The sequence below is a fragment of the Homo sapiens genome, chromosome X (assembly GCF_000001405.40).
Source record: "Homo sapiens chromosome X, GRCh38.p14 Primary Assembly".
In the NCBI taxonomy this organism is placed as follows: domain Eukaryota; kingdom Metazoa; phylum Chordata; class Mammalia; order Primates; family Hominidae; genus Homo; species Homo sapiens.
This window is the reverse complement of record NC_000023.11, coordinates 124339153-125492585: the sequence shown is the minus strand read 5'-3', so window position 1 is coordinate 125492585 and position 1153433 is coordinate 124339153. Positions and strand designations below refer to the sequence as shown.

At 36.9% G+C, this 1153433-nt stretch overlaps 3 protein-coding genes, 3 long non-coding RNA genes, 1 other non-coding gene and 2 pseudogenes across 24 annotated transcripts, besides 10 other annotated features; 4 read left to right on the top strand and 5 right to left on the bottom strand.

Annotated features, from left to right (window-relative positions):
• Positions 97734-98477: an enhancer, noted in NCBI's record as "OCT4-NANOG-H3K27ac hESC enhancer chrX:124527958-124528701 (GRCh37/hg19 assembly coordinates)". NCBI's record gives its function as "activates a minimal SCP1, AML or CMV promoter by ChIP-STARR-seq in naive and primed H9 embryonic stem cells {active_cell/tissue: H9 hESC(naive and primed)}" and the evidence as "EXISTENCE:reporter gene assay evidence [ECO:0000049][PMID:30033119]".
• Positions 98478-99222: an enhancer, noted in NCBI's record as "NANOG-H3K27ac hESC enhancer chrX:124527213-124527957 (GRCh37/hg19 assembly coordinates)". NCBI's record gives its function as "activates a minimal SCP1, AML or CMV promoter by ChIP-STARR-seq in naive H9 embryonic stem cells {active_cell/tissue: H9 hESC(naive)}" and the evidence as "EXISTENCE:reporter gene assay evidence [ECO:0000049][PMID:30033119]".
• Positions 99685-106969, top strand: LOC124905212 (uncharacterized). The gene is made up of 2 exons (XR_007068315.1): positions 99685-105747; positions 106675-106969. It is a non-coding gene; the product is annotated as an uncharacterized LOC124905212 (long non-coding RNA).
• Positions 99967-100711: an enhancer, noted in NCBI's record as "H3K27ac hESC enhancer chrX:124525724-124526468 (GRCh37/hg19 assembly coordinates)". NCBI's record gives its function as "activates a minimal SCP1, AML or CMV promoter by ChIP-STARR-seq in primed H9 embryonic stem cells {active_cell/tissue: H9 hESC(primed)}" and the evidence as "EXISTENCE:reporter gene assay evidence [ECO:0000049][PMID:30033119]".
• Positions 103206-103770: an enhancer, noted in NCBI's record as "OCT4-NANOG-H3K27ac hESC enhancer chrX:124522665-124523229 (GRCh37/hg19 assembly coordinates)". NCBI's record gives its function as "activates a minimal SCP1, AML or CMV promoter by ChIP-STARR-seq in naive H9 embryonic stem cells {active_cell/tissue: H9 hESC(naive)}" and the evidence as "EXISTENCE:reporter gene assay evidence [ECO:0000049][PMID:30033119]".
• FBLIM1P1 (FBLIM1 pseudogene 1) lies at positions 164527-165456 on the top strand (annotated as a pseudogene).
• On the bottom strand, positions 167372-172715 carry TEX13C (TEX13 family member C). Its single transcript, NM_001195272.2, has 2 exons — positions 169466-172715; positions 167372-168886 (listed from the first exon to the last, which is right to left on the bottom strand). The coding sequence occupies exon 1, from the start codon at positions 172464-172466 to the stop codon at positions 169485-169487; it is 2982 nt and encodes a 993-aa protein (NP_001182201.1). The 5' UTR covers positions 172467-172715; the 3' UTR covers positions 167372-168886; positions 169466-169484.
• Positions 284466-288126, bottom strand: LOC124905211 (uncharacterized). The gene is made up of 2 exons (XR_007068314.1): positions 287887-288126; positions 284466-287544 (listed from the first exon to the last, which is right to left on the bottom strand). It is a non-coding gene; the product is annotated as an uncharacterized LOC124905211 (long non-coding RNA).
• Positions 288274-1116683, top strand: TENM1 (teneurin transmembrane protein 1). 17 transcript variants are annotated; one of them, XM_017029209.3, is made up of 37 exons: positions 288274-288782; positions 306877-306943; positions 307804-307878; positions 509237-509291; positions 528769-529049; positions 596345-596605; positions 598234-598290; positions 755389-755629; positions 787335-787573; positions 820751-820903; positions 838803-839002; positions 840462-840672; positions 845776-845877; positions 847249-847443; positions 850595-850795; positions 927026-927211; positions 928814-928837; positions 930769-930915; positions 945496-945712; positions 962603-962722; positions 968961-969222; positions 971802-972069; positions 988883-989026; positions 995321-995570; positions 1005357-1005377; positions 1010622-1010854; positions 1021763-1021861; positions 1039095-1039249; positions 1069948-1070314; positions 1071765-1072275; positions 1086097-1086269; positions 1087320-1087555; positions 1100238-1100534; positions 1106522-1106909; positions 1107732-1108952; positions 1109774-1109916; positions 1111292-1116683. In XM_017029209.3, exons 5-37 carry the CDS (start codon positions 528833-528835, stop codon positions 1112048-1112050), a joined length of 8298 nt encoding a protein of 2765 aa, XP_016884698.1. In that variant the 5' UTR covers positions 288274-288782; positions 306877-306943; positions 307804-307878; positions 509237-509291; positions 528769-528832; the 3' UTR covers positions 1112051-1116683. The 17 variants fall into 17 exon arrangements, with proteins under 17 accessions (XP_016884698.1, XP_047297715.1, XP_016884700.1 ...); XM_047441759.1 differs by lacking the exon at positions 509237-509291 and adding an exon at positions 466939-467019; XM_017029211.3 differs by lacking the exons at positions 307804-307878; positions 509237-509291 and adding an exon at positions 466939-467019.
• Positions 397359-397559: a silencer, noted in NCBI's record as "peak7424 fragment used in MPRA reporter construct". NCBI's record gives its function as "represses an SCP1 promoter by STARR-seq MPRAs in K562 erythroleukemia cells {active_cell/tissue: K562}" and the evidence as "EXISTENCE:reporter gene assay evidence [ECO:0000049][PMID:32103011]".
• Positions 486249-486749: an enhancer, noted in NCBI's record as "H3K27ac hESC enhancer chrX:124139686-124140186 (GRCh37/hg19 assembly coordinates)". NCBI's record gives its function as "activates a minimal SCP1, AML or CMV promoter by ChIP-STARR-seq in primed H9 embryonic stem cells {active_cell/tissue: H9 hESC(primed)}" and the evidence as "EXISTENCE:reporter gene assay evidence [ECO:0000049][PMID:30033119]".
• Positions 563969-564067, bottom strand: LOC124905282 (small nucleolar RNA U13). The gene has a single exon (XR_007068444.1). It is a non-coding gene; the product is annotated as a small nucleolar RNA U13 (small nucleolar RNA).
• Positions 803748-804082, top strand: RPS26P57 (ribosomal protein S26 pseudogene 57; annotated as a pseudogene).
• Positions 957366-957959: an enhancer, noted in NCBI's record as "OCT4-NANOG hESC enhancer chrX:123668477-123669070 (GRCh37/hg19 assembly coordinates)". NCBI's record gives its function as "activates a minimal SCP1, AML or CMV promoter by ChIP-STARR-seq in naive and primed H9 embryonic stem cells {active_cell/tissue: H9 hESC(naive and primed)}" and the evidence as "EXISTENCE:reporter gene assay evidence [ECO:0000049][PMID:30033119]".
• Positions 957960-958555: an enhancer, noted in NCBI's record as "OCT4-NANOG hESC enhancer chrX:123667881-123668476 (GRCh37/hg19 assembly coordinates)". NCBI's record gives its function as "activates a minimal SCP1, AML or CMV promoter by ChIP-STARR-seq in naive and primed H9 embryonic stem cells {active_cell/tissue: H9 hESC(naive and primed)}" and the evidence as "EXISTENCE:reporter gene assay evidence [ECO:0000049][PMID:30033119]".
• Positions 1003521-1004219: an enhancer, noted in NCBI's record as "NANOG hESC enhancer chrX:123622217-123622915 (GRCh37/hg19 assembly coordinates)". NCBI's record gives its function as "activates a minimal SCP1, AML or CMV promoter by ChIP-STARR-seq in naive H9 embryonic stem cells {active_cell/tissue: H9 hESC(naive)}" and the evidence as "EXISTENCE:reporter gene assay evidence [ECO:0000049][PMID:30033119]".
• Positions 1085373-1086572: an enhancer, noted in NCBI's record as "CDK7 strongly-dependent group 2 enhancer chrX:123539864-123541063 (GRCh37/hg19 assembly coordinates)". NCBI's record gives its function as "activates an origin of replication core promoter dependent on BRD2, BRD4, P300/CBP, MED14 and CDK7 cofactors, with strong dependence on CDK7, by STARR-seq in HCT116 cells {active_cell/tissue: HCT116}" and the evidence as "EXISTENCE:reporter gene assay evidence [ECO:0000049][PMID:35650434]".
• On the bottom strand, positions 1102756-1111679 carry LOC105373331 (uncharacterized). The gene is made up of 2 exons (XR_938576.1): positions 1111592-1111679; positions 1102756-1104797 (listed from the first exon to the last, which is right to left on the bottom strand). It is a non-coding gene; the product is annotated as an uncharacterized LOC105373331 (long non-coding RNA).
• Positions 1119426-1146023, bottom strand: SH2D1A (SH2 domain containing 1A). 2 transcript variants are annotated; one of them, NM_002351.5, is made up of 4 exons: positions 1145807-1146023; positions 1126762-1126825; positions 1122266-1122410; positions 1119426-1121235 (listed from the first exon to the last, which is right to left on the bottom strand). In NM_002351.5, exons 1-4 carry the CDS (start codon positions 1145941-1145943, stop codon positions 1121195-1121197), a joined length of 387 nt encoding a protein of 128 aa, NP_002342.1. In that variant the 5' UTR covers positions 1145944-1146023; the 3' UTR covers positions 1119426-1121194. The 2 variants fall into 2 exon arrangements, with proteins under 2 accessions (NP_002342.1, NP_001108409.1); NM_001114937.3 differs by having other exon boundaries at positions 1122275-1122410.

The following is a 1153433-nucleotide window of genomic DNA, read 5'->3' as shown; positions in this document are numbered from 1 at the left end:
CGAAAATTTGCCTGTTACTGCCTTTGAAACGAGTCAGCCTAACACAGGCAGCTTGTTTCTTTCTCTTTTTAATTTCTATTTTCTTCCTTTCTTTAATTTTTCTTTTTTTCCCACCTCATTGTTGCTTATTTTTAAAAATTTTAGACATTGTATTCTGCCTTCCAACTTTAGAATATTAATATTTAGCACTGATTCAGCAACACACATATTGTTAATGCTTCATCTTGCCAATATGGACATACCATCATGTACTTGTTAAATCAACATTTAGTTCTCTAATTATTAAGATTACATAAAATATTCAAGCTGAATCAAGCAGTGAACCATAATTACATTTTTTCTGTACAGCTATATATTTTTCCTAAGGTTAATAATTACTTCAATATTTATTTGTTTAGTTTTCTTTATATCTATAACTAACTTATCTTTAAAGTATCTGCCACAACTCTACAGCTCCTCTCTATATGGTCACACACTTGAAATAATTTGTAGACTCCATTTCTTGGAGACATTCTTTTTTTTTTTTTTTTTTTTTTTTGAGACAGAGTCTAACTCTGTCACCCAGGCTGGACTGGAGTGCAATGGCGTGATCTCAGCTCATCACAACCTCTGCCAGCTGGGTTCAAGCGATTTTCCTGCCTCAGCCTCCCGAGTAGCTGGGATTACAGGCACGTGCCACAACGCCCAGCTAATTTTGTATTTTTAGTAGAGACGGGGTTTCTCCATGTTGGTCAGGCTGATCTCAAACTCCCGACCTCAGGTGATCCATCTGTCTCGGCCTTCCAAAGTGCTGGGATTACACGTGTGAGCCACGACATTATTCTTGAATAACTCTATTCTCCTCCTCCAATCAGAACTGATTCTCTCTAGTGCTACCGCATAGTTGTGATCTTGGGAGTTCTATTCACCATCATCCTGAGAAATCTCTTCACTTCTCTATGGGTTAGATAATCTATTCACAAGATATTACAGATTTTATTTTTCTTGGTTTACTGCTTCCTGAAATATTCTCTGTCCCCTTCCTTCCTAAGTTGTACAGTTTGTTTTGTCCTCCAAACTTTATGATGAAAGCTTTCTTAAAAATAAAAACTAATATTTGTTCAGTCATATTTAAGAATAAGAATGGCAAATAAAAAGCTGATTAGAAACTGAGTATGTGAGGGTAGGTTTAGTGACTGGTGGATCTCCCATTCAGTGATTGATTGGAGACCTAGTTATGTCACACAATTATCCTGAAGAGTCAGTATTTTAAAATTTCTTGAAGGTTACTCAGGTTCATCAAAGGAATACTCCAACCAGTTGGTTTGATGAGAGTGAGTTATACTCACCAGTCCCAAGGTATGTGGGGAATAAGTGAAGGGTGCAACGGGGGGGTCTTAGAATTAATCATGTAGAATTTCACACAATTTATATTTTCAGTGAGATGTCTCATTCATGTCCTCCACTGTGCCTGGCGTCTTCCAGAGCAAACCATCACTTTCAATTTTACCAAATAGCAAAATTCCCATCTTTTACAAGTGGTGCCGTGGTGCCCATCTCTAAGTGTTAGTTGGGAAATGGGACCTATTGTTAAAGCATTCCTTATATAGGCTTTTAATTACTTCTGTTTTTAACCCAATTTTCCTCCTGCCCTCCAAAGTTACCTAATGCCTAGGCCTTCAATTCTTATATTTTCTGAGGTTTCTGAGTAAAATTTGGTTTGTTTCATATGGTGTCCTTCCCCCAACTTTCTTACTTTTATAGGTACTTAGAGTAGAGAAAATGAAAACCTAAGTCAATTACCATTTGTCATTTCACTTTCCATCTTTTGAAATAATGTTAGCATCTTTCATCTGCTTTCATCACTTCCCCTTTGGTCCTAGTGGCTTTATAACTTTTTTTAATGTCTTCACTATCATTTTAGGGAGATCTCAGAGGGGGAGAAAAGATAAAGACATATTCTGAGCAAAATCTCAGAACTACATTTTAAGTAAAGTGAATGACTTCCAGCATGAGTAATGAACCTAAGAAAGAAGCAGAATGGAACCTGAGATAATTCTGAGAAAGAGAACATAAAGTAAAAGAAATACCTGATTGTAGCATTTTCCCTCAGGATAAAGCCTAAACAGAATGTGTGAAATTAGAGTCCTGACTCAAGAGACTCCCATAAGGGATGGTGGACTTGGAGAAGCAAATACATTCTCTAGGAAAGGAAAGGAAACATCTACACCCAGAAAAAAAACTTATGGATACATTCCATGCAAACCAATGTTCAAGTCATCTCCCTCAATCACCTGAGACAGACATCAAAATCAAAATCTGTATTATTCAACAGTTGGAACATGTTTCACATTTAGGCTAAGCAGGCTGAAAGTTCTATTTAGAGTTTCAGGGAAATATATGAAGAAAAATGAGTCACCAAATTTTAAAAAGTAACTCTCAGGTAATAAAGTTCATAGGGGAAATAGAATAAAAAAATCTAAATAAGAATAATCACTGTAATGAGAGTAATTTTATAGGATATAATATAACTTTTAAAAATTAACTTCACTTGTTAAAGGTAAAGGTCAAATTTTTTTTAAATACTGAGCTAAAATAATTAATGAATACAATCAATCAATGAAAATTAGTATGTAAAAAATTATGCTATGACACTAAAGCACCATTTAAGCAAAACTTTATACTACAGAGTGCCTATATTAGAAAAGAAGAAAAGTCTCAAATCAATTAACTCAATTTCCACTATAAGAAACAAGAAAAATAAAAGCAACTTAAAACCAAAGTAAGCAGTAGAAAGAAAATAATAAACATCAGAACAAAAAGTAATGACAGACAAAAAATTTAAAAAAATAAAATTCTGTTTTTTAAGATAAACAAAGTTGAAAAATTACAGCCATAATGATCAAAAAGAAAAAAAGATAGGACTTAAACTTTCAATATCAAGAATGAAAGTATGCCAGGCAGTGCAGAGTGCAAGAATGAGACATCTCACTGAAAAATAACATTAATAAAGATTCTAGGTATTAAAAGGATGATAAGGAAATTTAAGAGTAACTTTATACCAGAAAATTTGAAAATTTATGTTACATAAAACCTTTAAAAGATAAAAACTACCAAAGCTCTGTCAAGAAAAATTAGATAACCTGACTAGCCCTATAACCATTTTTTAAAATTGGATTTATAGTTAAAAAACCTTCCCACAAAGAAACCATCTAGGCACAGATGGTTTTACTAATAAATTCTACCAAACATTTAAAGAAGAAATAGTGTACTAATTTTATGTAAACCCTCTCAGAAAATAAAAAGTAGGAAATAGTTCCCAATTCATTCTATAGGGCCAACTTTCCCTTGATATTCAAATTAGATAAATACAAGAAAAGAAATCTATAGACTTATATCCCTCAGGAACATAGATGCAAAATTTTAAACAAGATTTAGCAAATTGAATTCAACAATATATAAAAAGAATGATATATTTATGACCAAATAGAGCTTATTCTAGGTTGGTTTAAATCCAATAGAATACACCATATTTTTAAATTATCCCCAAAAGCTGTAGAATCATTTCCGTAGATGCAGTAAAAAGATTTGCAAAATTCAACATCCATTTCTGTTATAAATTCTCAGAAAACTAGGAATAGAAGGAAATGTCTTAATCCTGATAAAAGACACCAGTGAAAAGTAAATGTGAGTCTTCCAACTTTGTAAGTCCTCACCTATGTAAGTTAACATTATAGTTAATGGTAAAAGGTGGACTTCTGTAGCCCTAATATTAGGTTTAGACATGGATGCCTTTTCTCATCACTTCTACTCAAAATTTCACTGTAGGTTCTAGTCAAGGAAATCAGGCAAGAAAAATAATTGAAGGCCTCCAGCTCCATCTGTGTTTCTGCAAAGGACACAGTCTCATTCTTTTTAATGGCTGCATAGTATTCCATGGTGTAGCTGGAGACCATTATCCTTAGCAAACTAACGCAGGAACAGAAAACCAAATACTGCATGTTCTCACTTACAAGTGGGAGCTAAATAATGAGAACACATGGACACATAGAGGGGAAGAACACACAATGGGGCTTATCAGAGGGTGGAGGGTGGGAGGAGGGAGAGGATCAGAAAAATAACTAATGAGTACTACGCCTAATACCTGGGTAACAAAATAATCTGTACAACCCCTACCACACAAGTTTACCTATATAACAAACCTGCACATGTACCCCTGAAATTAAAATAAAAATTAAATTAAAAAAAGAAAAATAATTGACAGCATCTAGTTTGGAAATAACGAAATAAATCTGTCTTTATTTGCAGTCAATAGATCATATATGTAGAAAATTGTGTAAAAGGTTACTAGCACTAATAAGTGAGTTTACCAAGGTGGTAAGATATAATATCAATATACTGAAAGCAATTGCATTTCTCTATACTAGCAACAAACATTATGAAATTATATTCTTTAAAAATATCATTTACAATAGCATCAAAAATTTTTTAAAATACTAAGAGTTATCTCTGAAGAAAAGGTGTATAGGCCATCTGAATTTAAAACCTACAGAACATTGATGAGAAAAATTAAGGAAGATCTAAATGAATGGAGAGATACACATTGGTCATGTGTCAGAAGGCTCAATGTTGTTAAAATGTTAATTCTCCCCAAAATGATGTATAAGTTCAACATACTATCAAAAACTAGCAAGCAGTTTACAAATTGATCAGCTGATTCTAAACATTTTTATGGGATTGAAACAACTTAAAATAGCCCAAATATCTTTGAAAAAGAAGACGAAGTTGGAGAACTCACACTTTCTACTTTAAAACTTATTATAAAGTCTACTGTAGCTAGAGTGTTGTGGTATTGGTATCAAGATAGACAAATAGATAAATGGAACAGAATAGAGTCCCGAAATGTATTTAGACATATATCAATGAATATTTTTGACAATGGGCAATGCAGTGGAGAAAGGACAGTCCTTTAAACAAATTATGCTGGAACAATTGTACACATACATACAAAAAAATTCAATTCATACCTTATGTCATATACAATAATTATTTAAACCTGGATTAGAGACATAAATGTAAAACCATACACTATAATTTCTAGATTAAAACACAAATATTTGTGTCCTTGGGTTAAAAAATGTTTCTTTGATATGAGCCTAAAGACAGAATGCATAAAAAAAGATACATTAGACTTCATGAAAATTTAAAACTTATGTTCTTTTAAAGATGATGTTAAGAGAATGAAATGACAAGTCACAGACTGAGAGAAAATGCTTGCAGAGCATATATCTGATAAAAGATTTGGGTCTAGAATATATAAAATACGTTTAGAGCTTTAACAAAATAAGCAGCCCAATTTAAAAAATGGGCAAAATATTTGCACAGACACTTGACTTAAGAAGGTAACTGTATGACACTTAAGCACATTAAAATATGCTAACCACCATTAATCATCAGGTGAATGGAAAATAAAGTAAGATAAAGAAACTACAAGTCCATTAGAATGGCTAAAATTGAAAAGACTGACCATACAAGTGTTGACAAGGGTGTGGAGCAACTGGAACTCTTAAACACTGCTAGTAGGAATGTGAAATATTACAGTAACTTTGGGAAATGGGAAACAGTTTGGCAGTTTTCTAAGAGGTGGTTATCATATGATCCAGTACTCTACTTCAACATATTTACCCAAGAGAAATTAGATTATATGTCAATACAAAGACTTGTGCATAAATGTTACTAGTAGCTTTATTTGTAGTGAAAACCTGGAAACGAACCAAATATCAATCAACAAGAAAAAAGATAAAGTGTTGTATATCCATACAAAAGTACTACTACTCAGAAATAAAAGGAATGAGCTATTTATGCATGCATCTACATGGATGAATCTCAAAATAATTATTCTTAGTAAAAATGTCAGAGTTATAATTTCATTTATATAAAATTCTAGAAAATACAAAGTTATGTATAGTGACAGCAGAACTGTGGGTGCCTGAGGACATGAGGGAAGAATTACCAAGGGGCACAAGGAAACATTTGTGGATGATAGATATGTTTTATGGACATATATCTTAATTCTTGTGGTGGGTTCATGGCTGTATACATCTGTGAAGGCTCATTAAATTGTACACTTCAAATATGTACAATTCCTTCTATGCCAGAAGCTTCAAGGCCCACATTTATCCCCTTTTCTAATTAGCAAGAAAGTGAGTCTGCTGCTCATATAGCTCAAATATACATCTCAGAAGTGATACCTACTGGCCCTGATGAACATGACTCATGTCATGTCTTTATACTGGAGCCAATCACACTAACTTATGAATAGAATATATGACTTATGTCAATTAAGACCTATCCCAAGGGCATGAAATGAGGTTGATGCAACAAAACCACATGGTTGGAAAATTCTGGGTGCTGTTAAAATTGAAGAAGGGGATAGAAAATACTGGGAAAAAAAAAACCCTACAAAGATGTCCATTATAGATTTTGATCGGTTTAGGGTCTTTAAAATCTCAGAATTCCTCATGAAATTCATTTTAAGAACTATATCCTTTGGTCCAGTCAATGTGTGTTGAGTTCCTGGTCATTTATTAGGCAATATGGTAGGCACTAGGATATAGCGGTGATAATAACAACTGATATCCTTGCATTCATGAAACTCACATTCTGGTATGGGAGGCAGAGCATAATAAAGTACCTATACAAGTACATACTTTTAACTAGTGATAATTACTATATTGCCTTTATACAACTGATGTAGACGCCTAAATGAAGAAATGAAAAGATCCATATAATAGTCTTGGGGAATAGCATTCCAGGCACAGAAAACACCAAAGCAAAATTTGTTGTATATAAGTGAACTTAGTTGTTTGAGGAAGGGCAAGAAGACCATTGTGCTGCTGAGGAGTGAAGATGGGGAAGAGTAGTCACTAAGAGGCTTGAGTGGTATTCAGGACCCTGATGAGGTTTAGACTTAAAGGATATGAAAACAAGAGTGGATTGTATTCTAAATGTCACTAGAAGTCATTGGAGCATTTGTGCAAATATGTGGTATGATCTGATTTTACTTTATAGAAAAATTGCTCTGAATGTAGGAGGACAAGAGAGGAAGGATAAAGACTAATTATAATGCATTTATGTAGTCCAAAAAAGAGAGATTATGGTGGCTTAGACTAGGATGAGAGAAGTGAAAGTAACAATTAATTGGATTTGGAATATCTTTTAAAGTTAAAGCAGACATGACTTCCTGATAAATATGATGTATACAAGAAAGAAAGAAATTGAGGGTAACTATCAACCTTTGGCCCAAGAAACTGGGTAAATTTTGGTACTGTTTAATGAAACAAGAAATACCAAAATGGGAATAGGTTGAGAGGCAATCAAGAATGATGTTTTTGCCATGTTAAGTATGTGATGCTGGTTAAATATCCAGTCAGAAATATTGAGTAGGCAGTTGAAATAAGTCTGAAACTCAGAGTGGAAGCCAGGATACAAAAAGAAGCTGAGCAGGGAAAGGGGAGGTGGCTTTGAGCCTTAAAAAAAAAAAAAGAAATATTCAAGTATAGAATACATCCCTAGGAGAGGAATTCCTAGGGAATAGAAGGTTGTAGCAGCGAACAAGAGAAACAAAATTCTGACCCTCATGTTATTTTCTAATGACAATAGCCAAAATTTTTTAGGTTTATTAATGTGTAATTTGTATACAAAAATCTGCACATATTTATTGTATATAATTCCATGGATTTGAACATATGCATACACCCATGAAACCATTGATACAATCAAGGTAATAAATGTATCTATCTCCTCCAGAAGTTTCCTTTTGAATACCCTCCTTTTTGTAGTAAGAACGCTTAACTTGTGAGCTACTTTCTTAACAAATTTTTCACTACAATATGATGTTATTAACTATAGATATCATGTTGTACAGAAAATCTCTAGAATTCATTCATTTTCCATCACTGAAATTTTATACTCATGTAAAAACAACACATATAAGGGGAATTATGCAGCATCGGTCCTTCAGTGTCTGGTTTATTTCTCTTAGCATAATGTCCTCCAGGTTCATCTATGTTGTTTCAATGACAAGATTTTCTTCTTTTTAAGGCTCAATAATATTCCATTATATTGGAGTCCAAATATCCGAATAATGTTACAATGAACATGGGAATGTAGATGGTTCTTTGGGATCTTGATTTCAGTTCTATTGTACATATACCCAAAGTGGGATTTCTGGAACATATGATAGTTCTACTTTGATTTTTAAAAGAACATTCATAGTGCTTTCCATAGCAGCTGCACCATTTTACATTCTCACCAACAGTTTATAAGGGTTCCAACTTCTCCACATCCTCACCAACATTAAAAAAAAAAAAAGACAGCCATCCTAACAGCTATGAGGTGATATATAATTGTAGTTTTGATTTTTATTTATGTGATGATTAGTGATGTTGAGTACATTTTCATATGGCTGTTTTCTATTCATACATCTTCTTTGAAAATATGTCTATTCAAGTCCTTTACCCATTTTTAATTGGATTGTTTGGATTATTTTGTCATTGAGCTACAGGGGTTCCTTATATATTTTGTATAATAACCCCTTATCAGATATGCAATTTGCAAATATTTTCTCCCATTCTATATGTTGCCTTTTCACTCTGTTGATTCTTTCATTCTTTCATTTGCTGTGCAGAAACTTTTTAGTTTAATATGATCCTACTTGTCAATGTTTGCCTTTGTTGCCCGTGTTTTGTGTCATATCCAAGAAATCATTGCAAAGACCAATGTAAAAATGCTTTTCTCCTGTTCTTTTCTAGAAGCTTTACATTTTCAGGTTTTATGTTTAGGTCTTCAATTCAATATGAGTTGATTTTGCGTCTAGTGTAAGATAAAGGTCCAATGCTTTTACCTCATTCCATCCACTGTGATCTCCTTACTGTTAGTTGAACATGCCAAGCATTCCCCTGCTTTAGGATATGTGCACTGGTTTTTCCCCTGCCTAAAGACATCTCTTGTTTATTCACTTCAGATCTCAGCTCAAATGCTTTCTTAGCAAAGAGGCAGTCTTTGAACCCACCCTATAAAAAATCATTCCCCTGTCATTATTTCTCTTTTCTTATTTTATTTTTCTTCATAATACTTATCACTACTTGGCTTTATATATTTATTTTATTAATCTATTACCGACTTTCACCATAAAATTTATACTTGAAGCTATCTGCTGGTATCCCAATGCCTAGAATTACGCTTGGCATATTGGTATAACTCAATACACATTCTCTGAATGAATGAATGGATGAATGAATGAGAATTATTACTCCATGTCTGCCAAGCTCACCTCCTGGAACACTTCAAGTCTTTCACCTGGAAGGATCTTGCCTCGTTATTTTCACAGTAGCTAATATAAGGTACATATTAACACTCAAAGATACTTGTTGACTGGTTTCTGCATATTTGAAAAACTACTCTAGTTAGGATTAAAATTAACTAGGGAATGTTGATACCCAACATTATCTTGAGTTGATATAATATGAATAACTAATGTACTTGACAAATTGTAAAATAGATGAAATTATTAGTTTTTCAAGTTCTGTTGTGTAGCAAGTGCAATAAATATTAGTGCTACACAACAGAAATATGTTTAAATGTTTCTATACAGCATTTAGGCTGGGCGCAGTGGCTCATGCCTGGAATCCTAGCACTCTGGGAGGCCGAGGCAGGCGGATCACCTGGCCAACATGGTGAAACCTCTCGTCTCTACTAAAAATACAAAAATTATCCAGGAGTGGTGGTGGGCACCTGTAATCCCAGCTACTTGGGAAGCTGAGGCAGGAGAATCGCTTGAACCTGGGAGGTGGAGGTTGCAGTGAGCCGAGATCGTGCCACTGCACTCCAGCCTGGGGGACAGAGCGGGACTCTGTCTCAAAAAAAAAAAAAAAAAGGAAAAAAGAAATAAGTGTTTCTATACAGCATTTTATTTTGAATAAATTGACTTTCAAAGACTTAAGTCTCTCAAAATCATAGCACTAGTACATGACAGAGCTAGAATCCTAATTTCTCAGCTCATGGCTCCAGATTTCGTGCTCATACGTCTCCTTCTCATTCTCATAGTTTCTCTTTCCCCATCCACATGCTTCCTATCTTTTGCCTCTGTCCTTCCGCCATCCTTTGTTCTCCAATCTATGCCACATCCTGATACGTGTACTATTAGTCACACTTTAGCTGATCTCTTCACCACTACTGCTTAATGCAGTAACTTCACATCACAAAACTAAGATGCTGTTAACAGAAAACTTTGGTTACCTAATGAGATGAAAAATCACTGTGAAAATCTTAAATACTGGAGCCAGACCAGGGAAAGAGTATTATGGTGTGTTTAGGACTTTCTGAAGGCACAGTACACACATTCACCATGGCAACTGCTGACTGTGCCAACTTCAAGAGTAAGCCATGGCTATACGTATACATACATGTTGACTAATAATACTGCTCTTACCCCAGAGAGTGTGAAATGATGAGAATTTCCTTTCACTCACCCTTGCTTTGCAGTCCACTGACAGCTATATTTTTACTTTAAGCTAGGGAACACTGGTAATAAATATAAGGGGTGACCATTAGTAGTAAGATTATTATTTTTGTTGATTTTCATCTCTAAATGGTGTGAGGTAAATTAAATATGTAAACTTGAAACGAAATAAATTACTTAGGCACACCATCTGAACATATAATAAACATTTATTGAACAGCTTCTATGTACAAAGTTTTATTTTTGGCAGAGTGAGAGATAAAAAATGAATATTACACAACTCTAGCTCTCAAAAATTTTCATAGTCTGCTGGAGAAGTTAGAAATGTACTTATTCATAATTTAATTCAACATTGAAATTTTTCCAATTTTAAGTAATTCTTTGCTTTATGTCTATATCTTTCCTACTATTCTCTATGTACCATGACTAGGCATTGTGGTAGGATTTGTTTATCACTTAATCTGGGTAAAGCAACAAATGCATGTTATTCTAAGTGCTATCTCTGCCACTAAGAGGCACTTTTTTATGTCTTTGCAAATAGGAAGTTCAAAGTAAATTAAATCCATGGTACATACTTATAAGTCTGCTTTAACCCAAACATAGCTGTATGCTTTTTCCATTCTACTTATGGCAGATACAGTATCATAGGCATTTAGCAGAAGAAATAGACTGCATAGGTCATTCTGTACTCCTTATGCACATCTATAACCTCAGCAATAAATAGCTCTTGTTAACATACATGGAACTATATAGGTGAAATAGTCCCATCAGAAATTGTAGCTGTGAGAGAGATAATTATGCTTCCTGGTTCCTAGGCTAAATGGAGAACAAGAAAACAAGAAAATACAAAGACCTCTTTCTATTTAAATAGTACAATCCCTTTGTTAAATATGTGCTATATCCAGAACCAATAGTATCCACTTTTCAAATTTAAAAAAAAATTAAAGTACGTTTTTTAAAATCAAACTTTACTAACACACAAAAATCACAATATAATATTTTTTAAAGAATTTTTGAATAAAGGCTATCACGTTTCTCAGGATTTTTTTTCTTTATATATGTACATCTTGCTCAAGAAGCTTGAGAGGTTTTGGAAACTTCAAAGATCGAAGAGGTTTAATTTTGTCAATTCCACATTTTTAGTTTAACAAATACATCTATATTCAATGTTTTTGAAAGCATTCTATGGCAATCAGCACTTACAAGCTAATCTGATTATGTAGTTTAGCTCACTGTTGCTGTAATACTTCATTTTTTTTCAATGCAATGGTTACATTCAGTGCAATTTCTCCCCCTATCAATAATGAAGGATGTTATTGAATATTATTGACTTAAAATATGTAACTATTGTTATTACTATTGCATACCATATTTTGAATATTCTTTTAAGTAACTTTTCAAAAGGCCACAACATGCTGACTTCTAAAATATTAGTACGTAATGTCATTTTAATTGGAAAATATCTCCAAACCAGCAAGTTATTTTATTTCATTTACTATGATTTATCTGCAATTAAAATAGAATATGTTTTACAAAATCATAATGATCCAAATATGTCCCGCTACAGGAGTTCGAGACCAACTTGGGCAACATAATGAGACCCTCTCTATACAAAAAATTGAAACATTAGCTGGGCTTGGTGGCATGTGCCTGTGGTTCCAGCTACTCAAGAGGCTGAGGTGGGAGGGTTGCTTGAGCCCAGGAACTCGAGGCTGAAGTTAGCCATAATGTACTCCAGCCTGGATGACAGAGAAAGAGGCTGTCTCCAAAAAAAAAAAAAGGCTCTCTCTATAATATTTATTTATTAAAATGCTAAAATGCTAACTTCCATTATAGGTCAAGCATGGTTTAGTTGCAGTATTTCATTTGTTTATTACTGAAATCTGTGGGCATCTTTTGAAATGTTTGGTACATGGAGAAATCATGTGCTGTGTTTAATTATTTAGTATTCTTGCATTGTTAGTGAATCTAGACCTCTGGACAGCTTTAAATTCATATGATGTTAGTGTTGGCATTATATAAATGGTATACATTTCATATGTGGATTAAGACATATGCAACATGTTTGAGAAACAAAGCTGAAGTATAGTCACTTGCTATCTGGAAAAAAACTGCAAAGCAGTGACAATCAAAGAGAAGTAAGATGATAGAAGTAGAAAATTTGATATGAGTTTACAACGTGATAAAAATAGTAGAACGGTAAGTACTCCCTTCACAGTTTAATACAAGAAGTGTCTGTTCAAAAGGGTTAGGCCATGATTTCATCAAGCAAGGAATGTGATATGCTTCCAGCACAATAGACTGCAATGGAAGGAATGCTGATAGCATTTCATCTGTCAAATAAGTCCTTGAACAATTAAATCAGGTGTTAGTCTCACAAGTATGAAAGTGTGTTGATGATGAAAATTGTGAATATCTGAAGTTGTCGATTTTTTTTTAAATGTATAATTCACTGGAGCTCTGCTGTCAGGCAACCCTCTAAAATATGGTGTTTATGTGAATTGGGGCACATACTGGAACTTTTACTAAGAATATTTAGTTACCAGAATTATCAACAAGAAAAACTTATTGCTCATTAATTGCCTTTATGTAGCCAAAATATTTGTAGGAGTGGAGATTTTGGAAAAAAATATCATAGTTGCCCTCTAATTACATTAATCTCAACAAGTTGAATTATATTTTATAGACTGTTTACTTCTCTTGATAATTCTGTCAGGGATATATAATATAATATATACATTTACCTAAAGAAGCTATTTATATCATTATGCTGTACATTGGGTAACAAAAGTTCTTAAGTATGCATTACAGTAAGAAGCAGTCTTCATTTATGTTGTATATGCAGGGAATAAATCCAGTTCTTATTATTGCAGAAAGCATAAGGGTTCCATTTTAGTTCCCTAAGAACACAGTAAGATATCAAGAAAGAAGATATACTGTTGACACGTTTGCTTTCAGATTAGTCATTAATTCTGAGTTCGTTTGATAGCTAAGAAAATTAAATCATCAAAATGTCCACACTGAACTCTTCTATCCAGTCCAAAGTGCTACCTATAGTAGATCTACAAATGCCTCAATCTCTCTATTAAGAGAAATGGCTTTTAGTGGCACAATTTGGGATGATAGGCATTTATTAATCATACACTCTAGTTAATATACTAATTAATATGTTATCTACATAGGGATTACCAAATATATTAAAATAGATTACAGTAAAGTAAATAATATTAAAATGTCTGCAACTACATTTTGCTGCTTCTATATTTATTTTATTTAATTCTCTCAATGACCCCCTTGGGTAATTATTAGTATCCCAATTTAAAGACCAGGAATCTGAGGCTTAGAAAGGCTAAATAAATTTCCTACAGCCACACTGCTAGTGACTTAGCCAGAATTTAAAGGATATCCAAACTGACCTATGCTTCATCTGTGGCCTTCCACATAAAAACTAAATATAAGCAATCTCTTTTAACCTTTCCTTCATAATCCTCATGATGTCAATCATCCTTAGGCAATCGGTGTATATATATTGTCCTGTAACAGAGTTTTAGATAGCCCTATGCTCTTCTGGGTTCAAGTTTTACGTGTTTCAGTGGGATTCCAGACGCGGCATTTTTAAAAATTTTCTTCAAAAGAAATTCAAGGTTTCTAATTTTTCTTTATATTTTTAAAGTTTCCATTACTTTAAGTATTTTGAATAAAGAAGTTTAGGGGTCAATTTATGAAAGGACCTAGCAATTCAATACAAACATATGTGGTATAATTGTATGACATAAACCCAGTTTCCTTGTGGCTGAGATTTTCTGCCTTGAAACTCTTTATGACCAGGGTTTCTCAATGTTGACACTATTGACATTTTATACTGCTTAATTCTCTGTTCTGTGGGGGAAGTTCTATGTATTTTAAGATCTTTAGCAGAATCTTTGGCCTCTACCCAGTAGATGCCAGTAGCATCTCCTCTTCCCCAGTCATGACACGAAACATGCCTCCTCCAGAAATTGACAAAATAAATGTCCCCTCAGTGGCAAAAGCATCTTCTGTTTAGAACCAAGGTTTTTGATGATATCACCAAAGAAAACAGGATCAAATAAGAATACTTCAGTGCAGTTTTATTTAATTCAGAAAGAAGGCAGAATCATGGACATTGCTTTTCTGACGAACTAGAAGATTTTAGATTTGCCTAATAAATAAAAAGATTTATGAATATGTAATTATAGGCATAGTTTATTTTTATCAACTTTTGTTAAAATTCAGCAAACTCTGTTAAATAAATTTTATATAAATGATAAAAGCTTGAAAGATAGGAGGAAATCACCATGCGTTTTGGTGTTTTAAAAATGATCACTGTTATAAATAATATACTCAGTTGTAGTTGCACATTGCAGAGTTTTTCCCCACCTTGTGCTCCTGTGGGTTGGATTCTATGCTTGGCCTAAAAAGCTATTTTCTCACTAGATTAAATATTGTAAAATAAAAATAAAATATGTAAATATAAAATGCCCCAAAGCAAAAAATTAATTTTCAACACAGATGGGTTTCGGGAGGTTTAATGCCAAAGATTTAAAAAATCTTGTGCCAAGGGGGATTTTGTTTGCAACTGAAAACAAATGTTTCCTGTGTTACCCTCACAGAAGGATGAGTTTCATTCCCAAAGCAACTATTTGAAGGGTCATTTGAAATAAAGTGAAAAGCATTATATATCCAATTCCTTTTAGCCCCAACAGTATCATTAACTCAATCTGTCCTACCCCTCAGAATTGAAAGAAAGAGTGGTAGGTAGCGAGGTGGGTAAAATGTTTTATGATATTATTTTTCCAAAACAGAAATTAATCAGAAAAGGATAACTCTGAAGGTTTTATTCAGTGACAATCTGACATGAAGTCAATGGGAGTTGAATCTGAATGAGGAGATGCTCAATTCCCTTTCCATATGGTGAACTGATATCAATGAAATCTTCCACAGTTAGCCAAGAAAACCTTCTGGTTATCATCCAAGGATGCATTTCTGCACAGCCTCCCTCAGTCAATAAGTAAATTTTGCAGTGATGGAGAGGTCAGGTTACCTAGTAAATAATGTATCTAGTCATTTCCTTCAAAGAGCATATAGTCTAAAAATGGTAGTTAGGGAAGAGACACAGGAACTACTAGAAATACATAATTATACTTTCTTGCCTGAACATACAATATGCACCCAATCAATGTTGAATCAATATTGAATTAAACTGAAAGACGTTGCATAAGTTCGAAAATAGATCCAATTGTTCTAGGATAACTTACACCCTCACACAAAGAAAAGTGGCAAATGATACAAATTCTTAAAATTATCTTAAAAATGTTTTGGGAAATTAAAAAAATTCCATTTGATTATTTAAAATGTGTGACTTGGGCTATCAGCTGAAATGTCAAGAGAGGTGAGCTAAGAAAGCATCATATTTGAAGCCACCATATATCCCAGAATTTCTGCAATAACCCATTATCTCCATAAATTCACTTGAATTTGCCCCAGTTTAAAGCACTCTCAAAATAAGCAAAAGTATATTCTTACATGCAAATTCCAAGGCATACATCTAGTTGTGGCTTTGCCAGTAGTTCAAATGATTCTGTGTAAATGTTCCTCTATAGCTTAGCTTGTAATTAGACTTAGACAAGTTTTGGGGTAGCTCTTTATTTATGAATATTCAACAGCCCCACTGTGGCAAAATAGATAATCTGGGACATTCACCTTCAAATGAGAGTATATAAAAGGAGAGCGTTTATGGCTGAATTCACAGGCCCAGAGTACATTTTGTAAGAAGTTATTCTGATGGCTATAGTTTCTTCTGCTTTGTAAAAGAATAACATCTTTTGCAGTTTGAATGATCCCAATATGTTTAAGCCACCATATCCCTAGTCAAAATAAAGATTTATTATTTTGAATTACATGGTCCCAAAATATATGCCTAATGATAATGATATCTAGCACTGAAATTATTATGCATACATACTTATTCGTATAAACTAGATAAGAGACTGTTATATGTTATGTTATGGCATAATATACTCATTTATTTTAGCTAGACATTATTTCAAACATAAAAAATTACTCCTAATAAGTTTTGGTCAACTCAAAGGACAAAGCTAATCTTGTATATATACCTCAAAGGACTTCTCTCTAAAGAGAACACCACCATACAAATGAATGACAAGAGACACTAAGCAATATAAAATTATTAAATGATAAAATCTACTTATTATTAAAAGCATATTTAAAATGTTGTTAAAATATTCACATGGTTAAATGCAAACTTTTAAAAAATAATACACATATTCCATATGATCTCCAGAGAACATAATCATGGAAATTTACATTTATAGTGATATAAGGAGGGGGTTTAATAAACCATAATTATATTATTCAGTTTATGCTGATCCTGCAAATGTTTACTTTTTGACTTAAATTTAAGATTTATGTTAAAAATGCATATAATAAATTCTGCACTGTCTACCATGGCAGCCACTGGTTATATGTAGCTATTTATATTTAAATTTACATTAATCAAAAATTATTAAAATTTTAAATTTAATTTCTGCATCACACTAGTCACATTTCCAGTGCTCAATAGCCAGAAATCCATCATCATAGACAGTTCTATGTGCAATGCTGCTGTGTATATTAATAATATAGATAGTGATATGAGACCTATGCATATATTTGAAAGCTTTGAGAACTTCAAGAGAATTTACATTTTCCCACTTGTAGAACTCGACTTTCACAGAAAAGACACTTCTAAACACCGAAGACCAGTCTTATCTGATTATGCAACACTTCTACCAGTAATTCTAATTAGGACCAGAAAATGTTAAATTAAGACTTTTCTACTTCATACGTTTTCTAAAATAGCTTTCCTAAGTTCGTTGACATCAAATTAATGATATGGCTGAAGAGTACAAAAAGAAAATAATTATATATAATTTTTCTGATTGCCTAATCATCATCATTATTGTTTACTTAGTTTTAACTTCATTTAAAAATTTAGGAGTGAGGATGGTGGATCATCAGTAAGGATTCTCCAGAGAACCTGAGCCAATAGATTAGATATAGATATAGATATTTATCTTTCTATATTTATATCAGATATTTGTTTATGTCCATATCTATATTTATACTTGCACCTATATTTATATCTCTGTATATTAATATCCATCTATAGATAAAATTTATTTTTAAGTGATTATCACACTCAATTTGGGGAGCAGGCAAGTATGAAAGCTGTAACAAGTTCAACAGGTTAGAAACTTAGGCAGGAGTTGATTTTGCAGTCCTTAGGCAGATTTTCTTCCTCTCTAAAAAAGCTGAGATTTTGCCCTTAAGGCCTTCAACCACTAGGTGAGGCCTACCCACATTATCAAGGGTGATCTTCTTTACTTAAACCCAGTGGACTGTAGATGTTAGTAAATCTACAAAATGCTGTCACAGCAACACCTAGATTAGTGTTTAATTAAATAACAGTGCCTGCCCAAGTTCACACATAAAATTAACCATCACAGATGATAAAGAAATAATCTGAATTCGCTGAAACGGGACTGGGATAGGAGGGAGGGCTCTTTCCATGATCAAAATGTGTCCATTTCCTCCAGTTTCCATCTACCACTTTAGACATGGGTGGAAGACTAAACAACTCATATTATGACAATGATATAGACAAGAGTTTCTTCATCAATGTGATTAAATAAGTAAATTGTAAGGACTCCCTTCTTTGGACAAGTGGATTGGAGAATGATCTGCAGTCTCCTGCCTTTATCCTAGGGCAGTTTCCAATAGAGTGGTAAATTTTGATTTATTATCCTTTGTCAAAACTCCCTGAAAATAATAGTACATACCTGTGTCCTGCCCTCACTCCTTCCAGCTTGATACATGATTCCTATGATAATTAACCTTTTCTTTCTCAGCTTCCTTTCTTTTTCTCCATCATCCTAACTTGGATTTGTTTCAAGAGTTTAACTATAGATCTACATTATGAATAAAATATTTTAACTGTTCGTCCAAAATAAATATTTTAGATTAAAGTTTACCATTTTGCATATTTAAAACTACTCCAAATTAAGACAAAATATTGGGAAAATATTATGATAACAATTCATGCTGGATATGCTTTAAACTCATAGCTCAAGAGTATACATTATATCTTTCTCTTTGGCATTCACTTAGTATTTATTTCTGGTTGTAGAATAAAGCAAGAGAGAAGCTGAACATTCTTGCATATTTAAATCTCAAATCAAACATACATGGCCTTTCCCCCCAAAAGCTTCGTGTGATATGCCTCTGAATACAAATGTGATAATGTTAAATAATGTATTTTGCGATAAGATTCTATAGTAATATGAAGAATCATACATCCACAGGATTCTAGATTACATGCTTTGAAAATTCCAAATAAGAATGTTCAAATTTACAACCCAGCACAGCAATTGCATTATAAAATAAAAGATGGATAGTGAATAAATACAAGGTTGTAATCAGTCACTGAGAAGGCTCTTGCTGACATCATAAAACATGAAAAAATAGCTTGAACAGCTTTCGTATGATGGGAGACTCCCAAGAGTGATTTACAGCCACTCGCTTTATCAACTGTTGCACTTGATATATAAAAGAAATGTTTTTTACCCTTTCCAATAGCCTTCCCTGACAATTTTTTTTTTTTTTTACCTAAAGGGAAGTGAGGGGATTTCGATGAAAATTAACTTCAAAGCTGTTTATCATGAGATGATAGTGTTTATTTATTCAATGAATATTTGTCAAGGAGCCAAGGACCCTGCTAGGTGCTAGAGATACAGAGATAAGTGCCATAGGGTCCTGCCCTCAAGGAGTTTACAGTGCTTTGAGGGCAGTTGTCATGACTTTGTATCAAAGCGCCACTTAGAAGGAATTTACAGCAGCCATCCGATCTGATCCTTGTATAGTCATAACTAAAATATTCTGGATAGATTTTTTAAAAGAACTTTTTATTTCAGAATAATTTTAGATTTATAGACGTTTAAAAGTTAGTACAGAGAGATGATGACTAATTTTATTTGTCAACTTGACTGGGCCACAGGGTGCCTGGACATTTGGTCAAACATTATTCTGCATGTCTTTGTGAAGTTGTTTCTGGATGAGATTGACATTGAAATCAATTGCCCTCCATAATGTCAGTTAGCCCCATTCAATCAGTTGAAGTCTTGAACAAAAAAAAAGGCTGCACCAACCTGATCAACATGTCGAAACCCTGTCTCTACTGAAAATACAAAAATTAGCCGGGTGTGGTGGTGGTAGTGGAGGCCTGTATCCCAGCTGCTCAGGAGGCTGAGGCAGGAGAATCACTTGAACCCGCGAGGCAGAGGTTGCAGTGAGTCAAGATCATGCCATTACACTCCAGCCTGGGCAACAGAGCGAGATTCTGTCTCAAAAAAAAAGGGAAAAAATGCTGCCACTCCCTCCAGTAAGGGGAAATTTCCTCCTGCCTGCCTGGATGCATTCACCTAGGGCATTGTTTTTGTTTTCCTGCCTTCAGATTCCCACTGAAACTATACCATTGACTTTTCTGAGTATCCAGCTTGCCAATTACAGATCTTGGTAATAGCCTCCACAATTGTGTGAATGTGTATGTGTATTTTATATATATATATATGTATATATATATATATATAATGTATATTTAGAAATATGTATTATATGTAATAAATATATGTAATATTTGTATAAATTATTTATAATATATGTAATAAGTATAACATAATTTATAAAAATATTACATATGTTACATAAATTATATATAATTATATATAACTTATATCCATAACATATATAATTTATATAAATATTACATATTGTTTATATATAAAAATATTATAGTATTAAACAATATTAAGAATATATTATTAATATATCATAATATATAATATACAATAATATTAAACAATATTAATAAAGAATATTATTTATGTGCATATAAACAATATGTAATATATAATAATGTCATATTATATGTAATATATAATAATATATGGTATATATATATATCCTATGATTCTGTTTCTTTGGAGAACTCTAATTATTATAAGTGTTCCCATCCAGTTTCATTTTCTCATGATGTTATCATTACTATGATTCATATGTAAAAACTAAAAAAAAACAAAAACTGTGCTACATTGTTATTAACTAATCTACAGACTTTATTTGAATTTTGAATTTCACTAGTTTTTCCTCTAAGTTCTTTCTGTCTTCCAGGATCCTACAAAAGATACCACATTGCATTCATTTCGTTGTTGCTATGGTTTGAATGATGGTGTCCCCTCAAAAATTCATGTTAAAACTTAATCCCCAATGCAACAGTAATAGAAGTGTGGCCTTTGGTGGTGATTAAGTCATGAGAGCTCTGCCCTAATGTATGGGATTAGCACCCTTTAAAAGGTCTCAAGGGTGAACTGAGTGCCCTCTTGCCTTTCCATTCTTTCTGCCGTATGAGGATGCAGGAGCAAGGAACCATCTTGGAAGCACAGAATAACTCTGACCAGACACCAATCTAAGATGCCTTAATCTCAGATTTCCCAGCCTCTGGAACTGTGAGAAATAAATTTCTATTGTTTATAAATTACCCAGTTTCAGATATTTTGTTACAACAGTACAAATGGACTAAGATAATTGCCGTGTCTCCTTAGTATCCTCTGGTCTGTGATACTTTGTTAGAGTCTTTTCTTGTTTTTCCTGACATTGACTGTTTTGAAGAGAACTGGTCACCTAGTTGAAGAATATATCTTAATTTGGGCTCTCTGATGCTTTTCTCATAATTAGACTAGAATTATGAATTTGAGAGAAGAATACTACAAAGGCTCAGTGCCCTTCTCATGGCATCATATCAAGAGGTGCATATTCCTATGACATCACTAATTACATTAACCTCGATCACTTTTTTAAGGTAGTATTTTTCAGGTTTCTGAATTATAAGGTTAGCATTTCTCACTTTCCATAATCTATTCTTATGAAGTGAGTTACTATGTCTAGTTCACACAAAGAGGGATGAGAAAAGGTAAGTTCCACTACCTGAAAGAAAAAGTATTTACAAATATTTTGAAGGGCTTTTATAAATGACATAGTTAAAATAGGCTCATCCCTCAGTAGAAGAGATTTCATCAAGGGACTGAATATGTGATGCTGACACGTGAAGATTCTAAATAAAAATCTGTCGATTCATGTTTGAGTATATTTCAGGTCACGTTCATGGTGACACATCTGGGTTTTATGCATAGTAAACCATTAAAGGCTACTTTTGCTTCATTAGGAGCTGTTTAATGTTCCTCAGACTGTTGAAAGATAAGAAAGAGAAATGTACACTAAAATTTAACTCCTGTATTTTGACAGTTAATTTCAAGGGTGAGATCGGTCCCTTTCATCTCAATATTTCTTTAAAGTATGGATCTCCCATCCTTGACAATGGAAACTAGTAAGAAATCTCACAAATGCCTAACACATTATGAAAGTTATTAAAAGTCTTAAGTCTAGCTATTTGAAAACATTATGTTGTCTTTAAAAGAAACATTTCTCATTGTTGTCATCCCTGGATTCTGTTTCTTTACAGATTTCATTATAACTCCTTGCCCAATTCCTATTGTGGCTGAGCAAATCGCATGTTCCCCTATGTTGTATTGAGCAACTAATTTTTTCTCTTGAGATGAATAAATCAATATATACATTTGAACTTTATGATTTTGTCACCAACCCACAAAACGCATTTTGTCTTCTAACCCTAGCTTTGAAAAGTCAGTCACATCACTGAACACCATTCACTAAATAATAAAGGTGAAGAATAAACAATGAATTCTACATTAATAATAATAAATTTCATATTGCATTACAGTCTATAGAAGGTTTTTAAATATGTACTCTCATGATCATCTGATCTACCCCCAAAATCTCAGAAGGAAACCATAGATGAAAAATCATAATTTTAAAATGAAAAAAACATAAGTCTCATAGAAGGTAAGTGTTAACAATTACTGGCCGTGAAAATTAGGGCCACATTAAAAACTCAAGTTTTCTGAATATGTGTCAATCAGATTGAATAAGTTGACATTGCGTACCAGCATTCCATGACCTTAGCATATGAAAAGTTTACTTCTCACTCACACCAAGTCCACTCTGAGTTTGGGTTTATCTCCTGGACTTTTGCCCATTTCATCATTCAGTATTCTGGGATACTGGCTGAGTCTCGTTTCCTCACCTCCAATATAACAAACATAATCTTCCATAATTACTATGGCAAGGAAAGAGAGAATAGAGAATGTCACACCAGCCCTTAAATGCTACTACAGAGAAGTGGCACATAGGACTTCTGCTGGTTTTAATAGAGAAGTCACATTATGTACCATATCTAACTTCGAGGATGCATATGCCCATAAGGAGAAGAGAGTCAGAGATTTTGGTGAACATACTTGTTTGGTTTTCTTCTGCAAGACCATGCTTCCGCAGCTCAGAATGTTTATGAGTAGTGTCATTAATGACTTACTAATTAATGAAGTACCCTTTTAGGCCTATAGTCTAAACAATTGTATACCTCTAAGAAACGTTTAAATCTAGGTAACTTAAAAGATTCTCAAAGAGGCACTATAACCCGATAGTCAAGAACCTGAGCTTTGAAGTCAGAACAATATTGGTTCAGACTCAGCCCTGCTACTTACTAGCCTTGTGACCCGGGGCAACGTATTTAATATCTTGGAATAAGGAGGAGATAAAAATACTATCTATCTCACAGATTTCTTGTGAGCATTGGGAAAGATAATGCATCAAAGTATAGTGTATTTTCAAAAAGTTAGAGGATGTTCTCAACACAAAGAAATGATGAATATTTGAGGTGATGTATATGCTAATTACACTGATTCAATCATTACACATTGTATACAAATATCAAAATATCACTCTGTACCCCATAAATATGTACAATTATTATTTGCCAGTTTTTAAAAGTATAGAATTTGGCACATACTAAGCCCTCAATCAATGTGTGCAATTTTTATTACACTGTAGCCCACGGTAATTATAACAAACATAGGTCCCAGGTTTCCATAGGCAATCCCAATATAGTCTTAACTTCACTTACCCTATGTATATTTACAAGCATACCTCATTTTATTGTGCATCACTTTATTGCTCTTTGCAGATACTGCATTTTTGACAAATTGAAGGTTTGTTCAACGTTGCATCAAGCAATCTACGGGCACCAGTTTTGCAACAGCATGCACTCACTTCATGTCTCTGTCACACTTTGGTAATTCCCTCAATGTTTCAAACATTTTCATTATTATTATATCTTATAGTGATCTGTGATCAGTGACCTTTAATGTTACTATTGTAGTTGTTTCAGGGCAAGACAAACCACACCCATATAAAACAGCTAACCTAATTGATAAATTATGTGTGTTCTGACTGCTACACTGACCAGATGTTTCCCCATCTCTCTCTTTCACCTCAGGTCTCCTTATTCCTTAAGACTAAATAATATTGAAATTCAGTCAGTTAATAACTCTGCAATGGCCTCTAAGTGTTCAAGTGAAAGGAAGAGTTACACATCTCTCACTTCAAATCAAAAGCTAGAAGTAATTAAGCTTAGTGAAGAAGGCATGTCAAAAGCTAAGGCTCTTAACACAAAACAGCTAGCCAAGTTGTGAAGAGGAAGGAAAAGTTCCTGAATAAAATTAAAAATGCAACTCCTGTAAACACACAAATGATAGGAAAATGAAATGGCCTCATTATTGATATGGAGAATGTTTTTGTCATCTGGATAAAAGACCAAACCAGCTGCAACATTCCCTTAAGCCAAAGCCTTATCCAGAGCAAGGTCCTAACTCTGTTAAATTCTTTGAAGGTAGGGAGAGATGAGGAAGCTGCAGAAGAAAAGTTTGAAGTTAGCAGAGGTTGTTTTATGAGGTTTAAGGAAAGAAGCCATTTCCATAACATAAAAGTGCAAGGTGAAACAGCAAGTGCTAATGTAGAAACTGCAAGTTTTACAGAAGATCCAGGTAAGATCACTGACAAAGGTGGCTATGCTAAACAGATTTTCGATGTAGACAAAACAGCCTCCCATTAGAAGATGTCATCTAGGACTTTCATAACTATAGAGGAGAAGTCAGTGTCTGGTTTCAAATCTCCAAAGGACAGGCTGACTCTCTTCTAAGGGCTAATGCAGCTGCTGTCTCTAAGTTTAAGTCAAGGCTCATTTACCATTCTGAAAATCCCAGTGGCCTTAAGATTTATGCCAAATCTACTCTGCCTGTGCTCTATAAGTGGAACAACAAAGCCTAGATGACAGCACATCTGTTTATAGCATGTTTTACTGAATATTTTAAGTCCACTGTTGATACCTACTTCTCAGAAAAAAAGATTCCTTTCAAAATATTACTGCTCCTTTATCGGGGGAACCAACCCCCAATATTTCAACGTAGGTTCTTTTCTATTTTCCCTAAGTGACAGCTGGTCTGAGAAATGAAGAGAAAGAGTACACACAAAGAGAGAAATTTTACAGCTGGGTCTCCGGGGGTGACATCACATATTGGTAGGACCATGATGACGACCCTGAGCCACAAAACCAGCAAGTTTTTATTAGGAATTTTAAAAGGGGAGGGGGTGTATGAACAGGGAGTAGGTCACAAGGATCACATGCTTCAAAGGGCAATAAAGATCACAAGGCAAGGCAAAATTAGAATTACTGATGAGGGTCTATGTCCCACTGTGCACACATTGTCTTGATAAACATCTTAACAGGAAACAGGGCTCGAGAGCAGAGAACCGGTCTGACTAGAATTTACCAGGGTGGAATTTCCCAATCCTAGTAAGCCTGAGGGTACTGCAGGAGACCAGGGCATATTTCAGTCCTTATCTCAACCACATAAGACAGACACTCCCGGAGCGGCCGTTCATAGACCTCCCCCCAGGAATGCATTCCTTCCCCAGGGTTACTCCTTGCTGGGAAAAGAATTCAGCGATATTTCTCTTACTCGCATATCTGTTTATACACTTTCTGCAAGAAGAAAAATATGGCTCTGTTCTGCCCAACCCCACAGGCAGTCAGATCTTATGGTTATCTTCCCTTGCTCCCTGAAAATCGCTGTTATTCTGTTCTTTTTCAGGGTGCACTGATTTCATATTGTTCAAACACACATTTTACAATCAGATTTCATATTATTCAAACACACATGTTCCACAATCAATTAGTACAATAGTGGTCCTGAGGTGAGGTACATTCTCAGCTTACGAAGATAACAGGATTAAGAGATTAAAGTAAAGACAGACATAAGAAATTATAAGAGTATTAATTTGGGGAACTGATAAATGTCCGTGAAATCTTTATGTTCTTCTGCCTCAGCTCCAGCCGATCCCTCTGTTTGGGGTCCCTGACTTCCCGCAACACTCCTTGACAATGCACCTGGTTATCCAAGAGCTCTGATGGAGACGTACGAAGAGATTAATGTTGTTTTCATGTCCACTGACACAACATGCATTTTGCAGCCCACAGATCAAGAATTAATTCCAACTTTCAATCTTATTATTTAAGAAATACATATTGTAAGGCTATAGCTTCCATAGATAGTGATTCCTCTGATGAATCTCAGAAAACTCCATTGAAAATCTGGAAAACATTCACAATTCTAGATTCTATGCATTAAGACCATGGATAATTCATGAGAGGAGGTCAAAATATCAACATTAACAGGAGTTTGGAAAATGTGAATTCCAACCCTCATGAATGACTTTGAGGGGTTCAAGACTTCAGTGGAGGAAGCACTGTAGGTGTGGTGGAAAACAGCAAGAGAATGAGAATTAGAAGTGGAGCCTGAAGATGTGACTCAATTGCTGCAATATTATGAAAAATTTTAACATATTTGGTGTTACTTCTTATGGATGAGCAAAGAAAGTGGTCTCAGATGAGCAAAGAAAGTGGTTTCTTAAGTGGAATCTACTCCAGATGTGAACACTGTAGAAATGACAACAAATGATTTAGAATATTACATAAACTTAGTTGATAAAGCAGCAGCAGGGTTTGGGAGGATTGACTGCAATTTTGAAAGTAGTTCTACTGTGGATAAAATGCTAGCAAAAAGGATTGCATGCTATAGAGAAATTTTTCATGAAAGGAAGAGTCAATTGATGCAACAAGCTTCATTTTTGTCTTATTTCAAGAGATAGATTGCCACAGCCACCCCAGCCTTCAGCAACCAATGCCCTAGTCAGAAAACAGCCATCACCATTGAGGCAAAAGCCTCCACCAGCAAAAAGGTGATGACTTGCTAAAGGCTCAGATGATTATTAGTATTTTTTAGCAATAAGGTATTTTTAAATTAAAGTATGTATATTGTTTCTTAGATATAATGCTATTGCACACTTAATAGGCTACAATATAGTACAGACATAACTTTTATATACACTGAAAAAACAAAAAAATCGTGTGATACCTTTTATTTTGATTTTTGTTTTATTGTGTTAGTCTGGAACTGAGCCCTCTATATCTCTGAAGTATGCCTGTACTTTGTTTCGAAAACATTGCTACTACAGTATAATCTATAACACAATACATTTGAAATCTTAAAGAATAACAAATTACACATAAAAATGCTTGAGTATGAATATACATTAGAACAATATTTTAGAAGGAGTGGCAAGAATATAACATCTACTTTACTTCCCTTCTATTTAATAAGGTCATTACTGCCAGGTGCAGAGGCTCACACCTGTAATCCCAGTGCTTAGGAGGCCAAGGCAGGGGGATTGCTTGAGGCAGGAAGTTCAAGACCAGCCTGGGTAACATAATGAGACATCTCAACAAAACAATAAGAAAATTAGCCAGGCCTCATGGCACATGCCTGTAGTCCTAGCTACTCCGGAGGCCAGGGCAAGAAGATTGCTTGAGCTCAGGAGTTCGAGGCTGCAGTGAGCTATGATTGTGCCGCTGCACTTCAGCCTGGCCAATGGAGTGAGATTCTGTCTTTAAAAAATTAAAAAGAATAAAGAAAAATGAGGTAATTACCTAGTGAGAAGAAGAAATTAAAATGTTCCAATATAAATTATTCTTTATTATTTCATTTTGTTTACTATATTATTCTGAGTTCTGGTAGATATATGCCAATTGATTCTTTGGTGCTTGGAGCCATGATCTACTATGATGGAAATGTCTAACAAATTAGGAAGCTAGAAATATGATAAAATATCAGAACCTTTGCAGGTTCTGTACAGTATATGTTATCACTGAAAGCATAGAAATTTATGTGATCACCATAAGCACTAGCATAACAGAAATATTGTCTTTGTATTTTATTTGAAGTATGCAATACTATGTACACACTTAATATTGTCCATTGACATGCTTGCAAACACTAGCTTTCCTCCAATGCCAGTAAAATAATATAAAACTGGACACATCCTGTTTTCATTCACTTGATGTAAATAATACTCTGATTTTACAACAGTTCCAAATAAGAAAATATTTTTTTAAAAAAACTTGTAATCAATAACTGGGTCATCTAACCCCAATCATCAGAGGGGAATTATTTCTGAACTTTTGAAGTTTAACCATCCACAATATTAATAATTTTGTGTTTTGAGTTTGTAACTGTGTGAAGCATGAATTCATCCTTAAAATGACACTAATATAATCTGCAAACTTATTTTGTATAAATCAACAAACGCATACAAATGGAAATAAATTATCGACCTAAGGTGAAGAGACAAAATTATTACTTAAGCACCATCCTCTGCTAATTGATAAGCACTTACTGAAATAATATTCTTCATACAAATATTTTTTAAATATTCTCCTTACCCCATTATCATTTTTTAGGAAAGTGGTATGTTTATTATGGCTGTCATTAATTAAAATTTGGCCTACTTTTCCTCTTTCCAAAGTGCAGGTGAACTTTTGAAATCTAACTGAAATAAATTACAAATGATAATCTTTGCCTTCCTTTTCTGAAAGAAACTAAATTTCTTTTAAAATCCATTTTTTATAGAGTCTCCCACACGTGCCCATTCTGAGAAATGAATTTCCAAGATTGTCTCAGTAAAGTCATCTTTCCTTGCTAATTTACACTGAGTGAATTTTGCACCCCTATATGAGGGTGATAACATCAAAATAAATTGCTACAGTACCACCAGATTGCCTCCCAACTTTAAAGTTTCATACCAGATATTTTGAACACTCTCATTTTCCAAGGTCAATATTAAAATACTTTCTATTAAGATATTCTTATGTAAAAAACTAGCTTGCATATCAGCAAATTAAGATTTTAAAAAATTATTCCAGAAACTTCAGAAGAGAAACAAAAAATAATAATTTGTAGTAAATAACTAGTATCTTACGGGAGCATCGTTCTTCAGAATACATACTGGGAAATAGTGAATAAGACAGTATGCTGCTTAAGAGCAGTGACTATGATTTATTTTTCTGTGCAATTTCTTCAGTACCTAGCTTAGTGCTAGTAAGTGTCTAGTGAATGGATGAATGGATAGATGGATGGATGGATGGATGGATGGATGGATGGATGGATGAGAGGATGGATGAATTAGCAAATGAATAAAATGACTTCAGATCAACATTTGAAATAGGTCACAGACTTTACTTTATGAGTTCAAAATAGCTTTGCCCCAAGAAAAGTTCTTTTTTGCACTCTGTTAAGCGGCCTTTTAAGATTTGAACTTGACATTATCATCAAATCAGTAGATACATTTCAAGAAATAATACATGATTTTGACCTTTTTTATTGTAGCCACCACATCATCAGTCTGCTTGATTAACTTGTCAGCTTTCTCCTCTCCAGATAGTGAGCCATGCTCTTTGCACTAAAAGCTTTTAAAATGGCTAAAGAATCCATGATAAGGTCAAGATATATCAATAAAGAAAGCAGAGCAATGATTTTTTATTTTATTTTATTTTATTTTTATAAGATAAAAATGATTGAAAACTGATTAGTGCGTGTCTCTTGACACTTCATATTCATGATTTTTATCTAAGTAGGACCTAGATTTTCTTAGAGTGAAGAGATTTTGAAATAAATTTAAGGTACATTTCTATTTTAAGACCATATAAACTAAAAGTTCTTTATAGTACTGCAGCCTGAGTTGCATATTCAGGAATTACCTTAAAGAAACAGAATAGTAAAATGCCCTGAACTAAGCAGAGAGAAACAGCACTACATTTTCTAAATCTAGTTGTTATTACTGCCAATCAACATTTTGGAAGATCCTATTTTACACAAGGCACTGTATTATGTCTTATGAGCAAATTAGAAAATAAGTCTTCCGCATGCCCAGAATTGATGTAATTTATGTAGAAAAACAGTCATATGTAATTTAGCATAACACCACTTAGAAACATTGTTACAAAAACATGTAAGTTTAAAAAAAATTTAAGTTTAAATACTCAGAACTAATATGCAGAGAATACCATAGTGAAGGAAGGATTTGAATGGTTGTTCAGAATGGATCAGCTAAGTCAGTGATTCTCAACTGGTGGCAATTTTGTCTCCCAGGAGGTATTTGACAGTCTGGAGGCATTTTTGATTGTCACAATTTGGGGCGTGCTATTAATATGTAGTGAGCAAAGATTACAGATGCTGCTGAACATCCTACAGTGCATAGGCTAGTTTCCCTCAACAAAGAATTATTTGGCCCAGAATGCCAGTAACTCTGAGGTCGAGAAGCTTTGAGTTAAGTTCTGGTAAGGCAAATTCATGGTACTCTTGGTGGTCAACTTTCCTTCCCACAGTATCAGGCTACTAAATTCGCACTAAAACAATCAATATTTGAATGCGCACATTGCTCTAAAAGTTATATGACCTAAGTTTATTTTCCTACTTTAATGTAATGACATCTGACCCTTCTGCATCGAAACAACATTAATGGTGGTGAATATAAACAATATTATTGTTTGTTAGAGTATGAGATAAGATTATTTGATTTCCCATGTCTATTTTAAATTTTCGAAGAGGAAGGATAGTGAATCAGCAAAAAGTTAATAACAGCTATTATAACATGTCTTACCTTTATGGTAAAAAATAGAAAAAGAATTATCCGTGGTGACCACAAGGCATATAATCAGCACTGATGATTTTGACTTTAAATGACACCCTTTGCTCAAGTGCTTTTACCCCTCAGAGAGAGCAGCCTCCTAATATCAGACACTGGGTATTTCTTTATTTCTCTCATCAGAGTCTTTTTTAACCACTAGGTGACAAAAGTCATGATTAGAAAATGAAAAGTTTGAATATTACGGTGTAACATTTTTTTAAAGGCAAACCATTACTGCCAAACATCTCACCTTTATCAATGAAAAGTACCTACTCTGTGAATAAAAATATCTGGAACATAATAGTCTCAGTTCTGCCTGTGTTTGACTGAGGTTTATTAAGCTCTTTGACTTGTATACTTGTATCTAAAAGAAATGGAGCAATCTCATGAGTAGCTAAAAAAAAATCTCAGGCCTCCATTTCACATTTGATAATCTGAACATATGAGACATGATTTTCAAATGACCACCCACAGAGGTATTAAACAATGCTCTGGGCTTTTATTTTAGATAACTGAAGTCAGACTGCAAAAAAGTTTTAACAAAACCTTTGAGAATATCTTCTGTAATAATCCTTCCTCTGTCTCTGCTCCTAAATTCCCAGCATCCTTTAGTACAGTGTTTCCACTCTTTCTGCCCTCACCTGGGCAACGTTTCATACACCAGAACTTATATGGCCCTGTTTACTTCAGCAGATGTTCCATTTTTTGGTCACTGGCAGGTAATCAAAATAGCCAATACATACCAATCATCACCAAAGTGTAATTTTTCCAAAATACTGTAACTGTACTTTAATATGGGTCTTTTAGAAATGCAATGCCTTATATGAATGCAGTGATTCAAAACCAACATTAATTAATTACCATATTGATTGCATTTTTGGCCTAATGCATTATTAATATATACCAGATGCAACTTATCCAAATGATAATTGATACAATGAATTCATAGACCTAAGAAAATAAAATACAAAATAATTGAGAGGTAGGTGTCTCTCACAGAAAGTGACCCTGATCATAATAAAATACACACATCCATATTCAGCGATTATAGGAAAGGAATCAATCTTTTGTAGTATTAATATACTTTTGTGGTATAATCTGAAATTTTTTCCATTTTTTATAAATATTAATCTAAAATATTCTAAAAATAATTTATTTCTTGGTTATTCTCATTTTGAGATTGCCTTGATTAACAATAATCCAAAGAATACAATTGATAAATGAATAAGTATTCGTCACAGGATAAATAGTAAGGGCACATCTCCCAGTTTATTTATATAATAAATAATTCTAGCAAAAGTCAACTATTCCATTTTATAAATGAACAGAATACATAAGGGGATATAGGAAGACAGGGCTCTACTAGATTAAGACTGTATGTAATTTGGGGTGAAACTTATTTTTTGTGAGATTTACAAGTGACTGTGATAATTCTCTGGATTGTCAGCCAAAACCCAGGAAAACATGGATAAAGAATGACTGAATTTTCACAGCCTGAAAGGGAAGTTAAGGTACATGGTACCATGACAAACTGTAAAAACTGGGAAGGAGTGAGCCTGGATGTTATAGTTGAGAACATTTGGTGAACGATAGATTGAAAACAATGGTTACACCAAGGGAGGAGAGAGAATTTCAGTACAGAAGGAAAATATATAATATGATATAATAGTATGTATGAAGGGTCATAAAATAATCATAAAATAATAAATTGCCAAGAGGAAAAGGAGCTAATATAAGAAAGAGCAAGAAAATGTTATAATTGTTTATCACATATATATGTTTTTTGTATATGTATATATGTGTGTGTGTGTGTATATATACATATACATATACATATATATATATATATATATATAAAGACAGGGTTTTGCTATGTTACCTAGGCTAGCCCCAAACTCCTGGGCTCAAGTGATGCTCCTGCATCAGCCTCTGGAAGAGTTGGGATTATGGATGCATGGAACTGCACCCTATACCAAAATATATTTTTAAAAGAAGCATAGCATATTAGACCTAGGATGAAGCATAAAAAGCATCTAGTTAATCTTCTTCATTTTGCAAATGAAGAGACTAAGGTCACGAGAGATAATAGTTGTTGAAAGCCACAAAATCAATTAATGACATGATAATACCATGTTACAGTGCAATGAAGTATCACTAAAGTTCTATAGATAATTTGTTTATTTGAATTAGAGCTCAACCTTTCCCACTCTAATTTTCCAAGGAAGTAAGCAATATTATTCAGTGGGGACTTTTCTCTAACCTCTTAGCAAAAAATTGCTAATCATTTTAGACTTATTTTGTCTATATTAAATAATAATAATTAGCATGTATCCATTACTTACTGTATTAGGCTGTTCTTTCATTGCTATAAAGGAATACCTGAGACTGGGTAATTTATAAAGAAAAGATATTTAATTGGCTGACAGTTTTGCAGGCTGTACAAGCATGGCCCCAGCATTTGCTCAGCTTCTGGGGAGGCCTCAGGGAGATTTTACTCATGACCTTATGACAGAAGGTGAAGTGGGAGAAGGCACACCACATGGTGAGAGCAGGAGCGAGGGTGGGGAGGTGCCAGATACTTTTAAACAATCAGATCTCCAAGAACTCACTCATTATTACAAGGATAGCACCAAGCCATAAGGGATCCACTTGCATGACCCAATCACCTCCTACCAGGCCCCACCTCCAACATCGAGGATCACATTTCAACATGTGCTTTGAGCAGGATAAATATCCAAACCATATCACTTACTATATGTCAGATACTGTGATGAGTACTTTATATATTTTCTTCCCCTCTCATTTAGCTCTTACAGCAACATCGAGGATCACATTTCAACATGTGATTTGAACAGGATAAATATCCAAACCATATCACTTACTATATGTCAGATACTGTGACAAGTACTTTATATATTTTCTTTCCCTCTCATTTAGCTCTTATAGCAACCTTATGAGGAAGGCATTATTAGTGTTCCAATTTTCGGATGAAGAAATGGAGAGTAAATGGGGGAGTAACTTAACCAAACTCTCACAAATTAAAAAAAAAAAAGAAAAAGAAAAACTACAACTTTGAATTTAGGTAGTCTAGCTCTGGACACCTCTAGGTTCTATTGCCTCCAAAAGATGGAACTTGTCCTTAATACCTAATTTGTCAAGATCTGTAGGGTAACAAAATGAGCAAAAACCTAGACACCCTTGACTGCTCATTGAGGCAACATGCAAATAAAGTAACAAAAGGAACAGAAAGTTACTTGTGATCTAAGCAAACTTCTCAATGCTCCAGAAAAAATCAAGTGTAATAAATCTTTATGGGAGAAGTTGCTTTTGTCTGTGAGGTCCACTAATAAGGGTAGAAGCTTGGAATGAGTCAACGGAGCAGATACATTTGGCAATACAAGAGAGAGGAAACAACCATATGACCCAGTGATCCCTCTGTTGGGTATATATCCAAAATAAATGAAATCAACACCTCATAGAGATATCTGTGTTTTCACATTCATTGCATCATTATTCACAATAGCCAAGATATGGAAGCAATCTAAGTGTCCAAGGATGGATGAATGGATAAAGAAAATGTGGTATGTGCGTGTGTGTGTGTGTGTAATGGAATATCATTCACCCTTTAAAAAAAAGGACGTTCTGCCATTTGCAACTACATGTATGAATCTGGAGGACATTATGCTAAGTAAAATCAGTAAGACACAGGAAGAAAAATACTGTATGACCTCACTTATATAGGGAATCATTTTTTAAGTCAAATAAATAAAAACAGAGTAAAATGATGGTTACTAGTGGGGAAAGAGGATAAAATGAAAAGATTTTGGTGAAAGGATACAAAATTGCAGTTATTTAGGATGAATAAGTCTAGAGAGCTAATGGACAGCATGAGGACTATAGTTAATAACATGGTATTATATATTTAAAAATTTGCTAAGAGAGTAGAGTTTAGGTACTCTTACCACAATAAACAAAAGTAGCTGTGGAAGGTGATGAAAATATTAATTTGTTTGTCTGTAGTAATCATTCCATCATGTATATCAAAACATCATGTTGTACACTTGACATATATATAATAAAAATAAATTTTAAAAAATAGAGAGAGGCTGGGTGTCATGGCACATGCCTGTAATCCCAACAATTTGAGAGGCCAAGGCTGGTGTATTGCTTGAGCCCAGGAGTTTCAGAACAGCCTGGGCAACATAGCAAGACCTTATCTCTACTAAAAATTAAAAAAAAAAATGCTGGATGTCGTGGTGCATGCCTGTAGTTCCAGCTATTTGGGAGGCTGAGGCAGGAGGATCACTTGAGCCTGGGAGATCGAGGTACAGTGAGCGTGATCACACCACTGCACTCCAGTCTGGGCAACAGTATGAGACTCAAAAAAATAAAATAAAATAAAAGAGAGAGAGAGCGAGAGAGAGAAGGAATAATCCCAGATTCCTATAAAGATAAGAAAGGGTGGGACTCAGCTCACAGGTAGAATGGTTGGCCTTGGAAAAAAGAAAGGACACATCTTCCACTGTAAAAAAAAAAAAAAAAAAAAAAAAAAAAGGAACGGGGAGGAAAATATGGGTGTTGGCTTAGGTCTAATTTTTGGCTTCGTAATGGTGAGATGAGATGAGGGGGTGCAGGGGAGCAATTTCATGGTATCTATATTTTCTGTGAAATGAGCAAGTATTAATCAACTGTAGAAGTTTGTAAGTTTGAAGAGAGTAAAATAGTTTTGAAATAGCTGTTGTAAAGAATGGAAGAGAGAGCTGAACAGGAAATGTAGAAATGATGTCAGGTAGCATAAAGGGCCCCTCTGAAGAAGGAAGTGATGATTGATTGATTGACCAATTGATTACTGTAAATATTTTAAAGTGAAATATACCATCTATGTTGGTTAATTATTTATGTCAACTTCGCTGGGCCACAATGCCCAAGTATTTGGTCAAACATTATTCTGGATGTTTCTGTGAGGTTAATTTTGAATGACATTTACATTACATTGGTGGACTTTAAGTACAGTAGATTGCCCTCCATAATGTGAGTGGGCCTCATACAATTCAGTTGAATGCCAGAGGAGAACAAAAGGCTGAACTTCTCCCACTCTCAGCAAGAAGGAATTATCCAGCAGGCTGCCTTCAGAATTCATCTGCAATACCAGCTCTTCCCTGAGTCTCCAGCCCATTGGCTTCTCCCATCAGATTTTTGACTTACCAAGCCTTTGTAATGGTGAGACCAAATTCCTTAAAATAAATCTCTTCATTTATACATATATACATAACACACACACACACACACACACACACACACACACACACCTTATCAGTTCTGTTCTCTGGAGAACACTGATAATAATACAATACCTATGCAGAAAAGTGAATTAAATATAAATATATAACAAATAATTAAAATGGTAAACATCAGAGTTTACAGATCAAGAAATAAAGCTTTCCCAATGTTCTATTTGTGATGTATTGATAAGGTACGTGAATACCTCATGTACCTCATCCTGATCCCACTTCCTAAGACCATATTCTATAATTGGAAACAATTTGCACACTTATGACTTTTTTATTTTCTTAACAATATTCAGCACCCCTCTGTAGACTCCACAAAGTTAGATAGTTGGGTTGGACCAAGGTTGTACTTAAAAGGATGGTACAATGTAAGGCAGCTGGATTTTTTAAAATGAAGAATATTAGCAAAGTGTCATTGATTGAATGGGCCATATAGGAAGAGATGTAAGCTGATATGTTAGAAGGAAGAGAGAAGACTAAAGGCCTATGTCCTATGGGCTTAATAGACAAGAGCTACTGCTAGCTAATGACTGTCAGAAAGAATGGCTTCCAGCACTCCAAAAATAGCTCTAATTTTTGGTAAATGTTTCTTAACATTTAACTGACTCATAACAAATAAAACTCTCACGAGTCAACTTATTTTGATCCTTTGAGGTATAGTTTGCAACTAGCTTTTACTAGATGGTTACTTGGAGAGTGACATTGCTTCATTTTCGATATATTATGGGTCATTTACTGAGCTTTCCTTCTTCCAGATGAGACTTGTTGCATGTGGTGTAGAACTTTGAGACCTCAGTTATCTGTTTATCTGTGTGGCAAAGCAAAATCCAAATCAAAACATATTGAACGAACAGGCACGCTGGCTCAGGCCTATAATACAAGCACTTTGGGAGGCCTAAAGGGGAGGAATGCTTGAGCCCAGGAGTTCAAAACCAGCCTGGGCAACTTGGTGAGACACCGTCTCTACAAAATATTAAAAATTTAGCCAAGATGGTGGTGAACACCTGTAGTCCCAGCTACTAGGGAGGCTGAGACAGGAGGGTCACTTGAGCAAAGGAGGTCGAGGCTGCAATGAGCCATGTTCACGCCACTGCACTCTATGTGGGCAATAGAGCAAGGCCCGGTCACAAAAAAAAGCCATATTGAACTTACCAATCCTCAACTCACCTATACAGAGGTGATAGGGTCTTCTTTTCAAATATGCACCCTCACTAGGCTTCTTCATTTGATAAAAAGCAATTTCTATATCTCATTCATGGCTAAAGCATATGGGTTTGTACCTAGTCATCACCACACTTTGTGTTAAATATATACCTCAGACCTATTCTAAATCAATATTTATGTAAAAATGATTGAGAGAAATAGACTTTATAGAAGGTTGTCTAAAAAGTTATACAAACCATGCATCTCCCTATTTACCAGAAAATGTATCCTTGGATTAAGTTAGACCAGCAGAGAGTGATGTACTTCCATCATATTATTTAGGACTCATAGAATTTTTTTTGGATGTCATTGTCTTATCTCAAAGAAGCCCAAAAGCAACAACCGTATGAAATACTTCATTGTATTTACTGTAAGGCTTTTGTTGAGGAAATTGTTCATCATATTATATAACATACTTTTTATAGCAATGCATTGGGAAATTTTCTCTTACATCTCTGTACCATGTATAATCGTATTTCTTCTATGTAAATGACTTATTTTTATCTTTTATTTACTGTGAATCATGTGCCTATCTTTGCATTAAATGATAGGAAGCTCAGAGGTAAACATTTGGTCTACTTCTAGCAAGTGTACTGACATTACAGTGCTAATTCTGTGTATTTATATCATCTCTGGCTTTACTTTGTTTTTCTACGTTTATTTTTATTTCGTCGTGATTGATCTGTCTCACTTTTTGTTTCAACACTTTCATGTCATGTGAATTCTGTAAATCATCTTAAATCTTTTTGGGAACAAGATAGGGCATATATCAGTAAATATACTATATGTAAATTATGGACAAAAGGGGCAAGTTTCCACTAGTGGAAAGAATAGGTACTAAGGCCACTTAACTGGGCCTCTTTTTTTCTAATCTAAAAAAATATATTACACTTCCTCCTCTCAAGATTTTTGTGAAGAGAAAATCAGATAATATGTATGAAAACACGTTAAACAGCAGACTAACTCATAAATGCAAAACAATCATAATATTGTAATCTTTCAAGGAGAATAAAATTGATGGTTTGTGTGATATTACGTTAGTAATAGAAGAATTATATCCCCTAATCACATTGAAAATAATAATAGCAATTTTTTAAAAGACGCTGAAGTTTAGTGATTTTATTCTAAGTCTTGGGGACAGTAGGAAGTTAGGTATTATCACTAGCTAGTTAAAAATTATTTATTGCCTTCTTATGTGCACAAAATATTCTGCTGTAATCTAAAAAGCTCTTTATCTCAGGAAATAAGTTACTCAGTTTCCTCATCTGAAAATTAAAATGGTTAAACTACACGTTCCTCATGTTGTTTTCTGGACAAAATCCATATGATTTTTTAGCTTTTCTGGGTTGTATAAGCCAAACAACTATTCACAGTACATTTTTATGTTGTCATAAAATGATAATTACTATTAACTTTATTAAACATTTATTTACAGAGCAAATTACTACAAGTTCAGTGCTCTACTAATCATTTTTGCCATCTATAATAAAATAAACTCCTGCTTAATACCAACACCTAATCCATATGGTATCATAAAAGATGCTGGTGAAACACAAAACCACTGGTATAACTGATAAAATGTTATATTCAACAATCATATTAGGAGCCAAACACAGAACAGGTAAAACATTTCCTGCAAAATTGATACAGATGACTGCTTTGAATGTGACTGTAAAAATCCTGAAAAGAACATCAAAAGTTTATTGGAAAGCACTTTTATAATAAAATATAGAATAATATTAAGATATCAATGTTAGCTTCTCAGGGTTCAAAGTAGAAGAAAGAACAATATAACAAAATATACATAAAAAAGATATCATTGAGACTGTAGGAAAAAAAATCTACAGATATGTAACACCACAGCTGCCATAAAAGCTAGAGATAAATAAACTAATTCATTCAGGTGACTTTCTTACTGACTTGTGAGGAATGACTAAGAGGGATATGTGACCAATAATGTGGTGTTTTTTAAATTTATTTGTTTTATTTTTGTGGATACATAGTAGGTATATATATTTAAGGGGTACTTGAGATTTTTTCATACAGGCATACAATGTGTAATAATCAAATCAGGGTAAATGGGATATTCATCATCTCAAGCATTTATCTTTTTTGTTACGAACAATCCAATTATACTCTTGTAGTTATTTTAACATATACAATTAAATTATTATTGACTATAGTCATCATGTTGTGCTATCAGATACCAAATCTTATGAATTCTACTTTTTGTAACCATTAACCTTCCCCCCGCCCCACCCCCACTACTCTTCCAAGCCTCTGATAACCATCCTTCTACTCTCAATCTCCGTGAGTTCAATTGATTTGACTTTTAGATCCTACAAATAAGTGCGAATGTCTGATGTTTGTCTTTCTGTGCCTGGCTTATTTCACTTAAAATAATGATCTCTAGTTTTATCCATGCTGCTGCAAATGACAGGATCTCATTATTTTATGGTTGAATAGTACTTCATTGTGTATAAGTACCAATGTGGTGGTTTTAATATGTGTCCACAAATTTTTTTATGATATTTCTCATTTCAAGAAGTCAAGGCCAATTTCCCTCCTCTTGAGTGTGAACTAGATTTAGGGATGCGCTTGCAATGAGTAGAATAAAACATTATGTGATTTCTGAGACTAGGCCATAAAAAGCCCCTCAACTTCTGCTTCCTTTCTCCCTCACCCAACCCTCTCTTCCTTGGATTATTCACTCTGGAAGAAGCCAAATGTTAATTTATGAAGACACTCACCAGAGGCCCGTGTGGTGAGAAATTGAGATCTTTAGCCAAAAGCCAGAGAGGAAATCAAAGACTCCTACCATCAATTATGTGAGTGAACTTGGAATTGACTCCTCCAGCCTCCCAAAAAAGCCTTCAGATGAATGCAGCCCCGGCTGACATCTTGGCTGTAACCTCAGAGAAAACACCAAGCTAGTCCTACCCAGCTAAGCTTTGTGCAAATGTATGACTCAAAGCAACCGTGAGGTAACAAATATTTGTTGTTTTAAGCCACCAAGTTTAGGATGAATTGGTTATGCAACAATAGATAGCTTACACTGATAAATAACTCAATCCTAAATATGTAAATTAGGTATGTGAATCCATGGAAAAGGAGAAAGTATTTGAATTAGTTGGTGAATAATGAAGAACACTTGACAAAGTAAATATACTTTCATGTTTCAATGGATTTGGGATCGTCTATATAAGAAGGTTATTTTCTCTCCTCATCAGGTCTAGTGTTATGAGTTTTTGTATATTTTGAAATCAGTTTTTGAAAATCAGTCTTTTAATATGGTTTTACTTGGATTACTGGTGACTGTAAAGAAGTTTTTCCAAGGGAGAAGCATTGTTTGTACTAAACAGGTAGCTTCCTCCTACCCTTTTCCTCCTTTAGGCACTGTGATTATTTCTAATCCCCAGTAGAACAGCAATCAAATTTGAAGGCATCTGCTGTGTTTTAGTATTGCTACAATCATAACCACTGCTATGAGTTTAGGAACCAAACAAAAAATACTTTTAAATATCACAAATCCATAATTTTACCTACCTGTAAACACACCTGAAAAAATGCAGATAATCACTCTCCCAAACATGTTACTTAAAATGCACTCCCACATCCATTTTGATTGCCATCATTATTCTTGAAGCTGGCAAATCAGAAACCTGGACCCTTGTCCTTCTCTTTAGCGATTGTATTTATTCAAAACGAACCATGAACAGGCTTGGAAAAAGGTAAATTTAACTGACAAGGTGACAGTTGGGCAATGTTATAAAATACTGTCCCTGCCTTTTCCTACCTCACTTTTAAACATGCTGGGTGCTCTCATGTTGTACATTTTTGCTCCTTGATTCTTTTACTTTCAAGGTAGAGGAAGATTTCCCATCTTATTTTTTAGATGGAAATAACATTGAGAAGCTTACATGGTTTCCTTTATTTGTTGATACAGTGAATCATCACCATAATAAGATTTACTCCGGAGAAACTTCTCCTATCTCTGTTAAAATACTCCCTGAAATATCAGAGACTTAATTCTGAGATCATTTGTGTTTCAATAGCCTCAAGAAAGACAGCAAAGCTACAGAAAAAAATGCCAGTGTGTTTATTTAAACTGATCAAAACCACACCAAGATGAATATTAAGAATTTGGTTAAAAATAACAATATATTAATATGAATCCTCAAATTTGATGTTTTCATGAAAAATAAGTTTAATTTTAACAGCATTGCCAATCACTTAAATCAACCTGCATTTGTAAGACTTTTAAATATGTGAAGATATTAGCACAGGGCATGGCTCATGGTGTGGGCTCAATGGATAATACTGCTACTATTCATACTGCTGCTGCTCTCAATTTTATTAGAAGTAATAATAGTAGACACAGTAATCATCTGGTAGCTCAGTAATAGTTACATCCCTTCTTTTCTCCTTTTTTGTGTATGCATTTCTTTTCTGGAAGGGAGCATTATATTAATTACATAAGGGCCAGTCATTGAAGCACATTGAACAAAATAATCATTGAGTCTCTTTATTATATATATTACATATGATATTATATGTGATAAGTATACTTATCACATATAATAAATGCCAGAGACCTCATTATGAGACCACTTGAGTTTATATGTAATATACTGATTATATTGTATATAATCAGTAAAAAAAGACCATATTTCCTGCACAACAATGAAAGACCCAAGTAACAGTAGAAAGGAAGGAAAGCTGAAGAACTTTCCCCAACTTTTGCAAAAGAAGAGAAGCTAATATTTCACCTATTGACAACATGTAACAATTCTTTTTTTTACATTTTAAGTTCCAGGATATATGTGCAGGATGTGCAGGTTTGTTAAATAGGTAAACGTGTGCCATGGTAGTGTGCTGCACCTGTCAGCCCATCACCTAGGTATTAAGCCCAGAATGCATTATCTATATATCCTGATGCTCTCCCTCCCTCTGCCCCCCACCCACCCAACAGGCCCTAGTGTGTGTTGGTCCCTTCCCTGTGTCCAAGTGTTCTTATTGTTCAGCTCCCACTTATAAGTGAGAGCATATGGTGCTTGGTTTTCTGTTCCTGCATTAGTTTGCTGTGGATAATGGCTTCCAGCTCCATCCATGCCCTTGCAAAGGACATGATTCTGCTCCTTTTTATGGCTGCATAGTATTCCATGATGCATATGTACCACATTTTCTTTATCCAGTCTATCATTGATGGGCATTTGGGTTGATTCCATGTCTTTGCTATTGTGAATAGTACTACAATGAACATACGTGTGTATGTGTCTTTATAATAGAGTGATTTATATTCCTTTGGTTATATACCCAGCAATGGGATTGCTAGGTCAAATGGTATTTCTGGTTCTAGAGTTTTGAAGAATCACCACACTGTGTTTCACAATGGTTGAAGTAATTTACATTCCCACCGATAGTGTAAAAGCATTCCTATTTCTCCACAGCCTCACCAGCATCTGTTGTTTCTTGACTGTAATAATCACCATTCTGACTGGCATGAGACGGTATTTCATTGTGGTTTTGATATGTATTTCTCTAATTATCAGTGATGTTGAGCTTTCACATGTTTGTTGGCCACATAAATGTCTTCTTTTGAGAACTGTCTGTTCATGTCCTTTGCCCACTTTTTAATGGGGTTGTTTTGTTCTTGTAAATTTGTTTAACTTCCTTGTAGATTTTGGATGTTAGACCTTTGTCAGATGGACAGATTGCAAAAATTTTCTCCCATTCTCTCGGTTGTCTGTTCACACTGATGATAGTTTCTTTTGCTGTGCAGAAGCTATTTAGTTTAATTAGATCTAATGTGTCAATTTTTGCTTTAGTTGTCATTAATTTTGATGTTTTTGTCATAATATTTTGGCCCTTCCTTATGTACTGAATGATATTGCCTAGACTTCCTTCTAAGGTTTTTATAGTTGTGGGTTTTACATTTCAGTTTTTAATCCATCTTGAGTTAATTTTTGTATAAGGTGTAAGGAAGTTGTCCAGTTTCAATTTTCTGCATATGGCTAGCCAGTTCACCCAGAACAATTTATTAAATAGAAGACCCTTTCCCCATTGCTTGTTTTTGTCAGGTTTCTGGAAGATCAGATGCTTGTAGATGTGCAGTCTTATTTCTAAGTTCTCTATTCTCTTCCATTGGTCTATGTGTCTGTTTTTGTACCAGTACCATGCTGTTTCAGTTACTGTAACCTTGTAGTATAGTCTGAAGTCAGGTAGCATGATGCCTCCAGTTTTTTTTCTTTTTGTTTAGGATTGTCTTGGCTATACATGCTCTATCTTGGTTTCATTTAAAGTATTTTTTTTCTAATTCTATGAAGAGTGTCTATGATAGTTTGATGAGAATAGCATTGAATCTATACATTACTTTTGGCAGTATGGCCATTTTCACTATATTGATTCTTCCAATCCATGAGCATGGAATGTTTTTCCATTTGTTTGTGTCCTCTCTGATTTCCTTGTACAGTGGTTTGTAGTTCTTGAAGAGGTTCTTCACTTCCCTTGTTAGCTCTATTCCTAGGTATTTTATTCTCTTTGTAGCAATTGTTAGTGGAAGTTCATTCATGATTTGGCTCTCTGCTTGTCTATTATTGGTGTATAGGAACGCTTGCAGTTTTGCACATTGATTTTGTATCCTGAGACTTTGCTGAATTTGCTTCTCAGCTTAAGAAACTTTTGGTCTGAGACTATGTGTTTTCTAGATATAGGACCATGTCATCTGCAATTCTGTATCTAGAATATCTATATTCTAGATACAGACAATGTCATCTAACTGTCTAACAGAGACAGTTAGACTTCCTCTCATCCTATTTGAATATGCTTTATTTCTTTCTCTTGCCTAATTGCCCTGGCCAGAACTTCCAATCCCATGTAGTGGTGAGAGGGGGCATCCTCATCCTGTGTTGGTTTTCAAGGGGAATGCGTCCATCTTTTGCCCATTCAGTATGATATTAGCTGTGGTTTTGTCATAAATGGTTCTTACTGTTTTGAGGTATCTTCCAACAGTACCTAGTTTATTGAGAGATTTTAACATGAAGGAATGTTGAATTTTATCAAAGGCCTTTTCTGTGTCTGCTGCAATAATCATGTGGTTTTTGTCTTTAGTTTTATGTGGCAAATTATGTTTATTGATTTGTGTATGTTGATCTAGCCTTGCATTCCAGGGATGAAGCTGGTTTTTGTCTTTAGTTTTGTTTATGTGACAAGTTATGTTTATTGATTTCTGTATGTTGAACCAGCCTTGCATCCCAGGGATGAAGCTGACATGAATGTGGTGGATAAACTGTTTGATGTGCTACTGGATTTGATTTGCCACTATGTTATTGAGAATATTTGCATTGATGTTCATCAGGGATATCGGTCTGAAGATTTCTTTTTTTGTTGTATCTCTGCCAGGTTTTAGTGACAGGATGATGCTGGCCTCATAAAATGAGTTAGAAATGAGTTCCTTGTTTTCAATTGTTTGAAATCGTTTCAGAAGAAATGTTACCAGCCCCTCTTCATATCTCTGGTAGAGTACAGTGGTAAATCTTTCTGGTTCTGGGCTTTTTATTGTTGGTAGGCTATTTATTACATCCTCAGTTTCAGAACTTGTTATTCGTCTATTCAGGGATTCGACTTCTTCCTGGTTCAGACTTGGGAGGGTGTATGTGTCCAGGAATTTATCCATTTCTTCTAGATTTTCCAGTTTATTTGCATATAGGTGTTTATAGTATTCTCTGATGGTTGTATTTCTGTGGGGTCAATAGTGATATCCCCTTTATTATGTCTATTTGATTCTCCTCTCTTTTCTTCTTTATTAGTATAGCTAGCTGTCTATCTATTCTATCACTTTTTTACAAACAAATGCCTCCTGGGTTAGTTGATTTTTGAAGGGATTTTCATGTCTTTTCTCCTTCAGTTCTGCTCTAATCTTGGTTATTTCTTGTTTTCTGCTAGCTTCGGGGCTTGTTTTCTCTTGGCACTCTAGTTCTTTTAGTTGTGATGTTAGGAAGTCTATCTGAGAGCTTTCTGGCTTTTTGAAGTGAGCATTTAGTGCCATAAATTTACCTCTTAACACTGCTTTAGCTGCATCCCAGAGATTCTGGTATGTTGTCTCTTTGTTCTTCTCATTGGTTTCAAAGAACTTCTTGATTTCTGCCTTAATTTCATTATTTACCCAGGAGTCATTCAGGAACAGGTTATTCAATGTCCATGGAGTTGTGTGGTTTTGAGTGAGTTTCTTAATTTTGAATTCTTATTTGATTGTGCTGTGGCCTGAGAGACTGTTATAATTTCAGTTATTTTGCATTTGATGAGGAGTAATTTACTTCCAATTATGTGATCAATTTTGGAGGAACTGCCATGTGGCAAAGAGAATAATGTATATTGTGTTGTTTTGTGGTGGAGAGTTCTGTAGATACCTATCAGTTCCACTTGATCCAGAGCTGAGTTCAAGTCCTGAATATCTTTGTTAAATTTCTGTTTCAATGATCTGTCTAATATTGACAGTGGGGTGTTAAAGTCTCCCACTATTTTTGTGTGGGAATCTAAGTCTCTTTGTAGGTTTCTAAGAAATTGTTTTATGAATCTGGGTGTTCCTGTATTGGGTGCATATGTATTTGGTATATTTTGATCTTGTTGAATTGAGCCCTTTACCATTATGTAATGCCCTTTTTTGTCTTTTTTGATCTTTGTTAGTTTAAAGTCAGTTTTGTCAGAAACTAGGATTACAAAACCCTGCTTTTTTCTGCTTTCCACTTGCTTGGTAAATTTTCCTCCATCCATTTATTTGAGCCTATGTGTGTCTTTGCACATGGGATGGGTCTCTTGAATACAGCACTACAATGGGTCTTGATTCTTTATCCAGCTTGCCATTCTGTGTCTACTAATTGGGGCATTTAGACAATTTACATTTAAGGTTAATATTGTTTTGTGTGAATTTGATCCTATCATCATGCCGCTACCTGATTATTTTGCAGACTTGTTGATGTAGTTGCTTCATAGTGTCATTGGTCTTTGTACTTCAGTGTGTTTTTGTAGTGGTTGGTAATGGTTTTTCTTTTCCATATTTGGTGCTTCTTTCTGGAGTTCTTGCAAGGCAGGCCTGGTGGCTATGAATTCCCTCAGCATTTGCTTGTCTGAAAAGGATGTTATTTCTCCTTCACGTATGAAGCTTTGTTTGGCTAGATTTGAAATTCTGGCTGGAAAATTCTTTTCTTTAAGAATGTTGAATATTGTCCCCCAATCTCTTCTGGCTTGTAGGGTTTCTGCTGAGAGATCTGCTGTTAGTCTAATGGACTTCCCTCTGTAGGTAACCTGGCCTTTCTCTCTGGTTGTCCTTAACATTTTTCCTTCATTTTGACCTTGGAGAATCTGAAGAATATGTGTCTTGGGGTTGATCTTCTCATGGAGTATCTTACTGGGGTTTTCTGGATTTCCCGAATTTGAATGTTGGCTTGTCGTGCTGGGTTGGGGATGTTCTCCTGGATGATATCCTGAAGTATGTTTTCCAACTGGGTTCCATTCTCCCCATTTATTTCAGGTACCCCAATCAGTCATTGGTTCAGTCTTTTTATATAATCCTGTAGTTCCTGGAGGTTTTGTTCATTCTTCTTCATTCATTTTTCTCTAATCTTGCCTGCCTGTCTTATTTCAGCAAGATAGTCATCAAGTGCTGAAATTCTTTTCTCCACTTGGTCTATTCAGCTATTGATACATGTGGTTGCATTGTGAAGTTCTTCTGTTGTGTTTTTTCAGCTCCATCACATCATTTATGTTCCTCTCCAAACTGGTTATTCTGGTTAACAGCTCCTGTAATGTTTTATCATTGTACTTAGCTTCTTTGCATTGGGTCAGAACGTGCTCCTTTAGCTCAGCAAAGTTTATTATTACCCACCATCTGAAGCTACTTCTGTCAGTCCATCCATCTCAGCCTCAGCCCAGTTCTGTGCCCTTGCTGGAGAGGTGTTGTGACATGTGGAGGAGAAGAAGCACTCTGGGTTTTTGAGTTTTCAGCATTTTTTCATTGATCTTTCTCATCTTTGTGAGTTTATCTAGCTTCAGTCTTTGAGGCTGCTGACCTTTGGTTGGGGCTTTTGTGGAGACTTTTGTTGATGCTGTTGTTGTTGCTTTCTGTCTGTTTTTCTTTTAATGGTCAGGCCCCTCTTCTGTAGGGCTGCTGTGGTTTGCTGGGGATCCACTCCAGACCTTATTTTCCTGGGTCCCTCCCACACCTGGAGGTGTTAGTGGAGGCTGCAGAACAGAAAATATATGGCTGCCTGCTCCTTCCTCTGAGGATTCTGTGTCAGAGAGGCACCAACCTGATGGCTGTGGGAATGCCCCTGTATAAGGTGTCTTTTGACCACCTTTGGGGGTTCTCACCTAATCAGAAGGCATGGAATCATGGACCCACTTAATGAAGCACTCTGGCTGCCCCTTGGCAGAGGGAGTGCACTGAGCTGGGGGGAATTCCACACATCCAAACTGCCTGGATTTATCAGAGCCAGCAGGGTGAAAGACTAAGTCTGCTGATTCATGGAGACAGTAGCCGCCCCTCCCCACAGTGGCTCAGTCCAGGGAGATCAGAATTCTGTCCCTAAACCCCTGGGTGGAGTTGCTGAAATTAACACATGGAGGCCCAGCACAATGAGGAGGAATGAGGCAGTCTGGCCATGATCTGCCACACTCACTGTGCTGTGCTGTGTGAAATTCTTTCTGGGTCCAAATCATCCACTCTCCTTGGCAACAGCAGTGGGAAACAGCAAACTGGAACTGCAGTGATAGCTGCTCCCTTCCCCCAGGGAACTCAGTCATCTTAGGCAGCAGGCAGCCTCAGTGATGACAGCCACCCTTCCCCCCAGGAACTCACTAGTTAGGCAGTCTCCAGTCAAGTGGCTGATGAGAATATGCACATCTCTGTGCTTGGGACCCAAGGCCCTGGTGGCATGGACTACTGATCTGCAGGTTGCACCAATCAATAGAAAAACTGTGATTTCCCGGGTGGGGTAGCACAATCAATCACCATCTACCTTGGCTGGAGGTGGGAGCTCCCCTTGCCCCATGCAGCTCCCAGGTGGACCATCGTTCCACCATGCTTTTCCTTGCTCTCCGTGGATTGCACCAACCACCTAGTCCATCCCAGTGAGAGAGCCTGGAAACCTCAGTTGCTGGTGCAGGATTCACTCATCACTTTAGCTCTTCTCAGTGGGAGCCTTCAACTGCAACTGTTTCTAGACCACCATGTTGGCCAACATGTAATATTTCTAACCCATTGTAGGATCTAGTACTCAGTTGCAAAAGGTATCACCAATATAAAATCCACAGAAAGAAGAGGAAGAAAAAGAAGATAAAAATAATCATAATCACACATATGTAGAAGAATACAGAAAGGAAGGCAATGATACCAACTGGAAATGTTTTCTAATTATAAAAACATATTAATGAAAAAGAGCAGAGACAAAATATAAACCTCTCCTCCACAGCTTAGTGTATTACAGTTCTGAGCATTTACACAATGAATTCTGGATAAGGAGGTGACTCTGGTCCTAACCCCATGGAACAAACTGAATTTATAGAGAGCACACAGGTTTTTAAGAAGAAAATGTAAGAGAAGGTTGTAGGCAGATTATTTGGGTTAAGAGATTGTAAATCCTGAGGGGATATACAGTTCAAATACTGAAGCACCTTGAGCATCTCTTAAATTATTCTGCCTCTCTGCTCTACTGTTTTACCTAGTAAAGGTCTTTTTTTCTAAAATCCAAACAGTGTACGTTATTTTGTCAGTCATGATAAAGGCCCCGAAGAAATGCAAAATAAATTTCAGCTTTTATAATTTCTTTCCAAATTAAACCTCTTGTTTTATCTAAGATCAGAATGAAAGTGAGATTGAGGTGGAAATGCCACAGGAATTTAGAGTTCAAGGGATTTATTTTTCTCTATCTTTAATACTTCTGAAGAATTAACAGAAATATTAATGTTTGTTTATTAAAAGTAAGAGAGAGTAGTGGGCAAGGGATAATATAAAAGAATTGTATTTCACATTTAGTTTGTTTAGTTCTCAAAGTGCTTTCAAAACACTTTACTTACAAGGTAATGAGTTAAGTGTCAGCAGCAGTGAGCACAGGTAAATTGAAATACTTTTTGTGCTTGACAGTAAATTACACAAAGAATTGGAGGTGAGAACTTACTTGATTTAAAGTGGGGGCATTGATAGAATGTAAAGTGTTGTTGCTGTTCTTCCTGTTGAGCAAACCTTTGTACAATACTTAGTACTTTATCAAGTTATTTACAGTAATTTTTATTTGTTATTCTTTATAGAAAGCATGTGTTAAAAATAAGCCAATATTAATCATCCCATTTTCCATATAAGGACACCAGGGTACTTAAAATATTTAAGTAGTTGTTACATGAATCATTCATTTATAAAAAGATTTTGAGAGCAGTTCACACAAATAGGAACAAGTTCCAATTAAGAGTTATTTTTATTTGTTTTATTTATTTATTTATTTATTTATTTATTTATTTATTTATTTTTGAGATGGTGTTTTGCTCTTGTTGCCCAGGCTGGAGTGCAGTGGTGTGATCTAGGCCTACTGCACCCTCTGCCTCCCGGGTTCAAGGGATTCTCCTGCCTCAGCCTCCCAGGTAGCTGGGGCCACACCCAGCTATTTTTTGTATTTTTAGTAGAGATGGGGTTTCACCATGTTGGACAGGCTGGTTTCAAACTCCTGACCTCAGGTGATCCACCCACTTTGGCCTCCCAAAGTGCTGTGATTACAGGTGTGAGCCACCGTGCCTGGCCTAACAGTTACTTTTAAAATCACCAGGACCTTCACTAAATTGGCAACTGGGTCTCTCCAATGTAAATGTTTTCTTAAAACATACACCTACATTTTCATTTCTCAACTTTATAAAAACCAAAAAAAAAAAAAATGAAAGAAAACAAAATCTGAACCAACAATGAATATATACATTTTACTGGGTATAAATTTGTGCATGCGTACTATATATTGTCTGATAATCAGTATCAGACAATCCCTTTTCGCTGGTGTCTGAATGACCTGGTCCTTCCACATTTGTCAATATATCATGCCCCTGCTGGACCAGAAAATATTTTTATTATTTCTGGTATGATAGTTGTAGAATTTTCATTCTCTCTTGGAAATTATTCAAAGTTCAGACTCTTATAATACTCAAAAATCTTTTTCCTTTAGCTAATTTCTTAAAACTATACACTATAGTTACTAGACTTAAGAGCTTATTCCTTGCAACATTTTTTAAAGATTATTTTGCTGAGATATTTTCATTCAATTATTTTGTGCCCTTAACCTACTTCTATCTTTCCACTCAGCTATTTAACTACCTGAAAAATATTTTACTACTATCAACACATAAATAATTATTGCTGCTTAACAAAGAAATGACTGCTGGGATTAAACAAAATTGCATGGGCAAAAAGATAGAGTGCTGGCACTATTCTGGTACTGCAGTCTACATATAATATTCTCCTTGTAAATATTTTTAACAGGATGGATAAGTTCCTAAAAGATATGCCAAAGACTGAAACTAATTGGGAGTGTAAATTAGTTTCTTTGAAAAGAAATATAATTTTTCCTCCAGAACTAGAAAAAACTATTTTAAAATTTATATGGAACCAAAAAAGAGCCTAAATAGCCAAGGTAAAAACAACAAAGTTGGAGGTGTCATGTTACCTGACTTCAAACTATACTACAGGGCTACAGAGACCAAAATAGCATGGTACTGGCACCAAAACAGACACTTAGACCAATGAAACATAATAGGGAGCCAGAAACAAAGCTGCTCACCTATGACCACCTGATCTTCAACGAAGCCGAGAAAATAAGCCACGGGGAAAATACTCCCTATTCAATAAATAGTGCTGGGATAAATGGTTAGCCATATGCCAAAGACTGAATCTGAACCCCTTCCTTAAATCATATACAAAAATCAACTCTAGATAGATTAAAGACTTAAATGCAAAACCTAAAACTAGAAAACCCTGGAAGACAACCTAGGCAATACCATTCCAGACATAGGCACAAGCAAAGATTTCATGGTGAAAACACCAAAAGCAATTGCAACAAAAGCAAAAGTTGACAAATGGGATCTCATTAAACTAAAAAGCTTCTACACAGCAAAAGAAACTATCAACAGAGTAAACAGACAACCTAGAGAATGTTAGAAAATTTTTGCAAACTATGCATCTGACAAAGGTCTAATATCTAGCGTCCATAAGGAACTTAGACAAATTTACAAGAGAAAAACAAACAACCTTATTAAAAAGTGAGCAAATGACATGAACACTTTTCAAAAGAAGACATACATGTGGCCGACAAGCATATGAAAAAATGCTCATTATCATTGCCCATTAGAGAAATGCAAAGCAAAACCACAATGAGTTACCATCTCACACCAGTCACAATTGCTATTATTAAAAATTCTTAAAATAACAGATGCTGGTGAGGTTGTGGAGAAAAGGGAACATTTATATACTGTTGGGAGTGTAAGTTAGTTCAACCATTGTGGAAGGCAGCGTGGTGATTTCTCAAAGAACTAAAACAGAACGAACATTTGACTCTGCAATCCTATTACTGGGTATATGCCCAGAGGAATATTAATTATTCTATTATAAAGATACATGCACGTGTATGTTCATTGCAGCACTATTCACAATAGCAAAGACATGGAATCAACCTAAATGTCCATCGCTAACAGATTGGATAAAGAAAATGTGGTACATATACACCATAGAATACCATGCAGCTGATACAGGAGTTAAGAAGAAATCACTTAGGCAAATAGTAAGGGTCTGGGAGTCCTCAGTAAGGCTTTTCTTTTTAATTGAAAACAGCTCCAAATCATTTTCTAACAAAGAGCCACACATGAAGTTGAACTGCAGACATAGACAAGCAAGCTGGGAGCTTGTACAGGTGAATGCCAGCAGGAAATAAGGACTGGACATGTTCAAGATGGTGGCTCCATCTTCCCTTCTCTTTGTCAGCCACATGTATAGTAAGAAGCAGATAAGATGGTGCCAATCAAATGGAAAGCTCATTTGCATAATAAGATTAGGGTGGGGTGATCAGCTTTTCTCATGCATTATGTATACGTCATACCTGATCAAACCAATCTCTGAGCCCTACATAAATCTGATACTACCTCCTCAAACCTGGCTATAAAATCCAGTGCATCTGCCACCAGCTGATCGTTTCCACTTGGAGACCCCTCTCTCTCTTCAGAGAGAGTTGTTTCTCTTTCTCTTCTCTTCCGCCTATTAAACCTCCTCTCCTAAACTCCTCATCTGTGTTCGTGTCCTAAATTTTCCTGACATGCAACGACGAACCCCAGGGTATATACCCCAGACAATGTAGCTGTTTCATACTGGGGACCTCGTCCAAGATACCAAGGTACAACACTCATCAAAACGGTGACTAGAGGAGTGAACTTCAACTCTGTTCTTTCATTCCAAGGCTCTTGGCCTCCATTTTAGAACCAAATCAAATCAAATACTGGGCCCCCTTCAGCCATTTAAAAATGATTAGTTTGGCTGCCAGCCTTACAAGACTTGGGGGTAGGCTTGCTGGGGAGAACATGGATAATCCCCCAGTACCCATGGGTTGCTGGGCATATTGGCCATGTTTGAATCAGCTTCTTTTCCTGGAGGACTTAGCCATCACAGGGGGTTGGAAGAAGTCCTGGAGCAATTGAGGATTTCTGGTGGGGGCTACCCCCCAGTGTTATCCAAAGGCTTCTGAACTGACCCCAGCTTCCAACCACCCCTGTCAGCAACAGGATCTCCAACTTTCGTATCATAGTTTCCTCCTTTCCTGTCTACAACCATCATATCTCTTATCTTCTCTGTGCATGCAATGTGTGGGAAGTTTTACAGTTCAGGCAAATAATCTTGTTTCGCAAGACCCAGGGAATGTCATAGTAACCAGAAATATAGCTCAAAGAAGGCATTTTTGTGATTTTCTAGGAATGGAGGGTCTCCCCCACCCCACCCCCACCACAAAGTGGGCATCACTCTCTGCCCTTGGTCTGGAGGCACATGACACTTTCAGGTCTATCTCCACTCTTGGTCTGGAGAGCATATGGCATGTCAAGGTCACTCTGCCCTTGGTCTGGAGAGCACACATCATCTCAAGGTAAACACCACCACCTAGAGGAATAAGGATCCTCTCCATTAGGCACATTGTCGGTCCTATACTGTAACACCATAGCTTCCCAGTTCTCTCCCCTTTTTGTGCCTCTCTACTAGAAACCAGGCTGTATGCCAGTTCTGTGAATGGAAGAACTCTGCCTTCAACAATTAGGAGTAAAATGTCTTCGAGAACCAAATTTTAGGCTCTATACTGTCCTAACAGCAGGAAAATGGCCTTTCAGTCCCTATATTCTTTTAAGGCACCTATTCTGCCTCCAATTAGAATGGTACTTAATTAGTAGGGGATTTTAAGTCTGGAAGTTAACTGGAACCATTTTCTAAGGGTAAATGCTTTAGCATGGACCATAATAGCAGGATATAAAGCTCAAACCAGCACACTTTCTTCATTAAGGAGGGAAGTGCAACAGTTGCCCAAATGCAACTGTTACAAAGTCTCTCCCAGTATCCATTTTTTTGGAAGCCACACAGGCCACACAAGTCTCGGAAGTCAAAGGGAAATCACAGGCAGAGGACCAGAGTTGCATGGGTGAGGGTGACTAAAACCCATCACTTATTTCCTCTGGTTCTATGGCTGGGGAAGTCACACCTGTAACCACGGGTGTCACATTTAAAAAGGTGCCAGGACCCCAGGAACCACAGAGGGAAAACAGCAGGAGGGATGCCCCCACTGTCTTCCTCTCCACCCTCTGTCACATCAAAAGGAAGGAGGCTAAAGGGACGCCTTTTTCTCACTTCCCTTATCATCTTCAGATCCTCTGGAGTGCATTCTGAAGCACAGGGAAAGCTTTGACCTCAAGACTTTGAAAAAAAAGCAGCTCATTTTCTTTTGCACAAGGACATGGCCTTCTTACTAGACCTTTGCAGGTATTACATAATCAACCGAGGTCTTTTAGCAGTCGTATCTGGCAGGCCCAGAGATAATAATTTCCCAAAATTTGAAAACCAACTTCTGGAGGAACCTACTGAGAATACCCCTTATTTGGCATCACCTCAACTTCCTGTCTCATTGCAGGATCTTAGGCAAATAAAGGGAGACTTAGGCCAATTTTCTGATGACCCTAATAGAAGCTTTCCAAAACTTAACTCACATGTTTCACCTCACATGGAGGGATGTTTATGCTGCTCCTAAGCCAAACCCTAACTGCAGCTGAAAAGCAGGCACCTCTGCAGGGAGGAGAAAATTTTGGAGGTGAACAACATGTCTCCTATGGTAAACCAAAAAGGAAAAAAGGAGATAGGGAAGATGAAGAAATAATGGAAATATCATTTCTAATAAGAAGAAAAGCAGTTCCTCTTAACAACCCTAAATGGAACCCCAATGATGCCATAGATTAATGGAAAAGGAAACACATTTTAATGTACATATTGGAGGACCTACAAAGAACTATGGCAAAATCTATTAATTACTCTAAACTGTCCATGATATATCAAAAGCCAGATGAGAATCCCATAGCCTTTATGGAAAGACTGAGAGGCACCAATAAAACACACCTCCTTAGACCCTGAATCAGTTGAGGGACAGCTCATCCTAAAGGACAAGTTTATTACACAGGCAGCTCCTGATATTAGAAGGAAACTACAGAAGCATGCTATATGACCAGATAGCACCTTGGAGAACCTCCTGAGGGTGGCCACCTCAGCTTTTATAATAGCAGCCAGAAGGAGGTCCAGGAGAAAGAGAAGAAGCAAAAGAGAAGGACAGAGGCCCTAATAGCTGTTTTGCAGACTTACAAAGTCCAGGATCACCGAGGTGCCACTAGTTACCATTGGTGTGGCAAGTCAGGGCACTTTAAGGAGTGCCCAGGCGGCAAAAGGAAGCCACCTCAACCTTATCCAGCCTGTGGTGGGAGGCACTGGAAATCAGACTGCCCCTGGAAATGAAGGTCACTGGGTTCAGAGCCAGTCTCACAGATGGTCTAACAGGACTGATGGGTCCTGGGGCTCAAACTCCTGGCTCCAGTGGCTTAAACTGCCATTAAAGTGCAGGAGCCCTAGGTGATTCTGCAAATTGAAGAAAGGAAGGTGGATGTCCTTGTGAACACTAGAGCCAGTATCTCTCTTCTCCTCTCTAATCCAGGCTTCCCCTTTCCCTGTAGTATGACTGTGAGTAGCATCTCAGGAAAAACTCTAATCCCTTACTTTTCTCAACCCCTTAGTTGCAGATGGGGAAACCTATCATTTACACATGATTGTTTAATCATACCAGAAAGCCCCACTCCTTTACTAGGTAGAGATATTTTAGCTTGCATGCAGGCCAGCATCCTTATAGCCTCAGGACAAATTCTTTGTCTCCCCCTGGTGGAAGCTAATATCAATCCAGAAGTGTGGGCAACTCAAGGAAGAATAGGTCAAGCTGTAATTGCTAAGCCAATCCAGATCCATCTTAAGGATCCCACTTCTCTTCCTAAACAGAAACAATATCCCCTAAAGCCAGAGGCTAGGAAAGGGCTAGAAGCCAGATGCATGGCCTCCTCAAACCCTGTAACCAGCCCCTGCAACACCCCAATATTAGGAGTGCAAAAATCCAGTGGGGAATGGAGACTAGTGAAGAATCTCTGCCTCATTAATGAGGTCATAGCCCCAATCCATCCAGTAGTACCTAATCCCTATACCTTGCTGACCCAAATACCTGAGGGACAGTCCTAGATTGAAAGAATGCCTTCTGTATATTTTTACATCCTGATTCTCAATACCTGTTTGCCTTCAAAGATTCCTCTGGCCAAATCACCCAGTTAACATGGATGGTGCTGCCTCAGGGATTTTGAGATAGCCCTCATTTGTTTGAACAGCCATTGTCAAAAGACCTCTCTGACTTTTCTCATCCTCGGGTCAAGGTCTTGCAATATGTGAATGATAAACTGCTCTGTCTATGCCCCAGCTGAGGAAGCATCTCAGGAAGGCACTGAAGCTGTTCTTAATTTCTTAGCTGACAGAAGAGAGAAGGTTTCCAAATCTACGACTCAGCTTTGCAAAACCTCAGTGAAATACCTGGGTTTAATGCTGTCTGAAGGGACCAGAGCATTAGGGGAAAAAAGGATTAAGCCTATTTTTTCTTTCCCCCTCCCCCACACTCTCAAGCAACTAAAATGATTTTGGGGCATTACAGGATTTTGCAGGCTATGGATACCTGGGTACGATGAGATCACTTATCTTCTGTATCAGCTCATAAGGGAAATTCAAGCAGCTAAAACTCATCTCCTAACCTGGGAACCTGAAGTTCAAAAGGCCTTTAATCAGCTAAAGCAGGCCCTACTTAAGGCACCAACTCTCAGCCTTCCCATAGGAAGGACCTTCAGTCTGTATGTATCAGAAAGGAAGGGAATGGCCCTGGGAGTCTTAACGCAGGCCCAAGGTCCAGCTCAACAGCCAGTGGGTTACCTGAGTATGGAACTAGATTTGGTGGCTAAAGGATGACTAGCACACTTCTGAGTCATTGCTGTGGTGGCCCTACTGGTCCCAGAAGCCTCCAAATTAACCCTGGGAAATGGCTTAACTGTTTATACCCCACATAATGTGGCAGGATTACTGTCCTCTAGGGGAAGCCTTTGGTTAAAAGACAAAAGTCTCCTTAAATATCAAGGTCTACTGTTAAAGGATTCCACTACCCAGTTAAAAACTTGCTCTCACTTAAACCCAGCCACTTTCCTCCCTGAGGGAGCTGGGGAACCTGAACATGACTGTGAACATATTGCGGTACAGACCTATGCAGCCAGAGAAGATCTCAGGAAAACTCCCCTAGAAAATCCAGACTGAGGCCAGGCGCGGTGGCTCACACCTGTAATCCCAGCACTTTGGGAGGCCGAGGCGGGCAGATCACGAGGTCAGGAGATACAGACCATCCTGGATAACATGGTGAAACCCTGTCTCTACTAAAAATACTAAAAATTAGCCAGGTTTGGTGGCAGGCACCTGTAGTCCCAGCTACTCGGGAGGCTGAGACAGGAAAATGGCATGAACCCAGGAGGCAGAGCTTGCAGTGAGTTGAGATCACACCACTGCACTCCAGCCTGGGTGACAGAGTGAGACTCCATCTCAAAAAAAAAAAAAAAAAACAGAAAAGAAAAGAAAATCCAGTTTGGACCCTCTTCACAGATGGAAGCTCTTTTTTAGAGCAAAGAGTCCATAAGGCAGGATATGCAGTAGTCACTCTGAATGATGTTACTGAATGTGCATCTCCCCAGGCACAAGCACTCAACTAGCCAAACTGATAGCCCTTATAAGTGCACTTGAGTTAAGCAAGGGAAAGGTAGCTAACATTTACACTAAGTGCACTTGAGTTAAGCAAGGGAAAGGTAGCTAACATTTACACTCACTCCAAGTATGCTTTCCTAGTTTTCCATGCTCATGCTCCTATTTGGAAGGAAAGGCACTTTCTTACCACCAATGAATCTCCTATAAAACACCATCAAGAAATTAACAGGTTATTATCCTCAGTTTTCCTTCAATGAGAGGTGGCAATGATGTATTGTAAGGGACATCAGAAAGGAATAGATGAAATAACCAAAAGAAGCAAGCTAGCTGATCAGGCAGCCAAGTCAGCAGCAAGGAAGCCTCATGACATCAACACACTTGAAGCCCCTCTAATTTAGAAAAATTCATAAGAGAAATCAAGCCTCAGTATTCCCGTACAGAAACAGAATGGACCACCTCTTGAGGGTACAACTTCCAGCGCTCAAGATGGCTACAGTAAGAGGATGGCAAGCTCCACTTGCCAGCCTCCAGCCAGTGCAAAGTCCTTAAAATTATTCACCAAGCTTTTCACTTGGAAAAGGATAAAACTTAATCAGTGTGCCCAGAAATTGTTTTCAGGAGAGAACTTACTAAGAACAGTAAAACAGGTTGTTAATGCTTGTGAAGTCTGTCTTAAAAATAATCCCCTGAACAGACGGTTCCTTCCTTCTCAAACCAAAGGGTGGAATCTGTCCACAGGAGGACTGGCAAATAGACTTCACCCACATGACAAAGATGCAGGGCATCCAATAACTCTTGGTGTGGGTAGAAACTTTCACTAACTGTGTAGAAGCATTTCCATGCCATACAGAAAAGGCCTCTGAGGTAACAAAAGAAGCGTGTAACCTCTTTGGCTCACTTTCAACAGGAATTAATTCAACTAGCAGAAGCTCAACCCCAAGAAGTAGGACTGCCTTTATTTAACCCAGGAGATTTGGTATCAGTAAAAGCTCTCCCTTCTCTCTCTCCTCCCTTAAGCCCAAGCTAGGAAGGGCCCTACATTGTTCTTCTTTCAACCCCCTCAGTGGTAAAAGTTACAGGTATCAACTTCTGGATACATCATACTCGAGTCAAAGCCTGGAAAGCTGAGAGAGCAAGCCCTGACAGCCCAGAGGAATGTCCTGAATACCAATGTGAAGAAATAGATTATCTTAAGCTGAAAATCATAAAGGATGAGTAAATGAGCAAGGTCTACTCATCCTACACAGTCCAACTTTTACCTTCAGTTATTTATGTTTATCCTCTTGAGATGTGCCACCAGATATTAGAACTTCTTCTTGACACATACTTGCAGGGATAATTTAATTATTCATGGGCTTGCATTCAAAATTTCATAGACCCCAAAAAGGGAAGTGTTATGTCTTGGTGAGTAAAATTTTAGATGAGAATTATCTACTACACCACACTTGCAGGAATTGCTATACTTACTCTATTTGCAGTGAGACAATATACTGTAACGCCATCTAACTGGAATATCAGACAGAGAGTTTCCATTGCTATAGTATTTTTCTTAATTAATATCCTTATAGCAGGGATAATAGTTGCCAACAAAAAGGAAGCATGAAAGTTTTACTATCACTGAGGCAGCTAGGACTTTTTATTGGGTTTCATACTATGTCACACTCTGGCTATGCAAAGAAGATTATAAATGACAGAGATTTTATATAAGAAAGAATCTTGTATGGTAAATACTTATTCTAAAGAAAATAGTTGGTCATTTAAAAAAGAGATGTTTAGGACAAGTCAGAAGGTTTAAGCATTTCATAGGTGGTTCGTGGAAGTTGTGAAAAGATTATGCAGATGGTTAATAATTGTCCTAGAAAGAATAGTCGGTTGTTTAAAAAGAAAGGTGTTTAGGACAAGTCAGAAAGTTTAAGCATGTCATAGATGGTATGAGGAAGCCATGAAGGAATTAATTGCAGAAAAGATTTAGCGAAGGTTAACACTAAAATTACACTAGCCACCCAATAACTTATTTCTCCCAATCATATTGCAAGTTATAAAAGATGACCTAGACCTGAAATTATCCCCTAATGGCAAATCAAGAGGAGAATATATGTATTTCTCAAAGAAAAAAATGTTGCTTTTATATCAACAGTTCTGGTAAAGTACAGCAACATCTGGTGGAGGCAAACCAGTATTTCAATCAGTCAAAATGGCTGACAGCTATCAAACTCTACTTTTATGATTGTGGCCTATAGTACCCCCACTAACAGTGGCAATGTTAACACTCATATTCATACTGAAATTTATCTCTTCTCACCTAGAAGCAATCAAACTCCAAATGGTACTAAAGACAGAACCACACATGGACATGCCTTTCTTCCATGGACCCTTAAATCAGCCCCAGGAGGAGCCCTAGCTGCTCTTCCCCACATGATGCCCCTTTTCAGCAGGAAGTAGCCAGAAACAGTCATAGCTCGAACATCCCCTAATAGCAGTTAGGGTTACCACTCCAGAGTGGGGAATGATACAGAAGTTAAGAAGAAATCACTTAGGCAGATAGTAAGGGTATGGAAGTCCTCAGTAAGGATTTTCTTTTTAGTGAAAGGCAGACCCAAATCATTTTCTAACAAAGAGGAGCCTGTAAAGTTGAGCTGTGGACATAGACATGCAAGCTGAGAGCTTGCATGGGTGAATGCTGGCAGGAACTAAGGAGTAGACATGTTCAAGATGGTGGCTCCATCTTCCCCTCTCTATACATATCCCCTCAGCCATATGTATAGTAAGAAGCAGACAAGATGGAGCCAATCAACTGGAAAGCCCATTTGCATAATGAAATTAGGGTGGGACAACCAGCCTTCCATGTGCACTACGTAAACATCATACCTGATCAAACCAATCTCTAAGCCATACATAAACCAGACACCACCTCCTCAAACCTGACTATAAAATCCCATCCATCTGCTGCCAGCCCATCCTTTCCACTCAGAGACCCCTCTCTCTATATAGATAGAGCTGTTTCTCTTTCTTTACTCTTCTGCCTATTAAACCTCTGCTCCTAAACTCCTTGTGTGTGAATGTGTCCTAAATTTTCCTGGTGCATGACAACAAACCCTAGGGTATATGCCCCAGACAACATAGCCACTTCACAGCCATTAAACAAAAAAAGAGAGATTGAGATTATGTCTTTTATGGGAACACACATGGAGCTGGAGGCCATTATCCTTAGCAAACTAACACATAAAGAGAAAACCAACCACCATATCTTCTCGCTTATAAGTGGGAGCTAAATGATGAGAACTCATGAACACAAAGAAGGGAACAACAGACACTGGAGTCTACTTGATGGTGGAGGGTGTGCTGAGGAAAAGGAGCAGAAAGGATAACTATTGGATACTGGGCTTAATTCCTGAGTGATAAAATAATCTGTACAACAAGCCCCTGTGACATGAGTTTACCTATGTAACAAACCTTCACATGTACCCTGGAACCTCAAATAAAAGTTAAAGAAAGAAAAGCAACATATAGACAAGAAATTATCAGAATCTTCAACATTGGATCAAGAAAGAATATGAATAACTCCACCCTAAATCACTCCCACACAGAACCATTCATCTGCAAAAGGAAGAAAAACCTTCTCATTTATACGTGAGAAAATCGTCAGAAGGAAAAAAATCAAAAATTAACTTGAGGAATCTCTAGCAATTTTCTTCCATATCAGAGTGGCCAAAAAGTAGTTTGAATTTGAATTTACTTGCTTGTGCACGCTCACCCAAAAGTGAAGGTAGTGAGGAGAAATGAAACAGCAATAGGCCAGAAGGATATTAAAAAAGAGCATCCAGATACATTTATGGACATTTGAGAGTAAATTGTACCTAGGGAAACATTTCTTCTTTCATTTTATATTAGTGATTTTACTTCAACTTTTATTTTAATATGTTTCTTCCTCTATTTGCTAAATTCCAAGCAAACATTTTTCTTTTATAAATAGATTTTGAAGTATTTGAAAATATTGGTTTTAAATTCCTGACACTAGTATTGGGCTGTGAAATGAGAAGAAATAGCCACAGGTAGATAACAGACAGCTCCTACATTAGCTGCCAAGATAAATCATTCTTCACTTGAACCTTGACATAGTTAAAGATAAAGTTCATGCCTGGCACGGTGGCTCATTCCTGCAATCCCAGCACTTTGGGAGGCCGAGGCTGGCAGATCATGAGGTCAGGAGATCGAGACCATCCTGGCTAACACAGTGAAACCCTGTCTCTACTAAAAATAACAAAAAAAAAAAAAAATAGCTGGGTGTGGTGACACATGCCTGTAATCCTAGCTGCTTGGGAGGCTTAGGCAGGAGAATCGCTTGAACCCAGGAGGCAGAGGTTGCAATGAGCTGAGATCACACCACTGCACTCCAGCCTGGGTGACAGAGCAAGACTCCATCTCCAAAATATATATATGAAGTTCAGGGACAGGTTTCAGGTTTTCAGCAGGGGATTTCCACATAATTACATAGCCAATAGTACAAGCACTTGACAAATTATCACATAATTCATTAGTAGCTAGTGTTGTGATAAAGAAGAAGAGCCAGTTTTTTGTCCTTAGGATATTTACCTGTAATCGAGGTTGTGTACCATCACTAATACAGCTGTTGCATTTTCACATGGGCACAGAGCATCTGCACATTTCAGTTACAATGATAAGTTGTGGTAAAATGAAAAAAAAAGATGACAAGGAAAGAGAGAGAAGAAGGAGGAGGAGGAAGAGGAAAGGGAAAAGGAGGAGGAGAGGAAAAGGAAGAGGAGGAAAAGAAGATAGAATAAGAAAAACGTAGCAGCCAGAGACAGGAGAAGGAGAAGGGGGAAAAGGGAAGGGAAGATGAGGAAAGAGGAGAAGAAATTATAGTGGAACACAGTTTGCACTCTCATATTTCTTCTGTTAACAGACTTTTGGGTGGCCTTCATGATACTTGCCTTGCAGTGTTCATGCCCTCGTATAATGCCCTCCTTTTGAAGCATGGGTGGAACTAGTGACATTCGTCTAACAAATAGAATATAACAAAGATGATAGGATGTTACCCCCATCATTGTGTTATATTCTGTAGAATTTTGTCTTGCTAGCAGAGTCACTTTAGAATCTTGTTCTAGAAACGACTTACCATGAGTCTTACAGCCAAAGGGAAATAAATTTTATGAACAACCTGAGGAAGCTTGGAAGTAGAGACTTCCTCAGTCGAACTTCCAGATGAAAATCCAGTCCTAATACCTCAATTACAGCCTTGCAGAGGACTCATAAGCCCTGCCTAGATTCCTGACTAACAGCAATATATGAGACAATAAATATGTGTTTTTTAAGCCATTACTTTTGTGGTAATTTGTTTTGCAGCCTGGAAAACTAATGCATTTTCTAAGAACATGAACAAGTACCCCAAATTAACTTTTCTCTGAATAAATCTAAAAATTTGGTATATTTTGAAATGTTCATACCCCTTTGACAATTTAGGTGTGAATACCAGCTAGTGATAATTTAAATATTTATTTTCCTCAAAGCAATCTTATAATATACTTAGAAAAATAGAAAATCAGTTTTTCTTTACAAATGAATTTATGTAAAGAAAGAAAAACAGCTTTTACTTCTGTTCAGGGGCATCAATTCACAGTAATTTTAAAAGTTGTATATCTAAAACAGTACATGCTAAATGTTCAGATACTTATTGTCACTATTAATATGACTTTGAATAGAATCATAAATTTAATATAAAAAGAAAGGACCTTTGAGATATTTAAATCTAAATAATTATTTCCAGAAATGAAAAATTTGACACCTAGAGAAGTTAAGTGACTAAGGTAACATAGCTTGTTAGTGGCAAACCAAGTGTTAAGATACTTGGATACCTAATACTTTTCACCATTCTATCCTTACTCCTAATAATTGTACTGCTCTTCTAAAAGAAATGAATAGCACATTCAAATGATAATTTATTCAGACAATAACTAAATGTTTAATTCTACAGGTTAGAATTACAGCTGCCTACTATATTTTGGGATTTTCTTTTTATATTACTAGAAATGGTGTGCTGTTACACTTACAACGTCGTGACATCTCTTTTCCTATCACATTGTCTTTCTACATTAGTGCCAAGGTGGTGGATGTCAATCCACTTTTGCTTTTAGTGATTTGAGGCTGAGTTATTTATAATTCTCATTGAAAAACAATATTTGAATTGTGTAGTGGAATATTTCACTATATTGATTAAATAGTGCCATTTCTCTAAGTATCTCCTAAGTTTTTGAGTCAATACTGAAACACAATAATTCTCACAGTTGCAGTTGGCCCAAAATGATTCTATAACAATCTGCCATATATTAAAGCCCATCTGGTACCACATTCTATAGCATTTTATTTGGATTTTCTGAAGATAATTTTTTAACTTTTTTCTCCAAAAAGTGAGTTTGCTAGTCATCTTATTTTCATTCTACAGCATCTTGAAGTAACTAAGTCAGCAAATACTTGTTAGTCATAGTTTCCATAAATGAAACAATCTGACTAAGATAACCTTTCAAGCTATAATATTTGAATGACAAATAGTACCTTTTAAGATGTTCTAGTGAAAAAAAAAACTGATGGGACAATATACTATCCACATTTAAAAACCGAACTGCAGCCTGAAGCTTATTTTTTCTTTATAAATTTCTATTGCCCAGTAAATGCTTCTATACTCTATAGCCTTGAATGCCTCCCAGGAAAAGAAATAAAAGGAGAAGAAAAAGAGAAAAGCAGAGGGAGAGATAACAATACACTAAGAAGAGAGTGGTAGAGTATCACTAACAAGTGCATTGTATAATCTAAAATTCCACACCTACATCTGGGTTACACATAGTATATTCTTAAACACATACACATTTGATTTGACCCTTTCAAACAATTAACAGAAATAAACTAAGGGAGTTTATATGGAGAATAGCACATCTTGGTATTAATCCTTTAGGAAGTACGGTACCCTCAAAAAGGCCAAATTGTTCATTATTGTCTTAGTGTAGTTTACAAGACAGCAAGGCACTACAGTGTACGTATGAGCCAGGCAATAACCAGCCTGGGGCTTGGGAGCTGATTCAAATGGTTCAGATCATTCCCATGTTCCAAGATTGTTCAGAAATGAATGAAGACCCTTTATTAATGTTTTGTCATTACTTAGGAACTATATGACTGAGTTAAACCATTTTGTTTTCATTTCCACTTTACTTTCTCCAAATATAATGCAGATAATAAATATACTGTGGTAGCCCAGTGTTGTAAAAGTTGTTAAACTAATGCTCTTAAACAATATTTAAAATGACATTTTTATTAAGTTGGCATGAACTATATTTCTAAATTGCTTTTAATATGATAATGTTTGCAGTTTACTATGCCATAAGTGCAGTTTGGCAGTGGAATGTACATGAATATTTCATCCAGCAAAGGCCATGTTTCTGTAATTATAAATAGACCTGTTCCAACAGAAGTAGACAGATGCTTGTGTTTCAAAGCAAATGTTCTAAAGCAAGAGCTGCTGATTAAAGGCTTAAGACAAAGCAGAAGTATATTGGGGTTGAGTGCTTATTACCTAGAGGAAGTCACTTTTGTAAGTACCTGGAAAGTTGAGAAGGCAGCACTAGTGTCAGCCATAGCTGCAACAGACTGTTACCTCTTTAGCCCTCAATTGGATTTTCTTGTGACACTTCCATTTTGGAAAAGAACTTCTGTCTTTTGCTCCAAGCACAAGTAAGCATCAAAACTCTGATAAAATAGCACAGAGACTGCCAAAGAGCTTAAGCAGGCTGTGTGCTGTATGTTTCACCGCAGGTAATTTAATTAGCTAATGCAATATTTCTCTTATCTTTCATCCACATCATCATATGATATTTATTGGGTATCATGTCACCAAGAGGAAATGACATGTATCAAAATGAAGTAAGAGTAAATATTATCTTTCTCCTTGTGTGTACTTCTACTGAACTCTAAGTAGTCTGAAATTTTCACTGCTCCATCCATAGTGAATTCTCCATCCATTGACAGTGGCTGTTAAAGACCTGTGCTTCACTGCTCATCACTTTTTTGAGTTAATTTTTTGTTTCTTTTTCTCCCCACGCTTGATTTGATGAAGGTTATAGTATACATGTAGTCAGAACACAGCAAGATTTTACCTTATGGTAATTTGCCATAAGACTAATTTTTTACCAGCACATTTAAAAGGGCCTCTCTTGAGAATAGGTCCAGGTCTAAAATGAATGTCGGAAATATTGATACAACCTCCATTTTACAGAGGTGGAAAATCAGGCTGTAAGTGGAAGTGCAAATATTCTATAGCTTTGGAAAAAGAAAGATGTTATTTGAACCTGTTACATGGTCAGTAACAAATCCACTCCCAATGAGTTTGTATTTGAACAAAAGCCACTGCCTTGATAAGGAATGTAAATTGCAACAGAGCTATAATTACTCAATATTTCCTTGCTTTTCCAATAGTGAAATCATTTGCAATAAGAAAATTTAACATCATCTCACAATAATGTCTTTCTAAAATTAAATATTTCAAATACTACTGTGTTAATAATAAATGTAAACTGTATCTTTTTCCTGTATATAATAATTCATGCAACTAAAATGTATATGAAATTAGTTCATAATAGTGAGTGAAAAGGTAATTATTTCAGAAGGAAAGAAGTGTGTTATTTGAGTACTTTATGTTAATTTACCAGTGACTTTCATAGTTTGTATTTCTTTAGCTGGAGGAAAATTAGATAGATACAGTTCACATTTTAGAGAAATGAAAAACATTATTTTTTAAAATTTTATATTTTTAAATTTTGTTGGTACATAGTAGGTGCATATATTTATGGGGTAGCAGAGACATTTTGATACAGTCATGCAATATGAAATAAAAACATCATGAAGAATGGGATATCCACCCCCTCAAGCATTTATCCTTTGAGTTATAAGCAATCCAATTACACTGTTTAAATGGTTTTAAAATGTAAAATTAAGTTATTATTGACTACAGTCACCCTGTGGTGCTATCAAATAGTAAGTCTTTTGAATTATTTTTGTGTGTAGAGACAAGGTCTCACTATGTTGCTCGGGCCGATCTCAAACTCCTGAGTTCAAAAGATCCTCCCACCTCTGCTTCCCAAAGTGCTGGAATTACAGGCATAAGCCCAAATAATGGGTCTTATTCATTCTTCCTATGCATTTTTTTTTTTAACCCATTCACCATCCCCATCTTCCTTCAATTCCCCCACCATCCTTCCCAGCCTCTGGTAACTATTCTTCTACTCTCTATGTCCATGAGTTCAATTGTTCTGATTTTTAGATCCCACAAATAAGTGAGAACACGTGATGTTTGTCTTCCTGTGCCTGGTTTATTTCACTTAACATATATACACAATGGAAAAACATTACTTTTTAAAAATTGTAAAATGCTTTCTTGGAAAATGATTTTCCTTTCATGTTGGTTTTGTTTTAAAGTATTGTTTGTCTTGTTTTTACTTCTGAAAAAGTCATTATTACACATTTGTTTTGTATCTTTGTTTATATTCTGCTCCAATCACAGGATTTATTTGCTCCATTATAAATTTGTTTTCCCTAGAAACCAAAAGCAACCTGGCATAGAGTTTATGATATGTTTTCAGGTTTGTCTAAATGAATTTTATCCTTTGAAAATGCCCCTGCATATCTACAGTTTTCTTTGAAAGTATAATTCAATCTGATATAGATGTGGAAGCTTTCTTAACAAAACTTGAGTATTTGTTTTTCTCCACAGTCTATATAGGCAGAAAAAAATTTTTTTTCAACTAGCCTAGGTAGCTCAAGGCACTATTTATATTAAATTGCATATTTTTCTCCTTTCATACAATATATCTGAATAATATAAATATGTGGCATTAGAAATTATATCAGAATAAATTCCTATAGAACTAATAGAACTAATGTATCACTGATAATGTAAGCAACCATGTACAATTATATCCCTACCTATCTCTACTTCTTTTACAATGCAGCTCAAGCCTGTCCTTTCTATTTTTTCTTATTATCTTTCATCTTTCACTCCTACTTTTATTATTTAACCAAAATTTTATTGCCCATCTTTGCATAGTGTTCAATGTTGCAATTTGCTTGAAAGAGACTATAACCAAAAACATTGTAGCTATATTTATACACTACTATTCATCTCAAAAGATCCTAAATAACTTTACAGACTATGTAATGAGACAAAATCTGCAATCAGTTCATGCACACATTTCCCATTAAATTCATTGGGAATTCTATGTAAAAAAAAAAATGATTACAGGATCACATCTCCTGAATATACACTTTAATCATGTCACTGTCCACTGAAATGTAGTCACCTCTGGGTGTGGACCCAGAAGTTATTTGAAGGCACAATACAGCACTCCACAAGTTTAGAATAGGAAATGAGATGGCAGCTATTCAAAACAGTAGGGAGGAGGTGTTTATTTAGTTATACTTTGATTCATAAATGCACCCAGTGCTCTAAATGGCCTCTGGGCTTATATACACTTACTAAAAATTTCAATCACTATTCCACAAAAGGGAGGGAGGGGATTGGGTGAAAATAAGTGATCCACTTTATAGCCGAGCTTATGTGTAAATAAATAAATTCTTTATGGGGTGATTTAATTCTTACCTTCCTGGGTAAGCCAGGTCAAAGTAAAGAATAATGAGAAAATTGATTAAAACCCCCATTGAAAAGAGAAGGGAGAAAGGATATTCTAACATTTGACTCTCAAAGTAATTTGTGGTGAGAATAAGGATTCAGGAGAAGTAATCTCTGAGGGAACCCTCAACAAGTCCTCAAAATATAGTCTTAGGTGATCTGAATAATTAGAATAATTCGGGTATTCCTTTGCATCAGTTCTCTGCCATCCTCTAAACTGTAGGATTCTTCCAGTTTTGATATTCTCTTATCCCATATGCAGCAAATAACAAGCACACCAATTGTCTGTGTAAAGAAACACAGGTTGACGTATGGTGTTTTGTCCTTCTCCTTTGATAATGCATGAAGAAACTGCCTTCTATATCTTCCAAATTTTGAGTTGATTTTGTAAGATTATCTTCCGACGCCCTTCACATTACTCTCCTTTCCAGTGTAACCACAATGCCACCCTCCCCTACATACATAAAATCACTCATGTAAGTGAGAATAAATTGCTCCTTACAATTCTGCAGGGCTAACAGGTAGAATGATCAAAGCAGAAAGAACATGACTGACTTATCTTAAATCACACAGCTCAATAATGACAGATCCAGAACTCAAGCTCCTTACACTTACTTAATCAACCTGCTATAATGGAAGAACATTATTTTATTTGTATCTAATCAGTGTGCATTATTAAATTTATCTAAAATGTGAATCTAAACTACATTTCTTCCTGATTTAAGAACTTCCTATAAACTTTTATTTTTCATTGTTTTTATTGAGGTACAATTCACATAACATAAAATTAACCATTAACCATTTTAAACTGTACAATTCAGTGGCATTTAGTACATTCTCAATGTTGTGCAGCAACCACCTCTTAGTTCCAAAATGTTTTCATTACTCAAAAAAGAAACCCTATATCCATTAAGGAGTCACTCTCCATTCATTCCTACCCCCAGCCCTCTGCAAACACTAATTTACTTTCTGTCTCCATAGATTTACCTATTCTGGATATTTCCTATAAATTGAAACATACAATATGTGACCCTTTATGTTTGGCTTTGTTCACTTAGCATACTCTTTTCAAGTTTCATTCATGTTGCAGCATATACCAGTATTTTATTCTTTTTTCTAATGAGTTGTATGGATATACCACATTATATTTGTCCATTCATCAGTTGATGAACATTTGGATTCTTTTCACTTTTTGGCTATCATGAATAATGCTGCTAAGAACATGCATGTATACGGGTTTTTGTGGGGATATATGTTTTGAAATCTCTTGAGTGCATACCTAACAGTGAAATTGCTGAGTCATATGGTAATTAACTTAACGAGGAACCCTCATGCTGTTTTCCACAGTGGTTGCACCATTTTATATTTCCACCAGCAATATACGAGGGTTCCAATTACTCCACATCCTTGGCAATATTTGCTCTTTTGTTTTAATTATTATTACTGTAGCCATCTATTGGGTATAAAGGATTATCCAGTGATTTAATTTGCATTTCCTTAATGACTAATTCCTATGGGCTTCTTTATATGTGCGTGTTGGCTGTTTATTTGTTTTCTTTACAGAAACATCCAATCAAACTTCTTGACTGTTTTTAACTAGGTTGTTGTCTGTCTTTTCATTGTTGAGTTGTTAGAGTTTCTTATATATACTGGATACTAGATTTTATTAGCAAATATTTTCTCACATTCAGTAGATTGTCTTTTCACTTTCTTGATAGTGTCCTTTGATGAACAAATTTGTGTTTTCCCCTTAAGTTTTTACCTATAACCATTTTTTTTCTGAAATTTTTTCAGAGCATTTTGACTGCTCCAAGCACTGTTACAAGTTTTACTTTTGTAGCAACTTTTATTGGTTTCTTTCATAAATATGAGTGTAATTGTATATCACTATTGTCTACATTCATCTGACAGGTGGGTTTTGTTCTGTTATACTTTTACTAAAGTTACATGTTACAATAAAAATGAACAAATGAATTACTTGGGTTCCTTTATCATTCTGTTTCAATTAAACATCTGACAATTGTTTCCCATAAAATTGCTGTAAAATTAGATAAAATCAGAATATTGTACTTTTTAAAAAAATGTATTCTCTTTTAAATCATGTTGCCATTTCCCCCTGCTTTATTTGATAAGGACTTACTTTGTAAGTCTGTTTAGAAAATACATTATTCCTATTTTTGTTTCAGTTTTGCAGAATGGCCTCTATTTTCCTGCACTGGATTTAATATCTTCTTTAAAAATATGTTCCTTAATTAATATGTGCTTGCTTAAGAATGAAATTTTGCCTCATGTTATCTAGTATTTATTAATTCCAGAGAATCTTTTGAAGTCTTTAAATTTGACTTAGATTTTCTTGAGAACGTAAATAATTTGTTTTCATTTTTTAATGTTCTCAAAATGTCTGCTTTGATACAGTTGCCTAAAATATTAACATTACATAGGAGGTAGTAGAACCATTCCTGCAAAAAGAAAATGATGGGTGCTATTCTGAAATAATTGCAAATCATAGAAGAAATATAATAACTTTTCCGTATTGCACAGATTTTCTGACCAGCAGGGCAAGGAGGTCACTTTTACTTGGATCCAAATTATATAGCCAATAAAAACAGGGAGCATAGGCATATTCAGTAAGAGATACTGATATCTCCTTATTAAAAACTCTAAAATCTACACAGAATTAAAGAAAGAGCATTCATTATTTTTAAGGTGACAATCACATGGAGAATACAATATTCTCTTCACGGGTGCTAAAAATCGATTTAAAATATAAACAATATAGTTATTTTAGTGGTCTTTATAACTAATAACAAAAATTATAGAAAAAATGGAAGAAATAAAAAGACTGGTCATGGTACAAGTTATAACTAACGTTATAACTACTCTGAGTCTGGGACCAAGTATATAAGTATTAGGCAAATAAAGGCCTCATTAAGTCCAAATGTAAAACAGTATCCTGTAAGGCTGTCTTTTCAGCAGTTGAGGCATTGTTTAGATAGGGCAAGAGAGCTAATGCCCAGAAATGTAGTAGGCAGCAGAGAAATTGTAAGCAATGGCTGAAAGAAGACTAGAAGGAGATGGCCAAGGCCAATTTTCAGTTACCAGTGAAATAATTTGCATGAGTGAAGGATTTTGTCATTGATTATTAGTTATGTTGTATCTCTGTGCTTATATACGTCTAGCAGCAAAATAAGATAAAGTTAGAAATAATCTTATTAAGGTAAGATTTTAGATCAGAACTCTGCATTAAGTAAACATTCTTAAAAGGAGAAAGTTACTCACTGCAAATATTCCTAATCTCAAAGAAAAAGGGTCAGATTGTTGTGATAATTTGTTTTTAATATACTTTATTTCTACAGAAGTTGTAGATACACAGCAATATTGAGTAGAAAGTACAGAGATTTCCCATATGCTATCTGATCCCACCACATGCATAGCCTCCCCACTATCAACATCCCGCAGCAGAGTGGTATGTTTGTTACAGTCCATGGACCCACATTGTCACATTATCACACAACATCAGTAGTTTACGTTAGAGTTCACCGTTGATGTTGTACATTTCATTGGTTTGGACAAATGTATAATGACCTGTATCCACCATTGTAGTATCACACAGTAGTTTCACGGCTATAAAGAATACTCTGCACTTGGCCAATTCATTCTTCCCTCCTCCCTAACCCTTGGCAACCTCTGATCTTTTTACTGTCTCCATAGTTTTGCTTTATCCAGAATGTTATATAGTTGGAATCATACAGCATGTAGCCTCTTAAGATTGGCTTCTTTCACTTAGTAATATGTGTTTAAGTTTTCTCTATGTCTTCTCATGATTCCATAGCTCATTTCCTTTTAGCAGTGACTGATTTTCCATTGTCTGAATGTCCCACAGTTTATCCATTCATCTACCTAAACACATCTTAGTTGCTTCCAAGTTTTGGTTATTATGAATAAGGCTGCTATAAACATCTGTGTATATGTGTTTTGTGTGAATGTAAGTTTTCAACTCTTTTGGATAAATACCAAGGAGCATGATTGCTGGATCTTAGGTTTAGTTTTGTAAAAAACTTAATATAAATTTGTCAATCTTAATGATTTTTTCCCAAAAAAACAGCTTTTGTTTTATTAATTTACTGTGTTGTTTTTCTGTTTTGTTTTATTGATTTCTGCTTATCTTTATTATTTCTTTCCTTCTGCTTTCTGTGGGTTTGGTTTGCTCTGCTGTTTTTGGGTTCTTGAGGTAGGAGCTCAGATTATTGATTTGAAACCTTTCCATTTTTCTAATGTGTGAACTTCATTAAGTGGCCTAAACACACCAATTAAAAGGCAGAGACTGGCGAAACATATTTTTAACATGACCTGATTATAAGCTGCCATTATACTTTTGTGTCCTCTTCATTCTCTCTGTTCCTATATTGTTTTATTTGTTCTTGCCTTCCTTATGAGTTACTTGAATATTTTTTAGCATTCCATTTTACTTATCTATAGTGTTTTTGAGTGTCTTTTTGTAAAACTTTTTAATGGTTTCCCCAGGTATTAAATTACACACACACACACACACACACACGTGAAAATGTTTTCATCTTGAAGAATATTTTGGGGGGTATAAGATTCGGTAGTTACAGTGCTTTTCTTTTGGCATCTGAAAAAATGTTTTAGCAATTCTTTTTGGCCTCCATGGTTTCTCCATGTTGTTCAAATTGCATTTCCATTACAGGCTGTTTTTATTCATTTCAGTTCAATTATGATGTGCCTTGGGGTGGATTTCCTGAGTTTTATTCTCTTTGAAATTCACTTGCCTTTTCAAATATGGAGGTTTCTGTCTTTTGTCAAATTTGAGAAATTTTCAGGCACTATTTCTTCAAGTCCTTTTTTAGCCCTACTCTCTTCCTCATCTCCTTTCAAAACTCAAATTATGTGAATTTTAGACCCTTTGTTATAGTTCCTCAGGTACCTAAGGTTCTGTTTTTTCATGTGTGTAATTTGTTTCTCTTTATTGTTCAGATTGGGTAATTTCTACTGTTCTGTGTCCCATTTCACTGCTTCTTTCTCCAATTCCTTTTATTCTGCTATTGAATCCATCCACTGAGCTTTTAATTTCAGTTACTGTATTTTTAGTTCTAAATTCTCTATTTGCTTCTTTATTTCTTCTCTTTCTTTTCAGAGACTTTCTATTGCTTTGATAAGGCTTTTTATTTTTCCATTGATTTCAGGAACATTTATAATTACTCACTGAAGCTTTTTGATGACTGTTGCTTGAAATCTTTGTCAGATATTTCTAACATCTCTGTTATCTTGATGTTCATATCACTTGATTGACTTTTTCATTAATATTGTTATCTTTCAGATTATTTATATGACAAATAATTTTTTGATGTAATTTGGTTATTTTAATGTATCTCATTTTGATACATATCCTTTTTAGACCTTTAGTTTTAATTGGCTTCTGGTGATATTGCTCCATCAGGGGGCATGAAGGCCACCACCTCATTATTGCCAACTGGAGGTAGAAGTCCAAGTTCCTTCCTTGGCTTCCATTGACATTTAAGGCTCCTCATTCTGCTGAGCAGAGGTGAGAGTTCTAGCCTCGTATGACCTCCACTGAACAGCAGAGGTGACCTCATTACTGCTAACCAATGGCAAATGTCCTAGACCTTTACTGATACCATGACAATGGAAAGAGGCTATGATACCTGGTTACTTTTGGTGGGTTTAGAAGTCAGCTTTCTCACATGGTTGCCACTGACACCATGGAGAGAAGCCTATTAGTTCCCAAAAGTAAGGAAAGTCCTAGCTTGCTATTTGACCTTCTCTGACATCAATTACCCCAGCAGGGGTGTTCTGGTGCCTCATTATAGCCTTGTGAGGGTAGAAGTTTAGGCCCCCACCCAGCCTCTGCTGGTTTTGGTAGGAGTAGGACACCAGTTTTTCCTGTGGAATTTGGATAGAATAAAGAAGTTTTGTGTGTGTGTGTGTGTTTTTTTTTTTTTCCTAAAAGTTTAGTCTTGTTAGATTGTCCCTTTCCTGATCCTTTGACTGGAGAGAGTCAACTTTTGATGTGACTCTTTTTGTCTGTGTCCTTTGATATTTCTTCTTTGCTAGCTTCTACTGATCCTAGTGTGAGATATATAAGGAAATAAGAAAATCCAGTGAACTTGCCATTATGTCATTCCTTGGGTTCTGAATTCCTTAGCTGAACTGTCTTCTTGTCACCTTTCAGAGTCCTCTTGTTTGTTTTATATATAATATTTAGTTTTTATTTGTCTTAGCAGGAAGAATAGAGAAAAGTATGTCTACTCCACCTTCCCATAAGTGGAAGTCTGCAATTTTTTCTTTTTTTAACTTGACATTTAACTCATTTTTAAATTACAAATACCATATAGGAAGGTTGAAGATTCTTATGATTTTCATGAGAATATTTTTTTTTAAGTGGGGAGAACTGTTCTGACACAATAATCTTCTTAAGTACTGGGGTTTTTGTTGTTGTTAAGCACACTCAGGTGTTTTGTTTTGTTTTCTTCTGTAATTTTTTTAAATTTCTGTAATTACTCACACATAGTTTTAGTGACCATAGGAAATTTTCTGCACTGTCTTATTACAATTTGGTCTTTCTCCAGCTATCATTAGGTTTACCAGGAAATGTTGTTTATACATATAGTATACCTTCAATTATTGTAAATAAGGTGCCTCATCTGACTTATCTATAAATATTGTGAATTTTAGCCATATGAATGCATATTTGCTAGAAAAAAATTGATGAAAAGACTTATGAAATTATCTGAGCTGTCTTTATGTTCAAGGAAAAGTGCTAGAAGACAAAAACCTGATTATAAAAGTATTAATGAATGTATTCCTCCTGTTTTTACTTAAATACTCCCATTCTGAAAGCCAGCTATTCAGGAATTTTCACTTAGTTATTTCAAATGAGCATTTATTTCACTGCATTTCCAAATATCCTGGCTATTTTTCTTCTATCTATCTCCCTCTCTTTGATTTTCTCAGTTATATTTTGGGAGGATTGTGCTTTCCCTAGGACAATCTGGTAACTAATCTGAAGTGCTATCATATACATTATCTATAAAATAGTATCTAGCTTGTAAAGTCATCAAGTTTAAATGAGATAGTACATGTAAAACTACTTTTTTCAAAGAGTATATTTTTAAAACAACCTTCAGAATATTAAACAAAAGGATTTGTTGTGATATAAATTTTAATATAAGTTCTGCAGCTGAGACTTCTTTGTAGATGTGTTTCTTCTGGCACTCTTCAAATAATACCACAGTGGTAATCTATGATTTCTCTCTGTCTGTGCCCAGAAATTTACCTGATGACCCAAAAGAAAAAAATATATACTGAAATAGAATTTGCTATACTAGGTTGTAACCCTGGTTTATACTTCTAAATATTCTATTACTAAGAATATATCCATTCATTCAACAAAATTAGCATTTACTATATGCTCATTATTTTTCAAGGCACTGAAGAGATGTCAGTGAAAACTGTAGATTAAAAAAAACCCAACCAACCAAATAAATCAGCACTGTTTGCATTCTGTTGTCTCACCTGATGTCAAATTTCAAGTTTAAGTCTATATATATATATCTCCCATCTTTTTAAAGTAGCCTCATCTAGCTCTATCATTCATAGATTTATCTGAACTGTGTTTGAGTACACTATTTCTTACAGTGTTAATTCTTGGTGTATTACATGTATTTACCTATTATCTGTGGATTAATTATATTTTTCCAAATTTATTTGTTAAAATATGTTAGCACATCAAGATCCGTATTAACTTTGTCCATATGTTCATTATTTTATAGCTGTGAACTACGTATCATTTCTTCTTTTGCTGCTCCAAGTTGGATAGTCTTGGCTTGCTATTTATTCATATGGCAGTCCACATCAATTCACACCATTTTAGCGTCACTCTCACTGACCTTTTCTTGTTCCAAATATCCTAATGAATATGGAGTAATCAGAACATAACACAGGATTCCAGGTGCAGATGTGCCACAATTTAAATTCTGGCAAGATATTTTCTATGTTGTTTTAAATACCTATTTTTCTTGGTTTGTAAAATGTTTTATTATGTAAATTTTCCAACATACGAAAGGGTTGAAAAAATTGTGCAATGAACACCTGTATATCATCCACTCAGATTTTACCACTAACATTTAATTATGCTTGTTGTATTACATATCTATCCTTCTAATCAATCATAAATCCATCTTATGTATTTACATATTTAAAGTTAAATTTAAAACATCAATATGTTATTAAGAAAATCATAAAAGAGAGAAAATATATTTACTATTCTTTAAGTGGAAGTGGATCATTATAAAGGTCCTCATCCTCATCTTCTTCACATAAGGAAGAGAAGGAGGAGGAAAAGGAGAAGTTGGTCTTGTTGTCTCAGGGGTGGCAGAGGTGGGAAAAAATCCATGTATAAGTGGATCTCCACAGTTCTAATGCAGGTTGCACAAGCATCAACTGTATTTTATTTCCTACAAGGTAAAATTTACAAGCAATGACATGCACAAATATTAAATGCATATTTTCTGAGTTTTGAAAAATGCATACAGTTGCATAACTCAAACTCCTATAAAAACATATTGGAACATTTCCTAATAACCCTTACCACTCAGTTCTTAACCCCAAAACCAAAAAAAGACAGCTATTAGATTGCTTGTTCTCAAATCTTATGTACATGGAATCATCCATGTTGTTGCTTATATGAGAAGTTCATTCTTTCTGTTTTTGAGTAGCATTCCATTATATAACTATGCCATAGTTTGTTTATCCATTCACTTATTGGCAGACATTTGGAGTGTTTCTAATTTAGTTGGAGGCATTATGAATAAAGTGTATATGAATATTCTTAACTAAGTCTTTCCGTGGACATACTTCTTTCATTTCTCTTATGTAAATATCTAGGAGTAGGATTGCTGGACTATAAGTTTGGCTTTCTAAGAAACTGCCAGATGCTTTTCCAAAGGTTTGCACAATTTTACACTCTGGCCAACCTTGGATGAGAGCTATGATAGTTTCACATATTTGCCAGGAGATATTACTTAACAGCTGAAATCATCCTTCATAGTGAAAGGCTTAATGATTTCCCCATAAATGTGGGAACAAGTCAAGGATGTACACTCTCACCACTCTTATTCAATATTATACTATGAGACCTGGCCACTGCAATAGGCAAGGAAAAAAAAATGAAACACATGTAGATTGAGAAGAAAAAAATAAGAATCTCTTTATTTGAAGATGACATAGTTGCATAAATAGAAAAGATCAAAGATATACATTAAAGAAACTAAAAATAATATAATAGTAAGATCACAAGACACAGGATCAATACACAAAAAGTACTGTATTTCTATACACAAACAATGGAAAATAAATAATACAAATTTATGAAATAAAAAGTACCTTTTACAATAACATTAAAAACATGAAAAACGTCATATTTTATGGAATAAACTTATGTTATACTTTAGGAAAGATATGTGTAAGAAATATGTGAAATATTTTCATGCTGAAAACTAAGGAAACATAGGTGAGAGAATTAAAGATCTATATAAATGGAGATATATATCATGTTAGTATATCTTAAAACTCAATATGTTTAAGATGTCAACTCTTCCCCAAATGATGTATATATCTAATGTAATCCCTAACAAAATCTCAGTAGGCTTTTTTGGTAGAAATGAAAAAGCTGATTCTAAAATTTATATGGAAAAGTAAATAACCTAGAATAGCCAAAACAGAAATTATAAAGAAAAACAAAGTGGAGGGCTCATAGTACCTGATTTAAAACTTCCTATGAAAGTATAGTAATCAAGATAGTGTGGTGTTGGCATGAGGACAGACATATAAATCAATGGAATAAAGTCCAGAAATAGACTCACATATATATGGTCAATTGCTTATCAATAAAGTTTACAAAATATTCAATGAAGAATGGATAGGCTTATGAACAAATTATTCTAGAAGAACTGAATATTCATACTGAAAAAAAAACCTCAGCCCTCACTTCCTTACTTTGTACCATCTATGAAATTTAACTCAATATGGTTCATAAACCTAAATATGAGACCAAAAACTACAAAACCTTTAGTGTAAACATAGAAGAAAATCTTTGTGACCTTAAGTTAGGTAATGATCTCTCAGAAAAGTCACAAAAAGTGCAATTGCTGGAAGAAATATTTGTTGAATTTTATTTTATTTTATTTTATTATTTTTTTTATTGTTGGATCATATCCCATTATATAGATTAACACGGTGGGTTTATCTATCCTACTCTTGATGTACACCTGGAATATTTACAGTATTAGGTTATTACAAATAAGCCTCCTATGGTCGTTTTTTGACAAGTCTTTTTATGGACATATGACTTTATTTTTCTTTTTTCATTTTTGTATTATACTTTAAGTTTTAGGGTACATGTGCACAATGTGCAGGTTTGTTACATGTGTATACATGTGCCATGTTGGTGTGCTGCACCCATTAACTCTTCATTTAACATTAGGTATATCTCCTAATGCTGTCCTTCCCCCTCCCCTCACCCCACAACAGGCCCCAGTGTGTGATTTGTTGAATTTTAAACGTCTACTCTTTGAAAGATGACAATAAAAAGCAAAATGACAAGCCACATACTGGGATAAAATACTTGGAAATACATTTCTAATAAAGGACTTAGATCTGAAATAGATTACTAATTTGTGCACTTCAATGATTTTCAAAAAGCCCAATAAAAATAGGCAAAATATTTGAATAGACACTTCATCAAAGAAAAGATATAGATGGCCAAAATCCATATGAAAACATGCTCACCATCATTAGTCATTGGTTAAATACAAATATAAACCTTAAGAACATATTGGCTTATTTTTATAAAAACTGACAATACCAAGTGCTGGTGAGAATGTAGAGCAATTGAAACTCTCATGTATTGTTGGTGGAAATATGTGATAGTAAAAATATTATGGAAAAGAGCTTGGAATATTCTTACAAAGTAAAACATAGTCATATTCACCATACTGCCCAGCAATCCTTGTCCTGTGTATTTATCCATATGCCCACACAAAGACTTATGTTTGAATCTCTACATAGCCCCTTACGAACTGGGAATAACCCAGTGTTGTTCAGTTGTTGAATGAATGCACAAACTGTGATGCATTAATAAAACAGGATACTACTTAAAAAAATCAAACAAACTACTGATTCATGCAATGACAATGATGAATCTCAAAAGCATTATGCTAAAAGAAAGAAGCCAGAAACAAAAATCTACACAAGGTATCATTCCATTAATATTACCTTCTGAAGATGTAAAATTATAGAGACAGAAATCAGATCAGGGGCTCAAGTAGGTGAGGTTATTACTTACAAAGGGGAATGAAGAAAACTTTTACAGTGATGAAAATATTCTATAACTTAATTTCAGTGGTGGTTACATAATGATCATGGTTACGTGACCAACAAGCATGGCTACCTGTTACTCAAACAAATTGAATTATACATTTAAATGGGTAGACTTTTACTACAAGTAAATTATTCTTTAATAAATCTAACTTTAGCAAAGTAGAAAGTGTAAAAATATATAAATTGTGGCAATTTGAATTAGTTGTCTGACAGAACTTGGAAAAACTACTTTTTGGGAAATATTCAGGTATATGGACCAGAGTTTACAAAACGTTCTTCTAAGCAAAAGACACTGTCAACTGTTTAAGTAGATATAGTATTCACACTTTTATTACAATGTTTTGGGTTAATCACATTTATCGTAAAATCATAAATATTATCTTTATTTCTTTGCTTAAAAGCTAAAACTATAGAATGTTTAATACTAGTCCTAAAGGCAAGTGATTATTTTTAATATTCTTTTTCTCCTTACTGTTTTGGAAAATTATTTGACAAATGTCACAACCTATTAATTGCTTTTGAAATCTCTTCCAGAATATTCTAGGGATAAACTCTGCTCATGTTGTTAGAACACCTGTTATTTTATTGTACAATTATCACACTTTAGAAATGACTTCCCACAAATTTGTCTATTTTAGTTCAACATGCATTCCATAATTTCCTGGGGCCCATATCCATATATCTTTTGTAAAAGGTATTCTCTTTGAAACCTGTAGATTCTTATAAATTGGGGTAGGAGGTGATACTGTGCACTGAAATTTGAAGAGGTTGGGAAAGAAACCACCTGAAAAAATCATTTTCCTCTGCTTGTTGGCTACGAATATCAGAAGTCCCACTGTTAAATATCCATTTGCTTAAGATGCAAGCATCCTGGGAAGGGAGAACTAAAATTTCCCAATGTCTTAGAGGTAAGAATATTCATCTATTTATTTTTCTCTATCAAGAAGAATGAGGAATCCAGTTGAAAACCCTGGAGAAATAGATAACAGGGAGATGAAGGGATCTAGAAAGGAGACTGTTGTCCCACAGGGGGGAAAAAAACTTTTACAGACTGCACAATACTTAACAGTACTGATTATCTAACAATGAATGTGAATGTTTCTCTACAAACTTCTCTAATAAAGGCAATTTTTTCCTTTATATTGTTAAAACTCCAATTTTGACATATAAATAATTACTACAACTCTCATGCATTTATTCATTTTTATTTACATAGTTTTACTTTCATAACTCATATACTCAGTTTATTTGATTCCAGGAGCATAATGGAAGGAATGGGTAACCTGTATATCATTCACTAAACATTTGTCTCAAAAACAAAAGCAATCAATACAGGATACTTTAATCCTATTTGTAACACAGCAATGTGTGGTGTTACAACAGGAAAAAACATATTGATGGTAAGCTTTTTTTTTCTTTAAGTCTTCAGCTAGGTAAGAAATATGGCCACTTCTCTTTTAAGGGTGTATTCATTTTTAATGACATTGCTGTTGGTAAACAATAATGGTCTAATCTTTTAAAAAATTGTATATATAGCTTAAGTATCGGTTTCACTGGAGAACAATGCCTTTGTTTTACTGTGCAGTCAAATAAGATGAGGTGTCAAGTCCGATTATTTACTCTAAGTAAATTGCAGACGTCTGACTACCTATATTTTTGTTTTACTTTCTATGAGACAGATCTGATCCATTAGTTCCTACAAGCAATTATTAACATCTCTAAAAATGTTTTTCTTATTCACATTCAAATTCAATATTTTCAATAATATCATCCAACTATGGAATTTTATTTTATTTACTTTTTCTAATAATTCATAAAATCATAGTTGAATTTATAATAAAATTACCAGTGTAGGAGTGATGCCAAGATCTTTTTGTATTGTAATGTAAAAAAAACTTCTCCTTCCTTTTTATAGATTACAAATATAGAACATATTTTAACCAACCAATTATCTGTTCATTTATAGATACTATATGTGGACATTGCTAACTCTTAACAAATCATCTTGAGGTAATTACAGCATAATGTTCTCCAAATTAGTTCTTGTGATTTCATGTTTTAAGCCTTAGAAATCTAAATTCTGCACATGTAGCTATCTAGTCTTGAGAACCTAGCCTTATGGTAAGACATTATGGTAATGAAAATTCTGTCACTTTAATTTTAATTTATAGACCTTCAGTGTTTGATACTTACTTGCAAAGCTAAAGTAAATGATTATTTATTCTAGAGTTAACAAACAGCCCAATGACAATTCTGCATTTCATACTCATGTCAAAAGAATATTAGGCAAATTTAAAAGGCCACAAAACATTCTTATGCAATGTATTGCCAGTTGTCTCAGTTGCATATACTAACAGGTCTAAAAGGTAAAGATCATATAGTCTGGTGATATTAGTGAAAATTACAGTGCACAAACCTCCAATGAAATCACCTCCATAAAGAAATGAGAACACCGACAAAATGTTGTCAAAACAACTTTTTCACAACTCTGGGAATTTACCAACAGCTTATAGCAATTCTTGTCATATATATTCAATAAAACAGTAAGAACAGCAAGTTTCATGGTATTTTAACTTACTCTAGTCTAATCTGCCCCTTCCCAGATCAGCACTACTATTGAAAACTGCCATCTCACAATCATAGTAAAACCCAGCAGCTTGGCAGGCACTGGAAGAGGTACATGGAACTGGAGATCATTTTAAGCCCCATTCCAAGAGACTTATTATTATTCTACCTGTTGTTTAATCTTCCAAAGATCCTACTCACAAGATGTCTTCCTTTTAGGAGCTTACAAAATATGAAATCAATTTCCTTAGGTGGCTTGGTCAAAAACAATTACAGAAATTGTTTAACATTGGGGTTGTCAAGAACAGAGGATAACGGTTGGGGTAAATAATAGATTATCCAAAAAGGTTTAAAGAAAAATCTTTTGAATGAGATGTGCATAGGAACTTTGAAAAGTTATGACACGTTTCTGAGACTCTAGAAGTCCATGTGCGTAGGGTTGTGTGCATGCTCAGGGCTGTGTGCATACTCAAGAAACATCTGAAAAGACCCTATTTCTCACTACTGGTTGATGTTGAGGCTCTGTACAAGTAGGAAATGGAGATTAAAGCAGACTTTTCAACTGCTTAGCTGAGTGTTGAAGGCATGACTCAACAAACATACAGAGCTCCTTGGCAAAGACTGAGAAACGTATATTTTGCAGGCATTTAAGAAGCTCTTGGTACAATAACTGACCACTAATCTAACTGGGCAGAGACTTTAGTGGCCACATACAACAAGATGTAGACTTTTGAAAATTAGTTCATAAAAGTAGCTAAGCAAGCAAAGAACAATGACTAACAGCAAAAAGTAAAAAACCTGGGAACTGTGGAAAATCTGATATCGAGAGCTGCTACATTATCATATTTCAAATTTCTAGTTTTTTATTTTAAAAAATGACATGCAAAGAAACAAGAAAATATGACCCAGGAACATGAAAAAAAGCATTCAATAAAAACTGTCATTGAGGAAGCCCAGACATTGGACTTAATATCAACACTTCTCCAATTGCACACCAAGTTGTGGGAAATGTTGCAAGTTTTGTAGTGGCCCAACCTGGAATGAAGAAATTTTGTCTTTCTCTCTGTGACATAGGTGTAGCAGGCATGGGAGGGAATAGAAAATCAAATCAGAGTAGCAGTGGGGAACAGGGTAGGAATACACTAATTTGCTGATTTTAAAGAAAATTTTCAAAATTAAAAAAATTAAGTAAAAAAATACATATAGCAAAAGAAATGAAAAGGAAATTTAAAACAGTACAACAGAAAATACCTATTTAACACAAAAGAAGGCAGAAATGGAGAAAGGGGGAAAAGACATAAAATTTTTAAAAGTAGTTAAATGGTAGACATAAATCCTCATTTATCAGTAATTGCATTAAATGAAAATGGATTAAACAGTCTAATTAAAAGGTAGGGCTTGGCAGAAAGGATTTTTTAAAAAATACACTATTTAACTATTTGCTGTCTACAAGATATACAATTTAAATTCAAAGACAAATAGTTTGAAGGTAAAAGGATGGAAAACAATGTACTAGGAAAACAGTAACCAGAAAATAGTTGGAGCTGCTATACTAATAACGGACAAAATCTATTTTAAGATACAACTTGTTAATAGAGATAAAGAAGGATATTTTATCATGATAAAAGGGTTACTCTATCAAGAAGATATAAAAATTATAAACACATATGCACCAAACAACAGGGTCCAAAATAGATGAAGCAAAACTTAATGTAATTGAAGGGAGAATGAGAGAAAACTAGTTGGAGATTTAAATACCTCACTTTTAATAATGGGTAGAATAACTAGAAAGAAGATCAACAAGGAAATAAAATATTTGAACAACACTAAAACTAATCATACTTAACAGATATCTATAGAACATTTCACCCAAAAACAGCAGAATACACATTCTTCTCAAGTACACAAGGAGCATTCTCCCAGATAGATCATATGTGAGACAATAAAACACAATCCAATGAATTTAAAAGAATTAAAATTATACAAAATATGTTCTCTAGCCACAATGGAAGATAACTTATAATTATTCCTCTTCATACTAGGAGAAATTGGTGCCAGTAAAGAGAGCACAGCTACATTAGGAAAACAGTATATGCTCAACTTATTCCCAATCAAAATCTCCCTATAGGAATCACAGCCTATAGTTATTTTCTGCATCAGTCTTCTTTCTTCCCAAGAAATACCTTACTGTTGCTATGACATTAGGTAAATCCTTTCCAAAATATGTTATACACAACACAGATTCTTTGGGATATTAAAGGTATTATGTGAAAAAAATGTTTCCATGTCTAAGTATATTTCAAATCACATACAGTAAAACATATTCTTTTACTGAAAGATTTCTTAAATATTTTAAAACGTTAATATATACTATTAAACTTCAATAAGGAATATAGTATGAAGAATTTTCCAAACATATTTAAACATAAAACTATCTTTTCAAAGATTATTTCATAAGCCTAAGGATCCACTTAGAAGACTCTTTAAGACATAATAAATTAAATCTTAATATTATAGAATAACAACAAAAACCTGTTATTTTGTGATACATAATTCATAGTCCTGAAAATGAATCCTGACAGTATTCTCTGTCAATGTTTGAGAATGAAACTTTTTTAATACCTTTATTTTGTAAAGAAGATAAAAGTTTTATTTTATTTATGAGTTTATACTGGCACGTGCTATATATAGGAAAGTAGATTTAAATCACGTAAAGACTGGAAGGACAGGAAAGAAAAGTGGTCACTTCAGCTTTTGGAGTCTGATATAATTACTAGCCACTTACAAACTTTATGATGTCAGGCAAGTGACTTAATCTAGCTAAGTCTACATTTTATGCTCTGCAAAGTAGAAAGTGAATACCTAGTTCAAAGGATGGGTGAAAGGAATAGAAGAGAAATACATCTTATTATGTCCTACATCTTACTGTGGTATCTGACACACAGCAAGCATATTTGACTCCATGAGTCATATCTTACAGTAGGTCCAATAAATGTTTGCATCAACATTGTCCTAGGGCCATAACTCGTTCTTAGAATACTCAGAAGATGTTTACCTTCAGTTATTTTATATAAAGTTTACTACTAAATAAAAATTGCATCCATTACTGAAAATGCAGCAGCTACTGTACAAGTGAAGGGTTCATGTGGATGTTGTGAGGTGTGGCCCCTCTTTCAGATTAATAAGCATTCCAGAGGAATGCTTGTCTGTACAGAGGTAGGCAGTGGAAAAATAAAATGTCCTGTGCAAGAAGTGGAGGTAAGTAATCATTGTCACATTCAGTTTGCACACAATGCTACATTCTGAATGTTTGTGTCCCCTCAAAATTCATATGTTGAAATCTTAAACCCCAAGGCAATGGTGTTAGGAGATGGCACCTTTGGGAAGTGATTAGGCCATGAGGGTGGAGCCCTTATGTGTGGGATTAGTGCCCTTATTAAAAAGGTGCAAAAGAGTTCCCTTGCTCTTTCTTATGTAAGGTTACAGTCAGAAAATAGCAATGGATGAGGACATGGGCCCTCATCAGACACCAAATTTGCTAGTGTCTTTATCTTGGTCTTCCCAGCCTCCAGAACTGTGAAAAATAAATGTTTGTTGTTTATAAGCCCCCCAATATATGCTATTCTGCTACAGCAACCTGAACTAAGATGCCCAGAGAAAGTAAAGCATAGAATTAAAATAGTAACTACTATTTATGCAGCACATACTATGTGCTTAAGCTATACTTTACCCATATTACCTCATTTTACCTTCACAACAGCTTTTTGAGGTTGTAAAATTTCTATCCCAACTTTATAAGGTGAGTACTACTATTATCCCTGATCTGCTAATGGAGAAACTGAGACTAGAATAATTCACTTGTTATATAATTCAGAAAATGTATTCAGCAGTTATGAAGATTAAATGAGAAGATGTGTATAAAGCACTTAGCATAATTGTTAGAACATAATAAGTGTTTAATAAATGCTACTTAGTGGATTTTGAAGGAACATGGATGGCGTTAGAGGCTATTATCCTTAACAAACTAACACAGGAACAGAAAACCAAATATCACAGGTTCTCGCTTATAAGTGAGAGCTAAATGATGAGAACTCATGAACACAAAGAAGGGAACAAAAGACACTGAGGTCTACTTGAGGGTAGAGGGTGAGAGGATGGAGAGAATTAGAAAAAATAACTATTGGGTACTAGGCTTAATACTTGGGTGATGAAATAATCTGTACACCAAACCCCCATGACATGAGTTTATCTATATAACAAACCTTCACATGTACCCCTGAACCTAAAACAAAAGTAAGTAAGTAAGTAAATAAATAAATAAATAAATCTCCAAGATCTGGGAAAAAGAAAAAATAAATAAATGCTAGGTAAAATTATTCTAAGATCTTGAGAATAGATAAAATAATAATAGTTTTCTCATATGTGAAAATAAGGATACCTATCTCATAGAAGTGTTACGAGGATTAAACAAGATTATACATGTATAGCCTCTGCACATACTAAGTGCTTAATAAATGTTAGCTATTATTACTCTCACTTAGCATATGTGGAAACCAGAGCACACAAAGGAGTAAGTAGTGTGTCTAAGGTCATAAGAGCAATTATAGATCCAGATCTGAATCCAATAGCTTAAGACCGTAGTCTGGGTATTTAACCACTGAGTAGTAGAACTCATTTTTTATCTAATTAGCAGAGTTAAAGAAAGTGCTCTTCCAAGCACCATTTACATGCACATATGCCCTTTGGGAAGGGAGATAGGACCTATTGCCTTTTCTTATTAACACATCAGCCCAAATTGGCTCCTAAATTTAGCTAATTGTGACTTCAGGAGGCCCAGAGAGACTGCTCAGAGGAGAAAAGAGATGGGACTGTAACATGGAATAAGGAGTAAGTGGAGTTAATCATATCTACCAGCTTTAATATTACAGAGTAACTCATATCTAAAGAGTAACTCATAGCTAAAGAGTAACTCATATCTAAAGCTGGTAGATATGATGAACTCCACTTACCCCTTATTCAATTTAGATATGGGTTACCGATTATGGACATTATGCCAGGGAGAGCAAGTTGCAAAAAAAAGTGGTACCCAAATGAGTGGGTACCGAAACTTAATTCCTTAAAAGACCAATTCATTTAATTCAGTGTCCCTATTAGATTAGGTGCTGGGCTATCAATGTCAATTTCATGACTGAATGATGTATTTCTGAGCCCACTTAATTTAATGCCCACAGTTGGTCCAGCGAAAGGAGGACAGTTGTATCTAACTCCACAACCAGCCCAAATGCCTGCCTGGATAGGACAAATGAAGTTTAGTTAATACCCACAAGAGTATTGTTGAGCACAGGCCTTTAACTGCCCACCAAGTCAATTCTCAGGTCAATAGTCTCCTTTCACAGTTCCTTAGTTCACCTTTTCTCTTTCCATTGCCAACTTTGGTTGCTTACACCACGTAGTATAAGGCCTAACACTGAGGCCTGATATTATGTGCTGCCTTGACATCTGGTGAAACTTGGACAGCTTCAAGTGACTCAAATGCAACTTCCTCTCCCAACTCTTCTCCCACAATTAAGGCCTCCAAGCTAAACAACCCTCCTTATCAAATGGACCAGGTACAGTTTCTACTTATCTCTGAATAGTCAGTTTCAGTTCACTGACAGCTTGTGTAACTATTCAAACATGACAATCACATTTTCCTGAAGGTACTAAGGATCATGTCACAATCTTGATGCTATTATACAAAGCCTGCCTCCCATAGCCCATGCTTTTTCACTCTTCCTAAGTGCAACCCCCACTGTAACCCTGCACAGCATGCTATGCCCTCCTCCCTGGGGCAGTGAGTATATGTCATTATTAAACTGCTGTTAATCTCATCTGCCCTGCTTCTGTTGTTATGTGTTTGGCAATTCTCTGAACTATAAGACAAGTAGCCCTCTGTCATCAAAGGGGTGAATAGAAAACAACCGAAACAATTGTCATCATCAACAGAATGGCCCAACTATGACCAGGGACACCTGGTCAGCTTTACCAAAGTTTTTTTGTCTAACTGGCTCCATGATATGGTAAAGACCACCTGGGATGAAATTGCCAACTGCTGGTGGGCTTGCACTTTTGCATAAGCAGCACTTTGTTGTATTTGTTGGATGTTGCTCTTTCTTTCTACCCTACAAAGCTCTTGTGTCCCCAAGATAAAAATTACTATTAGTTGACTATATCCCAACATGACATATTATGGGATTTAGCCTGTGTTTGACACATGGTCTCTGAGGCCCTTGCATGTAAAATCATTGACAGTTCCATGTCTCAACCAGTCAGTGCTTGAGTCCTGCTTACCAATAGACAGGTTAGAGCTTTCTGAGCACTGTGTCTAGCCCCATGACCACCACTATATAGACATTGTTTGTCATTGCGCATCCTTACAATGGACCTGAGAATGGCCCGTTGTGAGGTTAGTGGAAAAGAAGAAGACTACCATCCCAGGGTACAATTAACTATGGCATCCCAGCTGCCTAACAACAGTTTTTGTTGCTCAAGCAAAGAGGCAGCCTTACCCATCTCCTGTGCTGCTGCTTCTCTTGCTGCTCTCCTGACCCTCAAAGATATCACGGTGAATATTCATGGCAGTTCATCGCCCAGGCATTGATGACAAAAGTAAAGGAGAAGTATTTGGTACCAGCGCCTTCAAAAACACTAAGCAAGGTAACTTAATTACTCTCCCAATGAAAAACACCTAGCCAATATGGCTGGACTTTGCTTAGCACTGCTGCTTACCAGCATGCTAAAGCATTAATATTGTGATCACGAGGCTTGATGACTCCCACCTAGGCCATAGATAAAATTACTGGATGTGGACCCTCACCTTGGGAAGACTGACAGACACTCCTTGAAGGAGAAGGAGTAGGCAGCCTATGATGTGAGCCACTGCGCTCGAACTTTTCCCTGTAACCAACCAGAAAGTCTGCACTATGGGTGATTAGATGGAGACAGAAACTGAAAGCTGTCACTTCATGTGGCTAAAAATCCAAAACAGTCTGAAGAAATTTTTACAGAGAGAAAAGGAGGTAAATTAGTATGCTGAAGTCCACACTCTTAATAGCAGACAACTCACCAGGATCTTTAAATACCTCTGCTGCTGCCACCTATGGCTCTATAACAACAAAGTTCCTGATACTCAGGGTTTATAGGAGAAAATACCCACTGCACCATTGTAAAGTAAAGAGCTTAACTCAAACCTTCCCCATGTTAATAGTTGCTTTATGAGGCTTAAATATCCCAAGCTTGAGTCAGGTTTGAATAAAGAGTTTAACTCCAACCTGACTCAAGCATGGGCCTCGTAAACCCCATGAAACAACTATTGACATGGGGAAGACCCCTAACCCTGACAATATTGATTTGAGGCTCTCTGGAGAAAGAAATTTATAAATAAAGGCAGAATAGAGGAGACACTTCCTGAAGTATAATCAATGTGCATAGGTGGTGCGGGGTGAGGGTGAGGGGATGATGCAAGGAATAGGAAATAAAGAAAGAAACCAGAATACAGGGGATAAAATATAGAACTGAAATAAATGTCCACAAGTTGACCCAATTAGAAGTTCAAAATGTACCACAAAAGTTTATACAGTGAAAATAAGAGTGCTAATTGGCTTTTACACCTATGCAACATAGGTTCTGAATTAACTGTAATATCTGCTGCAGTACACCAATTGCCAAGGCTTAATTGCCTTAATCAATACTGGAGTTCAGATTAGTTATACCCATAGATCTCACTAAATTTGAATATGCCACCCCACCCATAATCTTAGGGAAATTATGGAATATAAAACAGAAAACAGATATGCTTCTCTTTAACCATTGAAGCTAGTGATTTGCCTAAATTCCCCATCATCATAGCACCCATTGGCCTCATTTTGGGACAAATTCATAGTGGGCACAGACATTCTGACACAATGAGAAATAAACTAAAACTAAATTAAGTCTTTGGCACAAATTGGCTTAAAAAAATGGGACTCCATGGACCATATCCTCAATTACAATAGTTAATATGGCCCAATATAAATTAAAACAGGGCCTTCAAGGATCAAAATCTACTATACAAGACCTATTGTATTTAGTGAAGGAATGATTATTCCAACTATTTCTCTTCTTAACTTCCCAACTGCCTATTCTTAAACTTAAAATGAATGGTTCTTTACAGTGGATTACCAAAACCTTCAAGCTGTGGTCACATCCACTAATGCCTCCATATGTGATACTTAATATTACCAAAATTGCTAAATCCGTCCAGTCATCAACTGGTATACATTTTGTGATTATATTTGGCCAATATGTTCTGATTAGTACCTCTTTCAACAGTCTTTTTCTCATAATTTGCCTTCATATCCAAAGGGAAATGATACTTAAATGTCCATGGGATACCTCAGTAGCTTTACCATCACCTACTGCCTTTACAGGCAATATCTTAACTACATCCACCTTCCTCCAATGACACAGGTATAACATTACATACATAACATCCTCTGAAGAAAAAATGTATTTGATACACTTATTCAGGGCTTACAAATAAGTCCACAAAAAAGAGATGGGCCATTGTCCTCTACATAGTGCAAGGGCCACACTGCCTTGGTTAAATAACTAAACATTATTTGGTAAACCAAGGGCTGCTCCATCCCTGACACTGTCAGGAAACAACTATTGACCCTTTCAATACCCTCAATGTTAAAACAAGACCAACATTTTTTAGGCCTTTGAGGTTCTGCAGGCAACGTTTTCCTCATTTTAAAATCGCATTTAATCTCACTTATGTTGTTACTTGCATATCAGCCCAATATGAATGACACCCTCTCCAATAAAGGCTCTAGAATCTGTCCAAATTCCCATACAACAGACATTTCTATTAATGGCCCTGTGATTCTCTCATTTTAGAGGCTTTAACAGCCTCCTCTCATGTCTTCTAAAGTCTCTGGACCAACCATGATAACCACAAGTTGCCCATAGACTTCTGATGCAAGAAATTGCCCTCCATGACCACGCACTACACTAGAACAGTATGATAATTAGCCTTTTGTTTTGTTTTTGTTTTTGTTTTTGTTTTGAGACGGAGTTTCAGTCTTGTTGCCCAGGCTGGAGTACAATGGCATGATCTCGGCTCACTGCAACCTCCGCCTCCCAGGTTCAAGCAACTCTCCTGCCTCAGCCTCCCGAGTAGCTGGGATTACAGGCATTCACCACCACACCCGGCTAATTTTTTATTTTTAATAGAGACAGGGTTTCTCCATGTTGGTCAGGCTGGTCTTGAACTCCCGATCTCAGGTGATCCGCCCCCCTCAGCCTCGCAAAGTGCTGGGCCTATAGGCGTGATCCACGGTGCCTGGCCCGTTATTTCTAGGTGTAAGGACATTTCTGGAAGAGACTAATATTAGAATTAGTGGACTGAGTAAAGCAGATGGCTCTCTCCAATATGGGTGGAAATCATCCAAACTGTCAAGGACCTGAAGAGAGGAAAAAAAACTTCACCACCTCTCTGATTGCATGAGTTGAACATTGATTTTCTCCTGCCCTTGGCACTCCTGGCTCTCTGGTTTGCAGATCTTAACTGGAATCTACACCATTGTCTCTCTGGCTCTCAGGCCTTCAAACTATATCACTGGCTTTCCTGGGCCTTCAATTTGAAGACAGCAAATTGTGGGACTTTTCAGAGCCTATAATTTCATGAGGCAACGTCTTATAATAAATCTATTTCTTGATACATAATAGGAGATTATATATATTGGTTTTATTTCTCTGAAAAACCATTACTAATAAAAACAATTGCTGGCCACCTGCTGATCTCTTTTAAAAACAGAGACTTTCACAGACCCTGAACTTATGACCCTTCATGCTAAGCTATCAATTATACCTTGGGCTATAAAAGCAATATCATGAAAGCTTGACTTGGTTACCAAGGCCTTCTTGCTACAGAATGGAGCAAAACCTGGGCCCTATGGTATGTCCCACTTGCAGGAGAAGGTGGCCTCACCCACAGGGGGACTGATAAGTCCTTTGCCAAATGTCATGGTGCTAAAAGAGGTCATTTCTCTCCCAAGCCCCTTTACTGCTTGGAGACTCCCTTGGGATCAACTGAGTGAACAACAATGGAAGTTCATACACTTTATGGACAATATTGCCACCATATAGATGACAGATCTTCATAGAGAGTTTCTGCCTTTTCATCTCTTAACCAGGCCATTTCTGATGGAGGACCAAACCCAATGATCAGCACAATTGGCCACACTTCCGTCACCTTAGCACTGGATGCTCTGTTCAGCAAATGGGCCCACCTGTAATTTTTTTATAAACTCTTGGGCCATTGCCTAAGAGTTTTCCCCTTTGGAATAAAGAAGCTCTTGCCTCACAGATGCCCAAAATATAAGTCAAGGTAATTGATATCTCTACATATACTAAGGCCACAACGCAAGGCCTTACCAGAAAATTCTGTATATACATCAGAGCTCCAGACATTTTTTTTTTGTCTTTTTTTTTTTTTTTTTTTTTTTTTTTTTTTTTTTTTTGAGACGGAGTCTTGCTCTGTCACCCCCAGGCTGGAGTGCAGTGGCGCGATCTCAGCTCACTGCAAGCTCCGCCTCCCGGGTTCATGCCATTCTGCCTCAGCCTCCTGAGTAGCTGGGACTACAGGTGCCCGCCACCACTCCCGGCTAAATTTTTTGTGTTTTTACTAGAGACGGGGTTTCACCGTGTTAGCCAGGATGGTCTCGATCTCCTGACCTCATGATCCACCCGTCTCGGCCTCCCAAAGTGCTGGGATTACAGGCGTGAGCCACCGCGCCTGGCCCAGGCATTATTAATAGTTACCAAGGCACTCATTTTACTTCTTATAACACACATGCTGGGATCTAGAAAAACACATTCAATGGAACATCTACCTTCCCTATAGGCCCCAGGAAACTGGCTTAACTGAAGAATAATCAGCTTCTCAAACAACACTTATTTAAGTTACAAAGTGGCAAATGTATCCACGTCTGGGTGTCACTATTGCCACAGGCATTGATTAGCCTAAATACATGGGAACATGCACTCCCTACACCAATGCCACAGTTTCCTCAATTGCCTTTATTGTCTACTAAAGAATACACGAATAAGGTTCAAGGTTTTTACTACCTCTTCTACCTCTTTGTCAAGGGCCTACTTTACTTCCTCAGAAGATATTTGTCCTACTCCCTAGGAGTCCCAGTCATTACTAAGGTTTAAATTGATGTCAAGGCATTGAGGGGTCAATTGTGGTATAAGGCCTAAAATTATGGTTCAATATTATGTGCTGCCTTGACATCTAGCAAAACTGGGAGGGCCTCATATGCTTAACCACATGTTCCTCTTCTCACTCTGTTTTCTCAGATAAGGTCCTTTAGCCAAGCAACCCCTTCTCCCTTATCAAGGAGACTAGGCACTGTTCCTCTGATCCCTGAGTAGTGTGTTTTGGTTCTCTGTCAGCCTGCAGTTTTTCAAATAAGCCAAGAACATCATCCTGTGGGAGGATCCTCCCTCTTAATACTGCAAAACCTGATTTCCACAACCCATGGTTGTTCACTCTATTCTTGAGCACAACCCCTGTGTGACTCTGTGGTGTGCAGTGTCCTCCTTCCCTGGGCTGTGAGTATATGTGACTAATGATTGCTGTCAATCTCATTTTTTCAGTGTCGAGTGCAGTGTATTTGTGCATACTCATAAACTTAGGACAAAAATCCCTCCCTCATCAACCTGATAAATCGATAATTAAATACAGCTTTTCATTAGGTAGCCAATAAGCGCTGATGAATGCCAACCAGCTGTCCCTTCGGGAAAGCCTGGTTGGAAGAAGTACAGGCTACATCAGAGTAAATATGGATTATGGGGTGAAATGATGGTCAAATGAGTCAAATTCGAAGGCTACATTATCTTCTTCTTCGAATACTAAAGTTGTGAGTTGTGAGAATTAATGGTAGTAAAGTAAAAAGAGAGCAAGAAAGGGGAGTTTAAATACCACTTCCCAAAATGTTCTTAAAGAGCCTGGGAGACAGGAGGTGAATGACTTGAAAGAGCATGATAGCAGGTGGATAATGTACAAACACAGATTTAAATAGAAATCAGCGTTTTATTTAGACATAGGAAAATGTGCATTGTAAGAATGAGATCAAGTGAGAAAAAACCTGTTATAGATGGCAGGAACCATCTCTTTGTCTTTTTAGTATACATTCTCACAGACCCCAATGAGCAATGGGTCCATGCAATGAATACAAAAACTCAATAATAGGTGTTAGAAATACTCATCCAATCTATTAATCCCTAACTCAATTTATAAATTCAGGATTGTTTTGTTATTTTTCTCTACCACTATATTGTAATTGATGCATTTTACCTTGCAATAATTAACCGCTTTGAATAAGAAAAACTCTTCACTTAACATTTTAATTAAAAAAAATATATTCTTACAGATGATGTATTGGAAAACTTGGATTTCATTAGGCCTTTTTAAAATTAGTCTCTTGGCTGGGCTTCCCCTTTCAGTTTGAAACCTACCAACCAAAAGTACAAACAAAATTAAATTTTGGAAAATGTGATCAGTCCCTGTAGCTATTTCCAGGAAGTTTCAGGAGGCATTAGCTAGAACTGCAATGGTAACAGCACACTTCTAAAGCAGGTGAATATCTCCAGTTAGGGAAATCAAAGTCTTCATTCCCTTTATGAAACCGACGTTGAAAAAAAAAAAAAAACCTAACAAACAAATATGAGAATTACTGTGGCTCTTCCCCTGGAAGCATTTGTGATTTAACGACGTCCATTTCTTAGGAACGTCTATATATATATAGCAGCTAGGGGATATGGTGATTACAAGGAAACGCCCTCCTGACCTTCTGCCCCTGAATAAGATTTTCCCTGGTTGGCCAAATCTACAAATCTAGGATAGATACACTTTGCATTTTACTTTACCCTAGGACAGGTGCAGTCTGGCATTTAAAAAAAAAAAGTAAATGTATGAAGGGCACCATTATCACTTTTTGTAAAATGAGTAATGTTACTTAAATTGATTTAGGGATTTAGAGTTAAGAAGTCAATAAATGAAGAACATTATCTTTGTTTTATTTTCTTCTCATGTAGCATTTAGAAGAGTTCTAAGCATATAGTAAATGCATAACAATTAACACATTTCTAATGGTTACTTTGTCTTCTAAATGTGCAAATAGATGACTGAACAAACTGCTCCTTATTCATAGAGTTTTTGTTTCATATTTGTTGTTCAGTGAGATCCATATCTAATCAGAAAGACAAACCTAATGATGCTGGAAAATAGATCACTTGATAATTTAGCCTGAATTTTTTCCTTAATAATATTAATAATATCTATTTACTTGCCTTTTTTTGTAGGTTAGAAAAAGGGCAGTTCTGCTTGCTGGTACAGGGAGAAACTCCTAGACATTTGGTTACAAACCTGTAAATGGTAGATTTCTAGGAACTGAGAAGTTATTATAAGTCATCTATGAAGCCAGGGGCAAATTCTAATCTTTTGCTCTACAAATAGAATAGAATCAAATAGAATGAAATAGGATTTAAAAATAAGGGTCTTTATAAGAAAAGTTGAGACACTTTGGTCTAGATAAACTCAGGTTCTTTTCTAATCCTATAGCTCCTCTGACAATGAAATATAAAACAATTACATGTTTTCAAAACTCCTAAAAGTAAGTTCTAAATCCAAAGCTCTGACATCTTATTTCCTCATCCATGCTCTTGCTTTATGAGTTCCCTCCCTTATATTGCAATATCCCATGTAGTTTAATAACAAAATTCTCTAAATGCTAACAATTTATTTGACCTGTCATTTTTTTAAAAATTAACATATTAAAAAAAAACAAGACACAACATTTCATATGGAGTTCAATGTCAATTCTGTAAAAGAATAAGAACATAGGAAAATAAAGTGAGATTATGGCATATTTGTAGTTTTTTCTTTATAGATTTTTATGTTTCCAAAATTTCTAAAACAAGAACAATTTTTATAATAAACAAATGCCTTGTGAGTCATTTTAGGTAAAGAGAATCAAATAGGGAATAATGTGTTATTAGAATTTCAATGGGTTTTGAATTCCTACTTTTTTTTTTTTTTAACTGGTCCACACCAAGTATCTAAAATCACATTTAAGTTTTCCTCCTGGGATTAATTTATATATTATTCAAGTTAAGACTACTGAAAAGCTAACGTAACCAGAATGTTTCAAGTAATTGCACATTTATATCTATTATGTTCTGCTTGCATGAGAAAGAGCGTGAAAAGTTAAGTGAAGGCTTTACTGATGAGGACTAAACTCTGATATTCTTATCTTGTCCAAATTCCTATCTAAGGAGTCTGGGGAGTCATGCCCTACAAATCATAAATTCTCATCAGATGGGTTTTATTTAACCCTATATATCATGACTTACTTTCCAACCTGACTCTGGCATAACATTAGGAGACAAGGAAGAAAATCAAAATATTTTACCCCAAAACATGTTTGTTTGCTATATCTTGAAATGGCCCTGCAAAGCTGTCCTTTGTGAAGGAAAATTTGCATCTGTAAAGAATCTCTATTAACATAGCTACACTTTTTTCTTCTAGACCCTCCCAATCCCAAAGAGATTAAAAGTCTAGCACCTTTTAAAGAACTAAATAGAAAACATTTGTCATCTATTATCTCTAAGGGTAGCCACTATAAGACTTAAAAAGAACCTTGGTCTCCACAATCTTTCCTCTTAACCTGAACATTTCCTTTCTATGATCCCAGGTCTGCAGATAAACTCAACCAATTGTGAACCAGAGAAAGTTTAAATTTACCTGTAGCCTAGTAAATAGCTCCCCCACTCCCCCGCCCCACCAACACACACCAACTCCTGCTTCGAATTGTCCCACGTTTCTGGACCAAACTAATGTATTTCTTAAATATATTTGATTGATGTCTCATGCCTCCCTAAAATGTATAAAACCAAGCTGCACCCTGACCACCTTGGGCACATGTTCTCAGGACCATCTGAGGGCTGTGTCACAGGCCATGGTCACTCATATTTGGCTCAGAATAAATTTCTTCAAATATTTTACATAGTTTGACTCCTTTTGTTGACAATGAGGACTTATTAAAACTTTTGACAGATTGATCAACGCCCCCAAAAATCCCAAAACAGGATCAGTATCCACTCTACCTGCATCATCTCTAGTATTATCATGACTCACTCTAATGCACTTAAATATCCAAGATCAAAAAGTACCTACTGAGTCAGCAGGTTTTCATGTTACAGGTATGTATCTATAGAGCAGACCAGTGACATTCTTGACAATCTCCAAATTCAAAACAACAAAAAGACTTATGAAGAGCAAGGTGCAAATTGAAAATAACATCTCACTGTAATATCTGTGTGTAGGTATAACTAGGCTCACTCACTAAGTTACTTACTCCCTCATGCATACAATGAAGGACAAATATAATTCAAATTTATACCTAACAAAACTACAAAATATTCCCTGTTGTGGACCTACAAAGTAATTGGCAATGGCTGGACAATACACAAGACAGATTTTTATTCTTATATAATTGGTAAGGTGTTGGGGCTCAGAAATCAATACCCCAAAATATGGCACTTTGTACATGCTGAATTGAAAAAGAATCCTCAAGGTCTTTCTGATCGTCCCTGATCCCCCAACCCCATGCCTCTCTCCCTTAGACTAGAATGAAGTTGTTATCTGAAGTTCCTTTATTTGACTAAAGGCTGGACCTACTAAGGTGAACAATTGTCTTTTCTTTCCTTCCCTGTTATCTCATTATCAATGCAGAAAAAAAAAGACCAAGAATGTAACCACACCTGAAAATATCCCTTCACAAGATAATGTCTGTCTCAGAATAATTTAAATTCCAAAAAGAACTACTTACGGGTTAAACTATGTCAGGCCTCTGAGCCCAAGCCAAGCCATCGCATCCCCTGTGACTTGCACATATACGCCCAGATGGCCTGAAGTAACTGAAGAATCACAAAAGAAGTGAATATGCCTTGCCCCACCTTAACTGATGACATTCCACCACAAAAGAAGTGTAAATGGCCGGTCCTTGCCTTAAGTGATAACATTACCTTGTGAAAGTCCTTTTCCTGGCTCATCCTGGCTCAAAAAGCACCCCCACTGAGCACCTTGCGACCCCCACTCCTGCCCGCCAGAGAACAAACCCCCTTTGACTGTAATTTTCCTTTACCTACCCAAATCCTATAAAACGGCCCCACCCCTATCTTCCTTCACTGACTCTCTTTTCGGACTCAGCCCGCCTGCACCCAGGTGAAATAAACAGCCATGTTGCTCACACAAAGCCTGTTTGGTGGTCTCTTCACACGGACGCGCATGAAATTTGGTACCGTGACTCGGATCGGGGGACCTCCCTTGGGAGATCAATCCCCTGTCCTCCTGCTCTTTGCTCCGTGAGAAAGATCCACCTATGACCTCAGGTCCTCAGACCGACCAGCCCAAGGAACATCTCACCAATTTTAAATCAGGTAAGCGGCCTCTTCTTACTTTCTTCTCCAACCTCTCTGTCCCTCAACCACTTTCTCCTTTCCACTCTTCAATCTCTCCCTTCTCTTAATTTCAATTCCTTTCATTTTCTGGGAGACACAAAGGAGACACATTTTATCCGTGGACCCAAAACTCCGGTGCCGGTCACGGACTGGGAAGGCAGTCTTCCCTTGGTGTTTAATCATTGCAGGGACGCCTCTCTGATTATACACCCACGTTTCAAGGGTGTCAGACCACACAGGGACGCCTGCCTTGGTCCTTCACCCTTAGCGGCAAGTCCCGCTTTTCTGGGGAAGGGGCAAGTACCTCAACCCCTTCTCTCCTTGTCTCTACCCCTTCTCTGCTTTTCTGGGAGAGGGGCAAGTACCCCTCAACCCCTTCTCCTTCACCCTTAGCAGCAAGTCCTGCTTTTCTAGGGGGCAAGAACCCCCAATCCCTTATTTCTGCACCCCAACCTCTTATCTCTGCACCCCAATCCCTTATTTCCACACCCCGACCTCTTATCTCTGCGCCCCAACCCCTTTTCCCACTTTTCTGGAAGGTAAGAACCCCCTGAACCCCTTCCCTCCATTTCTCTACTCTCTCTTTTCTCTAGGCTTGCTTCCTTCACTATGGGCAACCTTCCACCCTCCATTCCTCCTTCTACTCCCTTGGCCTGTGTTCTCAAAAACTTAAAACCTCTTCAACTCACACCTGACCTAAAACCTAAATGCCTTATTTTCTTCTGCAATGCTGCTTGAACCCAATACAAACTTGACAGTAGTTCCAAATAGCCAGAAAATGGCACTTTGAATTTTTCCATCCTGCAAAATCTAAATAATTCTTGTCATAAAATAGGCAAATGGTCTGAGGTGCCTGACATCCAGGCATTCTTTTACACATCAGTCCCTTCCTAGTCTCTGTGCCCAGTGCAACTCGTCCCAAATCTTCCTTCTTTCCCTCCTGCCTGTCCCCTCAGTACCAACCCCAAGCGTCGCTGAGTCTTTCTAATCTTCCTTTTCTACAGACCCAGACCCATCTGACCTCTCCCTTCCTCCCCAGGCTGCTCTTCGCCAGGCCGAGCTATGTCCCAATTCTTCCTCAGCCTCTGCTCCTCCACCCTATAATCTTTTCATCACCTCCCCTCCTCACACCTGGTCCAGCTTACAGTTTCATTCCATGACTAGCCCTCCCCCACCTGCCCAGCAATTTACTCTTAAAAAGGTGGCTGGAGCTAAAGGCATAGTCAAGGTTAATGCTCCTTTTTCTTTATCCCAAATCACATAGCGTTTAGGCTCTTTTTCATCAAATATAAAAATCCAGCCCAGTTCATGGCTCGTTTGGCAACAACCCTGAGACGCTTTACAGCCCTAGACCCTAAAAGGTCAAAAGGCCGTCTTATTCTCAATATACATTTTATTACCCAATCTGCTCCCGACATTAAATAAAACTCCAAAAACTGGAATCTGGCCCTCAAACCCCACAACAGGACTTAATTAACCTCACCTTCAAGGTGTACAATAACAGAAAAAAGTTGCAATTCCTTGCCTCCACTGTGAGACAAACCCCAGCCACATCTCCAGCACACAAGAACTTCCAAACTCCTGAACCGCAGCAGCCAGGCATTCGTCCAGAACCCCCTCCCCCAGGAGCTTGCTACACATGCCAGAAATCTGGCCACTGGGCCAAGGAATGCCCGCAGCCCGGGATTCCTCCTAAGCCGCATCCCATCTGTGTGGGACCCCACTGAAAATCGGACTGTTCAACTCACCTGGCAGCCACTCCCAGAACCCCTGGAACTCTGGCCCAAGGCTCTCTGACTGCTTCCCAGATCTTCTTGGCTTAGCGGCTGAAGACTGACACTGCCCGATCACCTCGGAAACCCCCTAGACCATCACAGACGCCGAGCTTCAGGTAACTCTCACAGTGGAAGGTAAGCCCGTCCCCTTCTTAATCAATATGGAGGCTACCCACTCCACATTACCTTCTTTTCAAGGACCTGTTTCCCTTGCCTCCATAACTGTCGTGGGTATTGACGGCCAGGCTTCTAAACCTCTTAAAACTCCCCAACTCTGGTGCCAACTTAGAAAATACTCTTTTAAGCACTCCTTTTTAGTTATCCCCACCTGCCCAGTTCCCTTATTAGGCTGAGACACTTTAACTAAATTATCTGCTTCCCTGACTATTCCTGGACTACAGCTATATCTCATTGCCGCCCTTCTTCCCAATCCAAAGCCTCCTTTGTGTCCTCCTCTTGTATCCCCCCACCTTAACCCACAAGTATAAGATACCTCTACTCCCTCCTTGGTGACCGATCATGCACCCTTTACCATCTCATTAAAACCTAATCACCCTTACCCCACTCAAAGCCAATATCCCATCCCGCAGCACGCTTTAAAAAGATTAAAGCTTGTTATCACTCACCTGCTACAGCATGGCCTTTTAAAGCCTATAAACTCTCCGCACAATTCCCCCATGTTACCTGTCCTAAAACCAGACAAGCCTTACAAGTTAGTTCAGGATCTCCATCTTATCAACCAAATTGTTTTGCCTATCCACCCTGTGGTGCCCAACCCGTACACTCTTTTGTCCTCAATACCTTCCTCCACAACTCACTATTCCATGCTTGATCTTAAAGATGCTTTTTTCACTATTCCCCTGCACCCCTCATCCCAGCCTCTCTTCTTTCACTTAGACTGACCCTGACACCCATTAGGCTCAGCAAATTTCCTAGGCTGTACTGCCGCAAGGCTTCACAGGCAGCCCCCATTACTTCAGTCAAGCCCAAATTTCATCCTCATCTGTTACCTATCTCGGCATAATTCTCATAAAAACATACGTGCTTTCCCTGCTGATCGTGTCCGATTAATCTCCCAAACCTCAATCCCTTACAAAACAACAACTCCTTTCCTTCCTAGGCATAGTGTGGTCAGAATTCTTACACAAGAGCCAGGACCACACCCTGTAGCCTTTCTGTGCAAAGAACTTGACCTTACTGTTTTAGCCTAGCCCTCATGTCTGCGTGCAGCGGCTGCCGCTGCTTTAATACTTTTAGAGGCCCTCAAAATCACAGACTATGCTCAACTCACTCTCTACACTTCTCATAACTTCCAAAATCTATTTTCTTCCTCATACCTGATGCATATACTTTCTGCTCCCTGGCTCCTTCAGCTGTACTCACTCTTTAAGTCCCACAATTACCATTGTTCCTGGCCTGGACTTCAGTCTGGCCTTGCACATTATTCCTGATACCACACCTGACCCCCATGACTGTATCTTTCTGATCCACCTGATATTCACCCCATTTCCCCATATTTCCTTCTTCTTTCCTGTTCCTCACCCTGATCATGCTTGATTTATTGATAGCGGTTCCACCAGGCCTAATCGCCACACACCAGCAAAGGCAGGTTATACTATAGTACAAGCCACTAGCCCCCCGCCTCTTAGAACCTCTCATTTCCTTTCCATCGTGGAAGTCTATCCTCAAGGAAATAACTTCTCAGTGTTCCATCTGCTATTCTACTACTCCTCAGGGATTATTCAGGCCCCCTCCCTTCCCTACACATCAAGCTCCAGGATTTGCCCCACCCAGGACTGGCAAATTAGCTTTACTCAACATGCCCAAGTCAGGAAACTAAAATACCTCTTAGTCTAGGTAGACATTTTCACTGGATAGGTAGAGGCCTTTCCTACAGGGTCTGAGAAGGCCACCGCAGTCATTTCTTCCGTTCTGTCAGACATAATTCCTCAGTTTAGCCTTCCCACCTCAATACAGTCTGATAACAGATAAGCCTTTATTAGTCAAATCAGCCAAGCAGTTTTTCAGGCTCTTAGTATTCAGTGAAACCTTTATATCCCTTACGGTCCTCCGTCTTCAAGAAAAGTAGAATGGACTAAAGGCCTTTTAAAAACACACCTCACCAAGCTCAGCCACCAAAAAGGACTGGACAATACTTTTACCACTTTCCCTTCTCAGAATTCAGGCCTGTCCTCGGAATGCTACAGGGTACAGCCCATTTAAGCCCCTGTATAGACGCTCCTTTTTATTAGGCCCCAGTCTCATTCCAGACACCAGACCAACTTAGACAGTGCCCCAAAAAACTTGTCATCCCTACTATCTTCTGTCTAGTCATACTCCTATTCACCGTTCTCAACTACTCATACATGCCCTGCTCTTGTTTACACTGCCAGTTTACACTGTTTTTCCAAGCCATCACAGCTGATATCTCCCGGTGCTATCGCCAAACTGCCACTCTTAACTCTTGAACTAAATAAATAATCTTTGCTGGCAGGACTATGCTGAATCTCCTTAGGCACTCTCTAATCAGATGCCCTAGGTCCTCCCAATTCTTAGACCTTTTATACCTGTCTTTCTCCTTCTGTTATTCCATTTAGTTTCTCAATTCATCCAAAACCGTATCCAGGCCATCACCAATCATTCTATACGACAAATGTTTCTTCTAACATCCCCACAGTATCACCACTTACCTCAAGGCCTCCCTTCAGCTTAATCTCTCCCACTCTAGGTTCCCACGCCGCCCCTAACCCCACTCGAAGCAGCCCTGAGAAACATCGCCCATTCTCTCTCCATACCACCCCCCAAAAATTTTCGCTGCCCCAACACTTCAACACTATTTTGTTTTATTTTTCTTATTAATATAAGAAGGCAGGAATGTCGGACCTCTGAGCCCAAGCCAAGCCATCGCATCCCCTGTGACTTGCACATATACGCCCAGATGGCCTGAAGTAACTGAAGAATCACAAAAGAAGTGAATATGCCTTGCCCCACCTTAACTAATGACATTCCACCACAAAAGAAGTGTAAATGGCCGGTCCTTGCCTTAAGTGATAACATTACCTTGTGAAAGTCCTTTTCCTGGCTTATCCTGGCTCAAAAAGCACCCCCACTGAGCACCTTGCGACCCCCCCACTCCTGCCCACCAGAGAACAACCCTCCTTTGACTGTAATTTTCCTTTACCTACCCACATCCTATAAAACAGCCCCACCCCTATCTCCGTTCGCTGACTCTCTTTTCGGACTCAGCCCGCCTGCACCCAGGTGAAATAAACAGCCATGTTGCTCACACAAAGCCTGTTTGGTGGTCTCTTCACACGGACACGCATGAAACTCTGTTCCTCAATTCATTCATTCTCCCTAGTAATCATTTATTGCCCCCCACCAACAGAATTTTTCTCCCATTCCCATAACCTGCTTTGCCAGAATCCAAGCCCCCATTCTTTCAGTAACCTCAAGATGGTATATAAATTTCTGCACCCCATTGGGAGTGGATCTTCATTTTGAAGGCTCCCATGTACATGTTAAATACATTTGTATGTCTTTTCTCCTACTAATCTGCCTCTTGTCAGTTATTTTCAGAGAACTTTCAGAGGGTAAAGAAGTTTTCCCTTGGCCCCAACATTGTTCAGTTACTGAATACTGATTAACCATTCATTATAATTTTTTTAAAAAGACCTTTGTGAAAGAATAGAAATATCCTAAATACTCACAGTTTGTTTATTGTGTTGCCAGTGGAGGGTCTTGACTACGAGTTGTCCAGGTCCTTCGCATTTTAAACAAATAATTGAACAAAACGCACTAAGTAGCAGAGGCATGAAATGCGGGGATGAAGCAGCGAAAGCAGGAATTTATGAAATCGAGAAAGCACTCCGCAGGGTGGCAGTGGGCCCGAGCAAGTGGCTTAAGAGCCCAGTTACAAACTTTTCCAGGCTTTAAGTACCCCCTTTGAGGTTCTTATCGGCTACCCCTTATCTGGATGAAAGATTTGGTCTGTGGCTAAAGGCTGAGGTGAATTGGTGCCCTATGCAGATAAAGGGATGGTCTCTGGTTGGCCTGCGGCCAGTCTAAGGCACTCTCCTTTCCCATCTGAGATGTGGTGGAAGGGGAAGGATTTTAGGGAGAGTAGCCTTTGATCCCTTGTTACTAGGCATGGGGAAATTGGGTTTTTCTATTTTGGTTTAGCTTTAAGAAGTTTGTGTTAATTGGCCTTAGATTGCCTGCCCCCAGACCCAGGTGTTTTCCTTTTGATCCAGCTTTGGGAAGTCAGTGCAAATTGGCCTTAGATTTCCTGCCCCCAGACCTTGGTGTTATTTCTTTTAGGAAGTTAGCACAAATTGGCCTTAAGTTCCCTGTCTCCAGACCCTATTCTCCTGCCTCAATTGTACACGTTGAGATAGACTTCTGATATTTTTGTGGCCTATTTCTCACTGGAGCACACACTTTTAACTTGGTTGCTGTAAACCAAAACTAAAATTCTAAGCCCCTCAACCATCTGAATTGACCTCTCCTCTTGGCCAAGGGAATTCCAAAGTTAACCTGAAAAACTAGATCAGGCCATGATGGGAAGCTGGGGTTGGATATGCCACATTATTCCCTCCTCCCTTTTGGAATTCAGGCACAGCTGACCAGCGTTAACATTAAAACAGATCTTAAGACTGACAAAGCAGACTCTTTATAGCAATGAGACACCAAATTCCAGCCTGACTCTAGTATAGCATCACATGAAAGATACGAGACCCTGAAATAAGTCAAAGTATTTTACCCCAAATATGTTTCTTTGTCATATCTTGAAATAGTCCTGCAAAGCCATCTCTTGAGGGGAAAATATACATTCTGAAGAGAATCATCTGTCTTTTCCAGGACTTTTTCCTTGTCCAGGAGAGAATCAACTCTGATAAGAAACATTTACAATCTATTTTCTCTGAAGCTTGCTACCTGGAGGCTTCCCCTATGTAACAGGAACCTTGGTCTCCACAACCCGTTATCTCAATCCAGACATCCCCTTCTATTGATTCTGGGTTTTTAGACAATAACTTACCTCTTTCAACCAATTGCCAATCAGAAAATCTTTGAATCTACTCATGACCTGGAAGTCCCCCATTGCTCTGAGTTGTCCCACCTTTCTGTACTGAACTGTTGCAGGAAAAGGGTCCTGATACAGATTTCAAGAGATGGCTCTTGGATCTTGCACAAGAAAGAATCTGGGGCAAGTCCACAGAGTAAAATGAAAGCAAGTTTATTAAGAAAGTAAAGGAATGGAAGAACAGCTACTCCACAGACAGAGCAGGGCATTCTCAAAAGCAAGAGGAGGAACACGCTCACCTTAGGTACAATGCTTGTTTATTTATAAGAAAACAAAGCAAAAAATCATGGGAGAGATGTGCTCTACTACAGGCGCTGTGACAAAGGATTGTTAATCTTTGTGTAACTACTGTCTTCTGCATGAATACATTTTATAATCATTAAAGTGAAACTTATTCTTAAAGTAAGGATGCTTTTGTTCTTAAGATATCGGGACATCAGGACATTGCCTTTGTCTGTTATTTCCTGGGTCTGTTAAGTTTGGGGTCTATTTTATAAACATTATTAACTTGTTTCCTTAACTATAATATCCTGTGACTAAGAATGCCTAACCTGCTGGGAATGTGGCCCAGCAGGTCTCAACCTCATTTTACCCAGCCTCTATTCAAGATGGAGTCGCTCTGGTTGAAATGCCTCTGATAGAACCAATGTACATCTTACATATATTGATTGATGTATTATGTCTCCCTAAAATGTATAAAACCAAACTGTAGCCCGACCACCTTGGGAACAGCTTCTCAGGCTCTCCTGAGGGCTGTGTCATGGGCCATTGGTCACTCATATTTGGCTCAGAATAAATCTCTTCAAATATTGTGCAGAATTTGACTCTTTTTGTCAGCAGTGCACATAATTTAACTGCCCTGAGTTTTTGCATTTGGATATTGTATCTATATTTTTCCCAAATTTAAACGATTTACTTGTTCGTTGGTGAAACTGAACTGTTATCTTAGCAAACAACACTTGGAAAAACCTTTCGTCAAAATGCCCTGCATTTTTCTGTGTAGGAATCCTATAGGAAGTACACTGTGAAAACTAACAAAATATATTAAGTGACTATGTTGAAAGATTATATACCTAGTAGAGAGATCAGGAAATATGACATGAAAATATTTTGTTTTTTTAGCTATGTGTAAAACTGTAAGTTAACAAGATAAGATTAATTTTAATTTCAGCCTTCTTTAGTGGAGTTGAGGCATTCCACATGTTCCATCATAGCTGATCCAGATACAGAAACTACAAAGAAATACAGTGCATATGAAGCAACCCAAGGTCAGGTAATATTTCCAAGTAACAATTTCCTGGACTGTATTTCAACTCCCATCTTTTTCTTGCCCTTGTTTTAAGAGCCAAGGATTTGAGACAGAACACTGAAGATTGATTCACAAAGGCAGCACAATTTGTTTAAAATTGTGAGATATGTAATTTACGTGAACCTGATATTTTAATAAAAATATGAAAAATATAAAATACAGTATCTATAATATTAGTATTTATAAAATAATAATAATATTTGTATAATGATAATAATTGTCCTTTGCCTGCATACTTGGGGCGTTTAACAAATGAAATAAAATAATTGATTTTAAAAAGCTTTATATGTTATAAATTGCCACAGAAATGTTATCATTATTTACAGTAGTAGTAAATATTCCATTCTCTCCATTTTTTTAGAGGACTTAGGAGAAGAGAGGCAAGCTTGTGAATAACCAGGACTTTACCATGAAGAGAGCAACTCACTGTATTAAGCAATATTTATTGAACCTACCGTTAAAAGAAAAACCTTAGACAAATTAAATTTAGCAGAGTTTAATTGAGCAAAGAATGATTCGTGAATTGGGAAGCCTCTGAACCAAAATAGGTTCAGAGAGGATCCAGCCTGCCTTATGGTGGAAGAAGATTTGTGGACAGAAAAAGGAAAGTGAAGTACAGAAATGGAAGTGAGGTATAGAAACAGCCAGATTGGCTACAGCTTGCTGTTTGTCTTATTTGAACATGGTTTGAACAGTTGGCTGTCCTCTATTGGCTAAAACTCAGGGACTGGCACAAGAGTAGGTTACAGTCTGTTTACACATCAAGTTAGGTTATAGTTCACTGTGTATGGAGAAACCTTTAAAATATGTAAAGAGGTGGCTTTTGGCTAAACTTAATTAAACACTACTATGTGAAACATTGTGTAATACTGAATTCTATTATATTCTTTAAAACCTTTCTTCTGCCTTTTTTTTTTTTTTTTTTTTCTGAGACGGAGTCTTGCTCTGTCACCCAGGCTGGAGTGTAGTGGCACGATCTTGGCTCACTGCAACCTTTGCCTCCCAGATTCAAGCAATTCTCCTCCCCCAGCCTCCTGAGTAGCTAGGTTTACAGGAGCCCACCACTGCGTCCAGCTAATTTTTGTATTTTTAGTAGAGACAGGGTTTCACCACGTTGGCCAGGCTGGTCTCGAACTCCTGACCTCGTGACCCTCCCACCTCGGGCTCCCAAAGTGCTGGGATTACAGGTATGAGAAACTGTGCCCAGCCTCTTCTGCCTTTTTTTATTGTAGGAAAATGTATGTAAATTTACATAAAATTTACGAAAATTTACATCAAAAATTTACATAACTTAAACTCACCATTTTAACCATTCTAAAGTATAAAATTCAGTGACATTTAGTACATTTACAGTGTTGTGTAATCATCACCCCTATCTAGATTCAAAATATTTCCATCGCCCTCTAAAACAACTCCCAAGATACTATTTGCTCCACTATTCAGAAAATATCATGCAAAGGAAATCAAACAAAATGCAGCCTTTTTTGTCTAGCTTTTTTCACTTAGCATGTTTTTAAAGTTCATCCACATTTCAGCATGTGTTTTTTTTTTTTTTTAGACAGAGTTTCGTTCTTGTTGCCCAGGCTGGAGTGCAGTGGTGCAATCTCAGCTCACTGCAACCTCCATCTCCCAGGGTCAAACGATTCTCCTACCTCAGCCTCCCAAGTAGCTGAGATTACAGGCATTTGCCTCCATGCCCAGCTAATTTTGTATTTTTAGTAGAGGTGGGGGTTCACCATGTTGGTCAGGCTGGTCTTGAATTCCTAACCTCAGGTGATCCACCCACTTCAGCCTCCCAAAGTGCTGGGATTACAGGCGTGAGCCACTGTGCCCGGCCCACTTCATTTCTTTTTAAGACCAAATGATATTTTATTAAATAGATAAACCTTATTTTTGTCTATCCATTTATAAGTTAATGAACATTCACTTTTTGACTATTGTGAATACTGCTCTTATGAATACCTTTGTACAATGTTTTGGATTTTTTTCTTTTTTCTTTCTTTTTTTTCCTTTGTGTTTACCCTGTCAGAACTAAGCAGAGGGAAGCAGAAAAAGCATAGGCCAGGACAAGTTGTACAAGTTTTCGTATGAACAAAAAGACAGAGATAACAAGTATTCGCAAGGATTTGAAGAAAAGCAAACTCTTATAAACTCTTGGTGGAAATATAAACTGATATAGCCATTATTAATAGTATAGAGGTTCCTCATAAAACTAAAAATAGGACTACCATATGATTCAGCAATTCCACCACTGGGTACATATCTAAAGGACATGAAATCTGTGTATCTGTGCTCTTATATTCATTGTAGCATTCTTCACAATAAATAAGATCCAAACTAAGTGTCGATCAATAGATGAAAATATGATATGTGTGTGTACATGTAGTAATATGTATGTATGTATGCATAATATATATATAATATGTATAAATGTCATAAATACATAGATATACAGAATGAAATGATATTCAGCCATAAAATAGAAGGAAATCTTTCCATTAGTGACAATGTGGGGATGAACCTGGAGGACATCATACTAAGTGAAATAAGCCAGACACAGACAAATACTGCGTGATCTCACTTATATATGAGGTCTTTTTCTTAACTCAGTAGTTACTTGGTTGCTGTAAACCTTTGTTTATTTTTAAGAGTTCCAAAAAGGTTGATTTTCACAGTTCTTGCTCAATTTTTTCTGAGTTTCATTGAGGATATGAGCCCTTGGAGCTCTCTCCTCCACCATTTGAACTCTCTGATCTTTTTGTACAAGTAGCCGATGGTTGACAAGATATGATCTGGAGGGAGAGCACAAGGAATGTTCAGAGATTATATGACTTACTTTTGCTTGTACAACATTTTAGCACTTACGGAGCATTTTCATGTGGTGAATACATAAAGAAGTTTGCCACATGTGACCGTCATTATAGTTCATATTTTTGAAGGTAAAGTCATCCTTTTTGACATTAATAATGAAGGCTTAAGAGGAAAGTGTGAGTTTACTAGAGAATCTATACATAGAAAAAGATCAAAAGTCTAGTTAGATTTGCATGAGAATCTAGAGGTATAAAAAGTATTGTTTTCGATTGAGGGTCTCTGGAACCAGGTGCTAAGATTTGGAAGGGAGGAAAAGGATGGAGAATTCACACAGGATGAAGTCTAACTGTGGTGCAGACCCCATAAACTTTTAATCATTTCCACCAGGAGCTATGTAGCTTATGTTTGTCCCAGCGTGGACCAGAATGATTGGAAGTTTACACCCAACTTCAGTCACTGCATATTCCACTGGAAGCATATGACCTCACACGGGATGATTCCCTGTGGTTGAGGCACCAGCTAGAGGAGTTGACGGTTAGGGCAACAAGGGTGACAGTTTGGATGTGTGTCCCCTCCAAATCTCATGTTGAAATGTGATCCCCAATGTTGGAGGTGGGGTCTGGTGGGAATTGTTGGATCATGGGGGTGGATCCCTCATGAATGGCTTAGTGCCATCCCTTTTGTGATGAGTGAGTTCTCACTCAGTTAGTTCACAGGATGTCTGGTTGTTTCAGAGTGTGGCAATTCCTCCTCCTCTCTTTCTTGTTCCCTCTTGCCACGTGATATGCTGCCTCCCCATTTGCCTTCTGCCATGATTGTAAGCTCCCTGAGGCCCTAACCAGGAGGAGATGCCAACAACATGCTTCTTGTATTGCCTACAGAACAGTGAACCAATTAAACCTCTTTTCCTTGTAAATTACCAAGCCTCAGGTATTTTTTTATAGCAACACAAAACAGCTTAATACAATATTCTTCTTTGAAGGCCTTGAATGACACATCTTTGAGTCTACCATAAGTAAAATTTGTAGTCTGTATTGTGTACGTGTTAATATGGATGGCACTATTCCACATGCAAATAGCATTCTGAGGAGAGATGTATAATACAAACTTTAAGTTGATGTACAGACATTAAAAGGGATATACACTGTAAAAGACAATGTAATTTCAAAATCCTTCACTGGTACTTCTTAAGAAAGTAGATTTTAATTCAACTTATGTTTCAAATGAAAATAAAGAAACTTCATAATGGAAGGAAGCTCTGCAGAGAAAGAGCTGTCCTAAGATAGGGATATCAGTATATTATTTAATGACAGATTTGACTGCCTGTTTTCTCTCAAGGATGTTCTGGGGACAGAACAGATGGAGTTTTTTCACTGAAAACTTCTTTAGGTATACCACATTAGAAGACTTAATGGTATCTTACTTTTATTGTTTAATTCATAAATAAAACAACAATTAAACTATACATAAATATAACCCTCTATAGTTTTAAGATAGTATTAAGAACACATAATCCATTTGAATCCCTGAAAAACACAGTTATTCTAATTTTTTTTTTTTTTTTTTTTTGAGACACAGTCTTTCTCTGTAGCCCAGGCTGGAGTGCCGTGGTGTGATCTCAGCTCACTGCAACCTCCGCCTCCCAGGTTCAAGCGATTCTCCTGCCTCAGCCTCCCAAGTAGCTGGGACTACAGACACGTGCCACCATGCTGGCTAATTTTTCATATTTTTAGTAGAGACGGGGTTTCACTGTGTTAGCTAGGATGGTCTCGATCTCCTGATCTTGTGATCCGCTCCCCTCTGCCTCCCAAAGTGCTGGGATTACAGGCATGAGCCACCGCAACCGGTCACAGTTATTCTAATTTTAATGATTATGCCAAATAAGAGTCCAAGAGACAGTGTATCTTATTATATTTTCCAGAAATGTGACAGTTCACCAAGAGGTTTAAGAATACCATATCATAAACATAATGCCTCTCCCTCCTCACTTGTTGTGGAAAAGATACAGAAACATGAAACCTATTAAAGACTTATCAACATTAGTTAATGATGATATTATGCTAGATTATAAATGAAATGTAATTTTAAAATTAGAAATTTCTGTCCACTAAGTTTTTAAATCTTCTATTTGTCTTGCTATCCAGTGTTATAATAGAACATTTGTGTACTCTTTTTCTTTAGAAAAATGTTTACTCCTAGCAAAACCTGGAGAATAAGTCAATCTCTCTTTTTTAAAATGAAATGCATCTGCAATCTTTTAAGCATAAAGTAACTAATCTCTGTCTCATATTTATTCTATAGTTGAAAGGGAAATGCCAGGACTCTTAGAACACTGGTTCATTTGTATCTAAGAGTAAATTTGCCGGTGAAATTGGCATAACCCTTAACAGATTGTTTCCTCAATTTTCATTTCTTTACCCAATAGCTTTATGATCTCATATCAATATTCTAAATTCTTAATACAATTGAGAAAAGGGGGATAACTTGAATTTTGATCTGAATTAAGTTGCTATATCAATTTAAATTTTAAAAGTTCCTGGGCTAAGTAATCCTTACTTGTGTTATATTATTCACATCCTAACCTATGTGAAAGATTACACATAAACACAGGATGAGGAAAACCTAGACAGTGCGAACTATTATAGTCTAACAGAAACACCAGAAGCAGCAAAGACTTCTCACATCAATAAACAAGATGGTTCTCATATTTATGGGCATGATGTGATCAATAACACAACAAGTACAAAAAATTTCTAGTACTGGTAGGAGAAACATTTCTGTTTCCCAAGCGTTGCTCAATAGCCCAGCAAGATGTTATGCATTCTCCTTTGAAGCTTCACAAAGTGCTCTTTCAATAGATATTCTCTCCATTTTAATTCTAGAAATATTTATTTTACACCAAAGAGAGGGAAGAAACTCATTTAGTCATTCAGTCAGCCATTAAAAAAATACTTCGAGTGCATCTACTATGACAGAAAATAAACAAATACATAAATTATTTAAAAAATAAAAAGTTGGTGGATAGTAAAGAAGTAAAGCAAATAAACAGGAAGGATAAAGCAAAGAAATAGGAAGTCATTTGGAGGATGAGGTGGATGTATTGCCTCACAGTCCATAGAGCTTCATAGGGATTGCAGTCAGGAATAGGATGATCTAGGATACTAGTAATACTGGACTTCTTTCAGGGACCGATGTATACAGGACAAATGACATTTATGAGATTTATTCAGATAGCCTCAAAGCACATAATGAAGGTGAAGTGGGAATACCGAGGAGTCGGGAAGGGTGATGGATCAAAGTTCTGAGCCCTTCCCTTCAGCCTTGCCAATAATTTCTGGGAAAGAGTGTAATCAGCTTGAGCTCACGGAACTCTGGGACTCCTTGACTATTTTTCAGTGAGTTGTGGAGGCTTCCATATGATAAAATAGAACATGTGATTTTTAGCATCTTAGAAAGAGCCAATAGCCTATTAAATGAAAACCAAAGCAAATGTTTTTACAATGGTAAACAAAGCGTCACACATACATTATTTGAGATTGTAAAGGTTTGTGGTACATTGACAGGTTGTCTGTTGGCAAATTGTTTTTTTCTTAAAACTGCATGTTCATGGGGCTGAAAAATGCTGATGGAATTTACCTCATGTCTTACAGATATTTCGTTGGGTAGCACATGAAAAAAAGTACAGTAAAGGTGTTTGGTTCACACTTGTTCTTGAGTTTCCACAATATTTTACGGTCCACCAACATAAAAGCAAGTAACCTGAGGCACTGGCAAGATTTTATTGTGGTATTCTTCAGTAACTTTTATATACTGTTTCCTTTCATAATTTGAGACGCAATAATGATTTTTGTTATAAATTTCTTCATAAATATTCTTACTGATGGATGATGCATTTATTTAAGCATCAGTGGACAAATAAAGTTATCCACGGGTGACTAACAACCTTGAATAAATACCACTTCACTCAGTTGCTATCCATAGTACCTAAGAAATGCAATTACATGCTGGGACCTATTATCCCAATTAATGGACTGTTTTATATTCACTGTGCATTATACTTGAAACACTTTAGAGGCCTGGCCTTCACTTAGCTACAGGCAAAATAGAAATTTATAACAAACAACCAAGAAAAGTCTTTCATTTACTTACCAAGATATGTAGCGTATAATTATACTTTAAGCATAACTAGGCAGGGCTCAACAATGCCTTTATTTAAACCACAATGAAAATATATTTCTAAAACTGTGACAAATATAACTTTGTAATGAACAAGTCAGTGGGGGTTACTGCAACACTGGAGGTCTCATTATCAACTAGGTCTAACCCTCCCCTCTTCCAATGATGTGGTCAAAGGTTAAACTTGATTATACTTATTATATTCAGAGAGATTATAATTATTCCAGGCGTATGAACTAAAAGAGCAGCAAAACGTGGAAGTCTGACTACCTAGATGAGTGAACAAATAAAATAGTCTGTTAAGAAGTACACAGCCCTTTGTTGCGTTGCTACTTTGTAAAATGTCAGCCTGAGGCTATGTTTTATGGCAATGGAATTTGACCACTGAAGTTTAACTCTACTCCCTCTGGTGGTTTTCAAAGCTGTATTACCAAAGCTATAAAATAAAACACAGTTGTAATTCTTCTCCTTATTGTAAGAAGCATTGATCGCCTCTGATTGTATATTATAGCAAAGGGGCAGTCTATTACATAAATTTACTGCATTTTATTCCTGATAATTACTGGAAGTTATTGAACAAGGCAGGGAGTTATAGCCAGTATGTTCCTGCTCTAGCTGAGGAAGCAAATCTACAAATATTTAGTGGATCTAAACAGTTGTAAACAACACATCCTGTTTATCGTGTACTAGAAATTTATAATTTACAGTGCATTTGAGGTTATTTTAAGAATCATACTCTCCATTCCACAAACTTGCACTTGAAATATGAACTGTAGCAAAATGTCATACTAAGTATATAATCTGTTTTTTAAAACCAATTTGACAATACATACAATGTGAAAAGTCAAATTGTTTAAATTTGCTATTTCACTTTATTAAGAGAGATGGGTTTTGTTCATTTTGACTTAAATCTTTCACTAATAGCAGACGTATCACTTTTGGTCATATGCATTTTTGCACTTAAAATTATAGTTATTTATGAATCTAAACTTATCCTTGTGTTAGTAGGAAAACTCTCTAATAAAAAAAAAGCAAATTTTAAAATGCCAAAGTCACCAAAAGAAAATGAGACAAGTTAAAATACTATACTTAATTGTTCTTTCTGCAAAATTCACAACAAAAAAGGAGCAAATACAAGAAATTAGAAGTTGTTAACATTATGTGTGTGTATATATATGTATATGTAATTTGCTCTATACTGTCTGATATAAGGTTATATTTGTACAACAGCCAACAAAATATAGATTTTGTACCATTCACTATCTTATCTAATTTATATATCATAAAATCGCATAGTTTAAATGTTCCCTGTCTGAAAATGAAGCATTAACTCTTAGCAGACTAGCAACCCCCAGATAACAACTCTGGGGAAAACGTATGAAGGCATGAGAGGGCAAGCAGAAGCAGGCAGATACTTCAGAGTAACTATACTTGGAAGAAGTAAAGGAGTAAAGGGCACTGGTTGGGTTTCCATATTTTAGTGTTTTTGCCTAAAAGTAGGTCCTAATCAGTGCTACCTGAAGTAGATAAAATTGAATAGAAAACCCAAAACTATAATGATGTGAAGAAATGGATAACGGACTTAGGGACGAAGGCAGCAGCTAGAAAGTGAAGGCAGTATCCTATTTTAAAAAAAGAAAACTACAGAGGGGCCCCCTAAGATCAGTGTGCAATATCCTCCTGTACATGTACCTGACCCCTGAATTACACATGTGTGAGACAGGCTGTAAGCATCCGAGTTAAAGCTAAAAGAACTAAACAAATGTCAATTCCTCATCACCACAGGGGAGACACAGGAGCATGAGTCCAGCCAAGTTAACTGCCTGCCATAATAAAAATAACAACAAAAATCAGTACACAGAATTCAGAATTTTTGTATTATATTTTTTATAATGTCCAGGATTTACTTCAAAACTCATCAATACATAAAAAAGCAGGACAATGCAACTGATATTCAAATTAAAAAGCAATATATTGATACAACATCAAGATGACTGAGATGTGGCAATTAACAGAAGAGAACTTTAAGATAGCTATTATAACTATGCTCAAAAACATAAATAAAAATATACTTGTAATAAATTACATAATAGAAAATATCAGCAAAGAAACAGAAACTATAAAAAAGAGCCAAATGGATTGTTTCTTCTTGTTGTTGTTTTGTTTTTTTGTTTGTTTGTTTGGAGACAGGGTCTCACTCTGTTGCCCAGGCTAGAGTACAGTACTGTGATCATAGCTCATTGCAGCCTCAACCTCCTGGGCTCAAGTGATCCTCTCACCTTAGCCTCACAGGTAGGTGGGACTTTAGGTACATGCCACCATGCCTGGCTAATTTTTGCATTTTTTGTAGAGACAGAGTCTCACTGCATTGCACAGGCTAGGCAACTGAATTCCTGACCTCAAGTTATCCTCGTGCTTCAGCCTTCCAAAATGCTGAGATTACAGATTTGAGCCACTGTTCCTGGCCCCAAATGAAAATTTGAGAAAAGTAAATACACTTCTGAGAAAGAAATTTGCTGGATAAACTTAATATTAGATGGGAGATGACAGAGGAAAAAGTCAATGATCATAAAGGTAGATAAATAGTGTTAAAAGATAAACTTCAGCTGAATTAAGCTGAAAGGAGCTTAACTGAGCGATGAACAATTTGCAAATCAGGCACCCCCCAGAATCACAGCAGATTTGGAGAGACTCCAGTGCAGCTACATAGTGGAAGGTGATTTACAGACAAAAAAAAAAAAAAAAAAAAAAGGAAAAGACTTACAGAAATCAGAAGTGAGGTACAGAAACAGCTGGATTGGTTACAGGTTGGCATTTGCCTTATTTGAACATGATTCAAACAGCTGGCTACATGTGATTGGCCAAAACTCAGTGATTGGCACAGGTGTAGGCTATGGTCGGTTTACACTTCCACTTGTTATAGTTCAAGATGTACAGAAAAACTTTTAGGCTGAACTTAAATATGTAAGGAGGCATCTTTAGGCTAAACTTGATTAACAATAGAAATTATCCGATCTGAAGAAGAGAGAAAAACATTATTAAAAATAAATTTCCAGTCTTAGCAACCTGAGGAATAATATCAAAAGGTTAAAATACATGCTAATAATACTGGAAGAATCAATATTGTAAAAATGGCCATCCTGCCCAAAGTGATTTATAGATTCAATGCTACTCCTATTAAACTACCATTGACATTCTTCACAGAACTAGAAAAAACTGTTTTAAAACTCACATGGAACCAAAAAGAGCCTGAATAGTCACAGCAATCCTAAGCAAAAACAACAAAGCCAGAGGCATCATGCTACCTGACTTCAAACTCTACCACAGGGCTACTGTAACCAAAACAGCATGGTACTGGTGCAAAAACAGACACATAGACCAATGGAATTAGAGAACCCAGAAATAAGACCACACACTTATAACTAGCTGATCTTTGACAAAGCTGACAAAAACAAGAAATGGGTAAAGGATTCCCTATTCAATAAATGGTGCTGGGATAACTGGCTAGCCACATGCAGAAAATTGAAACTGGACTCCTTCCTTATACCACATACAAAAATTAACTCAAGGTGGATTAAAGACTTAAATGTAAAACCCAAAATTATAAAAACCCTGGAAGACAACCTAGGCAATACCATATAGGACACACCACAGACAAATATTTCATGACAAAGACACCAAAAGTAATTGCAACCAAAGCATAAATTGACACATGGCATCTAATTAAACTAAAGAGCTTCTGCACAACAAAAGAAACTATCAACAGAGTAAACAGACAACCTATGGAACAAGAGAAAATTTTTGCAATCTATCCATCTGACAAAGGCCTAATATCCAGCATCTATAAGGAACTTATACAAATTTGCAAGAGGAAAATAAACAACCCCGTTAAGAAGTGGGTAAAGGACATGAACAGACACTTCCCAAAAGAAAGCATATATGCAGCCAACAAGCATATGAAAAAAGTCCAACATCACTGATTATTAAAGAAATGCAAATCAAAACCACAATGAGCTACCATCTCACACCAGTCAGAATGGCTACTAATAAGAAGTCAAAAAATAACAGATGCTGGCAAGGTTGTGGAGAACAAGAATGCTTATACACTGTTGGTGGGAGTATAAATTAGTTCAACCACTGTGGAAGACAGTGTGTATATTCCTCCGAACCTAAAGACGGAAATACCATTTGATCCAGCAATCCCATTACTGTGTATATACCCAAATGAATATAAATCATTCTATTATAAAGACACATGCACATATGTATGCTCATTGCAGCACTATTCACAATAGCAAATACATGGAATCTACCTAAATGCCCATTAATGATAGATTGGAAAAAGAAAATGTGGTACATATACACCATGGAATACTATACAACCATAAAAAAGGACAAGATAATATCCTTTGCGGGGACATGGATGGAGCTGGAGGCAATTATCCTTAGCAAACTAACAGAGGAAAAGAAAACCAAATACTGCATGTTCTCACTTAAATGTGGGAGCTAAATGATGGGAACACATGGACACATAGAGGTTAACAACACACACTGAGGCCTACTGAAGGATGGAGGTTGGAGGTTGGGAGGAGGGAGAGGATCAGGAAAAATAACTAACGGAAACTAGGCATAATACCTAGGTGATGAAATAATCTGTATAACAAACCCCCATGACACAAGTTTTCCTATGTAACAAACCTGCATATGTACCCCTGAACTTAAAAGTTAAAATAAAATAAAATGCATGTTAATGAAATACCAGAAAAAGAAGAGAAGAGAAAATGGGTCAGAAAAACAAAATATTCGAAGAGAAAAATTAGTGAAATTTTCTCATATTTGGTGAAAAACAAAAATGTGGAGACTAAAAATTCAGCAAACCCCAAGCAAATTAATACAAGGAAAACCACACATAGGTACAACATGTCCTCTTGCTAAAAACTAGATATAAACAGAAACCTTGAAAGCAACCAAAGAAAACTAGTAAGCAAAATCTCGGTACTGCATACTACTGAGCATTGCTTAGAGAAATTAAAGGTTTTCTATATAGAAAGATATACGATACTCATGGATTTTAAAGACAACATATGCTTAAGATACTAATACCACCAAAGATAGATAGACAGATAATACCAGGTCTATTTGTGAACATTAATAAATTGATTCTAAAATGTATACGGAATTGCAAATGACCTAGAATCTCTAAAACAATCTTGCAAAAGAAGAACAAAGTTGAAAGATTTATATTACCTGATTTTAAGGCTTACTATAAAGCTGTAGGAATCAAGACAACGTGGTACTGGCTTAAGAATAGACAAATAGGTCAAGGGAACAAAATAGGGATCCTAGTATAGACCTCTATTAGGTCAATAGACCAATAGACCATGAACTATTGATGTTTGACAAAGGAACCAAAGCAATCTAATGGGGAAAAGAGAATTTTCTCAATAAATGAGGCTATAACAACTAAATATTGTTATGGGGAAAATTATTTTTAACCTCTGCTTCTCATCACACATAAAAATTTATTTTTACTTTGGACCATATCCCCAAAGTAAAAATTAAAACCATAAAACTTCTAGTAGCTTTTTTCCCAGGCAAGATGGCCAAGTAGGAACAGCTCTGGTCTGCAGCTCCCAGCTAGACCAACACAGAAGGCGGGTGATTTCTGCATTTCCAACTGAGGTACCCGGTTCATCTCATTGGGACTGGTTAGACAGTGGGTGCCACCCATGGAGGGCGAGCCGAAACAGGGTGGGGTGTCACCTTACCCAGGAAGCACAAGGGGTTGGAGAACTCCCTCCCCTAGCCAAGGGAAGCCATGAGGGACTGAGCCATCCCACCCGGATACTACACTTTTCCCACAGTCTTCACAACCCACAGAGCAGGAGATTCCCTCAGGTGCCTATACCACAAGGGCCCTGGGTTTCAAGTGCAAAACTTGGTGGCCATTTGGGCAGACACCGAGCTAGCTGCAGGAAGTTTGTTTTTTGTACCTCTGTGGCTCCTGGAACACCAGCGAGACAGAACCATTCACTCCCCTGGAAAGGGACCTGAAGCCAGGGAGCCAAGTGGTCTAGATCAACAGATCCCACTCCCGTGGATCCCAGCAAGCTAAGATCCACTGGCTTAAAATTCTTGCTGCCAGCACAGCAGTCTGAAGTTGACCTGGGATGCTTGAGCTTGGTAGGAAGAGGGTCGTCCCCCATTACTGAGGCTTGAGTAGGTGGTTTTCCCCTCACAGTGTAAACAAAACCACCAGAAATTACTGGGCAGAGCCAACTGTAGTGCCACAAAGCTGCTGTAGCCAGACTGACTCTCTAGATTCCTCCCCTCTGGGCAGAGCATCTCTGAAAGAAAGGCAGCAGCCCCAGTCAGGGCCTTATAGATAAAACTCCCATCTCCCTGGGACGGAGGACCTGGGGGAAGGGGCGGCTGTGGGTGCAGCTTCAGCAGACTTCAACGTTCCTGCCTGCCGTCTCTGAAGAGAGTAGTGGATCTCCCAGCACAATGCTCAAGCTCTGCTAAGGGATAGCCTACTTCCTCAAGTGGGCCCCTCACCCTCCCTGCTTCCCGACGAGAAGGCACCTCCCAGCAGGGGTTGACAGATGCCTCATACAGGAGAGCTCCAGCTGGCATCTGGTGGGTGCCCCTCTGGGACAAAGCTTCCAGAGGAAGGAGCAGACAGCAATCTTTGCTGTTCTGCAGCCTTCGCTAGTGATACCCAGGCAAACAGGGTCTGGAGTGGGCCCCCAGCAAACTCCAGAAGACCTGCAGAAGAGGGGCCTGTTTGAAGGAAAACTAACAGAAAGCAATAGCATCAACATCAACAAAAGGGATGACCACACAAAAACTTCATTTTAAGGTCACCCACAGCAAAAACTAAAGGTAGATAAATCCGCAAAGATGAGGAAAAAACAGCACAAAAAGGCTAAAAATTCAAAAAACCAGAATGCCTCTTCTCTTTCAAAGGATCATAACTCCTTGTCAGCAAGGGAACAAAATTGGATGAAGAATGAATTTGACAAAGTGACAGAAGTAGGCTTCAGATGGTGGATAATAACAAACGCCAAGCTAAAGGAGCATGTTCTAACCCAATGCAAGCAAGCTAAGAACCTTGATTAAAGCTTAGAGGTTTTGCTACCTAGAATATCCAGTTTAGAGAAGAAGATAAATGACCTGATGGAGCTGAAAAACACAGCAGAAGAACTTGGTGAAGCATACACAATTATCAATAGCTGAATTGATCAAGCAGAAGAGAGGATATCAGAGACTGAAGATCAACTTAATAAAATAAAGTGTGAAGACAAGATTAGAGAAAAAAGAATGAAAAGGAATGAACAAAGACTCCAAGAAATATGGGACTATGTGAAAAAACCAAACCTACGTTTGATTGGTGTACCTGAAAGTGATGGGGAGAGTGGAACCAAGTTGGAAAACACACTTCAAGATATTATCCAGGAGAACTTCCCCAGTGTAGCAAGACAGGCCAACATTCAAATTCTGGAAGTAGAGAGAACACCACCTCTACCTTTAACAGTAGAGAAAATTACCTATTTGGTCTATATGTTTGATGAATGAGTAAATGATCTTAATAAATGTTAATGACAATGATAGTATAATATTTTAGCAGTTCTTCTGAGTTATTTGGTAGTTCCATTTATTTGAATGTTTTAGCCTCCAGCTTCACAAAGCTGTCAGGGCATGTGATTTTAGGCAAAGGGCTTGATATGGTTTGGCTGTGTCCCTACACAAATTTCATCTTGATTTGTAGTTCCCATAATCCCCGCGTGTCATGAGAGAGACCCAGTGGGAGGTAATTGGATCATGGGGGTGGTTATCCCCATGCTGCTGTTCTTGTGATAGTGAGTGAGTTCTCATGAGATCTGATGGTTTTATAAGGGGTTTCCTCCCGTTTTCTTTGCACTTCTCCTTGCTGCTTCCATGTGAAGAAAGATGGGTTTGCTTTCCTTTCTGCCATGATTATGTTTCCTGAAGCCTCCCCAGTCATGCTGAACTGTCAGTCAATTAAACCTCTTTCTTTTATAAATCACCCAGTCTAGAGTATGTGTTGATTAGCAGCATGAGAATGGATATTAATACAGTAAATTGGTACTGGGTAGTGGGGTGCTGCTGTAAAGATAACCTAAAATGTGAAAGTGACTTTGGAACTGGGTAACAGGCAGAGGTTGAAAGAGTTTGGAAGGCTCAGAAGAAGACAGGACGATGTGTGAAAGCCTGGAACTTCCTAGACACTTGGTGAATGGCTTTGACCAAAATGCTGATAGTGATATGGACGATAGAGTCCAGGATGAGGTGGTCTCAGAAGGAGATCAGGAACTGGTTGAGAACTGGAGTAAAGAGACTGGTGGCATTTTGCCCCTACCCTAGAGATCTGTGGAGCTTTGAACTTGAGAGAGATGACTTAGGGTGTCTGGCAGAAAAAAATTTCTAAGCAGCAAAACATTCAAGAGGTGACAGAGCATAAAAGTTTGGAAAATTTGCTGCCTGATGATACAGTAGAAAAGAAAAACCCATTTTCTGGGGAGAAATTCAAGCTGGCTGCAGAAATTTCCATAAGTAATGAGGAGCCAAAGGCCAATCACCAAGACAAAAGGGAAAATGTCTCCAGGGCATGTCAGAGACCTTCGTGGCAGCCCCTCCCATCACAAGCATGAAGGCCTTGGAGGGAAAAATGGTTTCCTGGGCTGGGTCCAGGGCCCCCCTGCTGTGTGCAGCCTATGGACTTGGGCTCTAGCCATGGCTAAAAGAGGCCAAGGTACAACTGGGACTGTGGCTTCAGAGGGTGCAAACCCCAAGGCCTTGGCAGCTTCCACGTGGTGTTGAGCCTGTGGGTGCACAGAAGTCAAGAATTGAGGTTTGGGAACCTCTTCCTAGATTTCAGAGAATGTATGGAAATGCCTGGATATTCAGGCATAAGTTTGCCGCAGGTACGGGACCCTCATGGAGAACCTTTGCTAGGACAGGGTAGAAGGGAAATGTGGGGTTGGAGCCCCCACACAGAGTCCCCACTAAGGCACTGCCTAGTGGAGCTGTGAGCAGAGTGCCACCATCCTCCAGATCCCAGAATGGTAGATCCACCGACAGCTTGCACTTTGTGCCTGGACAAACCACAGACACTCAACACTGCCCTGTGAAAGCAGGCAGGCAAGGGACTGTACCCTGCAAAACCAATGGGGTAGAGCTGCCCAAGACCTTGGGAGCCCACCTCTTGCATCAGTGTGACTTGGATGTGAAACATAGAGTCAAAAGATATGATTTTGGCACTTTAAAATTTAATCACTGCCCTACAGAATTTTGGACTTGCATGGGTCCTGTAACCCCTTTGTTTGGTCAATTTCTCCTATTTGGAACAGGAGTAGAGAGAACCATAGGAAAAGAGGTCTCCTTTAGAGCTTTACCCTTGTGTTAGCACTTCCTCTCCCCTTTCAGAAAAACCATGAGTTAAAAAGCTGGAAAACTTCTATAAATAAAAATATATGTAGCAAATAATACAGTAACTAAATGGTAACATTAATTCCAATATGATAACATTAATTCTGCTATGGTAAGGAAAGATGTGAAGAAATCAGCAAGGCCTTTTGATTTTATTTTAAAATTTAAAGCTAATAAAACACTAACAAGTGTCCTATCAACTAAGGTGACAAAATGCCATTTTCACCTCAGTTCTCCTTGCTTGAAGAACAGACAAGATCATTTTGACATAGCCAAGAGCAGAGACTCCTTTTCATCAGAACCTTGATCAAATGTTTTCATATTAGATTTCCACCTGGTTAAGGACAGCCATAGATATTTCCCAGTCTAGTCAGCAATATCAAACCTGTAACAAGCAGACCCCTCTCTTCACAAAGATACTGAATCCATTGATTCAGCTACGCTTGATACAAAAGCCCTTGCTTTACATTATTATTAAAGAGAGAGAAAACAGCCACTCCTAGCTCAGGAAGACTCAAGATCATTCTGATGACTTTAATTTGAGAAAAGTCCAGATTTACAAAGCAAATGTGTAATTTCCACACAGTTGTGAAATTCAGAAACACTGTCTGTCACTGGCAACCATTAATGGTTGTAATAAATAAGGATATCTGTGATGGGCAGGCAAGGATTGTGGTGGACAAAAGGAAAATAAACACAAACATAATCAACCAATGAGTTAACTGCTCCATCTTTAATGAGAACCCCAAGTTCTTCTTTAGCTATATATCTTCTATTTTCATCTTTCTCTCTGGCGTATATAATTTACCTGCACATTTCTGCTCATTGTGAATATTTTTTCATATTGACACAATTATATTTTCATTTGAATGAGTGTTTATCTATATAGCACACATGCTTAGAACACTGAAGAAAAACAGAAATGAATTTTGATCTTTTTCAACTTCTTTGACTAAAATGAAAATTATTTGAACTCCTTTATTATCATACATGGCAAGCTTCTTTAAAGGTTACTGGCTAAACAAATATATATGTGATTCTTATTTACATTTATTGACACTTCATATTACTTTGGAGAAGATAAAGCGTTTATCTTTAGTACAAAACCATTATTGCCATAATATTTCACAAGTGACTTGCCAATTTCCTCCATTACCATAAAATCCAAATTATCACCGATGATTATCCAAGTCAGAAGTAAAGACAAAATAAAAGACACCATATTAAAGGAAAATTTAAAACCATTCATCATTGTCCCAGTTTGATTTTTTAATATAACCAACTTTAAATAAAGTATTTAGAATTGTAGTCTTCTTTTAATCTTCTTTTAAATAAAATGAGCCTACAATGCCTACCTGAAGACCTCATATCCCTAAAAATCTTTTCTCCCTGAATATTTATATTTATTTTTTGCTTAATCCATATTTTGTTACTTACCAGATACAGGAAATTATTGCTGCATAATAAGAACTAACATTACTGAGTCCCTGTAATGTGCCAGATGTTGTTTTAAGTGTTTTACATAATAACAATAACGTTAATGGTGACAGAAAACATTTATTGAGTGCTTACTATATGTCAAATACAACTTACTTTACATGTATTAATTTAATTCTGACAGTCCTATGAGATATCCCTAATCAACTCATAATCATCATAATTTTACAGATGAGGAAATTGAGACACATCAAGATTAAGTAACACATGACACCAAAACCAAGAGCAACAAGAAAATCAGTTAATCTGACTTCATCAGAATTGGTCTTCAAAGGACACCATAAAATATCGAAAGCTCAACCCAGAAAATGGGAGACATTATTTGTAAATCATATATCTGACAAGGACCTTTTACCTGAAATATATGAAAAACACTTACAATTCAATAATAAAAAGATAACTCAATTAAATATGGGAAAAGGTCTTGAATAGGCATTTCTCTCAAGAAGATACACAAACGGCCAATAAGCACATGAAGAAATGCTTGACATCATTAGTCAGCACAGAAATACAAATCAAAACCACAAAAGTATCACTCCACACACATTAGGGTGGCTAGAATAAAAAAAGTCAGATAATAACAAATGTTGGACAAGGATGTGGCAAATTGCAACTTTCTTGCTCTTCAGGTGGGAATGTAAAATGCTGCAGCTGCTTTGAAAAACAGCCTATTAGTTTCTCAAATGATTAAACATACGGTTACCCTATAGCCCAGCAATTCCACTTATGGTTATATACCCAAGAGAAATGAAAACCTAAGGCCACACAAAAACTTGTACACAAATGTTTATAACAGCATTATTTATAATAGTCAAAAGATGGACACCCAAATACTTATCAGCTAACAAATAGATAAATAAAATGTAGTATATCCATGTAATGGACTATTATTTAGCCATAAAAATAAATAAAGTTTTATTCATGCTAAAATATGGATGAGTCTTGAAAACATTATGCTAAATGAAAGAAACCAGTCACAAAAAAGTACTTATTGTATAATTCAATTGGTATAAAATGTCCAGAACAGGGAAATTTACAGAGATAGAAAGTAAATTAGTGGTTGCTTAGGGCTGGGGAAGTAGGGGAGGGTGGATGACAGGATGATAGCTAAAGGGTATAGAGCTTTCTTTTTGTGGCAATGAAAATGTTCTGTGGTAAGGTTTGCACATATATGTGAATATGCTAAAAATAATTGCATTGCACACTTTAAATGAGTGAAATGTGTGGTGTGAATTATACTTCAATGAAGTCATTTTTTTAAAAAGATAATTTGTTCAAGCTTCCACAGCTAGTGACAGAACTGGGATTAAAACTGAGGCATTTCAGTCCCTGAGTTAGAAATTTTAATCACTATATCAGTGTCTCAAGTGCGTTATTTTGTTTAATCATCACAATAACCCATGGAAGTTGGTAATGTTATTAACTGCATATTATAGAAAAATGATAAATTAAAAATAACATGATCTCTACTTTCAGGGAACTTAAAATCTAGCATCGGGAAGACATATGCATACGAAAAAATTAAGTATAATAAAAGACAACATTCAATAAATATGATAATAGAAGCAAGGAAAGTTGATGTACAGTGCAAAGAAAGGATAAAAGAGATAAAAGAAGAATTTGGTGTATAAAAGTGTTGTAGAACTTTCAGAAAACTTAGTCCATAAAAGACTATAACTATTAAATGACCAATAAAAATGTAGAAAAAACATTTTTGGAAACTACTCAAAAGCCTTCACTGTTGTCCTTCTATCTCACCTATGCATCATCACATTGCCGGCAAGATAAAATCCAAACTTACTAACAATAGTATTTAGGCAAGTTCTGAAATTGAGGCATTAATAAATAGCCTACCATCCAGAAAAAACCCAGGACCAGATGGATTCACAGCTGAATTCTACCAGAGGTAAAAGGAAGAGCTGGTATTATTTCTACTGAAACTATTCTGAAACATTGAAAAGGAAGGACTCCTCCCTAAGTCATTCTATGAGGCCAGCATCATCCAGATAACCAAACCTGGCAGTGACACGACAAAAAAAAAAGAGAGAATTTTAGGCCAATATGCCTGATGAACATTAATGCAAAAATTCTCAATAAAATACTGGCAAACTGAATCCAGCAGCACATCAAAAAGCATATCCACCACAATCAAGTTGGTTTCATCCCCTGGATGCAAGCTTGGCTCAACATATGCAAATCAATACAGGTGATTCATCACATGAACAGAACTAAAGACAAAAACCACATTATTATCTCAATAGACACAAAAAAAAGGCCTTCGATAAAATTCAACATCCCTTCATATTAAACACTCTCAATAAACTAGGTATTGAAGGGACATACCTCAAAATAATATAAATCATTTGTGACAAACCTACAGCTAATGTCACACCAAATGTGCAAAAGATGGAATCATTCCCTTTGAAAACCGGCACAAGACAAGGATGTCCTCTCTCACCATTCCTATTCAGCATAATATTGGAAGTTCTCGCCACGGCAATCAGACAAGAGAAAGAAATAACAAGAGAAAGAAATAACGCATATTCAAATAGGAAGATAGGAAGTTTAATTATCTTTGTTTGCAGACATGATCCTATATCTAGAAAACCCCATAGTCTCAGCCCAAAAGCTTCTTAAACTGATAAGCAAATTCAGCAATGTCTCACGATACAAAATCAATGGGCAAAAATCGCTAGCATTTCTATACACCAACAGGCAAGCAGAGAGCCAAATCATGAATGAACTCTCATTCACAATTGCTACAAACAGAATAAAATATATACGAATACAGCTAACAAGGTAAGTAAAGGACATCTTCAAGGAGAACCACAAACCACTCCTCAAAGAAATGAGAGAAGACACAAACAAAAGGAAAAACATTCCATGTTCATAGATAGGAAGAATCAGTATTGTGAAAATGGCCACAATGCCCAAAGTAATTTATAGATTCAATGGTATTCCCATTAAACTACCATTGACATTCTTCACAGAATTAGAAAAATCTACTGTAAATTTCATGTGGAACCAAAAAGGAGGCTGTATAACCAAGACAATACTAAGCAAAAAGAACAAAGCTGGAGGCATCAGGTTACCCCACTTCAAACTATACTATAAGGCTACAGTAATAAAAACATTATGGTATTGGTACATGAACAGACACATAGATCAATATAACAGAATAGAGAACTCAGAAATGCGAGTGCACACCTACAACCATCTGACCTTTTACAAACCTGACAAAAACAAGCAATGGGGAAAAGATTCCCTATTTAATAAACATTGCTGGTAGAACTGGCTAGCCGTATAGAGAAAATTGAAACTGGACCCCCTCCTTACACCATATACAAAAATTAACTCAAGATGGATTAAAGACTCAAATGTAAAACCCAAAACTGTAAAAACCCTAGAAGATAATCTAGGCAATAACATTCAGGACATAGGCATGGGTAAAGATTTCATGATGAAAACACCAAAAGCAATTGCAGCAGAAGCAAAAATTGACAAATGGGACCTAATTAAACTAAACACCTTCTGCACAGCAAAATAAGCTATCATCGGAATGAACAGATAACCTACAGAATGGGAGAAAATTTTTGCAATCTATCCATCTGATGAAGGTCTAATATCCAGAATCTACAAGAAATCTAAACAAATTTACAATAAAAACTAAACAACCCCATTAAAAAGTGGGCAAAGGACATGAACAGACACTTCTCAAAAGAAGACATATATGCGGCCAACAAACATGATAAAAAGCTCAACATCACTGATCTTTAGAGAAATGCAAATCAAAATCACAGTGAGATCCCATCGCACACCAGTAAAAATGGTAACTATTAAACAGTCAAGAAACAACAGATGCTGGTGAGGTTGTGATGAAAAAGAAATGCTTTTACACTGTTAGTGGGAGTGTAAATCAGTTGAACAACAAAATGGTTCAACTGGTTTACACTCCCACTAAAATTGTGGCAATTCCTCAAAGACCTAGAGGCTGAAATACTATTTGACCCAGCAATCCCATTACTAGGTATATATCCAAAGGACTATAAATCATTCTATTGTAAAGATACATGCACGCATATTTTCATTGCAGCATTATTCACAATAGCAAAGACATGGAATCTACCTAAATGCTCATCAACAATGGACTGGATAAAGAAAATGTGGTACATATACACCATGGAATATTATGCAGTCATAAAAAGGAATAAGATCCTATCGTTTGCAGTGACATGGATAGGAGGTAGAAGCCATTATCCTCAGCAAACTAACACAGGAACAGAAAACCAAACACTGCATGTTCTCATTTATAAGTGGGAGCTTCATGATGAGAACACATAAACACATGAGAAGAACAACACACACTAGGGCCTGTTGGCAGGGAAGGGAGAGCATCAGGAAGAACAGCTAAAGGATGTTGGGCTTAATACTTAGGTGATGGGATGATCTGTGCAGCAAACCACCATGGCACACATTTACCTATGTAACAAACCTGCAAATCCTGCACATGTACCCAGGAACTTAAAATAAAAGTAGAAGAAACTTTTTTAAAAAATTATATTTAAAGCTTATCACCATCTGGCCTTAAAATAACCTTCTAGCTTCTTCCTTGATTACATTCTAACACCCATCCTATGCTCTAGCGTAGCAAGCCATATCTTTTCAGGCCTCTATTCCTACTGTCATGGTTCCAGTACAGAACATCCATCTCTCCCTTCTCTTCACACATATATATATATATATATATATATATATATATAGGCAATCTTCACGACTCAACTGAAATTTCACCTCCCCCAAAAAACTTTTCTCATTCATTTGGTGTTAATCATTCCTTCCTCTTTACTCTATATCAGCTTTTTGTACCACTATTAAAAAACTTCTTTCAACTTATTTTATTCCATCTTTCATTATACTTAGTTTTTTACGCATGTGTCTCCTTCCTGACCTCCACTACATTAGACTCCCTGAAAACAGCGACTATATCATATATTCACTCATTCTTTCTAGTACTTTAAATATCATTCATGTTTGTTCCATGAATGTCTATCAGTAGTTAGTAACTGTTATACAATTGTTCCTTATATTTTACCTGTTAATATTTGGATGTTATTGCCTAGCTTATACATGAAGTATAACGCCTCTAGACTGTGAATGCCTTGAGGGTTGTAACTTCATATTTCACCTCTGTGTGTCTAATACAGGGCCTGACTCACAGGTTCACAGTAACATGTTATTGAATGAGTGAAAAAACATCGAGAGGAGACTGTCTTTCTTAGGGACATATAACCTGCACGCATTATCATTAAGGTCATATTCAAACAATACAGATAATGGACATAGCATACACTCTTATAGCTAAAAAGTTGCATAAGTAAAGATCAGTATCTAATGGTGAAAACAGTTGTTTGCCATTCTCATTTCCTTTAAGTCGTGCTGTCAGTCCTTAATTTCAGAATATTTGTTATCACGGTTGCTTCTTAAATAACTCAAGAGTCTGATTATAAGAGAATTCCTGTAAAAACACATTTAAATATGTGTCATGTCAGAAAATAAAATGTCACCATGAATGCTATAATTAAGGCTAAAAAGGCAACTAGACTATAAGCACATAATTTTAAGTCTTTTATTTCTCACAGAAAGATTTCTGAAGGTAAAAGTTTTCATGGTTCTTAGCTTAACTGCCCATTTTATTTTAGAAAGTTCTGGGACAATGTGTCACTCTTTTGTAGTTAATTTGACCTAAAATGTATATTCTAGTCACTCAGAAATTATTTATATGCTTTTCTCACTGCTAAATGATTAAAAACAATTTGGTTTTAAAACGCCAAGCTTGTCATGTGTGCAATACTGAATGGTGAAGTATGACGTTACCATAATCAAGTTTGATTTTCAAAATTCAAAAAATATTTATGAAAATTTAAAATAGCATATTTAAAATAGTATACACTACAAAGATTTCTATTTCTTTCCTGAAGAGACAATTCTGATGAATGTGCTATTCTCTGCAGCTGTGGATATTAATGGTTCAGTTAGAGAGAGAAGAGAGAGGACAGGGAGAAAGAGAATGAAGAGTAGAATGTTCAGCCTTCTTTGTTTTAAGGAAATGTGTTCCTTTTCAAATTTTGCTTCTTGGTATTCCAAGAACATTCAAACAAAAAACATTATTCTCCTATTTGAAGAGTCAGCAAGAAATAATGCTCCGTCTCAGGAATTAATCCATGAAAGCCTAATGTTTTTCTACCGTGGCAGAAAAAAAAAAAAAAAAACAACCCACATGACATGAGATCTACCCTCTTAACAAAGATTTAAGTGTACAGTACAGCATTGTTAACTGTATGCACATTGTTGTACAGCAGATCTCTAGAACATTTTTATCTTGCATGACCAAAACTTTATACTAATTGAACTAATTGAACTTTTGCCTCTTCCTCCTAAGCCCTAGAAACCACTATTCTACTTTGTGTTCCCATGAATGTGTATCCAGTGGGAAAAGCATATAAATAATTTCTGAGTGACTGTAGATACCGCATACAAGTGCATGCAGTATTTGTCCTTCTGTGACTGGCTTATTTAACTTAGTGTAATTTCCTCAATGTTCATACAAGTTGTAGCATATAACAATTTCTTTCATTTTTTGGTCATATAATATTTCATTGCATGCGTATGCCGCATTTTCTTTATCTGTTCATCCACTGATGAACATTTAGTTTTTTTCCATCTCTTAGCTATTGAAATAAAGCTGCAATAAACATGGAAGTGCAAATATATCTTCACAGTCCTGATTTCAATTATTTTGAATAAATACCAGAAGTATTTAGTGTTATATCCAATAAATCATTGCTAAAACCAATGTCACGAAGCTTTCTATGAATTTGTTTTCTTCTATGAATTTTGCAATTTCAGACATTTAATTAAAATTTTTAATCCATTTTGAGTTTATTTTTGTATGTAAGGTTCAAATTTTGTTTTTCTGTATATGAATATCCAGTTTCCCCAACACCACTTGTGTTCTGATGTTGGGTATATGTATATATATAATTACTATATTTTCCTGATGAATTGACTTGTTAGTCTGTTTTGTGTTGCTATAACAACACCACAGGCTGAGTAATTTATAACAAACAGAAATTTATTGGCTCACAGTGCTGGAGGCTGGAAGTTCAAGATCAAGGGATTGGCACCTAGTGAGAGCCTTTTTGCTGTATCACTCCATGGCAGTAAGCAGAAGGGCAAGAGAGGGTAAAAGAAAGGGGGCTGAAATTGTTCTTTTATAGGAACCCACTCTCACAGTAATAAACTCACTCCCAAGATAATGGCTTTAATCTATTCATCAGGGCAGAGGCCTCATGGCCTATTCAATTCTTAAAGGCCCCACTTAATATCATCATATTAAGGATCAAGTTTCCAAAACATGAACTTTGGGGGACACATTCAAACCATAGCATAACCCATTTATTGTTATATTTAATATAATGTCCTTCTTTGTCTCTTGTGACAGTTTGGACTTAAAGTCTATTTTGTCTGATATAAGTATGACCATTCTGCTTTTACATATATATTACATGTATTAGTCCATTTTCACAATGCTGATAAAGACATACCTGAGACTGGGCAATTTATAAAAGAAAGAGGTTTCATGGACTTACAGTTCCATGCAGCTGGGGTAGTCTCACAGTCATGGCGGAAGTCAAGGAGGAGCAAGTCACGTCTTAACATGGATGGCAGCAGGCAAAGAGAGATAACTTGTGCCAGGAAACTCCCGCTTTTAAAATCACCAGATCTCCTGAGATTCATTCACTATCTTGAGAACAGAGCAAAAAGGACCCACCTCCATTATTCAATCACCTCCTACTGGGTTCCTCCCATGACACAGAAGAATTATGAGAGTTACAATTCAAGATGAGATTTGGGTGGGGACATAGCCAAACTATATCATTCCACCCCTGGCCCCTCCCAAATCTCATGTTCTCACATTTCAAAACCAATCATGCCTTTCCAGCATGCCTTACCTCATTTTAGCATTAACTCAAAAGTCCACAGTCCAAAGTCTCATCTGAGACAAGGCATGTCCCTTCCACCTATAAGCCTGAAAAATCAAAAGCAATTACTTCCTAGATACAATGGGGGTACAGGCATTTGATAAATACATTCCAAATGGGAGAAATTGGCCAAAACAAAGGGGCTACAGACCCCATGCAAGTCCGAAATTCAGCAAGGCAGTCAAATCTCGAAGCTCCAAACCAATCTCCTTTGACTCTGTCTCACATCCAGGTCATGCTAGTAATGGATGCAAGAGGTGGGTTCCTATGGTCTTGAGTGGCTCTGCTCCTGTGGCTTTGTGGGTACAGCTTCCCTCCTGGCTGCTTTCACAGGCTAGGATTGAGTGTCTGTAGCTTTTCCAGGTGCATGGTGCAATCTGTCAGTGAATCTACCATTCTGGGATCAGGAGGACAATGGCCCTCTTCTCACAGCTGCACTAGGCAGTAGGGCCTCTGTATGGGGGCTCCAAACTCACATTTCCCTTCAACATTGCCTTAGGAGAGGTTCTCCATGAGGGCCCTGCCCCTACAGCAAACTACTGCCTGGACATCCAGGCATTTCCATATATGTTCTGAAATCTAGGCAGAGGTTCCCAAACACCAATTCTTGACTTCTGTGCACTGGCAGGCTCAACACCATATGGAAGCTACCAAAGCTTGAGGCTTACACCCTCTGAAGCCATGGCCCAAGCTCTACACTGGCCCACTTCAGCCATGGCTGGAGCAGCTGGAACACAGGGCAACAAGTCTCTAGGCTGCATACAGCATGGGGACCCTGGACCCAGCCCATGAAACCACTTTTTCCTCCTAGGCCTCTGGGCCTGTGATGGGAGGAGTTGCCATGAAGACCTCTGACATGCCCTGGAGACATTTTCCCCATTGTCTTGGGGATTAACATTTGGCTCCTTTTTACTTATGCAATTTTCTGCAGCTGTTTTGAATTTCTCCTTAGAAAATGGGATTTTCTTTTCTATTGCATAGTCAGGCTGCAAATTTTCCAAATTTTTATGCTCTTTCCCTTATAAAACTGAATGCTTTTAACAGCACACAAGTCATCTCTTGAATGCTTTGCTGCTTAGAAATTTCTTCCTCCTGATACCCTGAATCATCTCTCTCAAGTTTGAAGTTCCACAAATGTCTAGGGCAGGGGAAAAATTCCCAGTCTCTTTGCTAAAACATAACAAGAATCACCTTTCTCCAGTTCCCAACAAGTTCATCACATCCATCTGAGACCATCTCAGCCTGGATTTCATTGTCCATATTATTATCAGCATTTTGGTCAAAGCCATTCAGTATGTCTCTAGAGAGTTCCAAACTTTCCCAAATTTTCCTGTCTTCTTCTAAGCCCTCTAAACTGTTCCAACCTCTGCCTGTTACCCAGTTACAAAGATGCTTTCACATTTTCGGCTATCTTTTCAGCAGCACCCCTCTCTCAGTACCAATTTACTGTATTAATCCATTTTCATGCTGCGATAAAAACATACCTGAGACTGGGCAATTTACAAAGGAAAGAGGTTTAATGGACTTACAGTTCCACGTGGCTGGGGAAGCTTCACAATCAGGATGGAAGGCAAAGAGGAGCAAGTCATGTCTTACATGGATGGCATCAGGCAAAGAGAGAGAGTTTGTGCAGGGAAACTGCCATTTTTACAACCATGAGATCTCATGAAACTCATTACTGCCATGAGAACAGTCCAGGAAGGACCCACCCCCATAATTGAATCACTCCCACCAGGTTCTTCACACAATGCATGGGAATTGTGGGAGTTACAATTCAAGATGAGATTTGGGTGGGGACACAGCCAAACAATATCATTAAATATTTAGCTGAAGCTATTTTTAAGCAAAGTGTGAACTGTATGGCTTGGTTCCCTTTGACTGCTTATAGGAAAATGAGAAAAGAGAGAAATGATTTAAAGACAAAATTGTTCACCAAAAGGGAAGCAGAACTTAAAAGATTTGAAAAATTCTCATCTCAGCCATGTGGTAAAGAATGAGAAAGCATGATTCAGACAGAATTCCAAGTATATGGCCAAATTACCATCTGATAAATTAATATGAATCTGCCACCTCAACCGAAACTAGGAGCTATTCATCAAGACAATGGGAACATTAGTCAATCATCTAAACAGAAGTCAGGACTTGTTGTCCAAGACAATGGAAGAATGACCCTAACGAATTTTGGAAATTATCATGTCTACCCTCCAACTATAGGACCAGAGTACAAGACGCAAGTTCAAAGAGAGGCCACTGCTGCCCAGCACTGTCACAGGCAGGCTCTGCTCCCTCCACTCTTTCATCACGCTTCTCAGCCTCAACAGGTGTGTCTACAGAAAACACTACACTCAGCAAAGTTTTGAGGGTGTGACTGCTTACACCTAGATTTCAAAGGATGTCCCAGAGAGCTGTGGGGCCCAGATAGAAAACTGCTACAGGGGTGAGGCCACTGTAGAAAGTTCCTACTAGGGCAATGCTCAGCAAAGTCATGGGGCTAATTACAGTAGAATAGTATTCCAGTGTGTATATATACCATATTTTCTTTATCCATTCATCTGTTGATGGACATTTAGGTTGATTCCATATCTTGGCTGTTGTGAATAGTTCTACAGTAAACATGGGGGTGCAAATATCCACTCAATATATTGATTTCCTTTCTTTTGGATATATACTCAGTAGTGAAATTGCTGGACCATATGGTAGCCCTATTTTAGTTTTTAGAGAAACCTTCATACTGTTTTTCATAATGGCTGTACTAATTTATATTCCCATTGTTGCAGGACTTTTTCCTTAGTTCAGCTAAGAGCTGGGTTCTTGTCATACAGCCATGAGAGATTAGGCTCACAGACACTTTGAAGGGTGAAAAAAATGGAATTTATTTGGTAAAAAGGGAAAAAATGGGGAACAGGTACTCTCCACAAAGCCAAAGTCCTGTGAGTGCACATCCTGCCTTGCAGATCGAATACCAGTTACCACCCAGGAAGAGGAGAGGCCAGGCTCCTCCCCACTGCAAATGGCATGAACTTCCCAAGACTCCACCCCAGCATGCATTCTTCCCAGTGTGAAGGTCTGTCAGAGGATCTGCCAGGGAGCCATTCCCACATGGCTGCCTCAACATCAGCAGTATATAAGGGGACCTTTTTCTCTGCATCCTCACCTTTCTTTTTAATAAGAGACTGGGCTGAGATGATATCTCATTGTAGTTTTGAGCAATTTTTCATATACCTGTTAGCCGTTTTTATGTCTTCAGATACTTTCCCCACTTTTTAATGGGACTGTTTGGATGGTTTTGCTGGTGAGTTGTATGAGTTACTTGCATATTCTCAGTATTAGTTTGATGAGTAGTTTGCACATTCATTTTTATTTATTTTTTCATTCACTTTTAGATGGTGGAACACTTGGTGTTCATTTAAATCCTAATTATGATTATTTCCTAATTTCTTGTTCTATTTTTTTAAGCTTGTATTTTTTATATAACAGGTTGTCCTATAGTAAGTGCCAGTTTTGCTTCTACTTAAAATATGTTTATGCAGAACATAGCATAGTTTATACATTGTTTTTTATGAATAACTGCAAAACCTGAACTCTGTTTCCAATAGTTATTATTTTGTTATTTTCCTTAAGAATCTTCAGAAATCTTCCTGTAGCTGTATTATGTTTTTATAATTTTCAAAAATGCCATCATTTTAAATAAAGAGCTCTTTATGAGTAATAAAACACTTTTTATTTAGTCATGTGTATATTTTAAATAGGAGAGAGAATTTCAATAACAAAACAAGATGCTGTTCAGGAACTACTTTATTAGAAATCATTTGACATGTTTCTGTATATATTTTCTGGTTCTGTAGTTAGAAACAGGTCAGGAGGAACTGAATTCAGTATTTCTGAGAAATTATACGTCATTACAGGTTTACAAAGAAAAAAGTACAACTTTCTGGTAACAAAGCTAATCAGCTTCTCATTTTGATTTTTGCGTAATTAACTCATAGAATGACTTAACCTCCACCATTGAAAAAAATATAATTAGTATTCCAAATCAAAGATAAGTATTCCATCATCTAAAAGTAATAGTCATGATGGACGATCTCAGCTTTTGACATATACTTGTCTGGATGCCTCATTTCCAGAACATAGAACATGTGGTTTTTAATGATAAATTTATAAAATATGCTTTCTGTTTTCCTTTAAGTATAAAACATATACTTTACAACATATTTTATGTTGCAAATTTTAAAACATATAGTTTATGTTTTAAGAGTAAAAGTTTATTTGATGATATATTACTGACACACGAATCCACCTCTTTAAAAAGAGGTTCTCTTTTTAAAGTTTTAAAACTGGATTATGTGCCATAACATGATCACATATATTTTATATCTTTTTGCTTAAATAAGACTGGATTCTTCCAATCTTCCCTTTCTTAAGTTTATCAAGAAAACTAACAGAGTAGATTCAACTGACTGTTGGAATCTTTTATTTTAAAAAAAGTGTTTCTGTGTTTGAGATTCTGTGTGCTTTAGCAATGATTCTCATGGTGAGAACAAAGGCTGTCAGTAGCAATCCATTAATTTAGTGTCTACTCTGTTTTTACTGTTTCATTAATTCAGATAGAAAGTATAAGAGTTAGTCCCAACTTGAGCCTATTGAAGCTGCTTAAGTATTTGATATGAGTGTAAGGCACAAGTTGACTTATTTTTGAAGTGGCTCACTCATCTTCTTCATTCTTCTAACAATCAAACCAGACTAAATTTGCCATAAATTAATTTAACCAATTGATAAATATTGAGAACCTACTCTGTCTACTATGTAAAAGATATTGCATTCGTCATAGATAAGTAAAAAGCAATCCCTGATATCAGTGAGCTTAACCTTTAGAAAATGATAAAGAGTAAATTTCCAAATAGCTGCAATATAAGGTAAACCATACTACATATCATTTGAGTGGTACAGGGTGCTAGAGGGATTCAGAGAAGGAAGAGAGGGCATCTGACTGAGGGATTCAGACACATTTTATGAAATAGGTAACTCTAAGGATGATCCATATTTGATTATAATTATAACTAAATGATTACAGAAACAGACATTTAATATCTGTTTCCTTCAGTAGCACTTAGGTTTCATGAGAGCTGTGACTATGTATGTCTTGTATCTGGCACCATGGTTACATAGTAGACATTTTAGTAATTGTTGAATTAATAATAAATGACTTCAAAAGACAAATAATAAAATTGAAGTAAGCTGATACATTCGAGTAATACTAGAATGTATTAATGGAATTTACAGAATTACTGTATGGAATTTTCTTTAAAAGAAACTGTAAAATAGAGGGAGCATAAGCTCTAGACCCAGACTGCCTGGCTTTGAATCTTGACTCTGTGACTTACAAGCTGGGTTACCTCAAGTTACAATTATGTAACTTTTCTGTGCCTCAGTTAGATGGGAATATTAATAGTGCATATATATGCAGGTTGTAAGGATTAAATGAGTAACACTGTAACAGGGTCTGGCATATAGTAAGCACTCCCATACATGGGAATAGGATATTTAGATTGCCTGTTACACTGGGGGATTTTGGGATCTTGAAACACTTGGTCATTGTGTAAGGAAAATAGACAGAGAAAACCCATAATGGAAAAGAGGTTTTGGTGCTCAGACATTCTATCTAGCTCTCTAACTTCAGATACTTCCCCCAACTTGGTGTGGAGTTCCCTAACTACATATTTTCAACTTTTTTTTTTTACTTTTTGTTTTGAAATAATTTTAGACTTATAGAAAAGTTGCAAAATCAACACAGAGTTCTGTTTTAATGCCTTCACCTAGTTTTTAACATCTGACAAAGCCACAGTGAAATTATCAAAACTAAGACATTGACTTTGGTACAATTATATTAGCTAAACTACAGACTTTAGATTTTACCATTTTTTCCAATAATATAAATGTTACTTACTGTTGCTGCCACTACTAACTACTAGCACTATTACCATACAACACAAACTGTTCTTAAGTGCCAAGGATCCAAAGATAGATAGCATTATTCTGAGGTTTTTCTGGCAAACAGATAAAGAAGTATGCAATTATGACAAATTTTAGCTGTTATTTTTTGGAATGACTGAGAATTGAATATTAAAATTAATTATTTCAACCAATATAATGTTACCATATATGCCATACAAGGTCCCCAATCTTCAAAGAATTTGGCTCCAGTAAAATATGCTTAATGCTAAAAATAAAACAATATAGCTACTTTTTCTTTCACAATTCAAAAGAACCCTTATATTTTGCGTTATTTTGGGTCATAATTCAATGATCAGTTATTAAGTATTTACCTTTTAATACGCATTCTGGTTGGTGAAAACTAGGAGAAACCAAAGTTGAGATTTATGCAAAGATAATCTGTTGCAGACATAGTTAAGATTCATCTATTATCTTATTCGAATAACTAAATAGCTAAAATTCTAGCAGTAAAAAAGCCTACCCATGTTAAGTATAACTAATTTGAATCTAAAATAAACTGAATGAAAATTGATGTAAGGGATAAATATCACATCATTGTACAAAGTCAATTCTATAGAGACTTTAAAGAGAAGCATCTATAACTATTAAATTACATTTAATGAAATTATTATAAATAATTTGATATTTTATTTGAAATATTATAAATAATTATCATAACTAACTATACATAATTTGTAAAGTACAAATAAAAATACAATGAGATTATTATAAATAAATGGGATTATTTATCAAAAGCATTATATATCCACTGTAATTTCTTCTCATTTTAGGAGGAAAGAGAGGGAATTAGACACTATATACACATATGTTTGTATGTATGTGAATATAAATATATATACACATATATATTACATAATACCAAAATAAACACATATGCTTCTTGATCTTGCTGAAAAATGCCTAATATAATTGTATTAGATACTATATAAGTTCCTTTAAAGTTAATAAACAGAAAGCTGTTCTATTATTTGACAAGAGATTAAGAACCAATTAATAATTTTAGATAGTTGAAGATATGAATATCTCTGCCTCTTATTATGCCCTTTTTTTTTTAACAAAAGCTTTTTAGCTTTTCAACTTGGTAACAAAGAGTTATCAATGTCAGGGAAAACACAGTGGTTTTTTGCATTGAAGGAAGGCTTGAAACATTGGCAGGAGGAAATATCCCAGCACACCACATTATAGCATTAGAAATATTTCCTTATAAATGACACAAATTTCTGTATTAAATCTATTATGGAAATACAATAGAATATGAAGGCTTGTGTTGCTTTTTGGACAAAAATATTGAAATGACCAAAGGAAATGTGGGCTTTTCTTTACCGGAAGACTTTTTATTACAGCTTCAGTCTCATTACTTGTTATTAGTCTGTTCAAGTTTTGGATTTCTTCTTTTTCTTTTTTTTTTTTTTTGGATTTCTTCTTGATTCAACCTTGGTAGGTTGTACATAACTAGGAATTTATTCGTTTCTTCTAGATTTTAGAATTTGTTGGCATATAGTTGCTCATAGTAGCCACTAATAATCCTTTGAATTTCTGCAGAATCAGTTGTAATGTCTTCCTTTTCATCTCTGATTTCATTTATTTGGATCTTCTCTCTTTTTTTCTTAGCCTGGCTAAAGGTCAGTTATTTTCCTCAATTCTTTTTAATTTCAAAAAAAAAACAAAAACAAAAAACCCCACAACTTTTTATTGCATTAATTCCATACTGTTTTTCTCATTTCGATTTCATTTATTTCATTCTGATTTTTATTATTTCTTTTCTTCTACTCATTTCAGGTTTGATTTCCTCCTGCTTTCCTCTTGCTTTTCTCGTTCTTTAAGATAGATTATTAGATTTTTTTTTTCAAGTTTTTCCTCTTTTTTCATGTAGGCACTTATAAACCTCCCTCTGAGTATTGCTTTTGCTGTATCCCATAGGTTTTGGTACATTGTGTTTCCATTATCATTTGTTTCAAGAGATTTTTAAATTCCTCTGAATTTATTCATTGACCTACTGGTCATTCAGGAGTCTATTATTTAATTTCCATTTATTTGTATAGTTTCCAAAATTCCTCCAGAATTATCTGTCTGAAAGGTCACATATTTCTTTTTCTGCAGGATTGGTCCCTGGCGCCTTGATTAGTTCATTTGGTGAGGTCATGTGTTTCCTGTATGGTGCTGATGCTAGTAGATGTTGTACAGTGTCTGGGCATTGAAGGCTTAGGTATTTATTGTAGTCTTCCCTATCTGGGTTTATTTATAGCTGTCCTTCTAGGGAAGGCTTTTCAGATATTTGAAAGAACTTGAGTGTTGTGATCTAAGCTGCATTTACTTTAAGGACACCACAAGCCCAGTAACACTGTGGTTCTTGCAGACTCATATAAGTACTGCTTTGGTGGTCTCGGACAGGATCTGGGAGAATTCTCTGGGTTACCAAGCAAAGACTGTTGTTCTCTTCCCTCACTTTCTCCCAAACATACAGAGTCTCTCTCTCTCTCTCTCTCTCTCTCTCTCTCTCTCTCTCTCTCTCTCTGTCTCTCTCTCTCTCTCTCTCTGTCTCTCTCTCTCTCTCTCTCTCTCTCTGTTTCAAGTACTCTAAAGCAATGAGCAGAGTGGCAGAAGCACCCTTGTGGCCACCACCACTATGAGTGTGCTGGGTTAGACTTGAAGCCAGCACAGTGCTGCATCTCGCTCAAGGCATGCTGTAACAGATCCTTGGCTACTGCCTATGTTCACTCAAGGCTCTGGGGCTCTACAATTAGCAGGTGGCAAAGACAGCCTGACCTGTCCCTTCAGGACAGTGAGGCCCCTCAAAACCCAGGTGGGTCCAGAAGTGCTGTCTGGTAGTCAGAGACTAAAATAAAAAACCTTAGAAATACACCTGGTTTTCTATTGTATTGTGGCTGAGCTGGTACTCGAACCACACGACGCAATCCTTTCCATGCTTCCCTCTCCTTTCTAAATGGAGGGGAGCCTCATCCAGTAGCCGCCACCACCCGAGGCCACAAGAACTGCCAGACTGCCACTAATGCTGCCTGAGGGCTCAAGATATCTTAGATCAGCTTGTGGTGAATGCTGACTGGCCTGGGACTCACCCTTCAGGGCAGTGGGCTCCCCTCTGGCCCAGGGCAGGTCCAGAAATACCATCCAAGAGTAAAGTCCTGGAAATAGGGACCCCAAGAGCCTACTTTGTGCTCCACTGTACTGTGGCCATGCTGGTACCTGAAGCCAGCAAGTCTCAGAGGTTCGCTTAAGGCCCTCAATGTAGTACCTGGGTATCACTGCTTGTTATTCAGGACCCAGGGGCTCTTCAGTTAGCAGGTGCTATATGCTGCCAGGACTGGGTTTTTCCCTTCAGGGCAGCACATTCCCTTCTGGCCCAGGGTGTGTCTAGAAGTGTTGTCCGGGAGCCAGGGCCTGGAACAGGGGTCTCACAACTCTGATCGTTGCCCCATCTTGCTGCAGCTGGGCTGTTATCCTAGAGGCAAAACAAAGCCCTCCCCACTCTTCCCTCTCCTCTCCTCAAGTAGAGATAAGGGGTCTCTTTTGGAGTCATGAGCTGTGCAGCCTGGGGTTAGGGGAGGGGTGAATCCCTTGGCTGCCCCAGCTGCTGTCCCAATATGTCACATGGCCCCCCCAGTCCACTGTCTATGGGCCTAATTCAGCACAAGGACTCACCTAAGAATTGCAGTTCTTACGGTCTAGACTGCCTTTCAACTTCACTTAGAGGCCCAGAGCACTTTAGTCCATGGTGGCAAGGTTTGTGGGAACTCAACTTTGCATGGCTGGGATTGGCACTTCTGCTCTAGCTAGGGCTGGATTAAATGCTCCCACCTTGTGCAGGCTTTAGCCGAGTTTGGTCTGGTTTTCTTTTCTGCTCGATGCTCTCCACACCACACTGCTGCTGATGGGTGTATGGGAGGGGTGGCATCAGCGATTCAGGACTGTTTTTTATCTCTACAGTGCCTGTTTCAGTGATATGAAGTTTAAGCCAGGTACTATAAGTGCTCACCTGATTTTTGGTTCTTATGAAGGTGTTTTTTCTGTGTAGATAGTTGTTAACTTGGCATCCTTGTGGGTGGTGCTATCAGTGGAACCTTCTATTCTACTATCTTGCTTCACCCTGTGTCCTTTTTAAGGCTGAATAACATTCCATTGTATGTATATATTATATTTTGTTTATTCATTTTTCTGTTGATGGACATTTGGGTTGCTTCTGCCTTTTGGCTATTGTTAAAAATGCTGCCATGAACATGAGTGTACAAATATCTCTTCTAGATTCTGTTTTCGGTTATCTTGGTTATATACCCAGAAGTAGCATTGCTGTATTTTCATTTTTTGTGTGTGTGTGAAGTGTAGCATACCTTGAGAACAGTGCAAAAATAGAAATGAATAACTCAAATGAATTTTACAAATTGAATATTCATGTAACAAGTTATTATCCAGAAGGCTCTCCAACTCCTACTCTTTCCCAACTACCACCTCTTCCCTCTTCTCTGTATTCAACCATTATTTACATTTCTAAACATTATAGTTAAGTTTGCATATTTAGGGACATTTTATAAATTGACTCAATCAAAATGTAGTTTTTTTGTGCCTGGCATATTTCATTCACATATGTATTTGTAAAATTCACCCCTATGATTGGTTGCATGTAGCTGTAATTCATTAATTTAATTTTAATTACAATATACTATCCATTGTATAAATATATAGCACAGTTTCAAATCAGTTCTACTCTTGATGGATATTTGAATTGTTTTGAGTTTAGAGATATTTCAAGAATGAGACATTCTTATACATGTCTCAGTGCAAATTTCTATAAGGTATGTATATATTTGTATAAGGTATGTATATAAAAGTAAAAATCTTAAGTCACATGGGTACGTACAAATTCAGTGTCAACTATTTTCTAAAGAGTGTATATCAATTTACAGTCTAATCAGCAGAGTGTTCGTTGCTCCATATTCTTGACAATATTTGGTAGTTTTCATCCTTTTCATCATAGTCATTCTGGGGTAAAATTTTACTATAGTTTTAATTTGCACTTTCCTAATTCCTAAGGTGGAAGAGCAACTTTACATATGTTTACTGGTCATTTGAATGCCCTCTTATAGTGAAGTGTCCATTTAAATCCCCAACAGTTTTATTAGGTTGTCTAACTTTATTGTTTATTTCTGCAAGTTTTCTACATTTTCTGTACATAAGCCCTTTGTCAGTTATTTGTGTTACAAATAATTTTTGCCATACCATGCCTTGGGTGTTCACTATATTAACCTATTTATGCCTGGGGTTGAATTTTTTTGAATTTTGCAGTCAGACCTTGGCGATGACCTTCAGCAGTAGGATGTAAATAACTCCCACATGCTTAGAGTTCCAATAATGGAACGCTAGGCATAAGTGGGTTTTAATGGTGTCTATTTTTCAGGTATTTATTTTAAATTAGTGCTTTTCATTACTGTTTAATAAATATTTTTCTATTTGAATTTCCTTAGTTCATGCAGATAGTTTTCCATGTTATCCTGTAGACATGTTATTGCTTTGCCTTTGACTTTTAGATGTGGAATTTGAGTTTGCATATGGTGAGGGGATCTAAGTCTACTTTATTTCCCATATAATGTCCACTGACCCAGCAACAGTTATTGAAGAGATTGTCTTTTCCTCACTTCTCTGCAGTGTGTCCTTTGTCCATATATGTGCAAGTCTATTTTTTTCACTCTATTCTGTCCCATTTGTTTATTCATCTGATCCAGTGTCAATAGTACATTCCCTTTATTGTCATAGCGTTAAAATGGACCTTTATATCCAGTAGACCAAATCCTCTGAACTATATCTTCAACATTGTTTTATACTATTCTTGGCTTTTTGCATTTCAATGTAAGTTTTAGAATTAGCTTATCAAGTTCCAACAACGCAGCCTATTGATATTTCATTGAAATTGCATTGACTATTTCTTAATTGCATTTTTATTGAGACATAATTCAAATAACATGAAATTCACCATTTTAAAGTATATACTTCAGTGGTTTTTTAGTTTATTCACAATGTTGTGTGACCATGACCACAAATTCCAGACACTTTCATCATCCCAAACTTTATACCTGTTAGAAGTGACTTCCAATTCTCCTCTTCTCCAATATCATAACAACAAACATACTCTCTGTGCTTATGTATTGCCTATTCTTGAAATATTATAAAAATGGAATAACACACTATGTATCTTTTACATATGTCTTCTTTCACTTTGCATTATGCTTTCAAGCTTTATCCATGTTAGAACATGTATCAATACTCCATTTATTTATGGCTAACTAATATTCCATTATATGACTATACCCAGTTGTGTTTATTCACTCCTCAATTGATGAACATTTGGATTGTCTCCACAGTTTAGCTATTATGAATAATGTTGCTAAAATATTTATGTACAACTTTTTGTGTGAACATATGCTTCCATTTCTCTGGGGTATATGCCTGGTAGTGGAATTTATAGATCATAGTGTGTTAGTATATGTTCAACCATATGAGTAACTGTCAGACTTTTTCCACAGCACGTGCACCATTTTGCATCTCCATCCACAATGTAAGATGGCTCAAATTTCATGACATCTTTATCAAGACTTCTTATTTTCCTTTTTTTAAAAGATTATAGCCATCTGATATAGTTTGGATATTTGTCTCCTCCAAATCTCGTGTTGAAATTTGATCCCCAATGGTAGAAGTGGGGCCTAACGGCAGGTGTTTGGGTCATGGGCGTGAATCCCTCATGAATGGTTTAGTGTCATCCTTGGGGTAATGAGTGAGTTCTCACTCCATTAGCTCCTGTGAGAACTGATTGTTACAAGGAGCCTGGAACCTCCTTCTCTCTCTCTCTTCTCTCCTGTCTCACCATGTGATGCCAGCTCCCCTTCACCTTCCATCATGAGTGGAAGTACCCAGAAGCAGATGTTGATGTCATGCTTCTTTTACAGCCTGCAGAAGTGTGAACAAAGTAAACCTTTTCTCCATAAATTACCCAGCCTCAAGTATTCCTTTATAGCGACATAAATGGATTAAGACAGAAAATTGATACTGAGAAGTGGAGCATTGCTATAAAGATACGGGAAAATGTGGAAGCAGCTTTGGAACTGAATAATGGGAATAGGTTGGAAGAGTTTGGAGGGCTCAAAAAAAGACAGAAAAATGAGGGAACATTCAGAACTTACTAGAGACTGGTTAAGTGGTTGTGTCTAAAATGCTTATACAAATATGAACAGTAGACTGGGTGCGGTGGCTCACACCTGTAATCCCAACTCTTTGGGAGGCCAAGTTGGAAGGATCACCTGAGCCCAGGAAGTCAAGGCCAGCCTGGACAACATAGCAAGACCTTGTCTCAAAAAAAAAAAAAATTAGCTGGATGCAATGGTAAACACCTGTAGCCCCAGCTGCTCAGAAGGCTGAGGCAGGAGATTCATTTGCACTTGGGAGGTTGAGGCCGCAATAAACCATGACTGTGCCACTGCACTCCAGCCTGCATGACAGAGTGAGAGCCTGTCTCAAAGAAAAAATTAAAAAAAAAAAAAAGAAAAGTGAAGGCCAGGTTGATGAGGTCTCAAATGAAAATAAGGAAGTTATTGGGAACTGGAGCAAAGATCACCTTTGTAAGGACTTAGCAAAAACTTTGGCTGCATTGTGTCTATGCTTTGTGGAAGGCCAAACTTAAGAGTGATGGCCTAGATTACCTGGCAGAACAAATTTCTTAGCAGCACAAAGCTCAAGAATTGGTGCGGGTGCTTCTAATGGCCTATGATTACATATGGGAGCAAAGGAATCATCTAAAGTTGGACTCTATAATTAAAAGGGAAACAGAGTGCGAAATTTTGGAAAATTTGTAGCCAGGCCATGAGATAGAGAAGAAAAAAGCATTCCTGTGGCAGTAATCTGAGGGTGCTATGGATCAATCAATTACTAGAGAGATCAGCATAACTAAAAGGGAGATGGTTGGTAATAGTCAAGACAATGGCAAAAAGGCCCCAGACATTTCAGAAACCTTCTTCAAGGCCACCACTCTTTTCATAGGCCCAGGGGCTAAGAAGACAGAATTGTTTCAGGATCCAGGCCCAGGATGCTGTTCAATGCATCCTGGCTGCTCCAGCTCCAGTCCAGAGGGTGCAAGTGGCAGCTTCCACGTGGTGATAAGGCTACAGACAGGCAGAATGCAAGAGTGATGAAGGTTTGGTAGCTTCTACCTAGATTTCAGAGGATGTATGGGAAAATCTGGGTGCCCAGGAAGAAGCCTGCTGCAGGGTGGAGCCCTTGCAGAAAAATTCTGCTAAGGCAATGCCAAGCGGAAATGTGGGATTGGAGTCCTTATGGAAAGTCCCCACTGGGATACTGTCTAGTGGAGTTGTGGGAGCTGCGAATGGGGCCACAGCCCTTCAGACCCCAGAATGGTAGAGCCACCAGCAGCATGTGAAACTGCTTTTGCAAAGATTATAATAGTGAGATAAACCTAGTATGGCTGACTCCTTCTTGCTTCTAGCCTCACAGGCTGATTGCCCTCGCTCATTCCTGGGCATAGACCAAGCTAACGATGGGAGGAATTTATAGTTTAGCTTTGAAGCAAGGATGATGATAGTCCCTCCCTAAAACTGACTCCTTCCTTGTTCAGGTGCTTAGACTGCCTTTGTAAGACTAATTGAAGGTCACAGGATTATGGGAGGGCCTTGAATTCTGCTAAAATGTAGGCATAGTTAAATGATAACCAGCCATTGTTTCCTAGCTTGCCTTTCTATAATCTGTTACTGCTTAAAAGTCATAAAGCCAGAGGTCACAAGATTTGTTACTTCTTCAGTTACTCCTATAGATAATAGATGACATCACTATTATGGAACATAAGATTGGTCTTTTGAGATGATTTTCATACTTCTGCATTCTGGCAACTGATTGACTCCACCTGGACCCTTAACTCACAACTTAACTCATTCTGTGGCCCCCAACCAGAGGTTGATGTAGTGCATAAGGATTGTTTTCCACATTCCTACAGTTTCATTCCCAACCAATCAGCAGAACCCATTCCCTAGCCCCCAATCTGCTAAAGTATCCATAAAAACCCTAGCCCCTGAGTTCTTGGGGCAGCTTATTTGAGTAATTACTCCTGTCCTTCCACTTCACCAGCACCATGATTATTAAACTTTTCTTCAAAAAACTGCTGTTCTTAGTGCATTGACTTTCCTAGGAAGCAGGCAAGATGAACTCATCAGGTGATCGATTACATGTGCACCCTCAGCCTGGAAAACCCACAGTCATTAGATTCCAACTGTGAGAGCAGCCATATGGGCTATGACCAGCAAAGCAATGGGAACAGGGCTGCCTGAGGCTTTGGGTGTGCCCTGGATGCAAGATATGAAGTCAAGAATTATTTCAGAGCTTTAAGGTCACCTTGTTTTATTATCTTCATGTGCCTGGTTTGTTTTTATTGGGGGATGGGTTATTGTATATTAAAATCACTTGAAAACATATTGAAACTTGGGATGATGTTATCCTCCTCCTTATAGCAAATTTGCATTTGCTTCTGGGAGAAGGGGTAAGATACCATCAATGCAGATCAATTTAATCCAGTTATAGAGTCCAAAATTATGTGAAGCAAATCTTTAGTCTCTGAGGGGGTTAGAGTATTTCTGGCTCAACTTTAATCCAAGTTATGTTCCTTTGGCATCTCAACCCAAAATATAAGAGGTTTACAAGGCTTCCTACTCTTTGGTGGACCCTAATAGCCCTATAAATTTTGCTCAGCTTCTTCGTATCTCGGCAGCCTCCTCCAAAATCAGCAGATATCCAATGAAGGGAAAAAAAAAACTGTTCCAAAGAAGAATTTATTTTGGTGTTTCCTTGCCCCACACTGAGCTCTTGATGCCATAATTCTTTAATATTACTTAGCTTTATCATGCCTCAAACAGAATTTTAGAAAACATTTTGTTCAGGTGTTCTAGTTGCTCTCTGTAAAAGAGTTGGTCAGCATTACCTAGTCTGCCATTACAAGAAGTGGAAATTTTCCTAAATAGAACTTGAATTAGAAATTTCAATCTTCTTCCAACCAGTATGTTGGAACTTGCTTGTTTTCTCCTTTCCCTGACATAAAGTTAAGTTGATACCCCAAAATAGAAAAAGATAAGAGAAAGGATAGAAAGTGAAGAATAATGCACAATCTGGATAACAGGTTTTCTGAACAATCAAGAACTAAGTAGTTTTACATTAATAATAAAATGTGCATTAATTAATTTACAGTAATCACTATGATAAATACTGAACACTAACACTTTCTAATCCCTTGTTTCCTTGAAGAATTTATTGATTAATCCCTCCTTTCTTCCAATATACATGCCACTTCTGTCACATACTAATTTCTCATTTAAGTGTAGTTTTCTTCTGTTACACTGTTTTCTTCTCTCTCCTCTCTCTCACACACACATACACAAACACACACATACACACACACACACACACAGACATACACTCCCCTCCAATATTACATACTTTTTGTTTGTATCTTTATAATATGTTTTGAAAACTGATGGCTAAATGGACCCTTTTAAAAATGGTTTTGATTATTCTTCATCATATTTCCATGGATTTGCTAAAAATCCAGTTGTTATTTGAAGTGAAATTCCACTTAATTTAAAAGAAAGTTTGGTAAGAATTGACCTCTGAACCTTATTGAATCCTTGCATGCCACCATTATGTGTATGTTTATTTTATACTATCTTTTGACACATAATGAAGATATAAATAGAATTTTCTTCAAATAGGTCTTACACATCTTTTGTTAGACTTACTACTAATTACCTTATGGGTTTTCTGAGAAAATCATATTTTAAATTTTAATTGTTTTCTAATTACACACACACACTTTGGTCTGAATATTTGCTTAGGTTATATATTTAGAAACTTAAATCATCTTTGATTAAAGACAAATTTTATTACTTTCTGATCCCTATTCTTTTTCTTCTTTTGTACTAGGTAGAAACTTCTATTGCAATGTTGAAAAGGTATGAGAATGACCATCTCTATCTGCTTGCTGGCTTTAAATAATACACCTAGTATTTTACTACCAAGTGTTGTGTTTATGTAAGATTTTGATAGATACCATTGATAGAGTTAAAGAAGTTTACAAGTTGCTAGAATTATATGTTAATTTTATTAAAAGATTTTTCTGCATCTAATAGATGCAGATCTTATTTTCTTTACCTCTTTTAATTTTTTAGTGAATTTTCTAATATTAAACCATCCTTAATTTTTAGAATAAATCATCCTTGTGTTACATTTTAAAAATACATTGCTGAATTATGTTAGCTAATGTAATATTGAGTGTTTTAGATCTATGTTTCTGAGACTGGCCTATTATTGTCCTATCTTATACTATTCTTTTTTTTTTCTTTTCTGTGAAATGAAGCCTTATCAAGTGGAGACCAGCATACACAGAAATGCACAACTGACTGATAGCTAGTAATTATGTATAATTCAGGAATTGTGCTTAATAACTTTTTATGCACAAGGTGTGATTATTCTCTAACCCATGAAGACACAGGTTCTCATTTGTAAGGGTACATTTTCTGGAAATCTCTGAAAGAAAGAAAGAAAGGGTTTTGTTTCTCCGTAATTTGTTTCTTTTTCTTTATTTCTTTTTTTTTGTTGGTGGGGGGGGACATGGATGAAGCTGGAAACCATCATTCTCAGCTAACTATCACAAAGACAAAAAACCAAACACTGCCTGTTCTCACTCATATGTGGGAATTGAACAATGAGAACACTTGGACCCAGGAAGGGGAACATCACACACCGGGGCCTGTTGTGGGGTGGGGGGAGGGGGGAGGGAAAGCATTAGGAGATATACTTAATGTAAATGACGAGTTAATGGGTGCAGCACACCAGCATGGCGCATGTATACATATGTAACAAACCTGCACATTGTGCACATGTACCCTAGAACTTAAAGTATATAATAATAAAAAAGTATACTATTCTTATCAGTTTTGTATATCAGTGTTATAAGATTTTTATAAAATGAGCAGAATAAACACCTTCTTTTTCTGCTCTCTGAAACTGTTTGAATAAAGACAGGAATTATCTATTCCTGGAGGCTTTGCAAAGCACACCTAATGACACCTTCCAGACCTCATACTTTTAGAAAGAAATACATTTATAATATTAATCCAATATATTTAATGTTTGTAAGACTATTTTGAGCAATTGAGTGAGCCCTAATCCAATTTTATTAATCCATATTTACCTAAAAAACTTCCCGTTTCATTTTGGTTTTCCCATTTAGTGGTATCAAGTTGTCCATAATATGTTGTTATAAGTTGGAAATTTAAAAGTTCCTACCAAAGCAATATTATGACCCCCTTTTTATGCTAATACTAATACTATTTGATTGTGCCTTCTATTTATTCAACAACATTGCCAGAAATTTCTATATCTTAGTATATCAGGTTTTGAAATCCTCTCTATTGTTTGTCTTTTCTTTTAATTAGTATCTGCTCTTCTATTTATGGTTTTCTTTTTTTTTCTTTTCTTTTTTTTTTATTTTACTTTATACTAATGTTCTTAGTCTAACTTTTCAAAGTGAATACTTGTCTCAGTAATTTTCAATCTTTCTTTTTTTCCAAATACATTCATCTTAGGCTATAAAGGTCCTTCTAAATACTACTTTTTCTTCATTCTACAAGTTTTGGTTTATAGTGGTTTTATTGTTCTTCACTTATAAGTATTTAATAATCTCCATTATGGTTTCTAATTTAGATCATTATTTATTTAAAAATTTGTCCCTATAGGTGTTTTTAATTCCCACATATAGCAGCTACACACACAGGCTTTATTTGGGTGACACATTGGTTGACAGGTTTGCATGCAAGGGAAGTCCCTCACAGCATGAGACTGCCCAAGGCTATGGTACAGGACAACCATCCAGAAGAGGAATAGGACACAAGGACTCCCAGGGGAGACGGGAATTAAAGATGGGGGTTCATGTGATGGGGTGATGTCACTCAGCAGCACTTTGGGGAATCACTGGGTCAGAGAATTTTGAAGGGCAGCAGTGGCTTGGGGCCTTTATAGCCACAGGATTTCTCTTATCTAGGGCTAACAGATGTGCAGTTTCACAGAATATGCAAAGCAGGCAGACTCTAAATGGCTAAAAATCTGCTTATTTGGGGTATGTTTAAAACAATGGGATGTGTAAAAATTTGGGTGTGGTGCCAGAGAGCATTCGAGCTAACGAGTCTCAGCCTGCTGTGAAGAAATAAACAACGTAGGGGCCAATATACAGAGGACATCTTTGGCTCATTTATGTAACAAGTTTTAAAAAGGCATATGCATTAGTTCAATATGCCATGTTGTGTGAACTGCTATACTTAGCTCTTTACCAATGAGCATCATGCTGAAATTGTTTATATTTTAAGTCTGCTGCACTAATTCTTAAGTAACTCTTTTAAACTCTAGTAATAATTTTACAATGAATGATAATAAGGCAGTTCCCAGGTAGCTACGGCCAAGATCTGTTTTTTCCATAAGAGGAACATCACTGAAATGTAAATTATTGGAAGGGAAAGAATTACAGTGCTACATCATCTGATTTAATGTTTCATTTAAAAGATGAAGAAATTGAGTCACAGACAGCCTAAACAATTTGTTTACAGTAACATAGTTAACTAGTGACAGTACTCAACCAGGATCCAGGTTTCTTGGTTGTCAGTCAAACAGTTTTCCTACTCTACCATAACAGGTCAAATCTAGCATTTGTACTAATAATTTTATAAATAGGATCTACCAACTGTTTTGCTCCAACAATGTTGCATTTGCTTTACATATATTCCTCATTTTGTCTTTATCAAAACCTTGTGTTACAGATGATGGAAAGAGACTAAAAATGTAAACAGAAATAAAACCAACACTAGCATATGGGTGTCCATTCCCAAACCCTTCCTCTCTGTGCTACATAATGGTGATAGTGGGGATAGAGCTATAGTTAATAGATATATAGTTAATGCTGCATGGCAATGCTGAAATTTTATAATGACCAGCATTTTTCCTTACTAAATCAAAGTGTTATTTGAAAAGAGTAACAGTGAACAATTTTATCGATTTTAATTCATTCTTAGCAATGGGTGATAATTTCATTAAGATGTTTTATGAGTATTGTGCTCCATAACAACTTTATCCTCACAAGAGAGAGCATATATGAGGTATGAGAGATGCACACTGTGAGCCTGTTTCTTTATGTTCATTATTGTTTTGTTTTTCAGACAAAGAAGAGTAATAGCATTTACCACGTACTTTTATCACTAACTCTTATGACCCAGTCTTTTAAACATGTCAGCCTTTGTAGACATGTGTTTAACTACTATCTCAAGTTATAAAATTGAAGTGGGAAATGCTTTCAGGTTACTCTGATGTTCTTTTTAGGATTTAAGCACATTTTCTTCCTCAAATGATATTGTAACCAAATGCAAGTCCAGCTGCTCGCTGCCTGAGAAGCCAATCACACAAGAGGTGAGGTGTGGTGAAAGGAAAGCAGCTTTATTAATTAAACACTAGCTGTTGAGAAATGTCTAGGTGCATGCCTCCAAAAGACCATTTCAAATTTTAGCCTTGGTAAGGAGTTTAAGAAAAGAAACTTGGTATGAGAAACATACTTGAGGAGTGAGGGATACAGGGACTACATGTCTCATTCCAATGGCTATCTTGAGTTATTGTCCGGCTGGAGTGTGAGCTGGTGCCATTTCAACAATGACTGAGTCATAGATTTACCGCTTTGAGGTAATCTGTAGATGGGGAGGATTCTATAGCTGAGTCTCTATGCCTGGTTCATTTGAAGATTAGCCCCTGGAATTTCTAAGCAAGCACATAATTAGATAAAGCAGCACAGTGAAAGGAGTGTCCAGTGGGAAGGGAGGGAAACAAAGAGTTTCAAAAAGAAAAAAAAGTTTTAAAATTCATTTTGAAGCTAAGCTACTTGGTTACAATATAAGAGTTATCTTTAAAGCTAATTTCAGCTCCTCAAATTAAAAAAAAAAAGCTGACTATACGGTAAGCACAAAATTTACATTTATATGCAGATATGAGGAAAGCAAGAGAATCTGCTGTGAAAGGTGAATATTTCAGAAATACTTGTAGTATGCATATTTCAAAGTAAGTTATGCTGATATCATGTCAATCCTGGAACATAGATCACCTGTAACTAAAGCACTTCACCTGAGTCATGTTAATTTTATAGAATAAGGTATTCTTTTCTTAGTTTATTAGCCCTCATTTATTGCTTCTTGTACAAAATGTTCCACAAGAAAAATAACACTGATGACCAGGCAACAACATTTCATAAGTGTCTCTGACATTAATCAGTGTGCTTGAATCCAAGGAGCTATTATTTTAGACACATTTAAATCCTGATTGCATTTTATTCTGCCTTGGCAATGTTCACAATGTGATCTTCATTAGAATGTATTTTAAGCTTTCACATGCTGGCATGGCCATTATTTGTATTCTGCACTGTGAGCAGTAAATCATGTGGAAGGTGCCTAGGTGCAGAGTTCCAGGGTCCAAAATTTGCCTTCTTTTGGTTTTCATTTTGTTGCTTAATATTTCTCTTGAACTGAAAGGAGGTTCAGAATATAACTCTCTCTGAGAACTAAGCACATTAATGAGAATCTCAGATTCCTACCATTTTTAAATGAATTTGAAGATGTCTACCCTGATCCTCTAGTACCTTCACTTTAGTGGGTCAACAAAAAGTAGTTCGAGTATATCCACATATCTTGGTTCATGTCAGAGCTTTGCAGAATTACTTCTATTGCTTTGAGTACTTTGAGAAAATGCTAAAGGGCCTGATGTCCTGCAGTTCTTCCTACCACCTGCACATGTGTGTCCCTGACCTGGAAGCTCTTTTAACTAATTTCAGAAAGGGCCTGGAGCCCTCATGCTTATTACATTCCCCTTAGTAGTATGGAGCTCTAATATAAGGAGCCAATTATGGTGAGTTTTCCAGTTAAAAATATGTGAATTAGGTCAAGTTTGGCATCCAGACCTAACTTCCCACAGCAGGTACCCTTTTTTTTCCTGCTTACCGTTTATGCCTTATGTATGGCACATTCTACAGTGTCACATAATGTTGAAAATCATGTCATTTAGAATCAAATACTTCAGTTAGTGGAAGCCATAGGTTCTCGGTTCCCCAAAAGTTTACTAAAAAGTCACTTGTGTGAAAGGAAAATATCTTGGGGCTCCAAAGTCACTAAGCTAAAGGGAAAAGTCAGGCTGGAAACTGCTTAGGGCAACCCTGCCTCCCATTCTATTCAAAGTCACCCCTCTGCTCACTGTGATAAATGCATATCTGATTGCCTCCTTTGGAGAGGCTAATCAGAAACTAACAAGAATGCCACCATTTGTCTCTTATCCACCTATGACCTGGAAGCCCCCTCCTCGCTTTGAGTAGTTCTGCCTTTCCAGAACGAAACAATGTTCATCTTACATATGTTGATTGATGTCTCTTTTCTCCCTAAAATGCATAAAACCAAACTGTGTTCTGACCTCCTTGGGCACATGTCCTCAAGACCTCTTGTGGCTGTGTCACAGGCATGTGTCCTCAACCTTGGCAAAATAAACTTTCTAAATTAACTGAGACCTGTCTCAGATTTTTGGGGTTCACACTGGCATGAGGCATGTTAATAGGAGAAAAGGAATGTAAATTTATTTAATGTGTAGACATGAGCGCCTTCTAAATGATGACTCAACTTTCCAATAAGTAACAGAAACTTGTATACCATTTTGAAATTACAGAAAGAATGTTAACTTAAAGTATGTCAAAAAACAGGCTTTAGTGGCAAGGCAGGTTATAGGAGGAAGAAAGGAAGAGGCTTGTCTCGATGAAGATGAAGTGTCTTTCAGAGGGAATAGATGGTAAATGTTTCTTTTCAGGTTTCTTAAGGTGTGAGACTCTCAGTCCTTCCTGGATCTAGGAAAGATGTGGAAAGCAGCGGTATGGCTTTATTAATGGAGATGCTCTACAGATGCAAATTTTTCCCACCAGAAAACAGCTTTGCAAGGCCACTTCTGTTTGCTGGCCAATTGGCAGCCATTTCAAAATATGTCAAAGAAATATATCTTGGGGTAAAATGTTTTAATTTCCTTCAAATTTGAATACTAGCTCCCCACTTACAAGCTTGTGACCTAAAGCAGTGGTTTTTAATGGGGTAATTTTGTACCTTGCCCGACTCCTCAGTGGGGCTGCAAGTATATTTGGCATTATAGGGTGTATTTGTCAGGGTTCTCTAGAGGGACAGAACTAATAGGATAGATGTTTGTATGAAAGGGAGTTTATGAAGGAGTATTGACTCACACACTCACAAGGTGAAGTCCCACAATAGGCCATCTGCAAGCTGAGGAGCAAGGAAGTCAGTCTGAGTCCCAAAACCTCAAAAGTAGGGAAGCCGACAGTGCAGACTTCAGTCTGTTGCCTAAGGCCCGAGAGCCCCTGGCAAACCACTGGCGTAGGCCTAAGAGTCCAAAAGCTGAAGAACTTGGATTCCGATATTTGAGGGCAGGAAGCATCCAGCATGGGAGAAAGAAGAAGGCTGGAAGACTCAGCAAGTCTGTTCTTCCATCTTCTCCTGCCTGCTTTATTGTAGCCATGCTGACAGCTGATTAGATGGTGCCCATGCAGATTGAGGGTGAGTTTGCCTTTCCCAGTCCACTGATTCAAGTGTTTATCTCCTTTGACAACACCCTCACATACACACCCAGGAACAACACTTTGCCTGCTTCAATTCAACCTAGTTGACACTCAATATTAAGTATCACATCTGGAGATATTTTTGATTGTCATGAATATACATGGGTTTTGAAGTCAGAAAGACTTTAGGCCTAAGTCCAGATTTCTTGGATAAAGGAGTGTGGTGATCTTGGGCAGATTACTCTAGTCTCTGATCCTCACATTTTTTGAAGGTCAAACTAACCAAATTTTAAAAACACCTTAATTAATGTCTGGTACATGATAGGCACTTGATAAATGTTCACTTCCATTCCTGTCTCCAACAGTCTACCCACATCTATCCTGTTCCAAGGGAGAATAGACAAATAAATATTGTTTTCTTGAGTGCCCTACTCTACAAAAAAAATCATAATAGATCATACAGGGGAGATGGTAGCCTAGATAATAGAGGGCTGCAAATCCTCATTGTGCTTAGACTGGGAAAATATCTCTGCTGCCTTTGAGTATATGTCTCCCTGTAGTAAGTATAAGGATGATGTGGTAGACCCACAATCATTAGAGATTCCACCTTAGAACAGTCACAGAATGAAAATCAGAAAAGCAATGCAGTGGTTACAAACAAAATTTTTAAATAGACTAAACCGGTTTAGAAAATTTGGCAATGGGGAAAACGTATTATTGTGAAATATATGATTTTGTTTTCTGTATTATATACACACATATACAGATACAATTACAGGTTGAGCACTCTGAATCTGAAAATCCCAAATCTAAAACTTTTTGCGTGCTCACATAACAGTTAAAGGAAATGCTCTTTGGAGCATTTCAGATTTCAAATCTCTGGATTAGGGATACTGAACCTTTAAGTATAATGCAAATATTCCAAAATCTGGGAAAATCTTAAATTTGAACACTTCTGGTTCCAAGCATTTTAAATAAGGGATACTCAACTTGAATATACATACACACACATACACACATATACATGTATGTACATATGTATACATAGTGTGTGTGTGTGTGTGTGTGTGTGTGTGTGTGTTTGTGTGTGTGTAAAGCCATAATGTAAAATTCACTTCTTTTGTGGTAAAAAAATTTCGAAAAACACTACATTATATTTGGATTTTGGGATTTGGTTTTTATTTCTAACAGGATGTATTCACAATGTGCTACTCATAATGTCTTACCCAGTCAGTCCCGTTTGTGATCACTGCCATCAAATTCAAGGGTGAGTAGGCAACATTGGAGTAGGGCAGTCTGTGACCATAAAACACAATGTGTTTCAGTGAAAAGGATCATATATTTATTTTTGGTGCTCTACTTGCCTATGACAATATTCTAAATAAAGTAGACCATCAATAAATAAATAACTGCTTATTTTATTTCAGGAAGTAGTATAATAACAGGTGAAACATCACTCTGATGCCTTCAGAACTATGTCCTACCACCTGCAGAAAAACTTATATGCTGGGTTAATATATTTTGAAAAAAACAATCCTCTTTTTAATTTTCATTTTCTCTTCTAGAAGGGTTAATAATTGGTAGACCAGGGATATAACCCAAAATAGTGCCTGTAGATATCAGATATTTTTTTGATATAGGTTCTCACTCTGTCTCCCAGGCTGGAGTACAGTGGCGTGATCATGGCTTACTGTAGCCTTGACCTCCCTGGGCTCAGGTGATCCTCCCACCTCAGCCTCCCACGTAGCTGGGAACACAGGCATGCACCACCACACCTGGCTAATTTTTTCTATTTTTTTGTAGAGACTGGGTTTCATCTTGTTGCCCACGCTGATCTCAAACTCTTGAGTTCATGCGATCCACCTGCCTCGTCCTCCCAAAGTGTTGGGATTACAGGCATAAGCCACCGTGCCCAGCTTAGATATCAGATTTTAACAGGATAGAGAAATGTGACCCAGATGATAGTATACAGAACTAAAACAAAGGATGCAATGACTAAATTCGAATGACTAGAATGTGAATGACTAAAACAACAAAAAAAATGCTATTTCATGGGATAATGTCAACTTGAAATGGAGTAATGTTAAACTAAAAGGAGATCTCCAGCAACATGCCAATATGAATGATATAAATAGCAAGTTGGTAGATACCACAAATCTGGGTTGGGGGGTGATGGTTTGGCTTTGTGTCCTCACCCAAATATCATCTCGAATTGTAATCCCCACATGTCAAGGAAGGGTTCTGGTGGGAGGTCACTGGATCATGGGGGCAGTTTCTCCCATGCTGTTCTTGTGACAGTAAGGGAGTTCTCATGAGATCTGATGTGTTTTAAAAGTAGCAGTTTCCCCTGCATTCTCTCTCTTTTCTGCTGCCATGTAAGACGTGCCTTGCTTCCCCTTCACCTTCCTCCATGATTGTTAAGTTTCCTGAGGCCTCCCCAGCCATATGGAACTGTGGGTCAATTAAACCTCCTTTCTTTATAAATTACCCAGTCTTAGGTAGTATCTTTATAGCAGTGTGAAAACAAACTAATACTGGGAGAAAATGTTTTAAATGACAAAATCAGAATCCCTATGAATTATCACAGACTGGTACAAAGGACAAGTGAAATCTAACAAGATAAATTATAATAGGGATAAGTATAAGGTCTGGTATTCAGATCCAAAAAGCCAACTATACAAGTACAGCAAGGGAAAGACATGACTTAGCAACAATGCATATATTTTTAAAAGGAAAAAAGAAAAAGCAAAAAAAAGAAAAGAAGAAGACTTGAATATTTTAGCTTAAAATGAATTCAAAATGAGTCCACACTTAAAATTTGAATTATAATTAGGTTATAATTAATACTGGGTTATAGTTTATGTTAATACAACCATAGTATTTTAAATAAAGGAGTTGACAATCTTTCACAGACCATAACTGAGTATAGTGCTCAGTTCCATGAGCCATAACTTAAAAGTTTGTTTGTATGAAAGCAGTCAACTGAAGAAAGAATTTGAAACCATTTTATATGAAGAACAGGTAAAGGAACTAGAAATGTTCAATCTGAAAAAGAGGAGCCAATGGATGAATACTTAAATTCCTTATGTAAAACTCTCGAAGAAGAAATTGGAACAGTTGGGTGAAAGTTACCACACGTCAGCTTTCACCTTGGTGAAGGTTACCAAATATAGGGAAAAGTTTTGCTGCCTCTGGAGGTTGTAAGTTCCTGGGTAAAAAGAAAGAGTGAAGTATTCACTTGGAAACAAAACAATCACTTTGCAGGAATGTCGCAAATTGGATTAAACTGTCAGAATGTTTTAGTACACAATGACCTTCAAGGTCCTTTTCAACCTTCAAAGTAAATAATTTTAGAAATAATTACTGTATATACTATATATTATTTTATGACTTTAGGATTGTCCCTAAATTTTTTTTTAAGGAGGAATGTAAAAACTCCACAGGATTACAAATCCTTACATTAAACATTTTAAATTATATATATTAGCTGACACTGCTTTGGCATCAAGCAAACTTAAAACTTATAGTAGTATAAATGTGTATTTTAAAGGAATAAGTATAACAAACCCCAGATAAGTGTCAAGTACTTACATGAATACTAATATGTCTCTGGTCCCTAAGAGATTTAGAGGGACAAATTCAGTCTGAGTATTTTCAAAATATCTGTATAGTTTTTTTCATACATATAAAACACTAAAGGTATGACAGATTATTTTTTCACTTTTTATTTTGGTTTTGGCTAAATGCAACCTGAATCCCCAACTTCAGACTGATCTACTGGGAGCAAATTTGAGATGGCTGCAGACATCCAGATGTTCTGTTTGTTTGGTGGCTGGCAAACAGCCCCTTTACTTCAAATACTGCCCACTTTGGCAGACTGGTTTGTTGATTACAAAGAAAAATCCCATTAGGACCACCCCTAATAAGATGATAGTCTTTAGATTATTCAATCATTAAAACAACAAAAATAATATGTAAATCACCAAAAAGTTGAATTACCAAAGCACTGCTGAATTTTTGTCATTTATTTACAAATTCCCCTGTGAACAGGCTCTTTCTTGTCATTTATTTGCTTTGGCAGGCCACTTATCAAAACAGAGAGTCTAAAAAAGCATCCCAAATAAAATGACTGGTTCCACTAATCATGTCATCAATGGTATTATTCATTCTTACATTTCTAACCACCTTTATCACTGCTTCTGGGAAAGCAACTATACAGCATTTAGGCAGTAAGGGATCCTTTAATGTATCATAGCACAGTTTGGCACACCAAACAATAGCATAACATCCAATCATCATGAAACATTAATCCTTAAAATATTAGGTGGTCAAAATAAAATATTTATCCACAACAGTGTACATACAAATACATGAATTAATGATTTCCAGAAGCTATGTGTTTTGTGCAGTCTAAAGTCACAGCTATAAATATCAAAAGGCAACAGAAAATGGTGTCAATAAGTGAACACAAATGCCCCAATATATTGCTTTTATTTTAGTAATTTCATGCACATCTGCATTTAAATAATTTTTTAAAGGTAAAAAGAGATAATCCTACCACATCATATGTTGTTTGTTATGCTATAGAAGACAACCATATTTTCAAATACTCCTTCAGTCACTTTTTCATCATTACTAGTGGACAGTATTGATTCTATTTTGACCATATAATGTATCACAGAATATCACAAGTGCAAACAAAGATGAAGAGAAAATGAATGCTATGTGCATTTGTAAAATGCCACAGCAATTATTCATTTGTTTACTTGGTCACCTTTTCTCTGGCCAGGAGAAGCTAGGGCCTTAAGCTTCACAGAAAAGTTGGTCTGTCTTCCATTTTACATATATGAGAGACCCTATGCACACACACACAGACACACATAAGCACATTCATAAATTATTTTAATCAAACATAAAGCATTCAACCTGTAAAAGCAAACTGTAGGCAAAACAAAAGGTGAGTTACTCATTCCAATCTAGTAAAGAATGTCATATCTTTCTTTGAAAAGTGAGGAATATAACAAAGGGCCATAGAGTGAGTTTTTTTTTTTCCAAATAAAAATATGTTTGTGGGTTCTTTAAATATAATCTTAGCTCAAAGTAGCTCTATAAAGCATTCAAGTATTCCCCGGGGTGGAATATGATAATATGTGAATTCTTTAACAATGTTTTAGCTGGTCATGTAATTCATTATTATGATGAGGAAATTAAATCAACATATTCATGCTGTTTTTCTTATAAAGATAAAAGGATGTCCAGTTTGAATCATTGTCAAGTTGTCATTTTTGAGGAAAAATCTCATTACATAATCTTCACTTTCAGTGCTTGCAATCAATCTTTTACTTATAACAAATTAGGGGAGAAGTGGCTTTTCTCAGTTGAGACTTGTTTCTACATGTCTAAATATTGAGCTATTCAGGGTCATGATAAACTCCACGAAAAAGAGCTGAAGGCCTTAGACACATGTAAGACCTTTGTGTACATGGTTTTCAAGAATCAGCTTATTTAATTTAAAGCTCTGTTTCTGTGTCTCTGATAAGAGATTAGGAGAGGTTTCTGTATTTTGTAATAATCTATAATTTAAGTCCTTTAGTTACTTTTCCTATGAAATCCTTGATCAATTTAATTCTGCAATGAAAAATGTTAGGGTATGTGGTTCACTGAATACAGGATATGACCTGCAGTCGACACAAAGTAAGTTAAGAACTCAATACCCCTATCAAAATTAGTACGGAACATTCATAAGTGTATGAATATCTTTCTCACATTGCATCACTCTCATACTGACTACTCTTCTGCCTCTCACTTCCACCTTTTATACCCCTTATTATGACATTGCACCAACCCAGATTATCCAGGATAATCTCCCTATTTTAAGGATAGTTGATTAGCAATCTTAATTCTCCTTTGCCATGTGAAATAACATATTCATGTTTTCCAAGGATTAGGACACATACATCTTCAGTGACCATTATTCTGTCTACCGCACCTGCCAATAACTACATGAGTGAGCTTGGAAATGGATCTTTTCACAGTGGCGACTTCAGATGAGCTCCCAGCCCTGGCTTACAACTTTAGTGCAGCTTTGTGGGAGACCCTAAAGCAGAGGTCCCAGCTGAGCTATACCCAGATTCCTGACCCACAGAAACTGAGATAATAAATGTGCATTACTTTAACTGCTAAATTCTGGTAATTTGTTACACAGCAATAGATAACCAATACAGTACTTAAAACTATTGTTTTTATTTGCACATTTTAGCTAGGTTTTATTTTTGCATCCATTTAATTAGAAATAAATGTACCTTCTTGATTTCAGGTTGTGGAAATTACAGGTTACATTTAAGTTATTCAAACCAATAGTTGGAATGATCAATTACCATAGTGTTTATAATGAAAAGCTCCAATGTACTACCCTCACATATTAATTATATGAAATCAACAATAAAAATCACTCTTATTTTAGCTACAGACTGATCCTTAGAATCTGATTACAGTATAGGAAGATGATCAGTCAGAGAAAAAGGCATGGTAGCCTAGCCACACCACAATGCTTGCAATTATAAAGAAATTGTAGTGCATTCAACTGAAATTTTAGCTGCTGGAATCAAATTAATGTGTTGCTAGTTACATTTTCACTTCCTCCAAAATCAAGGATGTTTTCTCTTCTTTATAGAACAGGGAGCACCAAGAGATGAAATTACCATAAAAACTAAAAAGCTGATTTATCTTGCAATGTTTTTCGTTATATTCAATGGGTGATATGTGTACCAATTGGTCTGTAACTGACTCACTTAATTGGTTAAACCATGGAAATAATGAGTGAAGTTAATTGCCCTCGATAGAACGGAACTCAAGACTCTTTAGCACTATGTTCCTCTCTGCCAAATGAATACTGTTTTTTTAAATGAATCATGGATATTAACAAGCTTTGCCATTCACTAGTGAGAAACTATAAATTTGTACATGTCCATATATATGTATTTTTTGATAGCTATTCAGAGAGACTGCCTGTTTAATGCCAATCAGTTGGGTTTCACTGTTACTTCTGGGTAAGGAAGAATAATCATACAAATGGTTTTATAAACTGAAACTAGTACGTGCTAAGCATGTTTTCATATATTAATTAACACCTGTATTCTGTAGGTATAATTATTCCCATTTTATAGATGGGGAAATTGAGTCAGAGAAAGAATAAGCAACTTGCTTAATATCACATAGCTAGCAATTGCCGGTGCTAGGATCCAAAATCTGTTTATCCACTATACTACACAAGAGTTCCAAGAGTTTTAATAGTCTTAATTGTTCTAAAATTCAGATGTCTAAGTAGAAAAACTATATTTATTAGTGTTATGGATTGAATTGTGTCCCCCCGAAAAATTCATGTTGAAGTTCTAAACTCCAGTACTTTTGAATGTGACCTTATTTAATTAGTTACAATGAGCTCACTAGGGAGGCCCCTAATCCAATATGACTGCTGTTCTTATAAACAGCAGAATTTTGGACAAAGGCAGACACACACAGAGGGGAAACAATGTGAAGAGACACAGGGACAAGACAGACATTCACACCCCCAGGAGAAAGGCCTAGAACAGAGTATCCCCCCATAGCCCTCAGAAAGAACCAGCCCTGCCAATATCTTCGTTTCGGGCTTCTAGCCTTCAAACCTGTGAGGCTAAATTTCTGTTGTTTAAGCCATCCAGTCTGTGGTACTTTGTTAAGGCAGCCCTAGCAAACTAATACGATGAGTATTACTTTTTTCTAGATGGTAATAAAAATATGGAAATTTCTCTGAGAAAACTCTATCTGGCTGTCAAATGCTGAGCCTACACTGTTTTCTAGTGAATTTTTAAGTTTTATTCCAGTTGGTGGTTTCATGCATTACTTTATCGAAGCACATGAGGCAACGGTTCAAGCAAGCAACCTCCAGTTAACCAAGTCAAGGTGGTCGAATCCTATGGATGAGGGCATCGGATGGCAGCCCCCGGGCGCGGGCTGACAAGTGGAGCTGGCCTGAACTTCCGGGCCTTCGGACCTTCCAGGAGAATTGGATCCCAGCCACACCAGGAGCTGAAGCCATGGCCTCAAAGCCTGAGAAGAGTGTGGCATCGTCTGTCTTTATCACCCTTGCACCCCTGTGCCACGATTTAGCTGTGGTTGAGGAAGGGGGCAGGCGGTTTGTGAGGCCTGATGTGGCCTCCCCTGGGAGGCTCCTGCCCCCATGAAGGCACCCGGAGCTGGCTTAGCGGGAAAGCCCAGCCCCTGGGCACCCCCTGGCAGGGCTGCAGCCACAGTGCCAGCTGCACCTCTGCAGCTCTCCAATGGAGGATGCTCACCCCCTCCTCCTGTCCTGGATGGTGAGGACGCACTTCCTGACCTGGACCTCGTCCCACCCCCTCCACTGCCCCCTCCGGTGCTCCTGTCTTCTGAAGAAGAGGCTCCTGCTCCAATGGGGGCCTCACTCATTGCAGACTTAGAGCGGTTGCACCTGCCCTCGCCCCCACCCCGACCACAGGCCCCAGTGGAGGGACCTTCAGTCCAGCCTGGGCCCAGTCCCCTCGGGCCTGGGGAGGAAGAGCTTCCGCCTTCCCCAGCAGAGCCTGTTGAGAGAGAGTCGTCCACAGACATCTGTGCCTTCTGCCACAAAACCGTGTCCCCCGCAAGAGCTGGCTGTGGAGGCCATAAAGAGGCAGTACCATGCCCAGTGCTTCACGTGGCACACCTGCCACCGCCAGCTAGCTGGGCAGAGCTTCTACCAGGATGGGCGACCCCTCTGCAAACCCTGCTACCAGGACACACTGGAGAAGTGCGGCAAGTGTGGCCAGGTGGTCCGGGAGCACATCATCAGGGCCCTGGGCCAGGCCTTCCACCCCTCCTGCTTCATGTGTGTGACCTGTGCCCGGTGCATCCAGGATGAGAGCTCTGCCCTGGGCAGCCAAAACGAGATGTACTGCCTAGACGAATTCTACAAGAAATTTGCTCCCGTATGCAGCATCTGTGAGAATCCCATTATTCCTCGGGATGGGAAAGATGCCTTCAAAATCAAGTGCATGGGAAGAAACTTCCATGTAAATTGCTACAGGTGTGAGGACTGCAGGATCCTCCTGTCTGTGGAGCCCAGGAACCAAGGCTGCTACCCCCTGGACAACCATCTCTTCTGCAAGCAGTGCCACGTGAAGCAGAGTGCTGCTGGGTGCTGCTGAGAGCACCGCTGGGTGTTAGGCAGTGAGCGGACCACTAGGTCCCTTCCTGACCTGCTCTTGCACACTTTCCTTCTGAGCTTCCATGGGGACCAGCCTGTCCAGGACACAGCAGGGCTGAGCACCCCCAGACCTTCCACTCTACCCTCTGGGCACCAGAAGGCTCCTGGACCATGAGTGTCAACCCCAGAATTCCCTGCTGGCCCCAACCCTCTTCCAGGAGAAAGCTGGGGGGAGTCTGCTGGGGGCACTTGGACCCCTAGCATTGACTGTAGCTCTCTGGTAGGGGTGCTGGGACCAGTCCGGCTTGCAGGGTTGAGCCATTTGAGGAAAAACTCCAAGGTCCCTTAAAAAGTGCTTTTTAGGCTGGCCATGGTGGCTCACGCCTATAATCCAGGCACTTCGGGAGTCTGAGGCGGGCGGAGAAGCATTTTCCACATTCGATCCTGCCAACTGATGTCCCACACACAGGACATGCCCTTATTCAAGCTGCTTCTTTTGATTCTGCTTTTATATTAAAGGGTAGAAATGGAAATGGGAGTGTGAAGGCAATGCTGCTCCTGCCTAGGCTCACTAGCAGGGTATGAAGAAGTGTAGGAATGGGTGAGCAGTAAGAGAAAATATTGCTTCTCTTGTTCTGAGGCCCTCAAAGACTCTAATAGGCCTCTTCCCACTTCCCCTGCATTCACTTGCTCAGAGCAATACCCATGTTCCTCATCCATCACCACCACCTCCGTAAGTGCTTGCAAGGCAGCAGCACCAGGCCCACTCCTACCATCACTACTGGCAGCACCTGGAGTCCTTCCCCTCTTCCTCCACCACTACAATTTCTACTCTTCCTCCTGTATCATATCAGCTCTAGATTTAGACCCAGTAGGAAAAAAAAAATACCTGCACATACCCATATTCCCAAACATACAGGAGCCATTAGGATATACAAAATATTATAGTATCTGTCCCTCTCCCCAACAAAAGTTAAGGTGTTTGTTCCCCAACAGCCCCCTTCTTTTCTTGTACTCTTGTCCCAGGTAAACAAAGCCCTTACTGTTTGTCACATCTCTGAGAAAAATTTCTGGTATGGTAAGATTATTTTTGTTGTTCACCCTTTATCTCACCATACTCATTCCAAGAAGATGCCCAGATCTTTCCCCTGCCTTATCTTAGGGGAGGTTTATGCTTCCAGCCTGTATTTGGTTTTCTTTAATCCTGAACATCTTGAAAGAATTATGCTGACAGAAGAGTGACTTAGAGAACAGAAAGAAAAGAAGGAGATTTCTGCTCATGATAACTAAGCACCCCTTACTCTATGCAAAGACCCCAGAAAGAAAGCAGGGCCCCAAAGGAGAATGGGTACATGGTGCATGTAAGGAGGCTGGACCCTAGGCATCAAGGCTTCCACCATCAGCAGACATTTCCATCTCCCACTGGCCCCACAGCAGCAGAAATGCCCACCTTCAAGGTACTATGTGGACTTAGACAATGAGTGTAGGGGGGAATCATTGTCTAAGTCCACATAGTACCTTGCCCCCATTCTTGGGTAACTCCTTAGAAGAGGAGGGGCCCTCCAATAGTGAATGAGATTGAACTTTTCTTCACTTCAGTGGGATGAAGGGCAGATGCGGATTTAAGCTGCCACCTCTGAGCAAACCTGCCCTGAGATACACACTACACAGAAGACACAGCAGTCAAATGCACATTCTTTATTACTAGTTAGGCCCAGAAAATCCCTGACAAACATTGATTTTGGTGAGCTGGGTGGGATCTCATTGGGAAACTCAAGGACATCTTTAGCTTGGATTGAAGGCAGATCTAACCAACCACCCCTGGGCTCCACCCTGGCTCCTTCCTTGCCTTGCAGCAGTTGCCTTGGGTAAGCCTGCAGAGAACACACCAAAGAGGGAGAGGTGGGGGTCCTGGGGTATTCCCAAAAGTGCTTGCCCCAGTCTAGCTCTATTTTTAACCCAATTTATCCTCCCAAGAGAAACACCATCCATAACCTGGTGCCCCCAATGTTTGTCCTTGGAATCCATTTTGTTCTTCATCCACTGCTGACTGAAAAGGGACTTGGGATGGGGGCAGCCTGAGGCTGAAAGCTAGCGTGTGTAGTGAACACTCCCCAAAGCACTGTTTTTCTTCAAGACACCCCAGGTCTTTCAGGCAGGCTGGTGGGCAACCAGGAAAATAGCTATCCTTCTCAAAGGAGGAAATCAGCAGAGGAATTCAGAAAAGCTCTGCCTGCATTTTTGTGAGGACACTTTCCCAAACTTTGTCACTGCTCATTTATCTCACCTGAGACCAATGAGACAAGCAGTTTGGTTACTCAAGACCTTTCATAAGGGCTGGGCATGGTGGCTCACAGCCACTCGGGAGGCTGAGGCAGAGGATCACTTGAGCCCAGGAGTTTGAGGCTGCAGTGAGCTATGATGATCATGCCACTGCACTCCAGCCTGGGCGACAAAATGAGACCTCATTTCTCCAAAAAATTAAAAAAAACAAAAACAAAACAAAAAACCTTTCATGAAAGTCTCTTTCGCATTGGCCCCAGAACCACAGAAATGGATCTGGATGTTACTTCAATTGGTTTTATCCAAGGTCACGCTATATGCAAGGCAAAGAATACATCCCTGATCTAATGTGTATGCCAAATTATGCTCTTTCCTATCTTCTAACCGAATTCACAATAAAAGATTATGCTGTGTGTACTAGATAATAACATACAAGTCTAGCTCCCAAAACATACTAGGCAATAACTATTTCTTTAATGAATTAAATGAAATTAATTAAAGTTGCTATCAGCTATAGAATTTAACACTACAACCCCCTAAACTCTTTCCCTAAACTTCTCATTTAATGAATTAAGTGAAATTCATCAAAGTTGCTACCATCTATAGAATTTAACACTACAACTCCCCAAACTTTTCTAAGTTAATTCCCATACCAATGAAAAAATTCAACTCTACAAAAACAATTTTGTTCTCCCTTTTCCCCCTAATGAGTGTCAAATGATCTCTTCTTCCCTGACTTCCTTTCACTCTTCTTGACTGCAGCCAGTTGGGGTCTCAGTGAGGTGTGGGTCCATCAGAATTGAGGTGTTACTTCTTGTGGCTTTGGCAGATCTTCTAATGTCACAGGTTCAGCTTCTTCAGAAACAAGCAAGTTTGGTGGAGCTAAGACACAAAAACAGGACTTCACCTGTAAAACTAATAAAACAAAAATAAGCAAAAATCAACACTGCAGTAATTTCAAAAGGAATGATAGCACTTGCAAGGAAAAGCAGTGTTTCTAGAATACAATATAGCCTGGAACTCTAAAATCACATGGCTGCTCCCAGCCAAATACATGGCATTTTCAGGAAAAGGAGGTTAAGAGAAAAAAAAAAAACAGAAAATGGTTGATTTAAAACAGGCTTTATAACTATAACTTCAGCTTCTCCAGGGTGTCAACCAATTAGTATCAGCCAACCACAATCTACTACCTGAAAAAGTTGACAGCAATTAGGAGAAATCCCCTAATTAAAGACTGAGTGTTATACTCAGAAGTAGTCTCTCTTTATTCAAATAAATGAATAAAATAAGAAAATAAATACATACGTATTTGTGTGTATGTATACTCACAATGATAAAAAGTACTTAATTTGGGTAATAGGATAATGGATTATTTTATCTAATTTTCTCTACAATTTTGGTTTCAAATTTTCTGTTAAGTAAATAAGTTACTTTTTTATCAGAAGGGGGTCCTGGGAAATTGGTTTCTCTTTGGAGTGCTTCCATCTTACTTACCTTCCTGAAATCAATGAGTTTACGCTGGGTCAACGCTGCCATTCTCAACTGGCATACGGACTCTCTTGCATTTAGAGCACACCTTGTTCCGTGGAAAATTCATGGCATTACACCATGGGCAGGCCCAATTCACTGGGCTGGAGCATGAGGCAGGCTTCTGTTGCTGGGATTCTGAGGCCTTTTTCCTTTTTTGTTCCTTGACCTTCTGCCCCTGAGGCTGGTGTTTCCATGGGCTATTTTTCACACCATGGCTCTTGCTATCCTCCAGAGGGGTTACCTGGGGCCTCTCCTGATCTTCCTTCTGGCTGTGGCTCTTGCTAAACCTCAGTGAGGCTGTGCCCTGGGGAATCACTGGATGTTTCTTCAGGCTGTGGCTGTTGCTGTCCCCCAAGGAGACCACCTCCTGGTGCACCACTGGATCTTTCTTCAGGCTGTGACTGTTGCTGTCCCCTAGGGGGACCATCTCCTTGGGCATCACTAGATCTTTCTTCATGCTGTGGCTGTTGCTGTCCCCCAGGGGGACCATCTCCTCGGGCATCACTAACTCTTTCTTCAGGCTGTGGATTCTGCTGAACCCCAGGGAGGCTGTCCCCTGGGGCACCACTGGCACTTTCTTCAGGCTGTGTCTCCTGCTAAACGTCAGGGGAGCTGTGCCCTGGGGCACCACTGGATCTTTCTTCAGGCTATGGCTGTTGCTGTCCTCCAGGGGGACCATGTTCTGGGGCATCACTGGATCTTTCTTCAGGCTGTGGCTGTCCCCCAGGGGGACCATCTCCTTGGGCATCACTGGCACTTTCTTCAGGCTGTGTCTCCTGCTAAACATCAGGGGAGCTGTGCCCTGGGGCACCACTGGATCTTTCTTCAGGCTATGGCTGTTGCTGTCCCCCAGGGGGACCATCTCCTTGGGCATCACTGGCACTTTCTTCAGGCTGTGTCTCCTGCTAAACATCAGGGGAGCTGTGCCCTGGGGCACCACTGGATCTTTCTTCAGGCTATGGCTGTTGCTGTCCTCCAGGGGGACCATGTTCTGGGGCATCACTGGATCTTTCTTCAGGCTGTGGCTGTCCCCCAGGGGGACCATCTCCTTGGGCATCACTGGCACTTTCTTCAGGCTGTGTCTCCTGCTAAACATCAGGGGAGCTGTGTCCTGGGGCACCACTGGATCTTTCTTCAGGCTATGGCTGTTGCTGTCCCCCAGGGGGACCATCTCCTGGTGCATCATTGGATCTTTCTTCAGACTGTGGCTGTTGCTGTCCTCCAGGGGGATCATGTTCTGGGGCATCACTGGATCTTTCTTCAGGCTGTGGCTGTTGCTGTCCTCCAGGGGGATCATGTTCTGGGGCATCACTGGATCTTTCTTCAGGCTGTGGCTTCTGCTGTCCCCCAGGGGGACCATCTTCTGGGGCATCACTGGATCTTTCTTCATCCTGTGACTCTTGCTGTCCCCCAGGGGGACCAGCTCCTTGGGCACAACTAGATCTTTCTTCAGGCTGTGGCTGTGGCTTTCCCCCAGGGGGACCATCTCCTTGGGCATCATTGGCACTTTCTTCTGGCTGTGCCTCCTGCTATACATCAGGGGAGCTGTGCCCTGGGCCACCACTGGATCTTTCTTCAGGCTATGGCTGTTGCTGTCCCCCAGGGGGACCATCTCCTGGCACATCATTGGATCTTTCTTCAGACTGTGGCTGTTGCTGTCCCCCAGGGGGACCATCTTCTGGGGCATCACTGGATCTTTCTTCATGCTGTGGCTGTTGCTGTCCCCCAGGGAGACCATCTCCTTGTGCACAACTGGATTTTTCGTCAGGCTGTGGCTGTTGCTGTCCCCTATGGGGACAATCTCCTTGGGCACAACTGGATCTTTCTTCAGGCTGTGGCTGTTGCTGTCCCCTAGGGGGACCATCTCCTTGGGCATCACTGGTTTTTTCTCCAGGCTGTGGCTCCTGCTAAACTCTGGGGGAGCTGTGCCCTCTTGCATCACTGGATCTTTCTTCAGGCTGTGGCTGCTGCTGTCCCCTTGGGAAGTCATTCCTTGGGGACACTCAGAACCTTCCTTTTGGTTGCAGCTTCTGTTATCTCCTGGGTGATATACTCCCTGGAAATTCTCAGGATATCCATCCTGGCCATGGCACTTCTGGTCCCACGGAGGGGCCGTCTCCTCCTGGGATCCCACTGTGGCCCAAAGACCAGGTGGATAGATCCCTGCAGGAGGCATCTGTGGTGCAATTGCTGCTGCTGATTCCATTACTACTGGGGGTGGTAGAGGTGTTGAGTATGGCAGTCCCATTGGTGAAGGCATATGGAATGGGACTGGATGAGGTGCCTGCATTAGCAGAAGAGGTTGCATGCCCTGGACCCTGCCACTCTGGGGTTCAGGCATGTAATACACAGCTGTTGGGGCTGCTACCTGGGCTTCCGAATGTGGCATTCCCTGTGCCTCTGTGGCCACCGCCTCACTCTGTTCTGCATTTAAAGTCCCGGCCACAGGCCCATACTGGCCGGCTTCTGGACCGGGTACAAAATCCTGAGGCATCGGATAGACCTGCATGGATCTCTCAACTTCTAGCAGCCTCCCGCATAACCCATCACGCTCATTCAGCACCTGCTGCAGGGCGGCCTGCGTGAGGTGCAGCTGTGTTGCCACCTCCTCATGCTCCAGGCGCAGCTGCTGCAGCTGGGAAGTTAGAGCCCAGGAGGTCGCCTGGCACTCCTCCACATGCCCTTGCAGCCACCAAACCTGGTACAGCAGCTCCTCCTGCTGCCTCGCAGCCACTTGCACACTCAGCGCCAAAGCGCTCCAGGTACAGGCCCTCTTAATGGCACGGGGCACCCGCGGGTCGGCCACAATGGCCCGAAGCCGGTCCTCTACCTCGTTCCACGGCCGCGAGCGGAAGGCCGTGTAAAAGGCTGGGCTGCCGCCGTTCCTGAGGACTTCATTGTTGATGAACCTGATCACATCATCATGGCGGAACCCGCTGGCATGGTCCCCAAAGTTCATCGCCATGGCGGCTGCGGCCTAGTCAAGCAGCTGCCTCACGGTGCGTCGCCTCGGCTGCCGCCGCCGCTTCCGGTACAGGTTGCTGCCACCAACCAGTCCACCCCTCACCTCCCCTTTCAGTCTTACTTTAGTCCTTGCTCAGTCCTGGCCTCCTCCTTGGCCTCCTTCCTCCCTCACTCCCTTGTCTCACAAAGAGAGAAGCAGGTCCTCCTCGCCACACCGAACCCTATCGGCAACTCCGCGACACATCACAGAGAAAAGCTGAGTCATGCCGCAAGGCCAGCTGGGACCAGCTTCCTTTGAGAAGGCACTTCCTGAATGGAGAGTCGCCAAGCGGCTGAGCTGGGAACTGCAGCGAGCCCAGAGACGGAGAGGGAAGGGCAGGTTTTTTGGAGACAATAAAGTGGCTATTTGCACACCCGGAGTGGAATGGACCCCCAAACACACACACACACACACACACACACACACTTCTGCTCTGAAAGGGAAGGTGGGTTTGAGAGGTGACAGCATGCTAGCAGTCCTCAGAGCCCTCTCTTGCTCTCGGCACCTCCCCTGCCTGGGCTCCCACTTTGGTGGCATTTGAGGAGCCCTTCAGCCCCCCGCACTGCACTGTGGGAGCCCTTTTCTGGGCTGGCCAAGGCTGGAGCCCACTCCTTCAGCTTGCAGGGAGGTGTGGAGGGAGAGGCGTGAGCGGGAACCAGGGCTGCGTGCGGCGCTTGTGGGCCAGCTGGGGTTCCGGTGGGCGTAGGCTTGGTGGGCCCTGCACTCGGAGCAGCCAGCCAGCCCTGCTGGCCCTGGGCAATGAGGGACTTAGCACCCCGGCCAGTGGCTGCGGAGGGTGTACTGGGTCCCCCAGCAGTGCCAGCCCACCGGCGCTGCACTCGATTTCTCACTGAGCCTTAGCTGCCTTCCAGCGGGGCAGGGCTCGGGACCTGCAGCCCGCCATGCCTGAGCCTCTCACCCACTCCATGGGCTCCTGTGCAGCCCGAGCCTCCCCAACGAGCACCACCCCCTGCTCCACGGCGCCCAGTCCCATCGACCACCCAAGGGCTGAGGAATGCGAGCACACGGCGCGGGACTGGCAGGCAGCTCCACCTGCAGCCCTGGTGCGGGATCCACTAGGTGAAGCCAGCTGGGCTCCTGAGTCTGGTGGGGACGTGGAGAGTCTTTATATCTAGCTCAGGGATTGTAAATACACCAATCAGCACCCTGTGTTTAGCTCAAGGTTTGTGAGTGCACCAATCGACACTCTATATCTAGCTGCTCGGGTGAGGACGTGGAGAACCTTTATGTCTAGCTCAGGGATTGTAAATACACCAATTGACACTCTGTATCTAGCTGCTCTGGTGAGGACGTGGAGAACCTTTATGTCTAGCTCAAGGATTGTAAATACACCAATCGGCACTCTGTATCTAGCTCAAGGTTTGTAAACACACCAATCAGCACCCTGTGTTTAGCTCAGGGTTTGTGAGTGCACCAATCGACACTCTGTATCTAGCTGCTCTGGTGGGGCCTTGGAGAACCTGTGTGTGGAAACTCTGTATCTAACTAATCTGATGGGGATGTGGAGAACCTTTGTGTCTAGCTCAGGGATTGTAAACACCAATCAGCACCCTGACAAAACAGGCCACTGGGCTCTACCAATCAGCAGGATGTGGGTGGGGCCAGATAAGAGAATAAAAGCAGGCTGCCAGAGCCAGCAGTGGCAACCCGCTCGGGTCCCCTTCCACACTGTGGAAGCTTTGTTCTTTTGCTCTTTGCCATAAATCTTGCTACTGCTCACTCTTTGGGTCCACGCTGCTTTTATGAGCTGTAACACTTACCGCGAAGGTCTGCAGCTTCACTCCTGAGCCAGCGAGACCACGAACCCACCAGAAGGAAGAAACTCCGAACACATCTGAACATCAGAAGGGACAGACTCCAGACGCGCCACCTTAAGAGCTGTAACACTCACCGCAAGGGTCCGCGGCTTCATTCTTGAAGTCAGTGAGACCAAGAACCCACAAATTCTGGACACAGGTGAAAGGAGCTCAGAGACCTTCTGGGTGGGGTTTGGAGACTGGAGGAGTAGGGGGATGTAGGTGTAGATGGAAGAAAATAAAGTTGCAAGGCTCTCAGTTCAGGGAAGTGAATAGGGTACAAGCTGGTGGAGCAGATGCCCTTGTTGGGCCAACAGTGGGAACCAGGCTCAGTTGTATGCCCTGTACATGAGTGAAGTGAGAGGCTGGCAGCTGTTAGAGGGATTACAAGATTCAAACCACAGGTGAAGGCTAACCAGGGACACTAGAAAAAGCACCACTACCATGGCTGAGTAGATAAGGCAGGAAGGGAAGTCAGACCAAGATGTTCTGGAAAGACAGGGAGCTATCAAAAACAGGAGGCCGCTACTAGGATGCATGACCTAATTCGGTGAACAGGAGAAGACATTTCAGAACTTAGCCTGGTCAACCTAAAAGGAAGAAACTGAAGCAAAGTTAATATAAGTAGTGAGTTTATTTGGGCCAAGTTTGAGGATTGTAATGTCAGAGTATAAATTTAAGTTGTCCTAAATATATACCCCAATTGACAGTTACAAGTATTTTTTTAAGAGAGCGTTCCTTAGTTATTTATTAAAAATTTACATTAAAATAGCATAAACTATTAATTGGCTATACATTATTATTTGTATTACAAATTTTAAAAACATAAAGATATTGGGTAAGACAACTTGTCAAAAACAAAATGACTTTAAATAATTGCCCACAGATACGGACACAGAGGATATGATTAAAGTCCCATACTCATGTCCCTCTGGGACTATATACCTCACTTAGTTCAGACTGCTGTAACATATTTTTGTTTCCTCAGCATCCTGAGATAGAATGCTCTGATGAATGATGAGAAAATGTGTGTGAACATGTGTGAGAAAAGTGAATACTAGTAATGATGTTGGATCTCAGATGTTTCTGAGGGCTTTCAAGAGGATACCAAAAGCCATATGAATAAATTTTCTATTACGGTGTGGGGGAAGGAAGGCTGCTGTTTGCCTGTTTGCTCAGTTCCTTCTCTTATACTTCTCAGTAGCCATACTGTCTTCAAGCCTCCTTCATAGTTCCTGCCTCACTCACTCTCACAGGAAGGATTTTTCTCTTTTTCAACTTTAAAACTAAATTCTTCACCTGTGGTTTGGATACCAGCCTCTCCCATCTCCTCGGGGAGTTTGATCCATTCATAGCGCTCCATTCTCTTATCTGTTTCAGCCTCTTCCTCTTCACTGGCTCCTTCCCATCACAGTAAGAGCATGTTCAAGTTTCTTTCCCCACCCAATAGTACAAGTTTCTTTTAACTTGACCTTTCTGTAGACTTTGACTCTTTCAACCAATCCCTTTTTGAAATTCAGTCCTCTCTTTTCTTCTGTGACACCAAACTCTACTGATTTTCTTCCCCTCTAGCTGCTCCTTCCTAGTTTCTTTATGCTGCTTGCTGTGCTTTCATTCACCTTTTAAATACCGGTGTCTTCCTGAGTTTTGTCCTAAGATCCCTCAGACCTCAGACACCCTGCCTTATTCCAGAGACTCTCTCTGTGTGATCTCATCTATTCTCTTGTTATAAGCTATCATCATTAATTGCTAAAGATTTCCAAAACTTTATGTCTAGTCATGCTTTGACCCTCAAACTTGAGACTCACCTAGCCAAAAACCTCCTACAAACTTTCACATGGATCTTGCATAAGAGCCGTATTCTCCACAAGTCCTAAACTCATCAATACTATTTTGGACAAATAGCTTGTCAGGTTTCTTAACATTTCTGAGGATCCACTTCCTTAAAGAGCTGTTGCAAAGATGAAATAAGAACATATATGTAAATACTATTTTTGTCATCACCCATATTACTATTAAATAAAATGAGACTTAAACTGGAATTTGAACAATGGGTAGAATTTAGATGAGGACAGTGAGGAGAAAAATGAACCTGAAATTGATAAAAGATGTTTCTCTATTATTTACCAATTGGCTGGTTGGCCAAGATTTGTACCAGGTCACCCTGTTCTGCCATATCCAGTTGAATTATATTTCTCAATTCATTGGACAACTGCCTCTTGCGGTTTCATTCCATTATGATTTTAGAAGCTGGTATCTGGTCCCCCACCTACCTGCCTTCTATTTTTCAGCTATTTCCATGGATGCTCTTTGCTAGAGCTACACATCTGACACCAGCAAGGAGACACCATGTGTGTGCTGGCATTTGTGATATTTCCAGGATCTATGTTGGCTTCTGGGTACTGAAGGCATCATCTGCCTCTGATTAGAAATGAAACATAATTTCTGTATTTGGAATATACAGAAATATGAAAACACATATTAGGAGGATATAATTTATGAGGGTAAATGATTTTGTATATAATAATAATAATAATATCTTCTTAGTTTAGCAATGGAAAAATTTAATGTGACTCAGAAATATGTTTAAAAACTTAATGTATTTATCACTCTATATGGATAAACAGATAACAGCTTTCCCTGAAAATAATATTTTCATACTTGGACGGTTCAACTTGCCAAGTGTTGAATAAATAGAAGGAGCAGAACTGTTTTTCTAGACATATAAAAAGGCACTCAGGTGTAAGAGAAGCAGTTATCAATATTGCCAGCTCTAATTTTCAAATTGGCACTAATCATTGTTGCGTATTAAGTGAAGGTAGAAATGATTTCCTATAAACTAACGCTAAAGTTGCTCACCGATTCTTTTCTATAGTCTTTTGTGTATTCATCTTATAAACAATAATAATGGTGCTAATAAAAAGTTTTTCTTCTGACCTTTTTATACAGTAATAAATAATGAATACCTTCTTAGCACTTACAATGTGCTAGGCCCTGTGGATACTTTGTGTGTATTATCTTATGCAATCATCACCACAACCGTGTGAGTTAAGTAACAGTATTACTTCCATTTTTGGAATAAGTAAATTGGGGCTTAAGAGAGTGAAATAACATTTACAAGGACCCACAGCTAGCGTTTTAATTCTAGGAAGCCAGAATTAATATCTTATTAAAATCCATGGTCTTAAAATTAAACTCTACAGCCAGAATGGCACATTTCCTCATAACTCTGAGACTCAAACTAACAGAATCAACATATTGTAGACATGATAATACATGTGCAAAACTTATACTGAACAAAAATGTCTTTTAATCCAAAGCCAAGAAGAACAAAACTTGCCTATAACCTATTAGGTAGCCCAAATGTATCTAAAAAATGGGTCAAAAGAAGAGGAGTGATCAATTTGAAACATAGAAAACAGGAATCAGAGAGTACAAATTGAAACTGATATTACGAACCTTTCCAACATAAAAGATGTTCTAGCCAATGAATAAGAACATTCCAGTCCTCTAGCCAGATCTATACCTGTAGTGATAGACGCATTAAGCCACAAAAGTTCCATGACAAATATCTATGAAAATCACTCAAGCAAAATCCCAGTTTTTCTCATTCCATGTTGACCTATGCGCCCTGATAATTATATGTTCCAGTATAACTTATAATTATGGAGGAAACTCAGTGATCATTATCCTACTTGCTGCAGTCTTTTTGACAGTTATGTTTATTGAAAAAGAAAAACGAGATAACACTCAGATTTATACATTGATCCCTTTTGTATTAAACTGCTACAAGCTACTCTCTGAGAGACTGGTATCATTTAAGTATCTGACCAAATTGAGCATCTTACTTATGAAACTGAGGAGCATAACCTGGAATGGGGTGCCCACACTAAGGTACATCTACCCTAGGAGACAACTCTATGTCATGATTCACAAAGTCACAGGTTTACTTCCTTGACCTAGACTGATCAAGGTAATCATTATAATTTCAGAGAGGATCACATATATGATGTTATTTGTAACAGTTCTCATTTGTTTGAAGGCCCTTCAAAATAGTTGAAATTACAGATAGAGGTATACCTCAGAGATACTGTGGGTCTGGTTCCAGACCACCAAAATAAAGTGAATATCACAATAAAGCAAATTACACAAATTTTTTGTTGCCCTGTCCATATAAAAGTTATGTTTATAATATGCTGTAGTCTATTAAGTGTGCAATAGCATTGTATAAAGCAATGTGTAGACCCTAATAAAAAATGCTTATTGCTAAAAAAAAAAAATGCTGACAATCATCTGAGCCTTCAGTGAGTAATACCCTTTTTGCCAGTGGATGGTATTGCCTCAGCATTGGTGATGGCTAACTGATCAGGGTGGTGGTTGCTGAAGGGTGGGGTGCCTAGGGAAATTTCTTAAAATAAGACAATAATAAAGTTTGCCACATGAATTGACCTTTCCTTTCATGAAAGATTTCTCTGTAGCATGCAGTGATTTTTGATAGCATTTTACCCACAGTAGAACTTCTTTCAAAATTGGAGTCAATCCTTCTAATCTTGCTGCTGCTTTATCAACTAAGTTTGTATAATATTCTAAATCCTTTGTTGTCATTTCAACAATGTTCACAGCTTCTTCACAAGGAGTAGTTTCCCTGTCAAGAAACCACTTTCTTTGCTCATGCATAAGAAACAATTTTTCATCCATTAAAGTTTTATCATGAAATTGCAACAATTCAGTCACATCTTTAGGGTCCACCTCTAATTCTAATTCTCTTCTATTTCCACCACATCTACAGTTACTTCCTCCACTGAGGTCTTGAACACCATAAATTCATTCATAAGTGTTGGAATCAACTTCTTCCAAACTCCTGATAATGTTGGTATTTTTACCTCCTCCCATAAATAACCAATGTAATTCTAGAATTGTGAATACTTTCCAGAAGGTTTTCAATTGACTTAGATCTGATCCATCAGAGGAATCACTATCTATGGCAGCTATAGCCTTACAATATGTATTTCTTAAATAAGATGTAAAAGTAAAAATTACTCCTTGGTCCATGGACTGCAGAATGGATGTTGTGTCCGTGGGCATGAAAACAACATTCACTTCCCTGTACATTTCCATCATGGTCCTTGGGTAATCTGGTGCATTGTCAAGGAGCAGTAATATTTTGAAAGGAATCTTTTTTTCTGAGAAGTAGGTCTCAACAGTGGACTTAAAATATTTGGTAAAACATGCTGCAAACAGATGTGCTTCCATTCAAGCTTTGTTGTTCCATTTATAGAGCATAGGCAGAGTAGATTTAGCAAAATTCTTAAGGGACCTAGGATTTTCAGAATGGTAAATGAGCATTGGCTTCAATTCGAAGTCACCAGCTGCATGAGCCCCTAACAAGAAAGTCGGCCTGTCCTTTGAAACTTTGAAGCCAGGCAATAACTGTTCCTTTCTAGCTATGGAAGTCCTAGATGGCATCTTTTTCCAGTATAAGATTTTGTCTACATTGAAAATCTGTTTAGTGTAGCCAGTTTCATCAATGATCTTACCTATATCTTCTGGCTAACTTGCTACAGCTTCTACATCAGCACCTGCTGCTTCACCTTGCACTTTTATGTTATGGAGATGACTTCTTTCCATAAAACTCATGAACCAACCTCTGCTAGCTTCAAACACTTCATCTGCAGCTTCTTCACGTTTCTCAGCCTTCATGGAATTGAATAAAGTTAGGGCCTTGCTCTGGATTAGGCTGTGGCTGGGGGGAATGTCCCAGCCAACCAAATGGCTGGTTTGATCTTCTATCCAGGCCACTAAAACTTTCTCCAGATCAATAATGAGGCTGTTTTGCTTTCTTATCATTCATGTGCTCACTGGAGTAACACTTTTAATTTCCTTCAAGAACTTTTCATTTCTATTCTCAACTTGACTATCTGTTTGGTGCAAAAGGCCAGCTTTCAGCCTATCTCAGTTTTCAACATACTTTCCTCACTAAGCTTAATCATTTCTAGCTTTTGATTTAAAGTGAGAGATGTGCAAATATTCCTTTCACTAAAACACCTAGAGACCATTGTCATTTATTAATTGGCCTCTCTATTACGGAATAGAGAGACCTCAGGAGAGGGAAAGAGAAGGAGCAATGGCCAGTAGGCGGAGCAGTCAGAATCCACACATCCTTTATCAATTATGTTTGCCTTCTTATGTGGGTGCAGTTTGTGGTGTCTTAATCAAAATAGTAACATCAAAGATCACTGATCACCATAACAGATATAATAATAATGAAAAATTTTGAACTATTGTGAAAATGACCAAGATGTGAAACAGAGACATGAAGTGAACGCGTGATATTTGAAAACTAATGCCGATAGACTTGCTCAATGCAGAGTTGCCGCAAATCCTGAATTCGTGAAAAAAAAGAAAAACCCACAGTATCTGTGAAGTACAATAAAGCAAAGTACAATAAAACAAGGTATGCCTGTGGTAGCAATTGTACAAAAAAATAAAAGTTTGGTTACATGCTGTAGTACTGCTAACGTTCTACTAAAGCAATACACCTTCATTATCTTCTGCCACAAGAACTGACCTTGTATATGTAATGAGCATTACACTTAATTTTAAATCACTGTAATATAATACGATTGCTTTTGAGCCACCTATTTCAGTTATCATTGGTAATATTTGTAGTGGCAATCTTGCTGTGTTGTATTTCCAAGAAGAGCTTTTTTTTTATTCCACCCCTTCTGTTGTTCTGTTGTTTTTCTCTCATTATTCGTTGTCAGAGAGCTAGAGATATTGGATTACCCTTCCCAGATTGTGTTTTAACTTGGCAAAAAAATTAAGACGCATATACAGTCATATGTTCCCATCCCTGCCCCTGTAGTTGTATGTCAGTAGGGCAAATTATGAGTGATATTAATCCATTTGGTATCAACACAGACTACATTACAAATGGTCCTATGAGTATATGTTATGATAAAAACATAAAAAATTCCTTTCCCATCGATCCATTTCACAAGTTAATAATGTTCCCACAAATAACCTTTTTAAATTAACAAATATTATAGATCTGCAACTCACAAAATTATCTAAAAAATGAGTTTTTTCAATTTGCATCATGTTTTAGAAGTTAGAAATTGTTGTGCTCCTCTGTCTGCTGTTTGTAAAAGAAAGGGAGAGAACACCCTTCTATTTATCCTAAATATTATTATCTTAGTATCCCACTCAATCCTCAATTTTCTGGATTCTGGATCCTATACACATTGCTCTACCATGTTTGATCTCACTAATGTTGCAAACTGCTTCCTAATTGTAAGATCCAAGGGAAATTATTTTCAATCTGGATCTTCCGATTGAATATGGTACTGATAATCACTCCCTCTTTTTTAAACTTCTTCACTTTTGAACTCCAGGAAATCAAACACCTCTAGTTAATATAGCATATCTCCAACCATTCTTTTTCTGTTTATTTTATGAGCTCCTGTTCTCGTATTTGCTCAATAAATATTGATGTTCCCCAGAGTCAGTGTTGTTCCTCTGATCTTCTCACTTTACACCTTTTCCCAAGTGATCAAATTTATGCTCAAGTTCTCAAATGTTACCCATATGCTGATAACTCCTACACCTGTATCTCTAACCTATGTCTCTCTTTCAGGCTTAAGACTTGTACCAAACTATATGCTGAATTCCTCAAATGGCTCACAGGAACCTTAATGGCACAAACTGAATTCATCTTTACATCCCATATCACATCCTATCCTGTTCCTGTAATTATGCATTGTCTGTTGCCATCATCCACTCAATTACCAAAACTAGACATTTTAAAGTCATATAGACTCCTCTCTCTCTTTCCCTGTCCCTATATCCAATTAGTGGCAATGTCCTCCTTTATATTCCTTTTTTTTTTCATTACTTTAACATCTGTACTATCACTACCCAAAGAAACTATCAGCATTTGCCTAGACTTGTACAACACCCTTAATGTCTTATTTAAGCACCTCACAATTTTCCCTGTTGGCCTTACTGATCTAATTTTTATCCACTCCCTTATCAAATGCTACATTCAAACAATGCTGAATTGCTTATAATCCCTCACACATGTCTTCTTGTTTCTCATGCAATTGGCTTTGTTTCTGCTGTCTTCTCTGCCTGGTTTCAAACACTCTTTACCTGGTTAACTTCTAATAATAATTTAATATTCAGTGTAGGTTTCATCTTATCTAGAAAGCATTCTTCATATCTGCACATAAGGCTATTTCCTACTATTCTATAAACTAGTCTATTCTATCTTGTTCATCTTTGTATCTCTAGCATTTAGCACAATACCTGTTATACAATGCATGTTTATTGAATGCAGGAACATGAAAGGTAACTCCTAGTTATTGCATGCAGATTTGATGAACAACTCTAAACTCACCTTCTCCTTTCTCTTTTATAATGTCTAGCCCTCAGTTTCCATCTTCTCAGATAAAATAATCCTACTTTTTTTTTTTTTTTCATTTTTGAGATGGAGTCTTGCTCTGTCACCCAGGCTGGAGTACAGTGGTTCAATCTTGGCTCACTGCAACCTCCGCTTCCCGGGTTCAAGTGATTCTCTTGCATCAGCCTCCTGAGTAACTAGGACTACAGGTGTGTGTCACCACGCCCAGCTAATTTTTTGTATTTTTTAGTAGAGACGGGGTTTCATCGTGTTAGCTAGGATGGTCTCAATCTCCTGACCTCGTGATCCAACCACCTCGGCCTCCCAAAGTGCTGGGATTATAGGCGTGAGCCACCGCGCCCTGCCAATCCTATTCTTTATAGTCTACTCTTGAAGATCTTTCTCCTTAATTATCCTCGTTACTTGTTACTTGCTACTTACGTTTAGATCTTCTCCAGTTCAAACACATCTTCTAGATATGCGGGCAAATCCCTAATTATGTATACAAAGTAGAATATTGTATTTTTTATGTTAATGTACATCACGATTATGCTCATTATTTTTTGACCTTTTGACCACAGTAGCATGCTACTGTGTTGATACTACTAAGTTGATATCTTTAGGACAATCAGAAACTCACTAAATATTTAATATGTATAAATAATATAGTACAGCAAACAAAGATAACCAAAAACATGGTCCCTACTCTTATGGAGTTTGCATCTTGTTTTAAAGGTGAAAGAGGTGGACATAGATAATAAACAAAAAGCATACAGCATGCATGGCAAATGCTATAAAGAAAATAACATAAGTGGCTGTAATATATAGTACTTGGGTCCCCAGAGAGGCTAATTTAGACAGACTCACAGCTCCTCTCTATAGATGTAAGCTAGATAGACTGATAAACTAGAAACCCATTGGCCTATGAGTATAATTTAGATTATTTTCCTCAAATGCATGCTGTATCCTACTCTAAATCTTACTCATGATTTTTCTGCCCACTCACCTTTAAAAACCCATATTCTTTTATCAGTATGACACATCTTCCAGTTCATTTGAGTCAAGGAAATGTTAAAAGTGGTCCCACAGAGTCCCTGATTGAATTCATCTTTTTGCATTACAGAAAGTTAGAAATCTCACAGAGAATGTCTTTTCCTCTGTTTTACCACTTTTGACTTAACATTTCACTCCTTTAAAGACTATGGTGTTAACTCCCGACTTGGTAGATGTATTGTAGACTCATTTTTCCATCTAGTTTCAGTCAGCATATAGTTAGCAAACATTATATTATAGATTTATGAAAAATAAGATTAGTCTCAGCATTTATACCTGTGAGATGCCCATTTTTGTTACTTGTCTACTCAGAGAAGTACATACCTACCATCAGTGTGTCTTCATAGTTCCCTTTTCCTCCTGTGCTTAGGACCTCCCTCAGAAGTCATAAAACTTATCGGGTTTTTTGTGGAAAAAAAATTACCCCAAAAGATGCAACTGCTAGTGCTTGTGATGGCAATGAAAAGAAAGTGGGAAGATGCAAGAAAGTGATGGTTCTTAGCCAGCAAAATAGAACTTGTACATGGGAAACTATAGCGATTGTAGTAGTATTTGCAATATTGAGAATATCCGTCTCTAGATATGTACTTTGGGACTCTTAAGAGTCTACAGCAGTATTTCCTAGAATTGCCTAATCATGAGAATCCCCTAAGACACATGCAAAATAGACTATCAGTCTCTCTCCTTTGGAAACTATCATTCTGGAGAGAGGCTGAGGGCAGAGAATCTGCATTTTTAACAATTGTCCCAGATGAATATAAAGACCTGACAGGTTTGGGAAACACTGGTTTATGTAACTTTACTCATAGAATGTAGTACATGTGAAAATGGATTGTAAAGGTTTTCACAAATAATGAGTACTCAGTAAATGTTTTTTATCCCTTTCCCTTTCCTCCTCCTTTTTCTGGCCCTTTTATGAAATTGTGATATCTAAGGAGGTTTATGTATCTCACTGCTAAAGCTCTGCTTCCTATGTGAAAGAGGAATCAAAATTTTACTTATTATTATGGTCGTCTCCCTCAAATTTGTGATATAATAACAAAACTTAGCCTCTTCCAAGTGCCATATTACCTACCATGTCAAACATTCCTGGTAGCTGAATTTTATTTAGGCATTTGTCTTTAGGCCATTCATCAGTGTTATTTTGCATTTATCATTTTTTCCATTTAATTGGCTTGCAAATCTCAATATTTTTCTTAGGCTTAGAGTAATGGTGATTTTATCCAATTTGTTATGCCTTGGGAAAAAATAGATTGTTATTACTACAACAGCATTTTAATCAGGAGAATCATAGAACTAATTAGGGGCAGAAGTAAAATTAAAAGAACAGATTAATTCTCAATCCATTACGCTTTCCACCACTCTACACTGCCTCTTAGCTTGCATACATGTAAACAATTATAAATGCTTATTTTAGAAGAGTAAACAAATTGTGAGGTATTACATATTCTAGAACATCTTTGTTCTGCTGAATCTATAAACCTTTTGTGCACAAACCGAATAATGTTTGGAATAAATGTTAATGTAATTCTTCAATTTTCAGATAAAATTTGTGGCATCGTTATTCATTTCTAACCCTTTTACCCTTTAACATAGCAGAACTAGATATGTCAGGTTTAACTGTCCATTCTAAAATGCATTCATTTCTGTTGATCTGAGTTTCTCAGAAATGACATCATTAGGGAAACTTCCAGTAACACACTGACTTTTAAATGTAGTTTATAACTTAATTTAACTCAACAGAAGTTTATGGACTAATCGCAAGTTATGTTTGAACTTACATTATCTCTTATATTGTTAGTTTCCCATCCATATGTTCTATATTCCCAAAGTAAATGGTCAGATCCTAGACAGCATAAACTACACATTAAATCTCTTTGTATTTTACCCAGCACCTAGTAAATTGTCATTAAATATATGTTACTTGGTTGATCATCTTCTCAGAGAACCACAAGGCACAACAGGGTTTCATAGGAGCACCTAATTTTTTCAGACCCCTTCCTAAAACCAAGTGAATGAGTAAACCACAGATTGAGGAAACTGGCAGCCCTGAATCTGAATCTAGCCTTCACATAATAATAGTTAAGCCACCAGATTTTTAAAAGAAATTATCTCTCATGACAATCTTGTCACGTTAAAAAGAAAATCAATCAATCAATCAATCTCAACAGCCCTACATCCATACCTCTCTGACATTTGTTAAGTTGTTGTCTATCTGTGGTAATGCAACCACTATCATTCTCCCTGTGAAAATCTCTGGAGATAAAGATTTTAAATATATGACTCATCATCCTGGTGATCAAGAGAGTTTGCTTGGTAACCAGCTTAAACTTCTCCATTTTTATCATTTTCTTTCCTCTTTTCCTTTTTTTTTTTGGGGGGGGGGATCAGAGACTAGAAAAAAATCTTTCATATTATAAACTTTATGTTGGAAAACTGTGACTAAGTCACCCCTTAGCCATCCATTCTCCAGAAGAAATAAACCTAGTCTATTTACCTTACCTTCACAAATTTTCTGAATCTGTATTTCTGTCTCCCTGCCTTTGGTTTTACCCACTCCAAACCACACCACCAGTGATTTGAGACAAATGAAAAGAAGCATGTTAATTCCACTACCTTAACCCTAACCCTGCCTCCCCAGTGACGTTAGGATAAAATTGAATTTCATTTGTATGCAAGGCCCTGACAACATAATGTCTACCAAATTTTTTCATCTAAATTCGTGCTACTTCCTGTCTTGCACTCCATGCTCCAGCAACTTTACTTGTGTTTTCCCACCATTAATATAAATACCTTTGCTCCAGAGGCCCTCCTTGCTTGGAATACCCATGCCAAGCTGTCTTCACCACTTGGCTACTCATCCTTTAAGATTCCAAGGTCTCATTGTTATTCCTAATCTCCGCTGATTTTCATAGAAAGGTGTCCACTTCCCCAAAAAAGCCATAGACTCCTCCAGAAATGTGAACCTACATATATAATAAAATTGTATAAAACTTACCCATATAGGCACACACACAAAGACACATGCATGTAAGTATAAAACTGGAGAAACTTGAATGGGAATAGTAGATTGTGCAAATGTTAATGTCAGGGCTATGATATTGTACTATGGTTTTGCAAGTTATTACTATTGGGATAAATAGAGTAAAGCATACACAGGACTTCAATGTATCTTACAACTGCATGTGAATCTACAATTACCTTGGTAACAAAAAATTTTAAGTGAAATTTTTTGCAGTTAAAAAAATTATACTCCATGTTAAGAACCCCTGCACTAACAAAATCTTAATATAGTGTTCCCAAAGTGTTCCTGAAGATGTGTTTCAAAGCCTATTAAAGGTTCAGAGAAGTCAAGAAACAAAACAAAACAAAAACAAAAACAAAAAACAAATCAAACAAACAAAAAAAAACCAGCCTTCTAAACTCAGGCTTTTCCAAGAGTATTTGCCCCCCAAAAATCCCCACTTATTTTTGTGGCATACTTATTAGTATTTAAGAAGGAGTTGCATTACACAGAATCTACTTTAAAAGTGCTGACTTGTTCATCACAAGATCAGGTTTGCCCTTATCTTAACAGCCATGAATACCATTCAAGATAGATTTGAATTAGAATATTTCAGCAGACTGTTACCTTTCTTCTTTCATCATTGTTTTTGAGCAACATGGTTTACTTTGGGGTGATGCCTGTTTGGAAGGATAGGGCAACCAGGTGGAAGGACTACGTGGGTGTACTGTAACACTTTCACACTAGTTATTTTCCCTTGCAATTCAGTGAGCTGTACTGAATTGAAAATAAATCTGTCAACAGCCAAAGCAAAAGAAAAAATGAAAATATTCTTAAGAAAGGAGAAGTCAATTTAAGGAACAAAGCAAAAAATAAATTAAAATATAAAAATATATTCACCATGAAATATGTACGGAAACTCTCTTCACAAACTTTTGCACATAAACTCACATTTGGAGAAACTGAGGTATGCTCTTATAGGTATTCTCAGTGAAAGTACTTCTAGCTTGAGTTTTGTTCAGCATATCAGGCCTTTTCAGTCTTTCTTTCCCAGCATTCTGAGGGGGTATTACCTTTGAAAATATAAACTGCATTCACCTTGATGCAGTACAATATGGTGAAAAGAGCAATGGGCTTGGAAACATGAAATAAGGATTCCAATCTCAATTATGCCACACAGTGTGTGACCTTAAGCAAGTCATTTTGCCTCCCTTGGTCTTCAACTTCTTCATTTATAAACTATCTGAGGTTGGTTGCCTACATTCATAATTGAAAGAAAAAAGTGCAAACATTATTACTAATATAAAAAGTAAAAGACGGAAATTTATAAAAAGAAGAAAGTAAAGAAAGTTTAGACTAGCTGGTGTCAAATGAAACTTTTAGTTATATAGAGCAGTGGTTGTCCTTAAAATACCAAAATATCCATTATGCTCAAATTGAATGTATAATTGCTAATATTTATTGAGTACCTACGTTGCAAAAACTTTTTTGTGTATTTTACATATATGATTTATTGGATTTTTACTAAAACCCTATGAGGTAAATATTACTATTATTCTTGTTTTATAGATGAAAAAATGGAGACATAGGAAAGCCAAGTAATTTGACTAGTCACGCAAATAATGAGTAAAAGACCAAGAATTCGAACCTAGACAGTCTGGCTACAGAGGATCTGAGATTAACCATTAAGGTATGAAATAAACAGAGGAAATAAATACCCTTGCAAGAAGAAAAGATGGGACAATAAAAGGGAAAAAGCAGAACACTAAAACTATCCAATTTCAGCAGTTGCATATTCCATAGGTGTGGCAAGAGCTTGAGTAGTATTACAAAGATGGAACAATGTGAAGCACACAGGGAGCTATTTTGCTTTTCTAAATGTTATCCAATAAAACAAGGACACTAATACAGAATAAAGCTTTAGTGGCCTAAATCTTTATTCGTTGGCCTGAAATGAAGAAAATAGATCAAAATATTGTTGCAACCATGTATGAATAAAATGTTGTCCTCTTGGTGTACTCTGTTTAAAATATATAAAATAAAGTGTGTGCTCCATAGATAAAGAATATTAGCCTTGTACACACGTAAGAAATCTTAATACTTTTCCAACTTGTCAATGACAGTTATAGTATAATGAAGAATTTGGCAGACCTTTGTGCTCAGTTCCTGGAAGGTAGCTTCTAAATTCTTGCAATTTCCCAAGGATAAGAGTGTCTTCATTATCCATGGTGAGCCTTAGTAGTTTATGTTAATGAGGTGAACTCACTGTGGACTCCTAGATAGTTTAAGCAAAGAAGATAGTACAGGATGGGAGTTGACCTTGCCAGAAAGACCATCCATGTGGTTAGACAATTGGAACTTTGAGCCATGTGACCTCTAGGGAGGGAGTAGGGTTGGAGAATGTATTATGTCACCATGTGGCCAATAATTCAATCAATCATGCCTATATAATGAAATTCCAAGAAAAAGTCTGGACACTGAAGCTCGGGTGCACTTTCCTGGTTAGCGATGCTTTGTACATATTGTTACACATCAATATATCCTGACTTACTTGGAGAAGACACTGGGAGCTTCACAGCTGGGAACTTCTCAGACCTCAATATTTGCTACTCTTCTTTTAGATGGTCTTAGTTAGCCTTGATTTGTATTCTTTTTGCTATAATAAAACTGTAATTATGAATATAATGCTTTTCTGAGTTCTTTGAGTCATTCTTGTGAATTATTGAACTGAGGGAATAGTAGAAAACCATGAATTTGTAACCCATTGGTTAGAAGTGTGAGTGGCCTGGGAAACTCTGAGCTGGTGACTGATATGTGACATAAGAGCAGTCTTGTTGATGGTTATGACCTTAACTGGTGAGGTTTTGCTTAACTCCAGATAGTTAGCATGAGAAGTCATTGCAATAGTCCAGTAGGAAGTGACTTAAGGTATAACAACAAAAATATTTAAGAGAAGTTGGTCACTGCAAATGTGCATAATGAATCAGAATTGTACAAATAGTTCCTCACCTAACATATTTTTAAATTTTTGAACAGTATAACTCATAACAATGTTGAAGTCTGCAATACTAATTTTATGGTCAGTCATTAAACCAAACTCATAATCTATGTAATTATACATTTCAGTGCACAAAGCTAAGACCTTCACTATTTCCTTTCCTTCATGAAAATCAAAGCCTTTCAACCAGGATATTTTCATCACACTAGATAAACTGATTCCATCCATCAGCCTTATGCCAGCATTAGATAGGTAATTATCAAACAAAACTTTATTTTACTTTTATTGAGTCTAAATCCAAACTTTAATCTCCTATCTTCATTTTTAAACTTAACTCACAGTGACATCAACATGGTTTTTTAAAAGTCTTAAGTGTGTTATATGCACATTTTAGTGTTGAGTTTTCAGTAACATTACAGTTCTACAACTATGTCCAGGGATACTGAAATCTGTTATCAAAATGAAAGAAAGCAGCATTATTTTTTGTCTGTAATGACTTTACTGTTTCCATTTTAAAGAAAATATACCCTGTTTAGTAAAATAAGGTTAGGGTGACACAAAGAAGCTAGTAGATAAGGAACAAGTTGAACTCACTCCTAACATTTACAGAGTAAGTCCATTTGTTTAGTGTTTCTGAAGGAAGCTGACATTGTCCGATCTGATTTTTCAAGAAAGTGAAGGATAATTGGCCACTGATGCTTAGTTCACCTTTGCCATCTTCATGACAAAGAGCAGTTTTAAATCCAGTCCTTCAGTTATCTTTTCAACAAATGTTATTGATTACTCATTAGATACCCAGCACCGTTTGGCACTAAGGAAATAGACAATAAAACGCACTTCCTGCCCCAAGGAGCTCTTATCTAATAAGACAAACAACAAAATAAGCAGACAATTAAAACACAATTTGATAAATTCTGTAAAATGATACCCAGAATGTTGTAATAGAGCAGAGACGAAAAAGCACTTACCTCTACTTGGAAGTGTGAGAAACATTTTCTTGGAGGAGAATGACTTCTTAAGCCACATCTTCAAGCCAGAGTTTGAAAAAAAGTTAAAACAAAGAAGGGGATTTGTAAGGTTAGAATAAAGACATGGAGGTAGGGTGACCACTCCTCCTGCTTTTCCCGGAACTAAGGAGGTTCCTGGGGCACAGGACTTATGGTGCTAAAATCAGGAAAGTCCTAGAGAAACCAGGATGCGTTGGTCTCTGCTAAAAATACAAAAATTAGCTGGGCGTGGTGGCATGTGCCTATAATCCAGCTACTCAGGAGGCTGAGGCAGGAGAATCGCTTGACCCAAGAGGCGGAGGTTGCAGTGAATCAAGATAGTGCCACTGTACTCCAGCCTGGTGACAGCGTGAGACTCCGTCTCAAAAAAAAAAAATAAAGTGGGTAAGGAACAGCATTTTTAAAAAACAAAAGTGCATGCCACACAGTAAGTTTAAGTATTCTTTCACAACATTTTTTTTCAGGTAGGCAGAGAGAGAGAGAGAGTGTGTGTGTGTGTGTGTGTGTGTGTGTGTGTGTGTGTACCTGTGTGACACATGCTTGTATAAGTCAAAATCAAATCAAGGATTTCTCAAGCACTTTGGAGAAACTACCTGTTCTTCAGAAAATAAACAGGAACCAGTTTTTTCAAGTGAGCACATCTCACATGCAAGACAGGCTTTATGGGTGTTAAAGTAAATTTAAATGGAGATGAGGCCTGAAGAATCATTGAGTAGACAAAGCAAGTTAGGCTTCATAAGTGACCTCAACCTTGCTATATTTGAAAACATAAGAAAAGCTTAACTTGAACTATTTATTTAAAATGCCTATAATGAAGAAAAACTTAAGCTTAACTAATCAGAAGCAACCAACAGATTTATAATTATATAACTTGGGACTTCTCAACATGATAAACCAAATATGATAACAACTGTGTAACTGTAACCAATCAAATATTTTCTTTGCTTTACGTCCATACCCATCCTATGACATCTTCCCCATTATGTTCTCTCAGTGGAGCTCCTGAACCATTTCTGGTTTGGAGCTGTCTAATTCATGAATTGTTTGCTCAAATAAACTCTTTAAAATTTTATTGTGATGCAGTTTTCCTTTTTAAAATGGGCATGAGACCTGTAGAGAAAACGGGGCCTGATCTTGGAAGGAGCCCCACACTTAACTTCATACTCTGCTTTAACCATCATGAAATTCTTAATAATTCGGCCTTTGACTTTGTGTTTTGAAAGTGAAGTCCAATAGAACAATGGAATATGCACATGAGCAGAGAAGATATGCCTTGTGGCAGCATACACACCACAAGTTCAGACCCAGGAGCATAGTAAGTGTTGAGCAGTTAGCTTGGCTGCCTGAGACACACACACTGGCCTGGGACAGGTTAGGGGTCTGCAGGGACCTAAGGGAGTAATCTTAGGCCATGACCTGAGCCCAGATATCGAGCTCTGCTGGTAGCAGCAGTAGAAATACCAGTGGTGGTAGGAATAGTTGCATCCTGGGAAAAAGGAGGGGTTCCATATAAGGAAAATGCTGGGACTCAAGATGGGTGATAAGCTTGCGTGTTCTGGCATCGCATCCCTGCAGCATCTGTATAAATACTAACTCTGGGCAGGAACTGCCAGAGCTTAGTCAGTAAACTTTGCCAGTGAATTACTACAAAACAAAAATAAACACATGAACATTGCAATAAAACATATCAACAAATTATTAGAATTCTTTAAAGTGTATAGAATTTCTAAATTTGAAAACGGTTGCAACATTACAGAATGAATATCCATGGACTTAGTAATAGCAATTAAATTTAAAGAACACAATTTTTTATTAGAGGCTTTACATTAATCAATTATTAATAAGGAAGAAAAATTTAAAATTGTTTTTCTTTGTAATTGAATATATAGCAATAGAATGCATAAACAGCCATTTTGAATTGGAAATAAATCATGAAACCACTTTCAGTTTCTTCTACCACCTTCTCAAATTACAGAAAATGTCAGAGAAAACATTAAAATTCCATCATATAAATTTACATTTACAATTAAATTTAGTCTTAAATGAAATTGATTTGAATGAAGAGTTAAATCTTTTTAGAAAAATTGTTCTGCAAGAAATATAAATTCCACATGTACTAAAACTTATATTTAGACCTAATTTATCAGAAATCATCTCAATATTATTATAGCCTATGTAATACTCTTAACAGTGGTATCAGCAGAAAGATCCTTCTAAAAACTTAAAAATTATCAAAAATTATTTGCATTCTTGTATTTGCCAAGAGCAACTGACACCACTTTCAATTATAGCAATTGAAATTTAAGTGGCTAAAAGTGTGTATTTTGATGACTTTAATAAATAAATGTACAGAAAAGTGAGCCAGAAAAATCTTCTGACGGATCAAGATGTCATGTTAATAAAGTACGATTGCCTAGGCGCGATGGCTCACACCTGTAATCCCAGTACTTTGGGAGGCCAAGGCGGGCTGATTGCTTAAGCCCAGGAGCTTGAGATCAGCCTGAGTAACATGGTGAAACCCTGTCTCTAGAAAAAATAGAAAAAGTAGCCCGGCATGGTAGCACACACCTGTAGTCCCAGCTGCTTGGGGTGCTGAGGTAGGAGGATCACTTGAGCCTGGGAGGCAGAGGTTGCAGTAAGCTGAGATCAGACCACTGCACTCCAGCCTGGGTGACAGAACAAGACGCTGTCTCAATAAATAAATAAATAAATAAATAAATAAATTAAATAAATAAATAAATAAATAAATAAATAAAATCATTTATTATATTATATAAAATTATTACACCAAAATATTATTTTCTTTGCATTAAGTTCATCTTGTTATTCATGTATCTACCCCATTAAGTTTATAAGTAATGAAATATTTTTTAAAAAAAGTTTTATATTTTAATACCCTAAACTACACATTTTTCTTCTTTTTGAACAAAGAGTCTCATATTTTCATTTTTCACTAGGCCTTGCAAATTATGTAGCCGATCCAGCTTGCAAGTATTACCATAGAATAAGAGAAACAGAGATGATCTTTGTTATCCTATCAATAAACTTGTATTTTAATAGATATAGCATTAAGCAAATGAAGCTATGGTATTGTGGTAGTTACTGTTTTTGTCATGCTCAGGATATTCTCCCAGCCCCATATCTTATAAAAAGAAGTGAGCCTGTGACCTAGGCTGAGACCATCATAGCAACCCAGCTGTATGATCCCACTGATTGGCCCACGGATGAACAAGCCAGAACGATCTGAGGTCTTCCTCGGGATTATTCAGCTAAATGTGGTAGGGAAGTGTCTCTCTTCCCTGTAGTTATGGAATTGTAGGGATGTCAAGGAACTATAAGAATATGACTCTATGGGTGTCAGAGGCCATTTTCTCCACAAAGTGGAGAAGGCTGAAAGGAAGAAACTAACATTCAAAGCAACCAATAGTGGGTAGAAGAGGGAGAAAAAGAGAAAGGGAGAAAAAAAAAAAAGACCCATAGGATTGAAATTGTATTTTGCATACTTGAGATTCCTATAGCTGCCCTGTCCTTATAGCTTTTTTTTTTTCTTTCTTTCTTGATTAGGAGAGCTACTCTACATGTATTTAATATATTCACTTCTCCCTCTTAAGCTAGTGGGAGTTGGATTTCTCTTGCAACCAATATAATCCAAACTAATAGATGGATGATAACAACTTTATATTTGTGAGCATTTCATAACATATCATAGAAACTCTGAATAGCCAACAGCAATAATTCAAGAATAATTGAGATAGAATTACCATACATGATCAAAATTAAAATACTAATTTTTGTGGAGAATTTTATAATGTGTAATATATGTACAGTATGTCATTTCACCTTTACACCAATTCTGTGAGCAAGACAGGATAAGTATTAATATGTTTCTGTCTTCCACACATTAGATGGGAAGCTGCATAACAGAAAAAAATATATATCTTTTTCAGATTTTGCAATTACCTGGCAGAAAACCATATTTTACAAATAATGAAACAGGATATATTGGCCCAAGGCTACACAAATGGTAAGTGACTGGTCAGAGACTGGTTCCCCTGGGCATCTAGCATTTTGTGTTTTGTGATAGGCATTATATTTGACATTACAGATACAAAGGTGAGGAACATCCTAGTCCTCCTTCTCTTAAAGAATTCACAGTCTAGTTCACAAAGAAGGACTTCTCAGATATTTCTGATATATCCCATGCTGTCCTGTTGAAATCACTCAGCTGGTGATAAGTTTGAGGTAAAACACTTTGTATTACTAGCTTATATTCACAAAAGGATCTTGAAATGTTCAGTGTTTATATATTTAATCATATTTTAACTTTTATTGAATGGTAAAAGAATTTTCCCCCCGCCCCCTACCAAAAAAAAAAAAAAGATACAGGCCGGGTGCAGTGGCTCACACCTATAATCCCAGCACTTTGGGACGCTAAGGCAGGAGAATTGCTTGAGGCCAGGAGTTCAAGATCAGCCTGGGCAACATAGTGAGACCCTATTTCTATTTAACAGAAAAAATAATAAAAGTAACAATAATAAAATTTAAAAATTACTCAAACTGTGGTGGCGTGCATCTGTGGTCCCAGCTACTTGGGAGGTTGAGATGGGAAGATCACTTGAACCCAGAAGGTTAAGGCTGCAGTGAGCCATGTTCATGTCACTGCATTCCAGCCTGGGTGGCACAAGGAGACTCTGTCAAAAAAAAAATTCTTCCATAGGAAATCTGGCATATCCAGTGTGGGACTAGAACCTGGCATATACTAGACACTTACTACTTAATGAGTTGTATTGTTGCACTTCCCAGCCCTATCTCTAATAGTTTTCTTCAGAGATGATATATTAGGGTAGTTTAGTGATTGGGAACTCAAGTCAGATAGAACTGTGTCAAGTCCCAGTTCTGCCATTTATGACAGAACTGTAATAGTAACTCCATTACTATTACAAAGTTTAATAATCATTTTGTGCTTTACTTTTCTTACCTGTAGTATGACAATAATAATAATACTTATAAGATTTGTTATGAAAACAAAATATAGTGTTGCAATATAAAGTACTTGGCCTATATGTTGCAATGTAGTACATTTTAAGTTTTGTTTTTTCTTAATTCTAAGTCAAAATAATGTTCGAGATGATGGATATGCTAATTATCCTGATTTGATCATTATGCGGTGCATGCATGTATTGAAATATCACATTGTCCCCTATGAATATGTATAATTATTATGCATCAATTAAAAATAAAATTTAAAGAAAAGGGAAAGTGATTAAGTAATCAAAACAGTGTAATCTATAATAAATAAAAGGCACATAAAATGCTATGATTGTGCATGTTCATGATTAAACATGATTAAATAAACATAAAAAAGCTATATAGACACCTCACCTTTTTTAGACTTCTTAATCTTAAAAATGGTTTCATTATTTAGTTTATAATGCATATAGTACTTTGTTGTAACTTTATTACTAAATATCACTATTTAGTTCCACTTTGACAATAATATCAATCCCCAAAACACATTATTTGCAAGCATCTAGTTTATGAAACGTGCGTGATTCATAGATAATTAAAGTTAAAATGAATTACAAAGTAAATTTTTAAAACTTCTATAGTTGAGCTTCACAAGCCACACCTATTGCAATATCCTTTTTCCGTCATTTACTTCCCTATTCAGAATAACACTATCCAAACTTCTTTTAGGGCATTAATATTATGTAAGTCTAAACGTGAATGTGGAAGTACTCAATGGATTAACTTAAGTATCTTGTTAATTTGTATTAATTATCTTAATTTTTTCTATTCTCGTTTTCAGGAGATTTGAATAACAAAGTAGCATGCATTGATTAAAATTCTAAGTTGACAAAAGCTATTAATTTAGGAAACATACATTTTATGCAAAATGTGGTGTCACGCAAAGACTTATTTATTTCAGTGTAGGATAATCCAGTATGGTGATCAAGATGCATACAGATCATATGCCAGCTTCAGCTCTGTAATATTTTTCTTTAGGGAAAAATGAAGAGCTGTCTTCAGAAGCTGCAATTTCAGGCATTCTTTATAAACACTGTGAATAGTTGCTCAAGTCCAGTTAATGTATTTAATATCGACAACTATCATGACTATTTGGATTGCAAAAGACTTCTTTTATTTCATAACACTTTCTTAGTCTAAATCACTGGTCTTTAAACTGCAGTCCATGAGTCATATCTAGTCTGCCAACCAATTTTTAAACAAAGTGCTATTGGAACACATCCTCCCACACTCTTTCATTTATGTATTAGCTACCTCCTTGGCTTTATGATGGCACAGTTGACTAGTTGTGACACAGACAGAAGGGCCCTTGACAGAAAAAATTTGCTTAAGTCTGGTTTAAATCATTTGCACCATTACGTCATTTCTCTACTACCTTGAATATCTCCAGTCCAGTGGAAGCTTCACTAAGCCAAATTTGATTTAGGGGATTCTTTCAACTATGGTAATGTATTTTCACTTTCTTTTCTCAGTTAAATTCTTTTAGATTTAGTATAGACCCACTGGCCACATTTAATAACCAAAGATCCACTCCATGCCTAACTGTTCTCTTTGAAGTTTCCTAAACTTCCTTTAAACAAATTTCACAGTCTCCTTTTAATTCTCATTATTCTAAACCTTTCATGCATGACAATTATGATCACCCTACCAATACAGAAGTTCTCTCTCATTTCTTGGCTCTAAATTATAATAATATCCTGTTTTTCTCTTTTGTTATAGTCTTCTTTGGCTCATCTTCTTCCTTTCACTTTCTGTGTGCATTCTCCTAGGCCATTTTATATTCTCATGCTATGCGTATCCCTAAAAAAAACTAATTTATTTTCATAGCTTTAACTATCACATCTATGACTGCTGACCCCTAAAAAGACCACCAAAATATCTTGTTGATCTGACAAAGTTGAATGTATTCTGTGTTGTATTAAGAGAAAACACCACCTTGATAGACTTTTAGTAGTGTCTTGGAAGGGGAAGGGAAAGGGCAGATCTTCATACAGTTTTGGGATTTGTCTTAAGGAAGGTCTTTCAAAGAAGGGATCTGCCTGGAATCGGAAAAAAAAGTTGTAACACAGATTTTTAGATTGGTGAATGCAGCAAAGCAAGAATTTTGAAGTGTCCTGATGAGTAATCATTTGATAAGCAAGCAGTTTGCACATTGAGTGATCTGTCATCCTGAGAATGGTGATATTTACCCTGATGAGTAACTTCTTGCCTTGAGCAGGGCAGCTAACTGATCAGCTTATTGTTCAGATAAAAACCTTGTTGCAACTTTATTTTCCTAGGCAATAATGTCCTGAAATAGTAAAGTAATGTTAACCTTGACAGCCTTAGTTCTTGAACTCATTAAGCAGTATGTTTGCAGGAAGTTTGTTCTCACTTCTAGTCCAATAACTTGCAAATAATATCTATAAGATACAGTCTCACTTACTCTAGATGACTGCTATGCCAGGTCCTATTTTCAGTTTCATTTTTATTAATGGTACTAATATACTTCAGGAATCCTAGGTTTGAAGCCTAGGCATTATATTTAACTGCTCTTTCAAAATGACTCCCAGTATTCAACCAGTCATCAAGTTTTGTCTGTTTATAATCTCTTTGATAAAATCCTCCAAAAAGTGATGAGACTAGCATAAGGAGGAAGTAATGAGCAGCCAGGGCTACTTCCTCAGATAGACTGAAGGAAAAGGTAACTTCCTGAATGAAATAATGGTTATGTATGTTAAAGCAGTGTCACAATTACTCAATTACTTGTTAGCCTGAGTCTAGGGTTACACAACTTCCAGAACTGTGATGTAAAAAGAAAAGGTTAAATTGCAAAACAAATGATAGGAGAGAGAAATTTGGAAACCACTAGCAAAACTGAGTGCAGTGCTGTGAAATGTCTTCATCAAGATCTACAACCAGTTAGAAGTTAGAGGTCTGGTATGGTTTGAATGTGTTCACCAAACTTCATATGTTGGAAACTTAATCCCCAAAGTAACAATGGTGGGAGGTAGGAACTAATAAGAGGTGATTAGGTCATAAGGGTTCCACCCTCATAAATGGATGAATGTTATTATCATAGAAATGAGTTCTTTTATCTCTAGATGGGGCTTATAACAAAAGCGAGTTTAGCTCCCTCTTGCTGTTTTGCTCTCATGCTCTCTTGCCCTTCCACCTTCCACCATGGGATGATGCAGCAGGAAGGCCCTCACCAAATGTTGGTGCCATGCTCTTGGACTCCCCAGCTTCCAGAACCGTGAGTCAAATACACTTTTATCATTTACAAATTACATGGCTGTGTGGAGTTAGCTCATGCCTGTAATTTGAATACTTTGGGAGGCTGAGACGTGAAGATGGCTTGATGTCAGGAGTCCAAGACTAGCCTGGACAACATTGAGAGACCATGTCTCTATAAAAAGTTTTTAAAAATATTTTCATTGATTAGAAAAATACCTAATTTGAGGTATTCTGTTACAGCAACACAAAATAGACTAAGACGGGGTCCCTATAAAGTCAATTTCAGTATATAATCAAGGTTGACTAATAAGAAAAGAGTAAGTATTGGCTGATTGAAATAATGAACCCTTACCATCTTTGTGAAGCATTCAGGAATAAAAGCAAAGTATTGTTGCTCTGTTCTAACTTTCTCTAGAGGATAGAAACCATACGACCATTAGCTGACTATTCTTCCTCAAGAACATAAATTCCTTCCTTCCCACTGACCACCAACATTCTGATCATGGATAGTTTGATATTTGGGGAATTGTGGATTCTGGTTCCCAGTTGGCAATGAATTCTTCACCACAACAAACAGGCTTGAGCCTGTTTTCGTGATTCTGTGAATGTCAGGTCTTTCTGATAAAAATTAGTATTCACCAGTAACTAAAAAACAGATAGAGGCTATCTGTCCTTAACCCTAAAAACCTGGCTATGAGGAGAAAACAATCCTCAGACCAAATTCCAACAAAGGTACTCACATTTCTTCACAACCTGTTTATAGATAAAAGAGGCCCCTCTTTCTATCCTTAAGTCCACCTTGCATAAAAAGTTTACTCTAAAACAAATGCAATTGCATTCTTTCACCTAAATGGCAGAATGTGGAAGCTTGTCGTCCTATCAAGGGGTAAGATTTTCAGTGAAAAGGAGATGCAAGACCAATAAGTTTCAGTCCTGGAATGTACCTATGACACAAGACTTCCGATTTCCAACACCTTGCAGATTTCCAACACCTTATTCATACCAATGAGGTTGGTCCTCTTGCACTATTCACAGACAATCACATATCTAAAATACTGTTATTTTTTCCAATCAAAAAATATTTTTAACATTCCTGTGCAAATTGGCCAACCCTAAGTTGATGTATTCATTTAAGATACCTCACCTGCTAATTAGCCCCAAGTGTTGCTTCAGATAAAGACATTTCATATGCTAATTAGTTACCCCTGGGATTTTAATTAGAATTAACTTTTTAATGTTATTCATCACATTGTTTATACAGCCATGATGTATTTTAAATTCCACTCAGACAATATAACTCAGTAAATGCTGCAGGCCCATATATGTATAAACATCATGAAAGCCCACTCCATACTCCATAGCCTGGCTGGCAGAACATAGAAGAACTACATTTCAGACAAGTGGGATGAGCCCAGCCTGTTAGCTCTGCCTCTTAATGTATAATTGCACGTTCTAAAATTTCAAATATGTAGCATTATCTTCTTCTTCTCTGAATTCTCAGAGCACTTTTGGATTTATTATAAGATCCATAAGGAAAGGATCCAGTTTGTTTTGATCACTGCTCTGTTCGTGGCTTACAGAATCGTTTCTGATGAATGAATGTATCAATGAATAAACACATGAATGTGTAAGCTCAGTGATCCCAGACTATGACTGAATCTCTCTGAGCCTCTGAAGTTTCCTTATACATAAAAAAGGAATAGTAATAATACTTACTTTATATTACTAATGTCATATTCTTAACTCAAATGCACTTTACATGGTGCCACTACATTAATTTTCTTGAAACACTATTTTATACAACCTTATCACTGCACTTACCATATTGTTGTATAATTATCTCTTTCTGTGTCTGATTTTCCCACTGGACTATGAATTTGTTGAAGGCTGACACATGATATTTTATATTGTGTCCCCAGATCTAGCACGGTGAAAAGCACATATTAGGTCTCAATGAATGCTTGTTGAATGAATAAATCTGCTTGAGTCATTGCAATGGTTGAAATGAATATAACCATAATTTATATCAAGTATCTGAGTACCAAATTTAATTTTATACTTATTTTCAAAGTTTGCCCACTGTAAATATTTCTACTTTATTATTAAATTGTACCATGCTAAAAAGTTAGGTTTTCAAAGGAAATTAATTCCTCAGAGTAAGTTAACTGAGCCAGTTGATTTGTGGCTATGTGTACAAAGGCAAATGAAATAGAAAGTTGAGTAATTGCTCTGTCAATTTAGTCAATATTGACAGCCACTCTGGAGCACACAGTTTACTTTTTACTTAAATAGTACAGATAATTGTCTCAAATCTAAAAAGAAAGAATGACCCTGCATTTGTTCCCCATATGACATAAAACTGGTTACTGTGAGATGGAAAATTAAACCATATAAAAAGGTACTAGTATGAGGGTACTAATTCCTTAGGCATCAGAAGTACTTACTTATAAAGTTCTTTTCCCTTTAAGATAGCTACATGGTATGACCCTTAGGGAAAACGCCTCTGAAGACTCTATAGTTTTCAAGGAAAGGCACCAAAAAATTGAAATACATTTCCACCCTAAACACATTACTGACAATTCCACATCAACAAACAAGCTTAATCCTTCTTTAGACATATTTGTCTTGCTAGTTAAAAAAAAATTACTAGAACCATGACATTCCCAGTTATTTTGGAATAACTCTAAAATAAGCAGAGACCTTTAAATTCCAAATACTGAATTTTTAAATATGAGCAAAAGCACTTGAAAATAAACATTTATATTTTCATTTATAATTCTTCCAAATTCTAATTATATTTTCTGCATTCTTATCTGCATATGATTTTTACTTAAAACCTAGATGATGGGTTGATAGGGTGCAGCAAATCACCATGCATATGTATACCTATGTAACAAACCGGCACATTCCGCACATGTATCCCAGTACTTAAAGTTAAAAAAAAAAAAAAATCTGAAATTATTAAAAGATGTATATTTTTGCTTATTTTAAATTCATTTTTATTAATTGATAGTATCACCATTCATTAAAATTATATAAATTGATTTAAATATTAAAGCTAAGCCTATGTAAATTAAATGCCATTTGTTAGTAAAAATTGAATTTTGCTAAGAGTTTCAGGTTGATTTAGTTGCAATTGAGCCCTAAATTTAGTGCTCATCTTCTTGGACTCAAACATAAATTGAAAACATTATGGGATTTTATAGTTCTTATTGTCTAATAATAGAAACCAAAAATATTTGTCTACAGAGACAAATGTTACCAGCATTTAATTATTGTATGAATGCTTTGAGGAGCATGGCATAGACTTTGAGAAATATGACAGGCATCGACCCTCATTTTGGTTTTGTCTTGCTCCGTTTTGTACTGCTATAACATAATTCCACATCCTGAGTAATTTATAAACATTATAAGTTTATACCAGGCATGGTGACTCATGCCTGTAAATTCCAGCACTTTAGAAGGCCAAGGCAAGGGGATCACTTAAAACCAGGAGTTTGAGAGACCAGCCTGAGAAGCAAAGCAAGACCCCATCTCTACAAAAAAATAACAAATAAAATAAATTATCCAGGCACGGTGGTGTGTGCCCATAGTCTCAGTTACTCAGGAGGATGAGATGGAAGGATTGTTTGAGCCCAGGAATTCAAAGCTGCAGTGAGCTATGATCATGCCACTGCACTCCAGCCTGGGCAACAGTGAGGCTGTCTTTAAAAAAAGATAATGGAAAGAAGTTTATTTGGCTCATGGTTCCGGAGACTAGGAAGTCCAAGAGTATGACACTGACATCTGGTGAAGGCCTTCATCCTTCATCATCTCATGGCAGAAGGTGGGAGGGTAAGAGTGAAAGAGTAAGAGAGGGCCAACCTCATTTTCATAACTGCCCACTCACAATAACAAACCCACTCCCTCATGACCTAATTACCTCTTGAATGTCCTACCTCCTAAAACTACTGCACTGGGGATTGAGTTTCCAACACATCAACATTGGGAGACACAGTCAGACCATAGCATTTTACCTCTGGCCCCTAAAGTGCATATCTTTCTCATATGAAAACGCATTAGCTCCACCCCAATAGCCCCAGAGCCTTTACTCATTCCAGCATCAACTCAAAAGTCCAAAGTCCAGAGTCTCATCTAAATCAAATATGCATGAACACAAGGTATGATTCACACTGAGGCACATTTCTCTCCAGCTGTGACCCTATGAAATCAAAACAAATCATCTGCTTCTAATACACAATGGTGGGACTGTCATAGGCTAGACATTCCCATTCCAAAAGGGAGAAATAAGCAGGAAGAAAAGGGTAACCAGTCCCAGGTAAGTCCAAAACTCAATAGAGAAAACAACGTTAGGTCTTAAAGCAGGAGAATAACTTCATTTTACTCCATGTTCAGCACCCTGGGCACACTGGGGTGGAGATCGGGCCCCCAAGGCTTCTGGCAGCCCTGCCCCAACAGCTTTACTGGGCTCAGTCCATGCTTCAGATCCCTTGGGTTGGAGTTACATGCCTGCAGCTCTCAGGCTGGTATTGCACTCCGGTAACTCTATAGCTCTGGGGTATTGATGGCGGACTTACTCCAACAGCTCTACTAGGCATTACTCTAATAGGGACTCTCTGTAGTGGCCTCATTTTCAGAGCTCTACTAGGCACTGCCTTAGTGGGGGCTCTCTATAGTGGCTCTGCCCCTGTGACAAGTTTCTTCCTGAACCCGCATGCTGCCCAATACATCTTTTGAAATCTAGGTGAAGGTCACCATGGCCTCATAGCTCATGTATTCTGTGTCTGCAGAGTCAGCACCACATGACCACTGCCAAGGCTCACACTGTTATGGGATCCTTGGGGTGTTGCTTTTCCAGCTGGAAACCTCTGTGGCCAGTGGTGCCTTTGCCTGAGTTTTGCTCTGGCATGTGGGGCTCATTCCTCCCACTCAGCCTGCCAGGTTACTCTCGGTTCATGATACCGGCCTGGATCCCTCACCTGCCAAGGGTGAGCAAAGCATCAAGGAGTGTGTGAGTGAGTGAGCGTAGGGTCCAGCCACTTCACACAGCAAGGCACGCCAGTTGCAGTGGGGTGGGAAGCTTCAGGGGCTGGCACAGGCACCAGCTCCCTGCAAGGCTACAGCTGGATCAGGTGTACCGCAAGTAGCTTCCATAGCTGGCACCAAGGAACACAGTGGCACCCAGAAGCTTGGAGATGCCAGGAACCACAGATCCCCAAAGAGGGTATCACAGCCCTAGCTCAGGAAGCTCCTAGGTCTGGGCTTCCTGAAGGGCCGCAGCTCTTCTCTCCTTCTGTCTTCTCTCCTTCTTGTCACCCTCAACGTGGTGAGCAAGGGGTGCATTTCAGCCCTGTTTGTGTTACGGCTGCTTCAGCTCTGCTATTCAGCAGGTCCCGAGTTCTTGTCCTGCATCCAGGAAAAATGAGATATGCAGACAAGTGGAGGGTGAGCAAGGTGAAGAGGTGCTTTATTGAGTGACAAAACAGCTCAGAGCTGACCTGCAATAGGTACCTCCTCTCCCCAGGCAGGTCATCCTGAAGAGTGTTCAGCTCTCAGCAGAGAGGGGAACCACAGTCGGTAGCTCCTCTGCACAGGCAGGTCATCCAGGCGTTTGTTCAGCTCTCAGCAGAGAGGAGAACCACAGTCGGTAGCTCCTCTGCATAGGCAGGTCATCGAGATGTTTGTTCAGCTCTCAGCAGAGAGGAAACCCACAGCAGGTAGCTCCTCTCCACAGGCAGGTTGTCTCATCAACTGCTCAGCTCCCAGCAGAGAGGAGACTCACATTGGGTAGCTCCTCTCCACAGGCAGGTGGTCCTGTCATCTGCCTGAGTCCGCCTGAGTCCAGGGTTTTTATGGACTTCAAAGAGGAAGAAGTATGTGCTGATTGGTCCATGAGTGGCCATGGGCTGGCCAGAAAAAGCACCATAAGTTCTCACTCCAGTCCTCAGAACTGGCAGCCTGGCCCTCAGGCATTAGGCCGTCCCAGGCCTGAAGGTGGAGTTTCACCAGGGACCCCTTTCTGCCTAGGAGCCTGCCTCCTGCCACCATTAACCTGCTGTCCATGGTGTGCACAGCGCCCAGGCTGTTTGTGCCAAGGGATGCCCGAAGTCCTGCCCAGAGACACCCTTACCACCCCCACCATCCTCCCAACTGTGCTCATTGGCACCTAAAGTCCAGAGGGGGCCAAGGCAGCAAGGGGCTGGTATGTCAGCACTGCCCCAAGTGTGCACACACTCAGCTGGGTGGTGACAGCACCCAGGCTCAGCCACAACTTTGCTCTGAAATCAAAGTGGGTTCCATGAGTGAAGAGAGGCCATGCAGCAGGAGCAGGCACTTCTGAGCCTGCAGGGGCAGGGGGGCTTCATGGGCCCCCAAGAGTGCAGAGATGCCTGGGTGCACAGCTGCTGCTGCTGTGTGGCTGCAGCTGCACCAGGGATGGTGAAGCTCCTTCTTCTCCAACTTGGAAGGGGGCTGGGCTTCTCCCTGTTCCTAGCTCCCGCCAGCTCCATGGAGTGTGCAGTCCAAGTTGTGCCTCCCCCACTGTAGCCAGCATCATGGCAGTGGCCACTCCAGATAGGCTGCCACCGCCATCAACATCACTTTCACCCTCCAGAGCAACAACATGAGGTTCACCTGGGCCTGCCTGAGCCACAGGTGAGGTGACCAAGGAGCAGTGTGCCAGAATGTGGGGAGCAGAATCATGAGGTGGCCATAAGCAGCGCATGCTGAAGTCCCATGGGCCCCTTTCTGGATACGTTGCCCTGACTCACAGCCCTGTTCTGAAACTATAATGGGAGGAGCAGCCTACTCAAAGATCTCTGAAATGCCTTCAGGGTCGTTCTATCATTGTCTTGATAAATAGCACTTGGCTCTCTTCTATCTTTAGTAGTCTCTTTAGCAAAGTGTTGCTTGGCCACACCCTTGGTTTGTTCTTCTAAATGTGCCTTTTCACTTCTTATATGGCCAGGCTGATAATTTTCTAAATCTTTTCATTTTAATTCTCTTTTCATTATAAATTTCATCTTTAAGTAATATTTCTCTATTCATAGCTTCCTATATGTGGTTAAAATGGCCACATATCTTTTTAAATATTTTGCTTAAAAATTTATTCTGCCAGATATTCTAGTCCATTACTCTTAAATTCCACCTTTTATAAAGCCCTTGGGCAAGCCCTGGTAAGAAGGATGGCCTTTCCTCCAGTTTCCAATACCTCGTTCCCCATTTCCACCTGATACCTCATCAGAATTATCATTACTGTTCATATTTCTACCAGTATTCTGATAACAATGACTTAAGTAATCTCTAAGAGATTGCACTCTTTCCTACAGTGCTCCCTCTTCTGAGCTCTCACCAGAATTGCCCTTAGCACTCCATTCACAGCAACCTATGCGTTTTCTAGCCTGTTCCACCAAATTCTTCCAGCCTCTGTTCATGACCCAGTTCCAAAGCTGCTTCCACATTTACAGGTATTTATTCTAACAAAAGCCTTACTTCTCAATACCAGTTTTTGTCTTGGTTCATTTTGTGCTGCTATAAGAGAATACCACAGACTGATACAAGCAATAAAAGCTCATTCATGATTCTGGAGGCTGGGAAGTATGAGAACATGGTGCCAGAATTTAGTGAAGACCTTCTTGCTGAATCATCCTATCACAGAAGGTGGAAGGGCAAGAAAGGTTGAGAGCAAGAGTAGGCCAAATGTACTTTTAAAATAGCCCACTTAATAACTAGCAACCCCCTGAATAACTAACCCACACTTGCAATAATGGCAGTATAATTTGCAACAATAAGCACCTATTTTGTCTCCGATAAATTTGATGGAAATATTCTGCTTTGTCTATTAGAAGCAAATGTCAGATATGAAAATGATATGTCTCCAGACTTCCACTTTCCTGTCTGACATGTAAGGAACTTGGAAGTCTTCACTCCATTTTAACAAGTAAAAAGTTAAACAGGCTGTGCGCAGGGGCTCAGGCCTGTAATCCCAGCAGTTTGAGAGGCCAAGGCGGGCAGATTACTTGAGGTCAGGAGTTCGAGACCAGCCTGGCCGACATGGTGAAACCCCATCTCTACTGAAAGTACAAAAATTAGCTGGGCATGGTGGCAGGCACCTGTAGTCTCAGTTACTCAGGAGGCTGAGGCAGGGGAATTGCTTGAACTGAGTAGGCAGAGGTTTCAGTGAGCCAAGATCGCGGCACTGCACTCCAGCCTGGGTGGCAGCGAGACTCAGTTTCAAATTAAAAAAAAAAAAGTTAAAGTTAAATACACTGAGAAATTAATAACTCTTCTTAAATCTGTCAAAGAACTGTTACCTCAAAAATTGGAGACACCAACAAGTAGATACCAAGAATCACAACTTACTGAGAAGAAACCCAGCAGCAGAAACTTCTGCAGGGTAGAAAACTCCAAACAATAATCGAAAACATTGCTGGAGGCTCAGGTAAACAAGCCTAAGAAATAAAATCTTCATCAGAATCCAGTCATAAGGGACACTCACACTTTGGTTAGTTTCACCTCCACGGGCTCTACTAGATCTTCACAGTGTTTATCAAAGGAAAACCCCTTCCTGCATCCAGCAGGTAGAGGGAAATACATTAGATTCTTCTTAATAAAGCCTGCCCTCAGGAGAAATTATTTAACCAGAGGCTAGCCTGCTTGAGTTTTACCAGACCCTAACAAACTATGGGAAACTACAAAAGAGAGAGCATACACATAATGGGAATATCAGAAAAAGAGAAAGGAACAGAAGAAATATCTGAAGCAATGACTGAGAATTTCTCCCAAATTAATGTCAGACATCAAACCATAGATGCTGGAAGCTCAGAGAACAGAAAGCAGGATAAATTACCAAAAATCACTATACCAAGGCAGATAATATCAAATTTCAAAAGTACAGAAGATAATGAAAAAAATCTTGAAAGGAGTCAGAGGGAAAAACACTTTACAGAGAAGCAAATACAAGAATTATACCTGACTTCTTTTTAGAAAGTATGTGATATGGTTTGGTTCTGTGGCCCCACCCAAGTCTCACCTTGGATTGTAATCCCCATAATCCCCACATGTCAAGGGCAGGATCGAGTGGAGGTAATTGGATCATGGATGTGGTTTTCCCCGTGCTGTTCTCATAATAATGAGTTCTCAAAAGATCTGATGGTTTTATAACTGCACTCACTCTGTCTTGCTGCCCTGTGTAGAAGGTGCCTGCTTCTCCTTTGCCTTTTGCCATGATTGTAAGTTTCCTGAAGCCTCCGCAGCAACGCCAAACTGTGAGTCAATTAAACCTCTCTTCTTTATAAATTGTTGAGTCTCACGTATTTCTTCATAGCAGTGTGACAACAGACTAATACAGTAAATTGGTACTGGAGGTGGTACCAATTTTACGTGCTGTAAAAATACCTTAAAATGTAGAAGCGAATTTGGAACTGGATAACAGGCAGAGGTTGGAACAGTTTGGAAGGTCCGGAAGAAGACAGGAAGATGTGGGAAAGTTTGGAACTTCCTAGACACTTGTTGAATGGCTTTGACCAAAATGCTTATAGTGATATTGACAATGAAGTCCAGGCTAAGGTCGTCTCTGATGGAGAGGAGGAACTTGTTGGGAACTGGAATAAAGGTGACTCTTGCTGTGCTTTAGCAAAGAAACTGATGGCATTTTGTCCCTGCCCTATAGATCTGTGGAACTTTGAACTTGAGAGAGATGATTTAGGGTATCTGGCGGAAGAAATTTGTAAGCAGCAAAGCATTCAAGACATGGCTTGGGTGCTCTTAAAAGTATTTAGTTTTATGCATTCACAAAGACATTGTTTGGAATTGGAACTTAATGTTTTAAAGGGAAGCAGAGCATAAAAATTTGGAAAATTTGCAGCCTGATGATGTGATAGAAAAGTAAAACCCATTTACTGAGGAGAAATTCAAGCCAGCTTCAGATATCTGCGTAAGTAATGAGAGCCAAATGTTAATCTCTAAGATAATGGGGAAAATGTCTCCAGGGCATGTCAGAGGTCTTCATGGCAGCCCCTCCCATCACAGGTCCTGAGGCCTAGGATGAAAAAATGATTTCATAGGCCCGTTCCAGAGCCTTGCTACTTTGTGCAGTCTCAACACTTGGTGTCCTGCATCCCAGCTTTGGCTAAAGGGGGCTAAAATGCAGCTCAAGCCATTGCTTCAGAGCATGCAAGGCCCAAGCCTTGGTGACTTACATAAGCGGTTGGGCCTGCGGGTGCACAGAAGTCAAGAATTGAGGTTTGGGAACCTCTGCTTAGATTTCAGAGGACTTGACTTATCTTGGATGAGACTTTGGACTGTGGACTTTTGAGTTAATGCTGAAATAATTAAGACTTTGAGGGACTATTGGAAAGGCATACTTGGTTTTGAAATGTGGAAAACATGAGATTTGGGAGGGGCCAGGGTTGGAATATATGGTTTGGCTCTTTGTCCCCATCCAAGTCTCACCTTTGATTGTAAACTCCATAATCCCCACGTGTCAAGGGCAGGGCCAGGCAGAGGCATTTAGATCATAGGAGTGGTTACCCCCATGCAGTTCTTATGATAATGAGTGAGTTTTCATGAAATCTGATGGTTTTATAAGCATCTGGCATTTCCCCTGCTTGCACTTACTCTTTCCTCCTGCCCTATGAGAAAGGTGCCTGCTTCTCCTTTGCCCTACACCATGATTGTAAGTTTCCTGAGGCCTCCCCAACAATGCAAAACTGTGAGTCAATTAAACCTCTTTCCTTTATAAATTTCTGAGTCAGAGGTATTTCTTAATAGCAATGTGAGAAAGGACTAATACAGTATGCAAGCAAGAACAGAATGAAGTGAAATATTCAAAATGTTGAGAGACAAAAACATCAACCTAGAATCTTGTATGCTGTGCAGTTATCCTTCAAAACTGACAGAGAAATAAAGACTTCTTTGACAAATAAAAGTTGAGAGACTTTGCCAATAAACCTATCTTGCACAAAATGTTAAAAGTTCTCCAGAGAAAAGACAAATGATACATGTCAGAAACTCAAATCTACATAAAGAAAAGTGTCACAGAATAAATAAATGAAGGCTAAATAATCTTAGTTAAATTGATCTAACAGATAGTTTATTCAAAATAATAATTGCAACAATGTACTCAATATATATATTGGATATATATATTTACATATGCTTATTATAAGTAAAATAAATTACAAAAATAACACGAGGAACAGTAGAGAGGAATTGGAAATATTTTTTATTATGATACTATTGCTACCTGTGAATTGGGATATTGATATTTGAAGGTTGACTTGGATTAGTGGTAAATGTATATTGCAAACTCTAGGGTAATCACCAAAACAAATATATAGGAATTTATGTACTAATACAGGAGAGAAAGTAGAATTATATAAAATGTTCAATAAAAAACACAAAAGCAGAAACATTATGGAACACAAAAACAGGAAACAAGGGCAGCAAATAAAGAACAGTACCAAATATGGCAGATATCAATCCAACTATATCAACAATTACCTTAACTGTCAATGGCCTAAATATACCAAATAAAAGAGATTGTCAGAGTGGATCACAAACAACATTCAACTATACATTATCTCTAAGAAAACCACCTTAAATATTAAAGACACACTTATATTGAAAGTAAATAGAGGGATCAAATGTCCTACAAAGTCCCAGAAAAAAATAAAAAATAAAATTTGAGGGAGAAAGATACACCTTGTTAACACTAATCAAAAAAAAGTGGGAGTAGCTGTTTTTTTCTTCTCGTTTTTCAAGTCTCAAGAGGGTAGCTATTTTAATTTTGGACATAGCAGACTTCAGAGCAAGGAAAGTTTTCAGGGATAAATAGGGGCATTTCATAATCATAAATAACACCATCAATGAACTGGATACCATTGACATCTATAGATTACTTCATTTAACATCAGCATAATACAAATTCTTCTCAAGCTCACATGACACATTCATCAAGATAGATCATATGACCATATTCTGGGCCATAAAACAACAACAAATTTAAAAGAATAGAAATTATATAATGTCTGTTCTCAGACCACACTGGAATTACAAATTAGTAACAAAATGAAAGCTGGAAAATTCCAAAACAGTAGAGATTAAACAATGCACTTCTAAATAAGACATGAGTCAAAGAAGAAATCTCAAACAAATTTTAAAATATTTTGAAATAATTGAAATGAAAATACAACTTACCAAAATTTGTAGGATATTGTGAAAGCTGTGTTTACAGATAAATCTATAGAACTGAATACATATATTAGAAAAAAAGAAAGATATAAAACCAATCTTCTCAGTTTCTACCATAGGAAACTAGAAAAAGAAGATCTAATTAAATCCAACATAAGCAGAACTAAAGAAAAATGAAAAATCAGACCAGAAATTGATGAAATTGAAGAAAGGAAATCAACACACAAAATCAACAAAATCAAAAACTGGCTCACTGAAAAGATCAATAACATCAATAAGCCCATAGCCTGGCTAAGAAAAAAAGATACAAATTACTAACATTAGAAATGAAAGAGGAGACGTTACTGAAGATCTCCTGAACATCGAAAGGATAATAAAGGAATATTAAGAACAACTCTAAACCCACAAATTTGATTACCTAGATAAAATGGAAGAATTCCTTGAAAGACAGAATCTGCCAAAACTCACACAAACAAAAAAAGAAAATATGAATAGGCTTATAACTGTTAAAGAAATTTAATCAATAACCTACAACCATTCGAAACAGCACCAGGCCTAGATGAGTACACTGGTGAATTCTACCAAGCATTTCCATACATAGATATATAAAATACATGAATAGATATATAATATACAAATATATATGATATAAAATATATATAATATATATCACATATAAATTATATATATGATATACATTATACATATTATACAATATATAATAATATAGTATTAATGTATATTATATTTATATATTATATAATATATACTATATAATATTATGTAATAATATAATATATATTATATTCTATTATAAATGATATATTATATTTATAAATTGTATTTTACATATATAATATATATAACATGAATAATATTATATATATTATATATGTCAAATTCATTATATATATTAATTGTATATACAAATTATATATATTAATCATATATATAATACATAAATTACAATATTTAATAATGTAATTCATATTCTATATATTACATATAAATATAATATAAACCCTATATATTACATATGAATATAATATAAGCCCTATATATTACATATAAATATAATATAAACCCTATATATTACATATAAATATAACATAAACCTATATATTACATATAAATATAATATAAACCCTATATATTACATAAAAATATAATATAAACCCTATATATTACATATAAATATAATGTAAACCCTATATATTACATATAAATATAATGTAAACCCTATATATTACATATAAATATAATATAAACCTGATATATTAAATATAAATTTAATACAAACCATATATATTACATATAAATATAATATAAACCCTATATATTGCATATAAATATAATATAAACCTTATATATTACATATAAATATAATATACACTCTATATATTATATATAAATATAATATACACTCTACATATTATATATAAATGTAATATACATTCTATATATTATATATAAATGTAATATACACTCTCTATTATATATGAATATAATATACACTCTATATATTATATATGAATATAATATACACACCATATATTATATATGAATATAATATATACTCTCTATATTATATATGAATATAATATACACTCTATATATTATATATGAATATAATAAACACTCTATATATTATATGTAAATATAATATGCACTCTATATATTATATGTAAATATAATATGCACTCTATATATTATATGTAAATATAATATCCACTCTATATATTATATGTAAATATAATATACACTCTATATATTATATATCAATATAATATACACTCTCCCTATATATCAATATAATATATAATCTATATATTATATATCAATATAACATATAATCTATATATTATATATCAATATAACATATAATCTATATAGTATATATCAATATAACATATAATCTATATAGTATATATCAATATAACATATAATCTATATAGTATATATCAATATAACATATAATCTATATAGTATATATCAATATAACGTATAATCTATATAGTATATATCAATATAACGTATAATCTATATAGTATATATCAATATAACGTATAATCTATATATTCTATATCAATATAACGTATAATCTATATATTCTATATCAATATAACGTATAATCTATATATTCTATATCAATATAACGTATAATCTATATATTCTATATCAATATAACGTATAATCTATATATTCTATATCAATATAATATATAATCTATATATTCTATATCAATATAATATATAATCTATATATTCTATAGCAATATAATATATAATCTATATATTCCATAGCAATATAACATATAATCTATATATTCTATAGCAATATAACATATAATCTATGTAATATATATCAATATGACATATAATCTATGTAATATATATCAATATGACATATAATCTATATATTCTATATCAATATGACATATAATCTATGTAATATATATCAATATGACATATAATCTATGTAATATATATCAATATGACATATAATCTATGTAATATATATAAATATGACATATAATCTATGTAATATATATCAATATGACATATAATCTATGTATTATATATCAATATGACATATAAACTATATATTATATATCAATATGAAACGTAATCTATATATTATGTATCAATAGGACATATACTCTATATATTATATATCAACAGAATATATACTCTATATATTATATATCAATAGGATATATACTCTCTATATTATATATCAACAGGACATATACTCTATATATTATATATCAACAGAACATATACTCTATATATTATATACCAATAGGATATATACTCTATATATTATATATCAATAGGATATATACTCTATATATTATATATCAATAGGATATATACTCTATATAATATATATCAATAGAATATATACTCTATATATTATATATCAATAGGATATATACTCTATATACTATATATCAATAGGATATATACACTATATACTATATATCAATAGAATATATACTCTATATACTATATATCAACAGAATATATACTCTATGTATTATATATCAACAGAATATATACTCTATATATTGTAAAGCAACAGAATATATACTCTATATATTATATATCAATAGAATATATACTCTATATATTATATATCAATATACTATATACTCTACATATTATATATCAATAGAATATATACTCTACATATTATACATCACTATATATACTCTATATATTATATATCGATATAAAACATACTCTATATATTATATATGAATATAATATATATAAAATGTACTATATAAATATAATATATTATATATAATGTATATAAAGAAAATATATATTAAATATAATATATGTAAATATAACAAAATTGTATGTATTATATATGATATATATCATAAATATATATCATATATAATATATATTATAAATATATATCATATACAATATATATTATAAATATATATGAATATATATAATATATAAATATATCTTATAAATATATATGAATATATATAATATATAAATATATATTATACATAAATAATTATATATAACATAAAAATATATAGTATACATATATAAATATGTATAACATATAAATTTATATTATAAATACATAAATAAGTATAATATAAAATAAATGTATAATAAAAATATATGTATAATATATGTATAATATATGTATAATATAAATATATGTATACATATGTAAAATATGTATAATATAAAAATATATATCAAAAGCATATAAATATGTATAATATATAAATATATATTATAAGCATTTAAATATGTGTAATATATAAATATACATTACATATAATATGTAAATATGTATTATAAATATATATTATGTATAATACATAATATATATTTCTATATCATATATAATATATAAATATATATTGTATATAGTATATAAATGTATATTATATATATTATATATAATATATACTTATATACTCTATATTATCTATAAATATATTTTATATAGAATGTAGAAATATATTATATAAAATACAGAAATACATATATATAATATAGAAATATAAATTATATAAAATATAGACATATAAATTACATAAAATATAGAAATATATATTATATATAATATAGAAATATATATTATATATAATACAGAAATATATATTATATGTAATATAGAAATCTATAATATGTATAATATAGAAATATATAGCAGGTAAAATATAGAAATATATATTATATATGATATAGAAATACATATTAGGTATAATATAGAAATATATACTATGTATAAGATAGAAATTTCTACTATGTATAATATAGAAATATATATTATACATAATATAGAAATATATATTATAAATATGTAAATGTATATAATATAATATATACATATATATTATGCATAAAATATATGATATATATTTTGAATATATAAAACTGTATAATATATAAATGCATATTATGAATATATAAATCTATATAATATATAAATACATATTATGAATACATAAATCTCTATAATAGATAAATAAATATTATGAATATATAAATATGTACAATATATAAATGTATATAATATATAAATGATTATAATATATAAATATATTATATAGGAATATATATTATGAATATATAAATATATATCATATATGAATATATATTATGAATATATAAATACATATAATATATAAATATATATAATATGTACATATATTTTACAAATATATGTAAATGCATATAGTATATAAATATATAATGTACAAATATGTAACATACAAATATATATGATATATAAATACATATCATATATAAATATATGTAATAAATAAATATATATTATATATCAATATATATAATAAATAAACATATGTTATATATCAATATATAATACATAAGTATACATTATATATCTATATATAATAAATAAAAATATATTATATATCAATATATAATAAATAAAAATATATTATATATCAATATATAATAAATAAATATACATTATATATAAATAAATATGATATATGAATACATATGATATACATAACATATGTGATATATAAATATATATTATCAATATAAATATATATTATACATAAATATGTATTTTATGAAACTATATGATAAATAAATAAATATTATATAGAAATATGTATCACACATATAAATATACATGATATACAAAAACATATTACATACCTAAATACATATTAAATTTAAAAACACATATGATATATAAATATACATCATAAATAAAAATATATACACTATATAAATATATTATATAGAATATATATAATATATGAATATCCATTATATTTATACATATATAATATAAAAATATGCATTAAATATAAATATACCTAAAATATGAAAATTTTATGTACTTTTTAAATATGCATTAAATATAAATATAAAATATATAAATATATATTAAATATAAATATATAGTATATAAATATACATTATATATAAATATATATGAGATATAAATACACATCATATAAAAATATATAATATATAAATATACATAATATACATATATGATATGAATATAAAATATATATGAATATGTAATATATAAATATACATAATATAAATATATAATATATAAATATACATTGTAAATAAATCTATAATATATAAATGTGTATAATATAAATATATATAATATGTAAATATATAATATAGATATATATGTAAATATATTAAATATTATACAAATATACATTATCTATAATATATAAATTATGTACAATATATATTATCTATAATATATAAACGTATATTATAGATAATATATAAATATATATTATATATAATACATATACATTATATATATAAGTATAAATATATTATATATAGTAAATATATATTATATATAACATATTAATATATATTGTATATATAATGTATAAATATATATTATATACAACATATAAAATATATTTTCTGTATGTCATGCATAAACATGTATTTTACATATAATATATAAATATATATTTCATATATATAACATAATTATATAATATGTATATTCTAATTATATAACATGTATTTATATGTAATATATATATTTATATATTATATATAATATGTAAATCTATAATTTATATAATATGTAAATATGTATTATATATAACATAAATATATATATTTATTTTATAATTTACATATTTATTTATATACATATTTATATATAATAATGTATGTATATAATGTATATATATGTAATATATATATATGTAAATAAGTATAATATATCAATATATAACTTATAACTATATATAATATATAATATATAAATATATCTAATATAGAATGTATACATTATATAAATATACATGTATAAACATATAACACGTAAATACATATAATATACAAATATATATCATATTTAAATACGTAAAAGATAGAAATATATATTATATATAAATACACATGATATATAAATACATATTATATATAAATACATATGATATATCAACATATATTATATAAATATATATGATACATCTATATATTATATATAAATACATATGATATATCAATACATATGATGTATGAATACATATTATATATAAATATATATGATATATAAATGCATATTACATAAAAATAACTATGATATATAAATGCATATTACATATTAATACATATGATATATAACTGCATATTACATATAAATACATATATAATGCGTACGTATAAATTATATATGAACATATGTAATACTTAAGTATTTATTATACATAAACATATATAATTCATAAGTATATCTTATATATAAACATATAATACATAAATATATATTATATATAAACATATATAATACAGAAGTATATATTATATAAACATTTATAATACAGAAGTATATATTATATATCAACATATATAATACAGAAGTATATATTATATATCAACATATATAATACAGAAGTATATATTATATATCAACATATATAATACAGAAGTATATATTATATATAAACACGTATAATACATAAATATATATAATCATATATCATATATGAATATATATTATATATACACATATATAAGAAATAAATATATTATATATAAACATATATGATATATAAAATATATTATATATAAACATATATGATATATAAAAATATATTATATAGAAACATATATAATATATAAAAATATATTATATAGAAACATATATAGAAATATATTATATAGAAACATATATAATATATAAAAATATATTATATAGAAACATATATAATATATAAAAATATATAGAAACATATAATATATAAAAATATATTATATGTAAACATATATAATATATAAAAATATATTATATGTAAACATATATAATATATAAAAATATATTATATGTAAACATATATAATATATAAAAATATATTATATGTAAACAAATATAATATATAAAAATATATTATGTGTAAACATGTATAATATATAAACATATTATGTATAATCATATTATGTATAAACAGATATAATATAGAAACATATATTATATATAAACAGATATAATATATAAACATATATTATATATAAACAGATGTATAAACATATATTATATATGAACAGATATCATATATAAACATATATAATATGTAAACATATGTAATGTATAAACCTATGCAATATATAACATATATTATGTGTAAACATATAAAATATATAAGCATATATTTTGTATAAACATATTCAATATATAAGCATATATTATGTATAAACATATACAACATATAAGCATATATTATGTATAAACATATACAATATATAAGTACATATTAGGTATAAATATATACAATATATAAGCATATGTTATGCATAAACATATACAATATATAAGCATATGTTGTGTATAAATAGATAATATATAAACATGTTATGTGTAAGTATATAGTATATAAACATGTTATGTATAATATATATAATATATAAACATATATGTAAATGTATACAATATCTAAACATATACGTAAATATATATAATATATAAACATATATTATATGTAAATATATATACTATCTAAACATATATTTTATGTAAATATATGTAATAAACATATATTATATATAAATATGTAATAAATACACTTATATTATATAAATAAATATAAGGATAAACTTATATATAAATATACATAATAAATAAGCATTTATTATTTATAAATATACATAATAAACATATTTTATATAGAAATATATGTAATAAACATATATTATATAGAAATATGTATTATGTAAATATATAACATATAAATATGTATTATATTAATATATAACTTATAAATATGTATTATATAAATGTATTATATGTAAATACTTATTACATAAATATTATACATATAAATATATAATAGATAAATGTATAATATATAAATATGTAATATATGAATATATAATATAAATATATATGATATATAAATATATATTATATTTATAAGTATATATGATAGATAAATATATATCACGTATAGAATATATATGATATATAAATATATATCACATATAGAAATATATATGATATATAAATATATATCATGTATATAATATATATAATATATCTAAATGTATTTATATAAAATATATACATAAATATATTATATATGAATATATATAAGTATATATATTATATAAATGTATTATATGTAAATATATATGATATATAATATATAAATATGTATTATGTATAAACATATATAATATATAAATATGTATTATATATAAATATGCATAATATATAAATATGTATCATATATAAATACACATAATATATAAATATATATTATATATAGTTATATATAATATATAATTTCATATTATATGTAAATATATGATATATAAATACATATCATATATAAATATATATAATATAATTATGTATTATTTATAAATATATAAAATATATAAATACATATTATATATAAATATTGATAATATATAAATATGTATTACATATAAATATATATAATATATAAATATGTATTATATATAAATATATATAATATAAAAATATGTATTGTAGATAAATATATATAATATGTAAATATGTATTGTATATAAATATATACAATATAAAATATGTATTGTATATAAATATATATAATATATACATATGTATTATATATAATTATATATTATATAAATATATATTGTATATAAATATATATAATAAATAAATATGTATTATATATATAAATATATACATTCTCTACAATCTACCTCAAAAGTTGAAAGCAGAGGGAATATTCCTAACTTTTTCTATGATGTCAAAATTAATATTAAAATCAGACAATAAGATTACAAGTAAACCATAAGCAAATATCTCTCATAAACACAGATACAGAAAGGCTCAATTAAATACTAAGAAGTGATTCCAACAACATGTAAAAAGACATACACCACAAACAAGCCGGATTTTTCCTAGGTATAAAAGGTTGGCTTGACCTTTTAAAATCAGTTAATTTACTACATAACATCAACAGATTGAAAAAGAAAAATCTAATGATCTTATCTATAGATGCAGAAGAAACATTTGACAATGTTCAATGCCCATGAATGATAAAAGCCTTCAACAAACTACAGATGGGAATGGGGACATCCTCAACTTTATAAAGAACCTCTGCAAAAAACCTAGAGCTATCTTCATACTTATTGGTGAGAAACTTGAAGCTTTCCAACTAAGATCGTGAATAAGACAAGGATTTCCTCTCTTACCACTCCTTTTCAAAATCACGTGGAAAGTCTTAGCTAATGCAATAAAACAAGAAAAGAAAATATATACATATAGTGATGGGATAAATAGTTTTTGTTCACAGACAACATGGTCTTCTGTGTAGAAAATCTGAATCATAAAAAAAACCTGGAACTAATAAACAATTTTAGCAATGCTGCAGGATATGAGGTTAACACAGAAAAGTCAATCACTTTTCTGCATACCAACAATGAACAAGAGAAATTTGAAATTAAAAACACATTGCCATTTACATTAGCATCCCTAAAAAAGAAATGCTTCATATAAACCTAACAAAATATATACAAGATCTATATGAAGAAAACTACAAAAATCTCACGAAAGATATCAAAGGAGAACCTTAAAAATGTAGAGCTATTTTATTTTCATAATTAGGAAGACTCAATATTGTCAAGATACCAGTTCTTTCCAACTCTGTATATTCAATGCTATACGAGTCAAAATATCATCAAGATATTTTGTGGTTATTGACAAACTTATTCTAAAGTTTACATGGGGAGGTCATATACTCTGATAGTCTTTCCATATAAACCTTAGAATAGCCAACCCAATATTGAAGAAGGAAAACAATCAGGATCCTGACACTACCCAACTTTGAGACTTACTATAAAGCTACAGTAATAAAAACAGTGTCATCTTGGTGAAAGAATGGACAAGTAAATCAAAGGAACAGAATAAAGAACCCAGAAATTGACCCACATAAATATAATCACCTGATTTTTGACAAAGGAGCAAAAGCAATACAATTGAGAAAAGATAGTCTTTTCAACAAATGGTGGTGAAACAATTGGATATCTATATACCAAAAAGTGAATTTAGACACAGATTTTGTGCCCTTCACAAAACTTAACTCAAGTGCATCATAGATCTAAATGTAAAATGTAAAGCTATAGAACTCCTAGAAGATCACTTAGGAGAAAAACTAGATAACCTCGGATATGATGACAACTTTTTAGATACAACATCAAAGGCATGATCCATGAAACAAAAAATTAATAAGCTAGACTTCATTAAAATTAAAAACTTATGCTCTGCAAAAGACAAAGCCAAGAGAATGAAAAGACAAGCTACAGATGGGAAGAAAATATTTTCAAAAGACACACCTCATAAGAAAATATTCAAAATATATAAAGAACTCTTAAAATTCAAGAATAAGAAATTAAAAGTCTGATTAAAAATGGGTAAAAGACCTGAACATATACTGCAACAAAAGAGATAAACAGATAGCAAGGAAGCATGTGAAAATATTTCAATATAATATTTCATAAGAAAAATGCAAATTATAACAATACTGAGATACCACTACATTACCTATTAGAATGGCCAAAACTCCAAACACTGACAACATAAAATGCTGTCAGTGGATCTACCATTCTAGGGTGGGGAGGGCATTGGCCTTCTTTTCACAAGTTCACTAGGCAGTGCACCAGTGGGGACTCTGGGTCTCTCCTACTAGATATAGGATTATGATTACTACAATTCAAGGTGAGATTTGTGTGGGGACAAAGCCAACCATATTATTTCAACCCTGACCCCTCCCAAATCTCATGTTCTCACATTTCAAAACACAATCATACCTTCCCAACAGTCCCCCAAAGTCTTAACTGATTCCATCATCAACCCAAATGTCCAAGTCCAAAGAAGGTCATTATATAATAATAATAAAAGGGTCAATTCAGCAAGAGGATATAACAATTATAAATATACATGCACCCAACACTGGATCATACAGATATATAAAGCAAATAGTATTAGAGCTAAAGAGAGAGATAGACCACAATACGATAGTAGCTGAAGAATTCAGCACTCCACTTTCAGCATTGAATAGATCTTCCAGACAGAAAATCAACAAAGAAACATCTGACTTAATCTGCACTAGAGACCAAATGGATCTAACAGATCCATTTACCGAACATTGCATCCAATGGCTGCTGAGTACACATTTTGTCCTCAGCACATGGATCATTCTCGAGGATAGACCATATATTATGTCACAAAACAAGCCTTAAATCATTCAAAAAATGAGATTACATCAAGCATCTTCTCTGAACACAATGGAATAAAACTACAAATCAATAACAAGAGAAATTTTGGAAACTATACAAACACATGGAAATTAAATAATATGCTCCTGAATGACCAGTGGGTCGATGAGGAAATTGAGAAGAAAATGGAAAAAATTCTTGAAACAAACGATAATGGAAACACAATATACCAAAACCTATGGGATATAGTGAAAGCAGTACTAAGGGGGAAGTTTATAGCTGTAAGTGCTTACATCAAAAAAGAAGAAAAACTTAAAAAACAAACCTAATGGTGCATCTTAAAGAATTAGAAAAGCAAGAGCAAACCAAATCCAAAATTAGTGACAACATGAAATAATAAACATCAAAGCACAAATAAATAATTTTGAAATGAATAAAACAATACAAAATATCAATAAAATATAGTTTGTTTTTTTGAAAAGATAAACAAAATTGACGGTTCTTTAGCCAGACTAAGAAAAAAACAGAGATGACCTAAATCAATAATATCACAGATGAAAAAGGAGACATTACATCTGATACACAGAAATTCAAAGGAATATTAGTGGCTACTGTGAGCAACTACATGCCATTAAATTGGAAAATATAGAAGAAATAGACAAATTCCTAGACACCTACAGTCTACCAAGATTGAACCATGAGGAAATTCAAAACCTGAACAGACAAATAAGAAATAACAAGATCAAAGTTGAAATAAAAATTGTTCAAATAAAGCCTGAAACTCAATGGCTTCACTGCTGAAATCTACCAAACATGTAAAAAAGAACTAATAGCAATTCTACTCAAACTATTCCAAAAAATAGAGAAGGAAGGAATACTTTCAAACTTATGGTATGAGGCCATTATTATCCTCATACCAAAACCAAAGACATATCAAAGAAAGAAAACTGCAGGTCAATATCTCTGATGAGTATTGATGCAAAAATAATCAACAAAATACAGCAAGCCAAATTCAGCCATATGTGAAAAAGATCATTCATCTTGACCAAGTGGGATTTATCCCTGGGATGCAAAGATAATTCAACATATGCAAATCAAGCAATGGGATACATCATATCAACAGAATAAAGGACAATATGGTCAAATCAATAGATGCTAAAATTCATAAAAAGACCTTTGATAGTTGATCAGAATTGGTGCTTTTTCTATTATTATTAATAAGTAATAATAAAACATGACTTCATAATAAACATATTTATTGTTTGTCATACTTCTATAAATCTCTGCCCTACAATCACATAAATTTGCATAAATTATATTTTATATTATTTCCATAAAAAAGTTTAAATGGTTCTTTTATAATCACATTATTGAGTGTAATACTAACTGTAGAGAACATTTGACTAGACTCAGGATAACTTAATCCTCTTTTTATAATTTTATACATTTAATGATGGGAAGACTTTTGCATAGACGGGTTTTTGGCTTTGTACATTTCAGATCTTGCTATTCCTCTACTATCTTCATATTTCCAGTGCTGGAAGCTGTAGCTGTTGTTCATATCACAACGTGACTCCAGGTTTTCATCTTCATGTTGTATGCACAGAAGGTGGTAGGAATATTTGTGGAAGCCACTCCTACCCTGGGGCAGGTAATAATAACTATACATGAATGTGACTGTGGATCATGTAGATATATCCTACTGAAGTCAGACTAAATAATCTCCAACTGAACTTCTTCTGAGCCAGTTCCCTAATGTGCCTGTTGTCACTTGAGTCCCATTCTATGCAAGGAAGAGTGAGTGGGGAGAAAATATAAAAGAGATATTGGTTAAAAATACTCATTCTGTCTTGCCGGCTGCCATGTAAGACGTGCCTTTCAGCTTCCACCATGATTGTGAGGTCTCTCCAGCCACGTGTAACTGTGAGTCCATTAAACCTCTTTTTTTTTGGAAAAAAAAATATATATATATGTATATATATATATGTGTGTATATATATATATATACATATATATATATATTTGTATTAGTCTGTTTTCACACTGGTGATAAAGAAATACCCAAGACTTGGAAGAAAAAGAGGTTAAATGGACTCACAGCTCCACGTGGCTGGGGAGGCCTCACAATAATGGTGGAAGGCAAGGAGGAGCAAGTCATGTCTTGCATGAATAGCAGCAGGCAAAAAGAGAGCTTGTGGAGAGGAACTCCCCCTTGTAAAACCATCAGATCTCCTGAGACTTATTCACTATCACAAGAGCAGTATGGGAAAGACCTGCCCCCATGATTCAATTACCTCCCACCGGGTCCCTCCCACAACACTTGGGAATTTAAGATGATATTTGGGTGGGGACACAGCCAAACCATATTATTCTGCCCCTGGCCCCTCCTAAATCTCATGTCCTCACATTTCAAAACCAATCATGCCTTCCCAACAGTCCCCTAAAGACTTAACTCATTTCAATATTAACTCAGAAGTCCACAGTTCAAAGTCTCAACTGAGACAAGGTAAGCCCCTTCCACCTATGAGCCTGTAAAATCAAAAGCAAGTTAGTTACTTCCTAGATACAGTGGGGATACAGGTATTCAATAAATACAGCCATTCCAAATAGGAGAAACTGGCCAAAACAAAGGGGCCACAGGCCCCATGCAAGTCGGAAATCCAGCAGGGCCATCAAATCTTAAATCTCCAAAATGATCTCCTTTGACTCCATGTCTCACATCCAGGACATGCCGATGCAAGAGGTGGGTTCCCATGTCTTGGGCTGCTCCACCCCTGTGGCTTTGCAGGGTACAGTCTTCCTCCCAGCTGCTTTCCCCAGCTGGTGTTGAGTGTCTGTGGCTTTTTCAGGTGCACAGTGCAAGCTGTCAGTGGATCTACCATTCTGGGGTATGGAGAATGGTGGCCCTCCTTTCATAGCTCCACTAGGTTGTGCCCCAGTAGGGACTTTGTGTGGGGGCTCTGACCCCACATTTCCCTCTGCACTGCCCTAGCAGATGTCCTCCATGAGGTCCCTACTCCTGCAGCAAACTTCTACCTGGGCATCCAGGAGTTTCCATACATCCTCTGAAATCTAAGCAGAGGTGCCCAACCCAATTCTCGACTTCTGTGCACTCGCAGGCTCAACACCACATGGACGCTGCTAAGGCTTGGGGCTTGCACCCTCTGAAACCATGGCCCGAGCTCTACATTAGCCCCTTTCAGCCATGGCTGGAGCATCTGGGTTGCAGGGCACCAAGTCCCTAGGCTACACACAGCATGGGAACCCTGGGTCCAGCCCATGAAACCATTTTTTCCTCCTAGGCCTCTGGGCCTGTGATGGGGGGAGCTATCATGAAGACCTCTGACATACCCTGGAGATATTTTCCCCATTGCCTTGGGAATTAACATTCTGCTCCTCATTACTTATGCAAATTTCTGCAGCTGGCTTGAATTTCTCCTTAGAAAATCAGTTTTTCTTTTCCATTGCATTGTGAGGCTGCAAATTTCCCAGACTTTTACGCTCTGCTTCCCTTATAAAACTGAATGACTTTAACATTACCCAAATCACCTCTTGAATGCTTTGCTGCTTAGAAATTTTTTTCAAAAGATACCCTAAATCATCTTTCTCAAGTTCAAAGTTTCACAAATCTCTAGGGCAGGGGCAAAATGCCACTAGTCTCTGCTAAAACATAAAAAGAGTCACCTTTGCTCCAGTTACCACCAAGTTCCTCATCTCCATCTAAGACCATCTCAGCCTGGATTTCATTGTCCATATTGTTATCAGCATTTTGGTCAAAGCCATTCAACAAGTCTCTAGGGAGTTCCAAACTTTCCCACATTTTCCTGTCTTCTTCTGAGCCCTCTAGACTGTTCCAACCTCTGCCTGTTATCCAGTTCCAAAGTAACTTCCACATTTTCAGGTATCTTTTCAGCAGTGCCCCACTCTACTGGTACAAATTTACTGTGTTAGTTCACTTTCATGCTGCTGATAAAGACATACCCAAGACTGGGAAGAAAAGACATTTCATGGACTCACAGTTCCACATGGCTGGGGAGGCCTCACAATCATGGTGGAAGACAAGGAGGAGCAAGTCATGTCTTACTTGGATGGCAGCAGGCAAAAAGCTTGTGCAGGGGAACTCCCCCTTAGAAAACCATCAGATCTTGTGTGACTTATTCACTATCATGAGAACAACATGGGAAAGACCAGCCCCCATGATTCAATTACCTCCCGCTGGGACCCTCCCACACATGTGGGAATTCAAGACAATATTTGGGTGGGTCACAGCCAAACCACAACAATCTTAGTTTTACAAATTTTGCAAAACCATGTGATGATGCAAATATATCACTAGTGCTCTGTTGTGCATTAGGGTGTACCCTAATCCAATGTGACTAATGTCCTTGTAAGAATAAGATATTAGGACAGAGCCACACACAGAGGGAAAATCATGTGAAGACACACAGAAAAGATGGCTATCTACAAGCCAAGGAGCGAGACCTTAGACAAAAATCAACCCTGCTGACCTCTTTATCTTGGACTTCCAGCCTCCAAAATTGTGGGAAAATACAACCAGTCTGTGATGTCTTGGAAGTCATAGCAATTGATACAGTCCCATTAGGGTCTTTCGAGGGACCCATTCTAGTAAGGGTTTCCTGAATCTTAAGCTTCATTAGTTTCATCATAAATCCATCTCTATCTGTACCACACAGTTTGTCACTCAATTTTGTTCTATCTTGTATCACTAATTTATAATTCTTTCCAATTTTATTTTAAGTGCCTTGAGGATATTGACAGTTTTCCAAGTCTTCAACATTCACTCCCATCCATGTTTTATCCCTCTAATATCCCAAGATAGGATTAGATACAGAGTGTATCTATTAAATAACATTTATTGAATCATTCATCACATCTATATGTAATCTCACCTGGAGTTATTAAAGGTTTATTAAAGAGAGCCTTTGTCATCTCCATAAGATTAAATACTCTTCTGTGAGTCATGGCTATTTTTGCAGTATTGATGTTCACATAAACACTTTTGTTGAAAGCCAGAGTAACTTTAGTATACTAGCAAGTGCTATCATAGGCTAAAATTAATATGCATGCATATAATACTAAATATCAGGTATCAAATAAATATTTATTAATAACTAGAAACCAGGAAACTAATTTATATCTTGGAAGCACATAAATATTATGAAAAGAGAACTACAGTAACTGATCAAATAAGTATAGAGAGTCATTAACTTCATTATTGTTGAGATCATGTACTACTCAAATTAATAAGTTGTTAACACAATTTCCCAAGAGTGTTATCCTCACCCCACCTAATTCACAGAATCTGAGTATGAAAAGCAATTTTATATATGCAGAATCCTACTTTCACTTTTTCACATTTCATGATCTTGGAGGGTGCATGTAAACAAAGATTGAATTTAGAAAATAACTAATGCCTATGTAGATTTAAAAGTAATTAGAAACATCCTAAATCCTGTCCGTTTGTAATGTGTTGCTACAAAATCTGTTCTTTTTATTGATGAACTTTTAAAATTAGCTTTATTTCTATTTGCTGTTGTTAAAAATTACTGTTGATTTAATTATTTTCCAGATTAATAATTGAATAGGCTTTACTCATAATTTATTAAATAAAACATACAGAGGTGTGAACGAAAATTAGTATTTTCATAGTGGTTTATTTGATTCCACTGACTGTTTCCCTGTTTCCTAGGTATGATCTAGGAAACATAGTTTAAAATATCTAGATACACATGCAAACCCCAAACTTCTCATGATAAGCCCCAGATAGACTTTCTTATGGCTAAATAAATAAATATAATGCCACAATTGAGTAAGCCAGTCTGTTTCTTCTGAAACTGAGCCGTTAACTGTCAAAAATGGTAGACATGGCCATAGTGAAGGTGTTATTATATTAGAATAATTATTGTATTATTATATATTATCTTATTGATAGGGACAGGAGGCAGAAAAATTCTAGGCAGAAAAGGATGGGACCCTTGGAGAAGCCCTACCCTGGAGCCTGGAACCATGGCCCAAAGTGAGAACATGCATTCTTGTTTTCCTGCTTGAATGTTGCCTTTTCCAATACCTCCCATGGCCCACCCCAGCCCACATCCTGTACCCACAAAAACCCTAGGCTCCACCAGTAGAGAGCAGAGAAGGGGAAAAGAGGAGAAACAGCTGGATGTCAGAGACTGTGGCTTGACATTGGAGAGAAGCAGCTTGACCTCAGCGAGACTTCGGAGAAGAGTATGGCCTGAGATGGCTGGACTTCACGGGAAGGATACCTTCCCACTCCATCCCCTTTACAGCTCCCCATCCCGCTAAGAGCCACTTCCATCAGCAATAAAATCCCCAGCATTTATTATCCTTCATGTGAACTAATTTTTCCTGGACACCAGACAAGAGCTCGGGATACAGAAAGCTGTCACACGGACCCTCTGCTCTTGCAAAAAGGCAGAGGGTCCACTGAGCTGTTGAACACTTAAGCCATCTGTGGACAGCAAAGCTAAAAGAGCACTGTAACACATGCCCTCTGGGGCATCAGGGGTCACAGGCACCTCCCTAGACGGGGGCAGCACAGAGTTTTGCTCCTGCCAGCACCCAAAAGTGTTCGCTCCAGCTCCTGCACCCACTCCTCTACATGCTCCCCCTCCTGTGAGGGGTTGAGAGCTGCAGGCTGAGTAAGCAAGGCATCCCTGTCCTGAGTCCCATGAAAGGGGTCAAGGAATAGTTCCTGTTTCATCATGACGTATACCAGCAAGTTTCATCCAGCAAAAGGAATTAAAAAACGAAATAAGTACTATATCTTCCAAATATTATCATATAAAGAAAAATTATAAGTATAATAAATGTAAGAAAACAGGTGGCCAACTAGATTTTTTAAAACCATAAGGTAGAATGAAATGTACAATAAAGATATTTCAGTCAATGGGAGGCAGAATGTTTAAGGTGTATCTATGCAAATCCTCTCATCTTTTAGTTGTAGATCAATGTTTTATATATGATAAAATATTAAACATCATGAGCATCTTGACTAAATGATTATAGCTCTAATTCTTGCTTTGTTATTTAGCCAATAACACATTGCTGTTGATGGTTTCAGCTAATGACTGTACCAAGCAAAAAATCTTTCTTCTTTTTAAACTGCAGCACTAAAAGCTAAAATGTGTTTCATAAGTGGCTTCTGCCTTGATTATCATCATCAACATATAAAAGGGTAAATAATGAATGTATTTTCTGAGTCAGGTTCTATGATGTGAAATGCTGAAATAATAAATTATACTTTCATGGAGCCATAAGTAAAACAAAATACATGCGTGTTCTAATTGTTCTACTGTAATTGTGGTCATTGACTAGGGTTCCTTTAAATAAATATGTTTCCTGCTGGGAATGGTGGCTCATACCTGTAATCCCAGCAATTTGGGAGGCCACGGTGGAAGGATCCCTTGGTTTAGGAGTTTGAGATCAGTTAGGGCAACACAGTGAGACCTCTGTCTCTACAAAAGATAAAAAATTAGCTGTGCTGCTACACTCGGCCTGAGTGACAGAGTGAAACCCTATCTAAAAAAAAAAAACACACACACACACACAGAAAATAAATAAATGAATATTATGTTTCTTGATTATAAAAAGATTATATGCTTATCGTAGAAAATTGGGAAAGTTTAGAAGTTTAAAGCTAATTCTCTATATACCATTGTATTCCACTTCCTTTTTTTCTCCCACATTCCATATCTTACATATTTTCCCACGTATATTATAATTCTTTGTAAACATTTTCAGAGTTCCATTCTAATGGTAACTTACAATAAATTGGCTAAATAAAGGTTACACATAGAAACATATTAGATATATTTAAAAGTAAATATACTATGCTAAAAAAGAATGCTTGTAATCAGAGACTGTTAGTTGTTGTTTGTTAGACAATACCACATTTTTAAACAAGTATCCTTTTTAGTGTTATTCATTTACTTGAATTCTTATTTATGGAAATGAATAACTGTGAATAAATGTGTCCAGCATATAACAAAAGTATTCCATTAATACTTCCTTAGAAATATTTTAGCTGTGGTAGAAGTGGGAGTACAATTTTAATTTGGATTTCTAATTGATAATTGAAGTTTCTAGCTAAATGAATGTAAACATACAGTAATTCAAATACTCAGCCACATGACTTTTTAACACCTTAAATTAGGTCTTCCCTAATTAAGGAACTCATTATGCTAAAGTTTCAGGTAATATATGTTTCAAGCATTTCACTGAACTTAGGTCAGTTGCTTGGTTTTATTTTTGGAAGCCTATTCTGATATTTTCCAGACCATGTTTTAAAATGTTATGAGAAAGACTATAACAAATTAGTGAACTGTCTGTTCATAAACCTGTTCTGAATCTTTACCAATAATTAAGACAAATATCCAATTTTGTTCTTGATGTAGTTCCCTTGGAATAGAAAATAGTTGGAATCTTGAGATTAGTTTTAACAAAACCAATTCTGAGAGAGAACAGGTGGCTTAAAGAGAAAGAATGTGTACTTATGAAAGAGACTAAATCTTTTTACATCCATAAATAGTATCCAGTCACCTAGTTGTTTAATTCTTCAAATTTAAATGCTTTTGGCTATAAAAATATTACATCTAATAATTTTGAAGTATGCTTTCCATAATGCGGGATTTTTTTATTTTAAAATGTCTTAACACTGAGAATGTCATTGTGAGTTATGAAAGTTTTCTATATTTAATTTTATTTGGTGCCATGGGCTATGAGAAAGACCTTACTGAAATAAAGGTTAATAATAAATTCACTTTAACCATAATTATTTTTCTTTCTTTCTTTTCTTTGATTTTTTAAGGTAGCTAATCATAGTTGAGTGCCCTTTAAATCAGGAGACCAATGACACTTTGTTTCCAATTAACAGTAAAAACCTTATTTGATCTTTGACTTTTTTATGAGATAAATTTATATTTTCCAGACTAACATGCATGACAACATAATTCTCTATACTCATTAATATTCAACTTTGCTGCTTTAATGGGAAAAACCAGGAGAAATGTAATGGCATCTGCTTATCCAAGGCATTAGTAACTTTTGTTAACATAAAAAAACCAACAATACATTTCTGAGGAATTTACTCAAAGTTTATTTGTAAAGAATATAAAAGAAGGAATATCAGTATTTCCCATATATTCGAATAAATGGTTTTTATAATGTTTTTGAAATATTCAGATGATTAGTGTCATTTATTCAGTATACCTATATATTATTAACAGCTTTATTGAGATATAATTCACATATCATACAACGCACCCATTTAAAATGTACAAACCAATGGTATTAAGGATGCTCATAGAGCTGTGCAATCTTCACCACGATCAATTTTAGAACATTTTCCTCCTCTAATAAAGAAACTCCATAACCATTAGTAGTCATCGCCCATTTCTCTTCCCTCCCTTGCCTTCCCATCTTCTCCCTCCACTGCTTGGGCCCAAGCAATCACTTTGAATTATAATAAACATTCATTGAGCACTTGCTATGCCTCAGACTGTCCTAAGTGGCAAATATGTATTAACTCATTTAAGTCTTTTGAGGTAGAAACTTCGAATATTAAAAAAACATAAATAAATGTATCTAATCTACTTGTGGGCTTAATCTTTTATTTATTCCATGGTTGTATATTACCATTAAAATGGAACTCTGAAAATGATGCCGTAGAAAACATTTAATGGAACGAGAAAGCGCATATGATTTAATGCTTAAGCTCTGTATATAAGATTATATTAGTTCTGGTATACATATATATAATATATATGCATGTTTATATATATATGTTCTATATATATGAACATATATGTATACCATGTTTTATATATATATAACTATATATACATATATAACATTATATACATATATATAACATTATATATACATATATATGTTATAGAGAGAGAGGGAGAGAAGTGGAAAGAGAGAGTAAGTTCACCAAATATTCATAGTGTCCTCGCTAGGAAATGGACTTTCAGGTGATTTTCATTTTCTTCTTTGAACATTGCATTATGATTTACACGTGGCAACACCCACAACTTAGCCTGACAATAGACTATTAACAAAAATCATATGAAAGATGAAACAGGACTGACAGGGAACTGTGTTGTATTTTAGTTATTAATACGCCAAAGCAGAAGAAAGACTAGGCTATAAGAATTGTTGATCCAGCTTCAGTTAATATTCTGGTGATCTAGGAGCTATAATTAGTTCATAGTGAAATGTTCAGGAGACAATCCAAATATTTTATTTTGTTCTAATGAGCCAAATAATCATATACATAATCCTTACTGATCCATTTCTACTCTTCTAAAATTAGGTTTAACTCTCCAAAGCTAAAGATAGAAAAAATATAATTCATTGGCACTTTTCAACTTTGTCCTATATAAGTCCAAAGAGGCCCATTTAATTCTGATCCATATTTAAAAGGACTTGAATAAAGTATAAAACATTAGGAAGAGGTGATTATCTCTTTGTGAGAATGTGTATATTCATCTGAATTACTAATTTGAAATTATGATTACATATAGTAAAGGCAACATATTTAGGTTACTGAAAGCCTACTACATAAGCCAGTGTTTTTTCAAAGTGTGACTCCCTAGATCATCTGTATCAGAATCATCTGTGGTACTTGTTAAAAATGCAGAGTGCTGGGTCCCCATCCCAAACTAAGTGAATCCAAATCTCTGGGAGTGAGGACCATATTCAAATTTTCAACAAGCCCCCTAAGTGATTTGAAAGCACATAAAGTTTGAGAATTACTTTCCTAAACATAAGATTTAGTCTCTGACAATGAGATATCATTTATATTCACAATATAGATCCACAATGGAGGATGCATTTGTACTGTAAAAACCTGAATTAAGTACTCAATTGTCTCTAAAGAACACAAAACTGAGAACAAATCCCTGTCATTATGCATGTCAGGATAACTTAGATTAGCGCATCTCAGATTTGGTTGATTCTCAGAATTTCCTGGGCAGTTTTTCAAAGTATGAATTTTCACACTCCACACCACATCTACTGATCCAGAATCCCTGGGGGCAGAGTCTGGGAATCTTTCTGATTTTTAAACTTGCCAGGTGATTTTAATGACCAGCTATGTTTGGAAACCACTGGCCTAGACTACATGGTAGTCTAAGGGTTTCATTAGGAACTAGTTACCCTAGAAGCTAATTTTTCTAGGTCCTGAATCTGCCCTAAAATGAAATCGTGGCTTTTGTTTTATTTTTTAGGAAATTGATCAAAATGCTGGTCGTTATGACATCTTGTAGAAACTTGCTAAGGGGTGTGGCAATGTATTACTGGCTCCACTGACATTGATTTCGGCTAACTGCATTGTGCAAATAGACTGTGGCACCTTGGTTGTACTAAATCTTAACAGCCAATATGAGTGAGCTACTGTGAGTAGCTTATATGTGCAGAAGGCCAAAAGATTAAACATTTAAAGCTAATTTGACTAAGTTTATTTCCCACTGAATTGAGAGGTTAGATTGAGGTTCGTGAACATTAATTATAAATAAAATTAGATGAAAACTGGAAATTCTCCCAAATTAGGGAAATATAAGAACAATTACACAAGAAGCCTCTGAATAACTATGCCTAACCTCTCGAGATAGGAAAATCTAATATTAGCTTCCCTATTTTATAGATGTGCAAGTTGAGGTTTAGATATTAAGCAATTATTGTGTAAGATGACCTAGGGCTATTACAATCATAGGGCTTAGACCAGAAACAAAGTCTTCTGTCTTTTAATGTTTTTCTCCCACTCTATGATGCTACCTCCTTCATTAAAACCCATTCAAGGTGACAAAACCTGGGCAGGTTATTTTTTACCTTTAGGAGAAATAAAAGGAAGGAAATGTCTTTAATTGGAGTTTTTTCCCGAATTCCAGGTTCAGTGAATGCTGCCTTTTATAAGAGCAACTCATTTTCAGAAGAGTTTGTTTAGTCTAAACCCTTGTAGATTAATCAATCACTTATGCTACAAATCAAAGTGCACAGCTGATGCACTTTGTATTATAAATGTTTCACACTGAAACATTTATAGCATTAAAAAGACAATAACCTTCATTGATAGTTTCCAACTACTGTTACTTCATAAAAAACATTTGTCAGTAACATTACAATTAAAACAAACAACACTGCGTAAAACTGCCCCAGGTATTTCCATTCACAGGCAGCTAACAAAAAGAAACCAAAGTACCATGACCTTGTTAAGCACATGGTTATAAGAAGAAAACATATCAGCAGTCAGTATAGTAATGTTAAGGATGAAAGAAGATTATAAAGATGTTATTAAATAAGGAATTGAAAACTTAGGTCTCACTGCCCTCACAAAGATATTATTAGGTTACTGACCAAAAAAAGGGGAAGAGCATTTTGAAAAAGAACCTAAGTCAGAACAGTGATGTGGGATGAAAGTAATTATTTTTATTTTGGAAGAAAACCCTTTAGACTCTGCTTACTTTGTGACATTTTTTACTGGCACCAAATGCTCAAATACAGATCCACCTTTCCAGCCCAGCAAGAAACCTTCTGATATGCAAAGCAGCACATTGGTGGGATTTGGAGACTTTCATTCAATTTAAATCAAGGACTTAAGCTGGAGCTTTAAAATCATTTCCCTTACTGAAGGACAAGCCCTTTCTAGCCCATAATTGTGCAGTGGAAGCTTCCAAATAGGAGCTTGAGATTAACAAAAAAAGTATAAGTGTGTCCGGAATTGGTGGGTTCTTGGTCTCACTGACTTCAAGAATGAAGCCGCGGACCCTCGCGGTGAGTGTTACAGCTCTTAAGGTGGCGCGTCTGGAGTTTGTTTCTTCTGATGTTCGGATGTGTTCGGAGTTTCTTCCTTCTGGTGGGTTCGTGGTCTCGCTGGCTCAGGAGTGAAGCTGCAGACCTTCGCGGTGAGTGTTACAGCTCTTAAGGCGGCGCGTCTGGAGTTGTTCGTTCCTCGCGGTGGGCTCATGGCCTCCCTGGCTTCAGGAGTGAAGCTGCAGACCTTCGTGGTGAGTGTTATAGCTCATAAAAGCAGTGTGGACCCAAAGAGTGAGCAGTAGCAAGATTTATTGCAAAGAGCGAAAGAACAAAGCTTCCACAGTGTGGAAGGGGACCCCAGCGGGTTGCCACTGCTGGCTCGGGCAGCCTGCTTTCTCTTATCTGGCCCCACCCACATCCTGCTGATTGGTAGGGCCCAGCGGTCTGTTTAGACAGGGCGCTGATTGGTGCGTTTACAATCCCTGAGCTAGACACAAAGGTTCTCCACATCCTCACCAGATTAGCTAGATACAGAGCCTCCACACAAAGGTTCTCCAAGGCCCCACCAGAGTAGCTAGATACAGAGTGTCGATTGGTGCATTCACAAACCCTGAGCTAGACACAGGGTGCTGATTGGTGTGTTTACAAACCTTGAGCTAGATACAGAGTGCCGATTGGTATATTTACAATCCCTGAGCTAGACATAAAGGTTCTCCACGTCCCCACCAGACTCAGGAGCCCAGCTGACTTCACCCAGTGGATCTCGCACTGGGGCTGCAGGTGGATCTGCCTGCCAGTCCCGCACTCCTCAGCCCTTGGGTGGTCGATGGGACTGGGCGCCGTGGAGCAGAGGGCGGTGCTCGTCGGGGAGGCTCGGGCTGCACAGGAGCCCATGGAGTGGGTGGGAGGCTCAGGCATGGCGGGCTGCAGGTCCCGAGCCCTGCCAGGCGGGAAGGCAGCTGAGGCCCGGTGAGAAATGGAGCGCAGCGCCGGTGGGCTGGCACTGCTGGGGGACCCAGTACACCCTCCGCAGCCGCTGGCCTGAGTGCTAAGCCCCTCATTGCCCGGGGCTGACAGGGCCGGCCGGCTGCTCCGAGTGTGGGGCCCGCCAAGCCCACGCCCACCCGGAACTCCAGCTGGCCCCCAAGCACCGAACGCAGCCCCGGTTCCCGCTCGCGCCTCTCCCTCCACACCTCCCTGCAAGCTGAGGGAGCCGGCTCTGGCCTTGGCCAGCCCAGAAAGGGGCTCCCACAGTGCAGCGGTGGGCTGAAGGGCTCCTCAAGTGCCGCCAAAGTGGGAGCCCAGGCAGAGGAGGTGCCGAGAGCGAGCGAGGGCTGTGAGGACTGCCAGCACGCTGTCACCTCTCATAAGCGGGTTTTGAACCTTATCAACAAACCCTTTCTTGATCAAAGCTGACTTTATACAAACCAGATTTTTGTACAATATTTATGTGTGCCTAGAGAGTAGTAGGCATTATAAACACAATGAATAAAATAAAATATATTTGGCCATATACGCTCCTGTGCTTAAGTCCCTGGGGAGTGAATGAAATGGTTAAGGAGGTATATTAATGTTTTTAGGCTACTTAAGGCATAACTGCTTGAAGAGGTTAGTACCTTAGTGGGCTCTCTAAACTTGTAACTTACTCCTAAGGAGTGGCTAACTGCGCGTATTACCTCTAAATTACATAAAAAGCTTCATCTATTGCTAAAGGTACAAGGGGAGTATTATTCGAGATATTCTAGGAATACAGTCAGCATGAAGTAATTTTAGCCTACCTGGAAAACAATGCTGCAGAAACTGCAGTGGGCCATACCAAAGGAAGAAATGGGAGGTAAGGTACCTGGAATAAGTAAATGTTCTTATTTTCTCACAGGAAGAATTATTTAATAGCTCAGCTAAGGGTGGGACTCCCTTGCTCTGTCAAATGTTATATGAATAAATGTATCTTCCTAGATCAGTATTTGGTATCATTGTTATATTTGAGTTTTTCTTACATTCTGAAAATATTTACACTGTTGCCATCCAGTTGTGTTTTAAAATGCAGGTGTTGTGGTTTCGGTAAATATTGTTGTGTTGTTGTTCCTCTGTTTTTGCTTATTCTTATAGCAACATGTCTTCTATTGAGAAATACAGGCAAGGAAAAAGAAGAAAAAAATATCTTCAAATCCTGCCACCTACACATAAACACTATTAACATTTAGTGTTCTTCCATTCACTTTTCAGTACAGATAGAAATATTTTGTTTTAAAAATGCAAGTTCAGATATTGAGTAATTGATATGATTGAATTACTTCCTGGTTGTATATGTTCTCTTACCCTCACATACAAAAAAAGTCTGTCCACTGACATATATGGAGACCTGTTCATATAAATGTTTAAGTGAATATTAAAGTTTGTATATCTCCCTGTTATTTTAAATCAGGAATGTATATTTAATCTGGTATTCAAAGAAGTATCAATTAATGGATGGATGATCTCTAAGACAGAATCATTCAAAATGAAATAGTGTCTATAATAGTTTCTTTCATGAGAGTCAAGATTCAGTGTTTACTGTGTATTGAGCCTTAAATTAGAATTTTATCATGTATGTTTATATAACTATTTTTATTAGGAAAGAAAGAAAGAGAGAGAGAAAGAAAAGAAAGACGAAAGAAAAAGGAAAGAAAGAGGAGGAAGGAAGGAAGGAAGGAATGAAATAGAAAAGAAAAGAAAGGAATCAGAAAAAAGGTTTGTTTGTTTTTGCCTCTAGCATGAGGAATTCCTTATTATTTAGAATTTACAATAATAGATCTGTGGCAAAATATAACCTGACTGACTTACTATGCAAAACGATTGTGAGAACTAGGCATGACACATCGAAGCAGTGGGGCATCTGACTCAAATCTGAAAAAGATACACTTGGGTGGAAATGACTTTTAATCTTTTAAATTAAAAGTAGAAAAATAACTATGGCATTCGTGCCCAATGGAAAAAAATACAATTATAGCTTTGTGATCTACAAAAAGAATGTTGACTATGCTCCAATATGCATGCATTAATATTTTTATTTGCTGGCTAAAAAAAAATTCTATGGGACCTGTTCTTCCATTGATGCATGAAGAAATTATATAAGAAAGTAACTCTCAAATGAATCAGTGAGAGAGCACACCATTTAGCATTTTACAGTTCTCTTTATTCATTCATTCGATTTCCCAAATGAAAATGCCCCAAACCTCAGAATCAGAATCTATAAAATTACAACCTACAATAACATGCACTTTCCAGGAAAGTGCTATGTGCTGGCACTTTGTGTATCTAGATAAGCTTATCTTTGAGATTTTGGAATATTTAAATGCATTATGCTTTGAAGTATCCTTTTTGAGTTACCCACATTGAAAACATTGTTTTGAGACAATACTCGCACGGCACTCTACTTTCTTCAGTTATAGGCCACACTCTTCCCCATAGTATTTTGCAGGGCTTTTACTGGCAAAGAATTTCTCATTGCTTTCATATTTCAGATATTGGTTTACAGGAAATTCATACACTCTTGGAAAGTTCTGGGAAAAGGCAGTACACATTTGTGCAAACCATTTGTAAAATTAAAAATGTGTGCATGATATAGAGAAGTTAATTATGTTGCATACAAAGCACTGCTGCAAGTTGAAAGTTATTTGAAGGATTTGGGAACGTGACTAGTAAACACATTTATACAATCAAAAATTTCAGTTGAACTATCAGGATTTTATTATAGATCTTTTGCATAGCAAACCAATTGAAAACATTTACATAAATCAATAATCAAAAATTCTAACACTACTTCACTGTGTGTCGGTAACACAAATAGATCTTTAGAGATTTCGGATGGAGATAAAAAAATTGGTGATACAGAATCAGGGAGTGGGAAAAGGTCTAAAGAGATTAGAGTACCTAGCCACAGGATCCTTAAAGAAATTAGACTCCATTTGTCTGAGATAGTACTTTCACACCACCACTCTTATCAGTTGCAGTAACACCTCCTTTATCTAGAAACGGCTAATTCAGAATCTCTGATAGTCAAGATGGATGTGGAACTGAGATTTGCCTTTGTAATAACTATAAAAGAATGATTTTCTATGTAATTAAGTGTTTAAATCAGATTTCAATCTTATAAGCATGCAAGGTTTTCAGGCCCTCTTTAAAAGTCATTTTAGTTGTTTATATTTCCTTCATTATAAAAGTGGTATGGAAAACTTGGAAAAAATACAAAAGTACAAAAAGGAAAATCAAAATCTTCCATAATCTAATAATCCAGAGATAGGCATAACTGGTATTTTAGGCAACAGGGGCTGGCAAACTGTTTAAATAAAGAGCCAGATAATAAATAGTTTGGCCTTTGTGTGCCATATATGTTCTCTGTCACTTAACAGTTTTTCGTGTTGTTGTTGTTTTCTTTTTAACAAGCTTTTTAAAATGCAAAAAACATTTTTAGCTAAAGGTCATACAAAAACATATTCCAAACTTGGACTTGGCCAATTAGCTCTTGTTTGCCAATGCTTGTTTAGTGTATATCCCTAACAGTAATTTTTCTCTTACAGATTTTTTTTAGATATAAAATATCTTAAATATCCAAAAATAATATTTACAATACTAAGATTTTTGGTCCTACATGAAAATTGTGTTCTTGCAAATCTACTCTACCAACCTTGCAGAAATGTCCAAATATTGTAGTTCCTCAGATAGTCCATTTCTCAAACTGAGATTTCCTGAAACACCACATTTTAAAATACTAAAGAATTTTTTTAAATTAATTTAGTCTAGCCTTTCCTACATCCTTCTTAATTTGGTATTAAAGATTTATGAGAACATGTTTTTCTCCCTCTAATCTAAGCACTATATTCTTTATCCACAGAAAAATCTTTTGAGATTTTAGTATTTAACCATTATTATGAATGAAAATTTAACTATCTCTTGTAAAAAGCATTTTTTTTCTTCTCTTAATAACTAGTTGGGGTTAATATGGTAGGCATAATAATGCCTTCCCAGGGATGTATACATCCTAACTCCTGGAACCTGTGAAAATGATACCTTACCTGGCATGAGGGACTTTGCAGATGTGATGAAGGGTAAGAGATAAGAGATTATCCTGGATTATCTGGGTATGTAATCACAAGGGTTCTTAAAAGTATAGAACCTTTCCAGGATGTAGTGAGAGAGAGAGATGACTACAGAAACACAGCTAGATGTGATAGTGCTAATTTTGAAGATGGAAGGAGAGACCACGAGCCAAGGAATACAGGTAGCCTCTAGAAGCTGGAAAAGGAAATGAAACAGATTTTCCCCTAGAGCCTCCAGAAAGGTACATAGTCCTGCTAACTATCCTGAATTTAGCCCAGTGAGAACTTTTTTGGACTTCTGACTTACAGAACTGTAACACAATAAATTTTTCATTGTTTAAACTATTACACAAACTTGTTATGACATCTGTTGTAGCCAGTTAACAATCTATTTGCAGACCATCCTTATTTCTTTATTTATAATCTGCTTTGTTTCAAAAAGGTGAAAATAGTGTAGAAGGATGCAAACCATAAAACATGATAGTATAAATTAAATATAGGCATGAAAGGGGAAAACACAACATAAGAATAGGAACCTAAAATGAAACCTAAGACTGAGGCAAACATAAAACTACATCTTATAGATGCATATTATTTCAAGTGGGCTCTAGGCTTTCTAGCAGCCAATGCAAAGAGGGAAATCTTATGAGTTCCATAATTTATGATATCATAGTATTATATAACAACAGACCATTTTCTCAGAAGAACTTCAATTTCACTTGAAACTCAGTCCAGATGAGAATTTTTCCTGAGAGAGTTTATAATATACAGACATGCATCACTTAAAAATGGGGATATGTTCTGAAAAATGTGTCATCAGGCGATTTCTCATTGTGTGAAGATCATGGAGTGTACGTACACAAACCTACATGTTGTATGTAGTCTACTCCATTATATAGCTGTATTATAACCTTATGGGACCACTGTCATATATGTGTTCCATCATTGAAACGCCGTTATACAAAACGTGACTGTATTATGCAATGATGATGTGCTCAACAATTTTCATATGTCCACGAGTCTATGCTAAATTTTACCATTAGTGTTATTTCAATAAAAACAATTTGTTTTACAATTTACCAAATCAATGTAACAGTGATCTAAGTAACAGCCTCACTCACAGCATTCTTGATCTATAGGCAGCTCACAGATCTTACCTTTGACTCTTTCAAAACTGGCAGAGTTAACTGGGAAATAAAATATGTTATTTTAGTAGATTCATGGTCTTTTCATAGTAATATGGTTTGTTTCTGTGTCCCCACTCAAATCTCATGTTGCATTGTATCGCCATTGTTGCAGGAGGGACTTGGTGGGAGGTGATTGGATCATGGGGGTGGATTTCTCCCCTGGTGTTCTCACGAGTTCTCGTAAGTTCTGGTTGTTGGAAAGTGTGTACTTCAATGTACTTAAATGTAAGTTAGGAGTACTTCCCACTTTCTCTCCTCTCTCTCTCTCTCTCTCTCTCTCCTGACACCATGAGAAGACGTGCTTGCTTCCTCTTTGGCCTTCTGCCATGCTTGTAAGTTTCTTAAGGCCTCCCAAGCCATGCCTCCTGTGCAGCCTGTGAAACTGTGAGTCAATTAAACCTCTTTTCTTTATAAATTACCCAGTCTTAGGCAGATCTTTATAGCAATGGTGAATGGACTAACACACAGCCAGATTTCTTTCTTCTGCATGGAACAAAATTTCTTTCTCCCTGCATATTTTTAAAAGTTGAAAATTCAATATAGTACAAGTAGAAGAGATTCTTGGTAGGGGGGAAAAGAAATATGGAGTCAACATTAAAGAAATGTTAGCTACGTACAATTCATTGCAAAATGCTTTTTAGGTCAGAAGAATCACTGTGGCTTCATTTAGTTACACAATTCTGTCTCAAATTCTACTGGTAAAGTAGTAACAACAACAGATTGGCTTTGACCAGAATTCAGGAAGATCTTTGATCTTATCCCCTGTATTATCTTCCTCCCAAATACACAAATCCCTTTTAATACATTGTAGAAGAGAAATGAGTGACAGAACTACTGAAAAAAATATTTAAAAGTTTGCATTAATTTATATAACTAGATACCATCCCTTTTTTCAATTATGGTGTTTGATGGGTGAAAAAAACCATAATTTTTATTGAATACTTAAATTCTGATGATACATTTTCTATTTCAATATTGTAAACCATTGAGATAATTAATTTCTAGAAATTGATAAATGTAAGTTAGGAGTACCTTATTTTCTTTTAAAATATGGAGCTACATTTTCATACTTAGGGATGTTCTAGTCTTTCTAACTAAAATAATATGTTCCATTGTTTAACATTCCAGAATCAGAAATATTGCATCAGCCATGCAGATGGAGAAAGCACTAGGGTTACAATAAGATTTAAAGAGAAAAAGTAGTTACCAAAGAGCCATAGGGATGAATGCACACAGAAGGGGCAGAACATGCCAGATTAGAATTGACAGATTACTAAGAATAAAACTGAGCAATAGCAATAAAGTAATATTCTTTCAATCATTTTTTCAAGTCATATTTTTACTTGTAGACTCTGACATGTTTTACACATATACTTAGTCAATCTCTGAGAATGTGTCAGGTGCCAAAGAACATAAAAACTGGAGTCCTACTTAGGGTGAGGTTACTCTACAAAGCAAGACAAATAAACCCTTGAAAGAGAAGGGCACTTGGAAAAGTTTACAGGTACCCAAGGCACAGTGGCTTTTTCTGGAAAAAAAGGGGAAAACAAACCATGCAGATTCTTTTCAGCTGTCTGGCCTGTGCCCATGCAATTAGCCTTCTGGAGATATCCTGCCTGGTTTCCTAGATGATACTAAAACACTCTTTTACTGTTCTTACTTTTTTGGCCAATAGCCCTCAATCCTGCCCTGGAGTCCTGCCATTCTTTTTGTTTTCTTGGCTTATTAAGAAACTCTGATAAACTTATGTGGACCCAACAGGCATACATGGACAGCTTCAGAGGTTTGCTTCCTAAACTCCCTGAAATCGTCTGCAAAACGTATCAGAATGTACATTTCTTTGGGGGAAAACAGGTATAGCTTTTATCAGATTCCTGAAGGAATATGTTACACTAAAACCTTAAGTAGTATTGATTGAGTGTCCATATATATGCGGTGACTTGTACTTCATTTTGGGGAAACAGAGGCATATAATAATGATGGCTATAGTGTTTGCAACACCTTACATACTATCACACATTACATGGATTATAAACTACTTTTGTACGAGTGTCTATCCTTGAAGAGCTTATATCTCAGTTGGGACAAAAATATATCCACTTCAATTATCTATTAAACATTCATTAAGTTTCTGCTATGTGCTAGGCTCTATTCTAAACACACAAAATACACCAGTAAATAAAACAAAGATCTCTGCCCTATAATATCATCTTACATTCTGCATTTAACAAATGTAAAACATGGGAACAGTTTGAAAACAATATATATGCTTATATAAAGTGAACAGCAAAATGCTTATAGGGTGTAAAGGACTTCAATTTAGAGCTCTGCTCTTAAAGACAGCACTGTCTTGTATCATAAATACCCTCCCTCGAATACTGCTTTCTACTTTCAAATCATGTTACGGAATCAAGTTTGAAGCTTGTCTGGCCTTGAATCTTGGACTAGCCTTGATAAACATTATATTTTACTATGGGTCATCTCCAACATCTCCAATATCTGGTCGATTTCAACACAAAAACCCAAAGGTGAAATTGGTGAAAATTTCTTTATCGTACCCTTTCCCAGAATGATACATTATTTCATAGCAATACAAACATAGACCATGTACATTACGGTCTATCTTTTCCTGCTTGGGTTTTATGCCCTACTGGCACTGTGCCTAGTACAAGTGGTAAACAGCACAGTACAATTTTTTCTTTCCAATTAATAAGAAGGCAGCACTTTATTTTTAGGAGCACAGAAAATATAATGTACATAATTATTTAAGTTGTGAATAATACCAAGAAAAAAAGTATTAGGTGGCAAAGCCTAAGAAACTTGGATGATGATGTATATCAAACTGTACAGATGAAAGAAATTTTACTGATAGTAATTATTTAACACATAGTTTCTGTGTTATTAAAAAGTTATACTAGAGAAGGGAAAGCTGGTATGTTAAAATATTATAGTAATGTTTAATTATAAATATTATATTATTACATATTATTTTCTATTTTTCTTTTTAATTCACCTGTAATGATACAAGATAAATATTCTGTTTTGTATACATTTAAGGAGTACAAGTGCAGTTTTGTTACATGGATATACTGCATAGTTGTGAAGTCTGCACTTTTAGTGTAACCATCACTCAAATAATACACACTGTACTCACTGAGTAATTTCTCATTCCTCACCTCCCTCCTACCCCCACCCCCCTTTCAAGTCTCCAGTATCTATCATTCCACACTATATGTCCATATGTACATATTATTTAGTTCCCATTTATGAGTGAGATGGTTTTTAACTGTTTCTGAATTATTTCACTTGAGATAATGGCCTCCAGTTCCATCTGTGTTTTTGCAAAAGACATGATTTCATTCTTTTCAATGGCTGAATCTCTTCCGTGGTGCGTGTGTGTGTGTGTGTGTGTGTGTGTGTGTGTGTGTATAACATTTTCTTAATCCAATCATCCATTGATGGACACAGTTTTTGACTCCATATCTTTGCTATAGTGAATAGTGTCACAATAAACATATATGTGCAGGTATCTTTGTGATATAATAATTTATTTTCCTTTGGGTAGACACCTAGTAATGGTATTGCTTGATCAAATGGTGGTTCTATTTTTAGTTCTTTGAGATATCTCCATACCGTTTTCCACAGAGGTTGTATTAATTTAAATTCCCACTAACAGCGTATAAGCTTTCCTTTTCTCCACTCACCAACATCTGTTCCTTGGTTGGGTTTTTTTTTTGTTTTTTTTTTTTGACTTTTTTCAGCCATCCTGACTGGTGTGAGATGGTATCTCATTGTGGTTTTAATTTGTGTTTCTTTAATGATTAATGATATTCATCATTTTTTCATACTCCAGTTGGCCATTTGTATGTCTTTTTTGGAGAAATGTCTATTCATATCCTTTGCCCACTTTTTAATGGGGTTATCTGAATTTTTTTGTTGAGTTGTTTGAGTTGCTTGTAAATTCTGGATATTAGTCCCCTGTTGGGTGAATAGTTTGCAAATATTTTCTCCCATTCTGTATGTTGTCTTTTCACTCTGTTGATTATTTCTTTTGCTGTACAGAAGCTTTTAGTTGAATTAAGTCCTATTTGTTTATTTTCGTTCTTTGTGCTTTTGAGGTCTTAGTCATGAATTCTTTGCCTAGACTAATCAATGTCCAGACAAGTTTTCCCTTGGTTTCCTTCTAGTATTTTTATATTCTCAGGTCTTACACTTAAGTCTTTAATCCATCTTGAGCTGATTTTTGTATATGGTGAAAGACAGGGGTCCAGTTTCATTCTTCTGAATATGGCAATCCATCCCAACACCATTCTTCTGAATATGGCAGTCCATCCCAACACCATTTATTGAATAGAGTGTCCTTTCCCCAGGCTATGTTTTTGTCAGCTTTGGCAAAGATCGGTTAGCTGTAGATACATGGCTTTATTTATGGGTTCTCTATTCTGTTCTCTTGACCTATGTGTCTATTTTTATGCCAGTACCTTGCTGTTTGGGTTACTGTAGACTTGTAGTATAATTTGAGGTCAGATAAAGTGATGCCTCCAGTTTTGTTGTTTTTGCTTAGTATTACCTTGGCGAGTCCGGCCCTACTACATATTATTGCTAGTGGACTTTCTGTCTCCTAGGCTGGACTAGTTATTCTCCCTAATCTAAGCTTGAATATGGAATTGCCAATGTGTTTTTTGTAGGCTGTTTGGTAATCAGGGAGAAAAATCTGATTTTCCCTTGTCACAGGCTACATCCCCTATCCAATAACGTGCAAATGTATGTTTCTAAGGGAATGTGGAGGACTCAGAACAGAGTATCCTAGGGGAAAAACAATATTTCTCCTAATAAATGACCAAAAGATGTCAACTTCTTATACAAAAGAGAGTACATATGTCTTTGAATCATGCTCATGACTTGAGATTGCAAGAATCTTACCATTTTTATTCTTCCTGCTCACTCATCTTCTACGGGGAATTCATATTCATTTATCCCTGTATTCTCAATTCCTGACATCACAGAAGGTGTTAATCTTTTCTCTAAGGGTCAGAATGGGTTCTGGTAAATCATAAAACTGATATTCTGGGAAGAATTTCTGTAATTGCTGAGTTCTTTGTTCCTTTGTATCTATGGAGGAAAGAAAAAAAAGTTCCCTTTACTAATTGTCTTTCTTTCTCCTTAGAGTGCCAATTTCATTTAGTGGGACTATTTAAAACCCATTCTTTAGAAAATGATTTCTGTCATTCTATATAATATCTAGTTCTTGTGAGGTTCATTATACAGGTTTTCCACTGTCACTTTCTATCCATGTGACACACAAACAACACTTTCTCTTCTCAATTCTTATAATACATCTTTAATATACCTGTACTCTCTACTACAAAAATATATCTACTTTTCCTTTAAATCCCATCCCTTTATCCGTTGTCATTTTCAGATCTATCATGACATCACTTTAAATCCAATAAATAAAAACTTATTTAAAAAGTGCTCAGTGTCGGTGTTGGAAGAATGCTATTACTGAGGAAGTGGCAATTAGAACCCACCTAACATGACCCTGAGGCACCTTACCCCTTGTAAACCAGAAGAGCCAGAGGTAAGAGCCCCCAACTCAGCACTTCAGATGAGCTCAGCATCAGAATCAGTTATCTCTTTGGCTCCTCTCCAGCTGCTCAGGGTCATGGATTATGTACTCGTATTAGTCTACTGGGGTGGCCATAGCAATATACCACAGACTAGATGGCTTAAGTAAACAAAATGTATTTTCTCACAATTCTGGAGGCTGGAGGTCCAAGATCAAGGTGTCAGAACTGATTTCTGGTGAGAGCTCTCTTCCTGGCTTGCCAGTGGCTGTCTTTACCCTGTGTCTTCACATGGCCCCTCCTCTGTACATATGTGTACATACACAGAGAGAAAGAGGGAGAGAGACAGAGAAAAGGAAACAGAAAAGGGGAGAGGGAGAGGTCGCTGGTGTTTCTTCCTCTTATATGGATACCACTCCTTTTGGATTAGAGCCCCACACTTATTATCTCACTGAACCCTAATTATGTCCTTAAAGCCCCTTTTCCAAATTCACTCACCATGAAGATTAGAGCTTCAACATGTAAATTCTGGAGGGACACAATTCAGTCCAAAATAGTATTATTCAACTCTATCCTTACATCTCTATTCTGAGGATTCAGCTCCAATCCCTGCCTCTCTCTATAGTCTAACTTACCTCAGCATGTCTCTTAAGTGACCTTACTAGTACGTGACTTTTCACCCTATTGTCTCTATATTTCCGGTTCTTGGTTCCTTTGCTGCCATATTTCAAGCACCACTTCTGTAGATCAGACTGAGTACTTAGATTATCTAATGAGTTGTCTCCATAGCTCTTTTTTTTTTTTTTTTTTTTTTGACAGAGTCTTGCTCTGTCACCAAGGCTGGAGCACAGTGGCACGATCTCGGCTCACTGCAACCTCCGCCTCCCGGGTTCAAGCAATTCTCCTGCCTCAGCCTCCCAAGTAGCTGGGACTATAGGCACATGCCACCACGCCCAGCTAATTTTTTTTTTTTTATCTTTAGTAGACACATGGTTTCACCATGTTGGCCAGGCTGGTCTCGAACTGCTGACCTCAAGTGATCTACCTGCCTCAGCCTCCCAAAGTGCTGGGATTACAGACGTGAGCCACCATGCCCAGCCATAGAGAGACTTTGTTTATGAAATGATAGAATGACTTTTCACTTGATAGCAAAGCTCTAGTCGAAGTCCCTTAGAGACTGGTGAAACTCACCTTCTACCTACTCCCTACATACCCACCTACTTCCACACCTACAGAAAGACACATGGCCTGTTTCTCCCTGTGGTGGCTACAGTCAGCTACTGTACCACTAAACTCCAGTCAGCAGGCCCTACCCTATCCTGCCTGATTTTTTTTTTTTTTGGAAGGGTTTGGGGGTGGAGACAGGGTCTCACTCTGTTGCCCAGGCTGGAGTGCAGTGGTGCGATCTCAGCTCACTGCAACCTTCGCCTCCTAGGTCAAGCGATTCTTCTGCTTCAGCTTCCTGAGTAGCTGGGATTACAGGCATGCACTACCACACCCAGCTAATTTTTGTAGTTTTGGTAGAGAAGGGGTTTTGCCATGTTGGCCAGGCTGGTCTCAAACTCCTGACCTCTAGTGATCTGCCTGCCTCGGCCTCCCAAAGTGCTGGGATTACAGGCGTCAGCCACCATGCCAAGCCCCTGCCTGAATTCTTTAAATCCCACATAAAAGGGTTTCTTTGTTTTTGTTTTTGTTTTTGTTTTTGTTTTGAGATGGAGTCTCGCTCTGTCGCCCAGGCTGGAGTGCAGTGGCGCTATCTCGGCTCACTGCAAGCTCCGCCTGCTGGGTTCACACCATTCTCCCGCCTTAGCCTCTGGAGTACCTGGGACTAGAGGCGCCCGCCACCACGCCCGGCTAATTTTTTGTATTTTTAGTAGAGACGGGGTTTCACTGTGTTAGCCAGGATGGTCTGGATCTCCTGACCTCCTGATCTGCCTGCCTCGACGTCCCAAAGTGCTGGGATTACAGGCGTGAGCCACCACGCCCGACCCCCACATAAATGTTAAACAACCCTGTAGTTTAGTTTGTTTGATTTTAGTAATAACCAAAGTGCCACTGCCATTTAGTGGTGACCCATACAATTTTCAAATTCAGGTTTTTGGAAGAATAAAATAAAGTCCTCTTAATATTGAACGTGAACTTGAAGAGCTAAAGTCGACCAGTGACAACACTATAATGAAATTCAAAAAAATTTATTGAGGTAAAATATACATTTATAATTTACCATCTTTACCACTTTTAAGTGTACAGTTCAGTTGTAATAAATACATTTATATTATTTTTCTGTCTTTCAGCAAATTTTAACATATCATTGTGTCCACCCTGCATCAATTATATTTTCTTTAAATTGAACCATATATATCAGACAGTACATCTGCATACTCTAAAATTTTATATAACAAAATAAGTGTCTCCATGGTTTTATGATATAGTTTCTTCCATGTCAGTTTCTGGACTCTTTTCACTATCAAGTTTTATAAAAATGTTAGGTAAATGGCTTATATTTTTGAGGGATACAGGTTAGGTTAGGTAAGAAGAGAAAGTATTTCTAGTGAGAAAAAGAATCCTCCGAAGAACTTTGTATACCAGTGAATCCCAAAGAGAGAACTGAAATTGATTCTCTGGAGCCACACAGCTCTTATAGCCATAGGCAAAATTCTACCAAGCTATCTGAACACATCTAGCTAATGAGAGACTATGTTGCTTGAGATTCTTCTGTACTCCCAAATGTGCTTAACTTAGATTTCTGTATCCTTTGTGCTTTCAGTGGAAATGCTCCAGGAAGAATCGCAGTGATTTAAAAATAGATACTTGCCACATTTTTATTTTTATATTTCCTGACAACTGACTGCAGATTATTTGAAGAATTCAAATACGAAAACATTCTAAACCTTCATTGAAAACAAACAAATAAAAACCAGTGAGTTTTGTGTGTTCATTGCCAATGTATAGCTCTGGAAACACAGAATTTTATGTGCCTGTCACAAAATCTAGAGAAAACATCAGTGCTTAATGCTTCAGTTTCGAACTGCCTAATGTTGAAGCATGAATAAAATTTATTTTCAGACTTATTTCTTCCTCATAAATTATTATTTCTTTAATTGGAGGGACTTTTGAAATAACATATATGTTACAGAGATTACTGAGCCAAATGCTCTCTGTATGAATTCTTTTGTTTTTAATATGTTCCACATTGATTATAAAAATAAAGCATATGCATTATTTTTGAGACAGGATCTCACTGTCTTGGGCTGGAGTGCAGTGTCGTGATCACAGCTCACTGCATCCTTGACCCCCTGGGTTCAAGTGATCCTCCCATCTCTGCCTCCCAAGTAGCTGGAACTATATTCAAACGCCACCATGCCTGGCTAACGGTTTGTATCTTTTTTTGGTAGAGACAGGGTTTTGCCGTGTTGCCCAGGGTAGTCTTTTTTTTTTTTTTTTTTTTTTTTTTTTTAGACGGAGTCTCCATCTGTCGCCATGCTGGAGTGCAGTGGCGCCATCTCGGCTCACTGCAACCTCCGACTCCCTGGTTCAAGCAATTCTCCTGCCTCAGTCTCCTGAGTAGCTGGGATTACAGGCATGTGCCACCACGCTTGGCTAATTTTTGTATTTTTAGTAGAGACGGGGTTTCACCATGTTGGCCAGGATGGCCTGGATCTCCTGACTCCGTGATCTGCCCGCCTCGGCCTCCCAAAGTGCTGGGATTACAGGCGTGAGCCACTGCGCCTGGCCCTAGGCTGGTCTTAAACTCCTGGGCTCAAGCAATCTGCCGGCTTCAGCCTCCCAAAATGCTAGGATTACAGGCCTGAGCCAGTACACCCAGCCCATTTTGTAAATTTTGTAAAAAATGTATTACAAAAGAAATGGTCTTTTCATAATCCTACCGTTTTGAGATAATCACTGCTAAAAATTTAACAAAAATCTTTCCAAATGTTTTTATAAATTTTTATGTAGTTGAAATAATATTTATATGATTTTTGCATCATTTTAACTTGATTATACCATAAGTACCCTCTTATGTTATTGAAAAGGTTTTAAAGTATAATGTTAAATGGCTATGTGATATTCTATCTGGATATTTCATTTTCCCCTAATGTCGAGAAATTAAGTTGTTTTTAATTTTTCATTATTATAATTAACACTATGATGAACATCTTGATACTTAAATTTTTCATTACTTCCCCAGGGTAAATACCTAGAAGTAGTACTGCTGAATTAATAAATAATTCAATAATTTAATTAATAAATAATAATTATTTGAAAAACAAAATCACTGTTTTTAACTTTTATTTTTAGTTCTGCAGTACATGTGCAAGTTTGTTATATAGGTAAACTCATGTCACAGGGATTAGTTGTACAGATTATTTAATCACCCAGGTATTAAGCCTAATACCCATTAGTTATTTTTCCTGACCCTCACCCTCCTTCCACCCTCTACACTCAGGTAGGCCCCCGTGTCTGTTGTTCCCTTCTACGTGTCCGTGTGTTCTCATCATTTAGCTCCCACTTATAAGTGAGAACATGCAGCATTTGGTTTTCTGTTCCTGCATTAGTTTGCTAAGAATAATGACCTCCAGCTTCATCCATGTTCCTGCAAAGAACATGATCACATTCTTTTTTATTGCTACATAGTATTCCGTGGTTTATATGTACCACATTTTCTTTATCAGTCTACCGCTGATGGGCACATAGGTTGTTTCCACGTCTTTGCTATTGTAAAGAGTGCTGCAATGAACATCATGTGCATGTGTCTTCATCATAGAATGATTTATTTTCCTTTGGGTATATACCCAGTAATGAGATTGCTGGGTCAAATGGTAGCTCTAAAGCAAGGTAATTTAATGCCAAGGTCCCTAACCTCTTTGGATTTGCAAACCACTCTGATAATTTGATTTAAATTATACCCTTCTTTCAGAAAATGCTAATAATTATACTGTTTATTTCACATAAATATAACATTTAAAAAATTATGTCTCTTTCACTCATGAAAACACACTTAATGGGTGCAGCACACCAAACGGCACATGTATACATATGTAACAAACCTGCACGTTGTGCACATGTACCCTAAAACTTAAAGTATAATAATAATAAAATAAAAATAAAAATAAAAAAAAAACAAATTGTCAAAATAAGAATAAATTTTAATTTTGCTAAAAGGTAAATTTTAATAATAATGTCTTTGTTTTGTAAAAGACCTTAAAATTTATATAGCAACAGATACATTTGAGTTCAACAAATTACTTGACTTTTGATGGCCACAAATGCTGACAATGATAACTCACAAAATTATATAGTTTGACAAACTAAATCAGAGCTCATGCAGCTTTGCCAGATAAGAATAAACTTATGTCAAATCGCCTCAGGATTCTCCAAGATTCTTCCAATTAAAAGCATGTTCCAGCATGTCCTTAATTCTCAAATGAATAAAGCCATCTTTTTGTTAGAATTTCCATTGTTGATGCTGTCCATTTTAGTAAGGGAGTGTTTATAAATCAGTGGTTCATTTTAAAAATCATCTGAGTAGGAAGAAAGTTCATTCATTTATTTATTAGAAATGGGGTCTCACTCTGTTGCACAGACTGGAGTGCAGTGGCACAAACAAGGCTCACTGTAGTTCAGACTTCTTAGGTTCAAGCGATTCACCTTAGCTTCCCAAACAGCTGGGATTACAGGTGCACGCTGCCATGCCTGGCTAATTTTTTGTCTCACTATGTTGCCCAAACTGACTGTCAAACTCCTAGCCTCAAGCAATTCTCCTCCCTCGGCCTCCCAAAGTTCTGGGATTACAGGTGTGTCACTGCGCCCAGCCAGGAAGAAACTTTAAAATAATTCTGTAATTATTTTAGGTATGTACACATTTCTACCAGCAGAAAAATTGAACAAGCTTTGGCAATCTTGGCTCCAGCCAGCAGACGAATCTCCTTCAAGTTTACAAAGTTTGTAGAGTTGCTTGCGTTCACTCTACGCTTCCAGAATAGAAAGTTTGGCCAAAATGAAATGAAACAAACCAAAAAATCTTGTAAATTTTTCCCATGGCAAACATAATTGTGACTACAAGACCTTGAATTGAAAGAATTATTGTATCCCTATCACCAAAAATCATCAAGCCAAACTATTCTTCTGAAAGTGAGCTTGCTCTAAATAAACAAATAAATAAATAAATTTGTTTTTGTACTTCAATCAAACACATCAGTACTTGTTTTTAGAAAGCCAGAAAACTCTCGTGGAGTAAGAAAATTCAAATTCTGTTCCCATTTCTTTATAAAAGCTCTTTTTAGGAAAAGATGATTCAACAGCCAGGCTTTCAGGAAGCTGATAAATTCTACCATATCATAGGTCTAGCAAAAAGAGAACAGAAGGGGGCATAAGTTTTTTGGTGCCAACTCAGAGGGGCACTGTAAAGAAGCTAGCTTTTGCTGAAGGACCTGAATAAAGACATACAAATGGCCAACAGGTATATGAAAAAATGCTTAACATCCTTAATCATTAGGGAAATACAAATCAAAACAATAATAAGATATCACCTCACACCTGTTAGAATAGTTATTTCCAAAAGGTCAAAATATAATAAGCATTGGGGAAAATGTGGAGAAAAGGAAATCCTTGCACACTGTTGGTAGGAATATAAATTCATATAGCCATTATGGAAAACAGTGTGGAGGTTCCTCAAAAAACTAAAAATAGAATTACTATGTAATCCAGCAATCCTACCACTGGGTATCTATCCAAAGGGATTGAGATCAGAATCTTGAAGAGATATCTGCACTCCCATATTCATTGTAGCAGCATTTACAGTAACCAAGATATGGAAGCAACCTGTGTTCATCAACATATGAATGGATAAAGAAAATATGGTATATTTACATAATGGAGTAATATTCAGACTTAAAAAAGAAGAAAATCTTGTCATTTGCAATAACATGGATGAACCTGGAGGACATTATGCTAAGTGAAATAAGCTAGCCTTTGCTAATTTAGCTTGGTTGTAACCACATATATAGAGACCAGGCTCAAAACACCTTCCAGTCCCAGGTACAACTTCCCCACTTCCTGCCCCAGCTACTCATGTTCAGGCCAATAGAAAAAACTTCAAAAACTGTTGTCTGCCTTTGATGCTGATGTAGAAAGATTTGATCCTCATCAATCTGGAAAGCCAGATATGTGGCCAAGCACTGCAGGTATTCCAATCGTCTAAAAGAGTATCAGGATTTTTTTTCTCCATTATAGATAGAGTCTACTGAATATAACTCTCATTTAGGTAATGAGTCTAGGTTCTCATTATGAACACGGTATTATAGGCATCACAGAATAGGAGTGTTCATAATGAGGACCTAGACTCATTACCTAAATGGGAGTTATATTCAGTAGACTCTATCTATAAAGTGAGGGATGAGTAATCTTTTCTGTAAATAGTTTCATTAAAAATAAAGTAATTTTTGAAATGTACAGACATGTTCCTTCATCTTCCATTGGCTAGAACCGTGTCACATTAGAAGTGTCACAGGTTTTGCATTCTGTCATGTCCAGTAATGAAGGGAAATCAGTGGATACTTACATATTATGTTTTTTTTTCTTTTAAAGTTTTTAAACTTAAGGTAGATTCATTGTAATCAAAAGCAATCACATATGATTATAATAGCTGAATACAATTTCTTTTATTCTTAGGAAGGAAAATAATTCCAGATGTCAAAATGCAGCAATAATGAGGATTATATACTGATGGTGCTTATCTAGCAATGCCTTGTCATCTGTACTAGGCAGACTAGGCTACACTGACATTGCAGTAACAAACAGCTATATCTTAGTAGCTCAATATGACAGAAGTTTCTCACTCTCACAAGAATCAATATGTGTCAGGGCAACTCTCCAAGGGAGTTTCCCTTCACGTTGTGGTGATTTCTGTAATAATTAGACTATACTCCTGCAATAATTGACTCAACTATCTTAATACAAGGTTCCACAATTGCTAAGGAAGAGAAGTTAGAGCTAAAGAATTGAGCACTGCATCTTAAGTGTTTCAGGCCAGAAGTAATACATACCATGTCTGCTCAGCCCATTGACTATAAATAGGATATGGCCCCATGTATATGTTATGGAGCTGGAAAGTGTAGTCTTAGAGTTACCCAGAGGAGAAGTGAACTGGATATTGGTGAGTAGTAATAGTATCTACTACACCATTCTAGACTCTTTTAGAATGCGGCAATGCCTTAATAATATTTTTTCCAAAGAATAGAAAGGAAATCAAGGACACCATAGGGATCTTTTGGACCTTAGTTAAGAATTCCCCATTTACCTTCTAAAAGTTGTAAATCCAACTTTTACTCAACTGATTCCAATAAGAATGAGGATCATTTAATGGATTTAACATAAATTTTGTGTTCAATCGTCAACTCTACCATTTACTAACTGTGTGAGTATATGTTCTTGGAGAAATGACTTAACACCTGTGATTCTTGATGTCCTCATCATTAAGAGGAAGATGATAATGCCCAACTTCCATCACAGTTTTGATGAGTAAATGAGAGATGAAAAATGAACTAGCATAATCTCTGGCACACACCAGCTTCTTAATAAAACCTAGTTCCCTTCTCTATCTCCTCTCACCTCTTCCTGCTTTCCTTTACCTCTCTAAATATTGGCACTTTCCAGAGAAAAGAAAAAGCCTTTGTGGTTAAGCGATGAAATCTGAAAAGACACAGTGTGCCTCATCAGTCCGTCATTCAATAGTGTGTAGTCTTGAGAAAATTACTTAAATATCTGAGCTTCGGTGTCCTCATTTGTAAACTAATAGACAATTTAGTACCGACCTCATAGGATGTTTAAGAGGATTCATTTGTATAATGTGTATAAAATAACTTACATTTCTCAATAAGTGTTAGCAATTATTATTATTATCATTAACAATGCAGCATGTTTACAATTTCATGTCAGAAGTTTGTTCTGCTTAAGCCAAGCTTTGGAGAAGACTTTAATAACTAGTTACTCAATTCTAATTCATGAACCAGAAGAATTAGCATAACCTAGGAGTTTGTTAGAAATGAAAACTCTCTTTCCCTAGAGCAAGAAAAGGAAAGAGAGAAAAAAAGATAAACGCAGACTCTCAAGATCTCATTCCAAATCTACAGAATTAGAAGCTGTAGTTTTACAAGTTTTTCAGGTGATTCCTGAAGATAAATATAAAGAAAAGAGGTTTAATTGGCTCATGGTTCTGCAGGCTGTATAGGAAGCATGATGCTGGCATCTGCTTGGCTTCTGTGGAGGTCTCAGAAAACTTACAGTCATGGTGGAAGATGAAGGAGGACCAGGCATGTCACATGGCAGGAGCAGGAACAAGAGAGCCAAGGGGGAGGTGTCACACACTTTTAAACAACCAGATCTCACAAGAACTCACTCACTATCATGAAGATAGTATCAAGGGGATGGTATTAAACCATTCATGAGAAATTTGCCCCCATGATCCATCACCTCCCACCAGGTCCCACCTCCAACCTTGGGAATTACGAGTCAACATGAGAGTTGGCTGGAGACACAGACCCAAACTATATCAGACTGGGAGGCAGGAAATCAACATTTAAATTGTAACTTCCACTGACGAGCTGATTTATTTTATACAAATCATTTAATTCATTTTAGCCCTTTTCCTAATCTACAAAATGAAAGAGTTAAGCTCTTTCTATGGTCTTAACCGGGAATATACATCAAAATTACGAGAGGAAGCTATTGCAAAATATCTGACAAGCCTGGGACCTGCCCATGAAGATTCTGATTCATTAGGTCTATCATGGTGTCAAAAAAACAGGGACAGCTGCTTTTGTATGGAAACCTCTGGAGGTGGGAAGAATAATAAACTAGAGAGGAGACACCTGTAAGATTGCCTCAGAGAAGAGCAGAAAGTGAGGCCCTGGAAGCCAACACGCAACAAACATTAACAAGTGCTCTGGTGCAAGAACCAAAATCCCATGAATAGGTCAGGCTGGACAGATACCATGCTTAGTGTTCTTGTGGGAATAAAATTAACTATGTGGGGAAAGTCCTTAGTATAAAGCCTGGCACAGAATAGACCCTCAATAAAGGTCCTTCTCTTTCCCATTTCCCTCTTTAAGGAAGTTCCCAATTCATTTCGGAAGGATCTAACTGATTTCAAAGTGGCATACTCGAATGCAACTCTTTTAAGTGAGACAAAGTGGATAGCATCAAAAACAAACAAAAACATCTAATAAATAATCTTAAAAGATAAAGCAGAACAATAAACACAATTTCTCATTTTATTAAGCAATAGAGTTTTGATGTTGTAATACTGAGACACCAGACCGGCCATACAATTTAGAGCCTACTGCAAAAAAGTCCAGATTTTCAGTTAATCAGTGATGTTGGGAGTAGTCATGAAGACAGTCACAGGTCCCAGTTCTTCACTGGGCAAAGAGTGCAGATTTGCATGGAAAAACAGTAGAGATAAACGCCAAGATCTGATGATAATGTGCATGCATTATTCGGACTCGTCTCAATTATCTGAAATATTTGGTCTTACTAATACTTTTGTTTCCATTATATTCAGCTAACTATAGAGTAAAACAGTGACTGCTTCAAAAATTCAAGGCTACATGAATGCTTATCCTCCTCCTTGTTACCAAAAATCTTCATTCCGTAGACTAATCAAAGCAGGGAATTTGGAAAAGCACCAGTGAGACACAAGCTTAGCATGTGTGACCAAGATTAACTCAAAATTACTAGGAGGAAGACAGGAAGGAAGTAAATTAATCCATACCCCCTGCAAGGGATAAAAAAAAATGAGCAAAAACTTGATTTAAAAAATCTCCAAGTCAAAAAGACTGTTTGAACAAAAGCAACACTTGAACAAGATGAAATAGAATACCCTAGGCAGAATAGAAATGGCTTCCATTGGAAAGCTGATGTTTCCCAAAGAAGGAAACTCCCCAGAAATTCAAAACAAAGATAAAGGCATAAAGAATCAAAGTACACATTAAGAATAATAAGTTCTACTAAGTGAGCAAAGTGATTGATTCATAAACAAGCACAGTAAGGAAGCTCTCTAGCAAGTAGCATATGTTGCCTGAAAGCATAGGCAATGAATGCATTCAAACAAGCATACATGGCCACCCAGAGACCAACACCTTACTAAGATGTCTTTGGGGCTTATGGCACGGGACCCCAATGTATTATAAATGAAATGGTCTCACAATAGGGTTCTTTTATAATCACAGACATAACATCGCCCCCACCAAAATCAGGAGATATCAAGAAAGAGCTAACTCAAGCTGCTTTGCATGTTTTTAAAAAATTTTACTGAGTATCATCAATTTTTATTTTTGAGACAGTCTCACTCTGTCATCTAGGCTGGAGGGCAGTGGCATGATTTTGGCTCACTGCAACCTCCGCCTCCTGGGCTCAAACGATTCCCTGCCAGAGCCTCCTGAGTAGCTGGGATTACAGACATGCACCACCACACCTGGCTAATTTTTGTATTTTTAGTAGAGATGGGGTTTCACCATGTTGGCCAGGCTGGTCTCAAACTCCTGACCTCAGGTGATCTGCCCGCCTCGGCCTCCCAAAGTGCTGGGATTACAGGCGTGAGCCACCGTGCCTGGCCTGTATCATTAATTTTTATATTTGCTTTGATTCATCAAATATTTATTGTGCACCTAGTATCTACCAGGTTCTGTGGTAGGTATAGGGGATGTAAAAGTAAATAAGGCATATCCCCCAAGCCTGGGCAACGTGGTGAGCTCCTGTCTCTACAAAAAAAAAAAAAAATTAATTAGCTGGGCATGGTGACATGTTCCTGTGATTGCAGCTACTCTGGAAGCTGAAGTGGGAGGATCACTTGAGCCTAGGAGGTCGAGGCTACAGTGAGCTGTGATTATGCCACTGCACTCCAGCCTGGGCAACACAGCAAGACCTTGTCTCAAATAATAATTGTAATAAATAAAAATAAAAAACAAGGTATAGCCCCTGTCTTAAAATACCTTAAATCCAGTAGAAGAGGCTGTAGGAACTAAGTGATAGTGATACATGATACTCATGGAAAGCTGGAGGTATAGTGCTAGTATGAAACCTGTCCCTCAATTTTGTCAGAAGAAGTCCCCTTGATTTACAAGTCTTTTGGCCTCATGACTACATGCTTTTTTTTTTCCACTTAGTACCACGGATGCAATTTGGATGTTTTGTCCCCTCCAAATTTCATGTTAAAATGTGATCCACAAAGTTGGAGGTAGAGCCTGGTGGGAGGTGTTTGGGTCATGGGGCCGGATCCCTCATGAATGGCTTAGCACCATCCCCATGGTAATGACTGAGTTCTCATTGAGACTGGCTGTTTAAAAACGTGTGGCACCTCTTTCCTCTCTCTTGCTCCCTCTCTCACCATGTGACACGCTGGCTCTTCTTTGCCTTCCACCATGACTGTAAGTTTCCTGAGGCCCTCACCAGGAGCAGATGCTGGCACTATGTTTTGTGTAGAGCCTAAGGACCCATGAGCCAAATAAACCTCTATTCATTACATATTACCCAGTCTCAAGTATTCCTTCATAGCAATGCAAACAGACTAACACAATCACTTTTAACAGGGTAAAGATATTGCCTATGTGAACAGGATATATATATATATATATATATATATATATACACAAAACAAATCGAACATCTCTGAAAACAAACAAAAAAGGGTGCTTAGACGGGGAAACTAAAGCAACATTCTCACCTCTGATAAATGGTCATAAATGGACAAGATTGACCTCAGGTACAATTTTGAGGCCAGTGAGGTTTCCTTTGGCTCCTCCTTGTTTGTTTTTTTTTCAGAATTCACCATTCCAGACTCTCAATGCCCTCTTATGCCTTGCAGGATCCAGACTCCCTTCCTGAGAACAGCTTTTTGGAGGCTGATGTGTAGTTCTCTACCTGTCACATCTTTTCACTATAATGTCCACAAGTTTCTAGTATGGTATAGTGGTTTAATTAATTTATTTATTCATTCATTTATTCATCTATTCATGCATTCAAAAAATATTGAGAGCCAGACACTGTGTTAGGCACTAGAAATGCAGTGGTAAGCAAGATTGGTGTTGTTGTCTTTGCCCTCAGGGTTACAGGTTAATTAGAGATGATTTCTCTAAGTATAAGATATTATCTAGAAGACACAGCAATGACTATTTCTGTTGACATATATATTATAGGAAAAGCTGGTTGTAAAATAATTTAAGTCACACTGGGACATACTTCGTTTTCATGAATAGGAAGAAATTGAGGAAAATATCTATAAAAAAGTATTGTGATTTTAAAAGTATTCTGTAATGAATTACTTTTTGAATAAGTAACTAGAAAATGTTCATATCCATATGGTTTACTGGGTTCTATAAACTTAGAAAGGAAAATTGACTAGATTATGTTAGAGAAAATAAGGGTACTTGTTTTATGAAAAACTCTCAAACCATGTTTTCCCACCATTCTCACACATCACAACAACAATCATCAACACCAAAGAAGATTTCTGTGACCAAATAAGTGTGTGTGTAGTTTCCCCACATACCAAGCAGCAGACACCAGCTGGGTATCTTCCAATTCAATCCTGACACTATCTTACCTGGAGATAGGTCAGATAACATAGGTTGAGGGCTCAGTTCCCAAGATTTCTCCCACCCTCAGACACCATTGGCAAGTCCAGGCCTCCAGAACTTCTGGTCAATGGGCTTAAAGTATGGGTTCCCACAACCCCCTCTTTGGGTTCCATTAATTTGCTGGAGTGGCTCACAGAACTCAGGGAAACACGTATATCAGTGTATTATAAAGGATATTACAAACAATACAGATGAAAAGATGCATAGGGTGAGGTACAGGGGAAGGGGTGTAGAGCTCCCACGCCCTCCCTGGGTGTGCCACCTTTCAGGATTCTTCACATGTTCAGCTATTCGGAAGCTCCCTGGATGCTGTTTTCTTGGGTTTTTATGAAAGCTTCATGACACCAGCATTTATTTCCCCAGGGTATGGGGTGAGACCCTCTGGAATGAGGGATTTATGACCCAGAATTAGAAAGGTAGAAGATTAGAGTCCTGTCTTGGTACAGGTAAAAGGAAGGCAAGAGAAGGTCAGATTTTGTTCCCTGAGGCGTGTCCCTAAGGCTTAACACTCCCAACACCGTAACAACAGACTGTAACAAGGGCTATGGGAGTTATCAGCCAGGAACTGTGGATGCCCTTGTTACAGTATATTATATATATATATATATATATATATATATATATATATATATATATATATATATATATTTTATATATATATTTTATATATATATATTTTATATTTTTTTATATATATATACACACACACGCAATGTATATTGTGTATATATATTATATATACAATGTATATTGTGTGTATATATTATATATTTACAATGTATATTGTATATATATAGTTTAACACTACAGCACTACTTCCCCACTTCTTGATAAACTCTGAAATACACATCTCTTTTATTTAAAGAGGAGCAAAGGGACAGCTATTTTCCAAGTCATTCAGCCTTTAAACAGATCAATCCCACTGAAAACCATTGAGATTCAAACATATTAAATGTTAAAACAAGGATATTTTTGAATGCAGAGCTTACAGTAACCGATCTGTAGCAACACATTAAGACTACTTCTTTGACATATCACTTTTAGTAGATGCCCTTTTCAGAAGACCACTTAACTCTGCTCATTTAACAATCCATTCCTTGCCTTTGCTTTTGAAAGAGTAATGACATTTGCCCTTCTTATTTCTGTAAGCAGTGTCATAAAGCTTAATTTCAATCACAAGGTTCAGCAGCTCAGAAAATTTGTACCCTTCCATTCCTCTTATGATAAAAAGAAATGTATTTTTTTCTAATAGGGAAAGGGGTAATGAGGTAAAGGTTTAGTGTTCATGATTATGGTTGATTTCTGAGGTTAATTCATTAAAGTCTTTTTTAAAAAGTGGTTTAGGCTATATGTTGCAGGTATAATATATGTTGATATAAAGCATACTTAAAATTTTATCATTGGTTAATTAGCATGAACAAAATAGGAATGCTACTCATTTAACTACAGTTCCTATTCATTTGAAGCATAACTTGACATTTTTCTTTCTTTAAATATTATAAATGGCTCATTATTTCATCAATGTTCATTACCTTGACATATCATTCATTTTTTTCCTTTTAAGTACAAATGGAGAGTTGTATTTAAGGAATGAACAAATTAAAACTAAAGTTGAACACCCTTTCTATTCATTTCCTATCTTTGTTGTAACAAATTACTACAAACTTGGTGGCTTAAAACAACACGTTTATTCTCTTACAGTTCTGGAGGCCAGAATTCTAAAAATAGTTTCACTGGGCTGAAATGAAGGTGTTGGCAGGTCCAGCTTCTTTCAGAGGATCTTGAAGAAAACACGTTTTTTGCCTTTTCTATTTTCTAGTGGCTTCCAGCATTCCTTAGTTTATGGCCACACCACTCCAATCTCTGCCTCCACAGTCACATTGCTTTCTTCTCTTCCGCATGTTACGTTTTCCTCTGTCTCCCTCTTATAAGGGTACATGTGATTACAATTAGGTCCTACTGAGATAATCCAGGATAGTCTCCCTATCTCAATATTTTAAAGCACATTTGCAAAGTCTTTTTTTTTTTTTTGCCACATAAGGTAAAATTCACATGTTCCAGGGATTGGGACATAGTTATCTTTTGACTCCATTATTCAGTCTACCATGCCCTCCTAAACTACATACTAAGACATTATGGCTTCCATGGGCCATACACACTTTAGCTTTTGTGGCCCTATCCTCCATAAAAATAAATTTAAAAATATTTGTTATGACTGCATTGATATAAAGATGAATACTTATATATTTATTGTTATCATAAATGTATATACATTACTATTATATTAATTTTTCTTCTCCTTTTAAAAGAAATTAAAATAATACTTTTGTGAACCCCTAAAAGTATTATGGGCCCTAGGCATGTGTCTAATGAGAAAGTCAACCTTGCATACAGAAAACATGTAAGGTGTTTGGATCTCAGCAGCTGATAGAATTTTAGAAGTATAGAAGCTCAGGAAATAATTCTAATGTATACATAGGTTTCTTAATTGCACTTCAGTTTTCAAAATTCATAAGATTTCTGTTCCAGTTTAAATAAGTGTTCCATTCTGTAAGCTTTGTCATTTTTCTACCATGTAACCTTTAAAAGGAAAACACAAATCATTTTTAAGAAGGACTATTTCTTCCACACCTAATTGATGAAAAAATAATGTGCAAGATGTTTCAAAATGAAATAAAAATGGTTTCATTCTGTGTCATCCCACTGCAGATTTTGTGAGTAACAATACACAGCCCATTGTGTATGTTTTCTTTTTAAATTTTAAAGGTTGGGGTAAGAGAGAAATTACACTAATAATGTTGAACCAAATCACACAGCTTTAATGTGACCTGGTTAGACATCACTCAATTTATACCTCTTCCAAATTAGGTTTCTCAATGATAATGTTGTTCTACCGTCAAATCGTTCTTTTTTTTTTTTTGGACTGAGTCTTGCTGTTGTCGGCTCAGGGTGGAGTGCAATGGCGCTATCTCAGCTCACTGCAACCTGTGCCTCCCGGGTTCCAGCAATTCTCCTGCCTCAGCCTCCCAAGTAGCTGAGATTACAGGCACCTGTCACCATGCCTGGCTAATTTTTGTATTTTTAATAGAGACAGGATTTCACCATGTTGGCCAGGCTGGTCTTGAACTCCTGAACTCAGGTGGTCTACCCACCTTGGCCTCCCAAAGTGCTGGGATTACAAGGCATGAGCCACTGCACCCAGCCCATAATTGTTTACACAGTTCATTTGTGGCTTGCAGAACTACATTTTCTTTGGCAATACAAGGAGAGTGAGGAATCATACAAATTTTTATCTTCAGTATCTTATGAAAGATTATGCTAATTATAGAAATCACAGCTTGGGTAGCTAACAGCAAATCAAAATTTGGTTTTTCTTTAGTAGGAAAATGTTTTTATTGTGCACCGCTTTTCAACTAGAAATTCTACAGTCATACATTTTCTAACATTTAAACTTTGTTTCACAAACTCAGTTCATTAGTTTTAATAAACTCCTTATGATTTAGAGGATGCAACAGATGATATTTTATATTACATTACCTCCAGGACAGTTTTAGCTATACCTAGACTAAAATGCACAATTGCTGTATCCATTCATTGCTTTCTTTGGGAGAACAGTATGAATATTTTTTTATGAATGAAATAGAATAACACATTTTAAAACATGCTTCTTAAAGACCATTCCTATATTTATTTTCAAATTGAATTAAATGTTTTATGTTATTGTATAGTATACATTTTAAGTTTTACATAGTTATGAAATCTCAGTGATAATAACAATAGTTACAATTTCAGCTTTACATGTATTATCTCATTTATTGCTCATAGCAAAAATTAAGACAGGTCCTTTTACTTTATTCCGTTTTAGAAGTGAGGACACTGAGGCATTGAGCAGTTAAATAATTCGTCCAAAATCACACAGCTAATAAATAATGAAGTTGAGATTTAAACCTAAGCAAGGTCTGTCTGCCTACAGAGCCTATACATATAACCCACCATGTTATACTGTCTCCACACAGACTATTCATAATATTCTAATACTCCACTTTTTTGTGGGAAATGCCAATACCCATAAAAAGTTTTTGATGATTGCAAAGTATCAACTAAAGTCAATTAATGACACACACATATGCCATGAACCAAATACAGAATACACTCATAAAATTAACTAGAGTTTGCATTGGATAGTGTGGTCCAGTTTAATTGACTGGAGAATGAAATTAAAAATTTTAAAATGTTGGTACCTTCATGGAAAAAGTTGTCAGTTTTATTGAAACTGCCTTTGCAAACATATTATGACAAAAGAAATCTGACATAGTTGACTCCATCTTGCTTCTGACCTTCAAGCTATTGTTGGTCATTCCTGGGCATAGGCCAAGCTAGGTTAGAAGGAATTTAGTTTTTAGTTTAACTTGAAAGCAAGGATAAGGTTGGGCACAGTGGCTCACACCTGTAATCCCAGCACTTTGGGAGGCTGAGTTGGGAGGATCACTTGAGCCCAGGAGTTCAAGACCAGCTTGGGCAAGATGGTGAGACCCCATCTCAACAACAACAACAACAAGAAAATTAGCTGGGCATGGTGGTACACACCTGTGGTCCAAGCTACATGGGAGGCTGAAGCAGTAGGATCACTTGAGCCCAGAAGGTCAAGGCTGCAGTGAGCCATGTTCACACCACTGCACACTGCACTCCAGCCTTGGTGACAGAGCGAGACCCTGTCTCAAAAAAAAAAAAAAAATGATGATTATAGCACCTCTCTAAAACTAACCCCCTCCTTGCTCAGGTACTGAAAACCACCTTTGTAAGACTAATGAAAAAACCATAAGAATAGGATTACAGGAGTGTGCTGAACTCTACTAAGACGTAGTGTAGTTTCTATTATCCTTTACTGTTCAGGAGTCGTGTGGCCAGAGGTCACAAAATAAGTGTAGTTTCTATAATCTTTTACTGCTCAGGAGCCATGTGGCCAAAGGTCACAAGATGTGTGCCTTCTCCAGTTGTTCCTATAGAAAATATCACTATTCTAAAACCTAATTTTTTTTTTCCTGTGATAGGGTCTCTCTTTGTTGCCCAGCCTGGGCACTGCTTCCAACCTCTAGGATTGTTTTGTTATCTCCTTCAGGCTGACCCCACCAGGATGCAACTGATCCTATGACCCCACCCAGAGGTGGACTCAGAACATGAGGTCCATTTCCCACATCTCTATGATTTCATCCCCAACCAATCAGCAGCACCCATTCCCTAGCCCCTTGCCCACCAAATTGTCTATAAAAACTCTAAGCTCTGATCCTTTAGACAGACTGATTTGAGTGATAACTCCAGTTCTCCTATGTCAGCTGGCCTTGCATCAATTAAACTCTTCCTCTACTGTAATGCCAGATTCTCAGTGAATCGATTTTGTCTGTGCAGCTGGCAGGAAGAGCCCCTCCAGTGATTACATTACTTTGTTACAAAGCCACAGACTTGACCAGTAGCCCAGTCAGTTTCATAACTGTATAGAGGGCACAAAGACAAGACGACTTAGGCAGAGAGAATGAATAACTCATAGCAAATCTATTGCTTCTACTACAAAGGAAACCAATCCAAGGCTATGCCCCACTGAAGAAGGGGCAGTTGTGCCACAATATGTACAAAAGACAACATTAAAACACAAGGAGCTATAGGCTTTAATTAAAAGCACTTTGTGCAGTGCTTTGCTGTTTTAAAGATGGGGTGTATCTATTACTACATCATGCCAGAAGTAAAATACTACTGCTACAATAATAGTAGTAATATATGTATGAATATTTTCAAAATGCCAAAGCACTCTGATTCACCCCATATCCCTGCCCAAATTCACAGGTAATTTGGATACTATAGAATCTACTAATTGGAAGGGACTGTAAGAGTTACCAAGCACAGTTTACGAGCAGTGCAGAGATTCCCTCTGTACTACGACTGGCAGGTGGAAAGTCAGTCTCTCCTTAACCCTTCCAGTGATAAGGGACCCATAGAGAAGCATGAAAAGTAATCCATTCAATTATTGTACAGTAATAATTTTTAGATATTGTTGTCCTACCAGATTGTCTGTTCTTCCATTTGTTAGGGCTAGTTGAGTTTTTGAAAAAGACAGAAATATGCTTAATCTCTTCTCCTCATGACAGTATTTTTAAAGAGCAATTATGTTCTTTCTCTTTCTTTAGTGAATCACCTCAAATTCTGTAAACCATTCTTCATATGGAATATTTTCAGAGAAAGAACACAAGATGCTTATTTTACCACCTAATTTCTTATGGGTCAAAGATCAGAAGATGAGCCTTGTAAGCTATAAGTGTGAAAGGATTCACCTGTTTCATTATTGCAGCTTTTCCTCAATTCTGAAGTTATTATCTATTCATTTCCTGAAGCAAATTTCTTGAGAAAAACATCTCCCTCTGATATCTCACTATGCCTGTTCTTAAGCAATTTGAAAAGAGAATGCCTTTGCCAAAATCGTTGCTTGATGCAGAGGTGTTTGAACTTTTTACATATGATCATGCATCCACGTAGTTAAAAGGTTTTCCACGCAGTGTATCAGCCCAACACATTTTATTTTGGTGATTTCATTGACCTTGTGCCTATCCTATCAGTTTTATCCACATACTCGCATGAGTCACAGTCCTCAAAATGTCATAAACATGAGGTTTTGTTTTCATTGTGTGAATATTACTCTAGACAAGATGAGGAGAAAGCTTTACAGTCAAGCATTCAAAACTTAAGGAATGCCTACATGTTTTCCCCTTCCATCTTTCTCATGGACACATTTATACTGAAACAATCTAGCAACAACATTCTATTTACATGTAATCTTAATTGGTCTCTAACATTTTCAACAAGTACATTTTCTCAAACCCTCAACCCTCTATTGCCTTGAACTTCATCCTTCCTCTCTTCCTGTCAATGGAGGGTAGATTTCTCCTCTCCATCCTTCCAGCATTTCCTCCTTTACAATGTTTTTCACTTTGTCAATCTGCTTCATAATAAATAACCTAACTCTCCATGAAGCACTCCATCCACCTTCCTGACTTAACTTAAACCTTTGCTCTCTCCCAAGGACAGGATTTACCAAGAAGTCTCCTGGAGGAAAAGCTACTTATTATTACACCTTGGGTGAGATGAGGGAGGAGAGTGCAAGGCAGTATACTTTACCACTAGTTCTCCTTTACCACTTTGAAACCATTACTTCTCTACTCCCTTGTTAAAGTACCTTGTCCTTGAAGATGGCTTTACCATGATCTAACTCATCTCATTACTGAAATCTACAACTCTAATGGTCATTTTATCACTATTTAGTATTTAGAGGCCAAATCAGCTTATAAATGCTTTTTCTGAGATATAAGACGGTTATATAATGAAGTCAGGATGAAACACACAAAAATATGTAAGACTGAGGTCAGAGTTTATTGACACCTGCTATTGCCTTTCTGGATATCTAGACTATATTCACCCATTGTCTCTATTTTTGCTTCCTTGTCTCCTTTCAGTAAACTATTTATGCTAGACTATAATAATCAGGCTTTTGTCCTACAACCGCAAGGAAAGTATCCTCACCGAGGTCCCCAGTGACTCCTGGTTGACAAATCCAATTTATTTGACATAACAGACTGTAGGTCATTCATTTTTAAATGATCCCTTACTTTGCCTCCCATTATATTATATATTCCTAAATTCTCTTCCTATCTCTTGTTTCCCACTGAGCATCCTTACATGTTGGTGTTCCTCAGAATTCTGTCTTAGGTGCTCTTCTCTTTTCACTTTATACTTTCCTTTTTTGGAAACAGAACCATTTCTTCTTATTTCACTCCATTCACCACTACCACCCCTGATTCTGGACCTGTATAATTCTGTCTGGTTCTTCAAGTTTCAACTCAGGAATTCCTTTTTTGTGAGGAGTCTTTCTTGACTAATTTCCCTCCTACCTTTACAGCTTCCAATATGTCTTCTCTTTTAGAATATGTAGTATTTAGGTATTACCTTTATTTTTGTCTCAACTTTTTAAATGTCATTTCCCCCTTAAGGCCTGCAGTGTATTGACTATGTTCACAGTTCCTTTTTTGGCTATTTCAAGTTGAAAAGGGGTCACCCTCTCTGAATGCTTTCATCACTATCATTTCCTCAATCAATTCCACATTGTTAGTAAAATTAAAGTCCAAACCAATGTTTCCCCTTGTTGTTCTCTCCTTCTTAAAAAATAAATTTTCAGCAGCATCAAGACAAGAATGTATCTGTTTCTACTTTTAGCTAAAATAATTATAAAATATGTACATAGTTGACAATCTCATCCCTATAATGTCTTGCTATGTAAGAATTGGTATATCTGGGTTGGGAGCAGTGGCTCAGGCCTGTAATCCCAGCACTTTGGGAGGCAGAGGTGGGCGGATCATGAGATCAGGAGTTCAAGACCAGCCTGAACAAGATGGTGAAACCCTGTCTCTACTAAAAATACAAAAATTAGCTGGGCATGGTGGCATGCACCTGTAGTCCCAGCTACTCAGAAGGCTGAGGCAGGATAATCGCTTGAACCCAGGAGGCGGAGGTTGCAGTGAGCCGAGATTGCACCACTGCACTCCAGCCTGGGTGACAGAGTGAGACTCTGTCTCAAAAAAAAAAAAAAAAAAAGAATTGGTATATCTGAATACAGATATCTACCATATTCTCAATCTATCTATCTGGATAGTGTGTATATACTTTAAAAACCATATCATTTGTCCCTCCTTTCCTCTAGCCTTATAAAATAGCCTCATTACATTTCTACACTGGAGTCCTAGATTTTCACATAGGTGCTCATTTTGATAGACAATGTCATTCCGTGATCCTTGTTTTTTATTTCCATTATCATATTCTATTATGAATTATATTTGTAGTAGACAGAATTCTAAGATGACCTCAAATATTTCCTCCTCTTGGTGTTCAGAAAATGTACATGTCCCTCCTCTTGAATGATATCACTTTTATGATTAAGTTACTGATCAGTTGAGTTTAAGATAATCAAAAGGGAGATTATTTTGAGTGGGCCTGAAATAACCAGGTAAGTCCTTTAAAATAATGTGAAGTGTCAGAGAGGTATTTTTGCTAACCTGAAAGAAAGCAAACATCCACATTTTGAACTCCTATAGGGAGTCCATCCCCATAACCCTGGGGTGAGGATCCATCCCTCACCAATGGGATAAAGAGGAAGCAATAAAAACACAGTGATGAACTGGAGAATATGTTTTATTACCATAGCTAAACAATAATAAATCAGTAGTAATTTTGAAATTCTGGGTAGAAATGGAAGTAGTTGGGACATATGTGGAATTTCCATTTTTTTCTCATTTGAATACCCTTGTATTAGTCTGTTCTCACACTGCTATAAATACTTGAGACTGGGAAATTTATAAAGAAAGGAAGTTTAATTTGCTCACAGTTCTGCAGGCTGTACAGGAAGCATGATGCTGGTCATCTGTTCAGCTTCTGAGGAGGCCTCAGGAAACTTACAATCATGGCAGAAGGCAAAGGAGGAGCCAGCACTTCACTTCACATGTCTAGGAGCAGGAGGAAGAGAGAGAGAGTGGGGAGGTGCCACACGCTTTTAAACAGCCAGATCTTTTGAGAACTCTATCACAAGATAGCACTAGGGCAGATGGTGCTAAACCATTAAAAGCCACCGCCATAATCCAATCACCTCCCACCAGGCCCCACCTCCAACATTGGGGATTGCAATTCAACATGAGGTTTGGACAGGGACCCAGATCCAAACCATATCCACCATTATTTTGGAAGCATTGAAAGGATATGGTGATCTATCAGGTGGATGCAGAGTTGGTGTCAAATAGGATGAGCTGTTTTGCCGGGCCATGTTATTAACCAGCATTTCCTGGGTAAGAGTCACTAAAAGGAATTATTGACAAAATGGATAACCAAGCCTATCTTCCTGAAGGTTCTTATTCAGTGGGTGTGGGGTGGGTTCTCAGAATTTGTTTTAAATCAAGCATGCCAGGAGATTCTTATCAGAGAAATTAGGAAAACACTATTAAACTGTAGTAGAGTCATAGGAGTTAAAAAGAAATTATTTAGGCAGATAGTGAGGGTAAGGAAGTCCTCTGTAAGGTTTTCCTTTTAATGGAAAGCAGCCCCCAGATCATTTTCTTTTCTAACAAAGAGCAGCCTGTAAAATTGAGCTGCAGACATAGACAAGCAAGCCGGAAGCTTGCACGGGTGAAAGCAGTTGTGCTAATAGGAAAAGGCTACATGGGACTAAGCATGATTAAAATGGTGGCTCCATCTTCCCTTCTCTTTGCCAGCCAATTGTACAGTAAGAAGCAGACAAGTGGCACTGGAAAGTGGAAAGCCCATTTGCATAATAAGATTAGGGTGGGGAGACCAGCCTTCCCTGTGCGCTATGTAAACGTCACGCCTGGTCGAACCAATGTGTCTGAACCATAAATCAGATAGACCTCCTCAATCCTCCATATGAAATCTGCTGTGGTCCACCATAGGCTGGCTTTTCCCTTTTGGACACTCCTCTCTCTCATGAGAGAGGTAGAGCTGCTCTCCTTTGTCTTTGTTTTGCCTATTAACCTCTGCTCCTAAACTCACTCCTCATGTGTGTCTGTGTCCTTAATCTTCTTGGTGCGAGATGACGAACCCCGGGTATTTACCCCAGACAACTATGCCGCTTCAGTAGTGACAGTCTGAGAACAGTAGAGAAAGTAAATAACCTAAGAACTGAAATAAAATCTCACTGACTATTGGCAGAATTCAGTTTCTTGTAGTTGATGCTGAGATCCCCATTTTCTCAGTTCTTGATGGCTTTTGTCTGGGGACCTCTCCTAGCTCCTTGAGGCTTCCCCCAGTTCCTTGTCATGAGAAAAAAATTGGAAGTTCCACGTATGTCTTAACTACTTCCATTTCTACCCAGAATTTCAAAATTACTACTGATTTATTATTGTTTACCCATGGTAATAAAACATATTCTCCAGTTCATCACTGTGTTTTTATTGCTTTCTCTTTATCCCATTGGGGAGGGAGGGATCCCCACCCCAGGGTTATGGGGATAGACAAACACGCAACACCCAATGCTGGACAGATGAGACTGATCACAGTTTATCAATTACATATACTCACAGCCTAAGGGAGGAGGACACCACACACCATACAGGACCACACAGAGTTTGCTCTCTGGAGCAGACCAAGCAACCAGGGGCTGTGGGAGGCAAGCTTTGTACTATCAGACAGGTGGAATGACCCTTAGTTCCCACAGGAGGATGTGATTGGCTTATTTGAATAATTCCATGGGCCGGCAAAGAACTGAAAGCCACTACTTAGGAACTGCACCTGGTCTCCTTGATAAGGAGTCTTGTTAGGCTAGGGGAACTTATCTGTGGGAGCACAGCAGGGAGAAAAACTCGTAGGTAGGCCATTGGAGGCTCTCTCAGTTTCGCCAGATATCAAGGCAGTACATAATATGAGGCTTTAATTTTAGGCCTTACACCACACACTGGCTTTGATAAACGGTGGCAGGCAAGGCCCTCAACATATCCTGAATAGTTGTGCCAGGAAGATAGCTCATGCACCACTTTATCATGCTGGATGAATGAATTTTTAATCTATATTTACATGTAGCCACTTTCTATGTGTAAGATTTTTAACAATAAAAAAAGCAGATTCCTGAATACTCTGCTGAACACATATCATGCATTTATTTTTTATTTTTATCTTTTGGAGACAGGGTCTCATTCTGTTGCCTAGGCTGGAGTGCAGTGGTACCATCATGGCTCACTGCAGCCTTAACCTCCCTGGGCTCAGGTGATCCTCTCAGCCTCCCAAGTAGCTGTGACTACAGGCGCATGCCACCATTCCCGGCTAAGTTTTGTAGAGACAGGGTTTCACCATATTGCCCAGGTTGGTCTTGAACTCCTGGGTGCAAGTGATCTTCCCACCTCAGCCTCCCAAAGTGCTGGGATTACAGGTGTGAGTCACTGCACCGTGCCTGATATTTTAATAAAAAATAATTGCAGCCAAACACGGCGGTTCATGCCAGCACTTTGGGTGGCCAAAGTGAGAGGATCACTTGAGGCCAGGAGTTCAAGACCAGCCTGGGCAACATAAGGACATGCTGTCTCTATATAAATTTTTTAAAAATATATATAAAATATCAAATTTTCAAAATTATAAATGGAGGAGAAATATTAAACTATGTTATCACAAAGTTAGTTTAAGTCTGCTTTTAAAGCAATTCATTTCAATTGTGCATATTACTTGGAAAACTTTCTCAAACCTTACACACATCCCATCCTCCTTTCTTCCCTTTCAGTCCCACCACATATTGCCCCAGTGGGAGGATGTTTCTTTGTAGTGAATTATTTCCGTAACCTTCGGTGTAGCCATGAGTGTGCCTGGAGGCAAAGAAGTTGATAACCACTTTCCAGTGTTGTCCAATAATAGAGTATTTCCTTTCCCTTCCCTCTCTTTTCTTTCCTCTTCTTTCCTTTACTCTTTCTCCTCTATCTTACCACTGCTGCAAGTTAATTGAAATCTAGAAGATGGACTTTGGCTGAAGATTATATAAGAGGACAATAAGACCAATCTGGCTTTAGGCCAAAATTTTCATGGCCTAAAGTTGCAAGAGGCTGAAAGACTAAAGTATTACTGCAGAACCTCTCTGGAATAGATATAATTCTAAGACATCATTCAGGGAGATTGAAGGAGTAGTCTAATCAAAACGATTAAAGTAAGGATTAAGAACGGGGTTGAAGTGTCATTTCTCTTAAGAAATTGTGGGATGTTCAGGGATTTTCTTTCTAAAAAGATTACTTCATAAGCATAATCTTTAAATATTATATGTTTAAAGTATATCTACACATAGCTTATAAAGTAAGAAATAAAGATATATCTGTCTGAGACTTAGGGGACATTATTATTGTTTGTTTCATGTATTCCTATTCACAGTACCTTTCCCACTTGGGAGCAGTGTATCATATTTGCAATAAAAGCAAGCAAATGAAAAAAAAAAAAAACCTAACTCCAGTGAGCTGAACTTGCAAACCTCAAGTTATGCAGTAATCGCAAACATCATGTATGTCAATGTAATTGTGGCAAATGTGAAACATGATCTAGTTTAAATCATATTTAATCAGAAATGGGCAATAGTTCAGAAATGTAATGTTTCCATTTTAAGGATGTTAAAATTCATTACTATATTAGCTTCGTGTTTTTGAAACTTTTTGGACATTGGGCTTAGGCCCAGAGGAATTTCAAAAATCAAAATTGACACTACATATTTAACTATCATAACCACTCAGCAATTATGCTTGCCTGCTATATTCTCATCCAACAACTCCACAATCTAGGAACTTCTGTGCATATTGAGATTCCTATGGAAGTTATAGCATTAATGAAATTGAGTTTTAAATTTCCCTAGGCTCAACCTAGACATTAAGAATATAAATGTAAATTAACAGAGAACTAGCAGCCATGAATACTAACACTCAAATCACATTCATTTTCATTTAAATTTTACGCAGACATCAGGGAAACAATTTCTCCTCCTTTCCTCTAAAGAAATTATATTAATAATTTTGGCAGTCTTCCTGTGATGAAACAACATAGAATGCAATGCAGAATGCAACACCTTTAAATTACTTAGAAAACAGGCATATGAAAACTAAATCTGGATAGATCATGTTTGCTTTGCTTGTGGGACAATTTTAGAGACTGAACCTAGTCTACTCCTGAGTTTAAGGAGATGCTAAGGTTTAAAAGTATGGGTTGAATATGCTTACTAACCAATAGTCTGTTAATGGTCTTTAGTACCACCAAGTATAATAAAGGGAAGCATAAATTACATAGCTCAAACCACAACAACTCTGCATAATGATATAACCAGTACAGTAGTCCCCTCTTATTCATGGATTTGCTTTTAGCAGTTTGTTAATCACAGTCAACTGCACTCCAAAAAGATTAAATAGAAAATTCTAGAAATAACGATTCACATGTTTTAAATTGCTTGCTGTTTTGAGTAGCATGATGAAATCTCTCACCATCCTGCTTCATCCTACCTCAGATGTCACTTAGTGGCCTCCTCTATTATCAGATTCACTGCTACAGTATGGGTATTGCAGTCCTTGTGTTCAAGTAATCCCTACTTAATAATGGCCCCAAAGCACAAGAGGAGTGATGCTGGCCTATTATTGTAATTGTTCTATTTTATCATTAGTTTTTGTTGTTAATCCCTTACTCTGCCTAATAAATTAAACCTTATTATAGGTATGTATATATAAGGAAAAACATAGTAATATATAGGGTTTGTTACCATCTGTGGTTTCAAGCATCAAACTGGGGGTCTCGGAAAGTATCCCCTGAAGATAAAGGGGGACTACTGTAGTTTCCCTCCTATCTTTTTAGATGATTCTGCCATGACCAGAGGGAGTTGTATGACTCTTATGTGGCTTTCTTGGTCCTTCTTTTGTCCTCCTTTCCTTCAGATTTGAAGAACAAAAGAAAACAAGGAAAGAATAACAAACTGCCAACTATTAAGAGTTTGGCTTACTTGACAATTGGTAAAGGAAGGAGTCCACTACAGGCAGAATGACAGGTGCAAGTAGTTTGGGACTCTTGGGTGGAAGAGTGAATTGCAAGGTCCACTGCTAAGAGAAAAAAAAAGTAATCCAGTGAGAAGCTCCATCCCAAGTCTGCTTACTTGAAACACATATCTATTCAATTGGGTAGGGTTAAGTTGGGAATTGAGAGCAAGATGTTTACCTTTTGTGTCCTAGCTCTTGGGTTCTTCATATTAATATTTTATCATTTTCACTTGCTTCATGAGCTCTATTCACCTAATTTCTCTGTAGATTTCTCTTATGGATTCTCTACCCTGACAGAAGTTTATTCCTTGGTATTACATATAATTTTTCTCTGGGAAATACAAACACATTCCTAAATTTTAATTCTCATGTAACAATAATCCAAATTTATAATCAATTTTCCACGGAACTCCTGAAAGAGAGGTGGGGTGATTGTAAAATATGGTGGAAGAAAGATTTTCTTTAAAGCTCATTTAGGTGAAAGTGGTACTTTTGTTTTTGTTTTTGTTTTTTGTTTTTGTTTTTGTTTTTGTTTTGGATGGAGACTCAATCTGTTGCCCAGGCTGGAGTGCAGTGGTGCCATCATGGCTCACTGCAGCCTTGTCTCTCTGGGCTCAAGTGATCCTCCCAGCTCAGCCTCCCAGGTAGCTGGGATGACAGGTGTGTACCACCATGCCCCACAAACTTTTTTTTATGTTTTGTGGATACAAGGTCTCCCTATGTTCCCCCAGGTTGGTTTCAAACTCCTGAGCTCAAGCAATCCACCTGCCTCAGCTTCCCAAAGCAAAAATATTTTGTAAACAAAAAGTTTTTTAAAAAAAGAAGAGTGAGAGAGAAAGAGGAACATTTTACCTGAGAGATATCAAAACATACTATAAAACAATAGTAATACAGCATGGTATTAGTTTACAGACAGTCATTCAAATCAGTGGTTGAACAGAGCTAAAAAATAAAAAAAAATAGATGTGTAAAGGTATGCTAATTTGGTTGATGATAAACTTCAGATCACTGAGAAAAGGATGGACCTGTCATAAAAGGAAAAATGGCCAACCAAATGAAGAAAAAAATAGGCTGCACCCTTAATTGAAACCATGAATACAAATAAACTTCAAAGTTTTGATTTTTTAAGTATTAAAAATAATAGAATAAAATAATGGATACTTAAAAAAAATATGGAGTGGCAAGGTCTTCCCAAGCAAAGTATGAAACCCAGACTCCATGAAGGAGAAGACTGACAGATTTCACAATCTCAAGTGACAGACCTGGAGAAAATATCTGCAACATATAAAACAAAAGGGCAATAGCCCAAATATATCAGGAGTTCAACAAATCCATGAAAAAATACTGTAATAGGCACTTCACAAATGACAAAATATATAACCCTATGAAAAAGTTCAACATTACTAGCAATCAAGCAAATGTATATTGAATGTTTAGTGAGATATTTTTGTCCATCAAATTTAAAATGTTTGACGATGCAAAATGTTGTTGCCTATTGGAGAAATGGACACTTTTTTTTGTTGTTGCTGGTAGCACAAAATTTTTTTTTATTGTTTTTTGTTTGTTTGTTTACCCTTGTTGGACAGTTCTTATTTTTTTTATTTTTATTATACTTTAAGTTCTAGGGTACATGTGCACAACGTTTGCTCTGAATGATGGTTTCCAGCTTCATCCATGTCCCTACAAAGGACATGAATGCATCCTTTTTTACGGCTGCATAACATTCCATGGTGTATATGTGCCACATTTTCTTAATCCAGTCTATCATTGATGGACATTTGGGTTGGTTCCAAGTCTTTGCTATTGTGAATAGTGCCGCAATAAACATACATGTGCATAAGACAAAGAACAAAGCTGGAGGCATCACCCTACCTGACTTCAAACTATACTGCAAGGCTACAGTAACCAAAACAGCATGGTACTGGTACCACAACAGAGACATAGACCAATGGAACAGAACAGAGCCCTCAGAAATAATACCACGCATCTACAACCATCTGATCTTTGACAAACCTGACAATGACAAGAACAAGAAATGGGGAAATGATTCCCTATTTAATAAATGGTGCTGGGAAAACTGGCTAGCCATATGTAGCAAGCTGAAACTAGATCCCTTCCTTACACCTTATACAAAAATTAATTCAAGATGGATTAAAGACTTAAATGTTAGACCTAAAACCATAAAAACCCTAGAAGAAAACCTAGGCAATACCATTCAGGACATAGACATGGGCAAGTCCTTCATGACTAAAACAGCAAAAGCAATGGCAGCAAAAGCCAAAACTGACAAATGGGATCTAATTAAACTAAAGAGCTTCTGCACAGCAAAACAAACTACCATCAGAGTGAACAGACAACCTACAGAATGGGAGAAAATTTTTACAATCTACTCATCTGACAAAGGGCTAATATCCAGAATCCACAAAGAACTTAAACAAATTTACAAGAAAAAAATCAAACAACCACAACAAAAAGTGGGCAAAGGATATGAACAGACACTTCTCAAAAGAAGACATTTATGCAGCCAACAGACACATGAAGAAATGGACACTTTCATACACTCTTGTGGAAGTCTTTTTGAAGGGATACTTGACAGTATCTAGCCCACAGTATTTGATCCATGAAATCCACTCCAAGAATCTATTCTAAGGAAATTCTCATACAAGTGCACAAAAATATATAATGAAAAGAGAATGAATTCAAGAATATTTATCATAGCATCATTTGTAATAGAAAATAATTGGAAACAATCTGAGCATCCATCAATAAAGAAATGGTTAAATAAAATTATAGTACATCAAAATAGTGGACTACCATGCAGCCATTTTAAAAATGAGGTGGATCTGCCAGCACCAATATATCACCTCGCTATATTTTTTAGCAGAAAAAACAAGTTTCTGAAGGCGAGCAGGTAGATCACAAAGTCAGGAGTTCAAGACCAGCCTGGCCAACATGGTGAAACCCTCGGTCTACTAAAAATACAAAAATTAGCTGGGCGTGGTGGTGGGCACCTGTAATCCCAGCTACTCGGGAGGCTGAGGCAGGAGAATCGCTTGAACCCGGGAGGCAGAGGTTGCAGTGAACCGAGATCGTGCCATTGCACTCCAGCCTGGACGACAAGAGCAATACTCCATCTCAAGAAAAAAAAAAAAAGAAAAAAAAAAAGAAAATGAATCTCACATAAATGTATAGATTGCTAGAAATAGAGAGGGAAGGACACTCCAAGTAGATGAAAGATTGTTTTGAACTGTAGAATAGGCTTTATTTACAATAGCATTTGAACAACAACAAAAAAAAGTAGACGGTTTCACTGTACCCAAGTGTCCATCTGATAGCCCGTGGAATAAACTGTACTTCACACAATTTCGAGAGAGAGAGTGATATGGTTTGACTGTGGCCCCACCGAAATCTCAACTTGAATTCTATCTCTCAGAATTGCCACGTGTTGTGGGAGGGACCTAGGGGGAGGTAATTGAATCAAGGGGGCCGGTCTTTCCTGTGCTTTTCTGTTGGTAGTGAATAAGTCTCACGAGATCTGATGGGTTTATCGGGGGTTTTTGCTTTTATTTCTTTGTCATTTTCTCTTGCTGCTGCCATGTGAGAAGAGCCTTTTGCCTCCTGCCATGATTCTGAGGCCTCTCCAGCCACGTGGAACTGTAAGTTCAATTAAACCTTTTTTTGTTCCCAGTTTCCGGTATGTCTTTATCAGCTGCGTGAAAACAAACGAATACCAAGAACAACAGTAACCTGCAGCACCTAGAACTTCAACTAAGGCATCCAAGTAGCCTAGAATATTGATGAGCCTACTTTTTGGTGGTAGGTGACTCCTACCTATGCCCATCCTGTGATTGAAATGTCTTTGGTGGTAAAACAAAGTGGTCCAGGAGGAGTCTGCACTATTATAATGATATTAATTAAAAAATGTGTTAATTGCAAATTTAGAGATAAAAAGGATCAGACCTTTAAAATGAAAAGTAAGGATAGGTATGGGATGTGTAAGGCAAAATAGTTCTGTTATGTTTTTAATAATATATTTTTGATTATGAAGTAATGCATGTTTATTATAGAAAACAATATACGAAAGAAAATTAAAACTGCTGGCAACCCCATGAATCACTATTAATATTGTAATTTATTTTTCCCAGTTTTTTCCCCATGCCTCTATTTATAAATATTTTTGCTTTAGTCTATTCATATAAAGTTGGGGTTATACCCTTTTGTAATCTCCAATTTTTCCTATTTAAAATATATACAGAATCAGTTCAGTTTTTAAAAAGTTGAGCTTCAGGTAATTGTGAAATATTAATGAGGAAATGTCCAGCCAGCTGTTAGAGATGGAGTCTAGGAGAAATGTTGAAAAAAGGTCTGGAAGATGTCAATCTATAAGTAATTATTGAAGCCTGGAAATGGGGTGATATCATCCACACTTTTTCACAGGGTGAGTTACTGGGTTAAGAAGGCAATTGATAAGGTTGGAATAGGATAGATAATTTCAGAATGTATCACATAGCAGTTATAAGTATTCACGCTGGATTGCAATATAAAAATCAATTTCTAATTGTGAGTCTAAGGACTAATCCTTTAGAAACAGTAGAATATACTGACAGGACAGAAACCATAACTAGTTTTAAGAAAATAGGATCAAAGGTTGGCATTGGTCTCTGGGCCCCTTTACAGTCTTTAAAATTACTGATGACCCCAAAGTGCTGTTGTCCCTGTGAGTTATACCTATTGATATTCGTGTATCAGAAGTTAAAACATAAATTAAATATTTATGTATTGATTCACTTAAAATAACAGTAATAAACCCATTACATGTTAACATAAATAGTATCTTCATGAAAAATTGCTATATTTTGTGAAACAAAAAATTATTGAGCAGCCATTAAAAGGAATGAAATCATATCCTTTCCAGCAACATGGATGGATCGGAAGGCCATGATTTTCAATGGAATAACTCAGAAACAGAAAGTAAAAAAACACACGTTCTAAGTTATAAGTGGGAGCTAAACAATGGGTACATCTGGGCAAAAAGACAGAAATAATAGACACTGGGGACTCCAAAAGAGGGGACAGCTGGAGGGAGGCCAGAGTTGAAAAATTATCTATTCACTACAATATTTACTATGTGAGTAATGGGTACACTAGAAGCTCAATCCCCACCAGTATGCAATATACCCATATAATAAACATGCACATGTTCACCGTGAATGTAAAATAAAATAATTGAGAGGGGTGGTATCATGATCTTTAATGCCTGGCTTAACAAAACACAGCTGAAATCTCATCTCTGCTTCTGCATTCAGTTAATTGATGATGCACACATGTAAGAAAATGTGAGTGGACCAGGCGTGGTGGCTCATGCCTGTAATCCCAGCATTTGGGAGGCCGAGGAGGGTGGATCACAAGATCAAGAGATGGAGACCACCCTGGCCAACATAGTGAAACGTCGTCCCCACTAAAAATAGAAAAATTAGCTGGGTGTGGTGGTGCGCGCCTGTAGTCCCAGCTACTCGGGAGGCTGAGGCAGGAGAATCGCTTGAACCTGGGAAACAGAGGCTGCAGTGAGCCAAGATTGCACCACTGCACTCCATCCTGGTGACAGAGTGAGACTGCATCTCAAAAAAAAAAAAAAAAAGAAAAAAAAGAAAATGTGAGTGAAAAAAACATAATGTCTTTTATTTGTTTGTTTTCTGAGACAGGGTCTTTGTTCCCAGGATGGAGTGTAGTGGTGAGATCATAGCTCACAGCAGCCTAAACCTCCCAGGCTCAACTGATCCTCCTGCCTTAGCCTCCCATATAGCTGGGACTACAGGCACACATCATCACACCTGGCTGATTTTTAAAAATATTTTATAGAGACAGGATCTCACTGTGTTGCCCAAGCTTGTCTCAAACTCCTGGGTTGAAGCAATCCTCCCACCTTGGCCTCCCAAAATGCTGAGATTACAGGCATGAGCCATCACACTCTGTCAACAAATAATATGTTAGTATTAGGAAAATAAGTTTAACTGCACAGACACCCTAAAAGGCTCTAAGGGGCCTCCGGGGGACTCCTGACCATACTTTAAGAACAGATAGCATATGACATAGAGAGGTCAGGAAGATTAAGGATAGAAAATGTTTTATTGAGCATTAGCAAGTGTAAGGATTTGAATGACAGGGGTAAAGATCCTATCAACGGTATATCAGATCATAACATATCTTCCCTCCTTTCCTGACTTCCTGTGGTCCTTAGGGCAAAATCCAAAATCTTTATCAAGGCCCTTGAGGTCTTGGATGTTTTGGCTCCTTTCTGCCTCTCCTGCCTCATCTTACATCACTTCCTCCCCTACATTATTATGCTCCTTACCCTCTAGGTGCACAGGCTGACCTTGCATTATTTGAGGTACCAAGACATTCCTTACATCAAATACCATAGATTCTGTTCTCTCTGCCTGGAATGCCAATTACTCCACATTCTTCAGGCCTCAGATTAATAGCCACTGCCTCAGGAATGCCTACCCAACCACCTCAACCTCAATTGAAATGGGTCTCCTCTGTTGTTCTCTTGCAAATACCTTGTTCTGTTCCTTCAGAACACCCATCAGTTTAGAACTACATATTTCGTTGTATGATTGGTTCTGTTTGTCTCCTACCAGTAGTCTGTAAACTCTACAAGGGCAAGAATATGTATGTTTTGTTTACCACTGTCTTCCCAGTACTTAGCACCGAATAGGCACATAGCAGGTATTCTGTAAATCTTTACTTAGTGAAAGTATAAATGAGAGAATGAAGATACATACGGGGAGCCTATTTTCTTAGTCTGAGAAGAAATTATTCATGTTTATTGTGTTGTATGGAAAATGATAACATCCTAGTTCCAAATTTTCATTTAAAATGCCTTTTAAATCTGCTTATGAAGGACTATCCTAATAATTGTTAGCATTTGTTAGTAATTGTTAATGTATGTGACTATAAAAGTCTTCTTATGGCCATTATTAAGCATGTGTTTTAGAAGCACTAAATATTTTAGTTATTTCAATACAAATTAGTAGTTACCTGTATAAGTCAATCACAATAATTCACTTAAAAGATTATGATAATGAGGTCACAAAGTTAGAGAGAAGTTCAAGTGCATTTAAATGCCAACCGAGTAATACTAATTGTTCTATACTCTTTTCAAGTTCTTTTCCTGGAGTGTAATTTTATCTCTTAAGGAGAAATCACGGTACATTTTGAAATCAATTTTTTTCCCCTTTTCAACAACTGTGATAGTTAAAAAATGCTAAAAAGTAATATTCTTAAAAGTATTTCCAATAAAAAGACAAACACTAGCATTAAGTCAGCTTTCAGATCTTCAAGGGAAGGCACTATGTTATCTTTATGAGGGTATAAATTATTATTATTGCCATATTGGTTTATGTGTATGGATAGTGAATATAAGTGAATTTTATATAAATTAAGGACCAAGGTACCATTTTTAAAACTATCTATAAATTTAAATTTAGGCAGTTATTTGAATCCATTATAGCAATAATACAAATGAATTGCCACTGCACCCTATTGAGAAGCTTTGGTTTCTGAAGGTTATGATTAGTCTGTATTAGGGATGTATTTTATTCTGAGAGTAAGGTAAAGCAGCATTGATGGAGCCTTTCCAGTGAGGGATATTATATATGAATGTACACTTCCATGAGCAGAACTTGCTGTGTGGAATACAAAGTGCCTTGCTAAAGCCCAAACTTTTTTTTAAAGGCATTTTGTTTCTCCTTCGCACTCTGGCCAGAGAAGTAGCTCCACAGGGTCCATTTGGATACTAAATAGGATTAGGTAAAGAGAAGACTTTAATTGGCTTGCCAGTTGTTTTCCTGAGCCTTACTTGGGTATGTGAAAAATAGTGTGTCTGACTCTGTTCTGAACAGATGGATGCAGAATCCTGGCCACCAACTGTTCATATCCAGGCTCAAATAAGCTTCCTCCAAGGTGGCTGCTTTCCCCAGGGGGAGCCCACAGCTGGCCGGAAATGGGCACTCCCTTGCAGCAAGCTGGTGACTGCAATTTTACAGCCCTGTTTATGGAAGCTGTTTGGGTAGAAAATCATTAAGCTACCTTTCCTGCTTCCAATCATTGTAGCCAAAAGTTAAGGTGCCAGCACTACTCATAATCTCTGCTAGTTGATCTCTGGATGGTGTTGTTATCAGTTGAAATAGGAAATAATAGTCTACCACAACGAGTACATGTTGAAATTATGCCTTTGAAAACATCTTGCCATTAGACAAGCAACCAAACAAAACTCCTTCATTTCAGATGGTGCACATTGATTTTGTTTATGTAATTGATATTGACTTTAGTCTTCTAATATTGATATGGTTTGGTTGTGTTCCCACCAAATCTCATGTTGAATAGTAGTCCCCATAATCTCTGTGTTTCATGGGAGAGATCCTGTGGGTGGTAACTGAATATAGGGGTGGTTGCCTCCATGCTATTCTTGTGATAGTGAGTGAGTTCTCATGAGATCTGATGGATTTATAATGGGGGGCTTTTCCACCTTTTGCTCTGCACTTCTCCTTGCTGCCACCATGTGAAGAAGGACATGTTTGTTTCCCCTTCCACCATGATTGTAAGTTTCCTGAGACCTCCCCAGCCATGCTGAACTGTGAGTACAATGAAACTTCTTTCCTGTATAAGTTACTTAATCTCAGGTATGTCTTTATTGGCAGCGTGAGAATAGACTAATACAAATATTATTGTACTTACATTCTTATTATGAGGGTACTTAGAAACAAAACTGACATGTCATATTTTCCATTATGCATTCTTCTCACAGAATGCAACCTATAGATTAAAAATATATTTAAAAAATCAAGGCCAGAACATCTAAATATTGTTCTCTAGGAGTGAAATAGTCTAGATACACGGTAACAGTCACACAGTATATACTTGTTGATTAGCAAATTGTTCACACATCTTTGAACATTTCTTAGCTTCTTTAAGTCTCAATTTCTTTGCCTATTCCCAATGCTGGCACAGTTCCTGGAATATAGTAGATGTTCCATAATCACTTGCTGAATTGAATTTATGTAATTACATTAGTTTTGGGAATAAACATAAAAAGGTGTATGAGTGCATGTGTGTGTGTGTGTCTTTGTTAACAAAAAGGTATATATCTTAAAATTCCTAGCAAATTATTTTAATAATATACACTTGGCAACTGGACAACTGTCATATAGAGATTGCATGCTCCATTACAATCTGTTATATTTACATTGGCTATTCTGAAACTAGCAATTTAGTGTGTCTTCTTCCTGATATTCATATTTGAAATAGAAATTCTTGGTCCCATGAGCAAAACTACTTGAAAATTCTGCAATTTCATGTTGCTTAAATGTGTCTGGGGAATCTCTAAAGTTGAATAAATGCCTTAGGAAATCCACCTACAATATCAGGATATAGGCGTCTAGAAGCAGCAAATCAGTTCTTAGGAAACAGAGAAAAGTGACAGAGCCCTCTGTACTTCGGAATTAGGACTGGAAACAATGTTTTGAAGGAACTAAAGGGAGACAGGTGCAGACCAAATGAATTAAGGACACCAGGGAGCCACAGGAGACCAGTAAGGAAATGAGAGGGAAGAATGCTAGAGAAAATACAGCATAAAGAGGAGGTGGTAGAGAATTTCTAAAAAAAAATGATTACAGGGACTGCTGAATTGCCAGGAGAGAAACAAACTCGGCCTCCTTTCATGAAATCCCTAAGTATCAACTCTCCCTTTCTGCCAGTATCTTCAAGAAGAGTAACAAAGGAACAGCAAGAATGAGAGTGAGATAATCATGCTTTTAAATTCATATTCCATTTCCTTGGTCATTAGGGTTTGTCCATGTCCCATTTGGCCAGAATTCCCTTTTTGTTATGGGGAGTTCTTTTCTTAATCGCTGGTTACGGAAACACCCAGAGTATTTCCAGTCATTGGAGAAGTGACTGGCCAGATGTTTCTTTTTTTTCTCCTTCCAGAACTCTTTGGTAAGGATTGAGGAGGTATCCTGAAAGTCTTCCTTCCACAGTTCAGGGTTTGGGCAGTTCATAATGTGGAATCTTTATTTAGGATACTTAAATCTATATATGTTTATACAAATAACTTGTTTTTGTTTTGTAGGAGGGTAGTGGGTTTTAGGAAGGTTTCGTTTACATATTTGTGGCAAGACACAGGTTTTATACCCATCCTTTCACTACTGCTTTCTCAACAGCCCAACAGAGAGCCGGTGATAGAAGCAGTTGCTATGCCCCTACAGAGCCTGGTTGTCATCTTTTGTTTCTTTGTTGGCAGGGCGGTGGGGCGGGACGGGAGTGGGAGGGTGTTGAGCCGCAGGGATCCAAATGATTCCTGCCTGAAGCTGAAGACCTTGTTGGGAAGGGACGATGGGAATAAACGTGCTCTTGATTCCCTGATTCTTCCCCCTAGAGTGTTCAGCTCTTTGTATTTCCTCCCCTTGGTGGTGTGATGGTCTTACAATGCTCCCTCTTTGCAAATACCTATATCAAAAGCTGGGAAAATGGGAACACACGGTTCAGAGAACTCCCCCTGGCGTCACTCTGTACTACCTCTCTTTCTGAAACTGAATCTGGTCCCCCTGCTCAGGAGCACAGAGACCAGCCCGGAAGCCGACCTTGGGCAGCTGCCGCCACCCAGGGAAGGGAACAGTTGGAAGCTTTGGTGTTCGCCCACCGCGCCAAGAGGAACTCTTCCCGGTAACTAGCACCAGCCACGACTCCAAGCCTGCCTTATTGTAACCTCTAGCGGGTTCCCAACTCGGCAATAGCTTCTCGCTCTCCTGTCCCTGTTCTTGCGGAGGAAAATTTAAAACGTGCGTGCACATATACGCATTCACACACGCCCTTCTTTCTTTACTTAAAAAAAAAAAAATCAGTAAACGTCCTTCGCCCAAAGAATGTTCGACTCTTCACGCTCTCTTTTCTTTACCTAGAGGTCAGCAGTCCCTTGGGAGCACACGCGGTGCTCCCTAGCTGCTCTGCGCGCCCCCTACCTGCCTACGGCTGGGGTGGCACCGCGGGGCAGGAGGCCTGGGAATCCGCTAGACTCCTATTTCTCCAGTTTGTGCAGCTCCCCTGGCTCGGCACTTGGTATCTCCCACGGTCTTGCTCTCTGTGGGAAGCCGGAAAGAAGACTGCTGTGGGCGTCGCCGCCACCCCTCCCGGAACCAGAGCCTGCTCTAGCGTGCATCCAAGCCTCCTACTTCAGACTCACATCTGGCCCAGTCGGACAGATGTTAGCCGCTGGAGAGTGCCTCCATGCGAAGCGCCCCAAGTCCCGAGCATGCCCAGTCGGACTACTAAGGCTTCTGACGCGAGTTTCTGGGCGTGCAGATTCCGCTTCTCCGCTTTTTCGAGGAAGCTGAGGAGGGTTGGGAGGGAGGGAGGGATCCAGGGCTTGGGGCAGCGCGCTGGGTTCGCCCGAGTACGTGCCCTGGTGCCAGGCTGGGTGAGGGGCGGAGCCGTTTAGGGAGCCCAGGAACCTGGGCGGCCAGGCAGGGCAGGATCCCTTAGCGCTCCCCTCTTCCCCCAACCACCTTCAGGTGGACGTCGTTACTGCTGATCTGATGCGCCGCCAGTAGGCTGCATGTGGCCGGCCGGCCTTGGCGCTCTGGGGTCACACTGTCAGCAGGACGCAGTCGGCGGTGCACTCTCACCGACAGACGCACGAGAGCTTGTGGGTCGCTTATGCACCGCATTCACGGGCTTTTGGCTTTTCTGGAAGGCGGGGGAGAGGAGAATAAGAAAAGGAAACCAAACAATTTCTCTCCCCCCGCCCTTTTTTTTTTTTTTTTGCCAAAGTTATACTGGCAAAAGACTTCGCATTCTAAGTCAGTCCTGAGGCTTTGAACATAGAAGCAGTGATTGTGCTCCTGTGTGTGCGCTCGTGTGCGCGCGCGTGTGTGTGCACGCGATGTTTGTGTATGTCATGACTAGGTAACACTGTCCCAGGCTGATCCTGGGGTTGACAAATACTCATCCGAACCCCCCACCCCACCCCTCACCCTCAGGAGAAAGTAATTAAAAAAAAAAAAAAAAAAAAAACATCGAGTGAGTCACCTGGCCAGGCATCTATCCACTGTAGTAGGAAATCTAAATTTTGTTGATCCATATTTCCTTCCTCTGCTTCCATATCCAGCTTTCTCCTTCCCCTCTCCACCCTATAACACCCTGATCTTTCTCATTGCGACTTCCCTTCCTCTGCCCGATACTTGCTCCTTAAGCCCTTCTCCTCTTTCTCCTCCTCCTCCTCTCCCTCTCCTCCTCCCCCCACCTCCCTCCACCTCCCATCTCAGCTGCGGCTAAAACCTGGAGTCTTGGGGAAAAGGAGAAAAAAAAAAAAACCTCGGCTGTGAAGCTGTCAAACCGGGCATGCTCAGTAGACAGGGCAGGTTTTTTGGTCTCGAGTAGCGGAGAAACATTTTTTGCACCACCGCGACCAGCCTTAGAGCGCGGCGGCGGCGGCCACGGCAACATCAGCCCAGCCATCAGCCGAGCAGACGCCCAGCACCCGGGAGCGCGGCGAGCTTCGGCTCAGCCCGGAGTTCACCTCCGAGTGCCCCGGGGGCTGAGCTCACCCCTTCTGCTCTCTCACACACGAACACTCTCTTTCACTCACACACACACACGTATTCACACTCTCTCGCACACACATAGGACCCTGGGCGCAAGCACCCTTCTGGCAGCGGTCGTCCGCTGGTGCAATAGTAGCTAGGTTCGGTTCCTGCCTCCGGCGGCCGCCGGTTTAGAGCACCGCTGCCAGCAGCCGGAGGAGAGCAATGCGGGGGCCCGAGCGGCAGCTCGAACAGTAATGTGGATTTACAGTCGTTTCCCGCAGGAGTCGGCCGAGACGCCCTAAGTCCCGGGCACTGGCAGCGCCCGGCGGAGCCGAGCACCTGGCGAGGGGGCGGGGGAACAGCACCTGGGGACGCCGCCGAAACTTGCGCTTGGAATAGGTAGGTGCGTTTCTCCTGGCTCCCACCCCATTCCTTCTCGCTCCCGCCCGCCACCCCCAACCTTCTACCCCAAGGACTACAGGCGAACTTCGCCCCGAGGCTGCAGGCGGCGGATGGCGGCTCCTGGCTGTTAGCGGCCGGTTGAGTCCGCTCTGGGACTCCTGCCCGAGGTGGCAGAGCCTCCGCATCCTTCTTCTCCCGGTCTCCGCCGGCCATGGGGCTCTGGACCATCTGGGGCAGAAGGGAGGTCGGCCTTGTTCGCAGTTCAAGCTTCCAGCGGGCCCTGGGGACGCTGCCCTTCGAGGGCTCGCTGGGCTTCCCAGGCGGCACTTTTACCAACCAACTCCTTCAGTTCTGAGAGGGAGCCTCCTCGCCTCGGCTCTCGCGCAGAGCCCAGTCACTCTAACAAGTGGACCTGGGTGCTTGGGGTGAGGATGGGAGGCTCGGTCTAAAAAGAAAGAAAGGGGCGCTTCTCTGGCATCCCTCCCACCCTGGAGCGTTCGCCTGGGGCTCTGCCACTGGGGTCCAGGTCCTGCTGTCTCCGCAGAGAATATGCCCAAGGGCTAGGACGCACTTTAGTACCTGTTTGCTTCTGAATTTCTATTTGAGCCTCACTCAGGGAGCCCGGGTTCCCGGGGGAACTGCAGGACCTCCTAACCTACGCCGCCGTCGAGGGCCCCACCCGATGCGTCCTCCCTATACCTTTGTCAATCTTTGTCAAAAGAGATAGTCATTACAACCCAGGCGGTGCTCCAGGAGCCGTCGGTGTTGACTTTAACCATGCGCTCCAATGTGCGGGTTTGTGTGTTTCCGCATTTCATCCAGAGACTTGGTCCCCGAGATTCAGCAACGGCCAGCATATCTGCGAGCGCCAAGCACCCGCTAGGCAGGCTTGGGGAAATGTAACCTCACTTTCTTCCACTCCATAACAGGAGGATTGCCAATTTAGTTTCAGGATGCTTTGCCTAGAGGCGGAGAAGGGGAGATTGTTAGCGCTACTTGGTGAGTGGATGTGTTTGCAGTCAGGAGTGTATTTAAACATTTCAGTGAACCCGATGCAGTCAGTTGTTTACAATTGCGGAGACAGAGGATCTCACTCCACTAGTAGATGTTTCCACGTCTGTGTCGCCACTGGGAGAGTAGGGGCGGGGGCGGGGGCTGGTTTGCAGCTCGTACTCGCCGTCGGCAGCTTCGGGTTGAGCAGATCTGCATCACTGCTACTGGCGATATGCTAATAGGGGTAGAAAAGCTCTACATCTCCAATATGAAGCAATTGGTCAGTAAACGTCCTGAACTTAACCGTTGTTTTCCTGGGATACCAACCTGGAGGTGTTTTTGAGGTGGCCCAAAGAAATACAAAGAGAAGTTCTCAGTGCTACAGAAAGGAAATTAGTAGCCATTTGGTTTTAAAGACCAAAAGGAAACGAAACATCCCAGTGCACTCTAATAGGTACTGTTAGATTAGCGTTTAATTGATCGCGTTTGTGACGAGTAAGTGTCGCAGACAGCTTCCTTGAATTTTAGACTCTTGTTCTATGATTATAATTAACAAGCCAGGTAACAATGTACTGTGAGAATCAATTGCTACTCTTAACGTGTTTGAGGAGAACATGGCAAATGTCTGCTCTATTATATTTTTTGGCTGAAATAGCCCAGTTCATCTTCCTAGTCCGAAGTCTTCTGATCTGGAGCAGTAGATACTCCAGTGTTACCAAGAAAGGGAAGAGTCTAAGAGGGAAAGGCTTAAAAAACAAAATTAATGAAAAGGCGATCCACACCTTTAACTTCTGCTCCATGATTACCCAGCATCTGCTTGCTTGCTCACCCCCGCTCCTTGCTCTTCATATCTGCAACGTGGGGAAAAATGAATTTTCATAAGGCATAGTAAGACCCTCAAAGTACATAACTGGAGAAACAGAATCCCAATTTTGCCATTTTAGTTCAAGTTCATAACACTATTTTGTGATGCATTAAATAATTTACTATGGCAAAGTTGGGGTTTTTAAGAGTAATTAAAAGCTTTCAGGTATGACAAAATAATGTTGAAAACTTTTCATGATTAAAGAAAGTCGAAATATGCATTTAAAAAGGGATCAGGTAATTCCTAAAATAAATCCATGCTCTAAATATTATTTAAAAGTTTTCAGGTTGTTCCCCAGAATGTTTCTGAAAAACAGGTGTTTCTATAAAACAACTCTATGAAGAAATGTTAACATTTTCATAATAAAACTAGTAGAGTCCAGTCCTGAGAACAATGTCAGCTATACATAGCAGAAAAAAACCCCACAAATATTTTTGCATACATGAAGTAGTATTTTCCATTAGGTTTAGGTTCCAATTATGAATTAGGGACAGTCATGTCATTTGACAAAATATACAGTGAGGCTAAAGGAAAGAATGCTTTGTAGAATCATTGTGCTGTAAAGGTGATTAAGATTTCAAATATTCAAACGTTTAGGTGTATTAAAATAAAATTGTATTATACATAACTATCATCACATTCAAAGGCCTAATTCAGTCTGAATACCCTAGAATTCTCAGTGTTTCAATTCAGCTATTATATGTGTAAATAACACCGACATAATCATAGTTTCCCTCATAGTCATTGATCCTTTCTGATACCTTTACCAGAAAGATTCTTGCTGAAGCAGAACAGTCTAGCATTCAAGTTTATTCTATACAATATTACTTTAAATTGTCAAACTGCAAAACATTCCTGATATGTTGTTTCTGAAAACAGAAAACTTAGTGGAAATTTATTTTCTGTGACAGCCTTAAAAACTTGGAAGTAGTAAGAAATTTTAGTGTTAATTAATAAAACAAACATTTTTCATATTCTATGTTAGAGATAGACATTTGGAGTCCATATAATTTTTGCTTGAAGCTTGCTTTTCCTAAGTCATTCAGTTTCAGATTTAAGTAAAGCTATCAAGTAGTTGGTATAGATTATGGTTAATAAATTCCCTAAAGTTTCCCAAAACAAGTTAATTATTATTATTTATGCATTTATTTATTTACTTACTTATAAATGACCAGAGGTCAAAAGAAGACCAGTACTTTGAATAACTGAGTCAGTGATTAATTTTTTTGATGAAAACAAATTTTCTTATAGTACTCATATTTGTTCTCTCTCTCTCTCTCTCTCTCTCACACACACACACACACACACACACGGAAGCAATTGCTTGTGAATGCCTTGAATCAGATATAAAACATGTACAATAGCTTTATTAAAATTATATATATTTGTTAAATTGCTGTGGATTTTAACCACAAAATTAATAATCCATGCGTACTTAAAAAGCTTCCCATCACTTAACATTTAGAAGAAAGGTTTAAACTGGATTCCTAGTATGACTACAGGCAGATGAAAAATATTGTAAGGTACAGAATTTAGCAATTGTGACCAACAGCATATACCCACGACTGGAAGTGTAACTGCTGATTATAAAAATTAAAAGGAATCAAATTTCAGAAATGCTCACATATACCACAATTTCTTTAAATCTTCTACAGCTTCTGAGTGTTAGATTAAATCACTACTTTGAATGGAGATTGCTATTATTTTTCCTTCCCCTAAAAGGTAAAAATATTCTGAATCCTGGCTTAATATATTATTTTTATTCCTTTCTGTTTTCCATTGATTTTTTTTAGAACAGAGGAAAGTAAATATCAAATATAACCAGCTAGAACCATGCTTAGTTTGAGCAGGTGAATGCTATAAAAGGCTTCACACAGCTTTTAATTATTCTTAACAACCTTGATGACCAACCATAGGTGTCTGTTCAGTATTCGGTGCTCTGTTATGGCAATTTATATAATGTATAGAGATTTTGTAGTTTGCTAGACGTGCTGTGGTACAATTTAGCAAGACCAGCAAAATTGCTTACATTTGGAACCCATGAAAAATAGGGCTGAGGAAATTGGAATATGATGGCATAGACTGAAAATTATTATATAACAATATTTATATCAATTGCAATGCTAACATTTCTGTATAGAAATTAAGCTAATTTAAATTTGAAAAGTAAATATTTTTACAGGTGACATGGATCCCTAATATTTTAAAATAGTAACTTAGAGTCTAATAAATGAAGTCTATTAGATTTTTATGTAACTTCAGGACCCATTTCAAGGCCTGGAAGTATAATCTTGGATAATTTACAACTTAAAAAATTATTCTAAATTGTACTTCCTGTCCGAGCCTCCACTTTAGGTAAACAATAGCATATGGTGAAACATGCATATATGCCAACTAACCACTACCTCTTGGATGATGTTTTTAATGTGATGTAATGATTCTGAAATATTGGATTCTCCACCCCCGCTCTATTCTAACTGTAAGAGTGGAGAAGCTAATTGGAAAATGGACACATAAAAACATGTTAAAAATCTCTTTTCACATGGGTGGATAATCCCCTATGAAGTTCTTACCTGGGAGCCTTTATATTTCTGTTTATGGTAGATATGTGCCAAGGTTAATACTTTTTCTCTGGGTGCTTATGACAAATTTCTATGACTGAATCTAGGTGACACCCAAATATGTGACTGCACCATTCTGTTAACCATCCAACTGTTTGGGGTGAAAAACATCTGGTTGTTTGAGAAAATTGTTTACCTAGTTTCTGGGTGTTTTGGAGTCACTTAACAGGCCGATGACCCTTAATATCCATGTCAAAAGAGAAAGAAAAAATAAAATAAAACACTTTAAAATACATGTAAAATATCTTAAACACTCTTGGGTTACTATAAAATGCCCAATGAACTAAATGCCATCGTGAATCTACAGCCTTCTATAAAATGTATAAGGAGATGTTGCTTGCATTCTACAACAATTACAGAAACAGAAACACACTGACCTTTTCAGCAAGGCAGGAAATTAAAAACTTTAAATTCAATTCTACACCCTACTCCCCCTTCCCTGCCCCCACCCCTGCCCACTGTACTGATTCATCAGCTTAAAGAAATTGACTTAAGGGGCTTGATACAGTGGCTTCTTAAAATTTCCTGTACCTCATTTTCCACTGATTGTGCTACTGCCATGGAAACTAGATGGGACAGACAGCTGGGAGTCACTAATTCAGAATGGGAATCTGCTTGTTAATTTAATTTCATGCCAGCCTGTTGGTCCCTGAAAGTAACTGCTGTAAAAGGCTGGGGAATTGAATTTGCTAGAAATAAATGATTAAGCTGAACGAAAAATCAGTGCCATCTCTGTCATTTTCCTGAAAATCTTCCTACAACCCTCTTTGTCCCTACTCAAGCAATTTTTAAAAAATAATCACAGAAAGAGAAGTTTGATTTGTGCATTCCTATTGGTATGTATGTATTCTATGGAGCATTTTTTGTTCTAATAGAACATTCACAGCTGTAAAATAGTTTCATAATAGCTATTACATTGAAAAAATATGTTCTTTCAAATTATGATTTTGTAGACTTTGAAGAAGCCTAGTTAGTGATGATAGGAAAACATAATATAAATGATGCTTGAATTTTCCAGTAGAATTGGTTATTTTTCCTTTTCAAATAAAAAAAGTCTTATTACAATATCTATGTCCCACTTTTATTACAGAGACCAAATGCATTTGAATACATTTATTTGAAATTTGTAAAACAGTCATTTTACCAGTCACCAGAAAGCATACTGGTTGTTTTAATTTTATTCGACTAAGTTGTAAATTAATAAGTAGTCAACAATGAGGAAATTGCCTTTTAATGTTTCTCATATTCTGTTGTAATGTTTTTGTGGCTGATTATGAGTTATGAAATTAAATTTTGGAATCACAATCTCTATGATGAGCTGAATTGCAATCCATGTCAAGTCTTTTGCAATACCGGCTAAAGTCCTGAGAAACTAATATTACTTTTCTGTCAATTTGTAGCTGTAAGCAAATTTCTGTATTACGACTGAGAGAAGATCTTTGATAATGAAACAAAGAATGGAAAGATAAATATATGTAAAGGTCAGAAGGTATTTTTCTGTTTTAAAGTTAATAAAATTTCAAAATATATATGTTCAAGGTAGAACTATTAATGATAGAATGAAGCAGTTATTCAAAAGTTTAGGAAAATTAATATCCACATTTTTACAGTTTAGGGAATACTGAGAATATCAGTATCCAGTTGTTGAGTGTTGAATTACGTGTATTTTATTCTTTGGTGTATTTTTTGTTACTTGGACTATATCTGTGTGATACTAAAATCTGACTAAAACTTAAAAAAATTGGGACAATTATCACGGAACTTGTAGAATTCATAATATTGGTATCTTCTTTGTCATGTCGATTTCCTCTAACCTTTCAGCAGATGCTTGCATTTGGATGAACAATGGAAAAAGTCATTCATTCATCTGGATGGTTCCAGCTTCCACTGTTTACTCAAATCCTCAGTTTTTATGGTTCTATAGCCTCGGTTTCCCTTTTGAAATCACCATATATTTATTTTTCAATTGTTTTTCTATTTAGTTGAAAGGTGTTGTAAGTATTCAGGATGCTGATGCATATTATACATATATATGTAACTTTCAATAGAATTTCTATGCATTTATATTAAAGGAAATCCACTTTCATTTTAATGTTTTAAGGTTTGGAATCGACTTAGTGTTTTTAGTTGCCTGTATGAATGATGGTTTTTAAACAGCCAAAATAAAAGTACGTGGCTATCAGTTTGCATACTTCTGGGAAAATCTGATCACTGGCTAAGGTCAAAGAGAAAATTTCCCAGTTGCATGGTTTTGCATAATTGGTGGATTCTAAGTGTGTATATTACCTCTAATGTCTCTATCTGGTTTAGACACCTGTCAAAGAGAAGGTGCCAGATTAGATGGACAATTGGTTTATTAGATATTGCAATCCCTATGCCCCAGCTGCATACAGACATTTTAAGAAAACTCTTCAGTTGTTCAGAGAAATTAGAAAGAGATACTGCAGATGGCTTATCTCAATAATCCAGGTTTTTTTCAGGTACATTTAAAATTAAATGTCCTAAGAGATGATTAATTCAGGAAAGTTATTGATAATGAACTAATCTTATGCTACACATCCTTTGCACCTATGATGATACCTTATTAAAGGTGTTTCAATCTTGCTAATTACCACCTGTGTTTAAATATAGAGGTGTATAAATACACTATAACTACACAGTGGCTGGAAGCCTTCTCAACCTAAAATTTTGGTACTGTTTTTAGCTTACTCAATTCCTATCAACAAAAAGTTTGTGGTCAACATTTTGAATTTAAACTCTGTGCCTTATCCCCCTCCTGCCTTTAACATTAATGATTTTCTTTTTTTAAGCTGCTCTGCTTAATTGTAAGCATTTGAGTGATACTGATGTGTGATCTGTTCTATTAAGTAGCCCAAAAATGTGTTTGTGTTTATGTGTGTGGGGCTGACACTTTTTAAATGAATATTTATGAAAACATACATACATTGTGGACAAGGATTTCATAAGCATCATTTACAGACACATGAATACATCACTTATTTGCTTACTTTATACTTCAAATGAATATGTTTTTGTGACTGTGACTCATACGCTTAAAGCTTTAAGCAATGTAAGAAAGCATTTCAGAATTGTGAAGCAAGTCAAAAAAAAAAGAAACTTTTTTGGGGAAGATAGTATTAATTTCACTAATGAGATCTAGTGACCGCTAAGGGAGAAGAACAGTACAGTTGATTGGCCAATTAATACTTATTGCTTAGACTTGAGAATAATCTTACATTTTAAATTATCAATAAAATCACTCTAATTCCTTCCTTCCTTCCTTCCTTCCTTCCTTCCTTCCTTCCTTCGTTCCTTCTTTTCTTCCTTCCCTCCTTCCTTCTTTTTTTCTTCTCTTTTTAAACTACTTTTAAGGTTTGGGTTGGTATACAGTTTTAAGAGAAAGGAAATAGGCTTTAGGACACTCACTAAAATATTGGGAGCGATTACTCTTTTTATTCTTCTTCTGATTCTGGCCAATTCTTTATATATGTTCCAGATAATTATAAACATAATATGAGATATTATTATTTATATTTTTTTCAGTTCGTACCTTCTTTCAGTTATCTTGGGTAGGGGCTATAATGTCACACTGCTTTACTGGGTTGGTATTTATTATAGATGTACTCTGTTCATGTATTCATATGCTGCTAGTACATTTGTGATATATCTTTCCTGTTTAGTCTAATAAAATCGCAACACTTAGGTGTGACACCATTTATTTTTGGTTTAGAATTCATGAAGTGTCAACATAAGGATGCTACATTTTCTTCATTGTTTTGTTCTTTTCACTATTTGAGATATTGCTTTGATGAAACATCGGACAACTTGTGAAAGTGAGGTAATTTTAATGTAAACAATTAGAGTTCAGTGCAAGGGAAGTATTTTAACTGGTAATTTAACATGGAAGAGAGAAAGTTTTAACAATTTACTTCTGTAAAACATGGAATAAAGTATCCTTAAGAAAATGTGTAAAACAGCAGTAGACATAGTGAGAGAACACTGGTCCCAGATATTTAGCAAAATACTTGGAACTGCTTTACTATTGAAAGGGAAAAAAATTAACATTTACACTGATGATCTGTGACAATGGGTCTTGAAGGCTCCTGTTTTCCACAGAGGCTCTCCAGGTCTCATGCACTGGTCTCTCCTTTTACTGAAAACTTCAGTTTACATACTTTTGGTTATATATCACAGAACAATTTTCATGAAGGAAAATTTTCATTTGCTCATTCTTCCATTCATTCATTTGCTAATTTATCAAACCTTCTTCAAAGCCTCTGTTTACCTGGTGCTACAGAGACATTAAAAAATCATCTTTGGGAGACAGATATATAAGCATACTCCGGTCATATAACAAATGCTATAGTAGAGGAATAATTAGAATGCTCTGGAAACTCAAAGATTGATATAGTTTTATAAATAGTCAGTTATTTGAATTGATTCTTAAAGAGTGTCTAGGATGTTTTTTAGTCAGAGAATATGGAGAATCACATTCCACATGACCTTAGGGCTGTGAAAGAACACTAGGTTAAATTAGCAATGGGGAATACCAATCTAGGACAAGAGAGTGCCATTTTATTTCCTATCCGAGCCTGGGGAACAGAGGTCAGGGATAACGTCTTATTTCCATTTATGTGTCTGACATACAGAAGAGGCTTAGTACACATTTGTTGAATGAATGAATGGGTTGGTATTTTGCTGCATGGAGATAATCCTAGAAAATGGTGTTTTTCCTGAGGTTTATCCAAAATTAAGCAGTGTGCTATGTTGTAGTAGTGTCAACTGAACGAGATAAGGGGTTTTAAAGTGAGGGCAAGGTGAATCAACCTTGTGTTAGAAAGACATCACCAGTATGGAGGAAGGATTGAAGTAGATTAGGAGTATAGTAGCAGTGAGACCAATAAAGAGGCAGTACTGCAACTGTGACCAATTATGAGGACATGAACCAAGGCAGTGACAGTAACATGGAGAGGAGTGGACAAATTTGAGAAGCACTGATAAGGTAGAATCAATGATTCTCGGAAATTGATTTAATTTAGGGTGTGAGGAAGAAGGAGGGAGTGACTCTGAGGCTTTTGTCTTGGGAAACTAGGTAATGCCATGAAGCAGAATAGGGAACACAGAAGAAAAAGTTGGTTTCAGTGGGGATAATGCAGTCAGGTTTGGACTTATTCGATGTGAGACACCAGCTAGATATCCAGATGGAGATGGATTGTGCCAGATGGAAATTACAGATCTGGCTGGGCGCACTGGTTCCTGCCTGTAATCCTAGCAGCTTAGGAGGCCAAGGAAGGAGGATTACTTGAGCACAGGAGTTCCAGACAAGCTTGGGCAACATAGTGAGACCCCATCTCTTTTTTAAAAAAAAAATTAACTGGGCGTGGTGGTACATCTCTTTAGTCCCAGCTACTCAGCACTCTGAGGTGGGAGGATTGCTTGCTTGTGCCTGGGATGTTGAGACTGCAAGTGAGCCATGATTGCACCATGGCACTCCAGTCTAAATGACAGAGCAAGAGCTTGTTCTAAAAAAATACAGATCTGAAGATAAAGTCTAGAATTAGAGATCTGGGTGTCATCAATCAACATAGTAGTTGAAATCGTAGGGGCAGGTAGGTGAGCTTAGCTAGAGAGTATATACAGTCATCTTTTGATATCTGTGGGGACCAGGTTACAGTACCCCCCACCATAGATACCAAAATCCACAGGTAGTCAAGTTCATGATATAAAATGGTATAATATTTGCATATGACCTAAGTATATACTTTAAGTCATCTCTAGATTACTTAACAATACCTAATACACCGGACGCAAGGGTGTACATGCCTATTGTCCGAACTACTTGGGAGGCTGAGGCAGGAGGATCCTTTGGTCCCGTGAGTTTGAGTCCAGCCTGGGCAACATAGCAAGACCCCATCTCTAAAAAAGAAAATCTAATACAATACCTACACATCACTTTATTCACATGGATTCAACAAAGTACTTGCTGTGCAGCAAATTCAAGTTTTGCTTTTGGGAACTTTGTGGAATTATTTTCCAAATATTTTTGATTCACGTTTGATTACATCTACAGATGTGGAACTCATGGATACAGAAAGTTGACTGTATAGAGTAAAAAGAGAAGCAAAGATGAAATATTGAGAAACACTGCATTTAAGAGTTTAGTGAAATAAGAGGAGCCTTCAAGAGAGAGGAAGTTAGAATAAGATCAGAGAGGTACAAGCCATACAAGATAACAAGAAAATAGAAGCTAAGGGAGGAAATAATTTTATAAATGCCATTTGGGCAAAGACATGAAAAAATAATTCACAAGAGAGGAAATAGAAATGGGAAATGGAAAAAAAATAACTGAAAAAAACCTCAACCTTCAGTAATCAACATAAATGATATTCAGTGAATATAAAGTTTCTCTTATGCAAGGCAAATAAGTTCTAGAGATCTTTTGTCCAACATAGTGCCTTAAATAACAATACTGTATTGTACACTTACAATTTTAAGAGGGTAGATCTCATGTTAAATGTTCTTACCACAATTTGTATGTACATGTATACATACAAATTAGAAACAATAAATGCCTGTTTATTTTAAAAATTAAAATAATGCTCAGTGCAATTTTTCAAGTCCCAAATGTTAGTCATTCTTGATTTCTCTTTTTTAACACCTGACACCCAACCAATTAACAAATGCTGACTCTACCTTCAAACTATATTCTTTATCTGAATAATTTTCTTCTCATTCATTACTAACACTCTAGAACAAACCACCATCATTTCTTACCTGGAATACTGAAACAGCCTTCTAATTGATATCCCTAGATCCATCTTTGTTCTCATATAGTTTTTCACACGGCAACCAGGATGATCATTTTAAAACTTAAACAAGATCTTATGATCTGTCTGCTCTCTGGCTTCCAAAGGTTGACTTCTCACCACACTTTAAAAAACTTGAAAAATTTAAAAAATCTTTACAATGCCCTACAAGGCTTTACATGATTTGGTCACTATTTATTGGACTTCATGTCTTGCTATGTCCCCCCTCAAACATTGCTCATAACCTTCTAGCCATATTGCCCTTTGATTTGTTCTTTAAACATGCCATGCATTCTTTTTTTTTCTCAGGGCCTTGTGCCTGCTTTTTTATCTGTCTAAAATGATTTTTCTCCAAGGTTTCTGCAGACTTTACTTTTGTTTTAAAATAAAGAACAGAAGTTTATTTTCTCACAGTTTTGGAGGCTGGGAAGTCCAAGATTAAGGCACTGACATTCAGTGCGGGAGGCAGTTACTCCTTCTGCTTCCAAGATGCTGCCTTCTTGCTGTGTCCTCCAGAGGGAAGTACCCTGTGTCCTTACATGGTGGAAGTTGAAAGGGCCAAAAAACAAAACAAAAAAAAACAAAAAAAAAACCTAGCTTATTCCCTGGACCTCTTTTATAAATTACCAATCCATTCATGTCTTCATCACTTCCCAAAAGGTCCTGCCTCTTAATACGGTTGCATTGGGCATTAAGTTTAAACATGAATATTGGAGGGGACATAAACAATCAAATAATAGAAGTATATGATAGATCCTTTTTGACTCTTTCAGGATCACACCACCATAATAATGTCACCAGAAAAGGTGAATGGAATATTCTAGCATTACAAGTAATAATAAAAACTAACACATATGGAATGCTTCCTAGGCAAAGCACTGTCCTAAGGACTTTATATGTATTAACCCATTTAATTTTCATTCAGACCTCTCCAGGTTTACTTTCTTACTTCATTCAGATATTTGATCAAATGTTCCTTCATCATAGTGGCCTACTCTGACCATCCTATGTAATGAACTTTATTGTCTTTCATTTTCTATGCCTTTATCAGCTTCTATTTTTCTTTATATTACTCATCATTAACTGGTATCATACTGTATTTTTATCTTATCCACTTTTCTAGAATATTAGTTCCTTGAGGGCATGAATTTTGTTTCTTTTTTGCTCACTACTATATCCATATCACCTAGCACAGTGCCTGATACATAGTAGGTGATTAATAAATATTGGTTGAGTAAATGAATGACTAATAAGGACATGATGAAATATTAGTTGGTGTAGATTTGGCAGTTTGCTGCAAAAGCCTTAATAATGTTCATACCAATAATTCTACTTCTGGGACTTTGTCCTAAATAAATAATATGAAATAAAGAAAAAACTTCATTTCAGATATTTTCACCAAGCATTATTTGTGATAATAGAAAATATGAAGGAACCCAAATGTTCAACAAGGCAAATGCTATGTGATTTATGATATATCTAGACAAGGCAATACATAATGGCCATTAAAAAAAGATGTTTACAAATATTTTAAGATAAAAGGAAAATGTTTATGTTATACTACCAAATGATAAACCAAGGTGTAAAATTATATGTATCCAATATGTAAGAAAGAAAAAAGACTTGAAAAAGATATGCAAAAGTGCTAAAAATGATTATTTCTGATTGAAAAAGGTGGGTAATAGGTCATTTTTTCCTTTATTATCTGTATTTTCCAAATTTTCTGTAATTAGACTATATAACTATCAGACACCGTGTATTTACAAAACAAAACCATTAAAAAAACAAAAAAATAAATATTGCCATATGAGAAGTGAGGTTTGGGAACAAATAAACAAAGATAATAAACCCATTTTTCTTGAGAGATGTTGCTGGAGGGAGAGGAATATGCCAGTTTTAGCCAAGACCAACTATTCTCTGACTTTATTTTGAAGAGGACTACAGAAGGGAAAATAATCGAGATCCACTGATCCAATCTGGTCTTCACTCACTAGAGAACCAAAGAGGGCGGAACTTACCCTGCTAGGATTTGAACAGGATGTTCAAGGGAAATTGCACAAATTAAGTCTTGTTCATATTGCTGTGGAAAGCACTAGCAATTTGCTTCATGTAAAACAGAAGTGATTACTCACTATATTTCTTCATGTCATGTAGTAAAAACAATTAAATGAAGTTAGACTATAGATTACTTGGCTATTCAGCCACAGTCACCTCTAATGGAAAAGAAGAAAAATAGCATTGACAAGTTTTGGCAGGTCTCATCATTAGAAATGCCTATATTGCCAGAAAGAAAAGAAGCTTCAGCCAATAATGTAAACCGAGAAGTTCTCTAGGCCTTGAGGAAGAAAGTGACAATACAGAGTGTTGCAGCATTAATTGTCTGAGAGCACTGATCATTGTAATGGGAAAACTGTCTCTTTTATTAACACGATTATTTTCTGCGAAGTCTTTGAGTAAACGTCCCATTAAAAAAATTGCATTAGGAGTTTCAAAGCATATATAGCGATGTAAAGATATACTCATTAATAAGATAAAGTGTGACCTATATGCCGCCCAAAGTCCCTTGAAAATAGAAATAGCATTAATATAGGTATTAAAATTACAGTATAATCAGGTAATTATTTTTAAAAAGTAAAAATTTGTACCATTTTCTAAACTAACAGAAATCATACTTTTAACATCTATTTGAGAAAGATATCTATCCATACACATGTATGCATATTCACATTATGTGCATATTCATATATACATATATTATTTGATGTCAACATCTTGAACCCGGCTTTTAGGCCCTTCTTCTGCTCACCTCCAATTTATGTATTTTACCTCCATAGCCAATCTCTGCTGACCGTTTTGTTATAAGAGGCTGAGAACTGAAGGAAGTAGAATATTATTATCTATGTAGGAAGAAACAACAGGCAGTGGTGCTAATTAAGGTCTGGGCTAGATGATCTCTTAATGAGCTGTCCAGGTTTGGACATAGGGCTCTGCTTGCAGGGTCTAGCCTATCTCCAAAACCAATAGTCAGTCCTGTGAGATGTATTTGTAACCTTTGTTTAATAGCTTCTGCTGTTTTTGCCTCTGGTATGCATTATTTGGCTGAGTTCAGTGATGGTCCTGTCAAACATTCTAATTTCTTTTTCTTAAACGGTAGTTAGCCCACATTCAGTATTAAGACAGTGAACAGTTTATTTTTTGGAAATGAATTCTTGAGTGGAATAGAGAGATAAAGGGTGAGGGAAGTTGTACATGTTGGGAATTGTTCAGTGATGGCAAGTAACCTGTGGTATCTGACATAGATCAATGTATTAACTGGCCTTCTCTAGTCATAAATGGGGTGACACACTCCTAAAGGAACCAGCTTGAAAACAATGGAGAAGTGAGCAGAGAAGAGCCCTTTGTTTTTCCCCAGTCTTCTGTTTATCTCACCAAGGCAAAATGCTACATATAGGGCAGTTTATTTTTTAAAGCATTTTTTGCTAGCCTCCTTGCAGAATCAGCCTGATGTATATGAAGCCAATTTCTACAGACTTGCTCTGGTATATGCAGCACAAGAGCCAGAAATATTTTTTGTAGTCTGGATCTAAGTACTTTCTGAAATGTCTTCCCTTGAAAGATTCTAACTTAGCACTATTCTGGAACCACATGAACATCTGAGCAGAACTACGTCTTTTTTGAGCAACATTAACAGTGATGAAAAATGCACATCAGGCAGTTAGATTGCAACTAATCAAGAGCACCACTTCAGCCTAGTATGAATGATTTATATATAGTGCATTGGATATGGAGATCATTAGTAATAATATGATACCCTGTTGTCATTATAAGGTCACCTTGGTGATCTTTGTAAGATATTTGTAAGGTGACAATGATGTTACTGAACTACATTTTAAATATGGCATTTAAGTATTGTCTTCTGTCTTGATTTACTGGTAAAAATTTTAAATTGTTTACTCTTACTACTGAGATTTTTCCTCAAATATAAAAATAATAGGTTTGGGGATTACTTCATTAATAAATTGGGACCATAAGGTTAATTAAGTGCCAGTCATAAAATATTGGAATGTTAAATTTTGAAGTTTCTTTTTTCTTCTGCTTTAATTTACACACTGCCTTTTCTTTTCTTTTCTTTTCTTTCCTTTGTTATTTTTTTAGAGAAAGTCTCGCTCTGTCATCCAGCCTGGAGTGCATAACACTCCAGCTCACTGCAGCCTCAACCTCACAGCTCACTGCAGCCTCACTGCAGCCTCAACCTTCCAGGCTCAAATGACCCTCCCACCTCAGCCTCCAAAGTAGCAGAGACTACAGGCACACAGCACAATGCCTGGCTAATATTTTTATTTTTATTGTAGAGACAGGCTTTCATTCTGTTGCCCAGGCTGGTCTCGAACTTCTGTACTCAAACGATCCTCTCACCTTGGCCTCCCAAAATGCTCGGATTACAGGTGTGAGCCACCCTGTGTGGCCCACACTGCCTTTTCTAAAATGGATTTTTGAAGAATTAAAAACATATTATAACTTTCTATATATGAGTAATATATGTTTATTATAGGAAAGTTAGAAAATACAGATACACAGAAAGAAGAAAATCATATAATTTACATACATCTATATCTAAGCTCAACTCACATTGTGGTTACTTTATAATGTGCTTATTTAAATAAATATTTTTGAACATCTTTCTATGTGAATAAAATATATCAGATATGTGCATACACACAGACATATATAAATACGTACACACACATAAACACACAGACCTACACACAGAAAGAGAGAGAGAGACAGAGACAAAGAGAAACAGAGTTGAAAGAAAACACCAAAAAATGAAAAGAAAAATGTGTAGTCCCCTTTCCCCCATCTCTTCCAGAATGTCACTTAGAAGCAGCAAATTAAAGATATACATAGAAATTATATGAAGTGATCATTAACATCTAACAGTTCCCATATTATGTTTAATGGCTGCTTAGTAATCCATCACATAAATAAATCCTTGATTTATTTAACCAGACTCCAATTATTGGATATTTAGGAAATTTCCAATATTTATTACTATAAAAACATCATGAAAAATTCTTATACATACCTCTCTGTATATATCTCTGATAACTCCTTTTGAAATGTTTAAATGTAAAATAACTTGATCACAAGGAGGACATATTTTTAAGGGTTTTGGTACCTACTGAAAAGTTGCCCTCCATAAATATTGCACCAATTTTACATTACTAATAAATGACTTTTTTCTCTTTTGTTTTTGAGACAGAGTCTTGCCCCGTCGCCCAGGCTGGCGTGCAACAGCGCAATCTCAGCTCACTGCAACCTCCGCCTCCCTGATTCAAGCAATTCTTTGCCTTAGCCTCCTGAGTAGCTGGGGTTACAGGCACCCACCACCATGCCTGGCTAATTTTTGTCTTTTTAATAGAGACCGGGTTTCACCATCTTGGCCAGGCTGGTCTTGAACTCCTGACCTCGTGATCCACCCGCCTCAGCCTCTCAAAGCATTGGGATTACAGGCGTGAGCCACCACACCTGCCATGAATGACTTTTTAAAAGTTCATATGTTAAAAATCCAGGTGACTTCATACTGGGTATATATAAATCAGAGGAAGAAGTGTATCTCTCAAGTGGAGTAAATTAGTAGGGATCATTATATAATAGCACAGCTCCTTCCTTAGCACCAAGCATGGCACATGGGAGACTGTCTTAGTCTATTCGTCATGCCATAAAGGAATGCCTGAAGCTGTGTAATTTATAAAGAAAGGAGGTTTATTTGGGTCACAGTTCTGCAGGCTTTAAAGAAACATGGCAACAGAATCCACTTCTGGTGAAGACTCAGGAAGCTTCCAATCATGTCAGAAGGTGAAGGGGAGCCAGCATATTCAGAGATTAAATGATGAGAGAGAGAGAGAGAGAGTGTGTGCCAGGCTTTTTTTTTTTTCAACCAGCATTTCTCATGGGAACTAAGAGTGAGAACTTACTTGCATGATAAGGGCACCACGCTATTCATGAAGGATCTACTCCCATGATCTAAACACCTCGTACCAGGCCCCACCTCCAGCACTAAGGATCAAATCTCAATATGTGACTTGTGGCAGGGCGAAACCAACCATATCCAAACCATAGTGGAGACACATTTTATAGTCAGTTTTATACCTGTTGAATAAAAGATGCCATGTGGGACGTTGGTAAAAGGACTGAACCAAAAGTGAGGGGACATGAATTCTAATCCTGGCTCTGCCACTAACCACATATGTGAGTTTGAAAAAGCCATTTAATCTCTCTGGGCCTTAGTTTCCTAATCTTATAACAGAGTTGTTTGAGAAATAGATGAAATACATATATGATTTTTTTTATAAATTGTAAAGGACAATTTTAATGTAAGAAATTAGGACTATTATAAATTGTTTACACTAGTGGAAACTTTGAAATTGTGGGCATTTCATCTCAAAATGACTGGTATGTTGAGTGAAAATTGAAAAAAAAAGGAAATTGAATAGTGTTCAGTTGAGAGAGTCTATGTGGAATGGGTGAGAATTTCATACTCCTCCAGGTATACTCTTCTATAATTAAGAAATTCTTTGTTAGCAGCATACTTAATATAATCAGTTGAAATTTCAAGTAGACCTTTTAAAAAGCGGACCCCTTTATCTCTTGTGAATTGCACAATGAATGTTCTTATATTCACAACCCTCATCTCCACTTCCAACCCTACCCCACATGTATCTCTTCCATTCGTTCATATAAGGACTGCTTTGGATTTGCATGCACATATGTTTGAAGGATAATTTGGCCTAATTTGTTTACAGGAATTACAAGGGTGACCTTTATTCCGCTGTCTCCTTTTTGATTCCCATAACTTCTGGACCTATCAAGGTATGTGCATTTTACACTGAATTTTACTTTGAGAATTGAACACATAGCTACATAATGTGAAAAGAATGGAATGTTTTGGTGATATAGTCAGTTGTATTTATTGCATGTCATGTAAATGAAATGCATTGTTTTAAAATTTTTAAAGTCTATTTGTCCATTTTATAGATAAGCTTGTGTCTGTACCTCATAATTTTTAGTCTTTGCAAAAACAAATATGCAGGCTGTCTTACATGTCTGAATAATTCTGTGACCTTTTCCACATACAGCTACTCAAATCAGGAGTCTTCTTAACTAATGGGAACATCTGCAGAGTGTGTAGGAACAGCAGTAGCCAGAGAAGATGTTTGCAAAACTATTTAGTAGTTCTTACTGACTACAAATAAATATTTCTCCATATCAATGGAACAGATAATTCCATTTAGAAAATTTTACTGGCATAAATATTTGCCTCCTGAAATGAATGTTTTGATTCTTTAGTAAAGTCTCATGTAAAATATTTGTATTTACACAGGTATTGCATTCATTTGTTTACCCTTCCGTTCTACCCTCTCTTCATCTACCCATCTATCTATCTATATATGTCCAATAAACAGGTATTGAGCAACTTTGGGGCAAAAGTTATTGTGCCTTTTTTCGTGGTAAATGTGCCAATGTAGGTATAATTCAAATGGAGCTTTGAGAGTGTTTGCTTCTCTATAGTCAGTCCACTGTTAGGTGGACTACGTGAGAAAATGTGGCAAGATGAAGGATCTCCCTCATTGGTTTTAATTTTTATTAAAATATTGGTCAATGTTCAGTCCTTAGTAACTAAGGCACAGAAAGCATTGATTTTTTTTCCCTTTGCTACCTATATCTTGCAGTGCTATGCATCATTACTCAAATGTGAATTCTCATTTCAAGCTGTAAAAAAGTCAAAAGGATGATCTGAATTTGTGGTAAGTCTTTGGCATCACTTGATACTTTCTTTAAGAGTATGTAAAAAAGAAATCTGCAAACTCTCAGAATTTGCATTGCCCTTCTAAAAATATAACACAAATATCTCATTAAGGGTTTCCTTAATTGGGCTCCAATTATTGGATATTAGTCTGTATCAGAAATTTAAAACGTATTTGTCAGTTTTGACTATACATGTAGTTCTATTAGCCTTTCTTTCAGAGGTACTGTCTTTAAGGGAATACTATTGCCAAAAAGTTCAGATTACTATAGGAAAAAAAATGTAAGATCAGAAAATAAAATGACATTAAAAGATAAACTTACTTAAAAAGTAAGTCGAGATTTTGCATATAATGTCATTTGTGAAAATAATTTTTTTAATTTGGTAATTATGAGTCTGCCAGTTGTGCAATACTAATTGCAAAGTATTTTTCACACTAGGAAAGTTTAAATGTGTGGAAAATGTTAGTCTTACTAAGCTAATGTGAATGAATGGATCAGAATGGAGAGGAAAATGCCTGACAGACCCAAAGAATGCACACTTATAAAAATAATTGGCACTAAATATTTAAAAGTTTCAGAGAGCAGCTAGTTTCCCTCTTTTAGAAAGACAACATGACATAGTAGAAAAGCCCTTGTTTGTCAATCAGGAAGCCTGGGCTCTACTCTCAGTCTTATATTAGTAATACGTTTCTCATCAGGTCACTTCTTCACTCTGAGCATTGGTTTTCTCAAGTCTATTATAAAAACTTTGGGCTGAACAACTCCAACTGTCTTTCTGTTCAAACATTGTATGATTTTTAGAAAATTCAGGGCTGTTCTCAGATATGCAATACGGAATCAAGATTAGCAATTAAATTGGAATACACACACCATTTAAAAGATTGCTCCTTGTTAAGTGGTTTAGTGAGTTGGTAATAGTATATTTTTCCTTGATTTAAAGCAATTGTGTATTCTAATGCCACTATCACTCACTCACTCCATGCGTACTAGTACTGGCGTTATAATAAATAGTTTCAAGCTGAAGTTTAGCTAGTAGTCTTGAGTCTTCTTCCTTGATAAAAATGCTTCACTTTGGGATGCTGCTGTGCTTCTTCTCTGCCAGTCTGTTGGAGTTCAGCAAACTATGTTTTCACCTTCTTGCATGATGGTCGTTCGAGGTCAAGCATCTCTCTGTACCTTGAAACCATCCAAGTGCGTAACCTGATGACTTCAGACTCCAATGCTTTCAATCTGGCACCTTTCATGAGCATTGAGTTCATATTAAAACATTTAAAATATATTCTCCTTCATCTACATATCACAGCAGTAACAACTTGGGCACAAGACAGTGCCTGAGAACAAATAACCACTTGGAGTTAATGATCTGAGGGGCAGCTGAAGGACCATTGACTCTTCCTAGTCAGTTCTTTGTCCCTATAAAATGCCTACTTCTGAGGTGCCGAGCCTTCAGTAATTTTTCTGTCTCACGTCAGATTAAGTAGTGACCATAAATAATAGCATTTAATACATAATAATGAGATGTGGCAATGCAATAAAATATCAACAATTCTAGTACTATATTAACATGGCTATTCTGATGAAACCAAAAGAATGAGCAGTAAATGAAGTTCATGAATCATAATATTTTAGAAGAGACTTTCACCTTATTGATTTGAAATGAGATATAAGAAAGAATTCATTTGGTTTAGGGGAGCAGTTCCCTTTCTTTTGCTCTGCATTCCACTGATGAATGATCTAATTTAGAAATAATAAAAAATGCCTCTGACATCTATTTTAAATTGATTTTTAAATAGTGTATGTTCAGCTTTTTCCCCTCTTTTTTAGCAGTAGATTCATTTTTCAAGATATGTACAGCTCTGAACTAAGTTACAAATACAACTCTACAAATGTTCTTTTCCAGAAGAAGCACTTTTTATTTATTTATTACTGTGACAAACATTTATAAGTCTCTACAGTGTGCCAGGCATGGTGCTAGGTGCTGGGGAAACAAAAAGTAATATGGAACATAGTCCTTACTCATAAGCTCATAGTAGAGAGTTGGGGACTGTGCTATACACAGAGAAATAAAATAATCAAGTGTTGTAGGTATGGAGTTTCTATGAATTTACTTGCTCATGGCATTTTTAAAATAAGTTTAAAAGATTCATATATCAAAACCTACTGAGTAAGGCAATGATGTGTGTAATCTAAAATAGCTCTCCACTCAAATCTGCAGTAATCATTGGTTATGGTGGGAAAAATGCCCCCCCCCCCGCCCGCCGAAAAGATGTCTGTGTCCTAATCTCTGAAACCTGTGAATATGGCATGTCATGTGAACATGACAAAGAGGAATTAAGATTGCAAATGGAATTAAGGTTACTAATCGGCTGACCTTAAAATAGGGAGATTATCCTGGTTATCTCTGTGGGCCCAATGTAACTACAAGCATCTTTAAAAGTGGAAGAAAAGAACAAAAGAGAGAAAAACAGAGAGATGGGCCCATGAGAAGAACTTGGCCTGATTTTACTGGCTTTGAAAATGGAGGAAGGGGCCATGAGCCAAGGAAGGTGGATGGCCTCTAGAAAGTGGAAAAGTCAAGAACACTGATTCTTTCCTAGAGCCTCCAGGAAAGAATTCAGCCATGCCGATACCCTGATTTTAACCTATCAAGACCCACTTCAGGCTTCTGACCCCTGGATCTCTAAGATAAGTCTGTGTTGTTTTATGCTGTCAATTTTGTGGTAATTTATTACAACAGCAATGGCAAACTAGTACACTGAGGTTTACTCAGTACGGAAAATGTAAGGAGTAGTCTCTAGTTGTTGATCATGATTACTGAAAGGCATTCTTCATGCTGAAATTGGTGCACAGGGTTATTTACCTAGTGACCATTTTTTCTAGATATCCATATCAGGTCCCTCCATCAGAACTACAGCGATTTGTGAGGTCCCTGAAAAACCTGGCAATTCTATCACTGCCACTCCCAATTTCAGAGAGAATTCAGTCCTCCTTCCCTCTCCTTCTGTGGACCACTTGTGCTCCCTCCTCCTATCCCCTTGTCCCATATCCCTCCACATTGATACCTAGGATACAAGGTTTGTTGATAAGTGAGAAGTAAAAAATTATCTTTTTTTCTTTCATGGGACACCCGCAGCAGGAAGAATGATATAGGCACTAATATCCTAACAAGTTACCCTGGCATGGGTTTCATGACAATCTAGGTGTTGGGTATTAAGTAGAGTGTGAAATTGAAGTTTCAAGCTAGTGGCCGATTGCTCAGGGCCAGTCCTCAGATACGTTTGTTTGCAACCCAGAATGATTTCTCTCCTCTCTTCTCCTTTTCTTCCTTTTTAAAAATGCTGTAGCTTGAGTGTGTCCTCTTTAATTCTGTAGTAGAGGGTAAGTGCATATGCTTTGGGGTTTAAAACCAAGAGAAGATCCAATTCGGCCACATATTGACTGTACAGCTTGGGCAAGTAGATTAAGAATAATCTCTCTAAATCTCAATCTCCTAACCTCTAAGATGAGAATAATAATTATACCTCACAGAGTTGTGATGTTGAAAATGGCATGCAAATAATTCATAAAACACCTTGCACAATGCCTGGCATATAACATAGTGTATGCTCGATAAATATTAGCTATTACTTCTGCCACTATTCTTGCTATAGTAAGAGCACAAAGGATGGGCAAACAATTTCATCTGGTAGGGGGGAATGAGAAGCAGATATCTGGAAACGCTTCGTGGAGGAGGTAATGCCGGTAATACTAGGACCAGGCATGTGAGTGTGGACTGCTGGGGAATAGGGAATGGTAATTTGGTATTGTCAGATGAACAAATGGTAGGGATGAGAATATGTTCTAAGCAAAAGAATAAGTGGCAGAGAAATATCAAATACCCTGGTCTCTTAGGGAAACTGCAATCAGTCTTTACAGGTAGAGGGTCATGTGGAATGTAAGCATGAGAAGAGATAAGCATAGAGAAGTATGCTGGAGACAGATATAGATGGATTTCCTTAGCCTGTATCCTACTAAGGTGGATCTCCTTTTTTCCTGTAGGCCAGTGGTTTTCTAATGTTGCTTGTGAAATTTGAAGTTTGGTTTATTGCCCTCTGAACCTCTTTCTTGCTTAAGGGCAACTCCTGAAACAGCCACCTAGGAACACTGATGATTTTATTTACATAAATATATATTTTTTATTTTTATTTATTATTATTTTTTTAGAGATAGGGTCTCACTGTGTTGCCCACGATGGTCTCAACTCCTCAAGTGATCCTTCTGCTTTGGCCTCCCAAAATTGCTGGGATTACAAGCATGACCCACCACACCTGGTGGAACATGGTTTAAAAGTCACCACTCAGCCAAGCACGGTGGCTCACGCTTGTAATCCTATCACTTTGGGAGGCCAAGGCACGTGGATTACTTGAGGTCAGGGGTTGAAAAGCAGCCTGGCCAACATGGTGAAACTCCGTCTCTACTAAAAATACAAAAAAAAAAAAAATTTCCCGGGGGGGGGGGGGGCACCCGTTATTCCCACTAATTTGGGGGGTGGGGCCGGGGAAACCCTGGGGGCCGGGGGGGGGGGTTTCCATGGGCCCAAATTTCACCCATTCAATTCCCCCCGGGGGACCGGGCCGGAATTCTTTTTTTAAAAAAAAAAAAAAAAAAAGTCACTGCTCTAGGGAAGGAGGAACTAGAGAAAGACGTCAGTAATCATGTTTGTGATATAGAGGGCCCACCCAGGTGGTAGTATGGAGGATGGATTGGAGGGATCAAATATGAAGACCAATAAACCAGTTAGGAGACTACTGCTAAAAGCTAGATAAGAGATGATGGGGGCAGATGGCAATTACCAATGGTGATAGCAATGAAGAGACAGAGTTGAACAGTGATTCTCAAACTTGAGTATGCATCAGAATTACTTGGAAGGCTTGTTGAGAAACAAATTGCTGGATCCTACATTTGAGTTTCTGTTTCAGTTGGTCTGAGGTGGGGCCCAAGATTTTGCCTCTCTAACAAGTTCCCAGGGGATGCTGATGCCACTGGTCCAGGCACTACACTTTGAGAACCATGGGATTTGAGATATGCTATGTAGAACTGACAGGCATGGGTCACTTATTAGATATGGGCATAAGGGAAAGGTTTCTGGCTTGAAAGCCTAGTCAGATAGTGATACTATTCAGCATTACTAAAAGCAAGTTTAGGCTGAGTTGAAAAAGAAAATGTTCATAACCCTAGCAAGAGAGGGCAGCTAAAAATCTTTATTATTTTTTTTTTGTAGAGATGGGGTCTCACTTGGTTGCCCAGGCTGGTCTTGAAATTCTGGCCCCAAGCCGTCCTCCTGCCTCAGCCTCCCAAAAGCACCAGGATTAGCACCTGGCCTTTAAAAATCTTTAAACAAGATTTATGATCAGATCCTAGGCTTTCTTCTGGGCAGCTTGATTCTATACTTTTGTACTACTAGCTTCTCTTGCTCCCAGTCCACCCCCATTTATATGCCTTGGTGCCATTCACATTCCGGAAGTGAAAGTACAACTCTGGGAGGGGGTAGAATAATGGATTCCATTTTATACCTGTTGAGTTTGGTGAGCCAACAGAACATCTAAGTGAGAAAACCTGAAAAAATAATTTAGGCATTAGTTTTTGTTTATTCGTTTTTAATTTAAAATGAGGTCATTTCCTTATTTCAGGTTGGATATTAACTCTTCTTTGTGCAAAACTGGAGTAGTCAAAATATAGGTCATTTTTTTTTTTTAGGAGATGGGGTCTCACGCTTTCACCCAGGCTGAAGTGAATGGCACAATCATTGTTCACTGCAGCCTTGAACACCTGGGTTCGAGCAATTCTCCTGCTTCAGCCTCCTGAGTGGTTGGGACTATATACATGAGCCACCATGCCAGGCTAGATTGAGCTATCGTGCATATTTCCTGTCAGTCCTATAAGGATTTTTGAGTGTTAAATTTGCTCATAGGTGGCAATCATCCTTTTTATAGTATAGATCAGTGAATCCAAAACATGTTTATTTTAAAATTCCCCTTGAACACCCGTGTGACCTAGCTTTCTCTACGTTACTTCCTTACCAAAAAGGAAAAATCAAAGTATGGCAGAATATCCATGTGGGTAAGTAGAGGAAAATAGAAGAGTACCATACAGATTGACCTTTTTCTTCTTTTCTTTCTTTTTTTTTGTAGCTTATTTCAGTAATGGTCAGATATTTCACTGAATCTATCTCTCTAAGGTTGAGAGTAGGCAAAGGAAAGATCTTAAAACAAGATAAAGTACCTACATGCAATGGTGAGATGAGGAATAATATAGGGAATTTTGAGGAGCAGTAGAAGTGAATACTAAACAAAAAGGATTAAATTGATAGACTTGATTTTGTTGCAAGGGGGCAGTTGTACTGGTAAATCAGTCATTTTGGGCACATAGTATATCCTTACAAATATTCTAGCATATTAAAATTATCAATTTACTTGTCAGCTTGCAGTTCCACAAAGCTGTAGAATCATCTTAATATGGGGAGCAAAAATATGATAAGATGGTCAATTATAGTCATTCACTGCCAAAACTTCCTTGAAAAGATACACTTAACTGTATCATTCATTCTCCTTTGAAGGCTGCTCATCTTAGAGACTGATTATGTACTTGTAATTTGTGGATAGGACAGCCACCCATACACTTCCATCTGCAAGGCTCATAAAGAACCTTAACTTGTAGACTCAATTCAGTTTCTTGTAACATTTAGCTCCGATCTTTCCAGGAAAATAAGATGCATTCCTTAGTACTTATTCTTTTATGCCAGAAAAAAATATGGAAGAAAAACAACTACAAAACTAAAAACAAAACCTTGGGGTTTTGCTACGTGTTTATAGATAAGCCATGATCTGAAATGCATCCATGTATATCAACAAAAAGTCCAACATTGGATGCTTAGGAAATGGGATCAGAGTTAATAGAAATGGCTCTTGTAGTTTCTTGGAAATCTCACTGAGAAGAAGTTATTCCTTAGGAGTGTTATTTCAGCCCCATGATATTGCTAACTTGACAGCTGAATGCAGAAATGTGTCTTTTGGGTGAGGCAAAGTCCAGCTTTTTCACAGACCTCCATTTCACCTTAATAAATTTGAAATCACTATTTCTTCAGCTTTACATATTTCCAAAGTATATTGAGAATCACTATATATACTTTTTTTAAAGGTAAAGAAAAATAAAAAACAATGACAAAAATTCTGAAATATGTACAAAGGGACAATATAATCCCATGCCTTGTGGCACCATATCTGAAGTAGCAAGGGTCTTTTCTATAGTATAGATGTTGAGCTGGTGACCTTCAAATATTGTCCTGTTTTCATTCAATGTCTGACATATGTCAGATGAAACTGTTCAACTCATATGACTTTAAATAGCTGTTTTCTGTGAATGCATCAGCTACTTATTTTGTCCCAGACTCATCTGTACTACTGCACATGAAATTTAATTTTAAAATGTACACTTCAAGTGACATAGTTGAGCATGTCACTGTGTGTAATAGATCACTGGTTTTGTTCTCGTCTTATTTGCAAAATGCTCACCTAGTTAAATGGTATGGCTATAATATGTAAACCTTTAGGTGTATGATGTAAACCTTCAATAAGTTAATATCAATAATACAAATTTTCAATGCCTTTCTTAATTTTGTTTAATTTTACACCTGTGTTCAAAAACACCCTGATTAATGCTTTAATATTTTGTATATGGTGTATGAACACAGAATAAAAGATGCACTTATGTACATGCCTGATCCAAGCTTACATCTACATACTGGAAAATGTGAGTGCCAGCTGAGTACCAGTTTGCACCAAGTTTATAGTTTTAATCATAAAAAAGTACATGAAGTTATTATTCATCTTATTGCTGAGCAGTAGTTTGAAAAGGCGGAGGGAGAAGCTCTAAGAAAATCCTTTAGTAATTCTAAGAAAGGCTGGTTTTCAGTTAAGTACATTTTTGTAAGTCATTTTGTCATTTGGTAAACACACAATGATTATGCCTTCAGACAGATGAAATATTTATTAGAAAGATAAATGTGGAAATCACAATAGTATTAAAGAATACCATGGGAGTGGGAAGCCTGTCAAGAATGTTCTGACCCCAGGAAAAAGAAATCAGAATTGCCATAGAGAGGGACCATAGAATGAAAACTTTTTAAAAGGTTATTTCCATAAAGTCTGAGAAAATCTTGGCCTCCATTAAGATTTTTGTCCCTGAGAGCCTAAACTGTAAGTGTGGTAACTGCTTTGTCTGCAGAATAAAAAAGGAAATCTTCGCTTAATCATTATCCTGGGAGTTGAACATCCTGCTAACATTTGAATAAAAATGCCTACTTCATTACTGATGGGAACACAGAGTTCTGTGTACCAAATGATTTACAGTAGAGCTTACTGACAGGGCTATCTTACAAATGAATGGGCTTTTTAAAGAATAATACAAGTTGTTAATGTGTATAGTATCAAATGAAATATATAATGCCCACAAATTCTAAAAAGTCTACCAAGTGAGTGCTGGCTGTTAGAAAAATATAGTCCTATTATACATTTAGGTAAAATGGAAAGTGATGACATAGAAAACAGAATTCTGATGTGTTGACAATACCATCAGTGTTTTTCCTCTAGTAAAATCTCTTACAATGATGGAAAACAGAACTATGAAATAACCAAGCTGCAGAGGACCTTGAGAAATCATTTGCCCTAGGCTTTTGCTTTCAAATATGTGAATGTCTACACAAAGGGTAAGCAAGTAATGTCGTTAGCGCTATGAATACCAAATCCTTTATTTAGCAAATATATACAGCATTTAACTATGAATACCAAATTCTTTATTTAGCAAATATATACAGCATTTAACTCTGTGCCAGGCACTGTGCTAAGCACTCTACAATAGTAACTGGACACATTTGTCATGGTATTGCTTTTTTCCCTCTTCTACCCCTTTTTCGCCTCCCCTTATTTTTTCTCTACACATCTTTTCCTGTTTCCTTTTTCTGCTATGTGGCCCTCCTTAGTATTGTTCCAGACTTCTTGGGGTCCTCCAGTATAATGAGGTTACTGAACTCTAGTGTAAGCCCTTTATTCTCATTGCTTTTGAGAATGTCATGGAATTCATGTCAAATTTGTTATAGAAATCAAAGTAGATTATTTTATCATTTTGCTTTCATCTCTATGACTTGTCATTTTATGATAGAAATAAGTGTTCTCGAATAATTTGGTATCCACATAGCATGCACTGATAGTTACTTCCGGTGTCATAATATCACTTATTTAATAATAATATTTTTTGGATAAGACTAAAATTTTAAAGAGGACTGTGTATGGAATATTTTTAAAATAATACTTTCTCATATTAAATTTCCAGTTTGCCAAACCACATGAGAATCTTCTCTTCTGCCTCATTCCTGAAAGGGTGAATATGCTTTCTTCATTTTGTATTTTCTCATCTCATTCTTGAGTTTGTGTTTTTTAATCTTATAAACTTAGTAGGTCTTTAGCAAAAACTGCTAACCTTGCTCTTTCCACTTATCTCTTGAGGACATAGATAATCTTAGGTGACTGACATAGTTGTTATTTTAAATTATAGTAGACAGTTCAGTTTTCAAGCCACTCTCTTCCTTATGTAGACTTCTCTGTGTGTTGCTCATTGACTTGTGTGTGCGCATGTGTATGATCTAGCAAGTTACGAGCAATTACTGTGTGCCAAGTACTACGCTATTCATTTTAAAGTGTTATCTCATTTAATTTCCACAATAACTTTATGAAGGTTGCACAGTTATCATCTCCAATTTGCAAGTTTAGAACACTGAGGCCAAGGGCAGTTAAAGTAATTTGAGTAACGTTACACAGTAGGTAAGTGGTAAGGCAAGTATTCAGGGTATTCAGCTACTATTCCCTTGAGTCTTCATTTGTTACTAACTGTTAACAGCATAATTCTGGTTTCTTTAAATCTGATCTGTTTTCTCTTGTTTAGACATTTAGGACTTCTTAAGTTGAGGTGTCTGAATCTTGGATTGGGCCTTTAGATATGGCAGATGAATTTTAGACTCCTGCTCAAAGAATGTTTTTATTGTGGAATACCTCAACTAAAGGATTCTAATGTGACCCCACTAAAACATGAGTCTGGTAGATATATTTTGCAGTAGAAAGGGCCACAATATAGTGAATCAGTTTAACTCCATTTTCTGATATGCCCTAATCCTTTGCTTACCCATATCACCATTCCAAGATGAACCAATTTCTCTTTGTCTGATATCAGTGCTGTTTACTTCCCATGAAGCCTCCTTGAGTAAAGAACATGGACATTTCTTCCTGGCTTATTTTCTATTTCTTACACTCAAACTGTGAATGTACTTGAGATCCATTATTTGTTTTTCTCCCTCTACCTTTTTATCCTTGGGGATTTCATCTACCTTTATAACTCTAACTGCTATTTCTTATATAAATAATTTTTAAAATATTTCTTACACTATGGTCCCATGTCTCCAACCTCTTGCCACACATGTACAATTGGATATTCTGCTGATATCTGAAACTCATTGTGTTTCTAACGGTGAGCACATCATATTTCCGAGGTTGGATCCCCTGTCCAACTTCCCAGTTTCTGTTGATGATACCATCATTCTTCCAGCTACCCTTGAGGCTTAAAACCTTGAGGCTTTCTTTTCTTTCTTCTTGTACTTTGCTCTCCATATCTAACCAGTCATTAGGTTCCATCATTGCTTCATAATGTCCTTTATTTCCATCCTTTATTTTCTGTACCACTGCCATGAGCTTATCTCTACTTTAGACAGTTTAACATCTTACTCATTATTCGCCCTCTAAAGCTTAGTATGTGGCCTTGCCCATAGCAGGGATTCAGAGTATTTTGGTTTTGTGATTGAGGTGCAGGTTACCTCCTGCCTCCAGCAACAATGAGCACTTTTGGAACCCAGCCTTTTTGAGTTTATCTTTCTTGCATGTGTGCATCCATCTCTTTGGTAGCCAGATATATACCAATATTCTTTTCAGGTGTATATATTTTTGTCAGACTCAGTGTTATATACATGTCTTTCATGAGCTACAAGAGGGAAGGGGACTGAAATTGATCCAGAATTAATGAGTTCCAATGCTTTAAAAGGACAATCAGGGCATTTTATCTAGTGAGGGTGAGACAATAAGCTCCATGGCAATGGAGACTATGTAGGCTTTAACACTGATGGATTCCCAGGACCTAGCACTATACTTAGCACTAGTAGTATTTAATGAATATATGTTGAATGAATTAATGAATAAGCTCCAATGATAGTGACAACTGTGCTGTCCCAAAAGAGGAGAACAAAAGTCTCCTGACGACTTGCCTCATTCACTTTAATATATTAAACTGGGGAGATTGCACCTAATATGCTGAGATTTTTCCACATGGCCATATATTTAAGGCAATAATTGAATCTTTAAGAAAAATTTATGTTCATACTAAATTATATTTCTCGTGGGATAACATGACATGATTCTACTTGGACACCACAAATTATATTGATAGGGTGAAATGTGTTTTCATGTCTGTTTATAAAATGTGGAATATTATTGAATTACTTAAAGTGTTGTGTTTGAGATGAGCTTAGGCTGGTTTCTTTGGGTTTGACACATTTCAGTCTGTCATCCTGTCCTTAGAGATGTTGAAAATTAAATGGGGATACTTAAATAATTTAATTTATAAGCTTGCTTACAGCTATGTGGTTTATCAAGCCAGATGTCGGCACCCTCAGTTTCTTGCAGTTGAGATGCTTCCAGAATATAAATTAAAATTGGTTCTGCATGTCAAGAATTAGCATGTAAAAAAGGAAGAAACTTCTTTCTCAAATAGCCAATATTTGTGTAGTATTTGCTGGGCAGTGCCATTTTTTTTTAACCATTAGCCAATTTTAAGAAAGAGTATAATTCATTCATAAAATAAGCTTAACTATATTTCGGGGAAAATCCTATTCCATGTACATATGATGACGTAACTCACATCTTTATAACACAAAAGTCTATAATAGATATGTTATTCTAGTTTCACGCCTCCCTCTCTCCAGAAGTCATTTTCTGCTGTTTTTCAAATGCAGTAGATTTACTCAAGTTTTTATGGTTACACCGCCAACATTTCCAGTTCCTTTTTTAAAAAATTGGTCTAGACAATATTTTAACAGGACGTTTTTCCTAGTGAGAAATTATGCATCTGAGCTCTTCTTCCCCCACATAAATGGAAAATAAACAACAGCTTCTATGTAATTTAAGCAAGGCTGTGGGAGACAACTTGAGGTGATAGGAACAATGCAGGATGGCCCACATTCACCGTGGGACCTTGGGCAAGTCAATTGCTCTATGTGGGTTTGTTTCTTCTCGTTTAAAATGGGGGGGGGTGAGGTTGAATCATCTCTCAGTTTCATTGCATGCTCTAGAATTCTTTGAGATGTTGTAAAGTCTTAGGCCACCTCTCTTTCCAGGTTCTTTGCAGTATTAAGCTCTTTCTATTCTTTAAGGCCCGTGAAACATTCCAAGGTTCATGATTCCAACTTGACTTTCTCATTTTTAAAAGTCCTAACAGCATTTTTATAGTCAGATTGCAGTATTTAGCATGTTTATACTGTATAATTATGCTTGTCTAATTCTCTTTATCTAGCTCTCTAAGTGTTTTCTTGTCCACTAAAATTATCTTTCCAACTGGATTACAAGAATCTTGAATACAGGAACTATGCCTTTTACCTCTATTTTCTTCATGGAATCTGTTATATTCTAAAGTAGGTAAAAGTATCAATTGATTTGGATTAGATTATAATCACTTATCACCTGGGTTGAAAGAACTTGAAGTATGAACAAAGATAGCCTCTTTTTATGGTATATTGAGGCTTCCTGTCTTAGTCTGTTTCAACTGCTGTAGCAAATTGGCCATAAACTATATGGCTTATAAACAATAGAAATTTATTTCTCATAGTTCTGGAGGCTGGGAATTCCAACGCCAAGGCACTGGCACATTCAGTGTCTGGTGAGGGCTGACTTCTTGGTTCATAAAGAGCCAGCTTTCTGGTGACTTGACAGTGATGTGACTTCTCATTGTATTCTCACATGCTGGAAGAGGTGAGGGTCTCTCTAGGGCCTCTTTTATAAGGGCACTAATCCCATTTATGAGGACTCTGCCCTCATCACCTAATCACCTCCTGAAGGCTCTACCTCCTAATACTATCACATTGAGTGTTAGGATTTCAACATACGAATTTAGAGTGGGGGCAGGGGACACAAACATTCAGACCATAGCACCTCCTCTGAAATTATGAATAATTTCCTCTAGATCCCTTAAATTGAATTAATATTACAATGAAAAATACTTTTTCTGGGTCTTTAGATCTCGGGGTATAATTTATGTGAAGCAAGTCCTTGTTTGACAGGAAGGTGTTACTTTGGTTATTTTTTTTTTCTGGACCTTTAATATCAACTTTCCAATCTAATTCAGCCAAAATAAATTGAGCACACATTATATGTTAAAAATTGTGATAGACTCTGTGGTGAGTTGGAGGGAAAGTGGTGTGTGTAAAGATTGATAGAAAATAATTTTTGCCCTGACTGCTTCACAGTGAGGAATTTGGGATATAATAGATACAAAAACCAACAAACAAAATAACTCCTACAATATAATTTAATAAGAACAGTAATAGAGGTAGATGTGAAGTGATTTGGAATCACAGACAAGAAAGCATCTTACTATATCTTATGGCTTATGTCTCGGAATATACTACTCAAAGGTAACAATTTTAGAAAATGACTAGGAATTTGGTTATCAGAAAAGGTAGGGAAGCGCATCCTAGTAAATATATTAAAGTAAAAGCACAAAGACATGCAATATATCTGAGAGATTATCTGATATAGTATAGTCAGATTACAGGATGTTCAGGGAAAGCATTTCATGAGAAGGTATTGGAGTGGTAATAAGGTTTTTAGCTTATCACTGACCTTCGAAGTCCATTTTATTCCCTAGAGGGTATACACCCTTGAGCATTTTCTAAATGTGAAGAAGCCCATAGGGTGGGAGAGCTGGTCTATAAGAGGAACTTGCGCAATTATTTTCTTCCTGTCGTGAAATCTTCAGAATCAACTTCTTCAACTGTCCTATATATTTAAGACAGTCATTTTTTGTTCTTTTCTCTTGAATGTGTATTAGGAATGGTGAGATCGTCTGAACTCATTTTATGACTAATTAAAATAGGGGAGGAAACCCCTGAATATGCATCTGAAACTGAACTCTTACAACTCACAGCAGTAGATAGCAATATAGACAACTGAGACTACATTGCATTCAGGCTTGAATACAAGAAGCTTATTCAGCAAAGCTTGGAATGGAGACTTCTCTTTCTGGTGCACTTTTCGAGTATCAGTGGTGGATGTCTCTTATTCCCTTCAGGCAACCAAGGACTTCACATTTATCCTCTTTCTTTGTGTCTACTCGCTTCTCCCTCAAAAACATAAGGCCTGCTCTAAGAAAAGGAACTGACGAACTTAGTCATTTGGAACCATAAGTGACTCTTAAGGCTCAGTGGGATAGTCTCCCAGTGCTGTTTGCATTTTAAGGAGATAAAGGCCTTGCTTAACTTAAATCACAAGCTTTAAATTTTACAGCAGCACCTAGTCCAATGAGGGAGACATTTGGTATCTTATCTTAATGATAGGTACTACCCCAACATTAATAGCATGAAATCACTGATAACACTTCATGTCCTTTTATCGTGTCCAATAATATTAAGCTATTTGAAGTTTGATAGGTTTTGCAACTGAAATGAGAACCTACAGCTAGATTTTTATAATAAAAACAGTATAAAGCATTTGAATTTCTATGTTATTTCCCACACTTACTGTTTCCCTTTATAGTAATGAATAGACCAAGCCAGGCATAAAAAGAAGAATGAGAATGAAAAAAAAAAAATGAAGAAATGACTTTCTGGGCCTTTGGCTCTTTCCTATGGGACCTTAATTTAGACTTCTCTTATATGTTTCTGAGTTTAAGAAACTGACTTTTGATTGACAAGGATATTGTTAAGGTTTTGAATAGAAACTTAGCTATTGAAAGAATTGTATCTTAGATGTGCAGATTAGGGTGGGTTCAGGGTAGTTAGTATTGAGAGAAAATGAAGACTATTAAATGTATCTGATGGTCAGATATAAACTAGATATCTCAGTTCCTTTAAAAGCAAGGCCAAAGCCTGACTGTGCAGCAAATTAAGAAAGAAGAAAATTACTCTGATTTATACCAGCCATGTGTGGCCACCATAGCCAGTTTGTTAGCCCGTTCATTGGAATTGGATTTCTGAGTTATTTATTTTTTTCATCCTACATTATTGCCATCTTTAAAAGGAATGGGGTCATTTTTCAGCTTCATGCATTGATAAGTAGGTATACAACTCCCACTGTTTTTCATATGTGTCTAATTTTTGCCACTCTCCTGACAAATACGTGACAAAACAGAAGTCAGTATATTGCTTTTTACTTTCTCAGTAGTAAACAGCTTTAGCGGGAGTTACAATATAATATCTAGTGATCATAAGTAGAAACAATTTATTTCAGCTTGCAAATATTCCTGGGGTATACATGGCTGGGCACTAGGCACTGAGATAGAGGCAAAAGCAAAAGATGTGGCTTCTTCCCTCAAAATGCTTACCCTCTAGGATAAAAAATATGATCTGCGTGCGCACACACACACACCCACACACACACAGGAGATACTGGTTTTCTGTGGCTGTGTAACAAACCATCACAAACTAAGTGGCCTGCAATGACACCAATTTATTATTTCACAGTTTCTTTAAGTCAAAAGTCTGGTCATGACTTAGTGGTTTTTCTGCTCAGTCTCGCAAAGCTGCAGTCAAGATGTCGGTTGGGCTTATTCTCATCTGGAAGGTCAACTAGGGAAGTGTCCACTTTCAACTCCCTCAGATTATTGGCAGAATTAATTTCTTTGTAGGTGTAGAATTCATGGCAGTTTGTTTCTTCAAAGCTGGTAATTGAGACCGATAGTCTCTGCTGCTTCAAATCTCTAATTTTGGGAGTGACTTTAACCCCCTTTTAAAGGACTCTCTTGATTAGGCCAGGCCCACCCAGGATGATTTCTGATTAAGTCAAAGTCATCTGACTGGGGCTCTAATACAAATAGAAAATCCTTTTGCCTTTGCCATATTCTGTTGGGTAGAAATAAGTTATAAGTTCTGCCCACACTCATGGGGAAGGTATTACACAAGGGCAGGACTTAGTGAGTGTCATACTAGAATGTGTTTGCCACACACAGAAAACACTAAATACAAGCAATGACAATACAAGTACCTTGGTATGGACAACAAGTCTAAATGGAAAGTATGTACAGGGACTGAGGAAACACAGAGCAAAAGGGTGATCTCTGCATTTATCCAGCAAGTTTACTATGCACTAGCCATGTACCAGGACCTGTGCTAAGCTCTGAGGCTGAAATAAGTGCAAAATGGCAAGTGCCCTAGGTAACTCTTGAAAACATACAATGCACAATTCCAGAAGACTTCAGAACCCTATTAAATACTGTTATCTGAGAAAGAGACACTAAAGACACAGATGATGATAAATATGTTTACTCATAGCTATGAGTTCCTTATATCTTGCTGTGGAGGTACAATATGACAAACACACAGACAGACACACACACACATACACACACACAAGCATGTCTACAAAGCAGTATAAGTAGGTTTGACTGAATATAACAATTTCCAAATATATCCCTTGACACAAAATCATGATTGCTTTATTCTGGCCTCTTTACTTACTTTGTGTGGAAGGTGGAAAATTGTAATAATCATGGCCAGGGTTTGGAGGTCTGACTCTTCAGTCTATTCAATTAGTGCATGTAGATAGCAAAGCAGCTTCTCAGTTTAGTCGTTGCATTACATATCACTTAATGTTTGCTTTAATCTTTTTCTATTTATTACCTTATTGGATCTGAACACCAGCTCTATCACACACACACACAGCAAAATTTACCGTGCCCACTTTATAGAGGGATTTCTTGTCCAGATTTAGATAAGCAGGATACTGAAAAACATGGGCGAAACCCTAGGTCTTCTCACACCAAATCCAGAGTTTTCTATGCCATGTTTATGAATTAACAAGAAGGAAGTGAGGTGGAGGAAAAAAATAATATAGAAAACAAATTATCCAGCTTCACTAGTTCTACCACATATAAGCTTGACCCTCTCATTCTGTGTTTGGTGGATCCTTTGTCCATTGTTCATTTTTAAGCCCCAAATCATGTAGGCTAGAGTTCTTTATGAAGCCAGAGTATTTATACTCAAGAGTTTATGAAAAGTTGTTGTCCCTAAAATGTACCCTCAGACTCACCTAGAGGGACCACTTCCAGTGAATAGGTTCTTCGTGCCCCATTAGTTTCTTGATTTCTCTACTGAGAGTGCAAACAAGCTTCCTGTTTTCACAATGATTGTAATGATGTGAACATTTACCCATTGGGAATGAGACTGAAATCACCAAATCATTTCATATGGGCTATTGCACAATTGACAGTTATGATAATAAATGTCAGGACACTGCTGACTGCTTGTTCAAATCTACTTTGGGACTTTTTAGTTCATCCAGTTTTCCTCCAGATTTTATGTTCTTTCTATTATTCAGGCTACTTCAGGCCAAATATTTAGTCAGTTTTTCATTTTGTAGCCTTACTGTCTGCATCCGGGTTTTACATAGTATATTGAAGAGACTGCTTGGTCACCTAAAGCTGCTCCATTTTGTCATTGGGAAAGCATGTCAGGCAATAAATCCTGAAAAGAATGAACGTTTGCTTTATATAGGTATCTCATAATCCAATTGCAAAGTCTCTCTCAGGAATCCACTGCAATTTTTGTTTTCTGCAGGTGAAATTCAATGAGATAACAACAGTGCCATATATGAAGCCATAAACCAAACTCCTTATAAGGATTTGATTAAGAGGAAGAAGGAATTTATGGTTCCAGGCTTTTAGATACCACCTAATATGCAATTTTATCTGTCTTCAATTATTCATAAGTCATTTCACAGACACATTAAGATATACCAGTCTTCACATCCAAATATTTTTGGTAGCATGTTTTTCCAAAAATCTCCTTGTAAGATTAAATTTAAAATTTGAGCCTCAGTATTCAATATGGTCTAGCACAAACATCCTGAGTATCTCACTTTACACTTAAATTTATTAGACTAAGAAACTGGGTCCTTAAATGTTAGCTGCTGGCTTTATTATTAACTAGCAGTGTGGCGGTGAAAAAGTCATCACAACCTCTCCAGGACTCTATTTTCCAGTTTATTGCCCAAGGCACTTGTGAAAAAATCAAGATAGTGTACATAGAAAAACTTTATAGAAAATGGAGAACAATGGACAGAGGAGTTATTATTAGTAATAATAATGGTTGGTAAGTTGGATGAGGTTGCTATTTAAATTCACTATATGCTTAAATTTTGTAAATGATCATTTTCTAGTGTGAACACAGCATTCTTAAAATTGTTTCCTTTGAACTTACATGTTGTTTTCTAAGAAGGTTATGATGTTTTAAAGTTATCAAGTGTAAATGAAAAGAGCCAATGCATATATTTAATATTGTTTTTACTTAAAGCAGTGTATATAATTAGTGTCTACTCCCTAACGAGTAGGGTGTAAAAAATGAGGTACAGATATTAATTTGTTCTGCTTGCTATACTACATTATATATTCGTATGCATTTTTAAAACATGCTTTAGCTCAATATATACCACATTTGCAAAACTCAAGTGTCATCAGCATCAAATCATTTGAATTATTTTTTACTAACATTATTTTCTCTTTAATGGCAAGAATCGCGGCTGTTTAAAGCACCCAGAAAGTAACTCAGGCCAACCATGATGGCTTGAAAATGTGACTAATTTATTAGTCATGCAGTGATAAACTATATAGTGAACAGGGAGAAGACAAAATGTTTTCCAAAAGAAATATCCATGTAATTTTCACCACCTGAGTTCTCCACTGAAGCAAGGTTAAGAAGTTAGCATAATGTTCTTCCTGAACTGTGGGCCCTGTGCCACCAGGCTTTCAGAAGTTGAGCAGAAAAGCAGCTCAGCTTTTGTCTTCCCACTGTCATTAAAAGCATCTCTGCTTCTCTTTCCCTTACCTGTATCCATGGGAGTCTCACCACATCAAGGAACATTACCTGTCATTGTGATGCATTTAAGATGCAGGTGTCTGAATTTTTCTTTTTCCACTTTTTTATTTCATGCAGTGTAGTAATTTAGGCTTCCTATGGAGAGGACATCTTATAAATGAAATAATGTCTCAGATCTGCATATACATGTGTCTGTATTAGTGTTTAATGGTTTTGTTTTGAATCAGGGGTATAGTGGCTATTAATAGAGCCAGAGAATATGGCAAAAATCCAACTTTCTACACATTTATGTTTAATATGCAAAACCAATTGTTTTCCACTCCGTTCTTTCCTGCTTTCTCCTCCTGTGTCGTTTCCATCCTCATAATGGTGTTAAGAATTGGTATAATTTTGTTAACTAGAGGCTATGCAAATTAATAGAGAAGGTTTATTTTGATGGTCTAGATAATGTGAAGGAGAATCACTTTCTCACTGTAAACTAATCTGTAATGACAGACACTCAATGTCAATTGTGTCACTGACAGCTTTTTATGCCAGCTTTAGCAACCTTTGTCCTTCTGGATGTTTTCTAGTCATGAACATGATATTCAGTAATGAACACCTTTTTGGTAGAAGTTGAATGGAGGTGATGGCTGGTATTGGATGTAAGCCATATTCCTTTTCCAGAAACTTACCGTACTCAGGACCAATACATATTGACTCTGCTCTGGTATGTCTTCAGTAATAGAACAGTGCTTACAACGATGGCATACTTATACAAATTAATGAGTCAGTAGAGAATTAAAGACACAGAGGAAAAGAACTTTTCCCTGTTATTTACTCAATGAAGTATAATTTGGAATGTTGCGATTATGCCTTAGGTGCATTCTTAGTCCGATGAAAAAAGTCAATGAGGCAAGTTTTACAAGTATTCATAAACTGTCTACTATGTGCTAGGTTCTTTGCTAGGTGCTCTGCCAGGTGCAAAGCAATAATTTTGACATTTCAAATGTTATCCTTATGTGCTTTAGACTTAAGTGCAATACAAATTCAGAGAAGAGAAATTTAGTGTAGCCTGTATTATTTGTTGATGGCTTTGTAGAGCAGTTGAGACACTGGATCTTGAGGAAGATCTACAATCTGGAGAGATTAAGAAGAGTAGTGAAAATATTCCACTTGGGCAGAATGACATAATGAATGCCTCAGACTTTATTTGATAGGCAAGAGTAAATTGAGAATTTTAAGCAGGTATGTTCCATGGTCAAATAGTATTCTGAGAGGGATTGAAAGTGGCTGGAGGAGGGTGAGGGTTTATCATTTAGAAGGGTATTGCAGTTAGCTATATTTATCAATCACTTAAACAAATGGTCAGTTCAGGCTTTGTGTACATACATGGCTGAAATCAGTCAAGTAACTAGTTGTTTTGAAATTAGCTGACTTGAAACTGTTGTGAAAACAACCAGTTTGATTGAATTCACTTGTTTCTCTCCAGATCAGCTCATTATTACATAAGCACTATGTGTTAGTTACACTCAGAAAAAAAATCACTTAAGCTTGTTGTTTCATGGCTTATAGGCAAACAAGCTTGTAGATTACCTAAAAATTTGGCTTTTCAGTTGGAAGTTTCAGTGTTGTGTCGATACAGCCTTTTAAGAGTTCCATAGATATTGGCAGGCAGTACTAAGATATGTTAGAATTAGTTGTTAGGAAACAGACTTAAGTTATCAAGAGTAGCAAAATAAGTCCTTATGGAAAGAAGTGACAAGACACACATAGTATATTTTATTAAATATTTTCAGTGGTTTATAATTAATGTATAAATTAAAAATTATATTAATAGAATGAAGAAAGGATGAGAAGGAAAAAGTGACAAAAACACTTTTTATATGTCATTTTAAAAATAATCCATATTGGAAAACATGACTATTGTTAGGAAACAGGCTTCTCTGAAGAGAAACAGTGTGTTTGTTAAAACCATATTCCGAAGAGTTAGTATCAGGCTGAACATTAAGCAGAGTTCATGGATATTTGTTAAACATTTATTTTCTCGGATCTGAATGTCATGTCAAACTTACTTTACCTGAAGGAACATGAACTGCTCCATCCTTAAAAATACCCTGGGGCATCTTTATTTTTGTTCCTAATAGCCAACCTAAATACAATAGTTATACTGATTTGTCTTGATTATTTACTATTGATGCATTCTAGATAATCATTATGATGTCATTGGCAATGCCAAGTAAGTTAGCTGGTCATGACAGCCTGTTGCAAGAGTGGCTCACCAGCTAATCACACTGATCCTAGGATGAGTGGGGCAATATGAGGCAAGAAAAGCCCTTTGAGAAAAGAACCACTTCTCTGTGGCAGTTCTTGTCCAACAAACACACACTGCTACTATTGAGTTCTGTCCAGCTTCCAGATAATAGCTATATCCATTATATAGCATCCAGAGAGGCTAGAGGCAGTAATACCATTTAAGAAGCTGTTGGCACAGCCCAGGAGAAAGTTAATGTTAGCCTGGATAAAGTGGTGGCAGCGGGGGCAGCATTGGTAACTCTGGGAAGCTGGAATACTGAGAGTGAGAAGAGAGAGGGTCAGAATGACTCCAAGGCTTCAACCTTGGGTGACTGAGAGTGTGGGTGCTATTAAATGAAATTGGGCATTCAGGAAGTAGAGTAGGTTTGTGATGGGGAAAGATGTTCTATTCTGGACATGTCGTCTTTGCAGTGTTCAAGGGGGCAACTGTTGGGGTTGTGAGATTTGGGTTTAGAAAAGAGATTCAAGCTGCAGATGTAGATATGGGAGTCATCTTATCTTCAAAATTTAGATGTTAATTGAAGCTGTGGCAACAGATACAATTGCCCATGGAGGGAATATAGAGAGCCAGCAAAACAAAACAATATAAAATGGATTGAACAAAAGACTTGAGGTGCTGGTGGAGGAAGAGTAGCCAATGAAAATGTTAGAGAAATGGCAGAAAGAAGAATGAGAATCAGGACAATTTAATGTTTCAGAATCTAAAGGAACAGAGAGAATCAAGAGATGTGGAGGTGGTCAGCACCATCAGATATTGCAGAAAAGCTGAATAGGCTGAAAATTGAAAAAAAGCACCTGGATTTGGCACATTGGTGAACTTCATTTAAAGAGAAATTTCAGTGTAGTAGAAAGAGCACATATCATATTGCAGTGAGTGAGTTACTGAGGAAGTAGAAGAGATACATTCTGTGTCACACATCATCAGTGATAGAAGCTATAGTGATAAAGTAAAAAGAAATGGGAAAATTGTCTTAGCTTTATGGATTTTAATTCTGAGAGTGCTCAAATGCTTCATTAGGTGGCATCCCCATTCCATATGCTTATCCACCATGAATCCAGTCTAACTCTTCCATCTACAGTATCTAGAGTAGTTTGCCCCTCATAATATTAACATAGCTGAAGCAGCTTCAGGCATGACAACCTCATACAACAATGCAGAAAGGGGCAGAAAAAAAACCTAGTTGATTCTTGTTACTTTTTAAGTGCTAAGAAATCTTTCTCACCTCTTTACCGCAAGGAGCCTTCCTCTCATATCTCATTGGACAGAATTAGGTCACATCACTCTTCCTTAGCCAATCACTGGCAAAAGAACACGTAATTACCATAATCCACCTATACTAATCAAGATTAACACTCTGTGATTGAGTCAGGATCTGGAGATGCAGCTTTAGCTGGGACCTGGGTCTGGGTCTGGGTCTGGAACTAGACTTTCTTTATTCAAATTAGCTTTATTGAAATACAATTCACATAAAATAAAACTCACCCATTTAAAGTATAAAATTCAATGGCTTTTTATCTATTCACAGAGTTGTGCATCCATCACCAAAGTCAAATTTAGAACAGTTTTATTGCCCCTAAAGGAAATCCCATATCCATTAAACAGTCACTCTCCATTTTCCCTTCCCCAATCCCTGGCAAACACTAGTGTACTTTTTGTCTCTATGGATTTTCCCAGTCTGGATATTTCATATAAATGGAATCATACAATATGTGGGTTTTGATGATTGGATTCTTTCATTAAGCATAATGTTTTCAAGGTTCATCCACATTGTAGCAGGTATCAACACTTCATTCCTTTTATGGCTGAGCAGTCAGCCCTCTATGTGTTCTGCATTTGTGGATTCAACCAACTGTGGATTGATAATATTAGAAAAAAAACAGTAAAAATACAACAATAAAAATAATTTGAATTAAAAACTAATACAGTATAAAACTATTTCTATAACGTTTACATTATATTAGGTATTATAAGTAATCTAGAGATGATTTAAAGTGTACCAGAGGATGTGTGTAGGATACATGCAAATACTATGTCATTTTAGATAAGTGACTTGAGAATGCTCAGATTTTGGTGTTTGAAGCAGTCCTGGAACCAACCCTGAGGATATCAAGGGATAACCATATATAATATTCCATTGTATGGATACAGATATTTTGTTTGCCTATTTATTAGTTGTTGGGCATTTGGGTTTTGTTTTTTTTTTTTTTTTTTTTTTACTTTTTGGCCATTGTCGAAAGGCCAAAGCAATATTCATTGCTATGAATATTTATGTACAAGTATGTGTATAAACATGTTTTCAGTTTTTTGGGGTATATACCTAGGAACAGAATTGCTGGGTCATCAGTTAGCTCTATGATTAACATTTTGTGGAACTGACAAACTGTTTTCCACAGTGATTGAACAATTTTGCATTCCCATCAACAATTTAAGAGTGTCCCATCCCAATTTCTCTACATCCTCTATAACAGTTGTTATCTTTTTTAATAGCTATTATAGTGAGTGTGAAGTAGTATGTTATAATGGATTTGTAGTCTTTCTTGAAGCATATAGATAAGTGGAGGAGCGAGGATATCTGAACAAATCTGGGATGATTTTAAGACAATGCCATAGAACTGTTGTGTGGCGTCCATGAGCATTTGTGGGCTATTGTACCCAATTTCTTTTCTTTCTCTCTCTCTCTCTCTGTTTTTTTTTTTTTTTTTTTTTTTTTGAGACGGGGTCTTGCTCTGTCGCCCAGGCTAGAGTGCAGTGGCACAATCTTGGCTCACTGCAACCTCCGCCTACCGGGTTCAAGCAATTCTCCTACCTCAACAATTCTCCTGCCTCAGCCTCTCAAGTAGCTCGGATTACAGGCATGCGCTACCACGCCCAGCTAATTTTTTTTTTTTTTTTCAGTAGAGATGGGGTTTCACCATGTTGGTCAGGCTGGTCTCAAACTCCTGACCTCAAGTGATCCACCTGCCTCAGCCTCCCAAAGTACTGGGATTACAGGCATGAGCCACCATGCCTAGCTTTCTTTTTCTTTTTCTTTTTTCTTTTTTTTTTTTTTCATTGATGGTGGAGTCTCACCCTGTCCCCCAAGTTAGAGTGCAGTAGTGGTGATCTCAGCTCACTACAATCTCTGCCTCCCAGGTTCAAGCAATTCTCCTGCCTCAGCCTCCCGAGTAGCTGGGATTACAAGCGCCTGCCACCACGCCTGGCTAAGTTTTGGATTTTTAGTAGAGACAGGGTTTCACAATATTGACCAGGCTAGTCTTGAACTCCTGACCTCAAGTGATCTGCCGGCCTCCACCTCCCAAAGCGCTAGGATTACAGGCGTGAGCCACCATGCCCTGCCTCCAATTTCTTTTTTGACTGAACTGTTTCCTACTGGTTAGTTGTGCCTCCTTTGGGTCTCAAAATCTCACCTCTTCATGTGCTCATGCACTGCTCTGTCTTTAATCTCCTATGTAGCCTGGATCTCTAGAAGCTGACTCTAACATTCTTTATTTAAAGAAAGAAGTGAGAATTAACTATTATAGACCAATAACAGAGTCTGGTCACAAATAAATACAAAAAATGTTCTTATTTAACTTAATTTGGTAACTTTTTTGGATTTACTTCAACTTTACATTTGATACATTATTTGAATTATCAAAATTTTCAGGTACTGACTCAGGAAAGATTCAGCATAATAGGCAAGCATATTTGGATCTAATAATAAATTATATAATTGAAATATGGTATAAAAATATAACTCTTAAAATTCATCTGGGCTGATCTATTGGTTACTGTGATAGATGATATAGATGTTACAATAGCTGATTGGTGTTATAACACCAGTTCTTAGAGGACCATATATTTGTCAGGCTCATTTACCTCAAAAGCAGGAGTTAGGTTTGGTGAAGCATGGCAAAGAGTAAATTTTTAGAAACATAATCATGGGCATAAGAAGTCTTACTCAGGAGATGGGTGTGCGGGTCCTGTAAATCCTTAGGCCAACACTAAATTCAGTCTGAGCGTTCCAAGGGAGCTAGCATGAGGATACGTTAAGGGGCTTAAAACCAAAAGTGAGAGTCTACAGCTTTTTTCTTGTGATTAGCAATCATACACCCATAGAGCTGCTGTGTGGACCTCCATGACCATTTGTGGGCTATAGTACCCAATTTCTTTTTTGACTGGACTGTTTACTACTGGTTAGTTGTACCTCTTTTGTGTCTCAGAATCTCACCTCTTCATGTGCTGCTAGACTGTTTCTGCCTTTACTCTGCTATACAGCTTGGATCTCTGGAAGCTGACTCTAACCTTCTTTAAGTAAGCACTTGTTTTTTTTTTTGTTATCAGACACTGCTATTTGCCTAGCCAACCACCATTTCCTCTTTCTTCATTGTCAATATTATGTTGGATGTTTTTCAGGTATCTTAAAATTCTAGATTCATAAACATATTTTATTTTATAAATGAAAAGGAACTTAGAAGCCATTTAGTCAGTGTCTTAAAACTGTGGGTGGGCAATTTGCCTACTAATACCACATGGGTCCTTGCTCTCTCTTGGGAATCTATTAAATCAGCATCTCCGGGAGTGGAACCCAAACACTGGTATTTTGCAGGCTCCCAAGAGTAGTTAAAATGTGCATCTAGTTAGTACTAGTATACCATCCCAAAAATTACTTTGAGGGACATGAATGTTAATGTTATAAAAGGCTATGCTTTGGTACAACCCTAAATTTTTCTGATTGATATCATGTGGATAACCATGACCCTGTATCTCTGCTCCAGAATGCTCCTTGATACTTCTATAAAGACCACCTTGACTAGGAAGGACCATGATTGACTCAGTTTGACATTTTGCTTTTTTTTTTTTTTTTTTTTTTTGAGATGGATTCTTGCTCTGTCACCAGGCTGGACTGCAGTGGCATGATCTTGGCTCACTGCAACCTCCACCTCCCAGGTTCAAGGGATTCTCCTGCCCCAGCCTCCCGAGTAGCTGGGACTACAGGCATGCACCACCATGCCCAGCTAATTTTTTTATTTTTAGTAGAGACGGGGTTTCACCATGTTGGCCAGGATGGTCTCCATCTCTTGACCTCGTGATCTGCCCACCTCGGCCTCCCAAAGTTCTGGGATTACAGGCATGCAGCACTACACCTGGCCATGTGATTTAAATATATATATATTTGTTTATTACCTATGTCAGGATGTAGGTAAGAACATATCCAAAAAATATTCCTTCTCCGCCATAAATTTGATGTCTCTGTTTTCAGGTTAGGGTTATGTGTATTAGAAAGTTATCCTCATATTAGTATGATATTTTCTATATACATTTGGCTTGAAAGACAGGTTTTAGGAATACTGAAGAAGATTGAATAGTCCTTTTTAACTTTAACAGCTAGTGAGTTTGTTCAAATAATGACACTTTTCCCCTGACTTAGAGATAATTGCTCGGGTATGTGTTTAAGTGAAGTGTTTTGGGAAACATACTTAGTTATATCCATGTTTTCTTCCATGAATTGTACTCTAATTAAGCTCTGAATAAAATAGGAATGCTTTTTTATACCTTGGTTTTGAATCCATTCACTTTAGGAATGCATTCTAAACATGACCATCAGTGCTGAATTCATAATGCAAAGTTACTTGGAAATTGAGGCATGCTAGTTCGTTCCCACCACATCGACTTATTGGGAGATCGGCCATTCTTGGAAATTGCTCCCAGAGAAACCAATCATCATCAAGTTTTATTACACATGCATAGTGTATAGTGCTCCAGGATCCATAACAGTAACAAAATATGGTATCAGTCGATGGATACAAAAGCATATGTAATGTGTAAATGTCTATCTGCATGCAGCATTGTACTGAGCACTTAGGTAGTAACTCGGTGCTGACACTTGTATTTTCAAGCTATATTGCATATTGGGGTGATTGACACATCAATCTAGTTAAACAGAAGCAGAAGCAGAAAACTGTCCCAGAGCTTCTTACAGGAGGCAAACAACTTATGTCTACATGTATGACTATGGAATCATCTTTTACGTAATTAAGTAAAAATGATCTGCTAGACCAGTTATTTTCAACTCTGGCTGCATATTAAGATCAGCTAGGGAGAGTTTTAAAAAATAAAGACAACCAGTTCTTTCTCTCACAGATTCTGGTGCAATTGGTCAGAATGGGGCCCAGGCATCAGCATTTTTAAGGCCCCCAGGTGATTCTAATGTGCAACCAAAGTTGAGAATCACTGAACCTGACTATGCATCATGAGGATAGGAGCCATCATTTGTCTTGTTTACTGCTACACTCTTTTGTCCAGGCCAGTGCCTGGCACATAATACTTCAATAAATATTTGTTTCATGCAAAGTTACCATCTCTAGAATCGGTAGAGAGCTGAACATTTAGACTCAGTTATCCAGGCATTCAAAAACCAACATTTTTGTGGAAAGCAGTTTGGCATTTCCTCAAAGAACTTAAAATAGAACTACCATTCAATCCAGCGAACTCATGATTGGGTATATACCTAAAGGAATATAAATCGTTCTACCATAAGGACACATGCATGCATATGTTCATTGCAGCACTATTCACAATAGTAAAGACATAGAATCAACCTAGATGTCCATCCATGATGGACTGGATAAAGAAAATGTAGTATATATACACTATTGAATACTGCACAGCCATAAAAAAAGAATGAAAGCATGTCCTTTGCAGCAGTATGGATACAGATGAAGGCCATTATCCTAAGCAAACTAATGCAGGAACAGAAAACCAAATACCACATGTTCTCACTTATAAGTTAAAGCTAAACGCTGAATACACATGGACACAGAGGAGAACAGCAGACACCAATGTCTACTTTGGGTGGAGGGTGGGAAGAGTGTGAGGACTGAAAAACTACCTATTGGGTACTATGCTTATTACCGGGGTAACAAAATAATCTGTACAGCAAACCCCCATTACACACAATTTACTCATATAACAAACCTACACAGGTACCCCTGAACCCAAAATAAAAGCTTTTTAAAAACTGCTAAATGTTTATAGCAGTTAGAGGCCTGCGGATGGTTACAAAAGAGATGATCTCACAAAAGCCCTCACCAGGAGGTCTTCTCAACTAGTGGTAGATTATGCCTGCTTCTTGCCTAAAATACCAAACTGTCAAAACAAAAAAATACAGGGGCCCTGACCTCAAGGTGTTTGTAACCTACATAAAACTACTAATTTCCTACTTTTTTGTGGTCTCCTTCTTGCTCCTACTGAGAGGTGACAGCGTGCTGGCAGTCCTCACAGCCCTCGCTCGCTCTCGGCGCCTCCCTTGCCTGGGCTCCCACTTTGGCGGCACCTGAGGAGCCCTTCAGCCCGCCGCTGCACTGTGGGGGCCCCTTCCTGGGCTGGCCGAGGCCAGAGCCGGCTCCCTCAGCTTGCGGGGAGGTTTGGAGGGAGAGGCATGGGCGGGAACCCGGGCTGCCAGCAGTGCTTGCGGGCCAGAACGAGTTCCGGGTGGGTGTGGGCTCAGCTGCCCCACACTCGGAGTGGCCGGCCGGGCAATGAAGGGCTTAGCACCTGGGCCAGTGGCTGCGGAGGGTGTGCTGGGTCCCCCACAGTGCCGGCCCACCGGTGCTGCGCTCGATTTCTCGCCAGGCCTTAGCTGCCTTCCAGCGGGGCAGGGCTCGGGACCTGCAGCCCGCCATGCCTGAGCCTCCCTCCCCCCGCCCGCCTCCGTGGGCTCCTGTGCAGCCCGAGTCTCCCCGACGAGCGCCACCCCCTGCTCCACGGAGCCCAGTCCCATCTACCACCCAAGGGCTGAGGAGTGTGGGCGCACGGCACGGGACTGGCAGGCAGCTCCACCTGCAGCCCCAGTACGAGATCCACTGGGTGAAGCCAGCTGGGCTCCTGAGTCTAGTGGGGACTTGGAGAACCTTTATGTCTAGCTCAGGGATTGTAAATACACCAGTAGGCACTCCGTATCTAGCTCAAGGTTTGTAAACACACCAATCAGCACCCTGTGTCTAGCTCAGGGTTTGTGAATGCACCAATCGACATTCTGTATCTAGCTACTCTGGTGGGGCCTTGGAGAACCTTTGTGTGGACACTGTGTATCTAGCTAATCTGGTGGGGACGTGGACAACCTTTGTGTCTAGCTCAGGGATTTATTTAAACGCACCAATCAGCGCCCTGTCAAAACAGACCACTGGGCTCTACCAATCAGCAGGATGTGGGTGGGGCCAGGTAAGAGAATAAAAGCAGGCTGCCCGAGCCAGCAGTGGCAACCCGCTTGGGTCCCCTTCCACGCTGTGGGAGCTTTGTTCTTTCTCGCTTTGCAATAAATCTTGCTGCTGCTCACTCTTTGGGTCCACACTGCCTTTATGAGCTGTAACACTCACTGCGAAGGTCTGCAGCTTCACTCCTGAAGCCAGCGAGACCACGAACGCACCGGGAGGAACGAACAACTCCAGAAACGCCGCCTTAAGAGCTGTAACACTCACCGCGAAAGTCTGCAGCTTCACTCCTGAGCCAGCGAGACCACGAACCCACCCAGAAGGAAGAAACTCCGAACACATCCGAACATCAGAAGAAACAAACTCTGGACACGCCGCCTTTAAGAACTGTAACACTCACCGCGAGGGTCCGTGGCTTCATTCTTGAAGTCAGTGAGACCAAGAACCCACCAATTCCGGACACACTACGTCCATTAAGAAATGTGGACAAACAGTACTCTAGGTGAGTCTGCTTTTTCTTTGAATAATAATATTAAGGGGAGGAAGGTAGATATTTGTTGTGTGAACAGAGCAACAGACCTCTGTGGAATTTTCAAAGTAGTTTTCAAGTCTGTTAACACGGTAAGGTGTTTGGGTTATACTCTTGCTGTAACTTCCAACTTTGAAATCTAGCTTACTCTTAATTGCGTCTCAGAAACTTTGCCAAACAGAAAACTTTCTAACTAGTTTTCATCTCTTACTCTTTCTCATGACTTCGATGACTTCAGAATCTTATCCCAAACCCCAGGGTTATGACTCCAATTTAAATATGTAAATTAAAAAAATGTAATGCCAGTGCCCTTTCTTTTTAGTGTATATTGGCTCCAAATGCTGGCATAGCTGGGATTTGATAATTACTTTGTCCTATAGTAAATCTAGTTGGGTAGTGAATCAGGTAACATTTAACTAATTGATTGTATTTTCTTTTTATTAATTCCATGTTTGCAATTGAGTTATGTATGAAGCAGTAAAAACATCCTGCTGTTCTTTTTGTAAATGATGTTATATTTTATCACACAGTGTCTTAAGAATACTAATGCTTAAAAAGATGACTTGAGGATTAAAATGCAGCTTTAGCTTATGGGAGAAATACCACTCAACAATAGTAGATACAACATACATGTAGTGAAAATGACAATCAAACTGGTCTATTAAGTGCAGAGACAGATGTCCTATGTAAGAGATTTCTGTGTCATTGCTGGGAAACGTGTGTGTGCATTATTCATCTCTGCTCAGGCTCTACATTCAAATCCTTTCCAAGTATTCCCTTTTGAAGTACTTTCATGCTGAATTGCTGTCTGTGAGTTTTTGCCTTACGTTTAACACCCAATTTGTTTCCTCTCAGAATCACAGTAGCAAAGTAGGGGAGAAACTAAGGGTCAAAGAATAGCTTAATCTGAAAATCCCAGTTTTATGCAGTTGGTATAAGAGGACTCCAGTAAGGAAGTACTTTATGAAAGTGAAAGCTCTACAAATGTTAGATGGGATTATTTTTATTCAACTATGTTTGGCATTAAAATAACCTTAGTTGTGCTGATTATTAACTTTCTGTAATTACCCATCAAGAAAAGGAAAAGAAAAAGAAATAACTTTGAATTCTGTTTCAGCAGTATTGCCTGAGGAATTTAAGCTAGTCAGGTTTTTGTTTTTGTTTTTGTTTTAATCCAGATGATTATTTACGTTTACATGTGTAAGAGGAAAAGACCCTTTTCTTAAAGGACTTAATTGCTGTAAAAAGGCCTATAATTAATGCAGTAAGTGATTTTTTAAAAAAATCTCCATTTTACAGGTAAAAGTAAGTGATTTTGGAAATTGCTTTTGAATAGAATTCCCCTCCCCCAAAGTCATATGTCTTAAGGACATTCTGATGGTTAAAACTCAAGGAGAGAATTCTGCTGGTTTTACCTTTTCTACATTGAAAGAGAACACTTGTTGGCAGTCCGTAAGCACTAGATTTCCTTCATTTAGCTCTTTCTTGGGGGAAACAAAGTTTTTACCTCAAGCTTCTCTTGAGTTCCTGACAGATTCCATTCTCCTTGAAACAAGCGGTAACTGAATATTACTAAGACAGTTCCTCCAGTGAGAAAACTGCAGTTGGGGAACTCTAGCCCCATAATTGCTTTTTCATTTGGGACTCAGCTTGCTTACAAAGAAATTGGATGTTTGGGATTTAAAGACACACCTCCATTCTTTGTACCATCACTGATTTAATTGTCCTGTCTTCCTTTCTTTCCTCCCTTCTCTCAAGCAACTCTTTCAGCAAGTGTGATTTGAATTAGGCTTGCCATATTGCCCTCTTCAATAACATCAACCAGCCTCTTGACCATTTAATCCATTTTGAATTCTGAAGATACTTTTGTGTGGCAATAAACTTGGTTGTCACAAGCTTCCTTCTTCCCAGTGTCATAGTTTGCAGAAACTATTTAGGAAAATCTGGTTCCTTATGTTCCTAGAACTGTATGGCTATAGCTTTCCCCTTAGAAATTTCCCTATGGAAGGATGGCTTCTATTACACAGGAATGCTTTCTCTGAATACTGTGACCAGAGAATCTAAGTGCCTGTGTTGATTTTGACCAAATTAACAAAATTTCTATAATTCATATCTTTTCGTTTTATGACAATTAAGTAATATTTCATATGTGTCACTTTTATTATTTTTTCTTTTCAACCACACCTGTTTTGGTCAAGTCATCTCTTACTTTCTTAAACTCCCATACATTCACATACATACACATTTCTTTACACATTCACACTATTTTTTTTTTTTTTTTAAAAATACAAAGTCTTGCTTTGTCACCCAGGCTGGAGTTCAGTGGTGCAATCTCACTGCAACCTCCACCTCCCGGGTTCAACATATTCTTGTGCCTCAGCCTCCCGAGTAGCTGGGATTACAGGTGTGCACCACCATGCCTGGCTAATTTTTGTGTTTTAGTAGAGATGGGATTTTGCCATGTTGGCCAGGCTGGTCTCAAACTCCTGGCTGTAAGAGATCCACCAGCTTCAGCCTCCCAGAGTACTGGGATTACAGGCATGAGCCACCGTGCTCAGGCCTCAAGATGATATTCTTTATGAATTTTTTCCCTCTATTTTAGCTAAAGTTATTATGAAGTATCGATATATTCACTTTAGGCCAAGGTTTCCCCACATAGACACTATTGACATTTGGGGCTGGATAATTCTTTGTTGTGAGGGTCTGTCCTGTGCATTGTAGGATATTTAGCAGCATTCACTACATGCCAGTCCTACCCCCTGCCCAAGTTGTGACAATCAAAAATGTCTCCAGTTTTGACAGATGTCCCCAAAGTTGGGGTTGGAGAGCAAAATTGTCCCCAGTTGAGATCTACTGGCTTAGAATATCTAGGACCTGGCCTTTCACTGAAAAGATACAATCATTTTTCAATGTAAACCATATACACAATTTTCAATTAATGCTTGTAATACTGTTTGTATGTACTATACTCATAACCTTCCATATACTTCCTATTATTTGAAGAGTTACAAATAGTCTCACCTATTTTCCATGATTGTGACATGATTATATCCAAATAATCCGTATGTCTTTACCCAAGCCCCTTTTACAAGCATTTTCTCTCACAAAGCAATAATCTATAATATACCACAAACAGTTCATCTGTGTCATTTTTTCCGCTGGTCTCCGATCTGTTATGTTATGCTGACTTGCCATTATTTTTAAAGCAGTGATGCTAAACTATTTTGGATAAATACCTCAATTGCTTTGTAACTTTCTTGGAAACATTAAAGATATTTTATTTTAATATTTGGGAGTATTTCTTTTCTACTAAGGACTTTTAGCCAGCATTCCTTTGTAAGATATCATGTTCTGATGATTTATTTGTTAAGTTTACCCTTTCAATATAACCGCTGCTATAAGCTCGGGATGCATTATACATTTTCAAGATCTGTAGGCCCACTGGAATTTTGATTTTTTTCCCCTGACATTCACAGGAATATTATACAGACAGATTTTCTATTTAAAGATAACTTTGACTTTGTATAAACCTCACTGTGCCATTTAAGTGATAAATATTGGTGCATGAACTGGTTTGACTTTCTGCTGAGAACTGCTAAAAGCCTTTTAATAGAAAACAATAGGGAATGTCAAACATTGAATCACGATCTCACTGAAGCAATTTTTCTTAGAAAGACTTTCATCACACAGAAGTTTTATCCTTGCTCAAATTTTGCCAGAAATTATGTCTGGTTAAAATCTATTGTGATGCCTTGTGCAGCTTGTTTACCCAATCTTTTATGAATAAAGGGCAGCTTTTTAATATGTTACCAGCTTTGCTCTTCTCTTTCTTTTTTAAAATAATTTTCATACTTAAATACTAACTAGCTTTGAACTTAATTTTTGTCTAAAGATATATTTAGGGACAAAACAGAAGACTGTAATTTTATTTTAGGTTAGGTATCACTAAGAGAGGTGGTTAATGGCCACATGTATGTTTAATGGTATGTGACTGGTTGCTTTGGGAGCAAATAAACTAGAATTCCCCCAAATGAGCCACTCATTTTACTTTGTCTTGTCACCAGTTTGTGCCTTCTAACCCAGGCCAGCTGTCTCACAACAGAGGCCACGTGAAAGGAATGCAGGCTCGGCAGAGTTTAGTCATCACTGTAAAAAATTGCTTGAATAATATAAACTACTAGGTTTATTTATCTTAGCATTTTCAATTACAATGTGAGCTCAGTGAGTTTTGACTAAGCCCTACCTTTTTCAATATATTAGGTCTATTTAGAACAGCTAAGAAGGGGAAATCAAAATAAAAATCAAACAGTAACTGGCTTCATGTAAGCGTAGTCTGCATGTATGAAATGTGAAAAGTCCCATTTCACAGCTAACCACCATTTTGGACTTGCCATTATCTTCCTTTCTTCCTTCTTTTTTTCTTCATTCTTTTTTATTTCTTTCCTTCCTTTCATTTCTTGATAGCAGTGTTTAGCTGGTGGTGATCCTCATTAATTCTCTTATCCTTCAATAACTCGTGGAGAAATCCTAAAATCCCTTGTTTTGATGCCAGAAGCATGTGTTGGTTACTGAAACAATAGTCTAATTAGGCTCCAAAATTAGAACGTTGCCTGTGTTGGACCCTAGAAGGGGTAGATACTAAAAAACTAACAGATACACATTGTGGTTAGATTGTGTGTTGTATTCCTTCATTGCACACTGTCATCCTAATTCAGTGCCTTACATATAGAAGGTACTTAATTTTATTTTTTCTTTTATCAGGGTATTCTTACTGTTGAAGTGAAAAAATGGTCCTGTCTTCCTCTACTTTTAGTTTTTTCAATGATCGCAATATCCATCTCTTCCCAGATAAGGATAGGAAATGTTTTATGTAGCATTATTGTACAATACCTTAAATATATACTTAATTTAATAAAACTTAAAATGCATTAGAATTTATCCTCTATTGGATGGAATTATTTTCCTTAATAATTTAATATATTAGTTAATTCATTTACTACCTAAAAATTCATTAAGAACGAAATATTTCCTATACCCTGTGCTGAGCACTAGGGATGCAAATGGATGAGATGCCATTACTATCCTCAGGAAAGAACAATCTATTGGAAGAGAAGAAGACACAAATAACTGTGGTCTGGTGAAACAAGACCTATAGTATAGATAGATACAATGTGCCATGGCAGATAGAGGAAGTTAATTCTGTTAATGGCGATACAGGGTAGGCTGTCCAGAAAGAAGATGACACTTGAGCTGGTCTTAAAAAATGGAGAGGAGTTTGCCAGTTAAAAAAGTAGCAGTGTATATTGCTGGAGGTGATAACATCCATTCCACACTGCAGACAGAGCATAAGCTAAGGCATGGAAATATTTGACTTGTTGATATGCATGTCATATGTTCCAGTGTGGCTAGAGCATCAGTGGCATTGGGACACTTAAAGTATATGATACTAGAAAGATAGACAGAACCTTGAATGCCTATTAATCAATTTGGATTTTATCCTGACAGCAAAGGAGAACCACTGAAGTGTTTTAAGCAGGAGTTTGACAGTATCTGGTTTCTAATTTAGAGAGAAAATTCTGTTAGCAGTATTGAGGATGGGTTGGAGGGAGAAGATGTGGGATATTAAGGAACCAGTTAGGAGTTTACTATAATTATTTAGGTGATGGACAATGAGTGCCTGGATTAGGACATGGGCATTGCAAATGGAAATGATGACATATTTCTTAGTTATGTTAGACAGAACTTTAGTAACCACTTGTATATGGAGAATAAGGAGCAACAGAGAAGAATGATCCCAAGGCTTCTAGATCCAGCCACTACGAACAGGAACACAGGAGAAGGAGGAACAGCTTTGGTTAGGAAAGGTGATGTTGGAAGTGTTTGTTGTAAGATTACTGTAAGAGGTTAGACATTTAGAACTATGGAACTTGAGTTCAAGAGAGAATTAGAGTTAGAGACAGACTTGAGGGTCATCACCATATCTGAGATAGTTAAAAGCATGAACCTGAGTGCAATTGTTCAATGAAAGCATATAGAATAAGAAGAGAGCAGAGAAGAAGGAATAACTCGGTGTAGGGGGGATGGGTTTTAAGAAGCTGGTAGAAAAAGAGAAGCAGACAAAGGGATCAAGTAGTTGCACTACAGATGTCATAATTGGACTACAGGAAAACCAGTGCTGTTGGGTAACTGATAGAAAAGAATGAGCAGGTATGGAAGGAATGAGAAGAGAGATAAATTAAGAAAGGGAGAAAAATTGAGAGAGAATAGACTTAGATTGAATGCTGCGGGAAAAGAGAGAGCAAAGGAGATTGAAAAGGAGAAAGGAGTATGTATATACATATATACAAAGAGAGAGAATAGTGAGAGGGAATATAACTGATACAGCAAGTTTTCAGATGAGGCATTACGGGCTAGTAGCGCAGACTGGGGGTAAAAAACACAGGTGAGAAAGATTCTTGAAAAATTAAGAGGACATTTCTTCCTCTGATGCGAAGAAAAAGGAGTAAGAATAAATGAAAATAGATTTTGAAGGTATAGTTAAGGGAAGTTGAGAGTTCAAACATGACGACTTGATTTCTCTATGAATAAGAGAAAAAGTCATTGGCGGCCATGACAGTGAGTTGGCCTAAGTGAAGTAAGGCTGATACTTTATCAGCACCAGTGATAGTTTTTTGAGAACCAACTTGTGTAAAAAACATTTATAAATCTGCGGTGTAACCAATCAGCAAGATAATGAGGGTTTTCTCTTGCTCTTGGCTGCTTGTGAGCAGCAGGAAGAGAAAAATAAAATGAAGCAGGGATGGATGCAGGATTATGAATTGGCAGGTCAGGTGTGGTACCAGGTAAGCCGCGTAGGGACCTGTGATCACTAGTGAGGGTTAGGTAGGCATATAAGGGAAGTTAGGAAGACACTGATGGACTAGCAACTCAGAGACAAGGGATGTGGTTGGAGGTCTTATTGAGGTTTAGTGGGAGTGAAGAAGTATATTTTGAAGTCTAATTATAAGGTTAGAGTCTTGCAGATTTAAGTAGAGAGTCTATTATGGCTTAACTAATTTTTATAACTAAAAAGTAATGTTGAGTAAAACATGAAAAGAATTTTTAAACTCCTGTGAAGTGTGTACCAGTGATTAGAGCTGCGACAGCTTATAGGAATAAGATCAGAAAAACTGAAGCTGGAAATGAAATGCTCTGTGTGTCTGTGTGTGTGTGTACAATATATCCACACATATATACTATAGTATGGTATATACTATACTTATGTAGATATATAAGATATATAAAATACACACATGTATACACATATGCATACATGTGTCTGTGTGTATGTATATAAGATATGTATACACACATATATGTGATATATATACACACATATATGTGATATATATACACACATATGTGTGTATATATAAATAAGATATATATAAATTAGATATATATACACACACGTGTGTGTATAAAAATAAGATATATATACACACACAGACACATGTATGCATGTGTGTATATTTGTATGTGTGTGTATATTTCATATGTGTCTTATACATTTTTTCTTTCAACTATTTTGAGAAAATACAAACGTGGAAAAAAATGAATCTCTGTTAAGTAAAAAGCCAAAGATTGGACCTGAGAGGTGATAATGGAAATTTTTAGGGACTATGGTCATATTCTTGGTAGGTGGGCTCAGAATTCAAGATTTTAATATATTGAAGAAATGGCCAGAAATTAACCAAATTTTATTACAGCATGTTTTGGGGCATTGGGGAGGCAAAAACAAACCGTGAGTAAGGGAAGTCTTGCATGTTAATCCTAAACCCTTTAATTTTTCTTATACCTCACTAGATATGCATTCTAGTAACTTAGAATTTAAGTAGGTCTTCCTTATTAATAGGAGAAACTGCAAATTTACTCTACCCTTCACTTTATGTACCCTTAATTCTCTCTATCTCAGAAACATCTTCATGAATTGAACTTTATACCTCTATTGACACACACAAGTGGTTCTAAGCCCAGTGCCTAGAATATTTCCTAGCACTTAATTAGAAATGTAGATAAATACCTAAATAACAATAAAACATAATACATGCTATAATAGAGAAATAAAAGGAGGAAATGGTGGTGCCTGAAGGAGGAAATGACCAAATTGTATATAGGTGTGTTAGTGACACATGTCTTTAATCCCATGGCTCTTAACGTTGACCCTCAAATCCTTAAACCCCCTCCCCAGAGTCTATTTTCCACCCTGGATTCTCCCTTCCTTATCTCCTTTTGCCCTCACCAAATTTTTCCACCATTTTGCCCAATTTCACAATAATCTGGTAAAGCAACTGGTACCAATGAGATAACATATTAGTGTATTGATAAGAGCCTTCTGAAGGGATTGTTTCAACCCAAAGGAATGACACCATAAAATCTCAGATATTATGGCAAAATCATGGGGAACATTATTTACTTTGGGTAGACAGGTTGTCTAATGACTCTAAAGTCTTATCACATTGGTGTTTATCCTACTTACATGTAAGACTGACCTTGTATTTGTATAAAATTTATATATGTTGCCTAGTAAAATTCTGTTGATCATTTGTGTCAATTAAAAGGTCTCTGGGTATAAAAGTTGTGGTCTGAAGAGGTGCAAAGATTTAGTTAGTTTTACTATCACGGTTTCCTGAATCATTATGGCTTCTATGATTAAGAAAGTTTTAAAGCAACTTGTAAAGATTTAACTTTGTCCTATGCCGGTAAATCCAACCTTGATCAAACTAACTCAAGTTCCCAGCTCCAAGAGGGCATTTGTTCTCACTGTGTTTTCTGCTCGATTTCCCCCAGCTGAAGTGAAATGGATGAAGAATTTTAATTTGTCTTTTTTGCATTCAAATATAAAAAAGTCATTGGATGTTAGCTGAAAACTTATGAAGTGACAGTCTTGTTAATAAAGACAAATGAGATGGCTTGTTTTATTAATATTAATGTTGCACATAATGTAGCTTTGCTAAATAAATATATGGTTACATTTTGCAAACTTTGCAAATTAAGAATTTATAGCAATTGTAGATTTTAAGGCCAAGTTACAAATTTTCAGGTGCATTTTAATTGTTGGCAAATATTTTAAGATTGGAGAATCACTTACATTTATTTGAAATATTTGTGAAGAAACTTAGCTTACAGCCTTGATGATTTCCAGTATTTGTAGTGATGTCCTAATTATCATACTACTTATAGCAATTGAGAACTATGGTAATTGAGAAGGAGAATCTTCCACAATCTAATACAAGTCAATCCCACTAATATGAACTCCATAGGGGAGCCACATGTTCTGGCTGCTGTGAAATGCTTGCAGTCCCAAAAAAGAAATCAGGCCCAGATTTTCTGTGGGAGATGGGGATTAAATTAATAGTTAATGGAGAAAATAAAAAAATTGGAAGGGGGAGGACTTGGACATGGCTTCACTTCACTCATTCATTCACTCATTAAATATTTATGAGCAGCCGGACAAGGTGGCTCACGCCTGTAATCCTAGCACTTTGGGAGGCTGAGGTGGGCAGATAACCTGAGGTCAGGAGTTTGAGATCAGCCTGGCCAACATAGTGAAACCCCGTCTCTACTAAAAAAAAATACAAAAAATTAACTGGGCGTGGTGGGGGAGGGGATGCCTGTAATCCCAGCTACTTGGGAGGCTGAGGCAGGAGAATCGCTTGAACCCGGGAGGCGGAGGCTGCAGTGAGCCAAGATCGTGCCACTGCACTCCAGCCTGGGCGACAGTGTGAGACTGTCTCAAAAAAAAAAAAAAAATTATGAGCACCTGCCAGGTGCCACATCCTGTGCTGGGTTCTGCAAATAAGACAGATGAAGTCCTTGTCCTCATGGTTGTTCGTTACCTCCAGATGTGGATGCTCCTATGCTCCTGTGGTATTCTGTTAGTTGTTTTGGAAACTTGGTTGGTTCATTATGGTCAAAGTTCCAAATTAGTTAAGATGATTAAGATGTTGAGGTGCAGAGAGGGGAGGACAGAGGGAAGGAGAGTTGTAGCTGAACAAAAGAGCCATGAAATGCTTAGCTGTTCTCTCTTTGCCATACTCCCTCATCACTGCCTAATTTTCACAATGGGTTAGCAAATGTGAAGTGTTCTGTAGGCAGACATGACTCCATTCAAAGCTTTTCATAATCATTTTGGAAAGTGGCAGGAATTAGAAGCCCAGCATTGGCAGCACAGGAGGTAAGGGTGATATTTATTATAGACCATTTTTTTGCTTTGTAGTTTATGGAGTAAGCTAAGATTACAACTATAATTATATTATTCAATGTTTAAATTTTATATATTATCAGAACAAATATTAATGTGTAAGAGAGGCATACAATGTGAATATTGAGCCATCTCTTTGGATTCATTGAAAGGTTGGTTTTCCCAACTTATATTTATAAATGACTTAGGACCACTGATAATGCTAATGAATTTAGCTAAAAAGTATCTCCAGAATGATACTCAGACATTTTGTACATTTAGATTTATTCTACAATTCAGTGGGGAACAAAACCATTCAAAACCATTTTATTTTGAATAATTTAGTTACTTCTTGTTTTCCTAATGAAAGAATTTGCTTTTTGATTCAAAATTATTCTGGATCAATGAGACATGAGGGACATCTATGAAAAAATAAAAATCTATAAATTATCCAGATTTTTAAAATCCATATGTTTAATTTCATAGTCTAGAAAAAAATAACATCTAGATTTGACTATTTTCCCTAATACCTGGAATGTATATTTTAGATAACATAAAGGTAGATGAAGTAAATGCTATGTTGGTCTCTTTTCAGGGAAATCTTGTGACTTTTTCAACATTGTATCACAATGTCGGAAAAATTCATGTTTTATAATCTAGAATTTTATTTGCCTTGCTTTATGTAGAGAATAGTTACTTTCCTTTTGTCAGAATTTCTAATTTCTAATATCTCTTATGCTAGCTGCTATTTTGGTGATAGGTGCTTTTAAAGAAAGCTTCAAATGATTGTACTACTTTTACCTAGTAGCTAACATTAGTTTCCATGACAGAAGGTGTGTAAACTATTGTCAGTCTTGACAACATAGAAACAAGATCAGCTTTACTCAAGAAAGTTTTCATTTAGGTTAATAATATTAGGGTAAAATCCCAACTGAGTCTATATCAGGAAATCTTTTATGATCTGATATTATAACACATTCAAGAATAACAAATTTTCCTTTAAATAAAATTAGAGGGAGTTGCTTTGAGGCTGAATAAAAAATATATTGGAAAACTGTGTATAGTGGAGATATATGTTCCTGCTCTGTTGGGAACCCATTTATCTCTGACTCTAAGACTAATCATGTTATGAATAGACGTACACACTCTGGGCAACTTGAAAAACAATCAGTTTGTTCAGCTCCAGAAGGACCCTCTGAGATAGATTTCTTGCCTGAAAAACTCTTGATTTGACTCCACCTTTTTATGAGATTATCAAATATTTTTACATGTTTTGCTTTTGCATGTGTATGCATCCCATGATGATGGTTCATACTTGAATTGTGTTTATTGTTCATATTCTTTTATCTCATTTTTTCTTCTTGGTACACCATGTCAAGTATTACTGATTATGAACAGATGCTGTCTTGATGGGCCGATTTAGGGGCCTACATCTTATTTCCAAAGGGCTTTTGCATACTCTCACTGCTATTTCCTTTGGATAAGAATTTTGGGACTATGTATAGACAGCATACATGACACTGTGATACTTAAGATCAGTTATATTTTCAGATGGCCCATCTTATCCTTGTTAGAATGACCTGAAGCTTTGTGGTTTTAGCTGTACCAGGATGAGATGCCTAGAGATGTAGAAGGGTCAGACTTCAGTAGAATTGCAGTCCAGGCTTGCCTGTCCGTGTTAATGGAAAGATGTCATGTTGTATAGCAGTGGGGTTTTTCAGCTTTTTTTTTTCAAGAAGAAAATAATGTTTTTAAGTAAAATTTTCTGTAGAACCCCAATATCTACAACAATTAAGAATATGGAGTTGCCCAAAGCAGAGAAAGAGCTGAGACCCACTCTCTCATCTGCTTTGCCTTCTGCTAGGCCTCCTTGTCACCCCACTCCGTGACCCTTCAAGAACCTCTGTGGAGTACTAAAGCTCTGAGGAATGAAATTGATAACCATTGTGGTACGAATAATTTTTCTTTTTTAAAATCATCGATCATTGACTGAAATTTTTTAAAAACTGCATTTCAAAATTGGGGTGTCAGCTATCTAGGGAAATCATGTCAGTTAAAATAAAAGCAGTCCCACTATCCAAACTGGAATGTCGAAGAAACAAAAACCTTCTCATCTTTACCACCCTAACAAAAAATTAAGCGTAAAAAGCAATAAAAGTTCAAGTAATTTGAAAGCCAAGTTGCATAGCCCAGCCTCTTATTTGCTGTGTGGATAGAAAGTGAACTAACATTTGATGAATATCTACTATCTGAAAAACCTTCTGTCATGTGCATTATATAGTATTCTCTAATTTAAATCTCACAACAATCCTGGGAGGTGGAAATTATTCCTATTTTACAAATAATAAAAATGTGGCTGGTGGAGATAAAGAAACTTACCTGAGATCACACAGCTAGGAAGTGGAGGGTCTGGGTTCTGAACCCTAATCTGGCTGGCTCAAATGCTCATACCCTTTCTCCAGTCCTGTGCTATATTTCCAGAAATATAGTGAAGGGAAGCAAGGATATTATGAACTATAAACACAAGATTGTCCTGAAAAATATGTATAGAGATGCACTTGACCACAAACACAGTGTTTTTCATTTGCTGTTTATATACCACTATATCTGTGCCCCTTCCTTTTATATGCAATATATTTGATATATTCTTCCTTCCTCATTCCTCTTCTGTTATGCTTCTCTCCTTTCCTCTTTCCCTTCTCTCTCTACTTCCACCTTCACTGTTGCACAGTCTTAAGAGATATGGGTCCTCCTCTCATCTAGACACGGTATTTGTTGGTTTTAAGAAATGAAAACCCAGTTAAGATAGTAAAGTGAGAAGATCCTTAAAAGAATATAGAGGTACCTCACAGAATGCAGGGGCAAGATGTAACTGCCATGCCAGGAAGTGAGGTGGCTTTTCTACCTCTCTGTGAGTGCATAGTTTTTCTTATGTCTGCTTCTCTCAAATGGCTTCTTTCTGCACATCTGCTCTTACTCCCTCTCACACCTCTGCTCCTCTTAATTGGCTCCCTCTGCTTAGGAATCTTTAGCATTGCTCAGTATGGATGGCCTGGCCCTAACTCTGCATGGGCTTTCAGATCCAGTGCCTGGAACTTTCTTCCATATCTCTAAGTTTAATGTCTTGTGGGCATAAGGTTGGCTCAGCTCAGCTTATAAATACATCCTCTTTTGCGTTAGGTGTTCAACCCTGATCCAATCAGCTATAATGGAGTGACAGGTCACAGGTTCGAATATGGTCCCTTCAGTTGAGATTATAGGTAGGGCCTAAACCCAAAGATATGTCTAGTATACTTTCGTCAATACTGGACTTTACTTCCAGATATACTCTCCTTCCTTTACCCTAATTACTCTAGAGAAGAAGGGAAGGAGGGAGCCCTGTGGGTAGCAGGACTTTCTCCTACAAAGGAAGTTAGATTGTTCCATTCAGGGCTTGTGGTGGTTGATGTGTTTAGCTCAACCAGATTTGGACATCCCAGAGTGTGGCAGAAGGCTCAGAAACCTTTGTAGGAAATGAAGTAGAAAAAATATTACTTAGGTAATTACTTTTGCAACAACTTTTAAAATGTACTTGATAAATAATATTTTACATATTTATAGGATACATGTGATATATTGTTACATGCATACAATGTGTAATACACAAGTCAGGGTACTTAGGATATCCATAACCTCAAGCATTTATCATTTCTATGTGTTAGGAACACTTCAAGACTTCTCTCCTAGCTATTTTGAAATATATAATACATTGTTGTTAGCTAGCTATAGTCATCCTACTCCGCCATCAAACATTAGAAATTATTCCTTCTGTCTAACTGTATGTTTGTACCTATTAAGCAACCTCTTTTCATCCACTCATCCATCCACCCACACACCCTTCCCAGCCTCTGGTAGCTATCATTCTTTTCTGTACCTCCATGAGATCAACTTTTTTAGCTCCCACATATGAGTGAGAACATGTGAAATTTGTCTTTTTGTGTCTGGCTTATCTCACTTAACATAATGACCTCCAGTTCCATCCATGTTTCTGCAAATGACATTTTATTCATTTTTTATGGCTGAATAGTATTTCATTAAAATTTTGGATTAGTATGAACAACATGAAAAGCCTTTACGATGTGGCACAGTCGCGTTAGACATGGATCAAAAACGTAGGTGTAGTTCACCTTGCCTGAAATTGTGTTACATGTACAAGTGGTAGAAACCAGGTTTCTATAAATAAGATGTGCTGGATGCTTTGTTTCTAATAAACTCATCCATGCTCAAGAGAGAAGTATCTATGATGCTGTTGTACTTTAATGCCCAGTAATATATTACGAAAGTATTTTAAAAATCACTTCAAAGATCATCATCAAAGGATAGTGCAGTCTTTGATTACTCCTTGAATACTCTCTCTCTACTTCTCTCTCTCTCATTCTCTGTCTCTCTCTCTCTCTCTCTCTCTCTCTCTCTCCGTGTGTGTGTGTGTGTGTGTGTGTGTGTGTGTGTTGAGGGCAGCTAATTGCAGTGTGAACCTGAAGTAATGCTTTTATTATAGGCTAAAGAAGTGATATCAAACTTTGTCTCTAGGGGTTATGATTTGAGTAGATTATAAGGGTTATGATGTACAAGAACTTGGTTGAAATTATTCTAGTATGCATTATTCCAGGCTTGATGTATCATGTTGTGATATAGCAGCTCTCAATTTTGTAAACAGCCTAAAAAGGTTTCTTTGGGACTCCCTAGCCATCTCTTATTCTGGACATTTAACTAAGAAAGTAAAAAAGAAGTTCATAATCACCAAGTTCCCAAACTTGTCAATGTATCATTTTCAGGTTGAAGAGTTTTTCATGGAAATGCTTTGCTTCTAGACACCACCCCTTGCCTTCTGCACAATATCAGCAGATGTGGTGGTAGCTTCGGGAGGGCTAACCCCTCTGTGGTTGCTCAAGTTTTTCAACTTTAGAGTCTTCATATCTTATGATTCCCCTATACTTCACGGATGATGACTTCTTGCTTCATTGGGGCCCTCCCTGACCACTCTATCTACAGCAAACTTCCTCATCCCCCCATTCTCTCACTTCATATTCTGTTTTGTTGTCCAAATTTTACTTATTACAATCTGCAATTATTTTATTTAATCATTTTGTGTTTTATTGAATGTATCCCCCATCAGATTGTAAGCTCTGAGCAGGCAAGGACCATATCTATGTTAGTCAACATTGGTATCCCCAGTGCTTTATACAGTGCCTTACATATAAAATGGGCTCAATAAGCATTTTAGGGATTGGTGAATGAAGAAAACAGTAGTAGAACACTATCATCCATGATAACAAAGCAGCCACAGAAGTCATTTCACTTTGGAAAGTGAACCTCTTGGCACAATGGCTGTGTCTCTCATGTGCACATGGTTAGTATACCAGTCATCCCTGGAGAAAGGGATGGGGGATTCGGGCAAATCATGTTATATTAGAAGTCCCCACACCTACCATTCAAAATGAATAATTATCAATATTTAATATACTTAATAGAAAAATGTCCCTATTTTAAATGTGCAGACTGGTGATTTTTCATACAATGAGCATACACATGTAGCCAGCACCTAGATCAAGAAACAATATTCCCAATACCTTGGAAGCTCCTCTCATGCCTGCTTCCAGTCACTGTTTCTTCAAGGTTAACTATTATTCTGTCTTCTAACAGCATACATTAGTTTTGCCCATTTGTACTTTATATAAATGGAAGTATACAGTTTCTATTCTTTCAACATTATGTTTGTGAGATCCATCCATCAACCATATTGTGGCATTCCCCACACTTAATGTTTTTAAACAAGTGGAAATGAATCCCAAGACACAATGAGAGGGCAACGTAATGAGGAAAGGAGGCTAGTTATATAGAGTGATGATTGGAGATTTATGTGCTGAAGTGAGCCATGTTCTATTAAATTCACTGTGCCTTCTTTGCTTCCTCTAGCCTTGCTTCCCAAATCCTAAACATTCAGCTTACAAATATCTGCCCTTGGGAAAAATACTTACTAATCCACCGAAAATCCATCTCTGCTACTGCAGAAAAAAAAAAAATCTTTTGAGCCCGTGCTGTCTCCCTGAGGTGTGTCAATAGTGCCATTTCTTTATACCAGGGGCAGCATTTAATTATTGATTCTCAATGCATATGTCCTGGAGGTGTTTATTAATCTGAGTTTAGGGACATTGTTGTTTCCCTCTATGTGCATGAATTTATGAGAAGACCTATAGGGGAGGGGTGATGAAAAAACTGATTAAGTTTCTGGACTTTACACAGAAAGGGATACAAATAGGATACTATGCATGATTTAAAATTGGCAAGGACAGGCCTCCAGCATGAGGGAATCTCTTTGAGTTATTAATCATGAGTTATATATTTTTGTGACAGTGAAAGGGAGCTTTAATTAAACACACCTTAATAACCTTCCCTTACAAAATTCCTTTTTAAAAATAAATATGGCATCAAGTAATATATGGAAGGTGTAGAGTAACTCTTCTAGAGTTCTATATAATGGAGAAGCACCCCCTGACAAAGAAGGTTGCCAAGCACTTGCACAAATTACTAAAAAAAGGCTGGGGAATCACTGGCCATCTGTTCAGCATGGTTCTCATGCAAGTGTGCCTGGAGCCATGGGGCTAGATGGCATGATATTAGAAGGGAAAGATCTTTTGGTTTTCATTTGATGATTATCAGGTTTCTTTAAGTCTAAAAAATGCCTTAAAACTTAAGTAATAAAAGAAGGTGTTCTTTTGGCTCATGCAGTGTGTCGATCTCTGTCTCTCCCAAGCATTTTTAGACTTTATGCCAGAGACCACCTGGAGGCAAAAGACACCATTTATTTAATTCCTTCCAATACTAGTACCACACATTAAAAAAAAAAAAAGTATTGTGCTGTTGCTTGCGTAAAGAGTTATTATTTACTGGGCCTCATTTTAAAATGTTTTTATTGCTTTTTAAAGTGGTCAAAATGACACTTTTAAAACCCACAATTTTGTGTGACCTGCATATTGAACCAGTCCAGACACCGCTTGAAAGGTCTTTGCAGGCCACTATGGCTCCATACACAATAATAATCAATATCACTTAGACTACTTATTGGGTACACACTGTGTGCCAAGAACTGGTAGGCACTTTATATACGTTATCTCATTTAATTTTCTCAATGATCTGGCAAGGCAGGCACAACCACCACTCCACTAATAAATGAGGGAAATGAGTCTTGGCCCAGTCAGATAATTAGTCCTCAGCCACATTGCTCATTTGTTCAAGCACTGAATTATGAACTCGGGTCTGTCTGACTCCAATGCCCACATTCCTTCCCTACACCATACTTTCTTAATACTTTGGGAACCGTGGTCTACACTCATTTCTTGATATCTGTGGGGGATTGGTTCCAGGACCCCATGGATACCAAAATTTGAGTATGTTCAAGTCCCTTATACATTTGCATATAATGGATGCACATTCTCCTGTATGCTTTAAATCATCCCTAGATTACTTATAATACCCAAATACAGTGTAAATAATTGTTATACTGTATTGTTTTTTCTGTTTTTTTATTGTTCTATTGTTAATTTTTAATTTCAAATAGTTTCAATCTGTGGTTGGTTGAATCTGCAGATATGGAACCCATGGATGTGGAGAGCTGACTATATTTCAAATAAGACTCTGAAACAAACACAACTTCTGATTTGGATATCTTTCTAGGTTCGTCTGGTTTGTTTTCTGGTCACTTTTAACATAGTAGTAATCAGTACTAGGTTTGAACCTTGCCTTTGCCACTTGCCAACTTTGTGACCTGCAGCACGTTACTTAACCTCTCTGAGGCTCAGGTTCCTCTTTCATGAAATAGTTAAAATAATAGAACTCACTTAATAAAGATGTTTTAAGAATTAAAGGAGATGATGCAAGTGAAAGTATATATCAAAATAATAGCGAGTGTGTAGTAGATGTGCAAGACTATTAATAACAAAGATACTAGGACTGGTTTTTGAACTTAGAGCACCTTGGCAGTGTCTCTTCTCCTTCCCAGTAATTAACTCAGTTGCTCTCTTAGAAGCCTTTTCTGTTCCATCAGGATCAGAAAACGTTTCCTTACACCCAGAGTTTAACAATTGAATCCAGGCTGTCATTACAAAATAAATCTTGATTCTCATACTTCAATTTTTAGCAGCCTGTCTTCTCTTCCTTAAGGTCTAAAGAATAACCATAAAAATAAAAACGTGATTCTGCTGAGACAGCATTAGAAAAAAATAATAAATGAAAACTAACCCTAATCAAAACAAATAACATATATCCAAGCATCTCAAACCTTTAAAATGTTGTAAAGGTAGAACTCATGTCTATTTACCTAGCCCTATGATTGTCATATGTTCTAAACCAAAAATTAGGACACATAGTCCAACAAAGAATTCATTTTCAGATTTGTATTCTGATTTATAGAATAAGATACATGGAAGCATAACAATTAAGTTGCATTTAGCTATACATTTTCTGAGTCATCTTTATTGAGAAGAATATGGGACACTATAAAGTTGAACTATCCTAAAGATTAGGGACATGTGATACTCTACACTTTTCTTTTGAATAAAAGCATATCAGTAATCTTTGAATATCCTTGAAAAGTACCAAGATAGAAGGTTATTAACATTCATTGCAATGTTAATAACTTTATTCCAGAATTTTCTTTTGTTTCTGTTGTATAACTTCACTTGTAGAACACCCATTAATGCAATACCAAGCTTATAGAAACACATGCTTTATGTAATTTTTAGTGTCGGTAAAAGTGATATTCAGAGGGAGAAAAGATAATTAGCCCCAGGGTTTGATAGACATCATTTAGTAGTCATCCTGTTAATCTAAAATCCTACACATAACCAATTAACCATTGTAATGAGAACTTTAATTTTTAAACTTCCTATCCAATTTCTTTCAATCATTGCTGCCAAGCATTTGAAAGCCAGTAATGCAGAAGGTGCTTTATAGGCCTGTGTTAGAAATGGTCACATCCCCAGGGAGCTAAAATCACAACAGATCACACAAGTAGAGTGATCTGCTTTTTATTGTGGGCATTAGATAACTTCAGCTTTGAAAAAAGTTGTGTTAAGGATGAAACCCAGCAACTTTTAGTGATAAAAAAACATTTTGCAACCATTGTTCATAGAATACACACCCAAGGCCATTTTTTTCCTTGATCTTTTGAAAGAAATTGTACTATCTGAAATGAATTCAGATAAAGGAGATTGAAGGCAGTGGATGTTCATAAAATTCTTGTTTGGATGTGGCAGGTCTCTGGGTGGTTTTTGCTGTTTAGGACCTTCTCTGCTTCTCTCCCATCCACTTTTCTCTTGTACCTATTCTTAAAGAGACCACCCTGTTAGTTTAGAGTGATTCATTTATACTAGTGGTGAAAAGGCATTTTCATCCACTACCATGAGGTACTATTAATCTACTGGGCCTTCATAAATTTCATTGTGAAGGGACTTAATTTGTTTCTATTATGAGAACTTTTGAGCACATTCAGTTATCATAATCAAAAAGCACTTAACTGCATGTGTGCTGTGCCAAGAGAATTACAGAGACACATTTTCTTCCCTCTGAGTGTTCAAATTTAGCAGTGACTGCCAGGTTGTGTGGATCACTGTGTGGAGGGACAGAATGATGCATGATCTTGGAGAGCAAACTTGGGGCTAAAGGTATCAGGCCAAACCAGCAAACCTGTGTCATAATTGGGAGTTTCGGGGAAACTAGTGGTTGATGTGAGAAATCCAGCCATGCTGGAGGCACAAACAGAAGCCCAGTTTGGTATATGTAGACTAGAGAACTGCATCCAGAGGATTAAGCATGGTAAGAGGGTACAAGACTGGAGTCCAAACATACAAGCAACTTGGTCAGGATTCATTTCAGGCAAGAAGAAACCGGGAATAGAGTTTTAGCCCAGATTCAAAACAGGTAGCCATGTCCTCCTAATTACACAGCCATGGTGAAAAATCTATATTCCTTCATTTGCCCCTGATTTTAAACAGCCTTTCTCTTGTATTTGGATCTGGAATACTGGTTTGGGCTGCTTCCTCAGGTGAGGCAGGCTGCTGCAGACTATGTGTATTATAACATATACTGATACACTACAGTGAGCTCTTGTAATCTTACCTTTATCTTACCTTTGAGACAAGATTAATATGAACAAAACACTTATTCAAAGGTCAGATGATATCTAGTGTCTGGGGTGTGGTTGCAGTATACATGGACCTTTTCTTAGAACTCCCCCTTTCTTGGCAACGAAATACAAAAATCAGGCTGACTTCCACCAAAGCAGCTTTTAACATTTACAACTGAGGAAACCAACTGATATCTAAACAGAAGGTTTTTTCCAATCTTTTCATCCCTAAGGGCAATAGGCTTTTCAGAAAGGCACCTTGGATTGTGGTAAACTCCAATGATCAGTAAATCTGTCCATTGGTAAGTATGAAATCAGCCCGTTTTTAAAAAACAATTTCCAATTTTTATTTATTTATTTATTTTTCTGGAGCAAAGGCGATTATTCTCTTAGTTACAGGACTTCATCTGGACCTCTAGTTTGATGACAGTAGCCACTATACTGGTCTCAACTGGGACAAAGATACTATTTCTACATAGTGTAAACACTGACCTGATAAATAGATACTACTGCTCTTTTAGAATAAAGCCAAACATAAACCTTGAAGTAAGTGAGAGGGGAGGAGACAAGGACTTTAGGGGATGCTTTAAAAGCTGCTAATTTCTCTTGATGCCATTATTCCTCTGTGCATGCTTAAAGGATTATCTTGATGTTGGAGTAATGATCCGGAGAGTATCGTTTGTAACCTTGGGGGTAGGGATGGGGTGATGGGGAAACTGTTCTAAATAAACTCTGAGACAGTCAGTTCAAGAAGAAAATTAAGGCTACACCTTGAGTTTGACAAATTAAGTTCTTAGTGATACTTGAAGAATTACCAGTGGCCTATGTTCCTAAGAAAGGAGTAAGAAGGCCGGACACGGTGGCTCACGCCTGTAATCCCTAAAGGCCCTCCCTTTAGGAGGCTGAGGTGGGCGGATAACGAGGTCAGGAGATTGAGGCCATCCTGACGAACACGGTGAAACCCTGTCTCTACTAAAAATACAAAAAAATTAGCCAGGCGTGGTGGCAGACGCCTGTAGTCCCAGCTACTCGGGAGGCTGAGGCAGGAGAATGGTGTGAACCCGGGAGGCGGAGGTTGCAGTGAGCAGAGATCATGCCACTGCACTCCAGCCTAGGCGACAGAGCGAGACCCTAGAACTTAAAGTATAATAATAAAAAAAGAAAGAAAAAAAAGAAGAAGAAGAAAGGAGAAATGGGAGGGAAAGGCACTCATCAGTTAGGTATATTTTACCTTCATAATAATGTTATGAGTGTGTATACATTATCATCTTCATTTTATAGTTGAGTAAACCGGAGCTCAGAGAGGTTAAATAACTTGTTTAAACACTGTAGTTAAGAATTAGGCCCTAAAGGCAAAGGCAGGTGAGCCTGTATTCTGGCTTCCCCTAATTTCTACCAGTATGACTTTGGGATAGCTACTTAAACTTTCTGTGCCTGGTTTCCCCATCAATAAAACAGGGACAATAATAGTACCTACAATCAATCATAGGAATTTTGTGGATATTTAATGAGATAATATGTATAAGTCACTTAACAGTGTTCCAGACACCAACTACTCAAAAAGGGTATCTGCTTTGTAGTTATCACCGTTATCAGCGTTATCCTTACCCCCTCTATCCAGATGTGTCAGACACCAAAGCTTATGTTGTTTCTACAACATTATAGTGCCTCCTAGTGGTAGCAAGAGTGGTGGAGCCAGAGAAAGTCAATGTGCATAAGTAGAAGATGAAAAGATAAGGCCATGAGAAAAATGAGAAAAGGCAAAATTTAAAAGGAAGATAAAAGGAGCTTTATACTAACAGGTGTAATCACTAGAAGCTCACTTGTAAGCAGTTGTCTCAGATGCCATACTCAGTGTATCCTGCACTAGAACAACCCTTTCTCTCTGAACCCCTGAGGTTACTAGATTGTGGAGAATAGAACCCCATGTGACCACTCAATGAGACTCATGGAGAGGCTTTCATTAGGCTTTGTTTGAGAAAGCCACTATGTAGAGCTCATCTAATAGATCTGAACCCTAACTCAAAGACATTTTCAAACTAGTTCCAAGGCCATGCACATGCAATGAAAAACACGCTTAACTGTGGGATACAGGGAATAATCGATCATTAAAGTATTAATTAACCAAATTTATTGAAAATTGAAATCACCCCAACTGTCAAATGAGTCATGCTCCATGGACTTTCTGCGTTCTAAATATTGCTCAAATCATGCAAATGTTGTGTGAAACTGTTATGTTGGCCGCTTTAATGCAATTTCACCTCATTTACATGAATTTTGATGTTGCTTAGGGATATTCAATACAACAGCACCCAACAAAGTACTCAAGTATGTACAACCATTGGAAGAGTAATGACTGTAACATGTCTAGATGTACAAGAAAGCTAGCTTCTTATAACCCAGATTGAGCTAAATTAGCCTGATGAATGCATTTCCCCTGCTATTGTTGGTTTGACCTTCATTTCAATATAAAAATGACAGAAAATAGGACCCTTTTTATTTGTTTCTCTAGTAGTCATCACCATTTCTACTGATTCATTGTCAGTCCCTACTCCATTCTTCAAGGCAATCAGCCAAATGCCTGCCACCAGAGAAATCCCTGGTTCCAAGCTTAAGTCACCTTCATAAGTACTGAAGTGCAACATACAAAACTATTGGACAGCAGTTGATGAGGATTTAATCCTTTTTGGACAGGTGGCACTTTTAAGTTCTGGGTAGAAAATTCCCACATTTTGAGATCTGGAATTTTGACCTGGTAGAGCAGCTGATACCTTAAACAAAGCAGTGTTCTCTTTATTCACTAGGTGGCAGGAGCTCCTTAATATATATGTGAGGGATGGCTATAAACACATGTTTAGACTAGTGCATCAGTAAAGCTGTCTTTTAGAGACAGATACATGAAAATGTGAGCCATGAAATATTAAACCAGAGCCTATGAGAAAAGAAATCCTCTGTGTTAACCACAGTAGCTTAGGATTTAATAGTAGTAGAACAAGGTGATTGTTTCTTTAAATAATAACAATTTGAAGAAATTCCATTAGTAGGTTTGTCAAAATGAAGTGAATTAATAAAATACTTTATTCCTATGTGTTTTGCTGTTTGAAAATTTACTTCCTTCAAGTCTCTGCTGAAATGTCATTTTATCAGCAGGGGCTTACCCTCTCTTATACTCCATAACCCTCTGATGTTGCTTTGTTTTACTCTACAGTACCTATTACATTCTGACATACTTTATATTTTACCTGCTTTTTTATTTACCGAGTGTCTCCCCTATCCCCTCTGGAATGAAAGCTCTATGGGAACAAGGACTTTGTTTTGTTCATTATTGTATTCCCAACACATAGAACACTGGCTGGCAGATAATGGGTGCTCAGTATACATTCAAGTGAATGCGTGGAAGAATTACCAAAAGGAAATTATTTTTAAAAGATAATTTTAAATTCAACTTTTAAGTCAGCTTGTATATAAAGCCAAGCTGATTTGTATATAAAGTCAAGCTGACTTAAAAGTTGAATTTAAAATTATCTTTTAAAAATAATTTCAATTATAATCAAAGTAAATCATATTATAGTATACATATTTTAATTTTGTTTTGCTATAATCATAAAATATTAAATACTATCATCACCTAAATGGATGTCTTTATGTTAACACTTGATGGTATCTAAGGTAATTAATTTTTAAGTAATTATGCCAAATTTGCCTGCTGTTTTTATATCATTAATCAAGATAATGAACCTTGTCATTGATAACACTATGATTTACTAGTATTTTGCTCTTTAATTTCAGTTTTTACTTCTGTTTTGAGTAGTAGTATAATATTTTAGAAAAATAAGGAATTAAAATGGTGATAAAATTAGGTGAATTTAGAGAATGCCTGTATTGTTATTTTTAAAATATCCAAACTGCCTCTACAAGTACATCTTTGAAGTTTTGGTTGTAGCATGGTAAAGAGAATCTTAGCAACCAGATAACTTTTGAAAAAACACTGAATGTTTCCAAGCTTCAATTTCCTTATCTATAAACACAAGATAGTAATTTCTGTCCTGCCTATTCATAGGATTATTGAGATATATAAAAATTATCTGGGAAATGTAAAATTCTATTCAACTGTAAGGAGTTATAGATGATGCTAGTAAGTAATTTAATTTGTCTAATGATTTTAGGAGCTACAGCAATCCCACTCCTAGGTATTTGCTCTGAAGAAAGGAAACCAATATATTGAAGTGATATCTGCATTCCAATGTTTGTTGCAGCACTATTCACAATAGCCAAGACTTGGAAGCAACCTAAGTGTCCATTAACAGAAGAATGGATAAAGAAAATGTGGTATATATACATAATAGAATATTATTCAGCTATAAAAAGAATGAGATCCTGTCATTTGCAGGAACATGGATGGAACTGGAGGTCATTATGCTTAGTGAAATAAGCCAGGCACAGAAAGACAAACTTCACATGTTCTCACTTATTTCTAGGAGCTAAAAATTATAGTAATTGACCTCATGGAGATAGGGTGTAGGATGGTTACTAGAGGCTGGGAAAGGTAATGGGGGTGGGGGGAAGTGGAGATAATAGGTATAAAAAATAGAAAGAATGAATAAGACCTAGTATTTCCTAGCACAATAGTGTCACTACAGTGAAAAATAATGTACATTTTAAAATAACATAAAGAGTATAATTGGGTTGTTTGTAACAAAAATAATAAATGTTTGAGGTGATGGATATCCTGTTTACCCTTATGTGATTATTATGCATTGCATGCCTGTATCAAAATATCTCACGTAACCCAAAAATATATACATCTACTATGCACCCACCAAAATCTTAAAAAGTACTTTGTTTTTAATACTCTCTTGTAGGACTTTGGATATGAGCGCTGTCTTAGCTCAGGTTGCCATAACAAAATACAATTCACTGGATGACTTCAATAACAGAAATTTATTTCTTACAGTTCTGGAGTCTAGACGTCTGAGATCAAGTTTCCAGCCAATTGAGTTTCTGGTGAAGGTACTTGTCCTGGCTCGTAGACAACTGCCTTCTCACTATGTCTTTACATGACCTTTCCTTAGGGCTTGTGTGTATAGAAAGAGAGACAGGAGTTCTCCAGCATCTTTTCTAATAAGGTCACTAATCCTGTTGGATCATGGCATCACCCTTATGACCTTTTTAACCTTAATTACTTCTTTGGAGGCCCTATCTCCAAATATAGTCACACTGAAGGGTAGGGCTTCAACATATGAATTTGGGGGAAACACAAGCATTCAGTCCATAACCAACACCAACAGCATCAGCACAATAATGTTCATAATAACTTTTTTTGAGCACTTTTTTTGTGTGTGCCAGTTACTGTGATAAGTACTTTAAATGAACTATCTCATTGTTTCAGTCAGTTATTTCTGTGGCTTATCACAATCACTTGAGGACCAGTGAGAGGGGCTTTTCTCCATGTAATTATTTAAAACCTAGGCTCTTTCCGTCTTGTGGCTGTGGCCTCCTCTGAGTTCTAGAAGTTCTTTCTATTTAGCCGGTGAATGGGAAAAGAAAATAAGGATAGCACATGGGAGGTTTTCATGGGCCATGCTTAGCAGTGCCACGTGACCGTTTTTCATTAGCAAGAATTTAGTCACATGGCTATACCTAATAGCTGAGAAATGCAGTCAACCTGTGTGTTCAGGAGGAGGAGAAAAGGGCAATACAGTTATTAGTGTAGCATTAGCAGTAACTAGCATACTCATTTAATCTTCATAGTAATCTAAATCGGTAGGTACCATCATTGTCCCTATTTTACCAATGAAGAGAAGGTATTTGCTCAGTGTCACACTACTAGTAATTTAAATTGAAACTCAGTCTCCTTCAGAGGGTTGCTTTTAATCACTGTGCTCTTCTTTCTGAACTAGGGGTAAGAGTATTATTTCATTGCTATAGTGAATGTTTGAAATGTTTGACCATCTCTCAGAGATGTTTTAATAGATCAAAAATTTTGTTTAGTTATAATTTGTTTAGTTACTAAAGAAAGAAGGGAAAGAAAAAAGGAAGGAAGGAGAACAAATAAGGACAAGCTTTTTGTGGAGGGGTTGGATGCTGTTTCTTATATGCAATCATGTATACTTGTTAATACCATTAATAGCTTATTCACCTTTAGGGTCTTTTTCCTTATTGACATAATTTTTAGAGATACTTCGAATGTGTTTAGTGTTTGGCTGTGACATCAAAGTATATGGAGTCCTTTGCCTGTCTCTGCCTAACTACCTCTTCATAAGGGAGGTTGTACTGTCCAGAGAGACCATATAAAGTCATCTTAGAATTTAAAGTCATTTGTCCATATTGAGCACAAATTGGAAGGTCAAGGACTAGGATACTGCTTCCCATTGGGCTAAAGGATTCCTGAAGTGATCTAAAACAGGAGGGATGGGAAATCTCCCTTCCCTTTTACCTAAGTGGTTACAGGACTAAACTAAATTACAGTAGGTTGCCACTTGTTTTTTGCATCTTGATGGGTTTTATAGCCACCTGGATGGGGCTGCCTCTCCAATGTACCATGTTGAATGGTGCATTGTTTGATTTACAATGTTCAACAAACATACTTTCTTAAATCTCTTCTGATATTTTAGTTGAAAGTTCATTTTCTTTTTATAGACAGCACAATACTATCCTAATTCTAGCTAAGTTATGATAACAAACTACAGAATATGAACTTCTAAGCTTCTAAAAGTTATCTTCATACCATTCAGATGGTATGCTTCTTAAAATGCCAACATATTACAAAGACCATTTAATTCAGCCTTCTTGAAGCACAAGAAGAAATGATCTTTCTAGCAAAACTGTTTTCCTGCCATACTAAGTCGAATTTCTCCAATACTATAAGAGTTCTGGTAGCTTTTGAAAAAAGTAGTAGAGTGGGGGATAAACTGTTTAGACAGCATGAAATAACTTAAAATTTTCCTGCTTATATTGAAGAGAGTAGCAATCTAGGATAGTTTCATCTTAAAATAAATTTGTGTTCTGTGGTTGATAGTAAAGGGGTAGTAGGGAAGTGCCCTTGACTAACTTGTTCCATTATCAAAAGCCAAGTCAGGATTTTTGCATGTGCATATATAAGTGGCCAAATGAGAGTTCATAGACAATGATATTACATTCGGCTTTCTTCCGGCAGTGTTGATAGTAATAATAATACGGATCAGGCCTGTCTTACCAATCTGAAACACCCTATAATCTGAAAAAACATTGAAATCAGACGTGTAGAACTGAATTAGAGATGTGTGGGTATTAAAATACTCCATCCAACCCATTTCCACATGTACCATCTGTTGTTTCCAGATGCACTGCTTCCTAGAGGCAGTATTCATGGGCATGGCATTATAACACCAACAAATCGGCATTTCTACTTCTGGGACTTAATTCCCAGAAATACAAGTTTTCATTGGCTGCACTTCAGGGAATTAGACTTTTCTGTGGCTAGGGACATGCCATTACAACCATGGTAATGGAAATAGACCAATTTAGAGCATATAAGGCAGCAGGGTGCCTTCAAATTGGAAGCAGTACAAAGTTTCTCTGATGTGTCTGTAACTCAAGGTAAGTTGAGTAACACTATTAATGTTCCCCCCTTGGTACTTAGATATGCCTAGCACATTGCAGATAAGTTGTTGGAGGTACCTCTTCTATGTTAAGTTTGATAAGTGAAGTTATAAAATGCTTCAAAGGCTCTGGAGTATATGCTTAAAGCCATGTATATAGTCCAGCACCTTAATCTGATGCTGTCTGTAAAGCAATGGGCTGTCACCTCCCTCAAGACCACTGCTTGCCTCATTAATACCACTGGAACAAATTATCACTTCACAGCCCAGAAATCTTCTATAGCAGTTGTGGTGATTGATGTAACAAGGCTAAAAAATAATGATGAAATGCATGTTCCAGAAGACAGATTCAAATGGCAGGAGCTTCAAAGGCAATTAAATGTGACACAAAAGGAGTCTTCCTGGAATAAAGTATTTTCAAATAAATGGTAAGATAAGTGTGATAATCTCCTAGACTCACATTACACATAAATTAGTTTGCTATGAATAATTATTTCCAAAGGCTTAGTGTGCATTGAAGTAAACGTTTAGAAACAGCCAGTTTGAACCATTTAAAAAATATATTTTGGTTTAAAATAAGGAAAAAAGAAATGCTTTGGGACTAGCATATATGGTCATGATGGAGTTTATTTATTTGTAGCCATAGTATTTGAATGACATCTTTTGATATGCTTTAAAATTTCTTGTTGGCTGGAAAGTAAAGAATCATGACTACAGATGTCAAGTTTAACTGCCTTCCTCCAAAGTGAGTCAAACGATTCTTATGATGTATTGATTCTATACCACTAAGTTACTAACTATGTTGTGGGAGGAACCTGCCTCCTCAAGATAGTGCAGCTTTACATCAGACAGGGACATCAAGGTCGTCATGAAGGGGAAATTTAAGACATGGAAATAACTAGAACAGCTGGGCAAGGTTAAAGCACTCTGGCATGCACTGGCGAAAGCAGGGCAGCAAAGCCTGCGTCTGTAAGCTTCCAGAAGAGGTGAAAAATCCAAAGCTTTGGACCACTTTTCTGCGGAAAAGGTAAAGCTCAAACTGTCGTATTGGATCTGTACATGCTACTACCTTATTTTCTTGAAATTTGAACTTGAGACAGGTAAGAAGAGTACTGACTCAAGTGTAGCGAGAGGTTATTTTTAATAAGGATTCATATTTAAAAGTTTAGTTAATCATAGGACTGGACTTCCACAGAGTTAAAAAAATAAATTCTAAATAGTAATTTTTAAAAATCATATTTGGATTAGATGTAAAGTGATCTGGGGCTGTAATGGATATTTGTTTAAAGTTATTTCTTCACTAATCTGTTATTAGCCAAACCTGATGAGGTCATGTGTCGATTTATTGGCAGGATCAAAGGAACACATTTATTTAAGGTGGTATATTTGTTGATCTCCCCCAGAATTCTCTAGATGTGAGTTGATGCAATTCAATAGCTATTAATTCCACTTTAATAATGAGTTTGACATTTATATTTTTACAATATCTTAACCAGCCTTTTCAATAACATGATCCAATGATGCAGAAATTTGTTTCTAATTGTACAGGCCATCATTAACATTGTTGTTTACCCTGAAGGCATTTGAATGCCCTTTTGAAATAAAAGTTAAGGGCTATTTTGACCTAGATCTTTAAAAACAAGTAACACTTTTATGCAAGGACACTGGTTAAATTGTGGGGTGCAGACAAAAATATTCACCAACTGTCAAAAGAGGCTGAGAAGTTATTTCCACTCCAAAACGTCTGTAATTCACTAGGTTAGACAAAGAGGCACATTCGTGAATCAAGGGAATTGTTTTATAAAAATGATGTTTTAGAAAATTGCCTTAACATCTTACACACTTTAAGTTTGGAATCAAGAAATTCTGCCTTTTACTTACCTGTCTTATTAATTGTTTTAAAATACTGAAAATATATACATATGCATCATGGATGGCAGAAAACACATATGACTTGGCATGACAGTTGCTTGAAATGGAAAAGCAATACAATGACTTTGTACTTTTATGAAACACATAGATTGGTAATAAAGCTGCTTCCTAGTCGCATTTGGTCGCCACAACACCCAAGTGATTTGTGTAATTATTGTTTTATCTATCTTTTTAAACAGTGGAAAAGTCAGATGAACCAAATGACCCAGTGCTCATTTTTATTGTTACCATCCTTCTACTAGATGTACAGTCATAGTCATTTTTAAAAGAAAATCCTGACTTTTCTTATCATATCCAAAAAGCACGTCACTAAATTCTCATATCTTGTGACAACTGATAAATAATAGCTAGAGTGTATTTTTTACACTAATTGTGATTTTAAACAACATTAAGAATTGGTTGCTTATATGGGGTAAGTTGAAACACATAGATAAGCCCTTTTAATTGAATACTTGGAACTACACAATTCCAAATTAGTCATGTAATATTTTAAGAAGAGAAAGATACACGCATTGGGTGCCTTCTCTGGGCCAAACACTGTCACACATGTAATGGCAACTTCAGAACAACAGTGTGCAGTAGTTATTTTTATCCCCATTTTTATGGAGGAAGAAACCCAACCTCAAAGATGTTAAACAGCTTCTCCAGCATCACACCAGCTACTCAGTGGCAGAGCCAATATTCAAATGTACATCTGCCTGTTTTTAACTTCTACATTACAAAGCATTTAAATAAATGTGGAAAATATGTTCGATAATAATGGCTAAATCAAAATGCATTGGAGTAAATCTGTGTAGTACTGTTCATCAAGGTAAAAGTATGCATTTTGTTTGTTAAATTGTTTTATACAAGACACTGGAATAAATTAAATGCATGAGTGATATCAGAATTTAAAGCATTGTGTTTATTAATGTTGTTTTATAAGTTACAATTATTTAATTGAGGAGCAGTCTACAAAAATATTTAATGGCAAAAGTAGAGTTAAGTTATTTGCACCCACACATTCATAAAATTTTGTTTTGTTTTTTTAAGACAGGGTCTCACTCTGTCACCCAGGCTGGAGTGCAGTGATGTGATCATAGCTGACTGCAGCCTCGACCTCATGGGTTCAAGAGATCCTCTTACCTCAGCCTCCCAAGTAGGTGGGACCACAGGTGCACACCACCACTCCTGGCTAATTTTATTTTTATTTTATTTTATTTTATTTTATTTTTTTGTAGAGATGGAGTTTTGTCATGTTGCTCAGGCTGGCCTTGAACTCCTGGGCTCAAGTGATCCTCCCGCCTTGGCCTCCAAAAGTGAGGGACTTCTGGGGGTGAACCACCACACCCAACCTTGGTTTTTAAAGCTGGGATTTCTATTTTTCACAACCTTATTTATAAAACAAGCCAAATACCAAAATTGAAAAATGATATGGCTTCATTTGAACTATCTGTTGCTATGTGTAAGGACCGTTAAAGATATTCTGGTACAAATTACTCTTTAAAAAGAGGGCTTAAATTAAGTATGTTCAGTTGTGTAATGTACTTTTGGCTTTAGGTTATAATGCAATCAGTTATTTTGCTGTGATTCAATATTTACATGTTTCTGCTGAAGAAAAAGCCCAGTCACTACAGAAAGAAATTGTATGATTCTACATGTGTAGAAATCTTGTGATATAATTGCATTCTCATTATGTCTTCTACTAGTAATTTATGAATATTCAAGATTTTTATTTTATTTACTTTCAACCCAAATGATATTTTTTTCTGCAGAATAACAGAAAAAACTTAACCCTAGAAATGACTGTTTTTTAATTAAAAATAATAACCCTTCCAGAATATAGAGAAAAATAAGTTTCTACTTATTCACCAAATAAATAAATGCTGACTATCATAACCCTTTAAGTCTGTATGACCTTGTAGTTCTATAACCTCCCTGAACCCATAGTTTTCTTAACTATGAAATGAGGTAATAACTACTTCCCTGGGTTACTATGGTTGATACTTAAATAGTATAATGCATGGAAAGGATAAAGAACTGTGCCTGGCAATGAGTAGGTATCAAGTTGTTATTGAATCAGTTAATTTGTTGTGCATATAATTAAGCAATTTGGAAATATGATTTAGGAACATCTTATAATCTGACCCAGAAATTGATTTTAAAAATGAATGAAATTTCAATTACAGTGAAGTTGCTTATCAGATTCCCTTGATAGCTTCCCCAATATTGATCGAAATGATCTAGACCTCTCAGGAGCACCCTCCTTCACTAGGTCTTAGCCCTATACTCCCTCTCTTGTGTTTTACTGGTTTCCTTCTCACAGTAAAGCATTTTGATATGGGTGTTTAACATGACTATTTTGATGGAGTCATATTGACATAACCACATCCAAATATCTCTATATTAACCATTAATATATTAACAGGATTATATTAACCATTAATATAAAACCATTGGCCATTGGTTTCTTTACCCAAGGACTGTGTATCATATCAGACATTTTGAACTTAGTTCCATCTCTTAGTATCCCCCAGCAGACTTCATGGTTCTTTCACTTTCTACTTTACCCATTTTTGTTTTAAGAGACAGGGCCTTACTCTGTTACCCAGGCTGGAATGCAGTGGCATGAGCATAGCTCCCTGCAGCCTCAAACTCCTGGGCTCAAGTGATCCTCCTGCCTCAGCCCCAAGAGTAGTTGGGACTACAGGCATGTGCCGCCACACCTGGCTAATATTTTTAAATTTTCTAAGACATGGGGTCTCCCTATGTTGCCCAGGCTGGTCTCAAATTCCTGGCCTCAAGTGATCCTCCTGCCTTGGCATCCCAAAGTGCTGGTGATTACAGGAGTGAGCCACCACATCCGGCCTTACCCATAATTGTATTGCTTGACTTTTTATTAAAACTTATTGCTTTTGTAGTCATAAAAACAGAACTCTTTTAAAAATGTTTACAACTGAGTCAACCTCCAAGGGGAGGGATGCTTTTTACCCAAAAACTAGGATTGTAAAACAGTGTTACCTCATAGTGTATATATGCTACTGTAGAAATTGTTAGAGAAAATTTTCTCATACCCCATCCCCAGTGTCTTACGAGATTTGAAAAATCAAGAAGCCTACACAAATAAGTAGCCATTTAAAAATATTTTCTACTGGAAAATGGGACAAATTCCACAATTACATTGCTAAATCTGTATTTCAGTAGAGATTAAATAAGTATGGCAATTGTAAACCTTAAGAGATTAGACAATTTAGAATGGTGACCATTCAGCCAACAACATAAATTATGGCTGCTGCCCCTTTGTGAGAAAATCATGTGTGATAAACATGTGGCCCCTAGTTTTATGTCGTGTGGATGCCACATGGTGCCTTATCCCAACCTCGTTCCCTACCCCATTTCTGAGCTTCTTGTCATTTCATAGTCTTCTGGTATATAGATCAGGGATAGGATGAGGTCCAAAGATAAGAATGAGGATGTTTGTTTCACATACTGCTTGATTTAAAATAATCTGACTATAAACCTTGTCACGTTATCAAAATATCAGGTACCCTATTCCATTCTTTGCTGTACACTTGTCTCCTCTTGATATTGCTAAATCATGAATAATAAAGAATATCTATTAAGAAATGTGCTTTTGAGACTAAAAGTTAACCCCACTTTAATGATAACATGTTGGAAAATACAGTGGAAAGGCTAGAACATGTGCAGAGGATACCATTTACTCATGCCATAATGAGAAAAATATGACCAATTTGGAGGGGTCTTTGTGTATAAAACAGGTCTCTTTGCAAGAGACCTGTTCAACTATACATATATGCAGCAGTAAGCAAATATTTGAGTGAGTAGAATAATAATAGCAAGCACCGATGTGGGATTAACTGGTGATATATTTTATAAGGCCACGTTCATCATGGTATATCCCATACAACAGGCAGATGTTAAGATGATGTCAATAATTATGAATTTGTTGAGCACCCATGAGTAATTTGCTTTTTTAACATAATGGATTGAACACATTTTAATTCTTGCCTTTTAAAGGCTTCCATATGAAGCCTTCTAAAGGGGATCACATAACATGCTAACATACAAGTGATTGTAAAGAAGAATTAGTTTTGAAAATGTTGTTCAGATAAGAACACATGGACACAGGGAGGGGAGCAACACTTACTGGGGCCGTGTGGGGGGCAGGTTGGGGGAGGGCATTAGGTAAAAGAGCTGATGCATGCTGGGCTTAATACCTAGCTGACGGGTTGATAGGTGCAGCAAACCATCATGGCACATGCTTACCTATGTAACAAACCTGCACATCCTGAACATTTACACTGGAACTTAAAAACATACATAGTTAGAATGAGAATGACATGAAATTCATTAAGGTTGACATTTAAATTCATGAGGTTATCAATGCTTATATACTTATTAAAATATAAAGTTGTTTACGGTAAAAAAAATAGGAAATGTTGTTCAGACAAGTATTTAAATATTGTTAGTGCGTAGGACTGATACAGACTGGGTTAATCTGGAAAAAGTCTCTTACTCAAGGGAACCTTAAGGTGAACTTTCTGGGAAAAGGTTATGTTATTTAGACAGACTTTTGTAGTAGAAGTATTGAAGGCTGCTCAAGGTACCCCACAATTTATATTATTTTCTTATTCTAGAGAGGAAGAGTGTTGTCATAAGGAAAAGTTAATGAAGAAAGACCGACGTAGGATTTGGTTGAGTTTAGTACATGCTGATACTATGGTAGCACTGTATCATAAACTAGTACTATAAAGACTATTATATACTACCCACGCAATTATAAGATGACACCCATTCATTTCCATTTTCATCATCTTCATTTTTTTTCTAGGATATTTGTAGCTTATAAAATAGGATAACCTGATTAAATTTAGTCCTTTGAATCACGAATTCTAGATTATTTCCTTTTTAATTCTGGGAGAACTTAAGCCATCTGTTGCCTTGAAGCAGAGAGATTTAGTAATCAGGCAGAGCAGTAAGAAGATATTTGTCTAGGGATATTATTAATTAACAAACTTGGAAGGTATTCTTCATTTTTTACCTTAAAGTCAAAGTACCCCCAATAAGTACATTGGGGAATTAGGCTAGAAAACCTGTCTTGGGTCAGATACTCTTTGTGTTCTGCTTTGTATAGTGCAGAAGAAAATGTAAATAGGTGTTGGGTCCATTACGATGAAAAAAAAAAAAGCAGTAAATAACAAGAATTGTTTTTTGTGAGGTCCCAAAATAGTGCACATTTATAAAACCCCAATATTTCAAAACAAATATTATGTTGTTTTTACATAATCCTTTTCACTTAAAAATAACTGTTCTCACCACAGAGGTGATAACTGTTTAAGGTGATGGATTTTTTGATTAACCTATTTGATCATTACATCACATTGTACCCCATAAATATGTGCAAGTGTTGTGTAAATTAAAAATAAAATAAAACATTAAAAAAGCTGTTGTAGTGTCCTTTCTACTTAACTTCCATATTAAAATTGAAAATTTCAACAACAGTTTTTGAAGGAACTAGAACAAGTTTTTTTAAATCAAATTTATTTAAGTACAGCTATTTTGCAATTAAATGGACCCATTTTAAGTGCATACACTGATGAGTTTTGAGAAATATATATACACATAGAGTCACCACACTACCCAACACATAGGATCTTTCCAAAACCCCATGAATTTCTCTTCTGCCTCTTCCCAGTCCATTCTCATTATCCCAAGCCTCAGGGAATCACTGATATACTTTCTGTCCCTATAGATTAGATTTGTCTTTTCTAGAATTTCATATCAGAGGAATAATACAGTATTTACTTTTTTACATATGAGTTCTTAACACTCAGAACAGGGTTTGTTTTGGTTTTGTTTCAGTATCTTTTCAGCACATAGTATTATTCTTAATGTTAGACGTTCTAATAGATGTGTATCAGTATTTTGTTGTGATTTTAATTTTCATTTCACTAATAACTAATGATGTTGAGCATCTTTTCGTGTGCTTAATGGCCATTTGTGTATATTTTTGGTAAAGTGTCACTTCAAATGTTTTGCCCATTTTAAAATACTGGGTTGTTTATCTTCTTATTATTGAGTCGTAAGAGTCTTTTATATATTCTAGATACAAGTCCTTTGCCAGATATATGTATTGCAAACACTTTCTCCCAGTGTATGGCTTGCCTTTTTATTTTCTTAACAGACAAAAACTTTTAATCTTTATGAAGATCAACTTAACTTTTTTTTCTTTAACAGCTAAGTGCTTTATTTTTCATTTTCTATTTTTATATATTTAGGGGCACAAGTGCAGATTTCTTACATGCATATATTGCATAGTGGAGTAGTCTGGGCTTTTAGTGTACCCATCCCCCAAATAGTGAACATTGTACCCAACAGTTAATTTTTCAGCCCTCACTCCCCGCTCACTCTCCCATACTTTGTAGTCTCCAATGTCTTATTCTGCTCTATATGTCCATGCATACCCTTTGTTTAGTTCCCACTTAGAAGTGAGAACATGTGGTATTTGACTTCCTTTTCTGAGTTATTTAATTTATGATAATGGCCTGTGGTTCCATCCATGTTGCTGCAAAAAAACATGATTTCATTTTCTTTTCATGGCCGAGCAGTATTCCATGGTGTATATATATATACCACATTTTATTTACCCTGTCATCCATTGATGGACACTTAGGTTAATTTCATATTTTTGCTATTGTTAGTGTTGCAATAAACATATGTGTGCAGGTGTCTTTTTGATATAATGATTTATCTTACTTTGGGTAGACACCCAATAGTGAGATTGCTGGGTTGAAAGATAGGTCTATTTTTATGTTTTGAGAAATATTCCGTTTTCCATAAAGGTTGTCCTACTTTATGTTCCCACCAATAGTATATAAGCATTCCCTTTTCTCTGAATCCTTGCCAACATTTGTTGTTTTTTTGACTTTTTTTTTAAATTATAGTTTAAGTTCTGGGATACATGTACAGAACGTGCAGGTTTGTTACCTAGGTATACACGTGCCATGGTGGTTTGCTGCACCCATCAACCTGTCATCTGCATTACGTATTTCCCCTAATGCTATCCCTCCCCTAATCCCCTACCCCCTGACAGGCCCTGGTGTGTGAGTTTCCCCTCCCTGTGTCCATGTGTTCTCATTGTTCAATTCCCACTTATGAATGAGAACATGCAGTGTTTGGTTTTCTGTTCCTGTGTTAGTTTGCTGAGAATGATGGTGTCCAGCTTCATCCATGTCCCTGCAAAGCACAAGAACTCATTCTTTTTTATGGCTGCATAGTATTCCATGGTGTAGATGTGCCACATTTTCTTTATCCAGTCTGTCACTGTTGGACATTTGGGTTGGTGGGTTGGTTCCAAGTCTTTGTTATTGTTAACAGTGCTAAAATAAACATACGTGTACATATGTCTTTATGGTAGAATGATTTACAATCCTTTGGGTGTATACCCAGTAATGGGATTGCTGGGTGAAATGGTATTTCTGGTTCTAGATCCTTGAGGAATTGCCACACTGTCTTCCACAATGGTTGAACTAATTTACACTCCCACCAATGGTGTAAAAGCATTCCTATTTCTCCACATCCTCTCCAGCATCTGTTGTTTACTGACTTTTTTTTTTTTTTTTTTTTTGAGACAGAGTCTTGCACTGTCACCTAGGCTGGAGTGCAATGACACAATCTCAGCTCACTGCAATCTCCATCTCCTGGGTTCTCATGACTCTTCTGCTTCAGCCTCCTGAGTGGCTGGGAATATAGGCGCACACCACTACACCTGGCTAATTTTTTGTATTTTCAGTAGAGACGGGGTTTCACCATGTTGGCCAGACTGGTCTTGAACTCCTGACCTCGAGATCCACCCGCATTGGCCTCCCAGAGTGCTGGGATTACAGGCGTGAGCCACCATGCCCAGCCGTTTGCTGACTTTTTAATGATCGCCATTCTAACTAGCAGGAGATGGTATCTCATTGTAGTTTTGATTTGCATTTCTCTAATGACCAGTGATGATCTTTTTTTCATATGTTTGTTGGCCACATAAATGTCTTCTTTTGAGAAGTGTCTGTTCATATCCTTTGCCCACTTTTTGATGGGGATGTTTGTTTTTTACTTGTAAATTTAAGTTCCTTGTAGATTCTGGATATTAGCCCTTTGTCAGATGGATAGATTGCAAAAATTTTCTCCCGTTCTGTAGGTTGCCTATTCACTCTGATGATAGTTTCTTTTGCTGTGCAGAAGCTCTTTATTTTAATTAGATCCCATTTGTCAATTTTGGGTTTTGTTGCCATTGCTTTTGGTGTTTTAATCATGAAGTCTTTGTCCATGCCTATGTCCTGAATGGTATTGCCTAGGTTCTCTTCTAGGGTTTTTATGGGTTTAGGTTTTACGTTTAAGTCTTTAATCCATCTATAGTTAATTTTTGTATAAGGTGTAAGGAAGTGTCCAGTTTCAGTTTTCTGCCTATGGCTAGCCAATTTTCCCAACATTTATTAAATAAGGAATCCTTTCCTCATTGCTTTCGTCAGGTTTGTCAAAGATCAGATGGTTGTAGATGTGTGGCATTATTTCTGAGGCCTATGTTCTATTCCATTGGTCTATATATCTGTTTTGGTACCACTACCATGCTGTTTTGGTTACTGTAGCCTTGTAGTATAGTTTGAAATCAAGTAGCGTGATGCCTCCAGCTTTGTTCTTTTTGCTTAGGATTGTCTTGGCTATATGGGCTCTTTTCTCGTTCCATATGAAATATAAAGTAGTTTTTTTTTTTCGTAATTCTGTGAAGAAAGTCAATGGTAGCTTGATGGGGATAGCATTGAATCTATAAATTACTTAGGGTAGTATGGCCATTTTCAAGATATTGATTCTTCCTATTCATGAGCATGGAATATTTTTCCATTTCTTTGTGTCCTCTCTTATTTCCTTGACAAGTGGCTTGTAGTTCTCCTTGAAGAGGTCCTTCACATCCCTTGTAAGTTGTATTCCTAGGTATTTTATTCTCTTTGTAGCAATTGTGAATGGGAGTTCACTCAAGATTTGGCTCTCTGTTTTTCTATTATTGGTGTATTGGAATGCTGTGGTTTTTGCACATTGATTTTGTATCCTGAGACTTTGCTGAAGTTGCTCATCAGCTTAAGGAGATTTTGGGCTGTGACGATGGAGTTTTCTAAATATACCATCATGTCCTCTGCAAACAGAGACAATTTGACTTCCTCTCTTCGTATTTGAATACCCTTCATTTCTTTCTCTTGCCTGATTGCCCTGGCCAGAACTTCCAATACTATGTTGAATAGGAGTGAGGAGAGAGGGTATCCTTGTCTTGTGCCAGTTTTCAAAGGGAATGATTCCAGCTTGGCCATTCAACATGATATTGGCTGTGAGTTTGTTATAAATAGCTCTTATTATTTTGAGATATTTTCCATCAATACCTAGTTTATTGAGAGTTTTTAGCATGAAGGGGTGTTAAATTTTATCGAAGGCCTTTTCTGGATCTATTGAGATAATCATGTGGTTTTCGTCATTGGTTCTGTTTACGTGATGGATTATGTCTATTGATTTGCATATGTTGAACCAGCCTTGCATCCCAGGGATGAAGCCAACTTGATAGTGTTGGATAAGCTTTTTGATGTGCTGCTGGATTCAGTTTGCCAGTATTTTATTGAGGATTTTCACATCAATGTTCATCAGGGATATTGGCCTGAAATTTTCTTTTTTTGTTGTGTCTCTGCCACGTTTTGGTATCAGGATGATGCTGGCCTCATAAAATGAGTTAGGGAGAAGTCGCTGTTTTTCTATTGTTTGGAGTAGTTTCAGAAGGAATGGTACCATCTCCTCTTTGTACCTCTGGTAGAATTCGGCTGTGAATCCGTCTGGTCCTGGGTTTTTTTTGGTTGGTAGGCTATTAATTACTGCCTCAATTTCAGAACTTGTTATTGGTCTATTCAGGGATTTGAGTTCTTCCTGGTTTAGTCTTGGGAGGGTGTATGTATCCAGGAACTTATCCATTTCTTCTAGATTTTCTAGTTTTTTTTTGTGTAGAAGTGTTTATAGTATTCTCTAATGGTAGTTTGTATTTCTGTGAGATCAGTGGTGATATCCCCTTTGTCATTTTATATTGTGTCTATTTGATTCTTCTCTCTTTTCTTATTAGTCTGGCTAGCAGTCTATCTATTTTGTTAATCTTTTCAAAAAACCAGCTCCTGGGTTCATTGATTTTTTCGAAGGTTTTTTCGTGTCTCTATCTCCTTCAGTTCTGCCCTGATCTTAGTTTTTGAATTTGTTTTCTCTTGCTTCTCTAATTCTTTTAATTGTGATACTAGGGTGTTGATTTTAGATCTTTTCTGCTTTCTCCTGTGGGCATTTAGTGCTGTAAATTTCCCTCTAAACACTGCTTTAGCTGTGTCCCAGAGATTCTGGTACGTTATGTCTTTGTTCTCATTTGTTTCAAATAACTTATTTATTTCTGCCTTAATTTCGTTATTTATCCAGTAGTCTTTCAGGAACAGGTTGTTCAGTTTCCATGTAGTTGTGCGATTTTGAGTGAGTTTTTAAATCCTGAGTTCTAATTTGATTGCACTGTGGTCTGAGAGACTGTTTGTTATGATTTCCGTTCTTTTGCATTTGCTGAGGAGTGTTTTACTTCTAATTATGTGGTCGATTTTAGAATAAGTGCTATGTAGTGCTGAGAAGAGTGTATATTCTGTTGATTTGGGGTGGAGAGTTCTGTAGATGTCTATTAGGTCTGCTTGGTCCAGAGCCGAGTTCAAGTCCTGAACATCCTTGTTAATTTTCTGTTTCATTGATCTGTCTAATATTGACAGTGGGGTGATAAAGTCTCCCACTACTATTGTGTGGGAGTCTAAGTCTCTTTGTAGGTCTCTAAGAACTTGCTTTATGAGTCTGGGTGCTTCTGTATTGGGTGCATATATATTTAGGGTAGTTAGCTCTTTTTGTTGTGTTGATCCCTTTACCATTATGTAATGCCCTTCGTCTTTTTTTGGTCTTTGTTGGTCTATAGACCGTTTTATCAGAGACTAGGATTGCAACCCCTGCTTTTTTTGCTTTCTGTTTGCTTGGTAATTATTTCTCCATCCCTTTATTTTGAGCCTATGTGTGTCTTTGCATGTGAGATGAGTCTTCTGAATACAACACACTCATTGGTCTTGACTCTTTATCCAATTTGCCAGTCCTTGTCTTTTAATTGGTTTTAATAATAACCATTCTGACTGGTATAATATTGTATCTCATGGGGTTTTAATGTGCATTTCTCTGATGATTAGTAATGGCTAGTGGCTAGTGCTTTTTTGTGTCCTGTGTGTTCTTGCATATTCCAAGATCATGACAGTTTTCCGCTGCATTTTCCTCTGGTAGTTTTATAGTTTTAGCTTTTACATTTAGGCCTATAATACATTTTGAGACAATTTTTTATCTGGCATGAGGTAAGAGTTGAAGTTCAATTTTTCCTTATGGTTATTCAGTTATGTTAGCAACATTTATTAAAATATTATCTTTTTCTCATTGAATTTTACCTTTGAATTTTATTCAAAAACCATTTAACCATATACAGGTGGATATATTTTTGGACTCCCTATTTTGTTCCATTAGACTATGTGTAGTATATGCTGATACTACATATCATGATTCTTTTTCAAAATCATTTAGGCTTTTCTAGGTCCTTTGCATTGTCATGTAAAAAATTGGCTCGTCAATTTCTACCACAAGAGCCTGGGGAGATTTTGACTGGGTTTGCTTAGAATTCATATCATTTTGAGGAAAACTGGTATCTTAACAAGTTGAGCCTTCCAATTTATAAACGGGATATCACTCCGTTTATTTAGATCTTTAATTTTTCTCAATGATATTTTCTGCTTTCTAGTGTACAGGTCATGTTCTTTTGTTAAATTTATGCCTATATATAATAACAAATTTTTAAAAATTAAATATCAAGAGAGAAGAGACAGTGAAACTTATCCAGGAGTGCAGCCTGTTTTCGTAAAATTAATTTGTGATTGACACCAACAAGCCTTCTGATCTGAAATTTCAAGTGTTCTGGTGAGTAATTGGAATTTGTGTATATCTTTTTTTCTAAGCTTTTTATATCAATGTCTTTTAAGGAAGCAGGCATATATTCTCCTCAATGAGAATCTCCAAATGAGCCTTTTACTTTCCCCTAAGGTTTGGCTTCCTTATGTTTGACTATTGCCTTATACATGTTATTTGTTATACATATTATACATGTTGTTTGTTCATTGACTTATTGGCATAAAGGCCATAAAAATACTTTTTCCTCCTTCAGAAGTCTCTTCCACATTAATAGCTTTATCTAGTAGCTCAGTTATGGAAACTCACAAGCCTACATCTCGAGCCCAATATTTATCAAAACTCTAGTTGTAAATCATCTATTTTTTGCTGGGTGTTTCCATATGTAAAGGTTTGTTAATTTAAGCATATCTGAAACCAAACACCTCTCCCCTCACTCACACACACACACACACACACACACACACACACACACAATTTCATTAAACAAACACATTGCTACTATCTGGTACAAATAGATGAGTTTAAATCCTAATGTAAAAGACATAAATGGAAACAAAGTTTCATTGCATAATCTGAAAAATTGCATAATAGGGGTAAAGAAAGATTATTATGGAAGCATCTAACTGTTACTGGTGGGTTCAGGCACTTCACAAAGAAGGTGATGCCTAAACTGGGACCCCTCAAATCCATTTTTGTTCATCAGGTTGAATAAATCATAAAATAATTTTGTCATTCATAATGTTAGTCCACTCCATGTTTGAAAAATTGTAGTTATTCTCGATTCTTTTCTTTCTCTTGCACCTCAAATTCAGTCAGTGAATACTATCAGTTTTATGCATTGTAGCACGGTCATTAAATGTGTTGACTCTAAAACTATTCCCACTGTATTTGAAACCTGATCCCAGTCCTTACTTGTTGTGTATTTTGGCAAGTTATTCTTCCTCTCTGTGCATCAGTTTATTTTTCTGTAAAATGCAGTTAATAATTATACCTACCTTTGAATGTTAATATAAGGATAAAGTAAGATAGTAAATATTAATTCTTTACCTCAGTGCTTAGCCCATAGTGAAGTATTCAATAAATATTCACAGTTATCAATAATATTGTTATGGCATCACTTAAATATTTTCTTTCCTTTCCAACACCCTTGAAATAACCCTGGTCACTCTTTTATTTATTTATTTATTTATTTTAATAGAAACGAGGTCTCACTGTGTCACTGTGTTGGGCAGGCTGGTCTTGAACTCCTGGACTCAAGCAGTTCTTCTGTCTCATCCTAACAAAGTTCTGGGATTACAGGCATAAGCCACCATGCCCAGCTCCCCAATCACTCTTTACCCTTGCTACTGTAGTACTGAATCCATATTCAAAAAGTTCATATGTATGTTGATTGTTTAGGTGCACCGCTTGCATTTTCTCATAGAAACAGTGTTGTGAATGATGGTTAAATTAACAGGCCAGTCCAGCAAAAACTAATTTAATGCAAATCTGTTAAATATATTATCATGTTGAGTCCTCTATAACCTAGCTATTGCATAATAAGTGTTTTTCGATTATTCAACAAATATTTAGGGAGTACCTACCATGTGCCCAGAACTATTTGGTGCTTAGAATATACCAGTGAACAAAACAAAGATTCTGAGCTTGAAGAGCTAATGTTCTAAAGGTAGAAGTTAGGACTTCTTTACAATCTTACAGCCTTCTGCCACTACTTTCTAAACTTAAAGCAGACACACAGCTTTTTGGAAGACTTCTAAGGCATTTCCATGGTAGGATTCTAAGAAAGACAACAAATGTTTAAAGAGGCTCCCTTCCATACTTTCTTATTCTCTTGGTTAATTTTGTCTCTGGAGAAACAAATTGGCACATAAAAATTAGCACTGGATCTTTGGCTATTCAAAATGAAGTTTTAGCTTCATTTGAGAGGAGAAACAATTTTAAGCTACAGAAAGGCATTTTTTTCTGCAGAAATTGGATGGGACTTATGCTGTCAGTGAGGACCCAGAAGGAAAAAAAAAAATGGGATAGGGGAAACAGCAGCTAGGACAGTGCTGGTGAGAGCATCTTCTAGGGCTTTATTCACTATTCCCTTTTCCCTCACCACTTCAGCCTTGCCATTTCAGACTCTCCAGTGGAATAGCCTGAATGAAAAGACAAGAAGAGAAAAATACCCATAAGCATGGGAATGAGATTTTAAGCTTTTGGGATGGAAAGGGAAGGGAAGGAAATCACAGAAACTGGCTCTAGTAAAGGATGTCAGTTTCTGTCCTCAAATGCCTCCAGGGTATATAAATAAGTCAGAAATACCCAACTTAGATTTTGACAGCAAACAGACCTGGGTTTGAATCCTAGCTCATACATTTATGACCTTTTTACGTTTGGCAAGTTATTTAACCACTCTAATTCTTTGCTTTCTCAATTCAGAGTTAATGAGAGGGAGCACCTTATGGATATGATTCTTGCTAGGATTGAATGAGATAATGTACATAAAGTGCTTATAAGAGTGACTGGTACATAGAAAGTGCCCATCCATGAAAATTAGTTCTTTTCTTCTGTCCCATAAGAATTAATTTCATTGTTTCATAAACATCAATGCATCCTTTCCTTCCCCAGTCCAAACTATCCTAGATACTACAGCTTAGAAATCGCTTAAAACACCTTTTGGATCTGCTATGCCCTGCCAAACAATCTCCAATGGATCCCCATCACCTATTGGGTAAAGTTTAAACTTAGGCTAGTATTCAGAGTCCTCCACAATCTGAGCCCGACTATTTCCTCTCTGCAATCCTACATGAACATTTTACTCAAGCCCGATTTGTCGACACTAGTGTTTCTCTAACAGAACTCAGGGCTTGTTGTTTAAGGATAGAGCCTTGATTTTGCCGGGAGGCTAGTGGTATGATGGTGGGGGTGCTGATAGCATTTCAAACAGGGGAGGGCAGGATCAGAGAAAAACCATGTTTCTCTTTTCTCTCTCTCCCTCTGTCCCATGAAGTATGCCTAGATTGTCTTAGCCAGAAAGTGTTTCTTTAAAAGACCAATTACTGTTCCTGCGTGTTTGGGGGAGTGGGGAGGGCGATGGGAAGGAGAGCATCAGGAAGAACAGCTAATGGGTGCTGGGCTTAATACCTGGATGATGGGTTGATCTGTGCAGCAAAGCACCATGGCACACGTTTACCTATATAACAAACCTGCACATCCTGCACACGTACCCCCGAACTTAAAATAAAAGTTGATTAAAAAAAGACCAATTACTGAGTCCCAGTTCTATAAGTCATGGTGCTAAGAATGGGCACTACAGTGCTTCCTCCTTGATTATGTAATCACAAAGAGGAGAAAGACAAATGTTTTTATCTAATTGTAATATGATATGATTCTTCCAGGTGTATGTGTATGTGCGCATGCATACGTCTGTGTGTGTAAGTGTGTGCGTCATGTAGACACATGAAGGGAAGTGTGACAAATTGATGTAAGTAATCATTTACTAAGATGGTAACATTTGAATGGGAACTTGAGATATTTGACATTCCAGAAACAACAAGCACACCAAGTAATGGAAAGAAAGGGAGGACATTTGAGACAGGGGAGCAGAAGATGCAAATGAATAGAGGTGTGAAAGAGTTTGGTGTGTTCAGGGAGTCCCACAAAGTCTAATGAGACTTTAGTACAGTCTTGGGATAAGAAGGGAGTTGAAAATAATGATAAATGGAGCTCTGAAGGTAGGTTGGAGCCAATTTAGGGATTAAATTACAATGATAATTGTAATTATCATTTATTGAACACCTAGTATGCTCTAGGCACTGCGTAAAATGCTACATATATGTGTATATATATACACATCTGTGTATATATATATATACACGTGTGTGTGTGTATATATATATATAATCATTTTTAAAGCCCTTTTTTTTGAGACAGAGTCTCACTTTGTCACTCAGGCTGGAGTGCAGTGGCACGATCTTGGCTCACTGCAACCTCTGCCTCCTGGGGTCAAGCAACTCTTGTGCCTCAGCCAGGTACGACCATGCCCAGCGAATTTTTGTATTTTTAGTAGAGACGGGGTTTCACCATGTTGGCCAGGCTGGTCTCGAACTCCTGACCTCAGGTGATCTGCCCACCTCTGCCTCCCAAAGTGCTGGCATTATAGGCATGAGCCACTGTTCCAGGCTAAAAAGCTTTTTATCAATCATATGAGCTATAAGAAATATTATTATCCCTATTTAATAAGTGAGGAAACTGAGGCAAAGATTAAATAAGTGTTCAAAATCACCAGCTGGAAATGGTAGAGCCAAGGCATAAACCTAGGTCTATAGGACCGCAGAGTCAATGAACATGAATGAATGAGGCATTGCCAATGGTGAGGTGAAAATAGAGCAGAGAGATTAGACTCTGAGGCATCCTCTGAGATAGAAAGATAGTGTTAATGTGGCCTGGTAACTTGTTTGGTGTTGAAGGCTAGAGTAGAGGCATGGAGTATGGAGGGTGACTCTAAGGTTTCTAATTTGCGAGATGTCATAATCTCATTAGCAGAGATGGAAAATTTAGGAGGGGAAGAGTGGTAGTGGGAGCATTAATACATTTGGATTTGTATGTTTTATAAACTTCAATATCTGAAATGGACTGAAGGTAGTCACTAGACTTATAAATACAAGTCGAAAGGTCTGGACAGAATATAGAGACCTGGGACCACAGCATTTGGGCAATAGTAGGAGGTGTGATTATGGATAAAATTACCCAGGGGGAATGTATAAAGTTAGAAGAGCATCAGGGATGGAGTACTTCTTTCTCTGAAACATTTTACATTCTCCTTGTGAAATAGCATAAGCTTCCTAGTGTTATGTAGTTTTTTTTAAACCTCTCTGATCTCTATCAAATTATCAGCTACTTGAGGACAGAGACCTCCTTGATGAATTTCTACAAACTAGCCAACATTTAGCAAAGAGCCTTGTGCATAGTGTGAATTCTTTTTATTGGATTGTCCCTTAGCATGGGGGTGTTAGGGATGGGACTCTGAAGTACCTGTGAGAGGCTTTGGGTTGTCAGCTAGGAGCTGGGGTGAGAGCTATACATTGGGAGCAATGGAGGTGAGAAGAAGGTGCCTACCACTCAGAGGTTGGGCTGTTTTCCCCATTTAAATGTGGCAATATAGTTATGTCAAAAAGTATAAATGTTGTGTTTTATCAAGTAAATATTCTTAGGCTTGCTGTTGGATAAAATTTGGTGGAGTCAGGGGGAAATCCTTCAACTTATGCTTTAAATTTCTGAAGGAAACTTCCAAATGTAGTAAAATAACAATCTGAGCTTGTATTCATTTTTAAATTTAGGAAAAATATTTCAATCATGCATTACAATATAGCTGTTTAAATGAACTATGATTCTTTCAGCATTTGTGAAATAAATAAAACAGGGCACTGAATAAAACCGGAGTATTGTTATTTCACTGTTGCTAAAAGACAAAATCAATACTTGATTACTCTGAATTAGTATATCCAACCACGCAAATCTTTAACCTCAGATTAACTAAACATAAGACCGTGACCCAACCTACAACAGTAACATTTAGCAATAGAGAATGAACTGGTGCTGAGCCTGTTTGTAAAGCTTGGAGTTGCACTGATGTCCAGGCTAGTTTTCTGACTATCATTCTGTCTGAAGTAGCTGCAGAATTATGTCAGCAGAATTTTAACTAACTGGCATTTCTGTGACCGTTTCCTTTCTCCTACTCCTACTACTCATTTTATAACACAGCTTATAAATGAGGCCTTTCCTCAGGGAAATGAAAGGCCTCAGTGATACTTTGTATCACATTAAAGGTTGTTTTCTTTGTTAATATTGCAAAGAGTTTTACAAATGGCCATTTCTCATATCCCTAACTGTTCATTAAATCATTCAAAATTTAGGCTGGGCGCAGTGGCTCACGCCTATGATCCCAGCACTTTGGGAGGCTGAGGTGGGTGGATCACGAGGTCAGGAGATGGAGACCATCCTGGCTAACACGGTGAAACGCTGTCTCTACTAAAAATACAAAAAATTAGCCGGGCGTGGTGGCGGGCGCCCGTAGTCCCAGCTACTTGGGAGGCTGAGGTAAGAGAATGGTGTGAACCCGGGAGGCACAGCTTGCAGTGAGCTGAGATCACGCCACTGCACTCTAGCCTGGGCGGCAGAGCGAGACTCCATCTCAAAAAAAAAAAAAAAAGTTATTCAAAATTTAAAACTTACGTATTGATTACCTGCTATGTGTCAGATAGTATACTAAACATTGGAGCTATAAGTAGTCTGCAAAACTGGCAAGGAACCTATACATACATTCTATACTGGTGGAGACAGATAATATACAAACAAATACGTAAGTGAACTAAATAATTTCAAATAGTGATTCATACCAGACAATAAAATAAGATAATGGGAAACAGTGATTTTGTGGTGGTGGTAGTGGAGAGCTGGGAAACATTAACTAAGATTATTAAAAAGCCCTCTCTGAGGAGGTAACATTTGAGCTGAAACCTGAGTGATGAGAAGGACTCATTTAGGCAAGGATGTGGGAGAAGAGGATCCCAGACAGAAGTAACAGCAGGTACAAAGTTTTGAAGCCTGGAATGAGTGGGCGGGTCTATGGAACAGAAAGAAAGCCATTGTGAATGAAGCAGGTGTGAGTACATGATTTGAAAATGGAGAAGCAGTCAGAGTTCAGATCATTCAGGGTGTCATGGACCATGATAGGAAGCTTAAATTTGATTCCAAGGAAAGTGGGAAGTCCCTGTTGGGTTTATCACTCTGGCTTCTGAGATTTGCCTCAGGGCCTTCTTGTTTCCTGGCATCCTGCTTCTTCCTGTAGCAAATCCTGCCTGGGTTTCACTAGCCTGGAGAAGTGATTAGCTCCCCAGTGATCTAGAACCATCCTTTCTGTGCTGTCACTGTCCTTCCCTGACTTCACCTCTCCCTGCCTGGGATCTGAGGGAGACTTCCTTATTTCTGTCAACAGAGGGGCCTTTCCAGAATTTGTGGATCAGGTCAGAAAAAGATTCCATCCTTGAAAGGCCACAAAAATCTTCCTGGTGTAGATGAGTGCAATTTTTTTGCAGCAGCACCCCTCAGGCAGATGTATGAAAGTGTAGCTGCCCAGGTGAGAACATGTACCCAGGAAGGCCTCCATCTCAGAGGAAATTCATGGGACATCTCTGCAGTGTCATTGATTTCAACATACTCTTCACGAGATGTCAGGATGATGGAAGCTGTTGGTGTTTAATAAGAAATTTTGAAAAAAAGTGAGCTAGATAGAAATCTGAGATTTCTGCATGCCTTCAGCTTGGTCCAAGGCTTTGCGTCCTTAGAAAGGCAGTCTCTGTGGTTTGGGATTCCACCAGAGTGGAGTAAAAATGCCTATGGAACTCTGTAGTTACAGATTTTGTGTGTATCAAGCTGCCTTTCTATTGTCAAAAATAACCTTTTCGGTTTGTACCGTGCTTTCCAGTTCACAAACCTTGTCACATGCACAATCTAATTTTATCATCAAACCAAACCTACAAGGTTTAATTCTATGTTAAAAATTATGAAACTGAGGACCATAGAAAATGACCCCAGGAAAATGTCAATCTTTACATAAACTATAGAGAAATGAATGAATGTGGCAAATCCTTTAAAAATAGAGCTAATGGGATATTTTTATAGTTAGTTATGGAAGATGCATAATACAGCATCTTTGTCATTGCCATGGACAGAAAAATTGAATTAGGGCTAGTCTATAGAAGTTGTTATTGTAGAACGAAGTTATTAATTCTCCAAGTAGTTTGTTATGTTTAAGTTTCATACAGCTAAAATAAATTTTTTTAGAAAGGCATTTCCTTTTCTTTCTATTTTTTTTTCTTTCTAGTTGTTTCATCCTTGGTGTAGCTCTGGATTAAGTAATCAAATTGTGAATATTCTGTATGCTGATATTAAGTACATTGTTTAATAATGTAGTTTTATGTTAAAAAAAAAGGCTCTTCCCTTTAGTGGGTCATGAGATATGGACAGGGGTGAAGAGAGCTGGACCTTTGAAATGAGAGAAGCTCTTATTAATAAAGAGTAGATTCCAGTTATACAGTGACAGATGGGACCCAAGGACGTCCAGAAGTTTGTGAAGGACATTGTCAATGTCATAATTGCAGGAATACATCTCAGTTTCCCTAGGCTTTTGTAATCAGTGGTGTGCTACATGTAAATCACATCTATTTCACAGAGTTGTTGGTCTTGAGGAAGAGTTTGGGAAGTAACTGTGAAAGAGGAATTGAACTCATATTTACAGACCTCCTACAATGTGCTTGGAACTGTGGCAAGATTTTTCTGAGTGTTATCCCATTTACTTTCCACAAAAGTATTGAGAGGAAGTACTAAGCTCTTTTTGGAGATGAGAGGATGTCACTGACCCTTAAAGTGGTTAAGTACCTTGATCAAGGGACAAAGCTGGCAGATTAAAGATTCAGACCCAGGTGACTCCAAAGCCTACTTTTTCTTTCCTTTACAGCCCTTGTGGTGACATGAATGAACTTTCTTAATTAAGATTGCTGATTCGTTTATATTTTCTAACGTGCATCATAACCTAGCTGTTTACTGTAGTTAAGTCTTTTATTTTTTTTTTCTTATGGAGTTTCGCTGTCGCCCAGGCTGAAGTGGTGCAGTGATGCAATCTCAGTTCACTGCAACCTCCGCCTTCCGGGTTCAAGTGATTCTCCTGCCTCACTCAGCCTCTTGAGTAGCTGGGACTACAGGTGAGTGCCACCATGCCTGGCTAATCTTTGTATTTTTAGTAAAGATGGGTTTTCACCATATTGGTCAGGCTGATCTTGAGCTCCTGACCTCAAGTGACCTGTCCGCTTCAGCCTCCCAAAGTGCTGGGATTACCGGCGTGAGCCATGGCGCCCGGCCTAGTCTTAATTTTATATTAAGCAAGCAGGATTAACTTCCCTAATTCTGGAAGTCAGACGGTTGAGTTGTAGAAAGATGCTTTATGAATCTTTATATGAATCTTCCTTCTGCTGTTAGGTTTAGTAGAGCAACCCCCTTAATATCACTATTTCTGGCGCTTTGATTAGTTGCTTGTTGGAATTGTCAAAATATCTAAAAATTTTAATAAAATAGAACCTTAAAGGGAGAAAAATCACACCGTGAGCCCAAGAGAACTCCAAACACTCACCAACATGGGGACCAAGGCACCTGATTATTATGTATTGAGGTACCATTAAGACCTGCAGTATTAGTTTCAAATGAAAACAAAATGAGACAAGATATGTGCACAGCTTTTATGACAAATTTATAATATTGAAGACAAATTAATTTAGGTACCATTTTACAGTATTTGTGCCAGAAAGAAAATTACGAGAGCTGGGAGAACCTAGGAAAAGCCAATAAGAACTGAAAAGGGAAATTTTCATGATTGGGTTTTTAAAAATTAGAAATATAAGTTCAACACATACACCCACCTTTTGCCTTATAGTTGTAAACATTTTTGACTACAAAGGAAAATATATTTGCAATGTCAAGTTTGCTACCTCAGTGAGAATAACTTATTGAGATTCAAATGTGGGATCCCAAAGTAATTTTAGATTTGAATGATTTTCATCGTGGATACTTTTTAGTTTGCTTCTTGCACTTCAGCAGAATTTTCCTCACAATTTTGGCTTAAGTTTCCATCTCCAGGACATAATCTTGCAGGATCACCTCTCACCCTTATCTCTTGGTGACTGGGTACTGAGATGGGACATTATGAACTTGATCTGACAATTTAATAAGATGTAATAAGACCTGAAATAGAGGCAATGCCCTTTCAACTGAGAAGATCTAGATAGGTACAGAAACTTTTCAAGGGTATGTCTAACTAAATTCCCGTTAAGAATTCTCTTTGAAACATTAAATGTCTTTTCCTGTTTGAAACTAGAATGTGATCAGTTGGAATATTGGCAAAGAACAGGTCATTAGTGAAAACTCCAATGAAGACAATTGGCTTTGGGTTTGATTTTCCTGTTTTTGCAGTTAGCTTAGCACCAGATGGTGCCCTAGTGAGTTCTGTATAAATAATACAATCATAGGGTTGAGTGATTCTCTACCAGTCACAGACTGAAGCAGAAAATAGCACTTGTCTTTCCACACAAGCTCATGTAGATTCTTTTACTGCTGAATTGTTCTTATGCAGCTCTAACCCTTAAATTGTTATTATGGTTGGGTTTTTTTCTGTTTCTTTATTGGGCAGGCAAGCAGCCAAATCCTCACTCTGACCTAGAGGGAAGGGCTGCTGGATTTGAGGATCTTTAGCTGATACATACATCCCTTGCAGAAAGAAGAGGCAAAGAAGTAAAACTCCCTGAATTCTCTCTATTGTTCCTGGAAAAAAAAAAAAAAAAGGAGTGGCCCTACACATTCCCTTGACAGTTGGTGAACATTAGGGGGTGATGGAACTGGCTTTGCTTACAGAAATTCTGTGACAACCTCTTACAGGCTTTCAAGGTTCACCTCAAGAGCCAACTCCAGCCCACAATGCTCAATGATCTCTCTCTGGGTTCATATGACAGTTGTATTTTGTACCTCAAGATCAAGCTCTTCATTGCACTGTATGGTGTTATACCTTCCCCACTCTTTTTTCTTTGGATGTAAGTCTTGTCTTACCTACAACATTGTAAGTTGCTCTGATCTATTTGCTTACAACCTGCACTGCTTAACACAGAATTGGGTATTTAATAACTATTTGTTGGCATATGTGGGTCACAGTTCTCAAACATTTGAGCAGAGTTTTAATGGTCAGTATCCTACTGAAAGAACAGAGTTCATATATTGTGACATAAAAGATTCTAGTTTCTTGAAAAAGAAAAAATAAAAAGCCTTTGCTGCTCTTCCCTTTCTCTTTACTCTCCCGAAGATTTGACCCATGTAGTAGCGAACCACAGAAAACATGATGTAGCATATCGGGAGCAATGGGCAGAATCACTAAGAATCTTTCTTCTTTTGAGAAGAGCCTCTGTTTTTACTTTGGAAGCACAAGTACTCATACAATATGTCCAACCTTCACTAAAATTGGCCCACTCCATTGTCTTTCTAAGCAAACATGGGGCTCCATTTCCAAGTGACTGTTATTTCCTATGTGTTAGATGTTTGGGGTGACCTCAAAAAAGTCATTAGTGTATTCAGAACAAGTTATTCAAACTGGTAATTTATTAATCATATCCAAATGACCCATTTCACATATTCCCCAAAGTATTTTATGGTCTTCTGCAGGGTTCCCAAAGTGTTTCCTGTGGAATATCAGTATTCCATGAGATATGAATAGATGCCTCTTGGAAAAAAAAATTGGTTGTTTTGTTGTTTGGAGAAATGTTAGACTCTCTGTTTGCCTCTTGGGGCAACACACTGCATGTTAAAGGCTCTGAGGATTCCTGCAGCAAAAATATCTGGTTAATTTGTTTAACTTGGCATTTAGCAAACATATTTGACCTTAGAAAGAGAATATCTAGTGAGTATTCTGTGCCAGGCGTACATTAACTTATTGAATCTCTATGCTAAGACTCTAAATTAGGTACCATTACCTGGATTTAAAGATGAGGGATTGAGAATCTGCTATATTTAAGGACTTTTTCTAGGTCATACAGTGACAGAGTCTTGTATAGTGAGTTCTTATGTTGCCTCTGCCACCAGCTAGCTATGTGCTACCATTTTGGGCCAACAGGTCAATCTTAATTTCCTTATCTGTGAGTCACAGTTAAACAATAAGGTTGCTTTGAAGATGAAACTTAGTTGAATTTATATTATAGTATTTTGGTTAAAAAAGTGGTGTATAAGTAGCATTTCTACTTTACAAAATCAGGAGGAGAAGGAGGGGAAAAACATCATCCTATAAGAAACAACATATTCACTCAACATATTCACTCAAAACACATAATGCTAACTGCTAGACTTTTAAGAACGAAAGCAAGCAAACAAAAACGTAGTTTTAGCTGTGCAGAATAGTGACCAGAACATGTACATTTTCATTTATAAGTATTATATATTTTTGGTATAGTCAGACTCTGCATCTCATGTACCGATCAAATTGGGTAGTACAACATTAAGGCACCCAATGGTATTGTGAAATTTTAAGACTAGAAATACATTATGACTAGATATTGGAGCTTTGATCCTTAACTACAACTTTCCTTGCTTCTATGGCTTTAAGCCAGAAGCTGAGCTTCTTTGATTTTTCTTTTGTATCGTCCATTTTAGGTAGACACTACATAAACCACTTGTGGCTCTGCCTCACTCCACCAATTCCACAATGTGGTATCTGATTGTTAGGACTCCACTGTCTCTCCCAACTTGTCAAATTCACCATATGAGGTAAATTCATTTCTACTTGGCACTTTACAATCTTAATGTTTAATGATGTAGATAATAAATTTCCCCCTAATTTTTGATTATTCTGCTTGTGAAATCTAGATATACATACACATACATACATACACACATAACACAATAGAGATTCTGCACATCAGCTTGAATGTGGAGATGGGTTTATAACAAAGGGGAAGAGGACTTCTAATTAAATGTCTACCTTGCCAAATTGGAAACTGATTTCCTTGTTACCCAAGTTGAACTGAATCCTGTTTTCAATCTAGAAGTAATTACCAAGGCAGTACACAATTGTACTGAGGCAGACTGCATTTTGCATTCTGCATCCCTGAACTGTCATTAGCTGATATCATAAATATTGATATATAGTATAATACTCCACCAAGTTTATTAAAAGGATAATTTAGAAGTCCATAGTGGTTTTATCATCCAGGGTTCTGCCATTCTCAGAAGTGTGATGAGTGTTTCCGTGGTTTTCCTAGATTTTGTATTTATGAGTTGTTTATGGCTCTGACATTATTTTATGTCAGAATTCATTAACCTTTAAAAAGTTTCTGATATGGTAAGGCCTTATTGTCACCTCTGCTTTCTAGACACACAGAATGCATCCCAAGAAGAGGAGATGGAACCGATAGCATTCAGTTTACTGGAAGCTGCTTTCTTTGGCCACTTGGTTTCTGAGGTGTAGTGCTGGATGTGCTGTAGAGGGCAGAACTGCCTGTGATGTGATGACATTCCATTTCCTTTATTGCAGCCCCAAATTACAAGGTCCATTCTCTGATAACTATGATTTCTTGAAAGGTGTGCATCCATCTCTTTACTGTAAAGAATAGAAGAGAAATAGTGCCACTGTTTAAAGAATGGTTTCATACGTAAGAAAGGATAATTGCCACGGAATCTGTGCATAGCCTGAAAGAGTTTATACTCTGACAAAAGCATTTCTTTAATGGCAACTCCCTGGGTGGATTAATGCTTCTGTCTGGGTTCTTCTCAACAGAGCTTAAGGGGCTGAATGGGATAGACAATACAAAAAAACCCAAACAGACAAACTAGCAAAAACCTCCCCCATTCCTTTTAAAACCTTTTGCTCTTGTGCAGCTGAAAAAGTGAAGCAACTATTAGAAATACCTCTTAACACTTATTAAATACTGAGCCTTCTACTGCTAAGCAGTGACTTAGGAAGTAATGAAGCTGAAGCTAGACCTACTTTAATATTGATTCTGGCCTGAAATAAACGTTTATGTCCTTGAAATAATTTGTTGGTGGTTGTTTATTCATTATTTTCTTTATATATTAAATGGGAAGTCCTTTGGTCTCCTTCAAGTTCTGGATGGGCTAATTAGCCATTTTGTAAACCAATATAGTACCGTATTTCGTCTGGATAAATTAATTTATAGTCTTACATTGAAATGTAATTAAAATGTTGTTGCAACTAGTTTTTAGTCCCTAATCAGCAGTTGCTGTTACCCTGTACACGAATTGGATGGTAAATTTTATTAGCCCTTTTTCCTGGGCAAAAGATAGTGTCTAATCACAGTCTGATCCACAGAGCTGCAGAACAAGCCCGCAACTTAAGCTTGCTAAGCAAAAGTTTTCCATGCCCCATTATTAAAGATATAGGGAGAAAGATGTTTTTCTTTTTGCTTTGATATTATGTTTTGCATTTTCTTGTTGTTGTCTTTATGCTTGACAGTTCCTACCTTATGAACTTGAAAAGAAATAACGCCATTTTTTGTTGGAATTTAAGCCAATATTCACTTATTTTGTTCTTCCAATATAAATGCCAACTACAAACGCAATCAATCCATCAGTTTGTCTGACAATGCTATTTAAAAGTAAATTTCAGCATTGAAGCTTCATTCATTAATTTATTCTCCCACTCAACAAATATTTATGTATGCTGACCCTGTTCAAGGTATTGTGCTAAATAGATCCTATGGAGTTTTTTGAGGACATAGCAAAACACGACCCTTTTATTTATTTATTTATTTTTGAGATGGAGTCTTGCTCTGTCGCCCAGGCTGGAGTGCAGTAGCACTATCTCAGCTCACTGCAAGCTCCGCCTCCCAGGTTCACACCATTCTCCTGCCTCAGCCTCCTGAGTAGCTGGGAGTACAGGCGCCCACCACCATGCCCGGCTAATTTTTTTGTATTTTTAGTAGAGACAGGGTTTCACCGTGTTAGCCAGGATGGTCTCGATCTCCTGACCTCGTGATCTGCCTGCCTCCGCCTCCCAAAGTGCTGGGATTACAGGCGTGAGCCACCGCGCCCGGCCGACACTTTCTTAAGTTTAAAATTTGACGTTAGTCAAGTTAAAATTTTAACATACCAGATTTTTAGCCAAAGGAGGCCAAGTTGATGACAGAAGGTATATCAGTAGGCGTAGTGTATTGTCACAACTATAGTAGTAACAATGTGAAGACAGCAACAATATTTGCTGAATTAGTGACTTAACTGGAAATTTAAATTGCTTGACTCTCAGCCCTTTAAAATAACACGGACAGAGTTTTTTGTAACGATCTGTGCAATCATGTAACTCACATTGCTAAGCATGTTTTCTTCAGAAGGCACATTATCTCAGGATCAAAATAAGGAATATTGTATCATATTTGTGTCACAGACCTCAATTTTAACACATTTAGTAAATTAAATGGAAGGAACTAAAAATCAGTGGGGCTTTGATTTGTGAGAAATGTATTTAGAATTTTTGGTAACAGCTGTTTGCACCTTAGGTGAGATGTACTAAAATGCTTTGTGTTGCTTTACAACATTGCTTGAATTTGCAGAAATAAAATTTTGTGACTATTTCTGCATGTACATACATACTCACATACACACATGCACCTCAGTTGAAAAAAAGATTGGTGCTACTCAGAATCGATAGAGACAATATAGTTAATGAATCTATGTCTAATTCAAAGTGTATCTTGCTGATTAGTTAGGGGATAGGCCAACAAAATTCTTTGCGCTGTGAACTAATGTATATTATCCTGAAAGGGGTTAAAAAAAAAGGAGCAGAAAACAACTTCTTTTCACCTAAACTTGTTCTCAGGCGAGAGGTCACAACCATCACTCAGTACCAGAAACCTGGTCTTCAGTAGTTAGGGTCAAATGGGTAGCCAACCTTCTAACATGAGGGTAGGGTGGTGGTGGTTGGTGAGTCTGGAAGCTGAACAGCCCTGGAGGACAAGGCTGCACTGTTACATGGCAGCTCAGCACACACAACAGAGTTCCACTCTTTATCTTCTTTGTGTTAACAGGCTCTTGTTTACACATTGCTATTTCTGACACCTTTTCAACAAAAGATTAAGGTAGTTGAAAAATCAGCCCTTTTGAAGCATGCACTCATTGGAGGAAAAGTTTTTTTTTTTTTTAAATCATTACTCTGCTACTAGTATTTCTCTAGAGTTTCTCTCATCAGAAACTCTGGTCCAGGTGTCATGGGGAATTAGGATTGTTTGTTAGGTCTGGATAACCAAGTATTACAGACTTCGAGGGTAGGAGGAAACCTTATGGTCATTTAGACCAACACTCATCTGATGTTTGGATCTCTTCTGTTTTTAAAAAGAGTCCCACTTACAGAGAACTGCCTCCTGAGACAGCCCTTGTTCAGTGTTTTCTCAAGAGTGTTCTCTTTAACACCAGCCTCAAGAGGTACTACAAAAAGAAGTGTTCCATGTTCAAATAACTTTGAGAAGCAATAGTCACCATATCGACTTTGAGTATTCCTGTAGAAAATAAACCTGTTTATATCAACTTGGAGTATCCCCCAACTTATTTGGTCATGGAAACTCTTTCTCCAAGAAAACATGCTTTAGTATTTCATTCCACAGAAAACTCACTGTAGTATGTGTTTTTTTCCAGATAATACATATTTATTAAAGCAAATTAAAATTGCATTGGCTTTTTGGATTCATATAAAACTGACCTTTGACTTCTTGAGTCTTATTTTTTAGCACAACTTGCTGTTTAGCCACATCAGCATGTTTTGTTTGGCTTGACTTTTTGGTCTTAAGTATTGGTCTTCGTTTTTACATTTTGTCTTGTTGGAACCACCCTACCTCTCCAGCTTGGCTTTTTGGATCCAGGCTAAGTCATCTTGTACATTCTTCAGCAGTCTGAGATCTGTACTATTCACTGATGTCATAAGCATACTCTCTTCATCTTTATTCATTTTGTTGATTGGAAATGATGAGCAGGACTGGACAAGGTTGGTATCACTCTATAAACCATCACCCATTGATTCTGACTGTTAATCTCCCAAATTAGTAAAAAATTTTTCAGAAGAGAGTTTCCAATAATCCATGCCTCTAGCCTTTGTGGTTTGCAAACCTTTTTTTCAAGAGCCAAATCATGTTTCCCTATTTTTAGCTCTCCAATTTTTTTCTGAGGAGAAACTGGTAATAATATGGTTTCTAAATATAGTGGCTCATCAGCTCTTCATAAAACCAATGCCATCTCTTTTGAAGAAGTAATGTTGGTCAAAATCCTGCCTCATATTTTGCAGAATATGTTTTTGGAATATCTTAAAACATCCATGGTGTCTTTCTGTGCATAGATAATTTAGTTTGTATGGTTTCGGTATATTTGCGTTTGTATTGTAATTTTCTGTCTGAAGGAATAGTTTCTTGAAGTTGTATACGCTAATTAGTATAGTTTGTAAAATAATAGATACTTTTAAATGTGTGGGAGGCACAGCTTTCAAATGAAGTATTTAAATATAATTGCTGTTTAAACATTTAACTTAAAAGATGTGTATTAATTAATTTTTCTATAACTAACTGCAGGTTTAGGGTGGCTTATTGTTAATTAATCTCTGCACAAAGCAAAAAAAAATCCAATCTGTTGCCCAAACTTACCTGAGACATCCTATTTTAAATGTACTTTATTTATATTTATGCAAGTATGTTTGCAAAGGTTTAGCCCCAACTACTTATTAACACTAAATTGGATCCTGGAGAAGATTTTTTTGCTTTGTTTGCAAATCCCTAGTGTAGTATTACTGAGATTTTGAATCTACTTTTCAATATCAGAGCATCTTTAAATGTTCATTGTTAAGGTCAACTTACAAAGGAGTGTGTCAGAAGCACTAGAGAGCTCAAGTTCTGAGACTGAAAAGACCTGAGTTCATGATTGACACCATGCCATTTTCTAGCTGAGTCACTTTGAATAAGTTATTTTATGTGTCTAAATATCAGTTCCTCATTTGTAAGATGAAAAAAGGATGATGATGGATACCTACCTCATAGGATTGCTTTAAAGATTACATGAAGTGTATTCAAGTGAAGCACTTATCACATTGCCTTACACACATTAAAAACTGGATAAGTGATTCTTAAGCTCTTAAGTTTTATCTATAAGAAAAACCCTTAAAATGTCCACGAAAAGTTGGCATGTTAAAAATGAGACTTTAATTTGCACAAGGTTCTGACAATCAAAATAATCATATTTCTCAGAAGTCTTCTATTTTCATGATGATGATGGATTATATCACCTGACTTATACAACACGGTAGCATATTTGAAATTCAGACCATTTCAGAAAATCTGTTTCACACAGTCACCACATCAATAGAACCCAAAACATATCTCAATCATAACACCACATTGGGCTGAAATGCATCTTGTAAGTAGGACAAGTAGGGTAATAGGATCTACTGCTCTTGCTAGGCCAAGATGTGGTCCAGACAGTCAGTCAGAAAACAAACAAATAAAAACAAAATAATGGTCCCTTCCCATTGGATACTTAACTCGCCTGAATTTGTCAAAGTGGCAGTGGGCTTCTTTAAGATAATTTATGTTTAGGACATGGCTCTGGACATTTTGTTTCCCTATCAAAGGCAGCTAATTTGATTAAAATTTTGTCTGGATATTTTTCATTTCTTAGGTACAGCCTAAGTTACAGAAATACATGTACCATGGCTCTGAGTGAAATATCTTTGGGTGGAGTAGACCCCTATTTAATATTAAAAGTATGATGAGATTTAATTATCACCAGTCCTGTAAGGATTCAGAGGATGAGACCAGCCAACAGCCCAAGTCCTCTGAAGAGACAGCCTCAGAGAACAAATTCAATAGATGATATCAGACAGTCAGCAGGGCCTCAGGGACGCTGGTACAAATTACTTTCTGCACAAGGAGGCCCTGCTGAGGGGGACGTGAATTTGAACTGTAACATAGCCTGCATTCAACTCACAGTGGGCCCTTTATAGTTGTTCAGCCTGAAGGTGGCACCTTGTGGTAATTCTTCCACGCAGAGGAAGAGTCTTATTGTATTTTAAACAAAGGTGCTTCACAATGAGTGCAGACCTGGCAATCAGTTTCCATTCAGACTTTGGCTCTGCTCCCATGTGTCTTATAACTGTATATGAAGGGACAAGACCCTTTAATAGAGAATTTGCCCTGTTTTAGGAGCTAAATGACTTGGTCCCTCCCAGAACAATGCTTTTCTTTCTATAATATTTCTTGAAATGATAATTTAGTAAGGTAAATGATACCTTAACAGTACAATAAAAAAAGAACTGGGACTTTGTAGTCAGAAAGCCATAAAGCCCTGGATTTTCTTTCTAATTTCAGTATCTCCAGGCTTTGTGACCTTGATCAAGTTAATGGAAAATGGGGCATGTATAAATAAATCAGATTGACTCTCTATAACATTTTAAATGGTCATATATACGCTGTAAATGTTATTAAATTTCAATGAAATTTGGTACATGAGTAGAAAGAAATGAATGATTTATGAGACAAAGAAATGACTCTCTTTGCTATTTTAAAGCAGAATCATCATCCTATCTATAATATTTACCTTAGGTGAAAATCACCTCTGGTGCACGTTGACTGATAGAATATATGTATGATACTTTACATTTATGTGAATTCAGGAATTCAGAGAACCATTTCTTATATAATGGCTGCCTCTGGGACTTAGAGGAAGTGACTCTTTGTGCTGTAATCTGGCCCTTTGGGGTTTGAGCTGCAGAGAGGAGAGGACCCATGCCGCTATGTTTTGAATATTTTGAGATTTGAGAGCAGCAAACCAGATCACAGAAATCAGCTGGTGCTAGGTCCACTGAGCTAATCTTACAAACATTTCAGAAATTGACAGGTGGCCTACAATAATCCTATTCTGCTAATAAAGTTTTTTTCTTTAATTTCTCTAGTAGAATTAGTTCTGTAGAGAAGTGCCCATTCCATACAGAATACACTTATCAGCAATAATATTACAAGGTTGTTATTCACACAGGAATGGGAAAAGCAACTGGAAGTTCTAGTAGCTTTGTTGCTACATTAATAGATTCTGCTGTCAGGCATAAGTTGTTCTGCAGGAATACTAAAAAGTAACCTAAGAATAAATAGCTACAAAATCAAGTTCCAATAATATCCTTATAATTATTACTAGCTCCAGGATTGTGGAGAAAAGCCTACTGGAAAACGCTTACCATTCATCGAAATATTTTTAGTAAACAACACTGAATCATAAAGAATGTTCTGTGTGTTGGTTGCTAATTGTTTTTATAAATTGATCTGTGATTCACTTACTTAATTCTGTTCCATATCTGTTCCTTATTATTTTCTGGTAGGAGTTGGTTCAGAACCCATATTAATTTATGATTTCTCTGGTTCACAAATTCCTACTTTACTCACATTAGACCATAGAATTAAGCTCCATCCCCAAATTGTTTTTTCTATCATCTACATTTTTTGATATCACATCTACTGTTGCATTTTACTTCCCTAAAATGCATTGTTTTTCATATGACTCCTTTTAATGTGTCTTTGATTTTTTAAATTGTTGTTTCCATTGGTGACATTTTTGAGAGTAATGTTAAATTAGTTCTACAACTTCTTTTGGCTGCTATAAAGTCTACAAAACTGGAAGTGTAAAGTAGTATCAGAAAGAATGATAATCTTATAATGCATAAAATACTTAATCAAGTTTAACAGAACCTTTCCCAATCCTTTTTTTGATTGAATAGCTTACTTCTGTTGGGATCCTTAGATTGACAAGCTGATTAGGAAGGAAATGTGTTTGGTAGATTCTTTGAGTTGTCACATTCTAGACAGTTTCATTTTGATGTGTGCTTTAATTAAAATAAATTTATATACAAGGGTGCGGCATAATTTTAGCAGTTGGTAGAGATTTTTGGAAGCTTCTTTTTTCTATTTTCCTAAGGGTATTTTTCTATTCAAAACATCGCATTGGCAGATAGTGGTGTGAATTTATCCCAAGCTCTATGAAACCAATCTTTTTTTTTTTTTTTTTTTTTTTTTTGAGACAGAGTTTCACTCTCGTTGCCCAGGCTGGAGTGCAATGGCGTGATCTCGGCTCACTGCAACCTCCACCTCCTGGGTTCAAACGATTCTCCTGCCTCAGCCTCCCAAGTAGCTGGGATTACAGGCATGCACCACCACGCCTGGCTAATTTTGTATTTTTAGTAGAGACGGGGTTTCACTATGTTGGCCAGGATGGTCTCTATCTCTTGACCTCATGATCCACCCACCTCGGCCTCCCAAAGTGCTGGGATTACAGGTGTGAGCCACCATGCCCGGCCTCTCCTAGGTTTATGTGTTGGGTTACCTAGCTGATAAATTGGGATCTTATAAACTTATATTGTGAATGCACACTGGGCTAGTCCCCTTACCTGTGAAATGGCTTTCTTGGTTTTATGTCTACCTGAGGGCAGGTGTCTTGCCATCTGTTCTTATACCCCCATGAATCAGCTCTCTGGACTCCCTGGTGGTATTTGCTTAACACACTCAACCTACCTGGTTTCCTGTTAGTTGGCTATGCTGCAATTTGAGGTGTCCAAATGTAGTGGAACCCTCAGCATTTCTTTTAAAAGACAGTCTTTTTATTCCTCCACAGTCAGCTTTGTTTCTCATTCCACCCAATAGCCATCTCCAGCTGTGTCTTCTTCCTTCAAATTAGATGATTAGGTTCTCCAAATCTCATCATGAAAATGGAAGTCATCAAGCATGAACTCCCTCAACTTTGCTCATCCTCGTCTTTAAAATGTTATCAAGCTTTTTTTTTTCTCTTTTCCTCCTGTCTTTGAGTAACAGGCGTGTTTTACCAATATGTTTTCATCTTTTTTTTCTTTCTACTTTCTTGTTGCAGGTCCCTTAACTCAGGCTGTCATCATCTGTCATTTTCTAACTATGATTGTCTCTAGTCTTCTCCACTAACTTGCCAGTCCATGCTCCACAACATAGCAAAAATGATTCACCACTCAAATCATGTTACTGAGTTGCTTTCAACTCTTCTTTGCCTGCAAATTAAAATCTAAAATATGTAACATAGCGAACAAAGTCCTTCCTAATCTGAAGTGTTATAATGTAATTTTCCCCCATTCCCCTTGATGCAGTCATAGTCACTGTTTTCTGGTCATACCATGCACATTTATATCCTGGTCCCTTGGTCTATGCAAGTATTTGTGTTCCCTTTCCTAAAATATCTTACCCACCTTCTGGACAGGGTGAGTTTCTACTCATCCTGCAAGACTTACTTGAAATATTGCCTCCATATGACACCTTTTCCAGTCCACCCCTAGGCAGCATTAAGTCCTACATATTTTCATGGCTGTGTTTGCATGCTTTCTTTTTGAGACAGAGTCTTGCTCTGTCACCCAGCCTGGAGTGCAAGGGTGCAATCATGGCTCACTGCAGCCTCTAACTCCTGGGCTCAAGTGATCCTCCCACCTCAGCCTCCTAAATAGCTGTGTCTACAGGAGTGTACCACCATGTCTGGCTATTTTTTTTTTTTTTTGTATATTTTGTAGAGCCAGGGTTTTGGCATGTTTCCCAGACTGGTCTCGAACTCCTGGCCTCAAGCGATGCACGTGTCTCAGCCTCCCAAAGTGCTGCGATTATGGGCGTGAGCCACCGTATCTGGCCTTTGCATACTTTTATTACAGCATCTCCACATTGCCTTGCAATTATCTGTTTGTGTGCCTTTCTGTCCTTAATAGCCTGGTGAACATCATGCCTTAGTCATCTTTGTTTCTCAAGCTTCTAGCATAGTGCCTGACATACAGTGGAAAGTCCCTACATATTATTGAATGAGCAAATGGAAGAATGACAAGTAAGCAGCTCGGGTTTCATTTGAAGCCTCCAATTCCAGACACTTGAAAGAATAAACAACATTACAAGAAAACTGGTGAAATTAAAGCAAGAGATGGCATAGATAATGACAGGTAATTACTGGATTGCAAAAGTCACACACTAGCTGAGGCTTTTGTGTAATGTGGGGAGTAGGAGGGGCAGGGATACAAAGAGAAATAGAGTGAGATAGAATGAGTAGCTGACAATGATGGAACACTTGACACACACAGACAAACATACACAGACCCCTAAATTTTCTATCTGGCACCTCCTTTTATCCTCTTAAGCATGAATATAATAAGCCAGTAGCTTACATCTTCCCCAGAAGTGCCTTCCCAAAGGGCCATGTTCACCACTTGACTATGCTCCTAAATGTCATTCCCTATGCTTCTCCATGGCTGAAACCCCACAAGGAGGTTGATTCAACTTACTCCCTTCCCCAACTACTGCCATTCTTAGTCTCCTCCCACTTGGTATTACAGTATGCCAAATATTTTTCTTGAGTTCTGTCTCAAAAGGCTCTAAATAGATCCAGCCACCAACTAAGAGACATGACATGTTTAAATTATATGAGCCTTTAAACTAAATGTGTTGAAAGGCTGCCCCATTTATTCATTTATCCACACATTCAACAATTAGATTATGAGTACCTACTGTGTGCCAAACCATACAGTACTGAGAAATATGTTTACTATACCCTTAGGGGATGATATCTTCTCATATATCAACTACAATGAGGCATTCCTTCTGCTTTTCAATTTTAAGCAGTTTTTTGGAATTTAGTTGAATAAAGCTAGGTGTCCCCAATAAATAGTCTTAAACCCAGCAATCTTAAAATGATCTGGCTGTAGATAATGCTAGGAATTTTTAACAAAATTGGGTCTTACAAAATAATTGGTTTTACCAATGAATTTGGGAAAACTATAACAGAGGTATCTTTAACCGTAAAAATGACCCCGAAAATTTATCAACCTCTCTGCAGACCTTTATAAGAGACCAGCACCCCAGTTGATCTTTTTGAGGTCCTTTGAGCTATAAGATCCTATGGCTAGAATTTATGCTTGATATTGAAGTTTCTGAGACAAACCTCTATGCGGCTTTATGATCCCTCTTTTTGGCATCCCATTTAGGAAAATGAACTAAAGTAAGTGGTCTTTGGGGTAATTTGGAATACAGTGAGTCCTTTTTACGTCACTGGTGATGGGGAACACTAAGATTTTATAGTGTATAGGTATTTTTGAAGCTATGATTTGACTCAATATATTTTATTTCCTACTGTCATGAGTTATGACATCGACTTTTCAAAATTTGTATAAATTTAAGGGGAACACGTGCAATTTTTGTTATGGATATATCGCATAGTAGTGAAGTCTGGGATTTCAGTGTAATCATCACCCAAATACCGTACATTGTATCTCACATTGACTTTTAGATAAAGTGGATTTGATGTTCAGAAAGGCTTATCTGTTTTTGTCTGTATACTCATTTTGCTCCAACAGGTCAATTTCCCCCCCTTTCTTCACTATAACTCCTTAATTTTTCTCACCTTTTTGTTACTTCTTTAAAAAAAATTTTAAAAAAATTAATAAGCTTTATTTGTAAATCAATTTTAGATTTTCAAAAAATTAAGCAGATGGTACAGAGATTAACCATCCTCCATTCCATGGAGTTTCCCCTATTATTAACATCTTGCATTATTTTGATATATTTGTCACAATGAACCACACTCATACATTATTATTACCTAAAGTCCCTGATTTATTCAGATTTCCTTAGTTTTTACCTACTGTCCATTTTCTGTTGCAGGATCCCATCCAGGATACCACATTACAGTTAGTTGTTACGTATCCTTAGGCTATTCTTGGCTCTGACATTTTCTCAGACTTTCCTTGTTTTTGATGACTTTGGCAGTACTGATTAGGTGTTTTATGAAATATCCCTCTGTTGGAATTTGTCTTGTTTTTCCTATGATTAGATTGGGGTTTGGATTTTTGAGGGGAAGATCATAGAAGCATATAAAATGCCATTTAATTCAAATCAAATCAAGGGTAAATGTTATCAACATGACCTATCACTGATAATGCTGGCCTTAGATCACCTGGTAGAGGGAATGTTTGTAAGATTTCTCCATTGTAAAGTTACTCCTCCCACCCACCTTTCTATACTGTAGTCTTTGGAAGGAAGTCATTATGTGCAGCCTATATACTTAATGAGAAGGGATATTCCACATCCTTGAGGGCACAGTATCTACACAAATTATTTGGACTGCTTCACAGGATATTTGCCTCATCTCCACCATTTATTTATTTATTCAATCATTTATATATATCAGTGTGGACTTACAAATATTTATTTTTTATTTTGGGTTATAATAATCCAATACTACTTTACTTTTTTGTTTCTCGAATTGTTCCAGTTTTGGTCTTTGGGGGCTCTTTCACTTGATTCCTGTGTCCCTTAGACATACTTCCAGCAATGTAGGGTTTTAGTGTTTTATTTGAGCATTTACTTACTTTTTGTTACAACAGGATGCTCTAGGCTCACTTTGTATTTTCACTTCTTTGCTTTTAATTTTAGTTATCTTAAGAGAAGCTGATAGAAGATCACAGCTGATCAGACAAAGCTTATTAATGAGTCTGAAAAGCAATGTGACCTCATATTTTTACTCATCTTTCATCTATGACTTCAGATTGTAGTTAAGAATTATTCTCATGCTTTATATTGGTTGTCCCCAAAGTTTAGCTGTTTTCTATGCAAGAAATCTGCAATTTGTGACCAATGATTTTCATAGATTTACAATGCCTTCAGTGGATTTTAGATTTACTGAATCAACAATTTGTATATAAAATATATATTTTGTATATAAAATATTGATAATATTCACTTTTTAAGGAATTGAAAAGTTTTATAGGTTATATTCTAATAGTAACTTAAAGTAAAGAGAGGCAATTGACATTGAAAATGATAAATAAGACAATGATTCTGAGAAAAAAACTTACCAGTTTACATATCCTGCCTATCTATACAAATATTCTATTACTTAAACATAAGTGACAGTAGAGATGCTCATGTATTACAGTATTCTCTCTTAAGGTCTGTCAGCATTTTCATTATAAACCTGCTTTTCAAGGGCATATAATATCTCTAAAATTTCATTTGGGATTTAAACTTGCCAAACACAATTGCAGACTAAAAATTCCTTTTGAATATTTAATCAGAATCATTGTTTTTGTCCCAGTACTTTTGCTTGTGTGATAGCGACTTTCTTTCTTCCTGTGTCTTGATAAATGGTTTCTCTCCCATCTGAGAGTGATGACTGTTGAATGAGAACATGGCCTTAAATTCTCTGAGTTTGATGGGTAGTGTGTAATATCATAACTCTTTGATTCTGCAGCAGGCAACTTCCAGCAGAGAATATGTTTTCTAAGTGGCAATGAGTGTTTCTTATTCTTCTTTTTTTAATGGCCTATTAATGTAGTCCCTATGAATTATACTGTATTTCTCTGTTGATGTGCCAGCAATAACCAGTTAGAAATTATAAATGTAAAGAAAACTTACCGACAATATTTTTAAAATAAATAATCTGTAAATTTTAGGAATTATTCCAGCAAGAAAAATGCAAGGCTTATATTTTCTTGAGAACTACCAAATTTTTTTCGAGAAACATAAAGTAGAATTTGAATAAATGGAGACATACACCATGTTCTTGACTAGGATGTCTGAATATTAAAAATATATGTTTTTTTCTGTTTAGTTGATTATAGGTTTATAGATACAGTACATTCCAAATTAATTCCTAGGTTTTATATAAATTCAACAACAAATTACCTTTACTTTTAAAATGATTATTCTGAAGTTCATTTTGGAAGAATAAACAGATTTTAATAGTTAAAATGTTTTTAAAACATGAATAAGATAATAAAATGCATCAAAGTTATAGTAATTACTAGTGTGGTAAAATTTTAAGAATGGAGAGGTGAATAACATGAACCAGATATCCTTGAAAAAATATTATTTTTATAAAACATCATAAGCAAAGGGGAAAATAATCATTTAATAAATAATTCTTGGAAAAAATGGCTATTTGGGAGGCAAGTATAAACCATAAAATCTCATGTTAGAGTTTTACTTTACACTCAACACCTAAATAATTTTTGAATCATTTAAGAGTTAAATATTTTAAAAGTTTAAGAATAGAAACAAATAGAATTTACTATTTAATTCCTTTGATGGTGAGAAAGTATTTTCTAATCATAAGCATATAGAAAAAAAATCACAAAAGAAAAAGATGCTGGATTTCAATTGACAGCAACCAATAATTTTTCCTAGTCAGAAAGCATCATTATCAGAATGAAAAGGCAAATCACAAATAGGGAAAATATATGCAACATATATAACAAAAGCCTAATGTCTGTAATATATAAATATCTCTTATAAATCAGTAAGCAATAATGAACACCTCTAAAGGAAAATGACAAAGATCAGAATAGGAAATGAAATGAAATATACATGGAAAATAAACATTTGAAAAATACAAGTTAAAAGCAGATTTTTGGACAATCATATTCACAAATATTAGAAATAAATTAAGTTTTTGTGAAGGTGTTGTGAGACAGGCACTCTCACAGTTAGACTTCTGGAGGAGTGTAAATTAGTATCATCTTTCTGGAAAGTAAATAGCAATATGTACAAAGAGCCTTAAAAAGCTATTAAACTTTAACCCAAGAATCTTGTAACTAGAAAATTACCAAGGGGAAATCATCAGGATGTAGACAAATATTCATATGCAAGGAAAATCCTTTTCTTATTAGTACTAATGATGAAAGACTGGAAAAAATCTGAAAGCCAACAAAATGAAAACATTACAAACATTACAGTACATCATTTATAATAGAATAATGGGCAGGTATTTAAAACCATGTTTGTATACATGATTTCAGTTGTCATTTGTGTAGGTAACATTTTTTTTTTTGCCCTGTATGTCTCCTTCCTGAGCCTGTTCAAGTTAAAATAAACGATTGGTAGTTGAGTCAATGAGAGTTTACAAAATTTCTAAAACTCTAGAGAGTCACTATTCCTTGGTTTACAGTTGGCTCTTTTGGCTTGGGTAGGAATGATGCTTTTATTGTAGGCATCAAATTACATGTGCCACTTACTTAGAGGACCTAACCCTGAAAAGACCTCAGAAACTATGCCTCAGTAAAGAACTCAGATTTCACTCCCAAGTAGGCATATAAAAAAGTTGACCATTCACATTCTGGAAATTCTCTTTCTTTGACTTCTGGGTTAATAGTCTCTCCTGGTTGTTCACCATATTTCTAATTAGTCCTCTGCTGTATCCCTAGTATGATCGGGGAGGTACAATGTAGATTTCTCAAACAATCTTTTGCCGTTCAAAATGGCTGTGCTTTGGGTTAAGACACCTAACCTATCATTAAGCAGTATGGTGAGTCTGTGATTTGGGGTCAGATTCCAGCCTGGCTACCAGTTAGTTGGTGACTTTGGGCAAATAATGTAACCTCTCTCCTTAGTTGTTATGGATTAAGAGGTGAAATGTATATGAACCACTTAATTCATTGCCTGGGATATAGTAGGCACTGAAAATGGTAGCTATTATTGTTATTATGATGATGTACTAGGGACTATGGAAGACCAATGAATTTCTACAGAAAATACTGATGTTTTTAGAAAAAGGTACATTAATAGGTAATACTACTAAAGCGACAGAATATCAGCTGAGCTGCCAGTCTAAGTATATAAGACATAAAGAAAAAAAAATAGTTTTCAGGAGACACTCTAAGCTAGTGGCAATGAGGCACCATGCTTTATCCACTTATCTATCCCAAAAACCAAGCACAGTTCCCAGGAGATAGTAGTATTCAATAAAGATTTTTTTGAATGGATGGATGGATGGCTGGTTGAGGTGTGACAAATCAAAGCCCCTGGTAGCCAGTGCATAATATGAAGGAATCCTGTGCATGTGTGTCAGGAGAAGAGAGGATATAAGTATGGGGAAAGGGGAGGGAAGGCTGAAACAAAGAGAAATAAAAGGGTATTGAAAAGATCTACCTCTCAACTTTTTGAGCAAAATCCTTCCTGTCTTCTATATTGTTTGAAACCCTGTTTCCACACACAGCTAAAACAGCTGAGAACATATTGGAAGAAAGGAAACATCTTGTGGTCTCACCTACAAACTTGAGCATCCCCACTTTCACTTCCACCCTCCTAGTAAAAATTATGACAATATGTCAATATGATAAGGCAGAGACTACTCCTGGGAGCTGTTCCTAAAGTCTGTGGGGATCCAGAATCTAGGCTAACAGGGCAATAAGACCATGGCTACAGTGACCTATTTTCTGAACCCTAAATTGGGACACACAGTCTGACCAAATATTTATTTTCAATATGTGGATATATTCATGTTAACAATTTCAAGAGTTGTATATATTGTATCTCCTTTAAATGAGTTACTGTTATTGAAAATAATAACATTCTCTGAAATTAGGGCTGTTCTAAAAAGTTGGAAGCATATCATTACCATGTTTTTTGGCATCTTTCAATATATGTGGGGTTTTTTTGACTTTCAAAAACTTAGTAATGTCACAGATTACAGTAACATATGTGTGTGTATGATGTGTGTAAGGTCAAGATTTCAGAGTTCAGAATCTTGGGTAGAGGGATGAAAGGATGCATTCAGCCTCATGGGTAATAGAGGAGCAGGGACCAATAGATGTGGTGTTAATTAGACTTGAGAGATAAGGGTACAAAATAGAATCTAGACCCCAGAAGCTCAGGAATATAAACTGGACTAGAAGGAGGATTAAGCATTCACTGGAATCAAAGTACAATAATTATTTATACTATGTAAATAAGCCATAAGTAGATGCATTTATTCAATAGGAAGCTGAATTTTTGTGGAAAGACTCCAGGAGATGTTGAGCTTAATGAAAGAACAAAAGTGTACATATTCAGTTGGCTTCAAAACAGAACAGAATTAAGAAGTTTCCAAGGACAAAGGTGATATCCACCACTATTCATTCAGTCAACAAACATTTCAATGTGCCAACAGTGTGCCAGATAGTTCTAGACACCAGGGATAGAGCAGTAAGCAAGATTGATCAAGTCCCCTCTTTCATGGAATTTGCATTGTAATCGGAAAGTAATAAATGAATAAAATATAATTTATTGTACATTTTAAAATAACTACAAGAGTATAATTGGATTATTTGTAACATAAAGAGGAGATGTTTGAGGTAATGGACACTCCATTTACCCTGATATGATTATTATGCATTGTATGACTGTATCAAAATACCTCATGTACCCCATAGATATATACAACTACTATGTACACACAAAATTTAAAAAGAAGAAATTAAAACATACATATATATTGTGTTAGGTTGGGATAAATTCCATAAAGATAAACTTAGACAAGGGGACAAAAAATGATGTAATGCACCTGGATACTATTTTAGTTAGCTATGATTGTCAGTGGCCTTCTCTCTGAGGAGGTGATACTTAAACAAATAAATGAATGAAGTACAGGAGCCAGCCATACAAAATCTGGAGGGAGGAGGATGGCATTCCAAACAGATTGATGAATAATCAACTATGCCCTCAAGTGGTATTAAGCATGCACTATTAGACAAAAACAAAGCCAGCCAGTATGGTTGGACTTTAGCAATAGGAGGGAGGCAGGGGCCAGTTTGTATGGGGCCCTGTAGATCAATGTGAGAATTCATCTTATTTTAAGTATGATGGAATACTGTTGGAGGCTTTTGAGCAGAGGAATCAGGTGATCTGATTCATATGTTGTAGAAAAACAACCATTGCTGCTAGATCAAAAGAGGTTTTAGAGAGGCAAGAATTCAAACAGCAAGGCCAGTTAAGAAGTTATTGCCATATTCTAGTTACATCCTGATGGTGGTGTGGACAAGGGTAGGTGGTAAAGAATGAGTTTTCACTTACATTTGCCTTTCATTTATTTATTTTTTATTTATATAAACTTAAGGGGTAATGAAATTTTGGGGCTTGCATTTTTGTTACATGCATAGATTATGTAGTGGTCAAGTCATGGCTTTTAGGGTGTCCATCACCAAAATAACATACCTTGTACCCATTAAGTAATTTCTCATTGTCCACTGCCTTTCCACCTCCTTGCCCCTTTTGGAGTCCCCAGTGTTTATTACTCCCCTCTGTATTTCCATATCTACACATTGTTTAGCTCCCACTTATGAGCGAGAACATGCAATATTTGTCTATGTCTGTCTCATTTCACTCAATATAATGACCTGTCCGGTTCCATCCATATTGCTGCAAAAAACAAGATTCCATTTTTTATGGCTGAATAAATATTCCGTAGTGTGTATGTACCATGTTTGCTTCATCAAATCGTCTGTTGATGGACACTTAGGTTAATTCCCTATGTTTGCTATTGTGAATTGTGCTGCAATAAACATACAAGTGTAGGTGTCTTTTTCTTTTTCATTGGGTAGATACCCAGTAGTGGGATTGCTGGCTCCAATGGTAGTTCTATTTTTAGCTCAGAAAGTAAGTATTTTTAAGCTAAAAATCTATATAACTTGCTGATTGAGTCTGTGTGAGATAGGAGGGAAAGAGGAATCAGGGAATGCACCAAGCTTTTTTATCTTAGTAACTGTGTAAGCAGTGATGCCATTTACTGATGTGAAGGTGTAAGTGTTGGGAAGATTTGGGAGGGAAATTGAAAGACAGATTTTGGACCTATTGAATTTGAGATGCCTATACTATAACCAAGTGGAAATTAAGAGAAACAGCTGTATACATGAGTATGAAGTTTAGGCTATGGTCAGGATTGAAGTTATAATTTAAAAAGTGGATACATGGTATTGAAACTATTGGACAAAATACGACAATCTAGCAAATGAATGCAGATAGAGAAGAGGCCCGACAAACACACACTCCATATAAATTACTCTCACTAAGACTTATTTGTTCAGTCAACAAATATTTTTGAGTGCTTATATACTAGGTGTTGTTCCAAGATTTGGGGATACAGTGGAAAACCACATAGATAAAGCTGCTGTCCTCACAGGGCTTAGAATGAAAAGTTACATGGGTGATAAGAGGACCAGGACAAAAGGGTAGCAGAGAAAAATAGATGAAAACATTGAGCTTTGTAAAGAACAAAACAAGCCTGACATTTGCTAAGCCAGTATGTGCCTGTTAAGCCAATAAAACAGAGAAAATGAGTGTCCAGGGTAAGTATCGGGGATGGGGAAGTAGGAAATGATAAGAGCCCGGGATACCTCCAGGAGTGTGGTTGGATATTTCTGGAGTACACACAGGCAGAACTGAAGCCTTGAGAGGAATTTTTAGCCTTTTGGAAAAATGTCTTTCTCATCTCCAGTAGATACAGAATAGAAGATATTAACATTGTGCCAGAAAAGAAATTCTGGAGTCACAGGTAGACAAAAGACCAGAAAGGCAGTAAAAAGTTACTAGCTCGGGCTCCAAAAGCAGGAATATATTATTTTATATTTTATATTTTCAGGAATATATGATTTTATATTTATATTTACCACCTTTAGCTAAGGGACTTAGGTAATTTACATTTTCTGAATCCTAGTTTCCGCATCTGTAAAATGAGGAGCAAAAGTATGCAAAGCACCTAACAATATGTCTTGTATATAGTAAACACTAAATAAATGTTAGCTTATAATGATATTGATTCTGATTATAGTAACAAAGGTTGAGAATCTCCACAGCTGAGCTGGTATGGGTCTCCATGATGTTCATATTTCCTCCCAAAGGACCAAGGAAAGAAATGAAGTTAATGAGGCACATAGGCAAGCTGTGCCATTCAAGAAACCTTTGATAGATCATTTTTAACTTAGGACAGGCATTCTATACTTTGAAAATATGTCTGGTTTTATACTTATTTTATTTTTTATTAATTTCACCCTTTCACTTTTCATTGTTTATTGGCCTTTTCATATATTCCCTCTCTGCTAAAAGGGAGGTGGGATCGAGAATCTGAATTTCTAACAAGCTTCCAGGTGATGCTGATGCTGGTGCTGCTTTCCAGGAACCACATCTTGAGTAACATGGAGCTAGGAAACGTATCTGGAGGACACTAGAAAACATATCAGAGCTGCGGCAATCAGTGATCTGATTCTCAAATAAATGAGGCAGGATAACCGTGATTACTCCTGCTTCTCATTTCAGCCTCCAGTGGTTCTCTTACATTATATGCAGCATAAAGAGAGAATTTGGAGGCGAGTAATGGGGTTAGAAAAGCAGGAATGCTGCTCATGATTCCTTATAGCCTCCATGTTGTCCTGAAACAGATGTGAGTGCACAGCTGTCTACTACAAAGAGAGCTTCTGAGGAAAGCCTCCATGGAGCAATATATCTTGCTTTTATCATTTTCCTCTTTATGATGTTTTCTTTTCTCAATCCCATGAAAAATCACATAATGGGAGTTTACTGTAGCCTGTTTGAATGGATAGGACAATGGAGAAATAACGTAGTCAAGAAACTGTTCCCACAACTAAAAGAAGTTTATCTGAGAAATGTTTGTGGCAGAACATAAGCAATCATTAGAAATGAAATTTGGGAAAGATGAAAAATCATTCAATATAAATCATATATTGTTTATCAGAAATACTTGGAATATACAGAAAGATTTTCATTATGATTATTGAGATAAAAATGTGGCTTTCAAATATATTCTTCCAGTATGACCAGTATATTTTATTGCAAAATTATTCCTTCTTCAAGAAAGGTCTTTTATAAATGGACAATGAAACAGGCTGTGTATTCAGATGCTACTGTCTATCCTCAGATATCTTGCTTTTCAGCAAGTAAAGCAGAAATTGATGGTGACAGTCTTCCTGGATTTGTTGGCTCTTTCACCATGATCCACTCTCTTTATAAATGAAACATTGAGTTTCATTTGGTGATTTTAGATGCATTTATTATTTTTATATCTTATTCAGTCTTGCATTGCTATTTAAGTTCATTTAGTTTTCATCCACAGCCCTTTAGATGTTTTGTCTGTACTTGATTGATTGATATGAGAGGCAGTATTGTGAGGTATTTCAAAGCATGAGCTTTAGAAACATATTTGAATCCTGACGGTGCTCCTTATTACCTGTGTAACTCTGGAGAACTTGCGTAAGCTCCTGGTGTCAGTTTATTCGTCTGTGAAATGGGAATAATAATAGTTCTTACAGGGTTGTTATGGGTTACAAATGAGTTAATATGCATAAAGCAGCCAAAACTGTGACCAGCATAACTGCAAACTCTTACTAAGCATTCAGAATATATTGGCTAATTGTATTAATGATGTTTTATGTAAACCATTTCATGTCAATGCTCATGTTTTATCTCCCCAGCCAGACTACAAACACATTTTAGGTATGCGAGCAATACACTTTATTTTCTGTGTATTTCCTTCAGTGCATTTATTATTTCTGTATTGTTTGCCATCATCACTATGGATTTAGTTTGAAGATACAACTACCAAGGGATGCATTATAAATTTTAATAAATGGAACCTGCAATTAAGAAAAACTGCTACCAATAAGCAGTAGGTAATGAGGTGAAATAAATGGAAAGCATGTACTTTCTTACTAATAATTAATACTAATTATAATAACACCTATTTCTCAAGTACCTATTTTACTTTGTTAGACACTTTATTTCATCTCTTTTATTGTTCACAATAATTATATGAATTAGGAAACTGAAAGTCATAAAGGTTTAGCAACAAGTTTCAGGTCACTCGGGATTCAAACTGACTGCTCACTAATTGCAAACACTGCATTGCCGCACTTCTTTTTTAAAAATTTTTGAAATATAATTCTTGGTAAAAATAACTGAATTGGGTTCACATAACAGTTCTACTTTTCAGTAACCATGTGACAACTTGGAATTCATAACCCATATTTGTGCAGAAAGACACTGTGAATCTAAATCTAAAGCTTCTTTGTAGAATACTTCATCCTCTGCCATTTCCCTGCCAGACTGCTGCTCCTGCCTCCAGAACCACATGACTTGATCATTTATTCCAAATTCTCTAGTCACTGCCAACCCAAGACTGCACATCCTCTGTTATCATACCCCAGGGTTTGTCCTCCTTTTCTGTGTAGGTAAGAGTTATGATCATGTAGTTCTGATTTTCCATTCAGTGAGAATAATCCAAATATGAAAACATTGTCTTTCTCCATCTGTTTCAACACTTGGGCTAGCTATCACATTTTAATTAGTAAGTAGTACTCTGATGCAGTGGTCCAGAACAGAAAGAAAATGATCAATACTGCCATTCCAAGTCCAGATGTACTATAATAAGCACCTTGGACATAAGTGGGATGACTTCAGTTGATTTATAGTCTTAGAATTGGCAGATTATTAAGCCACCAATAATCTCCTTGTTCTCCTTTGTCCAGGATTTCCCTCTTCTCTCCTGATCATTTCTAATTTTTCCTGTCCGTAGGGAGTGCATATTGGGAGGAGGAAGTGGTAAAAGGTAGGAGCAGATGTGGTGAGAGGTCAAAGAGCAGGAGGATCTGTGAATGGGTTTTCTTAGTCCCAAGCATTCTTAACATGAGAATACGTTTCACCCTATATTGATTCAGTCACCTGGAAAATATGTGTCTTTTTTGGTTACAGTTCCTTCATCCTCTATTTTTAGTCCAATTTGAATATCATTTGCAAACTAGGAAATGTACTCTAAATCTTCATCCAAATAATTACATTCATATAAAAAATCTGTTAATGAAACATTAGAGCTAAGGTCTTAATTCGCAAAAAAATCAACCCATGGAGCTCAAAAATTCAGTTGAGATTCCATGGCAACAGGATCTATTATTAACTGTATATATGTTATCTAATAACATTTTGAAATTAACCTGCTAGTTTAGGTTCCTTAGTACTATATATAAGGTAAGATGCTGTTTAAAAATAAGATAATTTTAAAAAATAATTTGTCTGGATGAAAATTATGGAAAACTTCCAGTTCCTTCCGATTATTTTATTGCTTATCAAATTTTATGCTCTTTTTTTAATCAGTTAATGAGAAACGTCTTCATTACTTTTGAAATACGATGGCATTTAGTGTCCAGGAGTCATATTTCTGTCATACATTTTCCAAAGAAAAAAAGTAGCAGAAAGGGAAAATTAAAACACAAACTTAATGAAGTAGGAAATGCTAAGAAGGGAATCTGAGAGAGCAGATCATCCTTTGAGGGAAGGAATCTGGATGAAAAAAAAAATTTTGAAATGTTTAAGTATGATAAGGATAACAAAGGCATCTCAAGTTGAGTAAAAGGTATTATACCCTAAAACACAAAAGGGGAAAACTAATTCAAGTTAACAAAAATGAGGAAGATGGTAAGAGTTTTTAGTAGGCACATTGTTAATATCAAGGTAAAAAAGATTGAATATTGAAACTAGTGGATGTTAAACTGAGAGCGTCTAGTAAACATATAGAGAAGATGATTCAAGAGTGGCAAGTAATGCTGAGATATTCTAATCCAAACACTGCCTATGCTATAGATGGCAAAACAGAGGCCCAGGGCCGAGCTGCAATTTTACCAAATGCACACAGCACAATAGTAGCAGCCTCAGCACACAAAAATGCCAGACTCCACTCTCCCAGAGCAAGAACCCATCATCACGAGAGATCCTTTTCATGATGATGATATTCAAACACTGGAGGAAGCATTTACTAGAAACATGCTGTTTATTCATCACTGTGTTGGTTAACACATGGGACCCAAAACAGGAAGCCATGATATTTACCATGAAAAGTTTTTTATCAGTTTGGGAAGACAATACATAATATATTTACATTAATATCTACAGAGCAAATTCAAGTTCAGGTAAAACATAAAGATCTAAAAGACTACATGGTGCAGACCATACACACGTTTCTGGCATGATTCCAAGTAAAGGAGAGATCTGTTAGGGTATGATGTGACTTTACAATGTGATGAAGCTTCAACTGCTGGTGCTATATTGACTCTAAAAGGAAAAAGCTAAACATTGACCTTTGTAAGAGTAGAGATTTAGGTTAATCATAAGGAATAACTTTTTACTGATTATAAAACATATAGAAATCTTACTTTTTCTATAGTAGTTTTTGGATTTAGGAAGAAGTCAAAGGAAATATACCATGCACTCCTTACTCTTCAGTAGCTTATGGTTTATTTGTAGAGAGAAGATATTCATTTTGAGGTGTAAGATATAGATAAGGAAGTTTATGATTATGTGACAAAAGGAAGACACATGGGAAATCAAATGAGAATTCTAGAATGATCTCAGAGAAGAGGAACTCTGAGGATTAGTGGCAGCATGGTGATGTGGAAATACTGTAAGCCATTATGTCAAACAAATTGGGTTAAAATGCAGGCTCTGATACTTACTAGGTTTATGGATTTGCTGAGCCTATGTTTCTTTTCCTGAAAAACTAGGGATGTAATACCTAACTTGTAGGGTTCCTATGAAGAGTGTCAACAATGGATGAAAGGATATGGGGCTTCTTTTGGGGATAGGGAAAATGTTTGAAAATTGATCATGGTAAAGGTTGCACAACTCTGAATATACTAAAATCTACCAAATTGTACATTTTAAATGAGTGGCTTTTAAGGTTATATTCTGTGCCTAAGTATATATACAAGAGTAATGAAAACATATGTCTACATAAAAACTTATGCCCAAATGTTCATAATAGTATTATTCCTAATAGCCAAAAAGTGGCTATACCCCAAATGTTCATCAACTGATGGACGGATAAACAAAATATAATATATCCATACAATGGAATATTATTCAGCCATAAAACGGAATGAAGTTTTGATACATGCTACAACATGGATGAATCTCAAAAACATTATGCTAAGTAAAATAAAGCACATGCAAAATAGATTGTGCAAACCTATTGTACAATCTCATTCATGTCAAATATTATGAAAATACAAACCTATAGAGATAGAAAATAGATTAGTGGTTGCCAAGGGTGGGGTATGGTAACAGGTAGTGATTGCAAATGGCCACAGGGGACACAGGGAGTGTTTTGGAGATGGTGTAAATATCCAATGTAAATATCCTAAAGCTGGTTTGTGCTGATAGTTGCACAATTCTATCAATTAACTAAAAATAATTGAATTATATGTTTAAGTGGGTTGGTTATATTTCAATAAAGCTGTAATGGATTCAAAGTGTTAAGTAATAAATGCTCAACTAACAGTAGCTTTTTTGTTGTTTAAGTAATCAGGAAAAGCCTCCTGAAGGAACTGGAGTTTTAATGATGAGTGACAGATAGCTTTGCCTAGATGATAGGGAAGTGGGAAAGTGAAGAAGAAATAATAGGAAAATAGTATGGGCAGTGGCCTGGAGAGAGAATAGACCTGGTGTAATTTGTCTTACTATAGAGCTGACTAGACTAGGAAGTTAGTACTAGGGAATATTGGGATAGTTGAGAGATAAGAAGCTGTTGGAATCAGACCTAAGACTGGGAAAGGACTGGTAGGATGTGCCTCACATGTACCATTGATGAGTGGGTAGAAATGAAGAGATTCAAGTGATAGAGGCCCCAGATGATAGAGATAGTTAAGATATGGCTTTTGTCGAGGAGCAGTGGGCTTCCTGGGTGCTAGAAATAGAATTATTCTGGCTGCAGCTGGCTGGTACTGATCCAAACCATTTAGAGGCTGAGCTGGGGAAGATTGTAGATGGTAGGATATGGTGTGGTATGGTGTGGTGTGATATGGTAGGTGCCTAAGCAGTAACTTGTGTCTGGGCAAGTAGGTTAGAAGGGCCAGCCTGGGGAAGCAGACCCAGAGTGGCCAACCTGGGAGTCGAAAGGGTAAAGGTGATATGGTGGACCCATCTAGGTTAAAAAAAAAAAAGAAAGAAAAATAAAAGTGATCCAGCTGGTTATCTTTTCTCTGGCTGCTCTTGGAGTCATGTGAGAACTGACTAAACTGTCTTCCAGTCTTGTGAGTTATTTAAGTAAGCAGCTCTGTCAAGATTATGCCCTCCAGCTTTCCAACAAATCTAGTGAGGTCACTGGGGGAGAAATCTCCAAATGTCTTCTCAAAGTTGTATAGAATTTTAAAGATTTCCCGCCCAACTTGAGGCAAATCCTTACAGTGCTTAATCTCAGTGATGTGATAAGATCATGACTTTTTCAGAAATGTCTTTGATGTCAATCCTAATTCTGCTAAATTTTACCTGACAAGGAAAGAATGAAACATTATAAGCTAGTTTGTCAAGCATCTCAGTAATCTGTTTTGGCAATAATCTGTTCCAGTTCAGCCCTGCAATGATGGGGTCTGGTGAATGATGTACCTTGACTTGGAAGGAACTTATTAAGTGTTCAATCATTGATTAATGAAGTAAAAATGCACTAGGTAGACCTTGAAGTGAAAAACTGGACAGGAACCTTGGCAGACATTAGGGCCTCCTGCACACTATCCATACTGTGATTTATTTTGAAAATGATGACTACTCCTTTTTTTACCCACATACCTACAATGCCACAGAAAGACCAGTGTTGACAATCAACAGATACAGAAATGAAAAATACTGCAGGTGACTCCTACTTTGAGTTTTAATCACCATTATAAAAGTGAAAAAACCATAAAGGATTAGAGTTGTGAAAGCCCATTTTTCCTCAAATGGCCTTTCTGATGTGTAAATTTTAAAAACTATGCTATCATTTTTGATAATATAAACATAAAAGATCAAGGAAATTGAAATTGCAGTTTTATTTTTTGAGATACATTTTATGATTGGTCATAACAGCAAAGTAAGTAAGTGATATTTTTCAGTTGATCACCCATTACGTTTTAGAATGTTTTAAATCCCTTCATCATCAATGTATCCCGCGTCCCCAAAGACCACAGACACTACACCTCACAAACTGAAGAAATTTGGTTAGTTTTGCATTTTCTTCATATTGCTTGCTTTTCTTAATTTTTTCATAAGTTATCGGGTTCTTTCTGCTAAAATTTACCTCCATGCCTACATAGATTATTGAGTTCTTAGAGGATTAATAACATACAACATACAAATTTTCCTGCCCTCTGCTTTTGTGCCTCAATGTGATGCAAAAGGTTTGATCTCATATATTTGATATTTGTGTAGACTAGCAGCTCATGAGTCCCTATTGAGGCATGTCTATCATGAGTAACTTTTTTTAATTCTCTGGGTTAAATTTTAAATTTTCTTTGAACTTTCTTTTTAGAGATAATCTCTCAATGTAATTATAAGGCAAATGACCAAAACTTCCTCCTTTAACATAAAAAAGACCTTACATAATATTATTATGTGAATGTAGCGTAAGAGCATAAGATTTAGTAATGTATAAAACCAAGGTGACATGGCAGATTCCATCAGATCTGAAAGGTTTACCAGTGCTGCCTTGCAATTTCTTTTTTTTATTTTATTATTATTATACTTTAAGTTTTAGGGTACATGTGCACAACGTGCAGGTTTGTTACATATGTATACATGTGCCATGTTGGTGTGCAATTTCTTTCCCAAGCTTCTGAAGATTTCTTGTTCATTACACCCCTCAAAACTTTGAGTATTATAGTCCCAAACCTTGCCTAATGACACTTCCTGTGTGGACAATTCATTTACCAAGAATTGCAGTTTTTTAAAAAATGAAGTGAGAAGTTATTAGTTTAATAACACAAGGTAACTCTTCATGTCTTGGTGCCCAATAGGCACTCTTATAAATTACCGACAAATTACAGTAGATGGCAATTCCTGCACTGCTGCCACTGATAGATAAATCTATGCCATATTATTCTGGCTTTTATTGACTCTTAAAACAGCATCAGATTGATTTTAGAGTAGCAAGGATATAAAATAAATACACAAGATACCTTTCCAATAAAGGAAAGGAAAACCAGACTTCTTTGTGTCTGAGAATTCTAGTGTTGAAATGGAAGAACATTTCTGAGTACCTTCTTGTTTCAGCATGAAAATTGTTTCCTACTTGACTTTAAATAATGCAGAGCTAGTTTTTTGTAGAAGAAAAAAAATCACAGGACTGAGAAAAAGGAAACCCGATATTTTAGTCCATCCTGTCTCTGTCACTAACAAGCTGTATGACCTTAAATAAGTCATTTAAGTTTCCTGTGCCTTGGTTCCCACCTCTGTAAAATTATATAATTGAATTTGATGACCTTCGACACTGCTTTTGGTTTTAATATCTTATAGTTTATTAATATGAATGCAAATAGTACCATATGCATTATATTTATACTTATATATTTTATTTATATGATCTGACAGAAATATATGAATATAGAGTTTGAAACTTTTTGAAGACAAAAAAGAAATGGCTACTGAAACAGGCTAATAATAATAACTAATATGTGTCTATTATTAATCAATTCAACAAACATTTATAAACACCTAGGTGCCCTATCACTGGTAGGTATAGAGAGGTGAAAATGAAATATTCCCTTTTTCTTTATACATAATAGTGAAGGACGTGGATCTTAAATATAGAAAAGTCTTGATTTACTAAAATATTTAGGGAAGGGGATGTTAATTGAGGCTTTTTAAAATTAAGTAGCACATCTATCTTTTATTTCAGTCTTTGTGGTTGAAACGTTTCATGTAACTGTAGTCCATTTTACTACTTTAATAAGTACAGTTAAGTGAACATAATTGCATTTTACTTTATTATTTGGAACATTTTTTCAGAGTCTCAAGTTCATCATTCTGAAATCTGTTCTTATTGTACGGGAAAAGTAGGAGATTGGGATGAATCTCTATTGACCTCAGACTACTTCTTGGGAGATGAATTTATTTTTCCTTCAGTAAATTCAACATAAAGGCTTGCTTAGTCACCATGTCTGTTTTTCTCATAAAAATGAGTGTAGAACATGAAATAAAATGTTTCATTAGTTGGACTTCAGTTAATTAAGGTTTTACTGTACATAAAATCCTAATTACTAACAGAGAGATCTGGTCGCTTTTGTGGGAAATAGTATGTTCAGTTTTGGGTGTGAAATTTGGTTAGGAACATAGCTGGCTACATGACAGTATCCAGAAGATCTCAACCAGAAAGGTGAAATTAGAGCATGTAACATGCAAAATGGTAAAAGGAAGGCAAATTGGGGTGAAGAAATAAATTAAAAAGAGGATATATCCATCTTCTTTCTGTTTGAAGAGCTGATTTGTAGAAGAGTGAGTAGAATGTCCAGTCTGGAAGGAACCCAAAAGGTTATCTGTTCTAACCCCTTCTCTTATACATCTGTTCATGTAGTATTTGATTTCCTTCTACATCATTCTGTTAGGTGACTAGGAACATCTGGAGAACTTCAAAAGCAACCATTTCATCCATGATTGCCCCTGTTAGTTCTTCTTCATATTGAGCTCAAATCTGTCCACCCACCAGTTTGAGGAACACAGAATACATCTATTTCCCTTCCACATTACAGTCCTTTAGATATTTGAGAACATCTAATTTTACAGAGGTGGGAACCAAGGCACAGGAAACTTAATGACTTATTTAAGGTCATACGGCTTGATAGTGACAGAGACAGACAAACATGTCCTCCTTGGATCTAATTTTTACTCCCCTGAACCTTAACAAGTAAACTTGTTCTCCAGAAAGTGAAGTTAGTACCAAGATCACTCTCCTGCTTAAAAACTACTGTTGGAGTAAACAGCCTACAGAATGGTAGAAAATATTCGCAAACTGTGCATCCAACGAAGGTCTAATATCCAAAATCTACAAGGAACTCAAACAACAAGGAAAAAACAAACAACTCCATTAAAAAATGGGCAGTGGGCATAAACAGACATTTCTCAAAAGAAAACATGCAAGTGGCCAACAAACATAAGAAAAAATGCTCACCATCACTAATCATCAGAGAAATGCCAATCAAAAACACAGTGAAATACCATCTAACACTAGTCAGAATGGCTATTATTATTATTATTATTATTATTACTTGGACACGGGGTCTCTGTCTCCCAGCTTAGAGGGAAGTGGCGTGATCCTGGCCCACTACAGCCTCGAATTTTTAAGCTCAAGTGATCCTCCCTCCTCAGCCTACTGAGTAGCTAAGACCACAGGTGCACACCACCATGCCCAGCTAATTTTTAAAATTTTTTTGTAGAGACAGGATGTCACTATGTCACCCAGGCTGGTCTCGAACTCCTGGCCTCAAGTGCTGGGAGTATAGGCATGGGCTACCAGGCCAATCTGGCTATTACTAAAAAGTAAAAAAACAATAGGCATTGATGTGGATGCAGAGAAAAGGGTATATTGGTGAGAGTGTAAATTTGTTCAGCCCCTGTGGAAGGCAGTATGGAGATTTGTCAAAAAACTAAAAGTAGAACTATCATTATTTTTATAATTTTTTAAATTTTTATTTTATTTTAAGTTCTGGGATACATGTGCAGGATGTGAAGGTTTGTAACACAGGTAAACATGTGCCATGGTGGTTTGCTGCACCTATCAACCCATCATCTAGGTTTTAAGCCCTGCATGCATTAGCTATTTATCCTGATGCTCTCCCTCCCCTGTATTCCCAGCCCCCAACAGGCCCCGGAGTGTGTTGTTTCTCTCCTTGTGTCCATATGGTTTCATTAGAACTATCATTTGATCCAGCAGTCCCACTACTGGGTATCTACCCAAAGGAAAAGGAATCATTACATCAAAAATACACCTGTATTTATCAGTTTATTGCAGCACTATTCACCGTAGCAAAGTCATGGAATCAACCTAAAGAAAATCTACAAAGAATTTACAAAGAAAATGTGGTAGATATATACCATGGAATACCATGCATCCATAGAAAGAAAGAAATCATGTCCTTTGTAGCAACATGGATGGAGCTAGAGGCCATTATCCTAAGTGAAATAACTCAGAAAAGGAAAATTACTGCCTGCTCTCACTTACAAATGGAGCTAAATAATGTGTACACATGAATATAAAGATGGAAACAATAGATATTGGGGACTCCAAAATTGGGGAGGATGAGAGGGCGGTGAGTGTTAAAGAAATTGCCTGTTGGGTACAATGTTCATTATTTGGGTGATGGATGCACTAGAAGCTCAACCCCCCCATCATTCCCATGTAACAAACCTGCACATGTATCCCCTGCATCTAAAACAAACAAACAAAAACTACTATTGGCTTGTGTTGGCCACAAGATAATGTACATGTTCTTTATTGTAGTATTTAAAGCTCTGCCTACCTTTGGCCTTGATTAACATTACTTCTTCCATGGAGGCTATAGTCCAGCTATCCTGGACCTGTCCGTTTCATTAACAAATCATTTATTTTGTCTTCACTTATGCCTTTGTTGAATGCTTTTCCTCTTCTGGAATACCCTGCTATCCCTTCTGAGGCCAGTGCACTTTCAAGTAATTCTTCAAAGCCCAGATCAAATCTGTTCTCTTTTGTCAAATCTTCCTAGACTTCTCTTCATACCTACCTTCTTCTCTCTGAAAACAAGTCCTTAATATATCCTTATACTCTTAATTATAGCCCGTGCCCCTGTGAAATCATTCATAAAATTTTATCCTGTTTTGTTTTTATGTATTTCCCCAGCTGAAATGTGAACTTTTGAGGTTAAATACCATGTCTTGTTCATATTTCTTTTCTCAGATTTAACATATTTGAAAAATTAATGTATAAATATCTATTGTATTTTATTTCATTAGTCATCAACTCTATTAATAAATTTTATGGAATGTTACCTAATTTTACCTTTCTGGAGTGCGATGACGTTTTATTCATTCACTTCATTTGTTAGACATCCATCATTTACCTTTCTTCTCACCCTTTGTCTTTCCAGATTAAACAAACTTAAATTCTTTGTCTGTTCCCCATTCCGTTAATTAAGTCTTTCTGGATTTTTTTCCATATCTCATGGAGCAGGACCCCAGGCCAGGCCTAATTAGGGAGCGCTATGGCAACTGATAGCACCATTCATTTTAGGTGAAAAATATTAAACACTGTCACACCACCATCACCACCTCTTTTCATTTTAGCTTGCTTTTCCCAGGACAGCTCCCAATTCTCATTGAATTGCAGAGCAGTTGCAATTATTTCCAAGTCAGTGGCTTATTATTAGTTTGTCTCTCTTTGCTCAACAGTGCAAATCAGAGTGTGTTTTACTTAAAATTATGTGCATTTTAGTGTATGGTACTAGAATGTTAGCTCTTACTCTGCCTTTGAACATGTGTCTTTCAAAGCATTGTAGGTCAACTCTGAATCAACTTTTCACTGGAATTTATAGAAAATTTTAGGCTATTTCAAAGCCAACTTTTATTCTCTCAAAAAAAGAAGGGAAAGATGAGAAGGAAGAGTATAAAGAGTTGAATTAGAAGCCTGAAGTCAGTTTCTTTATGTAAAAGTTTGAAAACAAAAGCATCCCCTTTTGAAACAAAACAAAAACAATGAACAACCACTTTTAGAAGCCAGTTCAGACTTTAGCTGTGTTAAGAAAAGCCATGGCCTGCTACCTAGTTCAGACGTGATAGAAGTTTGCCTGCCTCACCAATAGTCTTTGAGCATTTCTTTTGATGACTGAACTGAGTTACTGAAAGCCCAGATAAGTGAGACAATAGGTCAACTGGAACCCAAGAAGTGGTGAGCAGAGGTGAATGCTTTTTAAAATAGAGAGGAGCAAAAGGAAAAGCTTTCATTAGATAAACTATATATTTCCCTCGCTCTGTCAAAGAATAGCATTTCAGTTTTTTTTTTTCCCTAGAGGTTCTGGCAAAATTTCCCTTACCTGGAAAGCTCCAATGTAGTAAAGTGAAAACTATTTGAGCACCAATGTTGTTTTGGGAATAAATGGTCTAAAATGCTTGAGGAGCTACTCATGTCATTGGATTTTTGATAAGATTGGATTTTTCCCAAGATCCCTTGACTTAGATTCTAAGAAAAAATAACCCTTTCTTTGGGGACTTTGAGGCAAAAATGAGCTGTTCATATTTGCTGTCCATCTCTGCAAACCAAGGTTCTCTTATGGTGAGAAGTGTATATTGATTATCTGAGCTGCCACCTCTGTTACGCAGAAAAAATTACATTTGCAAATCACTCAGGGGAAGTTCATAGCAGGGGATCCCAAGCTCACTCCTGTCTTATAGAGCCTCTGAACTTCACTCCTAAGCATTGCATTTTGGCCACAAGTTCCTTTTCTGCTCGATCTTACACTTCCTATGCCAAGAGTCAGCTCATTAAAGAACAACTAGATGATATTCCACCAAAATGAACTAATGTTTTAAAAAATGGACATAAGCTTAAATAAACCAACCAAACAACAAACAAGGCAACGTGTGAAGCAATTAGGACTGAAAATAAAACTATGTTTGCCTGAATCACCAAACTTAAAGTTCTCAGCATTCTCTGCACTGAATATGTAGCATGGCAATATTTCATTTAGTTTGATTCACTAAGCCAAATAGATAATTTGTTTTCATGTTTTGTTATAAACTTTGAAAAAAATAATAAAATATTATTTTAAAATTAACACAGTGTCAATAGAATTATACTATATTTTCAATCTGAAAGTGACATTAGAGACCATTTCAACTGACTGCCTCCTTTTTTAGGTTACAAAATTGAGACCCAGAGAAAATGGACTAATGCAGGTCTTATATAACCTTGGTATTCTCTCAGCTCAGTGATCTTTCCAATACTGCAAGATATCCCCTCTGCAGTGTACACTTTGAGGATTGTAATGTGAAGGGAACAATAATAAAAAGTTACAAATTGCTGCTAATTCTCTACCTCCCTTCATTAGCATAAGTATGTAAGCTCAGAATTGTGCTTATTGGGAGGAGGGACTCTGGGCTAAATGTCAGTAGTAGATAGAACTAGGGAAGTAGTCCCAGACCATCTGCATTTCAGAGAAAAACTGACCCAGGCATAAATGATCCATGGAATACTCTTAACGTTGTGGCAACCCTGTGTTCCTTGGTTTCCAGCTTCCTCTCAGCTCCCACTCTTAGTTACCAGCTTCCTACCAGTTTGCCCTTCATAAGGCTTAGAAAAATCTTTTTAAGTCATATATTCCTGTTACTTGAGTCCTTTCCACCAATTTCTTCACAAATGGCTATTAAACATATGCAAGGATGACACATCTTCCTGTCATTCAGCTATCTTGGTCACTCTCTTCTGAACACATTCTATTTGTTTCATGGTCTTTTAAAGAGGAGGAGCCTACAATTGAACACAGACTCCAGGTACACTTTGAGCAGCTGAAATCAGATCAAGAATATTATCTTTTTCTTTAGAGTCCACATTTCCATTTACACAGCCTATGCTCACATCACCCACATCATCTTGCCAGCTCATTGTGCTTACAGTCAACTAAAATCTTAGTCTCCATATGCAGCTATTTTTATACCAATTTTTGTTTCCATGTACTTGTGTAGTAGAGATATTTTTACAAATGCAGGACTTTACACATGAAGGGACTTGAAAAAGTTTATGGAAAGTGGAATTAAATCATAAAAATTAAAAGTTGTATACTTTATTTCTCAACATAAGTTCTATCAAGGTCAAGACGCTTTTGTAAGTGATGATACCAGCCATTTAGTCTTTCTCTAAAGAACTGAAGGTTCTGGGAATTTGACCATGTCAATGCAGTCTTTTTTACATTATTAGCTGAAGAAAAATGGGTGGCCTTTACAGATTTTTAAAGATTAGGAAACAAAAAGAAGTCAAAAGGAGCCAAATCAGGACTGTAAGGTGGATGCCTAATGCTTTCCCATTGAAACTCTCACAAAATTGCCCTTGTTTGATGAGAGGCATGAGCAGGAGCATTGCTCTGGTGGAGAAAAACGCTTGTTAAAGATTTCCTGGACATTTTTCTGCTAAATCTTCCTCTAAACACTCTCATAATAAGCAGCTGTTATCATTCTTTGGCCCTCCAGAAAGTCAACAAGTGAAACACCTTGAGCATTCCCCAAAAAATGTTGCCATGACCTGTGTTTTTGACCTGTCTGCTTTTGCTTTGACTGGACCATTCCATCTCTTCATAGCCATTGCTTTGATCGTGCTTTGTCTTCTGGATTGTGCTGGTAAAACCATCTTTCATCCCCTGTTACAATTCTTTGAAGAAATGCTTCAAGATCTTGATCCCACTTGTTTTCAATTTCTACTGTAAGCCCTGCTGTTGCCTACAGCTGATCTGGGACTAACAGTTTTGGTACCCATCGAGTGGAAAATTTGCTCAACTTTATTTTTTCAGTCAGAATTGTGTAAGCTGAACCACTTAAGACGTCTATGGTGTTGGCTGTAATCCCAGCACTTTGGAGGCTGAGGCAGTGGATCCCGAGGTCAGGAGATCGAGACCATCCTGGCTAACATGGTGAAACCCTGTCTTTACTAAAATTACAAAAAATTTAGCCAGGCGCGGTGGTGGGCACCTGTAGTCCCAGATAATCAGGAGGCTGAGGCAGGAGAATGGCATGAACCCAGGAGGCGGAGCTTGCAGAAAAAAAAAAGATGTCTATGGTGTTGGCTATTGTTTCTGCTCTTAATCATTGGTCTTCTTCAATTAAATCACAAACAAGATTATTTTTTTCCACACAAATTGATGTGGATAGTCTGCCACTGCGGGTTTCATCTTCAACATCATCTTATCCCCTCTTAAAATGAGTTGTTCACTTGTAAACTGCTGATTTGGGGAGGGCATTGTCCCCATAAACTTTGTGTAAAGCATCAATGATTTCACTATTCTTCTACACAAACTTTGCCATAAATATTGTTTTTTTCTTGCTTCAATATTAGAATTCATGTTACTCTGATATGTGCTCTCCTGAACAGATATCTTTCTTTTTTTTAATTTTTCTTTCTTTTTTTTATTATTATACTTTAAGTTTTAGGGTACATGTGCACAACGTGCAGGTTAGTTACATATGTATACATGTGCCATGTTGGTGTGCTGCACCCATTAACTCGTCATTTAACATTAGGTGTATCTCCTAATGCTATCCCTCCCCCCTGCCCCCACCCCACAACGGCCCCGGTGTGTGATGTCCCCCTTCCTGTGTCCATGTGTTCTCATTGTTCAATTCCCACCTATGAGTGAGAACATGTGGTGTTTGGTTTTTTGTCCTTGCGATAGTTTGCTGAGAATGATGGTTTCCAGCTTCATCCATGCCCCTACAAAGGACATGAACTCATCCTTTTTTATGGCTGCATAGTATTCCATGGTGTATATGTGCCACATTTTCTTAATCCAGTCTATCATTGTTGGACATTTGGGTTGGTTCCAAGTCTTTGCTATTGTGAATAGTGCCACAGTAAACATACATGTGCATGTGTCTTTATAGCAGCATGATTTATAATCCTTTGGGTATATACCTAGTAATGGGATGGCTGGGTCAAATGGTATTTCTAGTTCTAGATCCCTGAGGAATCACCACACCGACTTCCACAATGGTTGAACTAGTTTACAGTCCCACCAACAGTGTAAAAGTTCCTATTTCTCCACATCCTCTCTAGCACCTGTTGTTTCCTGACTTTTTAATGATCACCATTCTAACTGGTGTGAGATGGTATCTCATTGTGGTTTTGGTTTGCATTTCTCTGATGGCCAGTGATGATGAGCATTTTTTTCATGTGTCTTTTGGCTGCATAAATGTCTTCTTTTGAGAAGTGTCTGTTCATATGCTTCGCCCACTTGTTGATGGGGTTGTTTGTTTTTTTCTTGTAAATTTGTTTGAGTCATTGTAGATTCTGGATATTAGCCCTTTGTCAGATGAGTAGATTGCAAAAATTTTCTCCCATTCTGTGGTTGCCTCTGAACAGATATCTTTCTAAGTGCCTCAAAGTAGATCCTGTTCACACATGTTATAACAAGTTAGTGCAATTTTATTTTGGTGCAAAAAAATTGAAGTCCATACGTAGTTTCTTCATAATATGCTTCTTCCATGAACGTTTTGAAGTCTCTTTGTATCTGTCTCTGAAATTATAATGTGTTATATTTGGCTCATAGTTCTATCCTGGCATGAATTTGGGGCATGATGATTGTCATTCAACAGGCTAGTTACTCCTACTAGTTCTTTGTTATTTACAAACTATATTTTCTCACTCATGACTTGGATACAAATGTCATAGAGGACAAGGAAAAGGAGATCACTAGAGACAAATTAATCAGCTACTTTAATATGGTTGTTCATTCATTTGTGTGTTAATTGTGCTGTCATTTATCTCATAGTTTTTACCTCATCCAATAGCATATTATAAGATACTTTGCAAAATGCCTTGCTGAATGTGAAGCACATCTACCCATTTCCCTGTCTTGTCAATTTAATCAGCCTGCTCAAAAGGGGACTGAAGTTAGTCTGGCAAGACATATTCAGAGTGTGCCCATGCTGGCTTCTGGTGCTGATTGCTCCCTAGTATCAGAGCTAAGTCAATATTCTTGGAAATCTTTCATGAGGGCCCAGAAACATAAATATTTTCAACACTACCTCCTCATGAATACTGGTCTTTTATTTATTCTTACTAAGGATTCTGTTATTATTTCTGGTTCAAAAGTAAATCTCTTTGACAGAAAAGGCAGATGCAAAGTAGGGGTTATCTATTGATTCCAGGAATTGTTTGACAAGTAGCATCATTACAACAGTGACTTTAACAATGCTCTTATTTACTCATTTTTAATGTTGCCCTTCATATAACTAAAAAAGTCTCCAGTCCTGCCTTTTTTGGCCTCCACATCTTTTATGAGTTGTATTAGGTTTTGTGAGTCAGACCTTATTCTTGATTATATGCACTGATTTTTATCTTTTAGAATCACCATTTAAAAAATACGGCTTTGTCAAAAAGTTCCTAGTTGCAGCTATATCTTAATCTTATGGAAATTTCCCCTTTATTCTGTCAGTATTTCTCAGATAATGATGATGATGATTATGGAGATGGCAGTGATAACAACAAAAGTGTTATAATAGCTAACATCTATTAAATGCTATGTGCCAGGAACTATTCTAAGTGATTTTTTTTCATATCAATTCTTTTCATTTTTAAACAATCATTTGAGATAAATTCTATAATTTTCTCCATCTACATCTTACATATGATCATATGAAGGCATTGAGACATTAAGTGACTTGCCCCAAATCTCATGATTAGCAAATGTTAGAGCTGGAAGCTCTGCATTCTGATTTCATAGTTTGGAATCTGAACCTTTCACTCTATTGCTCGAGAACACAGGTTAGACACTGAAGGATTGAACTGTTAGGGCAATCATGATACAGTTTCAGAACATCTCATAGGCAAACTTGTGGGGCATACAGAGTTAGTGTGGTGGTGTGATCTCGGCTCACTGCAACCTCTGCCTCCCGGGTTCAAGCGATCCTCCTGCATCAGTCTCCCAAGTAGCTGAGATCACACACCACTAGTTTGTTTTGTATTTTTAGTAGAGATGGGGTTTCATCATGGAGGCCAGGCTGGTCTCGTACTGCTGACCTCAAGCGATCTGCCCGCCTCGACCTCCCAGAGTGCTGGGATTACAGGCATGAGCCACTGCGCCCAGGCAGAATTAGTTTTTGACATGCTTCACCTCCTCTTCTGCACATACAGCTACCCTCACTGTATCTTGTTGCCATCATCTGAGTTTCCTCTACTTGTATGCTGTCCTTATCTCTTCAGCTTAACTTTAAGGTTCTGAAGAGTACGGTTTATTTTATACCTACTCCTTTGTTTCCCACATACTGTAGCCAAGCACAATGCTAAACAGGGGGCATATATAAAATCCTTGTGGAATTAAGTGACAAACTTTGCAATTCATATGAGATATGTTCTCCTAGAGGAGGTATGCATGTGTGCATGCACGGTCATGAGCTCACATGCATTCTCAAAAGAACCGTGGGCATTAAGGGAAACAATGCTTGGCATGGAGCAAGTACTCAGCAAATATCTGGGAAATAAATAAATGAAAGAGGCAGAGAGGAAGAGAGAGTTTCCCTGGAATAAGATCAATATCAATTGTCCCCATTTCTTATTTCTGTAAAATACATACTCTTTTGAACCGTTAATTAATTGATATAACACATTAACATCTTCTATTCAAATCGGTTGTAATTATGCAACAATTTTCAGTAATTTAATTACAAATTAAATTAAAAACATGAGGGTGTACCAGTGTGGAAGTATATATATATATATATAAAATCTCCAAGAAAAAAGAAAAAATTATATTTCATGATTTGGAGGATAAACAGGTCGACTCCTAGTATCATTCAGCTAGGTGAATATGGTTTTATTATCTTAGTATCTGGCTAAATTCTGAGGTGCAAATTGACTCAGACCTATTCAAATTTAATATCAGACTTTAGACAAATCCTTTCATAACAAAAAATAAATGGAGAACATATGACGGCTTAGGTCTTTTTTATATAATTATATGGTTCCCAGAGGGAAGTTATAATTGAATTATAAGCTGCCTCGTGAGTATTCTAGCCAGTGTTTAGAGAACCACAAAGCAGAGCTGAGCAATTTTTTTCACCAGCTAGAATGTGAACAAGACACCCTATAATTCAATTATAACTAGCCTCCAGGAACCATATAATTATATTATAAAGTAGTTTGGGGAAACTACAAAACTGAAAGTTTTTCAACACATTGTATATATTTTTAAAATGATAATTTGATAATTTTATCTTATGTCTCAAGTGTCGTGACCACAGAGATTTGAAAACACTATTTGTAGCCTTATTCCTATGCACTTTTCAAAACTTTTGCGACAAATTATCATTCTAGAGGTCCTTAGATTACTTTACCTTCATTGTAGATCTGTCTGTAGACCCATACACATCACTTAAACTCTTTGATCCTCAGTCTTTCCACCTATAAAATGATGGGATTTGACTTAGGTGATCTGTAAAGTACTTTCTAACACTGACACTAATTGAATCTTGTATTAGTCAGGGTTCTACAGAGAAATAGAACAAATAGGATGTGTGTGTGTGTGTGTGTGTGTGTGTGTGTGAGAGAGAGAGAGAGAGAGAGAGGAGAGAGAGAGAGCGAAAGTTGGGGGAGAGAGAAAAATTGATTATAAGGAATTATCTTACGCAGTTATGGGGCTTGGAAACCAGCAGGCTGGAGATCCAGGGAAGAGTTGATGTTGCAGCATGCGTCTGAAAGGCAATCTGAAGGTAGGATTTTTTTTTTTTGAGGCTTCCATACTTTTAAGGCCTTCAACCAATTGAAGGCATTATGGAAGGTAAGTGGCTTTACTCCATGTCTGCTGACTTAAATGTTAATCATATCTAAAAAACACCTTCACAGTAATATGTTTCTTTCTGTATTGGGATTATTTCACATAGCATAATGTCCTCCAGGCCTATTCACATTGTGGCAAATGGCAATATCTCATTCTTTTTCAGGACTAAATAATACTCCTTTGTGTATATGTACCACAGTTTATTCATTTGTCTGTTGATGAATACTTAGAAGGAAAAAACATTGCATGATCTCACTTATATATGTGGAATCTAAAAAGAAAAATAATTGAATATATAGAGATAGAGAAAAAACAGTGGTTAGCAGAGTTAGGGGTTGAGGAAGATGAAATGAGGAGATGTCGGTCAGAGTACAAAGTAGCAGATATGTAGCATGAACAAGTCTAGAGATTTAATGTACAACATGAGGACTATAGCTGATAAAATTGACCTGTTGCGGGATTCATGCTAACTGTGTAGATTTTAGCTACTTTTGCTACAAAAACAAAAAAAAATGGGTAACTGTGAGATGATAGATATGTCAATTTGCTTTGCTATAGTAACTTTTTTACTATCGGTATGGATCCCATGTTATATGCCTTAAATAAACAAAAGAAAGTTTATTTTTTAAAATATTAATACCTTCACAGCAACATCCAGACTTGTGTTTGACCAGAAGATGGGTACCATGGCTTAGCTATTCACACAAAAAATAAATCATCACAAATCTGTACAGTAAGAGAATGGGGTGTTATTCAGGTCCTACTTCTTCTGATTGTGGATTGTCTTTTAGGGATATATCTTTTAGGGGCAATTTCATTCCTTTTTCATCCATAAAAATGAATGAAATTCCATAGAGCAGAAAGTAGGCTACTGGTTGTGAGGGGGTAAGAAGAGAGCAGGAAAGGAGAAGTGACTACTAATGGGTGCACAGTTTGTGTGTGTGTGTGTGTGTGTGTGTGATGATGATGAAAATGTTCTAAACTTAGTTGTAGAGATGGTTGCACGACTATGTAAACACACTAAAAACCATTGAATTTTATACTTTAAATGGATGGCATGTGAATTATATCTAAATAAAGTTCTTAAAAAGTAATGTATACATAGGAAAAGAATTCAAAGCAATTGAAGAGTTTGTAATGGAAAGTCACTCTCACCCCAGTCTGCACTTACCCCCACCCCATTCCACTTGCAATTACAGTAGTAACCACTGTCAATATTCCTGTATTCCCCCAAATATTGTTCTGTCCCTTGACTTTTCAGTCAATATTGTTTTTTTAAAAACTTTCTGTATCCCCATATATACATCTTTACCATTCTTTGAACAGCTGTCTAGTAGTCCGAGTATTAGGCAGATGCACCAAAATCTAAACATTTCCCTCCTGAGGAATTCTGCATTCTTTTCAGTGCTTGTGAAAATGCTGCATGGACACTCTTTCATATCTATTTACAAGACAGTGCAAAAATATATCTGAAGAATAAATTATTACACATAAAATTGTCTAGTCAAAAGGAATGTATATTTTAGATTTTGATAAGTTATTGCCGCATTGCCATATACAATAGTTGGGCCAATTTATACTCCCTTTGACAGTACTTCACAGTGTTTGTTGATGCATTAACACTGGATATTATCAGACTGTTTGATCTGTGTCAGTAGGATAGGCAAAAAATGATTCCTCATTTCAGTTTTAAACAGTGAATGAGATGGAACTTTTTTTGTCCATATGCATTTCTTTTTTATCAATTTTATGTGTGCTTTGTTTATACTTCTATTGTGTTATCGGTCTTTTTATTATTGACTTCTAAGATCTCTTCAAACATTAAGAAAATTAGCCCCATGTTTGTCATAAATGCTGCCAAGATTCACCACTTTTTCTTTTGTCTTTATATTGTGTTTATGATACTTTTTGGATGGATACATTTTTAAAGTGTTCATTTTGTTGCTTTCAAATAGATTGGATTGTACAATAGAAAATACAGTCCAAACTGAAATCACACTCTTATGTCACTTATTTTTTGAATAGTCCATGAAGCTCCCTCTGGAGGAAACCCTGAAACTGTCAGTGGTTTCAGTATTCCACTGTGCAATATCCTGTCCTCATGGATATTGGATATCTCTTAATTATCATCCTGAAGTTTGCTCTTAGATAAGGGTATTTTTATTGTTTATTTTAATTGGCCACAGATTGATCAATAAAAACATGATAACATTGAACAGATTTCAGATATTTTTTCCTTTGCCAGGGCTTTCTCACTTTACTCAATATAGCAGCTGTCACTGTGCTTGCATTATTTGCTAATTTAACTCTATTACTCCTTTCATATAACACATAAGGGTCTTTACAACACACATTTTTAACATGGAGACAAAAAGTCACATAAAATGGTTTAATGTACAAAATGGAATTATAAACATAAAAGACTGGAAAATAGGATATTAACTTTTGGAACTACTTTACTTTTTTCCTCCCCTCTCTCTTTCTCTTTCCTTCCCTCACTCATTTCTATTTTCATATTTTTCCTTCTTTACTTCTTCCCTTGTTATTATGAAAGTAATACATACAGTAATGTGTGTGTGTGTGTGTGTGTATGTATGTATAGATATATCATTACAAACAGAACATATAAAATAAAATAAAAGCTCTCCTGCCCACCCCGGTCACTTGACTCTCCATTCACATGCCCGAGAGGGTATAAATTTTCTTTATGTGTATTTCTTGAAATTCTATGTGAGTGCAAATGGATGGGTATGTATTAGTGCATGTGTGCACATTAGAACATATTATCTTGCATAAAAGATATATATATGCATAAAAATGAGAGAGCATCCTTTAGGAATAATCGACTCAGGCTGTACATTGGTTCTAATACTGTCTTCGTTAAAAATTTTCTTGGGATTTCTGGTTATTGCTTTTAGACCTTGGGAATTCTCATTAAATATTTTTACTGGTGGATTTTTTTTTGTTTGTTTGAAGAGGGATTTGATTTTGGGGAAAAACCAGAGACTATTTGGAGTCAAGTCTGTTGAAGACAGGTGTTCAAAATATGTGGTATGACATGATCAAAAATCAGTAGAGTTAAAAAGCTGATTGTTTTAAGCAGCTCATAGACAAACATTACAGATAATTATCAATGAGGTTTTACAAAAACGTTTGGAGTACTGACAGCATTGTTTGTATGTTTTTGGTATTACAAGGGTGACAGAATCAATTACGGAGCTGGAGTTCATTTGAATGTATGAATTCTACTGTGCTGGTTTTTGGATTTCAGAGTTCTGCTGTTCTGGTTACAAAATTTGCCTTAGATCTTCTCCCTACAGGCCTAAGAAGCATCATTCTAGGTCATCAGTCTGCTGCATCCAGCACAGACTTCTGCTTCTGACAGTAGCCCTGGGGTATAATGACAATCTTAGAAATGAGGAAGAGCCCCTGGATTTTCCTGCAGATCTTTAATTACCAGTGGTACAATGGCTCTTTCTTTCATTAAAAAATCTATTATTTAAAAAAGTCTAATTATAGTCTGTTTCTGAAACAGATAAGTTGTTTCAGTTTAGCTTAACTTAATTTCTTATCTCTTCAGATAAGAAAGCTATACATCTTAAGAAATTCTCTATCACCATTCTCACCATTCATATTGAGATTTTTTTAACTTTTCAAAAGCTGTCACTTAGTGAAATAATTATTATAGCCTAACATTCAATAATTCCTTGCTTAAAGACAGCTTATATTTTCACTGGCTTTGATGACCAGTACAGGAATTTAGAATTTATATTGATGAAGAGAACAATAATAATCTTGCCAAGTTTTGGTAAGAACCATGGCACATATAATTCTGTTTTTTTTTTCATTCTGCAACATACGCAAATATACAAATAGTAGATGCAACAGAACTAGGAAAAACATTGATTGCACTATGCTGTAAAGAAGATTTATGGTACTGTGTGTGGACATGAAAGTAATTATTAAAGCCATTAATAAGAAGTGAAACTTGATTTCTAAGCATGATAGAGTAGATAGGAGGACGCTAATGTTTTGGACTGTTAATAAGCGTCCTGAAAATAGTCCCTGGCTTTCAAAATGAAGAACAGTGCTCTAGAATACCTGCATATTTCCTTCAACAATTTTTTTCTTATAAGATACATAGCAACACAACGTCGATTCACTTATGTTTTAAATACATAATTGTTCAGGTTTATAATGAAACTCTGTCAGGTGGCCTGAGCTTCTTGTTCAATGAGGACATCCATGCTCCTCGGCACTGGTCTGTTCCTTTTCAGAACATGGCTTGTCACTGCAAAGGAATGGACAAAATGTGGGTATGAGTGTCTTTAAGTGGTTTTATTGAATTTATATTTGCAAAAATGCCATTCTTTCATTCAAAAAGTGTATTGAATACCTACCGTGTGCCAACCACTGTGGTAGTTGGTGGGAAAATAGAAATAAAGTAGATGACATCTGCCCTTCAGGAACTCCTAATCTGAGAATAGAAGTTGAAGTAGGGAGAGATTTGATTATCAGGGCAATCAAATATATAATGTTCTGGAAAAGAAGTATCTTCACGGCAGTGAAACTAAGGGCTTTCTCAATCTCTTCCTCCATTAAAAGAATAAATAAAAAGCAAACCTGTATTCAAATCCCAGCCCTGACACTTAGTAGCCGCAAGACGTGGTGCAAGTTACCCAAATTCTGTGAACTTCAGTTTTCTGTCTGTAAAACTGACGTAATAATAATGACCATACAGAACTTGAGTGCACTTTATAATGTATACATGTGATATAACTAGTCTTTTGTGAACAGTAAATAAAGGGCAACTAGGATGATACTTATTAATATATAATTTGCTTATGAGGATCGCATCATGTATTACTGAGTTTTTTTCTTTTTGGAAATAAGACTTTTACAATTTAGAAAGTGACGGATATTGGAGAAGAAAATGACTATATTTTCCGAAAGCCTTACTAGCACTTACAGAATACACCAAACATACTTTTATGCTGATATATTTTGTATCTGTCCAGCATGGCATGCATGTTATGCTTCCCTTAAACACAGTAATTTCACTTGCCACCGAACTGTCTCACACATTTTTCCTCCCTCTTTCCCTCACAAAGGTCATGCCAAGAAAGGCAGTGCACAGAAAAATGTTACCCTCGCCTCCTCCACATGTCTCCGTTCTATTCTCTGGTATCTTCCTTGTCAAATCAGACTCACTTTAAGACATCAAAAGTCAGTGTTGAATAAAGAAACAAAAACACTTCCACCTGACTTATGGCAGAAACTCCTTCTCTTGCTGTTTTCTTCTCTCTGTCATTTATGTTGATGGTTTTAAGCTTTTTCTACTTAATGGTGAAATATTCAGTCATTTGGAAAGAAATCAGCCAAATTATTTGGCTATTTATAGACAGGTTTTTTTTAAACTGACTGCACTTCTGGAACTTTTTATCATATTTTGGACAGACTTAAATGTATCTCTCAAACAAGAGACAATATTTGCCTTGGAGCAGGAGTGTCAACTGTGTTAATCCGTTCTCACACTGCTGTAAAGAAATACCTAAGACTAGGTAATTTATAAAGAAAAGAAGTTTAATTAGCTCACAGTTCTGCAGACTGTACAGAAAGCGTGGCTGGGGAAGCCTCAGTAAACTTATAATCATGGCAGAAGGCAAGCAGAAAACAGGCACGTCTTGCATGGCCAGAGCAGGGGGAAGAGAGATGCGGGGAGGTGCCACCCACTTTTAAACAAGATCTTGTGGGAATAGGATATCCTATATCCTGTATCCTCACTAGTTACAATCCTGTGCAGAAAAAAAATCACTATAGATTTAGTTGATCTTGGGCCTACCCTGTGACTAAATGCTGATACTAGTTTACTTACCTCATGGTAGAACGATGGACTTTTTAAAGCTAAAAGGTCCTTAGAATTTGATTAGTCTAATGGAGTTCTCAAGTTTACCTTTTACTTTTTAAGCAACAGAAAGTGTTTTGTTTTGTTTCATTTTATTTTGTTTTGGCATAGTGGTTTAGAGCGTGGGTGGTGAAGCCAGACTGCTTGGGCTGAAATCTGTGTCTCTTATTTACTGTCTTCAAGAACTTGATCAATTTACTTAACTTGTCTGTGTCTCAATTCTCTCATCTGAAAAATGGGGATCATATTACCACCCATTTAATAGGCTTTTTCTGAATATTACATCAGCCGATACATGAAAAGCACTTAGAACCCCGCTCAGCACAAAGAAAGTGACATTTAAATGTTTAATATGTCTTCCAAAAAGTAATCTTTTATAGAACCCAAACCTACGATACAGCAGGCAAAATAAAAGCTACTCTGGTTGAATGGAAAAGGGTGGCAGAGGTGAAGCACTGGTCAGCCATAAGCCACACCCCACCCTGCAGCCACTACCAGTGTACCTCCATTTCCTTTTCCACTAGTAGGGGAAGCCTGAACATAATTTGAAAATCTGAAAATACTTTGAAAATCACTAATCTAAGCCCATCACTTCTTTTTACGAATGAGAAAATTGCTTCAGGCATATTAACTCATTTGATCTTCACAATAGTTCCCAATTTTTTTTCAAATGAGGCTCAATAACTTGCTCAAGCTTATATGGCTAGTAAACTGCAGAGATGGGATTCAAATACACCTAGAAAAGCAAGCCAAAGGGTACAGACATTTTTACAGGTTAGCTACCACATCTATCAACTGCAAAGAACACAGATACCTTCTCCAAAGAGGCTCTTTGATTTTGGAGTCATCTGTTAACTTTGTTTAACTACAATTAAATTGGACCTTAGTAAACTAGAGCACAATAAATATTAAATTATTCTTCTCTAAGATTCTCACAGTCTCTTTCTGTCTTTTTGTTATAGTTTTAGCAGCTTTCATGTCAACATACTATCTTAAAATGTTTTAATTACAAATAAAAGGTAACTTTGTGAGGTGATGGATGTTTTAATGAGCTTGATTATGGTAATCATTTCACAATATGTACATCAAAGCATTCACGTTGTATACCTTGTATACAATTTTTATTTCTCAGTTATACCTCAATCAAACGAAGAAAAAATAAAAATTTAATTAAAATTGTGCCATTTTTGGAAAATGTACTTTAGGGAACAACAATTTCACTACTTCCGTTTTCTGTTGGCGAAGCCCGGAACATTTGTCCTTCTCTTAAAAACACTCAGTGCTGTTGGACAGAAGACTGGGGGTTGTATGATCTGTTTTATTTGAGAGATGTGTCCACTGGATTAAAATTTTTAAAAATATTTTTATAATATCAATCTTAATGCACAATATGAACTAAATACCCTTTTCACATTACTCTTATTGTGTCTTTAAAGGGGTTGGGAAATCTAGTCATTTCCTTTTATTAGATATTTGGTTGTGTGGCACTATTATAGGAGTTCAGTTTTCTCCCACAAGAGGGTAAGCAAGGTTTTGGTGCCTTAGGTATTGGTGACTCTCCTCAGTGTAAAGTGTCTTCGATTAAAATCAAATACATTAAATTTCTCCAGTGCATCCAATTACTTTGTTAATTGAAAAGGACAGCATTCAGTTTAATTATGTGTTCTCGTTTCTGGCAATGCAAGAAACAACCATTCGAAGAGCCATTTGGTACTGTTCCTATTTGGCCCTGTCCATTTGAGATTTCCCAATTTTCTGTGATTTTGGTCTGTCGTCCTAAGTATGGTTTGTTTGCTTCACTGATTACTTCCAACAGCACATTAAACGCCCCCATGGGACCATGCTTTCTGTCTGACATTTGATATTGTTTCTGCTGTCACTTTTAAGATTCTACATTTCTCCTTGTGGTTTTGATTTGCATTTCTCTGATGGCCAATGATGATGAGCATTTTTTCATGTATCTGTTGGCTGCATAAATGTCTTCTTTCGAGAAGTGTCTGTTCATATCCTTCGCCCACTTTTTGATGGGGTTGTTTGTTTTTTTCTTGTAAATTTGTTTGAGTTCATTGTAGATTCTGGATATTAGCCCTTTGTCAGATGAGAAGGTTGCAAAAATTTTCTCCCATTCTGTAGGTTGCCTGTTCACTCTGATGGTAGTTTCTTTTGCTGTGCAGAAGCTCTTTAGTTTAATTAGATCCCATTTGTCAATTTTGGCTTTTGTTGCCATTGCTTTTGGTGTTTTAGACATGAAGTCCTTGCCCATGCCTATGTCCTGAATGGTATTGCCTAGGTTTTCTTCTAGGGTTTTTATGGTTTTAGGTCTAACATTTAAGTCTTTAATCCATCTTGAATTAATTTTTGTATAAGGTGTAAGGAAGGGATCCAGTTTCAGCTTTCTACATATGGCTAGCCAGTTTTCCCAGCACCATTTATTAAATAGGGAATCCTTTCCCCATTGCTTGTTTTTCTCAGGTTTGTCAAAGATCAGGTGGTTGTAGATATACAGCGTTATTTCTGAGGGCTCTGTTCTGTTCCATTGGTCTATATCTCTGTTTTGGTACCAAGACCATGCTGTTTTGGTTACTGTAGCCTTGTAGTATAGTTTGAAGTCAGGTAGCGTGATGCCTCCAGCTTTGTTCTTTTGGCTTAGGATTGACTTGGCGATGCGGGCTCTTTTTTGGTTCCATATGAACTTTAAAGTAGTTTTTTCCAATTGTGTGAAGAAAGTCATTGGTAGCTTGATGGGGATGGCATTGAATCTATAAATTACCTTGGGCAGCATGGCCATTTTCATATTGATTCTTCCTACCCATGAGCGTGGAATGTTCTTCCATTTGTTTGTATCCTCTTTTATTTCCTTGAGCAGTGGTTTGTAGTTCTCCTTGAAGAGGTCCTTCACATCCCTTTTGTAAGTTGGATTCCTAGGTATTTTATTCTCTTTGAAGCAATTGTGAATGGGAGTTCACTCATGATTTGGCTCTCTGTCTGTTATTGGTGTATAAGAATGCTTGTGATTTTTGCACATTGATTTTGTATCCTGAGACTTTGCTGAAGTTGCCTATCAGCTTAAGGAGATTTTGGGCTGAGACGATGGGGTTTTCTAAATATACAATCATGTCATCTGCAAACAGGGACAATTTGACTTCCTCTTTTCCTAATTGAATACCCTTTATTTCCTTCTCCTGCCTGAATGGCGATCATTAAAAAGTCAGGAAACAACAGGTGCTGGAGAGGATGTGGAGAAATAGGAACACTTTTACACTGTTGGTGGGACTGTAAACTAGTTCAACCCTTGTGGAAGTCACTGTGGTGATTCCTCAGGGATCTAGAACTAGAAATACCATTTGACCCAGCCATCCCATTACTGGGTATATACCCAAAGGATTATAAATCATGCTGCTATAAAGACACATGCACACGTATGTTTATTGCAGCACTATTCACAATAGCAAGGACTTGGAACCAACCCAAATGTCCAACAATGAGAGACTGGGTTAAGAAAATGTGGCGCATATACACCATGGAATGCTATGCAGCCATAAAACAGGATGAGTTCATGTCCTTTGTAGGGACATGGATGAAGCTGGAAACCATCATTCTCAGCAAACTATTGCAAGGACAAAAAACCAGACACCACATGTTCTCACTCATAGGTAGGAATTGAACAGTGAGAACACATGGACACAGGAAGGGGAACATCACACACCGGAGCCTGTTGTGGGGTGGGGGCAGGGGGGAGGGATAGCATTAGGAGATATACCTAATGTTAAATGACGAGTTAATGGGTGCAGCACACCAATGTGGCACATGTATACATATGTAACTAACCTGCACGTTGTGCACATGTACCCTAAAACTTGAAGTATAATAATAATAATAATAATAATAAAAAGATTCTATAGTTCTCCAGCAGTCGGGTTCTAGAGTAATCTGCCCATGTTGCCTACATCAGAACCATTTAAAAACTACAAGAAAACATGAATAAGGGTGTCACAGCATTGATAGTTCTGATGAGCACTTTTAAACTTTCTATTATTAATAATAATAGTAAATAAAGAAGGTAAAGAGGTAGACATCAAAATGACAACCCATAGAATGGAAAAAAATATTTACAAACCATATAAGAGAGTCATATCCAGAATATATAAAGAATTCTTACAAGTCAATAATGAAAAAAGAAATGAGGCAATTTAAAAATGAGCAAAAGATCTCTAAAGAAAACACACAAATGACCAATAAGAGCATGAGAAGAGGTTCAATATCATTAGTCATCAGAGCAATGCAAATCTAAACCAAGAAGAGATACTATGTCACACATAGGAGGATGGCTATAATAAAAAATAAAGACAATACCAAGTATTTTGAGAAACTAAAACACTTATACATTGCTTGTGAAAATGTACAATAGTGTAGTCACTGTGGAAAAGTTTGTCATTGCCTCACAAGCAAAAAGTTAAACATAGTTTCTATATTGCCCAGCAATTCCATTCATAGGTATATACCCAATTGAAAATCTATGTCCACACAAAAACTTGTACTCAAGTGTTCATTGTAGCTTATTCATAATAACAAAGAAGTGGAAATCCACAAAATATCTATACAATGAAATATCGTTCAGCCATAAAAAGGAATGAAGTACTATAACAGGGATAAACCTAGAAAACATTATGCTAAGTGAAAGAAACCACACACATAAGGCCACATAATTGTTTGATTCCATTTATATGAAATGCCAAAGATAGCCAAATCCATAGAAATAGAAAGTAGATTATTGGTTGCCACTGTTGGGGAGAGGGAAATAGGTGTGACTGTCAATGAGTACAGGGTTTCTTTTTGTGGTGATGGGAATGTTTTGGAATTAGTGGTAATGGTTGCACAGTTCTGGGAATATACTAAACACCACTGAATTGTACACTTTAAAAGGGTGAATTTTATGATATATGAATTATATCTCAATAAAGCTGTTAAAAAACAGGAAAAATAGCCAACATTGAGCACTTATGTGTTGTAGGCATTGCACTTGGCAGCTTTGTATGCATGATCATATTTAATGTTCACAACAATTATATGTACATCGGTACTATTATTTCCTCCATTTTACAGATGTGAAAATTGAAGCTTAATAATGGTATCTAAGTTACTTAGTAATTTGCCCAGGTTTCCAGAGGGTAAAACTCCAAGAACTAGAATTCAGAATCTAGGTAACCATCTTGAACTTTTAACTACTACATGCATTTCTGCCTACATTTTTTATGAAAGCAGACCATAGCAGACCATACAAAGCACAGCAGACCATACAATTCACTCATTTAAATGAACTACCCATTTAATAGTTTTTAGTATGTTCATAGATACTGGCAACCATCACCACAGTCAGTTTTAGAGCATTTTAATAGTCTTACTAACAACCTTCACCCAGTACCCTTTAAATATCACCTCTCTACTCCCTCATCCGCCCAGTACTATGCAACCATCAATCTGTCTCTATGGTGGTAGATTGATACTGCCACCTATAGCCATTTGCATCATTGTATATTCTATTCAGATTCTGTTAGTCAATTTAGATAAGACCAAGGAATAATGAGACAATAGGATTCCCTTTAAAAATTGCTTGGAGGCCAGGTGTGATGGCCTGTGCCTGTAGTTACAGCTACTTGGAAGGCTGAGGTAGGGAAAATCACTTGAGTCCAGGAGTTCGAGGCTGCAGTGAGCTATGGTCACACCTATGAATAACCACTGCACTCCAGTCAGGGAAACATAGTGAGACCCCATCTCAAAAAAAAAAAAAAAAAAAAAAAATGCTTCGAAACAGCATCATTTAAACGGACTCCTAAAGGCAAAGGGGAACCATTACAGGTTTAGATTTGCCCTGTTTCTGGAATTACCTACATTATTTTACTGAGAAGCTGAGTCTACTCAAGAAAAAGAATATCTTGATTGCAGAAAGTATATTTTGCTTTTGGGAAAAATTGCAGAAATTGTCAGGAAATTTCTTTGCCTTTAAAATTGGGACAGTGCCCTCTAGCTAAATGATTTTGCTAAGTGGCTTTGCTAGAAACCTTTCCTGCTCCTCTTGTCCTGAAGCTACTACTTTTCCTCCTGACCCTCTTGACTTCAATTTGAGTGTATGTGTTCCAGTTAACAAGTAATTTAGGGGAGTGTCAAAAGGTAACTAGTGTCCCCTGGGTTACAATTAACCTAAAAATTAAAAGGTGGAGTTTAAAATTCTCATTAAGTATAACAAAAACATAAAAAGGAATTTTTGGATTGGAGTTGGATTTAGAAAGTCACCTTTGAATTAATGAAACTGACCATACTTGACTATGCACCAAATTACGTATTTGAGAGAAGATATATATTCTATAGTTTAGTGGCAATTAGTGGCTAATGCAAAATGAGTAGAAAAAATTTCTAGGAGCCGTGTTCCATGATCCCATTCACTCACAGTGCACATACTAATGTGCTCCAGTTTTAATTACCTCTAATTTCTGAAATATGCTTGTGAGTGTTACATTATTTGAATTAAGAATTAATGCGTTCTCACTTAACCTGGCCAGATATTTGGTGCCATCATATATCCCTGAGAAATTTTCTTGATGATTTATTTTTAAAGGTAGCATAATAAAAACAGCTGGGGTCTCTAAAAATGATTTATAGTAAACTCTTATAGCCTAGTAGTAAATTCTAACTAATATGTTTTACTCATAATGGATGCCTACAGCTTGTCAACTCTGTGCTAACAGGGGAAACAATATTGTTATTGCTCGTACTGTATAAGCTTCAAACACTTATGTTGTGCTGGATAAGCTCAAACCATGTTGGATGCTTAAAATATTTAATAACTCATATACGCTAATGTTTATTTTACATAATTCCAAAAACTGTTTCTAAAAGCAACAAGGTTCTTATTCTAAAATAGAGTGTAGAATCACATTTTATCGAAGTCAGTTTGTGGCCTCTCGAAGCAGAAATATATGCATAAAATAAACATCTACTAAACAGGAAACTTTGGGGAGGAATTAAAATCTATCACTGCTTTTAAAGAATATTCAGATGTGTATACCCTCCTTTTGAGTATTTCTATTAAATGGTGCTTGGGCAGTAATAAGCCTCATTTACTTATTTAAATGTATTCTCCTTACCCCAACCCCCAAAACACACACACACACACACACACACACACACGCATGCACACACACACACACATGCACACACACACACATAATTGTATGAGTAAATCTGCTATCAGTTCTTTTGTCTCAATTTTCTGAGTTGTCTGGCTTTTTGGGAAGTTAGTTCATTTGGGGGCATGAAAAGGTTAGAAGTGAAATGAAGATGTCCTCACTGACCCACATTCGGCAGGACATGTCCCTTGAGTTGTTTAGAAATTTAGATGGCCTTGCCAGTTCGTTTTTGACCTGTGGCACACATTTCTATAGCAGCTGGTTGCAGTTAGGTTTTCTTCTGTATCCGTGTAGCAGAGAAAACATCATTGGCCCATTTGAGGATGGAACTTCAACCTTGGTCTCATTAGTGCTTGGCTTTAGCCACCTGATACGGGATTACATAGAAGACGGTAAGCAGCAAAAGACAACTAGGAATTTTACAGCCATTGACAAAGAAGACATAGTAGGTATCTAGGACTTTTCTCCCCACTAGAAATGCTTGGGAAGGTTCACATACTTTCTTTGGCAAGCCATCTAAGATATCTCATGTCTAAGGTTACCACTGTATTCAAACAGGCTGCAGGTTTTTTGACTAAAGTCAAGGAAATATTTTTAGTTGGTAAGCAGCCTTGATTCTTTATAAAATACATACATATGGATAAAAATAACACCTTTTAATAGGGTAATATATTTGTATGTAGTCCCTTCATCCTTCAATACATATGTAAAAAGTGAACAGATTTGGTTATTTAGTAGACCTCCTCTCAACTTGGTTTATACCACCAGAAATTGATTGGAAATGTTTAAATATTTTTTTGTTTCTGTTTTTAAATATTACTCTTTCAATATTTTGCTTTTCCCAAACTACCTCCAAATAAGGAGTGCAAATGTAGAAACTGGTTGCTCTTCTTCAAGAGAAAAAAAAGAGAATATGTTTCTAGTGTTTGTAGATGAAAAAGTGGTGTACTGAAGTGTATGTAGGGGGCCTTTTAATTGAAATTAAATTAAAATTAATTGATGAAAGTGTTTTTGGCTTAAACTGAATGAGTCACTGATGTACTTTAAACCCTTGCAATAAATGAAGTATTTGCTGGTAGAAGAGAATCTGGGGCTGACTGGTGACGATTATTCACTGTCTTAATTGTTGGAAATAGATTATTTTCTACCTGCACTGAAGTCACAATGATGGGCAGAATTTCCATGGGAAGTGTTATGCCTAACTGGCATAGTAATTAAAATGTGGGTTTTCTGAATCCTGAATGTAGATTTCACAATTTTCCTGGAATTTAATATAGATCGTCTATAGCCACAGGTAGTAAAGTGTTAAACAGTAAAGGAAAAACAAATAAACATGTTTCCATCTTCCCTAATACATAAATGCACAGGAATGGACTGTATCTTAATCTAGAATCTAGTTTGCTTTCAACCAGTAATAAAAGCAGAGACCACTATATATAGCTTTTGGAATTAAATAGAATATATCATTAGTTTAAGGTATATTTCAGGAAGAAGAACTAACCATTAGAAAACAAACCACAAATGGAATACTAACGCTATGGAGCCTGATTCACCCCTCCTTTCCTGATATGGTTTGACTCTATGTCCCCACCCAAGTCTCATCTCAATGGTAATCCCCACGTGTCAAGAGACAGACCTGTGACTGGATCATGGGGGCTGTTTCCCCCATACTGTTCTCATGATAGTGAGTGAGTTCTCACAAGATCTGATGGTTTTATAAGTGTTTGACAGTTTTTTTCTACATACACTTGCTCTCTTGCCTGGCACCAGGTAAGACAGGACTGCTTCCCTTTCCGCTGTGATTGTAAGTCTCGTGAGGCCTCTCAAGCCATGTGGAACTGTGAGTCATACCTCTTTCCTTTATAAATTTCTCAGTCCCAGGCAGTTCTTCATAGCAGTATGAGAATGGATTAATACCCTTCCTGAGAGATCTTAGTGCAGTTGCACCCTCTCTGCCCCGTGCTCAGGCATAATTCCAAATATTTATTGTTGAGATAATTGAAAATGTAATTGTTGTATGTTCTAACAAATTTGAAATTTTTCCTCAGGATGGAAGATTTGGTAGTATGTTAGCTTTCCATTCTTTCAGATGGTTCATTTGTCATTCATAGAGTATCCTTGTATAAGGACTTGGATTTAATAGACGTGTGAAAGTTTTCAAGGTTGACAATATGCCACAACCTGGAATTTATAGTCTCTGTTGTGGTTATTGATAATACTCAGGCTTACGAAATTCATTTATTTTTTATTATTATTTTTTAATTTTTTGGAGCCAAGGTCTCAATCTGTCGCCCAGACTGGAGTGCAGTGATGTGATCGTAGCTCATTGCAGCCTTGACCTCCTAAGCTCAAGTGACCTTACCACTTCAGCTTCCCAAGTAGCTAGAGCAACAGGTGTGTGCCACGATACCAGGCTAATTTTTAAAAATTTTTTGTAGAGATGGGGTCTCACTGTGTTGCCCAGGCTAGTCTCAAATTCCTGGACCCAAGAGATCCTTCCACCTCAGCCTTGCAAAGTGCTGGGATTATAGGTGTAAGCCACCACACCCAGCCCATTTCTATTTTAATTAGGATCTACTGAGGAAGATTCCACAGAATGTGATGATTTTATAATTGTTAATATTCTTTTTTTTTTATTTTTTTTTTATTTTTTTTTATTTTTAATCTTTTTTTTTTCCTTTTTTTATTATTATTATTATACTTTAAGTTTTAGGGTACATGTGCACATTGTGCAGGTTAGTTACATATGTATACATGTGCCATGCTGGTGCGCTGCACCCACTAACGTGTCATCTAGCATTAGGTATATCTCCCAATGCTATCCCTCCCCCCTCCCCCGACCCCACCACAGTCCCCAGAGTGTGATATTCCCCTTCCTGTGTCCATGTGATCTCATTGTTCAATTCCCACCTATGAGTGAGAATATGCGGTGTTTGGTTTTTTGTTCTTGCGATAGTTTACTGAGAATGATGGTTTCCAATTTCATCCATGTCCCTACAAAGGACATGAACTCATCATTTTTTATGGCTGCATAGTATTCCATGGTGTATATGTGCCACATTTTCTTAATCCAGTCTATCATTGTTGGACATTTGGGTTGGTTCCAAGTCTTTGCTATTGTGAATAATGCCGCAATAAACATACGTGTGCATGTGTCTTTATAGCAGCATGATTTATAGTCATTTGGGTATATACCCAGTAATGGGATGGCTGGGTCAAATGGTATTTCTAGTTCTAGATCCCTGAGGAATCGCCACACTGACTTCCACAATGGTTGAACTAGTTTACAGTCCCACCAACAGTGTAAAAGTGTTCCTATTTCTCCACATCCTCTCCAGCACCTGTTGTTTCCTGACTTTTTAATGATTGCCATTCTAACTGGTGTGAGATGATATCTCATAGTGGTTTTGATTTGCATTTCTCTGATGTCCAGTGATGGTGAGCATTTTTTCATGTGTTTTTTGGCTGCATAAATGTCTTCTTTTGAGAAGTGTCTGTTCATGTCCTTCGCCCACTTTTTGATGGGTTGTTTGTTTTTTTCTTGTAAATTTGTTTGAGTTCATTGTAGATTCTGGATATTAGCCCTTTGTCAGATGAGTAGGTTGCAAAAATTTTCTCCCATGTTGTAGGTTGCCTGTTCACTCTGATGGTAGTTTCTTTTGCTGTGCAGAAGCTCTTTAGTTTAATTAGATCCCATTTGTCAATTTTGGCTTTTGTTGCCATTGCTTTTGGTGTTTTGGACATGAAGTCCTTGCCCACGCCTATGTCCTGAATGGTAATGCCTAGGTTTTCTTCTAGGGTTTTTATGGTTTATTCTTATAATTTGTGAGATACCTATTCATTTCTAAAGATCAAGGTCAAATTAGCCTGTTCCTAAACTTTCTACCTAGAGTTGATTTCCTTGCAAGTAAATGCAATTAACTTGCATAGTGTACTAACCAGCCAGTTGTCAAACTCTAGGCCTGAATCTGACTTTTGGCACCTATCATCCATCCAGATATTGTAAAAATTTTAGCATCTAGTCAAACCCTTGAACTTTGTCAGCTGATACTGTCTATGCCTTGCCTAATAATATTCTCTACTTCTTTTAACAGGCTCACTTAATATATATTACAAAAGAGGAAGGATTTCACATGAATGTCCTACTCTTTTAATATGTGAATATTTTTCTCTTTTTTTCCTCTCCAAACTGCTCCCACCTACTGCACTCTGGTGGCTGAAATTCCTTCTATAGAGTTAAGGCATTTTTGTTCAAAGAGGTCCATGCTAAAATAAAATTACCTGTATTGACATATTTTTGCCTGATTAGTTTATCCAGGTCATTTTCAGATTTCTCATTTGAGAGCTATCTTAAGGGGAAGATAAGTTTTGGTGTTGCTCAGGAGTGGGAGACAAAGGCATGTCTCAAGATTGTGTTCTTGACAATTCTGCTATTAAATCAGAATATTGTGTGAAATTACAGGTGTTACCTACTAAGATAAGTAAGGGGAGAGACATAGAAATAGGGAAAGAGGACTTAAAAAGGAAAAATAGCTCTTCAAAGACCAAAGTTACCTACTTTACTGTTCTTCACAAGCCTGATTCAAACCTCTAGAAGTAACTCAGCTCATTTCTGGTGTTCACTTCAAGGTATATTGCTGCTTTTAAACTTAAACTTTGTCTAATTCTGTGATGAAAAGAAATGAATGAACAACCTCAACTTTCAAGCAGTTTTTTCTCTAAGAGCACTGAAGTCATACTTAAAGCTGTTGAATAAAAAGTGCCATTAATTGAAGTATACGATATATTCAGATATGAGAGGTTTTATTATTCACTGAAAAGTACAATGAATACTATATTCTTTAAAAGTCATTAAAGCACACATATTCTACTTGACTGCTGTATTTATATAAGCATTGCTAGCATTTGCCCTTTTTATGTCTTCTTCAATTTTTTTCTCCTACTCTTCCTCCTCTTTATCTTTCTTACTGTTTATCCATGCCTTCTTCAGCTATCCTCAACATCACTAAGCTAAGGGAATATATAATCTTATGAGATGTACTATTAAGTGGTACCATTTGAGAGTGTGTCTCTCCCTCTGTCCTGTAATGTGCCTGAAATTCTCAGAATTTTGGTTATGGTTTGTGATTAGGGCACTAGCCCCAAAACATCATAAAAATCATAATGCAAATGTCCAAAGCAAGTACACTCACATTTATTCCTTAGAAAGCAGAGAGAAGATTAAATGATCCATTTTTTAAGACTTGTGTAACCTAGCATGTTAGAGTTAGAAAGGATCTTTGAGGTCATGAACAGTTTTTAATTAAAGTTGGCTTGTTTTATTTCCTTTTCATTTGTGTCAGTCCTTTCTTTAGATGATATTTAAAGATAATGAAAGTTCAATGAGGAAAATAGATGAATTAGGAGAACATTAGGACTCACCTCTGCTCGTTACTGGTTCTGTGGAAGCTTAGGGGTTCTGTGCAGTGAAAAATTGAGCTCATAGTTCTGGAGCCTTTTTTTGTGGAGAAAGTGTGACCAGAAGTTCAATATTCTGATTCCCAATCCAGGGATCTTTGTATCCATTGGATTGCTCCCTATAATTACCTTTTTGTGTGAATGCCTTATCTGAATTTCTACTACTTTGTAGACATATTTTTGTTAACATGCCTACACAACAATACTATGGATGTTCTAAATAGTGAAATGACAACCATAGAAAAATAATCCAAATGGGAAGAGGGAAAAGTGATTCTGAAATAGAACCGTCTCTGGCAAGACATACAATTTCTAAGAGAACCTTTGAAATATAGCTGAGTATGAAAATTGGGTAGGGATGTCGCATTATTGGTAATTCTTATTGTTTTAATGATTCCCCAATTGACATTAAAACAATAGACAAGTTAAGTGATCTTTAATAGAAAAGAGAATGAGTTGTAGATCAGGTTCTTCCAACTCCAGAAGATTACTTTCTGAAAACAAATAGCAATATCTGGTGAAAACAAGTTTACTGAGGTCATGAGCCTAAATTTTATTGCAAAGGTCGAAAAGATGAATAGTATCAATTTTTTTTTCCTTCAGCTCAGACTTTTAACATCAGAGGAAAGGATGTTATATATTGCAAAATAGATGTAATCACTGAATCCAAAGAGAAATGTTATTGTGCACTGAAACACTGGATCCAAATGGAATCTAATTAATCAAAGTATGTTTTGCTAATTAGGAGGACAGTTGATGATATAACATACATCTAGTGATGTTTTAAAATATCATAACTGATGAGAGTTGCCCATATTAAGCATTTGAATGGGTTTTTGAAATAGATGGAGTTTTTCAATTTCCCAGTTTGTAGAAACTGCAATCTTAGTTTTAGAGATGTGTTAATTATGAGGCAGAAAAATAAATATCATATAATGACATTTTATGGTCCAAACTTCCATAGAGTTTCAGTTATTTGATTTTTGTTGTCCTAAGTTTCTACAGCTTTTCCTTCAGAAAATGTTCTATTTCTGGATGATATGCAGACAGGTAAATATCCAGGTTTTGTGGGGACCTGAGGTTTATGCACTTTGGGGGCCCCTCTTTTTAAACAGAATACAAGATCGCAAATGCAAAATTAGGAATGAATGTGAATATTTAGGAGGGGCCTATGCAAGGGAGGTGCCCTGAGGTTTAAGCTTTACGGTAAATCCACTCCTGCATGCAGCACATACTAGTAAATAATTTAATAGTTGATCAGTGAAGAAGAGAGAAATTTTTCAAAAACTACAACCCTTTGATTTTGGAAGTCTTTTGATATGTTAATAACATTCAAAAATACAAATGAAAAAATTGTAATCAGTTGGTCAAAGACAGAATTATAATGCACAGTTTGATAAGATGAGATCTAAATTAGATCAATTAAACTTTGATAGTGCAGTGACAATCTGGTATTTCTTTATGTAATGCATCTTGAGAAATGTAGTTACAATTATTTTAAATCACTGATAGTACATTTTATACCAGTTAAATGGGAATTACCAAGAAATACATTCAATCTGATCAAGGTTAATAAGAAAAGGCTCAGTGTTTTCAGAGAATACCCTTTTGAACAGACGGTCTTCTGTAACATGTGAAAAGAAAACTAGGATCAAAGTAATGATTTAGTTTTAATTTGTGACATAAACTGCAATTTAATCTAAAATCACTATACTTTTAGGCATCTGATTCTGTTTTCTGGGTTGGTCACTAAATAACAGCATCCAGTTATCTTCAGTTGCAATAAGAACCTTTGTGCACACACTTTTTATCTATTAGGTTCAGGTTTACCTATGTCTTTTTTTTAATTCATTAGAAGCTTAATTAAAGATATATCTGTATCATTACTAGCAAGACAATTAGAATATATACTAACTAATGGTGGCTGAACAAAATTGACTCATGCTTTGGGGGCCACCTGTAGAGATTAGGGAAGCATTTGACTCCCCTGGTGGTTCCATTTGATGTATACCACAGATACTTGCTAATGAGTAGTTCCTCCTTTGTCGTGCACTGGTGTCTGAAAATTCCCACCATTTGGGTTATGGTTTATTTTTAAAACGCTAACTGAAAAACACAAATCATCGTAAAAATTAAACCTGCGGGAAGACAAAAACCTTATCTGATATTGATTTGTGCCAAATATAAAACTGATAAGAGCTTGGCTATAAATCCAGCTAAAGGTGTACAGTCAAGAGCAAGATAATGGGTGCTATTTGGATGTATTCATAGGTAAACAACTAGAATTTAAAGATAGAGATGTGATAAATTAGCTCATTGGGAAAGAGTAGAACCTTGGTTATACTTCTTCCTGACTTGATTATTAGTTAACTGTGTGACTTTCAGAAAGTCGCTTGAATTCTATGAGTTGTCCCTTTCTGTATACATGAAGAAGTCAGTCCCTTTCAGTGGCAGAAGTCTATTTATTTAAATACATGTTGGGCATCAAATATTCTTTAAGCCTAGTCTTTTGGAATATTAAACAATAGTTCTTTAAACTTAAGTCTGTAAGCCAATTGCCACTGGCGGTCCTAGCAGTCAGCATTTGCTGATGTACTACTAAATTCATATTCACTTCCTTTTTTTCCAATATTCACTTTTGGTATAAAGGTCTAGGTCAATTATAGTTGTTTTGTGAGATGAAAAATAAATTGAAAAATGACAGATTTATAGGCCAACTTACAATTTTAATTTGAAAATTGCCTACTGTAGACATAGGCATGTCATATTCAAAACAGATTTGAGTGTCCATTAGACCATAGTGTCTATTAAATCTACTCCTGTTCGGTCCTCAGAGAAAATTATAGTAAAAGTCATAGCTTACATAGAGGATTATGCCGTGTGTCTATAGTAGCTTTCATAACCAATAAGGTGGTTTTATAAAGCAAAATATATATAGCACTGTTTCGAGTGCTTTAATATATTAGCTAATTTGATCTTTAGACTATATCAATGAGGTTTGGCATTATTATTATTCCTATTTTTCAGATGATGAAATTGAGACACAGACAGGCTAAGTAACCTGACCGACGTCACAGAACTCAAAGTAGCAGATGGGAGAGTTGGTGTCACTCTCCAGAGTCATACTGAATAGAGTAGGTATGGTAAGGAAAACAAAACAAAAAAAAGGCTAAACTGTGAAAGGGCAAGAAACATCTCTACAAGTAGCTGAGCAAAGCTATCTCACACCTAGAAAAATATATCCTAAAACATATATAGTGATGAGAAGCTACTTATAGCAATGATCTACTGGAGTGCCTGGAATGAGATAAAGAGAAAATGTGAGACAAGCAGGGCTAAGTAAATGTGAAAAACAGGACTGTGAGGCTCTGTTATTTTACTGACAGTCTTGCTGCCTTGGAATAATGATTACAGCCTTTGCAGAAGTCACCTGTGAATGTGGAGTTCCATATGCAGATGTGAAACAGATAAAGTTCTTTCCCACTTGATTCTGTTGACATGGCATGTGGAAAACAAGGCACCATATGACAAAAGCCTAGGAAAACTAGGGAAGTGTGGTGCACGGTACTGAGAGCATTCCAAGAGCCTAGAGAGACTAATTTATGAGGAAAGATTAAAAGGATTAATTGTATACAACTTGGCTAAGTAATGCCTAATGAGGAACATGAGAACTGTCTGTAAGTATTTGAAGAACAAATATGCCAGGGAGAGAAGGGATTTACCTAGTGGGACACAAATAGATGAAACTGGAAACATTGGTTGTAATTTCGGACAGGATCGTTTTGGCACAATAGCTTATAAAACTTGTTGACAGTTCATATCTATTATACCGTAAAATAGTTTCAGAAAATAAAACAAAACAAGGGCCCAGTATGGCCTTTAAGAATATCAGCAGGGTGAACGGGAAGGTACAGTGATGTATATTGAGTAGATAAAGTATAGGTTAAATATTCTGGTTCTAGAGTGTAATATCCCTTACAGTTATTAAGGTCTCTGCCCATCCTGCCCCATAACAATGTTATAGTGCAAGTTAAGGTTATTATGTTTTGCATCTTACTACCCCGTGGTATGTTGAGTAGTTCTGTGTCTGGTTCTCTGGATAGATGTTGCTACAGGAAAATAGAGGGCACCAATGAGAATCAAAACCTGTTCTCCAGATGGGGGAAGCATTATTTCAAGCAGAGACCAGATGCTGGAACCCAGGAGATTAGAGATTGCAAATTAGGGATTTTATTTAACATAGTAGGTGTTCACTTATTATCTATAGGATGAATAAAGGAATAAAGGAACGAATAAATGAATCTCATTGAATCAAAATATCCTCATCTGTAAAATATAGTTAGCAAAAATACATATCCATAACTAAATATTTTAAATTAACTAATGTATGTGAAGCCCCACAAAAGGTATATGTTCAATAAATGGTAGCTATTATTATGTGTTGCTCATTGGACTAGCACAGAATGATGTTTAAGCTCTTCCTTTGACTACTTCCTGCCTTTGCACCCTTGATTATGCCTACTTCATCAGGAAGGTGTTGACTGGAATCATAATACTTAAACTCTTTGGGAGAAGTCAAGAGTCCAGAGTGAGCCACTACTGAAGCAGTCACTTTTGTATTCAAATTAAGTCATTTTGCACACAGTGGAAGCCTGATGGTACCGCTGAAAAGAAAAATAAATTAGCATGCTTCACAGCATTGATCTGGTAGAAGAAGTAAAGACTATTTTATGTCATAGGTTGCCAAAGAGGTTTCCTATCTTTTTAATTCTCTGTAAGTAGAAATCACCCATGTTAGTAAAGCATCAAGTCCCAGTTGGCCTTTGCAATATTCTTATAGATGATCCAAGTTTTGGTGGGTATTACAATGCATCTGAATACAAATAGATTTTGCCTTAAACTCTGCCCAACACTATTAAAGCCAAACTCTACACAGTCTTTGTCTTTATGTCTCCCCTTTACAATTCTTGGTACATTTTGACACTTTAACTCACAAGCATTTCAAACGTAAGTGTGTTGTTAATTCTCGGCTGTTAAAAATCAACACAAATACGTTGCAAAGCCACGATGCTTTATTTAGGGTGAAAAATAATTCTTTTAAAAGATACAGTGCTTGAGCTTTCAACAAATACTTCCTTAAAATGAATATAACAAAAGCAACAACAGGCATAAATTACATTCAAAGAGAAATCAGGTAGAAATAGAAAATTTTGACGAAGTGCCAACTGCCACATAATGTTGCAATGACTTAAAGAATACATTTACATTTATTTAGGGAAGATTAAAGGCATCTCTGTTTGTGAAATGTCAATTAATAAGGACCTGCAGTTTTTGTTAGTGAGAGCGTGCATTTTAATTGCTTCTGTGGAATTTTAATAATGATTCAATTGTCCTTATAACCAGATTACTAACCCTCAGTCTCCAGAGTAGCCTGAGAGATAACACATAGCAGAGTTCCCATAATATTTTTTATCAGCTTGTTGAGAGTGACATGCTATTGTTTCTGATGGAGCATCACAATAGGACAGCACACCTTCTCCATTCACAAGGGATAGGCCCTGAGACCTTTTTGACTCCCCACAGCCTCAAATATCACTCTAGCATATAATTTCCCTCATAAAAGGCAGTAAAGTATAACTGAAAAATTTAACAGACCCTTTTCAGACCATTAATGGTTCTATAAATACAAGACTAAAGTCATTTACAAAGCCATTTTCTGGCTAAGAACTAGCACTTCCTTTTCACTGCTAGCATTATCACTAGCAGTTGTGTTTTTCTTTTCAGGGCCATTTTTTCACATAGAATTAAAGTTAATTGTCATCACTTCAGTAGAGTTGCTGCATATACCCCCAACAAGTATAGAAGAGCAGAGTTTTGGATGTTGGGCAGTTGGCCAACTCACTCACTAGTTATATTCAACACCAAAGATCCAAATTTAGGTGTCAGCAACATTACACGTAACTACAGGTCATGGACTCATGGAGTCACTTCCTGAATAGTCAAAATTGCAAATGTTAAATCCATAAATTCCAATGATCTGCTGTATTTACTAGCTTAATAAGCTTGGCAGTTGCTTTTCTCTGGTTGTTATAGCAGAGTATCAACTGCATTTGAGTCATAATGGACTCTTGGTGCTCTTATCAACTCTACAAAAAATCTGGGAAATACATTTAAAATTATAGGACTTGAAGACCAGCACTGGCCTTTATGCTATCCATACTCACTTCCCGATACTTCCAAATATAGGTATACCATTTCTAGTAAATTCCATTTATTTTACTATTAAGAAATCAGAGAGCATTCTATTTATCTGGAAAATAGAAGCCAAATAGCAGTATGTATAAGCATTAACCACCTCCTATATCCAAACACTGTGCTTGTCACTATAGTGAATGAAAATATTTAAAACTTCCATTTGTTAGTTATTTAGTATATTTTGGGCATTGAGTAATCACTTTACATGCATTATATCATTACATCTAATGGTGGGCCTATAAGAAATTCTCCTTGCCCGTAAACAGGCTATAGTCTATTTGAAGTGATGTCATAAAGGTTAGATTTAGTTGGTTCCCTAGGATGGCCTGAGAGGCATAGGAGGTTTTACCCAAAAATGTACTAGACATCCAATATCTAGTTTTCTGAGTCAACTGCATTTTCCTTTTTCCACAAAGTGAATTAGAATTTCTATTAATTCTGGTTTCTGGTGGATATCTCTGAAGTTAACATTTGTATATTTAATTTTTAAGGATTGATAAATGTATCAAAACTAAGATGTGAGTGAAAATTTAATCTTCTTTAGATCAATCTACTTTTTGTGATTTTTATTCAAAAGCATTATATTGCATGTAACAGGATCTTTCTTGTCTGTTAGAGAAGATCCTACATCCCTGTTGGACTGTTGTTAGTTTGCGAGTTTGCTGTAAGCCTCCCAGTGATCTTTGATCAAAATTTTTATTATTTCCCCTGGTACTTAAAGGCACAGGTCCCAAACTTGTACCTTTATAGCAAGGTAACTTACTGAGCAAGAATTTGTCGGGCAGTGGAGATTAATGCTAACTTTTGCAAATGGCAATTTTTGGTCCCCACTTCCTCTGGTATATAGTTAATTAAGAGCAGTGTAACATAGAAAATTCTGCAAAACCAAACAGATTGCTCAAGTCTAGCATCTTGGATGGTATGTAGATTTGTTGCTTTTCCTGAATGAGTATTCCTGTCTGTGAAGCAACAATGGTAGTCTCCTGAGTAATACATTGCCTAGGGAGTCAAGAGCTCTTGCTTCTAGTCCAGGCCTTGACACAGACTCTGAGACTTCTGGCAAGTTGCTTTATTTCTCTGGGCCATGGTTTCTACAGCTATAAAATGGGATGATGCTGTCTGTCTCACAGTGTTGTTGTAAGGGCAAATGCAAAAAGGTTATGTTGCCTTAGAAGAAAGGCAAAATAGACATCCAAAGTGGTATTCTTAGATAAGCATGTATGTATTTTTCTGTTGTTTACATGTGTAATAAAAATATGTCATGTTATTTTATTTAACTGTTGCAGCCCAAAAAGAGGTACAGATGAATAACATTTGGTTATAAACAAAAAAATGAATATTGTGTAGATGAGCAAAGTAAATTTTTCTTCTGCCATGTATGCAAGTTGTGATTGTTGCAGTCAGGAAGAGGATGTGGAAAAAAAAAAAAGCAAATCTGCAGCTATTCAGCTCCCATCTGTATACGGTAAAATGTTCCATATCAAAACGGTAAAATGTTCCATAGCAAACTCATGGTTCAAAAGAAGGAACTGTAGCTTCTCACACTTTGCCAACCCTTTGTCCTTCCCTTCCTCCTGCTACTTACTGTAAGAGGCTGCTTTTTCTACTCTCAACTTCACAGTCACCCCTCAAGAGGTTTAGCAGGCTGTATCGTCACAGCTTTGTCTTCTTTATCAATTTCAAAATACAATGAGGATAACATGATTATCTGTAGAACTGTTTCTCTACATAGTACTCATTGAGTTTTTGGGGTTTTTTTCATATGGGTCAAGTCAGTAAGTCTTTACCTAGTATCTGTCATGTGTCCAGCCTAGTACAAGACACCATGAGGAATTCATGGAAAATAACCAACACAGTCCTGACACAAAATAGTTTACATGTTGAGATAAAACATTTTCATATATGATACTCATCTCATCTTCCTTTTGAACTCAAAACTTACATCTTTGAGACTGTGAGCCATGTCTAATTCATCTTGGGGTCTTCCACACTCACACTTTGAGATGGAGAATTCTTCATATTATGGGAGTGGCCCACCCCATTGTGTTATCGTTATTATCTTTTTCCCCTATACAATAAATGTCAGTAGCATCTCCCAGTCACTGTAACAACCGAAGTTACCTCCACACCTTTCCAAATTTGGGATAAGTGCTCCCTCAATTGAGAGTCACTGTTTTACAGCATCATGGATGTCAGTTTGCACATGATAGACAACCCTCCATCAATATTTTCTGAAAGAATGAATTCATGCAACATGACAATGGGAGAATAATTAAGCAGAGCAAAAATCACATGCAAGAATCCTTGGGACAGAATACTAGTACATTAGGGCTCTGGGACGTGAGGCTGTGTTGTGCTGGGCTGTATAATTTATTGTATTGGGATGTGCTTAAAGGATAAATAGGTTTACCAAAGTAAATGGGAGAGTGGCAGCCCCTGTAAATAAGGGCAGCAAAATTAAATAATAAAACACTGTTTGGAGGAAACCTTGCTGACTGGTTTGGAAAACTGTCTGGGGGATAGTACAAGGGATGTTTGAATAGGTAGTAGTAAGCAAGACTGTAGACAGCTGAACTTGATCCTATAATCAACAGTTTACTTCCAAAGGCTTTTGTATAAGGTTATAACATCATGGAAGTCTTAAGACGAATTTGGCTATTGAATATAAGATGAATTTGGCTGGACACGGTGGCTCACTCCTGTAATCCCAGCACTTTTGGAGGCCGAGGCGGATGGATCACCTAAGGTCAGGAGTTCAAGACCAGCCTGACCAACATAGTAAAACCCCGTCTCTACTAAAAATACAAAAATTAGCCGGGTGTGGTGGCTCATGCCTGTATTCCCAGCTACTCAGAAGGCTGAGATAGGAGAATAGCTTGAACTCAGGAGGCAGAGGTTGCAGTGAGCTGAGGTCGCACCATTGCACTCCAGCCTGGGCAACAAGAGCAAAACTTCGTCTCAAAAAAAAAAAAATGATTTAAAAAGGAACATACTGGAGACTGGTGACTAGTTAGGAAGTTGTTACCATAATCTAGCTGGAAAATAATACTCTGTCTTGCTCACTCTACCACCCCGCCTCCCACCATCTCAATCTCTTGTTTGTTCTCTCATCCACATATTTTCTTTTATTGTTTCTTCATCTCTTTTAGGTAGTGGAATATTTTTTGATACCTAAACTCATTAATGTTTTCTTTCACTTCTCCTTGCCCTTCTAGTACCAATGGAACACATTCTATTACTTTTATAATTTTTAAAAATCTGCTTAGTTTTGTCTTCTAACCCTTAGTTCACAGTTTAAAATTTTTGAAGTACTAGAAGTTGGAAAGTAAAATGAACTCAGAAATTAATGTGATCTGCTCCTAGGAGAAGTAGGAAAATAAGAAGAAACACTTAATTCTAAAGATAGAGGTTCTGAATCATGAATGGATGAAGTTCACAGAGGAGCAATGCCATCTCGTTTCTGAAAACAACCTGATGATGAATTAGGCTATATTAACTCAATATAATCTGACCTAAAAGAATTCTTTGTAAATACCTAGGTGATGAGATGATCTCTGCAGCAAACCACCATGGCACACATTTACCTATGTAACGAATCTGCACATCTGCACATGTACCCTATAACTTAAAATACAAATGAAAATTAAAAAAGAATTCTTTGTAGATTATTTTATTCAGTTACCAATCTTTTACATTTCAGTTGAGGGGACTTAGAAGAGGGAAAGATGTATGTCCTTACTTCTCAGATCAATTGCCATTTACTTAAGATAACCAGAAAAGAAACAATATAATTAATATAGCAATATAAATGGCAACAACTCCTTAATTTATATTAATTTATAATAAGATTCAAATTATAAAAAAGAATGAAATTATATCCTTTGCAGCAAAGGAGGCCATTATCCCAGGTGAATTAATGGAGGAACAGAAAACCAAGTACCACATCTTCTCACTTATAAGTGGAGCTAAACATCAGATACTCAGGGACATAAAGATGAGAACAATGGACACTGGGGACTACTTAGAGTGGGGAGGGAGGAGGGGAAGAGTTAAAAAACTGTTAGCTGCTCTGCCCAGTACCTGGATAGCAGGATCAGTCATACCCCAAACCTCAGCTTTATGCAATATACCTAGGTAACAAACCAGCACATGTACCTGCTGAATCTAAAATAAAAGTAGAAAAAGAAAAAAATTAAAATTAATATACTAATGCAAGATTTCTAGGTTGGTTATTTAAACGTTTATAGGAATATATATCCAAAACATATTTTATTCAGGCATCCATTTATATACAATCAATATATTAGATTCTAATTATTCTTATCTACTCATTAAGTGTCCTAAGGGACCACTACTAGTAACACTTAACAGCAAGAAACATTGTGAATTAAACTAATGCAACTGTTGCATTAATTAAACTATTTTAACATTTAGACATTTTGTTTTTAATAATTCACATTTTTTTCACACTACTAAAATGTTATTCTCTATATAATATGTGTTAACAGATAACATTAAGCAGAAAAACTGTTAGACTATTTAGGTAAAGATAAGTAAACTTTTCACATCTGTCATACACAGTTTGAAAAAGCATTCTGGGGAAAAGAAGGGATAAGCTTGAACATTTTTCATGAACATGTAGTTAACAAACTATAGAATATAAAATCCTGAATGATATAGAAAGCCATTTTGGTAGTTTACACCTAGAAAAAAATGTAATGTCTTTTTGTCTTGGCAGTTAAATTCATTTTGATATATTTTTGAGCTGATTGTTTTTGGTAGGCCAACTAAAGAACAGAGTAAACAAATTTATGGAGCACAGAAAACAATGTGGTAAAGAATGAGAGATGTATTTTCCCATGAAAGTCCATTTGAGACTCATGGGTTCCTAAACGCCGACCTTCTTCGGATGTTTTAGGATTTAAGTTTGAGAATGTCTAGCCAATTGCGATTCTGTGCTTTGAAGGAAGTAATAAGACTTCATACTGCCTGTGAACTCTCAAAACATTAATTTGATTAACCAATTGATATGCCACATAAATATATTTAAAATGCCTTAAAATACACATTAGCTAAAAAGTAACAGATAAACAGATATACTGTAGATGGTCACTTACCAACTTCAATCACTTTGAAAATACAAATGACACAGATCTAATTTGCAGGCAAATCTCTTTCTTTTAGTTGTGCCGGTAAATAGGTTAGGATTATGATCTTCAATCCTGTTCCAAATATCTACCATATCCAAAGTTTCCCTACTTGGTAGCTTTGGTCCTAAATTGTGATCAGTGCCCTACCCTGGTGAACTGGATTGGGCCACGTGTCAACTGCCAGAAGGCTTTTTGCATAGGCCATAGGCAGGCTACAGCTATATACACAACCGCCAGTCTCCTCTTGGCCTTCTAAATGATGCCTGTGGTGAACTTTGGCCTGTGTTTCCTATGGGGAGACTACTGGTTCTCTGTACTGTACTGGCTGTGTGCATTCCAGGAAATAAAAATAGCAGGGCAGTGTATAATATAGTTTTGAGGTTTACTAAGTAATACTTCGCACAGGAGAAATAATATGGATTTTGTAATCTGACCAACCTAAATTGGAAACCCAAATTTGACAAATATGAGCTGTGTTGTGTGACCTCAGGCACATTGCTGCACCACTTTGAGTCTCGGTTTCCCGCCTGTAAAATGGCCAAAAGTATGCCTACAACCCTGCTAGGATGTTTTGCTTTTAAAGTGCTACAAGAGATGCGAAGAGATGGGATATCTTCCTCTGGAGATTGGAAAGAGTTGATGTAATACAGACCTGGTTCCAAGATAGGGAAATTTGGCAGCTCTTGTTGAGATGTAGCCTGAGGATAAATTAGAACTATTCTAAACAAGTGGTTTTTAAATAAATTTAAGGAAAATCAAATAGGACATAGATCAGGATATAAGTAAGACTTCAATGGACTTGAGCCAGAGAGCTCTCCAGAAGAAGAGTGAAAGAACTTCCTGTAAGGTCAGTGTCAGCCATCCTCAAGGCCAACCCAAGCCAACTGCCATCACTACTCAATGTGCATTTTTAATGCTATGCTAGTTCCTAAACTGAAGAAAAATTTCAGTAACATTGAATGAAATATTTTCTGTGTTCCTCTAAATATTATTTTTATTAATGATGAAATATGTCAAATGCACAGGATTTCACATAGCAAATTCTCGCATACCTATCATTCTTTCACTAAGTTATGTCAAATCTAGCATGTTACCTTTTCTTTAAATCTATTTTCAAGAATAAAACGTTACAGACAAAGCTGAAACTTCTTATGTCCCCCCCATGCCATTCTTCCCTCTTTCACCCTAGATGTAAGCAATATCCTGAATTTGATATTTTTCTTTGTTTTTTATTGGTTGCAGACTTTTAATAAGTTAACTATTATTCCTGTTTTCATTGTGAACATTTCTGATATATGAATATTTTTTTTAACTTTTATTGTAAGTTCAAAGGTGCATGTGCAGGTTTGTTACATAGGTAAAGTTGTGTCATTGGGGTTTGTTGTACAAATTATTTCATCACCCAAATATTAAGCCCAGTACCCATTATTTTTCTTGATCCTCTTCCTTCTTCCACCCTCCACTCTCTGATAGGCCCCAGTGTATGTTGTTCCCCTCTATATGTCCATGTGTTCTCATCATTTAACTCCCACTTATAAGAAAGAACATGTAGTTTTTGGTTTTCTGTTCCTGCATTAGTTTGCGAAGGATAATTTTCATTTCTATGTATGTTTTACTGTTTTTACAGCATCCATATAGGTTTTCATTAAACACATATTCTTCTTCAATGTTCTTTTGTCTCTTAACTTTATTTCTGTGATTTAACTATGCTAATGGGAGGCTCTATTTCATTCTGTTAATATATAAAATGAATCTATTGGATGAAAATACAAATCTTCCATTATTGGTGGATATTTAGACTTTTCCCAGAATTTAATTTTACAAACAGTGCAGCAGTAAATATTCTTATGAGTATTTGTGTGTGAGAGAGAGTTTTTTAAAGTATACATCTAGAAGTGGAATTTCTGGGTCGAAGAGCATGAATATCCTCAACTTTACTAGGTATTACCAAATTGTTTTTCAAGGCACACAAAATTAGACTTCTACTAGCAGTATGTGAAATTCCTAATTCTCTATATCCGTATCGACATTTAGTGTGGTTAAATTTTTGCCAGTCTGCACAATGCTATAGGTCCACACTGATTTAATTTATATTCCACTGATTGCTTGTGAGGTAAAGTACTTTTTCACATGTCTATCGTCAATTCAGATTTTCTTGTCTGAGAATTCCCTGTCCATATAATGTATTTATTTTGCTACTTTTTAGTCATAAGAGTCTTCTTAAAAATAATCTTTGCCACCTGTAGTTCCAGCTACTCAGGAAGCTGAGGCAGGAGAATCACTTGAACCCGGGAAGCGGAGGTTGCAGTGAGCCGAGATCGCACCACTGCACTCCAGCCTGGCGCCAGAGCGAGACTCCGTCTCAAAAAAAAAAAAAAAAAAAAAGAAAAAGAAAAAGAAATCTTTGTCAGTTATGGTTATGATCCTCATAATTATCTTCTCCAAACTTTTGACTTGGGCTTTCAGTTTGTTTCTTATGCCTTTGGCATTGCATCAAATTTACAGATTAATTTGAATACAATTCATATTTTCATGAAGTTCAGTCTTCTAATTCATGAACATACTTTATCTCTCCTTTCGTTCAAATCTTTAATGTCCTTCAATAACTTTTGCTCACTCCATAAAGGTTTCTTGCAGCTTTTACTAGATTTATTAGGTTCTGTTTCAGCCTTCGTTAATACTGTAAATGGAACCTTGCTTTTTTTTTCTTATTGAATTCTCTAATTTGTTATTACTCATATAGAAGTTTGTTATTGGTTTTAGTACATTGATTTTCTTTCCAGAAACCTTGCTAAACATTTTGTTAGTTCAAATAATTTGTACTCACTTGGATTTTTCTGTGTAGACAGTTATATCCTTTGCAAATAGTGACAGTTTTGTCTAATGCTTTCCATTTTATATCTGATTTGTTTTCCTTGTTTTATTGCATTGTCTTGGACCTTCATTAAAATCTTAAATAGAAATGATGAAAGTGGGTGTTTTTGTCTTGATTTTAATGGGAAGACTTCCAAAATTACACCATTGATTATTATGTTTACTGCAGGTTTTTAATAGATACCCTTTAAGAAGTTGAGGGACTACTGCTATATTTCCAATTTGCTATGTTTTCTAAAAAAGGTTTTTAAGTGTGATGAATTTACTTCATCACATTTAAATGAACTTCACTGAAGTTGATTTTTGTTAAATGCTATTTCTTCATCCATTCAAATGACATATGTTTTCGCTTTTGTTATTTTGTTAATTAAGTTAATTACATTAATTAATTTATTTAATTTTGAAGCAGCCTTTCATTTTTTGGATAAACTCAACTTGGCCTGGATGTATTATATTTTTTACACATTGCTGGATATGGTTCAGTAATTTCTTTTAAGGATTTTTGCATAAAATTAGTCTGTAATTATCCTTTTCCAAATTGCCCTTGTCAGATTTTTGTATCGTAGTTACACAAGCCTCAGTGAATGAGCGGATAGCTTTCCTTCTTTTTTAGCCTCTGAAATAGTTTATATAGACAGGGGTTTATTTCTCAAAAATCTGATAAATGTTGCATTTAAAATTGTCTGAGCTGGTGAGTGGGAGACTTTTGATTATACATTTCATTTGTTTAATGGCAATTGTTTATTTTTCATTCTTTAATTTTTTCCTTGGAGTATGTTAGTGATTTATATTTCTCTAGAAAATTATTCCTTTTATCTAGTTTTTCAAATGCATTTGCATGCTATTGTTTATGGTCTTATTTTATGATTTTATCATTTTTGTTGTATCTTTATTTTCTCTTGAGTATTAGGGTTTTTTTTTTCCTTTGCCTTTTCTCCTTCTTTATTTATTGGTTTTACTGGAGGATTGTTTATTTTACAAGCATTTTAAATAAACCAGATTTTTGTTTTATTTTTGCTGGTTGTGCTTTCTTTTTTCTATTGCACTAGTTTCTGTACTTATTTTTTACTTTTTCCTTTTCTTTTATTCACATTTAGTCTGATGTTATTTTTTCCAACTTTTTGAGATAAATATTTAACTCACTTATCTTTCCATCTTTAATGAATAAAGGCATTTAGTGTTATACATTTCCCTCATTGTATACCTTTAGGCATATCCCACAAATGTTGGTATGTAGTACTTTTGCAACCTTTACATTCTAATTTTTTTTAAATTCCCATTGCAATTTAATTGTTAACTTATCAGGTATTTAGCGGTGCTTTAAAAGTTATTATACAAGGGGTTTGGGACTATCATTTTAGTGTTGATTTCTTAGTGCTCATAATTGTGTTTTAGGTCTCTTACCAAGAGCTTATGCCTGGTTCTCTTTTCTTCCCCGGTCACTAATTTCTTACAAATCTGTAACCTTTTTTCAGAAGGCCCAACATCAGGACTTTGTATTATTCACCTTGCCTGCTTCCCAGCACTTTTATCATGGACACACCTCTGGAGCTGACGTGGGTAACACCGCATGCTTCTGAACTCAGAACCCAGCATGCCATTTGCTTCACTGCTTCAGCTGCTTCAGACTCTTTTCTGTTTCTATTCTAAAAAGATGTTAAATCTTGTCTTTGAACCGAGCTATATTTTTTGCTCTTCTCCTTTTATACACTATCTTTCATTTCTTTGTATTTAGAGTAGAAGAATGAGTTAATTTGAATTTCTGTGTCTCATAGTTTTAAAACATGTACTTCTCTGTGAAGAGGAAGAACTGGAGTAGCACCCTCACTTCCCAGCCAAACCGCACCCCCACCCCAGAAAAACACAATAGTATGTATACATACATGGTCTCAATTAATCCTTTATTTTGACTACACACCCTCTTTATGCAATATTGAAAATTCCTCTTTGTTTTATGGTCACACAGTATAATACTTACAGGAACATTGCCCTCTGTTTTTGGACCCTTCAGAGGTGATTATTCCCAAAGAAAATGAATACTACTTTTGCCTTGTATTCGATATTTTCAATATTACTTTTTAAAATTTCAATTTTCCAGTATAAAACTGAAGGTCACACTGCCTGTTGATAACTAGCTTGTTCAAGTAACAGTGAACCATAAGGCCAACAGAATTGATTGGAAATTGGCGGCCTCTCTGCATTCTAAGCACTTATCCAGAGATTTAGTGAGAGCTAATCACTTCACTGAAAAAACAGATAAAAATATAAAGATCCGCTTTACATTCAGTAAAGCATATTGATAGTAATTAGATGAGAATAATAAAGCTAACTAACTGCATTATTCTAAGCATATCTTATTTTATTTTATTTTTAAAGATTTGGGAGGTCTAAATACAGTTCTGTTACATGGATAATATTGTTTAATGGTAAAGTCTGGGATTTTAGTGTACACATCACCTGAATAGTGTACACTGTACCCAATAGGTAGTATTTGATGCCTTATCCCCTTCCCACTATCCCACATTTTGGAGTCTCCAGCCTTTATTATTCCACAGTGTATGTCCATGTGTATTCATTGTTTAGTTCCCACTTATAAGTGAGAATGTGTGGTTTTTGACTTTCTGTTTCTGAATAATTTCACTTAAGATAATGGCATCCAGTTCCGTCCATGTTGCTGCAAATTCACTTTTTTTATGGCTGAGTAGTGTTTCAGTAGGGGTGTGTGTGTGTGTGTGTGGTGTGTGTGTGTGTGTGTGCATATGTATGTGTGTATATATATATATCCAGTCATCCATTGATGGACACTTAGGTTGATTCCATGACTTTGCTATTGTGAATAGTGCTGTGATAAACATATGAGTACAGGTGTCTTTTTGATATAATGATATTTTTTCCTTTGGGTAGATGTGCAGTGGTGGGTTGCTTGATTGAATGGTAGTTACATGAGAAATCTCCATACTGTTTTCCATAGTGGCAGTACTAATTTATATTCCCACCCACAGTGTATAAGCATTGCCTTTTCTTCACATCTATGCCAACATCTATTGTTTTTTAACTTTTTAATAATGGCCATTCTGGCTGGTGTAAAGTGATATTTTATTGTGGTTTAAATTTACATTTCTGATGATTAATGATGTTGAGCATTTTTTTGTCTGTTTGTTGGCCACATATACATCTTCTTTTGAAAAATATCTGTTCATATCCTTTGCCCACTTTTTATTGGGGTTATTTTTTTTCTTGTTGAGTTGTTTGTGTTCCTTGTAGATACTGGATATTAGCCATTTGTTGGATGCATTGTTCGCAAATATTTTCCCCTGTCCTGTAGGATGTTAAGAATATTTTAATGGATAGTAAGAGTCTAGGTCTTAGCCTCAGGGAGGCATTGAAGACTTGTGTCTCCTCTACTAGTGACCATGACTGAGAGTAGTGGTTACATGCTTTATACTGAACCATTCCTGAGTATTCTTTCCACCATGGTCCTGTCCACAGAAGTTTTTTTTTTTTAAGATTCTTCTGTCCTTATTCATGAGTGCATAAGGAGCTCAGTAAAATTCTCTGCATGTCATCATCTGTCATCATCCAATGTTACTCTTCTGTAGCATTGTCCTTGTTCTCTCCAGAATCTTATCTACCTGGTTGACGCAGAGCCATAAGATCTTGGCTAGTGTATTAGTCCATTCTCACACTGCTATAAAGACTTGAGACTGTGTAATTTATAAAGGAAAAAGTTGTAATTGACTTACAGTTCTGCATGACTGGGGAGGCCTCACGAAACTTATAATCATCGTGGAAGGTGGAGGAGAAGCAAAGGCACGTCTCACATGGCAGCAGGCGAGAGTGAGTGTGTCAGTGCAGGAAAAACTACCATTTATAAAATCATCAGATCTCATGAGAATTCACTCACTATCACAAAAATAGCATGGGAGAAACCGCCCCCATAATCCAATCACTTCCCACCAGGTATCTCCACAACACCTGGGGATTTAAATTAAGATGAGATTTGGGTGAGAACACAAAGCCTAACCATTTCAGCTTGTCATCTAAATTTGAAGTCAGCAGGGGTCTATGCTGAAAACTTAGCCAAATGGTGTACTCCACAGCCTTATACTTGTGGTTTTCAGAACTGATGTGGCCAAAGCTTAGTGGATCACCTTGTTTCTTTAATCCTGTACTTCCGTAACCCATTATGCAGAATATGTGATTTGTAATAAATTTATATTTAAACAGATGATTACTGAACATAAGAAAAGAGAAATGAAAAAGGGTTATGAACTAAAGTTGTATTTTGAGGGGGTGCACAGAAAATATATACACAACTAATGTAGCCCTAAGTTTATCAAATATAAAATCAATTGTGCAACAGCTCATACCTCAGGGGGAAATATTGTCTTTTTTAGTAAGAACTGCCTTGTTCTAAATTAATTAGGCTCGATGATGCTTGCTTGGGCTGCTAAACACAAATTTTTCAAAGAAATCTTGTAGTCATAAGAATGCTCTTAAAGTAGTTCATTATATATCATATTTGAGGCTGGAGCTTTTAGAACACCAGACTATTAAAGTTTCTAAAACCAAGGATCAAACTCTACTTACAGTAATGATTTTGCTACTTAGCCCCCACATGATAATGCCATCTGAACCTCTGAGGAGTTAACCTTAAGCTAGATCATATATTCCATATATTTTGGCCTGAAAGTTTTTATATTGTTTTCAAACAAATTTTATCGAACCCTGGTGCTTATATTTTCTGCTTCTTCACACTTCTGCTTATTTCTTTTTCCCCATTTGTGTTGGGACACTAGCTGAGGTAAATATACAGGACTTAAATTTGTAAAGTTCAGGTTATATTTCTCTTAAAACTTTAGTTTCCTTGAAAAACCTATGTGGATCTTTCAGCTAATGAGTGTAAAGTCACTAAGCTCTAAAGCTATGTCATTCTCCTTGTGGATAAACTTATTATTTGACTAGTATAAATGAGGCACATATTAATGTTTCAATATTCAGGGGTACGCTTGATATTGAACACAAGGAGTTAGCAACATTCATTTCTAGCCAAATAGGTACTCAACAAATATTTGCTGAATGAATGGATTGTCATAAATTCTTCTAAAACTTGATAAAACTTCTTCAACTTTTTAGTACCATATTTGTCATCACCAGAGGGAAAAAGGGATAATAATTTCTGACACTTAAAAGTATTATGGGACAACTTAGGGCAGGGGTCAGTAAGCTGCATCCCTCAGCTAAATGCAGCCTGCTGCCTATTTCTGTATGGTTTGTGAGCTAACAATTGTTTTTACCTTTTTAAATTGTTAAAACAAAAAATCAAAGAAGGACAGTATTTTGTGATATGTGAAAATTATGTGAAATTCCAATTTTACTGCCCATAAAAAAGCTTTATTGCAACACAACCACATTCATTCGTTCATTTACACACTGCTTTTGAAACACAAAGACAGAGCTGTATAGTTACAACAGAGGCCATATGAACCAGAAAGCCTAAAACATTTACTCTGTGGCTCTTCACAGAAAAAAAAAATGTTTGCCAGATCCTGACTTAAAAGATTCATGACATGGTTTTCATAAAGAAACCTACTAGGGGAAAAACAGTGCTATATAAGTACAAAAGTGTTACAACTATTTCATTTCTAAATATGTTGCTATTATTTCTGAGCTATTTGCTTGTGGGCCTTATAATGGTAACAGGTGCTAATGCGCAAGAATAGGATGGTAACTCCTACCATAATTGTCCACATTCATAGAAAACTGCAGGTATAGCTGCAGCCAGATGTTTAAAGAATGGAAATTGAAATGAAAATGTAAAATCTTTACTGAAAAAAGGGTAGAAATGACACAGGAATTGCACCAATGACCTGTTAAGAAGCATAGGCAAAAAAAAAAAAAAAATTGTCTTTAATTCATGTGTGTAATCCCTGGGATGGATTTCTAATAGACAGCCTCGCAAAAAGTTCACATAATTTGACAAGACCATAAAACAGTTTCTCTTTTAAGGCAAAAAAAACCTAATTTCTTTAAAATTTTCATAGCATCAACCAGTATTAACAACTAGTCATATAGAAAATGTTGGCAATTTATTTACAATTATAAAGCTTTAGTGAGATGCTTATATACCTATGGGGTAAGTGTGTATGTAGAGTGTTAAATCAATGTTAGAAGAGGGAAACGAGTGAAATACCAAATTTTGAATAATGTAAGTAAAATCACACAATTTTAAGACTATATCCATTTTAGGGCTAAAAGCTTACAACATAGGCTGTGTTGAAACAGCACAAATGGAAGTGAAGTTTAATTAATGGAGTTCATTTAACTAATGTAGACAATAAAACCAGATATTTCACTGCCTGAATGGGATTACATTTTGGCAGTTATATAGTTAATTTGATTCATTGGGATTTGTAAATTGGATCATTCAGAGTCCAAAGTGAAATGGTGATTTAAATGCAGCCCAATGGCCTTTAGAGAAATAATCAATTCTTCAGAATTCCTCTGAAGAATTAAGTTTTATCCTAATTACTCACCTGGAAAATTAACTCGAATTTTGAAGCATTTGGCTAGGCAAAAATAATAATAATAATAAAAATAAACCTGGGCCTTCCATTTAGAAAAAAAAAACATCCAGGAAAAAAACTTTGGGAAAGTTTGAGCCCATTAACATCAGGCCTGAACCCTGGTTTCTTGATTTTAAAAAGTATCCTATAATTATATAGGTTCATGGAGTTAGCGGATCCATTCACTTGTTTATTTAGTAAATATTTATAAAATCCTACTATTGAATACATGCCAAGTACTTTTGAAGCCACTGGGAATACAGAGGTGAACAAGTTAACAAGAAAAATAGGTTCCCTGTCTTCTTGGAGCTCACATTCTTGTGGAGAAAAATAGATGATAATTGTGATTTAAAAAATAATTTCAGGTAGGAAAAAATTCTATGTGATAAACAGAGTAATTAGAGGGAGACTGAGATGAGGAGCACTACTCCTGCTAGTGTGGATGGAGAAGGCCTTCCTGAGGAGGTGGCTTTTGAGCTGAGACCTGAATGATGAGAAAGATGAATGTTGGGGAGATCTTAGAGAAGACACATTCAAATACATAACATTAACTCTAACGTGGAGGCAGAGTCCATCCTAGAGACTATTTCATTATGCTCAACATCAAAACTCAACCTATATTTTCTGACCAATACTCAGAAACATCTTTGAGGGACAATTATGCCATGGACTTATTACTATCATTATTTTTGTTATATTGTAATTAATATTATAATTATCCATTGAAGTTAAGAGATATTTTCACACATATTCCATTTTAATCTCATGGAGTGTGGGTATATTAATATCCCTACTTTGTAGAAAAGAAGACTTGGGGTTCAGGGAGATCGAGTAATTTGCTCAAGGCCGCCCAGAGAACAGTTTAGTAATTGTAGAGATAGGGCCTTGAAGCCAGACTTTTTTTCTAAATATCCAAATGGCTCATTTTATTACACTATTCTATCTTAAACCATACTGTAATTATAAGATAAGGTTCTGAATAATAATTAATATCCACAACAGACAACATATTTGTGTCTACAATAAAGTAAGACTCTTTAATATCTGCTACTTTAGGAAAAGTATTCAGAATAGAATTTTTAGTCTCAACTTTCATGATGGGTTATGATCAAAATAGAGGATGTGATTGATTTCATATAGTTTCACACATGATATTCATATTTGGTGCTTAAATATTTAATTTTGTACATTAAATTTTAAATATTTAATTAAATTTATATTTAATTTTTGCTTCCTCTTTTTAAAGCAATTCAGATTTGTAAATAACATTGCTGCTGACTTGTTTTTAGAAGAGCTGTCCTTTGAAAAGAAAATTAGTCATAATGTAAAATTGCAATTAGATGGGGGTTTGTTTGGTTTGCTTTTTGTTCTGTTTTGGTTATAAGCTTTTCCAGCACTGATGTTAAAATGCTCACCTGTGCTAGCCTGGACTTGTGGGATATTCATTGACTTTATGTCCATAGTAAAGTAGTGCAGATCATCTTATGTGCAAAACACATTTGGCTAAGGTTGACAGGATTTTCATTTTCCATTCACAGATGTAAAACATTTTCAGTATAACACAAACCTCAGCATAACAAACTCAGCAATTTATGAGAAGCACACAGCTCTGCTTACCTTTCATTTGTCAAAGATTGATGAGAAACATCTATATTACTTGTTCAATCTGTTAATTATATGTTTTCATCCAACCTGAACTGATAAGCTAAGATCTGTCCGCTCATATTAGTCTGTAGGGATATGCTTGTCAATAAGGCCTTTAAACTTCCTTACATGTGACCTATAACTCAAGTAATTCTTTATAAAGCAATATTTGAAAAGTTATCTATACTTTAAGATTACACTTACGGTACCCCTAGATGAAAAATAAGGTACAAACTTCAAAGACTGCAGTTTCATAATCTCTAAGGTCCATAATTTAATTTTAGATGACTTAATATTAACTTTGAGGAAGGAGTTAGGAAATTTAAAAATATTATGCTTGCTTTTAATTAATTTTTAGCTTTTAATTAATTTTTAAGTTACTCAAATTCTACAAATATTTTGGGGAAGTTTGCATAACTAATATAGTGAGTTTTAGAGATTTCCTCTCCAAGTAGGACCTCAAAAATGCTTCCAAAATAAACATTTTAATGTCATAAATTTTTTAATTCAACATAGTATAAAAAACATAAAAATGGAGTTGATGGCTCTTGGTCTCAGTGTGGCAATGTAACCAAAAACTAAACAAATGCTCTCAAGCCAAATCATTATGGTAAAGTTTAACATCTGAGCTCCATGAACCTATTTGTTGGATCATCAAACATATGTTGGAATGATCAAATTCATTGTCCTAGCACTGGTCATAATCTGAATATCTTCAGCACAATTCACTGCCTTGAATCATTCTGGTTTTAAGTTAAGCATAGAAAACAGATATCATTAACTTTAAATTATCTGAGTTCTTATGGTTTAAAGCAAAACTTTGAGTTTTCTCTTGACTATTTTAAAGTTAACTAATACTGAATTTGATCCTTGCTTTTTTAAATTTAATTTTTTTATTAAACTTTAACTTCTGTGATACATCTGCAGAAAGTGCAGGTTTGTTACATAGGTATACACGTGCCACAGTGGTTTGCTGCACCCATCAACCCATCCTCTACATTAGGTATTTCTCCTAATGCTATCCCTTCCCTAGCCCCCAACCCCTGATAGGCTCCGGTGTGTGATGTTCCCCTCCCTGTGTCCATGTGTTCTCATTGTTCATTTTCCACTTATGAGTAAGAACATGCAGTATTTGGTTTTCTGTTCCTGTGTTAGTTTGCTGAGAATGATGGTTTCAGCTTCATCCATGTCCCTGCAAAGACAAGAATTCATCCTTTTTATGGCTGCCTAGTATTCCATGGTGTAGATGTGCCACATTTTCTTTATCCAGTCTATCATTGATGGGCATTTGGGTTGGTTCCAAGTCTTTGCTATTGTGAACAGTGCTGCAATAAACATACATGTGCATGTGTCATTATAGTACAATGAATTATAATCCTTTGGGTATATACCCCGTAATGGGATTGCTGGGTCAAATGATGTTTCTGGTTCTAGATCCTTGAGGAATCTCCATACTGCCTTCCACAATGGTTGAACTAATTTATACTCCCACCAACAGTGTAAAAGCGTTCCTATTTCTCCATATCCTCTCCAGCATCTGTTATCTTGTAAATTTCTTTATCTTCCTTGTAGATTTTGCATATTAGCCCTTTGTCAGATGGAAAGATTACAAAAATTTTCTCCCATTCTGTAGGTTGCCTGTTCACTCTGATGATAGTTTATTTTGCTGTACGGAAGCTCTTTAGTTTAATTAGATCCCATTTGTCAGTTTTGACTTTTGTTGTCATTCCTTTTGGTGTCTTAGCCATGAAGTCTTTGCCCATGCCTATGTCCTGAATGGTATTGCCTATGTTTTCTTCTAGGGTTTTTATGGTTTTAGGTCTTACATTTAAGTCTTTAATCCATCTTGAGTTAAGTTTTGTATGAGGTGTAAGGAAGGGGCCCAGTTTCAGTTTTCTGCCTATGGCTAGCCAGTTTTCCCAACACCATTTATTAAATAGGGAATCCTTTCCCCATTGCTTGTTTTTGTCAGGTCTGTCAAAGATCAGATTGTTGTAGATGTGTGGCGTTATTTCTGAGGCCTCTGTTCTGTTCCATTGGTCTATATATTTGTTTTGGTACCAGTACCATGCTGTTTTGGTTACTGTAGCCTTGTAGTATAATTTGAGGTCGGGTAATGTGATGCCTCCAGCTTTATTCCTTTTGCTTAGGATTGTCTTGGCTATACAGGCTCTTTTTTGGTTCCATGTGAAATTTAAAGTAGTTTTTTCTAATTATGTGAAGAAAATCAGTGGTAGCTTGATGGGGATAGTATTGAATCTGTAAATTACTTTGGGCAGTATGGCCATTTTGAAGACATTAATTCTTCCTATCCATGAACATGGAATGTTTTTTCATTTGATTGTGTCCTATCTTATTTCCTTGAGCAGTGGTTTGTAGTTCTCCTTGAAGAGGTCCTTCACGTCCCTTGTAAGTTGTATTCCTAGGTATTTTATTCTCTTTGTAGCAATTGCAAATGGGAGTTCACTCATGATTTAGCTCTCTGTTTGTCTATTATTGGCATACAGGAATGCTTGTGATTTTTGCACATTGATTTTGTATCCTGAGACTTTGATGAAGTTGCTTATCAACTTAAGGAGATTTTGGGCTGAGACGATGGGGTTTTCTAAATATACCATCATGTCATCTGCAAACAGAGACAATTTGACTTCCTCTCTTCCTATTTGAATACCCTTTATTTCTTTCTCTTGCCTGGTTGCCCTGGCCAGAACTTCCAATACTAAGTTGAATAGCTTTAAAACCATGGTGATGTTGATGTTCTTCACACACATCTGCCCTTGTTTCTTTTAGGCACTAGCAACAAATGGAATTTTCAAGAGATTTTTATATACATCACAAGGTAGATAAAAAAAAATTTTTGGAGGAGCTATTTGTAAAGCTCAAATGCAGAAAAACACAAATTTTAGAACATTCAAACTAAAAAGACAGTGGACTATGAGCTCCTTGAGAGGAGTATTTCTACTCCTTAGCTCTAGGTCTAGTGTATAACAGATGCTTAGTAAACAAATGATGAGTAAGTAACCAGTATAACTTTTTAATTTTACTATTTTTGAAACCGAGGCCCAAAGGAGTTAAATAATTCTATGTGGTTGCACGAACTAATGGCAGAAGAGAAATAAGAGAATTCTGGTCTCTTGAATCTCATTCTACGCAATGCCCTTTCCTCTATAATACTATGTTTCTTCTAATTTATTTATGTTGTTTCCTCAATCCTCATTTCCAATGACTTGGGTTGAGTAGGTGAATTTTTTTTAGGCTATGTTCCAATATCAGGTTTCACTCTCACAACACAGAAAGCATAGGCACTAAACTAATGCATGTACATTATCCTTTTAAGGTTAATAACGATTCTTCCAAAAGCAGATCAGTTCTTATTTGCTGTCACTACCATAGGTTGAATCTCAGCAGTGACAACCAATACTAATGTACAACATAACCTTTTCTCATTAAAGAGGTAGTGGGAAACATAGGTGCAAGAACATTTTCTTACTAAATTATCAAGTTGAGTTACTCACTCTTGTATATATATCTGCTTCTGTGACATACTGCATGATCCTTCAAGAAGTGTCATCCTATTGATACGCTGGGAGAGGGGTTTCACAAGAGTTGCCAGATAAAATATAGGATGCCCAGTTACATTTCAACCCTAGATAAACAGTTAAATTTTTTTTAGTATAAATAGGTCACAAATGGGACTTATTTGCTAAATCTGGCAACCCTAGGTTATTTGTCATGCCTAAACACCCAAGGATGTCCCAATCTGCTGACAGCCTGCTCTTCATTGCTTGATTTTAGTAGTTGTGATTGCTTTGCTCACCAACCACTTTACTGTGTGTAGTGAATCTTCAGAGCATTATTGTGGGCCAGTTGCTAATGCTGGCAATTTACATGACCTGTTAACAGATTAGTGATGCAGGCATAAACAGAATCCCTTCCCCAGAGTCTTATGGGAGCTGGGACCAAGCCTTCCACCTTATTTGTCATCATATTCAAACACATATCTCTTTTTGATATACATAAAAGCTTATGTCCCTGAACTCCATTGAGAGTGTTATTTTCTGTAGCTTCTTTATGAAAATATATCTTTTCCATTTTACAAATATAAAATTATATTATGATAGTAAGCATGCTTTTTCAAGCTACACTTCATATAACACTACTCTAAAGATTTTGAAATCCATCTCTTGAGAATAAGGCCCCCAACTGAGAATCAGTGGTCTATGAGATACCAAAACAAATCAATGAGAAGTCAAGTACTCAATCAAGCTACTAATTTTTCAATTACTTAAATATATTTTTTTTCTAAATCAGTGTTACTCAAAGAGTGACTTTTTATGTAACAAAGGTTAAATAATAATAACATAATTATGTTAATGTTTATTTAAAATATTGGTTTTTCTATTCTGTTTTAGTGATTAAAAATTTCAGTTTGGAATCCACTGGTTTACCTAAAAGTAAAGAAATAGTTAGCTTTTAAAGAATCTATTAACTTCCAATTCCCTATCCCCTCTAAGTTGACCAGCCATTTGGACTTTTTCTGCGTAAGCAGAAGACTACTGCATTTAAAGATGACAGGCTACATACAAATCTGAAAAGCTTTTTATTGTTGTCCACAATTGTTACATTATAATATCTTGCATTTGTTTTCATATATCCATTCAACATGGGGATATAATTATATTATTCCCATCTAGCAGATGAGGAAGCTAAAACTCACAGTGAAGAGATGCCTCGTTACACTATTGAGGATTAGATTATAATCTTTATTGTAAATCTTAGCTTGTTTTTAGTTTTATTGAATTAGTTTTTATAATTACATTATTGCATATTTCTGTGCCTCAGGAGTCTATTGATATATGAACTATTAGGTTTAAAGGAGGAAGGTTTTATGAGAAGATGAATATCCAGATAATTATAGCCCTAAAAAAGAAGCTTAGATAGATGTGTTAATTCTGCTTATAGGTATTTGTTTAATTTTTATCCAAATAACGGTTTAGCATCATTCCAAGAGATATTTAACAAAAATGTTTTCTATTGTATCATCCACTTGTGGATTAAGCTTGCTGAGATGTTGTAGTAGTCCAGAGTTTACACACTTAATCTGGTTAGGCTGTTGCCTGCCAATTAACTGTAGTTTATTGACTCTTTTCAAGTTGGATAACACAGTGACTCAGAAATCTTTACCCCCTGATTTAATTAACCTGTAATAAATATTAAACTGATTTCTGAGATTATCACATTTTACTCAAATGCGAACTATCATTTGTCATATCCAGTCATATCCAGTCTTCTTAAATGAAGGAAAACACAAATTACATAGGTAATTTTTTGGCAGAAGAGTATGAAAACACCATTTTACTATTTAATTCAGCACCCAATATTAGCACTTCATGTTAACAAAAGGCAGAAATGAATAATTAGGATCTTCCATGGTTACTATAATATAAATTATACATTTTAAGGTTATTGCAGATTAAAATATTCAGTACTGATTACTATTAAAATTAAATACTAAGATATTTATCAGATTCACTTTAAAATGCATAGTCTATCTTGAAACAAAATTTCTGCAGCAATAAAATTTAGATAAAATGTCAAAAATCCTAACTTAAAGCAATCGTTTTGTAGTTAATCTTCATGTATGATTGCCCATCCCAATTTGCCTAGACATTCTGATTTTTGACAATCAGTATAGTCTTCTCTGTTTATCCTCATAAAATGTCTAACAGGGTTATGAGCTGCTTTGGAGATGAGGACAATGAAATGCAGAAAAAATAAGTAACTTCACAAAGGACCTTCATAAAGCTTCTTCCTCAGCCAACACTAGATAGAACTGTAGCTATTGAACATTTTGGAGCTCTGTTTTTCTGATGGCAAAACCATTCATAGGAAAAGTGAAACACTGCTGTTACCTAAGCATAATGCCCAACTTTTAGGCACTTTAAAAACATCTGGTTGATTATTTTCACTTGTAAATCAGATAGTTGACAACCTTGTATACTTGTGTATATATTTACAGAAAGTTAGAATGCCCTGTTACTCAACCGACTAGATACTGAATTACCTCAAGTAATACCCTTGAATTGTTTTAATATTATATACATACATTCTTGGTATTGTGCTATATCAGCGTTTTCATGTTTCCTTCCATTAGCCTTCATTTAAATTGATTTTAAGTATAACAAAAGCTAATTCACATTAAATGTAGTGCGCATTTGATTTGGAGTGAGTTTTTTTTACAAATATTATTATTATGCTATCCTATGAATATCTAAGTCATTTCCAACTGGATATAGAAATTATTAAGGTATATATTAAATGAAACACTTTAGTTATTAGAAACTATAGAACTGTCTCTGGGTATGGTGGTTTGATTAAATTATTACAATTATATAATGCTTTTATTCTAAAGTACGATGCTAAATATATTTAACTTGAATGTCTACTTCAGTACTTTAAAGTTCTAAGGAGTCAATTCGCTTCTAAGCGTGTAGTCTCATTTTAGTGTTTGAAAGTGGGTAAGAATCTGTTCTTGTTTCTTTTTTTAAGTTTTCTTATTTTACTTTACTTTAAATTCCAGGATACATGTGCAGAATGAGCAAGTGTTTTACATAGGTATACATGTGCCATGGTGGTTTGCTGTACCTATCAATCCGTCATGTAGGTTTTAAGCCCCACATGCATTAGGTATTTCTCCTAATGCTCTCCTTCCCCATGGCTCCCACCCCACGACAGGCCCTGGTGTGTGCTGTTCCTCTAGCTGTGTCCATGTGTTGTCATTGTTCAACTCCCACTTATGAGTGAGAACATGTGGTGTTTCGTTTTCTGTTCCTGTGTTAGTTTGCTGAGGATGATGGCTTCCAGTTTCATCCATGTCCCTGCAAAGGACATGATCTCATTCTTTTTATTGGCTGCATAGTATTCCATGGTGTATATGTACCACATTTTTTTCCAGTCTATCATAGGTGGGCATTTGGGTTGGTTCCATGTCTTTGCTATTGTAAATAGTGCTGCAATAAACATACGTGTGCATGTGTCTTTGTAGTAGAATAATTTATATTCTTTTGGGTATATACCCAGTAATTGGATTGCTGGGTCAAATGATATTCCTGGTTCTAGATCCCTGAGGAATCGCCACGCTGTCTTCCACGGTGGTTAAACTAATTTACATTCCAATCAACAGTGTAAAAGCATTCCTATTTCTCCACAGCCTCACGAGCATCTGTTGTTTCTTGACTTTTTAATAATTGCCATTCTGACTGGCATGAGATGTTATCTGGTTGTGGTTTTAATTTGCATTTCTCTAGTGACCAGTGATGATGAGCTTTTTTTCATATGTCTGTTGTTGGCAACATAAATGTCTTCTTTTGAGAAGTGTCTGCTCATATCCTTTGCCCACTTTTTGATGGGGTTGTTTGTTTCTTCTGGCAAATTTGTTTACAAATTTGTTGTAGATTCTGGATATTAGACCTTTGTCAGATAGGTAGATTGCAAAAATTTTCTCCCATTCTGTAGGTTTCCTGTTCACTCTGATGATAGTTTCTTTTGCTGTGCAGAAGCTCTCTAGTTTAATTAGATCCATTTGTCAATTTTGGCTTTTGTTGCACTAGCTTTTGGTGTTTTTGTCATGAAGTCTTTGCCCATGCCCATGTCCTGATTGGTATTACCTACGTTTTCTTCTAGGGTTTTTATGGTTTTGGGTTTTACATTTAACTCTTAAATCCATCTCGAGTTAATCTTTGTATAAGGGGTAAGGAAGGGGTCCAGTTTCAGTTTTCTGCATTTGGCTAGCCAGTTTTCCTAGCACCATTTATTGAATGGGGAATCCTTTCCCAATTGCTTGTTTTTGTCAGGTTTGTAGAAGATCAGATGGTTGTAGATGTGTGGTGTTATTTCTGAGGTATCTGTTCTGTTCCATTGGCCTATATGTCTGTTTGGGTACCAGTACCATGCTGTTTTGGTAACTGTAACCTTGTAGTATAATTTGAAGTTAGGTAGTGTGATACCTGCAGCTTTGTTCTTTTTGCTTAGGATTGTCTTGGCTATATGGCCTCTTTTTCGGTTCCACATGTAATTTAAAATGTTTTTTTTTTTTTTTTTAGACGGAGTCTTGCTCTGTTGCCCAGCCTGGAGTGCAGTGGCGCGATCTCGGCTCCCTGCAAGCTCCACCTCCCAGGTTCATGCCATTCTCCTGCCTCAGCCTCCTGAGTAGCTGGGACTACAGGCACCCGCCACCGCGCCCAGCTAATTTTTTGTATTTTTAGTAGAGACAGTGTTTCATCGTGTTAGCCAGGATGGTCTCGATCTCCTGACCTCATGATCCGCCCGTCTCGGCCTCCCAAAGTGCTGTGATTACAGGCTTGAGCCACTGCGCCCGGCCTGTTTTTTTTTTTTTCTAATTCTGTGAAGAATGTCAATGGTAGTTTGATGGGAATAGCACTGAATCTAAAAATTACTTTGGGCAGTATGGCCATTTTCAAGATATTGATTCTTCCTATCCCTGAGAATGGAATGTTTTTCTATTTGTTTGTGTCCTCTCTTATTTCCTTGAGCAGTAGTTTGTAGTTCTCCATGAAGAGATCCTTCATGTCCCTTGTTAGCTGTATTCCTAGGTATTATATTTTCTTTGTAGCAGTTGTGAATGGGAGTTCACTCATGATTTGGCTCTCTGCTTGTCTATTGTTGGTGTATAGGAATGCTTGTGATTTTTGCACATTGGTTTTATATTTTGAGACTTTGCTGAAGTTGCTTATCAGCTTATGGAGTTTTGAAGCTGAGATGATGGGGTTTTTAAAATATAGAATCATGTCATTTGCAAACAATTTGACTTCCTCGCTTCCTATTTGAATACCCTTCATTTCTTTCTCTTGCCTGATTGCCCTAGCCAGAACTTCCATTACTGTGTTGAATAGGACTGGTGCAAGAGGGCATCCTTGTCTTGTGCCAGTTTTTAAAGGGAATGCCTCCAGCTTTTGCCCATTCAGTATGAAATTGGCTATGGGTTTGTCATGAATGGCTCTTATTATTTTGAGATATGTTCCATCAATACCCAGTTTATTGAGAGTTTTTAACATGAAGGGATGTTGAATTTTATTGAAGGCCTTTTCTGCATCTATTGAGATAATCATGTGGTTTTTGTCATTAGTTCTGTTTATGTGATGGATTACATTGATTGATTTGTATATGTTGAACCAGCCTTGCAACCCAGGGATGAAGCTGACTTGATAGTGTTGGATAAGCTTTTTGATGTGCTGCTGGATTCAGTTTGCCAGTATTTTATTGAGGATTTTCAAATCAATGTTCATCAGGGATATTGGCCTGAAGTTTTCTTTTTTTGTTGTATCTCTGTCTGGTTTTGGTATCAGGATGATGCTGGCCTCATACAATGAGTTAGGGAGGTGTCTCTCCTTTTCAATGGTTTGGAATAGTTTCAGAAGGAATGGTACCAGCTCCTCTTTGTACCTCTGGTAGAACTTGGCCGTGAATCCATCTCCTGGGAATTTTTTGATTGACAGGCTATTAATTACTGCCTCAATTTCAGAACTTGATATTGGTCTATTCAGGGATTCAACTTCTTCCTTGTTTAGTCTTGGGAGGGTATGTGTATCCAGGAATTTATCCATTTATTCTAGCTTTTGTAGTTTATTTGTGTAGAGTTGTTTTTAGTATTCTCTAATGGTAGTTTGTATTTCTGTGGGGGCAGTGGTGAAATCCCCTTTATCATTTTTTATTGTGTCTATCTGACTCTTCTCTCTTTCCTTATTTATTAGTCTAGCTAGTGGTCTATTTTTTTTTTTCCGGAAAAAAAAAAAAAACAGCTCCTGGATTTATTGATTTTTTGAAGGGTTTTTTGTGTCTCTGTCTCCTTCAGTTCTGCACTGATCTTAGTTATTTCTTGTCTTCTACTAGCTTTTGGATCTGTTTTCTCTTGCTTCTCTAGCTCTTTTAATTGTGATGTTAGGGTGTCGACTTCAGATCTTTCTAGCTTTCTGATGTGGGCCTTTAGTGCTATAACTTTCCCTCTTAACACTGCGTTAGCTGTGTCCTAGAGATTCTGGTACATTGTCTTTTTGTTCTCATTGGTTTCAAAGAACTTCTTGATTTCTGCCTTAATTTTGTTATTTACCCAGGAGTCATTCAGGAGCCGGTTGTTCAATTTCCAGTGAGTTGTGTTGTATTAGTGAGTTTCTGGATCCTGAGTTCTAATTTGTTTGCACTGTGGTCTGAGAGACTGTTTCTTATGATTTCAGTTCTTTTGCACTTGCTGAGGAGTGTTTTACTTCCAATTACGTGGTTGGTTTTCCAATAAGTGCCATGTGGCACTGAGAAGAATGTATATTTTGTTGATTTGGGGTGAAGAATTCTGAACATGTCTATTAGGTCCACTTGATCCACAGCTAAGTTCAAGTCCTGAATATCCTTGTTAATTTTCTGTCTTGTTGATATGTCTAATATTGACAACGGAGTGTTAAAGTCCTTCACTGTTATTGTGTAGGAGTCTAAGTCTCTTTGTAGGTCTCTAAAAACTTGTTTTATTAATCTGGGTACTCCTGTATTGGGTGCATATATATTTAGGATAGTTAGCTCTTCTTCTTGAATTGATCCCTTTATGATTATATAATGCCCTTTTTTGTCTTTTTGATTTTTTTTTTCGTTTAACATTTGTTTTATTAGAGACTAGGATTGCAACCCCTGCTCTTTTTTGCTTTCCATTTGCTGGGTAAATTTTTCTCCATCCCTTTATTTTAAGCCTATATGTGTCTTTGCATGTGAGATTGGTCTCCTGAATACAGCACACCAATGGGTCTTGACTCTTTATCCTATTTGCCAGTCTGTGTCTTTTAATTGGGGAATTTAGTCCATTTAAATTTAAGGTTAATATTGTTATATATGAATTTGTTCTTGTCATCATGATGCTAGCTGGTTATTTTGCACACTAGTTGATGCAGTTTCTTCACAACATCATTGGTCTTTATATTTTGGTGTGTTTTTGCAGTGGCTGGTACTGGTTTTTCCTTTCTGTATTTAGTGCTTCCTTCAGGAGCTCTTGCAAGGCAGGCCTGGTGGTGATGAAATCCCTTAGCATTTGCTTGTCTGGAAAGTATTTTATTTCTCCTTCACTTATGAAGCTTAGTCTGGCTGGATATCAAATTCTGGATTGAAAATTCTTTAAGAATGTTGAATATTGGCCCCCACTCTCTTCTGGCTTGTAGGGTTTCTGCTGAGAGGTCTGCTGTTATTCTGATGGGCTTCCCTTTATAGGTGACCTGGCTTTTCTCTCTGGCTGCCTTTAACATTTTTTCCCCTTCATTTCAACCTTGGAAAATCTGAAGATTACGTGTCTTGGGGTTGATCTTCTCTTGGAGTATCTTAGTGGTGTTCTCTGTATTTCCTGAATTTGAATGTTGGCCTGTCTTGCTAGGTTGGGGAAGTTCTCCTGGACAATATCCTGAAGTGTGTTTTCCAACTTGGTTCCATTCTCCCAGTCTGTTTCAGATACTCCAATCAATTGTAGGTTCGGTCTTTTTACATAGTCCATGTTTCTCAGAGGTTTTTTTTTTTTCTCGTTCCTTTTTATTCTTTTTTCTCTAATGTTGTCTGCGTGCCTTATTTCAGCAAGATAGTCTTCAAACTCTGATATCCTTTCTTCCACTTGATCAGTCCGGCTATTGATACTTGTGTGTGCTTCACGAAGTTCTTGTGCTGCATTTTTCAGCTCCATCAGGTCATTTATATTCCTCTCTAAACTGGTTTTTCTAGTTAGCAGCTCTGTAACTTTTTATTAAGGTTTTTAGCTTCTTTGCATTGGGTTAGAACATTCTCCTTTAGCTCAGTGGAGTTTGTTATTACCCACCTTCTGAAGCCTACTTCTTTCGATTTATCCATCTCATTCTCTGTCCAGTTCTACACCTTTGCTGGAGGGGTGTTGCAATCATTTGGAGGAGAAGAGGCATTCTGGCTTTTGGAAATTTCAGCATTTTTACACTGGTTTTTCCTCATCTTTGTGGATGTATCTACCTTTGATCTTTGAGGCTGATGACCTTTGGATGGGTTTTTTTGTTGGGGGGAGGTTCTTTTGTGTTGACATTGTTGCTGTTTTTACTTCCTGTTTGTTAGTTTTTCTTCTAACAGTCAAGCCCCCCTTCTGCAGGTCTGCTACAATTTGCTGGGTGTCCACTCGAGACCCTGTTCGTCTGGCTATTACCAGTGGAGGCTACAGAATAGCAAAGATTGTGGTCTGCTCTTACCTTTGGAAGCTTTGTTTCAGAGGGGCACCAGCCTGATGCCAACCAGAGTTCTCCTGTATGAAGTGTCTGTTGACCCCTGTTGGGAAGTCTCTCTCAATCAGGAGGCATGGGGCCAGGGACCCACTTGAGGAGGCTGTTTGTCCCTTAGCACTGTGCTGGGAGAATCCCCCTTGTCAGGATCAGCCGCACTCTTCAGAGTCAGGCAGGAAAGATTAAGTCTGCTGAACCTGTGACTGCAGGCTTCCCTCCCCACAGGTGCTCTGTCCCAGGTAGGTGAGAGTTCTGTCTGTAAGCCCCTCACTGGAGCTGCTGGATTTCCTGCAGAGATGCCCTGCCTAATGAGGGGGAATCTAGAGAAGCAGTCTGGCCACAGCTGCTTTGCTGCACTGTGGTGAATTCCACCCAGTCCAAACCTCCCAGTCTCCTTAGCACTGTCAGGGGAAAACCACCTACTAAAGCTACAATAATGGTGGTCACCCCTCTCCCTACCAAACTCGATTGCCCCAGGCCAACTTCAGACTGCTCTGCTGGCAGTGAGAATCTCAGTCCAGTGGTTCTCAGCTTGCTAAGCTCCGTGGGAGTCAGACCCACTGAGCAAGACCGCTTGGCTCCCTGGTTTCAGCCCCCTTTCCAGGGGAGTGGGCGGTTCTCCTGTCTCACTGGAGTTCCAGGAGCTGCTGGAGTATGAGAAAACTCCTGCAGCCTAGTGCCTGCCTGAAAAGCCACCCAGTTTTGTGCTCAAAACCTGGGGCTCTAGTGGTATAGGCTCACAAGGGAATCTCTTGATCTGCAGATTGCAAAAATCCGTGGGAAAAGTGTAGTACCCTGGGTAGGTGGCACAGTCACTTAATAGCTTCCCTTGGCTGGGGGAAGGAGGCCCCCTGGCTCCGTGCACTTCCCAGGTGAAGCGACGTCCCATCCTGCTTCTGCTCGCTCTCCATGGGTCGCACCCACTGTCTAACAAGTCGCAATGAGATAAACTGGGTACCTCAGTTGGAAATGCAGAAATCACCCGCCTCTGCATTGGTCTCACTGGGAGCTGCTGGAGCTGTTTCCATTCAGCCATCTTGGCCCCTCCCCCTTAGTTTCTATCATTGGAATATTGCATTATTTTTCCTTGAAAGTTTTCTTGAACATGTAGAGCAAACAAACCCTAGACTCTACTAGTGGAACATTGATCAAAATATGTTTCATAGAGATGTTCCTTAAACAAACAAAATACACACACACACACACACACACACACACACACACACAACCAAGTCAGGTCAAAAGATTGTTTAATACACTGGGGAAATACTGCACACTTAAGGTTGTGTCTCTTGCAGAATTCCAATGCATAATAGTTTATTAGAGGCTCTGAAAAGCTCTTCAATAAAGAAAGCTGTTTATTTAATCCATGATTTCCCAAACTGATTTGGCCATAGAATTATTTGTGTGTGTGTGTGTGTGTGTGTGTGTGTGTGTGTGTGTGTATGTATACATCTTTTAGCATCCTGAAGAATTAGTATTATGTGGAGCACACTTTTGATAATGCTGGTCTAATTTCTTTCAGACTGAATTTTGAATAGAAATTTAGTTTTCTGGAAAGAGGATAAGGTCAAGAGGCAGGAGACCAAAAGGCACATATTTGCTGAGTAATTAAGTCAGTAAGTGAGTGAGTGAATTAATGAGTCATGGTTTCTGTTCTGTCACTAACTTGCTCTAGTATCCTGAGCCAGTCGTTTCAATATTTGATTATTAAACGTTCTTGTGTAAAAGCATGTAAGATTACTTGCCCTAATTACTTAGTAGATGTTGAAAAATAATAGAAATTAAAGTATTTTGAAAGCAAAAGTAATTAAAAAAGAAAAAAACATAGAAAATGTTTTGCTCTTTTTATATACAGAACTATTTAGAGGAGAAATATGATGATGTCTTGGAGTTACTTTAAAATACATTAGCTAAAATATAAATGAAGCAAATTTAACAAAATATTAATAATTAAACAATATAGTTGATAGGTATATGTGTGTTTATTCTGCTATTCTATTTCTATGTATGTTTGAAATTATTCAAAGTAAAAAGTTTTAAAAATTCAAAAAAGTATTATGCTGTTTGTATGTAAAGTTGCAATTACTAATACAGACGTTGATTTTATAGAACAGTGTATGGGATTGCAAAGAAGCATGATTATTTTGTCATCTTGTCCTCCCTGTAACCAAGGGCAGACATTTGTTGAACTGTCATGTCTGGTTAGGGTGGTTACCTCAGAATTTTCCTTTGTGTAATATCTGCTGGCTAAAATAAGATTTGAACTTGAAACCTAGGGTTCATTATGACCGTGCCCTGACATAGTAATTCCCAAAGCGTGTTCTGTGGACCCATAGCAACAACATTACTTGGAACTTGTCAAAATGAAAATCCACAGGCTCTATCTCATGCTTACTGAATCAGAAATGCTCGGAGTGGGTTCCAGTAACCTGTGTTGTAACAAGGCTGCCAGATGATTTTGATGCTTGTTCAGATTTGAGAATCACCTGTTGTGTTGATCTACAACACAAGACTGAAGTGCAATATGAAAACTCTATTTCCGTCATTACTCATTAGTATTGTGGTGTCATACATTCCATAAAGTCTTAATTCTATAATAGAAAACAGTAAACAGGAATTCTATTATTGATTAACTTAACATCTTTCTCCATCGTTAGATGATTGTTTACACAGGTTGAGTAGATGGAGTTAGGACCTGAGAACGTGTGTGTGTACTGTGTTAATGACCTGAGAACCCTGATGCATGTCACAATGGCCCGACCCACTCAAGGCATGCTTACTGGATGGAAAGAGAAGTTTTCATTGTGCAGATGTATTTAGACACATCATTCCAGTTGTTGATGTCTTATTATCTTGGTTTTGTGACAAGGATATTCTATCCCCATGCCTGAAGCATGTTTAAAAGCACACAAGTTACTGGAGCACAGTGCTTGGGTTCAGTTGCCATTTAACTAGTAGCTGGTCACTGAGGTGGAACGGCCCCTTTCAAATTTGGTAAAAAGAAAAAAAAACCCATAGCCATGAGGTTGAGGCTTCTAAAAGTTATAAAGCAGCCCACAAACTCTTTCCCCTTGAGGCTTTATGTTAGAGGTGGCTAACATCTTATATCTTGAAAATAAAATTCTTAATCAAGCTTCTTCAGAGAAATCCATAAAGCTTTGTACTCTACTATTAACTTATTGAATTGGAGAAGAATCATTTCTATACCGGTGGAAATTGATGAGGAAATGGAAATATGGGGACCTTTCTCTAATTGAATAGTTGGCATTATGTATGTATTCTAAATTCAGAGTAATATAGCCCTTTATTCTTACATTTTTAAATGAAGAGGACCATTTTGTTGATCATATTTCACTTTTTAAGATAACACTTGCCAAAAGTTCTTCCCTAATGTTTATGGAAAGGAGGATCAGGCATAGCATCACAGGTAATTTCCTCAAACTTTTTCCTACTTCTCTAGTCCCACTTAAAGATGGCAGAAGCTTTTGCTTCTGTAGAGACCATGGCCATTTCTAATACTGACATCTGTAGTGTGAGATCCACTGGCACTGCTCTGCTGGAAAATTGAGGGCATGTTTTAACCTTTTACAGTCAATCAGTATTGCACTAGGTTTTGCTATCTATAATGTTCCTTTTCCTGCCTACTTCTAATTTGTTCAATTCTAGAGCAATTAAGGACTGCAAAAATTTCTGAATCCCATTTAACAAATCCCATGGAACAGTTGAGAAGGCAATTTATAAAGTAGTGAGGAGTAAAACCAGGAGACCCTTGGTTTGTAAAGGCTGGACCCATTCCTGGGTCTTTATCTGGCAGTTGCTGTAGCAGCATATAGTGAGGAGGAAAAGCTGAGGGAACAAGTCTTATGGAAGCAGTCCATTTTATTATTTTGCTTGATTTTTTCCTAAATCTATATGAAACATTTTAGCTGAAACCCATCTGACAAAGGCTTGATTTTGTGTGTCAAATGTACAGCAATAAATGTTGAAGCTGTTTTTATATTGGGGACTCTGGGCAGGAAACTGGGCTGTCATTCTAGGACAGGTTAAAGGCAAGTCTGTGATGGAAAAGGGCAAGGTTCAGGAAACTCAGGAGTAACAAGACACTTTTGAGTTTTGGCTGAAGCAGGAAACGACCCTAGATAACTCACAGGGAGAGAAAGTGTCTTAGAGGACAGGTCTGATTGAAGGCCTTTATATACACAACCCAAGGTCTCCTCTGTTGGCTCCAGAAGGTGTCATCTACTTCTTTCAGTATTAAAAGAAATTTACCGAGTTTGGACCTTGAATAAAAACATACTTATGGAGCTCCTTGCTCTCTAGGAAAGAAGATAGGCATTCTATAGCAGTTACAATCATAGCGAAAGACCAGGGTGCTATAGGAGCCCAATTGTGAAGCACTATGCAATTGAAACTCTCATTCATTCACTAAACAAACATTTTAACAACATACTGTATACCAACTACATTCCAGGCACTAGGTGCTGAGAATGTAGCAGTGAATAAAAAAGACATGACTCTTGCTTTCCTGGGGCTTATAATCCAAGAAGGAATAAACTTAAACATTTATACTCCCTATTTGTGATCAGTTGAGTCATTCTGGAATCATATAAACTTTCATGACAGGAGGTAGGGCCTCATCTTTTGACCTGACTTGATCTTGTGTGTGTGTGTGTGTGTGTGTGTGTGTGTGTGTGTGTGTGTGTGTGATCTCTCTAGACAGATGGACTGGAGGTAGAGAGAGCTGTGTGTGTGTGTGTGTGTGTGTGTGTGTGTGTGTGTATCTATCTATAGTTTGTTATAGCAGTTAGTACTACTGTTGTACTAGAGGTAGAGAGAGGTGTATATATACAACAAAGAATCCTCAAATCACAGTGGCTAAATACAATGAAAGTTTATAGTCCAATGTGTATTGGACTATTAGGAATAAACAGGGGTTGAGGGATTCTGCTCTGCATTCATGCCTCCCATTTTGACACATAGCCTTTTCCTACTCTGCATTGTTACATATCCTTTTATGGACATATTTTATCTCCATAACTAAGTTTCTAGCCTCCTCTAGATTCTTAGACCTCTTTGTTTCCCTAGTGACTATCATGTCTGTTGAAGATAACTTTCTAGATTTGTGTACATTATTAAATCAAATAATGGAGTAGATTCAAAATGAGTAGAATTATAGATGGTTAAAGCAGAGAAAAGAACTTAGAGATTGTTTAGTTTCAAGTACCTTGTTTTACAGATGAGGAAACTGAAATCTGGAAAATAGTCCTAAAGTCTATCATTTCTCTCAGTGAATCTCACCTAACTCAGTCAACCAAGTGGAGGCCCTATCTCATATAGAAAGGGCGCTGCCAGACCAGAGGAGTTAATAGCTAATAAATCATAGTATGTCCTGCTTTCTATTACCTTGTAAGTTAGAATAGAGGGGCATTTTAGCTAATTCACATTATTCACTTTTCTGGTGCTTGGACTCTCTTATTTCATAAACTTATCTGTAAATGGATTATTTCAACTATATAGCAGAATTTGAAAAGAATCAAAGTTATTAAAAAAAAAACAAGGTCACCCATACAATTATGAGATGTCTGGAGTATAGTCTTTTAGGATACTGAGTAAGCCCTTGGCAGGTTTATTATGAGCCAAGTCTTCTCTGGAATTTAATCAATGCACTAATTTGAATTGGAACAAATGGGAAAAAAAAACAAAGGAGGCTTTCTTTTCAATTCAATTCAAAGTAAATTGTATTCCAGAGAAGTCAGTCTCTGGTTGGAATTGGAAGCCTCTGGTGGCCTTAAAAGCTAGAAACATGAGTCTCAACCTCATGTAATGAGGAGCTCAAGATGAGTTTAGGAAGGATTTTATTTCAGAAGATATCTCTTGAATGACTAGGCTTGCTGGCCAGAAAAAAAGCCAGTTGGTTGCAACAAGTTCAACATGTACGTGGTCATTTCTTATTGTATGTAAAAAACCAGACTCACTCAGGGTTTAGAATTTTCCATGCAGTTTAGCATTCTGTGCATAAAAATAAAGACATGTTTTGATATGAAGACAAGCATCTTCTGCTCATGCCAGAATCTAACTTAACATGCATTAACATGTCTCCTTTCATATTTATAATGTTTGCATTTTAGAAACATGAGCCTCCTAAAGGAATTCTGGAAATATAAATCCTATAAAACAATGTAACTTTCCTTGGTTCATTTACTGGCTTGTCTATCCTGACATAAATAGAAAGACGGCCCCAGTGTTCAGGGACTTCTGTTACTCTCAGCCATGAGTTTCAGGTGAACGTTCAAGTTTCTATATTTTACTTGCTCTACGTCAGATAGTATTTTCAATTATTAAAACCATAATCCTGAAGACAAGCATACTTTTTGTAGCTTACTTGTAAATTTGTAATTTTAACAACTTAGTTTATGCTGAACATGAATAATAAACTATCACCTATTAAACCTAGAGAGCACCAGAAGTTACTAATATGATTTACAATGCACTGCAAAAATGGGATTCATTATTATCTCACACTTTAAAAATTTGCAGTAGAGTAGTGTAAACAAGTATTTACTTTAATTAAAGAAATAACAAGGGTTTTGTAGGGCTGTATTTTATGTAAAAAATAAGTATCCAATAACCAGAAAGTTCATACTTGTTAAAAAGAATGTCGTGCATTAACTGAATCTTACCAGAAAATCTGCTCATCTGTTTGAAAGACAATAAGGTGTTTCTAAAAGCTTATCTACACACTGCTGATGGCCCTTTTCAGTTCTTGCCAGCAATTCCTGTCTTTAAAGCAAGGTCAGTGGGAGGGCCTTTACTCAAGGGAAAGAGAATTTGAAGTATCCATGTTACTTTTCTTTTCTTTCCTTAAATTGCCTTTGTAGAGCAAGACATTTATTAGTGGGCCTTGACAGATCCTTGAGACTTACAAAATCACCGGTAGAAGGATAATAGGCTAACTTTAGATCATGTTCAAACTCCTCAGCTGGTAATCACTTAGCAACCCCCTCCCCATGTAATCTGAGTCCATCATACTATCTATGCTTGTCTCTCACTGTGCTCCAGATAGTAACATCTGCTTTTGCTGATGTTTGGTTTAAAAATGTATTTTAGGACAGCTCCTATTTCATTTGAATTAGACTCTTTGTCAAGTCTGCTTTTATTAGTTAATCACGTCAGATTCCTCTACCCTACATAGATGATCCCTCACGGAAATTTAACTTGTTCTTCAAGCCCAGGTTCATCCCTACTTCCTTCCATGAAGCCCTTGTCAAGTAATCTAGTACATGCTGATTTCTACACATTTGAATATCCATACTATTTATAATGTATCTGTGCTTGCGTATCTCATATGTAGGAATACTATTCTTTAATAGTCTTACATAAAATGTATAACCTGTTAATTATAATATAAAACATTTACATTTTAATATGAACACACATACTAGAACCAGAATTAATAGAGTTAAGACATTTTCTTCTAGGGAAGCTATTATTGATTTGAAAGATGCTTCTCCTGCTCTAGAATTTTGGGTGAATGTTTTCAGAAAAAAAGTCATCTAATTTCTTCATGCCACATCATGTTTTTGTTCCCAAATGAATTTATCCGGATTGATATCGCACTTCATTTGACCTAGTTAATTCCAACTTATTTTTTTCAGTATTTATAAAATTTAAATTCAACCTCAAAGAAAGATTCCTCCTAGTGAATAGGCTAAAAGTGTGTTTCAGATTTAGAACACAATTACTAAAGAAGAATTCCAGAAATGTTTGCAAGTGTAATAAGTGCATGGTTTCCTAATTGACTAAAGATGATCCTTATTCATTGTATAAATTTGTCTATACTGTTAACAGTAAATCTATGATTACTATGTTCACATGAGGCATATATTGAAGTATACATCCAAGTCTTATTGCTTTAACAAGAATGCAAGCTCACACCTCAACCAGACATTTAACCTCAGGAAAGTTACTTAAATACTCTGCCTCATTTTTCCCATAAGTCAAATGATTTTAGTAATGCCTATCTCATAGGATGCTGTGTAGAGTAAATGAGAGTACATGAAAATCAGTTATACACTGAGCTTGCCATGTGGTAAATACTCAGTAAACATTAGCTGCTATCATCGTTAATACTATTATCATTGTTTTTTTTTTTTTAGAAATACTTGTTCACCTTCTTTTCTTAAATGCTGTTGTCGAATTTTATATTTTGAATTCTAGTCTTCTTATATTCAGGTGACCATGCATAGCCCTCCCGCTAAAATTATCTTCATCTGTTTTTGAGCTTACTCCTTTTCTTGAAACCTCTCAGTGGCTCCCCTTTCAATTTTATTTTAACGTCAATCTCCTTGAATCCAATTTCAATGCATATATTCTATTACATTCCTTGAAGTCAGGGACTATACTTCTTTATGGTATCAAGTATCATGTAAATTTCATTAATAAATAACAACAATATCATAGCTACATAAAAAGAAACTAGTGGCAATCTGAGAGACACTTAGGGGAAATCCTTGTGGGAAATCCTTTTTTTTTTTTTTTTTTCTCTAAAATGAAACTCTCCATTTTGAAGCCACACACTGATAGGCCATAATGCGGAATCACACATGAAGCAATTGGAAAACTCATCTTTTCTGAAATGAATATGGACAACTGATGTTGTTAATAAGCAAATGCAAGGATCATTGCCTTGACCTTCTATATAGGTGAAAACAATGGTTTAGGAAATGAAGGCTTTCCAGGGTGGTGTAAAGAATAGTCAGAGGTTGTTCTACTTGAACAACCTTACTATCCATGTTGAAAATGGGATAAGGGAGCAATCAGATCTAAAGTGGAAAATTACAGCCCAATTTGTGTTCAGGTCTCCTCTGTGTCTCCTTTTGGTGTCCAGAGCCACTGCCTCACACCAGCCCAAAATGTACCAGGGAATGAGAGACTTTGGCATTTGAGAGGGTACACAATCTAAGTTCTTATCGTTCACTTGACCTAAATTAATGGCAGCATTAATGATGAAAGCACACCAGTAATGTTAAAGCACATTAAACTGAGATCTTTTGTCTCTGCAGAGTAATGTTCTGTTTTGAGATTTCTCATTATGCAAAGTAATGAAACAGCCAAATCACTATGTACATCTGTGTTTGTCGATACTTGACATTTGGTTTTAAAGTGAGGTTTAGGAGGACCCTTATTTAATCTGGGTTGGACTCTTCTGTGATCCAATTTATTTGCTGCCATTTGGATTTCATTTCTGTAGTTGAGCATCCAGTTGCCCCAATATAAATTTAAAAGGCCCTCTTCCTTTAATTAATTATACTTACTATATTCTGTACCATAATTCAGCTCATTCACTTTGAAGAGTTGGAATGAACAGTATCTCAGGGCCATAGACATGGCACTCTCAACTAAAGCTGTGCTTTGGAGGAATATTGGAATACAGTTGTAATTGCTATTGGCTCAAATTCAAATTTCTTAATTGGGCATTCTAGGCCTTCCATAATCTGGCCCTGATTTGCCTTATCCTTTCATAAAATCTCTTGTACGTCCCCTGAACATGGTAGTAGCCTAATAAATCAGTTATATTCTTCCTTCTCCCAGGCCTTCCCCATTGTACTTTAGTCAAGCTGATGTCTTCACCGTCTTTTAAAGTCTACTGAAATCTCACCCTTTCTTTGGAAGTTTTCCTTGTGCTATAGCATCCACTTCGCTTTCTCTCTTTTCTTTAATTTCTTTGGGGCTAAGTGCTAGATGCTGGTACTAGTTGATAAATGTTTCACATGGGTAGATCTTTTCAACAAGATTATGATGGCCAAGTGGGCAAGGACTGCATTCTCTTGATGTATATCCTCCATAGTGTCTGACACAGTGCTAAGCTTATAAAAAACACTTACTGATCTATGCTCAAGAGGTTGATTAGCCTGCTGTACCTTCGAAATTGCTTATTTGATGAGTATATATTGCCTACCATGAGGGAGATTCTGAGGATGTGGAAATTTTATGATGAATAAAATATAGGGTTGAATTTCATTTGAAGCTGCAATTATATTATTCTGGGTGGATAAAAGTGTGTGTGTGTGTGTGTGTGTGTGGTTTTTTTTTTTTTAGTCATATGTCTTTTAGCTGTAATGGAATCAGTAAATCCCCTCCTGATTTAACATGGAATCTGTTGGTAAGCAGCTGCTGGGTTTCTAATCCTGAAATCCAGAAAATAAAATTGGACTTTCAACTGGAATATCTATTTTTAGGAGTGCTGTATTAGACAAACGTTTTCCTATGAACCACTCAGAACCCAACTACATCTGTAAGTTAGTTGCTAACATAGGGCAACCTCAATTAATTACGGTTTTGTGTCATGAAAATATTTTCAGGGACTTAGGAGTGTTTGCAAAAAGCTAGGTCAGAAAGTTAATGTGAAGAAGGATTAAAGAATTTGAAAGATCAGGCACCTATTAGATGATTATAGTACTTCAGGATTATAACTTGGATTTTCTAAAGAATATGCACAATTCTCAGATTTCACTATTAAAAGTCCACTTATTGGTTTAAAATAAAAACCTTCCATAAGTAGATTTTCCAGAAGAGCATTTCATAAATTTTCTTTATTATTTCACTTAGCTTAAAAAGTATAAAGTGCACATATTTCAACTTGGATTTTTTCAAGAAAGAATAGTGTTCTCTTTGGTTTTTTTTCCTTCCAAATGAGTAACAACTTAGTCTATGAAAGGTTATTTGTGATGTTTCTATGAAAACTGTAGGTATTTTAAAGAAAAATAAAATTCAGAAACCCAGGTCAGCAAATTGAAAGTATTGGGAAACTTTTTTTCAAAAGGAACTTAAATATGCTTATAACAGCACTACATGTTTTCCTTCTATGGTTAGTGCTCAAATATTTCCTTTTAAAATTAACATACATACTACTTTGATGATAATAACAACAATCTGTACTCACCTTCTTCAAGGCATATGATTTATTATTGTAGTAGTGGGACTGAATTGCTGATGCATTCATATACTCCCCTTGGTGAAAAATTCGATGCATACGTGTAGCATCTGGCAGAAGTTAGGGGCTTAGTTTGTAGCCAACAAATAGAAAAATGCTAAATGTCCCAATCCTGTGTTGTTGGCCTAAATAGGAGCAGCATTGTGCCTTGAAAAATTCTATGCTAGGACTCAGGAAACTTGGATTCTAACTGTGTGAACTTCTGGAAATTCATGCATTCATTTATTAAATTAATATTTATTGAACTAAGAACAAGGCACTGGGCTGGGTATTGAGGCAGTAGAATACAATAGACAAGATTCCTGCCATGATGGAACTTACAGTCTAGTGGTAAAGACAGACAGTATTAAAATAATTACACATATAAACTGTATTATTATACCTGTGGTACGTACATGGAAGGGAAGATACAGCGCTATATAAAAGCATATAATATGAGGATTTGACATAGTTAGGAAGGTCAGAACCTACTTCCCTGAGGAAATTATGATTAGTAAACTAAGCAAAGGAGGAGGGACAGTGTTCTAGGAAAAAGAGAAGCATGTACAAAGGCCCTGTGGTGTGAGGGAGCTTGATGAGTTTAAAGGATTGCAAGCAAGGCAGAATGGTTAGAGTAGAAGGAGTGGAGAGGCAAATGGCACAAGTGAGGCTGCAGGCATCAACAGGGGCTAGATTGTATAGGGCCTTTACGAACATTAAAAGAGTTTGCCCTTTATCCTAAGATCAGTGGGAAGCCTTTGTAGAGTTTCAAGCAGAGAAATGATGGATAAGATTTGAATTTTGAAAAGATAACTCTGACTACAGTATGAAAAGCAAATCAGAAAGTGTCCAGAGAAGGATGGAGATCACTTATGAGACTGTGGCAGTCATTCAGGAACGTGATGGTGGCAGGTTGAACAAGGATAGTGGCAGTGAAGAGAAGTGGAAAGATTCAATAGAGAAGATATGAAATTGGAGGAGCCTAGACTCGATGCAGAGGTGATCAAGAGGGCACTGTCAAGGATAACTCATAGATTTCAGGCTCATTTAACTGGGTAGATGGTGTGTCATTCCTTGAAATGAAGAACACTATAGAACTGCGATTGTTTTGTCACGGCCAGGAGGGTAACAGAGGTCATGAATTTCTTTATCAGATATGTTGAGTTTCAGTTATTTTTAACTTGTTTGGACCTCAGTTTCCTAATCTATAAGATAAGGACAATGAACCTCTGAGATCTCTTCTAGAGCAGGGCTTGGCAAACTTCTTTTGTAAAGGGAAGGATAGTATTTTTAGTTTTGTGGACTGAAACTACTTCACTCAGCTGTTATAGCTGGACTAAAGCATTGAACCTCAGTTATCCAGATATAGCAATCCTTAGACCATGTCAACACAAACCTGCCAATTGATTTGGTCAATTGCCAAAAAAAAAAAAAAAAAAAAAAGTCAGTCAATTAAATGAAGAATTGATTGTGTCATGAGTTAATGAGTCAAATCAGTAAAATTAGTTGATATAGTAGACTTGAGGGGGATATACCTATATGTATTATGATTACAGTAGACCCTGCCACCAACAAAAGGGATGACAATCAGGAGAATATGGCTGACCCACCCATGGAAAAGCTGAGTAAAGCAAATCAGAAAAATCATCATGAAAATAGGGCTATACTAAGCACTTACTATTTGAGTAGAAGTTACTGTTATTGCTGATGTTGCCTCCTGTTAGTCATGGATGTTGCCACTATCACTGTCTTGAGGCATCAAGTATGACTAGTGGGACAGCCCAGTAATGGAGATGCTGTGTGTGTGTATTTGTGTGTGTGTGTATTTGTGTGTGTGTGTGTGTGCATGCACACGTATGCATTTAGGGAAATAAAATTATATAGTAAATATTATAATCTACTTTTTTCACTTAATGAATGTTTTGGACATTTACTAATTTTGTTAACTTTTTGTTGAGATTATACTTAATCTTAACTTTGTGGGTGGTCTGTATTTAATTCTCATTTGTCTTTGGCCTTGTCACCTAATATTTCTCTGAAGTAGCTTCCTCTCATCCTCAGTTGGTATATATTTTGCCTATAGCACTCCTCAATGAATATTCGTGCGGGGGTAGGGTAGAAGCATCTTATAATGTACTTCTAAAGCTCAGTACATATAGGGTTTGAATAATATGCTGTTTTGGATGAAATGATTTTCTACTCCTCAACATTAATAGGGATAATCAGGGGTTAACCATGTTTGAACATGACTTATATAATAAGTATGCAAAATGAGGCTTCTGAGTATATAGACTACGGCAATTGGGTGAATAATTGACTATCTCAGGAAAAAGTAAAAATTTTAATCGAATCATACCCATAATTCATTCTTATAAAATACTAGCTCATTTCCATTCTTTTCAGCTTGTTATGAATGAATATAAGAAAACTAAGCTTTAAAGCCAAAGATATTCTTCATGAAATTCTTTCCATTTGAGACAGGTAGATTGACATTTCCATGATTTATTTAATGAGATACCTTCTCTCCCATGCTATATTATTGTTATTTAATATTTATTGAACACTCTAACCGGAGATGGTTGGAGGGGAGAAGCAGAGAGTTTGTCAAGTCTTAGCTTACACTGGTTATGAGCAGAAGTTTTAGCTATAGCACTGAATCAAAGCCACTAGTCTTGTCTATTTAGAGACCAAGGGAGAGCTTTCTCGTTGGCCCTCTGAAAGTTTGCTGAAAATCACTAACAAGAGGCATATTAATTGGAGAAAATGCATACAAATGTATTTAATATGTATATATGGCAGCCTTCAGAATGAAGACCCAAAGATACAGAGCACACTCTCCAGTTCAATGAAGGATAAATAGCCATGTATATATATAACTTGACAATAAAAGAATATGATACAATGCTAATAGAAATAGAGCAGGGAAGCCCAGCATGGTCTGTCTGTCCAGATTCTTCTTGTCCTCTTTGAGCATGCATTCTTTCCTTCTGGGTATTGGGCAGGTCCTTCCCTGGAATGAGGGTCTTATAACCTACGGTCAACCGAGATAGGTCAGATAATTTCTTCATAGCCAGTTTTTACACAGAAAGGAAGAGGGAAAGTTACAATAACACATTTAGGTTTTATGGCTGGCTTTGGAGAAAGGGGGTTATTGTTTCTCTGACCTGCCTTGGAGAACAGGGGTTCTAGTTTCTATGACTAGTCTTCGGGGAGAATGGGACTAAGAGACAGGAGGGCAGGAGAAGGTCAGAGAGAAGCTTTTGCTTATGAGGCTGCTTCTGAGGCCTTCATTTTGGGGTGTTGTTTTCTGATCCCCAACACTATCATGATGAAACATGACCAGCAATAGGGGAGCCCAAACTAAGAGTGGACAAAATCTGGAAGCCAGAAAGAGGGCTAGGCAGAGCATTACAAAGATCCAGGACAGTCTTGGCAGTGGGGAGCAGGAGGAAGTTTAGACCTGTGATTATCCTCAAGGAAGCCCAGCAGTAAATTAAAAACCTAGTAAGCATGTTGAGCATGCTTCAGGGAAGGCCAGTAGCAGATATTCAGGTATTTTGGTAGTCAGTAAATGTCAGGTCTAGCTCTGTCAGGAGATGATGGGGCCTGAGGTTTGGAGCCTGATTTCCCTTCCTTAGAAGGACTTTTGTGAGTGTGTTACCCTAGGCTTGGAGGAATGATAGATTTAAGCAAGGGATTTACAAAGAGGCAAGGTAAGGAGTTGGTTCCTGGAACTGGGATCAAGGATGGGACTTAATTTTAAAGGAACAATGGTGAAATACTAATAGAGGTTATAGGCTCAGAACAAGTCTAGCAGCAAAGCTGATTTGATGTCAGACAATTGAGTCACTTATACCCTTTATATTATTCTACTTGCCTAATTCGTTGGTCCTAGAGTCCCAGGTTCAGGAATGGGGGTGGGAGCATTGAAGATAAATGTGGGGTTAATGACACGACTGCTTATATTAGAAGAATATGGAGTAAAAAAATTAAGTATCCTATCATTATCAGAGCAGGAAAAGTAGTACAAATTCCCCTTTTTTGCATCATCATTTGGCTGAAAATTATAATAGAAATGTAGTCCTGAGAACCACTTGCTACATGAATTTTAATTTTCTCTTCTCTCTCTCTCTGTCTCTCTCTGTCTCTCTGTCTCTCTCTGTCTCTCTCCCTCTCTCCCCCACTCCCCGACACACACACATCCCACTCACACTCACAAATACATGGATCCACAAGAAGGGCATAGCTAGCCTTTAGTGTACATGGCCTTATCTGTGGTGTGATGTGCTTGCCTCAACCTTAGCAGTCTCCCACTATGAACATTACAAAATCCCTCTACTGGCTACTCCTCTTTTAAGAAGAGATGGTTGCTGCATGGTTTGTTTGGAGGAAATATGTTTCAGAGAAGACACAGAGGAGTAGAAAGTATCAGTGTGTCCAGGGCTGGTCCTATATGAAGCTCCTAAGTAAGAGTAAAATCTACCTTTGCCTTTCTCTCATATCACCTTTCAATCTCCTTCTCCCCAACATGGCAGGATATCAGATTAAGTTCAGATTCATCTGTTCAACAACAAATGCACAATCATATGGCTTCAGTCTGTCTATAGGAAATCTGAGGTTCTCTTCAGGCACCTAATTCTTCTCTGTCTCTGAGTAAGGTTAAAAATTAATTTATTCCTGTTCATGGCCTTAGTGACTAGCACAGTGTCTGTCATAGGCACTCAAGGGAGTTTGCTACTTAAGTGAGTAAATGTTGTTCCCTTGCTACTCAAAGTTGCCGACCATGGAGTGCTACCTAGGCTAGAATACCTGAGCTCCTCCCTAGCCTCACTCACATTAAATTGTATCTTTTCTACATTAGATGTCCTCAGCGCCTTATTTCTGCTGGACAATCGATAAATTAATCCTGATAGGATGATAGCAGCAGATTAATTACTGAGAGTATGTTAATGTGTCATCCCTCCTATATAACGTATTTGCATTTTAATGGAGCAATTCTGGAGATAATCCCTGAAGGCAAAGGAATGAATCTTGAGGGTGAGAAAGCCAGAATCAGTGTCCAGCTGCAGTTGTGGGAGAAGGTGATATTATGTATGTCTCAGAAGTGACACCATATGGGCACCTGCCTACTCCACCTATGTGTTATGCCAGCTTTGATGAATAATTTTTAAAAACCAGAATTATTATTTATTGCTGTTCTTTTTTAGTGTTATTTTAGATTTGTTGATTCTCTAGAGCAAAACCTCAAGCCCTTTGGGGCAAAAACAAATGGCTAAGCCTAATAAGATGCATGGTGCTGAAAATAAGATTAATTATCTAGGATTTGAATTGAAATTGTTTTTGAGATAAAATATGTCCAAAATGTATTATTATGAAATGTTTGTTTGCAGTGCTTACAGTATGCCACACTGAATGTAGTTCTTATTTTCAAGCTGGGAAGGGGAGCAAATAATATGATATCTCAGGAGAGGAAAAAAAAAATCTCACTTTGTACCCTTTTCTAATCCAGAAGGCCTCAGTTTAACTCACCATGGTATACCCCATTTTAGTCAAATGTTTCTTTAAGAGGTCTATAAGAAATATATTACCAGAGTATTTTAAAAATTTTAGCAAGTTCAACTTTCTGAGACATACGCACATAGTCAGCTTTTATACAAAAGTGATATATTTTTAGTTCCATGAAACTAGATTATTTTCAAGTAACGAGATGATGCCATTTATCACAGATACTTAATGAAAGAGCTGCCAAATGCTTTATTGCCATAGTGTGAATGCTTAAGTTAGTCATTTATTCAACAAATGTTTTACGAACACAAAGTATACACCAGAAACTGTGAAAAGTACAATGGGAATGTGAAAGTTATTAATAAATAAATATATCTCATATGTCTCATATATCATCAAGCCAGATCAGAGGTTTCAGATACTTTTTTTTTTTTCCTGCAGAAGACTTCTTTTTGAAACTGCTTCCATTTGGTTTCACTGATCTATTTATCTTTTATTACACCAATACCACACTTTCTCGATTACTGACATTTTGTAATAAGTCTTAAAATCAGGTAGTGTAAATCCTTCAATATTATTCTTTGTCAAGATTTTTTGGGTGTTTCAAGCCGTTTGCTTTTGTACCTAAATTTTAGAATCAGCTTGTCAGTTTCTACAAAGGAAGCATTCTGTAATTTTTATTAGGATGGCAATTTGGGGACAATTGACCTCTTAATGTTGAATATTCCAATCCATGACCATGGTGTATTTGTCCATTTAACTAGATCTTACTTAATTTTTCTCTGTAATATTTCATATTTTTTAGCATTGAGGTCTTTGCAGTTTTGTTAATTCTTTAAAAATATTTTATGCTTTTTGATGCTATAATTGGCATTTTTAATTTTATTTTCCAGTTGTTTATTGCTAATAAATAGAAATACAACAGATTTTCATATATTGATCATGAATCCTCTGGCCTTCCCAATTAGTTCTAGTAGCTAATTCTCAACATCTTAGGATTCTCTATATAAATAGTTGTGCCATTTGCAAATAATGGCAGCTTTATTTCCTTCTTAAAAATCTGTATTGCTTTTATTTCCTTTGCTCACCTTATTGTGTGGTCTGGAACATCTAGTACAATATTGAATAGAAGCGGTGAACCAGATAGCCCTTCCTTGTTTCTGATGTTAGGGAAAAAATTTTTAGTCTTTCATTATTCAGTATGATGTTAACTATAAGTTTTTAAATAGCCTTTACAGGTTAAGGAAGTTCCCTTTTTTTCCCAGGTAGCTGAAAGGTTTTTTGTTGTTGTTGTATTCATAAATGGGTGTTAAATTTTGTCAAATGTTTTTCTGTACTTATTGAGGTGATCATATAATATTTTTTCTTTTATCCTCTCCATAACGTGAATGGCATTGATTGCTTTTTGAATGTTGTACCAACTTTTCATTCCTGGGCTAAACCGTATTTGGTTATGATTTAGTACCCTTTTTTATATGTTACTCCATAACATTTGATAATAGTGTATTAATGATTTTTCCTATATTTATGACAGATATTGGTATACAATTATTTTTCTTGTGATGTCTTTGTTAAATTTGGGTATCAGGGTTATACTGGTCTGGTGAAATAATCTGCAAATATTTCCTTCTCCGTTATTTTCTGAAACAGTGTAAGAACTTTTAAAATGTCTGATAGAATTGACCAGTGAAATTCTCTAGTTCAAAAGTTCCCTTTTGGATTTGGTTTGAAAATTACAAATTCAATGTCTTTAATAGATACGGGGTAACTAGATTTTATATAGCTTCTTGTGCCAGTTCTGTCAATTTTAGAAGAATTTATCAATTCCATCTATGATGTTGAATTTATTGCTACAAAGTTGTTCCTAAATGTTTAAAGGTTCTTTAGCAATGTCTCCATTTTCATTCCTGATATTTCTTCCACTTTATTTGGTGGTAGTTAGAAATTGGTCAAGCCTGAATAATGTATAACTATGAATGTATCCTATTTTAGTTTCCATAGCCAGCACTTCTTAATCTCAAGGTATTTATTTCTCTCTCCCCTCTATAATCACTGCTCTGTCTTTCCCGAATTACTACAAAAGGCTTAATACCTTTTTTGTGTATAAACTACTTTTATTTTATTTACTGATTTTTGTTACCAATAAGAAGCAATCTATTATCTTGTACTTGACTCCAAAAATACCTAACACCTTTCAACTCTGGTAAAATGCAGTAATATTCAGATTATTTGAAGAACAAGTAAGAACCAGGTATCAATGTAAATGCTTGACTTAATAATCTAGAGTTCAAGGTTTAGATGTGTTCTAAAATCCTGAGGAGTGAAACGTTAAAGTAGCTAAGAAGCATAAAATCTCAGCTGGATTTGAAGATAGTCCCAAACCACATTTTAAAGGTAAAAAATTTTGTAATCACACACACACACACACACACACACACACACACACACACACAAAATGCAGAACATGTGGTCAATATATGTCATCCATAGTGTCAACATCTTAACTGGTCTCATTATACTGTATTTTCACTTGGTCCTTTCTTGTGTGTTTCTATTTGGTCCTTTTAACACACAGATTTGTTTCAACTTAGTTTTAAACTATAGTTTATTTATTTTTTCTTTACTTATCATTGTATCATAAACATGTTTTCAAGTTTCTACATATTTTTCTTTGCCTTCACTTTAAGTGATGACATAATATTCAGTTTAGTGGCTGTAATAACATATAACTATTTCCCTACTTTGACCCAATAGATTTTTCCTATTTTTCAATTCTCTGAAACAAGGCTGAGATGAACATATTCATATATGTAACTTTTCCCCGTATTTTGTATTACTTAATTAGGGTAGATTTATAGAAGTCAGATTATAACCTGAAATTAAAGAGGAAAGCCATATATATTTTTATAATTTGGCTAACCACAGAGACTTTGTGATCATGAACTTATTGGAATTCTTTACATATTGAGTATGGTGATTAGTATTGTTATTATGGGATCTCAATTTAGCATACAAAAATAAATTATTGAGAGCTAAAGGTAAGACATATTCTGGCAGAAACATAGGAAAACTCCGAGCACGCCAGAGACCATGGATGTATAAGGAACCCAGGGATAGGTGAAGGATGTGGTGAAGGAATGGTGGTGCAGGCGTATGCAGTTAATTCCAGTGACCAGGGTAAAGTCATATAGCATCTTAAGAAGTCCTACTTCTGACCAAGCATGGTGGAGCATGCCTGTAATCCCAGCACTTTGGGAGGCCGAGGCAGGCGGATCACCTTAGGTCAGGATTTCAAGACCAACCTGGCCAACATGGTGAAACCCTGTCTCTACTAAAAATACAAAAATTAGCCGGATGTGGTGGCTTGCACCTGTAATCCCAGCTACTCAGGAGGCTGAGGCAGGAGAATTGCTTGGACCCGGGAGGTGAAGGTTGCAGTGAGCTGAGATCGCACCACTGCACCCCAGCCTGGGCGACAGAGTAAGACTCCATCTCAAACAAACAAACAAACAAACAAACAAAAAAGAAGTCCTACTTCTGAGAGATCTGAGACACATCCACGGGAAAGCCCTTGTTCCATAGAAAAGTCATTTTAAATATTAAGTTTTCTATAAGAAATCAAGGCTGCAAATAATATGATTGGTTCTAAGGTTGTTGTGCAATACATTGTGCTGTATTCAGAGGGAATCATGGCCAGTATTTCATAAGAAATGCTCACCTCAAAGAGAGTGTTCTATGATTACCTAAACCTTAGGATAGCGGCCTTCATGCTTGAAAGAGTTAAAGGGTCTTTCAGCTTCTTCCTCAGCATACAGTTTAATTGTTATATGAAAGTAGCAACTTTCATTTTTTAATAAGAGGAGAAAACTTGATCATCATGCTTGAAAATTTTGTGAAAACAGTTCAAGTGTATATGCTGTGATACCATTGTCTAGCCCCTCCCAAAGCCATTACATATTTTAATATTTTATTTTTACTGATTGAAAGGTCTTGGGATCAAGGATGAGGGAATACAGAAAATAGAATATGAAATAATTTCTTAAGATAATTCTGATTTCGAATAGACCTATTATTACTATTATTATTTCAAATAAATAATAGTGAACACCTCTCCTTATATTTCCCTGTGTGTCAGCTTGTACACCATTCTTTCTAACTTACGTTTTATCAGTTAGACATTGCAAACTTTTAATGACCAGATTTTGTCTCCCCCACCACCAACTGGCACTGCAGTTCACGACAGTTGATGTGCCACGTTTAATTTTTGCCGGTTTTTAAAATGAAGTTTGAGCGTGATGTTGTGTAGAAATGTCAGAGCTACTGACTTGTCAGCCTCATTATGCTGTGCCCCAGTGACTGCTTCCCAAACATTAATTACATTGCACAGAGACCATGTCTATTGTTTTTAGTTTTTTTTCCCTTAAACTGTGAACTCTAAATTGATTTATAAATCAAATGCAGCTGATTAGTGTTTATAATGTTTTCTTAAATGCACTTTGAGGTACAGGTTACATATTATATAAAACACTGACCCCACTGCCAAAAGATAACCCACACCTAGTTGATTTTCTGTGACAAGTAGTTTGTAAATGATTACCGCTCATGCTACATTTGTCAGCTTATGTGTATTCCGATGTCAGGATACCCTAAAGATATAAATGACTACTTATCGCTCAACATAGTGGATATTACCCATGTGTTAGTCATACTTGCCTGGGAATAAGTGCTTTAAGGTGACACTGCATCAAAGAAAGTTATAGTGGGCCTAGAGGGTGATTCAAAGATCTGTGTCTTTGTATTTTTAAATAAATTTAGCAAGATTGAAGGATCAGGTGCTCTGCTTAATCAAAGAGTATGCTTTGCATCACTTCCAAGGAGTAAGAATTTAGTGAACTATAGTTAAATGTAAAACTACAGTGAATGGATTATAGTCTTTCTTTGAATCTTCAGAAGGCACTTCCAGTTTGTGCTGTTAAGCAGGGTCATCATTAGCAATAATTATTAGAGTATTGGCTGAATCCCCAGTCAATAGATATTTCTTGATGACAGAATGCCAGAACACTGAGGGTTGACTGTAATTCATATGCTTTGTTGACGACGAAAGGGTCAGAGTTAGTTACTTCGGACATTTTTAACCTTTGATATTTGAAACAAACACCAAATAGGACTCAGTGAACAAGAAAATTCAAGAAATACCAATTCTTGTTTAGCAACTTGAAGCCAGAAGCTTCTCCAGCACTCCTACAATGTTGGCAGAGTGGGAAGGAGCCCTAGCTTTGTATCAGTGAAACCTATTAGAGGAATTTTATATATAAGGACATGAATACTACAATTAATAGGAAATTCCAAATTCTTATTCTATTCAATAGTGTTAATCACATGTTCCAGCTACCAGTGATATAACACTGATTCTATCCAAGGCTGAGGAGGAGAGAGAATTTATCATTGTTAGCTTCTATCTAGAAATGAGCTCAATTCTCTTCACTTAATGTTAAATCCACAGAAGCCATTCCATAAAGATTTAGGCCAATTCTGTCTCTGCCCTGAAGGTCAAAGAATCAGGCTCAGTAAGAACTCAACCCCATAAAATCAGTGATTGCTGGAATCACTTTGACTTTGGGAGAACAAAGGAAAGCACTCTCCAGTCAGAAGATATCTTCCTTAATGGTCTACTATGGGACCTAAAAGTTCAAAACTAAAAATTAATACCTTTAGACAAAGACGCTGAATTTCCAGATGACCTCTGTAAAAAATTAACTTGTTCTGGGAGAGATAACCCGTTTCGTCCCAATTAGTCATTAATCATTAATCATCTTGAATAAAGTGTTGACAGGTAGACATCTAGAAAAGACATGAGAGAAAAGGATGTAGACAGATCAAGTAACCTTGGATGAAAGAGAAGAATAGATTTGGAGTGGTAATAAAGGGAAGGCACTATACTAGAATATTTTATTCAGTCTGGAAGCAACAAGAAGCCACTGATAATTCTGAAGAGGTAAGAGAAAGGGATTTCTTGTATGTGTATGTATATGCGTGCACACACATGCATACATGCATGATTGTGAGAGAGACTGAAGGTGGTGATATCAGACAAAACCTTTTCTGGTTATTGGTTATAACCTATGATAATTAGTAAATTATTATTGAATAGCATTGTTATTTACTTTTTATTATTGGAAATTCCTTCTTTTATTTTAATGTGATTATATATCTGTCCTTCAAATCTTCATATCACTTATTGCCCGGGCACAGTGGTTCATGCTTGTAATCTTTGGGAGGCGGAGGCAGGCAGATCACTTGAGGACAGGAGTTCGAGACCAGCCTGGCCAACATAGCGAAACCCCGTCTCTACTAAAAATACAAAAAATTAGCTGGGCATGGTGGCACATGCCTGTAATCCCAGCTACTCAGGAGGCTGAGGCACAAGAATTGCTTTAGCCTGGGAGACTGAGGTTGCAGTGAACCCAGATTATACCACTGCACTCCAGCCTGGGTGACAGAGCAAGACTCTGTCTCAAAAAACAAACAACAACAAAAAAACTTCATATCACTTCTTGCATACACTATCCTTTTGTCAAAATTTTGTTACGGTTTCAGGAGTCTGATTCAGTGAGGGCCTATTATGTGTTGGCCAAGTTTGGGTTGGTCACTTTCTCTACCAGATCAACTTATTCATGATTCAAGAAATGTGTCTATATATGGTATACTTCAAGCAGCGTGCTAGTCACTTTATTTACTTCCAAGATATATGGAATTAAGTAAGCTACTTATTCTCTCTAAGCCTCTGTTTTCTCACCAACAATAGGAAGAAGAGGATGATAATGTTAATGATCGCAACAATGGCAGCGAACAATGAGGAAGTGAGTGCTTATTGTGTGCTCCACACTAGAGTAGGAACTTAACATAGATTACTTTAAAATAGTATGTGTATTTCTTTTTCATTGCAATGTTAGAATGTGTTCATTGTCTAAAAAAAAAAGACAGTAAAAAGAGAACAATAAAAAAACTACCTTTAGTGCCACCATCTAATAATCTACCTAAGAATTCTACTATCTGACCATTGTTAATACTTTGGTGATATATGTACTTTCAAACTTTTTGCTACAAAAGACATACAACATGTGTTTTTGTTAATTCTCACATCAACATTGCAAGGTAGATATTGTTATTCTAGAAGAGGAAACATGAGGTTAAGTGAATGGAGGAACTGGTAGTAGAACCGAGCTCACTCTGGACTCAAAAGATTTCTCCAATATTCTGCTTCTCATTCTTCTGTAATAGAAGTGTTTAGGGACTGATACTCCTTTTAGCCAACTAAACATCTGCAATTAGAATGAAGTAAAAAATATTTCTTCCCTCATACAAACCAACTTCCTAGTAGGAGTCATTGGCATGTAAGGCAAGATTTACTAAATGAATAAGATTGAGAATATCAACTGGAGGACCAAGTCATCTGAAATGACAGTGATATTTCTAAAATAAAAGGCCCATGTCTCTCACAAAGTTCACCTCTCACTTAAATATGAGGTTTTCATTCTAAGTTAGTATTTTTCCTGAGAGTGTCTATTGAGCTGGTAGCAAAGGTTCTTGTAGCAGCAAAGTAAATTTTATATCATTAAAAATCTACAGAGATGTCTTCTTCAAATACCCCATGGTGCCCTGCTCTCTGGCATCTCCCTTCCCTGCTGGATAAGAGGTAGACACTCTTGCGAAGATTAGATCTTTTGGGCTAAACTAGGGTCAGCTGGAGGGGTTGGTTTACAACCCCCTAGGGTAAAAAGTGCAAAGATATTATTCTGCATAGGAGAACTTAGTTGCTTTTGTGGAACATTTTTAGTTCACTTGGTTGCTTCCTGTTTTTGCTTTTTTTTTTTTTTTTTTTTTCACATTTTCTTTTATGTATTAAGATGCATAGTGGAGTCTAATTTCAAAAACTACTTAGTACATTTTTTTAGAGTTAACTCTGGAAAAGTTAGCACGTAGATGCACAACACTTTACCTTTTCGGGCAATACTTCCATTGTTTTACACGTAGAGAAAATGGGCTTCTAATGAGAGAGAGAAGCTTAAAGAAAAAAAAATGCTTAAAATGGTATGAACCCAGTATTCACCTTAGACAAAATCACGCTACCACACGCTGCTATGTCTGGGGCAGACATTCTCTCATTTCCTGCATTTTTTTTTTTTTTTTTTTTTTTTATTATACTCTAAGTTTTAGGGTACATGTGCACGTTGTGCAGGTTAGTTACATATGTATACATGTGCCATGCTGGTGCGCTGCACCTGTTTTTGCTTTTATTTTCTTTCCCAGAGGTTATTTTCATTCTCTGAAATTATAAAACCATATTCTCCAACCAGGGATAAACCTAAGACTCAATGGCATCTCCACTTTCCCTGGGCTGATAGGGAATCTAGATGACAACCTAGAGTCCTTCTTCACAGTAGATAATCTGGAGAGTTTGTACCCACAAATGGGTCAAACATATTGCATTCAGTGTTCCATTAAGTCATGCCAAGTCCACGCTCCCATGGGTTTAGATTTCAAAAGAAAGGGCTAGGAGGTTGTGCATTTCCTGGCATGGGGTATACCTCTTAGTGGAATGAAAGACACTTTGCAGACAAAAAGCTGGCATGAAACATACCTTTGATTCCACCAACAAGCATGCCATATGTCACAAAATTCTACTGCTTCCTCCCTGTTATTTCATCTGAGTGCCTCTTTCCTGCACATGGCTCTCGGGTGCAGTTAAGTAAAATGGATAGTACATTTAATTGATGTAACTAACTTGAATTCAGTTGGGCTTAAGTTAGTTATTTGATAAATGGGTAGTATCTAGAGTTTGATACTCTTTATGGGAGGCAACATGATATAGTGAAAAGAGTGCCAGAATAGGAGTAATAAAACCGGGGTTTTTGCCCAAGGTCTGCTATTGCCTTGCTTTGTGACCTTTGGCAAATATCTGAGCCTCTGTTTTCTCATCTGAAAGTCAGAGTAATAATATTTTTCTGATCTGCTATGTCAGCGGGGTATCAGGCATATAAATTATAATATTGTGTGTGAAAGTTCAATATTGGAAAAAGTCTAAAGTGCTTTGCAAAGTACAAGGTACTATTAATATATACTTTCTAATGAATGGCTGAATACCACACATCTATATGAACATGGATAGGAAGAACAGAGAGGAAAGTACAAATTTCAAATTTTCCATCCAAAACTTTTATAATTGCTATTTTATGATAAAAAACAATACATCTTCAATGTGGAGAATAGGAAAAATGTAAAGAAAATAAAAATCATTCATAATCACCCAACACAAAGATTATTGCTATTTAAATATTTTGGTGCATTTCTCTTCAGTATTTTTTTTCAAATGATTGGCAATAAGCCCTGTCTGTGAGGGATTTTTCTATTTTTCTGATCACAAATTCTAAACAGTTTATTATAGAGAATTTAATAGAAAGTTAACCCCTTCTTCCTATGAAACTAATATTAACATTTTTTCATTTTTAAATTTAGTTTCATTATTAAATACATAATTTTCATTATTAAATTTATCATATTTTTTATTTAAAATTGTTTTCTAGTGTTTTCCTACATCATCAGATACTATCCAAAACTATTTTAACTTTTTATTTTCTATATTTTAAAATATACAAGTGGCCCTTGGCTTATGACCTTTAAACTTACATTTTTCAGCTTTACAATGGGTTTATCAGGGTATTAAATGCATTTTCGACTTATGGTATTTTTGACAGATGATGGGTTTATCGTGAGTTAACCCCATTATATGTTAAAGAGCATCTGTATACCAAAGTAAAGCACACAATTAGATGAACCCAGCGCTTATCAGTCATATAACTTGGATGATTTTCAACTCATAAACCATATTGCTGCACCTACAAGCCACTCAACTCCCCTTTCTTTCCTCCATGACTTTTTTTTATTATTAAAGATGGGGTCTTGCTATCTTGGCCAGGCTGGTCTCAAACTCCTGGCTTCAAGCGATCCTTCCATCTTGGCATCCCAAAGTGCTAGGATTATAAGTGTGAGCCACCAAGCCCAGCCTCTTCCATGAATTTTTGAAGTAAATCCAAGATATAATTTCATCCATAAAACTTTAGCATGTGATAACAAGGTATAAAAACTTTCTTTAACCTAACTACAATACCATATTGCACATTAAAAATGAACAATAAATCTTTAATATCTTTAGATATCCTGTACATTCCCATTTCCCCAAATGATCTCATAAATATGTGTATAGTATTTTCATTTCTTTGTTGAAATGAAAACCCAAAGAAGATGCACACATTACAATTTGTTAGTATGTCTCTTAAATCTCTTTTATGATCCTCATATTTCCCTTCCTTCTTTTATTTTTTCTTTTCAATTATTTGTTTAAAAACTCGGCCATTTTTTCCTATGGATTTTCTCACATTCTGTATTTTGCTATTTCTATCCCCACTGCATTATTTGATATGTTTCTCCATCTCCAGTACTTCCTGTAAGCTGGCTATGAGACCTAGTTTACTGCTGCCTAATGGAAATACAATCTGAGACCTATATGTAATTTAAAATTTTCTAGAAGTCACATGAAATTAATTTAAAAAATATATTTTACTTAACAGAATATTCAAAATATTATAACAATATATAATCAAAATAAAATTATTAATGAAACATTTTACATTTTTTTACTAAGTCTTTGAAATCTTAAGCAAAAAAATCCCCAATGTATAGCACTTCTATAAAATCCTGCCATTAAAACATCAGTTATTTGGGCAGAACTTCTGACTGTAGTCTAATGAGATAATCTACAATGACCTTCCCCAAAACAATTATGAAGCTCAACGAATTGACAAAAACGACACTTAAGTACCCGGAAATCAACCAAAGGCCTACAACAATCCAAGAAGCATTTGTATTTCAATAAACTATTGGACTGTGGGTAATAAAAGTGGGAATCTATGATGATTAGGCCTGGGACTGCTCATGATCCCCACCTTCAACTCTGAGCTTGGCCAATGCCAAGGTTCTGCTGTGGTGGGGCAGGCTGTAAGAATTGTAGCTGCATTGGCATGGTTGAAAATGGTTCACTTGTGAAGAGGTGAATGATGCCCACACCCAGTGCCATTGTTGGTAGATGTTACAGTCTCAAACTTGGGCCGGTGGGGAAGGCTAGCAGTTCTGCTAACCTGAGGTTGTGGTTGTGACTGGGAAAAGCATGTTTCTGACTGAGGCTGAGCTTATGTGCAGCAGACAATGGAGAACTACCTGAGAGGGCTTAAGCCAGCCACACACTGCTAGTCAACACAGTGGAGACATGAAAAGCCCTGTGGATAATAAAAGCTGCAGGGCAAATATGAAGATGGCATCAACATTGAGTGAGCTCTCATTCCCACACACAGATCCATTGTCGGAGAATAGAACACATACCTGCTCAAGATGGGTGAGCACAACCTCTGCGCAATCATTGACCAGCCACAATGCTACAAGGACACAGGAGTGACCCGTAGGAAACCAGACTTAAAAAGAATGTGACAGAAAAATTGACAAAGGAAATCAGCAGCTACATACCATAGAGTGACATATTTCACAGATATAGCCCAGGCAAGTGACTACATAAAGAAACTAATGGACAAAATGTAACAATAACCTTCAGGGAGAAAAAATCAGAATCCAGAGCTGCTATACTATATTATCTAAAATGTCCAGTTTTCAACATTAAAAAACACTATGATATATGCAAATAAACAGAAGAGTATAACTCATCCTCAGTAAAACCACAAAAAAGTCAATATAAACTGTCGCTGAGTGTCTCCAGCTTTTGCAATTAGCAGACAAATCTTCAAAGCAACTATTATACATATGTTCAGACTAGTAAAATAAACCATCAATAAAGGCTTAATGGAAAGTATGACAAAAATGACCAAATTGTTGATTTTCAAGAAAGAAGTAGAAATTATGAAAAGACTTAACTGGAAATTCTAGGATTCAAAAGTATCATAATTTAAATGAAAAATTCACTAGAGAGACTCAAAAGCAGATCGAATATGGCAAAAGAGACAATCAGCTGACTTGAAGATTGATCTGTAGATATTATCCAATCTGAAAAACAGAGAGGAAAAAGATCTCTCTCTCTCTCTCTCTCTCTCTCTCTCTCTCTCTCTCTCTCTCTCTCTCTCTCACACACACACACACACACACACACACACTAAACAGAGCCTCAAAGATGTGTGGGACAACATCAAGCATATCAACACATGCATAATGTGAGTCCCAGAAGGTGACAGAGAAAGGGGCAGAATAACACAACATGTAAAAAGGAATATATTCAGAAATTTAAAAGGACATGAAATACTGATACACACTACAATATGGATAAACCTCAAGAGCATTGTGAAAGAAGCCAAGTGGAAGAGACCATATATTGTATGACTTAATTTAATTTACAGAAAATGTCCATAACAGGCAGATTCATAGAGACAGAAAGTAGATTAGTGGTCGCCAGGGGTTGGGAAAGAAGGGATATTGGGAATGACTGCTTACTAGATTTAGGAATTATTTTTAGGGTGATGGAAATGTTTCAAATATGGATGGTGGTAACGGTTTCACAACTCTGTAAATGAACCCCGAATCATTGAATTTTACACTTAAAATGGGTGAATTGTATTTATGAAAATTAAACTCAATAATGCTATTTAGAAAAACAAACAGTAAACATATCAACAACAAAAACAAAGCAACAAGTTCAGTAATTTGATCTAGTACTTAGTTATTCTGGTATGGCCCACAACATCTGGCATAAACATTGACTCCCTGAATGATATTTTCTCAAAACAACAGACAGCCTAGTTTTGATACATTTACAATCACAAAAGGTATTAGTAATCATAACTGTATAAAATGCCTTACGGTTTACATGGCCTTTTCATGTGTATTCTTTTATTTGAGTCATCTGCCAGCACTCTGAGGGAGAAAGGGCATTTAATCTTTAGTATGAAAAAGGAAGGGAAGTTAACTGATTTATCCAATGGCATACAGTACGTGACACAATGGGCCCAAGCTCAGACTTCCTGACTCCAAGTTCAATGTCCTTTCTGCTACATTATGCCAACCCTACTCTCTATGGTAGCAACCCATTTGCAATTACATTGTACTATGCCATGTAGGTGAATATGAAAATATGGATATTAGAAGAGGGAATCACAAAGGAGAAAATTACAGTTCTATTTGTGCTATGTTCTTCCTGAATATTTGCTGGTAGGGAGGCTGAGGAAGTCAGCAAATTTCCTGCTTGTGGCCTGGAATGGCGTGGAGATCTGTATCAAACTGATTACACATTGACCCAACAACATCAAGTCAATTCTAGCCCTCTTTCATCTGGTTATGTAGTAAGTGAGAAATAGGGTAGGTAGGGGGAATTGTGTTATAGACTGACACCTAATAACCTTGCAGAGCAGCCATGTCTTCATAGCTTTTCTGGTTTCATTCATAGCATCTTAGGATCTTAGGATGCTATGAATGAAACTGGATATAGATTCCCTTTTTTCTGGGCCTCGTTATGCCATTCTTATCCAAGAAGCTTATTTTCTTTGTTATATAAGCAAGGCCAAATACTTTTTCAGATGCTCTGTAGGATCTAAAGTCTTCTTAGTCTCTTTCCAAACTGCACCTGAAAGTCTTACTTGAGTTTCCTACAGTGATTCCTCCAGCTTCCTTTGAACCTTATTTCAGAGATTCTGTGACTGCCACATAGCAAAGAAATTAAGAGTACAGGCTCTGGAGCCAGAACTTTCGGATTTAAATTCTAGCTCCACTAGCTGTGTGATCTTGGTGAAATTAGTTAACCTCTCTGTGCTTCTGTTTCCTCATCTGTAAAATAAGGAAACATATTATAACATTTTTGAGGATTAAATGTGATTATGGATGAAAGTTGCTTAAAAGAGTACCTGTATCTTCTTTCTAGTTCTTTTAATTTTGATAAAAATAATGATTAGTTATAATTAATATTAACTAAGTATAGTATTAAATAATATTACTAATTATTATTTGTAGTAGTATTTAAGAAAGCTGACAACTTTAACCTATACCAGAAGTTTTCCTCTGGTACTTGTATTTTTTAAAACTTCCAGTCTAATTATTCTCATGTGCTAGCCATGACAACCCTGTGAGATTCATAAAAATAATGATAGTAGGTATTTCCCCACTTTACAGATATGAAATAAAGGAATGCTATTTTGTCATAAAGTTGGGTCTAGAGCTTCCTTTTAGAACCCTTATATACAGATCTTTCTAATACAGTCTGCTGCCTTTGGCATAGTTATCATTTGCCCACCACAGCAAAATATTTGGTACAAGTCCCGACAATCATTGTTAACCTCTGTATCCACCTCTGCGATTAAGTCACTAAAGGGTGTGTATCTTTGTTGAATATGTTATGTTAATTTGATTAGCTCCTTTTCAGTCTAGTCTTTAGCATAATTGAAAATGAGTCTCCAGTAGTAAGCAGTAGAAATGCTACTGCTTCCAGTTGTTATACATGAAACTTGAGGAGGTTACAGATACAGTGTTGATTTCACTAAGCTAATGCTGAAGACGAATGGCAGTAGAAAGCTATGATTAATACTTGCTATTTGGAAACTCTAGAAGAAAGTTATATCTTTGGTTGTATAAGACCATATTTAAAGCCTATTACTTTTCAAGATACTGTATTAAATTTGATATTACATTTTGCATAAGTACTTTAATGCTAAAATTACTATAAAATTTACAAAACCCCAATGGATTTCATTGTAGAAAAATGAATTGAATATGATTGTTTATTTGTGGAAATAAGCAGCTATTGTTCTTCTCTAAAGAGTAAAAAAGCTTTTATACATCGAGTTACCTTCAGTTTCCTTGAAGATTGTTTCCTATATGAAGTGTTTAGGTGATCTACATAATCCACCACAAAGGATATTGAGAAGTAATAAGAAAAAGATAATTTGAAATTACTTTAGAAGGTGCTGGAGTTCCAAAAGAAAGGGTGTGATGGAGATGGATATTACTGCAACTCAGAACTGTATATTATTTGCAAATTACTAAGGGATAGAAATATGCTAGGTATTTACACCGTTACAAAAAATTTCTGCTCCAATGAATTTGAGATATGAACCAGAGTTCCTGGGCCCGCATTTTGGGAGGCACTAAGCTGTTGCCATTTATCTAATGGGATCATATGAAATACTCAATAAATCTTCAAAATTATTTTATATATATATATAGTGTCAGTCCCTGAGAATTTTGTTCAGACGTGTGTGTGTGGTATCTATGGGGTACATTTGGAGTCAAGATTCCCTAAGCAGCAATGGTAAATACTAAATGAGAGTAAGCCTCCAAAATAATTTGTGTTAGAGCTTCTTTATGGAAATCAGTGGCACCACCAACTTTTCCATTCACTAATTTTTTACCTCTCCACTTGTCTCATGTGATCCAACATTGGTGTCCATGAAAAGTTTTGAGGCTTTAACAAAAATAATGAGAAAAATAAAGACACATTCATTCAGAAAAATCAAGAATCTACAAAAAGAGATGTGAGATCATCGCTATTTAATTGTAGAATTAAGCAACTTCCATGTTTCTCTTTTAAAGTGTCCTAAAGAGCCTGCCAAAACACCTTGAGGATATGGACTGCAGGTGTTTTTGCAATTGAGTCAAATCAGTTTTGAAGGAATATTTTTGCAGGATGGACCTTTTATTATTCCATTGTAATAGTTTTAAAATGTTAATAGAACAGGTAGATTAAACAAATACATGTAAACTAATGCCATTGTTATGGTTTGAATGTGTCCTCCAAAGTTTATGTGTTGGAAACTTAATGTCCAAAGTAACAGTGTTGAGAGGTGGGAACTTCAACAGATGAATAGGAAATGAGGGCTCTGCTGCCATCAATGGATTAATGCCATTATGATGAGCGTGGGTTCATTATCAAGAGAGTGGGTCTGTTGTAAAAGCAACTTTGATGCCTTCTTGCTCTCTTATGCTTTCTTGCTTTATTATTATTAGTAGTAGTAGTGGTAGTATTATTATACTTTGAGTTCTGGGATACATGTGCAGAACATTCAGGTTTGCTACATAGGTATACATGTGCCATGGTGGCACCCATCAACTCATCATCTACATCAGGTATTTCCCTCCCCTATTCTCCCACTCCCCCGACAGGTCCCAGTGTGTGATGTTCCCCTCCCTGTGTCCATGTGTTCTCATTGTCCAATTCCCACTTATGAGTGAGAACACGCAGTGTTTGGTTATCTGTTCCTGTGTTAGTTTGCTGAGAATGATGGTTTCCAGCTTCATCCATGTCCCTGCAAAGGACATGAACTCATCCTTTTTTATGATAAGCAACTTCAGCAACGTCTCAGGATACAAAATCAATGTGCAAAAATCACAAGCATTCCTATATGCCAATAATAGAGAGCCAAATCATGAGAGATCTCCCATTCACAATTGCTACAAAGAGAATAAAATACCTAGGAATACAACTTACAAGGGATGTGAAGGACCTCTTCAAGGAGAATTACAAACCACTGCTCAAGGAAATAAGAGAGGACACAAACAAATGGAAAAACATTCCATGCTCATGGATACGAAGAATCAATGTCATGGAAATGGCCATACCGCCCAAAGTAATTTAGAGATTCAGTGCTATCCCCATCAAGCTACCATTGACTTTCTTCACAGAATTAGAAAAAAACTACTTTAAATTTCTTATGGAACCAAAAAAGATCCCGTATAGCCAAGACAATCCTAAGCAAAAAGACAAAACTGGAGGTATCATGCTACCTGACTTCAAACTATACTACAAGGCTACAGTATCCAAAACAGCATGGTACTGGTACCAAAACAAATATATAGACCAATGGAACAGAACAGAGACCTCAGAAATAATGCTACACATCTACAACCATCTGATCTTTGACAAACCTGACAAAAACAAGCAGTGGGGAAACGATTCCCTATTTAATAAATGGTATTGGGAAAACTGGCTAGCCATAGGCAGAAAACTGAAACTGGACCCCTTCCTTACACCTTATACAAAAATTAACTCAAGATGGCTTTCTTGCTTTCCTACCTTCTATCATGAATTGACACAGCAAGAAAGCTCTAACTAGTTGTGTCCCCTTGACCTGGACTTTCCAGTGTCCAGAACTGTAAGAAATAAATCTCTTTTCTTTATAAATTAGCCCGTCTCAGGTATTCTGTTATATCAACACAAAACAAACTAAGATGGCACAAAACAAACTAAGATAGCAGTAAATAATTTCAGTTCAACTCTTGAGTGTTATCTCTTTGACATAATAGAATGTCTATGTACCATGCAAGCAGTCTACTTTGAAAGCCATCATTTTCTGGAGAAGAAGTCCCATATTCAGTACATAAAATTCTCAGCCCATCTCCTAAAAAGTGGTGATTTACTTCTCTTTTTATATACTAAAATGTTATGGCTGTTTCCACGTGAAACCAAAAGAACTGACCAATTCCATGATAAAATCAGACTAGTCCTTTAAGCTTTATATGCTTATGTAAGCTGTCATCACACACAAACTGATGTGTTCTTTTTCAGTGTTAGAATTCAATCAAACTATAATTCATTTTCTGACTAACTAAATGAAGTCAATCAAGCAGCCACTGAATAATTAGACTAACAAATTGTTTTTGGAAAAACTCTTGGTTTTACAAAGTTTTGTCATATTTTTCTAAAGCAACTTGTTTATGTCCAGTTGGTGACCATGTTTTCCTTTTAGAGTAACATTCATCAACAAAAAGAACAAAAATGAAAATGGCAAACAGACTGTGAAAGATAGTTTCAACAAATACTATGCATAAAGGGTTAATATACTTGTTTTATGGCATCAATATGATTTAATTTTTTTTTTTTTCGAGATGGAGTCTTGCTCTGTCACCTAGGCTGAAGTGCAGTGGCACGATCTTGTCTCACTGCAACCTATGCCTCCCAGGTTCAAGCAATTCTCCTGCCTCAGCATCCCGAATAGCTGGGATTACAGGAGCCCACCAAGACACCTGGCTACTTTGTGTATTTTTAGTAGAGACGGGGTTTCACCATGTTGGCCAGGCTGTTCTCATACTCCTGACCTCGTGATCTGCCCGCCTAGGCCTCTCAAAGTGCTGGGATTACAGGCGTTAGCCACCACGCCTAGCCCGATTTAATTTTTTTAAAACTCAGGTTCTCAATAGGTAAATGTGCAAAAGCCCCATAAATAGACAGTTAATAAGCAAGGAAATATAACTAGCAAACTCGTACAGAAAAAGTATTCAGCCTCACTAATAAGGAAATTCAAACTAAAAGCACAATTAATTTACTTATTTTAAATAGACATTAAAAATAATACTCAAAGTTGACAAGGGTACAATGAAAGAAGAGAGTGTTCCCACACATTGCTAATGGCAGTGTAAATCATTACAATCCCCTAAATCCACAAAAATGTTCAAAGCTTTTGGCTCATTAATTCAACTTCTTGGAATTTACTGTAAGGAAATAATAATAAAAAAATTGAAGATGTTCATGGTATCTTTATATGGCTTCAGTTATAATACTTGTAAATGGTGAGGGAGGAGTGTAAATAGCCAACAATTGGGGAATGCATATGTAAATTACTGTGCCTTCACTCTACCCAGCCACTAAAAATGATTGTTACAGATATTGTGTAGAAGCATGCAAAAAATCATCTAGCGCGAAGGAAGCAACATGAAGAAATTTGTGTGCATATTATGACTGAAGGGAAATGGACCAGAATGACAGTAGTCACTCTTACAGGCTGGTAGGATTATGGGGGAGATTAGGTGATTATGTACTTTTTTTTATTATTATTATACTTTAAGTTGTAGGGTACATGTGCACAACGTGCAGGTTTGTTGCATATGTATACATGTGCCATGTTGGTGTGCTGCACCCATTAACCCGTCATTTACATTAGGTATATCTCCTAATGCTATCCCTCCCCCCTCCCCCCACCCCACAACAGGCCCCAGTGTGTGATGTTCCCCTTCCTGTGTCCAAGTGTACTCATTGTTCAATTCCCACCTATGAGTGAGAACATGCGGTGTTTGGTTTTCTGTCCTTGTGATAGTTTGCTGAGAATGATGGTTTCCAGCTTCATCCATGTCCCTACAAAGGACATGAACTCATCCTTTTTTATGGCTGCATAGTATTCCATGGTATATATGTGCCACATTTTCTTAATCCAGTGTATCATTGTTGGACATTTGGGTTGGTTCCAAGTCTTTGCTATTGTGAATAGTGCCGCCATGAACATACGTGTGCATGTGTCTTTATAGCAGCATGATTTATAATCCTTTGGGTACATACCCAGTAATGGGATGGCTGGGTCAAATGGTATTTCTAGTGCTAGATCCTTGAGGAATCACCACACTGTCTTCCACAATGGTTGAACTAGTTTACAGTCCCACCAACAGTGTAAAAGCGTTCCTATTTCTCCACATCCTCTCCAGCACCTGTTGTTTGTACTTTTATAGCTTTTATTTTCTCACACCCACAGCAGTTCACTTCTTAAGTGCTTTCTTAGAAAAACAAAGAAAGTTAAGAGGAGAATCAGTCAGAATTTCACCTTTCTTTTAAGAGCTTCCTAAATACAGTGTTTTCTGAATCAGTCAATCTGCATTAATGTAATAAGTCCTTATTAAGGAAAAATTATTGTAATAATTCCAAAGAGTACTATCCTCCTTTGCCAGCTATTCCTCAGGCACTGTGTGGCCTCATTTCCTCTATCTGTTGTGCTATGAAGGCCTGGTATCCTTAGGCAATGTTCTATGTACCCTTTAATTTATTTTTCTGAGGTGGAGTGAGACTATTTGGAGGAAGTTCCAAACTATAAGCATCTGCTGTGAGTAGGACCAGACTGTATTTTCTGAGGGTAAACCAGGAAACAGGTTCCCATTTTGAGGGGGCAGTGTATGTGATTAAGAATGAGAAACGGAAAGAAAATAAAAGGATAGTGGAGGAAAGGTTATCCCCAGTGCATAGATATATACTCAGGTCCATGGATTCAAAACAATATTTTAGTTCAGCTATGCTACAGTAGATTGGAGTATGTGTGAGAAGGCTAGGGATAGGGAGAGGAGGACAAAGGAAGAAAGGGAAGAGGAGAAGGAATGATAACTAATGTAAACATGGTCTTTATACTCATCATTTTATTTTTTGCAAATCAATCTAAACTTCCCTTCACATTTCATAAACAATTGTAGAATTTTAGAGTTGGAAGAGTTCTTTGAGATAATCCAATCTCCTTAGTTTACATTTAGAAAAAGAATGCCCTGAGAAAGGGGAGGTGATTTTCCTAAGATCATTCTGCCACATGTTCTGAAGAGCAGTGTAGACGAGTGGTTAAGAGTCGGGCCATTGGAGACAGACTGTAGGAATTGAAATCTCAGTCCTGCCGTTTACTACATGTGTGATCTTGGCAAGAAACTTAACTTCTCTGTTCCTTGGTTTTCTTTATCTGCAAAATGGGCATTTAAAACAGTACCTACCTCACAGGGTGCTACAAGAATTAAATGAGTTAATGTAGGAAAAGCACTAATATAGCACCTGGTACCTGATAACTGCTTTATGAGTTAGCTGCTACAGCTGCTGCTGCTGTTACTTTTATTGTGATAATTCTGTCAGTTGAAGGTCAATGATTTCCACATACTAAGTTGTCTCTCCCTAACCTTACAGTGACTAAATAAATGAACATAAGTCTCCATGGCTGTCTTCTAAAGTCACTTAGAGTTTGTCTTGTTAGCAAGTAGAGAGTTTAAAGCACAAGAGCAAGCCACAGATGTTGACATTTGAATTCATACTTTGTGGACTATCTGAAGGCATCTTCTGCAGTAAAAACTATAATTGACTTCTTTGTTTTGCACTCTGTTCCATAGCAGCATGTGTTTTCCATACACATTTGCTTTGTCTTAGAGTTTATCATTATCAAAATAATATAGAAATGATATTATTTGGATGTGAATAGCATTTTATATATATTTGATTTTTCTGTAAGTTGACAGTTTCATCATCATGTCTAAATAACATTTACTTGACAGTGGACCCCCAGGATGCCATGATGGGCACTGACTGAAAAAGTCAATTAAGCACATGGGAACCTATCCTTTACCATAGAGTATTTGGAACAACATTCTTTCAGAATTATTATGCTTTCAACCATTGGTGGATTTAAAATATTAATCTTTTTCTTAATGTTTTCTGCTTTTTTATTTTGAAAAAAATGAGCTATTTATTAGTGAATTCAAACTCTGTTTCTCAAGCCTTTGACAAATATCACAGTTATGATTTCACAACTCTAGGCACACATAATTGTGTGCACCTCCATATCACATGCTTTGAGAGACCTGGAAAGTTTTCCTTGTCACCTGGGTCCACTGACACAAATTTTAGGACAAAAAGTTATCGTTGAGTGTCGAGGAGCAGGAAAGGATTATTTTCTCTTAGTTTATACTACTTTTGTGGTTTGAAGGAAGAGTGCTTCCAAGGGCACTCAATAACCTTGAATAGATATGACATTCCTAGCTGATTCATGGCTATGAATAGTTATGATTGGAAATTTGAAAGGGTTTCCAGATGGCTATAGGAAAGTCTCTCTCTCTTTCTCTCTCTCTCGTTACAAATAAACCTATGGAGGGAAAAGAGAATGCCTAGGTTTCCATGCATAAAATTAAGGGTGATTTTAACATGATAAATCATATTTGCCAAAACACAACATTCAGCATTCAAAGTGAGACATTTTTCTTTTTTAAATTTAAATCGTTAGGTTTGAGTGGCATTAAGATTAGTAGAGATTCATAATCAACTGAAGTTTAAGTTGAAATGAAGTTAAGTTAATAAAGCTTAAGTTGAAATGAATTCGTTGAAATGAAGTTAGGTGAATTATTTTTACCTTTTAATTTTATTTTTGTATTTTAATTAATAGATTTAATTTTTTGGTGTTGTTTTACTTTAACAGAAAAACTAAGCACGTTTTTCAAAGTTTCTGTATATATGTTTTATCCCACTCAGCAACCATTTTTATTTACCTAAACTCTACTTTGAGTATTTAATATTCTTGAGCAGCTTAGAAATTTGAGACTATCTTTGTATATTTTTAATAATGCAACTACCCTTGTCAAATTTATTTTCCCTTGTTGTTTCCAGTATCTAGTCCACTAATACATTTCTTTTATAGTTCAGCTCTCACAGCCACTGAAGAACTTTACATTGGTCATTGTGATGATGACCCTAGTGGCAGTGTGGAGGATGGGTTGGAGCAGGAAGGGTATGGGGGAAGGAACATCTACAGTTCAGGCAGAACTGATGAGGGACTGAGCTAAAGCAGTGGCAACTGGGATGGAAAGGAAGAGAGAGACTGGAGATTGCAATGCGACCTAGCAATTAGCTAGATGCTTGTGTGGATGGAGGAGTGGTAAGTTCTAGGTTTCTGACTTGAACTACTAATGTGGCCATTAACAGAGATGGGGAAGTTTGAGAACATGAACACATTTTGGGAGGGAGGAAATACTGACTTGCCATACCTAAGGGACCTTCGAGTAAAGCTGCCCACTTTACAGTTGAAATAGGTGCACATAGCTTAAGAAAGCTCTCGGGGCTAGATTAAAGCTGTATGAATCATCGGCGTTCCATGAAAAGAAAAGACGTGGCTGGATATGGGATGGACCGGGGAAGCTGTGGCATTTGTAGAAAGGAAAGACCTGTTTAGACGTTAGGTGAATTTTATAGATGCTTCCTTTTCTGGGTGAAAGTCTAATCCTTGGCTGTAAAACTACATCTCTGGAAGCCTGCTATTGGTACAGTTCTCAATTTGCACTGTTTGTAGCAAAGTAAGACAACTGTCCACCTTTCTTCTTAGGTTTCCATAGCATCTCCTGAAGATCATGTTATGGAAACCTAAGAAGAAAGAGATTAAAACTGGTGTTATAGATGCTCAATGGAATTTCAATGGTTGTGGTGACAACTAGTTGAATCAAGTGCAATCCTTTTCCAATATCTTCATCTTTAGTGCTCAAACATTACTGTTTTTGTCTTTTGTGTATACAAGCCACTTCATTCTGCTTTGTAGTAGAGTTGTTTACTTATTGTGTATATTAAGCTATGAGTTCCTCAGGGGCCGAGACTATGTCTTATGCATTTCCACGTTCTCTCCAGCCCCTCTTGAGAGTTTTCAACAGTTGTTTATTTATTCATTCAACATGTATTGACCAAGTCTCTACTATATGCAAGGTACTATGCTTTTTCTGAATCATATAGCAATGAATAGAAGAGATAAAAATGCCTCCCTTCATGGAGCTTATGTTTTAGTGGGCAGAGACAGATGGCAGATGATAAGCAAATAAATAAAAAATATATAGTGTGTAATTTGGTAATAAGTTCTTTGAAAGACAAGAAGAAAGACGAGACGTACCATTTTTTGGTTTTTTTTTTTTTTTGAGACGGAGTCTCGCTCTGTCGCCCAGGCTGGAGTGCAGTGGCGCGATCTCGGCTCACTGCAAGCTCCGCCTCCCAGGTTCACGCCATTCTCCTGCCTCAGCCTCCCGAGTAGCTGGGACTACAGGCGCCCGCTACCACGCCCGGCTAATTTTTTGTATTTTTAGTAGAGATGGGGTTTCACCGTGTTAGCCAGGATGGTCTCGATCTCCTGACCTCGTGATCCGCCCGCCTCGGCCTCCCAAAGTGCTGGGATTACAGGCGTGAGTTTTTGGTATTTTTTTATGGGAGGTTGCAAAGGCTGTGAGGCACAAATATGCCTGGTGTTTTCACAAACAGCAAGAGGGTTAGTGCAGCTAGGGTACATGAGCAAAGGTAGAGTAGGGTACATGCTTCTGAGCAAAGGAGAGACGTGATATGACTTAGTTTTATTCTGGCTGCGGTGTGGAGGGCAGTAATGTAAGAAGGAAACCAATTAGGAAACAATTGCAATAATCCAGGAGGGATATGATGGCTTGAACTGATGTGGTAGTGGGAAATTGAAGAGATCTGGTTGGATTCTGGATACCTTTCAAAGGCAAGACCAACAGGATTTACTGATGGATTGCATGTGGGATGTGAAAAACAGGAGTCAAAAATGACTTCAAGTTCTTTGGCCTGAGCAAACAGAAGAGCCTTGTGGCCATCTATTAATATCAATATAAAGAATATTATGGAAGGATTAGGTTTGGAAAGGGGTGGGAATTAAGAGCTCACTTTTGAACATACTGTGTTTGACGTATCTTTTAGATACCCAAGTACAGATATTGAGTAGGCAGTTGGATATTCAAAGTTGTGGCTCAGGGTCAAGACCCATGCTGAAGCTATAAACTGAGAAGTTATGGGTGTGTAGACAGTATATGAAGCCAATATACTGGCGTGAGATTAGATTGTTGTTGAATCATTGGTGTGTGTATATATATATATATGTATATGTTCATATCTGCTGCTTTCTCTTTAAGCATGCTCATCTCTCATATTAGTTCAAACCAAACTAGGTGTCTCCATACACAGTTTGTAGGTTCAGGAGTTAAATAGTTTCTACTACGTGTGTGCCTAAAGTAATACTTAGCGGTGTGGGGGATATAAAGAGACATTAAGACTCACATCCTGCCTTCAAGACCTTCACATTTGATTAGGAAAAGAAGACCTTGACTTGTGAAACTGTTCATACCACAAAAGAAGAACCATTTAAAACATATATCAGTCAAATGTGTAAGCCTTTTTTAAAAAATCAGCCTACATAGGCCGGGCGTGGTGCCTCACGCCTGTAATCCCAGCACTTTGGGAGGCCGAGGCGGGTGGATCACGAGGTGAGGAGATCGAGACCATCCTGGCTAACTTGGTGAAATCCCGTCTCTACTAAAAATACAAAAAAAATTAGCCGGGCATGGTGGCGGGTGCCTGTAGTCCTAGCTACTCGGGAGGCTGAGGCAGAAGAATGGCGTGAACCCGGGAGACGGAGCTTGCAGTGAGCCGAGATCGCACCACTGAACTCCAGCCTGGGCGACTGAGCAAGACTCCGTCTCTAAATCAATCAATCAATCAATCAATCAAATTGATCAATAAAAATCAGCCTACATCATACTTTGAAAAGCTAAAAGCCTTTTTTGAATGATTTCTGTGTTCTATGTGCTTGGCATAAATGCAATAAGAATTCCAAAATATGAGATAGTGTACATGATAGAGGAGCCACCATTTGGATGTCTATAGATTTCTTTGAAAATACATATGGTGAAGAGCTGAAGAAAAATAAAAGAGTCAGTTTCACTGCAAAATAAAATCATAAAGTTAATTGGTTTCTAACTACATTTTTAAACATTGTATGAAAAGACCAAGTTGCAAAGTTGCAACAGTGGACTGAAATGGTGATGACAAAATAATGTAAAGAATGAAAATAAGAACATTTTTACAGGGCTTTTAAATTTACAGAGGACTTTGACATCTCAGATGACACTTGATCGTCTCGAAACTCTCCGTGCTAAGTAGAGCAGTTAATGCCTCTACTGGCCCTAAGACCTTCAGTGGCTCCTAGCTCAGCATTCTATGGGGAAAGGGGGTTCTTTCGGTGATTTATCATGAAGTTTAAAATTGCTATTTCCAAAACTGATTTAGATCCTGCTGTTGCTGTACCAGTATACTCACCAGAAGTGTTTACATCCTCTCAGTACTATGAAGAACAAAAATTTACCACCACCTAACTCATTAAGAATGCTCTGCAGGCCTGAGGCTCAAAAGCCACAATATGAGCACAAAGAGTTCAGTCCCCCTCAAGGATACTTTATTCCATGAGCTCTCTCACTCAGAATCCTTCCCTTACTCAGAGCCCCTGTCTTAAATGTAATATTAAACCAGAAGCAAGAATGTGTTCTTTCTGAATGTAGTTCTCTTACCAGTTTTCATTTCAAATGTGGAATGTGCAGGGTTAATCTTTGTACTCCTCACCACTTTCAAATCTGATAACGTTTTTTAATCTAACCACTGATTTTAACATTAAAAACACGCACACACCATAGAACAACGTTGTCCTCTATTTGAATTCCAATACAAATATTTTTGAAGGCTGTCTCTCTTTTACCTTGAGTATTTTCTGATGCTGCAACCTCCAGCTTAATCCTTAATGCTTGACAATGTATGCATGTAACACAGAGTGTTATTATTGCCTCCGGCTAGCTTCATGTCATCTAGTTTGTCTTTTACTTCTCTCCTTTGATGGTATTATCAGGACCAATTGTGAATCTGCCAGATGCATTTCCTCACAAAAAGATAAATCTAAGAAGGCTTGTGTTTTTCCCTTTCTCTTCCAGGACTGCTTGCATTAAAGGACTTCCTCATCCTTTTTTTCATGAAACTGAGCTTGCTTAATCAGAGATGGAGCAAACTGACTGCAAACCCTACCAGCCTCTACCAAAAGTCAAGCATGAAATGGATCTAGCTTACACCAGTTCTTCTGATGAGAGTGAAGATGGAAGAAAACCAAGACAGTCATACAACTCCAGGGAGACCCTGCACGAGTATAACCAGGAGCTGAGGATGAATTACAATAGCCAGAGTAGAAAGAGGAAAGAAGTAGAAAAATCTACTCAAGGTATGTTTTTATTGGATCTTTATAACAAATATTATTTCTCATTAGAGAATGCTTGTGTGCATAAACTTTGTTTCAAAAATAAATTTGCTAATGTTAACTGGTTAATAATTCGCACTGCTTATATATGCTCAGAGAATCTATTGCATATGTCAGCCCAGCTGAGGTTGTAGGTTACATGTGCTTTTTATGGATTATGCATGAATTTGGATGCTGCAGTCCTCTTATCAGAGCATTCAAAATTTGTGTAATCCTACAAATAGCCATTTATAGACTGAAGGATAAATAATTTATAGTAAGATGAAAAGTAAACAGCTAAGTGCTTTTCAAGCCATTGCTTATATGGGACAGAAGTCTCAAATAAATATTTGGCTGCTGACAAAGCTAGCAGGTTAGTGGAGACCACCAAACAGGGTTCCAGAAAGTCTATCACCGTAATGTAGAAACATTGTGTAGCCGAGTCTGAAAGGAAAGTAAGAATTTTTTAGAACCCTTCCTACAATAGCCATATTTTGGAGCATATTCTTTGGGCAGTCTTAGTTTCTCAATTATGGATTGACAAGACAGTTTCTAACAAAAAACTAGTAGAAATACGATTTCCTGTTCCAATTGATAGATAAACTGTGTTAGACACTATTTTAATGACGTAGAAGATACTGACATTGGCACAAGGTTTTTTGTTTTTTTGTTTTGTTTTGTTTTGTTTTGTTTTGTCTTGTTTTGAGACAGAATCTCACTCTGTTGCCCAGTCTGGAGTGCAGTGGCGCAATCTCGGCTTACTGCAACCTCCACCTCCCAGGTTCAAGCGATTGTCCTGCCTCAGCCACCTGAGTAGCTGGGATTACAGGTGCGCCTCACCACACTCAGCTACGTTTTGTATTTTTAGTGGAGATGGGGTTTCACCATGTTGGTCAGGCTGGTCTCAAACTCCTGACCTCGTGATCCACCCGCCTCAGCCTCCGAAAATGCTGGGATTATAGGCATGAGCCACCGCGCCCGGATGGCACAAGTTATCTTTTTTATGAATAAGTTAATGCTGAGATAAAAAGTAATAGACTTAATTTTCTATGTCCTCCAAGTGTGGACTTGACTAGCAACAACAGCAAAACCTGAGAATTTTTTTAGAGTGTAAATTCTCCAGCCCCACTCTAGACATATTGAGTCAGAAACCCTGGGGGTGGGACCCATTTGTGGTTTAACAAATCCCCAGGGGATTCTGATTCCTGCTCAAGATTGAAGATTACTGCTTGAACCCCGAAATATTTTTACTCAGATGGCTTCAATGATCACATCTATTTGAGTGACCTTCAAATATTTATCTTCAGACCTAACCTCCTTCCTAAACTCTAGTCCTAAATTTTCAGTTAACCTCCCCGGCATTTCCAAATGAATAATACACTGACACCTCTAAACCAGTCTATTTAAAGTGGAAGCAATCATCTTAACACTCCTAATCCCACTCATCTTCCTTGTATCACCTACATCTGTTAATGATGCTCCCATTCTCCCAACCACACATACTTACTATATCTAATCAGTTTCCTCATCCAGCAGAGTTAATCTCTACATCTCTCAAATCCATTTTCTCCTTTCCATTTTCATGATCATTACTCTCATTATATCTCACCTAGACTGTTTTTTGTTTCTTTACTGGTCTACCGGGATCTCACCTCATCTCTTTTCAATCCCTTTGCTGTGCTGTTACATCTTTCTTGGGATACAATTTGCTGCTATCTCTCTTTATGCATATTCAACCATCTTTCAAGGCCTAGCTTACAAGCATCCTTTCCCACTGAATCCTTGCCTCACCATCACCCCCAACATCATCACTGTTTCACTGTGTAGGTGATCTTCCTCTGTGAACTTTGAAAATACATTCTTTTTACTTTTTTTTTTCTGACAGAGTCTTACTCTGTTGCCCAGGCTGGAATGCAGTGGCATGATCTTGGCTCACTGCAACCTCTGCCTCGTAGGCTCAAGTGATTCTCGTGCCTTAGCCTCCCGAGTAGCTGGGATTTCAGGTACGCGCCTCCATGCCTGGCTAATGTTTTTGTATTTTTAGTAGAGATGGGGTTTCACCATATTGGCCAGGCTGGTCTCGAACTCCTGGCCTCATGTGATCTGCCCGCCTCGGCCTCCCAAAGTGCTGGGATTGCAGGCATAAGCCACCATGCCCGGCCTCTTTTTAACCTCTTCTTATGGTTATATATATTCTCCTAGACTGTATACTCAATAAAGATGGGGATCATGACAGATCTCTATTTTCCATAAAATTTTGCATATAATATATGCTTTATAATTGTTTCATTTAAGGAATTAGTTGCTATCAACTGAAATATAAGTGCTTATCATGCATTGAAAACTATTCTTTAAATATTGCCATGTCAAATGCAATTATTACAAATGAAAATTACAGTACTCTAATTAGTACTGGAATCTTACATTTTAAAAACAACCTTAAATTGAGCCAAAATTTAAGATATTCATTCTAACAAATATACATTAAATATTTGTGATGTTAACTATATTACTCATTTTCATCCCTTAACGTAATTGGTAAAAGTTTTATATCTTTCTTTTCAAGGAATTCATTTTAATATTTCCCATTTTTTTCAGTTAATATCATGTAAGTTCGTTCTAAAATAATTCTCTTCTTCTGCCTGACAATTGGGAAATTATTTCCTATGGAAATGTTTTTGGCTTTAGGAAATGCCTAGTTCTCATTAAAATACTTATCTGTAAGTTTGTCTTTACAGAAGATGAATTTACAATTGTGATTTATGGGTTGTGGGTTTAGGGTGTAGAGTGGTTGACCTAATATATTGTGAGTAGAAATAAGAATGCATTCTGGTGACAGTTCTAAAAACATAAGCAATTTTATGCTGAGTCAGTATAAAGAGCTGGCCAGCCTCAGATTTTGTCTGTGCAGTTTCATCAAAAGGAATTTGGGGTGAGGGAAGTTTGTCTCTATGATGTCATTCTAACGTCCTTTCAACGGATTCTTTTTATTCAATAAGCTTTTATTTACAAATTAATATGTGTCAGACCTTGAAGCCAATGCTGAGGATGGAGATGACTGCTTGCAGGAAACTTATAGTGCAGTGGAGAAAATAGACACTCAAAACACATTATTGCAATTAAATGTATGAAGTGGTTTTACAGATAAAAAAGGTGCTGTGGAAGTACACAGAATGAAACAATTAACTTCTTTAGAGGAATCAGAGTACATAGAAAGGTGATATTTGATCTAAGTTAAAATTTGAATAAAAGTTTACCAGAAGGACATTCCTAGAGAGCAGATAAGCAAGTGCAAAGTATACAGCTCTGAAGAAGGCCTGTAATGGTGAAACATTCAATATGGCTAGAGCAAGGAATGTTGGAGCCAGATTGTGAAGTCGCGCATGCCCAATTTAGGAGTTTTTTAAAATTCCCTTTAAGCATCAGAAAAGAAAGCTTTCAATTAGTGGAGAATTTCATGATCAATTGTAATTTTTAGGATAAGAAGTGTATACAGGGGAATTGTAGAAGTGTAGGCAGCAGTGTAGAAGATTGATTGCAACTGGAAATAATGGGATGCAGGGAGAAAAATCTGTGAGGCCACTGAATTAGGCTAGAGCTAAGAATCGCATTAGAGGTCCAAACAATGTCTGTGGAGATGAAGAGACACACTCAAGAGATATAAGTGTGTTCGAATTGATAGAACCTCATAATTGATTACTGGTTGAGGTTGAAGGAAATAACAGAGTCAAGGATGACTTTAAAGTTTTAAGTTTGGGAAACTGAGAGAATAGTGATTAATTTACCAAGAGAAGGAACACAGCAGGAGGAGCAGGTTTGGAAGGGAAAATGAGTTTCTTTTTAGACATGTTAAGTTTAAGATGCTGGTATGACATCCAGGTAGCTTTTCCCATCAGCGATTGGAAAAGTGTGTCTAGGATTCAGAACAGATCTGGGCTGTTGTTATAAGTAGATTTGAGCTCATCAGTGTCTCAGAATAGAGATGCCAGGGGATGGATGAGATTACCCAGGGAGAGTGTATAGAAGGTTGAGACTAGAAAAAGGCCAAGGACAAAAACCTGAATCTATCATCCATGAACTGACATAAACACATTTTGAACCAATTTATATTTTTAGCCAGCACCATCCTTCAGTGCACTGACTTATATAAAATAAAGTATACAGACCCGGGAACTAAAAGTCTGGAAACAGTATCTCATCTGCCACTGACTGCCAATCAGTAGAGACACCTAGGAGGGAAAATATGTACCCCTTTGAAGGAGAAATGACTTATCTTATGTTAGGCGAAATAGTGGGCCTAATTATCATCTTTTTTTGTAAGATCTGGAATCCTCTTTATTGTCTTAGTCCATGTATTACCACCTGTGAGTCAGAAAAAAATGTTTTTAATTTTTGCAAATGTATGTCAGTAGTTGAATCTTGCATCAACCAAGGTAAAGTTGAGCCTAACTCATTATTTTAAAGGAAGAAGATCTCAAAAAATAATTGAGTTTTAGATCAGGAAGGATGAATGCAAACAAAATGTTGATTGGGCACCTGCTATGGTACCAGGTACGGTACTAGATGCCTTTTAAGTTTACTAGTTATGTAAACTTAAGCAAGATACTTCAGCTCTGAATCTGCTTTTTCTTCTGCAAAATTGACTTCATCATCATCACCATCATCACAATAATAATGATAAATTTGGAATTGTACCTATTCTATTCTAGCACTCTGCAAGGTGCTTTACATTTGCTCCTCATAAACACCTGATGAGGTATGCGCTATTATCCCCAGTTTACAGATGAGATAACTGAGGCTTGGAGAGACATAACTTGCCAGAGGTTGCACAGCTAAAGGAGAGGTGAGAGTTAGGATCAGAAATCAAGTCGATGGCTCTAAAGCCCCCATTCTTCACTATACCACACTGTCTTCCATACCTATGTCAGGAGGTTGTGATAAGTATTGAATGCCATCATGAGAGTGATGATCTTCAGGAATTCAAAAAATGTTAGTTTCCCTTCATTTTCTTCAACAACCTTGCCAGCCTCCAGTGACCAAGCGTTTATAAGGAGGTTAAACGCCTTTTCATTCTGATTATCATTAGAAAAGGGCAGATGATATGCTCTATAATTTACCATGAAATATTCCTGAGTCTGCTTATTTCCACTTTTTAGGGAAGTTAATGTTTTATCCAATTGAAGACTTGTTTTGAGAAGTATTAATAAGAGAAAATACTCTATACCAGCTGAAGATATGTTCATATTATCTTTATTTTCCAAAACAGCAGTGCCCTACTCCATGTATATGTGGAATGCTGGACTCTAAAACTGAATTTCTTATTTTCCAAAAGCTTTTGAATTAAGGGATGGACACTAATATAATATTATTCACAATTCTTTGCTAACAGGATGAATGAGCCCTAGGCAGGCTTATTTCATATGACTTTTGGCAGGTTGAATAGCAGGGGAAGATTTCCTAGAGGCACACAGGCTAGCTATTTTTCCCAAGCAGCCTCACATCCAAGGGAGGCATCAATTAACTAAGAAATTAGTATTAAAAATGAAAATATAAATGCATGGAGATATATATACCAAGGGTAATAATTTTAGTTGTGTGAATTGGCCAATAATTTTATATAGATAAGATTAGTTTTTGAATATCTCCATTTTACTGCAAAGTAATTATGAATGAGAAGTCATCCATGCATAAAAAGGAGGTATGTTGAGGACCTGATACAAGTCTCACAAGGTCATAGACTCCTAAGGTATTACAGATGACACAAACATTTCATTTCTGTCATCTAAATCTGTTCTTTTAACGCTTCTTTTTCTCCGAATAGCATTTTTGTTTGGTTGGTTGGTTGTTTTTCTCTTCAGGATTACAACCTAAACCTATATCTCACATTATTGCCATCTGGTGGAAAAAAATTTAAACTGCCATTTTTTTTTTTTTTTTTTTTTTGAGTTGGAGTTTTGTCGCCCAGGCTGGAGTGCATTGGCATGATCTTGGCTCACTGCAAACTCCGCCTTCCAGGTTCAAGCGATTCTCCTGCTTCAGTCTCCTGAGTAGCTGAGATTACAGGCGTGTGCCACCACACCTTGCTAATTTTTGTATTTTTAATAGGGACGAAGTTTCGCCATGTTGGCTAGACTGGTCTCAAACTCCTGACCTCAAGTGATCTGCCCGACTCAGGCTCCCAAATTGCTGGGATTACAGGTGTGAGCCACCATGCCCAGCCCAAACTGCCAATTTTTTTTTTTTTGCCAAGATTACATGGAAGCAAAGTTTATCTGTCATCCATTCATCCATCCATCCAACCATCCATCCATCCATCCATCCATCTATCCATCCGTCCATTTGTTCATTTATACACTTATGCATCAGCATTTATTTAATGTAAACTATGTACCAGGTACTGTTCTAGGTAAATGAAGTTAATCTTGAAATAAATGTACCCTAGTGACTATGATTTTCTCTCTTTTTGCCCCAGTATGATAAGCCACTTCATCCCACAGGGAAAAATGCTTAAGCAGCACTGCCACCTGTGCAGTCTTTGCCCTCAAAATTTGAGAAGTGCATTTCTCTATTCTTATATCAGGCATTTAGCAGTAGTTTAAATGATTGTTTGCTTATATGTAGACAGTTTAGATATCAGTTCCTTCAAAATCCTTGAAAGAACTCTTAATCTCAGGATCTGTATTTACATGGCAAAGATCACAGATGGCAGGTGTAATATTAATGTGGCAAAACCTATGAAATGAAAATTTCAGCAGAATTTGATCACATTTAATGAATTGTCTGCTGTGAGCATACTATGCTTCTAGATGTCACAAGTTTCTAGCACAAAATCCATAATGACTGCTCTGAAAGAACTTAGACTGTAAGAGAAATTAGCCAAGTTATTTAACAATAACTCTAATTGGCTCATGTCTTTCAACTAGTAACATTTGTTCATGAAAATTCATTCAATAAGTATTTACTTACACAGCATCTAAAACTGGAATGGAATGTCCATGACACTTGTGCCACTGCTCCCTCTATTTGTCCCATGGAAGACATCCCTAATTAATCATGATGCTCTTTCCCCTGTTGAGACCAGCTTCAGCCTCACATCCCTTTCAAAATGGCATTTCACGCAAGCATTGTCAATCAATTAGAGTTGAAAAAGGACAAAACCTATTTCTAAACTTTGGTTTGCTTATCTGTACAAAGTTCTTTGTTAAACTATGAAGTTTATAGGTGAGTAAGAAGCAATCTTTGCCCTCAATAAATTCATAGTACAGTTGGGAAGGTACATGTCAATCAGCAATAGTGATGCAATATGATTGATGTGATAATAGTGGTATATGTAAAGTACCATGGGGGTCTAGAAGCTAGAACCATGCCGTGTATTCTGCCTAGGGCATGGTGACATTGATTATGAGAGAAATATCTAGCATTTATGCAACAACAGACCGGAAGTAAGGCACTTTAAATGGATTCTGTTATTTAATCTTCCCAGCAATGCTATAAGGTTGGGATCATTATTATACCCATTTTACAATGAATAAAATAAGCACAGAGATGCTAAGTAACTTGCCCAATATTACAGAGGTAGTAAGTGATAGAACTAGCATCGGAACCCAGGCAGTCTGAAATTAGAGCCCACTGTCATAACTACTATGGACAGATAGACTGCTGTAAATTTAGATCAATTTTAAAGAAATGGTGTCTGTGTGTGTGTGTGTGTGTGTGTGTGTGTGCGTGCGCGTGTGTTGTATCTGTTTATGCATGTGTTTGGAGACATGTAATATTGCTAAAATGTCCATATTACCCAAAGTGATCAATAGATTCAATGTAATCCCTATCAAAATCCCAATGTAATTTTTCTTAGAAATAGAAATAGGTGGTTCTATTCTATGAAACTACGGGAGTAAAAGAGATGACCAGTGAAAATACATACAATCAGAAATAATGAGAGCCAATTATCTTACCCTCAGAAGCACTGAATTTAAAATAGTGGGCAGAAGCAATGAAGTGGTCTTGATATGTCATAGAAGAACAAAAAGGAATGAGTATCACATAAGCCAAAGGAGGAGACTTTTCAGCAGGAAGATGTAACTAATATTGTCAAATAATAGACAGTAACACAGCCAGTTTAGAAGGTCATTGCTGACTTTAGACTAGAGATTGTCCACTTTGACTGGACATTAAAATCATCTGGAGAGTTTTACAAACCTCAATTCCAAGACTGTTCCCCAGACCAATTAAATCAGAATTTCCAGTGGGCGGGACTCAGGCATTTAAAAAAAATATCCTTGGGGGATGCCAATGTGCATCCAAGATAGGGATCCACTGCCTTAAAATAAGCAGTTTCAATAATATTCAATAATATTAGAGAAAGATGCCAACTCACAAGGATTTGAAGGGTGAGTGCAAGTGAATGTAGATGAGTTTATTGCCATAAGGCTCAACTGGAGAATGTTTCTGGATCTCAGTTGGAAGGAAAGGCTTTGAAAGGGGAATGTTCACTGCATCCTCTAAGACAGGAAGTAAATTACAAAATATAGTGGTGAGAAGTTAAAGTAGTTTATGACTTGATGGTCTCACCCAAGAAAAATGAGAGACAGGGTTATGTGCTGAAAGTGTGAATCAAGTCAAAGGCTTCAGATGAGTAGTGAGGTAAGTTTTTGACGAGGCCAAAACAGAATTGCACATGCCTATCTAGAGCTCAGGTGAGGTGGAACTGTAGATGGAGATGTGGGAACATTAATGACAATAAATATTGTTGACCACTATGTGCCAAGTACTCTGCTAACTGAGCTTGCATATATTTTTTATTTAGTCCTTATTTGCAACCCTGTGATGTAAAGATAATTATCATGGTGGTGGGAGGCAACCAAGCAGTAAACTCTGCCCCTACATTTCACCCTCCCTTGCCATTATGTCATCTTGATTTACTACTGTCACCATCAACTAGGAAGTTTTCCACTTAGTGCCAAAACCACAGATGGTCTGGGTTTTGTTTCTAACAAGAGAGGTAATATTTCCTTATATAAACATTTATACAACACATCCCTTCATATAAATGATTTTACAAATTTTGCTGATGAGTATGAATGTATATATTGTACAGGTAAGTCTGGAACCCAGTATTGGAGAAGGGAAAGAAGCCAGAAAAGTGGATAAATGGAGGAGGGAGGTTTATAGTGGTGCAGTGTAGATGTTGCACCTTCAGGCATCTTTTTGAAGGTCATCATTTCTGTAAAACTCCCTCTTTCCCCTTCATCAGTTAGCTAGGAGTATAGGTAACCACAGTCAGTGACAGTCCATCACTTCCTAGATACCAATTTATTACCAAATGGTAGGAGTCACCTAGTAGGGCTAAATTTGATTTAAATAATTTGCTATATATATTCTTAAATTAACTTTATGAAACAATATACAATTACAGCTAACTACATACGTATTACACAAATGTAATTTTACCTTTGACCATCACGTCTCTTTGTGGACATTCTTTAGCTAGGAAAAGCTAGGTCAGTTTCAAAATTCTTTGGTCTTGCTGCTTCTGAGGCTACATGACTTTTTGATCTCAGTCTGAAAATAGCTCTTGCCTCTGCGCATTCATTCTATTTCTGTGGTCTATCTCTGAGCCCACTTTGCTCAATTCTATGTTCAACCCTTTGCTGCTTCTTCCTAAATCTAGATTAAAAACTGTACCATAGTATGAGAATTGATTCTAGTGTTTTCTTCTTAAATAACTCTTCACCAAATGGAATTGTGTATTTCTTTTGAGGATCTACATAATATCAGAAGGAAAAGACTGACTCCCTGGCTAAGTGTCACATAGATGATTGTCCCCTGGGAAACAAAGCAACTGGTTTTTGGGGTACATAATTTTGTTCCTCCTTTTAAATTACTTCAGCTACTGGGCAGGATCAAAGGGGATACATATTCATGGGACTGTGAAGACTGGGAAAAAGAGCTTTGTCTTTTTTTCTTTTAATACTTTAGGACCCATTTATTATATAATTAACACAAAGAGGCAGAGACACGGGTCAGTAAGATAATCTGAATAGATATCATGGCTAACACAATAGATAACATGGCTGAAGTAGCGGGACTGTTCAAGAATGATGTAAAAGGAAAGTTAGTGAAATATAGAAGGAATCAGTTGCTAAACCTAAAGAGTGAAGTGAAAAGACATGGATTTGATTCAGTAGATGACAGGGAACCTCGGAGGGTTTCAGTTCATAGGATTTATTGGAACTATATCCAAATTACATGCTGCTTCTCTTTTATTACAAGGATTTGAGGAAGATTCAGAAATGGCATTTTGAAATGTAGCAATATTTCATATTAACAGTCAAAAGCAGTTTTAAATATCTGCAAAGGCATAACCATGAGGTATGCCAACATGTCCTGTCAGGAAATCATCCTGTCAGCAAACTGTTATTCTGCTTTTTTTGGTCATCTGTGATGCAGAACTGGCTCCATATACAAATAAGTTCTGTTTATTTTCAACACTTTTTTCTCATTATAATTCTGAAAGGGTCTAGAGGTGACGGAAGATAAACTTTGAATCCCTTGAGACCTTGACAATATTCTCATTTGAAGCATTTATACCAAAAGATGAGAATTCTTCTGTCCCACCAGTATAAACTGAGCCATATGCAGTGCTATTTTGGTGCCAGTCATTCTTGTGACACATGAAGTATTTAGTTTTGTTACACCAGAGTCAAACTGTTAGAGGAAATGACCCTTTGTGTCTTTTATGTCATGGAAGAAAGCAGTTAGAAATAAGCTCAAAGGCAAAAATAATTAATAAGGACACACCCAAACCTTTCATGAAATTTAAAGGTTTGAGTTAAGATTTATTTCTCAAGCTTCAACTGAGATATTTATAAGGCTTCACTACTAAAGTCCAATTATGTCTTCTCATTAATGGTTGAAGTCCAAAGTTTCAAGAACACTTAAAAAATTATCACATTGACATACAACCAGGCTGAATGCTAATGTGTCTCAAATTATTCAATAAATATGGTCAAAAATTACCTTCACTGACTTGAAAAAAGTAATCTGTGGTTTTGATAAATGAGATGGTCACAAGAAATGCAGAATTTTATTGTATGTTTTATATGAATACATATACATACTAATGTCATATATTTAGTAATCAGATGCACATACACACACACACACACACACACACACACACACACCCCATACATAAGGAACAGTGAAGTGAATCAATTTGTAATGGGGTTGTTCTCTAATTTTTTTCTATTGATTGCATTTTCTTAAGCAAGATGTACTAGTATATGATAATGGAAAGGCAAAACAGAAGAGATGTTATATGGAGCAGCAACTAACATTCAAACATGGATGCTTATGCTCCTTTTTCTCCTGCAGCTTCCCATCCCACATACTCTAAGCCCCAGGTATGCTTGTCAAGTGCTAGTGGTTGGCAAGCTTTATGTTTCTTATTGGTTTCCTTCAGACTACCTCTAGGATAGAGGACAATCAACCTGATTTCTGAAGCATTCTAACCATAACACACAGCCAGGATATTTAGTCAGTGTGTTCTTTCGAATCTGCAATATGATTGGCAGTACCAAAGCATCTGGCCAATGGACCAGGGAACATACCTGATCAATTTAACTTAAAAGTACAAGCTACAAGCGGGCTGGCTGTACCATCATTCTGCCACCATGATTTTATAATTTACTTTAGAGCTTGGAACAGTATTTGGCACATAATATGTATTCAGTGAATATTTATTGAACAAATTAATTTATTAAATGTATAACAGCACTTTCTTTTGGTAAATTAAGTTGGAAAGAGACTCAAATTAGAATTTTCCCTATTTGTCACATTGATTGTTATATATATATATATATATATATATATATATATATTTTAACTTTTCATAGAAAAGTATGTGGTAGTTTTAGTAAATGATGTTTTGTCATAACATAAAAATCAAGTTTAGATAAAATAATTACACAACTGAAGTCCAAGTTCATAACCCTTTGCAGTTAACAAGAGTTAGTCTAAAATTTATTGGCTAAAGGCTTTCTAAAATACATGTGTCTTCTTTATACCACTCCTTGGTTTGTAGAATTGCATTTGGATGTGGAATTGGTTTAGAACATTGTTTGTATACACAGAAGGATGTTATTCTGGTCAGCTGCTTCCACTTTCATTGCACTAGACTATAGATATAGAAGCCATTGAAGAATGGCCTCAATGTAGAAATGAAGAGAACCTAAAAGCTTGGAGGTGGCTTTGTATTTTTGATATTTGTCTCATTTTTATCAATGCCAACTACTGGGGTGAATGGAAATGTAGATATTCCAATTAAACAAGGCTACTTTTTATTCTGTGGTTTTTTTTATTAATTGTGGCTGCACTGTACTAATAAGATGATTCAAAATGTATATTTGAAACTTTTATTTGCATGTATTTATGTACTGTGGGATTAAAATGTACATTTCAATATAAAGTCTGAAGCCTATGTTGTTAGAATTGTGACTTCATAAGAATACTGTGAAGTCTGTCACAGTAGAATTTATAATCTTACATGACATCCGAATTCAACAAGAGTGTCTTGAGAAAGTTGCCTTTTTAACAAACTAAACAGACTTTTCACAGTCATTCTTTTGGTAAAACACGTGCACTTTTACTAAAATAAAGCTTTAAAACATGGGAACTATAAAAGGAAAACAATTATGCAGTTTTTATTACTCAGGTTCGGAACCAAAGTTCATAGCACTTAAAACTGAATCACAAGGCTGTCAAGGACCTTGAGAGAACATACCTTTCAGGCAGGACCACACTAAGCCTACCCAGCTAAAAATTACATAAAATTTGATTCTATTTCAGCCCTATCACCAAGCTTTTGTGATAGTGTGTTGATTTTTTACTGCCTACATTATTATAATTCTACATAAACTTTCATTCTACTTATACTTAAGTCTCACCAGAGTTCAACTCAGCAATCACTATTTCCAAAAGAAGTATTCAATACCTATTTGTTGATCACTGATTTTGAAGGCATCAGGAAATTTCTACCATTTTCTAGTGTTTGACAGTATTTAGTACTAAGCACATTTTACTAAAATTCCACTGGTCCTTTCCTCTTAGAGAGCATGGAGTATAACCAACAACCATTAACCAGTAAGTAGATACTTTGATACAGTGCAATATTTTGCACGTAATAGGTCAAGTATTTAACAAACATTTAGTAAATTGAATTAAAAAGTTGATTGTTTTTGTTTTGATGTATTTGTTGCTTAATTATTCATGATGGTATAATAGAAAGAATACTGAACTAATAGCAATTTGGGTTCAAATTGCTCTTTTACTTAATAGCCTAGCACAGTATCATCACAGAATAAGTGCTTAGGAAATATTTCCTGAATGAATTAATGAATTGAGTTGAATAAATGAAGCCTTGGGCCCCCTTTCCCCTGCAACCCTCTCATATGGCTCCTCTCACTTTTCAATGTGCCTCAAGGATGGCTTTCCCCTGAGGCCACTGTTTCTCCATCAAGGGTGCCTTTGGAGCCTACTCTTCATTATCCTATGCTCTACAAACCAAATTCTTTACTACAGCACTAAGACTCCTCTACCCTATGTTAAAAACCAACAAGCCTCAATAAAATACTAAACCTACTTCATGGTACATGCCATTCAGCTATACCCCTACCAATCTTAAAGGCATGGCACCTCATTTCTTTTATGTTTTTGGATCTGATAAAATTATTCCTATTGATCCAAATTTGGCTATACTCCTGGGTACATTTGCACCAGCTCTCATCTCTGACTGAAACACTGTTCCAAACCCATTCTTCCCCTCTAGGGGAAGGAACAATAAAGTGGATCAATTTGTAATGGGATTGTCCTCTAATTTTTTACTTGGCTAGGTACTTCTCAGCCTGTGAGTCTCCATTAGAGTCTCTACCTAGAAACTACTTGCTCTGGAAAGCCTGCCTTGGTGCCGTGCAATCTTGGGTGGATGCTCCTGCTGTATACTCCTACAGCAGTCTGTACTTATTACTACTGTAGCACTAATCACCATGAATTGTAATTGGCTTGTTTGTTTCTCCACCTAGACTGTAAACTTATTGAGGTCAGGAACTATGCCTTATTTACTTTTATAAACCCTGTCATATAGTAAGTGCTCAACAGTTTTTTTCTTATAATGAGATAACTTTTACAACGTTTTGTTTCCACTTATGTAAAGTGAGGATGTTTCCTCGCTGTGGTGCAGAGGATCAATGGAAATTGTATACATAAATCATTCTGAAAAGTGCCAGGACACAAGAATTATTCCTGATTGTCAAATCCTTTCACAGATGCTTTTAACACACAGATTGCCAGTTTCAGCCATTTTCAGAGAGAGATTTTCTCTTCATACTTAGGATCTAGTAAGTTGTGTCACTGTAAATAACAGAATGAATTGGAACTTTATACATAGGAATAAGGGAGAATCCTATCTCCACACCAGCCAGTCGGACTTTGTTGAGGATCTTAAGTTCCCATGCCCTTGCTCTGTAACTTCATGGTATAGAAATAGAGCAATAGTGGAAACAGGTTTAACAAAATTCTTAGTCCTATCATGGTAACTACAGTTGTAATACCTCCAATTAAGCTGCTATGAAACACTGGAGAATTGTTTTCAGTTCAAATCTTCTAGAGAATGTCTCTGATAAAAATGACGCCTGTAATCCCAGCATTTTAGGAGGCCAAGGTGAGTGGATCACCTGAGGTCAGGAGTTCGAGACCAACCTGGCCAATATGGTGAAACACCATCTCTATTAAAAATACAAAAAATTAGCTGGGCATGGTGGCAGACACCTGTAATCCCAGCTACTCAGGAGGCTGAGGCTGGAGAATCGCTTGAAGCCAGGAGGCGGAGGTTGCAGTGAGCCAAGATCGTGCCACTGCACTTCAGCCTGGGCAACAAGAGTGAAACTCTGTCTCAAAAACAACAACAACAACAACAACAAAAATACACAATTAACATCAGATAATACAATTTTTAAACCCTGAAAGAGTATTGATTAAAATAAAATTCCTAACATTTATCTTTTTTATGCACATTAATCAGTTGGTTTAGAAGAGTCTTGCTTGACTACAACTTGTTAAAGCATCATGGCTTTTGTACACTGTAGATTATGTAAACTTTATGCAAAATAGCTCAGCAGTAGATCTTGTGCTCCCTCTAATACATCCTGATGGCATTGACCCCATAAATGGAGTTTTAGTGAATCTTCAACAGCAGATGAGTCTTTCCCCATAGTGTTCTTCATCACGTTCTCTGTTGCCTTCATGCCACAAACTCATTTGAAAGGTTTTATGATCCAATTACTACCAACAACTATTACTTCAGTTACTATCATTACATAGCCATATTTATTAAAAATTCTGTACATACTAGTGGATCATTTTATTGTGAAGTTCAGGAACTGTTAAAATTTTGAACAAATTAGTCCAAACAGTGTCCTTTATTGCTAGATTATGGGAGGCAGATTCTATTGATGTTGTAGTTTGAATAAATGGAAATATTGCTCTTTATGATACAGATGGCCTTCCTAACTAAGCATTTACTGGATTATTTTACAACTAAGTCTACTCAGAGTGAGAATGAAAGAGTTTCTAATCTTCCAAGGGATTTTTTTTCTTCCTTGAAAGGTTAGGATAACTAGAATTGGTAGCTCATAAAAAGTATAAATCAATATTGCCATTGACTTAATCCACATAAGAGGCTTAACTTCATAGGTGACTTCTGAACAGCTGAAACAAAACAAAAATCAGTCTCTGGTGAGTTCCCAAGTTTAAAATGAAGTTGAAAGCTGTTACAGAAAAATGCTTCTAGAATAACAACGACAGCAGGATGGGACCTTGTAAACCATTATACTTCAGCAAGTAAATCCTCGTGCTTACCCATTTTAAAGAACAATAATAGCTCATCTTTAATTATGTGTCAGACACTGTGTTAAGCATGATCTCATTTAACCTTTAAAATAACCCTGTAATATTTAGCCACATTTCTAATCCCCATTTTACAATTTATGAAATTGAGGCATGGAGAAGGAGGTTATAGTAAACAGCCCAGTTGAAACTTGAACATATGTCTACTGGACACTAAGTATCATGCCCTTAATCAATATACTGTAATGTATATGTAGAAAGGCATTCATAAAATATAGTCATTGGTGTTCAAATGGGTCTATAATGAGAGCTGATGCTCTTTACATACAATTAGAAATATCTGCATGGTTTTCCTAGTTAATAGGGAATGGTATACCCTGAGCCCTCTGCACTTAATGTCAGGGATCCACTATGATTAGCATTAGGCCAATATAATTTGCAAGATTGCTGTGCAAGACCGAAGTGTATGCCATGGCCAAGGGACAGTGTTCTTTCCTTTGCCAGATGAGCTGTCTAGGGTGAAGATCAAATTATTGACCTCTCTCTTTCTAACACTATGAACTAACTAGCTGAATTAACTGAGCCAAAAATAATTTACTCAATGATAACCAATTTACTCCAAGGTGTTCACTGGATTATTTGACAACTAAGTCTACTCAGAGTGACTTCTTTTTAGTTTTTTTTTTTTTTTCAGTTTTACAGCTTCACTTCTTTTAAAGTTCATACCATCTGACTATTGTTTTCTCCTTCCTTCTACCTCATTAAGGTGGTTTGTCAATCTTCAGACTTACAGACATTTTTCAGCGTTTGATTTTTGCATCGTGGTCTTTCTTATTTCATTCCCTACCACTATTTGCAGGAAACGCAACATTTAGGTTAATGATTTTTCTTAGAGTTTCTTGAAATACTTAGCTCTTGTCAAGATCACCGAGGTCTCCATGGTGCTAAATTCAATGGTCAATTCTTAGTTTTCATCTTGACCTTTCAGCAGCATTTGACACCGCTGATCATTCACTGTTTCTTCTTTACCTGGTTTTCAAGATATCATATTCTGAGCCTCCTCTTATCCTACTGACCATTCTTCTAACTCTCTTTTATTGGATCCTTCTCATCCTCCCAACTATTAAACATCAGACAGCCTGAGAATCCAGCCTTCAGACCTCTTCTCTTACCTTTGCTACACTTATTCCCTTGGTCAGATCATCCTCTTTCATACGGTTAATATCATTTATATACAGAAAACACTTACATCACCAGCTTTGACCTCTCCCTTGAAATTCGGATTCATATATCCAGCTGGTTATTTTTTATTTCCACTTGCATGTCTGATACGTATCTCAAACTTAACATATCTGTATCGGACACCTCTGATTCACCTCGCATTTTCACCCCACCTTTTTATTCCAGCTATTGCTGCGCCTACTAGCTGCATGCAGATATACACTAACAACACGTTTTTTTCAACTGCATCAGATAGCTCTCATTCCTGCCTTTTCTGCTACTTGTATGTGGAATGCCTGTAGCAACCCACTCAGCCATTCTGAGGCATGTGCAAGCCTGGAAGTGTGAGAGGGTTAACACATCATGGGACATCCCTTGATCTAGAAGAGAAAGAATCATTCATGACTGCCTCCCTCTTTTGTATTTGAGCAGACAATTCTCCCAAGCATTTTACAAGCTCTTCAGAGGGTGCCCTGTAAGATCAAGCTTCAGCTGCTCTCAGCTGTGACCAGCTCAAAAACTCACCCTTTGACTTGCCTCACTTCTTTATTTCACTTTTACTGATCCTCCATTCTTATTTTGGGGATCACTTTCCAAAATTTACTTCCTACACACAATCCCTTCTTTCACTGTCTGCTTTTTGGGAAAACCAAGCTGAGACAATATTCAAAACAGAACTCCTGACCCTCCCTTCAAAATCTGCTCCTCCGACTTTTTCTGTCTCAGATTCTGGCAACTCTTATGTCCACATATTTATATCAAAAACCTTGATATGATTCGTGACCTCATCCATTTTACCATCAAACCTTGTCATCTCTGTCTTCAAAATATATCCAAAATCTGACTAATTATCATCACCTCTTTTGCTACTACCCTAGTCCAAGCCACCATCAGTTCTCATATTGATTTTTGCAATAGGCTTTTGACTGATTTCTCTCCTTTTATGCTCTTACACCCCTACAATTTACTCAAAATACAATAGTCAGAGTGATACTCTTAAAGCCCAAAGCCTATCACTTCCCTGCTCAAAACCTGGCATGGCTCGCCATCTCACTGAGGACACAGACCTACATAATGTGGCTTCCCTTTCCATGTGTGACTCCATCTCCTGCTACTCTCTTTCTCAACCATTCTGTTACAACCATTCTGTTGTGATTCTGAAAAATATAGGCAATCACTATTCCCTCTGCCTGAAATGTTCTTTCCCTTGATATCTACCTGGATAGGGACCTGGCTCGGTCTCTTGCCTGATGCAGGTTCTTACCCAGATGTGACCTTCTCAGAGAGGCATTCCCTGACTACGCTATTGAAAATTACAACCCTCCTCCAACACATTTGTTTTCCTGCTTTTTTCTTTCCATAGTGCTTATCATTTAGGTGACCATATGATTTATTGTCTAAACTGGGACATTTTTTAGAGTGAAAGGGTGTGCTAGGAGTAATTACACTAAGACCACACATATAAACCAGTACTATCTGAGAAAACTGAGACATTATGGTCACCCTATTTATCACCATCTGACATACTATTTTGCTTATTTCTCTTTATGCTTTACATATTTATTTATATTTCTATATACATATTTACTGTACTATACGTTCAAATATGTATAACTATACATTTATACTTATTAGTATATTTTTATTGTATTCATTTGTTTTCTGTCTTTCATACTAGATTAAGTTCTGTGAGAGCAAGGAATTTTGTATTTTGTTCTTTGCTGAGTCCCAGTGTTTGAACACTGCCTAGGACACACTAACCAGGTGGTAAATATTTATTTAAGTAAAGCAAACCAACAAAATACTAAAATAATGTCTGGCACATAATTATCTTTCAATATTGCTTATTGTTATCAATACTTATTATTAGTGTTGTTGTTGTTTGTCCTCAAACAAAAGCTATTACTTTCAGCTCTGAGTGAGAATGGTATATTTTAGATGATATTGCCCTATTTTATTTACTCCTCAGTAATATTTTTATGAGCTGCCTGTATAGAGATGTTTGCATCTGCCAAATAATTTTTATTTAAGTGGCCTGCTCTTCTCCAGCTTTTTAATCAGGATGCTTAGTAGTTGGGTGGCTTACAAGCCTTTGTGATTCATGACATACAGATGAATTTTTCTTTTATACATCAGGGTAGATAATAAAAAAAATTAGCTGGTAAACCCTAAACCCTTGTATGAGTTCCTATTTTAAAATATATTGGATTAATTTATTTAATGTCCAGTTGTGAACATGTTTAAAAGACTCTTGAACTTATCATTATAATAATAAGCAGGATATCTCTTTTATACTTCATCCAGTTGGGAAACATAGCTAAAAATATCTTAAAAGAATGATTTTGAGTTCTTTCAGTGAAATTCTAGAAATGCAAATTCAGATAATTGTAATGATCAATCATTTACTGGTATGTTAATTTCTTAATGCATTCAATTTATCAGCAGCAGGTTTTTCCTAATTCTAAAGAAGCAATGCTTAATTCTCTTTTTACTGATTAATTGTAGAGAATTATACTTCTGGCAGTTGACAAAGGGACTTACATGGCTTGCTTCAATACCATTCAAGACATAGGTAAATAATAAAAGTAAACAATTCATGAGAAGTGGAAACATAATTAACAGCAATCTTATGACTGTTTGTCTCCTCTTGCAAAAATCCTAGTAAGCTATGGCATGAGCTTCCAGTTTTCTCTGGATAAGAAGTACTTGTTAGCTAATCAATGTATAATCCCCAGTGATCCTTAAATATTAAAAAGTTGACATTAGCCAATTAGATAATTCAATTGGACAAGCATTTATGGAGCATTTGCTATTCAAGAAATTTTCTTTTGGTCACAGACAAAAATTTAATACAGCAGCACCGCTTTATAAAACTCATGTTGAGAAGCATAACTGATAGCTTTTTTATTTTGGCTTTTGTTTTACTGAGCTTTTATTTTTCAAGACACAGGATTTTCTCTGCAGTACATTTGTAGCCTTATAATCGTGTGCTGTGTTATAATAGGATTGAGCTTTATTGAGATATGGTTGAATTGAAAGTTCACTAGGTAAGTTCTTTCATTTTAATTCTGAATTCCATGCTGAGTAGCTTTGTCTTCTAACCTTTTGTGCAGATAGTGTCCCTTATTCCCATTTGCCCCCTTTTGGATTGCCTCTACTATGTGGTCTACTAGAAAGATCATATCACTGGGTCAAAACTCATGCTTTCAATTTTGCTTCTTTCACTCACTGAATGACCTCAGGTCTTCTTTTAACCGCCTTTACTAGTATATTAATAGTCACCTGGGGTCTGGTGGCACAGTTAATCAAAGACCTAAAAATAATTTGAAATGTACAGCCCTCCCTTCTGCCTCTAGAGAGAATCTTCGAACCAAAGAAGAAAAGTAAAATGAAAAGAGAGATTTGCTAGGATAATCAACAAGATCTCTGTGTGATGGTTTCCTTTTCAGCACTGGCCTGTCTGATCCTCCTTAGTCTCCTAAAACTGAAATGCTCGTTTCTGAGATTCTTCTTTATAATTCCTCATTTGAAGAACAGACCTTAGAAAGTGACAAGACATCTATTTGAAATAAAAATAATAAAACTGGCGATATGTCTTTATCTGCTTGTGTTGAGATACGAAAGAACAGAAATGACTTCCAAGTTATATGCTAATATAATATTGAGCATGATATACATGAAGACATGGTTCAGAAGAAGTGTTTGAACCCTAGCAATAGACAAATTGTAACAAAAAGGCAGGTAAGAATTTAGTTCTCCTCTAAATTACATTACCATTTCTTTTTCTCCGCTGTTTTTTACCTCTCTGCCCAATGCTATGACCAGTATTCAGTGACTTCCTGTTACTGTTAATAGACTTCTACTTTACTTGGTTAATTGTAGTCTTATCAAAATAATTGTGAAAAATTCAAAGGTACATTTTGGAACTATTCATAGTGAGCCCTGCGGGGCGGGGGGGAAAGCATAATCTTCAAGGTGAACTTTAGTGTGCTTTAAGCACATTCCTCTCCAGTGGGGAGGATTTCAAAACTTTTGTCGTTTCTGTAGGCAATGAGGTGGATATATTAGAAGCGTGAAAGACAGGTTGAAAGTGATCAGTTAGGAAAATGTTGCAATAATCTAGAGAAAGAGATGATTAGGAGCTTAACTTAGGCATTAAATATCCAAATTTTCTAAAAGGGAGACATACATAGGAGATAAATTTAAATTGGCAAGACTTAGGGGCTAACTGGTTGTAAGCAATGAAAGAGAGAAAATAATAAAGATTTCTGAAAAAAACTGGTTTGGCTGTGTCCCCACCCAAATCTCATCTTGAATTGTAGCTCCCATAATTTCTACATGTCATGAGAGGGACCCAGTGAGAGAAAATTGAATCATGGGGGCAGTTTCTCCCGTACTATTCTCATGGCAGTGAATAAGTCTCAAGAGATCTGTTGGTTTTATAAGAGGAAAACCCTTTCACTTGGCTCTCATTCTCTTTTGCCTGCTGCCATGTAAGACATGCCTTTTGCCTTCCACCATGATTGTGAGGCCTCCCCAGCCACGTGGAACTGTGAGTCCACTAAACCTCTTTTTCCTTATAAATTACCCAGTCTTGGGTATGTCTTTATCAGCAGCTTGAAAATGAACTAATACAATTTCTATCTTTGGCAAGTCATTAAAGAGGAGGATGGTGCTAGCAATCAACAAAGGAAGGTAGGGAAGCAAGAAGGCAGAGTTTTAGGGGGAAAAATAATGATTCTCTTTTGAACGTGACTTCACAGGGCTGTAGTTTCTCCAGATAGAAATATCTAATTTGAAGTTAGATATACAAGACTTGGAGTACTGGGGCTAGAAAATGGATCTGGATATTGTTGATACATAACTGATATTTGAGACTGGTGTGATCACACTGGAAGAGCATGTACAGAGTAGAAAACATAAAAGGAAGAGGCAATTGACAAAATCATGTAGCACACTAAACATTTAAATGACTGACAGGAAAAGGATCCCAGGAAAATTGCTGAGAAGTGGACTAATGGAAATTCAAGACAAGTGGTATTATAGAAGACAAGAAAGAACAAATAATCCAGAAAGAGGGAACAGTATCGTATATGAAAAAAAGGTCTCGTTAAGTAAAGACTACAATATTTACCAGTTTTGGCATTTAGGAGTTTATTGCTGACTTTGAAAAAAGAGATTTTTAGTGTAGTAGTAGAGAAATAAGAAAGATTTCAGTGGGTTGATAAATAAATGCAAAGAAAAGGAAGTGGAGACATCAAGTATAGGCTTTTAAGATGCTTGGCTGAGAAGTGATGGGATGGTCAAGGAGAGAGGGGCAATAGCTAAAAGAGAACACAGGTTTTAGGAAGGAATTTTTTTGTTGTCTCATTAATTTGTTTTTTTGGATGGAAAAGAAACATAAGCATGTACATTAACCTAGTCCTGCCCCTCCCACAGTGGCAATGAATAAATATTTGAAGTATGAATGAATGAATACTTATAGTCAAGGGAAAATGAACTAATGAAGAAAAAATATTAAGTGATAGAAAAGAGAGGTAGTATCTGATGGAGCAAGGTCCTGGAGAAAGCCTAAATAAAGGATCCAGAATACAGATGGAATTTTTGGTCTCTGAAACATGAGAGGAGCAGGGATAATTGAGGGAATGTGTCATGTCTCGTAGCATCTGCTGTCTATGTTAAGTAGGAGACAATGTCGTCTGCCAAGATTCAGGGAGAGAGGGCTGTGAGTAGAGTAAGAAACATTAGCAGAATGAACAATGAGACAGAAAAAAATCTGGAAAGTGGTAGTAGGGTTGCAGGGAAAGTTAGTATATAAGTTAGAATCTCGGTTGTAAGTGACAGAAAGTCAACTCAAACTAGCTTAAGCAAAAAGTGGTATGAATTTATTGGCTCAGGGAACAAAAGAAAGTTTAGAATAGCAAACTGTAGAAAGGGCAAGGATATGACTGACATAGGAAATAACTGGAGCTAATGAATCAAATATGATCAATATAGTATTTATATTTTTCTAGTGGGCATTGAATTTAAACTTCATTTTCTTTCATGTACACAGGCTTAGTAAACACAAAGTGTGAAACATGGCTCATACAGGCTCTTGACCATCTCTTCTTACCACCCTGATATAGAAGCAGTGTATTTAATGGGTCCAAGACCTAGAATCCTAAGCAAGGACTTTGATTAGCCTTGCTTTGTTCAGTTGCCCACTCCTGCATCAATCACTTGTGGCCAGGGGTAGGACCTGCAGAATGTACTTTGATTGACAAAGCTTAGGTCAGATGTTCACACATGAACTGATGACTGTGGCAATTGAGTCCATCATTCAATGAGAATTTTTTGTGTTCTGACAATGTTTCAGATCTTGTTTTAGGTGTTGGGGATAGAGTTGTGAAAAACATAGACATGGTCCCTACTTTTAAGAGCTTATACTCTAGTAAGGAGAGATTGATAATAAACAATATATTTTGGCTATTGATATATTTTATTAAAAAATTAAAACAGGATTATAACAAAGAGTAACTGGCAGTAGGGTCTACTTTATTTAGCCTTGATGGTCAGGGAAGTCTGAATAGCTGACACCTGGATCACAAGAATAAGCCAACTATTTGAAGATTTGGATGAATATTATTCAGACAGAGGGAAGAACAAGGGCAAAAGCCCTGACTGATACATAAGCTTGGGATATTTAATTAGCAGAAAGAGGGCCGCTGTGAGTGGATCTTAGTGAGTGAAGAGAAGGGTAATGTGAGATGAGGTGGGAGAAGTTAGCAGGAGCTAGATCACATAGGACTTTGAAGCCACTGTAAGGAATGGCTATTAGGATTTATCCAGTCAAATCAAGTGCCTTTTCTTATAGTAATCATTCGAATTGAGGGCCACGTTCCTGGGAAAGGGATATTAAATACAGTAATTTTAATTTTCTTATCAGTCCAGGTGCAGAAACAGTGGAAACCAAGGTAAAACTTCTTGGAGGTTCGACTGATAAGATAGGTCAAGTAGAAACATGAGGGAGAAGGCAGAGGTAATGCTGTTGAAAGACTAGTTAAAACAGCTGATCCTGGATTCCAGACCACCATAGAAAAGAGCAGAAGTTAGGAGAGGGACTGATTGGGAAAATAAAAGAAGGTTATCAATCTTGTGGTCTTTGTCAAGGTTGAAAAGTAGGTTTTATGGCCATGAGGAAGTCCAATAGGTATAAGCATAGGCTATCATTGGCGGAGTAAGATTTCCTAGTCAAAGGTGTTGTAATGTCCTTTCTTATTCAGATGAATACTTGTTTTTATATATTTATTTGTATCCAACCTAAGTCCATAAATACCTTGTTAGTGTACCCAGTTTCCAAAAACTTGCTGATTGGGGTTCAAAAATACTCTATCTCCCCGCCTCCCTTTTTAAGTTGTGATCTTTTCCATTATTAAACATTGGCTTTTTTCCCAGGGATGGCACTGAAGAAGAAAATCAATGACATATCTAGCCAGCCAGCTTGGACTGAATGGGCATTCAAATAGACTCCAAGGGCCAAGTACAGATGGTGATTTATTGTGCATACAACTTCTACAGAGTGCCTTCATTTGAGCATCGATGTATATACAATTACTCACCAGAATGCTGCAGTTTTACTATTTAGCCAGGAATCTGTGGAGAGATTATGTTCACTAAGAAATCCACACATGTAGTTTCTACCCTTTTCAGCAACTCTAGAAACTCTCAGTAGTCTTCTGCATGAAGAAAAGAGATTTCAAAAATAGTTCTTCCATTTTACCATATTTCTCACTATTGTCATCCTTATGCAATTCCCATTTCAGAGCCAATTCAGATTTATTAAACCATGTTCCTCTACTGGCATGTAAGTAGATGGATTTGCTAGAGGCAAATCATTTACTGTGGCTATTGTGAAACCTAAAATTGCAGTAGTCGTCTCCACATATCACAGGCTTTCTTATTGTAAAAATCATTTTTAGGCAATGTTTATGTGATATTGAAACAACCAAGTGGAAGTTCAACTGTTTAAATGAAGCAGATATTTGACATCACACAGGCAGAAAAACAATGAAGGCACTTCTAAATTCCTTTTTCTCACGGAAAACAGTTTGAGTGGCCAGTTTGCCCTTATAATTTGAACTTCAATTGAAATTGTTAGCAGGTTATTTATAGCTTTAGGAGGATAATTTCCAAAAATCTTGCTTTTCCTCTCTGGCCAAATATTACCTAATTGCTATCCTATTTCAGAAATGGCATCATGTCCAGACATTTATAGGTTTATATTGTATTCGTGTTTTATTATATTAAGGAGACTGGGTTGTTGGGGTTTACATCAGGAATTGAATTATGTTGCTCTTTGCATAAACATATATGGAGTTATATTACAATGTATTTTCTTTAATATTTTGGCTAAATTTCAGTGAAAAATGTTAATAATTTTAATAGAAACACTTCAGACCAATCTTCAACGCAAGCAATATGATGTCAAGATTAATAGAAGCTATAAATAAAAAGAAGCTGTAATAATATTGATAAAAATCAGCTCAGCAAATGAAAATGAGGAAATTCAATAACAAATAATATACTGCAATGACATAGCCCATCGAGTTGCTATATGAGGCAGGATGAAAAATAGCCCTTTAAATTATTTATGTACCTTGCAGTATAATCAGTATCTTGGATAGTAAGCTACTAGAAGGCATAAACAAACATCGTTTGTATGGTGCTAAGTTTATCACCCTCAAATTAAATGTAAATATATGCATCTGATGCTGCGTAGTAGTGCTTCTTCTAATGTTTTTCTGTCCATCATCATTGACAGACTTTTCAGCTCTTATTAGGGTTTTCTTTTCTTATCTGTATTTTCTCTTTCCTTTCTCAGGGAGTATCTTCTTTTGGATCTTAGTATGAGTTTTGTTATGGAAAAGCTCAGGGTCTATGTTGGTACAGATACAGGGAGAAGCACTTAGATGAGCATCATCTATTTATTTGCTGAGCATTGCAATAAGCACTATTGGAGCAGGAAACATACAATTTATGGACCCTATCCTCTATGTATAGAGTCTAGACAGGAGAAATAAACATATGCCTTTGGGGAAGTTTAAAGGCACTTAAATATAACTATTCAAAAAATTGAAATTAGCTGATTGTTCCATGTTGTTTGTAATCGAATCCATTCATTTATGATAACAGTGTATCTCTATATAGTTATAGTCATTATTGATTTTCTATTATTATATCATTTGTTGAATAAATGAGTAAATAAATGGGTGAATATCTTTAGTGGTTTTTGCCAGTATTTATTTACGGCTGAAAGATCGTGGATAAGTGCTTAATAGTTACACTACTTTTTTTTTTTTTTTCTTTTTTGAGGCAGAGTTTCACTCTTGTTGCCCAGGCTGGAGTGCAATGGCGTGATCGTGGTTCACTGCAACCTCCGCCTCCCTGGGTCAAGCAATTCTCCTTCCTCAGCCTCCCAAGTAGCTGGGATTACAAGCATGTGCCACCACGCCCAGTTAATTTTGTATTTTTAGTAGAGATGAGGTTTCACCATGTTGGTCAAGCTGGTCTCAAACTCCTGATCTCAGGTGATCTGCCCACGTCGGCCTCCCAAAGTGCTGGGATTACAGGTGTGAACCACCATGCCCGGCCTAGTTATACTACTTTTTAAGAATTGTGAATAGGCACTGAATATCTGTTCATCAAGATTGTACCTCTGTGATTAACCAGGCTTGATTTTGCACCAAAACAGTACAGCATTGTCATTGCACTCTTAGTATTTATTTTGCATTTGCTTAGTGTTACATCAAGAAATAGAGAACATCTATTGTGTGCCAGACAAAGTACTAAGCACTGAGTACAGTGGTGAATGAAACAAATATATACCCCGTCTTCATTGAGCTGATAAACTACTTAGGGATACCAAATAGTGCTATGAGGTGCTATGGTGACCAACAGAGTGTATTCTTAGAAGATAACAGGGTGAGGCTAGGGATCTACTTAGTGTGTCCAGGGAAGTAATCTTTAAGCTGAGATAAGAAGGATAAGGAAGAGCGGAGCATGTGAAGAGCCAGGGACTGAGCATTCCAAGCAAGGGGAAACAGCATGTCCAAAGACTATAAGGCACGAAAGAGTTTGGTGTGTTTTAATGACTGTAAGGAAACCAATGTGATTATGTTGCAGAAAGGGAGAGAAAATGTACTACATGATGAAGTTGGGGAGTCAGGTGGAGACAAGACCTAAGGGCTTTGAAAACTATGCCAAAGATTTTAGACTTTCTCCTAAGGTAATGGGACTATATTGATTGGTTTTAATCAGGGGCAGCAGTGGGGTTCACATATATAAAAGAGTACTTTGGCAGTTGTTTGGATAATGGATGGGGAATACAAAAAGGAACAAGAGAAATCAGTTATCAAGTTACTGCAGAAGTCCATGCAAGAGGTGAAGCTAGAGGCAAGTGGACTAATTTGAGATATATTCTTGAGATATAACCTAAAGGACCTTATGTTCAGGGCTGTATTTGAGTGGACAGGAAGAGGGAAGAATCAGGAATCAGTCAGGGTTCTGGTGGAGGAAACTAATGTCCGGAAAACTGAGAAAGGAATAGGTTTCAGGTTAGAAATCAAGAATTCTGTTTTAAATATTTTCATTTTTAGATACTCATGAGACATCTAAGAATATAAATAGGCAGTTGCATTTACCAGCCAATGATGTAGCAATTTCAGATATTTCTGCTGTAAAAAATTATTGACATGAGTGTTTGAATGTCATGCTTTAATTGATTTGGTAAACATTTGTTGGGTCTCTGCTATGTCGCAGGTATTGTGCTAGGCACTGGGAATGCAAAGGCATAGTTGCTGCCAAAAAGGAGTTTATTATAATCAAATAAGGAGACTGAAAAAAAAGCAGATAATTTAAAACACAGTGTGATAATAACAGTAGGAGGAACATCTAACTCAAATAAGGGGTTAGAAGGGTCGGGGAAAGTTTCCTGGAAGATATGACATCTGAGTTAAGTTCAAAAGTAAAATCTAGCCAGGCACAGAGGAGCAAAAGGCTGTGTTAGGAAAAATTGTACCAATAGTGGATTTAAGAAAAATACAAAAGTGAGCATCTTAATATTTCTGGCCACAGAATATTTTATGCCTATTACAATTATTATTAAATATGTCCATAATATCAGAATCATCGAAATGAAAGAGCTGTTAGAAATCATCTAGTATAGCCACTTAGCTTTACAGAAAGGGAATTGGACTCAGGGAGAAGTGAACTGTCCAAATCATCAATAATTCTACTATAACTTTTTTGTTTTCAAATATTGTAAGTTTACTGTCAATCCACTGTCTAAATGGTGCCCCAAAGCATTAATTTAATCCTTCAAATTGCCCACCTGTTACAAGAGGATATTTTATTTCCAGAGAGATTTTGTTGTTCTCAACTCTCCTCAGTTATTATTTTCCACTTAATTCACAGTGAACAATGTGAAACGATCTTTCAATAAGTGATACCTATACAATTAAACAGCTTTGTGTAACATACAGGGAGATATTTAAAATATAATCTTTCAAAAGAATGTTCATAGTCACATTCTCTTTATTCCTAAACCATTTATAGGGCTCCATTTTCTTCCACTGGGCAAACCAATGGGGTTTTGGGAGAAAGATGAAAGAGTTGATTACTCAAAATTCAATTATATTTGGTTATCTTATAGCCCTTTTGTTTCTACTGCTCCTATCTTCTGCCGGACTAACACTCTGATCTGCTGCACCACTGGTTTCCTACCTGTTCTGCCACCGTTGTTTCTAACACGCTAAGAAATGCAGTTCCTCACAAGCCATACAGGCAGTAGTCAAGAAGAATACAAAAGGAGAGAACATAATCCATTTTCCTTTCCCTTCTGTCCCTGAAATGCCAAATACACAATATAAAGGAGCTGAAATCTTTAGCAAAGAGGGCAGAGTATGCCATGACAATAGCAGCAGTGTCTCCAAAAGCAAAGTATTGTATAGTAGGACCTAGCTAATTTAGACCAGTTGAGAATAAGCTCATCTGAATGTTTGAATATGTTAGTAAGAATTGCATTTTCATTATTCTAAAATGCATGGAGTCAGGCACTGTCATGTAATGCAGTCTGTTTGGAGGACACTTGTAGTAATATCTGACAAAAACAAAATGGAAATGCTTTAAATCTCCATCTGTGGTGACTGGTTAAAAAATAAATTCTTCCATCTATGCAGCCATTGAGAAAGATGTAGACAGATATATCTCCAATACATTATATTGTTAAACAAAATTAACCAAGTATAGAACAGTCTGCATCAAAAGCTCCCAAATTTCATTGAAAATATGTAATCCACATACATGTATACACAAATATGCACACATTTCATTTGATACACATATATAAAGGTATATGCACATAAAAAGATATAATGTGTGTATTACAAAGTATTCTTCTTTGTAATAAAAACATGAGATAAAATGTGAAAATGTCTAGGTGGAAAATAAATTGTGCAAAATAGTACAAGTAATATTATATAGCTCTATAAAAATTATAGAGTAGAATATGCAAAAATGGTCCTAAAATGCAATGGAATTTAAACTGGGTAAATAAAGTGTGGCCAAATAGAGATCCTTTGACTCCTGCTTTAATGAACAGATAAGAATGATTACCAGTTATTGGAATGTAAATGTATGCCTTTAAAGTGCTTTTTAAAAGCTTATTTTAAGAAGCTTAAGCTTTTCCTCTCCAAATTTTAATTTTGAAATTAATTTGTTTTATGCACATTTTTCACTAATAGTAAATTTCTAACAAAGCCTGTCGAAATTTTAACAAATTCTGGATTTGTAGAACATTAACGAGGACTTTAAACGTCTTTCTAAAATTAACAATGGATAATTTCTAGTCCCTCCTTTTAAAGTGCACTTTGAAATACTGCATTAAAAATTGTCTGTAAGTTGAGAAATGACTCAAGACTGTTCTAATCACTCTTGATAAATCTTTGGATTTATTTATACTCTTTGAACTCATGGACATATTCTATTTGACTGGTGAATCAAATGCTCACAAAGTTGGGTTGTTGGAACAGGGCTTTCCCAATTGTATTTTGTGTGCCTTTCTTCCTTTGGCTGCTGGCCTTTTGGCCTTTTCACTGCTCATTAACACCTTCTTGGCAGTGTGGAGAGCTGAAAAAGGTGAAATACAAACTGGTTAATACTGCTACCCCAGCATAAAAATCTGGAAGTAGGGCTTCATGAAAAGCAGAGGTTAATTTTCTCTACTACAACCACATGAATAATCAAAAGTTGGAGCTATAGAGTTGGAGGATTTGGTTTTAAGATTACTCCTGGGATTATTTTAAAATAGAATTTATGATTGATTTGAATATGAACTCACCAAGTGTAGTGACTTGACTGTGGAACCCTTTCAGAGGCAACTCTTGGGATTTTTTATTCCAGTACTGATTGTGATCTTAAACCTAAGTATGCAGAGATGCCTGAAATTTAATTAAGGTAAAAATTTAAAAATTTATTTTTCCGTTTGAATTATGTGCAAGGTTAGAAAAACCCCATGTAAATTGGTGGTAATTTATTTCACTTGAATCCCTAGGGACTTACATTTCCACATTAATAAGAATACACTGATTCTTACACACAAGGGTAAATATAGTAACTGAGACTCATGCTGAAGGTCATGTTTGGAATCTCATATTTCCTTTGCATCTTAGTTTCATACATTCTTTCTGGATTCTTTCTAGCATTTCCAAATCCTATTCATCCTCAGGGCCTAACTCAAGTCTCGCCTCTTTGATAAAGTCTTCCTTCACAACTTCTGACTTCCACATATATTGCTCACTGCCTTCTGTGAACTCCAGTTTTTATTGTCTGACATTCACAGCTTTGCAGTTGACTATTTACTGGCTTAAGCACTGGTTGTAAAGATTGTCTCCCCAGTGAAATGTTAAGTTCCTTAAGGATTGCAAATACTTTTAATTGTATTGGTATAGAGGTCTTTTGAATTCCTTGCAATACCTAACATAGAGTTCCTAGTAGGTACTCAAAAATACTGTACTTTTTAGTCCATTTATGGACTATGCATGAATTACATTTAAAATTCCTTCTATCTCACTATTGCCACTGCCTCAATTAGTTGCATCCCTTGCTAGATCATTTTTTTTACAAGGCAGGACAAAATATTGCCACTGATATTGAACTCTAGTTTGGCTTATCTGCTGGCAGCAGGCTTTCCTGTAGGGCATTGTGAACGTTTACAAAGCTAGTATAGCTAATCTGCTACAGAGCTATCTTGCCCTTTTGGTCTGATTTATTCTCATTGGCCTTAAATATTCTCTGGGCTACTGTGGAAGCCCAGAATTCGACTTTTGCAAGCATCAATGACCAGGTAGCCGCTTTGTGGAACCAGAAATGATGGCATGTTCTTAAGTGAGCATCCACAGTTAAAGGCGAAACAATTACTATGGGGAAGTAAGGCCTTTTGGCAGGTGTGTGTGCGTGTACGTGTGTGTGTGTGTGTGTGTGTGTGTGCGTGCGCTTGGCGTCCTCCCTCCCCTTACAATCTCTGTCTACCTTACCAGTCCCAGTAGGCTTCATGCCACCTCAGATTCAACACCTTTAAGTCACATTTTAATATAGCACATAATAGTGTATCTTCTTTCTCCAGCGTAGGCCACAGAAAATGTTTGCCTCCCTTCTCTCTTGGGGCCTTTAAGGAATTTCTTTCTATCAGCTAGAAGAGGAATTTGAGAGACTATGAAAATTGAAAGACTTAGGTGAAATCTTATGTGGTTACTCTGCATCCATTCCTGCCGAGGAAATAACTCCAGAGGAGTAAGGGAAAATATTTAAGGGTTGCAAGAGTCATCCTACCCTTTTCTTGGGCGTTTTCTGCTGTTTCAGCCTCATGGTTCCTCTCCCTGAAAAGAACAGGTGTGCCTGACAGCAGGTGTGTTTGTTCTACTTTTCCTATGGCAGCTGTCACTCCCCAGGTAACTCTCTTTTCCAGGTGGTGAATTCTTACAACCCATCGTCTTCTTTCCTGGCTACCATTACTTTAAAAAAAGGTTTGGCTGTCAACCCTCCCTCCTTTTAGAATCTTTTGAAATGTTATTGTTGTGATTGTTGATTTTTTTTTTTTTTTGCTTTTGTGTTTTGGGATGACTTTTTAAGGGAAAATGCATCTTCAGATGGATTCTGTTTACAATTCAGACAAACTTAACACTTTCCTTTTAAAAGCCTCCATAAAAGTCTGCAGCCCTCTTTGATTTGGATTGAGTTTTGAAGCCTTCTTCTCTGACAGCGTTGGGTTTCTCCATTTTGCATTTTCCAGTAGATCTTGGGGTCTGTCCTCAGTCAAGACACCTGCTGCTGGGACTGCCAGTCGCCACATGCTTGGCTTTCATCTTCCCTCGTGTCTATTCATAGCATGCACTTCTCATAACTCTAAAAGACTGTTTGATGCCCCCTCATTGTTTAATATCTACATGATTAAAGCAGCTGAGAGAATTAGCACGTGTCTTAAGCCTAAGGAAAAATCCAGTCTAAAAGAAATTGTATTGCAAGCCCAGATCGTTTTTAATAAGCTCTGCTGTGCTCTGTCTCACCTATTCCTCTGTGGGGCTCCCTTGGGCATTTTATAGGTATTTGAGGGTTAGCTTTAAAAGGATTCTTTCAGGCATGTATTTGACTCTCAATATAACATTTATCAAGCCCCCACAGTGTGCAGGACCCTTACAGTGGTCCCATGGTAAGGTACAAAAGAAGCAAGCATACCATTTTAACACTTAAGGAATCAAGTTACCTGTCCTTTAGGATGAAGTGAGGGAGAAAAAGTGCACATATATAAAAGATTTGGGTACATGTTGAAGATGTCAGATGTATAGGTGCAACATGAGTATCAATTCGGTACACAAAGGGGGCATAAAATGAATGTGTAATCACAGTTGGAAAGATATAGTGAGAGCCTCAGAGGAGTGAATGGTGTGAGCTTAAGGGCTTTCATCATGAGTGTCCTCAGGGACTTCAGTAAGGCAATGCACCGTGCAGAAAAGTTGGTATTCTGATAGTGTTATATGAAAATAATAGTAACTGCTACTGTTTATTCAATTGAATTTTTACTTTGTGTCAATGTAAAAAGAATGGAAGAACTAGGGAGCAAGACAATATAGACTGTAAAGAAATACATTCTTAAAGTGTCAATTGTATGACCATGGGTTGAAATTTGGCTAGGGAGGTGGGTGGGCCGTATGCTTGTCGCGTGTGTCTGTGCATGTCTGTGCGGGGTATGGGGTGGCAGCGGGGAAGAAGAAGCAAGATAAAGAGACTTGGAGAGTACGGCAGAGTCTGGGAAATAGAGGTTACGGTATGAGGTGACAGCAATTAAAGTGGGGAAAGGAGTAAAAGAAAAGAGAGGCTGTGTTCAAAGAAAGGATTCACAGTTCCAGATCTTGGAATTAAATCCTTTACCTTCTGAATATATTTTTCTCTGAAACCTTAGGCTTATTTTGCTCATTCAGAATAAAATAGAATATTTAACTTTGAAAATAGGGTTTTTACAGAAAATAAAGTGCTTCTTTAAAATGCTAATTTTTGACTCTCAGAGTATGCCCAATTTTTCCACAAATTTGTAATCCATAGTAATTCTGAGGCATAGCTTATGGGAAATTAGGATGCTAAAGCCATGTCAGAAAACTAAGCAAGTAGAAATTTACAGTAAATTATTGGAGAGACTCACATCACTACATTAGCACATGGTTTAGCTGTATTTTGACAGTGGAAAACCTGGCATAAGAGTCTCTGGGAGCACCAGGTAATATGCCTGAGGTCCCTTTCCTGCAGGTGAATTCTCTAGTGGCAGCTATCGCAATTTATGCCAGAGGCTTATTTTTGTGCAGACATAATCTCTGGTAGAATTTTCGCAGCCTCTGTTGACAGAACTGACAGTGTGTATAGGCCCAGGCTACTAGGCAACACCAGCATCAGTTAGCAGTCAGCAAATATTTATTATGCCTTAACCATATGCCTAGAACCAAGTTAGAAGCAAGGAGGATATATTAGAACAGGCATAAACAATCCCCTCAGACTCTTTACAGGGCTGACATACTTAAAGTAACTAAAATAGTGACAAGGCTATATTTAATCAAATGCCACATTCGAGGGAGGGTGAGTATTTTAGGATGTTAGAAAAAGGAGAGATCAGTTAGAGCACTAGATTGGGAGAGTCTTCAGAAAAGAATTGGAACTCATCCTATAACGCATAAGACAGGTCGAATTTAAAGAGTAAGAGTGAGAAAAGGAAGGAAATCTATGCACATTGAGAACAATTCAGAGGAAGGCAAAAAACAAACAAAACATAACAAAACAAAACAAAAACACCCTGGTATTTATATAGTACAACAGGAGACCAGCTTGATTGACATGGAAGATGTTTGAAATCAATAGAAAATAAGTTAGGTCGGGCCAGAGTATCAAAGTACTTTGAAAACCAAGTCAAATGTTTTGAATACAATACATTAAGAAATGGGAGACGTGTGATGATGAAAGGTGGGAGCATAGCATGGTCATTTAAGGGGCATTTTAGCACAATTAATATGGTACTGATTTACTGGACAGGTTGGAGAGGGTAGAGAAAGGTATACAAATATTACTATAGCTATTGGATAAGCACATATTTAACTTCAATTTCACCCTTCAAGGAAGTCATTCAGGCCATTCCCAACAAAATCCTAGATTCCCGTTGTTTTTTATGTTAAACATAAAAGTGTTAAAAAGATCTAAGTTCACATCAGATGGGTAATGTGCCAAAGTTGTAACAAGGTTTGAAAGAGGCACATCTCACACATAAATATGAAAACCTATTGTTTGAGTCAGTTTCCAAGGCTGAAGGGACTATATGCACTTACATCATTGGATAAAATCTCTGTGTCTCTAATTAGCTTCAATCTGTACAGATGTTCTTTAAGGAATTGCCATTCCTTTTTATTAGACCGAGCTCACAAATTTTTCCATCTAAGTTTGATGTAGTATGTTGGAAATGACTATTCTAGGAAACTTGGAATGTATGAAAAATATGGAGGTTTTTTAAGAAAAAGAAAAGAAATATGTGTAAGTAAGAGGTAAAAATAAGCAAACCAAAATAACTTAGATGGATGAACCCAAACCTAGGTTGTAGCTGAAAATAGAAGGGTAAACAAGTGCCATCCCAAATAAAAACAAACTAAAGTAAGAAAATGGGCAATGCAGAGAAATCAGGACATAAACCAAGTTTCACTTGAATTATGCATAAAAATTAAGACAGTTATTTCAGTTTTGATTCATTTGCTTGTGTATACACTTAGGTTTTCACCTGCCAAACTTTGTAAGTTAGTATAAAATTGATCATATTTACATCATCATCAAATGACACTGGTTGTCAGATTTGAGGGAGGAAAATATTTTTCTTAAAATCATTGGAGATTAAGTCTCAGGAAAGCTACAGCCTCAATGAAAATCTTGTAAATATAATTGGTATTAAGATCTGTTTAATTAAATGGCATTACAAGGGAAAAGAAGGTCAAGTTTGTCTTTAGGTATTTGTCTTTTGCTTTCCTCGGTTATTTCCCTACAGTGCAATTTATTCCATTTAGACTGGTGGTGGTTCAACACTGGCTGTACCTTAGGATCCCTATGGGAACTTTCAAAAAGTCCACTGCCCAGACTCCACCCTAGATTGATCCAAGCTTTGGTATTTTCCAGAGCTCCTCGGGGGATTCTAATAGGTATGCCGAGTTGAGAAGCACTGTATTAGATTAGCACCAGCATCTTTCTCTCTTCCCCCCTCATATAGTCCCTTAAGGCATAACACTTCTTACAAGGGACATATATTTTAGCCAGACTAAATATTTGTGTTACACTGATGATAGAAAGCTCTTGAGGGCAGGTCCTTGGTTTGTTTATTTTTCTATCACTCAGTGGGCTCTGGCCAGTAAAGTTTGTTGTATTAATACCAAGTACAAGTATAAGAGGTAGCAGGATTAGAAATAGGGCCCAGGACAGGCTAGTTTTTATGTAAGTGGGGAGGGGAAGAAAAAATCCAGATTGTAAAATACAGAAGTCTTGGCTATAGTGGGAAGTCTTCAATAGGTCCTGTGAATATAAAATATCACCTTAGAACTATGGTTTATTGCCAGATTTTTTAGTTATCCATACTGTGACTTTAGGTAAGGTGTTTATCACTGGGTGTCTCTGATATCTCTTTAAAATGAGGAAAATAGTTCCAGTCCCATCTACCCCAAAAGATTGATGTGAGATTCAACTGACATTTGTAGTTATGAGTTCATTTTACAGTATTTTTAAGTATAATATGCCAGATATATGTAAAATTGTTGTCGTTATGATTTACAAAGGCAGTTAATAGTCTTTTTGTCAGAATGAAAAACCTAGAATAATCCACAGAGCACTGCAAGTGCCTTTAACCACCAAAGTCAGTGGAAGTGTGAGGAAGACTTCCTTTGCAAAGCTATTCAAATACCTCAAAGATTGTATTTTCTATAATCCCAAGAGATGAGTATGTCCATGTAGAACATTGCATAATTTTGACAGACTTTAATAGTGCAATGAAAATAATCATAGCGAAATAACTTGATGTGAATTCAAGTTCCAGTACAGCATTAACTTGGTTTATGAGCTTGGATAACATATATGTATATGTACTTGTGTGTGTTTATTCATTAAAGGGAAGGAGTCAGTGTACTAAAATTTGTTAAAATCATTAATCTATCTATCCAACGTACATTAATTGAACACCTATTATGGGTCAGGCAGTATTTTTAGTGTTGGGAATACAGCAGTGAAAAGAAATAGACACATTGCTTACCATCATGTAAACTTACATTCTAGTAGGAAGTGGAGCATAATATAATTCCAAGTCTATAGAATTGCTATTGAAAAAAATAATAAAACAGGGTAGGCACATAGACTGGTGGAAAAGGGTAAAAAGAGTGGATGTTTCATAGGTGCCAAGATCTACCATAGGCACTTCCCACACGTTACTTTTATTTATAAATCTTCACAAGCATCCTATGCAACAGGTATTGTTATCTTCATTTTAAGGAGAGGGAAATTGAGGCTCAGAGAGTTTTTAAAACTTGCCTAACATTACCTAGTGGTTATGTGACAGAGTTAGAATTGCAACTTGCATCTGCCTGAGTTCAAATCCCATGTTCTTTCTACTACATGTGGCCAGCACGTAAGTGACTTAGTATATGTTTCCATATTCTTTTCTGTACAATTCCTTTCTGTTGGGCTTCATCAGAGATTTAATCTGACATCCCATGTACCCTATATGTTCCACAGATACTAACACTTTAAAAATTGAATTAGTTATTAGCATTTAAAAGTAAAAAGCTGCATATAGAAGTATTGGTTTCCAGCTTGTCTCAAAGTATTGAAAAGTCCAGCAAAATTGGGCCTGTGCTCCCATAGGGCAGAAACCAGCTGAAGCTGAGCAGCATGATCCCTCTGAGACAGAGCATGCACTCTCTGGGTTTCCACAGCCACTACTAATCCATGTTGTCATAGCTGAGCCACTTCATTCATTTATGTTATTTACCTGGCCCATGTAAATATTTGAATTTGTGACCCACTAGAACAAATACATGAAAAACCCTCTTCCAGTTCCAAAGTTTTGATTCAATGCTGAACATTCGGGCTCAGTTATAAGCCTTGTAACTATTCCTTTGACAACTTAGTTATACTTAAATGAGTTTTTTTCTTTCATTTCTTCTCCACTTTGTTTATCTTTTATGGTTTAACAACCATGCAAACAATAGCCAAAATTGCACATTAATTTCTTTACTTTTTCTATTTTAAAATATGATTCAGTGCAGCACACACAAACCTATATATTTTTAGTCTTTATGCAGAAAAAAGTGAAACATGCTAAACATGTTAAAATTCTCAAGCATGCATATAAACTGTAAATAGCATAATTAACAAGTAATTCATAATGGCAGTTAAATTCTGCCAATGTGGAATCATGCAAGCCAGTTTAGAAGTCCATGTTTTAGTTAAGTCTATAATTCACCATAGCCTTTAAAATCCAAGTAATTTATTAACCTAATATAGGTTAGAAGAGAAAACCCAGTCATAATATTGAAGTGAATATAGGGAAAGATGCCTCTCATGAAAATCATTCAAAGTATAATTATTCTTAAGCACAACATTATTAAAATGTATTTCTATAATATAAAAGTTTTTATTAGTATTCTGTGATATAAGGTACCCTATGCAGCATTATGTTAAATTCTGTCTCCATATTTATAAGTTTTATAGAGTTTATTTTATAGCAGTAAACAATGGGATCTCTGCTAGACTCAGAGTGAATTACAGTTGCTTAATGGTGTGGGTACAAGTTGATTTGTCAGCTCACAGGCCCAATTATCTGTTCTTGTGGTTGCCCTAGAGCGGCCCTGAGGCACAATAGCCTCTATGGCCAGGATATCTAGCTTGTTCGGTGGTTCATACACTGTTAGTACATGTTTGATTTCATGCAGGTGGAGTAGGAGCCCACTTCGATAGTGCACAGTGAAGTATGGCATGAAGACTCCTTCCTCGTCCAGCCACAAATGTCTTCCTGTATAGCCTGCCACAATGCCTGAAATTTCCAGCCTCAAATAGTCATTTCTTTGGTTAAATTTTCATCCCTGTCCGGAAAACAAAACCACTTCAAAAAGGTTAAGCCATTGTCCCACATATAAATAGTGTTGGCTTCATTAACACTATGAAATTGTTCATTGGTTTGCATAACAAAATGTCATGGTCCCTGGGAGAACAGGTAACGCAGAGCAGGTAACTCTTAAGGACGGAAATAGGAAAGTTTGGTCTAAATATAAGATATTTGCCAGGAAGGTCATGCCTAGCACAAAGCTCTGTGGTAGAGAGCCTTGAACAGTACATACTTGGTTGGGGGCAGGGTGTTAGAGATAAAGGAAAGAAACGTTAGAAAAGAGAAGGTGAAAGTGAAATAAGGTTAAATTTGACATAGTTCCTGCCACCCTCTTCCTAGGTCCAATCCTCATGTTATCTGTTGCTTATAAATTTAAAAGACAGTTAGACTTCAGATAGTATGAATGCTTGAGAAATGGGGCATTATAACTGAAAGATTTGTTAGTTTAGATTGAAATGTATTATAAAATAAAAGTACCAGTAAATTTGCAGATTTCTAAGAAGGGGTTTGATAAGGGACAAAAAGTCAATTCGAAAATTAAACAAGGAAATGGAAAGAAGAATAAACAATGTAAGAATATTAATTCATTTAATTTTTGAATTGACTTTTCCCCGTTATCCATCCACTGTCCACAGTAATTTGGAAACAAACTGTTATTTACATTTTATAATATTGCATTAGTTTTCTATTGCCACTATAACAACTTACCATAAACTTAGTGGCTTAAAACAACACAAATGTGTTATCTTACAGTTCTGGATAGTCAGAAGTATGAAATGAGTCTCACCAGGCTAAAATCAAGATATCAGCAAGGCTCTATTCCTTTCTGAAAGCTCTAGGAGAAAACCTGTTTTTCTTGCATTTTCCAGCTTCTAGAGGCTGCTCATATTCTTTGGCTCATGATCTCTTCCTCCATCTTCAAAGCCAGCGATTTCATGTCTATTTGATCCATCTTCCCCGTCATACATTCTTTGATACTTCTGCCTCACTCGTCTACTTTTAAGGACCCTTGTGAGTACGTTGGGTATACTTAGATAATCCAGAATAGTCTCCCTATCTTAATGTCAACGGATTATTAACTTTAATTTCATCTGCAACCTTCATTTCCCTTTGCCATGTAACCTAACATATTTGTATGTTGTGGGTATTAGAATATGGATGTCTTTAGGCATTATTCTGCCTACCACAAAGATAATAAACATACATTGTTATACTATGATTAAGACATTGTGTTTGTTACAATAATGGAAATGGGTTGACAAATTTTATTCCCAGACAAAACCACTCAGATTTACGCATTTTAGCTAAGTACATATATAAGTGACAAACATTAAACAAAATGATGAAACTGTTTCAAAATAAAGGAACAGATGAAGATATGCCAGGGAATTTTCAATAAGGAGAGGATAGGGCAAGGATGTCAATATCAGATTAAGTGGAATTTAAGGCCAAAAGCATTAAAATAGAACCTAGAGGGATTCATTCCATAAACAAATATTTATTAGATGTAACTGTATGGAATGATATGTGAAGCATTTGATAAAACTGCAGTTACAGTTGTGAAATACAGATTTCTCAGAATTTGAAAAGTAGGCAAAAAATAATACCAAGGATTTGAATAATTATGAAGCTTGACCTAATATTTTGTCAAATAAATAGAATTAGATACTCTAATGCCAAAAACAAAACCACATTTGTATTTTATGCCCCTGGACCATTTACAAAATTTATCATGTACTTTGCCACAAGGAAAACCTTAATAAATTCTCAAGTGGAAAACTGGCAGGTAACATCCTCTGACAAGAATTCTGTAAAGCTAGAAATCAACAATTCAAAGACCAGAAAAGGTAAACAGGAAAAAACTTAGAAGAACCATAAAATACTTTATGTAAGTAATTTTTGGATCAAAGAGAAAATCAAAAGAAAATTTTAAAATTATTTAAAAATGAACAAAAATTATATTACTTCCTAAATAATCTAGGAATGTGGCTAAAAACATGAGAGCTGCAAGTAAAAAATATATGTGGGATTTTCAAGACTTTGCACAAAATATACATTTAAATTAAAATTTATTATTTCTTTAAATTCATTTAACGCTATAAATTTTCCTTATAGCATTAACTGAATTTAAAGAAATATTGAAAAAAATCTTTCAACTCAGGAACAGAAAAAGAATATATAGATATATATTTCACATAAAAGTATCTGTACAAAAGTAATAAAAATATAAGCTAAAATAATTACAAAATTTCAATGTGCAATTAACAAAGCCAAAAGCTGGTCTGCGAAAATATGTATAAAAGAGGCATACTTTGTTCTACACTGAAAAATACACTGATATACTTCCTAAATCTCAAGGATAAAGAGAAAATCTTTCAGGCTTTTTGGCAGAAAAACTGAATCATCTACAAAGAAAAAAATGGTTTTCTCATCTATATCGTGGAAGCTAGAAGACAGTGGAATAGCATCTAGAAATTTCTAAGAGAAAAAGACTGCAAACCAAGTAACTTACCATCCAGTCAAGGTATCATTCATCCACTTGGGTCAGAGAAAGATGTTTGAGGACATGTAAGAATTCAAAAAGTATATCACTCTCATACACCAGTGAAAAAATATTTGAGAAAAAACTCAAACTAAATAATAAATGAATCGGAATGGAGACTTCAAGATGAGAGAAGAAACAATGATGGGCAATGAACCTGGCTCTCTGGAAAAGTAATTAAATCTAAATGGAAAGGCAGATTGACTTAAATATCTAAAATAGTATCATTTCAACGTGTAATCAATATAAAAAGTATTAATGAAATACTTTGCATTCTTCTTTTGTGCTAAGTCTTAAAAATCCCACATGTATTTTGTACTTGCAGTAGATCTCAGTTCAGACTAGCCACATTTCAAGTGTACAATAGTCACATGTGGCTAGTGGCTACCATATGGACAGCACAAGCGTCTAAATAAATATACTAAACTATCCCAACAAAACACAGGAGTGGGAGTGAGAAGAAGGGAGGACTAACAAGATCCAGAAGATCTCATGGGGTTAGGAAGAGAAGTGAGAAGGATTATAAAAGTGACATTGTAGGGTTAACAATGACAACAAAAGGAAGCAACTTGGATGTCCAGCAATAGGGCATTAGTTAAATAATTAATGGTACATTTATAACATATAACATTTAATATTTCCAGATTTTGAAACAATGAGTTAGAAGCATATTCTATCTTAAGGAAACATGCATGTTATATTGTTATATAAAACAAACAAGTATAGTATAATACATAAAATACCCAATTTTCATAAAAATAAATGGAAAGTTTTTTAATGTGTCTGTTTGTATATATTTTTATGGGTCTAGAGAAAGGTATGGAAAGACCTTCACTCTACAATGAGTATCAGTTGCCTTGTGACAAGATTGGAGAAGTTAGATAGGGAGTTATTTATTAATTTTGTCTTTATGAACAACTGTATTATTTTAATTGTAATAATGAGAATTTGGGGGGGTAATTTCTAAAACATCTTATACAGTATAAATAAGAATGATAAAGAGAAATAAGCAGCAATAGCTCTTGATGTGTGGAAGGGACTTGACCTCTGTTCATAAAGTCAGACAAAGCCTGAGTTGATAGCATTATTTGGTCATTAAAAGAGGGGCGTGAGATTTAGGGGAAACTAGAGGTAAGGTCTTTAAAAAAAAAAAAAAAAAAGTCTTGTTATATAAAGGGACTTCCTAAGTGAAGCATGAAACCCAGAACCCATAAAGGAAAAAAAAATGACAGATTTGATAATGTAAAAATTGAATGCCCATAAACAACAGTAAGGGGGGATGGGAAAACAATAGGTTGGGAGATAATATCTGGTACATACAAAATGCAATGTATATGGATAGCACATTCCATATAAAAATGAAAGAATTACACAATACCAATAAATATATGAAATGATGTTCAAATTAATAGAAAGTAAGTATAAATATATATAAATAAAAATGAAGTAACTTTTTCACCTAATTTGGCAAAAGGAAAAAGAAAATGATTCAAATATTTACTGTAAGGGTATGAGGAAGCTGGAACTGTGGGGGGAAATATGAACTAGAACAATTTTTTATGAGAATCTAATAAAATTCAAAAAGCACATGCATTGTGACCCAGCAATCAGACTTTCAGGAATTTATCTTACAGAAAGAATAAAGCAAGAGTGCAGAAAGGTGTATATGCAAGGATGGCCATTGAACATTGCTTATAATAGTAAATACTTGGAAATAAGCTAAATGTGTGGTTCTGGTCAAATAAATTATAGTAGCCTCAGACAAAGAAATTCCTTGCAAATATGAAAAAAAGTTAAGTAGATCTACGTGTTCTAACACAGGAAAGATATCCATGACATACTATTGAGAGGAAAATTGCAAAACATTACATATAACATTATCTCAGTCTTGTAAAAACACAAAAAAGTGTTTATGCTTATGTGTTTATGTATTTATGTGTTTTCTGCATTTTTCAAACAATAAATAAAAACAATGAAAGTATAGTAACCTTTCAGTCAGCATGATGTTTAGGGAATGAGGAATTTTCATTAATCCGTATTTTTTTTGTTGATTCAGAATTAATCATATATTTTTAAATTCCCATCTTTAATTGTTGAAAATCTTTCTAAAATGACTCCTTTTCTACCCCAGTGTGACATCGAGGAAGCATTTTTGAACCTTCATTCTATGACTGATCATCTTTAGTGACTTATGTTCATTATTTTGAGTATCGGTTCTTTTTGCCTGAAGCCCTAATAATAATGACAATTGCTACATTTATAGAGCCAGGATTCAAACCCAGTTCTCTGATGCCAAGTTCTTTTCAGTACAGAAAAGCCCCTGGTAGCTACCCTCATTGATTAAATCCCTGAAATGATGTGTTTGCTTTTCATTCACTTTTATTTTCTTACAGTAGAAAGCTAGAGGGAAAAAAGTCATTTGGTTGAAATTTTTGGTTTGAGTTTCAATAATTAAAGTTTTATGTATTCACCATGTAGCTTAAGAAATAGAGCATTACTAATTACCTTTTTGCCTCTGCTGTGTGATCTTTTCAGATCCCAGCCCTCTTCCCTCACTTCCCTACTAGATGACCGTCATCCTGAAATGTGTTTATCATTCCCTTGCTTTTCCTTATAGTTTTGCCATGTATGTATGCATCCCTAAAAATATGTTTTTCAGTTTCATATGTTTACAAATTTCTTAAATATAATCATATTGTGTTTCTATGAATTGCTTTTTGTGCTCAATGTTACATTACTGACATGCATCCATGTTAATGTACATAGCTCATTTATTTTCAAGGTTATATAATATTCCATTGTGTGACTGAACCATAATTTATTTATCCTGTAGTCTTTTTTGTAGACTATCATGGCACAGCTTTCAATTGATCGAAATATCACAGATATCACAATCTGCCAAGAACCTACATGGCCATTGTGATCTGTCTGTTCAGTGTTGTAGCGAAATAAATAGACAAATCAGAGTACCACTATAAGGCATTCAATGAGTATCAAATAAAAGTTTGAATAGGGCACTGTGAGACTATGGAGAGGGCCAGGTTAACTTTGGCTAAAGCGAGGCTTAGAAAAGAGATAATTTGAAGTAAGCCTTGAAAAACTGTTACAACTTTCAAGAGGTAGATATGGGGAAGTATGGCTTTCTATGCAAAGAATCACTGGAGCTGCAAAATGGGAACATAGGACAATGTTCAGACAATGTTTAGCATAGATGTGGCTGGAGTGTAGGTACCTGAAGGTCTGGCTTACCCAGTCTAAATGGGAACAGATCTGTAATCAAATCCTAGCTCCATTTTTTAAAAAATTGCCAATATTACTTAACATGGCAGGTTACTTGACTTGACCTTGTTCTCTCATCTGTAAAGTGAATAATGCCTACCTCTCTGAGTCATTGTGATGACTGTATCTTTAAGTGCGAAATATATGGATAGGTCTTCGCACAGTGTCTGGCACAAAGTAGGCACTTTCTTAATGTCAGTTCCCTTCTCTTATTTAACATTGACTTGAATAAGGCCTCTTTCACTTTTGTTTCTCAAGGAATTGAATGGGTAGGGCAATGAATAGTATTTTTTTTTTTTTTTTTGTAATTTCTCTTCAGGCTCAGAGCCTCACCATGACATTCCTTTGCTTCTGTTAGAAAACTGGTTACTATCTGGCTCAAATTTTCAGCCTCGGCTGGGCGCGATGGCTCAAGCCTGTAATCCCAACACTATGGGAGGCCAAGGCAGGTGGATCACCTGAGGTCAGGAGTTCAGTACCAGCCTGGCCAGCATGGTGAAACCCCATCCCTATTAAAAATACAAAAATTAGCCAGACGTGGTGGCACGCGCCTGTAGTCCCAGCTACTCTGGAGGCTGAAGCTGGAGAATCGCTTGAACCTGGGAGGCGGAGATTGCAATGAGTCGAGATCATGCCACTGCACTCTAGCCTGGGTGACAGAGCCAGACACCAACTCAAAAAAAAAAAAAAATTCAGTATCTTCTTTGTGTTGTCTCCCTCTAATTCCTACTTGCAAATATCAATTCCTGTACTCCAGAAATAGCCCAAGCTAGGATATGAAGCTCAGGCCAGGGAGTCTGGGTAGAAAAAGGAAGAATGTAGAGAAGGTTTCTGTTTGTTTAACCTGAGCTAAGAAACCAGCATCAAAAACAGAGCTTCAAATTGAGTCCACATCTTATGAGCTAGATGTTCCCTTTCTATTTCATTTCTAGGGACAAAGCTGATGTCAGAGCGTAGAGAATTCTAAGCCTATAGATTACCTGGCTATCATGGAAGAGTGATGAGCAAATAATAGTCAAGTGGCTTTATTTCATTTGATAAAGTTGAGAAAAGCACATAACCCAGTGAATATACTAGTAAGGAGCAGAAATTTGCACAGAAAATGAATGAATTAGACAGGGGTGTTCAGAGTCAAATTATATCAGGAGGCAGCAAAAAAGGGAATGACCAGCTAGCAGAGCAAGCACATAAACAAGGCATATTGTAGTTGAAGAGATGAGAAGATTAAAAATCTATAGGAGAATTTATCACAACTCAATTCAGTTCAATAGATAATTATCAAGCACTGATTGTGCACCAGGCTTTCTTTGGTCCTGTGGTTGTGGAGGTGATATAGTGAAGGACAGTTTAAAATCCAAGTCAAAAAATGAGAAGCAGGAAGTCTATGTGGGGTTAAGGAATGAGCTACAAACATTCATTAGCAGAGACCTGATCCTGAAGATACTTTGCTAATTCATCTCTAGGCCACCACTTCTGATATTTGTATTAGTCAGAACTCCGACAGTGAATGGTGGTAGCCCAACTCCAACTAGCTTAAGAGAAAAAAAAAGTTTTTTTGGCTCAAGTAACCAAACAACAAGGTGGAACATGGTCTTAGCAAAAACTGGAACACAGGTTGGAGTCATGGACTGGAAAACTGTCAAGACTCCCTTGTATTCCTACCTCTCTCTGCAGGCCAGCTTTATTATGTACAAGATGGACAGCTGGCTACTGCTGACTGCTCCGGGCTGTCAACCTTACAGCCTAGCTAACTAAAAGGAAAGAGATCCTCTTCTGCCTGCTTTCAGTAAACATTTAAAAAATTAAGAAAACCTGAAAATGAACCTGGATTGGACTAGCTTATTTCCCATATCAATATCTGGACTAATCAGTGGGGACAGGGAGGAGGTGTCTTGGTCCATTCTTGGTTTGTTTTATGCTGCTCCAAAAGAATACCATAGACTGGATAATTTATAATGAACAGAAATTTATTGGCTCACGGTTCTGAAGGCTGGGGAGTCCAGTGGCTAAAGATGTCTTTTTGTGTCATCACATGGCAGAAGGGCAAAGATGAGGAGTGGAAAGGTAGAAAGAGAGAGAGAGAGAGAGAGAGAGAGAAAGGGGGTGAACTCGCCATTTTATAATGAGCCTATTCCTGTGGTAACAAATTAACAAACCCATTCCCACAATAATGGCATTAATCCAGTCATGAGGGTGAAGCCCTCATCATGACCCAATCGTGTTTTAAAGGTCCTACTTTTTAATACTGTTATAATGACAATTAAATTTCAACATGAGAACTGCCTATAATCACAGCACTTTGGGAGGCCCAGGCAGGAAGATTACTTTAATCCAGGAGTTTGAGACCAGCCTGGAAAACAAAGTGAGACCCCCATCTCTACAAAAATCTTTTAAAAAATTTAGTTGGGCATAGTGATGTACACCTGTGGTCCCAGCTACAAGGAAGACTGAGTTGGGAGAATCACTTGAACCCAGGAGGTCGAGGTTACAGTGAGCTATGATGATGCTACTGCACTACAGCCTGAGTGACAGGACAAGACCAGATCTCAAAAAGAAAAAAAAATTCAGTATGAGTTTTGGAGGGGGAAAACATTCAAACCATAGCAGGTGGGAAATATGATTGGCCCAGACTGGATCAGGTGTCCACCCCTTAAACAATTATAATTGTGGCAAAGACTGCAATACAAAGGTAGGAGCTTTTCAGATCACAAGTCTAAAATGGGGGTAAAACAATGGTTTTTTTTCAAAGAGGTGAGATTGCAGTATGTAGATGGTCACTGGGGGAATCACTGTAAGCCAAACATTCCACCATGTGGCAGTTCTGTTGGGTAGGAGTCTCTCCAAACATGAATGGTCTAGAGATGCTGAAAGTAGGGACATGTATTTGGAAGCACCAGGCTAAAATGGAGAATACATGTGCAGTTGGGATAGCAGCAGATTTTTGACAGGCAGTTCTGAACCACCTCAAGCCTTTGGTTGTTCTCTATTGCCTGTAGAATAAATCCTGAGATGCTTATTAAGACCTTCAAAATCTTTTTTCCAGTATTTTCTCCCTTTTTTCCATCTGTATGAACCCTTTAAACCAGCCAGACTTGAATATTTACTGAGCAAAGCACTCCGTGTGAAGCTACACTCATGCAATCATCAGTCCTCCAGATATGGAATCATCATTCTTTATGGTGTGTTTCTACTATCATCCTTGCTTAGAATGCTTTTGAGATACACTGCTATATTCACCAAATATTTATTTATGCTTCTATGTGTGCAAAGTTTTTTGGATACTGGTTATACAATGATGAACAAGACAGACATGGTCCCTGCCCTCAGAGAATTTACTTTTTTTCTTTTTGAGACAAAGTCTCACTCTGTCACATAGGCTAGAGTGCAGTGGTGCGATATCGGCTCACTACAGCCTCTGCCTCCTGGGTTCCAGCGATTCTCCTGCCTCAGCCTCCCGGGTAGCTGGGATTACGGGCATGCACCACTATGCCTGGCTAATTTTTGTAACTTTAGTAGAGACAGGGTTTCACCATGTTGGCCAGGCTGGTCTCAAACTCCTAACCTCAGGTGATCCGCCTGCCTCAGCCTTCCAAAGTGTTAGGATTACAGGCGTGAGCCACCACATCCAGCCGAGAATTTACATTTTAGTAGGAGTAGAGAGTTTTTATGTAATTATAAAACTGATCCTAAAATTATGATGTGATGACTGTGATAAGTACTCCAGAGAAAGAAGGACCTAATCTGGTCTGGAGGGTCAAGGAAGTGAGATGAAATCAAATATAAGAAAGAATTAACCAAATGAAGAGATGGAAAGGGGCAGGAAGGAGAAGAGGAACAACATGCACAAATGTCATGAGGTGAAAAGTAGGATGGCGTATTTGAGAAACTGGAAGAAGTACATGTTGCAGAAGCAAGAGAGTGAGTGGCCAGAGAAGTAGACAGGGAACCAAATAACATAAGACTTTGTAAAGCATGTTAAAGATTTTGATATTTATCCTAAATGTAATGGGAATATACTGAAGGGAGGTGATGTGATTAGTTTTTAGCATTCTGTCTGGTAGCATTGCAAACAATAGATTAGAGGGTAACAAGATTGGATGGAAGGGTACCAGTTAGGTCATTGCAGTCATCTAGGCCAGAGATTATTGAATGTGAAAATGGAAAAAACTGTATTGGCTCAAGATATAATTAGAAGATAAAAATGATGGTATGGGGGATGCCTAGGTTTCTGGCCTGTGCAAATGAATGGATGATACTTATATTCACAAAAAGGCAATGGTAAAGGAGGATCAATTTGAAGGCAGTGATAATAAAGTTAGCTGTGGACATTTTTAAAAATGTAAGGCGTCTTTTAAATATCTATATGACAAATGAATAGTTGGATATACAACCTGGACAACAGTACTGGAGTCTAAACTCTACCCTCTTTCATTCAAGCCTTACCCATTCATCAAATCCTAGCTTAATCTACCAACTCCACAAGAGTCACTGACCCATTTTTCTCATTCTATTCTTCCTCTCCTCTGTGCCCTCTCCTAGTGTTTATTGCCTGAACCAATCATTAGGTTCCAGTTATATACTCTACAATATATATGGGGATATATGTTGTTTCCATTACCAGACATTAAGTTTGTTGAAATTAGAGATCCATATTAGATTACATTATACCTCCTTACCACCAGCAGATATACATGTAGTAAGAGATCATTTTACCTGTAACGAAGTGAATGCATAGCCTTTCTGCCACTAAAGCAATATTAGAAGCAAAAGGTGTTAAATACAAACAAAATTGGATTTGAATTTTGACTTCACCTCTTACTAGGAATGGTGACCATGGTCAAGTATTTTAACCCTTCAGAGTCAGTTTCCTTGCTTATCAATACAAGATAATAATACATGCCTCAGGAAGCTATTGTTCAGTATTAAATGCAGAATGTATGTAAAGTGTATAGCACAGTGTTTGCCACAGGACAAGCACTAGAATAACCATTATTTGTTGTTGCTGTTATGACTATTATTACTTTTGTGGAGATCAAAAAATACCATAATTACATATGACAAGCAGTGGCTATGGTGAGGTGACAAGTTAGTGAATACAAAAATTGGTATAAGCATATGCCTGTTTCTCCATACTTTATAGTATAGTAAGATTTTCCATTATTCTCTACTTCAGAAAGCAGTCATAATTTTGTTGTCTTTATTTTTGGCTGGAGGTTGGCCTCTGGTTTTATAGAATATTCCACTGGAGCCAGTCTCTTGTGTTACATAAAGCATAAATTAAGGTATGGCTAAATTCACAATGTGAGAATTGTGTGCACATGTGTATATATGTATAGACCTATATACCTATTAATCATTTTTATCAAGAAGGCCCATTGCTCACAGTGTGTACCATATATTGGTCATTATGTTGCTGGCAAGCAAAAAGAAATCACCCACTTAACAGGAGAGAAACACATTAACTCTTCAAACTAGTAGGGGGTGCTTTTACTAAATTACCTCCTCCAGTTGCTTTAATGGTACCCTAGTCTCCACACACTAATGCATGTCTGAGCAGTAAGTAGTTTTCTGTCACCTTACTAGGAGAACTAGGATATTTCTTTTTTAATATGAAGAGCTTGGGGAGAGGGTGTGGAAGTTCGTTTTTTTCTTTATATTTGTAAAATATTTATTTATGGAATCACTATGGGAACGTATATAAATGTATAGTAGATATAAATTGCTAGTTCTATTTATAAAAATCCAGTATCTCTTTTAAGTCAATGGTATTAGTAAGAAAAAAATTATGATCAATGTTTTTCCAACTTTTACATTCCAGTGCATCCAATTTTATATTTTTTTACTAATTCTTAATGGAAAGAGGTTCTTATTGAAAGGTACCCTTGGAATCTAGTGATATTTTTAATATACCAGTAGATGATATATATTTTAGTTTTATATATGAATAATTATAATTCAAAATGGCCTTTCCAGTTAGCTTTCTTTTCACACCTCTCCTAAGGCCCATTTGAATTTTATGTAGTTTAAGAAATAAAACTGATTTCCTAGATGAATGAAAGTTGTCTTTTTATAATTTTAGCCCAATGCTAAAATCAAACTGTTCGCAAGTGGACTGTTTTTAAATAACCCTACCCAGATTTGGAATTTTCAGAGCAAATACTATTTGGCATTTATATAGCACACCCTTTCAAGACTGGACTTTTATTTATTGATTATACGTCATGAAGTGAACAGTGTTACACTTATAATTTTATAGCTACACTGTAGAGTAATTCAATTTTTCTTCCCCCAACCCCACCCCAGCTCCCCATCTCTGAAGTGCATGGTGATTATGGTGTTGCAGGTGGGCTCTGGGTTGACTAGAAGAGCTCTTCCCCCCAACAAAATAAAACTCTCTCCCCAACCCTTTCTCCATCCCTCTTTCTTGCTCCCTCTCTCCTTATCCCCTCTCTCAGGATATTGAGTTTCCAAGTATTTAGCCAAAAATATTTTGGGAAGAAAAGTGAACACACAGAACAGGGACAAATGTGGCATATCTCAGCATAGTCTCCCAGGGTCCTCAACTTCCCTCAAATGGAGGATACTGTACAGAGAAGCCATTGACATGGTTTTCACCTAGTAGATTTCAGTTCGATGGAAGAAGCTAAATTCCTACTTGTCACTGCTTTCATATACTCAATTTTGCTGACCCTCTGGAGGAACCTGAGTTAATACCGAGATGAAATGCACAGACAATAACATATAGATTAATATACAGATGAAAATCTGTGTGATTCTGATACTAAATTTTGACTGAGCACAGTTATTACAAATTTATTTCCGCTAGAATATGAGTTCCATGACGGCAGGGATTTTTGCCTGTTTTGTTCATTGCTTTATCTCTGATACCTGGAACAATGCTTGCTACGTTAGGTGGTTAATAAATATTTTCTAGTTAAATGAATTTTCTTACATTCTGGATTAAAACTCACAGCTAGCGAATTTCCAGGCTGCTTTGTAGATGTATGCAAAAAAATTGTAAACTCGGTTATTTGTGTTCAGATTAATGATTCTGGAGCCCTAGCACACAGGAATAGTAAGCAGCATGAGATATAATCTAAGGCAAACAAGGCCCAATTCCTTAGTATGGTATATAAGGCCCTTTACAAACTGGCTCCATCCCACTTTACTGGTTCTTCTACCCCTACACTTATAGTACAGATGCAGAAAATTGTTTGCTGTTCTTTAATTTCATTATTCCCTTACACTTGTCTTTGCCCTTGAACACACACTTCTCTGTGCTAGAAATGCTCTTATCCACTTTTTAACCTACCAGAAGTGCATTCATCCTTTAAGATGAAACTCAAAGTATCACTTCTCTGGAGCCTGTCTCAGTCTTTCAGGCAGAGTGAGTCCCTCACTTTGCTTAGACTCCACAGCCCTTTATGTATAGATCTATCACGGCACTTACTTACCTCCTTGTCCTATCATCATTTCCATGTCTGCAATAGATTGTCAGCCCTTCGAGGGAAGAGGACGTATCTTTTTCCTTCTCTCTAATCTGCCTGGATCCTACCACAGTGTCTGTCACACCATAGGTGCTCCGTGAGTGCTTATTGAATAACATATGGACTGAGGGCATGAAAACTAAGGGTTGAAGTGCTCTATTAAAAATTATAGGCCAAGTGCCGTAGCTTATGTGTGTAATCCCAGCACTTTGGGAGGTGGAGGCAGGAAGATCACCTGAGCTCAGGAGTTCGACAACAGCCTGGGCAACATAGTAAGGCCCCATCTGTATAAAAAATTAAAAAATTAGCCGGGTGTGGTGGCACACACCTGTAGTCCCAGCTACTTGGGAGACTGAGGCAGAAGGATGGCTTAAGCCCACGAGGTCAAAGCTGCAGTGAGCTGTGATCGCACCACTGCACTCCAAAGCCTGGGTGACAGAGCAAGACCCTGTCTCAAAAAAAAAAAAAATTATAATATATAATTTGGCATTAGTCAGGGAAGAGAAAGTATACCAAACCTAGCTTAACTTTTTCAGATTCGCTAACATACTGCTGTGCTGTTAGGCAACTGGCCAAGAAATGAGAACATTTGAACAAGAAAGGGGGAAAAAACAAATGGAGCTAGAATTCTGGAAAAGGAAGTGAAAACGGCCAAAGTAATTGATGCTGAATATGGGGAGGGAGAGGGTGACAGACAGTGGATGGACAAAAGGAACAGATCTACCTTAAATTGTGCCTAGGAGAAACCTTGGAACCAGTGACAAAGCCAAGTAACTATGTCAAAAGTGAACATTTAGCCAAGCATGTGTTTTGTCAATATACTATCAAATCACTATTTGGCTCTTTGTGCTTTTTCCCCCCAAGGTGATGATTTGGGGACCAAATGGAGTCAACTGTTCCAGGCATCATGTAGACTCATATTACATCTATCCTGTATATCATTAATGTCCTTGGGCAATCCTCATAGATTGTTTTACCTGCACATCCTTCCAAAATGTGTAAAAGGAACATGCATTCATGTATATAGATTGTCCATTGTTTTTTAAATGCCTGAAACATTAATTTGATTGTTCAGATTAAGTGTTTGGGGCAATGATAATAAGGATTTGGATAATATAAGTTTCCAGTTCAAAAGCACTAATGTCATTGTTGCTGTTTGCATTTGCTTTCTAGCTTTGAGAGGTTTTGGAAAATGCATTTTGCAAGAATTGCCTGCAGTGTTAGCACTAAATGATAGTGTGGAGGTAAAGAGAAGCATGCCTTTATCTAATTTCATACCTCCTTGATAAATTTCAAATAAAGAAAAATGTTCCTAAACATTTTACCATAAACTGTAGAATATTTTCAACTCAAAGCCTTTCTCTGTGTACTGTGATACGTGTAAAACTCTGAATGTAGATCACAGATATAGGCTTAGTCTATTTAGCATGAGATGATAATACTACCTTGTAAACAGGAACTGCCCCCAAAATTTGATCTGATTGCTTCCTCTAGTTGGGTGATAACATGCTGAAGTAATACCCCAACACACATTTCTCAGTGAATATTATTCCTCTCATCTTTGTTAATGTTGTTAAATAATTTCAAAACTCTCCTCAAGGCAGCTGCTCTGTGCTAGGGAGCTAAACACAAGAGAGGCCAATGTTTTCTTTTATTTGTCCGCCTGCAGACACAGATGTTGTTTGTGTTGTCTGGAAGCACAGAATATGCTCTAAAATATCATTGTTGTTTTCAATGAGTCAAAGTGACAAGTTGCGGGTAAAGTGAATCCATAAGAATTAGTACAGAGTGGAATAATACTTCAAAAGGAGGTACAAAAATGCATTAAACTCATATAGAACAATAAGCTATTAATGATATATGCATAGTTTAAGGGTCTATTTTTATATTGTCAGTGACAAAAGAAGTGCCCATTGTCTCCTGGCTGCTATATCCCTCAAAGTATTTTGGCGGCTGGCTGTGGAAATCCAGATGGAGACAGCAGTGAACTGAATGAAACCTGGGAGACAAGAAGCAGGAAGTTCTAGCATCCGCCACATTCACATTGCACAAATGAGGACTAAGCTGTGAATTTGAATGTGCTGCTTATAATATGCTGCATGAGGTCATTAGGATGGTGTTAAAATGGTTCCAAGTTAGCATTGCCAGTTGGTATCTGTGTGACTTTGGACAATTTATTTAATCTGTCATTGAATGTTGGTTGCTTTATTTGAAAAACAGGACTAATAAGCTGGGCACAGTGGCTCAAGCCTGTAATCCCAGCACTTTGGGAGGCCGAGGCGGGCATATCACCTGAGGTCAGGAGTTCGAGACCAGCCTGGCCAATATGGCGAAACCACGTCTCTACTAAAAGTACAAAAATTAGCCAAGCATGGTGGCGGGTGCCTATAATCTCAGCTACTCAGGAGCCTGAGGCAGGAGACTCACTTGAACCCGGGAGGTGGAGGTTGCAGTGAGCCAAGATCGCATCACTGCACTCCAGCCTGGGAGACAAGAGCGAGACTCCATCTAAAAAAAAAAAAAAATTGGAATAATAACAACCTTTCTCTCAGGGCTACTCTGAGGATTAAATGAAATAATATATGTTTCAGGGCTTGGTACATAGAAAATGCTAAATTCATGGAGGTCAAGCTACCAAGGAACATGCAGTTTTACATATTAAAAAAGAGGAAGAAGAAAGTAAATCCAAACATTAATTTAGCATCTTCTTTTTTAAAAAAATTTACTTTAAGTTCTGAGAACATGCACACGTATGTTTATTGCAACACTATGTACAATAGGAAAGACTTGGAACCAACCCAAATGCCCATCAGTGATGGGCACTGGATAACGAAAATGTGGTACATATATATCATGGAATACTATGTAGCCATAAAAAAGGATGAGTTCATGTCCTTTGCAGGGACATGGATGAGGCTGGAAACCATCATCCTTGGCAAACTAACACAGGAACAGAAAACCAAACACTGTGTGTTCTCACTCATAAGTGGGAGTTGAACAATGAGAACACATGGACACAGGGAGGGGAACGTCATACACTGGGGCCTGTCAGGAGGTAGGGGGCTAGAGGAGGGAGAGCATTAGGGCAAATACCTAATGCATGCAGGGCTTAAAACCTAGGTGACGGGTTGATAGGTGCAGCAAACCACCATGGCACATGTATACCTATGTAACAAACCTGCACATTTGGCACATGAACTTAAAGTAAAATAAAATTTAAAAAAGAAGATGCTAAATTCATGTTTGGATTTACTTTCTTCTTTTTTTGATATGTAAAACTGCATGCTTTTTGCTAGCTTGACCTCCATTCATTTCTGCCCCAGGACTAGGGAATGCGTGCTTTGAAATCAGAACTACCTAGAAGTGGTTAAATTAAAAATCTTGTGCTTAGTCAGTTGCAAGTGAATTTTCTGATAACTGAGATAAGTTAGTTTTCCAACTTCCACAGCTAATAGAGAATGGCCTTTCTTTCTAAATAAAAGTTTGTAATGATAGGACTGTAATGTAAATACCACTCTCAAAAATAATTGTGTTGGTTCAGATCTACTATACTTCAGAATGAGGTTGACTGACCCTGATTATAAGAGTATATGACTACTATGTTAGTGTTTGCATATAATAACCCATTCTGCCATTGACTATATATGCTATGCCACTAAAGAGTCTTTGTAGAAATTAATGGTAAACAAAGGGTACATTATCAACCTCTTATTGTTGAGAAGTAGATTCTGAGGGTTTTTTAAATAATAGGGCTTCATTTGCGCTGAGTTAACCATATCCTCTCATCTAGTTCTTGGAAATAAATGACATGCATTCAACCAGAATGAATAGCCAGGATTATGAGAGAAATTTGTAGCTATGGGACAAAACAAAGGCAACTAGACTGTTAAGGTGGAAATGGCAAATGTGTCACCGATATCATTGAGTCTACCTAATCTGTCATGGTACTTTATCATTGAGCCCAGATTGGCCCATGAATCTTTCCTGCCAGATTAGGAATAAACCTCATTTGTTGGTCATGTTTGCATTAGTCTGTACCAATCTAGCCATTCAGGATTTTGGTATCCAGAATTTAAGCCCTTCGGATTCCCCTGGAGTAAAAGTAAAATGGCAGACAAGTTGAGAGAAATTGATCTGTCCATTTCCCTCATTGATGACAGTGTGTGAACACAGATTGGTTTTTCTGTTTTATCAGCCTTGCTGCTTTGTTTCATTGTTCCCAGTGTTCTTCTTGGCCATTTAAATTAGGCAAGCAGAGTACATTCTTGTCTTCCCCCTGTATTTTCTAGAAACATCTTTATTGAGGTAAAATTGACATACAATAAACTATATATAGAGTATACGAGTTGGTAAATTTTACATATGTATATATCCATGAAAACATCACCACAATCATCACAGTGAACCTACCTACCACCCCTAAAAGTTTCCTTTCACTGCTTTATAATGCCTATATCCTCCACTCCCCACACACCCCAGTCCAGGCAACTACTGATCTGCTTTCCCTCACTATATATTAGTTTGCATTTTCTGGATACTTACATACCTGGAAGCACACAGTATGTAGACTTTTTATTTGGCCTCTTTAACTCAGCATAATTATCTTGATATTTGTTTATGTCGTTATATTATTTATATTAATAGATCATTCCTTTTTATGTCTCAGTAGTATTCCATTGTATGGATGTACCAGAGTTTGCATTCATTTGCCTATTGATGTTCTTTATTTCCAGCTTTGGCTCTTACAAATAAAGCTTCTATGAGCATTTGTGTACAAATCTTTGTAAGGACATGTGATTTTATTTATCTTTGGTAAATATTGAGGGTTGGAATAGTTAGATCATATGGTAAGTGTACATATAACTTTATAAGACATGAAGATATCTAGGGCCAACATTGCTCTGCACCCACCTAACAAAGCTTAATAGCAAGACCCAAAAGGATAAAAATGTTGCCAAGTAATTTAAGCACACACTAGAACAAAGCTTTATACGCAAATATATACAGACAGTCCCCAACTTACAATGGTTCAACTTATAATGATTCAACTTAATTTTTTTTTACTTTATGATGGTTTAAAAGCAATACACATTCAGCAGAAAAAATACTTTGAGTACCCATACAACCATTCTGTTTTTCATTTTTGGTATAGCATTCTATAAATTACATGAGATAGTCAGCACTTTATTATAAAGATAGCCTCTGTGTTAGATGCTTTTGCTCATCTGTAAGCTAATGTAAGTGTTCTGAGCACATTTAAGGTAGGCTAGACTAAGTTATGATGTTCAGTGGATTAGGTGTATTAAAGGCATTTTTGACTTACAATATTTTCAGGTTACAATGGGTTTATCAGAATGTTACCCCATTGTAAGTCGAGGAACATCTATCTATGAATTCAAAATCTGTTTTGAGTATTCTATTCAATGCCCATGAATTATGAGGTTTTCCACTGTGGATGTTGGAAACAGTGACTATTTCCAGCCCTGTTTCAGATTCAGAAGTTGTTTCTTTTATTCCTTTCTGATGGCTCTTTCTCCATTCTCAGATGGTTTTCTTGCACGCATGTGCTGTCCAGAGTGCAGGTGAATATGCAGGGGGGACCCTCTGAAGATCTATGGAATTCTTTTTCTGTGCAGTTCTCTCCTCTCTGGTACTCCGTACTGCAAACTCTAGCTATCTTGGCCTTCCCGCACTACCAGCTTAGTCTTCTCAACTCAAAGAGACTACCAGGCTCTACCTGTGATCCCCCTCCTTGTCCTGAGGCCTGGAAACTCTTACAGGGTTTACCTAATTTGTTTCTCATATCTCAGGGATTGTTGTCCTTCATTATCTGTTGTCCAATGCCTGAAAACTGTTGTTTCATACATTTTGTGTGGCTTTCGTTGTTGTCATTTAAGGCAGGAGAATAAATTTGGTTGCTGTCACTCCATCTTGTTTGCAAGTGGAAGTCTTCTCCAGAATTTAATGTTTTCCTCTGAATGGAATTCAAATTTGCAAGTTCCTGATGAGTGTCCAAAAAGTTATTTTCTCAATCTTTCCCAACTTAGAAAATTTATTCATTCATTCATTCATTTATTTATTTATTTATGATGAGGTCTCACACTGTCACCTAGGCTTGAGTAACAGTGGTGCAGCCTCAAACTCAGGGGCTCAAGTGATCCTCCCAGTCTCTCAAGTAGCTGGGACTACAAGCACATGCCACCACACCTGGCTAATTTTTTTTTTAATTGAGACAGAGTCTCACTTTGTTACTCAGCCTGGTTTCAAACTCCTGGCTCAAGCAATCCTCCCACCTTGGCTTCCCAAAGTGGTGGGATTATAGTCAAGAGCCACCCACATCCAGCCAGAATTTCTTTTTTCTATCCCTGACTTATTTTTTTTAGTAACATTCTCTGAGTTCCTGAAAACAGGCTGTCAGAAGAGCTACATACCCACTCCAGGGCATTCTACAAACTTACTGAGATGATAAATTCTATCTGGGATATGGCATGAAACTGGTTGATGAGAATGACAAAAGAAGTTTCTATTCAAGCCAGCTTAAAGATGGTCTTTTACCAAGGCTTTGTGACTAGTTTCAGTAAAATTTCCCCAGTTCTACACCCTAGAGTACATTTCTGAAGAATTTTAACAGGCAATTATTTCCCAGTTCATTATGCCAAAAAGTATAGTGTAGAAAGCTTCCTTTGTGTGACTATTTCAGTCAGAAGATGATACTGAGTACTTGTTCTCCATTAGTCTAATATTATAAATTGTATTTTCCTGAATTCACAGCCAGTGGGCTGCTGTCTTTCTCCTCTTGCCAAATTTGTGGAACATCTGTTATTTGAAACAGACAGCTAATTTACCAAAATAACAATTTTTCAATTTGCATTGGTAGGCATTGTTTTATGTTAAGCTAAACCACCTCAAATGTGTCAGAATTGGGTTCAAGTTGTTAACCCTTTCAAGAGTGGTTCCATGTTAACTACTAATTTTTAAACTTTGGTGTTTAGGGTCACTCTTTGCCTAGAAGTAGTCTAAGTTCTGAGGGGATGGCAATACCACCTTAGAATGTAATTTATTCTGTAGTTGATGATGGACGCTGACTCTGTTGTACCATTCTATCTTGGCATCTTTACTCATTCATCACAAAGTAAATGCTTACAGAGAAGTATAGAATGTTACAGAAATAATATTGCTTGCCTCTATGAGTATGTATTTGAAGCACTCACAAGTGTTTTTAATGGTTATTTAACTCTAGCTCATTGATCTCACTTCTCTAGATAGAATTGTGCAGCAGATTGATGTAGTTTAAAATTTCAGACACACACACACACGCACACACACACGCACCCATTGACCAAAAAGCTGCACATACTTAGTGAACATAATGGAAATACACAAGTATACCTGGAAGACCACAATGGGCAACAAGGATTCAGGTTCCAACGAGTTATGACCAGCCAGAAAATTGGGCCAGCACATGTAAGAAATGAGAAATTTTTAGGGCCATTGAGCACCATGCATTTTCAGTGTTCAGTAGCCCTGAAAATTTCTCATTTAGGCCAGGAAGTCTCTGTCTCATTCAAAATGTTGAAATAAAGGGAACATGCACAGGTTCTCATTGATCTAAATTTCTGTTGAAGTCCAGGACCTCCCACCATCTTTTCTAGTCCCTGATTCTTTTTCCAGACTCTTATTACAAATATTGTAGAGCAAGCATCCAATTTTTGTCATTGTAGTGGTAACTGCTGAGTTAGCTTCAAAACAAGTGCTCCCATCTTATGTGAATACAGTCTAAATGGAGCCGTTCACTAAGGTGAAAATTAGTTTAAGGAAATAGTTAGCATTTGCTTATTCCCACATCAAATTTTCTTCCTCTTCTTAGATTGCTGAAGGATATTTTAATCTCTCTCTAAATATGATTGGAGTTGTTTTGATTTCTTCCAGGTTTCTACCTCGTCTTCTTTCCTTTTGAGTCCTGATACAATTCTGTGTCCTCTGATTTGAGCCATTTTTACAGATTTTTAATTCATTGTACTCCTGAGAGCATCCTTTTTTTGATATTAACATAGCCTTTTAACTGCATTCTGGGATGTCTCCAGTTAGCTAATATTGGTCACAAAGCATGAATGTTTCTACTTCAGGCTTTTAACTCTGCCCAGATTTGTTGCCATGCTTTTCCGTATACTGACAGATGGAGAAATCTTGAAAATTAAATAAGGCATAATTAGTAGGTCCTGAGTGCCGAGATAATGGGTGCATTTGGAACTGTCAAGGGGAGATTAGGCTCCAGGAAGCTTAGTTATTTTATTTAAGTCATCTTATAACCACAGGCTCCAGTCTTGCACATGGGAGCATTCCATCTCTCACTCCTGTGCCCCAGAAAAAGCTGATGAGCCCTCAGCAGAAAAATAAAAGTCAGGTTTAGACAATGTGCCTTTATTACCTTGTTATCATTAGGGGCTTAAAAAGGCTCTGTGTGGAACTTCCCAAAGGACATGACAAGGTCCTGTTAACTCACTCTGCTCACTGCCTAGTATAGCACTGTACATTTGATAAAACATTTTCATGAAGAAAGGAGGAAATTAAATTGAACTAATTTTCTAAGACTAAGAGAAATCAGAGGAGACTATTTTGTTTTGATTTCTTTACTTTAAATTGAGTGGGTGTTCAGTGAAGCTGTGTTTAAGTAAATTTACTTGAACTGATTTGGTTGACAATTTGATACCGTTTTCTTTTTAAAGCCCTCAAACTGAGAAATAGAAAATGGTACCCAGTAGTGAAAATTATTTGCCTCTTATCTGGTGTTACTTACTTCTTTGTCTCTGTATTTCTTGCTTAAGATTGTAATAATCCATTGCATTTTTCCCTGGAGCCAGTAATGAATTATTAGTGGGTCAGTAATATTTTTAATTGTGTGAATTTTATTCATTATGTTTCCAATAGCCATGTTGTAAATGGATACTTTTATATTTGATGAGTAACAATTTACTCAGTTGCTTTTTACATTTTAAGTTGTAGATTCTCTGTTTCTCTATCAATAATCTTGCAATTCATAGTAGGTACATAGGCTGTATCAATACTTTAATATAGCAGGAATTATAATTATGGCACAAGATCTTATTTAACTAATATGTACTATATCCTTCACAAAGAAGTATAAATGGCTCCTTGATTCATGAAACTACTAACTCTTTTCCCATTTGAACACATTGACCATTACATATGTTGGATAACAGGTTCGGGTTATAATTATAGAATTTTAGAACAAGGCAGTTACGTAGAGATTTATTTCTAGTTGGATCCATACATCTTACAAATGAGAAAACTAGCCCCCAAAATGTTAAGTGACTTATCCAAAAACCAAATGGATAATTAATAACACTTGCTTCTGCATGTAATCTATAAGGGTTGTTATGAGTCACAGTAATTAAACTAATAATTCTATCCCCTCCCCCCTCTCCTTTATTTTGGAAATGGGCTATACTCTTTAAAAGTTATATCCCAAATTTCTCAGGTCATGGTTAAAATTAATCACACTTCTTGACTTCCAATTACTTATTTGGAGCATAATGCCTTAAAGCTCACTTTTTAGAGGAAGCATGGGGAGGTAGAATTTTAGAAAAAATAGTCTTGAGCTTATCAGAAACACAGAAATTGGCCGGGTATGGTGGCTAATACTTGTAATGCTTGAGTCCAGGAGTTCAAGACCAGCCTGGGCAACACTGGGGGGAGCTCTTCTCTACAAATAATTTTAAAATTATCTGTGTGTGGTGGTGCATGCCTGTAGTCCCAGCTACTCAAGAGGCTGAGGTGGGAGGAGGATCACCTGAACCTGGGAGGTCGAGGCTGCAGTGAGCCAAGATCGTGCCACTGCACTCCAGCCTGAGTGACAGAGTGAAACCCTGTCTCAAACAAACAAAACAAAACACAGAAATGGCATTTCTAGAAAAACACTGATACAGATAGCTATAACTTTCCTTCTCAAGTTTTGATAAATGGCTTCTTTAGGCTGAACACCTGATGATCAACCCCTAGATTCAGAAAGTAGAGTCATTTATTTTTTTTTCAGTGCTTCATAGCATTTAAAAAAAAATTATTAATTTGTTAGCATTAGTAGATGTCTAAGGTGGTCCTATGTGCCAGACCAGCTCTACTCAATCTCATGATCCTCAACCATAAATGTTTCCCTAGCTGCTGAAAGCTTAGCAGTGATGAGTTTCATCCTTAGTTTCCCTCCTAAATTTGATGTTCAACTCTTATGTGTCTAGGACAAAAGTACACCCTAGAAGATCACTGAGAAATCATGCATCAGTCGGGCATAGTGGCTCATGCCTGTAATCCCAGTACTTTGGGAGGCTGAAGCAGATGGATCGCCTGAGGTCAGGAGTTCGAGACCAGCCTGGCCAACATGGTGAAACCCCGTCTCTACTAAAAATACAAAAATTAGCTGGGCATGGTGGCAGGCACCTGTAATCCCAGCTACTTGGGAGGGTGAGGCAGGAGAATCACTTGAACCCGGGAAGTGGAGGTTGCAGTGAGCCGAGACCACACCATTGTGCTCCAGCCTGAACAACAAGAGCAAAACTCAATCTCAAGAAAAAAAAAAAAAAGAAGAAGAAGAAGAAAGAAAGAAAAAATAAATCATGCATCAGTTAGTCTTCATGGCCTCTTGGCTTAGATATAAGCAAGATGACATTTTGACTACCTTTTTGTTCGTGTTACATTTACTTTATTCCACTAGAGAGAAAAGAGCAAGACCTCCTTCTAGCTGTGAAAATTGATTCAAAAGTCTCCTTGTTGTTTTAATATCTGGTGGTGTACAATCAACTAAAAATCTTTGTAGGGGTATAATTGAAGTATAATAAACTACACTTACTACGTATACTTAAGGTGTGCAATATGATAAACTTTGGCATGTATACACCTGTGAAACTATCACCACAATCAAGGTAACGGACATTTAGATCACCCCAAAGTTTTTTTGTGTCCCTTGTTATCCATCTCTCCCTCCACCCTTTTCCCCAGGCAACCACGTATTGGCTTTATGTCACAGTAGATTAGTCTGAATTTTCTAGAATTTTATATAAATGGAAGCATACCATATGTAGATTTTTGTCTGTCTTCTTTCACTTAGCAGAGTCATTTTGAAGTCCATAACATTGTTATGCATCAATAGTCCATTCCTTTTTAGGACTGAGTAATATTCCATTATGTAAATATACCACAGGTGGATTATCCATTCATGTGTTCATAGATACTTGGGACATTTGTACTTTTTAGCTATTTTTGAATAAAGCTGGTATGAACAACTTTGTACAGTTTTGGACAGAAGTTTTCATTTCTTTGTGATAAATGTCCAAGAGTCCAATTGCTCTTTTGGTAAGTATGGCTTTAACTTTTCAGAAAACTGCCACACTTTTTTCTTATGTGGTTGCACAGTTTTACTTTCTCACCACCAGTGTATGAGAATTGCAATTGCTCCACATTCTTTCTCAACACTTCTTGTGGGCAGAATTTTTTTTAGCCATAGTAGTGGGTATGTAGTGGTATCTCATTGTGGCTTTAGTTTGCATTTTCATGGTAACAGTGATGTTGAGCATCTTTTCATTTGCTTATTGGCCACCTCTATTGTTTGTTGTGAAGTGTCTCTTTAAACTTTTTGCCCACTTAAAAAATTGAATTTCAACCATTGCGGAAAGCAGTAGGGCAATACCTTAAAGAGCTAGAAGCAGAACTACCATTCGACCCAGCAATCCCATTACTGGTTATATACTCAGAGGAATATAAATCATTCTACCATAAAGACGTATGCACTCAGATGTTCATTGCAGCACTATTCATAATAGCAAAGACATGGAATCAACCTAAATGCCCATCAATGACAGATTGGATAAAGAAAATGTGGTACAGACTAGGTGTGGTGGCTCACACCTGTAATCCCAGCATTTTGAAAGGCCAAGGCAGGAAGATCGCTTGAGTCCAGGAGTTCGAGACCAACCTGGGCAACATGAAGAAACCCTATCTCTATAAAAAATATGAAAAATTAGCCAGGTGTGATGGCATGTGCCTGTAATCCCAGCTACTCAGGAGGCAGAGGTGGGAGAATCACCTGAGCCCAGAAGTCAGGGCTGCAGTGAGCCCTGATCACGCTGCTGAACTTTATCTTCTCTAGAGAATATGTAGTACTTTAGGTAACAAGGTTATATGTACAAGGCTAGAAAACAACTACTTGTGGTGCGTTGTAAGTGCTTTATAGATAATGCATCTTTTGGGAATTTTGAGCACCACCAAGACGTTTGTGTATTTAGGAAAATATTTTACAATGGTGACATTGATTTCAAGAAAAGGAAATGAGGCATTTCAATAAACATCGGTTACTATAAGTAAGTGAAACTTTTTCTCTTTTCTTTTTTTATGCTTTACCACTTAAAAAAGAAGAGCAACTGATAGCTAATTTGGATTGTTACTTTTTCTAATTATAGATTGACAAGAAAGTGTACTTTTATCTGACTGTATTTAATTAGAGAATTTATGAGTCAGTCTTTGTAGGCAAAGCAGGATATAGTTACAATAGAAAATAAATTGTTTATTCTATGTAATTTTTAATCAGATTACACAGCATTTTCTTAGAAGGGAGCAAATCCATGTTCTAATTTCCTTTTGAATGGGAAAAATATCTCTTTAATAAAAAAGAAATCTGCTTACATCTGTCAGTGCTTTTTAAAAAACTTTATCTGGTGTTTTATTAATCTGGAATGACAAATTGGACCTACATTTATTTTTATTTGCTCAACCTTTTCCAACGAATGCCATGACTCAGATGCTCATATTAAAATCTTTGGAAAGCCACATCTCATATGCCGTTGTATGAGTGAAACTAAATGCAAGTCTGTGCTCTTGGAAGTAAATTTTCTAGTTAGTGCCCTGAATCCAGGGGAAATAAATGGAGACACTTCACAGCAATTCAGAGCAAAAACTCCCTTTCTTGTATCTTTAAACAGAATTAAAGATGATGCAGCAAAATCTGTGGTAATGCCATGATAAGTTTGCACCCTCACTACTACCCATTCCCTGGATCCCATCCACTTCAAGTAAATCTCTAGGGCAGTCGATTTCAAAGTATGATCCCTGGACCAACAGCATGGGTCTCACCAGGGAAGTCATTCGAAATGCAGATTCTTTGGCCCTACTCCACACCTGCTGAATCAGAAACTTAAATTGGAAGGCACGGATGGGAGTGGGGTGCAGCAATCTATGTTTTAACAAGCCTTCTAGGTGATTCTGAAGCAGCCAAGTTTGAGAGCCACTGTTCTAGGGGAGTGAAGTAAGTTGTTACAGACCTATATAAAATTCATTTCTTGCAGCTTCAAGCTGAAAGGTTTATTACCAGGTTGCTGTAGCAACAACTGCACAGTAGGATTGGATAATGAAACATTGTGAAATTAAGAGGCATGAATATTAGCTGATCCCAATATTCTAGATTGCTAAAATTTATATTGGGCAAAATGGATTTTTACTTTTAGCCTTATGGCAGGAAGAAGCATGGTTTCATAAAATGTTATGTTTGACAAGTGGAAACCACGACTATTTTTTGAATACTACTCCTTTGGAATTTAGCCAAGTTTTTGTAGAAAAAGGGAATTACTCTTAAATACATTCATCATGGAAATCAAAAGGTAACATACTCAGCAGTGACTTATAACCCTGAAAGAGTTAATTTTTAATTGAATATTTCTAATACATTATAGTAGCTTTATTTGCCTACTATATGTTTCACAAAGCACAGTGCTATGCACCTAGTGGTATTAAGTAAACAATAAGAATTTTTTGTTAAACCCTTATTTGGTAATTATATGCCCCAAAAATAGTTATTTTAAAAATATATTCATATTCTGCTTGCTTTCCTCTAGTGTATGGTCTAAAATCCAGTACTTTCTGTATTCAGAGAATTAAATTCATGTTAGAGTTTGCATTTTATTGATATGTGCTAAGGATTAGATGCACTCAGTTAAGCTCCTTCCCAGCCAAATGACATATCCTGTCTCTGATGTCAGTCTGAGAAAATCCTGTATGGTGTACTACATCTCCGGATTACCTTATCTAAGTATTACATGGACATTTCAGATGATATGTCTTGGCATGTGGTCATTTTTCATTAACTTATTAGCAATTGTTAAATCATCTTTTCCCCTTTTTGACACCTTGCTATAACTGAATGTAAAATTGACTGTAAGACTGAATGCCTGATATTCATGCAGTAAGTTGATGGGGCATCGTTGTTGTATACCAGAAACCATGCCTACATGGGTGTTTTAGGAAAAAGGGCTCTGTTGCTATCTGATGTGAGCTATGAAAAAATAATATCTATCCTCTGGAGTTTATTTTCCTCAACTATAAAAAGAAGGAATTCGTTGCATCATCTTTAAGGTTCTGAAAATTTTATAACTCTAAGATCTAGGGGGAAAGGAGAGGAAATCCAATCCATGAACCACTGCCAAGGTACAATATATGACTAAATTTTTGTGTGTATTTATTGGAAAAAAATGAATTACATAGAATAATTAGCATAAAGTCAGCCTTGAACTCCGTTAAAATCAATGGAAAATAATGATATTAGGTACTGATGATTTAGAGTTTAAATTAACATGTTTTAGGAAAAATACTTTAGAAAAGTGCATTTGAACTTAATGCTTTTTTCTCAGAGTTTTCACATTGAATTATTTATTCTTAAATCCAATGTGTATGGAATACTTAGAAAAGCAAATCATTTTAATATTTTAAGCATAGGTACACTCTGCAGATCATATATATTCTTCCTAGAAAAGAAATATCTTTTAAAGGACACCTCTCTACACTTTATACTCCTCTGCACTCACTTATTTCATTACATTTTGTGAAACCTAAAATTGTAGCTATAGAACTATTTTGGGCGCGCTTTTTCCAGAACCTTGTAAGAATCAACAGGAGCATAATTTTAAGCTACAGAAGTGCAAAATAAGCACAGAGTCCTAGCTACCATGAATAAAAGGCCAGAATTCTAACTTGCAAAAACACGTAATTACTACCAATGGGGGAGAGGGGAATGAGAACAAAAAGTAGAATTTTCTGGGGGATTTCTTCATACTTCTAAACGTTTTCTCTGAACTTTGTTTCTTCTCAGAGATGGAATTCTGTGAAACCTCTCACACTCTGTGCTCTGGCTACCAAACAGACATGCACAGCGTTTCTCGGCATGGCTACCAGCTAGAGATGGGATCTGATGTGGACACAGAGACAGAAGGTGCTGCCTCACCTGACCATGCACTAAGAATGTGGATAAGGGGAATGAAATCAGAGCATAGTTCCTGTTTGTCCAGCCGGGCCAACTCTGCATTATCCTTGACTGACACTGACCATGAAAGGAAGTCTGATGGGGAAAATGGTAATAAACTACTTGAATTGTTTAAGTAAAACACAGAAAGAATGCAGTTTTTAGCCTTTGCTTTGTTCTCCTTCCCTATATCTGCCCTTCTTTCATTTAATATGCAGAATGGAAATACAAGTTAGCAGGGACTCATGGACAAGGCATGCACCTAAGTATCTGGCAAATAGACATTTATTTATAATAACAGACAAAATACTTTTCATTTTCGGTGAGCCCCCAAGGGAAATAATCTCATGTAATCCATAATATCGTGCATGTTTTGTTTATTACTCACCTTTTATTTTCATCTTTATTTTCCACGGCAATACTAGTAGAATTTATTATAGAATGTCCAAATTTCATGTATTTTGGCTTTATATCAATAAATGAACAGTGAGATGAACAGTTGTGTAGCAAGCATATTCTGTATGTGCTTACTATTTGGATTCAGATTAACCTGTTGAATGTACAAACGCAAATTAACCAGGTTGGACTGAAGTGGTTTAAAAAACCAGAAGGTGAATGAACATCATCCATTTGCTTGACAATAAGGACTAGCAGCAGTATCATTATGTCATAATCATATATGATTTTCTTGCAACTTTTATAAAAGGAAAATTTTGTCTTTTTGATTTGTTGGAAAGGGGTTAATTTATTTTATTTCTGTTCTTTTGCTCCTACCAGAGAACAAAATCTTTTCATAAAAAGCACATTACTGCTTATTAAACACATTAGTCTCTCCATCATTCTGTTTGTGTACATTTTATAAGTCCCCATTACCATGACCACAAGGCTTACTCTGTTAACAGTGGTAATTAGTACTTTTTCAGGTGGCAGAGAGATAGCCAGCTGCCCTGTACCTGCAGTTTGTTTTTTCTATTTTGTCCTCTTCTGCCTCCTTTAATCCAAAGGTGATACTGGCCATATAATCAGGAATTAGAGGTTGCCTACTAGTTAGAATATCACGTCCTAAATAGTAGACCATAACACTTTACAATATCACCAAGTATCCTTGGGGTCTTGATTTTTTTTAGATTATTTTCATATATGTATGTGTTCATGTATGCATTGTTGACTTTGGCCAAGAGTATAGGAAGTAACGTACGGAAATGAGAAGGGAACATATTTGACATATGTAGCATATTCATGTAAGTGAAAGGCATTAGGATAGAAGTTAGGAGACCTTTGACTGGTCACTACAGTTTTCTGGGTTTCGTCTTTCAGTTGGGAAAAACAATGATCAAAATTATATGAAATGGGGTGGTAGGTGATCTCTTATATTGGCAAGACATCTTCTCCTTCATCTCACTCTGGACATATTCACTGGGTTGAAACATTAAAATGAAAGAAGTTTCCCCACTGGGCTCTGCTATTCTTCTACCTTTGCAAGTCTCTTGTTATGAGGTATCTTTTGGGGTGATGAAAATATTCTAGACTTAGATAGATGTGATGGTTGTGCAACTCTGCAAAAATACTAAAAACCACTGAATTGTATGCTTTAAAAGGATGAATATTACATATGTGAATTATATTGCAATAAAGCTGGGTTTTTTTTAAGCACCACTAGATGAAGGGTAAGGGTTGAAGTTTGAGGAATTGCAGATGACTTGGACAAGGCTTAACTAGTGAAATGTTTACTGTTACAGGTTTCAAATTCTCTCCTGTTTGTTGTGACATGGAGGCTCAAGCTGGGTCTACTCAAGGCAAGTGTTTTCAAATATTTGATCACAAATTATTTTTACTTCACCCCATCCCTGGCACCCTACCCCCACAAAATGGAACCCTGCTTCTCTGACAAACAACATACAAGCCTGCTCAATGAACCTGTCAGAGAATACAGTGGCAGCTTATTTGTTTGTTTTCTTCTTGAAAATTTCATGTGAAAATGTTGGTGGTGAAGAGGAGGTGAAGGGGGAGCTAGGGAGAAGGATAAAACAGGATTCCAGGTAGGATGAGAAAACATTTATTTAACCTGGGAGGAGAGACTGAAATCAGGTTGGGTTGGATTTGGCTTCATGACTTTCTACAAATCTACCATGTTTTACATGGCTCTCATAATTAACTCAGTATAGTTTAGGTATTGTCATAACTTTCAGATGTTGCCTAGCAGTTGGCCTTGGTCTCTTCCTCCAGGTGTTCATGCTTGGCTTTAGCATCACACTTTATCCATGTCATCAATCATAAATAACACTTTCAAATGAAAAAAAAATGTTCATTCTCTTCTGTAAACCTATATTTACACTGTGTCATTCCTTAGTAAGGGGGCATTGGTGTATATTTTTACTTTTGCCTTCATTGTGTTCATTGGGTTTTGCCCCTTTGGAGAGGGATACTACTGAAAGTAACATTTATAAATGGTTTTCACAACTGGGCCTGTGCTGGGCCCTTCTCTAACACCTCGTGGTAGGGTCCAAGCATCCCACCACAGGGCAGTGACTCAAAAATGGGATGAAACTAGTATATAAGGATTTAGAACAGTGTTTTTAACATGTAGGAAGAATATGAATGTTCACTGTTATTATTGGATTAGCATTTCAAAATTTCCAAACACACTTTTCATATCTTTATCCCATTTCATCCTTATGACCACTCTGTGAAACAAATTCTATTATTTCCATTTTACATATGAGGAAGTATTAAAACAGCAATTCAGAAACAATCTAGTTGAATGCAATGGATTATTTTCCAAGTATGCTTTGCTTTCTCCTTTGGATCATGTGTGTATGCAATATGTAAACTTGAACAACTTTTCCCTGCTCTGTTCTGTATGTCTTACTTTGACTCCTACTAATATTTTCAATAAGGAGTATATAATTTGGGTCCTTATTTATCACCTATGGTAAGATTTTACCAATGTGGATTCCACAGATTTTAATTGATGACAACCATGCCTGGCCTGCCTTCAGCATTTCCATAGATCCTTGAGGAGTTGGTTTGAGTTAAGATAAGAGTGTAAATGGCTTTTCCAAAAGCATGTTAATTTGAGGAAACAAGTTATTTCCAATGAATGAACTTGGTGTTTGTGTGGAAATGTTGCTATTTATTTCCCATTGACTTTATCCATTCATGAAAGCATGCTTATCAAGGCATCTATTTTATTAATTTGAGTTTATACATGTTATATCTGAAAAAGTAAAACTACTTAGAATATTTTTTATGTATATGTTTTGCTACCTCAGACTCCATGCCAGCCCATCCCTGTGGCTCAATTAATGTTAATGACATTTTGTTTTGTTTCTGTCTTCATATACTTTCTGAATTTTAGATTATCGATGAGGCAGTGGGCATGATATCATGGATCAGCTTAGGAACATTTGAGCCTCACTTGCTCTGAATGTTAGAAAAAGTGAAGATGGAGGAAATTGTTAATTTAGGTGAATTGTCCAACTGAGAAATATTCTGAGAAGTAATTTCAAAGATGCTTACTATTCTATTCATCCTAGGAGAATATTACTTTGGTTTTCTACTTACATTTCCAAAATCATGTTTATAAGGACTTGTTTCTTTTATTTCATTAATTGGCCAAGCCTTTCAGAATTTTTTTCCTCATTTCCTTAACTCTGTTTGGTTGCCCTTAATTGAATTTATGTCTCTGACATTTTATAACTCATGAAGGATTATAAGAAATAACCCTTAATTTCAACACTAAAACACTTGAACTTAAAGGCCTGAAGTACTGGAAGGGAAATCATCAGGTGACAGAAGGGGATCTGGAGCCTTTCACAGGGGTATCAGAGCACTAATGCATTATGTTTCCATTCTCTCAAATTTGTCCTAAGTAAACCCTTCATCATCTGTTGATGCTGAATTGTCTGTCAAGAAAGATGCAGATTCATTCAAGTTAGCTTCATTCTGGGACCTGTGAACAGTCAATACCTAGGTGATACTTTGATATCAACCATCATGCTTTATTCTATGTCATTTTTATTCCCATTTCACCTTACTAACAACATTACTACTCTTCATAGACTAATACTAGAGTTGTGTATTTTATATCCTAACAATCATTGTTAATAAGCACTAGACTGGAAGCTACTTGAAGAAAGGGTCTAATTTATTCACTTTTGTAGCTTCAGTACTTAGCAAGGGGACCTAGAGCACAGTAGGCACTAAATAAATGAAAAATATGCATTGTTCTAAGGGTAAAATATATTTTTTGTTGATCTTGTCTTGTGTGACTCTCATAAGGATAAAAGTGCTACAGTGTGTCAGACCTCTGGTCATCTAATATACAACTCTGTCTCTGACAGGTGATCTAATGGTCATTTAATTTTTTTATCTTTAGTTATGGGTACATAATAGGTGTACATATTTATGGGTACATGTGATTTTTTTTTTTTTTTGACAGAGTCTTGCTCTGTAGCCAGGCTGGAGTGCAGTGGTGCGATCGTGGCTCACTGCAACCTCTGCCTCCTGGGTTCAAATGATTCTCCTGCCTCAGCCTCCCAAGTAACTGGGACTACAGGTGCACACCACCACATCCAGCTAACTTTCGTATTTTTAGTTTAGACAAGGTTTCACCACGTTGGCCAGGATGGTCTCAATCTCTTGACCTCGTGATCTGCCTGCCTCGGCCTCCCAAAGTGCTGGGGTTACAACATGTGATGTTTTGATACAGGCATACAATGTGTAATCAGGGTAATTAGGGTATCCATCACCTCAAGCATTTATCATTTCTTTGTTAGGAACATTCCTATTCCAATATTTTAGTTATTTTAAAATATATGATGTTAACATTGACTACAGTCACCCTGTTGTGCTATCAAATGCTAGATCTTATTCATTCTATCTTACTATATTTTTGCACCTATTAACCTTCCCCACCTTTTCCCCCACTTCCCTCTACCCTTTTCAGCCCCTGGTAACCATCCTTCTACTCTCTATCTCCGTAAGTACAATTGTTTTGATTTTTAGTTCCCACAAATCAGTAAGAAGATGACGTTTGTCTTTCTGTGCCTGACTTATTTCACTTGACATAATATCTTCCAATTCCATTCATGTTGTTGCAAATGACAAGATTTCATTCTTTTAATGGCTGAATAATATTATATTATGTATATGTACTACGTTTTCTTTATCTATTCATCTGTTGATGGACATTTAGGTTGCTTCCATGTCTTGGCTATTGTAAATAGTGCTATGATATGTTTCCTTTCTTTTGCATGTATACATAGTAGTGGGATTGCTAGAGCATATGGTAGTTCTATTTTTAGTTTTTTTTAGGGTACCTCCATACTGCTCTTCATGGTGACTGTACTAAATTACATTCCCACCGACAGTATATAAGTGTTCCCATTTCTCCACATCCTTGCCAGCATTTGTTATTGCCTGTCTTTTGGGTAAAAGCCATTGTAACTGGGGTGAGATGCTATCTCATTGTAGTTTTGATTTGCAGGTCTCTGATGGTTAATGATGTTGAGCATTTTGTCATATACCTGTTGGCCATTCATGTGTCTTCTTCTGAGAAATGTCTATTCTTTTGCCCATTTTAAAATCAGATTATTTAATTTTTGTTTCCTATTGAGTTGTTTGAGCTTCTTATACATTCTGGTATTAATCCCTTGTCAGATGGGTAGTTTGCAAATATTTTCTCCCATCTTTACTTTCTAATAAGCATTTCTTAGAAGACTTTGACAGTCCTACTTAAGTATCAACCTCAGTGATTAGGGTACCCCTCAGCAGTTACATTTGGCTACACATTGAACTGGAGGAAAAAACAGTATCAACAGCTAAATTTGAATAATCAATTTCCAAGAATGTGTTTTTCACATGTGGCCTGAATGGAACAGTTGAACTATAAAATGTGAAAATAAAAATTGTTTATCAAGAAGCTAAATGGAAACACATTTTCTAGGTAGTGAAAAAGTATTGTAATCTTTAATAAAATATAAATTGCAAATAAATTATTTATAGTTATAGCCTTGATGATAATGATATTTCTGTTCAAGAAATATTTATTAAGCACCTTCTCTTTGCCAAACTGTGTACTAGAGATTGGGAATATATGAAAGATGAATAACACACATTCCCCAATGTCAAGGAATTTACCGTCTACTGGGAGAGATTGATGCCCTATTAGTTAAGATCGCCTATTATGGGTAACAGGAATCAACTTGAGCTAGCTTAAACTGAAAACAATTGTATTAAAAGTACATAAGAATACAAGGTGACTGTAGTCAGTAATAGTCTGATTGTACATTTTAATATAACTAAAATAGTGAAATATGATCAGTTGTAATACAAAGGATAAATGCTTGAGAGGATGGATACCTCATTTTATATGATGTGATTAATATGCATTGCAGGCCTATATCAAAACATCTCATGTACCCCATAAATATATATACCTACTAGGTACCCACAAGAAATACAATTTAAAAAAATAAAGTACGTGAGAATGCTCCATTGGACTCAGGGCAAGAGTGTGGCTATACCACAAGAAGGGACTTGTTGCAGTCCCTTAACAATTCTCAGAAGAATTGTTAAGACCTTGCTTTTTGTTTTGAAACCCATCTCCTTCAACACTGTCTCTGCAGGTTGAGTTTCTCTAAGTTTCCATCTACAGGACAGGTATAAAAACCCCATACCCCATAAAACCTTAGTTCATATTTCTTCTATTCAGGAAAGAAGCTAAGATTAACCAGATTTTTTTTAGTGCCATTTCTAAATTCCAAGGAGACAGAATAATTTTCTCAACTTGAGTCAGCTGTCTACCACTGGTCTCATCAGCTACAATGAGGGGTAAGGTCAGTAATACAAATGTTGCTTTCTGGAAGCCTACCCAATTGATTCTCGAAGCAATTCCCAATGCAGGGCTGTCAGTGTCAAATGGATATGTATACCCAAAGAGGTCTACTAGAGAGGATTGAAAGCTAATTTTAATACACTTTAGTTAATACCATGATAAAGATACGGTAGCTTGCTCTGAGAGCACAAGGGATGTGAAACCATTTAGTAACGTAAAAGTGGTAATATTAATACAATATAAATAAACAACGTTTTCTGTATAGTAAGTGGTTAAGAATAACCACGATGTAAGACAGACCTAGGTTTTTGCACTAGTTCTGCCATTTACCTGCTATATGTCCTTGGACAGGTAACTAAAGATCTCCAAGTCTTAGTTTCTTTATCTGTCAAATGGTGACTGCAAAGTCTTGGGAGTTTTTGTGGTGAGGATTAAATGAGAAAATGGATATATAGCACTTTACAGTGTGTCTGTTAAAATGAAATGCTCTATAAATGTCAGTTGTGGTTGTTGTTTATCACTATTAATTTATTATGCACGTATTATGGGACAGATGCTATCAGGTAAGGTACCTGTTATCACGTATTAGACAAAGAGGCAGCATAGCTTCTGAAACACCTAATATCCCAGGGAACTCTTTAGCCTAGCAGAACCCAGCCTACTTTCTGCTCATTTTAAAGTAGGTAAAAATCCTTGCACTTGTCTTATTTTAAATAATACAACATTTTATTAATAGGCAACAACCTTGTTCTGCTAAACTTAGAAGACTGTGAGAGGAAGTTCCCTGAGGCACTTCAGACCTGGCTGCAGGTTAACTTGTGCTGTTGTATTTCCCGTTGTCATTGTAGTAACCCTTTAAGGGAGAGGTGGGATTTTAATTAGTACTCAGAAGTCCTGTTGATTTCCTTGACTGTTGGGCGGCTGAGCTCCCTATGTTGTTCTGTTCAGCAACTTTACAGGTAAGGGAATATCTGATACAATCTCATAACAGCCAAGAAATCCATTAGTACTGCTCCCTGTTGCTTCTGTACTGCATACCACAGAACCTAAGTAGTGCGGTATGTGCTACCAATAAACATACCATCATAGCCATGCATATGCTGTTCTCAGACCCTAAATTCATTCAAGGAAACCGCTGGAGTTGTGAAAAAAATGGCTAGCCTAATGCCTGGGTTTCTTGAATGACATGTAATAGTTATACCCAAATGATGAGTTATTTCTTCTGATATTTGACCATGTACATTTGATGGAGGGAATTTGTTTGTTTGTTTTCCATTTCTTTCCTTTGCTTTTTTTTTGTTTTCCCCTGGTAGTGTAAGTTATATAGGACCCTTACATAGCAGTGATAACAATTCCTCAGAAACCATCTGATTGCTAAAGGAAGTGTATGAAACAATGCAATGACTTGGTAATAGCTTCAGCAGGAGCCCTGCCATATAACTGACATCCTAATGGCTCTGTTGGACCCATTAGGCGTGTGTGAGACAGTGCAGTTGACTCTGTAACAGCTCCTTTGGAGATGTTACACTATCAGAGGAAGTGTGGAAGTGATTGGGATTACTTTATGTGTGGGTGAGACACTTCTGTGGTGACTGTGATATTCAAAATTAAAAACCACTTTGATGATACTGAATTTCAAGCCATTATCAAGGTAGATATAACAAGCTCATATTTTCTTTTTCAGTAGGTAATTTTAGCTACTATTATCTTTATGTTAAAGTAATATTGGCCAGTGATTTAAAAATTAATAGTAAAAACAGGTTTAAAGTGAATAAAGTGTATCATCCCCCTCCCTCTCCATCCTTCAGGTTTCACTCTTGAGACACAGTCAGGTTAATAATGTATTATATATAATTCCCCAAATTTTCCACGCATGTACAAATGGGATCACATACTACAAAAAGTCTCATAATTTTTTCCAGTTCATATTATCTTGGATATTTCCCCATATTTGTAGTACAAATCTGCCTCGTCATTTTTAATGACTGCATAGGATTCTGTTTATATATGTGTTATTTTTTTTAGCCAGTCCCTTGTTGATGGACATCTAGATTTCCAGTGTTTTGATATTAAAAACAGTGCTGCACTTAATATCCTTGTACACATCTTTTACACACCTCTTGTATAATTTATTAGAAGTAGAAATGATGGGTTGAAAATATATGCATTTAATGTTTGTTTAGATATTACCAAATTTCCCCCTTAAAAAAGACCTACCAATTTATTTACCTACTAAAGCTATATAAAAGTGCCTGTTTTCCCATATACTTATCAACACTGGCAATGATGAGAAAGATTTCTAATACCCAATCTGCAATATGAAATACAGTATTTCTTCTTGCTATTATTTGTTCTATTTATGGGTGACCTTGGTCATCTTTTTAATGTTAATGGCCCATTTCCATCTCTTCTCTCAATTTCCTGTTGACATACTTTGCCCACTTTCCCATATGAATTTTTATATTTTCTTATTAGTTCTCTAGAGTACTTCCTATATTAAGGGTAAAAAAAAAAAAAAAAAAAAACCTTCACTACATATTATGCATTTTTCCTAGTGTGATATTTGTCTTTTTAAGTAGGTGCATTGTGTGTGTGTTGTGTGTGTGTGTATATGATAAGATTTACATTTTTAAGTGGTAAAAGTCAACTATTTGTACTTTATAGCTGGTGGATCTCTCTCTCTCTCTCTCTCTCTCTCTCTCTCTATATATATATATATATATATATATATGTATATGTTTTTGCTAGCAGTACTATAATTTCCACAATTTGAAAAATAAATTGCTTAAAAATTTAATTTAAAAACAGAATATAAATATCTACACATAAATAATAAATGTGAATGTATGGTATGCATATGTGTAATATATAATACATACATATGGATATATTTACATGAAAGCAAACTTGAATGTAGAAGTTAAATACAGTACAAATAACGTAGCTATTAAAATTAATTAGTATTTTAGAAGTTAGTCTTTGGAGTTGATCTTGATATATTATTTACTCTCTTACTTCTTTAGTATATTACTGTGAAAGAAGCCAAAATGAGTTAAAGTGCTCTTATCAACAGAGTTTTAAAAAAGAGCTTAGAAAATGAAGGAAAAAAATATGGCTGAGCCTATATTCACCAGAAATAAAATGACAACATTGTCATCTGAATTTGAAAATAATGTTTCAATTGCCATAGTTAGGACTTATGCTTTTGGTTGTTCTTTTCTGGTTTGGGAATGGGCTCATGTTAAGTCATTCGTGTTACCTTGCACTGTCCATCTTTTCACTTTTGATAGATATTCATGAGATTGCTGGTCAGAGTTAATTTTTTGGGTAGGTATTTAAAGTGGAATGCAGAATAGCTCACAATTTGAATGTGTGCAGTTGAATTTGTTTTCATATATCCTAGTTGATCATTTTTTGAAATAATTGAAATAATATCTTTAGAGAAAAGGGGAATCATCTTGGCTACTTCAGAGGCAAGTTGACTATCTTTTCAGTAGTTTTTTTGTTATAAAAGTAATATTTTTTAATAAATAGATTATTAAAGAAAATTGGGAAATTACTGAAAAACAGGAAAAAATCCTTAAGGTTCTCTCCAAAATAAAATATTAGTCATATTCTCTCATGAATTAGCATCTTACCTTTTTCTTTCCGTGCATCATGTGTCCTTATCAGGATCCATACAACCTGATATTTCACTTAAATTAAAATGTGAGCAATTTCCAATATTACTAAGTCTTAATTAAATGTTATTTTAAATATATTAATTAGGTAGATGTAACATAATTAACTATACACTATTTTTGAATATTAACATTTCCAGTATTTCACTAGAGCAAAAAGACTAAAATAGACATCTTTGTAATCAAAGATAGGTCTCTTTCTGATCTATTCATTATTAGTAGAGTTCTACAAATAAAATTACTGGGTTCTAAAATATTTTCATTAAAGTTCAAGATATATATTATCAAATTATATCAAGATTCATACTCCCCCATTAGTAAAGCATGATAGTGGCCATTTTAGTGTACCCTCACTGATACTAGATAATTTACTTTAAAATATTTTTCACCAATTTGAAATGTGAAAAATATAACTACAGTCATGTGCTGTATAAGAGTGTTTTGGTCAATGACAGACCATATATATGAGAATGGTCCCATAATATAATAATACCATATTTTTACTGTACCTTTTCTACATTTAGATATATTTAGATGCATAAATACTTAGCATTGTGTTATAATTGCCTACAATATTCGGTGAAGTATTAATAACATGCTTACAGGTTTGTAGCCTAGCAACAATAGGCTACACCTATGGCCTAGGTGTGTAGTAGGCTATACCATCCAGGTTTGTGTAAGTACAATCTGTGATGTTTGCACAATGACAAAATCCCCTAACGACACATTTCTCAAATTGTATCCGTGTCGTTAAGAAATGCATGACTGTATGTTGTTTAAAATTACATGTCATTAGAGAGAGAAAGGAAGCTAGCTGACTAGAGGCATCTGGTACTTACCTCCTCCACAAAGAAGAACCAAAATAGCTAGTAATCACACTTCAAATACATCATCTATGGGAGAATGCTAGAATTCAGCAAAGAAGTGACAGGAAGTACCTAAGGCAAGGAAAAAGAGGGAAGCAAGGCAGCCTGCTCAGCTGGAATGGGCTGGGGACCTGGAAAAGATCCCCAATATGATGAAAGGATAAGTGAGAGACCCCAGCAGTCTCACTGTGAACTCCTGCAGTCCTAGCTATGGAGAACCCTTGATCCATGTGGGCCCTGAGACTAACATAGGGAATATGCCTGGAGATTATGTGACGGCATTGCTCCAGAGAGAGATGTCACATTGGGTCTCACCCCCCACCCACCCCCAAATCCTAAACAGCTACAGCATGACACCATTTTGAGAGCTCGGTCTCCAATAGACAGCATCCTGCCCTGGGGGTCAACATCCTCTGCCTCTACACATCCCTGGAGTACAATGAACATCCTCTGCCTACAGCCACCACCGCAGCTGGCTGCTGCTACCAGGGTCAAAGTATGAGCCATTGGAAGCAACCCCACTGCCCCCAGCAGTGGAGCCTCTTGCATTTGCAAGCACCCTAATGACAGGCTACCCTGCTGTAGCTACTACCCAGGGCAAAAGTGCACACTCCCTACCTGCCTGACAATTGCTGCTGCCACTGAAAACAACCTGTGGCTCCCTGATATCAGGGACACAGTGCAGCCACTGATACCCCTACCCAAGCATTCCACCAGAGGTCTGGGATCACCCTACCCCTGCCGACCACAGTCAGCACCTGCATGCACCACAAGAGGAGGCCCTTAATACAGATCTGCCTGGCCCAGCACCACCACTACCAGTGTCCAAGCTCATTGTCCAGGAGAGTGAGGATTGCCTGCTCAGTCCACCAGTGTTGACAACTGAGCACTCCTCCCAGAAGCCTCAAGTTGGGCCAACACAACCAGTTGATACCACCAAAGCTTGTACCCGTCAGCATGCACCACCTACAGACCTGGGAATTGGCCTGTCCAACCTGCCACAGCCACTGCCAACACAAGCACAGATCACTTGGAAAATAGAAGGTTGTCTTGTCACTGCTACTGCTACTGTCCATGCCACACCTGCTGGCCAGCAGCCCAAGGGCCCACCCACTCACTTGGTCCACTGCTGCAATTGCCAGCACTTGAGCAAGCTTTCTGGAAACCCAATGATCAACCTGCCTGGACCCACTAAGACTGGTGCCAGCATGCACTGCCTTGAATGGGCCCAAGAACAGGCACACTTGGCCTGCCACTGCCACCACTGCAGCTCAAGGAGGGGCCCAGCTGGCATCCTCATCTGCAGCAAAACTTTGCTTTAGCCTTCACTAAAAACTGCACACTAAGCCACTGAGGACATCATAGACACTACTGATGTTGTTTACAGCTAAAGGAGTCACACAGAGATGACACTACGGCACGGCACCCAGAAGCAAAGCAAAAATTTTCTACCCAACCAACATATAGGTATGTGTTCAGGAAAAAGTCCTCCCCTACCAAAGCAAATACAAAAAAATTAGAAGGAGCAACTGTTATACCTGATGCACAAATATCAATGTTAAGGACAAAAGAAACATTAAAAAGCAAGAAAATATGATACCTCAAAAGAACACAATAATTATCTATCAACAGATTCTAATGAAAAAATAATTTATGAAATCCTGGGAAAATAATGATATTAAATTCAGTGAGACAAAAAATTAAATTAAATTAAAAACCCAGGAATACAGCTAAACAAGGAGGTGAAAGATCTCTACAATGAGAATTAAAAACACTGCTGAAAGAAATCAGAGATGACACAAACAAATGGAAAAATGTTCCATGCTCATGGATAGGAAGAATCAATATTGTTAAAATGGCCATACTGCCCAAAGCAGTTTTACAGATTCAGTGCTGTTCCTGTCAAACTACCAATGACATGTTTCACAGAATTAGGAAAAAAACTATGCCAAAATTTATATGGAACCAAAAAAGAGCCAGAGTAGCCAAAGCAATCCTAATGAAGCTGGAGGCATCACATTACTCATATCAGAGAAAATAGATTTATGTCAAAAATACTAAAAATAGACAAAAATGTCATCATATAATGATAAAGCAATCACTTTAGCGAGAATTATGTAACAATTCTAAACATATATGCCGCCAATACCAAAGCACTCAGATGTATAAAGCAAATATTATTAGACCTAAGAAGGGAGATAGACTACATAGATTAATAGTTGATAGACTACATATGTTAATAGTTGACTTAGACACCCCACTCTCAGCATTAGACAGATCATCTAGAGAGAAAATTAACAAAGAAACATGGGACTTAAACTTCCCTTTACACCAAATAGGCCTAACAGACATCTACAGAACATTTCATCCAACAGATACAGAATACACATTCTTCTTATCAGCACATGTAACATTCTCCAGGATAGACCACATGTTAGGACACAAAACACGACTCAACAAGTTTTTAAAAATCAACATCATATCAAGTATCTTCTTATACTACAGTGGAATTAAACTAGAAATCAGTAACAAAAGGAACTTTGGAAATTGTACAAATATATGGAAATTAAATATCCTCCTTAATGACCATTGAGTCAAACAAGAAATTAAGGAGGAAATTTTAAAAAATCTCTTCACACAAATGAAAACTAAAACACAATATAGCAAAACCTAAGGGGTTGCTGGGCTTGGTGGTTCACACCTGTAATCCCAGCACTTCGGGAGGCCGAAGTGGGCGGGTCACCTGAGGTCCGGAGTTTGAGGCCAGCCTGGCCGACACAGTGAAACCCTGTCTCTGCTAAAAATACAAAAATTAGCCGGGCATGGTGGCAGGTGCCTGTAATCCCAGCTACTCCAGAGACTGAGGCAGAATAACTGCTTGAACCTGGGAGGCAGAGGTTGCAATGAGCCAAGATTGAGCCATTGCACTCCAGCCTAAGTGACAGAACAAAACTCTGTCTAAAAAAAAAAAACAAAACAAAACAACAACAACAACAACAACAACAAAAACTATGGGATACAGCAAAAGCAGTGTTAAGAAGGAAGTTTATGGGAAAAAAATGCGCACATCAAAAAAGTAGAAAGATGTCAAACAACCTAATCAGGCACCCCAAAGAATTAGAAAAGCAAGAACATACTAAACCCCAAATTAGTAGAAAGAACACAATAATAAAGATCAGAACAGAACTAAATGAAATATGGACTATAAAAAGTAATACAAAGGAACAACAAATGAAAAGTAGGTTCAGCAGATAAACAAAATCAATAAACCATTAACCAAAAAAAAAGAGAGTAGACCCAAGTAAATAAAACCAGAAGTGAAAAAAGAGACATAACAAAAACTGATATCATAGAAATGCAAAAGGTCATCAGAGACTGTCATGAACAACTATACACTAACAAACTGGATAACGTTGAGGAAATGGATAAATTCCTGGCCACATACACCCTACCAAGATTGAATCAGGAAAATATAGAAAACCTGAACAGATCAAAAATGAGTAATGAGATTGAATCAGTAATAAAATGTTTCCCAACAGAGAAAAGTTCAGGACAGAATGGTTTCACTGACAATTTTTACCGAACCTTCTAAGAACTAACACCAATTCTCCTCAAACTATTTCAAAAAGTTGAAGAAGGTGGAATTCTCCCTAACTCATCCTACAAGGCCAGCATTACCCTGATACTAAAACCACGAAAGTCACAATTTAAAAAGAAAGCTATAGGCCAATATCCCTGATGAATATACATGCAAAAATCATCAAGAAAACATCAACAAAACAAGTCTAATACCACATCAAAACATAATATACCATGATTCAGTGGGATTTATCCCAGAGGTGCAAAGATGGTTCAATATATGCAAATCAATAAACATAATACATCACATCAACAGAATGAAGGACAAAAACCATATGGACATCTCAATAGATGTAGAAAAGCATTTGATAAAATTCAACATTCCCCTCATGATAAAAAATTAAAAACCTCTCAAAAAACAAGGCATAGAAGGAACACACCTCAACATAATAAAGGTTATATATGACAGACCCACAGCTGACATCATACTGAATAGGGAAAAGCTGAAAGCCTTTTCTTTAAGAACTGGAAGAAGACAAAGATACCCAGTTTCACCACTCCTGTTTATCATAGTACTGGAAGTCCTAGCCAGAACAATCAGGCAAGAGAAAGAAATAAAAGGCATCTAATTTGAAAAAGAAGTAGTCAAATGTTCTGTCTTTGCAGATGATATTATCTTATACTTAGAAAATCCTTAAGACGTCAACAAAAAACTCTTAGATTTGATAAATTCAGTAAAGTTGCAGGATACAGAATCAGTTTGCAAAAATTAGTAGCATTGTTATACATCAGTAATGAACTAGCTGAGGAAAAATCAAGAAAACAATTTCATTTGCAATAGCTCCAAAAAAATAAGTACCTAGAAATAAATTGAACCAAGGCACTGAAAGACCACTACCAAGAAAACTACCAAATCACTGATGAAAGAAATTGAAGAGGACACAAACAGGTGGAAAGACATCCGATGCTCATGAATAGGAAGAATTAATATAGTGCCCAACACAATCTACAGATTCAATGCAATCCTTATGAAAATGCCACTGTCATTTTTCACAGAAATAGAAAAAATCCTAAAATTCTTAAGTAACCAAAAAAAGCCTGAGTAGCCAAAGCAAGTTTGAGCAAAAAGAACAAAGCTGGAAGCATCACACTTCCTGACTTCAAAATTTATTACAAGACCATAGTAACCAAAACAGCATGGTATTGGTATAAAAACAGACACATAGACCAATTGAAAAGAATAGAGAACCCAGACATAAATCCACATATCATCAGGTAGATACAAATCAAAATGAAATATAATCTTATCCCACTTATCACAGCTGTTATTAAAAAGACAAAAAATAGCAGATGCTGACAAGGTCGAGGAGAAAAGGGAACTCTTACACACTGTTGGTGGGAATGTTAATTAGTATAACCACTATTGAAAGCAATATGGAGATTTCTCAACAAACTAAAAATAGAACTACTATAGGATCCAGCATTCCCACTCTTGGGCATTTATCCACAGGAAAAGAAATCGGTATATCAAAGGGACACCTGCACTCCCATGATTATTGCAGCACTATTCACAATAGCCAAGATGTGGAATCAACCTAAGTGTCCATCAGTGGATGAGTGGATAAAGAAAATGTGGTACATATATATGATGGAATATTATTCAGCCATAAAAAGAATAAAATCCTGTCATCTGCAGCAACATGGAACTGGACATCATTATGCTAAGTGAAATAAGCCAGACACAGAATAAAAAATGATATATGTTCTCACCCATATGTGGAGGTTTAAAAGTTGATCTCATGGAGATGGAGTTTAGAATGATAGATACCAGAGGATGGGAAGGAGATATGGGGAAAGATCAAGAAAGGTTTATTAACGGTTACAAAGATACTGTTAGATAGAAGGAAAAATTTCTAATGTTCAATAGCAGAGTAGGATGATTACAGTTAACAGCAATGTATTGTATATTTCAAAATACCTGGAAGAGAGGACTTGAAATGTTCCCAACACATAGAAATGATAAATACTCAACATGATGGATACCCCCAAATACACTGATTGGATCACTGCACATTCTATGCATGTAACAACATATCACATGTATCCCATAAATATGAAAATTTTATTTCTCAATAAAAACATTTAAAAAAATAAATGTCATCCAGAAGAAAATTCAGAAGCTATAAAAATATTAATCAAGCCTGGCAGCCTTGAGGAACACTTTAAGAGGACAGAAAGGCTTAGATTGTTTAGTTGTTTCTGGTCTTCCGTGAGCCAGCCTTCACTCTGCAGCTCATCCTTGGCCATGAGGGGATGACAACTTGTAGGGTTAGGCACCTAGGACACTAGCCCCATCTAAATCAGTTATATTTGTCTGTGTGTCTGTTTTTGTTGCTATAAAGATACCTGAGGCTGGGTAATTTACAAAGAAAAGAGGTTTATTTGACATATGGTTCTTCAGGCTGTACATGCATGGCATCTGCATCTGCTTGGCTTCTCATGAGGCCTCAGGAAGCTTTTAGTCATGGCAAAGTGGAAGGGGAGCTAGAGTGTCACATGCCAGAAGAGAGTAAGAGAGGGATGCCTGGCTCATTAAAATAACCAGATCTCATGTGAACTCATGACCACCGGGAGGGCACCAAGCCATTCGTGAGAGATCCACTCTCATAACCCAAATACCTCCCTATAGGCACCACCTCCAACACTGGGGATCACATTTTAACATGAGATTTGGAGGGGACAAATATGCAAAACTATATGATCAGTTCTCCAGTTTGACTCTGGATCCCCACCCTCAGACCTCTGGATGAGATTGTTCCTCCTCTATAGTTCTGTGGTTCTCTGGACTAGCCTCGTCATAGCTGCATCACACTGGGCTTTAATTGTAAGTATCCCCCAACTAGATTGAAATAAAACAAGCTGATCACAGATGTATGTAAAGAAATTTTGGCCCAAGGTAAAAACTCATTAAATGTGTGAAGCATGAACATATAGTTGGCCCTTGAACAACAAAGTTTTGAACTGCACAGGGGTCCACTTATACATACATTTTCTTCTGCCTTGGCCATCCCTGAGACAGCAAGATCAGTTCCTCCTCTTTCTCCTCAGCATACTCAACATGAAGATGAAGATGAAGACCTTTATGATGATTCACTTCCACTTAATTAATAGTAAATATATTTTATCTTCCTTATGATTTTCTTGATAACATTTTCTTTTTTCTAGCTTACTTTATTGTAAGAATTAAGTATATAATACATATAACATACAAAATATGTGTTAATCAATTGTTTGTTATTGGCAAGTCTTCCACTCAACAGCAGACCACTAGTAGTTATGTTTTTGGGGAGTCAAAAATTATGCATGGATTTCTGACTGTGTGGTAGTCGGCATCTCTAACCCCTGCACTGCTCAAGCGTCAGCTGTACTAATAAACCTATAAATAAATCAGTTCCAAGAAGTTCTATGAATGGGTTTCAGAGAGTCTGTGAATGCCTCAAATTGCATGTAATATTGAATGCACTCTGATAGATATGCAGTCCTCTGGCAAGGATCCATGTCCTTCATTAGATTATAAAGTAGTCCATGACTACCTCCAAATACCCCCAAATTATCTTAAATTCCTTGAATGAGTATGTGGGCCAAGCTTTGAGGTACCAGTCACTTTCAGAAGTCACAACTTATATTCTAGAGAGAGTTTATTTTGTTTTGGAAAAATAAGCACTGTTAGGAACCAATGGAAAATGATTAACCTCTTTCAAGTCAGGGGTTGAAAGTTAAAAGAGCAGAATATCATTACTTACCAACTGCAGCCAAAAAATTACAAATGAAAATCAACTGCCACTGCAATTAATACTTTGTCTCTATGAATGGGTAACATGGTCACCTCTGTGGAGGAAAGTGGAAATCTGAAGATCTGCAGTGCGTTAATTGAACAAATATTCTTTCTCTGAATGCTATATTGTATAATTTGGAATTTTTTCCTCTGTATGATCACCTATTTCAAAATAAATAATTATAATTTTTTAACTGGATGTCCTTTATTGATTCTGGAATTTAACAATTTTTATAATGACTTTAAATTTTCGTTTGAACTGGAATGATTTTTTAAGGAAACTATGATAAAATCTGAGAACTAACTAATAAATTCAAGAACCAATTCTTATAGGCATAAGCAGTAAAATAGCAGAATCAGGAAAAGAAGAGAAAATAAGACGTGAGTATGTCGAAATAACTAAAGAGACAGAGGATATTGAATGATTCATAAGAGACCAATTTGTGCACCTCTTTTAAGGTACCCTTGAAAACCATGTTGGAATGGATAATCTCATAGAAAAAATACAAATGACTAAAACTGGTCTCAGAAGGGAGAGAAAATTTTCTCAGTAGAGAAAGAAATCTGATTTGTAAAATAGAAATAAAACTTCCAAAGAACTACTTAAACCAAAAGAAGTAGCGTAATTAGGCAGTGTCACAGGCAAAATTTGCTACATCTTTAAGGAACACATTATTTCAATGCTACTTAAATGTTTTAACAGCATAATTAAATGAAAGCTTCCAAATCTTTTAAAGATTTTTTTGGAAGCAAAAAAAATTGATATCTAAAAGTTAAAAAAGGAAAGTACGAAATAAATCTTCAAATCAATTTTACTTCTGAATACCGAAGCAAAATTCTTAAATAAAATACTAGCCCACAAGGTCCAGCAATATAACAGAAAAATAATACACTACAAGTAAGTGCAGTTCATACTAAGAATGCAAGGATTATTCAATATTAAAAACTCTGTTACTCTAACATACCATATGAGTACATCAATGTAGATAAACCAAATTTAAAAACGGCGGAGATTTTCAAAAGGGTTTTGATAAAAACCAACATTTTATTTAACAAATGTGTTTATTCTGTGCCAAACATTGCTCTAAGTATTTTACAAATATTGAGTTTAATATTCATAACCGCTCCATAACTGAGGTACAAATGATATTCCCATTTACGATGAGAAAACTAAGGCACAATAAGGATACATAAAATGATTTGGCTGGTAAGTGGTAAAGTCAGTATTTACACCAGGCAGTTCAATCCTTGCATTTACCCATGATATTATACTGTCTGTCATGCATCAATTTTTGATAGACATACATACAAACGTATATATATATATATAATTTCTTAGAATAAGATCATGTAAAATCACAAAATCCAGTTTTATTTGAAGTGAGGAAGCACTAGAAGGATTTTTTTTTTTTTTTTTTTTGAGACAGTCTCACTCAGTTTCTCAGGTTGGAGTACAGTCATGAGATCATGGCTCACTGCAGCTTTGACCTCCTAAGCTCAAGTGATCCTCCCACTTTAGCCTCCGGAGTAGCTGAGGCTAAAGGTGTATGCCACCATGCCATGGCTGTTTAAAAAAAAATTTTGTAGAGAATGGATGTCCCCTTTGTTGACCAGGCTGGTGAGCTCCTGAGCTCAAGCCATTCTCCCACCTTGGCCTCCCAAAGTGCTGGGATTACAGTTGTGAGCCACCACACCTGGCTCTAGAAGGATTTCTATTAGAGACAAGAACAAAACAAGGATATCCGCTCTAATTAACTACTTTAAACTTATGAAGTAGCAACTGTCCACATTAGAAAATAGAAGAGGAATAAAATTAGAAAAATGAGGTATAATTTTATTATTTTTAGGTTATATAATTGTATATCTAAAAAAAAAAAATCTAAGACCAAACATGAAACTAATACAAGAAATAAGAGAATTTAGTAAGCTAGTTGGGTATAAAATTAGCACACCAAATTAATAGTTTCCTTCCATACAAACAATACTTACTTAGAAAATATAGTTGAATAAATGATTACAGTAGCAACAACAGCAATCAAAATGCCTGAGAATAAACAAGCAAAAAGTACAACACACACACACAAAAATCATAATGCTATTGAGGAATATAGAAAAGAACATAAATAAGTAGAAAGCCATACTTTTTTCTTAAATAAGTCTCAGAACCATAAAAATTCCCCTTAATCTATCATTTTAACATGCCTTCAATAACAAAATATCAATTGGTCTTATAAAAAGCCTAACATACCAGCTCTAATATTCAACTGGGAAAAACAAACATAAGAATACTTTGAAAATATATGGGGAAAAACATAATATAATGATGATAGATTTGCCAGATATTAAAATATATTTAAGTTCATTGTAAATAAATTAGCGGGGTGCTATTATATGAATAAACAAAGTGTTAGGATGGAAGAAGACTGGAAATGGTTCCAAATACAAACAGGAGTACAGTATATGATAAAGATGACCTTTCAAATAAGTCTGGAAGGCATAAATTGTTTATGAAAAGTGTTGAGACAATTATGTAGCCATGCAGAAAACAATAAAGTTGCTTCCCTCCGTACCTCACTCCCTACACCAGAATAAATTCTAGGTGACCCAAAATTAAATGTGAAAATAAGTACTATAAAGCAATATGGGAGAATTTCTTCCAACCTTAAAGTAGGAAAACCTTTTCTAGATATAGCCCAAAAAACTAGAAGCCATAAATAAAACTGCTGTCAAATTTGACTACACAAAATTATATACATATGTATATATATGTATATTAAAATATGTGTAGCATACAGAGACAGTCAATTTCCTCCTATATAAAGAGTGCTTATAATCAATAAGAAAAAAATCCAAATAATGTAATAGAAAAAAATTGATATATGCCATAGTAAAGGAAATGAGAATGGTTCTTGGACATATGAAAAAAAATGTTTAAACTCACTCCTAAGAGAAATGCATATTAAAACTGAACTAAATTTTATCATTTATCACCTATAATATTGGCAATAATTAAAATTTTATAACATACATTTTTGGAAAATGTGTATGAAATATTGATTATGGAAGTAAAAATAGATACAGTCGATATGAAAAGATATTTGACAATATCTAGCAAAGACAAATTATCTTCTTTGATCCAGCAGTTTCTCTTCTTGAAATTTATCCTACAGATATTGAATGAGCATGCAGTGGTATGTATGAAGATATTCACTTAGCACTGTTTGAAATATCAAAAAATCAGTGATATCAATCAAGATGTTTATCAATAGGAAGCCACTTGAATAATTTATGGTATAATAATTTGAGTAATTTATGCAGTGGAATACTCTGCAGCCTTAAAGAGAATAAGACATATAAGTAGGAAGAAAAGTTGGGTGGCTCAAGCGGAATTGCACAGGGGGTTTTAACTCCATTGACACTATTTGTATATGTATTTATTTATGATATTTTATTTCTTAAGCTCAGTAATGGGGTACATGGTGATTATAATATTGCTCTTTATACCCTTTTATGGGTGTCTGAAATTTTTAAAATAAATCTAGCACAAACAAAATGAGACAACTCTGTATTTATTGAAGTTGAACAGTCTTCAAGATGCATCATTAAACAAAAGCCACAGGGTTTGAATCGTTGTCGATAGTAGTGGATTTTCTTGTCTATGACCCAGTTGAAGAAATATATTTTACATTCTAACCCAGTTCACAATGAATCCATAAATAAAGAACAAAAACAAAAATTTCATAAGACGATATCTACCCTTACTATGAAACAACATGCTCTGACATTTTCTCTTCTATTCGATTCCATTTCATATCTATGTAATGTTAATTGTGATCCAGTAAATTCATTTTATAACTAATAGATCACAACCTGAAGTTTGAAAATGATGATGTCCACTGTGCTACACTTTATGTGTGATTTTTAATGAAGCTATATGCTTGCATGCTTACATTATCATAGAATTTCTCTGAAAATATTCACAATAAATGAATAATTTTGATTGCATTTGTGGAGAGGAAGTAAGTGGCTGTGGGACAGGGATTGGAGGGAGATTTTTTTTTCCTGCATGCTCTTTTGTCCCGTTTGTACTTTGATAATGTGCTATTAAATTTTTTAATTTAACATAATTTTTCAAAATAAAAGGAAAATGATGTCATAGATTAATGAATCCAATTCACCTGCTTTCTTGGCCACTTTTTAAAATAGCCAATACTTGCTGCTTAAAGGGCTCCTTCCAATGTTTTAAATTTTAAATTTAACATAAATAGAAATTTAAAATTTCTTTAACGTAGCTTTGTATGTGTATATTCCTTCTGAAAATAAAGTGGGAAACAAATCTATTATACTGCAAATAATATTTTGCTCTTTACATTACTATTATGTCACCTGCTCATATTGATTGTCCTAATGAAATTACAGCCCCATGTATAGAGGGGATATACTTTCTTGTTTGCTTGAAAGAACTATGTTTGGAGATCAAGTTTCTGTCTTACAGAGGAAGCAAGGCATGGAAGTATTGTTATCTAGTGGACAAGCAGTTTTATGTTTCAAAATTGTTTGCCAAAATTAGCAGCTGTAAAACAAGAACACAGCTGCAAATTTCAAACTTTTCATATTAATATATACCATGCTATTTTCCTTTGAAACCAAAAACATGTATTTTTCATTTAACAATTTCAGCAGTGTACACATCATTGTGTTTCCCTGAACAAATGACTATTATGCTAAATGGTTGATTTTAAATAGAGTTTCCTTATTCACCAAAGTTGATACTTTTAACGTTTTGTTTTCAATTGGAAATTTCTGCTTAAATAATTTTCATTTATTTTGATGTTTGTAAGTGAAAAGTTAGTTTGTTGGTAAAAAATTGTCCCGTATTTTCATTGTTCCTTCAAAGTTTATATTTGCTGAAATAATTCTTCTGAAGTTGGAGAGATTGTGTAGCCTGCACAAAAATGCTGTGTAATTGTTTGATCCATTTTACCATGCGAAAATTTGTAGCCTTGTGAAATAATCCAAGAATTTTCCTTATACCACATGTTTTATAATCCCAGGTTACTAGTGCTAAACATGGACCAAAACAAAATTAGTATAAAACTAAGGTCATATCCCATTCCATGAAGAAATTCTGAGTTCTCTACACTGTTTTCACCTGGCTTACAGGATATCATGCTCTCTCAGTTTTCTTCTTATCTCAGTGGTCACTTCTCTGTCTTATTTGCTGATTCTTTTCCTTCCTTCTATTTTTTTTTTTTTTTTTTTTGAGACAGAGTCTCGCTCTGTCGCCAGGCTGGAGTGCAGTGGCACGATCTCTGCTCACTGCAACCTCGGCCTCCTGGGTTCAAGCGATTCTCCTGCCTCAGCCTCCCCAGTAGCTGGGATTACAGGCACACACTACCACACCCAGCTAATTTTTGTATTTTTAGTAGAGACGGGGTTTCACCATGGTGGCCAGGATGGTCTCGATTTCCTGACATCATGATTCGCCTGCCTCAGCCTCCCAAAGTGCTGGGATTACAGGCCTGACTCTCTAACCTTTTAATTTGGTGTACACCAGTGCTCAGCTTTTGTCTTCAAGTCTTCACCATTTATACCCACTCAGTGACCTCTTATAGTCCTGAGGCTTAAACCATCTAATACACTAATGACTCTCAAATTTATTTCTCAGCCAAGACTTCTCTTCTGACATCCATTTTCAATTACTTATTTGGTAATTTCATTTGGATGTTTAATAGATATCTTAAACTCAACTTGCCCAAAACTAAACTCCTGATCTTTCCCTCCTACCCAAAACTTGCAGACTTCCCATTTCAGTTGACGGAAGCTCCATCCTACCACTTGCTCAAGTCAAAAACCTTGGAGTCATCCTGAAAGCTCTCTTCCTTGCAATACCTTACATCCACTGTATTAGCAAACTCTGTTCACTGTACCTCCAGCTCCACAGCTACCACCCTTGTCCAAGCCACCATCATCTCTCATCTGGGTTAAATCATACAGCCTTGTAACAGGTCTCTATGCTTCTCAGAGTGATCTTTTTAAAATATTTTCTTATTACAGGTTAGCATCCTTTTCTTTCAGATTGGTATCATAGAAGTAGAAAGTGGAATAGTGGTTACCAAAGACCAAACAGGGGAGGAGGAAGGGGGAAAAGGGAGAAGATGGTCAGTGGGTACAAAGTTACAATTAAATAGGAAACATAAATTCTGGTGTTCTCTTGCACAGTAGAGGGACCATAGCTGGTTAAGAAAAATGTATTGCATATTTCAAGATAAATAGAATAGAGGATCTTGCAAGATATCACCACAAAAAAAAGATAAAGATTTGAGATTATGAACATGCCAACTATCCTGATTTGATCATTATATAAAATATGCATGTATTGAAACATCACACTACCCCATAAACATGCAATTATAATGTGTCAATTATTTAAAAATAATAAAAGAGTAGACAAAATATATGAGTCGACTCTGCTAAAAATATTGCAAATGGCTTCTCATTTCACTCAGAGTAGAATATTTACAGTGATCTAAAATACCCTCCATGATCTAGCTCCTTGTTACCTCACCTCCTTCTACATTTTTTCTTAACTCTGCAGCATTGTTACTGACATCTTTGTCAATCTCCAAAAAAAAAAAATACTTGAGGCACACTTCTGCCTTAGGTACTTCACTGTGGCTGACTCCTCTACTTGGAATCTTCTTCCTCCAAGTATTGCATGTTTTCACTCTTACACCTCCATCAAGCTTTTGCTTAAATGTCTGCTTCTCAGTGAGGTCTACTTTGACCCATTCTACACACTACTGCAGTTTGCACCATAATCCCTGAACTCTTAATACCTTTACCCTGCTCTACCTTGTCTTTATTTCCATAGCATGTATGAACCTCTATATAATTTACTTATATACTATGCTTATTGTTTATTGTCTGTTTCCATCTACATTAATTGTAAATTCTGAGGACTAGGATCCTTGTGTGTTTTGTTCACTGAAGTCCTTAAAGGCCCTAGAATAGTTTCTAGGACTTAGCAGGTGTTCAACAAGTACTTTTGAAAGAATGAATATAGAATGTAACTTTTGGTATATGATTTATGTCTATGTCTTTACACAGAACTGAATAACTGGTTTTGATTGATATGAACTATTATTTCTTGCACAATTAGTATTTTTAATTTTTGTGGGTACATAGTAGGTGTGTATATTTAGAGGGTACATGAGATTTTTTGATACAGGCACGCAATGTGAAATAAGTCCATCATGGAGAATGGGGTATCCATCCCCTCAAGCATTTATCCTTTGAGTTACAAACACTCCAATTACACTCTTAAGCTATTTTAACATGTAGAATTAAGTTATTATTGACTATAGTCACCCTGTTGTGCTGTCGTATAGTAGGTCTCATTTGTTCTTTCTATTTTTTGTATACATTAACCACCCCCACCTCCCCCCACAGCCCCCTACTACCCTTCTCAGCTTCTGATAACCATTCATCTACTCTCTGTGTCTGCGAGTTCAATTATTTTGATTTTTAGATCCTACAAACAAGTGAGAAGTTGCAATGCTTGTCTTTCTGTGACTGGCTTATTTCACTTAACATAATGATCTCCAGTTCCATCCATGTTGTCGCAAATGACTGGATCTCATTCTTTTTTATGGCTGAACAGTACTCCATGGTGTATATTACCACATTTTATTTATTCATTCACCAGTTGATAGACGCTTAGGTTGCTTCAAAATTTTACCTATTGTAAACACTGCTGCAACAAACACAGGCATGCAGCTATCTCTTCTATATAATGATTTCCTTTATTTTGGGTATACTGCTACTATATACTATACAATATATACCCATCAGTGGGATTGCTGGATCATATGGTAGCTCAATTTTTAGGTTTTTGAAGAATCTCCAAACTGTTCTCCATAGTGGTTGTGCTATTTTACATTCTCACAAACAGTGTGCAAGTATTCCCTTTTCTGCACATTCTCACCAGCATTTGTTATTGTCTCTCTTTTGGATAAAAGCCATTTTTGCTAGGGTAAAATCATCTTTTTTTTTTTCCTTGAAACAGGGTCTCGCTCTGTGGCCCAGGCTGGAGTGCAGTGGCATGATCTCGGCTCACTGCAACCTCCGCCTCCCAGGTTCAAGCAATTCTTATGCCTCAGCTTCTAGAGTAGTTGGGATTACAGGTGCACATCACCATGCCTGGCTAATTTTTTTTTTTTTTTTTTTTTGGTAGAGACGGTATTTCACCATGTTGGCCAGGCTGGTCTCGAGCTCCTGACGTCAAGTGATCCACCTGCCTCGGCCTCCCAAAGTGCTGGGATTACAGGCGTGAGCCACCACGCCCAGCCGGGTGAGATCACATCTTACTATAGTTTTAATTTGCATTTCTCTGATGATTAATGATACTGAGCCTTTTCATATGCCTGCTTGCCATTTGTATGTCTGGGTTTGAGAAATGTCTATTCAAATCTTTTGCCCATGTTTTGATAGGATTATTAGGTTTTTTCTTATAGAGTTGTTTGAGCTTCTTATATATTCTGGTTATTAATCCTGTGGGAGATTAGTAGTTTGCAGATATTTTCTCCTATTCTGTGGGTTGTCTCTTCACTTTGTTGATTGTATCTTTTACCGTACAGAAGCTTTTTAACTTGATGTGATCCCATTTTCCCATTTTTGCTGTGGTTGCCTGTGCTTGTGGAGTATTGCTTAAGAAATTTTTTGCCCAGAGTAATATCCTGGAGAGTTTCCCCAATGTTTTCTTGTAGTAGTTTCGTAGGCTGAGGTCTTAGATTTAAGTCTTTAGTTCATTTTGATTTCATTTTTGTATATGGCAAGATATAGGGGTCTAGTTTCATTCTTCTGCATATGGATATCCAGTTTTCCCAGCACCATTTATTGACGTGCCTGTCCTTTCCCCAGTGTATGTTACTGGCACCCTTGTCAAAAATGAGTTTACTGTAGGTGTGTGGATTTGTTTCTGGGTTCTCTATTCTGTTCCACTGTCTATCTGTCTGTTTTTATGCCAGTGCCATGCTGTTTTGGTTACTATAGCTCTGTAGTATAATTTGAAGTCAGGTAATGTTATTCCTCCAGTTTTGTTCTTTTTGCTTAGATAGCTTTAGCTATTCTGGCTCTTTTATCGTTCCATATAAATTTTAGGATTTTTTTTCTGTTTCTGTGAAGAATGTCATTGGGATTTTAATAGGGATTGCATCAAATCTGTAGATTGCTTTGGATAGTATGGTCATTTTAACAATATTGTTTCCTCCAGTCCATGAACATGGAATATTTTTCCATTTTTTGGTGTCCTCTTCAATTTCTTTCATCAGTGTTTTATAGTTTTTCATTATAGAGATCTTTCACTTCTTTGATTAATTCCTGGGTATTTTATTTTCTGTGTGGCTATTGTAAATGGGATTACTTTGTGATTTCTATTTAGGAATGTTCACTGTTGGCATATAGAAGTGCTACTGATTTTTTATGTTGATTTTGTATCCTGCAACTTTACTGAATTTGTTTATCAGTTCTGATAGTTTTCTTGTGGAGTCTTTATGTTTTTCCAAATAAGATTACATCATCTGCAAACAATGATAATTTCACTTCGTCCTTTCCAATTTAGGTGTCCTTTATATCATTCTCTTATATGATTACTCTAGCTAGGACTTCCAATACTATGTTGAATAACAGTGGTAACAGTGGACATATTTGTCACGTTCCAGGTCTTAAAGGAAAGGCTTTGAGTTTTTCCGCATTTAGTATGATGCCAGCTGCAGGTCTGCCAAATACGACTTTTATAATGTTGGGATATCTTTCTTCTATCCCCAGTGTTCTCAGGGTTTTTATCATGAAGTGGTGTTGAATTTTATCAAATGCTTTTTCAGCATCAATTGAAATGATCACATGGTTTTTATTCTTCATTCTGTTTGTATGATGTATCACATTGATTGATTTGTGTATGGTGAGCCATCCTTGCATCTCAGGGATAAATCCCTCTGGTCATGATGAATGATCTTTATAATATACTGTTGAATTCAGTTTGCTATTATTTTGTTGAAGATTTTTGCATCAATATTCATCAGAAATATTGGCCTATAGTTTTCTTTTTTTGATATGTCTTTATCTGGTTTTGGTATCAGGGTAATATTGGACCTATAGAATGAGTTTGGAGGTATTGTCTCCTCCTGTATTTTTTGGAATAGTTTGAGTAGGATTCATATTAGTTCTTCTTTAAATGTTTGGTAGAATTCAGCAGTGAAACCACCAGGCTTTTCTTTTCTGGGAGATTTTTTATTACAGCATCCATTTTGTTATTCATTATTGGTCTGTTTAGGTTTTGGATTTTTTCCTAGTTCAATCTTGGTAGGTTATATGTATCTAGGAATTTGTCCATTTCTTCTAGATTTTTTTGATTTATTAGCATATAGTTGCAGATATTACACTAATGATACTTTGATTTTCTGCAGCATAAGTTGTAACGTGTCCTTTTTCATTTCTGATTTTATTTATTTGGATCGTCTCTCTTTTTTTCTTTGTCTGTCAATCTTGTTTAACTTAAAAAAACTTTTGTTTCATTAATCTTTTGTATTGTTTTTCATTTCAGTTTCATTGAAATTAAATGAAATGTATGCTCTGATCTTTATTATTTCTTTTCTTCTACTGATTTTGGGTTTGGCTTGCTCTTGCTTTTCTAATTCCTTAAAATGCATGGTTAGATTGTTAATTTGAAGTTTCTCCTCTTTTTTGATGTAGGCATTATAGCTATAAACCTCCTTCTTAGTACTACTTTTGCTGTGTCCCATAGGTTTTGGTATGTTGTGTTTCCATCATTATTTGTTTCAAGAAATGTTTTAATTTCTTTATTAATTTCTCCATTGACCCACTGGTCATTCAGGAACATATTGTTTAATTTCTATGTATTTTTATAGTTTCCAAAATTCCTCTTGTTATTAATTTCTAGTTTTATCCCATTGTGGTAGAGAAGATGCTTGATATTATTTCAACTTTTTGAATGTTTTGAAGACTTGTTTTGTGAACTAAAATATGGCCTATCCTTGAGAATGATCCATGTGCTGAGGAAAATAATGTGTATTCTGCAGCTCTTGGATGAAATGTTCTGTAAATATCTATTACATCCATGTGGTCTATAGTGCAGATTAAGTCTGATGTTTCTTTGTTGATTTTCTGTCTGGAAGATCTGTCCAATGCTGAAAGTGGGGTGTTGAAGTCTGCAGCTATTATTGTATTGGGGCCTATCTCTCTCTTTAGCTCCAACAATATCTGTTTTATATATCTGGGTGCTCCAGTGTTGGCTGCATATATGTATTCAAAATTATGTCCTCCTGCTGAGTTGACCCCTTTATCATTAAACAGTGACCTTCTTTTCTCTTCTTATAGTTTTTGTCTTGAAATCTATTTTGTCTGATATAAGTATCGCAAATCCTGCTCTTTTTTTTGGTTTTCATTGGCATGTAATATCTTTTTCCATTCCTTTATTTTCAGTCTATGTGTGCTTTACAGGTGAGGTGTTTTTATTGTAGGCAACAGATCAATATTTTTTTCACCCATTCAGCCAGTCTGTGTCTTTTGATTGGAGAGTTTAGTCCATTTACATTCAGTTATTATTGATAAGTAAGGACTTACTCCTGCCATTTTGTTATTTGTCTTTTAGTTGTTAAGTGGTCTTCTCTTTCTTCTTTCCTTTCTGTCTTCTTCTAGTGAAGATGATATTCTCTGGTGATATGAGTTACTATCTTGCTTTTCATTTTTTGTGTATTCATTGTATGTTTTTGGTTTGAGGTTACTATGAGGCTTGCAAATACTACCTTATAACCCATTATTTTAACCTGATAACAATCAACACTATTTGCATAAACACACAAGCAAAATGAAAAATAATAAAAACTCTACACATTAATCTTGTTCCTCTGCTTTTTAACTTTTTGTTGTTTCTATTTATATCTTATTGTACTTACTATGTCTTAAAAAGTTGTTGTAGTTATTCTTTTTATTGGTTCATTATTTAGTCTTTCTACTTAGAATAAGAGTAGTTTACACACCACAGTTACAGTGTTACGATATTTTGTGTTTTTCTGTATACTTACTATTACCAGTGAGATTTGTGCCTTCAGGTCATTATTGCTCATTAATGTCCTCTTCTTTCTGATTGAAGTACTCCCTTTAGCATTTCTTGTAGAACAGGTCTGGTATTGATTAAATCCCTCAGGTTTTGTTAGTCTGGGGAAGCCTTTGTTTCTCCTTCGTGCTTGAAGGATATTTTTACTGAATATACTATTCTATGGTAAACTTTTTTTTCCTTTAGCACTTTAAACATGTCATGCCATTCTCTCCTGACCTGTACAATTTCCACTGAAAACTCTGCTGCCAGACATATTGGAGTTTCATTATATGTTGTATGTTTCTTTTCTCTTTTCTCTTTTAGGATCCTTTTTTTCCCTTGACCTTTGAGAGTTGTATTATTAATAAATGCCTTGAAATAGTCTTCTTTGATTTAAATCTGCTTGGTGTTCTATAATCTTCTTGTACTTCATTATTGATATGTTTCTCTAGGTTTGGGAAGTTCTCTGTTATTATTCCTTTGAATAAACTTTCTACCCCTTTGTCCTTCTCTACCTCCTCTTTAAGGCCAATAACTCTTAGATTTGCCCCTTTAAGGTTATTTTCTAGATCCTGTAGTCATGCTTTATTGTTCTTGTTTTTGTTCTTGTTATTTTTGCCTCCTCTGACTATGTATTTTCAAGAAGACTGTCTTCAACCTCACCAGTTCTTTCTTTGCTTGATCCGTTCTGCTGTTAGATTCTGATACATTCTTCAGTATTTCAGTTGCATTTTTCAGCTCCAGAATTTCTGCTTGACTCTATTGAATTATTCCAATCTCTTTGTTAAATTTATCTGATAGATTTCTGAATTCCTTCTTTTTGTTATCTTGAATTTCTTTGAGTTTCCTCAACACAGCTATTTTGGATCCTCTGTCTGAAAGGTCACAGATCTGTGTTTCTCCAAGATTGGTCTCTGGTACCTTATGTAGTTCATTTGGTGAGGCCGTGTTTTCCTAGATAGTGTTGATGCTAATCAATATTCTTCGTTGTCTGGGCATTGAAGAGTTAGGTGTTTATTGTAGTCTTCACTGTCTGGGTTTATTTGTAGCCAACCTTCTTGGGAAGGCTTTCCAGACATTTAAAAAGACTTGTGTGTTGTGATATATGCTTTAGGGGGCATTCTAAGCCCAGTAATACTGTGGTTCTTGCAGACTCGTAGAGGTACCACTTTGATGGTCTTGGACAAGATATGGGAGAGTTCTCTGGATTATCACGCAGAGATTCTTGTTCTGTTCCCTTACTTTCTCTCAAAGAAACAGAGTCTATCTCTCTGTTCTGAACCACATAAAGCTGGGAATGGAGTGACACAGGCACCTCTGTGGCCACCACCACTATGACTGTGCTGTTTCAGACCTAATGCCAGCACAACACTGGTTTTACCCAAGGCTGGCTTTAACCATTCCCTGGCTACTGCCTATGTTTGCTCAAGGCCTGGGGGCTCTACAATTGGCTGGTGTCTAAGCCAGCCAGCTCTGTGTCCTTCCCTTCAGGTCAGCAAGGTCCAGAAGTGTTGTCCAGGAGTCAGGGACTAGAGGTAAAAAAAAGCCTTTGAAGAATACCTGGCGTTCTATTGTATTGTAGCTGAGCTGGTACTCAGAACACGAGAGACAGTCCTTCCCACTCTTCTTTCCCCTTTCAAAAGACAGAGGAACCTCGCCTGGTAGTTACCGCCACCCCAGGCCACAGGGAGTACTGCCAGACTACTGCTGATGTTCATTTAAGGCAGAGGGTCTTTTAAATCAGCTTTTTGTGAATACTGCCTGGCTTGGAACTCAACCTTTAGAGCAGTGGGCTCCTCTCTGGCCCAGGGCAGGTCCAGAAATGCTGTTCAATAGTCAAATCCTGGAACTGGGGACCCCAAGAGCCCGCTTGGTGTTCTAGCCCCACTTCACCATACTGGTATATAAGGTGCAAGAAAATGTCCCCTTTGCTTTTCCCTCTGCTTTTCTCAAGCAGAAGTTTTGCCCCATTGCCACCACAGCTGATCATGTGCTGAGTCTCACCTGAAACCAGCAAGTCTCAGAGGCTCACTCAAGGCTTTTGATGGGTATCATTGCTGTTTATTTGGGGTCCAAAGGCTCTTCAATTAGCAGGTGATGACTGTTGGCAGGACTGGGTGCTTTCCTTGAAGGCAGCAGGTTCCCTTCTGGCCCAGGGTTTGTCCAGTAATGTCATCTGGAAGCTAGGGCCTGGAACAGGGGCCTCATGACTCTGACCAGAGCCCTATCCTGCCTTGGCTGAGCTGGTATACAAGATGCAAGACAAAGGCCTCTTCATTATTGCCTCTCCTCTCCTCAAGCAGAAGGAAGGGGTCTCTTTTGGAGCTGTGATCTGTGCAGCCTGGGGTTAGGGGAGTTTTGCTGCCAACACTCCCTTGGCTGCCCCAGCTGGTGTCTCAAGTATGTTACATGCCCCTCCCAGTCCACTGTCTCTAGGCCTACTTCAGCACTAGGACTCAACTAAGAGTTGCAGTCCTTATGGCCTAGATTGTCATTCAGGTTTACTTGGAGGCACAGAATGCTGTAGCCCTCAGTGGTGAGGTTTGTACCCACTCAAGTTTGGACCTCTGAGATCAGTGATTCCCTCCCTGGCTAGGGCTGGTTTAAATGCTCCCTCTATGGGTGGTTGTCTGCTGAGTTTGGTCCGGTTATCCTTTTTGCTCTAACAAACAGTTCAGCACTGAGTTCAGTGTCTCATAATTGCTGTGTTCTCCCTCCCCCAGCGCCCAGAGATACTCTCTACACCACACAGCTGCTGCCACGGGCAATGGGGGGAGGGGGGTATTGGTAATTCAGGACTGTTTTTTCTATCTCTTCAGTGCCGCTTTCAGCAATATGAAGTTAAAACCAGGTACTATGAGTGCTCACCTGATTTTTGGTTCTTATGGTGTTTTTTCTACATAGATAGCTGTTAAGTTGGTGCCTTTTGCGGGGCAATGGGTGGAACTTTCTATTCTGCTTCCTCCACATCCTCCCCCTATTTCTTGCACAATTGATTTTTAAAGGCTTTGTTTATATGTGTAAGCCAGTTTGGTTTCTGAAAGACTTGGTCAATCAGCTCGATGAAGTCAGTAGTTTTTAAACTCTTAATAGTTGAATCAGTGAAACCTATTTTCTGGTTTCCTGGATTTGTTCCGTTTCAGTTTATGATGACTATACTGGCCCTTATGGTAATATATTCAAGCTAACTTGTGCATGGAGAAATAGTTGCAATTGATATGCCAAATCAATGCATGTAGACACAACCACATTCAATCACAATTAGTCAAATGAGTGTTGTAGAAGAACTTTATACTCAGCATAGTTCATTTTAAGACAAGGAAATAGCAAATACCAATTGATTGAATGTCCATAAATAAATAAATAAATAAGCACATGCATGTATTGTTTTGAGTGATTTATGAAAATAAGCAAGTTGATCAAAATTGTCAAATAGGTCGATTCATATAAGACATTGCCTAAATTAATATGTCATCTGACTAAATTCCCTAGTAATTCCAGTAAAAACTATTGAAATTTTAGTTTATGAAGATATAATCATATTTTATCCAATAATGCATCAATTGATTTTTTAGAAAGCATTCCAATTAGAATGATCAATCAATCCCATCAAAGTTTTTAATAAATGTGGATCTATAGGGTAGTCACACCTAAAGTAAGACTAGAATAAGAAAGAATAAGGTGTTAAAGTGAGATTTTACTAATCCTGAATCATGTCGGAGTTTGAGGAAATATCTGTAGAGGTTGAAAAGTGTGGCAAATGGAAGTTCAGCACTTCAGCCTTAAAAGAATCATAAACCCATAAACTCATGACATTTTTACCAGTCCTCCCATATTTATTTGCAGTCAAAACAATGCCACAGCTGACATTTAGGTACCCCAGGAAGCAAAAACAAAACATAACAGAACAAAACAAAAACAACCAAAAAACAGAAAGATAAGGAAGGTAGACAGACAATGCTAGCTCCATGGATTAAGTACTTGATATATATTTTTACTCGCCCTCAATACATAAATTATTTTAACCTTTAGTTGCTTTTGTTTTATTTCTGGATGTTATAGGATACTGTTTGCTCATTTGTATAACTTGCATAGGGAGAAGTAAGGATTTGGGAAGTAATTTTATCTTGTGCCTCAGTGTAGTTTTGTCCCTAAGCTCTGTCATTTGTATATCAAACTAATACTGTCATTTTTATCAGCTTCAGCCACAAGAAGGTTTATCAAGATGTTTCTGTTTTACTTCTCGTTTCTAAGCAGCTGCCTAGAACTAGAGTCACGAGTCTGCTAAATTGGGCAGGCATTCAGAATTTTTTTTTATCACGTTCTCCCAAGAATCATAATTTTATAAAAAGAAATTAGCCCAAGGTAAATCTCAGGAGAAAAGTGGTTTTCTCTAATAACTTGCCTCCAACGAAGCGGTTGGTCTTTACCCACAAGAACTAGAAATAATAATTTTTTTGTACTTTATACCTTGGGTCTGGGAGATTTAAAGAAATATCTTGCTTTCCAACAACTTGGGTTTCAGTTGTTCCAGATTGAATTAGTGTAAATAACATAGGAAGAAGGACCCTAGCAAATCAATACTGCATTGGTAGTAAACTGGAAAATACTGACAAATTATCCTTTTAGTCCTTAGCGAGGTTTAATCTAAACATCGTTTTCTCCTGACAGCATGAGAGAGAAGAGAGTAATTTATTACACCATCCTGATATGGATGAGAAAAGACTGCTGCATGTTCTTCAGTGTTCTGGCTCTCTCCTTCTTTATGCCAGTTCAATTTTTGTTTTGCTCCAGAAAAGCACTCTCCAATAATATGGTTACAGGTCTTGTAACTTTAATGCCGTAGCACTACTCTCTTCCATTGTACATTTGAGAACTTGCCAGCTGGTATAAGAATGTGGGTTAAGTGCTCAGTTGAGATTCAGCTGTCTCTCATTACATACATGGGGTATGTTCCTAAAGTCCTGTACGCAAATAATTTTATAGCTTTACCTAATGTGTGAGGTCACTATGTAGAGGAGTCTTTTAGAAAATCTTGTCACATTATAATGTGAATAATTACCCTGCCCCTAAATTTCACGATTTTCATAACTCGAGATTTTTGCTTGTTGGGTTTATTTAAGGTGGACTCTCTCTCTTATTCAGTTAAAGCTTACTTCATTTATAGGAAAGGGGGAATTTGTGTTTACTGAAGGAAAAATATTTAGCATTATTTCTTTCCTAATTTCCTGTGGTTTTTGTTTCATCAAACAACTCTTATTCCATGTGATAGGTGTGTAATACAAATATGTGAAATATGACTCACAAATATTAGGTCAGCAATTTGTTCATCTTTTTCTGTTAAATAAATTGGTCATGTTAAATGTCACATTTTCCAACTTGGATATGATAAAATAGCACTTTTAATTAACCCAAGAGGGATATGGACATAAGAAAACCATAAACACTTGCTCCAGGCAGGATCCTTTCTCAAGGAACTGCATTATGAATATGACTTAAATTACTGGTTATATGTATCCCGTGTATTTTGCAAAACCTAAAATGTTATTATATTGTCATTACACTTCCACAGTTATCATCAGGATAATAAAGAAATAAACTCAAACTTTCTTTTTGTTTTTTTTTTTTTTTTGAGACAGGGTCTCACCCTGTCACCCAGGCTGGAGTGCAGTGGCACTATCTTGGCTCACCGCAACCTCTGCCACCCAGGTTCAAGTGATTCTCCTACCTCAGCCTCCTGAGTAGCTGGGATTACAGGCGCCTGCCACCGTGCCTGGCTAATTTTTGTAGTTTTTAGTAGAGATGGGGTTTCACCATCTTGGCCAGGCTGGTCTTGAACTCCTGACCTCATGATCCACCTGCCTCGGCCTCCCAAAGTGCTGGGATTACAGGCTTGAGCCACCGCGCCTGGCCAACCTCAAACATTTTTAACACATTTTGAGAATAGTGTACATACTAAATAGCAATAAATGTTTCCCTACATACTCTTCCCCATATCAAATCCAAGCCTTAAAATGTTTAATTGCTCATCTAGACTCCAAAAATATTTAAATTACCAGGTACCTCTAGCCAAAGGATAAAAACATTAAATTGGAAATGATTAACATATTTACAAAAAAGAGGAATTTTTCTAAGAAATTCGGTTAAACTTAGTTCCACTGACTCAGAAGAGGAAGGAATTTCTTCTGGAAAACATTTTCTAAAATAGCAAAATTCATCATAAATATATGATTGGGACTATTAAATATAAATGTTGCAGTCTTAATCATCTATAGAACAAGCCATTATGACAAGATTTCCCTGTATAAATGTGCAGCATGTTTCATATGCCAGTGTGTTAAAAAAAAAAAGAATCATTTGATGACTTAAAAATAACTAACTGAAATATTTGAATTTGCTTTGCTTCAGATATCGTATGAAATATCATTACCATTTTGTGAGACCTTTTAGGTTATTAAACATTTAAAAATTCCTTCTGTGAACAAGGCACTTTTATAGGAGAGAGACAGTGGGAAGATAAGGGGAATGTAAGGATTACAGATGTGCTCACAGCTTAGCAGCTTGCTTACTTGGACTTAATGATACTGATAAGAGTAATTCTGATGACATTATTAACCTATCTCTATATAACTCAGCCAATTGACCAGAATAAGATCAATATTTTTTCCCAGTTGTCAAGACAGCCAATCACCATGGCTTTGATTGGATCATGGCATGGTCAATCCAATTCATTAGGTAAGATTACTGAAATAAACCACACTGAGAGAAACCAAATGCCAGTTAGGTAGTGAGCAAGTGCCAAGTGGTGGAAGAGTTCTATAAGAGCAAGCTCATCAGATGATTTCTTCAAGTCGTTATTCATGTCCAGAATTGATTCAGTGAGTAAAGTCATTTGAAGGGTCTGGAAGATATAAAGTCGAAAAAAATGCTTTCTAAAATTTAAAGTGAAAACATCTGTTAGCATGTATTAGAATTTGTTTCAAAACTACAATTTTTTATTGTACAAACATTTGTCAAAGGACTAAGAATCCAGAAATAAATAATTAGACATTTTCCTTGACCTTGAGAAGTTCATAATCAGTGGGCAGAGTAAGGGAGTAGACATATAAATAGATAATTATAGTGCAATGTAGTAAGCCTTGTAATAGGTGTATGTAAAATGCATGCATTAGAAGCACAAAGAAAATAAGCTGGAGAAATCTAGGAGGATTTCACAGAGAATGTAATATTTGAATTTTATCTTGAAGTATGGATATGAATATTTTGTCTTTTTCTTTATTTTCTTCTATATTTGTGCATGTGTATACACACATGCACATGCATTAGTATGTATATCAGTTACTACCCTTTCATTTGTGAGTGACTAGGAAAAGGTAAATATTTGATTGCTTCTGGTTTTGGGTTTTTTTTTTAACAGCTTTATTGAGATAGATTTCACACATCATACAATTCACTCATTTAAAATGTAAAATTAAATGGTTTTTATTATATTTACAGAGTGGTGCAACTATCACCACAATCAATTTTAGAACATCTTCATCACCTCACAAAAACCCTTTACACTCAGCTGTCATCTTCCTACTCCTTTATCCCCCAACTGTAAGTAGCACTAATCTACATTTTGTCTCTACAGATTTTCCTATTCTGGAGATGTCATACAAATTAAATCATATAATATTTGTCAATTTGTGTCTGGCTTTTATCGCTTTGCATGTTTTCAAAATTTGTCTATGTCATAACACATCAGTTAAATTCCTTTTAATTGCCAGATAATGGCTCATTGCGTGGAGATATCACATTTGTTTGTTCATTCACCAGTTGATGGACATTTGGATTGTTTCCACTTTTGCCCTTCTGATTTCACAGAGAGTGTTCTATTTGTTTTCTTTTAATTTTCTAATGTTCCATCTTGTCAATTTTTTTATCATCTTGGATAAAAATTATTTTTCCCCGCTGATAATTATATGTTCTACTGAGAATATGATAAATGTGGTTTTCCCTCAGATGAAAATAATCTGATCATATCTGTGGTCCTAAGAAAAATTTTTCTCTACTATCTGTGAGATGTAGAGGCAGCTCATAAGACAGTGACTTCCGACCTTTTATGGCCAGGGCTCATAAGAAATACATTTTTCATCACAACCCAGTACATACATAATTTATGTGTATGTATTAAACAAAAGTTTCACAAAACAGTGTTTATGCTTACTATATGCAGTGCACTGTGATAGCCTATCCTATTCTAGTCTATCCTAACCTTTTCTGTTCTATTCTACCCTATCCAATCTACCCTGTCATATTATAGTCTATTGTTTTAAATGTACATTACATGACCCATACATTGATTTCACAACCCACTACCACGTCACTATCTGAAATTTTGTAAACTTCAGATTTCAAATCTGAAGTTCTGTTATAGGAGAGAGACCAGAACACATTCTGTGTCCAGAAATATTCATCTCATCTTTCTGAGGCAATGACTAAAGAATGGTATTTTATTTTATTGGTTGATACCCATCAAATGTTGGTGAATAATAAAAAGCCCCTATGTTGACACCTCCATTCTTAACCTACTGACCTTTAGAAGCAAAAGAATAATTACTGGTATAGTTCATTACCTTCAGAACAGTAAGAGTAACTGTGCTATGAATATTATTCCCTTCTCTTGGGAATTAACTTTCCTATTATGACTCATAACATTTCTTTTGTACTAGGAATGTAAAATGTACCACTTAAATATAAGGCATTATAAGGAATTTAGGGCATTTTAATATAATGTTTAAGTTTTTTGATCTAATGTTTTCATCTAATAGTTTAAGGTCTTTTAATCTAATGTATATAACTTAAATGGACCTTTCCCTCTGTATTTTAAAGGATGCCTTAAGGTGACATGATTTCTCTAGAATGACAAGTCCCAAGGAAGTATAAGCAAAATATTCCCATGGAGAGTGATAGAATAACATGAAAGACAGTTCAGACTCATTTCTCATATGACTCACTTCTCTAAATTTGGCTTTAACAGCTTATATTCTAGAAGGAAGGAAAATTGGCAGTCGGAATTGAAATGCCAGTGAATAAAATGTGTCTATAGGACACAATATGATAATATTACATGTGTTGGTGACCTATTAAAAAAAAACAAACTGAAACTCCCACCACCGTACCCAACACTCCTTCATAACTCCTAAATAGAAGGGTACTCTTATTCTCTTCCTATGGTGACTTCATTGCTGACTTTCTTCCTTTTTCTCTTCCCACACTTCTCCACAAACACATACAAGTTGGGAAAACTCCTCCAAAGTATCTTCCTACCTTCTATACACAAATCTTCCTTTCCTCTTTTCTTTATTTTTCCACTTCCACAATCTTCCTGTCTCTTTTGTACTTGTGGCTGTCATTTCCAGAAGAATCCAAGATGTACAATTGACAGGAAACACCAAACTGAATTATAGAGACGGGCAGAAACTTCAACTTTGCTTCTTTCCTCTTTACCTGTTACCCTGCACTTTCAGAGAACTTAATTGTAGATTGCAAAATGAAGATCAAGCAATAACCACACACAATGAAGGATTCAAGGAACCCTAAAAAGGAAGAAAGTGAAAGTAGTAGAACCTTTCTTGTTACACATCTCTATTTTATTTATTCAAATGCTATTCTTTTTTAAGTCTATGTTTCCAGCCTGGTTAATCATAAAAGCTCAATCAAGCACTTCATTTTGGTCTTTTTTGTGTGGGATTATTAATGCCGTGGGTGGAGAATTTCACACAAAGTAGTACACTTAAGTCATGCCCAATAATGGCTCAGAAAATTGGTTTTGTGTATATACTTTGTAAATAGATAATTCCCAAATCAGGTAAGAAAAGAGAAAAGACAGAAAAATTATAAATAAAAGTGTAGAATATACTTCTATAGTGAAGGCTTATCCTTATTTCAATTAAGAATTATGACTTATGAAAGTAAATACATAAAAGCTTAGATCCCTGTTGTCAAATGCGAAACATATGAAAGTATCACAGACCTATGAAATGCCAAATACACTTGCACTTATTCACGGGCACTAATAACTTTAATTAAGCCAGAACATCTCAAAATAACAATAATGAAAATTATATAGGTAATAAGACTATAAACTGGACTTGAATAAATGATTTTGTTTTCTTTAGAGGATGTTGGCTACCATTCAGTCTCCAAGTATAAAATATTTATTACATGTCCATTTGCGAAAAAGATAATTTTTAATCCAATTCAATTTTACATTTTTCTATTATCCTACCAGGCAGAGTTTAATGCAGTACAGTTGAACTCATGTTTATTGAATAAGTTTTTCCTACTTGCCTGGAGTAAGTGCATTTTTCTATTTTGAAAATCTTTACTTAAACTTAAATGTTTTCCACTATTTTTCCAAACAACAGTTTAGAGTATTGTGTTTACTTGAAGTTATGTCTTAAGATTTTGAAATTTCTTTCCCAGATAGTATTTATGAAATATATTTTCTGTTGTCCTGTTGCAGTAAACTTTTTATAATTGGTATTTTAATGTTTCTTAAGCCAAAAGAATGATACTATATGTGCTAGACTTATACTCATCCTTATTTTTGGTTTGGACTGATAAATCTACTTTTCTGTTAGGAAAAATATCTGTCTGAAATAATCTGCCTCCATTTTCTTTCTTTTTAATTTCAGTAGTTTTGAGGGAACACGTGGTGTTTGGTTACATGGATAAGTTCTTCAGCGGTGATTTCTGAGATTTTGGTGCACCTGTCACCTGAGCAGTGTACCCTGTACCCAATGTCTTTTATCCTTCACCCACCTCCTACCCTTTCCCCTGAGTCCCCAAAGTCCATTATATCATTCTTATGCCTTTCAATCCTCATAGCTTAGCTCCCACCTATAAGTGAGAACATACTATATTTGGTTTTCCATTCCTGAGTTACTTCACTTAGAATAATGGTCTCCAACTCCATCCAAGTTGTTGCAAATACCATTATTTCTTTCCATTTTATCTGCCTCTATTTTCTGACAGGCAGCTCATCTGAAACCCTAACTTCATAGTTTCTTGACCTCTCTCTGGCCAATAATCATTGCCTTCACTCCATTTCCACAATTCATTTCCTCTTCTCCCCCTCCTTCACTCTCACTGAATCACTTCTGGTCTCATCAAGGCCCTCATACCTCCCTAGCTACCTATCTATTTCGTAAACCTTTTCAGGCTCTCTCTCTTACCCTATTTCAACCGTGAACTCATTGACACTCTTGTAGTTGCACCATCTTGCCAATCCTCAACCATTAATCAGCTTTCCTTGATGTTTTCTTTCATTTTTCCTTCTTCTTCTTTCTTTCATTATACTGCTTCTGCCAAAGAAAATCACATACCTGATTGACTGGTGCCAGTGCAAATTCATAATATCCAACTTCAGCCAAGCCCTTAAAACTGCCCAGCTGTCTCGATTTTTGTTCTTAAGTCAGTTCCCATTCTAGTTCCCCATTCTTACTGCACTAATGATATTGTCTCTGAAATATTTACTCCACGCACACCTTCGCAGACAGCAGAAAATGTTGCTTTCTACCTCATAGAAAAATAAAGGCCATCAATCATGAAGTCCCCTCTATTCCCTGCCACCCTACACTAAATATACCTCTATTTATACTTAGTCTTACCACATGTTTCACAGTAAGAAATGTCCTTTCCCCTTTTCATTGTCAACTCTCATTCTGTGTTTTTGATCCCATACACTCCCCACCTCCTCTGGAGCTTACACTTTCAATGCCTTCTCGCTTGCATTATTAATCTCTCTATTCCCTCATAAATACTTCCTCATTTACCATTTAGTCCTCAGTTTTCATGGGTTGCTACTAATTTTTTTCCGGCCCTTTGCCCAAATATGACGTACTCTGTGAGGCCTTCCATGATCACATTATTTAAAATCACAGCTTCAGATACTGTATCCACACAATTACTTCCTTTTCTCTTTTCTTGCTTTAACTTTCTCTTTAGCCCTTGTCAATATCTAACATGCTTTGACTTATTTTTCTTATTAATTATCTGCCTTCTCCAATAGAATATAAACTCCATAGGGCAAGGATTTTGCCTGAATTCTTATCAACTAAAACGAAGTTTGACACATAGCAGGAACAAAATGAGTATTTGTTGAATAAATTAAATGTAATTTGACTTCTATTTCCACCAGGCTATTACAGTCCTAAAGATCATCGTTGAGATTATGGCTAAATCCAGTCCTCATTTTAGGTCTCATCCTACTTTTAGTAGAAGTTTGTGTAATTGTACAATTGTTCCCTTAAGAAAAATGATTTATCTGGGCTATCCAGTCTTTTTAGACTCCTTCACTGATGTTTTCTCTTCATTCCACCCTTGAAAGGTATCAGTGTTCACCAGATATCTGTCCTCGGACCTTTTCTTCCTTGCACTCTTTTTCTGAGAAGTATCATCCGTATCTATGTTTTTTAAACACTGCCAGTGGCTTCCCAGTCTAGATTTCTAGTCCCTACTTTTTTCCAGAACGTTTCTAACTGCATATTGGATATCTACTAGATGGCTTGTATGTTTTTCAAACTCAACACAACCAGCATTAATTCAGTACCCTCTCTTCTTCCTGAATGCCTTGTTTTAGTTAATGGCATCAACATCTACTCAGTCTCTCAAGATATATACATTTTTTTATTTATTCTAGGCTTCTTCTTCTCCCCTGCCTCCAATTCTGTTCCAAATTCTAATAACTCTACTTCCTAATTCCATTTCTAACATATTCCTTTTTCTCCATCTTCTTCACCTCTGCCTTACCTCCAGCCCTCATAATTTTTCACATGTGATATAATAATAGTTACCTGATTTTTTTTCTACCTTCAGTCCTGCCCAAATCCAATCAAGCTTTTATACTGTCACCATAAATACCTTAGCCAATGCAAATCTTTCCATACTTGTCCCCTCTTGAAACTCAACGACTATCCTTTGTACTCTCAGATAAACTTTTTACTCCATAAAGCCTAGCTTCAACCTACCTTTCCAACATCTTAAAACTCTACAGGTAACTTTATTCATTTTTCTCCAACTACACCACACACTTTCTCAACTCCAGACCGACAGCTTCTTTTACCCAGAATGTCAATTTCTTTCCTTTGTATCTGGCAAACTTCTAAGCACTATTCAATAGCCAGTTCAGATAGCAGCTCCTCTGTAGATCTCTAAATCTCACAAGGTAAGTCACCTTGGTTTTTTACCTTAGAGCATTCTGTATCGTTTATCTCTATGAAAAAAACATATTTACATTGTGTTTCAAAAACTTTGTTGGCATGTTTATCTTTTCACTGAACTGTGAGCTCCCAGCCCTCAAGTAATTAAGATAGTCTAGCTAAGGAGATAGCACACTTACTTAAAAGAGTAAATAGTGCAAGGTATGATATGATGATCATATGATAGAAATGGACTGTGAATGGAGAAATGGAAGCAATCAGGATTACTTCATGGGGTTGGATCATCAGGGAAGGCTGCACAGAGGAAGCAGCTCTCAAGGTTAAATGGTTTTTGGATAAGTCAAGAAGCAAGGACCCAGTATTTCACTTGAGGATTATGCTCTGAGCCAATATGAAAAGATAGCTCAAGTAGAATAGTGAGATGGACATTGGGACAGGGAGATTTGAGCTTGATTGTGGATTTCCTAAATGTCATAAGTTTGCTATTGTGTTGTGTATTTATATGCATATGCACATACATGCCCCTTAGATACTTTTCTTTTCTACCCATTCTTATCCTAAAATTACCAAGTCTAAACTGAAAGTTTTCTAATTCCTCAAGAATAATCTGATTTATACTCTTGTATTATCCTATATCATTCAAAGGACTTCTCCTGGAGCCCTGTAAATAAGGACTGAGATAAGGGATGTAAATGCATAGGGCAGTGCCCAACATACAGAGAGTGATTTATAAAGGTCAAGATTTTCCTCTTGACCTCAGTCTCTGATCTCAGGGGCCAAATTAGATATTGTACTGATTCAGACAGGAAAACAGAAAAGAAGAGAGAAAGTCATAGATGGGATAAAACTTTGATCACAGAGATCGTTTTGTTGATGTGTCAACAATTTTTGGCTGATAAAGTGAAGAGGCAATAAAAACAGCAGTGCATATGATTCTGCAGTTTGAACAGCAAATTGCAGCAAATTGTAGCTATAGCATTGGAAGTTCTTCTTGCTCTCTGGCTGTCTCTTTATTCAGAAGTTTAAGTTAATTAAACTTGGCTCTCATAGTGTTTGAATGCCAATTCTAAATGCCTGTGGTTAGAAAAATCACACTCTATAAAATCGGTCAAAATGCATATTCTAGAAGAGTCATCACAATTGATAGTGATATTTCCTAACATCCATTCATCCTAGTATTCTTGTTTTTTTTTCTTCTATTGTGTTTTTTCTAATTATTATCCGCTGAGATTAGTGGTTTGCCCTTTGCTTTCTGGCATGGCACATTGTACAAATGCTTTGTGGTAGGACTTTAATTTGTTCATCATGACACCGTTTCTGCCTTTGCCCATGGGAAAAATAAAATCGAGTCATTCCTCCTCTGGCCTTCTTCAGCACATATCCTGTCAGTATGATGTTTATCTCAACCTGCCTATTGATGATTACATTGATAGTGCCATATCCTAGTGTGCGGCTCTGTGCTCCTGGCTTTTTAGTTTTGTAGAGTTTACTTCCTTAATAGAAAGCCTGTATGAACTTAAAAAGTCACCAATCTTCTCATATTAAGGAACAGAACTACCTATAACATGGGTTTCCAGCCACTACCTTATTCAGGTATAAATCAAAAAGGAAATTATGTGAATGGCAGAATATATAAAGCTGTGTGATAATGAGCCACATTGTAGTGAGGCTCTAGCATAATAACTCTGAACTGGGTTTTTATTTTAAGTCACTGAAAATGAGGGCTGGAAAATGTAACAGATTTGGGGGAAAAGAGGTAGAATTAGATCTACTATATTTTTGAAGTATTTTCTGAAAGGGAAGTGGGATTTAAAATATTGGATTGTTTCTTTTTCAGTCTTTTTTATCCCATTAAACACAGGCTTTGGGTATAAATCCTGGTATAGCTGACTACCAGCCTTGCCACCTTGGGCAAATTTTGTACCCTCTTAAAGCCACAATATCCTAATCTATGGCCACTTCACAGGAGTAGTGTGAGGATAAGTTGTGTGAGTAAGAACTGTAAATGTATAGGATGATGCCTAACATATAGAAAGTGATTTATAGAGTTCAGGTGTCTGCATTTGGTGGTAGTTTAGTATCAGAAAGTAGTAAACAAAATAGCTGATTGAGTGCTTTCTCTTATCTTCCACTGGTTAGTATGACATCAGACAGAATATTAGAACAAGGTACTTGTATTAGTTTTTCACTGCCGTGTAAAAAATTATCACAAACTTAAGGACTTAAAACAGCAATTTATTATCTCACAGTTGCTATGAATCAGAAGTCTGGACACATCTACTGGGTCCTCTGCTCAGGGTCTCACTGGACTGAAATCATGATGCCAGCTGGGACTGAGGTCTCATCTGATGATGCTCTTCTTGGCAGAATTCAGTTCCCTTGATTATAGGACTGAAGTTTCTATTTTCTTGTTGGCTGTCAGCCAGGGGTCACTCTCAACTACTAGAGACTGTTCTCCAGTTTTTGTCACGTGGCCCTTTCCATAGGTCTACTCACAGCATGGCAGCTTTGTCTAAGCCAGCAACAGAGAGAGAGAGAGAGAGAAAAAAAGAAAGAGAGAGGCAGAATTTTACTACATACTAGTAAAATGAGTCCTATATGTATATGGTAATATAATTGTGAGAGTGATATCCCACCACCTTTGCTGTATTCTATTGATTATAATGAAGTTACAGGTTGTACTCAAACTAAAAGGGAGGGGATTATAAAATGGCATAAATATGGTGGCCATCTTAGGGTCTTTGTGCCACAATACTCAAAGAAATAATAGACAATTCACTGGCCTAAGTCTTAAGAGAAATAATGGGTAGTATCCCTTGATAATAGTTTAACATGCCTAATTCAACATGCAAATACCTCATGTTTCTTTTTCCTGAATCTATGACTCTTGAAACTAATATTTTGGAGATTATTGAAGGATAATTTTACTTTAAAAATATTAATTACGTAAGTAACACATGATTATATTCTTTTTGTAAAACAAGAAAAATTAAACCATACAACAATATAAAATGAAAAAGTAATTTATTCTGCACCTCCTCCTTACCTTTACCCCTTCCCCTATCCAGAGGTGCTCAAGGATGATAGTTTGATACTTATTCTTCTGTAATATTTTTAAAACATAAATGAGATCATGTTATATGTGCGTTCTGTAACTTGCTTTATTCTTTTTTAAACAATGTTTCTTGAATATCTATGACAGTATAGATAGATCTGCCTCTGTTGCTTGATTTTTTTTTACTATGTGTGAGCAATTAGGAGATTTCCCATTTTTTACTTTTATGAGCAACACTACAATGAATTCTATGTATGTACATATTTATGTACCTGTGGGAATTATCCTGCAGTAATAGATTCCCTAGAAATGGAATTGATGGGTCAAAGGGTATACACATTTAATTTTTGACAGGAAAACAATGGAAGCTATCTGATATTTAAATACTGGTAAAATGTCCTCCAAAAAGACCAGATACATTTACAATCCTAGCAACAGTGTTTATTCAAGAGTCTCATTTTTGTCCACATTAAGGTCTTTTCCAAAATCAGCAATGTGTTACTCTTAGGAACGTGATAGGAGGTGCAATAGAGGTCGTTGCAGATGGGGATGAGTAGGAGTGAAAGATCCCTGGAAACTATTGACAGGGGCAGTATCCATTTGGCTGACCACAGAAAATTTAGATACACTAAAAAATTTGGAAACTACTTCCAAGGCTGTATGATATCAAGAGATGTATAAATTAGAGTAGTCATTCAGATTTAGCCCACATTATGCACACATACCTGCATGTGTGGGGAGGGAGGAAGAAAGAGAGAATGAGAATAGCTCATTTAGAGAGTGAACATTTTAGAAGTATAAAAATATAGCAGGGAATGTTGATAATGCGTGTTATTAACTCAACAGCTCTAAGAGTCCTTCTTCAAAGCCATTTCCAAAGCACCTGTGATTACATGATTAGAGACCCCTTAAAACAAGTAAAATAGGTCTGTAAACTAGGTTATCTATCAGATTACTAAAAAGCCCGCTGATAGCTGTCATAAAATAAGTCACCATTCATACCCCTGCCAAAGAAATACAATTGTCTTGATAATATATAATAATGCCAAAGGATATTTTGTAGAATGCCACTGCTGGAGCTGCATGGAGATTCTTCAATTTGCTGATTACAAAGCCTACTCAGAATCTTAAGGCTCAATCCTAACCATTGTGATTTGTGGAGACTTGCATTTCTTGTCCAGTCTTCTGAAAGTAATTACAAATGCTGCAGAAATACTCAGTTTTATCCAATTTCTGACAGATATATTCTGAGTACTCCCATTTATTTATTCTCTTTTGAATGAGAATACATGAGAGGAAGACAACAAGAAGATAGACCTTACTCCATGCTTTCTGTTTTGCACACACACACACACATTCAATTAATTATGTCTACAATTTATGGATCGATCATGTAAAGTGGTAATCTTGGCTTAGACCAATTGGTTTAATCACCCTGAATTGCATGTCCAATACAGAAGTTACAGACACACTACACTGCCACTGCTGAAAGTTGCTGATTATAGAACATCAGTAGTGTTTTGAAAGATTCGAAGGTATTTTGTACACAAGCAATTTTTAAAGGGAATGATTAAACAAGATTTATATTATTTCTTACGTTTAGAAGTAAATTATTATTTCAAATATGTTATAATTTCCCAAAATATGTTATAGTGAAGCCCTAGTTTTGTACTAGACTCCAAAGCAAAATAGCCCATATATTCAGGAAGTGCTGATTACCACAGCCCACTCTTGGTGACTGAGAGTACATACTAGCATATTTAAAGGCTCTGAGAAGTCCTTTAATAAAGAAACCTGTACAGATATGTTCAACACAAAGTTCTCCAAATTTATTTGTATTGAGAACTCTTTTCTCTTAAAACTCTCACTGACATTTCCACACATAAAGAAATGTAAATTTAAGAGATATCATTCCTAGCATTAGCATTACTTAGCTGTAAAATACTTATTTCAGTGTTTACCGTGCTAATGTTATATCGTTCCTTTTAATTAATTTGATGAAAATTTTAATTCCTCTTAAAAATACACATGTATCTCAAAAATATTGAAAGAATACACTTGGCTGGCAAACTGATGGCAGCTTTATTTATAAAACTCATCATTAAAAACTTATTAAGATTGTGGAATTAGTCATGCAGTGGGGAAGAAGATAATTCTGGATAACCAGATCTCTTTTTTCAAAAGATTATTTGAATCATGTTTAATGAAAAAAAATGCAGCCCTCAGAAGATGGCATTTGATAAAGCTTCATCTTTGAATTAATTTATTTTTCCTGTTATCATTGTTAATTTTGCTTGTGAAAGATAATCTAAGGACATCTCAGGAATTAGATAAAGAAGGACTGCTGGGTCACCTTCATCCAGGTGATGAACTGATAACTGTGATTGAAAATTGTAGTCAACTTAAAACAAAACAAAATAAAAAAGGAAATTACTGTCAAATGGAAGTGTAGTTTTGGAAGCTGAACCCTTATAAATTGTATTGATGGGGAACCTGCACCTGAGCCACGGTGAATCACTTCACTTGGATTATATTTAATGGCAATTGGAAATATCCTTGTTCCTTATCCTTTTATTATATGGCAGTTTTTTTGCGGTTCAGCTCAGAAAGTCAAGTTTATTGGGAAATAAATTTTCAGTGTTTCATATGTTGTCTTTAAAGAAACAGTGGTCACCACCTGCTGCTTGACACCCACCGATGTCGTTTTTCTTCCCAATCAAAGAAAAGCAGGTCAGCAATTTCCTAGCAGGACAAAAGTACTAAAGGTTACTTTTTTCCCTGCGTTGTATCATGGGCAAGGCTTATACCTAGCATGATGTGGGGCATATCTCTTCCTAACCTCCTTCCAACTACCCCACTCCCCCTAAGAAGAAATATTTGTACTACTGCCACGAAGCCTGAAATTCCATAGTAGCCTCCCCTCTGGATCTGAATAAATTAAATATATTCTCTATGAAGGCTACAATTTGGCCAGGTGCATATTCACGCAAAGCTTTTATTACTTCTAAGCCTTTGTATAACCTGTTCCTGGTGCCTGGAACATTGTACTCTCCTCTCTTCTCCCTGACCCCCACCCTATCCACTCACCCATAACCCTCCCAGCCTGCCAGACTTTTCTCTAGGATATCTACCCTACCCGCTTCCGTACATGCCCCATCACACCCTGTAATTTCCCTACCTTATCTTAAAAAGTGGGAGGGAGGTAAGTCCTGGTGTATTTTCCTTGCTTTGCTCTAAGGTCCTATATATATTTTGTAATCCTTAATCACTCAGGGCATTCAAGGCAATGTACGTCTCTCTAGGTTACTTGTGTTAGAGAAAGACAAAACCAAGGGACTTATCTGATGCTCGGAATACAGGACCTTAATGCAGCTTTTTGTTTGCAGAAAATAATGTTACTACACATTACATATTGCAGAGTTTCTGCAAATTTACACAACCTAAAAGCCCAAAGAGTCCCCTTACATGCTACATGATCTTGTTACTCAAAGGATGGTCCACAGACTAGCAGCATCTGTATCATCTGAGACCTTGTTAGAAATACAAAATCTAGGGCCCACTGAAGACTTACTGAATCAAAGTCGGGATTTTAACAAGAGTCCCAGGTGATTTGTGTGCACATTAAAATTTGAGAAGCAGCAGTCTAGAAAAAATGCTGGCACTGTGCTGGATATGTGTCTTAGTTAAAAGTGTGAAAGACTGAAAGGGAATTACCTTTTATTTATTTGGCATAGCATTACTTTTTTAGAACCTCAAGTCCAAAATTAATCTAAGTGTTTTGAAAATTAGAGAATATGTAATTTTTAAATTTTAGAATAATTAAATGTGTTTCTTTTGTTTTTACCCCATCTCCTCCAAGGATGCAGTGATTCTCCAGTAATAATGGCCCTACTAGTCACCTGGGGTGCTTCTTATACATACAAATCTCTAGGCCACAGCCCCAGAAATTGTATATTACATGGCCTGTGATAGGTCTATGAATCTGTAGTTTTAACAAGCTTCACAAGTGATTCTGATGTAGGTGGTCCATGGACCTCATTTTGAGAAACAGTAGGGGGTCAGGAGTGACAGGGAGACAGAATGAAATGTAAATATATTAAAATAAATACCATCTGCATCAACTTAACTGAAGGTACGTCCCTAAAAATACAACACCAGTTGACAGTCTTTTTCAGGGAACCAGGTGAATAGCATATTTTACCTTCAGTGCAACTTTTATTCATGTTTGCCGAGTTTCCACAATCAGTGACATATTATTTCTCAACATGAAATATTAGTTCTGTGGAAGGGCCTGTGGTTAAAAGCCTTACCTATCATTAGCTATCAATGTACATAATCTTCTACTGGAAGCACTCAAAACATAGCACAAAAATATGATCACCCCTTCCCCTCCACCATGATTACCACCCCCGTCAACCACACAGTCCATCAAGACCAAGAGACTACTGCTGGGAGCACCAAAGGCAGTGTTACGGAAGGGGAACTTCCTCTTAGGGATCAAATGTAGCTCTCTAGACTGTAGCCCATGCATTTATAAGAACTTGAGAATGACTTGGGTCTATTATGTGTCTATTTGCCTGGCAATAGATTCTGGAATTGATTAATTAAATACATTGGAAATGATAAACTGGAATACAAGGTAACAATAGTTTGTGTGCTATAAATAGGAAAACACTTATTTTTATGCCCTTGAAAATTGCTTTCTACTTGGCTAAAAAAGATCTAGTGCCATCAACTCTAGAGAAAGCACTAAAGGAGTGGCTTTGCCTGTATCTAACTAACGATTCCACACAGCACTGAAGTAGAAAAAGATGAGTCTCTTACATAAAGTGTGCATCTAGAGAGGAGGGTGAGAGGAGCCACTCATGCATAATGTGGCTCCCCTGTGAACAAAACAAGGAAGCCGAGAAGTAGATGAAGTTCTTGATTTCACCCTGGCTGTTAATGATAATGAATCATTGAATGCATCTGTTCCTTGCATTCCTACGGCATAGAAGGAGGAAAGGAACATAAAATATAAAACCTCAACGCAGTTAAACTACACAAAATGAAGAAAACACTAAAGAAAGTAGGCCCCTCAGTTAATGGAACTACAAGCACCAAATGATACTCTTTAAGAGGTAGTGAAGCCCAGCTGAAATCTGCATCAGGAATTCTGTGGGGTTATGAAGAAGAACACAAACAAGTTTGGACCCCTCCTTTAAAACAACAGCAATTTTCCTGGGAAAGAAAAGGTGCTAAAACTCTGCATTTCCTCCCAATGGACTGTTGCAGTATTTTATGAAATACGTGAAGAATAAATGTATTAATTCTACTCATAAATGAACAACTCCATGCATTGTTCAAACTGGCTAAAGAACCACTAAGGAGGATTCCTGAGGTGAGGAACAGATCTCTTAAATGAGTGATCTGGTGAAAGGAGTAGGGAGGGGGGGAGGCAACGGGAATCAGCTGTAGTTAATATACTTCTAGGCTCTGAATAGAGTGGCAAGCAGCACATTCTGTAAACTCTCAAGTACTGAAGCTATTGCAAATAGCAGTAACAACAAGTGGCTCTAGATGAGCAGAATGCTTGGCAAAGCTGCTCAGGAGGTTAATGAAGTTGACATGGGTTTGAAAAAGTGGAAAATAATGCATCTTGAATGACAGGATCTCATTTTGAAAGAAACAGTGCTTAAAGAGAACAAGTTTAATTTTTTATTACAGGTGCACTGTTGATTATCTAATTCAAACATGGGTGATGTGCCAATAAAAATACCCAGTACATGATCGCTTTTTACAGCTTGCATTCAAGCTCGGACAAGGCAAAAATGATACTCTGAATGACAGCAGAAAGTACATTTAAGGCGTTCATCACTGCGGGTTTGTTCATGCTTGATGAAAGGACCTGAGATTTGAGAGAAGAGGTAGGATGATGTAGGAAATCGCATCATTTGATCTAAGGGACCATGAATGGAATGACTAACGGTATAATGTCAAGGACTTCTGTACAGTTCAATGCAGAGGAATATAGTCCCCTTGTACTCTGACCTTTGGGCTAGAAATCCTTGGTAATTAGCTTAAAAATGAAACCAGTATGCTATGGACTAAATTATGTCCCTCCCAAAACTCATATGTTGAAGTCCTAACCCTTCATGTGATGGTATTTGGAGATGGGGTGTTTGGGAAGTCATTAGGTTTAGATGAGGTCATGATGGTATGGCCCTCATGATGGAATTCGTATCCCTATAAAAAGGGACACCAGAGAGCTTGCTCCCTCCCTCTCCACCCTGTGAATACGCAGTAAAAAGGTGGCTATCTGCATGCCAGAAGAGACCCCACACAAAAAACTTGATCATGTTGGTACCCTGATGTCAGACTTCCAGCCTCAAAAACGGTGAGAAAGTAAATGTCTGTTATTTAAGCCACCCAGTCTGTGGTGTTTTCTTGTGGCATCCTAAGCTAAGGCCCAGTGGAATTGTCATTCAACTTCCAGCTTGGTTTCCTTTTCATAAATAGAGCATCAGCAAAGGAACCTGCTGCTTGTGAGTAAAGGTGGGTGACATGCGCATATTGACTTTGATTGTTTCAAGCACAGGAATTCATCTGATTTCTCCTGTCATTTAGCAGAGCCCTGAGGAATTCTGTCAGTCTTCAGGGGTTTTTCATTTGTTCATTTACTCATTTCAGAAATATTTATTGAGCATATACTTTGTATCAGAAGGTACACTAGGTATTGGGCCATGGTAATATGGAGTTCTAGGCAGTAGACTGAGAGCACAGAAATCCCAAGGGGTGATGAGGAAGAAATACCAGAAGAGACATAGAAAACTAAGGGAAAATGAAGGGAAAGACTTGTCATGATTTTGCCTATACCCAGTCCTGGTAACACTATAAGTATGAGATTAAATGCTGCAAACTTTGGAATATTTCTAGGGAATCAATTCGACTTTCTAGAGGCCAACCATTCAATTACAAACATAACTTGCTATTGAAAAACCACAAAAAAAGCCAACCTACGGTGATTATGCATGAGAGACAAAGTTACTCAACATGTTCTTAATGTGTCCTGTAGTCTTCGTTTAGAGATCTTCCAGAATTCGTATAATCCCCAGGAGGGGCCTCTATTTCTGTTAAGATGATGCTGGCATCACATGCCTTCCTGTTTAGTAAGTGGACAGTGGTTTGAGAGCATCTGAGGTGATAAAGACATAGTGAACATTGACCACAGGTAAAAGGACCAGTAGGTGGTATGCTGATTCCATGTCTATCAAATTATCTCCAAGTCCATTCCTTTTTTTTTTTTTTTTTTAATCATTCACAGAAAGAGGCAGCCACAACACTCACCTGCTAGCCAAGATGGGTCACAAACTAAGCTGTGCATGCAGAGCTTTTGAGAAACCCCAGGTTACCAGGAATAGTACAGAAGCAATTGTGCATGATTGGTACTCCTCTGCGCCTTGTTTTGTCCACTTTTTCCTAATAACAGGGAACACATGTTGCATGCCGAGGAAATCTTTTTGCCTTTGCAGGAGTCCTTGCTTTCATTTACAGAATCCAAGCTCCCTAAGTATTGTAGCTGGGTTTAGGTTTAGTTTAAATTCTATTGCTGATCCATTTGCTCCCTGTTTTGCCTTTCTTTAACCAAAAGGACAAAAGATGATGTGTTTATCTAAGTGTGTGTGTTTTCCACTGAAGGAGAAAGGCATGGGGGAGAAAACACTTTTTCCACCCAACTGAAGGTAATGTTTAGAGAGTACTGTTTTCTGACTATTTTTGTTGCCTGTTGTTTTAGTAAAAAGTATCGAGTTACATGACAAGGTTTTACTCTTCTGAGCCCTCAAGTACAAACTTTCTGAAGGTAATTTTAGGCATAGAAATATCTTTTCCATGGCAACTATGTGCCTATTTTGATCAACAGAAAAGTGTAAATCACCTTGAAATAAGCACAGCAAATCATGTTCTAACTTCATTCCTGTTCTGCTAGAGAAATTGAACTGAAATGTAAAAGTAAAATGGCATATTAACTTTGCTGTAACATATTAATGTCTAAGTAAAATTATAATGTATATTATAAAATGATATATTTATATATGTGGGTATTTTTAAGCTTTTCTTTGGCAAACTTTCATTAGTAATGAGCACCTAGAGCTTCACCTAAGGTGGCCAACTAGGCAGTTGAGTACTGATTAGCACATATTTTAAGCAGGATCTGATTAACCTAACGAAAACAGATCAGCAGCTTTTTGGAACATAAGGCATTTCAGAGATGTTGTGCTATGTACATTTGCAGATTCATGTAGCTTCTAAACTATGCATAAGCAGCCTCCTCTCTTTATTTTTTTGTGCATTTATCTGTAAATGTGCTCTCAAGGGGTTAGTCTTGAGCTGTTTCTAAAATTAACCATCTAACACAATATGTACCCATAATTTGTACTCAGATACCTGAGCAGTCATTCTCAAAGTGAAATAAATGATTGAATTTTTCCCAATGTTTCTGCCATGTTTATTACTAAGTCTCATTGCAAATTGAATAGCTAATGCTCCAAGCTAGGTGATGATCAATCTTAAAATATAATCAATACTTTAAAATTATATTATGCTTTCAGAATTTTCATTATGAAGCAGATCAGTCTTGAGCCTCTCCCAAGAGACTTTAGTTGATGGGTGTATCAAAAGAACTTATATAAGTGGTTTTTGCCCATAAGAGAATCTCATGTTATAAGTTCCAATGACATCATTATTATAAGCTTATTGTGTAGCACCTTGAATTTATCTAATGGTGGGCATCTAAGAAAAGAAGTATATTTTAAAAGTAGTGTTAGGTTAATCAGATCCTGCTTAAAATACGTGCAAATAATATTTGGTGGTCAATATTATTATCGTCATTTGAAAGACGAAAGAACAGAGGTCCAGAGAAGTCAAGCCACATGTCCAACTTATAAGAAGTCATTGCCGGAGGTTGAATTCTCAAGGATCCAATCCTGTGCCCTATCCACTCCTGTCACTCAGCTGTGAAGCCATCAAGGATTTACTATAAGCAAAACTAAAAGCAGCAGGATCTCCTTCATTTGTGATGTACCAAAGAGATAAGGTCCAATCACTTAACAAAATGAACTGAAGCTGATTGCATCTGAAGGACAGGGACCAGACGATTTAAAATAACTTTTTTTTGGTTCATGCCTAAATGACCATTGATGTACTTCACTTAGAAAAAAATACTGTAAAGATAATGCTTCGTTAATTTCCCTCATCTTAATATAGTAACTTTTATGACTAGCTAATAAACATTTTCATCAGAAGAACAGAGCTAATGATGACACTTCTGTTTAATCAGGGACTTTTCATCACCCTTTTGTACACTGAGTATTCCATTTTCTTTCCCTAGTCTTTTCTAAACACACACACGCACACATACACTTTTTCTGTATGAAACATTTTAAACATACAAGAACAGTGCAGAAAATATGGCATTTATGTGCACACAACCAATATTAAACTCATATTAACATTTGGCCACATTTGCTTCATAGCACTCTTTCTTTTCAAAGGTAGAAAATTTAAAAGACCTAGGTAAAACTTCACTTCCTTCTTTCCTTCCCAGAGTTAACTGCTCTCCTAAAGTCGATATAGTTTGTATCATTCCTTGCATGTATAGTATAATGTTACTATATATGTAAGTACCCATAACTATAAATTACTAAAACTCTTTTTACTCCTAAAATTTGCATAAATATTTTACATGTTTTACAAATAGATTTTTTCAAACAGCTTTGTTTTTGAGATTTTTTTCAGGTCGATAAAGGCAGATCTAGATAATTTGTTCCTGTGTAATATTCCATTGTATGAATAAACCGCAGATTATCTATTTCCTCTGCTGAGAGACATTCAAATTATCTTTTTTTTAACCACACAAACAGGGCTTCAATGAACTTCCTTATGCCTATTTCCTGATAAACACAAATGGGAGTTTCTTTGGGATAGATACCTGGAAGTGGAATTCGGTTTTTATCTTCAAATACATTAGATATTCCAGATGGCCTTCCAAAGTAATTGTATTCATTTCCGTATATCCATATATATGTGTGTGTATATATGCATATACATATATGTATATGTGTGTATATATGTGTGTTTATGTGTATGTGTATATATAGAGAGAGAGGGAGAGACAGAGAGAGAACACTTTTTTCCCATATCATCACCAACACGTCACTTGGTGTTAACAGAGTTATTATTTTCTTTCAGTCTAATGGGTGTGGTGGTTTTAATTTGTACTGCCTTGCGTAACAGGTGGGATTGAGTATCTTTTCAGTATTGGACATTGGAGTCTCTTCCTCTTTTAATTGCATCACTTTGTCCTTTTCTTGATTTTCTTTGGAGCAGTTTTTATTTTTCTAATCGACTCATAGGAATTCTTTATATATTACAGATATTGATCCTTAGTTATATACATTGAAAATATCTTGTCTCAGTCTGTGTCTTGCCTTTTCACTTTATCTTTTCTAATCTATTTCAATATTTTTATTTTATTTCAGTTTTCAAAATAAAAACAAATTATGGAAAACTGAGTTTTATGCCTTATTAATAGGCAAAGTCAGATAGTTTCTGTAAATATAATTGTTGTGCTCTTCCTTTCTTCCATATAACTTCCACACTTGTTAAAACTCAAGCCCAAATTCTAAAAATATCACTGCATTTCTATGATTACAGGGCAAGATAAGATTTATTTGGGATCATACTGATGTGGGACACATTTCTTTTCCTCTTAGTCTTCTTTCTGCTTCAGCAGAAAAGCTAATTGCTTATGCGTTTCCCAAGCCCATCTGCCCAGTTGAGGGAAGAATCTCTGTCTAGCTAGAGGACTGCTCTTCTCACAAGTCTGAGAGCTGGTATGCCTGGGGGACATGTCTGAAACCTCTCTGCTCATGTTTTATCCTGTTTGATTTCATTTTCTTTAAGTGCGAGCAATGTATTTTCTGTTTGTGAATAAGATTAGGGAGGATGCTTTTCCAATACATGTTCATAAAATGAAAAATGTTTGGCAATGCAGTTTTGGTTTTTTACACCTAACTAGGCAGCAGGTAACATCTATCTCTGCAATATTGCAAAACTCTTTCTACCTGTTTTTTTTTTCTGTCTAACCTAGAATTAAAATAGTGCTGCATTTAAAATATTTTTTCATTGTCAATATCTTTGTGAGTTTCAGTAATTCCTTTTCGTCATCCCATAGGCCCAGTGGACATTTTAGATGTGGAGGAGGCCATGTCACATTCACTCAGATGTCAATGTTTAAGGTTCCTGGATGGATGGTAATATGAAATGTTTAGAGGCAGTGTTTATATGGTTTGAACATAAACCATTTTACACTTCACTGATTTTCACCAAACAGAGAACATTTCTGCCTTTGTTTCCTATGCTGATGAAGCCATATTCACCTCTTTAGACATAATTGCCTTAAAGTGAAAGAAGTCATTTTTTAAACTCTGTTTTCTAGAAGTCTGTGTCACTGAACTAACTGATTAGGGAATGATAGAGAAAAAAAGGCTGGGCGTCGTAGCTCACACCTGTAATCCCAACACTTTGGGAGGCCGAGTCGGGTGGATCACCTGAAGTTAGGAGTTTGAGACCAGCCTGACCAACTTGGTGAAACCCTGTCTCTACTAAAAATACAGAAATTAGCCGGGCATGGTGGTGCATGCCTGTAATCCCAGCTACTTGGGAGGCTGAGGCAGGAGAATCACTTGAACCCGGGAGGCACAGGTTGCAGTGAGCCAAGACCATGCCATTGCACTGTTGCCTGGGCAACAAGAGTGAAACTCTGTCTCAAAAGAAAAAAGAGACAGAGAAAATAAGATCTGTATGTAATAGTTGGATGACAAAACCCAGGGCTCAGACAAGAATCTAGATTATACCAGCTTGAAGCAGATGAGAAGCCCAGGAACATAACCTGAATGACATCATAAGTCATGGGGTTAACAAACTGACATTGGTAGTGTAAGAGTCCAAATCCAGATAAAGAGCCAAGATCCAAAACATATACTGTGAGAGCGACAGTAAAGAACCAAACTCAAAAAAACAAAGCCGTGGGAGGAAAGCAAAGATCAAGTAGTAGCAAACCAAGAAATGATGTGGAGGCTGTTTGTTTTCTTAAGCAGGTAATTTCGTTTCTCTGAATCTCAATTTCATCATCTAAGAATGTAGAGATTCAGTTATTTGCAAGGGCTCTTCCAGCTTTAACATGTTTTGATTCTGATTCTAGAAAGTGAAAACACAGAGGACTAATGTTAAATCCCGCTATCGGGAGCTGTCTAGTCTCATGAGAAAGGCAGACCAGCAGTCAGGCAAATAAGACACTGGTATAGAATATTTAGGTGGTTGTACTGCATTTTCAATCTTTATAAATTTTCTAGGTCTTGGACATACAAGAGGTAGAAAAGTACAAGTAAACTTTCCCTTCTAAAAAATCAAGACTTTATTTTGCCTATAATATACAGATAAAAGATAGTGGTCAGACTGGTAAAGAGTACTTAAGTGAGCAGTGTAGGAAGGAAGAAAGAGGTGAGAGAATGAGAAGGAAGATATAAAGTTTTTAAAGTAAGAGTTGTTAGGAAACAACTTCTCCTACTTCAAAGAGAGGTTTAGACACTAACAGCAAAAGGGGACCTGGGAGTGGGGGAAGATAGATGGTACTTTAAAAATGGGGGTAGACTTATTTTCCTGCATAATAACAAATATATTTCTCATCCATGCATATATGTACTCTCCCATAGAATTGATGTAGACATAGGGAATGATATAGCATATTTTAGACAGCAGTTCTTGGTATCAAATTATGTTGAACATGCTTTAATGGTATGACATGAAATTGTAATTAATTCTCACCTGCTTATTCCTTAAGCCAAAAATCACTAAGCCACCTGTGGTCCACGGAAAATTATTTTATTGGCAATGCTGTCATGAGCCTTTCCATAGCCCACCCTTACATATTTTAAACCCAACTTCATCCCCTCGAAAAGCATTCCTATTGGGCCTGAAACAGCTACACCTCTTCCCTATGTCCTTGAAGCTACTTTTAACGAATAGCTAAGTGGGATGACTCCCCTGTGGAGTGATATTCCAATGATCATTTTTCACTTATGGAGTCCTGTTTTTGCTGTAATTTCTTTCATTTTAATATTTCCCATTAACTTGAATCATTTATGAAGGTAACTCTATGCCAACTCTCAGTGACCAGACAAACTGAAAACAAATCAGTGACCTCTTAGAAGCTAATGTGGGAAATGTGTCCTATTGCTCCCAATAGGATGGGAAATATTAACACTTAGGGTAAGAGGTTAATAAAAGCTAGAACCTAACGTTGTAACAAATTCATTCATAGAGCAGAAATGTATTTTAACATTTTGTAATACATATATAAAACATTTATAAATATCAACTAATATATATTTAATGAATACAGCAAGGATTCTACTGCCTAATATCTAAATATTATATTTCATAATTATGATCTGCTCACTGGGCAGCATTTCACAGATGAGAGGTCAAGGCTGGGAAAACAATTTCTAGAAGCGTAAGCCCCAAATGTACTTTTTATAGCATTTTAGCAAATCAGATTACTGTATTTACCCATGTTCATCTCTATCCCTTAATTTTACAAAGGAGGTAGTCTTATAAATGTTTTAGTCAAAAGATGTCTACTGAGTACCTCCTGTGTGCTGAGAAGTTTTAAAGGACAGACAGAAGTTGGCCAGGTCACAAAATGAGGTTGACCTTTTCAGGCAGTGGGAATCACATATGCAAAAACCCAGAGGCATGAGAGAGCGTGGAATTATTGAAGAAACTAAGGCTAGTTTAGTTTAACCAGAGTGAAAGGTGCCTGTTGGGGAGTTGAGGGCAGAGAAGTAGGCAGAGACCACTTTATGAAGGGCCCTCTTATATTATCTGTAGAATTCAGACTTTCTTCTGAAGGCAGTGGGGAGCATATAAGTGACATGATTACATTTGCATTTCAGCAAGCTAAATCTAACAGCATCCTGAAATAAAGATTGATTGAGGAATGGTTAAATCTGGAGACAAGGTAGTTGATTAAGAGGTTATTTCATTGGCTCAAATGAGAAATATTGGTTTACTAAAATTGTGGAAGATGAAACAAGATGACGGGGGAGAAGCTGCATCACCAGTGTGAGCATGAACTTTAGAGTCTCCCAGAAATAACTTTTAATTCCAGTATTGACCTAAAATGAAAAAGCTGAGGCAAAATTAATATTAGTAAAGAGTTCTTTTGGGCCAGTAAAGAGTTTATTTGGGCCAAGCTTGAGGGTTGCACTTGGGAGCATAGATCCAAGTTGCCCTGAATATACACTCCCCTTAGCAGCAGTTACAAGTGGATTTTTTTAAAGGGAAAGTAGAGGCAGTTCCTGAGCTGTTTACCAATAATTTATATTAAAATAACATACTCTGGCCAGTGCAGTGGCTCATGCCTGTAATCCCAGCACTTTGGGAGGCCGAGGCAGGTGGATCACTTTGAGCTCAGGAGTTTGAGACTAACCTGGGCCATGTGGCGAAACCCCATCTCTACTAAACCTACAAAAATTAGCCGGGCGTGGTGGCAGGCACCTGTAATCCTAGCTACTCGGAAGGCTGAGGCAGGAGAATTGCTTGAACTCAGGAGACAGAGGTTGCAGTGAGCTGAGATCGCACCACTGCTCTCCAGCCTGGGCAACAGAGCACTCCATCTCAAAATTAATTAATTAATTTAATAACATAAAATACACTATGGATTGACTATATATTTTTCTTTGCATCAAAATTCCAGGAATACGAATATATTGGTTGAGGCAGCTAGTGAGAAACAAAATGACAACAATTGCCCCAGGCATGGCGGGGGGCATGACTGAAGTCTCATACTTATGTCTTTCTGGACCTGCAGACCTCACAGAGCTCAGATTGGTCGGAGCTGTTTTTCTTTTCTCACCAGCAATACCATTTACTATCTATCTCTGTGGCTTTAGCAAGTTATTAACTTCCTTGAGGCTACAGTGATGTGGCACAGTCCCTGACATGAGTGTGTATTTAGCATGCTATTATGATGGTCCGATATACGAGATTGGTGACCACTTATATGCAGGGGTTGATAGAAAGGACATAATCTACAGTAACTCCCATAATTTCCCTTCAGATAAAGTGGTCAGTGGCAGCCAAAGCCCCTGATAAGTTGAAGAGTGATATAAATGGCTTGTTTCTCAGTAATAAGAGAAAAAGTATACAATATTATTTGTGTACTTATTTATATTTGGGGATATGGTTTAGAAATAGGAGGAGAAGCTGTGACTGTGAGGTAGAGAACTAGGGAAAAAAGAAAAGCTAAGCAAGGTTAATGAGACAGTTGGAGGTTAGGAGTTACTCTTTGTAGGTTCTAACTGAAAGCTAATGAACGATTTCAAGGATGCAAGTAATGTAATAAAATATGAGAAATATAATGAGTCAAAAAATCATAGGATGCTAAAGCTGAAATGGACTACAGAGTCCATTATGTTCAGTTAACACTATGGCTCCAGTATCTTGCAAAGAACGTAAGCATTGCTGCACAAAACCTACCTTGTTGTTCACTCAACTCATTATCTTTCTGGGCAGAAACTTTTTGAAAGTATGGTGGTGATTTTCCACGAAATGCTTCTACAGAGCTAGAGGGATCATTTGATAACCAATTGTAGATCCATCATTAAAGAATGTTAGTAAACACCTCTTGAACTGATTTAGCTTATGTTTAGAAGTTCAACTTTCTCCTGTATAAATCTCTCAGTTTAACTTATACTGCATACCTAACTTTTAGCTGTTGGCTTTTGTTAATTTCCACCTGTCATTACAGGACATAATTTCCATTGAACCTTCCTTTGGCTCTTTTTAGTTATTTTTTATTAAAAAAAGATGTGCCTTAATGGTCAAAATGCACGCAACCATTTGTTTTCCTCTTACATCGACTAATGACCAATAATAATAACATCTAAGGTTTATTGCATACTTACTATTTGCTAGACATTGTTTCAAAGGCTTTCTGGCTGGCTGTGGTGGCTCACAGTTGTAATCCCTGCACTTTGGGAGGCCAAGGCGGGAGGATCTCTTGAGCCCGAAAGTTCAAGACCAGCCAGGGCAATATGGCAAAACCCCGTCTTTACAAAAAATACAAAAATTAGCCCAGCGTGGTAATGAAGGCCCATAGTCCTTTCTACTCAGGAGGCTGAGGTGGGAGGATCGCTTGAGCCCGGGAGGTAGAGGCTGCTGTGAGCCGAGACTGCTGCACTCCAGCCTGGGTGACAGAGCCAGACCCTGTCTCAAGAAAGGGCTTTCTATATGTAAATTCCTGTAATCTTTACATGAGATAGATACTGTTTTTATTCCTATTTTATGAAAGAAGAAACCAAAGCCAGAAGACTTAAGTACTTTATGGGTGATCAGACAGCAAGTGAATTACAGAGCCTGTACTCAAACACAGGCAGTGGCAGTCTGAGTCTGGAGCCCAAGCTCTTAACCACCTCATCAGACTAACCTCTAACTTTTGCTGGCTAAGAAACTGACACTATATTGAACATTACACAACACTGGTCTATTCAGATATAATTATGATTCCCTTAACAATATTTATTTATCTCATTTTGCCTCTACTAAAGCCTTCATACAGGCAGTTATTTTTGTTTTGACAATTGCCTTAAGATGCATATGTTTTCATTTGCCCAAATTTTGTTTAAGTTTTTGTTATGAACATACACCCACGGCAATGGCAAGAGTTGCATTAAAAGAGGGGGAGGAGGGATAAATAAATAAATAAGGCCTCCCCCACTTCTTGTATCTCGAGGGACTCTGGGATGTGATAAAACAAAACACTGTTAAAAATTCATACTAGTAACTTGCATTGTATATTATGCACTGCAACTAAACTTTTTAGTGTCTCGGCAAAGCCCTAGAGCAGCCGAGAGGTACCTCAGAGCACAGAAAGCACATTTGAAATGGTAATGAGAAGCGAGCCCCGTGACAAAGTGCTAGTCGGTGAAATATTTCTCTGAGACAAACATATATTTGGAGAGGGTAGAAAGTCATTGACTGCTGCCATACCATGACCTATTTTAATGTTTTCTTTTTTTTTTGTCCACACTATACTCAGTTGACTTCACAGAGGGCACAATTTTAATAATGCAATAAATGCCAGGACATTTGAAGTTTGAGAGTAACGTGTTACGTTATTAGTTCTCAGGATGTCAACTTTGGGTTTCATTGTTTGGAAACAGCAGCAGATCCTCTATTAAAGTACTTCCAAGGTTTAGAATCCTTGAAGTACCACTCTGTTTTAAAGATAATTCCGAAGTTCTTCTTCATCATGCCTTAATAGACTGTAAACTTGCTTTTTCTCTGGACCATTGGATAAACAGTGAGTGAATTTCCTTACATAACACCATTTTGCTGGTACAAAGTTTGTTAAAGTCTCAGTCTTCTGTTTGCTAATGAATAAAATAAAATAATGAAAAAGAAGCCGCTTCCAAATTTGCAAGAGTCATTGAGTACCGTTTCTCATCACACACATACATGCTTCAATATTTAGTGCAGCCCGTGGGATGCTTGTACAATGAGCTCCCTTAAATCAGCTGAACTTTCAGGTGCTCGAGGTTTTGTTCAGAACTTTTGAGTAAGAGATTCAGAGAGAGAGGATGCCTAGGAAGCTCTTAGTTTGAGCCCTGAGAAGAAATTTAGGCTAGGGAAAGAGGAAGGGTGCAGTGGGTTGTGAAACTAAAGAAACACTCTCCAGAGATAGAGCACTCAAGACACAGAAAATAAAGTCGTGAGAGTGTTGCTTTCGGGATAAGGTAAAAAGACAAGGGAAATGCAGATCTTCAAAAATTGTCCTTGACTAAGGCAAAAACAACTCTGGACTGGCCCTGCACTAAATCATCACAGCCCATTACCCCCAGGAGCTAAAAACGAAAATACCTAAAAACGTGGAACATAAGCAAACAAAAGCCAGCATGGAACTCCAGTGGCTTATGACATATATGTGATGCTCTTAGCCCCCCTGCAGAGGTTTTGTGGAGTTCAGTGTCCAAACTTTGTAAAAATCTTTGTGTGTATAAGAGGTGGGAATGGTGGTAGATAGGCTCCACAACCTGTTTAGAAAAAGCTTTGATTTTTTTTCTTCATTATACGAATACCATAGCCCTTCATTAATTTGGGAACAAATGAGTTCACACGCAGACTTACCTAGCATCCCAGTAAACAGTCTTTCCCCTGCAATTTGCAGGATCACAGCCTCTTGCAACCTGAGTCGACCCAATTATTTCTGAGATCACCAAGTATCTCACATGTTCAAGATCAATCTTTTCATGATTTCCATTCTAAAAATTATGTTGATGATCACTACATGGCAAGAAATCCAGGTGGCCATTGCCATAACTAATGATACCCTCTTTGAGTGAACCCTTTCCTATTCAGGACTCCCAAAGCCACCCATCTCTCAATGCACGACGTTGCTACTGCTTCTCAGTTCTCACTGTGTTGCCAGAGCCATACTATGTACCAGGCAGAAATGGGGAGACTGCCCCTCTCCCCTGTTCTGTGTCAAATGTTTTCGCTCAGTTTCTGAAGCAGCACCACTTATGCTCCTTTCTTCATGAACTCCTTCAACCTTTGTCAGCTGCACTTATCAATGTATGGACTCAGGGAGCCAGGCAGAGGACATGTGTCATGCCAAGCCACGTCCTTATTTCTTCATTTCTAGCCCCACACATTTCCCACCACAAATTTGCATATGACACATGTCCTCAAACACCTCTTCCTGCTACTTTCTATTCAATTAACTAATGCAAATAAACTCCCCTGGGAGATGTTATATTTCCCCATGCCCACTCTTAGTTTACACTAAGCCGGGACCACCTAACTACACAGGTGTCCCAAGTGCCACCGATAGTACTATGTTTGAGGTACGGGGGCTGAATAATTTTTCCCAGGTTTTATGAACTATCAAAAGGCACACAATGAATAAATATTTATGAAGATGTTTTAATTTTGGGAGGGATGGGGTAGACGTAGATAGGGTTTGTGATGAATATTGCCCACAGATTATAAATACAGATAACATACAACTAAGAGCCTAAGCAGGTCTAACTTTTAAGTTTAGAGTGAGAACACTTACAGGAAATAGTGAAGTTGTCCAAACTAAGCTCTCTTTTGTCCTTCATTTGAATCTCTCACCCACTACCTTTTGTTGCCTTGGTCCCTTTTAAAGTAGAGGCCACTAGTCTATGTATACTATGCCCCTGAGATGAGGAATATGGTGGCTTGAAGAATGTAATATCTTAGAGGACACAGAGTGTGTTTCATGTGTATCTTTCCATCATCTAGCATGTGTGTACTCCCAACGAATATTAAAAAATAGGGTGTGACCCTCTTAACCATAAGAGATGATTCCTCATTTTGAGATGACGTGCTCTGGGAATAAAGAATGCTTCCTTCATTTTCCGTGACTGTCAAACTGGCATCTTTCATCAGCACTAAATTCCCTTTTAAGTAGTCAAATGCCTTACACAGTTTTAACAGGAAATCTCTCAGCACCTCTAGCTATTTGTTGAAAAGAAAACAACTCTTTTTTTTAGATACATCTTGCAGAAAACCATTTCCCAAATAAAAATTTAAAAGTGTTATCATATTTAGAGGGAAAGAAATAAGCCCCTGAATCATAGTGCCAGTTTCATGTTTTCCTTAATGTTGCAAAGGTGATTATTTTTGCCATAATCTTCTTCTGGCTGTTAGCCCAGGATGGCAGGCTGCATAGCTGCCTTGTTAAATAAAAGAGAGGGGAGACTTTCTTGAAGCCATTTTTTAGAGGATTTGTACATATGTGTGTGGGAAGAGTGTGGGTGAAATCCTCAGGACAAAAATTTCCCATCTACTACTTCCATAATAATTCATGAAAAAATGAGTTCTACCACTTGTTATTAATTCAAGTCCTGGAAATATACTCTAATCATCAATATCGTTTCCAAAGAACATATAAATATAGTGGTGTGTTTCAAACTACCAAAGAACTTACACTCAGGATGCATTTTGCATCTTTCTTTCTTTTGTTTTCTTTCTTTCTTTCTTGTGTTTAGCTGGAAGTCAGTGTTGTTAAATAAGGAGAGATACAGGCATATACAGGATGGATTAGTTCCTTGCCCTCAGCCGCTTTAATAATGATTTTTTACATTTTTTGATCTATTCAAATGTGTACAGTGCTAAAAAGAAATTTATTTGAAAAGGATCTAATTGGCATGAGCTGCCATTGCTGTCACACTGAAGTCCTGCTGACAAGGCTGAGGTTGGCAGAGAAATAAAAGCAACTGTTAATGTCAGAAATGAGTTGTGGTAAAACATACTGTTTGTTTAATGTTGATAAAAGGGCAGGTGGAAAGTACATGAAATTATCTTCTCAGAGAGTTCTTGACTCATAAACTGCAAATGCTCACTAGAAAATAAATTTATGTTTTATTTAGTTGTGGCTAAAACAATATAATAACAACTATACTAGGAGTATAGCATAGAGCGGGCACTGCTATTATCCGTGCTTGTGCCAAATAGATCTAAGAATTGTAAAGAAATGTGTTTCAATAAGATGATATTCTCATGTATCCTATGACTATTATAAATACTTAGGTATTAATATCAGAGCAGAAGGATTGTGGTATTTCTGAAACTAACCCTAGATTAAGATCATTTACTGTTAGAAATGAAAACATTGTTGAAAAACTGTAAATGTTTGTTAAAACCTGTTTTTAAATTTTTTTATATTCAGTTTTAACATCTGTTACATTTCTTTCTGATTACTCTTAAATTGGCCATGACTCCTGATTGTTTATCATAAGTTTTAATTCTCTACTTTCCTTATGTCATCTGAAAATTGTAGCACTGGGGCCCTTCATATTTTAAAGGTTGTCTTCTGTTGAAATATATACATATAAAGGATTGACCTGCAGTGTAAATAATAATTTACCTCTTTTTATTTATTCTTTAAGCCTGTGTTAAATATATTGAGTTTTCTTAAAGAGGGAAAACCTGTGAATAGTTAACTCAGGCCAAAGGTATTTTAAGTTGTATGTTAATTTCTTTATGCAGTAAAGCTATGAAGCTCTGACTTGGCATTATAACTATGCTCTTCTTGGAATAATAAGGGTACACGCTGCTTATCCGATTGACACTTCTTTCAAAAGCAGAAGATATTTTTATTGACTTTGGTGGCAATCCCATATTCAGGGCTTCCTCCATATAAAAAAAAATAATAATGTGAACCTTGACCACAGGGAAGGTCACAGACCTTGGATAGAAGCCAAATATCTGTGTTTTGTTTAGGGCCCTCAAGCAAAATTTTCACACAGGATTTCCTCAGATTCACTTCACTGCAAAATAAAGGCATTTTCACTCCCTGCCAGGTTTAGCATGAGAAGCCCCTTTGTTGTGGGGCTGCTTGAGCAGTATTTACACTTCCTTATTGAGTACCTGCAAATGTCTCAGCTAGAAAAGTGAAAGTAATCCAGGTAGGCTTGATAAAAAATTTTAAAAACCAACTGGGCGCAGTGACTCATGCCTGTAATCCCAGCACTTTGGGAAGCCGAGGCGGGCAGATCATGAGGTCAGGAGTTCGAGACCAGCCTGGCCAACATGGTGAAACCCCGTCTCTACTAAAAATACAAAAATTAGCCAGGTGTAGTGGTGCACTCCTGTAATCCCAGCTACTCAGGAGGCTGAGGCAGGAGAATTGCTTGAACCAGGGAGGCGGAGGCTGCAGTGAGCTGAGATCGCGCCACTGCACTCCAGCCTGGGCAACAGAGCAAGACTCTGTCTCAGAAAAAACAAACAAACAAAAATTTAAAAACCTGCCTAAAAGTTTTAGCAAGTTCATCTTTCTTGGCTTGCTTTACTCTTGCAAAGAATCTGTAATTTGGAGAGAACTGACTCATTTTTGCTATTAGAAACATTTTTTTTTAAACACCAGTAATGGAAGAAACAACCAAGGGATGAGGAAGTGAGCAAAAAGTGTGACCTTCCCAAATATTGGTCCTGTTAATAAAACTCAGATTCTAAACTGTTGATGTCAAGTCATTTTTAAATGTTATTTTTCCTAATTTTTGAGAAAATAGATGATCATTTTAGAAAATGTAGAAAGTACAGACAAGTGCATTTCAAAAGTACAGAAAAATATAAAAATGCAAGGGGGGAAACTATTCTGTCACAACCCAGAAAGAACAACTGCTAACATTTTGGCTTATTTGCTTGCAGATTTCTGAATTTTTTACATAATTTGGATCATATTATTTATGTAATGTTACATCTTGCCTTTCGTTTAACACTTGCCACATGTAAGTTCTAACATCTGTAAATAATTTTTTGGAAATCATTTTAATGACTCTATTATGGCTCATAATTTACTTAAATATTCCCCTAACAGTGGATATTTAGGGTGTCTTCAATTTTTTGGCACTCTAAATAATTTTTTTTTTTTTTTGAGACAGGGTCTCACTCTGTTACCCAGGCTAGATTGCAGTGGCACCATCACAGCTCACTATAGCCTTGATATCCCTGGCTCAGGTGATTTTCTCACCTCAGCCTCTTGAGTAGCTAGAAATACAGGTGTCTGCCAACACGCCAGGCTAATTTTTCAATTTTTAATAGAGACGGGTTTCTCCATGTTGCTCAGGCTGGTCTCGAACTCCTGGGTTCAAGCGATCTGCCCACCTAGGCCTCCCAAAGTGCTGGGATTACAGTTTTGAGCCACTGTGCCCAGGCTCTAAATAATTCTACATTGAGCACTTCTTGCATGTATCTTTGCCTACATTTCAAATTATTTCAGCAGTAGAGCTTCCAGCAGTAAAATAATAGGTCAGACAGAATAGACATTTAAAAATTTTCTGCTATATGGTTTCAAATTAATTTACAGAAAAACTTAACTAAATTATGTTACAACCGATAGTGTATGAGAGGACCTATTACTCACTTTCACCAGCACTGAATTTTATTTTTTTAACTGTGTTAATTTGGTGAGCATAATTACCATTTCTTTCTTTGAATAATTTTCAAACTAATGTAAACTCAATGGCACACCTGACGGCTACATCCTACACCACAGGCCCTTCTGAAGGAGACAAGGCCCTTTCTTTACAGTAAGAATCACCTATTAAGTATCGATGCATGTTTGAAATAATATTTTTAAAGTATATTATGCAAACATATATAAGTTAAATGCAAAGAGTGGTTAATTGGGGATTAGAAAGAATCAAAAGGAAAAACATTTGCATAATTAATGCTTGCTTCTTTTCTTTATTTTCAATCATGGATATTATAGCCCACAGGATTAAAACTTAAAATGTGCAGAAGTAGCATATCTGAATTGTTTACATCTTTTGAAATTGATATGTCCTATCCAGTTTTCCACCTAAAAGGAGACAAAGAAGCTGGGCACGATGGCTCCAGCCTGTAATCCCAGCACTTTGGGAGACTGAAGCGGGTGGATCACTTGAGGTCAGGAGTTCAAGACCAGCTTGGCCAACATGATGAAACCCTGTCTCTACTAAATATATATATTATATATATAAAATAACTGGGAGTGGTGCTGGGCGCCTGTAATCCCAGCTACTTGGGGTGCTGAGGTGGGAGAATCACTGGAACCCGGGAGGCGGAGGTTGCAGATCTTACCACTGCACTCTAGCCTGGGTGACAAAGTGAGACTCCGTCAAAAAAAAAAAAAAAAAAAAAAAAGAAAGTCAGCTTATGTATGAAAAAGAAATTTGTTGATTTCTACTAATAGAATATCATACAATCCAAAATCAATATATAAGATAATGTTATTTTCCTTACTTTCCTGTGTCTCGTCACGTTCCCATTTCATCATTTTTACTTCAGTGTAAGTTACCTTTGTGTAATGAGGAAGAAATCTCTGTCCTTTTTAAAATTTTATTTTTGGTAAGGCAAGATTTAGGATGTGGGGTTAATTTATTTCTGGAAATCCTCAAGTTGGCCAACATCCCACCCTAAAGAGGAACATGAATCTGACATTAAAGTGTGAAAAGGTAAGAAGTAATATTGCACATTAGTAGTACTACACAGTATATGGATTGTGTTTTTAATATTCAAAATGATATCCTCCTCTGATTTTATCTGGACATGGTAAGAACAACTTTGCAGTGGTTAAGAGTGGTTAGATTTTGAAGCCAAACACTCATGATTCCAATTTTGCTGCTGCCTTTTACCAGCTATATGATCTTAGACAGTTTAACATCTTGGAAACTAAATGTGTTTTAATCTGTAAAATGGAAAATGTTATTACCTCTCAAGCTGGATGCAAAGATCATAAAATTATTGGGAATTAGGTATAGCACACTTTTCATCGCAGACTGCCTGAGTACAGGCATGTATGTGGCACTCCTTCTTTTACTTAAGCTGTTTGGTTCTTCCTTCCATCAGGTGGCTACTAACCACACTTAGTGTTGTCTTTTTGTGGCTGTCTATGAAGTGCATAAAGAAAATGTGTAAAGTGAATAGAGCAGTTAAGAAAAATAGATGCTGACAGATCCATGACATTTGCTTCATTTACCATTAATCAGCTGAGTTAAATAAACAGCAATTATTTTTCTTTTTTTCCTTTCCTGTCACCAGACAGTTAATCAAACTGATTTCAGTTTGGAGTTTGCAATTTTCTCTTAAAAGTTTTTAGGAAAAATTTTGTCAAAAAAGCAAATTCCTCATAAAATATTTTATTAAATATTGATAACTATTTCACCCTAACATTTTGTGCAGTTAAATGTAAATGAAATAAATGTGAAGGCATGAAGACAAATAAAGAAAGGAAGGAAGTCCTATAATGTAGGTCTGGTTAAATAAATCATGGTGTACCTATACCATACAGCATTATGCAGTATTAGCTGAAATGCTTTAGAAAACTGGCATGGGGTGTTTTTCATGATATGTTAAGTGGAAAAAAGCTGGTAATAAAACAGTATCTATGTGATGATCATAATTTCTTGAAAAACATAGTTATGTTTTAAATCAATGAGAAGAATATCCACTCAATTGTTATGATTATGATTGCTTATGATTGTTACCTCTGGATGACAAGATTTTTTTTCATTCATTACAGAATTTTATCTTTAGTATAGCATTTTAATATTGTTTCTAAATTTTATCTTTAGTATAGCATTTTAATATTGTTTCTAAATTTGTGTGTGAAACCTATATTACTTTTGTAAATTTTAAATTTTTTTCACGAGGAAAAACTAAATCTATAAGAGTAGTATACTCACATACTACTCTTTTGGGGTCCATAGTTAAAAGCTACTTTTTAGTATTTCGACTTCTGTATTTTAATTTTCTCCTTTGCCGGGCAAAAGGAATTAAGAAATGTTAATGATAATGATATATCAAAACACAAAGACAAAAAAACTTAAGTAGTCTGCTTTGCTCCAATTTTCCTATTTTACATTGATTTAGAATGATATGCAAAAAATAATAATAAATCCCAGCCCAAGATCCCATGTGCAAATTTGTCAGTATATTTATTTGTTTCTACATAATTTATTTGAGGATCAGCTTTAGCTCAAATGATCACTGCCTCATGCCAGACTCTGTTATAACACATCCGTCTAATTAATTTCTCTGAAAATTTCACTTGAATTTCCGTTTTTACCAATGCCTATTGCCCTTTAGTACCAAATATAACATGTAGATGTCTACCATATTATAGGAATAGTTGTGAGATATGAAGACAAGTAAAAGAAAAGCAAGCAGCTTAGTATAACAGTGTAGGTGTTAGACTCAAAATAGTACTTAGCCTATTAGCATTTGACTCTAGCAAGACTTTGCAAGAGGACAAAAGTTGTTACCAATGAGCGTTTTCCCACAACCCAGTTAGGACTTGGTCATAAGTAGAATGTAAGCTCTTCAGCTATCATCCATTACTTTCCTATATCTTCTTGGTTACTATGAAATTCTGGAAACATAAGACATAAGATAGCAGGATTGTAGGTAAAAGTTTTTTGCATTCAACCTGTTACCGATTCTGGGTCCTAGATTCTTTTCTGCTTCTGTTGCCCATGACAAATGTGTGCTTGCTCCAGGCTTATTCAGCTGCAACACTGGATTATAGACAAACAGCATGAAGCTCAAATGTCCCAGTCCTTCGCTCGGTCAATAAGCACTTCTTGAGAGAGGCACAGTACCAGCACTTTACAGGTTACACAGGAGAATAAGATATGAACTTACTCTCTGGAAGCTTGCTCTGCTAGAAGAAATAAGATATATAAAAACAGGGCTTATAATATGAGGTTAGAAAATCAGAAGTCCTTTGAGAAAGGGGCAAATAAGTTCAAGTGCAGTGGAAGCTTGAAGGTAAATTGGAAAGGATTTGTGGAGAAGTTCCATTTCAGTTATGACCTACAGTACAAGGAGTACTTTGGCACAAGTGAATGGATGCAACAGACACATGTAATAAACTCTTTAAACAGTCTCTGGTATATAATAAGCATTAGCTACATTTGTTAGAGTAAAAAGCTTAGTTGCTGTAACGAAATGACACAACAAAGATTGTTTCATGTAACAGTCCATGAGGTGTGAGCAGACACTGCTGCACACAGTCTGTCACTATGCAGGGACCAGGATTCATCTCTTCATGTTCTTCCATCATCCTCTAAAACCATTGTTATCATCTGAGTATTTGAAACGATTCCTACCACATCCTAATTCTAGCAAGGAGAAAGGGGAAAAAGTGTTAGGAGTATACTTGTGATGTGTTAAGGCTTCCATTGGTGAGCACGTAGTTGCCTACCTGAACTGGGGCTGGAAAGTGTGTTCTCTGGCTGAGCAGTCATGTGATTTCTATAACTCCATTACCAAGGAAGAAAAAGAAAACAGATTTTGGTGGATAGCTAATAGTCTCTGCCCCAGCTATTATTATTATCATTCTTGAACAATTTGTTACTATCATCAGGCCATAATTGTACCCTAGTAATCTGTGATGGCTAGTTCATCTCCCCAAACAGTGAATTTTCTACTGTACAAGTGGCTTAAGCCCAAGATATTCTTGTCACTATTCCCATGGAATAGAATTCAAACCATTCCCAAAGCCTAGCTAAAGCTATCACTGAGTAAAACTCTCTTAGCTTCTTAAAGTTCATATATTTGTCCTTAAGTGACCTAGGCTGTGAAGAAATGGGTGATAAAAGTGTGAATTACAGAACCAGTGCTTCCACCTGCACTGAATTCTCTGCTCTTCTGAAGAATATTTCTCACAATAGAGTGTCAAGGGAAGATTGGTTGAACGGTTTTATTCTATACTAAATTCTTCTCTTTTGCTTTTAAAGAGTCATTTGCCAGAAGAAAACCTCTTCAGCAAGTTCATTTCAACATTTCAAATAATAGTTCTCTTTTCATGAACTATTTTGTAGAAAATTACATGGGTAATAATATCATGGGAAGAGTATAGCTTTCATGATGTGTATTTTTTCTAATCGTTCTAATTTTTCATGGTAATCTGAAGTGCCATATCATCTTACCCAAGCTCAGGAATTGTACCAATTGGGGATTTTGAGTGCTTGGAAGAAATGTCTATTTTTAAGCAACTTTTCATTCTCTATCCTGTTAACATAGTGATTTATTTGTGACTCAGAAATGGAAGGACAAGCCACCTCTCTGTAGTGATCACCTGTCTTATGGAATCTTAATTGCAATGCTAATTCAGTCTTGGAGTTAGTGAGATAGTCAACTAAATGATAAGTACAAGATATTGATAAATGACAAGGGAAGTATTTAGTAAGTCATTGGTAAGTCTGTTTTATCTTAATGTGTTGAGAAATTTGAAAATTAGGAGAAGGAAATAAGAGCATATTTATGAAATTTTCTAAAGTACTGCTCTGTCCCAGATCTTGTGGTAGATGCTGTGGAGGGTTACGTAAAGAAGGGAGATTGAGCTCAGCCTTTGGTTAACCTTTGCCTTCATCTAATAGAAGACAACATGTACTTAACAAAAGGGGAAGCAATACTGGTAAGGCAATATGTTAAGTGTAGGTTACATCAGAAGGCAAGAACTGGCCTGCAAGGCAGAAGATCTGGTTCTCAGGAAGGATATCACCAACTGAATATGTGACCCTGAGTAGGTTTCTTCTTCTCTCTAGGCCTTAGTTTACCCACCTGCACTATGAGGGAGTTCAATTAAGTGGATTATGGCCCCTAACAGATTATGTGATTATTTGAACTATGTAACCATATACATAGTATAAAATGCTTACTTACATTGAGAGAATGCAGAGTACTGAGACTAAACAGTACAAGTGTGAGGAGTTCACATTCTCACTGATGACAAGCCTTAATGGACAAAGATTACATAAGATTTTTGAGTGATTGCATTCAATGAACTTCAAGGACCCTTCTAATGCTGGGACTTTGTGATTCTTGGTAAAATGTGAGATCCCACTTGCTCACTAAAAATCCCCAGAAGATCTAAATTGGATGCTATTTTCATGTCTGTCTCTACTCATCAGTTGAATTGGAGAGAACCCAAATGAAATGAATAAAAATGGAAGATCTGTGGTGGGGGGGCGGCTGGGAGGAAGGATTTCTTTCACTTTAGGTAAGATAAAACTGTATAAGGAAAGACATGAAAGTAATGTATGACTTACTGAAAAGTGTAAGTAAAAGCCAGTAAGGAAGCAAAATGGGTTGTCTGAGACCGGGAAGAATTGAAATGAAAATGATGGGCTGCATGTTGGAGAACTGAAATTAAGGCAAAATACTAGGACAAAAACACATTGACCCATACGTGAAAAGGGAACAGAGCCAGGCGGGGCAGCTCACTCCTGTAATCCCAGCACCCAGCGCTTTGGGAGGCCGAGGTAGGTGGATCACTTGAGGTCAGGAGTTCTAGACCAGCCTGGCCAACATGGTGAAACCCTGTCTCTACTAAGATTAGCCTGGCGTGATGGTACACACCTATGATCCCAGCTACTAGGGAGGCTGGGGCATGAGAATCACTTGAACCCAGGAGGCAGAGGTTGCAGCGAGCCCAGATCATGCCACTGCGCTCCAACCAGGGAAACAGAGGGAGATTCTGTCTCCAAAAAAAAAAAAGGAAAGGAAAGGAAATGTTACTGGAATATTTTAAAGTCATATAGCCCAGTATCATTCAGATTAATTAAAAATCTTGGAGCTTGACAATTTCGTGGTGCTGATGAGTGAGAGAGGGCTAAGATTAGCAGTAGCTAAAGAAGGGAAGTTTCCTACAATTATGTAGGCCAGAAACAGTTTCCCCCACCCTCTCACGCCGTATGTTCTCTTGCCTCTTGCCTGAGGAAGAGCCACTATTGGTAAAGTTTGATTTGCACAATTTTGTAGTAAAGAAATAATTAGAGTTTAAGACTGTAGATGTCACACCACTGAGACCGTATGATCTAGTGCCAATTCTAGATTCTGGTCTATACTCTGCCAATGATAGGCCAAGTCACTAAACCTCTCCCACATAAGTTTTCTCATTTAATCAATGAGGACAGTCACTTCATGGGGTAAAATCACTTTGGAATTTTTAAGGTGCAATAGAAACTCACTAATTTCTTGTACCTTCTTTCTGTTCTTCCTCTTATTTTAAGTGACTTGGTTCATAAGACTGTGCAATGAAAATATTTTTAAATTTAGGACTTATTCAAGCACCCAGATGGTTTGAAATTCAGATGAATTTCAATAATTATTTTCATGCTAGCCATTCTTGATTTTGCTGTCAATAATAACACATAGTCAATTTAAATTACACTGAAATTTGTGGTTGAACTTTTAAATCTTTGTTGGATTATATGAAATTTATATTTTCTCCCCAGAATCATGTCATCATTGTCTTATTTTGCCTGACATTGGCCTGGGGTGCATACCCTTGCAATAACCTTACTCTGGGTTTACTATGCTTGCTCTTAGGCAAATTGTTTAGTTTGTTTTTAATGTTTAATGTTACACAACCCAACAGCTTTCTGTTGTGTACTGACCTGAACCAATTTTATCATGCAGAATGCTTAGGTTCTTTTTGATAAATAATGGTAACCTCCAAAGAAGTCTTACGGTGGTTGAGGGTGACTCTCTCCAAAATCTCACTATGGGGTTATAGTCAAAGAAAATCTCAAACCAAATCCTACCACAAATGTTTATTATTTAAACATTTATTAGCATTTCAGTACATAAAACAGTTCATGTAACCTGTTCTGTAATCTCAAGAAAATCCTAGTTCACTATCCTTTCAGGTATCCTTTCAGGTGCTTTAGAGATTAAGAGAGACAACTTCTCTAAAGGAGAATTATAAAGAGTGTATGTCCTGCCATATAATAGATTTTCCTAATAGTGAGAGAAGATATATATAGCCATGGTATTAAGTTCAGAGATGGTGTATCCTTGGACATTGGTTTATTGAGAAATAATTATGATGACAATGATAATGATTTTGAAAATAACAATAAAATAGCAACCGCATTACCGCCTCACATTTATACCTCCAAAAGATAAATTTCGCAAGGGCAGGAATGTTGTTTTATATACCACTCTATCTCCAGCACATAGCATTTTGCCTGGAACATAGTAGGCATTTAGTAAACTTTTGTTACATGAACCAGTGAACAACAGTTACGGAAAACAGTTTGACAAACTGATGAGTCAGGCAGTGCTCTAAGCTCTTTACATGCATTATCACATTCAGTACAAATCTGTGAAAGAGCCAAGCTAAATAAAGCTTTCACTAATATCAGTTTTCAGGAAATGAAGTATACTAATTAATTGAATTTTCTGGTTAACAGAGCGTTACATTTCAATTTTTTAAATTTTAATCCTTTTAATTGCAATTAAAAAAAAAAATCAGTGACAGCCCTGCCTCAGTAAATAGAATCTAGAAGACATTCTTGAATTTTAGGATAGCTGATTGAAGATTTTCTCAGGGCCCCAGATGAAACTCCAAGCATCAATTGTTTTATGCAGTATCTTAAACAGAAAATGTGTAATATAATACATTAGACTAAATGTATAAATAATGCCATAACATTCTCTAGAAGTTGTTTTTCTTTTCTTTTCTTCTTTCCTGGGGGTATGGGTGGGATTATGTTGTTGAAGCTTTAATATTATCTTGTTTTCCTCTGCCAACTCTCTCATTCCCTTGTACATATTTTATGGAGAGCCAGTAAATAGAGCATAGTGGAGAAAGCGAAGGCTTTGAAGCAGGAAATGACTGCATTAGAATCTTTGTTCTGTCATTTAACTGCTGTGTAATTTGGGCAAGTTTCTTAACATCTCAGAGCCTTAGTTTCCTCTCCTGTGAAATGGAGGTAAAACCACTTAGTATAAGATTTCCTATGGCGATTGAATAAGGTCCTGTATGTAAGGGTCCTCTGACATAGCTGCTGCCACTACTGTGAGAATCCCAGGATATAGGGTCTGAAGGCAACTTAAAAATATATAACTTGCTTCAGGAATACATGAAATATGATGCACAAGTAAAAGAATATTGTTTGAAAATGGCAAATTTTAATTTTACTATAAAGACACATGCACACGTATGTTTATTGTGGCACTATTCACAATAGCAAAGACTTGGAACCAACCCAAATGTCCATCAATAATAGACTGGATAAAGAAAATGTAGCGCATATACACCATGGAATACTATGCAGCCATAAAAAATGATGAGTTCATGTCCTTTGCAGGGACATGGATGAAGCTGGAAACCATGATTCTCAGCAAACTATCACAAGTACAGAAAGCCAAACACCGCATGTTCTCACTCATAAGTGGGAGTTGAACAATGAGAACACATGGACACAGGGAGGGGAACATCACACATTGGGGCCTGTTGGGGGTTGGGAGGCTAGGGGAGGAATAACATTAGAAGAAATACCTAATGTAGATGACAGGTTGATGGGTGCAGCAAACCACCATGGCACGTATATACCTATGTAACAAAACTGCATGTTCTGCACATGCACCCCAGAACTTAAAGTATAATTTTTTTTAAATTTTAAAAAAAGAAATAGGAACATTGTTTGAAAAAATAAATTAAGCTATTATTAAAAATAATAATAAAAATAAAAAGAGGAAAATGGCAGATTTTATATGGAATGTATACAAATGATTAATTAGAAAGGTACTTTGTTCCATTTGTAGAAAATGACAATGATAAAATACTAATCTAAGGTAATTTTTTTGAATCTTAGAGCAAATGGTCCATTTTATAAGTTTTCTACAGGAAAATGTATTAATTCTGAAACCATTAATTATTTATGATTATGAGTACAGTGGCTGGGCTGCATCTCCTTGTTCTGTTTAAGCTGTGGATTGATAAGCAAATTCAGACATGAAATAAGATGCCAGAGAGTATAAAATGTTTGAGAGAAACTAAAGTGTTTTCAAACACTTTATAAGCACTCATTTACATATAAATAACATGCAAATTATGAGTCATTCTTCTGTATTTCCAAAAGCAAGTGCTTAAAGATATTTTATTAGCCTATGTTGAACTATTGTATACTTTGAATATGGTGTGAGTACACACACAAATGCATGCATTCATATACACATACATGCATTCATACATATTATGCATTTATTTTTTAATGATCTGTAGTTCTTACAAACTTTTTTTGCAAATTGGTCTGAGAAAAGTTTATTTTGTGTATTTTGTTTTATCAACACCTATTTTATCATCTCCTTTCTTCCCAGTGATGCTGATATAACTACCATTTTATGCCCAATGATTGATTTTGTCTTTATGGCAGCTATATGATTATCTTTGTGATCATCTCTTGAATATATTCACAAATCAAATAATTTCCAAAATATTCAAGAAGAAACACAAACGTTTTCTATTCATTTTCAAACTTCAAACCCAATTCTTTTTCATCAACACACTTTTACAATATTTTAAAATTCTTTTACTTACTTCCAAATCTACTTAACCCCTAAAGAAACTTTCTTTAAAACTGCTTAAAATTGGAAACAAATACCATTTTTCATACAGAGGAATCCTTCTCTCAGCTATTTTACCTTATTTTGTTGCATAGAAGTCTTTCTATTCTATCTAATATTTAAATAAATATTTACAGAGTCTCTTCAGATTGTTTCATTCAATAATTCTGTTTCACTGAACCATTCGCAATGTTTTAAATCAGCTTTATTTTCTAGAGTACAGTGTTTAATTTTTTTTCTTTATTCAACTAAAGTACTCTTTTTTAATGAACAGAGATTCTGTTATTATTGAAAATTGACTCTAAAATATGAAATGCTGTATACATACTGAGGGTATTTTAAAGAAAAAAATAGAATCTGTTTTGCTTCTGCCCATAATTTTTCTGGCAACTATTTCAAAGGACAATCGTTATTTAAAATTTAATATTGTCTAGTGTTTTAGAAAGTCCCAATTAGAACATTAAAATTTGTTGTATAATGAAATCAATGTTGGAAAAAAACTCCCTAGTTTTAGCAGAGCAAGTCAGTTGTGTCTTGGTTTTAGGTAAGCTTCTTTAATGCAATGTTTTATTCCATAAAACTGAAAATTGTCTTTTGGATGCTGAAGAACACTATGACTTCCATTGTTTTGTTTTATAATATGTTTGCAATTGAGCTACAGCATATAATTTGATAGAGGATAAATAGAGAATAAACCTTTTATTTTATGCACATTGGTTTCATGAAGTATATAAATAAGCATTTCTAAAACCCTGAGCTGACTCTGACAGACCCAAGATATTGATGCAGTAGCCTACCAGCTATCCACAGCCATGCATAGCCTCTTGAACTCCTCATTAGGAAATAATGAGGGAACAGTCATAAATACATGCAATTGATTATGCATTACTACTGATGCTTACATTTGCTTTCAGTACTGTTTAGGCCAACTCTAAACTTTAAATTAATAGTTTGCAGCATTTACTGATGAAAACATTGGATATACACCATCTAGACAGAAATAACTTGTTTGTTTGATTTAGTGAAAATGTTAAATACTGTTAGGACTTAGTTACCACAAACCTGGCATTGGAGGCTACTTTCAGCTTTAGCTTATACCCAAAGGGCTGTTAAATAAGGCAGGTCAGGAACTGGAATTATTCCTGGCCAATCATATCCTGCCCCTCCCTTTTCCTTTATCACACCCCTTTGTGTTTACCCTACTCTATCAGTAAAGGTCTAACCAGGAAAGTGGAAATATAAATTAAAACAGGGAGACTAATGGAACTTGGTTACGCAGGCCATGGAAGAACTGAGAAGCTGAATATGGGACATTGCAGCCACCTAACTATAAGCAACAACAGGGAGCAACACCAATGCATCTAGGGTGGAGGGACAAGGGAAGAGTCAGCTGATATGGAAACCTTGGAATGGGGAGCTAGGATAAGGAGCAGAGAAGGAGAAATATGATCTAAGGACATGGATCTGAGGACAATCAGACCCAAAACAAGCACAGTTGTAGTGGGCTACTGTAAGGAAAATGAGAGAACAAAAGTGTGAAAATGAGTTTGAACCCCTAAGAAGTGAATAAGCCATGTTAATAATAATAAACAATAGCAATAATAATGGTGATGACGATAACAGCAGTTAACACTCATGGAGCACTCTGTATCAGGCATTGTTCCAAACACATTATCCATTATGTCTATTTTGTCCTAACATAGCCTAGTAAGTTAGGCACTATCTTCATTGTGCAGATGAAACTGGGGTATAGTTATTTAGCATGTCCAAGGTCACATAGCAAGGATTCAGACCTAGGCAGCCTGACTCTAGAAATGAAGCTGTTAACTTCTGCACTACAACTGCCTCCCAAAAGGTAAACTATGCTGTCTCCCTCTTGGCCATTCTATCCTTCAGCCATCTATACAATTGACTAGGTCTTAAATTCATTTGATGACACTATACTAATTCTGTTAAGAAATAATAAAATCATTCTCATGCAATGCAGCTTTCATTAAGACACTTCTTTTTTTTTGTAATAGGTAGCACATGCACGTGGTAGAAATTATTCTGGTATTTTTTGAACCATATGGAATTGCTGCTTTTTTATGTCAAAAAAGTTGCATATTGGCATTTTTTTATAGTTCAACCTAATGTAGAGGGCATGCAGTAAAGGCAAATATCTCCCTCACCCCAGTTTCTCTGAAAGCCACCACTCCCTCCGGTTTCTAAAGTACCTTTAGAGAGATATTCTGTAAATATACAATCACATATGCAGATATTTGCCTCTTTTCTGCCCAAATAGAAGCAAACTGTATTCACTATTCAACATCTTGCATTTTGTCACTTAACAGCTGCTGAGTTTCCAGTTGCACAACTGTACTATAATGTATTTAACCAGTACTTCTCAATGGAAATTTAAGTTGGCTTCATTGATTTGTTATTACAAAAACATACTGTAGTTAATATATTTATGTGTGTGCCTTTACACATGTAAATTACTAGAAGTGGAATTTCTTCCTAGGTATCTGTGCATTTTTTATTTTGATAAATATTAATGATATTGGACAAATATTGTCAAATTGCCCTCCATAGAAGTTTGATAAATTGGAATTCCCATTATCAGTTTGTGAGAGTACTTGTTTCTTCAAATACTTGTAAACATAAGGTGTTATCAAACTTTTTAATCCTGCCCATCTGATAAACACTAAATCCAATATTGCTGTATTTTTATTTTGCATTTATTTTATTATGAAGGAGAGGCAGCCATTTTTCATATGTTCAAAAGTCAGTAATATTACATTTTCTGTAAATCATTCAGATTGCTTACTATGTTGGATTGTTGGTCTTTTATTATTGATTTGTAGATACTATTTATATATTAAGTAAAGTAGTAGTCATTTATTTGGGATTTGATTTACAAAGACTTTTCCCAGTTTGTTATTTGTCTTTTATCATTTCTGTGGGTATGTGTGAGTGTGTATAATTGTTTTTTTAAATGTTCCATGTAATTTAAAAATGCCCCTCCTGGAAAAAGCAAGCTATACCTGTTAATCAAGAAATCTAAAGAAAAAAAAGTTCTATTTTTAAGAATTTCTAAATTGGCTGGCTCATTTGGGCTGTAGTTGAGAAAGTTCTAGTGGTTTTACTTATTTTAATCCAAACTACTTTCTTACATCATGTATTTCCATTTTTAATTTACATTTTTTAATTCTAAAGATGATTTTATATATGTGCTCATTGTATACTTGGAAAACTGGCATATGAGGAAGGAAAAACATTTTTCCTTGTTACCACAGTCTATTCATATAAAGGTAAAAATAGAATAAGAAGGATCAATGAAGTCCTTCAGCATTTTTTTTATTGTGATCTCTGTTTCTGATTTGTAGAAACAATTTGAAAGTCTTTTCCCAAAAGTGATTTATAAAAAGTTATCAAGTTTTGTGATAATGATACTATCACTAATCATACTGACAAATTCATGACATTTGCTAGATAGACGTTAGAGTTGCATGGATCTATAGGAATGTAAAATAAATCTTCATATTTAGCAATAATTGAGATTACTTGTTTCTTTTCTTTCCTGACACATATCAATATTTTAACAAATTATTCATAATGATACATTAAATGCTATCTTATTTTAGCTTGTTCAAATTTTTATTATTCATTTATTTTCAAATTGACAGACAAAATTATATTTATCATGTACAACATGAGATTTTGAAGGATATACACATTGTGGAATGGCTAAATCTAGCTAGTTAACATATGCATTACCCCACATAGTCATCATTTTTGTGGTAAAAACACCATATCCATTCTCTTAGCATTTTTCAAGAATACAAGATACTGTCATTAACTGTAATCACCATGCTTCATAATAGATCTCTTGAACTTATTCCTCCTATCTAACTGTAAGTTTTTATCCTTTGACCAACATCTGCTCAGAAAATACAATTTTCACTTCTGGAAAAACCATTCTCAACCTCACAGACTTTGGTAGTCTTCATTCTATTATACTCTCTACTTCTATGAGATCAACTTTTTTAGATTCCACACATTTCGTTTAACATAATGTCCTGCAGGCTCATCCATGTTGTCTCAAATGACAGGATTTCCTTTTTCATGGCTTAATTGTATTCTATTGTGTATATATGCCACATTTTCTTTATCAATTCATCTGTTAGTGTACGCTTAGGTTGATTTCATATCTTGACTATTGTGAATAGTGCTGCAATGAACATGGGAGTGTAGATATCTCTTTGCCATACTGATTTTATTTCCCTTGGATATATACCCCATAGTGGGATTGCTGGATTATATGACAGTCTTATTTTTAATTTTTTGAGAAATCTCCATACTGGTTTTCATAATGACTGTACTAATTTGCATTCACACCAATAGTTTGTCAGGGTTTTCTTTTCTCCACGTCCTTGCCAACACTCGTTATCTTTTGTCTTTTTTTATAATAGCCATCATAACAGGAGTGAGGTGATATCTCATTGTGGTTTTAATTTGCATTTCCCTGATGATTAGTGATGTTCAGCATCTTGCTATATACTTGTTGGCCATTTGTGTGACTTTTTGAGAAACACTGATTCAGACCTTTTGCCAATTTTTTAATCAGGTAATTTGTTTTCTTGCTATTGAGTTGTTTGTGTTTCTTAGATATTTTAGATATTAACCCCTTATCAGATCTATAATTTGCAAATATTTTCTCCCATTCTATAGGTTGTATATTCATTCTGTTGATTGGTTCCTTTGCTATGCAGAAGCTTTTTAGTTTGATGTAATCTCATTTTTCTATTATTGCTTTGATTGCCTGTGCTTTTGAGGTCAAATCATTGCCCAAGCCAATATTATGGAGATTTTTCCCTGTGTTTTATCCTGGTCATTTTATAGTTTATCCACTTTGAATTTATTTCCCTATATGGTATGAGGTAAGGCCCTAATTTCATTCCTCTGCATGTGGATACCAGATTTCTTAACAACTTTATTGAAGAGATTGTCTTTTCCCCGTTGTGTGCCCTTGTTGCCTTTGTCAAAAATCATTTGGCTATAAATCCATGGGTTTATTTCTGGGCTCTCTATTCTGTTATGTTAGTCTATGTGTCTTTTTGAAATTGCTGGTGCTGAGCTGTTTTGGTTACTGTAACTTTGTAATATATTTTGAAGTCAAGTAGGGTGATGACTCCAGTTTTGTTCATTTTGCTCAAGATTGCTTTGACTAATTGGGGTCTTTTGTGATTCCATATACATTTTAGAATTTTTTTTCTATTTCTGTAAAGAATGTCATTAGTATTTTGGTAGGAATTATATTGGATCTGTATATCGCATTGGGTAGAATAAACATTTTAAAGTATTAAGTCTTTGAATCCATGGACACAGGCTATCTTTCCATTTGTTTGTGTCTTCCATTTCTTTCATCAAGGTTTTATAGTTTTCATTGTGGAGATCTTTCACCTCCTTGGTTAAATTTATTTCTAAGTATTTTTTTGTAACTATTGTAGACAGGATTGTTTTTCTTTCTCTTTCAGATAACTCATTAAGTTGGAGAAACACTACTGATTTGTGTATGTTGATTTTTTATCCTGCAACTTTACTGAATTCCTTTATTTGTTCTAACAGCTTTTAGGTGGTGGCTTTAGGATTTTCTATATATAAGATCATGTCTACAAACAGGAACAACATAACTTCTTTGTTTTCAATTTGGATGCCTTTTATTTATTTCTACTGTCTAATTATTCTGGATAGAATTTTCAGTACTATGTTGAATAGAAGAGATGAGAGTGGGCATCCCTGTCTTCTTCCAGATCTCATAGGAAGATATTTCAATTTTTCTGCATTGAGTATGATGTAAAGGTGAGTTTGTCATATATGGTCTTTCTTCTGTTGAGGTACTGAAATGGTTTGGCTGTGTGTCCCCACCCAAATCTCATTTCGAATTGTAATCCCCACATGTTGGGGCAGTGGTCTGGTGGGAAATGATTGGGTCATGGGGGCAGACTTCTCCTTTGCTGTTCTTGTGATAGAGTTCTCACAATATCTGGTCATTTTGATAAGTGTCTGGTGCTTCCTGCTTCTCTCTCTCTCTCTCTCTCTCTCTCTCTCTCTCTCCTGCTGTCATGTAAGATATGCCTTGCTTCCCCTTCACCTTCTACCATGATTGTAAGTTTATTGAGGCCATCCCAGCCATGCAGAACTCAGAGTCGATTAAGCCTCTAAGCCTCTTTACTTTATAAATTACTCAGTTTCAGGTATGTCTTTATAGCAGCGTGAGGATTAATACAGGTACTTTCCTTCTATCCCTAATTTGTTGAAATTGTTTATCATGAAAGGATGTGCCAAATGCTTTTTCTGCTTTTATTGAAATTATCATATGTTTTTGTCCTTTATTCTCTTAATGTAATGTATCAAATTTAACTGATTTGCACAAGTTGAATCATCCTTTCATTCCTGTGATGAATCCCCTTGATCATGGTAAATAACATTTTCAATGTGCTTTTGAAGTAGGTTTGCTAGTATTTCATTGAGGATTTTTGCATCTGTGTTCACCTGGAGTATTGGTCTGTAGTTTTCTTTTTTGCTGTGTCCTTGTTTGATTTTTGTAGTGAACCCATCAGGTCCTGGGTTCTTCTGTGATGGGAGACTTTTTATTACAGAATCAATGTCCTTACTTTCTATTGGTCGGTTTAGATTTTCTATGACTTCATTATTCATGAATAATTGAATTGAATGTATCAAAAAGTGTATCCGTTTCTTCTAGGCTATCCAATATGTTGACATATAATTGTTCATAATCATATCATGAAACTTTGTATTTCTGTGTTACTAGTTGTAATGTCTTTTTCATGTCTGATTTTCGTTTGAGTCTTCTCTCAGTCTAGCTAAAGGTTCGTTGATTTTATCTTTTAAAAAAAACCTCTGTTTCATTCATCTTTTCAGTTGTTTTTATAATTTCTATTTTATTTCTGCTAGTTCTTTATTATTCCCTTCCTTCTGCCAATTTTGGACTTAGTTTGTTCTTGTTTTTCCAATTCCTTAAGGCAATATTAGGCTGTTTATTTGAGATCTTTCTTCTTTTTTGATGTAGTTATCAATTGCTATAAACTTTCCTCTTAGAAATTATTTTGCCGTATGCTGTAGGTTTTGGCATGCTATGTTTCATGCTTCCATTTTCATTTGTCTCAGGAAAATTTTAAATTGCCCTTTTAATTTCATCATTGGCCCACTGGTTATTCCAGAGCATGTTGCTTGATTTCCATGTATTTGTGAATTTTGCAAAGTCTCTTCTGATATTCATTTCTAGTTTTATACCATTGAGGTCAGAAGAGATACTTGATATGATTTCAGTCTTATTAAATTTGTTGACTGGTTTTATGATCTAACATATCTATCCAGGAGAATGTTCCATGTGAAGTTGAGAAGAATGCACATTCTGCTTCTGTCAGATGAAATGTTCTAAATATGTCCGTTAGGTCCATTTGGCCTAGAGTGCAGTTTAAGTCTGATGTTTCCTTATTGATTTTCTGCCTGGTTGATCCGTCCATTGCTGAAAGTGGAGTGTTGAAGTCTCCTATTATTGTTGTATTGCAGTCTATCTCTTCCTTCAGCTCTACTAATATTTGCCTTTTATATTTAGGTGCTCTGATGTTGGGTACACATACATGTACAACTGTTATATCCTCTTGCTAAATTGACCCCTTTATCTTTATATAATGATCTTCTTTGTCTATTTTTATAGTTTTTCCTTAACGTCTATTTTATCTTATGTAATTATAGCTCCTCTTGCTCTGTTTTGGCTTTCATTTGCATGGAGCATCTTTTTCTACCACTTCACTTTCAGTCTATATGTGTCCTTATAGATTATATATGTCTCTTGTAGGCAGCATATAGCTGAATGTTGTTTTTTATTCACTGAGACACTCTGTTTTTTGACTAAGGAATTTAATCCATTTACATTCAAGGTGAGGACTTACTGCTGCCATTTTGTTAATTGTTTTCTAGTAGTTTTGTAGATTCTTTGGTACCTTCCTTCCTCTGTGTGTGTGTGTGTGTGTGTGTGTGTGTGTGTGTGTGTGTAAGTGATTTTCTCTAGTGATATATTTTGATTCCTTACTTTGTATTTTTTTGCATCTACTGTGTGTCTTTGCTGTGTGGGTACCATGATACTTACAAAATATCTTGCAGTCATAACAGATTATTTTAAGCTTATCACAACTTAACTTTGATGACAATTTTTAAAAACTCTACACTTTTACTGCACTCCCCCCACATTTTGATTTTTTAATGTCACCATTTACATCTTTTTATATTGCATACCACTTAACAGGTTATTGTAGCTATTATTTTAATAGTTTTGTCTTTTAACCTTCATACTAAAGTATAAGTGACTTACTCACCACCATTATAGTTTTAGATTATTCTGAATTTGACTCTGTATTTGCTTTTACCAGTGTGTTTTATACTTTCAGATGATATCATGTTATTCATTGACATTCTTTTCCTTTAGTTTTTAGCATTTCTTGTAAACAAGATCTGGTGGTTATGAACTCCCTCTGCTTTAATTTGTCTGGTAAAGTCTTTACTTCTCATTCATTACTAAAGGACAGCTTGCTGGCTTGCAGTTCTTTTACTTCAGCAGTTTGCATATATCATACAGCTCTCTCCTGGTGATAGAATTTGGATATTTGTCCCCTCCAAATCTCATGTTGAAATGTAATCCCCAATGTTGGATGTGGGGCCTGGTGGAAGGTATTTGGATCATGGTGGTATATTTCTCATGAATGACTTAGCACCATCCTCATGGTAATGAATGAGCTCTTGCCCTGAGTTCATGTAAGATCTGATTGTTTAAAAGACTGTGACACCTCCCCTGCCCTCTCTTGTTTCTGTTCTCACCATGTGATACACCAGCTCCTCCTTAGCCTTCTGCCATGATTGTAAACTTCCTGAGGCCCTCACCAGAAGCAGATACTGCTGCCATACTTCCTGTACAGCTTGCAGAACCATGAGCCAAGTAAACCTCTTTTCTTTATATATTACCTAGCCTCAGGTATTTCTTTATAGCAATGCAAGAACAGATTTAACACAGAAAATGGTACCTCCCCCACCCTTGCTCCTGCTCTCACCACATAATACCCTGGCTTCCCCTTTGCCTTCTACCATGATTGTAAACTTTCTGAGGCCCTCACTAGAAGTAGATGCTGATGCCGTGCTTCCTGTAGAGCCTGCAAAACCATGAGCTAATTAAATTGCTTGTCTTTATAAATTACGGAGTCTCAAGTGTTCCTTTATAGCAATGCAAAAGTGGACTAACACACCTAGCCTGTAACGTTTCTGCAAACAAGTTTGCTGCTAGGTGTATTGGAACTTCCTTATTTGTTCTTTGCTTCTTTTCTTTTACTGCTTTCAGGATTCTCTCTGTTTTTGATTTTTGACAATTTGATTATATGTCATGAGGTAGTGTTATTTGGATTGAATCTGATTGGAAACCTTTGACTTTCCTGTACCTGGATGTACATCTTTCTCAAGGTTTGGACGTTTTTCTGCTATCATTTCTCTAAGCTTTCTACTCTTCTATCTTTCTTCTCTCCATCTTAAAATCCAATGAATCAAATATTTGCTTTTACAATGCTGTTCCATAAATCCCATTGACATTCTTCATTCCTTTTAATTCTTTTTTTCTCTCCTTTGACTAGATACTCTTAAATAATCTAAGTTCACATATTATTTCTTCAGCATGATCAATTCTGTTGTTGATGTTCTCTATTGCGTTTTTTTCATTGTATTTTTCAGCCCCAGGATTTATCTTTGATTCTTTAAAAATTATTTCTATCTCTTTGTTAAATTTCTTATTCTGGTTACTTTACAGTTTTTCTCATTTATTTTAATTATTTATCTGTATTTTTTTAATGTGGCTGAGCTTCCTTAAAATAGTTCTTTTGAATTCTTTGCCAGGTAGTTTGTATATCTCTGTTTTTTTATGGCCAGTCACTGGCACTTTATTTTGTCTCCCTAATAATGTCTTGTTTCTCTGATTGTTCTTGATCTCTGTGGCCATATGTTGATATTTGCATATTTGAAGAAATAGTTACTTATTCCAGTTTTTTTAAATTGGCTTTGCCTGGGAATGCTTTTAAATAATAAGCCCTTCCGGAGACTCCAGCAGGCCCTCTGGCCTGGTCCCTAAGCCTGGCATGGCTGTGGCCGTTGTGGTGCTAGGGGAGTGCCCTATGCCAGGGACCACTGTAGTCGGTGTAGTACTGTGGCTGAGTTGGGGGCAGTGCTGGGGTGCAGCAGAAGCCCCATGGTTGCTGAGGCCTGCTTGCCACTGACATTTATCCAGGGCCCACGGCCACTGTAGATATCCAGCAGGGACACACATTGAGTTCACTGCACAAGGGCTATGCTTTCCCATCTGGTGCCAGGGCAGGTCTGGAGGCTTAGTCCATAGATACTTCATTCCTCTTTCACTTTTTTAAATCTTATCAGCCTCTGAAAAACTAGTATGCCCATTTTACCACATAACTCATTTGACTTGAATTTCTACTTTATGAATTTCAAATTTTTTCCAGGCTCTCAAGGTTAGAACTATTATATATTGCTTCTATTAATGCCTATTTGTTGTTATTTTCTATGACTCCTCAACGTATTTGCTATTGCAGCAATCTCCTCAGCACAACACATTTCAAAATTATTCCTCCCATTACTCATGTTATTCTTCTCACCTTATCTGTTTTTGCCATCCTTCAAGGCTAGCATGTAGCTGAGAGAGCAATACACATATTGTCATATCTGAGTTCCTGTCCCAGCTCTTACTAGGTCTTAGTAATTGTGCGACTTTGAGTAAGATAAATGAGATAAAGCAGCTAGCATATTTACCAACACATGGAAGACACTAAATTTTTTTCTCCCACCCTCACTCCACAGGGTTTTTTATGAAGACTTGCCTGAATACACTCTCTCTCCTCTGAATTGAAAATACTCCCTAGGTCACAAAAACCAATGCCATTTTGCAATTTTTTTTTGTATTTTTAATTGCAAACTATATTATAAACATCTTTATGTGAATTCTTCTACTTGTACATCCATTATTCCCTCCACAAAGCACCTCTTATAACACTGAGGATACCAAGCACTCAATAACTACTTGTTGGTTGGTTTGTCTATATCTCGAAATAGAATAGCAGTGTCAAACTTTGTTATATCTATTGGTAAAATATAATTCTAGGAAAACAAACAATTGGAGAACTTGGTTCTTATTTTTTCATCTTCTTGTGGTCCTTGTTAATGTCTGTTGGTTCACAGGTGATGATATACAAAATTTAGGAAGAAGAATTTTCGTTCTTTGTTAGTGGAAGAAATTTTTGTTATTGGAAGTCATTTTTGAAAACCTTTTCATTGGTTTTAGGATTGTAGGGGGAAATGGAATCAAAACTGCAGTGATTTAGAATATCATAGGATAGTAGAACCAGGAAATTAACATATTTAATTATAGATTTTGAATGACTTCAAAGGAAACTCAGTTTTTTCAAGGTATTAAGCCAGGAACTGGGCCGTTATTATAGGAGGCCACTTGGGCTTCCATTTAGCCAGTTTCTGGCACATTCATTGACAGGAATAATTTAATGATTGTGAATAATCACCAAGTGTAGGAAATAAGGTCCTCTTTGAATCATAAAGCTTTTTTTAAACATGAAAAATGTTATGCATTTTTTTGAGAATGGTGAAATATGCAAACTAATTTCATATTGTCCTACCAATTATGAATGTGTTATTCCTGGCAGGCAGGTCTCTTTAAAATTGCATATGCTTAGTTCTTTGCCAGGGAGAAGAGAGAAAATCATTGTCAGCCTCTTTATACTCAGCTGGGGCCAGGTGTTGTTCATTAACATGTAAATAGTGCAATTACTGCCAATTAAGATTTTTTAAAACATTAAAATCTGTGGGAACACAGTTATATCACCTATAAAATTTAAAATACATGTATACATCTTAGTGCTTTAGATTCCTACAAGGCATGTACTATAACTTGTAGTCTTAATTACCCAATGCTTCAAGTTGTCATTTATTTGCACAATGCCACATATGAGGTTCAAATGAAATGTAAAAGTACATTGGCTGAGTTTATGATTGTAGCCAAATATTGAGAATTTATTATGGATTATATTGATTGTCAGATTATTTTGATTTGTCCTTTAAAAAATTTTTCTATTTCTTACTCCGTGTAAGGAACTGGGTTAAGTGCAATGTATTCAATGGTGAATGAGGCAGACATGGTCTCTGCCCCCATGAATCTTACAGTGTAGTTGGGCTTCACAAATAAACAAGCAATACACATACAAATAAGCATACAACTAGGTAAGTATTGTTATAGGTACTGTTGTATAAAATGAGAGGGTGCCATTAGAATTCATGATGGAGCAGGATGAGTACAGTTTGGATAGAGAGGATAGAAAGCTCTCTATGAATATGCAGCATTTCCACTGAAGCTTGAGGGATAAACAGGTGATATCCAGGTGAAGAGAGTGGAGAAGAGCATACCAGCAAGAGATAAGAGCGCTTAGAAAGGCCTTGAAGCAAGAAACAGCTTGCTGTCTTCAAGTAATTGACAGAAAGAATACATGCCAACTTGAAGGTAGTGGTTGCCTCCAGGGAGCAAAGGAGCAGAACAGAATTTAGAAGCAGTAAGAAGGGGGTTTCAAGAGCAACTGTAATACTTTAATTCTTTAATAAAAAATATAAGCAAATATAATGAAAGGTTAACATTCATTATTATCCCTTGGTGGATTTATGGATGTTTGTTATATTACTCTTGGTACTTTTCTATGTGATTAAAATGTTTGATCACTGGGAAAAAATGTGAATGAGAGGTGAGAAAGTAGATTTTAAAATTTGTTTACAGTAGTATGAACTGGGCTTTGTTATAAGAAAGAGTTAAAAACTGTTAATGTATTTTTGCCTCTTTAAAAATATTTCTTTGAATTTTACTTGGGGGTATTCAAACCCTTAGCCACTACTGATATCTATTAGCAAACTCTATTATCTATTGATGACATAGATACTACTATGTTATCAATAGAAATAACTTGGCAACAAGCACATCCTTCTGCTGCACCCTACTTTGCAGTACAATAGTTTGTTTTTGCACTAATAGAGCTACTTGAGGCTGAAGCAGTGGGGCTTAGAATGAAACCTTTATTGGGGGGTGGGGCCAAGATGGCCAACTAAAACCAGCAGCAATCAGAGGCTCCCATCGAAAAGAACCATAACAGCATGTGGATCCTGCAATGGCAACCGAGGTATCCAGGTTCTGTCATCAGAACTGACTAGGCGGCTGGTGTGACCCACAGAGAGGAAAGAAGAACAGTGTGGTGTGGTGGCCCATGTGGGAGCCATATGGGGCAAGGGAGCCCCCAGCCCCCCAGCCAAGGGAGGCAGTTGGTGCCCCCCAAGGTCAGAGATCCCAGAGGAAGGAGCAGGCACCCATCTTTGCTGTTCTCCAGCCTCCTCGAGTGACATCTCCAGGTACGGGAGTGAACCAGATGAATAGGGCCTGAAATGAACCCCCAGCAAACTGCGGCAGCCCTAAAGAAGAGGGACCTGACCATTGAAAGAAAAACAAACAGAAAGCAACAACAAGAGCACCAAAAAAAGTCCCCACAAAAACCCTATAGAAGGGCCAGCAGCCTCAAAGATGGATACTAGACAAACTCATGAAGATGAGAAAGAATCAACAACAAAAAAAAGTTGAAAACCCAAAAGGCCAGAGTGCCTCTTCTCCAAATGCTCACAATGCCTATCCAGCAAGGGGACAGAACTGGAAGGAGGATGAGATGGGCAAATTGACAGAAGTAGGCTTCAGAAGGTCAGTAATAACAAACTCCACTGAGCTAAAGGAGCATGTTCTAACCCAATGCAAAGAAGCTAAGAACCTTGATGTTAAGGGAAGCCAGAGAAGAAGGTCAGGTCACCTTCAAAGAGAAGCCTATCAGACTAACAATGAACCTCTCAGCAGAAACCATACAAGCCAGAAGAGAGTGGGGGCCAATATGCAGCATTCTTAAAGAAAAGAATTTTCAACCCAGAATTTCATATCCAGCCAGACTAACCTTAATAAGTGGAGGAGAAATAAAATCCTCTCCAGAAAAGCAAATACTGAGGGATTTTGTCACCACCAGGCCTGCCTTGCAAGAGCTCCTGAAGGAAGTATTAAATATGAAAAGGAAAAACTGGTACCAGCAACTGCAAAAACACACCAAAATATAAAGGCCAATGACACGATGAAGAAACTGCATCAACTAGTGTGCAAAATAACCAGAAAGCATCATGATGACAGAATCAAATTCACACATAACAATATTAACCTTAAATGTAAATGGGCTAAATGCCCCAATTAAAAGACACAGACTGGCAAATTGGATAAAGAGTCAAGACCCATCAGTGTGCTGTATTCAGGAGACCCATCTTACATGCAAAGACACACATAGACTCAAAATAAAGGGATGGAGGAAGATTTGGAAATGGAAAGCAAAAAAGAGCAGGGATTGCAATCCTAGTCTCTGACAAGACAGACTTTAAACCAACAAAGATCAAAAAACACAAAGAAGGGCATTACGTAATGGAAAAGGGATCAATTCAACAACAAGAGCTAACTATCTTAAATGTATATACACCCAATACACCAAGATTCATAAAACAAGTTCTTAGAGACCTACAAAGAGACTTAGACTCCCACACAATAATAATGGGAAAATTTAACACCCCACTGTCAATATTATACAGATCAATGAGACATAAAATTAACAAGGATATTCTGGACTTGAACTCAACTCTGGATCAAGTGGACCTAATAGACATCTACAGAACTCTCCACCCCAAATCAACAGAATATATATTCTTCTCAGTGCTACATGGCACTTATTCCAAAATCAACCACATAATTAGAAGTAAAACACTCCTCAGCAACTGCAAAAGAACTGAAATCATAACAGTCTCTCAGACAACAGCACAATCAAATTAGAACTCAGGATTAAGAAACTCACTGAAAACCACACAACTACGTGGAAATTGAACAATGTGCTCCTGAATGACTACTGGGTAAATAATGAAATTAAGGCAAAAATCAAGAAGTTCTGTGAAACCTATTAGAACAAAGAGACAATGTACTAGAATCCCTGGGACACAGCTAAAGCAGTGTTAAGAGGGAAATTTATAGCACTAAATGCCCACATAAGAAAGAAAGAAAAATCTCAAGTTGACACCCTGACATCACAATTAAAAGAGCCACAGAAGCAAGAGGAAACAAATCCAAAAACTACCAACAGACAGGAAATAATGAAGATCAGAGCAGAACTGAAGAAGATAGAGGCATGAAAAATCCTTCAAAGAAAATTAATAAATCCAGGAGCTGTTTTTTTGAAAAAATTAACAAAATAGATGGACCACTAACTAGACTAATAAAGAAGAAAAGAGAGAAGAATCAAATAGACACAATAAAAAATGATAAAGGGGATATCACCACAGACCCCACAGAAATGAAAACTATCATAATACTATAAACAGCTCCATGCAAATAAGCTAGAAAATTTATAAGAAATGAATAAATTCCTGAACACATACACCATCCCAAGACTAAACCAGGAAGAAGTTGAATCCCTGAATAGACTAATAAAAAGTTCTGAAATTGAAGCAGTAATTAGTAGCCTACCAACCACAAAAAGCCCAGGACCAGACAGATTTACAGCCAAATTGAACCAGAGATACAAAGAGGAGCTAGTACCATTCCTTCTGAAACTATTTCAAGTAATTGAAAAGGAGGGACTCCACCCTAACTCATTTTATGAGGCCAGCATCATCCTGATACCAAAACCTGGTAAAGACACAACAAAAAAAGAAAACTTCAGACCAATATCACTGATGAACATGGATGCAAAAAATTTCAATAAAATACCAGCAAACTGAATCCAGCAGGACATCAAAATGCTTATCTAGCATGATAAAATTGGTTTCATCCCTGGGATGCAAGGCTGGTTCAACACATGTAAATCAACAAATGTAATTCATCACATAAACAGAAGCAATGACAAAAACCACACAATCATCTCAATAGATGCAGAAAAAGCCTTTGGTAAAATTCAACATCCCTTCACGTTAAAAACTCACAATAAACTAGATATCAATGGAACATATCTCAAAATTATAAGAGCTACTTATGACAAACCCACAGCCAATATCATACTGAATGGGAAAAGCTGGAAGCATTCCCTTTGAAAACTGACACAAGACAAGAATGCCCTCTCTCACCACTCCTATTCAACATAGTATTGTAAGTTCTGGCAGGGTAATCAGGCAAAAGAAAGAAATAAAGGATATTTAAATAGGAAGAGAGGAAGTTAAATTGTCTCTGTTTGCAGACAGTGTGATCCTATATTTAGAAAACCCCATTGTCTCAGCCCCAAAACAAGCAGAGAGTCAAATCATGAATAAACTCCCATTCACAATTGCTACAAAGAGAATAAAATACCTAGGAATACAGCTAGCTAGGAATGTGAAGGACCTCTTCAAGGAGAACCACAGACCACTACTCAAGGAAATAAGAGAGGACACAAACAAGTGGAAAAATATTCCATGCTCATGGATAGAAAGAATCAATATCATGAAAATGGCCATACTGCCCAAAGTAATTTAGAGATTCAGTGCTATTCCCATTAAACTACCATTGACATTCTTCACAGAATTAGAAAAAAAAACTACTTTAAATTTCATATGGAACAAAAAAAGAGCCCATATAGCCAAGACAATCCTAAGCAAAAAGAATAAAGCTGGGGGCATCATGCTACCTGACTTTAAACTATACTACAAAGCTACAGTAACCAAAACAGCATGGTACTGGTACCAAAACAGATATATAGACCAGTGAAAGAGAACAGAGACCTGAGAAATAAGACCACATATATGCAACAATCTGATCTTTGACAAACCTGAAAAAGAAAAAGCAATGGGGTAAGGATTCCCTATTTAATAAATGGTGTTGGGAAAACTAGCTAGCCATACACAGAAAACTGAAACTGGACCCCTTCCTTATACCTTATACAAAAATTAATTCAAAGTGGATTAAAGACTTAAATGTAAAATCTAAAACCATAAAAACTCTAGAAGAAAACCTAGGCAATACCATTCAGGATACAGGCATGGGCAAAGACTTCATGACTAAAACACCAAAAGCAATTGCAACAAAAACCCAAATTGACAAATGGGATCTAATTAAACTGAAGAACTTCTGCACAGCAAAAGAAACTATCATTAGAGTGAACAGGCAACCTACAGAATAGGAGAATATTTTTGCAATCTACCCATCTGACAAAGGGTTAATATCCAGAATCTACAAGGAACATAAAGAAATTTATAAGAAAAAAAACAACCCCATCAAAAAGAGGGTGAAGGATATGAACAGACACTTCTCAAAAGAAGACATTTATGCAGCCAACAAACATATGAAAAAAAGCTCATCATCACTGGTCATTAGAGAAATGCAAATCAAAACCACAAAGAGATACCATCTCACACCAGTAGAATGGCGATCATTAAAAAGTCAGGAAACAACAGATGCTGGAGAGGATATGGAGAAATAGGAATGCTTGTACACTGTTGGTGGGAGTGTTAATTAGTTCAACCATTGTGGAATACAGGGTGGCAATTCCTCAAGGATCTAGTACCAGAAATACCATTTGACCCAGCAATCCCATTATGGGTTATATACTACAAGGATTATAAATCATTCTACTATAAAGACACATGCACATGTATGTTTCTTGCAGCACTGTTCACAATAGCAAAGACTTGGAACCAAGCCAAATGCCCATTGATGATAGACTGGATAAAGAAAATGTGGCACATATATGGAATACTATGCAGCTGTAAAAAGGAATGAGATCATGTCCTTTGCAGGGACATGGATGAAACTGGAAGCCATCATCCTCAGCAAACTAACACAGGAACAGAAAACCAAACACTGCATGTTCTCACTCATAAGTGGGGGTTGAACAATGAGACCACATGGACACAGGGAGGGAAACAACACACACCTGGGCCAGTTGGAGGGTGGGGACAAAGGGAGGGAGAGCATTAGGACAATATCTAATGCATGCTTGGCTTAAAACCTAAGTGACAGGTTGATAGGTGCAGAAAACCACCAAGGCACACATATACCTATGTAACAAACCTGCACATTCTGTATTTGTATCCCAGAAGTTAAAGTAAAATTAAAAAAAAAAAAAACCTTTACGGCTAACTTTATCAAGTAACCAAATCCCTTTATTAAGAACAACTAATAAGCCCATCCTTCATCAAAGACTCTTATTACCTAGCTAACTCTGTTATAATGTTAACACTTTAATTATGTTTCCAGGGAAAAATAAGTCATGCCACTGTCTCTGAAAAATGCAACCAAGTTAATAGGGGCCTTTGAAAGGAAGTTCTTGAATTCCAGTATTTTAATCCTTCAGCCTCATCATAGTAATTTTATATCTGGATGGACAAGTCTCTAGGAATACCTAGTGACTAAAAAGCCAGTGGAAGAAGGTATCCTAAAATCCATCTTGGGCAGCCCCAAGGAACTATGTGCTATGGAAAACCCCTCAAAGAATAATCAACTGCAGGTTGCCCTTGTTTATCTACTTGCCTGATTGAAGAGAGAAAGCCAGACCCATCCAGTTCAGTCACATCAGCACGAACTTCAGTTCAACAGACATTTGACTCATTACTATATACAGGGCACTTCATGGGCTACAAAATTGAGTAAGCTACAACCCAAAAATGCCAGGAGTTTAAAGTCTACTTTTGGACACGGAACAAATACAAATCTAATCCATTTCAGAGTTGGAAGAAGCGTGGAAGTGAGCTCATGGTGAAGTGGCTAGGGAAAGAGAAATGACTATATCTCTTTCAACTCCTAGATAAATTGATTCAAATTAGACTGATGTTCCTTATTCCTAACCATGACATTCTCATGAAAGAGAAGCTAGTAGAAATCTAGAAATACTCATTGTAATCAAATGGTTGCTTTAAACACCAAGGTAAAATTCAGTTATATATAATTATCATTCACAATCTAGGAAAATGTCTCTTTTTTTCATAAAGAGGCCAATTATAACAATAAATGTCAAATTCCTTAAGTGTAAATCTTATAGTTGAGGCTTAAGTAACTAAGACTGTATCTGGCATTCCAGAAAAGATAGGTTGATATTTTATATAAAATTATTATTCTGCCTGATATACCATATCTTCTATATTTAGTATAATAATGAGCTCTTCCCAGCAGAGAACAATATTTTTAAAATCTGATGTTTGATGCCAGTCCCAAGATAGTCGTACTCAAGGTACTTGATTTAGAAAGAAGAAAACAGCAAGATTTTCCTGTGTTTTTAAGTCGAGAAGTCCCGATTTTATAAATTGACTTGGATAGAGAAGTACATAAAATATAATGCAAAGGTCATAAGGGTCTGTTATCTGTTCCAAAATAGTGATCCCTGGTGGAAAAGCAATGTAGTGCATATGGCCATGGCTGCAAAATGAAAATGTGTTCTAAGCAGGACCTGCTGAACTGAATAAGCACAGATGTACTTCAAATTAATATTTAATCTGATACCAAATCACTTAAAGGAGTTAGGGATATGAATTCCTCATAAGAAATAACTTCCTTCTCACAGAGAACAATTATGGTACTGCAAAGGTAACACAAATAAGATTGTCATATTTTCGTTAGATTTAAAGAGTAAATCTGGAAATGAAAGTATTTTGCTGGCTCTTTTTTTGAATTTTCTTAATATTATTTCTTGTAAAAAGAAAATCCTCTTTGAATGTGATGGCATGGATCAAAATGAAAGCTAATAAAGTCAGTTTGATTGAGAGACTATCTCAGCCCTTGAGAGTAGATGAGAGTGATTTTTAATTGACATCATTAGAGTATTATTAGAATAAAATAGAACCAAGTAAAATAGAACCAAGTAACCCTTACTAATCTTTAAAAGGAAAGTGCCTATAATCAAGTTACAATTCTGAAAAGCAATTCTGTTGCTTTTTCAGGCCATTTTCAGAAGCAGATCCTCAAAATAAGCTGGAGTCCAGAGCTGTCTCATGCCTTTCATTTTAAACCCACTTTTGTTCCACATTTTGGCCTGTCAAAAATGTTATTATCACATTACATACTGAATACTCAGAAACCACCGCCTAAATTTAAAAAAAAAAAGAAACTGCCACCTTAGGTTAAAGTGACATTTCATCTCTTAGGGTGGTTTTTTTCTGAATTAAAAGAGGTGACTGAACTTACTACTTCAATAGAAAGCAAAGACACTTCACAAGTATAGTAGGCACTAACTGGAACATAGTATGACAAAGAAAAACAGGCTATATTACACTTACCATCATATTTACCACTAAAATATTAGCTCTCTTTGCAAGATAGTTAGCTTTTGTATGATCAAAATGCCACATGGACATTGTATTGAGGTAACTATTTTTAGATAATGGGTTAGTCTTATACATTGCAGCAATTATGCAGGAATTATAAGCTATCTACATCTTTTCATTTGAGGAGATAAAGGACATCCCCTCCCAGTCATGCATTCAACAAGTATTGAAACTACTTCTTATTTATGTATTCAGAATATATTTGAGCACCTACAACATGCTAGGCTTGAAGTATTGAAACTACTAGGCTTCAAGTATTGAAACTACTACTTATTTATGTATTCAGTATATATTTGAGCACTTAACAACATGCTAGGCACTGTGCCAGATGCTAGAGATGTAACATTGAACAATGCTGCCCTATATCCCAGTGGGAGAAAGAAGCAAAAAGTCAAAACAGAAATATGTAGATATGGTAATACCATTCATTTCAGAGAATAAGGGAGGTGATTGTGGAAACTACGTTAACAGTAGGGAAAGCTGAAAAAAATCCTTCCTTAGGAGGTGACAATTGAGGTGGGACCTGAAGTATGAGAAGAGAAAATCAATCATTCAATGGATGGTGAGGGCAGGAAGACCCTTTCCGGCATATGCAAAGGGCCTGTGGTGGAAGAAGATGACCCCATCTAAGAAATGCAACCAGACCCGTGTGTCAAAAATGTGATAGACTAAGGGGAGAATAGCTCAACAGAGGAAACTCTAAGCTAAACAGCAACCAGGTCACAGAAGGTCTTGGAGGCCATTACAATGAGCTTAAATGCTTTCCTAAGTACAATAGGAAGCCACTGAAGGAGTTTAAGCAAGGGGTGGGATGTTCAGTTTTGTTTTTTTAAAGTTTATTCTAGGGCTGACTATTGTACAGTAAATAGGTTGGCGGGGGGATTGGAAGTGGGGAAACCAGGAAGCTGACTATTGTACTTATTCAGATGAGAGATGACGGTGGAAACAGAGAGAGGTGGATAGAGAGAAGATATATTTCTGAAGGAAACCAATAGAATGTGGTGACGTATTGCATGTGGAAGTTAAGGCACAAGGAGAAATCGGTATGATTCTATTATCTTGTTTGAGCAACTGAGTACCTTGTGGTGTCACTTAGGCTAGATGAGCAAAAGGGCATAGTGAAAATAGGGGAATCAAGAATTATGTTTTAGGTATGTTAAATACTTGTCTATGAGATATCCAAACTGTTATTGAATTTTGGCTGGATACACAAACCTAGGCTTGAGGAGCACATAGTTAGCCTGCTACTGACTGGGAGGAGTCAGCAAACAGCGACATTTAGAGTCATTACAGTTCTTTTTAGTTCCCGAATGCTTATTCCTTTGGATTCAGGCATTGATGGCTCTACTCAAAATATCAGCACTATCTCAATGGTGGTTCCACATATTAGACATTGTTTCCTGAGACTGACCCGAGACAATGTGCCAGAGGGTGAATGAGTTCCGTTGGGATACAGAAGGTTTTTATTTAAAAGGTCTGGATTATGCAGTTCTATTAAGAAGGCAGATTTGGGTGGGATTTCACAGTCCAGAGGGCAAGGGGCCACTTGGGAGAAGAGGAGGAAGATAGAAAGGGAAAGAGGTTTTTAAAAAGAGATGGAAATAGTGCTGTAAAAGAAACTGAGTCATTTCACAACTTTGGAGAGAGCCGGGTCTGCTACTAGATATTTTTCTGTAAATTTTTGAGTTCCTTTTTATTAATAAAAATGAAAAATTTAGTAAGCACTTACTGTATGCCAAGCACTGATCTAAGTACATTACATAACTAACTCATGTAGTTCTCTGCAGAAAGCTATGAAATATGCGTTTGGCCACTTTTGCAGATGAAGAAGAAGACACAGAGAAGTTCCGTAATTTCTAAATTCACCAAGGCATTTGGTGGTGTGCTAAGATTTGAATCTTGGCAGTCAGTTTCCAGAACCCATGGTCTTAACCATTACACTATATATTTCAGTTTCAGTATAATATAACATGTGATTGTAAATGTCTTTTTTGTCTTTCTAATAAGCAGGTCTTTTACCAAGACTACCAGAGAAATCTTAGTTTTCATTATTTTTTGTCCTGTAAGTTCTACATGTTTTATGGCCTGGAGAATAATTATGATGATGGTTGTATAATATTAAGATACCTGCTTCCAGTCTACATATTCTGTGATTTTGTTCTATTTTATTTCATTTTTATTTTCTCATATTTCTTAGCCCTTTGCCCCTTAAAAATAATTACCAGAGTAGTATTTACTGATCATCATAGAAACCACTACCCAATTCTTCAACCCTATTATATTGATCATAATTTATTGATGAGGTCTGACATCTCACACTCTTTATCCAGACTTCCTCCCATGAGGAAAAGACTATAAAATTATTTTCCTGCCTGGCACATTTAATTCCAGAAACTTGCATCTAATACTATTGTGGTGAACAACTCCAGCTGCTGTTCCAGGTTCAGAGTCATTTTACTCCATAGAAAAAAAGTATGTTAATTGACTAATCTATATATTGTAATATTTGTTTCTTTAATGATAGGGTTTTAATTTAACTTAGCCATATGTTAGGGCCCATGTTTAGAAATTAGTCTATTTTCAAACTAACATTCAAGAACTGCCCAAGTATACAGAGAAGTTTAATTGACTGAAATGTGTAAAACAAAGCAAAATTATTAAGTTAAAAATAATGATATTGTCTAGTTATTTTTTAACTTCGAAATACTTAAAACTCCTTGAAACTTTGCTGTAATCAACTGATTTTTAATTTACTAATTTGAAAGTGTTTTGCTTTATTAAAATGTTTTTTTTCATCCTAGGGATACTTTTTTTCTCATGGCTAGGTTTCATCTGTCATTGTGCCTTATGGGCTTGCCCTTTGCCTTTTGCAAATGGTCTATTTCCCTTCTAACAAATATGCTTCGAATTTTCATAAAAGATATGTAACAATGTTAGCTTTTTTTCTGGGTGAGAAATGGCATAACACAACTCTAAAGAGTTTATTACTGTCAAAGTCTGTCCCTTGGAATTATAGGTAGATGTTTGTGAAAAGAACTAGAAAATTCTCTCTCTTCTTATAATCTTCAAGAATACTTCGGATGAATGTGAGTTCAGAAATGGTCATTCCTGTGACATTGGCATGTTTAAGGCACTGACCAACTGATAGGCACAATCTAAAAACAAAACGACCTATGCCTACTGGAAATCTGTGTAGGCTGTATAGACTCTGGAAATTTCACTACAGAACACCTAGCACATGATTTTTATTCAGCATTTGGTAGGAAAAGAAAATGAATTTATTTTTCAAATAAAAAATGTATCAAGGAAAGTTCTGGGGAAAGGAAGGAGTATGGGATTGGGGGTAGAAGTGGAAATTTGATTACTTGAGTTATTGAAATGATTCAGAATGGCAAACTTCTAGAAGTACTCCCAATTTCCCTCTGAGATAATTCAGTCCTCCCAAAGATAGGTCGGGTGTTTCCCAGAGAGAGGAAATATTGTACTATCTGAAAGAAATAAAATCCTTCCCTGGATCCATCCTTCATAGGAAGGTTAACATCTCCCTGAAGGCTTTCTGTCAACTCTGGAGACACAGTGTGGTGTGTCTGGGGAGCATATTTTACACACATGCACACACACACACACGCAATTATGCACACACAAGCCATTAAATAAGACAGTGAAATAATAACTCTACTTATTGCCAGCTTCCTACTGAAGTATGCCTATCCCATTGCTCCCATAATGGAGAAAATTAATATATCCTGTCAGGGTCACATAATATGAATAGTGAAATTCTGTGAAGTGACTGCATGTAGAAGAGTCAGGAAATCCACTTTGATCTACATTTTTGATGTTTGATAATTGCACTTATTATCAGGTCCTTTCTGCTCTTTTTCTTTGACATGAGATCCATTATCAGTGACAGCATGAGCGTGAGTATGTGTTTGATTTAAAAAACTACTTAAGATGAGGTAATGGAAAAGAAGCGTTTTTTGTCCATGCATATTAAAAGAATGGGAGACAATTAAATCTCATTATACAGTGGCTGGCTTGAATTGTTTATCTTTTATGTATGGCATTGTTTGGGCACCTCATGGGGTAACTTTTTTCAAAAGAAATTATTTCCTAGTGATATATTTTGTATATATGTAGACTGTTATCATTTGCTTTGATGCTTTCATTCTATGAGAAAGCATTGAGAGAAGAGATAAAGAAATGATGGTCACAAAAAATAGGACAGGTCATGTAGCCAACCGCTGCTTTTTCAGAAATCGTTATAAATAGAATGCATAGTCATATGTGAATAGGACTAAAAACAGAACATAAATTCATATTTATACCAAGGCAGATAATTGGTAAATTTATTAACTAGGATTCTTTCTGTATCTGTTAATTTATTTTAAATAACACAAGTTACCTTGATGCAAGTAATTATTGGCAATTAATATGTGATAAGGTATTTGAACTTTTCTGCTTGCCTAAATTTTACAACAAGGGCTCAGGCTAATTTAGCACTTTAACGTGTCACCTTGCACATTAACAAATTAGTATTCTTCACAGTAGAAGCCTAAGTAAAATGCTAACCCATTCATTTACTATTTTTTTTATTTCTATTGTGGACATTACCTACTTTTGGTCTTTGGCTGTCAATATTATACATATAAATAAGTATTCTATAAATCAGTATTATATAAATAATACATGGCTAAATGGTAAAATTATAAAACTCTTTCAGCCAAAATTAAATGCTACTCCCATATTTTTGCTTACAAATTTCTCTTCTTTGCTGAATAATAGAGAAAAATAAACTTGTCTTTACTCATCCAAGTTAACTTGGATTTAATTTGGAGCAGCTAAAAAAATTAATAGTCTTTGATGTTCCTCTTTTCCATTAACTTTACTTTTTTCAGATATGTTCTCAATAAAAAGTTATTGGAGAAGTAGTACTCCTCACGGCTCTTGGAGAAAATGAGAGTGTATTTGGAAATAGTTTATGGAGTAGCTTTTGTAGCCTCTGACTTTCTCTGAGTGACTTCGTACCCAAAAACAGTCAGGTGGAACCATTTTGTAAAGTATAAAGCGCCATACAAATGTCATCAAATGTTAGAAAAAGTAGGAGAATATGGTAAGATATGACAAAGTACAACCACATACATTCCAAATGAAAGCCTTAGCCTAATTTGAGCTACATTTGTGCTACCTTTGAATTGCTAGTTTATTTGTTAGTGCTTAATATGGTTTGACTCTGTGTCCCCACCCAAATCTCATAGCTCCCATAATTCCCATGTGTTGTGGGAGGAACCTGGTGGGAGATGACTGAATTATGGGGGCAGGTCTTTCCTGTGCTGTTCTCATGATAGTGCATGGGTCTCATGAGATCTGATGGTTTTAAAAAGGGGAGTTGCCCTGCACAAGCTCTCTTTTTGCCTACTGCCATCCATGTAAGATGTGACTTGCTCCTCCTTGCCTTCTGCTATGATTATAAGGCCTTCTCAGCCATGTGGAACTGTAAGTCCAATAAACCACTTTGTTTTGTAAATTGCCCAGTCTTGGGTATGACTTTATCAGCAGCATGAAAATGGACTAATACAGTAAATTGGTACCAGTAGAATGAGGCGCTACTGAAAAAAATACCTAAAAATGTGGAAGCGACTTTGGAACTGAGTAACAGGCAGAGGTTGGAACAGTTTGGAGGGATCCAAAGAAGAAAGGAAAATGTGGGAAAGTTTGGAACTCCCTAGAGACTTGTTGACTGGCTTTCCCCAAAATGCTAATAATGATATGGACAATGAAATCCAGGCTGAGGTGGTCTCAGATGGAGATGAGGAATTTGGTGGGAACTGGATCTAAGATGACTCTCGTTATGTTTTAGCAAAGAGACTGGCAGCATTTTGCCCCTGCCCTAGAGATCTGTGGAACTTTGAACTTGAGAGAGATGACTTAGGGTATCTGGTGGATGAAATTTCTAAGCAGCAAGAGTGACTTGGTGCTGTTAAAGGCATTCAGTTTTTAAAAGGAAACAGAGCATGAAAGTTCAGAAAATTTGCAGCCTGACAATGCAATAGAAAAGAAAATCCCATTTTCTGAGGAGAAATTCAAGCTGGCTGCAGAAATTTGCATAAGTAATGAGGAGACAAATGTTAATCCCCAAGACAATGGAGAAAATGTCTCCAGGGCATGTCAGAGGTCTTCACAGCAGCCCCTCCCATCACAGGCTGGGAGGTCTAGGAGGAAAATATGGTTTCCTGGGCCAGGTCCAGGACCCCCCTGCTGTGTGCAGCCTAGGAACTTGGTGCCCTGCATCCCAGCCACTGCAGCCATGACTAAAAGGGGCCAAGGTACAACTCGGGCTGTGGATTCAGAAGGTGCAATCCCCAAGTCTTGGCAGCTTACACATGGTATTGACCCTGCAAGTGCAGAGAAGTCAAGAATTGAGGTTTGGGAACCTCCACCTAGATTTCAGAAGATGTATGGAAATGCCTGGATATCCAGGTAGAAGCTTGCTATAGGGGAGAGGCCCTCATGGAGAACCTCTGCTAGGGCAGTGTGGAAGGGAAATGTGGGACAAAGCCCCAACCCAGAGTCCCTGCTGGGGCACCACCAAGTGGAGCTGTAAGGAAAGGGCCACTGTCCTCCATACCCCAGAATTGTAGATCCACTGACAGCTTGTATCATGCACCTGGAAAAGCCACAGACATGCAACACAAGCCCATGAAAGCAGCCATGAGGGGGGCTATACCCTGTAGAGCCACAGAGGCGGAGCTGCCCAAGACTATGGAAGCCCACCTCTTATATCAGTGTGACTTGGACATGAGACATGGAGTCAAAGGAGATCATTTTGGAGCATTAAGATTTGACTGCTTTGCTGGATTTCAAACTTGCATGGGGCCTGTAGCCCCTTTGTTTTGGCCAGTTTCTCCCATTTGGAATAGCTGTATTTACCCAATGCCTGTATCCCCATTGTATCTACAAATTAACTAACTGGATTTTGATTTTACAGGCTCATAGGAGGAAGGGACTTGCCTCATCTTAGATGAGACTTTGGACTGTGGACTTTTGAGTTAATGTCGAAATGCGTTGAGACTTTAGGGGACTGTTGGGAAGGCATGATTGGTTTTGAAATGTGAAAATACGAGATTTGGGAGAGGCCAGGTACAGAATGGTATGGTTTGGCTCTGTGTCCCCACCCAAATCTCATATTGTAGCTCCCATAATTTCCGTGTGTTATAGGAGGGGACCAGTGGGAGATGATTGAATTATGGGGATGGGTCTTTCCTGCTAGTTTATGTTAGTGCTTGATATGGTTTGGCTCTGTGTTCTACCCAAATCTCATCATATAGCTCTCATAATTCCCACGTGTTGTGGGAAGGACCTGGGGGGAGATTATTGAATTATAGGGGCAGGTCTTTTCTGGGCTGCTGTCATGATAGTGAATGGGTCTCATGAGATCTAATGGTTTTTAAAACGGGAGTTGCCCCGCACAAGCTCCCTTTTTGCCTGCTGCCATCCACATAAGATGTGACTTGCTCCTCCTTGCCTTCCACCATGATTTTGAGGCCTCCCCAGCCATGTGGAACTGTAAGTCCAATAAGCCGCTTTCTTTTGTAAATTGTCCAGTCTCAGGTATGTCTTTATCAGCAGTGTGAAAACAGACTAATACAGTGCTGAAGCACATATACTATATTATAGAATCTATCTCATTTCATTGTTCTCTAGCATTCTTAAGCATTGTAAATAATTTAGCACACCTTTAGGGAACTGGAGGAGTTAAAATATTTTTATTGGAAATTTGTAAAGATAATATTAAGAGCTTATATTTTAGTCTAATCTTAGAAAATAATAGAAAAGCTTACACCATTGTCAGAATACCTTTCTCCCCAAACAGGCAAATTTCAATGCTGTTATCTGAATATGCTCTCTAGGGACAAGAGATAACCTGTTGAGAATTTGTGACTTTCCAACATCTTTTTGATGGAGGTGGATTCTGATACCATAAGCAATGGATATCACCTACATCAAGAGTATTGCTAAAGGCAGGGCCTGAAATCAAAGGATTAAAGAAAAAGGAAAGGGGCCCAAATCAAACTTATTTCAAATTCTGTGTATAGCCAGTAACATCCAGGCAAGATTTACAAGAGGGTAAACTTTCCCAAAGTTTGTAAAATCATTTAAGTGAGTTAATTCCATATGGTGAAAGTATACACAAAATGTGTCTGGAGATACATTGTTATTAATAATACACTTTCCAGATATTTTCACAGAATATTAACTTCAATGACTGAGCAGTACTATAGCTGATGACCTCAAATCAGTTCCAATTAATATGCCTCTGCTTTTGTACATAAAAGGTTAAAAATTAGCACTGTAATGAAATGTTGCATAATACTTTGAGAGTTGTGTTGAGTGGGCAATAATATTTTTTATTTAAATGATAAAACAGGGTATTGAATGAAATTACTAATGTTTCCATGAATACTGAAAGTATAAGACTCCCGTGAGTACAGAACTGTTAACCTCTTTTGAATTGAGATTTTGATGTCATATATTTATATTGAGTTACATTATTTTTTAAAGAATAGTACATATTTTTATTATTACATATTAAAGAATGAGTACATATTTTTACTGAGTTGTTAGGTCATGTTCATTCCTTTGCTTTGTCTTTCTGGCTTGCTTTTTGCCTTATCATGGATAGGAAGGGGAAGGGTAAGCATTCAGAAATTACTAGCTTTGTCCATATAAACAGTTGCTCAGTAAAAAACTAACAAATTGTTGAACCATAATAATATTGTTTTCCATATTAAAACTCAGGCATGGGAACAGCAAGACTCCATTGGTTTTTCAAACCTGCTTTGTGACAATTGCATATATATGGTTCTATTAAGCCCTTTCACTTGGATACAGTTTATTTCCAGAAATGTTCAATTTGTGGATAGTGTTCATTTAAGAATTTCATCAGTGTTTGAAAAAATAATTTAAATGTTGACTGATGGACCACTAAATCCTTTGAAGTTGACCACGCAGTCCTCCTGCATGCCAGAAACCTAAATTCGTGTGAGTAGGTGTTAGAGGGAGTAGTCTATATGAAAGGGAGACTCTTTGTTTTGTGAAACGATTTACTACAAGTTTATTTTAAATCATGTAGTCAAAATATAATTTAACAGAGCACCAGTTATTTATATAATAATACATTTGCCAGATCACATATGATGGATATGCAAGAGATATATCTGAAAACTGAATGGCAGAAGCAAATACCTATTTATTCGTGTCTTCCTGTACAAATATCAACTGCTTCCCAATTTGAAAAAGCATGGTTAAGATAGAGAATATAGTGCAGTATTATCTTCCTGCTTCCAAATAAGATAATATCATAGTGAATATATATTATGCTTTATAGTTAACATTCTTACGATGTATATTTTCTAGCTTTACTTGGAAATTCTCCAAAAAATTGTATATATGTAGATTATTGTTATATTCAGGAGCAACATTGACCTATTATACTAATAGTAAATACATGGGCCCTATATAAACGCTACTTGAGGCAAATGTATTCACCATATGAAGCTACTATAAGATGCTCCAAATATTCATGGATTATTCAAAATTAGAGTAAACACTATTGAGCAAAGTACAATATTTGTGAATAATTTGAAATGTCACCATTTTGAATATTTATTACACAGCATGACAAGATAGAATCATTGTCCAGGAGACTGGCTGACAAATCGGGTCTCATGAGGAAGTATTATCCTTTCCATTATCTGTTACTTCAAGTCCATTCTGTTTAGCACTTGTTACAGCATCTAAAGTGATTTGACCTCTAAGGTCTGCCTTACCTTAACCAAATTGAGACTGATGTATAAAACCAGTCAGTCAACTGATTCATTTACAATATAAAATATAACTTCAAAGCAAGTCAAAATATTCTTGTCAGTGGTCAAAGTATTTGGTCAAAGTATTGTTTCCTGTTGGGAAGCTACATGGGAAACCAAATGATAACCAGAAGGTTCCTTTACAAGGATGGATATGAGAGAAAAAAGAAGTTAGTTGGAAGACCAAACTCTGAGTAGTCCATTATGGGATATGCCTGGCCCAGCATCAGATACTTAGATTCCTGAATAAGGTGACCCGTTTAACTAGACAGCATGGGTAAGGATAACAATGATAAATTCTTTCTATGATTCTCCTTTTCTATGTCCCATGTTTCTAATAGCACATTCTTTCTTCCCACTACTGTAACTATTACCATATCAGCTTAATCACATCTGGCTGTTCCTAAAATACTTGACCACTCAGTTACAGATTATTACTTAGAATGGGCTCCTTCTACAACTAATCTCATTCATTACATTTTATTCCTAATTTTATTCTCAATTAATGGTCTTTACTTTTAAATTTGGGAGGACTTTCATGTCCATATTGCCTACAATAGCCTCAAACCATTGCTGTATCCAACGCTTCCTCAATAGGTGACTAGCCAAAGAATAGAAATATACATTGCCATGTAATTGAGATTCTTTTGATGGTATATAACAGAAATGTAAACAAAAAAGTGAGAAATTCAATTTATTATTAGAATATAGGAGTATCTCAGAACCCAAGGACAGAAATCACTATAAGGCCTAATTGAGGGACTGGACTAGGAATTGGAAAGAAATCAGTAACTCCCACACCCTCAATTTTTTCATGTATTCCTCTTGTGTGTTTGTTTTATTCTCTCTGCAGATGAACTCTCCTTCCCTCTGTATGTGACCAGAAAGGGCCATACTTCTGATCATGAATGGACATAATATCTCAAATTTTAAAACCTGACTAACTAATATTCTGTCCCAACTTTAAAATCCCAGGAGAGATCATCTTATTAGTAAAACTTGGATCAGGGGCCAGCTGCCAGAGTATTTGACTCTCAGAATATTAGAGGAAGAATCATATAACTGCCACAGGAGCCTTATCTCTGTGGATAGTGGGCAGTTTTCAGAGAAAGGGAAGGTGAGCTAAGCAAATATCTAAAAATTGGCTGCTGTATATGAAGAGACTAATGAGACTTAGGCATGATCATGAATGACTTGTCTTTCCTCACTTTTTATTTCAAATACTGTGATTTTTCACCTTAGAATTTCCATTCTCTTTTTTGTTTTCTATTTCTCTGATGAGATTTCCTTTCTTTCTGTTTACTGTGGGCCTATTTTCCTTCATATCCTGAGCACAGTTATAGTATCTACTTTAAAACCCTGGTCTGCTAATTCCAATATCTGGTTTTCTTGGAGTTATTCTCTATAGGTTGTCTTTTCTCTTGAGAATGAGTCACATTTTTCTGTTTTTCATATTTTAAATAATTTTGGACTGTATTTTGGACATTGTGATTGTTATTTTGTGGAGACTGTAGATTCTGTTCTATTATTATTCTAAATAGTTTTAATTTTTTTCTCTTCATGTAGAAGGCAATTAAATTTTTTGGACTCCAATGACAAATTCTGTTTCTTGAGCTGCAGCTCAAATCTCAGTTGAGTTTCTTCATTCTCAGTTGCAGTCAGCCTCACACATGCATGATTCCAGGTCAGGGAGAGATTTGGGCAGAGTTTATATACAGAATATGGGGTGCATTCTCTCTCTTATCTTTTTTGGGGGATGCCCCCTTGACTTTCCAGTGGTTGTGGTTGCCTAAACTCTGTTCCCTATTTTTTTATGTGAGAGATACTGAGAGTTTTCTGTCAAGATTTCTGCCACCCTGTGCTGCCTCATTGTTTCCTACCTTCTGGTTTAAAAAAATAAAAAATAAATAAATAAAAACTGGAAATTAACCCATGCCTTCCCTTCTTCCAAGTGTTGATTCCCCACCATAATCTGCTTCTTTTGTTCACTCTCCAGTTCCTAAAGGTCATCGATTTTTTTATTGAATTTTGTCTAGTGATTATCACCTGCAGAAAGATAGATTATGATAGAAGCTTACTAAACTATACCCTTCTCACCACTTATTCGACATTACTTCCTGCTCTTTATAGTGAGTTCTTTTTAAAAATTATTATAACACATGCTTATCATAAAAATAACGAGTATGTGTATAACACAATATATGCTAGATTGTTCTAAGCAATTTTTATATAATAACTAGATCATGAAATAAATAGTACAGAATTATGTAATGTACACTTAAAAGTTCTATTTCTCCCACTATTCTACTCTGAGAGATGAGTATTCTTCCTGATATTTCTTACACAAGTCAAACTTTACTATATATCATCTTTCTGCAATATGCTTTTCTCACACTCACAATATATCATAGGTATCTTTCCAAATCATCTTAAATCTTAAATTATCTAACATAAATTTGCTACTACTAGTACAACTTTCACACACATACACAAACTTGCAGACTGAGTACACTCATATCATAGAGAAATTTGCATTATCATTTTTATGAACGAACTTTTCTGGTTAGGTAGCTTTACCCAACTAATTTTCTTTTCCTTCTCCTTCAGGTGGCTAAACCATAACCATGCCCAATGTCAGAATATTGTCAGACTGCACTCTACAATTAACTGTTTTTCCTTATTTAAGTCAAGTCAATTAAATCCATACAATCATTGTGAAACTAAAAATGAAATAATGTATATGAAAAATACTTCAAAAAGTTTAAACTGTTAAATAAATGAGTAATATCAGTTTGACCTACATTTTTTAGTATCTGCTGTGTATAAGAGTCTCGGAGGTTATAAGGATGAATAGGATGCAATATCGGTCTTCAAGGTGATGACAATCTAGCTTTTAAAATGTAGTTAATGCTATGACATAGATTTTTTTAAATGTGTTATGGGAGTGGCAATGGGAGGACAATTGATTCTGACAAAGAGAATCAGAGATGTATGAGAGATGATGAGGTGAATTGGTCCATGAATGATAAAAAGAAATTTCAGGTATGAGACTGAAGGAAGGGGATGTATTCCAAGATGAAAGAACAGTGTATATGTAGGCATGAAAGTATTTATTTTTCTGGTAATACCAAGTAAGTCATTTTGGTTGAAGCATAGGGTATGGTATATATGGTCATGGGAGGGGGGTAAGAGTCAAGGATTAAAAGTAGAATGAGACTATAGAGTGAGTCACATTTGGATTTATAAGGGCCTTATAGGTGTTGTTCCAAGAAATTTGCCTACAATATGATAGCCAGTGAATTAAGGATCTTGCCCAGAGAAATAGCACAGTGTATGGTGTATAAGACAATGCTAGCTTCTGTTACAAACTAACCTAAAATTGTACAATGGCTCAAAAATAGTAGTTTGTTTCTCATTCACCTAAAATGCAACTGGAGAATTCCTGATTAGTAGGCTGTTCTCCTGGGCTTGACTTAGGGCACAGGCTCTTTCCATCCTTGTAGCGCCACTGTCTTTAACACATGGCTTGAAAAGTTGCCATGTTTGTCTACATCAAGCTAGAGGAAAGGAGGAGAGCAAAGATCATGAGTGGAAGATTTTATTGACCAGACCTGGAAATGGTACTCAACACTTCTATTTTCTAAACTCAGTCATATGTATACAGTTATCTGCAAGAAAGCCTGGGAAATGAGGTCTAACTTCTTCCTTGGAAGAAGAGGAGAGGAATGTAGTGAACAACTTGGTGGTCTCTGTCACAAATAGTCAGATTTAGTTTTTAGAAAGCCCACCCTGGTTGCAGTGTCAGTGATGGATTGTAGGAGGAGATACTAAAAGCAGGAGAGCAGATAAGAGGCTGTTTTCATAGTGCAAGTGAGAGATAGTCAGGTCCTAAAGGCAATGCTTAAGGAGCCACTTGCATCAGGGATAAGACAGGGATACATTTTGGAGACCAGATTTGATGACTGAGAATTCAGGGGCCAGAGTTTGTTGACTTGAGCAATAGGTTGATAGCCTAGATGAATGGTGATTACTCTATATCATGATAATAATGCTCATCCAAAAAAAATGATTGCTTACTTAGACTGGTAATAATTGAGTGTTTGATAGATCAGAGCCCTTTGTCAAGAGCTATAGGAAAATAAAGTAGAGTATTTTATATGGCCCTTTCCCTCAAGGAGTTTTTAATCTATCTGAGGAGAGAGAATACACCCAAATGACAACTTGACAACTTTTATGTATATCAGTAAATGTGAGTTAATTCAACACAAACTGAATCCGAGTGCTAGAGGGGTTGGTGGAAGAGTTGTGTTTAAGAATGCATGGGATCATTAGGATGTAAGTTTGGAAGTTGGATTTTATTCTTTCATTTAACAAACATGTATTAAGTGTATGGTGTGCTTAGATAACTGTACTGCTGGTTCATAAAAAGGCTCAAGTAATATTTGTTGAATAAAATATTAGTTATTTAATGAGACAAACAAAAAATAACCCTTACTTTTGAGGGATTTATTAGAAATAAGTAATATGGGACAGTAAGGTTAACATAAAGGTAAACAACCAGTACAATAATGTTTAACAAGTGGTATGATAGAATGGTCCGGTTGGGGCACAAAGGAAGGAATGTTCAAGAAAAATCTTTGTTAAGCATGAAACTCTTGAGCTTGTCTTGGAATAACAGTACAAGTGACCACACAAACTAAAGATGAAAGAGAGAGAAGAAAGGTCTTTCCAATGCAGCAGCAAAGATGAAGGTATGACAAGGAAAGTGGGTTGGCAAGAGATGAAGCCTAGTGTTCCCTGAACCTAGTGTTCCCTGAATTTAGGGACCAAGTCGTGTTAATATCTGTACCCTTGTGCATAGTACTTGTCCCTTTTGAGATGCTCAGAAAATAATGGATTCTATTCCTATATGCCTTCTTGTAGTCCTGGCGAGTGTATCTAGTACACTTCTCTTCAACTTCAGACATCTAACTAATTAACAGAGGTAGTGAAATAATGATTTTTCCATCAGTGACTGAAGGCTCTGCTTGTCCCTGCTGGTGACCTCACTTTACATTCTCCTGAGGCTACAAAGTCATTTGCAGGTATATTTGGTTGTTTTAAATCACAGTTGCAAACCATCACTGATATAAGCCATCTAAAGTCCCAATTTCTGCTCAAAGAGAGATGCCTAACTGAAATAATAGTATCACCAAACACCATCTTGAATTCAAAATCAGATTGAGGCAACAAATAAAGTTTTATGTGATGTGAATCACCAATGGTATGAATTTCTCTTACTCTAGCAGAACTATATTTCTTAAAAGCTAACAACCATATTTTCTTAGTGAAATTTACTGTTTGAAGTGTATAAGCACGCTTTGGTCCTTGAAGGGTTGTAATTTTAACCGGAGATATTTCAGAATAAGATAATAAGTTGAGAAATGAGTGCTTGGGCAAGGAGTTTGAAAATGCAATTTTATTTCATTGGCATTTTTCTGTCTAGCCTCATATGTGTTTTTATGCACTAAATAAGTATATTGTAATTTAGACCTTGTGGTTTAATTTTCCATGAGCCTAATCCCTAATCTATACTGGGAAGAATGATCCTCTTAAAATGGGGGGTATCTAAAACCTCTTTTGTGTTTTCCTGCTAATAAATAACTTATATTAAAATAAAAGTATGGGATTGTGAATATTTGAGGTCAGACAGACTTAAGGTTAGTTCCCAATTTGCCACTTACTAACTGGGTGGCCTTAAGCAAGTTACTTAAATGTTCTGAGCCTTGCTTTCTTCATCTGTAAAATGAGAATAGTATCAACTACCCCTTGCAGGATATTTGTGAGAATTAGAGATTATATGGTGGGAATTACCATGTATGAGGTGTTTAAAGAGTGGGAATTGCTACTGCCACAAATATTGTTGTTGGCATCTTTCAGTTAGAGTCAACTTCCAGGGGAAAAAGTGTATTTGGAACTGCCCTCTGCATATAACAGTTTTAAAACTTTTCCCATTTGCACAAAGATCCTATATGTGACCTCAAAGTATATAATGGGTAAAAGTAAAGGTGAGATACTCAAAGCTTCAGGCCCCATCCTAGTCCCTAAGACGTGCTCATGAAATACAATTTGAAAACCATTCCCTCAGTGGCATACGTTTACAAGTGCTAGGGGAACTTAAAACATGACATTAAAAGAAAAGCAAGATTTCTAAGAAAGCACTGCATAGTTCCTGGTAGATCCTTGTATGATCTAAATGCTTATTCTATTAAATGTATGGTAAAAAGCACTGCAATCGGGACTTATAAGAAAATCGTGCACTATGCCTACTGAACTACCCCTCTGTAAAGAAGCATGAGAAATGAATCGTCTTTGAGGAGGGCAGTATAAACTTTTCATGATTTCCTAACTTTTCTGCAGTATTGTCAAAGAGGTAGGCTATAACCTATGCCCACAATTATTGAATGACAGCCTTCCCTCAAGACACTTTACTGCCATCAGAAACTTACTGTAAAATACTAGTTGTTAGAATAAGACTCTCTACAGCTATATTCCAGAAACCTTTTAATAAGTCTGTTGATTTTCATTATCCTCTACGATCCCTAGTATCTCCAATGTGAATGGCACACTCTGAAATGGAGCACTCTTGTACAGTGTGTAATCAGCATACATTATACCATGACCCTGCTGATATCCATATTTTTTAATAAAGATGAATTGTTTGGTTAAATATAAATGGCAGCTAATTAAAAATATAATTTTCACTTAAATTTTTATACAGATGCTTCAGAAATCAAGTTCAAATAAAGCAGTAAACCATACAGATTCTACAATTTCAAGGGCTTCTCTGTAGGCAGATAAAATAGCAGAAATTCAGCTGTCAACAAAATTATAGGCAGATTAGGTGCTATCTACGAATTAAAATGTAAAATTTGTAAATAATCTTCCTTGAGGTGATTGAGTTGCATATGATTTACTCACATTGACAGATGAAATTCCTTCTTTTACTTTTTATGGCTTAAAATATACTAGAAATATAAATGCATTCCCTTGACTATTAAGCTGACATACCTTTAGAATATTGAAAAACCAAAGCAACATTATTTTATTTCAGTCCTCAAAAGCAAATTTTTGCACTAAAATTCCACTCATTGTGTTGTAGAGCTTTGCTCCTTAGTTCAGCTAAAACCCAGATTCTTGTCACATGACCAGGAAAGTTTAGGCATGCGGACACATTGAAGGGTGAGGGGAGCAGGACTTTACTGAGCGAAAAGGATAAAAAGGAAGAAAACTCAGCAAAGTGAGATGGAGTCCTGCTAACAAGCCCTCTGCCTCACAGATTGAATCCCAGGTCACCACATAAAAACTGAGGAGTCCAGGCTCCTCCCACCTGCAAACAACGCAAACTTCCCGGGGCTCCACCTCGTCCTCCCAGTGCGCAGGCCAGTTGCAGATTCTCCAGGGACCCCGTTTTATCTGCCTAGGCATTTAACTGTCCCTACTGGAACAAAAGTAGTTTGCAATTTAAGAGAACAATTAAATATCCTGGTAGTGAACTCTGTTTCCTGAAACGAATCCACTGGATAATGAAAACCAAGACAGTACAAGAGGGGTCAGCAAACTATGGCCTGTGGGCCAAATCTGGCCTATCGACTGTTTTTGAAAATCAAGTTTTATTGGAAAATAGCTGTGTTCATTCATTTACACATTGTCTGTGGCTGCTTTGGTGCTAAACTGGTAGAGTTGAATACTAGCCACAGAGACTATATGACCTGCAAAGCCTAAAGTATTTACTGTCCAGTCCTTCACAGAAAAGGTTTGCTGACCTTTGCAATATTAAATTATTTGAAATGGCAAATAAAATATTATATATGTTTGTGTGAGCAAATTTATCAATACAAGGAAGGATATTCCACACTTTAAATGTTAATTATCATCAGGAAAGGTATTGGCAATTAAATAGAATACTTCTTTCTTCCTTGTTGCACAATTCTACTGCACCTAAACTCTTCCAGTCACTGCACATCAAAATACATAAAATGGAATTGAATAAAATTCAGAGAATGAAAAATGAATTTATACTAGACTGAATAATGGAAGAGACTCTTACATTTGGGGAAAATGATGAGTGGTGACTTTACCAATTCTTCAAAGTCAAAAAGGCCAATGGTAAGCTGAGTACTAACTTTTCAGTAGAACCCTTGAATACTTGACAAAGTACTCCAAAGACAAAACTCAGGGCTATAAGGACCATAAGTGAAACAACAGTTTGTCAGAAGGGACTCATTCCTTCCTGTTAAGTTTATATAACTACATTGAATACAATCAGAATTCAGACATAGGATTACTAAGTGGCGTTTTTTTCAAAAAAGGAATACTAACACTGATCTCAAGCTAACAGAAGGTGGCATTGTGACCTTCAGAGGTTAAGAGCAGTAAGCAGAAAGTTAGTATTAGTATACAGGAGTTTTATTTAATTTTATTTTACTTATTTTTAAATAATTCCAACTTTTATTTTAGATTCAGGAGTTTAATGTCAGGAATACTGGGAGGAAACATGAGAAGGAGGATGACTGCTTAGAATTAATTTGCAGAACCCTTTCTTAAAGCAATATTTTAAGCGGAAACCCAAGATACAAAAACCAAAAATAAATGAAGATGTTGATGAAGCTAGAGTGGATGAGTGTTAAAGTTCTGCTTGCTTGGAATTAAAAAAAATAAAATAATAAAACTAAATTTAAAAGTTCTGCTTGCTTGGATCCCTCTCTTCTTTATGTCTGTCTCCTCTGTGAAGAAGAGCTCTGCATTTTCAATTAGCAGACTATCACTGAAAGTGATTCAGGAAGGCTACTCACAAAAAAGGAATATTTGTGTGTCCAGCCCATCTAATTTCCAACATGTCCAGACAAGTTTATTATGCTTTTTTGCTATCTCCCACTTCTTTTGGCCTTTATTTTCCTGTTATGAAATATTTATGACATACTGAAAATGTTATTTAATATTTACTCATAAAATTTTGTAAAACTTTAAACTTTGCACATAAACAGATAAATATTTTTGGTATGCTTTTCAATCGATATTCATCGAAAAGGTTTATTACTTTTGTAGATACCTTTCATTGTTTTCATTCTTACTTGTCTTAAAGTCTAAAATTAAATCAGTATCTCTACCCTTTTCCTAAACAACAGATGGAAATTAAATTGTTTTAATTTTGATCATTATCCCTTCATTTACATGTAATTATCATCCAGTATTCTGATTATACTTCTTCTTAACACCCCAAAATTATTTATTATAATATTTTCCACATTCAATGCTTATTTAGATTTACCCACATGTTTACCACTTACATTACCATTTTTTCTTGCAGCTCATGCCTTTCTTCTGGGTTCAGTTTTATGCTTCCTGAAGTACATCCTCTCATAATTCTTTCAGCAAGGGTCTGTAGTGGTAAAGTCTCCTTCTTTGTAGGAAGTTGTCTTCATTTTACCCTCAGTCTTGACTAAGAAATTCTCTAGATAAGGAATGCAATACTGACAGTTGTTTTCTCTAAGCATTTTGAAAATATTACTTCATGAACTAACAGATTTATTCCTGGTACAAGTAACATACTATCCAACAATAATGTCTTCAACAATAAAGATGTACACAGTCATAGCTCAGTAAATGCTGGAGATTGGTTCCAGGACCCCTTCATATATCAAAATTCTTGCATACACAATTCCCACAGTAGGCCCCACAGAACTAGCACATACCAAAAGTTGGCATCCCATGAATACTGTATTTTCTATCTGTGTTTTAAAAATCAGCATGTAAGTGGACCTGCAGGGTTCCAACCCGTGTTGTTCAAGAGTCACCTGTACTTTCTACCATAACAAGCAGTTCAGAGCTAGGCAGTACTAGGGTTGGTTAATTGAGCAGCTCAATATACCACAAATCTGAGTCAGCTTCTCTGTGACACTTTTGGCTTTTCTTTTATAGTTGTTAAATAACAGCCAGCTGCAAACATCATGTCCTCACGATGATAATGTCCAAAGGCTGAAAGGAAGAGCCAAGTTCTCCTTGCCTATCTCTCTCTCGCTATCAGACAAGATAATCTTTTCCAGAAACCTTTTTTCAGACTTCCTCTCAGCCAGAATTGGGTGGCATGCTCACCCACTAATATAGTCACTGGCAAAGAAGAATGAAATATTATGACTTGCTTAAACCAGTAATGGAGTTTGGAGTGGGGCACATGTTTCATACCTGAACAATGTAAGAATTCTGTTAGCAATGCAAAAGAGGTTAATGGCTGCTAGGTAAGCAAACAACAGTTTTCCATACTTTTTTTTTTTTTTTTTTTTGACGGAGTCTTGCTCTGTCGCCCAGGCTGGAGTGCAGTGGCATGATCTCGGCTCACTGCAGCCTCCGCCTCCCGGGTTCAAGCAATTCTCCTGCCTCAGCCTCCTGAGTAGCTGGGATTACAGGTGCACGCCACCACACCTGGCTAACTTGTATTTTTAGTAGAGACGGGGTTTATGGTGCCATTAAGTAATCTGTTGTTATTCTAACTAATTATAGCTTCATTGTAGCTAATCTGTCTGTTCTATCTAGTTGTTCTATTATATCTTTATGTATGGTGCTGTGTTAGTTCATATCATCCAAGAAGCAGCTGCCAAGATGGAATAAGATGTGCTAGAGTGTTTTGGAGGATCCTTTGAAGGATAATGGAGAGGGAGCAGGAGAAGGGAGGGAGAACCTTTAGAATGATGCAGGGTCTGACCTGTGAAGAGGGAGATAAGAGGGAATATTAAGTAGGAAGAGTTTCAGACTACAATGCAGATCCAAGAAAGTTTTGGCCAGGCTGATGGAGACCCCTTGAACCAAAGTTACCCATTATAGGGGTCCTCCATCTTGTAGGAATGGCCTGTATTAGTACAGTCATTGGCTGGAAGTAGCCCATAAGAAGTGTGGACTCAGCATGAATCCAGTACTACATTCAGAAGGTCAGGAGCTGGGGCTATCATTCAATTATGCACATAAATAGATTGGGAGGTGCATTTTCATAGCTGCCTTAGATAATCTAACTATGAATTTTCCTTTTTCCTACTGACGGGTCATGCTTCCTGAATCTGAAAATTTTTTCAGATTCTCAGATTTTTAAATCAGTCTTAGAATATTCTCCATCATCATTATTTCTTCCCATTTTCTTTATTTTCTTTTTCTAGAATGTTTATTAGATCCATATCATATCATTTCATTCTATCCTCCATGACCCTTAACATTTCTTTTAGATTTGTCATCTCTTTATATCTCTGTGCTGTATTCTGGGTAATTTCCTCAGATACACATTCAAGTTCATGAATTCTTGCTTGATTTGTGCCTCATTTGCTATTGAACTTTCCCTTTAGCTTTTATTTTCCATTGAGTTTCACATTTTGATACTATATATTTTTAGGACAACTTTCTTTTAAGTCTATATGATCTCTTTTTAAAAATAGTGCTTTGTTCTTATGCTTTTCATTCTTTCTTTAACCATTTTAAACGTATGCATTTTTTACAGTCTCTAAACAAGAGCTGTGTTATCTGAAATTCTTAGGGACCTAATCTTATAGTTTGGTGAACCTTTTGTTTCAGTTGGATTATTTCCTTATATAATTTTTAACTTTAGGTTGTGATCTTATTTGCATTTGCCTCTGCCAGGCTCTCTAATCCTTTGTATTAATGTTAATTTCTCTTACTGGTAGTCATTAGAACACATGGATAGTATACACTCAACTCTAAATCCATCCTTGATATAGGCCCATAATTATAAATTCTCAATAACAATTTTCTATTGTTTTCACCCAGAGCCCAGTCCAGGGCAGACAGGCTTCTTTGTTATCCCTTTGTGTGAGTGGGCAGATTTCTTTCAGTATATTCTTTTTGGAAGTGTAGCATTCTGGGGGTCCATATATTGGCAACATACGGGGGTTTCATTTGCAAAACCCTACCTTATGAAGACCAAAGTCATCACCTCCTAATTCGACAACCTTAGCCTTAAAACCCATATCTTTATGTTACCTACTTGCAGAGAAGCTGCAACATAGACTCCTGAACATGCCACTCAGGTTTAAAATTCCCACCTTGGTTTTGACTCCTGTTTTGTTTTTGCTTTTGTTTCCACATATTGTGAGCTCAATTTTTCATTTAAAAGGACACATGCAATGTTTATCCAGTATTTTTACATGTTTTTTTTTTTTTTGTAGGCTAAAACTTTTTACATTTTCTAGTCCACCATTATTGCCAGAAGCCGAATTCTTAATTCCTACTCTATATTGCCTCAGGGTAGTTTGGTTAACAAACAGCAAAATTCACTTGCCATCCACACACCTTCTCTTTATAGCATAAGAAATCATGATATTAGAAAAAAAAATCTTGATACATCTGGTTTCAGAGAAAACTGCAGTGCTTCCAAGGCAACTAGAAGAGGTCACAGGCATGCTTAGGCAGATAAATTCTAGAGAATGTTTTAACCAAGCTTGCCATTGTATCACTAAAGGAAAAGCAGAGGTCTTGCTTGAGAGTATTAGAAAGGCACATTGCTGCTTTTTTAGTGTAGGACATCGTTTGATTCAAGGAAATTGCCCTAAATGTTATGTTTTCGATCATCTACTGAGAAACAGTGAGGAAATAATCCTACAATGACCCAGCTGGCTAGTTGCGTAAGTTATAAAGTTTTATTTTGTCAATAAAGACTTACTTTTCTTAAGAAGGTTTGTGTTCCTGAGTCCTATAAAAACTGGATGAAAAGAAGTTGGCTGCTAGATTATTACCACAGATATAAGGTCCCATCTAGTGGCAAATGTTCCTGCAAACTGAGGTCTGCACAATTCATGAAAATAAGAAAAGGTTCATTTTTTGGCATAATTGACAAAGTATGACATATCAGCCCTTTCAACATCAGCTTTTTAATGAAAATCTTCTTTTATGGCACAGAAAAAAATTTGTAGTATACAATATTATTTTAGAGTTTTTACCGAGATGATTTCAGATTATTATTTACCAAGTATCTATTCTATTTTAAAGACCATATTTTTAAAAAATGTTTACACTTTTTATATGCCATTTAAGGGGCAAATTTTTTATTCATTTAATATAGAAAAGTCTCATAATTTTAAAAACTTTTGACAGTACTAGTTGAATCTTACCCCGGAATATTCCATGGAAAGAGTAGTATAAAGAATGTAGGGGGACAGGGAACGGTGGCTCACGCTTGTTATCCCAGCACTTTCGAAGCCAAGGAGGGCAGATCACTTGACGTCAGGAGTTCAAGGCCAGCCTGGCCAACATGGCGAAACCCTGTCTCTACCAAAAATACAAAAATTATCCGGGTGTGGTGGCGTGTGCGTGTAGTCCCAGCTACTCAGGAGGCTGAGGCACAAGAATTGTTTGAACCCGGAAGGCAGAGGTTGCAGTGAGCTGAGATGGTGCCACTGCACTCCAGTCTGGGCGACAAAGCAAGCCTCTGTCTCAAGAAAAAAAAAAAGAAAGAATATAGGGGATTTGGTTCACCTGCCTAAGAGAATAAACTATTTTAAGAACTTTAAAAGCAATAGTAGTACAATGAAGATTTTTATTGTTTTTCTTTAAACCAGTGAGTCTAGAAACTTCTATAGGATACTAGTAAGTAGTGACTAACATTCATACAGTGCATTTGAAAGTAACTATCACACATTTATATTTTAAATATTATATGGACTTAACACTTAATACAACTTGACTCTCCAACTGGCCTGAATTAATAGGATTTTTAACATCTTTCTACACATTTTCTTAAATGTAAATATTTTATATGCTGAGGGAAAGTAGTTTCTTTCTCTTAAGCTGTTTTCTTGAGGAATCATTACATTTTCATGACTCACACCTTTGAATTTTATCTTTTCTTACAATTCCAAATCGAGCTGTTCATGTCTCTTCTCTATTCCAAGCAATTCTTTGCCCCATTCATTTTGAAGATGTGATCAGAGAGTAGGTGTGAGTGGATAATATTCAATTCAAACAACATGACTACACATAATTTAAAGCATCCAGTGCATTTTAAACTGACATTTAAGGATTGCGCTGGACTAATTCATCCTGCCTTCTTCAGCTTACGTATTTCTGTGCATAATTCCTTCTTGAAGTTAATGGGAATTTGGCATGTGGCAGGAATACATGTTTCATGAAATGGGAATCTGGGATCTGTCATTTAACAAGAAATCTGCTTCTACCTTAATTGGTCTGTCTCCCTAATGTCTTTCACTATACTATAGCAGCATAGGCTGGCCTTCCATTTTAATGTTTAATGAAACTATTTTAAATTGAAGACTATATATGGGTTACCATGAACAGAAAGAAAGTAGTATGATCTATGGGACTGAAGGTGGGAGAGTTTTGAAATGTTGTGCTTACTGAACATAGCTTAAAATTTAAAAGTTCTGTGTGCTACATTGTAAACATTTTAATTAATAACACATTGTTTCACTCACCCATGCCAGTAAATGCTGAAAAACATCTTATTCAACAGGCTTTAGAACTAGAACTTTATTTTTATGATCTTTTAAATTAATTTTTATTTATAATTGATAAATAATAACTATACATATAGAACTAGAATTTTAAATCAAAGAAAAAGTAATGGTTTTTCTAGTTCCTTAGTGCTGTGCACGGTGTATTGGAGTTCAGCCTTTATATCAGTATCTACATTTTCTAAGTTTCAGTTATGCAAATATGTACTTCCTATATGTAGGTGAAATAATTTTTAGCATATAAAACATTTTCAAATAATGATCAATAATTTGCCAACACATTGAATAAACTATAAGATCCATGAAGGGAATACTATGCAGGCTTAAAGAAAAAGAACGCAAGAAAGATTTCTATACACTGGTATGGAGAGATCTCAAGATGTATTGTCAAGTAAAAAAAAAAAAAAATGGTCTGGGTGCAGTGGTTCACGCCTGTAATCCCAGCACTTTGGGAGGCCCAGGTGGGAGGATTGCTTGAGCCTAGGAGTTTGAGACCAGCCTGAGCAACACAGCCAAACCCTGTCTCTACAAAAAAAACTAAGAAATTTAGCTGGGTGTGATGGTGCACACCTGTGGTACCAGCTACTCGGGAGGCTGAGGTAGGAGGATCACTTGAGCCCAGGAAGTCGAAGTTGCAGTGAGCTGAGGTTGCACCACTGCATTCCAGCCTGTACAACAGAGCAAGACCCTATCTCAAAAATAAGTAAGGTGTAAAAATGTAAATATAATATACTATGCTTTGTGTACAGAAAGAGTGATATTATAATATATATTCTGATATTCTGTACTGGTGTGAAATATAATGGAAAGATGAATAAGAAGCTAGTAAAAATGGTTACAGGGGGTGGAGGAGAAATGAAGTGGGTGGGGAGAAAAGACAAAGTGAAACTTACTGTACACCTCTTTAAACAATTTGTTTCTTAGCTTGTTTTGTTACAAAGCATGTTAATGTAATGAAATGGGAAGAAAATAAATTTACCAATACACAAAAGATGTTTTAAACTGCTTTCTTCCAGGAATATATAAGTTAAAATGTTGGACCTGGATTTTTTGTCTTGACTCTGCCACTAATTAGCTATATGATGTTAGGCAAGTCACTTTACTCATCTGGACTTCGATATCTGTAAAATAAGTAAGTTAGAATAAATAGTTTCCAAGGCCCTCCTCAGTCCTTTCATTCTAACATGCAAACAGGTGACAGCTTAGTTTAGGTGTACATAGGTCAACTTTTTAAGGATTGGAATTGTGTCTGATTGATAAGAATATTTATTGGTACTCTAGAGTTCTTCTGCTTTGGCTAATTTTTTCTCCAGATGAAATAATACTTAAAATGAGTTTTCTCACTCAGTCAGATAGATACACATTGGATATAAATTACCTTTTTAAAAAGCAATTTTGCTGCTTTTCCAAAAAGAATTTCTGTCTTTTAACTTTACGCAAAATCTTCATACAAATATTTACTAAAGTATCATAAATGTACTGACACCAGATGAACTCAAAACATTGACTTTTAATTGCTAATCAGTATTTTGATAAGCTTCTGAGTCTTTATTAAATATGTGTTCATGTTTGATATCCATTCTGTTTAGGCTTCAATTATTTAATTACAGGTCTTGATATGAAACTAATCATGCATATATCCATACGAAGCTTGTATACTGACAGGATAAAATCATTAAACAGTCATTACTGTAAACTGACGTTGGCCTGAAATTTTTGCAGTTAACGGGGGAGTTGATGCTTGATGAACAATCCAATTAAAACTGGCAACAAAAGACCTAAAATGTCAGCCAAATTGCTTTTTAATAGTCAATGTAGCCATCACAAAACATAAACATTAAAGTCCCCATAGAAGCATAAAGCTTCATGGTGAAACAATTCTAGAAAATGAATAATAATTATAGCATCTTGAGGATTCTTTTAATAGACATGCACTCATTAAAAATATTTTGTTGGTTGGAATCAGATGACAAAGTATGTTTCCCTGAATATTTTCTTACATTTGTTATAATAATAATTGTATTTAACATTAGATAGGTGTAATTTCTATTTTCTAAAAATGTTATTTTAAAAGCACTTTAATAACCTAGAATACAGGTTTTGAAAAAGGGAATAAGAAAAATGTACAATATGACCTGCTAATATCTCAAAATACAAAATCATAATGAATCCTCAGTTACACTGAACTTTAAATAAAACACAGGAAAGCCAATTGTGATTTCTACAAGTAATCCAAAAGCAATGGACAACATTTAGATTCTTGCAACTCTCTGAGTGTTCAATACTGAATATGTGAATGGATTAATCACCCAGATGTTTCCTGCTATTCAGCAGTTTGATTTTTAGTTGAAGATACAAATTCTATTATTTGCATTTTTCACCATTGGTTCAGATGTTTTGCACATGGAAGCCAAAGAATTAGATTGCCGTGAAAGATTATCTTGTATGTTATGAATAATCCAACTTCTTCCTCTATCATTACTGCCACATCTTTGAACAGGCAAAGAAAGAAATTGTGGGGTTTTCATCTTTGTAACATTGTAACACAAAGGAAAATATCAAATGGCTCCTAGGGAAAATGTTGAAAGCATCAGGGTTTTAATAATAAGTCATTTATTTTCTCAGTAAACATTTGCTAAACACTTATAATGTGCCAACATGGTGTTGACCACTCTGGGAATCTGGAGATGAGAAAGATTTGGATACCATCTGAAGCTTATTATTTAGCTGAAGGTTAGACATGTAAGCAATCACATACATGGGAGAAATGTATAAAGAATTCAAGCCAGGAAAATAAAAAATACTTATCTCCCAAACTCACATGTGAATTAGGATTATCCTTTAGCCTACCATATTTTTAAAAATACTTTGTAGCATAGATACACAACAGTAGAGTCCTCAGACAGATGGTTTTCTAATATGTTTATGTATTAAAATATCTTTCAATTAAGTATTGCCTTCCTCTACAATCATAGAGTCTAATTTTATGTGCTATGAAGGATAAATTGACGTTCACACTTCTCCAGCTGTGGTTCGTGTGTTTTATCTGTTGGGAAAGTTAGTGCTCTGTTTTCAGAGCAACAATTTTTAAAATCCCTCAGAGGAGAGATAGACACATTGGGACTTCAAAGTCTATTAGCTGAAACACTGAGGAGAAAACCCTATAGGAATATAAATGAAATTTTAATAGCACCATATCAGAAAATATTAAATGACCCAACTATCCATAAAAATTTGCTTATCTTTTAGGTTTTTTTCATAGTACAATGATGACTAAATTATAGAGAGAAAATTCTAACATTTAGGCTATATCTCTAAACCACCATCTCAGCCTGTGGGAAAATAAAAATGCCTTGGTCCATATTATGCACGTCGTCGAATAAAATCATGTCAGCAATTTGGTTAAGTGTTGGCTTGAACAGACCAAATCAGCCAGCTCCTTTGCTATTGTATGAACCACAGAATAATAAGTTTAAGCATAATTTTCTGCCCCTAAATTAATATTTTAATATGTAATCATTCAGTAAAGAACAATAAAGCCTTCGGTGTAAAAAAGAATAGATAGATTGATAGATCTATCTAAAAATTCTTATGACCACATGTAAAATTGCATTATGTATTTTTGCATTTGCCCAAGTAAATTCAAGGTAAATATTAATACTATTTGCTCACATATTTAATCAGGTACCTACTATGACCTAGACATTGTGCAGGGCACCAAGATTCAAAAATGAATAATAAATAGACCTCACCTTCAAGCAACTCACTGCCTCACTGACACAACACACACACACACAAATACTCATGATAATGTTGGTTTCTGATAGATAATAAGTTGTGTGAGAACACAGAAAGGAAAATGGAAGAAAGCATCACAGAAGAGGTAACATTGCCTAAAAGACTTCCATTCATGCCTTAAGACCTAGCTCCACTGAGAAGGGTGAGAAGCAATAGCATCAAAGCAAAGGAAGCATGTATAATACAGTACTGTGGAAACACAGATGTGCGTGGCTTATGCAGAGTAGAGAGATAGGGGATAAAGCTGCTGGGGTTTATAGGCCCTACTAATGATTTTGTACTATATGTTACATATAATGAAGAGCCATTGTATTCATTGTAATTAAGAAAACAGTTGTGGATTTATTCATTTTGATTATTCATTGGTAATACATATAATTAAATAAGCTGTTAATAAGTTACAGAGATATCAGATATCCTAATTTAATAAGAATTAGATCTGTGAATACCAGGGTATTATCTATAGTCAGTGTTTCCTACATTCTCCTGAATATATTTAAGTCAGGTGAAGATTTTCTAAGATGATTTCTTTATAAAGCACAATTAGCATTTTTTTCCACAAAAGCAGTAATAAAACCACCATCATACCTGTATAAAAACCCAAATTTTTATATAATATTCCAGTAGAACTCTTAAAAGCACTCAAGCAATGAAATTACCGGCACATAAACAATACCTAACTCAAGGATTGCCAGAAACCATATTTTTATTATCTACAATTATTTTAATGTTAAAACCAATAATGTGGACATTTTGGTGGCACAAAGTACTCTTGAACTACTTAATTAGTTTAATAGGCAACATGGTATAGAACAGTGACTTTTAATTTATTTTTCTCACCGTTTCCCACAGTTAAAATATATTTTGCATCATAATATACAAAACTGAAACAAAAGTTTCATGAAACAATTAAAATCTTTACTAAATGTGATGTTCTAGGATATATTATATTCTATTTCATTTTTTATCCTAGTCAAAATTGGTTTCATAACCCATCAATTGATCATAGCCAGACATTTGGAAAACATTGTTATAAATAGAATAGTTGAAAATAACTGGATTTGAAGTCAAAAGATACTGGATTGGAAGTTGAAAGACTTGGGTTCTTTTTCTGGGTTCTTTTTACTGCTTACAATCTCTATGGCCTTAGTAAAGTCAGTTAACTCCTCTGGTTTTTGATATATAAAATGGGAATGATGCCTTCCATGTCTATCTCACAGACTCCTGTTGTAAGGAGCAAATGAGATAATATAGTGTTTTGCAAACCATAAAACACTATATAAGTGTAAGGAGGTGATATCCATAAAATGAGACTATACTTCATAGTTATGTATTTCATGTGACTTTCGTGAACCTTTTAATCCTTCAAATTCACTGTTAAAAATAATTTCCGTGACGGTATCTAGTCACACCAGATGTATGTGAAAATAAGGTTGACAAAGTGTTTCTCGTTATGAGTAAATGACATAAGTTCAAGTAGAGTGTATGTTTTTGGCCTCTCTGAAAGAAATGTGAAACAGACCAGCACCCTTTAAACTAAAAGATAGTTAAAACAATGAGAGGAATGCATGGCTTTATATTATGTAATTTGCATATGTGACACATCTTTTTTGATACATGGTGCTGCTGCTGAAGTTAGCCTTTGGCAAAGACGTGTCATAAACGCATTTGCAGAACACTAATAGGAAGAAATCTATAACAGTGAAGAGGGAAGCAGGCAAATCATTCATTTGAAAAAGCATTGTTTAGTAAAATATTATTATGAACTACCTATGTTCAGTTCTTGCCTTGCTAAAAATGGATGGAAATTCAATATGATTTGAGGATGACTTGTCTGGTTTTCTCCATTCAGTTTTTCAACAAACATTTGCTAAGTACTGGCTGTGTACCACACTGCAGGTGCTATGAGAGTCATTACCTTTCAAAGGGCTTTATCCTCTGTTAGGGAAGATAAAACAAGTATACAAATACAAAGCACAACATTAGGCCTGTTGGACGATTGCACGAAGCAGAGACTTACTCAGACTAGCTCAGATGATAAGGATTTATTATAAGCGTGCATGTCCAAAATCTGAAAATGAACCAAGCTCTAGAAATTTCAGCAGCAGGAGTTTGTGAATTTTCAATCCAGGGTTCTGCTATTCCTGACACAGTAACTGCCTCCTGTCTGCTTTTTTCTATATCTGTCTGTTCTCTTTCTGCCACCACCTGGCTTCATGTGTCTTAGGAGGTATTGGGGGCATAATAGGAAACAGTGCTATAGGTGGTCAGAAGAGATTACTGTAGCTTCTTTCTTTAGATTTCAAAGAATGGTTAATAAAAGGGGTAACATTGGTAATGGGCCTCAGAAGAGTAGGATGCAAACAATATGGGATGAAAGGACATTCAAGGTGGGAAGTCAAGTATGAATGCAAAGATTCAGAGATGGAGAGAGCACCAGTGGGTCTGTTGAATGGCAAATGTTGCAGTGTGGCTGCAGGACAGGAAATATGCAAAGGTATACTGGGCCAAAATCATACCTTTTTAACCCCTCAAAAAGTGTTCTAAAACTTTTGAATTTAAATGTAATATAGTCAATCTACATGTGTACGTATTTTTTAAATGTCCAATAGTTTTCCAATGTAAAAAAAAAAAAAAAACAGTCCAAACAAAGCATACCTCAAAAATGTCTTCCATTGGCCTTTGCTTCAGTTTATTTTGCAGAAACTGGAACACATTTGTCACTCCATTGACAAGCTTATCTAGTGAGGCATGGCACTAGGCAGTGTGTGGATTGATAAAATAAGAAACTCCCTGTTCTTAGAATTTGCCATTTAGTTGAGGGACAAGACAGACAAGCCCAAACACAAACATAAATGTAGCAGAAGCAGGTATTTTTATACAGCTGTCACTAAGTACTTTCACACTCCCTAAACACTATACCCAGATATTACCACCCAATCTCCCTCATTGGCTTCCTTGCTTACCTATTCAGATTCCTTTCTCCTCAGTGTGCTCTAAGCTTCACAGCAACATAAAAAGGTACCTAATTGGTTCTCTAATTGAAATATCTGGTCTTGGGTTTAAAGACCATCTACCAATTGCTGTCCCCACGCCTGCACTCATTTGACTATGTCCATTTACCACTTCTACCTAGTCATGCTCTCCTCTCCAGGGAGGCAAACTTATTTGTCACTGGAAAATATTGTCCTTTGAGGACCTGAGGTCTTAATAGAAGGCAGAAGAGCAAGCAATGATCACTGATAAAATTTGATTGCCTTTGATAAAGTAACATGAATAAGGGCTTTAAACATAAATTTCTTTATAAACGTTGGATTCAAGTTTAGCCAAACCCTGCAAATAACCATTATATGTTAAATAATCAAGATGTACCAGCAACAGTTTTTCCCTTGCTAATTCTCCAGGACATAGAAGGTAACTAATCCAAGGTGACACGGTTACAATAGGATTCAACAAAGTCTAGTCTGTTCTGGGATAGAAAGGTATATTTTGCTTCTTTGGAATGCCCTCCAGAAATAGAAGACTATATCTAGGGTGAACATTCCAACTTAATCCTAAATCTGAGAGATATCTCTGTGCCTATTACCTGATTCAGCTACTGACATAGCACTGATCACCTTGTAAAGCACACATATAAATGGCTCTACAATAGAGACCTGTTCTCACATGAAACCTAGAATATTTGTGGAGTGATTATTAATGGATTAATGCGACATTTAGTAGTTGCAACTCAGCTGAGAATAGGAGATGAGCTCCTGGAGACACAAAGAACCTCATGTCTCACCATTTCTTCTCACTGACTAAGCTTTTCAAAGGGGTGTGTGTGTGTGTGTGTGCGCTTTTGAGAGAAGTGACTTTCACCTTCACCATTATACTTGGGCACATAGCATACCTAACACTTAATAAGCAGTACAAAAATGTTTGTTTAGAAAATTAAATAGCTGGCTTGGGCTAGGAAAATTATTAAATCAGCATTAGCATGTCTATAATTTTTCCCCTCTCTTAATTGTTATATTTACTTCTGCTGCTCTGCCATTCCCTCGTACCATTGCCCAAGCCACTGAGGCACCCTGCTCCCTTTCATTAGGGCCATTTCCCTTCCCTGTGTATCATACAACTTTTCTGTGAAACCTTGTAGACTAGTCTGTTCTCTCTTTTTCAACTCTACCACTGTTTACAATTACCTGCTCATCATTCCATTGTATTAATATGCATGTGCTTACCCTCCTCCCATGTCAGTTACATAACCTTTTCTGATGACCATCCACTATTCCTTTTGGTGATTTTTCAGGCAGATATATCTGTTAGGGGAAGAGGAAGAAGGGTTAAATGGCAGATTTATTTCTGTAATCTTTGGAATGAGGTTAGTCAGTAAAGACTACACAAGTAAAGACTACACAGTAAAGACTACAGCATCATACACAAGTATGATGCTGACCATTATGTGTAAAGCTGGAAAGTGATTATGACCTGGAGTAAAGGCATACTCATCTCAATGGTCACCACTGGTTGACCATGTAATCTTCAACAAATAACATAAATTTTCCATGCCTCATTTTCCTTACCTTATATTTAAAGGTAAGTATTTATTGTACCAGCAACTTTATAATCACAATAACTTACCACATCTTATAATGAGAATGATGATTGGAATGATATATAAATGGAATGCTATTTGCACCTCTCTGTGTATAAGAGAGCTGAAAATGATTAAATACAGTAACAAATCATTTACTCAGAATGTCTGAGACCTGACCTGTTCTATTATATTGGAATTTAGATATCCTAGTTCCAAGTGAGCATAACAATTTTAAAGGCATGTTAGCTAATCAATTTATGCTATATAGTGTAAGATGCAAAGTATAGTAAGAAATAAGTTTTAAAACCATCTGTCTTAGAAAGCATGACACATAATATGGAATGTAAGATATGGTAGAAAATAAACAAGTTTTTAAAACATGAGTTGAAGAAAACATTTATTTAGTGTTAATACATTATCTAGATGAGTTGGTGCTATGTATGGAATTGTGTCCCCCAAATTTATATGTTGTAGCCCTAACCACCAATGTGATAGTATTTAGCAATTGGGCCTTTGGGGGATGATTAGGTTTAGATCATTCCATGAAGATAGGGCCCACATGATGGGATTAGTGCCCTTCTAAGAAGAGACATACTTTCTCCCCACCATGTGAGAACACAACGAGGAAGCAGCTATCTTTTTATTTTTCATGGAAGAAAATATTTGCAATGTATTTAACACAAAAGGATTGATATTGGGCTTTATGTAATAATTTCAAATCAATTGTAAAAGACCAAACATCCAATGTACATTAAAATGGACAGAAGTTATAAAGAGGCGATTCAGTTTTAAAAATGAAAAAATAAAATTTAAATGGCTAACAAACTGTTTTTAAGATGCTCCACTTCACTTGTAATCAGAATACCCACAAAAAGTTGTTTAAAATTATAATCCATTTATATTATAGAATACTATGGAAGCATTATTTTTTAAATTAAGGTCTATTTGTATGTACATACGTGGAAAGATCTCCAAATGCATTTCTTAGAAAAACATGCTACAAAACAATGGAAATAGTATGATCCCATTCATGTTTTTTTATTTTTTTATTTATACTTTAAGTTCTAGGGTACGTGTGCACAACATGCAGGTTTGTTACATATGTATACATGTGCCATGTTGGTTTGCTGCACGCATTAACTCGTCATTTACATTAGGTATTTCTCCTAATGCTATCCCTCCCCCCTCCCCCCACCCCACAACAGGCCCCAGTGTGTGATGTTCCCCGCTCTGTGTCCAATTGTTCTCGTCGTTCAATTCCCACCTATGAGTGAGAACATGCAGTGTTTGATTTTCTGCCCTTGAGATAGTTTGCTGAGAATGATGGTTTCCAGCTTCATCCATGTCCCTACAAAGGACATGAACTCATCCTTTTTTATGGCCACATAATATTCCATGGTGTATATGTGCCACATTTTCTTAATCCAGTCTATCATTGATGGACATTTGGGTTGGCTCCAAGTCTTTGCTATTGTGAATAGTGCCGCCGTGAACATACGTGTGCATGTGTCTTTATAATAGCATGATTTGTAATCCTTTGGGTATATACCCAGTAATGGGATGGCTGGGTCAAATGGTATTTCCAATTCTAGATCCTTGAGGAATCGCCACAGTTTTCCACAATGGTTGAACTAGTTTACCCTCCCACCAACAGTGAAAAAGCATTCCTATTTCTCCACATCCTCTCCAGCACCTGTTGTTTCCTGACTTTTTAATGATCGCCATTCTAACTGGTGTGAAATGGTATCTCATTGTGGTTTTGAGTTGCATTTCTCCGATGACCAGTGATGACGAGCATTTTTTCATGTGTCTATTGGCTGCATTAATGTCTTCTTTTGAAGTGTCTGTTCATATCCTTTGCGCACTTTTTGATGGGGTTGTTTGATTTTTTTCTTGTAAATTTGTTTAAGTTCTCTGTAGATTCTGGATATTAGCCCTCTGTCAGATGTGTAGATTGCAAAAATTTTCTCCTATTCTGTAGGTTGCCTGTTCACTCTGATGGTAGTTTCTTTTGCTGTGCAGATGCTCTTTGGTTTAATTAGATCCCATTTGTCTATTTTGGCTTTTGTTGCCATTGCTTTTTGTGTTTTAGTCATGAAGTCCTTGCCCATGCCTATGTCCTGAATGGTATTGCCTAGGTTTTCTTCTAGGGTTTTCTTTGGTTTTAGGTCTAACATTTAAGTCTTTAATCCATCTTGAATTAATTTTTGTATAAAGTGTAATTCCCTTTGAAAACTGGCACAAGACGGGGATGCCCTCTCGCACCACTCCTATTCAACATAGTGTTGGAAGTTCTCACCAGGGCAATCATGCAAAAGAAAGAAATAAAGGGGATTCAATTAGGAAAAGAGGAAGCAGCTCTCTTAAAGCAGCTATCTTCAAGCTAGGAATAGAGCCGTCACCGGAAACCAACCATACTGGTGTTGCAGAACATTCTCTTTAGTTCAGCTAAAATCAGGTTCTTGTCACACGACCAGGAAAGATGAGGCTTGCGGACACATAGAAGGGTGAGGAGTGGAATTTACTGGGCAAAAAGGAAAAAAAACTCAGCAAAGTGAGATGCTAACAGGCCCTCCACTTCACAGATTGAATCCCAGGTCACCACACAGGAACAGGAGAGGTTGGGCTCCTCCCCACTGCAAATGGGGAGAACTTCCTGAGGCTCCACCCCTTCCTCCCAGTGCACAGGTGGGCTGTATTCAGAGACAATTAGTCGTGAAAGGGTGGGCTTCATCCGGGACCAGCAGTCTGGTTTTTCAGCCTTCAGGCTATTATAGGCTTGAAAGCAGGGTTTTGCCGGGGACTCTTGACTGTCACCTGTCTCTATCACTGGTACTTTGAACTTCTAGTCTCTGAGCTGTGAGAAAATAAGTTTCTATTGTTTTAGCCACCCAGTCAATGGCGTATTGTTATGGCAACCTAAACCAAGATAATCGGCTATTTATTATTTTATTTATTTAGAAATATGGATGTATATCTCCAGGTTTTGTTGGCTAGCAAGCACATATCTTTTACTTTTATCATTACTTGACACAGCCCAAATTTTCCAAATACAACTGATTATTTACATTAAGGAATAGGCTGTATGATATATATGTACACAATTCAGTGCATTAAAATGGAACTGGAGACTATTATTCTAAGTGAAGTATCTCAGGAATGGAAAACCAAACATCGTATATTCTCACTCATAACTGGGAGCTAATCTATGAGGATGCAAAGACATAAGAATGATACAGTGGACTTTGGGGACTCAGGAAAAAGAGCAGGAGGGGGTGAGGGATGAAAGACTACAAATTGGGTTCAGTGTATACTACTTGAGTGATGGGTGCACCAAAATCTCACAAATCAACACTAAAGAACTTATGTAACCAAATACCACCCGTTCCCCAAAAGCTTATGGAAATAATTTTTTTTTTAAAAAACTATTTCTATCTATTAAAACATACGTTATTAAGAACACTACAATTCTTGGGTTACCAGCAAAATCTGTGTTGATGACCATGTAATTATCCATTATAACTTGTCTGCCCTATTCATAACGCTTTCATTTGTCCACTGTGATATTGCTGACCCACAGAATCACACTATCGCCATGTGATTTAAGTAAAATAAAAGATTGAATTATTTATTCAATTATTTATAGATAAATATTCCATTCAATGAAGAAATGGCATGACTTTTTATTTTGATAAAAACACATAAAATATACCATCTTAATTTTAATATACCATCTCCAATTTTAAGTGTATGGTACAGTAGTGTTAACTATGTGTACATTTTTGTATAGCAAATATCTGGAACCTTTTCATCTTGCAAAATCAAAAATTTATACCCATTAAACAACTTCCCTCTTCCCCCTCCTCTCAACTCCTGGAAATCACTATTAGTACTTTCTAAGAGTTTGACTATTTTAGATTTAGATTCCTCATATAAGTGGTATTATGTAGTATTTGTCCTTCTGTGTCTGACTTATCCACTTAGCATAATGTCTTCCAGATTCATCATTTTGTGCAAATGACAGGATCTCCTTTTTTAAGGCTGAATAATATTCAATCATATGTATATGCCACACCTTCTTTATCCGTTCCTCCCTTGATGGACGTTTAGATTTCTTCCACCTCTTGGCTGTCCTGAGTAATACAATGGACGTGAGAATGCAAATAGCTCTTTAAGATCCTGTTTTCCACTCTTTTGGATATATTCTCTTTAATAGGGTTGCTGGATCAAATGGTAATTCTATTTTTAATTTTTTCAAAAACCTTCATACTTTTTTCCATAGAAGCTGCACCTTTTTACATTCCCACCGACAGTGCACAAAGATTCCAATTTCTCCACATCCTCACCAACACTTTATTTTCCATTTTTCTTTATACTGGCCATCCTAATGGGTATAAGATAATATCTCCTGGTGGTTTTGATTTGCATTACGCTGATGATTAGTGACATTGAGTATCTTTTCATATACCTTCTGTCCATTTGCATGTCTTCTTTAGAAAGATATCTATTCAAGTCCTTTGCCCATTTTTTAATCAAGTTGTTTAGTTTTTCTGTTTGTTTTGTTTTGTTTTGTTTTGTTTTTTCTGCTATTGAATTGTATGAGTTCCTTTTCTATTCTGGATGTTAATCTCTTCTCAGCTGTATGGTTTGCAAATATTTTCTCCCATTTCATAGGTTGTCTTTTCACTCTTTTGATTGTTTCCTTTGCTGCACAAAATGAACAATCATTTTTAAAGCCCTTTTTCAAAAAAATTCTGTTGTTCAGATACTTCTACTCATTATACTCCCGTATAAACAAACTTCTGTTAAAATGTTTAGGGAATTCGAATGCTTTTGTTTGTTTGTCTTACATTTTCAGTTCTTTCAAATGGAGATGTTATACAAATTGAGTGTATTAGTATGTTACATTATGAAGAATACAATAATTTACGTGTAAGAAGTTCCCCAAATCCATAAAATATAAAATAACATTCAATTCACATTTTTTAACAAGACAGCTCTCTAGTATCCCTCGAATTTTAAGACTAGATTTTGGCATACCTATGAAGTGCTACACTATGTATTTATTTAATACAGCCAACCATTAGAACTATTATACTGAGTGACAAAGATGGCCGAATAGGAACATCTCCAGTCTACAGCTCCCAGCGTGAGCGACGCAGAAGACGGCTGATTTCTGCATTTCCATCAGAGGTACCGGGTTCATCTCACTGGGGAATGCCAGACAGTGGGTGCAGGACAGTGGGTGCAGTGCACCGTGTGCGAGCCGAAGCACGGCGAGGCATTGCCTCACTCGGGAAGCGCAAGGGGTCAGGGAGTTCCCTTTCCTAGTCAAAGAAAGGGGTGATAGACGGCACCTGGAAAATCGGGTCACTTCCACCCCAATACTGCGCTTTTCTGATGGGCTTAAAAAACGGCGCACCAGGAGATTATATCCCGCACCTGGCTTGGAGGGTCCTACGCCCACGGAGTCTCGCTGATTGCTAGCACAGCAGTCTGAGATCAAACTGCAAGGTGGCAGCGAGGCTGGGGGAGGGGCGCCTGCCATTGCCCAGGCTTGCTTAGGTAAACAAAGCAGGCCGGAAGCTCGAACTGGGTGGAGCCAACCACAGCTCAAGGAGGCCTGCCTGCCTCTGTAGGCTCCACCTCTGGGGGCAGGACACAGACAAACAAAAAGACAGCAGTAACCTCTGCAGACTTAAATGTCCCTGTCTGACAGCTTTGAAGAGACCAGTGGTTCTCCCAGCACGCAGCTGGAGATCTGAGAACGGGCAGACTGCCTCCTCAAGTGGGTCCCTGACCCCTGACCCCCGAGCAGCCTAACTGGGAGGCACCCCCCAGTAGGGGCACACTGACACCTCACACGGCCGGGTACTCCTCTGAGACAAAACTTCCAGAGGAACCTTCAGACAGCAGCATTCGCGGTTCACGTAAATCCACTGTTCTGCAGCCACTGCTGCTGGTACCCAGGCAAACAGGGTCTGGAGTGGACCTCTAGCAAACTCCAACAGACCTGCAGCTGAGGGTCCTGTCTGTTAGAAGGAAAACTAACAAACAGAAAGGACATCCACACCAAAAACCCATCTGTACATCACCATCATCAAAGACCAAAAGTAGATAAAACCACAAAGATGGGGTAAAAACAGAACAGAAAAACTGGAAACTCTAAAAAGCAGAGCGCCTCTCCTCCTCCAAAGGAACGCAGTTCCTCACCAGCAACGGAACAAAGCTGGATGGAGAATGACTTTGACGAGTTGAGAGAAGAAGGCTTCAGACGATCAAACTACTCCGAGCTACAGGAGGAAATTCAAACCAAAGGCAAAGAAGTTAAAAACTTTGAAAAAAATTTAGACGAATGTATAACTAGAATAACCAATACAGAGAAGTGCTTAAAGGAGCTGATGGAGCTGAAAGCCAAGGCTCGAGAACTACGTGAAGAATGCAGAAGCCTCAGGAGCCGATGCGATCAACTGGAATAAAGGGTATCAGTGATGGAAGATGAAATGAATGAAATGAAGCGAGAAGGGAAGTTTAGAGAAAAAAAAAATAAAAAGAAACGAACAAAGCCTCCAAGAAATATGGGACTATGTGAAAAGACCAAATCTACGTCTGATTGGTGTACCTGAAAGTGACGGGGAGAATGGAACCAAGTTGGAAAATGCTCTGCAGGATATTATCCAGGAGAACTTCCCAAATCTAGCAAGGCAGGCCAACATTCAGATTCAGGAAATACAGAGAATGGCACAAAGATACTCCTCGAGAAGAGCAACTCCAAGACACATAATCGTCAGATTCACCAAAGTTGAAATGAAGGAAAAAATGTTAAGGGCAGCCAGAGAGAAAGGTCGGGTTACCCACAAAGGGAAGCCCATCAGACTAACAGCAGATCTCTCGGCAGAAACTCTACAAGCCAGAAGAGAGCGGGAGCCAATATTCAACATTCTTAAAGAAAAGAATTTTCAACCCAGAATTTCATATCCAGCCAAACTAAGCTTCATAAGTGAAGGAGAAATAAAATACTTTACAGACAAGCAAATGCTGAGAGATTTTGTCACCACCAGGCCTGCCCTAAAAGAGCTCCTGAAGGAAGCACTAAACGTGGAAAGGAACAACCAGTACCAGCCACTGCAAAATCATGCCAAATTGTAAAGACCATCGAGGCTAGGAAGAAACTGCATCAACTAACGAGCAAAATCACCAGCTAACATCATAATGACAGGATCAAATTCACACATAACAATATTAACTTTAAATGTAAATGGACTAAATGCTCCAACTAAAAGACACAGACTGGCAAATTGGATAAAGAGTCAAGACCCATCAGTGTGCTGTATTCAGGAAACCCATCTCACAGGCAGAGACACACATAGCCTGAAAATAAAAGGATGGAGGAAGATCTACCAAGCAAATGGAAAACAAAAAAAGGCCGGGATTGCCATCCTAGTCTCTGATAAAACAGACTTTAAACCAACAAAGATCAAAAGAGACAAAGAAGGCCATTACATAATGGTAAAGGGATCAATTCAACAAGAAGGGCTGACTATCCTAAATATATATGCACCCAATACAGGAGCACCCAGATTCATAAAGCAAGTCCTGAGTGACCTACACAGAGACTTAGACTCCCACACAATAATAATGGGAGACTTTAACACCCCACTGTCAACATTAGACAGATCAACGAGACAGAAAGTTAACAAGGATACCCAGGAATTGAACTCAGCTCTGCACCAAGCGGACCTAATAGACATCTACAGAACTCTCCACCCCAAATCAACAGAATATACATTTTGTTCAGCACCACACCACACCTATTCCAAAATTGACCACATAGTTGGAAGTAAAGCTCTCCTCAGCAAATGTAAAAGAACAGAAACTATAACAAACTGTTTCTCAGACCACAATGCAATCAAACTAGAACTCAGGATTAAGAAACTCACTCAAAACCGCTCAACTACATGGAAACTGAACAACCTGCTCCTGAATGACTACTGGGTACATAACGAAATGAAGGCAGAAATAAAGATGTTCTTTGAAACCAACGAGAACAAAGACACAACATACCAGAATCTCTGGGACACATTCAAAGCAGTGTGTAGACGGAAATTTATAGCACTAAATGCCCACAAGAGAAAGCAGAAAAGATCAAAAACTGACACCCTAACATCACAATTAAAAGAACTAGAAAAGCAAGAGCAAACACATTCAAAAGCTAGCAGAAGGCAAGAAATAACTAAAATCAGAGCAGAACTGAAGGAAATAGAGACACAAAAAACCCTTCAAAAAGTTAATGAATCCAGGAGCTGGTGTTTTGATAGGATCAACAAAATTGATAGACCGCTAGCAAGACTAATAAAGAAGAAAAGAGAGAAGAATCAAATAGACGCAATAAAAAATGGTAAAGGGGATGTCACCACCAATCCCACAGAAATACAAACTACCATCAGAGAATACTACAAACACCTCTACGCAAATAAACTAGAAAATCTAGAAGAAATGGATAAATTCCTCGACACATACACCCTCCCAAGACTAAACCAGGAAGAAGTTGAATCTCTGAATAGACCAATAACAGGCTCTGAAATTGTGGCAATAATCAATAGCTTACCAACGAAAAGAGTCCAGGACCAGATGGATTCACAGCCGAATTCTACCAGAGGTACAAGGAGGAACTGGTACCATTCCTTCTGAAACTATTCCAATCAATAGAAAAAGAGGGAATCCTCCCTAACTCATTTATGAGGCCAGTATCATCCTGATACCAAAGCCTGGCAGAGACACAACCAAAAAAGAGAATTTTAGACCAATATCCTTGATGAATATTGATGCAAAAATCCTCAATAAAATACTGGCAAATTGAATCCAGCAGCACATCAAAAAGCTTATCCACCATGATCAAGTGGGCTTCATCCCTGGGATGCAAGGCTGGTTCGATAGACGCAAATCAATAAATGTAATCCAGCATATAAACAGAACCAAAGACAAAAATCACATGATTATCTCAATAAATGCAGAAAAGGCGTTTGACAAAATTCAACAACCCTTCATGCTAAAAATTCTCAATAAATTAGGTATTAATGGGACGTATCTCAAAATAATAAGAGCTATCTATGACAAACCCACAGCCAATATCATACTGAATGGGCAAAAACTGGAAGCATTCCCTTTGAAAACTGGCACAAGACAGGGATGCCCTCTCTCACCACTCCTATTCAACATAGTGTTGGAAGTTCTGGCCAGGGCAATTAGGCAGGAGAAGGAAATAAAGGGTATTCAATTAGGAAAAGAGGAAGTCAAATTGTCCCTGTTTGCAGATGACATGATTGTATATCTAGAAAACCCCATTGTCTCAGCCCAAAATCTCCTTAAGCTGATAAGCAACTTCAGCAAAGTCTCAGGATACAAAATCAATGTACAAAAATCACAAGCATTCTTATACACCAGTAACAGACAAACAGAGAGCCAAATCATGAGTGAACTCCCATTCACAACTGCTTCAAAAAGAATAAAATACCTAGGAATCCAAATTACAAGGGACGTGAAGGACCTCTTCAAGGAGAACTACAAACCACTGCTCAATGAAATAAAAGAGGATACAAAGAAATGGAAGAACATTCCATGCTCATGGGTAGGAAGAATCAATATCGTGAAAATGGCCATACTGCCCAAGGTAATTTATAGATTCAATGCCATCCCCATCAAGCTACCAATGACTTTCTTCACACAATTGGAAAAAACTAACGTTCATATGGAACCAAAAAAGAGCCCGCATCGCCAAGTCAATCCTAAGCCAAAAGAACAAAGCTGGAGGCATCATGCTACCTGACTTCAAACTATACTACAAGGCTACAGTAACCAAAACAGCATGGTACTGGTACCAAAACAGAGATATAGACCAATGGAACAGAACAGAGCCCTCAGAAATAATGCTGCATATCTACAACTATCTGATCTTTGACAAACCTGAGAAAAACAAGCAATGGGGAAAGGATTCCCTATTTAATAAATGGTGCTGGGAAAACTGGCTAGCCATATGTAGAAAGCTGAAACTGGATCCCTTCCTTACATATTATACAAAAATTAATTCAAGGTGGATTAAAGACTTAAACGTTAGACCTAAAACCATAAAAACCCTAGAAGAAAATCTAGGCATTACCATTCAGGACATAGGCATGAGCAAGGACTTCATGTCTAAAACACCAAAAGCAATGGCAACGAAAGCCAAAATTGACAAATGGGATCTCATTAAACTAAAGAGCTTCTGCACAGCAAAAGAAACTACCAGCAGAGTGAACAGGCAACCTACAAAATGGGAGAAAATTTTCACAACCTACTCATCTGACAAAGGGCTAATACACAGAATCTACAATGTACTCAAACAAATTTACAAGAAAAAAACAAACAGCCCCATCAAAAAGTGGGCGAAGGACATGAACAGACACTTCTCAAAAGAAGACATTTATGCAGCCAAAAGACACATGAAAAAATGCTCACCATCACTGGCTATCAGAGAAATGCAAATCAAAACCACAATGAGATACCATCTCACACCAGTTAGAATGGCAATCACTAAAAAGTCAGGAAACAACAGGTGTTGGAGAGGATGTGGAGAAATAGGAACACTTTTACACTGTTGGTGGGACTGTAAACTAGTTCAACCATTGTGGAAGTCAGTGTGGCGATTCCTCAGGGATCTAGAACTGGAAATACCATTTGACCCAGCCATCCCATTACTGGGTATATACCCAAAGGACTATAAATCATGCCGCTATAAAGACACATGCACACGTATGTTTATTGCGGCACTATTAACAATAGCAAAGACTTGGAACCAACCCAAATGTCCAACAATGATAGACTGGATTAAGTAAATGTGGCACATATTCACCGTGGAATACTATGCAGCCATAAAAAATGATGAGTTCATGTCCTTTGTAGGGACATGGATGAAATTGGAAATCATCATTCTCAGTAAACTATCGCAAGGACAAAAAACCAAACACCGCATGTTCTCACTCATAGGTGGGAATTGAACAATGAGAACACATGGACACAGGAAGGGGAACATCACACTCTGGGAACTGTTGTGGGGTGGGGGGAGGGGGGAGGGATAGCATTAGGAGATAAACCTAATGCTAAATGACGAGTTAGTGGGTGCAGCGCACCAGCATGGCACATATATACATATGTAACTAACCTGCACATTGTGCACATGTACCCTAAAACTTAAAGTATAATAATAATAAAATAAAATGAAAAAAGAACTATTATACTGAGTGACATATGTAGTGATACTATTTCTAGAGTTTCTAGTTGAATTACCATAACCCTAAACTATCCTCATAATTATCTATTGTTGTAATCTAACATGTATTTAGAGAAGGAAAATCCCTACATGTGACTCATAGTTTAAGATAATTCTTTTTATTGTAATAACATTTACTTGAAGCCAATTTGGTATTTCCCATAGTAGAGAGATGGTCATCATGAATGCCAGTTATTGTATTAAATAAGAATTTTTTTTAGGTACATAATATTTCATTTGTAAATGTGGTTAAACTTTAATGTGCAGGAAGAAAAACAGCATACATAAATTGCTCAGTTGTCTTTTTAAAGCAAGCCCATCAAGCAGCCTCTTCTGATATTTTCAGCATCAACTTGGGATAAAATGACACACCAAATAAGCTAACAACTGTTACTATAGATTACATAAATTATGTAGGTGCTACTGAAATGAAGATATTTGCTACTCAAAATTAAAAGGAAACATTTAATGATGTGTGCTTGAGCATATTGAATCGGACTTACAAATAAAATAACCCACTACATAGATTTCATTATAAGTTATTACATAGCTGTTCAGACTCAGCATTTTATATTAATTGTTTGCAATAAAGAGGAATGACAAGATTGGTATAAGCACAGTTGGTGTTGTTTGTTTTGAAGGCCAGGAGAGATGGCTGAGTGGCAACAAATGGAATCAGTGCAATACTATGGTACCCAAGGCCTTGCACTAAGTTCTCCACATCTCTCAGACTCATATTCTCCATCTCTAAAATGGGCACAGCATATGAATGTTGAAACACTGTGTTTTCTTCAAGGCTGTGGAAGTTATTTATAGCCTCAGAAAACTTTAAAAATTACACATTCTTAACAATAATGACTCTTTTTTTCAAACAGTCCATTTTCACAGCATACCAGTTATGTGAACAAGAATGTAAAATAAGAGAGACTAGAGGGCCAAAAATAAAAACACTAAAAAGAAGTAAATGAAACTTGTGATATCTCCACAGTCAGTGTGTCTAAATTCATGTTATTTTTTTCATGGCACCAATAAAATTTACTAAAACTTTGTAGGTCACTTATTTCATTTGGGTTATAAAAAGTCTCTAATTTGATTCTGTCTTCCCCCCAGAAATGATTAGCCACTCGTTTTAATGGAATACCCACAGCCATAGTCTTCATGACAACAAGACTCTGTGTAAATGGTTTCAGTTGGAAGGTGGGAAGAGGCCTTAACATCTGTGTAGCCTTACCTCTCCCCATCTTGGTCTACTGTTCCAACAGAGGAAGGGGACATGTTTTTCTTTTCTTCCTACTTTGCAAGTATATATCCTAACAGGCATAAGGAAAAGAAGTAATAGTTGTAGCAGTAGCAGCAACAGCAACAAATGTGAATATATGTAAGTCATCACTGAATTCTTTGAAAGAAAATTGGTTTCATAATCTAAATTCATACTGGAAATAATTACAATAATAATTATATTAGTAACTAACATTAACTGAATGTGTCACATGTACCAGGCACTATGCTAAGTATTTGACATACAATCCTGGTCTGGTACCCATGCTGTTTACATATACTATAATTAATATGCAATGCTTTAATGAATATATTTGGATACACTATGAGGCAAGTCGTATGTCCCAAATTAGGTTGATACACAGTTACAAAATTGAGCAGATAGCTTTCATTTATAATGTGGATGTTGGTCTTAATGCCAATATGATAAAGTTCCTGTTTATTTGCTATGAGCGGTATACCTACAAAGCGCCACATTTCTAAATAGTCGTCATCGTTTGTTAGGTGGTATTTTTGTATATACTATTTAAAAATGTTTCTGAGCATTCCTGACACTTCAAACGGTTATCCACAACTCCTTCCCTCATGGGGTTTGACGTACTGTGAGGGAATTATTTGAAAGCCAGTTTTGCTTGCAGCTTGGCCCAGTGAATAAAGCATCAGATAATATTTGTGAAAGTCTTTGAAAGATGCAGATGAAAGGTGCTTCATAAATACAAAGCACTAATGTTGTATTCATGGAAATGGCTCTTCTTCACATCCTTTGCTCTAATGTCTGAGTCTCAAGGTGTTATTGCAATGGATACTTTAGAAATGCATGTATACCCCCAGATCATTTTAGTATAGAGGAAAATGCAAGTGAACACAGTCAGAGTACTTAACTAAAAATCATGAAATAGAGACTATTATCTGAAGTGAAAGAAACTTGCAGCATAATAAAGAAGCTGATCAATAGAGAGTGTTTGGTGTGGCTTGGAGGAAGAGGAAAAGAAAGGTGTCAACTGTTCTTATATTGACTCATGACTTCAATAATAGCTTCTTAGAACTTTTAGAAGAAAATAAGAAAACTGAAAATTGTGAAAAAAAATCAACTATAATGCAGAAGTTTTAAGTAATCAAGTGTCTTGGAGTCAAGTAGATTATCCTCTTAGGCTACTTACTAGATGGCACCTGATTTTATAGATTTCATTGAGCTCAATAATTGATCATTCATTTAATAATATTATTTAGTGCTTACTATGTGCCAAGCACTCTGCTAAGTGTTTTGTACACATTACCTCATTTATTTCTTACAAAAAACATTGAGATGCTTATTACTATCCTTATTTTACAGATGAAGAAACAAAGGCTTGAAAAGGTTTATAGCAAACTGATAGTAAATGACAGAGCTGTGATTTAAACCGACATAGGTCTGATTCTAATATCTGTAACTTAACCATTGTGTCATTCGAAAATGTTATGATGTACTTACTAATTTAAACAAGTTATATACAGATGATATCTCTAAGTAAGTAAATTAGTAGCAGAGAAAGTACTCTACACTTGATTCACCTTATTGAAAACAAACAAATGAAACTAAGACACTCTCCTCTTTGTCTTCTACTACTAAATATAAGGTGTTCCCTAAACGTTTAGGTTAATTTCTCCTTTTCTTTGGCTTCCTCATCATTTATTTTGTAAGTTATAAGTAGGATAAGCCCTACTTTAAAGAAGAGTATAGTTCAGTAGTAGACAGCACTTGACCTTTTATTCTGTACACATAACAATAAAATTTAAATATATATATATATAATCTCTCTCTCTATATATATATCTGTATACCTTGACATGCAACCCATTTTGTATGTTTATCACTAGAAAGCCCTATGATACACAATGTTCAAAACTACCCAGAATGGGAAACATCTAAGTCCTGTACTGTAAGTATGGAAAAGAGGAAATTGCCCTAGTGCTGCCAGGGCAAGAATTTGAAGATCAGGTAGCTGGTCAGTAAGCCTAAGTGACAATGGCTTCCTGAGTAATGGAATTATGCTTTACATAAGCAGTTTCCAAATGCTGATGAGACCAGGAGCATAAAACAGAGCAATTCCATAGTAGTATGTTCTTTTACCCTGAGGGGGAGACAGCTCACTCTGTGTGGGCTACCAAAACCAGAAAATGAGGGCTTGTCTCCATGAAGTACAGGGGAAGCAAAAGGGAACCATGTATACATGCTTGCATTTTAATTTCATTTCTATCCTTTGTGGTACGTGTTTGCTATTTGGGAGTCAAGAAAAGTAAAAGCAAACTTGAATCAAATCCAGGTTGTCATCATTCCCATCCAGGAACCCAGATCACACTCTGTGGTCTGCTCTGGTCCAGACCTCCAGTGTTAATACACAGAAAGGAGCGTCTGTGCATTCATTCACTGACTTCAGGCACTACAAGAAGTCTCTCTGAGAAACTGTTTCACATAAGTAATGTATGTTTAATCTACTGTCCCTCTCAGCATCTCACCTATCATACATATGTATTTTCACAAGGTACATGAGTACCTTTTGAAAAACTTACTTGAATGAGCTTAACGAAGAACTAAATTGCTTAAGAGATAGGTTGGTGCAAAAGTAATTGAGGTTTTTGCCATCACTTTCCATGGCAAAACCGCAATTACTTTTGCACCAACCCAATACTTGCTTAAAGGACATATTTATCAATCACTACCTATGAAATCATTTCTTAATTTCTAGGATTTCCATCTATATTTACTACTGCAGTCTCATATTCACAGCTTCATTAACATGTGTTCTCATTTTTTTCTTCTGTTTATGCAAGCTGACTCTCTTCCCCTTGAGATGAGCTAATTTTTTTCATTTTCTGAAGGCATCTATACATTATGTTCATTTCGCTGGAGGGGAGTACCTGCATTCACTGTTGTTCAATTCATTCTAATATCATATGAGCAGATTCCACTAATTTGCGTTTTTATTTTTTTTAATTTTATTTATTTATTTATTTATTTATTTATTTATTGAAATAGTCTTGCTGTGTCGCCCAGGCTGGAGTGCAGTGGTGTGATCTCAGCTGTCTGCAACCTCTGCCTCCTAGGTTCAAGCGATTCTCCTGCCTCAGCCTCCCGAGTAGCTAGGACTACAGGAACGTGCCACTATGTCCAGCTAATTTTGTATTTTTTTGTACAAAATTAATAAATTTCATAATTTAGTAGTTTGGTTTCACTATGTTGGCAGGCTGGTCTTGAACTCCTGACCTCAGGTGATCCACCTGCCTCAGCCTCTTAAAGTGCTGGGATTACAGGCCTGAGCCACTACCCCTGGCCTAATTTGCTTGATAGACATTTCACTTGATCCACTAGCAGACACATCTATATCAATAGATCAGTATATTTCCTAATTGAGCTGCCTTCTCACAACTTCATTAGCCATATTCTAGTTAATGAAGTCTCAAGTGCAATCTACACATAGTTTGAGGCTACATGTGAAAAGACATCATTACAAAAGAATTTATCAGATAACTTTTTTGTATTCTGGGTGATGTTCATCCAGAATGTTGCATTTTGTTTGGGGAACCATAAAGACCTAGTTAAATTGGAGTGAGTCCGGGGAGATAAGCAGTAATGTAATTGAGAGAATGAATCAGACTTTGAAGGAAAAATAAAATGACTTAAATATGCATAGCTTAGCATAAGCAAAGTTTATAAGATAGGCTTAGTAATAGGTTGTAATTTTGGCATATCTCCCAAAAAATAGCTCTATTTAACATTTCACTAAAATGCCATGTTGAAAAACAAGAAGATGAAAATTTGTAATAATGAATCAATCAATGAACATTTCAAGCAGAAAACTTTTCAGATACAGGCTGTGCCCACACAATGCCAAAACAGCTGTTAGGAATGTGAATAATTCAATCAAATAAGTTATTTGGCATCATAAAACACTCTCACCCACCATGGTTGCTATAACTTTTTTATAAAATAAAACTTGATTGAATTCAAACTTTAAATTTTTGAATTCACTCAAATTAATTAAATTTGTAAATAAACAAAATAATAAACTTGAATAAAATTATGGGTTGTATGTGGGAGATATAAAGATGATTCAGACTCACATCCTGATACAAGACAAGTATATGCATAGCTTGAATGCAAGAGGGGAAATAAAACTTTCTCTGTCCTTCCTACAGAATTGTTACTTTCCTGCTCATACTTCTTAGGAGGCTCCCTCACTAGCCCATTAGATGTCAGACAGAAAGATTGGTGGCAGCCAGTAGTGTTCTACCAGCAATCATTAAGATCATAATTCTGAAAAAAAAATGTTTTGGCCCCGACATATTTGAATAACATGTACATGTTACTCATATGAGAATACCAGGACTCCTTTTTTTAATGCTTCCTATTTCCTTTTTGTTGTTGTCGTTCAGAGGGGAAAGATAAGCAAGTCTTCGTCCCTCCCATGGTATGAGTAGAATCACTTTACAAGCATATGGATATGAAAATCACTTATTACAATTGCTTATAAGATCAGAGTTGTACCCAATTCCTATCACTAGCTATAACCCCAACCCCTTTCTCTCCCATCCAAGAAAGCACATCCAAATGCAACTCAGTGAGAGTGGCACTATTAGAGGCATCACCCTGAGTCCACTCATCTATACTTTTTAAAAATAAATCATTTGTGAATTTCAGCCCTCTATTATAGCAACAGGTGACCGCAAAACATTGGCATGTTTTGATCCTATATCTGAGCATTGCTGAACTGGAGCAAAGGGCCAAAACATGAGTGAAATTTGAGAATCCTCTGGCTCTTGTGAATACTGCTATAATAGTGACATCTCTTCCCATTGTCCCAGATGAGGGCTATGTACTTGTTTAGCTCCCAATTATAGATGCCAGGGTTCCTCTCCATCACTCCATTAGGTGTCCATGAGTGCCCTTTGTTCTTAAAGTTGTGCTGGTGGAGAGGAACTATGGAGTACAGGGGATCTTTCTTGCCAAATAACCAGACAACGGTGGTTACGAGAACATTTTCTTCAGCCTTTATTTGAAAAATTTGGACAAGGGTGAAACCTTTCCGAGGCTTCCCTAGCCTCTATGCTTTTTTATACTCTAGAATTTTTGCCTTTTGCTTTTTTTGTTTATTCTTAATATAGCGTGCCCTCACTATTTAACATATGATAGCTTGAAAAATACTTTTCTTGAAACTTCAGACACAGTTGTAATGTTTTCCTGATTTGTGCTTCAAACATTGCGTTCTATCTTTATAAATAACATTGGAGCGATTTGCATTCTTTGCCTTTTGAACAAATACAGGGTGACCATTTATAACAGTGTAATAAAAATAAAGCCCTGAAAATGAAAACTTTATAAATGTTCAGGATATCTCTTATTAGCTAATTCATTAAATGATACACTGTCAATTAATTCATAACCCTCCATTACCTACCTGCAAATAAATAATGAACTTGAAGATTGAAAATAATTGAAATACCTACATAAGACTTTAGTTTGAGTATAAACTAAATATGAAATTTTAAAGGATCATTACTTTTTTATATTTTCTTTTTGATATACTTCACTGGGTAATAACAGAAGCCACAATATCATTGTCAACATAAGATAAAACAGGGCAATTATCTATTTCATGTTTCATGGTACATAACAGATAACAGTTTCTTTCAAGGCTATAGTGAAAAGGCTTTGGCCAACCACTAATTTTAATTGCTAACTAATACCGTATACTAACGTTTAAATATTGACATTTAAAATTCCAAATTGTGCCATAAAGTAGAGCTCTTTACCACTCTACTTAGAAAAATGACAATTTTCTAAGATGACAAATATATTGGCTTCATTTTTCTTTTTTTTAACATTACGAAACTACTCTACAAATATTAGCAGAGTTATATCCATCTTGTATTTTCACAACCAAGAAAATTAGGTAGTTTGAGCAATTACTACAATAATTTAAACAAAATGGCATTTACCACAGCCTTATCTTTTTTTCTTGATTGTAAAGTCCTGGATTGTTTGACTGAGTTAAAAAACCAGACACTTATTGGCAGGAATATTGAGTATTATGCCTGAGGTTGGCTGATTGTACTATGTAAAACCAATACAGTGTACAGCACAGTTGGCTTCCCTCTATAACAGAGACAGGAAGAAATGGGCTGGGGGAGGGCTGCTTTGTGGATCTTTGACTAACTTGTATGCTTGCACAACAAATTGGAGAACAGGAAAAGAGATTAATTAAACTAGAAAGTAGAAAATTTGGACTTTCTGGATGTAGACCAGCACTCCCTCTAAAGATGAGTATCAGCTTATAGAGAGACTAAAATATAAATATGAATTTCAGCACAAACATGTCAAAGGATCATAGGTGCTTTATTGTTGACCTTCATTTCCAGTGATTGTAACAAAGATCAACCTAACTGACAGAAATTAACACAGCATACTATATCTTACCTGCTGGCTTAGTGAGAGGGCCATTCAAAGTCCTCAAAGGGATGTACTTGACAATCCGAAAAACAGTAAATAGTATCCAGGGCTGTGGAAGCCATGCAGAATGCAGTAATCCAGAACCAGGTTGAGCCCATGGAAACTAGAAAACATTGTAATTTATTGTTAGCTTTCCCCCAGAGCCTCTGTGACTGTTCTCCTTCAGTCATCTGCTTCAGTTGTGATATCTCCTCTCTATTTCTCTCTCCTTCTGACTCTTTCTGTTGTTGTCTGTGCGTCACTCATGCACATGCCCATTTATACATAAGTATTTATTAAGCATTACCTATCGAATGGACTTTATTTCCATTCTCAATCCAATGGTTTATTTAACTGATAAATCTGCTTTTAATAAAGGATGTTGGTATATTAATATTAAAGCAGTATTATTTGAGCCAGAAAAGTGATAAACTGTATTGTTTATTTTCTTCTGAAAACCAGTTTTCTTACCTTTTTATTCTTTTGAGCCTCTAATAATAATTACGAGGTTGAGAACAGAACAGCCAGATACATTTAAGTCTAATTTGATGATCATTGAGCACTATGAAGTTAATGGATATTAGCCGTAACATGCAAATCTTAAAACTACCTGCTCACAAGTTACAAAAGCTCTTTGTGACAGGTAAAATACCATTAAGTAGTAACATACATTTTGAGTTAGTAGTAATAGTTAATATTAATAAGAAAATATCTTCTCTTTCTTTTAAGCCTGTTTCCTTTTACCCCCTACTCCTGCCTAGAAGGGGAGGGCAGCTCAGAAAAGCAACCTCAGGAACCAAAGACTTCTAATTGGCCTTGAGAGATCTGACATAAGTAGTATGGCAATAACTCTTGGTGCCCTGATGTTCTTTGCACGTGTAGATTATATGGTCTTCAGAGGCATTAATTAATATTGCCTCATAAGAGCTCAGGAAGGTGGTTAAATACTAATACAGGCCCATAATCCCTTATCCAAAACCTTTGGGGTCCACTTTTTTCAGAATTTAGAATTTTTCAAATTTTACAAAGGTGCTGCTGTACATATACTGTATATTATATATACACTCACCCAGAGTGAGGTATGGGCCAGCACCCCTTAATAAAATGCATTAATACTTTCTTACCTAAATGTATGAAAATTCACAAAATAAGATAAATAAATGAAGACTATAAATGTCCTCATATCACTTCAGGTCAGGCTTTGCCACCAAAATTTATGAAATTAGATAAATAAGTAAAGACCATAAATATCCTCAAAGCATTTCAGGTCAGCTTTTGCCACCCAGTGAGTTAGGGGAAAACAAACTCATTTTTCAGAGATTCTTTGATTCCATAGTTGTAGATAAAGAATTGTGGAGCTACCCTTCCCCTTGGCCAAGGAGATAATGAAACACATACTAAGACCAGGAAGTACAGACATGATTTCTGACTCTCCGTGACCTTTTTCTAGAGCTATAGGAATATATGTGCCCCTTTTGACAACGTACACTGCATAGTAACCTTGGGAAAAAACATATTTAGGGAAGGTATTGTCACAGTGTCACTAAAGAAAAGAATGATCAATTTAGTACATGGATTTCAGAAAAGCTAGCCATGTATCTACTTTGGTCAAATTTTTCAAGAAAAATGTCTATTTGGCATTACTGTAATACTGACAATATTTATTTTTAACACCTACCGAAAATTATTTTGCATGTACAGCCAGTGCTGCTACAGTGCTCGTTTTATAAAGGTTAATTTTTTCCTTTGCCATTGGGATGTTTGAGAACAGTTTGAACTTAAGACAAATTTTGCGTTTGCATATGCGCAATTCCATCTGTTAAAAGCACTAGATGAATGCAGAAAACTGCATACAGCAGAATGAACTGCGTAAGAATACACAAAATGGGCACATGTATATACCTGCAATATCCATCAGCTATTTCAGCTCACCACATGTGGATAGGAGCCTGTCCCATCCACATCTGGTATTTAGAAGTTTCCGTCCTAATCAGATAACTTTCCTTTTCACCACTTCACAATAACTCACAATTTGCAACTCTTCTGGCACCCACTTTCACAAGATAAAGTGTCATATTTGGTATGGCATTCGCGTATCCCTTAACCATTAATATATGACAAACTATGCTGTCATTCTTATTAGGTTCCTTTTTTTTTAATGCGTCATTGATTATGTTTCTGAATGTTGCATCCCTAACTTCATTTTTTCCATAACCCTTTGGTTAGGTGTGATTTTGCATAGTGCAGTGAATTGCAGAAATGCATGCTTTGTCTTGTAGCAGAACTGACTGTATATGTTAATGAAATGTAAGGGACAAAACACCCTGATAGACACTCTGATAAGTTGCCACAGTATTTCTGAGCAGAGATACTCTAATTTCTTGTGAAAGCTTTCTCTAACACATTATCCAAAATAAGGTGTATTGGCAAAAAGAGAAGAAAAGGAAAAAAGAAAAAACTATGCGTGACACGTTTCTTCTTGCACTTACCTTTTGGAGACAGAGGCAATGTTGTTTCTGAAGGCTTATACTTCTATTAGTAGCTCTGCCACACTTAAAATGTCTCAAATCTACAGTTTGGAGGAATTTTGCTCCTGAGAAATTATCTTACCAAGTTATTTTAGGACCTCAAACCTGAAACTGGCTACTATCCAAGTATATTATGTGAATTAGACCTTTCCATTTGAAAACTTAATTTATTTTCAGAAAGCTTTGTAAGTAAGTCTGGATATCTACATTTGCATAATCACCACTCCCCCCTTCTCCCTTCCTCTCTCTGGGGCACAGAAGTGTATGGTTGCCAGATACATTTGGAAGTGAGTGTATGTGACTCGCAAACCCCTAGAATTGGTGTTCTAGAGCTTCTGACACTGAACACTAATGTATTTTTCATTAGTGTTTAATGTTGGGAAATCCCATTTCATGGATCCCAAGTATTAAATTACTTCATTTGGGAGGGAACAAGTGCATTCCCCATCTTTTTCCTGAGGTGAAAAAAAGAATGAATCTGAGATCATTTGCATTTCATAAAGGCTTAAGGTCTGGATGTATTCCACTCAGTGCAACAATCCAATATTGTGAAAGCGTTTAAAGACAATATGAACTAGCAGGGAAACTTCCACATATTTGAAATGTGGAAATAAAAATACACAGTAAAATAGATGAAAATCAAAATATCCATATATGTATATGGATATGCATTATACGTAGATAATCTAAATGACTAGACAAAGCCATTCTACCTGCAACAGAAATAATAATACTATGATTGCACTTTTCAATGAAGTAAAATTTTTATCATTTTTCATAATAGAGTTGCAAAGATTGTGAGGTAATCTAGCAGGCAATAAATCTGATGTCAATGAGATATTCTTTTTCTTTTGAACAACTGTACTGAAGAGAAACCCTTTCTCTTGCACAACTGTGCTGACAGAAACCCCTACTGATTAAGCTAGTAAATGTCATGCATGTTGTTTAGAGGGGTTCTGAGCACAAGACCTCAAATTGACTCCTCTTTTTCTTCTAACCTTGGACTTGCACCTTTTCCTCCCTTCCCTCGGGTCATTAAGTGCTCTCCCACACGTGGCATTAGACAGTAGATCTGTAGTGTGTCACTGGTGCTTTTTTCACATCATGAAGGGGCATCATTTTAAGCACCTTCTTCAGAGTATCATTGTCCTTTGTCATGGCTCTGGGAGGCATTCCACTAAGATCTTCAAGGGGAAAACCTACTTCTCTGTCAATTGAATAGATAGCCAGTGGCTACATCAGAATGAGAGCCAAAGGGAACACAGAAGGTGATTATCTGGGTCCCATGATCCAGTCAAACCCTCTTCTATTAGCAAAAGATTTTAGAGATCTTGCTCTGTACCCAGTACTTTGCTCAATGTCATACAGCATACAGGAGAAGTAGAAGGAAACCTTATTCTAAGAAACATGCAGTCTATTTTGGGAGAAAAGGCAAAACACATAGAATATGATGGGGATGCTATAATATTGCCAACTCAGGGATCAAATTTATGGCAAAAATAGTAAATGTTAAAGTCATAGAAGAGAGTCATGTTTATGTTCCGAAGTAGCATAATGGAAAGAGTGCTGGGCAGAGTACTGGGATTTCAGATAACATAACCCATGGGGGTGGGGGAGAGTTTTAAGTTCAGTCTATCTGTTAAAATGTCACTTAATTTACAAAAACACGTACAGAAAAAGAGTAAAGAAATCATCTGGCATGGGCAGGAAAAAGTATCCAAGTTGAATGACCTTGAGCAAGTCAGTTCACCTCTTTGGGTCTTGGGTTTCTCATCTGTAAAATGGCGAGTGGAGAGAGGCAAGCTTAACTAGGTGATCCCTATGATTTCTTCCAGCCTTATAGTTTTATACTTTTATACTTTTATTACATTCAATAAAGAAATAGTCAATAAAATGCATGCTCAAGCACATTTTACATGAATTAAATTTAATTGTTAGGAAAAGGGATTATTATTATCCTTATTTTACAAATGAGGGGTTAAAGCTTCTAAAGGGTAGAGGCAGAACTTAAACCCAGATTTGCCATACATCCCAGTCCAAGTCCTCTCCTCTTTCCACTGTGCTGTGTTGCATACCATTACACCACACTGCCTTCCTTTCTACATTTAAGGAGTCATGGTCAAAGAGAAAAGCAGACGTAATAAACCTAAGTGAAAAATCAAGAAAATGTGGACAATTCTTTGTCTCTAAATCTTATGAAGGAAAAGAGAACTCATATTACAGAGATCTGCAATACAGGGAATGGAGCATTAGCCAGAGAGTCAAGAGATGTGAGTTCTAGTCCTGGCCATGCCACTAACTTGCCAAGTGTCCCTGGACTTGTTTTCTCATTTGCAAAATGAGAGCATCTCCAAAGTCCTTTGGGTTTCAACATTCTATGCTTCTTTGAGTCCCCAAAATGGAAAGCACACTTCTAGTTACGGTTATGAGTATGAGCCCAGAGGTTTAAAAAAAGTTAATGAGATGTTAAGTATTTGTGATGATTTTTTTTAGTGAATATGGGATTTGAGCTGGGCCTGGAATAATGGGGGTGACTTAGGAAATTCATGAAACATTTTAGTTCTTTTAAAATATACAAGGATAGCTGACCATCTAAAGGAATCCTTTTTATAAAATGAATGATCACCACTCCCTTCTCTATCTATCTTTTGTACAATTCAGATTTTCATATAGTGAGTTTATTTAAAGGGAGAGCCACCTGTGCTAGAAAATACAGCCAAGAATTTGTCATGCTCTTGGGAGGCTAATATCGTTTTTAAAAATAAAAAACCATGCCAATGTCTTTAAAATTCAAGTTTGAAGTAAAAAGATTGAAAGAAGTGATTTTTTTTTTTTCTGTGATCAGCCACTGCAAAGTGGGCCTCAGCACAAACCAGCTGAGTCCTTTGCTAGGCATCGAAAGCCTCTGGCGTTTTTCTGCTTTTCAACTCTCAGTCATTTGGGAGGTGGGACAAGGCCATGCTGTCCACAAAGTTTATCCAGAACGTGCTGGTGTTACAAGAAATCACTTGACATCTATTATGTTTCTCCTGTGGAAGAGAGGTGGCTATCAGCTACAATAGTGATTTCTTTTTAAAGGGGTTTAATTGAGGTATTTCTCATGGGCCAAATTCTAACTCACTGTCTTTACGTGTGCCTGCCAGGAAAACAATGGAAAAATACCAAGCAATAGCAACAATAGAAGCCTGAGGACCGCTGTCCCAGGCTGCCCCTCTGCAAACGAGCAGAAAAAAAATCTGTTTCCTTGCTGCCTAAGCTGCCGCTAACATGGCAGAGCTCCTAGAAAGGTGTGGCAAAGGAAAAAAGTTGCAGACTGTGCTTTGCATGACCATGGAAATATGTATAACAACTTGAACAAACTTCTTTTAGCCTACCTTTTACAAGTAGCACTCTAGTTGGGGGGCTGACAAAGAGATTAGTTTCACACAGCCAAGCGACACACTCGTGAGCTGTTTTTCTAAAATATGGATTTGCTCCCGTATAGGCAAGCTCACATCCTTTCCTGAGGTAAGCCAGAAGGTGGCCTTATATTTTTATTTGAAGTGCCGAATGATTTTCCTTGCAACAAATTTGTGCCTTTTACTAGCATTTTCTGAAGTGAGAATTTTGCAACTGATGGAAATCAGCTCACTTCTGTTCTGTAACTTGGTGTCTTGTTGATGATTTATTTGTTCAGTAGCAGAAACTATGACAAATGGTGTGAGGCGGCCTCATTTACTTTTTAGCTGCTATAGCCCTAAAGAATTTACATGTAAATGCAACTGTGAATGTTTTACATTTCATAAGCATGCTGCACGTGCTTTTGTAAGTTAAGTGGCATTTTTACAGATAGACTGAACTTAAAACAACCTCCCTCACCCCACAGGTTTTATTATCTGAAATCCTGGTAAGTCTGTCATGCTGGTTTCCCTGACTGCCAAGTGGGAGAGTAAGTCTCTATTTTATGTTTCTCTTCTCTCCTCTTTAGATGTGCAGAGCAGCCCACACAACCAGTTCACCTTCAGACCCCTCCCACCGCCACCTCCGCCTCCTCATGCCTGCACCTGTGCCAGGAAGCCACCCCCTGCAGCGGACTCTCTTCAGAGGAGATCAATGACTACCCGCAGCCAGCCCAGCCCAGCTGCTCCAGCTCCCCCAACCAGCACGCAGGATTCAGTCCATCTGCATAACAGCTGGGTCCTGAACAGCAACATACCATTGGAGACCAGGTACTTGAGCTATTATTGATCCCACTAAACTTAAGTATTGGCAGAGGATGGTTCTACTGATTGCAGAAACTCATTTCATCACACACATCTGCAGAGACACACAAATGCACAAACCGATACACACCCAGATGCATGGGCAAAAAGGAAGACTCCTTCACAGGCGCAGATGTGCAAACAGACACAAACATCTAGATCCAGCCACAGCCACAGACCAAAGCAGATACACGTGAAAAGATGAAGCCGCAGATACATAAACACCCTGCTGTCACATATCCACAAAAACATAAAACAAAGCAATTATCTAAGCTGTCACTGCAGCCTCAAAGTGAAAGGCAATTGTCCCTTGTTTTAAAAAACTGCAGTATTACAAGAAAACCCAAACACAACTGGAGGAGGAGTGATCATTTCTATTTTATTTATTGTAAGATTCTTTGAAAAAATAAGTTGCCTTCAAACATTAAAAAAAAAAAGGATCAGCCTCATGTAATGGAAGTATATGTGTAAGTTTAAAAACTAAATTCTGCCTTTAGGGTGAAGCTTTTGGTCTTTTGAGCAAAAAAGTTTGCCTCTGTTTTTCTTCACATGTTTAGATTTCTAGATTGACTCCTCAGAGCTTTGTCATGATAAAAGTTCTACTCTTTGCAGTTCTAGGTCCCTTGATCATGATAGATTTTAGCACCAGATACAATTAATAAAGAAATTATTCATCATTTCTAGTCACTTTCTTAAATCAAACATTACAACTTTATATTGACATAGAAAAACACTAACTAATAAAACATAGATTCTATTTTCTTTGAAATTCAAGGACTTCCCCTTGTTTTTTTGTGTGCCTTATTTAGTTCTACAATGGAAGCTTTTATTTTTGTTTTATTTTTATAGATTCGGGGATACATGTGCATGTTTGTTACATGGATATATTGTGCAGTGGTGAGGTTTGGGCTTCTAGTGTACCCTCACCTAAAGGGTGAACATTGTACCCAATAGGTAATTTTCTAACCCTCACTCCCCGCCCATCCTCCCTTTTTTGGAGTCCCAAGGGTCTATCATTTCCATTTTTATGTCCATGAATAGCCATTGTTTAACTCCCAGTTATAAGTGAGAACATGTGGTATTTGATTTTCTGTTACTGAGTTAGCTTACTTTGAATAATGGCCTACAGCTCTATCCATGTTGCTGCAAAAAACATGATTTTTTTTTAAGGCTCTGTGGTACTCTATGGTGTATATATACCACATTTTCTTCATCCAATTATTCATTGATGGACACTTAGGTTGATTCCATGATTTTGCTCTTGTGTATTGTGCTGTGATAAACACATGCATGCAGGTGTCTTTTTGATATAATGATTTATTTTTCTTTGGGTAGATACCCAGAAGTGCATTGATGAATCAAATGGAAGTTCTATTAAAAATCGCCATACTGTTTTCCAGAGGTTGTGTTAATTTTTATTCCCACCAACAGTGTATAAGCATTGCCTTTTCTCCACATTTTCACCAATACCTGTTGTTTTTTGACTTTTTAATAATAGCCATTCTGAATGGTATGAGATCGTATTTCATTGTGGTCTTAATTTGCATTTCTCTGATAATTAATAATGTTGAGCATTTTTTCATCTGTTTGTTGACCACTTATACAGCACCTTTTGAGAAATGTCTGTTCATGTCCTTTGCCCACTTTTTAACAGGAATTTTTGGGTATTTTTTTCTTGTTGATTTGTTTAAGTTCCTTGTAGATTCTGGATATTAGTCCTTTCTTGGATGCATTGTTTGCAAATATTTTCTCCCATTCTGTGTGTTGTCTGTTTACTCTGTTGATTATTTATTTTGCTATGCAGAAGCTTTTTAGCTTAATTAAGCCAAATTTGTCTATTTTTGTTGTTGTTGCATTTGCTTTTGAGGTCTTGGTCATAAAATTTCTTGCCTAGGCCAATGTCCTGAAGAGTTTTTTCCTAGGCTGTCTTCTAGTATTTTTATAGTTTCTGGTGTTATATTTAAGTATTTAATCCATCTTGAGTTAATTTTTGTATACAGTGAGGGATAGGAGTCCAGTTTCCTTCTACCTATAGCTATCCAATTTACAGAAACTTTTTCTAAAGACATTTGTATGTAAAAAATGGGTATAATATACTACTTGATAAACAATGTCTGGTATCACCTTCTAATCTGATCTCTGGGAATTGGAATGGAAAGAGAAGGACTAGTCAACTCTCCTAAGACTGGTTGTTATTGTTTTTGTTGTTTAGCAGCATATTAAATTAAATACCAACCATGGCATCAGAGAATATTTCACCATCAACAAACTGCAAGTACTATGGCCCATGTCCAGGAAACAGTATCATCCATCACTTACCAGATTAAATGGTTTCATAAAGGGTGATTTCTGCTACATTCCAAGAGAAAAATATAGCAGTCAGCACCTATGGTGACAATAACCCAATTAGAACTATACTAGTGATAGAGTTTCTGTATTTATTTATTTATTTATTTATTTATTTATTTATTTATTTGAGACAGTCTCCTTCTGTCGCCCAGGCTGGAGTGCGGTGGCAAGATCTTGGCTCACTACAACCTCCACTTCCTGGATTCAAACGATTCTCCTGCCTCAGCGTCCAGAGTAGCTGGGACTATAGGCATATGCCACCACGCCCAGCTAATTTTTGTATTTTTAGTAGAGACAGGGTTTCACCATATTGGCTAGACTGGTCTTGAATTCCGGACCTTGTGATCTGCCCGCCTCACCCTCCCAAAGTGCTGGGATTACAGGCGTGAGCCACCGTGCCCAGCCCTGTATCTTTTCTTTTCTTTTCTTTTCTTTCTTTTTTAATTGAAAGGGGGAGGTGAGTAAAGGGTAAAATGCAAAGAACAATGTATATCTTCTTCAAGGAGTTTTCAAACAGTGGTTATTTCCTCATTTTACTTTTAGTTCATTTGCAGAGCTTAGTGATAGAGAGCTGAGGAAACAACAGGGCAATATGGTTAAGTAGCAGTTCTGACAAGCAAACACACTCCTTTCGTCTTTGAAGCCAAATAACAGAAAATCTGGGAGAGAGTGGGGAATGGGTTCAGGCAAATGGAGAGAGAAAATTATTCTTATTTGAAATGTACATCTAGGCATGTTTGTACAAACTGCACCCACGGACCTTCTGTATCTATGCAAGGAATATATTAATTGGTCTCAGTTTCTTAAGACGCAGAGAAGAACATAAGTTTTCATGTAAGAGTGAACAGAGTACCTTTTTAGTACATTTGAACATATATTTAGCATCACAATGATGATTTTTTAAAAGCCAGAAACGTTATTAGCTCTATCAACTAGCATTGTTCAAATATAGCCTTTAAAATGTTCATTTCTCATGTAGTCAATAAAGGTAACTGTGGGTATCCAGGAACTTATACATGAACTGTGTAACAGAACCTGTCTGAGCCTCAGCCTCCTCATCTGTAAAAATGAATATACAAATGCCTGACTTCCTAATTAGGAAAATCAAACTAACGTAGTAGAAAGTGCCTCATATACTGTAAAGCACTACACAATTAAAAGGTAACATTACTATCCCTACTAAGTGGCCACTTGCCTTTGCATAAATATCTCCAAAATAGGTAATTGGCTTATTCCTAAGTTATTCCACTCTACCTCAAACAACTACTAGAAGATTCTTTTTGAACCAAAATCTATCCCTTCTTAACTCTGCCCATTTTTCTCAAATCTAATTTTAGGGTCTCACAGAATAAGTAAAATTCCCCTTACAACTGACAGCCCTTCACTATTCTTGAGTCCTCTATTCTTTGTGCTAAATGTTTCCCCAATTCCTTCAACCTGTTCCTCACATTAATGGGTTTCAAATCTCCCTTCCTGGTCTCTTTCTTTAGAACACTCCAGTTTGTCCAAACTGCTCTTGAAATGTAATGTTCAAGGCTGAATGCAGGTGTGGGTTCTTATTAGCCTCTCTGGTTGCAAGAAGCCAGAGACATTCAGGTTGCCTCGAGTAATTGAGAACATCTTTTCAGTGTATGTGTTGTCAGTCCCCGGGAACGCGGGAAACTCTGGTCAATCCCCAAAGGAAAGGCAAAGACTGTGGATCTCTAGCATTAATAAGACTCAGCAGTTCTCTGCATTTTTGCTCCTCTCTGTCTGTTTCTTTGTCCAATAGCTTATTCTTTCCATCAGCTCAATATTTATTTTGTCTACCACATAGTTTCTACTATCTCATAACGATGTCTTTTCTCCACTGTACCACATGACTCCAAGAGTACCTCCTCACACCTCTCACCTCATCCCTTCAGCTGCATGTCCCATTGCTAACTGCATTATTATCTTGGTCACTGTAGGCTCAAAACCCTAAGAGGGAATTTGATTAGCCCAGTTCATCCCTTTTATAGCAGGCTGTGTTTCAGTTTTTTGGCAAGCCCTGGCAATTATTCTCATAGTCAACTGAGGCTACGGGGAGAGAAAAGTCATGTGATTAAAATAAACAACATGGCCATCTATGGTTGTCCCTTGAGGAAGGACCGTGAGCAGATTTGATGTTCCTTAGATGGGACTCTCAGCAGTCAGTCATTTTGACTGATTCACTGAGGATTTTATGCTATGACCAACAATTAGCCACCTCTCTTGTTCTAATTATGTATTTTCGTTAATGCTGTCTACTCCAGTATCAGCTTTTTTGGTGGCCACATGACACTATCCATACACATTGAGAACACCGGAAACTAAACCCCAAAGCCTGTTTAACATGTTCTGAAGCTAAACCACGTTTTATTTATTCTGTAAGTACATAGTTGATTCTTTTTCAGTTTTGTGTTTGGTATGGAAGATAACAGTGGAAATATATTTGGAGCCTTGATTTGGCCTAATTTGATCTCATCTTGTTAGCATGTGGAAATGTTGCTGAGTTCTAATTCTACCATACAAACTATTTGCTTTTGCTCTCAGAATTATGTCATCTGTAGGCTTGTTAGGTATGCTTCCCTCTTTTTTATGTAAGTTATCGATACAAATGTTACATAAGACCAGATTAGGGTTAGATCTCTGTGCATGCCACTGGTGACATTTATCTATTAGGCAACATTCTTTTACTAACAACCCACATTTCTCCATCTTGTTCATAGCCATATTATGGGAGACCTTGTTAAATGCCTTGCTGATATTCAGATATAGTATGCTTACATTCTTACCGATCTTCCAATCTAATAACCATGTCAAGAATAGAAATGAAATGAGATTGTCTAACATAACTTGTTCTTAGAGAATTTATACTGCTTGCTTTCTTATGGTTACTACTTTTTTCCTAAGCGCTCACAAACTGTTCTTTTATTAACCTGTTGTAGAATTTTGTATTTAATCAACCTGTTTCTTGGTCTAGTCTAAGGAGTCCATATGCTTCCTGTTTATTTTGAAAACTAAAGCCAATGTTTTCTGTTTCTAGTCTCCTGTCACACTTCAACCACACTACAGTTGCTAAAACTTTAGCAACTGTGACAGGGTAATCCAATCTCCAAGACCTCTGACCACTCTGGGATAGAATTTTAATTCATTTATTATAGAACAGCCAAATGCCTTTTAATGACTGCTTTGCCTATTTTAGCTTCAATTTATGGTTACTGATATTGATTTTACCATTTCAAGTCTATCATCATTCTTTTTCACAAAGAAAACTAGTACAGTAGTTGAGAAGGCCTCTCAGATATTGGCCATCCAATAACAATTTCATGGGTTGCATGTCTCTCCTACCCTTGCTCTTCTTGGTTTAAATATATTTTTTAAAAAGCACTTTTCTGTCATCTTTAGCAGTTTTTTTCTCAAGCCTCAGGCTCATTTGGGGTATAATTCTTCTTAGCATTATTTTCATCATGCCCTCTTAAACTTACTTATTTTTGGTTTTCATCCCTTTATTTTGGCACCTGTTCTTTTGAAATCCAAACTGAATGTGAATGGATAACACCCAGTACAGACACACTGGTTTCAACAGGTTAAAAAAAATAAAATATAATAACTTCCCAACTCTCTTAATTCATCTCCATATTAGAGTATCTCAGGGCATGAAATTGTACCTACTTTACTTCAGCAAGCTCTTTTCCTAAAGTCTGGGATTTGGGCCTTATAAGGTACTTATGGACTCTAAGATAAAATACTTCACTTCCTCTAAAGGTTCCTATCACCTTCAACTCACCAGTTTCTCTTTTTCTAAGTCAGTCAGAGAGGCAAGTTTCTTATTTTCTCTACCTTTTGGGAGGTGTAGTCATTAACACAAAAATTTGGGAACTTGCCATATATTTGCATTTTGCAAATCGATACAACTAGCAGATGTTTATGGAGTTGAAATCACTCATGTTTACTACCCTTTCCTCCTACGACGCTTTTGTGATCTGTGTTGAAAATCAGCATCCGTTGTCTCCTTCTGGCCAAGTGTCTTATTATAGACTCTCCAATCCACTACCTATTAGTCATGTGACATTGGGCACATTAATTATCATCACCATGTCTCGGTTTTCTCATCTGTAAAGTAAGGATAATAGTAAAACCTAGCTCATAAGGCCATTGTGAGCATTAAATGAGTTCCTAATTGCAATGTGCTTAGAGCAGCCATGAACATAATGAGCACTCCGTAAATATTAGTAATAATAATAGCAATAATAACACAAGAGATTATTTTACTTTTTGTCCCTATTGCTATCTTTATCTAACTAAAGGTATTTCTACCCTTCCATTCATAATTTCCTCAAAGTAAACATATACAACATCATTCCACTTCCTCTCTTAGCATGCTTTTAAATAGAATACACTTGGCCTGGCCCGGTGGCTCACACCTGTAATCCCAACACTTTGGGAGGCTGAGGCGGGTGGATCACCTGAGGTCAGGAGTTCCGGACCAGCCTGGCCAACATGGTGACACCCCATCTCTACTACAACTACAATAATTAGCCAGGTGTGGTGGCAGGTCCCTGTAATCCCAGCTACTCAGGAGGCTGAGTCAGGAGAATCGCTTGAACCGGCGGGGAGTGGGGATGGTTCAGAGGTTGCAGTGAGCCGAGATCGCGCCACTGCACTCCAGCCTGGGCAACAGAGGGAGATTCTGTCTCTAAATAAATAAATAGAATATACTCTTTCACCACCATGTTCCAAATCATCAGAACCATCCCCCTTCTCCCACATTTTGACGATACATACCTGTGAGGCTTTTTAAGACTGCCCTGTGATCAATCTTCAAAACAGCTTGTGCATTGCTGCCTGCCTTCTGTGTTATTCAGAAAAACAATGCCCTGTCTACCCAGTACATTGGGGATTGGGCCCTGCCCTGAGCCCTCCCTTACTCAGACGTCAGCCTTGCTATCTCCTTCTCCAAGCCTTCTTCTCAAAATTCCCAATGTCTAGATTATATTTTGGGGGCAGGGTGTTTTTTGCAACCCGGAAAGATGGGCACATTGCCAAAGATGGAGAGGCTGGGTGATGTGTGCAAGCATATGTACTCCAACATCCCTGGACTAAACTACTTATGTTATTGTGAACTTAGACACATGACATAACTTCCATAGACCTGAATTTCCCTGTTTGTTTTGTGTCAAAAATGACAGACCCTACCTCATGGGGCTGTTTTCAGAACTGAATGAGATAATATATGAAAATGTCTACTCAGAGCCAGGCACATAGAAAGTGTGCAATAAATATTACTATTTTCAATTCAGTATAATAGCCTGGCACAGACCTGCTGGCAAGTAGATGAATTCAGAGTTACTACAATTCAGAGAGACACAATAGCTTTAATCTGCTGTAAAAACATCCAGTATTCACATATACTTCCCAGTCTATGGATTATTGTGCGTGTCCTGCACAGCGAGGCATTCAGCAAGCATTTACTAGTTATTCCTGGTGCACTGCCGCTTCTATGAGGAATGAGAATCCCTGTATTCCAGAAATGCATGGTTTAGTACTAGTAACAATAACGATATCTAACTATGCTAAACAGCATTACTATATGCCAAGCACTATTCTAAGCCCTTATGAATCAACTTCTTTAATCCATATGCTAGTGCCCATGTGGTACGTACTATTTAGTGTTGCCATCCTCAATTGAGAGATGAAGCAACTGAGGTACAGAGAGGTTAAGGAACTTTGTAAAATCCCACAGGTAGGATATGACAGATCCAGGTCAGGTTTTGAACCTAGGCTGTAGGTCTAGCATCTTCATATTTAACCACTATGCATTACTGACTTTCTGTAGTAGGGGAAGCAAAGGTAAATAAATAACAGTACCATCACAAGTGTTTTGTTATATTTAAGTAATCCAAAGGTAAGAACCCTTGGAGGGGGGTAGATCTAACCAAGGTAGGAATAGTAGAGACTAAGGAAGTGTTCAGGTAGGTAGAAGGGGGGAAAGTCGAAATTTCCCTGAGAAAATGGCCTAAAAATCATTTTGTTCTAAAATCATGAGGTGATACTAAGTGAAAAATGGAGGAAAGGGCATTCTGGGAATAACATATCACAATCAAAATTGTGCATAGTCACCAGTTATCTAAGTGATATTAGGCACTATTCTTTTTATTATTTCTTTCCCTTCTTCATTTGCCATTTAAATACTCTTGACCAGGTTGGCCACTCTGTGAGCAAGCATGTTCTTTCTAGTACTAATGAGAGACAACCATTCTGGAACTGAAAACCTATCATTCTCAAGCTATGAGCCAGAAATCTAAATTTCATGCTAAAATTCCTGCTGTTAAACTTCCATATTATCCTTCCTTATCCAGAGGCCCATCCTTAGATATACTAGAGTTTGCAGATCCTTTCTTTCTTTTATTCTTTGATTTTTTTTTTCTTCAGAAAGTCTCTTTTTCTTCCCTGTGGCATGAGCCTCAATCCCAAAGGTATCATATGGCTTTGGTGGCACAGTCCTGTGACTGCTTGATAAAATTCTGTAAGACTGGTTAAGAGTTTGCATTTGCTATTATTAGTGAGATTAAATATTTTCTAAAATGTTTAAAACATAAAAAAAAAGAAAACAATAGAACTGAGTTCAAAGTCCCATTCTGCTTCTTATTACCTCTATGAGCTTAGGCAAATTACTGAACCTTTCTGAATTTCAGTTTTTTGAACTTAAAAATGGGTTAATAGCACTCACTTTATAAGGTTGTTACAAGTATTATTTCATACCGCACATGAAATTTGCACCCTCATTTTAGTTTCCTTTCTTCTTTCTCTTCTTCCCATGTCCATCCCCTGGCACTGGCTTTATTCCTTTCTAGCTTCTCACAATCATGATTTACTGCTTTCCTTCTTTTCTATAGAATGTTTTTTTCATTCTATCCATGAAATTATGTGCAAGTAGATTGACCTGCCTTTAACACCCAATTAATTGAAGAGGTGCTTATTTCTGTCAGGAATTCAAACACAGCCCCCTTGCTGCAGAGCACTGGAATAGTTCCCTTTGCTTCTCAGCCTCTTCATCCAGGTTCACTTTTAAGTGGAATTGCAGCCATTTTTGTTTACTCTTATTTACTCTCTTTGCTGTCCCCCAATTCAAATTCCTAATTCAGAGTCTACTTGATATTCTATTACTCATGATAATTTTTGGCCAAGTGTTGGTTCAAGACAACTAATTTTGCTTGGCCTGATCTTAGATGGTAATTATTTTTTCAGAATGATGATAATGGATAGTAATCATGATCTATTTACCAAAATGAATCTTACTCAAAGGTTTTGCTGTGATTATCAACACTAGAGAAAACCTGGTGTTGGGATTAACATGACCACTTCAGTTCACAAAGACAAATCAGAATTGTGTGGAGGAATCATGCCGGGGCAGGAGAGTGCAAGTAACCATCTTCATTGATTTTTAGCATATTCTGACAGATGGCTGCAGCTTGGTATGAGGCTAACTGCCCTTGATGGCTTTAGGCCAATGTGACAATTAAATGGAGTCTACAGGGTTATTTTTACAAAAGAAGAGCCAGGGCCATTGGCAAAGGAGATTTTGGCAAGGAATGGAAACAGAAATGAAACTTATATGACCAATGTGTATTACTATACTTCCAGAGCTAGTTTCTATCTTGGGGAAAAAAGAATCATTTGGAGGAAATACTCATTAATGGTGATTGCAGTAATTTATTTATGGAAAAATACCCTTTAAGTATTAACCAATAAATGTAAGTTCTCCAGCAGCAGTAATATGTCTTTATTATACAGCACTGCTAAAATATACCTAACATTTATAAGTAGTTTTTTTCTAGAACATTTGCAATGGAAAAATAGAGACTAAATTTTTTCCTTCAATAATGACTGGAGAAAAAAAATCTCAAAATGTACATATGCAGTGCTTAGATCCAACAGTATCTCAGGCTTTAATCCTTTAACAGCACGGAGGTTAGCAAAAATCTATCTTCAGCCACAGATTTAAAGATTCTTTTTAAGACAGGAAAAGACGCTGTAGAACTAATCTATGACCTATAAATCCTGTTTAACCAAGCTCAACCAAGCTTTTCAGCCTACACCACATGATGGGTGTGGAATATGTTAAATTTACATCAAAGAGAATGCTGTAGTCTTAAAATATGTTTTACATGTTGAGAGTAAAATATAAGTCTATTGTGCTTAGGCAGTGAAGAACAATACTTTGGAGATCAGTGTGATACAGTCTCTAGTTACTTTGGTGGCAGCATTATTTTTAAACATGCTTTTCAACTGACTATTCTCAGTTTCATTTCAAAATAAAACCATAGGCAAACATAATTTGTTTCATTTTATAGGGAAAGAATGCTTCACCATAGGTGAGATGAAATCTGATTTTAATATGGAGAAGATTTACTTGGCAATGCAAATGTGAATCTAAAAATGTTTTAGGGAATTTTTAAAAATGAGTTGATTGATGTAATATACGAGTATAGCAAACAAAAATTAAATTTTAGTGAAATCTCTGTACCCATCATTTTGCCCTCCCTCACCATATACTTATACACTTCCCTATACCGACTATATTTAAAACAGAGATGTATGGTTTTGAACAAGAGAGAACACAAGTTCTTAACAACTTCATTCACTGCAAAGTTACTTATCCAGTGAATCATAACAAATATTTCCATTACCATGTCAAGTTAATAGATACTTGTCTATTTTACTAAGAGCATGAAATATATTTAAAGCAGCAGAAAATAAATTTCCTGTCAATTATTCTTATTTTCTATCAGGGTGTTAATGTGTATCTGCACGTGTGTGTGTGTATGTGTGTATCAAAAAGATGTGCTACTAAGCATCTCCCTTTAGAAGAATCCAGCTGGTTCTGTATTAACTCCATAACACAAAAATGTTTGTAGCTTTCAAAGCAAAAGATAAGATCTGGTTAAGTCTTGAGGTCTTTGAAATATGTTTGCAAGAATTGTGAAAGTGTGGTACTGAGTATTTTATTTAAAGAACAAGAAAGCTCAAAAAGAATTGTCCCCTTTGGTGAACAGATAAGCAAATAAACAGTAACATCTGCTTCTCTATTTTGTTTAAAAAATTGGTGTGATATCTGAGGGTATTAGAAAGTATATAATGCAAATACTTTAAATGAAAAACAGTTCATTATAAATAATATAATGAATTTATTTTAGTTTCATCAAATTTTAACAAATACTTATTAAGTGCCTACCTTAAACCAAACACTCTTCTAGTTGCTGGGGCTACAACAGAGAACAAAACAAATAAAAACCTTGCCTTTAATGAGCTTACAATCTAGTAGGGGGAGAGAGCCTTTCCCCTAAAACATTGATCTTTTTTGAGGTTAATAATATTGCAAGACTTGGGGTCTGGCTAGATGGGATATGGGAAAACGGGGAGAGGAGTCAAAGATACCTCTTAGGAGTCTTCCTAGTCTGCCATCACCTCTGTTTTAGACTGGGTAATTTATAAACAACATAAATTGATTGCTGTCATTTCTAGAGGCTGGGAAGTCCAAGATCAAGGTGTCAGCAGATTTTGGTGTCTGGTAAGCACCTGTTCTTCATATACAGCACGTTATTGCTTTGTCCTCATATGTCAGAAGGGGCCAACAGGCTCCTGAAGCCTCTTTTATAAGGACACTAATTCCACTCATGAAGACAGAACCCTCATGGCCTAATCACCCTGCCAAAAGCCCTACTTTTTAACATCAACATATTGGGGATTCGATTTCAACATATGATTTCTTTTTTGAGACAGGATCTTGCCCTGCCACCCGGGCTGGAGTGCAGTGGCACAATCATGACCCACTGCATCCTCAACCTCCCGGGCTCAAGGGATCCTCCCACCTCAGCCTGTGGAGTAGCTGGGACCACAGGTGCATGCCACCATGCTCAGCTAATGTTTGTATTTTCTGTAGATATGGGGTTTTGCCATGTTTCTCAGGCTAGTCTGGAACTCCTGAACTCAAGCAATCTGCTTGTCTTGGCCTCCCAAAGTGCTGGGATTACAGGCGTGAGCCACCACACATGGCCAACATATGAATTTTGAAGGGACACAAACATTCAGACTATAGCAACCTCCCCACTTCAACTTTCATGTAGAAACCCCTTATCTATGATCTCATAACACTCTGCCAATATGTTTATCACAACGCCTTATTTCATTGTATATTTGCCCTCAAAAACTTCTATTTACTTGTCTTTGTTCCTCACTGAAACTTAAGTAAAGTGCTATGCCTTTTCTTATGTTGATCCCTCAGTGCTTGGCTCATATCGTTCAACAAAATGCATGGACAGAGTAAGTGAGCAGAGAACTACAGATAGAGTAGATTTCTGAAATCAGGAACAGAAGTTAATGGAAGCAGACAGTGCATATTATTTTGGAAATATTGGAACACCTACGTGAGCCATCTAGTTTGAAATGTTCAGTATCAAAAAAAGTTGAAAATATGGATCTGAGTCCAAGGAAAGGAATAAATAGAGAAAAAATATTCTCCTACTACTTGCTTACTATGTGCCAAGTATTTTTCCAAGTAACTGTCACATTTATTTTAACTTAGTGTTATTAAAACTAAGGCTTAAAAATGTTGAACAACATGCCACAGGGTCATCAGTTACGTGTAGTGGAGTCAGTTAAAACCCAGCTTCGGCCGGGCATGGTTGCTCATGCCTATAATCCCAGCACTTTGGGAGGCTGAGGCGGGCGGATCACAAGGTCAAGAGATCAAGACCATCCTGGCCAATATGGTGAAACCCCGTCTCTACTAAAAATACAAAAATTAGCTAGGCGTGGTGGCACACGCCTGTATTCCCAGCTACTCCGGAGGCTGAGGCTGGAGAATCGCTGGAACCCGGGAGGCGGAAGTTGCAGTGAGCTGAGATCATGCTGCTGCACTCCAGCCTAATGACAGAGTGAGACTCCGTCAAAAAAAAAAAAAAAAAACAAAAAAAAAAACCCACCAGATATGTCTGCTTCCAGAGCTCATGATGGACGTAGATAATTAAGACTTTCATAGGTAAATGTAATAATAGTAAGTATTGAAAAACCTAGATGGAGTTTTATGCAAGACTAAAAGAAAGCCAAAAACCAAACCATGGCAACACTTATGTATTAGGAGTTCATAGAGGAGAAAGGCCAGCGTAGGTGACTGAAAAGTAATCACGGAAGAGAACAAACAGAAGGAAATTTCCAGGAGGTGGTGATCATGATTTTCAAATATCACAGAGGAATCAAATAAACTATGGATGAGAAGAGACCATTGACTCTATCAATTATAAATTTTAAGCAGCCAATTTCTGTACAGTAGTGAGATTGAAGCCACATACCACGTTGGATTTGAAGAATTGGTAAGAGCTAAGAAAATGGAAACAAAAGGTAAAGTAGGGTTTTGAAATGGGGCAGTAGATTGAGAGCAGACTGAATCAGGGCAAAACTTTCATGTGAATTGGAAGGCAAAATACAAGGGAAACTACATTAGTGAGGAGGTATACACTAGACATCAGGATAGTGCTGTGAGTGACAAGAAGAAACAGACCCAGTCAGAGATCAAGTTGCCTTAATGATAAAGTATATAGAAATATGCAGTGATAATCACATAATTCAGAAGAAAACAACATGATCCCATACAACAGTACAGGCTTCCCAGGTTGCCAAGTCCCAACAAGGACATAGAGCTTCGGAATTTTTTTTTTTTTTTTTTTTTTTTTGAGACGGAGTCTCTCTCTGTCGCCCAGGCTGGAGTGCAGTGGCATGATCTCGGCTCACTGCAAGCTCCGCCTCCCGGGTTCAAGCCATTCTCCTACCTCAGCCTCCCAAGTAGCTGGGACTACAGGCACCTGCCACCACACCTGGCTAATTTTTTGTATTTTTAGTAGGGACAGGGTTTCACCATGTTAGCCAGGATGGTCTCGATCTCCTGACCTCGTGATCCGCCCGCTTCGGCCTTCCAAAGTGCTGGGATTACAGGCGTGAGCCACCACGCCTGGCCGAGCTGGGGATTTATTAATCCTCACCTTTGGGAGGAGGATTAAAATAAAATAAAAAGTTTGCCTTTGGTATTCTCACAGTAGAGGTGATATTACATCTTCCCACTCTTATCTAAAGTTGGTTCTCAAATATACATCATATTTCCGAGGGCAAGCACCTATCACTGGCCAAGACACAATTAGAACTCGAACTTTTTATCTCTATCTGGCATACAAAAAACACTAGGCGGTCCCTTGTTACTGAAGAAGATACTTAATAGTGACATATGTATGCACAGAGCTTGCATTGACAGCATAGATGCTAACATGACTATTTCCAATTCAAACTATCAAAATATCAAGTACAACATGATATTAGCTTCATAAGTAAATTGAATTTCTTCTGGCATAAAATAGTCACAATCTGATATTTTTCTCACCTTTCAACTAAAATCATTGTTTTTATCTATGACAGTCTAATCTTTCAAATTTTGTCATTTACCATAGTGAATAGTATCATTAACTTAGGTAATTTTATGGTAATGTGGGTAGTTGTGTTTTAGTAGATACACTTGTAGCTAAATACTTTTTCTTGTCTGTCAAAATCAAAAGGCTTAGCTATTTGATAATGTACTGTATATGTATGCATGTATGTTTGTGTGCGTGCATATAGGCATGTGTACATATATAAGTATGCACGCATAATTTGCTATTGTCCAAAGTATTTTCACTAGTTATCTCATTTCAAACTGTAAACCCTGGAAAGTAGACATAATAGAAACTATGCCCAATTTAATGGTAAAATAACTGAGTCTTGGGAAATTTTAATAACACATTCATGTGGAGCATGTGTTATTAAATTATTAAAATTTCTTGGAGCAAGATTTGGTGTTGGAATGTAAGTCCTGTGCAAACAATCCAATGCTCTTTGCACTATAACAATTTGTCTCTGGTATATAAAGAACTCCACGCCATCTCTTTTTGTCTTTCAGTGAATATTTATGGTTCGGTTAAGTTTCCCTGCCTGGAGATATAATCTAGTTTTTATTCTATTTATATTAAAATCTTAAATGCCCAGGAAACTGGGGCATTCTGGTTAATTGGATTTGGTGGTTAGCTTAAGGTTAAATAGAACTTTTTACAAATTGCCATCCTTGTTGAAAATCATTCTTAAATATGAATCTACTTTCCATGTTAATCCAAATGATCATAATTTAATCTTTTATAATTGAAAATCTTATAGTACATCAGGGTTGCCATTTAAGCTTGAGTTGTTATTGTAAAGTGTTCTAGGTATAAAGGGATGTTGTAGAGTGGACAAAATGTCTAGTGGTCCCAGGATATCCGTTGCAAATTTTTAATGGCCCCGTGTGAGTTTTTGAAAAAGCACTAGATTTACAGTTAGAAATCTTGAGTCCAAGTCCAATTTCACTATTAAATAGCTATGTAACCTTGATATCCCTTTCTTCTTCTCAACCTCATTTTCCTCAATAGTCAGATGAGGAAATGAAGCTAAACGATATTCGAGGTCCTTTCTGGCTTTACAATCTCTGTCATTCTGTGACTTGCTTCTTGTCTCTTGCTCCTCCACTGAAAGAATCCTGCTTAATTGAGCTTTCCAGTTAGTTGGATTCTAATTAATTGCAAGTTTACTAATTCCAGGTGAGGTCCCCAAACAAGTGAGATAGATTTAAGTTGAGCAGTCATGATTCTTTCTGAATTTCCTATAGGCAAGAAGAACTGAAGAAGACACCACACTTCCCTTTCTGTCAAAGGGTAGTGATGATGGCAGGCAACTATAGTTAAGGAGGCAACATTAGGCCAGTGCAAGACTAGTCTATGAAGTCATTTTTCCTGTTACGCAATAGGTGCTTGATACAATTTTGTTAAATAAATGCATTTTTAAAACAAAACCCTTTGTGAACCCAAAATATCTGAGACACATCTCAGTCAATTTAGGAAGTTTATTTTGCCAAGGTCAAGGATGCGCTGGTGACACAGCCTTAGGAGAACCTGACAACATGTGCCCAAGGTGGTTGGGGTGCAGCTTGCTTTTACACATTTTAGGGAGACTTAATACATCAATCAATACATGTATGATTTACATCATTGGTTTGATCCGGAGGGGTGGGACAACTCAAGGTGGGGAGCTTCCAGGTCATAGGTAGATTTAAACATTTTCTGTCTGGCAATTAGTTGAAAGAATTATTAGTAGAAAACAATGTCTGGGTTACAATAAGGGGTTGTGGAGACTTAGGTTTTATCATGCAGATGATGCCTGCTTTAGAGAAAATAGACTGTATATGTTTCTTATCAGACTTAAGGTCTATGTTGATGTTAACACTGGAGGGATATAACGAGGCATGTTAAACTCCATCTTCCATCATGGCTTGAATTAGATTTTCAGGTTAACTCTGAAATGCCCTTGGCCAAGAGGAGGGGTCCATTCGGATGATTTGGGGCCTTCGAATTTTATTTTTGGTTTGCACCTTTATAGTGACAAGATTCAAGATGCAACACCTTGTATAGAAGTCTACTCTGCCTTGGGTCATACTGTGTGTGAGGCTGCAGTACAGTTTCAATATCTTCCTTCATGTTGTCATTCTCAGTCTATGACATAAATACAGCTTCATATTATGTTTCCTATTGAAAGATAAAAATATAATCTGGTTTAGGTTTAAGTTACAACCAGCCATTTCTATACTGCACCCCGTGAATCCGTGATGATATTTGTTTTCTAAGGATAGGCAATGATGCATAGAAAAAATAAGTCCAGGTTTAATATTATATTTGCCAAGTACAAAAGCATATTTAGAGGTCAGCAGAGTGCATGAAATCCCTATATTCTTGACGTTGACCTTACCTTGTTTATCTCTCTGTGCTGTCCCTGAATAATTAAAGTGAACCAATGTGTTTCTTCTTTGCACTCTCAAATCCACACAGCAGGGAACTAGGGAGAGAACATTTTAGTGGAAGGCAGGCCTGCTTTCCACAAATTCTCCTGTGCTCAAGTGGAATTGTAGTCACTAAGCTTTAGAGCATAGCACAAAGCTGAATTTGACTGTTTCTTAAGTGACCTAACCTAAGAGGAGTTAATGTTGTTTCAATTGCTATGATTATTATATATTCTGCATATTTTAATCAGTTCAGGTTTTGGATTTTTGCCTCATGACAGGTTCATGAGGGGTACAGTTTAAAAAGCAATTTTTTTTTATTGTTACAAAGATTTCCTTGTTTGGTCAGTAAGGGTAAATGTTTGAGGCAATTATCGGTGAGTTGTATATGCTCTCTGGCCCTAGGGTTCAGGGTATTTGTTTGGATAATAGACCAATCCCAAGTGCAAATAGAGCATCAAGGAGGAACAGCTGTGAGCTTGGGGAGGAAGATAAGATCAGGAGTGCCTGGCATGAAAATCTTCCTCTGGGAGTCTTTACAGAGTGACAGATTTTCTCCTGTAGAGATGTAGAATACCTCAAAACTTCACGTTCCAATTGGATGAAGAGTTTAGACAAATGGTTCTCAACTTCACCACTATTGACATTTTGGGCTGAATAATTTCTTGTTACATATGTCTTAAGGAGGTAGACTGTCAGGATGTTTAGCAGCGTATCTGACCTCTACCCACTAGATGCCAGTAGTACCCCTCCCCAAGTTGTGATAACCAAAAATGTCTACTGACATTGCCAAATATTCCCCATGGACCAGTTGGTCCCCTGTTGAGAAACACTTTTTTTGTAGCCAGTTTGAGAAACATTCTTTTCCATCGATGTTTCCCAACTTAGTCCTGGTACTGGTAAGACAAAATCTATTGTTGCTGGATCACTTTTTACTCAAACCACTCTTCAAACTCTTAATTTCTTTTTTCCCTTCCCATCTTTCCCTCCTCCTATTCCTTTCTTCCAAGGCCTTTGTTAGAGGTTTAGACAATTCTCCAGTTTATAGTTTGGGATAGAAACCATTAAACTACATCCATTTAAATCTGAGCCTCTCTGCATTGCTTTACTTTTAATGCAATGGCAACTCGTCATATAATTTTTATCCCCAATTAACTTGTCATATCCTGCATTTCTATGTGAGAGTCTTAAGCAAGAGAAATACATTTTTGACACATTGAATATATACCCTGTTTGTACTATACTTAATTGACTTGTTTTCTGGTAATGCATAAAGATGGAAAAATACAGTGTGTCATTGCTGACTATTTATTTAGATCAAAACTAAACAACCTATAGCAAAGGAGACCAGAGTGACCCCTGAAGCAACTAACGAATGATCTTCTAACCTTGCAAAGACAGCCATATCTATCTGTAAGATTTCTTTTCTTACTCTATTCCTTTCTCTTCTCTTATACTCTTCATTCTCCCTATGTTCACTTTTTGTCCTCTATTTCCTGCCTTACTTTAGACCTGCACTATTTGGGGGCATGTCTTAGCTCTTCTGATATTGTTCTTTGCAAAAAGCTTACAAGGACACAGAAACCTGAAAGAAAAATGGCCCATTTGGAGATGCACATAACATAGGATGGCTAGAAGTATAGAGGGCATTGTAGACAATAGCAGTAGTGAGGCTGACAGGCCTGCAGAGGCCAGGTCATGACGGACCTTATAAAAGTAGTATACCTTCATTTCAAAAATAGAAAGTACATGGATAATCACCAGGAAAAATAACTACAATTTCCATCATCCAAAGATACTTACTATTAAGATTTCCTTTTGTTTTCTTCTAGATCAGATGTCTGTGGAATGGGGATTTGGGGTTGTATTTTGCTTTTGGTTTTGTGTGGGAGGGGACAGCACGTAATTGTGGTTGTACTATATGCATGAACTCTGTTTCTTGCTCAATATGGAAAATTATCTAGTTACTGGGAGCAGAAAACCTGTACAACTAAATTAAACTTTTTAAAGGTTTTTTTTAAGATGCAGAGTAATCTCACAGTGAAAGAAAAGCACAGTAAGTACAGCCAGGCCTAATGAAAGATGAAACTCTCTCCATCATTCTATTTCTTTCTGGGACCAGGTGATGTCTCATCTTTTCTTCTCTCTAGAGATATGCTCCATTCTCAAGCTTCACTCTAGATGGGATTTCTTTGTCTGTTCCCCTATAATGTTGTAACTCCAGCTCTGGCTCAACATGACCTTGCATCTTGGCTTCCCCAGTTGTGTGTCTATGTCTAGATTTCTGAGTGAGAAAGAGAGAATACGATTGCCTCTAAGTTTGGTTATCCAATTCTGGACTATGGCTGCAGGCAGTGGGGAGTGGGCATAGGGGGATCATGGATGTCCTGTCTAGGTCTCTGTGCTGAGAGACAATGATCTACATATCTAATATGCTTATGTGGTTACCAATTCTTTGGATTTTCTGACTGCATAATATTCCATGGAATGAATGTGTTACCAGTAGAAGAGATCTGAGTTACCCTGACCAGCAGCATATCCATATGGGTCCGTAGCAACTTCAGTCCCTGCCTCCTCAGAAGAAAGAATTTAACTGAGGGGCATAAAGCAGAAAAAGAGACTGAGGCAAGTTTCAGAGCAGGAGTGGAAGTTTATTTTAAAAGTCTTCAGGACGGAAAGAAAGGAAAATTTGCTTGGAGGAGACTCAAGGGGGCACCTGAAGGTCCAAGGGAGAAAAGAGAGCAAAAAAAAAGGTGCCTTTAACTTTGATCCTAGGGCTTTATAGGCTCGTCTCTCCCATGATTCTACCCTTAGGGTGGGCTTCCTGCATACTCAGTGCGTTCCTTACCATTTGGAATTGAGCACGCACAGTGTGTTTAGGGAGTTATACACATGCCCATCTGAGGCTTTCTTTCCTTTTCCAGTGGCGTGTACCCGGAAGATCATACTTCGCTATTTTTGTCTCTTGATGTGCATGTCCAGGAAGTTGCTTCTCCTTGGGGCCTACATTCAATTAACATTTTGATGTTAACAGGTGTGGACTATCAGGAAATGGCACCGGCTACCAATTTGTCACTGTTTGAAAGGCAATGCAATAATTGCTGAACCATCAATGGACATTTCTAGTGGGTGATAGGGAGAGCCCTCTCCTGCCCCACTCATGCCTATTTACCTGTAACAATTGTACTAGGCTCCTTCCATATTTGGGTCTGCTTTTTTCTAGCCAGTGGATGAGGAAGGAGATTGGGGATCATGGGTGGAAAGTTTTAGGGGTCAAGCCTTGAAGTGTCAGACATCACTTTTGCTCACACTTTACATTTCATTAGCCAGAACTCAGTCGCAGGACCACACCTAACAAAAATGGTGGTTGGGAAATTGTACTCCATTTGTGTGCCCAGGAAGAGAGGAGAACATGGGTGTTGGTGAGAAGCAGTCTCTGCTTCTGGCTGTTTTATTTTGAGGCTATTTCAAAGGACATTCATGTGTTTTGCCAGCTTGTTCTTTAGAGAAGAAAAATGTTATGCTGGATAGATTAAGGGACTGATTTGAGTGGCATTTCTTATGTTAATTTATGACATTATAAAATATTCTTACCTTTAATGTACATGTATGAATAAGTCTTTCAAAGAAATAAAAGCTGATAAAAGCCAAATGTTGATCAAGATCCTTCAAAAGTTGCATTAGCATAATGATCTAGATTTTCAACCTGAAGTGTTTAGTGAGAAACTCTTAGGCTCTGTCCTTCTTGTACTTCTTTGTAATTAATTTGAAACTTTTTTTTATATAAGATGTCCTTATCGAGGTACATTATAACTCAATAAAAATAAATGATACAGAAAAGTATACCATGTCAACTGGCTCATAAAATAAACCAGGAAAAGACATGTCTGTGGAAAATGAAGTTGAACGGGAGTCTGAGGCAGGAGAAACGCTTGAACCCGGGAGGTGGAGGTTGCAGTGAGCCGAGATCACGCCTTTGCACCGAGCCTGGGCAACAAGAGTGAAAACTGTGTCTCAAAAAGAAAGAAAGAAGAAAGAAAAGAAAAGAAAAGGAAAAGAAAAGAAAAGGAAAAAAAAAGAAAAGAGAAGATGAAAAAAGAGGTAATAAAAGTGTATAATACTCTGCCCACTACCCCCTCCTGTATAAAGAAAAAAATAACCATAATAATCCAAGTAACCACTGAAGATCAATTTTATAAAATCATCAGTTTCTCTGTTGAGTAAAATTGGGAACTGACTTTCAGCAAAGGGAAATGTAATTGAGTTTCTTTACAAAATGAAGAGTTTTTTTTTTTTTTAAGTCCTAGGAAATTTAGAGTCTGATTTACTTTTAAATGTATAGTCACAAGTATTTCCTGCGTCACCTGTTTGTTCCTATTTTGATTAGTCTCTGTTAGGGAATGAACTACTGAAAACTATAGGGTGGCATTCCATTATTCCTCCATAGGGAAAATGTATAAAATTGTAAGAGGATTGATAAGCTCACCTACCAATAGCTTTCCACATTATTTTGTAGTTTGAAAGGATTATAGCTTCCACACCATTATCTCAAAACCTAAATTAGCATTAAATATAAAGAGAATGAAAATATGATAAGCTTACTTATCTAAGTAAATAATTTTTATACGTTGGCCTGAGCCTTTTAATACAGGAACATTTGCATTAATAGAAAATATTAATTTGGTATTTACTCTTCAACTGATATAGAGTTTTTTAATATCAAATTTTAAATTAAAGTTGGGTTAACAGAACATGGATCTAACTTGGGGAAGGAGAATGAAAGGGTGACTTGAAAGGGCATTATTATGAAGAGAAGCATTAATTATTTATTTTAATTAGTTTTGAGGTCTACTAAAGCAACTTGATCAAACATTGTAAAATATGTAGTATATTCTTTCTATACCATTTATGTATCTATGCCCTTACTCCTACTTTCAATTTATCTCTAAACATCCTGTTAAAGAATGTTGAATTTATATTTAGTTATATTTAATTTATATTTATGTTTATATTAATTGACATGGGAAAGTCCAGTACAGTACTGCATGAAACTTTTCTGATGTCCCCCACATTCTAAGCAGGGAGCCATGACAATTACCTCACTTTCACAATGATGATAAGTATCCTCCTGATATCATTTGATCATTTCTGTAATTTTAAGAGTTGAAAACAAATTCCATAAAAACATATTCAGTGAAATATGAAGTTTATATGTATTCATCTTTGAGAAGAGAAATATCAGATGACCAGGTGAATTAAGAAGATCATACTACCTCAATGATTAATATTATGAGTGATATTGTAGGCATGGATTTTAAAATATTATTGAGTGCCTGCTGTTTATTATGCACCATTTTAAGCACTGAAGATACAGTAATAAATAAGATAGGCATTTGTACTTTCATGTAGCTTACATTCTAGCAATCAACAAAACTGAAGTTGATTACCAACTCTGCCTTTTACCAATTGTGTAACCTGATGAAATGTATCTAATCCTATTATCTGACCCACAGCCTCCTCACCTATGAAATGCAGATAATATCATCTACCTTATAGGATTATGGTGAGGATTCAGTGAGAAAAAGCACATGAAGTACTTTAGCAGAGTACCTGGCACATAATAGATGTTCAGTAAGTGGACAATGATGTTGCCATTATCATTAACAGCAATTATCTTTAAATTATTAGTATAATTATTAATAGTAATTCTTTCATGACTAAAATATCTCACAAGAAGACATGAAATGTGAATCAACTATTTCTTTGATTTATTTATTTTAGATTATGTGAAAATGAAATGAGCGCATATAGTTGTTTTTACATTCAACAAGCCAAGAAATATTTGCCCGCAAATAGAACACTTACCTTAGACTACCCAACCTTTGTTCCTTCTGCATAGTGATTCAAGACCCATTTAGAAGAAACAAAGGCATCATACAAATCAATATGTATTCATCGAATACCTCTGAAGTAAGAGACAATGTACCTAGAAATTAAGACTGTTTCCTGTCCTCAAGGAATATGCAATCCAGAGATAGTTGACCAGATAGGGCAGATATTGCTTCTGAATAAAAGAGGAGAAGGGATGATAACCACTGAAAGGTTTAAAAAGGATCTCCCGGCTGGGCATGGTGGCTCACGCCTGTAATCCCAGCACTTTGGGAGGCCGAAGCAGGCAGATCACCTGAGGGTGGGAGTTCGAGAACAGCCTGACCAACATGGAGAAACCCCATCTCCACCAAAAATACAAAATTAGCCGGGCATGGTGCCACATGCCTGTAATCCCAGCTACTGGGGAGGCTGAGGCAGGAGAATTGCTTGAACCCAGGAGGCGGAGGTTGCAGTGAGCCGAGATCACGCCATTACACTCCAGCCTGGGCAACAAGAGCAAAACTCCATCTCAAAAAAAAAAAAAATTTTTTTTGCAAATCACGATAGTAACGATCTAGACTACAGAGTATTTCTATTTGAGAATATATTATAGAACTAAGACTTAAGCCTAGGAAAATTAAAGCTTAGATAGGTATCCAGAAATTCATTTAAAAGCTCTTAAAATTATGAACGATGTGGACGGAGCATGGAATTTTTATCAACACTTGGCGTCCGAGGTTTAGAAGCAATATGTGGACAGAGGTGGCTTAGTATTTGGAAGAAAGAATCACAGGGCAAATAAAATGAAATTCTCCTTTATATAGTTGTTAGTAGAGATGTTGAGGTTGATATCTTTGCCAGTAATGACTCTTTTCCACAAAACAACTCTAAGTATTCTTGTTAGAGAAGAAAATGGGGCTGACCCAGCATGGCATTTTCTTGTGTTTTTTGGAGGCATGAGAATAAATACCTATGAATAGCCATTTAAGCAAAAGTGATATACAAATGCCAAAAAGCATATGAAAAGATGTTCAAGGGCGGGTGCGGTGTCTCACGCCTGTCATCCCAACACTTTGGGAGGCCGAGGTGGGCAGATCACTTGAGGTCAGGAGTTCAAGACCACCCTGGCCAACATGGTGAAACCCCGTCTCTACTAAAAATACAAAAATTAGCTGGGCATGGTGGCAAGCGCCTGTAGTCCCAGCTACTCAGGAGTCTGAAGCAGGAGAATCACCTGAACGTGGGAGGCAGAGGTTGCAGTGAACCGAGATTGTGCCACTGCACTCCAGCCTGGGTGACAGAACAAAACTCTGTCTCCAAAAAAACAAAAAAGAAAAAGAAAAGAAAAGAAAAGATGTTCAAAATCCCTATTCATCAGAGACATGCAAATCAAAACCACAATGAGATATCACCTCACACCCATGAGAATCATTACTATTAAAAAAAAAGAAGAAGGAAAATTACAAGTATTGGTGAGGATGTGGAGAAATTGGAACCCTTGTACATGGTTGGTGGTGTTGTAAAGTAGAAACCGCTATGGAAAACGGTATGGAAGTTCCTCCGAAAAGTAAAAATAGAACTACTGTATGATCCAGCAATCCTACTTCTAGGTATTTATCCAAAATAAATGAAAGCAGATCTCAAAGAGATATTTGCACACCTTCTATGTTTACAGAAGCACTATTCACAATAGCCAACAGGTGGAAGCAACCTAAGTGTCCATCAGTGGATGAATAGATAAACAAAATATGGTACATACATACAAAAGAATATTATTTGGCCTAAAAATGAGGGAAATCCTGTCAAATGCTACAACATGGATGAACTTGGAGGACGTTATGTTAAGTGAAATAAATCACAAAAACACAAATACTGTATGATTCCCCTTATATGAAGTATGTAAAGTAGTCAAAATCATAGAAACAAATAGAATGGTGGTTGCTTGGAAGAGGATGGAAAGAACAATTGTTTAATGGGGATATAGTGTTTCAGATTTGCAAGGTGTAAAAGTTCCAGAGATCTGTTCTATAACCATGTCAATAATACTTAACATTACTGAACTATACACTAAAAAAATTTAACATGCGAAATTTTATGCCATATGCTTTTTATCACAATAAAAATTCATTTTATAATTTGTTTTTTTAAAAAAATACCTAAATTCTACTATGCTATCCAAATATGGTTTGGTCCTATTAACTTCTAGTCTTCTTGTTTTTAAAAACCCAACCTCAGCTTCTACTGGAAGCAAGTTGAATTCCTTCTTCTGGGTACAAAAATGAGTCAGATGCTTATAGCTAAGGGAATATAGGTATAGATATGCGTCTCATAAGAATGTTTACAAGATGTAAAAGAAAAAAATCATTGGTTATTTATGCATCTGTTGTTAGAAAGTCATAGATTTCTGTCTGTTTCCTATAGAATTTTAAGTGCCACATTAAATCACATTATTTAGTGCTAGCAGATACCCTCAGAATTATGTAGTATGAGGGGTTTAAAAATAGAGAGCACATTTTCCCCTTTTTTATAGATGATTTTAAAATCCTTACAGGGGCATTTATTATATTCCCATTTACCACCACTGGGTCTCATCATTCTTGAAGATTTTTTTTTTAATTTCTTTATATGCCCATTTCCTTTTGGTAATATCTTGCCTTTCCTTTTTAAATTTGAACTTGAATATTAAAACAGATGCAAAGAAGAGTACTACTTACACATAAACTCTTGAACTGCATTTTTATCATTTGCTCTGTGGAAAAAAACCCAATTGTATGAAATTGATAGCAACATTTTAGTATATCCTCAGGTCCCCAGGGAAAAGCAATGTGCTTAGACAGATGATCTGATTGTATGAGCACATAGCTAACATCTAGCACTGAGCATTTGTCTTTCTGCTCCTGCTTCTTTCAGGGACTATGAAAACACATTTAGGCACTAGTTTGACTTTCCAACAATGGACTGCAAAGCCTATGACAAAACACGTCATTTGCATTGCTCTTTTTCATGGTTCACAACAAAGTACAGATCACTTTCAGCATAGAATCTTAATCTGAGTTTGTTAATAAGAAAACAAGAACCTTAGTACATGAACTCATTTTATTATCTACCCTCATTGAGAACCGTGATTTGGATTCCACTCAAATAAAAATTAGTTTAAATGTTGTTCTGCTGCAACTGTTGAATTTATTCATTATGCTGTAATATTTTACTTATGAAACTGCATTTGGAAATCCTTTGGTGTACATCAGGATGAAATTACAGGGCTCAGGGATATTGATTATTCTTGTAATTGCCGTCATAATAGCCAACAATTCTCTGTCTTTTGTTTTCCTTCCTTCCACCTCTTAATATTATACCAAACCAAATCAATATCCAACATATTGGAACACTTACATTGTCTCAAAAATCCAATTATTCTCCTTCATAAATGTGCAAAAGATTGAAGATTTTATCTCCAAACATTAAGTAAAGGAACCTCATTCTGCTGGGTTTCTCCTTTGTCCCATAGGACCATATCAGAGTGTTGCTGCATCGAATCCATAATATGTGACATTTTGTCACCTCCAAAGTAACCACAGGGCAGGAGTGGGGAGGTAGGGAGGCTACATCCCTACGCTGCCTGTATAGTGCTACACTTCTTGCTCACTAGTAAATGAAATGGTCAAAGGGGAAAAAAACAGTCTGGGAGAGTTAAGCAGACATTAAAAAAGAAATTCATCTTTTTATGGTGCGGAGGAGGTTATTTATTTAAAAGCCTTAAAGTAACAGCACAATCAAATGAAAAGAGGACAACTAAGAGTCACTTATTCATTAAAATATACTTAATCTTATTATTATTTTTATATTGTTTCTTCATTCTGGGGATAAATTAGGTGCCTTTAGAAGCAGTAGTAACTCTTTTAGGTTTTCATCAACTAAAGGGTAGTTTCTTTGTAATGCTTACCCATTCATCCAAAATAGTTAAGACAGTCTTTAAAATTTACTAGAAGAACATTTGACATACAGAAGAATAGATGTGTATTATGTAGTACTGTTTGAACAGATAGTATTTGTTGGGCCCAGGTCAGTTAACCCAGATGATTAGAACCTGATGCTAATCTGGTGAAGACTGTGGTTGTCAAGTAGCATGGGGTAATGTAAATACACTATTTTGGAAGCCCCAGATTTCAGTTTCATCCATGCCTATTAGCTAGCTATGTTATTTTTAAGTAAGAAAGTTTCATTCTCTTGGCCTCAGTTTCCCTAACGTCAAAATGAGAGGGATGGGCTACTAGATGATTTCTGCGGGTCCCTTCCAACTCTGTGATTCTGTAGCCATCATTCTCACATTCTTGTTATTAGTCAGAAAAGGAATGTAATAGTGTGGCTCAGTTAAACATCATCCTCATGCCAAATTCAACACAAAGCATACTTATTCTATGCCTCAACAGGCCTGTATTCCCATCACAAACAATACACTATGTTATAGTATATTGTTTAAGAGCAGTGGCTCTGCAGCCAGACTGCCTGGGTTTGAAACTCAGTTTAATCAATTACTAGCTGTGGGGCCAAGGAAAAGTGACTTAACCTCTCTGTGCTTAGATCGTCTCATCTGTAAAATAGAGATATCGACTGTAATAAAGTTGTTATGAAGATTAAATAATATAATACTTTGTGAAGTATTTAGAGCAATGCCTGTCAAAAATAATCACTCAAATGTTATCTCTTACTAACATTATTATAATAATTACTATTATCACCGCTCTACTCCTACTAAACCTCTTTGGGTCTCAGTTCAGTCATCTAGAAGATTAGGATAATAGTATCAACTTCACAGACATATAAGGATCAAAATTGGAGACAAAGTGCCTAACTTGGAGCCTGGCCCATCTAGGCGCTCAATAAATCACGTTAACTTAAATGGAACCAACTATTCCTGTGGTTGGTGTTATCCTGTAAATGTTTTCCACTCCCTAATACTCATGAATCTTTTTTTTTATCTTAGTTACAAAATCAATACAAGCTCAAGGCAGAAAAGTTCAGAAAATACCCCTACCATACAAAGGTAACATAAATTATTATTTTCCTTGAACATATGTACTTTTTTTCCTTTAAAAATTGAATAACGTTGCCCATACTCTTTTGAAGCCTGCCTTTTTTTGCTTGGTAATATCTGTAAACACTTTTCCCAGTGAATAGACAGTCATTTGCCACGCAATTTGTAATGATTGTGTAGTACTACATTATGTGTTTATAAAATAATTTACTTAATGAAATAGCAATTACTGGGCATTTAGATGTTTATTTTTTGCTATTATAAATAACATTGCAATGAATGGCTTCTTATATGGATTGTCATACACATCATTTCCTGAGGAAAAATTCCTATAGCCATAATTATTGCATCAAAGAATAGGCATTTTTAAAGTCATTTGATACATAATGCCAAATTGCCCTCCAGAAAGACCTGTGAATCTGTACTCCCCTCAGCAACCCAGTCCTTTAAAAAATTTTTAACCTCATGATACTGAAGCAAAATTCTCTGTTGTGGGTATTTTCCATTAACATTCATATAGGGTTTTTTTAATCCCTTTAAATACATATGCTTTTGTTCTTTAAATATGGAAGCTAGAAGTCAGTCTTAAAATAATGTTAGTAATTTATGCATTTGTGCACACATTACATGTACAAGGTGATGTTGGCTTTATGCTTAGTGAAATTTTTTGTTGTACATTAAAATGTAGCACTCGAATGTGTTTTGTTATTTTACTGCCCCAGGTAATACGGTAGACTGCTTAAGATTAAAGACTTTGGTCAAGGTGATGAATATGCTAATTATCCTGATCTGCTCATTCTACATGTATATGTATTGAAACAACACTATGTGATGCTGGTAGGCTGGGGGAAGTCCCCAAATGCTGGCGGGATCTTGGCCACAGCTGGTGTCCAGGCTCTTGACACTGTTGCAAGAATGAACTCAAAGACAAGTTGGAAAATAGTGGAAGTATGGACATTTATTGCAAAGGGAAATGTACACACTCAAGAAAAGGGAGTATAAGTGTACTCAAGAGAGAATCACCCACAAGGGGGTTTGGAGCTGCTACCTTTTGGGGTTTGTTTATTCAAGGGGTAGAATATTCATGAAAATTCCTGTAAAAAGGTGGAGATTTATCGGAACTGTGGTGCCACCCATTTTTACACCAAACATGGGTATTTCTGGAACTGTCATGGTGCTGGTGGGTTGCGTGATTTAGTATGTTAATGAGGATATAATGAAGTCCGAGGTGAAACCTAGGTCAAATCCCGCACCACGTTGGGTCCAGTCAGTCTTAGCCAGCTTGGTTCAAATCCTATTATTCAGGGTCTTAATAGCCCATAGCCTCTAATCATGTGAAACTGCTGCCTGGAATTTTTTTATTCTCCTGCAACCACACTATATTATTCCTGTCTCATATGTACCCCATAAATATGCACAATTGTTATATATGTCAATTAAAGATAAAAAAGAAAAGAAAAAAGTTTATAAAAAATGATTGGCCAGGCACAGTGGCTCATGCCTGTAATCCTAGCACTTTAGGAGGCTGAGGTAGGCGGATTGCCTGAGCTCAGGAGTTCAAGACCAGCCTGGGCAACATGGTGAAACCCCGTCTCTACTAAAATACAAAAAATTAGCCAGGCAGGGCGGCAGCCTGTGGTCTCAGCTACTTGCGAGGCTGAGGCAGGAGAATTGCTTGAACCCAGGAGGTGGAAGTTACAGTGAGCTGGAGTTACAGGCTGGAGTGCAGTGAGATCTGGAAGTTACAGGCTGGAGTGCAGTGAATGAGATCGTGCCACTGTACTACAGCCTGGGTGACAGCGAGACTCCGTCTCAAAAAAAAAAAAAAAAAAAAAGATTAAGGACTTTGGAACCCCAAATGACCTAGATTCTGATTCTGGCTCTGTCCTTCACTTGCTAGGTGAGTTTGGGCAAGTTGTTTAACCTCTTTTGGTCTCCATTTCTATAAATACACAATGAGAATAATATAGACTATTTCATAAGAGTAAAGAGCAAAAGAGATACTAATGAGTGTTCAGCACAACACTTGGCACTTAGCAAGTATAAAAGTACTTTTATTTATTTGTTGTATAAAAGAAGTATATGCAATTTTATTTATTTATTTATTTGTTTTTGGCAACTCCTTCCATGTGAATACATTACTACTGTTTACAAAATGCCCATATTACAATAGTCATGAACACTCAACAATCATTCTTTAGTAATTCAAACATGACAGTAGCATGACTCCATTTGCATGAAGTTCTACAAGAGGCAAAACAAATGTATGGTGGCAAAAACATGCAGAATAGTGGTTTTCTCTGGGAATAGAAATAGGGATTTACCTAGAAAAGACAGAAGAGAACTTCTTGTCTTGATGGGAATGTTATACATCTTGATAGGGGTTTGGGTTGCATAGGTGACAGCATTTGTCAAATCTACAGCAAATGTGCACATAAAACTGCACATTTTATTATGCATAAATTTTACATTAAAATTTGTAAAACTATCAAACTAGCTAATAATATGTGAGTTAAAATATATGAAGGGAAGTGTACTGATGTATGCAACATACTTCAAAATGCTTAAAAACTAAAAACTGGCCGGGCACAGCGGCTCACGCCTGTAATCCCAGCACTTTGGGAGGCTAGGCGGGCGGACCACTAGGTCAAGAGATGGATACCATCCTGGCCGACATGGTGAAACCCCATCTCTACTAAAAATACAAAAAGTAGCTGGGCGTGGTGGTGCGAACTGTAGTCCCAGCTACTCAGGAGGCTGAGGTAGAAGAATTGCTTGAACCCGGGAGATGGAGGTTGCAGTGAGCCGAGATCATGCCATTGCACTCCATCCTGGTGACAGAGCGAGATTCCATCTCAGAACAAAACCAAACAAACAAACAAACAAACAGAAACAGAAACAAAACAAAACAAAAAACTAAAAACTGACAGATGGAGAGAAGAATGGAGAAATGAATAAGTATGTGACAAAGTGAGTTCAGTCAAATGCTAACTGTGGAATCTAGTTAGTGAGTATGTGATTGTTTATTATAAAATTCTTTCAACTTGGCTGTATATTTGATAATTTTTATAATAAAATGTTGAATGAAAATATGGCTGTGAAGCTAGTCTCTAAAGTTTGGTAGTGAGGATAATCTCAAACACTGGTGTCTAGGCCATTCTAATGATCAAAATGCCTAATGATGCATCTCTGTTTTTGAATCAACTCTTGATGATCATATTTAATGAAAGGGAAGGGTGTAGTGTGTAACACCAAATGTGGAATGTTAGCACTCACTAGCCAGCAAATCGGGGAACACAAGGCCTGTTTCTTAAAGGTCTAGATGAAAAAAGAAAAAAAAAGACAAAGAAAAGAGAGAGAACAACAAGGGCAATTTAGAATTATCTCTTAGGTATATGAAAATGTTGCTGAGCTCCATCCAGTTCTCTTGAGCTTGGCTATAGCATGATTGTTTGAAATTAATGGAGTTTGTGTTTTTGTAGCAACTGGCTTTGCTTTTTATAGCCCAAACTTGTGTTTCCTTTTCACAGGCATTTCCTGTTCAAACATGGATCTGGTTCCTCTGCGATCTTCAGTGCAGCCAGTCAGAACTACCCTCTGACATCCAATACCGTGTACTCGCCCCCTCCCAGGCCTCTTCCTCGAAGCACCTTTTCCCGACCTGCCTTTACCTTTAACAAACCTTACAGGTGCTGCAACTGGAAGTGCACAGCATTGAGCGCCACTGCAATCACAGTGACTTTGGCCTTGTTACTAGCCTATGTGATTGGTAAGTCCTTTTTGTCATGCCTCAGTTTTGTTCTTAATCAAAGTCTTGTTTTGCTTGTGGTGGGAATGGGGGGTTTTTCTCTCGATTCTGGCATGTACACATTTGGACCTAGGCTTAGTATGATAACAAATTGATTTTCTTCTTTTTTTTTTTTCTTCCTAACCTTAAATACTGCTGAGGAGAGTAAGGAATGCTCTTTGAGAAGAAATATTTATACTACTAACACAGTCTTATTGATCGCAATTACTGTAGTTAACCATTTTCCCTTCAATTAAAAGGTTGTTATGGTTTTCCCATTAGAAGTCATAAGTACCAATCTACAATAGCTTCTTAAATTACAGTTAAACAATAATACTGCTACGGAATTTTCAGGTAGCAATTTCATTAAAGCCCCAGTTATTTGGAAGCTATCAGAAAATTCAGTACATAATTTCTTCCCAAGAATTCAGATTTTTACACTGTGACCAAAAAATGTATTCTTATTTCACTAGGTAAATGACTGCAAAATTGTTTAGTTACTATGTCTTGAAAAGTAAAGCAGAGAGCAGTTATAAGGTGCTCTTTCCACTTTTAGGAAAAATGTTGTTGTTCTTGAGTCACCCTGATTAAAGTCACCCTCATTTGGTAGCAAATTGTATTGATTTTTCTGGATGTCATTTTATTGTGACTGAATATTAATTTACTTTCTTGAGTGGTTCTGCAGTCTAAAATGTAAACTGACTTAAGAAATGTGTGTATTTTGTGGCAGCACTATTCCTAGAAGGAATAGAATGTCATTGTAGAAAACAAAGTCTATCCAAGTATATCCCTAATAAATTATTTTCAGGTTTACCCCAGTTACCTATTTGAAGCAGATTTACCCACTAAGAGACAATGAATATGATTTTGAGTGGCAGATAAAAAGAGACTTAGACTTTCTTTAAGTAATAAAGTACATTTGGTTGATTCCCATTTATCTAAAATGAGAATAATCTAAAAGTTCACATAATGAGTTTGTGTGGGCATCATAGACCAGTGGATGGTAAGTAAATAAACGGCTATATTTTGTAGGGAGGTCACTGATGATGTAAACAGTATAGGATCATAGCCTGCGCTGATGTTCATGATTCTCTCTTTTATATTTTCATCACACAAGCTGAATATATTTGAACAATGCTTCTATTTAACATGGATTATATTACCCTATAATATCAAAACTGTGTCTTTTATCTCAGACATTTCAGGATAACCCAACATGTGTGTTTATTTGGTTTGTGGTGACCTGTAATGAGAAATACTGCTGAAGGAATGGAGGCGAAGGATGAGAAAGTTCTACAACTCAAACATGATTTTCATATATCATTGAGAACAAGGAATAATATAAAAAGTTTAAATACATTAGAGTCCCTTTAAAATGGTCTTGCTCAATTGAGATAAACTTTTATATGGGTTATTTTCTATTAACTTTTACTATATAGAGAGATAATGTTTTAGATACAAGGCCTAACCCTTGGTGTAAACAAGCTCAAGTAATAGCAAGCTCTTTATTTAGGTTTATACCATGTTTAATACTAATTTTCTATTTAAATTTATTATTATGGCCACTCCCATATCAAAATTTTATTACATATTCTGAAACTTGTTTAATTCAGTTGTATGTTTATTCATTTCATCAGCAAAAGTGGAACATTTCAGTTATTTCAAGGACTGTCTTTTTTAATAGAATAAACAATGGCATATCAATTTGGCATGGAAGTAAGACAGTATAGTTCAATAGTTATTAACATAGATTTTTCAGACCTCTGCCACTTATTAGGTGTGTTTCCTTGGGTGAGTTACTTAACCTTTTCAGGTCTCCATTTCCTCATCTGTAAAACAGGCTTAAAATCGTACCTATAGCATAGGATTGTTAGAAGAATTAAATGAGTTAATATAAGTAAAGCACATGGAGTAGTGCCTGAAATATAGTAAGTAGCCTATAAATGTTAAATATTATCATTAATATTACCATTGTTACCATCATAATTATTATTCACGATTAAAATTCACTAGTTCCCAGAATTAACAATTTTGTTCATGGCTGTATCTCAGCACCAAGAACAGTGCCTGGCACGTGTAAGCCCTTTCAGTAAAAGTTTGTTGGAAAAAAATGAATTATGCTAAGCTCTTTCCTTGTATGAGCACATTTAATTCTCACAACAATCCTTAAGGATAGGTATCAATACATATGTATTTTATAAATGGGGAAACTGAGGCTCAACAAAGTTAAGAGGTCACATAGAGGCCACTTTTGAGATTAAGAGGGTGCCTTGCTAAGAAATAAGGATGCTGAGCTTCAAGCCAGAGCAGACTGACTCTTGAGTGCTAGGCCTTGCTGCTCTTCTAGCACTGAAGTAAACTTTATAACTTGTTTACTTCTCAGTCTACTGAATAAATCCACCAGATATTTTTTCTTATTAAATTACAAATTCAATTAGATATACCAAGTCATCTATTCCCATGGTGAGTGCCACTAAGATTGGTTGATTGGTAAGCAATATTTGTTGAAATCATTTACTGGGAGATTTTTTAGATGCAGAAATATCAGGCTAAATGCTGGCACAGTAACTTGAGTGGGTTCAATATGAGAAGATGTTTATGGCAAACACTGGAACTTTGTTCCTGGTTCTGTCATGAACTGGACATTATGTGACTGGATAAGTCAGTAAAAATCTCTCTTGATTTATCCCATCTGTGCCATATTGGTGACCACCTCAGAAGGATAGAGTAAAAATTCATAAATAGGCATTCAGGTGAAAGATAGCACATAAGAGCTGTAATATACAAGATGATTTTTAAATGGCTTTCTGTGGTTGAAATAAAAAAGTATTATATTTCAAAATATGAAACCATTTCATTCTCGACTATTGCTGAGTCTGTAAGTCATCATTTTTTTCAATCCCCATTTGCAGTTGCTGTATAACCCAAGTAAAATCTTTCACTGAAACTACTTGCTGCTTCTGTTTCCCATGCAAATTCCTTTCTGCTATTTCATTTTCCTCTATTATCCATTATACATAACCTTTAGATACTAATGGCTGTATGCTGTGCTGCCCTCAATCCACTAGGGGAAATCGCATCGATATCAATGGGACATCAATAGTCATTCTGTGCATTATAGCTCTGTAAGTGGTCATTGGAAAGCAGTGGAAATCCAGCACGTGAAAAGCCAGAGCTGGGTTGTTCAGCCAACCAGTCCTATCTCCACACCTACCCACTATACCTTTTGGATCAGGGAAAAAAATCATTCCTTTGAATAAGTTTTGAGTTCAAAAAAGTTGGTGAAGAGAGGCATGGAAAAATACTGATTATATGAAGATAGCATGGAATGGCTATTGTCATCACTTCCTCGTAAATCTGTAATATTTTCCATCTGAATCAAAAAGTATGTCCTTATGCTTCATCTTTTCTGATATTTTGGCATCAGTGATGTATCAGTGCCAGTCAGAAGCACATTTGCTTGAATTTACAAATAAGCCATATGAAGTAGTAGTCAGGAAGACAGATGACCATATGCAAGGTGTCAAGAGAAGGCGAGGTTAAGGTACTTCATCAGTGGTTGTGAAGGGCACAAACACAGCTTCTCTGGCAATCTTTGATGTTTTGATCAAGTTTCTTCACAGTCAGCAGATTGTATAAGAGGCTACAGAATCTCACATACATGGAAACTCACATGAATACATTGTGCCTGGGGTCAAGTGCGCTGTTACATTGAATGAGCTGAAGAGTAGGGGTTTCTGGCTCTCGTACCCATTATCATTAGTTAATGACATGGATGATCCTTTTCCTTTGCCATGAGATTAGTAGCAATCCATACCACCTTCAGGGGATACAGGTAGTATTCCAACTGTGCAGATGAAATAATTTCAGTCCATAAATCTTGTCATGACATACTATATAGCCTACATGTAGAAAGCTGACCACAATGGATATTAACAATATAGAACTAGAAGAGATAGAGTTTTGTACCCAGTTCTCTGATCCAAAGGTTAGAGATGAAACTATTCAAGAGGGCAAAGGGCCTTCTTCATGTTGCTCTCTGCAGCAAAATTCAATAACATAGATTCAAGTGCTTTTTTTGCCTCTTTGCACTGGCCCAAATTGCCCTATTTTGGGGGTTTACTACAGTGGAGTAAAAGAGTGCTGAAAATAATAGAATGAAAGGAGTGGTGTGTGTTCATTTTGTCCGCCTCAAAAAGAAAGTGCAAATACCTCACTATACAGGGAAGACATAAAGTGGACTGTGGCATGTGCTGACTTTGGAAAATTCAAGAATTTAGATTTTTTTTAACAGAGAGGATAGAAATGGAGTTTTTTCCCCATTAAATCTAAATATAAAAATGCTCCCTCACACAGTATTTGCTAAATGTAGATAAATATGCTTACCAAAGCCCAACTCTTTCACTTATAGTGCTAGCAACTTCATTAATCTTTCTGTGCCTACGTTTCCTCATCTATAAAATGGGAATGTTGATAATACTTTCTTCAAGGATTGTCTTTATAATTAAATGAGTTGAAGCTTGTAAAACACTCAGGACATTGCTTAGCACAGCTGAATAAAGATTAATGATAATTATTAGTGAAATAGAATTATTATGAAGATTATTTAGTTTGAGCTGGGGTAAGGGTAATGAGGATATAATTCATCCTAACATGAACTGCTTTTGTTTCCCTTCTTTCCAAAGTCATCTAAAACAATTTTTCAGAGCATGAATGTCTGTCTCACAAGAATCCTCTAATGAGTTTGTTGTTTCCTTCTGCCTGGTCTGAAATAGCTGTCACTTTGCCTTTATTTTACTAATATCCCTCTTCTATGATGTTTTGACCCTTCAAATGGTTTTGTATTTTTATCTGAAGGCCATATCTAGGTTGAAACACGTTTTCATTAAAATGCATTACAGCTTATAACATTCAAGAAATGACTCAGCATAAAATGCTAAAAAGCATTTCACATTATCCTATAGACCGTTATCAATCCTTTTGCTGTCATGCTTAATACTTATTACTTCTTCCAATTCACTCTTATAGACCCAATCATGATAATACTGACAGTTTTTATATTAGCATTGACTTTTCCTCCTATTCATGAATCTACCAACCTTCTAGCAATGTCTCTAAGCAGGGATCTGGAAAATGGTGGTATGACTTCAGTCTAATTACAAATCTGCTATCCATGCATTTACCAGAACCTTTCTTTAAAAAAGATTTATAGACTCTTCTTACATCACCTTTTGGTATAATATATTCCATAAGTTTTATCCCCACCATGTTAAGTGGCACTCTTGCCTGTCATAAATAAAAGTATAAATCCAATCCAAATTAAACATACTAAAATGACATGATGAATCCATGTCAAATAAAACTAATTTCTAGAATCAGAGTTAGGTCCTGTTGTTCAGACTAAGGGCATCTTGGTGAAAGGCAAATACTGCACTTATTTTTTTTTCTTAGAACTCCAGAATGTATTTAAGACACAGAGTAAGAGAAATAATTTATTGGGTGAACAAGTAGTAGATACTAAATATATGTCTTGCATCAAGAGATTATTGTCTCAAGGAGAGGCAATCACTCTACTAAGTACTTCTCATACAGTACTTTCTTAGCCCGGCTAGGAAAATTAAAATGAGACTCTGTGAAATAGATAAAGATCTACTGGTAGGCATAATAAAGGGGGACTGGACAGGAGGTTAGTCATTTTGGAGTTTTGCATGCTTAAGACATTTTAGAACAGTAAGAATCAATCATGCAAACTCAGACCAAAAAAAAAATCTCTCAAGAAATCTATGACTTCACAGTAAATAACTTGAATTCTATTTCATAAAGAAGAAATTTAGCTCCTGTTTAACTCAGTTTCTCTCCACCCAAATTGTATATATAGTGCATACATAGATATGTGAATATTTTAGAGCCACATTGCATAAGTCGTTAAGCTATACTTACTCTGAAGTGAATAAGAATAAACTAAATTAGAGCAATGGCTTTTAAACAGATGGCAGGTTAACCCATTTTAAACTTCAGAAATATGACTAAATTTTTATCTAGAACAGCCAGAGTGGGGAGGGCCAGTATCACCAACAAAATATCTGATTTATCATAGTCAACACTAACAGGTGGCATCTTACAGGGTGGAGGCTTATCCATTTAGGGTTCAGCAATATTTGCTTCACAGAAAGGTTGAAAAGCATAGTATGTTTTAATAAATACAAATATATTGCAATACCTGGGGAAGCAAAAAAGGAAAGATACAGAAAGGTGGCAGGAAATGAAGACGGTAAGCAGGAGCTGATTATGGAAGGCATTTTAAGCCATGGTAAGGACCTTGAAATTTATTCCCAGAACAAATGGAGAGTTGTTGTGGTTTTTCATTAGGGCAAGACAATTATTTGCTCAGACTTACATTTAGAAAAATCACCCTAATGGCAGTATTGAAGTTGGGTTTGGCAGGCAGGACGATGGGTTTGTAAAATTGAAAACATGGAGATAAATTAGAAGACTATATTAGTAATACAGATTAGTGATAGTGAGAGCATAAACTTCTGGTAATGGAGAAGGAGGAGATGGAATGGAGAAATATTTAAATGATAAAACTCACTTGACTTAGTGACTAATAAGATGTATCAGGAGAGAATGTTGTTATCTGGCTTAGGGACTGGGTAGATGGTGATGCTATTAGTCAAGATAGATAGCAAATGGAAGGAAGAGGCTTAAGGGTGAAAATGGACCTACAGGTAGAGATACCTAGAACATTATTAAATATTTGGTGCTGAAACTTTGGAGGTAACTACCGTTGAGGACACCAAAATCGTAGGAGTAGGAAGGAAAAAGGAGTATGAAGACTTGAACTCTGGGAAATACTGGTGTTCAAGAAGCCCAGGGAAAAGGAATCTGCTAAGCAGACTATGAAGAAACAACTAGAAAGATTGGAAGAAAACATTCTATGGTGAAGATAAAATAGTGGTTCTCAATGTGAGGTCTAGCAACCACTAGGAATTCCAAGACCTGTCAAAGCATCTATAAAGTAAAACTATTTTCATAATACCATAAAAGTGTTATTTATCTCTTTTACTGTAATTCTCTCAGGAGTGTACAGTGTAGTTTTTCAGAGACCACATGACATGTGAAATCACAAGAATTTACATGCAAAAGTAGCTATGAGAGTCCGCCTGTTTTTCGTTAAGCCAAACATGAAAGAGAACTTCAAAAATGTAAAACAATGCCACTATTCTCACTAATTTTTTGGGTTTTGCAAAATACTATATAATTATTTATTACAAAATGTGTCATTTATGTTAAAATGTAATGGTATCTATATATTATTCAATAAATTAATAAATACTTAAAAATTATCCATTTTAATTTCTAATGTAGATATAACTCATGTCACCAAAAGCTCTTTGGCATCTTCAGTAATTTTTAAGGGCAATAAAGAAGTACTAAGACTAAGTCATTTGTTCATGGAAGGCTAGATTCTTGTCTAGGTATGATCCCACAAAGTAGTCTTTCCTGGGTAGACTTACAAGCCCATTAACAAATTACACCAAAGTACAGATAGCATTTAAATAATAGCACTAGTTTGTATTGCATCCTCCATACAGGCAAGACCCACGTGGAATTTCAGATTACAGTGTAACTTCTCAGGAACACCTTCCTTGGGGCTCCTACTCCTCTCTATGGGACAGTAATGAACAAATTAAGAGGATCCAAGATGGCTCACTGTAATTTTCTACTCGTCAAAGCCTCATCAAAGCGTTGCCAGTCTAATTAACATAGACCTTGTGTACTGTGTTATAGTTAACTTCCAGGGTAATTGCTTAGTCAAGAGTTTCTAAGGAAGGGCCTCACAAATGTTTGATTATTGGGTTGGATGTGACAATGGGAAATTCTTAACAGGAAGAAAAGATATATGATCTGGCACTTTGAAAAGCACTCTTGCTTCTATTTCATTTAGCTCATATTAAAGGAGCTTTCCTGATCAAATGATCAGGGAACTGTAGGCTAGCATATATACATAGAATACCAGAGGAGGTGGTTGAGCTCTCAGATAAACTAGCTGCAGCTCTGGTCAAAAATGAATGGAAATGTGATTTTTGACTGCAACCATTCTGTGCTACACAGACAAAGACTTTGCTCTTTGGTAGTCATAGGTTTCATTAAATCAAATAGCCCATTATTCAACGTTCTTAATTCAGTTTTACCCTTTGTTCACTTATGAATCTACATTTCCTTTGGTTTTGAACTTTAATTTTAATTAAGCGTAGATATTAAATATGGCAAATAACAATAATGCAGTCTTTTATATATATCATATCCACAAATACTTTGCAGAATTAACTAATAAAATTATGGAGTTAAATGAAAATAATATTAAATAAAGAGAGCAGATAAAAGATTTTGGATTTTACTCATAACAAGCAGCTAAGCCAATACTAGTTGTACAATGCTTAAGAGAGAGAGGAGAGAGAGAGAGAGATACCAGCTGTCAAGAAACTAGGAACAAGTATATTGCACTATGAAAGAAAGTGGAAATTTTTGAAATGGAGTGGTTTTGTTAAAGATCATGTGCTACCTCCAGACATAGAAACCTATTGAACCCTAATCCTCTGAAGCTAACAAATAGTTCACTGGTTTTTGTACCACCTAGCAGAGAGTCAAGAAGTTTTTCTTTTTAAATGTCTGATTGTAGTGGTAAATCTAGCCTCAATCAGTCGATAAGTAGTTGAAGAATCAGATGACTTTTGAACCTACTTGAACTATTTGGCTCTTTAGAGGTGAAAGTTCTTATACCAGTGGGAAAATGTAAAGGACTGGAAATATTCAATGCTACTCCAGGCTATAATAGCACATGCTCCAATATTATCTCATAGAATGTTGTAGAGATAGCACTACTTAAGATTTACCAACATAGGAGACTGTGGGAGTATTGAAAGCCAGATGGTACAAATAGATCCTTTCTTTGTCATGCCTAAAACACAGCCTGTTCTAAGATTGTACAAAACCCAAACAAACCATTAGTATCTTTGGTTTCTTTTCCTGCCTCTGTATGTTTTTAGTTTGGTTTCTCTGAACAAATTCTGCCATTATATAACTTGGGTTAGCCATCATATAAATCTTTTTGCTGATAGGCAACAATCTAGTCTTTTGAATCAATGAACTATTAAATGTATAACCCATTAACTGGAAGGAAAAAAAAAATCCCTCAATTTTAAAAATAAGAGGTTCAATGGGCAATCACAGTTAAATAGACTTTCAAAAAATGAAGACTGTGGAGTCCAGTGGTAGGGACATATTTTGGCCTAAAAGAAGCATAATTCATTGTTAGCATGCATAGCAAATTAAAGAATATAGTTCTTTTTTATAGGCAATTACAGTGCATATGTCTTTTGTGATTTGAGTAGGTAGGAAAGAAATAAAAATATTTGGATTACTCACTGACTGCCTCAGTAGCATTCTCGCTAATGAGGCTGAGGTCATGGGCTCAGTTACTATTTCAATCTGTCAGTTCAGTTCTGTTCTGTTTCATTACCAAAGCCCATAGTCTCAATCTCCCTTTGCGTTTCCCTCCCCAAATCAGGAACTTAGTCCTGTCTTCTACTTCCTAACAAAACCTGAATTCAGAATTGAATCTTAGGTCAAGAGGTTTTACATAAAATGTCTTGTTTCTCTTTAAAAATAGATCTGTCATCCCTGGCCCGGCATTCTCCCATTTCCCCATGCATTTATTGAGTACCTACTATGTGTCAAGTATTATTTCAGTCTTTGTTGTGGCAAAAATAGTATGAGAACCATCAACTGGGGCTAAATAGGACCATGAACGCTCCAGTCCATCGAATACCCATCCTACCCTCTTCACTCTTTTATATTATCTGCCTTCCTTCTATGTAGATATCTAAGCCTGAAGCCACATAATAAAATAACTCACACTGAGGTATAAATGGCTATAACAAAGATAAGTGTATTATATCTCCGTTACGTAATTTGCACTTTATCAGGAGACAAAGTGTTAATTCTAAAAAAGTCTAGGTTCTGCAATTAGAGTCAACTCAGAAGTTGAAATATATTTGCCATCACTACTTTAAGCCAAAGAAGTGAGATACTCACTATGAATTTCCAAGCCTTAAAAATCCAGGTGGAGAAATTATGTGAAGGGCAGGAAAACATGCCTAAGAATACAACACAGTCACCCTGTTAGTACACCTGGATTTATCCACAGTTACAAATCATGGCCCTAACCATGGATGACTCTCTCATAGATGCATGGAACTGAACGTAAAGAACAGCATGCAGTAAAATTATATTTCATACCCATTATTAGAGACTTGTTTCAAATGAATGTGTTATAGATACTGGGTACACAATGTTCAGGTATGTGTGTCTGCATATGTATTATATAAACGTAAAAATAAATATTAACAGTGAGTTCTGGGTTCCCATAGGGTAACATTGGCCTTTTAAATCCAAATCTCTCCATTCCCTTATTCAAAAAGAAATTCAAATGCAGAAGGGAAGCAAGTAAAACCACCTGTAACCCACTCAATAACATAAATAGGAGATAGATAATTCTACAAACTTCAGATTACACATAGGTAGAGAAATAAGCACCCAAATTACTCAGAGTTGTCTCTGTAGCCCATGCCAGGACTGAGAGTCAGATAGAGGCTAAATGGAAAAGAAGACATGAGAGCTAGGGCCCAGCTATGGCAGACTTGATCAAATTACTCCCATTAAAAAGAAGAATTACTCCCATTAAAAAACTGTTTGAACAATCTCAGACCTGGCATATGAGAGCAATGGCTACTGAAAATGGAAAGGAATGTACTTTAAAGTTCACAGAAGTAAAGTTGGTAGCCTTGGGAAGGCACAACCTCTGAGGGCATGGGGGCATTAACTTGGAAGAGATGTCCTTTGGAGGCTTGGTGGTGAAGAGAAAGAAGAAAGCAAGAGGTATAATTTCAGGATACAGCAAAAATAAAAGTGAATCACAAAATTAAGCGACCTACCAAACCCCCTATCCAAAAGCCATTATTGATTTTAAAAGCTACACTTTAATAAGAACTAATAATTCTAGTAATCTAACAAGTCACCAAACTCCTGATTCCTATTTACATACAACTCCTATTACTGGTCCAGGAAACTAAAATATTTCAGAATGAACATAAAAGGGAGACAACACCTACACAAAGCTCTATAAGAAGGAACTAGAAAATAAGAATTAATCATTTCATTTGATTAAAAAAAAAACTTCTAATAGCCAACCCCAAAGCAGAAAAAAACAGCAATAAAACATCTCAGTCCTAATAAGCCTTAAACAAACATTTGAAGATATGAAAAAGGCTCAAATGATAAAGTTTAAAACTCAGAACAGAAATGTACAAAATGAGAGTTGACTAAACTCAGGGAATAAATTGAAGAAAAAGATAAACCCATCGTGAAAATGAATACTATACTGACTGATGACGAAGGGAGAAAAGATATTAAAATGAAAAAGATGCAATGATGAAAGGCACTTGAATAGCAAAGGGAACGAAATTGAAATAAAGAAAGAAGTTTAAGAAAAGATCAGAGAAAATAATTGCTGTAGAAGATAGTCAAATAAATACAAACTACATATAATTATATTAATGGTTCCCAAAGAAGAAAAACAAAACAATGAAATAAAACTAATATTTAAAACTATAATCAAAGAAAATTTTCCAGAAATAATAGGCCTGACTGTAAGTATTGAAGGGCACAACCTTTAATACCTTGGAATTACCTCCAAGTACCTTCAAAAACTGACTCAAAACTATCAACTCCTAGTCATGTGCTACTAAAAATATTAAACTTCAATTATTATTTATAATCATCTCTGGGCCTTTTAGTGGGAGGAGTCATTTGTAAAAGAAAGAAAATCAGATTGAAATTAGACATCTTGACAACAGACAAAGCAAGGTAAGAGTAGAGCAGCATTTTCTTTCTTTCTTTTTTTTTTTCTTTTTTTTTTTTTTTTGAGATGGAGTTTCACTCTTGTCGCCCAGGCTGGAGTGCAATGGCATGATCTTGGCTCACTGCAACCTCCACCTCCCAAGTTCAAGTGATTCTCCTGCCTCAGCCTCCCGAGTAACTGGAATTACAGGCATGCATCACCACGCCCAGCTAATTTTTTGTATTTTTAGTGGAGACGGGGCTTCTCCATGTTGGTAAGGCTGGTCTCGAACTCCCGACCTCAGGTGATCCGTCCACCTCAGACTCCCAAAGTGCTGGGATTACAAGCATGAGCCACCGTGCCCGGCCAGAATTTTCAAATAACTCAAGAAAGAGTATGAGCCAAGGATTTTATTCAAACCAGTTATTCTTTAATTATTAAGGATCTAGAAAAATACTTTAAACATGCAAGAACTCAGAGAATACTGTACTCATAAGCCCTACTAGATTAGGAAATTTTGACCCACCACTTTCAGTTCAAGACATGTCAGGTGGACAAAAACATAGTAAATATATAGAAGAAGACCTAAGAAAGCAAAATCAGTAAGATAGATCCTTTTTAATGTATTATAATAGTAATTATTAATAATATTTTAACTTTTAGTTTCAGGGGTACATGTGCAGGTTTGTTCTATAAGTAAATTTTGTGTCAAGGGAGTTTGATATACAGATTATTTTGTCACCCAGGTAATAAGCATAGTACCTGATAGGTAGTTTTTCGATCCTCATCTTCCTCCACTCTCCACCCTCAAGTTGGTCCCGGTGTCTCTTTCTCCCTTCTTTGTGAACATGTGTACTCAATGTTTAGCTCCCACTTATAAGGGAGAATATTTAGTCAAGATAGATCCCATGGCTATGTATTGAACTTAAACACCCTGATATTAGAGAATACACCTTCTTCTCAAGGTTTCATAAAACATTCACAAAATTTGAGCAAATATTAGGTAACAACTCAGTGAGTTTCATAAGTTAGAAACAATACAAACATCATTACCAGATCATGGTGAAATGAACGTACAAATTAATAAGAATATTTAAATACCAGAAAAGCCCTTCTATCTGTAATTTTTTTAAATTTTAAACAATTCTTGTGTATAAGGGGAAATAAAACATAAAATTTTAAAATATCTAAGAAAAATTATAACGAACACACCACATGTTAAATTACTATTAAACCTTGTATAAGATGAAAATTCACATCAATAAAAGAAAACAAATCTGAAAAATCAATAAAAAGAAAACACAAGAAAGGAAATAAGAAAGATATAGCAGAAATTAATGGAGTAGGAAACAAAAATAATAGAAAGATAAATAAAATAGTGTTAAAAATTAACAAGTAGGCAGACCATAAATAATCTGAAATCAAGAGAAAAGGGGAAATATATACGAAGTAAGAAATGAGGAGAAATAACCATTGAAACAGAGGAAAGTTGTAAAAAACTGTAAGTGGCAACTTTTCATGAATCTTTTTGATAATGATTGAGCCATTTCGTACACCCACCAGCAATGTATGAACGTGTTTACGTCTCCACGGACATTGCCATCAAACTGTGCTGCAAGCTTTTGAATCGTCAGTTTGACAGGTTAGAAATGACGTCTTAGTGTAGTTTTCTTTTGTTTTTCTCTTAAGAAAAAGTAAGGTTGACTATCTTTTCATATTTTTAAGGATCTTTTTTGTTACCTGTGTGCTCATATCTCTTGCCTTTTTTTCCATTTTCTTTTTCTTTTCTTTGTCTCAAATTTTAAGAGTTTAAGAAGAGTCATTATTTTGAATACATAACTCTAACTGTATACCCTCAGGGGAATATATTCTAAGGACAAAAACACAAAATTTGAACTTTACTTAGTAGGCTCATTTCTAGTAATGGTTTTGCTATAATAATTCCAATACTGTTTTGTGCATCTTATAGGATAAGCAAACAGGTAAATATATTGATGTTACTGGGAACAAGGTTCATTGTGTGGAAAAGGAAATAAAAATATGGAATGAGAAAGAAGAACTCTGAAGTGTTGGATTAGAATTGGGGATATATATATATATATGAGCTTGTGCTTTTAAACTGCATATATGCATGTCTTAGTCTGTGTTGCTATAAAGGAATGCCTGAGGCTAGGTAATTTATAAAGAAAAGAGGTTTATTTGGCTCATGGTTCTGCAGGCTTTACAAGAAGCATAGCACAGGATCTGCATCCGGTGAGGGCCTCAAAGCCCTTCCACTCATCGTGGAAGGAGAAGGGGAGCCAGTGTGTGCAGAGATCACAAGGCAAGAGAGAGAAGAGGGAGGTGCCAGGCTCTTTTTAACAACCAGCACTTGCAAGAACTAGTAGAACAAGAAGATAACTCACTTATTACTGCCAGGATAGCACGAAACCATTTATGAGGAATCCACTCACATGACTCAAACACTTTCCATTAGGCCCCACCTTCAACATTTGGAATCCAATTTCAACCTGAGATTTGGAGGGTCAAACATCCAAACTGTAGCAATCCACATATATGTGTGTATACACACACACACACACACACACACACACACACACACACACACTCTAACAAAGCAGGTTATAAAATCTAAAAATTTTTTTATTTGTTTGTATATTCCTAGTCTGTCCTCTGAAAGGACTTAAAAGCAATAACACCTCAGTAGTAATTAATACACCTTATACCCAAACTTTGATTTCTAAATACATTTCCTACCAAAATCTCCTTGAAGGATTGGCTGTTTCTAGGTCTGTGGCAGGGAAAGTAAGTATAAGGTAAGCCTGGGATATCTTGTGCTAGAAAGCAAGGAAGTGTTCAGGCATGCCAAAATGACACAGGAGCCAACTTGAAGGGATTCCCCTTGGCCAAATTTGAGTGTCAGAAAGAAGAATGGTGGTAATTGATTATACACTGAACAACAACAAAAAGAATTTAATATTTGTAATATGGAAAAATTAATCATTTAATTTCTAGAAATAGGCATGTGTTCTACTTTAACTCATGTAGGTCCCTTTATGCATAATCATAGTCTCATCCAAATTAGGTATTACAATAGTACTGCCTTATCCACAGTTTTGCTTCCTACAATTTCAGTTACCCATGGTCAACTATGGTCTGAAAATATTACATACAATAAGATATTTTGAGAGAGACACCACATTCACATAGCTTTTATCATGGTATGTTGTTATACTTGTTCTATTTTGTTATTATTGTTCATCTTTTTAATTTATAAATTAAACATTATCCTAGGCATGTACACGTAGGAAAAAAAAAACATAGTATATGTAGAGCTTGGTACTATCCGTGGTTTCATCCATCCATTAGGGGTCTTGGAACATATTCCTCACTGATAAGGAGGGCTTATTGTATTATTTCTACTTTACATATAGGAAAACTGAGACTCAGAGAGCTTAGGAGCTTGTACAACATCACATAGCTAATAAATAGAAGAGCCATTACTCTTCGAATCTGTCTGACACAAAAAGAGCCTGTGCCCTCACTTATTACACTAAACAGCCTCTAAAATGGAGCTCATATTATATACTGCTTTATTGCACTTGCTTTGTAAACATTTTTCTCTATCATGAAATATTTTCTGTAATATTCTTAATGGCAACACGATCTTCTATTGTATATAGTCATTTGTCTAACTGATCCCATTTGTTGGACATTTGAGTAATTTTCAAAATCTTGCTATTATATACAATACGCTGAATACCAATGTTTTAAATCTATTCAGACCTTTTTCTTACCATAAATTTCTAAACATTAAATGGCTTGATAAAAATATTTTTTAAAAAATCCAACACTTTGGATATATATTGCCAATTTGTCCAAACATTTTTGCAACACTTTACACTACCAGCAGTATGTGAGGGTGTTCGTTCCTCTGAACTCTGGAAAACTTTTGACATCATCATTTATAAAAAAGAAAAGAAGCCATTTTGATAGGCAAAAGGGTATTTCAGTGTCTTAGTTTGCATTTTCCTTCCATATTTATTGAGGTATATTGAGGTGTAAATGACAAAAATTGTGTATATTTAAGGTACGCAATGTGATGTTTTCATACAGTATACACTATGAAACGATTACTATAATCAAATTAATTCATATGTCTAACACCCTCATAGTTGCCTTTTATTGTTCGGTGATGAGAGCATTTAAGATCCACTCTCTTAGAAATGTTCAAGTAGGATCCTTGCTTCCAAAATGCCAAAGGAAAGAAGGAACAATGGTCATGCCATTCACTTGCAGCCTGTTCACTGCAAGAACTGTGCTCAATGCATGCCCAGGAATAAGGCTATTAAGAAGTTTGTCATTAAAAACATAGCAGAGGCCACAGCAGTGAGGGACATTTCTGAAGTGAGCCCTCAATGCTCACAGTGTTTCCCAAGCTGTATGTGAAGCTATATTGCTGTGCGAATTGTACCATTCACAGCAAGGTAGTCAGGAATTGATCTCGTGAAGCCTGCAAGGACTAAACACCCCTACCACTATTTAGACCTGTGGGTTCTTCCCCATGGCCCCAACCAAGGCCCCTGTAAGGAGCTGAGTCCTTACAGACTGAAGGAAAACTACTCTCTGGAGAAAAATAAAGTGGAAATTGTACTTATTTTTAAAAAAAAATAAAAGAAAAATAAAATAAAAGAAAACTCCTGTAATCCCAGCTACTTGGGAGGCTAAGACAGAAGAATCGCTTGAACCTGGGAGGTGGAGGTTGCAGTGAGCCTACATCCCAGGCATGTCAGCCTGGACAAAAGAAAGAAAAGAAAAGAAAAAAAAGGGAAGGGAAAGGAAGGGAAAGGAAGGGAAGGGAGAAAAGAGAAGAGAAGGGAGAGGAGAGGAGAGGAGAGGAATCTTGAAGTATACATTATTATTAACTATAGCCAGCATGCTATGAGAAGAGAAGAGAGGAGAGGAGAGGAGAGGAGTGGAGAGGAATCTTGAAGTATACATTATTATTAACTATAGCCAGCATGCTATGAGAAGAGAAGAGAGGAGAGGAGAGGAGTGGAGAGGAATCTTGAAGTATACATTATTATTAACTATAGCCAGCATGCTATACATTAGATTTCGAGAATTTACTAATCCTGTGTAACTGAAACTTTGGACCCTTTGAGCATCAGCTCCCTACTTTCTCTACCCCCAGTCCTTGACAGCCACCACGCTGCTCTCTGCTTCTATGAGTCTGACATTTTTAGATTCCACATGTGTGCTAGATCATGTAGTATTTGTCTTTCTGTGTCTTGCTTTGTCTCTTTTAAGAAGTGTTTGTTCATGTCCTTTGCCCACTTTTTGGTGGGGTTGTTTTTTTCTTTAAATTTGTTTAAGTTCCTTGTAAATTCTGGATATTAGACCTTTGTCAGATGGGTAGATTGCAAAAATTTTCTCCCATTCTGTAAGTTGCCTGTTCACTCTGATGATAGTTTCTTGTGCTGTGCAGAAGATCTATAGTTTAATTAGATCCCATTTGTCAATTTTAGCTTTTGTTGCAATTGCTTTTGGCGATTTCATCATAAAATCTTTGTCCATGCCTATGTCCTGAATGGTATTGCCTAAATTTTCTTTTAGGGTTTTTATGGTTTGGGGTTTTACTTTTAAGTCTTCAATCCATCTTGAGTTAAAGTTTTAAAGCATAAGGAAGGGGTCCAGTTTCAGTTTTCCACATATGGCTAGCCAGTTTTCCCAGCACTATTCATTAAATAGGGAATCCTTTCCCCATTGCTTGTTTTTGTGAGATTTGTCGAAGATCAGATGGTTGTAGATATGTGGTCTTATTTCTGAGGTCTCCATTCTGTTCCATTGGTCTATATGTCTGTTTTGATACCATGCTGGTTTCTTGTAGTATAGTTTGAAGTCAGGTAGCATGATGCCTCCAGCGTTGTTCTTTTTGCTTAGGATTGTCGTGGCTATATGGGCTCTTTTTTGGTTTCATATGGAATGCTTGTGATTTTTGCACATTGATTTTGTATCCTGAGACTTTGCTGAAGTTGCTTATCAGCTTAAGGAGTTTTGGGGCTGAGACGATGAGGTTTTCTAAATATAGGATCATGTCCACAAACAGAGACTATTTGACTTCCTCTCTTCCTATTTAAATATCCTTTATTTCTTTCTCTTGCCTGCTTGCCCTGCCAGAACTTCCAATACTGTGTTGAATAGGAGTGGTGAGAGAGGGCATCCTTGTCTTGTGTCGGTTTTCAAAGGGAATGCTTCCAGCTTTTGCCCATTTAGTATGTTATTGGCTGTGGATTTGTCATAAATAGCTTTTACTATTTTGAGGTATATTCCATCAATACCTAGTTTATTGAGAGTTTTTAACATGAAGGGATGTTGAATTTTATTGAAGGCCTTTTCTGCATCTATTGAGATAATCACATGGTTTTTGTCATTGGTTCTGTTTATGTGATGGATTACATTTATTGATTTGCATATATTGAACCAGCCTTGCATCACAGGGATGAAACTGACTTGATCGTGATGGATAAGCTTTTTGATGTGCTGCTGGATTTGGTTTGCCAATATTTTATTGAGGATTTTTGCATCAATGTTCATCAGGGATAAGCAATATATTGTTTTAAAATATGTATATATTGTCGAATGGCTGAATCAAGCTCTGAATTTTATGCTTTTGTATGTTCTAATATTTATTTTAGTTGTTAGTTAGCATCCTTTATTTTCAGGTTGAAAAACACCCTTTAGCATTTCTTGAATAGCAGATCTAATGGTGATGAATTCCCTTAGCTTTTGTTTGTCTGGAAAGGCCTTTATTTCTCCTGAATTTCTGAAGAACAGCTTTGCCAGTTATAATATTCTCAGTTGGTAGGGTTTTCTTTTTTAATACTTTGGCTATATCACCCCTCTCTCTCCTAGCCTGCAGAGTTTCTGCCGAGAAATCCACTTATATTCCTTTGAAGGTTCTCTGTATATGATAGGCCACTTTTCTCTTGCTGTTTTCAAAATTCTCTTTTGTTGTTAACTTGTGTGAATTTCATTATAATATCTCAGTATATATCTCTTTATGTTCAATCTATTTCTATTTTGGATTCTTTGGGCTTCTTGCATCTGGATTTTCATTTCCTTCTTCAGATTTGGGAAGTTTTCAGTCATTATTTCTTTAAATAATCTTTCCACACATTTCTCATTATTTTCTCTTTCGGGACTTCCATAATGTGTATACAGGTTTGCTTGAGGCCAGGCACGGTGGCTCACGCCTGTAATCCCAGTACTTTGGGAGGCCAAGGCGGGCAGATCACCTAAGGTTGGGAGTTCGAGACTAGCCTGACCAACATGGAGAAACTCTGTCTCTACTAAAAATACAAAATTAGCCGGGCATGGTGGCACATCCCTGTAATCCTAGCTACTCAGGAGGCTGAGGCAGGAGAATTGCTTGAACCCAGGAGGCAGAGGTTGTGGTGGGCCAAGATCATGCCATTGTACTCCAGCCTGGGCAACAAGAGCAAAACTCCATCTCAAAAAAAAAAAAAAACAGATTTGCTTGAAGAGACCATAAGCTTTCTTCACTCTTTTTCATTTGTCCTTCCTTTCGTTCCTCCTACTGAGTAATTTCAGATGACCTGCCTTTGAGCTCGTTGATTCTTTCTTTTGCTTCACTGACTATTGTTGAAGCTGTTGATGGAATTTTTCAGTTCAGTCATTGTGTTTTTCAGCTCTGGATTTTTTTTTATGGCTTCTATTTCTTTGCTGAGCTTCTCATATTTCTTACGTGCTGTTTTCTGATTTTATTCACTTGTCTATCTGTGTTCTCTTGTAGCTCACTGAACTTGTAGTTCACTGAGCTTCTTTAAGTTAATTATTTTGAATTATTTTTCAGGCATTTTATAGCTATCCATTTTTTTAGGGTTGGTTACAGGTGCTTTGTTGTTGTTGTTGTTGTTGTTGTTGTTGTTGTTTGTTTTTTGCTTTCCCTTTGGTGATGTCATGTTTCCCTGATTATTCATGATTCCTGTGGCATTGGCACCTTCTCCAGTCATTAAAGACTGGCTTCACCAGGAGAAGCTCTTCACCTGTCAGCTTGTCCAGGGATTCTGTGTGGACCAGCAGGGAAGGTCTCTGGGTTGGCTTTGCTGAAATCCTTGGGCTGGTAAGCCTGGTGCATGGGTCAGTAATGGCACCCCGGTTCCTGGGTCAGTAATGATGGTTGAGCCTGGAGCTTGGGTTCACCAGTGCCAGACTGGTACCTGGGGCCATGGAAGATGGCCTGGCCCTAGGGTAGGCCTAAACCCTTGGGCCATGAAGAATGAATGCAGCTTAGGGCTATAAGGGCCATCCTTGTGCTATGATGAGTTTGGATCTTGGGTTGGCAGTGGCTTTACTAAAGGTCAGATCCGTGGGAACCAGCCTGATACTGGGGTGGGAGCCTGAGTCCATTGGAGCTAGCCTAAAGCCTGGAGCCACAGGGACCAGCCATGTTTAGTGGTTGGCCTGGAGCTTGGGTCTATGTGGACCAGCCTGGAGTCTCAGGCCTTGAGGCCTTGCCTATCACTAGGGTAGGCCTGTAAGCTTGGTCATTGGGTGCCAGCCTGGCACCAGGGTTCCCTGGGGTGGGCATGGTGCTGGGTTCTACAGTGAAGTTAGGTGTTTACTTCACTCTCTTCTGCCACATGGAAGGTATTTCTCTCCACACTGTGCTGTGTAAGCCTGGGAGAGTAGTATTGCAGGTAATGCTAAACTATTCTTCTTACACTCTTCAATGCATCTTTTTTTATGTCTGTGTTCCACCAGATACTGTAATCTCTCACCTGAATTCCTTAGCACTTGTGAAGGAATTTTTTAGCCTGAATGATTGTTCAAGTTGATGTTTCCATGAGGGAGCAAGCACTGGAAATGCCTATTCTGCCATACTGTTGACATCACTCCTCTAATTTGCGTTTTAAAATTACCACTATGGTTGAATATTTTAAATTGTCTCTGTTAATTTCCATTTCTTTTTTGTGAATTGCCTATTGATGTCTTTTGTCCATGTTTCTATTGAAAGGTGCAGCTGATATTTATTGATTTATAAGAAATTTTATATATTGAAGATTTTAACATAAACTGCATATTTTAACATTGTTTAAAATCCAAAATTACAGTTTCAAACCATACAAAAATAATGAAACTAAAATACTGCCATATTATTTTCCCACATCTATTGATATCATGGTAAAGCATTTCAGGAAACATTAAGAAAAAATTTTGACTCCTTTTCAGGGGTGATATGAAATTGAGTTAACTTCCCACTGCCTACCTTTTCTTTAAAGAGAAACTTGCATCTTTTTCAAAAATAGTGAGCAAAGCTTAGGACAACAAAGTGATCCATTTTGACAAAAATGCTAAGAAGATTGAAGTAGACAAGAGAAAAGATTGTAGAACCAGTAGAAAATATATACAGTGTATTTTACTTCAGCTACATGTGACCCAGTAATTCAATAAAATTTAAGTGTCATTATAAAAAGATTTTGCAGATGTACATGTATTTTGAATTGGAGGGTTTTTACAGAGTTCCCATTTCTCTCTTATGTACTTACCTGAGATTGATGGAAAAAATAGCTTGAATAATCAGGCTATGACAAATAGTGGAATTTTTCCCTATGCAAAAGTAACGGGTTGGAATAAAAACTTAACCTATAACATTGGCCTCATTAGTCCGATATTCCAGTCAAATTACTTCAGTACTAAATGTCATTGAAAAGAAGAAATGGATTACGTATTCTCTTGGCCTTAAGTAAGACTGAATCAGTGTGGTTGGGTGAAACAAGACTGAGGTAGAAAAATAGGGTCCTAGTGTCAGCTCTCTGTGTCCTAGGTGCAAAGCATTTCCTTTCTCTAGGTGTTATTTTCCTCTTCTGTAAAATGAGGAGATTGAGGCAAATGGCTTGTGTGTGGTGTGTTCTTTCCAAAATATCCTTTTAATTGCAGAACACTTTTAGACTTACAGAAAAGTTGCAAAGATAGTACAGAGAATTACCATATACTCCTCATTTAGTTTCTCATATATTTTTTTAGATAGTACAAAGGCTGTCATAGTTTCTTCTATTGTCAACGTCCTATATCACCATGGTACATTTGTCACAACTAGGAAATGAACATCAATAATTACTCTTAACTGCATTTGACACTTCATTTGGATGTCACCAGTTATTCTTTTCCAGGATCCAATTCAAAATAGGATATTATATCGTGTCATGTTTTCCTATCTTCCCATGGTCTATAACAGTTTTCTGACCTAGATGACATTGACAATTTTGAGTAGCACTGGCCAGGTTGTTTTTTTAATGTCCTTCAATTTGGGTTTTGCTGATGTTGTGCTTATGTTTAAACTGGCAGTATGCTTTTGGAGAGGAAGACCACAGAGGTGCCATTATCATTGCATCATATCAGGTGTCTGTGCCATAATGTACATGCTATCATTGATGATAACCCAGCTGAGGTAGTGTTTTCCAGGCTTCTTCACTTTAAATGTACTGGCCCCCTCCTTTCTAAACCATACTGGATTACTCTGTGGTCTTTTTGAGCTCTAACATAGCATGATTTTATTGTTGCAGACAGATTCCCTTACTTGTGCAGATCAATTTGATAGAGTAGAATCCATCACCCAGGATTGCATACTTGTGCTGGGTAACTCAGCTGAAAGTTTTCTTGGGACCCATTTCATACTATATAGCTACGTGAGAATTATCAGTTATTATTCATAAAATGAGACTCTAACTGCTTTATGCTAACCTTTATAAAAAGTGTACTCTACTAAGAAATGATGATACCTTTTAAAATCTTAGGGATGCTCTAATTTCTGGAATCCTTTTACCAAGAAAACCCAAAACCTACAACTTCCAGATCCCCAGTGCCCTGATGATAGAGGAAAGGAAATTAAAGAAATTTGCAGCTTTGGGGGATGTTGATGGGGATGGGAACATAAATGAATGTCTGTTGTATATTAAGTCAAGGATTTGGAATCAGGAAATTAGGTGAGGTTTTTGTTTTAACTCTACAGCTGTGTGAAGATGGCAGCTGAAGTTCTCTCAAAGACCGGAGGCCCTCTGTGTTACTCTCTTCAGAGAATCACAACTACACAATCATCTCCTAGGGCAGGAAAGTAGAGAATTCAATGAGTCAATGACTTTCTACCTTTCTCCACTTCCAGGATGGTTTTGTAAAGGGATCAATTAAACAGGCTTAATAATGATTGCTAACCTTTATTGGGCATTTAGTATGTGCCAGGCATTTTTTTCTAGGTACTTTACATATACTGACTCATTTAGTGTTCACAACAACCTTATGCAGATGTTGTTATTGTGCACATTTTATGGTGAAGATACTGAGAGGCAGAGAATAACTTACCCAAGATTATTACACACACTAGTTAGCAGCAGAGTTGAGATTTGAACCAAGAAACCTTGGCTCCAGAGTCCCTGCTCTTTATTATACCATATGACAACTGCCTCCCTTTACACAGAGTGAAATCCCCAACAGGGCCAGTTCTTTTTGCAACCAAACAGTAAGTGTTGTATCCTCAGCAACTAGGACAATGTCTAATACATAGGATCCAGCCAACAAATAATTACTGCATTAAAGGAGAAGACTTGAGGATCCGGATCATGAATCAACCCCATTTGAATAATACATTAGTGACTCTTTCAGAAGAACACTGTCATGGTGTCACTTCAGAAAACCCAGAACAAACTGGGTCCTTATAATCACCACTTCACTCTCTCTACCTCCTCATCTGTTCACATCTTATAAGGCAGATGAGAAGGTTTCATAGTTTTTCATCACTCATCGTTTTCCATCTTCTCTATCATATCCTGTCTTCCCAGCCTTTTATAAGCCCTGCTCCTTAACGTTAACTGTGAATAATAAGTTAATGACAGGGTTTTTAAAATTCCAATATCTAAAAGTTTGCAGAAGGACACATACCACATATTTATGGCTATGATTACATGATGCTAACTCAGAAAAGTGAGTTTCAAAGTATCAGCTACCAGAGGTTGTGGATATAAATCAATGAATACATTTCTATTTTAAAAATTTAAATAATATACAGGTCAAATGGGTAAGAGGAAGAGATAGCTGTGTATGTCTATTTCTTACTCTCTATAGTCACAAGTTTTATTTGGGTCTTTTTAAAAGAACCTGGTTACTATTGCCAATAAGTACTCAAACCAGGAAAGAGAGTAGGAGAATATTTAGGAATCTGAGAAACTCCCATCATCAATAATGAAGAAGTGATTGGCAGTGATTTGGACCATAGAGAAAGGGAGAATTAGTTGAGCAGAAAATGAAGTAAAATAGAAAAAAAATAAAATTTTAAAGAAGAATTAAAAGTACTGATTCATGTCTAAATTTATATTTTTGCTACGTTATTCATTAAACTGTTTTTTAAATTTATCCCATCATTATGCTGCTTATTCTTCCTGACTCCACAAAGCAAATAATAATACAAAAATAAATAAGATTTGAGTTATGGAGAGCACTTAATGGTGCTGTGACTTGAGATGAAACCACTAAATAATTGTGTCTGTCTGATAAGGAATACACAGATGGGCCCGTTATGCAACTGCAAATGGAGATCATATATTAAACTTGTGATAAGGTACCTAACTAGACATGTTATTTATAAATATTGCTGTAGTCTTGGAATGGAAAATATAAAATACGTAGTAAATGAAAGTTTTAAGATAATATAATACAGAACTGGGATATTAAAATGATTTATTACTCTGATAGGATCTTTTCCATCCTGAGTATTGGATAAAACTAGCACCATACTAAGGCAAAAGAAAAAAGCATGCTGCAATAGAGAATAATTCATTTCATTTAGGAGAGGAAAAGTAGGGATTCAAACACGTGGAGCAACAAAAAAGGTGTCCTCATTGCTCTGTTATACTATCTCAATCTTTTCTTAATTGGCATTTAATTTTAATGTTTCATCATGGCAGACTTGCAAAATGTGTTTTGTAAAACAGTTCAAGTTAAAATGCCTTTTGTTTTTTTTCTTTTAATTAGCGAAGTTCTTTCTTTCAAAGGGAATTCTACCTATATACGACACAACAGCTTTTCGGGTTTTCAAAAATGTTTGAAAGAGACCTCAAAACCATACTGACTACATTTAAATTGCTTTAAAAAGAAACATTTAAGTATGTTTTATTTATGTTCATGATGTAGTGCAAGCACAAATAATATTTTTAGTATAAAATGTATATGTATAGCCCTAGGAAAAAAAGAGAAAAGTTGAATGAAACTGCTGAGGCAATAGTAGATACCATAAATAAACATGCATTACTTCTTTAATTTAGTTCTTGAAAAATGCTTCTCTGAAACTAATAGTTTTCAATCCTGCATGTAATATGGTTATTATCAGGATAAAATTCAGATCTGAAGGTAATTTATCAAAGGGCTATAGTTCACTCATATGCCAATTTGATGTTTAATGTAATAAAAATGGGATTTATTTTAAGATGGGAAGATAACCTGGTTTCTGTAATGTTGGCAGTCACTGCATTTAATTCAAGTAGCATTTATTTTTGCAGTGATATTCCTTATTGCAGAAGCATCTAGTCTCACATCATGGCCACTGAAGTATCGGTCTGGTGAAATTGCTTCCCACGGGAGTTAGTTGAAAGCCTGAAGTCATCAGGGGTCACCATCTGGGTAATGTACTTCGTATATATTTCAGGAAGGGAACTGTCCAACATACAAGCAGATCTGTAGTTTTGACAAGCCTTGGAAGTAAAGTACAACAGCTGTAGCATTCCCTAGCCTGAAGGAACATGAAGGGAACTAGTAGGGGGAGAATGCTGACAAAAAGGGAAAACAAAGTATCTTAGAAAATATTATATGCTTTTGTCTTGGCATGCTGCGAAGCAGGACATGATCCATAATGGTCAGGACTTTATTTGTAAGATAGGTTTCAAACTTTCTAAATAGGTTTATTTAGTGGATTTAGAAAATAAAAACCCAAAATTCTTGCAACAAATAAATATAACACCCCTAGCTGAATATCTTTGCATTTCAAGGTGCAAGATGAATTCCTTGAAAGCAAAGTTACATTTGTCTTAAAAGTCTTATAATTTCAAGGTTAACTTGTATATTTATTATCAAAGCCCTATTTATTGTTAGGTGTATTCAAAAATTACCTGTAAGAGAGTGGACACAAAACCCCAAAAGATACATAATAACATGAAAAGGGGTCCTGTCTCCTGACAGTAGCACTATAAAGATATTTCAATAAATTTAAATACCTAAAAGGAATTCTTCCCAACACCCAAATTTTCCTTATTCAGATATTTTGAAGATAATTTTGTAGGCCACTAGATTTCAAACTATATTATTTGGATCTTTTGGACAGCCAATCCCTTTCAGTCAAATTCTGTTTTATCTGTTTTATGTATCTGGGAACTGTTCATATTTAATTGCTGAATGGTTCTGCTGCTTTGAAATGTTTTGAAAAGCCCAATTTTAGACAGAAAATAGCAATAAAAGAGATAGAATAAAACAATGAAACTATTCATTCAGCTTAACAAAGGTTTGTTGAGCACCTGGTATTTTAAAATTATATAATAATACATGAATACATTATCATTGTAAAAGATTCTAACAATACTATGAAAATGTCAAAGTATCCTTTTGGTTTTCACAGCTCCCTACTCTAAACATCAATAGTTTGGTATTCATTTTTCAGGTCTCTTTCTATGCATTTAAAAAATGTAAATATATATAAATACATATTTTCTACTAAAACCAGATCGTAGAATATGCATTGTTCTACAATATTTTTCATAAAATCTTAGAGCTTGTTTCATTTCAGTACATACAGATCATCCAGTGATGTGTTGATAAATGTTTAACAAGCTCTCTGGCCCAAAAAGCCTGATCTGCCACATTTCCTAATTCCCAGGATGTAAATACACCTGCCATGGTCAATTTCAACTGCCAATATAAAGTCATTGGAGGTGGAATTGGGAAGAGATGTGCACAGTTGGCTTTTGTAAACCAGTATAAGCCAGCTCCAGCATATCACTTGATCAGTCCTTTTTCTCTCTCTTTTTGGCTTTTTATTTTGAAATAATTTTAGACTTACAGAAAAGTTACAAATATAGCACAGAATCACTGTATTCCTGTCACTGAGCTTCTCCCAATATTAGCATCTTGCACATAGTACAATTACTAAAACTAAGACATTAACATTGGTATGAGGCTATTAACTAAACTTAGAGTTTAATTCAGAGTTCTCCAGTTTTTCCACAGTCTTTTCTGTTACAGGATTCTTTCTAGATCCCCATATTGTATTTAGTCATCATGTCTCCTTAGTTTCCTTCAATCTGATAATTTCTCAGTATCAGTCCTTTTAATTCTTATAAAGGATTTCATAGTAAGCGTGTACCACTCTTCCATAGATGGGTATATTGGTTGTTCTAATTTTTAACTACATTAATAAAGTCAATATATTAACAATGCAATGGCGAATTTCCTTGCACATGCCCCTTTATGCCCCACATGTGATTATTTCTTTAGTACAGACTCCTAGAAGTAGAATTCCTTGGTCAAGGAATATTCTCAATTTAAATAGTGATAGATATCAACATTGTCTTCCAAAGCCACTTTACCACTGTACACTCCTATCAGCAATGAAGAGTACTTCCTGACTACCAATCACAGAGTTAGGTACCAGAAACAGAAAAATGCAGAAGGCATTGTTCCTGCCTTTGGAGTGCTTAATAATGATGAGACAGACATGTAAACAGATATCTTTAATATAGTATGGTAGATTCTATGATAGGGTGCTAAAAGAGAAACATCATATCTCTTTGTGAAATGTAGGTAGTCCAAGATCATCACTGCTCAACAGAAATAATTGTGAACCATGTATGTAATTTAAAGTTTTAGAGTAGCCATATTAAAAAAGTAAGAAACAGGTGAAATTAATTTAAATAAATATTTTATTTAACCTGATATATCCAAAATATTATCATTTCAATGTGTAAATAATATAAAAATATTAATGTGATCTTTTATATTTTTTCTTTTATATCAAGTCTTCAACTCTGACTAGCCACACTTCAAGTGTGCAACAGACACATGTGATGAGTGGCTACCATATTGGATAGCATAGGCCTAAGTTATTCAGCATGTATTTCCCACATTTACTTCTGACGCATTCCTGTGGGATTTTTTTTTTTTTTTTTTTGAGTCAATGAGTGCCTCTTGAAAGAGAGTGGGATGGGAAAGGATTATTGATTATAAATGTTGCTAGAGACCACCAGTCTTATTTATGAGAAACATAGTCCAACATTCTAACAGTACGCAGAAAGAAAACTGCAGAGAGACTTGGAGGTTGCTACAGAAATGTGTACGTTAAGAAGAGGAAGAGCTTCTGTACATGGGGTCAGCCTACCTTGAGTTCCAAGGTGCTTGATTGAATTTGGAATTGAGGAGAGCCAAGACAATCCATTCATTACCTGAACTTTGTAATGAATTTATAATTTTAGAGCACAGCTCTTTGCAATTGGATAGAAAAGGAAGGAGAATAATTGTAAAATGTACAGGGCTCAGCATCAGGGAACATTTGCTAAAAGAGCATTAGGGACTGCCATTTTTAATCTGCTGAAAATACACCATTCCTGGAATATTTGAGTAGACATAAACATTCTGTCCAACCATTGAATTTCAGTGAAATGCAAATAACAGGATGGGTACTCCCTCAGAGATCTGGGTAGCATCCATCTCCATTCATTGAGTATATATATATATATATATATATATATATATATATATATATATATATATATATATATTTTATATATGTCTTAGGGAACAGTAACTTTGACCTTGCTTACAGTCAAGAGTGCTTATATTACATCTACTTCAACCAGCAGTGCTCATTTGGAGGTATATATTCTGGTATGTGAGATTTTAGGTTTATTACTTTCTAATTCTTATTTGTTGGTGACCAGCTTGCAAAGTTGGCTAGCGTACTGAGGTAACAAGATTATGGGTCCAGGACTTATGTGTATGAGTGTTCCTACCACTCTTTGCCTTTCTGACTGAGCTCACACTGGGCTCCTTAGTATTTCTCACACACTTCATGTAAGACTTCAGGGCTTTCTATAAATTCTGTTTTGTCTGCCTGGAAGATTCTTCCACTAGATATTCACAATGGCTTCACTTCATTCTAATCTTGGTTCAAATGTTACCTCCTCCAAGAGGCCTTCTCTGACCACCCTTACCTATTTTTACCTTCATAGCACTTATAACTACCCAACGTTATCTTGTTTATTTGTTGTTTTTTGTTTTTTGGTTTGTTCCCTTAACGTTGTATTCTATCTTATATTTTATATCGTGTATTTTTTATTTGCCTGTCTTAACCCACTACCCTCTCATGTAAGTTCTGGGAGGGTAGAGGTTTTTTTATGTTTTTGCTGCTGTAAACTCAGAAAAAAAAAAAAAAACAGTGCCTGGTTTAAAGTAAGCACTCAAAAAAGTATTTGTTGAATCAACATGTGAATATGACTTAATATTGCCCTGTTTGTTCATTACTAATTTTACCCTTATTCTAGCCAATTGGCTCATAATGTCTATTCTTGGGTTTGGGGGACTCACCTAAACAGTGTGGCTCTAAACACATAGCATAAATCTGGATGGGAATCCACTAGAAACTAAGGAAGCTGTCTTTATACTGCATCTAAAGCTGACATTCAGCCAGTGTGTACACACTGGTTAGACTGTATTAGTTGTTTATATCTGATAGCCATTTTGGTTGGCCAGTACCTATGTTTGGAAGAAATAAAAGGCCAGTAGCCTTGCCATGATACCTGTCTGTGGTCTGTAGCAAATAATTAACTTTCATTATATATTCACACAAACATATATTACAAACAGCTTGTTCCCTGGGAAAGATATAGTAAGTTCAAAAAATTACAAAGCTTCACTGCTCTCAAAGAGTGTTCTACTAAATGTGCCCATACCTCTTTATCTGTCTTGATTGGCTGGAAGCAGTCCATTTCATTCGATGGTGAAAAATTAATCCTTACCTTATATATTTTGAAGTGAATCTCACCACATGCATTTTCTCGCATTTTCAAGTGCCGCCAGGAAAGTGGCTCAACTTAAAGTATATAAAATAGCCCCCTTAGTCTTCTAAATGAGATCTACTATTCCTTTTGTTATATATGGTCCATCTAATTTCACAGAAGTAATTGAACCCAGGGAATGAAACACATTTTCAATATAGCTCCTACTATCCATCATATTCAAATTATTTGGGAGGCAGAGTAGACCAAATTTTCTGTAAAACGGAAAAATACCTCTAATTGGAACAGGTGTGTTAAACTAGAGTCCATTGGCAAGGAAATCTCAAGGATGTCACTAATATAGCTTTATTAATGTGCCATACCATACCTTACTCAGAACCACTATCCTTTGAGTTAAAATTATTTCCAATAATTGCAAGAGAAATTCATCAGGCAGCACTGGCCTTAATCCAAAGAAAAGGGTAGAAACCAGTTAAATGCTTAAAAGTTTTAAGGATAAATTAGGAAGTAGGTGTTAGAAATCTCTTTAGCTCCAACTAAAAGTGGATGAATGATTTTTAAATAGGCTATCCTTCTCTGTTCTCGGTCACTAACTCAAATACTATACATGAGTGTTACACATACTAATTAGCCCCTTTCAGTTCACCTAGGAACACAAAGAGAAATACGAAATGGCTTATGAGCAGATTCACTTTTTTTTTTTTTTTTTTTTTTTTTTGCCTTTTGATAGGATTTGGTTGATGTTGAAAAATGCAATGAGAAAACAAACAAGAGGTTTCTCCAGCTTTTTGCCCTAGGAACTGTTTTCTCCTAACATTCTCTCCCTTCAGTGACTTCATTCACTCTCACAACTTCAACTATTGCCTCTGTGCATATATGACTTTTCATTCTTTTTCTAGCTCTAATATCCTCCAGAACTTCAAACCTCCTATAGTTAGCATTCACTATCTGGAGGGCCCATCAGTCCCAGACACCCAACAACCCCAAAGGCTGAATTCATTGCATTCCTTGCATCTTCTCATCCTGTCTCAAGCCACATATTCAAATAGTCATCAATCAACAAAACACAAATCCAGTACCAACTATTTGTAGCAAGTGCTAGACTAATAAAGAATTCTCTAACTCTATTAATGGTTCCACCATTGTTTCAGTTAGACTCAAAACCTTAACCATTTTGGATTCCTCCCTCCTTTCTCTCACTTTTTTCTACGCCCTCCCACAGCACACCTATACACATGCATGAATGTGTATACAAACACACACAGAGACAGAGAAAGCGAGAGAGAGGGAGAGAGAGAGAGAAAGAAACTTCTTGCCAAATCCTGAAATGCCATTTATGCAATTTCTCCTTAAGAAATCTCCTTCTTTGCATTCCCACTGCAAATAACTGAGACACTCCTGTGACACTACTCTAATTGGGGCACTAATTACTTCTTTCCTAAATTATTGCAATGCCATCCCAATTGATTTATTTGCCAAACCTTTAGGTCTCCAATTCATTCTTCTCCATACTACTACTGGATTTATCTTTCTGCAAAGGATGTTTTTATTATATCAGTTATTTGCCTAAAAACCTTCAGTGCTCCCCACTCTCAAATTAATCATCCGAAAAATTCTGATCATATCACTCAACCTGTCAAAAAATAGAAATGCCTCTGCGTTGCCTAATAAGTTGAATCCAAATGTATAAGTGTGGCACCAGTGTGCTCCACAATATGGCTCTAATCTTCCTTTCTGGCGTTAACTTCCACTGGCACCAGCACATAGCTAAGCTCCAGTGAACCCCAGCAACTTCTTTTGCCTCAGATACATCATGTACTTTACAAAGTCATATTTTGTTCAGCCCTGTCCCTTCTCCCCACCAATCGTTGTCACCTGTCAAAGCCCTACACATCCTTCAAGGTCTATATCTACTCCCACTTCCTTCAAAAATTATTCTTGATCAGCCCAACCTATTTTAACCTCCTGTTCCTTTAAACCGAAAGCTTTCTTTTTCACAGATGGCAAATGTTACACATGTTCATTGTAAAAAAAATATGGAAAACACAGAAATCATAAAAAAAATAAAAATTCTCTGTAAGCTTCCCATGCTGTTAACATGTTGCTATATATTCTTCCAAACCTTTTTTTCTCCAGACATGAACATGTGCACACATACACAAACACACACACTTCAGATCACACTATTTATAATGTTTAGTAGCCTAATGTTTTTCATTTGATACCTTATGAATATTTCCCATGCCATTGCATGGTCTTCTGCAACATGATTTTTAGCAGCCGCATAATCTTGTATTATTTACTATCTCATCAGTTATTTGATTAATCCCCTCTTGATGAATATTTAGATTGATCATAACTTTCTAATATTGTTTTCAGATGTTACAATAGACAGCATTGTACTTTGGCAACATTCATAGTTAATTCACAGAAATTAAATTGTTAGCTCAAAGGGTAAATCAGATTTTAAGTTCATTTAATAAATGGTGCCACATTGCCCTCCAAAAAAGGTCACTGTATTTTTATACTCTCATCAGGAGTGTATGAGAGTGCCCATCTTCCTGCACAGTGACCAACACTGGGTACTTTTTAATCTTCTGATAGCAGTTTAAACCTGTCTTATGTCAATCATTCTGCATAATATTATTTTATCCTGGTATTACTACCAAATCCCACCCTAATAAGCATCTACATTTTAACACCGGCAGCAACTATCATAGGGCTTTATTCATACTAGGCGTTCAGGAAATATTTGCTGAACTGAATTGAATTAAAGCCATAGAGAAGGTCTTCCATGTTCTCATGGTAGTCTGTCCACCATTACTCTGTAATAGTTTCCATATGGAAACTAGTGTTACATGACTAAGGGGAATGGAAAAGGAAAGGGTCACAGCAGTGAGAAGTTAAGTCTAATTGTACTATAGTTGATTCCAATTTCTAATCCTATCATTGGGATAGCTTTAGCCTCAAAATGTTAACAACAGCTACTTTAACAGCTGTTAACACTTATATGTGTGTCGTAGCATGTAAGTAGCTACATGTATGATGTATAGGTATAAACTCCCAGTTACTTGGCCTAACTAAAAGAAAACTGTTCGTAACATTTTTAGGTGCAAAGGGATACCTGGCTTGGAGATGTTCTCAGTGAGTCTGGAATAAATTAATGTATGGCTTGTTCTCTTGCAGCAGTGCATTTGTTCGGCCTGACTTGGCAGTTGCAACCAGTTGAAGGAGAGCTGTATGCAAATGGAGTTAGCAAAGGGAACAGGGGGACCGAGTCCATGGACACTACTTACTCTCCAATTGGAGGAAAAGTTTCTGATAAATCAGAGAAAAAAGGTACAGTGATCAAAATGATTGATTGTTGATTACTTTTCTTCTAATTTGGTCATTAGAACTGTAGCTGGGATGGTTTCACTTCACATTAAATTTCATGATCACTTGAAAGAAGTCCTCTACGTGGACAGAATAAATGCATGTAAATATCTTGTGAAAGCAAATTTTCCTTGTTTCCAGTGCCTTGAGTATAAACCAATTAAAGTTTTCAAATATGTTGGCAATTTTGAAAATAGATAAATATTTACAGAATGGAGGCTTCAATACAATGGAAATTGCATTTCGCATATAACTACCCTGAAGCAACGTGGGATTTTGATTACATTCTCTGTGTCCAAGCCCAGCATTTATATATAACATTTTACAAAGGGTATATGGAAATTTCTTCTGTTTGTAATACGAAAAAGCTTTTTCTGCTTAATGTAAAGGTGAATGTTTATGTCAAAGTTGGATAACATGATTTTTTTCTAGTTTGGGAACATGAATTCTTCCTAGTTGGGAGAAAGAAAAAAAAAATCACTTTGAGTCCTGAACTGTTAAGTTTAACCAACATGAGCTTGAACTACCTGACTTATTTATAATAAATGTCACAGTACCAGCACTCCCAACATCTTATTCACACTGAATGATCTTAGTCTTAATATACAAGCAGTGAAAATAGCTGGAAATTTATATTTTTATTGAAATAGGATTCAGTACAGAGGGACTTGAGCCTTGTAAAATTCCAGGAAGTCAATTTAAACGGTAGAAATTGAGAATAATATATATAGCCAGCAATATCCTGAGTAATTTTTGGAGACCAAACGTAAATAAATGAATGAATGACCAAAACCTTACCTCCAAGAAGCTTACAATTTTATACAGGTGGTAACACAGTCTTATTTTGGTTCATTAGTTGCAACTAAGACATCATTTTTTAATACAGTAGTTATTTGGGTTACTACTCTTCCCTTGTGTTTTTAATTCCTTTCGTGGTGGCGGGGGGGTTGTTTGTGGGTTTTGTTTCCTCTTGTTTTTGTGTGCTTTTGAAAAGGTAACTGTAATCCATGCTTCAGTAAAAATTAATGCTTAGGGTTCAGGAAAATATTATGGTTTGCTCTAGTTTTCAATTCATGATGCAGTTTGCTGTATGTTCTCATTTCAAAATACTTGTTTCTAGCCTGGAGTGACCTTTCCCAGCAGTTTCACTGTTACTCCTGAGAGTGGCTGAGGAGAGTAGAGGGGTCAGAGGTGGCAGATAAGAAAGTCTGCCACACTCACTGCTCAGATTTTTCTTCCTTATCTCCCTTACCTGCTTTTTCTCCCTTACCTTCTCTTCTGCTGTTTTATCCCCTTATATCTGAAAGTACAAGAGCTATCATTTGGTATTATCTGCCTAGGGTTTCTTGCCATTCACACTAAAAATCAGAATTTATCTGTCTGAGGAAAATGAAACATGCAAGACAGCAGGTCATCACATAGTTGTCATTATAGTATATTTGATTTTATATTCTAATTCAGACCTCTTTTGATTCCTTTCCATAAAGTAAGTTGATGATGATGGCTAAAATTAAATTAAAATTACCACGTGTCAAGAATTGTTCCAGAAACTTTACATGGATTATATCATGAAGGTCACATTATGGTCCCCATTGTCCAAATGAGAAACAGAGGCACAGAGAGGTTAAGTAACTTGCCCAGTGTCACAGAGCTAGTAAGTGGTGGTCTGATTCCAGAGTCCAGTCTCTTAACTTCTACACTGTACTAAAATCCTCATATGGAATATCTGTGAAGACCACAAAAAACTTTTTACACAATGAAAGCAAAGTCCCAGAGTCTATTCGTGATAGATTTTAGAGAAATTCTACTCACCTCTATTTTTAATGTGTTGTGACAAGTCTCATAAATGAAAAATGATTTAAGTTTCTGCTCAATTATAACAACAAACAGAGCAAACCGACTTCAATTAAATACTTTATTAAGAAAAATCATTATGGGTTGATGCCTCATATACCAAGTTGCTAGCTTATCCTGACTTTTTCTGGAAGCCTGAACAAAACCTTAACTATAACTGCACATCATGGTTTTGCTGTATTAGGTCTTTACTGCATATTACTTACCAAGTAAAAACATAGCTCCTTTTTTTTTTAATGCCATATGTATACTAATCCAAACCTTGCAGAAGATATAATACAGTAGAAGGATATTTTCAAATGTTCAGTTGTATCCTTTTATGATTTTCTACATAAGACACATCCCATAAATACAGCTCTAGAAGCTTGTCCTGATACTGTATGCACTAAAATATGAAACTGACAACCAGACCATTCTTCCTAAATTGTTTTCTCTACTCTCCTAGAAGATTGGGCATTATAGCACTGTGGTTAAAAGCCTGGATTCTGGAGTCAGAGAGACCTGGCTTTAAATACTAACTGTACCATCATTATCTCTCCAACCTCAAGTAATTGACACAACCTCGCCCAGCCAGTGCCCTCATCTGTAAAATAAGGGTGATAATAATAGTACCTGTCTCATATGGTCATAGTAAGGAGTTAATTAAACAATTGATATAAAGCATATAGCACAGTGTCTGACACATTGCTTAATTTAGCAGCAGTTATTATCGGACCAAAAGATTGGAAAATCACCTTGAGGTTTTTGAACTTCATTGACATTCCGTTAGGTGCTATAGAACCTGCTTTCAAACCACTATGAACTTTGCAGTGAATGATGACCTTCTTGAGATCGAAGTGTTTTCTCTCTTTAAAGTTTGGTCTCTACTCACCAATCTAAAACCTATTATTTTTAAACTGTTACCACTATCATCATCAGATAATGATGAATGGCACTTTCTTTTATTATACTTTAAGTTCTAGGGTACATGTGCACAACGTGCGGGTTTGTTACATATGTATACATGTGCCATGTTGTTGTGCTGCACCCATTAACTCGTCATTTAACATTAGGTATATCTCCTAATGCTATCCCTCCCCACTCCCCCCACCCCACAACAGTCCCCAGAGTGTGATGTTCCCCTTCCTGTGTCCATGTGTTCTCATTGTTCAATTCCCACCTATGAGTGAGAACATGCGGTGTTCGGTTTTTTGTCCTTGTGTTAGTTTGCTGAGAATGACGGTTTCCCGCTTCATCCATGTCCCTACAAAGGACATGAACTTATCCTTTTTTATGGCTGCATAGTATTTCATGGTGTATATGTGCCACATTTTCTTAATCCAGTCTATCATTGATGGACATTTGGGTTGGTTCCAAGTCTTCGCTATTGTGAATAGTGCCGCAGTAAACATACGTGTGCATGTGTCTTTATAGCAGCATGATTTATAATCCTTTGGGTATATACCCAGTAATGGGATGGCTGGGTCAAATGGTATTTCTAGTTCTAGATCCTTGAGGAATCGCCACACTGTCTTCCACAATGGTTGAACTAGTTTACAGTCCCACCAACAGTGTAAAAGTGTTTCTATTTCTCTACATCCTCTCCAGCACCTGTTGTTTCCTGACTTTTTAATGATCGCCATTCTAAAGGGCTAATATCCAGAATCTACAAAGAACTGAAACAAATTTACAAGAAAAAAACAAACAACCCCATCAAAAAGTAGGTGAAGGATATGAACAGACACTTCTCAAAAGAAGACATTTATGCAGCCAACAGACACATGAAAAAATGCTCATCATCACTGGCCATCAGAGAAATGCAAATCAAAACCACAGTGAGATACCATCTCACACCAGTTAGAATGGCGATGAATGGCACTTTTTAAAGAAACATCAAATTCTACTGGAATTGGTTTCCCATTAACAGTTGTTATATATATATATTATATATCTGCTTCTCATGAGAAAACAGAATTTTCTCACCACTTAGTTATCCAAATGAAAGAAAAAGAGTATTTGATTATAGACATTTAGTATGCTAAAAAATTTACGAACACTCTAGAATTTCAATAAGCAGATATAAGTCACAACCACATACTGTAATCTACCAGAAAAATCTCAGTTGTCAGTATTAAATATTTATAAAATTGAAAGTATTGTACCAAAATAGTCCCTCACTACATTAGAGTCTTACAAACTAGTCATAATTTTTTTTTTTTTTTTTGAGATGGAGTCTCACTCTGTCGCCCAGGTTGGAGTACAGTGGTGCAATCTCGGCTCACTGCAACCTCCGCCTCCCAGGTTCAAGTGATTCTCCTGCCTCAGCCTCCTGAGTAGCTGGGACTACAGGTGCCCACCACCACATCCAGCTAATTTTTGTATTTTTAGTAGAGATGGGGTTTCACCATGTTGGCCAGGCTAGTCTCAAACTCCTGACCTCAAGTGATCCACCTGCCTCGGCCTCCCAAAGTGCTGGGATTACAGACGTGAGCCACTGTGCCTGGCCTATAACTATTTAACCAGTAAACATTATGTAACAACTGCTTTAAACAGAGCAGAGGATATGAACAAATAAAAGACTTATTCCTAGACCTGAGTTATATAATGTCTATAAATAAAATTAAAAATAACTACCCCCACGTAATTTATCAATAAATTAGAATGTTAAAATCTTAAAGATTATCAAATCCAATATCCTTATTTAGAAATTAAGAAAATTAGGTCCAGAAAAGTTGAGATCACATAGAAAGAGCTGGGACTAGGAGAGAAGGTACCGAGTTTCACGTTTTATATTTTTCACCTGTTATTGTAATAGTATAGGATAAACTAAGTATATAAATTTCTGAAAAGGTTTTCAATAAGTATCACAGAGAAAAACTGAACAAGTAAAACAATTGATTTTATTCAGGCTATTGCAATAGGGAGGTTTGTCTTGGTCTTATTAGGAAGGGGTAGATGGGTTACATGTGAGATGATTTACTGGTGGGATCGTGTTGCAATCAGGGGAAGTATCAGTTAGCTGAACAGGAAATGTGTATCTTTGTTTCTAGCTAGTTTCAGGGAAACAGACAGTTCTAATCTCAACTAATTATTCATGAGACAAAGAATAGGAAATTGGAGGGTCTGTATACGGCCTTTCAGTGGGTTCAGGCAATAGGGGAAAAGTCTGTGTTTGGTCTTTTCAGGGGTGGAATTATAGGTGAGTCTTAGGGAAATCATGGGAAAGAAGGGACAGAGAGTTTTATCTTAAGTCATTTAGGGAAGGGTGTTTTGTATGTGTTTGTTTGGACTTTTGTTTGTTTGTTGTCATTGTTACGGTTTTTTTGCATAAGCCATTTCCCAGGACACAAAAAAGTGGGAGAATTTCGGAAAACAAAAGGTTGGGGAATTTCTTAAGCAAAATTGTTTTCCAGGAGCATTAAGGCTCAGGTAAAGTCTTGTATTGTCAGTAGCAATATAAATGGAGATGAAATTTATTGGGTAGTTGAGGATACTGAATTCCTGCAGGTTGGATGCCAAAATAGAACACTGGGAACAAAGAAGGATGGGTGGGGAAAGACAGAACTAAAGAATACTAAAAGCAGCCTTTATCTCCATTACAATTTTGCATAAGCCTGGCCTTGGGGGAAAGTGGCATTTCTTTTAAATTCATCCTGCACAATCTATCTCCACAAAGTTGAAAAAAAATGACGTTTTTCTAGTCAGTGTCTGCTGAATATATGACCATGTAAACAAAATACAGCTGATTGATATGACACAATTTATAGCCTGTCATGAAGATGCTTTAGCCAAGACCAAATAGTGACTACTGCCTCACCTCTCTAGGCTCCAGTTTCTCATCTGAAAAATAAGGGAGTTGGCTTTCAACCGTTTCTAGGGGCAGAGAAGAGGCGGGGCTAGCAGGCAGTGAAAACGTTTTTACAAATTAAATCTTACCCAGAAATTACAAATTTAAATAGAAAACAGATAAAAGCCAAGTTTCTCCAGATATGGCGAGGGAAGGGGGCAGATTCCTGGCAAAACTCCCGTTCCCTTCCTCTTTGCTTTATTTGCCCTCTATTCTCTCAGCAGCTGCTAAGGCTTTGACAAAACACAAGGCTAACTTATCTGTAAGATCCCTTTCAGCTGTACACACTATGCGTTAGTGTTCAAATTCTGCAGTTAAGGAAGAATAATGAGCCAATACAAGTAAAAGTGGACCTATTTTTGCAAAAGGGATATACTCCTGGAAAGAGGTTGAAATGTATATCTATAAAGTTTGTAAAACCACATTTGCCATTTAAAATACTTGCAGAGAATTCCGTTGCAATTCAAACAATTAATTCCCAGTTTCCTACCTTATAAGTTTGGAGTTTTGACATGTATATAACACAGCTTGCACTTAGCATTTACAATTGTAAAATACTTTAATGTCTTTTATCCACATAATAGTTTTATTCTGTGGCAGCTATCGTTACCTTTTCTTTTTTTTTTGAGACGGAGTTTTGCTCTTGTTGCCCAGGCTGGAGTGCAATGGCGCAATCTCGGCTCACCGCAACTTCCGCCTCCCGGGTTCAAGCGATTCTCCTGCCTCAGCCTCCCGAGTAGCTAGGATTAGAGGCATGTGCCACCATGCCAGGCTAATTTTGTAATTTTTTTAATGGAGACAGGGTTTCTTCATGTTGGTCAGGCTGGTCTCGAACTCCCAACCTCCGGTGATCTGCCCGCCTCGGCCTCCCAAAGTGCTGGGATTACAAGCGTGAGCCACCACGCCCAGCCGTGTTACCCATGTTTTATAGTTGAAAAGGAAAACACAAGAAAGTTACATGACTTGCCTTGCGCAATAGACAATAGACATAACTAAAGGCAGAGCTGAGATTGTGATCCAGTTTCTCCTTACTGTTAGCACCCTTCCTTGGGCTTTTTCTTTCATTTTTCAAAAAAATTCCTTTCTCAAAGCCAGTTTGTTTAAATAACGGCTATCTTGATTAAAAATCTCAATGCATACAGTTCAAATACTGTACTCTTCCTTAAGAGTACTTGGCAAATCTTATATTTCACATCTAAGATCTCCTTTCAGCGAGCATTCTCCCTCCTCCACAAAGCAAAAGATACACACACACACACACACACACACACACACACACACACACACCCCACAAGTACTCTTGGGAATTGAAAACTAAATGACAGTGCAAAATGTACTGTTTACAGCCACCTTTCATTGTGGACCTATCCAGAAGAGGGGTGTGTTTGTGTGTGTATGTGTGTGTTTTGCTTTTTTTTTTTTTTTTTTTTTTTTCTTTTGCTTTATCTGAGACATAAATGCCTTGGAACATTTTATACAATGCCAATTGTGGACCTGAAATAACAGGTTAAATTTTAATTTACTTAAGGTTTGGCAGATATTTATTTCACAGACCCAATCAGTAGATAAAGATTCATTATGTGGTACCAAACTAAAAAACTGCACCAACCCCACCCAGGTAATCATTGTGCATTCAGATGGAACGCAGTCCTGCAGTATAATTCTGTGGTTCTGCAATATTGGTTCATAGGACATGTGGATATTCAGCAGCCCTTTGAGTCAACCCATAGTTTCAGTATCTTTTATTTAAAGGATATTATAGCCCAAGATATTGAGGTAGAATTGGGAATAATTCATGTAAGCACAACAAACCACATGAATAAAATAGAAGTAATGCGCTAACAAAGACAACATTGTTGGGAGTGTAACAGTATTATTTTTAAAGATTGATGGCGAATTACAGTAAATGTTTCCTATAATGCTATATAGATGTTTCCCTAACAGAAGGTTTCAGAGGGCCCAGCTAGAGTGCTGCAGCTTGTTTTCAACTATATTAAATCACTTTATCAATATACTTCAGTTTTAACAAAAGCTTTCCTAAAGCATACTGGAGACTTGACTTCTAAAACAGATTTATGGAAAGGGTTCCCTATGCTGAAAGACAAACTTATTTATTGTATTAAAAATTCACGTTAAATGTCCTTGGTCATATATGTTTAGTGTTTCATTCTTGTTTCATTTTCATCCTCATTTTACTTAAAAAAAAAAAAAAAAACTAATACACACCTTTCCTGTGATGCAGTAAGAAATAGGTCTGTCTTGTGGTCCCTCTAGTCTAACAGTCTGCATCTGACAGGGTCACTAAGTGGTATGCTATAGAATGCCATGTTTATCCTCCTGGACTAGTCCTTTCAAAGCTAAGGGATCTTCCCATAACATTTTTACAACATTTTAGTTTTGTGGAGGAGCTAGTCCATTGTAGAGGTTTATCAGCCATGTGTATATTTAATTCTGTTGAGTATCCATTTATATCTTTGAACCTGTATTACTTTTCAAGGAAGTTTAAACATTTACTAGCCTTTTTTGTGGAGTCCAATGTAATTCTAGTTACTTGAAGTTTACTTTTGACTATGAAGTTTTACAGTTCCAGAATTTAATGCACAAATCTGCATTTTTCCTGCGTGTAACTTTTGTAATCTCCTAGATGATAATCACACATTCTTTTTTAGCCTACACATGTCTAATATTAAGAGTCCTTGCGTTTACTTCTGTATTCTTCTTGTAGCTTCCATTTTCCCTTAGTCATTTTAATGGTCATTTTCTATTTTCATTATAATTATACTGAAAGTGTCAGCCACAGCTATACACAGATACCATCTTCTCTTCTTGGTTCTAGGAGAGGGAAGAATAACAGTTAAAAAGTTGAGTTGAAAGAGAAACCATACCTGACCACCTCAAATGCTCCATTAAACTAATAGCAAGGGAACAAAAATGAAATTCTTAGTATTCAGAAACACAGAAGCTCATAATTTTTAATCCTGTATCAGCCAAGCTGCTACTTTAACTGTACTAAGTACTGTGGAAAGCTAACAAATAAAACAGAAGACATAGTGCTTGCCCTTGAGCAGATTCCCGTTACATAGGAGAGCTGGAAGAAACATGCATACATACACATACAATACAAACAACATGCAACAAACTGTTGTACAGAAATAAAAATAAGATGGTTAGGTGATTAACAGGCTTAAAAGAAAGAAGATTAAAATACGACTGTTTCTGGAGAAGTAGTTTGCGCCAGACCTTGGAAAACAAGAAAAATCACTCCTAGTGATCTTGAGGAGTACATTTTTAGGAGAATGGAATAATCGAATGGTAAGGGGGAAATGCAGATGGTAATAGCCTAGGTGGTAAGTGGATAATGAAACAATAGTGCAGCTGATAGAAACAGTTCAGCAAGGAAAGGAAGGAGATAAACAGTATGATAATTTGACAAAAGGGCAGTTGGGTCATGTTATTAGTTTTTTTACAAATTTTTCAAAAGAAGAGAGACTTTTTTTTTTTTTTTTTTTTTCTGAGATGAAGTCTCGCCCTGTCGTCCAGGCTGCAGTGCAATGGCGCGATCTTGGTTCACTGCAACCTCCACCTCCCGGGTTCAAGCAATTCTCCTGCCTCAGCCACCTGAGTAGCTGGGATTACAGGCGCGCACCACCACGCCCGGCTAATTTTTTGTATCTTTAGTAGAGACAGGGTTTCACCATATTGGCCAGGCTGGTCTCAGACTCCTGACCTTGTGATCCGCCCGTCTCAGCTTCCCAAAGTGCTGGGATTACAGGCGTGAGCCACTGCGAGAGACTTGTGTTTGTTTGAAGACAAAGAATGAGGAGCCAATAGAGAGGGAGACACCGAGTATGAGTAAGAAAGAAGATTGCAAAAAGACCAAAGTCCCAGCATAAGCAGGAGAGAAGAGGAGGGAGGAGCCTTAGAGATAAACTGGGACATCAAATTGGATGGCATACTGAGTATGAAAGAGGCATTTTGGTATTTTAGAAATAAGAGATAGGAACTGAAAAAGAGGACACAGTAAGTGTGGTAGCATCTATTATTATTATTATTACTCTCTGACATGGGTTTTGTCTGTGAGAAGTTTTAATTCATGTAATTGAAGATTTCTGCATGCCTAAAAGGTAGAAATCAAAGGCTATAGCAATATGGCAAGTCTGGAGGACTAGTACAAGATATGCCATTCCCTCATTACTCTCAACTATGTCATGGGTAGTTCATCATATAATTGTTTTTATTAAATGCCCAATGAGTAGCTGTCGAAAATTTAGACAGATGTGAATGTTCTATCCTCTGGGGACTTATATTCTAAAATAAAGGAGAGGGAACTGGATTAACTGAGCTATAATCAGCCATCCTGCCACCATCCAAAGTTAAGAATGATGTGATAATGATAACTGACATATAACAGTATCTAACATTGTATGAAATATAGAAAATGGGCATCCCTGATGTGTACTACCAATCACACATTCTAAAATACTGGCCAGGGGATAGTTCAGCTTCTAGGTAGCAGGTAACATTCTAAAACCACTTGGAAATACATCAAAACTCTTGTGACAGTACATGATGGTTTTTGTGTATATGCTATGCCAATTCACACTATCTAACTGTATTTTTGTGACAGCTTTATTGAGATATAGTTTATATAGCATAATATAATTGTGCACTAATTTAAAGTGCGCAATTCAGAGATCTTTACCCTATTCAGAGTTGTGTAGCAATCACCAATATTTAATTCTAGAACATTTTCATCACATCAGAAAGAAACCTCATAGGCATTGGCTGTCACTCCATATCCCCACCTCCTTCCAACCCCTGGCAACCACTAATCTACTGTCTCTATAGATTTGCCTATTTCTACATTTCATATAGAATCATATAATATACAGCAATGTATCAATACTTCATTTTTATGGCTGAATAATATTCCATAATATAGGTATACCAAATTTTGTTTATCCATTCATTAGTTGATAGATCTTTTGTGGATTTTCACTTTTGGGCTATTGTGAATAATGATTCTATGAACATTCATGTGTAAGTTTTTATTAGAAAACCTGTTTTTAATTCTTTGGAGTATACACCAAGTTGTGGAATGACGGGGTCATATGGTAATTCTGTGTTTAACATTTTATGTTTAACAGTTCTTCAACTGATGAACTGCTTTCCAAAGCAACTGCACCATTTTACATTCCCACCAGCAATGTATGAGAATACCAGTTCTCCACATCCTTACACTTGTTATTGTCTGTTGTTTTTATTTTAGCCATCCTAATGGGTGTAAAATGGTATCTCATTGTGGTTTTTATTTGCATGTCCCTGATGAATAATGATGTTAAGCTTCATTTACTGTTCTTATTGGTCATTAGTCTGTCTTCTTTGGAGAAATGTCTATTCAGATCATTTGCTCTTTTTTCAATTATTTAACTTTTTATTGTTGAGTTGTAAGCCTCCTTAATATACCATAGATACAAGCCCCTTATCCAATATATCATTTGCAAATGTTTTCTCCCATTCTGTGGGCTGTTTTTCCACTTTCTTGATAGTGTCTTTTGAAGCACAAAAGTTTTTAATTTTTTTTTTTTTTTGGAGATGGAGTCTAGCTCAGTCGCCCAGGCTTGAGTGCAGTGGTGCGATCTCGGCTCACTGCAACCTCTGCCTCCCGGGTTCACGCCATTCTCCTGCCTCAGCCTCCCGAGTAGCTGGGACTACAGGCACCCGCCACCACGCCTGGCTAATTTTTTCTATTTTTTAGTAGAGACGGGGTTTCACTGTGTTAGCCAGGATGGTCTCAATCTCCTGACCTCGTGATCCACCCGTCTCGGCCTCCCAGTTCAATTTATGTATTTTTTTCTTTGTTATTTGTGCTTTGATGTCATGTCTAAGAAACTATTGACAAATCCAAGGTGACAAAGATTTATGCCTGTATTTTCATTTGAGAATTGTACAGCTTTAGCCCTTACATGTAGGCATTTGATCCATTTTGAGTTGTTTTTTGTATATGGTATGAGGAAGGGGGTCACGTTTATTCTTATGCATGTGGATATCCAGTTGTTCCAGTATCATTTGTTGAAAGTATTATTCTTTCCCCCATTGAATTGTCTTGGTGACCTTGTCGAAAATCAGTTCACCATAAATGTGAGGTTTCATTTCTAGATTCTCAGTTGTATTCCATTGATCTATATATCTATCCTAATGCCAGTACTCATTATCTTGATTAGTGTAGGTTTGTAATCAGTTTTGAATCAGGAAGTGTGAGGCCTCCAATTTTGTTCTTTTTAAAGATTGCTTTAGTTATTCTGAGTCCCTTGCATTTCCATATTAATTTTAGCATCAGCTTGTCTATTTCTAAAAAAAAAATGAGAGTTGGAATTTTGACAGGGACTGCATTGAATCTGTAAATCAATTTGGGAAGTACTGCCATCTTAACAATAATAAGTCTTTTGATCCATGAACATAGGATATCTTTCCATTTACTTAGGAAATATTTAATTTCTTTCAATTATGTCTTGTAGTTTCTCAGTATACAAATCTCACAGTTTCTTTTACTGAATTATTCCTAAGTATTTTATTCTTTTTAATGATATTACAAATGGACATTCTCTTCTTAATTTCACTTTGGAGTTTTCATTGCATATAGTCATATTTATTCATAAATCTTTGGATTTTTTTGCAATTGGCAATATTTTCTTTCAAGAGATATTTTATTCCACCTTGACCCATGAGTCTGAGTAAATGTTTGAATATGTAACAACTTGATGATACATTTGTGCTTTATATCAATTTTAGTTTTCACCAAGAAAAGTCAAAGTAATTGGCTACTTCATGTACCCATTTGTAATCCGTATACAGAAACGTCTACAAATGTAATTTGTATTACACCGTGTGAGATTGTATAGCAAGTCACAAGAGCCTTAAGTTTGGAAACTCATTTTTCTGAATGCTACCTAATGGTCAACAGACCACACCAGAAGAACTGTGAAACTAAAGTTTTTGGGAATGTGGAAGTTTTTACAACAAAATTTAAAGAAATCCTTCTAAATAGAGAATTGTGTCTTTTAAATGATATAGCTTCAAAAACAGATATACAGAGTCAAAATGCAACTCAAAATAAGTCCTTTAATTAAGGATAAGATTTTAGCAATGCCATTTTACTTCTACCTGAGAAGATGTAAGCAATACTAAATAAGCTACTGTACTGGTATCTGTAGTCTTTTGGTGTTTGGACATAATTGTTTACACTTATACAAGTAATGTATTTCTCAATTGTAAGATTAGTTAATTAACTTTTCTACACAGTGAGCTATCTATTATCAGTGTCATATCAGAGGATTTTATTTACAAACATATTTTATTCACAGTTAATTGCCAAGGCCTATGTGTGTAAATAGTTATAATTCTTCCTCTCACCAGTAAATTCTTGACATCTACTTACTGGACATTTAATAAAAACAATTATATGATGACCTACCTATCACATAGTTGAGAGTAATAAAAAAAGTTGTACGTTTTGACTAAAATGTCAAATATATTATCAAAATTACTATCAACAAAAAAATTATCAACATTACTAATTTATTAATGTATCCAAGCAGTGTTTACCAAGTTCCCACCAGGCGCAAGGTTTATTCTTTTCTTTTTCTCTTGACTACTTTTGGGTAATATAATGGATACAAAAGCATGTGTAATCCATAACCCAGAAAATCTACCCCTGAAAAATTGAGAGTTGAATACATATTTCTCTTCGATAGTTCACGTAAGGAAAATTACATTAAGCTACATAGATGGAAACAGTAGCTTTCCACCTACCTTTCAGATGGCTTTTGCTATACCCCTTTGAACCCTTTAAAGCATTTAATCACAGGGAAGAGGTTAGTTCCACCTCCCATTTTGCTCCAAGCACTGCTAATCTAAATTTGCGAAGACTTGTTACTGTTAAACAAGTATTATATTCAGAGGAACATAAAGAAGATGATACTTATATCGTGAGACACACACTAGGTCTAATTTGGCTGAAAAACACACCAATATCTTTTAAAGATTTTGAGCATGTTATAGGGTGAAGTAAAGGACAAATATGCTCTGAATGCATATATTTCTTCTCTTTGGAAAACATAGCTTAGATACTTTGTGAAACTTGCAAATGTCTTTAAAATACAACTCAGATTGCTGTTATGGGCTATACCATAGCCTTTAACTTGATCATTTTTACCTTAAAATGTAATGGTGGAATCTTTTTAATGACCATGTTTCACTATCTTCTATCAATATTCAACCGAGTTTTGCATAGGATCATTGAATGTACCACGTCTAGCTATATTAAATAGAAAAAATAAATATACACATATGTGCAGAATATAGTTATTTACCTCCTATTTTATATGAACAATGTCATTAGTAATCATGTAATTAGTATTCAAGTGTGTGTCTGAGTCTAGATATAATGGAGTCTTGATTTAGGTGATACCGCCACTGCACACATTGTCTGTCACCAATTCCAGGCCCCTTTTTTTTTCACCTTCCAAGTATCTTGACCTTTTCTTTTGGAACTGAGTTACCATCACTTAGTGTGCCCTCTTTCAACACAGCCTGTCTACCATTGGTTTTTCCTGCTCAGCAGTTGATGCCTGTGTTGCAACCTATAAAGAGAGTGTTTAGCTCAAACTAAATTGGTGGATATTGGTGAGACTGTGATAACTACAGTACTGCACAGCTTGATATGATCTGTGGCTCTCTGCATTTAATCTCAAATTTGTGCAAGGAAGTGTTCTATAACTGGAGAATATGGTCTTCCTAGGTTTTCCAGTATGCTTTAGTAAAATAAGAGATTAAATGCCAATTAGAACAGGCATATTGCAAAAATAAATAAAATTGTACCTGGATGCTGTATTCTATCTCTGCTGTTTACAATTTGCAAACAAAGGATCAGAGTCAGTGTTAAGTTTGGCCAAATAGATCCCATTTACCTATATTAATACAGAAATTTTTGGAAAAAAAATCCTTTTTTTTTTAACTGGAGACAGGGTTTTACAATATTGGCCAGGCTGATCTCGAACTCCTGACTTCAGGTTATCCACCCGCCTTGGCCTCCCGAAGTGCTAGGATTATAGGCATGAGCCACCGCACCTGGCCTCAAAAAATACTATTTTGTATTGTTTTTCTACATTTAATTTCCTTCTCTTTAGTTTGCCACACCTTTTGGCTACATTAAGGAAAATAGTTAAATAATGAATTCATAGTTATTGTACTATAGTCTATAACAAATTTTGAGAGATGATAAAATGGAGCAGTCTATTTAGTGGTCTAGATTGCTAACAGGGAAATATCTTCCTTTCTGATGCATGAAACTCTAAAGGGTAAGAGGCTGAGAAATTTTCCACCTACAAGCTGTGAGAATGTCTCTTCTCTAATACCAAATCACCACAACTAGCTTGCTTTGCCTATTTTTATTTAAATTACAGTCCACGTGCTCATTCGTATGTTGTCATCTCTGTTCATCTACCTTGTCTTAGCTGTAATGAAGCTTTCAAGGGATGAGATCAACTTCTTTTAAAATTATTTTCATGAATAACTTATGCATATGTACTCCAGATACATAGACTTGCTAATAAACAGAGAAGCCCAACAACACAACTTCCTTTCTTTTGATTTATTGAATAACATTTAAGTAGCTTCATTATGTAATATATGATGCTATAAAGTGCAGAATAAAGAGATGGTGTAGTATTTGGTAAGGTTTTAATATAAAGGTTAATGTCCATCAACCAGTTTTGTTCAGATTTTTAAAAAATGACAATATCTATTCATTAAAGTCTATTCTTAGCACCTTTAAAACAGTGTTTGTCAAACCTAGAACATTTTGAATTGTTTTATATTTATAATATTGTTTGCATAACCAAATGATGCATTTTAAGATTGATAAAAGCCCCTAATGAGGATAGCAGTTGAATAAACTGAACATTAACTTGCGAACAGAAGTGCCACATAAACATGGTCTGTTAATTGTCTGCTCATTGAAGACATTGTCAGCTCTAGGACTTAAGAGTTAAATGTATAATCAGCCCTTTAGGGGCCAAATTGATCTGTCTCACATGGAAAAAAGTAACTTTCAGTGAAAAATAAGGTCCTCAGTTGGTCATTTATCATTTCAAAGAGCCTATTTTATTATAAATGTCAATTCCACAAAATTATGTGTCCTGTAATACATAATTATGTACAAAATTGCATTTGAAATCTATTATTAACAGTTAACAGTGAACATTCTTAAAATAGTTATTACTGTTGGCCTTAACACAAAAAGCAATAATGGAGGTATTTTAGGGAGTTAAAAGCTGCAAGGCATTGGCCACTGAATAAAGCCACTGCAGGTGTGTTTCTTAATGGGCTGTTAACTTTATAATGGGTGAGCACAAAGAACAGAGACCATGTGTGTTTTAAAACTGTGTTTGGTCTGGAGAAGGAGTTGATGGCTGAAAAAAATAAAGGTGATGTGAAATGAGGCCAAGTTGAGCTTTCTCACCTGAGATGTAACCCTCCTTGCTTAAAATCAAGGCAAACTAAATCTTGCTCCTCCTCTTGTATTCCTACCCTCCCCATTACCACAAAACAAAAAATTCCATGAAAACACATATTAAACTGGCACATCAGAAATCATTGGAAAATATGACAATAAATAATAAAGCTCTGATTGCCCAAACTCAACATCCTCCCTCACAGACCAGCTCCTGTTTTTGCTATTAGCACTGTCTAAATCCCCCAACTCACAATCACGGGGTTAGCTTTGACCCTCCATTGGCCCCAACACTTAATGTTCTCTAGAGCTTTGCTTCTCAGGGTGTGGGCTGTAGACCATGCGACATGGGCATCACTTGGGAACTTGTTAAAAATGTCTGACTTTGGACCTTCTGAATCAGAATTGTATTTTAAAAAACTGCCTTCTTGTACGCATTAAAGTTTGAGAATCTCTACTGCAGTATCTTCCTTAGCATTGTCTCTCATATCTTCTCCTTCTTTCCATTCACATGAAATTATTTTTCACTGAGATGTAGTTTTTCTATATGAGCTGTTTGGGCATACCCTAAATTTAGATCTTCATGTCATTTCACTTGAATCACCCATAATTCCTATGTCATTCTTGTGTCCGTCTGCTCTAATTCGTCCCACCTCTGCCTCAAGATTAGCCTTTCTAATGTACCCAAACCTCTTCCCTCTTCTGAAAAACCTTTAATGGCTTTCTATCCTTTATTAAATAAACCCTTTTGACTGGTCCTCTAGGCCCTAGACAACATGATTTCCTTCTTCCCTCCAGCCCTAACTCCAACTGCTCCTCTCTATAGACACATACCCTACACCTTAGCTTTACAGTTTCTTTCCTCTTTTTAGTTCAAGCCATCCTTTCCATGTGCGCCACTCTTCCCAATAACTCTTTTGAAATCCTTGTCCTCCTCTAAGGCTCATCTTCAGTGCCACTTCCCATAGTAACTTTTTCTCATTCATCCATTTGTTCTATGAATACATATGTATCGTCTATGTTCTTTGCCTACAGTTGCCTACATTGTTCTAGGTACTGGGAATATACCGACGAATAAAACAGCCACAGTGCTTGTCCGCACAGAGCTTACTTTCTATTGAGGAAAAATAGACAATAAACAATAAATAAGTAAAATATGTAGTATGTTAGATGGTGATAAGTGCTAAGGAGAAATACAAGAAGATAAAGAGGATAGAGATAGCTAGAGATGAGGAGTATCCTCCAACCAAATAACTTTCCCTCTTTCAAATACACAGAGCACTTATTTTTCTTTACAGTGAGGTTATATGTGCTTGTCCTATTTTCCCTATTTTCAATGCTCCTTGAGAGCAACAACTGCCTCTTACTCATCTTTGTATCTCTTGCAGCTACCAAGACAGCACTCAGTAAATAATGGTTAAAAGGAGTGAAATTGATTGAAATAAATGCAATAGGGTTTGAAGAGAAGAGAGAGACTGACATAGTGGGTGGTTGGGGAAGGCTTCTTAGATGATATTTAATTTGGGCAAGGCCTTGAAAGACAGATGGGGTGGGGAGGAAGAAAAAGCTGAGTAAGTTATTTTGATATATCTGTTCTTGAAAAGCTAAAAACCATTGCTTTATAAATTAAGATTAACATGGTGTGTAATTTTCTCTACCTTTAAAACTAGTGTTTCAGAAGGGACGGGCGATAGACACTGGAGAAGTTGACATTGGTGCACAGGTCATGCAGACCATTCCACCTGGTTTATTCTGGCGTTTCCAGATTACTATCCACCATCCAATATATCTGAAGTTCAATATTTCTTTAGCCAAGGACTCTCTGCTGGGAATTTATGGCAGAAGAAACATTCCACCTACACATACTCAGGTATTTGATATTATAGGTATTTTCTTAAACCCTTTTCAAGGGTGATGGGTTGAACAGTTCAGGGTTTGTGACTTATGAAATATGTGGTTGTCAAAGGTAAGGACAGAAAAATATTTGTCATGAATAAATATCCAGAATAATTACACTGAAACTAATGAAAAAAATGACATGGAGAAATAAGGAATAACATTTAGCAGAGCAGATTCAGAAAAGAAAGTTTAAGACACACCCTTTAAATTTGACTTCTGCTTCCTGGAACCGGCTGTTCATGAGCTTCCCAGACCTCTCATCTTGCTTAGCTTTACTGCCCACAGTCCCTTCACTGATTTCATACATCTGTGTCCCCTTTTCCCAATGAAGGAACGCATATTAATCAGAAATTAGTGAGAAATTAGTCAAAAAGTTAGGTTTTGTCTTACAGGTAGAAATTTTTCTTTACTGTTGTTAATAACTTAAATGTGTAAAACTTCTATGATTTTTATAGCCCTTCCATAAACTTTAAACATCTCATTTCTCTTATTTTCTTCTCCTTATTTTTTCCCCACATGAACCCATTTCGAGCACTACTTCATCTAAGAAGTAGAAAAAGTGATCAAACACTGGGGCTTGTTTTTTCCCCAACAGATATGACTATAGTTAAAACCTTACCTTCAGTTAGTCAAGAGATCATGCTAAACAAAGAAACAAACTAAAAAACAACCTTACCTTCTGGGCCAGAATAGAAACGGAATTAGAATGCATTCAAATGTGATTCAAAAAATAAATGTTCAAGGAAACATGTGCCAGGTCCTTGTCAACTGATTAGAAAAAATGGAGAGGAGGGGCCTTTTGAATATGTAAATATGTCACCCACAAACGTAGTAAATTATGATGAATGTTCTCAAATTTTTGACTGTTCATTTATTTTAAAGACTATACAACTGTTTTTAATTTGTAGAGAAGGTCACAGTAACATTTATGAGTGGAAGGTGTATTTTCAAGTATCTTCTATCAGATGCTTTAGTAAAATGTCAAGATTCTCCTGCATAATACTAAACAAGATTTCTTTCTGTTTTTTATTTATTCATTTTTAAACAATTATTTTGAATACTCTCAAACTGAAAGGTTTATAATATTTTTAATTACAGTGAGGGTTTCTTCATAATTAATAATATGTTTTTGAGTTTAAATATGCTCTTTAAAAAACTTTTAAAAATTTTTATAAAATTTGTTGCCCAGGCTGGTCTGAAACCCTTGGGCTCAAGTGATCTTCCTGTCCTCGCCTCCCAAAGTGTTGGGATTACAGGCATGAGCCACCGTGCCTGGCCAAGTCTAAATATACTTAAAAATTGATAACCTCCTCTTCCAATTTGCTCAACTTCAAAGCAAAGAAGTAAGAAATAGGGCAGTTGAAGTTAGGGATGTTTATCAGTCTAGAAGAAAAAGTAGTGGCTCATCTTCATGTTTGTATTTGTTCCAGTTTGATTTTGTAAAACTAATGGATGGCAAACAGCTGGTCAAGCAGGACTCCAAGGGCTCTGATGATACACAGCACTCCCCTCGGAACCTGATCTTAACTTCGCTTCAGGAGACAGGTTTCATAGAGTATATGGATCAAGGACCTTGGTATCTGGCGTTTTACAATGATGGAAAAAAGATGGAGCAAGTATTCGTGTTAACTACAGCAATTGGTAAGCTGCTTTGCCTAATATGTTGAATTGACAGTTCAACCCTAGAAAGACACAATCAGTGATGACAGTGTCCTGGGGGTTATTTAAGCTTATTGCTCACTTTGAGTTGAAGTCATTATTGAGGAAAGGTTACTATGATAAAAGTTTATATTGTTGTTATCATTGATGTTGTTTAAATGCTGATTAAGATTTTTTTTAATGCTACTTTATTTGTTGCTCTTCTAGGACACTTGCCATACATCTTTTTATGTGCTCTCAACAGAAATAATTACCTTAGTAATATTATTACCAAGGCTACATAGATGAACAATTTCAGTGAAAAAGGGAATAAGCAAGTTAATTTAAGTTCTGTTATTTTTAAAAAGCAATGAATACCTTTTTCAAATAGAAAAAACTAGTATCAGTACAGTTCTTCTTTAGAACAACTGGTTCTAGAAGCATTAGGGCTTTAAAATACAACATAAGATTATTTACAGAAGAATATTAAGGATAATAACTTGAGACATTCAAAGCCCTTTCTTATAGAATATTTTAGTTTGAAATTCATCACAATGTCTCTTTCAGTGTGCTCAGGGCCTTTTAAAACATGTTCTTTTTAATGCGATGCCTGCCTATACTCATTCACTTTCACCCTAATTAGTTTCAGACGTCTCACTCTTTTGTCATTTTAGGATAAATAGTCCTCGTGACCCTTTGTGTGAATAAAGCTGAGCTCCTTAGCAATTTTAGAGTCCTGAAAATAAACAACTCATAGACACAGTATCGTATTGTGTGAATTTTCCTAAAACACATGTCTTTTAAAAGACAAGAAAATATTTTACAGCTGTCAATTTTCAATACAATCCTCACCACTTTATCCTTTAGTTAACCTGTTCAGCCATATGTTTAGGAAGATGTGTTGACTTTAATAGATATACCATCTGCTCTTTTTAACAATTATGTTCTATTTTTACTTGATGCTGAAGACCTTGAGTCAATAGAAAATGGTATTTCAGCCGTAAGATTATCAAAACTTTCTTCTAAAGTAATCAGAAAGTCAATACAATGGAAATGATGATGTTTCCCCTAGAGAAAAACTCCACTGATCTTATATCTTCAAAAGACAAAATATTTGTTTGTTAAAATAGAAAATAAATTTTTAAGTCATGTCACTGTTTTGCTATTGACAGGCTCAGTGGGGCAGGTTCAATGGATGAATATTTCATGGCATTTTTCTATGGAGGCTTAATATTAATTATGTGCATGTCGAGGAGTTATAAAAGGTTGAGTTTCTCCTAAAAATTAGATAAATTAGAAGAAATAAAATATTTGTGAAGACTTTCTGTCTTCCTATTATTCTTACTCTTTCAGCTCAAGTTAAAACACTAACCGATCTATTAACCTTCCAAAAATCAATAGACCCAGAAACATGCTTAGAGGTTTTTTCCTGTCCCTTACTTCCTCCCCCAAAGAACCTAAACTTTGAGATACAATTCATATCATCCACATATCAAGCTGTCAGTTTCATATACAACAACATATTTGCTCTTTGCTTAATGCAAGTCAGTCTCTTTACTTTTCTCTTGTCTTTTTAAAATTAGAAGCAACAGAAACGTTTCTGCTACCATTCCACTTAAAGAAAACTCAAGTAAATTTTCCCAAAATCAAAAGGCTTGTAAGTCATTCACCCTAAATTCTCCTCTTTCTTTTTTTTTTTTTTTTTTTTTTTTTTTTGGAGACAGTTTCTCTCCATCGCCCAGGCTGGAGTGCAATGGCACGATCTCGGCTCACTGCAACCTTCGCCTCCTGGGTTCAAGTGATTTTCCTGCCTCAGCCTTCAGAGTAGCTGGGATTACAGGCACCTGCCACCACTCCCAGCTAATTTTTGTATTTTTAGTAGAGACGGGGTTTCACCATGTTGGCCAGGCTGCTCTCAAACTCCTGACCTCAGATGATCCACCCGCCTCAGCCTCCCAAATTGCTGGGATTACAGGCATGAGCCACCATGCCTGACCTCCTCATTTTATTTTTGTTTTTGAACTTTATCTTAATCAGAGTAAAAAGAAGCCAATATACTTGATTAAACAAAGTCAGATTTGTATGAATTTGCTCTAAACGCTGCTCATTTATCTATTTCATGATAATGTTAGAATCAGTTGATTGATCTCAACTATATTTGGTCTGCTACTAACAAGGATGAAGACAATTAATAACTAACATTTACTAAATGACTAATATAGGTCAAACACTGGCCTAAGTTATTATATATTATTTTCCAGTAGTATAGGCAGCATTGTCAGTATCCCTTAATCTCAGGCAACTTGCTCTGTAGCAGGATAATAGATAGCATTTATGGAATGCCACTCTGCTCCAAGCACTGTACTAGATGCTTTACACTCAGTTATCTTGTTTGATTCTCATCACAACCCAGATAGCTCAGGAATAGTGATACATATATTACAAATAACTGAATGGAGGCTTGAAAAGATTAAATAATTTGGCAAGGTCTCACAGACAGCAAGTGGCAAAATTGAAATTTGAGAACCAGTATGTCTGATTCCAAATTCCATACCCTTTAGACTATACTCATTCTATAAGAGTATTCATTACATTTAGTTTCTCCCATGAGAATAACTACCAGAAACAAAACCTATCATCAGCGAAGATGCAAATATCAAGGGGCTTTTGACTGTAGCATAAGAACAGGGTTTAAACATAGAACTTCAAAATTATTCTCACCTCTAAGAAACTGGACTCTAGGAAGTAATTCTGAAGTAAGATTTAAAAGATAGAAGTCAAAGATTACTGGAGGCCAACATAAATAGAAAAACACATTTTTTTTTCATGGCTAGTTGTTTATGTGTTCCTGCTGCAGCCATCTTCCTCCTGGAGTCCCTCGGCTGTTCCAATGTCTCTTTGATACCCAGTGGAAGTGGCAGCTTCAAAGCCTATATTGCCTTCTCTTCTCATTTGCATTGCTGGGGTTAAGCTTTGTAAAGCCCTTTGAGCTCAGGGACAGTTCTTAAATAAGTCAATAAGATGTACGGATTTTTATTTATTTTGATAGCAAGCTTTATTAAACATTTTTTCCAGAAGAGCTACATTCCCACAAGGCTGCTTCCATAAAGTTTCCAATAGGATCTGGTATGAAATTAAATTCAACTATACTTATTTTTGAAAGCTTCCTCTATGGCCTTCTACTAACCATCCAGCATGGGGGAAATTCAAATGTAGACTTAAGAAGTGGCACTACTGCTTGGTACAAGGAAGCTAGATAAGTAGAAAACAGATAAATAATTGTTCCATCTCTGAATGATAAAAAGTCTCTTTATGCCTTTTCATAACTACTTGTCAAGTAAATTAGTGATTTTCTGATGATAACTAGTGTTTTAATGAGTTAAAAATAGTTGGCTCTTTGCTGAATGCTACATTTCAGTCAGCCCAGGTGTGGTTAAGTGAATGTCAGGTGTTATTTGCTTATCCATTTGAGTTTTCTAACACTGTGATGAGGGACCAGACTGGCATAAACCCGCAAAAGGCATGTGTTCACATAGTGGTTAGACAAATAATATCTTCAATTGATAATAGGGTGGCTATCCAGCCACTGGATTCATTCTCAGCTTTTAAGAATCCCCCAAATGGACTAGATACCTCTTTCTTTTTCTTGTTTTTATTCTTCTCAAGGCAAAAATGCAACATTTAGAACAAAGTTCTCTAACTATGGAAGGTTACTATTTAAAGCATTGGTTCTCAATGTTCTCATGTGGTGATTGTCAGAATGTAGATGACTGGGCTGCATTCCTCTGAAGCAGGTTTGGTAGATCTAGAGCTGAAACACAGGCATCTCCATTTTAAGTGCCCCAGGTGATCTACTGATACAAGTAATCCACAGGCCACAATTGTAGAAATGCTATTTCTCGACCCTCATTATAAATTCTCACTCTTATTGTTCAGTGGAAGATATCAGGACCACCTCCTAGAATCTCTCCTTCTAATCAGAAATAGCTTATCCAAGTGAAACTTGGTGAAGCAGGTAATTTAGATTGAAAAGGGAAAAAATGGTACACAAGAAAAGTGTGAGTTTAATAGGCCAGAACACTAAACTCAGAGTCCAAGAATGCTGAGTATGAGAAATTTATAGAAAGGTGTAATGAGGAGACGATAACACACACACACACAAACACACACACACACACACACACACCACAAAAAAAAATCCCTGCGAGAATAAAGCATAGGTACCATAATAGTTCAGACTTAGAATTTGATCATTATTGTGCTCAAACACAATTTTAAAATACAAACATTTTTTCACCTCATTGTCAGAGAGACTGACATTTGTATAATATTATAGATTTTCAGAGAAGTTACTGTAAGTCTTATAAAAGTTCTGTTGCACGGTACATATTTATGTCACCAGAACTACCTATCGGTACCTTCAAAGCCATCTCAATTCATCTGAAATCCATTCTTCTCTAAGAATGGATTGAAAGGAAATTAGTGGCAGAAAACGGATAAGCATTTACAGTTCAGAAAGCATTTCTCAACAAAATACTTAGGTTCTAATGCTTTTAGTGGTGGTGAATTTAATATGAACACTTACTTTAAAAGCCTTCCATTGTCACTTATTAATGAAAATGAAATACTGAATATCATATTTAAGCTGTCAAGATAGTAGATTAAATAAGTTGCTAGAGAAGAAACTTTATTTGCTAAAACCTAAATTTGAAAAATAAACAGTAGACTTAGTCATCTGTGTTACATTTTAAAGCCTGTTTTGCTTTTGAGAAATGCCCTGTAATCCTGGTACATTTTTTAGCTTTATCATGAATGTCTCTTAAGAATACAGTTGAACTAGAACATTTATGTGCTTTAGAGATAATGATGTTTTTTGGTTCCACTCTTGATTGGCCAAGTCAGCAAACCCAGGGCCCTTTTTATAATTTTGTACTGCATGTGACATCTTACAGATGTCTTTGTATGTGATTTTGAGCAGTAAGTGCTCCACAAACAGCAAAGGGCAAAATTGTCATAGGTCCAGAGTTCCTGCAACTTAAAAAAAAATAAAGACTCTACAGCCTGGAGATGCGTTCATTTTTTTTATCTTTTTCTCTGTATTACTAGAAATAATGGATGACTGTTCAACCAATTGCAATGGAAATGGAGAGTGTATCTCTGGCCATTGTCATTGTTTCCCAGGATTCCTTGGACCTGACTGTGCTAGAGGTAATGTTGCTCTGTTATTCTGATTGGTTTAGGAAAATAGATGTGATTTCATAACCCAGAATTAGTAGTAATAGTCATAGTAAGTAACATTAGTAGTGGTGACAGCAACAGCAGCAGTGTTCCCTATGGCTGCTGCCAAAAGCTGAGCACTTACTATGCCAGGCACTGTTCTAAACACTTTGTGTTCCGTCTTTTAATTCCAACTTCCTACAATAGCCCTATGAGATAGGTCTGCTATTATCCAATTTTTATGGGCAAAGAAACAATGCCAGAGAGTTTAAGTGACTTAACCAGGGTTACCTAACAGCTGGGATTTGTAGATAGGTTGTCTGACCAGTCACTATGTGATGCTTGTATTTCCTTCAGAAACTAATTCATAATGAGCTGACTTTAAAAGTGAACTAAGTTGATAACTGCTTGTACACACCAATGTATGTGGAAGGGGTGGGTTATCACCAAATGAGTAAGGAGCCTACAAAGTAACGACTGGAAAGTCAGAAGTCAAACTTAGCAAACTTCACTCTTCCTGGACTTGCCCATAGTTTAATTTTTGAAAAGCTTTAGGTAAATCACATCATGTTTTCCCGTAGACTTACAGTTATTATTTCAGAGATGTTTTCTGCTCATTTTCACTGTATTCTTAAAGTTCCCAGTCTGCTAATATTTTAATATCAGGTTTCTCAGACACTTGGTTTCTTTCTATTAAATTCCATTCAGTAGCGAATTCTAAAACACTTGCTAGGTTCCCAGCACCATGATAGATCTTGAGGAGGTGGGGGTTGAGTGTGGAGGTGATGGTTGGTATTAAAAAATCAATAAGACAAAAAATACAGGCCTTGTCCTCAAAAAGTGCATAGTTTTAATAAGGAGACTAACAATGACAAAGCAGAATTAGCATTCTAATAAAGGTCTGCACAATGTGTTATAGGAACAGACATCTGTCCAATAGAAATCTATTTAATTACACAACTTTTTAAAGATAATATTTTATAACATTAATAACTTCATTTATTGCTTTTTAAATTTTCAGATTTTGCTTCCTAAAAGTAAACACATATCTCCCTGAGGAAGAAAAATATAAGAAAGAAAAATCCTAGCTTAAAATAATAACAATAACAGTTTAAGAGTAGGGTGAGATCAAATGCAAGTACTTGAAATAATTTCTCCACTCAGGATATTTTTAATTTACCTTTATTTCACTCCCATAAGAGGAAAATTCTGTTTGTAATCATGAACATGTGCCTATTTAATAAAGGGTAAGACAGAAATAGTACAATTTTTTGCCTGAAATACGAAAATCAATAGAGAATTGCTCTTTGGAGACTTTGAAAGCATTATGAGAACATTACAAGTTCATTTGCCAACCTTCAGATTCCTGCCCTGTGCTGTGTGGTGGGAATGGAGAATACGAGAAAGGACACTGTGTCTGCCGGCATGGCTGGAAGGGGCCAGAGTGTGACGTTCCGGAAGAACAATGCATTGATCCAACATGCTTTGGCCACGGCACCTGCATCATGGGAGTCTGCATCTGTGTGCCAGGATACAAAGGAGAAATATGCGAGGAAGGTCAGAATCCCATTTTAATCTATTGCTTCAGGCTTTTCTCTCACTCAGTTGTCCAAGGTGTCATTCTGTTCTCCTAGTAGAGATGCAAGTGGCCTTTGCAAACAATAAATGCTCAGCGTCTTAGTACATGCAGCAGAGGGTTTGGGTCAGCGGAGCTCTTGTCTCTTCTGACAGATTCTAATGTTATACATGAGGCTGTATCTGTGACACTTTCAGAGCAATAATGAAAAATAGTATTGTACATCCCTAATTTCTCTCACTATTTTCTAGGTTGAGAATGTCCATATTGATGATTTTAGGTGTTAACTCATATGATTTCATTATTACAGAATGCATTATGCTACATCTCACTTTAAAGCACATAATAAAAATAATAATATATGCACGTTTGCAGCCATTTTGCAAATGTTTTCTTTGGGAGTGTTTTGTAATTACCATTACTATTATTGCTTTATATTATTTATTTTTACATACCTCATGCTGAAACTTGACCTCCATGCCTAAGGAAGCAGGCTTACTACTAATGAGTTTCAAAGCCATGCCTTTATATTAAATTCACCCCAAAGGAGTCTTTATCCCCCCAAAATTTTGAAATGGCAAGTTTTATCATTTAAAGAGACGCACTGGAAAATAAGTTTACTAGTAATCAGACGTTTTTCATGCTACATTCCTCAAACAAGACTGATTTCAGAAATAATATTAAACCATTACCATGGGAGATGGTCTCATCATAACTGTTGTTCGGGAAAGAGGCTGCTGGAAATGCACAATAATTGCTTTTTAAAGATGGCTCATTAAGACTATTACACAGCATTCTAACGGGTTTAATCTCATTCCACTCCATGAACAAGCAAGACTTTAGCTTTTCACCTCCCATTAGCGATAGTAGAATTTTGGTGTGATGATTATATCTGCCATATATATATATATATGTATATGTAAATTTATATATATATGTCTATATATATATATGCCATATATGCCATATATATATAAATTTATATATATATATGGCATATATATGTATATATCTGCCATATACATATATATATGCCATTTATATTATATATACACATATATATATATATATATATATATGCCATTTATATTATATATAAATGGCATTTGGCCTAGACAAGGCACTGGAGTTTCTGAGTTACTTTCAGAAAGTGTTTTTATGGTGATCCAGCTGAAATAATTATATTTAAGTTGCAAATTCATATGCTATATAGACCCACACAGTGTTAGTAAAAAAATACTATCACATCTACAAATTGCCATGAAAAACATGTAATCTAATTAATTTAGACCCCTCTAATTTAAATTTTGTAAGCAGTTTAGAAAAGAGTTCACTTAAATTTGTCTTCTCCGGGGTCACTAAGAATATCTGTAGAATAACCAAGATATTAAGGAATAATGCTCAGTACATTTAATGGTATAAATTTTTCCAATGCAATAGAAAAAAAGATGTTTTAAGTCAAACTTTGCAGCAGGAGCCCACAGGCTGAACCAGGCCTCTGAATGGGTTTTGTTTGGCTCACACTGTGTTGCTGCTGTTGCTGTTGTTTAATGTGACTTATTTGCCAAAATTTAAAAATAGGGAACTGCCACATGAGAATTCCTATTTCTGGCTTCTCTAAACACTAGAAAATCTGGTGACCCTGGGCCCACATTGCTACGTGGTGGCAATCAACTGGAGCCAAGTAGCAGCAGTTCTTTTTAAAAGGGCGCTTGCTTTCAGTTTGCTCCCAACACACCCTTTTTTTCTTCCATATGGCCCATTTCCTTCCTGTATGCCACCTGCCTGGCCCCTTTAGCCATATGATTTTGTGCTTCTAAATTAAATATGACATGAATGATTTAAATATGACTTCCATGAATACATTGAAGCAGGCTTCTTAATAAAATAGGCTGTATTAAGTTAAATACTACTTTATTAAAATTATTATTCTTTAATATAACAAAATGGCCTTCTTCTGAAAACAGATTCTATACTTTGGACTTTCCCTCTCTCTTCAAATCATGAATCAAATTAGATGTACCTTCTGGTATTTATTTGCTTATTAGCTCAGATAATAAATTATTGTGCTAATGACTCCAAGCTCTTGGGCTAATTATAGTGGCAATAACACCAATTATAATAGTGCTTAGTTAGACTTACTCTGTTCCACAGACCCAAGCCACACCCTAAAACTAGGCAGTCTTGGAAATGCAGGCGGGTTGTCACAGTCTATTTGCATTGCTGGAGAAGTAATTCAAATCATACGTCCTCATTACGATTAGTTATTTTAGTCTCATTTTATTTGTATAGAAAGACTAGAAATTTGGAAATCAACCTTTCTATTTCCCATGGAATGGTTACTAGTTAAAATCACAAAACAATTTTTCCCCCAGGCAAGCACAAGAACCTACCTCTAAAACAGTATACACATTTGTTAGAATGTATACAAAAATTTCCAGACTCACAGAATCAGAGACAAATGGAATTGGATCTGTGATATTCTAAGACACTGAAAACTATGTCACCGTGTTCTCATAGAAGGAGAAGCCATGAAGAAGTGAATTTTTAAATTAAGTTTAAAATATTACATTTTCAGTACTTTTAAGGAATAAATGAGAGATTATAATAAATTGATGTAAATTTTATTATTTCATGCAACAGCATTCACCTCACCCAATACCTTGAATAATCCAAATTTCAAAAATTTATATAAACTCCTCTAGACATATCAAGTAAAAGTCTTCTCTGGGAGCTATCGCTTCCATTTTCAGAAAGGATAAGGAATGACTTAGCAAAAACTCTTGGGCTTTTTTGCGAAGCTGAGCAATTCCTGTTGAAGGCCCACAGTACTCCACCCACTTATTTGTGTGGGGGTACTGCACACTGTTCACAGTTTCACACAGCACATGTGTGGTTTCCTTTTCCTTCTCAATTGAGATTGCAACCATTGTGATACCCCACCATGTTTTGAAGTGTTAATAATATGGTTTGGACAGAGTGTTTGCATGAGTCATTTTATTGCCTAATTAAAGCAGCATTGATGATATAAACTAGGAAATCAATGTAATCTCCGTTTCATCATACTAAGGTATGTTGGCCATACCTGTTCACTATTAATCACCCCTCCCCCCCACTTTTTTGTGCCTTCAGAGGACTGCCTAGACCCAATGTGTTCCAACCATGGCATCTGTGTAAAAGGAGAATGTCACTGTTCTACTGGCTGGGGAGGAGTTAACTGTGAAACACCACTTCCTGTATGTCAAGAGCAGTGCTCAGGACACGGAACTTTTCTTCTGGACGCTGGAGTATGCAGCTGTGATCCCAAGTGGACAGGATCTGACTGCTCAACAGGTGTAGTGGAGTTAATTTCCTTCTCCTTCCTCTACTCTTAAATTCTAACTGTTCCTTCCTTAAGGCAGTGTTTCTTAAAATATGATCTGTACACCTTTGTGAGTCCTAAGAGGTTTCCAGGTATGTCCTAGGTTAGTATTTTACTGCATTTTTATTTATAATACGCTGTTACCTATTTTTTTCATCTTGTTTTTCCTTGTAGGTCTGTGCTTGAATTTCTGTCTTCATTTTGTATTCTCCTACAGTTATTTAATACATTCCCAAGTCTCCTACTGTCAGTTCTATGCAGATGATTTCAAATTATATCTCTCCCAAACTCAAATAATCTGGCATTTCCAACCATCTGCGAAATATTTCTACTGGGTGTCCCATCACTTAAAAGCACAACTTAGCCCAGGAACTCTATCCCATTTTACATATTGCTATATTGCCACTCAATTGCTATTCCTACAACATTGCTTTCCTTTTTTCATTCCCTACTCTAGCATCTTCTATAGTTTCCCATTATCTGTAGATAAACTTCAAGTGTCCTAGTCTATGATCAAAAGCCTACCACAAACTATTCCAAAAATCTTTCTCCAGCCTATCTTCTATTTTTGCTTCCTGCATAAATCGTTCCTTTGCCAAAGTAATCTATGTGCTCTCCTTACCCTTAATGAACCATATTTTTATGCTTTTCTCCATGCCTTTTCCTCTTCATGAGATGCTATTGTACTTCCACCTAGTGAAATCCAACCCGTCCATCAAGACTAACTATAATTTTAGCCATTCCATAAAATGTTTCCTGATCACATCAACAGGGATCCCCTGATTTTTTTTTTTTTTTTTTGGAGATGGATTCTCGCTCTGTCGCCCAGGCTGGAGTGCAGTGGCGCAATCTCGGCTCACTGCAACCTCCGCCTCCCAGGTTCAAGTGATTCTCCTGCCTCAGCCTCCCGAGTAGCTGGGACTACAGGCGCGTGACACCACGACCGGCTAATTTTTTTGTATTTTTAGTAGAGATGGGGTTTCACCGTGTTAGCCAGGATGGTCTCGATCTCCTGACCTCGTGATCCGCCTGCCTTGGCCTCCCAAAGTGGCAGGATTAAAGGCATGAGCCACTGCACCGGCCAGGATCCCCTGAAATCTTACCATGCACATTGCTAAAGAGCACAGAAAACATTGTGATGTAGATATGTGTGCACATGGCTTGTCTTTTTGCCTGAATTATAAGTTCTAAAAATAACAAGTCATTCTTTATACCATTTTTCTTCAAACCATGTACTCATTAAATAAGTATAATTAATAAGTGGTAACTCTTAGAAAGCCTCTGCCTATGAATTTTGTTAAAGATGTAAAATGACGTGGTAAGCAGGAAAGATTGAAGCACTGTGGGACTTTTTGTACCACTGGATTAGCTCATGAGCTGAAAAGTCTGTGATCCTACACCGTAAGGAAAGAGGAGAATTTCTCTGTTAAAAGGCTTAATTTTAGCGTAATAATTCACTGCAATTCTAACAATACTTCACTGAAATTTTGTTGCCTCACATAGACGTAATACAGGAAAGAGGAATACATTTTACAATTTCAGAAAATGATCAAAATGCTAAAGGTAATCTAATAATAACGAAAATGAAAATCTTAAAAACCATATATATCTATATCCTTAGGTATAGGATATAGATATGTATATCTCTATATACATATAGAGGTTATATGTATATATAACCTCTATAACCTTTATGTCTAACAAATATACATGTGCCTGCTAAGTGCTTGGCATGGTACTTGATGCTAGGGTTATAGTAGTGAACACGGTGGATGTGGTCCTTGCACAAATGGATCCTACAGTTTAGTCAGAGAGACATTGAACAAGTTAGAAAAAGGTTACAAAGGGAAAGTTTCTGGGTATTATGAGACTGTACAATAGGGACCTAACTTGATTATTAATTTACTTACTAAATGTTACTGAATACTTTCCATCCTTCCATGTTTCAGATACACTATCATGGCTTAGAGCTTTAAGTTAAAAATGATAATATTAATGTTATTATTATTGTAGCAAACACATAATAATTATTATGTATTAGTCACTATTGTAAGCATTGTACATATATTAACTCACTGATAACAACTCTGTAAGTATGATAATCATGCTTACTTTACAGATGAGGAAACCAAGGCACTGAGAGGTGAAATAACTTGCCCAGAGACAATCATATAATCATATAGCTTCTGGCTTCACAGTTCATACATTTCACCACTATACTGCACTGTCCTCTAAAATTTATTATCTAACTCACCACATATAAAAATGTATCATTGTTGGACCATGTCCAGGGCCCTGTGTCACAGAGCACAAAGGAGGGAGCAGTAGACTATTTTTGTGAGAAGAAGCCTTACAGTCAGGTAAGGTTTTGTAGAAGTCTTAACATTTGAATTAACACCAGAATGATGATTGCATGTTTATCACATGGACAAGAGAGGAACGAACATTTCAGGCAGAAGGAGCAGTTTAAACAAAGAAATAGAGCTATGAATCTAAATGACACATTTGGGGACTTGCAAGCCATTGGGTATAGCTATAGCCTAGGAGTGCAGAAGGAGATAAAACTGGTGAGATGAGCAGGGGCCAGAAAATAGGGAGTTTTATTTACACACTATGCTGAGGAATTTGCATTTCTTCTTGTTGCAATAGGAAAGCATTGAGTGATTTAAAACAAACCACCTTTGAGATAGACTATTGAGAAGACCAATTGTAGCTGAATGATATAAGGAACTAAGAGACATGTGCAATGTGATTATTGGAGTAGTCAAGGAGCATGATGGTGAGAAGGGCCTGAATTGAAGCTGTAGTTGTGAGAATGGTGAGGTGGAAACAGACTAGAGAGGAATGACCACGGTAGATGTAGAGAAAAGAGACAGGGTAACTGCTTTGGATGACTAGGCAAAAGTAAGTGCCGCCAACTGAGAGAGAAAAGACATAGGCCGAAAAGTAGGTTTGGGGCAGAGGGGCCAGCTATGGTGAGCTCAGTTGTGGACATGCTGTGTTGTAGGCATCTGCAGAAGATCCCGCTTGCATATGGCCAGCGAGGGGTTGATAGTCAATAATGAAATTAGAGAAGAATCCTGAGCTACAGACAAATATTTGGAACATAGTTTGGGACCACAGGAATGCAAGCTACTGTCCAGGGAGAGTGTGGAAAATGAGAATGAAGAAAATCAGAACCCTAGAGAACACCAACATTAATGTCTTTACTATGGTAGGGTGCTTTACAGTGAGTCAAAAGCTTGCCTCTTTATATATGATTTAATAAATACATATTGATCAAACAGTGATTCTGAATCATATAATTGCTCCCTCAGATCACTCACATCCTTTATGTGCCCTTCCTGATGCCTCAGAATTAGATAAAATTCCTGGTAATGTACTACTCTCCAGTTGCATAAATTCAAATATTTGTATTTCCATTGAGTTAACATTAAATTCAATGTACTGAGAGTTTCTCTTTCCCTGCCCATTCCTACTCCCTAACACACAAAGACATGCACTAGTCCTGTTGGCCAAGAAGAAAATCACAGAATGGGAGGAAAAGGGTAATTATGAACATGCCTGTATGTTGCCCCCTCCTTCTCTCTCTTCCAGATGAAGTACCCTAAACCCTACCCCACTCCTTTCTCACCCCAAACAACCCTTACCCACCAAAACAAATGAAATGATGAGGGAAAAAAATGATAGCCCTATAGAATATTAGATCTGGAAAAAAGTGTAGGTATCTGATTCAATATTCATTAAATGTTCCTCTTCCATCCATCTCAGCATCCCTATGGATTTTAATGCACTGAGGCACAGAGAAGTTAAGCAGTTTGCCTCACAGTGTGAGAACTACTGCACTAGTCAAAACCTCCTCATTTACTTGTTTATTTGCCTAACATTTCTTGAGCCTGAGCCCCTATTATGTCTCCGACAGCATGTGAGGCAATAGTATACAAAGAAGGATGAAACATCTATAGTTGGGGAGGCAAATGTGAATAAAGGTGAAAATACCTTGCACTAAATGCTAAAAGATAGAGAGAGAGATACAATGTGCAAAGAGTCTTTAATATTTACTGATGGTTGAGGAAGTGATCACAAAAGACCACAGATCATGAAGGTCTCTGTATGCCATGCCTAGGAGCTTGGACTTGACCCTGAGGACAATAGGAAAGCCATTTAAGGTGTTTAAAGAGGGTAGTGTCATGACCATGCTTGCATTTTAGCAAAGTCGTTCGGTAAATGACTTGGAGATTACCATTACCATTACCATTCGGTAAATGGTTTGTAGAATATAGTCAAAAAAATGACGCAAACTTGATATAAGGGAATTTAAGTGTAGATGGAAAGGAAAGGACAGACATGAGAGGGGTTAGAAAATAGCACTTGGGGCCAGGCGCGGTGGCTCACACCTGTAATCCCAGCACTTTGAGAGGCCAAGGCAGGTGCATCACGAGGTCAAGAAATCGAGACCAGCCTGGCCAACATGGTGAAACCCCATCTCTACTAAAAATACAAAAATTAGCCAGGCATGGTGGCGTGCGCCCATAGTCCCATCTACTCGGGAGGCTGAAGCAGGAGAATCACTTGAACCCGGGAGGCGGAGGTTGCAGTGAGCTGAGATCGTGCCACTGCGCTCCAGCCTGGGCAACAAGAGCGAAACTCCGTCACAAAAAAAAAAAAAGAAAGAAAGAAAAGAAAAGAAAAAAGAAAATAGCACTTGGTGACTATGTGGGTATAAGGGGAGACAGGAATTTCACTGACTCCATGATTTCTATATTGGGAGACTATATGAATGGTAACACTACTAACGGAGATGTGAAATATTCATCTATTAAACAAATTTTCATTGAATATCTTCTTTGTGCCATCTGCTACACTTTTGGGATATATCAGTGAAGAAAACAAAGATTCCTGCACTAATGGAGCTTGCAGTCTGTCAGGGAGAGACAGATGGTAAAAAATGAACAAGAAATATATGAGTTTTTGAAACATGAAGAAACTGAGAACCAGAAAGGTTAAATAATTGGTCCAAGGTCATAGACCCGGCTAATTGCAAACCTGCCAGAAGAAACCAGGTCTGCTGATTTTATGTAATGTCTAGCATTCTTTTCAGCCCTCAGGCCCTACTCCTGCCAAAGGAAGAAGGAAAAGTTAGACAAGGAGACAGAACTCAGGTGAATAGATTAGTTTGCTGAAAAGGAGATAAAGGACATCAAATACCAAGTACATAAATGACACATTTTTGTACAGAGGTCTGGACCAAAGCCACATTCATCCATTCTGGATCACAAAGAAAAAAGATCACTAGAATCATCTCTTGTTCACAGAAGCAAAAGGGTGGATAGGTATGACCCAAAACTCAGCAGCCTCTCAGGCAAAAGGCTTCCTAATAAAACTAGCAGATTGAAAAATAAGGGAAGGAAATGCCTTCCAAATCTCCAGTGTCATGGTAGGAATAGTCCTTCTGTGATTTTTAAGCTCCATAAAGGTTGTTCCCACAGAGCATATTTAACCATCGAGATGATCTCACTGTGCAGACTTTTAATTGAGTGTGCTCAGTACAGGAAGCAATTTAACATCTGATTCTTATAATGGATCATGTCATTTCCAAGGTGGATATGCTCTTTGCCATTGATCATTTTCTTCCACTAAGCACATGAAGCTTAGCTGTTAGCATGTTAACTGTGCTGCTCTGATACCAGGGGGACTATAGTGAATGGTTTACTGATTATTTTCAGTCTGTATTTCTAGGTACATTGAGTATTGTTAACAGCTCTAAAATGATATTTGATATAGGCTTCTTTAACCTGATGGCCTCACGACACTTCACAAAGGTTAACTCATTCTTTAAAAATACCTGAAGAGGAATACAATAGCAGCTTGTTATAATATACTTTAGATTTGGATATACTACAGGTCAAATCATGCTCCCTTAAAACATAACTCCTTATCATGAAATCTCAGTAATACATTTAGCCTATTCTAAGGGTATTGGCCCTAGCCTCTGAGATCAGCATTGCACAATGTATCTGCTATATTCCTTTTGTAAAATCTGACTTGTCCTGGTCACATAGTCTTTGAAAGAGAGCATAAAAGCAGTTTAGAACTTTGTACTACTCTCTTCTTGATGAAACCTCCTTTGAACCACTCCCTCTATCATTACTTGCAAATAACTGACAGCAAAATTTATAAGTGGTAGGCATTTAATAGAGAGGCCAACTCTTGTCCTTTCTCTGCTACAATCCTCTCTGATTATGCTGTATCTTAGAAGTGGGTTAATCAGCTGGAGAGATGTGAAGCATTAGGCCTGGAGGTTCTTTTCAACATACTATTTGCTATTCAGCAGAAATCATATAAGGTATTATCATGATGTGCCCCTTCTAAGGAACGTTAGTTCCTTAACATGTCAGAAGGCTTTGTTATAAGGATATTTCTTTTTACACTATCCTATGACATGTGTCCACCTTGTCCATCAGAAAGATATCAGTATATGTGTGGGTGTGCATGTATTCACACACAGTGACCATGAATAACTTAATTTCTTTTAGTCTTAGCCACCTCATTTGTGAAATAGTGGAAGATTAGCAAAATGGCCCATGAGGTCTTTTCCAACACTGAGATCTATGATTCTTAATACTGTATATTGAACTATTGACACTGATTATGAATGGTCCATAGATTTAGTTCATAAACTCTCTTGAGTTTATTAATTGTAAATAGCTTTGTTTTCATTATAAGGACATCCACATTTTGATATATAGACTATGTTATTTGATGATTTCCCTTTATGTATGGAGATACACATACATACACACATAAACATGTGTATGTGTGTATATCTTCATTATAACAATGTCTCATTACGTTTTGAAGTGTTCCCTAATGGATGACGATATGCATCTACTAATAAAACAGATAATTAGAGGAGGAGGTTGTAAGAGGTTTATATAATTGTTGTTGCTGAGGAAACTTTCCTTGATTATACAAGTACCATATGCTTTAAAAACATTATTAGTTCTCCCGTTTATTGAAAGTGCCAGTAATCAAAAGATTTTTCACATGACTCTGCGTGTCTAGCACATGTAATGCATCACTTTACTGCAATTTCTAGGAATTTATTAGGTCTTATGAAATGATTCATGTGTACACAGTGTTTTTTTTTCCTTTACACATAACAGTTACAGCAGGCTCATACATGCCATCTGTTAAAGAATCTTTGTTCAAAATGTAATGCAAACACCATGAGGATAACTACGCAGCTATTCATCATGCCACTGAAGGGAAAAGCCCACTCACATATAAGATATTTAGAATTTAGCATCTTCAGTAGACAAAGAGACAGTTAATGTCACCATATTAGGAACCTACGATTGCAGGTACATTCTTCTCTGCAGCTTTGGACACACACCTGGGTTTCTTAGAAATAGTAACTGAGTTCTCAGAAAAAAAAAGTTTCTATTAGTTAGCAATAATGTTAATATTATCATAATGCTACAAATTCCCTGGACTTAAAGTTCATTTCTGCAGATCATATGGGGCAATAAAAAAGTTGAAATATAGGTAGTCACAGAAATATGATAGGAGGATTTATAGTGCTTTTTAGTGGATAAAAGACAAAAAGCTTATGCCTAATTCATATGCAGGCTTCATTATTTTCATCTTGATATTCAAAGTATGACAACCTGTGCTCACATTTATTTTTAAATAATTCTTTTTCTACTCAGTAAAAAAATAAAAGATAAACATTAAGGTGACTCTGATTTGATTGGTTAAATAAAACAAGCATCTGCATAAAACATGGTAGCTATTTCATTAACATTACAGTGAGATTAAAACATTAACTCTAGATTATTGAAGTAAATGAAATTCATTGGTGGCACTAGAAATACAATTCAAAAGCATCCTTAAGACAATTCCAAGTCAAATTAAGTGTGTAAGACTGAATCTACAGGAATATCTTTGGGAGGTAGATATGAAATGGAAAAAAAATCACACTATTATAGTGGTATCATAGCCATACATCCGACTCAGAGATGATTTGTCACCCCAGGCCTTTTTTGGCCCAAATGAAAGTAGAAATTGAACCACAAAATAGTCTCAGATCCAAAAATTCTTTATCTTTATACAAAAGTTCATTTAATGGCCATAAGATTTTATAATTATATATATATATAGTAATTTAAGATTGTAAGGCAATTTAAAGCACATCAAATATCAAATGTTTTCAAAGACATCTTTTACATTTTTGTTCTGAGACAATAAAACCACACGTTATACCATTATTAGCAGGCAACAATGCAATATATAGTGAAACTTTTGACAATTTGACAAGTTTGAAGTAAAAGGTAAGTTTGCGGCTGCCTCTCTATAAGTCTGAGCTAACTCTACTAACTGTTCCAAACCATTAAAGCTTTAAAACTATTTTTCAAACCAGAGACATATATTTAAATAAGATGGCAATTGTGAAGCAAGAAAATGTAAGTAAACCTGAGTGCATGTTTATTTACATAAAGTACAGTACAGTAAGAATCCATTTGGACAGACCAATGGAAATGTCAAAAGAAAACAGGTAAATCTTGTGTTTCATTATTCCCCTTCCTTCAACTCTTATTCTGAATTCTAGATTCACTGGCTATTTGTCATTTTTCTCAATTCATTTTTAGCTATATGAAGTGACAATAGATCCCAAAAGGAAGTATTTACAAGGTGTGTCTGTCCCTGTATATGAGAGATCCTATGGAGAAAGTGTCTACCACTACAGCTTGCCCTGCTGCCATGGAAATTCTCTGACAGGGGAGGATAAAGTAGAAAGGCTCTGTGGTGGAGATGGCTGAGAGAGGTTGAAGGAAGCCATAATTCAATTGTGTAAAAATTAGTGGCCATGGGGAAGGATCAGAATAAATTATCCCAATCCTGTGTTCCAAAATCAGGTGATTGGAGATATAGAAGAGTACCCCATATGCTTACCCCAAATAAGCTGAATGATACTATTCCTGTAATAAAAATATCCTGCATTTATCTGATTGTTTTATTTTTTTTCTCCAAATACATACCAGTGTTTTTTTTTATTTCATCATTATGGCCATGATCCAGGGTCATTATTAGAGTTTGGATTGCATATTGAGCTTTGATGATACAAAATACCTACAGGACTGTTCCAGAGATTTGATTTACATATATATTTCCCTGAATCATTAGAGAGAAGGAGAAGAGGGATGGGAAGGACATAAATTAGTTCTTCAGTAAAGAGTGAGGACAATAAATTTTCACTTAGAAACTTGTTAAGGTCAGGCTCATAGAGACTCTGAATGGGTAGTTGAGTCTGCTATAAAGAACTTGACTTGTACCCCAGCTACCAAATTTCCAGTATCCTAGCAAAAATGTTTCTATTAGTCTCATAACACCCACACGGTATGAGTAGGGTAAGTAATAGTTTCTTCATATTAGAGTTGAATGAACTCCTTTACTTTGAGAGGCAGGGCAAGTTACTTTATTGTGTATGCTTCAGAGTTGAGGCCACTGGTAGAATTCACACCCCAATATCCTTTCTTAAAGATCAGTATGGGCCGGGCGTGGTGGCTCATGCCTGTAACCCTAGCACTTTGGGAGGCCAAGGCGGGCAGATCATGAGGTCAGGAGTTTGAGACCAGCCTGACCAACATGGTGAAACCCTGTCTCTACTGAAAATACAAAAATTAGCTGAGTGTGGCGGCATGCTCCTATAATCCCAGCTACTCGGGAAGCTGAGGCAGGAGAATTGCTTGAACCCGGGAGGCAGAGGTTGCAGTGAGCCGAGATTGCGCCACTGTACTCCAGCCTGGGTGACAGAGCAAGACTGTCAAAAAAAAAAAAAAAACTGTATGGATTTTTTTTTTTTTTTTTTTTTGAGACAGAGTCTCATACTGTCGCCCAGGCTGGAGTGCAATGGCTTGATCTCAGCTCACTGCAACCTTCGCCCGTGATTCTCCTGCCTCAGCCTCCCAAGTAGCTGGGATTACAGGCACATGCCACCACACCTGGCTAATTTTTTTGTATTTTTAGTAGAGATGGGGTTTCACTATGTTGGCCAGACTGGTCTCGAACTCCTGACCTTGTGATCCGGCTGCCTCAGCCTCCCAAAGTGCTGGGATTACAGGCACGAGCCACTGCATCCAGCCAGATTCATTATTTTTATCCTACTTCGGACTTGCTGAGCTTCTTGAATATAAGAACCCATGTCTCACATAAATTATAGAAAAATTTCAGTCCTTATTTCTTTGAATCTTGATTTTCCCCCTTTTGGTATCCTTTTGGAAGTTCCCTTAGACTGTCCATTCCATTCTAGCCTCCATGTCCTTTACTCCTTTTTCTTACTTACTATCTTTGTTTCCCTTTGTTATCTTATAAGCAATTTCTCCGTATTTATCTTCTAGCTCACTAAATCTCTCTTTAGCTATGCTTATTGTAATGTTTAACCCTTTTATTAATTTTTCATTTCAATGATTACTTTTTGTTTCTAAAATATTTACTTAGTTTTTTAAAAAAAATATGCCTCATTATTTTGGGTAATTTTTTGCATCTTAATTGTGTTTTTGGTTACATGAAACATGGTTATTTTATATACAGTATCTGATAAATACAGCATATGAAGTCTTTGTGGATGTGGGTCTATGGTTTGTTACTTCTTTGAACTCTTGGATATTAATTGCATTCTTGTTTTTGGCTTTCTTAAATTGTGAGCTCAAACAGGTTGGAAATCTCTCTAAGTCCTGTATGAAGAAAGTATTCTTCTGGTGAGGATTTACATTTGTTTCTGTCAGAAACCTGCCTACGCTACAAATCAGCGTAAACTTTAAAATATCATGTTGCAATTCTTTAGGCCAAATAAAGAGTACAAATACGAACCCTAAACCCACATGAAACCTGGCTAGTGGCCATGAGGTCTCAGAGGAGGCTTGATATTTAACATCCTCATAGACCCAAGACTAAGACAGATCATTTTCTTCTACTATGTCTCTGCAACACGCATTTTCTTCCAGATTGGATATATATCCCAATATATATCCCTAATCTTGCACAGGCCCAAGGTAGCTAAAAACTTTTGCTCACTCTGGACCCTCATGAAATCTCTGGGTCACTCAAATCAGCAGATGACCCATGTCCTGGCACAGCTCTGACTTTCCATATAATCTTGGGCACGTGAACCACTATGGGTCTCAATTTACACATCTGCAAACTATTTGTAACCTAAATTCACATTTCAATTCATTTTTAGTGATTAGCATTTTTCCTCTAAGTGGATAAAACAACTTAAGTTCCAGTAAAATTAAGAATGTAGTCTACTAAGGTATGGGTAACAATATTAGATCCAGTTCCACAAAACTAGAAGAGCTTATTCCATGCTAGCAAAGAATGTTCTAAGAAATATTGCTCAAAAGACATTTCAGGAACCATAGCAGTTAAAGTCAGTGAGGTTAATAGTGGAGTCAAGAATAAGTAGTTTCAACAATCAAAACAAGCTTCCCACACTTCTCTGCTAGGTTCATTCAGTTTTTTTCTTTTTTACCAAGAAAGATATTGAAGGTTCATTCATTTTTTAAATTGAATTCTGCATATCAAGCAATGAAAGTTAAGGCACTCTAAATATGATTGCCTACTTTCTTTTCCAACAGTCTTCTTTTTGTTCATTTCTTTTTTTGACAGACTTGTCATAATCATAGAATATTGACAATAGATGAGATTTTAGATGCCACCTAGTTCTGCCCTTTCCTTTTATAGATGAGGAAACTGAGTTCCAGAAAGGTCAAATGACTTATGGACAGTCATATAGCTCATTAGGCACGTAGTTAGTATGAAAAACAGGTACTGTGATTTCTGGTTTAGATCTTTTATCCAATATACCATTCAGAGAGCCTTCTATAAATTTAACAGATTCTACCCATTGTCAACAGTTCCACTGAATCTCTAGAAAGTTGGCAATGAGCATATATGGGGAAGGATCCTGGGACCTTTTTCTTGACTATCAGAATGTTATAAAAGTTGTCAGAGATTCAGCATGGAAAAATTCAGACAGAAATGAACTCAAATCCCAGGCCTGTTTCCAAGTTATTGTATTACCTTGAGTAAGTTGCTTGGATTCTCTGAGCCTCTCCTGTAAAATAGGGAAATAATTAATATTTTGTAATATAGTTGTAGGGGTTAAATGAGATAACATATGTGCAACACATAGCATGATGCTTTTCCCATAGTGGGCACTAAATTATAATGATAGATTGTAGCTATTGTTGGCATTGTATGTCAATTCTCAATGTAAAGACACATTTCAAAGACAAATCTTTTGTAAGTAGAAGATAAATTAGTAGATGATAAATCTCAAGGAAATTCATCTTTAAACACTGTAAAGCTGAATTAATTTGAAGAAGTATGAAAATTCTTTCTACTCCAAAGTCTTTATGTTCTTTTGTCACTATCCAAATGGTATTGTTTCCTGTGTTTGCAGAATACAGATATATGTTTTACTGGAAAGTCAGTTAACAAGTAGCTATTCTGCCTCTTCACTACCTTTACTTTGAGCCATGCTGTTTATTATAAAATCACATTCAAGGAAAATTTACATTCCTGATGTGTCAACTAAGATTATAGTTCAGTGATTGGAAGTACCTCCCCAAGGGGAAAAAAAGAGATAAACAAGATAGAAGTATTATTTTATTTTAGGCAAAAGAAATCTAGAGGCAGGCAGTCCAGGGCTTGTATGGTGACTTCAGAAAGAAAGCTTCTTCCAGCTCACCACTGTACTATTTCTAGGATGGAGCCCTTACCCTTATAGTACACGGTGGGAGCCAGTGCTCTAGCTATTACATCCTCACTATAGGCGAAATGAAGAAATGACGAGGCAAAGGGACTTCTCTACTTTCTTTTAAGAAGACCTCACTGAAGCTACTGCCAGAAACATTCACTTACATTTTATTGATCGATAACTTAGTCATGTGAAAACACCTAGCTGTAAAGGAAGTGAGAAATGTAATCTTTATTTAAGGAAGTCATGTGCATAGCTAAGTAATGTCTAATTGTACTGTAGCTTTCTAACTCCCTCTTAGCCAACACAAGAGGGAAAAATGATCAATTATGTAATTCACAGTGTCCTCAAGATAGACAAACTCATAGCTCAATTAAAATAAAACTTTTCTTTTCATTGAAACCAATGAGACACTTCTCCTTTAGCTCCTCTTCAAGACTTGTATGGAAGATTAATTAAAATATCTCCTTATTAATTTTTATATTGATTACATTATGAAATGATATTTTGGATATATTGGGCTAAATAAAATATATTATTTAAATTAATTTTAATAATTTTTACTAAATAATTTTGTTTTACTTTTTAATGTGGCTACTAGAAAACTTTAAATAATATATGTGGCTTGCACTTAAGGCTCACATTATATTTCTCTTGGGCAGCAGTGCTTTAGCATATGGCAGTATCAAGTTTAGCCTGGAAAATGTAACTACATATATATTCCAAATTAAACTGATTCTATTCCAACGCCAAGGTAACTAAACAAGTTAACTTGCAGTATGAAATTATTGACAAAGTGGATTAAAGATGGAGAAGGTCTACCAAAAATGATTATTTGAGTCTTAATGTAACTGACTAACAATCCTTTTTGGCAATAATAAGACAGCAAGGGTAACCATTTTAAATCTACTTCTAGTTTATGACAATAAAATCGTATCCAGGAAATATAAAGGAATAAATATATTTATATTTCCTAAGACAAGAGGAACATCAAGTTGTTAATACTCAGAGCTCTACACAAGATGATAAAGAATACAAATATGAAATGACAGTGGAATAATTAAATACCTAACGATAACCTGTTTCTTATATAGAATATAGGCTGGGGAAACTCAGGCTTTCGGTTTCTCAAGAAGGAAGCCAGCATATGCTTTAGATAAAATGTCTAATAAAGTAATAGGTTTGTAACTTGGAGAGAGCAGAATTTTAATGTCATAAAATGAGTTAGACACACTCTGGGTCCAGCCAGCCAGAAGACCTATGGAGATAATAACTATAAACAAACTGGTAAGGATTAGAGTTTATCATTTAGAATAGTCTTTGAATAGTTCTCCCACCATGAAGTCTTCCTCTGATGCTTTATTTAGCTTGTGTGTTTAAAAAATCATGTGTGCTGTATAAGGGACATGGACAGAGGTGGCTCGGGATCACCAAGCTGTCAGTTGGCATCTGAGCTGCCATGACCTCATTCTCCAAATCCATACCTTGTGTAACTGCCACGGAGCCTGGCCTTTTTAGGGGATGCAACGGCCAAATTCACATTTTCCCACGAGGTCATATTAAATCTGAGGTTTTACTTAGCAATAAGCTTTTCATATATAGACTTGACTCTGATAAAATCCAAATGGCCTTTTCTAAATTTATTTTTGCTAGTCACCACATTAACTTGGCCAGAATTTTTTTGTTTGTTTTTCTCTGCCCATCATTCTTATCAAACCACATACTATGACAGTAGGACAGAGTGTATATATCCATTTTAATTAGCAGCAATTCATCCATAATGGGAGCTGCCCCTCACTTAAGGCACATGAGGGCAGGGTTGAAATGGTCCTTGGGAGTCAATGGAATGCCCATAGTGTGTGAAAGCCTCTCAATCCATCACCACCTCTCAGCCTCCTTACATAGTAAATCAAAATGTAAATGCAAACATAGCTCTGGAACAGCTATACCAAGGATCAAAATAGTGAAGAAATGATTAATGTCTACCTTTTTCAGAATATCCATCTTAACGATGGGTAGTTAGAGAGGAGAATCTAATCCTAGTCAATAGTCCTATGCAGCAAGTAAAATCTATAATGTTTGCCACCAGGCTAGATACAGACAAACTTTCTTACAGATTTATCCCACATCCTACTATTCAGTATCAGCAGGATTGGTGTATAAATACATTTTTATTTGTGTGAGGAATTTTCCTTTTGGGTTATTGCATCTCCCTCTAAAACACTGCTTCATGGGAAAGCAACTCACACAGTCCCTTAAGACTTCTGGTAGAAAGCAATAGGATCCACCACCATTCTGAAATTCAGCTCCCAAGGAATGATTAACTCTACCATAAGGAGCAGGTAATAGATAAAAGTTTAAAGATGATTTTAAAAGGACCATATATCTAAGCAAACTATGTGCACCTTGGCAGGAGATATACAAGAACAAAGGCAAATCATTTCTAGATTGCTGGGAAACTGAATCAGGACCAAAAGGAAGATCATCCAGTTGTATGAGTCAGGCATTCAGCAGCAGTCCACCTGACATCTGTCAAGTTTTATGGTGGCTGTTGTTTCTTAGATAAGTGGAGAGGGAAAGAGACAAAACTCATACACGGGAAGATACCTGTGCTAAAAACAAGATCGTATGAGAACATTAAAACCAATCAGAAAGTGCAATACAATAAGAGTGCTTGCCTGTGGAATTCCAACCTGAGGAGTTTCAAAAAAAATCTTAGTTATCAAAGAACCTTTTGGTGGCTCTAAAAATTCTATTTTAATAAATACATACATTCAATGGAATTATGTGGTAGGTTGTCTGCTGAAGCTTCTACCTCCGTTGGAGTAGCTCGCCCTAATCTGGCAAAGGAAATCCTCTGGCTATAGAGTTTGTAGACCCCTACTCCTAGGGGTGTATTAGACATGCCTTTTCTCACTCAGATCACCGACACTCTGGTAGGCTTTTTAAATTTTATTTTTTAATTGACAAGTAAAAAATTGTATATATTTATGGTATACAACATGATATTTTGACATATATATACATTGTGGAATGGTTAAATCAAGCTGTTGAACATAGGTATTCCCTCACTGATATGGGTTGGATCTGCGTCCCCACCAAATCTCATGTAGAATTGCAGTCCCCAGTGTTTGAAGTGGGGCCTGGTTGATGGAGCTTCTCTAATCATGGGGTTGGATTTCTCATGAATGGTTTAGCATGATCCCCTTGATGCTGCTCTTGTGATAGTGAGTTCTCATGAGATCTGCTTGTTTAAAAGTGTGCAGCCTTTCTCCCCTCCCTCTCTCTTGCTCCTGCTTCCACCATGTGAGACACCTTCCTCCCCCTTTGCCTTCTGCCATGATTGTAAGTTTCCCGAGGCCTCCCCAGAAGCAGAAGCCACTATTCTTCCTGTACAGCTTGCAGAACCGTGAGCTAATTCAACCTCTTTTGTTTATGAATTACCCAATCTCAAGTATAGCAGTGTGAGAATGGACTAATACAATCACACACTTATTTTGTTTTTTCATGCGAACACTTAAAATTTACTCTTAGCAATTTTCAATTATATAATATATTGTTATTAAGTGTCGTCACCATGATGCATAGTAGACCTCTTAAACTTATTCTTTCTAATCCCTTCTTAATGATTATAGTGATGATTATGGTAATTATAATAATAATACTGTTGCATTTATTGAGCTCTTACTATATATGTGCTTTACAAATATTATCCATTTAATCTTTGGGACAAATCAGTCTTTCCAAAGTATCTTCTATATAATCCTTTTATTGCAAGATATTATAGAAAAATAAAAATGCATTTTTATAGTATAATGAAAGGGAAAAACACTGCATATGTTAGCTCCCACTTGGAAATTCACAAAGCACATTCCCGTATTAGAGATACTAAAAAAAGCCCTGTATAAGGAAATCTGTTTACCAGAGTTTCCCATGGATCTTTGATCAGGAAACCCAGTTATCACCTCACATTTTTAAATATAGTGTGCAGATAGCAGTGTTCTTTGGAGTATACTTTAGGAAAAGGTGCTGTAAAATGCTACCTTCATTTTGTAGATGAGGAAATGAAAACTTAGAGAAATTCAGCAGATTTCAATCAAATAGCCAGTAGGAGGCAAAGCTTTTGAAGCCAAGTTTATTTAATGCTAAAACCCATACTCATCATTAACAATAATGGCTCAGATAATAGCTATCATGTATTAACTATCTAATATGTTCTAGACATTTTATGTATATTTTCTCATCCTTATAACTCCTGCAGTGAGAGTACCATTATCCCCATTTTATAAATGAAGAAACTGAGGCTCCATTAGATTTATTGACCTACCCAGATCTAACCAAAGAAGCTTATACAGGACTGTCAGCAGGGATGTAGACTTTATTGGTTCTGCTTCTGTATCATTAACCAAATTACCTAACCTCTTGAAGCTTCATTGTCCATATCTGTAAAATGGGTGTAATATGTGTAAAACCTCTGGCACATAATAGTTATTGAGCAAATAGTGTCTATTACACAGACAGTAGTGAGTTTTTAACCAAGCCAGTATACTCTAAAATAAGTACATAGTGAATCTTAACATCGGAAGTATGATTCATAAATTGGATATATTGCCTCTAAAGTAGATTTGAACTTGACATCAACCAAGTTTTTAGGGATTGTTAGAGAAGACAATTGAGGGGCAGAGAGTAGCAGGCAGGCAAAGAAACCCCATTCCCAGTGAGGGAAGATATAAATACTAGGAAGGTCATACCTTTCAGCATGGCGTAATTCAAAGAATACAGTGTTAGAGTGAGACAAACTCAAAATTGATACCAGCCTCTCTCCTAATTAGCTACATGACCTTAAGCAAGTCATTTAACTTCTCTGAGCCACAGCACCTCCTCTGAAAACTGGTACTAACACTATCTTGCAAGGTTGTAGTGAAGATTAAATGAGATAATGTATGCAAAGATTCTAGCCCTGAGCCTGGCACTTATTACATGGTAGCTTTGGCCCCCAGGGCTTTGCCTCTACCTTCTAGAGCAGCATGTTTTAACCAACAAAAGGAAAATGTTATATCAATGAATGAGCATCAGGCTCATTCCAGAAATGTGCCTAGTGCTCTCTGCAACTTCAAGGGTGGTCTGGGGCGAAAACAGATGATAATTATAGTCTTTTAAATATTAATCCCAAAGTATCCTCAATCGCTTTGACAGTGGCATGTGTCACTGTGAATGAAGAATTCTGAGAGAATAAAGTAATCAAAAATGTTTTTAAAGGGCAATGAGGAAGGAAGGTTTCCCAACTTTGGCAGCTGATTTACATCTATTAAACTGATATTACCAGATGCAGATTTTGAATATAGCTATTTTTTCCCTGCAAATTTCAAGCAAGGTATAAATTGTGTGTGTGTGTGTTTAATGCAAATATCTTATAGATGTATTATAGATACAGTTGGGAGGTGCTTCATTTCCCTCATTTTATTCTGAGGTTAGTAAAGTAATTCTTAGAGCACACTCTAATGACTGCCTAAATAAAAGTACAAATAACATTTGATCTCCAAGCATGTATTTGAAACAGAAAGATTCACACTTGCATATTCATACAGTCAAACACACTATCACAAAGTCAAGCGAATACACGAACACACATACACCCAAACACACTCATGCACACACTCATGTACATGCACCCAAACAACCCTTATACACTCTCACATTCACATATACTCAGACTCTTGCACACTCACACATATATGCACACTCACACAATCACACATATACACACACTGTTGCACGTTCATGCACACATTCAAGCCCATGCTTACCCACTCATATACACCCATGCATATTTACACATAAATTGACACACTAACAGATTGTTGCTCTTACACACATACACACAATGGGTTTGTTTCCATTTATAAAGAATATTGTCCTTAGTTTGAATAAAAAGAAAATTATTTTATAATAATGTCCTCATCCTAAGCTGATGTTATATGCACACTGAACACTTAAAATTTTATTTACTTAGGTTACATTCTACATCAGAGAGGGCAGAAAATTTTAAAGGCCCTAAATTGTGTTCATGCCCTTTAAAAGTTAACTCTCTCTCATTCTGTCTTGAAATACAGAACATCTTTAAATGTGAAGTGCTTTGGGAAAAAATGTAAAATTTTGTAATAGTTGTAAATTGGTATGTGCACTGTAGAGTAATTTAAAATCATTAGAATGATGCATTTTTTAAAGTAAGTGCTTTGCTAGAAAATGAGTGAAGCAATATCACAGTGTATTAATGGAGCTCAAGACATCTCAAATTGATTTTGAAATTAAACATCCGAAACTGTAACTTGAAAAAAAAATAATTAGGTAAACCATTATATAGCAATCAAAAAGAAAAAACCCTCTTGAAATTTAGGAAATTGCAAATTAAGAGTGTCAGTCATCCTGATATGGCAAGGGTAAGGATTGTCAATGAAAAGAAAACATATGCAACTTAAAATATTCTTGAAAACTGAATCGCGCACACAGTTTGCTACTCTGTTTTGATTTCTAGCTTGGGTATTTCTTTCACTTAAAAGAAAGACACATCATTGTGAGAGCATCATTCAACAAAAGTCTTGCATGTCTTGTCAAGACTTGACCTTGTGAGCGTTTTGCAAATGAAGCTGGCGGTTGACACTAGACTGGAGGAAATGGTCAGGCTATGCGTCTCTCCCTCTTTTCCCACCCCTAATATTAGATTGAACTGTATGAAATTGCTGATATTCGACCTATGAATGTGATATTTTCACAAAGTTCAATCTAATATTTCTAGTTTAACTGGATTTGGGAGGAAAGGGAGTTGTAATTATCTGGAAAGTGGCCTTCTTGTTCTGATGCTAGCAGTGTAATGAAAAGTAACCTAAAAATAATTTCTGAGACATGTAGCTAGTTACTTAATTGATAATAACTTATTTGTTTAAAAAATGGAAATAGTGCCAATCTGCCATACATAACCCAAAACTTAGTAGGACAAAATTAAATAAGAGGTATGTTTTAAGTAGTCCAAATTACAACACAAATAAACTCAAGCGCATCCTCACCTGTCTGGATCTTTTGTTTATTCAGACTATGCTCAGTTGTAAGCTAGCTTGCACAAAGCATTTCTCCATTTTTAGTATCAGGGCCAAATACTTTAAAATTGGAAATATCTCCAGTTTTTGCTAAATGCTAAAAACATTCACCACCAGCTTTCCCTACATGAGAGGGGATTTATGAAATCTTTTTCAACATTACAAGTTGAGCATCCATAATCTGAAATCAGAACTGCTCCAAAATCTCAAACTTTTTGCGCACTAACATAACACCATAAGTGAAAAATTCCACACCTGACTTCATGTGATGGGTCACAGTCAAAATGCAGTTAAAACTGTGTTTCATGCAGAAAATTATTTAAAATATTATATAAAAGTACTTTCAGACTATGTGTATAAGGTGTGTATGAAACATAAATGAATTTCATATTTAGACTTGGGTCCCAGTTTTGTTTTGTTTTGTTTTCATTTTGAGACAGAGTCTTGCTGTGTCACCCAGGCTGGAATGCAGTGGCGTGATCTCAGCTCACTGCAACCTCCGCCTCCTAGGTTCAAGCGATTCTTGTGCCTCGGCCTCCCGAGTAACTGGGACTAGAGGTGCCCACCACCATGCCCGGCTAATTTTTTGTATTTTTAGTAGAGACAGGGTTTCACCATGTTGGCCAGGCTGGTCTCAAACTCCTGACCTCATGTGATCCGCCCGCCTCCTGCACAAGTGCTTGGATTACAGGCATGAGCCACCGCACCCTGCATTGGGTCCCATTTTCAAGATATCTCATTATGTTTATGCAAATATTTCAAAATCTGAAAACGTACAAAATCCAAAACACTTCTAGTCTCAAGCATTTCGAATAAGGGATACTCAACTTGTGTCTAGATTTCTCTATTACATGGATTGAACCCAGTCTCTGACGGTGAAGGTGCCTATAATTCTGTTTTATTCTTTTCCTATCTCTTTGGGCCGCTAAGTAACTCCTTGTTAAATGGAATGACAAGATATAATCCACTCCCTTCTTCTAAGTAACTCCTGTATTCTTCAGTGACACAGTGGTGATATTTTGTACATTGTTTGGTTGTGGCCTTAATCATGTATAATAATTATTTCCATAAGATAAGACGAATCATTTCAGCTCTGGAGAAAACTTGACTCAGGCTCTATGTAAGACAACAAGAATATATTAAGCCCCTACTGTGTGCTGAATCCTATGCGTTACATGAATGAGATATACAAACAGAATACTGTAGTAATCCATCTAGTTTTTCTAGATAGAAGTTTGGCAATTTGGTTATTCACAGCAATTATTCAAAGTAGGAAGGAGTCAGGTACATCTTAAGTGTGCAACAGAATCAGAATGGTTAGGTAAATTAGGGTGCATTTGGAATATTATATAACTATTACAAATATTTGTGAATAATTTTTAATTTACATTAGAAAGTTTTTAAAGGCAGAGGAAGTCTAAAAGTATGCTAAAATGTGTATTTAATATCTCCACAAGGTGCGTAGTGTACAGAATTAACGGAAAGATGCCAAAATATCAAGAGTGTTTTTTGCTAAATTGGGAGATTTTTTTTTCCTTCTTTACTCTTTTTTTGTATTAAGGACTCAGAGGATTTGGAATGTAGAAAGCAACATAATTTAAAATCATGGTCAAAAACATTATTGAGGACAGGTTGAGGCCCCCATTCATTCCGAGAAAAGAGAGTTCAGAAGAGACTTAGTAATAATCTTCAAGTACTTGAAAAGCTTTAAGATAGGGTATGGTGACCAGGTCTTCTCCCATTCTTTAAAGAATAGAAAAGAAGTAAGTAATATACAGAGAAATCAAGTTTGGCTAGAAGGGAGAATTTCATTTGGGAGAGAGAATAATTCAAAAATTAGAATAGCTTATGATGGCATATATGCCATTTCCTTTTTAGAGGATTTGAACAGCAATTTTTCATCTGCCTATAAGGATTTAGGAACAATCCAGGCAGTCTCCTGATTGCAGAAGGGTTGGCTGATTGTACTCTTGAAGTCAGTTCAAGTCCTTTGATTGCATCATTTGTTCCATGCCGACAGAGTAAGTACATGGTGTAACTCTGGCCTCTGAATATTATACCTTTTACTATGAGCCATTCTGAAATCTGTTCAAACTCATATTGATAGTTTTTTAAATAGCAAGGGAAAAAGATGCTCGATTCACTAGTTATCGGGGAAATAAAAATTTAAAAGAGACTTTTTTACACTCTTCCATATTGACACATCAGTGAAGGGTATCTAGAAACAAGTATACTCTTACTCTGATTGTGGTTATATAAATTGGTACAATATTTTATCAGTACCTATCAAAACTTAAAATACATATAGCCTCAACTCAGTCATTCCATTTCTAAGAAGTATTCTAGAGAAATGCTGGTACATATGCACAAAGAGGCATTGTTTACAATAGAAAAAAGGTTTAGGAACAATCTAAATATCCATTTGTAAAGGGCTAAACTATAGGACATATCCAGACTATGATGGTATGTTACATAACAGTCTAAAAGAACAAGTTAATTTTATATGGACTTAACAATATGTCTTGGAGCTATTTCCCAGTTCTAGAAAAATATAAACAATGTTATACCATTCAGGTTAAAATATACCCACAAATTAGTTATGTATCTACATGCATTTATTAATGTAAATGTATTAAAAAGTACAGAAAAGTATTTATTAAAGAGATATTAGGGGTTACCGTCTCACGAAGGAACTACAATTGGCAGCTCAAGGTATATTATTGTTTTATTCATAGCAGAAAGTTTTACAATATGAATTGTATTTTTCAATTCAATTCAATATGCATTAAATCTTTATTATTTTGTTTTTTATTTATTTTTGTAGAGACAGGGTCTCACTCTGTCACCCAGACTAGAGTTCAGTGATGAGATCATAGTCCACTACAACATGATACTCCTGGGCTCAAGTGAACATCCTGCCCCAGCCTCCTGAGTAGCTAGGACTACAAGTGTGCTCCACCATACCCTGCTAGCTTTTTAAAATTTTTTGTAGAGACAGGATCTTGCTATATTGCCCAGGCTGGTCTCAAACTCCTGAGCTGAAGTGATCCTTCTGCCTCAGCCTCCCTAAGTGCTGGGATTACAGGCATGAGCCACTGTGCCCAGTCTTGAATGTACTTTTAATTACTTATAATAGCATGTAATTAAAAACAAACATGAGTAAAACTTAGGAAACAGGTGTGTAATATGGAAATGAAGGCAACTGGTTAAAATAGATGTTTGTGGCTTTTGACAAGGAAAAAGAGTGGCCAGATCTAGAAAGAATGATGGCAACAGGGTTATGGAGGGAGACAGAAAATGTAATGGGAAAAAATAATGCTTACAAAAGCAAACAAAAAAGAAGTTAGCATTAAATAATACAAAAAATGTGCTGAAAATATAATGACAAAATATAATGGGAAAAAATAATGGGACAGAAAATATAACAGGAAAAAATCATGCTTACAAAACCAAGTAAAATAATTTTAGCATTAAATAACAGAAAATGTGCAGAAAAATATAAAACTCTACTGACTAATGAATGAGGACTTGCCCTACCAGGTGTCACAATGTGTTATAAAGCTTAAGTAAATACAACAAGTTGGTATTGATGCCTCAATAAACAGATCATGGAAAAGTAGAAAGTCTAGAAAGCAACACAGGTACATATACATAATAATTTGGAGTATGATAATCTGTAAGGATAGGATGGATAATCCAATATATTCCAGAAAGCTTCATCCCAGTCCAAGCAGCGTGAATGTCTAACCATATCTCTCTGATTAAGTGGGAAAATGAAGGATGGAATGGGAAAAATTACAGAATTCCTTCAACTAGGAGTAATTCCACAGGATAAAGAAGTTTGAATGCTACTGACTTAAGTATACTGACATTTCATAATTCTTAAGGTCTATATTTTTATTTAAAGATTTTACATTTCTGTGATGACATGAAAAGGAAGGAAAGTTCTTAAGGATTATTATGGCTATGAATGGAGTCTGGGTATTCTTTTCCCTTCATTTAACCCTCTCTTTCATTTCACTGACAGCTTCTTGCCTCTTCTGGTGAAGTTTTAAAGATGGTCTCTTTGTCCCGGAATCTCAGTATTTCTTATAGACTCTAAAAGAACTCAGGGGAAAAACTAACTGGTGAACTAGTTTCCTTTCTGGGAAAAAAACAAAAAAGAAACAGCATTATCATAACAGGAAGAAAAACTTAATTCAAGTCTCCGAGGAATTTAAAGTAAAAATCATAGGGCAGCAGGATGGAAACCCCTAGGTTTCTGGAACTAGTCCAAGCTGAACTAGAAGGGCCTAATGCAGTCATTCATTGATTTGAGAGACAGGATATGTCAAAGGTATTAGAGTTACAACAAGGCAACCTCCAAGGCGGAGGCTAGCCTGCCAACCTTTACTTGATCATTTGCTGCTTGATATTACTGGCAGGAGGGTCAGAAATATTACCTCTTCCCTGCCCCCTTTCCTCTTTGTGTTATATCTAGTCAATTCTCAATTTCCCTCTGCTTCAGCTCCAGTTACCTCAAAAATAAACTTTCTCCGGAAAGTCTACCTTTATTACACATATATCATTTTCCTCATACTTGGCACTGTTCAGTCTAGTCAGGTATGAAAGTTAGGGAGGGACAATTAGAAATCCATTTGATCCTTTTGTCTGAAGCCAACTTTGTCATTCCTCTTTAGTGATACCTATTCAGGATTGCCTTTTAGGGCATATGGCAAGATACCAAGCACCTTAAGTTTTACTTAAAAGAAGGAAACTTAATTAACACCATCAGTAGTACCAGCACTCAAAACTGATACCGCCAACAAGAAATTTTAAAATTATAAAAACAGCCTAAGACTATAAGGATCTTAATAACAGTGGAATTTCATATCCTGGGGAATCTCAGTGGATTCTTCATCTTTCTAAAGATCACTTACCCTTGTTAGATGCTTTTCTTTCCTTAGCACCAAGAGGCAAAAGGGGAGAGGACTCTTAATATATGTTTGTAGTCTCCCTTCTTCAGATAGGCACATCTTGGGCAGGTAGTTTCCTTCATTTTTTTTCTTCTTTGAATTGCTGTAGTTCTCTACTGTACATTCACATGAAGTCAATTTTCTATGTAAGGTCTTCCACTGATCCATTCTATAGCTATTTACAAAATACTATGTGACAGGCACTATGTTTAGATGCTGCACATACAATAGTGAAAAACTCCAAACCCATTTCCTGTCTTCACAGAACTCAAGTTCTAGAGGGTCCAGTATGTAGAGACCATGTGTTCTATTTCTACTATAGAACCCTACAAAGAACAAGCACACATACACTTGTTGAATGTGTTTCTTAAAGCTCTGTAAGAGGACAGATTCTACAGCAGTGTTTCTTAAATTCGTAGACATAACTGAGTGCCTGTTGCATATGCAGATTTCTGCCACCACCCTCCCCACAGAAAGCCTAATACAGGGAGTCTGGAATGAGGATCAGAGAGCAGCATGTTTAACAAGCTACCCAGGTGATTGTAATGCAGGTATTACAAGGACAACACATTGAGAACACTGTCTCTACTCTTCCTGATAGTTAATTAGTATTTTATATAGTTTAATTTGAGGCTATCAACTTTTGTTCAGTCTTCTCAGAACGCAGAAAAGAGATGTTCAGCATCTTCTTCATATAAGAAGTCCAGGCATCGCCTGAAAATGACCATTTTGTGGTCGATTTGGGGCTTTTTGGTCATATTAATAGCCAGTTGCTGTGGTATCAATTAGAATAGATATGTGGCCAATTTATCCATTCAGATATCCAATATAATAACTGAGCTGGTAGCGCCATGCAGGCAACATTTAGACATGACCAAAGTCTGGCAAGTCACACCAAAGACAGTTTAATTTCTTTCCTTATCATAGTGACAAGGATTAAAGAATACTTTAAGTAATTTCCATTGAAACAGTTTTTGTGTGTGTGTGTGACCCCACCAGTGGCTGGTTCAGATCTGAGTGTTTACAGCTTATCACTGCAAAAAAGTGTTTATGTCCTCATCCCTAAAGAAACATAATAATACCAACTTGATTGAGGATGAAATGACATAACATGTAAAAATACTTATTACAGGGCTCTAGTAGATGCTCAATAAAAATATTTTCTCTGTGACCGAGACTTCATAGAAGTTAACCTATATCCAAAAGTCATCAAGTAGCTGTGATAGAAGTATATATATATCTCACTACTAAAAACCAAGACAGAAAGAGAGGAAAAAGGACAAAAGCTTAGGTAATTCATGCATTATCATTCTTTTTCCAGGTTACTCTCTAGAAATTGTTAGATTTTGTAAGATGTTTTGGATAAATTGTTACTTTTTGTAAGATGTTTCATCTAAAAATAACGGAACCTTACTTTTGTATGGCATTGTACTTTTCAATGCTCTTTGCCAATTGTTATTATATTTGGTACAACAACCTGTGAGGAAATGATTGTTCACAATTGACAGATCAGGAAACTAAGGCACAGAGAAGATAAGTGATTTGCTCAAATTTCCCCAGTCATGAAGCACCCAGAGTAAATACTAAGTTTCTTGAATTGGTAGTACAGTTCGCCCTCCACAGACTGTTTAATTACTGGGACCATGCTTGAGTGTCAATAAATGTGTTTGAATTTTAAGTCTTTTAACTCAGGGTTTGAAGCCAAGACACTTTCATACAGGAACACCTGTGATGTAGACATGAAATGCTACTTCAACCAACATTTACTTAGCTACTTTGCCTGTCATTCTACATCCAAGGTTACATATTTTTTTAAAAAGTAAGCGTAAATTCTTTGTGTTATCATCAAAACACTTTGCCGTCTTCTTCCATTTGTGGGAAAAACAGGAATTAAGAATGCTGTTGAGAAGATGGCTTCTAGGCATAATATTGGGTAGTTTATAGTTACTGGCCTGATACTAAATCTTGGGCATGTTCCTAGCTCTTGAAGCATGATCAATTCCTCCTGGTCTCTATCCTTGGCTCTGCCTTCTAGTTACCACTTAATGCTGCTTTTTTTGTGTGTGTGTGAGACAGATCTTGCTCTATCACCCAGGGTGGAGTGCATTGGCGTGATCTCCGCTCACTGCAATCTCCACCTCCTGGGTTGAAGCGATTCTCCTGCCTCAGCCTCCCGAGTAGCTGGGACTACAGACATGCACCACCACGCCCAGCTAATTTTTGTATTTTTAGTAGAGACAGGGTTTCACCATGTTGACCAGGCTCATCTCGAACTCCTGACCTCAGGTGATCTGCCCGCCTAGGCCTCCCAACTTGCTGGGATTACAGGCGTGAGCCACCACGCCCAGCCTGTTACCACTCAGTACTTCTAAAATGTTGTCTGGGTAACCCCACTTCTAGCTTGAATAAACCCTGGCTCCTCTCCTCCTATCTCCCATCCCATGGACAGCCACCCCATTTTAGTCTAGTCTTATTTTACATGCATGACCCAGAAATAGGAGAATAGAAGATTGTTTTCATAAGCCAGTGAGCATAGCATGGAGCTTCCTGGGAGGTAGATGTATTAACTTCTTAGGTGCAATGATCTATACCATGACCAATTTTCTAGATTACTTTGAGATTTCATATAGGGGGATATCAGGAGAGAATTTTACGTAAAGCTGCATTCTTTTCAAATATAATTGGTACAGATAGGGCCATCCTTAACGTTTGTGGAACATAGAGCAAAAATACAAATAGAGACCTTCTGCCTATGTTCTAACCCCTTTCTCCTCCCAGCCCTGACTCTGTTCCATATTATGAGAGGCTTCATATACATGGACTCAGCCATACCAGCCAAACTCTATTGACATACCACGCCACCACCCCAACCCCCCCAGAAAACAGTTGTCCTTTAGCTATCCTTCAAGCCTTGGGGCGCATATATCGGCAACATAGTCCAAACTTGCCAGAGTCCTCCATAGGCCCTGAAAGTAGGCTTAGGGCCATGTAGACAGGGCATTCTAGGCACCCAGCTTCCCACGGAGTAGTCTTATTGGGGATCAGGAGTGCAAACTCCAGATAAGCTTATACCATTGGCCCAGTAGACTTTTCACCCCAAAAGAGGAGGGTAGCTGAAGGAAGACCAGATGATGCCATTTAAAATAGGTCAAAATAGACCCTAGTTGACAGATTTAAGGGCAACGCTAGGGTCAGAAATAATATACTCTCTTACAGTTTTCAGTATCTTTAACTTAAGTCAAAACTACCTAGAGCTGTAGAAAAAAACATTGAGGAAAAGATTCCCATGATATTATCAAATGAGATATTACCAAGCAGTGAAAGAAATGAAATAAAGGGTGAGGTGGACATATTTAGAGGACACCAGAATAATTTGAAGAATGAAATACTTTATAACCTCCTGACCCATATGATAGTTGGATCTCCCATTTGCCACTGTCTCTTCATTTTGTCCCTGGGTTCTATCTAAATTTTCAAAGACATGATTTTTTAAATAGTTTGCTGATATAAGAGAACTTGAGGAACCATTCTGTTCTTCCTTTTTTTTTTGTATTCAGAATAATTTTGGTTTACATATACATTAAAACCAAACACAATGCGATCAGCAGTTGTCCCTTTCCTGGATTTTCACAACCTCACTTCTTATCCGGGTCATTTCTATTTTTTCCTCATAATGCCTCAGGCCTGGAAAACAGGGGAAGTTTAAGCTGATGTACATGACTTGAGACATTATGATAATTAATCAGAAAATGCTTTGTAAAAGGTAAAGTTCTATACAAATGTCAGTTGTTCATCATCTCAGAAGGAAGCATCTTTCTATAGCAACCTTATTTCAAATAGTACCTCTCACCACCAAAATGAAACTTTGAGGTAGGGCCTTCACTGAACTTTACACATTGTAGAAGGCAATGAAAGGTAACGTTCCATCCATAGGATGGAATTAATGTGGATTTTATTTTCTTTCCAGCTCTGGGAAGAAAATAGATTGCAGGACTGGTAAATTGATTCACTAATCTGCTGGATGATCAGCAGCATACTTATATGTGAAAAGTCTTTGCATTCACATGTGAACATGAAATTGATGTGGGAGTGTGCTTTGGTAGATGATGATAGATAGATGATCAATGATAGATAGATGATCAATGATAGATAGATGATATAGATAGATAGATAGTTGGGAGAAAAGGAGGAAGGGAGGGAGGGAGAAAGCAAGGAAAAGAAGGAGGTCATTCAGGTTAATAGGTTCTCCTCTCCCCTCTGCCTACCCAATGTGGAGGCCTGGAACAAAAATATCTTTATTCTGTGTAGTTATGTGATCTGTTGTCATTTTAAACGCATAGCACAAGAAATCTCTTCTCTTTTGGGAATTTGTTGTTGGGTAAAAAAATGGCTTGCTTGTTATCAACATAGTTTGGGATGGGTGACACTGCTGGAAGGAGAATTCTAGGTTTAATTCTTAGAAAAAAATGTTGCCACAGATGTTTATAGTACAGAACACTGTTCCAACCTAGTAGATTTCAACATTTTTATTCTACCCAACTCACCTCAGGGCTATGACAGGCTACTCCTTTCATAAAAAGTAATGGTGACTTTTTAAAGTACAGATTCTCAGTTTGGGGTGAGTTATCAGAATGAGGGTAGTGGAGTATGTGTAGTTTGAAAAGCTCCCCGCCACCCCAGTGGTTTTGATGTGTCCCCTAGCACACACACATATGTATGCATGTACACACACACACAGACACACACACCTTGAAATCATTGTTCTAACCATATTTATTCTATGCCTAAACAAGCATCCCTGAAATACACATATATTTTTATTTTTCTGTCTTGATTGAAAATGTTCTTCGTAAAAACTAGTGATACTGAATTACCTTCCTCATCTTTAAAAGGATCATTTTCCTTCCAGCCACAATCCAATAAAATAATTTTTGTTTTCTGAAAAAATCATATTTTAAAATTCAGCAAGGCTGAAAATGTACAGGCATATTATATTAAAACATTTACTCTTGCATGCAAGTCAAGTTGCTTAGTACTAAGAGGCAGCTGTGGAGTTCAAAATGAATCTAAAACTGTGTGCCTCCTTTAGAAATTAGTTTCTGAACCATGCTGTGCACTTGAGACTTAGCATTCGTTATGGGTAGCATTATGTGCACCTAATACATTGTGACATGAAAAGTCACAATATTCTTGAAGATTTTCTGTATCACAGTGGGAGAACCAAAGTCTAGTGAGTAGAACAAGAGATAAAGAATGGATCATTCTGTGATCTGTTCCCACTTTAGCTTCTATTTTATCTCATGATCCTGAAAAACATTATTGGTCTTCTTATCTTTACTATAAAGATACTTATTTGGTGTGCTGGCTTTCTTTGTATATTGGAGGCAGCTGATTTTGAATTGGGTTCACTGAATCCTGATGTTCTTTAAAAGTACCTTAGGAGCTTCCAAAGAAACAAGGAGTAAGTTAAGTAGGTTTGGATCTCCCTACTTTATATCTATTTTATATAGTGGGGTTCTGATTAAGACTTCATTTGAATGGAAAGTATTCTGGTAGACATATTAGTGTTCACCAAGATCCCAATTGTTTTATCCTTTGGGGCACAGTGCCATTTCAGTTAGGCATCATCACGTGACTTGCTCTGGCCTATGAAATGTGAGCAGATGGTATGTGTAGCATTTCTGAGTGGAAGCTTTTAAGAGCCATTGCACAAATCTCCATTTTCTTTTAGCCTGCCTTGGAAGGCCCTAAAAGCTTCATGCTGAGATGACAGTGTCCTAAGTTGTGTTCAGAGCACCACCTTCTGAACTGCATTGCACATGTAGCATGAATGAAAAATAAGCATCTGTTGTTTCCACCCACTATTATCTTGTGGGGAGGTGGGTCATCTGCAACCTAATCTAACCTATACTGACTAGTCCAAGTGTCCCATCAAGCCACTGCTGTAGTGGAAAGAGTCTGAAGCTAAGAGTCAAGAGTCCTAGATCTAGTTCCAGCACTGCTACTGAGTAACCCGTGACTTTAGTCAAATCCCTCATTTCTTTGAGCCTCAGTTTCCTACTCTATAAAGCATAAATAAGGAAGTCGCATGCTTCCTAGCATGTTTGGGAGATAAAGTGATTTATTAGATATTAAAGAATAATTAATTATAATATCATTTTAGAAACTATAATCAATATAGATGTTTACAAACCAGTATAACCCTCAAAGTTTCTACGAAGGGGAGGACAAAGATCTAAATACCTCCCTGGCAGAAAAGATCTTGTGTGAATGAAGGAGGGAGGTATCATCCCTTATTCAGGCCACTGTTTATACCTAAATCTCACTGATTCATTTTAATAAGGACCCACCAAGAAATAACATTTCCTGTTGATATTTGATTACACATGCTTAGTAGTAGGAAGAAGTACAATACTTATTGTAATCAAAGAGTTGAGTTGACAATACACTTTGCAAACTTGTTAAAGACCAGAAGACTAAGGTAGAATTCATAGCTTTTCTGTATTATGACACTTATTTACTGAAAAATAGATTCCAAAGGCAGTGAAATTTGAATATTTAAAACTTATGTTCCTCCTTTAGTGACTTCGTATGTTCAAAGGTAAAGACTGAACATCTACTGTCTAAGCTGTATAAATACGTATTGCATGGAAGAATTACTTCCTATTATTGCACTATAAACAGAATCTGATAATATTTTGAGTTGATATATTGTCAGCTTTCTGAAGGGGTTCAAAGAAATACAGCCAAATTGCTATAGGATTTTGGACAAATTAGCCTGGGCCTCTGTTTTCCAATTATCAAAATGAAAATAGTTACCTATCTCCTCTCCGTCTAATGGAGTGATTTTGTGCCTATGTCAACCTAGGCTAGTGAATTAGAAAGCACTATGAGCTATTGTGAGAAAGGCCCCCTTATAAATTGATTATAGGAAATATCAATTATTGTCTTCTGGTCACCCACAGCGATCACAACATGGTACTCACAGGCATTATCGTTATTGCCCAGACTGCCCTTGGCTGATTCCAGCATAAAATCTATATCTGAATTTTTAGTATCCACCTCCTATGGTGACTGTACATTAACAGCAATAGCCATCTGTTTTCCTTAGATTCATGCCTCCTTGGCTTTAGGCATCAATCTTATATTCCAGGGTCATAATATTTAGGGACAATGGTGCTTTTTTCTGTACTCTAGCTGAATTATTTCTTCTAGTCTCAACCCTTTGTATGCTCCTGCACTGTAGGTTTTCACTACATTTTACTCCAGTGGGGGCAACCAAGAGTTATGTGAGCATGAGGCAGAGGTAAGTCCAGGTTATATCTTTTGATTAATTTCAGTTCCTCACACTTAAGCCCACTAGAAATGGTGAAACACAGTTCCTTTGGTATTGCTACAGTTTTGATTAAGCATGTTAAAAGGCTTGTTGGCTGCAATTTGAATCCCTGGCAACTACTGTCTTACAATTTCACTTGTAGCATGTCTTGCTCAAAACCAAAGGCGTAGCATGTCTCGCTCAAAACCAAAGGCTTTAGATACATGTGTGAGGAAAAAAAAAAGCAGCATGGGTTCAAGGATCTACAAATCCATCTCCTCTAAAAGCTGAATTTTTAAAAAGTTGATCTTGGCTTGGGAGACTTTTTTTCTTCAGCGACTATGTCAGTCTAATTTTCTACCCTATCAGATTAAACTTTTTTTCATTTATAGTAAACGATTTCCCACAATATCCTTATTTGATCTGCCAACTTGTACGATCTATGGCCCTTAGGGGAAATGGGGAAGGCAAGTTCTACTATTCAAAAACCCCCTGTGTGTTGGCCACAGCATAATTGTATTTCTGCTTTACACCTATATCATGGTTGGGTAAACAAAGTTATACCCAATGGTGAATGAGTAATCCTTTTCAGTGGTATCAATTTCCAGAGCTTTGGCCCCATGAAATGAAATATCTGTTAGTATGTTTACCATTACCAGTCCAACTCATAAGATTGTATTGATTAGATTTTTGCGCTGCAAAAATACCATTTTAAACCAGAGTGAAATCAATATGGGTGTGTATTTTTTATACACAAATTAGATTTAGCTCAAAAAGAATATTCTTTGTTGGAGCAGAAATAAATCTGGAAAGAAAATCTGATAAAGCATCCTAAAATGAAAAAAAAAAAAAAAGCTTACTCTTCCTGGTGCTTCAGTTCTTTCCCCTGACTATTAATCTGAGCTCAGTTCTTGCTGTCTGAATGGAGATTTCTCTTCTGCTCAAAGCAGATCAATGTTTGCACAAATTAGAACTTCAGATAACATCATCAGTGTGCAAATGCCTTCTTTAGATTTAAATGACAAAATAGAGTTCCATTCAGCTCTTGGGAAGCAGCACAAACTGAAGTACAAAACAGCCAGTGAGGCTCCTGACAGCAGCGCGCTTACTGTAAAGCAAAGAAGCTCTTTTCCTTGGAGCACTTAATGCTTCAGAAACATCCCACCAGATGGGGTAGCATTATTTCCAGAAAACAATTAAGGCAGTTATTGGAGCGATGGTAAGGCATCACTCTGAGTAAGCAAATAGCAAAGTTGCAGCCCCTCAACTTGTACTAGTTTTTATTTGATTTGGCTAAAGCTGAAGTTCAGAGATAATGAACATGGCTTTGGAAAGCTGAAAACTGATGTATATTAACTCTGATGTGGACTTCCCACGCATTAGGAAGACTGCAGCTTATTCCCAAAATAATTTTACAAGCACTCGACTAAAACTAAAGACAATGTTCTCTGGTTTCCTTATAATACTAACAAGAGCACTTTACTAATAAAATCTCAGCGCACCTGTTATTGGGCTTCTCACACAGGAGTGCCCACTAAATGTTAGTCGGCTGACTCCTTACTGTAGCAATCGATTTACACATGTAACTTATCCTCCTTATACTTGCCACTCTTTTAGTCTTCCCCATCTCACTAAATGCAACTTTGTTCTTCTAGTTACTCAGACCCAAAACCTTGGGATCATCATTATCTTGCATATCTACATCTAGTCCATCAGCAAATCTAATTGGCTCCATTCTCAAATATATCCAGAATCTGACCATTTCTCACCAGCTACACTGCTCCTGTCCTGGTCCCAGGCCACCATCACCTCTCACCTGTATTATTGCAATAGCCTGTTAATTGGTCTCCCTGTTTCCATCTTTTCCCCCTAGAGTCTATTCTCAGCAGAACAACAAGAGTAATCCTTTGTAAATCAGGTCCTGTCATTCCTCTGCTCACAAGCTTCCATGGTCTTCCCACTTCACTCAGAGTTAAAGGTGACTTCCTCACTATAATCTACAGGGCCCTACCCAATCTGCTTCTCCCACCTCTGTGACCTCTCTCACACCATCTCCTACTAACCTTTCTTCCTCTCTTTCATGCTGCTCCAGCTACATATGCAGAATTCTGGCCTCCTTTTTTTTCTTCAGTATTCTCATAATGCTCCTGTTTTAGAACATTTCTTCTTGGTATTCTTTCTGCCTGCCTCCCTCCAAATAGCTGTGAAGTTCTCACACTTCCTTTGAGTCTTTGTTCAATTGATAAATTATTAGAGAGGCTTTCCCTGATCACCCAATATAAAATAGCAACTACCCACCTTTCATTACTCTGCATCCCTCTCACCCTACTTTAATTTTCTTCAGAGCCATTATTACCACTGAAAATATCCCATATTCATTTATTATTCTCTGCCATACCATCACCCCCTACACATACACATACACATCAGAAAATAAGCTCCACAAAAGTAGAAAATATCTATTTTGACCACCACTGTATAGCCATTGCCTGGAATAGTACTTGGCTCATCATAGATTCCCAACAGATATTTGTTTTCAAATAAATCTGAGGTACCAAATGCCCACCATTTTGTCTCATTCCTTAATGTTTCCTCCCTTATCCTCCTCCTCCTTGTCCTCCTCCACATCTTCCTCCTTTTCGTCCTCCTTCTCTTCTGCCTCTCCCTCCTTCTCCTCATCCTCATCCTCTTATTCCTTCTCTTCTTCATCATATCCATTAACTTACTGAGCACCTGTTGCTGGGTACTATTGTACATAGTGTACTATCTCTTTTAATCATAACGTGAACTCTGTGAGAATATATGTTATCCCCATGTTAATAAACAAAGAAATTAAAGCTCAAAGCATGGTATAATTTGCTCAAGATGACATAATTAGTATATCAGAGCTATGGTCTAAACCCTAATGTGTCTGATTCTAGAACCCATGCTCATTCCATTCCTCCAAACCTAGTGACTTCTGCAGCTTATCTTACTGTCCTCTTTTTCCCTCTCCTACTCTCTTTCTAGCAGCTGAAACATTCATGAAATTATAAAATGTTGGATCCAGACAAAATCTTAGACATTAATGTATCTAACCATCTTGTTTCCTCTCCCTTCTTTCCTACTTTTCACCATTTTGCTGTTGGTGAAAATAAAGCTCAGAAATATTAAGTCTTGTCCAATGTCACATGGAAAATAAATGGCAAAATGAGGACTAGAATCTTCTTATTTCCAGTCCTGTGTCCTAAATGGAACACTTAGGTATCTTTAAATAGTCAATGGGACAGCATGTTACTTAGAAAGGATTAAGATTATGAGGATGATAAAGGTTCTTATAGAGGCAAAGAAATGAGAAATGGAAGAGTGTCAACTCTCTCAACACCAAATCAGTGATCCTGTAATTTTAGAATACATTACCTAGAATATTGTTAAAAGAAAAATTTCCAGGCCTCACCCTCACATTTTGACTCAGTAGATCTGCAGTGGGGCCCAAGAATATGCATTTTTTAACTGGATCCCAAGCAGGCACTCTGTGGGCCATACTTTGCAAAATGCATTGTAATCTAAATACACCAGGTTTAGGTTAACAGCATATGGTCTTTTTGCAAAGGTACCATAGAAATGATTGAAAGAAGAAAAACATCATGTTGCTTCATTTAGAAAGCTTGGAAAAAATCGAATTTCCATTTCAATACTGAAAATCATTTGGAGTGGTTTTCAAAGTTCAGACTTTAATATACACTGCTACAATAAGAATTCAGCTTTTCAAGTCAGCAAAAATAACAAGATGAGAAGAAGTCAGCTGGTTTGATATATGATGACAAAAATATGTATGCTAATTGAAAGCCTCACATATAATAGAAACTGTGCATTTATTAATGATGCGCAACATTGGTATTCCAGTGGAACAGTAGATCACATTCCATATTATCCAGTGCATTGTATTACTGTAAATATCCCAAGGATGAGTAATGTCTCATTATGAGAACATTGAGTTTAACATCATTGTTAGGTTACTGGACAAGTGACATTAGTCCTCAGAGGCTGAATATACAGACAACACTGAGAAAAGCAAACATTACTGAAAACAAAAATGGCAAAGCAAAACCAGAAGGGTATTTGAAAATGTTTGGTAGCTGTGCTTTCAACATTGGAAAAAGATACTGGAGATTAGAAAGTGGAATTTGCTCCTGAAGATCACCAACAATTCTCTTGCCCCCTTGACTCCATATACAACAAAAGGTCCTGTAGATCACACCTGGAATTATTTGGAGGAATAGACCAAAGAAGAAAAAAGTGGTTTTATCTGTGATTTTTAAGGTGAAACTTTCTGTTGGACCTAGAAAAGGATGAAACCGTTCTTATACACATAAAGTCACCTAGTCAAAAGTAGTAAAACTCACTCCTTTTATTTTCTTTACTGAAAGAAAAGCCCATCTAGTATGGTGAAAGCAGTATTGAACTTTCTAGATATTAAAGGCCAATTTTCCAAAATGCAGCCTCATTTTTGGTTGGCTCAAATTGATTTTTCTAAGAAAATTTGAAGCCTGACACTTTGACTTCACAGTAGTCCTTGCAGCACTGTTCTTGGGGCTTTTTTGAAGAGTCCCAAGCAAGGGAAACCTACCATTGATCCTAAATGGAATCCTCTATTTGCTCTGAATCTAGAGATGTTCTTCAGAAATAGGGCATGTAAGGGAGAGGAGAGAGAAAAAAAATAATATATGCCAGTCAGTGTACTACTTTCATAAACGTCGTCTATTTAAACAACGCTTCTAAGAAGTATCTCCTTTGACAGGTTAGGAAATCAAGGGAAGAGTATTTTCTAAGCCCACACAGCTACTGGATCTAGGATTCAAATCCAACTCTGTCCATTATGAAAGTTCATGCATTTCTATGTATCAGGATTACTTTGGTTTACTGCTTGAGTTTTCAAAGTGTTTTTCAAATAGTTACACTATATTTCCAACATTCCTGTAAGTTAGGATGGATGATAGCATCCTCATTTTACAAATGAAGACGCCATCTTAGACATGCTATGAGCATATCCCAGTTCACATGGCTAATAAGTAGCAGATCTGGGACTCCCAGTTAGGTCTATTAATTCTAACTCACACATCAACGATTTTGGACCTGAAGATGAGTTTCTGCCCCAACAGCTTCAAACTGATCATTTCTGGGCATTTTCATTTAAGAAAAGTAAAGAACTCTATCCCTTGAAGGAATAGAATTTTGGAAAATAACAATGTGGTTCTGTTTGAGGAAGCCAGCATTTTAAGATGTCTCAAACAGTGAGATATTAAAAAATATGGGATTGAACCTACTACACATTATTACTCTTTTATGTCGTTGTTAGCTTCTCAAATAAAATATCATTAAGAAAGAATGCCAAGGGACTGGAGCTGTCTAGGCAGAAGGGTTTCCTATGACAGCTGAGCAATCCAAACATCAAGGTAGAGCAGACTGCCTTTATTTTTGAGGAGCAACTACTAATTTTGAGATAGCACCATATTACTATGTCATTTTGCTATTATACCGATTATTTTATGTAGACTGAATAAATTGACAACAGAAGTTAGTACAAAGATGTGAGAAAGAAGGAAGAATATGATCATATTAAAGGGTGAACATGTTATTGTGATCAAAAGAAACAACTACTACATAAGGTGTAATGATTTTATTAAAGTATCCTTTGCATATACTATAGGGCAAATAGCTTAAATAAAAAAAGTAAAATGAACATTTTTATTAAAACAACATCCCTACTTAATTCTGGCTAGGGTAAGTATGGTACTATCAAAGTTATCATTTTTTGCTTTACTCAACTCTAGTTACTTGAAGTAAGTAACAGGACATGTCTTGAAAAGCTTTTGTTTCTTTGTGATACAGATTTGTGTCTATTGTATAGCAATGAAATGTCTGAGTTTAGATTGAACTTGAAAACAAAAATATCTTTATTGTTCAGCCAATCAGACTTATTTAGAACATAAGTTATTACCAACTACTGTGGTGTATCCAAATAACTTCTGAAAGCAGTTTAGTGTAGTGGTTAAAAGTGTGGGCTCCAGCATCAGGCTGTGTGGGTTCAAATCCCTGTTCTACTGCCTGGTGGTTGTAAAACCCTAGACAAAGTGTTAAGCCTCAGTCCCCTCATGTGTAGAGTGAGGTTAATAACAGTACCTCTAACATAGAGCTGTTCTGAGGACTCAGGAAAATAATTCATTTGCATCATTCAGCACAGTGCTTAGTATCTAAAATTCCCGATAAATGTTTGCAGTGGCTGCTACTATTGTAATTATTGCTTAATGCCAACAGGCCTGCATGTTTAAATTGCATCATGAGGTCTTGATAACTACAGTGCAACTGCTATATGTTTAAATGACATGCTTAGTATATCAGTTTCCTAGAGCTATCATAACAAATTACCCCAAACCAGGTGACTTTAAGCAACTGAAATTTATTCTCTCTCAGTTCTGGAGGCTAGAAGTCTAAAATCAAAATGTCAGCAGGTCCACACTCCCTCTGGAGACTCTGGGGAGAAACATTTCTGCCTTCTCCAGCTTCAGGTGGCTGGCAGCATTCCTTAGTGTGTGACTACATAACTCCAGTCTCTGCCTCTGTCTTCATATGGCCTTCTCCTCTTCCCTTTTCCTTTTCTGTCTCTTATGAAGACATTTGTCATTCTATTTAGTGCCCACAAGGTTAATCCAAGCTGATCTAATCTTAAGATTCTTAATTTAATTACATTTGCAAAAACCCTTTTTCAAAATAAGGTCTCGTGCACAGGATTTAGGAATTATGACAAGGACGTACCATTTAACCCAATACACTTGGTAAGACATCTTCAGTTTCACTTTCTCTGGCTTCATCATCTTTTAGGTTGCCACATCCTGGGAAAGGGTTGTATCATTTTATCTCAGATATTCCCAAGGCAAGAACCAGTACCATTAAAACCGTGAAAATAGCAAAGTTTCTCTTCAGTGGCCTATAATCTCCCCTTAGGCTCCTGCGTTTCCCTATGTGGCTCTTCTGTCCTTGTCCCTCACCCTTGCACCATAACACCTTCATTCTGCCTAAGACTCCCAACAGCCACCCTACCTAAGTCTTGCTTACTCTGAGCAATGCCTCAAGTTCTAGACTTATTTTTCTCCCTTCAACTTACCAATAATCTTATTATTATATATTTTAACAAAGCTTCATTAGCTCATTGTTCCAAAACTCTGGTGAGGAAGATAATACAGGCATTATAATTGAAATTTTTGGAAAATTGGTCAAGGGTTTTTTTCAACAGACCCATCAGTGGTTTTGAACTTCATTTTTTGACAGCAGAAACTTCCAGTTAAATCTTCTTCTGAACTCCAATAAATAAAATGGGTAACATTTAAGCAGCTCACGTAGAAACACAGGTATCTGAATTATGATGAGATAATACTTTAGTTTTGGGGATTTCAGGCACTATGGGATAGCTGTCCTTTTACTTTAGAATCGATATAATTAACCCATTTTAAATGGCCTGAACAGATAGGACCTTCTCAACCTAAAATTATGTACCGCACTTCAAAGTTCTGATTAATGATGCCAAATGAGCAAACTACTGAACATTATTGTAATTTATTGGGAAGAGTAAGATTTTCAGCTTGAAAAGTATCCAACTTTGAATTTTTCTAACACTTCAGAAGTTTACTAAGTTATAGTTGCAGTGCTTTTTCCATCAGTAAAAGGTTAGAGAAGTTCTATATAAGTAGGACTTCCTTTAAGAAAGAATGTAGAAAAATGTATTCTCCCAAGTTCCAATACAAATGGTCTATCATTTTAATCCCTCTTGCAAATACTCTAAAATCCATTGCCCCATTGGTCCTTCCTGAAAAGCCTCAAACAATGAATTATGTCAACTCTCAGCCTTGCCCCTACCTATACAAGCAGTAGCCAAGCCCTATTGGAAAAAAATCATACGGTTTGGGTAGACTGATACCAATAAAAATTCAGCCACCAACCTCACTTGGGATGTCAAAAGTGCCTGGAAATATTACTGTATTCCTCAGGTTACCTCATTTTGTTATTCTCCACAGACACTTTTTCAGAATTTCTCTTCTCAAACTTCTAACTTCTCCTCTGCCCATTCATTCTCAATGGATGCCCTTGCCTCCTGCTGCACAGAAAAAATAACCATCACATGAGAACTCCCTCAATTTCCTGCCATCAAGTCTGAAATCAGGTTGGATCTGCACCCAGGCTCTCTTTCTTCCTCCCATTACAGTCCTCGAAGAGTCCTGTGAAAGGTCAGTCCCTTCACCAGTGCTCTGGATCCCACTTTTCTCCCACTTTCTCTCACACGTAAGTTTGACTCCAAAGTTTCTACTAGATCCTTCTCAAGAGCTTTTAAACATGGTTTTGTCTCTCCCACTTGAAAAAGAAATTCCTTTTTGAATCCCACGTTCTCCTCTAGCTAGTTAATTATCTCTTGCCTTCTTTAATGTTTCAACTTCAACTTCTCCACTTTCTTACCTTCCATTCACCCTTTACTTTTTATTTGGTAACAATCACAAGCTTACTGAAAAGTGAAAGTACAGTACAAATAATTTTCCCCTGAAACACTCAAGAATAAGTTGTGGACCCTTTTCTCCCAAATTCTTTATTGTGTATTTCCTAAAATTAAAGGCATTATTCTACATAACCACAATACAGCTATAGAAAACAGGAAATTCACATTCATACATTACTAATGTCTAATGCTTAGATTCTATTCATATTTCATCACATATCCCAGCAACATCCCTTATAGCAAAAGGAACTGGTTCAGAATAAAGCACTACATTTTAGTTGTCATGCCCTCTAGTCTCCTTCAGGTTGGAAGATTATCTCAATCTTTCCTTAACTGTCATGACTGATACTCCTAAAGATTACATACTGGTTATTTTATACAAAGCCCCTCAATTTGGGAGTTTTCTGATGTTTCCTCATACTTAGATTTGGGTTGTACATCTTTGGCAAGAATATCATAGAATTAATGTTGTGTTTGCATTATATCCTATCAGGTGGTACCCATTATTTATTTGGCCCACTACTGGTAATGTTAACTTTGATCATTTAATTAATATGGTATCTTCCAGGCTTCTCCACTGTACTCATCCCATATGCACTTGTAATTAAGAAGTGTTTTGTGAGGAGGTACTTTGAAGCTATGTATTGCTCATCAAACTTTCAATTTATTAATTCATTTATTCATACCTGTGATAACTCAGGATTTTTCATATTATTCAATGAATTATAGTTTCTTGCTATTTCTGTTTATTTTGATGCTCAAATTGTTTTGTAAACAGTGACTGACTGCCACTTCAAGGTGGACTTTGCATGTTTTTGACATGTCCTCATCTTTCTCTGAGCACTTTTTGTCTTAATAGGATATTCCAGTCTCACCTTGCACTTTCCCTGCCCTGTGCCTGGAATCAGGCATTTCTCTAAGGAGGCTAATTTCTTTTCTCGGCGTGGTATTTAGAAGCCAAGTTCTGTTCTCGGCACTAGGTGTGTTCATTGCTATTGGGGTATTGCTATTCCCAGGCCCTCATGGTGAACAGAGGTAGGAAATATACACATACATTTATATATATATATACACACACACACACATATATATATACATACTAATTTCTATCAATATTCACCTTTTTATCTATTTATATATCATCTATCTATCTAGAGAAAACCATGAGTTTCCATTATTACCTCCAACTCCAGTTCAACACCACAGGGTTCATTCTTGTTTTCTCCTTTTTCATATTTGTAACTCTCTTCTCTGACAATGTAAAATCAAGATCCCCTTATCCTTTATATATTTACTCCAGTCACTTGTTAACCTATTTCATTCTGGCTTCTACCCCCAATCACTCCGCTAAAACAGCTGTCACTATGTTACCAGTAATCACCATTTTACTAAATATGACAGACACTTTTTAATGTTCACCCTACTTGACTTACAGTACCATTTGGGATACTTAACTACTCCTAATCGTGGAAAACTCTCTTTCACTGGTTTCTGTGATACTACATTCTCTTGATTTTTCTTTTACATCTATAGAAAATCCTTCTCTCTTTTGCTGGATCTCCTCCTCCACTTGACCTTTAATTGTTAAAGTCCCACAATCTTAGGCCCCATTCATTTCTCATCACACTCATCACAAATTCCCTTGGTTTCAATGACCATTTTTACTGGTGACTTAAAAATTTAATCTCTGCCCGTGAAACCTCTTCCTAATTCCAGACCCATAGATCCATCTGCCTCCTTGCCACTTTTAGTTGAATTTTTTACAGGCACCTCAGGTTAACAGGTCTAAAGCTGAACTCATCCTTCAGCAGTCCCTATATTGATAAGAAATAGAGTAAACACCCAGAGAGTTGCACATGCCAAACTAAGACATGATGCATGGCTTTTCCATATCCTTTGCACTCTTTATCTGATCAGTCACCAAGTCTTGTAATTCTACTTCATAAAAATATTTTGCATACAGCAGTCCCCATTATCCACTGGGGGATGTGTTTCAAGATTCCCAGTGGATGTCTGAAACCTTGGATAGCACTGAACCCTATATATACTATGTTGTTTGCTACACATACATCCTAAGTAGGTGTATATATTTATGGGATGCAAAAGATATCTTGATACAGGCATGCAGTGTATAATAATCACATCAGAGTAAATGAGGTATCCATTATCTCAAGCATTTATCTTTTGTGTTACAAACAATCCAATTATACTCTTTTAGCTATTTTTAAATGTACAATTAATTTACTATTGACTATTGTCACCCTGTTGTGCTATCAAATAGTAGGTCTTATTCATTCTTTCTATTATTTTGTACCCACTAACCATCCCCATCTCCCTCCCACACCATTCAGCCAAACCCCACTACCCTTCCCAGCCTCTGGTAACCATCCTTCTACTCCCTGTCCACATGAGTTCAGTTGTTTTGATTTTTAGTTCCTACAAATAAGTGAGCAAGTGCAATGTTTGTCTTTCTGTTCCTGGCTTATTTCACTTATCATAATGATCTCCAGTTCCCTCCATGTTCTTGCAAATGACAGGATATCATTCTTTTTTATGGCTGAATACTACTCCATTGTGTATATGTACCACATTTTCTTTATCCATTCATCTGTTGATGGACAACTTAGGTTGCTTCCAAATCTTAGCTATTGTGAACAGTGCTGCAACAAACATAGGGGTGCAGATTTCTCTTTGATATACTCATTTCCTTTCTTTGGGATATATATCCAGCAGTGGGATTCCTGGATCATATGGTAGCTCCATTTTTAGTTTTATAAAAACTGACTGTTCTCAAAACTGTTCTCCATAGTGGTTGTACTAATTTACCTTCCCACCAACAGTGTGCTAGGGTTCCCTTTTGTCCATATCCTCACTAGCATTTGTAATAACTGTCTTTGGATGTATGCCATTTTAACTGGGGTTAGATGATTTCTCATTACAGTTTTGATTTGCATTTCTCTGATGATAAGTGATGTTGAGTACCTTTTCATATACCTGGTTGCCATTTGTATGTCTTCTTTTGAGACATGTCTATTCAAATATTTTGCCCATCTTTTGATCAGATTATTAGGTTTTATCCTATAGAGTTGTTTGAGCTCCTTATATATTCTGGTTATTAATCCCTTGTGAGATGAGTACTTTGCAAATATTTTCTCCCATTCTGTGGGTTGTTTCTTCACTTTGTTGATTGTTTTCTTTCCTGTGCAGAAGCTTTTTAACTTTATGTCATTCCATTTGTCCATTTTTGCTTTGGTTGCCTATGCTTGTGGGGTATTATTCAACAACTTTTTGCCCAAATCAATGTCCTGCAGATTTCCCCCAATTATGTCTTGTAGTAGTTTCATAGTTTGAGGTCTTAGATTTAAGTCTCTAATCCATTTTGATTTGATCTTTGTACATGGTGAGAGATAGGGTTCTTTTTCTTATTTCAATAGGTTTGGGGGGAGGAGGTGGTGTTTGGTTACATGGATAAGTTCTTTAGCGGTGATTTCTGATATTTTGGTGCACTCGTCACCCAAGCAGTGTACACTGTACCCAATGTGTAGTCTTTTATCACCCATCTTCCATCCTCTATCCCTCTCCCACCCTTCCCCTCAAGTCCCCATACTCCGTTATATCATTCTTGTGCGTTTGCATCCTCATATCTTAGCTCCCACTTATAAGAGAACATGCAATGTTCGGTTTTCCATTCCTGAGTTACTTCACTTAGAATAATGGTCTCCACCTCCATCCAGGTTGCTGTGAATGACATTACTTTGTTCCTTTTTATGGCTGAGTATTATTCCATGGTATTTATATACCACATTTGCTTTATCCTCTTGTTGATTGATGGACATTTGGGCTGGTTCCATATTTTTGCAATTGCACATTGTGCTACTATCAACATGCATGTGCAAGTGTCTTTTTCCATATAATGACATCTTTTCTTCTGGGTAGATATCCAGGAGTGGGATTGCTGGATCAAATGGTAGATCTACTTTTAGTTCTTTAAGGAATCTACACACTGTTTTCCATAGGGTTGTACTACTTTACATTCCCACCAGCAGTGTAAAAGGGTTCCTTTTCACTACATCTATGCCAATATCTATGATATTTTTGATTTTTAAAATTATGGCCATTCTTGCAGGAGTAAGGTGGTATTACATTGTGGTTTTGATTTGCATTTCCCTTGTCATTAGTGATGTTGAGCATTTTTTCATATGTTTTTTGGCCACTTATATATCCTCTTCTTCCTTCTACTCCATTCTCTATATTATATCCAAAGAGATCTTTCTAAGGCAAATATGATTTTTGTTACTCTCTACTACCTTTCAGGGTTTTTCAATTGCTACTATAATAAAGTCCAAAATTTTAGCAAGGCCTACAAAGGCCTGAATTCTCTGACCTCTGCTTGTCCAGCCCCATCTCATACCATTCATTCTGCCTCTCTCTCTTACTCTCCTTACGACACATATTATCTATTTCATTTCCCCATCGCCACATACGTTTGCCCATTCATCCTGTAGTTTTCAACTTAAATGCCAATGCCTAAAAATGGTCAAAATCCTGACACCTTCAAATTAAATTAGGTCACCCTGTGACAGTCTCCCATTGCACTCTGCATTGCTCCTTCATAGTACTTTTCTCAATTTGTAGTTCCACATTTCTTTGAGTATGTATGCAATAGATTCCATGCTCCATAAAGGCAGGGGCCATATCTGTCTTTGTTGTTGTATTCTGCCAGTTAGCACCATGTTTAACTCGTGTGAATGAAAAGTCAAAAGGAAGGAAAAAAGGATGGAATGCTGATCCTCACAATGACAAATGTTTGGATAGAAGATATCTAAGAGTCAAACATTTAGGTGTATCCAAAAACTCATATATTTGGGGTTTACAGAAATATAGGCAAACAATTTTTTTTTCTCTTAAGTCAGCCATCAGAGCAATCTGATTGGCTGGCTTCTAATCATTACATTTTGTGTCATTCAGAAATCGCTTTGTGATTTTGAAAGCTTTTCTTAATTCAGTTGCTTAAAAATAAAATTGGATTGTTTCCTGGACACAGCAGGAAGGTAATTTAAAGAACCCATGAACATTGTTGAAATTATCATGCAAGCTTATTAAATGCAATGCATATTTAAATTGAAAAAACTTTCTTTATTAAACCTAGATAGGTGAATTTTTACAGCTTCCCGTGCTAAACTATATTAGTTTTCAGAGTCAGGTCAGATTAATTTCTAATCTTTATGGAAATCATTTTTATTAAAAAAGTGGAAAGTTAAGAATGTGACAGTTACAGGGTTTGGATAATTCTAAAAGGGTCATCATTTAAAAATGCAAGGAAAGTATAATCGGAGTGCTTTCATGATAAAGATGATTTATTTTATATACTCATCTTTAAAAGCTGTTTTAATATTTAGGCTTGTTAAGGAAAATCTGAAATGTGGTTGAATGTATTAAAACCTAAATAAGAGTTTTGGCTTTTATTTCTTTTTATAAGAGCCGACCAAGTAAACCACAGTCTGAACTTAGATGCTAAGAAGAAAAAGATTAAGGGTATATTTTCATTTTTAATATAAATGATCAATATATTTGTTTTTATTTGTGGCTATAGTCTACAATTGTCAAGTGAGTATTCATATTTCTTACAAAAGAATATTTTACATAATTGGAAATTATTAGTCAATCATTTGCATTTCAGATTGTTTCCTTTCTTCTTTTTTACTCTAGCTTTGTTGAGACATAATTAACAAATAAAATTGTATACATTTAAGATGTACACAGTGATGATTTTATACATATGCATTGTGAAGTTATTACCACAATCAAGTTAATTAACTCATCCATCACCTCACATAGTTACTTTTGTGTGTGTGTGTATGTGGCAAAAACACTTAAGATCTATTCTCACTGCAAATTTCAAGCATACTCATATTGCTTTAATTTAAAGGTCATTTTGTTTTCTTGTGGTAATTGGCTCAGAGATGCACAAAAACTCTGCAAAGAAACTTCCCAAGAAGATAATTGACAACAGAGTGGGAGGAAGCTGCTTCTTTCCTTTGAATTTGGACTGCTCTTGGTGCTCTTAAAAGTTAGAAACCAAACCACAAAGGAGTACAACACTTTTGTCCTTCAAAAGAGCAAGGACATTTGTCTGTGTTTATTGATAGATTGCAAGTGGCCAGGAGGTTATAACGTGTGAGAACTGACCTTTGAAGCCTCAAAAAGAATTAACTATCCTGACATTCTAGGCCTTTCAAACCAGTGATTCTATAGAAGTCCTCACTGAATGGAGATATGAATGAAAACAGAGATTCAAATGTTTACTTTTGAGTATCAAACAGAGAAATTTAGGAGTTTTCCAAGTACATGAGAAAAGATTGACTTTGTTCATAGTCATTAGTTTTGTGGACTACGTAATAATTTTATTGTATATATTTGAGGTTTATAACATGATATTATGGGATGCACATAGATAGTAGAATGGTTACTATCGTGAAAGAAATTAAAATATCTATCATCTCATGTTACTTTTTGTGACAAGAGCAGCTAAAATCTATCTATTTAAAAAAATCCTGGAGGACCCAGTGAGAAGTCAGCCATCCACAATCTGGAAGAGGGACCTCACCAGAACCTGACCATGTTGCACCTTGATCTTGGACTTTAGCCTTCAGAATTGTCAGAAATAAATTTCTGCTGTTTCAGCCACCCACTCTATGGCATTTGGCTATTGCAACCCAAGGTGACTAAGACATTTCTCTCCCAGCCTGGGGTCCACTCTCCTCTGACATGAGAAGATTTTTTTTAAGTTAAAAAAGCATTATTCTGGGAATTGTGAAGGACACTCCAGATCCCAGGGAGGTGAATGCTGGCAAACAGCCCCTATGATGTCATCCAGCTGATAAAAGTGAGTGAAGCCCAAGTACACAAGGGGGCAGAGAGCTTCCCTCTGTGACTCACTTTTCCACAGTGGATCTGAACAACCTAGGCCAAGGGAAAGCACTTTGTTTTGCCCAAGCCCTAGAGCTAACTTAGAAAGAGGCTTGGAGATGCTGTGAGAGAAAGATACCAGGAAAAGCTGCAGATATTTTCCCAGACCCAAGAATGAGAGCCAGATGCCATTTTTAATCTGGGTGCATACAAAATCAGCCATTGCTTGGCAACCTAGAAGTGTGGCCACACAAGCATTTTAGCCTCAGGCCAGAGATTGGAGCACCTGCTCTGGAGTAGGGTAGGGGCCTCCACAGCCAGAACTACGGAAAGCACCTCAGCAGAAGGCACTGGAATTGTGCTCTCCCCGACTGCAATCCCGGATTGGTAGGAGAACTGCAGTTTCCCTTGGGAAGTGAGATTTGCAGCCAGGGCCAGCTTGGCAACCTGCATCTGGTCTGTGTATGCCATTGCTAAGTGCCCCAGCCTGCTCCCCTGAGGTCATGGTGCAGCAGAGCCCTCTCCACTCCACCCCAGGCAGAAATTCAGGTACTTAGAACATTCACTTACTTGGACCAGAAGCCTGAGCTGCTCCACCCTTCCTGGACATAGATTTTGGTCCAGTAGGGCCCTCTCTGCCCCATGCCCAGGCAGAAATCTAGGCATTTAGAGCACCTGCTTGCCTAGACTAGCAGCCTGAGCCGCCTCACCCTTCACGGACATAAATTGAGGTGCCGCAGGGCCCCTTCCGCTCCACACCAAGGCAAATCTCCAGGCATTCAAAGCAACTGTTTGCCTGGTTCAGCACCATGAGCTGCTGCACCCTTTCTGGGCACAGATCATGGTGTAGTGAGGCTCTCTCTACTCCAAGCCCAGGCAGATCTCCAGGCATTTGGAGCACCAACTCACCTGGATTGGCATCCTGACCTGCCCCATCCTTCCTGTGCAGAGATCTTGGTGCAGGGAGGCCCTCTCTGCTGCATGCCCAGGGAGATCTCCAGGCATTCAAAGCACCTATTCACCTGGTGGCTGCCCACTGGATTATCACTTGGCACTGGTGCTTGTGCCTGACATTGGAAGATCTGTAGGTGGACCTGCCTAGTCTGGCCCCATTCATCTTGTCCCCCACAACCCTAGGGCTGAGCAGAGTTCAGAGCACTCTGCACTGCATGAATCAGTCCATTGCCTGAGAGAACAGAGAGTTTCTACCAGTAAACAAGGATGAAATATATATGCAGCCACATTAGCTGTAGCTAGCTAGCTCTTACCTACAAGCACCATCTACTGGCTTGTAGGTCTAACTATAAAACCTGCTAAGAGAAGTGCATAGAACTATAGAAGCAAAGCCAAAAGACAGCCCATACCCAGCATTCTCTGCAGTCACACCCCCTAGGGAGGGGGAGAAAAGGAAAGGGAAATTAAACAAACCAAAAAAAAAAAAAAAAACAGTAAGGCCTGGGCATGGTGGCTCACGCCTATAATCCCAGCACTTTGGGAGGCCAAGGGGAGCGGTGGGGTGGGGAGCAGATCGCCTGAGGTCAAGAGTTCAAGACCAGCCTGGCCAACATAGGAAACCGCATCTCTACTAAAAATATAAAAATTAGCTGGACGTAGTGGCACACACCTGTAGTCTCAGCTATTCAGGAGGCTGAGGCAGGAGAATAGCTTGAACCTGGGAGGCAGAGATTGCAGTGAACTGAGATTGTACTACTACACTCTAGCCTGGGTGACAGAGCAATACTCTGTCTCAAAAAAAAAAAAAAAAAAACCAATAATATTATAGGTAAAGAATGATGAAGAAAAAACCTACTGGCAAGGAAATAATTACAAAAATTAGAAGTGCCAACATCTCCAGATGAGAAGGAACCAGCACAAGAGTTTTGGCACCATGAAAATCTGAATGTAGCGACAGCTTCAAAGGATCACACTAGCAAGTCCAGCAATGGTTCCTAACCAAAACAGAAATTCAGAAATTACAGGTAAAGAATTCAAAGCACAATTACAAAGAAGCTCAATGAGATCCAAGACAAGGTTGAAAATCAACACAAAGAAACTTCTAAAGCAATCCAGGAAATAAAGGAAGAGATTAATATGCTAAACAGAAATCAATCAAAGCTTCTGGAATTGAAAACACACTCAAGTAATTTCAAAATACAGTTGAAATTCAAATACAATTGAAAGCTTTATTAATAGACTAGACCAAGCCGAAGAAAGAATTTCCAAGCTTGGAGACCAGTCTTTTGAACTATGCCAGTCTGACAAAATAAATAAAAAAGAATGATAAAAAAATGAACAAAGTATTTGAGAAATATGGGATTATATATAGCAACCAAAATGTGAATTTTTGGCATTCTGGGAGAGGAGGAGAAAAAGCAAAAACCTGGAAAACATTTGAGGGAATAATTCAAAAATATTTCTTTAATCTTGCTAGAAAGGTTTATATCCAGATATAAGAAAAGCAGAAAACACTTGAGAAATACTATACAGAATGAACATCACCAATGCATGTAGTCCGCAGACTATCCAAGATCAGTGCTAAAGAAAAAAATCTTAAAAGCAGCCAGAGTAAAAGGTCAGATTACTTACATAGAGAACTCCATCAAGCTAACAGTAGACTTATCAGCAGAAACCTTACAAGCCAGGAGAGATTAGGGGCCTGTTTTCAGCATTCTTAAAGAAAAGAAATTCCAACCAATAATTTCATATCCCACAAAACTATGCTTCATAAGTGAAGGAGAAATAAAAACTTTTCCAGACAAGCAAGCACTGAGGGAATGTGTTACCACTAGACCAGCCTTAAAAGAGCTCCTTAAGGAACACAGCAATGAAAGAACAATACCTGCTGCCACACAAACACCCTCCAGTACATAGCCCACATACCCTATAAAGCAAGTACACAATAGAAACTACAAAGCAACCAGTTAACAACTTCAGGATAGGATCAAAACCTCACATGTCAATATTTACCTTGAATATAAATGGTCTACATGCCCCCACTTAAAAGACACAGAGTCACAAGTTGGATAAAAAAACAAGACCCATCCATCTGCTATCTTTAAGAGACTCATCTCACACATAATGACACCCAGAAGCTCAAAGTTAAGGGTTGGAGAAAGATCTACCATGCAAATAGAAAACAAAAAAGAGCAGGGGTCACTATTCTTATATCAGATAAAACAGACTTTAAGCCAACGACAGTAAATAAAGACAATGAAGGTCATTACATAATGATAAAGGGTCCAATTCAGCAAGACTTAACTATCATAAATATACACACACCCAACATTGGGGCACCCAGATTCATAAAACAAGTACTTCTAGAATTATTAAAAGACTTAGGCAGCTACACAATAATAGTATGGTTCTTCAACACCCCACTGACAACATTAAACAGATAATTGAGACAGAAAACTAACAAATTCTGAACTTAGCTTAGACACTCAACCAATTGGACCTAGTAGACATCTACAGAATACTCTACCCATCAAAAACACAAAATTCATTCTTCTCATCTGCACATGGAACATACTCCAAGAGGAAACATATGCTCAGCCTTAAAGTAAATCTCAATAAATTCAGAAAAATTGCAATCATACCACCATACTCTTGGACCACAGTGGAATAAAAATAGAAATCAAATTACCTTGGGCAGTATGGCCATTTTCACGATATTGATTCTTCCTACCCATGAGCATGGAATGTTCTTCCATTTGTTTGTATCCTCTTTTATTTCCTTGAGCAGTGGTTTGTCGTTCTCCTTGAAGAGGTCCTTCACATCCCTTGTAAGTTGGATTCCTAGGTATTTTATTCTCTTTGAAGCAATTGTGAATGGGAGTTCACTCATGATTTGGCTCTCTGTTTGTATGTTGTTGGTGTATAAGAATGCTTGTGATTTTTGTACATTGATTTTGTATCCTGAGACTTTGCTGAAGTTGCTTATCAGCTTAAGGAGATTTTGGGCTGATACTGAGAAGATCTCTCAAAACTGCACAGTTATGTCAAAGTTAAACAACTTGCTCCTGAATGACTTTTGTGTAAACAATGAAATTAAAGCAGAAATTTAAAAAAAATTTTTGAAATAAATGAAAGCAGAGACAGGACATACCCAAATCTCTAAGATGCAGCAAAAGCTATGTTAAGAGGAAAGTTTATAGCGCTGAATGGCTACCTCAAAAAGTTACATCTCAAATTAATGATCTAACTTCACACCTAGAGGAAATAGAAAACAAGAACAAACTAGCCCCAAAGCAACCAGAAGAAAATAAATGACTAAAACCAGAGCAGAACTGAATAAATTAAACTCAAAAATCCAAGCAAAGAATTAACAAAACCAAAAGTTAGTTATTTGAAAGGATAAAAAAGATGGATACACCACTAGCTAGATTAAAAAATAAAAAAGGGAGAAGAGCCAAATAAGCACAATCAGAAATAACAAAGATAACATTACAACCAATCCCATAGAAATACAAAAGATCCTCAGAGACTATTATTAACACTTCTACTCACACAAACTAGAAAGTCTAGAGGAAATGGATACATTACTGGAAAAACATAACCTCCCAAGACTGAACAAGGAAGAAATTGAAAGCCTGAACAGATGAATATCAAGTTCCAAAATTGAAGTAGTAATAAAAACTCTAGCAACCAGAAGAGCCCCAAACAGATGGATTCACAGCCAAATTCTACCAGTGTACAAAGAAGAGCTGGTACCAATTCTACTGAAACTATTCCAAAAAATCGAGGAAAGTGACTCCTCCCTAACTAATTCTATGAAGGCAACATCACCCTGGTACCAAAACCTGGCAAAGATACAACAACAACAACAACAACAACAACAACAACAACAACAAACTACAGGCCAGTATCCCTGTTGAACATAGATGCAAAAATTCCCAACAAAATACTAGCAAACTGAATCCATCAGTACATCAAAAAGCTAGTGCACCACAATCAAGTAGGCTTCATCCCTGGGACGTAAGAGTGATTCAACATATACAAATCAATAGATGTGATTCATCTTAAAAACAAAAGTCATATGACCATCTCAATAGATGTGGAAAAAGCTTTTTATAAACTCCAAAATACCTTCATGATAAAAAAAAAAAAACCCTCAAGAAACTAGGCATCAAAGGAACATACATCAGAATAATAAAAGCGATCTGTGACAAACTCACAGCCAACATCATACTGAACAGGCAAAAACTGGAAGCATTCCCCTTGAGGACTGTAACAAGACAAGGATGCCCACTCTCACCACTCCTATTTAACATAGTACTATAAGTGCTAGCCACAGCAATTAGGCAAGAGAAAGAAATAAAAGGCATCCAAATAGGAAGAGAGGAACTCAGACTATCTGTCTTCATGGATGTTATCATTCTATACCTAGAAAACCCTAAAGACTCTGCCAAAAGGCTCCTGGAACTGATACAGGACTTCAGTAAAGTTTCAGGATACACAGATCAATGTACAAAAATAAATAGCATTTCTTTTTTTATTTTTATTTTATTATTATTATACTTTAAGTTTTAGGGTACATGTGTACAATGTGCAGGTTAGTTACATATGTATACATGTGCCATGCTGGTGTGCTGCACCCATTAACTCGTCATTTAGCATTAGGTATATCTCCTAAAGCTATCCCTCCCCACTCCCCCCACCCCACAACAGTCCCCAGAGTGTGATGTTCCCCTTCCTGTGTCCATGTGTTCTCATTGTTCAATTCCCACCTATGAGTGAGAATATGCAGTGTTTGGTTTTTTTGTCCTTGCTGTAGTTTACTGAGAATGATGATTTCCAATTTCATCCACGTCCCTACAAAGGACATGAACTCATCCTTTTTTATGGCTGCATAGTATTCCATGGCATATATGTGCCACATTTTTTTAATCCAGTCTATCATTGTTGGACATTTGGGTTGGTTCCAAGTCTTTGCTATTGTGAATAGTGCCACAATAAACATACGTGTGCATGTGTCTTTATAGCAGCATGATTTATAGTCCTTTGGGTATATACCCAGTAATGGGATGGCTGGGTCAAATGGTATTTCTAGTTCTAGATCCCCGAGGAAATCGCTACACTAACTTCCACAATGGTTGAACTAGTTTACAGTCCCACCAACAGTGTAAAAGTGTTCCTATTTCTCCACATCCTCTCCAACACCGGTTGTTTCCTGACTTTTTAGTGATTGCCATTCTAACTGGTGTGAGATGGTATCTCATTGTGGTTTTGATTTGCATTTCTCTGATAGCCAGTGATGGTGAGCATTTTTTCATGTGTCTTTTGGCTGCATAAATGTCTTCTTTTGAGAAGTGTCTGTTCATGTCCTTCGCCCACTTTTTGATGGGGCTGTTTGTTTTTTTCTTGTAAATTTGTTTGAGTTCTTTGTAGATTCTGGATATTAGCCCTTTGTCAGATGAGTAGGTTGTGAAAATTTTCTCCCATTTTGTAGGTTGCCTGTTCACTCTGATGGTAGTTTCTTTTGCTGTGCAGAAGCTCCTTAGTTTAATTAGATCCCATTTGTCAATTTTGGCTTTTGTTGCTATTGCTTTTGGTGTTTTAGACATGAAGTCCTTGCCCATGCCTATGTCCTGAATGGTAATGCCTAGGTTTTCTTCTAGGGTTTTTATGGTTTTAGGTCTAACGTTTAAGTCTTTAATCCATCTTGAATTAGTTTTTGTATAAGGTGTAAGGAAGGGATCCAGTTTCAGCTTTCTCCATATGGCTAGCCAGTTTTCCCAGCACCATTTATTAAATAGGGAATCCTTTCCCCATTGCTTGTTTTTCTCAGGTTTGTCAAAGATCAGATAGTTGTAGATATGTGGCATTATTTCTGAGGGCTCTATTCTGTTCCATTGGTCAATATCTCTGTTTTGGTACCAGTACCATGCTGTTTTGGTTACTGTAGCCTTGTAGTATAGTTTGAAGTCAGGTAGCATGATGCCTCCAGCTTTGTTCATTTGGCTTAGGATTGACTTGGCAATGCGGGCTCTTTTTTGGTTCCATATGAACTTTAAAGTAGTTTTTTCCAATTGTGTGAAGAAAGTCATTGGTAGCTTGATGGGGATGGCATTGAATCTATAAATTACCTTGGGCAGTATGGCCATTTTCACGATATTGATTCTTCCTACCCATGAGCATGGAATGTTCTTCCATTTGTTTGTATCCTCTTTTATTTCCTTGAGCAGTGGTTTGTAGTTCTCCTTGAAGAGGTCCTTCACGTCCTTTGTAGGTTGGATTCCAAGGTATTTTATTCTCTTTGAAGCAATTGTGAATGGGAGTTCACTCATGATTTGGCTCTCTGTTTGTCTGTTATTGGTGTATAAGAATGCTTGTGATTTTTGTACATGGATTTTGTATCCTGAGACTTTGCTGAAGTTGCTTATCAGCTTAAGGAGATTTTGGGCTGAGACAATGGGGTTTTCTAGATATACAATCATGTCATCTGCAAACAGGGACAATTTGACTTCCTCTTTTCCTAATTGAATACCCTTTATTTCCTTCTCCTGCCTAATTGCCCTGGCCAGAACTTCCAACACTATGTTGAATAGGAGTGGTGAGAGAGGGCATCCCTCTCTTGTGCCAGTTTTCAAAGGGAATGCTTCCAGTTTTTGCCCATTCAGTATGATATTGGCTGTGGGTTTGTCATAGATAGCTCTTATTATTTTGAGATAGGTCCCATCAACACCTAGTTTATTGAGAGATTTTAGCATGAAGCGTTGTTGAATTTTGTCAAAGGCCTTTTCTGCATCTATTGAGATAATCATGTGGTTTTTGTCTTTGGTTCTGTTTATATGCTGGATTACATTTCTTGATTTGCGTATATTGAACCAGCCTTGCATCCCAGGGATGAAGCCCACTTGATCATGGTGGATAAGCTTTTTGATGTGCTGCTGGATTCGGTTTGCCAGTATTTTATTGAGGATTTTTGCATCAATATTCATCAAGGATATTGGTCTAAAATTCTCTTTTTCTGTTGTGTGTCTGCCCGGCTTTGGTATCAGGATGATGCTGGCCTCATAAAATGAGTTAGGGAGGATTCCCTCTTTTTCTATTGATTGGAATAGTTTCAGAAGGAATGGTACCAGTTCCTCCTTGTACCTCTGGTAGAATTCGGCTGTGAATCCATCTGGTCCTGGACTCTTTTTGGTTGGTAAGCTATTGGTTATTGCCACAATTTCAGAGCCTGTTATTGGTCTATTCAGAGAGTCACCTTCTTCCTGGTTTAGTCTTGGGAGGGTGTATGTGTCGAGGAATTTATCCATCTCTTCTAGATTTTCTAGTTTATTTGTGTAGAGGTATCTGTAGTATTCCCTGATGGTAGTTTGTATTTCTGTGGGATCGGTGGTGATATCCCGTTTGTCATTTTTTATTGCGTATATTTGATTATTCTGTCTTTTCTTCTTTATTAGTCTGGCTAGCGGTCTATCAGTTTTGTTGATCCTTTCAAAAAACCAGCTCCTGGATTCATTAATTTTTTGAAGGGTTTTTTGTGTCTCTATTTCCTTCAGTTCTGCTCTAATTTTAGTTATTTCTTGCCTTCTGCTAGCTTTTGAATGTGTTTGCTCTTGCTTTTCTAGTTCTTTTAATTGTGATGTTAGGGTGTCAATTTTAGATCTTTCCTGCTTTCTCTTGTGGGCATTTAGTGCTATAAATTTCCATCTACACACTGCTTTGAATGTGTCCCAGAGATTCTGGTATGTTGTGTCTTTGTTCTGGTTGGTTTCAAAGAACATCTTTATTTCTGCCTTCATTTCGTTATGTACCCAGTAGTCATTCAGGAGCAGGTTGTTCAGTTTCCATGTAGTTGAGCGGTTTTGAGTGAGTTTCTTAATCCTGAGTTCTAGTTTGATGGCACTGTGGTCTGAGAGACAGTTTGTTATAATTTCTGATCTTTTACATTTGCTGAGGAGAGCTTTACTTCCAACTATGTGATCAATTTTGGAATAGGTGTGGTGTGGTGCTGAACAAAATGTATATTCTGTTGATTTGGGGTGGAGAGTTCTGTAGATGTCTATTAAGTCTGCTTGGTGCAGAGCTGAGTTCAATTCCTGGGTATGCTTGTTAACTTTCTGTCTCGTTGATCTGTCTAATGTTGACAGTGGGGTGTTAAAGTCTCCCATTATTATTGTGTGGGAGTCTAAGTCTCTTTGTAGGTCACTCAGGACTTGCTTTATGAATCTGGGTGCTCCTGTATTGGGTGCATATATATTTAGGATAGTTAGCCCTTCTTGTTGAATTGATCCCTTTACCATTATGTAATGGCCTTCTTTGTCTCTTTTGATCTTTGTTGGTTTAAAGTCTGTTTTATCAGAGACTAGGATTGCAACCCCTGCCTTTTTTTGTTTTCCATTTGCTTGGTAGATCTTCTTCCATCCTTTTATTTTGAGCCTATGTGTGTCTCTGCACATGAGATGGGTTTCCTGAATAAAGCACACCGATGGATCTTGACTCTTTATCCAATTTGCCAGTCTGTGTCTTTTAATTGGAGCATTTAGCCCATTTACATTTAAGGTTAATATTGTTATGTGTGAATTTGATCCTGTCATTATGATGTTAGCTGGTTATTTTGCTCTTTAGTTGATGCGGTTTCTTCCTAGCCTTGATGGTCTTTACGTTTTGGCTTGATTTTGCAGTGGCTGGTGCCAGTTGTTCCTTTCCATGTTTAGTGCTTCCTTCAGGAGCTCTTTTAGGGCAGGCCTGGTGGTGACAAAATCTCTCAGCATTTGCTTGTCTGTAAAGTATTTTATTTCTCCTTCACTTATGAAGCTTAGTTTTGCTGGATATGAAATTCTGGGTTAAAAATTCTTTTCTCTAAGAATGTTGAATATTGGCCCCCACTCTCTTCTGGCTTGTAGAGTTTCTGCCGAGAGATCCGCTGTTAGTCTGATGGGCTTCCCTTTGTGGGTAACCCGACCTTTCTCTCTGGCTGCCCTTAACATTTTTTCCTTCATTTCAACTTTGGTGAATCTGACAATTATGTGTCTTGGAGTTGCTCTTCTCGAGGAGTATCTTTGTGCCATTCTCTGTATTTCCTGAATCTGAATGTTGGCCTGCCTTGCTAGATTTGGGAAGTTCTCCTGGATAATATCCTGCAGAGCATTTTCCAACTTGGTTCCATTCTCCCCGTCACTTTCAGGTACACCAATCAGACGTAGATTTGGTCTTTTCACATAGTCCCATATTTCTTGGAGGCTTTGTTCGTTTCTTTTTATTCTTTTTTCTCTAAACTTCCCTTCTCGCTTCATTTCATTCATTTCATCTTCCATCACTGATACCCTTTCTTCCAGTTGATCGCATCAGCTCCTGAGGCTTCTGCATTCTTCACGTAGTTCTCGAGCCTTGGTTTCAGCTCCATCAGCTCCTTTAAGCACTTCTCTGTATTGGTTATTCTAGTTACACATTCTTCTAAATTTTTTTCAAAGTTTTCAACTTCTTTGCCTTTGGTTTTAATTTCCTCCTGTAGCTCGGAGTAGTTTGATCGTCTGAAGCCTTCTTCTCTCAACTCGTCAAAGTCATTCTCCATCCAGCTTTGTTCCGTTGCTGGTGAGGAGCTGCATTCCTTTGGAGGAGGAGAGGTGCTCTGCTTTTTAGAGTTTCCAGTTTTTCTGCTCTGTTTTTTCCCCATCTTTGTGGTTTTATCTACTTTTGGTCTTTGATGATGGTGATGTACAGATGGGTTTTTGGTGTGGATGTCCTTTCTGGTTGTTAGTTTTCCTTCTAACAGACAGGACCCTCAGCTGCATGTCTGTTGGAGTTTGCTAGAGGTCCACTCCAGACCCTGTTTGCCTGGGTACCAGCAGCAGTGGCTGCAGAACAGTGGATTTTCATGAACCGTGAATGGTGCTGTCTGATCATTCCTCTGGAAGTTTTGTCTCAGAGGAGTACCCGGCCGTGTGAGATGTCAGTCTGCCCCTACTGGGGGGTGCCTCCCAGTTAGGCTGCTCGGGGGTCAGGGGTCAGGGACCCACCTGAGGAGGCAGTCTGCCCGTTCTCAGATCTCCAGCTGCGTGCTGGGAGAACCACTGGTCTCTTCAAAGCTGTCAGACAGGGACATTTAAGTCTGCAGAGGTTACTGCTGTCTTTTTGTTTGTCTGTGCCCTGCCCCCAGAGGTGGAGCCTACAGAGGCAGGCAGGCCTCCTTGAGCTGTGGTGGGCTCCACCCAGTTCGAGCTTCCCAGCTGCTTTGTTTACCTAAGCAAGCCTGGGCAATGGCGGGTGCCCCTCCCCCAGCGTCGCTGCAGTCTTGCAATTTGATCTCAGACTGCTGTGCTAGCAATCAGCGAGACTCCGTGGGCGTAGGACCCTCGAAGCCAGGTGCGGGATATAATCTCCTGGTGTGCCGTTTTTTAAGCCTGTCAGAAAAGCACAGTATTAGGGTGGGAGTGACCCGATTTTCCAGGTGCCGATTCACCCCTTTCTTTGACTAGGAAAGGGAACTCCCTGACCCCTTGCACTTCCCGAGTGAGGCAATGCCTCGCCCTGCTTCAGCTCGCACACGGTGTGCTGCACCCACTGTCCTGCGCCCACTGTCTGGCACTCCCTAGTGAGATGAACCCAGTATCTCAGATGGAAATGCAGAAATCACCCATCTTCTGTGTCGCTCACGCTGGGAGCTGTAGACCGGAGCTGTTCCACCTCAATAAGTAGCATTTCTATATACCAATAATGTTCAAGCTGAGAGCCAAATCAAGAATACAATCCCATTTATAGTAGCCACAAAAAAATAAAATACTTAAGAATACATCTAACCAAGGAGGTGAAAGATCTCTACAAGGAGAACTTCAAAACACTGCTCCGATAAATCATAGATAACACAAACAAATGGAAAAACATTCCATGCTCATAGATTGGAAGAATCCATTGATTCAATTGAACAAGGAAAAAACAAATAATCCCATTAAAATTGACAAAAAACATTAATGATAGACTGGATAAAGAAAATATGGTACATACACACCATGGAATACTATGCAGCCTTAAAAAAGAATGAGATCATGTCCTTTGCAGGGGCATGGATGGAGTTGGGAGCCATTATCCTCAGCAAACTAACACAGGAACAGAAAACCAAATACTGCATGTTCTTATACATAAGTGGTAGCTGAACAATGAGAACACATGGACATGGGGGGGAACAACACACACTGGGGACTATTGGGGTGTGGGGAAGGGAGATCATCAGGAAAAATAGCTAATGCATGTGGGGCTTAATACCTAGGTGATGGGTTGATAGGTGCAGTAAACCACCATGGCACTGTTTACCTATGTAACAAATCTGCGCATCCCACACATGCATCCCGGAACTTAAAATAAAATAATGCTTTTTAAAAAAAAGGGCAAAAGATATGAATAGACACTTCTCTAAAGAAGACATACAAGTAGCCAACAAACATATGAAAAAATGCTCCACATCATTAATCATCAGCGAAATGGAAATCAAAACCACAGTGAGATACCATCTCACCTAAGTCAGAATGGCTGCTATGAAAAAGTTAAAAAAAATAACAGATGCTAGTGAGGCTGTGAAGAAAAAGGAACACTTATCCACTGTTGGTGGGAGTGAAAATTAGTTCAACCACTGTGGAAAGCAACTTGGAGATTTCTTAAAGAAGTTAAAACAAAACTACCATTCAATCAAGCAGTCCCATTACTGGGGATATATACAAAAGAAAACAAATTGTTCTACCAAAAAGACACATCCACTTGCATGTTCATCACAGCACTACTCACAGTAACAGAGACTTGAGATCACTTAGATGCCTATCAATGGAGGCTTGGATAAAGAAAATGTGGTACATATGTACCATGGAATACTATGTAGCCATAAAAAAAGAACTAAATAGGCCGGGTGCAGTGGCTCATGCCTGTAATCCCAGCACTTTGGGAGGTTGGGGTGGGTGGATCACCAGGTGAGGAGATGGAGACCATCCTACCTAACATGGTGAAACCCTGTCTCTACTAAAAATACAAAAAAATTAGCCGGACGTGGTGGCACGCACCTGTAATCCCAGCTACTCAGGAGACTGATGCAGGAGAATCCCTGGAACTCGGGAGGTGGAGGTTGCAGTGAGCTGAGATTGTGCCACTGCACTCCAGCCTGGGTGACAGAGCAAGACTCCACCTCAAAAAAAAAAAAAAAAAAAAAAGAACTAAGTATTGTTCTTTGTAGCCACACGGATGGAACTGGAGGCCATTATCCTAAGCAAACTAACACAGGAAAGAAAAACCAAATACTGCATGTTCTTGCTTATAAGTGGGAGCCAAACATTGAATACTCAGGGACATAAAGATGGCAACAAAAGACACTGGGAACTACTATAGGGGGAGGAAGAGAGGGAGAAGGGTTGAAAACTAGCTGTTGGGTAGTATGCTCAGTGCCTGGATTACAGGATCATTCATACCCCAAACCTCGGCATTATGCAATGTACTTAGGTAACAAACCTGCATGTGTACCTCCTGAATCTAAAATAAAAGGTAAAAAAACTTTTTAATGAAATAAAAAATAAAAAATTATTAATACAGTACAATTATATTAACTATGGTCCTCATGTTGTACATTAAATCTCTAGACTTGTTCATCCTGCATATCTGCTACTTTGTGTCCTTTAACCTGTATCTTCCCATTTCCTCTCCCCAACCCCACTCCATAACCACTATTTTATTCCCTAACTCTGTGTGTATGTGTGTGTGCATATATATACACACACATGTGTATATAGACATATATGAGTATATATTCACATACATATATACATGTATATCTATATGTATGTGTATATATGTATATGTGTATATATACATATATATATATAAGATTCCACATATAAGTGAGATCATAGAGTATTTACCTTTCAGCACATGGCTTATTCCACTTAGCGTAACATCCTCCAGGTTCACACATGTGTAGCAAATGGCAGGATCTCCTTCTTTTTTAAGGTTGAATAGTATTTTATTGTATATATACTACATTTTCTTTATCCATTTGTCTGTCAATGGACACTGACAGTGTTTCCTTACATTGTAGCCACTATTTTTTATGTCGTTACTTTGATTTAATGTTAATCTCAGACAAGTGCCGATGAATTAGCACCACCCTCTTTCCTGCCTCTTTTTTGATCCACATTAGCACCTAGCATGCAGCTTTCCCACACACAACTGTAAGCTCCAATAATAGAATCTTAGCTTAGTAAATGCCTATCCATATGCCAGCTTAGCAAATACCTATCATTCTGCATCTTTTGCCAGCACCTTGAATTAAACACAACCAAAACCAAACATAACTCATCCTGACTTCCTGGTTTCCCTCAATGATGCCAACATTTTTCTAGTCACTCAGACTGAAAATTTCAGATACTTTTATGTTCATCAGTAATTTATTTAATCAAAGTATATAAAGCTCAAGTTTGCCCTGAGCTATGCAGAGTACTCAATAAATGTTTGTTAAATCAATTCATGAAATAATCCTACAGATATTTATTGAGTGCTTATGTGCTAGAAATGTGTGAAAGAGAAAAAAAGGATTAAGACCTAGTTCCTGCCTTCATCAACTTACAATATAGTGGGAAGAATAATGCATATGTATAAAAACTACAATAAAAGATGGTATGCAATAACAATCATAATATATGTGTAAACAAAACTCTATAATAGTATAGAAGAGGAGAAGGTCATCCCTGCCTTGGAGCATCTTAGACCATGGACTGTTGCCTGAAGAAGGTGTCATTCAAGCTTCAAGTGGAAAAATCATTTGTGCAGGTAGAGATAGGCTGTGGGAAAGGCCTTGAAAAAGAAAGGGAAAACATTGTAGAGCCCCAAAGCATGAAAAGAAGGTGATTCTACTAAATAGAATAGGGCTAGCAGTCAAATTTGTCTGTAGCAAAGGATGCAAGCTGGAGAACCGTGAAAACCAAAGTCAAAAAAGTAACAATTGGGGCTTGGTTAGAGAGAGTTTAGATTTCTAGGCTAAGGATTTTGGACTTCAGTGTGCTTTGGTGAACTATGAAATATTTTTATATGTAGTGTGTGACCAGAGCTGTGCTTTGTGCAGAGAAGAGTAACCAATATGTTAAGGGTAAGCAAACAATGTAACATGAGCAACATTTGTAGGACTCAAGGGTGGCTAGATGAAGAAAAATTTAATTGAGATTAAATAGCTATCTTCAATGATCTGAGAGGCTGACCAGTAGAAAAGAGAGTATGATAATTTTTGGCAGAATTAAAGGACACAAATAAATCTAATTGGTGAAAGAAGATGGACAGCAGATTTCAGTTCAAATCAACAAATTACTTTCTAATATGGCTGCGTAAATATAGAATTGACTGGCTTTGTGACGTATAGCTGAACTTTTGGGAAAATATTGGAAAGGTAGGAAGTTTGTATGTCAAAGTGAGGGGCTGGCCAGATGAATTTTAAAGTTTTCCCAAGCCCTAAGATTCTGTTGTTCTAGCTTATAGTTGTATGTGGGATGTTTAAAAAGAGAACAGAGCATTTGTGAAGCCGATGAGGAGGCTTTTGTGAGACTCAAGACAAAAGATGGTGAAGGGCCAGATAAGTGTATTGGAAACAGAGGCAGTCATAATTTCTAACAGTTATGTAATACTTATGTACCCAGCACTATATGTAATATATGTAAGCACTTTACATATATTGACTCATTTGTTCCTTGTACCAACCCGATTTTATAGATGGGAAACCAAAGCATAGAAAGATTTAGTGAGATGCTCAGGGTCCCATAGTTAATCGATCTCTGAGCTAGGATTCGAGACCAGGAAATCAGGCTTTAGAGTCCGTACTCTTAATCACTATGCTATCCTGGCCTTCCAGAGAGAGAGAAATTGAAGAAGTGTTGAAAACAGAAGAACTGAAAGATGTAGTTGGATATGAGCATAAGGCAAAAGGAAAATGAAAGCGTAATGCCAAATATCCTAACCTTGGAAACTAGGACTATTATCACGATATTAACAAAAATAGTAAAATCAGACTGGATGTGGTGGCTCATTCATGTAATCCCAGCTACTTGGGAAGCCAAGGCAGGAAGATTGCTTGAGCCCAGGAGTTCAAGACCAGCCTGGGCAACATAGTGAGACCCAATCTCTACAGAAAATTTTTTTTAATTAGCTGGGCATGGTGGCATGTGTCTGTAGTTCCAGCTGCTCAGGAGGCTGAGGCGGGAGGATTGCTTGAGCCTGAGAGGTTAACGCCACCGTGAGCCATGATCTAGCCACTGCACTCCAGCCTGGGCAACGGAGTGAGACCCTGCCTCAAAAAAAAAAAAAATAGTGAAATCAGGATAAAGAACTGATTCATGAGTCGAGATTAAAATGTAGGTTATAAACATGTTGAGTTTAAAGGTGCCGGTGGCTTAGCCAGGTAGAAATGCGTAGCATGCATGTTATTTGTGAAATTGAGAGTGAGCCAAGGACTTTAACTTCGTGTAAATGTACCTAGATTGATATACTACCTCCTCATAGCTTTCCTACAGTACATTGTAACCTCACTAGAATGTCGATAGCATAAGACAAGGATAGACATAAAGTCAAATACTTTACTCCATTATTAATCCTTAGAAGAATGGGTGTGGCGACTCATAGGAAACATATGTCTTAAGACAAAATATATGTCTTAAAGTTCAGATGACACTAATAACCATAGAGCCTTGATGATTGCCATAGAGTAAAACTATAAATTTTTTTAAAACTAAATGTCTTAAATGACACTAAACTATGCATTGAAATACTATATAAGGACATTTATATGCCTTTTTTCTTCATCATGCTGAGGATTTTGTTGACTCTGGGTTCTTTACGTTTCTTTTCTCCCCTGTCATGCTTATTTATAAGGGTAAAAATAAACTGTTGGTGCATGGTCTGTTGGGCTATGATGGCAGCTTTGTAAATATGTATGCAGCCCCTGCCCAGGTCTTTGACAGAAAGCTGCTTTCCATGCCTTTGTAATGCCTTGAACACACCTTCTGCATTCAGGATGCAGAAGCCTACCACCGTTGCAAAGGTTGCCTGATGATTGCTAGTATCGTCTCTCTTGTGGACTCCAGTTAGAGTTAGCGTTCTAAAGCATGGTGAGCCCTTAGCAATAGTGTTGAATGGGATGGGGAAGACAAGTCTGTGAGCTCTTTCTCATTTAGAGTAAGACTTTTAGTCTTCGTGAAGTGTTCTTCCAGCATACAGCTTTGGCTTTGCCACTGAAGTATGCTATCAGATTTGCTTGGGGACTTAGACGTGTATTTGAAGATCTTTGGTTTGTAGAGTTTCTTTGCTAAGTTGGGAGGCTTATTGCCTTAGAATAACACCATGTAGGTAATTTAGATGTGCATTAAGGGGACTAACAAAAATTCATTTTGAGGAGAGCTAATGTCAGAATTTTCTGAAAAAGGGAAAGCAGGTCAAATATCATTCATAAAAGGGAGAAAAAATTCTGCCTGGTGCAATTTTAACATTTTTACCAAATTATGCCCAAGAATGTTAAACTTTATATACGAAAAGTAGCTTTCTAACTTACCAAGAAATAGTTCTTAAGTAGCCACTCTTAGACAAGATGCAGTATAATTGTTCCAGTAGTAGTTTTATAAATGATATACACTATATAGTGTATATAGTTTTATAAGTGAGAGCACTGTTTTACTGATGTCTAAGACATGCATTTCATGCCTCTGTGAGGCAGTTAAGCTTGCCCTTTTAGGTGGTCACAAACTGCACCTAGACGGCAATTATGATAAGAAAGTCTAAGTGAAAAGCTGTAGATAAACCAAAAACAAACTCTGCCATGGCTGAGCAATCCCATGGCCTACCACTCATGACAGATCATGAGCCTTAAAAGTTAATATTTGCGGGGCTGGGCACAGTGGCTCATGCCTATAATCCCAGCATTTTGGGAGGCCGAGGCAGGTGGATCACCTGAGATCAGGAGTTCGAGACCGGCCTGGCCAACATGGCAAAACCCCGTCTCTACTAAAAATACAAAAATTTTCTGGGTATGGTGGTGTGTACCTGTAGTCTTAGCTACTCAGGAGACTGAGGCAGGAGAATCACTTGAACCCAGGAAGTGGAGGTTGCAGTGAGTCGAGATCACACCACTGCACTCCAGCCTGGGTGACAGAGTGCGACTCCGTCTCAAAAAAAAAAAGTTAATATTTGCTCCTTTAGGGTTGGGTTTTACCCTGACAATCTGGTACCTAATGGGTCAAATGATAAGCAAATGTCTAGATTTCAACATTCTTTGGCATTTGAGGATACTATTTGGATAGGCAAAAGTGTCAGGTTTATAATCAAAGGATTGAAACATGCTCTTGCAGTCTGTAGCTACAAATGAGTAGAAGTTCACCTCATCTTCAATAGTTTGAGCTTCTGATCACTAAGCTAACCAAAATGTGACATCTAGAGTTAGGGAGAATATTTTATTTAGCAAGCAAGGAAACAGGATTTATTCCAAAGGAAAGATTCTGTATAGTGAAAAGGCCAACTGACTTATTTTATCGAATTCAAAAGTTGTAAGTCAGGCATGGATTTTTCTGTCTTGTCAGGTTATTCAGACCTACCAAAGAACAGTTAACCAGTTCCTTTATAAAGGAAATCCAAAACCATGTGACAGTCAAGATCCATGAAACATTAAGCTCAAAGTCATTACAACTTTTGATCTTCACATGCTAGATTCCTTGGGATTTTTGTTCTTATCCATCAAGAATTTGAGAATCCTCTCAAGGTTTTATATAGGCTGGAGTGTGTCGCTGTTGTTATGCTGCTTGTATGTTGCTATTTGTTCAGTTAAAGCTAGCTGACATTTTGTATCATTTTGAATCTCTTCAGTTTAATTGTTCAGATTTAAGATAGTATTAAAACTACTAAGATACATTGAAGCATCATTGTAAAGCTGAGGCTGAGGGACAAGTATTATGTTATAGGTTTTCTGTGTTAAAATGAGGAGATACTATTATACTTCAAGCATAGAAAACGTGATACTTATCCCACAGTAAAGCCAAATCTTTATCATAGCAAGGTACTTGTAAAGATTGGTTAGAGATGGTATTTAATTTAACCATATGCAATAAAACAGATATGATACCTCATCAACTAATATGTTCTTCTAATTACTTTTAGAGAAATAGACACCAAAAATATGTGTGTGCATGCATGTATATATGTGTGCATGTGCATGCATGTGTGCACGTGTGTTCTACTGATATAAAGTTAACAGTGACTTATAGTAGTCCTACTTTCTAGTAGAATATTTACTACTGAGAAATGGAAGGAGTTGAAATCAGTAAAATGAAAATGATCCAAATACTTGGTGAAACAACACACAGTACACAAACTTTTGTTTGTAATAATGTTTACTGTTATTAGTTGAATCATTGCTTGATTTTAGTGAAATTTTTGGTGTACACCAAAATTTTTTTCAGCCCTTAAACAAACAGCTTGAGCTGGCACTGCCTACACTTGCCAATATAACCTTACTTTTTTTTCTTACTGTTATTTCTAATATTAATCATACAAAACAATGAGAAAAATCCTCATAGTTTAGTTTCCCCAACAAAAATTGCAGTAAAGTCTAAGAAAGAGAGGGTCTCTGTCTATTCAGGCTCATTCATTCTCTGTTCTTCCCTGTGCTTTCCCTTTCAGCCTAATTTACTCTGATCTTTAATTGATTCTACCAGATGCTGGGCAAGTGAATATGTAATAATTTCTTAATTTTTATGAATTTTTACATCAGAGGTGTCTTTTCCTTGTTTAGAATGCCATATTTTAATCTTGAAATTTTTACATAAATGTATACTTTAGAAACTGATAACCAGATTTAATCTTTTGGGGTGCCAAATATGATCACCATCTAATATTGGAGAAGGCAGAGGGGTCAAGAATAACAGAGTTTACATTACTAGAAACTTTTGCCTAAAAAGTAAATCTCAGAGAAGTGGTTCTGAGGGAGGCTCTGAAGGATTTACTGTTTAATCAAATTGTTCTTTGTCAGCATGCAACAAAGAAGTGTTCCAGTTGTATCTGAGTTCAATTTATACAAGTGTTGTTCATTGTTGACATGCATAAAGAAACTTATTAAAAATGAAATGTCTCAATAGAACTTTAAAGTGTCTGCCTATATTTTTCATGTTCTTTTCCAATACATTTGCACAGAAGAATGTTTATATTTTAGCATTCTTTTGTCATATTTTGTAGCCTGTAATGTTAATGTATTTTCAACAAGATAGAAAATATTACACAGGAAATAGAACTATTCATGAGACAAATGTATTAGAGCAAATATCATTTCTATCTTGTTTATAAATTATACAATTGCCAGCATCTGTTTTCTGTTAGTTCTTCACCCACACCAACCCCACTGCTGATTATAGGAAGATTGGGATTGAAAAACATCTTAGAATCAGTCCAGAAACTCTATTTGGAACTGGATGCAATTGCAGAAATGTTGATGCAGTTCAAAATGAGGAATGCTTATTGCTTAAGATCTGCTTCTCCATTTGTAGTAATTCATTTTGTAGAGGATTCCCTCATTCATGAGGATATTGCTTCCCACCTGGATTCTTACTGTGCTGAATCCTATCCGACTCGTGGTTGTGGTTTGTATCTGTGGAGGGTATTGTGTAAGAGTTAGGTTAAGTAATATCTCCAGTTATTTATTCAATAGAACAGTCAGTTCTAAAGACAGTTGTTTTTTACTGATTCTCTTTTTCTTTTGTAAATTATTATGAAATATTTCAGACATGTAAGATAACATAATGAACAGCTGTAAACCCACTACTTTGCTTTAAAAATTAATAAATACAAACAAAGTCCCTATGTATACTTTTGTGATCCCATCTGCCTCTCTTCTCTGCAGCAGAAACCACTATCCTCAGTCTATTCATTGTCATACAATACACATGTTTAGGCTTTTCCAAATATGTATATATCCATAAAATGTATTTTTCTACATGTGTTTAAATTTCATATGAATAACTTGCTTTCCTCCTTCATCATTATGTTTCTAAAGTTTATCCATATTCAGGCATGGATCTCTACCTTATTCAAGTTAACTGCTATATTTTTTGCACTGCATAAATATACTAAAATTTATATATCCTTTCCCATTGATGGATATTTAGGTTCAGACAGACATACACACCCCCTAGTATTAATAGGTATGCTTCAAAATGTTCTTGGATATTCTTGGCCTTTTCTGTTTCATATAGATTTTAGGATCATGTTTCAAGCTCTATGATGGGATATTTACCAGAATTACATTGAATTTATAGAGCTAGTACAGAAAAATTGACATTCTAATGATATTAAGCCTTGTGAGCCATGAACACAGTATATCTTTCCATTGATTGGGTCTTTTTATGTGTTCTTCAATAAAGTTTTAAAATTTTATGTAAAGGAGTATGGAACCTTTTTTTTGCTATATGTGCTATTATTTTTAATGGAACCTTTTATTTAGAAAAAAAAAGTACGTGTTCTAATTTGCTGTCCCCAATATCTAGGCATGCTATTGATTTTTTCCTTTTGATTTTACATCCAGAAACCTTGTAGCTTTCATAGTTTACCTGTATGTTCAATTTTACCTCTTCCTTTTCAGGCATTCCAATTTTTTATGTCTTTGGTTGCCTTTTTGTGCTGACTAAGATTTCCAATACAACATTGAGTTAGAAGCTGTAGTTAATTCTAGTACTTCTTCTGACATTAAAAGGAATATATTACTCTGTTTCTGTACTAAATATGATGCTTACTATAGGATTTTGGTAAATCACCTTTACCATACTCAGTAAGCTATCTTTTAGCCATGTTTTTCTAGGAGATTCTATCATAAATAGGAACTAAATTTTAAATGGTACTCTTTCTACATATAATAATAAAATTATAATTTTTCTTTAATCATTATGAAATGTGTGAAAGTAAAATGGAATAATTCAGTGGTGAATTACATTGATAGATTTTTCTAAAGTTAAACCATCCTAGCATTCATGCTTATTTGGCTGTGACTTCTATATACTGGTGTACGCATGTGTGTGTGTATGTGTGTGCATTTTTGGTTTGATTACCAGATATTTTCTTGAAGATTTTTGCAGCCATGTTTATAAGTGAGATTGGCCTATTAAGAAATCAGTTCTAGAGCTGGACAAGGTGGAACACACCTGCAGTCCCAGATACTTGGGAGGCTGGGGTGGAAGAATCACTTGGGCTCAAGAGTTCAAGTCCAGTCTGGGCAAAATAGAGACATCCCACCTTTAAAAAAAAAAAAAATCATTTTCTCCTTTTCTTACCCTATTTTGGAACTGTTTTGGAACTAGATTATATTCTTATAAAATGATTCAAGATGGTTTCCCTTTTTTCCTGTTCTCTGGTATAGTTTAAAATAGAGATTATCTGTCCTTTGAAAATTTGACAAAATACACCTGTAAAACCATCTGGGCAATTTTCAATGTTTTTAATGTGTACTCAGGTTTTCTATTTCTTCTCACGTCCATTTGTTTTCTGGAAAAACATCTACTTTATCTAAGGTTTCAGACTTACTTGCATAAAGTTGTTAATAGCAGTCTCTAATTTATTTTTGAATTTTAATCTTTAATGTTTATTTGTATTCTTTCTTTTCCTTTTTTCTAGCTCTATTACCTTGCCATGGGTTTCTCTATTTTTTATATTCATCTCAAAGATGCAGATTTTGATTTTGTTGATCTTCTCTGTTGTTTCTTTGTTTCCAATTTCATTAACTTCTGCTCTTGGCTTTGTTGTGTCCTTCATCTACTTATATGTAGTCCTTTTTCTAAATCCTTGATTTGGACACTTTGCTCATTAGATTTCAATTCTTCTTCTTTTCTACTACATGCATTTCAGGCTGTAAATTTCCTCTAAGTTACTGTCTAAGCTGCATCCCACAAGTTTTTGTAAATAGTATTTCATTGTTACTCAATTTCTAATTCCAATGTAATTTTTGAAACATAATTCATGAATTCTTTTTAAGTGTGTTTTTAAAGAACACCTTTCTGGGATTTTTCTTTTGTTATCTTTTTGTTTATTGATTTCTAATTTTACTGCATTTTGTGAAGCAGAATAATCCATATGCTGTGGAATCTTTGGCATTTATTGAGTCTTGCTTTGTAGATGAATCTTTGTCAGTTTTTGTGGGTTATTCTGTGTGTGCTTGGAAAGAACATGTATTGTATAGTCATAGCTTTGAGGTCCTATATATGTCCATTAAGTTAAAGTTGTACTGCCTTTGAGTGATGATGACTTTATTTATTCCTTTTCAGTGTTTATACAAGTTTCCTTTTTCTTGCATAATTTCATTGGCTAGGACCTCCAGAATTATATTGTGTAGAAATGATGATCATAGGCATCTTTTCTCAGTCTTAATAACACAAAAAAAGATTTTAACATCTCACTATTATGGTGTTTGCTATGGGGTGTTGTAGCTACTCTTTATCAAATTTAAAGTTCCTTTTAGTCTTAGTTTTAAAATTAAAGTTGAAAGTTCCTTTTAATTACAAGTTAACTTAAAATTTCCTTTTAGTCTTAGTTTGCTACAAGTTTTTATCATAAATGGATGTTTAGTATTTTATCAAATACCTATTATGTATCTATTGAGATGATAATTTGATTTTTCTCTTTTATTCCATATATGTGATGAATTACATTTGTTAATTTTCAAATGTGAAAGCAATCTTATAATATATTCCTAGAATAAGCACAAATTGGTCATGATATTATTTCTTGTTATGTAATGCTAGATTTGCTATGTTAATTTTTGTTTAGGATTTTTGTATCCATGAATGAGATCTTCATGAGAAAGACTGTCATATATTTTTTAAATAATATCCTTCAGAATTTTATATCAGGATTATGTTGACCTCATAAGGCATATTGTTAAGAGTTTCCTCTTTTCTATTTTTTGGAAAAGTTTATTTAAGATTGGCAATTTTTCTTTCTTAAAAGTTTGGTATATTTACAAATGAAGTCATCTGAGACTGGAATTTTCTTTGTGGTAATGTTTTCCATTATGGATTAAGTTTCTTTAAAGAAACTATTCAGTTTCCACTTTTTCTTGTAGTTTATTAAGTTGTATTATTCTAGAAATTTGTTCATAAAAAATTTCAGATGTATTGGCAAAAAGCTGTTAGTAATATTGTCTTAGGATGTTTTATGTTTGTACTATGTATAGCAATGTCATACTTTTTATTCCCGATACTGTTTATCTGGGTCTTCTGTATTTTCATCTTGATCAGTCTCCACCGGGAGTTTATCAATTTTATTGGTCTGAGCCAATCATCAAGTATTGACTTTGTTGATTCTTTCTGTAGTATATTTATTCCTATTGTATTAGTTTCAGCTCTTATAATTAGCATTTTCTTCCTTCTACTTTCTTGTATACATTGGTTTTCTTTTTCTGATTTCTAAGAATCGATACTTAGGTCATGGTTTTTCAGCTCGTTTTTCTTTCTACCTTATAAATTTTTCTGTACACATGGATTTAGTTATATTACACATTTTCATTCATTTCCATCTCTTTTCTAATTTTCATGATGATGTCTTATTCGTTTAATGTTTTATTTGAAAGTATATTTCTTGATTTCCAAGCATGTATGGATCTTAGATTCATCTGCTATTACAAATTTCAAATTTAATTTCATACTGGGCTTAAAATATCCTATGTATGATTTCAATACTTCTAAATATATCAAGACTTGCTTTAGAGCCTAGCACGTGGTCAATATTTGTAAATGTTCTATATACATTTGAAATACATTATGTGTATTTTGTAGTCATTTATGGCAGTGTTTTGTATGTATCAATTAGATCAAATCTGTTAACCATGTTGCTCAAATATTTCATATTCTTTCTGATTTGTTTGCTTGCTCTATCAGTTGGTGTGAGAGGGGGGCTGTAAAGTCTCTGACTATGATTGTGAATTTGTCCTTTTCCCTTTCTTCTTCTTTCAATTTTGCTTCATTTATTTGGCTTACTGCTTTCTTCAGTGTTGGGTTTTGTTTGTTTGTTTGTTTGTTTGAGACAGGGCCTCACTCTGTTGCCCAGGCTAGAGTGCAGTGGCATGAACATGGCTCACTGCAGCCTCGACCTCCTGGGCTCAAGCAATCCTCCCACCTCAACTTCTTGAGTAGCTGTAGGCACATGCCACCACACCCAGCTATTTTTTGTATTTTTTGTAGAGATGGAGTCTCACTATGTTGCACAGGCTGTTCTCAAACTCCTGCGCTCAAGTGACCTGCCCACCTCACCCTTCCAAAGTGCTGGGATTACAGGTGTATGCCAATGTGCCTGGCCAATGTTAGAAATGTATTAGCCATTATCAATTCAATTTTTTTTTCTGATTCCATGAGACTGAAAAAGCTCTACTCAGCCTCTGAGCCTTCTAGCTCCCTCTAGTATAATTGACAGATGCTGCTATAGGAAAAGCATCCATAAATGTCAGGCTCTTCTCTCTGGGTTTTCTTTTTCTTCTGGAACTTGGCACAGTAATTCTTTACTGTTTTGTGAACTCCACTAACTCCCAAAAGATTTAAAAATATATTTTGTTTAGATTTTCTAGTTCTCATCAGAAGGGAATAGTAAAAATTACTTAGGTCCCTATTACTAGAAACAGAATTCCACCTTTATGTTTTCATATGCATACTTGACAAAGTACCAGTTACCTAACTCCCGAATAATATAAGGCTTTCCAAATATTTCATTCAGGACACTCCATCTTACATATTATTAAACGATAGTATTTTATTTCTACATTGTTTCCTAGCTCCAGATTTTTTATTATTATTATTTTATACTCAATAGTCAGTACTTCTTTGTCATCTCTCTGGGCTAGTGGGTACAGTTTATTACTCACCATCTTACTGTGATTGCAGCCTTTCAAGTGGCTCCAACTTTATGCTGGAGATTTAGTCCAACTCCATCTGAAATGGTGCCAAGACCTCATCTCTTTTTTCCTTGTGGACTTAAGTACCCAAGCCCCTAGTCGTAATTGGGTATAATAACTCTCAAGGCTACCAGAGGATTGACTGCTTTGGCTTTTAGCATCCTCTTTGCTTCTGGCACTTGAAGATTTCTCTTTTTTTGTGAGCCAAGACATGCAATTTAAAAAATTGTTACATTATATCCAACATTTCTAATGGTTTATATAGAGATAGTTTGAAAATAGCCTACTCTGCTATTTGGCCAATACTGTTCATCTAGTCCTATTACTTTTCAAACAGAAATCAGAATGTTATACTCCTCTATGCCTAAGATTTATAGTTGTACAAAGCAATATATGAAAAATGTTTGCTTCTAACTATTCTAGGCAGAGCTGACTTGATTAGCTTTAACCAATTAGCACCTAATCTTATAAAGGCCCTTTCAGTTCAGTTTTTAATGTCTTGGGAGGAGGCCGTGAAGGGGAACAGAATGATAATATCAGCCTTACTACAAGGACTGAAGTTATAAATACAAATTATCAGAGATTCAGACCAAGATTCGGGACCAGGGGTTCTTTTGGGATAATTCTACCTGAGCTACCACTTTTTAAGCCAAGGCCCACGTTTTTAAGATACGTTTTTCTATGCCCTAGACTTTTCTCACAACCTGATGAGTCCCTGCACAGCTTTCCATTCACTTTTCCACCCATTCCAATTTGGCTTTTCAACTACACCTTTATCAGTACAGCTCTTCCTAAAGTCATCAACGAATTCCATGTTGATAAATCCAATGGGCACTTCTCTGCCCGTGCCTTACTTGACCTCTCAGCAATATTAGATGTAGTTAAACACTCCTTTATTGAAAAGTGTCCTCTTGTGCTTTAGTTACACCACAATCTCCTGGATTTCTTCCTATCACTCACTGCCATCTCCATCCCAGTTTCCTTTGATGGTTCCTCTTTTTTTCTACCTGATCTTTCTTCAGGGCTCTTCTATTCCCTGTTTAGAGGTATCAACCAGTTATTTCCATGCCTTTAAATACCACCTATATGCTAATGATGGCCAATTTTATATCTCCAGTCCTGGCCTGTCAGAATCATATATTCTGCTGGTTGCACTGACATTTTCACTTGGCTTTTTACATATATCTTAGGGTTAATCTTTTTGATCTTCCACCCTTATTTTTCCCTTAGCCTTTCCCATTTCATTAATGACAGCTTTATCTATCCACTTGTTTAAGCCAAACTTTTATTTTTCCCTTTCCTTCATCCCTTATATCCAATTTTGAGCAAGTCCTGTTGGTTACATCTCTAAACTATATTTCAAATCTGTCCAACAGCTTTGTGATGTATAAGTATTATTACTTCTATTGCATTCTTACGCAAACAGAGATTAAGACAATATGTTAGTAAGTTGCCTAAGGGTCCATAGGTACTAAGCAGAGGAATCAAGGATGCAGTTATCTTTATTTCAAATTTACTACTCTTCCCATCATACCCTGACCTTCAAAGAATACTTGTGAGTAAACCCATGAACAAATTGATCCAGATTATAATAAAACTCATAATCATGGCTTTATCAGAAGAATATTGTCATCTACTGAAAAATAACTCTGCTATCTGTGGAGAATATTAATATCAATGCCTCTAAATATATTAAACTAGTTTCAGAATTTGAGACTGTGAAAGAGACAACCTGGCTTCCAGAACACCCTCTTTTCCTTTCAGGAATATGTGGCCTATTGTTCCCAAAACATATTTCATTCTTTCCGTAGGTTTTTATCCTACTTCTCTTCCTCCAGCAAGGGAATTAGATCACGAAAGAGGCTTGCCATGCTTTTATGTTGGTTTATCTACTGTCATGACTTTATTAATATTCAGCATTTCTCAACAAAAAGTCAAAGGGACAAAGGAAAGAAACTCAGCAGAGCCAGTACACATCATCATTATTATACTGTCTAAATACTTAGTAGCATTTGAAGATAAGAAGGATGTGTACTTTAATCAACCAGGGTTAATTTTATATGCTTAAAATAAATGCAAATATTGTTAGTATGATCAGGGAAACCAGCTGGTTGTCATCATTGGCATCTTTACCTTTTGTATATTATGAATTTTATTAGAAAGTTATTATCTTTCCAATTAATGAACTTGTCTTTCTGAATGAAGTTAGGGCACTGTTTTATTGGGATTTTTCCCCCAGTGATACCTTATACTATCATAAAATTCCTGCAACATTATCTGTGATCTTAATGAATTTTTAGTGAAACCCACTTGGCATTTGTTTGTCATTAATCTCATTTCTAAGCCTTGAATGCCATTATCATTTTATAGACTTCTCAGAATCAGTTTGGCTTAGAGTTTTATATTATTCTTAGAGACTTAACTACCTCTTTTTAGAGTTTCTTGCACATTCATTCAGATGCTAGAGATCTTTGTGACATCTTGTTTATATAAATTGTTTATTAACATTTTGTTTAAAATATAAGTATGGGCAGGGCATGGTGGCTCACATCTGTAATCCCAGCACTTTGGGAAGCCAAGATGGGAGGATCACTTGAGGCCAGAAGTTCAAGACCAGCCTGGTTAACCCAGCAAGACCCCATCTCTATTAAAATAATAAATAAATAAAATATAAATATAGACAGGGATTTTTGGTAATTATAATGTTTTTTGGAAGAATGGATGCTGGTTTTAACAAAATATGTTAATATGTCTTCTTTGAATTCCCCACAGAGCTGTGTACCATGGAGTGTGGTAGCCATGGAGTCTGCTCAAGAGGAATTTGCCAGTGTGAAGAAGGCTGGGTAGGACCAACATGTGAGGAACGCTCCTGTCATTCTCATTGTACTGAGCATGGCCAATGCAAAGATGGAAAATGTGAGTGTAGCCCTGGATGGGAGGGCGACCACTGCACAATTGGTAAGTACCACCATACTTTAACCAAAGTAAGTTGGATTAGTTGAAGTTAAGAGCAGTCTAGTGAGTCAATCACAAGGCATTTAGTAGAATTTGAGGTTGGAGTAGGGGAGGAGAAGGAGGGTTGGTTACAAGTTTTAAAGTTTTGTGAACTGGTAGGTTTCTTCTTTTGTCGATGACATTCTACGTATTTCTTGTGTTATTTCCTTTCTTATTACTTCAGTATTCCTTATGTTTTCTGCTTTCAAGTGCTTTGAGTTACTCAAGTGAAAGATGTTACATTGGAATAAGGTGTCATTAGTTAATAAGAAAAGTGCTTTTGTAGTGAAGGTAACATTCTCTGCCCATTTTTCCTTTTGAAAAGTATAGGTTGTTTCAGTTGAAAGCACTTAGAGGCAATTTCATTAAATGGGACTACTTTAACAGGGGCCATTCGATATCATTAGAGGCTGTCTTTAATGTATATGAGGAAGGCACTTCTGACCTATCATCAATAGAACATGTGTGTTGAATTGTTTATCCGGTAGTGTAGAGAGTTGGTCCTGAAGCCACCACTCTCCCTTCACCCCTTATTGCTAATTTCACAAAGGGAAAATGATCTGTGAATATGGAAAAGCCTATGTAATAATTAATTTATCATGTGATCTTCACACTATAAAAGATATTAAAAATAAATATTTCAGTTATAAAACACTTTCTTTTTCTGAAAAAAAGCAAAGCCCTTAACATATATTTCTATCCACCGCTAAGGTTTCTATGCAAGAAATCTTTGCATAGAAAGGTTGTCATTAATACAGAGTAACAAGTATGATTCCCATTGTTCAGCTAAAGAAAGGGGGTCACAGAGTGTTCCAGTGGCATTCCTTGACTACACAGAAAATTCATGCAGAGCAAAGGCAAATGTGGGCCTCTGGATACCCAATTTATTGTTTGTAGGCTTTTCCCTCACTAGACTATACTACAGCTTTCATTTTTAGGTGAAAGTATTTTGTTATAATGGTTGGAGCTTGCCAAAGTAATGTATAATATATATAATACATATAACATATAATCTTCATAAACTGCATTACTTCTCTACTAAAGGTACAGTAAGTCTTGTTCTGCAACTGTGGGAAATATTTAAGATTCATTAAAAAGGTGGAGAGGGGTGAGATTCAGATGTGTAGCTTAAGTAATTACATTCCTGTACTACAGTAAGTTTATTGCCTTTACATAAGAGGATTTAAATATTGTGATGATTACCATAGGTGGTTACTCCAGAACTCTCTTCTAAAGATATTACTAATAAGAAGTTGAAGCCAGTGCTCTTTCACAGGAGTTATTACTGAAATGTGAAAATGCAGTTCTTATACTTCTAATGAAATATGACACTTTTTATGAAGCCTAATAGAGTTTCTTGCAGAAATGCCATTAATATTGTTCTCACAGAAAATATTATTCACAAACTACACAGGCCCATGTACCCAACTTTTGAGCTGCAGGCATTTCAGCAGTGCGCAGTTTGCTGTTCTCCTCCCAGGCAACAGATGGTAAACCATTAGTACATATTGTATAGCTTTAGTCTCTCAGAAATTCATTTGATCACTCTTTTCCCCTCCCTTTTAGCTCACTACTTAGATGCTGTCCGAGGTAAGATTTTTCTCACTAATTTTATAACAGAAATATATTTTTAAAAGAAAATATGCATGTAAGAAAGAAAGGGTAGCGTTTTTTGGCATTTGTGTTGTTTGTTTTTATTTTTGGCAATCTTATTTAAATATAATGTTGTCAGTTTCATGCTAAAATAGTCACACTAAAAGGTAATTTGTTTTTTCAACATCAAAGAGTCACTTTTTCCCGTAGTATAGAATGGACTGATAAGCAGTTTTAAGGACTACTTTTTCTTGTCTTTATATTGAGTTCTGTGTATGTGTGTGTGTCTGGATCTGTGTGTATTACACAGGTAATTATTAAATAATTTTTAATAATTTAATAATTATTAAATAATTTTTAATAATTTAATAATTATTAAATAATTTGGTTCAGAAGATGAACTTTCTCTTTAACATAACAATATGGCTCCAAGTCCATATACAAGGACTCCTAAGTCCTTACAGGGGCAGGAGAATTATCCTCCTAGAAGTATCCCATCATCCATCCCTCCAAGGAGCTTCCTTTAACAGAGACAGCAAGGGTTTTTCTGCCAGATATCCTAGTGCCTTTCATTACCTCAGCTTCAGAAGTTTAATATGTCCCAAATTATTCTTTATTTCACCTTAATTATCTATTGCCTATCCATTAGAATAGAACTACAAAAATTCCCTTCTCAAACCTATGTATGTTTATCATATGCCATGTCATGAGTATATTACGTACATCAAGCTTTTCATATTTTCTAACAACCATCTGTCATTTTATTTTTAAATTTTTTCTTCCTCTTGTCTGTTGATAGTTGCTTGGAAAACTATTTAGAAGGAACACTGGGTTACTTCTACAGATTTTTTAATCTTTTTTTTGTTTTGCTCTTTATGCTTTTGGAATTTTCTTTCAAAGAAAGAAACCGAAATGAATATTGACTGGGCTATTCCCAGTAAAATTCACGTCTGGTCCTGTGTTGCTACTAGGAAAATACCCAGTAGCATTATAGTTGCTTTCTCCATTCATCTGCCCACTGCGCATGTGGCGCATGTGAAGTTACCCTTTGCTAGAGCTGAACTCCAGACTACGGGTACAAAGAGTAGGGCATCCCTGAGAAATTTAAAGTCTAAAGAGGAACCATTGTCAGTGTTAATGCTTTATCAATGGATAAAAGTTATTTAAATGCTACACTTTCCTCTTGACTTGATATTTTCCAGTTCTCTATAATTCAGAAAGTCTAGATCTGGCATGTATTAATTCCATAAACACTTATTTAACATTTAATATTATTGTTATAAGCATAATATCATGCAAGCTTTTGAGAGAGATACCATGGAAGTAAAGATTTCAATCGTTAGCCCGCAGATGAATAATAATCTTGAAGAGAAAAGCTGAATAAATATAAAGCAACTACAGCACATTTCTAAGGCACCATATGAACAAATACTTAATGGTGTGGTCTGAACTGTATACCAACATACTTAAGTCCTGAAGCAATACATCATAAGGGAAAATCAGCACAGACTAGAAGTAGTAGGGAAAGTTTCTCTTCATAGGGACTGCTATCTTTTCCCAACATATTGGCCATAACTAGATACAGTGTCATCCGTATAGTTTTGATTGAGATGAGGAGATATGTTTAGTGAAAAGAAAAAAAGAATTCTTGCCCCTGCCATAGTTTTCTTCCTATATGAACCAGGGGTTGGGAATTGGGGTTAGCATTAATAAAGCTTAATTGGCTCTCTAAGGAAAACCACTGCAGAGTAAGGGATAACAAGTTCCCTGGGAAGGTTTTGCAGGCAAGCAAGCTCCTCTTCCATTTATTCAACACCTCATCTGAATGGGGCCCAGATGGTTAGATGCTTCCCTATAGGCAAATACATCATTGTTGGCCAATCCCATTCTGATGTCTCTGTGATGGTTACTCTCTGATGTCTTTTCAGATGGCTGCCCAGGGCTCTGCTTTGGAAATGGACGATGTACCCTGGATCAAAATGGTTGGCACTGTGTGTGTCAGGTGGGTTGGAGTGGGACAGGCTGCAATGTTGTCATGGAAATGCTTTGTGGAGATAACTTGGACAATGATGGAGGTGAGTCATTTATAAAATGTTCACGTAAGAAAGGAATAGCCCAGCCTCTAGCACAGTGGTAATCAACCTGGCCAAGGGTGAAAATTAGGAATCTCTAGTATAAATGATACTGAGTTATATAGGGTAATGCTACCTTTTAGTCTCAATCACATTAAGAAGACATTACTTATTGAATATTACTATGACCAGGCAGTACTCCAATTTTTTTTGCATGTGTTATGTATCATTTAATTCTCACAATAACCCTATGAGGTATAGGTATTACTATTTTCCCCACTTGTAGATGGGAAAATTAATGCTCTGGGTGGGGATAGTAAGTGACTTATCCAGAATCACATAGCTAGAGAGTAGCAGAGCCAAGTCTCCAATTTAGGGCTATGTGACTTCAGAGCATATTTTCTCAACTACTACACCATGCTACCTCCCATACCCATGGCATTTATCATATCAAATTAAATTAACATACCACTATTCAAGTTGTTTGATGTTAGCATAGTTTGCACTAGACATGCTAAAATATTTTTCTTTGTTGTTAGTTATTTGGAACTCCCTCTTGTGTGTCTACCTTTTAGTAGCACTTTATACCTTTCAGAGGACATAGCATCGAGACAATTTATGGTAGAATTTTAAATATTTAATCAAGGAGCTGCGCATGATATTTTTTAAAACCACTGTGGCTCCAAGACCTCAGAGTTACCACTTCTCTTAGGAAAGCCAACAAAACATCTAACACACTGTATGATCAGACATCAAAACTGCCCAAACCACCTCTGAGTGAGCCTAAAACAACAAATCCTCACTTTCCACATACCTTCTACTCGAGGAAACATAAAATTAACAAAAAATTTTGTTTGAATTTCTGTATATTAGCTTAAAATGAAGTATATTATTAAATTTGACACTTCACATTTCTATATCTGCTTAGACAATTGCATTCCTTGTCATTTGAATTCAGACATGAGGCAGGATTATATTAATAAGGTAGCAGTCATGGCTTAAGCACCAAACTGCATTATAAGAGTTTCTTCCTTTACTTGTTCTGGCTAACAGTTAACCTTTAAAAGTTTTAAGACCTTATCAAAATTAAGTGGAGGCAACTTTGTGATTAAGAACACAGAGATTTGAAGTTAAACTGTCTGGATTCAGATACTAGCTCTGGCTCTTATACTAGCTGCATGATTTGGGACAAGTTTTATGATATCTCTGTGCTTCCATTTCCTTATTTCTAAAATGGGGTTGATGATATTAAATGATATTACCATTTTTCCCTATAGTAGAATTAAGATGATATTGATGATAAATATAGATTCAGTTCTACTTTGAGACAGAAGGATAGGTTGAATAATTAGACACACACTGTCTAATAGGGTTGTAATAAGTATTAAATGAGATAGTTCAAGTGAGCCACTTGAAAGATAGTAAACTACACCACACATACACACACACACACACACACACACACACACACACACACACACAAATAGAAGAGACTATTTTCTGAAGAGACTGTTTACTACCCATATAACTTGAAAACCTTGTTTTGGAAACCGGAGTGAAGTTTTCAATCTAATGATCCACTGATAAACTATTTAGTTTATTTTTATGGCCCTCTAAGACTCATCTTCACTTTCCTTCTTGTCTTTTTCATTATATACCTTTTACCTGGCACATCTTCATGTCTTCTCCACCCATTGTTCTCTGTCCATAATTTAAGTCTCAACTTAAACCATATCTCCCATGAAACTTCTGACATCCACCTCCTCAATTACCCATGGTGTTGATAATATGCACTATACAATCAAACACCTAATTATATTCTGTATATGGTTTTCTTGTTGCATGTTAAGCATGACCCATTGCCCATAGTTATATTCCCAATATGTTGAAAATAATAGTATCTCACTTGTATTCAGGATTTACTATGTGCCAGGCACTGTGCTGAGCCCCTTATGTGAATTATTTCATTTAATCCCCATTATGTAGGAACATTTTTTTTTCTTTTTGAGACAGGGTCTTGTTCTGTCTCCCATTCTGGAGTGTAGTGGCACAATCTCAGCTCACTGCAACCTCTGCCTCTGGAGCTCAGGTAATCCTTCTGCCTTAGCCTCCTGAGTAGCTGGGACTACAGGCACACACCACCACTCCTGGCTAATTTCTATAATTTTAATAGAAACAGGATTTCACCATGTTGCCCAGGCCCGTCTCAAACTCCTGGGCTCAAGCAATCTGTCTGCCTCAGCCTCTGAAAGTGCTGGGATTTCAGGTGTGAGCCACTGCACCTGGCCAGGAACTACCATTAACACTACTTTACAAATTAGGAAACTGAGACACAGAGAAGTCAAGTAAGTTGTTAAAAATCACATAGTAAGCAAATGATAGGTCCTGGATATAAACCTAGGTAGTCTGCTTCATTCTAAAAAGGATTTGGTATAATAATAGGAATTTCTCAGTTATGTATTGATTAAAATGTTATGCTCAGAAAACACATTAACAACCTATGCAATTATAATTTCTGGCTCAGTTAAGGTTGAGCCAATGTTTCCTGCCTTAGTAAAGTAATAAAAATAATTGAATATTTAATTATCACCATTTTTTATGGCCTCAAGGTCATCTCAAGGCAGCCAAAATGTTTAAAGAATGGATCAATTAAATATTAATGAATTAATGAATTATCAATTCTCAATGCCTGTGGTCTATGTAGATTCAGAAGACATAGAAGATTTCACTGAACGTGTATTGACCTGTGAACATTCCTTAAAACTATGTATCTATATGCAAATTAAAAATCAAAGACCTTAATATGAGCTCAGTATATTTTTATGATCGTCTCTTTAGGGAACGGGGGGAAAGCTCCTTGAGATTTCCGATTACCATTTTTCCCTATAGTAGGATTAAGATGATATTGATGATAAATATAGATTCAGTTCTACTTTGAGATGGAAAGATAGATTGAATAAACTCTGAAAGCCCCATGACTAAGATTTTAAACCAATAATTTCATTTTTATACTGTTCAAATATTACCCCTGAGAATATATTAAATGCCCTTCATTTGGTAGTCTCAGCTTTCCAGCTATCCATAATGGCTGGTTTCATTTAGTTAAATATGACTAATTATTAATATTTGCTTAATATTAATATTAGTCTACTTGTTTGTGCATGTGTGTATATGTGTGTGTTTTAATTACATTAGAAAGCACCAATTGAACCGTTTTGGGAAAAAGTAGTTCTAATTTTAAAAATGTAATTCTTAAGAAATCTTCCCAATCAAAAAAAATCACTTTCAAGCATTTGCTTCAAGTAGCTGCTACCTGATTACTCCATATTATAACTGATACTTAAAGAATGGTGGAATTTTTTTGCATTCTAATCAGCTTTGAATACTCATTAGTATTGCTGCTACTTCCTGAAGCTTTGACTTTAGTTACCCTCTGATTCAATGCATTGTGATTCTCAGTAACTAATTGGGCTGCATTGAATATGTGGGTGACACCGCTGGTCCAGAAACTACCTAAAAGCTCCTTGAACAGTAAAAACAGAACAGAGAAAAAATAACCTTTGGATGTTTTTTCTTAAGTGCAAAAAAGGAAAGCTATCTTATGTATTGTATATACAAGAACTAATTACTATAGAAGTCACAAACCTATGAAATGTCTTGACCTCATTCATCTCTTTAATCAAGAAGCACCTACCACATGCACAACCCTATACTTGGAGGAAAAAACTTACTATGGTGACCACATTTTCATTTGTTAATCATGTGTCCTAATTTGGAGTTGGTTACATATGATCACCATACATTACATGCACATATGAATTAACATCAGAAAAAAAGTTTGGACATTATATTAACTGAGTCAGAATAGCTAAAACAAACAATAGTGAAAGATAGAACTATCAGACATTAAGGCATATTTGAAAGCTATGATAATTAAAGCAAAGTGGCACTGATGTGAGAATAGACAGATTAATGCAACTGAATAAAAGCTCTAGAACACACCCAAGTACAAAATTTAGTATATTATAAAACTGGCATCAAAAATCAATGGGGTAAAATAAGCATTATTAAATAAACGGAACTGTGACAACTCTTAAGAAAAATGCCTTAGATTTTTTAATTCATACCATATACCTAAAGAATAAGATAAATAAAAACACTTCAACTGGATTAATGAGTTAAAAGTAAAAGAAAACAAACAATTCAAAAAAAAAAGTGGTGATAGATCTTACAATGAGAAAGCACTTTGTAAACATAAAAAGAAACCATAATAGGAAAAAAAAACAATAAATTTGACTTAGTAAAAATGTAAAACTTTTTTATAATGTTTAGCTAAATGTGTAGACCATCCAATATCTAAATATTTGCAGACATCAAAATCTACACTGTCTAGTATGGTAGCCACTGGCCACATGTGAGTATTTAAATTTAACTTAAATAACATAAAAAAATTCAGGATCTCAACTGCACTAGTCACATCTCAAGTGCTCAGTAGCCACATGAGACTAGTAGCTACTGTACTAGACAGCACAGTACTAGAACATTCCTAGCTTTAGGAGAAGTTATATTGGATAGTGATGATCCAAATGTTTCACTCAAATGTTACCTTTAGGCCAAACATTTCACATTAAGTACCTGGTTTTCCATTAATTCATTACTACTTCTTGCTAACTATTGTGCTTGACACTGGAGAGAAAATGATAAACAATACAAGTTTCTGCCTTCATGGAGCTTATGGTCTAGCAAGGCAGGTAGATATTAAATAATCCACACAAATATGAGGGACTTCAAAAAGCTCATGGAAAGGGAGACTTGAAATATAAATATTTTAAAATATAAACTTTATTTCTCAACAAAAATATAAACTTTACTTCTACATCAAGTTCAAGACAATTTTGTAAGGGATGAGTCCATCCTGATATAACTGAGGGTCCTGGGAACTTAACCAGTCTTCTTTACATTGTTAACTGAAGAAAAATGGGTACCCTTTAAAGATTTTTTAAGATTAGGAAACAAAAAAAAATTAGAAAGAGGCAAATCAGAACTGTAAGTAAGGTAAATGCGTAATGATTTCCCATTGAAACTCTTGCAAATTGCCCTTGTTTAATGAGAGGAATGAGCAGGAGCATTGTCATGGTGGATTAGGACTCTCTGGTGAAGCTTTCCTGGGTGTTTTTCTGCTAAACCCTTGGCTAACTTTCTCAAAACACTCTCGTAATAAGCAGATATTATCGTTCTTTGGCCCTCCAAAAAGACAACAAACAAAATGCCTTGAGGACCCCAAACAACTGTTGCCTCCTGGGTTCAAGCTATTCTCCTGCCTGAGCCTCCCAAGTAGCTGGAACTATAGGTGCATGCCACCCCCGCCCCTCCGACTAATTTTTGTATTTTTAGTAGAGATGGGTTTTCACCATGTTGGACAGGCTGATCTCGAACTCCTGACATCAAGTGATCTGCCTGCCTCAGCCTCCCAAAGTGCTGGGATAACCACTGCTGTTGACCAGTCCATTCTTGCTTTGACTGGACCTCGTCCACCTCTTTGTAGCCATTGTTTTGATTGTATTTTGTCTTCGGAGTCATACTGGTAAAGCCACATTTCATCTCCTATTACAATTCTTCAACAAAATGCTTCGGGATCTTCATCCCATTTATTTAAAATTTCCATTGAAAGCTCTGCTTTTGTCTGCTGCTGATCTGGGAGTAACAGTTTTGTACTCATCAAGTGGAAAATTTGCTTGACTTTAATTTTTCAGTCAGAATTGTGTAAGCTGAACCAATTGAGATGTCTGTGGTGTCGGAACTGCTACTGCTGTTCATCATCGATCCTCTTCAATTAGAGCACAAACAAGATTAATTTTTCCTCACAAATTGATGTGGATGACCTGCTGCTGCAGGCTTCATCTTCAGCATCATCTTGTCTCTTCTTATAATGAGTTATCTATTTGTGAACTGCTGATTTCTTTGGGGCATTGTCCCCATTAACTTTTCATAAAGTATCAGTGATGTCATCATTCTTCCACCCAAGTTTCATCGTAAATTTGATGTTTGTTCTTGCTTCAATTTCAGCAAAATTCATGTTGCTCTGACAGGGACTCTTTTCAAAATGATGCCTTATCCTTCTTAGTGCCTCAAACTAGATCCTGTTCAGATGTGTTACAACAAGTTAGTATGACTTTATTTTAGTGGAAAAAAAATTTGAACTCCTTGCATAGTTTTCTCATGATACACATTTTCCAAGAACTTTTTGAAGATCCCTCATAGCTATATATTTACAACTGTGAAGAGTGCTAGAAAAATTTTATAATTTTAAAATTGTGTAATTCTATAAATGTGCATGGGGACCTGACCTAGTCTGGGTGGTGAGAGAGGCCTCACATGAGTCAGGGGAAAAACGTTCCAGACAGAGGAAACAGCATGTATATATGCCCTGAGGTGGAAATGTACTAGGCTCTAAAGTAAAAGGCATGTCTTTGTGGCTGGAACATGAGTCAGGAAGAGATTAGTATAGAAAAGTAGTCAGGGGCCAGATCATACAGAACATTGTGAGTTTTACAAGATCTTCAGTTACCATACAAAGATTCCATTTCATTCACTCGACTTATGGAGGAAGGAAAGTGGTCTCTGATATTGTGGAAATATTTTCAAGGAGGCTCAAAAAATGTAGAGTAAGAGTGTTTAATCCAAACAGCCTTTTTTTCTCTGATCTTTTAAGTATTTATCACGTTTGTCCAAGCTTCTCTGGTATAAACTCTTCCAGTGGTCTATATTCATATTCATTGGTAAAATCAATAAGTTAATTGCCTAAAAGAGAATGATCTTCCAGGAATCATTCTTCATAACAAGTCACCATTCATTAAGAGCAATAGCTATTTGCAAGCCTCTTTTATGATGTAGTGTTTCTAGATCCAGAAAACAGCACCATGGGTGAGTTATGAACACATACAAGCTCATGGATCAATGAGCCTCATGTTTAGAATGGCACCAGCATGCTTCAGTGTTTAATAAATAGGAAAATGAAAGAGAAGGAACAATGAATTTATAACATTTACTCTATTTAAGAGGCAGACATCTTCACATTTACTTTTGAGATTTGGTTGGAGACAAAAGACTTGGCATCAGAAAGCATATTTCTAATTATTCTTTTCTCACCATACCCCTTTAATTTTGAAGCAACCCATTTATTAATGGATCATCACTTAGTTATAAGAGCCTAAACTGCCCAAGTGCCTCCAGATGCAACTGCAAAGTAGAAAATCTCAACTCTGTAACTGTTCACCACTGTATGACTGGGCCCATCACATTATCTACCAACTAAGGCTACTGATACTTGATATCTGTCTACTTTGCAGTGATGAAAATGAATGAGAAAAGAGTTGAAATACAGTCATTTAAAGTGGGCAATAAAAGTGTGTTATCAATGAAGAATCTGTTAATAACAATTTGATATATTAGTTGGACATTTGTTAATCTCTGGGCACATTTACAAATGTCATAGAAATAGGACTTTTATGGCATCCATTTATTCATTATTCAAATATATAATGAATGTTCATTTTTTGGGGGGGAGGATGGAGTCTCGCTCTGTCACCCAGACTTGAGTGCAGTGGTGCAATCTCGGCTCACTGCAACCTCCACCTCCTGGTTTCAAGCTATTCTCCTGCCTGAGCCTCCCAAGTAGCTGTAACTATAGGTGCATGCCACCCTCACCCCCCAGCTAATTTTTGTATTTTTAGTAGAAATGGGTTTTCACCATGTTGGCCAGGCTTGTCTCAAACTCCTGACATCAAGTGATCTGCCTGCCTCGGCCTCCCAAAGTGCTGGGATTACAGGCGTAAGCCACCGTGCTGGGCCTTGAATGCTTACTTTAAGCCAGGTACTGTTCTAGTCATTGAGGAAATAGCAATGCATAAAAAAGATAAAATTCATGCTTCCATAAAGCTTATATTCTAGTTACAAGAGGCAGAAATTAAACCAAATTTTAAAAATACATATTATGATAGAAGGTGGTAAATGTGATGAAGAAAATTTGTTTTTTTTTTTTTTTTTTTTTAAAGGCAAGATGGTTACCAAAGGCTGGCAAGGGTAATGGGGATTTAAAGGGGAATTGGAGATGGTTAATGGTGCAAAAAGATAGTTAGAAAGAATGAATAAGACCTACTTTTTTTTTTTTTTTGAGATGGAGTTTCACTCTTGTTGCCCAGGCTGGAGTGCAATGGTGCTATCTCAGCTCACTGCAACCTCTGCCTCCTGGGTTCAAGTGATTCTCCTGCCTCAGTCTCCCGAGTAGCTGGGATTACAGATGCCCACCACCACGCCCGGCTAATTATTGTATTTTTAGTAGAGACAGGGTTTCATCATATAGGCCAGGCTGGTCTCGAACTCCTGACCTCAGGTGATCCACCCCCCCCCTCAGTCTCCCAAAGTGCTGAGATTACAGGCGTGAGCCACCACACCTGGCCAAGACATACTATTTGATAGCACAACAGGGTGACTACAGTCAATAATTTAATTGTGCATTTTAAAATACCTAAAATAGTATAATTGGATTGTTTGTAACACAAAGGATAAATGCTTGAGGGGATAGATACCCCATCTTTCATGATGAGATTATTATACATTGCATGCCTGTATCAAAATATCTCAAGTACCCCATAAATATATACACCTACTATGTACCCACAAAAATTTAAAATTAAAAAAATTAAGATTAAAATAAGGCAGGAAAAGGAAGGACAGGGAGTGTAGGACGGGGAAATTTTAAATAAGGTAGCCAGAGAAAATCTCACTAAGAAGATGACATTTGAATAAAGACCCAAAGGAGGTGAAGGTTAAGCCATGTTGATACCAGGGAGAAGAACATTCCAGGCATAGGAATAGTGTGTGCAAACGTCCTGATAACATTGCCTGGGAAATTAAGGAACAGCCAGAGGAGTGGGAAGGAGATTGGGTGGATCAGAAGAGGTAAGATCTGAGAGGTAAGAGGGAGATGGCAAAGAATCAGACTGTGAGGTAATAAGTCATTGTTCAGACTTAGGCTTTTATTCTAAGTGATATGAAAAGCCATCAATGGCAGGTAGGCACCAGGAGGACATGAACATTAGTGGCATACAAACAACGTATTTTCCCAACCCAGAAAAGTTTAATGGTATGTGGTTATAGCAACAATAATGATTTGGGCAGGCCAATCCTGAGTGCACTTGAGTCTCTCTCACTTTCTTTTTTCTAATACAGTAAATCCAGGGGTGAAAATCAGCCTGAAGAAATGAAGAATATGAATTATAGACTATTTCCAGAGGAAATACAGTCCTATTACCTTCAATACATGTAAGGGCAACAACTAAGCTAACAGGAGTGCCTAGTAGGAGGCCTGCTTTAGTAAAGAGTTATGAATGATTTATAGTTAGTTCATTGCTTATGGCTTTCTAAAATGCCTAAGAAGACTTTGCTTTACTGAGTCATTGGAATGATCAGCCCTTCCATTTTATTTTCACTATTAATTTGCTCAGCAGACCCACTGTTCTACAGATGCTGAAAAGCTTAAGCTTAAATCCAACCCCTGTCCAAATGGTGACAAATTCTGAATCAATCAAATCCAATGAATGAAAAGTTTCTGTAGTATTAGTGTTTGTCTACTCAGAGTCACATAAGATCCTACCTACCTGACAACCTAACCAAGCATAGTTCATAAAATGAACACATTCCAACAACTGGAACGTGCTACACAGAAATCAATTACCCTCTGGCCAGTGATAAGGCAACTTCAATAAAAGGGGTTGAATGCTTTAAGCTGCCATTGCAAACCATTGACATCTACCCCTAAGACTCTATCCTTAGATTCTTTGCAGTCTGTATGTTTTAGAATTTGATATAATAACAACAGCTAACATTTATCAAGTGCTGGTTATGTACTAGATAGTAAGCTTATTATGATTACCTTTCCAGCTTTATTGAGGTATAAATGGTGTACAAAACCTGAACATAATAAATGTAAATAATTTGGTCAGTTTACACATATGTATAAACTCATGTTACCATCACCACAAACAAGGTAATAAACATATCCATTACATCCAACGGTTTTCTTCTTGTCCCTTTGTTCTGGGGTGGAGTGTGTGTGTATGTGTGTGTGTGTGTGTGTGTGTGTGGGTGTGTGTGTGTTAAGAACACTTAACATGAGGTCTACCCTCTTAAAAAATTGTTAACTGCACAATACCTCATTATTAACTATAAGTACTATGTTGTACGAGAACTTGCTCATCTTATAACTGTGACTTTATACCCATTAAACAACTCCTCATATCCCCATAACCAATCCCCAAGTAACCACCATGCGGTTGTCTACTTCTATATGTTTGACTATCTTAGATGCCTCATATAAGAGCAATCATGGAGTATTTTCCCTTCTATGACTGACTTATTTCACTTAGCCTAATGTTCTCCAGTCTATGGCTATACCACCCTGAGTGCACCCAATCTCATCTTTATTATAGCATGTGATACTTACAACAACTTATAGAGTGAGTATTATTGTTATTTACATCTTACAAATGAGGAACTGACTTGTCTAGGATTCTACAGATTGTAAGTGGCAACGTTAAGCTTAGAGCCAAAGCAGGGCTGGCCCGGTGGCTTACGCCTGTAATCCCAACAGTTTGGGAGGCCAAGGCAGTTTGATCACCTGAGGCCAGGAGTTTGAGACCAGCCTGGCCAACATGGTGAAGCCCCATCTCTACTAAAAATACAAAAAGTTAGCTGGGCATGGTGGCAGGTGCCTGTAATCCCAGGTACTCGGGAGGCTGAGGCAGGAGAATCACTTGAACCCAGGACACAGAGGTTGCAGTGAGCAGAGATCACGCCACTGCACTCCAGCCTGGGCGACAGAGCAAAAGTCCGTCTCAAAAAAAAAAAAAAATAGAGCCAAAGTAGTCTGTTTTTGTTTTCTTTTGTTTTGTTTTTTACCTTAACCACTTCATGTGCTCTAAATACCTATGTATAGTCATGCACTTGGAAGTCCTACAGCCTAGATCAGTACTAGTAATACACACTGTTTAGATGATGATGTGAATGTGTGATTTGCATGCATAACACTAGGTGTTCATATGACTCCCAGGTTACTTCCCACTGCAACTACATTTAGCCTCCCCTTCTTTGTTTGTAATATAGGGATGAGAATATCAACCTAACAGGCTTGTTGAAGGGATTTGTTGAGATAATATACGTGGATGTACCTAGTGCCTGGCAAATATTAACTAATCTGTACGTGTTTTCAAATCCTTTTGTATAACCTACCATGAATTAACCACCCATTATTATCAAGGTGATAATACAAGTGCTGTCTCTAAAGGATATATATTTGTAAATTCATTTTCAGGATTAGAAAGTATGGGTTTCCTCTGTATCACTCATATTCCTTCATCCATTTCCCCTTTCAGCCAAGGGCATACAATTAGTAGGCATAAGTTTACTAGTGATGACTTGATCACGCAGCAAAGAAACCAGTGCTTCATCAACACCAATTGAGCCAACTGGCAAAGTCCCAAACTGGTTGGCAAAGCTAGGATCAATGAATGCCATAGATAGTCCTTCAAGTCAGTGTAACCTCCCTCTTTTTTAGCTACCTAGTATTTTTATTCCTTTGAAGAGAACAGGCCCTAAAAGTAAAAATCAGTTAATATTTGACATGCCCATATCTGACGACGCTGAGCTTGGCTGTCAGTAGGGTGCCACAGCTTCCAATTCTGAACAATTAGAAAAAAAAAAAAAAACTGTTAATAGCCAAAAAACAAGGCACATATTCAGTGTGATTGTCATTTGCACTTCTTTGCAACAGTCTAGACGTACTATATGGGGTGTTAGTCAATGTGATAATTGGTAAGTTCATCTTTGCCCGTGTGCTGGACTTACCTACAAATTATAATACGGGGTTTGCATGCCATTATTGATCGGCTTGCCTGAGGTCTTTCTAGACTCAACAGGAGCCTTGCTGATGTCTCAGAAAACAGAGGTCTTAAAGGGTCAGCCCTACATAATAGGCAATGATTAAATATGAAACATTAGCTTGGAATGTATAGAACATTACTAGATGAGAATGTGAGTCCCAATTATGAATTGGTTCTATGTTTAGATTTTTTTAGTTTTTTTTTAAGATCGTTTTTGGCATTAATATTTATTTAAAATCTATTTATTTTCAAAAATAAGTCGGAATTTTGTGGTTGACAGGTTGAAACCTGTGACTGCCCAATGTGATTATTACTAGTGTATTTGTTAATATTTGCCAGGCATGACACTGGATACTTCCACATATATTAGCTCAATAACAAATTCAGTATTCAATAAAAATGTAAAAGTGACTGCCCATTTGAAAAGCAGTTTTTCATTGTTTAGTGCATTATGCACCAATTCCAGACATCAGAGAACTCTCTTAATCAGCCTGATATTTTTGCCAGCTTTTCAGCGCATCCAGATGTTTAATTAGCAGAGTAAAGAGATAATGTGCTAATAAGAGGCTGAGAACAGCGTATTGGAGGGAGAGGTGGTAGTGGTATCTAAAATCCCTAAAAAATCTGTTAATATAATTTGCTGAATGATGGGAAAAGGGGAAGCAGAAAGAAACTTCTTATTGAAACAAATTCACACTAAAAAGTCATCAATGAAAAAAATATGTATACAGAGAAATAGAAATCAGGGGCAAAAACACATTGAACAAACAGGGAAGGCAAGAAAAAAAGCAAACTGCATTTTAAATCAAAGTAGTGTCTATAGTACAGGGAATTTGAAAGGACCACATGTGGGGAAAAATATTTCCTGGGTGCCCTAGGGCTGCTGTTCCAAACGTCTACTCTCTTGGTGTTCCTCGCTTTCATTGCCCCCAGCTGTGGTACACCCGCCTCTAACTCCACGGGAGCAGACAAGTGGGGGAGAGAGAGCAAGCAAAAGAGCTGCAGGAAATCAGTGCTAGTAACTTGCTGCAGCAGCAGCCTTAAGGAGACGGTGATCCATCCGAACCTTCCTATTCCAAGGCAAGCCAAGAAGATTAGTGTCTTTATATTTACCCTTGTTAAACAACTGAATTAGAGCCACTTGCCTTCTTTAAGGACCTGGGAAGAACTTTAATTTTTTTGCTTATGGGGCATGGAATGAAGTGTCCATATGCTCAGTTAATCACTCCAACCCCTTCTCTTTGCATGTAACTCTCTTAAAGCACTTCTTACATTTTTGCTAGTATAAGAGTTAGCTGTTTACATATCTCTTTCTCCTACTAAGCCCAGAGCTCTTGAAAACAGGAAAAGGGTATTTTTATCTCTTCACCTCTGCAAGCACCTAACAGTATTTTGCACCTGTTAGATTCTCAGTGGTCTCCCTGCCTCACAATCCCTGTTCCCTATATCATTTCTCTACCAAAGAACAAAGCCTTTGTATGAGTTTTATTTGTGGTACAACAGTGGATTCAGCAGTCTACAGCAAATGGTGAAGGGCCAGAAAATGAAACAGAGAAAGTCATCGCATTCATGTATGTCAGATTTGGTAGTAATTGCATCGGCTGGGTGCGGTTGCTCACGCCTGTAATCCCAGCACTTTGGGAGGCCGAGGTGGGCGGATCAAGAGGTCAGGAGATGGACACCATCCTGGCTAACACGGTGAAACCCCGTCTCTACTAAAAATACAAAAAATTAGCCGGGTGTGTTGGCGGGCGCCTGTGGTCCCAGCTACTTGGGAGGCTGAGGCAGGAGAATGGCGTGAACCCGGGAGGCAGAACTTGCAGTGAGCCGAGATTGTGCCACTGCACTCCAGCCTGGGCGACAGAGAGAGACTCCGTCTCAAAAAATAAATAAAATAGAATAGTAATTGCATCAAAAAACTGCTGTTAGGCATGTTAACTCTAGTTCCTTCTATAAATTCCTTAAAAAACTGGTTCTGCAACTTTAGTATGCTTCAGAATCACCCAGATTAAGTATGCATAATCCTGGGCTCTGTAAAAATTCTGAGTCAGTAGGTGGAGCTCAAGAATATGCATATTTTATAAGCTCCCTAGGTAATTGACAACAGATTTGAAAATCATTGCTCGAAATATCTTTTTTCACCATGAGAATCCCAACCTCTATTTTGAGCATTACCAGTAGACAACAATATTGGGAGGATTTTTTAAAAAAATACAAATTCAGGTAGCAAGTACTTGTTAATTGTGTGCTCATAGATGTACTAGGTGTACTTACAAGAAATCATCGCATTCGGAAAGAATGGTCTCACTGAGGAAGAAGAAATTTCTAAACAGTGATATGTAATAGAATTGTTTACCCAAACTCTAAACAATAACTATATAAACTATATTCTCCAGCTGATAAATGCTGGATAATTCAGGAAAGAAAAATTTATGAACAAAATACTTTGAATTTCTCTGAGGTGCCATGTGAACTCAGAGTGAGTGATAATTCATGAAAAATGTGAATTTAACAAATTCTGAACTCAAAACAAGGTTGATTATCTTTGGCTATATTTTAGAATTTTCTCCATTTATGTATATTTTAAACTATATTTTTCTCTTGAAGCTAAATAATCAATATTGGTTTTGGGTTTTATTTCCAGATGGTTTAACCGACTGTGTGGATCCTGACTGTTGTCAACAAAGCAACTGTTATATAAGTCCTCTCTGCCAGGGCTCACCAGATCCTCTTGACCTCATTCAGCAAAGCCAAACTCTCTTCTCTCAGCACACTTCAAGACTTTTTTATGATCGAATCAAATTCCTCATTGGCAAGGACAGTACTCATGTCATTCCTCCTGAGGTGTCATTTGACAGCAGGTACATATGTATTTATTTTATTCCTTAGTGAACAATGGTCATGTTTTTCCTGAACTACGAAAGGAAGATATCTTCTAAGGATCAGGTTACTTCCCATTCCACATAATCCACGTTCATTTCTTTTTAGGACTTCTCTGGAAAGCCAAAACCCTTACTGATTAAGGAAAAAACTCATTTCTAGAGATTCTGTATCATAAAATTATGTGTGTATGTTTGTGTATGTATATATATAATATGGCTTTTAATAACAAAAACAGGAGGGAAATATAATTTGCAAATTTATTGTTTAGCTTCTGGATTGATTCATTGAAAAAATCTTGAATTTCAAAAACTAAATTTTAAGTTTTATTTCATGATGAAAAATGTTTCCATAGGAAAGGGTTGAATAAGTTTGACATCCTAGTGTGAAATGCAAGACTCGTGAAAAATCTGTCTTCCGGGAAAGCTCAAATGCATGAATTGTCACTTAAGACCTCAGACCAAAGCCCAACCCATAAGGCAAATAATTTTTTTAAAATAAGCTTACTTATATGAAGTGTAATAACATGAATTTGCTCACTGTTATTCTTTAATTCATCTTCAGCGATGATATATTTTACTAATTAGCATTAGAGGTAAGTCACTAAAGTCAACATTTCCAGACACAAAAATGTTCTCCTGTATGCATTCCACAAGTCAATATTTCACTGGCTTTGTAGACTGTTGCAAACAGGAATTTTTAAGAAACATGGAAAGTATTTGTCCAGGAACTCCTGTCTACATCCCACTCCCTCAGTTGCAGCCTGGTGGGAGTTATCATTCCCCAAGAATAACTTGGTCAAGAGTTTATATTGATATCAGTGACAATCTAAGAAAATTACAACTCCATCTTGACCTATACATAGTAGAAAAGGGGAAAAATAAGATGTGCATGGAAATTTCAAACTCTCAACTCCCTTCCCTTCAGTTGTATACTAGAACTGTTATTGAAACTTAAAAGTTTAAAATTTTTTTTTTATTGTGTAGTTCTGACTCTCTAGGTCTCTGGCAGAACCCAAAATCCAACTGCCAGTGAATCACAAGAAAGGGCTTTTCTGCCAGGGGATCTAGTCAAAGTTTTCCTTCTTCCAAGAGATTCAGTCATCTCCATTTTGAAGTATTTCTTCCAGCTTCAATAACAACTCTGCAGTGACTTTCAGATGTGGTATAGTCAAAGTGATTATTTAGATAGTCGAGACTTATTTATTATACACCAGAGGAACAAAAAGAACAAAAAGCAACCATTATCCCTGTTTTCCTATTTAAGGTAGAGGTAAGACATCAACTCTGTAGCTTTCTTCACTCATAGAGAAAAGTTGATCCAAAAAAAAGAAATGAAGTGAAAGAAATAACAACCTCCATGACATGGAGAAGTGTTAAATGACTCACTAAACTCAAGTAAGGGGAGAAAGTCAAGACCTAAGAGAGACAAGAGACAAGTCATTGTGACCCAGAGCAGAGCATGTGAGCAATAAACTTAGAAAAGTGAGGACAAACTTAAATCCCTGCGGTTTAGCTTCATGCATCAGCAGCACTTGCCAGCCGCTCAGAGTGAATAAACCTATTTCTTGTGGTGGTTAATGCCCTTCTCCTCCTCCTGGTTTGATTGAGTTTCCCTCATTCTTTTGTAAAATGCTCCAAGTTATCATTTGGCTCTGCAAGTCACATTTAAATTCAGAACGATGGGTCTCCTTCATCCAGGGGTCTCAGCTCTTACAAATATATCCATTCTATCAGAAAAGGCAAAGGCTTTTCGTGAGGAAAGTAGCTGAGGACAAACAATCTAATTCTATTTCCTCTAAAAAATCAACACATGCATTTTTATTTGGGATATCTTTGGGCAAAATAAGTCCAACTCTGATCATATATATAAATCATAATAGCTACAGTCTCTTACATCTATATAGTACTTTTTAGTTTACAAAGCAAACAAACATACATTATGTCCTTTTATCCTCACATTATCCCTGTAAAGTAGATACTTGTATTAGGTGCATTTTATATATAAGGAAACTGAGGTTCAGAGAGATTAAATAACTTGCCCCAAATCACACATGCAGAAAGCTTGCATTGTAGCAACTCTTGTAACCTTTCCATTACGCCACAGCTGCCCCATTTCAATGGGTCCTTAAATAAGCCTGGTGACGTGAACCAAATTTATACTAGGTAAATGGTATTTGGGTCAACACAAGAAACTTAGAAACCAAATGACATTTTAAAAATCCAGTTCAATTTAATACATTTCAGTGACATCATTTACAAACTTCAAATCAGTGCTAATGAATTTTTTCTTTGTAGATCACAATTGAGTGACTCATGAAATGGACCTTTTGATACATGTAAATTGTCCTTGGGCATTTGTTATGTCAAAGATCTCATGCTAAACTTTTACATGTGTTATTTAATCCTCACAAAAACTCTATATGGTAGGTACTATTACTATCTCCATTTGTCAGTGAGGAAATAAGAACAGAGATGCCCAGTAAATGACTTGTTCAGGGTCACAATTAATGAGTGTCAGTCAGATTTCGAACCCAGAATTTGAACTGGTGCTGACAGCCTAGTCTCTAAACCACTATGCTGGGCCATTTTGGCTACTTAGAAAGCTGGGCTAGCTGAATGTGAAATACTTATGGCTCTTATACATCTCGGACTGTAGGATTGCTCTCCTCAGGCAGATCTAGGACACTTATGTGCCATAATCAGGTGAACAAACCACTTTGCTTTTTAGTTTTTGCTGCATAATTGAGAGAGAGAGCTGGGTAGGCGGGTGAAGAAAGCATTTTGAAGGGGCTTGTTTGCCTACCGGCAAAATGCGACCCACACAGCTGATTTGCTGCTGAATGTTGCCACCATCAGAAACCTTTGGAGCTAAAGATGGTGGCACACAGGTGACTAAGTGTTGCAAGGACACACAAAAGCTAAAAAATTGTTTATCCTTGTGCAACCAAGAGAGACCAGACCTTCTTGTTTTGAGTTAGCTGCACCCACATGTGAAAGCCCATGGAATATGTATGTTCTGTGCCGTGTGATGGTGTAACAACAATGTGAACGTGCACCCTGCCCATGGTGAAGATCTTGGGCAAACTCAACTGAGTTGCCATTTTTTTCCTAAATGCAATTTATATCCTGTAGCTCGAGTTTGTTTTCTTCAACTACTCCAAACATGACTGCAAAGTAAACCACATATTCTACGAGCCCTGTACGACTTATTACTTTTTAAAAATGTAAATAGGTGAACAGAAGCATTATTGATCTTTAGTGTCTAAGCATTTAATCACTATTAATAATGTAAAAGGTTTTTATAAATATGTAAAAGCAGGAGTACATTAAACTAAATGACAGCAGTAATTTGCAAAGCCAGACATTTCACTCGCCATCACTAGTGGAGAAGTGCATTTAAAAAAACAAAATCTTACCAGGGTTAGTGCAGCGGCTGACAGCAAGGTCTAACCAAACTCATCTGTCTGTTTTGTAACCATGAGAGGCTGATCCTCACGTCAATCCGTGTCAGATGTCCATATCAGAGGTTGCTTAAAATCAGCCCACAGATGTATTTTGTTTGTCCTGACATTTAGAAATTAGGAGATCCAACATAAAAATCAGAATATCTTCCTTCTCCAGAAAATTTACACAGCTTGGGATGCATGGGCAACCTAGGATGCATGGGCACGGCATAGGTGGTCTGACGCTTAAGGGCCAGCTGCCCCTCTGGATGGGACATGGCATGCCTTTCTAGCTCACCACTCACTTGACTCACGTCCTTCACTTTCAATGTCATGCCTGGCCTTGCTGGCATTTGAGTTTGTGATTTCTGGTCTATACAGTTTCTGCAGCTTTCCAAGGAAAGATCTTAAGTGTTTGTTTTTCTTTCTGATCTTTTTCCCTGAGAGCCTTTAAATACCCAACATTATCATTTCACTTAATTTTTGAACTTTTATTATAGTGGTTTAAAAAGAGGAAAAAGATGACTGAACATGATCTAGAAATCACATTAATGGAACAATATTTCTCCCCTTAGTTCGCTGGAGTACCTTTGCATATCTCATGAATAAGTTGGTATACACTCTGCCTCACACCTTAGGCTAATAAACTCCTCTAGGCCAGTGGATCTTAACCTATGATGTCTTAACATCCCACCCATTATATCAGATAATCCCGGTCCCACCAAAGTAGGAAAAAAGTCCACATTTTATGAGAAGAATGTGTATGTTCGCAGGAATTTGATTATTATGTCTATAACTTAGAGTAAATTTTAAGAACAGCTTAAAGATCTAAAATCTTGCAACAGTCCTGCTGAATCAATTGTGTTGACCTCTTCTGCCCACTCTGGTGGAATGCCTACCCTTAATTGAAAATTTCTAGAATTAGGACCAAATTTAGTACAGCACTAGGCACATAATAGCAATATTAACAAGCAAAAAAAAAAAAAAATGAAACAAGATGATGGGTTTCTTCTAGCTTTCTTTGGAATTGCTGCATTTCAGTTTCTTGGTTCACCCTAGGATGTACAATGTTAGCTCTGAATTGTCATCATTTCTAAATCTTAAGTTCTGTAAGGACAAAGACCAAGTCCGATTTGTTCTCTTCTTGTTTTGAATATCTACTGCTATGTAGCAAATTGTTCCAAGTAATGGATTAAAACAATTCAGTATCATCCTATTTCATGTGTCCATGGGTCAGACATTCAGATAAGGCATGGCTAGCATGGCTTATCTCTGCTCCATGATGTTGGAAGCCTCAGCTGGGATGACTCAAATAACTGGGGGCTGGAACAGCTGGACAGCAGATGGAAATCCTTCTCTCTACAGGTAGCCTCTCTATTTGACTACTTGGGCCTCCTACTGGCATGGTAGCTAGCCTTAGGTTTGTCAGAGCTCTTATATGGTAGCCTAGGGCTCCAAGAGTGAGTGTTCCAAGAGACAGGAAATGGAAAATGCCAGTCTCTTAAGACCTGGGTCCAGAAATTGTCACAGTGTCACTTGTGTCATACACAGTTGGTCAAAGCAGTCACAGAGCTTGCCTAGATTCAAGGGGAAGGACATAGATCCCACCTCTTGATGAGAGCAGTATCAAATAATTTTTGGCCACCTTTAATCTATGATACCACTGTATCCCCAGATCCTAACACAGTATTTGGCATGAAGTAGGTGAAAAACAAGTGAGTGAGTAGCTTAGTTATGATTTTGAAGTGTGAGTGCTCTGTATTAGGTCATTCTCACATTGCTATAAAGAAATACTGGAGACTGGGTAATTTATAAAGAAAAGAGGTTTAATTGGCTCACAGTCCTGCAGGCTTTACAGGAAGCATGATGCTGGCATCTGCTCAGCTTCTGGTGATGCCTCGGGAAGCTTTCAATCATGGTTGAAGGTGATAGGGCAATAGGCATGTCACATGGTGAAAGCAAGAGCGAGAAAGAGAGAAGGAGGTGACAAACACTTTTAAACAGCCAGACCTCATGAGAACTCACTCACTCTTGTGATGACAGCACCAAGAGGTGGTGCTAAACCATTCACGAGAAATCCATCCCCATGATCCAGTCACCTCTAACCAGGCCCCATCTCCAATACTGGGGATTATAATTCAACATGAAATTTGGACGGGGACAAACATACAAACTATATCATGCTCTTCTCATATTTGCTAATGAAAAACTCATTTTGGTTGCCTAGAACACACAAATGATATTAGGACCTTAAATAATCCAATTCTCAAATGTAGAACCAGCCTAAAGGTAAGATTACAGTTCTCCAAATAGCAGAGAAACAAAATTCATGAAAGATATAGTGATAATATAACAATAGCAAAATAATTATTCTTTTTTAAAACTTGTGATATATTCCATCACTGTCACAACCTGCCAATAATTGACATCATTTATGATTTTGTGTATGCATCAATAATTCTGTTTTCAATGGGTTAGATAATCAAAATTTAGTGCTAAGAGAAAAGTGGAATATAAGGAGCAATATCAGGAGGTCAGCAGGAAGACTGCTGCTAACTGGCTCACTTTGGTGTGCATCATTATTCTGTCTCGCAAGAAAACCAAAGAGAAGTGCCCTAAAACAAACTGAAGTACTTCAAATGCCTTGAACATGGAATTTTGGCAAACTTTTTATTTACCTAAGCCTTCATCCTCCTTTACTATACCCTACTCAATAATACATTCTTGATTCTTGTTCCCGATTAGTCATGATACCTGGTGACAGCCATAATTACTCATCATAACTTGTTTAATGTAACATGCGTTCTGCCCTCAGTTGAGCTGGGAATGTATACCATTTGAGATTCTGTGAATGGCAAAACAAATTATTGACCCAAGACTGAGATCGAGGGAAGGTTGCAGGAAGATGGTCATCGCTGCAGAAGCTGCTGATCTTGAATAAAGACTGAGACTTAAGAATAACCATAATTGACAGATACTAATTACTGTTTTAAGTATATATTTTATTACAATATTGGTATTTCCAGAGAAACTGAGGACTTTACTACCTCAGAAAGAGATAGAAGAGATACCAGATTCTTCTGCCATTCTTAATGTAATATAATACCCTAATATCAATTCATTTTTCAAGAGTGATGAAGGATATGCATTCACTCATTCATACAACAACATTTATTGAGTACTCACTTTATGCCAGGAACTGTGCAGATGGAGATACACAAAAGAAACACAGTCCCCTTATTCAGAGTTTACATTGTAGTGGCAGAAGCAGTCAAAACATCAAGTAAATACATAAATAATTAAAATAATTATGAATTGCAGTAAGTCTATGGATCATGGAACATCAGATTTCTAAGGGAGCTTGGAGTTCATCAGCTCAGGAGTCCAAATTCAACTGTTTTGATGGGGAAGACAGGTAGCCCTGTAAGACAAGAAGTATTCTGGCAAATTAGACAAAGTCATTAAACAACTATAGAAGTGAAACTGACCTGGAAGTTTTCAGCAATAATCCAGAGATGGGACTAATTGGCTCGGGTGAGCATGAAGAGCTGCTAAAATTGACACACACTGGAGACTATTGATGACTTGCAAGAAAAATACAAAGCTTATTTGGACAGTGAACAGCTTAACTATATGCAAACAGTTTCATCATCCTTTGACATTTGGGGCTATAAATAATTTTCTCTACAATTTGAAATGTGTGTACCAAACATAAATTCCAGGAAAAAAAAAACAATCATCCAAAAGAAATCCCATTTAGCACAATGAAAAAAAAATCCCCATTAACCACACTTTGGAGTCATTTAAAACAATAGATCCTACAGTTTCTTTCAAGACAATCCCTATTGGGGGAAGATTAATCATTTCACTCTTTAAATGTATGAACATTATAATGTTTACTTGGTTCATTTCTTCATTTAGTGATAGGTACTCTTCTAAGCTCTGGGTTATAGTGGACAAAATCTCTTCCCCATACAGTCTAGTGAGGGAGGCAAACAATGAAAAAAGTAAATGTCAGGAAGGTATAAATACTGTAAGGTGAGATAAAAGTTAGGGACAGAGAAGGACCATTTTACACAGAGTGGCCCAGGGACACCTCTCTGAGGAGGTGACACTAGAGCAGAACCCTGAATAGCATTCATCTGTATATTAGATGATCTTGGTATAAATGTTTCTTGCCACCTGGACCCCTATGCAATAGATTTTAACAGAAACTGGAGCCTGCTGTTGACTTTTAGGGGCCTGTTGAATCAAAATTCTGTGACATAATGTGCAATGGAAAAGTAAAACAAACCTTTGTCAAGGAATTACTGCATATTGGTTACTGGGTTTTACCGATAAATGGATGAGGTGCCTGCCCTCCAGGAGGACATTGAGAAAATTTGAATACCTCAGACCAACTGACTAGGACCTGGAAAGAGAAATCAGTAACAGCCTTAGACCACTTAACTCATGCATGACAGAAAAAAATAGCAGATCTTCATCAATTAGTGTTAATCCTAGAATAAATCAAATATTGAGAAACCACTTACTGATTTGGAATTATTTTTAAAAGATAAGCCTATATTTTAAAATATTTAAAAGGAAATATAGTGCTATTACAGTATTCAAGCATTCACAGAATTAACATGTTGCAGTTTTGTCTATCTACGAGTAACCCCAGAAGGTCGACAACATAAACATTTGTAATTTCACTGAGGTACAAATTTGAATCCATATGCCTTGCGTTTAGCTTTTTCATGAATCTATTTGTTAAAGACCTCTAAGTCTACTTGCTAATGGCAGATTTTTGGGTATTTTTAATCTAGGAACATGAAAAACATTACACCAAGTACACAACTAGGGGTTGATAAATACACAGTGCGACAATTGCTGAATAAATTGAATAGACTAAGAATCGGGTAAGCTCTTTATAGAGCATCAACATCCTCAAATATACCTTCTGTTCACCTTCCTTTCTAAAGGAAGGCACTGCAGATGACCTGCTCACGTTTGGAAAAAGAATTCCAGTGTGTTTTGGATTGGCCGTGGTTACTTGTTATTCTGTTTGTCTGTCCCCGTTGCTTTTCCTGAGCAATCTCCCTTGCTTATCACCTCTGAAGTTGTTGTCCTAATTGGGAAGTACGGTTGTTGCTGCTTCCTAATAAAGCACTTTGATCTTCATGTGAAAGGTGTTACTGAAGATGGGATCTCTTGATTTTCAGACTATACTGTCTAATGCTAAAATTCAGAAAACACATGTTCAAAACACATTTAAAAAATTACAAAGTGCAGAAGGTTCCCAGATTTATAGTGCTGACTGTCTCCTGAAATCAGCAGTCAACACCTAAAGGTACCAAAAAGAAACAATGTGAGACTTTCACTTCTTTGCAAATGCTCTTGGGCAAAGAAGAATGAAAAATCAGAACACAGATCTTCAAAAGGCTGTTTCAACTGATGATTTATGATACTTTGAAACTCAGTTGTTCTGAGATGCTTAACAGTTATAATTAATGATACCAGTAGCTACCTACAACTTATCTCAGCATGAATAGGTATTTTCTAATATTTTATCTATCCTACTTGCTGCTCCATTAGGATGTAAAGTTAAAAGGCTCAAATCCTTATTACCTACTACTCAGTCATACTATTTGCTTGTAATGACTCTCTAGCTGGTTCTGTCATCTCATTTTGTCCCTGGAGAGGACAAAGTGAATGCAAGTTTGGGAAGAAAGAACAAATGACATGCTATAGCTCATCTCCACTACACACACTCCACATAGGAAGTGCTCAGCAGTTGGTAAATTTCTCCAGGTAGCCATAATTCTGTAGATAGCACCATCTTTGTAGGCGATCACTTTCTTTTCATTTGTAGCCATATTGTTTATATCTTGACTCAGAAAGATCTGCAATACAGCTCAGGCTCTTTGGGGGCCAGGTCAAGAGATCTCCACCCCTCCACCACTTATGAGCTGTGTTAAGTGCAAAACTTTTAACTTCTCTGAGTCTGTTTCTTCATTTTTTAAATGGGCCTAATAGCTTTACCTACTCAGGGTTATGTGGACATTAAATGAAATAAGGTAAGGAAAGTATCTGGCATAGTACCTGATTCATAGTATAATAAATATTTTATTTATACAACATATATATCTAATAATTATCAGGGTACATAGCAATAGAATTTGAAAGGCCTAGTTCAAAAGTGATCATTTTACTGGGTAATTTTACTATGATGACATCTTTGTGAGGTAACCGGGGAGAGGTCAGGGAAGAAAGAACATTCCCACCCTACATAAAGAGCAAACAGAGCTAAGAGTTAATTCTGTTTCTTAGGAAAAGTCAACAATGGTGGTTACTAGCAAGCCAGAGCTAGAACACAGCTGTGGCTAGAGCAAAGACACACTTCTTCGTCTGTGGAGGGAAGAGTAATATATGCCCAGGAGATGGCCAACAAGAAGGATCTGTCCTATATTTAATGACTATCCATTAGTCGAAAGGCAGATTCAGAGAAGTGACAAGAGAGGTTAATGAGGTTAACAAAACCCTATAAGGCTGATTGCAAAGAGAAAACATTTGAGTCATGTGTAGAACAAGCAAAAAACAAACCAAAAATTTTAAGGGAAAAACTAACTTCAGACTATTCAAGAGTTGCAAGGGCTTACAGGACAAATATTTCAGGATTCAAATTCTGGACGAAAATAATCATGTGTCTAAATGAAGCAAACTGGCACTTACGCAGTCCTGAAAATGTGACTGTGTCGTCAGTTTTCTTATTGCTTCAAAACACTTGATCTTTTTCCCATTACTTTGGGGATCTCAGACCTCCAAAGCAAGCGTACTTTTGACAAGCAATTACCAAGGCAGATGGGAAAATAGCCACCCTACCTCAGGGTGAGTGCCCCCATTTTGTTTTACTTGAAACATCACTAGCCATGAGGAAAATAATTCTGCTTAAAAATCTATCTGCATTTTCAATAGCACCACCTTTCCCAGAGTCCTAGAATGTTGATGGCTAATGCTCCCAGCTGCTTTTAATGCTACCCACTTGGTAGGCATTGTTTATTTGGGGCAGTGACCAACTGAGTAGGATTAAATCAACCCACCATATTAAAATAAAAACTAACGAGGACATTGTATTGGGTTTGCATATGAGCATTCACTGCATTTGAATTTTCAGAACATGGAAATAGGTTTATGCTATAACATTAAGTGTTTTCATAGTGCTGTACCAGGTTAGATAACATATATCAAAAGTAGCACGTGTTGTAAGGAAACCCCCAAAATATCTGGATATTAGAAGTCCCAAATGCATTTAAATTATAAAATAGCAAATAGTAATTATATAATAATATATAAAGGAAGAATGGGGCTAGCGTGCATAAATTAAGCATTTGAAGACTAATCATTTCATCTTCCCGATCACAATAGGTACTGTTTAATTCCCTAAAATAGTCAAGTATCAAACAAAACACTCCTGATGAGAATGTCCTAATGCTCAATCCAGAGTGTTGGCTTCTAATAAATAAAGTGTAAGGCATCTGTTACACAGGAATCTCAACGTAGTCACTGAAGCCCTTGCTTGAAGCAGTGCCATGAGCATAGGTTGCAAGGATCTTACAACTATATTTTTAAATATTTGAGTTGAAATTCTATGAACCTGTCTTGAGCATGTGCTGTGTACATCAGGCTCTGAGAAGGACACAGGGAAGAAAATCACACAGTTTTTGCCCTGGCTATCTAATAAAAAGACAGACAGATCTAAAACTGTCATCCAAGACCGGTTATGATAAGTGCAATAACACAAGTATGAGCATTGTATAATAAGAATAATGAGGATGGAGGAGAAATGGACACTTATTTGGGACAAATAAATTGGACTAAAACATATTTCCATTTTATAATCTCTGAATTTGAAGACCCTGTAGTTCATCTTGTAGTACAGCCACCCCTTTTGTCATGACAGTTTCAACATGACTCCCCAAACTACAGTTGTTGCAAACCCTTTTCCAGAAGTTTATATGGAAGAGTTAAAATTCATGCCTGACAGATTTCATAAGGGTAAGATTGTGAACCAGTGGTCGATTTGCCTGCCTTTTTATGGTTTATACCTTCTGCCTCCCTCTCCAGGAGTTCATATGCCTTAATTGGCTGAGTATGTTATGGCCTTGCTTTTCCTAAAGCAGCAGTTCTCAAAGGTTTGTCTTGTTAGAAATGTAAATTCTATGATCCAACACCAGACCTACTAAATCAGAAACTCTGAGGATACGACCCAGCAATCTGTGTTTCAATAAGGCTTTCCAGTGATTCTCGTGGACAATCAAGTTTGAGAATCACTGATCTATAAGAGAGAGAGATTATCATACAGGACTGAGGACCAACACCACAATCCCAAAATTACTTTCTAAAGAGAAGCCCCTTTATTCACTATGTGATGGCAGTGGTAACAGGAACATCACAAACCCTTTGTCCTAACTATTCAGAGATATTTGCATTCCAACAGAGACCCCAGTAGCTACAGTTGTTAGGGGAATCCTCCAGTCACACCTCATATGTGACAAATTTCTATCCCTTGGAGACTTGAACCAACTGACAATTCAAAGAGGAATTTACGGGGCAGGATTCAAACACTAGTGAGCAGAGGATTCATATAGCCTCTCTCAGCCCAGTCCTTCTCAGTGCTACCTTTTGACCAGAGCTGTCAGCTGTAGAAAGGATTTCATCTGTTCCTGTGGAAAAAAAACAACCTAACCTGCCCACCTGCTGCTAGATCCCCTGCTGGCTAGGTCCTTGATTTTGAATGTTACCCTTCAAAGGCTGCTTATGCTCCTGTTAGCAACAAAAGGAAATCGCTGTAACTTTTCTAGCCCTGAGTCTGTTTTCTTTCGAAAGACATTAATCAGAAATGCAATGTAGTAAATTGCATCTTCTTTCAGCAATTTAGTTTTCAGCCTTGTTTTTCAAACCAACTATTGTGCTTGAGGTTAATGTTGTTGCCTGAGGTGTTAAACGAATATCGGAGATTTGACACCGAAGACAAAAGACAACAAATAAGGGAAGAGGAGAATGGAACCAAGAGTTGATTGAAGGCTAGGGATAATTTGACTATTCCATGAAAATAACAAATACAGAATGAATTAGACCTTTTGCATCAGAACTGTCTAACAAGCAGCTTGTTAGTTAAATAAGGCTCCCAGTAAAGTGTATTCTGACCTGCATTTCCCAAGATGCTCTGTTCTTCAGACCAAGCTCCAAACACCTAGAGGATTCAGCATTTAGTTAAAGTGGAGAAGCAATTCCTTTGGGGTTGCTGCTTTAGCATAGTGACAGCAGGTAGACAGCTTGGCAGCAGCCTGTATTCTCTAGAGAACAGGAAAAAAGACACTTGTGAGGGGTGATATTCCCCATGCATGTTTCTAGAGTCACATTGGACATGCCCATCTAAGTTCAAGTTATCTTGCTCTAACCAACAACAGCAGGGAGAAGTTCTTGTTTTCAAAGGTTCAACCAAGCAAAGCATCCATCTCATTCATGTCTGTGAATCAAAGGAGAGCCCAAGCAAAGACAGAAAGTATGCAATGCCTGCCGTTGAGCGTACACAAGACCACACATATAGACACACAAAACCAACACAAACGACAGTTATGCTGGGCACATAGCTGCTGTACACATGTGCAGGGCCAGCCGCATGACAGTCCAGACAGTAGCTTCTATCATCTTACTTGAAAGATTTAGAAGAGTTCTATATATTATTGAATTGAAAATGTTTCAGAAAAAGACAAATTTTTAAGGACCAAAACTCAGGTTGAAGGTAGTTTTGATGTGGCAAAAATTCAAGAACTCAAGATGCTTCCTCGAGGCAGACCAAGTACAGGCCAAGTAGGGCTGACTAATTTCAATGGTGATTTGAGGAAGCCAGGGACTCTCTGGAAGAGGAAACAGGGAGGCACCATAATGGGAATAGGAAAAACACAGAAAGCAGGACTGTGGTAATATCAAAGGCAGACCCTCACCGTACATACCTCACTACTCAGCTAGGATCTAACTTTGGAAAAAAATGAACTATACAGGCTGCCTTAGATATAAGAAGCATAATCAAAATAGTTTATATAAATGGGAGGGAAGGAACTATATTTTAGTGGCTGTGGGGAATCAGGAAAAACAAACCAGATACAAGGCTACCATCCACAATTATTAAGAAAATAGAATTTAGAATCTGGGAGTGCACAAAATGGCAGTTGAGCTGAACGAAGTGGCACAATATGCCATACTTCCAAAGAATATATATGAAGGCTCCCTAATGGCCATTTGGAGCTGATGTAGCCTGCCTGGGAAAGCAAGTACACTCAAGAGCTTTCTTTTTGAAATGGAGAGTTTGCCTAAGAGGTAGATTTTTCCTAAATTTCTGCATGCAGTGTCAGTCAAGATTACTGCAAATTAAAAAGAATACTTTAATACTGTCCTGAAATTTAGACAATTTAAACTGACACTGGATGACTGATATTGTTCAAAGATTACAGTAAGTACTAGTAATCCAGGAATAAAAAGACCTAAGAGTTATTCTCGTGAAAAATGGATGACATGGAGTGTATAAATAATGGGAGCAAATGCAGCAAGATACAGGGAATCTTGGAACATTTAAAGTCTAATACATTACAAAGGGAGTTCAATACTGATAAATGTAGAATATAAGTTTTATGGGGTTTTATCATATGCTGTAAGTTTGTGTGGATCATAAAATATGAGGAATAAGAAAGAAGGGGAGTTGAAAGACAAGTCTGTGAGCATTATTTATGAGTGATGAAGAGTGAAATGAATGAAAAGAAGAACAGGTAGACAGTGTCTTGAATAATGATGACTTTGATGAGTCATTATCACACAAATATGTGTGCTTCATAAAACATGAGGAATATTAAGAAGCAGAAGAGTCAAAAGACAAGTCTACTCAGAACGAGATACAGAATGAAGGAAGAGAGGAATACAAGGGAAATGCACAGAATAATGATAACTTTTATGAGACTTTCACTCACCAGCTTGGACCTTCATAAATATAAGCCATATAGAAAATAAAAGAACAGCAGAGAGGAGAGACAGGTCTGTGTGTGTCATAAAATATGAGAAAATAATGCCAACTAGGCTTGACAAAATAAAAACAAAAATAATTGAGCCTAGTACAGCTGTGGAAAGACACAATGTCTAGATTAATGTGAGCAAATAAAAAGAGTGACTTTGGAATTGTCTTGCGAATAGGGAATCAGCAAGCACCTAGGTAGGTGTTATTGTTGTAAAGGCCACCTTGTTAACTGGTGGAGGCTTGGCAAGGTAATAACTAACCCCCACCATACTCCCAAAGCAGCTAACAGCATTGAGAGCTCAGGAAACAATGCTTAACTAATTTCTAAATTGTTTGGCATCACTACAGTCTCTTCACAGCCCCCCTGGAACCAATCCATATGTCATTTGCAGGAGATTTTCTCAGCTTGTTTCCATTCAATCTACACCCACCTTGTCAAAAGTTGCTCTGTAAAGACATCTAAAAGGTTACTGTATAAAATCAGAGATGTCCTTTTATTTTCATTTCTTGTTACATTGGACTTAGAACCTGGGACCAGATCTGCCAGAATTAGTTCAAAATCCAGAACTCAATGACTTCAAATGTCTTCTCTATTAGAACAAATGGGATTTCAAAATGATACAGAAATTGGGACAATCAAACATGGCGAAGCAAGTGCCAGTATGCCATTTGCATGCCACTCAGAACCATGATTTACATAATTCATAAAATGGACAGCTCACTGGAAAAAAGCCACTGATCTATGTCACAGAGCTATGAATGTTGGTCTGAGAGTTCAGAAAATACACAAACACTAATAGCAACAATTACACTCGCTTACTTTGCGTAATACTTAATGGCTTGTAACTTTTGTTGGGAAAGCCCTTACGTAGAAGAGGATAAATCCTATTAGCATAACTTATAACCAATTCCTCTGATTGCAACAGAATTTAGTAGTGAGGTTTATTGGCTAAAACATATACAACCAACTCTGGCTTATTATAAGCTACCATCTGTAGCTTATTCAAAGGTGTTTTACTTTCTCTCAAATGATGTTTGTGGCCATGAGCCTTTACATTCCTCCCTTTACTTTCTGATTCTGTTAAAAGAATGTATAATTCCAGGATGAAATGATTAGGATTAATCTGAAAAGCCATGTTTGTCTGAATAACATGGTCCCCTTTAATCCAAGATTGAGCTGCCCTGGATACCCAGAATCCCACTTGGTTAAAAAAAAAAAAAAAAAAAAAAAAAGGTGGTATTGATGCCCTAGGAAAAATCACTGACCTTGCTCAACCTTCCTCAACCCTGCCAGCTCCAGCTATAAAATTCATGTCCAAGAGCTCAGGGCTGCCAAGACTAGGATTAAACTCTGGTGAAAAAACTGTCCCTTCCTCCCAGCAGACCAGTGAAAAAAATCCTTGCTTGGGATTTGTCCCAGGGCACTCTTCTTAACTGCCAGCCTCCTGAAATTTGTTACAGCTTGTCAGCCAGGCTAGCGCTGAAAGTCTTGTATGTTTTAGTGGACTATGTCCCTGAAAGAGAGCCCTATTTAGGGACTAGTTTAATGGAATTCCATTTTTTAGTAAGGATGGGACTCATTTGTTTAAAGGGAAAGTGTCTTGAAATATTTTATTTAAATTAGGCAAGAAAAGCAGTATACCATTGTCAGGGATCATGTCTCTTTTGCAGACTTTAACTTAAAGTGTGCTCAACTAAATTTGTTTGTTTGGTTGGCTGGTTGTTTTACCAGAAAAAGGCACTTTAGCAGTGTATATCAGGAGGCTTAAAAATATTCATACTATATATGTAAATGCATAGAAAATGCACACAACAAACTAATAGTGCTGAGTACCTCTGATGAGAACACCAAGAAGCAGGAAAAAGGCGGTCAGTAGGGACTTTAGTCTTATCTTACAATATATTTATGTATTAACTAATGTAATTAACTTTAATTTTGATAAGAGAAAAGTATCATTCCACAACTAGGACTCTCTCTCAAGGAAATAATAAGAAATTTAAGGCAGAAAAAAATTAAGAAACAACAAAATGTCCGAAAATCAGGGGTAGGTTAAGCAAGTTATAGGATACTAATTTAAGGGTGTATTATATAATAACAAAAATGATATATTAAGGAATTTCTAAATACATTGGACAATATTAATAATATGCTTTTAACCTTAAAATATCTAGATTCAGAACCATACTTAGTATGATTCTAATTTTGATGGGGAAAAAAAAAAACTCCTCCCCAGAATGTTATTAGTAGTTTTCTACTGGTTGGTGAAATTATTGTTTTCTTTGTTATACTTGACTGTTTTCCAAAGTTTCTACAACTTGACTTCTAGAATCTAGTCTCAACATGCTTTTCTGTTTGCCTTTGGTCTTGTGTTGCAGGCGTGCCTGTGTGATTCGAGGCCAAGTGGTGGCCATAGATGGAACTCCTCTAGTGGGAGTGAATGTCAGTTTCTTGCACCACAGTGATTATGGGTTTACCATCAGCCGGCAAGATGGAAGGTATGTCAATGTTGTTTCTGATCATTGTGGGGGCCAATTACTGACTTCTAGCCAGGGGTAAAACCAGGGCTCAGATGATACAGTGATGGTAAACCCATCTTTCTTCAAGTTATATCTCAAAAAGTCATTGGTGATATTTATTTCCTCTATTTCCTAATTAATTCAAACTGGATTCCTCTTCTAATCCTTCTCGAGTCTTCTTGAAACCCAGGCCATGTGAAAAGTTTTCTATCCTTTATCTAATTCCATCTATAAATCCAACTTCAAAGATCAGTGACATTATGCAAATGATAAATAAGGAGCTATGGAACACATAGGCTATTTTTCCATAGTAACCCCCAAATATTTCAGAAATGAATGCATCAAAAATATTTCTTCCAAAAGTACAGAATTCCACCACATTAATGGAGAAGCTTTAAAAATGTGTCCTCCCTAGGCTGCCTATTTGACTATTGGCTGCAACTGATAGACAAGCTTGGCCAGCCTACTTAATTATAGTGATTTATCCTGAAGCACCAACCACCAGGCTGCTCTCTAAGGGGGTTCTCTAAGATCTGAGAAGCAAGACCTTGAAGTAAAACCTTCTCATCCTGGAAAAGGATTTGCTCACAACAACATTTTTGTTGCCGTCATTTAGACAGACATTGATTCAGAATATTTGGGTCAATAGGCCCATGTGTCCAGCTTAAAGGTACCTATTTATGACTCTCAGGGACACTGTAATAATGGCTTTGAGGTGCCCTAGTCTCCAGGTGACTACCCTTAAAATGTCCTACTCATAACAAGCCACTTCAATAATCATACGCAAAAAAAGACCTGTTGGCTTCGAGCTTTATCACACTGTGAGAAACTATCTCATTTCAAGAACCTACAATCAAACCTTATTAGTCCTAGACACTTTAGAAATGTTAATTGTTCAACTTGGGCTGTGCCGGATTTATTTTTCCAAGAGCCTGTCAAGAAAGTACTTATAAAAAATTAGTTTAAAAAGATAATAAGAAAGAGTTTTAGCCTACTTAAGAAAATAAACTGTTCTTAAGGACTTTAGTAAATTATATAAATTATTTATGTATAAATTATATTGCTTATTACTAACTAACCATCTCTTCATTATAACAAGCTCAGCAGAACTATTTTGGTAGCACACACATATATGTACATATATATGCACATATATATGTGTGTGTATATATATATATATAAAACTTCATTTCCTTTCAAATATTCTATAATCAGAGTTCTCTATTAATTCAAATGGGTCTTTCTCCCAATTAGATTGAATAACGGAATTTTGGTAGTGCACTCACCAGTAACTGGTGCTTAAAACTAGCCTCACCCTTGCAAACATCTTCAACCATATGCCACAAATTGAGAAATGGGTTATTTCTCTAAATAGAATATGTCTTCTGAGACATTTGACTTTGACTTCTCGTGGAGGCCTGGTAAGACCTCATTTTTTTAGCTTACATACAAAGGTTTCGGTGAATTATTTGATATTCACACAAGAACCTAAAAGAATCTTGATACCTAAAAAGTCTAAAAATGTTTGTGTACAGTTTACAGGGAACATTAAAGAGGGTAATCTTTGTTGTTATTTTTGTGTCTTTAGTTTTAAGTGAAATGCCCCAAGCCCCTCCTCTGCTGAACTCACAGTGACAACTGAGTTTATGTAGATGACAGATACTAGTCAGAATCCCCTCTAGCAATAACTCCCCTCAGGCTCCATAAAGGTGTAAACATTCAAAATATGGGCCCCAAATGCCAACCAGACTGTTCCACTGTCATTTCCTGGACATAAAGTGACAGTGTGATGAGAGTTTCCATTTATATGTCTCTGCTTGTTGCTACCTCAGTTTGAGTAAGTACATTTCAAAAGTAGAAAATCATAAGAAAAATATACCTGAGGTCGGCCGGGCACGGTGGCTCAAGCCTGTAATCCCAGCACTTTGGGAGGCTGAGGCGGGCGGATCATGAGGTCAGGAGATCGAGACTGTCCTGGCTAACACGGTGAAACCCCGTCTCTACTAAAAATACAAAAAAAAAAAAAAATAGCTGGGCGTGGTGGCGGGCGCCTGTAGTCCCAGCTACTCGGGTGGCTGAGGCAGGAGAATTGCTTGAACCTGGGAGACAGAGGTTGCAGTGAGCCGAGATCGCGCCACGTTACTCCAGCCTGGGCAACAAAGCGAGACTCTGTCTCAAAAAAAAAAAAAAAAGAAAAAAGAAAAATATACCTGAGGTCAAAAGAGTATAGAAAGGCTGAGATTAGCATCTAGATACCTAGTAGAGAGTGTGATATGAGAGTTGCTGATAGGATCCTCCATGTCCAAATCTCAATCCCTCCAGTCGGCCACAGTGCTTATACTTTTCACCAATGGTATCACTGCTTTGGGTGAAGCTGTCAGCTCTCTCAAAGTCCCCGTTGAATGCAAATATGTCATGTGGGATGTAGAAATATTTACCCCCATTATCAACTACTTGCAAAAGTAAACTGACAAGTTTCCCTAAAGAACCAGAAAAGGTCTAGATCATGGGACCAAAGTAATTTATTCAAAGCAGAAGGAAGGATGGTGTTGAAAGACTGAGCCCTTTAAAAGTATGAAGAGATTAGATACTCACATAGAGAAGGGACTACTTAGCAGAAAAGAAAAAAGCCTATTCTAAAGGAAAGGTGAATGTTTATGAGTGTCTACTGTATGTTAGACACTTTCATGAATGTCTCTGTTTTCATCCTCACAACTATCTGAGATAAATATCATTATTATCATCCTCCCCATTTGTTGTATGAGAAAATTTATCCAGATAATAAGGATAGAGTTCAAGATTTAAACCCAAGTAATCTTGCTCTTTTCTTCTATGATTTACCACCTTCAACTTAGGTATATAACCAGTCCTCAGTCAAGTGTTGAAAGAGAACTATTTGTAAATAGTTCAGCTAATGATAAGCAAAACAGGTGAAGTGACGACATTCTTAGAAGTTTCTTGAGAAGTATTAAAGGTCTCAAGAACTTTGTTCTGAAGACTAGAAGATGAAGAGAGGGTTCCCTTTGATTCTCCTCAAGGCAAAAGTTTATTCATTTATGGATACCATGAGGCAGAGAGAGATAAGCAATTTGCATAGGTGTCAATAGCCTTCCATCTGTAGATAGGACTGGTTGGACTTATGTGTTGACAACAATCTCCAAACAAATAAATCCTCTCCCTTGGGTCTTTTATATCCACTCTCATATGACTTAATAACCTGTTATTAATGGCCCGTGCAAATGGAGGTGTTTTGTGGTGGGAGAAATCCCAAAGAAGTAATCATTCAGCATTCTATTTGGCATTGGAAATGGTTTAGATGGATCTCTGGCCACAGTTCCACCTTCCGTCTCCATGTCAATTAATGAGTCAGCCAGGCAGTGTTTACTGTGTATAACTGCGAGGTGGAAAGATGAGAAGTGTATCAGTCAGGGCTTTCCAGGGAAACAACATATGACATAGATATAGATATTGATATTATTGTCTTGAGAGAGGGATTTATTCCAAGGAATTTGCTTATAAGATTGTGGGGATTGGCAAGTCTGAAATCTGTCGGGCAGGCTAGAAGACTGGAAACTCTCAGGAAAGAGATGCAGTGGTCTTAAGGCCGAATTTCTTCTTCCTCACAGAAACAGTTTTGCCCACCCACATTATCAAGGATCATCTCCTTTACTTAAATTCAACTGATTATAGATAATAGCCACATCTCCGAAAGACCTCCACAGCAATACCTAGATTGGTGTTTCATTAAATAACTTAGAACTATAACCTAGGCAATAGAGATATAAAATGAACGATCATAAGAAGCCTAAGGGAAGTCCCAAGGAGACCTTAAAAATCAGTATCTGCTCATGGAGATAATCAAAAGCTGACCTATAGTTCACTTGAACTACAAAAAAAAGAAAACATATGGCAAATGTAGTAGGGCAATGAATCTGATTTGAGAAGAAATGTAACAGTTGTTGAGTTCCTACTATATGCTTGACCCTTAAGTCTTTATCTCATTCATTTACAATAGCAGCTAAGAGATAGATTATAGAGGCTTCATTTTACTAACGAGAAAACTGCATCTCAGGAAGGTTAAATAACTAGCCCAAAGACACAAAGCTAACAGGGCAGAGCTGGGATTCAAACCCAGATATATATGAAACCAAACCCACATTCTTTCTACAAAACAAGATGCCTGGCCTGTCTGTGTAATCTTTCCAGAAGTACAGAATAAAAGTTTTTTTTTAAAAAGAGAGAGAATAATTTCCAGGCACCTATGTTTTTATCTGGATAGTTTATTTAGTTTTCATGTTTGTGTTTGTTTTTTGTTTTTAAATAAATAAGCACTTCAATTTTGAGTCAAGAGTCAAGGTTTGGGTGAGGCAGATAAACTTCCCCAAGAACACATACTTAAATCCACATAGAAGGTGAACTAGAGGAAAGGTTTCTTGACAAGTAGTGTCAGATTCTCCCCACTACACTTGCCTTAAACTGTTCCTGTAGTATTATGAATTCAGACCCTCTGTCTTAAACCATAAACCGTTTGTGTTTTCTTTTTTCTTTTGGTTCAAACCTAAATTATTTTCTGTAGCTAATGCAGTTCTTCAAATCCTCTTTTTGGAAACTGCCTTAATATTAAGCTACTTTACTGAAAAAGCAGCAATAAAAAACACGGTATTATCCATCCTTTGTTACTGTTCATTTATCTTTATCTGCAAGATTTCTGCAACAAAACACGATTGGTAATACTATAATAAATATAATAAATGTCATAGGAAGAGAGTGATGAGATGTCCATAATTAAGTCTGATTCCCTATCAGGGCTTTTTATCGTTGAAAAAGTGTTTTGCTGAAAGATCTTTTTTAATGCAGGCAATTGCTTACATCTCTCTCCTGTGGATTTAAGTTGCCTTGAATATTAAGTAACATCATATTGCCCTTTATCCATTTTTAACATAAAAATGATAATAATTTATCATTATCTTACTTTTTTATATAGGAGTTTATGCTTTTCAGATGCTCTCAAGTACGTCATCTCAAAGACGTCATTATACTTAAAAGAGAAGTAATCTAGTGCAGAATGAAATGAAATCTGAATCTGTTCAGCTCCAATGCAATAGTCTTGTCATAGACCACATCTAGAGATAGACAGAGCTGGCTTACAGCAGAGGTAGTCTTGCTTTGTCATGGATAGAGAAGGAGTTGTTGGTGAAGTTGTGCAGGGTTCATTACAGGCTGTCTTACAAAAAGAAACCAAAAACCATTGTGAAGCAAACCAGAGATCTTAAATCTGAGGTGCAAGTAGACTAGGAGGCCAAAGAGGGTAGTCAAATGTAGAAGGCTTGGTCGGGCATAGCTGAGTTCAAAGAAATTTTCCCTAACAATTGTCCTCTGCTGATATCTTTCTCCAAATGCCATCTCAAAGACACTGTCTGCTTTCTGACACGATGTTTGTGACCCTGAACAAGATATTTAACCTTTTGGCTCCTTACTTTTCTTATGTTACATTATAGGATTTTTTGGAAAATGAATAATGCATCATTCTCAAAGATGCTGCTAAATGTTAGATAGTCATCTTTCTGTTATCTTTAGCATAAGGGGAGCAGCTGTGTCAGATTTGGCTTTGCAGAAATGCATGCAGTGATTTTTGTTTAAGATAGTGTTAAAATTAACTGGTTTACAGGCTGGGCGCAGTGGCTCACACCTGTAATCCCAGCACTTTGGGAGGCCAAGGCGGGTGAATCATCTAAGGTCAGGAGTTCAAGAACAACCTGACGAATATGGTGAAATCCCATGCCTACTAAAGAATACAAAAATTAGCCTTGCATGGTGGTATGCAGCTGTAGTCCCAGCTACTCGGGAGGCTGAGACAGGAGAATCGCTTGAACCCAGGAGGCGGAGGTTGCAGTGAGCCGAGATCACACCACTGCACTCCAGCCTGGGGTGACAGAGCAAGACTCCATCTCAAAAAAAAAAAAAAAAAATTGGTTTACAAATTTCAAGGGAATATCAACTGGTGACATGGAATGTCTTCCTAGAAGACCACTAGATAGTGAAAAGAAGTCATCTACGGAATGAATACATTGCTAGAGAGAATTTATAAAATAGACAATACAAGTGGATATAGTTGAGTCCCCCCAAAAAGGAAAGGGCACTGAAATTAACCTATTTTTTAACTGTAATTTTTTAATTTTTCATTTGATTGCAACTGTCTTATGTTTTTCCTTCTTAGCTTTGACCTCGTGGCCATCGGTGGCATCTCTGTCATCTTAATCTTCGACCGATCCCCTTTCCTGCCTGAGAAGAGAACACTCTGGTTGCCTTGGAATCAGTTTATTGTGGTAGAGAAAGTCACCATGCAGAGAGTTGTATCAGACCCGCCATCCTGCGATATCTCCAACTTTATCAGCCCAAACCCTATTGTGCTTCCTTCACCGCTCACATCATTTGGAGGGTCCTGTCCAGAGAGGGGAACTATTGTTCCTGAGCTGCAGGTGAGTATATTGGCCTTTGAATGTATAAAATAATAATATCATGGAGTGGTCAACAGTGTATAATAGCTAAATTCCTTTTCCTATTCTTGTTACCATCCTTATAATGTGCTGCCCTTTATTTGTCAAGAGAAGTCTTCAAATGTTTTTCTGGCATACATTTTTAAGACAATTGGTCAGGGCATTAGAATGCTGTCTGTGGCCATGGAATAGAACAAGATTAAGTAGCTTTCATAAGAATTAAACTCCAATCTTTGACCTAATAAACACTGTGCTCTAAGAACAAAGCTAGCTGGCTTATTAGTAATAACAGTATAATCCATGAGCTTGGACTGTTTGTGGTTCTGAAATTAAAGCTCCTTAAGAAATTTAGTTTTTGAGCTGGGCGTGGCGGCTCATGCCTGTAATCCCAGCACTTTGGGAGGCCAAGGTGGGCAGATCACCTAAGGTTGAGAGTTCAAGACCAGCCTGACCAACATGGAGAAACCCTGTCTCTACTAAAAATACAAAATTAGTCAGGCATGGTGGCACATGCCTGTAATCCCAGCTACTCAGGAGGCTGAGGCAGGAGAATTGCTTGAACCCGTGAGACGGAGGTTGCAGTGAGCTGAGACTGCACCATTGCCCTCCAGCCTGGGCAACAAGAGTGAAACTCTGTCTCCAAAAAAAAAAAAAAAGAAATCTACTTTTCTTCCTGTTGTCTAGTTTGTATCATTGTCATTGTTCTTAGAAGACATGACAAGTTCTCTCATCTAGCTGTGTAAAGTAAATGTAGTTTTCAAGCCTGTGCAGTTTTTTTTTTTAAAAAAGCTTTGCTTCTGAGTGTTCAAGCTTTATAGTCAGGAGAAGACATTTTTGAACCTCGATATTTTAACATTCCTGAGAATTATTCTTTATTGAACATTCAATATTGTCATTTCAATATTAAACTATTCAACCATAGTACAATTCCCTCACCACATTATAGAAACATTTTAATGATAATTAAATGTGGAAACCACCAAAATGGACTCATAGGTCTTAACAGATCCAGAAATCCAGAAGGAAATGCATGCTCCAAGATAGAATTGATTGTTCTTTCATCATAACACCACCCACCAGCTCTTAGCAGTGCCTAGAGAATACCACTTAGATAAGGCTCACACAAAAATACTGCCCTTCAGGAAAAGCAGTCCAAAGAGCTACCCCTTATCTTTTCCATTGCCCTTTGCTTACAAAGGGAGAAAAAACAAGACAGTGTTTAATGAGTACATTTGATTGGTATGCCAATCCCTTCACAGATGTCATTAGGAAGTACGGGTCTTCTTTCAGCACGAAAGTTTCCAGGCTTATTTAGGATTGCATGTTTTCTTAGGAAAATGAACTACTAAGTTGGTGAGTGTCAGGCTATCCTTCTCTATTGTACTTCTGTCACCAACTGAGAAGACAGCTGGTGGACAACTCTGGTATCAAATGGCTAAGGTAGAGGAAGAAAAACTGGCAAAGTGTACACAAAAGGTATCGTGTCCTCAGAAACAGGAGAAAGACCAAAAATGCTGGACAATATGAGATGCCATATGTTTAACAATCAGTTCTTCTATGTGCACAAGTTTGGAAAAGTAAGAGAGAACAAGGTTCTGAGGTAAAAATGAATAAGAGCATGAAAATATCTACGCTATTCATGTCACCTTAAGTGTATTGAATAGGATGGGCTTTTTCTTCAGAGGTCTTTTGAAAGATGAAAGTCAAAGAACACATGATTCAATTTTAGTTACCACCTTTGGTTATTTAACTTTATCTGTGGTGATAAGCAAACAAGTAATAACAATTAATTAAAGCCACATGGTATTTTTACTCTGAGACCAACGTTTAGTGTAAAATTTGCAGAGGAATTGGTGAGAGTTATTTGCTTCTCAGTCACAAGTGCCAACTTGGAGAAACTTGTTCCCAGCCATTGCTACATCCAGGCACAGAGAAATATGTAAGAAAAATTTGATTAAAAATTTGGCCTCAGGGTCATTTCAAAGCTCCAAGGAAAACGAATTTGATGGCATCGGTAAAGATTAATTCTAGGGAAACTATAATCTTTGTCATAAAATATCACTTGCTGGGCCTGCTTCTTGAGTTCTTCCTCTTAGAGAGCTTAGCCTGAATAAGGATTACACCAATGGTTTTATGATATATGACTTAACACCAAACAAGATTTTGTGTATGTCTGTATAAGAAAAAGACCCCTTAATGGAGCCCATAGTGCTGAATTGCTTGACATTCAGCGGTATGATCTTTTTCAACTCCTACTAAGCAGTTTTTGGAACACTATTGAAAAGCTGAAATTGTTCCTTACACAATCTTTCCTGGCATGGGGAAAAAATAAATGCAATCCTTAAGGTTGGGTCTTGTCTCCATTCAGGTTTGGTGCAAAATTCAAAACCTATTATCATACAGTCTCACAAAGATTCAAGAACAAATGCCTTGACGTCCTTAGACCTGTTTAAGCTCTCTCCTTTGGCATGTTTCAAAGACAACAAAGCATGCAATATCCTCATCTACCTGCGACCACTGACAAGAGCCTATTTGGCTTTTTTTTTTTTTTTTTATTTCAGGTTGTACAGGAGGAAATTCCCATTCCCTCCAGCTTTGTGAGGCTGAGTTACCTGAGCAGCCGCACCCCTGGGTATAAAACCCTGCTACGGATCCTTCTGACACATTCAACGATTCCTGTAGGCATGATAAAAGTACACCTCACAGTAGCTGTGGAAGGGCGACTCACACAGAAGTGGTTTCCCGCCGCAATTAATCTTGTCTACACATTTGCTTGGAACAAGACCGACATCTATGGACAGAAGGTTTGGGGCCTGGCAGAGGCTTTGGGTATGTTGAACTAATTATATGTAAATAGCAGTATTACATGCACAGAACAGAAAATACTTGTTACATGTTAATTTGTATTTGGAATAATTACTGATTTTCTTCTGTTTAAAGGACCTAAGGCATTTTTAATTTAAACACTACCTTGAGGCCAGTTTAGAGTTCCCTTTTGACACATTTTTGCTTCAAAAAGATTTTAGTTCTCCTTTCATGATGGCTGCGTACCAATGGACTCATGCAATATCTGACTTGTAACTGTCACCAGAGCCAAATGCTGCCTTCTAAATGTGACCTTTGGTGTGGCGTTCTATAAGGCCATGTTTTTGGATTTGACATTTAGACTGTCATTTCTACTTAGAGACTACAAAATTCTAACTTATGGCCATCTCCACTTACTATCTTTTATGTCTAAGATGGTTAGACTTCATTAACTTGTTACTTCTTCAGGTTAAATAAAAAATCATCCTGCCTTCCTATTCCTTTTGATTTTCTCTAATCTCAAGACTTTAAAACCTAGAATCTTATAGATAGCAGGGACCTTAAGAGGTCCTTTGGGCCTATGGTTTTCAGGTATTTAATTCTCCCAGACAAAAGGCATTTTTTTAAAATGAGGCAGAGATAGATTTGCCAATGTTTTATTTTGTCAAGTAAGAATATTTTTAAAAGAACTCACTATACTATACTATTCCTACCACTACCATAATTTCATATATGAGGGATACCTTAATAGCAGAAAAGAAAAAAAATAGTCTGTTTTAAGAAATGATGGCAAGCAATCGAACCCTGACACTCAGAGAGAGATAAACTAACACCAAAGTCTTTATCTCTCTCACTCTGTAGAAAACAGAGAAACCTTCCTAAGGTTTCTGTATCTCTGATACAGGTCTGTAGACCTGCAGTTTGGGAGCCATTAATCCTTGTACCTTCAGGAAGCAGCTCATGTAGATCACCCTTGGACAGATGAGAAGATTATTTTAAAGCTCTCCAAAAGAGACATTTAGACATCCTCCCTTGGAAGTGTCTAGCATGGTATAATTCCTACAGAGCTGACCTATATTTCTTAGACTATAGTATGTCAATTTTCTTTTCCCAGAGGGAAAGAGAAAGAGAGAGAGAGAGAGAGACTAATGACTCTTCTCTGCCCAAGAGACCCTCATATATTTAAATAATTAACTCATTTGTGTTGGACTTTACTGGAATGCAAGGAACATGGACAGGTTCATATTACCTCAGTAAATGGGAAATTATTGTAAAGACACACAAAAAAATAAGAAAGTACAAGAAATACCATCGGTAGCCTCACAAGCAGGACTCAAAACCTATAGCCTTGTTCAGGACACATTGCATTTCTAGAAGGTCTGCATCTGCTCTGTCAACTTAAAACCAGCTCAAGTTTTTCCAAGTCCACTGCTTCCCACAGTGGTGACTCAGCCATACTTAAGACTGACTTCATCTCTCCTCCTGCCATACTAACTACCCTCCTTCTCTCTCTCAGCTCTTCACATTCTATGTGGTCTGCTAACTTGCTGTGTATCTCATATTCAGGTTCCTCTTAGAGAAAATATTGTATTGTGTCAGCCATTTACTGTGCAGTCCAGAACACCCTTGTAAGGCAGAACTTTAGCATTAGGCTGCCGTGAAAGTTGCTGACCAGCCTACAGAGTCCTGCTTAATCCCTATTCTATTGAGTGTAGTGGTTATGAGAACAACTCTGGAGCCAGACTCCTTCCCCGGGTTCAAATAATTCCTTCTCTACTTACGAGCTGTGTGACGCTGGATAAATTAATCTCCAAATGCCACAGTTTCTCCATCTATAAAGTGAATATCATAAAGATTATGTTACTCATAGGTTTGTTATGATATAATGATTAAATGAGGTGAGTAACATAAAATGCTTGGCACATTGTAAGAATTCAACAAATGTCAGTTGCTGGTATTGCTTTTTTTCATTTTGTTGTGGCCAGGGTACTGTGATCACATAGTATAAAGCATGGAGTCTATGCAGGTATTTGTTGCCTTAGCTTCTCTAAGAAGGGTGTTGTGAGTATAACAGGCAAGCACTTTGTGCTACTTACTCTCCATTTGCCCTCCCTGCCCGCCCCACCCCTCCGCCCCCAACAAACACACACACACGCATAATCTCTTTTCTGTCCTTCTCTGTGCTCTGAGAGGCTGGCTTCCATGGACTGCATTCCCTGAACACCTTGCTCTTTAACTTCCCACTTGATTTGGTCAATGAGTGGCACCATCTAGAGACTGTAGAAAGAGAACAAACTCAGGGTATTTATCCCTCTCCCCGCTTTACTGCAGACTACATTAGACAATAGCAGCCCCTGTCTAGTAGCCCCTCCTCCAAATCCCCATGCTCTCTCTTGCCTTCTGTATCATCACTCCATCCTCTTCCCCCTACAAGCCCAGAAGGCTTACCAGTTATGCCAGTGCTTAGGTGGCTCTCCCTTCCTTGATAATTCTCTTAACTCTGCCCATGCCTTAATTCGAACTCTCTGCGGTGAACATTTACAAGTGCGACATCTCATTCCTGCTGAGACCCTCACTGAATCATACTCAAAGCCTCTAATTCTCTTCTCCATGATATTATCCTACAGCATTTCCTTCACTAGGCAGATAATCCAAAATTCCTCCAATTTTTCTCTATAGGTCCTTATTTTCCAATTCCTTTTAATTTATTATTTATTTATTTATTTTTATTATACTTTAAGTTGTAGGGTACATGTGCACAACGTCCAGGTTTGTTACATATGTATACATGCACCATGTTGGTGTGCTGCACCCATTAACTCGTCATATGCATTAGGTTTATCTCCTAATGCTATCCCTCCCCCCTCCCCCCACCCCACAACAGGCCCCGGTGTGTGATGTTCCCCTTCCTGTGTCCAAGTGTTCTCATTATTCAATTCCCACCTATGAGTGAGAACATGCAGTGTTCGGTTTTTTTGTCCTTGCGATAGTTTGCTGAGAATGACGGTTTCCAGCTTCATCCGTGTCCCTACAAAGGACATGAACTCATCCTTTTTTATGGCTGCATAGTATTCCATGGTGTATGTGTGCCACATTTTCTTAATCCAGTCTATCATTGTTGGACATTTGGGTTGGTTCCAAGTCTTTGCTATTGTGAATAGTGCCGCGATAAACATACGTGTGCATGTGTCTTTATAGCAGCATGATTTATAATCCTAATTTATTTATTTTTAAACTTTTATTTTAAGTTCAGGGGTATGTGTGTAGGCTTGTTATATAGGTAAATTCGTGTCACAGGGTTTGTTGTACAGATTGTTTTGGCACCCATTTACTAAGCCTAGTACCCAATAGTTATTTTTGCTGCTCCTTTCCCTCCTCCCAGCCTCCACCCTCAAATAGGCCCCAGTGTGTGTTGTTCCCCTCTTTGTGTCCATGAGTTATCATCATTTAGCTCCCACTTATAAGAGAGAACATGCGGTATTTGGTTTTCTGTTTCTGCGTTAGTTTGCTAAGGATAATAACCTCCAGCTCCATCCATGTTCCCGCAAAAGACACAATGTCATTCTTTTTTATGGCTGTACGGTATTCCATGGTATATAAGTACCACATCTTTTTTATCCAATCTGTCATCGATGGGCATTTAGGGTGATTCCACGTCTTTGCTATTGTGAATAGTGCTGCAATGAACATTTGTGTACATATGTCTTTATAGTAGAATGGTTTATATTCCTACCCAAAGAATGGGATTTCTGGGTCGAATGGAAATTTTGTTTTTAGGTCTTTGAAGAATTGACACACTGCTTTCCACAATGGCTGAACTAAATTTATGCTCCCACCAACAGTGTTTAATTGTTCCCTTTTCTCCACAACCTTGCCAGCATCTATTATTTTTTGACTTTTTTAAAATTTGCATTTCTCTGATGATGGGTGATATTGAGCTTTTTTAAATATGCTATTGGCCACATATATGTCTTCTTTTGAAAAGCATCTGTTCATGCCCTTTGCCTACTTTTTAATAGGGTTGCTAATTTTTTTCTTATTAATTTGTTTAAGTTCCTTATAGATGCTGGATATTAGACATTTGTCAGATGCATAGTTTGCAAATATTTTCTCCTATTCTTTAGGTTATCTGTTTACTCTCTTGATAGTTTCTTTTGCTGTGCATAAGCTCTTAAATTTTGTTAGATCCCATTTGTCAATTTTTGCTTTTGTTGTGATTGCTTTTGGTGTCTTCCTCATGAAATTTTTGCCTGTTGCTGTGTCCAAAATGGTATTACCTAGATTGTCTTCCAGGGTTTTTATAGTTTTGGGTTTTACATTTAAGTCTTTCATCCATCTTGAGTTGATTTGTGTATATGGTGTAAGTAAGGGGTCCAGTTTCAATCTCCTGTATGTGGCTAGCCAGTTACTGCAGCACTGTTTTTTGAATAGGGAGTCCTTTCCCCATTGCTTGTTTTTGTCAGCTTTGTTGAGGATCAGGTGGTTGTAGATGTGTGACCTTATTTCTGGCCTCTCTATTCTGTTCCATTCATCTGTGTGTCTGTTTTTATACCAGTACCATGCTGTTTTGGTTACTGTAACCCTGTAGTATAGTTTGAAGTTGAGTAATGTGATGCCTCCAGCTTTTTTTGTTGTTGTTTAGGATTGCCTTGGCTATTTAGGCTTTTTTGGGGGGTTCCATATGAATTTTAGAGGTTTTTTTTTTTCTAATTCTGGGAAGAATGTCATTGGTAGTTTGATAGAAATAGCATTGAATCTGTAAATTGCTTTCGGTGGTATGGCCATTTTTACGATATTGATGCTTCTTATCCATGAGCATGGAATGCTTTTCTGTTTGTTTATGTTATCTCAGATTTATCTGAGCAGTGGTTTTGTAATTCTCTTTGAGAGATTTTTCACCTCCCTGGTTAACTGTATTCCTAGGTATTTTATTCTTCTTGTGAATATTGTGAATGGAAGTGTGTTCCTGATTTGGCTTTCAGCTTGGCTGTTGGTGGTGTATAGGAATGCTAGTGATTTTTGTACATTGATTTTGTATCCTGAAACTTTGCTGAAGTTATCAGCTAAAGGAGCTTTGGGACCAAATCTATGGGGATTTCCAGATATAGAATCATGTTATTTGCCAACAGGATAGTTTGACTTCCTGTCTTCCTATTTGGATGCCTTTTATTTCTTTTTCTTGCTGTATTGCTCTGGCCAGGACTTCCAATACTATGTTGAATAGGACTGATGAGAGAGGGCATCCTTGTCTTGTGCCAGTTTTCAAGGGGAATGCTTCCAGGTTTTGCCCATTCAGTATGATGTTGGCTGTGGGGTTGTCATAGATGGCTCTTATTATTTTGAGCTATGTTCCTTCAATACCTAGTTTATTATAGAGAGTTTTTAACATGAATGGGTGTTGAATTTTATCAAAGCCATTTATGCATCTGTTGAGATCAAGTGGTTTTTTTCTTTAGTTCCATTTATGTGATGAATCACATTTATTAATTTGAGTATGTTGAACCAACTTTACATCCCAGGGATGAAGCATACTTGAACATAGTGGATTAGCTTTTTGAAGTGCTGCTGGATTCAGTTTGCAAATTTTTTTTTTAAGGATTTTTGCATCAATATTCATCAGGGATATTGGCCTGAAGTTTTCTTTTCTGTTGTGTCTCTGCCAGGTTTTGGCATCAGGATGATGCTGGCCTCATAGAATGAGTTGGGGAGGATTCCCTCCTCAATTTTTTGGAATAATTCTGGTGGGAATGGTACCAGCTGTTCTTTGTACATCTGCTAGAATTTCGCTGTGAATCCACCTGGTCCTGGGGTTTTTGTTTGTTTGTTGGTTGGTTGGTTGGTTGGTTGGTAGGCTATTTATTACTGATTCCGTTTCAGAGCTCATTATTGGTCTGTTCAGGGAACCAATTTCTTCCTGGTTCAATCTTGGGATGGTGTATATGTCCATGAATTTATTAATCTCTTCTAGGTGTTCATAGTATTTTCTGATGGTTATTTACATTTCTGTGGAGTCAGTGGTAGCATCCCCTTTGTTGTTTCTAGTTGTATTTATTTGGACCTTCTCTCTTTTTTTCTTTATTAGTCTAGCTAGTGGCCTATATATCTTACTAATTTTTCAAAAAACCAACACCTGAATTTTTTGATCTTTTAAATAGTTTTTCATATTTTCTAATTCTTTATGATCTTCCTTAGACCCCAGTTGGGTTTCGATGGGGGTTGTTTTTGTTTTTGTTTTTTGCTTTTTTTCTTAAATTGTGACACTTAGAAATTTTCTCAGTCCTCTCATGAAGAGCTGACCAGTACAGCATCTAGTAGTCATTTCTTGCTAGGGTTCACATAAATGCAGCTCAGCTGCATTTTTTTAATAACAGGCTTATTGAGGTATATTTCATAGACCATAAAGTTCACTCACTTAAAGTGTACAATTCATTGGCTTTTAGTATTTTCACAAGGTTGTACAACTACCACCAATATCTAATTCCAGAACATTTTCATCATCACTCCACAAAGTAACCCTGTACATATTAGCAGTCACTCCCCACTCCTCCCTCCCCCAAGTCCTAGAATCCACTCATCTCCATTTTGTCTATATGGATTTATCTATTGGCTTGTTTTTCATGGCATAATGTTTCCAAAAGATCCATTTTCTGACCATGGTAAAGCATCTGAACAGTTGGTAGAATGAAGCTGGAGAATCTACTACTCTGAAGATGGATTGTGAGCTCCATAAGAACACAGTAGATGATAAATAGTTCAGATGATAAATGAGTGGAAACACATAGGATCAAATATACAACCATTGAGCTGATACCTTAATATTTATGATTAAATCTAAATAAACAAAGAAGGAAATGTCTATTTGTACTCCTGGTGATATTTTGTAATCACTTAACTGATATGGGAGGAAATAGACTGAATTTTGCACCAGCAACAGTGCTGCATCTGACACTTTTCAGATTTGCTTCAAATTCAGAAATACTAGTATAGCTATTTGGTAGGCAGAATAATAGCCACCCCCACAAAGATGTCCATCCTTGGAAACCATGAATATGTTATGTTGCATGCCAAAAGAGAATTAAGGTTACAGATGAAATTGAGATTGTTAGCTTCTGATTTGAGATTGGAGATTATCCTGGTCTATCTGGGTAGGCTCAATTTGTCATAAGGGTCCTTATAAACAGAGAAGGGAGTGGAAGGGGAGGTCAGAGTTACATGAGGATATAACTATGGAAGAAAGGCACAGAGAGATGCAACATTGCTGGCTTTGAAGATGAGGGAAGAGAGCCACAAACTAAGGCGTGCAAGCACCTACTAGAAGCTGGAAAAGGCAAAGAAATGGATTTTCCCTTAGAGCCTCTGGAAAGGAACTCAGCCCTATGGACACTTGATTTTTGCTCAGTGAGACCCATTTGAGAATTCTGGCCTCCATAACTGTAAGATGAGAAATTTTTCTTGTTTAAAGCCTTTAAGTTTTTGGTAATTTGTTACAGCAGACATTGGAAACTAATATAAGACATGACCAGCATTCATGCAGTCCAGTTAGAGCAATGATTTTGGTTAAAACTGTGACTAGAAAGATCTCCCACTCTTTCTCCTCCCATGCCAGTTAAATATGAATCTCTGGCCCACTCACTTCTGGGTGATGGAGAAAGAAGGGTTCAGGTTTAAACAAGCTGAATTTAAAGTGATGGTGAATATCTAAATTAGTTTGATAGTTGTGGGACTCTTGTTTTCCATGTAGCTCGGCTGTAGGGAATTGGTATAATCTCTAAGGGCTAGAATATCACAAGAGAAGAATAGAGTGTTGAGAGACAATGAAAATGAGAAAAGAAGTGCTTGAGATCCTAGGATATACCACCATTTTTTTGTAAGGAAACAGACTTTGCAACTGAAGGGATAATACCAGAGTGAATAAATTACAAACAGGGGTTGTATGAACTCCTTCCTTGGAGAAGTATCAGTGGTAACTGATAAGATTGATTAATCCAAGTACAATATTGATCAAGTGGAAGAAGAGTAAAATCATCCCCAGGGTTCCAGTACAAAAGTCACAGTCACTAGTTCATCCGGCTTAAAGATTTTGTTGTCTGATACACAGACAAGCCTCCCCTGCTAAAAACTCCATGTGAGCGTTTTAAATAATTTGGACTTAGTGCTTTATTCTTTGACTCTAAATAAAGTACGATGTCTGGAAATCATTGTATTTTATTTAGTTTCTTTCCCAACTCTGCTGCTTGCAAAACAATGTAAAAAAAAAAATCATTACTGTTAAGTTCACAGGGCTGTTAAAATTCTAGAGATGGCTTATTTAATTTGACAAACTGGCTTGTTCAGGGGCTCTGATCTGCATCCATTATGTGAATTTTGTCAAAATAATTCCCGATGTCCGCCTGTGTCTGCATACATTATCAATATGTAATAATGCATTCTGCCTCGTCTTTATTTTAATTAAATTAAATTGCAGCAGTTTGGAGTCCTGGAAGTTCAGGAAATCAGCCATCCGCTGTTAGTAGCTCTGCTATAAACAATTCTATTTTTCTTCAAGGTTATTGGCAACAACAATTGCATAATTATTTAGTATAGTAGTTTGGCAACGAAGAATGGTGTTTCTGGGAAAACTAGACTTCCTAAAGGTTCACGACACATAGGAGTCTGTCTAAATTGTGTTAGAGAGAAACAGGGGAACATTAATAGTAATAGGTGCTAAGCTATGGTTGCTTTGTGCACACAAAACATTCCTGAGAACGATGCTTTAGCGTTCATAAATTTCCCTTCAGTAAAACCTAAGCAGGTTGGGCAGCCACAAAAATAGCATCCACTGAATATTTTAATAATAAATGAGTAGTGCTTTACAATTTGCAAACTACTTTCACATATATTATCTCATTTTAATCCTTATAACATTCCTGCCTGGTAGGCATGGCAGAATTAGCATGATCTTCATGTTGCAGAGGGGGAAACTGAGGGTCAGAAAGAAAAAGTAACTGGCCTAGAGTCCTGTACAGAGCAGGGATTCAAACTCAGGTCTCCCAGTCCTGAGTTGTGTATGCCTTTCAATGCTGCCTCTCCTCACTAAAGTAACCAACCCACCTTACTGAGTACCCAATTCAATGCCCCAGTGGTTTTCTATCAGAGAAGCTAGCAGAGATAATAATCTTTCATCATTTCTCTCCACTCATGAATTCATAATCGTTAACTGAAAGCAGGGCTGTTTTATCCATTCAACTTCATAGGCACAGTGCCAAGGATATGAGATTTTCACGGACCTACAAAATGTTTGCTACCTAAAAAACCAGTTTATTGTCACCAGAAGATGAAAAGGAAATCTGAAAATCAACGTTAATAAATGTTTAAATAAGTGTCTGAAAAATGGAGCACCATGTCAGCTTGTGAACTACAACTCAATTTTCATCCTTACATATGAAATATGTTTAATGTAGGATATGAGTTGTATACATTTTAATATGGGTTATAAGATATAGGATATCCAAAAGTAAGAGTTCCTACCAAGGTTTTCAAATGGCCTTCACTAATACTTTCATAAGCAAGTGGTCTTGTGCCCATTTCAAACTGCTGGTCACACCCATTAGTAGACTGTGAAATCTATTTGGTGAGTCAACCAGCGTTTTCGTTTTGAAAAATTGAATAGAATGTGATGGAATATAATAGAACCGAAGTGAACAGAATTAAATAGAACATACCAGAATGTGATGCTACAAAGACAGTATTGTCTCAGAAAAACTTCAAGTGTGTGTGTGTGTGTGTATCTCCCCATGTGGATGCTGGGTCACAATTAACGAGTTGTGTTTCTCATCATGACTTTCAGACATGAAAGTTTAAAAGCCATTGGTAAGATGATAAGCCCAGAAACAGAAAAATTAAATGACTTATCAAACCATGTGACTTATTTTCCAAATCAGCATTTATGACTGTTCTTGTCTTCTGGTCCCCTCTACCAACCCATATCAGAGGGGACTACGGAGGTATGCCTTCAACATTGAGTGACCACATAATTTATCATTCAAACCAGATACTTTTGAGAGTAAAAGGAGATACTGTTAATAATTACATCAAGAAAACAACATAACCAAGCACCATTTTTGGCCATTTGGGTTACATGGCACCTCTACTTCAAGGCTATCCCTAGCTTCCAGTCCTTGTCTCTTAAATTCTGAACAAATAAAAAGTTATTTATTTAGCACTACTGAATTGCGGGTCTTCCCCCTTAGTAGCTGTTATCTAGCATAGTAGATGAAAGCATTTGCCTATGAATTACTGGGTTTGAGCTCTGGCTTTGCCATTTACTAACCATGTGACCTTGGACTTAATAACTTCATTTCTTTGAGTCTCTATGATATCTATCAAACTGGAGTAAATATAGTTTCCTCATGAGTTTGAGTCTTCAAATTAGGTCATATGCACAAAAACATATCTAATTGTTATGTATTATACAAATGTAAGGCATATTATTTTGTGGTAATTATTAGGGAGATCATTGATAAAAATTCCAGAAAGTAGGCTGGGCATGGTGGCTCACGCCTGTAATCCCAGCACTCTGGGAGGCCAAGGCGGGTGGATGACCTAAGGCCAGGAGTTCAAGACCAGCCTTGCCAACATAGTGAAACACCGTCTCTACTAAAAATAAAAAAAAAATTAGCCAGGCGTGGTGGCACATGCCTGTAATCCCAACTACTCGGGAGGCTGAGGCAGGAGAATCACTTGAACCTGGGAGGTGGAGGCTACAATGAGCCGTGATCACACCACTGCACTCCAGCCTGGGCAACAAGAGTGAAACTCTGTCTAAAAAAAAAAAAAAAAAAAAAAAAATTCCAGAAAGTAGGTAATCCTTCAAGGTATGGCTTCTCTCACATGAAAAATTATCCTTCCCTGTATAATATTCAGTATATCTCCAGTGCTTCACAGATCACCTGCCTGGCACGTAGAGCAGCTTGGCGAAGGTTTGCTGTGTCATTAAATAACAGCACCTCACTTTCCATTACAATATTGAATCCCTTTTAGTCGGTCACATTGTTTCAAAGGATAGCCAGTCCATTTTCAAGGTGAGTCTGTTTCCAAAACCCCTGCCTCCCCTCAAAATATGCCTAAATACTGCTAGGGGATAGTAATCTTACAATTTTTTACTGGGTAGGGACAGGGAGGGTTGTTGTTCTTCACTTGTTTTTGATGCACTGGAGAGAAACTGACTCTCTAGCCACCCTGACCTTCTTTAAATCTCTCAATAGCTACCAAGTCTCAAGGCCTTCCACACATGCCACTCTCTCTGCCTAGAATGCCCTCCCCTATAAAGGTAAACCCTTTCTTGGTAAAGAGGCTTTTCCTTGCCTCCACAGTCCAACATAAATTTCCTGGTTACACTCTCTCATAATGCTCAGCATTCTCCCATCATAACCTTTATTACAATTTGTGTTTGTGTGTGTGTGTGTGTGTTTGTGTGTGTGTGTGTGTTATTTGTTTTACTTTTATATTTGTTCTTCCCACTTGAATATAACCTCCACTGGGGGGAGGGATGCTGTCTTGTTCAACCTCATATCCCCAGTGCCCCACAAACTGCCTGTCAACAAGAGGTACCCATGAAATATTGCATATTTGTTGAATGACCGAACAAAGAAATGAATACCAACAGAGGATCAGGGTGATCCCTTAGCCTTGCCTATATAATGGAATGGTGGGTCTGCCCAGAGAGAGGAGGGCAGTGCCCAGGTACACAAAGGCACTCACAAATGTTATACATGAGCCAGTATATCACTCTGCCTTTGATGGCAATATAGGTTATCCATGTTGGCTTTTATGCAGCTAGGCTTGGACAAAGCAGCCAGAAAAAAATCTCATAATATCAGGTTTTACTGTACGGAACCTCTTGGCAAAAGTGTTGCATAGCTGTCTCACTCCTGGATTCTTTTAATTTCCTACCTGTACTTTCTCTTCATTCAACTGCCTCACTCTAACACTATCATATTTAACCCTTATTTTTGTAAATAGATAGGGTAAAGATCTTAAGTCAGGGATTGCCAAATCAAATCCAGTGATTCACTGAAAGGATAATACATCATGTCCAGGTAAAGTTTATTTTAGGGCAAGAAAGATGGTTCAACGTTAGGAAATCTATTGCTATAATTCACTGTCTTAACAGATTAAAGGGGAAAACTATGTGAATTTGTCCGTAAGTGTCAAAAAGACACTTGATGAAAATTCAACACCTGATTCTGACACTCTTAGTAAGCTAGGAATAATAGATAAACAAAGTATTTCAGGCCACTGGGCAGTGTGTCAAATTGAGAAACCTCTGGGCTCATCCTATCCTACGATAAATCACTAGAGAATAGGGAAAGATAGAAGAATCTCTGAGAGCAGGTACTTGTTTTACATAGATAGTATTTTGTCTACATAGTATTGGTCTATTTTGCCATGGCCTTCATTTGGTTCTTTCGGTTTTTTGTCTTTTGTTGTTGTTTTTGTTTTTGCATTAATCTTGTATTTTAAAAGAATGGAAAATATTTATTGCTATATTCAATAATTCCTTTCGGAGAAGAAGATTTTCATCTTGTAATTAGGTACCTTTTAAATATCATGAAATTATTTTTAGATGTTCCCTGAGTTCATGAAGGTAACATGTAAATTTCTCACATTGACTATCAGACGACTTGTAATTATATATTGCCTTCATAAATGCAACCATTATAAATTCTGAGGCCTTAGCCTGAAGCTGTTGAAAGTCATCTGCTTAATCTTGTCATATTTCACACGTCAGCTTCATTGCATGGCACCTTTACCTTGGCTACTTAATGTCAATCTCCTATCCTAGCCCTTATAGATGAATGTCACAGTAACTAAACTAAGTTATCAGGGACGCCGTGACCCTCAGCCTTCTTGCCATCCCCATGTCATACAAATGCTGCTGCTCTGATAAGTAGAATGAACATTCAGTTATTTTTCCAATGTCAAATGGCTTTGGAGGAGCAAGCTACAATCTTTTACTCAGTCTTCTTTACAAGCCAGTGTAATATTTGCAAGATGACTAACAGTGAAGTCAGAGGTGCAATCCTGTGACCAGAGGATAGAATCCTCTGCAAAAGTAACACGACTATCTAGACAATTAGTGACTCTTGGTTAAGGAGCATTCCGTTAATATCTCTGTGTGGAGGTGAAGGAGAGAATACAGGAAGGCAGAAATCCAGATGAAATTAGAAGAGTCACAAGGGAGGTGATCACATGGCTCAGAGAAAGTATTATTCCATAATAATTACTCACTCTCAACTGCCTTCTCAATATATGCACACCAGCACGAACCCATTATGCTAACCCCTGGGAAGTGTAGTCCAGGACCCCTTATCCACTTATTCCTGCTCACTGCCAGTCTAGTCTACTTTCTACAGCTTCTCTGAGATGTTAATGAATTTTTTTTTCCTTTCTATTACACTATTCTCCCTAGTCCCTACTCCAGAGTGCTAGAGACTGAATCCGTGCCCTGTACCATGCTATGTTGATGATCAGACGTGATAGACAACAGGCCGCCTGGGAAATGGTAGTGGTCCACTGTGCTTATTTAGCTGAGGCTCAGCTGTCATAGTGTCAGGCAGAGCATGGTGTCAAGACAGGGTTTTCAGTGCCAGCTGCAGTGTAACCTTTTTTCCCTATATTTAATTATGTGAAAAAAGTAGGCATTTAGTGCATTATAGTCTGCTTCCATGACAAAGTCTAGGATTAGTTGCTACTGTATTTGCTAGTTCTTGTGAGCTTGGAGAGAAGCTCAACTCCATGGGGTGAAACATTTGCCTTCTCATAAGCTGATTGCAAGTTCCAGGATTATGTTAAAGTGGGCTGCTGTGAGAAAGAAACTTTGCCTTGTTACCCTGAGCAAGGAGCCACATACGAAAATACCCCGACACACAGCTATCCTCATTAAAGTCAGCTGGAAATTTTGGACAAGTCTTAAATATAAATTATAACTTCATTAGCTCATAGAGCTTTCTTGGGAGAAAGTAAATCTAATAAAAATTAGAGGGAACTTAGTAAGTGGTTGCCTTGTTGCTATTTGCTGTGGCTGGGGAAAAAAAGTAATATAATTGTGGGGTTTGCAGCCAATGCACTTTTTTGTTGTGAACTGGAGAGCAATTCAGAGAGCAGATAGGAGGAGGTGAAAAGAGTATGTATGTCTCATTACCACTGCATTGAGAACTCCTTAATTGATGCTTTATGTAAGCATTTCCTGCTGCAGAGTTGGGAGGATCTTTAACTGTTACTGAGAGAGAAAAAGCAGGCTCCAAACCACCATCACAGGTCACCAGGGCACACTACTTATTTGCAAAACTGCGCAATCACCTTCCGGAGAAGGGATTCTTAGGAGAGCTCACCAGACTTACAATGTACAGAAGGCAAATCCAGTAATTGCCAGGAGTACTGTGGGGAAGGAGATGATGGCTTTAAGGGAACTTGTAATTATTGTCGTTGTGATTATTTATTAATCAAGACTTTTAAATGTTGGCAGGAGAAGCAGAAACTGTGTTATCCTACACACCAACATGGCCCTCAGTGTGCTCTCTAACCACCTGATTTTTCCAGCATAAGATTCAGTGTTCTATTTGGCTTTTGGGTTTGATCCTCAACCAGAAGTTACCAAATGTAATCTAGAAAGAATGCAATTTAGAGTGTTAGTGCTAAAGAAGGATTAAAAGGATTGTCTACTACAGTTGTCTTTGATCTGAGATCTTTATTTGGACTTCAGAAAGTCAGTGAACTCCCTAGAGTTATATAGAAAATTTTGTACGCATATGCATTTTTCCAGGAAGAATGTCCATAACTTTAATTAGACTCACAACAAAGTGCTCCCTGACCCAAAAGCGTCTAAGAACCACCAGTTCTAGTCACTCCCTCCCACTACGCTACCAGTGAAAAGCCCAACTCCAGAAATGGAGAATAACTTGCCTGAGCCCACACAGCTAGTTAATGATAGATCTGAGAGTTGAAGTCTTTTCTAACTCTTGGTCCAAAACCAACTCTTTGCACTTTACCAGAGTTGTTTTAGCAAGTAGAGGGGCTGTAGGAGATACCAGGGAGACTGTAGACAGTATTGATTTGTACCATAAGTGTAACGAACTAGATTACCTTTGAGATCCCTTTCCCCTCTGAGAGTCTATTTCCACTGTTAATAGAGAACAGCATTGACAGAGACGATTAGTTTCCTCCCCCGCCCCCAGTCCGTTGGCCTCTGTTGCTAATAACGCTTGGTTGAGGATTATATTAAAATGAGTCTGCATTTCATGAGTCTTTACCAGCTGATGGCTGATAGAAGGGCATCCCCGCCAGGAATGGCTACATAATTTGCAGGGCCCAGTGAAATGAAAACGGAAATACAGAGCCTCTTGTTTAAAAAGTATTACAAACTTCAAGACAGTGACTGCAGAGCATTAAATCAAGTGTGGGGCCCTCCTAAGCATGGGTCGTATCCATGAAGATGGCCCTGATCCCTGTTATAAGCTTTGGTAGAGTGGAGGACAAAGAGAAGCCAGCCTGCAATTTAAAATTGGCCACAAATGATCCACAAAGTCAGAGAGTTGGATATTTGTGATTACAGGGACTTTTTGGCTTCTCTGTGAATGTGCTCACATACACATGCACATGCACATGCACACACAAATCAGTTTGACTAAAATTACCATCTTTTCCCTTCACCTAATGCCAAAAACCAAAACCAGTTGGCTTTATTTTTTCACTTTCGGACCTATTGTTCTGGCATTGTTTAAGCACGCATTTTCACTTCCAGTTTTCATAACCAAATGACAAAGGAAGGACTGAGCTCTTCAGGGGCATCTAAAGAGTCAGGCAGAGGCAGGTACTCGAAAGCTATGGCAGACCACAGACCAACAGGGGCTATTTTAAGCTGCCAGAAAGAGGGAAAGCCGCTTCAGGATATGCAGTATAATGAGCCAGTGTTCTCAGGCTTAGAACATTATGAGGATAGAAAGCATTGTAAATTTAAGAATCAGAAATCTGGGGTTCCAACAGGTGAGCAGGTTTCCAAGAGGGAAAATGGCTAGGACTTGGTATACTTAAGCTATACATAGTTCAGTAGAGCAAAGACTCTCAAGCTACCACATTCTGCATTTCACATTTCAGTGGCATACCGAGGTTCCACGTTTAATGTACAACATCTGTGCTGCATAGCAGTTGAGGACAAATGTTGGGTGATGTCCCATTGGTTAGTTATATGCAGAAACCAAAACATAACGTGCACAAAGTGGAATTTACACTTGCAACACTCTAAGCAAACTTAGTCTCAGCAAACCAAAAGCCAGTTAGCACAGGAAAACATAAATTGGGCAAATCCATTTGTATTAGTTGCATATGTAGTTGGTTGCTGTATAAGTGACCTAGTACTCCAAAGGCAGCTTGCTGAGTGCATTTTTCACTATAGTGGTAAAAAACCAGCCCTACCTGCACTTCTCCTACAAAGGCAGAGAGAAATACTACCACAGCTTAATCCTGCAGAAAGCATCTCTCTTCAGTTTTACAGCACAGCCTCCAACCCAAAAGCCCAAAATAAAGCCTAATGTCCATAAACATATGGTACCAACCTAATAAGAGCATTTATTTACTCACTCCTTCATATATTTATCCGATATGCCCTGATCACTTTTGAGTGACCAATGCTATGCTAGATGCAATGTTGTACTGTGCTAGGTGAAAGAAATTTGCAGTCAAATTTCAACTCTAATCAGAATTCAGTAGCCAAAGTGATATCCACAGAATTATCAACTAGTATAAACATGAAGCAAATATTTTACAGTTTTCTAATGTGCTGTTAACTCTTTGTTTGCAGTATCTGTGGGATATGAATATGAAACGTGCCCTGACTTTATTCTCTGGGAGCAAAGGACAGTCGTTTTACAAGGTTTTGAGATGGATGCTTCTAACCTAGGAGGCTGGTCTTTGAATAAGCATCACATTTTGAATCCTCAAAGTGGTAAGTAGCTTTTTAAATTTGTATGAATACTACTTTCCTAATGCTGTATAATACATATTTATTGCAGAAAATTTGGAAAGTACAAGATAAAAATTACTTGTGAGAATACTACTTAGAGATGACCGCATTAAACATAATAATTCTATTTTGAATTACTCTTAGTGTGGTAAGAATCGGAACACTCTCATCTTAATCTATCCCTTCTTTGGACCACTCTCCCTGCTGTTCTCCTTGTTTGCGATTTAAATGTTAAACAAATCAGGAGAAGGGGGCAGAGGTGGCCCCTGAGTTTGTGCTTTTCCCAGACAAACTGAGTTTGCTACCCTGGTTATAACTCCTTCATCCAAGTTCCTTCACCTACTCTTGCATCTTAGTGGGAAACCCGTCACTGGTGTTTTCATACAGCTTTCCTCTGAGCGTCTACTGTGAAATCATATCCCTTTTCATCTAAAGAGACAGATTCTGAACAAGCTATAGTAGGACATGTACATTGGGTTATTTTTCCAGAATTGGGGATCAGAATGTACTGAAGCCCCTACACACTTCCATCCAGCCATCCTTGTATCCATCCTAACTTTGTGGAACAGGTGGTTAAGGCGAGGCGATCTTATAAGGCCATGAACTGACCAAACTAAGGGATCCATTTTATAATCACACCTATGATATCACTTCATCTGTACTATAGCCAAATCAGCTATGTCAACCAGCCCCACAGGCTGAGAAACTTTGAATGGCAAAGCTAACCAGATTTACTTCAACCATAGAAAGAGACCGCCTACTATAGTCCCAGTGTGGGACTCTGAAGGTGAATGAGTCTATTGCTGTATGCCCCCATTATAACTCTTTCTCCTCCTTCAAGGAAGATTCTGAATTCCATATCAAACAGTTTATTTTTTTTTAAGAGCAAAGATTCAGGCTGAGATATAAAAGGTCAACTTTTTTCTGTTGTCAAAAGGAAAGCCACAGTTTTAAAAGTACAAAAATGAAAGGGCAGATGCCACTTATTAAATTATTAGGTTTTCTGTTTTGATTTGAAAGAGTTTGACATTTTAAGCAGCCGTTTCTTTTCCACTCACTTATATTGGCTTGTATGGATTGTCTCTTTCAAATGCCTGTCATTGACATTAAACACAAAGTGGGAAATGACCTCAATCGAGCCAGCCCCCAGCTGTGTGCTCCCAGTCTTGTATCCTCTTACCATTTGCTTCACACAGACTTGAAACATTCAGAACAGAAGGGAGTCATTCAGAAAGTTGGCTTTGGGGGGGGCCCCCTGATTTTCACAAATGTGTTATCTCCAATTCACCAGTAATTAGTTTTTAGGTAATAGGCATCAAATTATTTCTGAGAATTTTTAACAGCTTTATTGAAGTATAATTTATACATCATAAAATTTACCCATTATAAATGTACACTTCAGTGATTTTTAGTAAATTTGTAGTTGTGCAACCATCACCAAAACCCAGTTTTAGAATATTTTTATCACCCCCAAAAGATTTTGTGTGCTCATTCACAGCCCCACTAAATCTGCTTGTGTTTCTACCTTTCTGAGAAATTTATTCTGAGAAAGAAGCCTTCCTTTGGATAGTCTTTTAAAAAGGAACATTTGTTCATTTTATCATCTCATTTGTAGATGTGTATTTCCAACCAAGAACTCATCACACTTGCCGGGAAACAGATCTGAAGCCAGCTCTGCTGCTGCCTTTCAGCCTGACCTTGGACACGAAAACCTCTCTTGGGATGTTTTCGAAGTCTAAATCCCACCCACAAAGGCAGTTTTAGAGGCAGGAATGATAAGTGTGATGGAGCAGCTTTGGGAAGACCAATTTAGAAAGCAATGCTCTTTCCCCCTCGGGTCAGACAGTCTTTTCTGACTGATTAAGCTGATTAAGGCAAGAGCAACATCTCTCCAAATTCCCCCACTCTGCTTCTCTCTGGAAAAAAACGTAACTCTTTAGGCATCCTGCTTTTTTGATCAGAGACAGATAGCAGATTAAAAACAAGAATCTATCTTCCCCCAGTTTCCTCTCACTGGTTAAAAAGACACCTGTAATTAGACTGGATGTCTGTTGCCATTCTATTCTTCAGTTTTCTTTGGCTCCAAAATCATTATGCAATGGGTAGTTTCTAGCAGGCAGTGTTTTCAGACCATTTGTCATTTCCATTGCTGCAATTATATTTACCTGACAGTTAACCATTGGTTGTGGAGAATTGTTTCCCAATATTAGGCCTGATATATAAAGATGGTTCTGATTTTCACTGAGATAAAAACATCAGAAACTTGTGGTTTTCAACATTATTCCTTTTAAGTTCATCTTCTTAGTGATTATAAAGAGGGTATATTCATTCATTTTAAGAAAACTCAGTTCTTTAAAATTATAAGAAAGTTGTGCATATCTGTTACAGAACTAAGCTATTTGTTTGGTGTATCTTTTACCAAACATATCCCCTAGGGTTTCCTGGCAGTCGAGTGTTTAAAATTATTAAAAAGAACAATCTAGGGCACTAAGTGGGTATTGTCATCTGTCTCAAAATTGGTAAAGAATTTCTTTTAACTTATCCTCCAAAATAGGCCAGTAGTTTGCCGACAAATGGTTTTACTGGGAGGAGAAGTAAATGTCCATTGATCACACTGGCATACCTCCCAGTTTGTGTTTATATCCTCTCAGTCAAGTACTAAGAGAAATATGTGTTGTGTCTCTTTGTTGTTCATAAATCTGAAAAATGGTTTCTTCCTTGAAATCAGCATAAAGCACCACCCACTGGCTTTCAAGGAGATTTTTTATTTCAGACATATTTATAAGCATCAAAAGAAGTTCTGAACAAAGTAGCAAGAGGGTATGACTGGTATGTTTAAAAGTGTGCTTACCTTATTATACAATGGGCTTGGCTTTTTGGCAAAGAAAAGGAAAACTTTGAAGAGAAAATGTGCAGTAAGCCCCATTCAGTGGGGTTTCGTTAACTGTAAACAAGATACCCAATCCTTAGCAGGAAGTTGGCCTTCACATAAATAATGTGTGTTGTCCTAGGATCATTGGATTCCCTTTTCAAAATGAGCATGTGTGGCAGAAGAAACTGGAAAGGAGGCAGCAGTAATTGATCAAGATTTCTAGGAACATAAACAAAATATTTTCAAAGCAACATTTTGCAAAAGAATTGGTGTTAAATCATGGTTGCTAGATGGTATGCCCTGGTTCTGTGTAATGGAAGGTTAAACAGATTCTTGAAACAACAAAAACACCCTTCAAAATGATCTATTTTTCCAGGGCAATACAAAAGGGGTTTGCCCATTTTTGTTTTGATTGCTTCAGCTTTAAACAGAAATGGTCATTTCAGTACACGGGCACTTTAGTACCTTGCATGAAAGCCAGACATCAATTGTTGAGATGTAATCAGAAAGTACATTGCCTTATGTTTTATTTCCTTTAATCATTCTTCTTCTTTGATGGAGTGTTGGGCTTTCTAATAGAAAAGGGGAGTTTTAGAATTGCAGGCTTAGAAGAATGGTTTAGAATAGCCATCTTTAGTTCTAAAATTGCCAGGAGGCTGGTAATAACATGTCATTTTGAGGGTAATTGTTAACTATACCATTATATTGATATAAAAAAATGGAGATCTACCTGTGAAAATAGATGTTAATAGCAAATCTGGTATTTCCAAGCCAATAATTGGAAAGATTTTTGAATGATATACACTATAGTGCATTGCTGAAATACTGACATGCTAAACAGTGGTTTCCTCATTTATTAAAGAACATATCATAGTCTCATTTGTAGAATATTCTGTTAGCAATCATCGGGAGATTTCTCTTCAATGATGTTGTGCAACTGTCATTCCAGTTCTCATTCACCTCCTCCTAATTTATTTGAATTACAATATTGACCACACTGCAATTAAATGTTTTTTGAGAAAAGAAATTCAGTCCTATTCATCTTACTTAATTAACTATTCTAAATCTTAAGAAAGGTCCCTACTACCTAATAAAGTTATTAATAAAATAATAAGAAAGTAGTGATCCTCAAGATATCTCATAGTTCTGCAATAAAAGACCAATTTGTTAGGGCATAAACTCACAGCTGCTCCTGCAAATCATGTGTTGCAAAAGTAGCCAGAAATCACCCTGGAAGGAAAAGTAAAAATGCTTAAATTTGAAATCCAATACTATATGATGGATGGGATTTCTGTTTGCTGGAAGGCCCTTTCCAACCATATATTCCACCATGGTATTATAGCATGTTTTACCCTCTTGTTTATTTTTGCCAGCAATGTTCCTACCTCAGAGTGATCAATAGTTTCTGTGGTAGGACTGTGGTACCCAAAGTTGGAAGAAAACTAAAGAGACATTTCAGGAAATGTTTAGGGAGAATAACAGGCAATGCAAGGAGATAGACAGCAGGGGGAAAGGGAGAAAAAAATAAGGCTTAACTGTATAACTGCATTCATTCATTTGCTATTAGTGACTTCAGTCTGACACATGGGCATGCCTTCCCACAACATGGATGTTTCACCTGCCCTGGCTCACTCTGGGCTGACTTGAGCTATTTAGCACAGCAGTACTTGTTCCTCGGATTTTCTGCCCAGGCTCAGCAGGTTTGCAAAATCATTGGAATTTAGACAAGGAAACTACGAGAAACTCAAAGCCTATTTTCAACATTTACCGAGCACTTATAATGATTTGGCCACAGGGATTGGCACTAAAATGCAGAAAGGAGTAAGACAGAGGATCTGCCTTCAAGGAGCTCATTCATGTTCTAATGGGAAAGACAGAGAAGTAATAAAAACTGTATCACACATGTGGTAAATGTTATAACAGAGCTATGGAAAACAAACTATGGGCACACAGAGGAGGGAGTAACTGACTCTGCCTGGATGGAGCATTGAGGAAAACTGGAGCTGAGCTTTAAAGGATGAATAGAACCTCCCCAAGCAGACAAGATGAGGAAGGCATTCAAGATAAAGACAATAGCATGGACAAAAACATAGAGGAATGGAAGTAGGTGAAAGTAACCATAAGTAGTTTGTTCTGGCTAGATCTCAGGATATAGATGAAAGCATGATGAGAGGGGAGACTGAAGAAGTAGTCAAGGGCCAAATCATGAAGGACTTTTTGTGCCTTAACAGTAAGGAATGTGCCCTTTATCCTAAAGGGATATGGAGCTATTGAAAGGTATTAAACCACAGACTGAAATAATCTCTATGGCAGGAGTGGGGACGAAGATCTGGAAATGGATATGCATGGAGACCAGGAGACCAAGAAGTTAAGAAAAACTAAACTAATGTAGGAATAGGGGAGAAAGAACTGGTTTCAACACATTTTAAGGGATAGACTCAATGGGAGTTAATGATTAATCAGGTTTCAAGAATGGGGGGAAAGAAGAGCCATGGTGATGTCCAGATTTCCAATTTAGGTAATTGTATGCATGGTACAACCACTCACAAGATGATTAGGGAACACAAGAGGAAGAGCAGGGTTTGGGAGTGGTTGCAGAAAAATAATGAGTTCAGTTTTTGTATGTTCCAGTCTGAAGTAATTGCGGGGGATCCAAGTAAAGAGGTCTAGAAGGAAATGGCATGTCAGTTAAGAACTCTGGATGGGAGAAAGTTTCAGCATATAGAAATGGGAGTTAAAGCCGTGGGTATGGATGAGATTGCCCACACAGAATGTCTGCAAAGCATTTTCATAAGTCAGTATCTCTATTTCCTGCACTGATGATAGTGCGATATGGTCCAAAAGAGTGGAAAATTCAAGTTTCTTTCATATTTCTTTGAAGTGCATTCTAGCAGTAGGATTTCTTTTCTTTTCACAGAAGTAGATTACCTTCCTGATTGTGTTTTGCTAAGGTTAATATTAAAATTGACCGATATTCTCGTTTCAGGAACTGGTTTCATAGTGAGGGTAATTTGAAGTCAGACGGGTATGTGCTAGGCATCAGAAAAGAGCCAGCCAGATATGAAAATGTAGCCACAGATGATTCACAGAGCCCAGAGTGAATAGGTCATTAAAAGTTAGTCATCAAATGCTTTATTGAGTCATTTAGAATCAACATTACAAGGACTGGTTGTATTACCCTACTTCACAGATGGACAAACTGAGGCAAAGTATTATGCTACTATTTGTTGTGGTTATGCAGTTAAACAAAACCGAGGAAAGTGTGTGTTTCACTCTCAGGTTCTCTTATGCCAGGCCAAAGCTCCTTCCTGCTTGGGATGATGAAGAATAAATTAAAATATTGCTGAGATTATTTTGTGGTAATTGCTTTTCTTAAATTCTCTTTTTGTTTTCCTTGAATCTAGGAATCATACATAAAGGGAATGGAGAAAATATGTTCATTTCCCAGCAGCCCCCAGTCATATCAACCATAATGGGTAATGGACACCAAAGGAGTGTAGCCTGCACCAACTGCAATGGCCCAGCCCACAACAACAAACTCTTTGCTCCTGTCGCCTTAGCTTCTGGCCCTGATGGCAGTGTGTATGTTGGCGACTTCAATTTTGTAAGGAGAATATTTCCCTCGGGAAACTCCGTTAGTATTTTGGAATTAAGGTAAGTCTTCTCTAATCTCTATATATTTGCTTAGCAGATAAAGCAAAAAGCAAGATAATATGAAAAGACAAAGCACTGCCAGTAGAAGCAGAAAATGTAGTTGCCCCTATTGTAGCACTGAGTTAAGATGCAGGAATAGGGACAAAGGTCAACATGCTCACTCTTCCTACTTGAAGGATTGATCCTTTGAGCACTACTTTGGAGAAGCAGGAAGTGTTAACATCCCTGTATGTATGTCCTTCCCTGTAAACAGTGCTGACACTGACATGGATCTCAATACTTCCAAGCACTCAAGTAAGTCACTCATTCACTGCTAGCCACTGTGAAGACTCATCAAAACTATTCCATTCTAGTTGGGAGAGGTATTGTCAGATCCAAAAGGCTAAACTTCATAAGTTTTTATTTCCAATCTTTGGAAATGGTCATTTCATAAACAAGAAAACGGAAATCTGGTTTTCATGGCATGATAAAGGAGGGAGAAATGGTTCTTTACCCTTGAAAGCCCTACCCCATGATAATTAAAGCATTTATCTTTAAATTTTCTCACATGGTTTAGGAATTTTCTTGAGAGTACAAAGTATTTTGACACCTTTTGTAAGGAATTCGTAGCTTTTAGTATTCCATATCCTGAAGTTCCACAAAGATTATGACTAAATTGACTGTGGCTTAATTCACTTATTTCTTCCCTTTCTGAGATTATAAGACACAAATGTGTATCTTCTGGTGTTATAGAAAAGGGAAGCTTCTAGGGTTTTTATGGTGTTAGGTCTAACGTTTAAGTCTTTAATCCATCTTGAATTGATTTTTGTGTAAGGTGTAAGGAAGGGATCCAGTTTCAGCTTTCTACATATGGCTAGCCAGTTTTCCCAGCATCATTTATTAAATAGGGAATCCTTTCCCCAATGCTTGTTTTTCTCAGTTTTGTCAAAGATCAGATAGTTGTAGATATGCGGTGTTATTTCTGAGGGCTCTGTTCTGTTCCATTGATCTATATCTCTGTTTTGGTACCAGTACCATGCTGTTTTGGTTACTGTAGCCTTGTAGTATAGTTTGAAGTCAGGTAGTGTGATGCCTCCAGCTTTGTTCTTTTGGCTTAGGATTGACTTGGCGATGCGGGCTCTTTTTTGGTTCCATATGAACTTTAAAATAGTTTTTTCCAATTCTGTGAAGAAAGGCATTGGTAGCTTGATGGGGATGGCATTGAATCTGTAAATTACCTTGGGCAGTATGGCCATTTTCACGATATTGATTCTTCCTACCCATGAGCATGGAATGTTCTTCCATTTCTTTGTATCCTCTTTTATTTCCTTGAGCAGTGGTTTGTAGTTCTCCTTGAAGAGGTCCTTCACATCCCTTGTAAGTTGGATTCCTAGCACCATAAAAACCCTAGAAGAAAACCTAGGCATTACCATTCAGGACATAGGCATGGGCAAGGACTTCATGTCTAAAACACCAAAAGCAATGGCAACAAAAGACAAAATTGACAAATGGGATCTAATTAAACTACAGAGCTTCTGCACAGCAAAAGAAACTACCATCAGAGTGAACAGGCAACCTACAAAATGGGAGAAAATTTTCGCAACCTACTCATCTGACAAAGGGCTAATATCCAGGATCTACAATGAACTCAAACAAATTTACAAGAAAAAAACAAACAACCCCATCAAAAAGTGGGTGAAGGACATGAACAGACACCTCTCAAAAGAAGACATTTATGCAGCCAAAAAACACATGAAAAAATGCTCACCATCACTGGCCATCAGAGAAATGCAAATCAAAACCACAATGAGATACCATCTCACACCAGTTAGAATGGCAATCATTAAAAAGTCAGGAAACAACAGGTGCTGGAGAGGATGTGGAGAAATAGGAACACTTTTACACTGTTGGTGGGACTGTAAACTAGTTCAACCATTATGGAAGTCAGTGTGGCGATTCCTCAGGGATCTAGAACTGGAAATACCATTTGACCCAGCCATCCCATTACTGGGTATATACCCAAAGGACTATAAATCATGCTGCTATAAAGACACATGCACACGTATGTTTATTGCGGCATTATTCACGATAGCAAAGACTTGGAACCAACCCAAATGTCCAACAATGATAGACTGGATTAAGAAAATGTGGCACATATACACCATGGAATACTATGCAGCCATAAAAAATGATGAGTTCATGTCCTTTGTAGGGACATGGATGAAATTGGAAATCATCATTCTCAGTAAACTATCGCAAGAGCAGAAAACCAAACACCGCATATTCTCACTCATAGGTGGGAATTGAACAATGAGATCACATGGACACAGGAAGGGGAATATCACACTCTGGGGACTGTTGTGGGGTGGGGGAAGGGGGGAGGGATAGCATTGGGAGATATACCTAATGCTAGATGACGAGTTAGTGGGTGCAGCGCACCAGCATGGCACATGTATACATATGTAACTAACCTGTACAATGTGCACATGTACCCTAAAACTTAAAGTATAATAATAAAAAATAAATAAATAAATAAATAAAAGAAAAGGGAAGCTTCAACTCCTGTCTCCTTAAGAATAAACAAACCTGTTTCCTTTCCCCTGGGTAAACTGGTAGAGCCTTCTTTCTAGTTATGACAGCTGTATTCCTGACACATGCCTCTGGAACATTTGGCTTTAAGTTTCTCTATGTTCAGAAGATCTAGATGCTATCCTATGAACTATTCCATAAAACAATTTTTTCTTCAGGCATCTCCTCAATGACCTGACAAATAGTGATCAAATATAGTGACTAGAAGAGCATAGACATTGACAGAGCAACTTGTATGTGCATGGCATCATCAAAGCCAATTAAAACACATGAAAAGTCTTGGGTCATTTTCATTTAACACTTACTTTCACACAAGCATGTGAAAGTCCAAAGGGCATTTCTCAAAATTTTTCAGATTCTCATGCTTGCTATGGAATATACCTCCATTTTCTAATACTGAGTGTTATTCCCTAACACCTAGCTGGGGAAATCTTCTAGTCCCAAGCCCCCATCCATTTTTCACATTAATTCACTCCAGTTTTAATACATTTCTTAATTATAGTAGCAAAGGCTGTCATAGGGAAGAAAGCTGTTAAATCCTTTAGCTAATGAAAAAACAGACTGTAAAGTTAAGACTTTATAATAAAGACAAAGCACTTTTAGAGAGTCTAGAGAGGTACTAATTCATAGCACCCTACCCTAATCAAGTGTTCATGTACCTCAGAATGTTACACCTCATGGGGACTTGTCATTTCCAGCAGCATATCTCTTTGGGCACCTACTTACTGGAAAGTCAACAGGAAGGCCAAGATGGTTGCTTGTATGCCTGGATGTGGAAATGATTTATACAACAGTCCACATTGTTTTCAAAACCCTAGGGATGCTCTATCTATATAATGCCAAATATAGATGGGAGCGCTGAACAATTCATTCAACATCTGAATGTTTCCAGTCATCCAGACTGTCAGGTAGACAGAGACCTTTTCTTGCTGAGTCTACATAGTTAACCCTATAAAGCCTGTATAGCTAACCCCTATATAGCTAACTCCTCAAAGGAAAAACAGTAAAATTATCTACAAAAACAAAACAAAAAATTATATTAATATTTTTTAAACTCCAGCTAAATTTAGTCCTTTTCTTTGTAATTTAAACGTAAATTTACCTAAAGTGGAGCAATTGTCATTTATTGATGAGATTCTCTTTTGGTCAAGGATCCTTAACAGTTTACAAATTTGCATTTTAGTCCAAAGTACCTTATGACCTTCAATACAAAGCCATTTGAAGTATAAAATAGAATAACTTGGACTCTAATTGCAAACTGATTTTCACAGTATAAAGAAAAATTAGTTTTTGACAGTTTGAAGTACTATCCAATGCCTCTATTCATTCTTATTCCATGACACTATTTTCTCTCATTGTCTCAGCTCTTCACTTAGGCATGCACACACTTTGAATTTACACATCAAGGCTCTCTCACTTAGCTTGAGAGCTTTTCTCAAGCTAGCCGGCTTTTCTGAGTTGAGATCCTTTAGAGTAGTTCTTCTTAACTTTTTTTTTATTAGTGTTAGACTCCTTTGAGAATCTACTGAAGGCTATGGACCCTCTCCCTAGAGAAAACAAAATCACACAAAATGGCATATGTGATTTAAGGGATCGCATTTTTTTCCCTTCCTTAGAGTTCCCTGCCTCCCACTGCCCCACCAGCAACCAGTCCCTGTAGATGAAGCCCTTTGATAGACTCATGGTTAATATCCCCTGCATTAGGTTCAAGGAGAAAAGGCAATTATTTCTTCTCTATTCCAACACTCCTGTGATTGGCCATCAAAGAAATAAGCTAATGGAATATACATGATCATTTTGATCTAATTGACAGGTAACTCCCTAACTGTTTGACTATATTCAAAACCATCAAACCAGTTTATGTCAGCACACATTAGCTGTCATTAGCTGTCATGTTTACTCAGAAGCTAATATAGCTCTTATTAGATTCACTTTTAAAAAAAAAAAAGCATCTATCCTGATCAGTTGCCTATATGTGTACTGTACATTGTACATATAATTTGTGGATTTATATATTTGCTTTATAAATTTTCCAAATTTAAACTTCCTGGAGAGAAATAAGTTGATTTAATAAGGCTGTGCTATCTTAAGAACCATAATGTTCATTGATTCTACTGTAGTTAGATAAAAACCTCACTTCATACCAGTATTTTTCTTAAGATCAGTTAATTTAATTGCTCTGTGCCCCATGCAAATTAGTCACTTTACTTGGTTGAGTCATCTGTTTCCTTGGAAACACAGACGAATATAGCCATTATGTTATTGGTTGTATTTAAAATTGTGAATGGAGAAGCAATATTGTCAACAGATTATTGTAGAATGGGATAGAGAGCCTTATAGATTTTGATCCTCTGCCAGGTTATTCATTATGTAACTGATGTACTATGTTCTCTAGTAGTTCTCTTCCTTATCTATAAAATTGACTTCAGGTTTATACTTGAGCATCCTCTTACATGACACATACAATTTAACCTGTTTAGAGATCCACAGATGTGTAGCTCTCAGCCCAAAGTTTGATGACATTTTGGGAGGACATATAGTTTGCCCCTAATGGATGCCCTTCTAGATCCTTTTGTTTCATATTTGGCCACATCGAGTAATTCCAGATGTCCCTTGGCAGTTTAAAGATTGGAGGACTGTAGATATTTTCTGCCTCAGCCCTATTGATCCGAAACGTTTCCAATTGAAACATCTGACCTCAAAAATAACTTCATTTTCATTGGTTGCCAATCATTTATTTCCATTGATAGAACAAGGAGGAAAAGGAAAAGTCAGCAATATCACTATCATTAGAAATCTGCCAAGAGAAACAATATTATTTCTTATTATTTAAGTATATAGTACCCCTTTGCCTGTTTCCTGCAGATTTCATTCGTATGTATGCATCTTAAAGCTTCCTTCCAGTGGGAGATTGAGGTAAGATAATAAAGAAGGAAAGCTTATAAGATCATACAATTAAACCTCTGCGACTTTAAAAATACATCCTTGAAAAAAATTTTAAGATAGATTCACTTCTATGTGAGATAGTTTAGGAGTTGGTTTCACTAGGGATTTGCTCCATGTATGCAGACCCACACACAGATTTCAGTAGAACAAAAATGACATCACAGATTTGTGAGCTTAGTATTAGAAGGATCCATGAGGGTATCAGGTCCAAAATTGTGCCCATTCCATGCCTGATGGTTTGTTGTCTCTACATTGATCTCTTTCAATCATGGGAAACTTCAATACTTCTCAAGATCCGTTGCATCTTTGGACTGCTCCATTAGAAAATTCTTCCTTATATTCAGCCAAAATCTGCGTTTGTGAAAAATTCACTCAGTAGTGGCAAATGGTAGCATCTAAAACAGTACAGAAGTCACTTCCCTCTTTTACCTGACAACTTTCACAAGTGTGAGGAGAGCTGTCATAGGTTCCTGAGCTTTATCTTCCTCAGTCTAAACATCTACAAGTCCTTCAACTATTTCCCATCAATTATGACTTAGCTGACTTTTTAAATTGTTATAGCCTCAGGACCACTTTTAAGTTTTCTGAAACCAACAGGGATAATTATGTAAGTAAAAATAGGAGACACCATATCAAGTGCTTTGCAAGAATTCAAATATGTAATATCCCCCTGTACCCCTCTCATCTTCTAATTTCACAACTCTATTAGAAAACTCATTAAGCATGACTGGAAATGATTTATTCTTTATAAAAACCTCATGCTGCTGTTGTTCAAGATTTTGTTATTCTCCAGATATTTATTTTGTCCTTCCCTTAAAAGTGAAAGAGATAAGAAAATAAGAGCCTGGCAAATGCTTCTTGGTATCTTGAGTAATTTGGATTCAACAAATGTCAATGTGATATGAAAATTTCTCTTGAGATTTTCCTGTTTCTTTTCCAGCAACTGCTTAATATTTCATACATTGTGCTCTGGACTTGATTCCTGTCATTGACTGGGAATGGAGTAGAACTGGAATAGCAGCCATTTAGGGGCAGTTAGAATGCTGAGAGGCAGGAGAACTTGTAGAGCTCTCCGCTGAAGGAACAAATGGAAATGGAGCTTTGAGAGCTCTACAAATATCTCAGAAATGGCCATGAACCATCCTCTTGTCAACAGCATTGGAGCTACAAATACTAGAAACACTACGTGTAGATGAAATAGGTGGTTACCTCCCCAGTTTGATCTCATGTATTAGCAGTGGTACTCAAGGATTCCCTCCACCTCACCCAAAGACATCTTCACTGGCCTTCCATGGTGCCCAAAATTTTCACTCTAAGAAATATGTTCCTTTGAATTGAAATATTGCATCTCTAAGATTTCCGAAAACATGAACCTCTTTTAGAATGGCTCATCAAGCTAAAAGCATTCACGAGTCCCTTGATATGGATTCATTTATCAGATTGCTTTTCAAAGGGACTGCTAGCTGAAAACAGGGCCCTAAAACAGGACAGGTAAGTTGTGATAAGGGCAAGGAACAGAGCCAGAGCATGGGGGAAGGTAGTCTTGGATGAGGGTCGCTGGAGTTGGAAGACCTGAGAAGTCAGTGACAGTCAGGAGTGTGCTCTGATGTCTAAAGCAAGAAGACCAAGGAAAGAGGAGCAGGAAGGGCAGACCATTCTTCAATGTCAAATGTTTCTGGCCAGGAATATGAAAAGAAGCTGAGAACAGCATGAAGAACAAGTAAAGGGCTGCAGCCACCACAGTGCAGGCCAGTCAGAGTCTCATGATGCCAGGTCACTAGAAAACAGCTCCAAAATTGGCATATGTCCTCTTTTCCATCCCTTACCTCACAAAAACATAAAAGGAATAGATGGTACATTATGTTAAGTGGAAGAAGCTAGACATAAAAGGACAAATATTTAACGGTTCAATTTATATGAAATATCCAGAATAGGTATTCTTGTGGTTGCCTGGAGCTGAGGGAGGGGAAAAATGGGAAGTGACCACAAATAGGTATGGAGTTTCTTCATAGCATGATGAAAATGTTCTGGAATTGAATAATGGTAAAGGCTACACAACTCTCTGAATGTACTGGAAACCACTGAATTACACATTTTAGAAGGGTGAATTTTATGGTATATAAATCATATCAATAATTTTCTTTTAAATTAAAAAAGAAGAGTACATGACCCTTTCATCACCTGGATCTTGAGAAAATCAAAGGTCAACTTAAAGACTTTATCATTGGAAGCATGTCTTGCTCTAAAAAGATTTGAAATTCCATTTCTTTCTCCTCCTAACTCATGGCAAGCTTCAAGTTGGTCCATTGCCAGGTGGTGGTGCCCACGGATGGGCCCAGGCCCTTGTGAAGAGCTCACACACTGACACCTCAGCATGTAGTCAGTTGGTAGCTAGATAGCAGACTGACTTTGGTGGTGGCTCAGTCCTAAATCCTTAACGAAAAGTAATTCTGAGACAGAACAAGGTCACACACTGGAAATAAATTCCGTCATTTTCACTTCCTCCCTCTGAGATGTTAATGAGAGAAGCTGCTCTGCATAATATGGGACATCTTTCCAAATTCACAGTGACATTATTGGCAGAATCAGAAGCAGCTGCAAGAAAGTCAAACCATCCCCCTCTCACTCCTTGCCATCATGTAAGAATTTCAAAACCCTTTGTAGCCACACAAATGGTTCTGTACCATGAGAATCTGCTGCTGATGAAACCATATTTTAATGAGATCCTTCTAGTACTTTCACAACTAAACTTTCAGGAGGAGCACCTATGCCACAGTGATTACAGCTAGGCTCAAACACACTCATTCTATAATTTAGAGGCCACAAAAACAGGCAAGTGTCTAGAGACAAGGAAATTGAAAGAGGTGCAAATGAAAGTTTCTAGAGACAAACAAATTGAAAGAGGCGTAAATGCCTGCGGCCAGGTTTCTAATCAGAGCTCCTCATCCTTATCAGTTCACCTTTGTTTCAACCCACAGGATACCTACCCTTTTGAGATGAGCAAAGGAAACAGAAAAGTCAGTGAACCTTGACCTGTGGCCCAACTAGTAAAATCTCAGAAAGGTTCTTTTTAAAAAGAGTTGAATCTGCTGTAGCAGATAACTTCAGATGAAAAATTTTGTATATTTTCTTCTTCCCTGAGATTCCAAAGAATAAGACCATTTCCTAGTTTAGATAAAAAAATGGTTATCTCTATGTTTTCAAAATGACATAGGGCCAGATTTAAAAGGATTTTAAAAATTAAAATGATCGTATTTCACAGATGATTATAGCCTTTTAATTCTGGGCAGACTTGACCCAAAGTCAGGCCTATACACAGACTGCACTCCCTGTGTGAGAAACCTCATATCAGGTCCCATCATGAAATGCCCTAGGCAATACCCTGTGCCAAGAGGCTTACAGATCAGGAGCCACCAAAGTATTGTCCTTCTTCTGGCCCAACAGTCCTCTAGTGCCTACCCCAGTTGCCCTTTAGAGCATGGATGGCTAGAAGACACAAAGCCCTAATAGTTGATGTACAATGTGTTTTATTGAAGTTGTTTTGATCAGCAGTTTTGCTGTCAGGGATATTCTGTCATGGTCTAAAAGAAAACTCTTACACTTTCAACTTGTTAAGGAGCTCTTTAATATTGCTAAGGAATTTGCACAACAGATGTTCCTATCTTATCTCTGAGATCAGATAAGTGGCTTAGGGTTAGTGTTGGGATGTCTGTCTGTACACACAATTTGATAATAAAACAGTGATTTTACACTTTGATAGAGTGCTTATGGCTATCAAACCAAAGCCTAAAATGGTTAGTCCCTCTGCCGTGGCTGCTTCTTCAACCCCTAGTTCAATGGTTCCTAAATTTTATTTTGCATCAGAATTGCCAGCCAACTTTGTTAAAAGTAAAATTTCCAGGCCCCACCTCCACCCAAGATTCTGATTCAGTAGGGCTAGGGAGAACCCTAGGAAAGTGCACAAGTGCAAGAATCCAAGTGATTCTGATGCAGATGGTCCAGAGAGAACCTTTTGAAAAATCTGCCTTAGAACTTTGCGCATCCACCAAACAAAATATGCAATCGCCTTGACACCATCTTAGGAGGCAAAGCCTGGAGGGATTGGATCAACTTTGGCTTGCACGCCTGACTAAATGATCCCCATAGAGTCTCTCTAAATGCCGCAATCTGAGTTAGGAATTGGTGTGTCTGGTTAGGTTTGGCATGTTCAATGATACTGATGACTCTCTGTTTGCTTTTGCTTGCCACTCGTGGATACCTTGTGCACCCTAGAAACAGAGATACCAGACATAGGTAAGCAAATCACATCAGCAGCTACCTAATGCCCCCTCTTGCCTATGAGACTACCTCCTGATAATGTGTTAATAGGGAAATTTTTCTTCCTAAATAAGGTTAAAGAATAGTGTGAACATAAATTTGGAAGTTATAACTCAGGTAAGTGTCTTCCAAAAGAAGAAGGGTCCACTATGTAGGATTTGCTGGAGGATCAAAACATACTAAAAAGAAAACAATTCATAAGTGAAAGCTGACAGTTGAGTACTTCATGGGAAAGCAAGGCCTTAAGTTTCATTATGTTTCCCTAAGGTGATAACACAAATGAGTTGGTAAGTTCAAATAGATTTGATGTTTTCAAATTGCAGGTAGAGAAAGAGGTAATACAGCAATCTCCCTAGATCCAGAAGTACAGTTTTTAAGTGTATTAAGAGACAGTGACCATGATGACCTTCTTTAATACACTTTTTTCTTTTTTTCTTTTATGTGACCTCACTGTTTCTATTTCTTTCCACCAAAAAGAAATAATAGGAAAACCTTAAACTGACCGTTTGCAGACAATGGTACATAGCTCTGAAATTAATCATAATGAATATTTCTATTCAATGTGTTTACGCATTACACTTGTCAAAACTGTTCTAAATTGCCTGAAATTGCAAAGGAGAAAATTGAATTTGTTCACTCCCGAATGCCAATTGTCATCAAAATGGCACTGATGGGGTTTCTAATCTGGATTTCATTTGGGCAATGCCACTTCCTAAATGCCAGTACAGACGATCAGCCTTGCTACTTTGGCATAACTGATTCCTTAAGCAAATTAAGTTGGTTGTCAAATAGCTTACTGGTAAAATGTTGCACAGTATTAATTATAAACATTAATTGCCCATTTAACAATCTATGTGATTTTTAACTAGTATGAATGAAGTGATCTTTGCTAAGTTGAAGAGCATTGCTTGAATGTAAAACTAACCAAAAGGTGATAGTAAACCTAACACCCAAGTTGTAAAAGAAATCTTCACATATCTCAAATTGCAATTTGCATTGAGACACAAGGGATTAAAGCAAATTGGAATATAGTCCAGTGGTTTTTTTCTTTCTCAGGTGTGGCTTGTTTTCAGAAAGTAGAAAGAAATCAGCCTCAAAAGAGCTAAAGTACACTTGAGAAATGACATGAAATGGCAAGTTACATATTGATAGGAGGGACCTTCCTGACTGCTGGCTATCAAGAAAATAACATTGATTAGATTTCACTTTGGTATGTTGGGCTATTCTATTTTCTAAGGGCCAGTACACAAAGTTTGAGAACAGCCTGGCTGAGCAAAATAGGACATGTTGCTCATTAGAAAGCAGGAACGCTGATTTGTTTTGCTGCCTTCAGAGCAAGAGTATTCTGATGGTATTTTGCACACAAAATCACATATAATCTAGTCTAATCTTGGTCCAGGCCCAAACTTGTTAGTGACCCCGGACAAGCTCCCTATGTGTCTGGGTTTCCCCAGCTGAGATTTGAGGAGATTGCTAATTCTAACTTTCCTCACAGGCACACTGGGGGTATTCAATAATGAATGAATGTACTGCATTCCAAAGTGCTTTTGTGCAAATAGCAAAATAGCATTTCTCTTGGAAAAATGGCCTATGGACTCTTCCTAAACAAAGCATGACTAATCTGACTGAATTGAAACTCCACAAACTGGCTATCAAAATATTGTAGTTGTTTCAAAGAAGGGTTTTGACCCCTTCTTTTTTCTAGAAAGATCTGAGCACATTGGAAAAATTTTATTCTGAAGGCAAAAATTTAACTATATATGTAAAGAATTTTACTCAAACCCCTATTGAAGCAGTTTTTCCCAGAGAGATGCCTTGTCTGGTATGGCTACCAAATCAATTCTAGAGTTTGTTGGGGCCCTTCATAGTTTATTTACAGCACCTGTTATGGTGGTTCCAGGGTTGGAGGTGTCCCTGGAATCTACTGGATTCTCTTACTTGATGAAGGTAAGTAGGAAAAGATTAAGTATTCCAATTGAACCTAATTTTTTCCAATTAAAACTATAAACAGTCTCAAATTAGTATTTGCAGGCCTGATTATTATTAACATACATAAATATGCTTGGAGGGCAAATATAATTACAAATACAATTAATAACATTCCAGTCCTTAAAGGTATCTTGATTGTTCTCACCACCCTCTCCCCTCCATTTTGCCTAAGTAGCAAGGCCTGAACTCTTTTATGTCTTAGTTTTATATCCTGCAGTTCAGTTTAGTTTAGCACGTACTAAGCACCAATCCTGTCAGGCCCTCTGTTGGCACTGAGAATAGAGAGATGAATATGGTTCCTGCCTGCAAAGAGCTCACAGTGTAGTTGGAGAGAAAGATATGTTAGGAAAAAAAATAGTGCTTACACCCAGCACCCAGATCTTGGTTTCTAATACCATTCTCCAATAAAGGGAACCAGGGGAGTCTTTGGAGAAATGGCTGATTCTAGGATTGGGGCAGGGGGTATAGCAGATGAGCCCAGAGCATCTGGTAGTGCCAGAAAGAAAGGAAAGGCTAAAAAAAAAATCCCTCATTGATGGGGATATGGCAAAGGGACACATGAGTCAACGAAAAGAGCTCCCAATGGCTAAAGCTGGAAGAACTTGAGCAACAAAATAAAGTAGCATTGGATTTAATGCAAAGTATAAAATAAATATCCATGAGTCCATACTGATATAAATAAATGGTTGAATTAATAATAGATGGAGACGAGATAAAGCTCCCATTTAGAAGAATTCCAAATAATTTATGTAGATACTCCACCCTCAAGGAGGTGGAGCATAACTCTCTACTCCTTAAGTGTTGGCTACGCATAGTTACTTCCTTCCAAAGAGTAAAGTGTGGAAAGTAGGGGAGAAAGAGTATCTTTACAGTGAAGAAATCTGACGAACACTATTTCAGCCAGGAGATCAAGGTCAAACCCATTAGTGTACATCATGTTGGTAGTATGTACCCTTGATATAATTTGATCAGAATGGCACTTTATTACCTCTGTGCTCTTCCTCCCAAAAGCCTATCACCCCTGTCTAACTGTAAGAAAAAACAATCAGACACATTTCAGTCAAGGGTATTCTGCAAAATACCTGACCAGTACTCCTCAAAACTGTTAAGGTCATCAAAAACAAGAAAAGTCTGAGAAACTGTCACAGCACAGAAGAGCCTAAGAAGACATGACGACTAAATATAATTTGTTATCGTGGATGGGATCCTGGAACAGAAAGAGAACATTAGGTAAAAACTAAGGAAATCTAATAAGTATGGACTTCATTTAATAAGTTTTAAAAATAATGCTAATACCATACAATAGGTGCTGCTAAGACACAAGTCCCTCTTCTTTACTAATTTCTCTCCTTCTGTTTCTCCTGTCATAACACTTGGACTCATGGTAGTCATATCCTGTCTACTTATCTGTCTCTCCCACTAGACTGTGAGTTTCATAAAGAAAGAAGCTGTGTGTATCTTGCACACAAGTAGGTCTCTAGAACATAGCACAGTTCTTGGATACATTGTATGCACTTAATAAATGATTTTTAATGAATTAGTAAACAAATACACAATACTGAAATGGTACCAAGGAAGTAGTTCAGATGAGAGATGATGAGGCCTTAGAGTAAAAACAGCAGAGATAAAAAGAAGTGAGCAGACTGGAAAACAATTTAGAAAGTAGAATTTAAAAACCACCTTTCACTGGATGTGGGAAATGGTGGAAAGAAGGAAGTAGAAAAGAATGGCTTCTGGTTTCTGGCTTTGACAACTGGGTGCTAGGCAGAGGTATGGGCAATGAACATATCAGAGATGAACAAGACAAGATTGCTCTCCACCAAGCTTTATTGCAACTGGCAGGGCAGGAGAGGGAGATGCAAACAACGCATAAACAAATAATTTAATATGATATGTAATCCCCAGAATAGAGGTAAGATAATGCAAATAACCCAGACTGGAGAAGGGAAGACTGGGAAAGCTTCCTTCAGGAGATGATGCCCAAATAAAGCCTCAAAAGACATGTAAGAATGAATTAAGAGAAGAAAGGCTTGGCTAACACACCAAGAAACATTAAAAAGTTTTTAAAGATGGGAGCCAAATGATCAGAATAACTCTGCAGGCAGCATGGGAAAAAAATGATTTAAGATTTCAAAAACACATCCTACATATCGATCTATAGAAAATATTCCAGGCCAGAGATACTGAAAGATAGAACTAATGTAATGGCATAGGGATGGAAGATGAGAATGTTTCTGAAAGTTAGTTTACAGACACAATTGCATGTGGAGAGCAAAAGAGGGATTAGGGATGACTTCCACATTTGGGGTTTGGATGATGTCAGTATTACACAAACCTTAGGTTCAAGTAAAATGTCTCCAAAACTAAGGTTATTGTAGCCATTGAAAAACTAAAATTAGGAAGAATCAAAATAATAAACAAACTCAGCCATCTATACAGATAAAAATAACTTGAGATTCCTTGTGAGTATGTAATAGAAAAGTTTCAAGAATGCCAGAATCCAAACAAGGTAACTTTAGGGTCACTTTTAGGAGGTATAACTATGCGATTACACAATCATATGATTGCCATTATAACTTTAAAAAGGTTAAATATAACCAGTTCCATTATGTCCTGAAAGAACAAAAACCAGATTAGAAAACTGTGGTAGTCAATTGAAAAAGGGAAACTTGGAAAGAAGTTTGGCAGTAGATCTCCAGCATGATCCTCCCTTAGCGACACTCCTTGAGCTTTGGACATGCCTTTCAATTGACAACTGGGGCCTGGGAGGATGGTATTGTCCACAAGCAAGGTGAGAAGCCCAAGAGAAAGGAAGTAGGTTTATGAGGGATGGGGAAAGCAGGAAAAGAAAGTAACTTCTGTTTTGGATATGTTGAGTTTGAGGTGACTGAGACACCCAGCAGTGATCTAGTAGGTAATTGGATAACTGAGTATGGAGAATAAGAGAAAAATGACCTCCTGAGATTTCCTGTCTTCTGTTTCTTTCTATCCCCAAATGGATGGTATCGGAATGTCAGCATCATTATGAATTAGCAGTATACATTAGATTTGTTTCATACCTAGACCCACTATTAGAAAAACAGAGAAGTATCCATCTCCTTGGTACTTAAGAAGGAAGATAAATGAATTCACTCATCTATCAAAAGATTTTTCCATTTGTGAAAAAAGGCTGAGCCCAGGGGGTTCGTGTTGAAAAATTGCCTTGAATAACTTTACTTTTCTCTTCCTTAGCACAAGTCCTGCTCACAAATACTATCTGGCTATGGACCCTGTGTCTGAATCACTCTATCTATCAGACACCAATACTCGCAAAGTCTACAAGTTGAAATCTCTTGTGGAGACGAAAGATCTGTCCAAGAATTTTGAAGTGGTGGCAGGAACTGGTGATCAGTGCCTTCCCTTTGACCAGAGTCATTGTGGAGATGGTGGGAGAGCATCGGAAGCTTCACTGAATAGCCCTCGAGGTAAAAAATAAATAAATAAATATATATATATATATACCCTTGGGTCATCTAAAGATTTTATTTGACTTTACAAAATCCCGAGACTGTTGCCACACTTTAGCCCATCCACTAATCTCAATATTTTGCCTCTGAGAGCCAAAATATTGAAGTCTGTCCCAGTAGACACATCCAAGGCACATAATGCATTTTTAGCCAATATTCATTAGTATGGTTATAGCTGTTATTAAAAGAATGAAATGCTTTCTTTTCTAGTTGATAAATAACTATTAGCCAGAACCCTCAGAGTGCCTCCCTGGCACCACAACCCACCCCAGAATTACCTCCTGGAAACTCCCCACAGTCCAGCAACTAAAGGGTTAACCTGACCCAGCAGAGAGCCTGCAGACCCCTGCTTTGGCTCTTCAGCCTGCATTGCTTGCGATAAGGTCTGTGCCTACCTTCTACCACTGCTAAGTATGTTGAATATCTCACAGACCCTAAACATTCCTGACTTTTGCTTAACAAAATTATGAATCTTCAATGAACCTTTCTTCCATTAATTTATCTAAATCATTCTGGAAATTACTTATATTTTCAGTTGATATTGCCTCTAGAATAACAAATTCCAATTTTTTTCTGTTGCCTTCTGTGGGAGTTTGGCCTTATTTTTATTTGTCCTAAATTTACTTCTCAGTCTTCAAAGACCAACCTTCAATTTAATTGCCTAGAATCTAGTGAACAAATCTGTGTCTCCCAATTAACTTCTGGATTTTCTGGATCATATGCCAATCTTAGGCCACAAAGTTGAAGGATAGTCAACTTTTAAGTCTGTCATCATATATCATTGACCCTGTCATCTTAATTATTTAACTGCTCTTCTCAGTTCCTTCTCTAAGATGTTTGTGTATGTGTGTGTATGTGTGTGTGTGTGTATCTGCATGCATGCATACATGTATGCATTTATGTTAGTGATTTTAGAAATTATTCATTTTACTGGGCTTACAAAGCCAGTGTTTTCTTAGTTATTATACAAATAATACAAACATTTGTTGCAGAAAAATTAGAAAAGGGAGAATAAAAAAATTTAATTAAAATCACCCATAAGCCTACTACATGTAGAAAACCACTGTAAACATTTTAGTATTTATCCTTCTAGACTTTTCCATGCATATCAGATATTTTAATTCTGTAACAGTAGAATCATATTATACAACGCTGTTCTGTAACCTGTTTTACACAATGTATTATGAACATCTTTCCATGCCAATAAATGTAGTGAGGTCAATGTGTTTAATTTATTAGATGGTCACTTATTACTTTAAATTTTAAGAGGTTACTCTTTAACCATTTGACGTTTGCTATATTGGGATTGAATTCCTACTAGTATCACAGTTTAAAGATTTCACTTTCTTCAAGGCCTTTGTCTTTTATAAAGCCCCTCTGGCTAACCCCATACCATTAAATCTGAATTTATTTAACAGTGTCTACACTACACAATTAGCACTTGATTTTATTTTGCCTTCTTTTGCTTCCAGTGCTTTCATGAATGGGAGATTTTTTCTACTGAAATAAGTCGCTTGAGATGGGAAATCACATCTAATATTATGGAATCTTCCCCACTTCCCCACCAACTTCTAGCATAGTGTGGGACCCACTACACATACTTATTGTGTAATTGATCAATTAAGTAACTCTTATCTATGCCAGGAATTCCTAAAAGGAATTTCAATGGTGTTTACAGGGGGTGATTTATTTTCCCTAAGGGAACACAAGCCCCGCCCCAAGTATTATGGTAAATTTTTTCTTTATTTCTCTGTGCCAGCTCTTTCCTTATACATAGTGGGTCCACAATAAGTATTTAATGATTGAATAAATAACTCGGGTGCAACATGTGATCAGCTCATCTTTCAAGAAAATACATTAGGCTGGGTCTCACCTTTTACACAGGTTTAAAATTCTTGAGGGTATTATAAAGATTTCTGCATAAAAAATAGAGAGGAATCAAGCTTGTATTGTGCCTTAAATTGACATCCTCCTGAGTTGCTGCTAGTCTGAAAACCATTCACCTCAACTACTGCATTCAACCTGCCACACAGAGAATGAATATTTTAGCTTTTCCAAATAAAGCAAATAATTGGTTCACTGCAGCTTTTTTTTTTCTTGGAAAGCAGCAGTAATAAAGTACTGATGAACAGGATTTACATGAACTCTTGAAGCGTCAGTAATGAGAGTGCTGAAATTTATGTATCAAAGCTAATATTAAACTAAGTTTTTCTTCTTGTCATAGCCACTACTACATTTTCCTTTGTCTTGATTTACTCATCCTTCTATCCGAGAGCTTCCTTTGCCATAATCTGGTACACTTCATTCATTCCAAAGCAATAAGAGAGCCCTGATAACATCTGGCCCAGACTTCAGACAGCTAAATGTCTAATCCATCTGGGACAGCTTACACATAACGTTCCTGAAGCTGGTGTTGTCAACATCTGCTTTGATCCAGTGAGTGAACTAGAATGCTTAAAGGAGTGGGATGTGTGGTTCACACTAGGTAGCCACCACATCTCCTTCAACCATGCTAACAATGTTTGAAGACCCTGTCAGTGATCTTTATAATAACTCAGCTGGCAGAACCTCTGTCCAGCCATCAGTTGCTCTGAAAATGCTGGTCAGAACACTTAGGTGCCTAGCTATGGCACCTATCTCCATGCTGAATATAGTCAGCACTCACCTTTGTCAGTGAATTAGAAGTGAGATTCTCTTTAAATGAAATGCTGCAGGGCGATTTCATAGACTTCCATAAAAGGAAAAAACATGCAAAAAGTTATTACAGTGTACAAAATGAGAGGAGAGTATTGCTAATTGCTCATTTCATCTTTGAGGTTCTCTTACAGATTCTTTGTTTCTCAAGAAAGCCCAATTTGTTTGTTTTTTGCTTTAAAACTACCCTGTACATCAGCTCCTTCTTCCTTCCACTTAGTAGATAGCAAACGTTTAATGAATTTCTTTAAGGAGAGGTTTGATTTTTCCCTCCACCTAGAAGCTAATAAAGAAAAGCTGTAGATCAGTAGAAAATGGAAATGTACATCTAGGGAGCACCATTTCTAGGTTAGGGAAAAGAGCTTGCTCGCTCCAAGACTTTAACAAGCAACATATTGCAATTATAGGAAGGTTCTCCAACATGTCCTTAATTATGCAAGGTAAGTCAAATAAATGTTAATCTGTACGACAGCTAATTTACTCTCTAAATCTGTTCTAAAAATAGGATGAAATAAAATTTGCTTTTGAGATCATTCATTCTAAATTCAGAGTAAATTATCCAATGGAGTTAAAAACCAGTCAGCGAAAGGTAACAGGTCAGGAGCCATGGGAATTTTTTGTTTTGGTTTTGTTTCTGTTTTTGTTTTTAGCAATGGCAGCAAGTTTTGGTAAATACCAAAGGAGGGAGCCCGGACTTTCTTTTTCAATACATGTAATGCCCATGTTTTCTTTCAATGACTCCGTGCAAGTCACTGTACCTCACTGTGGTTTCATTTACCCGAACACGAAGATAGACAGGCTGAGTGGTGCCATTGACTAATTTTATGACATTGGGCATTTAAACACTGGGTCCTGAAATTCTTCAGTTGTAAACTGAAGGGGTCAGGATGATCTCCCTTTCAGCTCTAATGTATTAAAATAACTGTAACTATAACTTGTTCAGTGCCTACTGTGTGCCATACACTGTGCTAGATATTTTACACAGTTTCTCTGATGTTCACAACAATGCATGATGTAAATAGTATTAGTCACATTGTACAGAAGAGGAAATAGAGAATCAGACAGGTTAAGAAATTTACCTGGACATACTACACATGTACCACTGAACCTAAAATAAAAGTTATTTTTTAAAAAAGAAATTTACCCAGTTTCACACAGTTTACAGATAACAACACTGGAATTCAAACCAGGTCTGCCTGACTCCGAAAAACCCATGATGCCATTTTTTTTTTTTTTTTTTTTTTTTGAGACGAAGTCTCGCTGTCACCCTGGCTGGAGTGCAGTGGCACGATCATGGGTCACTGCAACCTCCACCTCCCGAGTTCCAGCGATTCTCCTGCCTCAGCCTCCTGAGTAGCTGGGATTACAGGAAGGGGCCACCACGCCTGGCTCATTTTTGTATTTTTAGTAGAGACGGGGTTTCACCATGTTGGTCAGACTGTTCTCGAACTCCTGACCTCGTGATCCGCCCACCTCGGCCACACTTTACTTCACCATACCACACTGTCTGCCTTTCTGCTAAAATCTATGATCTCTGGGAAGGTTGGAAATATTGGGGGAAAAAAATGCTTTTCAATCTGAGGACATGTATTCAATGGGAACAAAATATTTTTATTTACAAGATAAATAACTTTTAGTCTAGTTTCCTTTTCCTATTAAAACCATTTCTCAGATTTTTCTGACCTAGTAGTGTACCCATAGTGCACTACATAGATAGCGTTTACATACTCTGTAAATGTAATTATTCAAATAAATCTCCAGGAAACCTTGTCACTTCTCTTTGGAAGATTCTGTAATTAGAAACTTCACCAAATTTTCCTTAAGGGACACAGGCAGGAAATCTTCATTTTATTAAATTTCTTGACTACAGTAGTAACTACAAATTTTGTTTGAAGGAAAAATGGAAGCGTCCCCAAATAGAATTTCATGTGATAGCCTCTGGGTACTTCTCCTGGGAGGAAGTCTTTATCTGATCCAGTTTTATGCACTTAGATCTGAATCTCAACAAAGAGAAACATTTGCCATTTTACTCATCAATACTTCAATGTAATGGGACAAAGAAAAAAAGTTTCGAAAAGAGGTTGATGGAGTACTAATCCCTGGCATTGTATATGAGTTTGAATTGACTTTGAAAGATGCTTTTAAAACATGCATGGATGATGTAGTTGAAACTTAGGTTCCATTTATTATTTTTACTGCAACTTTCTTTAATTCTACAGAGAACTGAAACTAATGAGTCATGTAATAGATGACCAAGTACTTAAGCAGAATGTGAAATGGTACTAGGTGGGGATATAAAATAAAATTTGTGACAAGCTGGATGCATTTATTTTTTTAAGTAGATACGGAAGGTGAAGGAGTGACTGGACAGGATGAAATTAATCAGTGACTTAATTTGGTTCTCTTGGACCTCACCAAGGGTTATATCTCTATTCTCATGTACATCTTCAGGCAAACTGACGCCAGAACTCAGCAGGAGCAGAACTTAGGCAATATCCAGACAAGTGCAAACAGCCTCTGAGCTGTTCCATAGGAAGGAAATGATCCTTAAATCTTGACGGCTTCCAAAAGTGTTTTTAGGGTATACATGACACTAACCTTACGGGATTCATCTTAACTTTATTGGAAATTAAGAAATCTGGGAATAACAAAGTCTAGACACAAACAATCTGTTTTTGTCCCTATCCAGGTCTAGCTGAAGTACATCCTGAAGCCCTACTCATTCTCCTGGCATCTGCATGCTATTGTGAAAAGTTATATTTGGGGTTAATGGAAAGATGCTAAGGCTATAATCAGTGACTTTTTGCTGATGTCACTGGTGTCTATGAGGGAGACAGTGTAGTAAAGAAACAGACATAGAATGTTCTTTTGGTTCTCCTGTTCAATGGAAGTGGTATGGTTTTTCCTAAATTCCTTTAGCATATGATCCATCTTGGTAACAAAGCCATTTAGATTGACACTGGGGACAGCCCTCAACAAAATTACGGGTAAGCCATAGCATGGATAAAAAGAATGGTATATTTAGGAAACTGCAAATAATTCAGTATTCTTAGAGTAAGAATATTGGAGAGTAATAGGAAAGGGGGGCAGAAGCAAGAAAAGGAAGTTTGGATTTTATCCTATAGGGAAAGGATTTGAAGCAGGAGAGATGCCCACCTTGTGCATGCGTTTTTGATAATGTTGGCGACAGGGTAATAAATGCGCTGGAGCAAAACTGGGGCAAATAAATGACAGGGAGTACTCATCTGTATAAGATTGGCAATGGAAGAGGATCTAATGAAGGAAACAGAGCAGAAACCTTCAGAAAAAAGGGTGGTGGACCAAAAGAGCACACTGTCCAGGAAGCCAGAGAGTAGTTAATTTCAAGGAGGTGTGAAAAACAGTATCAAGTGTCACACATTTGTAGCTATTGCATTAGGCAATGAGGAGTTCGTTGGTGACCCTGCCATTGGTGGTTTGGATGGTGGTAGAGGTGGAAGCCAGATTTTAGTCATTTGATGAGCCCATGAGAGATGAGAAAATAAATATCACTGGTGAAGCTCACTCTTCTGAGAAGCTTGAATGTGAGAGATGGAGTGATAAATCGTGGGAGGCCAATGAACTCAGGAAGCCTTTTTCTATAAGGGGAGATGTGGCAATGCTTATCAGTCAATGGAAAGATAAAGAAGACGGGGAATAAATCAAAGCATGGAGGAAACTGGAAGGAAGTCGGCCTAGAATAGGAGGGGAGACTGAAGCGATTATTTGTAGGGTATAGGGATGAGGATCAGTTTGTAGTAGGAGAAGCTAGAAGAGTGATGATTCTTCATCTTGATAGCCTCCGTGTTCTGAGAAGTGGATCTGTTCTGCTTAAAATGAGGGTGTAAGTGGGAAAGGTTTAGGAGAGGCACTTACTGAAGTCTTCCTTCTGGGTAAGACAGCATTCTACCACCCATGGCCAAATTCCTAGCCCAGTTTCAAGACATTTCTTATGAGAATTTTACTCCAACAACCTTGTTTTAGAATCAGAAACATCTTGAAAAAAACATGTTTGATAAAGCCTTAAAATTCAGGCAAAATATTTGTTGTTTATCCCTCAATGACCTTGTGCTGTTTTCATTTAGGGGGGGTTTCTGTCTCAAACACTGTTAGTGGTCTCTCAGCTTACTGTAACTGCAACAGAAGAGTTAGTGCCTGTTATACAACCAGAATTAGAGGTTAACCTGTTTTTTATGCACAGTTCATCTAATGCATCTGCTTAGGGTAGTCAAAAGATTTTGGCCTTAGATTATGTCAGCAACTGGAACTTGAGGACCTTCCGGCCTGTTCTGTTGCAATCCCAAAGCCATAAGCTGTTGATGAGAGAAGTCAGACAAAAGGAAGGCACTTACATCTAGCCTTGGCTCATTGCCTGTTTGGTCTAGGTAGCATCCATGGTTGGAAGACCTATATTAAGTTTTTTCAATTTTTATAAAGCCACAGATGCATTATTAAATGACTTTTTCTTCTGCATTTGTCTTAATTTTCATGTATGCATCAGATTCTAGCAAGCACAGAGGTAATATTTTAGAGGCCAGATAACATGGTAGATAATTTTTCAGGTTTTTGAGTCAAACAGAAATGGAGGCAAATCCCAGATCCACTGCTAATTAAATGTTTAACCTTAGGCAAGTCACCTAACTTCCCTGAGCTTCAGATTCCTCATCTGTAAAGTTGGAAAACTAGTAATAGTGCCTACACAATGGGTTGTTGGATAATGTATGTAAATTGCCTAGTGTGACACCCAGCATAAAGTATGTTACTGTATTACATAACAGTATTACTTACTGTTATGCTCAGTCTTGCTGTTTTGTTGCTATAGTCATAATAATTATAATAATGACCCATATATGTAATAAGTTACTTTGGAAGGAAGGAAACATTATGTCCTTGTAGGTCAATCTGAGACTTGATAATTTCTAGGTAGGATGGGTGCCACAGAAGAAGCAAGAGTCAAGGTAGGATGGAATTCACATGTTGTATGTGATTTGACTAGCCGACCCCTCCTCACCTTGAGATGCAGCAATTCTAGTGTTGGTTCCTTGTACATGTTATATTTTGGGGAGCCCCACAAGGCCCATCTAACTAAAGTAATTCCCTTAGCAGCGTACTATTTCACAATTAAATTCATTCCCATAAGGATTTTCTTCAGATGCAAACTTAGTATGTGGTGCAGGGAATTGTCTAGGAGAGCAGCATATTAATTCTTCATTAAAACACTTTATGGGGGCCTGGAGGGAATGGGGGCCTGGAGGGAATGGAGCAGAAGATGGATATGTTTGGATTGACAAGATCACCTGAGAAAGACAAGCCTAGGTGGGAACCACTGAAGGTAGCATGCAGAAGTGTGGTGCTAGGTATATGGCAGAATAGCTGCAAAGTGGGAAGAGGTGGAGGAATAGCACTGATATACTTCATCTCCACAGTATTGTCTAGAATGAAACTTGGACGCCTACATGCAAAGACTGACAGCTTGGAATTCTGGTTCCTCTTTTTATTTAAGATCGCTAGCCAAAATAACTTTGCTTCCCTATCACAGCTCCTCAATGTCACACTTTTCTTATCTGCCTCAGCTGATGAAAAAGAAGAGTCCTCACCACCCCTGCCAAAAAAGTGACAGAGATCACACACTAATAGGCTGCAAATCACTTAAATCATATTTTGAGTGGTGTATTATGGTAACCTATAAATAACTAATTGTGTAAAATTGCTTTAGTAGTTTCTAGGTGGCAGCTTTAATTAAAAGCACCAGAGACATTTAGAAGTTTAGAAATGGATGGCATGTAATTTGCCCTTTTACCAACCATAAAATGGTAATTAAGAAATTTGATTCACTTCTTCCTATTGAAAGTTTTATGAGAATAGCAAGTTCCTTCTAAATACAGTTTCTCTTCAGCAAAAGGTAGTATGTTTGCTTTATCAGTCTTCTCCAGCAGGGTAAGATGTTTTAATGTACAGATTCTTCAGAAGTTAATTAGGACACTTCTGTCCATGCAAAATGTTTGTTTTTAAGATTCTAAAACATAAAGCTGTATTAGAGTTGAACTTTGATCATGGCTCCATATTAGTCCACCATCAATACAAGATGGTCCAGTAATTTCACGATTACCAAATGCATGGAGCTGACTATAAAATTAAAGAAATTGGGAAGTCATTTCCTGGTGAGACTAGCATGCTTTGCTGATTTTTGAAGGAATCTGAAGTCTACAGTGTGTTGACTTCCTAGGGAATCCAGAATATTCACTCTACACTAGCAGAGTCATAAAAGATCATTTTAGCTTCATGGATCCTCCAGAAATACTGGATAAATTAGTAGTTTTATAGTGTAAAATTCAAACAACATGCAGCAAACTAAGATTTCTTTGGAAATCTATGAATTTAACACTGTCACAGGCTAAAACACAGCTGGAAATAGAGTAAAGAAGTTCATTTTTTATTTTATAATTGAACAATTGATTCCATTTTTGGCCACTTCAGCCCAGGGTTTATAGATGTCACTACTCAGGGCACTTACAACAGCATCATTAATGACATAAGTTATATGCAACATAAAGACAGCTTCTGGGTTTTTTTGTTGGGAAAAAAAAAAAAAAACCCAGGAGTACCTCATAGTCAGCCGCTTTTTTTTTTTTTTTTTTTTTTTTTTTACGTCAAGCATATGTTTAAAAGTTATCTAAGCTGGACAGATCTAAGCAGAAAATAGGGGATGTTTAAAATGTCTCCTCTTCATCCCATCTTTCAGTGACTCCCTGCCTAACTCTGAGCCCCTTGCGGCAGCCCTCAGTCTATCTCTCCTAGATAGAAATCCAACTTTTTGTCTCCTCTCTTCCCTAATCAGAACTGGGTGGGTATAAGTGGCATACTAAAGGGGGATGGGACAGTGGAAGAAGTATTTTATCACTGACATTATTTGGAATTTCCAGCGAATGTTGATAGTTAAAGCAGACCTACTATTCACCAGATTTATTATTGTTTTTTAAGATTTCAACAGAAAATGCACTTCCCCTTACTCTCTATACCCAGAACCAACCACTCCCACCTGCTCCCCCAAACCTTGGTACGCCCCTGCAGGTATAAGGAAGATATTCACAAGATAGCATTCAATGAAAAGTTCAGGACACAAAGCTGTATGTACTGTATGCTGCCTCATCTGTAAGGGTGTAAGGGTAATATATATATTATATATTATATATTACTCTATATTGTATATTATATAAGTATATATTATATATTACTCTATATTGTATATTATATAATTGTATATTACATATTATTCTATATTATATATTATATAAGTATATATTATATATTACTCTATATTGTATATTATATAATTATATATTATATATTAATCTATATTATATATTATATATTACTCTATATTATATAATTATATATTATATATTATGATGTATTATATAATTATATATAATATATTACTATATATTATATATTATATATTACTATATATTATATATTATATAATACTATATATTATATATTATATATTATATATAGTATTATATATAGTACTATATATTATATAATATATAATATATTACTATATATTATAATATATATTATATATAGTACTATATATTATAATATATAGTACTATATATTATAATATATATTATATATAGTACTATATATTATAATATATAGTACTATATATTATAATATATAGTACTATATATTATATATAGTACTATATATTATAATATATATTATTATATATTATATATAGTACTATATATTATAATATATAGTACTATATATTATATAATATATATTATATAGTACTATATATTATATATGACATAATATATATTATATATTACTATATATTATATATTTCTCTCTATGTATATAGAGAGAGAAAGTTTGAAAGGGAGTATATGTAAATGTTAGCAATGATAATTGCTATATAAGGGCATAAGGAATTATAAGTGACTTTTCTTCTCTTTAATTTTCTGAGCATTTATTATAATTCAACAAAAGACCAGATATTATTTTTTGAGTTGATGTCTAGTTATGAAATAAAGTGCAACTTTTGTATTTTTCTTAAAAATACATGTATGTTATTTTCTCACATACACACCCTGTCTTGTCCTATGGCCCGATTTCTGAGGACTCAGCTCTCTGTTTTCATAGATGACAGCTCTCCAAGAAGGAGTGTCATAGTACTGATGGTTGACAATGGGTTACTCCCACCTGAGCATGTTACAGGAGACCTGCTGAAGGGGCAATACCGTAAGTCAAGGAAGAAACCTAAATGGAAGACCTTGAAGGAATCCTGGCAGGCCAGTAGTAAAAGATATTTAAATTACATTTATTTTTTTTAAAAAAGAGTAGGAGAAAGAAGAAAAATTTAAAAGGCATCTAGATAAGCACTCTTGACATTGAAACATAAAAATGTAAAAGTAATAAAATGTCTATGGTTTGATAGTTCAAACTGTATAGAAAGATACAAAAGAAATTTCAGGCTTCTTTGCCACAAACACACCCAGGTCTCTCTCTGTAAAGATAACCAATTTTAACAGGCTTTTGAGATTCCTTCCAGACCTATATATATATTTTTCCCTTACATAAAAGGAAACCATACCATATAGATTACTCCTCACCCTGCTTCTTTTATTTAATAATATGTCTTGAAGATCTTTCCATAAAAGCAGGTACATTTCTACCTCTTTGTTTTTAAGAGCTGCACGATATTATAACATATGGATACACCATAATGTATTAAGCCAGTTGCCTCTTGATATACTTGTTGCTTGTTTTTAATCTTTTATTATTACAGTGCTGCAATGAATAACCTGGTTCATATATTTTGGAGCACTTTTGTGAGTATATACATAGGGTTAATTTTTAGCAGTAGTAGATATTGCCAAATTGTCCTCCCAAAAGATTGAACACATTTACAGTCTCACTAATAGTGTATCAGAGTGCCAGTCTGCAATACCCTCAGCAGCTCTCAATATAAACCTCCTAATGTATGCCCATCTGAGCAGTGGGAAATGGTGTCTTGTAGCTTGTAACTTTAATTTCCATTCCTTTAATTATCAATGAATTTGAGTCTCATTTCATATCTGTTGTGACCATTTGTATTTCTTTTTTGGTAAATTCACTTTCATATCCCCTTCCAGTTTTTCTACTGAGCTGTTGTCCTTTCTGTTCTGGAAATTAAGAAAAACATCCCTTTGTCTTTCATATGTGTTCCAAATATTTTTCCAAGCTTGTCATTTTTTTCTCTTTTTTTAACCCTATAGAATTTTCTAACTTCATATGGTCAGATTTATCAATATATCTTCTTAACATCTCTAGAGTTTGTGTCCAGCTGGAAGAATCTTCCTGTCGTAAAGATATAATATATTTAAGGCAGGTGGGCAGACTTTTTAGTGACCCTTAAATCATACCATGTGCCTCTCCAATTTGAGCCCTGTGAAATTTGGAAAACTTAGGAAGTGTTTGCAGTAGTTAAAACCAGAGACTTTGGAATAGTACAGATAAAAATGGGCTCAAATTTATTTTGAATCCATCTTTGAGCCACTGTTTTGTCATCTGTAAAATGGAAATAGTACCTACCTTCATTATGGGTTTATAGAGGATGAAATGACGCAAGATGGGTTAAACAGTGCCTGGCACAGAATAAGTACTGAATGAAGTATGATGATGAGAAAGAGGATAAGTATTAAAATACTTTTTTAAGCTAATAACTATTATTAAGTAGATTATTTTCAAGATTTGTAATAAACATTTTGTTTTCAAAATTGTTTGACTGCATTCAAATTTTCTTCTTTCAGACTTCATTGATTGTACAGACACAGCCCTAATTTAATTCTGTTTACGTGGAAAATTCATTGTTCAACTAAAGGGGAAAAATTGCAACATCAGAGAGATGAGCTAGAGGGTGCTTGACTGAAGAAGAGTGTATGGACAGTCACAAGTACACACATGCATAAGACATGTGCTATGATATTAACTGTAGTATAAAAAATAGAAACAACCTAATAATCCATTGACAGGGGGTTGGTCAAATGATGGAACATTTATACAACAGTAAAAATGAATGAGCTAGATCTACATGTAAAACCATTAATAGTCAAAAATATAATGTTGCATGGATAAAAGAGAAAATTGCAAAAGGATACATAAGGTGTAATATAATTTACGTGTTTTTATTGTGGTAAAATATACATAACAATATTTACTATTTTATTATACATACAGTTCTGAGGCATTAAGTACGTTCACATTATTGTTTAGCCATCACTGTCATCCATCTCCTACATAAATTTTTAAAGCACAAAAACAATACTATATATTATTCATGGATATATACACATATGTGGAAAATTTATAAAAACATGCATGGGAATGATACACACTAACTTCAGGACAGTAGTTACCTCTGGAGAAGGAAGGAAAAAGAGGATAGGGATAAGGAGATGGGATTGGCTATATCCATATCATTTCCTTTTTAAGAAATAGATATGTGCCGGGCGCGGGCGCGGTGGCTGACGCCTGTAATCCCAGCACTTTGGGAGGCCGAGGCGGGCAGATTACAAGGTCAGGAGTTCGAGACCAGCCTGGCCAACATGATGAAACCCCATCTCTACTAAAAATAAAAAGGAATTAGCCAGGCGTGGTGGTGGGTGCCTGTAATCCCAGCTACTCAAGAGGCTGAGGCAGGAGAATCTCTTGAACCCGGGAGGTGGAGGTTGCAGTGAGCCAAGATCACGCCACTGCACTCCAGCCTGGGTGACAGAGAGAGACTCCATCTCAAAAAGAAAAAAAAAAGAAAGAGATATGTGAAGCAAATGATAACATCTATTAAATTTTGGTGGTGGATGCATGATGGTCTGTAATATTATTTTCTGACTTTTCTAACCAGTTGAAATATTTCCTAATTTTGAAACATTTTAAGTCAGAAGTAGGGTTTAGAAATATCAGCACTTTGGGAGGCTGAGGCAGGCGGATCACTTGAGGTCAGGAGTTCGAGACCAGCCTGGCCAACACAGTGAAACCCCATCTCTACTAAAAATACAAAAATTAGCTGGGCATGGTGGCGTGTGCCTGTAATCCTAGCTACTCGGGAGGCTGAGGCGGAAGAATCACTCGAACCTGGGAGACAGAGGTTGTGGTGAGCTGAGATTGCGCCACTGCACTGCAGCCTGGGTGACAGAGTGAGACTCTGTCAAAAAACAAACAAACAAACAAACAAAACTAGGGTTTAGAAATCAACTTACAAATGTATGCCTGACTATTCCATTTCAGAAAGTGATTTGTTTTGTTTTGTTTTGTTTTAAATAAGACTTTCACTCCTATAGAAATGATGGTCAAAATATTTAACATCCTGTAACGCACAGGTACCAACATATGAGAACACACACCAGTTTTGGCCTTGGAGCAGGTTCATCAAGGACCCCTGCATTAATCCGTTATTTTCTGAACAGATTGGTTTTGAAGCTCTTCCATTAGCTGTAGAGACCATCACCTCAGCACCTCTAGTATGTACCCATATGTGGAGTTTCCTAAATGGCTGACAGTGAACTTCCTGAGAGAGCCTCCGTATAATGAGTCAGCTTTATCGTTGACCGAAGAAAGTCACTGTTCCCTTGGGAGTGAGTTCTGGCCCATTTAAAGTTTCCCCCTGAGGAATCACAGGCTTAATAACTCAAATGTGAGGTTATCTTCAAGCCTCAAATATCAAAGCCTAGCCAGGAAGCCCCAGTGTTATTTGCTCTATTTTTCTTCCAGTTTCATTTACTAGCTATTCCATTTGATTTTTCAAAAAGCTTATTAGACTGTGTTTAGGGGCAACACAATTTTCAAAAAGCTTATTAGACTGCATTTGGGGGAAACAGTCTAATGGGTTTGGGGGAAAAGGAAGGTGGGTAGGTGCCCCATTTTACCTGTATTTACTCAGGAAAGGAAGCTGACTACAGTGGTAATTTCTCTTAGTGGGCAGGAATTATTTCTCATTTTGGAAAGCATCTCTAACCCGAGGAAATTGAAGCCATAGTAATAGATTGATAGGTCTGCTTTGTCCCTCCGCAAGCCAAAATCCATCAGAATAGATTCTGCTAAGCTTACCTATATTGGTTTTCATAATCCTTTCTCTGTGTTCTCTTGAGCAAAGTAAAATCAGAACTGCAGGCAGGCTACTACTGGAGCCCTATTTAATGAATTGGGGCAAGATCTCACCTTTCCCAGAGTAGTAAAACTGGGGACATTTCCAGGGAGAGTGGACAGAAGAAGGGTTACTTTGAAATCTTCTGATTTTCACTTGTTATACTTGAAATTTTGAGAAACCACAGATCAACAGTTAGCACCCTAAAATGTTTCTTTCCGTTGTACTTTTCTTACGAATGCTGGGCACTTTTTCCCAAGTATATCTGATCTAATTTTAACAGTATGACATTATTCAAATAATGTATTGAATGTTAAAAAAAAATACTAGCCAATTTACAAATGACCAAAACCACTTGCTTCTGCTTTGGCCCTAAAATGATATCTTCCTAGTTCCTGGAAATGCTGGAGATGTTTGAGCTGTTGAATTAAGGAATGAATCACTGTAGTTGTAACAATGGCGTCTGGAAGTATTTTCATACAACTCAGTTTTGTTTTGTTTTCATTCCTTTATCAGAGTCACTGCCTGTTATTAATTACTCATTTTTTAAATTGCTCAAATTGTTATGTTTCTAAAATAGACCTTAATCATCTATTTTATGAACATATAAAGTGTGTTTATATATATAAAGTAGTCTTGTATGGCAGGAACTGTGCTAAATGCTATAGTCAAACACCACAACCATCTCTTGTTGCAGCACAAACTTACTGGTTATCCGACAGGAATCCAGAGATGCCATTATATTAATTAATACTTTAAATATATTTATTTTACTGATGTCAACAACACACTAGTGTCAATGGCCCCACCTTACTATTCATAAGATTCCCACTGGTTTTAGCTACTGTAGCACGTCCACATCATGCGCCTGGTATATCTTGTTAGAAAAAGAACCACATTCACTGAGCTTTATTGTTTTGTTAAGTTTTTCAAGCAACAAATTTGGAAATCATAAGTAAACTAAGAAGATATGGTCCCTGCCCTTGAGTGGAATATTATCTCTTTGGGGAGACACGGGAGGACTCATTAGAAAAGACTAAAATACAGAATTAGGTTGCATGCATCAACTTTAAATACCACGGGGATTCGCAGACTGGAGAGCTGGTTGGGGTTTGGAGAGAAAAAAAAAGGGGGAAAATGAGAACAGGGAAGAAGTGGAGAAAAAGGAAGGAATCTGAAAAAGGATGGGACACAAAGGTAAAAAAGAACTAGGAACTAGATTCTAACCTCTATTCCTGATGGGTTAAGTGAACTCCAAAAGAAATAAGAGATCAAGGAATAAGGCATAACTAAGATGGGGCACGGTGGCTCAGGCCTGTAATCCCAAAGATTTGGGAGGTCAAGATAGGAGGATCACTTGAGCCCAGGAGTTCAAGACCAGCCTGGTCAACATAGTGAGACCCCCATATCTACAAAAAAATTGTTTTAATTTGCCAGGTGTGGTGTTATGCACCTGTGGTCCCAGCTATTAGAGAGGCCGAGGGGGAATGATGTCGGGAGCCCAGGAGTTCGAGGCTGCAGTGAGTTGTGATCATGCCACTGCACTCCAGCCTGGGCGACAGAGCAACACCCTGTCTCTATAAATAAGTAATAAAACCAAAACATAAATAAATACTAACATCACTTGTGTTGAGCTTTCAGAAAGATTTCACACATAGAAGTTATTTTATATGGTCTTTACAGTCATCCACTGACATGAGCAGCTCAGCTTTTCTACTCACTATTAGACAAAGGCAAAACCTGAGGACTGGGAGACTATTTAAATTTGTTAAAGTCACAGTCAGTCTCACAACTGGATCTTCTGGCTTCTAGCCCAGACTCTTTACTCCACCTCTCATAGCTCTGATGAACTTGTCTGGATATTTGAGTTTAGAGGAAAATAGACAGGGAAATGGCCTTGGAAACTCCAATCTCAATCAAGACAAGGATAAGGAAGTCACCAGCCCCCTTTGAACAAAACATCCCAGCATTTTAAATGCCTCTCAATGTCGCGTTCTTGTGCCCACAGATTGTCACACTTGTAGGTCAGAGTGTGGAAAGGTAAAAACAGTAAAAGAAGTTGTTTATCTCATTAAACAACTGCTTTGACTATTTTTCGCTTTTTGTTCCGCTGTCATATTTGTGCCTGTGTCTGTGTGTGTATGCTGTTGTTATATTCATATATTCTTGATTGAGCCCAAATCAGTTCTCCCAAACGTCTCTTGAACCTCCACTTAAAAGGTTTAAAATGTGTATTCACGCAGTGCTCATTACCCTGCCTTACCTTTTGCAAATGACTGTCTACCACTCCTGACTTTGTGAACTTCTCTTCTAGCACTAGCTTCATTAGTCAAGACATACGGATGCAGGGAGAATTTTAAATGGGCCCTCTGTGTTGTTTTTGAATGGGCACTACATGCAAATCATTATCCTAAAGAAATTTTAATTCCTCTTGAGTTACCCCACTTTTGTGAATAGTGAGCACTATTGGCTTAATTCCTCATATCCTGCTTTTATTGAGTATTTGGGACAAGGTATACTTAGTTTGCTTTTTATATTAGAACCTCTTGGTCATTCACATACCTTGAGATAGACTCATTTTCCCTAGAGTGCAACAACTGCAATTAGTTTTTTGCTGGTCCATGGGCAATAAACGAACTTTCCTTCCTAGGGCTAATTGTTCACTAACGTTCTTGTGTGGCAGTTGCCTTCCTTAGGATGACAGCGACAGTTCTTTCAAATGTATCTGAGTAGTGTCTCAGATATCGTTGCTTGATGTTTGAGGAATTTCTAAAGGGGGAGATATAAAATATGCAGCTCAGATTTAGTAAACCTCATTTATCTTAGCCCATATATACTGAGAACCCTTAAATCTCAGCCTGCAGGCATCTTTTGAGTGGGAACTCTAACACAAAAATAAAACAAGACATGTGCATTTCAACTTGAACTAGCACCATCTACTTACCCCAATCTCTCTCTCTCTCTCTCCACACACACACACACACACACACACACACACACACACACACCCCAACCTCTATAAAGCAAAGAAAAATAAATCACATTATTATCAGTGTCTGGTTTCACTGTTAAATGTTGAGACATTACCACCACCTTGGCCAAGGGTCTTCCTTAGCGAGTTGCACGGCATGGAACCTCATTTATTTGATTCTGTGTACGGAAACTTTAACCATCTTATAAAAGCTTGAAGGCTTTTACACCAATAATTTAATAGTGTAGTATTTCCCCTGAGCTAACAAAACTGTTTTCAACTACTGAATTGTCTCTATGGTGAATCTAACATAGGGTGCTCTCCTACTGACAAGGGTTACATAATGCTCCATGGACTTAAATCTTATTTACAGAACACAGAAAAGCCTAAAGTGTTCAAGCAGGGCCTGTGTGGAAATTTTTGACTATGATTCTAGGCTTAGAAAAGTCACTGTCAGAAAGAATTATAGCAATAACTAGGCAATTAAGATACCACTTAGCACCACCATAATACTTTATCTTCTTCAAAGTCCTTTCATTTCATTGGCTCTTGTGAGCTTCACACCATGTTACCTTGTGTAGTAGGTAGTATATAAGTTAAGAAATCAAGACACTGAGCGGTCAAATGCATTATCCAAAGTTCTACAGCTATTCTGTAAGAAAAATCAGCCTGAAAAAAAATCCTGAGGCACTTCTGTTTCTTCAGAACTCCTAACATGGTAAGGTCGGAAGAGATCACAAGATCGCAAACAAAGTTATATTGACAGAACAACTGGATTTGTGTGTGTGGTGGGGGGAGCGGTGTCATGAGCTATTCATTGTAGCTATCCACATGGATCACATTTGTTTGCAGTTAATTTGATCCATGGTCCTTTGTCTGTTTGCTCTTGGTTGTCAACCCCACTTTTCCCATATTCCAATCATCACTAATTGATAGGGGACTGTATTCCTCTTAAAGGACTTTAGAGAAAGACATTGTCACTGCATCCTTTCTAAGCTCATTTCTAGTGAAATTCATATGCAGTTCTTGGCCTCCTGGCATGCTTTATTTTGTTCAAGGTAGATATGTTTCAGTATAAATGCATGGAAATTTAGTCCTGTAAATCAGGAAGGTTTATTGAACATTTGTGCCCAAGTGTACTGAATTATTTGAGATATAAAAACTAATTCTAAAATCCAGTTCCTGTCCTCAGGGAGCTTATTACCTACATGGATCATGATTGGAGAATTCACATTAACAAATAAATAAATAAGTAACAGCTTCTGTGGGTTAGAAAACAGACCACAATGAACTGGAGTTTGCAGGGAAGGATTCATGAAAGGGAAACTTCCTATAAAAGCCTTAAAAGGTGAATAGGATTTGGGTTGCTGAATGTTAATACTCGGGCCAAGCTAACAACCATATTAAACACACACACCCTCCCCCCCACCCCCACCCCCCCCACACACACACACAGTATCTCAATAGCTTAACAAAAATAGTAACTTATTTCATTCTTACATCACAATTTAATGTGGGTTGCCTGGGGAGTGGAAGAATCTCTGCTCCAAGCAGTGATTCAAGGAACCAGCCTTCTTCCATCTAGTGATTCCTCAATGCCTTAGGCCTTGGAGTCCTCTACTGGATGGTCTGCATGCAGCCAGCCTACAGTGGAAGGTAGTAATCCATACAGAAACTCAGTAGATAGTTCCTTAAGGATCAGGCCTAGAAGTCGCATCCATTACTTCTGCCCACACCTAACTTGGAAAGGAGGCTGAGAAACGTAATCTAACTCTGTTCTCAGAAAGAAAGAGAAACGGGATGACATGAACACATAGCATTGTCTCTGTCATACTGAAAATGAAACGACCTTATTAATTTTAATTGATACATATAGATATATATATTTGGGAGCTATGTGTGATAATTTCATACATTTGTATAATTTGTAAAGATCAAATCAGTATAATTAGGATATTCATCACCTTAAATAGTTGTCTTTTCTTTATGCTAGAAACATTCAAATTATTCTCTTCTAGTTATTTTGAAATATACAATGGATTATTGTAACCTACATCACTCTACTGATTTATCAAACCCTAGTTCTTATTTCTTCTATCATTGATTAATGGGTATAAATATACCTCTCTTCATCCTCCCTTACCCTTCCCAGCCTCCGGTAACGACTAATCTACTCTCTTTTTTAGCTCCCACGTATCAGTGAGAACATGTGATATTTGTGTTTCTGTGCTTGACTTATTTCACTCAACATAATAACCTCTAGTTCCATCCATGTTGCTGCAAATGATAAAATTTCCTTCTTTTTATGGCTGAATAATATCCTATTGTGTATATGTGCCACATTTTCTTTATCCATTCACCTATTGATGGGTACTTAGTTGATTCCATATTTTGGCTGTTGTGAATAGTGCTGCAATAAACACGGGAGTGCAGATATCCCTTTGATATACTGATTTCCGTTATTTTCTATATATACCCAGTAGTAGTAGTGGAATTGCTAGATCATATGATAGTTCTATTTTTAGTTTTTTGAGGGACCTTCATTCCATTTTTTGTAGTGGCTATCCTAATTTACATTTCCACCAACAATATATGAGGATTCCCCTTTCTCCACATCCTCACCAGCATTCATTATTCCCTATCTTTTTTAATAAAAGCTATTTTGACCTAGGTGAGTTGATATCCCACTGCGTGGGGTCTCCTTTTTAGGTGGTAATTCTATGATAATAGTAAAGTTACTGAACTCCCCACCACATGGAAGGTCTTGAGTACTTTCTTGAAACTCATCAGCTCTGTGAAGATGAAGCCACAGAATACCTTTGAAGAATAATTCTGAAGAAGTCTAAGAGATCTATAGGAATACAAGAATTCTTAACAATTTTTGGGACGGGTCAGAGATCCTTTTGACAATCTAACAAAGCCAATGGGCTCTCTCCCCATGATAATACCCATACACAAAACATTTTGTGGATAATTTCATGGAGTTTCTGAACCTTCTTAAGCCAGTCTGTACCCCATCCCTGTGGTAAAGCAATTGATAACCTCATTTAAGCTACATGGCATAGTGGTTAAGAGAATGGGCATTAAACTCAGACAAACTTGTGTTAAACTAGCATTTTCTTTTTTTTTTTTTTCAACTTCTACTTTAAGTTCAGGGGTACATGTACAGGTTTATTACGTAGGTAAACATATGTCATAGGGGTTTGTTGTGCAGATTATTTCATCACCCAGGTATTAAGCTTAGTATCCATTAGTTGTTTTTTCTGATCCTCTCCCTCCTCCCACCCTCCACTATCCGATAGGCCCCAGTGTGTGTTGTTCCCCTCTATGTGTCTATGTGTTCCCATCATTTAGATCCCACTTATAAGTGAGAACATGTGGTATTTGGTTTTCTGTTCCTGTATTAGTTTGCTAAGGATAATGACCTCCAGCTTTATCCATGTCCCTACAGAGGACATGATCTCATTCCTTTTTATGGATTCATAGTATTCCATGGTGTATATGTACCACATTTTCTTTATACAGTCTATCAGTGATGGGCATTTAGGTTGATTCCATGTCTTTGCTACTGTGAACAGTGCTGCAATGAACATACACGTGCATGTGTCTTTATAATAGAATGATTTATATTCCTTTGAGTATATACCCAGTAAGGGGACTGCTGGGTCCAATGGTATTTCTGTCTTTAGGTCTTTAAGGAATCACCACACTGTCTTCCACAATGGTTGAACTAATTTACACTCCTACCAACAGTGTATAAGCATTCCTTTTACTCCACAACCTTGCCAGCATCTGTTATTTTTTGACTTTTAATAATAGCCAATCTGACTTGTGTGAAATGGTATCTCATTGTGGTTTTGATTTGCATTTCTCTAATGATGAGTAATGTTGAGCTTTTTTTCATATGCTTGTTGGCCACATGTATGTCTTCTTTTGAGAAGTGTTTGTTCATGTCCTTTGCCCACTTATTAATGGGGTTGTTTGTTTTTTTCTTTTCTTGTAAATTTGTTTAAGTTCCTTATAGATGCTGGATATTAGACCTTTGTCAGATTCATACTTTGCAAAAATTTTCTCCCATTCTGTAGGTTGCCTGTGTACTCTGTTGATAATTTCTTTTGCTGTACAGAAGTTCATTTGTCAATTTTTGCTTTTGTTGTCATTGCTTTCGGTGTCTTCATTATGAAATCTTTGCCCATGCCTATGTCTGGAATGGTATTGCCTAGGTTTTCTTCCAGGGTTTTTATAGTTTTGGGTTTTACTTTTAAGTCTTTAATCCATCTTGAGTTAATTTTTGTATATGGTATAACGAAGGGGTCCAGTTCCAGTCTTCTGCATATGGCTAGCCAGTTATTGTAGCACCATTTACTGAATAGGGAGTCCTTTCCCCATCGCTTTAAACTAGCACTTTCTAGGTATGTAACCTAGAGTTAGTCACTCTACCTCTCTGCACTTCCATTTCCTCATCTAAAAAATTACATTAGTACCTACTCCACAAGGCTGTTGGGAGGATTGAATGAGAAAATCTATGTAAGGAATCCAGCACAGTACCTGGAATATCATAGTGTTCTCGGCAAATGGAAATGATTATTGTTTAGTAATATTAGTCATCTTTCATAGATTTTCAGTGGTGTTTACCTGGATTTCATACATACTAGGCTCATCTAGAATTCAACATGGTTCTTCAGATTTCAGCTTACCTATCACTTAAGTCTGAGAAATCACTTGTGACTTTCATTTCCCCGGCCCATCCCCCAAGGATGCTCCCATGGCACCTTGGACTTGCCCCAAACTAGTGCTTATCTAATGGCATTGCAATTGCCTGGTTATTTCTCTGTCTCCCTCTACCAGTTTCCAGGCTTTCTAAGAGCAACGCCATGTCTGTTTTATAGTCTCCTGTACTCTCATTGCCTAGGACAGTGCTCACACGCAGAGGGTGCAGAATAAATCTTGAATAAGTTAATGAGTAAACAGAAAAACATTTTTCTCAGTAAGCTTTAAGAAAAATAGTGGTTGGTGGATTTAAAAGGGCTGTCCATTCACTTTGCCTTATGGCAAAGCTGAAGTCTAAAGTTTTGAGAGGATCACAAGGAGCTGAAGACAAGACAAATGCTAAACACTGGTGTCGTCTGTCTTTCTCTCAATCAGAATTCTTGGTTAACTAGCCCACAAATTTATTGTTCTTTATAATGACTATGAAGCCCTTTGAAGTGCCTTTTGAGTAATCAAAATAAGACATTCCAGTCAGCAGAATATTAGTTTGAAAGCTTATCATTTTTAATTTGTGTTTATGTTCTTTGGAAATTGACCTTTACTATGTAGAATATACTAGAACATTTTATTAAACAAAATATCTGATTAAATAACTCACTATTCACTAGTCATATAATATTACAGTGAGTTTATTAGTGTCTCCTTACTGGAGAAATCCTGATGCCACTGTTAACCACACAGTGAAATCATCTCAGCTTGTCATTAAGCTCTGCCTCCTTCCAACCTCTAGTGACACACAGAAATCTGTAAACCCTCCAAGTTCTAGAAGCTCCATTTAGTGGCTACATAGTGAGAAAACTTAACAGGCTTATTATGCATAAGTAACTTGGGCCTTTCTGATCCCAGAGGGTAATTAAGTGGACAGTAGTCAGATGGGTTGAAGAATGGACTTTTCTGCCTAGTAGAGTTTCCATATATACCACACATATAGTACCAATTTTCAGAGAATTGGAATGCACATGAACAAAGAAAAATTCTCCTTGACTAAAAGAACATTTTTGAATCAGTTACACAATTCAGCACTCTCAGTATTGGAGATTGAGCTGACACCATATTAGGCTTAGGAATTTCCCTGGAAGTTGATTTAACCATTTATCTTTGTCTGATAAAATTAAACAGCAGATTGTGGCAGAAAAACATCCAGTATTTCAGTTTTCTTGTTGCTAGGGCTATAGATGAAGAGAATGTTATGACTGCTTTCCAAAGCTTATATTCTGAAAGATGTTTCATTTTTTATATAGAAATAATAAAAATGTAGGTGGCCTCAACAGCTGTAATTTTAAAAAATTAAGTACAGAGATGCCTTCTGCCAACATTTGAAATTGGCATTCTACACAGCCAAAAACTCAAATCTTCACTGTTATCTAATTTGGGATTTAGCTACTATTTCCAGGCTATTAAGCACCACATCTGGACTCTCAGTGATTACATCAGGATGCCCCTGTTCCTTCAGTATTGATCAGTAGCATCTTTTCCCCTCACAGGTGATAAATTTATAAGTAACTATCCAGGCTGCCCCAGCTTTAGGCAATTGTCATCTAAAGAATTAAAGTATTTATTCATTGGAGGATAATAAGACAAGGGAAGAAGTCAAATAATTTTGCCTATAATTTGCAGCTGTTTCATACAGAGCACTGCTTCACAGAGAAAAGAGCCTGCAGTTCAGATATTATATAATATCCCCTACTTTGCATGGGATGTTGTGAATAATTTTTTTACAAGATGCACTTTATTTATGAGCAGGTCTCTCCATAGAAAGAGCTTGTTAGGGCTTAATGCTGATGAATGGAGACAGCACCATTCACACTTCCAGGTTATGGTCTGTCAGTGCTTTCATTATATGCACTAATTTACAAGGATTTATTTATTTTCTCCCAAATGTAAAAATGTGCTCCAAGCTAAACATGCTGTCTGGGCATCTGAGGCCAGTGTTTTCCTTGGTGCAGGGGGATTTTTAAATTCAAAGTTAAATTGAGGGGACTCAAGCTATTGTGTGTTTTCTTCCCACTTCCACCTCCACCTGCCTTGCATCACGGCCTAACCTTGTGGTAATATCAGAGATCTCTGTATTTTTACTTGCTTTGAAAACAAAAATGAATTCCGGTTGAAAATTTTTAAACCTGGAAGTGGTTTTCTTAGTACAGTTTAAATCTTTAAATCTTTTCTCATCCAGAGACTGTACCTTTGATTGTTTAAGTGCTAATGAAAATGCTGTCAGTGAACACATCAATGAACATGACCGTTGGAACAAATTTTGCCCACAACATTGGTTACCAAGTTTTGGAGATCTGGGCACAGCAATATCAAAATTGGAAAGTAAATTGAATCTGCAGATCTTGCTAGCCCCAGATGGCTTTATGTGATCTGAAATCACTCACATGCCCATCTCCAAAGAATAAAGCTTAAAATATATACTGGGAATGTGTCACCTCCTTTCACTCATTCTGACAAGCAGTAATATATCTACAGCATCATCACTATCCCTGGGTTATAACAATAAGCATTATGGGAGGGGAAACCTCCCCAAATGATGGACAAATATTATTCTCTTTTTCATGCCTGGGGTTTCCAATTTGATTTTTACCCTCAGTGAAAATTAAATACCCCTTAAGCTTCACCAGCAAAGAGGTTGCAAAATTGTTGTTTGGGGAATTTATGTGTTGGTTGGTTGATTGGTTGGTAAGGGAAGGCAAATGAGAGGAAAATATGTACATATAAAATATGCTCGGTACATTTATGAAGCACCTATCACATAGTTTCCTCAAAGCCTTTTCTACTGTTTCTTTTTCAACTCCAAACATAAGTGTAACCCAATCAAAGTTAATTAAAGCTTCTCAAGGAAAAAGAAGTATGTTTGGAATTTGGACCATGATAAAAGAAGTTGCTACACAAATATATGAAAGGAAAATATTCTACAAACTGTCAGCAGAACAAGCCCTGAAGGCAACTAGTGAGTATTTAATAAGCCCAGACTTATTTCAAAGGGCACTCGTCTGTGGAACTCAGCTGACATGAACAGAGACAAAGAAGTTCACAGTGTTTAGATCTTCACAAAAAGTAAAAGTAAGAAAACTATGTAAAGTCCCAGATTATCCTCCCTGGATCAGCCTAAACTTTGCACTCTGATGGGATGAGAAGTGTGGTAGTCAAGGAAAAGAATTGTCCTCCCTGATATCAGCAAAGACATGTAAAGACCTTCCCATGTATACTAGTTAAGAATACATTTATTTCTCTGTACCTTTTGTGAACCTGCTCAAATTTTTAGAGGATCAGATCCTCTAAGTTTACTACCTCCTCATAAGAGCAACACTTCATTTTATTTTTAATATCCTTAATTTACTAAAGTTCCAGAGTATTCCTCTTAGTCTTAGTTTCAGTGTAACCAGATTCTTTATCCTTATACCCTCACAGAGCCTAGCATGGTGACATTCACTACGATTTAGTAATCATAGTGTTTAGTAAATGATTCATGATTTCGTACATGTCGAGCACATCTCCTTTCAGTCTTTCCATCCCCAGACTTGAGTCTTGAGTCTTGATCTTTCAGTCTATCCCTTTATGACAGCCAAATTTGAAATTTTATACTCAGCGATATTTAATATAGTGGTCATAGAAGGTGGTTCTAAATAATAGGTCTGCCACAAACCACACCAAATTTTAAGCAATCAAGAAATTGATGTTGCAAAACACAAAAATAACAGGCAGAAGTTCCCCCTTGGTTCATCCTCATCCAAAATGTTCTGGAGATTAAAATAATTGTTCATACGCCATCATCATTTAACTTGCCCCAGTCTTAAAAGTCTTTTTATAAACCACCTTAAGGGTCCTTATACCTCTAAAAATTATAAAGGGATTTATGGACATGGAATTCCCTTGTTTGGACATGCTGGTTTCCTTGGAGAACTCACCAAAACATAGATGACTTTAGAAGTATTCAGGGGACATTAAAATGAATTTGTAACTTTTATAGATGTTAAGGATTAATCAAACATCAGGATTAATCAAAGTATACCATAAAGCCAAGTCTTAATATTAACTTCCTGCCAATGAATTAGTTCATCTAAAAGCAGTTTATTAAGTTGAGTTTATAAAATGACTCTAGATGAGTTCACATTTTGCCAGAAAATTCATGTGTGTGTGTGTTTGTGTGTTGTGTTGTGCTAAAAGGACACGCTTGTTAGCACAGAAATTCTGACTTTAACATCCATTCAATGAGTTTCACCAGACCTAAATAAAGGGAAGTGGGGAAAAGACTAAATTGTAGACTAGTTTGAAAAATGCCATGTGGTTATTTTCAAGAGCACTGTCAAAAGCACCAAGGGAAATAGGAGTAGAGCCATATGTTCTTAAAGTGTATCTGATACTTTTTATATGTATTACTTCATATGATATAACGACCTAGGGCCAGGCCCGATATCTCACGCCTGTAATCCCACCACTTTGGGAGGCCGAGGCAGGTGGATCACCTGAGGTCAGTTCGAGACCAGCCTGGCCAACATGGTGAAACCCTGTCTCTACTAAAAATACAAAAAACTAGCCAGGCGTGCTGGCAGGCTCCTATAATCCTAGCTATTTGGGAGGCTGAAGCAGGATAATCACTTGAACCCAGGAGGCGGAGGTTGCAGTGAGCCAAGATTGCACCATTGTACCCAGCCTGGACAACAAGAGCAAAACTCCCTCAAAAACAAAAAAAAAAAACACCTAGATATACCTAGATATAGAGTAACCAGCTCATCCTGGTTTGTCAAGGATGGTCCTAGTTTTAAAACTGAGCTCTGCCTCAGTTACAGCCAAACCAGAGCAGTAGATCACTTTAGCTAAGTAAGGCAGACGATCCTGTCCCTATGTTACCAAAGAGGAGTCTGAAATTTGCAAATGAATGACTCAATCAGAGTCACACATTAGTTGTAAGTGGGGTATTCAGTATTAGAACCCAAGCCTTCTAACTGCTATTATAATAAAAATTTTAAGAAACCAGGCTGTAATTAACACTGTGTGTAAAAACTGCTGTGAAAATTTTATCGGCTTTTATCTTTTCTAGAAACTTAGCCATTCCCTTTGTGATACTATAATTTTGCTCGCCAACTCCCCTTTTAATAGATAATATGGAGAAAAAAACTCAGCCCGGTTCATCAAAGTTATTACAAACTCCCTTTTAACAAAGTCTGAATTGATGAAAATAATTATAATGCTTTTCAAGTCAGTTATTTCCTAATGCAATCGTGAAAATAAGCAGCAGCCTGTGCATTAGCACCCTAAAAAAAAATGTAATATACATGATCTCCCCGTCTTTTCCCATTTATCTTAAAGATGATTTTTTATTGTTTGTGGGGGCAAGCAAGTATCAAGGGGGTGGAAATGTAAAACTGGACAAAATTATTAGACCTGGCTTTATCTCCGCGTGTGACTTTTTGTCATTTCTTCTCAATACACAAAGAAGTGAATGTATGCCCCAACAAACCTCTCCCATTACTGTCCTGTCTGTGCTGAGCAAAATTGAATCTATATGTCTTTAAAATGCCTTTCCATTGCTATGGCTTTTTTCAAAATACAGAGCTTAGTGCAAATGTGGTTCACTAGACTACTAATGCTCATTTGCTCTTTCCCAACAGGCATCACAGTTGATAGGCATGGATTTATTTACTTTGTGGATGGGACTATGATTCGCAAAATTGATGAGAATGCTGTGATCACAACTGTAATCGGCTCAAATGGTCTGACTTCCACACAACCACTGAGCTGTGACTCAGGAATGGACATCACTCAGGTAGGCATCACTGGTTTTCAAGTATTATTGTCATTTGGCATCATGGAAATGGATAACAATTTTCTCATGTAGAAATGAGGTAGAATGGAAGCCTGGCATATCTGTTATAACACCAGATAGCAGAAGTTTCTCTTTATGTAAGTTACTTTTTTCCTCGTTAGAAAAGCTTAGTTGGGAGAAAATGGTAAGCGAGGATGGAAGTAATGTCAGGTAGAATATTGACATACAATTAAGTAAAGTCTCTCAAGCTTGAATTAATCAGAGGGTAAGGCCAATCTCATTTATTGAATATTTCCAAGATAAGTAATTCTATTATTATTTTTTTTATTATACTTTAAGTTCTAGGGTACATGTGCACAATGTGCAGGTTAGTTACATATGTATACATGTGCCATGTTGGTGTGCTGCACCCATTAACTTGTCATTTACATTAGGTATATCTCCTAAAGTTATCCCTCCCCCCTCCCCCCACCCCACAACAGGGTGAGTGATGTCCCCCTTCCTGTGTCCAAGTGTTCTCATTGTTCAGTTCCCACCTATGAGTGAGAACATGCGATGTTTGGTTTTTTGTCCTTGCGATAGTTTGCTGAGAATGATGGTTTCCAGCTTCATCCATGTCCCTACAAAGGGTATGAACTCATTTTTATGGCTGCATAGTATTCCATGGTGTATATGTGCCACATTTTCTTAATCCAGTCTATCATTGTTGGACATTTGGGTTGGTTCCAGGTCTTTGCTATTGTGAATAGTGCCACAATAAACATACGTGTGCATGTGTCTTTATAGCAGCATGATTTATAATCTTTGGGTATATACCCAGTAATGGGATGGCTGGGTCAAATCGTATTTCTAGTTCTAGATCCCTGAGGAATCACCACACTGACTTCCACACTGGTTGAACCAGTTGACAGTCCCACCAACGGTGTAAAAGTGTTCCTATTTCTCCACATCCTCTCCAGCACCTGTTGTGTCCTGACTTTGTAATGATCGCCATTCTAACTGGTGTGAGATGGTATCTCATTGTGATTTTGATTTGCATTTCTCTGATGGCCAGTGATGATGAGCATTTTTTCATGTGACTGTTGGCTGCATAAATGTCCTCTTTTGAGAAGTGTCTGTTCATATCCTTTGCCCACTTGTTGATGGGTTGTTTGTTTTTTCTTGTAAATTTGTTTGAGTTCTTTGTAGATTCTGGATATTAGCCCTTTGTCAGATGAGTAGATAGCAAAAATTTTCTCCCATTTTGTAGGTTGCCTGTTCACTCTGATGGTAGTTTCTTTTGCTGTGCAGAAGCTCTTTAGTTTAATTAGATCCCATTTGTCAATTTTGGCTTTTGTTGCCATTGCTTTTTGTGTTTTAGACATGAAGTCCTTGCCCATGCCTATGTCCTGAATGGTATTGCCTAGGTTTTCTTGTAGGGTTTTTATGGATTTAGGTCTAACATTTAAGTCTTTAATCCATCTTGAATTAATTTTTGTATAAGGTGTAAGGAAGGGATCCAGTTTCAGCTTTCTCCATATGGCTAGCCAGTTTTCCCAGCACCATTTATTAAATAGGGAATCCTTTCCCCATTTCTTGTTTTTGTCAGGTTTGTCAAAGATCAGATAGCTATAGATGTGTGGTATTATTTCTGAGGGCTCTGTTCTGTTCCATTGGTCTATATCTCTGTTTCAGTACCAGTACCATGCTGTTTTGGTTACTGAAGCCTTGTAGTATAGTTTGAAGTCAGGTAGCGTGATGCCTCCAGCTTTGTTCTTTTGGCTTAGGATTGACTTGACAATGCGGGCTCTTTTTTGGTTCCATTTGAACTTTAAAGTAGTTTTATCCAATTCTGTGAAGAAAGTCAAATGAAACAGTGACTGAAATTTAGAAAAATAGTGACTACGAAGTCTCTTTAGACATCTTTTTTAATGAATATATGAGCATGTTGTTATTCACATGTATATAAATAGCTATTTCTAGGGTGTTTGGAAGTTTTCTTAAGTAAAAGCAACATCCCCTCTGAGATCTATTTTACTGTTATTTAGGAAATCTGTGTTTTTTTGGTTTTTTTTTTAGGCCAGTGAGGATAAAAGAAAATTCAGTGTAGCTCTCATCTGGGTCCAAAATTCTGATTTTACCACAATTCTACAAAATCAGTATTAGACATTTAAAGAGATTATAGAGCATACAGCATAGTCCCAACATTCAGTGTCTGACTTTTTTAGTCTGCAGAAACAAGAAATGAAGGAAATAGATTAGACAGTCCTCAAACCTTCCAGCTCTAACATTCCATAAATTTGTGACCCTAATAAAGTAGATTATTAAATAATCTTTTCAAAAACACTAAAGTGGATGTTGAGAGTTTTCAAATTGATTAGTGTATCACAGAGGATGGTCTTGTCTGCAAGTAATAAAATACTTGTCTAAAAGTTGTTTAAACAATAAAGTTTAATTATCTCACATAACGAGTTGTCCAAAGATAGGCAAAGATGCCAGCAAATTTCCTTCTTGTGTCACATTGGCCAGAATTGAGTCACATGCCCATGCCTTCACCAGTCACTGGCAAAGGGGAAATGAGATTCCATAGTGAATTCAGACCCTTTAGAAGTGGGTCCCCTTCCCTGAGCACATTGCTACCTGATTCTTAAACCAAAATCAGAGTTCTGTTAGCAAGGAGTAAAGGGTTGCTACTGGGGAGGCAATGAGCAGTGTACCCCACAGTTATGATATTCCTGTTGCTTCATTTGTCATACCACCTAAAACCTAGAAAAACAAGGTAAATATATTAGTCCATTTTTACGCTGCTGATAAAGACATACCCAAGACTGTGCAACTTACAAAAGAAAGAGGTTTATTGGACTTACAGTTCTCCATGGTGGGGGAGGCCTCACAATCATGGTAGAAGGCAAGGAGGGGCAAGTCATGTCTTACATGGATGGCAGCAGCCAAACAGAGAGCTTGTGCAGGGAAACTCCCATTTTTTTTTTTTTTTTTTGAGACGGAGTCTCGCTCTGTGGCCCAGGCGGGAGTGCAGTGGCGCAATCTCGGCTCACTGCAAGCTCCGCCTCCCGGGTTCACGCCATTCTCCTGCCTCAGCCTCCCGAGTAGCTGGGACTACAGGCACCCGCCATCACGCCCGGCTAATTTTTTTGTATTTTTAGTAGAGACGGGGTTTCACTGTGTTAGCCAGGGAAAACTCCCATTTTTAAAACCATCAGATCTCGTGAGACTCATGCACTATCACGAGAACAGCTCAGGAAAGACCCGCCCCCATAATTCAATCACCTCCCACCAGGTTTCTCCCACGACCTGTGGGAATTGTAGGAGTTACAATTCAAGATGAGATTTGGGTGGGGACACAGCAAAACCATATTAGTAAGTAAAAGGAACACACCCCTAAGAAACCTTGCTTTAGTCATTGACTCTAAGATCTCCTGCCACCTCCACCCACCTTGAGCATACAACTCTATAAAACACTGGCCTGTTTTGAATTTCTGCTTCTCTATGTGCCCCTGCCCTGCCCCAGAAACTCAAGAAATGTTCATATATAGTCAACTACAAAAGTGAAATGGGGAGTTGGGCCTGGAAAACTGACAAAATGAACAAACCCTTTTTTAATAGAGACTTGAATGGGTCAGGCTATCAAGTCCTAGAATAGTCTAACTTTCCATGATTCAAAATGCTGCAGAAGGCAAGGAAAAGGAGCATTATTTATGGCAATAAAGAAGGGTGTGAATGTATTTGTATGGAGGAGGAGGGACAGAGAAGATGCACATGTATGATTCACTTGTGGGATATTTTTAACTTAAAATAGGGCATTTAGTATTGCAATCAGTCAACTCTAAACAACTTTTCTGTTTCTGTGTAGAAAAGTTATGTTGAAAAGAGAATTATTTGTCTTAGTAGAGCAAACATATGATCATCATCACCATGAGAAGGGTTCTTTTTCACATGACACTTTCCAAACATAATTCCCACCATAAAATCTACCTCATCCTTTTCAGGTTGGGAAATACAATGCAGCCCACTGAAAAGAAGCCCTGGTAACCAGGAGACAGAAACTTTTCTCTATGGCATTTCATTCCAAGCCTCAGTTTCTCTGAAGTACCCTCTTTCCCCTTTCTGTACACAACTTTAGCTTTAGAGATACAGTAGATTTTTTTGGAGGCAGGGGAGGTTGTGTGGTATGAGAAGGGGATGGCAGAAGCCAGCAGGATTTACCAGGAAAGAAAGCAGGTTTTATGTCCAGATTATTTGGCCAGTAACTCTGCTGCTATCCACCATTTCCTGTTCTGTGCCTGAGACACACTAAAGAGTAAATCCAATTTGTCCACCCAGACTGGCTCAAAACAAGGAGACTGTATTGATTAGTGTCCAGATTATCACCCTCTACCTTTATTAAAGGCCTACTTCTCATGGCCCCATTTCCCCAGTCTGGAAGTACCTCTGCTGGTCCAAATCCCATTCTCCATCCTCCTCACACCTCACCTCTTCCATGGGAACCTTCCTTGATGGTTCTAGTCCTCACTGTTGCTTCAATCCCTTACTGGAATTTAGTATCACCATGCTTAAATGTAATTTGATCTTTGTTGGCAAACTGTGTATCCAACCCGTCTCCCACAGTAGACTGTGTGTTCCTGGAACATGCATAGGAAGGGCTCAGCAGGTACAGTTAACATCTATACCTGAACCAAAAGGACATAATGGTAAAAAGAATATGAAAGAGTAGTGAGAGATGAAGCTAGAAAGGTAAGTGAGGGTGAAATGGTGAAGGGCCTTCCTTATAAGCATAATGAAGTTATACTGAACAATGAAGAGATAATAACAGCGTTAAGAAGGGAAATGCATTTTTAAAATGGTATTAAGCATGGAAATCAGTTTTCAGAGATCATTCTAGCTGTTGCATGGAGAACCAAGTGAAGCAAAATAACACTAGAGGCAGGGAGACCACTTAAGAGACAGTTGAAGAAATCCAGGTATGACAAGGAAAAAACATATCAATGTAGATATGATCAGCCCCTTTCCAAGGGACTGCTATAAAAATTAAGCTGTTTTCCAATGCTTTTGGGATGTTCAGCTGATATTTCTTTGGGATACAACTCTGGATGAGACTTTCCATGACACTGCTCAGCTTTATGCAGGCTACATAGGCAAGCAATTTTAATGGCTGAACCTAAAATCTCATAGAAAGGTAGATAGATTCATTAAACATTGGAGCCAATATCAAATAACTTGTTGACTGACAATTTCAGAATTGAGGGAACATGTGTATGGTAGTACCATTCACTGGTACAGGGAATACAAGAGGAAGAGAAGCAGGTTTGCTTGATGGTTGGATGATGGGTTCAGTTTGGGGTACGTTGAGGTGCCTGTGTGGCATCCAGATAAAGATATCTGGCAGGAAATTGGATACAGGTTTAAAGCTTGAGGTCTAACTACAGATTAGAGTTGTGATTGCTATTAGTTTACACATGGCAATGGTAAATAGGGGAGTGGATGAGCTCTCTCACGGAGGGTACACAGCATAAAAAAGAGGAGAAGGCTCAAGACCAAACTCTATGGAACACCAGTATTCAAGAAAAAACGGAGGAATGAGAACCCACAAAGGAGGCTGAGAGAAGGAGACCTGGCAATTAGGTGGAAAACCATGAAGGTGTCAAAAAAGCCAAGAGACGCAAGTTTTTCAAGAGGAAGGGAATGGTCAGTATCAAATGCTGCTTAGGGATCATAAAAAATGAGGTGCTTTTTAAAGAAGCCATTAGATTTCACAGCATTAACGCCTCTGATAAGAGTACCTTTGATAGAGTGCTAATTAATGAGAGTCAGATACCAGCGGCAGAGTAGGAAGTGAGGAAATGGAGAAACGGAAAATAGATCACTTCTTTGAGATGTTTGGCTGGGAAGAAGAGGCTTTGGCATTGAAGCAAATCAGCTCTCAGGTGTGGGCAGATCAGCACCCAGATGTGGCACAGGTGGACTAAAGCTGGAGAACACCGAATGAAATTGATGGGTCAGTTGATAGAGAGTTTACCAGGAGAAAGCCTGTGTGTGGCACAGCTTCCTAGATGCTCAGCCATTATGACCAGAGCTTCCCATCTGTTTAGACAACTGTGACAGATTGGCAACCGATGTTTCCCATGACTGTACTTAAGAACATGGGCCATCTTCAGCTAGAGAGAAGAAAGCTGAGCAGGGAGCTTCATAACACCCACCAAGAGCAAAGCCCCAGTTGTTTATAGTAGTACTTACAGTGATCCAGCTGAGCTTACACAGTGCTGAGTTTCATATTTCAGTAAATCAAAATATATTGACGGGTGAGGGCACAGACAAATGTCTAAATGAGAGTGCATTGTTTCTGCTGACAGGAATGGACAGGAGAGAAAATAGAGGCCTATGCTGCAACATGAAGATTTGAATCAGACCTTAAGAAAAGCTTACTGTTTCTAACACTACATGGCAGCATCATATATTTTTAAAAATTTTTTGTGGAGTTCCCACCTTTTGAAACTTTTCAAGCAAATATTGGATAGCAATAATCTATGAATGCTTGACATACAGGCCTCTCTGGAGCCAGGAAAATGGACCAACTGTTTTCTCAAGGTTCCTTCCAACTCCACAAAGGTGTCTCCACAGAAATACAACCAAATTTCTAAAGTTTCTTGTTACCTTTCCAGCATTCCAGCATTTCAAAACCAAAAGATCTCCAACAAAGAAAGGCCCATGTATACTAGCATAGTACCTATGGAGGTTAGAAAGTGATATGAGAGAATGGTCCTCTTCATCTTACTTGCCTTCATCTTCTGTACTTTTCTGTGGCAAACCTAAGCCCAAAGAAGAATCAGTTCTCAGGGCTTGTCCTAATCTTTAGCAGATCATTAAGTCCTATAGTAAGTCTAAGAATAACTGCTACCACTTATAGAGAGCTCACTATGTACCAGGAACTATGCTAAGAATCTAATTTACACTATTCTATTTTGTCTACACAATGCAACCACCCTTGAGAGGTAGATATTATTATCCCCATCTGCCAGAGGAGAAAACTGTTAGTCGGAGGGATTATATATTGTGCTATGACCATAGAGTTATTGAGTGATATAACTAAGATTTTGGCACAAGCTTTCTGAACCCAAGTGTGCATTTTTCCAACCTCTGGAGATGGCCAAATAGCATTGTATTTAGCTGAGTGACAAATGCCGCTTGGTTGAAGAATATGCTGTTTATTCACAGAATGTGTGTTTAGTGGCAGTTAGGAAAGAGTTTAATAAAATCTAATCATCTCAAGAAATGAAATTTGCTTTGACAATAAAATCATCCATTTGTTCAAAATCAATATCTTTTTTTGATTTACTGAAATCTGAAACTGAACTCTCAGTATAAACTCTGAAGCATAACTGCCCTTTGTAAGCACTGCTATAAGCAACCAGGCCTTTCACTTCAGGAGATGAGTTGATTATCAAGACACTGGGTGCTTTATTTCTGTTGCTGCTTTTGAATCATCCTGCTCTGGTAACTCACTTCCATCTGATGCCTGACTAGAATGGAATTGGGAGTTAGAGCAAGTTTCTTGATGGGATAGCAAGTTACTCCTTGGAGCCAGCCTAATGCTTTTCCCAAAGTCAGCCCAATAGGAGATACACAAGCAAGATGGACCTTTTGCATGCATAGGAAATCCTGTTGACCTACTGCCCATAAGGTACACACTTTGAGGTGTTTGTCTAGAGCATCCAGATACACAGCCAGGGCTTCATAAGTGCTTATTGGATGATTTGTGTGTTTCCCACTGGTTTCCAACAGCACCCATTTGTCAGATGGGTCTAACACGGGTAGGGGAAGCATCATCCATAGTTGTGCAGGAAGGAAGGTAACATTCTTTGGAGGAGCAAACTTTGTCCTCATATATTACATCTATTGAACTAGTCCACTAGGAATCTTACTCTTCTCAGTTATTTGATGCTTGACTCCTCTCCAGAATATTCTGACCATGTAGTAACAATCCAACCTATTTTCAAATGCTTCCTGTGTTAGGGAATTAGTACTACCTCCCCCAGGCAGCACATTCCATCTTTGAATACCTCTGACTGATGACAAGCTCTTCTTGGATCCCTTTGACTTTTTGTCTTCCTTTAACTTTCACCATCCAGTCTTACTGCAACTGTTCAGGCTTTCTTGAATTATAAATTTAATCTATATTCTATGAGATCAATCTACTAGTGAATCAAGCACAATACTGGGTACGTTTATATATGTTATCTTATTTAATCCTCATGACAATCCTTCAAGATAGGTATTATGTTCCCCTGTTTTTAATACATATGAAAAACAAGATTCAGAGGAATTGAGTAACTTGGTTAAGGCCGCACAACCAATAAGTGGCTGAGTTGGAATTTGAACCTGGTCAACCTGACGCCAAAGCCCACATTATTTTCACCAAATTACATTAAACTGCCTCCTCCACGTGACAGCCCTCTTAGTACAAGAAAACAACTCTTTCATGCCTCTTAAGTCACATTCCCACTTCATTTAACTATACTTCATTTTACATGGTTTTGAGTTCCTTCACCATTCTTCCAGAATGGAAGCCACCATGGCTTCCAGAATGAATAAAATAATCCAGATGTGCTCTGAGTACTCAGAGGTAGAATGGGAACTGTCACAACTCCCTTTCTATATTGTTTCTTTTCCTTTTGCCCATTGATTGTTTAAAAAAAAAAAACTTTAGCCACAGAACATTTACTTCAAACAAATCAGTCTCAATTTATAAAATAGATGCAAACAGCAGATTCAAACAAGAGGTGGTGTCCCAGAACCTTCTTTATTCAAGCTTACTTCCGTGTGATGGTAGCTTGCATGGTGACCTCAAAGGCACTTTTGCAAAATGCTAAAGAAATAAAGGGCACAGATTAAAGAACCACAGCTAAAGTTGACCGGGATTTTTTCACAGCTGTATCACACATTTGACATATGATGTGATGTAATTACAGAAAACTAAAAATTCACGTGTCTCTCATTCCCATCTCCTCATCTTACACTTGCACCATTAGTGATTTACAACATACTGCTGGGTCCTGCCTTAGTCTCTATTCAATTCCATGTTGTTTGAGTTAGTCCAATTCTTTATACTCTTCTGATATCATCTAATATTTTCACTATCCTTCCCAGCCTTGTGTCGCCTATGTATCTGATGAATGCCTTCTATGCCTTCATCCATTATAAAATTGATGGATAGGTAGGTGCAATTGTGGCACCAATAGACTAGTTATCTGTTAGATTATGAACCCATGTGTTTGAACTCTCACCTACTCATTGTGATTCTTCATAATACATTGGGAAATCAATATAATGGCCTATGACCAGCTTTTTAAAAAGGTGAAACACAATTTTAAAAATCAAGGTGTATCATGTGTAATGAGGGTGAGTAGTGTTTCATAATATTTTTATTTCAACTGGATAATGGTGTAAAATACAGTTTTTAGTGAGTGTCACAGTCAAAACAAGTTTGAAAGCCACTCTCTTCACTGATATTTCCCCCAACTTATCTGTAAAGGTGTCATGAGAAACCTTACCAGGTTGGTAACTCTGTTTAAAAGGAAATAAGAACCACTTGAAAAAATTTGTTTCTAGTCACAGTGTCTGTAAACATCATTTCCTCATCTAAGAGCTAAAAAAACAACTGTTTCATAATACAATTGAAGATCTTTTCCAAATCAACATAAAGCTCCCTCCATGCAGGTTGTGGGGCACATTTCTGATTCTTCTTGAAGTCAGAACTATATTTAACCATCTCTAATCTTCTGGTGCCCACTATTTCTCAATAATTACACAAAAAAGTTCTAAACCCCATTTGCATGTTCTCTATAAGGAGTGATTCTTCCTAGCTAGAAAACTTGAACTCAGTTAAAGAATTTAGATGCTCTTTTACAATCCCTTCATCCATTTTTGGCTTTGGTAACTCTGAATCAATATTCTCTGTCGTCATTCTCCTTAACAGAGAAAACAAAACCTTCCCCTCTCTCTCATCCATCAGTACTATACCACCTGCCCCAAGCAGCAGACCTCTGCCTTCCTTGGTTGTCTTCTGCTCTCTACATAACTGAAAAAACAACTTTCTCTTGTCCTTAGATTTTTTTGCAAGCTTCAGATAAAATAACACAGCTCTGTAGAAGGGGTAATATGCAGCCTCCTCTTCAAAATCTATATGTCAATTTAATTTTATACAAGTGGGTTCAGCATTTTCTGTTGTTTTAAATACACACACACACACACACACACACACACACACACACACACACACACACACACACACACACACATAGTCATCCAGGCATGAAAAGTTACAGCAATCTGGGTGGAAAAAAAAGAAAAAAAAAAACAGTAGTTTTAAAGCAGAAGAGGGCTAGGCATGGTGGCTTATGCCTGTAATCCCAACACTTTCAGAGGCTGAGGTGGGCAGATCACTTGAGCCTCAGGAGTTCAAGACCAACCTGGGCAACAGGACGAAACCCCCGTCTCTACAAAAAATACAAACATTAGTCGGGCATGGTGGTGCATGCCTGTAGTCCCAGCTACACGGGAGGCTAAGTTGGGAGGATCACCTTAACCCAGGGGACAAGGCTGCAGTGGGCTGTGATTGTGCCACTGCACTCCAGCCTGGATGACAGAGTGAAACAATGTCTCAAAAAAAAATTTTCTTTAACAGAAAAGGCACCTTCTTTTCCCCTTCTTAAACTCTTGCCTAACATCTGTCATTGTCTTTCCCTCTCTCCCTTGCCAACCCTTTCATGTCTACAGAATGTCCTTCATCATCCTGAGTGATACTGATACAGATGATATTGAAACTCAACTTCTTCATGGATTACTTGCTTTTCTTTGTGCACTTCCATCAGTCTCCCATGTGCACACTGAAAGAGAACAGAATTAGATCTTTCAAATGAAGGCCACTATAAATGAAATTCCCTGCAGGGACAGACTTGTGAGTTTTGTGAAGCTCTGTAGGGAATCAAGAAAATCTGAATTATAATAAGTTTGCTTGAATAAAGGGATCTCCCAGGGGAAAAAGAAAAGAAAGTTTATTTTAAAAGTTCTTGCCACCAAAGATGAAAATCTCACCACCTCCACCCCACCACACCCTCTCAATGTTTCCATGACTATGGAACTTATCTCACTGTCAAAGCAAAGAAAAGGTCTCTGGCCACACTCCAGATAATTCAGACACAAGGGCATGTGGTAGAAGGAAAGAGTGAGTTACAGGTAGACAGCAAGACAGGGACGATGAAAGCTATATATCTGAAATATTTGAAAACACATTTCTCAAGGGTCAGTAATACCAGTGTGCAGTAGGCACAAATAGGTGGGAAAAAAAGAGAGGTGAAGAAAGGATAAGAGAAGATTAGAGAGTGGACAGAAGATCAAACAGCAAATTAATGAGGCCCAGGGAGTAGTAGAATGGAACGAAAAATGTCATTTGGTGGCCCTTATGCCAAACATTTACTCTATCCTAATTGGTCATGGTTAGTTTAACCAATTGAATTAACTATTTTCATAGTAACTATCAACTAATAGATTAGATGGCATTAAAAGCCATACCAACCAAACCTCCAGTGTATTTTCCCATTTTCTTTCACCGTTCTCATGCCTGGACCACAACAATAGAGCAGCAATTTTAACTGCTCAGCAATGGGCTATTGCAGGAGTCCAAACATAAGCATCCTAAATCAGCAATGTTTTGTTCTATTCATTTGAGCCACATGCACTCAGTCAAACCACGAGTCACAGCCAATTCCTCCCGCTGATCCAAAGGCTTATATTATAAGTGCAGAAATGGGAGTGCTTGTTAGTTCCTACAAGATAAAGAGGGAGCTCAATCTACATCAACCATAGCAGGAAGGCATTGTTAACTTAGCCACACTCTTCTCAAAGACCTCAATATGTCAATTACCTTAAATGTGAAAGTATTTAAATCAGAAAGTGATGACTACTGAATAAAAATGAGCAAACTTTCTACCAGACATGTTTATAAGCCTGGAACAATTATTCATATTTCTTCAGGAGTACAGAGGCATGTTTTACCAAACTTCTCTGGACAGTTGCCTAATTCACCTATTTTCCTTTGACTAAGAGTGTTCTAGTAGAAGGAGTATAGACAATCCTGGGTGTGAGTCCATATTCTGCCATTTATTTGCAGTGAGACCTCAGACAAGTTAATTAAGATCTCTGAGCCTGAGTTTCTCCACCAATAAAAAGTGGGATAAAAACATGTAATGTCTCCTAAGGAGGTCATGTCAGTTAAATGAGAAAACACACATGAAGGAAGTTTCTTTTTTGAAAGGCACTTGCAACTATAAATTGTTGGAGCCGATCAGAAGTGAAAAAAGAGACCATATGGCATTACATGTAACCTTGGCTTTTATGTGTACGTTTGCCATGTCAGTTAGGTAGGCATGTGGAAGGAAAGTGGCACAAACTTCAGTCTACATAGCAATCAAATTATGCTGTCACAGAGCATGAGATGGCAGGAAGAGTTGTTTAGACTCTGATTTGACAACAGCACCAAAAGCCATTTAAAAAGGCTTTTTTCAGAGTCCCTAGTGGCTCTCCACATTATTACTCACCTGTAAATGAGAGATCCATTAGAGTTTATGGCTGAAAATTACATAATAATGCTAAATAAACACTATTTGTAGTTACCGGGTCTATATTTTAGAAAAATAACATTTCGTTCTGTATCATTTATTCTGCTCTCCTCTGAAAGATGGTAATACAGAAAAAAATGTTAAATCATTTTTTTCTATTTCTTGACCCAAATGAAGGTTCTGTATAATTTTGGATTCAGTACTAGATGTAAAAACTGACACTAGAATTTTGGAGCTGGTTAATTATTCCTCCTTATGAAGGCTAATTAAATAAATGACCCAATTGTTGATTAAGTGGCCTCTCTTTTTTAATGTGAAAGCACTTGGAAAAGTGTGAAGGGCTTTACAAATAAAAGAGATGATGTAAGATGTTAATTGGCATCTTCATGAAGTATTTTCTGTTGATTCATCATACACTTGCTAAAATGGGAGGACACAAGAACCAAGTAAGTCTGCAAGGTGGTTTTTCTGATTTTGAATATCTGTAGTTGTCAGTCTCTAATTTAAATGCATTTTTGCTTAATGTTATTTATTGCTTATGCAACCCAGACCTAGTCTCCTGGCTCTGTCAAATGCAGAAAAACACCTTCTGGAACGGCAAAGGAGAGCCAAACCTTTCTCTAATCCTTTAATAGAGGATGCAAGAGACAAAATCAGGCCTTTAGGGTAGACTGTTCTTCATAATTATACCAATATATAAAGTCAGTAAAGCTTAATGGTATGGGAATACAGACTGCCTGGGTTTAAATCCTAGATCCACCACTTGCTAGGTGTGTGCCCCTGGGAAAAAATTCTGTATCTGTAAATGGGGGTGATAATGTTACTTTCCCCATAGGGAGGTTGTGAGAATTTAATGTGGTAATATGCATAAATCACTTAGCAAAGTGTTTGGCTCATAAGCGTTCAATAGATTATTATTTTATCATTATTATTATTACTATTACTAGTAATAGTAGTAGTAGTAGTATTTGACCTTCTGCTCACAAAAGAGAATTGAACTGATAGCTTACAAAACTAAAAGGGACCAAGAAGTTTAGAACTGATAGAGAAATTATATAATCTTCCTTTCTGTCCTTTTCACATAGGTGTACCTTTTACAGAGAGGCATATATCTGTCTGTAGGTGAGTGTGATGGGCTGTAGCAAACATGTTCCAGAGACTGGTCTTAACCTGCTGTGACCTTCCCAGAATGTTTTGTCTCCCTAGTGCTGATGTGAAGCTCTGTCTAGATCACTTAATGAATGTTCACTATAGTCATTGAATGGTGCCCCAAATACTTCATCTTCTTTCTACTTTCACATACTGTTGTGATGACTATGGAGCTGAGGCTGGAATGTAGTATGAGTTTTATACATCTGTGAATGTAAGATGTTAGATCATCCTCTATCTCTTTGAAATCAAGAAGTAAAAAAGCAGCTCATTCAGTGGGTGGCCTGCAGCCATTCTAGGTGGGTCAATTTCACACACACAAAAAAATAAATATTAGAGTACATAAGAAAGAAGACAGAGTTTATCTAGGTCACTATGAAGAATATGACTTTCCCAAGACAAAACAAAAAGGCTCCCAGCTAAGTGGGAAGTCAAAAGGAAAGAAGCTGATATATCATAAGAAGAAAGCAGCATCCTAGGATTTTTGAAGCAAGTTTGGTCTATGAATTTTTTCATCTAACTAATGACTTCTGTTTTTATCAAGATATTCAAGTTTCCAACACATCTATCAGTTTTCTTAAGTCTATTATATATATAAAAAAAACCAAATTTAACAAAATGATAAACTGGGAGAAACAATGCAATGAGACTATCCGCAGAGTTCATTTAAATATTGTATCCTTTCTCCAAATTTATTTAAACCTTTTTTTAACTGTTTTTCAGGCCTGCATCTCTTAGGTAAAATCACAATATAATAACCTGTTATCAGAGATATTTCCATTGCTCCCTCCAAAGTGACAGCTCAGGTTGTTTATATAAGTAGAGAACAGCAGGCCAACATCCTCAGCTCCAGCATATCCAAATTCTGCTGAAATGTCTGCACACAAGCAAATAGCCAAAGTTGTCAGGGGCCTTAAAATAAAAGTCAAGTACCGTGCTCAATGCTATATCAAAAACATAATTTATCACATAAATAAAACTCCCTCAGCAGTGTCCTCTTTCCACACAAAGGACAATGGCACGTTAGCTCTTATTAAAACTATTAAGCACCAGAGGAAAAGCATCTTCAAAGTTCAGGGCAAGTCACAAGATGCAAGGCTTGCAAACCTGCTTTTGAACCACTCAGTCTTCCACACATTTTGCTCAGCAGGTGCCATGACCTGAGGTGAACCTGAAGCTCTCTAAGATACAGAAATATCTAAGATACTTCTGTATCTCTCTAAGATACAGAAATATCTAAGATACTTCTGTATCTCTCTAAGATACAGAAGACCTACGATAGTGTATTGCTGTTCCTCTATCCTTGTATGTGGGTTGATGTTGTGAATACTAGTCAAGATTCAGTCAGAGGCCAGGCACAGTGGCTCAAGCCTGTAATCCCACCACTTTGGGAGGCCGAGGCAAGCAGATCACCTGATGCCAGGAGTTCTAGAAGTAAATTCAGTGGTTAGTGTCTTCAGGTTCTAGGGATAACATCCTGTGCTGAGTCCCAATGCAAGCCAGTTGGCCTAACTAAATTTCAGACTACACTGTACCTTTAAACCTACTCCCACTCTCTATTAATTATGAGAGGGGAAAGTGCACGAATCAGTGCCAACCCCTCTTTATCAAATGGAAATACAACTCAAAGAGAAAGTTATTTGGCTGTCAGCAAGAGTGCCATCTTTTCATGCAAAAGTTGGTGTGTTTGGAAAAGTAAACATGGGGACATATAAAATGTTACCAACAGGCTACACCTGTTGAAACGTGTTTATCTTGAGATACATAACAAAGAGCAGGGGTTCATTTGGCGCATCTCAAAACACACTTCCAACTCCAAATCAATGAGAAGAGGATTCTGAAGGAGTAATTGCAATGTCTGACAAGAAAACTAGCAAGAGTGAATATAAAAGAAATTTAATAGTAAATATCTAATGTATTACTGTTAACAATTGAGCACATAGGAAATGTTGTCACGGGGCAACTTCATGAACCATTTGGTACAGAATTGTGTCTCCGAATAACATGGGAGAGTCACATGATCGACCATGAAATCATTCTCAAAAATTGCAAGAATGAGAAGTTTCTAGAGAATAATGACATAAACATGGCATTTCCAGAGTCAGAGAAGCTCTGGATAAAATCATTCACAACCAACTTTATAACATCCAAGCACAGTGGATTTCTGGACTTTCATAGCAAAGTCTCTGGGGCCAAAATAGTCCTTGCTGCTTCCAGTTCACCTTTACTAGTTTTCTGTTACCACTGACCTACAATAGTGTATTGCTGTTCCTCTATCCTTGTATGTGGGTTAATGTTGTGAATGTTAGTCAAGATGCAGTCAGAGGCTGGGCGCAGTGGCTCATGCCTGTAATCCCAGCACTTTGGGAGGCCAAGGCGGGCAGATCATTTGAGGTCAGGAGTTCAAGACCAACCTGGCCAACATGGCAAAACCCCGTCTCTACAAAAAAAAAAAAAAAAAAAAAAAAAAAATTAGCCGAGCATGGTGGGTGCCTGTAATTCCAGCTACTTGGGAGGCTGAGGCACAAGAATTGCTTGAACCCAGGAGGCGTAGGTTGCAGTGAGCCGAAATCATGCCACTGCACTCCAGCCTGGGGGATAGAGCAAGACTCAGTCTCAAAAAAAAAAAAAAAAAAAAAAGATGCAGTCAGAAAAACAGAAAGTACATTCGTTATTTTAACAGAGAGGATTTAATATAGAGAATGTGATGTACAGATGTTACAGGGTCAGAAAAAAACAAGAGATAGAGATAATATCTGTAGGAAGTGGCCACCATCTCTCCGACTGGGGAAACAAAGGGAAGAGGTTGGGGTTGTCAGAACCTAGAAAGTTGGAGAATTTGCTCCATGGAGGTAGGACCTAGTCCTCTGAGAAGAAGATGCCAGCTAGCCCCATCTCTACTAAAAATACAAAAAATTAGCTGGGCGAGGTGGCGGGTGCCTGTAGTCCCAGCTACTCAGGAGGCTGAGGCAGGAGAATGGCATGAACCTGGGAAGCGGAGCTTGCAGTGAGCTGGGATCATGCCACTGCACTCCAGCCTGGGCGACAGAGTGAGACTCAGTCTCAAAAAAAAAAAAAAGAAGATGCCAGCTGGTTGCTTCTGGTGCCTCTGAGGCAGCATAATGAGACTGATTCTCAGGGTAGGGAGAGGAGCTGGAAGTGCAGTCAGGTACTGCTTCCAGGATGAAGGGCTACTGTTGAGATGACACTGACAGGAACAGAAAGCAAGCAGGAAGGATCAAGTCCCTTCTCCCTCCTTTAGCTTCTCAGAATCTCTTTATTTTCTGTATCGTCAGGACCTATCAGAAATCTAGCTGGCAAAAGAAAAATGTAGATTGCCGAGTCCCAACCCCAGCATCACAAAGCAGCATCTTTAAAGGGGTGAGTTGGGAGCTGTGAGACAGTAGCTTAATAACTAGCACACTGTGCAATGAGGTGTTAGATTTTCATGTCATTGTTGCTGCTGGAGTCACTCAGATATGCTTACAGTTTAGATGAAACATTAATTAGAGTGGACTGTTTGTCACAGAGGATTTCATCATTACTGAATCTGTAAGAACCTGTTATTGGGAGACCTCAGCCAGATTTGCTATTCGTGAGGGTGATTTTGCCTCCCCTTTTATTGAAGCTCAGATACTCACTATTCATCACCATTTTTTGCTTTTGTTCAGGCTTAAGTCTATAGCCCGCATGCTTCCTTAAATGATTCTGTACACATGGTAAGTGGTCAGGTGGCCGATCTCCAGAGTTCTAGAAGCATGAAGCTTGAGCTGGGCCATCTGTTGAGTGAGTGCAGTTTTGTATTACACACAGGGAAGTGGTGGGCAAAACCCGGAAGCACACTGGAGGCCTAATGAAAATACCACCAGTTAAATCTTCCCTCTAAATGTTCATTAGGCCATCTGCTCTTATTAGTGTCCCTATCATTTGGAAACATTACAGAGTTAAGATGAGAGAGACAATCTGTGGAATTCTAGTATAACTTGAAATGAACTTTTGAGTAGAACAATCATGAGTTGTGATGTTTACCTTCCCATTCAGAGCCCAGCCCACTTATAGCTTAACATCTCCATGGTGAAAATTTTTAATAGTTTCTTCCTGAAATATTATAACAGAAAGAAGGGTTAGCAGTAGCTACAGAAATGAAAACATAATCTCAGAGTGGCTGATCAATGAAATCAGACCATTTCATAAAAGCTGTGCAGTCATACTTCTGGCCTGTAAATTGCTTTAGGTGCCAAAGGGAATTGGAAGCTTGGTCTGTCCTGTCAAGCCAATACTATAATATTAACAACCTGCAACAGACAAGTTTCTGCAACTTCTCAGCAGAAACAAATTGCAGAATGATTTCAGGGGCTTCTTTATAAGTCTCTGGCTCCTATGCAAGCAAAGCCTTGGATCTCAAGAGGACAAGAGTCTCACTTCCTACTGTGTTAAGACCAGCAGAGGTCCTGTCCTTACTCTGAATTATCTCAGACTTTATGGGCTCATCACGCAGCCTCAAATTTGATTTCTTATTACCTTGAACTGTGTACTCTGATTGCCTCTCCTTCTGTATGTGTATCCCCCACAGTGCTAGATATACAGTAGATATTTAATGAATTCATGTAAAATTAAATTAAAATAGAGACTCAAAATAAAAAAACATAGTAACATTTTCATATTCCTCTTCCCACCCCCAGAAGGGCTGAGAGGGTTCAGTTCTTTAGCGTAATGATAAAACCCGAGAAACAGAGATACAAACAGTAAATCGGCAAGTAGCATCATGTAAGTAGCATCATGTACAATATGTTCTCCTTACAATAACAATCAAATTTACAAACAAATTAGCTGTGGAGTCTGAAGGACATTCTGTAGTTTTCACACTGGGCCTTCATCTCCTGCTGATAGATGACTTTGACTGTAAATTGAAAACTGGAAGTGGTTAAACATTCTGTGTATTCACAAGTGCCATTTCCAAAATTGAGGCTTCAGAGAGGAGATGCAAGAAAGGGTCGACGGAAACTCAGAGCAATTATGCCTGTTATTAAGATGAGGTAGTGGCAATTACACAGCAGACTCAGAGAGAGTGTGTACGTGCTGATTGTTCTGAGGCAGCCTGTAAGAACAAACTTTTATGGTACCCATCAGGCATTGGGTCTCTAGAGGAAGTGAAGATTTTCAGCCACTCCTTCAGTATGCTTTTGGACAGGACTTATGGCCCCAGGAACTATCTTAGGAGGAATATATGCTTTTTTCTTAATGAGCTTCAAGGAAACCCTTATATAATAGAGTGGTGTCTTTCACTGTTTCTTTCCTCTAGGATAACCATTCTCAAGCATTTTGGTCTCAGGACCCATTTGCATTTCTAAAAATTGTTGGGGGCCCCAACGAGCTATTCTTTTGTTGGTTTTATCCTATGAATATTTACCTTATTAGAAAATAAAAGTGTGATTTTTTTTAAAACTGAAGATACACTAGCCTGAGGTAGCCTCTGGAAAGCCCCACTGTACACACATGATAAAGTACAAAATGCACATAATATTATTTGAAAAATAGTTTTGACCTCATAGACTTTCTGAAAGAGACTTGGGAATTCCCAGACTCCCCAGACCAAAATGGAAATACCATATTTCCTAAATTCTAAGACACCATGGACTATAAGACATAACATCAATTCGATATCTTTGGGTAATGGGGAGAAATGTACCATCAAACATACACATTGACTATAAGATACATCTTCACTTCAGAAAAGTTAAAGTATGGAGGCAGTGGGAAATGCATTTCTTAAAATTGAGGTATTTATGGCAATTTACACTAACCTCAGTGGGTCTCTGGAAACCCAGATTTACTGACACAAACATGTTGATGAGAAATAGTTTTTCTTAGAGCCTATTTGCATGTTATAATTTTTTTAAATGCTTTCATGGACCAAAAACATTACTGTCAATGAAGCACTAATATTTTCATTCAACAAACGTTTGCCAGCTTAATGCCAGATACTAGGAAAACAAAAATAAAAGAGTTCTCATCTTTGCCGTCGAAAACTCATAGTCTTGGTAGAGAACATAGGAAGACAAACAAGTATTTTAGAATAAGAGAGAAGTACTGGATCTAAATGAAGGAGTCATGGAGCTGGAAGAGCTTGAAGTACCCAAAGATGGAGCCCTAGGTATTCAAGAATGCTTGAGGTTAATCATTAGGTTTAAGCAATTAGTCATCCCCTTAACACTGCCCTAGTGGACTTTGCTACATGCATCAGTCTCTTTCAGACTTAATTTATTTCAATTTAGTTTAATTTAATTTTCCAATCATAGGTGATTCATCCAGAGGTGTAAAACTAGAAATCTGTTAGACCAGTTTGAATGTAATGTTGTAGTGAGTAACTCCAGTCAAGACCAAAGCCTAACAGAGCACTGTCTTCCCCGTGATTAGATTCAACCAAGAATAACAGAAAACCCTAACATGACAGTGATGTAAGCAAGAGAGCAGCCAGGCTAGATGTGTGGTTTAGGGCTGAGATGGCAGCTCCGCAGTGTCATCTGGGTTCCAGGTTTCTGTATTTTTGCCTTGCCACTCTAACACATAAATTCCATTTTCAAGGCCACCTCATGGTCCATGACATCTGCTAGAACTCTCACTGGTATATCCACATTGCAGAATGGAAGAAAGGGCAAGAAGAGCTTCCTTCCACTTGGGTCAGCTCTCCTTAAGCAGCCTTTTTAAGTATCTATTTGTAAGTGTGGGTGCTTCCACACTTCCTCTTACATATTATTGCCTGGAACTTCACTTGACTACAGATAATTGCAAATAAGGCTGGAATGTCTTGTATTCTAAACAGCAATGTACTCAGATTCAAAAACAGAGTTGGCTGGGTGTGGTGGCTCATGCCTGTAATCCTAGCACTTTGGGAGGCCGAGGTGGGTGGATCACCTGAGGTCAGGAGTTCAAGACCAGTCTGGCCAACATGGCGAAACCCCATCTCTACTAAAAATACAAATACAAATAAAAATAAAAAAATAGCTAGTTGTGGTGGTGCATACCTGTAGTCCCAGCTACTCAGGAGGCTTAGGCAGTAGAATTGCTTGAACCTGGGAGGCAGAGGTTGCAGTGAGCTGAGATCATGCCACTGCACGCCAGCCTGGGCGACAGAGCAAGACTCTGTCTCAAACAAACAAACAAACAAACAAATAAATAAATAAACTGGGAGTGTAATCAGGAGGAAAGAGTGAATATAAGAATAGGCCTAGAACCAGCAGTCTCTGCCACAGGAATTTTAGGAACCACAAATTTAACATTTTGTTTTGACCCTGATATTGTCTGAGCTTCTTCAAATTTATAAATAGGAGAGAAAATCCATCTAGATAAAGCTTGGTTTTCTACAGTTAGAAAACATGATGACACCTAAAAGAGCGATGGCCCTTATTGATCTTGCTTGCAAAAAGTGGAAATTATTAGAAGATGAAATATACTAGGACTACTTTGGAAGTTTTGCTTTGTTTGGTTTGGTTTTGCTTTGCTTTGTTTTCCCCACTTCCAAAATGTTTTAGGAACATTGGGAGAGATGCAATTTAATCTATATCCTCTGCAGTAGAATAATTCTCAAGATCAGCCAAATTGTTACTCTTGATTAGATTGATCCTAGCTATTCATTTGCAATGAACAATGCAACTTAAGTGTCAGTTACTCTAATTGGGAAGCCATGGAAACAGACCATGCCAATGCATTTGACCAAAGGTTGAGAGGTTCTTCAAACTCTCCAGCCATTATGCAGAGAGACACAAGAGTGTGTATCTAAGATAATGGGAAATAATTTGCCCTGTTGACAAGGCCATGTAATCTTGGTGTATTTCATCTTCTAATAATTTCCACTTTTTAAAAGCAAGATCAATAAAGGCCATCACTCTTAAAGGTGTCATCATGCTTTCCAAGTGCAAAAAACCAAACTTTCTCCAGATGGCTTTTTCCCTCTTTTATACATTTGAAGAAGCTCAGAGAGTATCAGTGTCAAGAAATGAGAAGACCATTTGAAAACTGACAAAAAGTGATGCTAACAATCTGGAGTTGTCAGCTTTTAGAAGTGCGGAAAAATCTAACATGGAGCTGGCATAACACCTGGCAGAGAGCACTCAGTCCTGTCACTGTATCTTCCCCAGGGCTGGCATACTACAGAAGAGATAATCATACGCTTCCTGGAAATTCCTACTGAAGAGGACTCACAGATCAAAATCAAACAGAGTCATTTTTTAAATGAGCCACAAGGCTCCCAGTGTAGTAAAAGAGGGAGATTAGAAGTGTCATGTTTGAAATGGGGAGGCAGGACCTTTTGGGAAACAACTGGTTTCTTCAGCACACTTGAACTTTGGGAAAAGAAATTATTAGCACTTGGTGACAATTGTAAAATATAGTAACAGTCATGATATGTTTTTGAGCACTTCCATAAATGTTAACTTCTTAAAATGAATAAACTGGAACAGAAATAGTCTACTGCTCTATGCCACTAACAACCCCTTGTACATACTGGAAGATGAAGGAAATGAAGTCAGCAAAAGACTATAAACATTATGAGGGGAGGAATCTAGTCTATCCTGACTGAAGCTGGCTCCTTAGTGCCTAGCATGGTACCTAACATGAGATAAATAGACATTTATTGACAGAAGAAAGGAAATCAATTAAGGTAGCATTTTCTGTAGCTGGAATTGTACCAAGAGTACTATTACAATTAACAGTGGGGAGTTCAAGTAATAAGCTAAAATATTAGCCATGAAATTGGCTGACAGATATATATGAGATAATATATCCCAATACCAGCCAAATATTTCTTGGAGGACATATAGCTTAGAAAGATTCTCAAGGAATGGCATAGATAAACAAGGAGGAAATGACTGGTGACATAGAATCAAGAGAAACCTTGAAAGCATGACTATATGATTAAACTTAAGAGTTTATGAACTAGCCAAGGAACAGAACAATAGACAGGGACCAGCACAAATACACACATGTTCCATAATTTTCAAAAATAGCTAGCCTCTACAAAGCTCTTTTAATGTACCAAGCACTGTGCTAGATGGTCTATGTATTTTTTCCTATCTAATTCCAATAATAATTTTTGAAAAGATAGTGTTACTATATTCAATTTGTAAATGAGGAAACAGAAGCTCAGATAGGTTAACTGATTCGTGCCAAGGTCACAGGGATAGCAAATGACACAGATGGAATTTTCAACTCCAGAAATCTTAACTCGTGAGCCTGAGGTCCTAACTACTTCCTTCTAGTGCATTGAAGCCTTTTTCTAGGGAGAGAGTACATAGCTTTCATCAGATTCTCAAATGGATGAGTAAATCAAAAAAGTATGAGAAGCAGTGTCCCAGACTCCAAGTTCCATGAAGGCAGGGACTATGTCTATCTGGATCAGGACCCAGATATCTGTCAGATGGTTGGATAAAAGGATATATTAAGGGATGAATGTACCAATGAATGGCTGTCCTCCAAATTGGTTATCCTGCATCTAGTCTGGTCTCCTTCCGGCCTGTCCCCCAAAATGCAGCCTAAGTAATCTTTCTAAAATACTAATCTGATCATGTCAGCTCTCCACTTTAAAGTGGAGACTCCTCAACACACACAGTTTAAGTCTAAAGCTATCAGCATATACCACTCTCCATGACTTAATGCGGTGATTCTCAGCAAGAGACATTTTTGCCCCTCAAGGGACATTTTGCAATGTCTGGAGGTATTTTCAGTTGCCACAACTGGGGGTAAGGTGCTACTGGCACCTAATGTGTAAAAGTCAGGGATGCTGCTGAACATCCTACAATGCACAGGACTGGCACCACCTGACAACAGAGCCTCAGTGGAGGAACCTGGACCTAGTCCTAGCAAACATTTAGAACTCATTCACCACTACCACCTACCTTATTTTATGCCTAAGAAATCCCAGACAGCAGTTAGTTCCTTCACTCTCATATGATTTCATGCTTCTGTACTTTTGTTCATTCTTTTCCCTCTGCCAAGATCACCCTTCCCGCCTTGCTTTTTCTCAATACCTTTGCTTCATCCTTCAAAATTAAGTTTACATTTCTCTTCTAGGAATCTTGCCCCAAACTCCCTCCATTGTGTTTCCATGTCATTCTGGGCATACATCTATCATGGCACTCATGACACTTAACCACATTATGTTAAATTATCTATTTCTGTATCTGCCTTGAACTAATCAAGAGCAGAAATCTGTTTGTTTACCTTTATAACATAGTGCCTGGCACGTGGTCAAAACTCATAAAGCATTGAACTGAAAGATAATAGATGACAAAGAAAAAGATAAATCACTCAACTCATAAAAAGTCTTGACCTTCACAGCCAAAGAGAGAAACCTTTAGGTTGATTCAAAAGGGGATAAGGGGAGGCCAGATTTGGTGAGACAAGAATGAAGAAACATGTCCAGTCTTGGGAATGACGAATCAGATGGCATAGGGGCTAAAAGCACATATCTGAGAGTGGAGATGTTAATAGTTTTTCTCAGGTAATTTTTATATTAAGTGGTAAACCATATGAAGTACCTGACACCCAGCAGGCATTCAGTAAACAGTAGTCACTTCTATTAATGGCTCAGATGACTGGGCCTGTAATTTCATGTGTTATTGATTACATAACAGTTCAAAGGAAGGGGCAGCACCTATTCACATTTTAGAAGTCAATTTAAAGCAAAATATTAAGTCAATAATAGTGCAGGTGATGTAGGGGTGAGGCAAAACTCATAAAGGTGGCACAGGGACAATTGAAGTCTGGGAAACACAGTTGAAAAGGAGCTACATTGAATGGTAACTGGGCCAGGTTCCTCCTAGCTCTAAAGGTCTATGACTATAAAAACTGTTATTACTATTAATACCACTTGCTATCCCTTACTATGTGCCAGGCACTGGGCTAAGCAACTTACACCATTATCTCATTTAATCCACACAATAACTTTACAAGTAGATATACTATCACTAGCCTCCTTGTTTTGTTACAGATGAGGAAACCAGAGACTCGTAGAATATACCTCATTTGCCAAGGGTTACATACTAATAAGGGTGGGAACCAGGACTCAAACTGTTGGAGGGAGCCCAAGTATACAAATGGTGGTTTGAGCATACAGTATGGGATTAGGCTTATACATAATTTAGACATTTTCCAGTTTAGTCTAACCAAGGGATTATATTTAGATATTGCTTTTAAACATGAATTTCTCCCTATAGGATTCTGCTGCTTTATAAATTGCTACTTAGGTCAAAATTAGCTGGATCTCTAAACCAATCATGGGACTGGTTGACCTGAGAGTCAACTCCCTTCAAGGCAAGTTTTCAATTAGCAGAGGAAGACGTAATGCTGTCAAAGGTTGACATCCTGACCAAGAGCTCCTTTATGCTCAGGGTTATTTCTCAGGGAAGGTTGTTGGGAGATAGGCACATTCCACCAGCTGGCGGCTACACAAGTGACCTTTAATGCTAGTTTAGCTTAAATGCATTTTGACATTTCAAACAAATTAATGTATTTTTACAAGGTGTGGCAACCACCACAAATGAGGCCAAATAGTTTGCCTGTAGGTTGGGTCACTAGGCAGAGTTTACAGAGCTTTGCTGCTGCTCTTCAATCTCTGTTCCCACCCCCCCAAAAAAGAAGTGTTTATTTACCCCAAGAAATCATTTGGACAAATGGTAGCAGCAATTGGGGGCCAACCTTAGCCCCACCTTAGTATCATATAATTCTAGGGTCTCTCTGCAACTAGTAGATACTAATTCTAACTGTCAGAATCAGCTCAAAGACTCCATTCCTTATATTAAGCTGTATGTTATGAAAATGTCTTGGTAGTAAATACAGTATTTCTGTTGTGTGAGCATAAGGCACCAGTTCCTTGAAAACTTACCTGGCAATAGGAGTATTTAACATGAGAAGGACATAAAAGGAACTGACAAGCTACGAGAGGTGAAGAGGTCCAGCTTCTGAAAAGGCAGACTCTCAACTACTAAGTAGCCACACATCTTTCATCTGTGGAGATTGCATAGACAAGCTGCCCGGCCAAATCAAATGGGAATTAAAGGGAATCTGTGTAGTTTGTATAGAAAATGGCTCAGAAGCAGAAAGGGCACTTTAGTCACAGGAAGATGCCGGAGGGTGACTTATTCCATGGAAAAGAAAACAAACAGACAAAATAGCTGGTGTATTTTTGAGGCAAAATTAAATATAATAAACATGACACCAATCGTATTGGTTTAAATCTGGTTGGGTGAGTTGGAGAATTTAACAGCTTATTTCCCAACTACCAGCCTTTATCTCAGAGGCAGCCTTGATAGCTAAAAACAGAATCTGAAACATGCTTCTTCTCTGGCTTCTGCCAGGTGTGTGCTGTCCCCAGCCTCTGCCCTGGCCTCGGCTCCCAGAGTGGGGATAATTAGAACGTCATTTCTGCCAGGTTTGTTTTTTCTGGGTCACTGACTTGAGACTCAATCAAAATGGGAGTGTTGTACGGAAATGAATTCATTTCCTCTTCCTCAGCCAGCCCCAGCTCATTTCCTGGGGGACTATGCTCCGTAGGACCAGTGCACACAGACAGCTTCTGGACAAGCATGATAGTGTATAGAGGTCCAAGGCAGGGGCACACAGTGGAGGAGTCAGCGCCCTCCAAAGCAGCAGGCGTTCACTCTCCCTCTCAGTGGCAGGGCACTGACATGCAAAGGCCTCAGACAGACGTGCTGAGGAACACATCACCGCAAACTGCTCTGGGAGCTGTTAAGGCTGGTGTTTAATGTTTATCCGATGGCCTCAGTCTGAAAGGCTCTGTAGAACATGCATAACACAAGCTCAGCTTTATACCCCATTAGCACTCAAATTCCTAGCTGCACAGAAGCATCTGGTACTGACCAGAGAAGGCCAGTCTATGTGGATAGAGGTGGAAGGCACACAGAAACATAGAAACAGAATGAGGCTGCTGGATGTATGGGAGAGACTCAGACATGGGCAAAGAGCCCCACATGGTGCAGTAGAGGAGGTCAAAGACAACCTTTGTCCTCTTCACAATATCACCAGTTGCCCTCCCTAATGAGACACAATTAGAAGAAAGGCCTTATCTCAAATTGACCTTTATCCACTTCATTACTGATTGCTTGTAAGCCTCTTTGAGCTGGGGAAGTAGTAGGCCGCAGAATGCAATGACAGCTCATACCTTGTTTTCAGACTTTCAGATTCCACAAGAAAAACAAAGCCTTCTGTGGGCTTTCACTCAAAGCAAAAAAGAAAAGTGGCTACATTACTGTTACTATTTTGGCCATGAATGGGACTTTTTTTCTGCCTTTAGCCTAAAAGAAAAGAAATAGAGAACAAGTGAGTGGTAGGGTGGGGAATGGTGTGGAACACAGTTCCCTGAGAAACACCTAGGGATAAATAGTTACTGTCAAGGAGATGTCAGGGTAGGCATTGAATCAACTCCTGTGTCTAGAAAGGAACTAAGGTGAAGCCATGTTTGGCTAGCCTGCATGTCTCCAGTGCCTAGCACATCTCTTGGCACAAGGCACACCAAACACACACACACACACACACACACACACACACACACACACACACACACACCAGTCCTTTTGCTTCCAACTCTTTAACATGTCTCAAATCCATCTGCTTTTCTCCATACCCATTGTTGCCATCCCAGTTCAGGCACCATAATCCCTAACTTGGGCCCGTGCAGGAGCCCCCTAAATGCCTGCCTCCCTCCTATCTCGCCTCCTTCTCTAATATGGTCTGGACAGCAGCCAGGATGATCTGTCTAGAACCCAAATATGACTATCTCACACCCCTACTTAAAGCCCTTCAGTGGCTTCCCACAGCCATCAAAACAAAACTGGACATGTGCTTCCCTCTATTACCCAATGTTTTAGTCTGTTTTTTGTTGCTATAACAGAATATCACAGACTGGGTAATTTATGAAGAAAAACATTTATTTAGCTCTTGGTTCTGAAGGCTGGGAAGTCCAAGAGCATGGCACTGGCAGCTGGTGAGGGCATTTTTGCTGCATCATAACATGGTGGAATGGCATCATATGGCAAGAGGACAAAAACATGCCAGCTCAAGTCTGTCTTCCTCTTCTTATAAAGCCACCAGTCCCATCATGGGGACCCCACCCTTATGACCTTATCTAATCCTAATTATCTTTCAAACAGAGAAATGCAAATCAAAACCACAATGAGATATCATCTCACCCCAGTTGGAATGGCTGTTATCAGAATGACAAAAAAAAATGCTGGTGAGTTGCAGAGAAAGGAAAATGTAAATTAGTACAGCCATTATGGAAAACAATATGGAGTTTCCTCAAAAAATTAAAAATAGAACTGTTATGATTCAGAAAAGTAAAGGAAATCAGTATGTCAAAGAGATAGCTGCACTATTTGCAACAGCTAAGACATGAACTCAACCTAAGTGTCTATCGACAGATGAATGGATAAAGAAAATGTGGTACATATACACTGTGGAGTACTACTTAGCAACAAAAAAGAACAAAATTCTGTCATTTGTGGCAACATAAATGAGCTTGGAGGACACCGTATTAATCCATTCTTACACTGCTATAAAGAAATACCTGAGACTGGGTAATTTATAAAGAAAAGAGGTTTCATTGGCTCACGGTTTCACAGGCTGTACAAGAAGCATGATTCTGGCATCTGCTTGGCTTTTAGGGAGGCCTCAGGAAACTTACAGTCATAGCCAAGGTGAAGGGGAGCTGGCACCTCACATGGCCAGAGCAGGAGGAAGAGAGAGAGAAGGGGAAGGTGCTACACACTTTTAAACAACCCCGTCTCATGAGAACTCACTATACAGTACCAAGGGGGGACAGTACTAAATCAGTCATAAGAACTTCACCCCCATGATCCAGTCACTTTCCACCAGGACCCACTTCCAACACTGGGGATTACAATTGAACATGATATTTGGGCAGGAACACAGATCCAAACCATATCAGACACTACGTTAAGTGAAATAAGCCAGGCACAGAAAGATAAATACCCCATGTTCTCACTCATATATGGAAGCTAAAAAGGTTGACCTCATAAAAGCAGAAAGTAGAATAGTGGTTACTAGAGGTTGGGAAGGTGGACAGGGATAGCCAGAGGTTGCTTAATGGATATAAAACTACCACTAAGTAGGAAGACTAAGTTCTAGTGTTCTAGAGCATTATAGAGTGACTATAATAAACAACAATTTGTTATATATTTTCAAATAGCTGCAAGAGTGGATTTTAAACGTTCTTAACACAAAGAAATGATAAATGCTTGAGGTGATGGATATGGCCCCACCTCCAAATGCCATCAGCATATGAATTTGAGGATTAAGTTTCCAACACATGATATTTGGGGGACACATTCAAACCAGAGCACCTGATATATTAGTCTGCTAGGGCAGCCATACAAAATACTATAGACTGAATGGCTTAAACAACAGAAATGTATTTTCTCATACTTCTGGAGGCTAGAAATCTAAGATCAAGGTGTTGGTGAGTTTAGTTTCTTCTGAGGTGTCTCTCTTTGGCTTGCAGGTGGCTGCTTTCTAGCTGTGTCCTCATATAGTCATCCCTCTGTGCGTAAGCATTCCTGGTATCTCTTCCTCTTATTGGAGAGACATCAGTCCTGTTGGATTAGATCCCCACCCTTATGATCTCATGTAATCTAAACTACCTCTTTGAAGGCCCTGTCTACAAATACAGTCACACTGGGGGTTAGGGCTTCAACATATGAAGTTGGGGAGGACACAATTTAGTCCATAACACCTGGCCTCATCCCTCAGGTCTCCCTCACACCCAGCCTATTATTAGTCTTACTGAATTAGTTTTAGTAACCTGGATGGGCCATGCTGTCTTTAACCTCTGGACTTTCACCCATGCTTTTCCTAGTACCCAGATTTTCCTCAACTCTGATGCCCCTCCCCCCTCAACTTCCACCCAATTCTTCTCCTACTGTTCATTTCAGACCTTACTTAGGTACCACCTGCTCTGGGAATATCTTGCCTCCTGACTCCTAGTCCAGGTGAAGTGCTATCTTATCCCCTCTGTTGCCTTCTTTTCATAACGTGGAGAGTAATTGTCTAATGGTTCCTCTGAGGGCTCTACTATACCACAAATCATTTGAGGACAGAGGCCGTGTCGTAGTCATTTTTGAGCCCCCAAAGCTTAGCACAAGGCTTAACCCAGAGAAAGGTACTCAGCGAATACTCAGTGAAAGAAAAAAACAACCTGTTTCTTTGCTAAAAAGGGGAACCTATGGAGTGAACCAGGTCAAGCTAAGTAAGCAGTGTGCTACACCCCAGGATTCTAAATCAACAGCTGACGAACTGTACCTGAGTGTTCCACAAAGTGGATGCTAGGTCTATGCTAATAGCAGGTCCTGTTGCAAAAGGTTGCTCATTGAGTAAAATCTGGCTTCTCTGGCATTCTGTCACCCAGAAACCTGTATGACTTTGCTCTCCTATACGTCTACAGGACAGTGAGAGAGATTTGAGTATCATAGCTACCGGAATTCCTACAGCAATGATCCCCAGAATCACCTTGGCAAAACACAGATGTTTGGGTCCCCACCTCCAGGGTTTCTGATTCAATAGATCTAGGGTGGGACCTGAGAATTTGCATTTCTCACAAGTTCCCAGATAATACTGTTGCTGCTGATCCAGAGAACACACTTTGAAAACCTCTACTCTAAATGATCCTTCTGAAATTATTGGAAAAAATTACATTATATTGTAAATGGCATAAATGATAAGTACGTTTACCAGAACATGTGATTAACCATCCTCCCCCTGCCCTCCACTTTCCGAGACATCACCAATGTTGCTAAAATTCATAAGACGGGGGAAACAATACACCAATTTTTTTTTCTTTTTTTCAAGTTAAAACTGTCCATGGAAAGACATGGTAACCTAATGGTATGTGTTCTGTTCGTTTCACAGGTGCGATTAGAGTGGCCAACAGACCTTGCAGTAAATCCTATGGACAATTCATTGTATGTCTTGGATAACAACATTGTGCTGCAAATTTCTGAGAACAGGCGTGTTCGGATCATCGCAGGACGCCCCATTCACTGCCAGGTGCCAGGCATCGATCATTTCCTGGTCAGCAAGGTAGCAATTCACTCCACTCTAGAGTCAGCGAGGGCCATCAGTGTCTCCCACAGCGGGCTGCTCTTCATAGCTGAAACAGACGAGAGGAAAGTAAACCGCATTCAGCAAGTAACCACCAATGGGGAGATCTACATCATCGCTGGTGCCCCCACTGACTGTGACTGCAAAATTGATCCAAACTGTGACTGTTTTTCAGGTATGACCTTTTTAGCAATTCACCAGCTTCCCCTCTCTGTTTTGAAAAGAAAAACGTGCCCCAGTAAAGTCAAAAGGAAAAGGAAAAGCAAAGTGTTACTTGCAAACATTGGTATGAGCTAGTGGAGAAAGCGATGGATTAGGAGTCAGATCACCGACTTGTTCTCACAACTGACTCACTGAGTGACCCTAGCAAAGCTGCAAGATCTCTTCATGACTCATTTGCTTCATTTGTTTAATAAAGATGGCATTGTCTCAGTTATATCACCTTGCTATTCTGAGGATAAACTAGTGTAATAAAAATGTTTAGACTCTTAAAAAGTTGAGACCACTATACAAATGAAAGATCATGATATTATTAAATATTTGTACTTTAGAGAAAGGAAAACTAGGTAAAACCCACATTTACTGGTTTAGCTGAGGAAAAAATTACTTCCCCATAAGTGGTTGGTTTTCAGATTAAAAGCATGTGCTATTTGAGACTCAAAGGGACTAAGAACAGACTGTCTTTGGGATAGATGAGCAAAATTAAATCTGGCAATGGAGAGTTCTCAGGACATTGGTCTGCTAGATACATTGCTTTTTAAAAAGCTAAGACTTTCTCAATAACCCATAGTGAAGTTTTCTTCTAATCGAAATTGGAAAAAAAAAAAAAAAAGAGCCTTCTCCCCAAAACATGTAGTGGATATCTCAGATGGCAAACGGTCCTCTTAATGTCAACAGATACAATTATTGCTGGGATGTGGAAATCCCTCCATACTACACGCAGTGCTATTAAACTGTTCATCCAGGCCCGAATGGTTCTCTTAACCTTTGCCTTTCCTTAGGCCAGAGGAGTCAGGAGTGAGCAATTTGGTCAATATGACTTTTGATCAATATTTCCAATGTTTTCTTCGACAATTAGTTTTATAGATATTTTGCTAATTTGTATCTTTCGGTCAAAGCAAATCTAATGTTTATTCCAGGTATCAAATTTGATGTTCTGAATCATTGTTGTACTTATAGACTTAGTGTACTTTGACAGTGTGACAATGGGAATTAACAGAAGAAAGGGCATCTAGGCACAGTAGGACTGGAAAGTCCTGAAACAGATCCTGAAAGCATTGACAGGCATAACTCTCAGATTTCCAGCCAAATTTTGTGTGGCTATCATTATTTGCAGTTCTTGTTTCTTATAATACAATAGATTCTGAACAGCAGGATTGAGGATTTCACAAAATTGGTATAACTGAGATAATTAGATCTTACTGTTCATCTGCAGTGGTACTGACTCAAGAATTACAATCTTTTGAATAATAGGCTTCATATTTTTCAGGGAGGGAATACAGAGAATGTTGGTTCACTGATTGTTTCCTTTAAAATGATTCTTGATGCACAGAGCTTTATGTCTGTGGTATGTTCATGTAAATGCTTATGATGCCAATTGTTAAAATCAAGTCTTTCTCCCACAGGTGATGGTGGCTATGCCAAAGATGCAAAGATGAAAGCCCCTTCCTCCTTAGCAGTGTCGCCTGATGGAACCCTCTATGTGGCAGACCTCGGAAATGTTCGAATTCGTACCATCAGCAGGAACCAAGCCCACCTGAATGACATGAACATTTATGAGATTGCTTCACCCGCTGATCAGGAACTGTACCAGTTCACTGTAAATGGAACCCACCTACACACCCTGAACTTGATAACAAGGGACTATGTTTATAACTTCACCTACAATTCTGAAGGTGACTTGGGCGCGATTACCAGCAGCAATGGCAATTCAGTGCACATTCGCCGTGATGCAGGCGGAATGCCGCTATGGCTTGTGGTGCCTGGCGGACAAGTATACTGGCTGACTATAAGCAGCAATGGAGTCCTGAAAAGAGTGTCAGCCCAAGGCTATAATCTGGCCTTAATGACCTATCCAGGAAACACAGGGCTTCTGGCTACCAAAAGTAACGAAAATGGATGGACAACCGTTTATGAGTAAGTTTCTAATTCTTGACATGGGCTTTGTTAGGTTTTTATTTGAAATTGTATTATACTGGGAAAATGCCTTAGTAATTGCTGAGTGTTGCATGCTGTTTTCTCCTAACAACCACCATTTTAAAAAATGAAAAGTCAAGGAGAAAATTTTACCTAATTCCTAGAGTTCAGACCCATTTTTCCAGAGCAGTTTGCAGAGCATAATAATAAAAACAGACTGCATCAAGGAAGACTCAAGTGTGGCACTGCAGGAGACAGGAATGAGGTAGAAGTACAAGTACTCAAGAAATTTACAACATCCCTGGGAAGATAAGGTACAATTTCATTTAAATAACAAAACTGTAGTTCTAAAGCAGCAAAGAAGCAGTGTGACTTAACAACTATTTATTGAGCCCTGTGGGGTTTAATGAATGAATAAATGAATGTATGCCCAGCCCAGCCCAGCTCAGTATAAGTTGCTGTGGGAGGTAAGAGAGAAGTTCAAATATAAGAAGTGGACCCTGGAAAGCAAGAGAAGAATTATGTGGGGCAAATGCTGAATAGGAGAGGCTCCATTCCATTGGCTGCTTCTGTAAAAGGAAGAGCCAAATGCTCTGTACGGGATTGGGCTTCCTCAGGGTCCCTGCACAAGTTGAATAATCCAGCACATTTTGGCATTTATAGACTGGAACTGTGATAACTTTGTTTAATGGGGAACTAACACAAAATGTGTCTGACAGCAAGCTACTAGGAGGTGCCGTAACACAGAAATAGAGACCATTGTCCTTGCCTTTTAAGGCATGGATGACCTTGTTTGCAAGTAAGCCCATCTAGAAAGCTGGTCTTTTGGCACTCGGGAAGCATTTTCCCCACAAAAGGAATTGCTGAGTTTTTTACCAGTATACTGAGTGAGCTAATCCATGGAATCTGAATTCAGAGTCTGGAATGGCATCAAAGTTGAAGAATGTGAGAAGTGGAGATGTTAAAGTATAAGGGGTTCCAAGTGTGACTATTTTGGGAGGATATAGAGAATATGTCCAGTCCCATGAAAGCCTCTTGAAGAAAGGGACAAAACAATTGGCCTTCAAGTTTTGGATCATTTTCCAAAGAAATGCCATCTGTACAAAAGAGCCAGACAGCTATTTTGGTTTCACTTAGAAAAATGTATTCAGTTGTTTCAGTTGCAAGTCTTCCTCTGTTTTTTGAAAGTAATTCTCTTCCATCTTAATAAGAGTAATAAAAGCTACGGTTAGCTAAAGATTTACTAAGTGCCAGGTACTGGGCTAGGTAATTTACATATGTGACTTTATTTGATCCCCATAATAACATGGGATAGGTGCCCCTAAGTATGCCCACTTTATGGATGAGAAAACTGAAGGACAAAATAGTTAACTTGTCCTGATTCACATAAATACCCAGGATTCAACCAGCAAGAGCCTGTGTTTTTAAATATACTACCCTTAGAAAAGATAAAATTTCTAATGAGAAGTTTTAATGTCTTTTTTAAAAACTCAAGCCGGATCACACTGCAGCTGAAATTAGGCAAACAACTATTTTGAAAGCTAATGGTGGAATTCAGTCCCCCAGCAAGAGATGGCTGAAGTATTAACTAGTTTTCAAAAGAACCAGTTCAACCATTCATGTATTTATTCAACAAACACATGAGCACCTACTACATACCATACAATGTTCTAGGCGCTGGGGATATAGCTATGAATAAAACAGATAAAAATCCCTACTTTTATGGAACTTATATTGTACTGGAGGAAGATGAGGAAGATGTATACAATTTCAAATGGTGATAAGTTCTATGGAGAAAAATCTAGTAAAGTAAGGGAGATCAAGTGGGTGGAGCAGAAGAGGTTTTTATTTCAGATTGGGTGGACAGGAAAGGCCTCACCAAGAAAGAAGGTGACTTTTGCATAAAGATCTGTAGGAGGTAAGAGTAAGCCATATGAATATCTGGGGGGTGGGGGGTGGTATGAGGGGTATTCCAGGCAAAGGGAAGAGCAAGTATAAATGCCCTGCAGCAGGAGTAAGCCTGACACATTCAAGGAAGAGTAAGGCAGCCATTGTGATGGAAGTGGAATGAGTAAGGTTAATGAGGACATGAAATCAATTAAGTAACCAGAACTACTTCATGTAGGGCCTTGTAGGCCACTGTAAAGACTTTGAATTTTACTCTAAGAAGTGGAGCCACTGGAGAGTTTTGAGTAAAGAAGTGATATAAGCCAACTTTCATTTTTTAAAAAATCACACTGTATTACAAATGGACTGTGTAGTGGAAACAGGGGAACCTAACTGGGAAGCAGGAGGAACTATTGCAATAATGCAGGCAAAAGATGATGACTTGGACCAGGGAGTTGGGCCAGTAAGAGGTGCTAAAATTCTGAATACATTTTGACAGTAGAGCTATCAGGACTTATAGAGAGATTGAGTATTGAGTGTGGGAGAAAGAGGGGTCAGAGATACCTTCAAAGGTTTTGGCCTGAGCAACTGGTTTTCATTTACCAAGAGGGGAAGACTATACAAGGAACATATTATACTGGAAGGTTGTGAGGTGGGAGATTGGGAATTCAGTTTTGGATATGATCAATTTAGTTAGGCATCTAAGTGAAAATATCAGGTAGACAATTGGATATATGAGTCTAGAATTGAGGGGAGAGGGTGGAGAGTGAAATTTGAGATGTACTGGTGTTTAGATTGTATTTAAAACCATGAGATGGGATGAGATCTCTCCATGAAAGTGAGTGTAGACAATGAAGAAAAGAGATCTGAAGACTGACCATGAAGCACTCCATGTTTAAAATTGAAGATATGGGCCAGGCACAGTGGCTCACACCAGTAATCCCTGCACTTTGGGAGGCCAAGGCGGGTGGATCACCTGAGGTCAGGAGTTCAAGACTAACCTGGCCAACATGATGAAACCCCGTCTCTACTAAAAATACAAACAATTAGCTGGGTGTGGTGGCGGGTACCTGTAATCCGAGCTACTTGGGAGGCCTGAGGCAGGAGAATCACTTGAACCCGGGAGGTGGAGGTTGCAGTGAGCTGAGATGGCGCCACTGCACTCCAGCCTGGGCAACAAGAGCGAAACTCTGTTTCAAAAAAAAAGAAAGAGAAGAAAAGAGTTGAGGGTATGAAGAGGAACCAGCAAAAGACACTGAGAAGGAAAGGCCAGTGAAGTGGAAAGAAAACTAGGAGAGTGGAATGTCCTGGAAGCCAACTGTGTTAATCTGTTTGTGCTGCTATAACAAAATACCTTTTACTGGGTAATTAATCAAGAACAAATTTATTTTTCACAGTTCTGGAGGTTGGGAAGTTCAAGGTCAAGATGCCAGCAGAGTCAGTGTCTGGTGAGGGCTACTCTCTGCTTCCAAAATGGCACTGCCTGCTGAGTCCTTATATGACAGAAGGGGGACAGTGAAAAGGGACCTAGCTGGCTCTCTCCAGCTCTTTTGTAAGATTGCTAATTGCATTCATGAAGGCAGAGACAACATGACCTAATCACCTCCTAAAGGCCTCACCTGTTAGTACTATCACATCGGCAGTTCAGTCTCAATATTTGAATTTAGGGGGACAAATTCAGACCATAGCACCAAATAAAACAGGTGATTCCAGGAGGAAAGAGTGAGCCACTGTGCCAAATACTCCTGATAAGTAAGATGAGGACTTAGAATTGACCACTTGATTTAGCACTGTGAAGAGCAGGCGCTGTGACACATGAGGGACCAAAGCCTGAGTAGAATATTCTCTTAAGAGAGAATGGATACACAAATTTTCATAGCAACATTATTTATAATAGCTGAGAAATATAAACAACTCAAATGCCTATCAAGTGGTGAGAAGACAAACAAAATGTGATATATCCATGTCATGAAATAGTGTTCAGCCATAAAAAGAAATGAAGTTCTGATACATACTACAATGTGGATGAACCTCAAAAACATTATGCTCAGTGAAAGAATCTAGAAACAAAGGACCCTTCTGATTCCATTTATATGAGATGTCTAGAAGAGGCAAATCCATAAAGACAGAAAATAGATTTGTAGTTGCCAAGAGCTGGGGAGAAGAATGAATGGGGAGTGACGGTTAATTCATATGGGGTTTATCTTGGGGGTGATAGAAATGTTCTAGAAGTGGTGGTGATGGTTGCACAACATTGCAAATGTACTGTAAGTCACTGGATTGTACAATTTAGAATGGTGATTTTTATGGTGTGAGAATTATATCTCAATAATAATAATATAGAATGACTAGGAGGAGAGAGACTGAGACAGTGAGTAAAGAACTCTTTTGAGGAGTTTTGCTGTAAAGAGCAGAGAAATTAGAGCTGGAGGAGAAACAGAGTAAACAGAAGAGTTTTTTAAGTGAGAGAAATAACAGCATATTTGTATACTGATAAAAATGATCTAATATAGAGGGGAAAATTGATGATGCTGAAGAGAGAAGATAATTTTGTTGTCATATCAATTTGTGTGCCTGTTTTCCACTGGCATCACATTGATGCAGGCACTGTGTGGTAGGCAAGATTCTCACGGTGAATGGGGTCCAGGCCTGTTACCAGAATTTGGCCAACAGTGAGTGAAAAGGTATCAACTAACATCATTGGTGAGTAACCAATCTCGAGCCACTAAGCTATGAGAAACACAGACATCCACATGGGGGTAGTCATGAAATTTTATGGCCACAAAGAGACATTAGATGTCATTTTACAAATGAAGAAACCGAAACCCAGAATAGGGAAGTAACGTGCCCATTCACATGCTAGTTGGCTTATCCAGAGTCAGGATAACAGAAAACAGAGGATCATGTGGGCTTACGAGAGTGACCATACAAAATCTAGAGAGCTAGAAAGTTTCCCCTCAAGTAGCAGTAAAAGAGGAATAGGTAGCACCAGGAGATGAAAAGGGAGGCTGAATAACCATTTGTTCTTTCTCCCACCTTCTTAACTCCAGCCAGAATTATACTGAAACCCTCTTGGTCAAATAGCATCTGTTGAAAGGAGAAGGTACCTCTTCTCCTGAAGCAGTCTATTCTGGTGCTGAACAGCAGTCTTTAACAAAACACAGCTCCTGTCCCTTCTTGCCTGTAAACAGAAATGAGCAACTTTCCAACCTTCATAATGTGACTAATTCCTCCTACAGTCTTTATACAATATCTGACTTTTTTCACTTTTGTCCTCTAGTCCTTTGGCTAGTTCTGAGCACTCCTTCAAGTTTTCTCTTGTCCTTCTGAAGTTGGAGAACACAGCATTTGACCTACTCTTCTAGTCAGGGTCAGAGCAGTGCTAAGGTCGGTAGAAGGCTGCTATACCACTGATACCAGGCCCTCCTAAAAGAACTCGAGTAATTCCCCGAGGTAAAAGGGAGGCTTCTTTATGTGGACAAGGGGACAAATTGTTTGCACAGGTGGAAGTATAAGTTCTGCTCTGAGAGGAGCATGAGAGAAACAGAAACAGAAGTGAAATTTGGCAGGATGGAAGACTGCAGTGTAAAGGTAGGCCAGTCACTAATCCATTCAACTTTCTATTATCTGCAGCTATCAGGAGGAAAAATGACATAGATGACCCTGAACAGTGGATAATCCAAATGGGATTTTAAAATGCATCTTGTGTAGTGGTAGTGCCTGGGCTTTTATTAGGTAGTGTGATGTTGTTTACATAGTTCACTAATTTTCATAATTCCATTTGACTTGGACCAGGATCAAAATTGCACACCCCAAGTGTTAGTATTTGATGCACCATTGCCCATGAGTGTCCCAAGTGTCAGGGGGAAAAGCTGACCACAGAGAAACAGCTAACAAGGAAGTGATTGTCAAGGCACGAATACTGGCCTGAGGCGGCACAGGTGGGCTCCTAATTGTAATAACCCCGCAGCAGCTGAGATCTGAGGGAGGGGCCTAGCAACTCGCACAGCAGACAAGCCTTTCTCCACAAGGCTGCAAAAGTAGCCAGGATGCCCTTGCTTGTTTCCCTGGCAAAGGCTTCTGCTCTACTAAACTGAAAAGGTCCCAGACTAAGGCCAAAGCATCAGTCGTGTCACTGCTGCTGGTCCATTCTGAGTTGACGGTTCGTCAGGCCCCTTGCCCTTTGTGGGAAGCCCTCCCACTTGAAGGAGACTCTCCGTTTACATGATCTCTTGATCCTTCGTCTTCTGCATTCTCTGTTTTCAGACTTTATTAACACATCCTCTCCTCCCATCAAGAAAACAAAAAACAAACAAACAAACAAACAAAAACACCACCCACTGACAGGTTGGAGAAGCCTTCATAATATCTCTGGGTATCTTCTAGACTGTTTTACAAATGCCCAGTTTTATCATGGATGGCTAATGACAGATTCCCCCTTCTCCCTTATAAGATCAGAAGGGGTAGGGGGCAAGATAAACAAGCCATGTCTCTGGGTGAGATATTTGCCTGGGGATAGGATGCGATTCCCATGCAGAAATGCTTATGTAATAATCAGTCATTCTAAACACATGTGACGTTTCCAATGCCTTCTAGAATCCCAGAGTAGAAAAGGAACTAAGGCATTGTATGGTTCAGGCACATGCCTCCAGGCAGGTGAATGATTTCAATTAAACAAGAACATAGAAATGTTGGCTGTTCCTTCAGATCTTTAGAAATAGAGAGTTGACACCCTTGCTCAGTCACCTCTCCTTGTGCTTTATGCCCTTGATAAGGATCAAGAGTGAGTAAAACAGAATTATCGTCGGTATTTCTGGGAAGAACTGAAATAAAGACAGAGTGAACAGAAGTAACAGAAGCTGGTAGGGAAGTTCCGCTGAACTCCATAGCACATCTATGTAACCTGAGTGTGCCCTCCCAGAAGCACTATCGATGGTTCTGTCTGTTCTGTAACCACATTGGCTCTCATATCCACCCCCATCCTTTTTTTCACTGGCAGCATCCTATTTATACTCATTCAACAAGTACATGGAGTGAGATCTACTCTGTTCCAGACACGGAGAATATAAAAATGAATGAGACACTGTGTCCTCCCTCTAAAGATGTGAGAGTTGTACAGTCTAGTGGGGAAGACAAATCTGAATGATAGGCAATCACAATATATTTAACGAAGGCAACAGACCACCATCTTCTCATATATGAACTGGGTCTGCAGCCTCCTAACAGTTCTCCCTGCTCCTTGCCTCCCCTTCCAAGACTCATTGCCACCAAAACACTGTTTGGATCATCCTTTTATCCCCTTGAAAAACTGTCTATGCTTCTTTATTGTATAAGCCTTATCTCTCACTACCCTCCTAGAGGAACCCTGTGCTCCAGCAATGCTGGTCCCCCAGTAGACATCCCATCAGTCAGCGTGCCTTTCTTCATACCTCCATTTGGAATGCCTTCCTCCCCTTCCCAATCTCTACCTACCTTCTAGGATTCAAACACCACCTGCTTCTGCTCTTCCTCCTCCTATTCTGCTCAGCCCAGCTGGAAATGACCTTTGCCTCTTCTGAGATTCTAGTTTCTTCTTTACAGAAATTCATGGCAATATTCTGGCATTAGAGTTATTTGTGTGCATATCTTATCTGCCCCACTAGACTGTGAATTTCATTCAGCACTGTATCCCTGGTCCCTAGCACAAGACTCTGATATTTATTGAATGAAGGACAAATGAAGATAGAAGGACATTATGGACTTGGAACTGAATCATAGGAAGCCAAAGGAATTTATTAGTGAGGAAAGGGGAATCCCATATTTCCTAAAGAATTCTTATTAGGTTGGTCAGCTTTCTGACATGAAAGTGTAAAGAGGGTCTGACTCTTTCATATTTCCTTTAAAAGAGTAAGTAATGAATTTCTCTTCTATTATCTGCAATTTTTTTTTAAAGCAAAGGTGTGGGAGCCTCTAGTTTTATCTTGAACAGTTTAACTCTGGCTTAAATTGTCCTCAGAGGAAAGGGCAAGCTATCCCTTATGAGAAAATACCAGGCCAAATATATTTTTAATCATGTGTAAATATCATCTCTCCAACTAAACTATATGCTTCTCAAGGACAAGAATGGATTCTGAATTTTCTTTACAAATGTTTCCTTTGCTCTACTGGGGTGCACATGTGTGCACATGCACACACACACTCACTCAAGTGCACATGCACACAGCCTATGACAGTGCTGAGGAAAAGGGTGAGTGTACTCATTACTTAACTGTCTGGTACCCTCTGAGACCATCACAGTGGAACTCTGTAAAATCAGGACAGCAAGGGACAATTTGATAACAAATCTCCTCTTACCAAATCCACTTCTGATGGCTATGAAGGCAACTGTCATTTCCTGATGGCACAATTCAGCAGCTATAATTTGCAGCCTGGTTAGGTGAGTGCTGTGCCCTGCATGCAAAGAGGGTGGGTTTGCTCCCATGCTGTGGCCTGAAGGGATTCGTTGGAGCATATCGGCTTGTATCTCTGCACCAAAGGATGGAGGCACCGAAGGGAAACACACAGCAGAAGAGATTTTGATTAAACTTGTTTCTTCGACACTCAGTCTGGAAAGATGCATTCCCCTGTGATGACAGAAAAAACTCAAGTAAGCTATAAGAAATCAAAATCTCGCTCTATTTCTTATCCACTTTGAGCAATCTTTCCAAAGTTGTAGGAATTACCCGCTGATGTGTACATCTGCCTGTTGTTCTTCCTTTGGAAATGACCCAACAGAAGAGAGGTGGGATCTGTATGTTTTGATCCAGGGCCATATTGAGCATCAGAGACACCACCCTGCAGATACCATTAAATGTGATTGCTTTAACTGTGAACTAGCAGAATTGGGGTATGTGAGTGTGTTGGAGTTGGGGTGCTTTGTTTATCATGGAGTTACAGTCAAATGTACACTTTCATTGGCCTCTCTGGCCACAGAAAGGAAATGAGGCAATATAACTTTCCAGCTACCCAACAACTGGACAGACCCATGGGAAATATCTTATTCCCAACACCATTGCCTCCTTCACCAGAAAACACACACACACGTGCGTGCACACACACACACACACATACACACACACAAACACACACATATACACCAAGCAGTCTCCCAGCTAAATCTATCTGGGTAATTACAGTCTTATCTAGGAATCTTTAGCTTGCCTCTCTGAATATACCACCGTCAATATGGGGAGGAGGGATGGGTACAAAATATGTAGGAATATGCCTGTGCTCTTGGAAATAAGCTTTGAAATGTTTATCAGACAAAGACCACCAATAACTTAGCTGAAAAGGTGTTTGGGTGGGTGGACTAGGAAACCAGATTTAGCCACAGGTCACTGCAAAGGTTCATTGGGAATTTTGACCCTTGTACCCCTATGCATGGATGGCCCAGTTGGTATCTGATCTTGTCATCTTGCTCTGATGAGTGGATATAACCACTGCTCATATCTTTACATGAGATCTTCCCTTAAAACAAGGGGCTGTGTGACTGAAGGAAACTGCCCCCAAGCTGGAAAGTCCATGTGGAACCTGCATCCACAGCATCTAAGTTCAGCTTTCCTGGAGGAATGATAGAGTGAGCTTGTCAAGGGTTGAGGAATCCCTTTAGAAATCAGGAAAGGCCAGTGATGATGAACATTTTTTCATGTGTCTTTTGGCTGCATAAATGTCTTCTTTTGAGAAGTGTCTGTTCATATCCTTTGCCCACTTGTTGATAGGGTTGTTTTTTTCTTGTAAATTTGTTGGGGTTCGTTGTAGATTCTGGATATTAGCCCTTTGTCAGATGAGTAGATTGCAAAAATTTTCTCCCGTTCTGTAGGTTGCCTGTTCACTCTGATGGTAGTTTCTTTTGCTGTGCAGAAGCTCTTGAGTTTAATTAGATTCCATTTCTCAATTTTGGCTTTCGTTGCCATTGCTTTTGGTGTTTTAGACATGAAGTCCTTGCTCATGCCTATGTCCTGAATGGTAATGCCTAGGTTTTCTTCTAGGGTTTTTTATGGTTTTAGGTCTAACATTTAAGTCTTTAATCCATCTTGAATTAGTTTTTGTGTAAGATGTAAGGAAGGGATCCAGTTTCAGCTTTCTACATATGGCTGGCCAGTTTTCCCATCACCATTTATTAAATAGGGAATCCTTTCCCCATTTCTTGTTTTTGTCAGGTTTGTCAAAGATCAGATAGTTGTAGATATGCAGCATTATTTCTGAGGGCTCTGTTCTGTTCCATTGGTCAATATCTCTGTTTTGGTACCAGTACCATGCTGTTTTGGTTACTGTAGCCTTGTAGTATAGTTTGAAGTCAGGTAGCATGATGCCTCCAGCTTTGTTCTTTTGGCTTAGGATTGACTTGGCGATGTGGGCTCTTTTTTGGTTCCACATGAACTTTAAAGTAGTTTTTTCCAATTCTGTGAAGAAAGTCATTGGTAGCTTGATGGGGATGGCATTGAATCTATAAATTACCTTGGGCAGTATGGCCATTTTCACGATATTGATTCTTCCTACCCATGAGCGTGGAATGTTCTTCCATTTGTTTGTATCCTCTTTTATTTCATTGAGCAGTGGTTTGTAGTTCTCCTTGAAGAGTTCCTTCACGTCCCTTGTAAGTTGGATTCCTAGGTATTTTATTCTCTTTGAAGCAATTGTGAATGGGAGTTCACTCATGATTTGGCTCTCTGTTTGTCTGTTATTGGTGTATAAGAATGCTTGTGATTTTTGCACATTGATTTTGTATCCTGAGACTTTGCTGAAGTTGCTTATCAGCTTAAGGAGATTTTGGGCTGAGACAATGGGGTTTTCTAGATATACAATCATCTGCAAACAGGGACAATTTGACTTCCTCTTTTTCTAATTGAATACCCTTTATTTCCTTCTCCTGCCTGATTGCCCTGGCCAGAACTTCCAACACTATGTTGAATAGGAGTGGTGAGAGAGGGCATCCCTGTCTTGTGCCAGTTTTCAAAGGGAATGCTTCCAGTTTTTGCCCATTCAGTATGATATTGGCTGTGGGTTTGTCATAGATAGCTCTTATTATTTTGAGATACGTCCCATCAATACCTAATTTATTGAGAGTTTTTAGCATGAAGGGTTGTTGAATTTGGAGAAATAGGAACACTTTTACACTGGTGGTGGGACTGTAAACTAGTTCAACCATTGTGGAAGTCAGTGTGGCAATTCCTCAGGGATCTAGAACTAGAAATACCATTTGACCCAGCCATCCCATTACTGGGTATATACCCGAAGGAATATAAATCATGCTGCTATAAAGACACATGCACACGTATGTTTATTGCGGCACTATTCACAATAGCAAAGACTTGGAACCAACCCAAATGTCCAATAATGATAGACTGGATTAAGAAAATATGGCACATATACACCATGGAATACTATGCAGCCATAAAAAACGATGAGTTCATGTCCTTTGTAGGGACATGGATGAAGCTGTAAACCACCATTCTCAGCAAACTATCACAAGGACAAAAAACCAAACACTGCATGTTCTCACTCATAGGTGGGAATTGAACAATGAGAACACATGGACACAGGAAGGGGAACATCACACTCTGGGGCCTGTTGTGGGGTGGGGGGAGGGGGGAGGGATAGCATTAGGAGATACACCTAATGTTAAATGACGAGTTAACGGGTGCAGCACACCAACATGGCACATGTATACATATGTAACTAACCTGCACATTGTGCACATGTACCCTAAAATTTAAAGTATAATAATAAAAAAAAAGTTTTACTATTGTAAAAAAGAAAGAAAGAAAGAAAGAAATCAGGAAAGGGAAACCAATGAGGCAAAGTTGCTGGTGCCTCATGTGGAACAGAGAGGAAGTGCCTGCATAATCCAGGTTGTTGGGGCCACAGTTCCCCTGATAAGAAAGGCATGCAGCAGCTTCCTTCGGTCTACTGCCTGCAAACTCCTGCCTCCTCTACCTTGGGAGAATAATGGCTGGACAGTGGGCCGGGCGTGGTGGCTCACGCCTGTAATACCAGCACTTTGGGAGGCTGAGGCAGGGGGAATCACATGAGGCCAGGAGTTGGATACCAGTCTGGCCAACATGGCGAAAACACATCTCTACTAAAAATACAAAAATTAGCCAGATGTAGTGGTACTCGTTTGTAATCCCAGCTACTCAGGGAGGCTAGGACACGAGAATTGCTTGAACCCGGGAGGTGGAGGTTGCAGTGAGCCGAGATCACACCACTGCACTCCAGCCTGGGTGACAGAGCAAGACTGTCTCAAAAAAATTAATTAATTTTTTTTAAAAAAGGCTGGATATTATTGTTTTTCTCCCCTGGATGGAAGACCAAACAGACAAGGTTGGGGCTAAAGTGGGTATTCGAGCCTTCCTATGCTCCGTTCTTCTGCTTCTTGTAGCTATAGAGCCCCACAGCAGGCAGAACGTGGGCAGTCTTTGCAGAGGGAAGGATTTTGCCATTAACCCCAGGAAGAAACAGCACTCTTCAGTCTTTCTTTGATAACGCGTCCTTAGCTGCATAATAGCACTGTGCCAACCATTTCGACTGAAATCCATTTAAACAAAGGAGACACCCAATTTAACATCTAAGGCTAGGCATATCTGTGATGTCAATAACCTATTTGATTCATTCTATTCACATATGTGACTGTTTTAACTGATAATATATATGTGTGTGTGCACACACGCACGTGTATATGCAGAACTGAACTTTAGGTGGCATTATGTATAGGCTCAAGTTCAAGTCTGTCCTATAAAGTACAGTCCAACTGCTTTTCCCAAGCCTTCCAAAGGCTGGTATAGTTATTAAAATTTGAGCAACTACCCAGGCTGAGTTTTTTAGAATATAATGGATTGATACTGAATTACTATGCCACTTTGTGTAATCGTTGGGGGAGGGAGTAGTACAGCCAGTCTCTACCATTGTGTCCAGGCTGAATCCTGCTCATTTTGGGTAAAAAGAATATAATTGTTTAACATTTTAAAAGGCAAATAAAAGTGCTTAAATATTTTGTAATTTGCAACTTGAAAAGAAAACAGTAATGGGTTTCCAAGTACATGTGTTTACTTTTAATGAAGTGTTTATTTTTCATGGTTCTATTGGCAATAAAAGAACAGCTCCACATCAAAAGCCTTCAGGGAAGCAGTTTTCATTTGGAGGACAGTGAGATTGCCAATAATTCTGATTTTTTTTTTTTTTTTTTTGGAAAAAGTAAACTCCCTAGACTATATTTCTAGATATAGCTTATAGCCTATTATCCCAGGTAATTATTTTTTGTCTCTTACTCATATAGACAAATTACAAAACCTTATGTACTATACCCTAAAAAGATTTTTAAAATTTAAGTGACATCAAGATCAGAGGGCTCCAGAATGTTTTAATGAACATGTTTCCATTATCCTCTGTGCCTGTTCATTTTGTTGGAAGAATGATTCATTCATTTCAAATTTGGCAACTTAAACAGCAGCAAATTATAATTTTCCCATCATAACCCAAAGTCAGTATATTGGCTTCTCAGCCTTTGAGGGCCCTTTTGTACCTTCTTTTGCTTTGACAACAGCACCCTCTGCTGGGTTTTGTAATCCATCACCTCTAATGGGATCGACCCAAATCGCAAACGGAGGCCTCCCTGCAACGTTGCACACAGCAGGACATGATTCATAAATCAGTGTTCCACCCTGGTGATTCATTACCAGATATATTTTTTCTGTAAAACAGCACAGCTCAAGGAAGTTATCAAGAATTCAGAAGCTGCAAAAAATACCTTCGTTTGATTAATCATCTCTCTGACCTTTTTCTTCTTCTTGAACAAGGTTAATAATACTTGTTATCACTCAAAGTTAAACTGTATTAGCTGCCAAGTGATTTTTATTTTGCAAAGTCCTGTTATCACTGCCGAGACGCTTCAAAGCTGGGATTGGTTACATTCCTCAGGTATGACCCCGAGGGACACCTGACCAATGCAACGTTTCCCACTGGAGAGGTCAGCAGCTTCCACAGTGACCTGGAGAAGCTGACAAAAGTGGAGCTAGATACTTCCAACCGTGAAAATGTCCTCATGTCAACCAACTTGACGGCAACTAGTACCATATATATTTTAAAACAAGGTAAGATTGTTTCCAACGATATCTGACTGTAACAGCCCCTATGTCAACATCCACCTTGAAACCTGCGTACACCATTCATAAACAGAATTCACCTCTAGCTGAGAAGATGTACTCTTCCTGTTTTCCAGCTATGGAAGTTGAAACACAGACAAAATTCACACCTTTTACAAGTTCTCACATCAACTTTGGGCCCATCTCTGTGGGAGTCATGAGGTTCAATCCCTGCCAAGTCTGCTCTGCTATCAACTTATTTCCCAATACCCAGCTGTTTGCAAAGGTCTTTCAGGGTCTGGCTAGGTTATATTAAATAAATGGAGCCTGGGCTCCAGCTGAGCTTGGCATTCTAGATCAATGCCAACATGGGTGAAGAAAAAGGAAAATCTTAGGATACAGACCAAGCAAGAATATAAGTGAAATGAGAGAATTAAAAACTCATTATATTTGAAGACAGAAAAGTAAGGAAGAACAGAAGAAGAAAGGAAGGAAGGGAGATAGGATTTGGAATGTCTTAGAAGCTAGAGGACAAGTGCACAAAGAGAAATTGCTTTCTCTCTGCCCTGTCATTAAGACCTCATTCTGTTGTTAGGTGGTGACACCAGACACTCTAAGAGTACACTAACTTTTGTTAGTGGTATTTTGTGGAGTACGGCAACTGTGATGGTGGGCCCAGGTGGTAAGGTGCTACGTTGAACTTCACACTCTTCTCATTCTAGCTCCCAGCATATCAAACTGAGGAGGCTGATCCAACAAGTCAGTGAGGGAGGGAATTCTTTAAAAATGAAAAAAGAAAAAAACAAAAACAGCCTGCAGTGTTAGACAAGAGTCTTTTATCCAAGAAACAGATACTCCAGCTGTGAAAATAACAAGACCCAAATGGATAGGGAACACGTTTGCCTGTCAGAGCGGTAGTCTAGCCCAGAAGGCAGATAGGACCACAGCACCCCACCTGCTTATCCCCCAAACGTGCCTCCTAAAACTAAACCTGTCTCTTTTCTGCTTCCTGCTCTTCCCTTCCTTCCCCCTCTTCCTCCTTTGCTCTTCTGTCTACAGAAAATACTCAAAGTACCTATCGGGTGAATCCAGATGGTTCCCTGCGTGTCACTTTTGCCAGCGGGATGGAGATCGGCCTCAGCTCAGAGCCCCACATCCTGGCAGGGGCAGTCAACCCTACCCTGGGCAAATGCAACATCTCATTGCCCGGAGAGCACAATGCAAACCTCATCGAGTGGCGGCAGAGGAAGGAGCAAAACAAAGGCAATGTTTCGGCTTTTGAAAGGAGGCTGAGGGTAAGGCTTGACTTTACACAAGATATAGAACTTTTATAGGTGTTTTGTTTGTTTGTTTGTTTGTTTGTTTGTTTGTTTAACTGCAGAGCCTCCCTAAACTGAAGTCCCATTTCTCCAAAGCTTTTCTAAGTGACTGACTGGCTTATATGATATACTAATTCAAAAGAGGATGCTAATGGCCGATAATGGTTCAGTATCCTTAAATGAGCATTCTAATAGGAGCTTTCTTTGTCATTAGCCAGCTAAAGTGCTCTAATAGTAGCAATTTCACCAAGAAAGTCTGGCTGGAGAAATGTGTTTAGTCAAAGGAGGCCCTCCAGCACCCCTCCCAGCATGCCCTGGAGATGTCTATCAGGTTCACTGAGTTGACCGAGGTCCCTGCTTTCCAGGTAGCTCTTTGGAAAGACCTCGCAGGTACACACAAAAGGATGTGAGACAAAAGGCAACATTTGGGCAAAGACAAGAGGAAAAATCAGTGAATTATAGCATTGCCATGAATACATATCCAGGGCCAGAGGGATAAAGGACTGGTACTGAGATTGGGCTGAGGTACTCAGAGCTGCCTGGAGGAAGTTATAGATTAGGGAGTTTTAAAGTCCTTACCAAGCACAGTTCACCAGAGTTAACCAGGAGACCTCGGTCAGCTTTTCTGCAGCACACAAAGCCTACAATCGCCATAGCACTCTGTCTACCTGCCTCCTCTTGAACGTTAACCAGTGTTAGGATGATGTGGCCAGCTTTCTACATGTAGTAACATTCAATATCAGCCCTAGAGCAACTGCCAGCCTGCGGGAAATAATCACTCACTATTGAGGCCAGATCTGCTTTGAGCACCTGTGTCACGCCTGATATACCGGGAAGGTTTCTGTTATATATAAAGTTTCGGTGCCGCAAAAGGAATAGCACTCGAATATAAAATTTTCTTTTTAATTATCAGTAAGGCAAGTTACTTCTATAGAAGGGTGCGCCCTTACAGATGGAGCAATGGTGAGTGCACACTTGGACAAGGGAGGGGAAGGGGCTCTTATCCCTGACGCACGTGTTGCTGTGTCGTTCCCCTATTGGCTAGGGTTAGACCGCACAGACTAAACTAATTCCGATTGGCTAATTTAAAGAGAATGACGGGGTGAGTGTTTTGGCGGGAGTCAGGGCAGAGCAGGTAGCAGGTAATCTGAATGAGTTAGGGTAGAGCAGGTGATCCGAATGATTTAGGGTGGAGCAGGTAATCGGAATGAGTCAGGGTGGAGTAGGTAATTGAAAAAGGTTGCTTTACGAGGAAGTTAAGTTTAAAAGTAGAAGGCAAAGAATTGAACATACTGACATATTAATTATTTGAAAAGAAATGTAGAACTCATATCAAAAATTTGGTAACCTTAAGGTTGTGGAAGTGCAACCCCCAAACAACCACCCAATTCCAGAGAGAGGCAGTCAAACCGGTCATATGGCTTGATATGAACAAAATAATCTACAGCAGTGCTCACTTTTCTTTTTTTTTTCTTTTTTTTTTTTTGAGACAAGAGTCTTGCTCTGTCGCCCAGGCTGGAGTGCAGTGGTGCGATCTCGGCTCACTGCAAGCTCTGCCTCCCGGGTTCACGCCATTCTCCTGCCTCAGCCTCCCAAGTAGCTGGGACTACAGGTGCCCGCCACCACACCCGGCTACTTTTTTGTATTTTTAGTAGAGACGGGATTTCACCGTGTTCGCCAGGATGGTCTTGATCTCCTGACCTCGTGATCCACCTGCCTCGGCCTCCCAAAGTGCTGGGATTACAGGCATGAGCCACCGTGCCCGGCCAGTGCTCACTTTTCAATCAGTTCTCTTGGTGACACACAGCCACAGACTTTAGTGGGTGGTTTTTTTGTTGTTGTTTGGTTTTGTTTGGGTTTTTTTTTTATAAAGCTACTGAAATTTGTATGTGCACAAGTCAATTTTTATGTTTCGATTCTATTGACAAGTTTCTGACAGAATATTTACCAGATATGCCACTGAATGGAGAAGTGAAACCAATCCAAATATCAAACCAATGTGTGGGTAGCAGTAAAGATTTCTATCGGAATTCTTTGAGAAATAGGACCTCCTGGGTAGAACCCTGGATGGGGAAGTTAGAGAACCTGGCCTTGATACCCTATTTTACAAACGCTTTAAGAAATGCCTTGATTTTTTTTTTTCACCTGTAAAATAAAAGTGTACTACTAGAGAAAGTAAGAATTATCTACATATGGCTTATCGACCTCATGGACTCATCACAGAAAAATTGTATTGAAGACATGATTTCTTAGTACCTCTCCCAGCATATAGCCTCAAAAAAACTTTCTGAACCAAATCATATACTATGTGACTTTGGGATTTTTCATTCTTTAGGATAACTCATCCTATATTATGTGACCTTGGAAGTTTCCATTTTCTAGAACAACCCATCCTGTTTTCTGTCCTCCATATGCACAGATAATGGAGAGAAACTATAAACTGTAATTTACACCCCATATCCCAAATTGTTCTTAGTGCTGAGAAGCTAATTGTCATAAAACATTTGGGAGCTCATTAGTGTTAAGAAGTAAAGTGTTTAGTTAGTACTAATTATAATGTGACCCATTTCCGATCCTGTGGCAGAGTTGAGCAGATTTGCGGACTGGACTATAAGGGCAACAAATTCAAGGCCCTCTTCTCTATATCACTTCTAGGCTACTCCCTGAGGTCCTGTGACTGAAAAATGAGGCCCCTTATTGGCCAGGTGGTGTTACCATGGCATGCCCCAGAAGTCTAATAACAATAACAATCATTTACATATGTTTAGTGCCTCAGAGTGAACAAAATGGTTTCATAGCCAGGATTTTATTTGATCACCACAGCTGTCAATTGTTACTTTCAATTTACAGATAAGGAGACCAAGGCCCAGGTAGGTTAAGTGATTTGCCCAAAGTCAACCAGCTATTAAGGATCAGAGCCAGAGCTAAAATGCAGGTCCTCACCTAGCATGGCACTCTTTCTACTGCATCACACTGTGCTGCCTTGTTCCTTAAAATAATTAATCTATAAATCATTGCCCCACTCAGTGGAGCTACCTTGGCAGGGCCTGACTCCTCATTTCAATGCTGACAAAAAGGGACAAATAATCGACTCTAATGTACTGGCAAGTGTGGGAGGCACAGGACAACTGGCTGGCTTCCAGGCAGGAAAAGCATGAAGCAGGCAAAAAGAGGAAGGAGGCTGCTTAACTGGTTAATTTTTACCCGATCTCCCTATTCCTAGTGATTTTTTTTATGCTGATGCCTCAATTTCCCCAGATTTGGCATTTCCAATTTAATGAAATGAGTATGCTCCCAAAAGGGACATGTGAATCCAATTTTGACAAAGCAAATTCTCTTCCCCCACTGACGTTATTATTTCCGAGATGGCGTCCCTTCATTTCTGGTAGCTTTCAAGGGACAAGCTGATGCCAATTTTCTCTCTTCCTGGACCAAAATATGCAATGACCCATTTGTAAGCATCCAAAGAATAAGCTTCTCTGATGCTCTCAAGTTCCTCAATACCTTGGACTGAATCATTTATTTCTTCTAGTGAAGCTGTCATTTCAGACTGAGGGCAGGTGGAGCTATCAGAGCTGTTGAGACAGAATTTCCAAGTCATACAACATAGAAACCCCTTCTGTACTGTGGGAAATGGGGCTCCCTTTTGAAAACCCACACAAAAGTGTGGTTGTAATTTGCAAGTGTGCAGGCCATAAAGCACTAATTGTTCAAGGACAAAATGACAGGTTCATTTAAAGGCCCATTTGGTAAGATGATAGACGTCAAATGTTCCCAAAAGCTGCCGATCACACCTCCCCCAGACCTTTTAGCTGGAAAGAAAAAAAAATCAGAAAAGGATAGACCTATCTTTGGAGAATAATCAGTGATTTTTTTTCATGCAACGTCAGGATCCTTTTTAAGGTGAGGGAGGCAAACTTTTGGGAAACATGATACCCTGCTCAGCCTGAGCAGGCAAGGGATTTGTTACCTCTGAGCCATCCTTCACCAGCTCCATTAAGTGAAATAAGTCACATTAACATCCTGAAATTTCATTTATTTAAAAAATCCATTTCCCTCCAACCTGAGTTGTGTTTGACTCATCTTCCTTCCTTGCAAGGCACTTTTGCATCTAGTCCATGTATCTGCTTATCTGCTGCATCAATCTGTCCCCATAAATACATTTCCCTGGACAATAGAGAAATTAGAGTGCAGATAACAATAGAGGCAATTGTAAAAAGAATTGGGCATTTACCAAAAGCATACTGGTTTAGGAACTACATCCAGTTTGTACCTTGCTATGTCCATGGATAACAATGCTGTCATATGAGATGTATCCCAGCTTTGGATCCCAGAGCTGTTTATAAGATTTTGTAGACTGAGTTGTAAGGTTATAGCAAAATCCCTGAACTGCAGCCTCCTTTATTAAAAGAAAAACAATGGAGGGGGCTTAGCACTTTATGACCAAAATTATAAAATCAGGTAGGATTATTATGTGTTTACAAATGAAATGAAGCAAGGACTTATCTAAAACTCTCCCAATTTACTTTTTTCCTCTACTCAAACATAACTGAGAATAGGGTAGGTTGGTTTTTAAATGAAACGTGAGTGTTCAGATGTGAGCTGAGAAGGAGAAACAAGCTCGGTTGAACACAGGGTCTCAGGCTGACAAATGATGGGGAATTGGTGGGGGCAGCCAAGAGGGCTCTGGCCTTTCCCTCTATTCTGAGAAATTGCCTTGGTCCTCAGCTACAGGGTGCTCAGAGTTGGATTTTCATTCACTTGACACTATTTTAACTTCCTTCTCCTCAGGTTTGGTGGAAGCATTTATTTTGTGAAAATTTAGATAAGGAGCCTGACTGGAGATATATTAATCAGATTAATCTATTTAAAAATATATCTGCAGTTTTCAGTCAAGTAACAGTGCTTTTCCCCCTAAGGAGCCCCCTGGAGACAGGAGATTTCCTATATCAAGGCTACTGGGCAGTATTGATTTTTGGGGTCCAGGAATTCTTGGGGCTTCCAAATCATAGAACCTGCTATATTTGGTTGTGTTTTTGTTTTTTTGTTTTTTGTCTCCCAGAGTGGAATGCAGTGGCACGATCTTGGCTCACTGCAGCCTCTAACTCCCGGGCTCAAGCGAATCTCCCACCTCAGTCTCCTGAGTAGCTGGGACTACAGGCGCATGCCACCGTGCTCGGCTAATTTTTGTTTTTGTTTCTTTGTAAAGACAGGGTCTTGCCATGTTGCCCAGGCTGGTCTTGAACTCCTGGACTCAAGCCATCCGCCCACCTCAGCCTCCTAAAGTGCTGGGACTTCAGGCACGAGTCACCGTGCCTAGCCTATTTTTGTTAATCTTGGATCAACCTCACTAAGATAACTAGAAAGAAAGAATTATTTCATATACCATTTCACCTGTATATGAGCATTAATGATTTGGTATAAAAAAATTTTAAATATCTGTTGTATGGTTACACAGATGAATTGGTCAACAGCAAAGTACTTAAGCAAGGGCAAATTAGCATAGTGCAAAAAATGTCCAAGGTAAATAATATAGCCAAAGTTGGGTGAGAAAAATGAGTATGATTTTGAGGAAGAACTGGTATGCCCATAATTTTGCACTTTTCTCATCTATAAAAAGAGGGACATGGATGGTGCAATATATTATTAGTGGTAGTATTAACCATAACAGCAGCAATTAGCATTCCTTGAAGCCTTACCATGTATACTGCCACATATTAACTCATTTACTATTTATAACACCTTACCAGATGGGTTTATCATTATCATTCCCATTTTACAGATGAAGAAACTGAGGCACAGAGAGGTCACACAGCTAGTAAGCAGTGATCACAGGATTTGAATTCAGGCAGTCTGGCTCAAAAGCCCATTTCCTAAGATCCCCTCTGTTGATAAGGTTCTATATGCTGGCAAAGTAAAGGGAGTGTCTTGGGAGTAAAAAACATTATATTATTGAATCAAATTCTTCAAAAGAATTAGAAACAACTAGTTGTATGTGATTGTAAATTACAGTGGGTAGTCGGATAAGAGTGAACAGAAGGGTTCCTTCTAACTCAAGCAGTTTTGTGTCAAAGGTTATTATGATGTCATGTAAACTTTTCTAGAAATCTATCACTATGTAAACAAATGATTGAAAATCCTGCATGGGGGACAAAACAGTTGGTGGGGATGTTAAATTGACGTAAAGGGAAATGAGAAGTTTTGGGGGTGATGGAAATGCTATCACGATTGTGGTAGTGGTTACCTGATTCAATGACTGTCAAAACTCATTAAATTGTACGCTTAAAATTGGTGACTCCTACTGTGTGTAAACTATCCAAATAAAGTTGATTTTAAAATAATAAAGCACATATACACCAAAAAATAAAAAAAAAGAAAAAAAGAAAATCCTGCATAAATGTCATACAATGATTCTTGTTAAATATGAAATAATTTTTAAAGAATAAAATGTCTAGAGAAATTATACATTTATTCCATCTATTTTAAAAGTAAGTTTAGTTCTCTTTCAAAAAGAAAGAAAAAAATGGGAATTCCAGGTGAAATATTAGAGGCTGATGCTAGTACTGAACATATGCCCTGTTCATTGGTAGGCATCTCTGTGAAATAAAAGTAGGCTTAAGTAAGCTTTTGATTGTCTACCAAGAGATACCAATAAAAAAAAAAATCTGTGGAATTAATGTAGTGATTGATTTCTAAAAATCAAATACTAATTACCTTAAAACTAGTGAGAGTAAAGTAGCATGTGGTACTTTTTAAGATCAACTGTGACTTTTTTTTTTTTTTAAGAGTCTTGCTCTGTCGCCCAGGCTGGAGGGCAGTGGCGCGATCTTGGCCCACTGCAAGCTCCGTCTCCTCTGTTCGAGCAGTTCTCCTTCCTCAGCCTTCCGAGTAGCTGGGATTACAGGCGCCTGCCACCACGCCCGGCTAATTTTTTGTATTTTTAATAGAGATGGGGTTTCACCGCATTAGCCAGGATGGTCTCTATCTCCTGACCTTGTGATCCGCCCGCCTGGGCCTCCCAAAGTGCTGGGATTACAGACGTGAGCCACCGCGCCCAGCCCCAACTGTGACTTTTCTATCCATTCTCACAACTTCATAAAAATTAAATGCAGGAGGCCGGGCACGGTGGCTCACACCTGTAATCCCAGGACTTTGGGAGGCTGAGGCGGGTGGATCACTGGGTCACTTCAAGACCAGGCTGGCCAACATGGTGAAACCCCGTCTCTACTAAAAATACAAAAATTAACCGGGCATGGTGGCGGGTGCCTATAATCCCAGCTACTCAGGAGGCTGAGGCAGGAGAATCCCTTGAACCCGGGAGGTGGAGGTTGTGGTGAGCCAAGATCATGCCATTGCACTCCAGCCTGGGCGACAGAGCGAGACTCTGTCTCAAAAACAAAAACAAAAACAAAAAAATTAAATGCAGGATCTTCCAAACTCTGACGTGGCTATTTGGCCCATCTCACTTATTTACCTTCCAACTTCTTCAGCAAAAATTAAACAAGTAACACAGTTGTCTAGTGACAGTGTTCTTGAAAATTCAGCCTTCTCCTCCTTAAGGAGGGGAGAAAATCAACTGCAGTGATCATAGCTCAGAGTTCAGCACATTCACAGGCGTGGGTGTGCAAGTGTGTAGTTGGTTGAACCATAGCAAATTGCCCTTTGTGTAGGTCAAAAACAGCTAAATATCACCAATTGCCTTTAGATCAACGTAGTACAATGTTATTTTTCTAACTGAACGACTTTCAAATCAGAAGGGTTGAAAGGATTTTCTCTTGAACAATTAGAACACAAAGTCCTCAGAAAGAGCAGGAAAGGGCTTTGCTTTTCCCCATATACCCTCTTTTTACAGGCCTTTTCATTTCTGCCAGCAACACTATTCGTGGCTCTCCAGAGCACACTCTTCCCTCTTTCCTCTCTGGTCCTAGTATGAACAACAATCAGGCCTGTCTCCTAGTATAGCTGAAAAAAACATAAGGGAAACCGAAGGATGCATTACAGCGTAGATCCATCTTCCCTTATTAAAAACCTATTACCAAACAGTTTTCTTACCACACCACACAGCCTGTCAGTTGCCAAACTCAAAGGTTTTATTCAATGCACAGCTATCCAAAGATACCCTTTTTAACTTGGAGCTATTCCCAAATTTCAATCCTTTTTTCCCCCCCTTCTCTTTTCCAGGGAAAGGATTAGTGTAGATTGAATACTGAAACAAGAGTGGAAATAAAGATTGATGGTCCACACTTAGGTCAAGGGCTATCATCTTTCAGGAAAGCAAGCACTTGTATGAATGTGGAGCTTTCTCAGCCTTGCCCACAAACCCAGTAGTAGGTAGTGTTCAGCCTAGTTCTTATTCTTATCATAGAGGCTGGTGGCACGTGAGCACTCAAGAAGGAGGTTGGAGGCCTGGCGTGGTGGCTCATGCCTGTAATCCCAGCACTTTGGGAGGGTGAGGTGGGTGGATTGCCTGAGGTCAGGAGTTCGAGACCAGCCTGGCCAACATGGCGAAACCCTGTCTCTACTAAAAATACAAAAAAATTAGCTGGGCGTGGTGGCGGGCACCTGTAATCCCAGCTACTCGGGAGGCTGAGGCAGGAGAATCGCTTGAACCAGGAAGTGGAGGTTGCAGTGAGCCAAGATCGTGCCATTGCACTCCAGCCTGGGTGACAAGAGCAAAACTCCGGCTCGAAAAAAAAAAAAAAGGTTGGGAGAGGCTCAGCTGGAAAAGCATTCTCTTTGCCAGGCTTCTCACACATGGTTTCCCCAGGAGACTCAGGGAGGAACCTGTGGCATCTTCAGTTCCTTCATTCTTTTTTAGCTCTTAGCCGAATTTTACATTAACTTCCAAACCTGACTTTGAAACTAGTGTTTCAGCAGCACTGGAATATCAGAGTGCATTATCCATAAACAGAGAAGCACAGCGGCAGACGTCTTGACAGGCAGAGAAAGAACATTAGGCAGAGTTGTCCTCTGCTTGCTTTGTGGTGGATTTTAAACAGTGATCCCTGCTTATGTAGCTATAATGACTTTACTAAGAAATGTGTTCTTGAGTAGTAAACTTAATCTATCAGACAAATAAAACCACAAATTTAGTTGAACTGGAAATCACTTGTTACTTTGGCTCTTTAACTATCATTATAGCATAAATTGCAACAGTTACAACCATCTCTGGGAGTACATGGATATTTTACAGCTATTGTAAATGAACAGTATTACAGTTGGAGATATGTGGCTGTGAAACCACAGGAAGGGTAGTTCAAGAACACCTGGTTTCCTATAGGCTTCCAGGCCCGTTGTATCAAAAGACAGGAAATATGCGCTTTTCTTATCACCTTTTAGGTGCACATAACAACACATAAGCACATAACAACAGGTGGCTGTATATGTATGCAAGACAACACTGCATGCATTGGCCACAGATGGTATAAAGAGTCAAGAGTCCCAATTTGTGGTTGTACTCCCTGAATTAAACCTACCCCTGACACAAACGGCACTTGCCCCCAGATAATTTAAGCATCTAACCACTAGTCTTCCAGATACAATTCATGGCATGGAACATTTGGTAGGTCTTCTTTTTTTTTTTTTCAGAAGTTCAAAATTAAGGGCAAATAACATTAGCCCCAGCTGACCAATGAAGAAACTGAAACCAAAAGAGGTTTAAAAAGGAAAGTGTCACACCCCAATAGAAAAATGGGCAAATATCATGAGCAGACAATTTATAGAAGATACACATGTGGCCAATAGATGTTAAAAAGTGTTCAGCCTCAGTAGTAATCAAATAAATGCAAATTTAAGCCACAGCAGCATATCATTTTCCCACTCTCATATTGGGAAAAGTTAATTAACTGATAATACTCAATGCTAGTAAGGATGGACTGAGATAGCCTCTCCCACTACTAGCTAATGGGAGTATGAATTTATACAACCTCTGTGCACTATAAAGTAATCTCTCAGGTTGCATCAGGGGTCTTTTAACATGTCTCATTTGACCCAGTAATTTCACTCATAGGGTTCTGTATTATGGAAATATTTACTTATAAAAATGTTCAGCAAAACATGCAATATGAAAGAGAAAAACAAAAACTACTTTCTGATTTCTAATTGGGAGAATAGATAAATAAATGTTTATCATGTAGTAAGACATGCAACCATTAAAAAGTATATTTTAAGAACATTGAATAACACAAGGAATGCTAAAGATAAAACATTAGCTGAAAAAGTAGGACACAAAACTTTAAATACAATCCTAGTTGTATGTTTTAAATGTATGCACAGAGATTATGCCAAAAAAGTAAGATAAATGAAATGAAATACAGTGAAGTGTTAACAGTGATTTTCATTGGATGGTTGGATTACATGTAATTATATCCTTTGTACATTTCTATATTTCTAATTTTTCTGCCATGAAAAAGTTATCTCTTTTATATTTGGGGGTGGGAGGGAAAGGTTACTTTTTAAAGCAAAGAGCACAAGATTCTGAACAAAGGAAGACCAGAGTCTGGTATGAGAGCATTAGCTTTGCAGCCATCCAGACCTCTAAGATCAAAACTCTTTCTGAACCAGGATGTTGATCTTGGATTCCTGAGACCTGAAAAGGTTTTATGTTTAGGTTTTTCAGAAAGGTTCAAAGCCCCCCTAAGAGTATATTAAAAATGTTAATATATATGCATTTTATATGCACTTTTCTTGGGATACATTGCATAGCTTTCAGATAGTTAAACAGATCCTTGACCACAAAAGTTAAAATTAACATCAAGTTTAGTTGAGTAGCTAGTGAATCAGTTTAATCTGACTATGATTAATGTAGTCAAATCCTAATGTGAGTTTCACTCCTCCCCTTCATTAACAAGATATTTAACATTTCATTCAGGATCATGTTGACAACTCTTACCGATATAAATCTAGTACACTAAGCTACAATCACCTTGGAATCTGAAATGTGGTCCTATTCACAAGCCTAAATAAAATGAGAAAAGTAATCATTATGTTATACAAATAACAATTACTAGTGTTGTTTCACAGCTTACCAAGTACCTGTATATGGAATATCGTTTAATTCTTAGCACAAGTTTGTGGTGTAAAGTGGTAACATCACTCTTGTTTCACAGATAAGAAAACTAAGGCGCAGATGGAAGAAATGACTGGTGCACAGACAAGTAACTAGTTTGAATGTCTCCTGACTGCAGTTCACTGCTACTTAGACTCCTCAAAGTCTCTCCTTTTTCATTCTTGTTTTTGTTCCTGCCGGATACACTAGGACTCTCTCCACCCAAATCAGAAGTCTGTCCCCTAAAAGCTGGGTGAAGGGTACACAGCAACTCTACCATTTTTGCAACTTCTTGTGAGTCAGACTATGTAAAAATAAAAAGTTTTAACACAACAAAACATAAAACCCACTAAAACTAAAACTTAACTAAACTGAGCTAAGCTAAAATAAAATAAATTTTAAAATTCCTTCCTGCACTTTCCACCTATGCCTTCTTCAAAGCTCCCCTCTTCCACAGGGCCTTCTTCAGTGCACTGGCCAGCAGGGACTGAACCTCTTAATGACTAAAATCAAGAACACCTTTTTTTTTTCTGAAACACACACACACAAAAAAAAACAGTTGAGGATTGCATTTTCTAAGTGATTGTGTTGTAATCAGCTACCCATAGCAGAAGTTACTGGTAGATCTAGCAAACACTGACACTACCAGCTGAAACGTGGAAAAAATCAGGTCAGTTGTCCCACTGCTGATTTTTTAAACTTTTTTTTTTTTTACTAAGTCATTTAGTTATTTGGTTATCTTGTGTGAACCCAGATGAATTTTATCAGTCAGGCACCGTTGAATACTGTCTTTCATGGAATCCAGTTCAAGATCCCTTGAATCAGGATCACTCTGGGACTGCTACAAGGTTTTGAGGTGCCCAGAGAAAATGCTACCATACGGTAGAAAAAGTCTAGAACCAGAATCATGTGAAAGTACTGTTTCTAAACTTGGAATCCAAACTTAACTCTGTGCTTTAACCACAGTTAGTGGTGCTGCCCTTGTGAATGCTGGGGGACCTACCAACACTTAGTTCATTTACCTACAGGCCTCCGTGAAAGTATTGCTAAGTGAGATTCCATAACTAGAGGGCAAGGCAACCTGAGTTCCCCTATAATAGGTGTGAAATCATATAAAACTCCAAGCCCAGGTGAATGAGGAAACCAAAGAAGGGAATCTGTATAAGTTAGAGGGGGCTCACTGTATTCCTTTTGTCTGATTTCTAATCACACAAATAATTCACCCTTTTATGTTATGGCCACTTCACTGGTGAAAAGGGTGAAGGAATACCCACTCCTTAGTAGGCAACTGACTTACATAAAATAAGATCACATAATTACTGAAAACTGTGGCACTGCACTTAAGGCTTGAGCTGGGGAAAAAGCAATCAACAACCACCTATTGAGAGTCTAGAGTATTTCAAGTACTTAAGACATAGCCCTGCTCTCTGAGAGTGTACAATGTGGTAGAGGAATAAAGACAGGTGGCATCTGTGGAATGTGAAGCCGTGAGGCTTCAGAGGCAAGACAGACTCTATCGTTGGATAATCAGGAAAGGATTCATGATTGTCAGTGCTCTAATGAGGGGAACAAGGCTGTGCTTAAAATGTATTTCATATCTCTTTCTCATAGGCCCACAACAGAAACCTACTCTCCATAGATTTTGATCATATAACCCGCACAGGAAAGATCTATGATGACCATCGAAAATTCACCCTTCGAATTCTTTATGACCAGACTGGGCGACCCATTCTGTGGTCTCCTGTAAGCAGATATAATGAAGTGAACATCACATATTCACCTTCGGGATTGGTGACGTTTATTCAAAGAGGAACGTGGAATGAAAAAATGGAATATGACCAGAGTGGGAAAATTATTTCAAGAACTTGGGCTGATGGGAAAATTTGGAGCTATACCTACTTAGAAAAAGTAAGTACATAGGGGAAAAAGACAAGTTTCAAGTTTCTGAATGAGACTATCGAAAATGGCCCTAATTGTCCATCTTGGTGAGGACCTGCAGGAGAAAAGTCTGTGTTCCAGCTGTTCTGTTCTGTAGAAGTAACAAAAAGATGTTGAACTTATAAGGATAAACTGTTTTTCAGCTGAAAATTTTCCCCAGTCCCAGACTCTGCCAAGTACTCTTTCAGACTAAAGTCAGAATAACGGCTTAGCTTTCTCCTCATTTGAACATCTTTGTTCATGCTTTTGAAAAGGTTATCTTTATTATTATGAAAGCTCATACCGAGGGAAAAATAGCTAGAAAATTATAAAATTGTGTTAATGTACTCAGCTCTGGTAAAGGGCTTTTTACCCAGAGGATAAGCAATTCTAATTTTGTTAGGATAGTCAGTGAAGTTTTAGTTGTATACATTTGAAGACTAATTTCCAAAAGTAATCAGCCTGCGGGAATGGTGGTAGTGGGGCCTCATTGGTAATACTCTTTTCTGTACACTGAGTCTCCAGTAGCATCCATAATGGGAGCTTGTGGCCTGTGTCTGGGAATAATAGAAAAATATTTTAATCCCACTACAGGAACCATTTGTCAAACATCAGCCCCTACAGAGCAAAATGGTTTCTGGCCAGATTGGTACCAGAGGACAGTAAGAGTAATTGATCTCTATCTCAATGTCTAATCTCCTAAGATAGTGCCTCTTGTTTCCCAAATCTATTCTTTCAACACATTTAGGAATTCATCAGTCCTAAATTAATTTCTACAAAAATTGAAAAATGGCTTCCCTTGAGAATTCAAGGGTAATCAGTACAAGGTAGCTTCTAGATGTTCTTAGAGAAGTCATAGGAGCTCATAGCTCACATGACAGATTTCCCTATTGGTACCAAATAATGCCCAACTTTTCTGATACGCCCTCCCCAAAGTTAAACAAAAATAGTGTGCCAGTGGTTATATGTCATTATCAAACCATGTTACTAGTTCCCAGAGTTTGTTGCTGGAGAATTTACCAAGTTGGAAATGCCTGGAGATGAAGCAGAGTTCACTTGGGAGCCAGGGCAAAAGGAAGGAGTCCTTTGGTGAATCCACCTCATGTCCTTTTTTGCTAGAAATATTTATCAAATCTATAATCTATCCTCTACACTGGCAAAATCTGAATCTTATAGAGCAGGTCTTTCCTCTTTTGAATTTTGGTAACAAGAATGATTGGCAAAACCGTGTGACTAGTGCCTACAGAATGCCAAGCCTGTTACAACATTAACTGAATCCAAAAATTTGCTGGTATGTGTGCATAGGCAAAGTATTTCTTAAGGTGTATATTGATGACCTTCATATGAAAAAAACAGTGCTACTGATCACTAACAGAATATTAGCTGAGTTAGTTTTTCAGAAAGGAAGACAGGTTTGCACCAATCTTTCCACAGGTCCCCCATGTGACTAGTTAAGTAGCCAGCACTCCTTAGAAGCATACGTAGGATTGCACTCATAATTCCAACCTCATTGGCACCAGAGTCCGACCAACTGAGCTAATTGCCTATAGACAGTCACATCTAGGTCTCATAAGACTTTCCCCTCTAGATGACGAGTTAGTGGGTGCAGCGCACCAGCATGGCACATGTATACATACGTAACTAACCTGCACATTGTGCACATGTACCCTAAAACTTAAAGTATAATAATAAAAAAAAGACTTTCCCTTTAGACTATCTGCACAATAACATAAGAGCCTATTGAAAACTTCAATTTCATCCCTGGGTGCAGTTATTTAGCCTCTTCTCTGACACCAATGAGGAGATTTTATTGTTTCTCTTTTCCGAATTCACTGATTATTCCATCAAATTTACTTAAGCAAAGAATCACGTGAAGCAAACTTCACAAGTTCTCTTTGCTACAAAAACGTAGTTGGCAATAATTGCTAAGCAAACAAACAAAAACCTCGGTGAGACTGCCAGTGTCTGCAGTGGACAAAAATAAGACCTTCCTCACCCAGAATAAGGTATCAAGACAAGTCCTGGTAACTTTCTGACCAGTGAGACAAACCAGCTTATTTGTACCTTTGAGTTCACTTTTGTTCCTTTCTTGATTTTATATTTAATTTGTTCTCTAATTAAAAGGGTAGCTACTGATTTAAGCAGTCCTGTTATGCAAAACTCAGAACCTACAGAACGCATAATTATGGAACGATTCTTTACTTTCCAAAAGTCATTTGTCATAAAATTGATTTTATTAACATTATTATTACCAGTAATCATAACTAATTCACTGAATAGATATAATTAAATGAAATAACTTAATATAAAACACCCAAGTAGAGAATTTAAATGCTAGCTAGCACTTACTGCCACTTGGAGGTAAATCAAAACAAGAAAGAGCAGAAGAAAGTAAGGGAGGGAAGAAGGAAGGAAGGGAGGGAGGCAGGGAGGGAGGGAGGAAATTAAAGCATCTTTGAAATTGTGATTCTAGAGGGAAAAAGGGAAAGAACATTGAATTTACCAAAATCCCATGTAACATGTAACTTTTTCACTGACTTGAGGTTTTGTATCTCCTTGTGTTCTTTCCAGTCCTCTCATTAATATGGCCTTTGTGGCACATTCTCCCACTATGACAGGGGCAGAGCAGGGATAAAGAGGCTCGTTCTTGTAGTATATTTTAAACTAAGAATTCTCAAACTTTAAAATGGATTTCTCTTTTTACACCCCAAAATACTCTGGTATTACCTTGTGAATTCGCTTGCCATACCTGTGTCACGATGTATTAAAAAGCAGCAGCAGATTTTTCACCTTAACACGCAGAAATTTTGTGAAAATAGTTTGACTTCTTCTAGAGTAAGTGAAACTTATGCATATCATTTTCATGCACAATGGTTGTAGCCATTAGGAGAAAAATAATTATTTGGGTAATGGCTGTGGTTGCTTAATGATCTCTTCCCTATTAAAAAAATCAATTATTGTTTCTTAAATTTTCTCTATGTGGTCATTAATTCTCTGTCTTGATTTATGAGACTTCTCTGAGTTAATTATATTTTGAAGACTTGTGGGCTAAAATTTTGTATTAGAGTAAATGTAAACCTTTCAGTTTCCTAAAATAATTCTTATGAACTTCATTTTTAAAATGCATTTAAATATATTTTATAATCATTTAATAAGATACTTTAGCCTTATACATTTACAGCAATTGCCTCTTTGGGGCTGACACTTTCAGAGGCTGCCTAGAGAGACAGAACGACGACTTTGGCTTCAGCTTCCAGGTGGCCCCACACTGCCATCTGGTGGTCATTCAAATGCTTTAACTTTTCAAATTTCTGCTCTCATTTCTAGTCTTGTTCAAATAAGCATACAGCCATGATTGCTGTTGCTGTTGTTGTTGCTTTTACAATTATCTCTTTTAGAACCTCACAATCAATTAAAAGAATAAAAGTCTCCCACTCTGTTATTTGGACTAATAAGAAATGGCCTTTTATCCTATAACAGCATTGTGGACATTGGATAGATTCATAAGCACTGTTTTTGAGCAAACTGATAATAATGCCCACCCAAAGTGAAAAAGCAGCCAAATGAGAGCTAAATGGTATTTTGGCAATGTAACAGTTACATTCATTTGATTTCTAATCACATCATCCACATTCTTGCCATTGGCAGGAAGCTTTGAAACAGACTAAGGGCTTTTGAGACAGCCCAGCATCAGCACCACCTAGGAACACGGTTCAGGCAGTGGTTTACTGCAGGCAGGAGGATGGGAACAGAGGAGAGAATAACAACGACGTGCCATAAATACTTGGAAAGGCTGGTACAGTGACTGGAAAAGGCATGGCCCAGGCAGGCTGGTACTAGATAATGTGTGGGGGCCATATGGTGATAGTCCCTGGCCCGTGTCACAGGTGACAGATGTCATTTACTCACAGCAAGTTGACAGAAGAGAGTGGAAAGGAACTGAGAAATGTGACTTTCAGACTAGAGATAATGCAAAAGCTTTTCCACAATTCCTGTACAAAGCTTTTCCACCCCTGCCCCCTGCCACCTGCTTTCCCATTCATAGGAAAATTTCTTGCTGGTTCTATTGAATTCTGCCTTGGTCCAGGGAGGCAGTTCTCCCTTAATGTCTCCAAGCCCATTCAGGATTTCCAAGTCTCCTTCCTTTTGTTCAGGAGGTTTTCAGAGGTCACAGTGGTGGAACTGTAGGCTGTGGCAAGCTGCAGGTTGTCCACAAGTGACGAATTGACAGGATTTCTGCACTCACCTCTGGCTCTGCAGGCGTAATGTTGGTGGAAAAGAAAGAATGAACAAATGAGCAAATAACCACTGACTTTGACTTCATGGTACTGAAATGCAATTCAAAGTCAATAATTCTCAGAAGGGTAGGGAGGATATGCAGTTTCAGAAAGCACATTCAATATTAGAATGTAATGTCATATTTAGAAGATATAAATGTACATTACATATACTTGTGTAATTCACATTCATAAATATTTATATAATTTGTGCTTAGAAAATGAAAATATACCTATTGTTTTCATAACACAAACTTGAATAAATAACCCTCAACTAAATCTCTTTGCTTGAAAAGGTAATTTTCTAAAGGGGAAGGATAAAGCTCCTCTAGGGAGTCATATCAGAATCTCCAAGGATGAGAAATTTTTATTTTTATTAAAAGATGAGATGCACATGTCAGTCAATTAGAGTCCTCCCTAAAACAGTGCTCCTTTTATGTCTGCATTTAGAATTAAAACAAGACAATCAATATTTATGAAACACCTGTTACCTGCATTATACCTCAACAAACAACTGTTTCTAAAATACAGATCAGTTTGGGGGAGAGGGGCTGCATAACCAGAGAATCATTCAGTTTTAATGACATGCTTCCCTAATATTAAAACACAAATGGAAATGTGAAGTTAAAACATCAATTGCAAAACATTAATAGTGCCATAATAATATTTTATGCACAATTTTTAGGAAGACATCTAGTATGTGAAGTCAATCAATACTTTATGATAACTATAAATTAATTTGTGAAATGCCCTGCCATCCATTTACCTTCCTCTGAAACATATGCACGTTGAAGTAACCTTTCTAAAATACCAACTTGACAGTTTCTCCCAGCTTGCAAGTGCCCTCTTGCAACCGTCCCTTAACTTGCTTAAAACCCTTCAAGAGTGCCAGATGCAGTGGCACACATTGGTAGTCCCAGTTACTCAGGAGGCTGAGACAGGAGGATAGCCTAAGCTCAGGAGTTCGAGGCTGCAGTGAGCTATGACTACACCACTGCACTCCAGCCTGGGCAACACCGTGAGACCCTGGCTCTAAAAAAATGAAATAAAATAGAAACCCTTCGATGACTCCCTGTTGCCAACATACTTGAATCCAAACTCCTTAGTGTGGCTTAGAAAGCCTAGCATGATCTGGACTCAGCCTACATAGCTGACGTCATCTCCTGCCATTCCCACCACTCCCAACATACTCAAGTTCTAGCCACACAAAATTTCTCTCATTCTCTGAAAAAGCCGTGTTCTTTTTCATATCCAGACCCTCACAAGGCTGTGCTCTCTGCCAAGAATACTCTTTCCCTACCCCTGCCCCCGGCTCCCTGCCTTCACCTGGACAATCCCTAGGCAATCTTTATGTCTCAACTCAGATGCCACTTTATCCAAGAAGCCTTTTCTGGTCTCTCAAGTCTGAGTAAGCTGGTCTTCCTCTGCCTTCCAGAAGCACTCTGTAACTCCCCTGTCATAACACATTTCACACTATATTGTAATTGCTTGGTTACTTGTCTTTCTCCTCCATTAAAACTGTAAATTTCATGAAGATAGACACCACTATTGTGCACTACTGTATCCACTAGGGTTTGCCACAGTGTCTGGCACACAGTAAGTGCTTGATTGATTTGTGTTGAATGGATGAATGTGTATTTTCTTTAGTCGCCTCAACTTTAGTTGTCCATAATATGCTATTCTGCCTTTGTCTCGTTTCAGTCTGTGATGCTTCTCCTACACAGCCAGCGGCGTTACATCTTTGAGTATGACCAACCAGATTGTCTGCTCTCAGTCACCATGCCTAGCATGGTGCGTCACAGCTTACAAACCATGCTTTCAGTGGGCTACTACCGGAACATCTACACCCCACCGGACAGTAGCACTTCTTTTATCCAAGACTATAGTCGAGATGGCCGATTGCTACAGACCCTGCATCTGGGGACAGGGCGCAGAGTCTTATACAAGTACACCAAGCAAGCAAGGCTTTCTGAGGTTCTCTATGATACCACTCAGGTCACATTAACATATGAAGAGTCTTCTGGAGTGATTAAGACAATACACCTGATGCATGACGGATTCATCTGCACAATCAGATACAGGCAAACAGGTTTGTTGTGAAAGAGTGGTGGTGTGTACAACAACATCACTATTTTCTTATGACATTTTTACTGACCACAGTGTGAGATAGAAGCATTAATCTACACACATTCAACCCAACTTTCACTTTACTTATCAAATTATCTGACATTGAAAATGTAAAGCATGTTATAGTCTGATGAAAGCTGATTTCTTAAAAACATATAGTGCATTTCTTTCTTTCAGCTCTCAAGTAATTTGAAATCCAAGTGCCTAGTGTAACTGTATACCCATTCCTGCTCAGCACCAAATCTTCTCAAAGATGAAACGGCAAGATATAAGTCTCACTGAAACTAGCTCAAGCCCTGTGTAACCTTTATAAGCCTCAGTTGATGACAAAATATCTTCACAAGTCAGAACTTTCTAATGTATTTCACCCTTTGGGTTTATAGAATGCCCAAATCCAGTTACTTTAATGCTGGAATTTGTCAAAACCTGACCCTCTGACTTTGTAGCAAAGGTTAAATGAAATGAAAGCATTTTTGTCAGTGATTATAGCAAGAAGTATCAATTTCATCACCCTGGGCTACTGGATGTGTTATTACTTCTGTAGTTTCTATAATTAAAATTTTCTATAACTATAGAGTATTTTAATTTTTTATATTTGAGGATTACCACTATGAGAATATATATCCATGAGGTAATATGCCCAGGCATTTGATATCAGAGATCAGTCTCTAATATTGTATTATGAATATAAAAGCACCAGTACTAAATAAAATAACACTAGACCTTTCTGACTCTTCCACATTGATCGCCTAGCTTCTTACTGTTTTTGTTTTGGTTCCTGCAGGACCTCTTATTGGACGCCAGATTTTCAGATTCAGTGAAGAAGGCCTTGTGAATGCACGGTTCGACTACAGCTACAACAATTTCCGAGTCACAAGCATGCAAGCTGTAATCAATGAAACCCCTTTGCCTATAGATCTTTACCGATATGTTGATGTCTCTGGCAGAACAGAGCAGTTTGGAAAATTCAGTGTAATTAATTACGATTTAAATCAGGTCATAACTACTACAGTGATGAAACACACCAAAATCTTCAGTGCCAATGGACAAGTCATTGAAGTCCAATATGAAATCCTAAAGGCAATTGCCTACTGGATGACCATTCAATATGATAATGTGGGCCGCATGGTAATATGTGACATAAGGGTAGGAGTAGATGCCAATATAACAAGGTACTTCTATGAATACGATGCTGATGGGCAACTTCAGACTGTTTCTGTAAATGACAAAACCCAGTGGCGTTATAGTTACGATCTGAATGGAAACATCAACCTCTTAAGCCATGGGAAGAGTGCTCGTCTTACTCCTCTCCGATATGACCTCCGAGACCGCATCACCAGATTAGGAGAAATTCAGTATAAAATGGATGAAGATGGCTTTCTGAGGCAGAGGGGAAATGATATTTTTGAATATAATTCTAATGGCCTGCTGCAGAAAGCCTACAATAAGGCTTCTGGCTGGACTGTGCAGTATTACTATGATGGGCTTGGGCGACGTGTCGCGAGTAAGTCCAGCCTAGGGCAGCACCTTCAGTTCTTTTATGCAGACCTTACCAACCCCATAAGAGTTACTCATTTGTACAACCACACAAGCTCGGAGATTACATCTCTGTATTATGATCTCCAAGGTCACCTTATTGCCATGGAGTTAAGCAGTGGTGAAGAATATTATGTAGCCTGTGATAATACAGGTACCCCACTAGCTGTGTTCAGCAGCCGAGGTCAGGTCATAAAGGAGATACTATACACACCTTATGGCGATATCTATCATGACACTTACCCTGACTTTCAGGTCATTATTGGTTTTCATGGAGGACTCTATGATTTCCTTACTAAATTAGTGCACCTGGGGCAAAGGGATTATGATGTTGTTGCTGGCAGATGGACAACGCCTAATCATCACATATGGAAACAGTTGAACCTCCTTCCTAAACCATTCAACCTCTACTCCTTTGAAAATAACTACCCAGTTGGCAAAATTCAAGATGTTGCAAAGTATACCACAGGTATTTAAACTATTTAAAACTTTAAGCTAAACTTGAGTAACTCAGTACTGTTGATTTTATCACAGAATCTCAATGCCTTTGTAAATATGCTTCCTCTTCCTGACAGTTAGCCCGCAAGTTATTGTGCATTTGCTGTCTTCCTTAGTTTTCTAGAGTGAGCAAAACGTGCATGTTAACATATAATACTTTTGCATCCTACTACATTTTTTAGCTGTTTCTGTGTTTTACTCTTACAAGCTTATATGAATAATTTCGTAAAAGAAAAATTCAGGATTCTTGTTTCATCATATAAGCTGATATTATAATCCAGGGTTATCCACAAATCAACACTCTACCCTGTAGAGAGAGGATCAGGTGTTTTAGTGTGGGCCATATAAAGGGGAGTTTTAGGCTGGGTGCGGTGGCTCACACCTGTAATCCCAGCATTGGGAGGCTGAGGCAGGCAGATCACTTGAGGCCAGGAGTTTGAGACCAGCCTGGCCAACATGGTGAAACCCCATCTCTACTAAAAATACAAAAATTAGCACATGCCTATAATCCCAGCTACTCAGGAAGGAGGCTGAGGCAGGAGAATCGCTTGAACCCAAGAGGTGGAGGTTGCAGTGAGCCAAGATTGCACCACTGTACTCCAGCCTGGGCAACAGAGTGAGACTATGTCAAATAAATAAATAAATAAATAAATAAATAAATAAATAGGAGTTTTATTCCTAACTTCTATTGCCTAAACAGTTTGAAGGCAGGAGAGGTATCTTTCAAGTTTTCAACAAAGCTTATAAAGTATGGGATTTTTCATTTTCTTTTTTTAATATTGTGTCTCACAGACATCAGAAGTTGGTTGGAGCTATTTGGTTTCCAATTACACAATGTACTACCTGGATTTCCCAAACCTGAATTAGAAAATTTAGAATTAACTTACGAGCTTCTACGGCTTCAGACAAAAACTCAAGAGTGGGATCCTGGAAAGGTTAGTAAAAGTTTTATCACCTCCTTTTAGCTGAAACAACAGAAGGGCATTCAATACCCAGAAATTATATATACATATGTTTGCTTACTGATTTTTTAGTCTTCTTGAATATTCACTAAAACGTGCACAATTAATGAGAAGGTATAAAAAAAGCTCCATGAGAAAAAAGATCAGAGAATTGGAGTTTTGGGGGAAAAAAAAGATTAACAGGTTACTTGATGACTGCTGCAATAGGTACATAAGAGGAAAGAGGAACTGTACTTTAAAAATTCTGAAATGGGCTACCAAGAGCAATTATGGATTCTACCTAGAGAAAATTGTTCGGTAAGAGACACGAAAACATCAGATTTCCAACTGTAAAATAATTTAGGGGTTGATGTCTTAAGAGCATGGGAATAACAGAATAAAATTATTCTGATAAAGAAAAAATACATAAACACAATGAAGCAAAAATAATAAATATTACAAGGGTACAGTTTTGAGAAAAAATAGGAACATCAAAACATTTAAGATTCAGCAGATGATATCACCAGAAGTATGAGGTACAAATGAAAATAAGGAGCTTTTTCTTTCAACTGAAAGAAATATGAATATCTGTGTTTGCGAAAACAAAATGGGCTTGATAGAATAAAACTGAAATTTGGGTGTGAGGCCTTGAAATTTAAGTCTAAAAAATTATAAGGGACAGGAAGTTCTAGATAGGTCCTATAAATTCATCCCTTTTTGTAAAGATGTAAATGCTTTCTGTAATTAAAAGTCCTTCTAAAAAACATTTAGCAAAATGTTGAAAATTGCTGAAGCTTCATAATGGATACTTGGAGGTTCATTAGTCTTTTCTCTTTATTTCTTAGTATGTTTGAAAATTGCCCAAAAAAAAAGGTTTTTTTTAAGTCCACATAAAAAGATCAATGAATTTCTGGCTGATTTGCCATAGTTAATTATAAGGTCTTAAACTCTTTAAAGTAGGAACTATGCCTTATGCATTTCTTTGTGCCTCACTGTGCCTAAGTATTACTCTACATGTAGTAATAACATCTAGTCAGTGTGAGTGAAATCAGTGAAAATAAAATGTCTGTGTTTTGGGAGAGCTGGACCAACTTAAAGTGCCTTCCAGCTCTGCAATTCTGTGATTTCAAGTTTAAATGTATTTCCTTATGCTTAACTCCACCAAGATATAAGAATGCTAGGTAGTCACCTGTTAGTCTTTTCCAAATCTCTGATGAAGAGATTCCAAATCTGGCTTATTTTTAAATCACTCACTGACAAATTAAAGAGAGAAGGAAGCAAACTTGCAAGCCTGTCCTTTCCACAATCACCAAGTATCTGACAGATGTCTAACTCCATGCTGCATCTGCTCTGTGCCTCTCTTTCCTAGACTATCCTGGGCATTCAGTGTGAACTCCAGAAACAGCTCAGGAATTTCATTTCCTTGGACCAACTACCTATGACTCCCCGATACAATGATGGACGGTGCCTTGAAGGAGGGAAGCAACCAAGGTTTGCTGCTGTCCCTTCTGTTTTTGGGAAAGGTATAAAATTTGCCATCAAGGATGGCATAGTAACAGCTGATATTATAGGAGTAGCCAATGAAGATAGCAGGCGGCTTGCTGCCATTCTCAATAATGCCCATTACCTGGAAAACCTACATTTTACCATAGAGGGGAGGGACACTCACTACTTCATTAAGCTTGGGTCTCTGGAGGAAGACCTGGTGCTCATCGGTAACACTGGGGGGAGGCGGATTCTGGAGAATGGTGTCAATGTCACTGTGTCCCAGATGACTTCTGTGTTGAATGGGAGGACTAGACGGTTTGCAGATATTCAGCTCCAGCATGGAGCCCTGTGCTTCAACATCCGGTATGGGACAACTGTCGAAGAGGAAAAGAATCACGTGTTGGAGATTGCCAGACAGCGCGCAGTGGCCCAGGCCTGGACTAAGGAACAAAGAAGGCTGCAAGAGGGGGAAGAGGGGATTAGGGCATGGACAGAAGGGGAAAAGCAGCAGCTTTTGAGCACTGGGCGGGTACAAGGTTACGATGGGTATTTTGTTTTGTCTGTTGAGCAGTATTTAGAACTTTCTGACAGTGCCAATAATATTCACTTTATGAGACAGAGCGAAATAGGCAGGAGGTAACAAAAATATCTCTGCCTTTGCGTCACCAAAGACTGCCTGTTTTTAAAACATAAAATGGTTTATTGTATTGGTTTTCTAGATCAGAACTCTGTATATGTAAATATGGAGGAAAAACATATCCAACTGCCTTTCAATGTGACGGAAGATGGTATTTTAATATTGTTTGTTTAAACTCTTTAAGAAATGACAGAGATTTTTAGTTCTTGTGTGGCAGTATTCAAAATAACACAAGTAGAACTCAAACAGCTAAAAACAGTTTTCAGAAAGCACCACTTTCAATTTGCCGAGCCATGCATATGTTCCAATATCCAGAAAGAACCCAAGGTTCTCTATCTCTATTGTGAGAAGCAGTTTCATCCTTAACTGTTGGCAGAACTTACGGGCTATTTGAATAGGTGGTGCAATAGTATCTGAAACTTGCCTTTCGAAAGACTGCCAGCCCTTTGACGTTTTCCAGATCTGTTATAGGAAACTTAAAAACAGGTGTAAAATGTCTTCAGCCACCATCTCCTAGAGTGAGGACCCAATTGCCCTTCCTTCTTGATTATTCCTCCTTGCTTGTTAAAGTAAATGCCATATTGTTGTGCTGTGTTTTGGCGTGTGGTGGCTGGGTTCTGTCTACCATGCTTCCCTGTGGGTGTGGTAACCAGACTGTATAGCCGCTATTTGCTCGTGTGTACATGATACCAAAGCAGCTGGCCAGCGTGACCTCTCTCACACGACCTGTTTTGACTCAATTTTTTACTAAAAGTTGTTCAGCTGTATTGGTATCATGTAAACATAGCTTTTATTAACCTGGGTAGGAATTTCTCATTTATATATAGGATGTGTTTTGGTCATAGTTTCACATTAGTGATTCAGTATCTATACACTGACCCAATGGTTTTGTGCACATGAACGGTAATTTACTTAAAAGTATGATTCTGGTACAAAAACAAACAAAGGCTTTAGCAGGCATACGTGTCTGGGATGCCGATACATACATTAACTACTACTGCAGAAATTCATAAGAGCCAAAACCTTAAAAAAATAGACCTGGTACTTAAGTGAAAGTACTAAAGGGAAGACCAGACCAAACATCACAGCAGTTGCTGCCACATTGTTTCAGCCCACTTAGATTTATCTTTCAAATGTACAATTCTGTATTGAACATCTCCCAGCCATCTTCAGGAAATCGAATCAAGTAAATCCTTTCCAACCGAAAACATTTCAACTAACTATAGAGAGGCAGACTCATTTTTACTAAAATAATTTATACAGTTAGTTATTTTCGTTCTCCGTACTTACCCATTTATCTTTATTTAATCGTCTCTACTGCCTAGGAAAATAACTATTTTCCAGGACGGGTTATTTGTTCTGCGATCATTTAAAATTTGGAGAAAGGTCAGGATTAGTGTTAATATCAGCTGCAGTTTCTCAATCTCTAGGAATCCTGCAGTAAAACAAGCCCCTTGGTGAGCTGGAAGATTTGTGCCCAGTGACAAAGAGATAGTTTGTAAAATGCTGTGTAATTGTAAGTTACCACAAATGAAAATACATGACAGCACAATGTGGCCCGTAGAAAATTCCCCTGAGCCAGCTTCTGCACTTTCATCACCGAATCTGAACATTTGCTATGTCTGAAGGCAAATTTATGATGGAATGTTAGTTTGGATTCTTTCCAGATGCTACCTAAATGCAGTGTGGGGTCATTGCCTTGCTTTGCGATGACAGTTTCTTTGAAAATATGCAAAGTCATAAGCTCATGTTAAGGTTTTTCAAGAGTCTGCCTCCTACTACACAAAGGAAAGCAAGGGAAAGGAAATGACCCTGGCAAACAGTAGGGAAGGGTGTATTCAAACATTTCATTTTCAAAACCTTCGGGTTAGAATACCACTTACACATGTATTCTGAGAGACAGAATTCATGAGGAACTCATCTCTCTTTATAACTGGAAACACACCAGCTTGATATATTGCTAATCCATACTAAAATCATATTATTGGGTTTTTTCTGAATCAGGCCTGTATTAATGGTACAGTATTTATTCAGAATGGAATTCTAAAATTACTAACAAACTTGTTGAAAATTTGAATACCTCCACACCAACCTAAAAATGGACCTTAAGTTCCTAGAACCTCTGATGTTCTTTTAAATTAATGGAAAAATAATTTGTGAACTGTATATAGAGAGTGCATTCATAAATGTGATTATGTATTTTATCACAAATCCAAAATGTCAATATTAGAGTCTATTTTGCTTATATTTTAAGCAATTATACGTTTTTGCAATTCATTGATGATGTATCATTTTCAAACTGCTTTAAATATCCATTAGAAACAAATATTTGAAGCTTTTACTTAATAGTGATTACCTTGAACTGTGCATTTCTAGTTTGTAATACGTATTTGGTTGGTTCGTGCCTTTAGTTTGTTAAAGTTACATTTGTATTATATTCAGGAAATGCACTTTTTATTACTTACAGCTGTGGTTTTAATACTGCCTTGAACTATTATTATTCTTTTTACAACTCCTAAAGCTTGAGGGAGGAAAGAAAAAAAAAACAAAACTACTAATCAGTAGTAAATCGAAGAGAAACATTTTGGCATTTCTTAAGAAGAAGATGGAGATATTGAGTATATCACTTCCTATTCAGCTGAATAGAAAGAATGCCTTCATTGACTTGCAGTTCTGCAGTTTAAATTATTGAAAGAACAATTCGTTTGCATTTCCTGATGAAAGTAAAAGCATTTTTCAGAGAAACATATGAATTTCTCATACCCAGCAGACAGATGGCTGACACTGCACAGCCACACACCATTCGAGTAAGTTAAAGTGAGAGCATAGTAGTTGGACTCTCCTATGAAGAACATTCTGGGCTGGAGGCAGGGAATACTCCATGGTTGTTTCTTTTTCCTACTTAAGCCCATTTTGTTTGTGCTTTTCTGTTTTGTTTTGTTTTCACTCTTGCACTACAGTCTAGAGATCCAAATGAACTGAAAAGTTCAAAGTTTAACACATTTAAATATGTTTACTTTTAGTTGTCATTCTAATCGTTATTGATTAGAAGCATGACTCCTGAAGGAAAGGGAAATAAATCTCAATTCATACTAACTTGCAACAAAACACTTTTACCATATAAATAAGTATATGATTTATTTTTAACCCAAAAAATGTATAAAATAAGTGTGTCCTTTACTGTCAATTTATCTAGAAGATCTATAATATATAGACTACATATATATAATATATACAACATAGCCAAATGTATGAAAACTTGACAATGTATAATTTGGAATTCACATGCTACCTATGTAGACAGGTATGAAATTAAGTTATAATTTTCATGAGACATTTTCATCACTGTTGACACAGTTTCAAGCATTCCATCATGTTATTTTGACTCTTTTTCTTTTTTTTTTCTTTAAAAATATATTTTTAACTAGACCAGGCCCCACTATAATATCACTTAAGAGAGTCAGGGCAAAGTTTTTGCATTTATGAAGATGTGTTCATGTAAGGGTGATTGTAATGGAGTTCATTGGTAATAGAAGCAAAAGTACAGTAACGAAGTATTGAAAAGAAAATTTTGGAGACATTGGAGCATATTATATATAGCTTGTGGAAAGACATAAGGCTACAGATGGAATGGAACATTCCTGTTTTCTTGAAGAAATTCACATACACATAGCTGACCTGACTAGTACTTCAGCTCTTCCACAGCCTTCTATAAAGGTTCTTTCTTCTGCAAAGAAAACAAAACAAAACAAAACAAAACAAAAAAAACAAAAAAAGCGCAAAAAACAAAAAAACAAAAAAAAGCAAAGTAAAATTTAAAAATACAGAAAACAAACAACAAAAAAGAATTCAACCATAAATAGTGACTATTATTTTCAGTGTGTCCTTCATGTGAAAGCTATTAAGGACCAAATATACTACTGTTCATAAGAAGAAATTACTTTCTAAACAGTAACTGAAAATACTTAGAGTTAAACTTGCTGTGGATTTTGTCTTGGCAGTTGTCATCTTACATTATTTGTCAAAGGAAATGTGTTTGGCAGTTAAAAATCTTTCCTTAGATTTAGTGGTGGACTTTAACCTCTTAAATAAATGTTAGTATATCAGATTGTGTCCTTGAAAAATATTTTACTTGTATGAATCATGACAACGTCTAAATCTTTACTATTCTTCTGGCAAAAGCATCAGTAAGAAAGAAGGCGAAAAAGAGAAGTATAGCCTTTATGTCAGAAAAACATTCTTTTTAGCTGCTTACTTTCTCATGAAAAGTAAAGATGTTTACAGTGTATGCCAAGTTTTCAGTTTCTGTATAACAACAGGTAGAGGTTCTAATCATATTGAAAATTGTGTTATAATGGTCTGAGCCATGTTGCTAGGAAACAATAGGTTCCAATTTTGTATTCCTGCTCTCCTGTGCTGAAAAGTGACTGGATACTGTACAGGTTCATGTTCTCTGGCTGCAGTTAAATGGTCTTTTGCATTTTGCTCTGGCTTTCAGGCCAGAAGCATGCATTTTTCTACAAGAGCATCACAACAACATGCTGTAAATATTTAAAGTTAAACATTATGTGTTGATATTTGAAAGAAAAGTACTTTGAATATTTCATTTTTAAAAAATAAAATTGCCAATGAAAAATGTGTCCCATTTTATTTATGCGCCAAACTGCATTCTCAAATCAGTCTGGTCACCTTAGATAGGACAAGTGGCTCACTAACAGGGAACAATAAAACCACACCATCTTGAAAATGCAGGTACAGAAATCAAAAAGTCACTAATCCTAGGCAGACAGCTCTTCATTTTTATTTTTCATACAAATAGGATCTCTGACACAAGTGACCATTTAATAAACAAAGAAGAGTAGCTGCTGCAAATTTAAATGCCTCTAGGCTGTGACTTCCTTTAAAAAGGCTTCCCTCTCCTTTTGGTGCCTTTCTCAGCAATAGAAAGAAAATAAAAAATTATAAAAACGGGGTGGGAGAGATATATAGGAGTTCAGGGTGTCCAAATGCACTGGCAAAAAATAATGGATGTTGGGGCAGCAGCCAGTGGGGAAGGGTGTCAGGGAGGGGAGGCAATCATGAAACACTAAAAAAATCCTATGCAATTACAATTGCCATTTGGCACTTGTTTTTCACAAGAAGACATTTACAAGTGACGCTGGGAAATCTGGCCAACAGATCTTCAAAAATTCATCTTGATACTCGCGGAGCACATGTAGTCCAAACAACCCATTACTGAAACTTGGAATCCTGCAATTTACACCACTTCAAAATGCCCTGCTGCTTTTTTATGTGTGTGTGTGTGTGTGTGTGTGTCTGTGTGTGTGTGTGTGTGTATATATATATATATATATATATATAGAGAGAGAGAGAGAGAGAGAGAGAGAGAGAGAGAGTGAAAAGACTCATGGAGCAGAAGACAACCTTGATCATCTCAACACAACCCATCAGTAAAAAACAATGGGGGTAGGGGGTTGTTAGTATCAATCATCTGGAAATTTTTTTCAAAATATGCATCCCACCTCACACTCAGGGTATTTTTTAAAAGGGCAGGAGCTCCTATAGAGAGAGAATTATAATAGGAGACGTTTGTATATTCCTTCCCTATTCACCCTCCCTTTTAGAGATCTGTGACTATCAGTCAATGTTATTTAAACATTCAGTAATATTACTACCTTAAAGTTATACATATATGTAATTACGCACACACATATATGTAAATTATTGTACCTTAATAATCTTGTGAGGTTAGTACGACTTAATTATTCCTACTTGGCAAATGCAGTAACAGTAACAGACTGACTTACCTAAGGTCACGTGGATAATCAGTGACAAAGATGAAAAACAGTGGGAGTTGAACAATGAGAACACATAGACACAGGGAGGGGAACATCACACACTGGGGCCTGTCAGGCGGTGGGCGGCAAGGGGAGGGAGAGCATTGGGACAAATACCTAATGCGTGCAGAGCTTAAAACTTAGATGACGGGTTGATGGTGCAGCAAACCACCATGGCACATGTAACCTATGTAACAAATCTGCACATTCAGCGCATGCATCCCAGAACTTAAAGTAAAATAAAAATTAAAAAATAAATAAATAAAATGTTTAAATGGCCCACCAGGTGACTAAAAAAAGAAAAAGAAAAAAAAATCAGTTCTTATGCATTCCTGCTTTTACTCTCTCTGTCCAATACTGAATGTGATACGTAGTATAGCCTTTTGTCATCTTGTGAGAAAACAGTTCTATTTCTGCGTGTATGTGTGCAACCAAGATGTATATATATATCTCAATTCCATATATGTTAATGGACTCTATCCAGTTAGTCAGCCTTATTATATCTTGCTACATTAAAAAAAAAATCTTCATTTAAGAACTAAATGACCTAATGATAAGAATTCAGCCTTTTACTACAAGTTTGGCCAATCACCCCAAATTAGGAAAATGTCCAAACTGGGTAGTTTAACTTCCCCCCTAGTTGCAAACTACAAAATAGTGGTATCCCATTTACTGCAAGAGAAAACATAGGTGTCAAAGTTGAATGTATAGCATCCTAACAGGAAGACCAGGCATCCTATAACCTTGAAATGCTCAAGGGCAAATCTGGGTTTTACTAGTAGTAGACTTTGGATTCTAAGCTTAACGAAGTGAATCAAATAAAACATAAGCTGATGTTGAAACATTATTAACAGAGTTTAAAGCTGTTTCTCACATTTTTAATTCTGTGTCCATTCTACCCGAAAGAATATCTTAAATCCAGCCCTTTATTTATAGCAGAGGACTTAATCAGAGGCATTCTCTATAGACTTATTCTACCTGTGCACTACCACAAAGGTTCCCTGCCTGTAACAGCCAAACAGACAATTACCTAAGCTTGTCTCCCTACTGACCTTATCTCTTAAGAACAAATTTCAGAGGAAATGAATAAGTATTTGATAAGCTGTCATGTTCCTTTTGGGCTTGCTGACACACTTTTTTTTTTTCTGAAGAGAGCTGCACACTTGGAAATATATTGTGCATTTTTCTACCTTGACTCAGCATCTTACAATATGTTAGCATGGCAATATTTTAGATACAGCAAGGATATGACCTTTCTGTAAAGGTGCAAGTGATTACGTACTGGAAAATAGCAAGGATGCTCATGTTGGGAAAGAAAAGGTGAAAAAAAAAAAAAAAAACTTGATGAATAAAAGGCCAGCCAAAGAAGACAGGAAGTAGGCTCATCAACCGGGAACTTGGACAGCAATAAAATCAGAAAAGCACTTACCTTTTCCAGGGAATCACTCCGATAAGATAATCATCAATCCTTTATTTGGTTTATTAATAGCATCAGTCTCTGAATATTTTATAAGGAATTATAAGGAATATTTCAAGACAAATTAGGTAAATAAAGCTTTCAAACACTTTATTTAAATGTGAAAGACTTGATGATTCAAAAAAAGCTTTTTTTCAAAAAAAGGCTCTTGGAAGTGAACATGCAAACATAATTCATATGTTTAGGATTATTCCAGAATGAACACATTATAGAGTTAAAATTAGTTACGCCTATTACAATTTAAACTCAAGCCATATAATTAAAAATTATTAAACCTATGCAACTTATTATGAAAGTAGGATTTTTAAATTCCTTTACAAGTTCATGTGATGCTTTTACCTCAAGAAATGGTAAACCACCCATAATGCATTACTCAGGCCACACTCCACTTTTGTACTCCCACGGCATCCATATTAAATGCTCAGAAATCAGGTCTTGCCAGTACATGGAGAATAGCTCTGTCTCTCAGCAGTTCACTAATTAAAACCAAGTTCACCAACACCCATACACAATCCAGAATTCCCAGTTATTATTTTACAGTGAAGCTTAGCCTTTTCATATGGCCCATGGACCAGAGTATTTGCACTGACCTATCTATCTGCCTCTAAAGACCAGATCTACCTACACACGGGGAACCTCGCTTATCATGTACTTATCAACTTTCATTGTTATTTTTTCCTTGTCTTTTATTGTTATTTTCTTTCACTGTCTTTTATCGTTATTTTCTTTCACTGTCTTTTATCGTTATTGTTTTCTCGTCCAACAAGACAGTGAACTGAGAGCAGGGACCAGGTGTTTTTACTTCTATGCCCTCAGCGCCCTATTATGTTTGTTGAGTGAATGAATTCTGTGAGCCCTGTAGCAAAGTGACATATAATCAATCACAAAATCACAAAAATATAAATGTGAGAAGAAAATGCCGCATAAAATTCTGTATCTCGTGTAGGTTTCAATCACTTGGAATTTTTTTAAAAAATAATACAACCATAAACTTTCCAGTGGTTTTGTAGGGTTACTTTAAAAGGAGGCTTGTTACAAATCAGTTACTCATGAGCTGCAGCTGCTGAAATTTCCCTTCAAAATGAGGTCTTCCATGTAGTAGAAACAACTGGGGCAGAGGTAAATGAAAAGAAAAACTCATTTCATTGGATTTGTAATACAATTTCAAATCCTGTAGCATCAAATACGATAAACATGTTTAGAGCATATTTTAAATTATAAGATTTTCAACTCCAGGTTGGTCTGTGGATTTTACTGTCCAATATCAGAACACTAGGCAAGAAGGTTGCTTTCAGAATTAAACATAAATCCTTCACTCTTTGTTTAGTGCTTGTTTTAGCACACAGTATACAGCTTCAAAAATCCCAAAAGAGCCTATGACACCATAGCTAGTGGAGAACTTGGCAAAGACAAGGGACACCAGCCAACTTCCCACCATACAATCAAGCAAGACATTTTAAAATTAGTAGCTATAAAATAATATTTCACTAAAAATGGAGCTTTTCACAAAAACTGAGGATTATTTTTATTTATATTTGGCAAGAATTGACATTAATCCTTTATAAAGTATTCATTATCCTTTTGTTTCCCATTTGTAAATATAATAACTGAAAATAACCTACGGAATTACTTTTTCCCAATCCTCGTTTCAAAGCTCCTCACTATGTACAAAAGTCCATTTCAGCTTTGACGACATGCTAGATGCTTCCATTACAGGACTACAATGGCTTTAGAAATGCATTTGTAGCTCACCGAACTGTATTATCTACAATATATAAGACTTAGCATATATTTAAATTATAGAAAATAAAGTACAAGGTGTTTTATTTTTCTTCATGGGGCTTTCAGGCAGACATCAGGATCTTCTCTTATCCCTAAAGAAAAATAACAAAAATCAAGAAAAAATAAACTTACAAACTATTAAAATTACAGATTAACTCAAACTTATAAAATTTCCAACTGCATAAAACTCACAATGACACAACACAGTAATATACCTCAAGCAACTATTATTTAAAACTGAGTTATAAAGAATGGAATATTAGGCAGAAAAAAACAACTAGCCAACTTGGAAATTAGAGCTCTATTTGCATTTGTATTATAAAGGCTAACTATTCATTAATTTAATTCACCACTTGAGTCTAATTGTCAGTTTATGCCTGAGCCTAGGTCCCTGTCAAAAAGGGACTCGTTTTCTTTTATCATAAATATTTATTGTTTCAATCAAGGCCTATCCTCTTACTCCAAACAAATGATAAACCCCATTCAATAGAGGAGTAAACAGTCACGTATCAGATAGCTACAGACATTGGCTGGTATTCAGTCTTTAGCACGACACATACACTAAAATAGGTTTGCTCAGGATATGTAACAATATGTGCCAGTGGAACAATAAAGTGCACTATTTAATTTCCTTTGCTTCAGAAAAATGTCATTAATTCAAGCACCACCAATTCAGAAATCAGAATCATGTGTGCCAGGCTAACGTTAGCTTTCATGTCCCTGAAGGAAAAAACAGTTTACTAAGCAAAGATAAAGGACAGCCCAGGTGTTCTCTGAATTATACCATCTTTCACATTATTTGTGTCTGAATTAGTGAAGTGAAATCATACTTAGCTACCTATTAAAGGGACAGGAAAGAACAAGATGAGACAGACAAGAGCAGTTAAAATGTTATGGGCTTATAGAATTTTTGATGTTTTTACAGAGATTTATTAAAAGTTATTAGAATAATAGATGAAAATTATAGCACATAAATTGTCACCTCTCATTTGACTTGCTGGCTACATCTACTTTCTCACTGCATTTTTCTTACATAACTTCTAATTGATTATATGGTTATGAACAGGTTGACTCATAACTCTGAGCTTCCAAACCCTGTCAAAAATTAAGAGGAAATCATACCTGTAGTACCTTGTGTACTTCTAGCTGAGGACTTCTTCTCAACTGGATACTGCAGAGGTATTACAATGCCTTGATCTGGCTTCTGAAATGCTGAAATGAGATTTTTTATTTTCCGGAAATATCTTTTATGTACCCCAGGTGCTGTCTGGAAAATAAAAGGCCAAGCAAATTATTTACCTATCTCATAATGATACAAAAAGACCTACAAAATGTGCTAGGGATGCTAAGAGAAGTAACATTTGTGTAACTTGTTGAAATATTTGAAAACATAAGGAAGAAGGAAAAACAACATTCCAGAAGAGCTTACTTTGGTTGGCTGAATTTCCCTGCAAGAGGAGCTAATGAGCTGTCATTTCAGTTCTCCCAAAGGTGGTATTAGTTTGTACAAGCTCTTGCTCATTGCCCTGCCCTTCCTGCCTGCTCCCCATCAGACATCTCAAACCTCTAAGGGTATACAGGCCATTACCCACAATGAATTCACCAACAGAGGGGATGCAGTTAAACAGGAAAAAACAAAAACAAAAACAAAAAAACAGATCCTACAGGTCATTAATAAAAAGCCTGAGGAACAACAACAAAAGAAAAACCAACAACCCATCCTCCCTGCCATCATCCCACAATATAAAATGCTACACAGGAAATTAAAAATTGGCTGTTATGATGCACACAGTGCACGGCTAGTTCAGTCCTCATACTCTTTCACCTCACAATATTTCCTGCGCCATTCTTCACATTAAATTTTTTCCTCCTTGGGAAACTTCCCTATACTCCCAAAATTGTTCTCTCCATCAGCACGTCACTGTAACAAGGTTTTCTCTATGACATGAAAATGAAAGACTATATAAGGTCACCTTTATTTATTTATTTGTGTGTTTTTAAAGAGACAGTTATTTGCAGGTGACTATTAAAATGTGTTCCTTTCCTGACATCAGTTGTCTTGCAAAGACACTGCCTGAAATCAACAACAATTTCCTGCAAAAGCTTATGAGCCAAGCTTCAGGCATCAGCTCAAACCTGTCATTTTACGTAAAATAAAATAGTATTGCTATGAGCAATTGAACAATGACTAGTTTTTTTTTTAAGTTGTTTTTCAGCTATTCCATCTGGTAGATTTTTGAGGTGGGAGCTGTTTGTTTTTTTAGCATTTAATGAGAAAACATGAAGGCGAGCATGAAGACTTCTGTCAGCTAGATAGTGGTATGCTGAAGATAGCATACTACACTATCCATAGTAACTCTCAGTCATTTCCTTATGTTGGGGTAATTTTTCATTGAAAACATGACAAAAATTCTTTTTAGCTCTATATTAGTGTTCCCCCATATGTTCACAGTAGATGTAGAACACTCTCTCACCCAGCTCCACCCCACTCTCTCACCTACCCTCCACCTTCCTAAAGCTCGATTGAGAACTCATCCAAAATAACATGGCCATTCTTGCAGAAGTCCAAACAGTTCGTTGGTTCCAAGATAGAGTCTCCAAATTGCAAATGCAGGTCATAGGCACAAATTGCCTCCTTATACTTTCCTCAGTGCACTTTTTCATTTTCAAAGCACATTCCTATCTCTTGCCTTCACTATTTCCTCACAAAATGGCAGTTATTGGCTGATTCAGTTATTCCCATTTGACAGATAAGAAAATATGAATGCAAAGAAATTAATCAGCTTGCCCAAAGTCACACAGACAACCAGAGGCAGAACTGGCTCAGAATCCCAGGACCCAGTCTCTTGCCTTTCAGATTAGAACTGGGCCAAACAGGATCTAGCGAAGCTAGGGTCATCAAACAGAAGAAAAACTATACACACCTAAAGTGTGGAAAGATTTCAAACCACACATCTTTTTAGCTTCTTGTGGCTTGTAAAGTCATTTATCAACAGAAGCATAGCCGGGCACAGTGGCTCACACCTGTAATCCCAGCATTTTGGGAGGCTGAGACCGGCGGACCACCTGAAGTCAGGAGTTCAAGACCAGCCTGGGCAACATGGTGAAAGCCTGGCTTTACTAAAAATATGAAAATTAGCCAGGTGTGGTGGCAATCCCGGCTACTTGGGAAGCTGAGGCACAGGACTCACTTGAACCTGGGAGGCAGAGGTTACAGTGAGCCGAGATCGGGCCATTCCACCACTCCAGCCTGAGCGACAGAGTGAGACTCTGTCTCAAAACAAAACAAAACAGAGAAGCAACATTTTTATGGGTACTGATATGTAGCTAACACTTGATTATCCATGCTAACAGAAATGAATAATAGCACTGGAAGTATGGAAGCTATTTGAATTGGGGATCTGATGTTTCATAAGCAAATGACTGGCCTATTTTACAGTGTTTTACTTAGATTAATAAGGACAATTATTTAACATCTGCTGATCTCCTGATCATATACCCAGTAAAGCCTGAAGACACTGATGTCAACAGGGTGATGTCAGTACATTTTTAATAATGTATTGCCAACAAATCACATATTAATAAATGAAAGTAGATTGTGGAATTATCTAAATTAACAATGTAACAAACTTTTAGTCTGAGTCATATAAGATAATACACTAGGCAAAGATTTAACCTAAAAGTCTCTCTAAAACTAGAAAAACACATGATATCTGTCTTTCATAATTCAGTGGGGCCAGGGTTTGATTTCATTACACTCTTTAAAACAAATCTCACTTACCTAGATTTCTAGCATAATATATGCACAGATGGTGGCATGCTACTGCCTTGATTTTTCCTGCAGCATGGCAAACTAAAACATTGTTCCAAAAATCAGTATTAATATCTATCATTTACCCAGTTTCGAAAATACATTTATCACAAGAATTGTACCACTGACAACTCTCATCCTGTCACTGAACTCAGCTATTCTTCAAATTTGCAAATCTCCCATACTGTCACCTCTTAGTTATCCATGGAAACATGTATTAGATCACAGCTGGTCTTCAATATGCTCTAGAGAAATTTTTTCCAGTCAGGTGGTATGAGCTCTGAGAATATACACTAGTTTAATTTTCACCTTAGAAAAGCACTGCTAAGAAGGTAAATTTAGTAGATAGAAAAAAATGCAATATGCATTTCAAAAATTAAAGAATTTTTTAAACTATTTTCTATTTGCGGATGTCATGCCAATCTTCTGCTCTCTTGGTGCAGAAAATTACAATATTATTACATAAACAACGTCAGATCAGACAACAGGATGAGGGGGCATTTGTGTTCAATAAGCCCTCTCTTCTTTAACATGATCACAAGCATGTAACAATCTCATATGATGTTATACTCAAAATGCAGGAAAACAAGTTGAAAAACAAAGTTGTTAAACCCTAAGCATTTAAGATCCTTTCCTTACATAATATTCTTCAGCAGCTGAAGGGTATTTCTCTGGGGAGAAGAGCTATTTCTGGCGAAATAATATACAAACGTGTGTGTGTGTGTGTGTGTGTGTGTGTGTGTGTGTGTGTGTGTTTGTCAGTATATTTTACACATAACTTTCTTCATAATAAAGTTTAATTTCTTATTCAATCATCTCTGCAGTGATACAGAGAATTTTTTAAATAAACAGGTATAAATAGTTTCAATTAGAAATGGTATAACTTTATCTTTAGTTAGTATTATAGTTTTAATGATCCTTACATAATACAGCAAAAGTGTGTTTGAAAACTTGGCCTAATTCATCTCAGTGGTTCAAAACATTTGTGGTCTGTAATTTATACTTTCCAACTTACTGATAAATCAGTAAACGTGAGAGCTATTTTAACTTCTTGAAGTCTAGACTTCAGAAAATTTTAAATGCACAGATTGAGTTATTAATAGGAGTTGTGGCAATTTTCAGGAGTTCACTTTTTTGAGGGCTCACTGTGTGCCAGGCCTTGTGGCAAACAGCTTCTTTATGTGTGTTATCTTATTTACTTTTCAAATTGAGCCTTGTGCATAAGGGAGGATTCTTAGGCTCCGTTTACAAATGAAGAAACTGGCTCACAGAAAAGTCAAGTAACCTGCCCAAGATCATAGACCTATCAGAGAGGAGGGGAGACCAGACCTGGAACCCAGATTCACCTGTTGACAAAGCCTAGTTTCTTCCACTCATAACTGTTTAATTTCAAGTTATAACTTCCCAAGTATATTGTAGTCTCTTAGAAAATAAGCATCATGTTTTTTAATCTCCCACGATACCAATACTCATATTGGTATCATTTGGTAAATAATTGTTCATTTAATTATTTTACCTACTTTTGATATGCTAAGATTTCACATAGTCACTAAAAGTTTGACATAATTCTTCAACTTTTTTATCTTTCTCCCAAAGTCATACAACTCTGCAAAATGATGGCTAAACAGGACTGGGACCAAAATTCTCTAAAGCTTTCTTAATGATCCATGAACAATTTTGGATTGGAGCTTTAGAGATTTAAACCTTATGAATACTTAATAATGTATAATTTGCTCTTTTATAAAACCAGCCTAAATTTCAAATACCTCCTTGACACCCCCAGAAGCAAAAATAAATACAACTATACCTCAGCACTCCAAGAACCTGTTTCTGTCTGGGACACTCGGTATGTATAAATGTAACCGTGATACCTGTGAAAGAATAAACTTCCATTACTGAAAGATTCCAAAAGAACAATGGATACTTTAAATTTGAGCTTAATATTACATATAAATGTCACATATACTAGGACACACGTATATGGTGTCATTGCATTCATAGGAAGTAAAGCATAGTGAATCTAACTTGTCTCCATATTGTATCTGCCCAACCACAGTTTCCAGTGAGATTTCTTTATCTTTTCATTTTTTGAAATATGGAAATTCATGCTCCTAAAGATTTGTCAAGTTGAGAGACCATTTGGACAGAAAGAAACTACAACAGGGACCTGTTGTAATTGATAAAACCATGAATTATTAGATAGTTTTAACAAACAATAGACTTATTTTTAAGTACATATCGAAACTTAAGGTGAAAACATTTCACTGGGATAATACACTATCAGGCCCACATAAATAATTATTAATATTAATAATATTTGTTATAAATATAATGGCAATAGTATAAGGATATAATACTATAAATTGAATATAACTATATTTTTATAAAATTACTATTATAATGTATAGCAATATAATATTGCCACAGTCATGCATCACTTACCAAGGGGGATACATTATGAGAAGTGCATCATTAGGTGATTTCGTTGTTGTGCAAACATCATAGACTGTACTTACACAAACCTATATGGTATACCACCTAGGCTATGTGGTATAGCCTATTACTCCAGGCTACAAACCTGTACAGCATGTTACTGTACAGAATACTGTATGCAATTGTAACATAATGGTATTTGTGTATCTAAACCTATCTAAACATAGAAAAGGCACAGTAAAATATAGTATAAAAGATAAAGAATGCTATACCTGTTGAGAGTACTTACCATGAATGGAGCTTGCAGGACTGGAAATTGCTCTGGGTGAGTCAATGAGTGAGTGGTGAGTGAATGTGAAGGCCTAGGACATTACACTACTAGAATGTTATGAACACTGTAAACTTAGGCTACACTAAATTTATTTTAAAATATTTATATTTCCCAGATCACGAGGTCAGGAGATCGAGACCATCCTGGTTAACACAACGAAACCCCATCTCTACTAAAAATACAAAAACTTAGCCAGGCATGGTGGCACGCACCTGTAGTCCCAGCTACTTGGGAGGCTGAGGCACTGAGGCAGGAGAATCGCTTGAACTCAGGAGGCGGAGGTTGCAGTGAGACGAGATCACGCCACTGCACTCCAGCCTGGGTGACGGAGCGAGATTGTCTCAAAAAAAAAAAACTGTATCGCTTCAATAATAAATTAATCTTAGCTTCAACTCTTTTACTTTATAAACTTGTAAATTTTTTTAAACTTTTTGACTCTTTTATAACACTTCGCTTAAAACACAAACACATTGTACAGCTGTACAAAACTGTTTTTCTTTATATCCTTATTCCATAAGCTTTTCTCTGTTTCAAAATTTTTATTTTATGTATTCTTTGCTATTTAAACTTTTTTGTTAAAAACTAAAACACAAATACGCACATTAGCCTAGGCCTACAGAGAGGGTCAGGATCATCAGTATCACTGTCTTCCACCTCCACATCTTATCCCACTGCAGGATCTTCAGGTGCAGTCACACACACGGAGCTGTCATCTCCTATGATATTCATATTCCAGAATGCCTTCTGGAATACCTCCTGAGGGACCTGCCCGAGGCTGTTTTACAGCTAACTTTTTTTTATATAAGTAGGAGTAGATTTTAAAATAATGATAAAATGTATAGTACAGTAAATACATAAACCAGTAACACAGTAATTTGTTATCATTATCAAGTATTGTGTACTGTATGTAATTGTCTGTGCTATACATTTTTTTCTTTTTCTTTTTCTTTCTTTTTTTTTTTTTTTTTTTTTTTTTTGAGATAGAGTCTCGCTCTGTTGCCCAGGCTGGAGTGCAGTGGTGCAATCTCAGCTCACTGCAACCTCCGCCTCCCGGGTTCAAGCAATTCTGTTTCAGCCTCCCGAGTAGCTGAGGCTACAGGTGCATGCCACCATGGCTGGCTAATTTTTGTATTTTTAGTAGAGACAGAATTTCACCATATTGGTCAGGCTGGTCTTGAACTCCTGACCTCAGGTGATCCACCCACCTCAGCCTCCCACAGTGCTGGGATTATAGGTGCGAGCCATCACACCTGGCCTGTGCTATACTATTATACAGCTGACAGCACAGTCGGTTTGTTTATACCAGTGTCATCACAAATACATAAGTAATTCATTGTGCTGTGGCATTACAATGGCTACAACATCAGTAGGTGGTAGGAATTTTTCAGCTCCATTATAATCTTATGGGACCACCATTGTATATGCTGTTCGTCGTTAAGGAAAATGTTGCTATATTGCACATGACTGTATTACTATATTACCCTATAATATATTATAAATGAAGTAATAGTAAAAAATATATGAATTAAAAACAAGTGCTGCTTGTTTTAAATTATACTTTTGTGGAAGAGCAACTCTAAAATTCTGTAAACTAGGACTATCTCCAAAGTGCCTTAGTTGTAACTTTATTTTCCTAAAAGCAGCTTATCCTTTTAAATGGGGTAAACATTCCTTCCCATTACTCAGTTTATATCTATATTGTATATTTGTCTAATTGATTTCTACTACATGCCAAGAGTTTTACTTGCTGTATTAGTCTGCTTGGCTGCCATAACAAAATACCATACCTTGAATGGCATAAATAAAAGAAATTTACTTTCTCACAGTTCTGGAGGCTGGAAAGTCCAAGATCGAGGTGCCAGCAACATAAGTTTCATTTTGAGCCCTCTTCTCTTGCCTTGTGAGTAGCTGACCTCTTGCTGTGTACTCAGACAGCCTTTTCTGTTGTAATAAGGCCCCCAATCCTATCAGATTGGAGCCCCACACTTATGATTATCCTATCAGATTAGAGCCCCACCCTTATGATTTAACTCATTTAACCTTAATTACCCCCTATCTCCAATTACAGTCATGTTGGAAGTTAGAGCTTAAACATATTATGGGGGAACACAATTCAGTCTATATCATTCCACTCTCGACCCCCAAAACTCATGTCCTTCTCACACTTATACCATCCCAACGGCCTCAAAAGAAATTAACTCATTCTAGCATCAACTTAAAATCTAAAGTCCAAAGTCTCATCTAAATAAAATTAGATGTGGGTGAGACTAGCAGTATTATTCATCTTGAGGCAAAATTTATTTTCAGCTGTGAAACTATGAAACCAGACAAGCTATGTGCTTCCAAAATATAATGGTGCTACAGGAAGAGGATAGACATTCCCATTCCAAAAGGGAGAAATTGGAAGAAATAAAGGGGTCACAGGTCCCAAGCAAGTCCAAAACCTAGCAAGGCAAACTCCATTAGCTCTTAAGGCTCAAGAATAATCCTCTTCGATTCAATATTCTGCCCTTCAGGTTCACTGGAAAAGCAGCATCACCCCCACAGCTCTGTAAGGTGGCCACATCCTTTGGCTAGGGTGATGGCCCCACCTATGTGGCTCTGTTGGATGTCAGTCTCACTTTTTGAAACCAAGGTAGAGGCAGCCTTACCCTCCAGGCCTGTGCACTTTGGGCCTATAGTAGGAATGGCAGCCCTGGTTATCTCTGAATCACCCTCAGGGTCGTTCTTCCCTTTTCTTGAAAGATAAACCATGTTTGCAGCCAAATAACTATACCATACTGTCCTGTTCTCTTTGGTCCAAACTGGTAATATTTCTGCTGCTTTTTTCCAAACTCTATTCCTGACTTCTGCTCAGATGGCTGGTTAACATCATAAGTAATCTTAAGTAGTGACAGATAGTCCAGCCACACCCTTAGTGTTGTCTCCAGAACAAGCTTCCTCATTTATTGCAATACATAAAGGCTCAGAATTTTCCAAATGTTTAAGTTCCAGTTCCCTTTTGCTTAACAATTCCTTCTTCAATTCATCTCTCTCCTTTTGTATTTTACCATAAGCAGTCAGGAGGGACTGAGCCACTCCTTCAACTTTTTGCTCAGAAATCTCCTCAGATAAAAAGTCAATTTTTTTACTCAACAAATTCCACCTTCCACAAAATACTAGAACACAGTTCAGTCAAGTTCTTTACCATTTATAACAAGGAACACCTTTCTCCCATTTTGCAGTAACATGTTGCTGATTTCCATCTGAGACCTCATCAGAATAACCTGCAACATCCATAGTTCTACCAACATTCTGTTCACAGCCGTCTATGCTTTTTTCTAGCATACACCTTAAAACTCCTCCAGCCTCTACTCATTACCTAGTTCTAAGGCCACTTCCACATTTTTAGGTATTTGTTACAGCAATACTCCTCCTCTCAGTACCAAAATCTGTATTGGTCTGTTCAGGCTGCCATAACAAGATACCATAGACAGGGTGGCTTAAACAACAGAAATTTATTTCTCACAATTCTGGAGACTGGGAAGTCCAAGATCAAGGTGCTGGTAAGGTATGTTTCATTCTGAAGCCTCTTCTCTTGGCTTGTAGACAGCCGCCTTCTTGCTGTGTGCTCATATGACCTCTTCTTTGTACATGCATTCTTCCTCTTCTCATAAGGTCACCAAATTTATCAGATTACAGCCCCATCCTTATGATCTCATTTATCATTAATTACCTCCTAGAGGTCCTATCTCCAAATACAAGCATATTGGAGGTAAGGGTTTAAACGTGTGAATTTAGGAGGATAAAAAGTTAAGTTTCTAGCACATGCATTATCTCCTTTGGACCCCACAAAAATCCTATTAGGTTTATGTTGTAATATTTATTTTATAGATGGGGAAACTGAGACTTTGAGATGTTAAGTAACCAAAATCAGTCTAGAGATTAAGAAGCAAAAATGGGATTTGAATCAGGCCCATTTGATTCTAGATCCCCAGTTCCTGATCCCCACACTGTACTGGATATAGATTATTTGTTATATTTTAGTATATATAGTAATCCTACTTAATTTGCCTAATAAAATTTTACCTCATAAAACAGTAAGGTAAACTTTATAATGAATTGTTTCAGTTTTTGAATGTGAATCAAAATCAATTGTGAATCAATTGAATGTGAATCTAAATCATTCATTTCATAAATTTTCTGATTGCTATTCTTGGGCACAAGTTTGGGTCAATAGAGATCTTTTGGTTAGGACACATGCTTTTTTTTTTTTTTTTTTTTTTTTAATGGTGTCTTGCTCTGTCACCCAGGCTGGAGTACAGTAGGGTGATCATAGCTTACTGCAGCCTTGCCCTCCTGCCTTAGCCTCCTGAGTAGCTGCCACTACAGTTGCACACTGCTGTGCCTAGCTAATTTTTTTTTTTTTTTTTTTTTTTTTTTAGTTTTTGCAGAGACAGGGTCTTGCTCTGTTGACCACGACGGTCTTGAACTCCTGGCCTCAAGCTATCCTCCCACCTAGGCCTCCCAAAGTAGTAGGATTACAGGTGTGAGCCACCACACCTAGCCAGGACATGCACTGAACTCTGGTTAAAATCAATGTGTTTACAAGCAGAGTGTCATGCTTGACTTGATGATCACATTTACCATTAACCTCCTTTGGAAATAAAAGTATTTAAATATGTGAATTAAATTAGGCTCACGCCTGTAATCCCAGCACTTTGGGTGGCTGAGGTGGGCAGATCACCTGAGGTCAGGAGTTCGAGACTAGCCTGGCCAACATGGTGAAACCCCATTTCTACTAAAAATACAAAAATTAGCCTAGCGTGGTGGTGGGCACCTGTAATCCCAGCTACTCGGGAGGCTGGAGCAGGAGAATCACTTGAACCTAGGAGGTAGAGGTTACGGTGCGCTGAGATCGCACCATTGCACTCCAGCCTGGGCGACAAGAGTGAGACTCCATCTAAAAAAAAAAATTACTATATCTTTCATCAATATGCATCAGAACTGATTACCTAAAGGGCCAAAACAAATCTGAAACACACTATTCAGATTTACTTGATTCGTGACACTGAACAAAAGGTCAATTTAACTACTGATGTGGATTATATGATGTTTTATTTTTTACGAAGGATTGCCAGAATATTTAGATCATATATAAAATAGCTTGATATATGCCTATATATAATATGCTGAATAAATATACAATATTACAATGTTAAAGTCTTTTGTCTTTTTAAACACTTGAAATCTACCTCAAAGCCCACTAACTTCAGCAAGTACTCTATGGGGAACAAGGCAAGAGCTTTGATTTCCATTTTTCACCATGGGAACTCAACATAAGCCTTTAAGTGATTTTCTTAAAGCCACATAGCAAAATGGAGATGGAAGCAGTGAAACAGCATAGGTTCTTAGTTCCATTTTCCCTATGAGAAATGATTAATGGCAATAATTCAGTATCATAAGGGTGATGTGGAGATTCATTATTTAAAATCTCAGCAACAAGATAAGCAGAATGGTAAGCAACAAGTTTTCCACTTTCTAAAACAGTGGGTCTCTAAAAAATACAATGACTCTATCTCCCTACTATCATTCAGACGCATTTAGTCAAAGTAAATGAGTCTGTTTTGAGAATTGTTTCCTAACGAATCTGATCTTATCTCACTTTCAGTTAAGTAGCAGGAACCTGAGTACCACTTCAAAACTTCGTACCTCCTTCAGTCTCTGAACAACCTGGTGTGAATGGTACATAAAACTTCTCATGATTAACTCATCTAATATTAACAATTTCCTTCTCCCCACAACCCCTCCAATTTCTGAATGAGCAAAATTGTTTCACCCCTCAAATAGGCCAGCAGTTTATATCTTTCACTTTCAAGTTACTGAAGTAACTGACCAAGGATCCCCTGTAGTCAACTCTTACTATAATATGTCATACAAGGAAGAGATCTAAAACAGTGCAACTCAAATTGCATTCCCAGGACAACAGCATCAACATCACCTGGGAGCTTGTTAGAAATGTAGACTTCCAGGCCCCACCCAGACCTGTTAAATCAGAATCTGGATTTTAGTAAGATGCCCAGGTGATTTGTATGAACATTAAAGTTACAGAAGGACTGATTAAAATGTAAAGCGAATGCCCACATCTCATTGGGAATATTGATGGCAACTTCCCTGTTGTCAACCTGGCTTCTTCCACCTGCCCAGGGCAGTTCTGTGCCACCTCCTCCGTAGTCATTCAGTCTATGCTTTAAGAATGCAATTTTATTTTAGTATAAGCTGAAGGTTTGTCAATCATTTCAGTCTTCACAGGACAGTGTTTCTGAACCATTTTTTCCTTTCTTCCCCAATAATATTTCTTAGTTTTATTTTCTATAGCTTCTATTATAAACCAGTAATTTTGTAACATAAAATTAAACTAAAATATTGAATATGCCTTTTCAAACAAAACATACTCTGTCCCTGTCCATGGAAAATCGCTATTCAAACTGGCAAGTTATATAACGAGACCTATAAAACCATACATATTTTTGACTGCATAACCTTGCTTATCTTCATACACTCCAAGGAAACAAGTCAAGAGGAAAACGCAATTTGACAAAGATTTTCATACTAGCCCTATTTTAATAGTGAAAAAAATGGAACTAACCTAAGCACCCCTAAATAAGGAATAATTGCTCAAAATAAGGGAATTGTTTTTGGGTATAACCCCAAAAGCACAGACATCAAAAGCAGAAATAGATAAATGGGATTACAACAAACTAAAAAGCTTCTGAACAGCAAAGGAAACAACAGAGTGAAGAGACAACCTACAGAATGGGAGAATATATTTGCAAACCATACATATGATAAGGAGTTAATATCCAAAATATATAAGAGACTCAAATTACTCAATAGAAAGAAAACAAATAATCCCATTTAAAAATGGGCAAAGGCAGCTACTCGGGAGTCTGAGGCAGGAGAATGGCATGAACCTGGGAGGTGGAGTTTGCAGCGAGCCAAGATCGCGCCACTGCACTCCAGCCTGGGCGACAGACCGAGACACCATTGCAAAAAAAATAAAATAAAATAAAAATGGGCAAAGGACCAGAATAGACATTTCTCAAAAGAAAATATACAAATGACCAACAGGTATGTGAAAAAATGCTCAACCTCACTAATCATCAGAAAAATGCAAATGAAACCACAATGAGATATCATTTCACACCTGTTAGGATGGTTATTATCAAAAACAAGACAACAAGAGAGGATGCAGAGAGAAGGGAACCCTTGCACACTGTTGGTGGGAATATAAATTAGTACAGCCATTATAAAAAACGGTATGAAAGTTCTTCAAAAAATTAAAGATAGAACCACCATATGATCCAGCAATCCCACTGCTGGGTATATATCAAAAGGAAATGAAATCATCATGTCAAGGAGAAATCTGCACTTTCATGTATATTGCAGCATTATTCACAATAGCCAAGACATAATGCAATCAACCTACATGTCTATCAACAGATGAATGGATAAAGAAAATATGTTGTATATACACAATGGAATACTATTCAGCCTTAAACACAAAGGAAATCTTGTCATTTGCAACAACATGGATGAATATGGAGGACAGTTTGTAAAGTGAAATAAGCTATGCGCAGAGAAACAAATACCGCGTAGTTTCAGTTATACATGGGATCTTAAAAAGTTGAACTAATACAAGCCAAGAGTAGAATGGTGGGTGGCTACCAGGGGCTCGTAGGGGCGTGCAGGGTGGGGATTGGGAAATTTGGGTCAAAGGATAAAAGATTTAGGTTAGGAGGAAAAAGTTCAAGAGATCTATTGTACAACGTGGCAACTATAGTTAAAAACAATGTATTGTATTCTTGAAAGTTGCTAAGAGAGTAGATTTTAAGTGTTCTCATCACAAAATGTAAGTATGTGAGGTAATGCATATGCTAATTATCCCAATTTAGCTATTACACATGTATACATATTTCAAAGCATCATGTCATACACAATACATATATACAATTTTGCCAGTTTAGAAATAAATATATAAATTAGGGAAAAATAAAGGAATTATAGCAGAAACAATGGTTCAAAATTACACTTTCTATGTCAAAGGTGAAGGTTTACAATGTTAATGCTGGCTGGGCACGATGGCTCACGCCTGTAATCCCAGCACTCTGGGAGGCTGAAGTGGGTGGATCACAAGGTCAGGAGTTCGAGACCAGCCTGGCCAACATGGTGAAACCCTGTCTCTACTAAAAATACAAAACAAACAAACAAAAAACTGCTGGGTGTGGTGGCACGCACCTGTAATCCCAGCCACACAGGAGGCTGAGGCAGGAGAATCGCTTGAGCCTGGAAGGCAGGGGTTGCAGTGAGCTGAGATCACACCACTGCACTCCAGGCTGGGCGACAGAGAGAGACTCCGTCTCAAAAAATATAAATAAATAAATAAACAAATAAAATCTTATGCCAAAATTCAAAAATGTTAGAGTCTTAGGTTTTCCAGAAAACTTTAAGTATGTGGACTATGTTGACATAAAATGATAGCATGTGTAATAGCAAAGACTTGGAACCAACCCAAATGTCCATCAATGATAGACTGGATTAAGAAAATGTGGCACATATACACCATGGAATACTATGCAGCCATAAAAAAGGATGAGTTCATGTCCTTTGTAGGGACATGGATGAAGCTGGAAACGATCATTCTCAGCAAACTATCGCAAGGACAGAAAACCAAACACTGCATGTTCTCACTCATAGGTGGGAATTGAACAATTAGAACACTTGGACACAGGAAGGGGAACATCACACACTGGGGCCTGTCCTGGGGTGGGGGGAGGGATAGCATTAGGAGATATACCTAATGTAAATGATGAGTTAATGGGTGCAGCACACCAACATGGCACATGTATACATATGTAACAAACCTGCACGTTGTGCACATGTACCCTAGAACTTAAAGTATTAAAAAAAACACACACAAAACAAAAAATAAAAATAAAAAAATAAAATGACAGTATGTGTAAAAAGTGGGCACAAGGGGATGCCACTCTGATTACAACTATTCAAAACTGTCTGTCCCTGTGTGTATATAAACTAGAAGTAAATTTAAACTAACGTAAATGCATTCTTGCATGTTATTTTTTCATGTAGTTATTTAAGTGACTAATTTTTTAAGAAAAACAAGCAGAATTACAATTTGGAGCCTTACAAACCTAGCCTAAGCAAATCACAACTCATAAAAATGTAATTCATTTTTTTAAATTGTTACATCCCCTTCAGGATTATATTTCCTCTGACTCCCTCCCTTAATACAGACAAACCAGCAATGTAGTGTACTTTTAACTTCCTTCCCTCATTAAAGCTTTTTTGGACTTTTTGATAATCCTAGAGTTTAAAATGTATCACCAAAAAAATCAGAACATGAATAATTGTTAAAGAACGGTGGAGTTTTATCATTGCCTTTAATTTATTTTAATTACTATAAAGCATGTGTTAATCTAGTCTCTGCTGATATTGAAATTTGTCTTTATTTCATCAAAAGTTGTCCCTAACTGTAAAAAAGTGTCCAGGTTAGAAATGGACAAGAAGCAAGAAGCAACCAACCTGACTTATTTCTTATTTTCTCAGTGGGTCAGTGTTGGGGACAGATCCTGGTTTAGAACTGACAAATCCACATCAATTCCTTTTTTATACCACGTCAAGTACTACACAAAAGAAAACATTTAGCTACATCTGACTTCTTCATGACATTTCAAATAAAGCAAGCCAGTACCTATGCCCTCTACGTCTATACGAACTAATGCTACATACAAAATTCAAGACACAACTATAATGATTTTTAACAAACGTTTCAGAACTTTTATATCCAGAGGAATAGTATCCTACACAAAGCCATTATTTTTGAGACTATACTCTGATTCAAGAGCTTTCCAAACTTACAATGGCCCAAACTTTATTCTTTCAGAGAGAATTTTAATTTTTGAAACAGTTGAAAGTCATTCAACTTCAAGTGTGATGGTAAAACTATGTGATATTTTGATGAGTCATGAAAATAAATATAACCACTTCTTCCCCTGAACTTCCATATCAAGTTTTATTTACGTATACTTATGATGTTCTAACTTTGTATTACAATTATTTATAGAGCTTTTATTCATATTAAAAAACACATATTACATGTTAACTTTACAAATATTAACTCATGTCATAATCATCATAACAACCCTGTGAGGTAAGTACTCTCATTATCACCATCTGCCGTTTTACAGGTAAGAAACCTGAGACACAGAAAGTTAAAGTAACCTGCCCAAGGGAAAATAGCTAGTTAAGGGTCAGAGCTGGGATGCACACCCAGAGATCTGGCTGGAAGATCTGGGCTCTTAACCACCATTCTGTGCTGCCCCTCTCTTATACTAGAGGGAATGTATTAACAAATTGGTCTTTAAGACAATTCCAAAAGCACAATTCTCAAAAAGGGAGGGAATCTGCTTGGACATGGAGCTAGAACTGTCCACTGAGAGAAGGAGGGCAGTGGAGGGAGCTGAAGGGAAGAGGCCAGGTGGGGAGAGCCCGAAAGAGATCAACCCAGACTCCCCCTTTGCTTAAGCTAAATGACATCTTCAGGCTAATCTTGCAACTTTAATTTTACATTGTCAACCAGAGTCAGTACTTGGCTTATTTGCCGTGAATTATCCATTCGGTGGTTTATATGTGGCAAACAATCCTAGGCTGGCTTTCAGGCTCACTTTACCACTGGATTGTATTCAGGAAATTGAAAATAATGTTGGTGGCCTAAGTTATCATGAAGATAAATGTGGCACCAAGGCACATATCCAATTGAATTCAAAAACTAAATGCAAGTTGTAATTTCTCACTAAATGAAGTTAAGTTATAATTTCAAGTTCTTTGCCACACTGTTCCCCTTTATTGCAACTGATAAACTGGAATTTTATTTCATCACTGCTCCTCCCCCATTTCTCCAGTTCAGTTGTTTGACAGGCACTTTATTCCCAGTTGTCCCTTTAAAACTTAAAGGACAAAAAGATAATTATGCATTTATCTAAAGACATACATGTCAAATGACTTCATTATGTGTCCTTGAAGCTAAAGAATTATAACAGCATTTCTTCTTCCAAATCTTCCATCAGATAAGTAGCAAACAAAGGCAGATATGTCCAGAAGGATGCCAACTATGGAAATAAACTATTTTTTGAGCTAATTATTTTAAATATTTTAAATTAGTTCTCGTCTTATCACCATCAATCCCACTGGGCAGTCAGAACTTTCCCAATGGCTGTCTACATTGAGGGTGAGAAGGGAAGAAATGTGAGAGAACATATGTACCTCAGTGAAAAGAAACTTGATGTATCTAAAAAAAACAAAGGGAATAAACTTAAAAAAAAAACTATCTGCATTAATAAGAGCATTCAGTACACTGGATAAATACAAGAACAGAACATAAAATCAGTAGCTTTCCTATGAAACAGAAAATATAGTGGAAACAGATCCCATTTATGATTTTTAAAAATCAGCATACACATTCATACACACAATAACTCGAAATAACAAAAAATGTATAAGACATACAAAAAGAAAACTATAAAACTTGATTGATGGATATAAACAAAAAAATTATAAATGGAGAGACTTATGTTATGGGAAGGGAAGACTAAATTATTTAAAGATGACAATTCATTCTTAGTTTATTAATAAATTTAATGTAACCCCAATGGTGTTTTCAAAAAAATTTTTGATACATAATAATTGTACATATTCATGGGGTACAGTGTGATGTTTCAACACATGTATGCATTGTAATAATCAAATCAGGGGATTTGAATATTTAGGATATTTATCACCTCAAACATTTATCATTTCTATATGTAAGAACATTTCAAGTACTCTCTTCTAGCTATTTCAAAATACATAAGATATTGTTAACTATAGTCACCGTACTGTGCGACTGAACACTAGAACCTATTTCTTCTATCTAACTGTCTGTTTGTACCCATTAGCCAACCTCTCTTCATCGCCTTCCACCCTTCCCAACCTCTGGTAACTATCATTTTACTCTCTATCTCCATATGATTGAGGAATCCCACTACAGGGTATCTATCAAAAGGAAAGGAAATCAATATATCAAAGGGATACTTGCGCCCATACATTTATCACAGTACTATTTACAGTAGCCAAGATATAGAAGAGTCCAGCAACAGATGAATGGATAAAGAAAATGTGCTATGCATATACAATTGAATACTATCTGGCCATTAAAAAGAATGAAATCCTGTTATTTGCAGAAATGTAAATAGAACTGGAAGTCATTATGTGAAGTGAAATAAGCCAGGCACAGAAAGACAAATATCATGTGTTCTCACTGGCATGTGAGAGCTAAAACATTTGGTCCAATGAATTTTTTTTAACTTAATAAAATGATTCTAGATTTCATTTTGAAGAACCAACAGATAAGAATAGCAAATAATTTTTAAAATATATTAAAACATTATCATACTATAGTGCTATCAGTGCAAGAATAAATGGATCAATTGAGACAAATAGATAGTCCAGAAACAGTAACTGTTATATATAAGAATTTAATATATGGTAAAGTCGGCTAGCAAATCAATGAAGAATGGAAGTTGTATTTATAAATTATATTAGGACAATTGCTAGCTATCTGGAAACAAAATCAAATTAGATCTTTTATCCACATCAAAATACAACTCCAAATGGAATTAAAGAGGTAAATGTAAACTAACAAAACCGTAATTTAAAACAAAAACTGCAGTGAAGTTTTATGACATATCTCAAGGGGAAAGGACTTTCTAGCCAAGGAAGAAATCAAACACAAAGAAAACGAGTGACGTATTTGACTACTAAAAAGTTTGATTTTTGTATGTGTCAAAAAAAGTAAGGGCAAACACCAAACTTAGAAAACATACCTTGCAACAGATCAAGGATTAGTATATATATAAATTTACAATGTGTTAAAAAAGTTTGATTTTTGTATGTGTCAAAAAAGTAAGGGCAAACACCAAACTTCGAAAGGATACCTTGCAATAGATCAAGGATTAGTGCACATATATATATATACACATAGAGTGTGTTTAAAAAAAGTATGATTCAACTGGTTAAATGAGAAAAATACACAAAAAGCCAAATCATGGGAGGAAATACAACAGCTTAACAACCATATAAAATGACAGTCACTAACCAAAGGAATATAAAATGTGGAAAATAAAGAGATAGAGTGTAAATATAAAATAAAGAATAACAGGCCAAATGTCAAGGGAAAATTTTCTTAACTACAATACCCACTTCTAGTGAGGGTGTGGTGAAATGGACACTGATGCATTACAGGTGAGCATGTAAATTGGAATAACCATTTAGGGAAAATATCTCATGATCATGTATATATCAAGAATCCTAAGCTGTTTATGTTTTCTGACCTAGAAATTCCACACTGGAAATTCATTCTAAGGAAATAATCATAAATGCAAGGAAACTTTAATGTACTGAAATATACATCCTGATGGAATTTATAATAACAAAAATATGGAATGAGTCAAATGTCTAAAAGTAGGTGACTGGCTAAGCAAAATATGGTATACTTACTAGCTAGCTGGACTACCATGCAGCCATTAAAAATAACATCTTAAAGTTGTCTCTAAGAACATTACATATGAGTGTATTTTTTTCATATTAAGTGGGAAATGGGAAACGTATACAATTGTAAGAATACAAGAACACAATCATATTTTTAACACATGTAAATTTATATATAAATATATATAAATATATATTTATAATAATATATATAAAAATATATATTTATAATAATATATATAAAATATATATATTTATAATAATATATAAAAATATACATATTTATAATATATATATAATATATTATATCTTATATACAATATATAATATATTATATCTTATATACAATATATAATATATCTTATATACAATATATAATATATTATATCTTATATACAATATATAATATATTATATCTTATATACAATATATAATATATTATATCTTATATACAATATATAATATATTATATCTTATATACAATATATAATATATTATATCTTATATACAATATATAATATATTATATCTTATATACAATATATAATATATTATATCTTATATACAATATATAATATATTATCTTATATACAATATATAATATATTATATCTTATATACAATATATAATATATTATATCTTATATACAATATATAATATATTATCTTATATACAATATATAATATATTCTATATTATACTATATAATATAGTATATAATATACTATATATAATATAGTATATATTATATATTATATATAGTATATAATATATATTTATATATTATATATAGTATATAATATATATTTATATATTATATATAGTATATAATATATATTTATATATTATATATAGTATATAATATATATTTATATATTATATATAGTATATAATATATATTTATATATTATATATTATATAATATTATATATAATATATATTTATATATTATATATTATATAATATTATATATAATATATATTTATATATTATATATTATATAATATTATATATAATATATATTTATATATTATATATTATATAATATTATATAATATATATTTATATATTATATATTTTATATTATATATTTATATATTATATATATTAGATATTTATATATATATAAATATATAACATTTGGTGTTTGCCCTTACTTTTTTTGACGCATACAAAAATCAAACTTTTTAGTAGTCAAATACGTCACTCGTAAGAATACAATTGTAAGAGCACACGTGCTCAAAAAGCAATTCATCTTATTAAAATATAGAAGAAAATTCACCTAATTTTTAGCAATAGTCATCTTTAGGTTATAAAACTATAGATGATTTTTCTCTAATTTCTATTATCTATATGTTTCAAATTTTCTATAATGAATAGGTATAAGGAACTATTTTTAATAGACTTATACAAAAATCTATATTTATTTAGAGAAAGTAATTGAAAGAAATACTTATTACTTAAAATGAAGGTGAGCAATCCTATAAATGGAAAACTCCTTTAGTGCTTTATGAAGCAGTTCAATTTTCGATTTTCTAAATCAGAACAGAAGAAAAGGCCATATCTGAAAGCCATGATTAGGAGGTTCAGAACTGGGGAAAAGGGCAAGCATCGTTTGAAAGTACAGTTTAAAGTACAGTTTGAAGGCATATGAAATGTATTATCTCTACAATAAAAATATAAAAACTATAGCTCAATTAAATCTTCTTGGTTAATAGGAGTAAACAAAAGATAGAATGAGAAACCATTCTGAGTAAACCCTACAATCAATGCATGTTTGTCAGCTATACCTTGTTGTCCATGTGTATATGATACCACTTATATTGTTATTTCGACTGCATATCATAAGTGTTCTGGTTTAAAATGAGTACGTGGTTTATTTCTAAATAAAATCTGATTTTATAATTACAGTGTAGCACCAAAAAGAGGGAATGAAATTTTTACATTTATCAAAAGGGACACTCAACTCAAAAACATTGAGAAACTGATAAAAGGCAATGTATCCTCATATCTTCCCTCTGCAGCACATTCTGGCTATCACCCTAACAGTCACATAAGACTTTGAGGCCCCAGTGTACCATTTGAAAGACACCGTAAGGGAACTCCCAATTTGTCTAGTATTTTCCGCTACTTCACAAGGAGGTTTTCATGGAGAACTAAGAGTCATAAAAACTGCATTTATGCAAGATTCACTTTGGGCGAAAACTTAAATGCTTGATAATTTCTCACCTGCCTAAGTTAATTCCTCATGTGGTTCCGGCCTACATAGGCAAAAGTCTAAAGCTGCCCTTCTCTCTTGCATAAGGTACTTAAGGCAATCTTTTGCAGAAGGTAGGATACACATTACTATTCCTGTTTTATAAATATGGAAACTGAGTCCCAGAGAATTTGAGTGACTTTCCCAGAGTCCATACCCTAACCTCTCAATGGCCATTCCGTTTATTGCAGTAAAGAACAGAATTTGCCTTGACAGTTTGTTAATTCAAAAATATCTGCTGAGTGCCTATTATGTGTTCCTGTGTTTCTGGTGATGGAGACAGTATCTCCGCCCTCATGGAGATTATATTTTTGCAGGACAGCCCAGCAATAAGTAGGTAAACAAGCAAATTATCAGATAGTTTAAAGCTCTTTGAAGAAAAATAAAGAGATGGAGTGAGTGTATCAGGGACAGGGAGAGGGCACTTGTTCTAGATAGGTGGTCAAGCAAGTCCTCTCTGAGGGAGGAGACAGTTGAACAAACATGTGAACTGAAGGTATTTTGGGCAGAAGGAACAATAAGCGCAGAAATCCTAAGTGGGGGCATTTTTGAGGAGCTTGAGAAACGGCCAGGAGCCCCGTGAGGCTGAAGCCTTAGGTATATCTTGCCTCTCACTATACCCTGTTGTCCCTCCCCTGCCCAGACTTGTTTTGTACATTCTTTTTCACCTTTGGGTTAAGGAGCATGTTATCTCCTTTGTCAGCTTCCCTAAAGCAGCGCCTTTCACCCACCCACTCACTCCACCTTCTTTCAATGAGAAAAGAGCCTAAGAATCCTAGCTGGTTTTCATTGCCCTTCCCTAGGTTCCACACGGGAACAATAATTATATAAGCAAAACATAAAGATTCAAGCCCAAGACATTCAATAGCTTCCACGTATTTCCCTTGAAGCCTTTGTGAAAAATGTATTTAGCATGACCTGAGAGCTGCCACAAACAAGGCTTGACCGTTTTTAAAAAACAATATACAGTGAAAAATCTTCTAGCACCAGCATCAGGATAATCTTTCTTCACTGACCCATAAGGTATTTCAAACTCTTGTGGGGTATTATCAGATGCTGAACTTACTACCAAGCATTTAACCTCATTTGGTTTCTGTCTAGAACCTACAATGCAGGGCTGCTGTTTTCATGGATTTTTTTTTTTATCCTGCTGACAATAATGCCTGAGCTAGGTCCTTCCTTAGAAATGCCCCCATGATTCCTAAAAGAAATCAACTGAAAAGAGAAGATAAAATAATAATATATCTTTGGTATAATAATAATACCAATAGCTTACATTTATTGAACATTTACTAGGTGTCAGGCCCCAGTGCTAATTTTTTTACTGCATTATGGCACTTAATCTTACAATCCTATGAGGTAGGCAGTAATATGATACCTATTCAATGGATAAGAAAACTGGGGAACTGAGAGGTTAATTTGCCCAAGTCACAAACCTAACATCTGACGAGCACAGGACAAAGTCTCAGATCTGCCTGACTCCGGAGCCCTGGAGCAAAGACGCAGATGAATTTGATTCAAAATGAAGCCTTAGAATGAGACATGCCTAGGCAAATGGCAAAGCTGAATCATAACAAGGGTGTTTTCCCTCCATTCCCTTTAAGACTATTGTGAGTCCTAACGTTTATCAAGAAGGGTCCTATTTCTGAAATCCCCTGCCCCTCCCCACCCCCCACTACTTTTCTAAAGGATGCTACATCAGCAGATCCAGAGAGGTGATTTTACTGACACACATCCCCCTCCTCTCTCAGCATCTCGACCTAACTGGCATTGCATTCTTAAAGTAATTGACTCTGTTTCTTAATGTGCCTCCTCTCTCTGAATGTCATGCTCTTCCTTTGGGATGACACTTCAAAAGTCGTTTAAAGAGAGCTAGAGTAAGGCTCGCAGGGCGCCACCCGATAGGGGTCAAAATGGAAGTGGGGAGCCTGGGTCTTTCCCGGAGCGAAGGTAAACTGTGGACCACATTTCACCACCCGAAATGGCATTCTCTGCAGCTGCCCCAAAAGGCTCTGGTGAGGGCCTTCTGGAGAGCAGGAGGCCCAGGGAATGAAATCCCCAGCGAGGGATTGAGGCGAAAGTGTGTTCCACCACGGCCCTGGGCTGGACTTGAGGGTGGGCCACGGAGGAGGCGTCGGCGAGCTGCTAACGCCGGCGCCCCTGCCTGCCTCGGCCTCCACCCTGGCCCCAGCTGCTGTTGCCCACCGCCCACACCCTCAGCAGGCCCATGTCCACCGTATCATACTCACAGCACACATAGGCAGTACACGCCTGGCACGCTCTCGCTGTCCCTCAGCAAATAGCTGCCATCCAGCCCAGTGGCAAGCAGGAGCTTCTCGCCGGTTTCCCTGCTGATTTTGCCATGATACACAGCCACTGCGTCCATGGCCTGGTGGACTCTTGGGCAGGCCGAGGAGGAGAACTGTGCAAGGGAGATGCCGCTGCTACTGCAGCCAGGCACAAGTCAACCACCTGACTCCCAGTTCAGCCAGATGTGCAAAAAAGAGAGAAGCACCCCAACAACAGGATGTTGTCTACTTGCCTTAAACCTCCTTCTCACACTTCAGTTAAAACGAGCTCAGCAATTTAGTAGCTTGGTTCGATCGAGCTTGCCAAGGGCTTCCATCTTCTGCCCCCCAACACAGGGTTCATACAGAGAGGGGAGGAACATTGGAAGAAGGATTTTGCAAGATTGGGGCTGTACTGCCAACACACACCCTTGCACTCAGACGGGGATGCTTAGTAATGCTTCTGTTCTTGCGGTTTACTCAGAGGCCACCAGGAATAACTTAGCTCAACTAGCCCATAAGGAGTTGATGATAGAGGCAAGTTGTACATGTCTCTGTTGGTATGTGGACCCACTACGTAGGGCAAAAACACACTGACAAAATGAAAGGACCAAGAGCTCTGAGAACAAAACACTGATAGTTTTATCAGTACTGTCAGTATGCAATCATTACTGAACATGGCCATGAAGACTCCTACAGAATCAGACATAGTAGATGAACAGTGAACTCTGGGCAAGTTCTTCTTCTCCCTCTTCCTTCTACCTCACGCAGTCATCTTGAGAAGTCTTGATCCTGAGCAAATATTGATTTCTTTCCTAACACCTTGTCCAAGGTCCCAAAGTGCTAGTTGAGATACAAAAGTCACAATGTACATCCAAAGATGTTCCAGATGTATCTATTTGATGGGCTTTAGATGAGACTGTGAATCATTTAACTGGTGCTTTGCCTTTATGTGGATTTGTATGTGCCCTTTGGTGTACAGGGCCCACCTTTCAGCATTTTGTCCATAAAATCTGTTTTGAATCATTTGCAAGTTGTTGATAATTTTGTTGTAACTTTTATTCTCTGTTGTTTCTAGAAAATGTTATTTCTTCGATTGAGGCTAAACTGTCTTTAATATTTTAAAACCTTTCAACCTTCATTTTCTTCTCTGAAATAAAACATTGCTTCTATTTCAAAATGTGCTAGGTAATATTTCCGCAAAGCTTCCTGCATTTTCACTAGAGTAAGACTTTATTTATTGCTGAAGCTGAATGGTCTTGTACATGTACCTTTAGATTATGTAAAGTACTTTTAAAATTTGAATTTAAATAACTGAAGCTATGTCGTCTATTATATGCTTTCTGCAACTTCAGTGTGTAGTTCTTTGAGAATATGGCAAGGCTGGGAACTCAATAGCGAGAACGACACTTAATTCCTCACATGTCTTACCAATGGATTGGATGTACAGAGCTGACTTGCACCAAAGGCAGATATTTGCTCTTCATCTACTAGGATTAAGAACAATCCTCTAAGATTTCAGTGGTAGCTGGTAGCAACTTTTCTTCTTGATTGAAGAGTGTCCAGCCTTAGTATGCAAAGTATAAACATAAGTCTCCTACTAGTCATTTTCAGCATTAAGAATTTTTTTTTAAAGCATTCAAGGTGACATTTGGGGATGGCTCTGGGGAATGGGACCAATATTATTTTATCATCTTCCTTCCTCACATGTTTTTGACCAACTCCACCTCTTACCCCTTTTCATGCTTTGGATCAAGGAAGAAATTAATCTGATATATGAATGCATACTCCAACATTAAGGATTTGAAAGGTTGTCCACCTTGGGCTCTCCATATATTGAGCAGGCAAATGGTTAGCCCAGAGGAATTAATCAAAATGGTGGAATTTCAAATAGAAAGGAGACAGGGAAAGGGATCCCTTTATATCAGTCCATATGAGCAACAGCTGACCTGTGAGGTGAACTGTGAGAACATTCAGTGTCACATAAGTGAAAACAAAACCTAACCTTTTTTTGTCTCTTAACAACTCTGAACAAATCATCCATAAACTTAGGAACAGAGCAACCTGGATCTGACAGCACAAGCGTACCATGCACTCTTTTTTTCTTTCTCTGTTTTGTTCCATGTTGCTAAAATAGCACACCTGTCAAAGCAGCCAGGTATGACGGGGTTCAGCACAACTAAAATTGCACTAAAAAACAGATAAATTATAAGGTAATAGTACAACTTTCACATCCAGTACCTCATTGTCATCTTACAAGCAAGCTGACAGCTGAGCCAGCCGAGCCAGCCCACTAGTGCAGTGTTGATGAAAAATACTGACATCTTCACTCTAATCCTACACCAGTACTAAACCTGACTTTAGCAAATTCAAAACTTCACACTGAGCTTGAAGCGTAGAGAAAAGAGGAATTGAAATGACTCTCTTCCTTCTCTCCCCATACACACGAGAGGAAATGGGAGAAAATGAAAGAGGAGAGCAATGGAGATAGTAGAGGCACCAACAGAGAAAGAGTTAGGAAGAATGGACCCCAAGTACAAGTATAAACCACTTAGGAGCAGAATTATTTAATTAATGGTTTATCGTCTGTGTCCCCCACTAGAATGTAAGGTCCATGATGGAGGGATTTTGTGTACTTTGCTCACCACTGTATCCTGTGTCTGGCAAGTAGTAGGTGCTATATATATTTGTTGTGTGAATGAATGAATGAATGAACTTAATGCTCTCAATAAAAGAAAAAATACTGAAATTCTCTTTTACACTCACGCACACACACACACACACACACACAATATTGGTTCTACATGCCTATGGTCGTCTTTGAAATGACAAGATGAATTGGAAGGAGCAGTAGTCCAGTAAGTAGGAGAGTTGAAATATATGCCATGTTTTGCCACTAAATCACTTCTCTCTGAGTCTCATTTTCTCCATCTGTCAAATGGAATTGAACCAGATGACCCCTAAGGTCACGTCTAGGTTTAACATTCTATTCTCTAAACAAAAGCCAAATGTGTTTTAGAGAGAAACAGAGGGGAAATGAATTGAACTTATTTGTGCACAAGAACAAAGACCTGTTTCCTCAATCTCCCTCAATAAAGGAAATATTTTCATTCTTGACATTTTACAATAACTTAAGGGGGAAAATCATAGAATGGAGGAAGAGAGCTTCACAGTTACAACCTTTTAGAATATAGATGCCATTTAAATCAGATTATAAAAGCATTGAAATTTTAGAAAAACTGCCAGCCAAGGTTGAAAGTATCTTCTTAACCAAACTTGTCAACTCCTGAGGTCTCTGAGAGGTGACAGAATTTTGCATGTGGAAGCCCTGTCTGAGGTGCTAATTGTCTTCATTTCAAATGCCCTAGGCTATTCTCAAACCCAGGTAGATTAAAAGAATGATGCCAAGGGTGGTCAGTTTTATAGAGTGGCTCTGACATTTCAAAATCTTTTTCTCTGACCTTTCAAAACTAACTTTGTTCTTCCACTAGCTCATTTATAGGTGTGAATTCTCCTGTGACAGTGTTATGACAGTGTTACCTGTGGTGAGTTTACACATTCTCTCAGCACTTACTAAAATTCACTTCCTTTACAAAAATGATTAAAGAAAAAAATTGTTTTTTTTACAAAAGAGCACCTCCTTTTGATAATCTCTGGGTTTACCTATGAGGCCAATCTTTCTAAATGCCCTTTTTAAGTGAGAAGCCAGAGACAGGGTTGTTGTGTGTGTTTATTTAAGCCTGTCTTAAATATTTTTATTATTTCAACCAACACTTATGAGCATCTACCATATGCCAGACATTATAGTAGGTACTTAGGTTACAGAAAAGTACAGTATCTGCCCCTAAGTAGCTCATAGGTCCAGTGAAGAAGACAGACAAGCAAACAGACAATTATAATTCACTTAACAAGAGCTGAGATAGAGGAAAGGATGGGGCTCTAGGGACATAGTAGTGGCATATCTAACTCAACTTATATTCTAACTCGCACAATCTATTCGAGATGGAAAGTGTTTTTATCTTTCTGTCTGCTGTGTACAGGTTTTTTTTTTTTTATTGCACGAATTTTGCCTCCTTCGTGACTCAAAGGAAGTTCCCTCATTCTAGCTGAAACTCTGCATGCTTCTGAGGTTTCATTCTCGGAATAATAGCAACAGCTAATATTTGTTAACTGCATACTATATTCCAGGCATCCTGCTAAGCACTTTGAATGTATTATCTCATTTATTTATATCAACAACCCTGTGAAGCAAATACTATTATTAGTCTCATTTTACCGACAAAGAAACTGAAACCCAGAGAACCTAGGTAGCCTATTCAAGGTGGCACAACTGGTCAATGTCAGGCCCAGGATATGAACACAGGCCACTGACTGCAGAGCCTGTGCACTTCACCACTATCCTCTTCTGCCTCCCAACATTAATTCTGAGGTCACTGCACTGGATTGCTCAGGCTTCAGTCTCCTATCTAGCGACTGTAATCTGGACTTCTAGAATATTCTTCTTACATTTCAAGTGTCAACTGGTCCCATGCCCTGACTCATAGCATGTCTATATATAACTATATGTCTTATCAAATCAGATATACTATTTTAGCCTCATTCTCTTTATTTACTATGTCTTGGAAGGGTCTTCAGTTCACAGTCAAGTTTTGTTTCCTGGGTTTATGGGTCTGGAAACAGGATCATAAGCTCATCCATCCAAAGTAACAGAACACTGAGTAGTTTGGGTTTGGTTGGTTTGTTTTGTTTTGTTTTTAAAGTGATACGGATATTTTCTCTCCTGGGAAGACCTGGATACACAGATAAGGTCTTATCACCCCATTCTCCTTTTTGAATGTTTTCTAGACCAAATGAAGGCCACTCCTCATTAGTTTTTATCTTTTTCCATGAAGATAGATGTGATGGTATATGCGGTGTGCCTGGAGCCTAACAAATACACAATATTATTTTCTCCTACTAGCCTGTGAACTCCCGGAAGACAGAGATGATGTCATATTCCTCTTAGCACACCCAGAACCTAAAAGAGTACCTGGCACCTAGTTAGCTCCCTTCCTTTCCCCCTCTTTTTTCCCTTTATAGAGAGAACCCTCTGCAGAGAATGTGGCTTCTAATTTGCCTCAAGAAGTATATCATTTCTGACATTGACTTCTTTCACATTCATCACTTACCAACGTCTACCCTGTGGTCTGCCTCATTTTGGTTTATAGATATAACTCTTCACATCCCACACCTTGGCACCTGACACACAAATAAATCATCATGTACTTATTTGGCCTCATCAACCAGTTGCCTTTGGATCGCGACAGAATCTTCTTTCCGCCTCTCTTTATCCTGGGTGGGGGCCCTCAGGGTATGCTATCAGCACAAGAAAATATTACGTCTTTGTAAATGAGTCTGCGGCTTTTCATCTAAAAAATCTGTTCTCTTTCTTGAAAGCTCAAGAATAAAATTCCACCACTGGAGCTTTAATCGAAAAGATTAAAGTCCAAGAGACTCTTATTTTGTCTATATATTTTTGCCTGAACATTTTTAAAGAAATCTCTGATGTTTTCAAACACAGATGACCACTTTGATGTATACATCACAAATACCAAAATTTCGCGAAGGAATGGAATGAAGCGAACTATAAACATTTCCCTAAGCAGTTTTATAAATGCAAATGAAATATTATAACCCAGCAAACAAAACAGCTAGTGGTGAATTTCTAAATGCATTTTGTAGTTACATATGCAACATTGACATTATTTTGCTTTTCCTTCTCAGTAATAAATATTTCATGAAAAAAATGCTAGAATCATTGATCAGCGAGGAGTTAAATACTATGAGCCTTTTACAAAGCAAGTCATAAATGTTCTGAAGTTACAAAACTGTCTAGACGATATCAGGAATTGTAGTGGTAAAGGTATGAAATTTTCAATACTTGTCCAATCTTTTTCCTTCCTAGAACCAACATGGTTCACTGAAACTATCAAAATAAACATATATATCAAGCAAAAAATAAATGAGATTAAATCTCCTGTAACTTTTACTTACAGACAAAATCCTCAGATAGCTCATTGTCATCATTTTATAAACACTGGGGTATGGTTTAATGCTGCCTACCACAAAAGTAATCGTAGGTTTCTGCCTTGTGTTAAATTATTTTTATAATGTAGTGCAGAATAAAGAGTAAAATCTAAAATAGCAGATATAGACACAAGCAACAAAGTGCTGGAAAATGTCTCAAGTGAAGCTGTAATACCACATATTATTTTGAAGTAAAACAAAGCCAATTTTCCTAGCAACCTTTTTGTAGACTGCAGACACAATTCGGAACCATCTGGCTATCATGGAAGCTTTGGAACCCAAAATGGTATATACTGCACTTCTCTAAAATCCTTTAGCACTCACTGGCATTTAACATGTATTAAAACTACTAGCTTTCTACAGAGGTTGTTCCTGAAATTGTGTTCCCAAGGTTCATAGAATTTTAAGAAGGTAATATTGATTTTGAGGTATTGTCAATTTTACAAAGAGCCTAGTAAAATGGTCCATTTGCTGGGATTAGGCTGCATGTAATAATAATAATAATAATAGTAATAATAATAATAATGGAATTCATTGAATCCTCACCAAAATCCTAAATGAAAAATGGCAAGTGGCTGCTTTTAGGTTAGAATTATATTTGGTAAGAATTTGTATGAGAGAACTTTATAGTTATATAGGTTTCCTTAATTTTAAATGAACAAGCAATCTTTTATTAATTGATGTCATTTGACATGCATACAGAATATTTTAAAAGCTGGCATCTACAAGCAAAAAAATATGATGGAACAATTGATGAAAAGACTGCGAACTGTTTGGTGCATATTTACCTTATTTCTTCTAATAGAATACAAGGTCACTGAGGGTAATAACGATCACTTCCACAGAGTGAAGCATATTGCCCAGCTTATAACAATCCTGCCTTGAATGAATGCTGTTTACTTGATGTGTAAAGTAATAAAATAAGCTAGAGATTTCTAGTGGCATTGCTTACCTTTAAAATTATCACTCAGGATGATATGGTGCTTTTCCACAATTGCTTTATGCCCCAGAGAAGTTAGCCTAGACGGACCAGGATCTGACCTAGTAGAGTAATTCTTAAGTCCATTGAAGAGAGTGCCTCCAACAGTGAACCAAATAGGGAGTTGTGCTCAAAAAATTGTGCTAGGTCTCCTGGGATTATTAATACCCAGTGCAGCAACACTTACTATGTCTATTTCACTATTTCTGAACCCTTTTCTTAAACACCAAAGAATAAACAGTATAGAGAATGAGAAAAATCTGTTCAACAGCAACCTCATAAGGTCACAGGCTAGGGCTGTTGAGTATCATTAAGTGTATGTGAGTTTTAGTGCCAGTGGATGCACTGACTCTATCACATGCTAGAAGTGAAGAAACCACTGAAGAGTGTTGTGCAGCACCTGTACCACATAAGAAGCAGCCGCTACCATTCCGTGTTGAGTCTTTACAAAGCATGTGATAAGGAAGTTATGTGTTTCTTTGCCATTCTGTTGTAGATTTAGCACCATAATGTAAAAAACATCCCCGTTTGGCAACATGAGCC

Excerpts from the sequence above, each read along its gene's own strand:
- SH2D1A (NM_002351.5), bottom strand. The coding sequence starts at position 1,145,943 with ATGGACGCAGTGGCTGTGTATCATGGCAAAATCAGCAGGGAAACCGGC. Across the intron at positions 1,122,411-1,126,761 it reads CAGGTTCTTGGAGTGCTGAG|ACAGCACCTGGGGTACATAA; the intron begins GTATAGTTGTAT and ends TTTATTTTCCAG. Across the intron at positions 1,121,236-1,122,265 it reads AAGTACACAAGGTACTACAG|GGATAAGAGAAGATCCTGAT; the intron begins GTATGATTTCCT and ends ATTTTTCTTTAG.
- TENM1 (XM_017029210.3), top strand. The coding sequence starts at position 528,833 with ATGGAGCAAACTGACTGCAAACCCTACCAGCCTCTACCAAAAGTCAAG. Across the intron at positions 596,606-598,233 it reads GAAGTCTGATGGGGAAAATG|GTTTCAAATTCTCTCCTGTT; the intron begins GTAATAAACTAC and ends TTACTGTTACAG. Across the intron at positions 1,072,276-1,086,096 it reads GGATGGACAACCGTTTATGA|GTATGACCCCGAGGGACACC; the intron begins GTAAGTTTCTAA and ends TACATTCCTCAG.
- TEX13C (NM_001195272.2), bottom strand. The coding sequence starts at position 172,466 with ATGGCGATGAACTTTGGGGACCATGCCAGCGGGTTCCGCCATGATGAT.